This window comes from Ambystoma mexicanum, chromosome 14 (assembly GCF_040938575.1).
Source record: "Ambystoma mexicanum isolate Mex_15411 chromosome 14, UKY_AmexF1_1, whole genome shotgun sequence".
Taxonomy (NCBI): domain Eukaryota; kingdom Metazoa; phylum Chordata; class Amphibia; order Caudata; family Ambystomatidae; genus Ambystoma; species Ambystoma mexicanum.
Window position 1 is genome coordinate 629,047,839 of NC_090940.1, and position 1,153,433 is coordinate 630,201,271.

The window sequence follows — 1,153,433 nt, forward strand, 5'->3', positions numbered from 1 at the left end:
CTGCCCGGCTAACTATCACCCAATCTCCATTACCCCCTTCCTGGGCAAGCTCCTGGAGAAACCGGCAATCTCCCAGCTTAATCTCCACACCGAAGCTGTTGGCTGTCTTCATGACCATCAGTCTGGCTTCAGAGCTGCAGAAGCACGGAAACTGCTCTCCTGAACATCTGTGAAGACCTGCTCTCCTATCGTGACTCATGTCCTCATCTTGATTGATCTCTCTTCTGCCTTTGACACTGTCAACCATGCCATCCTGCTCAACTGTCTGTGATAACCTGTGAATCACTAGTCAGGCTCTGGCGTGGCTGTCTTCTTTCCTCTCCGACCGACCAGGTCCAACTTGGGTCATTCCTCTCAGATATCTTTTTCTCTACCTGTGGTGTCCCCCAGGGATCTAACCTCTTTCCCTGGCTGTTCAACCAATACCTGGCACTCCTTGCCCACCGCTCTCTGCCCAGATTTCAAGTGCTATGTGGATACCCAGCTGATTTTCAAGCTTCCCTCGGCCTCCTCTCCTTACCTCATCTCTGACTGTCTATCTGCTATACAGGAATGGTGTGCCGCCAATGACCTCTGCCTTAATGCCAGTAAGATTGAGATTGTACTCATCGGCACACCCACTCCCTCCTTCCCTGCAGTTCTCCGGTCGGCCTCTCTTGGCCCTCTTCCTGCTCCCACCTGCAAGGCTAAAAACCTTGGGGTCATCTTTGATTTCATTCTCTCCTTCTCTATTCACATCTGACGTCTCTAAGAAGTCACACTACCAGTTGCACCTCCTCAGAGGTATTCTTCCTTTCCTCTCTTTCCCCCAGAAGCTCACTGTCTCCAGAGCCCTGGTTCTCTAGGCTGGACTATTTTAACAGCCTCTATCTTAATCTGCCTGCCTCTACTCTCCGCCCTCTTCAACTTATCCAGAACAGGACTGCGAGACTTATCCTTCGCCTCAAGCCCAGGGATCGTATCTCTCCAGGACTGAAATATCTGCACTGGCTCCCAGTGGCTGTGATGATTAAGTTCAAAACCCTCTGCATTGTCCAGAAGGCCTTCTGGGGCCGCATTACCTTCAACTCTCTCTTCCCAAATATCTTCCTTCTTGAGCTCTTTGCTCATCTGCCTCCAACTCCCTCAGGGTCAGTCGCTTCTCCAAGCAACGAGTTGGTGGTAGATTTCTCTCTTTAGCAGGGGCCTCCCTCTGGAACAGTCTTCCTGCCTCTCTGAAACTTGAGAAGAACGATCTGCTCCGGAAGCACCTAGAAACCTTACTCTTTGCCTCTGCTTTCTCTCCCTCGCTCCCCTGCTGAATTCCTGGCTAAAACTGAACTGGTTACCTGGCCACCCTTTCTGATCTTGGACCCTGGCCCCGCCGGTTGCACACCTGCACTGCCTCCCTGGGACTGTTTTTCTGCATCCCTACAGTCCCCCTACCAGCACTTAACCTTGCACTTGCCACCATCTGGCTGCTTTATTATCTTATTTATTCTACTATCCATGTACTGCACTTCCCTTCCCCCACACACTTTCTCTCTCCCTCCTTTCCTGCACTTGCGCGATTTGAATGACACCTGGCCTAGTAAGATCATTGTCTGTCCCCCCCCCCCTTGCCTCGTCGTGCCTTGAAACACTTGTGTATAGGCGTTATAAATGCCATATAATAACACACATCCTGCATTTTCATAATTCCCCATGCATGTGTCAACAAGCCCTACTACAGGAATGGCTAGCGAGACAATGTTCACAGATGTTGGCTAAATGGGATGATCCAGTTGTGGTGTCCCATAAGGTGGTAAACTTGCTTCAATGGTGGACAGAGGCAAATATGTGGGATGGGGGGGGGGGGGTCTTTCATTAACCCGCCAGTGCAGGTTACTATTTTAGCAGATGCTTCACTAATTTGGGGGAGAAAAGTGGAGTGCACTGTTGAGACCTCACCATACAGGTCAAACGGACAGAGCAGCAGGTGACTTGGCACCTTAAATGTGCTAGAGCTCCTGGCTTTCAAGATGGCCCTGTGCTCTTTCCAAGCACTTCCTGGAGAGAACGGCATGTTTATTAATACAGACCATACCACAGATGTGCATAAACTGGATGCATGCATTCAAAAACAGTGTCTTTTCTTGCACAGAACATATTGCTCTGGTGCGTCAGAAGAAACCTATGCATTCAGGCTCCACGTGTGGAAGGAGAACGCATTTGTTGTGCAGAGAGCCGAAAGACCGGTCTGGTGTAAGAACACTAATAGGACATTGGAGAAAGCATACAGTCTGGGTCATCCAGTAGTAGATCTCTTTGCAAAGGCAGAGAATGTAAAATGTCCAGGTACCCCTGGTCAACGTGCTGGGGATAAACTGATGCGGACTTAGCAAAGTAGTATACAGGTTGCTTCAGTAACACCAAACACTGATTCTCATTGTGCCAATTTGGAGGTTTCGCGTGATAGAATTGCCATGGTATGACCACCCCCTAAGCATGTCTGTCCACTGATCAAACTTTGCCAGTCTGAGACTTATTGACGCAGCAGTGGCGTTGATAACACCAAAGTCTACATATATTGAAGTTCGCATCTTGGCTCCTGAAGTCAGTTTAGTCATTTACACTTGCATCCACAATGCATGGACATCTTGCGAGAGGCATGAAAACCCAAAACAAGACACTGCTACTTTAACAAGTGGAAGTAATTTGCTTTTGGGTCTTAATCTACCTGCTTTATTCACTTGACTCGGGCCGGGTCTCGCTCTCTCCCACCCCAAGGTGTCATGGTGGAGAGTGCCTTTACTCAAGTTATTTATGGAAGGCGTCAAACCAGCAGCCCTCTCCCCAATAAACTAGTTGAGCAGGTAAGGAAGTTGGACATTATTTACGTGAAAAGTATTCCAGGACATAGACAAATATGCTGGGTGCGGGTCCCATTGAAACAAATGGACAAAAAGCTGCAAAAATAAATATTTACCTAATGACCAAAAATGTTAATTACATTTTTACATCTGAATTAATCAAAATTGGGTGGAAGCATCAACGCTTATGTTACTTGTATTTATACTGCACTATGCTGCCGTTTGCATGGTCTTCAGGTGCTCTGAAAGAGAAGCAATAGCGGGGTTAGAATAGTGGGGACATGGAGGGGAAATTGAAAGGTAGCTTTGCTGTTGCATTAATGTGTACAGACCGAAGGTACCCCGAGCTCTGTATGCAGGTCTGTTAGTTGGTGTTTTGTGTCAACAGCATAGTTGCATTTGTGTTGGGATTTAGAATTTGAGCGTTGGTGGATCCAGTCCTTTTTTAAGAATATTAAAATATTCTGTTTCAGTGAACTGGGTGCTAAGATTGTATTGTGAACTACACCAAAGTTTCTCAACAAGTGGCCCATCAGGTGGTTGAACATATCTTTCATAAACTTCAGATATGGCCCATCTGTTTTTCTGAAGCCAGCACTGGCATCTCAATTGTATTTGCCAAAATGGTTTTTATCAATGTTAGCTTTTTATTTTTTTTAAACTCAATTTTTGATTTTCAGTATCTGATATTTATAGTGGATTGTGTCCTCCTAAAGATTGTCTTAGATATATTTAGTATCCTGCTTTGCATTCTCGGAATTTATTTTTTTACTGTGGCAACAATTTATTTTAATCCTCACAATTTCATTAAGACTGATGGTACATTTGGGATTTGTTACCCAGATTTGATCAAACCAAACTGCTTGCTAGTGCTGGAGAAGATTAGTGGCACTTTTCCTTTACACTATGGCCACATAATCCACAGGAGTTTGCCCACTGTATGTCAGGAATCGGGTTGGGTCTGGCCGGAATTACAAAGGACAAATGCCGTCCCCATCACATAAACAACAGAGACATGCTAGATTTGCGCCCGTTGCAACATACCCCACTGTTACGGCTTTATTTTCCCCACCACACCGCAAAGCAAAGGTCAACGTCCTGTTGCACCGAATATCGGAAGGCTTACCCTTTGGCTTGGTCACGTTGGCGGTTGCCATGGCGATTGGGGCAAGCACACTGAATCCGTACGTCAGACGCACGCTAGGTCATGTGACTTTGGCTTGATAAAACAATGCCATCTGAGTTGTTCGTTGCTTCTGAATTTGCTGAAGTACGCTACGTATCCAGGATATTGTAACCTGTTGTTATCTTGCTTTTCCTGGTGTTTCTTGCCAAGTTCCTAGCCCTTCTGTCTTTGGTGTTTTGACTCCACGTCCTCCCTTGAGCGCTCTCTCCCCGTTCCTTACCTACCTGTTCCTCTCTTGTTCTGCCTTAGTCCTTCCCCTTGCTGACCTCCCGGAACTGTCTTTTGCTTTACCTTGGTCTCACGTTATCATTGGAAGTATCCCCTGTTGCTGACCCGGACTCCATTTGGACTGCCTTTGCTCCACGTTGTGTCATCGGAAAGATCCCCTGTTGCCGACCTGGACTCCTCCTGGACTGCCTTTGCTTCACGCTCTGTCCTCGGAAAGACCCCTTGGTGCCGACTCAGACTTCTTTGGATTGCCTTCCTGGATCCACGCTCTTGCAAGTGTCCCGAAAAGACCGCTGGTGCTCTTCTCCTCCCCTCACCCTAAAACGAACTAGAGACTGCAGGAGTATTCATGTAGGGTGAAGGGGGGAGCGTCCTCGTGCCGTCGGGTGTTCCCAACTGGACTTCCTGCCCCCAGGTGTCTGCGTGCCGGTGGGAACAGTCCTAGTCACCTCTGCACCGGGTGGTCTTGCAGGGAGCACTTTCATCTTTTTGGAAGATCATTACTCCTATGGTAAGAGTGTCTGTCCTTACTCCTAAATTCATGTCTGTGCATTCCTTCTGGGTTTTCTGTAAGTACTAAGACCTCTTGTTTGTTTGTTGTGACAGAATCTCTGCAGTATTTCTTGTTGTTGATTGATTGTAAAACAAGGGGTTACCTGGAAGATCGTCTCCTTTCAAGAAGAGGTTCTTCGGCATCGCGTCTGGGTCCATTCTTCCAAGTAATTGATCCCTGGTGCTGGTTTGTTTTATCCAGACACAGGTTTACATTGCAGGGTAGAATTCATCGTCTACACCACGTGGGCAACTTGGATCGGCTACCCTGACACTGTAAGAGTAAAAAGTACATTGTCTGGTAAGGGGATGGAATGCCTGACATTTAACTGTCAAATTGCTTTATTTTTTTGTCTGTCCTTAGTAGTTCATTCCTTCGAATGGATTGTGTCCTCCCACATATTCCTCATTTTTGGCACTTGTTGTCCAGCTTCAGCTGCTTTGGAAAAAATTATTTGGTGAGGCAGCTCTGCATCGAGTCGATGTCCCTCGAAGGCCTCCATCGAGGGTGATGTCATCGAAGGCATATATAGCACGCGCAGTGTCCATTGGCCTCAGTTCAATTTTTTTCACGACAGTGACGTCTTTGCTACAATCACCTCGATAAAAAATGTCTTCATCCTACACAGCGAATTCCCAAGTCCGGTTTTAAGAAGTGCCAGGATTGCGGTTGAAAAATGTCACTCACTAGTGACACGCACCATATCTGTTTGTGGTGCCTCGGGGAGGGCCGCGACACCTGTGGCTGTTCCAAATGGCAGTACATGATGGGAAAAACCTTGCAGGAAACAGAAAGGGGAAACTTAAGGTAGGAAAAATACCTACACAATCACCCGATCGGCTAAACCTTCGACCAACGAGTCGAGACGGCGGCGACTCCGAGGAAGGCGGCCAAGCGATCCAGGTCGAGGAGTGGCTCACACCACTGTCCTTCGAAGAAATCAAAGAGCAGGCACCGTAGGTTGACTTCGTTGTCAGATGTTTCCCCCGAAAGGGTTGCTTGCCCTACTAAAAAGTCCACTCAGGCTGAGTGGGAAGCCTCCAGGGTTGATATGTTAGATTTTTGAAAAACAAAAAAGCCATGCTCCTCCCGAGCCTTCAAAGAAAGCCATAAAGGAAAGGTCTCATTTATTTCTCCAGCATGGGGTCTGGCATGGATTCACATGCTCATGAATGTTCCCCGTCGTCAGGCTGGGAATCCTTGGCAAAGAAAAAATCAGTATCAGTTTCGTTTCTGATCTGTCTTTCTTAGTATTAACCAATCACTGGTCTCTGGGTCATGCTGCCCCCAGCCATTGACTGCCCTCTTCCTAAGCCCCGCCTCTGGCAGCCATCCTCAGATTTTTACCACACGCTCAAGTGTTGGGAGTCCTCGTGTTTAGCTCTCGAGCTTTTTGCTGCGTTTTCACGCTTTTTCAAAGAGATTTTCTCATTTTTCAGTCAAATAGAGCCTCAAGCTCCACCGTGTCTACATCCGATCAACGGGGACCTGTTTCGGATTTTCTACGCCCCTCAAGGGTGAAGTTTTCGTCGAGTTACGCTTCTTGGAGGAGTCCAGAAGTTTCTGCGGCCTACCCGGACATGGCCCAGGAGAAAGGAAGCTCGACGCCCGTAAAGCTGTTCAGGGTTTGCCCTGGATGCCAGCTGCAGAATGTTCAAGGAGGACGAGCACTCAAAATGTCTCTACTGCCTTCATGAGGACAAAACGCACGTGGAGAAGGACTGTGCATTTTGCGGGAACATGTCGGAACGGACCATCAGGGACTGACACCTTCGCCTCTCCAACTGGCTGAAAGGAAAGCCCGTCAGGTGAGAGGAAGAAGAAGTCCGAGCGTTCTTCGAAGTCCTGTGAGGGCGACGGGGGCCCAACAGAAGGCAAAGCACCGTGAGTGCCGAACGGTCGGGCTCCTCGGCTGCCAGGCATGGCGCCCCCTCTCCAGCGCCATCAACCACGAGCCAACGCTCTGGCTCAGGCAAGAGGAAGGCCGAGAACCCGGCGAAGCTTCTGGAGAGGCTCCGGTCGATCTCAAAGGATCCAGTCGAGGGGGACCGAGGCAGTGAACCTCCCCCCAAGGTGAAGGCCACAGGCCCGCAGAAGGTGGTGAAGACCTTGATTCGCCTGGCCAAGGCCTCTAACGAGGAAGTTGCGGCGGTCCTGGTGCAGCCTGAGGAGGCTTCACCAGTGGAAGCGACCGCGGGGCCCAGAGTCTCCCTGCCACCGCGGAGGGAAGCCTCTTTCAGGCCCATCGAGAAGACCCCCGTGAAGACCCTGGCGGAAAAAGAGGGGGGGAGCCGGTGGCCATTGTAGACACGGACACAACCTCCGAGGAGGAACTGGTTGAAGTCTTGGAGGGCCTCGACGAAGGCATTGAAGAGGCCCGGTCCCACGGGAAGGATCCCGACGAACGGGACGACGAGAGCGACGGCGGCCCCGGCAAGGTTCCTAGTCACCCGTCGCTCCCGGAGCCGCAGGACACCTCAGCGGCCATTTTGTTGGCAATACAATTCTTTTAAGGACGAGATTGCCCCTACCACCGATGGAGGAGCCGGAACCAGGCCCGACGGAGGAGCCAGAGCCAGGCCCGTCGGGGAAGTCCCCCAAACAAGAGAAGACGGACCCATCCATCCCCGCCTTTTCAGCCCTCGCGGCCTGCTCAGCCTTTGCCCATGTCCCCCGTACCTGGGGATGACACGGGAACGGACAGGGCCACGACGGGTACGGATGATGACGGCGAAGACGACGGGACGGAGCTCCCATCGCCTCCAGCCCGGGCCTCCCTGTCTGACGAGATTGGGTCTTTCCACGCTATGATCGCCAGGGCATCTGAGCTTTTTCAGCTCTGCCCCGAAGAGAAGGAAGGTTTCCTTTACCAACGGCGCGAGGCCAAGAGGAAGACAGTCCTCGCCGTGCCTCTGCTGGATGACATCTGGGATGAGGGTCTCACCCTTCTCAAGAACCAGTCTACGACGCCTGCCAAGAAGGATCGGTACGAGAAGAAGTACCGGGTCCCCGACGCGGCACCTTTGTGCCTTAGGGCACAACCGACCCCTGACTCGGTCGTCCCAGCAGGGAGTCATCTGCCTTAACGTCAACTTCCCCGCCAAACGGCAAAGGAAAGAAGCTGAATCCAATGGAACGACGAGTTAAATCGTCGGCGGCAACAGCGATTAAGGCAGCCAACGCCCTCGCGATCGTGGCCCGCTACGACAGGGAGTTATGGTACAAGATCGCCCCCCTGTTGGACTTCCTACCGGACGACAAGAGGGCTGAGGCCCTGGAGATCTTGCAAGAAGGTGAGGTGGTGTCGGACCACACCATAACGGTGGCAATGGACATTGCCGACACTGGTTTCCGCCAGCTAGGTAACAGCGTTTGCCTCAGACGACGAGGGTGGCTCAAGGCGACGGATTTCCGCCCGGATGTACAAGCCAAGGTTTTGGACATGCCGTTCGACGGGAACAACCTGTTTGGGAAAACAGTGGACGAGTCCCTCCAAGCCATCAAGGCAGACACAGAGACAGCTAAGGCCCTAGGAGTTCTCCAGCAACGAAGGCTGTCCTTTCGGAGCTCGGGAGGCAAGCAGGGTGCCTCCAAGGGATTCGGCGGTGGCTCCTCTACGTATCGCCAAGCGGCCTGCTCCTGGTCGCAGGAAGCCTATAGAGGACAGGGCAAGTCGGGAGGATCCCGCCGTCATTGCCAGGGAGGCCAAGGCGGCAAGGCGCCCTCCAAGCAAGATTGAACAGACCGTGGCGTCGGGCCCCCACTGAAGCACTCTGGTGGGAGGCCGGCTGGCGAAGTTCATCAGCGTGTGGGAGTCCATCTCCACTGACCTTTGGGTGCTGGAAGCCCTGGCCCAGGGGCACGCCCTCGAATTTCTAATACTCCTACGTCCCGGCCCCTTTCCTCCATACTTGTGGGACATCTCTCCGTCCTGTGGGACGGGACCGGAGCACTTTGTAAAAAGCATCCAAATTTTTCCAAAAATGTGTCCTTCCTCTCTTTCCTGCCCGGCACGCGGCCGTAACCCCGCCCACCTTGGCTCCGCCCCGCGCATCGCCCCACAGTCCTTTTCTCGGCTCGATCGGGGCCGGACGCACTTGCATCCTCGGAAGATTTTCTTCCCCGTTTTCCTCTCTGGCTCTCGCTAGCATTCGTCTTCTAGTCTGTCTTTTAAATTAGACTTTCCAGACTGTTCTTCGTGTTATCGTCGTTTCACGAGGGCGGATCCCCATCCTCTTTGTTTAGAGTGTTTGGGTCCGGAACACCGTTGGGACTCCTGTTTTTACTGTGACTCCCTTTCGGTCCAGGCTCTTCAACGTTGGTTGGAACGGTGGGAGGAGGTGTTCCGACGCACTCCTCCATCTCATTTTCAGGCGTTCATCGACGAGAAGAAACGCCCGGTAAGTTCTTTAGTTTTCAGGGCACCCCGGCCGGGGGATACCTTCATGGGTTCCTCTCGAGCCGGGAGGGGCGTTGATCGCTCCGTCACCGGGGTTCGCCCTGAGGTGCCTGTCGGGCCTAATAATTCTACCGGAGTTTTCTCCGAGGGTCTCCGTAAGGGGCCTGTGTACACCAGAGTAACTTTCGAGGCCCCTCCTGTGGGGGCTGTGTGTAGACCCAGTTCTCCAGCATGGGGTCTGGCATGGATTCACATGCTCATGAATATTCCCCGTCGTCAGGCCGGGAATCCTCGGTATAGAAAAAATCAGTTTCGTTTCTGATCTGTCTTTCTCAGTAGTAACCAATCGCTGGTCTCTGGGTCATGCTGCCCCCAGCCAATAACTGCCCTCTCCCTAAGCCCTGCCCCCGGCAGCCATCCTCAGATTTTTACCGCACGTTCAATTGTTGGGAGTCCTCGTGCTGTAGCTCTCGAGCTTTTGCTGTGTTTTCGCGCTTTTTTCAGGAGATTTTCTCATTTTTTCGGTTAAATAGAGCCTCAAGCTCCACCATTTCTACTTCCGATCAACGGGGATCCCTTTCGGGGGGGTTTCTACGCCCCTCAAGGGTGAAGATTTCGTCGAGTTACGCTTTTGGAGGATTCCAGAAGTTCCGAGGCCTACCCCGGACATGGCCCAGGAGAAAGGGAGCTCGACGCCCGGGAAGCTGTTCAGGACCTGCCCTGGATGCCAGCTTCAGAACGTTTTCAAGGAGGACGAGCATTTGTTATGCCTCTACTGTCTCCATGAGGACAAGACGCACAAGGAAAAGGACTGCGCGTTTTGTGGGAACATGTCGGAGCGGACCATGAAGGATCGCCACCTCCGTCTCGCCCACTGGTTGGAAGGTAAGAGCCCGCCAGGCGAGAAGAAGAAAAAGAAGTCGGAGCAGTTTTCTAAGTCCTGTGAGGGTGCTCCGGTGACGGGGGCCCAACAAAAGGCAGGCTAAGCACCGCGAGTCCGCGGGCACCGGGAGCGCCGAACGGTCGGGCTCCTTGGTTGCCAGGCAGGGCGCATCCACCCCGGCCCCATCGACCACGAGCCAACGCTCTGGCTCGGGTAAGAGGAAGTCTGAGAACCCGGCGAAGCTTCTGGAGAGGCCCCGAACGATCTCGAAGATTGCGGCAGAGGGGGAGCGAGGCTCGGACCCTTCCCCCCAAGGTGAAGACCCCAGGCGTACAGAAGGTGACGTTGGCGTTAATTCACCCTGCTAAGACCTCGATTGAGGATGTCGCCGCAGCCCTGGCTCAGCCTGTGGAGGCTACACCAGTGGAGGCGCCCTCAGGTACCAGAGTCTCCCTGCCACCGCAGAGGGAGTGGTCTTTCAGGCCTATCGAGAAGACCCCCCAAGAAGTCCTCGTTGGAAAGGGTGGGGGAGGGGTTGGTGGCCGTCGTGGATACGGACACGACCTCTGAAGAGGAGCTCATCCAAGTCGTGGAGGAGGCCCAGCCCATCGGGAGGGATCCCGACGAGGGCGACGGTGACGCAGACGAGGCTCCTCAAGAGCCCTCGCTCCCGTCGTTTCCGGCGCCGCAGGACACCTAGGCGGCCATTTTGTCAGCCATCCAGTCCTTATGCTCGGAGATAAGGACTAGGTTGCCCCTTCCCCCGACGGAGGTACCTGAGCCAGACCCGTCGGGGGAACCGGAGCCAGGACCTTCGGAGAGCCCACCACTTAAGAGGAGGAGGACGCATCCTAGGCCTCCTCTCCCGCCTCTGCGGCCTTCTCTGCCTTCCCCCCGGTCCACTACCCATGGGCATGATACAGGCATGGACACGACTACGACGGGTACGGATGACGACGGGACGTGTCCCCCGTCGCCCCCTGACCGGGCGTCCCCGCCCAACGAGATTGGATCCTTCCATGCTATGATTTCCAGGGCATCCGAGCTCTTCCAGCTCTGCCCCGAAGAAAAGAAGGAAGGGTTCCTTTACCAACGGCGCGAGGCTAAAAGGAAGACGGTCCTCGCCGTACCGCTTCTTGATGACATCTGGGATGAGGGGCTCGCCCTCCTCAAGAACCCTGCCACGGCTCCTGCGAAGAGGGACCGGTACGAGAAGAAGTACCGGGTCCCCGACGCTGCCCCCTTGTGCCTTAGGGCGCAACCTACCCCGGATTCGGTAGTTTCGGCGGCGGCCAAGAAGAAAGCAGGGGGGGCATCGGCCTCGACTTCAACCTCCCCGCCGGACGGCGAGGGTAGGAAGCTGGATGCGATGGGACGATGGGTCATCTCATCTGCAGCGACGACATCAAGGCGGCCAATGCCCTGGCCATCTTAGCCCGCTACGACAGGGAGTTATGGTTCAAGATCGCCCCTCTGTTGGATTTCCTTCCGGACGCCAAGAGGACTGAGGCCCTGGAAATCTTACAGGAAGGTGAGATTGCCTCGGACCACGCCATTACGGTGGCTACGGACATCGCCGACACCGGTTTCCGTCAGTTGGGCAACGGTGTTTGCCTGAGACGACGAGGATGGCTCAAGGCGACGGATTTCCGTCAGGACGTACAGACCAAGGTTTTGGACATGCCCTTCGATGGGAACAACCTTTTTGGCAAGGCGGTTGATGAGTCACTTCAGGCGATCAAGACAGACACGGAGACGGCCCGTGCACTGGGTGTGCTCCAACAGCGACGGCCGTCCTTTCGGAGCTCCGGAGGCAGACAGGGTGCCTCCAAGGGAGCCGGCAGCAGCTCCTCTACGTACCGTCAAGCGGCAAGATCTTCGTCGCAGGAGGCCTACAGGGGACGTGGCAAGTCAGGTGGATCCCGCCGTCGTCGCCAAGGTGGTCAAGGAGGAAAAGCGGCCTCCAAGCAAGATTGAACCGACCGTCGGGTCGGGCCCCCGCCGAAGCACCCCGGTGGGAGGCCGGCTGACGAAGTTCGTCGGCGTGTGGGAGTCCATCTCCACCGACCGTTGGGTGCTGGACGCCCTGGCCATGGGGCACGCCCTCGAGTTCCACAAGAGGTGCCCCCGCATTCCTTCCGTGGCCAGGAAGGAAAATCGCGTCCCTCAACTGCTGTTGGAAGTAAGGGCGATGCTCAGGAAAGGTGCCATCGAGCTTGTTCCAAAGAGGCTTCGGGGCTCCGGAGTTTACTCAAGATACTTCCTCGTAAAGAAGAAGACAGGAGGATGGCGTCCCATCCTGGACCTGCGACGACTGAACAAATACATCAAGGCACAGAAGTTCTGGATGGTCACCCTCCAGCACGTGCTGGGACAGCTGGAGGAGGACGATTTCCTGTTGTCGTTGGACTTGGAGGATGCATACTTCCACATCCCTATTCTAAAGAGACACCGAAAGTTCATCAGGTTCGTGGTCAAAGGGGGCACTACCAGTTCAAGGCCCTCCCGTTCGGATTAAAATCGGCACCCAGGGTGTTCACCAAGTGCCTAGCACCGGTGGCGGCTGCGCCTGCAGGGGATCCACGTCTACCCCTACCTGGACGACTGGCTCATACGGGCAAGGACAAGGGAGCTTGCCGTGGAACACACTGCGAAGACCATCCAGCTGCTCACGGACCTGGGTTTCTCCATCAACTTTCCAAAATCCCACCTGGTCCCGTCGCAAATCGCCATGTTTCTGGGAGCACAGCTCGACACAGTGGCGCGGCGGGCTTCACCGTCGGAGGAAAGGATAAGGACCATCCTGGGAAAGGTGCAACGTCTGCTGGCCACGGACGTGGCCAGAGTGAGGTCTATCAAGTCCCTCCTCGGAATGATGTCCTCCTGCATTTATCTGGTGGCGCCACTGCAGGCTTCGGATGCGGCCCTTGCAAGAATTCCTCGACGCTCACTGGATCCAGACGACGGGCAGCTTCGAGGACAGGATCCCGCTCGACGAAGCGTTCCGTCAGGCGATACGATGGTGGGGTGTCCGCTCTCATCTGACGGCGGGAACAGGTTTCCTAGCCCCGGCCCACCAGGTGACGACGGATGCCTTCCTGGAAGGTTGGGGAGCGCACACCGGGGGTCTCCACGCGAGAGGCCTTTGGCTCCCGGAGGAGAAGACTCTCCACATCAACATCTTGGAGCTCCGTGCAGTGTTCTGGGCCCTCAGGTCCTTCCTTCCGTCCCTCAAGGGCAAGGTGGTGAGGATCTTCACCGACAACACCACCACGATGTTTTACATTCGGAAGCAGGGCGGAACCAGATCCCCTGCCCTATCCAAGGAAGCCCACGATCTGTGGCATTGGGCCGTCGCCCAAAGGATGTTTCTGGTACCCTTTCATCTGGCAGGGATAAAAAAACACCATCGCCGACTCACTCAGCAGAGAGCTGCGCTCGTGCCATGAGTGGGAACTGCGCCAGGATCAAGTGAACCGACTCTTCCGACGATGGGGCGAACCCCAGATCGATCTCTTCGCGACGGCGGCGAACTCCAAGTGCCGGAGGTTCGCCAGCAGGTTTCCCCAACCGAGGAGCATGGGCGTTGCTTTCTCGTTCCCTTGGGACGGCCTGTTCCTTTATGCGTTCCCGCCGTTGCTGTTGCTACTCCGGCTCATCAACCAGCTCAAGAGGTCCCAGTGCAGGATGATCCTTGTCGCACCGGCGTGGCCGAGGCAGATCTGGTTCCCACACCATTCAAGCTGCCGACGGACACGGATCTTCTCTCCAGAGAAGGAGGCGCCATTCTTCATCACGAACCAGAGTCGCTGAACCTGCAGGCCTGGCTCCTGCAGCACTAGAGTTTGGAGGATACGACATCCCGACCGACTGCAGAGAGGTTCTTGCGAAGGCCAGGGCATCCTCAACTCTCAAGTGCTACGGACACAAATGGAAGAGGTTCTCTGTCTGGTGCCGTGCACAGAAGATTAACCCTCTGCGGATTACGGCCCGTCAAGTATTGCCGTACCTATTGTCCTTGGCCAAGGCTGGCCTGTCTCACGCTTCCATCAAGGTACATCTGGCTGCCGTCTCAAGTTACACCAGAACTACAGGACGGGCGTCCTTGTGGTCTCATCGACTGGTGAAGGAATTTATGAAAGGACTGTTCCAATCATTCCCGCCGGTGAAGGCCCCTGCCCCGGCGTGGGATTTCAACGTGGTGCTGACTAGGCTCATGGGGGCCCCATTCGAGCCCATGCATTCAGTGCCATTGAAGTTTCTGTCGTGGAAGACAGCATTCCTCGTGGCCATCACCTCTGCACGACAAGTGGGAGAGATCCAGGCCCTGTCTTGCAAGCCTCCATACTTGACTTTTCACGACACGAGGGTGGTGCTAAGGACGCACTCCTCCTTCATGCCCAAGGTGCTGTCGGACTTCCACCTGAACGAGCCCTTGGTGTTGCCAGTTTTCTTCCCGTCGCCTTCGTCACCGGCTGAGAGGACTCTGCACTCGCTGGATGTAGCTAGAGCGCTGAAGTTCTACGTGGACCGCACAAAGAGTTTTCGGAAGACATTGCAGCTGTTTGTGAACTTTGGACCTGTGAATCCAGGGAAGGCTCTCTCGAAGACTTCCATTTCCAGATGGCTCTCCGGCTGCATCATGCACTGTCACCGGTTGGCAAACCGACCGTTGCCAGGCCGTCCGAGAGCCCATTCGACCAGAGTGATCGCTGCTACTACGGCATTCCTGTCTGGTGTGCCCCTGCTGGACATCTGCAGGGCTGCTACGTGGAGGTCGACGCACACCTTCACGAGATTCTACTGCGTTGTCCGGGATTCCAGGGAGGAGTCCAGAGTCGGCCAGGCAGTGCTGCGCAACCTGTTCGCCTAAGGTGAGCCTGATGAGGAGGTAAGAGTTGCTTAATGTTGAGTTGTTGTATTGCTTGATATTGAGCCTTTTTGCCACCTTCCGTGGTTGTGCATGTGTATACTGCTATGTATTCTTATATTCATAAGCATGTGAATCCATGCCAGACCCCATGCTGGAGAAGGAACAAGTTACTTACCTGCAACTGTTGTTCTCCAGCATGGGTCTGGCATGGATTCACATGCGAACCCTCCCGCCTACCCCTCTGCGGCTCTTCACTTGGTCATACTGCCACTTCACGTGCTACCAAATCTGAGGATGGCTGCAGGGGGCGGGGCTTAGGGAAAGGGCAGTCATTGGCTGGGGGCAGTATGACCTAGAGACCAGTGATTGGTTACTACTGAGAAAGACAGATCAGAAACGAAACTGATACTGATTTTTTCTATACCGAGGATTCCCGGCCTGACGACGGGGAATATTCTTGAGCATGTCAATCCATGCCAGACCCATGCTGGAGAACAACAGTTACAGGTAAGTAACTTGTTCCTTCTGCTGAGTCACAGGGTACCGGAGCGTGCTCTGAGGCCTCTTTCGGCTTCCCTTAAAAACAAGACCGGGGTGTGTCCCGAGGCCTTGGCTGGGCTTGCGTTTACCGAACGGATGTTCGAGGCCCGTGCCGATAAGGCTATTACCGGGCCTAGGCCCGAGGTCCCTTGTACAGAAGGCTACCAGCAGTTCTGAGGGGCTGGGCAGGGCCCTGTCGGTGAAAGCGGTTTCTCACCGTTCCCGCTCTTGTGGTGATACCAGATCTGTTGAGGGGGCAAAGAAGCAAGGTTCTTTTACCGGCAGTGCCGAGGTCCTTCCTTCGAAGGCTCAGTTGGCGGTTGGTATGTCACAGAAACATTCCAGGCCTCATAGTACCGGCTCTGCAGAGGTTCCTTATGTTAAGGCTAAAATTAAGACCCCTGATCCATCGACGGGGACCCCTGCCTCACCTCCTCACGTGCCGCAGTTTCCCTCAGATGAAGACAAAATGGCAGCCGTTCCCGCCACGACCACGGCAGCCATTTTACGTACTACCCCTACAACTACGCCGTCGGCCTCTGGTGTAGGGTTCGGTCCCTTGGGTGAACCTAAGGTCACTTGTGCGTATCCTTACCGGCCCGTTTATGATTGGAACGCCCGGATGCCTCTTCCGCACAATGTTTCATTGCCTGCAGGGGCATCCCCTTTGATTTATGTGGATACGTCGGCGGAGGGCCCGGCGTGGCACCCTTCTCCGTTACGTCCCTGGATTTGTCCACCTCATGAGAGGCCTCCTCAGGTTCCGAAGCAATCTCCTGAGGACGCTTTTTTCGGTAAATTTCAAGCGCTTATGCGCACCGACCCCATGAGGGAGTATTTCAAAGGGCTTTTTAAGGAAATTTGTCCACCAGCGCCTCCGGCTCCACCCGTTCCTCTGGTGGTTCTGCCGACGCCTCCTTTGCCCGTGGTACCTGCCCCTGCTCTTCCACCTTTGCCAACGTTGTCCCCAGTGGACAAGGCAGTGCCTGACACGGTTCAGCAGGATCCTGACCTGTCAAATGACCCTCAAGGCGAGCAGGACAACGAGGACCTTCCCCGCTCTGTTAGAGTTTTTCATGACCGGGTACTGGACATGATGAATTTCTTAGATGGCCCGGTTCCCGAGGCACCTGCTCCACAGGAGGGCGTGCTTTCTGGGGCGTTCACCCTGTCTCCTTTGGAGCGTACCGGCCTTTTCCTGCAGAAGGATGTTTTGGCTGAGGTCTGAAGAGTCTGGGAGAAGCCACACTCAGGACTTTTTGTCAATAAAAAGATTGACGCGAGGTACAGGCTGCACTCTTCGGAGGAAGTGGTCTTGTCTTGTCCGCCTCCCTCCTCCACAGTGGTGGCTGCGGCCACGTTGCAGTCCAGACCTGCAGCATCCTCTTCCGCGACGGCTACTCAGGTCTTGGTAAAGGAGGACAAGCTCCTGGACTCCCTAGGGAGGAAAATCTTTGCCAATTCGGCCTTGCAGCTCAGGCAGGCCAATGCCGAATTGATTTTGGCGGGAGCTAACATGCGGATGTGGAAAGGTCTGTCGGAGTTTGAGGAGCACATTCCAGTCGAGAAGTTGGAAGATTTCAGAGGTGGCCTTTCCGATGCCAGGGTCTTGGCCCAGGATCTCCTGGAGGCTGCGGCTCATCACGTAGACACCTCGGCTCGGGGCATGATGCTCGGGGTTGATACCTCGAGACAAGCGTGGTTGCATGCCACTAAGTTTTCGAAGGAAGTGCAAGACAAAGTATTGGACCGTCCATTCGATGGTAAGGAGCTTTTTCATTCTTCTACTGATGTAGAGCTCACCAAAACCAAGGACAGCACTCAGACGGCTAAATCATTGTCTGTTCTGGTTAAAGCTCCTTTCAAACCTCAGAGACCGTTATCGCAGAGTCCACCTTCTTCTGGTTTCAGGGGCTTCCTCGACCGCAAATCGCGCAGAGTGGGTACTCCTGCGGGGAATAACCGCCATAGACCACAGCGTACGTGGTATTTCTCCCGCTCCTCAGCCTCCTCATCAGGTTCAGGTGGCACCACCACCACTGATAAACCTGCCAAATGAGGTTTTTCCGTGCTCGCACGAGACCCCGGTGGGAGGATTCATTGCGTCTCATTGGGAGGCGTGGCAGACCATCACAGAAGACAGATGGGTCTTGTCAGTCACTCGGGCTGGCTTCCACTTACCTTTACCCCCTACCTCAACGCTCCTTTTCAGCTGTCGGGCTCACCCTCCCTCAAGGCCGAGGTTCAGAAACTTCTGCTCCTCAGAGCTGTGGAACCCATTCCCCTTGGGGAGCGAGGGGAGGGCTTCTACTCCCGGCTGTTTACGGTGCCCAAAACCAACCAGGCTGGCCTGCGCACCATCCTAGACCTTTCCCAGTTCAATCTTTCCTTACCCCAAGAGAAATTCAAGATGATCACGCCCGGCCAGATTCGCTCCTCGTTGCAGGCAGGCGATGGGCTCAGCATGGTGGATCTTCAGGACGCGTACATGCATATCCCGATTTGGGCTCCACACAGGAGGTACCTCCGTTTCTCTTTGGGAGAGGAGCACTTCCAGTTTCGGGTGCTTCCTTTTGGCCTCAGCTCGGCGCCGCGTGTCTTCACGAAGATGATGTCGGTGATTGCGGCCTATCTTCGTCTTCAGGGTATCCATGTGTATCCTTATTTGGACGATTGGCTTTTACGCAGCCCTTGTCCGCTGGCAGCAGCGGGCAACCTCCAGTCTCTCATTCAGCTCCTGTTCCATCTTGGGCTGTCGGTGAACTGGCGGAAATCCTCCATGACGGTCTCTCAGGACCTGATTTTTCTGGGTTTTCGTTGGAACACGATCGACTGCAGAGTATACCTGACCGGGGACAGAATGGCGGATCTGTTGGCCACGTGTCAGATGTTTGCGCAGTCGGAGAGTATGTCGGCCTGGTGGTTCCAGAGGCTTCTGGGCCTCGTGTGTGCTGGCTCTTCCTCGTCTCAAAATGAGACGGAGCCAGATGGCCCTTCGGAATTCATGGCGTCAGGCAGTGGACCCAGACTCCATGCGGATAATGATTCCAGATTCCATGAGAGTGGACCTGGACTGGTGGTCATCTCTCAGCTATCTGGGGGCGCGGGGTTTCAGGACCCGGTCCCTATGGTGACGATCACGACGGACTCCTCCCTCCTAGGGAGGGGTGCGACGTTAGATCTCCTTCAGGTCTCGGACCTCTGGTCGCCTCAGGACAAGCTCCTGCACATAAACCATTTGGAGCTTCTGGCGATTTTCTTGGCACTCAAGGCGTTCAGACCGGTCATTGTCAACAAAGTAGTCCGCATAAGAACGGACAATGCGGTGTCAATGTATTACATCAACAAGCAGGGGGGAACGAAGTCTCCCCCCCCGACCCCCCTCGTGGACCTGTCCATCCAGATTTGGGAGTGGGCCGTGCTTCATGGTGTCTGGCTGTGCACATCCCGGGCCAGCTGAATGTCACAGCAGATGCCCTCAGCCGGCGGACAGTGGTCAGCTACGAGTGGGAGTTGAAGGCGGAGGTCCTCTGAGGGATTTTCTCGCGCTGGGGCACACTGCAGGTGGACCTCTTCGCGGCGACAAGAAGCTTCCTCTGTATGCCTCCATAGAAGGGCTGGGAGCCTCCTCTGGGGGATGCTCTAGAGATTCCATGGCACAACATGAGAGCTTACGCCTTCCCGCCTCTGCCTCTAGTTCACCGGGCAATTTGGAAGTTGAAGAACTCGGTGAACTGTTCTCTTCTACTGATAGCCCCGTGGTGGCCGGCCAGGTTTTGGTTCTAAGAACTCCAACACCTGTTGGTTTATCCGCCGATCAGGTTACCGGTAACTCCTGATCTTCTCCACCAGGGGGAGCAGCAGCTGTGGCACCCCTCCCCACAATCGCTCAGCTTGGCGGCATGGTGCCTGAGTTCAGGTCTTTAGAGCATCTGAATTTGTCTGCAGATAAAAATGCGTATTATCCAGGCAGCCAGAAAACCCTCGACCAGATCTCAGTACAAGAGTAAATGGCTCAGGTTCTGTCATTGGTGTCTAGAGAAGAAATTAGATCCAAGGGGGGCCACGGTTGACACGGTGTTGTCCGTGTCCTCCCTAGCAGAGTCAGGGGTTCATATTCTGTCATGCAGGACTTACCTTTCAGCGGTCTCCGCTTATCTTTCTACGGATCGGTGTTCGTACTCTCTGACGAACCCAGTGGTAAAGAGGCATTTCGCTGGTTTAACACGCCTTTACCCTCCAGTTCGTAATCCGCCCCCGTCATGGGACCTGAATGTTGTCCTGATGGCGCTGTGCCATAAACCCTTTGAGCCGATGGCTACTGTGGACCTCAAGTACTTGTCTTGGAAAGTGTCCTTTTTGGTCGCCGTCACATCGGCAAGGAGAGTGAGTGAGTTCCAGGCATTGTCGGTGGAGCATCCTTTCTTGGTCTTTCACAAGGACAAGGTAGTCCTTCGAACCTATCCGGCTTTTCTGCCGAAGATGGTGACCGAATTCCATTTGAATCAATCGATCTCCCTACCGGTCTTTTTTTCCGAACCCCGCCTCTGAGGCGGAGACGGTTCTACACTGTCTTGATGTCCGAAGAGCTCTTAAGTTCTACCTGGATAGGACTTCCGAGCTTAGAAGTTCTTCTCAACTTTTTGTGACTTTCGGCAACCCTCAAGGCAAACGGGCGTCTAAGGCAACTATTTCTAGGTGGATTGCCGCCTGCATCACGGAGTCTTTCACTGTCCAAAAGCTGAAACCTCCTAAAGGTATTCATGCACACCTGGTGCGGGGCAAGGCAGCTGCGGTTGCTTTTCAGAAGTATGATCCCTGGGAGTCCATCGCTAGGGCAGCTACTTGGGCCTCTCCATCTGCTTTCTGTAAGCATTACTGCCTCGATATGAGTTCTAGAGCTGATGCTCAGTTTGGTCAGGCTGTGCTGAAGAACCTTTTTCAGTAAGGGGTATTTCCATCCACCCGTAGTTCCTGTAAGGAGTGTTTGGGAATCTCCCACAAGTATGGAGGAAAGGGGACGGGACGTAGGAGTATTACCAGGTTACTCACCGTAGTGACCACCTTACTCCAAGTCCATAGTCCCCTTTCCTCCTTACGCCCGCCGGCCGTCCCCTCTAATAAGGTTCCTCTGTATTGGTAATGGGTCTCTGACCTGGCAAAGAAAAGGACTGAGGGGCGATGCGCGGGGCAGAGCCAAGGTGGGCGGGGTTACAGCCGCGTGCCGGGCCCCGCGCAGGAAAGAGAGAAAGGACAAATGTTTGGAAAAATGTGGATGCTTTTTACAAAGTGCTCCGGTCCCGTCCCACAGGACGGAGAGATGTCCCACAAGTATGGAGGAAAGGGGACTATGGACTAGGGGTAAGGTGGTCACTACGGTGAGTAACCTGGTAAAAAAGTGCCCCTGCATTCCTCCCGTGGCCAGGAAAGAAAACCATGTCCCTCAATTGCTGTTGGAGGTAAGGGCGATGCTCAAGAAAGGTGCCCTCAAGCTCGTCCCAAAGAGGCTGTGGGGCTCTGGAGTATTCTCAAGGTACTTCCTCGTGAAAAAGAAGACAGGAGGGTGGCGACCCATCCTAGACCTGCGACGACTGAACAAGTACAAGGCACAGAAGTTCCGGATGGTCACCCTCCAGCACGTGCTGGGACAGCTGGAGGAGGGCGATTTCCAGTCGTCGTTGGATTTGGAGGATGCATACTTTCACATTTCCATTCTAAAAGGACACCGGAAGTCCTCAGGTTCGTGGTCCAAGGGTGGCACTACCAGTTCAAGGCCTTCCCATTCGGATTGAAGTCGGCACCCAGGGTTTTCACCAAGTGCCTCGCTCCGGTGGCAGCGTGGCTGGGCCTGTAGGGGATCCACATCTACCCCTACCTGAATGATTGGCTCATCCGCACAAGGACAAGGGAGCTCGCCGTAGAACACACAGCGAAGACCATCCAGCTGCTCACGGTCCTGGGGTTCTCCATCAACTTCCCCTAGTCCCACCTGGTCCCCTCTCAAGTCGCACTGTTTCTGGGAGCCAAGCTCGACACAGTGGCTCGTCTGGCCTCGCCGTCGGAGGAAAGGACAAAGGCCATCCTAGGCAAGGTGCAGCGTCTGCTGGCCACAGACGTGGCCAGAGTGAGGTCCATCAAGTCCCTCCTCGGGATGATGTCCTCTTGCATTTATCTCGTGCGCCTGTGCAGGCTTCGGATGCGCCCTCTACAGGAGTTCGACGCCCGCTGGATTCAAGCGACGGGCAGCTTCGAGGACAGAATCCCTCTCAACGAGACCTTCCGACGAGCGATCCGGGGGTGGGGCACCCGCGCTCATCTAGCGGCGGGGACAAACTGTCAGACCACGGCCCACCAGGCGACGGTGACGACGGATGCCTCCCTGGAGGGGTGGGGAGCCCACACCGGAGATCTTCACGCGAGAGGCCTTAAGCCGCTCCACATGAACATCCTGGAGCTCTGGGCAGTGTTCTTGGCCCTCAGGTCCTTTCTCCCCGTCCCTCAAGGGCAAGGTGGTGAGAATCTTCACCGACAACACCACCACGATGTTCTACATCCGGAAGCAGGGCGGAACCAGATCCCCGGCCCCATCCAAGGAAGCCCAGGACCTGTGGCATTGGGCCATTGCTCAAGGGATGTTTCTGGTGCCGTTTCATCTGGCAGGGATAAAAACACCATCGCCGAGTCACTCAGCAGAGAGCTGCGCTCGTGCCACGAGTGGAAACTACGCCAGGATCAAGTGGACCGACTTTCAGCGATGGGGCAAACCCCAGATCGACCTGTTCGCAATGGCGACGAATTCCAAGTGCCAGAGGTTTGCCAGCAGGTTTCCCCAACCAAGGAGCATGGGCAATGCTTTCTCGTTCTCGTGGGACGGCCTGTTCCTATATGCGTTTCCTCCGTTGCTGCTCTGACTCATCAACCAGCTCAAGAGGTCCCGGTGCAGAATGATCCTCGTCGCACCGGCGTGGCCGAGACAGATCTGGTTCCCAGACCTTCTGGACTTGTCAGCGTCCCCACCAGTCAAGCTGTCGACGGACGCAGATCTTCTCTCCAGAGAAGGAGGCGCAATTCTTCATTACAACCCGGAGTCTCTGAACTTGCAGGCCTGGCTCCTGCAGCACTAGAGTTTGGAGGATACGATATCCCGGCCGACTGCAGAGAGGTTCTTGCGAAGGCCAGGGCGTCCTCAACTCAAGTTCTACGAAAATAAGTGGAAGAGGTTCTCTATCTGGTGCCGTGCACAGAAGATTAACCCTCTGCGGATTACGGCCCCTCAAGTATTGCCGTACCTTCTGCCACTAGCCAAAACTGGACTATCTCATGCTTCAATCAAGATACACCTGGCAGCGACTTCCCGATACACCAGGACTACAGGGTGGTCATCCCTGTGGTCTCATCGCCTGGTTAAGGAATTTATGAAGGGACTGTTTCGATCATTACCGCCGGTGAAGGCGCCAGCGCTGGAGCTCAACATGGTGCTGACCAGGCTCATGGGTCTGCCATTCGAGCCATTGCATTCGGCCCCGTTGAAGTTTCTGTCGTGGAAAACAGCGTTCCTGGTGGCCATCACCTCCGCACGATGCGTGGGAGAGATCCAGGCACTATCCTGCAAGCCTCCATACCTGACCTTTCACAATACGAGGGTAGTGCTGAGGACGCACCCCTCCTTAATGCCCAAGGTGCCGTCGGACTTCCATCTCAACGAGCCCTTGGTGTTACCAGTCTTTTTCCCGTCGCCGGCCGAGAGGACTTTGCACTCGCAGGATGTAGCTAGAGCGCTGAAGTTCTACGTGGACCGAACGAAGAGTTTTCGGAGGACATCACAGCTGTTTGTGAACTTTGGACCTGTGAACCAAGGGAAGGCTCTCTCGAAGGCTTCCATTTCCAGATTGCTCTCCGGCTGCATCATGCACTGTCATCGGTTGGCGAACTGACCGTTGCCCGGCCTTCCGAGAGCCCATTCGAACAGAGCGGTCGCTGCTACCACGGCGTTCTTGTCTGGTGTGCCCCTGCTGGACATCTGCAGGGCTGCTACGTGGAGGTTGACGCACACCTTCACGAGATTCTACTGCGTCGGCCGGGATTGCAGGGAGGAGTGCAGGGTCAGCCAAGCAGTGCTGCGCAACCTGTTCGCTTAAGGTGAGCCTGGTGAGGAGGTAAGAAATGCTTAATGTTGAGTTTTGATGTAATGCTTAATGTTGAGCCTTTGCCACCTCCCGTCGTTGTGTATGTGTGTACTGCTATGTATTCTTATATTCATGAGCATGTGAATCCATGCCAGACCCCATAGTGGAGAAGGAACATGTTACTTCCTGTAACTGTTGTTCTCCGGCATGGGTCTGGCATGGATTCACATGCGAACCCTCCCTCCTACCCCTCTGCGGCTCTTCACTTGGTCATACTGCCACTTTACATGCTACCAAATCTGAGGATGGCTGCCAGAGGCAGGGCTTAGGGAGAGGGCAGTCATTGGCTGGGGGCAGTATGACGCAGAGACCAGTGATTGGTTACTACTAAGAAAGACAGATCAGAAGCGAAACTGATACTGATTTTTTTTCTTTACCGAGGATTCCCGGCCTGACGACGGGGAATATTCATGAGTATGTGAATCCATGCCGGAGAACAACAGTTACAGATAAGTAACTTGTTCCTCATATGGCATTGCTGAAAAGGGTGGCTGGGAGACTCCGGAATCCAATCCGGCAGTTAAGAACTTGACAAAAAGATACCGCCCCTTCAGTAGTGACCCTGACTACCTGTCAAAACACTGCATTCCGCGGAGAGTCTGGTGGTGCAGGCAGCTACGGCTACTTCCAAACAAGCAGCGCACCCTACCATCCCTCATGATAGGGATGACAAGCGCATAGATGGATGGGCAAGGAAGGTATTTTCTGCACGAAGCATGGCACTAAAATCTGCCAACTCCACTTGTGCCCTCTCAAAGTTTTCGTATACTGTATAGGATTGTATTTCCATGGTAGCAGAGCACATTTCCGAAAGGGGTGGCTTCTTAGGTATTGTTAGGGACAGCAAAGAGGCCATGTGCATTCGCATTTAATCAGGATTGGATTCTGCGGATAGCATCAGCAGATCCATGGCTACCAGCACCGGTATGCGCAGATTTGCGTGGTTGAGAAAGTCGGGTTTGATGTGCAATCTAGGCTTCTCAACATGCCTTTTGACGGGTCTCACCTTTTTGGCAACAAGGCTGACGAGAGCCTTGAGAAGTTGCAGACCTCAAAGGCGGCAGCCAAATCTTTAGGCCCTGCTATTAGGCAACCTCAGGCTTTTCGTCCTAGCGGACAACCTTGGAGGGGTAGATCTTTTCGCTACTACTCCTCAGTTGGCATGGCCAGTCAAAGAGGCCAGAAAAGATTTCCTTGTGGTGTACGTGGTAGAAGTGCAAATTCAGCTCAAGCAGCAGCCTCCTTACCATCGATCTCTGCATGAGCTGCTGCAAAACTGCTTGAGGTCTTGAGTCACAGTTCAGTGGGGAGGGGGGGCAGACTGTCTTGGCATCTGGAAGAATGGCGAGACATTACTTCTAATGCTTCGTCTTTGGAAATCAGAGCCCATGGTTACTGCCTTTCTTTTTTATAAAAAAAAAAAAAAATAAAAGACCTCAGAACAATCCACTGGGGAACCGCTCTTTGAGGATTCCAGATCCGCTACTTGTGCAGGAAGTTTTAACCCTGCTAGAGAAAGGCGCTATAGAACCAGTGCCTGTAGCGGAAACAAACCAGGGTTGGTAATCCCCATATTCCTTGATACCTAAAATGTACAGAGGACTGAGACCCATCTTGGACTTTAGATACTTGAACAAGTTCCTCAGGAAGGACAAGTTCAATATGGTCACACTTTCTAAGATCCTTCAGGCCCTCCAACTCCCGGATCGGTTGGCGCAAGTGGACATTCAGGATGCTTATCAATCGGAAGCACAGGAAATACCTAAGGTTTGCAGTTGGCGGTTCTCATTATCAATTTAGAGTTCTGCCATTTGGGCTGACCTCTGCCCTGCGGGTTTTCACCAAACTGATGGCGGTAGTGGCACCATGTCTTGGGAGAGGGGGTATTCGCATCTACCCCTACCTGGACGATTGGCTGATCAGGGTGCGTTCTCCCGATCAAGTCCTGAATCATCTCAACGTCGCCTGCTATTCTCTTCACAGACTGGGCTTCTCCCTCAATTAGAAGAGGTCCTATATGACACCTTCCCAAAAACTCCAGTTCATCAGGCTGTACTGAATACATCCTTGGGAAAGAGCTCACCGGAGGTGAGAGCTGAAGACATTCTTCAGATGGTGACCAAATTTCAGAATGGCCACAGTCTACAGGCTGCTTTTTTTGCCTCATGGCATCCTGCATTTTTCTGGTGCCAGAAGGCCGCCTCAGAATGGGCTCTAAGAACTCAATGGTTCTACTTCTCAGGAAAGATGTCGGACTGACTTCCGATTCCAACCAGGGTCTCACAGGATCTTCTGTGGCGGGCCTTCAAGGACAATGTTCTGAAGGGAGAACCCTTCTGGCAACCAGGGCCGTAGATTACAGTAGTGATGGACGCCTCACTCACAGGTTGGGGAGCCCATGCAAACTATCTCACAGTGGTTGATTGTCTCCATCGGAGTCCAAACTACATTTCAATCTTTTGGAGCTGAGGGCAATCAGACTGGCGCTGAAGGCCTTTCTACCCGGGGAAAGAATGTCCTGATAATGACTGACAACCCAGTGGTCATGTACTATCTCGACAAGAGAGGTGGTGCAGGGTCACTACCACTGTGCAGAGGGGCAATGTAGCTCTGGTATTGTGCAATTCAAAAAGGAATCTCCATATCAGAATTTCACCTAGCGGTAGAGGAGAGCACGGCAGCGGACGCTCTGAGCAGCCTGAGCACAGTCTCCCATGATTGGGAACTGGCTCAGGAAGTCCTTCAAGTGATCTTCACCCTTTGGGGAACCTCTCAAGTAGATCAGTTTGTGACTGAGGTCAACTAAAAGTGCAAAAGATATTGCTCCAGGGAATTTCCCCAAACAGAGGCGCTCTCGGAGACGCATTCGTAGTGGCCTGGGAATTTCCACTCCTTTATGCGTTTCCTCCAGTCCCCGTCATTCCTCATGTGATCAGGAGTTTGAGAAGGTTCGGGAAACACGTGATCCTAATTGCCCCGGATTGGGCCAGGAGAATGTGGTACCCGGACCTTCTGGACATGTCCATCTGTCCTCCGATGAGTCTTCCACAAAGAGAAGATCTTCACTTGCTGGAGGAGGGTCAAGTTCTCCACCAAGAGGTCAGGACTCTCAACCTTCACGCTTGGTTTCTGAAAGACTGAGCTATAAGAATTGGGACCTTCCGGATGACGTTCTGGAGGTGTTGCTTTCAAGGCCAGCAACAAAATCTTTGTACCTGTGCCGCTGGAATAAGTTCTGCAACCGGTGCAAGGAAGAGAATGCAGATCCTTTTTTGTGTGTACAACACTGGATGTGTTCCTCCTTTCTTCTATCTTAAGCTAATCTGGGGCTCCAGATTGGTACCATTAAAGGTTACCTGGCGGCGCTGCCCATTTTTAAGCGCTTGTCAGAGAAAAGTTCCTATTTCAAAGTTCCACTGGTGACTCAATTTCTAAAAGGGGCTCACTAATGTGTTCCCTCCAATTCCTTTCCAGGTTCTGGTTTGGGACCATAAATTGGTTTTAAAATTTCCAATGTGTGCACCCTTTGAACCTCTGCACATGTGTCGTTTAAGGTTATTAACCTTCAAACCATCGTATTGGTTGCTCTGACATCAGCCTGTAGAGTGAGCGAATTGCAGGCACTTTCATTCAAGCCACCATTTACCATCTTCCACAAGGATGGGGTTGGTTTGAAGATCAAACCTTCCTTTTTGCCCAAAATCATTTCAGATTTTCATTTAGGACAGAACACGGATGTATCTTCTTTCTATCCCCCACCTCATCCTGATAATGATGAGTAAAGACACATAGGTTAGACCCTTGCAGAGCTTTGAGCTTTTACATTTCAAGAATGTCTAAATTACGAATTGATGACCAACTCTTCATTGGATAGACATTACACAAGCGGGTCAGGTTGTAACCAAACAGACCTCATCTAGATGGATAATTCTGGTAATATCAGAATGTTACAGGCTGGCAGGAAAACACGCTCTTGAAGGTTTGAGAGCTCACTCCACCGGGGGCATGGCTACATCTACAGCCCTTCAAAGGGGCGTACCAATTAGAAACATTTGTGAAGCAGCAATGTGGTCTTCCATCCACACGTTTACCAAACATTATTGCATGGAGTCTTCCCTTGGTAAGGACGGTACTTTTGCCAAGGCAGTCCTTTATTCGGTCTATGAAAATGTAGGATTTTAATTCTACTTCCTCCTCCAAACACTATACTGCTTTGGGAGTCCGTAAAAGATGAGGAATACGAGGGAGGACACAATCCATTCGAAGAACAAGTTACTTACCCCTGGTAACGATCTTTTGACTGGATGTTCCTCACATGTATTCCTCTTTAACCTCCCATCCTACCCCTCAGAATTTCCTGTGCTATTACAGCTTCTGTTCCACCAAGGCAATGTACAGTCACTCTCATGTTTTACAGGTATCTCTGCTGCAAGAGCAGAAAAAATAGAACTGAGGCCAATGGGCACTGCGCGTGCTTTATATGCCTTCGATGGACATCGACTCGACACCATTGACGTACAGCGCCCTCTGCCAAAAATGTGTTGCTGAAGCTGGACAACAAGTGTCGAAGATGAGGAATATGTGGGAGGAACATCCAGTCGAAAGAACGTTAGCACGGGTAAGTAACTTGTTATCTACTTAAGTAGATGCGTGTTGAGTTGCCAGGATGTGAAGGGCCCCAAATATCTACTTACACATGCAAGATACTGGAAGAAAACACTCTGCCAAGCATTATAAAAGGAACATACGTTGTTGGCATGTTCAGACCTCAGCCAGCCATCAGCTATTAACATTCATGCACATCACTCACTAGCATAGGAAACTCACTACAACAAGGTTTACATGTTTAATAAGTTAGGACTGTACGGTGGTCTGATAGTGTGCTCTCAAATAGCAAGTATTTACAGAGGCCTATGCCCAGTTTCCAGTAGCATGCTTTCCAGGAGAAGTTTGATACTGGTGTCTATGTACGGTTGGTACAGCCAACTGGAGAGATAGACCATCATCAGGTCATGGTCCCCTGTATGTGCAATTTCTTCTACAATGGTTTGCTTGAGCTGCAGTTCTTTTCTGTACATGTCCGAAAGCTTTAGAGAAACTTCATCTGGAATGAAAATGGAGGGGTAAACTGTTAGGCTTTGTAAAGCAGTCAAGGCTCAGATTAACATTGAGGTACGGCTGTCTTACTAAAACATGCATGCTATCCGCCTACCCACTGACCAGGGAGAATGCACACAGGTTGCAAGTGTGGCACTACCTGCAAGGCTACCATACCCTTTACAGAACAGCACCAGCATTCCTGCTTAGAGTGGCTGTATTACTCATCAAGGCAGATTTACAGTACTTTCATCCATCACAAGGTTGGGATTTGATGTTTGGAAGGATTGGGAAAATGTAATGGCACAGGACTATGATTTCTAGGCAAAGATGCCATTTTGCCCACACGCCTCCACCCTCTGCACCACTATGCTTAAATTAGATCTTAGTTGCAGATCTCATCACTGGAATGGTTGGCTCTACGCATGGCTCTGGTTTAAAGTAATAAACTTAAACCACAAGCTTAAAAAAAAAAGAACAAAGTATTGTAAAAAGTGTGCATCAAAGTAATGCAATAATCCCATCTATACATGCCAAGCCACCAACGCTCAGACCACCACCTGCCCAATTATTGAAATTACGTAGTTAAACTATGGGGGATAAATCTCTATTGTGTAGCAGCCCCTTATTAAATTAGATTGTAAGCCCAATTTAAGTCCTTGGGAGTGAATCGTATTTCTGTACGCCTACTATATTAAACAAGAGTTTCATCCTGAAGGTCATGTTCTGAACACAACTCCAACATAACATTCTGGTTTTGCCTCTCATTGGGGATTCCATACAGGGCTGAAAAATGCTGCCCTGAGGTGTCTGCTGGCATACAACATTGAAGATTTAAATCCCCATTCAGGTTTTCACCCTCTATCAATTTCCAATGCAGGGTGTAATCTCCTGCATCTGGCTTCAGCAGCTTGTCTCTTTTTTGTGCAACAAAATCTTTCTTTTTCCTTGCGGTTAAGGCTTTATAGTTGGCTCTATATAATCGGAGCTGCATATTATCCACAGCCCCGGCCAATCCTAAACATTGCACTATTTTGCTTTTGGCCTCCCTGCAGGTTTTGTCATACCAATTAGGTTTATATATCTCATACCTTTTGGCTAAGGATTCTGGAGAGGTCAGATAAGGCACCAAATTCTCTAACAGTTTATCAAATTCAACCATTCGTGGGGGGTGTGGCCAGCGGCGGAGCATTGCAGACGTAGGTCCCCAGTGCTCCCGGGCCGCACTGTAAATCCTGAGGAAATCCGTATTGCAGATCCCCATGGTCTTGTGCTGAAACGGTGGGCTTGGAAGTCGAGATGTCGGCGATCCGTTTGCAGCCCCTCGGGAGGTGAGAGCGGTGAAGAAACGACATAACGGCCCGCTGGAAGAGCTGGTCCGCGGCACATCCAAGATGGCCACCGGAATACTTTGAGGTACTCACCGAGGCTGCCCGAGAGGTGTGGGGACCCGGCCTGGCAAGCAAGTAGCGGACACCCACGTCTGGGGGAAGAGAGGAGGCGGTCCGGTTGCAGAAGGTGCCGTCAGCTGTGGTGCTGGAAGCGATCAGCCAGCCGAGGGGCAGTGGAGGCGGACTGCGGAGAGGCCGCGGGGAGGAGTGCAGCTGGAGCCGGGAGGAAGCCCGACCAGTGGGTAGGTCTGGTGCTGACACCCGTGACGAAGGACCAGCGAGAAGAGTCCTGGATGTGAATGCAGAGGAGGCTTGGGACGGGAGCGCAACTTGGAAAAGCAGGGTCGTCTTCCCGGAAGAGAAGGAAACCCCATTGGTGCGGAGGCGGCACGCAGTCATCTGCCACGGGAATGGCAGGGCAGAGTTCCGAGGTTTAGGAAAGCTGCACAGGGTGGGGGTGGCGAGTGGTGAAGAGCCCTGTGTGCCCCAGCCCTGAGGCCAGGAGTAGTGCCCGGGCAGATGACGGAGGACTGTGGCAGTGAGGAGGCTCCATACGGAGGTTAGTGTGGGCCATACCCCCGAGAGTCTGGTGGTGGTGAACTGGGGGAGAGAGGGAAGACCACCATACTAGGGGGGGTCTCGCTGGACGGGGCGAGGGTTCCACGGCCCCCCCCCCATGGTAGGACTGGCTGTGGCCAAAGAGTGGGGACAGTTGAGGAGGCAAGCTGTGGCGGCCTGGATAGCATGGGCGAGATGAGAGACAGACCGCCCGGCAGGCAAGGCTAGGACGGGATAAAGGAGCAGCTACCCCACAGCGGGGATGGATCCTGAGAGAGGGCCACCTGGTAGGACTGAAGGGGCGCGGGGGCCCTCATTGCCAGGTAGGACACAAACAATAGCCTGCCTACATCGCTGCACCTCGTCAACGTTGGACACCAGAGGGGACAACAAGTGAGACCGGACTTGGAGGAGCCGATTGTGGGTACACTTGAAGACTCAGGCAGTGGTGAGTCTGAACCCAGAGGGTAGTGCCGCTGCACCCAGTTCATCATAGGAAAGAGTCAGCAACGGATGGACAAATACACACAGACAAAAGACAGGCTGCCTAAACAAGATGGACTGGAGCGGCAGATGGGGGAAAGATCTATTGGTGGGGAAGAAGGGGCAGTGACTCTGGACGGATTCATTTTGTTTTGTTTGATTATTTATTTATAAGGCACACCATGCCCTGGGGCATCAGGGCGCACAATACAAAGGATACGTTCAGCTTGGTTGCATAGGTACATAGGAATAATAGTATTAGATACAGTGTAGATTGAATGAGCAGCACAGATACAAAGTAAACCAGGTGAAAAGCCGGGGAAGAGTCCAATGTGGACTAACACAAATAATTGAATCAATATATAGAATAATATACAAAGTTGAAAAGTATGCACAGTCGAGACTAAGGATATCGGGCAACTTAGATGTCATTTTCTTTCAGCCAGTTGGACATGTTCTGTCTAAATTTGGTGAAGGGTTGGTGTTCTCTGAGGCCAGGAGGGAGGGAGTTCCACAATTGAGCTGCCTTAAATGGGAAGCTATGTCCCCCAATGGTAGAGAGTTTGAAGTGTGGCACTTGGAGGCAGTTAGAATTGGCTGATCTGGTCGGTCTAAGAGAGGTTTTTCTGCTAATCCTTTCAGTAAGGTAAGGCAGTGCTTGGTTGTTAAGGCATTTATAAATGATGGAGGCAATTTTAAGTCAAATTTTGTCAAAGGTAGAAAGCCATTTGTATTTTCTCCTGGTGGACGAGATGTGTTCATTTCTGTTAATCTTGAGTGCTGCTCTCAAGGCATTGTTCTGGAGTATCTGAATTTTATGCATAGTCTGTTTGCACCAATGTAGAGCGCATTACAATAATCCAGTTTTGAGAGTATGAGGGCTCTCGCTAGGATTAGGCAGCTGTCAGTGGAGAGGAATTGTTTGCATGCTCTTATTAGTTTACAGGTATATGCCGAAGCAGAGGCTAGGGAATTGACTTATTTAGTGAAGTTCAGAGTGGCATCTAGGTAGAAGCCTAGGGTCTTCACTTCCTTGGATACTTTTAGGTCATTCCCATCAATGGTGAAGTTGGCGTAGTCTGGGCTTAGTTTAGAAAGGTGGGGCATAGTGCCTAGAATGATGATCTCAGTTTTGTCATCGTTCAGGCATAATCCACGGGTAGCCATCCATGCCTGAACGATGCCATAAATTCTATTCACCAGAGCCTGATCCACAGCGTAATCTCCAGTGAGAGGAAGGAGTATTCGGGTATCGTCTGCATAGATCGTGTAGGCGATACTCAAATGGTCCATTTCGTCAAAGAGGGGCCTAGTGAATATATTGTATAGTGTCGGTGACACACAGGATCGCTGGGGTACGCCACAGGTTATCGGGATAGGGTCTGCTGATGCCGAAGCGGAAAAGACTCTCATAGTCCTATAACTCAAGAATGACTCAAACCATATTATAGCCTCCTTAGAGAAGTGTGCAGCAGAATCTAGGTGCCTACAAAGGATTTTGTGGTTGACCAATTCGAATGCAGCAGAGAGGTCTAGTAGGAGGAGTAGTGCTGATTGGCCCTTATCTCTGAGTTCATCTATTTGGGCCTTGAGGTCAATCAAAGCTGTCTCCGTCCCATGTTGGGGACAGAATCCGGATTGGCGGGAGCTTAGTAAGAGATTGGATTCCAAAAAGTTCTGAATTTGAATGTAGGCCACTTTATCTAAAAATGTTTAAAGAAATGGCACAGTCGTGATAGGGCTGTAGTTTGTGGGTATGGTGGGGTCAAGGGTTTGCTTTTTAAGTAATGGTAGTACCCAAGATTCTTTCAAGTTATTCGGGACAGCACCAGTTGCAAATGAGGAGTTGATCAGTTTAGTTATGAAGGGCGCAAGTTCTCTCGCCGCATCCTTGATAAGTTGTGCAGGGCATTGGTCACCCTTACAGTTAGACGGTTTGAGTCCCAATATAACCTTCTCTACCTCAAGGACAGAGACTTTGGAGAAATTAAAATGTGTTTCTTGTATGCAATGCGACAGCAGTGCAATGCTAGGAGAGATTCGAGGCGCTAGTGAGGCTTTTTTATTGGCGATTTTGGTTTGTAAATTGGAGACTTTGTTAGTTAATGCATGCTGGATACTGGAGTACCATATTTTATCTTTGGTGCAGTTTTCTTGCGGTACAATAGGCATTTCCAATTCTCTTAGGATAGAGAACAGTTCGTTGGTACTGGATTTGGAGTGTGCTATTCTGTTTTATGTCTCTTGTTTGGCTAAGAGAATGTCTTTCTTATACTGGGTTGAGATATTGGTGAGATTTTGTTTATTTTCTGCTGAAGGTGAGAGTCTCCAGGCAGTTTCAAGTTTTCTTTTGAGCACTCTAAGGTTTTTTAGGTGAGGAGTGAACCAAGTGTTGGTGTTTTTTGGGTTTACTCTTCCTTAGTTTGAGAGTCGCAATATTATCGAGGGCCGTGTTCATGGCTTTGTTGTATTGTTCGACTAGGGAGTTGAGGTTCAAGTTGTCCGGTAGGGAGTGAAGATTGGGTACTAAGTGAGACATCAATTTGTCAATTGTCATTTTTTTTCCTGGTGAGGGTAGGTGGGGCAAGTTAGGTGGTCTGAGCTATAGCTGATTTCATTGCCAATGTAAATGTTAGGAGATGATGGTCTGTCCAGATCTGTGGAGTAATGGATGCAATGGTAACATTGCAGTTGTGGTCTGCGATCCAGTCAAGCGTTCAACCTTTGTTGTGCGTGGGCCGGATCACTTTCTGAGTGAAGCCAAGTTCTTTCAAGATAGTGGCAATGTCTGTGGAATGGGTATCCTTGACATCATTATAGCCTAGGTTAAAGTCACCAAGCACTAAGGATTAGGAGGTGTTTTTAAGTTATTGGACAAGGCCATAGATATGTCTTCCGGGAAGGTTCCGATGGGACCTGGTGGTCTTATAGATGAGAAAGATGTTCAATGTTTGGGAGTTAGCAGTGGGTACTTTGACCGTGAGGCACTCACATGATTTCATGGTGGGTGTTGTGACTATTCGCATAGCTAAATTAGTTTTAGCAATAATTGCTATACCTCCACCTCGAGTGATATGTCTGTCTGCTTGCAAGATGGTATAATTGTCGGGGACTGCTAGGGAGATGGCGGGACCTGCGGCATCATGTAGCCATGATTCTGAGATGGCCAGGAAGTAAAGGTTATCTGAAAGGTCAGATATTTCAGTAGCATGTGCGACTAAAGATCTTGCATTTATTAGAGCTCCTTTGAGGTTTGGTAGGTGGCTATTTGATGCATGTGGAGATAGGGCACTAGGTGCGTCTATAGTCGTCTGCCTAGGCGGATGAGCTTTTGGTCTTTTAAGATTGATGGAACTTGTATTAAGTCCTGTAACTGCTTTGTGAAGTAGAGATTTTTTTAGGAGATTTATTTGTTCTACTTTTTTGGCAGGTAATTCATGCAGTTTAGAAAGGCGTGCGCGTAGTGTTAGGTTTCTATCAACGGTGCTACATGGAGCCTGAGTGATAGAGATTTCTTAATACCGTCTAATTTTGTCTACACTAGTGTCCGCCATTATGGGGCAGGTGAGAGCGTTCTTTGGGGTGGGGGGGTCATTGTTCCCGAGACCATAATAGTGAGAGTGTTAGTGTTACGCTCACCTGGTATGCACAGGGACACCACCCAGCCAGGTTACTCGCTGGTATGCTTCTCAGCTTTGCCCAGATGTGGTCTGTGGGGAAGGTGCTGCCTGGAAATACAGTAGGACTGTGTTCAAGACTGACCGACCGGGGTAAGTATCCTCTCTCCACCCCTGTATGATTTCAGCCCCTCTGGGCCCTCTCCTCACCTGGTGGTAGAATTAGGCGTGCTCTCCGTCCTGCCTTCTTTGCAGGGGCGAGTTGTCTTTCATGGTCCAGTTTCTTCACAGACGCTGGCCCGTTTGATATTGTTCAGGTAGGTCTTATTGCTGTTCTTTTGTTGCTATCCTGCATGCCTTTCTTTGTTTAGAATGTCTCTTTTTCCTCCCTTAGGTATGCAGAGCTTCAGCGCGGCGAACTGGCTTGGTTGAGCCCCGCTGGTAAATGATGGCGCATTAAGAGCGCTATGATGCGGTAAGTAAGCGCTATGCGCAGCGCCGCGAAGTCTTGCCTTTGCTAACCTGTGTTTTCCTTCCTTGTAGGTCGCGGTGTTCTTCAGCGCGAGAAGAATGGCCGGAATGGTGCCAGCCGTGAGGTGACCAGCCAGGTAAGTCTTTTGAGCAGTTCGTAATTTACCAATGTCTCTACTGCTTTCCTTAATGTTGCCTCTGTCTTCCTCTTTCAGGTCGTACTGTCCGGGAGGCGTGCTAATTCAAGGAAACTGTTCTCAGAAGCTGCAAGTGGTTAAAGATGAAGGCTGCAGGTAAGATGCTTCTGCTAATGATGTTCCTTTTGTCTCCTTGCAGGTTCTGCTTCTCCAAGGTTTGAGGGAATAGCTGGACACGGTGGGTGTCACGCTGCAAGCTGCAAAGTAACGCGAAGCGTGTTGTCTTGCTTGGGTGTGGTTTAAATAGCCCCAACAAAATAGTCCAGGTAAAGTAGTCCCTAGGCTACCACACCCAAAACACTAGACTGCATAGCTTGGTTCCTGGGATCCAAGCTATGTGGATGCCTCCATGTTGGCTGGCAACACAATAAGTAGTTCCCAAGCACATGTTTCTCATGGTGCATGAGCCTGGCGCCATAAGCGCCAGGAGTGGCCCCAAGAGGGCTTTGGAAAAGGATGCCTGGCTCTAGAGGCCTGAGTCCTGACTCCACCTGGCCAATGGGTTTGCCAGAGGGGGTTTTGGGCGAGGGTCGTGACAGTTAGCAGGCTGCTAGTCTGTGATGCTAAGAAGATAGCAATATGTAATGTTAGCCATGCTATTGTAAATAAGGCACCTGTTGAGCGTCTAAAAGGGGCACTGAAGGTGCATTAATGGCGGCAATACAAGCTTCACGAGCCACTCTCCAGGAGAGCAGCAAGGAGGTGGGGGTGGATGTCTCCTTGGCGAGGGCGGATCTCCATAAAGTATGTGAGAGGGTGACGGAGGTAGAACAGAGGGTCTCCACGTTGGAAGATGAGGTCCAGAAGCTCAAAAAGCAGGTGGCGGGCCTGGTGGGTGGTGACCCGGATGCTGGAAGTGAGAGCTGAAGATGCAGAGGGCCGCTCCAGGTGGTGTAACAACCGCCTGGTCGTAGTTCCGGAGAAAGAAGAAGGTCCCAGTGCAGAATTGTTTGTGGAAAATTTGATCCTCAGGGTGTTGGGGATTAAGGGGTTGTCCAAGCTCTTCACAGTTGAGAGGGCACATAGGGTGCTGGGAACACCTCCACGGCAAGGTGCTCGGACAAGGGTCATAGTGGCCAAAATTATGAACTTTTGAGATCGAGATGCCATTCTACAGGATGCGCGTAGAGAGGGCAGCTACGTAGTTGGTCAAGCAAGGCTGCGGATTTTCCTGGACTTCACATTGGAAGTGCAGCGGCAAACGACCTCACATTGGAAGTGCAGCGGCAAAGGAGGTCCTATGACGCCGTGAGGGGGCAACTCCGGGAAGTTAACTTAAAATATATGATGTTTTTTCCGGCGAAGCTGAAGGTGATATTGGGGGGGCAGTCATGGTTCTTTACTTCCCCGGGGGAGGTATGGGACTGGCTGGATAGGAGGTTGCATGGGGCGGAATCCTAGCCGGGGGGGCCTAAGGAGGGGCTGCAACAGGAGGCGGGGGATTGAGGGGGTAGGTGAGGAGTTGAGGGGTAGGGGATGGACTTCCAGGTATGAGCCACCTAGGGGCTGAGGTGGCTAAAAAGGGGTAGGGGGTTTTTGGTACTAGAGGTGTGGCGCTGGGAGGGTTAGAGATTCCCCTTGAGGGGGTGAGGATGGGGTAGGCGAGTCACGGGGTCTACAACAAGGGAGAGGGAAGGTGAAGAGGGTCGGTTCCAAAGGGGGACCTGATCACTCACGGGAGTTGAGGGGTTTAGGGGGAAGAGTTGGGGAAAGGTGCTTAGAGTTAGCACACCAAGTTGGGGATAGGTGTAAGAGGGAGGGAGCTTGGATTCGGGGGGAGGAGGGAGGGAGGTCCAGCACAGCAGCGATTGGAGACGTGGGGGAGATAGGGGAGGCACTGGGCACAGGCATTAGAGGGGTTGGGAGAGAAGAGGGGATAACTTGAGTGAGGTTCCAAGGTCTCAGATGGGTGTGCTAGGAGGTTTGAAAATTGGGACGTGTAGCAATGAAACTGATTCTCCAGGTTTGGAAAACCAGGAAAAAACCCTTGGTGGAGAATTGGTTAGTGGAGCTACGGATCCTATCTATTTATGAGAAAATGTCATTCGAGGCGAGAGAAAAGGAGGAGGAGTAGTACAATTCGTTGTGGGGGCCATTCAATACCTTATATGATTGAATGTCTAAGTGGGGGTTGATGGGTTGATATTGAGGAATGGGAAAAACTTTTTCTTTCTTTTTCTTTTCTTCTTCACTTTTTCTTCTTTCTCTTCTCATTCTGTTCCTTCGTCGCTTTCTTCATTCACAGTGGGTTGGTTTGGTGTTTGTCTATATGTTGTCTTGTGTTTGTGTGTGAACTTCGAAGGGAGTGGTGGTTATATTTTTGAAATTTTAGTGTTTGCACATACTGAAAGTGTTAAGTGTGTCTTTGGGGGTTGTGTTGTAATGTATTCTTCAAACTATATTCTCCTTCAATTGCGGTTGAACTGAGTGTTTATGTTATTGCTGGAACTACAACTCTTGTATCATATTGTGATGAAATGTATTTGTTGACATGCTAATAAAAAGATTTGGAAAAAAAAAGAAAATTGTACGTGTAATGTCCAGGGACTGGGAAGCTATCAGAAAAGGCGGAGAGTGGGGGAGTTTCTGAAAAGGCAAGGGAAACAGGTGGCCCTGATACAGGAGACACACGAAGGGGCAGAAATATTAGGGAAACTGGGGAAAATGTGTGGAGGGCAAGTACTTGGCACGACATATTCAACCCAGGCGAGGGGTGTGCTAATTTGGGTGGCGAAGCAGATACCATTGACGGTGACGGCGGTAGTAAAGGACGAGACCGGCAGGATAGTACTGGCGCAATGCTCATGGAAGGGGAGGGCGGTCACCATGGTTAATTTGTACGTGCCAAACGTGGATGATAAGGACTATTTCCCCTCAGTACTTGCATGATGGGGACGTATAAGGGGGACATGGTCATTTGGGGAGGGGATTTTAATTGTGACTTGGAGGAGAGGTTAGATGGGCTGGGCAGCAGAGGGGTGCCCAAGAAATATATGCCGGAGTCTCTCCGCAGGATAATGAAGGAATTAGACCTGGTGGAGGTGTGGAGGGAGCAACATGGGGAGGAAAGGGGCTATTCATATTATTCGGGTGTGCACGGTTGACATTCTCGTCTGGACTACATTATAACAGGAAGGGAACATAAACTACTTCCCCAAAATACTGGTTATCTGGGGCGCACTCTGTCAGATCACTCCGTCCTGGTGGCCACATTATTTGGAACTGAGGAGCGGCTTCCACGGCAGCTGTGGTGTCTCCATAGGGAGGCGCTAAGAGATTGGACGTTTGTGAGCGAACTCAGGTAAGGTATCAGAGTATACTTTGAGTTCAATGAGGGCTCGGATGCCAGGTGAGTGGCATGGGATGCCTTTAAGGTGACCATTAGGGGGAAGTGCCTGTCCATGACAGTAGGGATGCGTAAGCGGCTCTGGCAAAGGTTGCAGCGGATCGAGGCCAAGGTGGCTGAATTGGATAGGGGAGCGGCAAGGGGGGGGGTGGCGGTTGGGGAGGCGCTAGCGCAGATGCTGGAGTCCCACCAGGAAACTGTGGTAGAGTTGTCGCACTTTGCTAGCAGCAGGCGGGATGTTAGGTTACATGGAGAAGGGGACAAGGCGGGCAAGCTGCTGGCTTGGTTGACTAGTAGGGAGCAGCCAAATCGGGTGGTAACCCAGCTCAGGTTAAGTACAGGTGAGACGGTGCAGACCCAGAAGGAGATTAAGAATGCTTTTGTGGCATTCTATAGGGAGTTATACACAAGTGAGGATGAGTATGTAGAGGCTGATGTGGAGGACCTCATGGAAAGCTTGTGACTACCAAGGCTAGAAGAAGATGTGCGGGAGTAATTGGAGGCTCCAATTGAAGAGGGGGACTCCCGGTGGAGTTCGCTGATCTCCTGGTGCCACACCTTGTGAGGGTTACAAAGAGGCTTTTCAAAATGGTTGTCTCCCGGAGTCGATGAGAGAGGCAGTGATCACGGTTATCTTAAAGGAGGGGAAGGATCCAAGGGATTGTGCGGCGTACGGACCAATTTCTCTGTTGAATATTGACGGAAAAATCCTAGGGAAGATTCTCGCTGCCAGATTGGCAAGAGTGGCGCCGAACTTGGTTGATCCGGACCAATGCGGGTTTATTGGGGGAAGGAACACGTTTGGGAACATCTCTCGTTTGCATCACGTTATGGACTCTGTGAAATTGCAGAGACGGGACATGGCAATAGCGTTATTTGACGCCATGAAGGCGTTTGATTCTTTGGAGTGGAGGTGGCTGTTCCGGGTACTGCGTGAGTTTGGGTTTGGGGAGAATATTTGTAGGTGGTTAGCCCTTCTATATGAGAAGCCTTTGGCAATGGTGTGGACTAATAACTGGGTGTCAGGGATATGGGAGTTGGAAAGGGGGACGCGGCAGGGGTGTGCGGCATCCCCATTCTTGTTTGCCTTGGCCCTGGAACCGTTGGCAGCGTTTTTGCGACAGGAAATGGAGGAGGCCGGCATTGAGGTGGGAGGGCAGAAACACGTTGTATCCCTTTACACGGACGATCTGTTGTTGTATTTGGTGGATCCTAAGGTATATCTTGCAGAATTGTTGGAAATATTGCGAAATTTCCAATACATGTCGGGCTTCCGCATCAATCCTGGGAAATCGGTGCTATTCCCGTTAGGGGGGTTACGGGATTGTCCATTAGAGGGGTTGCCGGAGTTGGGGATAAAATGGGACACTGAGTCGTTCCAATATTTGGGGATACGTATATTTCATGAGATGGAGGAGACATTTGTGCATAACACAGGGAGGGCATTGTCTAAAATAGGAGACTCGATTCAATTCTGGAAGGTCTTACCCCGCTCCCTGATGGGTAGGGTGGCGTTATGTAAAATGGTTATCTTGCCGAGGCTGCTCTACTTTTTTGCTTATATACTATATGTTGCAAGCAGTCTTTTTCAAAATGTTGGACGTTAAAATTAGGGAACTTCTGTGGGACACGGGGAGAAGGAGGGTGTCTTTAGAGATACTACGAAGACCCAAGGAAGAAGGAGGTCTCGATCTCCCGAACTATGAACAATATTTTGTGGCGGCACAATTGCAGTCGGTATTGGTGTGGGACCAACCAGGGAAGGGTGGGGGGGGCGTGGAAGGGATTGGTGGGGGACCTACCACCCAATTGCAGGCCGGTTGAATTACTCTAGCGCCCATTGGATGATAAAGGGTAAAACGGTAGTGTTTGAGGCGGTGAGGGAGACGTGGAGGAAATATGTTGGTGGTAGGGGAGTGACGGGGCGATAGAAGGGTAGTCTCCCGTGGGGTGCGGACCAGAAGCTCCACCAGGCGATTGGGAGGGTGGGAATTCAGAGACTTAAGGAGAAGGGATGTGACATGGTGGGTGATCTATTTGAAGATGGGTAACTACTAACCTGTCAGGAATGGTGTCAGAAGTTTTAGCTACCACAAGGGCTTTTCTTGGCGTATGGGGCGGTGGTCGGTAGATTAGCGGAGCTATGGGCAGGAATCCCAGAGGAACCGGAGACGTGCCCGGTGCTTAGTGTATTGCTAGACCGCATGGGGGGGGCGCGTATTTCGCGTATTTACAAAGCCTTGCAGGAGAGGGTGGCATGGGGGGGAATTGAAGGTTAAGGAGAAATGTGAGGTGGACATGGGTCGCCAAATATCGGGGAAAGAATGGACGCAGGTCTGGGAATTGTTCCGGAAGACATCCAGGAACGCCTGTTTCCAGCTGCTCTAATTCAATATCTTACACAGGACGTATGTGACCCCGGTGATGCTCCGGGCAATGAATGGGGAGGGGTCGGACGAATGTCCTAGATGCGGTAAGGTGCAGGCAGGGTTTTGGCATATGACATGGGAATGTGGTCTAATAAGAGAATACTGGGATGAGGTCCTCAGAGGAGTGAATGGGTTACTGGGGACTGGATGGGAACGGAGTCCAGAAATTTGCTTATGGGGGAAGCTCCCAGGGAGAAAAAAAGACAATGTACGGAAAAGAATGGGCCAATTTCTGCTTGTGTTGGCGAAGCGCCGAATGGCGATAGCGTGGAAATGCTCACAAGGCCCAGTGATCAGTCAATGGTGGAAAGATGTGCGGCGTTGGGGGTTGGCGGAACAATCTTACAAGCAGCGAACACTGAAGCGGAGGGGGAGGAGGTAACGATCTCTTGGACCCAATTGCTAAGTGATTTGTCGAGGGATAATGATCTACGGCCGCCGTGAAGTAATACGGGTGAGGATGAAGGGGAGGGAGGGAAAGATGGAGGTAGAGGATATGACTCTGGGAATTGGTAGCGGCCTCACTCAACCCTTAAAAGGATTCATAGACTAAGAAGGAACGCTTGCTGTGGCCGCTGGAGAGAATGGATGCCTGTTGGATGGAACCGAACTTTGGAAAGTGGGGGGGGGGGGGGCGGGTAAGGGAGAAGCTGGGGTTTTTCTGATGTTGCCAATATTAATGTTTAAATGTGCTGGGGGAAGAGGTGGAGGAAGGTGGGAAGGGAGGGGGAGCTGGGGTTTTGGGGTGTTGTTAAAAATGCTAATAAAGACTTCCATCCACTCCATGTCAGAGGCACTATTTGAGCAAATGGCTACAAGATTTTCCAGAATTGCCTTGTATATGGCTGGTTTTGTGCCCTGTTTGACTACCCTGATCCATTTCTCTGATGTATGTGTGTGGCCTGTGAGGGCAATCATTTCCACTGTTTTTGACACTTGAGTAAAAAATATTCAGAGGTTTATGGTCTCTTTCGATCCTTTCATGGATTGTAAACTTGCATACCTTAGCCCAGTGCTTAGCTGAAACCATAATATAGTCAATGAGGTTACTGCCATTATGCCCAGTACAGTTACTTTAGCAGGTTGTTCTGCAAACCTCCCATTGCAGGCCCTAAGTTCCGTATTATATCATTACAGCTGTTCTTTTATAGCCGCTTAATACCAGCGAGTGGTTTCTAAGTGCGAGATCGAGAATCGAAACTATGTTGTTTTGCTTCCAAGACAAACTTGTTGCTACTGAGCTATGCTTCCTCCCCAAATAAGACTGGCTGTATCTGCGGCATGCTGATGGACTCTCTTTGGGGATACTGCTACCAGGGTGGTGATATCCCAGGCACCATCCTGGTCTTCCCACAGTCCCCTCGTGTGTTCTATTGCAAATTTAAATCACCTGCCACAACTATATGGTTACCCTCCACGAATGTATCAATTCTTGTATTTCCATTGCAACCAACCCATTAGGTTTCGATGGTCTATTATAGAGATTGAATAAAAAGGGTCCAATGATCATCCCCAGTACAGACAGACAAAACAATTTTTAAAAGGCCTAACTTTCCATATCCTAAGGGTTTCCCCACCTCATTCAAATAAACTAGGGTGCTCGTCAATAGTGAAGTCTGTTATCAAAAGTCTATCCTCCATCACAAAACTAATGTAGGCTCCCCCTACCACTATTACTAAACGGCAAAGCCTGGAGAATGACTCCCTTCTCCTGGGTTGCTTTTCAGCTCAGTTCTCATCAATATGGGACATTCAGATAGTCCTTGGCTATCACTGAAAGTCCTCCAGTCCTTTGAAGGGGCTTTTCCCAGACCCTTGTGTATTGATCCCTTGACTTTCCAGAGTTCTTTCTGGGCTTTCTCTACTTCCTAATTGAGTCGCTGCTGTACTTCACAATCATTCCCTCTTCTGTAGACCAAACCGATCTGTTCCGATTTTCACTCTTATACTTTTGCCATTGATTGGGACAAGGATGAGGAGTCGCTGAATGATTCTCACAACTTTGCTATTCACTGTGAAGCCTATGAACATTTATGCCCTGTTCCCTGGGTCTCCCGCTCGCCCCTTTACCTTGGGTGTAACTGGGCTGCATCACCGGGTCAGCGTTATTACTTCTGTTCTGTTAGTCAGGATGGCTTTTCTGCCTTCTTCCGTTCTCTCTAGTGATATGCTTCGGTGTCTGTGTGTGGTATCTGCAACGTAGGGATTATCCAGTCTCTCCCTTTTCCTGCAACCACTTCTCACGCTCTGTTCCCTCCTGGGATTCTCTGTGGTGTGGCAGACCTGTCGCATTCCGTTCTTGGCATGCTGCACTCTAGGCACATCAACGTTGGGGCGCTCAGTCAGCCCTATTCGAAAGTCCCTCCCTGGACTACCAGTGTCTGGGCAATCTCTTGTTATGCTGCTCTCTGCGTAGTGCTCTCTGGGCACTGCTTCCCTCTTTCGGTTTGCTGACTCGTAAACCAGTGTTCTCCCTGAACTGGCCTCCCTCTGCCAGCTGGTTTTAAACTCCCGGATCTCTCTTCCAGGTTCACTTGGTCCTCCAACTTTTATCACGCTGGCTTCCCCAGCTTCTCAGAATCATCCTTCATTTTTGTTGGCGTTGTGTTGTTCATAACTACATTAGGTTTATTGGTCTCAGTGGTTCACAGACAAACATTCTTCATCACTCCTATGGCCTTACTCTTCACAATACCAGGCCGATATGTTCCTTCTGTAATTACATATGTAAGAGGAGTCTCATTGTCAACTGATAGGATTGTATTAAGTGTTTGAAGATGATCAGAAGGAAGTTCCTCATTGGAAAGTGTGTCCTTATCGCCAAGAGGGGAGTCTCGCCCTGTGAGGTTCTGCTTACTACCACCCCTAGAAGGAATGAAGTGCTGCAGGCTTACTGCCATAGCCTCACAGGAAGGAGCTCCTCTCTCAGGGAAAATTACATAATCTCTCGATTTGACACCACCCATTGACTGACCATGGGCATGCTAATCACTGTGGCCGTTCCCATGCACATTCCTCTTGGTATCTTTGAGCTGGTTATATCAATTAGTCAACTCAAACTTTGGCCTGCCAGGATTCTTTCAAAGCAGTCTGCTGACAATTAGTGGCTTAATTGCAGCATCTAAATTCACTACTGGTGTAAAAATATCTTAACCAAGTGTGCCTTCTGCCTCTTTTCGTTGCACTGAAGTCCTCTTAAAACAAACATTTGCCCAGGCGATCACATTTTTCCAGCTGTTGGCATATAATAACCAGTTATAGTACCATTATAGCACTACCTAGCCCATGCCTGCACAAAAGTCAAAACGGTTGGCTTTGCCAATGCTCGTTATTTTAGGTACTTGCTTCTGAGTCATCTTTGTGTACATTCTGGTGGGCTCTAGCCCCTCACTGTTTCACACCCCTGTTTTTTTAGCCTGTCTGCACCATTGCAAAAAGTGGTCCAGCCATAAGGGTATGCCCTGCCCAGACATGGGTTCCTTGTGTGCTGTGCCATAAGGAACCAAGCTGCACCTCACTGAGGCCCAACAAGGCTGAAACATGTCTGGGGTTGCTTGCATTTCCGTGCAGAGGGACCTAGCATGGCAGTTCAGGCAGGGCTGCTCCCATTGGTGGCAGTACCTGACTGATTTGCATGCAAATGGCTGGACCCCTTTTGCAATGGCACAGACGAGCTAAAAAACGGTTACCCAGAGCAATGTCAGTGGTTCAGATTAATTCAAACCCTTCCATCACGGTTTTGGTTACTGTTTCACAATGCACATTGATAGTTAAAGTCAATAAACAAAGGTACTTACAAAAATATTTGGTAGGCCATGTGTGAAAGAGAGGTGCGGTTTGTTGGCCTGCCTGGTGATGGTACGATTCTAGATCACAAACTCCTTTAAGTGTTGAAGTTAACTTCTCCATTTTCACCTGCAGTTTTGCCTGATATAAGAGAGAGGGGATTGCAAGCATTTATTATTTGAAGTTTAGATGTTTTCCCAACAGGTTACAGGTGTCCGCTCAAGATGTTGACAGTTAATAGTGGCATATCTGCCTTGGTTTTTCATGAGTCAAATCTAAAATAAATACAAAATTTAAAAAAACACATGTTGGGAGAAAACGGCTTTAAATAAATAAATAAATAAATAAATAAATAAGCTCAGCTCAGGTTGGCGTTTCAATTTCAACAGGGGCTTGGTGGCCCTAGTTCCCTGGTCCTTTACCAAGTTCTAGAGACGCTGGTTGAGATTAGAGTCGGAGGGAGAGAAGAAGCCGGACATCCTGCGGAGGACTATATCCCAGATAAGGAGGAGACCAGACTCCTAGGGAAAGAAGCGGGAAAGCCTGCTGACTATCTCCAGAAACTGGTTAAGATCAGAATCCTAGGAAAAGGAGCAGGAAAGCCTGCCGACTGTCATTTGAAAATAAGCCTGCTGGAGGACTACATCTCCAGATACTGGTATAGACCAGAATCCGAGGGAAAGCAGCAGGAAAGCCTGCTGAGGACTATATCTCAGACTCTGGGTAAGCCCAATCCAAGGAGAGGGATGGGAACCATTAAAAGACGCTTCATGTAGCGAACAATTAGCAGGCTGTGACATGCGCCTTGATTGCCTGTACTTCATTCCCGGGAAATATACATGGGTAATTATGCATGTTTTTAACAAACTTGACTGACTGCATGCTAGGAAACAGAGGCGGTCAGAGGAACTACTTTAAATGATTGGCCTCCTGTCTCATTTACGTAAGCAATACTTACGGTATTATATAGCTGTGGATTTGTTTGTATTGCTTCTTATACTGCTTGGTATCCCATAATCAAAGTATGACCCAATACTGGACAAGAGTAAATTAACTATTTGTACGTGCATTTGTCTAGTATTGTTGCCTTCTATAGATTTATATATGCCCCGCGCGTCGCCCCCAGGTAACACACACAATCTGAATGGATGTGTAGAATAGAAATAGGCAGCAATCATTAGTTTGAGGTAGGCTAGGAGAGGAACAATTGCCTATTTAAGTTGCCTGTGTATGTGCAATTTGCCGGGGGTTCCAAACTGGATAGGTGGTAATATTCAAAGCCATCTATAAAAGACACAAATACTTCCCCACCATTTTATTAAAGTAAATGTTCTTTGTATATCCACAGGCCTTTTTACTGCATAGTATTTTTCTGAGTAAAGAAAGTGTGCCCATGATTAAAATGTCTTCCTGATGAAATGGTGCTTCCCGTAATTTGTCCTCTCTTCCACCATTACCTTCTAATCTGTTTTAGCCAATGTCTTCAAACGTTATTCCTTTCATCTCTGGGAAGAGGGGATATGGAAGTGGTAGTAGGGTTTGTTGGGTTGTGAAAAATGGGTGCATCCGAACGCCTATCAGATAAAAGTATATACTGAAAAAAACTGCCCTAAAGGCAGGCGCCTCTATAGATCAGACAATAAAATTGAAGGCCAGTCAATTATTTGTTCGACTGTGTATATTATACATTCAAATTCAATTCACTATATTGATAGTTTAAGGTGTGTTAGTAGTCAGTGATATCAAAAAACATTACATGTGTGCCCATTTTACAGGAAAGTTTACGCCAACTGCATGGCCAACAGTTTTGCCCTGTAGGGTTTTCTCAAGGCAGAGTAGGGTCAATTAATTACAGTTCAAAACGAAAAGACTATTTGTAAGTTATAATCCGCAGGTTTCAAGGCTTGTATCCAGTATGTAGCTTGAAATGGATGCACCCTTCAAATGGCATTGTTAGTGTGTATGAAAATTGTGTTCACTGTCGTACAGCACAACCTGTGTCTGAGGTCTATTGTGCATAGTTTATACACTTAACGTTTTCAAAGCAACATTTTAGTCAAGTCTTCGTAATTCCAAGTATCCTTGGTAAAGTACCAATCCTGATTCAACAGGGTTCTGTTCCCCAACCAAAGCGAAAAACAATACTGAAACAGCTTACTCAAAGTATATACTGGTTTACCATATCGCCAAAAGTATTGGTGAGGTCCGTGCAGCGCATCTCCAGCTCATGGTGGTTGGGGCGAGTTTTTCCAAGGGTAGCATCATCGCATTCAATCTCCAATTTATCATCCTTCATCCTAAGTACAATGAGGTATTGTTAATCCACACAGCAGGCTTTTATTTCTGACATCAGTAGATGTGACAGCTGCTCATTCGTGCATTCGGTTTTAAGAATGGCAGGTGCTACATAATTCTAGCTACTGCCCTGCATCTCTGGAGTTGTCATTGTTGCAGTGTCAATCAAGACATGCCAAATCATTCCAATGACTTTTTAGTGCATGTGCCAACTGATCATTTATTGCACATTGTCACCTTTTTGGGTTAATCTTTAAGGTGAATACCCTTGAAAAGACATTATTGTAGTCTTGGGACCAAAACAGAGGGACATCCTAGGTAGTGGGTAAAGGTGGTCCTCTGTGTTTTGACTGCACACCATCCCCCCCTCATGCTTGGTGTAGGATGGTGCAGTAATTAAAAGTCTCTTGAGAGGTGGGAGGTGAAGTGGCTTAGCAGTAAGGAAAAGTCATGTGATGGGGCCTAGTTGCTCACTCAATTAACTAGGCATTGGTGGAGTTTCTGTCATGGTGGCAGCCATTACATAGGGATGAACGTGTAATGCATGGGGTGGTAGGAAGCATTTGCATTACCACAGCACTCATGTTCGAGTCAGCCATGATGTCCCTCTGCCTTGCCTTTGCAAAGATGGGGGCGAGCCTAGTGGAGTATGGAAGAGGAAATCATATGATGAGGTAGGCACAAATCTAGGGTTTGACATCCAGGGATGAGGTGTAAAACCCCAGCTTAGTGTTTCTAGCCATAGAACACAATCATGATTTGATGTGAAAGATCAGATTCTCCGAAGGAATTTCTAAACAATCTAGTTCCAGTATCGCTTTAAAGACATTTAAAAAAGACCTAAACTCTTTTTACTTCTGCCCAATAACTGAATTCTTTCGATTAACAACTTCTATATTGATAAAGTATTGCCATTGTCTCTTAGTTTCAATTGTGTTTTTATTTGATTACATAGAGATAATATACTTCGAATGGATTATGTCCTCCCACGTATTCCTCATCTGATATTCGCATCTCTCCAGCTTCGCTGCATCGGGAAAAAGAATTCTCGGCAGAGGGCGCTGTGCACGAGGTTGTGGTGTCAATGTCCCCCGACTGTCTCCGTAGCGTGTTGACGTCAACAGCAGTATAAGTAGCTTGTGCTGCGCCCGTTGGCTTCAGTTCCGTTTTCCGATAGCTTCGCAATCGAGTTAATGGCGCGTTTCGCATTTTTAAGAAACCTTGTAAGAGCCAGACCCCGGTCGCTCCTTTGAACGATGCAGGAAGGTCAGAAACTACTTCGGCTAAGACAAGTATTAAGGCGGAAACTCGACAGTCTCGACCCAACGTGAAAACGTCAAAGGTTCCTTGAGTTGCGAGTGATTCTCCGACACCAGCTAAGAAGCACAAACCGTAGAAGCATTCGATGAGTTAATCGACACTGATTGCTTCGCTGCCAAAGCCAAAAGAGAGATTGACTCAGTTATCGAAGACGTCTTCGAAGATTCCTTAGATTCCCTCAAGGCAAATTCAAGAGTAAGAAAAATAGGTACACACCTTTACAGAGATTAGACTTTTTAAAGTCTATGTTCTCTATTTTTGAGGAAGAAAGCGCCTCAGAGGATATTTCTCCATTGGGAGTACAGTTTGGTACTAAAGATGTACCAGAGGAATTGATTGACCCCGAATGAGAGATCTTTGTGACACCCTTCACTCTGCCAGTGGCATTGATACGTCACCAGAGTTAGAATTTCCAAAACCTGATACTGCAGAACATGGGTTGCTGATTATATGGGTTGGGGTAGATCCTCACCAACCTTCGAACAGGATGATATGACCAACATCCTGGATCAGGGCCCCCAAAAGGACCCAGTTCTTCCTTTTCATAGGGCTTTTCAAAGAACAGTGGTAGCAAACTGGGAGGCTCCTGAATCTGGGTCAGCAGTAAATAAGAACTTTCCCAAGAAATATAGACTAGCAAGCTGTGACCCTGATTATCTTAGTAAGCACCCTACGCCTGAGAAACTAGTGGTCCAAGCTGCAACTTCCACAAGACAATCCGCCTATTCATCTATCCCCCCCCCGGATAGGGATGATAAAAAAGTGGACGCTTGGGCTCGCAAGGTGTTTACCTCGGGCAGTATGGCTCTTAAGTCCGCTAATGTTACCTGTACCCTGGCCAGGTTCACCCATACCCTGTGGGATTGTGTTACGGCGGCGGCTGAACATATTCCAGAAGGCGATGAAAGGGAAGGCTTTCTGAATATTGTTAAAGATGGCAAGGAGGCAATGGGAGAGTGTCTCAAATCAGTACTGGATACTGCTGACAGCATCAGCAGATCCATGTATACCAGCACAGTACTGTGCAGATTTGCGTGGTTGAGGAAGTCAGGGTTTGTACCGGATATGCAGGCAAGACTACTTAACATGCCCTTTGACGGCTCGAGGCTGTTCTTCAAAGCTCTCATCAGCTTTATTGCCGACCTCCAAAGCGGCGGCTAAGTCCCTGAGCGCCTCAATGCGACAGCCTCAAAAACCTTATTCAGGCTCATCTTCCTGGAGAGGTCGTTCTTTTTGTTACTATTCCTCATTTGGTAGAGGAAGAGGACAGGCTGCACAGAAAGATAAAAGAAATTTCCCTTGTGGTGAACGAGGAAGAGGTGCGAAATCAGCCTTAGCAGCAGCATCTTTGCCCTCAGCTGCTCCTGCAGCCGCCTCAAAGTCACTCTGAGACCTTGTCACACAAGACTCCGGGGGGGAAGCATAATCTCTCAGCATCTGAACGAATGGCGGGACATTACTTCAGATGCTTGGGCACTGGAAACAGTAGCTCAAGGTTACTACCTTTCCTTCCTAAAAAGGCCTAAGGACCATCTAAAAAGAATCAACTCTGTCAAAATTCCAGATCTGCTCCTTGTGCAGGAAATGTTAACCCTGCTAGAGAAAGGTGCAATAGAACATGCACCTGTAGCGGAGAGGAACAATGGTTGGTACTCCCCTTACTTGCTCATCCCAAAGAAGGACAGAGGACTGAGACTCATCTTGGACTTAAACAAGCTCCTCAGGAAGGACAAGTTCAAGATGCTAACCCTTTCTCAAATCGTTCAGGCTCTCCAACTCCTAGACTAGTTGGTATCATTGCACCTTCAGGATGCTTACTTTCATGTGCCAATCCATCTCAAGCACAGGAAGTACCTGAGGTTGGCGGTTCTCACTATCCGTTTCTAGTTCTGCCATTCGGGCTGACCTCCGCCCCAAGGGTTTTCACCAAGCTGATGGCGGTTGTGGCAGCGAGTTTCAGGAGAGGGGGGGATTCACATCTACCCCTACCTGGACGATTGGTTGATCAGGGCTTGTTCCCCGAACAAGCTCAGGAACACCTCTCAATCACCTGCCACTCACTACACAGATTGGGCTTCTCCCTCAATTACAAGAAGTCACATATGGTACCATTCCAAAGACTCCAATTTATCGGAGCAGACCTGGATACTTCCTCGGGCAAAGCATTGCCTCCCGAGGTGAGAGCTCATCTCATTCTGTAGATGGTTACAAAGTTCCTTAATGCCCAGCATCGGCCGGCTTTCGATTTTCTGAGGTTGCTTGGCCTCAATGCATCCTGCATTTTTCTGTAGCCAGAGGCCCAATTGTGGATGAGATCCCTTCAATGGGCCCAAGGACTCAGTGGTCCCAAATCTCGGGGAATATGTCGGATCTTCTGCAAGTTCCAAGCACAGTTGCTCAGGACCTTCTATGGTGGGCTTGCAATGACAATATCCTCAAGGGAGAATATTTTTGGCAACCATGGCCAGAGATAACAGTAGTGACGGACACCTCACTCACGGGGTGGGGAGACCACACCAACGATCTGACAGTCAGCAGTCGTTGGTCTCCATTGGAGTCCAAACTACGCATCAACCTTTTGGAGCTGAGGGCAATCAGACTAGCGCTGAAGGCCTTCTTGCCCTCTGTACAGGGAAAGAATGTCCTGATAATGACAGACAACACGGTGGCCGTGTACTACCTCAACAAGAGAGGAGGCGTAGGGTCACTACCACTGTGCAGAGAGGCAATGCAGCTCTGGTTCTGGGCAATACAAGAAGGAATCTGTCGGCAGTTCACCTAGCCGGAGAGCAGAACACAGCGGCGGACACTCCGAGCAGGCAGAGCACAGTGTCCCACGAGTGGGAACTAGCTCAGGCAGTCCTTTCAGAGATCTTCACCCTTTGGGGAACCCCTCAAGTGGATCTGCTCGTGACCAGTTTCAACAGGAAGTGCGAACTGTACTGCTCAAGGGAATTTCCTCCGAGAGGAGCTCTAGGAGACGCGTTCGTGGTGGGCTGGGAGTTTCCACTTCTGTATGTATTTCCTCCAGTCCCTGTGATTCCTCACCTATTCAGGAGGTTGAAAAAGTTTGGGAAAACCATGATCCTAATTGCTCCGGATTGGGCCAGGAGGATGTGGTGCCTGGACCTTCTGGACATGTCCATCTGAACCTCCAATAAGACTTCCACAAAGAGAGGCTCTTCTCTCGCAAGAGGAAGGTCTAGTTCTCCATCCAGAGGTCAAGATACTCATCCTTCATGCATGGTTTCGGAGAGGTTGAGATAGAAGGATTGGGACCTCCCGGATGACGTAATGGAGATTTTGCTTTCAGCCAGAAGTCCAGCAACTAAATTCTTGTACCAGTGTCGTTGGAATAAATTTGGTAACTGGTGCAAGGATAAGAATGTGGACCCTTTTCAATGTGGCACTCCTATGGTGCTATCTTTTCTGCTACACTTGGCCAATCTGGGCTCCGGATTGGAACAATAAAGGGATACCTGGCAGCGCTTTCCAGTTTCAAGCGCTCCTCGGAAGAGGTTTCCTATTTCAAGAGTCCATTGGTTATTCAATTTTTGAAACGACTCACCAACGTGTACCCTCCAGCACCGTTTCATGTCCCTGCTTGGGATTTGAAGCTTGTGTTGAAATTCCTAACTTGTATACCTTTTGAGCCTTTACATTCCTGCCCTTTAAGGCTTTTAACAGTTAAAACTGCACTTGTGGCTTAACATCAGCCTGCAGGGTTAGTGAGTTACAAGCTCTCTCATGCAAACCACTGTATACTACCTTTCACAAGGACAAGGTGGTACTTGGAGTTAAACCTTCTTTCTTACTGAAAGTAGTTTCTGATTTTCACAAGAAATAACACTCCCAGTCTTCTACCCGCCTCCTCATTTGGGCAAAGAAGAGGAGAGGTTACACAGATTGGACCCAAAAAGGGCTCTGGGTTTTTATATAGCAAGAATATGAAAGTTACGCCAGGATGACCAACTTTTCGTGGGTTATACTGGTCATAAATTGGGATTAGCAGCGACAAAACAAACTATATCCCGCTGGATTACTTTGGCTATTGTGGAGTGTTACAGGTTAGCTGGGAAAGACCCGCCAGAAGGGCTTCGTGTCCATTCCACGAGGGGTATGGCAACTGCCATGGCTCTTCGAAGGGGGAGTCCCTGTAGTTGATATCTGTTCAGCTGCAACATGGGCATCAATCCATACTTTTGTTAAGCATTAGTGCTTAAACGCCTCTTCTTCCCATGAGGGATTGTTTGCTAGAGCTGTACTACATTCCATCCATGATAAAGATAAATAGTACTCCCACCTCCTAAATTATCACTGCTATGGGAGTCTATCATAGATGATGAATATGTGGGAGGACACAATCCATTCGAAGCACAAGTTACTTACCAACTGTAATGTTCTTTCGACTGGATGTTCTTCCCACGTATTCCTCATCGCCCCTCCCATCTTACCCCGCTGTACAATTTACGTGGTTTACACTTTACGTTCACGAAGAGCTTACAGTCTGGGGCACGACAATGTTTAATTGATTATACAAAAAAACAGAACTAAAGCCAACGGGCGCAGCACGAGATACTTATACTGCTGGTGACAGCGACACGCTACGGAGACCGTCGAGAGACACCGACGCCACAACCTCGTGCACAACGTCCTCTGCAGAGAATTTTTTTCCCGATGCAGTGAAATACGAATATCATAGATGAGGAATAAGTGGGAGGAACATCCAGTCGAAAGAGCGTTACAGTTGGTAAGTAACTTGTTCATCTGTTTTTCTTGCGTTAGCAATCTGGATCGGCTCCTAAGAAGGTACCTTTTCAATGGATGTAGGTAGGAGCAATAGTCCAGGTGTGCTGCCTGAATTGAAGAACTGATTTTACTTACTCGAAAGATTCACGTTTTAGGAACCGGCATTGCGAGCTGCCTCTGTGCTTCTGCCGGCACCCGCTCGCTTCCTGGAGGAGGTGGAGCCACTGTGACACGTGACCAATCACGTGTTTCCCAACGCCCTCCTAACACCGGGGCTGCCTGCTGAGCGGCGTGTGCTGCCTGAATTGAAGAACTGATTTTACTTACTCGAAAGATTTACGTTTTAGGAACCGGCATTGCGAGCTGCCTCTCTGCTCCTGCCGGAACCCGCTCGCTTCCTGGAGGAGACGGAGCCACTGTGACACATGACCAATCATGTGTTTCCCAATGCCCTCATAACACAGAGGCCGCTAACCCTTGCGGCGTTAAGCCCGACAGGGGTAAAGGCCAGTGACTGTTATGCGGCTGTTTGGCGGCGTTGGCAAGACTATAAGACGCTGACATCAATACAGTCTGAGCCATATCGAACTACCCCCAATTCTAGAAGGGAAGACAGAAAATATATAGTCGAGACTGCGGGCAATTAGCCTTTGATCCACTATACGTAATAACGATCCGGGAGGCACACGCAGGGGAAAGCCCTGGAAATTGGCATTCAAGAACTCAACTCTTCGTTTTATTAAAAAAAAAAAATAACAAAAAAAACACAAAACGAACGCCTACAAGTAAAATAGAAGCTACAAAACAGTAACTAAAAACTACATACAATAGAAAAACATACCCTACAGTGCCCGAACGGGCAAAAAGTGTGCATCTCTAAAAACTCACTCTTCGAATGACACGAACAACAAAGCGCGGGAAACCCATTGAACTAACACCCCCGCACATGAATCTCAGAAGAAAGACAATGGAGACGCCAGAGCTACAACATGTAATGACCAAACACTGCGGTAGCCCTAGAGAATGTAATACCGAAGAATGACCAACAATTACCGAAAGCGATACCAATACAAGCAGAGCAATAGAAAGAATTCAAATAATAGCACCAACAAATGAATGCGACAGAAACACCAGAGAACCTTCTCCTCCAATCTCGAAAGCAGATATGAAGTTGATCTCCCCAATTAAAAAGATACAAAACACACCCGAACTAAAAGAGAAGCCTGTAACAAAAAGTGAAAACGAGAACTTAGTAACAGGAGACATGAAATTGGAGAAAAAAAAAAAAATAAAAATAAAAAAAAAAAAAAGAGTCCATGAATGTGGAACGAAGTGACAATACTACCCCTGCTCAAAAGAACCAAATCAAAATAAAGAAGGAGGATGGGATAAAGGAAATTGAGAAGATCCCAAAGCTGTCGTCCGTACAAGAAGGAAAAGAGGAAAAAGAAAGAAAAATCATAACCCAGCAGGAAAAGGCTGCCAAAGCACAAATGAAATGGCAAGCCCTATACGAAAGCCGTAGACACTCGCAACAACTGGACTCAAAGAAAAATGAGCAGACAAATCCTAAAACCGCACGATTATCCCTTGATATAACAGAAATTGAAAACCTAATGAAGAATCATGAAAGAAGAAAAGAGGTCTTCGGCAGCCCTCCATTACTTGCAAAGAAAAAAGAGACAAACTTGGATACAAAAGCAAGAAAAAGGAAAAGTACTAACACCAAAAGAACAAGAAACCCACAACAATGACAGAAGATCACAAAACAAGAATGATTGGCAAATCAAATGCGAAGAAACACCAAGAATTTGGAGACAAATGCAGATGTGATCAACATACTGAACAAGAATTAGCATCTATACCGACTTCAAAGCTAGACCTACAAAATATGCTGATCACAACTACAACACAATCATTATTGCCATACTTGAAGCTGCAAGAGGCACTAGTAGATTCAATAAAAGACCAAACACACATAGCATTGATCTATTCAAAACAAATCTACTTAGAACAATGTATGATGAAAATACTGGAGCGACTAGATATCGAAGCACAAAACAGCCACCTATGGCAAACTAGGCTAGTTGACATCGCACGCAGCGACAGAGCCGAAAAAACAGATCTGACTCACGCACTAATTACAATGATGACACAAGGAAACCAAGAAAAACCAAAGCAGATGCCTTCTTTAAATCCCCACAGTTTAAGCAACACGTCGACATGGTAAAAAGGGGTAGATAACAGCGATCCCCCAAAGACTGCAGAAAGACAAGAAGCAAAAAGCAATTTCACCTCCGTAGAAATAAATCTAATCGACCTTACTGGGGAACCCCCTAAAGTGATGAATACAAACAACCACATAGACAGAGACAAAAGGAAAAAAGGAAAGCAAACCAATCAATGACAAGAAACCTATAATCGATCGGAAAGGAAAAGAAACTTATGAAATCTTTGCGAAAGGAAAGAAGACTCAACTCAAGAGTAAACAAGATAAAAAAGGAACACCCAATAAAAAAGAAAGGCAAAAGGATCACACGCTTTCTTAAGAAACCTGACGAATCCCCCAAAAGAACTGCACCCAGAAATGAACAAATTATCACAGCAGAACAAACAAAAAAACATCGAACCCAAAGAGAACAAGATAGGTCTAAACCACAACGATGAAGCCATACAAACAGATGAACTAATCAACCTATCAACTTATACGGAAGATGAAATTGATCAATCTGAAGAAGCCCAAATAGAAATGGCAGAGACATCTTTGATTACGATAGATGAATACGAAGAAGAGCATCCAGAAGAAGACCAAAACCTGGAAGAATCCGGATATGAAATGTCACTTGATGAAATATCAAAAATTGAATGGGAAGATGACAACAAAACAACAGCGGATGCAAATAATCAATTCACACCAACAAGGGAATACAAAAATAACAATGACAAGGATGAAACAACTGAAGACCAAACAGGAAAAGTAATAAAACTACCAATCTTTGTACTCCCACAAAATCAGCAGACAGAAAAAATAGACAAGAAAATCAAAATAAAGAACAAAAAGTGACAACTTAATCATGAACTGCTCCAATGTGCTAAGACTGATACAAGCTATCCCAAATATGACAGAAATTACAACGAAAGCTATACGAACAGTAGAATTTTGTGATGAAATAACAACGGACCAAGTGAAGATTACCTTTGAATCTGAAAAAACACTGAACAGAATGCTAGATAATAAACATATCTGCAAGCAGATAGGCTTCGAAGTGACCTTGATCGAAGAATTGCAAAATATAGAGCGGAGGAAAAAACAAAAAATATCAAGTTGGAGCCAGTCTGGGATGAACGAAAGTAGTTGCGAAATGGATGACGCCAATGAGAAGACATTATCTGAACATAAGAGAAAAGGTGACAAGTATGAGAATAAAACAGACAAGAAAGACTATCGAGACCGTCACGACCTCTACAGAAAATACGGAATATGGAGGCAACAAGACGATTCACCAATAAATACAGAAGAAAGATATAACCAAAAAAGATAACAATTAAAAGAAGACAATCTGCAAACCACCACATTATGCTCATGGAACACCCGAGGACATAGCCATTTATTCAACAAAACGAACTCGAATCTCGTATCGGCTGACATAATCTGCATCCAAGAATCATGGATTACACAACAACCGATAGCTGACTGCTACACCATACTAATGAACCCCGCAATCCAGAAGCAAAAAGGCAGACCGTCCTCTGGACTTCTAACTATAATCAAAAATGGACGAAACATCGACATATTAGAATATGAAAACTTAAACCCGTGGATACAAATTACAATACTCAAGCACAAAACGGGAAACAAAGAAAAAGAACCTCCAACTGTGAATCACAAAAAGGACCGCATATGGGTGATAATGAACCTATATTGGAACCCGGCAGGAACAACGGATGAGAAATTTATAGATATGGTAACATTAGCAATAGACAACACCAAAGGAAAATATAATGAGACAGAATTTATATTATGTGGAGATCTAAATATCCACATATTTAACGAAAAAGGAGAAGAAATAGAAAAATCTCATCTGTCACCTTGAGCCAAATGCTGGACCAAAGAACTACTATGCAGGAACTTAAGAAGATTGGATAGCATCGATATAATAACTGGAAGGCCAAAGGAAACCTGGGCAAGAGGCAAGTCCATTGCCATAATTGATTACATCTATATGACTGAAAATATACATGAAGAACTGAGGGAATCCAGAAATATCAAAACAGAAGCAAGCGACCACTACATAATAAAAAGATCATGGAATACTGGAAAAATGGCAAAAAACAAACTGGACCCAATAAAAAAATCGAAATAAACAATGGACAAAACAGATTAAGAATTGGAAAAAAAAATGGAAGATTGCCAAAAATAATGCATAACTCAACACTAGATGAATTAGAAAAAATCAATTATGGATGGCTACTTTTACCATATAGATGCCAAAATACAACAAATGGAAAGCAAATAACAAAAAGAAAAAACACCCAAGCATACAACGAGAAAATAATAATAAAGAAAAGAGAATTGAGAGCAAAAATAACGAGGATAAAGAAACAAAATCCACTGGATAAAGACAAGGAAATTAAAACAGCAAAACAACAATACAGAAATTGGATAAAGAACAACAAAGCTATGATAATACAAGATGACGCAGAGAAAATGCTCCTGACTCTAAAGAACAGAAACATGAGACAACTATGGTCGTTATTACACGATCAAACACAGAACAGCATGGTCACTGATGTACCAGAAGCAAGATGGACGCAATATTTTAAAGAGATTTATGGAAACAATGATTCAACGAAAGAAGAAAATAACACCCAACAAAAAGCGTGGCAATGGGAATGGGACCATGAAGATCTAGAAAAGGCAATAAATACCCTAAACTCCTCCAGAGCCCCAGGTCCAGATGGCCTTTCCAACACGATAATCAAGCAGAATACAGAAGTCTGGATAGCGCTATGCGAGAGCATCTTCAAGATGATACAGAACACACAAAAAATTCCAAACACATGGACAGAAGCCGTTATAATACCCATATTCAAGCATGGAGACACAAAGGAACCACGAAACTATCGACCTCTGGCACTTTTAGACCCTTTGGGCAAGATTTTCGCAAAAATACTACTAGGAAAACTGGACAGATGGGCAAATAAAGAAAAGAAATATGCAACGAGACAAACCGGATTCATCAGAACACTGGGCACTAATATCAATCTATTTCTACTAAATGTATTGAAACATGAAGCCATAAGAAACAAAATACAAATTTACGACGCCTTCATTGATCTACGGCTAGCTTTTGACTCTGTGAGCAGAGACATTCTATGGAAAAAACTGATTGCATGAAAATGCCCAACTGACATCATCGAACCGATTAAACTCTTATATGGGGACACCAGCGCGAGAGTCAGCCTATCGAGAGACGGCTCACTTACGGAACAAATCAGAACATGTAATGGCCTAAAACAGGGATGCCCATTAGCAGCTACTCTATTCCACCTCTACATGGCCGATCTGGAAACAAACATTTACACACCACAAATAAATCCTCCAAAAATAAACAATACAGCCATACCCTGCATTATGTATACTGATGATATAGTGCTTCTCGCAAAAACACCAAGAGGATTGCAGATTGCACTAGAAAAACTAGAAACATGCATGACAAAGAATAACTGGAAATAAACACGGAGAAAACGAAAGTCATGTCTCTAAAGAAAGAAAATAAGATCAGTCGCCAGCTCCCGTCTTTCCATATAGGAAGGGAAAAAATGGAAACAGTAAAAACCATAAAATATCTTGGAATATGGATCTCCCAATCACCAACAGAAGAAGAATGGGCGGTACAACTCAAAGTAAAAACCTTATCCTTAGCCCGGCAAGCGAAAATAATCCACCGAAAGAATGGAAAATTCTCAATGACCCCAGTAGTTACATTCTACAAACAAAAAGTAACGGCCATGCTAACATACGGAGCAGAAACCATGATAAATATCAACCCCAACATCTGGGACAGACTAGAAGGGTGCTTCTGGAAAAAAGTACTAAACCTGCCGAATTCACTACCTATCACACGAATTAGAGCAGAACTTGCACATCAATCGCTCAAATCCATTGCCTCATGGAAACAACTTGATTTATATAGGAACATTATGATCAAAACCAATACCCCACCCCTGGAAATACTCAGAACGGGGAAAAATTGCAACAGAGAACATGCCTTAGAAAAATGGAAAACAGTGACAGAAGAGAAAAGAGAAGAGCAAGATATTTCGATGGAAATGTTATTAGAGAGACCTCAAAAAGCGAAAATAAAACGAAAAGAGAATGACTGGATGAAGACAAACCAAGAGAAAAACAAATACCGGCATAACATACAAAGCCCATTTGATAACAGAAGAATTAACCAACTACCTTCATACCTGCAAATATTTCCATCTTCAAAAATCAGAGATACATTTATGAGACTTCGGTTGAACATCCTCCCGACCCGAGAAATAATGGCAGCCAGAAAACAAATTCCTATAAGCAAAAAACACTGCCGATTTTGCAAGAATCCCAAGATGACCGAGAGTTTACATCACATAATCATGATATGCCCGGCATTGAATGAAAAAAGACAACAATCGGGAGAATGGTTCATGAACACCGAGACTGTACTAACACCTGAGGATCGCTGGGCGAGGATGATATCTGGGAATGAGAAAAAACTGGTGTTTGCCCCAATATAATTCTGGCACAATATCATGAACAATAGATGAGTACGACAACACAGATACAGGAGGAAAGAAAACAAGAAGAAAAAGAACAAAGCTCCCATAGCACTCGCTTGGTAAATTGACTAAAGATCATAAGTAAAGAAAGATGAAAGGTTTGCATGCAAACCAAACGTTTTTAACGAAAAATAATAATAAAAAAAATAGTCCAGCGCCACACATTGTTAAACACTGGGTCCGATTATTCAGAGCGACTCCCCTCCAAGGACTGCACGTCCACAAGTCTGCCTCGATCTGGCAACGGAATACATTACATTGAGGGGTGGTGAGTGTTTAAGTGGAATGGGTGGAGCTGTTTTTTTTTTTTTAACAATTTGCATTTTGGGCTGGGAATATCCATTTTGTTGTGCTTTTCAGGTTGAGGTTTCTGCTGCCTGGACAAAGAACACTGGGTATACATTTTCTGGACACTACTCTTGCCTAGTTCACGTGCATAACTAGAACAAGAACCTAGGAAAGGCTATTACATATAAATATTTAATGGGGCTAAAAAGGAAAGCTAATCTTCCATGTATGTAGTAGGACCTATGCCCTTACATGTACATACATTTAAAAAAAGGTGATAACTGCTACTTGGCTTCCTATCTTCTCAAGCACTTGGGGCCGGATTCAGGAGTTGCATGCACGTATACAATAGTGTTCTGTCTTAGTCCATTATATACTTACTGTGCACTGATTTTCAAATTCACAATTGTGTTTGCTGTGTTAAATCCACTGTCATTCAAATTTTCCCATTTCAGCATTAAATTATGCCAATCGGCAGCATTGTCTTTAACTTTCCTTGCACTCCCAGATAAAGTGGTTCTTTTTGGGGTGTTGGAACTTGGACTCTTGGCTAGAGAAAAAAACAAAACAGGCACAGTAGAGTTAAGAAACTTAAGTTGTTTTTAAAAATCCTACAAACCCCAAGTTCATGTTATGATAAAGCTACACAGAAAATAAACTTCCAGAGTCAGTCACACAATATGGAACTAAGCCGCTAAGTAGAGCTTTGCTTGGTTGACCTCATCTGCTTTCTAGTTTGGGGAGACTACAAATAGCCGTTTCATTTTCTGGAACAATACATACAATCTGTAGTACTCCCCTGGTTTTGTGAGGATTAAAAGAAACCAGAGTATGTGTGTGCAAAGAGAAGAATCTGTACTGCTATGTTCCAGTTGATGGCGAGTGTACGATTAGAGAAGACTAAAACATGCTTTTTAGTTTTGGCCTTTATGCTGTGCTCCAGACAATCACTGTCCCTTATGCGGCAGTGCTTTAAGTGGGCTGGGGCCAGGGCCAGATGGTGCCGGGGTCCGGCAGTCTCCAAAAATTGGGGCTGAGCTGGGGCCCTCCGTCCCACCGCAGCCACGGCGGGAGATGCCCCCGCCCTTAAGGCAGGCAAGCAGACAGAAGGGCCAGCCACTGGAAATTCCTCTGGTGACCCCTCGTGTGAGGGGGTCACCAAAGGAAGTTACTGTCACTTTATTTCCCCCCGGTCGCCGAGGCATCTTTAACCCTCTGCGAACCTGGGGATTCCTTGACATATTTCGGGGTATATAAAAGATGGATTGAAAAGTACTCAATTGAAGCCACCTTTTATAAAGCTTTGCTCATGGACAAAGACGCCTCAGGCTTTATAAAAGATGGCTTGAAAAGTAAGCAAACCGTAAGGTATGCACACAAATATATATACATTTTCTATATTTGTGTGTGTACCTTACATGGTTTGTGTACTTTTCAAGCCATCTTGAAGTACACAAACCATAGTAAGGCATGCAAACAAATATCTAAATGTATGCATTTATATATCTGTGTGCGTACCTTACTATGGTTTGTGTACTTTTCAAGCCATCTTTTATAAACCTAGAAATATGTTACATATTTCTATGTTGATAAAAAAAATGGCTTGCATAGTACACAAACCATAGTAAAGTATCCACATAAATATAGGACATTTGTATATATTTGTGTGCCACTCTCAACTCTCGCTCAGCTGTCAATCACTTCTCTGACATCTGCCACCTCCTGGAAGAACTTGATCTCGATGTCTTCGGTCTTACTGAGACATGGTTCACAGCCAGCTCTGTCACAAGCTTTGACACTCTCCTCCCTGATCGGTACACGATCCTCTTCCTGCCCAGATCCAACCGTTCCAGAGGGGGCGTAGCCTTGATCTTCCCGTCGTGGATTCCTGCCTCTGTCATTCCTATGCAGGCATACTCCTCTTTTGAATGCCTTGTCTGCAGGCTCTCTCCTGGCCACTCTCTTACTGTGGCTAGCATCCATCGGCCACCTGGTCTGATCACCTCGTTCCTCTCTGAGTGGGCGGACTTCTTCTCCCTCCTCGCCTCGACCACTTGACGACTCCTTCTTGGAGACTAACATCCACCTGGATGCTTTCTGTCCCTCCTCTGGACTCTTTCATGACCTGTGCGACTCTCTCTTTCTATTCTCTCCTCTGGCCTAACTTACTCTGCAGGGCACACTCTAGCTGTTCTGATCTCCTCAGACCTCCCCCTCACCACTCCTCTCTCCTGGAGTGATCACTTGCTCCTTTCCTCCCATCGCTCCCCCTCTACCCTCAGGCTAAGCCAACTCCAGCACAACCATCTACCTTCTCGGTCATTCGACCCATGAAGCGTGTCAGTTGAGGCTTTCGCCGCCACTTTCTCTCCCCCTCCTCCTCTGGCTGACTCACATCCTGTCCCAGCCCTTTCCATTTTCCACTCTTCTAGCTCTGATACTTTTGTCCCCGTCATGAGGATCGGCTTGAAGCCCAAAGCCAAGTGCACCTGGTATGACTCTGACCTCGTCACCCTTAAACGGAAGTGGAAGGTGGCTGAGAGGAAATGGCTAGCTTCCTGTGCATCCTCTGATAAACTGGCCTGCCGCCTGCTCCAAAGGAGCAATACTGGCTCTGTCTGCACTAAGAAGAGAGCCCACGTCCAAGCCTGCCTCTCTGCGGCATCTAACAACTCGGCCGAGCTCTTTAAAATCTGCAAGGAGATAGGCAATCCTGCTGCAGTCTCTACCTCTCCTGTCCACTCACAGGCCCTCTGCACATCCCTGGCTTATGATTTAATCTCTAAAACCAGGACATCTTATCCACACTCTCGCCTCCTCCCTCTACTCTCTCCTCTACCTCTGGCCCCTCTGTGGCCACCTCTCTTCCTTTCCTCTGTTCTCCCTTGACAAGGTTTCTAGACAAGTCTGATCTATGAAAGTCTCATCAAAACAGGTTCTTCCCTGTTCTTCCAAAACCCTCTCACCCAATCTCCATCACTCCTTTCCTGAGCAAACTCACCCAATCTCCATCACCTCTTTCCTGGGCAAACTCTTGGAAAAGCTGGCCATCTCCCAGCTTAATCTTCACACTGGATCTATTGGTTGTCTCCATGACCATCAGTCCGGCTCCGGAGCAGCCAGAAGCACAGAAACTGCTCTCCTGAACATCCGTGACAACCTGCTCTCTAACCTTGTATCACACTGGGCTGGCGGACTCACCACTTTATCAGGTTGATCGGTAATTTCTTCCTCATCAGTAGAACTCAACTCATTCCCCCGTTCCCTTTCCTCCTCACCTGAGCTTGAAGAGTAATTTAACTTCTTTCTTCTGGCGTGCAGAGCGGGAAGCCTTTTCTTCTGTAGAAGGTAAGGTCGGCCTCGAAAGGAAGCCACCGCGGCTCCACACAGGAGGCACGGTGACCCACCTCCGCGACTGACTAACACTGGAGTGAGGGGAAAAGCCAAACGGCGTAAAAACCCCTCCGGAGTACTGGAGCAAGCAGGAAACCAGAAACAGGAAATACTCAGTGCAGTACAATCAGGCGATCTTAGGCAAGGTGAGTATGAGAGTGTACAAGAGAGGCAAGCTCCATAGAGAATGGAGCAGAGCGAGTGACAGCAAGGAAAAGGAACGGACCGGTGAAAACAACCGGAGGAGGGAAAACTGGAAAGACTGGAAGAAGGAATTGAGCAAGGGGAAAGAGAGCAAGGGCTTGGAAGAAACAGAACAGCACGGGCGGAGCACCGCCAAGGAGAAAACTATAGAGGAGTGTGAGCAACAGAGGGAAATCCGAAGTTGCAACGCGCCGAGCTGCCTAGCGTGTGGAAGTAAATACGCGTAGCGGCGGCCATGTTGAAAAAGACTAGAACGTTAGTGCTGTCAGGGAAAAAACGTGACGGCACAATTTAATGGCGGCCTAGCTTCCACCTCTTCCACAGCCGCCAGCGCCCAGCGGTCGTGACAGTATGCCCCCCTCTAGGGCGACACCCCCCGGGCTTGCCGGGATGTAGGTTGTGGAACCGGCGTAACAAACGGGGTGCGTTAACATAAGATCGGGGTTCCCAGGAATCCTCGGACGAAGGGAAGCCTTTCCAATTAATAAGATATTCCAGGCGGCCCTTATGGTAACGGGAATCCCTGATGTGGGAGACTTTGTATTCTTCAGAGTTAGGGTCGGGTGAAAAGTGAAGTCTGGGAGCTCTCTGCCTTCTCTCATCAGCCACATAGGAGCGGAGCTGTGAGGAGTGAAAAGTCGGGTGAACACGACTAAGCGACTTAGGTAACTTGAGGCGGTAAGCCACTGGGTTGATCTTGGTCAGGATGTCGAAAGGTCCAATATACCGGGGGGACAACTTGGAAGGTCTGACCCAACAGGGTAGAAACTTGGTAGACAGCATAACCTTTGAGCCCTTCTCCCACATCGGCACCTGTCTCCGGTGTCGATCTGCTTGGTCTTTGTATTGCATGCTTGCCTTTTTAAGACTCTGTTTGGCAGATATGTGAGCTTCTCTCAGCTGCGCCAAACCGGATTCAATCGATGGGATAGAGGTATCTTTCCAGAAAGTGGGTATAATAGATCTGGGGTGGTATCCGTAAGTACAATAAAAAGGACTCATACCTAAAGAAGCATGAATCACATTGTTGTACGTGAATTCGGCAGTTGGGAGAAGAGAAACCCAATTGTCTTGTGACTGATTTACGAAACACCTCAGATATTGTTCAAGGGTTCCGTTCAGCCTCTAAGTTTGGCCATTAGTCTGAGGATGGAATCCAGAAGAAAGAGCCCTCTCAATTCCCAACAATTTGCACAAAGCTGACCAAAACTTAGAGGTGTACTGGCTGCCACGATCGGATACAATCTTTTGAGGGAGACCATGCAATCTGAATATGTCCTTAAGAAAGACTTCAGCGGTGAGCGAAGTAGAAGGTATGCCGGACAATGGGGAGAAATGCACTAATTTGGAATAGGTATCGACAGTTACCATGATGCACGTACAACCTTGGGATTTAGGTAAGTCGACGATGAAGTCCGTAGAAATGTTAATCCAAGGACCTGGAGGGATCGGGCTGGGTTGAAGTAACCCCAACGGTTTCTGGGTGGAATTCTTGTTACGTAAACAAGTCAAACATGTTTGAATATAAGCCTGAGTGTCTGCCCTCATATTGGGCCAAAAGAAGGTTCTTTGGAGCAGTTCGAGCGTACTGCGCAGGCCTCGATGACCCGGAACCTTCGAGTCGTGACACCACCTAAGAGCTTGTACCTGGAGGTCGTGTGTAGATAGGATTAGTCTTCCTTGGTTGAAATACAGTCCATCTTTTTCCTCGACAGGTAATTTTCCTAGAGTGGGAGCGGGTCCTTCTAAAAGAATATAAGCCCCCCTAACCTCTTCTAGAAAAGACGACACAACCAGGACAATCTTAGTACGAGGAAACATGAGTTCTTTCTGATATGGCTTGTTGACCTCGTTTCTTCGAGACAACGCGTCAACGACTTGGTTTTGAGAGCCCGGAATATACGTGATGGTGAAATTAAACTGAGCAAAAAAAAGTGTGCCCACCTGGCTTGTCGGGTGTTGTAGCAATCCTGTTGCCTCAAAATCTGCAGATTTTTGTGATCGGTACGTATCTGAAATGGGTGCATACTTGCTTGAAGTAAGTGTCTCCATTCCAGACAAGCCAATTTCATAGCCAGTAGCTCTTTCTCGATGACAGAATAATTTTGTTGACTGGTTGTCAAGGTCTTAGAAAAATAGGCTATTGGATGTTCCATGCCGCGGTTGATTTGGAGAAGAACAGCCCCTACTGCAGCAGCAGAAGCGTCGGTCTCCATCATGAAAGGTTTCAGTCGGTCTGGTTGCCGAAGAATAGGAGCCGTGCAGAATCTTCCTTTGAGACTGGCAAAACTGTCTTCAGCCTCTTTATTCCAAAGAAAGGGTTTAGAGGATTTCTTAAGTAGAGAAGTGATGGGCAAGGTGAGCCTCGAAAACCCCAGGATGAATTTCCGGTAAAAGTTTGCCAGACCTAAAAACCTCTGGATGTCCTTGACAGATGAAGGAGATGGCCATGAGAGAATGGCTTCAACCTTCTCGGGATCCATGGTTATCCCCTCTTCAGAGAGTATAAAACCCAAGTAAGGCATGGATGATTGAGCGAAAGCACATTTCTCTGGTTTGACCAATAGGTGATGTAATCGGAGTCAGTGTAACACCTCCAATACCTGGGAAGACTGCTCTTCCTTCTTCCGGGAAAATATCAGGATATCAAGGTATACAACTGTGTTGATCCCCAACAGATCGGAAAATATGCGATCCATAAACCTCTGGAATATAGAGGGGGCATTTTCCCACTCCAAATGGCATCACTCGGTACTCAAAAAGCCCGTAGGGAGTGCGGAAAGCAGTCTTCCATTCATCACCGGATTTCACCCGAAGCAAATGGTATGCGTTCCGAAGATCGAGCTTAGTAAACAATACCGATCCCTGAACGGCTTCAAGTATCTCCGAGATTATAGGCATCGGGTATCTGCCCTTGATCGTGACTTGATTTAGACCCCTGTAATCAATACAAGGTCTCAACTCCTTGGAGTCTCTCTTGGGTATGAAAAATAAGGAAGCACCTGCTGGGGATCATGATGGTCGGATCAATCCGTTTGCAAGATTGTCATCCAAGTAGCTCCGGAGAACTGCCTTTTCAGCCATAGAAAGGGGGTACATTCTTCCAAAAGGAACCAAGGCCTGAGGTATGAGGTCAATATTACAATCTTCCGGCCGATGAGGGGGGAGTACCGAAGGTTGTTGTTCCTTAAAAATATCAGCAAATTCCTCGAATATCCTGGGTATATTGTGGATGGAGCTACTCTCAGTAGCACATATCGTCTTGACTTTCTCAAACATCGGTCCCGGCAAACACCTTTCTTGACAAAAGGAAGAGTGAAAACTCAGCAGGTTGTCTGTCCAATTTATTGTTGGGTTGTGTTTGCGGAGCCAACCAATCCCCAATATAACAGGGAAATGGGCGGCCCTAATGATATCGAACTTCAAAGACTCAGAATGTTGTTGGATAGATACTTGTACTTCCTCGGTGGTGTGGGTAATGAGCCCGGAGCATAAAGGAGTACCATCTACCCCTTCTACCTTCTGGTCTTCCTTCTTTGGAACTCGGAGAAGACCCACCTTGTCTGCCCACAAGGTGTCTAGGAAATTTCCGGCAGCTCCACAGTCAAACAAGGCTTGTGTCTCTATCTCCTGTCCTCTGAACTGGAGTTGGACGGCAATTACCATCAATCGATGGTCTTCGGAGGTCTTGGCAGGGGTCACTGAAAGCGTAGCATAGGAACCAACTGACGCCCCTCGATAGTCTGTCCCACCGACTACCGAGGGCGCTCGTTTCCCGGCCTTCTCGGGGGTACGTCAGGACAGTCTCTCAGAAGGTGATTGGCCGAACCACAATAGAGACACAGACTGCCTTCTCGCCTTCTCTTCTTTTCTTCCGCTGTCAAAGGAGCTCGGGTGGTACCAATCTGCATCGGTTCGTCTCTGGAAGGTGGGCGAGTAACAGGTGAGGAGGTCGAAGTGTGGGTTTCAAGAAAAGATCCAGGAGGACGAGTCTTCTTCTTCTCGTTCTTTCTTTCGGTCATGCGATAATCGATCCTAATTACCGCCTTGATGAGATCGGAGAAAGAATCTGGGCGGGGAATTCTGGCTAGTTCGTCCTTTAAGTCCTCCCGCAAACCCCTCCGGAATATGGTATACTGTGCTTCTTCCTGCCAACCAGCCTCAGCTGCTATTCTTTTGAAAGAGGACAGATAGGAAAGTAGGTCTGAATTTCCTTGACGCACGTCAAGGAGGTCTTCGCTGGCTACAAAGGCTGTTTCCGTATGGAGGAAAGTCTGTTTGAGGAGGTCCTTGGAGGCTGTATAATCCTGTAACACCGGGTCAGATCGAGATACCAAAGGAGTGGCCCATGCTAAGGCATTACCCGTCATATGGGTTATCATGAACCCTACCTTGGTATGGTCTGTGGAAAAAGTGCCTCTTCGGAAAGCAAAGTGAATATTACAAGCATCAAGGAATTCCTTTACTTTCCTCTCGGTGCCATCAAATTTGCCTGATACCAAGGTTAGGGGGGGGGATCAGCTAAGAGCTGTTCTCGAGCAGCAACCCTTTGTTGAAGGGCGGCATTGTCTGTTTTCAAAGTCTGAACCTCCTGACTCAAACTCTGTACTGCTGCGACGAGTTCCTGGAGTTGTTGTGGGGTTGCCATCTCAATACTTTGGCGTTGCAAGCTATCACACTGGGCTGGCGGACTCACCACTTTATCAGGTTGATCGGTAATTTCTTCCTCATCAGTAGAACTCAACTTGTTACCCCGTTCCCTTTCCTCCTCACCTGAGCTTGAAGAGTAATTTAACTTCTTTCTTCTGGCGTGCAAAGCGGGAAGCCTTTTCTTCTGTAGAAGGTAAGGTCGGCCTCGAAAGGAAGCCACCGCGGCTCCACACAGGAGGCACGGTGACCCCCCCTCCGCGACGGACTAACAACGTAGTGAGGGGAAAAGCCAAACGGCGTAAAAACCCCTCTGGAGTACTGGAGCAAGCAGGAAACCAGAAACAGGAAATACTCGGTGCAGTACAATCAGGCGATCTTAGGCAAGGTGAGTATGAGAGTGTACAAGAGAGGCAAGCTCCATAGAGAATGGAGCAGAGCGAGTGACAGCAAGGAAAAGGAACGGACCGGTGAAAACAACCGGAGGAGGGAAAACTGGAAAGACTGGAAGGAGGAAGTGAGCAAGGGGAAAGAGAGCAAGGGCTTGGAAGAAACAGAACAGCACGGGCTGAGCACCGCCAAGGAGAAAACTATAGAGGAGCGTGAGCAACAGAGGGAAATCTGAAGTTGCAACGCGCCGAGCTGCCTAGCGTGTGGAAGTAAATACGCGTAGGCGGCGGCCATGTTGAAAAAGACTAGAACGTTAGTGCTGTCAGGGAAAAAACGTGACAGCACAATTTAATGGCGGCCCAGCTTCCACCTCTTCCACAGCCGCCAAAGCCCAGCGGTCGTGACACCTTGGGTCTAATCTCCCCTCTGTCCTCGTCTTACTCGCTTTCTCTTCCGCCTTTGACACTGTCAACCATGCCATCCTGCTCAATTGTCTCTGTGATGACTTGGGTATCACCGATCAGGCACTGGCCTGGCTGACCTCGTTCCTCTCTGAATGACCCTCCCAGGTTGAACTTGCGTCCTTCCTTTCCTCTATCTCACTCTCTAACTGCAGTGTTCCCCAGGGGTCTAACCTCTCTCCCTGGCTGTTCAACCAATACCTGGCACCTCTTGCCCACTGCATTGCCGCTCTCTGCTCCAACCTTCAGTGCTACGCACTATGACACGCAGCTCGTTTTCAGGCTCCCCTCTGCCACCTCTTCTTCTCTGATCTCTGACTGTCTGCTATCCAGGAGTGGTGTGCCACCAACAATCTATGCTTTAATGCCAGTAAGATGGAGATTCTCCTCATCAGTACACCTGCTCCCTCCTTTCCTGTCACACTCTGGCTGGCCTCCCTTGGCCCTCTTCCTGCTCCCACCTGTGAGGCTAAGAACCTCAGGGTCATCTTTGGATCCACATACTCCTTTTCTCCTCACATCTCTAAGAAGTCACAATACTAGCTGCACCTCCTCAGAGGTATTCTTTCTTTCCTCTCCTTCCCCCAAGAAGGTCACCGTCTAGAGCTCTGGTTCTCTCTAGGCTGGACTACTGCAACAGCCTCTTTCTAAATCTGTCTGCTTCAACTCTCTGAAACTCATCCAGAACAGGACTGCAAGACTTGTCCTTGGCCTCAAGTCCAGGGATCATATCGCTCCAGCACTGAAATCTCTACATTGGCTCCCAGTGGCTGCAAGGATTAAGTTCAAGACCCTCTGCATTGTCCACAAGATCTTCTGGGGCCTGGGTCCTCAATACCTCCAACTCTCTCTTTGTAAATACCTTCCTACTCGAGCTCTTTGCTCCTCCACCTCAAACTCCCTCAGAGTCATTTGCTTCTACAAGCAACGAGTTGGTGGTAGATCTCTTTCTTCGGCTAAGGGCCTCCCTCTCGAACAGCCTCTCTGAAACTCAAGAACTATCTCCGGTTCCGGAAGCACCTCAAGACCTTCCTCTTTGCTTCTGCCTTCTCTCTCCTGCTGATTTCCTGTCTGATACTGCACTGGTCACCTGGCTACCCTCTGATTTCAGGCCCAGGTCCCTACCCACCCAGTTGCACACCCGAACTGCCTCCTGGTAACCCTTGCACTTGGGTCTGTATGTGTAACCCTACTGTACCCCTACCTGCACTTTTGGACACCTGCTGTCTGCACTTAACCTTGCACCAGCCGGCCACACTTCTTGTTATTGTTTTGATCCCATATACACCATATACACCACTGCCCCTCCACTTTGCCCTGGCACTTTTACCTTGCCCCACACTTGCGCGATCTCAATGTCACTTGGCCTAGTAAGATGGTTGTCTCTGTCCTCCCTCTGTTCCCCCTTCCTTGCCTCGTCGTGTCTTGAAACACTTGTGTATAGGCGCGTTACAAATGCCATATCATACCTTACGGTTTGTGTACTTTTTAGGCCATGCCCATCCCACTAGCCACACCCCCAAATGTCATACTTACTAGTGCCAGGTCTAAAAAGGTTAGGTTGGCAATACTGATGGACCGAGGAAGGGAGTGTATAATATAAAAAACACCACAAGTATTTAACATCTTCCTCGAAACGAATATTTTTCTTTCACACCAGCAAGCACTTTCCCCACATATTCTAGCACAAGAGTTTAGTCCTAGAATATGTTGGAAAGGTTGAACAATTTACCATACATGCCAGTATTATCCATTCATGCCAGAAGTCAATGCCTGTTCTTAATGTTGCATTTTGGGGTTTGTAGACTTGGGGTTAAATGTGAAAATCTATAATTGATAAAGAGGGGGCTGCCTGTTGTGCTGCTGCAAGTCGCTACCCCAGGCACTTACCGTCCATTGTGTGTGCTTGTAAACAACGGTGGCCCTTCCAGGTTTAAGACAACTGTGCAGCCATCACAGAGGCCACGCACAGATGAACCATGCAGCCCTCCAGGGTGCCTGGAGCGGGAATGGGTACAGGTCAGAGGGCCCCAGGTGGGGAACATGTACACAGCGAAGCTTCAGAGAGAAAGTTCACAAAGTCTAGGGTAAAGAGAAAGGGCTTTCAGAGTCTATGGCAGGGTGGTAGCACAGAACAGAGTGCTCAGAATCCAGGAGACTGTACAGAGAGAGAGAGAGAGAGAGAGGGCTCAGGATTTAGAGTGGGCAAGTGCACAGAGAAAGAGAGTGCTCAGGATTTAGAGTGGGCAAGTGTACAGAGAAAGAGAGTGCTCGGGACTTGGGCAAATGTAGAGAAAGAGAGTGCTCAGGATTTAGAGTGGGCAAGTGTACAGAGAAAGAGAGTGCTCGGGATTTGGGCAAATGTAGAGAAAGAGAGTGCTCAGGCTTTAGAGTGGGCAAGTGTACAGAGAAAGAGAGTGCTCGGGATTTGGGCAAATGTAGAGAAAGAGAGTGCTCAGGCTTTAGAGTGGGCAAGTGTACAGAGAAAGAGAGTGCTCGGGATGTGGGGTCGGCAAGCAGCGAGAGGCAGACATGGTGAGATCATAGGGGGCCGAACTGCATATAAGCAGTAGAGGACTCGTCGCAAAGCCTGTGGTCACGTGACGAGGACGCCGGCAGGGACACCAGCCGAACATGGCCGCCATATTAGAATGCCAAAGTCCTCAATAGTGTCACTGCATTGGCCAGAGTCCCGAGAAAACCCCCACTGACGGTTTAAGTAACATCCTCACGTGACGTTGCATGTAATAACAATCTGAAACATGACTTTTACTATCTCACTAGAAACAGCGACCGCTACAGATTATAATAGGAGCTCCTGTTACATTAATCACGAATATAGTGACTGTGCCTTTCCGTTCCATGAAGGGAGACGGTATTTCATTTTCTGGCGGCGAAAGCCAGCTGTACTCCAATTCGGGTTAACGGGGCCGTGGTTGTCCCTATTCTGTTTCTTGGATGCGCCCCCCCCTCCCCCGGTCGGGTCCAGGGCGGAGAGGAAACGTCACTTCCTGTTTTGGAGATGTCACCGCGCAGACGGCGGGTGATTGGTCGGGGCCGGGCTGTCAGGAGTTGGCTGCAGGTCTTCCCCCATCACACAAGGAGTTGAACTGAAGGTTCCCCCAACCACCTGATGGTGATGAGCCAGAGAGACGCGAGGACCCGCCGCCCGTGATGGTGAGTGTGAGTGTGAGAAAGGGCGAGACACCTGATGATGTGTCTAACCGTCCCATGGCTTTAAGCACGAGCCCGTTTCAGCAGTGGAAAAAAGCTGTTCTGGGACAACCACCAGGGGTAACTGACGTCACCACCCCTATAGGCAACCAGCACCCCCACCATAAGGGGTCTAGCACCACCAGTGTCGCCCCCCCCCCCCAGAGGAATCCGTGCTGCCACCATTACACAATACTACAAGTCCCACAATGCAAAGGTAAAACCAGGGCTGGAATAGCATCTTCAGAACAGAATGGGACAAGTTGCACTTTTGCTACTACCACAAAGGACTCTTATCTCACCACCAAGCTGAACCACTACCAACTGAACGGGTCACTCGCCACTACCGCACATGCATGCCTACATTTGTAAATGAATAACCTGGGGAGGCCCTGCCCCCTTTTTATCCAGACTCTGTGTTGTGACTTGTGTTCCCTGCCTTGGACCCGGAACGAATGCTTGCCTGGTGGAATGTTATGCTTATGGAATGTTGTTCGGTGAGTGCCCCTGTAAGTTCCATGAATGGTCAGCGGGAGTGAAGCAGCCTGTGAGAGTGGAGGCCGTTGGATGTCTCCTGTGTACCTTCCTACTTACCTTGCACTTACCTGATATACATGGTCACTTACCTTACTTGCAAAATCAGACTTTCATTCCACCCCACCCACCAACACTGGCAACGAGGATATTGGGGTTTGGAACTCGGCACACATTTTACAGGGGTATTCTGCCACCTGTGACACTAATATTGGGGTGTTGGGCACCGCACTTGAGGGGGTTCCCTGCCTGTGCCTTGGGGAGTTGGACGCTGGTACCTTTAGGGGGTGGTCCTTTCCACCTGCAATGCACAGTAGTCGGTGCATGTGCTCTCTGCATTTTGAGCTTCGAATATTTGTTCTGGTCTAGTATACTAGAAAATGAAGGGTGTGCTGTGTTTCAGTGCACCTTAGTTGGCAGCAGGATGAATGAGGATGCTGTTTTGGAAGTGTGTGGCACAGTGGTTTCAGAGTTGGGGCTGGTTCCTTGGTTTGAATGTCTGTTGTTAGGCCAGCGACATACTTTGAATGTTTTGTATGGTTGGACTTCATTGTAGGTCTTTGAAGGGATGAGGTAGGTGGGAGCGTGTCTCCTTGTTCTTTGGAATCGAGTGAGTGGGATTTGGATTGGAGTGGAGGTGGTCAGTGTTGTTGGTTTCATACTTTGGTCTCATTACCCCGTGTATTTTCCCCTCACACTTTTTTCTGTTCCTTTATCTTGGCTTCTGTTACTGAGGGACATGTGTTGTGTCTTGTGTTCCCTGCCTTAGTCCTGCATGAATGCTTGCCTGAGAGGATGCCTGGTGCAATGTTATGCTTATGGAATGTTGTGAGGTGAGTGCCCCTGTAAATTCCATGAACGGTCAGTGGGAGTGAAGCAGCCTGTGAGAGTGGAGGCCGGTGGATGTCGCCTGTGTACCTTCTACTTACTTACCCTTGGACGACCAGATGTATATACCTTGTCACTGGAACTTAGTAAAGAAGTTCACTTCCCTTGCCTGCAAAATCAGACTTTCGTTTCACACGCAACACACTGCCCACATTTTTACAAAAAACTCCCAAACCCCACGTCAGCAGCAGTCCAAAAGTAAAAAAAAAATACTATTTGATTCGCTTAACACTAGGAGAGCGATGGTTTAAGTTTTTTGTTTATCACTGCCGAAGTTGTACCCAAAATGAGAAACAATACAGCAGTTTTGTATACCTTTGAAGTAAGACATTAGTGAGATAACCGCTTTAAGAAATTGCGCCTAATAGCCTCACTGAGAAAATTGCATTTAGAAGTGTGCCCAATAGTCTCTCTGAGAAATTGCATCTAGAAGTGTACCCAATCGCATCTAGAAGTGTACCCAAGCAAATTAGAAGGGTACCCAATCGCATTGAGAAGTATACCCAATCGCATTTAGAAGTTGGGCCCAATTGCCTTTCTGAGGAAAGCTGCAATTAGAAGTTGTACCCAATTGCGTTTAGTAGTGTACCCAATTCACCTGATTGGACCTGATTGCATAGAATTGCATGACGTACATAATATGCTCTGGAATGCAGTCAACATTTGAAAGGACATATATCATACCACACCCCACGCTTACTCTCTTCTTCACACCACCACTCAACTAGAACACAGATACTATGACACCATTCGGTATAACTGTTCTCATATCAACATCTACCGCTCACTCCCCATCACTCTAAGTAATCGCTGCTGGTTTCACACCCCCCCAGCCAGGCGTTCTCCTCAGGCCTAACGCAGCCACACTCGGTCTGGATAAATCCTGCCAGAGCGAACACATATCCCTGATCTCCCAACCGCCACACCTACCGCTAGGAAGCAGCTACCACACGAATTCCGCACCAGCTGCACACATACCGGTGCGCACTCGCACCTTTGAACTCTCTCTACTGACCCGAACTTCGGTTCCCAAGGCCGTTCAACCTACCAGCGCCTTCAGACCATACCAATGGTATATAAGGCGCTATACAAATGCAAAATAACATAACATAACATAAGTCAGGCCTTGCAAATTGTTACTGTAAAATGGTGCATGTCACCACAAACCCTCTTTAGTTTGGCACACTGCTGCCACCCAGAGGCCATCCATGCAGAGTGAAACCTTTTTGACATTTACTGCAAACAATGCAAAGTTTAAATAAGTTTCCAACATCCCCTGGAAATGGTACTGGCCCTTCTTAAAATCTACTCGACTACGCGAGTGGGCGGAAATACTTTCCGAGCCCTGGGTGAGTGTCTCTAAAAAGGTTAGCTGCATGAAGGGACACACATAAATAGACATGATAAAAAGGCTCTTAAAACAGTTTGGCCAGCTCTCTCTACTGCAGGTGCAAATATATAATGCAATCCTAATCATAGAGCAAAGTGAGCTCTGCAAGCCAACTTCAGTGTTCAGTTTTGTAGTAGGTCTGTATATGTACAGACTGGATGAAAATATTGATCGCTACTTTAAGTAAATATCATGTTAGCTTTGTGTATTCATTATGTGAAATGCTAAGCAGAATGGAAGGCATAGCGGGCAGAGAACTGGGCAAACTAGGCAGAATATTGTAGTTTGCAGCCACCTCACTTTCAGGGTAGCGAGTAAAAACCAACATGGTAAGATAGAATGTCAAGGAGTATGGGATCAGCTCATGGGTTGAGCACTAGTTGCAAGCTGTATGTAACCAGCAGGCCACAGGACTAGGTTTGCCATCAAAGCATTTGGCCGCGTGGTCATGTACATTTTCAAAGGTGTCCACTCGTCAATATGATGCATCTTCCCAACAAAATGAAATCTAGTTGACACTGAGATTTAGATACACTTCACTGTAAAGCATGGAGACAATGCAGTGTTTTACAGTAGCAATACTGTAATTATGCATTATGTAAACTATTACATTTTTAGAAAAGGAATTGACTTTTTTTTTTTTAAATGACTAACACATACTGGTCTTTGGCAGACGTGATACATTTAGCTTAACAATATTATCCCGATTCTTTCTGGTTTGCAATTATTTGAAAAATAAAAATTCAATGTGCGTAGCACTCCCACACAGGCTGTTTGGCACATGAGTGATGGGGATGATTACTGCTTTTCTCTCTCTCTCTCTCTCTCTCTCTCTCTCTCTCTCTCTCTCTCTCTCTCTCTCTCTCTCTCTCCATTAGCCCCTTTGAACTTGCAGTGAACTGAGAAAAGAGGGTGGAGAGAGCTCTGAAGGTAAGAGAGGAATGCAGGGTGAGCTGTGCTTTCATTGAACATGGTAACTTAAATAGCTAACTTTGCAACACAAGTGGCAATTTAATTAGCAAACCTACAGAAATGCATAGCAAATTGCTCTGCGACACTGCTTATTTTATGCCTTGCTGCATCATCCCCAGTTTAGTTTTATGTATCTAAATTTCATTGTGAACTATATTTCATTTTCTTGGGGAAGATGCATCATATTGATGAGTGAACATTGAAAATATACATGATCAAATGCTTTTGATGGAAAAACTATTTCTGTAACCTGCAGGTTGCATACATCTTGCAACTGGTGCTCAACCCATGAGCAAACCCATACTCTTTGACAGTCTATATTATCACCCAGTTGCTTAATACCAGGTAACCTGAAATTGAGATGACTACAAATTACAATATTCCATCTAGTTTGCCCAGTTCTTTGCCTGCTACGCAATATACTCTGCTTAGTCTCTTTTCTCTTACACAATGAATACACAAAGCAAACTAGACGCTTACGCAATGTAGTCATCAATAGTTCCATTCAATCTGTACATCTACAGATCTATTGCAATAACAAACACTGTAGTTAGCCTCCAGAGCTTGCTTTGCTCATAATTACGATTGCATAACATATAACCACCCGCAGGAGACAGCTGGACAAACTGTTTTCAGAGCCTTTTTATCATCTCTATTTATTTGTGTCCATTCATGCAGCTAATCTTTTACATTTTATAGACCCTCAGCTTTGGCTCCATTTGCATAGTCAAGCACATTTTATGACGGGCCAGTAGCATTTGCAAGAGATGCTTGCAACTCTATAACATTTATTATGTTTGTAGTAAATGTCAAACAAAAGTTTCACTGTGGATGGCCGTCCTGTGGATGGCATCAGTGTGCCAAACAAAGCGGGTTTGTAGTGACATGCACCATTGTAAACAAATTGCATTTTAAATGTGTTGTCCTCCGTTGCTATGGGTCAAGTGCATTTCTCTTAGGTTGAATAGGGAAACTAAGTTACCCGACCTGCAGGTCTAGCTGAATTTCAAAGAATTTGCAAGGCCTGACTCCTCTAACTAATCTTATTTCAGCGGTACACGAAACTGCTGTATTGTTGCTCATTTAATGTCTTGGATACAAATAACGTTTGGTGACATTTAACAATATTAGTACAAAATTGCTAATCAAATGGGTCTGTTTGCTAATCAAAAAAATGTTAATTAGCAAACTCTGCTAATGAATTTGTGAAAACTAATTTATGACTTGTAGCCACAGTTAGTAGCCAAATGCGGTAAAAGTGAATGGGTTAACTTACAAATTTAGCAAAAATTGTAAAAGTGTAACTGCTGCTACCAGCTTGTCTTTAGGCACATTTAAAAGTAACCAAACATCCCTTTGGGGTAAATCTAGGGTGACACAAAAGTATCCCCATTGCAGTGCATTGGAAGATGCTGTGTGCAATATGAAAAAGTTATCCCAACAGATAACATGACAAAAAGGGAAACCCGGTTTCCCATTACTGACAAACTGAAAGACTAGTCAGAACAAATGAGCAAAAGGCCAGGGAAGTTGAAGGCTTCACTTCTCTGCAAAAAGTCAGGACAAGTTGTAAAACAAAAGCAAACGTTTAGAGGTCCATAGAATATGTAGGGAAAGTTGCCTAAAGGAGAAATCTTCCCACACTACTCTGCAGTGGCAACAGGCACCACTACCATGGGGACCGGCACCACTACCATGGGGACCAGCACCACCACTAACGGGAAATACTGCTACACAAGTGGGGATCAAGGGGAGGAGTGTATAAAGAAAATGGCAGAAAAGTTATGATGGGTTTAAAAGGCTTCAAAAAACCCTTCCACCTGCATTGTAAAAGTATAATTGGATGTTTCATCCAAGTCACGCACAGCATATTGGCACCCAGTAGCCATCAATGGAAGTTAGCCTGCATTTCAGAACCAGATGGGTAATGCATTGTGTGCATGCAAATTGGTTAAAATGTTAAGTTTGTGCTCCAGAAAATGTCTTTAAATATAGGGCAGTGCTATTTTAGGCATTACATTTTTAAAGCTAGGATAGACGGCTCTCAAGGATTCAAACTACGTGTGTTTGTGTGTATATTGTGAGGGTATACAAGGATGAGACTGATAAGGAGGGGTCATGTTGTGTCTATGAACTTTCTTGTGTAACTCATGAAAACCTAACTTTCCCTACGTATTAAGGAGCTTTCCCTGCCACAACCTAAACAACTGTGGTGACATGTCAGAATGTCCTTCCAAAATATAAACATTTCCGTCCTCTGTCAGAAAACCAACTAATCTGACACTAACACTATAACCAAAAGTCTTTAACTAAAGTGAAGTTTGTGTTTCCTTCACCAGGAGTATGACTCCCTTCTCCTGGTTTTACACTTCAGTTTTATAGCAATATAGGAGTAATTCCTTCAATGTTCAACTACTATGGACCAGGGGAATGGCTCCCTTATCCTGGTCCTTCGGTAAAAACGCCACACTGTTCTTTAAGGACTTGAGTAGAAAACTTGAATTAGTCTCTTTAATTCCTTCCAAGAAGCATAGAAGCTCATGGCCTTATTTGGCTTACGCTTGACATTCTGGTGAAGGATACTATTCCCGGAGTTCTCTGTAGTTCTCCTATATGTCTCCTTACGCGTTTCTCCAAAAGCATGACCTTGATGAGGGTATCTCCCGAAGGACTATAGGGTTTTCTAGCTGTACTTGTACCGGAACCACGAGGCAGAGGGCTCCCATTACACCCAGTCTTCTTAGTGGTATTAGATGGACCACTGCGACGAGGGGGATGGCTCTCAATGTACTCTTTTGGAACAGTGGTATTGGGCAGACACTGCGATGAGGGAGGCGACTCCTGCTGTACTCCACTTTTTCAGTGGTATTTGTTGGGTCATTGCACCAGGAGAGATGCCTCTCGAGGCACTCTGTTCTATTGGCCGCTTCTCGGACCCAACCCGGTCTTCCCACCGTTCCAGTTATCTGTGGTATTCTTGGGACACCTTGTAACAGTACTTAATTGTATTTGCATACTGCTATTCCATATGCTTCCCTTGCTCTTCCTCCCCCCACTATATTTTATATCTGGGACAGTCATGGTCCCAGATTAGCACATGGCTTTATTATCAATCGTGTGTAAGAAAGGCATGGCATCAATAGTGAGACAGACAAGTGACCACAGTTCAAGGGTGTTTATTGAACTTTAACAAGGGTGTTATGAACGCCTATCTAATCCTAAATTTACAGATGGGAGCAAGCCACGACCATCAAATAATAATGCTGTCCTAGTGCAGTCCTGCCAAAATAAAAGGGCCTATGCTAAAAAAAAAAAAAAGATTGCCAATTGTTACCGCTAAATACAAATAGGTAGTGTTCATGAAAAAGAAAGACGTGTTCACAAAATGATATTTTGGGATGTTCGTCATTGGCCTCCCTTCCCCACGTTTTCAGCAAGGGACAAAACGGTTCACTCGGGCATTGCACACTCTGGCTTCTTCGGCACAAGGACACAGTTCCATTACCAGCATCAGGGCCTTCTGCGCCCAAGTCTCTTTAAGTTATCAAAGTCTCTAGATGCAGAGGGCCTGATGTACCAAAACAAAGTTCCTTTCCTTGTTACAGACCCTCAAGTTAGGTGATTCACTTTTCACCCGGATTCCCCTCAGCTTGGCTCAGATCCTTCCTTTTACACAACCAGCCTGGCTCCGACCAACTGCAGTTCGTATTAGCTATCGAAGACTTTCAAATATGCACAGGATTTGGCTTAACCCGTTGCAGGGCCACTTCGATTTCATATTTGCCACCTCTCAGTTGGATACCTAACAGAGACCTTTGAATGAGCACCGAAGGGGTTCCCAGACCAACCTGTATATGGTATCTATCTTGAACAAAAATGAGGAACCTTTTGGGTGGGTGTTCCCTTGATTGGACCTCGGCGCCCTTGTGTATGTTTTAATGGTTTCTTTATGTATGGTCGCATGGAATAGTAACAACGGAGTATCTGGTTCCTCGACTCCGTTTAATTGAAAAACAGTTTCATGTAGTTACTTTAGCATGTAGCCCATGTTACTCTGAGGAAAAAGACAAATGACCCTTTTCTCAGTTGTCCAATGTGGTTTTTGACAGTTTTAATTTTATTATTTTTTTTTCTTATTTTTTCAAATCGCAGTGCCCTTTGTGATTACACGTGTTTCGCATGAGAAAGAATCAGGAACGCTGGAATTTAACCCGTGACTAGATACCAAAGACAGAGAGTATAACTGTGGACAAGAATCATTGGCCCTGATTTGAGAAAGACAGTGATACCGTCGCAACACGTGTAATCACAAAGGGCACTGCGATTTGAAAAAATTAAAACTGTAAAAAACCACATTGGACAACTGCGAAAAGGGTCATTTGTCTTTTTTCTCGGAATAACGTGGGCGCATGGGCTACATGCTAAAGTAACTACATGAAACTGGTATCTATCTTGGCTTCAAAAGTTAATTCAGTCCTTGGATGTTCAATTATATTTGCATCACTCATCACATACACTTCACACACTGTTGCTTCAGATTGCTTCATAGAAAGTTGCAGATTGCAACCTTGCTTCTAACACAGACCGGTTGTCTATCAGTCTCCCTGACTCACCGGCTTTGCTGACTTTACTGGCGCTGGTTTGTTGTAGGAGCCAAGAACAGTACCACAGTGGCAATCACTCCTCCCCTGCCACACGTTGCACCTTTCTTGAGCTTTAATTCCAGGTTTATGTTTCTTATCCTCAAGTGGTCGTGAAAGTAACGGTTTCCTGCCAAAAAGGTCAAGGGTGTTTCCCTACTTGCAACCCTCTCTGGTCTTGCCGTCTTTCTCTTCGTATTAAACTGCCATCTCGGAACCGCTGTTTCCTCGTGTGCTTTGCACAGAGTGTGCGTTCATGCTCCGCCTTTTTATCCATGTGGGGAAGTGTGATGGAAGTCAGATGTGTGTAATTTTCTGACTCTGCCTGACCCTTGTTTTGGGACATGTCAGGTATACGGCTCGGATGTTAGTCTGTTTTCTCTCACAGTGAGCTGCCTGTGAGAAAGTGTTTGTGTCGGCAAAGGGGGAGGGGGCGGAGTTCATAAATATCCTACCTGGTAGGAAAAGGGAAGGGGATACCACGTCTCACCGTCCGGTGTCCCACTCCCCAAAGACCCCTCATCCAGGTGATCCTCCCGCACTGGTCCACCCCCAGGCACTAGATCCAAAAGTGATGTCCGTGTCCTGGCCACCTGGATGACAGATCCCCGTGGACTAGCGGGTGAGACACCTTCTGGTTTCTCACAGGTGGTAGAAAAGGGTGACCATGAGGGTCAGTGGTTAGGTGAGAGGGTTTTAAGGAGGCTTTTCCCTAGGTGGATGTCCTTATCCCCAGGAGGAAAGTCCCTCCTTAGGAAGTACTCCCGCATATTGCCACCCCTACAGGGATTATTGGGTAGTGGCCTATCCTTATTGGAAAGGGCTCCCCTCTGGGGAGAAGGTGTGTGTGTGTGTGTGTGTGTGTGTGTGTGTGTGTGTGTGTGTGTGTGTGTTTGTCTCGAATAAAGCTGCCAAGCAATAATTGCTTCCTTTAAAAAATGCCAGTTTATTTTGACATGCAGTCATAAAAAAGAAGAAACACAGTACAACACATGGCTCAATACACAATGATACTTTATCCAACTCCACAGTCTCTATGGTTCCCTCCTTCTATGTTCCCTTTTCCTCTATGCAAGACTAACAATACGGGCATTCGGTTGTAAAATGGGGTGGCCATTTTGTAAGAGGTTTCCGAGGTGCAAAAAACCTTAAACCAATAAAATGCACAGTGCATATGTTATATGCCACAGAAATTAGCACAATTGTCATGTTATATATTTATTTATTAGCATCAGTTTGGGAACCCTTTCCTGACAGATTATATTCTGCTTAAAAGTAATTATTTCATGCAACCCTTGAAACTAAAACGTTCTGTTTCAAAGAATATATAAAAAATGCCTGAAACGTTTTTGCGGGGAAAGTGCATAGTACATACGAACCTTTATCTGACATACCAAGATATAACTTTAATGTGGGGTGCCAACGAGGGGCTAAACAGAGTGTTCACACAATAACGGTGTCATGCAGTTCACAACCCTTATTGTATGCCCTTTTTACCAATAAAGTGCATTTGCTTAGAGCAGCGATTCCATAAAGTGTCTAGTGCTTTGAGCTAAAGTGCATAGTGCCATTGATTTAGGGCAACAATATAGTTTTTATAGTGTCTAGTGCTCTGCATTAAAGTGCATAGTACATAATGGCTCTCTCATTTAGTCAACACTCCTACACAAGGTTAATGTCACCTTAATATTAACCAGTTCCTTAACGCTTATTTACCAACCTTATTTCAATATGATGAATTCCGATATGACAACAATTTGAGCAAAGTGCGTAATGCTCAACAATAAAGTGCATGAAAACGTTTGCATATTCGGCAAGATATTAACCCTTTTCCGCAATGACCAAATTAAATAGAGAAAAAGATGGAAAAAATTGTAAGAATTGGACAAAGGAGAAGGAGACGAGAGAATTAGACATTTCGTATTCTGCATCAGAGTACTTTGCTCAGTGCATATCCTGTTTACCGATAATTATCAGTGTATACACCACCAAACATTTGTTATTTCTGTTCTCCATGTTTTCCATATAAAGACTGTTTCTAGAAAATAGTAATGGATATACTGGAGAAAAAGAACATTAACATAAGATTCAAAAGAAAATTTCAAGAGAAAAATAATAAGCCAAATAAATCAGTTAAGTGAGAAAACTAGCAAATACAAAAGAAAAAAAAGAAGACAGAAAACCTAGCACTTGAGGCAACCAAAATGAAAATGGAAAGATCATGTGTTTTTTTTGCATTGTTTAGATTTTAGGTACCCGAGCAGATATATACTATTTCTTTATCACAACTTTAGGTTCCTAAAAAGGTATGAAGCTCGTCATCTAAATTGTGTCCTTTTGGTTTTTCTTTCCAAAGTCTAGAATGAATTTGGTTTCCATCTGTTGCAGTTCAAGTTCGCGATTGCCACCTCGAGGGTTTTCCTTGATTTGATGTAGCCCTGGAATTCATGTGGATTTGATAATCTTAACACTTACCATGCTTCCCTCTTTTCAGCGGACAGGCCTTCTGTCATCTTGATACAAGAGTCAATGAAAACGGCTCCTTTTACAATTAACGGATATGAAATGTTTTGTGTAAATGCCACTAGGTCGGAGATGGGTCGCCCCTGAGGTGGCCTAGCAATTGGTGTTAGTAATGTATTGTTATGCTCCACCAAAATTATCTCCGCATCAGATCACCTTTTGATGATATCATTGAATTTACATGGAACACCCCCTGGTCACTTATTTTAAAAACCACTCTCTATTGGAATCCCTGTAAAATCTCCCAGGAATCCTTGTCTGATGAGCTTGATCTGCTGTTGGAATATGCTGTCACGTATTATCCTTCATTTGATATTATCATTGAAGGCGATTTTAACTCCGATTGCATGCACATTAAATCCTTCAATTTGGGGGATGCCAATCGTGCTACCAGCTCAGTGGTTGGCACCAGAGGGAAGCAATGGGCCTCATATCTAACTGAATGGGACATTGGTATGGTGTCCTTTAATGGTAAAGGTCCTACATTTAGATGGTCAAGAGGTGAGGCCAAATCTTTGACTTCTTTGCGATCTCACATTCAATTAGTCATTTGGTAGTCGAAACGACTATACAATTGAAACACTTTAGTGACAATGCAATTATTCTAATGACAACTCTTTATTCAACTCCCATGCATATGATTAATCCACAATTGCAACTTCTTGAGACGGATAGGCACAAGATATCCATACGTTGGAGTCCCAGAACATGTATCCTCATTTCACGATCAATAGCACATCATATGGGTCTACTTACGCAATCAGGAATGGACTTTACATCTTTGATTCGTTCCGAAGAATTCAGCTCTGGAACTGTTTTAAAAATAATCATACAGATGATGGAAACTTAAAAAAAAAAAAAAAAAAGAGGAGCACCATATAAACATCCTTTTGATCCTAGAATGAAATGGTTAAAACGCTCTAAGACTAGGGACCTATGAACAATCCTAAAAATGAATATTCCTCTGCATGCATAAATGATACAAAAGAACTTGATCATTCAGACTTACAAAAAGCAAATGAAACTTATTCGAATAGAGAACTACAACCACGAGAACCTCAATATGATGAAATGAATTTGTTCACACAATTCCAAAGAAACGTGGAAATTGTTAAAACAGAGTGCTGCAACTAAGCAATCATATAGTTCAGGTATTTCTGCTAATACTTGGGTGGAACATTTTTTTTAAAAAATGTAGCCTACCCGTCTCCTTTAAGCATGTTCCTTTGTATCAGTTTAACTGTACTTGTCAATCCAATATCGTAATGTCTACACACAATATCATTTGAGCAGTACGCCACCTGAATCCATCTAGAGCTGCAGGCCCTGACGGTGTCCCCCCTTGTCTTTAAAATCTGATCCTCCCCTATGGGCTGCAGTTCCGAAACCAAAATTCTATCTCGTCTCCTCCACAAATACGGTACTGGAATCTTGGGTTAATTCTATTATAGTCCCTATTTACAAGAAAGGTGATCCAGCTTGCCCTAAAAATTATCGGCCACTTGCGCTCAATGATGCAGCCGCTAAGGTTTTCTCTATATTAATCTTGCATTCGCTTGAAAAGCATATAGCTACTCATGATCTTTCCTCAAGGTCCCAAATTGGCTTTTGAAAGGGGATGAGTACCTCCCTAATGCGGCAATTATGGCCCACCTTTTAGCAAAAACTAAAACCATCGGAGCATGTCCCGTAAACATGGCTTTTATTGACGTGTCCTCAGCCTTTGACACTGTTATTAGAGAGTTCCTTTGGTCCAAAATGATAGTTAGGAATACCAATAGAACTAATATCATGGATTGTGAAGCTCCACACTGGTACATCCTACAACATAAGAATATCAGCAGAGGGTGCAATCACCACAAAGATACCAACACGCATTGGACTTAAACAGGGCTGCAATTTTGCTGCAACCCTTTTTAATCTCTATCTCAGTGACCTAGATCTGTGTTGGGCATCCCCGGAGATGTTTGCTGTCAGGTTGGGATCTACTCGTTTACATTGGCTCGCTTTCGCAGATGATGTCATCCTCTTTGACGCCACTCCTTTTGGTTTACAATACAAATTGGACGCTTTCTCTAAATTTGCTAAGGATCATAATTTAACACCTAATTTTTGTTTGTTTTATTACTTGTATTGCTCACCAGACCCGAGGGTATCAGGGCGCATTGCATAAGACAACGTGCTTGGTTACAGAAAGTACATTTGCATAATACAAGGTATACAATCCAGGATAGGATGATGTTGCATAGTCGGGATACAGATAAAATACTATGTACAATTATGGTAACACATTATTATGTACAAGGGTAAAGCAGGAGGTAGAATGGAGACCTATGCCAGATTGCTGGTCCGAGTCTTTGAGCCAGCTTATGAGGTTATGCCGGAATTGTGGGTAAGATTGATCTTCTTGCAAGAGAAGGGCTAAGGAGTTCCACATTTGGGCTGCCTCAACCCCCAACTCTGGAGAGTTTAAATCTTAGGACCAAGAGGCAATTGGTGTTCGATAATCTGGAAGGTCTTGCAGAGGTTTTTCTAGTGATTCTCTCAGTAAGGTAACATGGCGCCGCATTGTTTAGACATTTGTATGTGAGAGAAGCCACTTTCAACTGGATTTTATCCTGCGTGGATAGCCAGATGATTAATCTTCTTGTTTCAGAGAGATGATTTCTCCTGGAAATACTGAATGCAGCTCTAAGAGCATTGTCCTGAAGGAATTGGATTTTCTTGATAGTTTATTTGTTGGCCTCGAAGTAGAGCGAGTTACAGTAATCCAGATTCGACAAAACAAGAGCTCTTGCCAGGGTAGTGTAGCTATTGTTGGACAGGAAGGGTTTACCTTCTCTGATTAATTTACGAGTGTATGCTGTGGCGGATGCCATTGCATTAACCTGTTTCTTGAAGGAAAGGGTTGAGTCCAGGTAGAAACCCAGGGCTTTCACCTCGCTAGCGACCGTAATGGGGTTTCTATAAATATTGAATGTAGAATATTTTGGTCCCAGTTTTTTTATGGTTGAGGAGGTGCCCAAGATGATCATCTGTCTTGTCAGCATTCAGGCATAGTCCATGGGTGGCCATCCATGTCTGGATGATGAGATATACACTGTTCACCAAGGCCAAATCCTTGTCGTAATCACCAGTAAGTGGTAGGAGAATCTGAGTATCATCTGCATAGTTGGTGTAGGTGATACCAAGAAGGTCCAGATAATCGAACAGGGGCTTTGTGAAGATGTTGTACAAGGTAGGAGAGACACAAGAACCCAGAGGCACTCCGCAAGAGATGTGGATGGGGTCTGCGGCTGCAGTGGGGGAGAAGACTCTCATAGTCCTGTTGTTAAGAAAGGGTTCAATCCATAATATGGCTTCTTTAGAAAAGTGAGCTGCCGAGTCCAAGTGCCTACAAAGGACCCCATGATCCACCAGGTTGAAAACAGCCGATAAGCTTAAAAGCAGGAGGAGGGCTGACTTCCCTTCATCTCTGAGCTCTTCAATTTGGGCTTTTAGGTCTATTAAGGCTGTTTCAGTCCCATGCTGGGGCCGAAAGCCTGACTGGCGAGCACCCAACAAGTGGTTGGATTCCAGATGAGTCTGTATTTGTAAATAAGCCATTTTATCTATAATTTTTAGAAGGAAGGGCACGGTTGTAATTGGATGGTAGTTAGTAGGGATGGCAGGGTCTAATGTCTGTTTTTTAAGTAATGGGAGCACCCAAGATTCTTTTAGGTTGCTTGGTATGGTGCCAGAAGAGAATGAGGCATTGATACGTTTTGTGATAAGGGGGCCAGATCTCTGGCAGCATCCTTTATCAGTTGGGAAGGGCATTGATCTCCCTGACAATTAGAAGGTTTGAGCGATAGAATCATTTTTTCGGTCTCTATGATGGAGACTTTGGAGAATTTAAAGCGGGGGTGGCATACTGAATCAATAGATGGTGTAGTAGAGTTTGTGGGGGAGGTATTAGTTGATAGTGATGCTTTTATTTGGGCAATTTTAGCTTGTAAGGTCGAAACTTTGTCAGATAGTGCTTGCTGTATGTTAGAGCACCAGAGTTTGTCTTGAACACAATTATCAGGTACTGGGATGGAGGCTTCTAATTCCTTCAAGATAACAAAGTTCCTTTATGCTTGAAATGGCTTGTGCAATTCTGGAATTGTAAGTTTCGCGTTTTAGCTGCGATTATTTCACTTTTGTATAAGGCAGATATCGTATGGAGGTTGGCTTTATTTTCCTCGGAGGGAAGTAGTCTCCATGCTACCTCACATTGTCGTCTTTTAGCTTGTAATGTTTTCAGGTGTGGTGTGTACCAAGCATTAAGGTGGGCTTTAGGTTTACTTAGTCGCATTTTAAGAGGTGCGATTATTTCTAGGGAGGTAGACATGATTTTGTTATACTCGTTCACCAGGGCCTCGGGACCCACATTTTCCGGTAAAGAGTTGAGAGTGGGGAGAATCAAAGGGAGTAGGTTATCGGGAGTTTCTTTTTGTTCCTAGTTGGTATAGGTGGGTCAAGCTGGGTGGTGGTATGGGTTTGTCGTTTAGTTGCTAGCGAAAATGTCACAAGGTGGTGATCTGTCCAAATTTGAGGGGAGATGGATGAGATAGAAGCATTACAATTGTAGTCTGCCACCCCATCAGGAGTTCTCCCTTTAATGTGGGTGGGCTGGAGCACTCTCTGAGTAAAGCCAAGGTCAGTTAGGATATTGGCAACACTTGAAACGTGTGGGTCTTTAGGGTCATTGAAGCCCAGGTTAATGTCCCTTAGTAAGAGGACCTGGGAAGAATTTTTTTAGGTCGTTAGAAAGGATAGTAGAGATATCCTCCTTGAATGTTCCAATAGGACCTGGGGGTCTGTAAATTAAGTGGATAGTGAGGGTCTGGGTTTTGTTGATAAATAGTTTAGCTGTGAGCTTTTCACATGATTTAATATCAGAGGAGGGTGCTAACCTTATCGACAAATTAGATTTGGCAATAAGGGCTATACCTCCTCTGTGAGCTTCATTTCTATCTGCTCTTAAGATGGTATAGCCATTGGGAAAAGCCATCATGAGGGCAGGTCCTGCGGCCACATGTAGCCAAGATTCAGTGGTAGCCAGGAAGTCCCAGTTTTCGGATTGGATAAGGTTGGATATCTCAGTGGCATGAGCAACCTTACGGCATCTATAAGATTGGGGCTTGTGATAGGGATTGTGCCCGGTATTCCTGTGGGCTGGACCTTGGGTGTGGTAATGCGAGTACTGGGCCTATTGGTGGTAGGGTCAGTGCTTGTAGTTTTTCGGTTTATGTGGCAGTTGGTTTTTTGAATGACTAGGTGCATAGATCTATAAATAGGTCCATAAGGTTTCGTTAATCTAGAGCGTAGTCTAGCAACTGTGTTACACGGGTACTTTGGGATTAGGCTCGAGGTGGGAATACTTTAGTGTATCCTAGTGGAAGAGTTGCCTACCTCCAAATAAATAGGATTTGGTTGGCCTCAGGGGTAACGGGGGAACAACCAGGCGAGATCCACAATGCTGATAATGCGAATAGGGGACCAAAGGTGCAAATGTGATGACTAGTAGTTGGCATACTGGAGCAGGTCGGTGTAGTCTCTAGACCAACAAAACTATTATGGTAACACTTCTAAATTAGCAACGTAGGCTGAGCTGACAATAACATGGCTTTGGGGAGTTGTTTGACTAAAATGGTTAGGCAAAGGCAGTACCCATAGGTTGCTAATACAAGTAATGGGCGACGACAGTGCAAAAACCAATAGGATGCTAATTGCTAATACAAATAGTAGGCAGAGGCAATGCAAAATACCAATAGGATGCTAATACAAGTAATACGCAGGGCAGTGCAGAAAACCAATAGGATGCTAATACAAATAGTAGGCAGAGGCAATGCAAAATACCAATAGGATGCTAATACAAGTAATACGCAGGGCAGTGCAGAAAACCAATAGGATGCTAATACCAATAGTAGGCAGAGGCAATGCAAAAAGCCAATAGGGTGGTAATGTAAATAAGGCAGGATAATGATAATGGCAGTACATTGGACTGGGCTCGATCAAATAGATCTGGAACATATGATAATGGTGGTACATAAAGGACTAGCTCAGATAGAGCTGGCACACACAATGGGCGCTAAGACAGTTGATAAAGTGGCAGAGGCTACCATTTGCAATAGTAAATGGACTCACAATAGTGCAGATAGGAATAGTAGTGTAGTTTTGCAGGGAGTTCAATCTTGGCTGGATGTCCGAGTGGGCTGCCTTCTAGGTAAAGGTTATAGAGCTAATCAAGTGGAATGGGGGGCACATTGGGTAGAATCAGGTTGGTACAATGGTGGACCCAGGGGATAGGATGAGGGGTGGACACACAGCAAGTGTGGTGGAGATAACAAGTTGGTCACATACCATGCATACCAGCCGCAGCTCATCCGGGCGTACGCCAGGCAAACCGTGAGAGCGCTGGCAGAAATCAGGCAAGGCTACTCAAGTTCTTGATATGCAAGCAGTAAAGATGACCGATTAAAGGCATACATGTATAAAAGTAAGCATACAGTGATGAATATAAGGCAGCAATGATACGGTATACCGTTGCACATTGATGGAAAGCGACACTTGCTATACGGTAAGTGAAGATGGTAGTATGGGCATTAACAGGATAAGCAGAAGGGTATAATACGACCCAGCGAAGAGAGTCACAATCGTGGTATGAATTAGGAGGTGTAGACAGGTTTGAGTCCCAATGCGAACAGTAGCCGCAGTTGCAGCAAGTTAGTCGAAGGCAGAGACACTGGATATAGGGCGTTTTCCACAGGTAGAGATGTGGCAGCCGTAGTACTTAAACTGGAGGGCTAACTCGTTGGAGCAGAACACTGGTAGGGGGGCTCAGCAGTGTGTGCGGAAATGGTTTGTATTGCGCAGGGCTACAGCTGTAGAATTTGCAAATAGACTTCCTCTTGCCACTCACAGCGGCGAAAACAGGTGGCAAACAGGGCCTTACTCCTGGCCTTCCTCTGCAGCCGGCTTCCGCCTGCCGGAGATGCGGATTGGCCCGAGGAGCGTGCTGGTTGCTTAGCAACCAAGGGGAGCCTCACTATGGGCCAGAGCAGCGCTGGCCATTTTGATGTGGGCAGCGCGGATAGAGCAGCAAACGTGGACGTTGGTAGATTCGATTTTCACACAAATATCAAGCAATAATGCTGTAGACGCGATGCAACAGGAGCATCCAGCCGCTGGTAGGGCTGATGTGTCTTGGGGTCAATACCTCGATGAAGTGGGGAAAACTAAGATGTTAACCTAAACTTTATGGCGGGGGTGGAATTAAACATTATACCTGGACCATCGAAAAAGTGCCAATTGAGATATGCATGACCATCACATACCTTGGGTATGCGGTGACCAATTTATCATCTTTTAAACCTTGGTCAAACACAGAAAATGAGAAAATGCAACCCCTCCTATCTCAAATGAGGGTGATTTTTTTTAAAAAAAATGTCTGTACATTTTCAATTTCACCCTTGATTGAGTTTTTAACGAAGACATTTGAGGTGGTCATTTTATACTGCACTGATATCTGCCTAAATGATATCTATGATTATTTAAACTCTCTTTAAGGTAGACTCTTTACATCTGCAATGCACTTGGCTGTGTCTATTCCAAACGCTGTGATCCGTTATGAATTTGGTCTTTTATCATTAGCAAGCCGTTTGAAATGGAGGTCACTCAGTATATACGCAAACATCTTAGTCCCTCTGAGGAACTCATTATATCTAGATCTTAACTTAATTGCATCTCAAAATGGCTTGAAATCGTTAAATATGTTCACAACACGGATGAATGATATACTCACAGACTTGAGGGTATCGCAATTAGATCTAACTTTGCGCCCAGCCTACGTAAAAAAAAAAAATATACGAAATGGACTGGATTACAACAATCCAATCACTAGGCATATATACTACATACAAGGACTATGCTAAACATACCAACAAAAGAGTACCTTGTAGTACCTACATTCTCTTTTCCTTGTAGGGCAACCCGATCTTTATATACGAGTTTCAAACTAAACCAGTTCCATACTCGGGAGCGGACATCGCACTGGCTCATTACAAAGGGATACACTCCAAATACCAATTGTAGATTCCCGAATTGTAATTGTTCCATGGAATCTCTAAAACATCTTGTTATGGAATGTTCTCATTTCATGATTCCACGTACAATATAGATGTCCAAATTTGTGAACCCCGCTTCTGTTGATTCCCATGACTATCTATGGGGTAGATAAATGGTAGGAACGCATAAACCACTGATATTTGCCCTTGCTCATCTTCTACGAGTAATTGAAGTAGAAATAAAAATCTCTGAAGAGAAATCTGTAGAACTAATTGAATAATGTGTCAATATCATAATCTTTAAAATACACGTATGGCAATCTTAGAAATATATAACAGGTATAGCTATTTGATACTTTGTTTGTTTTAATTGATAGTGGACTTTGTATGCCTGTTCCTCTTTTTGTATATACAGTGTAAAGATTAACACTATGGATTGCAGATTGCATTTTTCACAAACGATTGTTAAATTGCAATTTTATCTGGCTTTGTCTGAAATTTCAAAAGGAAATGTGTAGAATTCTCTAAATCATGGTATTGGGTGAAAATGGTTTGCTAATGCTATGTATGGTAGCTTGAGCATAGTAATATAGGAGAAATCTCAATACCTCTAGCTGTACTCCAACTGAACCACTGTATGCATTGTTTTATTTATAGTTTATTTGATCTATGTGTATGATACGGATTGCACATTTGCACAATACTTTTTTGCACAAATGATCATTTGCATATTCAAGGCATAAATTACTTTTCAAAAATTGATTAGCAGAATTTGCTAATTAAAATATTTTTGATTAGCAATTTTGTACTCCTATTCTAAAAGTCACCAGAAGTTAGTTTTACCCCAAGACATACAATTAGCAAGAATGTAGCATTTCTATGTACCTCTGAAGTAATGCATTTGTGCAATGAGTGTAAAATGTAAAGGTTCACTGCATGAATGGACTACATAAATACTCTTGATAAAAACAAAAAAAAATCTCTGAAAATGTTTTTCAGTTCAAGGCTCTGTGCAGCTGGGTCATGCAGCAGTCAGTGGTACATAGTGCAGTGTCCATCTCAACAAGACATCAATAAAGACGCAATTGTCTGTGTGTCCTTTTTATTTTATTATCAAGTTTCATTTAACTAGAGTTTGGCATAAAACGGTCACAAGCAACTGCCCAAGATGAAGACAGCAGCTACAATGAGTTTATGACAAATTGGGGACATTAGTTATCTTATTCTGCAGAACCAAATGGCTAGATGCCAATCTCTTGGTCTGCCCAGGTCATTGAGCCCCTGATGCAGCACCTACCAGTTACTATGGCCATAAAGTTTAATCTGTGAGACAAACAGGCCCAGCAAGTTACCATGTAATCATCCATTTGTGGTCTGGCTTATTGCTAGACAGCAAAAACTGAGATGATTTAAAAGATCAAAATAAATGATCTTAAGAGGGAGTGCCGTCTCAGACACCAAAGCCAACAGAAAAATCATCAGGGTGCCCAAGAGGTCAGAAATCTCTTCTCTAAACCTATGTCACACAGGCACCGCATTTTGTGACTCCACAGCATTGTTTGAAGTAATGAGTGGTAGGTTAGCAGCAAATAGTGCAATGTAATGCCCATCAGGCCACCAACACTGCCCAAGGATAAATAATGCACATTTCTGTTCTTGCCAGCACACTGGTATGGCTGGGTTGGATCAAATGATTTGCCCAGGATCACACAGTTTAGTTAAGCAGTGAAGCCAGAATTTGCCAGCAATTTACCACGTACCTTCCAAGCTCTAATTAGTACACATTTGTTTTGTGTTTCAAGAACCACAAAATAGTTGTTGATTTGCAAAGAACACAAATCACTCGAAGCAACCACCTTTGGGGGAGTAGTTTCACCACCCTGAATATAAGACTACAAGTGACAGCCCCATAACACAACCTGCTTGCAAAAGGCCTTTTAAATATTGTTCCATTCTTGTAAGGCGCTGGCTATTGCACCAACACAAAAGATGTTTTAGTATGAGAAGATGGGCTACGCTTTTCTTACCTCTCTGGTGACTCTTCGTTTGTTGTCAAAGTCAGTGTGAAGGTTCACTCTTTCCTGTTATCGACCTCTACAGACACATTCCAAAGTCTACAAAACAGACATAGAGCAACTGATACCCACAGCAATGTGCTTAAGTGGCTGGAAATATTTGTCCCACCGGAACGGGTAGGAGAAATATTACTGCCAGCCACTTGCTAACAAGCCCTGCAATCAGGGACAGCATCTGGGCCTTTCAGCCTTTTCATTTGATAAGGGCCATGAGCCTCCGGGATGTCCACAGCAACTACCCCATTTTGCCAGTTTGCAGTGTTAAACAATAACAGCAATTTATATATACTTTTGTTCTGGGGCTTAATGCCTTAGCTGCATTTGCGGGAGCCCTTCTGGCCGTCACTTCCCTTGGGGTATACAGAATTGTTATCAGCTCCTTGCTTTTTCACACAGGTTCCTCCACAGCAGGCACTTGCTGACATAGGCTTTATATAGGATTTATAGCTTTTCAGTGGGTATTATTGTTTCAACTTCCTGCTGCCTGGCCGTTTAGTGATAATCGGCAGCTGTTAACCCCCCAGATTATTTCTTTTTAATTTCATTGGGTAAAATTGATGTGACATCTACTGTGATGTCATCATATGCTACTTACTATTTTTGAAACTGGTCCCAGAATGTTGGCATGTCACAGTCTTAGATTATCTAGATGGATAGCAGTGTGCTTTAAAACTGCAGTTTTCTGACATACAAAGACATTCCAAAATGGATCAGGTGTCACTGGAACCCTGGTTTTGAGTCTCGCGACTAAATGCTTGTGGCACCTTAATCACGAGACTGAAGGAATATCTAAAGGCCCTCTGCAGCACCATGCTGTTATTAGTGCGGGGCCTGGGTGTAAGCACCCAGGCCCCGCACTAATAACAGCATGGTGCTGCAGAGGGCCTTTAGATAATCCTTCAGTCTCGTGATTAAGCTGCCACAAGCACTTTAATCATGGGACTGAAAGCCAGGGTTCCAGTGCACCCTGATCCGTAATGGAACGTCTTTGTAATGCCCATCAGGCCACCATAGGGTGACCAAATTAGAAAAAGTAAAAAACTGGGACATGGCAACTAACATAAAAGTAGGACTAACTCTTGAAAGTGGCTGTCAAGGCACTACACTTCAGTAGCGTTTGGAGAAGGGGGTTAAAGTGTTGCTGTTCAAAGAAACACATTATAATAAATTTATCACAAACTAGCACTATCTTAATTTGTAAAATAAAGCATTTCTTCTGTGCGAGATTGTGCATTCCTGCCTGCAAGCTATAAAGACCTACTATAAAAAACAGAGGCCACTGCAGTTTCCAATGGGAACATAATCTTGAGAAAGGGGGACAGTCCCGGCAAAACCGGGACGTCTGGTCACCGTAGGCCAACAACATAGCCTGCTTGCAGAGGGCATTTTAAATATTCTTTCAGTCTCGTGATTAAAGCGCTCGTGGCACCTTTAAGCACTAGAGTAAAAGAAAATGCAAAGTGCCTTCTTTAGCAGGCTATGTTATTAGTGCGGGCCTGGGTGCCTAGAAAGTGGCAGTAAATAATATGTCGCCCCCCATTTGGGTGGGCGATATATTGTATACTTCCCCTTTCTAAGCAGCCAGGCCTGTGGTAATAACATAGCCTGCTTGCAGAGGGCATTTTTTTTTCTCAGTCTTGTGATTAAAGCGCTTGTCGCACCTTTAATCACAGAGACTGAAACAAAATATTAAATGCCCTCTGCAAGCAGGCTAGGTTAATACTGCAGGCATGGGTGCTTGGAAAGTAGCAGTAAATAATAAATCTTCCGCCCGTACGGGCGGGAGAAATATTATTTACCGCCACTTTCTAAGCACCCAGGCCTGCAGTAGTAACGTAGCCTGCTTGCAGAGGGCATTTCAAATATTCCTTCCTTCTCTCGAATCACGAGAAGGAAAGAATATTTGAAAGGCGATCTGGCAGCCTGCCATTTTACTGTGGGGCTAGGTACTAGCAAGTAGCTGGAATTAATATTTCTCCCACCCGAATGGGCAGGTGAAATATATCTTCCTAGCCGTGGCCACTTGCCAACACACAGCCCCGCAGACAAGGGGCTCGCCCTCCTCCACCCTCCCCTAAGCACCCCAGCATGACTCCTTACCTCAGATGGAAGCCGGGTCTGTGAGTGGAGCTGGGGTGCTCCTGCTTAAGTCTTCTCCATGTGACTTCGACGCCGCCCCCGAGCTGGGCTCATACATTGATGCAATGCATTTAGCCCAGCCCGGGAGCTTCTGCCTGCTGCCTGCACACTATCAGTGCCAAGTGCAGAGCTTAAATAAAAAGGCACTGTAATCTGTGCCTTTTAAGCTCTGCGCTCGGTGCCATAAATCATATCGCAAAAACTGCGACATGATTCCAGAATTAAAATGCAAACCAGCAGTATCGTAACGCAAATTGTGATGCGATACCGCTTATTTTATGCCTTTTGCACATTCATTTGAAATTGTCTGGAACTTCAAAATGGAAATGTGTATAACTATTTTGATGGTATCGGGTGACACAATGGTTAGCTAATTTTATCTTTGGTACCTTGAACACAGTAATGGGAGAATTCATATTATGCCAACTTGTTTCCTAACTGAAACAGGCTATCGTTTTGTTCTTACTTATTAATGTTTATGGTATGGATGGCATATCTGCACATTGCACTTTGTAAAGGACAGGATTTTGGGCAGAGAAATCCGTGGAACTTTGACAGGAAAACACTTAAATCGTTACGATGATATTGTTTTATCTTTACAAATAGCTACATAATTTCTCTTTTACCAATAATTCATCAATAAAAGATGTCAATTGTCTAAAATATAATTTTAACATTTTTAAAGATTCATATAACTAATGTCTAATATTGTGATGCTTCAAGGAAATATTGTAAAAGTTTTTAACAAACTAAACAAAATAAAAATAAAAAAAGTAGCCCGAAAAATCTTAGACTTTCCACCTTGCCCTCATGTTTGTCTCTGAAATGTGTGGCCATTGGGTTTTTAATTGCTTTCATGTGTTGCAGAATTCTTAATTTCAGTTTGCCAATAGTACTACCTATGTACCATAAATCACACATGCATATTAGAGCATCTACTACAAATTCTGTATTGCATGTTATTTTTGTCTTCAATTCTGCCATATGGCCGAATATATATTTATATCTTGTTTTGTTTAGGGCATGTGTGCAGGCCTTGCATTTGGTACATTTATAAAAGCCGGTGGAACTTGTATTTAACCAGGGAAGAACATTTGAGGTTTTGGTTGTTGGAGGCATGAAACTGCAGGCTACACATTTTTGATGGACGCTGATTTTCTAAGTTATATTCACACGTATTCCAACAAATGCAGATAAAATTTCATCTAATTGTAGCACATGCTAATGTTGATGGAAAATCTTGCATATGATGTTCGAGTTGGCTCCATATGTGAGAATTAATCTGCTTTCACTATTCTTCTCAATTTCGATTGGCGTTCTCTTGGTTGACAATAAAGAAGCCTGATTCAGTCTTGGGGCTTTCAAGTAAGCACTTTCCAGAATATCTTTGTTTAGCAAAATCTGTGCAGTTGACTTGCATTCCTTGTCAAAGCATTCTAGGTTTGTACAATTACTTTGTATCCTTATGAATTCATCATATGGTATGCTTCACTCTAATGACGTTGGATAATTGCTACTGGCATAAAGTGGCAGGTTGGAACTTGTTGGTTTACGATGAAGTTCAGTTATGATTTCTTCTTGGCTTGACTTGACCAAAACATCTAAAAAAAACTACTGATTCTCTGTTGTGTGTCTCAGTGAATTTTAAGTTAAGAGTGTTGATGTTCAGTATTTGGACAAAATCTTGCCAATCTTTTTCCTCTCCCTTCCATTGGACAAACAAATCATCGATGAATCGAAGCTATAGAACAATGTGATTAGTGTATTGATTATTTGCATCAGTCCATACCACAAACTCCTCCCACCAACCCATTGTGAGGTTGGCGTATGGTGGAGCAAAGCTTGTGCCCATGGCTGTCCCACATTATTCGTCAAACACATGTCTATCATTTCCATGATCATTTGCCCATGCAGGTGAGAGTTTAATGATCTATTGTTGAGAACATGTTTTCATGCTTTTTTTTATCCCTGTGGGGAAGGGAAAGGGCCGTCGGGTGTGTGATTTTGGTCAATTGCCTGACTTTGCCTAACCCTTGTGTTGGGGTATGTCGGTTAAATAGCTCTGGTGTTCGTCCATTGTTTTCCATGTTATGCGAAGGTGTTTGTGTCACAGAAGGGTGGTAAAGTGTCTGAGTATCCTACGTGGTAGGATGGGGAAAAGGTGTTATAAGAAGGGGGATACCGCCTCTCGCCTGCTGGTGTCCCGCTTCCCCTCCCGGGGACCCTCACCCAGCTGATCCTCCCTCACTGGTCCACCCCCAGGAACTGGTGTTGGGGAGAATTCTCAAAAATGTGCTAATTCCCTTCACCTTAGAGACCCCCAGCAACTTTGCTGGATTTTGAGGACTTGATTTCTTTACATGGAGAGAGGGTGACCTTTTTTTTCCACTCTCTCATGTATTTTTTTACTCTTGTGTTCTTTGATTATGGAGTTTTAGACAACTCCATAGGCATCCTCTTTTCATGTGTGTCACACAGCATCCTCGGTGCAGTGGCACAGGCAAGCCTTTCAGGCTTTCCCAAGGTTTACATACCTTCTCTGGGATAAACTACTGTTTCCCAGAGAAAGTAAAGTGAACTTGACTTTACTAGTCTTCAAATTCCTAGACCCAGCACACCCTATCTTACAATAGAGTGCTGGAGGGGTTACCTAGCATCCCCTGTGTCTAGATACTCATGTAGCAGTCAAATGCTACTCTTTCCTATCGAAAGGGCTGGTGGCAGTGGTTCTACAACAAACTACCATGATTTTTCCCGACCGCGAACACCGGTCGTGTTAAATCGCGGGAGCCATGTTTTTCAAGATGGCGTCAGAGCCCCTTTGTTTAAACAGATCCCGGTCTTCTTTTTTCGCAATTTCTTTTTGGAAAGGTCCTTCTAGAGTTTGTCTCTGTGCGCCAAACCAGGTTTGGTCCCTTTGTTTCATCGCCTTTGGCGGGCTTCAGGACTGAAGTCCGCCTCTGGCGCCCGAGTGTCTGCTATGGGCAGGACGTGAGGGAGGTGCCTGAAACTCTCTGTGCTCAGTCTCCTAGCAGATCCAAATGCACTCTGGCGTGATTGGCTGGCTGACTGTCTGGCAAGGAAAGCCACCCTGCTGGGTAAATTGCAGCAAGGTAGCCGGTCAAGTGGCACAGCGAGTAGAGCGCTCGCTTTGACATCAGTGCAGGGCCTGCGAACGCAGGTTCGAATCCCGGCAGCGCCAAACTCAGCGTTTCATCCTTCCGAGGTTGATAAATGAGCACCACACACCGTGGGTAATAATAAGCAGCGCTCGGATACCTGAGGGTTCGTAGCGCTATATAAATGCCAAATTATTATTATTATTATTAAGGCTGGAATGAATGGAGGAAACTGGATAAAAGCAAGTCTCTTGGCTTCGAAGGCAGAGTCGACCACTGGAACGAAAGAACCAAAGACGAGCTTGAAGAGGACAGCTCCTGCACCGTTGGTTTGCATGGTGAAGCCCTGCTGCTGGTCTGAATCACCAAGTTCACCTCGACGGAGAAGCCATGCAAGTACGACTTCTCCCTTTTGAGTTGGTGGGACCAAACAACTCGTAAGCCACCTACATACCATTCTCAGAGCTGGTTTTCCTCAGAGTGCTGCAGGAAACCAAATAACCAAGCAGAGGGACATCTGTTTGTGTGCTTGACTACAGCTACCGGAATTGAAGTGCTAGCTTTGACAGTGCAGGAGTCCCCCGACGTCCTCCCTCTTGTCCTCACGGCTGAGGCTCAGGATCAGTGAGATCTGCAGGAAATGCCAGGAACAGAAGTCTTCAGCTGCATCTTTTTCTTCATTGTAAGGTACCGTGAAAACCCGACCGAGAGAACTTACCTCTCACTGCGAACGTGCTTGGAACTTTGGCAACTTGCAGGCCTAGTCATCTTGTGACCCAACATATGATTCTTTCTTTTACGAACTACTTCTGAGAATGTTGGCAAAGACTTTTCCGTTTTACTACCAGAGCTGCTTTCTCCTATACAAGACTTTAGCCCATTGACTTTGGCCTAACCTATTGCATTGAATCAGCTCCTCTGGTGAACTAAAACTATTTGCACTGTCTAAAGAGTAACTATCTTCCTTTCGTTAACCTATGCCTTTTTGCTCCTACTTCAAAGTACTCTGAATGCCATTTTGCTCGTCTTTCAAAGTAGTTTAAATGCCTCAGACCTGTACCGTGTAAAGTACTGAAGTATATTTTTGTGTGATATAGATTGCCTCCTTCTAGTGAATGTTTTATAACTGACTGTTGAATAAATTAATAAGTGTTTAACCAAGAAACCTTGAGTGTAAGAGTTTATTTGAATACTTGTGATTGTAGACCTCTGTGTAACATCCTTACAGCTCACATTCCCTCGTGAGATAAGCCTGGCTGCTCAGCTCCGCTACCAAAAACTGTGCAGTACAGACTTCTATCAAAGGTTGGTTTTGTTCACACTTGTAGTCCTAGTTGTGTGTAGTGGTCCCAAATAGTACTGCATACAAACTCTGCCTAACAACTGGATGCAATAGCAAGGGTCGTGTCCTGGCCACCTGGATGACATATACCCGGGGTCTAGTCGGGGCGACACCTTCAGGTTTCTCACATACCCTTCCTTCATGCGATATAGCCACATTTGTTTCACAGGGGACCCGGGAAAGAAAATGTATATTTCCCTGGTATTTTCCTTTTTGGTGTTCCACAGTGAAACAATAGGGTTGTAGGTCTAGAAAACCTCACATGACCCAAGATTTGACCTGAAGGGTGAGGGTTCTGTAATGAGTGAACTTTTATCATTTTACCTGCATGGAACTGCTCAGTACTAAGGGGGCGGGGCCTACCACAGGTGACAGTGTTTCAAGCTAACTCCTGATTGGTTAAGGTAAGAAACTTCCTCAATAAAAGGTGATGATGCTCATTTATTGTCTGTTGTATTCCACTTGCTATAGGAACACACGTTGGCCTACCACTGGGCGTACTGAGGAACTGAGAACTCCGAGACGGCAACAGAGACCACTGCTGTATCATCAACGTCCCGCTGGCTGACCCAGACCGTGACAGACATATTCCTTTTTGTTGTTAAAGTTATTTTTGTGAACTAAGGATTATAACCCAATACACACTTGAATTAAAGGATTTTACTTTACTGCAAACCAGCTCACGTTCCCATTTGTCACAAGGTAATATCTAAGGTGGATGGTGGCCCACTTGATGGCCAGGGCCTCTAGTTCCAACACAGAGTATTTTTTTTTTCACGTGGGAACAATGTTGGGATGGACCTAGCGCCTTCCTTCATTCCCAAGTGCTTTTCAATTAAGCAAGACTTCTGTTGACTGTGTCTAGGCACTACAAGAGACCAACGGGGAGGAGGAGCACTATAAAAAGCCTTTTTCATGCACATATAATGACACATACAGACATGGGCGTGCACTGAGAGAATGCAATTATTATTTAAATATAAGGTGCAAATAACCATTAACTGAATACATTGGTAAAGGTTAAATCCTATTGTTTCTCAAAGCACGTTAGAAGCAGGCTCTCTGCCAGAAGGAATGTGGCTTGTGCTAAAAATAGACTACAGGCATTGCTGTGGTGTCTGCTAGCTCTGGGAGAGCACAGAAAGTAACTCAGCAGTTGTTTGCCGTCTGTCAAAGGGCCCAGGCAGGCTAAGGCTCATGCACACAATGCAGAATTATGGAAAACAAGGTTTTGAGGAGATTATAAGACCAGATAAAAAGATCAGTCTAATGAATGAGATATGAAGAGCATGACGGGAGGGTGTGCGTGGCCTGAGCCTATGAGGTGAGGACGTGAAGTAACGGAGCTCCCATTGTGATCCTCAACTTATCCTGTCGTTTGATGGTTATAGATAACTTTAACTGTGCACAAAACCATCAACGTGTAGAGGAAAACCGGTGCCCTTCTGTGGATAGTTGTTCTCGTCAAATGCAGACTGGTGAGCTGGAGTATTTGCCATCCAAACCCTAATCCTGTGTGAGGAAAAAAGGAGGCTGGCTCTGCTTTGTAGTGAGGAGCTGAATGAGGAGCAGAGATGCGACTGCACTGCGGCGACACCCCATGTGCGGCCTGCATGCTGATTGGCGCGGGGAGAGGTTTTTTTTTTTTTTTTTTTTTTTTTTGCTGGGAGCTGACTGAGATGCTGACTGGCTGTGCATCGGTGACCGAGAGCGTAGCTGAGGAACGTATGGGATCCAAGCTCATGCCGCCTGAAACGCAGAGCTAACAGATGGGTGCCCGTCGGTCCCTACATTGAGTGCCTGTGGGCGGTCCCGGGAAGTGGGATCGCAGGTGCGCTGCCCACCAACGAAGAGCAATGTGGAGCCTGATGAGGAGCTGAGGATCACTGGTGCGATTAAGAACTAAGAGGAGGACAGCGAGGCACTATCAGTTAAAGTTCTTAAGTTTGAAGTAATAAGTCAAATATCAGTGGTGCTTACAGTTCTCAAAACCTTATTTCAGGTGCAAAAGGGCGGATGTCACAAGGCCACTCGGGAAGGGATATAACTAAGCAAAACAAAACCACACGTTTCCGTATGGTAGCCCTTAGATGCACTCCTAGGGGGGGCCACTAATCCCAAGTCAAATACAGTGGTCTATAGTCCAGGGTACAATGAACAAAGATATACCCGGGATATAGAATCCAACCTCAGTTAAATCAAGAATTATTCCCTACAGTTCAAATTTTTCTAAAAGAGATAATATCTGTCAGTATTATGATTGGGTGATGCAACTGGAGTACAGCTTCATGTAAATCTCATAGTAAAATATAGTGCATACAAATCGTATTCCTACACAATTCCAGTTGACGGAAAAAATACAACTTTTTTAAATCTTTGTAATGCAAACATAAATGAACTCAAATGCATGGTGTACAGAAATGAAAAGGCATACGTGACCTGGTAACACAAGCACATGTCAATTCAATCTTAAACTGGTACAGGTTGTCACAATATACAGTGTTCAAGAAGTTCACAGAAGCTCCTAATCAAATCAGTGTACTGCCAAATCGGTTTATGATAAACAGTCTTTCAACAAAGTTCAAAATAACTCCTTAGAAGTTGGTACATTTCCAACGCGTTTCGGATTCTAATAATCCATCCTCAAGGCTGAGAAAGCTATCTGTTCGACTTGGCGCATAATGTTGAATATGCGCATACAAGAAATTATAGAGAAGATGCATATCAAAAAAGGAATTCAAATCAGCACAGCTATAGTATAGCTTAGAACAGTGATGCACCAACCTTCAACTTCATGTCCTATACTCAAGGGCTGGGTCAGAATCTGTTAGATAAAAGAAAAAAACTCATACGGGCTACAGCTCAATACTGGTAACTTCAGTTTACACCAAACACTGAATACGTGAGTAATGCATAGCGCTCTGCGCTGGTACTTACCCGGCTGGAGAGGTAAAGCCCCACTGCAGCTGAGTGAAAGAAAGGGTTGGCCGGATTTCAGTGGCTAGAAGAACAAAAGATAAGACTGGTTGTAACCCAAACCAGTATGCCAGTCAGCACCACTAAGGGTGTCAAACCTACAGGTTGCAACGGCTGTGTGCCTACTGAAGAAGGGAACCACTAAGCGTAGCCTGTCCCGTTAGTTGTCCTATCATGTACTCAACTCCAAGGATGCCAGTGCGATGCGTGGCACTTGAGGTGCGGAAGAGGAGTTTTCTATCTAGCTGGAAGACTCCAGCGCTGGGAGCGGGTTCAGTGTGGAACTGGGATTGAGCTACCGCGATCCGGACCTCGCTGATGGAGGATCGGGGTCCTTGAGTCGAATCCTAAGAACCCACTCCTGCGGTGTCTGGGGGTTGGAGGCGGCCTGCCTGGAACCTTTCTGCGACCCGCAGCACATAAACTCCCTTACTTCGAGTTTGTGGGGGTTCCGAGAGCGGGGCCCTAGGAGATAGCAGGCCCTGCGCAGCAATGGCCAATAACGCTCTGCACTGCAACAGCTGAGTGGAGGATGTCTGACGTAGGAGATGGCCCCCGATCATATGCTCCCCTCAGGTGTGTAGACGGATCCTCTGGGGGACGCAGTCACTGTGAGGGAGAAGTGCAGTAAACTCTGATTGGGCTGGTGCTGTGGCCGCAGCGGGTGCCTGCCAGCAGTTGGTGGCTGGCATTGGGAGACGGCTGCTACGTGTGCTGAGGCTGGGCGAGGTGGTGCAAAGCAGTGAACTGTACACTACGGTGGGGGCTGGACTTCCCTGGCATTGTTTCAAATAGGGGCCTGCTGGGTGAGTGCCTGACGGATGCAGCAGCAGCAGCGATGCCGAGTAGCTAGTCTTCAACGGGATCCCGGGGCATCAGGAACTGGGCACTTGAAATGAGCACCCTGGACACCGGAAGGTGCAACCTCATCTACACTCATTTGTAATGGCATATCAATTGATGAGTATTGAAGGGCTAAACACAACATTGTTTGTGCTCCTGAGGTCTACCCTGTGAAGTAGTGGTAGGCGCACTTGCGGCATGGAAGCTGGTTACCTAAGCACATCGTAAGGGGTGCATGTAGCTGAAGCAACCCATAAACTTCCGTTGACACTTGGGACGTGGTCACAGAAGGCGTTGTCAGCTGATGGTATAGAGGCATTAGCTTGAAGCTGGCAGTGCCTGCAACCTGAGGATACTGGAGCTGGGCCACTAGACGCTGACAACACCCTGGAGCCGGGAACACACGGTGGCTCACGTCTACCGGGGCGCTGGATCGAGGCACTTGTAGACTATGACTGGCTTCGGGGACACCACTTTGCAAGGCACTCATTGAAAGGTGCAAAGGAGTTCCTTTGGGTGCGCTGACCCATTTGGGCCTAACTCTCTTAGCTGCTGTGCATGCTATGGTGGCTCTGAGGGTACACCTGACGGCTCCTACAGGAACTGGGTGCTGCGCAGTGGACTGCCTTTGCCGGTCTGCTGCAGGGCTCTCTAGGGGTGCGGAGTGGATAGTTGAATAGGCGCTCCGCAGCTTAGAAATTAACGCTCGGACCCTGGCCTCTCGCTGCTTCACCCTTATACAAAGATGTCCCCCACCAAGGGCAAATCCACGATCATGGACTCGTTCAACAATGCAGGCAGGCCCCAGAAGCAGGGGCAGAGTACATCTGCATCACAGACTGATTCCTGTGCTCCTGGCCTGTGCACCCAGGAGGATTTGCTGCTCGCCGTGATAGCAGCACTGAGAGCTTCACTAGAAACGAGAATAGATGAGGTTAAGGTAGATATGCAGCTGCTCAGACAAGCCGTCCGCAACCTGGCTTTAAGGGTCACATTTGCCGAGACAGAGCTGATGGCAACACAGGAGTCCACGAAGGACCTGGAGGCCCAGGTCACAGAGTTAGAGAGGGGGAACACCGCCATGGAACTACGGTCCGAAGACGCTGAAGGTAGGGCTCGACTGAACAATGTCAGGTTGCTTGGGCTCCCCGAGGGCCTTGAGGACTCGAACCCCACCCCAGTATGTGGAGAACTTATTACTCCAGGAAATTGGTGCTGGGAACCTATCGCAAGGTTTTGCGGTTGAGCGCGCTCACCGCTCACTGCAGAAGAGGCTCCCAACGGGGTCACACCCTTGACCGATTATTGCAAAGATCTTAAACTTTCAAGACAGGGAGGTGATCTCGAAATACTCGAGGGAAGGTGGCGAGATCCAGCGTGACAACTCAAAAATTGCTATTATCCGGACTACTCCCCAGCGGTCCAGACAGCCAGGAATTCTTTTGTACCAATCAAAGCAAGGCTCAGATACCTAAATGGTAAATATATGCTTATGTATCCTGCCATGCTTAAAATTATTCACAGGGGCAGAGCACAATTCCTTGAAAACCCTGCGGCGGCCAACATGTGGTTGGAGCATAATGGTTTGGCTAGCGGAGAGGAACCTATGATATGATCGTTTATTTATTATATAGCTCCTATACTCGATGTGTTTCAAAGCGCTTCACAGCAAGGGAGGGAACAAGGGAAAACACAATAACATTCTTACTGGCCATGAACAACAAGAATGTGAAAATAACTATCGTACTCGGCCTGCCGACATTTCAGATAGTGCAAAGACACAGATAGGAAGGAATGGGAAACAGGCGACTACCATACTAGGCCTGACGACATTTCTGGTAGAGCCAGAATTTTACAAGAGGAGAGGGAGAAGGGATGAGAAGGAGGGAGAGGTACAAAACATGCAACTACTGTACTAGTCCTGACGACATTTCAGATGGTGCTGGGAGGGGGTGGGGGCGCGGGAATAAGTATGGGGGGAGACAAACGTTGTTGCTATCATACTAGGTCAAGGGACAATTCTTATAGAGTAAGTGCATAGAAAAAAGTAAGGGGGGAGGAGAGAGGGAGAAGGGAAAGGAGCAGAGAACAAAACAGTGAAAAAGAACCGAGGCAGCGGGGGAGAGCAAAAAACTGTTGCAGAGGTCGGTAAACACATAATGTTACATGGAACAGAAGATGTAGGCAAGAATTCAAAATGATGGACAAAGCGTAAATCTGGGCCACCCACGGTGTGAAATCCAGGGAGGTCCAGCATGAGAGTTGAGAAGGTGAGGCACCAAGAGTCAATATGTCCGTCCATAAGTCAAATCCAAACGTTGACAACAGGTTGGTGATGGGGAACCATAGTGAATCGAGACATCTCCTGCAGGGAATGAGTGTGGTGGGAGGGGGCACAGCAAGACATCACGGGGGACCAGAGGGTTGTGGGGGGCCCAGCAAGACATCATGGGAGACTAGAGCTGTGTGGGGGGCACAGCGAGACAGCGCAGGGACCAGAGGGGTTTTGGGGGCACAGCGAGACATCACAGGGGACCAGAGGTGGTGGGGAATCAAATGATGCGAAGGGTGCAAACATGCGGGCGGGTTGGTTTTTATTGAAGGGAGGGTGCATTTGGGCTCCTGCTGGTGGGCTTTCTTTTACATTGCTGGTGCCTCACGAGGTCTACTTCTGTCAGAGCAAATTGTTTTCGCCACGGACGGGGGCGGTGCTTGATTATCAACCTTTGGTCTTATTGGTCTGCCTTGCGCATAGGCTGGTGTTGGCCTGTTGCTGACACCTGATACTTGACACACAATGGCCTGGATTGAACTTGGTGGTATGAATACGTCTGAGCATCGTACACACTGTGCGTTTGCTGGGTGATTGTTTATTGTATGGTTTAATATTTTGTTGGTTATACGTTCTCCATACATTTGGGTTCACACGATACACAGTGATTCTTGAGATGGGCTGGAGGAGGGGAATGGGCAAATTGGGGTGAGCTACGTCTCCGGGTTGGCCAAGGAGAGATGGTGGGGGATGGCTGCCTGGGCGCACATGCTGGCATGGTGACCGCCATTAAGGTACTGACATGGAACGTGGGGTCTGGATATGTATCTGCGCAGGAATCGAGTGAAATCATTCCTGTATCAAAAAAGGGTGTCCATTGCCCTGCTGCAAGAGACCTACCTGACAACTAAAGAACTGTAGGGGGTTAGAAAACGCTGGGGGGGGGGCACTGATATGGGGTGGCATACTCTAAATTCGCCAGAGGGGTGTTTACGTGGATAAATGACTCTGTACTGTTCTGCCTGCTGGAGGTAGAAGCGGACGGGGATGGGAGATACTTATCCTGAGGTGTGTATAGTGAATTCCTATTTTCCGAATCCTGGCATCCCAGCATATGTTAACACTCTGGACTCGAGTTGCGCACCTCGGGAGTGTTTTTTCATTTGGGGTGGTGATTTCAATTGTATCAGGGACCCTTTGTGGGGCAGGTCCTCTCTTCATGGATGTGTAGCGCTTGTCAGCAGCTCTTAACACGGCGCTTGTCAATCTTGGCTTGGTCGATGTCTGGAGGGAGCTGAACCCTGAGAGTAGGGATTATTCCTTTTATTCATCGCCCCATGCCCTGTTCACTAGGATCGTCGGCTGGACTCAAATGGCAGACATAAGGGTAAGCGGAGTACCTGGGTCGATCAATATCCAATCACTCCCCATTGCTGATGAACTGGAATGTTAGAAGCCCCTGGCCACCCATCCCAATGTGGCGTATGCCAGCGGTTGCCTTAACAGACCAAATATTTTAAGAATGGGCTACAGGAGAAGCTGGAGGACTTCCTAGAGCGATACGTTGGTAGTGTATATGAGTGGGGTAACCTTGAAAGTCGTGGTTCGGGAAGATGTTATTGCTAGTGCTTGGGGCATCCATAGAACGCTGAGGGCTCACCTAGAGAAGTTGGAGGCGGAAATCTTGGATATGGAGGCCCGTGTGGCGGGTTTAACAGGCCTGTGAGAAGAGGTTGGCTGAAACCAGGCAATGCTGCCTTGAAGCTGCCTTGAGGCGTAGGGGAGATTATCCAAATTCAACCACACAGTTAGCACTACCAGAGCCCATGCAGAAGGAGACGAGCCGGTAGGCTCTCATCGTGGTTATGCAGGGGGGAGCACCCCAGACACTTGACCACTGAGTTGAGAGACAAGAATGGGTGTGTATGTAGGACACAGCTCGAAATTAACAGCCTATTTGCAAAGTGTTAGTCCCAACTGTATGGCCACGAGGAGCAGGTCCCACAGGGAGAAGTGACTTACGCACTCTCAGAAATGGGGCTTCCCAGGCTAGAGGTAGCTCGCCAGGCTGCGTTAAACCAACCCATCGCGGTCAAAGCAGTCCGCGAGGAGGTCACATCACTTGCCACTAGCAAAACTCCGGGCAGTGATGGACTTCCGCCTGAATTTTACAAAACATATGTGTCAGTTGTAGCCCCAGTGTTGCTCAAGTTTTTTGAAGAAGCCTACACAAAAGATGAACTCCCGGCAAGTATGAGGGGAGACCCTGGTAGTTCCGATCCCTAAGGCAGGGAAACGCACTGATAAATGTGAATCCTATCGGCCACTCGCCATGTTAAAGCAGAGTTCCGGGACTTTTTTTTATTGTCCCTACGGTTCGGCCATGTGTTTTTAAGCATAACTCGGTCGATCGTAGAAAACTTTCCTATGGACCTTACCCGACTTTTCGTCCATTAACGCACTCGAAATCAGCCGCCATTTTCTGACAATCCTATCACTTGCCGCATCGCCCTGGCTCACCTGCTTTTGCGGCACTAAATCAAATCCCCCGCCCCTGAAACCGACTTTATCAAAACATTCATATTCCCCGCCTCTATCCGTGACGTGACTGTGCTGCGTAGGCAAACGCGCCCAGGCGTCTTCTACGCGACTCCACACAGAACCCGGAAATCAACACAGATCAGCTCACACAACACAGCGCGCCACAATTCGCAATATGAAACTGTACTTTTAAATCAAACCGCAAGATTGTAAATTTGGTAAAGTACATTTATTTGACATCAAATGTTTAGAGAATATTCAGCGATTTTCTTTTTTATTTGCTCACGTTCCAAAAAGTTCGTTTTGAGGCACGCGATGTTCCTTTGCTGTACACAGGGTCTTCGATCATCTCACAATACAGCGCCACAATTCGGAATATGAAACTGTGGTTTAAAAGCAAACTGCAAGATTGTACATTTGGCAAAGTACATTTATTGGACATCAAATGTTTAGAGAATATTCAGCGATTTTCATTTTTATTTGCTCTCGATCCAAAATAGTTCGTCTTGAGGCAAGCGATGTTCGTGTGCAGTAAACAGGGTGTTGGTTTACGATAAAATAAGCTCTTCGGTCGCACTGATAATCGCATGGCTGTTCCAACAACGAGGCACTAGGCACCACAACGGTCTGTATGTTGCATCTAGCCGTTAGTACCGCGTAAGGGCATACTTGTACTTGGCGATCGTCCCATAAAATGGTCAGGGTGGTAACGTTGTTCACACGGAGAAGCAACTGGCGGTTAAAAAAGCCGTCCGCCGGTGTCTGGTACTCGTGACACATGCAGTAATGCATGATGTACCTGTTTGAAAAACATAAACAATGAAATTAGTCTCACCATCAGATCTTTATTAAAATTATTCATTTTATATGTTCGGTCGGGAAATTATTTCATAGCTAGGACAGTGCAACTGGGTTTTAAACGTCAAGGGGGGGCTGTAGGATACTGAGACAGTCCCTCAGTGCAGGGGTTGACGGGGAGTGCAGGTGGAGAGTGGAAGGGCCCAGGACCGAGATCGCAGACAGTGGACCAGTTGTAGCAGGGGAGAGGGAGAGAGAAAGCAGAAGCAAAGGTTTTGAGGTGCTTCCGTAAAAGTAGACGGTTCTCCCCAAGATAGTGCGCGGTACAAAACAATATGCCACATAGAACGAACAAGTACAACTTAACCCGTCTTCAAAGCTACTGTATAGTAATTAAATTGCGGTATAAACTCATCTAAAGAGTTACTTACATTATATTTGTTTTTTCCATTGTGTCTGTGCGTAGGGCAGCCCCGAAATACCACTCCTTCTATGCCGACGTTATTTCTTCTAATGAACGAACATGAAATGGCTTTCGTTTCTGAAATTATATTCATTATCGTTTCTTACGTGGTCCCGGCCTGTCAAGGTCAAAATACAATAGAACCTTATACTGAGTCGTGGGCCATTCTGGCACCCGAGAAAAAATCAAAGCAGCTGACCTTCACTTTGAACGAGCACACATTCCTAGTTAGCTACATTCAGTGTAAGGCATTCTCACAGGACTTGAAATTTACACTCCATCTTTGCATTTTGTCTGCGTGCTTTGCAGCCCCACAGAACCATAAATACGGAGACATTCTATATTTTTTGAAAAATTATTTATATTACTGTTTGGTTTAATTTAATGCGCAAATGAACAAGGTTGGATAGATACACATATTCAATGGGCCTGCGACATGAGGAGACTCGAGAGAACAGACAATCAAATTACAATCATTTAAACCGTGATGTGTATTTCTCAATGAGTTCTTCTTTAGGTGGACATGGAACAGAGGCAATGTTGGGTGGCAATGCAGTTGTCCCCTGCACAGGTTCGTTCACAACTCCATTTATGTGCCTATCTAGGACGTCAACAATAAGTTTCTCAATAAACTCATATTGCATATCCTCAAACACTGGTTTGATCACCCATTGTTTACTTCTTTTAGTGAAGGCCTTATTGTAGCGAAGCGTCCCTAAAGTTCCGGTCGTCCTACTTTGTTGACGGCCAACATTATGGTTATGTGCCAAGACCGCTAAAAGAGTCCGATTTATCATGCCCTCCATGCCAAAATGCAATCGTTTTGGCCTGTACTTGAGGCACATATTGTGGAACACCTCCAAATCTCCTGTGTGGCAGAATTCCGTGAGTCCCCTCAAAGCTTTTGTTATAGTTTTATCAAATACAATCTTTTCAATGGCTTTGTGAGTGGGTGATGAAGGAATCAACCACTTCTTCTTCCGTGCCTCCTCTGTGGACAAATGGCCATGTTCACAATTGTGGAAATGTTGGTTCGTGTTCCATCGGTGAACGTTTGTACAGTGTGGCATTACTGACCGCCATTTTTCCAGTAGAATTTCCAACGACCCTCCACATGTTTTTGAGCTCCACCAAAGATGGTTGCTGATTGACTTGGACCACTGTGAAATACCTTGCAATTCTTTTTTTTAACCTGCAGCCGACAATTTTTTATTGATTGATTTTGCAAGATGCCAAACGTCAAATTGGTGATTTATATTTTTGTACTGTTCTCTCATTGTCTTGGCAATTGAAACGTGTCTGTCCGTGGCTATCAGGTCGATCACCATTCCCCGCGATTGTAGTTCTTGCAATGATGCTACAAAGCCAACTTTCTCCATGGCCACTGAGGATGTACTTTGTGACACCTGCACGACCACCGAACTCACAATTTTCTTACTTTCCATGTCCTGAAAGTGGTAGGTGCAGTACTTGGCTGAAAATCCTGGGCTGTCGCACTGTCCATCACCGGCTAGCCTGAACCGTTTGCCCGCGAATGTACTATCAATAGACATTTTTTCCATTCTCCAAGCTTCGCTAATGGCTGGAAATAGATAATTGGTTTGGTATTTGTAGAACTGAGTTTTCGCAATGAAATGGATTCCCACAAACTGAAAGAAAGACTCTAATTTTTTAAAACTTGATCCACTAAAAAGTGCAGCCGCTGCACAAAGTAGATTGCCTGCTGGCAGTTGTCCCAGCATAGGTTGTGCAGACCATGTGAAAGGATGATATTTTGTACAGGTGGCATGTATTTTAAGGTTAGTGCCTCGAATTGCACGAGTCACATTAATCAATGGCTCCCCACATACTTCCCCACCTACCAAATGCCCACATTTAATCCGAATAATAATATCAATCAAACAACTATCGAATACAATGAATTTGGCCTCTTTCCTTATACTGTCACTCTGCATCCCAGCTGGTTCGGCCTGTAACGTTGAGGACATGTCACTCACATGAAAGGTAGAATCTCTGATATCGTCTTCCGCTATGTTCAGTGATATTGATGGTGTTTCATTGTCGTCTACTTCATTCTCTACCATTGCAACATCTGTTCCTTCTCCGGCGATGGGTGAATAAAACAATTTCTTCAACTTTCTCGCGGTCTTAGTTTTTGCGGGTGTGGATTCTGTGAATTGATCTCCGACTGCATCCGAACTACCAGGAGGACATTCACTATCAATGGCTGGTGGTGGTATAGCTCCGTTGTCAATCACTTCATATTCTTCCCATTGGCACGATGCTTCTCCAGTCTCAAGTCCCTGCCAAAAGGTTTGACAAGCAACATCTCTCGTTCGCTTCACTGTCTGTGTAGATCTAGTTCGTACACCCACTCGCAACTAGAGGACAGATTGGAAAAGGGGTGTTCAGTTTAAACACAACTTACAGTATTGAACTATTAACAGTGAAAAACAACATAATATAGTGACCAGAAGACTCACCTTCTTTTGCTTTCTTTTCTTTGAAACTTTCTTGCCTCGAACTTCAACATCAGGACGCTGTTGCTCTGACTCGTGTGTGCATGTCTCCACTTCCTCTTGCGCTGCAACGACTATGTTTTCCTGATAAGCACATCCATCACGCACTGACGCTCCATGGACTCCCTGAAACATAGAACTTTCATTAGTATGTATAATAATATCGAAAACACAAAATGTACTTGGGGACCAATACCCACGTACATCTCAATAGCAAAACACGAATGAACGCTTTGTGTAGAACATTCAAACGACAATTATTCACGCATAGTTGATCTAGTTAGATGGAACTGTCTCGATCCATACCTCGGGCTCCTCATAGACTTCCATTGATGATATTATTGAAGATGATGCTTCAGTGACTCTCTGAAACACAGTAATTGCATTAGTATGGTTTTCTATTTTGATAAAAAGAACAGAAACTTTGTGCAGGCGTGAACGGCTCATCTAAATAGACCTGCACAAATGATCAGTTGTCTAAAATAAATAATGGATATGTAAATATGATTCGATTTGCTCGATCGTTGGAAGTGTCACCACCCAGAAATCTGCATCAACTACTAGGGGTGATGTTCTTGTAGAAGAAGCTCCGTCATCTCCCTGAAACATAGTACTTGCGTTAATAAAGAAGGAAGTATAGCGGATGTAATCACGTCATATGATTTCGCTTCATCGAACTGTCAGTATCCATACCTCGAAATGCATAAGAACATCAAGGGACGATGTAACTGCGGTGCACACTTCTGCAAGCTGTTGCGCCGACCCGTAACTGCACGCTCCCCCTTCTTCTTGGACTAATGCTCCATCGACTCCCTGAAACATATGACTTTCATTAGTAATGAACACAATATTGAAAAAAGAAGACACATAGGAGGGCGACGACAGAAGGACATATCAATGGCTAAAAACGAAAGAAACATTGTGTGTAACAATCACGCTACAAGAATGCAAGATCTGATGATCTCCATCGATGGAACTGTCCTGAAACGTACCTCGAGCATCTGAGTGACATCAACGGTAGTCGTCAATACGTTGGACTCCTCAGCATCTCCCTGAAAGACAGTACTTGCATTATTTTGGATAACAATAATTATAACTGAAAACAAAGATTAGAGGACGAGTACAAGGGTGTACCATTAGGTAAAATAATTACACGATAAATTAAAACTATTGATTTACATGCCTAAAACAAGTCAGTGGCAGAATAGCCAAGTAAGATTACCCGATAGGCGCTTGAAGTGGCTGATGACTGCAATAACGACACGGATGGAGAATCTTCCGCCTTCATATTGAGTGGATACATAAATGGGGAAATTATTGTTAGCTAATGCTACACACTACCGCAAGGCCGAGAGATAAATACGTAAACTTGACTCACCAGTGGAGGGATGTGGACGAATAGAGTGGGAATAGCGGTTGAGAGCAATTTTCGCCTCGCTCGCGGTGTGTTCTTCTTTATTAGCAATGATTAGCAATGATGTGGAGTACATGTCAGAGGTAAAGTGCCTGCTGCAGATGCGGTATCGATCACCCCTCTTGTCCGCAAAGACTTCTAGGACTCTACTTTCAAGCTCAGAGGGTGGATATCCGCAATATCGGACCCATTCTCTTATCTGATCTATTGTCTTAGGGAAAACATGCATTATAGTACCTTCAGATTTATTATGGGTCTTCGAAGGACAACCGCCAATGGAACAGGCAGGCATTGTGGAAAGTTCTGAAAAGTAAAGATCAACAATTCTCTATGAATACCAATGTGTTAAAAAATTAAATGACACATAAAAGGTTCAATGCAAGGTATGTTTTGGTTCTTGGAACTATACACGTTATTCACATGCGGATAAGTATTTGAATAACTTTAAAAAAATAGAAAAATAATTTGACTAAACTCAGAACATGTGACTAGTTCCTTGCATGTACTGTCTTGAACGAAAAGAAATTGGACGCAAAATGAGTATGGTACTCTATAGACCACTTTGAAGTGTACATGGTCTTTGGCACCTCTTGGCCTTTATCGCTCCCTGACAGCTCCACTTGCCAGCGCAAGTACCCCGGTGCGAACTGCCTTTGATAGGGCGGGGGGTGGATTGGGGCGGTGGTCGTGCAGACAAGACACAGGAAGACTCGTGAATGGAGACACACTTATGTGGATTGCAGGGGGCCGTCCAGCGTGAGGGGGGATGCTTGGCAGGAAACACGGGGTCTGGCGGTAGACATGGGAACAACAACCCATGCTCTATTGACCACTTTGAAGTGTACATGGTCTTTGGCACCTCTTGGCCTTTATCGCTCCCTGACAGCTCCACTTGCCAGCGCAAGTACCCCGGTGCGAACTGCCTTTGATAGGGCGGGGGGTGGATTGGGGCGGTGGTCGTGCAGACAAGACACAGGAAGACTCGTGAATGGAGACAACGGCCTTCCTTTTATTGCCAACGCTTGAACAAAGTGGTGTGGTAAGTATTTTTGGGGGAGGAGGCAAGGCCGGGAGGCTTGATGCCAACCCGCAAAAACACATATGTATGTCTGCTGCATATGGGTTCAACGGTTATGTGGATTGAAGGTGGGCGGCCAGCGTGAGGGAGGATGCTGGCCGGAGACATGTGGTGTGACAAGACAAGGCACAGGAAGACTATTCAATGGAGACACACTAGATTCATTTAAAAAATCAAAACAACCATTGTTAAAATATATGTTGGGTTTTATTTTAGATCTTAATTTCAATTGAACATAAATAATAAACATTACACATTGTAAAGTTGCGGTTGCAGCACATCCAGGGAAAATCCGCGGTATTGTCCACTGTCGCTGGGGAAATGTTGTCTAATGGCAAGTACCGCACAGGCAGGTATTACTCTCCGAACGCGGTGTCCGAGCCTCCCGTGAAGCCACCAAGTGAAGCAACGATAGGCCACCAGCCTGTACCACCTGTGAAAATGAAAGATGCAAACTGTATTAAAATGACAACTTTCTTATCACTGTCGATTCAGGTACAAAAATGTCATTCTGCTTTGAAAAAAATTCTATCTAGAAAATGCACAACATGGAACCAATTTACATGCATTCGAATGATATGTAGATGTAGTTTTATATGTGGGAGACGACCATGAAATAGTAGTGGCATCACTGACATCACAACCAGAGTATACTTACTCGTTACTCGGATTACGCGGACGAACAGTGCCGCAAAGTTCGTGCATAAGCACCATCATCATCCTCAACACTGTCCGTGAGAGGCAGGCTTCCCTGAACTCTGGCAGCTCGGTGATGCATTGCGGACTTGGCTCGCCTTCCGAAATGTAGGCCACGCACCCGGAATTTTCACGGCAGCAGCAGTTCTCCTCCTCAGTTGGCATTAGCTCGCACCGATTGCACGTGCACCAGGTGGAGACGCCGTCCATGCGACATGGTCCAGGCTCTTCATCTGTTGACTGGTCCTCCCAACTGCCGTCCGAATCCCCATCGTTTTCGCGTGCTTGCCTTTCCAGTAGTTCTTCCTCGGTGTACTCGGGCTCGTACATATACGGCATTATTGTAGCCATTGTGTGGTAAAGAAAGTAAAATAATTTATAGCGGTGGTACTGGTATCTGTTCACACGGGCTACAATCAACGAAGGTAGCTGACCAGAGCACAGAAACGAGTCACAGAATACTCAAAGTAACACAGCGAGAGTAATGGAATCGAAAATCTGCTGCTGTGTGTTGTGAAACGGTGTGTTTATACTTATTGAGGAAAGAGGCGTCCTGCCGTTTCCATGGCGACACTTCATTAGCTGAGGCGCAGCGATTGTTGACACGAAACGTGCTTTGGCGTTGGGAAATGGGCGGTACGCGTCTGCTGATGTCAGGCTCAGGGGCGGGGGATTTGATTTAGTGCCGCAAAAGCAGGTGAGCCAGGGCGATGCGGCAAGTGATAGGATTATCAGAAAATGGCGGCTGATTAATTGACGAAAAGTTGGGTAAGGTCCATAGGAAAGTTTTCTACGATCGACCGAGTTATGCTTAAAAACACATGGCCGAACCGTAGGGACAATAAAAAAAAAAGTCCCGGAACTCTCCTTTAAATTATGACATGAACATTTTGACGACAATACTGGCGGGCCGACTCCGCAATGTAATCGCGGGACTAATACACAGTGATCAGACTGGTTTTATCCCTGGCCATAGCACCACCCAGAACCTGCGTTGACTGCAGCACATTATTGCAAAGACTAATGAGAGCCCTGAACAGTGTGCAGTGGTGTCGTAGATGAGATTAAAGCCTTTGATTTGCTTTACTGGGAGTGGCCGTTTGCAGTATTATGGGAATTTGGGTTTGGTGAGCAATTCATACGGTGGGTGAAGATCCTATATACATCTCCGATTGCAAGGGTCAAATCTTGGGGGGGCAGGTGTCGCTGCCGTGGGACATTCAGAGAGGGACGCGCCAGGGATGCTCGTTATTTCCCATGCTGTATGTACTGTCATTGGAGCCTTTGGTGGTCTACCTCTACCAAGAATTCCTAGAGGCAGGTATATGGCTTGGAGGTACTGGCCACTTAATATCATTGTACGCTGACGATGTTTTGCTCTACCTTGGGGACCCGCAACATAATCTGCCAATAGTAGAAGTATTGGACAATTTTGCTAAATTGTCCAGAATATTTTTTAGCAGGGAGAAGTCTTTCTAGTTCCCATTGGCAGGGTTCAGTTGGGTTGATACTGATGATTTACTGGACTTGGGGCTCCGGTGGCAGGTGGAATCCTTTAAATATTTAGGGATACACATCACGCACACGCCTGAAAGTATGTACACACGAAATACAGCTGAGGTGGTGAAAGGTTTGAGGAAGTCAATGACATTCTAGTCTAAGTGTCATGCATGCTGGACATTTTACCTCTGGATCTGGAACTCTGTCTGTACGCAGAACGGGTTATGCTCATAGAACTGCTAGACCATTTTATTTGAGATGGAGGTTGTTTGATGTATTACCAGGAAAACGACGTCTGCATTATTCACGTCGTTGGAATCGCGTGATTCAGGATTGTCACATGTTTTACGGCAGAACCTTTATAAGCAGCGTGGATACGTGGCTCGCTGCTTCTGATTGAACATTTTGGCGTCTTGGTAGCTGAACTTTTCATCTGCATCCTCGCATCCCGTCAGTTGCTTCTTTGGCCTTCATCGACGTGTTCCTTCACACGCGATCTCCTGTATCTGCCTTCAGCAGATTTTGTGAGCGTGTCTTTTCACACGCGGGTTCCTGTTTCATTTGTATGCTGTTTTCCTGTCCGCGTGTAAGTTTCCGCTTTCAATCCCACGCGGACGCTGGAACTCCAAGCGCGGCTGTCCTGGCTGCGTGTATTCGGTTTGCGTGTAAAATCCCATGCGGATGCTGGAACTCTTCAAGCGCGGCTGTCCTGGCTGCGTGTACTCGATTCGCGTGTAAAATCCCACGCGGATGCTGGAATTCTTCAAGCGTGGCTGTCCTGGCTGCGTTGACTTGGTTTGCGTGTAAAATCACACGCGGACGCTGGAATTCTTCAAGCGCGGCTGTCCTGGCTGTGTGTACTTGGTCTGCGTGTATCCAGCACGGGGTTGATTTTAACCTCTGAGGAAATAACAGGTGGACTCATTCCAATTTGTTTTGTTCCTGGTGGGAAAGGAAGGTGTATCTACAAACTTTTATTTAAAGGTGTCTGTGCACAGAACTATAGACGCTATCCTGTGGTGCACCAACCCGGTATCTAGCGAGAGCCTTGTGCCGTTCGGGACAATTCTCCTTTACTAACCTTCCCTCCTTTGTCGTTGGGTTTCTTTCCTGGATTTCTTCATTTGACTTTGGTGGATTCTCCAGTTCTAAGCCTACAGGTTAGTGTTGGAATTGCATTATTGCCATTTTATCAGAGAGGTTAGTTGAGATAGTTTCTCATTATGCTTTATTTTTCCTAGGCTGCCTTCCTATTACTCTGCCACGCCCTTTCCAGTGATCCTTCTCTCTGCCTGTTTTACCAGTCAGAGAGCTGTATCATTTGGAAGGTCTAAATTGACATCACTTCTATCAAATCGTCTGAATTCAAGGATCCGGAAGACCCCTATCAATTGTATCCTTTTTGGTTACCGTATCCTTTTCATAAGATACTTTGGGGATTTATGACAGAATCAGAAGCCATGGAGGGTATGGATCCTTTAACGCTTCTGACTCAATTAATCACAGATTTGAGAAATGAAATGATTACGGCATAGGACACATTGCTTCATCACATGGATGTTATGCAAGACGCTATTCGGACTGCTCCTCAGGGAACACTGGCTCCAGCTGCCCTTGCATCCGGATCCGGTACCCCGGTACCACAACAGGAAAACCTTCAAGTGATTATGCCAACACAGTTTCCTTTGGCTCCTCCAGAAAGGTTCACAGGAGATCCCCAAACCTATAGAACCTTTGTCAATCACTGCCGACTCAATTTCCTGTGCCGGCCTCACTCATTTCCTGATTTAACTACAAAGGCGGCCTTTGTGCTTTCCCATTTGGGGGGCACAGCTGCTGCTTGGGCTAATCCTTTATTGGAGACTAACAGTCCTTTGTTGTACGATTGTGACGAGCTTCTATCTGCCATGAGCAAGGTGTTTGATGTGTTATTCTACTCAAGCCACAGATCTGGAATTGCTTAACCTACAACAAGGTAATAAAACACTATTAGCTTACATAGCCAGATTTAATCAATTAACCGCCGAGACCCAATGGCCTGAAGATAAGAAATTTTTTTTTTTTTTTTTTTTTTTTTTTTACAAGGGTTTCTCAGAAGAACTAAAAGACTCCTTGTCTACGGTTCCTGTGGTCCCTACGGGGTTCACAGAATTGCTCGATCTGATTCTACAAATCGATGCTCGAAGAAATGCTCGTAAAGGAGAGAGAAAACCATTCTTGCAAGCATCAGTTCGTTCTGAGGTACCAGCAGCCTCATCTAATGATCCTGAACCAATGCAAATCGGTGCTGTGAGAGGCTGATTATCTAATGCAGAAAGGGAAAACCGTAGAAAAAACAATCTTTGCATGTACTGCGGTTCATCTGAGCATTTACTGGTGGCATGTCCCAAAAAACCAGTTAAGCGTTCGGGAAACGCCAAAACTCAACACTAGAAGGAGTCCCTGTGTCGAGTGTTAAATCGGACTCCCGTACCATTCCAGCTTACACACCTATAGCTGTAGAGGTGACGTTACATTTTGCTGATCAAGAGTTAGTTTCCAGGGACATGGTTGATTCTGGAGCCACAAATAATTACATCAACATTACATATGCAAAAAAATGCTCTATACCCTTGATAACCAAAAACAAACCTGAAACAGTGAGCACTGTGGATGGGTCAGCCTTGACTTCAGGTATGGTCACTTCGGAGACTGTACCTATTCGAATGACTTTATCAAATGGGCATTCAGAGGAAATGGTTTTTGATGCCATTGCGGCTCCTCATTACAAATTATTGCTTGGTCTTGCCTGCCTGACTCTTCATAATCCAACCATTGACTGGGTTACGGGATTGATTCAATATCCTTCTGCCTATTGCAACGAACATTGCTTTACCAGTCAAGGGGTGTCATCCAAATCACATATTCTGGCCTCTATGGAGGGAGGTTTTTCTATCAATGTCGTACACATATACCATGTGAATATACTGAATATGCAGATGTCTTTGACAAGGGCCAAGCAGAACAGCTGCCTCCTCATAGACAGTATGATTGTCCGATTGATATAATTCCTGGGGCTAAGATACCTAGTGATTGTGTGTATTCTTTAATTCCCAAAGAAGATGCTGTCTTAAAAGACTACATTGATAAGGCTCTTGATATGGGGTTCATACGGCCATCCCAATCGCCCGCTGCCTCTCCATTATTCTTTGTTCCTAAAAAAGGAGACTTAAGGCCATGCATAGATTACAGGGCTCTTAACGACATCACCATAAAGAACCAATATCCATTACCCTTGGTAAATGTTTTGTTAGATCAACTTGGCACTTCTGTGTATTTTTCTAAATTAGATTTACGGGGAGCATACAATCTGGTTCGCATCCGTGAAGGCGATGAGTGGAAGACCGCTTTCAAGACGCGGTAGAGCCTATACGAATATCTGGTGATGCCTTTTGGTCTCTGTAACGCTCCAGCCACGTTTCGGTTCTTCATGAACGACATCTTCAGAGACATGATGGACCAGTACGTGGTGATATATTTGGATGATATATTGATATATTCATCATCTTTTTCAGAACATGTAAAACATGTGTCCGCTGTTCTACAAAGGCTCAGAGAGAACAAACTCTTTGTTAAAGCAGATAAATGTGTCTTTCATACACAGGAAGTTGAATTTCTGGGTTACGATATCACCAACCACGGTGTCCGAATGAGCCGTTCCAAAGTGAAAGCTATATTGAATTGGCCTATTCCACATAATGTCAAGTCTCTACAGTCATTCCTAGGCTTTGCGAATTTGTATCGCAGATTTATCCGTTCCTTCTCCAAAATAGTGGCCCCATTGACAGCCTTGACTAGTTCCAAAGTACCATTCTGTTGGAATCCGAATGCCCAAAAATCATTTGAGATACTAAAGGAAACGTTTACCACTGCAACTGTACTCCAGCATCCCGACCCTGATTGTCAGTTTATTGTGGAAGCGGATGCTTCCAGTGTCGCTACGGGAGCAGTTCTTTCCCAAATCTGTGCAGAAACCAAAGAGGAGCATCCAGTTGCTTTCTTTTCTCGTAAACTAACACCTTATGAACAGAACTATACTGTTACTGAACGGGAATTGCTTGCGATCAAGGATGCTTTTCGAGAATGGCGACATCATCTTTTTGGTGCCAAACATCAGGTGTTGGTGTATTCAGATCATCGGAATCTTCAGGCATTCAAAACTATGAAATGTCTTACTGCTCGCCAGGCTAGATGGCATATGTTTTTTGCTCAATTTGATTTCCAAATCACATATCGCCCTGCCTGACAACATGTCAAATCGGATGCTCTATCCCGCATCAGTGAGGAGGTGAAGGAAGATCCTCAGGTTCAAAATACGTTGTTGGCAGATCATGTGCTATGTTGTTGTTCTGCACAGTCTTCCCTCAAATCGGAATTATTGGAATGGGTGAAACAAAATCCAAGATTGGTTCAGGAGTTGAATCTAGATATCCACAACGATTTACCTTTCACGCAAAGGGGTCCTTTATCTACCAACAGAGTCCACTCGGAACTGGGCTCTCACTTGGGGACACGATTCAATTGTGGCAGCCCATCCTGGACAAAAGAAAACCCTTGAGCTGCTCAAGAGATGGTGTTGGTGGCCTTCTATTACACGAGATGTAATTGATTATGTTTCTTCATGTTCAGTATGCATCCAATGCAAGAACACTCCCGGAAAACCAGTGGGTTTGCTACAATCTTTACCTTTGCCTCACAAACCTTGGTACATGATATCAATGGATTTTGTGGTGGAACTCCCAAGTAATAATGGTTACAATACCATATGGGTTGTGGTAGACTACTTTACTAAATTGGCTCTTTTTGTTCCCTGTATTAGGCTACCAACAGCTGCGGTGCTGGCTGATTTATTTATCAGGCATATCTTCCGTTTTTTTTGGTCTACCTTCAGTGATAATTACTGTCAGAGGCTCACAGTTTGCCTCCCGTTTTTGGAAAGCACTAACCTCGGCATTACTTATTGATGACAGGATGTCTAGTGCTTATCATCCCCAAACAGACGGACAGACTGAGAGGACCGTTAGCACTATGGAACAATACCTGCGGTGTTTGTGTCTTCAGTTTCAGTCAGACTGGATCACGGTCCTGCCAGCAGCAGAATTTGCCTACAATAATTCCTACCATAGTGCCATAGGCACTTCACCTTTCTATGCTCTATATGGCAACACCCCAAATCCATTCAGTTGGATTCTGGTTTGTCTTTGGACACTCCTGCAGCCGTTCGTAATTTCAGTGATCTAAAGAATATACAGGCGAAGGTAATTCAGCAGTTGGAGCGGGCAAAAAAACGAGATAAGTATAATGCTGATACTCGCAGAGAACCCACACCAGTCTACAAAGCAGGCATAAGAGTATGGCTGTCTACTAAGAACTTGAAGATACCGGGGAAAAAAGAAACTGTTCCCCAAGTACAAAGGGCCAAATGAGGTGCTTAAGGTGATTAACCCGGCTGCTGTCTGCCTGGCATTGCCACAACGATGGCGAGTGCATCCAGTATTTCATGTCTCACTCATTAAACCATGCACTGATGCCACTAGATTGCCTATACGGCCTGTTGCTGTTTCTGTGAAAGGATCAGACGAATTTTAGGTACAAGAAATACTGGATATGAGATTACGTTCGGGCAGGCCTTATTATCTGGTGGACTGGAAAGGTTATGGCCCAGAAGACAGATCGTGGGAACCTCTTTCCAATATCCATGCTCCCGCTTTATTGAGAAAATTCCACTTGAAGAGGGGAGATGCTGCTCCTTTTAGGGGGTGGCACTGTCATGCATGCTGGACATTTTACCTCTGGATCTGGAACTCCGTCTGTACGCAGAACGGGTTATGCTCATAGAACTGCTAGACCGTTTTATTCGAGATGGAGGTTGTTTGATGTATTACCAGGAAAACGACATCTGCATTATTCACGTCGTTGAATTTGCGTGATTGAGGATTGTCACGTGTTTTACGGCAGAACGTTTATAAGCAGCGTGGATACGTGGCTCGCTGCTTCTGATTGAACATTTTGGTGTCTTGGTAGCTGAACTTTTCATCTGCATCCTCGCATCCCATCAGTTGCTTCTTTGGCCTTCATTGACGTGTTCCTTCATACGCGATCTCCTGTATCTGCCTTCAGCAGATTTTGTGAGCGTGTCTTCTCACACACGGATTCCTGTTTCATTTGTATGCTGTTTTCCTGTCTGCGTGTAAGTTTCCGCTTTCAATCCCACGCGGACGCTGGAACTCTTCAAGCGCGGCTGTCCTGGCTGCGTGTATTCAGTTCACGTGTAAAATCCCCTGCGGACGCTGGAACTCTTCAAGCACGGCTGTCCTGGCTGCGTGTACTTGGTCTGCGTGTATCCAGCACACAGTTGATTTGAACCTGTGAGGAAATAACAGGTGGACTCATTCCAATTTGTTTTGTTCCTGGTGGGAAAGGAAGGTGTATCTACAACTTTATTTGAAGGTGTCTGTGCACAGAACTATGGACGCTATCCTGTGGTGCACCAACCCGTTATCTAGCGAGAGCCCCGTGCTGTTTGGGATAAGTCTCCCTTACTAACCTTCCCTCCTTTGTCGTTGGTTTTCTTTCCTGGATTTCTTCATTTGACTTTGGTGGATTCTCCAGTTGTAAGCCTACAGGTTAGTGTTGGAATTGCATTATTGCCATTCTATCATTCTATTCTTTCCAGTGATCCTTCTCTCTGCCTGTTTTACCAGTCAGAGAGCTGTATCATTTGGAAGGTCTAAATTGACATCACATCTATCAAATCGTGTGAATTCAAGTATCTGGAAGACCCCTATCAATTGTATCCTTTTTGGTTACCGTATCCTTTTCATAAGATACTTTGGGGATTTATGACACTAAGCTCCCATTGTCACTGATGGGCAGGGTTTGCCATTACTAAGAAGATTATTTTACCCAGAGTTTTGTATTTTTTGACTAACGTCCATCACAACATTCATGTCTCCTTCCTCATGTTGGACTCACTGATCATGGGATTCCTATGGGGCTTGTCTCGCTGTAGGGACACCCTTGCAACACTGTGCCTACCTTATAAGGCGGGAGTGGTGGAACATCCGAAACTGGAGTGGTACTACCTGGCGGCGCAGCTCAGCTCAATTTCTAAGTGACTGTCAGATAACGTTACTTAAACTTGCAACTATGGTAGTTTGCCAACTGTGGCTAATTGTAAGGCGAACGTGCAGCTGACTACCTGCCGCACGTGGCTGATCACTAGCAGTCAAGCGTGCAGCTAAAATGAAGTTCGCCACACGTAGCTGATTACTGGCAGTCAAATGTGCAGCTCTAAGCTCGCCGCAGGTGGCTATTGTGTGCGGTGTTAAAATGGCTGCATGTGGCTAATTTGCATGCAGAGCAGGGCGCTGGCAGGATCTAAGCAACTCCGCTGCTGACTTGGCAAGCGCATAGCATTTAGCTTTGAATTAGAGCAGGGAACGTGGTTGTTGTGGGCTGTGGCCTATGCGCGTGCCCCTCCTATGCTCCGCATATCACCCAGGTGCTCCGTTTCCCCTTCTATCCTTGCACTGCTTTTCTGGTGCTGCGCACGGGTTTCTGAGCTTTTGTTTCTCCCCTTAGCTTTTGCGTTACTTATCAGAAGTATGCGAGGGGCCGGGAAGCTGCTTCCTTTGGGCGTGGCCCCTCGCATTAATCCCCTTGTCCGGAGCTCCAGCCGATGCGTCCGCTTCGGTCGGATCCTTAAGCACAAGCCCTGTGCTACTGTTCTTGCTCGCACGTGCCATACCCCGCGTGGGTGTATTAAAGTAGTTCCTGGCCCTGAGGTTGCTGGGAACTGTAGTCTGTAGGTCTTTGTGCCTGCAGAGAGCGCAAAGAAGCCTTCTCTAAGGCTGGAACTTTTTTCTTTTGTCCTGTTTTGTTTTCTTTCCTGTTGTCTTCTGCCTGCAGCCTGCCAAGGAGCCCCACCATCCCATTCCCACGTCCTGTATGCACACTCCCATGTTCTGTGCCCTGACAGTACCCACCCGTACCCTGCACATGACTTGGGTTTGGGCTTCCCTGGGTGGTTGTTGTGGAATGCTTGGAGCGTGAACATTTTGTGCTGGTTCCCAGGATCGATCCTCCGGGCCATACCCTACCCATTCTATCAAGTAGTAAAGCCCGTCTTTACGTTGCTGAGAATTCAAAATGGCCTGTACCTCATATTCCGGATGACCTTGTTCCAATATGTACGGTGGTTTCTCAGTACGGATGGAGGGCTGGGCTGGTTTTAACAAGGGTGGGATGAATTTTCATTTGACTAGGTAATGCTAACCTCACTGCCACAGGGGTCCTCACGTCGGACACTGTAAATGGACCCAAATATCGTGGTTGTAATTTACGGGGCTCGGACAATTTGATGTTTTGGGTGGATAACCGAACTCGGTAGCCTTGTTTATATTGTGGTTTTTTTCACCTTTTTTTTATCTGCATAGAATTTATAGGATTGTTTTGCTGCATCTAGATTCTTTGAATTTCTATCCAGACCTGTTGTGCGTGAGTTTGATGTCCTAGTAGAGTGGGCAAGTTTATTGGAGGGGCACTCAACGTTGTGGGCAAAACCCGAGGATGGAATCCGTATACTCCATACAATGGGGAATATTTTGTAGAACTGTGCACTGTGGTTTTGTAAACTATTTCAGCTAACCAGAAGTATTGAACCCATGACGTCTCGGCATTGGCAGCATAGCAACATAGGTACTGCTCCAGCCCTTGATTCACCCTTTCAGTTTGTCCATCAGTTTCTGGGTGATACCCGAATGAGAGACTGACTTCCATGCTTATCAACCGGCAAAATGCTTGCCAAAAGCGGGAGGTAAACTGTGGACCTCTCAGTGATGACTCGCGTAGTTAACCCGTGTAGCCACACCACATTGTGTAGGAACAATTCCGCTACTTCACCAGTGATAGGGATACTAATGCATGGAATAAAGTCACTCATCTTAGTGAGTGAGTCAACGACGACTAGGATCGAGGTGTATTTTTAGACTGGTGGTAAGTCCACAATCGGGTCCATAGCGACTGTATGCCAAGGGGCAGGCGCGGTGGGTAGTGGTTGGAGCAATCCTGCAGGCTTTTGATGGTTAGCCTTCTGCCTGCCACAAGTGTTAGATTCCGTTACATACACTCTTACGCCACGAAGTAAGGTGGGCCACCAGAAATGGCAGGCCACATTTTGCTGTGATTTAGTAATACCTGGATGTCCAGCTAACGAAGCATCGTGGCACCATTGCGTGACTCCCTTCCGGAGTGCAACTGTGGGCAAATACACCGAAAACAGTGGCAGTATGAAGGAGCACCAAGGGGAAGAGGAGGATTTCGAGGAGCAAGAGCAGTAGGCTTTGGGGCCCTGGGAGGAGGATTCGGAACATCACAGTGCTGGTATTGTGGGAGATGGGGGCATCTCGCAAGGGAGTGCAGGAACAGGCCAGGGACGGGATTTAATTATGGGCCATCAACTCCACGGCAGGGATTCCAAGGGCCTCAAGGAATGGGACACCATCAGTTTGGTCAAGGGGGTCAATATCAGTTCCCTTATGGGGCTGACAGGCAGGGGCAACATGGGCAACAACCACAGCGGGGTGAGGGAACACAGTTCAACAGGAAGGGAGGGGGAAGAGTCGCCCCATTCCAAGGAGTTAGAATGGCGGGCGCGGCCCTTTTTCATTCCCCGGGACAAATACATTTTCTGATTAGGACAGCCCAAAGAGAGCACTCGCCTGTCCAATCCTATGGACAACCCCACACCCTGAAGAGGAGCCCTTGGTGGAGGCGGAAATAGGAAACAAACAATTTATATTTATGGCAGATTCAGGTGCAACTAAATCGTGCATTATGGAAGGGAACTTTCCATTATCAGGTGAAACCTTTGACACACAGGGACTCTCGGGGGCTATTTCTACAGTTCCATACACTGAGGAGCTGAATATAAAAGTGGGAGGGAACGTAGTACGAGCCCCGTTATATTCAGAGTTCCCCTGTGAACTTGTTGGGTAGGGATCTGCTCAGTAAACTAAATATAACTATATCATTCACAGATCAAGGGGTAGTGTTTCCACTCCAGGGATATGTGTGTAGCTCGAGCAATGATAATAATCAATGCAATGACAAGGGAGTCAGTAGTCCGTGGGGTAACTGTGGTTCTGGATATACTTTTCTATGGTATTAAGGCATTAGTAAAAGCAGTGTATCAAAGTGCGACAAAATGTTGGCGAGTGCCCACATATTTTATTTTCCGACCTATGGTGCCACTCTAGATGGTGGCAGGGACAATATTGTCATTAGACTTGCAAGGACTAGTGGCGTCAGACAAAAAAGTAGTCTTGATTGGAACAGAAACAGGATGGGTGTGAAGGGCGCACAGTATTATTTGCAGATCGGACAGTACAATTAAAGGAAATGACTGATGAGGAGTTATTTGAGGACAGTGAGCAAAATGGGGAGATTCTTTTGGAAATATGCATCCCCTGTGATATGGTTTATTTGTATAGCACGTCCAAACTCTAGGGTAACTGGGCGCAATCAACTTCTAGAGCAACATAGGTTACAAAACCATGAGATGCGCAGGAAAAAAGATAAATGCAATAGATAGCATGTGGGACCAGGTTACAGAATGGTCAGAGTTAATGGATAGCAGATGTTGTTTACAAGAAGGACCATGTTACAGTGTGGTTAGAGTCTAAGGATAGCACAGGTGAGGTGATATAGGATGAAGGAGTTGATGTAATCAGACATCCAACTTTGTATGACTAGGTGCTGCCGTGGTGCCTGTGCAGGAGATTAGTATTACTGAATTGCAAGCAAAGCTTTCACCTTGGCTCTGAACGACCAAAACGATGAGTCAGCTGTAATGTCCGTGGGGATTAAGTTCCAACATTTCGCTGCTAGCACAGGGGAAACTTGCTCCCCCTACTGTTTTCAAGTTGAATTTAGGAATGTTAAATTGGTGCAGATAAGGGGATCTGGTCGGTCTGGCAGAACTTTGTCTGGTAAATTTGTCCGATGGGTGGCGTGGTGCTATCATGGAGAGGCACTTATGTGTAATGATGAGTGAACGTAATTTAATTTTGTCAAGAATGGGGAGCCAGTGAACTTCCTTTCTAAAGGTGGAGATGTGGGCCTTGTGAGGAAGATTGAGGACACACCTGAGAGCGTTGTTCTGGAGAACCTGTAATCTGTTCAGATTAGTAGTACCGAGAAAGAGTGTGTTGCAGTAATCCAATCTGGACAGAATCAGAGCCCTGGCCAGGGTGAGGCAGCTATTGGTGGATAAAAATGGTTCACAGGCATTGATAAGTCTCTTAGTGTATGCAGCGGATGAGATAGTGGCGTTTATTTGTTTTTTAAGTAAGAGTGTAGAGTAGGAAGGTATAGTGCCCCCTAATGGCAGTGGTGATCCCGTCTTTTTAAAAAATATTTTTTTTTAGGAGGACACGCGTTGTGCCAACACAATTATGGACTGTTAATCCACATGTTGTTTGGTTACTGAGAGATGTGACCCCAGTACAGATTACCTTGAAGTCAGGTGCCTAGCACAATCATCCAGTACGTGGATGATCTGCTGGTATGTAGTGAAAAAGAATGGTGTAGGAGGGATTCTGTTGCATTATTGCAATTTCTGGCTCACAAAGAGTACAAGGCAGGTAAAAAGAAGCTACAATACTGCCAACGGGAGGTACTATTCTTGCGCCAACTTATTTTTGCAAACCGGGTGGGGGGGAAACATATTACCAGATAGGGCGACGGCATTACGCGCCACCCCTAAGCCCAGAACTGTCAAGGAAATGCAGCAGTTTTGGGGCTTATATAATTGTTGTAGTGCATGGATCCTAGACTACGCAGTCTACACAAGGCCATTGTTACAAAGTCTCAGGGAAGGACAGGGAGGAGACTTGAAAGTAAATTGGAATGGACTGACGAAATGAATAGACAATTTAAGGACTTAAAAGAAGCTATTTGCACGGCCCCTGTTTTAGCAACTCCAAATTATACACAAGAGTTTTATTCATTTTCCCACTTTGATGAACGGCTCATGCATTGACTGAAGGAAACCTACTATATGTTGATGGGTCATCAATAATTGATCAGGAGACTGGACGGAGGCACACAGGGGTGGTAGTGGCCCACAGTAAAGGGGGGAGAGAAATGTTGACCACCCCTGTAGAAAGCAGGACCGCGGATTCATACACAGCATTGCCCATATTACAGTTGGTCCATTATTGCCTGGGGAACTGATCAGCCCCAGGTTTCAAGGTCCTTATGAGGTGGTGTTCAGTACTCCTCTTGCCATCTGTGTGAAGGAATTAAGATATTGGGTGCATCTCTCGGATGTCCGAACAGAGCAACCAAGACACGGCAAAGCTCACTAAGGACATAGCCAAAGAGACATTTTTTACGATCTATGCCAGGGTGCTGTGCAGTGGCACACACCTGATTTTTTTCTTTACTTTTTTCATTCTTTCATTTTGTATTGTTCTTTTATTTTTTTAAAAACTTTTTTCAATAATTTTTGGGATTTATTTTTCAATTTTTGAAGGTCCAGAACCCGGTCGGCCCTGGTGGGAAAAGGGCTCCCTTCCGTTCCCTTCCCTTCCCTTCCCTTCCCTAGGAATAAGAAAGGATGTCTGACTGACGTGTTCAAACCTCTGTTATGTAGGGATAATGATAAATGTCATTTGTTCTGGAAGTTATAGATTATGCTTTTTTAGTATTATATTGTTTTGTATGACTGTGGTTCTTGGAGTGAATTAAGGTGTGTCTGTTATACGGCCTAGCCATATAAAGTGGGGGGAAAATAATGCTAATATGAATGTCTATAAAAAAAAAATCCAAAATGGCTCACCTTTTGCCGGCCACCCCTACAAGTTTTCTTAGATGAATAAAACGGGAAGTGTGAATGACGTATGATTTATATAATGGGTTGGGCTTTGACGCCATTTCTGACATCACGCATTTAGAAACATTGAATAGCTGCTACTCGGATATGCGCACTGCAGGAAAGGAATATAATCAATGAAAGCGGTTATGGGTGTGCACTTATCCTGCACGCATTAACGGTTCCTAAGGTTTTAGTTCTGCATCCAGGCCCAATTACAGAGGCACAGTGCATGGTTCCTTTTGCACTATGAAGGATAAAGGGCACATTCCAGGCACATAGCGTGCAGTTGAGGAGCATCCCTCTAGACCCAGCGTTATGCAAAGGCAACACGAAATACTGCCAGTGTCTACAAGTATCATATTTTTCCTTGGGAGGTTACTCAAATGGCAGGGCCCCGCAGTGATGTGCCCGACAGATGGACTGATTGAGTACAGCAGAGAAGCAATACCCCTAGGAGACACAATGGGTGTGCAAATATGGTCCCAATACATCACAGGGCTGACATGCATTGCAACAATGGAGAAGCCATTGCAGATAGAGACATAGAATATTAACTTTGCTTTAGCAATGAAGGAACAGTTCCTGTTGGCGCAAACACACAGTCCAACCACACTCTTGTGATCCCTGATATGACGAAAGGTACGGTAGCAGTGATGGATTACTACTGGGTCTGTGGCCAACAAGCCTACTTGCACTTCCCAGCCCCATGGGAGGGGCAAGCGTTCACTGGCCACCCTGCCATCAGTGCTACTAGTAATCCTGGAAGAACACCTGAAGGGAGAAGAAATGCCTGTCGAGGGGCCCAACAGTCCCTCCAGCACCTGAAGAAGAAAGAAACTTGCAGATCACACAAGAATTTGATATGCTGCCAAAAAAAAGGACGTTTTCAACAGCGGGTAAGAAAGAAGAGATCAAACTATGTCTCAAAGGACTCTTTGCACTGCTTAGAGGATTACCTGATGAGTATCGACTTTTTAGCCCAGCAGAGACTTTCTTTTCATCTTTTTTGGCTCCTGGGGTATAAGTAGCTGCTGCACTTTTGTACACCCGGAGGATTCTGAGAATGGGTCACTATCCCACGTCATCGAGGTGGTGCACAAACTAGGTGTTCAAATGAAGAAAGAAGGTGGAGTTCAGAACACGGATTGGCTATTGCTTGCCTTTGGTTGGGTCCCATCATGGCTGGTGGTAACCGTTAAAATACTGGTTCCTGTTTTCGTATTCTTCTTGGTCCTCTTCTGCAGGTGCCAATTGGGTCTCTGATGTTGTGCTAATATAGTCACTAATAGTGCAAAGATGATGGTCTCAATTGGGGGATCTAAACACCTTGCGATAAAATAAACAGCAAAACTCAAACTAATATTTCAGGGGTTGTAGATGTGTTGGGTAGGGATGAGTTTGTTACTGTAGAAGTAACGAAAGGGTGCGTATTTTGGGAAAGAACTAGCACCTTCCTCAATTCCTTAGCACTTTAGAATTGGGCAAGGCTCCTGTTGACTGTTTCTAGGCATTACAAGAGACAAGAGGGAAGGAGTAGCACTGGGAAAAGCTTTTTTCATGCAACTATAATGACACACACACAAACAGATGGGCGTGCACTGAGAGAAGGCAATTATTTATATATTAGGTGCAAATAACTATTAGCTGAATAAATTAGTAAATGTTAAATCCTATTTTTTCTCAAAGCATGGGAGAAGCAGGCTCTCTGCCAGAAGGAATGTGGCCTGCGCTAAAACTAGACTACAGGCATTGCTGCGGTGTTTGCTAGCTCTGGCAGAGCACACAAAGTAACTCGGCAGCTGTTTGCTGTCTGTCAAAGTGCCCAGGTAGGCTAATGCTCATGCCCACAATGCAGAATTATGGAAAACAAGGTTTTGAGGAGATTATAAAACAAGATAAAAATTTCAGTCGAATGAATGAAATATGGAGAGTATGAAGGGAATATGTTTTTATATATAAATGTTCATAATGTAGCAAAAACGATGAAAAACATGAGCAGAGTGTATTCTTGCATAGGCTAGCAATAGGTTAAGTATCATGACGTAAAATCGCTGACTATGAAGAAAGGAAGACTTTGCAGCACCCATTGTAGGGAAGAAGGACAGTTTGGGATGGAGCCATGCCAGTATCCAGTGACCAAGTCAGGAGTATATAAGCTCCAGTCTGCAGAGGGACACCGTTCAGGCAGCAGAGTTCTTTGCTCCTCTCCTCATTTCTATTTAGTATACATTTGTTATCATTGCAAGATAGACTCTTGGCCTTCATTCCCTAGAGGGCTGAACTTTATCTGGTGTGAGCGTGATTAGGGGTACCCCTATAATTAAGGGGTACCCCTATAATTAGGGCTTACCTTACAACAGCTTGTTACTATTGAATAATATGGGGTGTTATACTCCATCGCAAACCTAGGACAGGAAGGCTCCTAACCCTGTAAGGGAGGCATCCGTCTGTAATACAAACTCCTTAGAGAAGTCGACTACCTTCAGGATTGGGTTCTGGCACAGAGTCTGTTTCAAGGTGTTATAACGTATCTCATCCTCGTTGTGCCAATAAGTTTATCTGTCAGCTGGGCTGTTTTGTCTGAAAAGTTGGGGATAAACCTACAGTAATATCCTATTAACCGGAGAAAAGCTCTCGGGTCTCTTTTGGTCTCGGGGTTGGCATTTCTAAGACCGCTTTTACATTCTCATGTTGGGGCTGTACGTTCCCATTCCCTATGAAAAAGCCAAGGTATTTTACAGCTGGCTGGGCCAATCTACATTTATCTGGATTGCAGTTAGGCCAGGGTTTCTGAGGACTTTCATGATGGTATGAAGATGGAAGAGATGGTCCTCCCAAGTCTTACTAAAAATGATGATGTCAATATAAGTTCCACACAAATCGGATTCTGGTTGTATGATTTGATCCATGAGGCATTGTAAAGTGGCTGGTGTGCCTTGTCAGCCAAACGGAAGGACTTTGAATTGGAACCGTCCTCTAAAGACGTTGAAAATTGTCTTTTCCTTATGTGGCCCCTACACGGGAACTTGCCAGTACCCTTTGGTTAAATCTAGGGTAGATAGAAAGGTGGCTGCTCCAAGTTTATCATTTAGGTCAACGATGCCTGGCATGGGATAGGCATCGAAGTCCAAGAATTTATTTTTATTTACATTTATAAAGTGCACAAAACGGCCCTTGAGCCTCGGGGCGCTGTTACAGTAGGCTTCCTTGGTTGCAAGAGGGGTACAAAAAAGACAGTGAAGACAATAACTGAATTGGAGTTACATGTTGAAGGGTGCGCATTCATTTGGTGGAAGTCTATGCAGAATCTCCAGGAACGGTCAGGTTTAGTGACCAACACGATAGGAGAGGACAATGGACTTGCAGAAGGCTCGATAATCTTGACTTTTAACATTTTGTTGACTTCCTCAATCATTATCTGTTCACGGGCTTATGGAAGTCTATAGGGTTTTAAATGAACCACTTTACCTTAAGGTGTTCTAATATACTGTGAATGTGCCTTTTTACTCTTCCTAGTTTTTCTGAGAATACATCAGGAAATTAGTCCACTACATCTTTTAGATCTTCTTGTTGTTGGATAGATGGCTCGGGAGGAATTTATCAGTTATCTATCTCTTGGAGGACCAGACAGGCTAGTACGTTGGCATGGGTGGCTTACAGGTTCTCCTTCCACTCTTTGAAGAGATTTACGTGATAAAATTGGGCCTTCTGTTTTCTGTCCGGTTGGGGTACTTTATAATGCAGGTTCCCTTTTGTTGTATTAACTCATAAGGTCCTTGCCACTTGGAGACAAGTTTGTTTTCTGAGGTGGGTAAGAGGACCAATATTTTTTGTTTTATGTAGAATTATCTTAAGTTCACTTACTTGTCATAAGTTGATTTTTGTTGGCTCTGGGCCTTTTCAATACAAGTACAAACTAAGTCTCAAACCAATTTTGTATGTTCTTACATTCTGGTGGCGGTCTGCGAAATTGTAATGGGGCCTCCTCTTGTTCTTCCCAGGTTTCCCAGAGCATGTCCAAGACATCACTGGGCTCTCTACCAAAGAGCAGTTCAAAGGGAGAGAAACCTGTGGATGCCTGGGGGTTTTCCTCACTGCAAAGAGTGCCCACGTGATCATTCGGTCTCAGACCCATCCTTGTCTACCAATTTTTGTAAAATTAGTTTTAGGGTCTTATTGAATCTATCTACGAAGCCATCGGTTTGGGGATGGTACACAGAAGTTCTTAAGGTCGTAATTTGGAGTAGATCTTTGACTTCGGCCATAAGCTTACTCATAAAATTAGAATCTTGGTCTGTTAGCATTGCCTTGCGAAAGCCAAACCTGGAGAAATACCATAGAAGATGTTTAAGGATCTGCTGTGTGGTATTCTGCATTGGGAATGCCTCTGGAAATCTGGTTGCATAATCCACAATCGCAAGGACATATTTATGACCTAATCTGGATGTCTCTAGAGATCCAATTATGTCCATACCGTTTCTCGAAAAGGGGACTTCTATGATTGGCAACGGGTTCAGAGGGGCAGGTAATGGGATGTGCGTGTTGGTCTTTTGACATATTTCGCTCATTTGAATGAAGGTTTTTATATCAGCGTGGATACCTGGACAGTAAAAATTCGCACTAATATGTGCCTGGGTTTTAGATTGTCTTAAATGCCCCCCCGAGTAAGATGAGAATGCACATTCTCCAGTACAACCTTTCAGCGGCTCTTGGGTATTACCAACTGTGTTTTTACTAAGCCTTCCGTAGATGTCTCTCTTCTATAAAGCAATCCTTGTTTTAAGAAGAAAAAAGGACTTCCCTTTTCTAAGCCGCCTTCGTCCGTAATTGCTTGAAGAAAGCTTCAGCGAGAGCTAGATCATTTTGCTGGGCGTAGGTTGGGTCAGGATAGATTGGGGTGCGGGGGGGGGCCCTTCTCCCTTCCTTGCTTCGATGTTAAGAGATTTATCAGCTTCCGCAAAGCATAAGTTACCTCTCTGTTTTATCTGGTTCACTTTCTTTAAACTGAGTAAAGAGCTCTTTCCAAAATTCCCTGGGCAATTTTATCTCCCCGACATACATCAAAAGGGATCTCGTCATGATTAGGTAAGCAAACCTTCACGTCTCCCCGGAAGTCGGGATCAATGACGCTTGCTAAAACGTCTGTCCCGAACTTCCACGCTAGGCCAGATTTCGGGGCAAATTGTATGTAGCACCCAGCAGGGGGAACAAAACCAAGTCCGTAGTAATCATTCCTCTTTTCCAAGGAGGGATAATAGCGTACCTGCTGCTACAGATATCAAACCCTATTGATTACTTGGGGCGATGGATGGCCTAGAGGCTGTCTAAGTTTTTGAAATTGTAGTGTTCCCCGATTTATTATATTCAATTGAGTCACATTCCATTCCTGATACCATATGTAAGGAACACATGGTGGCAACAGTAAAGAAGACACAAGTGATCACAGTTCAAGGGTGCTTATTAAACTGTATATGCAGGTTGGAAAACACCTAATCTAAACCTAAATCTAGGATGGGAGCAAACTACCATTATCAAATAATAATAAGGCAGTCCTGGTGACATCTTGTCAAATAAAAAGGCCTATACTAAAAAGCCTATTGCCAATCCTTACAACTAAATAAAAAAGTAAGGGATGGGGTTCAAAAGAAAGAAGTGTTCACAAATGATAAGTCAGGATGTGGTAGCTGGGGTCGCCCTTCCCCACGTTTTGTGCACTGGACAAGGTGGGACTCCTGAGCACAGCATACTCTCGCGCTTTCCCAGCACGAGACAACTGTTCCGTTTTCAGCTATCAGGACCTTTGGCGGTTAAGTCTCTTCAACAAAAAGTCCCTTGCCTCCGAGGACCTGATGTGTTCAAAATAATAAACTAAAAGTTCCTTTCCAATGTACGCTGGGTGATGACTTCACCCCTGGCCCCCCTCTTAGGCGCTCAGACCCCTCTCGAATACCAGCCTACCTCCGCCTGGTTCACTATGGCTTTTTCTCGAAACCATTTCACCTGTGGCATTCACAAGTCTTGATGTCTAACGGTTCACTGTGGACATCCCTCTGTCGGGTTCACTCTCGTCAACACACTGTTCATCGGGACTTCAGACTTCGCCCCTTTCCATCAGTATCCCTCCGTCGGGTTCACTCATGGCAACTTTTATCAATCAAACAGGTCTTCCTCTTTTCTCACTATGCAGGATTCATCTCCCTTAGCTTTTCAATTACGGGCAGGCAAAGACTTTCGACTGCACAGGGGGTTTTGCTAGACCCCTGTATGACCACTTTGACCGTTTCCTTCTGGCTCTCCTTGGGTCTTCTGGTTTCGATAGTTTAAAAAAACGTGGGATCAACCAGAGTCTCTCGAATGAGCACCCACGTTTTGCGGACCCATCTGCAGCTGGTTTTCCCTTAATGTTAACAGTTCTTTGAACTTTCCTTAATTTGCCATTTTGCGACTTTCGGTCAACACAGTTCGGTTTCTTATCGGTTCTACCCTCGACTCACCGGCTTTGATGAATCGCTAGGCTTTTCTTGTCTCTGGAGTTACGGGCGGTACCATGGTTGCAAGCGTCTCTCCCTGTTCCACTTAACCGTTTTGGCGTGCTCTTTGTACCGTTGACATCTGCTGCAACACACGCTGGCTATTGTTTGTGGTCTTACGATTCCTTCCACTGAGGTTTTTCGGGACTGGTTCGGAAAGGGCCAAATCGTTTCTCTCTTTGTCACCCCTTTACTTCTCGCCACCTTTCTCCTCTTGAACTGCTGTGCTTGGATAGCTCTCTCGTTGTGCGATCCGCCTTGCTCTTACTCTTCTCTCGTGCTCCCCCTTTTATCCCTGTGGGGAAGGCAAAAGGCCGTCAGATGTGTGTGATTTTGGTCAATTGTCTGACTGTGCCTGACACTTGTGTTGGGGCATGTCCGGTAAACGGCTCTGTTAGTCCATTGTCATTCGTGTTGTGCGAAAGTGTTCATGTCGGAAAAGAGGGGCGGAGTGGCAGAGTGTCTATCCTACGTAGTAGGATGGGGAAAAGGTGGTTAGAAGAAGGGGGATACCGCATCTCACCCATCGGTGTCCCACTTCGACTCCCCAAGGACCCCTTAGCCAGGTGATACCCCCTCACTGGTCCATCCCCAGGAACTCGATCCAATAGCGAGGGCCGTGTCCTGGCCACCTGGATGACTGATCCCTGCAGACTCGTCAGGGAGACACCTTCAGGTTTCTCACAGTGATGGGATGGGATATGGTCTTAAAAATCCAACAAACGGTGTATTTCTTCTCCGATGTCCGCAGACAATCCGGGGCAGTCCTGTAATGTCTGCGAACATCTTAGATGTTCTTGGTCATCTATCCTTACTTGTGCATTACAGGGTTGGTGAAAAGCAGTTTTTGGATGGCGCACAACCTTGGCGCCACTCAGTGAAACTGCATGACATTTTGGAATTTCATTCTAGACCTGATGCTGAATGGTTTTGGAAAGTGTGATGCTATTTTGTAAAGAGGGAAAAAAATGAAAGGGGGGGTATCCGAAAATATTGTAAAGGCTTATAAATGTGTTGCCATTTGCCGAATGTGCACAAAAGTTTGAAAAAATATTTTAGATCTAGATATACATGTTTTGCAATGTTTGGAGTTTTGTCAAGGAGGTCTCTCTGCATTTTTAGATGGTGTATTCCATTTACTGGAAGTATTGCTACAGGAATTCTTGTGGAGGGCGGCGTGACACAAACTATCATTTACCACTATGTGCCTGCCTTATAAGGAGGGAGGGGGTGCAACTATCAGATTTGCAAAAATACTACTTGGCGGCCCAATTGAGCTTTGTGGCCACCTGGCTGTCAGACGAGGCCCCCTCTGAAACCAGGCTATTGCAGACTGGTGGCCCCGGCATGCCTGAAAGAAATATTGTTGGTGCCACTGAGTTGCATAAAGAGTGTCCCTATGGTGGTGAAATTGGGTGGGAAGGTCTGGGGCAGGGCCCTGCCACTACTGAAACTTACTCACCCTTACTCACCTGAGACTTCAATATCCGCAGATGTCTGCAAGGCCATCGCGGATTTGACAACTGTGAGATACTGGGAAAGGTGGGGTATGTACACCTGGGGCGATCTGTATAATGACAAAGCCTTCAGGGAGTTTGAATCACTGCGGGAGAAAGGAGGGGTACCTGGAGGGCAGTTCCTCTGGTACCGGCGGTCTCAGGAGGGGGGGTGGGAAGGGAGAAATGGGAAGGGTGGCCAAACGAGCCGGTGGCAAACCCCCTGATGACTCTAATGCACAACTTGAGTGATGGCTGGCGGGTGGTGTCCAGACTAGTCTATTGACAGACATTCCCAACCCTAAAAGTTCTGCATTAAAAGCGAGATGGGGGGGGGAAACACCTGGAGGTGGACATAACTGAGAAGGAATGGGAAAGGATAATGGCACACCCTAAAGAGGTGTCACAGAATGCCCGTTTCAGGCTGATAGAGCTGAACTTATTGTACCATACATATATGACGCCATGCAGGATAGTCGCATTCAACAACAGCAGACCACCGCTGTGCCCTTGGTGTGAGTCGAGTGACAAGGACCTGATCCACATGTTCTGGGGATGTGATCGAGTGCAAAGTTTCTGGGCACGGATTGAACAGGCCTGCAAAAAAGCTGGATTAGTACGATACAAATGGACCCCAAAAGAATGTCTGCTGGGGGCATACCCAAGAGCTGATAAGCATAAGCATGTGGTCAGGTTCATGGACATGGTGTGCATATTGGCTAAAAGATCAATGGCAATGGCTTAGAAATCAGCTGGCGGTCCACAGTACGTTAGCTGGCACAGAGAGTTCAGGGGTAGAGACTAGAGTCTGGATGGAAGGAGTGAGCAGAAATGGGGAGGAAGGGAGCAACATCTGTGATGCCTGGAAGCCACTGGTCTGGGACATGTTCCACCTGTCAGACTACAAACCCCCCCCCCCCCCCTCTGAAGCTACTCAAACCCCGCGCCCATCTTAAGCACTTGACCTTAAACTGGTAAAGCACGCCCTACGTGTCAGCGAAGCATTCCCCCGATCTGAAGACCGCGACCGCTCCGAGCAGGCCCGTTACTGTAATTCGCACATACCAAGATATTGAAAAGTGTTACATTACTTTACATTACAAGACAGTTGTTTGTGTGTTTATTCCGTTGTTTTGGCGATATCAGCGTAAAATTGCATAACAATTGAGACATCCTATGTAAAGTGAGGCAATTGATATATGCAAATCTGTATTTATACATAAATGCCAATACATTTTTCTTTTTTTTAAAAAGGGTTATAATTTTTTTGCTGTTTGACAAAAGTTTCCAGAAAGATTAAAGACCCAACCTTGAATGTTTGTGCAAAGTCTGAATGGATTTTGTCAAGTGGGGTCTGAAAGCATGGTTTTGCAAATGTGTACACGTTTTATTTTTTGAAAAGTGACATAATGTTGGTACAAAAGATAGTGATGTACCTTTGGTGATTGAGGTATAGCCCGTGGCCATGGGCAGTAGATAGATTGTCTGGGTCATGGCGTGAGGTCATGACCCAGACAATCTGCCTACGGGCCATGACCACGAGGGACAACCAAGGGGGATAAAGTGGGCATGAAGGAAAAAGTCTTTCCACTCAAACTCCTGGTTCACTGATGAGCTCCAAACCTTACTTAGCAACAAACGGCAGGCGCTTAAATACTGTCAGGCTAACCCCTGTGACACCGCTAAAGAAAGCTTCAAAACTATCACTAAAAAGTACAAAGACGCCATTTTCACTGCCAAACCTGAAGCGTATAATCGCCGAATATCCGACGCCAACTCCCAAATCTAAAGAACTCTTCACCATCTTTAATGAACTCAAAGATCCTCCGATCTGCACGGACAAAATTATTAAAGCTGAAGCATGGTGCACGAGCATACAAGCTGCTATGCTAAAAAAAATAGACCTGCTACAAAACAAAATTCTAAACCATTATAAAGCCCTTCTGAACCAAAACCAAAGCCAGCCAATACAGACTCTGCCCAACAGCAAACCTAACAACTTCCCGAAATTCGCATTAAAAGACTTCTCAGAAGCAGACGTCATAGACCTCCTCAAACACCTTAAACCATCGCAATTAAGGGCGATGTATGCCCTCCCAAGATCATGAAGGAGTGTGCCGAGCCACTTGCCCCACTCCTTACCGACTTCATCAACTCCTTATTTAAATCCGGCATTGTCCCTGACAGCCTTAAGGAGGCCTGGGTGCGCCCCCTTTTAAAAAACCTACACTTGACCCTTCCCAGCCTAACAATTACCGGGCCATAACAACCGTCCCGTTTCTGCTCAAAATACTAGACAAGGCCGCTCACAGCCAGATCCAACTTTACCTAGAAACCAACTCCATCCTAGGAAAAAGGCAGTCTGGATTTCGCAAAGGGCACGGAACAGAAACCGCCCTGTTAGACCTAAAATTTCAAATAACGCATATCTTGGACAACGGCAAGGCCGCCCTCCTCCTCCTTCTAGACCTCTTGGCGGCATTCGATCTCGTGGATCATAAAACCCTCAACACACACCTCATGCATGATGCACAATTCTATGATCAAGCAGCTTCCTGGATCATCTTCTTCTTAGAAGGTAGAGCAATGAAAGTTTTCCCAAACACAGCAAATGCAGCTCCCACCATTCACTGTGGCGTCCCCAGGGATCATGTACTGCCCCTACACTATACAGTCTCTTCACAAAGCCTCTTTTTGATAAACTCGATGCACTTGGGATCGCATACACAAACTATGCTGACGACAACCAAGTGCTCCTTTCTCTAACCCGCTCAGATCAACAAGATGCTACTACCCTTCGGCAAATCTACTCCACTATACAAGCCTGGATGGCCACTATGGCCTATGCCGCAACAGGGACAAGACTGAGATTATTATTCTTGGCCAAAAATCCACTCTAGCAAAGCTAGACTGTGTCTATTCCAACTTCAATATTGACAACTGCATCATCCCAGTCCTCTCATCTGTTAAGACACTAGGGGTCCATATAGATGCTACACTCTCCATGAACAAGCAAGTCAACGCTATTGTCTCTGCCTCTGCCCTTACTACCAAACCCATTAACGCCATAAAACCCTTCTTAACAAAGGACAATTGTCTCTCTATAGCTAGAGCCACAGTAGGGGCCAAGCTTGATTATTGTAATGCACTACTTGCCGGTACCTCCACAAAAAACATAAGCAGACTCCAAATCACCCAATATAACTCACTCGGAGCAGCCCTAAGCATACCAAAAAGAGATCACATATCACAAGCAGGAAAGTCTGTTCACTTGTTTCCAGTGCAAGACCGCATCACATTCAAAATTCTTACGACCACACTCAAATGCATCAACTTTACTGCAGCTTCCTACTTCTCAGATACTCTATCAAGATCCACCTCAACCAGGCCTACAAGAACATGCTACACCAACCAAATCACCATTCCGCCCATCTACAGAGCCAAAGCAGGAGGAATAGGTTTCCCATATCTAGCCTCTAAGCTCTGGGATGCGCACCCCACTGCCCTCAGAGCAGAAACTTCTCTCCCTGCCTTTTGTAAAAACCTTAAAACTGCTCTCCTTAACTAACTGCTCTTTACTTTCCCTCCATGTCTCTTCCTTCACCCTATTCATGCTGCTGTACAAACTGTTCTGCACAATTAGTACAATATGTATGCCTGTCTGTTATGTATGTAACTAAGTTTTGATCTCTCACTGTAACAAGTGTCACAATGCTTTCAAACTGCTACGTGCTCTACAAACCTAAATAAATAAATAAATGTCCACCAGGGACCGGCTATGTGGTAACATTTATTGAAATTGGGATCGATTTGAAAGGGAAAAAAGAATGTCCTCGTGGTAATATGGTCATAGGGTTCTCTTTGCCTTCAGCAGGCTGCCATGGAAAGGGAAGAGGGGCTATGTATGGAGCCCTGCCTTCCCGTTTCATGGTGGCCATATTGGAAAATGATTTTCCTTCCTACAGCAGGACGCTGCACGTGTCCTGGTGCAGGAAGAAAAATCCTTTTTGCACCCCGGGTTACCACTTTGGCAACCCAGGGTGGTAATGGCCTCCAGGCTCTGTTCTAGGGACTGGAACGGGGGATAACTGTCCGGAGCCCTCGTTATCCACCCTCACTTCGCTTGGGCTGTTAACTTGCTCCGGCGGTCCGTTATCCCCCGTTCTAGTGCCTAGAACGGGGGATGAACGCCACATTATTCCCATTAGCATAACAAAATGCTAATGGAAATGTTGGAACATCTTATTGAATCTATGTTGCCGTTCTTTTGCCTCACTTAAGCAGCCCTCCTGCCTCTTTTCCTTTGCAGATAGGGGAGCAAGTGGTTCTAGGTCACCTAGCCGAAGCCCCGCCCACCTGTTGTCTTCCCGGTTGCCACTCTTTCCCCCTAGCCACCTTCTTAGCCCTGCCTCTTCCTTTCTGCTCTTAACTCTTAGATCAAGGGCGTCGGTCGCCCGGCCGTCTGAAGCGAAGGGCAGACGAAGAAAAGGGCAATTCCTGTTCAGACCAGGAGGATTCAGGGCCCAAACCCCTTTTCATACAGCAGGTAAGCATGCGCCAACGTGTGGTTTCTCCCTATGTCCCCATAGGCCACCCCGACCATCATCAGGCAATGCCAACGTCAACTTCTCTGGTGCTGCGGTGAGGACTGGTGCTCCATGGCACAGTAAGTTGTGCATTTGAAAACGTTCTATTCTTGCACCGCAGCGCGTGTGCCCGCTCCCCCGCCCCTCCCTTTGTCCCAGTTGCTTCCTTTGTTTGTTGGCCCTCCCTCCATCCCACCATGCTCCCATTTGGTTGACAGGCCCTTTAAATAGTCCACCAAAGTCACCCCCTGCCGTGGCAGCCACCACAGCCAAGGACGGCTCCAGTGGTGTCTACCAGTGTCCACTGTGGTAGCACGTAGCCTGCAGCCGTCTACCTGCTGCGACTGATCATGTAAGTGGAATCTGGGTGTGTTGTGTTGTGCTGTGCTCAAATACTTATCCAACAACTTGGCCGTGTGCGCTCCCTCGCATCGTAGATCCCCACATCCTGTTCCACGCCCCCCTTGCGTTTCTCTTCCTTAATCTCGCATCTCAGCCCTTCCCTCTTGGATCTATTGTGTACAATTCTGACGCTGTCTCGTGCTCTACTGTTTTCTGTAATTTCTTTATCTTCTAGATTCCTGTTGTGTTCTTTGCCTTGTTGACTGTATTGTTGATTCTATTAACTTGGTGTTTGCTCTCTACGGTTCTTGATATTGTGTTGATATCCATGGTTTGTGGCATCATTGCAATTGCCTGCTTTCTTCACTTAGGTTCCCTGCTGATCTCTGTTTTGCTTTAGGTCCTGAATTGCACCTGCTTTCTTCACTTCCAGGTTCCCTGTTGAGATTTGTGTGTTGCCTAGTTCTGTACAATATCTACATGATCTACCTTTAGATTCCCAGTTGTTCTCTTTTCTTTCTGATGGTTCTGTACTGCATCTGATTTTATAGGTCAGTTGTTCTTTGTTGTGACCCCCTCCCTTTCGTGTCCCCCCATGCATTCCTCCTATCTGCCCCCCTGCATGAACTCCCCCAACCGCCCTTCTTTTCTCCCCTCACCACCTATGGTGCGCTCTGTCTCACCTGCCTTTTCTAACTTCTTTTCTATGGACTATCCTATCCCTCTCACTAAGTCTAGCAGGAAGAAGTTCAAAAGAGACATCCTGGTCTCCAACCCAGGCCTCCCTATCGCTGATGCCTCTACCAGTGCTTCCTCCAGACAGACCCTTACCGACATACGCTTTGTCGTTCCCTCTCCAGTCCTATGGACCCCCCCATATGGTCTCTGTTCCCTCTTCTTTTTCCTCCTCCATTAATAGTGGCACCCGGTGGGAGGCCCTCCTATGCTCCTTCCACTCCTCTAAGAGCATCATTAATGTCTACTTAAATGGTCCAGGGCCCTCAGGCCAATCACCTCCTCTTTGATAGACGCGTCCTGCGCCTTATCAACTTCCTTTCCTCTGATCTCCCTTCTTACCCCTCTCTGGCTCCTCTGCCGCCTCCTTCCTCTGGCACCCCTTCGGCACCCCTGATGCTTCTATGGCCACCCTATTGCCTCCCTCCTCTGCCACCCCTCTTGTTACTCTCCTCTCCCTCTGACTACCCTGCCTTCTCTTCCTTCCTCCTCTGCCCATCCTCTAGCACCTCCAACACGTTTGCAGGGTGTACCTCTGGCCTGTACCCCACCCAGGAAGCCTTTCAAATGTGGCAATCTGCTCCACATCGATATTCTCAACTCTCGTTCAGCTGTCAAACACTCCTGACATCTTCTGTAAGAGCTTGATTTGGATGTACTCGGTCTCACCGAGACTTGGTTCAAGTCCAGCTGTGTCATGAGTTTAGACACTCTCCTTCCCGATGGCTACAAGATCCTCTCCGAACTCAGAACCAACTGTCCCGGAGAGGGTATAGCCTTGATATTCAGAGTGGATCCCTGCTTCTATCTTTCCAGTGCAGCACTCCTCCTCCTTTGATTGCCTGGTCTGAAGGCTCTCCATCTCTCCTGGCCTCTATCACTGTGGGCACTATCTACAGGCCTCCCGGCCAGGTTGCCCTCTTCCTCTCTGAGTGGGTTGACCTCTCCTGCTCGCTCTTTGCTTCTCCCTCCCAACTTCTCCTCCTCAGAGACTTGAACATCCACCTGGATGCTACCAGCCCTTCTTCAGGACTCTTTCACAACCTCTGTGATTCTCTGTCTCTGTCTCTTTCTCTGTCTCTTTCTCTGTCTCGTCAATTTCTCTGTCTCTTTCTCTGTCTGCAGGGCACACCCTGGATGTTCTGATCTCCTCAGACCTCCCCTTCTCTAACCCTCTCACCCCACCTCTCTTGGAGTGATCACTTTCTCCTTACTTCCCACCTCTCTCTCTCTCTTCCCTGCAGGTCAAGCTGACTCCAGCACTGCCACCCACCTTCTCATCCAACCCATGAAGTGTGTGTCAGTTGAGGCTTTTGCTGCGGCTTTCTCTCCTCCTTCTGCACCTTTGGCTGACTCTCACCCTGACGGAGCCTAACACTCTGGTTGTCCTTGCCCCTGTCATGAGGATCCGCTTGAAGCCCAAATCCAAGTGCAACTCTTGGTACAATTCTGGCCTTGCCGCCCTTAAACGCAAGTGTAGGGCGGCAGAGAGGAAGTGGTGGGCCTTGCGCGCTCCCCCTGACACACTGGCCTGCCGCCAGCTCCAAAGGCATTACAGAGTCTGTCCTCTCTAAGAAGAGAGTGTACATCCAAGCTTGCATCTCTGCGGCATCTAACAACTCGGCCGAACTTTTCAAAATCTGCAAGGAGCTGGCCAATCCTGCTGCACTCTCTGCCGATCCCTCCCACGCCCTGTGCACGGCCTTGGCCTCTCATTCACTACTAAAACGCAGGACATCCTATCCAACCCCTCCTCTTATTCCTCCTCCTCTTTCTCCTCCTCCTCCTCCTCCTCCTCCTCCTCCTTCTCAGCCTTCCTCCTCCTCCTCCTCCTACCACCCCTGGGACGTCTGAAGCCATCTCTCCTCCTCCTTTGATCGGTTCACCCCTGACAATGTTTCTAGACAAGTCCTGTCTATAAAGTCTCATCAAAGCAGATTCTCCCTTGCTCATCTAGACCTATCAAGGACCACATCGACACCCTTGCTCCAGCCTTGACTGATTTCTGAAATCACTCCTTTGCCACTGGAGCTCCCCCCCTCACCCCTCTAAGCATTCTTGTTCACCCTCTTCTAAAAATGCCTTTGGCCGATCCTTCCTCTCTGGCTAACTAGCGGCCATTCTCCATCACTCCTTTCCTGGGTAAACTCTTGGAACAGCTGGCCATCTCCCAGCTTAATCTACATACTGAATCTGCTGGTTGCCCCCATGACCACCCGTCTGGCTTCAGAGCTGCTAGAAGCACGGAAACTGCTCTCCTGAACACACATGAAGACTTGCTCTCCAATCTTGACTCTAATCTCCCTTCTGTCCTCATTCTCCGTGATCTATCCTCTGCTTTTGACCCGGTCAACCATGCCATCCTGCTCAATCGTCTCCATGACAACCTCTGTATTACTGATTTGACCTCCTTTCTCACCGACTGACCCAGGTTCAACTAGGGTTTTTCCTCTCTTCTATCCCTCTCTTTACTTGTAGTTTTCTCCATGGGTCCGACCTCTCTCCCTGGCTCTTCAGTCACTACCTGGCACCTTTTGCCCACCACATCACTACTTTCGGCTCCAATTTTCATTGTTATGCAGATGACACTCAGCTGTCTTTCAAGCTCCCCTCATCCACCTCTGCTACTCCTCTTATACCAGAATGTCTAGCCGTAATTCAGGAATGGTGTGCCGCCAATGATCTCTGTCTTAATGCCAGTAAGAATGAGATTCTCCTCATTGGGACACTTGCTCTGTCCTTTTCTCTCTCTCACTCTCACTCTTTTTTTCTTTTTCTCTCTTTTTTCTTTTTTCTCTCTCTTCCTTCCTGTGAGGCCAAGAACCTTGGTGTCCTCTTCGACTCCACCCTCTCCTTCTCTCCTCACATCTCTGACTTCTATAAGAAGTCAAACTATCAGCTGCACCTCCTCAGAGGTATTCTTCCTTTCCTCTCCTTCCCCCAGAAGCTCACTGTCCCCAGAGCTCTGGTCCTTTCTAGGCTGGACTATTGCAACAGCCTCTTTCTAAATCTTCCTGCCTCTACTCTTCGACCTTTACGACTTATCCGGAACAGGACTGTGAGATTTGTCCTTGGCCTCAAGTCCAGGGATCGTATCTCTCCAGCTCTGTAATCTCTTCACTGGCTCCCTGTGGCTGCAAGGATGAACTTCAAGACACTCTGCATTGTCCACAAGGCTTTTTGGGGCCTGGGACTGCTCTACCTCAAACTTTCTCTTCCAAAACCGCTTCCTTCTCGAGCTCTCTGCTCATCCACTTCCAACTCTCTGAAGGTGAGACGCTTCTCCAAGCAGAGAGTTGGTGGCCTCCCTGCCTCTGTCAAACTTGAGCAGATCCACCTCTTTTTCCGGAAGCAACTAAAGACCTTCCTTTTCGCTTCCGCTTTCGCTCTTCCGCTCCGCTACTGATGCACCTGACTGCTCTGCGCACTGGTCACCTGGTCACCCTCTGAACTCGGGCCCGGGCTCCTGCATTTCCAGTTGCCCTTGCACGGTCTCCCAGCAGTCAAGGGTCTGTATCTGCAATCCTTAATGGTGGACTGTCAAAGTAAAGGTTATCTGGAATTGTATTAGCAATATATACATAGGAGAAATGGTTACAAAAAATGCGCTATTTGCAGAAAAAAAACTTCTTTTACAAAAAAACATGTTTATGGAAAATGATTTGATGATTTATAATTGTTTAGAAGTGATGTACTTGATGAAATTGTAACAGAATAAAATGATATATTTTTAATAAGAACACATTCTCTGTCCCTCAGTATGCAATTTCTCAAATTCTCTTATTGACTCTTTTTCAGCACATAGGGCATCCTTTCTGTTTTGCATGTATTGAAGTTACCCCAGATGCCCATGTAGGGGTTCCCCACCTTTGTTTTCGGCTGTATCTGCAATCCTACAGTCCCTTCTCTCTGCACTTATTAGCCACCCGCTGGCTGCACTTGTGAGTTAACTGCCCTTCGCTCTTCCCCCCCCCCCCTTGCACTTCTCCCAGTCCCTCGTCCCTGCACTTGCGTGATCTGAAGGACACAAGGGCCAGTAAGATTGTTATTTTGTCCTCCCTTGTTTCCTCCTCCTTGTCTTGTCGCGCCTAGAAACACTTGTGTACAAGCGCGTTATAAATGCTACATCATATCATGGACTTTACTGAGAGATGTAAAGTACATGGAGTCTATACTATTTGTTTTTAGTTCTATTTTTCTATTTGAAGATGGTTCCTAAATGAACCTTTTTTTAAATTTTTTTTTTTAGGGGAGTTTAAAACATAAGGTGGGGAGGGATGAGGGAAGAGGCACCAAGCACTGATATGCAGGAGCAGGTGGGCAGGGGAAGTTGTTGTGCGTGTTACATCTGAGGTAGGGGCAGTGTTTCTCATGCTACCTGATTATAGCTTTAAAAGCACTTCACAATTGCTCCCCCCCCCTGCAGAGTGTTGTGTGTGTTGCAGTATACACAGAGGACTGTTGACTTCTAAAGATATGGATCAACGGCCTCTTTTATTGCTTCCAAGGTGCTGTGGTGATTTTGTGTCCCACAGAAGTAGCTGTGTGGTTATAGTATTGGTTGAGGAAGATGAGGTGGAGGATAGCCTACTACTTGTTAAGAAAGGAATGCCTTCCTGAGAGCATTGTGGTGTTTGGAATGGGTGTGGCGGCGCATGAAGGTGGTCCGGTAGGAGTACTGTCCAGGTAGTCACAACGGAGTACAACGTTGCACTCTGTGCATTTCACTTTGATAGCTTTAGCCTTTGGTACATCCCCAACAGTGGTAAAGAACTGCCACACCCATGATTCTCTTGGTGCTAGAGGTAGGCACTTCCTTTACCTCATCTTCTTGGTCCTCTTCATTGTCTTTGGAAGTACTTCCATTTTTCGTTGTGTTGGTCCTCTAGCTGGTGGTGGTGGCTTTTGGGGAGGAGGGGTGGTAATAGCTGGTGCCATTCTTAAGATAAATAGCATTTTTGCTAATATTCTTCCCAGTATGTCCTCTGTAGTAGATTGGTGATGGATAATTAGTAAGAATAGTTGTAGGACCTGTGCAAGGGGAACATCTTGAGGTTGAATGTTCCTAGATCAGCAGAAAGTGCAGTTCTGAGCTGTCCGCGAAGCACGGACACGATCATGCAGAGCAAAGCATTTGACACGTCATCATGCCACACGCGGTCACGTGACAGTTTCTGCGATGACGGCAGACGTTCACCGACATCGACGAATGCAAATACTGTTGCAAAAGGTGTATAGATGTATTACAAATGTATGCCAGAAATGTGACCTATTAATAATTTTTTTTGTTGTAAATTTGTGAAAACTGAAAAAGATTTAAAAAAAAATAAAAAATAAATGATGCTAGAAGGTGGGAAATGGCAGAGTCTTAAGGTGAAACTGTAAATTGGACAGAAGTTTTACTATATTGGTATAATTATGATATTAGTCAGTTTTAGGAAATTAGCATGCACTGGTAAAAATCCATGAAATTCACTGAAAAAACTTTGTTAAAGGGACGTTATGGTTACAAGTAAAACCGAAAAACCATTGAAATTCACCAGTTATGGTAAGCTAAGCAACAATAACTTGCACCACCATCGTGCACTGCTAAGTCTAACACCCAGGACATCAAAGATGACATCACATCACCATCTTTGACCCACTTTTGTTCCACTTGTTACAGGACTTAATTTGCACACCCATAATTTAACTAAAAACGAGTCCTCCTGCTGAGAATGAAGAATGCCCAAAACACTGGTCTGTGGGATGGTCCACAATCCTGTTTTAGCTTGCTGTGCTTTGCGAGAGGAGACATTTCCATATGCATATCGGTTCCATCCCGCACATGAGGCCAACCCAGCAGTGAAATGCTAGTCCTTCTTAATTTGAAAAGAGTTCCACCACAACATCAGGCGCGCGTTGTGGCCTTGCTCGGCATCAGCAAGGTGCGGTTGAGGTGGGCCGTCTCTTGAGTCATCAAAACAAGGAGTTTACACCTGGCTTTCTCTTACTGACTTGGGGTGAAACCTCAAACATTTATTAATTCACTAATGTGAGGGACTCTCTCCTGAGAATGGTAACGGGTTAAATAGTCCATAATTTAGGATGAGAATGCATTGAGGCTATCAAGGGCTGTATTTTTGCGGGTGGTCTGCCCAAGCTTTTTCTGCCTATAGATATCTGGAATAACAAGAAAGAAACTGGCAAGCATTTGGGTGAAGAGGTATGGAGTGATTTCACAGTGGCACTGTTCATATACAGGGATCAAAAAATAGAATTGAGGAGCAGGCGCCCCTCTGTATTGGGCATCACCCAGCAAGCAGGGGGCTACCTCCTGAGAATTATACATAGTATGCTGCAGATCAAACTTGTTTATTGTCTATTCTACAAGACCCATACTGCTTTAAATGTCTTCTTAATGTGCAAATATGCAGTTCTTTTTTACACGCTCTCAAATATACAGAGATAATATCACAGTGGTATGTTTGAATAGTAACAGTTGGCCTGGTGGGTCGAAAGTACCTCTAGGTAGCTGTTGGTGTCAAGCTAACCAGGTTCTTCCAGACTCCAAGCAGTAACTAAAAAGCTCCCAGCTTCTGGCAATTTTGAACCATGATATACATGCCTCCTCAAGGTCCACCTTCCCCCTCTCGGCAGGACTGGCTCGGGTTTGTTAGTAGGCTCTCCCCACCCCGTGCCGAGAGGGTTTCCCATCCTCTCCTTGACAGGGTCAGATGTATTGCCTTGTTGCCTAATGTTTTCAAAATGTGCTTAGTCCAAAACGTGAATCAAATAACATATTATTTTGACATGATTGTGAAGGTGATAACATTATTTCTTGAAACCATCACCTAATGTTATATTTTCTACTGCACCACATGCCAACTAGTAGAAAATTGCCAGCCGTATTTCATAAGTGGAGCTAGTTTCGAGAAATAGATGTTCATTGTAAATGGCCTTGTGCACTTGAACTGTAAAGCTACTGTTATCCTGGCCATTGAAAAAGGAAATTCTGCTTCCACCTTTTTTTTCGGTTGATCTGACTTAGACATGCATAAAGGAAAACATGTGTTGTTTTGCAGAATGATGTTCCATCCCTCAGAATAGCTGCAAGAATGTCTCTTGTTTTTCCTTTTGCAGGAGCCATTTAGCGCAAGACATGGCATAGGTGGAATACAGTTAATTTCCTTGTACCTAATATTATGATGGACGATGAATCTGTGGCATAGCTCAGGGCTCTGGTGAGTTCCCAGCCTCTAGTCTGATGATGTACTTTTTAGTGATCTCTGTGGCGCATGGATTGCAGTCGGAAGAGTCGTGATGTAGTTCTAACCTTTGCTTCAAAGCCTGAATGCTTTTATGGTGCATGGATAACAGCAAGACAAGTCAAGATGTAGCTCAGACCTCTGCTAAGTTTGTTGTGTCTAGTCTGCAATCTCTGTGGTGTATGGATGGCAGCAGGATGAGTCGGAACGTACCCCAGACCTCTGGTAAGTTTGTTGTATCTTGTCTGCGGTCTCTGGTGCATGGATGGCAGCAGGAGCAGTCGGTACATAGCGCAGACATTTGGTAAGATTGTTGTCTAGTCTGTGATCTCTGTGGTACATGGATGGCAGCAAGACGAGTCAGGACGTAGCTCAGACCTCTGGTAAGTTTACATCCTCCCATCTAATGTGCTCTTTAGTTCTCTATGGGGCATGAAATGGATGGAAGCAGGATAGATCAGCACTCTGCTAAATTCAAGACCATTGGTCTCATGTACGTGTTGGTGATATCTTTTGGTACTTTTGCCTGAAGGATTCGAAGTGCCAGTCTGCTCGACTCGCACTCCCCACAATTAAAAAGTTTCGAGTGGTTTCTGGATTTTCATTTGTACTTTTCAGCTCTTGCTAGAAAGATATAAAAAGGGTGATGGCACACGCGTTTGACACTTGCCGATCCATGAAGCTAGCTTGTCTTAACTGTGCCATTGCAGAAGATGAACAACCAGTATTAAGTTAAAAAATATGTATCAATTGTTCGAGGGGGGGGGGGATCGATTTAGAGAGTGGTCTTTCTAAATCGAATTGTCACGCCCCTACTGAACACAGGTGCGCACAGGGGCTTACGGGCACATAGAGAACCAGAGGAGTCGTCGCATGAGTGTCTGTGTGGGGAGTGAATGTGTGTTGTACTGGGAAGGGGGTGGGTCGTGGGGGTTAAATGCCCCCGATTAACAAGAGAACCAGTGCCAGAGGGTGGGGTTGGTAAGGGTTCATCTTGGGGTGGTGGGAGGTGGGCAGTATGTGATATTTCGGCATTTTAAAGCCAACACAAAATCGGCCAAAAAACCCGGTCTTGTCTTGTATTGTATTTGGTCTTTGAAATGCGGAAATATTACATAGAGCCGACCAATCGTGGTCAAGTAAGTTCAAAATGTTCTGTTTGAGGAGTTTTTTTTGTCATTTCAAATAAAAGGCTGAAAACGTAAGCTGCAAAAATGTGTATATCTTTTCAATAAATGATCTACTATTAAATTGACTAATAATAGCTTCTTACAGCTCTGCGAAGGGCAAACATTGTGATAGTACACACCATAAAACATAAACACTATTATAATGACAACGCTCATCTTCCTCCTTTCGAGGGTCAGACCCCTTCCAGTGTACCTTCACCCAACTGATTTATCCTTGTGATTTTATTTTTTTAGTTAGTTTATTTCTTTGTCAGACTTAATGTAAATGTGTGCCCTCGAGGTTTCCCTTCTTGATGTAGAGTTTTGTCTTTCAGAGTGGTGCACAGTCCTGCAAGTGCTTGCCATGGCATCTGTCTTTGGATCTGGAGATGCTGTGTTTAAAGAGTTCTGCCCCCTCTATTCCATCCTCAATGCCATCCCTTCAAAGATACAGAAAGGATTTCGGTCTGTCGTGGTCTACCTCACGGCCATTGATGCCAATGGGGATTATATTGCTATTGGCAGTAGTATTGGGATGCTGTACCTGCACTGCCGGCAGGGCAATCAAATGAAAAAATACAACTTGGAGGTAAGAGTGAGCTGGGTTCTAGCAATTTGTATGTATGGGTGATATCTAATCTGTGTTATGTCATCCGTTTATATATAGAGTCCTAATTGGTGAAATAAACTCCACCACAATTTTTTTTTTTGTAGGTCAAATATTAACAGTTAAGTCGTTGAACGTCTTTCTAAGACTGTGATTTGTTATGGATTGTCCCGTTCTAAGTAGGGAACGATGGGCCTGTGGTTGAAGGAAAGGAGCATCACCTTATCACGTTAGATTCCATCACTTCTAATTTATCCAAAACCCTAATCAGTAAAGCCACAGACCTACTCAAACAATGCCTCCCCTGCAGCTCTGATAAAGGTCTCTATATCTAACTCATTTTATAAAGTCTGCTTCACCCTTTCTATTCCTCACTGCCGAGTGTACTTCATTATGCACCAGAATTAGTACAAATACAGACTGTATAAAAATTCTGCAAATAAAAAGGGAAGAATGTGTGGTCAGGCAAAGGAAACCACTAAGCACAATAATTGGCAGACCTTACCAAGGATGAATGTTGATGAGTATTTACAAAGGGCAATGTGGCGTGTCAGAAGAAGCAAGCAGGCGCTTGGAGGACATTTTGAGTATGTTTTATTCAAACAATAAGTATAAGGCCTATCTTTCCCTATCACTAGAGGTTTTACATGCCTTATAAATAACTCGAGGTGCTCGTCAGTCGTCGGAATTCCGAAAGGCAGATGTCCTCCATCCAAAACTAACTCGAATTGATCCTATCACTATTTGACTAACATAAATTATAATAGGAAAATGTCTCTTCCTTCTGGTTGTTCTCTTATGGCAATGTTTCCATCTGTTTTATAGTTCTCATTAATAAGATGTCTTCAGGAAGTCTCTTGTAAACTCCTGGACAAGGTCATGTAATTAATTTATAATGTACTTAGGTTTGCTCTCCCCTCTTGAGATGGTTATCCCACAAAGCTTTGTAATTCTCTTATGGTATCTCCCAGGTGTATATGCCTTTCTGGTCCCTGTAACTCTGGCCTTTTTAAGTTGGCTATGCTTTGTAGCACCATATCCTTCGCAGATTTTCCTGGCGTGGCTCAGTTTGAGGATATCACCTCTGTCCTGTTTCACTTGACTTCAGTTCCTTTTTAGATTCCCACCCTACTTCCCAGGGCGTTTGTCTCCAGTTCTTAACACCTTCTCATTCAGGTTTCATTCCCTATTCTTGGGATCACTTTAATACAGTTCAACTTTATGGGCTTTATATTTAGGAAATCGTCACTTTCACTGGGATGAGTTTCTCTTGCTATCCATTCTCTGATACCTTCTCTGCCAGGGTTATTCTTTATTATTGTGGTTCTATTCATACAGGTCCACTTTACTGGTTTTATTTTCATTATCTCGCCACTTTCACAGGGACGAGTTTCTCCTCTTGCATGGAGATGCCCCAGCGGCCTCCTGGTACTCCTGTTCTCCCCATTACCTTTGTGTTTGCAGGCAAACGTTTTTCGGGCTCACTGCTCGCTCGGGTTCTCTTCCTCTACTCTGCTGCTCTTATTCCTCTTTGGCGTTGGGATCTCTCACTCGCCTCTCTTCCTCTATGCCCCTGCGTCGGACTCAGGTCACAGGGTCTCTCATGGACTCTCGTTTGGTGGTTTTGGCGCTGTTCGACGGGTGGCGTGCCCACCACAAATTCCTTGTGGTCACGCCACCACAGGGACAAGGCGTCCCTTCTTGTTCGTTGCTCTCTCCTCAGAAACGCTGAGCTTCTCACATTTCCCTCTGCTGCTCAGTTCTCTTTCGAAAGTTATGAGCTCAGTGGCTCCCCTTGCCTCTGCTTTCTACCGGTGTCGCCTCATCAGGGGGGCATCCCCTGCTTACGCTCTTTATCAAGTCATGCTTAGCCTCTACTCTGCGCACTCTCTCTCCAGCCTCCTAGTCTCAGGTAATTGTACAGCAGTCCCTGGAGCTTACAATGTTCTTTATATCTGGCAATCCCATATATGCCATTATGGTGTATGGTCTAAGAAATTCCTCGCGGGAACGGCAGTCCTTGTCCTCTAAGGAGGAGTCTCTCCCAGTGAGGGAGTCTCCCCCTTGGGGAGAAGGGACAAATAACCTTGATTCGTCACAGCAACCAATTTGGAGTTATTACTGATGCAGGTGGTTAATTTGTTTTTACCATTGTTTGACTGTCGACGAGTGGGCAACGGAAGAAACGGCCTGTGAGATCACACGATTTAAGGCAAATTTGCTGGCCCCACGCAATGCTTTTGTTTGGGGATAACACAGTAAGGTAAGTAGCCCGAATAACCTTTTCAGCTGGGAAACTTAATATTTCGGAATTAGTGGTCCATGATATGATTGATGGACCGATTGTTTTTCTGTCCTGGGAAATTTCTTCCTGTTTGATTATGCTGAGAATGCCGAGGCTAATTGATGCAAGTAATCCACCATACAACATGGATTCAATCGTTTGTCCGATATCCTGACCCATATAAAAGGTCTTTGTCTCGAGTATTTTGTGGGAGGCTTATCCGTGTTCGAGGTGGGCAGGCTTCAGGTCTCATTGTTTGGACATTTTTATTTTTTCTGTTTTAATCTTACCCATACCAATTCATGGCAAGGCATAGAGCCCAAGCTTTGTTTCTAGACAAATAAAGGAAAACCTCTTTCTACCAGATGAAAGCAGCATTTTGCAATATTTTTTGGGAGGATGAGGCATGTTCTGTGAACCTTTTTGATCATTTAATGAACCTAATTTGTAATTGATCAGCTCTCCTTCTTCCTATCAGTACAAAGAATTGTGAGGGGTCAGAAATGAGAGGTGGACACAAAGTTGGAATATTCTCATTATCAGACATCTTTATTAACACAAAAAGGGTTGGATGAAGGCTTCTCTGTCCCCATTCTAAAGAGTTTCACTTCCTAGGAAACTAAAACAAAAGATAAGTCTAGGTCAAGTCATCAAACTTATAAACTGTCATTGTGTCCAAAACATTCTAATCCGACACTCGCACACAAAATTATCAACTAAGGCTGCAATTAACTATCTCTGACTTATGTTTGGCAAAAAGTGTTCATAACGAAAACTAGCAAATCCAACTGTGAGAGTCTCAGCCATGAAGAGGGGCTCGGCTTGGAATACGGACATCGAGAACCCTATATAAACTCAGAGTACGGGGGCAGTCGAGAAAGACAAGGAGTCCCTCTGGTGGGGCATAGACAGGGCTGGGATGGAATACCCAGTCAGGCAGGAGGAGGAACCCACTTCGGGAAACCAGGACATGAACGGTAAGGAACCCAGACCTCGGAAAGGACAGCCACAGCAACGGGGAAAGTTGGAGAAGACCGCAAGCTCGGACGGGAAAGCCAGACTGAGGTGCGAGCAATGGCGGGCTGAGGCATATAACACCGGACCGAGAGAACAAACCGCTATCGGGGACAAGGGATACCGAAAACCTCATAGTAAAGTGGGCGGGACGTCGCAACGTTAAATGGATGCGGGGAGGGGAGCGCAGCCCTTGCGTATTGTCCTTAGCATGCCAGTCAGTAAACAAGTTGAACACAAGAACATTGGAAAAGGAGGCAACTTGTAAATACAGTGGCTTACCCATAACGTCAACACACTCTACCATAGAAGGTAGGCCCCTCGAGTCACCGGTGCAGTTTCCATCATGGCGGTTAGCGCTCCGGAAAGGAGGAGCTGGGGCTTGGGGGGGGGGGGGGGCGTATCAAGCTTCCTCAGAGTAGGGAGCCCTGATTGGACTAGGGAAGCCCTGATTGGATAAGGGAACTCCAGCCCCTATTTAAAGCAGACAGAGATGATGGACTAACAGGCACTTCTTCCTTTTCAGAAGAGAGACGGAGGTGAAGAGGAAGCTGCAGCGTTCCGTTGGCCATATGAGGATTAAATCCCGATTTGTGCCTTATCCTCTAAGAAGTCCCATACTTGGTTGATTTTTGGACTACATTCAGGACAAGTGAGGTCCTGTCGGTTTTTTTATTTTACTTAAGTCAATAAAAGACTTGTTTTATTTAAGAGCAAAGCCTGTCCAGTGTGCTCCTTCACACCAACAGAAGCAGTCTTTCCCAAGGAGAAATACATGGATCCAGAGGGTGGTTCCTTTCCCTTGATATTTAGGTAGGATGGCAAGTGTCCCTTTCAAACAACAGTTCCTTAAGGATGGCAAAAATGTATTTTTCAAACAATAGTTTGAGGATGGTTAAAGTGTTTCTAAATAATTGTTCCTTTGGCTCTTTATACTCATTTCAGAAAGTTCTTTTCCAAACAATATGTTCCAGAACATTTAGCTCTTCTTAGGTTTCTTTTCACCGAGTTCACAAAAGGAACATCTTATTCAGATGAGAAATTCCATATAAGGTTTCCTTTTAACCTCTTTTGTATTTTGGCGTATTGCTCGATATGCTCCTCCTGTGAGCTCTTCAAGTCTCCTGGTATACCCCTCTGCCAAATAATCTGGTCCCAAAATGGTCTTTGTTTAACTTTAAATGCCTGGTACATTTATTCATCAAGATGTTTTCCATTTGCTGCCCTGAGTGCCTGGTATACTTCTTTACCATGTGCTTTGCAAAATAAGTATGTTTCTTTATACAACTTTAATGGATCTCCTAGTATACTCCCCTGCCAGGCATATTGTTACAGTGTCTTATACTTCAATTTTCTTGGAGTAGATTGCCTGGCATACTCTCCTGCAAGGAATTCCTTTCTGGGGTCTTGCAGATCCCCTTTTATATTTCCCTGCCAGGTATCTTTCCCTCAATTGTTCACTGCCTGATGTGTTCCTTTCACCAGGACCTCGTCTCAGTTTCATTGTGCTTTAGTATAACACAGTTGTATTACTTCACTGTGTTTCTACTTTTATTTGCTTGTGGTATTACTTGTTCCGACTTTCCCCACATCGACATTTCGTACATGGGGGCTTGAAGGTATGTTTTTGTGCTTTGTTTGTTATTCAAATATTGGTATTTGTTTTATTGACTTACATGCCTGTCGGTACGTCCCAGGGAACCCAATGGCTCTAGCCAAACCCGCTGGTATATCGCAGTGTTCCCGACCCGTGGCACGTCGTTGCGATGAAGCTTCCTCTTTAGGATGGCCTCCTTTGCACTGCAGAGCTTCCTCCAGCTCTCCCGGCAACTCCATGTTCACCCGCTGGCTTCTCTCCACGACCGGGACAGAAGACTGCTGCTTCTTAACACAACCGTGTCTCTGGTAGCTTTGCTGCCAGTGCTGCGAGGGTCCTCTAATGATGCTCGCAGCGTCTCTCATGGTCTCTTGCCACGCAGTTATGTAGCTCTTGCAATCATCTTTCAATGCCCTGCGCACTCTTGATTTACTAAAATAATAAAGTCTGCATATTCAGCTTTGTGTTCCTCTCAATCTGTATCAACTCCTCCTTCCTCGTCTCAGTACTTGAGACTTTATGGGAGTAGGAGTTCGTAGAATTTATAGATTTCTAAAATGATATTGTTTAGATCTTTTATTTAGAAAAACATTATAGATAGGAGATATTAAGAGTGTTATGTAGGTGTGAGGTATGAATGGTACCTTCACTAGAGTATATTTTAGGAAGGGGTTTCTGGGTTTTATAATTAGATGGAATTATGGGTCTTCCCCTCTACAAAGGAAGAATACTGCATCTGATCCTTCCTCGTAATACCAGCCCCAGGGTTAGGATCAGGTAGCAGCAGCCATCGCCTGGCCACATAGGAGGAGAAACGTCTCAGGGAGTCAGTGATGACTCCACAGGATTCATCACAGAATCTAACGGTCGATTGTTTTCCTTGAGCTGAAAGATGCTAGATCGGTCTTCACTGGAGCAAAAAGATCATGGAAAAAATGAAAAACTCTTCAATCTTTAGCGAAGGTTAAATTGATACGTACAAAAGTCACTCCCTTTCTCAGAGGAGGGTCAAGGATTTTTCATTCAAGGAATGGCTGACCCTGTTGTCATCCCTCCCTCTGTTTGTGTCAACCTCCTCCCAAGCCGGAAGTCCTTGACCTCAGGTTTGTGCTAGCGATTGATTCTTCCTCTATATGGGCTGCTATGAAAACCTAAAGGTGCACTGGTGCTTATCTCTATAAGCTCCCTCTGGGGATTTCTAGCCTTTCTAGCTGTCTGTATCCTAGCCATTTGTTAGTGGCTGAAAAGGGATTTGGGGGAATAATCCCTTCCAAGTACCTTGTTGTATTCAGATCCCCATTTAGCACTCTCACCTCTCCTCTTCCATTTTCTTCTCCCTTCAGTCTCCTTTCCCTCCTAGGTCTCCTCCGTTCTATTACTCCCACCTTTACTACTCCCTTCCTTCACACTACTCAAACACCCTTCTTTCACTCAGTACTGTCTGCTTCTCAAGCACAGCCCAGTCTACAGCATGCATTGTTTGTGGTTGACTGCTCATCAGTTCATAATGGCTTTTAAGTGAACATCACTAAATCCAAGATCATGCTTTTTGGTTCTAAGTGAGTTTGACATTTCAGTGGATGTCGGGTGGGTCCACCTTGGAAGTGGTGGACTGACTATAAATATTGGGCACTTGTGGGGAAAACCACAAGCAAGTGAATCATGCAAGGTCTTTTATGGCCATGTTTTGGCTTTTCATAGGTGATTGGGGTTGTATACATTGGAGGCTCCCTTTTTGAGTCTACCGCTAAAGGTTACCTCAATGATTCTGTACCGCGTTGAACTTTAGGTTGTTACAGATAAGAGGTGGCTAGGGTGTGGGAGGTCTGGTTTGGCGCCTGTCACTAGGAATGGCTCAGTGAACTCTGTCCTAACTAATGCTTAGTGAGTTGTGATTAATTTTAGGCACGCGCCGTGATTTCCCTTGTATTGCTGGAATGTGGTTGCTGAAAGCAGTAGACTACAGTATGCAATTATACAAAATAGCGGTTTGTAGCAGAGTACACTTTATAGAATCCCTAGATTAGACATGGGCTTGATCTGCTGAAAAAAGTGCAAGTAGACCTTTGCTTTCCTCTTGGAACCCTTTGCATGTTCCAGAATCTCATAAGATCTGGAATGGTGGCGTTTGAGAAAGGAACTTTTCTGGGCCATTTGTCTACTATACAACCTCTTGAGTATTTAACTTGTGTATCCTGTGTAAGAAAGGCATGGCATCAATAGTAAGAGGGACACAAGTGACCACAGTTCAAGGGTGTTTATTGAACTTTAACGAGGGTGTTATGAACGCCCATCTAATCCTAAATCTACGGATGGGAACAAGCAACGACCATCAAATAATAATAATGCAGTCCTAGTGGATTTTTGTCACAATAAAAGGGCCTATACTAAAAAAAAATGATTACCAATCCTTATCTCAAAATACAAATAGTGTAGGGTAGTGTTCATGAAAAAGAAAGAAGTGTTCACAAAATAATATTTCCGAATGCTCAGGCCGTTGGTGGCATGGGACAAGGCAGTTCACTCGAGCATAGCACACTCTCTGGCTTTTTCAGCACGAGGACACAGTTCCGTTACCAGCATCAGGACCTGCTGTGCCCAAGTCTCTTAAGCTATCAAAGTCTCTAGATGCAGAGGGCCTGATGTACCAAAACAAACTAAGTTCCTTTCCTCTTACAAGTACTCAAGGTAGGTGATTCACTCTTCACCCTGGATCCCCCTCAGCCGGCCTCAGATCCCTTTTTATATCACATTTGTTACTTTGGATCCCCCTCTTCCAGGCTCGGAATCCCCTTCTCCAATGTCCAGAGAATATCCTTTCTGGGATTACTCGCAGTTCACCTGGGATGCCCCTCCACTGGGCTCAGATCCTCCTTCTTACACAACCAGTCTCCCTTGGCTGGGCTCTGACCAATTGCAGTTCGTGTTAGCTATCGAAGAGTTTTGAATGTGCACAGGATTTAGCTTGACCCGTTGCAGGAGCACTTCGATTTCACAGTTCACATTTGCCACCTCTCATTTGGATACCTAACAGAGACCTTCGAATGAGCAGCTATGTGGTGCCAGACCACTCTGTATATGGTATCTATCTTGGCTTCAAAAAGATCAGTCATTCCTCAGATGTTCAATTATATTCGTGTCGCTCATCACATATGCTTCACACAGTTTCTTCAGATTGCTTCATACAAAGTTGCTGCTTGCAACCTTGGTTCTAACACAGACGGGTATCCGTCTCTCTGACCCTCTCTTGGGGTTGTTCAGTTCGTACCCAGCCCTGGGGTCATTTGATTCTCACCCCACGTTGGAGGTCGTTTGATTTCAATCTGCCTTGGGGTCATTAGTGTCTCACCCCTGCCCACCTCCTGACTTCCATGAGAGACTGCATACCTTTTTATTTTAACTTATTCTTTCAGGCGGTGCTCCTATGGTTGGGTGTGTTGGTGAGGTGGTGCCATCTTGTTCGGTCAGCTTCCTTCACCTCTGCGGAACAGGTATTCCCTTCCCGCTGGCTCTAAGCAGAGCTTTTGTGGCGGCTTGGCATTGCATCGCTGTTCAATGGCTCCTGCTCCCTCCACTGGGCCTCCGATGCCAGAGCTTGTGATTCTGGGCTGTGGCTAGCTTGCCAAATGTTCTGCAGCCTCCACCGTGGGTCAAAGCACCACTCTGAATATGGGATTGTCTCACCAGTCAACACTTCCCAGGAGGAGGGTCCTCCCGTGTGGCTCTGCAGGCCTCTTTCTTCCCCCTCCACCAATGCGGCTGGGCTCCCCCTCAACTAGGCAGCGAAGGGTTGGGTTTATGTCCTCTTCTCCGGGCTGAATAAAGGACGGTGCCTGATTACAGTCAAAACCATACCCGCCATGCATATATGAAGTGATAACTTCTTACAAATGTCAATTCCCAAATACCTAACAAACCTATTGTATTCTTGAGACAAGGGAGGATAACACATATCCCTATCCAGGGATTTCCTATCCTCTAAGGGGGTTGTGGGATTACCCCCATTGGGATCCCGCTTGCCTTGTCCTAGGGGGTGTTAAGCTTAGCAGGCTCATCTCCCTAGTTCCAAAGGGGGTGGCTTCCCCTTAGGGAGAGAGGACAAATCCAGGGATAGCTTAGCCAGAGATTGGCCAGGAAGACCAATGGGAACCAGGAGGAGTGTTGGAAGGTGTAACACATCCAGTGAATTTGATTTGTCCTATCTCCCTCCCTTTTACAATATATATTTGCATCGTGGCAGCCATGTGCTCAGGCTGATTGTTTTCTTTGTGGCTTTCTCCATTCCCTGGTGAATTTAATTTCCATTTGTTTGGGGAGTATTTCTGTGTCTGCCCTACTCCCCTGCAGCCCTTTGGCACTCACAGCTTCTGTTGCCCCACCATTTTGGTGTGCCGCCAACGATCTCTGCCTGAATGCCAGCAAGACAGAGATCCTCCTCATCGGCACACCTTCACCCTCCTTTCCCCTCACTCTCTGGCTGGCCTCACTTGGCCCTCCTCCTACTCCCACCTGCAAGGCTAAGAACCTCGGGTCATCTTTGATTCTACGCTTTCCTTCTCCGCCCACATCTCTGATGTCTCTAAAAAGTCAAACTCCCTTTTGCACCTCCTCCGAGGTACTCTGCCTTTCCTCTCCTTCCCCAGAAGCTCACTGTCTCCAGAGTCCTGGTTCTCTCTAGGTTGGACTATTGTAACAGCCTCTTTCTAAATCTACTTGCCTCTACTCTCCGCCCTTTATAACTCATCCAGAACAGGGCCCACAAGACTTGTCCTTGTCCCCAAGCCCTGGGATCGTATCTCTCCAGCCCTGAAATCGCTCCACTGGCTCCCAGTGGACGCAAGGATTACATTCAAAACCCTCTGCATTGTCCACAAGGCTTTCTAGGGTCTGGGTCCAAAATGCCTTCAGCTATCCCTCCGTAAATACCTCCCCTGGCGAGCTCTTCGCTCCTCTACCTCTGACTCCCTCAGGGTCAGTTGTTTTGTTTTTGCTTCTGCCCCCGCCCTCCTCTCCCCTGCTGATCTTCTCACTCTCGGCACTGTGCACTTGGCCTACTCTCTGTCCTCTGGGCCCTGGTACCTGCTCATCCTGTCACCCACCCGCACTGCCTTGGGGTAATCCCTTGTACTCTGGTCTGTATCTGCGACCATACAGTCTCCCCCCGCCCCGTCCTTTTCCTGCACTTATCAGACATACCTTGTCTGCTGCTTTAAACCCAGCACTTGCCACTTGCTGGCTGCACTACCACTGTTTGTTGCCTTTTATTATTTATTTTATTATTTATCAAGGTTTGCTTTGCGCTGCACTTCCCAATTCTCCTCCCTCCCTTGCACTTTTCCCCTCTCCCATGCACTTGCGCATTCTCAATGTCACTGGGCCTAGTAAGATTGTTTTTGTTCTCCCTTGTCCACTCACATGTCTTGTCGCGCTCTGAAACACTTGTGTACGAGCGCGATACAAATAAAATATATCATATCATTCACCTTGGGTTGGTAGGTTGGGTGTTCGTTGCCTCATCTTTGTTGGGCTGGACAAATCCTGTTGCATTCCATATCCGTTCTGGATTACATTACCCTGGTTCCAGTTCAGGTTTTCTTGATTGCACCAAAGTGCACTGTAGTCCTGAAAAAGATAAAAATAGCTCTCTGCCCTGAAGAGAGGCTGACAGGTATTGTGGAAGGGACAGTGGTAACAGGAGTTATACATAATGCACATTCAGGAGGTGTTGGGAAATTTAAGAAGGACTACTTGAAAATGCACTCTGGTCGGATGAGATTGAGGCAGTAGTAAGTAAACCATTTAAACAAATGGGAACAAAAATTTCAAAGATCACAAGATACTTAGTTCATGAGGGACGTGACAAAAAAGCAAATGCAGTAGGGATTTGATACTTTAATGGCAAAGTTCTCCTGATTCAGTGTTTGTTTTGTGATGAAACCTGTCCCATTGCAGAATCAAAATAACGATTTCTAAAATGAGGGCTGAAAAAATGTCACATCTATTAATTATTTATTCTGTTCTTCCATTTATAAATATTTACTTTGCCTTAATAGGGAAAATCGGAGTCCATCACCGTTACAAAACTATTGAGCTGCTTCGATGACCTTGTTGCCGTTGGTACAGCCTCTGGGAGGGTTGCTGTTTTTCAGCTCGTCTCTCCGTTGGCTGGGCGAAATAAACAGGTGAAGTCCTATTTCGATGATTTTCTTTCTTCATGATTTTGTAACATGCTTATAACTTGCCTGTGCTCATTCATTTTGAAAGGTTGGCCGTCAGCTGTGCGATGAATCGTACGGAGTCCTCGCCAAACCCCAGCCTAAAGTCTCCCCCCATATGGGCAGGGGAATCAGCCGCTACCTGATCCTAATCCTGGGGGGTGGTATCAGGGGGAACTATCACATGGGAGTAGATGGCCATCAAGGGGAAGTGGTGACTCCAGTAGGAGAGACGCGGTATTCATCTTCCTCTGAGTATGAAGATTAAATAATTTCCAAATACTTAATGTCATGCTATCAATGTGCTAGTCTCTCGAATATTAATGTGCAAAGAGCATGTTATTAAAAAGTAAGTTACACAGTGCCTAAAAGGTTCAGGAATTGAAGATGAAAACCTTGAATTGTCATATTTTTACCTTTTTCAGAAATTATTATTCTAATGTGACATCGCACTCCTTCCCCAATCTCCCCTTATTCTAATAACTCTCAGTTCATAGAACAACCTGACTCAATTAAAAATAACATGAATCAACTTAATGTTAAACATTCTTCGATGGGCTTTAGTTCCCATAATGCTAAAAGTACTCGGACAAAGAATATGAGCGCAGAGTCAATGGAGATTCAGAATGGTGAAAACTCAAAGTTGCGGTCTGGTTGCTTTCATTCAAAGCACCAAAGCAGGATATTTAACTCCTAAGATGAGGACCAGCTGAAGGGAGTGGTGATTGAAACTGATGGGGAAGAAGACAATGAAAGTGCAGCAGAAGGCTGCTGAGAAGCAGTTAATGGCCATGCTGGTGTAGCTGAAGCCATCCGGGGTGCAGGAGCAGCCACAGAGAGAAGCCCGCCAGCCGGAGTCACCCCCAGAAAGCAGAATAGTAACAAGTTGTCCAGCTGAAGAAGAGAAGTGTTCCCGGTGCAGCTTGAGGCAGACCGGTAAAGCCACGGAAGATCAACTTAGCAGTCTGTATTTTATTTAATTTATTTGCATTTTTAAAGCGCTCACACAGCCCGCGGGCATCGAGGCGCTGTTACAGCAATTTGTTTTTTGTCTTAGTTGCGTATTTATAGCACGCTTAAATACGTAGAGGTTTCTAAGCGCGGATCCGGGAATGGAACCTGTGTTGCTTCCTGTCGTCTTGCTTCCAAGGCGAACATGTTGCCGCTGAGCTATCCTCCCGAAGACCGATGCACAACTTGCATAAGGCTCGCAGAGTGGGAGAAAAAAAGCTGACTGGACGCTGAAGGACCGCTGCAAAGCCCAGCAGCAAACGGGAGCTGCTGCAGAGAACCGGTGAGCTGGCAGAGAGTGAATGCTAACTTCGGGGCGGTGCATGTGCGAAAGCTGTTAAAAATAAGTAATTTTGAATACCAAACAATTGATAAAGCAAAGCAAAACTCATGTATTGAATGCCGTACAATTAAAGAAAACAAAGCTAAGAGGCAACGAAGAAAGTTTCCTTGTACGGAACTACAAGAAGGGAAAGATAATAACAAATACTACCCACAGCCAAGAGGCTGTGAAAAGATTTTGGGCAAAACAACCAGTGGAGAAACCCTCTAACCAATACTACTCGCAGCCTGGAGGCTATGGTCATATTATATCAAGGCAACCCATGGGAAAAGATAACACTAGCAATAACCTTATCTAGGACGTGTGAGAAAGTGTTAAAACAACCAGAGCATACATTCCCTTTTCAGAGAGACACTTTTGGGAAAGCTTGTATCTCATATTGCCAATAGCCAAGTGACTGTGAAACTATACCAAAGCGAGACAGGCACAACTCACTTGCTTTTTGGGATTTCAACTGGAGGAAACTTCTAGCCCAAACTGCTATAAGTCAAAAGGCTGTCAAGAAGTCGTTGAAAGATCAATTGAGAATAATTCTTGTGCATTTCGCTCTCAGTTTAGGAAAAAATGGAATACAAAATGTCAAGAGTCAAAACATTGTACGAAAAGGCAGTTGTTGTCCCAACATCAGTCCAAGAGAGAGAATACTGAAATCAGTTTTGCCACCAAGTTTGAAGTTTTAGGAGTTTTCTTCCTGGCAGGCGAGTGAACCAGGAAACATCCTATAGTTGTTAGTCCTGGTAGGTGAGTGGACCAGGAAAGAAGATGGTGGTTTGATTTCTGTGTGGCAGAGAGATATTTGAAAATAACCTTTGAACTGAGAGAATTCATGTACTGTAGCATGTGTTTGACAAGCAATAGCATTTCTGAGAAAGTTGTTTTTTGCTATTCTGATAATGTTAAGTGTTTGAATCAAAAAGAAGTATTGAGAAACACTCTAGTGCTATCTTTACAAGAAGTAGTTTCTTTGAAAGTTTTACGTGGTAACAGAATCATTATATTTGGCTTTGAACCTGTGTTTGGGAAGAAGGTTGATCCGTCTTCAAAGACGGATATTGTGGAACACATTGACTTGATTTATCAACCAACTGTGATGAAAAGGACATTCGTGATACCTCTGAGAAAGACACTGTGGTTGAGATATGCTTTTCTATTTTTTGAACTGAACCTTTGTGAATCAGAACTATAATTTAAGTATTCCTGAATTGATCCAGGGGAATGGGATACAACTAGGGTAGCAGGGAGTACATCCAAGAACATTTGAGCTTGCGTTACAAAGATTGTTTTTGTTGACACAAAAGTCAGCCATATTTTCCTTGTATAAGTGTGAGAGCCAGATATATTTTGAACACTAGGTAATTTTTGTTTAGTTTTAGTTTGCCTGGCAGGGACTTCTCTAGTAGGTTAGGGAAAGATAGGTGTTTATAAGAACCCCTTTTACTTTTAATAAATGTCAAACCTTGAGGAAACATTACCTTTTGTGTCCTTTTTGCATTTCTGACCCCTCAAAGCTGCTTGAGGGAGCAGCACAAGGGCATATCTGATAGCAATTGGTTCTCGTTTTTAAAAGAGAGGCATGTTCCATGAAAGATGTAAAATTAAGTAGTGTTGGTGGTCAGGAGGGGCTGTCTGGAGAGGCACCTGTCTTGAAGAAAATGCGTCAGGAAACCTAATAAACCTTCAGCAACCAATCTGTCAGCACATTCTTTTACAAATGGAAACGTATGCATTACTTCATTAAAAACCTTATAAGTTGAACAATACATGCTTGTATGATTAACTTTGACAAAGTAGCTCCCTATAGCGTCACAAATACACCTAGAAAGTGAATTATGTATTGCCTGCATGCATTGGTGAAAGCAGAAATGCAACCAGAAACCTTTTGATAAAGCAGGGGAACAGAGAGGCTTCCCTCTGAGCAAACCGCTCCAGAGAGTCATGACAGTGAAACCCAAGATGGCCGCCTGAGCTTTTCAAGTGTCCCCAAAATATACTGTTTGTCTCAGGGAAATTGTTGAGGAGTTACCAGGTTATTGCCCACATGAAATGGGGCTGCCTCTCGTAAGTGCCGTAAGATTTGTGTAGGCATTGTAACTGTCAGGGCCAGTTCCTTCCTCACTGTAATGTTTGGCATTTCTTTTGGGAATGCATCTATTTCCCTTTCCACACCCTCATCGCAAAGTACTTCTCATATTTCTCTTCTAGCAAGAATTGGAGTCAGTTTTCTCTTTCCAGTATTAAAGGGAGAATGAGCAATAGCCCCCTGGAGGTATTCCCCCCACATGTATGTGGCCCGTTCAGGGGTTTATCTGGTCTTTCCCATGAACACTTGTGGTATTCTGGTGTGGGGGCCTCCGTCGCCATCATTCATGAGTTTCATTGCTTAATTGTGGAGCTATTTTGTAGGAGCGTATGTAATTTATCCCTGCATTCTCTTTAAGAGGGTAGTTTGCTTCTGTGTTATTACTGAGAAGGCTAAGGCTGCAGAAATCTTTGCCCTTTGTCACATCACCTTGATGTCATTGATATCTTTATTGGATCGCATCTGTGCTGTGGGGCAGGGGTATATAACTGGAGTTGGCAAGTTTTCTTACAGTATGTTACCCTTGCACCTTATCCAGCAGGCTTTACAGTTGGGAGTGAGCTCATGCAAATGATTAGAAGAACAGACCTACTCGGTTGGATTGTGGGCTTTTTCTGATGGGGGAGAAGTAGATCACAGTGTGGCTTATCTTCAGAGTCCCAATACGTTGGGAATAAGGCGAATATAAGTACCCAAATGAAAAGGGGAACTTAGGGAAGCTAAATACCCCCTTGGTCCTGAGCTGTTGACTGTGTTGAAAGTCCTGGAAGGAGAATACACCAGGCGAACGGTGAGTCTGGGGCTCGTACCTATAAAGTTGAAATTGAAAGTCCTGGCAGGAGAGTATATCAGGCAAGCTGATGAATTGAAGCAACCCGAAAAGAAGAGCAATACCACTTCTTCAAAGGAACTGCGCAAAAGACCGGGCAGGGGAGAATACGAGGTGTTGTGTGAGTCTGGGACCTGCAGCCAAGTTGTGGCATTTTGAAAAGGGAATCCAAAGGAAGAATCATACCGTTAGGATTTTGAACTACATTGCAGAAGAGAAACCTGGGGAGTTTCCCTGCAAGTTAATTGCAACACCAAGAGGAGGGAGTTATGCTCTTGGGCTACCAGAACTTTGTTATTCTTTTTTATTTTTTATGATAACTTTTTGCTTTGGTGAAGAGGAACCTGGTGAAGGGAGCCATCCACTGGAACTGTGAACACTTTGCATTGGATATTTCTGTTGGATTTACACCTTTTGTTTAAACGTGAACAATTGTGAACTTTTTCTTCAAGTCAAATACATTACCCTTAGCACCTTATAGTTATTTTCAGTGTGAGAGGGCTAAGATAAGATTTCAAACTGAGGACATTTTGCTTTGGACACCTTGACAACGGACAGACCCTTATTTTTTGGTTGAGGTAGGAAAATATCTCCTAGATTAGGGACATTGAGGCCTTTCCCAGACCCAATTATTATTTCAATAAAAGTTAAATGTCCTTTTTTTGTGCCTGTGTCTTATTTCTGGTTCCTCATACTGTCTATGAACTACCAGGTCCACAATTTCGCCAAAGATTGTGTGGGTCAAGGAATACAAAAGCAGATAAAGGAATGCTGTATAGAAGTGCCATCACAAACAGATACGATGAGAAAATGTAGCAAGACCGATTTACTCTGGAGGTAACAAAACCGAAGTGAGCAGGTAACCATCCCGACTCACCTTCCTGACCCCACAAATTGCTAACAGTACTCACAGACAACAGATACATCCCTGAATCTAGAGGTCCAAGTCAGGAGACTGCTGCAACCGTCCTACCTGGTCCAGGAAGCTTCAGAGCCGGGGAACAGGGAGGCATCATGGTGACCACTAGCCGTGCAAGCAGACACTGGGCGTGGCCTGCCCCAATATTACTCCTAGCGGCTTTCAGAGATAAAAAAGCAGTGATTGGCTAACGTATGATGCGGGAGGGATAACAACGGAACAGCATGCTACACTCTCACTCTGGAACCTTTTCTTCTAGGAGAAGGAGGTTGATCCTGAAAGCTCTGCGTATTGCTGCCCATATTGACGTGAGAAAGAACAGAGCGAGAAAATTTGGAAGACTACAGGGATATCCTTACCCTGTCTTTTCCTGAGGAAACCCTGTATTTTGTTGCAAAAACTATGATGGTAGCGAACCCAAGAGAATTCTGATTCATTCAGGGGACTTTGTTTTGGGCCATACTGCTATATTAAATCTTTGTTAAAGCATTCCTAATCATGGCTGCCTCTCGTCGCCCACCCCAAGGCAATTCACGGATAAAGTCCATAGTCTCAACCCTGAATGACCTATTGGGGACCACTAATGGTTGTCAGAGACAAGCGACTGATTGTTGAATTACCTTCTGAGCACAAGCTTTTCTTTCCCGTGCCATCATTTTGTATCATTTGCCATCTGGGGCCACCAAAATCAATGTTGCACCATCATTTAGTCTGAAATATGCAGAGAGCTTGAAATCGTGACACCACTGAACGAGTCCACAATGAGTGTATGGCAGTTTCATTAATTTATCGTCTGGGGTTGGTGGTAGCTGTGGCTGTTGGTTTGCACCTTTGATGACCTCTGTGCTTCCTTCAAAGTCCCTAGAGAGTGCCTATAATGTTAATTCCAGGTTAATTATAGGCCTGCAGATTGCATAGAAATCCTTTCATTGGTGGATATTTTAAAATCGGTGATTCTACTCTAAAGGAGGACAGGAGATCAAATGTTCCACGCTGATCACTCTACAACTTTCTAGCTAAACCAGAACAGCAAGAACCATTGCCACAGAGTTTTACAGCAGAAAAATCAAATCAGACCAGCTCAGCCCCCTCAGATGACCTCTATGCAAAACAAGGATACAACATCAACCAGCAAACTCTCACACACAGTAACATTGACCAGACAGGACACACATACCACAAACCACCAAAGTGCCTTGGGAAACCATAATTATTTGTGCTCATCTCCTGCACCCTTGAATCCAAAACTGGGACAGAAAGAAGCCTTACCATTAGAAGCTACAACCAGGCCTCCAGATAAGGTGGGTACTAGGCCTTTTATGCACATGAAAATCTTGTAATTACGACAGCTTTATTATTTTCTCCAGCATTGGATCTTTCATGGATTCACATGCTTAGAATATTTCCCGTCGACAGACTGGGAACCCTCGGTAAGCTTATAAAGCCTTTTCCCGTAGGAAAAAGTTTTACACTTTTGTGTCCTATCTACGTCGTTTTGGGCCGCGCACGCACGCCCCACTAGGACATAGTGGTATAAATGCCCCGCCCCTGCGGCTCCCTTCAGATTTCAACCGTCTCCAAAGTGGGAACACCTTGTGTATTTTCTACTTGGTTCGGTTGTGCTGTTGCGGTTTTTTCTCCTAATGTCGGGGAAAGCACTGTTCTGCCCGGGGACGGACATATGGACTGCATTTACTGTCTGCACCCTCATCACTCGGCTGACAAGTGCGACATATGTAAGGGCTTCTCCCAGAAGACTCTTAAGGATCGGAGTCGCAGACTTGTCGCATGGTTGAACGACAGAGCGGGGGCATACCCGCCTTCGGAAGTGGGCTCCACACGCAGCGCGGCCCTGGTGTCAAAATCTTCAGGGGCCCCGAGCCGCTCATCGTCATTGGAACCACCGGTAAAGAAATCAGTAGGCCATTCCAGGGACACTTCTTCGAAGAAGGCCTCTTCGTCCTCATCTTCAGCGAGGAAAGACAAAGAAAAATCTAAATCTTCCTCGGGCGATCGTCATAGATCGACCCTGAGTCGAGAGACAGAGAAACGCAGGTCGAGTTCGGAAAAGGCAGGAGCAACGCATAAGCCTGCGCGACCACCACCGTCGTCGACGGTTGGGAAGTCGTCATCTACTTCTCTGCCGCTGTCGCAGTTAACATCAACTGGTCCTGGATTGCAGGCGACAACGGCGTCGACAACTATTGCTTCGTCGATGGACACCCCTCAAGAGGCCAGGCATCCAGAGGTCTACGACCCAATTTTGCCGGACACTCTTCTACAGCAGGAGGCTTTGTCGGTATCCTCGGGAGACAAGGGTGAAAGGATAGCTGCCCCTGCAGACCTGGGGTTACAACTTACCACACCTTTCCCCGGGAGCATTCCGGGCTCTACCCCCCCTGCTCAATCCGCAGTCGTTTTTGTCATTGGAGGTTTTGTCCACACTGCAAACGCTGCTGAAGACACTGGATGACAGACTGCCCCGATCAACTCCAGCCAGGTCGGTCGTCGGCGACCTGGGCCCGTCTCAGCCCTCCACCTTCAACCCCCGCGGCAGAGCATCCGGTGGCAAATCTCTCAGCCCCACGCTGCGAGGAAGGGGAACTGTTGGATTCGGAATCAGGCAGCAGGGTGTCGTCGGTGGTCTCCCTTTCCCCCTCCAGGGATCCGACTTGGAAGTCCGATGCGGAATTGGAAACCCCGAGGAGCCCGGCTCAGCCGTCTCCCCCAGACGATATCGGGTCATTCCACAACATGATGGCCAGGGCTTGCACGGAATTTAGCCTGGCCCAAGAGGAAGAGAAGGACTGTTTTCTTTTCGACCACATGGGCAAAAGGAGGAGGTCGGTGTTTTCAGTGCCCATCCTAGATCATGTGTGGAAGGAAGGTCTTCAGACCATGCGTCACCCTTTCTCAGAGCCAGCGGTGAAGGGTCGCCTAGAGAAACAATTTAAAGCCTCGGACTCCACTCCCAAGTGCCTTTCCTCTCAACCAACACCTGACTCTGTGGTATCGGCAGCGGCGACGAGAAAGGCAAGGGCTCAGCACAAGTGTACGACCCCTCCGGAAAGTGATGCTAGACGCTAGGATGCATTCGGCAAAAAAGTCCTGTCGGTAGGTGCTACCGCAGTGAAGGCGGCCAATTCGCTCACCATAGTTGCTAGATACGACAGGGAGATGTGGCATCGGTTGGCGCCCATACTCGAACACCTTCCAGATGAACATCGAAAAGCAGCTATGTTGCTGGTCAGGGAAGGTGAGGAGGCTTCGAATCACGCCATTAACATCGCGGTGGACCTTGCAGAGTCGGGGTTTAAGCAAGTGAACAACTGCGTAGTTCGCCGACGATGGGCATGGCTGAAATGCACCAACTTCCGACCGGAGGTGCAGTACAAGGTACTGGATATGCCGTTTGAAGGAGACCTCCTCTTCGGCGAGAAGGTCGACGAAGCCCTGAAGGGCATGAAGGAGGACTCGGACACAGCGCGTTCCTTGGGGGCCCTCCAGAGTGGTCGGAGTTTCCGGTCTTTTCGTTCCTTCAGAGGAGCATCAGCGAATTCCAGATTTTCATTGAGGGACCGACCCTTCGGTAGGCCAGCATATTCCTCTCGGGGATACAGTCGAGCTTCGCAAGCGGCTAATCGTCGCCGGGACTACCAGGCCCCCAAGAAAAGAGCAAGTTAATCGTCGATAAGGGATAAACAGAGTAAAGACCAGCAATGACGGGCATTGGAATGTTCTGGCGGGCAGAGTATCATGTTACATCAACGAATGGGAACTGATAACAACAGATCAATGGGTGTTGGACACTGTAAAATACGGTCATTCCCTGCAATTCCAGAGCAACCCTCCGCATATTCCACCGGCGTATGTAGCTCAATCCCATCTGAGCGGGTTGCTGCAGGAAGTAGCACTTATGCTACAAAAAGGGGCTATAGAACTAGTCCCGTCGTCACAAAGGGGTCAAGGGGTTTATTCCCGATACTTTGTGGTGAAAAAGCCAAATGGAAAGTGGCATCCCATCCTAGACCTGCGCGAACTAAACAAGTCGCTGAAAAACACAAAGTTCAAGATGCTCACGCTCCAGGAGGTGATCAGGTCAGTTCAAGAAGGGGATTTTCTGGCGTCTCTGGACCTGCAGGATGCGTACTTCCACATACCGATGTGTCGGTGACACAAGAAGTACCTCAGGATTGTGGTAGGGCGGACTCACTACCAGTTCACAGTTCTTCCCTTTGGACTGAAGGCTTCCCCCAGAACGTTAACGAAATGTCTGGCTCTGGTGGCAGCCTGGCTGAGAAGGCAAGGCCACCATGTATACCCGTATCTCGACGACTGGTTGGTGAGGGGGTCCTCCCCGGCGTCGACGCACAAGTGTCTACAGGGCACCATGAGCCTCTTGCAACGATTGGGGTTTGCAATAAACTTAGAAAAATCCTTGTTGACGCCGTCCAAAACCTTGGTGTTTCTGGGTGCACAGTTCGAGAACCAGTTGGGGTTAGTCAGACCATCCCTTGTCAGGATCACCAGGCTCAGTCGATTAGCAAGTCAATTGAAAATCAATTCCAGGCTGTCGGTGAGAAAATATACATCAATCCTGGGAGCTATGGCGTCCTGCATTCCTCTGGTGCCCAACTGCTGCCTTTTCATGAGGCCAGTGCAACAGTTTTTGGCGGACCGTTGGACGCAGGCTCAGGGCTTCTGGTCAGACAGGCTGACCGTCCACGATGACGACGAGCTCCTATCAACTCTTCGGTGGTGGAAGAAAGTTCAGAATATTTCCAAAGGGGTACCCCTACAGGAGCCGGAGTTCCGATTCACCGTGGTGACGGACGCGTCCCCAACTGGCTGGGGAGCGCACATGGGCACTCTGCAGACACAAGGCTGTTGGTCTCAGAAGGAATCTCTCCTGCACATCAACGTTCTGGAATCGAGAGCGGTCCGCTGGGCCCTGAGGGCCTTCCTGCCTCACATCAAGGGATCCACAGTGAGAGTTCTGACGGACAACTCCACGGCAATGTTTTACTTAAGGAAACAAGGCGGCACGCGATCCAGAACCCTCTCCATGGAGGCTCAAAGTGTGGCACTGGGCTCTGAAACACGATCTATCCATCGTAGCTCATCACCTGCCAGGAGTGAGGAACGAGCAGGCGGACTCGCTCAGCAGAAATATGGACCAGATTCACGAGTGGGAAATAGACACTGATCAATTGTCGAAGGTCTTTGAAAAATGGGGGCGACCTCAACTGGATCTCTTCGCCACGAAGGCGAACAGGAAGTGCGAGATGTACGCCAGCAGGTGGACACAGGAAGATTCGGTGGGAGAAGCGTTTTCCTTCCCGTGGACAGGCAAGTTCCTCTACGCCTTCCCTCCGTTCCCTCTGAAACAGAGAACTCTGCAGTGGATACGCAGATACAGGTGCCGAGTCATCTTGATAGCGCTGTGTTGGCCGAGGCAACCATGGTTTTCTGACCTGCTTCATCTGTCAGCGGATCACCCGATAGCGTTCCCGAAGGTGCCCAACCTCTTGTCCCTGGACGAAGGAACGGTGTGGCATCACAACCCGAACAGCCTCAACCTCACAGCTTGGCTCCTGACTTTTCAGAATTTGGTGCCTTGAACATTCCCTCGGACTGTCGGCAGATATTACAGGCTGCGCGGGCCCCGTCCACCAACAAGTCTTACAGGTGTAAGTGGAGGAGGTTCTGTACGTGGTGCCAAGGGCATGCAGGAGTGGAACCTCTGAGGGTTACTCCAGATTCTCCCACATCTACTACATTTGGCGAAGAGTGGTTTGTCTTTTTCATCACTGAAGGTTCGTCTGGCGGCCATCTCCAGGTTCACAAGAGGGAGGAAATCAACGCCCTTGTTTAGTGACAGGTTAGTGTAACACTTCATGAGAGGTTTATTCCAGACGTTTCCCCCGGTTAAGCGGTTTCCACCGACGTGAAACCTTGCAGGGTTAATGAAACCACCCTTTGAGCCGATGGCCATGTCGTCGATGAAGTTTTTATCATGGAAAGTGGGTTTTCTAATTGCCGTAACATCGGCTAGACGGATCTCAGAGTTAAAGGCATTGGTCATAGTCCCTCCATATCTCAGATTTTTCAAAGACAAAGTTGTCTTGTCTATGAGTCCTCGTTTCATCCCGAAAGTTCCTACGACTTATCATAAACATTCATCCCTTGTCCTGCCCACCTTCTTCGCGACTCCCTCATCAGCTGCGGAAAAGGTCTTGCATACCCTGGATGTCAAGAGAGCTCTAAAATGTTACCTTCATCGAACTCAACAACTTCGATCTACGCAGCACCTCTTCGTTGCATATGGGCCTTCGACAAAGGGGAAGGCAATTTAAAAACAAGGACTGGCCCGATGGGTCTTGTCGATGATTGCCTTCTGTCACTCAAAAGCGGGAAAACCGCTACAAGGACGTCCGAGAGCTCATTCGACCAGGGCGACTTCGTCGTCGACGGCATTGTGGGCGGGGGTTCCACTGATCGACATTTGCAGAGCGGCAGCATGGTCAGTGCCCCATACATTCACCCGCCACTACTGCCTAAACCGACAGCATGCGGACAAAATTCAAATGGGACGAGTTGTCTTTCGACCTCTTTTTCAATAAGGTAAGCCCTTCTCTTGAGGAGTGTCTATGCTGGTTTGGATATGTATTTGTATAGGCATAAAATATATGTACGAATATACGCATGGAGGTAAACGCGTGTGTTTTATGAATGCTTTTTTGGCTTATATAAATATTACTCGGTGCAGTATTGTGGCATATTGTTAGTTTCGAATCCTATTTGATTGATTCGCCTTTTGCAGGATGGGGTGGGTGCTGGATTGCATTTACACCTCCTCCATTGTTTCAAGTTCACTGCTGTGCATTCTATTCTAAGCATGTGAATCCATGAAAGATCCAATGCTGGAGAAGGGAATAGTTTCTTACCTGTAACTCCATTTCTCCAGCATTGGTATCTTTCATGGATTCACATGCGCCCTCCGGCCTCCCCAAAATGCAATCATCTTGTAATTTTTGTTTCACCCCGTTCCACTTTGGAGGGGTCGAGATCTGAAGGGAGCCGCAGGGGCGGGGCATTTATACCACTACGTCCTAGTGGGGCGTGCGTGCACGGCCCAAAACGACGTAGATAGGACACAAAAGTGTCGACCTTTTTCCTACGGGAAAAGGCTTTATAAGCTTACCGAGGGTTCCCAGTCTGTCGACGGGGAATATTCTAAGCATGTGAATCCATGAAAGATACCAATGCTGGAGAAATGGAGTTACAGGTAAGAAACTATTCCCTTCCTGGGTACATTTACACACCGGTTTAGAGCAGAGGTCAGTGCAAAGGTCAGGTTACTTGACAAAAACCAGAAGGCTTCTTTTGATGTTCATCTACATGGATGTAATTGCAAGCCATGGATAAAAGCCTCTGAAACAAAGTATTTCTCTGAAGTCTTTCAAAAAATAAACTGCACACTGTGATAAAAGGAATGGTTTCTTTCCATTCAGCTTCAGAAGCACTGTGCATGTTTTCCTAGAATTTTAGGATTGTATAACTAATAAGATGGAAAACTAAGTTGCAATTGAGAATTCATATTTTTTTTTTAACAAGTTATGCTTTTTTCCCAGTGAAAGCAAACCAGTATTGCACAATGGTATTTTTCAAAGTTCCGGTGCTGTGTGCATAATCATGCAGAGGCAGATCATTTTTACACTTATAATTTAATGTACACTCTAATTATAAAAACAGTGTGTACAATTATGACTGTGCACAGTCTAGTTTACATCCATTCAACCTTGCAGTCAATGGGGTACATTACTATAAATGGTCAGTGACAGCAGAGTCTTTGCTCAAGGGTGAGTGATTGTCATTACACTGATCACAGGTGTTCTAGCCTCTCAAATCTTCAGGACTACATTTAAAACATCCATAACCTGACTCTCAAGGAAGTGCAAGCGCTGTTCAAAAATAAACAAATGAATTACATTGGTAATTGAAATGGAAACTCAGAAAACATGTCCCTATGATAATCCAGATGGGTATTTAACTTTATGTAGCGCTTCATGAATGGCTCGTCATACATCTAGGTACTGTGATCATTATACCTCAGTCGATATTCAGTTAACCAACCTCTGAAGGATGTTAGCCAATAATATTGTTGCTGCAATCTGTGCGTGATCTGTAGGTTGCGGGTTCGAATCCAGGCAAGTCCAACTCAGCCTTTCATCCTTTCGAGGATGATAAAGGAGTACCGACTTTGGTTTGGTGGTAATTGTGATAAATATGTCCTATGCACAGCGCTTTGTCAAAAGAGCTATATAAATAACCATTTGACCACTAGATTAGATATAGAATTTAGCATGGAGTCATTGCCTCTCTGCACTGTTGTATCATAACACCTGCATACCATTAGGTAGTAATAGCTCCAGGAAATTAGGACTTTCATTAAACATCAAAAGACAAATCTGCTATCGAATCTCAAAACAGACAATACAATTCATGCTTGCTTTACTATGTGATTGGCTCGGTTTTTGTGATTTCAACATTTTAAATATATACAGGAGAGATCAAATGGCCAGAAATAATGAAAGGTGTATTCTATTTGTATTTGCATTTTATTTATTTGTATAGCGCACCAGGCCCGAGGGCAACCGGGCGCTTATCTTCAAGCGGTACATGCAAGCATGACAGGGTTACAGTTACCAATTACAGTCAGACAATTACATGAACAGAGGCAATAAGGTACAAGAATAATGCAGGTTGGCAGGAGATAGAAGTCAGGCATACTGAGATGGCAGCGATCAGATGGACAGAGGAGACAGTTGGTCAGATGCAGTAGCTAGCCAGCGCTCAGCTTTCTGTTTGAATAAATTAAGTGAGGGTAAAGTTCTAGTGGTAAGTGGCAGTGTGTTCCAGAGTTTGGCAGCCAGGACTGGGAAACTAGCGCCTCCGGCGATCTGGAGCTTGTATCTGGGGATCATGAGGCATTGTGCTTGGGCAGATCTAAGTGACCGAGATGGAGTATGCTGCGTGAATCGCGAGGCTAGGGAGATGGGGGGGGGGGTGGGGAGCCTGGTTATTTACGCATTTGTAAGTAAGGGCCGAAGATTTCGGTGATATCTTTTGGGCGACTGAGAGCCAGTGTAGGCTTTTCCTGGTTTCAGAGATGTGTGCAGATCTAGGAATGTTGAGGGCCGCTTGTTAGGCAGAAACCTGTGCAGTTCCCTTAGGGACCACTGCAAAAGATTTAAGACTACAGGTGTTGGCAGTAAACCCACTTGGTAGCAGTCTGTACCACCCTTATTTACCTGGTAGCTGTGGCTGAGCAGTCAGACTTCCCTCAAGAAGAGTTAGGCAGTATGCAAAGTATACACAATAGGCACTCAGATGCAACAATACAAGCAAACACTGACCAGATCTTTGGTATCAAAGTATATAATTATTTATTTAAAAACACAGTTTGAGACACTCCAGCACTCTTATTGTAAAATATTCTAAACACAGTTACTATTGTAATATATACACCCCTTTTCCCTTATCAGATAAGTCACAGTAAAACACCACTTATTTTCATACAGAGGTCAGCGCCTAACTAGATTGCACTCCAATAAGTTTGTGAGAAAGGGAGGGAGAAAGACAGAATATGGAAAGGTACACCACTCTAAGGTTCAGGAACACTATAAGCAAGGCAGAAGAGCAAAAGTCTCTGGTGAGCCAAAGTCCAAGGGCTGGGCCCACTCTTAGAGAGAGCAGAGCACAAATGCGCCCAAGATCACACAGTTACACTAGGCTTAGAAAGTCTTGCAGAGGGTTTAAAAAGAGTTTAGAGAGGCGTTAGGAAAGTTTAGCCAGGGTGTCCCAGGCTAACCCAGGTTCGAAAGCCAGGGGCTAAATCTACCCCGTACAGTCGGTAGCAAGGGAAGCCAGGCGGGACACGGTACCTTAAGTGGGAACGATCCTCCAGCGGTGGCAGTTGTTCCTGGTAGTGGATGCAAGTTGCGTCGTCGTCCAGGGGAAGGGAAGATCTCGACTTGGAGGAAAGATGAAGGTCGTTGCACTACCAGGGCAGAAACCAGCCACAGAGTTTTCCGGTTAAAGGTGGTACCTTTGTTTCGCGGTCGTGGTAAAACGTGGTATCCTGGTTGCCGGGGTGCTTGGCGCGGGCAAGGCGGCCACGAGGTACGTCGGGAAAGCGAAAAGATGGTCAAACTGGTTATCCCCACCAGTCAAAGGAAGAAGTCTCTCCGGCGGGAGATCTTCTCTGTCGTTGGGAAAAGTGGTGAGGCAGTCCAGCAGGGCTCCACAGGTAGTGGTGTCGTGGCAGGTTGGCTCAGCTTCTCCCTCGTCGGATTCTTAGGTCCTGTGGCGACTTCTGAAGTTCCAGTCCCCAAAGCCCTGCTTTTATGCAGCAAACCCCCATTCACTCAGCCTAGCAGTCACTCAAACATGCTAAGTGGTGAGCCGGCAGGCTCACCACTTGGGCCAATCAGGATGGATTTCGACTTGAGTTGCCTAGGCAACTCAGTCCAGGGTGCCTACATTTCCCTCCACCCCTCCTAAGTACCCCAGACAGAGTGGCACCACTTTGGAGGGCTTCTGTGGAGAAGCCCGCCAAAAAGTGAAACAAAGGGCTCGACTTGGGTTGGAGTCACAGAAGAGAACACAAACGCCATTTTAGAATCAAGTTTTGGCAAAAAATACCAACCGGAGAATTAATATTACTTAAACCGGCGGTTGAATATAAAAAGTAGTATCCACTGCCACCAGCCAAAACTCGATCAGGGGGGACGGAGACGTGCCCCTTCGACTAACAGACCCCGGGGCAATTGAATTGCCCCAGCCAGTACGTCCACAATATGATGGTTTGTACTGGTTCTGTTCAGAATTTAAGACTAGTAAAGTCAATGGTGACTTTACATGCCCTGGGAGACAGTAGTCAGTCCCAGGGTATGGAATCTATACTGGGGGGTCACTATGATACCCCTGTGTTACTGCACGGAGGGTGCTGTGTAACACACATCACAAAAACACATGAAGCCCTATAGAGTAAAAGACCCCATAGCCCATTAAACACATCTAGATTCAAAGAAACACACTCAAATCATGCCCAAGAGTGAGGGTAAAAGAGTCTCGCTCTTGGCAGGAGAAAAAAATAAACCCCAAAAATCCAGCAAAGCTGCTGGGGGACTCACTAGGTTAGGAAATTCAACCTAAACAGAGAATTCTCCCTAACACTGCTCTGATAGCGTTATTTTGGGTGATCTGGAGTTTTTTAAGGTTACGTTGGTTAGTGCCTTGATAAAGTGCGTTGCGATAATCAAGTTTGGATATAACCAACGTCCTGGCAAGGGTGATACAGTTCTGAGTAGAGAGGAATGGGTGTCTGGCTGTGATCAGCTTGCATGTGTAAGCTGAGGCAGCGACGACTGCGTTAGTTTGCCTATTTAAGGAGAGTGGAGAGTGTAGAGTCTAAGTAGATTCCCAGGGTTTTAGTATCTTTGGATACTTTAATGGAATTGCCATCGATATTGAAAGAGCTGAACACCAGGTTCAGCTTATTAAGTCTTTGCTGTCTACCCAGGATGAGGAGCTCTGTCTTGTCGTCATTAAGACAGAGCTCATGTTGTGCCATCCAGGCTTGAATGACTTGGTAGATGTAATTCAGGGCTTTAGAGTCTGCAGTGTAGTCACCAGTGATAATGATGAGTATCTGGGTGTCATCAGCGTAATTAGTGTAGGTGACGCATGGATAATCCAGCACAGTGAATAGAGGTTTGGTAAATACATTGTAGAGTGTAGGTGAGGCACAGGACCCTTGTGGGACTCCGCAGGGGACTGGGTGGGGTCCACCGATGAGGTAGGTGGAAATACTCTCATGTGTCTATTCTCAAGGAAGGAACTAATCCAATTAGTGGCATTGTCGTAAAAGTGGGCAGCTGATTTCAGATGATAGCAGAGGATTTGGTGGTTGACCAAATCGAAAGCTGCAGATAGGTCAAGGAGAAGTAGGAGGGCCAGTTGTCTTTTAGGTCCTCAATTTGTGTTTTAAGGTCTAAGAGGGCTGTTTCTGTCCCGTGCTTAGGTCTAAAACCAGATTGTCTTGTATCGAGGAGGTTATTGGTTTCTAGATAATTCTGTATCTGTAGATAGGCTGCTCTATCTAGAATTTTTAGAAGGAACGGGACTGTGGTGATGGGTCTGTAGTTGGAAGGTATCTCTGGATCTAATTTTGTTTTTTTTAGCAGGGGGATAACCCATGCGTCCTTCAGGTTGTTTGGGACGATTCCAGATTGAAACGAGGAGTTGATGAAGGCAGTTATGAAGGGAGCAAGGTTCATGTGCCAATTCCTTGATGGGTGCAGGGCAGGAATCACCTTGGCAATTGGAAGGCTTTAGATTACTGATGATATTTTCGACCTCCGGGATGGTGAGAGGTATAAAACTAAATGGTTTGTGGGGGAGGGAGGTGGCTGTATTGGGCGCAGGGAATTTAGTTAGTGAGGATGTAAGAAGGGAGTTTTGTTTGGCATTGATTTTGGATTGTAGGGTAGTCATTTTGGTAAGGAGGGCATTTTGGATATTTATTTATTTTATTTATTTATTTATAACGCGCCGAAGCTCGCAAGCATCAGGGCGCGACAAAGAAACATGGACAGAGAGTTCACAGGACAACACAGGACAACACAGACAGTAGAAGAAGAAATGAGAAGCAGAAAGAGTGTAGCCCAATGCAGATATGGGGACTACGTAGTTATTTGAAGAGTGTGGTCTTCAGCTGCTTCCTGAAGGATTGGAGGTTTCTTTCCAATCTAATATTGCCAGGCAGTTTATTCCAGTGAGAGATTGCTAGGTTCGGTAAAGCTCGACCTAGGCCTGTAGATTTACCAGGAAAACTGGGATTGAGTAATCCTTGTTTAGCGGATCTCAAGCTACGACTTGGCTCGTACCAGCTAAATTCTTTCTTTAGGTATGTTGGGGCCGTGGCGTAAAGACAGTGGTGGACCAGGGTCAGTGATTTAAAAATAGTACGTTCCTTCACTGCCAGCCAGTGAAGGTCGTTTCTGTCCTTGGTGATCTGCTCCCATTCGGATTTTCTTGCAATGAACCTGACTGCATTATTTTGAATGATCTGGCATTGTTGCAGGCCATTGTTGCAGGCAGCTGCCACTGGCGCCAAGCATTAATGCGTTGCCGTAATCTAATCGGGACAGAATGGTGGCTCTCGCGATCGTGACACTGTTTTTAGTATTAAGAAATGGTCTGATACGGCAGAGAAGTCTCTGATAGTATTGGCAATTTCGTTTTAAGTATGCGGTTTGGGCTTCTGATCCTAGTGAAGATTGTAGATGGATACCAAGGGTTTTGACCTTGTTTGAAACTGTGATAGAGGAATCTTTTATGGTGAATGAGGAGTAATCCGAATCAAGGTTGTTTAATGCTTTTGTGGATCCAAAGGTCATAAGCTCCGTTTTAGATCATCCAATTTTCAATGGTGTTATAGATGACAGCTAGATTTTCGTTGTCTATAGAATGGTTTCCGCTTAGCTCTAAAATGAGCTGTGTGTCATCTGCGAAGTTGGTGAAGATGATCCCAAGCTGTGATAAAAGGGTGCAGAGACAACGGATATAAAGGTTAAAGAGTAGGGGGGAAAAACTAGCTCCCTGAGGGACGCCACAATACACAGGCTCAGCCAAGGTCGCGTGTCCTCCCCAAGTGATTTTTGAGTTCCTATCTTCCAAGAAAGATGATACCCAATCGATGGTGTCTTGGGAACAATTTCCGGCTGAACCTAGTGCCTCTCGGAGCTTTCTGTGATCAAGCAAATCGAAAGCAGCCGAGAGATCCAAAAGGATTAATAGTCCTGCTTTTCCTCTGTCTAAGATACTCAGCATTCTTGTCTGAAGATCTAGCAGTGCTGACTCAGTGCTATATGCACTTCTAAAGCCCGATTGTTGGGGGTGTAACAAGCTGTGTTTATCAACATAGTCTTGTAATTGTTTAGTAGCAATTTTATCGAGAATTTTCAGCAAAAAATTGTAATGGGTCTAAGATTCGTGGGATCTTGTTGGTCTAGTCCAGGTTTTTTCACCAGAGGGGTGACTGTGACTGTTTTGATTCCTGTAGGGACTTTCCGGTCCCTGAAAGATGCATTTGTCATGCGACAATGGAAGGGGGGAAAAAATGTCCACATTGTCCAGGATGAATTTCGGAGGTAGGAAGTTTTCGGCGCATGAGGTGCAAGTCATAGATGAAAGGGTGTCATGCATGTCTTTAATTGAAACTGGTGAGAATGTGAATTTAGGGATGTTTAACTCTGGGTGAATGACCTTGAGTCGAGAGGATGGTAATGGATCTAATACCTTACAATTTAAGATGGAATCTCTAGCTTTTTTGATTTTATTCGAGAAGGCGATTTGGACTGCCTCGCAATCAGTCAATGTTGGTTGAAAAGGCGAGGAAAGGGTAGGTGGTTTTTCAAATGATTTAGGAATTTGAAACAATTTCCCAGTAGAGTTGGAGGCACTGGTTATTTGGTTATTATGGAAATCTTTTTTGACTTCTGCCAAGTTAGTTCTGTACAAGAGATCGCATTTTTTCCAATTTTCTTTATTTTCCTCAGTGGGGGTTTTGAGCCATGTTCTCTCTAGTTTCCTTTTAGCTATCTTGAGGGTACTCAAATCAGGCGTGTACCAGTTTTGATGATTAGGGTTGGGACGAACCTGTTTATTTTTGAGTGGAGCGTGTTTGTCAAGTAACTCCTGAAAATTATTACTGCATTTGAGTGTAATGACATCACAAGAATCATTTTCTGTGGTGTTGTTCATAACGTGGCTGAGTCCTTCCTTCAAGATATCAGATGTGATTTTCTTGAAGTTCCTACTTAGAACAGGTTTTGGAGAATTGTCAAAATAGTCAGATTTAAATGTGAGTGGAAGAGTGGCTTTGATTTTATAATCTGTCCAGATGCATGGTGATGTGTTTGTCACTTTCAGTTGAATGTTGTTAGTGATAATCCAGTCAAGTTGGTTTCCAGAGCGACAAGTAGGGCCATTATGAGCAATGTGGTAGTTGATGTTTTCGAGACTATTTTCAAGGCTTATAGCCTCTTTGTTACTGGGGTTTCCTCGCCATCTATTGAGATCGCCCAGGAAGACCGTACCGGTGTTAGTTCCCTTAAGGTTATTCAGGATGTGACAGAGTTCATCATTGATATCTGAGATTAGTGATGGGGGCCTATATAAGATGAGGTTAATGCAATGATTATTGGATGGCGTAAGTTTAAGATGGAGGACTTCGCAGCCATTGCAAGAAATTTTGGTGGTACATAGCCTCAAGGTCTGTTTTGCTATTATAGCTACCCCTCCTCCCTTTCCCGATGTCCGATTTTCATAATATATATTGTAGTTGGGGGGTGGGGGGACAGCGCTGTCAATAGTTGGGCCTGTTGGTTCTTGCAGCCATGTCTCTGTGAGAAAGAGAATGTCCAAATTGTCTTTTTACAATGTAATCGTGAACATCCTGCAAGTGCTTATTAAGTGATCTAGTGTTTAAAAGTGCAATTTTTTAATTGTCACTTTTGGGGCTAGAATGAGCTGGAGGGATGGTATCAGGGGTGGTATCGGGGGTAATGAAACCCAAGCTGGTCTGAAAATGTGTCTCAGTTGACAAGATGTCTGTACTTTGGTCCTTTTCAGGAAAAGGAAGGCTAAGTGATTTATCTTTGTTGTTAAGGTAAAATTTGACCAATATTGTTGCACCACGTGCTGTCTTTACTGCAGATATCTGGGACGGGTGAAGGGGATTCTAATTCTTTGAGAATTTTGAATAGCTCCTTCGTATTAGATTCAGCTTGCGATATACGCTGGTTGTAGGTCTCTTTTTTTGCTTGTAAGATAGCTTCCTTGTAATTGAGGGATGTGGTGAGAAGGAAGTCTTTGTTGGCCTCGCAAGGAAGACTTTTCCAAAGTGCAAAGTTGTGGGGCAAACCACGAATTCAGGTGGGCTTGTTTGGCTTTCTGTATTTTGAGCGGTGCTATGGTGTCAATGGCTTTGAGCAGTGTTTGGTTGAAGGTGTCCACTAAGACGGTAGGATCATTGTGCTGAGAAGCACAGTTGTTCAGAATGGGTAGGATGAGTGGGAGTAGTTTGTCCCTGGTAATGTCCTTTTTGTTCCTGGTGGGAATAGCAGGGGCCTATGGTAGGTTTGGGGTGAGGATTGGTGGCTGGTAGTTGAAAGATAATGATGTGGTGGTCACACCAGGCACAGGCGGAGTTAGAATTTATCGTTGTATTACAGTTGAGATCTACAATCCAGTCAAGCATTCTGCCCTTGTTGTGGGTGGGTGCAAGAATGCGTTGCTGGAAACCTAAGTTTGAGAAGATGCTAGTGACCTCGGTGGCCATGGGATCCTTAGGGTCAGATAGGCCGAGGTTGATGTCACCCAGTAATAACACTTGTGAATTAGGCTTGGTGTTGTCGGTCAGGATGGAAGTAATGTCGTCTGTGAAGGAGGCGAGTGGTTTTGATGGTCTGTGTATAAGGTGTAGTGTTGTTGTGTTGGTTGGTGAGAGGGATAGTTTCACTGATAGTGATTCGGCAGAGCTAAATTGGGCGTTGGGGATAATTCTCATGGTGATGTTGTCCCTTTGTATGAATGCGACTCCACCCTCTTTGAATAAGTTAGATTGGCGGTCATTTCTGAGGATGGAGTAGCCATCGGGGATGGCGAGTGAGAAGTGTGCCTGAGGCGGCGTGTAACCATGTTTTGGTGATGGCGATGAAGTCGAGGTTTTGGGCGGTGATGAGGTCGGTGATATCGAGGGCGTGGGCCGTTAGGGATCTGGCATTGATGAGGGATTCCTTTAGTTCTTTGATGGGGGAGTCAAGGTGGTTGGGTGTCGTCAGCGTAGTTGGCTGTGGGCAGGAGGTGAGGTGACGCTGGGCACATGGTGCGCGAGGCAATCTGGATCCAAGTCTTGCATTCCTGAGTTAGAGTGTGCAGGGTTGATTAGGTGTGGGTTTTGTGGCGAAATGTTGAAGCCACAAGGCTTGGGCATTAAGGTAGGGATTGGTAGAGAGATCGGTAGGGTTGGTTATGGTGTTATGCGTGGGTGTGGGGAGGGGGGATAGGAGGTGGGTCAGTGGTAGTATACTGTGGTGCATGGTGTGGAAGTGTGTGATAGGGTGGTGGTGGAAAGTCTTAGTCGTGCTGACAAAGGGAGCGCAGTGAATATTGGCTAGAAGCCCTGTAGTGACAAGGTAGGTGAGGTAGATGCTGGCAGAGGACCACAGCAGCATGTCGTACCCTGGGAGGCCTGGCAGTGGGTGCGGTAAAGAGGGTCGCTAAATTTGCCAGGGTGGCCATATCAAGATTGGCGGGCTTCTAGCAGCTCACAATAGCAATGCAATTAATGCAAGGGCACATATCGAGAGCAGCGGGCAAATACAACAAAGTGCAAAGTAACAGGCAAATTGGTGCAGGGGCACAGATCAAGAATGGCAGGCAAATACAGTGCAAAATAACACAATTGGTGCGAGGGCACAAATTAAAAGTGGCTGTCACAATACAGAAAGTAATGATTTCCATACAGTTTTTGCACACGTCGGCTGGATGTTGCATACATTTTACTCCCTTGCAAATCAGAAAAGTCATTTTTACTCTCTTAAAATCACATTTACACTCAGTTTAAAAATAGAGAGTAAAATACCCCCACCTCCAAAATCTCATCTGGAGCACTGGCTACAACCAAGCACTCTGACACCAGACGTACTGCACTGAACCCAGGCGTTCTTCGCCACTTAATCACCTCCTCCCTTTCTAACCTGCACACATTCTCGCCACTTTACACTGCTCGCATCCATCCCCCGCACACGGTAGCAAGCTCCTCACTTGCACACCACACTAACTGACCAACACCAGGGCTTGCCTATTGTTAGGCAGAATTGCAGGTAGTACCCTCTGGGACCACTACACACAATTAGAACTACAGGTGTTGGCCAAACCAACTTTTGGTATAAGTCTGTGCCACACAGTTTTTGGTAGCAAGCTGAGCAGCTAGGCTTATCTCAAAAGTGAATGTGAGCAGTACAAGTAGTTGCACAGAGGACTTTCAATCACAATAGTTCAAGTAAACAATTATACTCAAGGTTTCTTGGTAAAAAAAACATTTAGTAATTTATTACACAATCATTTAGAAAACCTTTCACTAGAAGAAGGCAACTTAATATTATAAACCAATACAGTTCAATACAAAATTCTAAGGTTTTGAGACAGTTTGAGCTCCCCTGAAATAGGAGTCAAAGGGCAGTTCACTTACTTAGAAAAGAGCAAAAGGCACAAGGTAAGTAAAATAGATATTTACTTTTTAGAGAGTGCAAGTAGTTTCAGTTCACCAGAGGAGTTCAATTCAAGTCAATAGGCCAGGCCAAAGTCAATGGGCTAGTGTTCTGGATAGGAAAGAGCAGTTCTGGTATCGAGCGGTAAAGTCTTTGCGTAAGTTCTTAGAAGTAGTTTAGGCGAAAAAGAATCTCATGTCGGGCCACAAGCTGATTAGGCCTGCAAGTTGGGAAAGTTTCTCAAACTTTCACCGCGAGAGTGGAGTTCTCTCAATCGGGTTGGCACCGTACCTTTTGTATGAAGAAACAAATGCTGCTGAAGTCGTGGTTCCAGGCTGGTCCTGCAGATCTCGCTGTTCCTAAGCCTCAGTCAAGGAGACAAGAGGGAGGACGTCGGGGGACTCCTATACTGCACGGGATCGTTGAAGAAAGCAAACGAGATGGAGTCACTTCAGTTCCAGTAGCTGTAGATTCAAGAACACAAACTGGTGTCCCTCTCCCTGATTAATCCTAACCAGCCTTGAGAATGGTATCCAGGTGTCTTATGAGTTGGTTGGTCCCACCAACTCAAAGGAAGAAGCCGTCCTTGAAGGAGCTTCTATGTCGAATGGAGTTTGGCAATTCGGACTTGCATTAGGGCTTCACCAGGCAACGGTCCAGGAGTTGCAGCAGCCATCCTTTTCCAGCTCGTCTTTGGTTCTTTCGTTCCTGTGGTCGACTCTGCTTGCCAGTCCTGGAGACTCGCCTTTTAAACAGTTCTCTCCCTTTCATGCCAGCTTAGCTGTCACTCACCCAGCAGGGTGGCTGTCCTTGCTGGACAGTCAGCCAGCCAATCACGCCAGAGTGCATTTGGGTCTCCTAGGAGACTAAGCACAGGGAGTTTCGGGCACCTCCCTCACTTCCTGCCCACCCCAGACACTCAGACGCCAGAGGTGGTCTTAAGTCCTGAAGCCAGCCAAAGGCATACGAACAAAGGTTCAAACCTGGTTTGGCGCGCAGAGACAAACACTAGAAGGACCTTTCTAAAAAGAAACGGCAAAAAAAGACGACCGGGCGTGTTTAAACAAAGGGGCTTAAGGCACCATCTTGAAAAACATGGCTCCTGGGATTTTTAGGTACAGGTGGTCGCGGGTTTGGAAAAATCATGGTAGTTCGTTGTAAAACCACTGCCACCAGCCTTTTCAATATGAAAGTGTATCATTTGACTGCTACACAAGTATTTAGGCACAGGGGATACTATGTAACCCCTCCAGCACTCCATTATAAGATGGTGTGTGCTGGGTCTAGGAATTTGGAAAGACTAGTAAAGTCAATTTCACTTTACCTTCTCTGGGAAACAGTAGTTTATCCCAGAGAAGGTATTTAAACCTTTGGGAAGTCTAAACAGACATCCCTGTGTCACTGCACTGAGGGTGCTGTGTAACACACATGATAAGATGATGCCCATTGAGTCATCTTAAAACTCCATAATCAAAGAACACAAATGTAAAACACACATCAAAATACATGAACGAGTGGGAAAAAAGGCTCACACTCTTTCCAGGTAAAAAAATCAAGTCCTCAAAAATCCAGCAAAGTTGCTGGGGGTCTCTAAGTTGAAGGGAATTAGCACATTTATGAGAATTCTCCCTTACACCTATCCTGCCCCATCTCACACCCCTAGTTCAGGGGCCAATGGACTCTTTCTGCGCTGATCATCTTGGGCTCTTTTCTGGATGAAACGCTTCCACGTTCCTTATTTCTAGGCCACTTCCCACGTAGTATAAGACCAACACTCCAGATCCGTTTACTTCCTGCCTGAAGCACCAATACTATAGAATTCATACCCGCCTATTCATCCATTTCACTAACCATTCCACCCTCCCTCGTTTTACGCAGAGCCACTTGCAGCAACAAAGCCTAAATGGCAGGGGTTTGCCATAGAAGAACGATTTACATAAGAAATGGCTTCCTGTACAATGTTTTGAGCCAGCAACAATTCTCCAAAATGCCACTAGGTGGTGGGATTTGAACACCTAAAAGAGCATGCTGGTTAAGAGGCAAATACAGGTCCAGCTGGCAAAAGAATGGCTATGTAAAACGTGGAATAGAATATCTTTAATCGTACCCCATGATGCTGCATTCCCCCTCCCCTTAACTAAAGTTTCATTTTTTATTCCTCTTTGTTGGCTCTTTATCTTTTCCCTTCTACTTGGGTTTTTTGTTTTTTTTCCAACTTTTGGCCCTGTAAAAAGCTTTGCCAGTTAGATCTTTAGCAGTCTCATTTCGGGTTGTCTTACTTCTGCATGTTGAACCAGCTTCTGATTAACTCATTCATTGAATAAGGCAATAAATAGAGTGTTATCATGCGTGCAATGAAAAGCTCTTTAAACCTACTGAGATTGATTGTGAAATTATTTGAATGATGTAAACCATGTGTCCTGGCAGTAATGAATGTTCTTTGCATTTCCATTTTAGCTGCGAAGATTTGATGTGGTCGGTATCCACCGAAGCAGCATCACTGCTTTAGCTTGGAGCCCAAATGGAATGAAGTTATTCTCCGGAGATGAGAAGGGCAAAATAGTTTATTCTGCCCTTGATCTAGACCAGGTAAATCCTGTAAAATGCCTTCATTTTTTCTCTGTCAAGTCGAGGCCTCCGTAGTAAGCAGAGGAAAGATCTGTGATACGTTCAGGTCGCTTCACTATGTCAATCTGCGCAGCACATGTTCAGCAATGCTTCTTGCTTGAGAGTTAAACACACATTTTTACTGGATCTGGCCTAGAATCATTCATGCTCCGGTATGAAACGCTATCCATTTAATATCTGGGTCCCGTAGGACACGTAAGCCCATGAAAGACGCCAAGATTTGAGTGTTAAGTTCAGCTTTATTTGGGGTAAATTGCACAATGGGCTAACAAACTAAACAGGGTCTCATAATCCAAGTGAACCTGTCTGGTTGGTTGTCCTGCATTTGCACTGGGGCCCTCGATCCCTGGAAGGTCCCACAGTGTCCTCCCGGGCCCCTCTGGAGTTCTCAGCCTTTGTTAGCTTTATTTGAACCCCAAAGTGTTTCTAGGTCTCTGCCCAAGGGGAGTCTCTCCACCTTTCGATGATAAATCTGTCTGCTGTCTGTGAGGGGTCAGAAATGTGAGGCAGACAACTTGGTAATGGGTTTTCACAAGATGCCATTTTATTAACTCAAAAAGGTTGGACAAACACCTCACTATCCCTAACCTGAAGAGTATTTCCTTGCCTATCAAAATAACTAAAGGAAACACTAACAAAAGTAATCTGTCCCTCACACTTGTACATACATCAAACTCATAAAGGTCATCAATGGCAAATCAAATGTAAGATAAATAAGTTATATTCAACCATAAATCCAATAACTGTGTATCCTTGTAACCTGGGTTGGATTAGCTTCCACAGATTTAAAGCAGGATTGTCTCAGGGATGTCACTTCACCAAAATGCCAGGGGTAGCGGAAGTGACATCACATGCCCCTTGACCCCCTGATGACATCACAGGAAGTGATGTCATTTGACCCCACCCCTAAGTGATATCGCTGGAAGGGATGGAACATGACCTTTCACCCGTTGACAAAACAGGAAGTGGCCTCACATAGGTACACTACGAAAAATATGGTTACGATATCACTATAATGTTGTCAGGCTGAGAGGATACCTGTGTCCGCGGAAGCTGCTGAACCCCCGACAATCCCCCTGAAGTGTAATTCTCAGAACTAAAATACAACTCAGCTCTGTTAACTACACCCCTAAGGGAAAGGGGGAAGTGGATAACATAAAAACACCAGGTTGGTAGCGTCAAGACTAGCCGATGCTGAATCTGCAGTGAATACATGAACAGATACAAATCCTCTCATTACTTACTTAACATCAGCGTTTATAAAGACTTTAAATTCGTAACTAAAGTGTAAAGAATCATACCTGGTTCTTCTCCTAAAATTTCTTAGAGAAGATTGCAGAAGTTGCTGAAAATCTTTCAACCTCTTACTTGAGTCTCTTGAAGTCAGCAGCAACCTCTTTATATTTATCAAACCTGGGAAGCCTTAACCTTTGCCTTTTTAAAATTGAAAATAGTTCCAGTAAAGGTTGGCTTTAATGAATTCTGTTACTCATTCTTTTCTTTTAGTTCCAAACAAGTTCACAATGCGATAGGGTACGTGGATTCTTGAAGAAACGCACGCAAAAGGAACTTGCGCGCTGGAGAGCCTGGAGAGCCCACGCGCTGGAGAGCCCACGCGCTGGAGAGCCCACGGGCTGGAGAGCCCACGCGCTGGAAAACGCACGCGCTGAACAGTGTACGCACAGAAGAGTTCATGCGCTTGAAAAAACGCGCTGGAAAACGCACGCGTTTAATCACATACGTGCTTACAAAACACACGCGCTGAAAAAAAACCTGCGCTGAAGATTCCATAGCAATATCTGACGGGCGCACGCGCTGAAGAAAACTCGTAGCAGTAGAAGAGTTTTTGCACACGCAGGAGTTCAACCATACGCCCAAGGCAAACACGTCACACGTGTTATGAACGAGGCGCTCACACGTCAAACCTCGCGCTTACTTTCAAAACGAACGCCAAAGTTCACGCACTCAAACAGTTCAAAGTTACAAGTTCAAAGCTCAAATTTTACGATTTCTCACTTAAAATGACTTCGATAAAAGCTGAGCAGTGGTTTTAAAATCCAAATGAAAGTCACTTATCTTCAGAATGATTTTCAAAGAACTTCAGGATTTCCAGTCTTTAGAACTTTTTCCTGACAATCAAGGATATTCTCCTGAAACCCCTGAAGAGTAGCCGCTCGACTGCTAGAGCCTGAAAGTTTAATTCCACCAGGCCCATGACTTCAGCAGGAGCAGCTACTACACACGTCCTCTCAGCTGAAGTTTAGATGATGAAATGCAACGAGTGACAGTTTAGAATGTTCATTGTTGTCCTGCTCTGCTCTCTAGCCAATCAGAGTTGTCACTGAGAAACTCCATCTTGCCTTGGGCCAGAACCAGGATTCTGTATTAAGAAGTTAAGGCCAAACCAACCACAATAGAAAACTTCCTACCCACACAAGACTAATCTATAAATCTCCAATAAAGGGATAATAGTAAAGGAAACCTGACAAATGTGATGTACATTTCATACAAAAATGGATCGCCATATGTATCGTTAAGATACGTGTGTATATGCCCATATTACCAAATTACTGTGAATGCAAGGTGACGTCCATGACCAAATGATGATGATGTGTTATTATATAGCACTTACCCTTAAGTGCTTTATATAGACAAAATATACACCCTATATCACCCAACCTGTGTTGTACTTATTTATCGACCTCAGAAGGATGAAGGGCTGAGTTGAGGCGTTTAAGAACAGACTAATTCAGTGACTCACCACCTGAAGTGTTCCCGAAATAAACCTTTAATGAGTCTAGCAATGATTGTATAGAATTCCAGAAAGACACAATATTTGGTATTGCTATTCTTTCTTATTTAGGGTGAGTGCTGAAAGTGTTAGACTTGTGGCACTCCAGTTCTTATTTTCCTTCTTTTTTTTCAGGGGCCCGGACATGAAAGCCAGCCACTAAAGAACCAAAGAGCCACATTGTGCTGGTCACAGCCCTTGAGCTTGCATTACAAATAAATAAAGTATTTTTTTTTTATTATTATTTTTTAAGAGGTCGCAAGGGAGATCTTAGAGGTCGCAGTTGCGACCTCTGGCGACCACCGAATGACGTCCTTGGATTGTCTATCAACAGTCAAATAGCAATGCTCCAGTTTGTAACAAAGTTCTGATTATAAAGTTCTTCTTGCTCCAAAAGTCTTTAATCACCAGTTCTATTAGACATCGAAGTCTTTTTCAACTATTGCCTCGTCCTTGTGTTGGCAATAAAGGTTATAATTGGCTTGTTTCAGTATTGCCCTCTCTTGGCTTTGGCAATAATGTTGAACTTTATAATTTCAATTATAACCTTTCCTTCCTTGTCTGCTTATAAGGTTCTTATGCCACTTCTTCTTTATATCAGTTCTGTATTCAAAAGTACTAGTAGTGGGCAGCAGGTGACTAAGGAGTGCACCGGAATTACCCAACAGTGGTGACGTCACCGGTTGCTGCATACGTAGCCGCGCTCTCCGCTGCCACAGTGCCTTCTGCTTCCTCCGCCTCCTCTAGCACGGCAAATTGCTTTGGTTCGCTTCATGCGGCCCGTGCTGGCCAGTAAAGGAGCATTCTTTGTTCATAAAATACTCTGGTGCTCGCCTGCCACCAAAGTACTGCTTACGATTAGGAGAGCCTCTCTTGTGGGGGAAAGCTTTCCACAATCACGTTTCCTGCCGCGTAACCTCTGCATTCAAGGCCTTTAAAGGGGAAACCCTCTCTTGCCTGGCATCCGCTCTGTAGATGGCGGTGACTCAGCATCTCCTTTCCCCTTATTCTTCTGCTGCCACTACAACTTGGAGTCTCTGCAACAACCCCACCTCCTGCTTCTCCTGGCTTGCATCTGAGGTGGTCATTATATATTCAAAAGTCCTGGTCAGGGGTGGGTCATTAGAACCACTAGACTGCTTCTTGCAGTTTAATGCCTCCAAGTCCCTCTTCCTCTTCCCACTACTTTGGACATTAATGGACTTGTATCCCCAATGTTCAAATTGCTCTTCTTATTCTAAATATTGTCTTCATTTTTATTCACTTCATTCTTATTATTAATTACAACTTCAAAAAGAGTTTTTAAAAAGGCCTCAACGGTTGGTTAGTATTTAATGAAGAGTTAGTGTCTTCAAATTTTAGGGTATTAATGCTCTGTTTATATCCATCATTCTTCTGTAGATTGTAAGAGGTTTCACTACAATAAAGTGGGCAACTTTATTAAGAGAAGTCTTACTCTTATTCAGATTTAAGGGAGAATCCGATGGATTATAAGTCAAGAGTTTTAATATTCGGTTTTCTAGGTTGATTATGACAGTTTTCACAACCAACTAGATCAATAACTTTGGGAAGGAAAGCCTCACTCTGACAACCAGCCATTACATATTCTGGTACCATGGAACTCTCACTCTCTAAGGAAGACAAATACTGTGTCTCTCCTAACTGAGTCCTCTTGTCCCTGTGGGGTCCTTCTCATAGATGATCCACCTGGCTAATACCACCCCCAGGGTCTGGATCAGGTAGCAGCTGCCTTCCCCTGGCCACCTGGGAGGAGACTTTAGGTAGGGTTTTTGTGAGGTCTCCGCACACTTTAATGATTCCCGTGCTTTACTCTGGTGACTGATTAGGTGAGGGATTACTCAAGACCTGGACCCCAGGCCTATTTAGTCTTGCCAGTGCAGCATCAGTGAGCGGTGTCTCTTGGATGACAGCCGAGAGAGGTGCACTGTTAGTCCCTCAGGTATTTTATTTCTAGGGCAGCTCCTGTTTCTAGCACAACCACCTATCTGATCCTCTTCTGCACTTCCTGACTCCTGGCGTTCTCCTCTCACCATCTAGTCCTGTAGAGAGGCCACCTGGCCTCCCAGAACCCTACTTCTCTTGCTATCTGTATACCAATCTCCCTCCAGCTTTAGTTTACTGCTTGATGTTGTGTTCCTGATCTCCATACCAGCCTCCATGATGTTCCTTCATATTGGCTTCTTCCTCCTCCGCCTCTCTCAGCAACACCTGCATAAACTCTGTTCCTCCTCTCTCCGGCGCGCTCTTTTCAGAACCATCCTTCCCTGTCACTGCCTTACTTTTTGATGTCCCCAGATTTTTTACATCATACTTTCGAGTCCTCTAAACCCAGTCACCCCCTACAGAGCCATGCTCTCCAAATACATTGTGCCACTGAAAACATTACCACTTCGCTAAGCGTACCAAGCTACTCCAAGACATACTTGTGGGTACTTTATGTCAGCATCCTTAATTCGCGGCTTCAACCATTTTGTCCTTAGATAAGAATGCACACAAATAAAAAGTGAATGCATGTTAAATATTATCTCAAGGACACAAAAAATAGCTAATCGTTTTGAAAAACATTTCCTGACCACCACAAAATTTAGGCATCGCAGATTAAATCTTACCTAGGGAGCCCTAATTCCTGTGTTGGTATTCTGTCGAAGATTCTTGACGTACAAAATGTTTTGTCTCTAAATATAAGCAGAGTCTGGAGTTTCATACTGTTAGTTGTAGAAAGACTTATCTCACAGCTTATGTGCAAGAGCTTCACCTCTAGTAACCTGTGCTGGGAAGTCCCAACCAATCCAGGTGCTCATAGCCAGGCTGTTTTCGAAGTTCCTGCAGATGTGTTTGATAAACCAAAGGCCGGGATCCTAATCCAGAGAGCCAAAGGTTAACAGCCAGCTCCTCAGTCTAGTAAGCCCATGTCCTGATGGTGGAAATGGACAGCGAGAGTCTTATAAAAATCTGCTCTATCATCTGGAGGGTCTGGCAGTGGCCTTATCTCCACAGTTTTCCTGCATAAAGTGCTCCTGCAACTGCCTTAGCCCTGTATGCGTCTAACAGGGCAAAAACCATATGACCTCCAAACCAAGGGTTAAAGTGAAGGATGCCACCTGTAACTTGTTTTAAGATCAAGGCATTCTTTTTCCACCTGGACCTTCCAGCAATTGGCATTAGAAAATAGTAGATCTAAATCAAATGTAGCACACTTCCAAAACCCACAGGAACCATCGCAAAGAAAGCAGTTTTCACACGTTTTGTGCTGCTTTTCTTCGTTTTATTTCTACAATATGAAATAGTCTTCAGATTTACTCTTGTTGGTGTAATCCCCAATGACTTCCATGGATTCTCGGGACACCAACGTCAGTAATTGTGAGCACTGGTTGCATCAAGTAACTTACTCAATCCTTGGTCACTTGTGTCATCTTGGTACTCTTGTCAGGGTTCCCCACCATTATCTGGTAAGGAGGAGACTTGGGGTGTTTAAGGCAGGGGCCGGAAGTAAGGGGTGTGATGTTCATTAAGTCTGTGGTTACCAGTCTGGTATGTCTTTGCAGTACACAGTATTATTCCTCAACTCTGTCGGAAACTAGCATTATCCCCAAGATGAGATGGACTGTGCTACGCAGCACTGATTTGCCTTGCGCTATTATGAGGTAGTTTGGAATCTTGTGTAGGATTCTAAACTGCCTTTCATTCAACTTGATTCCAGAGCAGGTCACAGCAGTTTTTGCTCCTGGTAATTGGACCACAAAAAGCAACCCAAAGAAATTCCAAACCCATTTCCAGTGTGAACAGTTGGGGTGACTTCAGAAAGAAGACCAAGAGAAGTCTGCAAACAGTTATGTCTTGTAAAACATTTGAATGTAATTCAGGTAAGAAACCACATGTAAAAATCGTTGCAGTGTTTTGAGCAGTTGGCAAATTAGTTACACATTCCTGTGTTAAACTGTGCATATTTAAAGTATTGATTTCCTGAGTACAAGAATGTTACTTAACTAAAGCGTTATGCACGTGTAAAATGTGCGGAAGCGATCGGTAAATCTTAACAAGTGTGCGGGTCTAAGCTGTCAAGGCGTTCATTGCGTTTGAACTCTGAAAGAAAGCATTGCAGCAAAGGCCTTTTCCGGGTGAAGGACCTTGCAACAGACTTGTACCTGTCTCATGTCTTTCCCGGAAGCCGCATTCTGAGGAGAAAAAGACGTTGGTCTTTACATCTCTGCACTCTGGACCAGCATATGAGCCCCAAGGCTCACTCTCTGCTTGGAAAGTTGTTTCTCGTGCATTCCCGACTCCGAAAGATATTTGTAGTAAGGCGCGGGTCATGTGCAGCGAGAAAAAGAAGATGACAAGGTTTTAAAGTTATTTTTGGAAACAGACTTTCAAATTAACCCTTTAAAAGGTAAGGTTTTTAGTTTTTCATATTCAGAATCGGAAGGAAAAACGAAAAACAAACACCAAGTAAGCTAAAAACAAGGATTCTTGTTTTGGAAACTTGAAGAAGACGAGTGCAACTAGCAAAAGGTTGTGAGGCACCATTTCAAGATGTTTAGCAGCAACACAGTCTTTTCAATATGAGCCTTTCAGCAATAAGGCTAAGGCTACAGGTGCTGTTGGTAGTAAGTGGCCCTGGAGTCCCGGTCTGCCAAATTGAGCAAGTATGAAACTCTTGGGCTTCCTGGTCTCTGTCCTCTCCAGGTGTTCCACAGCTAGGGGCCTTCCTAGGCTTGCATATGCGTTTGTCTCTCTCTCTCTCTCTCTCTCTCTCTCTCTCTCTCTCTCTCTCTCTCTCTCTCCCCCTCTCTCTCTCTCTCCCCCTCTCTCTCTCTCTCCCCCTCTCTCTCTCTTTCCCCCTCTCTCTCTCTCTCCCCCTCTCTCTCTCTCTTCCCCTCTCTCTCTCTCTCCCCCTCTCCCCCTCTCTCTCTCTCCCCCCCTCTCCATGTCCCTCCACATACTCGTCCCAGTGGAGTGGATATACTGATTTAAAGGGACATGTCTTTTCCCGTTAGATATTGAGGAGTTTCTTCTTCCCAGTCTTGGTACTTCACAGTTTCAGGTATTTTAAAACATCCCATGTAGTCCACAGAATATGTAGCTCTAGGGAGTCCTTGTCCCTAAGGGGTGGGGGGGTCTCTCCCTGTGAGGTCCCACTTGACTCTAACCATAGGGGAGGCTATTGCGGAGTGGGCTGACCTCGTAAGCCTCACAGCAGGGGCGAAGGGGGGTAGGCTTCCCCCAATACATTACACAACCGATTGGAGTGATCAATGTAGCTAGCTGGGAGCAACGCATATAGGGAGTATTGATTTCTGTACAGCTAAAAAGGATATTCCTATCTTGGAACGATCTAAACAAAAGATGTCCAGGTGGGTTGAAGTATAAGATGTCAAGGTTGGTCAGAAGTGGAAATTGGTATTTTTCACGACTTCCTGAAAAATGAGCAAAATGTGCTAGTTTGTATTGAGATGTCTTTGATTTGAAGGTGGCAACAGCTCAGCTATTGAGCAGTCTGTTATGATCTGCATTTATTTTTATGTGAAGGTGGCAAGCCTCCCAGCCTTTGGGTTAAATGGAAACATTTGTGCTCCCGATCTATCCTATGAGCGGAGGGATCCGTTTGTTAGGAAGCAGAGTGCTGGCTTGGGAGACTGGCCATGATTGTAGAGGTAAGTGAGGGAGTGACAAGCATGCTGTGCTTAATGTAATAACATGCAAGTCCTAACTTGCATTCCTTTGTAAGCATTCAGAGGAGTGTACTATATATGTTAACATTATTTAAGCAATCCTTGATACATTAAAGCTTGATTTTAGCTGTAAATAACGCCATCTAAGAATAGACTATAATTTCCCCAAAGGTAATAAAATGAAGCCCATACACCTAGTAAACACCTTTTGATTGATGAAAAAGTGTGCAAGTTAGGGTTGCACAGTATTGCCTTAAGCATGGACCTTGTAGAAATACTTTTTTCTACTAGATCTATGCTAAACATACACACCTTTCGAGATGGTATTTGCAAATAAAGTATGGGATCCATGGTGTTTTAAAGTGGAGCATGGGATTCTCAATATTAAACCCCTCCATATGTGGAAAAGCATCTCTAATTCGAGCAACTGTAATGTGGAAACATCTATGTATTTTATACCAAACGAAGAAGTTACCCAACTCAGAGCTAGATCAGAGCTTCTAGCTAGACATAAAATGTCACTTGACATCTTAATTCTTCCCAAGCATACAGCACCAACCTTGCTTATGCACCAAGAGTCTGTTATCACTTGCCAATGTCTAGTGACAAGTGGAAATTTTGAGGCCAGGCTTCGTGCTTAGCTTATGTCTAGTGTCTCACCCTTCCAAAAGGCTGGGACTACTGCAGCAGCTCACAAAGGGTTCATGACTCATGCGGCAACCAAGGTTTTCTGGATGCTTTGTAGATCTTGACAGGCCCCGATCTTTGGGGCATACAAGGGATGCTTTCATATGCGATACTAAAAGATGGTGGTAGGCAAAAGTGTTCTTTTTTTCCTAGTCCCAAAGATTTGGTGATATGGGTATTTGGAGAAAAAAGTGATAACCTAGCCCTAAGGAGGCACACTGCATTGCACCTAAAAAGAGGCATGCATGAGAGATATGCATACATGCAAATTACAATTGAGTATACTTTCTACAAATTGCATGTACATTACTACATTACTGAATGTCTGGTGGTCTTCTTTCATGATTTCAGTTGTGATTGCACTGGATGTGAGATCTAAGATTACACATGAGAATTTTAGAGTCTTGGGCCTTGAGGTGAGAGGGTAAGTTGGGCAGGTAGAGGGAATGCTTGAGTTGTTTTCTGAAGCGAATACATGGGGATTTGTTTGTTTTAAGTCTTTGTAGGCTCCCTGGTTCGCTAGTAGTGTAGTGGCGTAGCTTGTTGAGTCAGTCAGAATGACCCAACCTTAACATGGCCTGACAGGAGCAGGACAGCAGGGCAAATGCAGTTTTCTAAGGATATGTGAGATTTGGTAGAACGTTTTGTTTTGTGATTACACAAAGGGCCTTCATTGAAGCCAGGGTGGGATCCATTAGCTGTTGGGGAATGTATTGCCCTGTTCTTTGCGAAATAGGACTTCGGCTTATGCAGCTGAGCAGAAGATGGCAGGTGTTTCGGGCCAAATGTTGGGATGCTGGGTCAAACCCATCACGGGTGTGTATTTATTAACACAATTATTTGTCTACCAGTGGCATTTCAGCGTTTTTAATTGGAGCGAGGTTCTACCTCAATGCCCTCCCTTGCCTCTAACCCTGCCTTCTTTTGCCCCCACTCTTTTCTCTTTTTTTTGGTCTCCCTGGCTCAAAATGTGCACTCGCCACTAGCCATTGGCTACTGATATTTGGCTCTTGGCGAATAAGTGACTTTAGTATGGCTGGCTAGTAGTTTGCAACTTTAATTGTTGCCCTCTCCCTTTTTCACAACCTTTATATACATTTGGAGTTTTTTTTTCCTTTAAATAGTCTTCAAGCCATCAAGGTTCTCTCTCTAACGGGGATACTTGTCTGCCTCACAATCTCTACTGAACACTCACCAGCATGTAGCAACCTGAAGCCCTCTCAAGCACATAGTGCCTAGACTCTCCCTAAGCCGCATCACAAAGTGATCTGCCGCCTGCTCGCTTGCGAGTATAGTGCACTGCTCATCAATAATCAGTTCCTATCTTTCCAAGAGTTTCCCGTCTTCCAGCCTGCAAGTCCTCTCATCTCAACTGTCTAGCCAGGTTTACCCAGGACCTTGAGTTCAATAACTCTGCCAATCTGCATAGCCGATTAGGGTTCTCCATTTTCCTGGAGTCTGGAGCTCTTGCCACAGCCTTGTGGTATGCTGGCTCCTGGATTCTTGCTTCCCATCTTGTTCTGACCTCATGTAAGCCTTTTTCTTTCAAGGGTTATTTGGGTGGGGTTGACAAGTAAGCTCACATAAGCAGCATGGCTCAGGAGGCATAAGCCCAGGGTAGCCTTTCAGGTCTTGCAATAGAATGCAAGTGCCTGGAATATAGTGCTTGCAGAAGATCATTAGGCACCACTCTTGGCTGGCTGCTGTGCTAAATGTTTTTTTTCTCTCCACATGGCTGATACTCCAGATCTCCAGATATACAGTTTACCAAATATCACAAGGCTCTGATGTATTTAATCCCGCTACCTCCCAATACTAACTGTCATAACAAACAATAGCTATGAATCTAGTTTGCTCAAGATCACAAACAAGACTGCAGTGTAATCTGTCGCTGTTATCAGTTTCTCCGTACACTTTCACTTGTATTGTGTAATGATGATTATGTCCTGACTTCCTACTGTAGTGCTTTGTAGCATGTGTTTCTTGGGGGAGCTTCAGTTTCCTCTGTACCTGTACACAAAATATATATTATTTCGCGAAATCTATATCTAACTTCTAGTGCTGTCCTCACCTTGAAAATATATGTACGGAAATGTGTCCCATTGTTGAAGTATCCCCAGTACTTGAATAGATTCATTTGTTCTTGGGATCATTAGCTCAATGTCATTGAATTAAATGTAACGGGGCATTTCAAAAACACAATATTCTGTTGTGTCCTATATTGTCATCTGCTGTTCCACAACATTCCCTGTCCGTACCTCTAAAATGGCCCCTTGTAGGGCATTTAGAGTAGTGAGGTTTTCCTTTTGTGCTGAGTTTATTCTGTCCTCACTGAACTGAACAGGGATTCCTCTAGATTTGGTGGTGAACAGAATCTGTTTGAAGGTGCTCCGTGCTTGGACCTGGAGCCAGTGCCCGCACCCTGGGACCAAAGTAATGTCAGCTCCCCACTTGCTTTGGTAGAGGACCTAATCCAGGACTTCTCATGCAGTTTGCAAATTTCCCTCCAGTTTCCTTCAAGCATTCCTAACTCATGCCCTTGGGAGTATGTTTAGACAAAACCTATTTCACCTCTTCTAAAGCTGCTGCTAATTGTGTGCACCTGCTACTTGTGTGCACATAGAAGTGGCTTGTACATGCAGGTGGCTTCTACAGGCTTCATGTTATGCAGTAAGAATGATGTTGGCTTCTTTTTCTGTTAAGGGTTCCTGCAATTCCAGCATTGTGTTGGAAGAGCCCTCTGCTGTGGTGCAGCTGGAATATAACCAAAAAGTGCTGCTCATCTCAACTTTGCAAAGGAGTCTACTCTTTTATACCGAAGAGAAATCTGTCCAACAAGTTGGAACTCAGCCAAGGAAAATGTGAGTTTAATTATTTCCAGCTTGGGCAAATCTGGTTCTCGTTAAGACAGTGGGATGCATGTGTAGACTTAAGAGGCTCATACTATACTGTGAGATAGAATGAAAAGAAACAGCATTCCACTTTTAGTTTTGACTCTTAAGTGATGCTTATGTGAGACAAAAGTACAAATGGCTGTGTAGGTATTAGTGTTAACATATCATTGGCAGATAGAGATCCTGGGTGTTTGGCTGTCTTGCCTTTCGTCTTGGTTAGCAGGCATTTTAGGGTCAGGGGTTTGATCTTTATATTGGATGAGCTTTGTTTTCGGGCCAGGCAGTTAGTCAGCATGTACTCTGGCTGACTCCATCGCCAACTATAGGTGACAATTTGCCATACCAACCATAGTCCACCATGGACTGTGTTCAACCATTGCTGACTCAACTATGGTTGAGCATTTGCCAACTATGGTCGCACATCGCCAACTATGATCGACCATTGTGAGCCATGTTAGAGTATCCCTGCATGTGGATTGCCAACCTTGATTGCCCATGAGCAACCATGGTCTTCCATTTTCGAACATTGTTGACTATTGCCAATCATTGCCGTGCAAGCCACTTTCCCGTTCTCTGTTTGGGACCTGGGAGGAGGGGCCCTGCACGGCAATGCAGTTCCGTTGATCAATGCCCGGAATGTTGACTTTACTGATGCTTGTTAAAAAAGTAATATGTCTCTTCTTTAGGGAAAGGATAGTTGTACTTAACCATAACTCTTCTGTGTACAGTTTGTGATCCTCAAACGTTTGCCATTGCAGTTGTAGTTTGAACATTGATTCATCAACTAACAGTTTTTGTTCTAACCAAAATTTCATTTTAGTAATGGGAAGTTCGGAGCCTGCTTCGTCCCCGGATTGTGCCGGCAGAGTGACTTGACCCTCTATGCATCGAGACCTGGGTTACGGGTTTGGAAGTCTGATGTCCGTGGCTGTGTACAAGCAACATTCATTTTGAAGGACTTAATAGTAGGGGAAGTGAAACCCTTTGAGTTGTACCCCCGGGCTGAGCCCCCACAAACTGGCAGGTGTAGCTTGGCAGAGCGCCACTTTGGGCTCTTGTCTCCGTTCTATCAGGAAGGATGGGTGCTGACCTGGGATGAATACAGTATTTATTTGTTTGATACCTTAAACCAGGTACGGAATATTATAAGAAATGTTTAGTTACTTGTTTAACTGTGCCAAAAGATCTTATGTTGCATGAATTTGAAACAAGAATGTTGCTTGTGGTGTGGATTCCCTTTTTCAGGATGTTAAAATATTGTGTGCAATGGGAAGCCTTTGTGTTCTAGACCCGTGCTCAATAGTTATCTCCGTATACTTGCCAATCTTGCTGTACTCTGCTTTTGTGCCAATTTAATCTACAGGTTCATGCCCCCCCCACCCCTTTCACTATTTTGGTATGTGCTGTCCTGTTCCCATCTCAGCGATCATCCCATTTCTTCTGCATGTACTCCTCACACTCAGGATTCAAATCAAACTCTTCTCTTTGATGATCAGGGACTGTCAATTTCAATTTCTTGGAAGTAACACCTTGGCTCTAGTATTTGAGTGGATTCTCTGGCATGCTGAATACTGTTGAGGACACAGTATCCCACCATCAGTGCATACCTGTTTTCAGATGAGGTTGGTGTAGTTCGGTATCGTATCGACATATAAGGACAGGAGCTTTCTTGTAGGTATCCAGGGTGCTGTGTTTTGGCAGGAGTGTGAGGCCTGAATCCAAGCCTAGACCACCCCAATGCTGTTGTATTCAGTAGGGAGCTTGGAGACTAGCTCTATAGACAATGGTATGACTTCCCTGATTATATGTGGATTAGGGACACAGTGCAAAGCATTACTAAAGCTGGTATACAACAAGGTGAATCGGGTTCGGATGGAGAAGGGTTCAACTCAACCTGCGGGCAACTCCACATAGGCTAGGAAGGCACAAAGGCAAGCGGGACTAAATGGAGAACCAGAAGACTGGTAACCGAAGTATTGGAAGTGAGCAGGCTATCGCAGCAAGGAAGAAACTGTCAGGGCAGAAATTAGGCTGAGGCAAGTAGAAGGCAGCAGACACAGGGACCAGACTGAGCAGCACAATCCATGCAGCAAGGATCGTTAAGACGCACCGCGCAGACTGGGAAGGTGGTTTAAATAGTCCGCCAACCCAAAGTGGCGTCCCATCATCTAGGAATATGCCACAATGGCAACAGAGGAAACTCTTCACACTGTGCATGCGGTGAGGTGCAGTGCTGCACCTGTAGTAAGAGTAAACACGCGGCGCCCATGTGTGAGGGCTCAGTGGCATCCCCCTGGCTCCTGTGCCGAACCCCTTGAATGCCACCCGTGCCTCCAGCCACCTCCCCTTGCCCCATCCCCTCCTTGGGTGAGCTGGGGTGGCACACGTGGACTGCCGTGTCCTGTATAGCTTGCTGTAGCGACTGTGAGGAGAAGAGCTGAGCTGGATGTAGTACATGACTCCTGTAAGGGTGCAGAAGGAGGAGACTGACACACAGGTGGCATGATGTTTGCTATAGACTTTTGTTAGTCAAGAAAATAAAGAGAAAATCTAACTTTCCCCAACTCTAAGAGGGGTTTCCCAGGGACGTTATTTCACCAAAAAGCCAGGGATAGCGGAAGTGACACCACACGACCCATGACCTCTGACATCACAGGAAGTGATGTCATTTGACCCCACCCACAAGTGAAATCCCAGGAAGTGATAGCACATGATCATCAGATGGTTCTAACACGTGTTTCCAGTCACACTCGTACACCTTCTCTCACGTCCGCTCGCACTGCATCTTCCACACATGCACGCACCAACCCAGAACAGTCAAACATACACACTATCACATTCATACTCATTCACCCACCACTCACTGACTCATAGGACATACATACATCTGACACATACTTCACACATGCAAAATACACATCACATTTTTTTTAAGGCTGCATACCTGTTTTTCCAGCTTCAGTCTGTCACTGCAGGCCACCCTCGGCTCCTCTGTGCTGCTCACAAACGGGAGCCAGGAAGCTGGGAGAGCTTCCTGGTTCCTGTATATGAGCCGCAAGGAGAAGGGGTTGGAGCTGAACGTGGCATGTGACAACGTGCCACATGTCACTGTCGCCTCTAACCTCTACCGAGCGCTTCCTTCTCGTGCTGCAAGCCCCAGCCCAACCTCCGCCCTGATGGGTGAGAACCGTGCTGGGCACCCCCTTCACCACACCGGACCTGCATTAGGGAATTTGTTTAAAAAGTGCCAATTATAACATTTTGGGGGCCCCATCATGAACGCTGTTTAAAGTGGCAATCTCATTGCTTTTTCTGTGGGCACCAAACTAATGAACGACGAAAGTGGCATTGGCACATACTGTTTCCAAAACATCATGAAAGTGATTTAAAGTGGCTTTGATGATTCATATTGGTACCAGCATAATGACCAAATTTTTGGGGTGAACACCCACCCACCACATCCCTCCCACCTATCGGTGGTGGGTTCCCAAAGTAAATGAATTCCATTTCCAGCACTGGCTCAGGGTCAGGCAAGTGAGCAACCGTTTGGGTGGGATCCGGGACGGACATGTTAGTGGCATTGAGCTGAATAAAGAATTCAGAATATATTATTACTATTATTATTATTGTTGTTTATTATAAGCACATTTATTCAGGGCTGACCTAGCGTCGGGAAGCAACATAGCACTTACAATTCGTATCGGAAAGTACACGGTGGGCAAAGTAGAGATACAAAGTGGTGGGGCTTTTGCAACGGGACGGAGACGACGGGCAATGTGGCAGCAAAGAATATACAAGCAATCATGTTAGAAATCTGGGGAGCAGGGGGAGGCAAATCAACCAGTCTCAGATTAGGTGGGGGGCAGAGGGTGTGTGGACCTAGGTGTTAGAGAGGAGCCAGACTATACACCAGGGGCTCGACCTCACATATTGCTTTGGGACATATCCTGGGGCCAATAATCATACTAACGTTTAAAACGGAGGCTTCACCTTCCATAACACCCTGCCTCCCTGCTAGCTGTATCAGGGGAATGTAAGCCACTTTGCCAATACAACCCCTTGCCTATTCCTGGTGAAAGAATGCTGAATGCCCTAAGAAGGGAAGGGAAGTCCTGAAACATGGGCAATTAGTATCATAATTGCAGTGAAAATCTAAAGACCCTCCTGCCTGTGATGCCCCAGGCAGTCGATAAGTATTGTGGGGTAGTGTTGTAGGGTTTAGAACCAGCCGTGCCTTTTGTCCGATTTAATTAATCATGCCCTTGATAATGCATTTTTTTTCATAATTTTTTTTCATAAAAGGACAACAAGTTTTATTTGACAAATTCCTGTTGCAGAACGTTTTGATCGGCAGATAAATAAAAGCAGGATATTCCATTATCTATCAATTACTACACTAAATAGCTCATTATGGTTCGTGCCTTGGTAACGTATTCTTCAACCATTGCATAAATAAAAAATAAAGATCAACCTTCTGCAACACTAAAAGCAATGTATACAGACATACATAAATATACATGCTTACAATTAATCAGAATACTTTTACCTACAATTTTTTTTCTCCAAAAACCTCTTGATTAAAACAGAACATACATTTCCTCTTTTAACATAATTTAGGCATATCGGTCGTAGTTGGGTGCTCCTCAACAGTACCCTGAAGACTTGCCATAAAAGTATTTTTCTCGGACGAGGGCATTTTGGCGATCTGGGATAGGAGGATATCCTCCCTTGCTAACGTTATAGTGCACCTGGCGATCAGCCATAGGGAACTGAGCGAGGGGAAAAAAACAGTTCCACTCGGAGTACTTGCACTGGTACAGCCTGAGGAACACCTATAGATTTCAAAATGTTCCCTTCCATCACTTCCAACGCCGCGCCACGTTACCTCATAGACAGACTTACCAGACATACCCCTAATTGACACAATAGATCCTCCAATTCCAATTCCAATACCCTTGCAGTGCCCAGATACAAACGCTCTAAAACCGGAGGCACCAGCTTCCAAGTACAAGCCGCACAATATTGGAACTCACTCCCCTCCTTCATAAGAGCTCCACAACCCTACCCACTCTTCAGGCGCAAATACATTCAATGGATCAAGGAAAATGACACAACTCTCCTTAACCTCCCTACCTCTCCCAGCTAACTTCTGTACACTTTATACATCCTGTGCATATGACCGGTACTATTGTACATATTATACATATATACTATCCACTGTTTATACCTCCTTCCTTACTTGTATGTATTTTACTCACTGTATATTAAGCTCACCTATTTCACTTACTGTATTTTATTTACTGTGTTTTCTTTATTGTATAGGAACGTACAGCAATGTAACGAAGCTGAGAATATTCTTTTTCGCCTTTTGCGCCCTGATACCCCCGGGTCCGGTGCGCACTACAAATATTAAACTAACTATACTTCACTTCTAGTCATGAGTTTTCCTTCATCCAGAAATACTGCACCGCATAAGATTCCAGGAATAGTCAATGTGTGGTACACTGTAACCATGCCTTCCACACTTCCTCCTCCTTTGGTGTTAATGACTTTTTTTAAGCAGAAGCTATTTACTCATAATCCTAGGACTGAAACAGCCACGATAATATCTCCTGCTAGAGTTGACTTTAATGTAATAGGCCAAGGTAGAGGTAATTATTAACTACCTCAGTCAGAGTTGAGTCAAGTCTTCATTTGTGTTTTCTCGAGTTAGCTATGGATCTACCCCTGTTCGGCATTGCATGATCTTAGTTTAATCAGTAATGATTATCAGATCATTTTCAGTGGCATATTCCAGAAGTGCCGTAATGGAGCGCTCTAGGCCTATGGAGGTCTGGTCTAAGAGGAGGGTGTCATCTGCATAGCTAAGCCAGGGAATGCATTCACCCCCCTATAACTGGAGGAAATGTGTTCACCCTACCCGCGGCTGCCATATCTGAGGTATACACAGTGGGGGCAAGTCCACATCCCTCTATTAGCCCGTTATTAGTAGATTTGCAATCCGTCAATAACCCGTCGCGATTTACGCAAACTCGTATCAGAATACAATAACTGAATGAAGAATAGTAATTGCAGATCAATTTTCCACTTCTTCAGTTTAGCCCAAAAAAGTGCCGATTAACAGTGTCGAAAGTCTTCGAAAAAATCAATATAACCTATATAGAGTGGCTTGACCTCGGTAACTCTAGCCGATATCAGACTTAACAGTGCACTGATGTTGTAAGAGGTCGAATGTTCTTCGGAAGCCAGTTTGGAATGTATGCAATATTTGGTTAGCTTCCACCCACTTGTAACATTTTTCAGGCAATATGGAGGCAAATATTTTGGAACTGCTGTCCAGAAGCCGATAATTAGCAGGATCATTCTTCACACCCTTTTTAAATATAGCTATCAGAATGAAATTTCTCCAGCTGAGGGGAACACAGCCCGACCTCCGATTATCCGCAAACCTAGTATAGACGGTCTTGGCCCAAAACTCTGGGTTAGCACTTATCACCACGTTAGCCAATCCGTTGGGCCCCGGTCCGCTAAAGTTATTGAGGCCTTTTAAAATAATTAGAACATCTAGTTCATCAAAATCATGCTCACTCGCAGTAAAGTCGCTCGGGGAGATAGCGTTAGACGGCACCAAAGTAGGTTTATAATCTAGATTAGTACCCAGCAGGGGGGTGGCAGCCTCTCAGCCAGTGAGGAGGTTCGGAACGTGGGCATTACCGGCGGTAATCCCCCCCCCGCTCAGAGCAGCCTCATGGCTGGAGGCCGCCATCTTCCCCAGGGAAAGAGGTAAGTGGTGTCCCACTTCCCCATCCACAGCATTCCCTCCCTGCCACCCATCCCCACTTACCTTGGTTGAGGTCCATTTCGGGAGCAGACGCGTTAGGAACACTTCTGTCCCAGCGCGTCCGCTCCCGATCTGCGACAGGCTGCCATTGAAAGAAATATTACATGTAGTCCCTTCTCTCCTCTCCATGGCGGCCATTTTTTGCTTTACTTTTTTTCTATTTTTTCCAATGGCCACCATAGAAATGGAAAGCGGGCTTTGTTTCCCCTTCCCTGGCTGCCTTTAAAAAACAAAATATATATATATGTTCCGAAACGCTCGATTGTTTCGGAACAGAAAAAAATACTTAAAGTACCCCGATCTTATGGGCCGGGGTACTATAGCAATAGGCCCCTTGCAGGGGGTGCATTACCACTTCAGGTAATGCCCCGGTGGCCTTTGTTAACTATGGGGCATATTGCTTAGTTCCTGATACATTCCACCCACTGTTGTATAGAAACCAAGATCTCCTCTACTTTTGCATTGTCCACTAAAAATTCCCTGATGAGGGACCAAACCTTCTTGCTATCATTAAATCTGAGAAGCTCAAACAAATGAGACCAAGTTGTACTTGTTCATGTTCCCTTATGCATTTTAACCCAATTTTTGTATTTCGTTGACAAATTGGAAATCAAAGCATTTTTTTCTTCATCTTCCAAATGCCATTTGTTCTTGATAACTGTTCTTGATTTATGATACTCTCCTTTTTTGTTCTCTGGATTTCAGCATCATCGATCCCTCTGTTAGGCACTGCACATAAAGTGCAAGATAGCCTGCCACCTTCTTCATTAGCATTTGAAGGCTCCACTGATTTCTGCTGAGCCACCTCCTAACTACGGCCTCATGGGTGGCAAAGAAACCAGAGAGTTTACTAATATTACTATCCGACCAGATAAGGCGGTTCAAAGAACCATTAACGTGGGGATTAATCCCAAGATAAGATAGGGTATAATGCTTTGGTAGCGTAATAACCCACTTAAGGGTCGCTTGGTCACTCAGTGGGTTAAATTCGATAGTCAATGCCCCACAGTGGTTCCCAAGCTGACGATCCAACAAGATGTAGTCAATACAAGAGGTTGATACTGGTTAGTCCAGGTAGGCTGATATCTCCAACCACTTATATATCTCACATTTTGACAGATCAAATCATTAGTTTGAATAAGGCTCCCCCATTTCATGCACTGGGAAGAGTATCCTCCCTGTATTCCATCCTCCTTCATCGGGCCCTTAATAGTGTTCTTAATGTTAACATATTCCTGGAGCTGAGCAGAGTTAAAATCTCCTGCAAACAACAACATAACTTTCTGTCATATATCCTCCCATGACATTATCATATAGTCAATGGCCTTAAATATAGCACCATATAATGGACAACCAGCACTGGCATATACACATTTAGAATCAAAATCGACCATTGTACGATACCAGGGAGGTGTACAATTGCTGGTAATATATGCTGACTGTTCACATCATAAGGGAAGGGTTTCAGATCAATATGGCACCCAGCTCCTATCGCCATACCACCTTTGGGTCTGCCTCTTACTGACTGGGTAGCTGTGCGACTAATATTATATAGAAGCCTGTCCAAGTCGGCCAAGTCTCTTGTAATAGAAAAAGGTCACTGGTTTTAATTGGAGCAGAGCCGGTGTTCTACTTTAATAAGGCACTATGCCTTCTGGTATTACAACATAGACAATTTAAAATGTTTGATTTCATGGTGATTCAATAGCTCCCCATGTTTAGTGTCTCCGTGAGCCAGTGAACCCTAGTTCCTGATACTGTGTCCCTCATGTTAGAGTGACAGGCCCTTGGTCCAAGGCTGTCTCCTGTTGTTTTCAGCAGGTTTGGCATGTCTTCCTGTTGCCCTATTAATGTCTCATGCTTGGCCACCATCTTCCTGCACACTAAGTTTTAATCCCAAAGCATGCAGCGGCTACGTGCGGAGTACCCCTAGGCTCTTGCATCTTCCCGACCCTTTACAATATATTCACAAAGCCCCTATTCGACCGATTTGACTAATTGGGTGTCACCTACACTAATTATGCAGATGACTCCCCAATCCTCATACCCATCACCGGCTCACATGACACTGACTCGGATTCCCTGAATAAAATCTATCAAACCATCCAGGCCTGGATGGCCTTACATGGGTTATGGCTCACCGATGATAAAACAGAACTCCTCCTCCTAGGCTCACAACACTGTCACAACAAGCTAAGTAACTCCTTGGAATCTTTTAACATAGATGGCAACATTATCAAGCTCTCAAAAGAAGTTTACTTGGACTCCTCCTTAACTTTACTCAACATGTTAATACCACCGCATCGGCCGCAGCCTACACATCCAAGCTCATTACTGCCTGTAGACCGTTCCTATCACCCGACAGCTGCATCATTTTAGCTAGAGCCCTAATATTGACTAGACTACACTATTGCAATGCTCTCTGTGCGGGCACCAACGTCCAGAATATCAATAAACTCCAGGTGATACAAAACAAAGCTCTGACTGCAGCTCTGAACATACCTAAAAAGTCCCACATTTCAGCTACCAGATGAACGCTCACCGGCTACCTATCCTTGAGCGCATCTGAACTAAAACATTTGTCATGACTCAACAAACTAGCACCTAAATATCTCACAAATAAATTTGCCCACAATCACTCCATTAGGCCTAGGTGCTCACCTTACGGACACTGCCTTGCCACACCACGTTTCAAGCTTCAGAACGGCGGTGGTAGCTGGTTTCCCCTGGTGGCTGCTAAACAATGGAACAACCTACCAGCATCACTAAGATCCGAAAGTTCTTACTGGGCTTTCCAGAAACACCTCAAAACACAGCTCTTCACTCTGGAACTACTGAAATAACCTCTTGGTCCACTCACTCCGACAGCACACTGCACCACAGACTTACATTGTGCCTGTACTGTAGTAATAACCACAATCTACCTGCCCCTGTAACCCGCAACATACAACTTGACTCATTATAATCACTTAGCACTGTATCTACTATTAGAGTAACCTGACTTGTCATGATCACTTATTATTGTACTGTACTGTTCCATCATAGTAACTTGTAACGTGACTCCTCATAATTATTAAGTACTGTAATGTATTAACGTTCAGAATTACCTGACTCGTTATGAGCACTAAGTATTGTACTGCATATAATATTCATGTAACTGTGTAACCCTTGCAACTCGCTATGCTTGTTTTCTGTCAAGAAAAGCGAGTAGATGCCTTTGGGCTTGGTGTGCTATATACATTTCTAAATAAATAAATAGTGCAAGAGCACAGGAGTGCTACCACAGCCGGCGATACAAACTCAATAAGTGCCCATTTGTAGTGTTCACCTACCGCTGGTAGCTCTATACATGTCTTATCAGTTGAACTGAGATTCACCAGTTTAGGGATCAATGACCACAGGATCATCAGATTGGTACGATTTAGGAAGGGGCTATCAAGTGCCGGATACAGTTCGGACAGTATCACCCACTTTCCTACAGGTAATCGTGGCTTCAGATTCACTGTTGCAATGTTTTGAGCGAGGGCAGGGGCAGTTTCTCGTGCAGTAACAGCATGTGTGCCGTCTTCCCCATAGGACATGGCTTGTCGCTTCTGGAGACCGGGATCTGTCCTCTCGGACCTTCCCCTTACTGACGCCTGCACGACCGTTGCAAGCCTTGGGTCCAGAAACTTGGCTTACATAGGGGCGCCCCTTGTCATGAATCAGCCCCGTTCCGTTCCTGCACGAAATAGGGAAGGTACGAGGCATTTAATCCAATCTCACACTTGCTCTGTGTTTTCACGCCGTTCACCGTTCCTGTTTAGGTACAGGTTGCTATGGTGACGGTTTGTGCCTCCACGTAGACGGCGATCATCCGGAAGCAGTTTCGCAGCTGACCACCGTTACGTGCGGAGATGTACACAGATTGTTTTTAAAAAACGGCTGTCTTCCAAAGTCCGCGCTTCTGATTGAAGTTTTGGCCCACTTTGTCTTTCTAGCATCTGTTTCCTGACCTAGTTCCCTGTTCCTTGTCTTAGTCACGCTTGTTTGTGTAATCCTTCTATTCCTTGTTTAGCCCCTCCTGCTCCTCGTATTCTGTCCCGTTATCCCTATTCCCTCTTGCTGCTGGAACTCCTGCTGACAGGACTCGGAACGCTACTGGATATTCTTTGCTTCCCCCTCTGCTGATTCCAAGTATTACCCGCACGTTATTGAACCTCGGATAGCAAAACGGACTTCTTTTTCTTACGTTGCATCCTGAAATGCCTGCACGTTACTGAACCTCAGACAGCGCAACGGATTTCCTTTTCCTTACGTTGCATTCTATATTGCCCGCACGTTAATAGGACCCGGATTGCTTGAAGGACTTCCTTGTTAACTCTCATATTCTGCTTTTGGCTTCAACGCAGTTTTTTCCATACTAACTCTTGTGGATACGCTTTACTGGCACCAGGACTAGAGACGCTGTGCTGCTGGGTGCTTCCCTTGGGCATCCTCGTGCTGGTGGGGTAGGTCTGTTGGGATCATCTGACATTAGGCGTACTCATGCCGTCGGGAATAGGTTGTTGGGAAGACTGCCAAACATTACTTACTGTCTGCCTACAGCTACTCACATCTACTACGGACAAGAGCATTCTTCATTCAGGTATTGTGAAAACTGTTTTTGCCATATTTCCTTGCCCCCTATAGTCCTTTGTTCTTGTTGGCAACGTTTATATCTTGGGTTGCTTTTTCTAGATTCTGATACAGAGACTAGGGATTGTTGGGAACCAATAACGGTGGCCAGTCAAAAGGCTGAAAAAAATATCGAATGACAAAAATATCGAAAAAAAAATATCGGAAAAAAAAATATCGAATTTTTTATTTATATGTATTTTTGGGGTCAGGTAAGTAAAAAAAAAAAGGGGTAAAAAAAATGAAAAAAGGGGGTTGGGGGAACCACCCGATTTCGAAAAAAAACGTATTGAAAAAAAAATTCAATTTTTATTCTTTTTATTTTTCCCCGAGATTTTTTGGTTCGACCTTTTTTTTCGATATTTTTTTTTTCGGTCTCTTCACTATAAACCACCAATAACACCTTCCAGATTGTAGCATTCTTAAGAAATTCTCCAGGTGGGTTCGATTACAAGAAGAGGGGAGGAGGTTTCAGCCTATGCATTAAAGGTTTTGACTTTGTGTTTTTTCCTGTCTCTACAGCCGCAGAATCCTGGGTGTGTCTCCTCTTCCGACGGCTGTATCTTTCTGTCCGTCTTGTTGAACAACAGAGAGGTGCAATGGTTGGAAGAATTCCTCGGATACTGCTACGGCTTCATAGATCTCGTCCCTCACTGCGGGTTGCGCTACTTAGAGAGTGGGTTGTGACACCCCATACTGAATCCAATTATCCAGAGGGCCTGTTAGGTAGACCTCCCTTTTAGTGCCGTCCCCCTGTGCCTATATGGCACGGGTACCCTTTTTGGAGGCTCCCACCCGGCAGGGCCTATCTCGGCTTCTCCCTTTATTAGCATGCTGGAGGTGATGTTCCTTGAAGCCCCCTTTAATCCTGGATTCTTCCTCAAAGTGTGTCCGCTCCTTCTTACGTTATGCTCTCCTTATCCTCTACTGCGGGGAGCTCATAACAGGAATCTGAGAGGCGACGCTCATGTATGATGTTAATCCTAACACAGGGTTTCAGATGGGGAATGGGAGTGTCTGGCCCTAATTCCAGCGCATGGCCCTGTGTTTGATTGGGCGTAGTCAGTGTGGTCTGCTGATGTACCGCCAGAAAATGGTTGGTCAGCCTTGCAAGCAGAAATGTCATGTCTCGCTGTTCCTCCGCCATCTTATTACACAATAGGTGGAGGGCGTCTACCTTGGTCATGCAGTCTTTCACCGATTGTGTACTGGGGCATCACTCTTTTCCCCCTTGGCATACCTTATTGCCTTGGATAACGGGATACTCTCATCCTCACTAGATAATTCTGAAGAGTCAGTCGAGGAGAACAGCCTTTCCAAGTTACAGACTTGCTGAAAGGTTTGTTCGAATGATATTCCCAAAGTCAGTATCATCTACCTTCTGGGGAAGGCCCCCTCCTAATGATTCTCGGTGAAGCCTTCAACATATGTTTAGGAGTGATTGATTATTATCATCCTGGGCTCAGATTTTCTTCTAACAGTTGTTCCCCTCCCCGTTAGATGAATAGAGGCTGATGTCAGGATTTAGCGGCAACAGCCAAGGGGAGAAAATCAGAGATTTTTGGTTGTAAGCCCTGTTGCACCCTCAATTTGTCCTTTTTTTGGTTTGGGGTTGTGAGCAGTGCCAACTTAGTTAAGTTGGGGCTGCGCACTTACGTGCAAGAGATCTTAATGTACATTTCCGCTGATTATTCAGTTTCATCTTTAAATTACAATCAGCGCAGGCTGTCTGCCTTACACCACAGGAAGTACATTTGTATGCCAACACTTAACGCACGGGCGGTGAAGATAGTCCAGTCACAGGCTCTTTGCAAGGCTAGATGGTCAGGGACAAGCGGCCTGCCGCCTCCCCAGCAGACCCTAAATAGCTGGAGTTGCCCAAACAATCAGCTCTGCGCCACCGCAAACACTGCATACACTCATTTTAAGTTTAGATGGCATATACTAGCGTGCAGTTGTAACACCAGGGAAGCGGTATGATCAACTACAAGCCCTCTTCACTCCTGTAAGTAACTCATGGGAAAGTTTTACTGAAATTATTTTGTTACGGTTTAGGGAAACGCAATCAAACTTTTTGTTGACAAGTCAAAGGAGCATTGGTAAAATCAATGGGGATGGCTGTATATAATTCCTCTTGCAACCTTATGTGCCCAGATACAGTCAAGTGCGTATCAGCAGCCTAACATGCCCTGGTACTACCATCATATGCCAGGTGCCACCTTATATGGCCAAATTCTGTCATGATTTGGCTGCTGACATCTGATATGTCTACGTACTATGCCAGGTGCAGTTAAAGAATCAGTGTGTGTGTCCTGATCCAGCCTTAATGCTCCTCAAGTGGGTAGCCTGGTAAATCCGGTATATCAAATCAAACAATTATAAAAAATTAAAAATGCAGCAGTCCATTTGATTTTCCACCCATCTCGCCACAATCCTACTTCTGCGCAGTGTTGCTCGCTTCATTGGCTTCCAGTGGGCAGACAGATTGATTTCAAAATCCTCTCTCACTTTTAAATGTCTCCTTAATCTGGCATCCGCATAGACCAAACTTAACAGATCTTTTTCATCACAAGTTTTGCATTTGAAAGATAAGATGATGTTGGTTATCCCAACCTCTAATTTCAGACATAGAGGAGACCATTGATTTCTGGTAATTGCCCCAATATTGTGTAACGCCCTGCCGCAGAGTATCCACAAGATGGACAGCTTTTTGCAATTTTGGAAAGTCATCAAGGTCCGACTATTCTGCTAGATCGATGCCTTTGGCTCATAGTGTCACCATGGAGTGGTACTGGCTGTGTAGTGTCCTTTATCGTACCTTGATGAAATTTAGTTTGTCTGTGGTGTGTTATGCATTCCTATCATAAATAGGATAATATGTTACTAAATGCACTCTTTCACTCATTAGATATACTGCCACAGAAATACCTGCCTCTCAAAGCACCCAATGCAGTGGCCCTATAGAACTATATATCTCATAATGCACTCTTGTAGTTAGTACAGATGCACACACACAATAAGATGACCCAGTGTCCCATGTGGGTTGAACTTCCCCAAGCCCAGCGTGTGTTCCAGGAAGGCCCTGGACATTCCCCGTCCTTTCCCAGAGGGAGAAGCTGTAACGCAGGCCAGCAAGGGGTAATGACCTTGGCCGGCTGTCTCCCATGTGGGTTGACCATCCCCAAATACAGCGGCAGTCCCAGGGAGCTCCGGCAGGGCCCCCTCCCTTCCCGGAGGTAGATTCTGTAACGCATCCCAGCTAGACCTCCAGGATGGTCGTGGGTGATGTCCCTGGCCTTAGACACCCGTCTCCCATGTGGGTCGACAATCCCCAAGCCCAGCGCCTTTCCCAGAGGGAGAAGCTGTAACGCAGCCAAGCCAGAGCTCCAGGCTGGGATTGGGGATGGTTGACCCACATGGGTGATGGGTGCCCAAGGCCTGGAACATCATCCCGACCATCCTTGAGCTCTGGCTGGGTTGCAATACACCTTCTGCCACTGGGAAAGGATGGAGAGCTGGCCTAGACTCCCTGAAACCGCTGCTGGACTTGTGGATGGTCAAACCATATGAGGGACAACCACCCAAAGCCAGGGACATCACCCCCGACCATCCTGGAGTTCTGGCTAGGCAGCATTGTAGAATTTCCCCCCGGGAATGGATGGGGACCCTCCCGGGGCTCCCTGGGGGTGCCGTTGGACTTGTGGATGATCAACACTCTTTCTTTTCCACCCAGGTAGGTGAACCCATGCATGTGAGGCACTTTTTTCATCTGGACACCTGTGGGAATGTGGGAAGGTAGGACATGTGTTGTGTTTGCATGGTTTTCATACCGTTTTCGAACATTTACTGCTGCACTTTGGCACACAACCCTTTAGTTTCCCAAATGTGACATACTTAGTCGTATTTCAGTAGTTTCCAGGTGGGAAATGTCTGAAAATTGTGTTTTTTCCCCCTAAAATTGGGACTTTGCCGGAGCTTGTGGGTAATACATTCTGTGGCAGATTCGCGCAAGTTAGACCTCTGTGGATTCCCATGGGTGACTTCTTTTCTAAAATGCATGGGGTTCCCCTGTTTTCCTACGTGGCTGCGACACCTCAGGCCCAAACCTGCAGGCTGGCTCCCCAAACCCTTTGGGGGATAGCAGTGGTTTAGCCTTTTCTTTTTGCGCCCGGGAAGATAGGACATGTGTTGTTGGTGTTTCGGTGGGTGAACAAAGAGAAATGTTTGAAAATTGGGGGGGTTTTCTCAGAATTTCGGACTTTGCCGGGGATTGTGGGGAATACATTCTGGGGCGATTTGCGCAAGTCAGACCCCTGTAGATTCACACGGGTGTCTTCTTTTCGGAAAAGCATGAAGTTCCCTGTTTTCCTTGGTGGCTTCGACTCCCTAGGCCCAAATCTGTAGGTTGTCCACAAGAGCAAAATCCCACAATCTGCTCTGGCGAAAGACTTGGGGTTACCAGTGGTTTAGCCTTTCCCCTTGGCGCCCTGGTAGGTGCACCCACACATGTGAGGTACCGTTTTCGTCGGGACCCTGTGGGAACGCTGGAAGGTAAGACCTTTGTTGTGTTTGCATGGTTTTCATACCATTTTTGAACATTTACTGCTGCACTTTGGCACACAACCCTTTCGTTTCCCAAATGTGACCTACATTTAGTCGCTGCTTTAGGCACTATACACTTTTGTTACTTGCACAAGTCACATACCCTTCAAAAGGTCTACCTGTGCTCTTTCAAAAAATGTATGCCTGCCATTCCTCACCACATTTGCTTTCCTTACTTACACATGCTAAGTGCATCTGCATCTGTTCAAGCCGTAAGCATAAAAAACCTGTGTACCATGGCTCAGATTTTGGCTTGTGGTATTGCTTGTTTTGCGAAACATTACGTAAAATGTGTGATTTCGTAACTGGAAGAGCCGCGGGGGGGGGGGGTGTTAAGGGGAATGTAGCGGGGCATTGTTTTTCTCAAAATTCACAGAAGCCATTGGTGTACCGGACCAACCATGTCTACCACATACCTTTTTTATCTGTCATTTTCCCCCAAACTATGGGAATTATTCCCTACATAGTTGTTGCCTGACCTGCGCAAATCACCCCTTCCTAAACTTGTAATTTTGTCTACTTTTCAGAAATGTATGCCTTTCTGTCTCCCCATTCAGCTTTCCTACCCTCCTCTTCTATTCCATCCATGCAGGTCCTATTGGAAAAAATGGCCAAAATCGCCTACCTCTCTCAAAACGGCTGGTAACCATATCAAAATATTTTTTTGGTTTCCACTCAACCTGTTCTTGAAAGCCTGGAAAATGGTAAATGCAGCACAGCAAACCATTTGTTCCTAGCTCTTACAAGGAAAAAACCACAGGCTTCTTTGTACATCATTTTATTGTAATTTTCTGAAAAAACTCAATTTCTTTTTTTTTTTTTTAATTCTCACCCCTGCCTACATGGGGGAATGAAAGGGGCCTTTTGTTGGTGTGTAAGGGTACCCAAGAAGCAAGGGAAATTTTATTTAATGAAATTCCTGGCTAACTCAACTACAGTCGAGGAAGAAGAATGGTGGACATGTTTGATGGGCGGGGAGAAAACAGAATGGGCAGTGGCTGTGACTCTATTCTTCAAACAAATTGGACTTGTACAGGATCACAAAATGGGCACTAGAGACACCTGAGGACAACTATGGATGCTGAGAACACCTGAGCCCCCCCAAAAAAGGGGGCCAAATTTGCCCAAGATATCTCGTGTAACAAAAAGGGATTGAATGGCGACATACCGAAATCACCAAAAAAAGCCTTGGCACTGGTGGGAAAACCCTTGGCAGTTAAATGGTTAAAAAGGCATTAAGGCTCCTGAATCTTACGAGCTATATTTGAAAGGCCGTAGTGAACTCGACGGAGGGAGGCCCACTTTGCAAGGAGGATCCAAGCCCGGCAAAGGGAGATCCTAAGGGTGAGGAGCAATCGATCAGGTGCGAGACGACAGAAGGAACATTTGTTTCTTTGTTGTTTTGAACCAGCAGGACTTTCAGAAAAGAGACTTGGCCCCTGAAGGTTCTGGTATCGTTGAATTGGAATTGTGAGCCTCGTGCTGTAGAGGCCCAGGAGTGTGCTGTGCTCAGGAGTTCTGCCTCGTACCGTGCTTGAAACATGGCGAAGGGAGACCCAGCCATACCATCCTGACTTATCATTTTGAGACTACTTCACCAGAAAAGAGAGAACGTTTTCCCTCATTCTTTTTGTAACTTAGTGATAAGGATTGGCAATATTCTTTTAGTATAAGCACTTTTTATTTGACCAGATGCAACTAGGACTACCTTATTATAATTTGATGGTCATAGCGTCCTCCCATCATAGCTTTAGGTTTAGATTAGGTGTTTTTCTCACCCCTGCATGCAGTTTAATAAACACCCTTGAACTGTGATCACTTGTGTCTGTCTTTACTGTTGCCACCACGAGTTCCTTACAGGAGTGAAGAGGGCTTGTAGTTGATCATACCGCTTCCCTGGTGTTACAACTGCACGCTTGTACGTGCCATCTAAACATTATATAGTGTATGCAGTGGATAGCACAGTACATTCACTGATCGTACAGAATACCATGGGGTCAGCCTATCGGCCAGTGCCCACCACACTCACAAGGCTACTGACTTAGGTAGCAGGCATTTCGCCGGATGTCCAACAGGCATCCCCTCCTATATCCATGCACAAGTCATTTTAAATTTCACAGTTTGGGAAAACAAACATTTTATCCCTGTGTAAGAGCAGATGCTCGAAACATGTGTTGGCTAGGCATATTAATTTGATAGGACTATTAGGAAACTCCCATTTTCCTAAATACTGTTGTTTTGGGCACTCATTTAGTGTCGCCATTTCAGTTGTTAGGGCTTACCCTACTATGCCTCTTATTTTTTACCATTACATCAATTTGTGTGCTTACACTCTCACCAACTCACTGATTATGCTGTAAAGAACCTTATTGATTTTATTCTCATGGTTCTAATAGAAAAATCATATGTAATGACTCGTCTGAAAATGCTAGTTCTTATTTCTGGTTTGTGAGGCGCCTCGTGTGACTGTGTGCCTGCACTTTACTGATCTGTCCAGTGTGTCAGGGAGACGCACCATTGACTGTCCCCGGTGCGACTAACAGTGCTTTCCAACACCGCAACACTTGCAGCGCAGTTGACTGGGACACTCCCAATCCTTCAGAATGTATACAAAGTAGGATAACTTGCAATATTACAATAGCTTTTAGAATAGTAAATCGCATAGTGAACCAACCGGAAACATATATATACAAACTTTCCAAACTCCTGAATAACTTTTTATACCTTTAGCCCAATCTTGCTTCAATAGTCAAAACCCTATCTAGTATGGGTCTTTTGAAAGTTCTGATGAGTCACCAGGCTGCCGGTGGCTGGGAGTTGACAAAAAAACAAAGAAAATTCGGAAAGAGGCAGATCCGCTAGAGTTGCAGGTAAATGAATTGGTGGTTCCAATTAGGCTCCGGGAAGTTAGGATAACCCCCTGAAGTGATGCCTCAAGGACCAGTGTCAGAGGGCAGGCAGTTTTACCGCTAAGAGTAAAAAGGGTTGTCCCTCAATGATACTCTAAGGAAGTCTGAGGGGTAGAAAGATACAAGCTATCTGCAGCCCCCAGAGTCGTAGAATGACACAAGCAGACCCGAGGTAGGTTATACCTTGAGTGAACAGTACCTTGAAGTGAAGAGGTCGTTGCTGCAGGACGGGTCCAGCGGTGAGATGCCAGCAGACCCAGTCTCCTCTTCTTCGGCCTGGTGACAGATAGAAGGGGACTTTGGTGGATCCTACAACAGCACTCGCACCGGGGGACACCCAGCGACGGATCTGCAAGGTGTTGGCTGGTTGATGCTTTCTGCAGGCTCGGTGCACTGACGTTTGTCGCGGCGGTCAACTCTACACCGTATCTTGGTCCTCCCCTGTGAGGGGACTCTCTGGAGCCATTTCGCATTGTTGTAGTCTTGGAAGGATGCACTTGAAGTTGCAGGCGAAATCGCGCTTCCTGTCACATTGCACCGTCATGCAATACAGGACCACAGATTTTGGAGGTTTGCAGGCCCTGGGGTCGCAGCTCTTCTGGGGGTGGTGCAAATTGTAGGTTGTCTCAAGACTGATTAGGCCCACCAGTCTATGGGAGGAAGTAGTCTTCTGCAGATCTTCCCTGTTGATTGGAGTGATGAGTTCCAGACAGCAGATGCTACTGAACAGGCTCTGGTGGTCGTTGGAAGTGCTGGCAACATCCTTCTTTGTCCTCCCCTTTGGAATCTTCTTGCCCCGAGTTTCTGCTCCAGGACCTCAAGTTTTATTCAGGTCAGAACATGAACACAGACGGAGTACACCAATCATATCCCATGTACCATTCAGACTTTGGGGTGGCTGTCCAATGAGGACAGCCAGCCTTCCAGTTTTAACTGGTTTCAGCCAGGCACACTGCAGGGCAAGAGGCAGGGGATTTTTTTCAGTTGACCTCCCCCCACTTCCTGTCCTGCCTGGTCACTCGGGGAACCTTCTCAGGCTTTGCATGAGCATCCTGCCAAGGACAAAAGGATAAATGTACCTTCTCCCACCCAGAATGACCGAAGAATAGGACAGAAAGGACAAGCCATCTTGTGCACGGCTTAAAAAAGTAAGGCCACCATCTTTGGTATATGTTGGGTCTTATCTGGGCTGTGATTGCAGTCTGCGATGAAAATGTTTTTAAAATGTTGTGCAAAAGGTACATTGCTGTGTGTTGCTTTGCTAAAAAGTAGATGCCTAAAAATCGGAGGAAAGCATGTCTCCAAAAAGAAATCCCAAATAGGGGCCAAAAAACGTCCTTACACCAGAGTAAAAGGAGGGGTGTTCCCACTCACCCAGGAAAATTAGTTGAAAAATCCAGGTGTCCAGCAAAAAGTATCGGAGGTCTCGCAAGGAGTGGGAATTTCACACAAGAGACCTCTACCAGAAGAGAACTAGATTGATAAAGATAGGGAGTCCTGGAGTCAGGCCGCAAGTTGGGCTTGGCGATTGGGAAGCGCGGGAAGGCTAGAATGGCGGTGGTCCCCGTGAAGCTCAAGAGGGAATCATCGAGGATTCAATAGTGTGCGGCGAGGTCTGGATACCAGAGAAGAGTGGGGAGACTTAATCAAGTGAGATGCCATAAATGTGGCTAGGCTGTGGTGGAGGGTGACCAAAGTGTTCCCATAGGAGGAGTCCAGTTGAAAAAGATAGGCGATGGTCATGTTGACAGGTTAAAGTCCTTCATGAGTGTGAACTGGACACAGTAGGCAGGGATTCCAGTATGGGTTCTAGTTCCTGGGAAACTGTGCAGAGCTCCAGGGAATGTGAATTAAAGTTATGGTAACAGGCGATGAGGCTAGCAGACTGAACACAGTACATATTTAATGGAAGAGGGGATGAGATGAAATGGTGGTGACGGTGCATGGAGTGTCTTTAAATAATAAGACCCACGCTACTGCCCTTTTTGGATATGCAGGGGCTTTGAAGAAGGCAGGCCCATTGGTACAAAGGGGAGCTAGTTTAACTCTGTCTTGGGGGCTGATGGGAGTCAAAGTGATCTATGAGGAAGGAGACTCTTACATATTGTCTTAATTAACAAAGGTAAATTGGATGCGTGTCAATTCAGGGGAATGATGTGACTGAGAGAGATAAGTGGGGTAAGCAGTGCTGTTCAAGAGCATTTGGAGGTGGTGAGAATAAAGTGATGGCATGGAATAATGGAGGAAGAGGGGGTCAGTTGGAGCTGCCTGATAAAAATAGAGGGAATTATAAGAAGGAGAATAAAGATAGACCGAAACATGATTACAGTGAATGTGGTAGGTATGAGGTAGGAGCGTAGTTGTGGCAGGGGACTACGGTGGCTAGGCTTGGTAATAACCGATGTTGACCAACCATAAACTGAAATCTGGCCATTGTGAGCAAAAATTGTTTAAATAGGATGGTAATGCCCAATACAGTTCTGTGGCGTGTGTAAGGAAGGCATGGTATCAACAGTAAGACAGACACAAGTGACCACAGTTCAAGGGTGTTTATTGAACTTAAACAAGGGTGTGATTAACACTGATCTAATGCTAAATTTACAGATGGGAGCAAGCTACAACCATCAAATAATAATAATGCAGTCCTAGTGGAGTCTCGTCAAAGGGGCCTATACTAAAAAAACATATTGCCAATCCTTACCTCTAAATACAAATTGTGTGGGGTAGTGCTTATGAAAAAGAAAGAAAGCAGTGTTCACAAAAATGATATGTAGGATGTTCAGGCTGTTGGCCTTCCTTCTCCACGTTTTCAGCACGGGACAAGACAGTTCACTCGCGCATGGCACACTCTTGTTTCAGAGGGCCTGATGTACCAAAACAAGCTAAAAGTTCCTTTCCTCTTACAAGCACTCAATTCCGGTGATTCACTCTTCACGCTGGATCCCAGTCAGCCGGGCTCAGATCGCTTTTATACAATGATCGTTGCTTTGGATCCCCATCTTCCAGGCTCAGATCCCCTATTCCAATGTTCATACAATATTCTTTCTCGGGTGACTCATGGGTCACCCCGGATCCCCTGCAGCCGGGCTCAGATACTTCCACAGTTAGTCTCCCTCACTCGTGCTCGGACAAATTTCAGTTTGTATTAACTATCTAAGACTTTTGAATGTGCACAGGGTTTAGCTTGACCTGTTGCATGACCACTTCGATCTCACAATTCCTTTTTAGATTTGCCACCTCTCAGTTGGATACCTAACAGAGACCTTCGAATGAGCACTGACGTGGTCCTGGACCAAATTGTACACTGTATCTATCTTGGCTTCAAAAGTTCAGTCACTCTTTTGATGTTCAATTATATTTGCATCGCTCATCACATATGCTTCACACACTGTTCTTTTCAGATTACTCCATGCAATGTTGCCTGCAACCTTGGTTCTAACACAGACCAGTCTGCCATCAGTCTCTCCGACTCACCGGCCGTGCATACTTTTACTGGCGTTGCTTTGTTGTAGTAGCCAAGGACAGTACCACGGCGGCAAATGTCCTTCCCGCCTTTGCATCAAACCGGGAGAGCCCTGTGTACCGCCGACACACAGTGCTGGTTTCCTCAGCTTTAATTCCAGCTCTTATGTTTCTTAATCTCAAAGGCTTGTGAAAGTAACGGTTTTCCTGTGGAAAGGTCAAGGGCATTTCCCTTCTTGCAGCCCTCTCTGGTCTTGTCTTTCTCCTCGTATTAAACTGCCATCCTGGAGCTGCTGCTTCCTCATGTGCTTTGCCTTGCTCAGAGTGTGCTTTCGTGTTCCGCCTTTTATCTGTGTGGGGAAGTGTGATGGAAGTCGGGTGTGTGTAATGATCAGTAATTGCCTGACTCTGCCTGACCATTGTTTTGGGACATGTCGGGTATACGGCTCGGGTGTTAGTCAATTTTCCTTCACAGTGAGCTGTCCGTGAGAAAGTGTTTGTGTTTGGAAAGGGGGTTGGGGGGCGGAGGATTGAGTTCCTAAGCATCCTACCTGGTAGGATGGGGAAAAGGTGTTACAGGGAAGGGGATACCGCGCCTCAACATCCAGCGTCCCACTCCCCGAAGAGCCCTCATCCAGGTGTTCCTCCTTCACTGGTCCACCCCCAGGAACTGGGCCCAAAAGCGATGGCTGTGTCCTGGCCACCTGGGTGACAGATCCCCGGGGACTAGCGGGTGAGATACCTTCAGGTTTCTCATACGTGGGGAGTCAGAAAAGGTAACCAGTAGGTTGGATTCCAAGATCCATTAGCTGGCGAGGGGAGGGGGCGGAGTCTGTGTCTAGTCTATATTCGTGTCCTGAGAGACTTCATGGTGTTCAGTAGACCTGGGCGGCAATGTGGGCTATGCCTTTTGCAGGTTTTACTTGATCGTCAAATCTTCCAGGCTCGATGCGTCTTTTGGTCTGCACATTCTCCTTACATTCTCTGGTTTCTTAAAGCCTGTCTGTATATGCTGTTGCTTCCCAGTATTTAACTACTGTGTTATCTGTCCCTACAAAGTTATGTAGGGAGATGAGTTAAATTCAAAGCGTGTGCCTGTCCTGGAACACCTTGAAACAAATCTTTCCTTTTCACCCCTTTAAATAATGTGATTATAAGAAAAGACTGCAGTGTAATGGTTGGAACTGCTGCACAAGTTAGTGTTTGCGCTTATACAAACTTTATTGAACAAGGTGAAAATGTTTGTATTTGGTAAGTTCCATAATCTGTAATAAATGCACTTTGTTTAACAACTAAGATCTTGTAAACATGTGTTTTTAATTCCATAAACTTTACACTGTCTTGATTGGTTTGCAGCAGCAGCATTTTGAATACTGTTATTTCTTTTTTTTGACAGGCTGTTATTGGTGGTTTGGAGGGCTTCGGGGACATTGTATCTGTTTCCTGCACAGATAATGAAATCTTTCTACTGAAAGGTGATCGAGACATTCTAAGAATTTCCAATAGGCCTGAAGGATTAGCATCAAAAGGTCTGTTCTCTAAAGATTGCTGAAGTTAATTCACGCTTCCCGTAGTTTTCTTTTGAAAGTTTGTTTTACTTGCATTGTGTTCTTGTATAATTAAAAAATACAGTTTGAAGCAGTGCCAATTTCCTGGGATTTAACTACAGGTATTAAAGTTGAAAGTGAGGTGCGGTTGATGCTGTAAGGTTTACGAAGGCGTGCTTGCTTTATGATGGTATGGTTTATAATGACTTAAATTAACAGCACTTGATCTCTATCCCCCTCCCTACCATGCCCACAACCCACTACGAAGAACTTCAGGGCTGGCGAGAGCACCTCCACTAGTCTAGTTTGTCCTTGCTTACTGTTCAGGATTACAATTTCCAGAATGAAAAAGCAGGCTTTGAGGAGCTTCTTCCTCCAGACATGGAAAAAGGTGTGATCACTGTGCAGGATGATTATATCTTTGTATATGTGAGGAACCCATGGTATCAAAAGTACGGAAACAACACAGTGATGCAACTTTTAAAATCTTTATTGGTTGGTTTTAAAGGGGTTGGAGACTTCCTATCATTAAACTGAGGGCAAGCTCGACCATTAAATAAAACAGTCCTAATACAGATAAAGAAGTGTCTAATAACCCTATTGCCTGACCTGAGTTTATACAATAACTAGTGAGGGGAAATATGAATGTTCCACGAAAAAACAGTGTACCAAAATAAGTCAGGATGGCTGTAGGTTCCTCAGCAATGCCCTTGCCTTCTGGATAAGCCACAGGACCAGAGAATAACTGCATGAAGGATGGCTGGCAAAGGTCTGCTACTTCGGTATCCTTCCAAGCAGCTAGAGGACAATTGGTACAATTCCCTTCCCAGGGCCCTGGATCTAGAGTCAAAATAGGCTTCTCTTGCTTCAGTATTAACTCAATACAGTTCTGTTCTCCCCTCAGGTTCCCTTCACCCAGCTCGGACTTGCTTTGCATAGCATTCATAAATGTCACTTAGGCCCAACCGGTTCCCCTCGTTCAAACTTTAGCCTGTTAGTTTCAATGGACACAGTTCAGACAAATCGAAGGTGTTGGTTTTTAAACACCCGAATAAGATACTCAAGTCTTATAGTTGATCATTGGATAATCGCCCACTCGAACTGGTAACTGAGTTAACCTATCTGGGGGCAGTAATCCGAGCCTTTCCTACAATGAGTCATCTTCTTGTGATTTTGGATCATAAGATAATTAGCTTGGGAGCCCAGATGAAAAGAATTTACTCTAAACTGTGTACATTTTCTATCCAACCATTAGTGAGGTTTTACATTGGAAAAGTGGCCCCTGTAATTCTTTTTGGCTTGGAGTCGAAGCCCTTATATATGAAAATTATTTGGGGGAAAAACAAAGACAAGATTTGGAAGAGGTCTTTTGAATCTGCCCGATTGTGTCCCCTTTGGGTGTTTAAGATATGAGTTGGGCTTGTCCTCTTCATTGGCCATGATGGAGTGGAGATGGATCTCGATGTATAGGTTAATCCTTGATTCTCCAGAGGGCTTGCTATATGAGGATGCAGCAGTATTGCTGAAAAAAGCTGACAATGCTTTTTTTAAATGTGCTTAGTTTAAAATGTGATGAAATCCTGGTGAATTCGGATTGCTCTGTTGATCTTATCCAGAACCCAGAGTAAGTCAAAATGCGTATGAAACAATGTGATTGGATTCGGACGAGAAATCTAATGAGGATGGCAAAGCTATCAGAATCTCATACGCTTTTTGACAAACCCAGATCTAGGCTCCCTCTTTATCTGAATACATTTCCGGACCCAGTAGCAAGAGCCGAGTTTCTGAGATTTAAATTGAATCTGTGTTTAACCCTGGAGGTTCACTCAATCAGAAACAGCGAGAAATACCCCTCTCCTATTTGTGATTAGTGCAATCACATTGAAAGGCAGTCTTTGAAACATCTATTTACGCACTGTCCAGCAACGTGACCATTGAGGCTGATAAGATTCCAGAGATTTGTTCACAATCCTGGTGGTTGAATTCTGATATCTTTTGGGATAGACGGTCGTTGGGTAATGAAACACTCCTGACTTTTGAAGTAGTTGCTCTTTTAACAGATCTGTTGGGGTGGTGGCGGGGGAGGAAGAGTAGAGGGGCTCCCTTGGTTGAGGTGCTGGATGTTTGAGCTAGTTTTGGGACTCGTCTATTTGCTTTATTTTAAACCTTTTTTGTGATCAGTGGCTTCTTAATATTTTGTATTGACTCTTGTGTTAAAAGTCATGAGTATGTAGTATATTGTTTTTTTCTATGGCTATGACACAATAAAAAAAAAATAGACATTTCAGAACAGGCTTCGCTCTGTCGGGATCAAGCCTGTCTCCTTCACACCCATTAATCACTACCGCCAGGATGGCCGCTGCCTGAGAGGCTTCGTTCGAGGTGTAAATATCCTTACAAATCCTTCTCTGAATGTGCCGTACCCTTTCAATGCAGACAATTTATTTTATCACCAATGCTGGGGCACCGTCTGCGTTACTCCCCTACCCAATTGGAAGCCCGAGTGAGAAGATCGACTTGGGTCCATTGCAGCGGCCTGTTGGACGTGTCAGAGTGGCGGTGGCAGTGGGGGCGGGGTCCGCTCACCCGATGTCTGGTGGCGCTTCGCCGGGAGCCCTCGTTCTGACTGTGGGCGGCTGCGGATACCTCGTCTTTGACTCACAGCGGATCGGAGGTGGCTCGTAGCTCATACGGCTGTGGGGCGCTGTGACTGCTCTGGACCCTTTCAACCAGAAGACTTCGTGCTGCATGCGGCGCTCAGGGCCCCTCTGCCTGCCGCCCTGAACTGGTGTGACTTGTGGTGAACGGCGGTGGTCATGGGTCCTGGGTGACCGATATGTAGATGCCGCGGGGTATCTTGATGACGGCGCTGTCCCCTCACCACTTTGCTGGTTTCTGGCGCGGTGCTTCACTCTGTTCGGCTGGTCCTGCTGCCGCCACGCAACCAACAGAGGACCTCGGGGGCTGTTGCCGGCACTGAATCCATCGACGTCGGGCAGCCCCTGCGTGCTGGGACTGACGGAGGAGCCTCTCCCGGGAGCACTGACCTATGGGTTGCGGACCTGGATTGGGTCTTGTGGCTCCTGTGGATTATCTCCCCTCCTGCGGCCCGAGGTATTGTGAGTCGAAGGTGCCTTCTATATGCCTTAGTAGTCCCCGCTGAGGGGCGGTGTAGCGGGCTGGGTCTCCCAACTTTGCTGCGGCTGTGATTTGTCTGTTTCCCCTGAGCTGGTAGGTGGGAGACCAAACCTGGTCCTTCTTGAGTCTGCACTTCAGTTCTCTTTATTCCCCCTGGATCAATCTACTGTGCCCGAACTACTCACCAGTGTGGGGTACACCGCCACAATATCTCCTGCCAAGCTGTTCTGATTTACAATTGCAGTATGTTTTGTCTGATCCTATACTGGACCCCACTTTGCCTCTGCGGCTGCCGGCTCCGGACCGAAGTGTAGAGACATTCTTGCCACACCTGCTAATGGGTTTGCTCAGCTAACTTCCACGCAAGTCTAGCTTGGGGGTGCAGACCTACCAACTTCTACATCGGCGAGATTCACCTGTACTGCTTCTCTGACTCTGGCTCACGTGAGTACTGCTGCTCCTTGCTCGCGCATTGTCCTCAACATGGGAATCAAAAAAAGCAAGCCAAGATGGATCAATTTGCCTGGACCGACCAGTCCTCATCACCCCCTCCTTCTGGCCAAGAGAGCATCCAAATTGACGCAGCTGCTCTAAATCAAACGCTCCTAGCCCTAAAAAGTAGTACTGACATCCTCTGGGTTAAGATAGACGCACTGACATGTAAAGTTGACACCTTAGCTATACAAATTGATAAACTATGTGGCTGCATGGCTGTGGCGGAGCAGCAAATCGGAGAAGGCGATGATAAGGTCGCCACATTGCAGCGGGAGATGGCAGACATTCCGCGAGCAGTAAAGAAAGTGGTAGCGAAAAATGAGTTGGAGGTGCGCTCCAGGAGGAACAATATTTGAATACTTGGGGTTCCGGAGTCGACAGCTATAGAGAACATGGAGAGGTTTACAGAGTCCCTCCTGATGGACATCCTGGAACGACCTCCAGTAACAGCTATGTTTATGGTGGAAAGGGCCCATCGTGCTTTGGGCCTGAGGCCCCCTCCCGAGGGGCCCCTGAGCGCCTGATTGTATCCAAGATTTTTAATTACTGGGATCGGGACACTATTCTCTGTGTCGTCAGGGAGAGGGGAGAGCTACAATGGTGATCCTCCACCATCCGCCTGTTCCCCGACTTCAGCCAGGCAGTCCAGGAGCAGCGAAAAACATTTCAATATGTCAAACAAAGCCTTAGAAAGAAAGGGGTTAAGTATGCCATGCTCTATCCGGCCAAGCTCCGAGAGCAGCACAGAAGGTCCACTGTCGTCTTTACCTCGCCGGAGGCTGCGGAGCGCTTTGTCCTGAACGTTCCGGATCCTTAGTGCTCCCAGAGGCGCTCACCATGTCACACTTAAAGTCCTCATAGCCTGATAACCCATGCGGTTATGATTATGCAAATCTGTGACGGTAATCCCAGATTTTCTCCTACTATCTGAATCTCCAGCGGAGAGAAGTTTGAGGGCTTTCCACGAGCATGAATCGGAGGAGAACAGGGGAATGTTCCGACAATGTGCGCGGGAATATAGTTGTTTCCGACGCAGCTCGGAGAGGGCGGGGTGCTCAAAACTATCCGCAGGTCGATGCGCATTCTAGAGGATAAGATCCGCGACGGTGAAAATAAGCAGGGCTCTGCAGATAGTGAAGCGCTCCGGTGCGAATTGCAATCTCTAAGAACGGAGCTCTATCAATTGGCCATGAGTGAGGAGCGATATATGGGAGACCCAATCGTGGCGGTGCAATATGGGGTGGGGGACCGCCCAAGCAGAACCCTAGCATGTGCTATAAAGAAAGAGCAGCATCCGTCGAGCATTGCTGGGATTGAATGCTCTGACGGGACCCTAGTTAGAGACTTGCAGGGGATTAATGACGAATTCCGGGCATACTATAGCAGATGTATACGTCCCGCCCCAGCCCTGGACACTACAAATTAATTCAGTACCTTGATGAGGTTGTCTTGGGCTGGTTGTACGCAGACCAGGGAGGCTCCCTGAACGTCCCCATCACTAAAGAGGAAATAAGGGAAGCTATAAAATCGCTCCCTATTGGGAAAGCACACGGGCCAGACGGGATAACAGCCGAATTCTATAAGGCGTATGAGGAAATGATAATACCCCATCTCCTGGCCATGTATGAGCATGCCTTCTCTAATGGTTCTCTCCCAGAGACTACCAGATCGACTCTTGTGTCTGTGCTCCTTAAGCCGGAGAAAGACCCCCAGCAATTATCCTCTTATAGGCCGTTATCCCTCATTAACACCGACAATAAGATATTAACCAAAATTCTCACTGCGCGTATCCTACCTCACATGTCGGCTCTGGTTGTACCAGACCAAGCCGGGTTCATCCCCGGTCGTTCTACCCAACATAATTTACGGCATCTTTTCACCCTCATGCACAATGTAAACCCTACTGTACCATTAGCGGTGGCCGCTCTTGATGCGGAGAAGGCCTTTATTTCGGTGGAATGGCCCTTTCTCTTTGAAGTCATTAGGCGATCCGGGTTTGGCTTAGCGCATTTACAGTGGGTCAAACTCCTTTATACTGCCCCTAGAGCGGCTATATACACTAACGGGGTGACGTCTGAACATATTTATCCCTCCCACGGCACACGTCAGGGCTGTCCCTTGTCCCCAGTCTTATTTGCTCTGGCCATGGGGCCCCTTGCTTGTCATATCTGCGATCTGCACGCACATAGAGGTGTTCGCCTTGGTGCCCCACTCTCCATCGTGTCCTTTAGGCAGAGGACATACTGTTGTATGTTAAGCACCCGCGGCAGAATCTCACTCCCCTGGTACATGAGGTAGTTAGGTTTGGGGAGCTGTTGGGACTCAGTATCAACTGGTCCAAGTCCGAAAGTACTTCCCATAACCCATAGTGTTCAGCAGGCCGATATTGGCGACTAGTTCCGTTGGTGCCCCCAGAAGATACGATATTTAGGTATCTTAAAATCCACCATACAAGACATCCTGTACAGGGACCACTATGTGCATGTATTGGAGACTCTAGAGCAGAGGGTGGAGGCATGGTTACTACTGCCTATATCTCAGGCAGCTCACATCGCATTAGCAAAAATGGTAACCCCCCTTAAACTTTTGTACATATATAGCAATGTGCCCATCTGGCCTCCTGCGCAATACTGGTCCCGGGTCCGGAAGATGCTGAAGAGGTTGGTCTCGGCCGGGAAACAGCCAAGGCTAGCTTACACCACTCTTACAAGGCCCTACGAACAAGGCGGTTTGGAGTATCCAGACATGTATCTTTACTATCTAGCCGCCCAGACACGATATATTGCAGGGTGGTTTGCCCCTAATCCTGAATCGCCTCATTCACGTTTGGCTAGAGCTATTTGCCCACCGGATGACTTGATTGGCCTGTTATGGGGTACTCGTGAGACCATCCCCAAGGGTGAGGTTCAACCATTGGCATTAACCTGCAGAGCTTGGGATGAGATAGGACGCCTATTAGACTCCTCTCCATACTATCTATCTACATTCCCAATTTACAACATTGTCGGGACCTCACTTACACATAAAAAATCCTTTAAGGAACACTTCCGGGCTCTGGGGGTGCATTCCCTGGGTGATGTGGTGCGGGACACCCTTTTTGTAACCTGGGAGGAACTTAGGATAAATGGTGAGCACAATGCCCTGACTCTGCTGTACTACTACAGGCGTAGGGGTATTTTGAAAAATAAATGGCCTGAGTTCCCGCGTGCTCCCACTCCCCACCCTGCTCAGTGCTACATCGTGCATCCTCATCCCCCCCGGAAACTAGTCTCCACAATTTATAAACTGCTTAGAAACGGGAAGAGTATTTGACCCACAGGTATAAAGAAATATGGGAAACGGACTTGGGGGGATTCGCTCATGATGATCAGTGGAAAACTTTGTATTCAGTCTCGCCTCGCTACATATCCATAAACTCGATGATTCACTACAAATTTCTTCAACAGATTCACTACTCTCCCACTGTCCTTAGTAAATTCTTCCCTGATAGCTCCCCGAGCTGTAAGAGATGCGGGATGCATGCCGCTACCATCTACCATATTGCCTGGCGTTGCCCCTGCAGTAGACCTTTTTGGAAAGAGGCGGAAGATGCAATTATAGGTATCCTGTCCTTGCAGGGGGAATACTCTCCGAAGCTTTGGCTCTTAGCCCTGATTGAGGGGAGCAACCGCACTGAAAAAAAGCTTCTGGGTATGGCTTCAGTAGTGGCTAGATACTTAGTAGCCAAAACATGGGGGAAATCCAACCCCCCCACATTTCCGAAGTGGCTGGAAGTCATGAGTCAGTCTGAACAGAGAGAAACTAGATTTGCCTCTACCCTCCCCCCTCGTTCCCCCACCAGCCGCCCATTCGACTATTGGCCTCCTTTCCGACAATATCTGATAGATAATGCCTCGATTTCCCAGACCCCCACATCCACTCCAGAGCGTGTAGGAGGGATCACCACTATTCTTTTTGCCCCCACGGATATCTATAAAAACAATTTCAGTGGTGGTGAGCAAGACTATCTGAACTGGTCCTATTTGGAATTCTCAACTGCTGAGAGAGGCACAGACTGGCAACTGTGGAGCACGCATGAATCTGATTGTAATAATGCAAATGTATTTACTTTAAAAGAGTTGCGTTATACTTTTTTCCTCCTGGCTAAGGGAGAGGTGAACTGGGCTCTTGTTAACCTATGTTATATGGGGTGTTACGTGTACTGTTTGTTAAAATTCAATAAAGAAAGTCTAAAAAAAAAAAGTCACTACCGACTTCCCTCTGTCGGACGCAGGCCTGCTACCATGTGTAATTCACTTCAGGTTTCCCTCTAAGACTTTCGATACTGCACAAGCTGGCTCACAGCTCTGCATGACCATTTCGAATCTGGTTTAACAAAGTTCACATAGGTTTTTCTCGCAGGCCCTTCAAATTTCTGGCTACGGAAACACTACGTCCTTGTAATGCTTTCACTTTCAGCGCACAGTTCGCAAGTTCACAGAAACCTTTGCCCCTTTGCCAAAAGGACTGTCACAACATTTTGTCACCTTTTTGCACTGCATGTCACACAATGCACCTTCTCTGGGTCCTTTTTGGTTCTCCTGGGTCACTCCCCTTCCTAGATAATCACCCAGCCTAGGTGCTCTTCTGTGGTGGGGTCCTCGCAGACCTTCGAGGATCAATCCCTGGTATGGAGGCCTCCCCAATGCAGGTTACTCTCTTGGCTCTGTGTCTCCCGCTTCGCTCTCCTGTCGCCACACTCTCTCGAGTGTCTCTTGCCTTATTTCTCTTGACTCACTGGGCAGCCTCTGGCTGAGCAGCAGTTCCCTTTGGATATGCAGAATTGGGGTCAGAGTCTTTGCCACCTGCTCACCAGAGCCCCTTTGTGTTGGCTCTGGACCTAATGGAGTGAGCCCTGCCCTGAGCTTGACCAACAGAGTGCAGGCTGCGCGGTTCCGGCTCCGTGGAGGCTCGGCTCCCCCGCCACACTATATCCCTAGTACTAGGCCAGTATTTCTGCGCACCCCTCACCTGAGTCCACCAGCTCCTGCTACCTTCTGTTCCTCTGTCTCCGGTCTTGGCAATAGCCCCAACTTGCTCCCAATGTGTGCCTGGAATTTAGGTAGGGATCCTCTGTCGGTCTCTGCCTTGCAGCCTCCCTCCTGGCTTCTCAGAAGCAACTTCATATCCTTCTCCTGCAAACTCCTTTTAAGCACCTGTGGGATGTTAATGTGCTGCAGGTGTGTGGGGTTGGGTTGGGCCTGCCTGGCTCTGACTGTCCTCATTAACAAGACAGCATGCTGTTAGAAAGGTAGAGTCTGTCTTCTGTGCCTTAGTGTGTTTCTTGTTTGCACTCTTCACCCCTCTCGGTTGCCTCTTCTTCTTGGTATTGTTAGAAAAGAGGGGTGGGGGGTGACCTGGCATGGCACTGTGCATAACTTCTAAGAACGGAGTGGGCGTGCTGGTGAATGGGAACCTGACGCGGCCTAGTCTTCCAAAAGGGATAAGACCATTGGGATGTTGGGTAGGGATGTACTAGAACAGGGGAAATGCATGTCTCGACGGTGGGCGTTCCTCCCACAGTCTTCCAGGGTCCCCAACTAGGTGTTCCTCCCTTGCCTGTCCACCCCCAGGGTTGGGATCCAAGAGCGATGGCCCTGCCCTGGCCACCTGAGTCAGAGATCCACGGGAATAGCATGGGAGAAACTCCTCCGATTTCTCACATATATGACGTGGTATGTAAGTATTAGGAGGGTTGTTCTGACATCACTGCTGTCAGGTCCAGAGACTTGCAGGGTTTCCACCAAGTTGGCTCTAACTCTCACTAGTAATGCTTCATGCTTCAGACTGGAGGATACTGGTATGAGGAGAGATCACACATAACAAAGGGTACCAAGTAAAAGATTGTCCACATGGGTACGTACTACAAATATATGCATTCTGTTTAGCAATCTTGTGCAACAAAGGCAGTTCTCTTGTAGGATAACTATATATTAGAAGTATAGGATACTTAAGTATAGTTCTAGAAGCAGTAATTGTGTCTTCAGGGGACACGAGGCAGACGTCAAATGCCAGCAACGTGGTATCACTTGACAAAGCAAAATTGTATACACTGACAGTTTAAATTGGGAGTGAAACAATGGTCAGGCACATAACGTAGCTTTAAAAATAAAAAAACAAAAACGTTGAACTATCTAAAGTCAAACCCTAGTCTCCATTCAAGTGTTCACCAAGTCACTGCCTGCTAAGTATTTATTTTAGGGTTACTTTAAGGAGTGGAAAGAGTGAAGACCTTCCATTAGGTATAATGGGACAAACCGTAGGTAGAATTATGTTCTTTTTTACTATGAAAGAAGAAAGGGCAGCCACTCAGCCGTGGAGTCCGGAGGACCCCACAGAAGATTCCTGAGCTCAGGCCCCACCACCAAACGGTTAGAAAACAGTATGACGGCAAGGAAGGGAGTCGAGCCCTATGAGGGCCTTTGTCAGGCAAGGGTGCCAGCTAAGGTGTACAGGGTGCATGCATATGAGCCCCATAAGACCAACAGCAACTGGGTGCAGATCCAAGGACCCCGAGGAGGCTTCTCTCACCTTTTGGATGCTGTGAGAGTTTCCGCCTGTGACCTCACAGTACCAGAAGATGGAGCATCCAGGACCTCTGGACTCGGCTCCCGATGATGGCCTCAAAGATGCAGCAGCAGTGTGGCAGTCAGTGAGTGATCAACCAGCCGCTCAGGGGGACAAAGGACTCCGCTCTAGAAACAAACTCTGTAGAGACACACAGAAGTTGCAAAGCAAAGGTGGGGCAATGAAAGCCAGCTCGGTATCCAGGCCCTGAAGGAGCCCCATCTCAGGATGTGGCACAAGCGGCTCCAGATTGTAGCAGTTCTTGGAGCAACAAGATTAAAGAGGGTGCAGAAACAATGTGAAGGACGGTAAATTGACCGTGCCTGTTGGTTGTTCAAGGGAGGTTATGTCCTCAAAAGGCTTCCCTTGCTTGAAGGCGGCACGGCTGCGCCATACGAGGTCTGGCTGCTGCAATAAAGCCTTCAGGCAATTTCCAGCTCCTGCTAGGTCCTGTTGGGTGCTTGTGGATTCAGCTTCGAGTGGTCCACTACCAATGGCTCTAAATCCTTCCCAGATCTACTTACGTGATGGACTGGGGTGACCCAGCCCACCCACCAGACAGTTTGCAGCATACAAAGTGAGTTGGCAGCCAATCTTTGATGGCCAACTCGAGTCCATTCAATGAAACATTGCTCAGGAAGTAGATGTGGGTAAGGATGTATGAGATCCTTACACGCAAAAAACGGCTCCCATTCATTCTGCCCCCCCCTTTTGTGGGCTGTGCATACAATATTGTTAATGGATTTCCAAAAGCAGCCCTGATGGGAGGGTTTTGGGAGGGCACCCTATACCTAACAGCAGAAACCACATTTCAGAGCATATAATTGAATATGTTCCTTGGTTGGGTACCAAGGCTGCACTAGGTGTGAACTATCACCTGATGCCTTTCAAATGCCATGCACACTCACAAAGTACAGTATGCTTACATGGGGCAAACGTTCACAGCACATGTTTTGTAAATGTCAATCCAAAGCATTCATCTAAAGTATTTGATAATACTAAAATGTCAACAGTCCATGTCTAATTCTTCAGGGATTTCTCAATATAAACACTCATTGTGTGCAAGACCACAACAAAAGGTATACCATGGCATCTGGAACTAGCATTGGTTGCCTGCTAAAATGGCACCTGCTAGGTTTTACTTTTTTAAACATGTTTCTTTAACTACATGCTCAGCGAATGTATAGGCATATAGGTTTGTGTACTAGAAGTCCATAAAGAATTCCAAGATCAGAGTAACAAAATAAGGCATAGAGAAAATTCCAGACCGGAAGGTCTCCTGCTTAGTCTGGCTCTGAATCTCCACCCTTCGAAAAATCAAACCCTGTACTGGGGTCAAAGGGCTTCCTATTTTCCAGGAAGCAAAGTCACACTGTTGCTTACTACGTCTCACCACCTCTCTTGGGTCAGGAGTCTTTCTTCTGGTCTCAAGGGACTTGGCCCCCCTCATTGGAGCAAACCCCTTCTTTCACGCAAAGGCTTTCCTCCTCTCACTGGAGCCTCTTCTGTGGTTCATGGGGCCTTCTCCCCCCAAGAAGCACAACTTTTTTCTGGGCTCACAGGGTTCCCATCTCTGGGGCTCTCCAGGTGTCCCTGCAAACTCCTTTTCTCAACTCCCAGATTAGAGACGCAGTCTGTAGAGCTTAACCTCAGTTTTAAAGCTCTCTCCTACCTTCAATTCGCTGAGGCAAACTTCCAAACTGATTTGGTTAATTGGCTCCCTATTCCAAGTCAGAGAAAAAGCCTTTAAAACTGAAAAGTGTGACAAATTGCAGGATTCTCGGGCAAAAAATCAGGGCGGGCACCACCTATTAATCTAATGGTGGTATAGTTAATGCTTCGAGGTGTCTCCCGGAAAGCTGATAAATCAACTAGGAAAAACTGAGAAAAAATTACTTTTCTGATGAACAAATCACCAGAACTGGCGTCCCCAATTCTGGTGAATTGCTCATCAGCATTGCTGGATTCTGTCACATCTCCCCAAGGGGGGGAGCCTTTCCTTGTGAAGCTAAGGAGGTGAGCCCGCTATGCAGTACCCTCACTATGGTTAGAGGCAAGCAGCACCTCACTGGGAGAGACTCCCCTTTGGGGACAAGGACTTCAGTTCTGTTAAGGAGTCCCCTTAGTCAAACATCACTACACCGTCTTCAATTAAATATCGTGAAAAAAGACTTGTTTATTGTCAACAATGTACACCATTAAAGTTTGTGATAGAAAGCTTTAAAGAAACTGGGACGAAGAGCAGCATTCGAACTATATTCAACTATATTGAATATGAGTCTGAAAGTGATGAAGCCCTTATGCAACATACCAAGGAAGTCCCATGACTAAGTCGTAAAACTAGAAGGCTGGGCAATGGAGGGCTGGAGAGAGGAATAGAGGGAGAGAGGCAGAGAAAAGAAAAAGCTTTGAATCAGCTGGTGGTGTTCTGCTGAGAGAATCCAGGACGTGTGGCATCCGAAAGAAGAAGTAGAGATGCCCAAGAGGCTGTTACGTGAAGGTGTATGGAGTGCAGAACCGAAGCATGTTAACAACGCACAGTGTTGGGAGGAGAACAAGATGGGGAACGCTGAGAGGAAAAGAGGACGCAGAGAGAAGCTCCAAATCCTGACTGTGTAAGTGTGGTGGCATGACCGCAGAGACACGTTTATGGACTCACTTGTCCACCTCATCGCCGAAACCACTGTGGAGGTAATTACTGCAGAAGAAAGCACACAAGAGGACAATGAAGCAACTGTCACTGATGCTGTTAACGGAGTGAGAAGCTACCCTGGTGAGAAGTTTACCATCCTCACAGGACCCCGGTGACATTACCCCTACAAAATGCAGGTAACGTGGAAAACGGGTGACCCTGGTGGGACCCTTGAGACCATGAGCATCATTACAGGAATGCTCATACTAATCCCAGTCACCAAGAAGTACTAAGAATAGAAGAAAGTGAACATTATAGCTGGAATGCTCCTACTCGTCCCAGTCACCAAGGACATATTGAAAATACCAAAGAACGTTTTCAAATCCCCTATTGAACTAAACTTGACAAAAACCCAAAACAGGAGAAGGAAGGCATGCTTCTAAACCGTAGTTATTATAATAGTAACAGGCTCAGAACAGATTAGCTTTTGGACAGTGGACTGTACCTAATTGAATCTTACACCGACAACTGACGAGCACCTTACTTTGTTTGTCAGGGCACACCCTTGGATTAGGGAGAGTTAGGAGTTTGCACTTTTCTGCTGAATAAACTTCAGTCAAAAATGTAAAACCAGAGCATGTGTTCTTCTTCTGACCTGCCACAGACACTGAGAGGTTAGCCATAGCCCAATCAAGATAAGGTAGGCGAGCAGTCGAGCCTTAGTCTCACTAAAAGTGGGAGAGTGGTCTAGGGCTACAATGAGTCCACAGAGATCAAAACCAATCATTCTAGTTACAGTATTTACTCCAAGACAGGCCAGTACCCTCTCTGTCTATCCTGTTCATCAGGTATGACCTAGGAAAGGATCCTTGGCCCAGATTCAAGGACCATAGGCCAGGCCAGAGGGAGTTGGGACAAGGACTTTGCGCCTAATGTATCCTACGGAGGGCGCGGTATGAGAGGTCAGAAATGTGAGGCAGACAACTTTGGAAAGGTTTTTCAAAGGATGCCATTTTTATTAACTCAAAAGGTTGGATAAACGTCTCACTATCCCTACTGTGACGAGGATTTCCCTGCCTAAAATAAACTAAAGGAAAACACCCCTGCTAAAAGGTTTCTGTCCCTCACACTTACTTATACAATAATTTAATAAAGAAATATATGGCAGTTTAACAATAACAAATATAACAGTATAAACCACATTACAATAGCTGCTTCTTGAGGGCGCTAGAGAGCCGACCAAGATGGCGGCTCCCTTGTGAGCTCGCCCGAGGCTCCCAATGAATCCTGTGTAATCGCCGCCCCCCTGATGGACAAACAACCCGTTCCGAGGACAGAAAGTGTTATTGTGTGAAGACGCATGCTTTGGGGCCAGAATCGCTGCTGCTGGTCCCTCCGATGCCCGTAATTCCACGAGAGCACAGAACCTGGGCACACCAAGGCCTGAGCGCATTTCGGCTCCCGGTGCGACCATCCAAGTGTGGCGTATGAGGACAGCGCAGACAACTGACTACAACACCCAAACAAAGAAGGGTAGCGACGCTGCTACAGAGCCACTGCCACTTTCATAATCCAACATCCAGCCGGGAGCGGGCAGCGGAGCAGACCCGTACGACAGCCCCAGCCGAGCGGCAAGACACTCGAGGACACCGCAGGTCCGGCCACCAGACAGAGGGCCCGAGTGGTGGCGGACGGCGAGCGGCTGACTGCGGCAACGCTGCTAGGGGAGGAGAGGTCCCACCCAATGCCAGAACAGCAGCCCCGGTGGCCTTAGACCCACAAGACGGGTGCCGGCGCGCGCACCACACTGAGGAGGGCAGCCGGAGGAGAACAGCCAGAACAACTGGTAAGGACTCCCGGGGGGGGGGCAGCGTTTGGCGCATGCCCCCCCACCTCGTCTACCCCCCCAAGCTGGTGGGAGATCAACAACATCCGCGGCCCAGCCCCCCCCCCTCATCCTCTGCCTACCAACACCAACATGCGGGTGGCGGCGGGCGACCCGTGGGCCGCAGAAAGAGGGCCCCCCACGCAGGCACACACAGTATACAAGAAACCTAGACAACTTAAAAGAGGAGAGGGGCGGATACGGCTGCAGGCTCTGCACGCCCCAGACCCGGTTTGCGAGTTGACTGCACCCCCAGCCTGAGCCCCGATTCCCCCGCCGACAGACGAGAAGAACCGGGCAACAGGAGGAACCCACTCGACTCCTTGTGACCCACGGCCACACTGCAAACGTGTATACCTGCCCACGAGGACACGCTATTCAACCCCTCGGAAGTGAGATGCCCCGCTCCACAAGGCCCCCGGTGGTGGTGGTAAACACCATATCAAGAGGTATGCCCCAGTCCAGTGTCACCACTCACTGCAGACGCAGTGTCTATAGCCCAGAAAATTCCACACCTGGAGGTGCCAACAACTGGACTCTGCAGTGAGAACCTTCAGGAGACCTTACAAGATATCAGCCCATACCCTCCTGGACTAACCTGAGGGGAACCCGGAACCAGAAGGAAACTTGTGGGGATCAACCCCTCAACACTTACTACACAAGGTCACGTCTCCCTCACTCCCATATATCCCCAAAACAGAAAAAGGAAAACCCGGCTCGGAGGCAATCCACCAACTCACTACCTCAACAACATAGGTTCCGATGATCGGCTGACGCACTGCGTCCCTAAAGAACTGACACGTACTACAGAATCTACGGGCCTCCCACAGTGGCATCCGGTTCACCTGTTCTGCCGAACACTCCACGGGCAATCCAGAACCTGCCAATTCTGATCTCCCGAATTGCCTGTTCCACTACTGGAGATCGAGGAACTCCGCTCAGCCTCGGACACACCACACGATGCCATACCTCCAGTACATATCGGAGTCCGGACTCTCAGATCTCATCATGGGAAAAACTGACAAATCCCAACTCAAACTAACTTTTGAGCCGGGAGCAGTGACTAAGACACCTAGGCCCGCCAGCAGACCGGGGTCGCCCACGCAAGAGGAAACACATGAGAGAGAGAGACAAGAGGGAGCATCAGTTTGATGGGGATTGCATCCAAATCTACCCAGGTTTCTTATAAGCCGTCCAGGCGCAAAGGAGATCCTTCGCGGGTGTCAAACACTGCCTTCAAGACAACCAGATAACCTACTCGATGTTGTTTCCTGCTAAACTACGGATCCAGCATGGTGGGAAGGTCCAATTCTTCGAGTCACCCGAGGAGGTGAGCTCCTTCCTCAACCGGGTTGGCTGCAAAGCCCCCCATTAACAACAACCCAAGGCCACAACAAAGAGGCCGGGCGGGGAAGAACCCACCATGAAACAGCACACAGACATGTACTCTGAAACAACAAAGCCCAACGACACCATCAGGGAATCTCACTCCTGTATTAATCACACAGCACTGTTAATGGTTTCACTGCCTGGGAGGGATACTTACCTCGGGCTAGTTGGGGGATGCCTGCGCAGGGGTGGGAGTTCAGAGGATGTTGGGGAAATGCGCCTCTGAGGACCTTGCCTCTCACCACCCCGCCCCCAATCCTTCCCAATCCTGTCACCTCGTTGCACCATGGGAAAAATACCAAGAGCTGTCATCGTTCCACCCTTGCACCATTGACGTTCTCGACACCTGACACCGTCAACCGCTGAACTTATTGCAATGCATACATGCCAAATTCGAGGTAATCGCCTGTAACGTTAGAGGAGGCAACCTCCCAGGGAAGACCCGGAAAATCCTTCAATACCTTGGGAGACACAAAGCCGATGTGGCCACCTTGGGAGACACAAAGCCGATGTGGCCATGTTACAGGAGACGCATCTTCTCCCTGAATCCGAGTCCCAGTGGGCTCGAGAGTGGAGCTGCCACAGGTACTTTTCATTGTACGCCAGGAGGGTCGCCATCCTCATCGATAAAGCCAACTTCAGCTTGATAAAATCAGAGAAAGACTAGGATGGCAGAACGCTACTGGTGAGAGAGGGATCTTGGCAGGAAAGGAAGTGAATTTCGGGAACTCCTATGCCCCCAATGTGGATGAAGCCAACATCTACAATTGGGTCCTATCCCAACTCGAGGGATCAGGCTCTGCAACAATCATCTGGGGGGGTGACATGAATACGCTGATCGACCCTCTGAAGGACAAATCACACAATACTTCTGCTTGTCCATCCAAAGCAAGCCTTCAGATCCAGGAAATTTGTCGAGCATACGACCTGGTCGACGTGTGGAGACACACTAACTGGGAGGCCAGGGAATTCACCTTCCACTCGGCTGTTCATGACACCAGCTTGAGGATAGACTACCTCCTGGTGTCATCTCGGAGTCAAATTCTTCCTAATACTTTCTCTGATCACTCCATGGTGACTCTAGAATGCGGGCTCCCCACCACTAGACCAGGAACACCCCATTGGAGGTTTAAACCAGGCTCACTGTCGGACCAGGTGTTTGCTGTTGAATTGCGGGAGGAAATCGAGGCTTTTCTAGCAGTCAATCAAGACTCTGTCCCTTCGGCAGGCATCGCTCTGGGAAACTTTAAAATGCTACGTAAGGGGTGTATATATTGCGAAGGGGAACGGGGTCCTGAAACTGATTAGACACGAACTAGCCGCGAGTGAGAACCAACTAAAGGACCTAGAACTCAAATGCTCCAGCTTCGATAACCCAAGCATCCAAGCAGAATTTAAAGAGGAACTTCTCAAGTTCGGAAATATAGCGGAACGAGAGCTGAAATTTCTAGGCCGCAGACACCAAATCGGTCAATATGGCGAAGGCCAGAAACCTGGGGCCCTGTTGGCGCGGCTGATAGTTGCTGATAGGAAACCCACCCGGGTTGAGAAAGTGCGTAATGCCCAAGGCACACTGGTTCACACAATAGAAGAAATCGTCCATGCATTCCACTCTTTCTACCAGGAGCTATACAGCTCCAGACACACCATTGTCCCTGAAACCCTACAAGGCTACCTGAATGACACTGAACTCTACTGGGTGGAGGGATAACTCTGCAAACCACTTAATCAATCCATCTCCTTAGAGGAAATTCTGCAGGCCATCAACAGTTAACCCAACACTAAAGCCCCAGGCCCAGATGGCCTGACCGGCCCATTTTATAAATCATTCGCTGCCATATTAGCCCCGCTTCTCCTGCGCGTATATGAAGAGGTGTCCGAACGCGGGATCCTACCACCAACCCTTTGTGAAGCCAATGTTATTTTGCTACACAAAACAGGTAAACCACCCGATGATTGTGCCTCATATAGGCCAATTTCATTAATCAATTTGGATAATAAGATGCTGGCAAAAATCCTAACGCCCAGACTACTCCCTCTCATGTCGGGACTGGTACTAGGGGACCAAGCCGGCTTTGTCCCTGGACGAAATATGACATTTGGACTCAGAAGATAGTTCTGCGTTATAGAAGCACTCGACCCCTCACACCAAGCAATTGTGGTCCTACTCGACGTGAAGAAAGCATTTGACTCCTTCGAATGGCCCTATCTCTTTGCGGTCCTTAAACAGATGGGCCTGGGGAAATACTTTATCAAATTGATCTCTCTCTTATACAATTGCACCCGATCATCCATAATTCTTGGTAATTCGAAATCCACGGCCATAGACCTGCAGTGGGGGACCAGACAGGGCTGTCCGCTCTCAGCTTTAATATTTGCCTTAATTATGGAACCCTTAGTGACAGGGCTTCGCTCCCGACAACTTCAGAGAGGCCTCACTCTCGGACCACATAAATTGATAATCTCTCTCTATGCGGATGATGTAGTCCTTTTCAACCGAGACCCAAGCATAAACATGAATCCCATTATGTGAGATGTTTTCAGATTCAGCAACGTGTCTGGCCTGAAGATTAATCAGACTAAATCAGTAATATTCCCCCTGACACCAGATACCTTAAAGTTCACAGATGACTATGGGTTCACATGTGAAAACTCCCACGTTCGATATCTAGGGATCTCAATGTCCCTCAACCACCATGACGTATTCAAAGACAATTATGAGACGGTACTGGGGTCCCTCACAGCACAAATACACAGATAGAAAGCGCTCCGACTAACACCGTGGGGCAGGGCCTCGCTGGTTAAAATGCTGGTACTCCCTAAATTTCTATACTTGTTTGCTAACATACCCCTATTACTACCACAGTCCTTTCTGAGGAGAGTTAGGAGCCTAATCCTCGAGCTGTTGTGGGTGGGTAAACCAGCATGGGCGGCCTACACAACACTCATACTACCGACATCCCACAGTGGCCTGGCGCGCCTGGATCTAGAGAGATACTATTGGGCAGCACAGGCACAGTTCCTAAGCTATTGGTACACTACTCATTTTATTAGACCACACGTGCAAGTAGAACGATCCCTGGCGTCTCCCAATTTGCTCAGGGCGGTTATCTTGGGCCATCTCCCAGTGCCCCAAGCCACGATGAACGTGGTTCTTACCAAATATGTGATCTGGAAAAGGTTGGCGCAGAAATATGGCATCCACACCAGATTCTTTCCCCTGTTGCCAATCAAATTCATACCCGGAATTCCTCTGACGGCGGAGAAGGTCTTCCACCAATGGGCAGGCAAATTAGAGCTGCGGACCATGGGCGACCTCTTCGTGGAGGGATCATTCATAACGCCTCAGGGAGCCAAGGAGAAGGGAAGCAGGACATCCCTCGACGTATTTGTGTATTTTAGACTCCGGTACACCCTGCAATCATTTTTCCCAACCTTCCCACAACAACCTCCCACCTGGCAACTTTTACACAATGCAATCCAAGCTCAGGGCGGAGATATACTTGTCTCAATGATATGCAGAGCCCTACTAGCGGACACAGTGCCCAAAAACACTCGCACAATGGCAAGGTGGGAAAAACCGCTACAAACTGTTATCGGATGAAGACTGGTCATATATTCTCAGACAAACTCAAAAGGTGGCGCTAAATACACGTTTCAAACAGATAAACTTCCGTTATCTCCATCAAACGTACTATACGCCAGCCAAAAAATGTAGTCCACGTCCTGATTCAGAAGCCTCCTGCGAGAGATGCGGCACCCCGGCCATGAACTTTCTTCACCTAGCCTGGGACTGCCCCGCTGTGTCCCGCTTCTGGACACAGGTTTTGCAGACGACAGCTGCAATTATTGGAGAGGACCAGACGCCTATCCCTACTGTGGCCCTCCTTGGACTAACAAGACACCTCTCCCATGCAGTGAGAAAACTCGCAGATACTCTGTTCATACTGGCACGCAGAAGAGTGCCCTTGTCATGGGGAAGGCGGCCAACCCCCACCCTGGCAAAATGGTTGAAAGACATAATGTACTGCCAAGATATAGAAACGGAGTTCATCAGAACACTACCTTTGCATGCACCCCCCCCCCCGACATTTGGGGACCATATATCCTTTATCTACTTTCCTTGCCCTACGACGATACCTCCCCAATCCAATCTCAAGAATCTCCCTAAATGGTTTTGACAGTCGCCTCGTTTGCAGATGAACCCGATTGGGAGTGACTACACGAGGACACCATATCCTCTTATTGCAACTGTTGTGGGGCAGGTGGGTTGCGACGGCGGCGGAACTCTGGGGCGCAATTGTTGTTGCATCCAACGTCAACATCAATGTTGATGCTGTAATGTTGTTACCTGTAGAAAATCTAAAAATAAAGTTAAAAAAAAATAGTTGCTTCTTCTGATTACCTGCCTGAACTCTGCTTCCCCAGATTCAAGCAGGCTTTTCTTTAAATGTTCAGAAAGGATAAGTAAATCCTGTGTCTTAAGTTCCACTTCCTTATCAACACCAAAAGTTCCATTTTGGATTCCAAGGTTCACGATTGTTTAACAAAGCTTTCCTCCTTCCACTTGTAGTCAAGGTCTTGAGATTGCTTCTTGTCATCAAGAATGAATATTTTGGAACTTCATTAACTTCAAAACAAATGTCTTTGTCAAGATATTGTGGCACCACTTTGTCATAAGCTTTACCCCACCACTGTTCTTTCCACCTGGTTTACTCTCATGCGAGGCAATGTGATTTTAAGCTATGCTCTACATCTGGTTAATATTCTTCACACACACTGTTATGCTCTGTTATCTTCTTTTGACGTAGGCAACCCTGGTTATTTATCAACTGCCTTAATGTGCATCTCTTTTGGCTTGGGCAATAGTGGTTTGTGTTCCCTTCTCGAGATACTGTCCCTTTGTGTGGTTGGTTGTTATTGTTACCCATTATATCACAGTCGCCTCCTTCAGGTGGGATCTTTAACTCTCTTTATGCCATCTGCCTTGTTTTATATCAGCTTAGTATGCGTCATAATCAGTCATTTGTTTTGCATCAGTTCGGTATTCAGAAGGGAGTCTGGAGGGAGTCTGGATTTAAGCAACGGATAATCACGTAGCGCTCCGGGGTCGCAATATAATCGTGAACTCGCCGGGTTTGACGTGGGTGTCGCTGTACCTCGCTGCTCCCAGCTCGTCTGCTACTGTTCTCCTGCGTGACACGGCAACCTCTGCACAGCTTCTTGCGCCTGCTACTTTCGGTGCCCTTCGCGGCTCCCCCAGTGATCTGGAGCTATCCTGCCACCACTGAACGGGAGCGCTTTCTGCTGCACGACCTCTGCAGCTGAAATCTTGAGCCCATACTGCCCTCTCAGGACCAGCATCAATTTCTCTCGCTACTCTGGTCCTGGCATCCTGGCTCTTCGACAAATTCTTCCTCTGCTGCTTAGTGGAGATTCCAAAACTCCTCCACACAATACTACTACTGCTCTCTTGCTGCTGCTGCTTCGGCTGCCTCGCCTTCTTCCACCTTGGTCTTATGGCCTGCACCTGCTGGATGCCATTTTACTTCTTCTCCAACTTTGAATGTGGAGTGTGTTGCATTGCATTTTGATCAGGTGTTTTTGCCCTCTTTGTGATAACATGTTACTGTCAAGGCTGACCCTGTTTACTTGAATATAGGCCCCATATTTTGTTGATCTGCACCTGAGGGGGTCATGTATGCCTCTCAGCCATCCTCAGGTGTGGGCCACTAACCTTAATGGGCTGCATTCTCCAACCTTGTGCTTCTGCAGCCCTCTTCCTCGTCCGAGTACTCTGGGAATTCTGGGTCTTGAAGGCTCTAACACAAAGTCAGTTTTCTCAATATTTTTCCTGCCAAGTTCCTTTTTCTCCTTAAGCATATTCCTCAAAGGAGTATCACAAGGATTAAAAGATATATTTGGTTTGACAGGGGACTGAGGTTTTTCCAGTTTTAGAGACTTTAGATATGGTTTTTGTTAGGACGCCATAGGATTCATAACAGGGGGGACAGAGACTCTTCATTCTTCCAGATACCACTGCAGAACTTCGGAATCCGTTGAGGACACAATCTTCTGCGCTTGGTTTGGGTGAGGATGGCCCAGGGATCACCGTTGCAAAGGTCACTACGGTTTGGGAGACGATTGTGTTTCACAGCAAACGGTTCCAGTCAGCTTCTAGAAGAAGAACCAAGATGTAGAAAGATGCAGACTTCTGTGGGACCTCTGATGGGATTGAAGGAGTGTTTCAATTTAGGTCACCATGGTCCGGCAGCACAAGCGACAAACACAGAAGCAGCTGTAATACAGCTTCCCTTGTAGTGAGACTGCTGAAAATACATAAGCAGGCAACTTGTGGCATAAGCTGAAGAATTGCAAATTTCCCAAGGCTCAACTCTGAATGGTGCTACAGTGAGGCAGTGCAGGAGAGAGCTGGCCAGTCCACGTGGTGGTCCAGGGACACCTCCAAAGGCTCCCAAGGCCTGATCTTCAAACAGGGGTTGAGAGTGGTTGTTCTCACCAGTCCTGGACAACCAGTGGTCACCACATCCGTCCTGCAACAGACTTTCGAGCGCCAAAGGATGTGGACTGGGACCAGACAGCCCAGCTCCTCCTCCTGGCTCACACACAAAGCCACATTGCCCGCAAAAGCCACAGCTTTTCCCGAGAAAGGGCTTTCCATGTAAAGCATTTCCTGACCTGAGAAGGCAGGAATTAAGGCTAAGAAAAAGCGAAACATCTCGTAGCTTGGCCCTCTTAGGTTGCTAGCCCCCTTTTGTAGCCATTCACTGTAATGGCAATAGTGAACACCAAAAGTATCCTAGACTGTAAAAATTACACAGCTGCCACAAACTTGGATTAGGCACATTGTCAAAGTAACCAAAAAGCCATTGTATAAGTTCTACGAATGCAAAGTACTCTCATTTTTCTTCACTGTCAGGTGATGTGTGCAATTTAAAAAATAGTAGTATTCACAAATAGAGACTTAGTCGCTCAGTACTAACAGTCTTGGGGACTAGTCAGTATCCCTATAAGAATGAGAAAAACAGGCAAGGGAAGTAAAGCAGAAGGCTTTACTTGCTTCCAAAAAGTCATGACGGGGTTCACAACGACCACTAAGAAAGGGTGTCCAATAGAAATCTATGGAGGGGGGGGGAAAGAAAATCTTTCCTAATGAGCCTGCATAAGAGAGTGGTCTCATAATCATTCATGCCACTAAATGGGAGGAAAAGGCCTAACGATGTACGTGGTTCCAAAGGACTAGACGTTAAACAGCAAGCCACAGTGGCACACCATATAAATGGAGTACCCTGCTGCCAGCTGGTTTTAGGCACACTGCCTGGGTAAGAAAACCCACTCATGATCAAGAAAAATGGGGGACTGGGTCCTTCTGCATTGGTAGTTATAGCTGCTAGCAGCGCTACTCGACCATCGGGATGAGAGATGGCATTCCTCTGGACTGGTAGCCAGAGGGATAGCAGTTCTATTCAACAAACCGATTTGGAGGGAGAAACGCACCTTGTACTGACATCTATAGGGACTGACATCTATAGGGACTGGTCTGCGCAGTCCATAGGGAGGAGGTACTGTGGTGAGGTTGAAAAAGAACCTTGCTTACCCCAAAAGAAGACAGGAACACTGGAAAAGCAAGCAGATGTGCTTGGTGTCTCGTAGAATGGCGCTATAAAGCGGCAAAACAAACTCAACTGTGAACTTCAAATAGTACTTCTTCACATATAAGCTGCATATTCTTTAGTTCTTGGTGTTATCTAATGTAGAACAAAACTGACCACATTTTCTACTACTTTACAACTACATTGGCCATACTGAACCGTTCTTGTTCTCCAACTATGGTTGGTCGAACATTCACAAGCATGTGATGCTTTGCTCTTAGGATATTCAAGTGGGTTTCATTTTGAGAATGTAGGGTTAGTTCCAGAATAATTTCAACTGTAAGGTGTGAGAAACCAGAAGGTGTCTCCCTGTCTAAACCTTGAGGATCCATTATCAAGGTGGCCAGGAAATGGCCATCGCTATTGGATACAGTTCCTGTGGGTGGACCAATGAGGGAGGATCACCTGGATGGGCGGGCCGTTGGGGAGTGAGAGTGGGACACCGACGGGTGAGATGAGGTATCCCCCTTTCTTTGACACCTTTTCCTCATTCACTCACGTAGGACATTCAGAAACACTGCCCCCCCTTTTGCAACACGAGCACCTTTGCGCTACACAATAGACAACAGACTAATATGCAACCTGTTTACCTGACATGTCCCAACCTGAGAGTCAGGCAGAGTCGGCGAATTAACCAAAATCACACACACTGACGGACCTTTCCTTTCCCAGCAGGTATAAAAGGTGGAGTAAGAGAGCGCAGTACGAGCAAGGTGAGCGCGGCAGACAGCACGACGAGACGGCTAGTCAAGCACGGCAGTTCAAGAGAAGGAGAAAGGCGTCAGGAATCGAAAGGGTAGTCAGGAGGAAGGGACCTTCCCCAGGTTATCAAAAAAAAACAGTTCAAAGCATGGGTTGAGGCCCGCTTGGCCTTCCACGTTAAAGTCACTTAAGTTCACAAAAATTTTCTTTCACAAATCAACAAAATTCACTTGGGTCTCCCTCTGTCGGGCTCGGACCTCTAAAGAAAAGTACCTGATTCAACGTAGATCTCCCTCAGTCAGCCTCAGACCTCGGAAGGGACTCCCTTCCCCCAAGCTTTATTCACATTGATTAGGGGGTTCCCTTCCCCTAACTTATTTCATGTTCGAGGTCTCCCTCAGTCAGGCTCGGACCTTTGACTGATGTGGAAGACTTTCGAATGTGCAGGGCTTTTTTTTTTTTTACAAATTTCTGCAGGACCACTTCGACTTACATTTCAGCTCTTCCTTATGATATTTGCCACAGTGTCTCTTGGGCTGGGTAGTTCCACAACAGAATTAGAATAGTTCAAAGAAGTCTTCCTCTTAAAGTAATCATCTTTTAACTTCCCCTTTCGTCAGGGTTAATCTTTTGTTGAGACTTTCGAGTGGGCTGTTTCCTTTTGCCGGACAACTGCGCTACTCTATATTACTGGCTTACAGTTACTGCTGACTTTAGAGTTCACTACAGGTTTGCTTTCTTTCGCGTCTCATCAGCACGTGCGCAACCTTCAATTGTGAAATCACTGTTGCAACTTCAAACTTTCCTTGACACAAACTGGCCTTTCATGTCTTTTGCTAACTCACTGGTTGAGTGATTTCTTTTCTGTTCCCTGCTGCTTTGATTCTCAAGTCAAGGTTAATACCACAGGCTTGGCTCCGTCCCCCCAACTCTGCCGTTCAACCGGGAGGGTCGCTGACGTCCTTGAAACACAATGCAGAATTCTTCTTGTCTGGGTTTTGGCTTTCTCTGCTTATCCCTCACGGTTTCCCGGAGGCAATGACCTCCTGCAGGGATGTTCAGGGTTTCCAAGACCCTCGTGCTGGCCCCTCGATCGGTCGTCCCGCTCTAGTGGGTTCGCCTTTGCCCTGGAATATCTGCTCCTTCTCGTGTTCCACCTTGCTCTGAGTGTCTCCATGTTCTGCCTTTAATCCATGTGTGGGTAGCTAATGGGTACCAGATGTATGTGATTAGGTCAAGTGCCTGACTTTGCCTGACCTTATGTACGGGACATGTCCAATGGGATATGTAAGGGTTAGCCTCTTTTCTCTCATTCCTCCTTTTCCTCGATCCAGTGTTTGTGTAGAAAGGGGGGGGGGGATTGGGACGTCAGAGAATCCATTAAAATAGGATGGGGTATGGGCACTGGAAGGGGGGGTATACTGCGTCTCGACATCACTTGTCTCACCTCCACTCCCTGCAAATCCCTAGTCCAGGTGACCCCCTGCACTGATCCACCCCCAAGGTCTGAATACAAAGGTGATGGGCCGTGCTCTGGCCATGTGAGAGAGAGATCGATCCCTGGGGGCTAGCAAGTGAGACACCCTTTGGTTTCTCTCACTCTGCAGTTGATAGCTTGTTTTTTCCAGTGCATGTCTTTTCACACTTCTCCTATGTTCCCTGTAGGGATGTCAGAGCCCTTGGTGTGTAGGTCAGAGAACCCGTAATCAAATTTGTTATGATGTACAAAGGGAAGCAAATGCGCGCGCTTGTCTGCTCGCACTGCACACTGCCCACCTCCTGCTGTCATGGACTTTCCTTTCCCAGACGTTCCACTGATCTAGTCTGAAGTGGACATTTATTATCTGCAATGTGGGGCATTCTCAGTGGAGTAACTTTGATAAAAATGTTGGGGGGGGACATTACCTTGAAATGAAAAGGGCCCCTGCCAAATGAGTGGAACAAAAGGGTGTGCCACTAAAGTTGGGGCACGGGGCAAACACCCTTGCCCCCCCACACCTAAAACTATGCCCATGGGCATCCTTTTCACAGGAGATTCTTGATTGTAACTCCCTTCTTTTGCTTCCAGATTTCTCCTCCTTCACATTCTATTGCTTTTATTTAATTTACTTTTTTACGTGCAAGGTGGAATTGAGTTCATGTCATGCAACTTGTGTACCTTCAGGGCTGTGGCCTGATTGTGCATTCTGTGGTAGGCTTTTGAAAAGGGCTCTTTGGGTTGGTTTTTAAATAGCAACACTTCTTCCACAAACAAGTAATGCTGCAGTTTTTTGATCTCATCCTCCATAAGAAGCCTTCTTGGAACCAAGTGCAGTCATTCTTATTACTGTCCAGCATGAATGTCTGCACAAGACTAGAAGCGATGGAGCATAAACAAACCATTAGCAGTTGACAAATTAGTCTACTGGGAGTGTCCCTAAATGTGCCTGTGTGTGTATTTAAGCAAGTCTGAAACTGTTTAGCTGGTTCAGGGAAGCCATTTACTCTTCGGAGTAGGGCTTCCGTGTCAGTCCTAACTAGAAGGGACATGCCTAGCACAGTGGGCGTCCCTTGACCCCTCCCTGCTTATCTGTTGGCTGATCTCACCCCCATCCTGTGTGAGACAGGATGAGAGGACGGAACAAGAGCTTTCTTTGGTATTTTGAAGGGGCCTCAATTTTAGCACCTCAAGCTCCGGTTTGCCCACCGGCTATGGGCCAAGTCTGTACTGCCCTTGTGTGCTGGGTATGGCTCAGCGGAGGGAGATGAGCCAAAAGCTTTGGTTAAAGCAAACTTTTGTCAAGAGTTACAATTAGAATTGAAATTGGTCCGAGCCCAGCAGAAGGAGACTAATCATGTTAAAAAGGATCTGAGCCCGGGTGAGTCGGATCCAAGATGACGAACGTTGTGTCAATGGGATCTGAGCCTGGACGAGCGAGAACCGGCGTGAATAGTGAACCACCTTAAAGATTGATTACTTGTGAAAATCTGAAAGAAGAAAATAACTTATTTATTTTTCGCATCGGGCCCTCTGAAAGAGGATACTTAGAAAGGGCAAAGAGACTTGTGCACAGAAGGCCCTGATGCTAATGAATGAATGAACTGCATCCTCTTGTTAGAGAAGCCAGATACTGGGCCAAGCTCGAGTGAACCGCCTTGTCCCGTGCTGAAAACTTGGGGACGGGAGGCCAACGGCCTGAACATCCTGACATATCATTTGTGAACACTTCTTTCATTTTCGTAACATTGTTTACCACACTATTTGTATTTAGAGGTAAGGACTGGCAATACGTTTATTAGTATAAGCCCCTTTCATTTTGACAAGACTAGGACTGCGTTATTATTATTAATTGATGGTCCCATCTGTAGATTTAGGATTAGATGGAGGTTTATCAAACCCTTTTTGAAGTTCAATAAACACCCTTGAACTGTGGTCACTTGTGTCTGTCTTACTGTTGTTACCATCCCTTTGTTACACCACCTCCTTACAAACCCCCACTGAGGGATCAGGCCGATCGGGCAAGTTTGCCAATCTGGAGAGAGAGTCTGCAACCACCAGAAATCTACCAGGCTTGTGTACTGTAGAAACATGAAACGGCTGCAGGGTGAGGAACCATTGCAAGACCCGATGGTTCGAGTCCTTCTGAAGCACCAGCCATTGAAGGGGTGCATGGTCAGTAAATAAAGTAAAATGCCGACCAAACAGGCAACACTTCAAAGTCTTGATCGCCCACTTGATTGCCACACGTTCTTTCTCTATAGTTGAACACAGCAACTCATGCAGTAACATTTTTCTACTGATAAAGGCCAAGGGCCTAAGGTCATCCTCCGTACCATGGGATAAGACCACCCCTAAGCCGCAACCAGAAGCATCTGTCTGCAAAAAGAAAGGCCTGGAATAGTCTGGGCAGTGCAAGACAGGGTGGCAAGAGATGGCATCGGCCAGTTCTCTGAAGGCCTCCACGGCAATTATCCCATAGTGTCCCATGGTGGCTGTTTTGGAGGGCATCTGTGGGGGGGGGGGGCAATCGTAGAGAAATGTGGAATAAATCAACAATAGCACCCCACAAAGGCAAGGCATGCTCTTACTTCCTTTTTTGTCCTGGGAACCTGTAATTCCCAGATGGCCTCAATCTTGTTGGCTTGAGGTGTGATAATGCCCCGACTGACTATGTAACCTAGATATTTAGTCCGGTCGGCTGCTAACTTCGTCTTCTGGTTTATGTGTAGCCCAGCGTCTTTTAGGGTCATGACCACTTGTAGGAGGTGATCAAGGTGGTGTTCCCAGGATGAGCAGTAGACTACGATGTCATCAAGGTAGGCTGCTGCATAGGCCCGATAGGGATTAAGGATTTTGTTGTTCAATGTTTGGAATGTAGCGGGCACCCCGTGTAATCAAAAGGGGCGGACGGTGAATTGGAAGAGCCCACAAGTGGTGGCTGATGTCGTCTTTTCTTGGTAGTCTGTTTTTAGGGGAATCTGCCAATATCCTGTTAGGTCTATCGTACTGAGGAATAGGGCAGAACCAAGATTTTCCAAGAGCTCATCAATACGTGGCATGGGGCAGTCTTTGTAGCTGGATATAGCATTCAGTTGGTGAAGTCCATACTGAACCTAGCCATGCCATCTGGTTCAGTGACCAATACGACTGGGCACACCAGGTGTGTTTAGAAGGTACTATAATGCCCATTTCAAGCAACTAATCTATCTCCTTGGACATCTCAACCCTCTTAGCATCAGGTATTCGGTATGGCCGGAGACTGATGATCTTACCAGGTTCCGTTTTAATGGCATGTTCCGCTTGATTGGTTCTGCCGGGCAAGTTGGAAAATGTGGCCTACACCGGCACTAAAACACAACACTTCATCACGTCTGAGGACAGTTGTTGCCCCCATTGTACATCCTCAATACCAGTAGTTCACTTAGAAATTAACTGCTCAGGCAGAGACGTGTCCGAATTGGTGATAATCGCCACAGGGATTGTCTCTTCCTTTCACTCCTTGAGCACGTTAACGTGATTGTTTTGTAGTCTGTTCATTCAGTCTGGTTTTTGGACCTCGTATTTCACGGGCCCTAACACCTTGGTGAGTACTGTAAGGAACTCATGGTGGCAACAGTAAAGACAGACGCAATTGATCACAGTTCAAGGGTGTTTATTGAACTTTATAATGGGTGAGATAAAACGCCTAATCTAGACCTAAATCTAAGATGGTAGCAAGCTACGACCATCAAATTAGATTAATGAGGCAGTCCAAGTGGTGTCTTGTCAAATAAAAAGGGCCTATATTTACATTTGAAGCACGGGACAAGGCAGAACTCTCGAGCACAGCACATTCCTTGGCCTCGTTAGCACGAGGTTCAAAGTTCAGTTCAACAATATCAAAATCTGAGGCGAATTCTTTCTTGCCAAAGTCTCTTGGCTTAGAAGGCATGTGGTGTTTCACAATAACAAACAAACAAAAGCTTCTCTCTGTGATCTTGCACCTTGGGCGATTGCTCTTTGCCCCCAGGATCTCCCTCAGTCTGGCTCTGATTCTCCTCGCAGTTGGGGCCTCCCTCCTTCGATTCATTGTGGCCTTTCTTTAACACAGTTCATGTATTTCTAATACACTTCATGGATTGCTCAAAGGACAAATAAACAAAAGTTGTTTTGGTAGCCTTGTACTTTGGGCGATTGCTCTTCGCCCCTAGGATCTCCCAATGCCGGGCTAGGATCATACTTGTAACTCGGACCTCCTTTTGTCGGGTTCACTACGTCCTTTGAAGTGCAGCTTAGTTTTCTAGAGTCCTAATGTCCTTTTGAACAACTTTTCACTGTGGACAACCCTCGGCCGGGTTCACTCTTGTCGACACAATGTTCACGGTTGTATTAGTCTTGACTTCGCAGTTTGGGCCTCCCCTCCATCGGGGTTCACTACGGCCTTTCTTCGACATCCCTCTATCGGGTTTACATTTGCCTTATTCCACTGTTCACAATCTTATTTTTCCTTCCCCTAGCTTTCCTCTGGTAGTAGGTCATAGACTTTCGATTGTACAAGGGATTTGACGTAACCCTTGTAGGACCACTCTGATGCCTTTAAGCCACCCTTTCCTAGGGCCTTCTGGTTCTTGGTAGTTTCAAAACAATTCCTGGTCAGAACCTTTCAAATGAGCACCCACGTGGCGCCGGACTCCTCTGCACCTGGATCTCAACTGGGCTTTCTTTAAAGTTCAAACACACACACACGCAAGTTCTTTTTCTTTCAAATTCCTTTTGTTTAAAATGTTGCTTCCTGCAACCTTGGGCTCAACACAGTTCGATTTGCTATCAGCTTCTTCCGACTCACCGGCTGTGCGGAACCCTTTGGCTTCTCTGTCTGGCGTCAAGGATAGTACCACGGTAGCCAGCTTGCCTCCCCACTTGCGTTATCAATGCAGGAGCCCCCTGTGTACCGTTGACATCTGCTGATCCACACGCCAGCTGTAACCCCCGATCTTATGATGTCCATTTCGCAGGCTTCGCGGATCTGAGTTGAAAAGGGCAAGGGCAATTCCCTCTTTGTCGTCCATCCAGGTCTTGCTGCCTTTCTCCTCCGTTTGAATTGCTGGTTTACTGTAGCTATCTCCTTGTGCGTTCGGCCTTGCTCGAAGTGTGCTTTTGTGCTCCACCTTTTATCCCTGTGGGGAAGGTAAAGGGCCATCAGATGTGCGTGATTGTTAATTGCCTGACCCGTGTGTTGGGACATGTCGGGTAAACGGCTCTGGTGTTAGTCCATTGTCTGTTACCGTGTAAAAGTGTTCGTGTGGGAAGAGGGGGGGGGTAAGAACTTCTAAATATCCTTAAGGGTAGGTTGGGGAAAAGGTTTTACAGGGAAGGGGATACCACGTCGCAACCCTCTTTGTCCCACCTCCACTCCCCAAAGACCCCTTGCCCAGGTGATCCTCTCCCACTGGTCCACCCGCAAGAACTGGATACAATAGCGGTGGCCGTGTCCTGGCCACCTGGACGACAGATCCCTGGATACCAGTAAGTGAGACACCTTCCGGTTTCTCACACTACATATGAACCTCTCCATTCAGCCAATATCTTGTTTTCACTTGTTGGAAGTAGGATTAACATCTTATCGTTACAGTGGAGGTACGAATGCGGGTGTCCTTGTTATACTGTTCCTCTTGTTGTTGTGCCCGCCCCAGATGTTCTCGGACAAAGCCCCCCAGTCGACCCAGATGGTCCCGGAAGTCACATGCATAGTCTGTCAAATTGTTTTTTTCTTGTGTTTCCCATGCTTCCATTACTATGTCTAGGATCATTCTGATGTGCCTCCCAAACAGCTCAAAAGGTGAGAACCCTGTTGAAAATTGAGGAGTATCTCTGAGAATCATCGGAACCCAGGCTAGGGCTCGAGCCCAACAGTCTTGTGGGTCCCGTCGTTCTTTTGAGCATTTGTTTTATTGTCTTATTATACCTTTCGACAAGGCCATTTGTCAAGGGGGGGTAAACGGTGGTCCTTAGATGATGTATCTTCAGGGTGCTGCACACCCATTTCATTATGACAGAACTGAAGTTACTGCCCTGGTCGGTGACAACGTCCCTCGGTATACCCACCTCGCAAAATAGTGCATCAGTACATATCAGAACTGTCTAGCCGATACCCCTCGGGAAAAGTCTCAGGGTATCTAGTGGCATAGTCAATCCCAACTAGGAGGTATAGATATCCTAGGCTGCTGAGCTTAACACGCCCCACGATATCTATACCGATTCTCTGAAAGGGCTCCTTTATCAAGGGCATCTTTTGTAGGGGTACTTTAGGGGGTAGATGTTGGCTGGTCTTTTTTTTATATTGTTTATTATTTTCAAATGCAAACAGTACATTCAACAGTATAAAACTCCCCCCCCCCTCCCCCTGGGGCATTATCGTCAGTCTGTAGGGTATCCTTATATCCGCTGAATATATCAGTTATTTTGATATTATGGGGACACCACTGTTCCATAAAGTCTGACTGTAAGTACTCTTGGATCGTTTCCCATTTCTTTGTAAATGCGTCACCTGTGCCTTGGATTGTGTGGGTCACTTTTTCCATTGCCATTTGAGCCCATACCTTCTGGAGCCATGTTGTATGTCATACGGGTCTTTCTTTTTCCAGTATTGGGCAATTGTTGTCCATGCCGCTATGAGCAGGCCTATGAAGCTTCTACATTGTGACTTTTTATAGTTCTTGCTTGTTTTGTCTTTCATTCCACATAACCATACCCTTTCCCCCAGTTGCTCCACCTCCAGAAACATTTTCCCCATCTCCACCTTTACATCCTCCCAGAATGGTATGATCCCATTGCAATCCCACCATGTGTGTCTCCATATTCCCGCACCCCTCCAGCAACAATTTGATGTTTGGGGGGAACATTGTGTGCAGCTTTTCAGGGGTATAGTGCCATTGGGTTACTATTTTGATCCACATTTCCCTTGTCTGTGCTGAACGGGTCATTTTGGGAATCTGTGACCACAAGTCCCTCCACTGTTGTGTTGTTGGTTCCTCCCCCAGGGTATTCCCCCATTTAATCATATATGTCCATTTTATTTCTTCGTCATGGGAGTTTATGAAGGAGTATAGTGTTGAGACCCATTCTCGTGGCTGCCCTTGTTATTTCTGGCGACCTTAGCCAATGTCTGAGTTGCTCATATTTATATTTATCTCCCTTATTGAGGTGTAGGAGGGACTTGCAAGCCTCAAATGATCTGATTTCTTTGTCCATGAACATTGCCCCAATTTTTGTGTATCCCGCCTCCTCCCATTTCTCGAAAGCCCCTCGTTCCATTCCTGGTGGAAATTGGGGGTTCCTGCAGATGGGTGTAAAAGGGCCTACCTCCGTGGTCATTATACCCTTACGTGTTTGGTTGTCCCATGCCTCCAATGTGGTCTTCAAAATTTTGCTTATCCCCAGATTGGGGTGTCTGTGTTTCGGTTTTCCAAAGCAGTTCCACCAGAGGAGTTCTAGCAACAGCCCTGTCTTGTTTCGCCCATATTGGTTGTGGATCTTCCCCATCCAGTCCCGTATCACCCTTAGTTGCGCCGCCTGATAGTATTTTTGAAAATGGGGGAAGGGCCACCCGCCTCGAGCCCACCCCCCCAATCCCCTCCCGCTTCCGGGTCGGTGCTGTAAGGACCGCCCTGGCTACCCTCTGGGGCCTTCTTTTCCATATGTAGGATGATACCGCCTTGGACAGGGCTTTGAAGAAGGATCTAGGTACCCCTACAGGGAGCACCTGAAAAGTAGTACAGTATCTTAGGAAGGAGGGTCATCTTGACTGATTGTGTTCTGCCCCACCAAGATATCAACAATGGGTTCCATCTTTCCAGGTCTCTACTTATGTGTGTTAGTAACTGGGGGTAGTTCTTTTCATACAGCTGCTCTACCTTTTGTGTCAACATTATTCCCAGGTACCTAATCCCATTTTCTGCTATATTCAGGTCGAGTACAGTTGCTTCCCTTTCTAATGCTTCATGATCTCCCGCCAGTATCAGAATTTCTGATTTTTCTCCTATTAATTTTAAGTCCGGAGATAGCCCCGTCCATTTCTAACTCCTCGACCATTGCCGCCAGTGTCCTCCCCGGGTCTTCAAGGGCTATTAACATGCCGTCCGCGTAGGTAATTACCTTGTGTTGCATTCCCGCCATTTCGATCCCCTTAATATGGTTGGACTCCCTTATCTTCATTAGGAGAGGTTCTAGGAAAATAGCATACAATAGCGTAGAGAGCGGGCATCCCTGTTTTGTTCCCCTTGAGATAGCTACCTTTCCTGTGACTTCGCCGTTGATGGCTATTCTGCTTGTTGGAGAGTTATAGTTGGCTCTAATCATTGCTATAAATTGTTCCCCAAATCCCATGCGTTTTAAGTTCTTAAATAGCATTGACCACTCCACCCGGTCGAATGCTTTCTCCGCATCCACCGATAGCAGGATCGCAGGAGTGTGTGAGATGCTCGTTTTTTCCACTAGCTGTGTGAGTCGCCCAATATTGTCGTGTGTTTGTCTACCCCGAATAAAGCCTGATTGATGAAGGTTTATCAGGCTGGGGAGAAGTGAAGATAGTCTTGCTGCCAGGACCTTTGTGTATATCTTTGCGCCTAAGTTTATCAGGGATATTGGCCGGTACGTCGCGGGGATGTCGGGTCTTTTCCTGCTTTGTGGAAAACTAGCACCTTCGCCTCGTTCATTGTTGGGGTCACGTTGCCGCTCTCCTTAAAGGTGTTTAAGAGCCTGGTTAAAAAGGGGGTTAGAATGTCCGCATACTTTTTATAGAAAGTGCTGTGAAGCCATCGGGGCCAGGTGCTTTATTCAGCGGGAGGTCCGCTATTGCCTTTTTCACTTCCTCTTCCCTGATCTGGCTCTGTAGGGCTATTCTGTTCTCCTTGGATATTTATGGGATGGGTAGGGTCTGTAGGTAAGTGTCTTGTGTGTCCCCATCTGGGGTGTCCGTGGAGTATAGATTTTGGTAGAATTCCCTGAATGCCTCCCCCATGTCTTGTGTGCGCGTCAGTAGCTCCCCCTGCGTGTTTTGTATGCTTTTAATCGTCATCTCCTTTTGTTTTGCTCGGAGTTGTTTGGCTAACAATCTATCCGCTTTATTGGCCTTAATGTAGTATCTTTGTTTGAGATATAGCAGTGATCTCTCTGCGCCTTTGGTGCGCAGCATTTCTAATTGACCCTGTATATGTCTTAATGATTTTTTTTAATGCCCTTCTAGGCTGGATCAAGATTTTCTCTTGGATGTTTAATTGTGACAGACCACTCAGACTAGGTAGATAAGTTTAACCAAAATCAGCCTTTATTGACTCATTTTTTAAGAAATGAAAAGGAAAACGTTAATTCAAGTATCAGTTCTCTTTCCAGCCGAGATGACTCTGATGGGGTTTCTGCAAGTGTAAGGCTGAAATCTCCGTTTAGTCTTCGTAAGCCCACTGGTATGGACTTGTGGACTCCTCGCTTCCAAAATGATTCTGAAACAAGAAAGAGAACTCCCCATCAGTCCTTCGTCTCTCTTTGCTTTATATAGGGGCCGGCCACTCTTGACCCAATCAGGAATCTCCTTCTGTCCGAGGATATAAATACCCTCCCAAGCCCCGCCCCCTTCCTTCTGTGCTCCCAGTCGCCATGATGTCTCTCCGCCATGTGCCACGAGGTGAAGATTGGGGTTTTTACAGTCAGAGGTCCCTAGCTTTGGTAAGGATAAAGACCTTCTAATATCCTTCTTCTTGGTCTCTTTTCTGTGTTTTACGAGGGTGAGGTTATACGGTTCTTTTGCTTCTCTTTGTTCCGTTCCCCGTTTGTGCCATCTTGGCCCAATAACCTCTCCCCATTGGTTGTTCGTACTGCAGAACACGCGGCCCACGCCGGCAGACCCTTGTTCCGTCTGGTCGCCTGTGTTGTGGTTTCCACGTTCCTTGCCCGTAGGTTCCTCGCCATTTCTCAACGCCGCTACCGGCCGTGCGTTAGGGTTTCCACTATCCGCATTCAGGCAACACAATTCGCGGATGGCGCCCAGGTCTGCCCCCGACCACAATTAACTGTTTCCTTCAGTGTCTTCCTCCTCCTTTCGGCTTCTATGTTCAGGTTCGAGTTTTGCTTTTCCAGTGTCCACCTCACTGCTTCCCGCGGGCCCCTCCGTTGTTTCCGGGTATTTGGTGTTCGCATGGCGTCCCATGGCCTCTGATGCAGTCTGGCTGTTACATTGCTATTGTGGTTTTTAGCTTCCTTTCCCAGCTGTACCTCTGTTTGTCCTTTGAGACCTTCAATGCTATCAGTTTCCCTCAGATTACCGCTTTAAACACCTTCCACACTGTCCCCAGAGAGTCCTCCCCTGTGTCATTTTGCTCAAAATATTCTTCTACCATCTCCCTGATTGACTCTCCTGTTACAGGATCTTAGATTAAGTCTTGGGGTAGCCTCCGCCTCCAGAGCCCATTTGTCTTCCCAGGTAGATTCACCTCCAGCCACAAGGGAGCATGGTCTGACAATGATATCGACTACTTGTCCATCCCCTGAATCTTCCCCATTATACCCACTGATGCCCAGAAGTAGTCTATTCTTGACATGGAATTATGAACGTGCGAGAAGTACGTATATCCCCTCTGATCCCCCTTGAGCTCCCTCCACACATCAAATAGGACTAACTGTTCCATCTGCTGCTTGAGGTGTTTTGATGGTGCCCCTTGACCACGTGGGTCACCCGTGCTTCTATCAAGTTGTGGGTGCCATGCCATATTAAGATCCCCCCAGGATCACTTCTCCCCTTGCAAAGTCTTCAAGTTTCCCTAGCATATCCTTTAGAAAGTCTTCTTGTCCTACATTGGAGGCGTATATTGATGCCAGGGTAATGCTAGCAATACCGGATGGCTACCAACTGCTAAGAGTTGACAGACCTAACACCAAAGGAGGTGGCTTAGCTATTATCCACAAAGCCAACCTGCCTGTCAGACTAGCTACTTCTACGCCATTTCAGTCCTGTGAACTCCTCATTGCCAAACTCCAACTTTCATGTAACCGTACTCTCACCATCTATGTGATCTACAGACCACCTGGACCACTAGGAACCTTCGAGGACGACCTAACTAGTATCCTGACTAACAATACAAAAGACCATGCACAAATCCTACTATTAGGAGACTTCAACCTTGGCTTCAATGACTGTAATGACAAACATGCCACATCTGTCTCCGCACTACTGCATGATTATGGATTAACGCAAAAAGCCACTACCCTACACACTCTAAAGGTAGGACTCTAGATTGGGTTGCTGACTTGAACTGCAACATCAGTATCACAGTATAACTCCTCAAATAAGGACAGATCACCATTTAATCTCATTCTCTGCCTCACTTAAACTTACCCACCCTAAACCTATAATTATGGCCCCGCCACTCCCCACTAGAAGTAAAAAAAGACATCACAGTAGAACAACTCCTTCCACACCACCTCCCCACCCTTAACAATGTAGACAATATTACAGACCCAACCTTACTTGTGGAAACATATAATAGCACTATGACCAAGGCACTAGATCTGATCGCCCCCACCAAAATCCGTAAAGGCAAACAACTCTCCCACCTGAATAACTGGTTCACACCAACTGAAACACCTTAGAACTCAAAAAAGAAAACTGCAATCAATATGGCGACACTCGCCTACTGAGGAGAACAAAATCAAGTTAGCCACCCATGCCAAACGATATAAAAAGGAAATTATTAGCACAAAAAACCCACTTACAACGACAGAATAGCTAAAGCCAAATCTGACACTAAGGAATTATTCTCCATCCTGCGTGAAATGGAATCACCCATACCGCAAACTGATAATACTCCCAAAAATAAGCTCTGGTGCACTAATATACAAAATGCCCTTGCAGGAAAAGTTAGCTCTCTTCAAACCAAAATTGCAATTAAAAAAGCTGCATTGCTATTGCCAGCGGAGCCTACTCCCAAGGTACAGCCCTCCCTAAACCAGTCCAATAACACTCCTCACCCCTTTAGCTTCAAACAAATAACCATACTAGAGACAGAAAAAATTATACTCTCCCTAAAGCCTTCTAATTGTAAAGGAGATAATTGCCCTCCTCAAATTATAAAAGATGCAGCGAGAGACGTAGCTCCCTTCATCTCTAAACTGATCAACGCCTCCTTTAAGACTAACGTAGTGCCCAATAACCTTAAACAGTCTTGGGTCCTACCTCTGCTAAAAAAACAAACTCTCAACCCTTCCATCCCGACAAATTACAGACCCATCTCTACCGTCCCATTCCTACTCAAAATTATCGACAGGGTAGCCTACCTGCAAATCCAGGATTACCTTGAAACTAATAACCTTCTAGGCTCACGACAATCCGGCGGCCCCCCCTTCACGGCACTGAAACAGCCCTGATTGATATTAAGACTCAAATTGACGAGTTGAAGGATAATGGAAAATCAGCTATGCTACTCCTCCTTGACCTTCCGGCAGCCTTTGACCTGGTAGATCATGCAGTTTTATGCAATCACCTCGGCTCTGCTGCCCATTTTTCAAGCGATGCAATAACCTGGGTTCAATCCTTCCTTGCTAACTGGACTATGAGAGTGTTCTCCCCTCTAGCAGCTGCTGATTCCATACAAGTCTCCTGCGGTGTCCCCCAGGGATCATGTGTGTCTCCTACTATTTACAACATCTTTACCAAACCTTTGTTTGACAAGTTGGATAGACTGGGTGTCATCTACACTAACAATGCAGGTGACACTCAGATCCTCATCCCCCTTTCAGGTAACTTCTTGGAAGACTCCGCCTTGGTAAATAAGATGTATCTCCTCATTCAGGCATGGATGGCATCCCATGGCCTCTGTCTGAATGACAACAAAACGGAGATACTGATCCTCGGCACATAGACAGCGATGAAAAAACTTGACCCTAACTATGCCTCGTTTAACATTGACAACAATGTCATCAAATTGATGGCTGCAGTCAAAACCCTTGGGGTCTATCTGGACTCAGCACTCACTTTCAAGAAACAAATTAACTCCCTAGCTTCCTGCACAGCCTATACTTGTGAACTGATCCGAGCATGTAGACCATTCCTAACGGAGGCTAGCTGCATTACCCTAGCCAATGCACTTAACATATCCAGACTGGACTACTGTAATGCCCTACATGCGGGATCTAACAAGAATATCCTTAACAAACTCCAAACACTCCAAAATAACGCTAGAGTAGCCTTAAACATTCCTAACAGAGCCCATGGCTCTACCACCAGAAGGAATATCAACTGGCTAAAAATTAAAGACAGGATCACCCTCAAAACTCTCTCGCTCACGTCCAAATGCCTCAACAATATAGCTCCTCCCCATCTAGCAAACAATCAACAAGAGAATCTCAAACCGCCCCACAAGAATGACTAACGCTTATACCTTGATGGTGCCTAGATGTAAAAAGAGTACAGCTGGCAGCGCTAGCTTTCCAGTCATAGCTGCCGAAACCTGGAACAAACTCCCCTTAGAATTTAGAAAGGACCAACCTTACCTAAGTTTCAGGCACAAGGTTCTTTCATGGATACGATCTAATGACATCTAATGTGATCACCCTCTTTTACTAGAACCACTCGTCCTGAGTGACACCTCCCGACCATGCCCATTGTTAACCTGTCCCCCCATAGGGACCTCCGACTACCACTGCTAGTATCTAGGAATTTCACTGGACCCTACCGGGACTACAAAACTGTGGTTGATTGTTACTTAGCCCTTTATGCTTCTGACACCTGGCATTAACTGTATAAGTATATTCAGACTGTAATGTTGTTGAACTGTCCTACTGCCTATTTTGTGTGCGTCACTGTAACTAAGTTCTCAAGTATCCTTGTAATGTTTGCACCCGGCTACCTGCGGGTTTGGTTTTGCGCTATATTAAATAAACAAACAAATGCTGTGTCCCTCTATTACTGCATTGGCGAATGCGAATCTCCCCTCTTTATCTGTGTTCTTGTCTACTAGTCGGGCATCGCACCCCTCCTTTATTGCTATTAGCACTCCTGCTCTTTTTTCAGTTGCATTCGCCTTTGCCCATATCTTGTAGCCCCTTTTGCGTGTCTTCTGCTTGTCCCAGGCTCTGATGTGTGTTTCTTGAAGTAACAATACGTCTGTTTTTTCTCTCTTGAGCAACTTCTCAAATTTTACCCTCTTCATAGGGTGTCTAAGTCCCCTGAGATTATATGTCCGGATGCGTATCTTCCCCATGGTATCATGTCCAGGGCCATTGCCCTAGGTTCCCACTCCTTACTGCGTTAGCCTTCTTCCATGCCCCCCCTTCCCTGAACGATCCCCATCAACCAACAACAATGAACCAAACAACTTTCCCCCGAGCAGGGCGCGGGTTCCTAAGGATGCTAGGGCGTTGGGGCTATCGTTCCCTGCCCTCATTAAACTCAGGGGGGGACTGGGGGAGGGAGTACTTGGGGAATCCTAAACCCCACATTTTGGACTGTTCTTACCGGGTTCCAAGACCAGGGTTTCTCCTCAGGCCGCCTTCTCCAATGTTTCACGCTGCTTCTGAATTCCCTCCTCCCGGACCCATGAATGATTGCCTTTGATGGGTGCCCACAGAGTCTCTATGACGCCTGCCATGACCTCACAATTCCAGTTATGGCGACATCCTGCGGCCCTCCTTCTCTGTGTTTTCTTCCTTTGTTTAACTGTTTCCCATCCTCTCAGACATTTCGATTGTTCTCCCCTTGTTTTTGGATCCACTTCTTCATCCTCTTCTGCCTGGAGCTCCATTATGCTGAGGCCTTCTTCCCACGTGGTCACTCTTCTCTGTTTACCCTCCCATGTGAACAACAGCCCAAAGGGGAAGGTCCACTTATAGCGGATTTGTTTTGCCACTAATGCTTTTACCAGGGGGGCCATCGCCCTCCTCTTTTGCAGTGTCACCAGGGCTAAATCTTGATATAATTGAATGTCTTGTCCGTACATCCTTATGTGGTCCATCTCTCTTGCCCTCCTTAGGATTTGTTCTTTTTGCAGGTATGATGAGAGGGCTACCAGGACGTCCCGCGGTCTTTTCCCCTGGCACTCCTGCTCTCTTCGGGTCCACCCTTTCCACTCTGTCCAAACCACATTTCTTCTTTATCCTGTGCTTCCAGGACATCCCTGAAGACCTCTTTCACCGCCATCTTGAGATCCTTGTCTAGAACGGTCTCCGACATGTTTTTATGCGTATATTGGACCACTCACATGGACACCCATACCAGTGCCTCCTCCAAGGAAACTTACTGACATCCTCTTTTTCGTGCCTTCCCATGACCAATGGACCCTTCATATGGTCTCTGTGCTCTCTCCCTTCCCCTTTTCTCCCATTAATGGTGGCACCCGTTGGGATGTCCTCTTGGCCCCATTCTGCTCCTCTAACACCATCATTAATGTCTACGCTAATGGGACCGTCTTGGTCCAAGGCCCTCAGGCCAACCTCCACCTCTTTGATAGACGCTTCCCACGCCTCATCAACTTCCTTTCCTCTCCTGCTGTCCCCTCTTCACTCTCCTTGGCAACCTTGCCTCCACCCTCTCACCCTGCCCTCTCTCTTGCTCCTTCCTCTTCATCGCCACAGGGCGTACCTCTGATCTGTACCCCCCCCCCGGAAGTCCTTTAAGGATGGCAACCTTCTCCTCATTGCCACTCTCAACTCTCGCTCTGCCGTCAAACATTCCTCTGATATCTGTCGCCTTATTGAGGAACTGGACTTCGACATCCTCAGTCTCACTGAGACATGGTTCACGGCCAGCTCTGTCACCAGCTTTGACACACTCCTACCTGACGGTTACAAGATCCTCTCCTTGCCCAGGCCCAACCGTGCTGGGGGGGGTGTGGCCCTTATCTTCCCTGAGTGGCTTCTTGCCATTGTCACCCCTACGCAGACCTACTCCTCCTTTTGAATGCGTTGTCTGCCGACTCTCTCTCTCTCTCTCTCTCTCCTAGCCATTCCCTTACCGTGGCTAGTATCTATCGGCCACCTGGTCAAATTTCCTCCTTCCTCTCTGAGTGGGCTGACCTCTCCTCCTCACTCCTGTCTTCAACCACTCAACTCCTCTTTCTTGGAGACTTCAATATCCACCCTGATGCCTCCTGTCCTCCCTCTGGACTCTTTCGCGACCTCTGCGACTCTCTCTCACTCTCTATTCTCCCGTCTAGGCCGACCCATTCTGCAGGGCACACTCTTGATGCTCTCTCTTCTGACCTTCCCCTCTCTGTCCCTCTCTCCACTCCTCTCTCCTGGAGTGATAACTTTCTCCTATCCTCCCACCTCACATTCTCTACCCCACAGGCAAAGCCACCCTCATCACTGCCACCCACCTTCGCGGTCGTCCGACCCATGAAGCGCATGTCAGTTGAGGCTTTCGCTTCCACCTTCTCGCCCCCCTCCGCCCCCTTCGGCTGACTCCCACCCTGACACAGCCCTCTCCCCTCTGCTATATCTGATACCCTTGATATCCTTGCCCCTGTCATGAGAATCCGCCTGAAGCCCAAAGCCAAATGTAACCCCTGGTACGACTAGGATCTCGTCACCCTTAAACGCAAGTGCAGGGTGGCAGAGAGGAAATGGCGTGCTTCATGTTCATCCTCTGACAAACTGGCCTGCCGCCTGCTTCAAAGGCAATACCGGCTCTCCGTTCTCACTAAGAAGACAGCCCTTATCCAAGCCTGCATCTCTGCGGCATCTAACAATTCGGCCGAGCTCTTTAAAATCTGCAAGGAGCTGGCCAACCCTGCTGCAGTCTCCACCTCTCCTGTCCCCTCCCAGGGCCTCTGCATGGCACTGGCCTCTCACTTCATTTCAAAAACTCAGAACATCCTGTCCTCACTCTCCTCCTATAACCTCCCCTTCTCTATTCCCTGCTCTCCCTCTGGCCCTTCTGCAGCCACCCCTCCTCCCTCCTTCTCTGCCTTTCCCCTTTTTTCTGCTGACGAGGTTTCGAGACAAGTCCGATCTATGAAAGTCTCGTCAAAACAGGTCCACCCCTGTTCCTCCAAAACTATCAAGGTTCACATCGACTCCCTGGCGCCTGCCCTGGCTGACTTCTGCAATCACTCCTTCGCCTCTGGAGTCTTCCCATCCCCCCTCAAGCACTCCCTTGTGCACCCACTTCTTAAACCCTCTTCCGACCCCTCCTGGCCAGCTAACTATCGCCCAATCTCCATCACTCCCTTCCTGGGCAAGCTCCTGGAGAAACTGGCCATCTCCCAGCTTAATCTCCATGCTGAATCTGTTGGTAGTCTTCATGACCATCAGTCTGGCTTCAGAGCTGCCAGAAGCACGAAAACTGCTCTCCTGAACATCTGTGAGGACCTGCTCTCAAACCTTGACTCTAACACCCCTTGTGTTCTCTTTTTGCTCGACCTCTCTTCTGCCTTTGACACTCTCAACCACACCATCCTGCTCAACCGTCTCCGTGATAACCTGGGTATCACTGGTCAGGCTCTGGTGTGGCTGACCTCCTTCCTCTCCAATCGACCCTCACAGGTCCAACTGGGTTCCTTCCTCTCCGACATCTTTTTCTCTACCTGTGGTGTCCCCCAGGGATCTAACCTCTCCCCCTGGCTGTTCAACCAGTATCTGGCACTTCTTGCTCACTGCATCGCCGCTCTCTGTCCCAACTTTCAGTGCTATGCGGATGATACCCAGCTCATTTTCAGGCTACCCTCGGCCTCCTCTTCCCCTTCCCTCATCTCCGACTGTCTTTCTGCTATCCAGGAATGGTGTGCCGCCAACGACCTCTGCCTTAATGCCAGTAAGACTGAGATTCTACTTAGCGGCACACCCACTCCCTCCTTCCGTGCAGCTCTCTGGCCGGCCTCCCTTGGCCCTCTTCCTGTTCCTACCTGCAAGTCAAAAAACCTCAAGGTCATCTTCTACTCCACACTCTTTCGCTTCTCACATATCTGACGTCTCTAAGAAGTCACACTACCAGCTACACCTCCTCAGAGGTATCCTTCCTTTCCTTCCCCCAGAAGCTCACTGTCTCCAGAGCCATGGTTCCCCCGAAGCTGGACTACTGTAACAGCCTCTATCTAAATCTTCCTGCCTCTACTCTCCACCCTTTGCAACTCATCCAGAACAGGACTGCGAGACTTGTCCTTGGCCTCAAGCCCAGGGACCGTATCTCTCCAGGACTGAAATCGCTACACTGGCTCCCAGTGACTGCGAGGATTAAGTTCAAAACCCTCTGCATTGTCCACAAGGCCTTCTGGGGCCTTGGGCCAAAATACCTTCAACTCTCTCTTCCTAAATATCTTCCTTCTCGAGCTCTTCGCTCATCCACCTTCAACTACCTCAGGGTCAGCCGCTTCTCCAAGCAACGAGCTGGGGGTAGATCTCTCTCCGCAGCAGTGGCCTCCCTCTGGAACAGCCTTCCTGCCTCCCTGAAACTTGAGGAGAACCATCTCCGGTTCCGGAAGCACCTCAAAACCTTCCTCTTTGCCTCCGCTTTCTCTCCCTCTCTCCCCTGCTAGAATCACTGAACCTGCACTGATTCTGCAACTGGCCACTCGATCTCGGTCCTTGGCCCAGCCACTCTTCCCTGCACTGCCTACCTGCACTACGGGACTGTCTCTGTATCCTACAGCCCCTTCTCCCGGCACTTACCACCAGCTGGCCCTATTATTTATCTTGTATTCTACTAACCATGTACTGCACTCTCCTTGCACTTGCCACCAGCTGGCCCTATTACTTATCTTGTATTCTACTAACCATGTACTGCACTTCCCCTCTCCCCTTGCACTTTTCCCAGTCCCCCCTACCCTTGCACTTGCGCGATCTGAATGACACCTGGCCTAGTAGGATCGTTGTCTGTTCTCCCCTTGTCCCCCCCCCCGCCTCGTCGCGCCTTGAAACACTTGTGTATAGGCGCGTTACAAATGCCATATATCATATCATATCCTATCATACCTTCGGGAGCGGTTCTCCAAATCTTCGCATTGGATTTCTAGATTGTGTCAGACTCATGAGGCGTTCCTGTGCTTCGCTGATCTGTTGTGCATCCTCTTCCATGCCTTGGACCAATCTTTCTAGTATGTCCGTTCTTTCCTGTAGCTTTGATACCTCGACCTTCAGGTCTTGGACCACCTGTTTCATGTCAGCCTTCATTGTTGCGAATTGTTCTTGTACTGTTGACATTAACTTTTCTTGTAGTTCCATGAACCACGTTTGCATGTCATCTCTTGATGGTAGCAGTTGATGTGGCATAGGGTCGATACATTTGCCTTGCCGGTCCTCCTGGCCCTTTCCTCTAGTTTGTATTGTGGTGTCTGTGGACCACATCTGTAGGATATCGGCGTCCTGCTTTGTATTCTGTGGGGTCTGTTGTGCTGTGCTTCATTTCCCCTTGGCCTTTGACATGATTGCTTGGTCTTCTGAGGATGTCCCTGGGCACTCCGGGGGTATCCTGTCTTATGACTGCTCTCCTTTGGCACCACCATGGCTGTCCTCTCTTTTACGAGTGCAGGGGGGGGGTTGCTGAGATCAGGTCCTTGGCCCGTTTGTTCGGGCAAATGATTGCCCTCTGCCGTGACCCACCTCCTGCTATAACTGTGTCTGCTCCAGGTCCCCTTTTCTCATTTGCTTCCCCCTTCTTTTCCCAGAGGCGGTATCCCGTCTTGGGCTCCTTCTCACCTTCCCCAATGCCTCGGTGGGAAGCTCTGCTGGGGGGAAAGCCTGACCACCTTTCTTTTGCAGCTGGTCCTGCTGGGTGCGAGGAGTATGTGCCTTGCCTGGGGGTGTCCAGTCGTTCTCTGTAGTGCGGTGGCCGATGGAGCCCTCCTTCTGTGTATCCTTCTGTCGCCTAACTTTCCTCTTCTCTCCCGGTGGGTAGTTCCAACCCAGCCACCGCTCCTCCTTCGCATTTCAATGGGAGGGGGGGCCTGTGTCCCTTTGCTCCGCTGGCTGTGGTTATGTGTAGAATAGTGGTTGGGTGACCCACCCCCTCACCTCCGTGGGGGTTGTTATGTTGTCCTTCTCCTGCCCTGCATAGGGCTCCTTGCACGAAATGCGGCCACTATTGCCGGCGCTTCTGCCTGGCTTTATTTCCCTCCCCTCCTTTAATGTGTGGGATGGGCTGGGGAGGCCCCCTGCGGACGAGTGTTGCCTCACCTCGCTGCCTGCATCCCGCAGGAGTTTCCTCTTACGGCCCTTCTCATGCCGTCTCCGGGGTGGGGGAGGGGCCACCTCGTGGTCTGCACTGCACGCAGATTCGCAGAACCGGGCCCGTCTGTCTCTTTCCCCGGGGGGGGGGTCCACCACCCCCTCTACCCACCTCTCGATCCGCCCTTGTTGCGGGCCGCCTCTCGCCAGTATCCCCTATCTCCGGCGGCCACAGATTCCAAGCCCAATGGGGGAGGGGCTGTCTCGCGCACCAGCGTCGCTCCGTAGCTGCGACCGTGGGTCCAAACTCAGTTTGGCCTCGCCCGGGGTCGCGGGATGTCACGGGGGGGCAAGGTTGCTCCGACCTCTATTTGCGCTGCATTACGTGTGCTTCAGCCGGCGGCCTGGGCGGAGAGCGACTAATTCGCATGTCCTTGCCCTGGTAGCCATCTTGGAATCTGGCTTGGCTGGTCTTTTGACACGTCGGCCAGAAGAATCCCTAGAACAATCTTTTCTGTGTCATTGCTTCAACAATATGTCCACCAGTGGCGGCATGGTCACGAGCCAGTTGTACGAGTCCCTTCCTACAGGAGCTGGTTATCAAAAGCTGCTCCCTTTCTATGCTGTTGGATCCCTTGGCTACTCTATAATTTTAATTTTTAATTTTTTTTATTTAGCATTTAGTTTATTACAAACTTTTTTGCTATTTGTCACAACTTTCAACAGATCAAAAAACAATAATAAAGTATAAGTGTCCTTAAAAGCAGGTGTGTGGGGGAAGAGTTCTCCAGATTCTCAATAGCGATTTTCAGAAAGTTCAGTGTGGCACAGTTTATTCTTGTGCCTGATATATTCTTTCCCACCAGCTATCGACATCAGTATTGCCGGATTTTCCCAATCAATGTCTGATCTTTTAACACAGGGCAGATTAAACCTAGTTCTGATGTTTGTTAATCTGCTTAGAATCACATGCTGTGCATAGTCCGACATCCAGTGGTCACTGTGGAGTATTGCATTTTGTTTTTCGTAGTCGAAAAGGGGACGTCGACAAGGCGTGTCTGTAACACTATCCCTATAGTGACGTGCAGTGTACCCACAACCCCTCACGCGTCGAGGTCCCTCAGATTGTTTTTTTCTGCCCAGTTATTGGTCGCCTTTATGCAGAGCTCCTCGAGAGACATTGCGAAATCATTTCCTCGACCCTTGGTCGTTTATTATTATTAACTATCACATAGATCCCTCCCTCGACGTAGCTGCCAAGCTGTTCTCCGCCGAGCAAGATCTTCGACGGCGGGACGAGCGGAGGAGATCCTTCGGCGCTGCCGAACACGTGGCCGGGCCTCGCCGGCCTAACACATTAGGGAGAGTGGGGTTGTTGGTCATTTCTTTAACACTCTGAGAATGCCTTTCTCTTTCCCCTCCCTCTCTTTCGAGGTCGTAATCACTTTTCATGCCCTCAGCTATGGAGAGGACGCCCTTTACGTTTTGCCCGCGTTGCAAGGGCAAGTTTACCTGGAAGGACAAGCACAAACGGTGTAACCGTTGCTTGCCCTTCGATCACAAAGAGGACGGCTGTGCGGCCTGTAAGTTACTTAACCCCAAAACTTTAAAGGACCGCAGGGTCAAAAGGTGGGCAGCCTATGTGATGTCTAGGTCTGACTCCTCGCCAGCTGCCGCCGCTGCCGAATGTAACGAGGACAGTGATTACATGGCCTCCGCAACTGAGGTTGTAGACCTCTCGAAGGAGCGTTCCCGCTCCTCGTCGTCCGGCCCCGACAAGCCCGGCTCACGCCCCGCTTATGGGGATGAACACCCCAGCGACAAGGACGAACACAGAAAAACACATAAGCACATACCCCACGGCACGCATTCGTCGAAGACCAAGGCAGCCATAGCGTCAACAGAGGCGTCGGGTCCACCGGCGTCTTCCGCCGACCGTAAGGGTCGCAAGCCCTCCCCGCCACCGCTTCCGCGACCGGCGACTGGGCTTTCTGTAAATAAGGGCGCTAACCCCAAATCCTCAGGCGACACGCCTCGCAAGAGTGCGTACGTTGCCAGTAAAGACTTGGCATTGTCTAGCACGACAGCGGGCGATCCCTCGACGGAGAAGCTGATCGCCGAACGCCTTGCGCGTATAGCTTCGAAAGATGGCCAGAGACGGACGGTGGGTGACACGTCGAAAACTGCTCACAAGGCCAAAGAAACGCTGAGGACGCCGGAGGGTAGGCTGGGACAGCTCCCACCGTCGACAGAAGACCCTAGCCAGCAAGAGGGTTTCTCAGAAGGCGAAGGGACTCTATCTTCGACGCTATGGGACTGAACTAAAAAACTACAGGGAGAGGGAACTCCCTTTTCACTCCCAGACCGCTCTGGCCTACCTTACTGGACTGTAGAGAGGTTCTAGTCATGTATGGACAAGCTAGACGGGTTCATGGCCATCCCAGAAAATAGGACACCCAAGAGGCCAATGGAGGTACTCCAGGAGGGGCCATGGGCTAAATACCCGAAGCTCTTTAACCCCCTACAGGAACACCTGAACTCTTACGACCTCACTGAAGAGGACTTTCACTTCCAGGAAGAGGATGAGTTTGTGAATAATGAAGACCAACAAAAGGGAGAAGGTTTTCATGATGGCACTAACATAGGTGAGGAGGGCTACGAGGAGGACCCAGGTGAAGGTGGCTTACAGCCCTGGCAGTCGCCATCAGGGTCTACAGACCCCGACATTATAGACATTTCTTCTCCTCAGACCACACCGGTCAGGAACCCATCTCCAGTAGACGATCGCCCACCTTCAATGCGCTACTGAGGAAGGCAGCAGCGCATTTTGAAGTTGAAACTGGGGAGGTCACGCCAGATACTGATTTCGTCGAAAGGATTATTAAAGGAAAACCTCCCACTAGTCAAACTATTCCTATCTTCGCCTCGGTTAAGAGACGACTCACCCCATCGCTGTCCACCCCCGCGCTGGTACGGGGGGTCAATCCAAGAATCGAGAAATTGCACCCTCTCAGTCAGACCCATTATATATCAGGGGTCACTCAGTCCCAGACTCCTTAGTGGTGATTAACACAAGGAGGAGGGCTGGGGTTCCACTGTCAACCAGCGAGGCACCCCCAGATAAAGAAGGGAAAAAGCTTTATGCCTCGGGCAAAAGAATTTCCGCCTCGGCAGCGTTTTCAATTAGGATTGCCAATAATAATACATTGTTGGCAAGCTATGCTGATGCTCAATGGGGAAAGCTTAAGCAGGACATCGAAGAAGCCCCTGAACCTCTAAGAACTCGCTTATTGGCTACAGTTACAGAAGGAGCTCTGGTCAACCATAGCATCATTAAGAACACTCTTGATGTGGCAGAAACTGCTGGCCGTTCTTTGGTGCAGGGAATTCTGCTGAAGCGTCACGTCTGGCTTCGCAATTCCGGTTTCAAGGCAGAAACGCAGGCGTCGCTCATTAATAAGCTAATAGAAGAGTCAAATCTCTTTGGAAGGGCAGTGGACGATGCACTGGAAAATGTGAAGAAAGAATCCGACACCATAAAGACCTTAGACCAAATCTCAAAGCCTCCAAACAGGCGGGGATTTGGGAACAAGCGTTTTTTTCGTGGCCAACTCCAGCAACAGCATTACACTGCGGGCAACTGGCCCTCTAATCAGGGTACCAGTAACCAGTATAACCAAAGAGGACAACGCCGTGGCAAGGGCAGAGGCTGGGGCTCCAGCCCCAGAGGCACCCCGGCCAGTAACACCAAATGACCCGAAGGTTCGGGTCCCCTCCCATGTGTCTCCGGTTGGGGGCCGGATAACATTGTTCCTTTCAGCATGGGAGGGAATAACATCAGACCGGTCGGTATTGTCAACCGTAGCCCACGGGTACTGTATAGAGTTCAATCGGTCCCCCACCTACAGACCTCCAAGGGGATGACGCCTGTCACCAGAACACCTCATCATCCTCCTGCAAGAAGTAGAACAGCTGCTACAGAAAGGAGCAATAGAGATAGAGGTTGTGCCCCTATCTCAGGTAATGGAAGGTATTTATTCAGTGTACTTCCTTGTACCCAAAAAGGACCTAACCATGCGCCCTGTACTAGATCTGCGCCCAGCGAACAAATTTGTAAAACCACAAAAATTTTGTATGGTAACATTACAGGAGGTAATTCCCCTGCTATCTCAGGGGGACTACATGACAACACTAGACATGAAAGATGCATACTTTCATATTTTGATGTTGCCAGCGCACAGAAAATACCTCCGGTTCATGATAGAGGGCAAACACTACCAGTTCAGAGTGCTACCCTTCAGCATAGCGTCTGCACCGAGGGTATTCACGAAGGTACTGGCAGCGGCCCACCTGCGCAGGTTGTCCATACCGGTATACCCTTACCTCGACGATTGGCTCATAACAGGGGAGTCCTACGAGACATGCTTCTCAAACACCCAGAAGACAGTAGACCTTTTGTTCCAACTGGGCTTCTCCATCAACGAGAAGAAGTCCAGCTTAGACCCCAGCCAAATCAAACAATTCCTAGGGGCTCTAATTCGAACAAAGGACGGCCTCGTCTTCCCCTCCAACGAGAGGGCCCAAAATATGCTGTTTCAGATCCCTCAATATGTGGCCGGTCGAGAGGTGACGGTACGCAAAGCAATGCGCTTGCTAGGAATGATGGCGTCATGTATTTATTTGGTACCTCACGCGCGACTGCGCCCAATGCAAGAGTGGCTCAACAGCCAGTGGTGTCAGGCCAGCGGACAATGGGACGATCTAGTGGTGGTCTCGCAGGCCTTGGTTCTCTCGCTACGGTGGTGGTCGAAGGAAAACCTGGTAATAGGGAAACCATTCGCCACCCCCGCAGTGGAAGCCACTCTAACCACAGACGCATCCCTCACAGGATGGGGGGGCTCACCTATCCCATCAGACTGCTCACGGAGTCTGGACTCCGAGCATAGCTTCCAAGCACATAAACTTATTAGAGCTACTTGCGGTGTTCAAGGCGCTAAAAGCCTTCCAGACACACCTACAAGGGAAGACAGCGATGGTCCTCATGGACAGCACCACAGCCATGTACTACCTCAACAAGCAAGGGGGCACTCACTCTCCAGGACTGTCCAAGCTGTCCCAGAACATCTGGAAGTGGGCTCTCAGACACATGTTCCTATTGTCACAACATGTACCAGGGGAACTCAATCTGCTAGCAGACAAACTCAGCAGAGATTTCCCTCTGCCCTCAGAGTATGAATGGCGATTACACAAAGAGATCGTCTTAGACGTCTTCACACAATGGGGCTTCCCAGAAATAGACCTGTTCGCAACTCTGGAGAACTCACAATGCATAGATTACGCCTCCAGATACCCACAGAACCGCTCCAAGGGGAACGGTCTCTGGATACCATGGTCAGGGAAATTTGTTTACGCTTTCCCCCTGTGAGAGAAGGGCCTCAACGACCCTTCTGGGGTGTCTGTACTTCCGCTCCCTATATGGTGGAGGAGAGGCACAGGAGACCCCAGCCAAGATTCTCTATTCGGTAGCAATGGTCGAGCAATCCAGGCCTAGCTTCTCAGGAGGTGATGCAGGCTGGTTTTTAAGTACAGTGTATTCCCCAAGCCCCCACAAAGGAATATCCACACTCTGTATTGGTTAGAACACAGTCTTTATATAATCAATATTTAAGGTTATGTACATTTATCCTAATAACTCACTTTGTACTCCGGCAAAATCTACAATGGCAAATATATACAATCCTAAAGTGGTACCACCCTAGATCTCATTACAGTGCATTAACAATACTGTACAATGTCACACCGACCAATAGAGTGAAACCAGCAATAGAAAGAGGAGAGAAAATAAGATGGTTGAGCAATAGGCAGAATACTGGCCCCTACCACTGGACACAGTTCTGTGTGGAGATCCCCCCACCTGGGCAACCTGTAAATAAAGATATAGCACAAGCCCAGTCCATATATTGCTCTGCAAGTCTTATTCTCTCCTATAATGTTTTTACCCCCCCCAATGTACCTGGTTGAGTCGAGCTCCTTGAAGAGGCGTCGACAAACGTCGAGGAACTCGCTGTTCGGCGACGGGGAATCGACGGCCCTTCTTGAATGCCTTCCCTTTCAAGCGGGAGGCACGGGGCGTCGAACGTCCGTCGACAAACGAGGTAGAACGATGTCGATGAGGCGGCAGCTTTGTCCGAGCGGTGCTCGTCGGCGTCGGAGCGTCGGCGTCCTGCAAGGCGGAGGTGTGCGGGGCACCTCGATGACAATAGTTCTGGACCGCAAAGATTGTAGAGACGGAGGCCCAGCAAGGGCGTCGAGTCGTCCGAGTCTTTGAGGTCGTCGGGTGGCGGGAAACCCACCGGCAGGTTTCTCCTCGGCGCGTTGGTCGTCCTCGACTTTCTCCGGCAGGAGAAGCGGTCGACGATGCGGTTGAGAGTCCTTCGATTGAATGCTCTTAGGCAAAGGAGCGGACGGCTCCAGTCGTCGGCGGCACGGCGTCAAGTGTTTCCCACGGCTGGGCAACACAACTTCGACGGGCCTCCAGCGGTTACACAAACTTGCGAACCCTGGTCGACGGCAATGCACTTCGACGGCGTCGATGTCCGGGTGCTTCACTTCGATCTCCTCAGCGGTCCCGTCTCGGGTCGACAGCCTTTCGAGGGTCTGTCTTCCAGGGCGCTTCGGCGAAGATGGAGCGGTGCTCGATGGTCCCTCGGAGCACGGGAAGGGGGCGCCTTACCAGGTCCTCTCTCGGGTCAGCCCTCGACGATCTCGTCAGCCTTCAGATCGGTCGAAGCAAATGCCACAGCAAGTCTTCTTCTTCCAGCTGGACGTCGAGGATCAGCAGTTCGTTACTCGTAGAGTGGAGACTCAGCTCCCTGGCTGCTTTAGGAGCACAATGGTCGCTTCTCAACCAAAGGTCCCTTCTGAACACTTTTCCAGTGGTGAGAGGTCCCCAGATATACTATCCTCTCTCTCATCCACGCTGCTGGCACACACTCAGCAGCCAATCATACTGCAGGGCATTCATGCAGTCAGTCAGCCAATCAGGCACACAGTGCATTCAGGCCACACTCCTCCCTTCCAGACACTCACAACAGGGAATGTGGATTGGGACAAGTACCCAGCCATTCAACACTACACACTGCATTCAGGCCAGTTTCGGGCAGGGCTGTCTCAGTCTTTGTCTCTCATGCCAGAAACCAGACAACCACAACAAGGAGTGTATATTGGTCACACACTCCATTCACCCAGGTCCCACCCACAGGAGGTACCCACAACATACAGACACTGGGAAGGCTCCAGTCAGTCTAGCTGGGCCTTCACAACAATACCATACATGGAACTTCCACCCAACAGCCAGTCAGGGGGAAGGAACAGAGACAGGGCTTCCCAGGACTTTGAGAAAACAAGATAACAGGCCATAGAAAGCAAGAGGCCACAGGGGTCATCTTGTTTCCTATCAGGAATCAACAGATCCCAATGGCAGGGCCGGGGTATCCCAAAATGGAGGACACCCGGAGCACCTGTCAAATTCAGCACGGAGCTGCCACCAGCCCATACCCTGCTCTGGGGTCACCCACAGGTACCCAAAAACATACACTAGGGGCACAGGGTTGTACCCCTACCCATGGGTGCCATAAGGGTATCCCATGGGTCTGTTCACCAAACCAAAAGAGAGAGCTGCACTGCCAGGAGTCCCACATGGACTCCGGGGCAGAAAACATAACAGAACACACGGTAAAAACAGTAACAGGACAAGGATTCAGAGGCCCTGCCCCTCAGATGCATTTCCAGCATCACACACCCCCCCCCCCCCCGACTCCTCTGCTGAACAAGATAGTGCACAAGATGCACCAGGAATCAGTCACCATGATACTGATAGCCCCGATGTGGGCCCGCCAACCATGGTTTGCGCACCTGATAGAGATGTCCCTGTCCCCACCAGTGAAACTGCCTTGCCCGTACAACTTGCTGTCACAGGACAAGGGCAAGACACTACACCCATGCTCACAGAACATGAACTTAGCAGCCTGGCTCCGGAGGTCATAGAATTTGGCCATTTACAACTCCCTCAGGGATGCATGGACATTCTCAAAGAAGCTAGAAAACCCAACACTCGCCACTGCTATTCTAGCAAGTGGAAGAGATTTGTCATCTGGTGTAGAGGTAAGAGCATCAACCCAGTCCTCTGCTCTCCCACACAAATTGTCCTTTAACTGACCCATTTACTGGACTCAGGTCTAGTGTTCAATTCTATTAAAGTCCATCTAGCGGCACTTTCTGCATACACCACCTCTCAATTTAAGGTGTCATGGTAGAAAGTTCCAGTTATCAAAGCCTTCATGGAGGGGGTAAAGAGAATACACCCTCAGATAGCAAACCCAGCTCCCGGCTGGGACCTTAATGTGGTACTTACCAGGCTCATGGGCTCACCCTTTGAACCCATGCACAAGGCAACTCTTAAGGACCTCACCCTTAAGACTGCTTTCCTAATAGCTATCGCCTCCATTAGGAGAGTAAGTGAACTACAGGCTCTTTCTATTCTAGACCCCTTCATAACAGTTCACAAAGATAAGGTGCTTCTACGCACACACGCAAGGTTTGCACCGAAATTCATATCGAAATTCCATGTCAACCAGTCAATAGAACTACCAATGTTCTTTCAAAACCCTTCCAATTTGGGAGAAAGGAGCCTGCATACACTCGATGTGCGCAGAGCTGTCATGTTTTATATGGAAAGAACTAGGCCACTGAGAAAGACTAATCAGTTCTTTGTCTCGGTGGCAGCAGGAAGAGAAGGAGATGCAGTCTCAAAGTCCACTATATCTAGATGGATTGTTCAATGCATCACTCTGTTTCTCTCTTGCTAAGGGAGAACTAACCTTCAAGCCAAGAGCACACTCTACTCGAGGCACTGGGGCATTCATAGCATTCATTGCAAACGTTCCCCTTGAGTCCATTTGCAAAGCGGCAACCTGGAGTTCTGTACACACCTTTGCAAAACACTACTGTCTAGATGCTCACTCTAGATATGATTCCCAGGTGGGACAAGCAGTATTAAGACATCTTTTCTCTACTGTTCCTTCTCCCAACTCACCTCCAACTCTGGGTACTGCTCGCTAGTCTATGCACAGCATGTGATTCTAAGCAGATTAACAAACGTCAGAAGACAATGCATTACTTACCGTAAAAGCATTTCTGATGGTTGTATCTGCTTAGATTCACATGCGCCCACCCTGCCTCCCCGCTCGGATGGAACGAACATGGACATCTTTCTACATCTCTCTCTCTTTTATGTACTCGCTCACGTATAGAAGGCTCCCTCAGGGCAGACAAAATACAAACGGAGGGACCTCGACGCGTGAGGGGTTGTGGGTACACTGCACGTCACTATAGGGATAGTGTTACAGACACGCCTTGTCGACGTCCCCTTTTCGACTACGAAAAACAAAATGCAATACTCCGCAGTAACCATTGGATGTCGGACTATGCACAGCATGTGAATCTAAGCAGATACAACCATCAGAAATGCTTTTGCGGTAAGTAATGCATTGATATATATATTTCTGAGGCTTGTGGAATCTGCTTAGATCACATGCTGTGCATAGGCCGACATCTAGTGGAAGCTGCGGAGTATTACAGTTTGTTTTTCGAAAGTCGAAAATGGGCGTCGACACAGGCGTGCCAGTAATACTATCCCTAGTGTGACGTCCCCTGTACCCAAGATCCCTCACGCGTGTAGGATCCTCAGATTGTTTTTTTCCGCCATACTGGTCGGAAGCATCTTGCGGAGTTCCCTGGCCTTAGCCATACTTTTGCTGTTATTATAATTATAATTCTTATTCATTCCCTTCCCCACCCCAACGTCGACCCTCAACCTCGACGACGGCTGGAGAAGTCATCGACCGTCGACTGCTGCACGACGGATCTGGGCCTCGGAAGGCCGCTGGCCTCGGCCCGGGCCTAGTAGGCCGCTGGCCTCGGCCCTTACAAGTAGGGAGAGTGGGGGGTGGTACATACTCTTCACTCTTTACATATAGTTACATTTATATATTCCTACACTTAGCAGCCCGCTGCCTTATGGTGCGTATGGAGGGTACCCCTTTTCAATTCTGCCCCAAGTGCAATCGCAAATACCCTTGGGTCGACAGGCACGCCACGTGCAATCTCTGCTTGCCGAGGGATCACCCCGAAGCGAACTGCAGAGCGTGTAGTAGGTTTAAACCTAAAACACTTAAGGACCGTTCGACAAAGCGTTGGGCCCACCACGCCAGGCAGGAGGCCATGGCAGCGGAGGGCGCCTTCAGCGATGGCAGCGACGCCGTACTTTCGGACGGCGAGGGCATTACGGCGTCGAAAGACAGCCGACGAGCGCAGGTCCCCGACCTCGGAAGGTCGTCCGGCAGGGCGGCTATGGGGAAGACCCCCGGCGACGCAAGCGCTACACACCTAACACACACTAAACACACTAAGACCAACCGGACCTCGACGACGTCGACTTCCCGGAAAGAGGCACAAAAAGAACGGTCCGACTCGGTGTCCTCTGGGCGCTCTCGATCGAGATCGCCTCACGACGCAAGGCAATCATCCACTCTTGCCAAGAGTGCCTCGCTACACACATTAACGGAAGTTCGATCGTCGGGAGACGAAGACGACTTCCACCCCCAGGCCGCGCTCCAAGATACCGAGACCGCGGTTAACACCAGTGAGGCCCCACGCCCGAAGCACACAGATACCTCTCCAGACCCTCGGCGCCAGGCGTCGAAAGTCTCTGGGGCCTCCAAGGGACAGGGAAAACATTTTTCCACGCACGGGGAGGGGGGGAAACAGCGGAAAGCACAGCCTTCCACCCCTGTAAAGCCTTCTCACCCTAGGCAGACAAGCAAACACAAGTCTACCCTGGAAAAGTCCCATAAATCACCTGCTAAAGTAATACCCTGTTCCAGGGAATGGTCCAGTGAAGACATAGACAGGGTTATGTCTAGGATGTCTTCCTTAGCTGATTTTTATGATAAGAACCCAGAACACTTTCTTTCATATAACCCTCAAGGGGCCACACCCTCAGGCTCCTCCGATCCCATCCCGCTAAGTAAAAAGCCCCGGTTCGAAAGACCCGAACCCTTCGAGGTTCAGCCTTACTCCACTCCATATTCTACTCCACTCCCCAGTTACCAGGGACAAGTTTTCCCGGAAGAGGACCAGGAGTTTGACATTATGGAAGAACAAACCGGGACAGATTACTATGCGGAGGATGAGGACCTGGAGGAGGGAGAAGATGAGCAGGAAATTTACAGAGTAGATTCCCCAGTACAAAGCAAAGCCCCAGTTACTGACTCTCCAGTTGATAACCAGCCCCTCCTTAACGAGGTTCTCGCTCGAGCAGCGGAACACTTCCACATCGACACCCACGGTGTACAGGAGGAAAGGGACTTCGCGGAGGAGTTTGTAGGAGAGAGAAGACCGGTCGCTCAGACCATCCCTATCCTCAAATCCATCCAACGAAGAATAGATCCTTCCCTGGTGAATCCGAACCTCACCAGAGCTGTCAACCCCAGAATTGAAAAGATTTTCCGGGCAGCCCAGTCTGACCCTCTGTATATAAGGGGACATCTTAAACCAGATTCCCTAGTGGTTACCAACACTAGAAAAAGGGCTGGCACGCCCTTATCTTCATCAGAAGCTCCTCCCGACAAGGAGAGCAAAAAACTTTACGGGTTTGGCAGGAAGGTAGCCTCAACGTCCGCCTACCAAGCAAGGATTGCGAATTCCACCACCCTGTTGGCTAGTTACAATTGCCATCAATGGGAAGAAGTCGCGGCGCTCATTGCCTCTGCTCCAGAACCGTTAAAGGGCCAGCTGGCTCGGATCTCGGCAGAAGGGAGAACCGTGTCTGGTTGCATTTTAAAAGCAACTTTCGACGCCGCTGACAACGCAGGGAGATTGATAGCAGAAGGTACAGTTATCAAAAGACATGCGTGGTTACGGCAGTCGGGATTCAAGACAGAAACCCAGGCTTCTTTAATAGACAAGCCAGTGGAACCCGACCTATTGTTTGGGAAAGCGGTCGAAGACGCACTTAAAAATGCAAAAGATGAATATGAGACTCTCAAATCCCTTGGCCAGCTTACCAACAAACCCCCTAACCAGAGGGGGAACAGTAATTTTCGTCGCCCACGCGGCCAAAATTCACAAAGAGGCAACTATGCCCAGGGACAGGGTACACAATGGAATAACAACCAGCAGTCTACCCAGAGTTACGGCAGGGGTAACAAGAGAGGTCGTGGAAGAGGCAGAGGCAGCCCCAACAAGGGAGGTGGCACGCCTCCACCAAAACAGTGACGCTCAGTTCAGGGTCCCTTGCCACGCAACCCCAGTAGGGGGACGCATTTCCACCTTCACCCAGGCTTGGGAAGGGATCACCTCAGACAGATGGGTGCTGTCAACAGTATCCGCAGGATATTGTATAGAACTACTGCAGCGTCCCCGGAACCATCCTCCACGACAAAGAGTGCACTCCCTAGAGCATCAAAGGATCCTTCTTGAGGAGATCGCCATTCTGCTAGAAAAGGACGCGATAGAACTCGTCCCAGGACACCAGGTAAACAAGGGTATCTATTCAACCTACTTCCTTGTGCCAAAGAAAGATTTGACAATGCGCCCAGTATTGGACTTACGGCCTGCCAACAAGTATGTCAAGCCCCAAAAATTCCGTATGACCACGCTACAAGAGGTAATCCCCCTCCTAAAAAAGGGGGATTACATGGCAACCTTGGATATGAAAGATGCTTATTTTCATATTTCCATGCTCCCAGCGCACAGAAAGTACTTGCGATTCAAGGTAGACAGTCGCCACTACCAATTCAAGGTACTGCCCTTCGGGATAGCTTCTGCACCAAGGGTATTCACCAAGGTACTGGCGGTGGCGGCTGCACACCTACGCAGGGAAGCAATCCCGGTGTACCCTTATCTGGACGACTGGCTCATAACGGGGGAAACCCCAGGAATTTGCAGGTCAAACATTCAGAGGACTATCGACCTCCTCCACGAATTAGGCTTCTCTATCAACGAGAAAAAGTCAAGTCTGGTGCCAAGCACCTCAAAACAGTTTCTAGGAGCTATCCTAGATACTCAGAAAGCATTGACCTTCCCTTCGGAAGAGAGAATTCGGAATATACTTCTGCAAATTCCGCATTATCAGTCAGGTCAACAGATAACAGTACGCAAAGCTATGCGGTTACTGGGCATGATGGCGTCATGCATTTACCTGGTCCCCCACGCGCGTCTGCGCATGCGTCCCATACAGGAATGGTTGGCGAAACAGTGGTCTCAGGCAAGTGGTCATTGGGACGATCTAGTGGTCGTTTCGCCAACACTCGTACAGAGCCTACACTGGTGGACAAGAGAGAATCTCGCAAAGGGGAAACCCTTTTACGATCCCGAAGTACAAGCCGTGGTGACTACAGATGCATGCCTGACTGGGTGGGGAGCTCACCATCTCCACCACACAGCTCAGGGTCTCTGGTCTCACTCAGTAGCCAAGAACCACATCAATCTGCTAGAGCTTCTGGCAGTATTCCGAGCGCTAAAGGCGTTCGAGCCCCATCTACTGAACTTGTCGGTGCAGATCAGGACGGACAGCACGACAGCCATGTTCTATCTGAACAAACAAGGGGGGACTCGTTCGCCAAATCTGTCCAAGCTTGCCCAGAAAATCTGGATATGGGCACTCAGACGGAACATTTTCCTGTCATCGCAACACGTTCCAGGGGAGCTCAATTCCCTAGCGGATGCCCTAAGCAGAGACTCCCTCCCAGAAGAACACGAATGGGTCCTTCACAGAGACGTGGTAGAAGATCTCTTCTCTCAGTGGGGTTTCCCCACTATAGACCTATTCGCCACAAGCGAAAACAAACAATGCCCAGGATTTGCATCCAGGTTCCCCCAGCCGGACTCCCAAGGGAATGCCCTGTGGATGAACTGGTCAGGGATGTTTGCGTACGCTTTTCCACCATCCCCTCTCATCAGGAAGGTGGTGTACAAGATGAACAAGGAATCGATGACGCTCATCCTAGTTGCTCCCATGTGGGCGAGACAACCATGGTTTCCACACCTACGCAGGATGGCGGTGTGCGAGCCCATCAGACTCCCAGCCTGGTACAACCTACTGTCCCAGCAACAGGGTCAAACAGTGCATCAGGAACCCAACTCTATGAACCTAGCAGCATGGCTCCTGAGGTCATAGAGTTTGGACATCTCAAATTACCACAAAGGTGTATGGACATTCTAAAGGAGTCCAGGAAACCAAATACAAGGCACTGTTACTTTGATAAGTGGAAAAGATTCGTTATCTGGTGCCAGAATAAACAAATCAACCCGGTTGATTGCACTCCTTCCAACGTTGTGACATACATGCTCCACCTGCTGGATGCAGGGTTGGTTTTTAACTCACTGAAAGTACACCTGGCAGCCCTCTCGGCTTACACCACATCCCATAACAAGGTCTCGTGGTGGAGAGTGCCAGTGGTTAAAGCCTTCATGGAAGGAGTAAAGAGACTTCACCCTCCTATTTCGAACCCACCGCCAGGATGGGACCTTAACGTGGTGCTAGCTAAGCTCATGGGACCCCCATTCGAACCCATGCATAAAAGTAGTCTCAAACACCTGACTTATAAAACGGCCTTCTTAGTAGCCATTACCTCCATAAGAAGGGTCAGTGAAATTCAGGCTCTGTCAGTGCAGGATCCTTTCTTTACTATCCACAAGGACAAACTGGTTTTACGCACACACCCTAGGTTCTCACCTAAATTCATATCCAAGTTCCATGTAAACCAGTCCATCGAGCTTCCGGCTTTCTTCCAAAACCCACAAAGCTCGGCTGAGGTGAAACTACACACCCTAGATGTGCGTAGGGCGGTCCTATACTATGTAAATAAAACCAGACCGCTAAGGAAAACAGATCAACTGTTTGTCTCCGTAGCTACAGGCAGAGAGGGGGATCGCGTCTCTAAAGGCGCTATCTCGAAGTGGATTATCAACTGTATACAGCTGTGTTACTCTCTTTCTGAAAAGACTCTGCCTTTTACGCCAAGGGCCCACTCTACTAGAGGCATTGGTGCCACTCTGGCTTTCATTGCAAATGTTCCCCTCGACACCATTTGCAAAGCGGCTACTTGGAGCTCTATTCACACTTTTACTCAGCATTACTGCATTGACACTCATTCCAAGACAGATACACAAGTGGGACAAGCGGTTCTAAGACACCTGTTTGCTCATGACCCTTCTCACATCCCACCTCCTTCTTCTGGTACTGCTCGCTAATCTATGCACAGCATGTGATCTAAGCAGATTCCACAAGCCTCAGAAGGGATACATTACTCACCGTAATCGTATACCTGATGCTTGTATCTGCTTAGATTCACATGCGACCCACCCTTCCTCCCCTCCGAGAGAAGGCGCATGATTGCTTGTAGTCTTACCTTTCTGTCTATCTGCTTGGATTATCTGTACTCACGCTACTCCTCATGCTTCCTCATGTCAGAAAAAATACAATCTGAGGATCCTACACGCGTGAGGGATCTTGGGTACAGGGGACGTCACACTAGGGATAGTATTACTGGCACGCCTGTGTCGACGCCCATTTTCGACTTTCGAAAAACAAACTGTAATACTCCGCAGCTTCCACTAGATGTCGGCCTATGCACAGCATGTGAATCTAAGCAGATACAAGCATCAGAAATACGATTACGGTGAGTAATGTATCCCATATATATTCTCTATCAAAAGGAGGAAATGGCGAACCGCACTCCCGTGGGCCAGGAATTAGTAACAGACTCCAAGATCCCGGACAAAACACGAAAAGATACCGTGTTGAAAATACGGATGCTTTTAATGTTTTTAAAAAGGAAAAAGTATTGTACAAAACAATATGCAGTACAAAAGCAGCAACATAAAGACAGACGGAGGCAGTGCGCCGTGGTGCACAACCTGCAGACAACGCGTTTCGCGCTACACTGAGCGCTTGATCATGTGAGGGGAGAAAGAATGGGCTGGTAAAAATACACATGGTAAAACAAGTCCTATTACTCTGTCAGTCAATACAATGGGCCAGAGCTGTGGATGCAGAGGCAGGCGGCCATGATGGGAAGGGGTAGAGTACATGGAAAGATATTACTAGAATAGTGAAAGCGCTGAAACACACCCCCATTAGGTTTAGAAATGAGGGATAAAGCCGCACACTGAGTGCATAGTACACTTAGAAATCTGCTAATGTGTTACAGTGTGACAAAAAATTAAGATAAAGCAAAATTTATATCAAGTTGGAATCGACAGCCCCAACACGCTACCATATGTAAAAATAAATATATACAGTCATGGAGAAGGGCAAATATAGAGCCAAATATAGCAGAAACTTCAAGATTGCAATATATATACGCATAGTAAAAAACAATACCCCATATTGGCAATCAATTGGTAAAAGGATAACAATCACACAATATTAAAACCATACAAAATATAATAGTAATATGCCAATTCATCCAACTTTAAAGGCCAGCCTGGGCTGCTAAAACAATCAGTGGTCACTCCTATTATAGTAGGTATGGGCATATATTATAAAGGACAGTAACTACAGTTCTTAAGGACAGGGACATAGGGATACTTTGTATCCCTGTTAAGATTGTACCATGAGAGATTGGCACACAACATTGTGTGTGGAGTGCCATGGGGATACCTAGTCTCCCCCTTTTCTCTGCTACTGTGACTTTTTAGTCACATAGACAACCTTCTAGTTATGGCTGGTGGCAGTGGATGTGTTCTGCCAACTGTTGTTATTTTTTTACTGCACACTGCATTCACAGTCTCGGTTGTGCACAATAGGGTCACCTATGCTCTAACATGCTATCTCCTTTTTTTTTCACCATTTCTGGTGGTGTTGCTCTTTGTTAGCCCTTGTACCATTCTGGAAGGGGAGAGGGGACTGTGTGTGTGTTTTGCCTTTGGCAGGAACCCCTGGGTGTTCGTGGCCTAGTCTCCAGTGTGTCAGGGCGGGCAGGAAGTGGGGGAGGAGTTTTTCACTCACCTGCCCTTTGTCTGCTTGAGTGCCTGAATGGAACCAGCTCCCACTGGGAGGGGTCAGGCTGTCCTGATTTGACAGCCACCCGCCCTTTTCTGTAAACTGCTGAAAGAGATTGCAGAGAAGTGTGTGCTGAAACTGAATAAAAGGTGAGGTTCCTGAGGTGAATGGCAAGTCAGTCACTGAAAACTGAAGTAACCGAAGAAGACGACGACCAGAGACGCCTGCAGACCGTTTGCAACACTGTGAAGCGACCACTGCTGTTCTGACCCCGTTTTCTATGCGACTGTGGAGCTTCGAAGAGGACTCCTTCCCTTTGGCTAGTGGGACCAACCAGCCCTGAGACGAGCTACAATCCGAGCCATCTCCTGAGGTGCTGTGCCTCTCCAGAGCTGCAGACCGTAAATACCAGGAGACCTCTGACCCAATTGAAGTTCATGGTCTTTGCAAGGCCAAATCCATCCAAGTCTTTGCTGAGCTCCAGGTGAACCTCCAGAGACACACTGACTCATACAAGTCCCCTCACCGGAGTGCAGGACTCCAGAAATCAAAGAAGATTGACTGTGCAAATCGTGTCCTTTGTTGGTCTTGCAGAAAAGGCGCCATAACACCAGACTGACGAGAGAAGTTGAAGAAATCTGTGCCAGAGGTCGTCGCTCGCGACTGCTGCTGAGACATCCCATTCATTGTCCTGCCTTACGTCACCAGACCAAGGAATCTGGAGGCCGAGTCCATCTCTGCTGCAGAGAAAAGAATCCAGCCATGAACATGTCTTCTAACCTAAGGTACTGTGGGGTAAAAAGGTATTGCTTACCTCAGACCGAAAAGTCGGTCCAGAGCGTTGGAGTGCACAAAGAGGTGTCCACTCTTACCTCTGACCCAAGATGCCAGCTTGTGTCCCTTTTGCGTGTCCTTCAACAGGATCTTTAAGTGGGTCTTCCCTGCTTCGTAAGACTTTAAGCCCTTTTGTTTGCTATGAAACCGTCTCTATAACGTAAAGCTCTGCTACTGTTTGAATAACCAACTGTTTTCCTTCCCAAAAGACTTTATGATGTTTTGCTAACTAAATACAATTACGTTATATATTTGTCGATGGGCGAGTGCCCAGTATTATCTATAATATGGTAGAACTGTTATCATTCGTGTCAAACGCTGTAAAACATTGTAACTGCAACCAACTACAAACTAAGCACTGGCCTTTGAAAAGTTTTCTTAAGTAATCCTATGTATTTTTAAACATCTTTTGGGTAAATGTAATAAATATATATTTTATATAAATGTATTGGTGTAAGAGTTTCTTTGAATTGCACTACTAACTGGGTTAAGTGTACTTACCTACAGCTCACATCTTCCTCTTATGATAAGCCTGACTGCTCTGCCACTCTACCAAGGTTCCATGAGTAGTACAGACTGATACTAAGAGTTGGTTATCTGTATACTATTGGCATAGTTTTGTGAAGTCTTACCTCAAGTGGACTTTAGGAAATCTCCCCTAGCATGCCGCGGAGCACGCTGCAGCGTGGAGAGTGAGTCCAGCGCTAACCGGAGGCCGGAAGGCTGGCCTTTTCTCAGTCTATGAAGTCCAAGTCGGGGAAGAGCGGAAACGGAGAAGCACCAGTTTACTCTTGTGGCGCAACCACAGGCAAGCTGGGTGGGCTCGGAGCATGGTTACTGATGCCGTGACCAGCTCGCTGGGGAGAGCCCGGATCCCTGAGCTTTATGCACAAAGGCCATTAGCTTCAGAGACGAGCAGCAACAGGGAGGCGAACGCTCCTACAGAGAGACCACCACTGAGAAGTACAAACATTTTGAATCCAGGCTGGGAGAAATAACGGGTTTACAGGAGTCTGAGAAACCCTAATGGGCACGCGCCCCATGTGCATCAGATGAGAAAAGTAAGAAAAATGTGAATCCAGGCAAAGTCGAAAAAGGTTATTGGAGCCTGAGAAAACGAGCGTGCGAGTGCCCCATGTGCATCAGAATGAGAAAGGCCCAAACACTGAATCAAGGTTGGAAAAGCCGACATGTTTGCGGGACCCTGAGAAACCCGAGTTGGCAAATACCCTGTGTGAATTGGATTGAGATTGTTACGAACACTTTGCATCCGGGCTGAGGAATCCCATCAGGTTACGGGACCCCGAGAAACCCAAAGGGGCAAGTTCCTCTGTAAATGGAGCGAAAGCAATACAAACATTTTGTATCAAGGTAGAGAAAGCCAACTAGGTTGCTGGTGCCTGAGAAATCCAGAGTGGGCAAGCACCCTGTGTGAATTACGTGAATTGAGAGAAAGTCTGTAAGTCCGCCATAGGACTGAGCCGAAGAGCCCTGGGACTGTTATAAAGAGAACTCGTAGCAGTCTTTCTAAATCGGTCTTGCATTAAAAAAAACAATTTTTTTAAAAATCCTTTTTTTCCACTTTATACCCATCGCTGCAGCATAGCTCGTCATGTGAGGGCTCGGCCGATGGAATCTCGGGTCCTTTTTGCTTCCTGGCACCTTAGACTGGCATGCAGTAAGTGGCGTAAAATGAGGGTCCACTGTCTTAGTTTCCTTCTTGGCATTTGGTTGCCTCCCATCCACCTCCAAACCTTGTGTGTCCCTGTGCCGAATGAGTGCCTGGTTACCACCTTCTCGCCTGTGACGCCGGCACTGTAAAACTGTGCTTCTCTTGCTGTGCTCGCCAGCAGCATCTACGTGTACAGACCCCTGCCACCTAGTGCAGCTGTAAAATTGAACTGCTTCATGACAAAGTCTTGGTAAGTTAGTCCTCATCAAACAATAATGGTGCACTCAAAATCCAGTGCTAGCCCTAGGCCACATTGGCACTCCATTGCCTCTCCATGGCTAAGCGGCCATTTTATCTCCGGTGGCCTGGTGGATGTTCCAGCCTCATTCCTAGTTCTGAACTGATAGCTACTGTTTCATAGTAACATTTTCATATAGGATTGTCCTCTTTGGTGAGTTCATGGTAGCTCCTCTTTTGCATTTTACCTTCAAAATTGTTCCATATTATCTATGTTTTTGCTAGATTTTCTAACGTAGTGTTGAATTTAAGACTTCCAGTTCCATCTTTAAATTGTGCCAGAATGTGCATAGAATTCAGTCATTTTACCATTTTGCAGAACACTTTAAAAAAAAAAAAAAAACATATAATATTCCTGTTCAAATTGTAAATCTATTGGGCGCCCTGCCAAGGAGTTGAATATGGCTTGATTGGGTCTTATAGGCCCGCCTGCGCAAAACACATTCCCCCGACTAAAGATATTTAGAATGTGTTGATACTTTAGCAGGAGCTTTATCTATATTGCCGATATCTGATTTTTACTGAATGCTCAATCTACAACTTAACCCTGCAGCCCGCTAGTAGGTGACTACTCGGTCTGTAAATCTGTTCAGTAAATTTGTTCATGTGTAAGTGGTTTTCTGTCAATATTGTGCACACTGGCTAGGTTGAGTTTCATTGTCTAGGGACTTGCCTCTTTGCAACGCATGCACTTGAAATGTCCCCATTTAACTACTCTCTCATCAGTATGCATTGAACTGTCACAGAATAAGGTCAGCTGTTAGCAGAAACTTGTGGTCAAGAGATGCTAAGTCAATTTTTGTTTTACCAGCTCATGATGGACCTTCAAAGTTGCACTCTCCAATGACGCTAAAGCCATCAGTCCGCCTTGCGTCGCCTTTGGAATCCGGCTCAAAACCAGGACTACGAGCCGCAGTGCTGCACGCCGTCACCACAGATGATGATGAGGGGGTTGAAAAAGATGTGCCTTCATCCACCAAAGATGACCTGGAACGTGAAATTTTCTCTGAAAAAATCCAGCTGCAAAGCCTTAGTTTTGATGAGAAGGCAGGGGACTCTGGGAGCAGTGACCTAAGGAGAAGAGGCTGCTCGGCAGCCAGTGAAACGAGCTCGCTCAATTCTGTGGACAGTGGTTCCAGTTCTACTGCGGGAGGGGATCATGAAGCACCTGAGGTTTTAATGACGGATGCGCCACCTTCTCAACGTTTCAGCATAATAAGCACAGAGGAATTTGACCAGGAACTTATTGTGAAATCCATTAAGGTGAAAAGGAGGAAAAAGAAAAGACCAGGTAACTTCTCACTTAATCTTTGTATTCTGAGGTGGATTGTGAACCTTATGTACTGTGTACCACTGTGATAACCAGTTTTGTTTAATGACGATCTGTTTTAAGCCTAATTTAGGATATGCATAACATCACTAGCATTGCAAATGAATCTGTAAATCTTGCTCTAAAGTTAATACATATATGTATTTAAACTTAAAAAGAGAAAGTTGATCTGACTTCTTTATCTTTTTCTTGTTTCTTTGTTATAACCTTTTATTTAACATGTGCCACCTTGTCTGGAGTGGCAGGGTGTTTTGTGGTGAACCAAAAGGAGTTGGACTATGTACTGACATGTTGAAAGGTTTTTATTCAAAAGAAAAGGAAATTGTTGATCTAATCGTACTGCTATGAGGGAAGTTCCCTACAAACTAAAACTAATGGTGCTCGTCAAAAGTCCAAAAGAAATAGTACTTCGTCCAAATCCTAATATCTAACTGGACCTACCACTTAGGAAAACTTAACATAAATAGGGCCGGAGCAATAGCTCTGGTCTTTGGCTTCTGCCTGGCCCAACACTTGGTTCTCTTTTCCAAGATGGTTTAAAAAGTTAATCAGGTTCTGGATCTCTTTACGCAAAGTTCTTAAATTTCTCGCTGTACAGTCCTTGGCCTCTTTGCAGGTTCTGTAGGTCAGTTATGAAGCCCATACATATACTACATACGGTTTCCTTTTCCTCAGGAAATACAAGTCTTTCTTAATACAACTCCACCATTTGCCACTTGCTGCTTGACCGTTTCCGTGTCTTATTTTTAAACACTGCAGCCATCCAGGTTCTCTCTCCTCCCACATCTGTTGACTATTTTTTGTATTTCCAGGACTCCCCAAAGTCCTCTGACCCCTTGTCAGGCAGCAGGGCCTCAGTAGGGCATCTACCCGTTTGGGTTTTCCGGCTCCCGCAACCAGTGCTCCAGATAAGATTCTGAAGTTGGAGTATTTTACTCCCTATTTTCTAAAATGGGGAGTAACATGATTTTTTAGGGAGTAAAAAAGTAAGGCCAATGCCCAATGGAGTGTTTTTCATTAGTGAGTAAAAATAGGTTTTAACTTGAAAACAAACATGTATTTGTAATCAATATTTCTTTGCACCTAGTTATTTATACACATTAAAAGATACATTTTTACAGCTTTTTTTCAGGCAGTAATAAAAGTTTGTTCCTGTGGCACTACGTGTATTACTGGTACAAGCATATCCACGGAGGTGTTTGGTTAAAAGCATAGAGTCAAGCACCTATGTATCAGTTTCCTATTTTAAGTTGGGAGTATTTGTACTCCCCATTTTTCTTTTTTGGGAGTATTTACCAATTTTTAGGGAGTAAAAGTGGCTGATAAACCTTTTATCAGTAGGGCAGCCCGCAACCCTTAAGGCTTTCCCAGCTTCTAGTATCACTGTTCGCTCCTCTCAACAGTGTTACCTCATCTCCAGCATGGGGTCTGGCATGGATTCACATGGTCATGAATATTCCCCGTCGTCAGGCTGGGAATCCTCGGTAAACAAAAATCAGTATCAGTTTCGTTTCTGATCTGTCTTTCGTAGTAGTAACCAATAACTGATCTCTGCGTCATACTGACCGCAGCCAATGACTGCCATCTCCCTAAGCCCCGCCTCTGGCAGCCATCTTCAGATTTTTACCGCACGTTCAAGTGTTGGGATCCTCGTGCTATTGCTCTCGAGCTTTAGTGCTTTTTTCGCGCTTTTTCTTAGGAAAATTTTCTCTTTTTTGGTCAAAAGAGCCTCAAGCCTTGGCTGCCGACGGAGAAGTCCCTCCATATCAATGTCCTGGAACTCCGTGCAGTGTTTTGGGCCTTCAGGTCCTTTCTTCTGTCCCTCAAGGGCAAGGTGGTGAGGATCTTCACCGACAACACCACCACCATGTTCTACATCAGGAAGCAGGGCGGTACCAGATCCCCAGCCCTGTCCAAGGAGGCTCAGGATCTGTGGCATTGGGCCGTCGCCCAAGGGATGTTTCTGGTGCCGTTTCATCTGGCAGGGATAAAAAACACCATCACCGACTCGCTCAGCAGCGAGCTGCACTCGTACCACGAGTGGGAACTACGACAGGATCTAGTGGACCGCCTCTTCCGACGGTGGGGCACACCCCAGATCGATCTGTTCGCGACGGCGACAAACTCCAAGTGCCGGAGATTCGCCAGCAGGTTTCCCCAGCCGAGGAGCATGGGCGATGCTTTCTCGTTCCCCTGGGAGGGCCTGTTCCTATATGCATTCCCTCCATTGCCGCTGCTGATCCGGCTCATCAACCAGCTCAAGAGGTCACGGTGCAGGATGATCCTCGTCGCACCTGCGTGGCCGAGGCAGATATGGTTCCCGGGACTTTCTGGACTTATCAGCATCCCCGTCAATCAAGCTGCCAGCGGACGCGGATCTTCTCTCCAGGGAAGGAGGCGCCATCCTCCATCACGACCCGAAGTCGCTGAACTTGCAGGCCTGGCTCCTGCAGCGTTAGAGTTTGGAGGTTACGATATACCGGCCGACTGCAGAGAGGTTCTTGCAAAGGCCAGGGCGTCCTCAACTCTTAAATGCTACGGACACAAATGGAAGAGGTTCTCTGTCTGGTGCCATGCACAGAAGATTAACCCTCTACGGATTACGGCTCCAAGTACTGCCGTACCTGCTGACGCTGGCCAAGGCTGGACTGGCGCACGCTTCCATCAAGATTCATCTTGCTGCGATCTCCCTATACACCAGAACCACGGGACGGACGTCTTTGTGGTCTCATCGTCTGGTGAAAGAATTCATGAAGGGACTGTTCAGATCGTTCCCGCCGGTGAAGGCACCGGCCCTGGCGTGGGAGCTCAACGTGGTGCTGACCAAGCTCATGGGACCTCCGTTCGAGCCTCTGCACTCGGCTCTGTTGAAGTTCTTGTCGTGGAAAACAGCGTTTCTTGTGGCCATCACCTCCGCACGACGGGTGGGAGAGATCCAGGCCCTTTCCTGCAAGCCCCCGTACTTGACTTTTCACGACACGAGGGTGGTGCTCAGGACGCACCCCTCCTTCATTCCCAAGGTGCCGTTGGACTTCCACCTCAACGAACCCTTCGTGTTGCCTGTTTTCTTCCCGTTGCCTTCATCGCCGGCTGAAAGGACTTTGCACTCGCTGGATGTGGCTAGAGCGCTGAAAATCTACGTGGACCGCACGAAGAGTTTTCGGAAGACATCACAACTTTTTGTGAACTTTGGACCTGTCAATCAGGGGAAGGCTCTCTCGAAGGCTTCCATTTCCAGATGGCTCTCCGGCTGTATCATGTACTGTCATCGGTTGGCAAACCGACCACTGCCTGGCCGTCCGAGAGCCCATTTCACCAGAGCGATCGCAGCTACCATGGCGTTCCTATCTGGTGTGCCCTTGCTGGACATCTGCAGGGCTGCTACGTGGAGGTCGACGCACACCTTCACGAAATTCTACTGCGTCGATCGGGATTCCAGGGAGGAGTCCAGGGTCGGCCAAGCAGTGCTGCGCAACCTGTTCGCCTAAGGTGAGCCTGGTGAGGAGGTAAGAATTGCTTAATGTTGAGTTTGATGTAATGCTTAATGTTGAGCCTTTGCCACCTCCCGTGGTTGTGCATGTGTGTACTGCTATGTATTCTTTTATTCATGAGCATGTGAATCCATACCAGACTCCATGCTGGAGAAGGAACAAGTTACTTACCTGTAACTGTTGTTCTCCAGCATGGGTCTGGCATGGATTCACATGCGAACCCTCCCGCCTACCCCTCTGCGGCTCTTCACTTGGTCATACTGCCACTTCACGTGCTACCAAATCTGAAGATGGCTGCCAGAGGCGGGGCTTAGGGAGATGGCAGTCATTGGCTGTGGTCAGTATGACGCAGAGATCAGTGATTGGTTACTACTACGAAAGACCGATCAGAAACGATACTGATTTTTCTTTGCCGAGGATTCCCAGCCTGACGACGGGGAATATTCATGAGCATGTGAATCCATGCCAGACCCATGCTGGAGAACAACAGTTACAGGTAAGTAACTTGTTCCTTCTTAAGCGTTCACTTTTCCTTCTGCTGCTCAGGAGCTAATGAACTTACGTGAAGATTGGGGATCCGACTTCTCCACTGCACTCTCGTCTCGGCATCAGTTAACAGGCCCCAGGCCCATCATGGCTTCCATTGGGGTACATCACCAGGCGAGACAGACGCTTTACCGTCTGTCTCTCTCCCGACCTTGGCTTCTTGGTCGTTGAGGACGCCACCCTGTCAGTGTCTTGCTAGTGATCAGTTTGCTTCCCACGCTAGCGTGGCTCCGCCCCTCCAGGACATCTTCCCATCAGAGACTCGTCTCTGCTCAAGATTCTCTCTCCTCCATTACAAGTTTCTTGTCCGTTTAAGGAAGTCATTTCAAACAAAACAGGTTGGCCGTTCCTCTTTGAGTGGAGTTCAGGTGGGATCCAGCATTACCTGAAGCCAAAGAGATTGAAGAAATGTCACCATTTGGTAAATCCGAAACAGGTTGAACCGTCTTTCTGCATCCCATGTAGGCAGATCCTTACCAGAATGGGAGTCCTTGTCCCTGAGAGGGGGGGTCACAGTGAGGCTCCACTTGCCAGAACCTAGGGGGAGGGTCTTGCTGAGTGGGCTCGCCTCCCCATCCTCAAAGGGGGTGGCTCCCTTCTGGGGAAAAGGGACAAATAGTCTGGATTTGTCACAATCTAAAACGGATACCTGTAACGCTATTTTGAAGCTTGTGAGTAACATTTGCCCTTCCATTGCTTGGATCTATTGTCGAGTGAAATTATGCATATAGAGGCACCAGCAGTAAGTAAGGTAGGTCCAGCACCGTTTTCGAAGTTCCACCCTGCCCAGTGCCCACGGTAGCCTGCTTTGGCTTTGGCTTGGGTATGAATGGAAATAATATGGAGCTACTTTGCATAAACTCCTATCTGCTTTATCATTCCTCCACGTTGCATCTCCAGCGCCACCCAAGCTCGCAGCATAATTAGCGTGTAATAGGGCATAACATTTAAGGCCTACATGGTAAAACGGAGCCCACGTGTCCAATGTACCTAGAATCTCACACCTCTGAGTCTCTACCCAGCAACACCTCGGTATTCGCACCTTGCCCATCACTTAGGCCTAACTCTTGGCCAAAGTGGCGGAAGTCGCACTGTACAAAATCCACTTCCATTACGCTAACGGAGCATTGGCACCAATTTATGAGCGTGTCATCTTTTTGGACCAACCGCTAGATGGCAGCCTATACATGCCATGTGAATCTAAAATGGCTTCAAGCTGCAGAATTCTATTCAGAGATCACCATTGCCGGGCAATGGGGGCTAATTAGGAAAAGTCCGTCTTCTGAAGTTTCAAGGGGACGCTTTCCTTATCACTCGCGTTTCTTAGGTGAAGGCGGATTGAGAGGTACATTTGGGGCTGCTTCAAGGGCTCAGGAGCCAAGTACTAAATTATAGTAGGACCTGAAACTGGCCAGATCCTATGCCCCTTCTACACCCTGGTGTCCTCTGGAGCCAAAAACATGCACATTGGAAACGCATTGCTTTAAAGGAGGAGACAAGTGATTTTTCTTTTAATGGGTTGGCCTCAGAGTATGTGCCCCTGCTGTTAGAGACTGCGGGTTTTCCTTTAGTGCCCTTATGGCAGCTCTCGCAGAGGCACACACTGGCATATCTCAAGTTGTCCCAGGTGAGGCGTGAAGCAAACCGCCCTGCCTTTAGGCTGGCCTCATATTGCCTTATGCTGCTTGTAGTCGAGCAGTAATGGGTATAGAATTGCAGCACAGACACCGCAAGCGCGATATAATGACAGAGCGATGGATGCAGTGGCAAACAGCGACAGGCAAAGATCAAGTCAAGGAGGCTGGCCCACGCGCCAGAAGAAGAGATGGGGAAAGAAGCGTAGGGAGCGTTGCAGGACACCGAGAAAACAACCGATGGGAATAGAGGCCAAGGCCGATGTGGCCCAGTCCCCATCATTCGGGCTTAGATGAGCAGGTATGCCTGCATGCTCTCTGTATATAGGGGAGTCCCCAGAGCCCCCCACATGTTCCAGGCTATGGGTGGTAAATGCTGCACATAGGGGAAGGCCGCTCCCCTGGCGGGCACACTGCCTACTCTTGATAAGGCACCTCACAGATCCCAGAGTAAATATGTCCTCCATCAGCAGGGAGAGGATTCCTGGCCTTGCGGCCTCTAATCCCAGGGTCTGCGCTTGCGGGCGAGAGGTGCAGGGGAAGTGCCAGACAAGCCCGCTGTTCAGTTAAAGCGCAGACCCAAAGGGCTTTATGCTGTATCTGGGGATAACCCAGAGGCCCGTGAGGATTGACGGAAAGATCAAGCAGTTACTGCCTTTGCCACCATTTTGCGATCGAGACCCACTACACAGGGATTTTTACGGCAAAGAGTTGAAAATGTGACCGTCCCTCATCCGAGATAATCCTACTTTTCATGGCAACACGGGCATTAGACAAGTTTACCCATTGTGCTAAGGAGAACTCTGAGTCCATATAATGTGACTCATTAGTTTCGCTGCAGGAGCGCAAGGGTTCTCCTCGCACCATCCATCAAGCTTCGTGGCCTACAACTTGTTGGGAGGAGAGCAGCAACACAACACACACAGCACGGACACCTGGACACCTGGGCACCTGGGCACCTGCCTTCTATAAGTCGAGGTTTTGCTGGAGGAGGCTCACTTTTTCAGGTGGTTAGGTCGTTCATAATGGCACGTATCATGAGATCTTCATCAAACATCTCACACGGGAGATGGGAGCAGCTGCGCCACCTCCATTTGCTTTATTACTTCTTCCTGTACTTCCTCCACCATAACCTGCATTGCCCTCTACCACAACATCTCCACGGAGTGAGGTGCCCAAAAGACCCTTCAGGTTCGGGCGCCCACTCTCCTTCCCCAATGAAGAGCCACAACCTGGAAGGAACACAACATTGGACAGAGAAAGGACACACGGAAACGTACCCTTTCCATATCACTTGGCTGATTGAAGCTCTAAAGTTCTAGGTACCACCCCTGGTCCCATGGAAACGGGGGCCTAACATCAGCACTCTCAAGCAATTGGGACAAAACAATTCACCTCAAATGTATCGCAGTTCGCACATAACAGAGGTCCTGGGACTCCCTTCCCCAAGACAGTCCTTCGCTTGTTTGAATCGGAGTTCTTCCCCAAGACGTCAACATAACATTCACTTTGGGTTTTATCTGCTCAAAGTTCAAAAGAAAACACCAGGTCCGATTGATCCTCCTCCAGGTTTGCTTCACCAAGTATTTCACAGTTCTTTACCGCTTGTTTATCGTACAGGGTTTCCTGGTCTAGGCGCAGTTGTCAGACTGCACAGTCCACCCATCACAGCTAATGCAACCATAAGTCTCCCTAAAGAGGTTGGGGGCCCTTGTAGGCTCTTCTACCTTTAGGCTTTCACTTTACACACTTGTATTTTTATAACGCATTTTAAACCAGTTCTTTGGTTGCAATATATTGGTGTCTCTTTCTCACGTTTGCAACAATTGGCAGTCTTTCTGATCTTTGCATACAACACTTACCACAACTCTTCAATCCTTCATATGCCTTTGATTCTGTCCATATTGCTCTGAATTGATAGTGCTGGTTGACATATCTATTAAAGTGTTTATTCACCATTCAGCTTATCGTAGATTACTCATTTGGCAGCTTTCTTTCAGTTCGGAATTCAAAATGGATAGAATTTACTTGCGTTTCTTCAATTAGCGGTTTTCTTTCAGTTCGGTATTCAATACAGGTAGCAATCACTTAAATGCATGCATTGTTACTTATTTAAAGTTCCTTCAGAGCGCTCCGGTCTCCTCAGTGTCTCCTGACACTTACCGTCTTTCGTGTGTCCTCCCAGTGGCTGGCCCCGAACAGGAAACGCTTCAGTACGTTCACCGGGCTCATCTCTAGACCTGGCCCGGCACCTCTGCTCTACACGTGGAAGGCTTTTCTCTCTGGTCTGCTACCTGCTACCTGGCAGGGCCTGCTGCCTGCCTCAACATTAGAGAGTTCCCAGTCCTGCAAAGCTCCTCTGACAGGTCTTCGGGAATCATTGCCGGTGTCTCTGCTACATGGCTCGGTCCCAACACGGCAGATTCTCTTCCCTCTGCTTCTGGGCTCCAGCTTTTATACTATTTATCTTGATTAACAGGCTGCAGGTGAAAAGGGTTTGACTCAATTGCCTAACCTTGTGTAAGCCTGTTAGTGTAACATGCCTGAGCTTCATTACTAAGTGTATACAGGCCCCTCTTCTTCATCCCAGGATACCAGAGTGGTGTTTAGGATGTATCGGGTAATAGTGTCCCCATACATAATGTCGCTGGGAAAAGCCATTGTGATATTATATATGGTGTCATTATGCCTGGGGACGGGTTGCAGGGATGACCCTTGCTCCCCTTGTAAAAAGAAATACAAAATTCAGGGGTTGCGGGGGTGTCCTCTGGATGTTCAATGTAATAATGGCTCTGCAAAAAACAGCCACTTTTTTGTTAGGAGACATTTTTGCGGAGACATTATTACATGGAACTGTTTAGGATAGGTAGTGTGCATTAGTCTTGGTTGCCTCTTCCTCGTCTCAGTACTTGATGGGATTACAGGAAAAAACTGAAAGGACTGACAATATCCCATGAAGACTGAGGGTCGGGTAGGTCAGTGTTAGTGAAGGCGTGGATAGAATGCCTCACCTTCAGGTATCCTCTCCAATTCCCAAGCACCCTCCACCCAGTTGATCCTCCCATCGCTTGTCCACCCCCCTTGGTTGTGATCCAAAAGCAATGGCCCTTACCTGGCTTGCTGAACAGAAGATCCATGGGGAGTAGATGTGAGAGTACCTTCAGGTTTCTTACAAGTCTTTTTTCTTGTATATGGACCATCCAGCATCCAACCTAATAAGTTCCCGAATAATATGCCCTAAAAAGACGAGCGTTAAATTCCAACATGGCCGCCGGCAATGACTGGCGTGCTGACGGCTGCCCCAGGACCCCGGGCCTGTGCTGCTGGAGGATCTACCACCCCCCCACACAGCGATCGGGCTTCGGGGCTGAGGCCTCGGACGGAGGTGCGGTGGAGAAGCGGTGCGGCGCAGCCCCAACCCCCCTGTGAGGGCGGCACACAGCAGCAGGAGCGGGAACGCGGCCGGACGCCAAGCGGGAAGAGCCGGGTCTTCCCCGGTGTTGGCGGTGGTTACCTGTGGAGGCCCGGACAGGCGGCCGCGAAGGAGTCCGGGGGGGGTGGGAGTGTATATCCAGCACGGACCCGGGACACGGTTGCCAGCTGCGCTCCAGGTGAGAGAGCGGCAGGCGCCTCGGGGCCGCAGTTCCTCCAGCGGTGGTGGCCCCTGAGGAGCTGGAGGGCGCGCGAACCCAGGCTCACGGGGAGCGAACCCATCGACTGGGGGTGCACACAGAGCGAGGCAGGGGTGCATCTTGCCCCATCCAGCAAGGGAGCACTGGGACTAGAGGAGGTGGAGGCGGCAACCAGCCTGACCCCGGGAGCGAAGTGGGGCCCCGGGCAAAATCTGAGAGAGTAGGACCTACGGTGGTGGGCTCCACAAGGGTGCTGTCTGGAGATTGGTGGCGATTAGGGGCGGCGGCACAGCTTGGTGAAGGAGCTCTCCCCTCCAGCGGAAACATCCTCGGGGGGGGAGGGTGCCCCGGGCAGAGGGGCCACTGTGACGGTTGCCTGGTTTTGTCCCCTGGCTGGGGCTGAAGCAAGACTGTAACTTGTGCTGTGGGAGGGTGGGCACCTGAGTGCGGTGCCCTCGGGCCGGGACTCACCCTGTGGGTCCGCCCTTAGTGGTGTTGGAGCCCTGGACTTCTTTCCGCGGTGGCGACTCATCCACTTGTGGCAGCCCGCCGGAAGATCTGACTGTACAGGAAGGCCTGGTTTCTTGAGGGACCCTGGGCTAAAAATTCCCCCTCCCGCAGAGGCAGCTCCGGGATGGGGTGGGGGCCCTCCGGCATTCCTGGCTGCGACAGGTGTTTTGGATCTTTATCCCAGACACGGGAAGGGCCGCTCCGGGGCCCCACACGGATGTCTACCAGGTCCACGCGCAAGTCTGGAAAGGCCAGTTTCTCTTCTAAGGTGCCCCAGGGAACGCTTTCGCTACTATGGCCCACAATGGAGAGCAAAGATTCCAACAAATAGGTTAGTGGCCAATCCAAGGAGAGTAGGAGAGTGGCGGCGGAGGTGGACGTGGAGCGGATGACGAGACAAGACCTCGGGGGAAATGCAAGCCTTGAGAGAGTCCCTAGCGCAAACCTTTCAGGACCAGTTTCAGTTTATGAGATCTGACCTCAATGTGGCGCTGGGTGAAATCCGGCATGAAGTGGCCCAACTCGGGGAAAGGACTGATTTGCTAGAAAGGGGTCTCCAGGACACAGTGAGCGACACCACAGCGAATAGTGAGGCCATAGATCGACTGGACAACGCGACGAGGAACATGGAGGCGATGTTTGAGCACTTGGAAAATAGGTCCCAGAGGATTAATATTCGGATCAAGGCGCTCCCTGAGTCGGTGACGGACCGACTCCTGAAGGAGGAATGCCATCACATATTTGCGGAACTCTTGGGCGAAGGGGACCCGAATTCGATATCATTGGGCAGGGCCCACAGAGTTGGCCGAGCCACGGCTGGTCCCAACGCCAGACCTCGGGAAGTGGTGGTTGCCTTTGCCAGATATGGTCAGAAGGAAGCGGTGTTGCGAGCGGCCAGACAAAGCGAGCCCGTTCTGTACAAAGGGCAGGAGATATTGTTGTTCCAAGATCTGGCCGCGAGCACCCTTGTGAAAAGAAGGGCTATGGGTCCGGTCCTGAAGGAGCTGTCAAAAAAGGGGATAAAATATAGGTGGACCTTCCCTTTCGGCTTAATTTTTGAATGGGAGGGGATTCAGAAGCAGTCAACCTCGGTCCAGGAGGCGGCCAACATTATTGGTTTGGAAGTGGAGTTAGAGGGGGGGTAAGTGGGGGTCCCGGTACCCCGCGGGGGCCCGAGGGAGGGCAGCAGACCCTGGGGGTGGGCATCTGTGGGGGAGCGGGGCAGGAGAAGGAGGGCGCTGTGGGGCACTGTGGGGGGGGCACTCGCACAGAGCACCTTGGGGGAGGGGGGATGGAATCTGGAGGGGGATGGGTGACCTCAGTTGTGCCTCTGTTCAATTTCTTCTTTTAGGGGGTGGTCGTCTAATGGGCTGTGTGTGGAGCCGGAGGGAGGAAGTTTAAAACGTGTTGGATCAAGCAAAGATGGGACAGTTTGAGGGGAAGACTGGGTGGGAGGGGGAACTTGGGGGGAGGGTTTGGTTTAGCCTGAAGTTGGGGGTTCCAGGCGGAGGGGATGGTGAGGGGGGACGGGAGGGGGTAGGGGCCCTTATGCTTAACAAGGTAGGTTGGGTTTTCTGGGGGAATAGTGGGGGGTCGGGGAGGATGATGAGAGGATGGCTCGCGGGTGCTGGGTATCTCTCTATCTCGGTTTCAAGTGGCTAACTCATAATGTGAGCAGATTAAATTCTCCTTTCAAGCGGGCGAAATTAGAACATTTTACCCGAACGCATACTCCGGATGTCCTGGCCCTGCAGGAGACTCACTTGTGGGCGGATCAGGGCCGCCTGCGCCTGAAGGGTTACTCGCAAATCCTCTTCGCGTTAGGTCCCTCAAATGTATGGACTTTAGAATCCAGGATATTCAGAGGGATAAAAATGGGAGATTCATCATGGTAAGGGCGGAACATATGGGTGTCACTTACACGATTGCCTTGGTTTAAGGCCCAAACGCGGGACAGGACAACTTCACGAGGGAGACCCCGAGCACGCTGGAAGAGTTTGCAAGAGGGCAGGTAATTTTAATGGGGGAACTTAACCTGGCCTGGGACAGGCGGCTAGATCGGACGCAGCATGTGGGCGCGGGGGAGGGGTCGGTGGCTTCCCCACAGTTGAAGGAGCGATTCAAGGGGGCAGACCTGAGGGATGTGTGGCGGGTATTGAGGGGGGAGGAAGAAGGTTTTACGTATCTTTCGAATGTGCACCAAACTCAATCTCGAATTGATTATTTTGAGGGGATTGGGTCCTCTGACGTATTCCAAATCTATGACAGTAATAACCACAGCTGTGCTGCTTCGGAAAATGGTTCGCCGTCTGCGACCTGCGTCGATGACGTCGATAAACTGTCCTTGAGGGCTTCCGTGGAGCCGACATCACCGGATGTTATAAGTAGGACGCACGACGCCCGTAGTCTCAGTTCTGTTTTTTCTCCGAACGTGTTCGCTTCGGAGATCTCGTGCCTCGGTTCTTCTGGGTTCTGTTCTTTCGGTTCTTCGAACCTGTTCGTTGTGAAGATTTCCATGATGTCTTCGTCTTCTTCCACCTCGCGGCTGGGTTTTAAGAAGTGTCGGGGCTACGGATTTGCACGACGCCTACCTCTGGTGCCTCGGTGAGGACCACGACACGGATGACTGTGTAGACTGCCAGTCGCTTACATCGAAGGCCTTGCAAGAGCGTAAGAAGAAGTTTTCTGTAAGTAAGGTGGCCAAGGCCCGGAAGTCGAGATCCACTGGGCTTTCGACTGACGATTCGAGGGGCGACTCTCCGCATCGTCAGCGTAAATCCAGGGGGTCTCGGTCCAGGAGTGTAGGCCTTGCCATTCCTCTTCCCTCTTCGAGGCACTCACGGAAGCACCAGCATCGGTCACCTTCCCCGTCCTTGTCCGAGGACTCCGCCCGCCAGCGGGTGGCTTGTTCCAACAAGCACTCACTCCTGCGGAATGGGATTCATTCCGGTAGGAGATGTTGGCGATTTTTCAGTCGTAGGGCTCTGTTCCGTCCGCGCCGTCTTCTGATGCCGGCCGTGATCGTGCTAGAGACACCACTTGCACGCCTTCGGGCTCGAGCGGTCGTCGTGATCACCGGGTACCTTCGAGGTCCCGGTCGGACAAGGATGGTCACTCTAGACATGCCCGCTCCAGGTCCCGGTCCTCGACGCCCTCGAGACCGTCTGAGCCTGTGAGGTCTTCGAAGAAGATATCGACACCTTCGGCGCCAAGGTCGTCGAGGGACTCTCTCGAGGCTCCGCCTCCGAGAAAGCCGTTGATGCCTTCGGCGCCCAGGCTGTCGAAGGACACGCTCGGGGCTTCGCCCTTGAGGACTGTGTCGACGATTCCATCAACGCCGCTTTGTCAGAGGTACCCCGTGGCATGGTGGAACCCCCTAGAAAGGCACCGCCAAGGCAAAAAATGTCTTTGTCCCTTTTTCTCTGCCCTCATTCCAGCCTCTGGATTCTATTTCTGAGGTGGATGAAGTGTCAGAGGAAGGTATGGTTCCTGACGAGATTTTGTCTGGGCATAGCCAGATTGAAGACCTGCGGCAGTCGTTGCAAGACGCAAGTGGTCTGAACACCTCTCCGGAGGTGGAGTTCTGTAGGCCTGATCCTGGCACCCATGCCAAGTCTTCGTGCTGGCGCCTTATGTCGAGGGTCATGGAATACTTGGGGTGGTCTGTGCCACCAGTGGATTTTCTGCAGGATGACCTGATATCCTCGACCAAGGTCCACCAACTGACCCAGTACTGCCATTCCATATGGCCTTGCAGAGAAGGGTGGCAGCAGCTTGGACTGCTCCGGAGAGTCTCCCGGCAGTGAGCAAGTCTTTGCCGCAAAAATACCGCCCAGCCTGTAGCGACCCCTGCTACTTCACCACGCACCCCACTCTGGAGAGTTTGGTGGTGCAGGCGGCTATGGCCCCAGCAAAGCAGGCGTCGTACCCTACCATCCCTCCTGATGGGGACGACAAGCGTTTTGATGGCTGGGCGAAGAAAGTGTTTTTTTTCAGGGGGTATGGCTTTTTAGGCAGCCAACTCCGTGTGTGCCTTGTCACGTTTCACACATACTCTGTGGAACTGTATTTCGTTAGCGGCTGATCATATTCCCGAAAGGGAGGAACGGGATGGTTTTCTTGCTATTGTGCAGGATGGCAAGGATGCCATGTGTGAGTCCGTTCAGTCGGGTCTGGACATGGCAGATTGTGTCAGCCGGTCCATGGCGACGAGCACCGTAATATGCAGGTTTGCGAGGTTGCAGAAGTCGGTGTTTGCTCCGGATGTGCAAGCCCAGCTCCTCAACATGCCCTTTGATGGTGAACATCTTTTTGGCAGCAAGGCTGACGAGAGGTTGCAGACCTCTAAAGCTGCAGCAAAATCGTTGAGCGCTGCAGTTCGCCAACCTCTGCCTTTTCGTCCTAGGGGACAGCTCCTAGGGGACAGCAATGGAGGGGAGGTTCCTTTCGATATTACTCATCCTTTGGTAAATCGAGAGGAGCTGCAAGTCAAAGGGGCCACCGTAGGAGTACCGGAGCTGGAAAACGGGGTACTCGAGGTGCCAAAGCCGCTCGGGCAGTTGCCTCTTTGCCCTCAGGCACTGCTGCAGCCGCTTCAGCTCAGTCATGAGGCCATGTCCCATGGTTTGCCGGTTGGGGGAAGGCTGGCGCAGCATCTTGTAGAGTGGCGTGCCATTACTTCAGATGTGTGGGTTCTGGAGATCATAGCCCACGGCTACTGTCTTCCTTTCCGGCTGTTAGGGAGAATTCTCTGTTAAGGCTAATTTCCCAAACCTAGTGAGTCCCCCAGCAGCTCTGCTGGATTTTTGGGGTTTATTTTTTTTCGCCTGCTAAGAATGAGACTCTTTTTCTCCCACTCTTAGACATGATTTGAGATATCCTTTGACTTCGTAATGTGTTTTATGGGCTATGGGGTCTTTTACTCCATAGAGCTTCATGTGTGTTTGGTATGTGTGGTACACAGCACCCTCAGTGCAGTAACGCAGGTGTGTCATATTGACCCTCCAACATAGACTCCATACCCTGGGACTGACTACTGTCTCCCAGGGCATGTAAATTCACCATTGACTTTACTAGTCTTAAATTGTGAACAGAACCAGTACAAACCATCATATTGTGGAAGTACTGTTAGGGGTAATTAGATTACCCCTGGGTCTGTTTTTCGAGGGGGCACTGTGCAGTCCCCCCTCGTCGAGTTTCTGGCTGGTGGCAGTGGTTACCACGCAAAATATTCCACCGGAATATTTCCTATGGGATTTTCCCATTCATTTTAAACGCACCACTTTTTTGGTGCAAGGTTAAAGATACCGCTGGGTTATTTATTTAATATTTATTCCCCGGTTGGGTCTTTTTGCCAGGACTCAGTTTTAAAATGGCGTTTGTGTTCGCCTCTGTAACTCCAACCTAAGTCGAGCCTTTTGTTCCACTTTTTGGCGGGCTTCTGCAAAGAAGCCACCAAAAGTGGTGCCACTCTGTCTGGGTCTACAGGATGTGTGGGAGGGGGGTTTAGGCACCCTGGACTGAGTTGCCCCGGCAACTCAAGTCGCACTCTTATGTGATTGGCCCAGTGGTGAGCCGCATGTTTGAGTCACAGCTAGGACTGATGAATGGGGGTTTTCTGCATAAAAGCAGGGCTTTGGGGACTGGAACTTCAGAAGTCGCCACAGGACCAAAGAATCCGAAGAGGGAGAAGCTGTGCAGACCTGCAATGACGACACCACCGGTGGAGCCCTGCTGAACCGTCTCACCACTTCCCAACGACAGAGAAGATCTTCATCCCGGAGAGTCTTCTTCTTCTGAACTGGTGGGGATAACCAGTTTGCCCTCTTTTCGCCTTCCTGGATCATCTTGTGGTCGAATCGCCGGTGCCAAGCACCACGGCGGCCGGATAGCCATGCTTCACCACTACCGCGAATAAAAGGGTAGTACATTTTAACCGGGAAACTCTGCGGCTGGTTTCTTCCCTGGCAGTGCAACGACCTCCAGCTTTCCTCCACGTCGAGATCTTCTCTTCCCCTGGACGAAGCACCGACTTGCAACCGCTGCCAGGAACAACTGACCCCGCTGGAGCTTTCTCACCATTTCAGGTACTGTGTCCCGCGTGGTCTCCATGGCAACAGACTGTTCAAGGTGTCCCGTAAATCCTTGACTTTCTATCCTGGGGTGACTTGGGACCTGCTAACTTTTTCTGAACTGATCCAACCCTTTCTGAACTATCTGCAACAACTCTTTAAAGTACTATTCAACTGTGTGATCTTGGACACATTCCGCCTTGCTCTCTCCAAGAGTGGGCCTGGCCTAGGACTTTCTTGCTCCTCGGTAGATTCTGCCTTTTCTGACTTGCTCTGGTTCTCTTAAAGTGTTGGTATTGTGTATTTTCCTAATTCTGCCTTTTTCCCCTCCCTTTTTAACTAACTTATTGGAGTGTCATCTTAGGTTAAGCGCTCACCTCTGTCTGAAAATAAGTGGTGTTTTAACTAAGACTTGTTCAATAAGTAATCAGGGATGTATATATATTGATAGTGACTACGTTTGAACTTGCTTGCATTATTAGTGTTAGTGTATCTTCACAAGTGTGTTTTAAATAAATAATTATATACTTTGATACCCAAGGTCTGGTCAGTGTTTGCTTGTGTTACTGTTTCTCTGTACCTATTTTGTATACTCTATATACTGTCTAACTCTTCTTGAAAGAAGTCTGGCTGCTCAGCCACAGCTACCAGGTAAATCTGGGTGGTACAGACTGCTACCAATTGGGTTTACTGCCAACACCTGTAGTTCTAAGCCTTTTGAAGTGGTCCCTAAGGGAACTGCACAGGTTTCTGCCTAACACCGGCAGAGGCCTCATGACAATCCACCAGGGAATCTCTCTTTTGAAGAGTCCGTAGGTTGCGCAAAAGATACAATCCCTGCTGGAGAAAGGGGCCATAGATCTGGTGCCTGTAGCGGACAGGAACAAGGGATGGTAGTCCCCTTAATTTTTTAATTCAAAGAAAGACTGGGGGATTGAGACCCATCATGGACTTGCGTGGTTTGAACAAGCTCCTCAGGAAGGACAAGTTCAAGATGGTTACTTTTTCTCAAGTCCTCCAGGCCCTTCAACTCAAGGACTGGTTGGTGTCTCTCGACCTCAAGGACGCTTACTTTCATGTGCCGATCCATCCCAAGCACAAGAAGTACCTGAGGTTCGTGGTTGCGACTCGCACTTTCAGTTTTGGGTCCTGCCGTTCGGATTGACCTCCGCCCCGAGGGTTTTCACCAAGCTCATGGTGGTGGTGGTAGCATATCTCGGGAAAGGGGGGGGATTCGCGTCTACCCCTACCTGGACGATTAGTTGATCAGGGCGCGCTCTCCCGAGCAAGTCCTGGATCATCTGTCCGTCACCTGCCACTCCCTTCACATGCTGGGCTTCTCCCTCAACTTAAAGAAGTCCCACTTGACGCCAACTCAGAGGCTCCAGTACAGTGCTCGACACGTCCCTGGGGCAGTGTTTCCCTCCCCAGGTGAGGGCTCAGCACATTCTGCAGATGGTGCACAAGTTTCAACATGCCCAGAGTCTCCCGGCGTTCGAGTTCTTGAGGTTGCTCGGCCTCATGGCATCCTGCATTCTTCTGGTGCCAGAGGCCAGGTTGCGGATGAGATCTCTGCAATGGGCCCTCAAGATGCAGTGGTCAAGGTCCTCCGGCAGGATGTCGGACCCCGTACAGGTGCCTGGTTGGGATTTGAACCTTGTTCTAAAATTCCTAATGGGTGCTCCATTTGAGCCTTTACATTCTTGTCCTTTGAGACTGTCAACCCTTAAAACTGTGTTTTTAGTTGCAGTCACCTTCCGCTCGCAGAGTGAGTGAGTTGCAGGCACTTTCTGTTAAGCCACCCTTCCCGGTGTTTCATAAGGACAAGGTTGTCCTTAGAGTTCGGCCTTCCTTTCTTCCGAAGGTTGTCTCGGAATTTCATTTAAGCCAGAAGGTCATTCTTCCGGCCTTTTATCCTCCTCTGCATCCTGGTAAGGAAGAGGAGAGGCTCCATAGGTTGGATCCTAGAAGAGCTTTAAGTTTCTACATTTCCCGCATGTCCCGGTTCAGAGTGGATGATCAGCTCTTTATAGGTTACGCTGGAAGGCGTTTGGGACAATCTGTGACTAAGCAGACTTTGTCTAGATGGATTATCTTGGCAATTTCTGAATGTTACCGCTTGATGGGTAAAGACCCTCCGGTAGGCTTACAGGCCCATTCTACTAGGGGTATGGCTGCCTCTACTGCCCTGCAGAGGGGTGTTCCTATTTGTAACATCTGTGAAGCAGCCACATAGGCTTCGTTTCTTACTTTTGTAAGACACTACTGCCTAGATTCTATCCATGGGCAGGATCTGGCCTTTGGCAAGGCGGTCCTTTACGATGCAATTTAATTGGCCATGCTAAATGTCTATATTCTAAATTCTTTTCCCTCCTCCATACGTTGGTACTGCTTTGGGAGTCTGTCAGATATGGAATACCTCGGAGGACCCAATCCCCTCGAAGAACAAGTTACTTTCATACCTGGTAACGTTCTTTCGATGGGATGGTCCAACGACGCATTCCATATCGCTCTCTCCCTGCCTGCCCTGCTACAGAATGTCTTATGCGATTGCAGCTTACGTTTCCGCAAGGCTTTCTGTGGAAATACTGGCAGAAGATTGGTGCCACACATTCTGGGGAAAAAACTATAACTGAGGCTACGGGCGTCGTGCGTGTCCTACTTATAACATCCAGTGACGTCGGCTCGACGGAGGCCCTCGACGCAGCACGCAGACGCCAAAAGATTTTCCGAAGCAGCACAGCTGTGGTGATTACTGTCATAGATATGGAATATGTCGTCGGACCATCCCATCGAAAGAAAGTTACCAGGTAAGAAAGTAACTTGTTCATCTGGGTGTCGGCTAGCTTACTGGGCGGGGTAGAGTGTGTTGAGACTGGCCCCATGGGAATCGCCGACCACAAGGTGGTGCAGATGAATATGCGGCTCGGTAGGCGTAGGCCGGGGGTTTGGAGCTGGCACTTTCCCAGGGATCTCCTGGGGGACAAGGTGATTAGGGAGGAGATAGGTAATAACATCAAAGTCTACTTCGAAAGAAATCATGATATGGACACGAGTCTCAGCACAAGGTGGGATGCGTTCAAAGCCACTCTGAGAGGGGAACTCATTGCCCTAAAGGCAGAGAGGAATAAACAATTGCGGTTGTTGGAGACCCAGCTGGAGGTGGAGGCTGCGAGGGTTAGGCTCAAGGGGGACCCCTCAAAGAAACCCTGTAGGGAGTACAGGTTGGCAGAGGGGCAGCTGAGAATCCTGAGGACCAAGAAAGCAGAAGGGGCGATGTTAAAGGTCAGACAGAAGTTCTACGCTAAGGCCAACAAGGCGGACTCGCTTTTAGCGCGCCTTCTGAGGGGTAGCAGGGAACGAAATACGATTGCAGCCTTGAAGGATGAATGGGGGGAGAGGCTCACCAGAACTGAGGAAATCCGGGATCGGCTAACCGGGTTTTATGAAGCCCTGTACACATCTCAGGGCCCAGCAACTCGGCTACAGAAGAACTTGGTGTAAAGCGCTCTATAAATAAATAAATCAATCAATCAACTTCTTGGGTACCCTGCCCCTTCCGCGTCTTTCCGGGGAAGTGGTGGGGGAGATCTGGGACGGGCCATCACAGAGGATGAGGTGCGGGCTGTCATTACGTCGCTCCCTAGCAATAAAGCTCTGGGCCCTGACTGTTTCCGGGTCTCCTTTTACAAAACCTATTCCGCCATACTGGTCCCACACCTGACTCAACTTTTCAACTCATTTGACTGCTCGGCCAGTATTACTCCTTCTACGGAGGAGGCCAAAATCACACTCTTACACAAGATGGGCAAGAACCCAGAGGAGTGTACCTTCTATAGGCCAATTGCTCTCATAAATTTGGATGCAAAAATTTGCACCAAAAGTTTGGCGAAGCGATTTGGAGGTACACCTTCCTGAGCTGGTCCACCAGGACCAGACTGTGTTCGTATGGGGATGGCAAACGGCCGATGACATTAGGCGAGTCACCCACTTGGTCGAGAAGATGCAGTAGACCCCCACTCCGGAGATTCTTTTAGCCTTGGATGCCGAGAAGGCGTTTGACTGGATGGAGTGGTTCTTTCTGTTTCTGGTCATGGAATGAATGGGTATAGGCAAAAAGTTCATTGACATGGTTCGGGCGAATTACCGAGCTCCCACCTCACGGTTACTTATAAATGGCGTGATGTCCTGGCCCTTCAGGCTCGGACGCGGTATGAAGCAGGGGTGCCCTCTTTCCCCACTCCTGTATGCCCTATATCTAGAGCCCCTACTCGTGGCGATACGGGAGGCGGAAGATATCCAGGGAATTCCGTTTGGGGGGATTCAGCATAAGGTGGCGGCTTTCGCCGACGACGTGCTTGTTACTCTGACGATCCCTGGGGAGTCCATAGAGGCGTGTATGGCACTATTGTCCAACTTTGGGTAAATTTCCGGCCTGCGGGTGAACGTGCATAAGTCCAAAATAATTAATCTGTCGCTGTAGGGCGAAGAGTAGTGGAGTCCAGGTGGGATACGGTATCTGGGGGTCAGGGTCCCCCCCTCAGCTGTCGGGTTGGTACGGTGCGAATTACATCCCTACCCTTGCGTCAATTAAAAAAGATCTCAGGAAGTGGAGCTCTCTAAAGATATCGTGGTTGGGAAAAGGTGCAGTGATCAAGATGTTGGTTCTCCCACGATTGCTCTACCTCTTCCAGGCGGTTCCGTTGCCCGTCCCCACATCCTTCTTCAAGGAATTGGTCAAGGCAGTGAAGGAATTCATCTGGGAGGTCAGGATGCCACGCTTGGCGAAACGGCTATTGATAACATCCAAGGGGATGGGGGGCCTAGCCCTTCCGGACTTTTGGCGCTACTACGAGGTGCCGCAGCTCAGGGTAATCCGAGAGTGGTTCTCAGCGGAATACAATAAACAATGGGCCAAGATGGATAGAGCGGTAGCCCAACATCATCTGGGAGAGGTACTATGGCTCCTATGTAGGTTGAGACTGGCTCATTTGTATTTGAGTAACATAACTAAGGGGCTGTTGGATATTTGGGACAGGGCGGTGGAGAAATTGGGCATCACTACCTTTCCATCGCCGTTCACCCCCATATTTAACATTGGAGACTTCGCCCCTGGGCTGGAAAAGAGGGCTTTCCGGAAATGGGAGAACGGGGGAGGGGGGGTGTAGGGTCATTAGAGACCTTTTTCGAGGACAGGAGGTGAAATCCTTTGAAGACTGTAAACGGGGTTCAGGGTAGGCGAGGGGGAACGGCTTAGATACTTCCAGATCAGGCAATGGATGTTGTCTAGGAAGGTCCAGAGGGCGGCAACGCGGGGCCTGACACAGTTTGAACGATTCCTGCTGACGCATGACTGGTCCAGGGGGCTCATTTCAGTCCTTTATAAGCTTCTGGGGAATGCTGGCCCTACCACGAAGTGGCCGTATATGTCTAGGTGGGAGGGGCCCCTGGGGTTGGGGATGGAGCAGGAGGACTGGGAGAGGCTTTGGAAACTGATCCTGAAAGTGGCTAAGGCTGCCCAGCTACAGGAGGCCTGGTACAAGTATCTATTGGGCTGGCATTATACCCCGGCGTGCCTTCGGGCAATTTTCCCAACAACATCCGGGGCATGTTGGAGAGGTTGTGGAGGGGAGGGCACAGAAGGTCATATTTGGTGGGATTACCCTAGTATTGGCCCTTTTTGGAGGAGTATTTCTCATGCGCTGGATCAGGCGTTTGGAGAAGGCACGAGTCAAGACCCTTGCAAGATCCTGGCGGGGAGGTGGAGGGAGCTGGGGAGCTGGGGAGGAGGGGAGGATCTCGCAAGGTAAAGGTAATCTTCATTTTGGCAGCAATGGCTCTCCTTGCCCAAAGGTGGAAGAGCCCCATGATCCCAGCGGAGCAGGATTGGTTGAGGAAACTGTGGGAGATCGTCTCGTTGGAGTGGGTTACGTTAGCGGTTAATGACAATTTGAGCCGCTTTGCGGCGGAATGGGGAGAATCTTTGGACTACTTAAAGGGAGAGTTCCGGGAGCAGTGGCGACCCCACAGACTGAGACACCTGGACTTGCATGCCTAATCGCCGGAAGGGAAGGGGATGGAGGGGGAGGGTCAGGGGTGCTAAGCCCTCCTTGGGGGGGGGGAATAGGGAGGGTGGCGGGGTTAATTGTTGGGGGTTGCTGTTTCTTACCATTGTTAAAACAATAAAGGGAAGTTTCAACAAACAAAAAAAAAGACGAGCGTTTGCGACTGGGAGCATGCATAAAGATGACACAGGGTGATGGGTGCCTCCGCATGTCATATGCCACATTTGATTTTTGTCAATTACAGTGTTACTTTACACCATGCCCCAGTCCGGACCTCTTCACAGGAACATCCCACAAATCTGTAAGAAAGGGGTCTATGGACTTATGGTACAGTTGTCACTACATTAACTTGCGCTATTTTTGTGCTTTCTTTTTCTACCATAGCAGCAGAGCATGGAGGCCACAAGCATGAATATAGCTCTCTGGAAACAACTCCGAGCTGTGAGCATCGGCTCCCATGCGGCAGTCCAAACTTCTCAAACTCAGACTTGTTTTCATGCACCACAAGCCTAATGAGCAGCAGTTTAGACCAATTAAGCACGGATTCCCCTGATCAAGACAGTGTTTACAGCGCAGAGTCTCACGGCTTTATGCCACAGGCGAATGGCTCTGGTGTGTTCAGTGTGCTAAAGTCTCCCGAATCTGTGACTCAGCTGGAGGATGAAAGTGGTGGGTTAAAGACAGACACAACATCCCCACCACTGCGTGTGGGTCCGACACCTAAAGACAATTTGTCATCCATGAGACTAAAATCCACCAGCACTCACGACTCTTGTCTTGACACTTTGGTAGCTTCTGGAGAGTATGAAAAAACAGAATTGAGACCAGAGATCATCTTTGAGAAAAATGGTGCAGTGTTGAACTTCCATGAGAAAAAGGATCATATTTTGCTATGCAATCAGGGTGACTTTTCAGGAGCCATGAAAGATCTTGGTACTAGCAGTCTAGTTTTGGAAAAGAACTTGATAAACAAACCAAGTGCTAAAAGCAGTGGCAAGGAGCAGCGCTCTTGTTTGATTAGCACAGTTCTAGTGAATATATCTGAACATTCCATGCCAGGCCACGTTGTAGAAGTTCAACATCTTGGTAGCAGCCCTCTTAGCCAGTCCCACATGCAATTGACTGCTAAGTCCAAAGGTTTTGACACAGCTGCAGATGGGGCAGCCAATGCTTTTAACAGGAAACTGGAGGAAGCTGGCCATGCCTCCTCAAGTGATGAAGAAGATATCTATGGCCGCAGAGTGCCCCACTCCTCTTCGGAAGCTAGCGTGGCAGAGCTCAGCGCCACTATCTCGTCTCAGGATATCAGCAGGATGAGCCAAGAGGAAATGTTTCTGAGATCTGATCAGGTAAGAGTTTAAACATTAAAGTGTTCCTTTTTGTATAGACTTCTTTGAATATTGATAGCAAAGGTGACCAGAGGAAGTGCTATGAAATGGCACATAGTTCAGCTTCATTGCGTACATTGTCCAGTTTCTGAAAATGAGATCACATACATGGCTCTTGACCCAGACATTAGTAATCATCCACTTTCACCAATTTGGGGAGTTGCATGTCAAATGCTATGTCCTTTTCAGGAGCTGGCATGGCCTGCGTAGCACTTCCACCGAAACACATTGATAGCCCATTTCAAATCTCATTGATGCTTCGACAAAGTGAATGATGGATCATAGAGGTTACTCCACAGACAATTTGTATTCATGAACAGAAACAATACATCTTGGCTTACTCTTACATTTGACTGTCTTTGAATGATTTCTTTCTGTCTCTCTTAATATAAATATAGTTAAATGGAGCTTTTGGACTGGTTAATGATTGTTATTGGGCAGTTGTTATTGAAAAGGTGTACATGGGTCAGCATTTTAAATTGTGATGTTTAGCTTTTTTCTCGTTTGCGAGAGAATTGACTGCATGATCCAAAATACATTGGTATTTAAATTGTCCTTTTGTATGCCAAACTTCCAGCCCACATGAGCATATCAATTGATGAGAAAAGGCACAGAAGGCTCCTTCTTGACCTTCTAGTGTAACATTTGCCAAGTACCAGGCATGAAGTGCTTGACCCTTTTACTTCACAAAATAACTAGGCCCTTAAAGTCGCAGAAGTGGAACGCAACCCTTCACTATCTATGCACTGTGTGCCTTGCATGCCCTCACATTCTGCTCCGTCACATACACCTGCGAGAGTACCAGAGCCTTGAACTCGTTTTTTCATGTTGCTTTCAAAAGAAGATTGACAATTATATTTGAACTGTCGTTCATTTACAATAGTCTTTTCTTTTTTCTTGAATGTTGTTGTACCAGGCTTTAAGGAGAGCATATTCTGCCTATAATGTTGAGTGTGTCGGTGTTGTGCAGGTTTTTGATACACCACCTAACGTGTATGATAAAAGGGCAGTCTGCTTCCTTTGTCTCCAGCTTTAGCCATGCTTCCCATCTACTGTTGCCTCCTTCAGTCTTGTCTGCAGCCGTTATGATTTACTTTACCCACTGCAGACGACTATGGTTTCACTAGACTCTGTTGGGGAATATATCAGTATGATGGTCCTGAGCCAGCCGCCTCATCAGGCTAACTAGACCAGGGAAGTGCACTCTTTTGGATAGAATTTCACTACTGTCTGCACTGGCTAGGATTGATGGGAGATGTAGTCTAAAACATGTGTGGGCCAGTGATCACAGACACCAGGGAGACAGACCATCACCTGGGCACTGGGTGGCTCATGTAATCCATTTGATCTATCCTTTCCAACAAGTGTTTGCACATGTTGAGACCCTAGAGTTGCCTTACGAGACATCAAGTTCCATCGCTGCACCCTCTGATAATTCATCCCTGCAGTATTTTTAACTTGTCAGCGTTTAGTCCCAAGATCTGGAAGTGGGTAGTGAGCTGAGCTTTCAAGGATGTGTGTGCACTGATGATCCGCCTTTTTTGTCTGCTCACAAAGACCTTTCGCTAGTAACTCAGTGGTCTTCACTGGTCTCAACAGCATTGCATGGGCCCAGTTAATTATGGAGGGCAGCAAATGTCGTTATATTAAGATCAAACTGCAAAGACTGTGACCTTCCCTGTGTGCACCACCATACATTCTTATTACTGCTTGATTGTTTATGGTCAATTGGGCATCTTTGGTGAGTAGGCTAACCAGTGTGCCTGTCAGCAAGGAATTCTTAAACTTCTGTAAGGAAGGCATGGTATCAAAGCAATACAGACACAAGTGATCACAATTCAAGGGTATTTTTTAAACTGTACAATGGGTGCAATAAGCGCCTAATCTAAACCTAAATCTAAGCAGGGAGCTAGCTACGACCACCAAATAATAATACTGTCCAAGTGGAGTCTATTCAAATAAAAAGTGCCTATACTAAAAGGAAACTCTTGCCAATCCTACCGCTATGCTACAAAATAGTGTGGGATGATGTTCACAAGAAAAGAAAGAAGTGTTCACAAAATGATAAGTCGGGATGTTAAGGCTCGGGTCTCTCTTCTCCATGTTTTTAGCCCAGGACAAGGCGTGACTCTTGAGCACGGCACACTGCTGGGATTCGAGATTACACTGCCTGTTCTCAATATCGGGGCCTTCTGTACCCAAGTCTCTTTCATGTAAAGTCTCTTGCTTTAGAGGGCCTGATGTGCTATAAACAACAAAACAAAAGTTATTTCTACTAATCTTCTAGTGGGGGGATTACTCTTCACCCTTGGATCCCCCTCAGCCAGGGTCTGATCCTTCTCTCAACGTTGGCCTCCCGCATTCGGGCTCAGACAAACAATTCACTATGGACATCCCTCAGTCGGGTTCACGTTTGTCGTCACAATGTTCACAGGAGTATTATTCTTCAACTTAATTTGCAGGCATCCCTCAGCCGGGTTCACATTTACCAAAATAACACTGTTCACTTAATTTTCTCACAATGCGGGATTAAGTTCCCTTAGCTTTCTCCTGGCCTCCCTCCGTCAGGTTCACATTGCCATTTTAACACAGTTCAAAAAGAAAGTCATTCTAGACCCCATAGGTTCTTCCCATACCTATGTCTGGGTCTCATCCCCAGTCAGGCTTTCCCTTAAGCCCCCAGTCAGGTTTCACAGTTCCATTATCACATAAGGTTCCCCTCTGTCTGGCTCAAACCTTTCTCAGTGGCTCTTATATCTTGGCTTCCCTCTGTCAAGACTTTTGAGTGGGCAAATACTTTTATGGGAACCCCAGCCTGACCACTCTGACCATTATTCTGCTCTTATCATTCCTTTGTATGATTCCCTTAGCCAGACTCGAGCTGTACTGGTTTTCATGTTCACCCCAATTCCTCTTGGGACTTGTAGTTGCTTTATATTTACTCGGGTTTCCCTTTCTCGCACTCGATTATGCCTTCTGCTTCATTCCCCCTGTTCCAGCCACCCTTAAGGCTTACCGGGTTGCTCTCTTCAGCCGTCATGAGACTTACTCAGTTAGAGTGGAGCTGGTGGGTACCTCCCTGGGCCAAGGGGCAGTTCTGGTAGGAGATCAGGGTCTCGACAACTGCCCCTCCTGCACCTGGACTTCTTTCACATGCCCAGGGGAAGAAAGCTTTGCAATAAACATGACCAGCAGGCTGCAATCTGCCTTCTTTAGCCCTAGGGACGTAAGGCTGCTTAGCTGTGCTGTAGCCCCACACAGGTACTTGCTCAGCACCCCGCCCTTCCTCCACCTCTGGGCCCTCTCCACAGCTTCCTCTGCTCCCTCCTGCATCTTGTTGTGCTTGGGTCTGTGGTAGGGATCCTCTACCGGACTCAGCATTGCAGCCTCCCTCCTCTGCCCCCAAGAGCAACTTCCTTCTCTCTCTTTGCAGGCCCCTTTTGAAGCACTTGTGTGGTTATTAACAGGCTGCAAGTGTGTGTTCGTTAGTGTGACAAAAAGGCGGTTCTCCATAGGAGTCAATGGCCCTGGTATTCCCATGGGTAAACCTCATTCCTCCTTGTTGCTCTTTGTCTCCTTCCGCGTTCCCCATGCCCCCTTCCCACCATTTCCACCCTTTCACCTCCCCTTCCCCCCCCCTTTTCCCCTTTCCCCTCGTAAAAAAGGGATACCGCATCTCACCCGAGGGCGTTCCTTCCAAGGGCCCCTTGCGCAGGTGCTCCACCCTTGCTTGTCCGCCCCCTAGGGTCTGGATCGAAGCGCGATGGCCCTCCCCTGGCCACCTGAACAAAGGATCCTTGGGGCCTACCAGTGAGAACACTCAGGTTTCTCACACTTCCCAATTATCTCAGCAAAACCCTTTGTTAGCCTTTTGCCTTACCCAGTCCCATTGCTGCTGTCTTCTCTTTTCCCTTGCTTAATCAACTGCTGATTTTAAGGCTGCTGATAAACTGAAGACAGCAGGCAGCAGAGGAATGTGCTGGCTGCGACTTGATTCAGGTGGCTGATCTAGTAGTAGGTTGTCATTTATATGTCATTACAACATTACACAATTGAAATTTCAAGCATTGGAAGTCATCCACGTGCACAATTCACAACAGAATACAAAAAAGAAAAGAGCCCAACGCAAACCATTTTGGATAGACACACTGAATTCTCTTTCACCAAACGGGATGAATGAGGACTGGGACCTAAATTGTTTCCTGTGAATAAGATGAAGCACCGTTGATGAACTAGGACTACTTATTGTTACAGACACCATTTACATTTAAATGAGAAAGGAGAATGCCTGGCCATTCTGCTTGAAGTTTCATCCACACTCCAAGAGCTCTTTGGCGCAAGGTCATTTTCCTCTGAAGTGTTAGTGTGTCTTCTCCATGGGCCATGGGGGAATAATACACCAGAAGACCATGTTATGGCAAGGTTTTAGGATCCGTTTTACCCTTTAGATCAGCATATTTAAGATAGTATTTCAAGCTTTTGATATGCACGTGATGATTAGTATCTTGTCAGTAGGTTCATATTATGTCGCAGTCTTACAGCGAACGTAGGCCCTTTAACATTAGAACGCCTCATAAATCGATAAAAGTATCTTACTAGATCACCAGAGATTGTTCCATATGTCACAGCCTCACAGCATAGTAATTATCAAAGAGATAGAATATAAAACAACAATGAACAGTTTGTGGGTATCTAAAATAGGAACACAAAACCTTTTCAAAACATTATACCGGTACTCTTATCTTGAAAAAATAGATAAAGTACTATCAGATTATACCAAAAAATATGATTTATTTCAAAAACAGAAAGGAACCCTAAAAACATCAACAACGCTAAAACGTATTGGATACAATTGAATTATACAAATTTCATAAAAAATACTTTCAGACAAATACATTGACACCAAAATAGCAGCTTATCACAACATCTCAGAAACAATGTATCACATAAAACATATATATTCCCAACATGTAGCATGTGTCAGTTCTTTGTGCCTATATTTGGCTGAACCTTCTTCAGGGGAAAAAACTTCTTTGCATGTAAAATTCTTCCAGCATTGTGTATTAGGGGTCCAACACATCCACCAACGGATGTAATGTATAAGCTGGAAAAAGAAAAACAAAACCCTCAGTTCCTAATAGTACCATTTACCCAAACAAATTACCAACTCCACCACTACAATCAGACCTAAGCCCAAGAAGTGATAGGAGATACAAGCCCGTCACCATGACAGATTCTACAGAGATCTACATAAGATGCCCCTATTAGACAAAATAATTACCACCAAAGTAATTACGCAGAAGAGCCAATATTCACTACTAATCACGCTGTACATCAAATGGTAAATTAGCCCAACCACTAACATAGAGGTCGTTATCATCAAATGTGGTGAATCAATCACCCAGGGTTAAAAGAGGTTGGGGGCAAGCTACACCAGCAGAAACAGCAGAAGAAAACACCAAATGTGCGTGAACATCTTGAAAGTACCTGAAAAGCCGTCGTAAAGGACACTACACAGCTCCGCGTGTACAAATACACTGTAGATATCAGCAGCATCTGCCTCGATACCAGAGGTGAACCGTAGTACACTACGGCCCACTGGAAAGTTAACCAGCAAGGGTTACCTGAAACAACAATATAACCCATTCAATACATGGCCCATGTACTCAAGAAAAATTTCAAACACACTCAAATGGCACTATATACGTGGGTATGATTCAATTTTAAGTGTAACAACTATGTAAAAAATATGTACAAAAAATGCTCGGTGCTCTCGCGAAGACATCTTGTGCCGTACGTACGCAAGTAAGGTTACATCTCTGTAAAAAACACTTGGTGCCCTCGCATAGCCATCTTGTGCCTTACCATATACAAAAGCGGACACATCCCGCGAAGCATTTGCTCAAAGCGTACTTACTCCAATTCAGCTCGAAAAAGTGACCTCGGGCACCCGTAGTCTCCTTAAGGAACGATCCGAAAACCCAGCGTTTAAGCTTGCACACTTCCTGGAGTGGCAACGATACAAACAAAGGACTCAAAAAGGAGTAACGACGCCACATTGCAAGTAAAAATGGCGGAAAGCACCAAACTGCGGTGTAATCTAGTAGAAACAGGCACCCTATGGTTACACAATGTTGCATGAATCACCTCATTAGTTGACGCCCCCTTCTGGATACCATAACGTTGTTGTAATTAAATGGAAGTTTATTCAAGAACATTACCTTTTAAGTGTTTTTGAAACAAGCAATTAGACAGTTCAACATTTTAAGTACACATATTACCCTGTATTCAACATATACAGACAGTCTCTAATTTGGAAAAAAATACAGCTATATTTGGGCCTATTTTTTAGGATAGTGTTAATGGGGGTTTTCTCTGTGAATACTTATTTGAATTCCTTGTTTGAGGGTCAGTGTGGTCTCATAGGTTTACAATCATATGGGTTATTAGAGAGATGGTATTTTAAGTTTACACTGCAGAAGCACCAATCATAGGGTACGAAAAGATGGCTACCTCATCGGAGAAATGCTTGGCCTATAGTGAGGACTATGTGAAAAAACTATTAGATTCCCTCTCTGTATTGTCAACTGTAGAGGGTAACACCACTAGCAGTGACCAATGGGATGAGTCAGTTCAATTGAGGAAACGGCTAATACGCACAGAATTACATGGTGCTATTATGCTAGAATACCTCAAAACACAATCACTCCCCCAAGGTTTAATAGTGAGGAATGAACCACGTTTGTTCCTAGATAACAAAGTTTCAAATCAAGTGGAGCTATATCTCTAATAAATGTGGACGCGATTGGCTTGTGTTAATTATTGACACAGCCAATGAGATTTCCAAAAAAATAGAGATAGATATCAATAAGGTCCAAGAAGAAATCAAAAAAGATATGGACTTGGAAGCTTTCAAAGCCAAACTGGAGCAACATTTGATTGATTTCAAGAATGACACAACATTGGAACGAGTAAAAAGGATGAAGAAGGATTCAGACAATTATAGTCATGAAAAGGCTTTTCCATATGTTGTGGAGGGCCATAAATTTGGTAACCCCACCCAGGCCCATAGTAACACCAGAAGGGTACGGTTTCGAGATACGTCCTATAGCTCGAGTGATGAAAGTATGGGCTCAGATGGTACTGACATTCATCAGAATACTAATCGGGGTAGAGTTAGAGGCCAAAGGGGCTCTAATCGCCAAAGACGACAGATGCCTTTTTTAGGGCAGGGTCTGAATCGAGGGAACTGGGACAACCAGGTTCGGACAAGGAGCATGGTAAGGAATCAATGGTGATGAACCTATCTAATCATATGTTGACTCCCGATGAAGAGAACATCCTGCACAAAGGGTTGAATTATGTTATCACTAAAAAGCATGACCCGTTTGTATTTAGAACTGAATTCCACGCGTTCATGCGAAAGGTTTGATTAAATGAATTCTTCAAGGAGGGCTATGAATATGCTAATCAAAATCTTAGTGGTTTACGTAATCCTTCAACCTTCTGTGCTCCGACTTACTCGTTCAGCCCGGAATCTATTGTTTTTGAAAGACAGGTACTGAAAGAAATATTGAAATTAGAGACTAGGGAGAAATCTCACAACTCTAATTTTAGTAGCACCTAATGCACACTGATCACCAGATTAGCCAAAGATGATAATGTTATCATAAGACAGGCAGACAAGGGTGGTGCAATTGTACTACTTAATCGTGTGGATTATGTGAATGAGTGTAAAAGACTCCTGGCGGATGGCAATAGCTATACTTCTTTACAGTGTGATCCCATGACAGAATTGATTCAAATTATCGAAGAGAAAGTTTTGAGAGCATTGGACTCAGAAATGATATCTAAACAGGAATGCGATTTTCTCTTTCGGGAAACAGGGAGAGTGTCAGTCTTCTATATATTTCCCAAAGTTCATAAACGACTCATCAATCCCCCCAGTAGACCGATCGTCTGAGGGGTTAGTTCTATTCTTGAGCCACTTTCTAAGTTTGCAGACTTCTATCTTAGACCTTTTGTGTTGAAAATGGCAAGTTACCTTAGAGACACTATGGATGCCATAAACAAAATAGAGAATGTACCTTTTGAATCTGGGAGATCCTTGCTCATTTGTTTTGATATCCAGTCTCTCTACACAATGATCCCACAACAAGCGACCCTAGATGTGATTGAGGAAATACTCCTACACAGGGAGGATGGCCACCCCGTAAGTAATGGCTTTATCTTGTGGTGCACAGAATTTGCCCTTACAAAGAACTTTTTCCAATTTCAAGGCACTTTTTAACAGCAAACAGAAGGTACTGCCATGGGGGCAGCCATGGCTCCTAATCTTGCCAATTTATATGTAGAGTTTTTTTAAACGAGTGTGATCTACTCCATAGACAACCCGTACCAACAATTTTTGAGAAAAAGGCTTAAGTACATAGATGATGTACTTATAGTTTGGGACGGATCTGCCGAACAAGCTAATGATTTTGTTGATTGGCTGAACCTACAAAATAGGTTTTTGAAGTTTACTTGTGTAATAGAGGAACAACAAATTGACTTTCTGGACATCACTATATTTCAACATTTGGGTGTCCTTAAGGTCAAACCCTATAGCAAGGAGACTGATAAAAATGCCCTGTTACATTACAACAGCCATCATGCAAACCATCTGAAATCCAACTTGCCCTTCGGGCAGTTTTTGAGGCTAAAACGTAACAGTAGCCTGAAAAAAGACTTTGTGCACAGTGCTTATAATCTGTCTCAAAAATTGCTCGCAAAGGGCTATCCAGCTAAACTGGTAAACTTCTTCTAAAAGGGCCTACAATAACAACAGGGAGGCACTACTTGAGAAAGTCAACAAAGAACGCAAAGAAGTAGGGACTGTTTTTGTTAATACATTTTCCAATTTGTCTTATCAAATAAAAACTATTATCAATAAGACATGGAAAAAAGTGAACAACAATAAAGAGATTCTACCACCTTTGGTAGCATACAGGAAAAGCCAGAATTTGCGAAATATACTCATCAGAAATGATGTGACCATCAAATCAAGCACATCTGTCAAACAAACCACATTGTGGGGTTTACCTACTGTTAGGGGTCATTTTCCTTGTGGCCAATGTGTCATGTGCGATTACACTAATACAACTAAGTCTCTACGGATTAATCCCAATGTGTTGTGGAATATGAGCAACTGTAACACCCAAAATGTGATCTATATGATCACTTGTCCTTGTGGACTTCGATACATTGGTAAAACCAACAGGAAGTGTCGAATTAGACTCTTTGAACATCGCAGTTGTATCAAAAATAAGGTGCTCATGGCCCCGATGGTCAAACACTTTGTGGATAAAGAGCATAACCATACCAGTTTCAGTTGCGTAATCCTAAAAAAAAGTTGAAGGCAATAACAAAAATGAGATCGATCAGAAACTGTTGAACTTGGAACAGAAAGTGATCTTTAAATGACAAAGTCACATTGTAGGCCTCAACGAAAGTATTGATTGGCATCAGGTCCATCTTTGATACTGTATAGATTATGTCTATTTCTGTATCAGGTCAATACTACTATGTTTTGTTGATTTGAACGTGATGTAAAGACCTGCGTGCCACCTACTGTTTACCTTGAGTGGTTTTAAAAAATATGTTATTGTTTTGAAATGAAAGGCATGAGACCCATAATTGTGAAGCAGAGTTACGTGAAGATCTTGGTGTTTAACATGCAATGAAGTTGTATGCAAAAAATAGGCCCAAATATAGCTGTATTTTTTTTCCAAATTAGAGACTGCCTGTATATGTTGAATACAGGGTAATATGTGTACTTAAAATGTTGAACTAATTGCTTGTTTCAAAAACACTTAAAGGTAATGTTCTTGAATAAACTTCCATTTAATTACAACAACGTTATGGTATCCAGAAGGGGGCGTCAACTAATGAGGTGATTCATGCAACATTGTGTAACCATAGGGTGCCTGTTTCTACTCGATTGCACAGCAGTTTGGTGCTTTCCGCCATTTTTACTTGCAATGTGGCGTTGTTACTCCTTTTTGAGTACTTTTGTTTGTATCGTTGCCACTCCAGGAAGTGTGCAAGCTTAAATGCTGGGTTTCCGGATCGTTCCTTGAGGAGATTACAGGTGCCCGAGGTCACTTTTTCGAGCTGAATTGGAGTAAGTACGCTTTGAGCAAATGCTTCGCGGGATGTGTCCGCTTTTGTATGTGGTAAGGCACAAGATGGCTATGCAAGGGAACCGAGTGTTTTTTACAGTGATGTAACCTTACTTACGTACGTACAGCACAAGATGTCTTCGCGAGTGCACAGAGCGGTTTTTGTACATATTTTTTACATAGTTGTTACACTTAAAATGTAATCATACCCACGTATGTAGTGCCATTTTAAGAATCCTTGCGTGTGTTTGAAATTTTTCTTGAGTACATGGGCCATGTATTGAATGGGTTATATTGTTGTTTCAGGTAACCCTTGCTGGTTAACTTTCCAGTGGGCCGTAGTGTACTACGGTTCACCTCTGGTATCGAGGCAGATGCTGCTGATATCTACAGTGTATTTGTACACGCGTTTAAGAGCTGAGTAGTGTCCTTTACGACGGCTTTTCAGGTACTTTCAAGATGTCCACGCACATTTGGTGTTTTCTTCTGCTGTTTCTGCTGGTGTAGCCCCCCCCCTCTTTTAACCCTGGGTGATTGATTCACCACATTTGATGATAACAACCTCTATATTAGTGGTTGGGCTAATTTACCATTTGTGGTACAGCGTGATAAGAGGAAGTGATTATTGGCTCTTCTGCGTAATTACTTTGGTGGTAATTATTGTCTACTAGGGGCATCTTATGTAGAGCCCTGTAGAATCTGTCATGGTGACGGGCTTGTATCTCCTATCACTTCTTGGGCTTAGGTCTGATTGTAGTGGTGGAGTTGGTAATTTGTTTGGGTAAATGGTACTATTAGGAACTGAGGGTTTTGCTTTTCTTTTTCCAGCTTATACATTACATCTGTTGGTGGATGTGTTGGACCCCTAATACACAATGCTGGAAGAATTTTACATGCAAAGAAGTTTTTTCCCCTGAAGAAGGTTCAGCCAAATATAGGCACAAAGAACTGACACATGCTACATGTTGGGAATATATATGTTTTATGTGACACATTGTTTCTGAGATGTTGTGATAAGCTGCTATTTTGGTGTCAATGTATTTGTCTGAAAGTATTGTTTATGAAATTTGTATAATTCAATTGTATCCAATACGTTTTAGCGTTGTTGATGTGTTTAGGGTTCCTTTCTGTTTTTGAAATCATATATTTTTTAGTATAATCTGATAGTACTTTATCTATTTTTTCAAGATAAGAGTACCAGTGTAACGTTTTGAAAAGGTTTTGTGTTCCTATTTTAGATCCCCACAAACTGTTCATTGTTGTTTTATATTTATCTCTTTGATAATTACTATATATCTATATATCCCCTGATAGTAGAGATAGTGTTAATGAGGGTTTTCTCTGTGAATACCTATTTGAATTCCTTCACAGCCTCACAGCAAACATAGAAACGTTAACACGAGGTCACTTCACAGATCGCTTAAATGATCTTACTAGATCACCAGATGTTATTCCTCCTGACCGCAATAGCCCGCGGTCACAGTATCCGAACGACATCATGCTGCATTCATTGAAGCGTATTTAGATAAACATGACTCCCGGAGTTTTAAATGCAGCTTAATTGTATTTTATACACCCGCTTTGAAAGGACAAGATAAGTATGTTTTTTAATGCACGATAAGGAAAGATGATCTGGCCCTCTTCTGATAGGAGAGATCCACCCTGCATTTTAGTATGCAGGACTATATTCACAATAATCCTTCTTGCCCTTTCAAGATGGCCTCATTCTTTACCTTCGACTAATTCTGTTCTGCTGCAACCACTTGCTTCCACATCACTTACTTTTACAGGAACATCATTAGCGTTGCCTCCCCGAGCCGCATTCAGCTATCCTTTTCTCTCTAGATGACCCTGCGCCACTGCATACAGCGGTAAGCACGACTCGAGCACTTGAACCCACATGCATCTGAACGCACGTTCTTGCTAGTTTTATGATGTATGCGTTTATCCCACAGTTAGCGCACACTGTACTCTGCCGCACACAGCATTGAGAATCACCAGCAGGTTAGTAACATTACCTTGATTTATGAGAACAGTACACGGGGCCATAACCATGCATGGGGGAACTTTAAAATGAATATGTCGGTGCCAGTCTGGATACTTAACTATGCTCTGACACACATTAGAGGTGGGTTCTGACGGTAAGCTACACTGAGTAGAGATCTGATAAGGAGTACATGATCTGCTATCATACGGCACACAGTAGTATTTGAGCCAATTGAATTTCACACACATTACGATAGAAAGGGTCATTAAGCAACATCAAATGCATGAATAGCAACACTGTAACACTCATGACTATTTGGTATGAATATAAATAATAGTATTCTTTACTTTTTATTAATGCTCTCTTGTTTGTCTCATCTTTCTTATACGTTGTTTGTGTCGTGTTCGTAATGTGGCCAATTGTCGTATTTTGATTCTTGATTACCTTACTTTATATGGGCGTTGATGATGATACCATGTGGCTTGCTATACAATTTGATATGCTGAACTAACTGTGTACGGCACGTTTGTGGATGACTTTACATGACTGATCTTTATTAGATGTGAGCTATTGACCCTGAAGGACTAGTAATGTCCGAAATGCATTGGTCAGATTAGCATCTGCGCTATCGTTTCAAAAACTGTATTGCTGCCTATTACATTTTTTATGAACCATCACGAAATCTATACAACTACCGAAAGAACCCCAATACTAAAGATTCAACCACATAGCCGGTCAAGTGGCACAGTGAGTAGAGCGCTTGCTTTGACATCCGTGCAGAGCCTGCTAACGCAGGTTCGAATCCCGGCGGGGCCAAACTCAGCCTTTCATCCTTCCGAGGTCGATAATTGAGCACCACACACCGTGGGTAATAATAAGCAGCGCTCAGATACCTGAGGGTTCGTAGCGCTATATAAATGTCAAATTATTATTATTATAGTGGATTACAGGGAGTGCAACCCACACCGAAGGCTATCCAGCCTAGGTCCTTTAATTTGTCATTTATATAGTGCCTTTATCCCATTAGTATGCCTTCAACGCGCTTGAATGGGAAAAATGGTCCGAGATTAGAATGTGTGTGTGCATTTGGCCAAGATTGTAGGTGGGATGGTCGTGCCTCAGTAAGCTACCCATGAAGGTGAGGCATGCGGATGGGTGCTGAGAGGTGGTCAGGAGAGTGCGCAAATGCAAGAGACTCGTTATCTGTCCAGCTAGACCGAATGTATTGTCATAGGTCCTAGCTGCATTCTGATGCAAAAGGTTTGTTGTGTCCAGCTAGACTGAATTTTTGTCATAGGACGTCGCATTCTGATGGTAGGGATTCTGTGCTTCAGGTTTTAGTCTGGTGTATGGAGGTCAATGTGTGCAAGTGGGTGGCAATGCCTGTGGCTGGTCCTGAATGGTCTTACCTATTCTTAGGAAGATTTCTTTCTGTATTACAGGTAGGAGTGGAGTCTGTCCACAACTAGGTAATAGGGTTTGCCACAAGTTCACCTCACTCTAGTTTGAAACCTGGTGGGGCACCCAAGACTAAACTCTCAACGGGGTTGTTAAACATTCAGTGCATACATTTAATACTCAATAATGGAATGTCCACACAATGTTACTCAAAGTATCTCTTAATCTGGTTTGCTGTGCAAAAGAATGAAATGCAATCATCTGTGTCTTTGTAGAACAGAAAGTTCAGTGTCTTAGATCACGATGCTAGGGAAGTAGGACCAGCCGCTGAGTTCAAGGTCAACCAGAGTAGGGTTTCAGAGCTCCATGTTTGCTGAGTTAGGGTTAGGATAATCCCACAACTCAGGTTTACTATGAAGGGAATAAACCTTTCCCAGTAGAATCCATGCAGCGGTGTAGAGGCAACAGGCAAGCATGCACAGTAATAAGGGAACCACAAGCTGTCAACGTTTGGAAGCGGTTTTGGAACTCAAATGTCACTGCTGTCAAAGATAGACAACAGTTATTAGACAAGGAAGCTGTTGAAGAAGGGTGAAGATTCACCTTCAGAAACTGAGTCAAGCTACTAGGGCTGTTGCTAGGTTGGAGACTAATATGATCTGATGTCTGGGTACGGTCCAGCTGTCTGGTAGCCATCAACACAGGCCCAGTAGCCAGGGAGTGCAGGTGGTGGCCCAGCAATGCAGGTCTTATTAGACTGGGGTTCATTGCCGTTTTATGGATTCTGGAGAAAGGTTTCTTTCTTTGCCACTACAAAGCTTCCAGGGGTTCAACTTGGCTATAGCTTTCTTCTCTGAGTTTCGGGACCTGTTGCAGGGAATGACCAGTTTCAGGAGCAGCTACCCGATCTTAGAATGATATTGGAGGCTGAGCTTATACTTCTTCTCTAATCATGAAAATGCCTCCTTTCAAACATTTGGAGGCCAACCATTCATGGGAAGTTGCCAAATTCTTCCAGAGCAAACAAGCAGGATGTGGATTCGGTTTTGAATCCCTACGGTCCTTTACAGATACTCGCTGATGTGGTCTTGGCTTACCCGGCAACTGCCTCGGGCTTCCTAAGCCAAGGTCACCCATACCATGTTTGGGTACAGCGGTTTCCTTTCCCTTAGCAATGTAGCTCCTTCGGTAATACTAATGAAGAGCGCTGATTGGTGGATCTGTGCCAAGGAGTCTGTAGGCTCCTTAATTGAAGTTGACTAGTCATTTCATCAATGTTTATTTTGGAAACTGTTTCATAAAACAATTCCATCTGTCGTAAACCTATTTTCTAATATTCAAACAATTGCAACACTAAGAACAAACCTCTTAACACAAACGTCATTTTAGAAGTCTAAACATATATCTGAAAAATAGATACAGATTCACATAATTCATTATGTTGATGATATTGCTAACAAAATAAACTAAATTAAATAGCTGGTGGACCCAAGGGTTTGCTGTCAAGCAGACTGTCATCGGGGAGGAGGGATCAAATGTTATGCAATTTGAAAGAGTGCAGGGGGGAGGAGACTGGCACACAGGTGGCATAGTGGTAGCTAGTGACTTTTATTCACCAAGAAAGTAAAGAGAAAACCTAACTTTCCCCATCTCCATGAGGGGTTTCCCTACCTCAACTAAAATGCAAATGGGTCTGTCAGAATGTCCTTGTAAATTAAAGAGTCCATTGTCATGTGTCAAAATCTCTAACATTGTCCCTTACACTTATAACTAATCTAGAAGGTTGTGTCAATGTTCTTGGTCCAGGAGAATGACTCCCTTCTCCTAGACTGGGTAGCACAGTTCTGGTTGCAGGTTCTTAACCAGGGGGAATAACTCCCTTCCCCTGGTCCCAATACTTCCCAGACAAAGAATGGTCAATCCTGTAACACTGAGCATCAGATGGGTTCTCTCTTCTCACGCCAGGGCGAATTACTCCTTCCCCTGGATCACAGTGGTATGTGGTTTGATCCTTTTTGCAGTTTCAACTAACAGGAGAATGGCTCTCTTCCTCCGGCCTTTTGGTTACTTGTCATTTTTCCTGTAGATTTAGCATTACCAGGAGAATGTCTCCCTTCTCCTGATATCTTGGTTTCACAGTCACATCACAGTCGGAGGTACCCAGGGGGCATGACTCCCTTCCCTCGTTGATCCTTGTTTCATGCTTTTATTTCCTCCTTAACAGTTTGTGCAGAAATATGATTCTTGACCCAGGTTTCCCCAGTATTGCACACTAGGCCCACTGGCTTGCCAAGTACTGCCACAAGGAAGATGGCCATTCTCGCTTGCCTTCTTTGTTCGTGGGTCCCAGACCAGTATTTCTCTATTCAGCTCGTTGGACAGACCTGGTTCACTATCCTGCCAAGTACTGTTACAAAGAAGATGATTTACAAAGTTCTCTTGTCTCACTCTTAGTTCATTGGATAGACTTGGTTCACTTGCCTGCAAGTACTGTTACAAAGAAGATGATTTACAAAGTTCTCTTGTCTCACTCTTAGTTCATTGGATAGACTTGGTTCACTTGCCTGCAAGTACTGTTACAAAGAAGATGATTTACAAAGTTCTCTTGACTCACTCTTAGTTCATTGGATAGACCTGGTTCACTTGCCTGCAAGTACTGTTACAAAGAAGATGATTTACAAAGTTCTCTTGACTCACTCTTAGTTCATTGGATAGACTTGGTTCACTTGCCTGCAAGTACTGTTACAAAGAAGATGATTTACAAAGTTCTCTTGTCTCACTCTTAGTTCATTGGATAGACCTGGTTCACTATCCTGCCAAGTACTGTTACAAAGAAGATGATTTACAAAGTTCTCTTGACTCACTCTTAGTTCATTGGATAGACTTGGTTCACTTGCCTGCAAGTACTGTTACAAAGAAGATGATTTACAAAGTTCTCTTGTCTCACTCTTAGTTCATTGGATAGACTTGGTTCACTTGCCTGCAAGTACTGTTACAAAGAAGATGATTTACAAAGTTCTCTTGACTCACTCTTAGTTCATTGGATAGACCTGGTTCACTATCCTGCCAAGTACTGTTACAAAGAAGATGATTTACAAAGTTCTCTTGACTCACTCTTAGTTCACTGGATAGACCTGGTTCACTATCCTGCCAAGTACTGTTACAAAGAAGATGATTTACAAAGTTCTCTTGACTCACTCTTAGTTCATTGGATAGACTTGGTTCACTTGCCTGCAAGTACTGTCATGAAGGAGATGATTTTCAAGTCCTTTTGACTCTCTCAAGTTGTGGGGTTAAGTACTGTCCTTTCTTTGAGAGTTCCTCCCCTTTTCCAATCACAATATTTCTCTTTCTCTGGGGATCTTTTACTACCTCTGTTCTCATGTTGGGTTTCTCTGACACTTCCCCTTAAGGGTCAACACTCCATTTGGTCCTCACCAGCCAGCCCGGTTTCTTCCCTACCTAGGGAATGTCTCGGCAGGCTCCGATCTCTCCTGGGACTCGTTCTTGGGCTTTGCGCTGCCTCTGTGTACTTCTCCCTTCATTCAGCGGCTCTGCAGCTGCTGGCTTCCTCCGGCGTTCTCGCCTGCTCTGGACCACGCGGTCCCTCTCCTTGTTGTTCCATCCACCGGATGGGTCTTTCCACGTTGGACCCAGTAGAGACGCCTGCTTCCAGTTGAAAGCATCCTGATCTGCAGCCTTTATTTCGTCTGACTGTAACCCCCGCTCGGCCCTCGGCTCCTCCAGGGATGCCTTGACAAACACTAGTCATCTTCTGTGTTTATCTTGGTAGTGGCCCTTAGTGGAGAACTAGAATGCTCAAACCTACTTTTGGGAGTGATCTTCATAGTTCTGCACCTCCTCCTGGTCCAAGTCTTTGTTATTAAAGTCTTACTTGAGTAGTCTGGGCTCTTCTTCGTCTCAGTGGTCCTTATGTTACTGGTCCTATGCAGGTATGTGGGGTTGTGGGTATAGTACTGGGGTGTACTATAGGTGTAGGTTGAGGAGGGGTGATGGGGAGGGAGTCGTACTGCGTTCTCCCTAGATGTCTGTCCCTATCCCCAGAAAGGGAGGTCCCTGTGCCCAGAAAGGGAGTCTATCCGCATGAAATTATCCCACTGTGACCCACCCCCATGGGTACTATCGGGTAGCGGCCTTACCTAACTGGTCTGATGGGAAGGGACTTCCCTTGGGGGGAAGTGACGACATCCACGGGTTCATCACAAATTGCAAAGACCATAAAACCACCATTGCTGTGCTAGCACAATTTGAAAGCACCCTCGCAAGTACAAACCCTTGCTAGTCTCAAGTCTGGTTACAGCCCCATTTTTCTGATGATGTGTGGGCGAAGGGCACAAGAAGAAACATCGCTGCCGTCTCTCCAACTCTACCTAATAGGAGCAAGAGGTGTGGCTAGAGGTATGGTGACAAAGCACAATTTTAATAAAAACGCTGTTGTGTAACCGGCTTCCATGATGGCTAAATGTTATTCAAACCCAACTCTTTACATCAAGATAAAAGGGGCAGTATTTGCCATTGAAACAGGAATCGAAGTTGATTGTAATATGCCACTGTTCCCATTGGCCTCTTGCTGTGTCAGTTTAATGCATCAGTAGCAGGTCAAATATAGTCTTGGTCAAGAGACCGGAGTAACAAAACATAATAATCTTTCACCGGAAATTCTTACTGGTCTTTATATAAATCCAATTTCCTGTGTGCGGGTATCTGAACCAATTATCCTGCTTGTTACTATTCTGGCATGATACTCCAAAGATATATATTTAAAACAATACTTATTGAAATGGCAACTGTCCCTTCAGAGAAAATGTATACTACATAATCAATCAAACATTAAAAAGAATTGACATCCGAAAGATGTGTTTTCCTTGTTATTGGCATGGATGGGTAAGAATAAAAAAGGTAGGTCTGCCCTATAAAGTGTTCTAGAAGTCAAAGAATGAATATATAGGGCATCCTTGGTGATGCCAAGAAAAAGTGACAGTAGACAAACTAATAACCAAATAATTGATTCATTTGGTCCATTATCGATCCGTTCTGCAAGAATTGTGGGACCGATGGGACGGTAAATAAGAGAATCAGCACTTTGTATTTGATTAACCTTTGATTTTTATTATCTTCTACCTTTCCTACCTTTGATATTCTTACCCATCCTGAATTGTTGGCTACCCAGCAATCTATGCGCATAACAAGGTTAACACTTCTTTCGGGCCTTCTGTTTGCTTAAATTCGTCTCTGCATTTATGTTGCATTTCTCCAAGGTATGGATTTTTGTATGAGAGGTGTTGTGCGAACGCTTGATTATACTTTTTCACATTGATTATGACCTGCATTAGATCTTTGTTTCACTTTTATTATTGCTTTGGAACTTGATCTAAAACCATTTTGTGAGCATTACTGCCGTTGAATTTGTGCGCACAGAATTGCATTCTTTTTTTTTTTTTTAGCAAACTACTTACTCTTGCTTGCATGGTATTTTATAGTGAGCCTTGATTGTGAATGCCACTGCTTTTCCCACAGTGTTATTTTATGCTCCTGCGATACCGCTAAATTACCAAAGGCCATTTAGATTTGAAAGTTCTTTTCATCTTAACTTCCACATTGTCTGCGAGTACTCCCACGTTGCACTGTTCGTTTTGCATGGTGATGCGCATCCTGCATTGCAATTTCTACATCAGTAGAGCAACCTTTCCTGCCTAGTAGTTCTGTACGAACTACATTACCCAGCACTAACCAGGCCATACAACGATGCCGGCGGCGCGTTGCTTCCGATGCATTTGGCAGGCTGGTTAATGCTGTGTTGTACTAGGTTGTGCTTCGCAGAGACATTATTGCCCATATTCTTGACAGAAGGGACAGCTGCTTCTTTTTGGCACCTCATGTAATGTAAGGGCTTTTCTTCACGACATGCCTTCAGGAGTTTTGCATTAGCAAATCCTCACAGTATGTCTGCCCCTTTTGAGAACCTGTTACCAAGCCAAAAAGGCAGGGATTCCTTCATACTCCTACGTCCCGTCCCCTTTCCTCCATACTTATGGGACATTCCTCCGTCCTGTGGGACGGGACCGGAGCACTTTGTAAAAAGCATCACATTTTTCAAAAATGTGTCCTTCTCTTTTCACACAGGGCACCGCACGCGGCCGTAACCCCGCCCTCCTTAGCTCCGCCCAGCGCATCGCCCATCAGTCATTTTCTCTGCATGTTCGGGACTGGACGCACTTGCATCTTCTCTCCTGCTCCGGTTTAGTGGTCGTGAAGTAGTCCGTCTATGCCGTTTCGGTTAGATTTTCTTAATTGTTCTTTCTGCGAACAACGCTTCGCTAGGGCGGATCCCCATCCACTTTGTTTAGAGTGTTTGGGTCCGGATCACCGGTGGGACTCATACTTCTACTGCGATTACCTTTCGGTCCGAGCTCTTCAACGTTGTCTGAAATGGTGGGAGGAGGTGTTCCAGCGTGTTCCTCGTCTGCATTTTCAGAGTTTCATCGACGAGAAGAAGAGATGCCCGGTAAGTTCTTTAGTTTTTAGGGCACCCTGACCGGGAGATCCTTCCCGGGGTCTTCTCGGTTGGGGAGGGGCTTTAAAAGCTCTGTCACCGGGGTTTCCCCTGAGGTGCCTTCTAGGCCTGAGAAAAGTACCAGAGTTTTCTCCGAGGGCCTCCGTAAGGGGCCTACTCACACCGGATTGCAATCCGAGGCACCTCCTGTGGGGGCTATTCAACGGCCCAGTTCTACTGAGGCGGTGGGTACCGGAGCTTGCTTCGAGGTCTCATTGTCTGGAGCTTTCCATACAGACACTGGGGCCCGCCCCGAGGCCTCTATTGAGGTTTTCTGTACCGAACCAAGGTTCGAGGCCCCTTGTGAGGGAGCTGTTACCGGACTCTGGTCCAAGGTTCCTCTATCGGAGGCTAACGTGACCCACAGAACTGAGAGGCCTGTTAAGATCTTTTCGGTTTTTCATCGGTCCTGCTCTAGTGGGGATACCGGTTCTGTTGAGAGGGCACAGAGTGAGGTCGCTGACTGTAATTCCTCTGTTACCAGCGTTGCCGAGGTTCCTCTTTCAGAGGCTAATTTGGCTATTATTATGTCTCAAAAACATCTTAGGCCACACAGTACTGGCTCTGCCGAGGTTCCTTGTGTCAAGGCTAAAGTCGAACCCCTGACATGTCTGTGGAGACCCCTGCCTCACTCACACATGTGACGCATTTCTCCTGAGGCGTTGACAAAATGGCGCCTGTTCCCACGCGAACTACAACGCCCATTTTGGACTCTTCCCTTCCACCTACGCCATTGGTGTTGGGTGCTGGGAACATCTTTTCGGGTGAACAGCGTTTTCCTGGTGCACAGTTTCGTCCAGTTTATGACTGGAACGCTTGGGTGCCATTACAGCACTCGGTCTCGCTCCCTGTGGCATCTGCGCCATTGATCTACGTCAACCCGGTTGGTGAGGGCCCCTCTTGGTAACCCTCTGCTTTGCGGCCCTGGAGCTATTCCGCTAATGAGATGCTTCCTCCTGCCACAGTGTCTAAGCCTTCGGTGGAAGATGCCTCCTTTGGAAAATTCCGTATTCCGACCCAATCAAGGAATATTTCAGAGGTCTTTTTAAGGAAATCTGCCCTCCAGGGCCCTGTTCCATTCGACAGATCCCATCACAGCACTGGTTGTTCCGGCAGCTGTCCCACCTCTACCAGTTGGCCCACCTCCATCTCTTCCGCCTCCGCCGCCCTCGTCTCCAACAGACAAATCTTCGGCGGACCCAGATGTGACGCATGTCGATCTGGACGTGTTGGATGACGCGCAAGGGGATCAGGATGGCGATGACCAGCCCCGCTCTGGTAGGGCATTCCATGACTGGGTACAGGACATGACTCTTCTGGATGTTCCAGTACTTGAGGCACCCCCTCCGCAAGTAGGGGTGCTTTCGGGGCATTCACCCTGTCTCCTCAGGAGCGCACTGGCTTGTTCTTTCAGAAGGACGTTTTGACCAAGGTCCGCAAAGTCTGGGATAAGCCACACTCTGGACTGCATGTTAACAAAAAGATTGACTTCGGAGGAGGTAGCCTTAACGTCTTGCCCGCTTCCTTCCTCCACAGTGGTGGCGCCCGCTACGCTTCAATCCAGACTGGCTTCAGCGTCATCTACAGCGGCGGCTCAGGTTCTGTCCAAGGAGGAAAAGTTACTTGACTCTTTGGGGAGGATGATCTTTGCTAATTCGACTCTGCAGTTGCGCCGGACAAACGCGGAGCTCATTTTAGCAGGGGCAAATATGAAAATGTGGAAAGGTCTGTCGGAATTTGAGGAGTTGATTCCTGCGGACAAGCTGGATGATTTTAAGTCTGGCTTGTCAGATGCCAGAGTCCTGACGCAGGATATGTTTGAGGCTGCAGCGCATCATGTTGACATTTCGGCTCGGGGTCTCGTGCTTGGCATGAACATGTCTTGTCAGGCTTGGCTTCACGCCACAAAGTTTTCCAAGGAGGTGCATGATAAAGTTCTGGACCTGCCCTTTGATGGCAAAGAACTGTTACATTTGTCAACGGACGCAGAGCTGACTAAAACAAAGGACAGCACTTAGACGGCCAAGTCTTTGTCCGTTCTGGTAAAACCACCTTTTAGGGCTCAGAGAACACCTTCGCAACCTCGGTCTTCCTCTGGTTTTCGCGGGTTTCTAAATCGGAAAACTCAGAGAGTCGATCCTCCAGCAGGAGATTCCCGCCTGCGTCAGCAGCGAGGCTGGTTTTTCTCTCTGACCTCTGCTTCCTCCTCAGGATCTGGGGGTCCTGCCTCTGAGAAACCCGTGAAATTAGGGTTTTTGGCGCTCACACGAGACCCCGGTGGGAGGGCGTATTGTGTCTCACTGAGAGGTGTAGCAGACCATCACGACGACCAGTGGGTCTTGTCAGTAGCTTGTGCGGGCTTCCGCTTGCCTCTTCCCCCCACCCTTCAATCCTCCTTTCCAGCAGTCGGGGACACCCTCCCTCAGAGCCGAAGTCCAGAAGCTTCTGGATCTCAAGGCGGCGGAACCCGTTCCCCTAGGGGAGCGAGGGGAGGGCTTCTACTCCCGTCTGTTCACGGTGCCCAAACCCAACCAGGCTGGCCTGCGCACCATCCTAGACCTTTCCCAGTTCAACATTTCTCTTCCCCAAGAGAAATTCAAGATCACCCCCAGCCAGATAAAGTCCTCTCTTCAGAAGGACGACTGGCTGAACGTGGTGGACATTTAGGATGCTTATATGCATAACCTCATTTGGAGCCCGCATCGGAAATGCCTATGGTTTTCCATGGGGGAGGAGCATTTCCAGTTTTGTGTGCTCCCTTTTGGTCTCAGCTCGGCACCGCGTGTCTTAACGAAGATGTCGGTCATCGCAGCTGATCTTCGGCTTCAGGGTATCCGTATTTGGACAACTGGCTGCTGCGCAGTCCCCGTCTACTTCAGTCTCTCTTCCAGCTCCTGTTCCACCTTGGGCTGTCGGTGAACTGGCGGAAATCCTCCATGACAGCCCCTCAGGACTTGATTTTCCTGGGTTTTCATTGGAACACGATCGATTGCAAGACATACCTGACTGGGGACAGAATGGCGGATCTGTTCGCCACATGTCAGATGTTTATGCAGTCGGAGAGCATGTCGGCATGGTGGTTTCAGAGGCTTCTGGGCCTCATGGCTTTGTGCGTACTTGCTCTTCCTCTTGCTCGTCTCAAGATGAGGCAGACGCAGATGGCTCTTCGGAGCTCATGGCTTTTGGCAGTGGATCCAGATTCCAAAATGATACCGGTTCCATCGTTCATGAGGACGGACCTCTTGTTGTGGTCATCTCTCCCCAATCTGTTGGTGGGTGCTCCCTTCCAGGACCCTTTCCCGCTATTGGCTGTCACAACAGACTCCTCCCTTCTGGGTTGGGGTGCGATGCTGGATCATCTTCAAGTTTCAGATCTCTGGTCGCCACAGGACAGACAACGTCATATAAATTATCTGGAGCTTCTGGCTATATTCCTGGCGCTGAAACCGTTCAAACCAGGTATTGTCAACAAGGTGGTCTATGTCCACACTGACAATGAGGTGTTCATGTTCTATATCAACAAGCAGGGGGGTACCAGGTCTCCTCCTCTTGTGGATCTTGCCATTAAGATCTGGGAATGGGCCATTCAGCATGGTATGTGGCTGGTAGCGGTTCACATCCCGGGCCAACTGAATGTCACTGCGGATGCCCTCAGCCGACGAGTAATTGTCAGCTACAAGTGGGAACTGAACACAGAGATCCTCTCGGACATTTTTTGCTGTTGGGGCACTCCAAAAGTGAACCTCTTTGCAACATCTATAAACAAGAAGCTTCCCCTGTATGCCTCCCGGAAAGGCTCGGAGCCTCCTCACTCGGGGATGCTCTCGAAATCCCATGGCACAATATGAAGGCCTACGCCTTGCCGCCTCTTCCTCTGATCCATCGGGTGCTTTGCAAGCTGAGGAACACAGTTAATTGCTGCCTGCTATTCATAGCCCCTTGATGGCCAGTCAGGTTTTGGTTTTCAGAGCTTCAACATCTATCAGTGTGCTCGCCACTCAAGTTTCCACTGGTTCCCGACCTGCTTCACCACAGTGATCAACAACTGTGGCACTCCTCCCCACAATCCTGCGGCTTGGTGCCTGAGTTCAGATATTTAGAGCGCTTCAACTTGTCTGCGGATAACATGTGCATTATTCAAGCGGCCAGGAAGCCCTCAACAAGATCTCAGTATAAAAGTAAAGGGCTACGCTTTTGTCACAGGTCTTTGGCTAGGCATCTAGACCGCAGGGAGGCTACTATCAACACGGTCCTGTCTTTTGCCTCACCATCTGGCAGAGTCTGGCATCCAGGTCTTGTCCTGCAGGACCCATTTATCGGCTGTTGCCGCCTATTTGTCCACTGACCAGTGTACCACGCTCTAATCCAGTAATTAAAAGACACTTTGCGGGCTTGATGCATCTTTATCCTCCTGTTCGCAACCTGTATCAAAGGTGGGATTTGAATGTGATCCTTATGGCCTTGTGTCATAAGCTTTTTGAGCCCACGGCTACTGTTGATTTTAAGTACCTTTCCTGGAAAGTGTCCTTTTTGATTGCTGTGACTTCGGCGAGGCGTGTAAGTGAGCTCCAGGCCTTGTTGGTTAAGCATCCATTCCTTACTTTTCATAAAGATAAGGTTGCCCTGCGAATGAATCCTGCCTTTCTTCCCAAGGTGGTCTCTGATTTTCATCTGAATCAGTCGATTTCATTGCCTGTATTCTTCCCAGACCCGGCCTCAGAGGCCAAAAGGTTTCTGTACTGCCTGGATGTAAGAAGAGCCCTTAAATTCTATCTGGACAAAAAATCTGAGCTCAGGAACTCCTCACAGCTTTTTGTGACTTTCGGAAATCCACAGGGAAAGCCGGCCTCGAAAGCGACCATCCCCGTGGTGGACCGCTGCTTCTATTTCTGAGGCGTATACCATTCAGGGCGTATACCATTCAGGGTCTACGGGCCCCAAAGGGAATTCATGCTCATCTTGTGCGGGTCAAGGCAGCTGCCGTTGCCTTCCAAAAATATGTTCCCTGGGAGACCATTGTGAAAGCGGCTACGTGGGCCTCCCAATCCGCTTTTTGTAAGCATTACTGTCTGGACCGGAGCATCAGCTCTGGAAAAGCTGTGCTTAAGAACCTGTTTCAGTAAGGGGTTTTTCCATCCACCCGTAATTCCTGTGAGGAGTGCTTGGGAATCTCCCATAAGTATGGAGGAAAGGCGACGGGACGTAGGAGTATAATAAAGTTACTCACCGTAGTGACTACCTTACTCCTAGCCCATAGTCCCCTTTCCTCCGCCCGCCGTCCGCGCTTAAAAGGTTCCTCTGTTATTGCTTAAAGGTCATAGACCTGGCGATAGGAAAGGACTGATGGGCGATGCGCTGGGCAGAGTTACGGCCGCGTGCGGTACCCCACATAAAAAGAGGATACATTTTTGAAAAATGTGATGCTTTTTACAAAGTGCTGCGGTCCCGTCCCACAGAACGGATGAATGTCCTATAAGTATGGAGGAAAGGGGACTATGGATTAGGGGTAAGGTAGTCACTACGGTGAGTAACTTTATTAAAATATCAAGCATTGGCACTTAGCTCTGCCATTGAAAGTGATACTCCACCTGGCAATCTCTACAGCAACACTAATAATCAGACGGATATAAAAACGGATGCTGGCAAAGAAATCATACCAGAGAAGGTCACAATAGTAGCCTGTTCTACTACTTGCTGAGAGATCCCTCCATTGAAAATGATATCCCACCCGGAAATCTTCTTTGTACTTTTTTAATAACTTGACCGACTTAACTTTGAACGTTTCTGAAGAAACTCTCTCACAAAAGGTCATCACACCTGCCCCTCTAACCTCATGGGCCACAGATCATCTTGTTGTACCACCAACTGGCACTATAGAAAGGGAAGAAATACAGTCCCTCTCCCTGCACAGGAAGCACATTGCTAGTATCGGTCACCCAAGGAACAAAATCCCCAAGTTCAACCACCTATCAGTCAGGAAACTAGAAATTCCCTTTCTAACCCTCCTCCCAATAACTTACTCAACATTGCCCTTCTTAATACTGATCCTTAGTCCAACATGGAACTGAGGTTGCTGCTACATCTCTATGTATAAACCCTACATGTTCGCAGTAACCGAGACATGTTTGCATGATTCTGCACAGGTGTCTGCAGATGATGCTACGCCAATAGGTTATAATTTCATTGGGATGGATGGTACAGAACAAAGAGGGGGCGGAGTAGCCCTCCTCATGAAAGAACATCTTGACTGTCACCTCATAAACATCTCAAATCTTGAGGGATGTGAAAATCTGCTCATGAAAATGGAAGTAAATCACAATGTCTCTTTGTCCATACTTACCTTGTATAGACCCCTACAGAATCTGCCTCTGTTTGATGAACAGCTCATTGCATTGTTGAACAGCATAATAAAACTCAACTCCCAGACAATTGTACTTGGGGACTTTAATTTATGGGCGAAGATTCATCTGACCCCAAAGCCTCTTCCCTACTTTCTGCCCTTGAAACCATTGGTTTCTCGCAAATGGTAAAAAAATCAAACCCATCAAGGTGGCCATACCTTGGATTTTGATCCACAACCTACCTTGTATTTTTACTGACACCCAGGTTTGTCCTTGGTCTGACCACCAACTAGTTAATGTCCTTATTACTACCTAATGTCTCTCCTAGACTAGACAGCAACATCAGGACAGGGTTAAAATCTAGAAACCTTAACGGTTCGGCGATGGACTTCTCCACCATACTTTCCTCCAGGCTGAATGCAGAAGAAATATTTGATGACTCCTCCGAGCTGTGTGCCACCTTTCCCAAGGTCTTAATATTACCATTGACATTCTAGCCCCTGTTCAGACAGAGATAGTGAAAACAGAAACCATTAAGAAAATCCTGGTTCAGTGATAGCATCCTGGAAGCAAGAAAAATTAAAAGAGCCCTAGAACTTGAATGGCGTAAAAATCCTTGCCCCTTCAACTATAGGAAGATGCAAAAAATCGGCACATGATTTCAAAAAGACTATTTCGGATGCTAAGGTAATAAGCTATAACATACGTGTTAACAATGCCAAATCATCCTGCAATTAATCAAAATCCTCAAGGAATTTGAAAGTCATACCTCCCTATTTCCGCCGATTGTCAAAGACTCAACATGTTGTGAAGCCATACAAAAATAATTCCTGAATAAAACCGTTGGACATCAATTGAATATTGCGAATCAGCTGTCTCTTCTGTTACCTAATAATGGCCGGATTGACTCAAATACCATCACTGTGGAGAACCCCACTCCAGTAGTCCTTAAATTCGATTTTAAAAACTGCACCGACTCGGAAGTTAATGACATTAACATGACACTAAAATCTAGGGGACTTATGCCCCACCAACATCTTCAAAGACTCCTTGGATGTTCTCAAACCATGGATCACAAGGATGATGAATCTGTCCTTCGGGGATGGGCTGGTGCTTGCCACGTTGAAGGACGCCTTTATAACTCCCTTATTAAAGAAAAACTCATTAGATCCAGAACATGCAAAAGATTATCGTCCAATAACCAATGTGCCATTCATTCCTCCTGAAAATCATTGATCGAGTGGCTTACTTGCAGTTGCAAAGGTTCTTAGAGGACAATAACATCTGAGGTACCCAAAAATCAAGCTTTAGAGCCCAGCACGGAACGTAGACGGCTTGCTTAGATCTTAAATCTAATATTGTAGGGATCGTAGAAAAAGGCAATCCAGCATTATTAATGCTTTTGGACCGCTCTGCAGCTTTTGATCTCTTTGATCACAACCTCCTTCAAGAAAGGTTGCAAAACATCGCTAACTGCTCAGAGAAAGCGTCTCAATGGATTACATCTTTCTTGGGCCCTAGAACAGGTTAGCCGTCGCAAATGCCCAGGCCTCTCCTATTTCTTCCACTTATGGAGTTCCACAAGGATCTTGTTTTCAAAAAAGCTCAATAGAGGCCTCTGGGCATGCCTTTTACTGTTACTAAGGTCTGTTACCGGGGTTTCCCCTGTGGTGCCTTCCAGGCCTAGGAAAAGTACCAGGGTTTTCTCAGAGGGCCTCCGTAAAGGGCCTGCTCAAACCAGATTGCAATCCGAGGCACCTCCTTTGGGGGCTATTCAATGGCCCAGTTCTACTGAGGCAGTGGGTACCGGAGCTTGCTTCGAGGTCTCCTTGTCTGGAGCTTCCCATACAGACAACAGGGCGTGCCCAGAGGCCTCTATTGAGGTTTTCTGTACCGAACCAAGGTTCGAGGCCCCCTCGTGAGGGAGCTGTTACCGGACTCTGGTCCGAGGTTCCTCTATCAGAGGCTAAGGTGACCGACGGAACTGAGAGGCCTGTTAAAGTCTTGTTGGTGAGGTGGGTTCCTCATCGGTCCCGCTCTAATGGTGATACCGGTTCTGTCGAAGGGGCACAGAGTGAAGTCGCTGACCGTAATTCCTCTGTTACCAGCGTGGACGACGTTCCTCTTTCAGAGGCTAATTTGGCTATTAGTATGTCTCAGAAACATCCTAGGCCAGACATTACCGGCTCTGCCGAGGTTCCTTGTGTCAAGGCTAAAGTCGAGACCCCTGCCTAACTCACACAAGTGACGCAGTTCTCCTCAGACGTTGACAAAATGGCGCCTATTCTTGCGCGAACTAAGACGGCCATTTTGGACTCTTCCCTTACACCTACACCTACGCCATCGGCGTTGTGCACTGGGAGCATTTTTTCAGGTTAACATCATTTTCCCTGTGCACCATTTCGTCCAGTTTGATTGGAACGCTTGGATGCCATTACAGCACTCGGTCTCGCTCCCTGCGGCGTCTGTGCCGTTGATTTATGTCAACCCAGCTGGTGAGGGCCCCTCTTGGCAGCCCTCTCCCTTGCGGCCCTGGAGCTCCTCCTCTCATGAGAGGCTTCCTCCTGCCACAGTGTCTAAGCCTTCGGCGGAGGATGCCTTCTGTGCCTCCAGGGCCGGATTCTGTGCCGACGGTCCCCGTCGCAGCACTGGTTGTTCCGGCAGCTGTCCCACCTCTACCAGTTAGCCCACCTCCAGCCCTTCCACCTGCGCCGCCCTTGTCTCCAACAGACAAGTCTTCGGCGGAGCCAGGTCGATCAGGACGCGTTAGATGACACGCAGGGGGATCAGAATGGCGATGACCAGCCCCGCTCTGTTAGGGCGTTCCATGACCGGGTACTGGACATGACTCTTCTGGATGTTCGGAGGAAGTAGCCTTAGCGTCTTGCCCGCTTCCTTCCTCCACAGTGGTGGCGGCCGCCACACTAAAATCCAGACCGGCTTCAGCCTCATCTACAGCAGCGGCTTGGGTTCTAGCCAAAGAGGACACGTTGCTTGACTCTTTGGGGAGGATGATCTTTGCTAATTCGGCTCTGCAGTTGCGCCAGGTGAACACCGAGCTCATATTAGCGGGGCAAATATGAAAATGTGGAAAGGTCTGTCGGAATTTGAGGAGTTCATTCCTCGGACTTGCTGGACGATTTAAAGGCTGGCTTGTCAGATCAGAGTCCCGGCGCAGGATATGCTTGAGGCAGCGGTGCATTATATCGACACCTCGGCTCGAGGCCTCATGATTGGCATGGACACCTCTCGTCAGGCTTGGCTTCATGCCATAAAGTTCTGGACCTGCCTTTTGGCGGCAAAGAATTGTTCCATTCGTCAACTGATGTAAAGCTGACTAAAACTAAGGACAGCACTCAGGCGGCCAAATCTTTGTCCGTTCTGGTAAAACCACCTTTTAGGGCTCATAGAACGCCCTTGCAGCCTCGGTCTTCCTCTGGATTTCGGGGGTTTCTAGATCGAAAGACACGGAGAGTCGATCCTCCAGCTGGAAACTCCTGTCGGCAGCGAGGCCGGTTTTTCCCTGGGTCCTCTGCCTCCTCCTCAGGATCTGGGGGTCTCGCCTCTGAGAAGCCCACTATGAGGGGTTTCAGCGCTCGCACGAGACCCCGGTGGGAGGGCGCATTGCATCTCACTGGGAGGCGTGGCAGACCATCACCGAAGACCGGTGGGTCTTGTGCGTCGCTTGTGTGGGCTTCCGCTTGCCCCTTCCCGACCCATCAATCCTCCCTTCCAGCAGTCGGGGACACCCTCCCTCAGAGCCAAAGTCCAGAAGCTTCTGCATCTCAAGGCGGTGGAACCCGTTCCCCTAGGGAAGCGAGGGGAGGGCTTCTACTCCCGTCTGTTCACTGTGCCCAAACCCAACCAGGCTGGCCTGCGCACCATCCTAGACCTTTGTTAGGCAGAAACATGTGCAGTTCCCTCTGGGACCACTGCAAAAGATTTAGAACTACAGGTGTTTGGCAGTGAACCCACTTGGTAGCAGTCTGTACCACACAGATTCACTTGGTAGCTGTGGCAGAGCAGTCAGACTTCCCTCAAGAAGAGTTGGGCAGTATACAGGGTATTCACAATAGGTCAAGAGAACACAATAGAACAAGTAAACACTGACCAGGGCTTGGTGTAAAAGAGATATAATTATTTATTTAAAACCACATCTAGAAAAACACACAGGCACTAATAGTAAGCAATTCAAAAACACGGTCACTAAAAGATATACACTCCCTTAAAAGAATATTAGACAAGTCTTAAGTAAAGCCCCACTTATTTTCAGACAGCGGTGAGCGCTTAACGTAGATGGCACTCTAATAATTCGGTTTAAAAAGGGAGAGAAAAGCAGAGAATAAATTGAAACAGATCCCAACACTTTTTCACGAACACAACAAGAGAGGAAGGCAAAGTAACACCGTGAATTCAGAGTCAGTAGGCTGGATCCGCTTTAAGAGGATCAAAACGAAATGTGTCCAAGGTCACATGGTTGCAGTGCACAAAGTCTTGTAACGGTTCAAAAAGGAGCTGGACCAAAGAAAGGGACCAGTTAGAGGGTCAAGGCGGCCAGCCCAGTCCAGAAGGTTAAGGGTTTATTATTACCTTGTAGCAATCTTTAGAAAGGGAGGCCTGGCGGACACGGTACCTTAAAGTGGTGAGAACACTCCAGCGGGGGCAGTTGTTCCTGGCAGCGGATGCAAGTCGGTGCTTCGTCCGGGGAAAGAGAGGATCTCGTCGGGGAGGAAGACAGGAGTCCGTTGCACTGCCAGGGAAGAAACCAGCCGCAGAGTTTCTCGGGTACAAGGAGCGGTCCGTTGATTCGCGGTTCAGTGGTAAGTGGCTATCTGGCTGCCAGGGTGCTTGGCACGGGCAGTTCGACCACAAACCGGTCTGGGGTGCGAAGAGAAGATGGTAAACTGGTTGTGCCCACCAGTCAGGGGAAGAAGCCTCTCCAGCCGGGAGATCTTCTCTGTCGTCGAGAAGTGGTGAGTCGGTTCCGCAGGGGTCCACCGGTGGTGTCGTCGTGGTAGGTCGCCTCAGCTTCTCCCTCGTCGGATTCTCAGGTCCTGTGGCGACTTCTGAAGTTCCAGTCCCAAAAGCCCTGCTTTTATGCAGCATACCCCCATTCACTCAGCCTAGCTGTCAATCAAACATGCTTGGGCCAATCACACAAGAGTGCAATTTGAGTTACCAAGGTAACTCAGTCCAGTGTGCCTAAACCCCCTCCCACACCCCCTGTGGTACCCAGACAGAGTGGCACCACTTTTGGAGGCTCCTGTGGAGAAGCCCGCCAAAAAGTGGAATAAAGGGCTCGACTTGGGTTGGAGTCACAGAAGAGAACACAAACGCCATTTTAGAATCGAGTCCTGGCAAAAAATACCAACAGGTGAATTAATATTAATTAAATAAACCGGCGGTATGTTCGAGGCTATGAGAATTAAATAATTAAAGTTGGTAGCCTCGAACAATGGGAAAATCCCATAGGGAAATATTTGCGGTCGAATATAAAAAGTAGTATCCACTGCCACCAGCCAAAACTCGATCAGGGGGGACGGAGACGTGCCCCCTCGACTAACAGACGGCGGGGCAATCGAATTGCCCCGATCAGTACGTCCACAACATGATGGTTTGTACCGGTTTCTGTTAATAATTTGGGACTAGTAAAGCCAATGGGGACTTTACATGCCCTGGGAGACCGTAGTCAGTCCCAGGGTATGGAGTCTATGGTGGGGTGTCACTATGACACCCCAGTGTCACTGCACGGAGGGTGCTGTGTAACACACATAGTAAAAACACATGAGACCCTATGGAGTAAAGGACCCCATAGCCCATAAAACACATTAATAGTTAAAGGAACACCATAAATCATGTCCAAGAGTGGGAGAAAAAAGATTCTCACTCTTGGCAGGAGAAAAAAACAAACTCCAGAAATCCAGCAAAGCTGCTGGGGGACTCACTAGGTTAGGAAATTCAGCCTAAAGAGAGAATTCTCCCTAACAACCTTTCCCAGTTCAACCTTTCTCTCCCACAAGAGAAATTCCAAATGATCACCCCCCAACCAGATAAAGTCCTCTCTTCAGAAGGGCGACTGGCTCAGCTTGGTTGACTTCAGGATGCTTATATGCATAGCCTCATTTGGAGCCCGCATCGGAAATACCTATGGTTTTCCATGGGGGAGGAGCATTTCCAGTTTCGTGTGCTCCCGTTTGGTCTCAGCTCGGAACTGCGTGTCTTTACGAAGATGATGTCGGTCATCGCAGCTTATCTTCGGCTGCAGGGTATCCATGTGTATCCATATTTGGACAACTGGCAGTCCCTGTCCACTGAAAGCCTTAAGCAACCTTCAGCCTCTCCTTCAGCTCCTTTTCCACCTTGGGCTGCCGGTCAACTGGCGGAAATCCTCCATGACGGTCTCTCAGGACTTGATTTTTCTGGGTTTCTGTTGGAACACGATCGATTGCAGAGTGTACCTGACTGGGGACAGAATGGAGGATCTGTTTGCCACGTGTCCGGTGTTTATGCAGTCGGAGAGCATGTCGGCCTGGTGGTTCCAGAGGCTTCTGTGCCTCACGGCTTTGTGCGTGCTGGCTCTGGCTCTTCCTCTTGCTCGTCTCAAGATGAGGTGGATGCAAATGGCTCTTCGGCGCTCATGGCTTCAAGCAGTGGATCCAGATTCCAAAATTATACTGGTTCCACCTTTCATGAGGACTGACCTCTTGTGGTGGTCGTCGCTCAGCAATCTGTTGGTGGGAGCTCCCTTCCAGGACCCTTGCCCATTATTAACTGTCACAACGGATTCCTCCCTTCTGGGTTGGGGTGCAACGCTGGATCATCTTCAAGTTTCAGATCTTTGGTCGCCACAGGACAGACAGCTTTTTATAAATTATCTGGAGCTCCTAGCGATATTCCCGGCACTGAAAGCATTCAAACCAGGTATTGTCAACAAGGTGATCCGGATCCTCATGGACAATACGGTATCCATGTTCTATATCAACAAGCAGAGGGGTACCAGGTCTCCTCCTCTTGTGGATCTTGCTATTCAGATTTGGGAATGGGCCTTTCAGCATGGTGTCTGGCTGGTAGCAGTACACATTCCGGGCCAGCTGAATGTCACTGCAGATGCCCTCAGCCGACGAGCAAATGTCAGCTACGAGTGGGAAATGAACACAGAGATCTTCTTGGATATTTCCAGAAGTGGACCCCTTTGTGACATCTACAAATAGGAAGCTTTCCCCTATATGCCTCCAGGAACGGGCTCAGAGCCTCCGCACTGGGGGATGCTCTTGAAATTCCATGGCACAACATGAAGGCCTATGCTTTTCCACCCCTTCCTCTGATCTATCGGTCGCTTTGCAAGCTAAGGAACACAGTGAATGGCTTCCTGCTGTTCATAGCCATTGGTGGTCAGCCAGGTTTTGGTTTTCGGAGCTTCAGCATCTATCGGTGTGCCCGCCGCTCATGCTTCCGTTGGTCCCCGACCTGCTTCACCAGAGCGATCAACAATTGTGGCACCCTTCCCCACAATCGTTCAGCTTGGCGGCTTGGTACCTGAATTCAGATCTTTAGAGCTCTTCAACTTGTCTGTGGATAACATGCGCATTATTCAAGCAGCCAGGAAGCCCTCAACAAGATCTAAGTATAAAAGTAAATGGCTACGCTTCTGTCTCTGGTGTTTGGCTAGGCAGCTAGACCCCAGGGAGGCTACTATCGACACAGTCCTGTCTTTTGTCTCACATCTGGCAGAGTCTGGCATCCAGGTCTTGTCCTGCAGGACATATTTATCGGCTGTTGCCGCTTATTTGTCCACTGACCAGTGCTCTTTTTCACTGTCTAATCCAGTCATTAAAAGACACTTTGCAGGCCTGGTGTATCTTTATCCTCCTGTTTCTAACTTGTATCCAAGGTGGGATTTGAATGGTGTCCTTATGGCCTTGTGTCATAAGCCTTTTGAGCCCATGGCTACTGTCGATTTTAAGGACCTTTCGTGGAAAGTGTCCTTTTTGATTGCTGTGACTTCGGCAAGGCGTGTAAGTGAGCTTCAGACCTTGTCTGTGGAGCATCCATTCCGTACTTTTCATAAGGATAAGTTTGTCCTGTGAACGAATCCCGCCTTACTTCCGAAGGTGGTCTCTGATTTTCATCTGAATCAGTCAATTTCATTGCCTGTTTTCTTCCCAGACCCGGCCTCAGAGGCCAAATGGGTTCTGCACTGCCTGGACGTTAGAAGAACCCTTAAGTTCTATCTGGACAGAACATCTGAGCTCAGGAACTCCTTGCAGCTTTTTGTGACCTTCGGAAATCTGTAAATAAAGCCGGCCTCGAAAGCGACTATCTCCCGGTGGATCGCGACCTGTATTTCGGAGGCATATACCATTCAGGGTCTTCGGGCCCCAAAGGGAATTCATGCTCATCTTGTGCGGGGCAAGGCCCCTGCCGTTGCCTTCCAAAAATATGTTCCCTGGGAGACTATTGCGAAAGCGGCTACGTGGGCCTCCCCATCAGCTTTTTCTAAGCATTACTATCTGGACCTGAGCTCCGGTGCTGATGCTCAGTTCGGTCAAGGTGTGCTAAAGAACCTGTTTCAATAAGGGGTTTTCCATCCACCCGTAATTCCTGTGAGGAGTGCTTGGGAATGTCCCATATGTATGGAGGAAAGGAGGAAAGGGGACGGGACGTAGGAGTATAATAAAGTTACTCACCGTAGTGACTACCTTTATCCTAGTCCATAGTCCCCTTTCCTCCACCCGCCGTCCCCGCTTAAAAGGTTCCTCTGTTATTGCTTAAAGGTCATAGATCCGGCGATAGAAAAGGACTGATGGGCGATGCGCTGGGCGGTGCTAATGAGGGCGGGGTTACGGCAGCGTGCGGTACCCCGCGTAAAAAGAGAGTAAGGACACATTTTTTAAAAATGTGATGCTTTTTATAAAGTGCTCCGGTCCCGTCCCATAGGACGGATGAATGTCCCATAAGTATGGAGGAAAGGGGACTATGGACTAGGAGTAAGGTAGTCACTACGGTGAGTAACCTTATTATATTTTTTTATGTCAAAGCGAGTCGGGCAATATCAGCAAGCTGCAAGCACATTTTATTTTTTTACTGGAACTTGGTGACACATGAAACATGATATATCCAAAAATCCAGATATTGATCACCGGCAAACACTACCACTGTGTATATGTTAAATGCCTGTTGCGCTTCCTGCTGAAACACGTATACCTTTCAGGTATGTCACTTACTCTTAACAGCAATGTAATTTGTTACACTGCGCTTCATGCCGGATTCCTGCCTGTTTACCATGTAATCTCAAGTGTTATTTTCCTTCTTAATGATGCTCAATTTATCGACCTTGGAAGGCTGGAAACTCGAACATGAAGTGCAAGCTGGCCACATGTGAGAGGAGCTGTCGTGAGGATTTCAGGATTTTGAGTATATACAATCTTCAGTTTCCTGCAAAGCAGAGATCTGGGGCAGGCATGTAGTGCAAAGACACAAGCACAAACATGGTGCATCCTGCCATATAGCATGCGGAAGACCTAGAAATATGTAGGCACGCTCACAGATGTGCATACACCCACACACAGACCCTTATACTGAGAATATGCACAGATAAACAGACACAAACCAAATGCACAAGCAGAAGGCCACACACAATGCAACAGAGATAAACACAATCATGCTAAAACAAACCTGCATAAACCTAGATGGGAACATATGTCAACCAAAACAGCGGTGCATTTAATGCAGGAGGCTGCTTACTGCTGTAAAAGCTGGAAGTGTTCATGCAGGAGGCTGCTTACTGCTGTAAAAGCTGGAAGTGTTGATGCAGGAGGCTGCTTACTGCTGTAAAAGCTGGAAGTGTTGATGCAGGAGGCTGCTTACTGCTGTAAAAGCTGGAAGTGTTAATGCAGGAGGCTGCTTACTGCTGTAAAAGCTGGAAGTGTTAATGCAGGAGGCTGCTTACTGCTGTAAAAGCTGGAAGTGTTAATGCTGTAAAAGCTGGAAGTGTTAATGCAGGAGGCTGCTTACTGCTGTAAAAGCTGGAAGTGTTGATGCAGGAGGCTGCTTACTGCTGTAAAAGCTGGAAGTGTTAATGCTGTAAAAGCTGGAAGTGTTAATGCAGGAGGCTGCTTACTGCTGTAAAAGCTGGAAGTGTTAATGCTGTAAAAGCTGGAAGTGTTAATGCAGGAGGCTGCTTACTGCTGTAAAAGCTGGAAGTGTTCATGCAGGAGGCTGCTTACTGCTGTAAAAGCTGGAAGTGTTAATGCTGTAAAAGCTGGAAGTGTTAATGCAGGAGGCTGCTTACTGCTGTAAAAGCTGGGAGTGTTCATGCAGGAGGCTGCTTACTGCTGTAAAAGCTGGAAGTGTTCATGCAGGAGGCTGCTTACTGCTGTAAAAGCTGGAAGTGTTAATGCTGTAAAAGCTGGAAGTGTTAATGCAGGAGGCTGCTTACTGCTGTAAAAGCTGGAAGTGTTCATGCAGGAGGCTGCTTACTGCTGTAAAAGCTGGAAGTGTTAATGCTGTAAAAGCTGGAAGTGTTCATGCAGGAGGCTGCTTACTGCTGTAAAAGCTGGAAGTGTTAATGCAGGAGGCTGCTTACTGCTGTAAAAGCTGGAAGTGTTCATGCAGGAGGCTGCTTACTGCTGTAAAAGCTGGAAATGTTCATGCAGGAGGCTGCTTACTGCTGTGAAAGCTGGAAGTGTTAATGCAGGAGGCTGCTTACTGCTGTAAAAGCTGGAAATGTTCATGCAGGAGGCTGCTTACTGCTGTAAAAACTGGAAGTGCTTTTTGTCTCATGTGCTGCCCGAATTTTTGAGGATGGAGGGCACCTGCAGCAGACACACCCTCGGTGTGCTACCTGTATCGCAAAGCAAAATCAAATGATAGGTTTGTTTTCACTTGTTGTTTTGAGGTGTGCTTTCTGTCGAGCATGCACCAAACCTCCGGCAGCCCCAGGGCCACTCCAGATCCCTAGCAGGGCCTCTGCGTTTACCCGCCGCGGCAGCAGCCCCGCTACGGGGGGGAGGGGGTGTGTTTACTTTTTGGTCCGTTTGGACTGCCTGCTGTTTTAGAACTTGCATCTCAGGTTGCCTCATACTCAACCAGTGGCGTCGCGGGGGGGTGGGGGGGGGGGTCTCGCCGCACCACCCCCCCCTGAAATTCCGACTTCCCCCCCACCCAAGGCGAGCAGTGACCGTGTTCTCTGTTCGTGGTGTTATTTGCGACACTAAGGCGAGCAGTGATCTTGGGATGCCTTCGGGCATCGGTATGAACATGAGCACGAGCCACTGCTCCGGTGTTCCTGCCCGGCTTCTGCACAGCGACCTCCATAGTGTGCAGAGCAGCTTGCAGCCCCTCCCAACATGAGCACGAGCCACTTCTCAGGTGCTCCTGCCCGGCTTCTGCTCAGCGACCTCCATAGTGTGCAGAGCAGCTTGCAGCCCCTCCCAACATGAGCACGAGCCACTTCTCAGGTGTTCCTGCCCGGCTTCTGCACAGGGCCCTCCATAGTGTGCAGAGCAGCTTGCAGCCTCTCCCAACATGAGCACGAGCCACTTCTCATGTGTTCCTGCCCGGCTTCTGCACAGCGCGCTCCATAGTGTGCAGAGCAGCTTGCAGCCCCTCCCAACATGAGCACGAGCCACTTCTCAGGTGCTCCTGCCCGGCTTCTGCTCAGCGACCTCCATAGTGTGCAGAGCAGCTTGCAGCCCCTCCCAACATGAGCACGAGCCACTTCTCAGGTGTTCCTGCCCGGCTTCTGCACAGCGACCTCCATAGTGTGCAGAGCAGCTTGCAGCCTCTCCCAACATGAGCACGAGCCACTGCTCAGGTGTTCCTGCCGGCTTCTGCACAGCGACCTCCATAGCGTGCAGAGCAGCTTGCAGCCTCTCCCAAAATGAGCAGGAGCCACTGCTCAGGTGTTCCTGTCTGGCTTCTCCACAGCACCCTCCATAGCGTGCAGAGCAGCTTGCAGCCTCTCCCAACATGAGCAGGAGCCACTTCTCGGGTGTTTCTGCCCGGCTTCTGCACAGCGACCTCCATAGTGTGCAGAGCAGCTTGCAGCCCCTCCCAACATGAGCAGGAGCCACTGCTCAGGTGTTCCTGCCTGGCTTCTGCACAGCACCCTCCATAGTGTGCAGAGCAGCTTGCAGCCCCTCCCAACATGAGCACTGGCCACTTCTCAGGGGTTCCTGCCCGGCTTCTGCACAGCGCGCTCCATAGTGTGCAGAGCAGCTTGCAGCCTCTCCCAACATGAGCACGAGCCACTTCTCGGGTGTTCCTGCCCGGCTTCTGCACAGCGCCCTCCATAGCGTGCAGAGCAGCTTGCAGCCTCTCCCAACATGAGCACGAGCCACTGCTCAGGTGTTCCTGCCCGGCTTCTGCACAGCGCCCTCCATAGCGTGCAGAGCAGCTTGCAGCCTCTCCCAACATGAGCACGAGCCACTGCTCAGGTGTTCCTGCCCGGCTTCTGCACAGCGACCTCCATAGCGTGCAGAGCAGCTTGAAGCCTCTCCCAACATGAGCAGGAGCCACTGCTCAGGTGTTCCTGTCTGGCTTCTCCACAGCACCCTTTTTTAACAAGGGGGGTCCTGGGAGTCCCTCTGCCAGACATTAGTCCTGGTTACGAGGGACTTACCCAGAGTCTTTAGCTCACTATCTTTCACAGAGAAGAAATATCCCAAACATATCAGTCTTTGTCCTGCCCTGGGGCAGTCCAGCACCGAAATGCGAGGCAATTCTCCTCTGAACAAGAGTACCAACAGAAACCCCAGACACGTGTTTCGGTCTGGTTGGACCTCATCAGTAGGGTGGATCTGTGCCTCTCTAAGAATAGTGAGCAAGGGGTCCACGTCTGGATTCCCCTAGTAACTTAGGGTGAGACCCAAAGTTACTTAAATATGCAGATTTAACAAGGGGGGTCCTGGGAGTCCCTCTGCCAGACATTAGTCCTGGTTACGAGGGACTTACCCAGAGTCTTTAGCTCACTATCTTTCACAGAGAAGAAATATCCCAAACATATCAGTCTTTGTCCTGCCCTGGGGCAGTCCAGCACCGAAATGCGAGGCAATTCTCCTCTGAACAAGAGTACCAACAGAAACCCCAGACACGTGTTTCGGTCTGGTTGGACCTCATCAGTAGGGTGGATCTGTGCCTCTCTAAGAATAGTGAGCAAGGGGTCCACGTCTGGATTCCCCTAGTAACTTAGGGTGAGACCCAAAGTTACTTAAATATGCAGATTTAACAAGGGGGGTCCCTTGCTCACTATTCTTAGAGAGGCACAGATCCACCCTACTGATGAGGTCCAACCAGACCGAAACACGTGTCTGGGGTTTCTGTTGGTACTCTAGTTCAGAGGAGAATTGCCTAGCATTTCGGTGCTGGACTGCCCCAGGGCAGGACAAAGACTGATATGTTTGGGATATTTCTTCTCTGTGAAAGATAGTGAGCTAAAGACTCTGGGTAAGTCTCTCGTAACCAGGACTAATGTCTGGCAGAGGGACTCCCAGGACCCCCCTTGTTAATTTGCATATCTAAGTAACTTTGGGTCTCACCCTAAGTTACTAGGGTAATCCAGACGTGGACCCCTTGCTCACTATTCTTAGAGAGGCACAGATCCACCCTACTGATGAGGTCCAACCAGACCGAAACACGTGTCTGGGGTTTCTGTTGGTACTCTTGTTCAGAGGAGAATTGCCTAGCATTTCGGTGCTGGACTGCCCCAGGGCCGGACAAAGACTGATATGTTTGGGATATTTCTTCTCTGTGAAAGATAGTGAGCTAAAGACTCTGGGTAAGTCTCTCGTAACCAGGACTAATGTCTGGCAGAGGGACTCCCAGGACCCCCCTTGTTAATTTGCATATCTAAGTAACTTTGGGTCTCACCCTAAGTTACTAGGGTAATCCAGACGTGGACCCCTTGCTCACTATTCTTAGAGAGGCACAGATCCACCCTACTGATGAGGTCCAACCAGACCGAAACACGTGTCTGGGGTTTCTGTTGGTACTCTTGTTCAGAGGAGAATTGCCTAGCATTTCGGTGCTGGACTGCCCCAGGGCAGGACAAAGACTGATATGTTTGGGATATTTCTTCTCTGTGAAAGATAGTGAGCTAAAGACTCTGGGTAAGTCTCTCAGTAACCAGGACTAATGTCTGGCAGAGGGACTCCCAGGACCCCCCTTGTTAATTTGCATATCTAAGTAACTTTGGGTCTCACCCTAAGTTACTAGGGTAATCCAGACGTGGACCCCTTGCTCACTATTCTTAGAGAGGCACAGATCCACCCTACTGATGAGGTCCAACCAGACCGAAACACGTGTCTGGGGTTTCTGTTGGTACTCTTGTTCAGAGGAGAATTGCCTAGCATTTCGGTGCTGGACTGCCCCAGGGCATGACAAAGACTGATATGTTTGGGATATTTCTTCTCTGTGAAAGATAGTGAGCTAAAGACTCTGGGTAAGTCTCTCGTAACCAGGACTAATGTCTGGCAGAGGGACTCCCAGGACCCCCCTTGTTAATTCTCCACAGCACCCTCCATAGTGTGCAGAGCAGCTTGCAGCCCCTCCCAACATGAGCACTGGCCACTTCTCAGGTGTTCCTGCCCGGCTTCTGCACAGCGCGCTCCATTGTGTGCGGAGCAGCTTGTAGTCTCTCCCAACATGAGCACGAGCCACTGCTCAGTTGTTCCTGCCCAGCTTCTTCTCAGCGCCCTCCATAGTGTGCAGAGCAGCTTGCAGCCTCTCCCATCAGAATGTAGTGCAGGAAACTGCTAAGGATGGGCCATTAGTCACTGAATGGTTTCATGCTTGAATTCTGATGGGATGGGAGGGGAGGTGCAGTGTGGTGTGGGTAGTTGTGCACAAAAGCCTATGCAGGAGTGCTGGTGACGTCACACATCACCTTTCTAGGCGCCCCCCCCACTTTTGTTTGTAGCCCCCCTACTTTTGTCTTTGGCCCCCTCTGTGCCACTCCTAAATTTTATTTCCGGCGATGCCACTGGGCTCAACCAGTCTTTTTATTCATTTGTATCCCAGGACTTGACAAATGCCAGAATGCAGATGTGTGCTGGTTGCTGTAAGGCCAGGTCAGGCGTGCCCGGGGCACCTGGAGGTAGATTTGCCCAGTTTCTGTAGCCGTCTCTGTGATTGTTTGACTTCCTGTAGACCTGTGAGGGGACGTGCCTTAAAAAGGAGGAGAGCTCTTGTTGTCTCGGTGCGATAAACACAAGCGTGTCTGCATTGCCCCTTTGCATGCTGGGACTTGTAATCCTGCGGTTTCCCAGTGAAACCCAAGAGTACAAGAACCAAACACATGTGAAGAGAACTAGCACCGTCTTAAAGCGGAGTCTGGGTATCGTGAAATCTTTCCAAACCCTTTTTAATTTTTAATTTTCGTTCACCGATTTCCTGTCTTATTTTTTGAGGGGTTGGGGAGAGGTCCTCGCAGGCCCTCATTCTCGGGGACTTTGCAGATTAATTGAATTAAAAAGGGCTCCTTCTGGGTGGGATTTCTACTACTGTCAAGCAACATGAACCAGCCAGTGTGCCACTCTACTGCAGAGCCCGACACAAGCCACTTCGCTTTCGACTTACCCTAAAAATGCGGGAAGCGGGGGAATTTGCCAAATATAAGGGGTGTCAAAACTCAACAAATGGTTGCACCTAAGCGTACTGCTACGCCTATTCATGCATTAAAATGCAGCGTGCAGTGCACTGCTGCCATCTAGTGGCCTGAATGGACAGTACAATACATTTACTGGGGGATAAAAAAAAGATTTCCTAAAGAAGCTCTCCTGCCGGTCGAGTTAAAAATAAGTTACACGACCTTTCAAAAAAATACCCGCCAATGCGAGCGGGCGAGGGGATGTTGCGAGGCCTGTATGTACACTGAAGACCGGGGACAATGAAGGACATGTCAGAAGAGAAGCACACATGCAGGGACGTCATTTAGGGTTCGGCAGAGGTCGCAACTGCGACCTCTGTGGTCTCCCTTGCGACCTCTAAAAAATATATATATATATTTTTTTTACATGTTTTTTTTTTTGTAATGCAAGCTTCTGGCCTATGGCTCTTTATTTCTGGGGTGGCTGGCTTTCTTGTTCAGGCCCCTTAAAAAAGAAGAAAAATAAGAACAGGGGTGCCACAAGTCTAACACTTTCAGCACTGACCCTAAATAAGAAAGAATAGGAATAACAAATAATGTGTCTGAGGAATTCTATACAATAATTGCTAGGTCCATTAAATGTTTATTTCAGGCACACTTCAGGGGGTGAGTCACTGATTTAGTCTGATCTTAATCGCCTCACTCAGCCTTTCATCCTTCTGAGGTCGATAAATGAGTACCAACAAGGGTTGGGTGATATTGGGTGTATATTTTGTCTATGTAAAGCGCTTAAGCGTAAGTGCTATATAATAACACATCATTATCAATTGGTCATGGACGTCTGCTTGCATTCACAGTAATTTGGTAATATGAGCTTATACACACTGATCTTAATGATACATATGGCGATCCATCCTTGTATGAAATGTACATCACATTTTAGTGATATCGTAACTATATGTTTCGTAGTGTACAATGCTATGTGATGCCACTTCTTGTTTTGTCAATGGGTGAAATGTTGTGTTCCATTGCTACCTGCGATATCACTTTGGGACGTGGTCAAATGACATCACTTCCTGTGATGTCATCGGGGTTCAAGGGTCGTGTGATGTCACTTCCGCTACCCCTGGCATTTTGGTGAAATGACGTCGCTGCACACATGGATAGTGGTCAAGTAGAGCAGTTTGGGATGCAGACGCTCTGGTTCCAAGGTGCATCTCCTCCCGTCCAGTTTGCTTGAATGTAGCACTTGATACAGGGGTTCATAACTATAAGTGAAGGAGGGGGTGGCAATGCCGGTATTCACGCAGGGTTGCACCGTTTGCAACCAGTTGGAAAACTGCCGTTAGAACCAGTGGTGTTGTGCCATCAGAACCGGAGCATGTGAACATGACTTCCCACAGCCCTTGACCCCTCGGTGACCTCACAAGAAAAGATTATAATCTGATGATGATGGAGCATTTCATTTTGCCACTAAACCTCGCCTCTGCTTAGCAGTTTTCTTTTTTAGTGATTTTATTCTGTATAGAAGTGTTCGGTTTGGTTTTAAGCACTCCTGAATTTCACAGCTAAGCGAAAAAATGGAGGCTACATTGATGCCTCCAGGATCAGACAGTTATGAACCAATTGAGTATCTGCTGCAAGTAGGAACTGGATCTTAGGGTACACAAGTTGCTAACTTCGGTGCTGGGCTGCACCAGGCCCTGTTGCGCTACTCTCCAGTCTTTCTAATTTCATGTGTAGCTTATTACATTATTCGCTTTATTTCAAAGCCCTTGTGTTTAGCTCGCTGTGCTCCAGTACCTTTATCTGCCAAAGTGATGGTCCCATGATGAGTAAATGTCAAGTGGCTCGGAGGTGGGGGGTGTATTCCAGGAATTAGAAGTGAGACGATCCTGTTCCGGGTCTGTAGTTTAGTGGCTAGACCACATCCTGCCTCTTGGCCAGTATTTTTGGTTTAATAAAGTGCTTCATATTGGTGTTAATATTTCTAAGTGCTCCTATCTTGGTAGATAACAGAAGCCAGGGAGATAAAGAGTTTGTCGAGTGGAGAAGCCAGGTCCTGAGCACTTCAATATCAAAGCTGTGATTCATAATAATGATTGCTCCTCCCTTGCATGTTAATCTTGTCTATTCTGCTGGGCTTCCTTATGCCTAATCATGCCTAAAAACCTCCGCCTGATCTTCTTGGTGATGCTTAATGTGCAGCAGGGCAAGCTTGCTCAGGAACCACACACTTGCTCTTAAATGGCTAAATATGCCTGAGTGATGAAAGCTTTGTGGCAAATATTTAGTTCTGCAGAATATTTTGGGGGGCTGGACTACAGCTTTGTGTTCCATTACGCTGCGAGTATAATGCAGTCCGGACAGCGATTCTGTATTTTCCAGCTCTGTTCTCCCCTTTGGTTATTGTTGTCCTGCCCCTTCATTTACATATTGCCCTTCCTCCCTGTCCTCGTGATCTTCTTCACTGCTCTTCTCCCAGCGAACTTGGTGCCATTCTAGACCATGCTTTCTGTGTTGTTAGTTCATAGGAAAAATCCCCGTTTATTTGTTCACAGCCTTCGATTTGTTTGAAGACAGCCGCGTGCGTTTCTTCTGCAGTGACAGGTCTTCCTGGACTCCTCAAAGCTTTTCAGTTCTTTTGAACTGCATTGATATCGTCTTGCAAGTCATTTCCATAGCTGTACATATCTGTGTCCACCTTAAGTGCCTCGTGCATCGCTTTCTAGTTGGTAAGTGCACCAGTGTCCTTTGCCAGAAACAAACAAAATATCACTTTCCCTAAGGCCGGGCATCCAGGATTTGTCTTTCCTGGGATGACGTGGGCCGTGTTGGGGCTGTCCCTTGAGTGGGTTGCTCAAGCCTTCTGCCCCCTTCTTGCTGATCTACATGTGATGGTTCTTACAGGCTAGGGGCATCGCCCCTTTATTCCTTTCACAATCTTTCCTCATTAGTACTGTTTGTCTAGTGGTGCGACTGTGATGGGCTTTTTCCCTATTCTGGCATTCCCATTCGTGATGTGCAGCGCATTGTGATACCATGGCTTTCTATGGTCCTGCTGTGATGAATCCCTATTGTGTAGGATGCATCTCTCTGCTGAGCTCTTCAGCTATGCATCCCCATTCATGATGTGCAGCGCATTGTGACACCATGGCTTTCTATGGTCCTGCAGTGATGAATCCCTATTGTGTAGGATGCATCTCTCTGCTGAGCTCTTCAGCTATGCATCCCCATTCATGATGTGCAGCGCATTGTGATACCATGGCTTTCTATGGTCCTGCTGTGATGAATCCCTATTGTGTAGGATGCATCTCTCTGCTGAGCTCTTCAGCTATGCATCCCCATTCGTGATGTGCAGCGCATTGTGATACCATGGCTTTCTATGGTCCTGCTGTGATGAATCCCTATTGTGTAGGATGCATCTCTCTGCTGAGCTCTTCAGCTATGCATCCCCATTCATGATGTGCAGCGCATTGTGATACCATGGCTTTCTATGGTCCTGCTGTGATGAATCCCTATTGTATAAGATGCATCTCTCTGCTGAGCTCTTCAGCTATGCATCCCCATTCATGATGTGCAGCGCATTGTGATACCATGGCTTTCTATGGTCCTGCTGTGATGAATCCCTATTGTGTAGGATGCATCTCTCTGCTGAGCTCTTCAGCTATGCATCCCCATTCATGATGTGCAGCGCATTGTGATACCATGGCTTTCTATGGTCCTGCTGTGATGAATCCCTATTGTATAAGATGCATCTCTCTGCTGAGCTCTTCAGCTATGCATCCCCATTCGTGATGTGCAGCGCATTGTGATACCATGGCTTTCTATGGTCCTGCTGTGATGAATCCCTATTGTATAAGATGCATCTCTCTGCTGAGCTCTTCAGCTATGCATCCCCAATCATGATGTGCAGCGCATTGTGATACCATGGCTTTCTATGGTCCTGCTGTGATGAATCCCTATTCTGTAGGATGCATCTCTCTGCTGAGCTCTTCAGCTATGCATCCCCATTCGTGATGTGCAGCGCATTGTGATACCATGGCTTTCTATGGTCCTGCTGTGATTAATCCCTATTGTGTAGGATGCATCTCTCTGCTGAGCTCTTCAGCTATGCATCCCCATTCGTGATGTGCAGCGCATTGTGATACCATGGCTTTCTATGGTCCTGCTGTGATGAATCCCTATTGTGTAAGATGCATCTCTCTGCTGAGCTCTTCAGCTATGCATCCCCATTCATGATGTGCAGCGCATTGTGATACCATGGCTTTCTATGGTCCTGCTGTGATGAATCCCTATTGTATAAGATGCATCTCTCTGCTGAGCTCTTCAGCTATGCATCCCCATTCGTGATGTGCAGCGCATTGTGATACCATGGCTTTCTATGGTCCTGCTGTGATGAATCCCTATTGTGTAGGATGCATCTCTCTGCTGAGCTCTTCAGCTATGCATCCCCATTCATGATGTGCAGCGCATTGTGACACCATGGCTTTCTATGGTCCTGCAGTGATGAATCCCTATTGTGTAGGATGCATCTCTCTGCTGAGCTCTTCAGCTATGCATCCCCATTCATGATGTGCAGCCCATTGTGACACCATGGCTTTCTATGGTCCTGCTGTGATGAATCCCTATTGTGTAGGATGCATCTCTCTGCTGAGCTCTTCAGCTATGCATCCCCATTCATGATGTGCAGCGCATTGTGATACCATGGCTTTCTATGGTCCTGCTGTGATGAATCCCTATTGTGTAGGATGCATCTCTCTGCTGAGCTCTTCAGCTATGCATCCCCATTCGTGATGTGCAGCGCATTGTGATACCATGGCTTTCTATGGTCCTGCTGTGATGAATCCCTATTGTGTAGGATGCATCTCTCTGCTGAGCTCTTCAGCTATGCATCCCCATTCATGATGTGCAGCGCATTGTGACACCATGGCTTTCTATGGTCCTGCAGTGATGAATCCCTATTGTGTAGGATGCATCTCTCTGCTGAGCACTTCAGCTATGCATCCCCATTCATGATGTGCAGCGCATTGTGATACCATGGCTTTCTATGGTCCTGCTGTGATGAATCCCTATTGTGTAGGATGCATCTCTCTGCTGAGCTCTTCAGCTATGCATCCCCATTCGTGATGTGCAGCGCATTGTGATACCATGGCTTTCTATGGTCCTGCTGTGATGAATCCCTATTGTGTAGGATGCATCTCTCTGCTGAGCTCTTCAGCTATGCATCCCCATTCATGATGTGCAGCGCATTGTGATACCATGGCTTTCTATGGTCCTGCTGTGATGAATCCCTATTGTGTAGGATGCATCTCTCTGCTGAGCTCTTCAGCTATGCATCCCCATTCATGATGTGCAGCGCATTGTGATACCATGGCTTTCTATGGTCCTGCTGTGATGAATCCCTATTGTTTAGGATGCATCTCTCTGCTGAGCTCTTCAGCTATGCATCCCCATTCATGATGTGCAGCGCATTGTGATACCATGGCTTTCTATGGTCCTGCTGTGATGAATCCCTATTGTGTAGGATGCATCTCTCTGCTGAGCTCTTCAGCTATGCATCCCCATTCGTGATGTTCAGCGCATTGTGACACCATGGCTTTCTATGGTGCTGCTGTGATTATACCCTATTGTGTAGGATGCATCTCTCTGCTGAGCCCCTCAGCTATGCATCCCCATTCGTGATGTGCAGCGCATTGTGATACCATGGCTTTCTATGGTCCTGCTGTGATGAATCCCTATTGTATAAGATGCATCTCTCTGCTGAGCTCTTCAGCTATGCATCCCCATTCGTGATGTGCAGCGCATTGTGATACCATGGCTTTCTATGGTCCTGCTGTGATGAATCCCTATTGTGTAGGATGCATCTCTCTGCTGAGCTCTTCAGCTATGCATCCCCATTCATGATGTGCAGCGCATTGTGATATCATGGCTTTCTATGGTCCTGCTGTGATGAATCCCTATTGTGTAGGATGCATCTCTCTGCTGAGCTCTTCAGCTATGCATCCCCATTCATGATGTGCAGCGCATTGTGATACCATGGCTTTCTATGGTCCTGCTGTGATGAATCCCTATTGTGTAGGATGCGTGTCTCTGCTGAGCTCCTCAGCTGTGCATCCCCATTCGTGATGTGCAGCGCATTGTGATACCATGGCTTTCTATGGTCCTGCTGTGATGAATCCCTATTGTGTAGGATGCATCTCTCTGCTGAGCTCTTCAGCTATGCATCCCCATTCATGATGTGCAGCGCATTGTGATACCATGGCTTTCTATGGTCCTGCTGTGATGAATCCCTATTGTGTAGGATGCGTGTCTCTGCTGAGCTCTTCAGCTATGCATCCCCATTCATGATGTGCAGCGCATTGTGATACCATGGCTTTCTATGGTCCTGCTGTGATTAATCCCTATTGTGTAGGATGCATCTCTCTGCTGAGCTCTTCAGCTATGCATCCCCATTCGTGATGTGCAGCGCATCGTGACACCATGGCTTTCTATGGTCCTGCTGTGATGAATCCCTATTGTGTAGGATGCATCTCTCTGCTGAGCTCCTCAGCTATGCATCCCCATTCGTGATGTGCAGCGCATTGTGATACCATGGCTTTCTATGGTCCTGCTGTGATGAATCCCTATTGTATAAGATGCATCTCTCTGCTGAGCTCAGCTATGCATCCCCATTCATGATGTGCAGCGCATTGTGATACCATGGCTTTCTATGGTCCTGCTGTGATGAATCCCTATTGTGTAGGATGCATCTCTCTGCTGAGCTCTTCAGCTATGCATCCCCATTCGTGATGTGCAGCGCATTGTGACACCATGGCTTTCTATGGTGCTGCTGTGATTAATCCCTATTGTGTAGGATGCATCTCTCTGCTGAGCCCCTCAGCTATGCATCCCCATTCGTGATGTGCAGCGCATTGTGATACCATGGCTTTCTATGGTCCTGCTGTGATGAATCCCTATTGTATAAGATGCATCTCTCTGCTGAGCTCTTCAGCTATGCATCCCCATTCGTGATGTGCAGCGCATTGTGATGAATCCCTATTGTGTAGGATGCATCTCTCTGCTGAGCTCTTCAGCTATGCATCCCCATTCATGATGTGCAGCGCATTGTGATACCATGGCTTTCTATGGTCCTGCTGTGATGAATCCCTATTGTGTAGGATGCGTGTCTCTGCTGAGCTCTTCAGCTATGCATCCCCATTCATGATGTGCAGCGCATCGTGATACCATGGCTTTCTATGGTCCTGCTGTGATGAATCCCTATTGTGTAGGATGCGTGTCTCTGCTGAGCTCTTCAGCTATGCATCCCCATTCATGATGTGCAGCGCATTGTGATACCATGGCTTTCTATGGTCCTGCTGTGATTAATCCCTATTGTGTAGGATGCATCTCTCTGCTGAGCTCTTCAGCTATGCATCCCCATTCGTGATGTGCAGCGCATTGTGATACCATGGCTTTCTATGGTCCTGCTGTGATGAATCCCTATTGTGTAGGATGCATCTCTCTGCTGAGCTCTTCAGCTATGCATCCCCATTCATGATGTGCAGCGCATTGTGATACCATGGCTTTCTATGGTCCTGCTGTGATGAATCCCTATTGTGTAGGATGCATCTCTCTGCTGAGCTCTTCAGCTATGCATCCCCATTCATGATGTGCAGCGCATTGTGATACCATGGCTTTCTATGGTCCTGCTGTGATGAATCCCTATTGTGTAGGATGCGTGTCTCTGCTGAGCTCCTCAGCTATGCATCCCCATTCGTGATGTGCAGCGCATTGTGGTACCATGGCTTTCTATGGTCCTGCTGTGATGAATCCCTATTGTGTAGGATGCATCTCTCTGCTGAGCTCTTCAGCTATGCATCCCCATTCATGATGTGCAGCGCATTGTGATACCATGGCTTTCTATGGTCCTGCTGTGATGAATCCCTATTGTGTAGGATGCATCTCTCTGCTGAGCTCTTCAGCTATGCATCCCCATTCGTGATGTGCAGCGCATTGTGATACCATGGCTTTCTATGGTCCTGCTGTGATGAATCCCTATTGTGTAGGATGCATCTCTCTGCTGAGCTCTTCAGCTATGCATCCCCATTCGTGATGTGCAGCGCATTGTGATACCATGGCTTTCTATGGTCCTGCTGTGATGAATCCCTATTGTGTAGGATGCATCTCTCTGCTGAGCTCTTCAGCTATGCATCCCCATTCGTGATGTGCAGCGCATTGTGATACCATGGCTTTCTATGGTCCTGCTGTGATGAATCCCTATTCTGTAGGATGCATCTCTCTGCTGAGCTCTTCAGCTATGCATCCCCATTCGTGATGTGCAGCGCATTGTGATACCATGGCTTTCTATGGTCCTGCTGTGATTAATCCCTATTGTGTAGGATGCATCTCTCTGCTGAGCTCTTCAGCTATGCATTCCCATTCGTGATGTGCAGCGCATTGTGATACCATGGCTTTCTATGGTCCTGCTGTGATGAATCCCTATTGTATAAGATGCATCTCTCTGCTGAGCTCTTCAGCTATGCATCCCCATTCATGATGTGCAGCGCATTGTGATACCATGGCTTTCTATGGTCCTGCTGTGATGAATCCCTATTGTATAAGATGCATCTCTCTGCTGAGCTCCTCAGCTATGCATCCCCATTCGTGATGTGCAGCGCATTGTGACATCGTGGCTTTCTATGGTCCTGCTGTGATGAATCCCTATTGTGTAGGATGCATCTCTCTGCTGAGCTCTTCAGCTATGCATCCCCATTCATGATGTGCAGCGCATTGTGATACCATGGCTTTCTATGGTCCTGCTGTGATGAATCCCTATTGTGTAGGATGCATCTCTCTGCTGAGCTCTTCAGCTATGCATCCCCATTCGTGATGTGCAGCGCATTGTGATACCATGGCTTTCTATGGTCCTGCTGTGATGAATGCCTATTGTGTAGGTTGCATCTCTCTGCTGAGCTCTTCAGCTATGCATCCCCATTCATGATGTGCAGCGCATTGTGACACCATGGCTTTCTATGGTCCTGCTGTGATGAATCCCTATTGTGTAGGATGCATCTCTCTGCTGAGCTCTTCAGCTATGCATCCCCATTCGTGATGTGCAGCGCATCGTGACACCATGGCTTTCTATGGTCCTGCTGTGATGAATCCCTATTGTGTAGGATGCATCTCTCTGCTGAGCTCCTCGGCTATGCATCCCCATTCGTGATGTGCAGCGCATCGTGATACCATGGCTTTTTATGGTCCTGCTGTGATGAATCCCTATTGTGTAGGATGCATCTCTCTGCTGAGCTCCTCAGCTATGCATCCCCATTCGTGATGTGCAGCGCATTGTGATACCATGGCTTTTTATGGTCCTGCTGTGATGAATCCCTATTGTGTAGGATGCATCTCTCTGCTGAGCTCCTCAGCTATGCATCCCCATTCGTGATGTGCAGCGCATTGTGATACCATGGCTTTCTATGGTCCTGCTGTGATGAATCCCTATTGTGTAGGATGCATCTCTCTGCTGAGCTCCTCAGCTATGCATCCCCATTCGTGATGTGCAGCGCCTTGTGATACCATGGCTTTCTATGGTCCTGCTGTGATGAATCCCTATTGTGTAAGATGCATCTCTCTGCTGAGCTCTTCAGCTATGCATCCCCATTCGTGAGCAGCGCATTGTGGTACCATGGCTTTCTATGGTCCTGCTGTGATGAATCCCTATTGTGTAGGATGCATCTCTCTGCTGAGCTCTTCAGCTATGCATCCCCATTCGTGATGTGCAGCGCATTGTGATACCATGGCTTTCTATGGTCCTGCTGTGATGAATCCCTATTGTGTAGGATGCATCTCTCTGCTGAGCTCTTCAGCTATGCATCCCCATTCATGATGTGCAGCGCATTGTGATACCATGGCTTTCTATGGTCCTGCTGTGATGAATCCCTATTGTGTAGGATGCATCTCTCTGTTGAGCTCTTCAGCTATGCATCCCCATTCATGATGTGCAGCGCATTGTGATACCATGGCTTTCTATGGTCCTGCTGTGATGAATCCCTATTGTGTAGGATGCATCTCTCTGCTGAGCTCTTCAGCTATGCATCCCCATTCATGATGTGCAGCGCATTGTGATACCATGGCTTTCTATGGATCGCTTACGGAATGTTATTTCAAGCTATCAGAGGAGATTCCCACCATGATGCTACCATTGTATACCACCCCCATTTCAAAGTAGCCTATTGCGGGGCACATATGACACCGTAGGGAAGGAGATGGACATTTTGGGGACTCTGGAATAAGAGCCGCTATGGGATTTTTCTCTACAGCACCAGGAGTCTCAGGGGGATTCTACCACTGAGGGCAAGAAGCAGGATGACGGAGCAGTGACTAGCGGTCACTAAGTTGGGTTGGGAGCTAAAGCTGGTACCTTGAAGTCTGCACGTTTTCCAGACTCTCGCTCTCGACTCCTAGATAGGAGAGCCACACATCCACAGCAACGATGGTGTCCATGCCAAGAGACTATGATGCTGTGACCCCTAGCGGATAGCATTACTGAGCCTGAGCACTACCTGTCCAGAGCGCATCCATGCTTCAATCATTTACCAAAGACTTCTCTCTGAATGTGTGAAAAATTGCCTTCATGGGAAAATACTTGTTTCCACGAGCAATTCCGTTTTCACCTTTCTTTCATCATGACCATGTTTCCATCGTTGCACACTACACTTACAGATGCACACAATGACGCCACCTTTCCCCCTCTCCATTTTTCTCTTACACTTGTGTGTATCTTTTCACCTCCTTATTCCGGTGTCTATTGTTTGGTTCATCCCTTCTACTCTTCCTTTTTCTAAACCATGGTCTGGGTATCTCTGGTGGGGGCCACATTGCCCCCATTTATCGCTTGTTTGGTTCATCCCTTCTACTCTTCATTTTTCTAAACCATGGTCTGGGTATCTCTGGTGGGGGCCACATTGCCCCCATTTATCGCACAAGGTCTCAGTGCTGTAAGACCACTACAATGGAGATTGGTGCAGTATAAAAGATGCTCAGCCTAGCATTTAACTTAAGTGTATCGTTTTTAGCAATAGCTGCTCTTGGGAATGAGGCAATGGGAGATTGGTCAGCTGACTGGTCCCCCTGCCGTGCCAATTAAATGTATTATCCCACTGAGACGTGTTTTCAGCGACACCTTGCTGGATTCCACTCGAGGTGCCCCTAAAGTAGATGCCCCTTCTTTGGTACTCAATAATGTGAACAGATTGCAGTTAGGAAAAGAGCGGGTAGATTGCAGGCCCCATCTATTATGCTTAATAAGGTTTGGCCCCAAGCATCTTGAAGGGCCCTGTAACACTGAAAACACAAGTGACAAGCCCCTGCCTCCTAACCTGGGTGTGATGGGGAGGACCAGGGAATCGAGCAAACACCTCTGCCTCTTCACGCCACTTCACCATCACACACTGACTCTGCAAACACCCGTCCACCTTCATTGCCACCATACCACAAACTAAGGACATTTTCTGCAGCCTTCATGGATTGTCTCGCTTCCAAGAGAAGCCCTTGCATACCTTAGCCACATCACATCCTGAACATCTGCATCTCCACAGGTTCCCTTTTGCCTTTCTCGCTCAAAGCCGGGCAAACCCTCCAACTCCCACCCATCACTCATCTTAAGACCCACATCCACCTCCTTCACGCCTTGCAATCACGCCGAAGCAGTACGGAGACTGTGTTCCACCTGCCCATTGTTAATGATCTATAAACGTTAGCAGATGTAAGGGTGTAGAAAGAGGAGACCGACACACAGCTGTCATGCTTTTGACTAAAGACTTTTTTATCTGGTGAGCAAATAAGAGAAACCCCTGTCTGACCCTAGTTCTAAGAGGGGTTTCCCTGCCTCAAGTAAACACTAAAGAATCTGTCAGGATGTCGGTGTGAAGCAAAGAGTCCACCGTCCTGTGTCCAAAAACCTATTTCCAACCCTTAGACTAGAAACTCAATTAAGAAAGAGGGGTGGTCTTCTTGGCCCAGAAGAATGGTTTCCTGGATGGTAGCCGAATGTTCAATTTTGGGTGATGCAAATGAAATGTTCTTCTCAAAGGATACAAATCAAAAAGCCTTAAAAAGATTCCTTGGTGTAGTTGCTTCCTTGGTGTTCTTGGTGTCCAGTAAGGCACATAGAACATAACGTCTCATATCCTCACAATGTTGGGGGTATGCCCCCCCCCCCCCACCCGCCGCTCCTCCCCTGACCTTGCTCAGATTACCCCAGGTGTTTTCCCAGTGCCAGGACAAGTGGCTTTCTTCTCCTGGCGTTAATCAAACTCTTCACAATGCCAAGAGAACAACATCCTCCTCTTGCCTCCTTTCACAATGTTCAAACACCAGGGGCTATGTCTCCCTTCCCCTGGCCTTTCTCACAATGCCACTGTGTTTACTGCCCACCTGGTTCACTATCCTCCCAGGTACTGTGATTAGGACTATGGTTTTGGAGGCAGCTTGCTATTGGGTGTGGATCCCAATGCCTTCTTGGCTCCTCTTGATTCTCAATAATTGGACCCGATTCACTATCCTGCCAGGTATTCATTTTTGTCAGGTCCCAGACCCCTTTGTTTCCTTTCTCTCGCTCTTGATCTAGGCAACCCTGACCTCCCAGTCTTCCAGGGACTGCCACGAAGAAGATGACGCTGGGTGCCACTCCTTATTGGGTGCCGGTTCCAGCCTGTGTCCCATTGTGGTATAGTCCCTCGGGTTCCCAGCAACCTCCTCCCCCCGCCCCCTGTTCTCCCAACCCTCCTCTGGTTGCTCACCGGTCTCCTTTAGCTGCTTCTGGTTCTCTCATCCCCATTCGGATACCTCGTCTTCTGTCCGACCTATGCAGCAGCTCTGAGCGGCCTCTTGCTTCCGGTTGTTGCGTCTCAGGTGGACCATGCTCTCCAGCTTATTCAGCCAGCTAGCGCTTCGTCCTCCAGCTTCCAGACACGTCGCGACCATGATGGAGGTCTCTGCAATGTTTCTGCCAACGGGTAAGTGTCCTGTCAATGACTGATTCGTTTGGCACCTGACTACAGGCTCCACAACTCCTGATTCCTCCAGGGTGGATCTCCCTCTGTGTTTGAATTTCCCTCTTCTATTTCAGCTGTGCCTCTATAAAGACTAGACTGCTCAGTATGGTTTATAGAGGTGCTCTTTATGCTTCTGCACTTCTTTCTCGTCCCAGTACTGATCTTGAGAACTCCCACTGAGTCAGTTGGTCTGTTTCTTGTCTCAGTACATAAGGGATATATGTCCCTTGAGTTCTCCCTCTTCCTCGTCCCACTGCTTCCTACCTTACAGGTTTTAAGGAAATAGATTAGGAACAGTAGGGATGGTGTTGTGGGGGGTTGGCGAGGAAGGTGGGAATAGGGTAAAGTGGGCCATGGGGATACTGTGTTCTCCTAAGCTTGTCACTAATCCCATAGGGCTTCCTCCCCATGAGATCTATCCGCTGAGTACCACCCCCAGGGGATCTATTGGATAGCTGCCTGGCCGCATGGGAAGGGGCTTCCTCTAGGGGAGAAGTGACGACATCCGAGGGTTCGTCACACAGAGCTGACCCCTGCATACTAGCCGTCACGCATTATTGCGGTTCTCGATGCATCTAATGTGGCAAAAGTGATGTGAAGATATTGTGTACAAAAGGATGTTGGGTGTATTACTTGTACAATGCAACAGCATAAATAGGGTCTTGGTGTTTTAAGAGACAAACTGGTTTTATTTCTCCGCAGGGGGGGCCTGTTGTCTATTTCCCTCGGGGCGTTGATGTTGGTTTCTCCTCATTCTAAGGCATAATCTCTGCTCGTCTTTCCTCCTAGCTTTCTGAGAGCTGGATGGGTTACAGCGGTCCTGGCTATGCCATTCTCAGCTTGGTCGTCTCGGAGAAGCACATCTGGTGCCTGGATTATAGGGGCAGCCTGTACTGCAGCGCCTTGCCTGGTGCAGGACTCCGGTGGCAGAAGTTTGAGGAACTGGTGCAGCAGGTGGCAGTCTCGCCCTCAGGTTGGTGCCCCTGTGTTATTGTAACAGTGCCATTAAGCTGTTGAATCCATGACTTGTATGGGTACTAAGCTGCCTCAGTGAATGATGTCAAGCCTGTATCCAGCTGCTGTTCTAATCTTCGCATAACTATGCACTCGCAGCCCATCACTTGAAGAACCCAGGGCTATTTTAATGTAGACACGGTTGTAAAAGGCAATTACTGAGGGCAATTGAGGTATAATTGACTGTATATGAATGAATGAATGAATGCAGCACTGATGTGTATTCCATGGGCAGCCACTTGCGGTGCGTGTGTGTGTGTGTGTGTGTCTCTTCTCGCACCATCATCATGTTGTATGTTGCTTTGTCTTTGAGCTGCTGCGGGTTGCCTTCTGTGACTGGATCCATGTCAAGGAATGTGTCTCGGTGAATGCCAACGGCATCGCTTGCTAGCATGGCACTGATTACACGGAGAAACAGAAGCCTGGCAGTCTTTTTAAGGCCTTGCAGCTTGCACTGCAGGGCTGCCAGCAATACGAGGCCGTGGCATTCTGCTGTGGAACATTCTGTTCTGCTTTTTGTGAATGCAATATTGCTGAGTAATTCTCATCTCATCCGATGACCCTTTAAATCCCGTGGGTGCGTCTAGAAAGTCATTGTTTTTGGGGTACAATGTGAGATGCCTAATAATAGGCCAACTGTTTCCATCACACTGGAGTTGTCCCTTCCATTATGATGCATCCCAGAATATTTCTGAATTTGGAAGCACGTTTCCTAAGCTACCTGTAAAAGTGATGTCTCATAAAATCCATCTGCTATGTACAATGTATGGTCTATGCAGATTTCCATAGACTTTGATCTTCAATTTCCTATAAATATATAAGCTGGTTGATACTGGGCATTTGACGGAGAACTGTTTTTTGCAACGGCCAGTTTGACCTTGCATCTCATGTATATGTTGCGCCCGCACTGTCTAAATAAAGCATGTGCTCTGAACAGTCTTGATTCCTGGTACTGAACGCTATATTGTCATCCGGTGCCCAGTGCCTGGTGCCGGTTTCCAGCAATGAGCTCCCCTATTTGGTTGGTCCTCAATGCACAAGCTTTTCCAATCCTATTATTTGACACAGGATCAATGTTCTCCGCCCTCCTGCTGTTTTTCTCCATGCAGTCTTCCTGTCGTCTGCAGCTGAAGGCTGGCAGTGAAAAGGAAAATACTGGGGATCCCAGTGAAAGCCAGTATTTCTGTGGACAAGAGCTGTCTAATAATGTAAATGAATTGAGCAAAGCAATCCTTTGCCAAGAGAATCTGTCTGTCCGCTCCTCTTCACACGTTACGTTGTGCTTGTAAGGTCTCTCCAGCCATCAAAGTGCCCTCCTGGCACCTGATGCGAGATGTGATGAGAGGGAGATCCTTCAACCGCAGCCATGCTCCATAGCTGTACATTGCCCAGCGCTGGCTCTTTCATGAAGTCCTGTGCTTTGACTATCCTTCATCTTGCCGAGACTCCTATCTGGCTTTTTAGACCAGCATTTCTCATAGTTGCACTGTGTGCAGCCTATCCGACTCCTTTCGGCCCAGTCAGCCAGTATGTGGCGATGCCCTAGCCAGCACCGGAGACGGGTCATGCTGAAAAGAGGCTTGGCGTTGGCCTGCACCGGAGACGGGTCATGCTGAAAAGAGGCTTGCGTTGGCCTGCCCGGGAGACGGGTCATGCTGAAAAGAGGCTTGGAGTTGATGTCCCTCGACATTTCTTCAGTAAACCACCTGCTCTTTTTTTAACATATTTATTCAGTTTTACATTTTTATATATTTTATTTTTTGTGACCACTTTCCAATGACGAGTGCGACTAGTTGTGTCTGACTCGGGGAGAGGCCATAGCTCTTTTGCGGGTGCTCTCATTGAAAGGGTCAGCCCCCATGCTCAGTATTTCCAAGCACTCCTTTCTCTTTCCTAATTTCCATCATGACAGAACCCTCAGATTTGAATACTTACAGGCCTCCCAAAATGTGTTTAAGGCCAGCATCTCCAGTGGGTTCAAACATGTCCGCGCTGATGATAAACCTACTGAAAATTTGCTGTTTACACGCCCTCATCACCTTGAGGCCTGTACCATTTACCAAGAGTTTAATTAAACTTTTTCTATTGGCTGATTAAAGGCTTCTGAGGGTGGCTCTTTTATAAGTACCTTCTCAAGTAGGACACAACCGAGCAAGACACCATCCCTTAAGACGCAAAGTCTGGGGTCTTGGATAAAAGTGCAAAAGGTTAATGCCTCACACAGGTTTCTAATTACCCTCCCCAGTAGTGCATTTGGCACCACCAACTGGACAGTAGTGCCCCAATTCTGTTTTTCTATACCATCTCCGAGCACTGTCAAATTATCATTGCATATGTTTGTGGTAAAGATCTCGGACCACCTGTCAACAGACACCACACCAACAGTACAGCACCACTCTTCGATGAAAAGATCACCTTCTCACAGTTTTTCGTCGAGACGGGACAGTCTCCTTATGTGCAGAGCATTGTCCATGGTAAGATATACACAGACCGCAGTGTTCGCAGCAGTGCCATAGACTACTATTGTCAGCAGAAGCCTGTAAAGTGCTCCTCATACAGTTGTACCATTGACAGCATCATCTTCTTTGACAGCTGTAAAGTTGATTGGCATCTTCTAGGATAAGCCAATCGATGAAGGCTCTATTGACGGTTGACAAAACAAAGGAAAAGTGCACACATGCAAGGCAATAGCATCTTACAAGGGACATTCTCCAGTCGAATACAAAGCAATTGCCTTGACGCAAGACCTTGATGTTTAAATGCCAAAGGCACCTACTTTTAAACCTATCATGCAGTTCTAGATGCTACCCGTAGACATTTTGGCTCATCAAATAGTCTTTGTACTGCTTAAGGAGGAACTCTTGGTTGTGATGAAGAATTAGTGTTTCCAGAAAAGTTAACTGTAAATCAGGGGTAAAAATGCAAGTTCCAAACTATTAGCCAGCCATAAGTCACTTGCCACCTCAATTCTATACATACACCCAGCACGCGATTCCTTATTCGCCAAGAGTCAAATATCACTAGCCAATGGCTCCTGGCAGTGCACATTTTATAGCCTGCTGTAAGTTGATAAAAACAGCCTTTTCGGCATGTTTTTCAACCCACAAAGTAACAGCTCCACTGTGACTCGAACCCAACTTACAAAATAACTAACAAAATCCAAGCTTGCTAATTGGGTTTATATCGCCTGACCTTCCCCATTCATGTCACAGGAGCCAGAAACCAGAGTATGATGTGAGATGGGGCAGATCTAAAATTCCCAACAGCTGCCGGAATCGGAAAGAAACTGATACGAGGGTCATGAGGAGTGCTATAGCGGAAGCATTGTCCTCATCTGGAGCTGATGGTGGAAGCGTTAAGGTACTGTCCTGAGAGGTTTATAGGGAAATCCTTTAATTCTGTCGCGCCTTCAAACACTTGTGTATAGGCACGTTATAAATGCCATATCATATCATATAGCATACATGGCTGAGTACACGCCTAGCACCTGAGAGGGGTGCTAAGAAGTTTGAAAGACACCTGGAACTTGATAGCAGTGATGTGATGTGACATTTTAAAATAGCCTAAAGCCTCCAAGATCTATTGAGAGACAACCTGAAGGTATGTGACCCTCAGAAGGACTGATAATTGTAAAAAGCCTTAAGACTTTGAGAGATTCACGGCAGAGTGACAATATTTAGAAAGGCAGCAATAAGGGGAAAGAGCAGACTGAAAGATTGAGTAACCGTGGCAGAGAGATGAGAAACTACCTACATGTGAGAAACTGTATTTTCTACAACAATAACGAATGATACTTGGAAACTAAGTAGTAAAAGCCCTCGTAGGATAAGGCCGCAGTGTTGAGCGATGCAGGTGCGCAGGAGTCTCTGCCCGACGACACGTAGCACGTTTGCTACATCCACGCTTCCGAGCTTATAAATCCCAAGGTTCGGACCTCTGCGGCAAAGCCCTCGCAGGACAAGGCAGCAGCGTTGAGAGACGCAGGTGTATGGCGGTGATGGGGTTGCAACATAGATGGTGAGTGTGGACAACCTCACCCCCATGTCTGCGGCCACCACGTAAGAAGTTGTTGTGAGAGTTGGCTTGCTCTGCTCTTCATAGCCCTTCTGACCTGGTGCCCTTCTCCCCTTACTTGCGTGCCCCCGAGACTTGTCCATCTGGTGCCTCTGCCTTACCTAGGTCGAATGCGCCTCTGTCTTATCCCTGATCGCTTGTGTCCCGCGTTACCCTTGCTCCTAGCCTCCATGGCTCCCTCGCATTCCTCATTTGCATCCTCTCCCACGCCCCCTTCATCCCAGGCTTTGTTCGTGCGCGCCCGTACTCTTGCTGCGTGGTTTCCCTGGCAATACTAGATCGCGTGCACGCCCACGCCCCTTCCATCCATGGCATTCGCGCCACGCATCCTCTGCCCGCTTGGTTCCCTCGCAATCTTTGATCGTGTGCGCGCCCCCAACCCTTCCATCCCTGGCTGTGTTCACTCCTGTGCATCCTCTGCCCGCATGGTTCTTTCACAATCCATGATCTTGTGCACAGCCACACCCCTTCCATCCCTGGCTGCGTTCACGCCTGTGCGTCCTTGCCCGTGTGGTTTCCTCGCAATCCTTGATCGCATATGCTCCTCCACCCTTTGCAACCCAGTCTGCTAGTGCGCCCTCACTTCCACCACCCGCGTGGCTCCCTCGCTTTCCTGATCACATGCACTCCATACGTTCCTAGGCTGTGCGCTTTCCTCTGTGACCCTTGATCGCGCAGGCCTCTCGTAATCCTTGATTACAAGGCTCCTGGGCTCCCTTGCATCACAGGTGCATTCGCTCCGTGACATGCACCTCTGCGTATCACTCGATTGCGCTCCCTTGCAACCCTAGCCCTTGCAAACCTAGTCCGGCCTTCCCTTGACCGTCTGCACGTCCTTGCACCCCCTACCTGCCCTTACCCTCCTTCCCTGCCATTTCCCCATCCCAGTCCCTTCCGTTATCCTCTGTTACTGCTCTGTTGCCTTTTTTCTTCTAGGTCCCTTGTTGCCGACTGCTCTGTGTTTTTGCGATTGCAATTTCTTGACTGCTGTATACTTGTATTGCTTACATTCCGGATGTTTTTCCCTCTCCTCCACTAGGTACCCTTGATCGTTGGTTCTGTTGCATAGCCCTTACTCTGCCTTGTTGTTTCCGCACATTGTATTGCCTCCACCCCTGTTGTGTTCCTACTTTTTTTACAGGTTCCCTTGGTCGTTTCGCTCTGTTAACTGGTTCTTGTCACTCACGGCTGCTTGCCCATTATTTTCTCCTAACGCTGTGCCACATTGTTCTGATTGCCTACTTGTCCGCCCTTCCTTTAATCTAAGCCCATCTTGAATTGTATATATGTTCCTATTTATATCCTCTGTCTTGTTTCTTGTCCTGTCTGCTTGCGCCCCTCCTCTTTGTGCCCATCCTTAGTGTCTCCTCCCCCACCTTTGTTCCCCCCTCCACTCCCCACTTCCCTCTTTCCCCCCCTCAACCTTTCCCTCTGCATCCTCTATGGTGCTCTCTGTTTCCTATCGTCTCTCACTGCTTTTCTATTGAATACCATGTCCTTCTTACTAAGTCTGGTAGGAAGATGTTTAAGAGGGATATTCTGGTCTCCAACCCAGGTCTCCCTATCGCTGATGTCTACACCAGCGCTTCCTCCAGACAGACCCTCACCAACATCCTCTTTGTCGTTCCCTCGCCAGGCCTATGGACTCGACATATGGTCTCTGTGCTCTCTCCTTTTTCCTCCTCTCCCAATAATGGTGGCACCCGGTGGGAGGACCCCCTTCCCCCTTCCACTCCTCTAAGACCATCATTCATGTTTATCTAAATGGCACCGTCTTGGTCCAAAGGCCTCAGGCCAACCTCCTCCTTTTTGATGGACGCTTCTTGCACCTCATCAACTTTTCTTCTCCTGCTGTCCCTTCTTTCCCTTCTCAGGCTCCTCTGCCTCCTCCACCCTCTGCCGCTTCTGTCTTTCCGCTTCTTCTATGGCTGCCCTGTTGTCTCCATTCTCAGCCACCTCTCTGGCATACTCATCCTCGGCTACCTTGCTCTCTTCTCCACCTTCCTTCTCTGGCTCCTTCTGCACTTCGGCAGGACGTACCTCAGTACTGTACCCCTCCACGCAAGTCATTCAAAGGTGGCAACCTTCTCCACATTGCCATGCTCAACTCTCAATCAGCTGTCAAACACTCCTCTGACATCTGCTGTCTCCTGGAAGAACTCGACCTTGATGGTCTTGGTCTGACTGAGACGTGGTTCACAGCCCGATCTGTCACGAGATTTAACACTCTCCTCCCTCATGGCTACAAGATCCTCTACCAGATCCAACCGTCCCGGTGGGGGTGTAGCCTTGATCTTCCCAGAGTGGATCCCTGCCTCTATCATTCCTATGTAAGATGACTACTTCTTTGACGGCCTGGTCTGCAGGCTCTCTCTCCTGGCCGTTCTCATTGTGGCTATCTACCGGCCATTTGGCCAGCTAACTTCCTTCCTTTCTCAGTGAGCCAACCTCTCCTCCTGGCATCTACCACTCAACTACACCTCCTCTGAGGTCTCAACATCCACCTGGATGCTGCCTGTCCTCCTTCGGGACTCTTTCGCAACCTCTCCAATTCTCTTTCTCTCTCTGTTCTTCCCTCTGGCCCGACTCACTCTGCAGGGAACACCATTGATCTGATCTCCTCAGACCTCCCCCTCTCTACCCAGCTTAACACGCCTCTCTCCCAGAGTGACCACTTTCTCCTCCCACATATCTCTCTCTCTACCCCTAAGGCCAAGCCGGCTCCAGCACTGCCACCCACCTTCTCGGTCATCCGACCATATGAATCGTGTGTCAGTTGAGGCTTTCGCCACCACTTTCTCTCCCTCTCCTGCACCTCTGGCTGACTCACATCCTGACACAGCCCTGTCTAACCTCCACTGTTCTATCTCTGACACCCTTGATGTACTTGCCCCTGTCATGAGGATCCGCTTGAAACCCAAAGCTAAGTGCAACTCTTGGTACGACTCAGACCTCGTCACCCTTAAACGCAATTGTATGGTGGCTGAGTGGAAATGGAGGGCACCAGGTGTACCTTTTGACAAACAGGCCTGCCGCCTGCTCCAAAGGCAGTACCGACTCTCTGTCCACACTAAGAAGAGAGCACACATCCAAGCCTGTGTCTCTGCGGCATCTAAAAACTCAGCCGAACTCTTTAAAATCTGAAAGGAGCTTGCCAATCCTGCTGCAGTCTCTCCCTCTCCTGTTCCTTCCCAGGCCCTGTGCACGGCCTTGACTTCTTATTTCATCACAAAAATCCAGGACATCCTGTCCACCCTCTCCTTCTCTCCATGCTCTTCCTCTACTTCTGGCCTTCGTGTGGCCGCCTCTCTTCCTCCCTTCTCTTCCATGACGATATTTTTCGACACGTCCGATCTATGAAAGTCTAGTCAAAACAGGTTTTTCCCTGTTCATCCAAAACCATCAAGGATCACATTGACACCCTCGCTCCAGCCTTGGCAGACTTCTGCAACCACTCTTTCGCCACTGGAACCTACCCCGCCCAACCTGAAGCATTCCCTTGTGCCCCCTGTCCTTAAGAAACCCTCTGCCGATCCTTCCTGTCCGGCCATCTATTGCCCGATCTCCATTACTCCTTTTCTGGGAAAACTCTTGGAAAAGCTGGCCATCTCCCAGCTTAACCTCCAGACTGAATCTGTTGGATGTCTCTGTGACCTTCAGTCTGGCTTCAGAGTGGCCAGAAGCACGGAAACTGCTCTCCTGAACATCCGTGAAGACCTGCACTCACACGTCGACTCTAACTTTCCTTATGTCCTTATCCTCCTTGATATCTCTTCTGCTTTTGATACTGTCAACCATGCCATCCTGCTCAACCACCGGCCCTGTTATAACCTCTGTGATAACCTGAGTGTCACTGATCAGGCCCTGGCCTGGCTGACCTCCTTTCTCTCTGATCAACCCTCTCAGGTCCAATTTGGGTCCTTCCTCTCTTCTATCTCTCTCTACCTATGGTATTCCCCAGGGGTCTAATCTTTCTCCATGGCTGTTCAACCAATGCCTGCCACCTCTCACCCTCTGCATAGCTGCGCTGCTCCAACTTTCAGTGCTATGTGGTTGATACTCAGCTCTCTTTCAGGCTCCCCTCAGCCGCCTCTTCTCCCTCTATCATCCCTGATTGCCTGTCTGCAATCCAGGAGTGGTGTTCCGCCAATGATCGTACTGAGATCCCCCCCCCCCCCCCTCATCGTATCACCAGCTGCCTCCTTTCCTCCCAATCTCTCACATTACTACACCACAGAAGCAGTCACCCTAAGAACCTAAAGGATAATTTACCCTTCGTACAATTCCTCAGACTTAGGAGAAACTGCTATGAGGTGCAACAATATCGACAACATGCTCAACAATTGAATTCTAGATTGCTAGCCCGTGGCTACCCTAAAAAGCTTTTGAGGAACACTCGCAAGAGAGCATTACCCCTCCTGCCGCCACTCCTCGGGAAACATTATTACAACCAAGGACCAGGAGTTCCAGACAGGACATGATTACATGTGTCACCACTTTTAGTCCAGACACTAATAAGATCAAGCGTATAATCAAACAACTTTGGCCACTGGTCCAACTGAGTTTACCCGATGAACCCAACCACAGGATGGCTCTCAAACGTTCCAAAGGTTTCAGTGAATATCTTACGCATGCCAGACTGTCGAAGAAGACGGCAAGATCCACGCATTGGAACCTCAGGGACATATCAGGTCGTCATCCCTGCTGTACCTGCAAAGTTTGCAGATTCACAAGCAAAATCAAAATGTTTAAAGTGGCAGGCAAAGATTGGACTATTAGACATTTTTCTAACTGTAAGACCACTAATGTAATTTGTTATTGAATGCCCATGCGGCCTCAGGTATGTGGGCCAGACCAAGAGACCAGTCAAACGCATTGGGGAACACCGTTCCAGGATACATTGCAGGACCCTCACTGCGCCTTTGGTATCGCACTTCGAATGCCAACACAGCAAAGATTACCTCAAATGGTGGGTCCTGGATAGAGTGCAAGACAATACCAATGTCAGCAATGCCCTCAATTTTAAGGAGGCTTGGTGAATGTTCAAACTCCATTCCATCTCTTTGGGTCTAAATGAAGCCCAGACAGCAGGCTGTTACAGCTGGAACGCTCTACACCACCTTGCTCCACTTTAACACATCCGGGAGTGCCTCCAGTGCTCCATTTAGCCACCCTACGCAGTGTGTATACATTATCATTCTTCACTTCTCCATCTGCAAGTACATTGATCTGCCAATGCTATTCCATCATTTGAGCCCCAAGATCTGAGATATTAGATGTGAAATCAACCTCCAATCCATCCCCTTGGGTCACAATGTAGCCCAGCCAGCGGGCCCTTCCAGCGGAGTAGCGCAGCGCCACCCCGCTCCATTTTTAACATGTTTGGGAGCGCCTCCTGTGTTCCATCCAGCCACCCCTCGATGTGTGTTTACATCATCATTTCGAATGGATTGTGTCCTCCAACTTATTCCACATCTTTGACATGTAATGTCCACAGCTCTGCACTTTGGAAACTTTTCCAGCAGAGGGCGTCCTGCGTCGTTGACGTCGGGTCGATGTCCCTCGAGCCTCCTTTGAGGGCGACGTCACCAGATGTTATAAATAGGACGCACGGCGCCCATACCCTCAGTTCCGTTTTTTCCGCAAACGTGTTGCTTCGTGAAACTCTGTGCGCCTTGTGTGATGGCTTTCTCTTCGAACCCTCTGACTACGCGGTCTGGCTTCAAGATCTGCCGGGACTGCAAGTTGAAAATGTCGCTCACCGACCCGCACCACACTTGTTTGTGGTGCCTGGGCGAGTCGCACGACACCAACGACGGCTCTAAATGCCAGTTGCTGACTGCCAAGGCCTTGTGGGAGCGGAAGGGGAAGCTCCAAGTAGATAGGGTCTCTAAGCCTGTTAAGTCCCGAACATCCAAATCTAAGTCCAAGGGGGTTTCCACCGACGACTCGAGGGGCGACTCTTTGCATCGGAAGGAGTCCCGGGGATCTCACTGCCGGAGTGGTTTCCACTATTTGTCTTCCTCGTCCCGGCACTCTAGGAAGCACCGTCACAGATCGCCTTCCCCGTCCTCCTCAGAGGATGGTGCCTCGAGGAAGGGAGCGTGCCCAAAGAAGTCCTCGACTCTGGAGGAATGGGCAGCGTTTAAAGAACAAATGTTAGCGATGCTTCTAGGTCTCGTTCCTCGTCTCAAGCGAGACTGCAGCAACCTACTGAGGGCTCGATGCCGCCGTCGACTTGGTCGGCGCCGTGTCCGTCCGACTCGGACGTCAACGCTTTGCCATCGTATCAGCCGACGGCGCCGTCGGCGCTCACGACGTAGAGGTTGTTGACGCTCTCGGCGTCGAAGCTTTCAGTGCCTTCGGGGATTTTTTCTTGAAATTTGCATTTGGAGTACCCGGATCTTGTGGATTCTCCAAGGAAGGCTACTGGGAAGTCTGTGCAGCCAGTTGTGGTCTCCAGGCCCTCTTCTGCCTCCAGGCCCTCTTCTGCCTCCAGGCCCTCTTCTGTCTCCAGGCCTGGGTTTCAGCCCCCTCTGGATGAAATTTATGATGTGGAAGAAAGGTCTGAGCTTGAGGACCCTGGTGAACTTGATGAGGCTCCATTTCTTTCTGGAGACAGTCATTTGGAGGAGTTGAGGCAGACCCTCCATGATGCCAGTGGGTTGGACACTTCTCCGGAAGTGGAATTTGGTAGGCCTGAGCCTCGGGCTCATGCAGAGTCTTCATACATAAGCTCATGGCGATGGTGTCAGAGTATCTGGGTTGGTTCAGTCCCCCTGAAGACTTTGTGCAAGATGATCTAACAGATATCTTAGATCAAGGTCCGTCCTCTGACCCAGTTTGCCATTTCATCTCACCTTGCAGAAAAGGGTGGCAGCTGCTTGGAAGTCCCTGGAATCTCTTCCGGCTGTTAATAAGTCTTTGACCAAGAAATACCTCCCTTCCATTAGCGACCCCATCTATTTATCTACTCAACCCACTCCAGAGAGTTTGGTGGTTCAGGCGGCTACAACCTCCTCGAGGCAGGCGGCGTACCCTACCATCCCTCCGGATAGGGGCTACAAGCGCTTTGACAGTTGAGCCCGGAAGGTATTTTCTGCTGGGAGCATGGCCTTGAAATCGGCCAACTCCACGTGTGCCTTGGCAAGGTTCTCACACACAGTGGAATTTTGTTTCTTGGGCGGCTGAACATATTCCCGAGGGGGGAGAAAGGGATGGGTTCCTTGCTCTCGTGCAGGACGGCAAGGATGCCATGTGCGAATCCCTTCAGTTGGGTTTGGATACAGCCGACAGTGTTAGCTGGTCCTTGGCTGCAAGCACCGTTCAATGCCGATTTGCATGGTTACGGAGGCTGGGGTTTGCTCCGGATGTGCAGGCCCGTCTTCTGAACATGCCCTTTGATGGTGCTCATTTGTTTGGCTGCAAGGCTGATGAGCGCCTTTAGAGGTTGCAGATCTCGAAAGCTGCGTCAAAATCTTTAAGCGCCGCGGTGCGTCAACCTCTGCCTTTTCGTCCTAGGCGACAGCAGTGGATGGGAGGTTCTTTTTGTTACTACTCCTCCTTTGTTAGAACGAGAGTGGCCGCCAGTCAAAGGGGCTAGCGGAAAAGTACCTGTGATGGTCGGGGAAATCGAGGTGCCAAAGCCGCTCAGGCAGCTGCCTCTTTGCCTTCAGGCACTGCCGCAGCCACTTCCGAACAGTCATGAGGCCATGTCCCATGTTTCGCTGGTTGGGGGCAGACTGTCTCAGCATCTCGAAGAGTGGCGAGCCGTTACTTCAGATGCGTGGGTTCTGGATACCATAGCCCACGGCTACTGCCTTCCCTTCCTTCAGCGGCCCCACGACAATCCACCGGGGAAACTCTCTGAAGCTTCCGGATCCGCTCCTTGCACACAAAATCTTGACCTGCTGGAGAAATGCGCTATAGAACTAGTGCCTGTAGCAGAGAGGAACAAGGGATGGTATTCCTCTTATTTTTTTGATACCAAAGAAAGACGGGGGATTGAGACCCATCATGGATTTGCGTTGGTTGAACAAACTTCTCAGGAAGGACAAGTTCAAGATGGTTAGTCTTTCTCAAGTCCTCCAGGCCCTTCAACTTCAGGATTGGTTGGTGTCATCCAGCGCACAGAAAGTACCTGAGGTTTGCGGCTGGCGACTCGCATTTTGTTTTCGGGTCCTGCCATTCGGATTGACCTCCGCCCGAGGTTCTTCACCAAGCTAATGGTGGTGGTGGCAGCGTACCTCAGTCGAGGGGGGGGGGGATTCATGTCTACCCCTACCTGGACTACTGGCTGATCCGGGCACGCTCTCCAGAGCAAGCGTTGTATCACCTCGGTCTCACCTGCCGCACCCTCCACAGGCTGGACTTCTCCCTGAATTTCAAGAAGTCGCATCTGACACCTTCCCAACAGCTCCAGTACATCGGGGCTGTGTTACACGTCCTTGGGGGAAGTGCTTGCCTCCCAAGGTGAGGGCTCATCACATTGTGCAGATGGTGGACAAGTTTCAACATGCCCAGAGTCTCCTGTCTTTTGAATTCTTATGGTTGCTCGGCATCATGGCATCCTGCATTTATCTGGTGCCAGAGGCAAGTTGCGCGTGAGATCCCTAGAGTGGGTCCTCAAGATGCAGTGGTCGCAATTCTCCGGCAAGATGACGGATCCCGTTCAGATTCCACTCTCGGTCTCCCAGGATCTTCTGTGGTGGGCCAACAAAGGGCACCTGATGAGGGGGGAACCGTTTTGGCAACTGTGGTCGGAGGTGACGTTAGTGACGGACGCTTCCCTCACAGGATGCGGCGCTCATGCCGACGACTTGACCGCCAGCGGTCGTTGGTCTCCGTCGGAGTCAAGACTCCACATCAATCTGTTAGAGCTGAGGGCCACCAGGCTAGCCCTGAAGGCATTTCTGCCCTATTTACGGGGGACGGGTGTCCTGGTCATGATGGACAACACAGTGGCCATGCATTACCTCAACAAAAAAGGGGGTGGGGTAGGGTCACTTCCGTTGTGCTGAGGCAATGCAGCTCTGGTTCTGGGCCATCCAGTAGGAAATTTCAATCTTGGCAGTTAATCTGGCCAGAGACGAAAATGCGGCGGCGGACGCTCTGAGCAGGCAGAGCACGATCTCTCACGAGTGGGAGTTGGCTCGGGAAGTCCTTCAGGAGATCTTCGCCCTTTGGGGAACCCCACAAGTGGATCTCTTTGCCACCAGTGTCAACCGGAAGTACGAGAGATTCTGCTCAAGGGAATTTCCTCCAAGAGGAGCCTTAGGAGATACATTTGTGGTGGATTGGTCATTCCGACTATTGTACGTGTTTCCTCCAGTCCCCGTCATTCCTCAAGTGTTGCAGAGGTTACAGAGATTTGCTTCCCACATGATCCTCATTGCTTCGGATTGGGCCAGGAGAGCGTGGTACCCGGACCTTCTAGCAATGTCCATCTGCATTCCACGCCGTCTTCCCTAGCGAGAGGATTTGCTCTTGCGCGAGGTGTGTCAGGTTCTCCATCCAGAGGTCAAGACTCTCAACCTTCAAGCTTGGTATCTGAAAGGTTGAGGTGTAAGGATTGGGACCTCCCCGATGACGTGATGGAGGTGTTGCTTTTGCCCAGGCGGCCGGCAACAAAATCCCAGTACCGTTGCCATTGGCTTAAGTTCGGCGACTGGTGAAGAGATCACAATGTTGATCCTTTTCAGTGCTCCATTCCTATGATTTTGTCTTTCTTACTTTCTTTGGCCCACAGTGGCCTTCAAGTGGTTACCATTAAAGGTTACCTGGCGGCGCTGTCCATCTTTAAGCGCTCGTCTGAAGAATGTTCTTACTCTAAGATTCCTTTGATTTCTTAGTTTCTTATAGGACTGACAAATGTGTTCCAGCCGTCCCCTTTCCAGGTGCCGGCTTGGGATTTGAATTTGGTTTTGAAATTTCTCTTGGGTGCTCCGTTTGAACCTTTGCACTCTTGTCCTTTTGAGATTACTGTCCTTCAAGACTGTGTTTTTGGTTGCGGTTACTTGCGCTCGCAGAATGAGTGAATTGTAGGCACTTTCATCTAAACCACCCTTTACTGTGTTTCACAAGGACAGGGTTGTACTGCGGGTACGCCCCTCTTTTCTACCTAAGGTAGTTTTTGAATATCATTTGAATCAAAAGGTGGTTCTTCCATATTTCTACCCTCCTCCTCCACCTCCTGGTAAGGAAGAGGAGCAAATCCATCGGTTGGATACTAGGAGAGCTCTGAGCTTTTACATTCTAGGATGTCAAGGGTCAGAGTGGACGATCAACTCTGTAGGATATGCTGGACACCGATTGCGCCAGGCTGTTACCAAACAGACCTTGTCCCGGTGGATTATCCTCACCATTATGGAGTGTTACCGATTGGCGGGTAAGGACCCCCCCTGAAGGGTTGCAAGCTCATTCCACTAGGGGCGTGGCTCTTCCACAGCCCTCCAGCCGGGGGTTCCTATTAGGAACATTTGTGATGCAGCCACATGGGCTTCAATCCATACCTTTGTTTAACATTACTCCCTGGATACAATCCATGGTCAGGATATGGCCTTTGGGAAGGCAGTTCTTTATTCCGCAATCTAATTGGGTACTCTAAATTCTTTTCCCTCCTCCATTTATTGGTACTGCTTTGGGAGTCTGTCAAAGATGTGGAATACGTTGGAGGACACAATCCATTCGAAAGAACAAGTTACTTACCAACTGGTAACATTCTTTCAACTGGATGTTCCTCCAACGTATTCCACTTTGCCCTCCCAGCCTGCCCCTCTGGAGAATTTCCTATGCGATTGCAGCTTTCGTTTCCGATGCGATTGCAGCTTTCGTTTCCGCAAGGCTATGTGCAGTCAAGCAGGCATGAGACTGGTGCCACACGTTCTGAGGGGAAAAAACGTAAACTGAGGCTACGGGCGCCATGCGTCCTATTTATAACATCCAGTGACGTCTCCTCGACTGAGGCCTTCGAGGGACATCAACCCAATGTCATCGATGCAGGACGCCCTCTGCTGAAAAAGTTTCCGAAGTGCACAGCTGTGGACATTACATGTCAAAGATGTGGAATACGTCAAAGATGTGGAATACGTTGGACGAGCATCCAGTCGAAAGAACGTTACCAGTTGGTAAGTAACTTGTTCTTCTCTTCTGGAATTACACTAATCCTTCTATGTAATTCCACCACCTAGATCTGAGTCACCAGTGGAGGTCCTCAACGCGCCACCTCACATATCTCCTGCCAATCTGATAATGCACTCAATGGGCCATAGTTTCCATAGAAACGCTCGTAAATACTGAGCGACAACACTTTTCTTTTGCGCATGTGCACGCAGACAGTATTTTTGCCACCTACCCTTCGTGCATGCGCACTGTCAGGCAGCGAGCAGCCCCATTCCAGAGGCTTGCGTTCAAACAGGAAGCGTTTCAAGCCATGACTGCTGCCTCATGCAGCAGAGGTAAGCACTCACCCGTGACTGCCAATGTGTGTGTGGAGTTCTGAACAGTCCCACACCTCAGACCACATCCTCACATATGCATTCCCTCATAGTGCTATGATCCTCATCTTGCATCAACTCCACATGGCTTCTATGCCACACTTGCTCTGAGCCTCCATGAGCCCCCATGACTCAGCAACACACGCTCTGAGGTACGCCTTACCTATTATCACTTACAGGACTTGTTCCCCATCCTCCCCTTGCTGAGAGGGCATATCTTTGCTTCTACAACCATGTGCCTACTGCTGCCCCCCAACCCCCACATTCAACGCATGTGTTTTTATCCCCACAGATTTCCCCCACCAACAGGGACCTGTATGGTGCCCCGTTAGTTCATATTTGTCTTGGCCTGAAGACTGCCCCATGACGATATCTTGTCTCCTCACTTGCCCTCCAGCACTGCTTCAACGGGCGTCCCTCCCCACTCCCAGTAGCCGCGCATAAGGTCAGTGCTACCGACATCGGAAGCACAACTTTCCCCTTTTTCATTGTTTGTTTCACCCATCCATCCAGAAACAATTGTGGTTCGAGTTGTTAGATCGTCCTTACCATGTGTGCTCTTACCCACAGAGAGGCACAGTCCACGGCCTGGAAGAAGGCAGCATGAACTCTAGCCGAAACGTCCAAGGACTTAGCCAACACCCAACTAGTCCACATTACACCTTGGGAACCTAACCCCGACGTAGACCCAGGATTGGTCACTTTTTGCCTGCAGCCAGACCTTAAGTAGGTCTGTTTTCGAGGACACATTGTGAACATTTCTTTTGATGATGATTTATTTGTTTATGCTTGTATTTATTCTTGTTCTTAACCATGACCAGTGATGTTTTGGACTGCTCTTCACTTCAACTTTTATGTACACAATTGTTGTGTCTTGACTCTGTTTGTTTCATAGGATGTTTAGAAAAACCGTATGCTAAACAGTAGGTATTGGTTCACACAGTACCATAATGTTTTATAACTGTCATCCAAAAAAGGAATAAAGCCAATGGCATAGCCAATTAAATAAAGCTACTCTTACCAATATGTGTTATAGCTCGCTTTTCACTTTATTCCGTCTATAATCATGTTTACCTGATCTTAGACTGTGGATGGGTCTTAAACAAAAGTTATGACCAATTTTTCAAATGGTGGGAACCGCCACCCCCCCTTTTCTCGCCCATCCCCCCAAGCCCCCCTGCTACGCGTAGAATGCAGCTGAACCCAAGTATGTGATTTTGGCAGCTGCCCAAAAAGGGGTTGGTTAAGCCTTTGTCCCACTGTTCGGTGCCTTCAGAAACAAGGGTCCTTCCAAGGGTTCTATGCATCAGGGTGGCTAATGCCCTAGTAATCCCCTGCAGGTAGGACAAGAGGATGTGGTATTGTTTGGCCTGCAACATGAAGCCATTCGAAAGTCTGACGGAACGGAGAGGCAGCTTCAAACAATGCTACGATTATTGCCGTACAACTGTCAAAATAGGCCAAACTAAGTTGGACTATGAAGACCAGTATGGGTCAAGTGTACATCTTTGGGACCCGAAGTGCAGGAAATGGTTCTGTGCATGCTCTTTGACGATTAGGGGCTGTCCAGGAATACGATCGAGGCCCTGAAAAGCATTCACGCATTCACGCTTATAACACATACCTGAACAGCATGCAATTTCTCAAGCAGCAGAAATCATGCTGCCCTTTTTGAGGGACCAAGGGCAGGTTCATCACTACCTGCAAAGACAATCACCCATAGCACTCTAAGGGCTACCAAGGGAGTAAGCAGGAGTACAAAACAGAAAAGGCTTTTGCTGCAGAGCCACCATTTGCATGTCATCTATGCAATCCAAGGGCCAATCCTCCAAGCAGGCGTAACTTTTCTGCCCAAATTCTCTTGCGCCTTAGCATCTCGATTGGAGGGTGTGCAGGCATCACAAAGCAGACACAGACAACAGGTTGAAGTTTGGTCTTGAAATCTTTATTAACTAAAAATGCAGGATGGTAAAAGGCCTAACTTGGCCTATGCTACGGTGGGATTCCCTACTTAAAGGAAACAAAGGATAGTCTGTGTCAGGAAGTCCAAAGCAAATGTCTGTCTGTGTACAAAACCTGTTCTTGCCCTCACAACAAAATGTATATAATGTGTAGGTATGCCAGCATCAAAGTAAGTAGTGTTCAAATAAGAGTTCAGAGCTTCTTCCAGCTCTTAGCTTGTAACCAGGTTTCCCTTCCCAAAGTTCAAGACGGTTCACAAGATGCAGGGTGTCCCTTCCCCCATAGTTTCAGTCTTTGTTTTCCAATACAACACAATCCTTGGGACACTTCCCAGCTCTTCTTATATGGTTTTGTCTTACCAGTTCATGTATCCAATTCAGTTCCTTAATTTCGGGTCACACAAGATTCTTTGTGGGTGCTTTCATTGGCTTTTTCTTAGAGGGGTGTACTCGGTCTAGGCGCAGTTGTTGGACCACACAGTCTGCCCATTACAGATCATGCAACCGGGAAACCTGGCGAGGTTACTTTTCACCAACACGTTGCCACTTCCTCAACTTGACAGTGGTGCTTGATTCATGCATACATTACATCCTCTTGATGTTATATTGTGGCTTGGATTGTCACCATGCATTTGAGTTGCACTTACTTGTATTTTCTAAGCTCCTGCCAATTCCTTTTTCATATCACAGTTTCTTGAATTCTCCTGGATCTTTCCAGTGCTTGTTCAATGCTTCCGTGGCTCTTACCAATGCTTGTTTTCTCAAATCATACAATTCCTTAACTTCTCTTGGCTCTTGCCAACACTTGTTTATCAATGTTTCTCGTTTCTCTTGCCAATACTTGTGTTCTCATATCCTACATTCCATGTATCAATAAGTTTCACAAACTTGCTTTCATCTAGCTAGGTATTCAAAAGTGCTTATTCTCATTTTCATTTGGTTCAGTAGTCAAAGAAATACCTGCTTTCATTCAAATCAGTGTTCATTGCGTGCTTGCCTGCCAACCTTGTGTCCCCTCTGCTTGGTTGACTCACCGGTCGGAGCTTGTTTTGTTTATTATTATTTTATTATTTATAATGCGCACATAACCCAAGGGTAACAAGGCGCAGGAGTAGCAAGAGGATTGTATAGCTTAGTTACACAAGGCATATTGGATATCTTCCTATATGGTTACAGAGGAGAACGGGTTATCCAAGACAGTTTACATGTGGATAGAGTCATTAAAGTAATTTGCTATACACAATGACAATTTGCAGGTATGGAATTGTGTCGGATTAGCAGGGCAGGAAGGATGACAATGTGTTAGTTGTCATGATCCTTAATCCATTGGATAAGCTTCGTCCTAAACTGCGGATAAGGGAGGTTTTCTCTTAGGGGTGGTGGTAGTGAGTTCCAGTGTAATGCTGCTTTGACCGGGAAGCTGCTCCCTCCGGTCAGCGTGCGTTTGAATCTTGGCACTAATAGAAGGTTGGCATTGGCCTTTCTGGGAGGGCGGTAGGATGACTGTCTGGTGAATCCCGATATAAGGTATTGAGGGGCCAGGTCATGAAGGCATTTGTGAATCAAAGAGACAGATTTAAGGAATATCTTATCTTTCGTGGAAGGCCAGTTGATGGATCTTCTGGTATCTGAAATGTGGGCTTTCTTTGGGAGACTTAAGGCTGCTCTTAGAGGGTTATTTTGTAGGATTTGAATCTTGTTTATGATGTATTTATTGCTACCTGCATAGAGGGCATTGCAATAATCCAACTTGGAAAGGATCAGAGCTCTAGCCAAGGTAATGCAGTTGTTGGGGGATAGGAATGGTTTGGCTGTTCTGATAAATTTACAGGTATAGGCGGTGGCGGATGCCATTGCGTTTACCTGTTTTTTGAAAGATAATGTGGAATGTGATCATGTAGAAGCCAAGGGTGTTTACCTCCTTGGACACAACAACAATAATGTTGTCAATTACAAATGATGAGTAGTTTTGGCCAAGTTTGATGATGTTAGCTGAAGTGCCAAGAATGAGGAGTTCTGTTTTGTCATTCAGGCATAGTCCACGTGAGGCCATCCACGCCTGGATGATGAGGTACACTCTGTTTACAAAGGCCAAATCCTTGTCATAATCCCCCGTCAACGGGATGAGGATCTGGGTATCATCGGCGTAGTTCGTGAAGGTGATACCCAGACCATCTAGATCATCGAAAAGGGGCTTCGTAAAGATGTTGTACAGCGTGAGTGAGACGCAGGATCCTTGAGGCACACCACAGGTAATGGGCATGGGGTCAGCAGCTGCCAGTGGTGAGAAGACTTGCATTGTTCTATTACTGAGGAAGGGCTGAATCCAATCTATTGCCTCTTTGGAGAAGTGGTCAGCCGACTCGAGGTGATTGCACAGGATCTCATGGTCGACTAAGTCAAATGCTGCTGAGAGATCAAGGAGTAGCAGTAGTGCTGTCTTACCCTTGTCTCTCAGCTCGTCTATTTGTGACTTCGGGTCTACCAGAGCAGTTTCAGTTCCGTGTTGAGGTCTGAAACCGGATTCCCAGAAGGTGATTGTGTTCTAGATACTGTTGGATTTGTAAGTAAGCCATTTTGTCAAGGATTTTGAGCATGAATGGCACTGTGTTAATGGGGCGGTAGTTTGTAGGAATGGAAGGGTCTAGGTTTTGTTTCTTGAGAAGTGGAAGGACCCAGGACTGTTTGAGATTGTTAGGTATTGTGCCTGAGGTGAAGGATGCGTTTATTAATTTAGAGATAAAAGGTGACAGTTCACGAGCTGCATCTTTTATGAGTTGTGCTGGGCATAAGTCGCCATGGCAATTCGACGGTTTGAGAGTGAGGATAACTTTCTCAACTTCTTTGATCGAGAGTTTGCGGAAATTGAAGTGTGGGGTGGATTTATGTAGCGGGGTCAGGGTGGAATGCGTCATTGTCAGGTTGCTAATGCTAGGTTTAGGAGTAGTGCGAAGAGTGTTCTTTTTGTGACTAATCTTGGTTTGCAAGGTAGTGATTTTATTGGCCAAAGCATTCTGAATACTTGTGCACCAGTTTTTATCCTTAAGGCATGAATCTGGCGTTTGGATAGGAGATTCTACCTCTTTCAAGATTGCAAAGAGCACTTTAGTATTAGACTTAGCTTGCGTGATTCGGAGGTTGTATGAGGTTTGTTTGGCGGATATTATTTCTTTTTTGTAGGGGGCCGATTGCTTGTTTAGGTTGTTCTTATTGGTCTCTGTTGGATCAAGTCTCCATATTTTCTCGCAGCAACGTTTCTCAAGTCTAATTGCTTTTAGTTGTTGAGAGAACCAAGTGTTCACATGTTTGCAGGGTTTGCTCTTTCTCATTTTTAAGGGTGCTATGTAAGTAGGTAGGATCAGGGGGATAAGGTTTTCAGGAGTTGTGTTTCTTTTATTTCTAGTGGGAGCTGCTGGGGCTACACTGTCAGTATACAGGGGAAGTGAAACCTCTAGTGAGAACGTGATCAGATGATGGTCGGTCCACGACTGGGGCGATATTGATAAGACTGATTGGGCAATTGTGCTCAGCAATCCAGTCAAGGGTTCTACCCTTCGTATGGGCGGGACATGTAATCTTTTGGGCAAATCCTAGTTCCTCTAGGGAATTGTTAATTAAAGTGGCATTGGAATCTATAGGGTCATTAAGTCCCAAGTTAAAGTCTCCTAGTACAAGTCTCTGGGAGGAGCTTTTCAGGTTGTTAGATAAGATGTTTGTTAGTTCTTCTTTGAAGAGTCCCAGTGGGCCTGGGGGTTGGTAAATAAGGTGGATAGTTACAGATTGTGAGTTGGTTATAGTTAGCTTGGTTGCAAGGGCTTCGCAAGAGTCCGTATTATGAGGTGGGGCGAGTTTCAATGTGAGGTTGGTTTTGTATATTATGGCCAGACCTCCGCCTCGAGAGGCGGTACGATCTGTTCTAAGGAGGGTATAGTCATCTGAGATGGCTAGCATAATTGCTGGACCAGCTGCGGGGTGGAGCCAAGATTCTGTGATGGCTAGGAAATCTAAGTTTTCATTTAGTATTAGGTCTGCAATCTCTGTTGCATGGGCGACAATAGAACGTGCGTTTATAAGTGCACCGTTTATCGTTGGCAGAGTTGGTTGGGGCAGTGCCTTAAGAGTACATTTCGGGGTCATAATAGTCTCTCGGAAGAGTCTACTATTGAGTTGAAGGTGGTGTTGGCTATTTTTGCAGGGGCCGGCAGTGACATTATTGGGCACTTTTTTAGTTAGGGGGTCATACAGTCTTGGGAATTCTTGCGCGTAGTTTAATGTTCCTCTGTATTAAGGATCAAGGACTAGTAGTCATGTTGGTATGCTTGGCGAGGCTGCGAGCAGTAGACAAAGGTGGTAAATGTTGTGACATGGTGGAATCTTGTAGGGTGATTATGTAAAGGAGAGCCCTTAGTAAGGTCGTATATAGCGCTGTAGGTACATGGCGTATGCGTGGGGCTATATGTGTAGGGTGGGGCGGTAGAAGTGAGGACTGTGTGCTGGTGTGCTAAGGTTCAGGATGGGACCTTGAGTGAAGGTGGACCTGAAGGTGCACAGTTCCAGAAAATTTCGAGATAGGACGGGGCGCGTAGAGTGGGTGGCACTGAGAGAGGGGAGGCAGGTACTTCCGTCTATCAAAGCGCATGGGTAGCTGGTGATTGCGGGCTAAAGTGCAACATGGGCTAGTGGCTAAGTGGTCACGCCGCTAAGCTAAGGTCATAGCAAGGTACGGTGCCGTATAGGTAGTTATCTGGCAAATCGTGTAGATGGCCTAATAGATTATTGCAAGAGACTAATGACTAAATGGTCGTAAACGGTAAAATGATAACAGGGTAGGGTACAGTTAATTGGCAAATCACATGGCTAGCATGATAAAGTGTAGCGAGAGGCTAATGACTAAGTGGTCACACAGGCAAAAAGGATAACAAGTACAGATATCTGGCAAGACACATGGATGGCATAATAAGATGATGCGAGAGGCTAATGATTAAATGGTCACATAGGCAGAAATGATAGCGACGTAGGGTACAGATATTTAGCAAAGCACATGGATAGCATGATAAAAATGTACAGCGCGAGGCTAATGATGGGGCATTACAGGTTAAAGTGATATCAGGTGTAATGCAGCGTGGGGGGCTACTGTTTGGTATATCACTTCGAGTGATAAGGTGCGGAGCAGCGAGGGCTGTTCGTTGGAGAGTCATGCGGGTGGAAGCACGTAGTGTTTATAGTGCCGGGTAAAAATGCAGGTGTGCGCGGTACGCGATGCACATGTACCAGTGTGGGGTGAATGGGCAGGCTGGAGTACACGTGCGAAGGGGAGTAGTAAGCGTACGAAGATGTAGCGTGTTATGAGCGGCTAGGTTAAATAATACAGTGAAGCTAGGCAGGTCGCTAATGCAGGCGCACGGGGCACATCTGCAATGGAATCGCGGGGGTCGCGGTCATGCAAGCCTTATATCCGAGCGTACAGTACATCATTAGCGGTAAGTACAAACAGTGGTTGTTGGCAATATGGGTGTAGTACAAGTCTGTTGACTATATTAATTCTGCTACCAATATAGTTGGGCGCTTAGTTCGGGCGAGAGCTGAACTTGAGCAGCTGTACCTTGAGTTAATTGTCAGATAATCCACGCGCAGTTCCAGCGTGGCACGCCGACATGCCGGTGACGCTCGGTCAGCTCAGTCAGGGGGTGGCCTTCTCTCTGGCCTTCCCTCGCATTGGCCGGCTCTCGCCTATCGGTAATAGGTGGCAGGCTATGTTACTAGTTCAACCAATCCCAGGGCAACAATGGGAAGTATGCAGTCAGGCATACACTTGGGACAGAGTCAGGCGCGGCAGCTTGCAGCATCTTCACAAGGCCGCCTTGTTCCGCACAAGCCTTCTCTCGTGCAGCACCTCCTTCAGCCTCCCAGAGGCTCTCCTTGGCTTTGTTCACTCAGCGATGCTTCTCCTGCAGCTCGTGCCACATGCAACCGCTTCGCCTGGTCATGCAGGTTCTTCTCTCGCGGTCTGCCACGACCTCAAGCATCGCTTCCTGCTGCATACACCCTGCATCCTTCAAAGGGTCTTGTCCGCTCCAATTGCCATGCGCTTTCCCAGAGGGGTATGCATTCGCCAAGCAGTCCTCGGCCCTTCTTCCACAGTTGACTCAATTTTTACAATACTTCCGGCTTTTAAAAATGCCGCCACCATGATATTTCCAACAAGGACTAGACCATTCCCTGTTGAAACAGGAGTCCTGCATTACTGTTGCTGGCCTCTTCCTCGTACCAATACACAACTGGCATTTCTCTGGGAATGTTTTGGGGGAAAAACAGGGAAATGATTGACAATAGCCTCCTAAAGGCTTGAGGGACAGAAGACTCATTATGAAAGGGAAACGGGGTATACCATGTCTCGCCTAAAGGTGCCTCATCCCCACTCCCCAAGTCTCCTCCACCCAGGTGATCCTTCCTTGCATATCCACCCCCAGGGACAGGATCCGAAAGCAATGGCCTTCCCCAGGCCCCCTGGGAGGAGAACATATTGGGGATGGAAGTGAGGACGCCCTCCAATTCCTCACAAGGGAACTTTGCCTTTTTCCACCACCAGTGGTGTGCTCCATTCTGCCACTCGCAGATGCCTTGGTGTTTGCCAAAAGGCCATCAATGCCACCTTCTCAGCCCACCTGGGCAGCGGCAACTGCAGCTAGAAGTACAACTTTTCCTCACAGAGAGCACTGTTGAAGTGGTGCCACGTGCCAAACAAAGCTCATACTCAAGCCGCTTACTGGAAAGAAAGAACAACACACCAAAACAATTTTCTAGGAATTGTGAGAAACCTGTGGGTATTCTCCCATGTAGGCCCAGTGAGTCCTCTGTTTAGGTGGCGAGGGGAGGGCCATCTCTTTTGGATCCCAACCGTGGGGATGGACGAGCGAGGGAGGATCAAGTAGGTAGTGGAGTCTGGGGTTGCGCCCATGGGAAGACCCCAGGTGTGACGCAGGATCCCAACGGGACAATAGGCAAGGAGGAAGAAGTCCCTGAAGCCTTCATGGGATATGCACGTCCCACTATCCCTGATCCAAGAACAAGGTGAAAATATCGTACCAGAACAGAAGAAGGCAGTGAGGAGGGTCAGATGAGACAAAAGCATGGCTTTGACCTCAACCCCTATTTATCTTCTCCCATTTCAAACCATATTGGGTGCTGTCAAGACCAGTACTTTCATGGCAGACTACCAGGGGTAGGGAGTAACCTAACAAAAGGGCCATCACCCCAGTTGTATAAACACCGGGCCAGGGGATTCCCCTCTCTCCTGTCAATCACCCTATCATTATTCAGCCTGTAAATATCAATTTCCGTCTTGTCCTGTGTCCCAATTTGCAACATGTACTGGGACGAGGATGAGGCGACAGAGTTAGAAAGATTACCCATCGGAATAGTACTGTGCAGAGGAAGATTACTGTAGAGGCCTGCACTACACCACTAGACTGTCCCTTTAATAGAGTCAGGCTTTTGACACTAACCATTCACACCTGACTCCAATTGACCCTCATTTGAGGAATAAAGGTCGAGTTCTGCCAGAGTAAATGAGTGAGCTGGGGTGGCTGGATGGATTGTGGAATCCAGGGAACAGAAGGCTGCAGCTGGAGGAGCCCGGAGGATCCGGAGGAGAACAGGACGCCAGGACACTGACCCATTGTGTCCGCGTGGTTGCAGCGTGGCGAGGGAGCCATGTCCCCATGGAGCTGGATTGGGGAAAGCTATGACCTGTTGGCTGAGTCTCGGCCAGTGCTGGTTCCCCGGGGATGTGTGGAGGTCCCAAGGGTGCTTTAGGGGCAGGTGGTGAGACCCTATCCTCGATACACACATCCCGAGAAAACTGCCCTCCAGCGCTGCCCTGCTCAGTGAGTTTTAATGAAAGGGAGAAACTCAGCATGTGGGAGGCTGGAGCGGGAGTGTTGAAAAGTGCAAGCGGCACAACAGTGACCGAGGGACAAAAAGAAGTAAAGGTCCGCGAGCCACGCTAAAGAATAGAAAAAGGAAACACTGTAAATTGTAAAGAAAAGGAAGAAACAAGAGGCTGCAAGCGACCCGGAAAGTAAGTCAAGTGAAAGCTTTAAAGGTGCAAGCGGCACAAAACAAGGGAAAAGAAAGAAAAGCGTGCAAACGGCACGAGGAGAGAAAGACAGTAGAAGTGTGCAAGTGGCACGGAAAGGCAGAAGGTGCCAAAAGAAAGCAAGAAGGCAAGATAAAGAGTCTAAGGAAAGGGGCTATGTATTAGAGTGGTCACGCATGGGGAGGAGTAAAAGCCCTGCGTTCTCGAGTCTCTGATATTGCCCCAGTGCTAAAAAGAAGACGTGTACAGCGCCACTTGAGAGAAGGTGGGAAAATGGGGGACCTACAATGAGAGTGAAGTGAGAGCGGAATCCCCAAAGTGGAAGAATGTTTATTTATTTTATTCATTTTTTACATTTGTATAGCGCACAAAGCAGCCCATAAGCATAGTGGCGCTGCTACTTGAGGGGAGCTTAGTTACAGGGGGTTACAAGTGGGGTAGTCATAAAAAGCATTTGGTATTTAGTACAATATATATGGGTATCATAGATGGAGTACATTTAAATATAAATATCTCAACATTTACTTCATATGTGCATGAATATCATAGTTAAGGTTGCAATATGAGGTAAGCATGAATTACATAAGACTAATGTGTCATCATATAAGTGAATAGTGCGGTTTTCATGGCCTTCCGGAATGCTAGGAGTGATTCTTCTGCTCGAAGGGTTGGTGGGAGGGCATTCCAGTGAATGGGTGCTAGGTAGGGGAAGCTGGCACCTGCTGCCCTAGCTCTTTTTACCAATGGCACAGTTAGCATATTTGAGTATGGTGTCCTTGTTGGCCTGGTTGAGGTAGATGGGTGAATCCTTTGTTATAAGTAGGCAGGTGCTGAGTGGTGTAGGCATTTGTGGGTAAGAGTGAGCGCTTTGTATAACACTCGTTCTTTTATTGGGGGCCAGTGCACTAGCTTTCTGGCAGTGGATATGTGCTCTCTTTTGGAGATGCCTTGTTCTGCGCGATGGGCACTGTTCTGGATGACCTGGAGTTTTTCCAGGTTTCTGGTGGATGTCAGTAGGAAGAGTATGTTGCAATAGTCCAGCCTAGAGCCTGGGATGGATCTGGCTATGTTAGTACAGATTTCTTTGGAGAGGAACGGCCTTACTAAGTTTAGGAGTTTGGCATGCTGCTGCGGAGGCTATGGCATTCACTTGTCTGGCCATAGATAGATTGGAGTCGAGGTAAACCCCCAGAGTTTTCACTGCGTCAGATCTTGATAGATCTTGATAGAGTCAATGGTGAAGTGGCTGAATTGAGTGTTAAGATTTTTGAGTGTTTCAGAAGAACCTACTAGGAGGAGCTTGGTCTTGTCAGAATTGAGGCACAGTCCGTTAGCTGCCATCCAGGCTTGGATGGTATTGTAGATGTTGTTGAGGGTCATAGCGTCTGTGTCATAGTTACCTGTGAGAGTGATGAGGATCTAGATATCGTCCGTGTAGTTGGTGTAGGAGATACCCAGAGCGTCAAGAATGAGGAAGAGGGGGTGGGTGGAGATGTTGTAGAGAGTTGGAGAGAGGCAAGAGCCTTGAGGCACTCCACAAAGCATGATGGTGGCTGACGCGGCTGTTAAAATTCCAGAAGAAGGAACTGTGTTTTGAGAGGTGCATCCTGACAAGATTATCTTTTTGTGTTTGTGAATTTTGAAGGGAATCTTTTGAGACCCAAGGGGCCTGGGCTTGGGGAAGGGAACCCCGAACGGGTCAAAGGAAACTGTGAGAGGAATCGTTGTAACGAGAAAGGCCTAGGCTTGGGGAAGGTAACCCTGAGCGGCCTAAAGGGAACTGTGACTCTTCGTTGTGGGAAACAGAGGGGTCAGAGTTTGGGGTAGGGAACCCCAAGAGACCCAGAGACATTGTAAACTGTATTGTCCTGCGGCAAGAGCCCTGCCTGGAAGACCCCAAAGCAACCTCTTTTACTTTGAACTATTTTTGAACTGGCAGAACTAAACCTGATGGTAAGGCTACTTGAAACCAGCCTTTGTTTGCATTTCTTTTTTAACCAACATTTTTTCTTTAAGAAGACCTAACATCACATTTGTTTTAAGAGTTGAGGGCAAGTTAGGTTTTGACTCGGACAGACTTTGATTTTTGATTTATGGACATTGACTGCCCTTAGAAGCATCAGTTGAGGGAACAACCCCATTAGAGCTGGGGCCAGTTATGCAATACACCAAGCCTACACCGTTTTATAATAAAGGTTTTCAAACTGTTACTTTTGAGTCTGTGTCTCTCTTGATACCGTGCGGGTCTCACAGAATGCAAACATTCAAGACGGTCACAAGTACAGGTATTATCCCACTATCTCAGGCTTAATGGCTTGCATCGAACTGGAGAATATGTACTTCTGCATTCCCATCCACAATAAATAAATGCGTTGTACAGTCTATAATCAACGTTTCCAACTCATGCTGCTACTGTTCGGTTCAAGTCTATGCATTAAGACTTCACAGAATGCCTGGACCTAGTAGCAGTGCGTCACGTAATGAAGGGTCCTCATGAGTGCCTCTACTCTGGCTCTTTGGTATGGAGGACAAGTGCATAGAACATTCTAGCATTGCTACACCCGAAATTGGATCATGTTATAATTCCTAGGATTCACAATCAACTTCAGAAAGTCCTAGCCCTCACCCATGCAGTAACTGCCATTTACAGAGGGTCCACTTCAATGTGGTGGGGAGTCTGATACCAACCACGAGATCGAGTCCTCCACATCCCAATCATGATTCAGAATTTGCAACAAAGTGAATGTTTTGTCCAGCACTACATGTCCCTACTGGGAGCTCTGTTAGCGTGGATCCCATTGGTCTTCAGGTACAGGTTGCACATATAACCAATCGGGAATCTCTCTACGTCAGGCGGAAACGGGTGTCGGAATATGAGGCGACAAGATTCTTCTCAGCCAGACCTTTGGAATGCATCTTCCCCAATGGGCAAGTGTTACCAACCCCCAGTGTGGTGCACCATTCTTCTTCCCCCTTGTTTCAAACCATGGTAGTGACCAAAGCCTCACTCGACAAAGGGGGTTGGGGGGGGTGCCTTCTCATATGGATGCATTTTAAATTACAAGGTCATTGGAACCCTTGTGGAACCAGCCTTCAAATCCACCTAGAGTGCTGGCATTGAGGTGGGAACTACAGTCTTTCCCCTGAAGCTCAAGGGAAAGGTAGTTCAGAGCATTAGTCAGTACCCTTAGGGTTTCAGGAGCCACTCTTGGCACTAACTGCTGCAAATAGTCCTCCTTTCCAGGAATCAAACAACCTCACAAATGTTGCCTGTCCTGTCCTGAGATTACTAACACAAATTGGTCCCTAAAACATGATCAAGACAAGGCTTCAGAGGAGCAACAAGAGCGTAGCTCTTTGGTAAAGTAGTGGGGTTCCCTGATCTAGGGGCTGGTAGATTGATTAGGTTTAAAGATGGTGGAAGGCCTTTTCGACGAGTCTGTTTTTTGGGAGTTCATAACACCTAGAAAAGGCCTAGACAGATCTGGTATCACTGCTGTCACATCCAAGGGCTTAGCAGAGGACTCAAGAACATATACAGGTTCACGTTGCCTTTGATTTCATAACCAACCAGGAAAATGTTATGACTTGGCTTATGGGATGGGTTAGGGTTTCACAAACCAGTCCGACTTGCCTGGTTTAAACCCAGCTTCTTGGAGACGGCGCTCACCGTCTCTGGGATTCATTGTTTCCTGCACATTTTTCTTGGCCTTCACTGAGTGTTCCCGGGTCGTTGCTGCATTCATCAGGATTGCCCTTTGGTCCACATGGACTCTCCTGTCCGGTAGCCCCGCCTGGTACCCTTTAATATTTCAAACTTGAGATTTGATGAGCAGGAGCTTAAACCAGCTCCTGGGTGTCGGGCATCACCCTGTAGGCACCGGCTACCGCAGGAGAACCAGGAGCTGCCAGAGATGCTCCTTTAACATTTTGTCCATTTTGTATGAACCATTGTGTTTAAAAGTGTATCGGATGTGTTTGAATTCTTATTTATTAACAGTCTCAAATACTGAAAGTTAATGTCACATATGCATGTTTCTAAGGCACCACTTGGCCCTAGGAGACAAATCTAGCTCCTGGTAGCTGTTGGTTTCAAGCTACCCAGGCTCTACCATGCTTTCGATCGAGGTCAGGCATCTGGAAATGCACAGATGGTAAGACCCTAGTGGTTTTCTGGCTTCCTCTCCTGGTTGCAGTGAGTAACTTTGCACTATAGGCCTCCAAGATCTTTGATTATAACCTTGAGGACTCTGCACCAATGTCTGAACATTCTTAGGATCATGGTTTTGGGGATTGTTTCTCCGTCCCATTCCTTTTCTGCTTCCAACTCTCAATTCTTTCCCACTCCTTCTTCCTTTCCTCCCTTCTTTCTTTCTCATATCCTCTGTTATCTCTCTTCCTCTTCTCCATTCATTCCTTTCCTCCCTTTCACCTCTTCTCTTTTCTCTTTGTCCTCCCCAATGCCTTGCTGCTCCGCCACAGTCTCTCTCCTACACCTCTCCATCTCGCTCCTTTCCTCCCTTTCACCTCTTCTACTCTATTCTCTTTGTCCTCTCCAACTCCTTCTTGCTCCGCCACAGTCTCGCTCCTATACCTCTCCATCTTGCTCCTTTCCTCCCTTTCATCTACTCTATTCTCTCTTTGTCCTCCCCAACTCCTTCCTGCTCCGCCACAGTCTCTCTCCTACACCTCTCCATCTCGCTCCTTTCCTTCCTTTCACCTCTTCTACTCTATTCTCTTTGTCCTCCCCAACTCCTTCCTGCTCCGCCACAGTCTCTCTCCTACACCTCTCCATCTCGCTCCTTTCCTCCCTTTCACCTCTTCTACTCTATTCTCTTTGTCCTCCCCAACTACTTCCTGCTCCGCCACAGTCTCTCTCCTATACCTCTCCATCTCGCTCCTTTCCTCCCTTTCACCTCTTCTACTCTATTCTCTTTGTCCTCCCCAACTCCTTCCCGCTCCGCCACAGTCTCTCTCCTCCACCTCTCCATCTCGCTCCTTTCCTCCCTTTCACCTCTTCTACTGTATTCTCTTTGTCCTCTCCAACTCCTTCCTGCTCTGCCAGGGTCTCTCTCCTCCACCTCTCCATCTCGCTCCTGTCCTCCCTTTCACCTCTTCTACTCTAATCTCTTTGTCCTCCCCAATGCCTTGCTGCTCCGCCACAGTCTCTCTCCTCCACCTCTCCATCTCGCTTCTTTCCTCCCTTTCACCTCTTCTACTCTATTCTCTCTTTGTCCTCTCCAACTCCTTCCTGCTCTGCCACAGTCTCTCTCCTCCACCTCTCCATCTCGCTCCGTTCCATCACCTTCCCATTCTGCCTTGCTGTACCCTGTCCTTTCTGAGGCTCATAAGCACTCCTCTTTCGTTGTGTGGCTTCTGATTTAACAGCGATGTTGCGGCAGGCCATCTAATAGGGGTTTTGAGCTCACGTGTGTGATAGCTGAGAGCGTGTCTGCAGATTGTTTTGAGCCTGTATGAACTACTAATGGGCCATGTGGTTGGTGTTGGATAGCAGACCGCCCCATGGCTCTGCTGCCCGAGGTTGCAAAGTTTACTAGCCATTTTGGAAGCAGTCTGACCGTGGAACTTGCTCCAGCAGCCCTCCTTGAAGGCTGTCTGGCACCCCCTTGATAATCGTGTAAATGGGCGTGAGAAAGGTCCAGTTCATGCTCTGTGAGCACTGCTTGTGAACTCCTCCTACTTTTTAAAAGAGGACTCGCCAGTGCCACAACCTGGATCGCCTCGCTTTCATGAAGGTGTCGACGAGAAATCCTGAAATGGAGTAGACACCCCGATAACCCGGGCGGTGTCCTACTCCTAAAGACTCCCCCTCCCTCCTCCACAGGATGGAGGGGAGGTGTCCGCCGAAGCGCGGCAAAGCGGGGGAAAAACCCGCGAAACGGCGCAGCGCACCAAAAAGGAAAAAAGCCAGCGAAGGGGGCAACAATGGAAAGGGGAGGGGCTAACCCCCTTTATAGTGAGTGGGCTTCCCACTGCAGGCAGCATCCAGCCTTGGCAGTGGGACGCCCGCCTGCCAACACAGGACTTCGTTTTCCGGCCCTGTTTGCTGCTGGTTCGTGACTGCTGTTACGGTTTCGGGATGCAGTGTTTCGAGTTGAAGGGCGTAGCAGCGTTCGTGATGTCGGCGCTCCAGTGTTCCAGCAAGAAGGATATCGAGTGCAGCCCAGAGGAGCGGTGGGTCACGGATAAGAGAAGGTATGGGCTCAAGGGGGCGCCAAAAGCAATAATGGAAATATGGACAATCAGGGTGCACACAGTACTGAATACGGGGCTGGGGGGTCCGGTCTCATGGGGAAGCGCCTGGACGGTAATGCGGTATAGCAATTACGCAGGACGCATAGGTTGATACGTTTCGGGCTAAGCATTTCAGCGCACAGGTTAGCAAATCTGCCTGAGTACATGTGTAACAAGTGGGACGCAGAGAGGTTTGTTCCTTTAACCTCCATAGCGCCCTGAGTGGAGAGGAGGTCGCTACACTGTAAATGCGGGGAATGTTGTGAACGGAGACGAGTGGGGGCCGGGGAAGAGTGGCTGTGGTGCGGAGCCTGCACTTCGCTCTGTTCCTTCTGTCGCTTCTTGGGCTGAAAGATCTAACAGCTGGTGCAGTCGGGATTATTTAATTATGATTATTAGTCGGAATGGGAAGTGTATTGGGGAAATAACAGGTAGACGGGCCGGACAGGATACAGTGAGTATGGATAATTTGCCTACACTGGGTTTAAATTTCCCGCACTTATTCCCCCTTTTTTGTTTGCCGCGTGGAGTAAGGCCATTTCTGCAAAGCACCACCGTCTATCCCACATTTTATCAGGGCGGACAGTAACTATGTAAGTTGAATCCCTAGAGCAGCTGTTGTGTAGGTGACTGAGGGACTAAAACTGAAGACCCTTTTGAACCAAATGCTAATTTATTATTAGAATATGGACCGGGAAGCATGTATGACAGAGGGACGTTTGTATTTGTACCGTCACAGTAATATATGATATATTTTGTTCATACCGTGCTCATATACAGGCGTTTCAGAGCGCGAGTGAGGGGAAGTAACACGCACGTCGAATTGGTGTGTGTAGGGGAAAAGTCGATGATGGTAGGGCAGATTTAAAGGGGGAAGGTACGGGTTAGAGGATGGCTCCCCGCACCCGCAAATCTTGGCATCGGGAGGAGGCATCTGCTTGGTGGGCTAATATTGGGGGGTAAACGCACTTGCGCTGTCCTCCAGCTGGGCTTGGCGGTGAAGCAAGCAGGCACCTTGCCATAATCTTGCAGACAGACTGGAAGCTGGCGCTGGCATCTGTTACGTTACAAAGCCGGTCCGATAGCACAGCGAGTAGAACGCCTGCTTTGGCATCCGTGCAGAGCCTGCTGGCGCAGGTTCGAATCCCGGCAGGGCCAAACTCAGCCTTTCATCCTTCTGAGGTCGATTAAATGAGCACCACATACCGTGGGTAATAATATGCAGCGCTTAGTTACCGGAGGGTTCGTAGCGCTATTTAAATGCCAAATTATTATTAGGGCACTTGCCGGTCGGTACTACTAATTATTTAAAGGGGTTTCCCAGTACGGGCACGGGAACTGCTAGAGAATGCTGCATTTTTTCTTTCCTTTGTTGCGGATGTCTGGGTACGTTAGCTGCGAGGCTTATGTGTGGTAGCTGGATGTAATGGGTACTTTAGTAGTAAGCAGTTGTATTACAAATAGTACCGTGGAAGGTTAACTTTGCGCACACACCTTTTAAGAAGAATGCTTTGGCGTGGGGGGCCGGTTGCAGGCAGGTTTTGAATAATGAAAGATTTGTGTAAGCATAACGGTTTAAGGCTGCATGGTACCACGGTTCATTAGGAGACTTCTCCATCTCGCCTAGGGTCGGTCTTGAAACACAGTTTTAAGTGGTCTATGGGTCGTGCTTTGGGGCGCCCAAGGAGACGGAAGCGCGGCTGTTATGTGCACAGGAGTATTTTATCGGGGCAGGGTAGCTTACGCACGTGCACAGCTTTAGGAATGGCCTGTGTTTTCTCTGAAGGAGTAATGTAGACACTGCTTAAGGCCCAGGGGAAGCAGTAGTTGCCTGGGAATAGGATTATAGAGGTAAGCACTGATCAAAGTATAATGCACCTCCTGCACAGGCATACGTAGGGGACAGGGTACGGTAATCATGTTGGGTGTCCCCTTGTTGTGCCAGGGCTGCATGGCAGGGCACCAATGACGACAAGCAGGGTTCCTGGGTAAGAGGATATAGTATGGCAGAAGGACAAGGCGCCCGTCTCGGAAGCGGGTATGGCGGAGAGAGATGGGTTGGCTGGATTTACTGTCGGATAGGAAAAGGAGGTTGATGAAAGGAGTATAAAGAGTTTCTCTACACACTGGGGAAGTATTGGGTTGAACGGCAGCAGCATTTCTATGTATGGGGCTGGTACTGGAGCAGAGAAGGCTGGCGGGCTGCTGAGCAGGGGTGGAACTCAGTGGTAAAGCGCAAGGATCCATCATTTTCGTTTGCCTGGTTAGTGATTGGATTGGTATAAGAATACGAGTGAAAGCGCATGTGTGTTTTATTGGTGTTAATTTCTCACATGCAGCGCAAACATTTCAGATTCACGTTGTACAGGGCTTCCATCTGCTGAGGTGTTCCTGGTAATGAGGGAAGCACAATGTATTCATGACATGGCCCTGGTTATGTTAACGCAGGGGCAGGCTCTGCAATAGGGATTCCTTAGGGGCTTCAGGTTAAAAGCACCACTACAAGGCTAGTAAAGCAGCAGGGGGGCGTGGTCCATGTCAAATATGTGGTCCGGGGAACATGCAAGCACGGCCTCTGGGGGCTCTGGATTTAGGGGAAGTATGGGGTTATGGCACAGTTGTAACACCAGAGCGGGGCGCCCATACATGGAAGGGGCTGAATCGAAACAGTGGAAGTAAAGCGGCACCACCCAAATAAGTAAGGGGGCAGGGACCGGTGTGAAGGGATGTGGCTGTACCCAGAGTGGGGGTAAACCATCCTTGGGGTGAAGTGAAGTTAAGGTGGACGGTTGCGGTGCCCAGTTGGGCATACAGCGATGTGAAGTTGCAGCTGGGGTCAAGTCCTAATAATGGAAGCGGAGGGACGCATCAAGACAAGGGGATGTGACTGTGTCAGAAAGTAGCATGCCAAGGGGGGATATGCACATTTAGTTATGGGCTTTGCATAAACAACCCAAATTAAACGGGGCGAATGGCAATTGCCGGTTGTGGAGACATAAAAGTGGGCAATTTTAACTTCCAAGAACCAATACAAATGTTTCCCCCGAAACTCACAGTAGCGAACTGGGACATTTCACCTCACTTATTTGTAAATTTTCACCATGTTATATGGGGCAGTGGCGAAGTGTCTGGCCTGCAAACCTAACCACAGTGGTTCGACACCGCAGACCCACTTTAATGTCATGGCTAGGTCTGGTGGTGGGGTGTCAGGAGATAGGTCTGTGGGACTGGTGGCAAGGGTGACCAAGCTACAGGGGCAAAGTTGGAGTGTAGTTCATCAGGTCGGCAAGCCCAACGCTGCAGTTTAGCCTGCCAAAGGAACAGAAGCAGGGAAGGGCCCAGCCGAGGTTGGGAGGAATTGGACTCACATGACAAGGAATATGGCAGGAGGGAGCCTTCCTTGGTAAGGATCAGCGACGGCGAAGGGGTTTTGGAGCATCAATCAAAAGAATACAGCTCAAACCCTCCCGCCGGAAACAGCGCTATACAAACGGGGTAACGCAGGCAGAGCAAGGATAAGGGGTTGGGGAGCATTTGCTAGATAAAGGATGATGGAGGGCCATAAGAAACCTGGAAGGGAGCAATAAAGGCAAGTTGGTTTTGGAAAAGCAAGAGAAGAATACAGCTCAACCGCACCTGCCAGGAGCGGCACTCTCCCAACAGGGTAACTCCTGCAAGGGCAGGCGGAGCAAAGATAAGGGGTTGGGGAGCTTTTGCCGAATAAAAGGGGTAAGGAACCTATGGCGGGTGCAGTATGAGGAACAAGCTGGAAAGGTGGCATGGACAGAAGGTCCCAGAGCAGGCTCGCCCTGGTTAAGGCGGAGCAAGATGGAAAGGGCCTGGGCAGAAGTGTCCCAGAGCAGGCCCGCCCTGGTTAAGGCAGAGCAGGATGGAAAGGGGCAGGGGCAGAAGTGTCCCGGAGCAGGCCCGCCCTGGTTAAGGCGGAGCAAGATGGAAAGGGGCAGGGGCAGAAGTGTCCCGGAGCAGGCCCGCCCTGGTTAAGGCGGAGCAAGATGGAAAGGGGCAGGGGCAGAAGTGTCCCAGAGCAGGCCCGCCCTGGTTAAGGCGGAGCAGGATGGAAAGGTGACTGAGGCAGGAGGGTCCCAGAGCAGGCACACCCTGAAAAAAGCTGTTTGCAGTTTTAAGATGTGCATTGTTCAGGGGAAGAGCTGGCGCCATGGGTAAGGAGATCAAAAACTGACCAAGAAGGCAAGGGGTGCACGGGGACCCTCCAACCCATCATGGGCAGTGCAGTAGGCCCGGTTAGGGCGGTGGCAGTCTTCCTCGGGCTGAGACCTCCCTCGGGATGGGAGGCTCCGCTGCTCATTCATCACAGGGGGTCAGCTCTAAGCCGCTTCCAACTTAGACCGGTTATGGAACTGGCGCTGAAGAAATCGGGGGGACAAAGGGGTATTCGGGTCTCACTCAGTTCGGATTGGTGCAGTCACGTCAGCCACAGCCACAGCCATGGGCATGGGGGAAGAAGCAATCAAGCAGAATGGTAGATGGAGGCTGGGTGTTTTAAGAGGTATATCAGGCTGGTAAAATATAAAATTGACATGCCTTCTCCCCACCAGCAGCAGCCCGGAGGAAAGGAGATAGGTATGGGTAGTAGGATACTCATTTGGGTCATACACTTGGGAGGTAACGACCTGACAAGCCTGGGAAGGGGGGCTCTAAAGCGGGAAATGAGGTGCTCTCTACAGGAGCTGGCAGGTCAGTTGGGGGGAACAGAAATCATTTGGTCAGAGAATTCCAAAGGCAGAAGGGGGTGGGCGCAGATAATCACGCAGCCGTGGAGAGGTCCAGACCAAAGCTAAACTGTGCAATGGCAAAATTTAGCAGGGGCAGGGGTCCTGGCCAGATCAGGTAGGGCCTGATTAATTTAAATCCCCAGAGTATTTTTTTTTTTTAAGGATGGGGTACATTTGTCACCACTGGGGTTAGAGATATTCTACTGGAACCTCTGCACAAAAATCCTAGAAATGGAGGGAAGGAAGCAGGGGGGAGCCACGGTGGGCGGTAACCCACCTGTGGCGTGGCGGTGTTTGGGCAACCAAACACAAGAGACAGACTCCGGATGAGCCAGGAGAAAGCTGGAGGGTCTTCGCTCTTCTCAGACCAGCGCCCCTTGGGAGCCTAACATGGCAGGGGCGTCTGGGGGGAACAACAAGGGCTCAGCTTCCCCCAAGGAAACGGCACTCTCCCCGCCCCCGAACACCTGCATGGGCAGGCGAGGCTCAGGCGCAAAGGGTTGGGAGAGTTGGGCCTATGATGGACTGTTGGAAGGAAAGGGGGAAGCAGGTTTTTGTACACGGAGCAGTCGCCGCATCTTCAGAATTATTTCCACTAATGTGTGCAGTGGTGGTTATGATATTGTGAAAATAAATCTGCGGCCTTTTTATGCCAAACAAAGCAAGACTCATGTTACACTTTTCTGGGGGGAAAAAGAGGAATGAGTTATTGCTATGTAATGGGTCCAAAATGGACGGATGCACGGGTTATGATATCTATATGTTCAATATTGAACTTAAATCAAAACACTCGGCTGGGATTTACACCCGTTTTCTCTAATCTGAAGGGACCATGCACAATTTACAATACCATTTCATTAACTTATTGGGCAATAACAAATTCCACATTAGAAAATAATAAAAATACACAATTTTATTCAGAGTGAATAAACACAATACAATTCAAATCAAATTACTCATACAATTTCTAATCGTGTCTATTGAATAGACCTTCTAAAATAAAGACACTTTAAAAGACATGTACAAGTGGTATTCCCTATTCTAACCACCCCTATTACAAAGGTTCCCAAGGGTGATGGGGAGGGGAGGAGACTTTAAATTGTCCTCCCCTTTCTCATGCTGAACATGTTTCCGTTTTTCAGCCCAGTAGTGGCGAGCTTTCGCCAAGAGCTTGATCTTAACATCACTTTTAACCAAGTGAATACTGACTTGATGGCATTCAGAGCTTTTCCTCTCAGCCTGTGGGACAGACTCTGGCAGTCCCTGTGGACACGGGCTTTCAGAACCTCTGCAAAGGTGTCCAGCCATGCCCCGATTCTAGGTGAAGCCTCTCCTTTATGATCAGTCTCTTCTAGGGACGTTATGGCGCCTCTTGTGTTCTCTCTACAACTCCCGGCTGCGGATATTGCCAAACATGTTGTGAATTTTATCTTGATTCGCTCCCGAATCAGAGTACTAATACTCTGCCGTGTTGAGGGAGTACTTGTATTGAATGTATGCTTTTCAGTCAACATTGTGGCTCTCATGGCAGCAGGGGGACTTCGTAAATGCATGAGGCTAGGGATGGAATGGGAACATGAAGGACCACCCCCAGCATACAGCTTTTGCGAGGCCTGCATGGCAAAGCAGACTCCAGTCTCAAGGCTCTGCCCAGCGCCACCCCCTTGTGTCTAGCTTGTAACTGTATTGTACAGAATGAAATCAAACCTTAAAGCATGATGTCGAGAGCTATCCTGGGCTTTAAAGCCACAGAACCCAAGCGAAAAGCCGCAGTGAAGCAGCAGCCTGTGAACTGGTCTCCCGTATAGCGCAGTGCTTTGTTTGGAATGTGTTTACAGCCGTTCCATTTCTCTTAGATTCAGCCAGGCCCATCTTTGCAAGGGATTCCTTTTTCTCAACCTCAGCCAATGGTTTTCTTACTAACACTCCCCTCTATGCAGATGGGGGGAGGGAGGGACACGGAAGTAAAGTCCACAGCTTCTGGTCTCTGCTGGACAAACCTCTTCTAGCAATATCGTGCAGCTGAAAGCTGTCTTTTCGGTCATCTGGAGGTGCAATAAGGCTGCTGGACAGGTTGCTTGTAAAAAGCAGTTGTTTTAGTTTGTATTAGGAGAGGACATACTTTTCCTATGTTTGTAAAAATGTGACCCCGATACTTGTGCACCTGGAACAGCAGTCGGTTCTGCACAGTTTAGCTCCATGGATTTCTGTCATTCCGATTGAGCCCCGCCCCCAACACCTCACCCGAAAGCCAGCAATCATCCACAGCAGCAAAAGCCTTATGTTATCAGTCTGCCTGAAATAAACCTATAATTGATACTTATTTTTGCCTCAAATAAGTATCAATTAAGTGTAGATACTGACAAAAGAAAAAAAACAAGGAGGTACTCCCACAAACCCTCATTCTGTACTGATAAATATGGATATGGGCCACGGAACCCTCAACATAACCAGTTAGCTGTGATTTGCAGTTCTGGCAAAGCACCCACGCTGCTATGCAAAGACTGGGCCTACTCTGTTGGAAAAAATGATGGCATTTTTATTCCAAGCAAGGATGGGGCTGCCACTGATTGCAAGAAAGAGAGTGAATTATAATGTTATAGAGTTAAACAAGTGAGGACCATCTCCTAAAATAGGACCGCTGATTATCTGGGGTTTGATGATACAGAGACCACAGTGGGGTGCAGGAGGTGGGTGAAGGGGAGCTCTTTCAGCAGCTCATCTCTTCCAGTGAAATAGCCATAGTGCTACCTTCATTGGAGTGATTTGCAGAAGCAATCCCATGCCTATGCCTGATTGGGGGAAAAGCCATGAGACGGTTGCTAGCATGAGCTCCCTATATACCTTTTCCAGGATGTTCTTTAGGCATAAAGAACTTCAACCTTACTAAAACTTCTTCCGTCAGTGACAACGCCACGAATATTTATGAACATGAATGTGTTGGAAATTAGAGGGGCATGGCATGACATCCCAGCTAATGAAAGGTCATGCAGAATGTGCCTAGATAAAAACGAGGTTGAGTCTGCAAGACATGTCCTCACTAAATGCCCCAACATGAGGCCAGTATATGAATGTTATCTTTCAAAACCTGGGAAAGATCTCAATTGCATAACCTGTGAATTGTTTTGGCAGAGTTGCCTGTCAGGATATAGTAGGAGCCTGACTATAGCACTGGCACAGGTTTGGACATGTGTGGATATTTGAGGATGATATAAAGCTGTTAGCAGAGCTCTGAACTGTTGATTTATACCGGATTGTGGCAGTATATTGGGTCTCCTTGTTATTTTCTGTATCACCTGTTTGATCTGTTTACCTCTTTGGTTTTCTTTTTTTTAATCCTGGATCAGAGCGTGTGCTCTGTTCTAATTGTATTACTTTTCAGATAGTATGAGAGTTAGTCTAGGTCTAACTTATTTTAAGTATGTGTTTTATACATGAATTTGTTTTCTTTCGTATCTTATATGGTTTATTATTTTGTATATGACTGTGATTTGTACATATGGAAATATGAAATGGCTATATCTGTGTTTTGTGTAAAAGTTTTAATAACTGTATACACAATATAAAAAAAATGTATGCCTTATTAAGGGATGGATGCACATGCAAAACGCTAGACGTTCTTCTATCGATTCACCTGTGTATGTAAAATATTCTGCATGTGTTATCCAGTTTTAGAAATCTGAGATTTAATATTTTTTGCAAAAAATGTTTTAATGAGTTTCTTAAGTCTATTTGTTTCTTATTCAAATTAATTTCTAGGGACTCTTCTGTGGAAGATTGAACAGAAATCTAACAAGGCCTTTGCGTGTGGAAAAGTGACAATTAAAGGGAAACGCCACTGGTACGAGGCCCTTCCCCAGACTGCGTTTGTAGCATTGAGTGATGACACTGCCTGGATTATTAGGACAAATGGAGATTTATACATACAGACAGGTGCGTACCATTCTTTCCAAATTACTGTCCCTGCTAGCTTTCATAGGCATTTGATGATCATTCAGTAGAATTTCAATATTTCACTTGCCAAGTAAATTGCTTGAAACAACAGAAGTTGGGATAGAATTCCATTTTTGGAGTTATTTGCCTAAATTTGAGGGGTCCCCACCTTTATTTTCCCTCTTCCTTGTTGTTTTGCTCCCCTTTTCATCACAGCCATGCTTAATCCAGAGCCTGAGAAAGTGGCTTTATTTCTATGTGCGGTTACCCGTTAGTGTCCCAGAGAGGTTACCCCCTTGCTGAACATTATATGGCTAAGCTGAATGTAGCTTTTTGGCTTATGTAAAATGGCTCCACTTGATGGAAAACATTTAACCGTCCTTGGCTGTTTTTGACGCCCCCCCCCCTTCCTCCTCAGGTTCACAAAATGGAGGTCCCGTTTGCCTCGAAGACCTGAACGGTCACATGACGGTGTGTTTTGAGCAGGTGGCCATCTTGGGCCACCTCATGCCTGGGATAGTGTGGCCAAAGTCAATTCATCCCAGGCCTTCAGGCAAGTGCCCTGCTTCCATCTCACCCATCTAGGAAACTTGAGGGGCCTGTGCTGCCAACTGTCCTGCAACTGCACCGCCAAATTCGCCTGTTTGATTGATATTTTATTTCTATCGTGCTCGTACACAAGGGTTTCAGACAAGGCAAAGGAGGGGAACAGGGAAGAACAAAAACAGCGATCTTACTAGGTCCATTGACATTGAGAACGCGCAAGTGCATGGCAGAGGGGGAGGGGAAAAGTGCATGGAAGGGGGGAGAGCTGGAAAGTGCGAAGCAGAGGAGAAACAGATAAATAACTATAAATAAATAATAAAGGCAACAAACAGTGGTAATGCAGCCACTGTTGGTCCTTCTTCCATGGCTGGCCCTCTCTCGTGTGAATTTGCAAGAATATCTGCAATATTTGTTCTTCACTGGGGTTTTCTCAGGCTGCCCCAAGCCCCATAAACCAAATCCTGTGGCAGTGGTTGACAGTGGAACCCTGCGTCACAGACTACCACTGACCCCACCTTCTTTGGCTTTCAACACCTCTGTATCAGATACTCGATCCAGGAACCAGTGTATTCCAAATAAATTGTCCTTTCGTAGGGGGTTGGGATCCCTCCTGCAATGGCGTGGCATTGTTGGAACCTATGATGGTCACCAAACCATGTGCCAAGTGTCCGACTCTGCAAATTGGCAAAACCACCTGCTGCAGATCTGCTTTATTGCTCTCCTGACTCTCTTTGGTGCAGCTTGTGAGTCCTTACTTCTCTGAAATCTTCTGCTTTGTGTCCCCTTTTCTTCGGCAGTGGTCTCATGTGACTTAAACACCACTGAAACTCCAAAACCTGCTTCTTGGACACTCTTGCTGAAGGTTACAGTTCCCGCAAAAGACTGCCCAAATCCGCACAACTGTCCCCCTTGATCTCTTCCAAACTTTCTGGCCCAAATTAGAAAAGTGTTTTACTTACCTAGGATTGCATTTTCCTACTAGGAATAATATATGATTAAGCGTTTAACAACTTTTTAAAACCCTTGTTATAGCGTTGCATTTATTTTGCAACGTTTACTTATTTTTTAATGTAGTGTTTCACCTCTTGCCTTTTCTTGTGCAAAGATTATATTTTCATAAAAAGATAGTGTGTGGACGTTCTAAGATTTGGTATTTTTGAAAAGTCTGTACTGTACCATTTAACCACCCCACTCCAACACCTGAGAGTTGGGCCAGTGCTGCTCTGCCACACTCTCACTTGGAGATCCTGCTGAGCTTGAGGGAATCACTTGTACTGGGAAGACATACCAAAAGACTCTGAACCACATCGCTTACACACAAGGGTCTCAAAAGAAACTTGGTTTTTGTGTTAGTATTGCAACACATTTTTGAAGTACCTGACTGGAAGCTGTTAAACCACTTTTGTTTTCAAAATGAACCAGTGTACGTTAAGTTCCACTTTTTAAGGTCTTATACCATTAATGTGCATGCCATCCATTTTGTTGCTGAATTTCAAGTGCCACCAGACACTCCACTCTCTATTTTGTGTATCTACCCATTTCACAAGCTGATTGAGAACACTAATGAGCTGACAATACTTTCCAGCCGAGAGTGGGGTCAGGCTTGTAAAGTGATATTTGTAAAATCACCTCAACAGTTGTTATATGCAGCGCGTGAATAATGTTTTTTTTTAACGGTTTTTATTATTTTTTTAAAACAAACAAACAATACAAACCAAACTGGCAGCGCCTTTTGCAACAATCACATGAACATCAATTAGTCAAGACCACTGCTCCCCCAATCCCTCCCCCCTCAAGAGCTTGTTTGTCCTTCTCATTCAGTATCTGGTGCGTGCGGCAGGGTATCACCTCCTTCTGAGACTGCAGAATCCGTTATTGTTCCAAACAGTCCTGCTATTAATACTCTCCATGCCAGCAGGGTACTCACTTCTTCTTCCCCACACATGCTACATGCCTCCTGCCATACCACCGTTTAAGCCTCTACCCATTTCTGCAATTCCCGCCACCATACCTCCACCCGTGGCTTATGGCACTGCTTCCATCCCATGGCAATCCTTCGTTTTGCGAGCACATATGCCAAGTCCTTCAATTTCTCAACATGTTTAAAGGATAGTTCCGGGACTTTTTTTTTATTGTCCCTACGGTTCGGCCATGTGTTTTTAAGCATAAATCGGTAGATCGTAGAAAACTTTCCTATGGACCTTACCCGACTTTTCGTCCATTAACGCACTCGAAATCAGCCGCCATTTTCTGATAATCCTATCATTTCCCCCCATCGCCCTGGCTCACCTGCTTTTGCAGCACTAAATCAAAACCCCCGCCCCTGAGCCTGACATCAGCAGACGCGTACCGCCCATTTCCCAACGCCAAAGCACGTTTCGTGTCAACAATCGCTGCGCCTCAGCTAATGAAGTGTCGCCATGGAAATGGCAGGACGCCTCTTTCCTCTATAAGTATAAACACACCGTTTCACAACACACAGCCGCAGATTTTCGATTCCATTACTCTCTCTGTGTTACTTTGAGTATTCTGTGACTCGTTTCTGTGCTCTGGTCAGCTACCTTCGCCGCTTCTAGGCCTTGTGAACACCTGTACCACCTCTGTAAATTATTTTACTTTCTTTACCACACAATGGCTACAATAATGCCGTATATGTACGAGCCCGAGTACACCGAGGAAGAACTACTGGAAAGGCAAGCACGCGAAAACGATGGGGATTCGGACGGCAGTTGGGAGGACCAGTCAACGGATGAAGAGCCTGGACCATGTCGCATGGACGGTGTCTCCACCTGGTGCACGTGCAATCGGTGCGAGCTAATGCCAACTGAGGAGGAGAACTGCTGCTGCCGTGAAAATTCCGGGTGCTTGGCCTACATTTCCGAAGGCGAGCCAAGTCCGCAATGCATCACCGAGCTGCCAGAGTTCAGGGAAGCCTGCCTCTCACGGACCGTGTTGAGGATGATGATGGTGCTTATGCACGAACTTCGCGGCACTGTTCGTCCGCGTAATCCGAGTAACTAGTAAGTATACTCTGGTTGTGATGTCAGTGATGCCACTACTATGTCATGGTCGTCTCCCACAAATAAAATTACATCTACATATCATTCGAATGCATGTAAATTGGTTCCATATTGTGCATTGTCTAGATAGAATTTTTTTCAAAGCAGAATGACATTTTTTACCTGAATCGACAGTGATAAGAAAGTTTTGTCATTTTAATACAGTTTGCATCTTTCGTTTTCACAGGTGGTACAGGCTGGTGGCCTATCGTTGCTTCACTTGGTGGCTTCACGGGAGGCTCGGACACCGCGTTCGGAGAGTAATACCTGCCTGTGCGGTACTTGCCATTAGACAACATTTCCCCAGCGACAGTGGACAATACCGCGGATTTTCCCTGGATGTGCTGCAACCGGAACTTTACAATGTGTAATGTTTATTATTTATGTTCAATTGAAATTAAGATCTAAAATAAAACCCAACATATATTTTAACAATGGTTGTTTTGATTTTTTAAATGAATCTAGTGTGTCTCCATTGAATAGTCTTCCTGTGCCTTGTCTTGTCACACCACATGTCTCCGGCCAGCATCCTCCCTCACGCTGGCCGCCCACCTTCAATCCACATAACCGTTGAACCCATATGCAGCAGACATACATATGTTATTTTGCGGGTTGGCATCAAGCCTCCCGGCCTTGCCTCCTCCCCCAAAATATTTACCACACCACTTTGTTCAAGCGTTGGCAATAAAAGGAAGGCCGTTGGATTTTATTGATACAAAACATAGTTATAGGTAAATAATCCATATGGTTGATCATAATAAATCATCCTTTTGGGCACCGGGTACAGAGATCACCCCCTCTGGCCCGTGCCGCCTTGCCAGGCCAGCCTGCTGCTGACTAACTGCCTAGGCATCCAGGGTCTCCAGGGTGAACTGCACCCATATATTCTCCTGGGAGGGTGAGGTATTTATAAACTCATCCCCTGCCTTCCATGTACTAGATCCTGCAGCCTGCCTCTTACATGCAGTTAGATGGCCTCTCCTTGGTGAGGCCCTGCGGCAAACAAGTCTTGTTTGCACGACCACCGCCCCAATCCACCCCCCCCCACCCTATCAAAGGCAGTTCGCACCGGGGTACTTGTGCTGGCAAGTGGAGCTGTCAGGGAGCGATGAAGGCCAAGAGGTGCCAAAGACCATATACACTTCAAAGTGGTCTATAGAGCATGGGTTGTTGTTCCCATGTCTACCTCCAGACTCCGTGTCTCCTGCCAAGCATCCCCCCTCACGCTGGACGGCCCCCTGCAAACCGCATAATGCCACGACATATACACGTCATTCATTCACAAACACACCCCTGTTTCGAATTCTTTATAACCCACTTCATATTTCTAATGAGAACTTCTTTGCGCTTTGCTAGTCAACCCGTGAAGGTGCTGGTTATCTGCTCTTCGTCTCTGTGAACTTCCGTGACCACTTCGAGGAAACTCGTCAGTTTGCAAACCTGTGAACTGCTCCCTGTTCTACGACAAGAAACTACTCTGATCCCTGCATCTAACTGTTTGTTCGTCAAGGTAAGGCCATGTACCATAATCATTTTGCGTCCAATTTCTTTTCGTTCAAGACAGTACATGCAAGGAACTAGTCACATGTTCTGAGTTTAGTCAAATTATCTTTCTATTTTTTTAAAGTTATTCAAATACTTATCCGCATGTGAATAACGTGTATAGTTCCAAGAACCAATACGAACCTTGCATTGAACCTTTTATGCGTCATTTAATTTTTTAACACATTGGTATTCATAGAGAATTGTTGATCTTTACTTTTCAGAACTTTCCACAATGCCTGCCTGTTCCATTGGCGGTTGCCCTTCGTTGACCCATAATAAATCTGAAGGTACTATAATGCATGTTTTCCCTAAGACAATAGATCAGATAAGAGAATGGGTCCGATATTGCGGATATCCACCGTCTGAGCTTGAAAGTAGAGTCCTAGAAGTCTTTGCGGACAAGAGGGGTGATCGATACCGCATCTGCAGCAGGCACTTTAGCTCAGACATGTACTCCACATCATTGCTAATAAAGAAGAGCACACCGCGAGCGAGGCGAAAATTGCTCTCAACCGCTATTCCCACTCTATTCGTCCACATCCCTCCACTGGTGAGTCAAGTTTACGTATTTATCTCTCGGCCTTGCGGTAGTGTGTAGCATTTGCTAACAATAATTTCCCCATTTATGTATCCACTCAATATGAAGGCGGAAGATTCTCCATCCGTGTCGTTATTGCAGTCATCAGCCACTTCAAGCACCTATCGGGTAATCTTACTTGGCTATTCTGCCACTGACTTGTCTTAGGCATGTAAATCAATAGTTTTAATTTATCGTGTGATTATTTTACCTAATGGTACACCCTTGTACTCGTCCTCTAGTCTTTGTTTTCAGTTATAATTATTGTTATCCAAAATAATGCAAGTACTGTCTTTCAGGGAGATGCTGAGGAGTCCCAACGCATTGAAGTCAACCGTTGATGTCACTCAGATGCTCGAGGTACGTTTCCGGACATTTCCATCGATGGAGATCATCAGATCTTGCATTCTTGTAGCGTGATTGTTACACACAATGTTTCTTTCGTTTTTAGCCATTGATATGTCCTTCTGTCGTCGCCCTCCTATGTGTCTTCTTTTTTCAATATTGTGTTCATTACTAATGAAAGTCCTATGTTTCAGGGAGTCGATGGAGCATTAATCCAAGAAGAAGGGGGAGCATGCAGTTACGGGTCGGCGCAACAGCTTGCAGAAGTGTGCACCGCAGTTACATCGTCCCTTGATGTTCTTATGCATTTCGAGGTATGGATACTGACAGTTCGATCAAGCGAAATCATATGGCGTGATTACATCCGCTATACTTCCTTCTTTATTAACGCAAGTACTATGTTTCAGGGAGATGACGGAGCTTCTTCTACAAGAACAACACCCCTAGTAGTTGATGCAGATCTCTGGGTGGTGACACTTCCAACGATCGAGCAAATCGAATCATATTTAGATATCCATTATTTATTTTAGACAACTGATCATTTGTGCAGGTCTATTTAGATGAGCCGTTGACGCCTGCACAAAGTGTCTGTTCTTTTTAACAAAATAGAAAACCATACTAATGCAATTACTGTGTTTCAGGGAGTTACTGAAGCATCATCTTCAATAATATCATCAGTGGAAGTCTATGAGGAGCCCGAGGTATGGATCTTGAGAGTTCCATCTAACTAGATCAACAATGCGTGAATAATTGTTGTTTGAATGTTCTACACAAAGCGTTCATTCGTGTTTTGCTATTGAGATGTACGTGGGTATTGGTCCCCAAGTACATTTTGTGTTTTCAATATTATTATACATACTAATGAAAGTTCTATGTTTCAGGGAGTCGATGGAGCGTCAGTGCGTGATGGATGTGCTTTTCATGAAAATATAGTCGTTGCAGCGCAAGAAGAAGTGGAGACATGCACACACGAGTCGGAGCAACAGCGTCCCGATGTTGAAGTTCGAGGCAAGAAAGTTTCAAAGAAAAGAAAGCAAAAGAAGGTTAGTGTCCTGGTCACTATATTATGTTGTTTTTCACTGTTAATAGTTCAATACTGTAAGTTGTGTTTAAACTGAACATCCCTTTTCCAATCTGTCCTCTAGTTGCGAGTGGGTGTATGAACTAGATCTACACAGACAGTGAAGCGAACGAGAGATGTTGCTTGTCAAACCTTTTGGCAGGGACTTGAGACTGGAGATGCATCGTGCCAATGGGAAGAATATGAAGTGATTGACAACGGAGCTATACCACATCCAGCCATTGATAGTGAATGTCCTCCTGGTAGTTCGGATGCAGTCGGAGATCAATTCACAGAATCCACACCCGCAAAAACTAAGACCGCGAGAAAGTTGAAGAAATTGTTTTATTCACCCATCGCCGGAGAAGGAACAGATGTTGCAATGGAAGAGAATGAAGTGGATGACAATGAAACACCATCAATATCACTGAACATAGCGGAAGACGATATCAGAGATTCTATCTTTCATGTGAGTGACATGTCCTCAACGTTACAGGCCGAACCAGCTGGGATGCAGAGTTACAGTATAAGGAAAGAGGCCAAATTCATTGTATTCGATAGTTGTTTGTTTGATATTATTATTCGGATGAAATGTGGGCATTTGGTTGGTGGGGAAGTATGTGGGGAGCCATTGATTAATGTGACTCGTGCAATTCGAGGCACTAACCTTAAAATACATGCCACCTGTACAAAATATCATCCTTTCTCATGGTCTGCACAACCTGTGCTGGGGCAACTACCAGCAGGCAATCTAATTTGTGCAGCGGCTGCACTTTTTAGTGGTTCAAGTTTTAAAAAGTTAGAGTCTTTCTTTCAGTTTGTGGGAATCCATTTCATTGCGAAAACTCAGTTCTACAAATACCAAACCGATTATCTATTTCCAGCCATTAGCGAAGCTTGGAGAATGGAAAAAATGTCTATTGATAGTACATTCGCGGGCAAACGGTTCAGGCTAGCCGGTGATGGACAGTGCGACAGCCCAGGATTTTCAGCCAAGTACTGCACCTACCACTTTCAGGACATGGAAAGTAAGAAAATTGTGAGTTCGGTGGTTGTGCAGGTGTCACAAAGTACATCCTCAGTGGCCATGGAGAAAGTTGGCTTTGTAGCATCATTGCAAGAACTACAATCGCGGGGAATGGTGATCGACCTGATAGCCACGGACAGACACGTTTCAATTGCCAAGACAATGAGAGAAGAGTACAAAAATATAAATCACCAATTTGACGTTTGGCATCTTGCAAAAACAATCAATAAAAAAATGTCGGCTGCAGGTAAAAAAAAAGATATGCAAGGTATTTCACAGTGGTCCAAGTCAATCAGCAACCATCTTTGGTGGAGCTCAAAAACATGTGGAGGGTCGTTGGAAATTCTACTGGAAAAATGGCGGTCAGTAATGCTACACTGTAGCAACGTTCACCGCTGGACCACAAACCAACATTTCCACAATTGTGAACATGGCCATTTGTCCACAGAGGAGGCACGGAAGAAGTGGTGGTTGATTCCTTCATCACCCACTCACAAAGCCATTGAAAAGATTGTATTTGATAAAACTATAACAAGAGATTTGAGGGGACTCACGGAATTCTGCCACACAGGAGATTTGGAGGTGTTCCACAATATGTGCCTAAAGTACAGGCCAAAACGATTGCATTTTGGCATGGAGGGCATGATAAATCGGACTCTTCTAGCGGGCTTGGCACATAACCATAATGTTGGCCGTCAACAAAGTAGGACGACCGGAACTTTAGGGACGCTTCGCTAAGATAAGGCCTTCACAAAAAGAAGTAAACAATGGGTTATCAAACCAGTGTTTGAGGATATGCAATATGACTTTATTGAGAGACTTATTGTTGATGTCCTAGATAGGCACATACATGGAGTTGTGAACGAACCTGTGCAGGAGACAACTGCATTGCCACCCAACATTGCCTCTGTTCCATGTCCACCTAAAGAAGAGCTCATTGAGAAATACACATCACGGTTTAAATGATTGTAATTTGATTGTCTGTTCTCTCGAGTCTCCTCATGTCGCAGGCCCATTGAATATGTGTAGCTATGTATTGTGTAAATAAAAGTGATTGCTCTGTGAGTCCTGTGAGATGGCCTTACACTGAATGTAGCTAAATAGGAATGTGTGCTCGTTCAAAGTGAAGGTCAGCTGCTTTGATTTTTTTCTCAGGTGCCGGAATGGCCCACGACTCAGTATAAGGTTCTATTGTTATTTGACCTTGACAGGACGGGACCATCCCGAAAGACTTCTTTTTGGGGGTGTGGGGCAATAACGTAAGAAACGATAATGAATATAATTTCAGAAACGAAAGCCATTTAATGTTCGTTCATTAGAAGAAATAACGTCGGCATAGAAGGAGTGGTATTTCGGGGCTGCCCTACGCACAGACACAATGGAAAATGCAAATATAATGTAAGTAACTCTTTAGATGAGTTTATACCGCAATTTAATTACTATACAATAGCTTTAAAGACGGGTTAAGTTGTACTTGTTCGTTCTATGTGGCATATTGTTTTGTACCGCGCACTATCTTGAGGAGAACCATCTCCTTTTACGGAAGCACCTCAAAACCTTCCTCTTTGCTTCTGCTTTCTCTCTCCCTCTCCCCTGCTACAACTGGTCCACTGTCTGCGACCTCGGTCCTGGGCCCTTCCACTCTCCACCTGCACTGCCTCCCTGTCAACCCCTGCACTGGGGGACTGTCTCAGTATCCTACAGCCCCCCCTTGACGTATAATACCCAGTTGCACTGTCCTAGCTATGAAATAATTTCCCGACCTAATATATAAAATGAATAATTTTAATAAAGATCTGATGGTGAGACAGACTAATTTAATTTTTTATGTTTTTAAAACCGGTACATCCTTCATTATTGTATGTGTCACGAGTACCAGACACCGGCGGATGGCTTTTTCAACCGCCAGTTGCTTCTCCACGTGAACAACGTTACCACCCTGACCATTTTATGGGACGATCGCCAAGTACAAGTATGCCCTTACGCGGTACTAACGGCTAGATGCAACATACAGACCGTTGTGGTGGCCTAGTGCCTTGTTGTTGGAACAGCCATGCGATTATCAGTGCGACCGAAGAGCTTATTTTATCGTAAACCAACACCCTGTGTACTGCACACGAACATCGCTTGCCTCAAGACGAACTATTTTGGATCGAGAGCAAAGAAAAATGCAAATCGCTGAATATTCTCTAAACATTTGATGTCAAATAAATGTACTTTACCAAATTTACAATCTTGCGGTTTGATTTAAAAGTACAGTTTCATATTCCCAATTGTGGCGCGCTGTGTTGTGAGCTGATCTGTGTTGATTTCCGGGTTCTGTGTGGAGTCGCGTAGAAGACGCCTGGGCGCGTTTGCCTACACAGCACAGTCACGTCACGGATAGAGGCGGGGAATATGAATGTTTTGATAAAGTCTGTTTCAGGGGCGGGGGATTTGATTTAGTGCCGCAAAAGCAGGTGAGCCAGGGCGACGGGGGGAAATGATAGGATTATCAGAAAATGGCGGCTGATTTCGAGTGCGTTAATGGACGAAAAGTCGGGTAAGGTCCATAGGAAAGTTTTCTACGATCTACCGATTTATGCTTAAAAACACATGGCCGAACAGTAGGGACAATAAAAAAAAAGTCCCGGAACTATCCTTTAAGTTTCCGTGGTCTGGGAAACCCTCCCAACAGGCAGGCCCAGGCCGTATCTATAATGAGTGTGACCCCTTTGTCCGCTAGCTTTTGCGCCACTTCTCCCCAGAAACTCTCAATCACTGGGCAAGACCAAAACATGTGTGTCATATCGGCATTTTCCTTATCGCATTTTGGGCACGCTTGTCGTCCCGCATTTACAAACTTCGATATTCTCATCGGGGTCATGTAAGCTCTGTGCGTTATATACAACTGTATTTGTTGTAATCTGGCATTTCTTGACACCTTCTTCTGGTATCCCATAGCCCGCTCCCACATCCCATCTGTCATCTGTGCTCCCACCTCTGTTTCCCAATCCAACCTCAAATGCGTCAATTCCTTCCCAACCTTGGTCATCACCATCTCATACAATCTAGAGATCTCATGCCCCCCTTCTGATATGTCATATATTGTCCACATAGTGGCGTCTGGTTCCTCCGCCAATACAGTCTCAGGCCAGATTTTACGAATATTATGCACCAGCCTTAGGTACGTGACATACTGGCCCCTATGCAAGCCCGCCTCTTCCCCTAGTGCTTCAAAATCCCTAATGGCCCCCTCTTGCCAGACATCCCCCAATGTAACCAGCCCGACCGACTCCCAGTAGGTCCCGATTATCATCCTTAGTTGTTTGTCTTCCCCTGCCAAAGCAACCAACGGCACCTGCGGGGAACACGGGTACGGGTCCTCCATCATTCGACATACTCTACGCCACATCTTCCACCCTAACAACATCATTCCCGGGCGCTCCTTCATTTCTGACCTAGGCAACCAAATAATTTCCTTCAGGTAGAACGGAGTGCAGTCCTGTCCAAACAGCCTAAATTCGGGAGTTACCTCATCAGAGAGCCATTTTACCACATATTGCAACTGACCAGCTACATATAATGGGCCTCAAAATTAGGCAGCTTAATACCCCCCCTTTCATAGAAATTCTGCAACTTCCATAGCGCCACTCTATTCCGGGTGCCATGCCATAGGACGTCTCTGCACATACTATTCAGCTTGGCAAAAAACGTCTTGGGTATCATGTACGGAATATTGCTGAAAAAATGTAAGGGCCTAGGCAGGACCACCATTTTGAGCATCGCCCCCGTCCCATCATCGCCAACGGCAACTTCTCCCAAAACTTCATGCTTATACGGATTTTTCCCACAGTCACCTCAGTGTTATGCAAATGTTCCTCCTCTACCGTGTGATACACATCTATTCCGAGGTAGCGGAAGGAACCAACCGCCCATGGTATCGGCAACACTGGCAACCGCTCCGGAAGGGTTCCTCTGTAGCTACCCAATGGGAATATGCTCGATTTTTGGGGGTTCACCGCTATGCCAGACAGTTCTGCATACCTTTCCATTACCTCCAGAATATATTGAAGATTTTCCTCCGGATATTTCAAATATAATAGCAAATCGTCAGCATACAGGGATATTAGGTGTTTCTCTCCCCCTACCTCAATGCCTATCATGTCATATTGTTGCCGAAGGTACACTGCCAGGGGCTCCAGGGCCAGAATATATAACATCGGGGGCAAGGGGCACCCTTGTCTGGTGCCTCTGCTAAGTTGCCACCTCTCGGATATCACCGCTCCTGTACGTACCCTAGCCAGCAGCTCGCTGTACAGCAACTTCGCCCACCTAACATAGCCCGGCCCCATCCCCTATTCCTTCAGGGCCTCCAGCAACCACGACCACCTGACTGAGTTGAAAGCTTTGACTGCATCTAAGGACACAACCGCCATTTCACCCTCCCTCCCCCATTCAATCACCCGGTGGAGTTGCCTATGGTTGTGGGTTATATTTCTGTTGGGGACATAACCTGTTTTGTCGGATGTATCAATTTACTAATAACTCTCCGCAATCTATTGGCCAGGACCGCCGTCAATATCTTGCCGTCCTGGTTCAGCATTGACAAGGGCCTATAGGAGCCGCAGCTATGCCCTGGTTTGTTGGGCTTAGGGAGCGGTATTATCGCTTCTCTAAGCGATTCCGGCAACTGGCCCACCTCAAATGATTCATTAAGCATTTCGAGCATGGGGGGGGGGGGGGAGTACCTCCTCTCTATATGCTTTTATAAAATTTGCTAGGAAGTCCGTCCGCACCCGGGGTCTTACTGGTGGGCAGCTGCCTCACCACCTCCTCCAATTCCTCCAAAGTAATCAGTGCATCCAGCTCCTCTCTTTCTTCGGCACTAATCTTGGGTAATCCCATATCTCTTAAAGTTTCCCTTATCTCCTCTCGGCTGCCCCCTCCCCCCTTTGTCCTCATATAGTGCCCTGTAATAATCTAAGATTGCCTCATTGACTGCTTCTTGGGTGTTCGCTACCTCTCCATCCTCTCTGGTTATCGTCCTAATCGGGGGCCTAGGGGTTTCACTCTTGTATAGCCACGCCAAGAGACGGCCCGTTTTATCCCCACCTGCATGCTGCCTCTCAACATACTTCTTATAGTTAAGGTTGCAGAGCCTTTCCCAAAGTTCTGCACACCGCTGCTGTAGTTTAAGTACTGGCTCCGCATCCCCCCCCTCCCCTATTGAGTTCCCGGTCCAGTTCATCCTCCGCTTCCCCTAACTCCTTAGGACCCCACCCTGCAGGCCCTTTGATTTAGCAATGGCAGCACCCCGCAATACCACCTTAAAGGCTTCCCAGAGCGTACCCGCCGAATCCACACTGCCAGCGTTCTCTTCGAAATAATGTATGATCTCATCCCTGATATCCTCTCTGAAGACCAGATCCTTGAGCGCCTTAGCCCGGAGGCACCACGTCGGTATCCGCGCTCTGGGGCGGCAGTACTGTCATCCCAGGACCAGAGGCGAGTGGTCCGACAGGACCCTCGCTTTGTATTCTATTTGGGTGGTCTCTACCACCACATCTGGCGTGGCAAAAAAATAATCAAGTCTCGTATGCAGTTGCTGCGGGGCTGAGTAATGCGAATACTGATCCTCATTAGGATGTTTCAGCCTCCAAACATCGGCCAGCCCAAAGTCGTCTAGCAGTGTCTGCAATGCCCTGGCTGCTGGGGTGGGCCTATCAATCTTATCAGATCTGTCTACCCTGGGGTTCAGCACACAGTTAAAATCCCCTCCCCAAATAACCGCCCCACCCACACACGTACCCAGGTTGGTACACAGAGTCCTAAAATATGCCACCATGTTTTGATTGGTGGCATACGTATTTACAATGCACACCTCTTTATTCTCCACCAGTGCCTTCAATATGACCATCCTCCCTTCTGTATCCACCACCTCTTGTGGAAGTTGGAGCGGAACGTGCGGTGCCACCCAGACCAACACTCCCCTAGCGTAGGCAGAATACGGAGAAGCCACTACAATACCTCTCCACTTCTTCCCCACCAGTGCCAACTTTTCCCGAGTCGGATGCGTCTCCTGCAACAGTGCAATATCAATCTTCTGTCTTTTCAAATACATCATGACCTTGTTCCTCTTTAAGTAACTATTGAGTCCCCTGACATGCCACGTTACGATCTTAAGATCCCCCATAGTTCATAAGTATCCTCCCCCCTTCCGTGCAGCAAATCTCACCTGCCCACGCGATACAGATACAGCCCTCTGGCTTTTTCTTGTAGCCTCATGTACAAACTCGAACTCCCCATAACTATGTACACCCCAAACTCCCCACTTCCCTCCCCACCCTCTACCCATCCCTTCCCCAACACCACACTCCCCAGCTCCATCCATGGAACTCAGGCACCCCCACATCTAGCCCTGCAAGCGCCAACCAATGCCTAGAGCTCAGTAGGGTGAAGTCGCCCTAATGGCCACTTAACTAAGGTTACTAAGTGGGGTAAAGAGATCCGCTCTGCAAGGCTCCCCTAAATGCAGCAATAGTCACAGTGCTCATAATATATTGTGCAAGAGTCTGACCTTCTCTGCCTAAGGCCGCTCAAATGACTATAATCAAGTCCCAGAGACCTATTCCGCGCCATCTTGTAGCGCCCTCCTCGTGCACTACTTATCGCCTCCATCTCCTCTTCCCGTCCGAACGTCAGGCTCCTGGGGACATCCCTGCGCGTCGAGCCATCCCATGGCGTACTCCGGAGTCTCAAAAAACAAAGTCTTGTGTTTGTGAAAAACCTTCAATTTCGCCGGGTACAGCAACATGTATTTATGGCCCGCCTCTCTCAATTTCTGCTTTACCGTCCCAAAGTTCATGCGGCTACGCTGCACAGTCAGGGTATAGTCCGGGTAGGCCGTTATGTTTGCCGCTCCTCGTGTAATCGTTCCTCCCTTGCTGAAGTGTTCTAGTATCCTCTCCCGGTCCCGGTAATTAAGGATTTTGGCAATTACTGGCCTAGGTGGGTTTCCTGGCGGCGGCCTCCTTGTTAGAGCTCTATGCGCACGTTCCACCGCGAATCCTTGAGATAAGGCTCCTCCGGGTATCTCCTGCAACAGCATAGATTCGATGAACTCCGTGAGATCGTGGCCCTCCGATCCTTCTGGCACGATGCAAATGTTATTCTGTCGGGCGCGTCCTTCCGCCTCCTCCGCCCTGTTCTCCAAGTTGCCCACTCTCTGCACCAGGGCATGCAATTCGGCCTTATGGGAGGCACAATCCGCAGTGTTCCGGCTCACCTCTTTCTCGAGGGTCTCGGTGCGCTCCGCCAGGGACCTGACGTCCTGTCTGAGTAAATTGACCTCCTCCTGCACCTCACCGACCTTAAGGTCCAATGCCGTGTTCAACTCAGTTACGGCCAGTTCAAGCTTAGCCTCCCAGGCCGCCTTCAAGTCCGCAATCGCAGCCAGGACCTCTTGGTTAGTACCCGTCGCAGGCATGCCGCCTGTAGGCGACTTATCCTTGCTCTTGGAACTTTCCGGACCAGGGGACATCTTGGCGAAGTCGTCCAACGTGGGCTTCGCCTTCGGTCACACTGTTCTATTAGACATGACCCAGGGGACCTGCGTTCTGCGCAAGTTACAAATGCGCACACAGTCCGCTCCTATCGCCTGACCACCGTGCGGCCTGCTCCTTCCTTTGTTCCGGTCGTTGATCGGCCATTTTGTTTCGTCTTCCGTCTCCGGCGCTCCTAATCTTTTTCGCACAAAACTCCACCACTGTTCCTCCCACGCCTTCCAAAAGTTCACCAAGCGCAGTCAGACCGTTCACACATCGACATGTGTGTTTTCAGCAGTCATAGGCACGTTGTTATGCACTATTTCGCCAGGATCATTTCAGGATCTTGGGAGCTCCTCCAGATCGTGTCCTCCTACATGGCCCTCATAGCCACGCCCCATGCAGCACGTGAATAATTGATACCTGGTTGACATTTTCAGATTTTATTTTTTCCCCTTCTCTTTTGTCTCTGCTAGGTTTGAGTGTGGATCGCCCTTGTGCCAGAGCAGTGAAGGTCGACTGTCCATGTCCGCTGTCACAGATTACATCCAGGGACCATGTTGTCTGGGCACTGACCGAGCAGCAGGGACTTGTGTACCGGGAGGGGGTCAGCAGCTTCTGTGCTGAAGGAGAACAATGGAAAAGTGACATCGTCAGGTAAAGAAAGACGGGCCACGGCTTAAAATTCAAAAACTAAAATGTCATTCATGTGTTTTTTTTTTTTAGGTTATTCTGGCCTATTAGATAGAGAGATGAAGTACAATGTATTCACTATAGGGACACGTGTACTGGTAGGCCACCCTCCCACCCGTCCTACATGCTCCTGGACTGTCTGCACCCTCAATACAGAGAACAGAGCATCTCTTGTAACACCTGAATGACAGCCTGAGTACAGTCTGTGCAGTGGCACCTTTGAACGTTTTCTAAGTGCTCAATAGGATTACCATAATAAATGATCTCGGACCCAAATAACCGAACACACTCAAAGAATTTGGCAAAATACTACTTTATTCTGAGCTCAATAAAGTAGGGAAACCTGGCAAACAACGAATTGTAGCTCACACTCGGATACATTTCGATTGCACAGCGGCTTTATATCTCGATGCGCGTGCGCTATGATGTCATCATACGTGGCAAAACCTATCGGACGGAAGGATTGGTTAGGGGAACATACATACCTATAGCTTATTTAGGTGTTAGTAACATTATTTACTGCCCCTCATTTGGTATGTATGTCTTGAACTTCCCTCTTACTACGTATGATACAGACAGTAGCAGAATAACAGCGGCGAATTGGCCCCTAAAACAATGTATGCTCACCATTACAAAGGCACTCCATGATTGGTTGGCATTCTCTCCCAACCTTGGACATTCGGCTCGTTTGCAGCAAAACAAAACCCAGATGCAAGGAACTGCGGTGGACAACTTCCCACTTGGTCCAATTAGCCTACCATCGCTCATCAGTTAGGCCCTCAGCCAAGGCTGCTTCTTTGTAATTGACCTTGCTGGATGTTCTCTTCTCCTGAACCTTAAAGGGAATTAAGGTACATCGCCATCTTCGTCTAGGGCTTATGAATAGGCCTTGTTTTCTGGTCTTGTACCATATGTGAGGAGACCAAGACATTGCCCATTTTGCCTGTCTATTTAGTGCTATCTGATTCAATTGGATTGGGTGTCATTACTCTCTTCGGCCTTTGGAGAGTTGGTTGCTCCGTCTCGCATATGCTTTATGCATCTTTAATTGTACAATACTTGGCATTCGCAAATGTTCACACCTTTGCTTAATCTGAGAGAAGTAGGTCCTGCATACATTGCTCATCTTTGTTGACTCACTTTGTACCTTGCAGTTGCTTCTTGCTGTGGCATCCTTGATCCTTGGCCAAACAACTATCCTTTGTTCGTGCACAAATTCATGTTCCAGCACCTGTCAACTCTGCAGCCTTGGTCTCTCTCCTTCGTGTTTTTCGCGTACTATTATTCAGAGCTGACGTACATCATTTCAACATAGCTGCTTTACCTGTGTTATGTTTTCTACTGCAGCAAGCTTCTATATGGCTCATCTACCTTGCGTTTCTGCATATATACACTTACTACATTTCTGGTTACTTATCATCTTTGTCTGTATGGTTTCTTCACACTCAGTTACTTCCTTATCCTTTTGAGTATTCTTTTATCGTTTCAGTGCGTTGTCTCTTCTCTTTATGAGATCACTTTGCACCTGTCAGATTTTATTTATAGGTCTTCTAGTTCCATTGATGACTGAAGACTTCCTTCTACTGCTTCAGTTCTAGGATACATTCGATACGGTTGTGTGAGTGCATAACGTCGCTCATATCTTCGATCTGGTATTGGAAAATACCAGGGCTCAGGCATATTATCTTCTTGTTCGTCCAATATGGCAGAGGTGAGGGGTTGCGGTCGAATGATGTATACAGCTACTTCTCTACATTCAACTCTCTGGTTGAGTCCTCGACCACCTCCTCATTGCTAGTCACCTTCACTCCACAGAATGGTTTCTTTGGGATCCATATTTTCGTCACCCCCTCAGGTCACCTGCATTCTTTATATGTTCATCTACACTCCAGGTCATATAGCAGCACTCCCCATTCGGTGAACACAACACCCTACGTCCCATATAGTTCTTATCGTCCATGGCATAGCAACACTTTGTTTCTGGGGGTGCCAGACGGTTGTCATTTAGGTGCTCACGGGTGTTGCTTTCAGTCTGGGTGTGCTCATCGGCCAGAGCATTCACATCGATCATTATCTTCATCCCATTAGCTTTCTCTGCTGTCTTCTTGCATTGTCCTATGAATGTTCATATAAGACAGGATCCCAGTAACACTAGTCTGGCTCCAAGTAGTTTGACGGCATTTGCCATTCAGATTGGAACCCTTGAGAGCAGAGATGAAAATCAATCTTGATCTTCGTTCTCATCTACATCTTCCTCCATCTTTGTATGCAGGGTCAACAGCATAGTTATTGCCTCCATCAGCGTTCCATTTTCTTCATCGTGGTTAGGTATGTATGTAGAGCAGGAAGGCACAATCTTTGCACACATGCCTCCTTCCATTGCTGTAATCATGTCCAGGAAATACCTGTTCTGGAGGGTCATAAGCCTGATGGCCCGCAATTATTTTTTCATTGCATTAAATCCTTTTATGGTCGTATTAATTGTTTATAGCTGTTCCCACCTAGTGATCTGTAACCACTTGGTGTTTGTTGCAGCTCGAGGTCCTGACAGGAACATGACTATAAATATCACTGCTGTTGTATCAAACAGTTTATGCTCATCTGGGATGTCGTGATAAGCTTCTATTGGTTTGCCGAAAAGTAATTCTCTCTTCTGTCGAATAAGGTTGAGCGACCTCTTCTTCCTTTGGTGTGCATCCATTGTTGGAAAACAGTCTATGTGGAGGTCACTTTGAGGGATCACCAATGCAGGATCATCACCAGAGATCATATACCTTCCCAGCTGTTAGGTACCTTCATATGTTCCTTGTATCCAAAGGCCCAATAGTGATTCTTCAATACTGCAGTTCCCCCCCGTCATTCTTGGAACCTCAACTATTTTCTGGCATCCTTTATTTTCTCCAACTTTGATCAGACCCTTGTTTTAGAAACAGTGTTGCATTGTTCATTGGTAATATGGATACAGGTCCTGCTTCATCTTCGACCCATGTTTGTAATCTTGCAAACTTGTCCCATTCTTTAAGATATCCATCATTCACTTTTTGCACTACATGCACCGGTGACGTAATCAATAAGTGTGCATTGCATGCTAGCCTTCCTGCTTCCCATCCTGTACTAGTGGCCACTTGTCCATATACCAATAGCTGAAGTCTCTCCCAGCATCCTAGCAATCCTGGTCTTTCCCATCCATCTGCACAGTTCAGCCTTTTTTGTTCAATGATTATCTGTCCTCCATCCAGACCATTGAGTGAATTCCATAGCATCCTGCTCTTCCACTCTGGATCTTTTTTCATCTTTTGTGTTTTTATATAAGCATTTTCATATGGAAATATTTTCTTAGAATGAAAATGGGCAACCCTCCGATGGATGTCAATTGTCTTCTAGTCATGCATGCTGCTAGATGGACAGGACACATCGCATCATGAGCAGGTATTTCTCTTGCTATGAATATTCTGACTGTGTTCATGGCACAAGGTATGAGCGAGCATACATAACAGCAAAACAAAGGGGGTGGGGTCTGGGAGTCTTTCTGGACTGTCCCTGGGCAGGCCAAAGACTGATATTAAGGGATATTTCTCCTATGTGAAGGGGACACCCTAAAGTCTCACCCTACGTTACCAGGGGAATCCAGAGTTGGATCCCTTGCTCACTCTTCTTCGAGAAGCACAGCTCCACCTCACTGATGATGCCCAACAAGTCTGAAACACGTGTATGGGGTTGCTGTTGGTACTCTTGTTCAGAGGAGAATTGCCTAGCATTTCAGTGCTGGACTGCCCCTGGGCCGCCGAGTATTTTCCTTTTTGCAATTAATGTTGTGCACTTCGTTAGGATGAAACCACCAAGTTACAGGCTTCTGTGCCATCTTTGTTAAACTTTGGGACATTGATTGTATTGCAACTATTTGGAGTAGGAAGCTTAACGCATTCCCTCCTGTGTGTATAATTACAATTTACAGTGTCCGTGGCTTGGGACCATCAAATATTGCAGTCAGTGTCATGAACCATGGACATAGCCCCTTCTGGTCTTCCTGGTCCTGGTCCAGACGGAGAGTGTGCTCCTTGATACTTCCAACATGGCTGTGCCCAGTGCCGTGTTCCGTACTAGCCTGTACGTCGGACACGGCACGTTCTATAAATGGGCCACACCCCCGCACGTCTCAACGCTATCTCTAGGTAATGTCTCGACGTGTGTGTGCTGCTCGGCGTTACCCTTCCAAGTTTGTGGCCAACTCCCTTATTCTTTCTTCCCTTTTCCCCTGTTTCCAGTATCTCTTACCTTTCTTCGATCCTCTTCCTGGGCGTCCTGGAACACGCGACTTCCTGGAACTTTGAACGCTCGCGCTGGAGTCAGACTCGACTCGCGCGCACTTATACAAGTCCCGGTCCGGCCGGGAGAAGGAGTCCTCTGCGGAACGCCACAAGAAGAGCACTCAGGTGAGCCGGGGGGAAACCTTCGACAGATTGAGACGCCAAACGATCAACACTGATACCGCTATGGAGAAAGCGGTCCAGGACCTCATGCGCGGCATGCAGCAACTAACAATCGAGGTACAGAACTTAAAGGCAGAGAACGCAGCCTTGAAACAATTATTGCTGTCACGTGACTCTGCCAATAAGGAAAGCGTTATACTGGGTGGAGTGGTAGACAAATACGATGGCTCGCCAAAATCCTTACGTGGATTTCTGGATTCCTGCTTGGTGCATTTTACATTCAAGCCCTATTATTTTTCAACTTCCAGGGCCAAGGTGGGCTTCATAATCTCCCATCTTACAGGGAATGCGTTATCATGGGCCACTCCCCTAGTGAACTCTGGAGACGTCCTCCTGGACGATTATGATGCATTTATCCAGGCGCTCAAGTCTATGTTTGACCGCCCCGAACAAGTGTTCAGTGCCCAGGAACGCCTACTTGATTTTCGGCAAGGATCCCAGGATATGCTAACGTTCGTTACCAGATTCAAACAGCTGGTAAAGGAGGCTGATTGGGGCCCTGAAGCGAGTTTCACCTTATTTCGCAGGGGTCTAAATGACGATATCAAGGATGAATTAGCCAGAGTGGCTCGCCCCAGTTTGTTTCAGGCTTTGGTAGATCTAGCCTTACAAATAGACTTTCTTATCCAGGAAAGAAGGGCTGAAAGGAAAAAGGCTAAGACTGCCTTTCAACGAACCCCTTCGGAGTCGACTGTGAAATCCGATCCTGCCTCAATCCCTGATAACGACTCCGAACCAATGCAAATAGGCACCTTTCGTGGGCCAATTACTCCACAAGAAAGGATGAGAAGAATTCACACCGGCCTGTGTATGTATTGTGCCTCAGACAAGCATCTCGTTAGAGAATGTCCTTTAGCCCCTCCACGGCGTTCGGGAAACGCCAGCTCCCGGCCCTAGATGGAGCGAGGGTTCGGGAGAAATATGTCTGCTTGTCACTGCCGCCGGCGACTGGCGTTTGTGGCGAAGGTGGAAACAAGGACGCCATTAAAGTGTTCCATTACGTTCCTCCTCACCTACCAGACTCGGTCTAGTTGTTTTCAAGATGGCCGCCGCCGTTTGTATATCTCACTCGGCTGCCGGCGGCTCGGCGCGTTGCAACTGAGTTTATTCCTCGCCCTGTTGCTTGCGCTAGTTTTCCTTCTGAAAGTTCTGCCTTGCTATCACGCCTTCCTTACTCTTCCTGTTTTTCTCCTCCTCCCGTTTCCCTACGGCCCCCCCACCCCCTTCTCTGGATCCTGCTCGCCCTCTCCTGTGTTTTGTTCCTGTGCTGATTCTCTGCTGAAATTTCTTCGCTCTAGGACTCTCTTACTCCCAGATTCTCCGTTCACTCTTGTCCTCCACCCTGAGGGGTACCTACCTGTATACCGCCCTATTCCATTCCCTCGATTAGCAGAGTCACGCCGATCTTACCATATCCTGGGTGTTCGGCGGAGGACCCATTCAACCTACTTCAGTGCCGACGACTTCCACAACCTTCACGACTACCTTGGATCCAGGGGTTTTTTGCCGTTCCAGTGGCTTTTTCCCCTCTGGCTGTCGCGGAGGGGGGTCACCGTGGGTTTTCTCTGTCTGGGAGTCACGGTGGCTTCCTTCCGAGGTAGACCATATCTTCTAAAAAAGAAGAAGCCTTACATAGGACTGACCCGCCGGAAGAAACTGGACTATTCAGGTGAGGAGGAAGAGAGTGGGGAAGGTTATCAATCGAGTGAAGACGAAGATATAGCTGATCACCTAGCAAGTCCCGTAGCCCATAGTGCCAGTATTGATACTGCTCCACATCAATCACATCCTTGAACTCTCCTGGACAGAATAACCTGGTGGTGCTACATGCCTTTCTATCGCCCTCCAAGCACAAGACCTATCCCATACTGGCCCTGGTGGACTGTGGAGCTATGGGAATTTTCATTGATCAAGACTGGGTTATCAGACATAAAATACCATATGAGTCACGGAACATTAAACAGCCGGTAGAAGCAATTGATGGGAGACCTCTCTCTTCAGGACCCATAACCCTACAGACAAAAGAGGTCCGTCTCTCCATAAACCACCACCAAGAGCAGATTACATTCGACATCATCAAATCAGCCCATTACCCAATGGTTCTGGGTATGCCCTGGCTTCAAAGACATAATCCGTACATTAATTGGACAGCAGGGTCATTGTTTCTGGGCTCTGAGTTTTGTATGTCCCATTGTTTATCCCTGGATCTCTCCTTAACACCAGCTATTGAACATTCAGGAGAGCAAAAAACCTCACTCATGGTTTCCAACATTGTACAAGTCCCAGAGATCTACCAAGGATATACTGATGTCTTTTCGACTGCCATAGTCCAGGCTTTACCCTCTCACAGACCCGAAGATTGTGCCATTGAGACAGATCCCTCTGCAGTAATTCCCTTTGGCAGAGTGTTTATCCTTTCAGAACCTGAGAAAAAGGCCCTCCGAGAATACCTGGACATCAATTTGGAAAATGGCACCATAAGACCCTCAAAATCTCCAGCGGGTGCCTCATTGTTCTTCGTTCCTAAAAAGGATTCCAAGGAACTCAGACCCTGCCTCGACTACCGTGGTCTAAATCAACGCACCCTCAAAGATCGGTACCCTCTGCCTCCGATTTCAGATATCCTGGAAGCTGTCAGATGCGCCGTAATATTCACGAAGTTGGACCTCCGGGGTGCCTATCACTTAATCCGTATCCGGGAAGGGGACGAATGTAAGACCGCCTTTAGAACGTCCTTTGGTCACTTTGAATATCTAGTCATGCCCTTTGGATTAGCAAATGCCCCTGCAGTTTTTCAACGTTTCATGGATAGGGTGTTTTCTGACATGCTTTTTCTCTTTGTCATTGTCTATCTAGATGACATTTTGATTTATTCCAAGGATCCCTTGAAACATGAAGAACATGTCATGGCGGTACTACAACGGCTCCGTGAAAACAAGCTCTTGGTCAAACCTGAGAAATGTCTTTTTCACGTGACTTCAGTTCATTACCTTGGATTCATCCTCAGCCCAGAAGGAGTTGGAATGGACCCTTCAAAGGTAAAGGCCATACTGGCCTGGCCTGCTCCTACATCGGTGAAACAGGTTCAGTCTTTCTTGGGACTTGCTAACTTTTATCGAAAGTTCATTCCTACCTTTTCTGAACTCGTCCAACCGATCGTTGCTCTGCTGAAGAAGGATGTTCCCTTCATCTGGTCTTCCTCGCAAGAGAAGGCTTTTCAACGCTTGAAGACAAGATTCACGCAAGCCCCCGTCCTGGCTCAGCCTGACTTGGATCGCCCTTTCATAGTGGAAACGGATGCCTCCAACCATGCCATAGGAGTAGTCTTGAAACAGGTGCTTGAGGACAAGATGGACCACCCAGTGGCTTACCTCTCTAGAACCCTAACAACCAGCAAAACCCATTGCTCCGTCCAGGAAAAGGAGCTGTTGGCAATCCGCCAAGCCTTCACAGAATGGCGACATTTACTCCTGGGTGCTAGATATCCAGTCCAGGTCCGTACGGACCATTGAAATCTATAAACTCTCCAATCTATGGAGTGCAGGAACAGTCGTCAGGCGCGTTGGGCCTACTTCTTCGCCCAGTACCAATTCCAAATCACTCATGTTCCTGGATCACAAAACGTGATTGCGGACGCCTTGTCCCGACGTCCTGACTATTTAACCACTGAAGATAGGACCTATCCTACCATGTTTCCCAACACAATCTTTATAGCTCAAGCGATCAACCTCTTGGAAGAGATTCGAGCCAAAACCCAGTCCTCTGACCTCTGGAAGGACGTCTCTAGGAAGAATCCCTAGAATTTAAGAATCAAGGAAGGATGCTTATTCAAGGACAATGCCTTGGTCATTCCCACACCGAAACTTCAACATAAAATAATAACTCTCTGCCATGATACTTTTCATTCTGGACATCGTGGTGTAACCAACACGCTCCATTTTATACAAAGACAGTTTTGGTGGCCGGAAATGAAATGCAAGGTACAAGAGTACATCAAGACCTGTACTGTCTGCAGTCAGAATAAGCACGACAATAAGAGACCGGCGGGCCTTCTATTGCAACCTAGACTGCCAACAAGACCATGGGAATGTATAGCTACAGACTTCATTGTGGAATTACCACCTTCCCAGGGTTACATGACCATCATGGTAACCATAGACTTGTTTACTCATATGGCACATTTCACGCCTCTCTATAAACTTCCTTCCTCTTCAGAGCTCGCAGGAATTTTCCTAGAACACATTTTCCGTCTTCATGGTCTCCCTTCCAAGATCATATCGGACCGAGGACCGCAATATATTTCACAATTCTGGAAACATCTGTCGTGTTCTAGGGATTCAACGCGCTCTTTCATCTAGATATCACCCACAGACCAACGGGGCCACAGAACGTGTTAATCAAACCCTGGAGCAATATCTTCGTTGTTTCGCAACCAAGGTACAGGATGATTGGTCCCTCTTTATACCCTTGGCCGAATTTGCCTATAACAATTCAGATCACTCAGCGATCAACGTTAGCCCCTTCTATTGCAGTCAAGGTTTTCATCCCTCCGTGTGACATTCAGTTCTACCACATCCAACTCCAGTACCTTCACTTGATTCCTGGATTGAAACTCTCCTCAACATCCACAAGGAAGCCAAGGAACAATTGGGAAAGGCCCAGATTCGCACTAAGCGATATGCTGATTCCAAAAGAAGACCAGCACCCTCCTATTCTATTTGTGACCAGGTCTGGTTGTCCTCGAAACTATTACCACAACATCTACGCCCTAACAAGTTAGCCCCCGATATTATGGTCCATTTTCCATTAAAGAAATCATCAATCCTGTTTCTTATCGGCTCAAGCTACCAGACTCCTGGAAGAGAATACATCCAGTTTTTCACACTTCTCTACTCAAACCCTACATTCACTCCACCCGGAAAACCGGCAGACCCAGTCCTGTGATTGTGGACAATCAGCTGGAATATGAAGTATCCAGAATATGTGACTCCAGGTACAAACGGGGTCGGCTTCAATACCTGGTCGAGTGGAAAGGCTATCCTCCTAGCGAGAGAACATGGGAACCGCTATCCAACCTAAACACCCCTCGATTGCTGAGAAGATTCCATCTCATACACCCTGGCAAGCCTGGTGGGACGGGGTTTCGGAGGAGGCATGCTGTCATGGACCATGGACATAGCCCCTTCTGGTCTTCCTGGTCCTGGTCCAGACGGAGAGTGTGCTCCTTGATACTTCCAACATGGCCGTGCCCAGTGCCGTGTTCCGTACTAGCCTGTATGTCGGTTACGGCACGTTCTATAAATGGGCCACGCCCCCGCGCCTCCGCGCGTCTCAACGCTATCTGTAGGTAGTGTCTCGACGTGTGTGTGCTGCTCAGCGTTACCCTTCCAAGTTCCTGGCCAACTCCCTTATTCTTTCTTCCCTTTTCCCCTGTTTCCAGTATCTGTTACCTTTCTTCGATCCTCTTCCTGGACGTCCTGGAACACGCGACTTCCTGGAACTTTGAACGCTCGCGCTGGATTCAGACTCGACTCGCACGCACTTCTACAAGTCCCGGTCCGGCCGGGAGAAGGAGTCCTCCGCGGAACGCCACAAGAAGAGAACTAAGGTGAGCCGGGGGGAAACCTTCGACAGTCAGCACCTTTCAACGTGCCATTTGTTTTCAAACCGCAAATAACCTCTGATAAAATTCACTGTGTGCAAATTTAGCTTATGTGACTGAAGAGTCTGGGGGGTTCGGCTAGGATTATGTGCCGTTAGAGCGGGTGGGTTGTGTATTAGGATATTGCTTTCTCTGGGGCTTTGGAAGTGGTTTGAAAAAGACACCATTAAGTCTGTGTGTTCGGGTGGGGAGAAAGAGGTGATTGTGGTAATGTGAGCTTCGAGGCTATTTGTTTTTTAAACTTCAGGTTACACTTGCTTGTGGCATTTAGAAACTGTTTTGTGGACTGAAAATGTGCATTTTTGTAAAAGAAAATGGCAAACTCACAGCTTTTTTTAAGCACGCTGTTAAAATGGGCAATTGCAAATTAATTTCTGATCAGTGACAGTCAAGGCCTTTCATATGCATGATGGAACGTTTCCACTTTCCAAACCAAAGAGCTTGCAAAGCAGTGCAACTTGCAAATCTGTGATAGTTAAAGTGAGCAACACAAAGCACCCATTTAAAGAATAGATGCAAAAAAATAAAGTTGCCGTAAGGCAAGTTTGGTGCAGCACTGTCCATATGCCAGACAAGTCCATTTTTCTACTTGGCTAAATTTTGTTTTTTGTTGTTGCAAATGCGCTTCTAGCACTTGCAGACTCCGCTCCCACCACAACACCCCCAGCTCCTTTCCAGCTCCTTTCCAGCCCCTGCTATCCGCCAGAGTCCTTCCCCAGCCCCTCTCCCTGATTGGGTCCAGTTGCCCTGTGTTAACTTCTGCAAGGGTCCAAGATCCTTCCAGGCTTTCCAACCGCCATGATGTAACATTGTGGCTGGAAGTTAAGTTTGGTGCAGCACTATGTCTCGGGCCCACAGCCCAACAGGTCAGTTTGGCTACTTTGCCAAAAGGTATACATTTTGTTTTTTGTTGTTGCGCAAATACGTTTCTAGCACGTGCATATTCGCTCCCACCCCAACTCCCATCTCTTTGCCAATACCTTCAATCAGGGGTGGACTGGCCCATAGAGAACTCTGCAGATTTCCTGGTTGGCCTCTGCACCCTGTGCCTCTTTTGTGTGAGAACTTATTTTATTTCCACATTTTCTCATGGGAAAGTGTTGGGCTTGTTGAAAATGTGTAATATGGGGCCACTTTGAAAATGATTTCCAGGGCTTTTTTTGGTTCCCAGTCCACCTCTGCCTTCAATCCGTCTGCCTCCTTGCCCAACCACGCTCCATGATTGGGCCTGTTGCCCTGTGTTAACTACTGCGAGGGTCCAATACCCTTGCAGGCCTATTAAACGCTATGATTTAACATTGTGGCTGGAAGGTAAGTTTGGTACAGCACTATGCCACTATCCAAATGAGTCTGTCCTACAAAGGTTCTTTGTGAGCGAGTTAGGTGTGGATTTGTCAAATGTTTATAATTAAAAACCTAACCTCATATAATCTTATACTTGTACCAAAAAGCCGGAGGTTTGTTGCAAACAATCTGCATATCTATTTGTTTATTGCACAACTTCTTTTATTACATGTCTTAAAATCATTGAAAGTACACTGGGCTTAAATAGATTTTTCAGGTCGACATTATTTGGCATTCTGGTGAAAGACCACGAAATGAGGCTTACTCCAAAGAAACTGAAATAGCCAGTCACAGCGTCAAAGAATAGTGTTTATTACAGTCATACAGACACTGTGGCAGGAGAGCGCCCCGAGCCACCATAAACAGGTACATATATACTAAACAGATCACATATGATACTCTTGTCCAGTCACCTCATTTGATAGGTCACATAGGGTTCATGACCTTCCCACATAGATGGTATTACCAAGACAACGTTCTTGCATTTTTCCCCCGTCCTCCTACTGACAATATACTGCCTGGGAGCAGGGCAAAACAGTGTGTAGAGGCATATTGTGTTCTCTGGTACAAGGTAACATTTGCTGTACAGCTTATCTATGTTGCTCCTGGATCCTAAGGTCAGTCTGCTCTAAAGCTTGGGAAATAGGATTTTCTCTAGAGGAGCATGTTGCAGCTGCACATTATTACAATTAATGGTTCAGTGGAGAAAACAGTCGAGACAGGCGGGCTCCTAACTTATAGATTAGCTACGCTCCTGCAAGGACTTCAAGGTTCTACGGTGTAAGACAAACAACGCGCTCAACAGAATGTGCATTCCTGTCTTGTAAGTGTCTGAGTTAATGCCGCGGTCTTCTATCGCGTTCCGAGTGAAAACGCAGAATAAGCAGGGAACTGAACATTGCATCCAAGATGGCGAATAAAAAAAAATGACAATGCAACCATCATTATTGCAGCAATAGAATTGTAGTGTGATGTGAATGTGCTTAGGCCAATATGCATACCTTATAGGACACTAAACTAAATATATTTTCACACTGAGACTTATAGTTTACGATTCTGGATGTAAAATTTAAAGCCACAATATCATTTTGGCTTAACATGTTGCTACAGGGATTTATATGTTTATGTGGCTTTATTGCCCCGAGTGGTGGGGGAGGCAGTCGTTTGTAAATTTAAAATGACGGGAGACAGGGGTGACTGGGGCAAGTGGTTCTCCATCTCATCATTTTAGTTAGCAAATGACATGTCTCTTCTCCCTGCTTGAGGCTGTCAGACGGTTTCTGTGCCTTTGCACTGCAGTTTATGCCAGATAGTGCCAGGGTCTTTAAACCATTCAGGTGGAAAGAGGCCATGAGTCACTCTCAAGGGGGTTACTCTGCAGCAGCTGCCCCCATTATTCACAGCGCCACAGTCTGTGCCAGCAGCAGGCTTAGAACAGAGCAATATATCGGTTACATTCGTTCTAGGGTTTTAAATGGGCGCTTTGAGCGCTAACCTTACAACATCAAGCTGTGTTTGCTGGATCCCTGCTGCTCTGACTTTCCTCTAGTGTTATCACCTCAGTCATTGCCTTAACAATCATCTGTTCCTGTCAGGATCCCATGGTACATTGTCAGGTTTCCATACATTGGAACACACCTAAAAAAACTCATGTAGGCTGTCATTTAATTGTACACGATTTAAACACTTTAATTGGAGATGCACGAGGGGAGACCTGTAGGATAATTCAGTTAGAGTATGGAAGTGTTTACATGCTGGGGTTGGTAAGTGGAATTAAGTGTTTCCTTAACTTGGCTTTCAGGAAGCATTTGTTTCCCCAGGGCAAGATGGTGGCTCAGCTTCACAGCAGTGATTTGAGGAGCCCGATTGTGAAGCGGTTGGGAATTCCACTGGGAGTTCTAAACCACCTTTCATTCTAATTTCCCAAGAGGCAGGTCGCAGTTTCCATAGTTCTGTAATAAGTTCTTAAACCCTTCAAGAAATCCTAGATTCAGAGGACGACTCAATGAAAAGACAATCTACAGAAAACTCCAGTGAAGCCCGAGTCTTTTCTTGAAGCAGAAGAGGGTTCAGATGAAGCAAGCTAAGTCTCTTTAAAAATTACTAAAGTTATTAAGTTAAATATAGTTCAGAACATTTAAGAGAGATGAGTTGTTTGAACTGTTCCTTCAAATGAAAAAGCCTTTGTGTTCAAGACCCAGTAACAGTGGGAAGTACGGTGTGAGCCAATACAGTGCTCGGCAAGTGTGCGCGTGTGTGAAAGGAACTGAGAACCCGTTGCATAAGGTGCGCAAGTAAATGTATTAACAGGCGCGCAGTTGCATCGGTCAAGTAAAATATAATTTTGTTTAAGTTACTAACCCAGTAGTAATTAACAAACAAATCTCTGCAAGCGTTTTCATTTTGCCTCGCGCATATTTCGTTCGGGCTAAATTAGAGAAAAGTACTCCTGTACGTAGCCAACGTGCCGCGCCTGCGTTGTCTTTCATGAGAAGATTCGAATCAGAGCTCAACAGTATTTTTGCGTCGCGGGAAGTCGGAACGGCAAAAGTCTACAGGGAGTTGCGCGGAAGCAATTTAGTTAAGTGGTCCAGTCGCAGAGAGAGTCTTGACGTGAATACATTAAGGTTAAAGTTGCAGGCTGTTCACCGGCGAGCAAGGAAGACAGTCTGTTTCAATGCATGTAGATGTTAAATTGCTGAATAAAAGACAATTAAAAGAAGCCTAGCTGGATTGTTTAAAGTAACGCAGTCAGCAGTGGTAAATACATTGCTTTCAACAGACCTGAGAGAGAGAGACACAATATTGACACAAGTCACTGTAAATTATTCATGAAAGAACGTTTGCAGTAAAATCTTGTGAAAGAAAGAACTAAAGACTTAGGCTTTACTTATTTGCTGCAGTTGAAAATCTATCGGCATAGGAGCATAGGCAGCAGATTATCACAGACACTGAGGCATCCAATCCAGTTCCAGAGGGCGTCGGTGAGTGCCAGTGAAGATCTGTGTTTTTTATTTTCTCCATTCCCCTTGGATTTGCCAGCTTGGTATTTATATCTGTTAAGAGACTGTTGGGCAGGCAGACTTGGGTGGGAGGGGCGGGGGCGGGGGGCAGTCTCATGGGGACTGGTGGGCCATCATCACTCCTGCAGGAAGTTTTCAAACTGGACCTGACAGTTCCACTTCCTAGCTATGGCATTTCGCAGGCCATGAGCAGTTGGGCTTGTAGTGTTTCATATCTGTGCTAGGTGGCCATCTCTTGTGGGTGATTGCCCAGAGCTATGCCTGCAGTTGATTCATTTTAAAACCTTCCAGCCTTCATACTTTGAGACCCCAGGGTCATACATGTCTTGGCCTCCTACTTCTGTAGTTAAACTTCTAAAAAGGTTGTATTGTTAAATTGGACCCCCTGCCCTGTTGAGTTAAAACTAAAATAAATGTTTGTAAGAAGAACTAAGACGACGTCTTGGTGATGTGTTCTTGTTTGTGTATTGTCTTGTTGAAAATGTGACTTTTCCTGGCAAAATAATATTTAAGACCATGCTTATATACATATGTGTGCTATACCGCAAACACCACGGTATACCGTAATTTCAAATTAAGGTTATTGTACCATCTAAAAATCAATATTGTTAAACCGATCCAGTATGTCTTTCACTTGTCGTTTGGTCACTTTTTGAAGAACCGTCAAAAAGAGAATTTCCCCCACTCGGAGAGCGTTTTCTCTTACATGGGGAATGTCCTCATAAAATTCAGTATACGTTGTGCAGTCATGCATATAATTGCCCTCCTTTACTAGTTCTGCTATGAATGTCTCTGGATTTACTACTCTAAATCTAACAATTTTGATTGCTGGGTACGATATAATCACTTCGTACCCTGGTACTCTTTGTGTAGTCAACGTACTTTTGGGTTTCTCCAAAATGGCAAATAAGGAATGCTTGTTGAATAACTTGATTGAACATCCTATTGTAATACTTGCAGCTTTCTCAATTACGAAAGCAGCCGCAGCTAGCGCTTGTTCGCATGGGTAATTTCCTTTCATTGCTGGGTCTAGAATCCCACTATAATAAGCTAATGGTTTGTGTCCATGCTCTAATGTCGACTTCTTTGTAAGTACTGCTGTCATCACTTCTCCATTTGAATGTGAGAATAAGTAAAATTCTTCATTATAGTCTGCTATTCCTAACACACAGGCTGTTTAAATCGCCCCTTTTTATTTCTTCAAATCCTTTAGTCATCTCATCTGTCCATGTTATCTTTTACCTAACTTTGCTTCCTTGAGCCCTTTTAAAAGTGGTAGGATACATGTACTGTAATCAAAAACCCAGGCCCTACAATAATTACATAGGCTTAAAAATTGTTGCATTTCCCTCACTGTCTTGGGTTTTGCAGTTTTCATGATAGCTTCTGCTCTTTGAGGTGTGACTTTTCTCCCCTATTGAGAAGTGTACTGTCCTATGTACAGTACCACTTCCTGACAATATTGTAATTTCTGTTTTTCTACCTTGCATCCTTTTTCTGCTAGTATTGTCATTAGTTGAACTGGATTGTCTCTGCATTTTTCTTCTGTTTCACTGCACACTAATATATCATCTACGTAACAAATTATTGTGCTCTCGAATTGTACGTTACCTAGGTCCATCTGAAGGACTCTGTTAAAGACCTATGGGGACACACAGTACTTCTGAGGTAATCTTGTATGTTTCCAGCGCTGCTTTCTATAGGGTAACAAGGTCAAATCCGGTTGGTCCTTATGAAGGGCAAAAGGCATTTTTTAAAGTCTATTACTGTAAAATATTTGGCTTTGGCTGGGATGTTGCATAATATTATAGCTGGGTTCGAAGCCAGAGGAGACTCTGCTTCGACAATATTGCTTAGGGTGCGAAAATCCTGAATAAATCTCCACAACCCCCTGTCGCTTTCTTCACCGGGTACACAGCTGTGTTACATAGGAACTCTGATGGCACTAATATTCCCTGCTGTATTAAAGCACAGATGCTCTCAAATATGCCTTTATCTGCTTCTCTGGACATGGGGTACTGTTTTTCTCGTGGTAGATGTGCTCCTGGCTTAAGCTTAATTTTAACTGCTCCGGCCCCACTCATTAGACCCTCGTCCTATGGACTGCTGGTCCATAAGATGCTTGGCACCTTTTATAAATCTTCCTGGACAAATGGTGGTTTCTTTCTTACTATTGCCATTCTCTGTGGTATTTCTCTGTTCTCAACTTTGATCCAATAAGTGAGACTTATGAAAAATACTAATTCATTGTCTGAGTAATAATTCCTGAACAGCTCATCGTCTGTCAAGTCAGTTAGTCTGTATCCTTTGTTAAAAGTTAATGTTCTCCATGCTCTTCCTTTATCATCTGTCGCTTGAACAACCACCCTTTCTTCTCTTACCACTGCTGCCTTTATTTCTAGAGGGATAATCTGTCCTCCATCATTCATAGGTATTTGTGGCCTGAACATAAATTTGTCAGGTATTCTCAACAATTTACCTCCCATTCTAGGCAGCCATGTCAATGAAATGTTTACTCAATACAAAAATACTCCAGGATCCAAAGTTCCCCTCGTAATGCCTTTTGGCCATGCTACTATATACTCTGTTACATTTATGTACTCTATCCCTGGAGTTGAACACACTATCCCCTTGCCCGTGAAAGATATCGTCATGTTTAGTTTTCTCATCAAATCACATCTTAATATGTTAACTGGTGTCAGCTGCAAATACAGTGAAGGCGAGCGTCCCCAGATAGCATGACCCTCCCCGCAATGAGAGGCAGTAATGGACTCTCCCAAAATGGGAATAAGGCTAGGACCAAGTGCGGGTGAGCTTAATGGAAGTTTATCTAAGTCAAATGGGGCATGCAAAGAACTCTGCAAACTCCGAGAGCGCTCTGTCTGACAATCGCAAAGACAGGCGTTTATATTTACAAAAAGTGTCATAGGCACCTACACACTATAGGGGGCACATGTATATGGGGATTAGGTGGCGTCGACTAACTATATGTGCAGCTGTGATGCGTCGCTTTGTGGTTGGTGGACACCGCCGGGTGCCAACGTTGGGTGGGCAGGTCAGCTGGGCTCATCCGGGAGGTGCTGTCTGGCCAGGCGTGGTCAGTGTAATTGATGGACGTCTTTCTTGGCTTTCTGCCCTAATGGCCATGCACACCCCATTCATTCAATGCTGCAATGTCAGTTGTCCTGTAAATCATACAATAGGTTATTCTACAGGTTAATACAACACAGGAGGAATGCACATTAGGTGGAGTACGTTGACGATACATCAAAACAGGGTTGCTGTTATCCTGTTGACTAGGTTTCATAGGCCACAGGGTTGGGTCTCAGGGCATGGGGTAAGCTGTCCGAGCTTTGGGTCTCGTTAGAAGTAATGACCGATGCTTTTACACAATGTTGGTGCAATATTAGGTGTTTTCTTTTACAAGCGTCATGAATCTGGGGTGAACTGGTGTGTCGTGGGGCCTATGAGGGGGCACCTCTGGCCTCTGGTTATGGCCGGATTCTGCTGCTGGGCAGTAAATAATTCAGGTAGCTGTTCATGGTCATGTGAGCTGCGGGGGAACATGAATGCTTGAAGCGGCTCCAGCCGAATTGTGGGAGGTGAGGCGGTGTAGCTCGGGCCTTTGCTTTCTCTGGCAGGCTTCAACGGGAAGGGAGGGGAGGTGACCGTGGATATGCCCACGATGATATTCTTCTCGTATGCTGCAAATTATATTCAAAACAAAGGGATTCGTATAATGTATAATGCTTATTGGTTTTCGAAAGGGTTACACATCTATATTCTTTGCACCAGTACATAGTCATTTCAAAACATGTTAACTATATCGCCATTTCTATTCATCACTACAGGGTAAGTATTTGCAAAATTAGCAGCTCTTGCATTATATGGTAAACACAATACGTGAGGTAGCATTAGGGTTGGTGGAGCATGCAGGAGCAACAGACCAATATGGTTGACAGCAGTAATACACGTTAAACTCGTACATTCACATTTGATGGCATTCCATGTATCTCCTTAAACAATTTACATGAGCTTACAATACTGTCGCGCTTGTGTTCCTTTGGACTCTAGCAGCATCAGAGTAATCATGGCATAAGGACTTGATATCACTCTCTTTACATTACCCCTAGAGGAGCACATAGTAGGAGGGCAGGGGCACTGAGTGTTTGCACATAACTGAGGGGGTTTGAGTATCGTGACCATTTTGTCACACAACACATTCTTCTATTCTTACAGTGTTTGTAGATTTTTGGCAAGGGGGTCGTGCAGAAGGAATAGCATTGTAATGCAATATATATTTATAGATATATATATATATCTCTGTATAAACAGTTTCTTGGTATAAGATCGAGGCTTTTGTTTCATCGAGGACAATTTACAGTTATTTTCCAAGCCAGCCCTGCTACCCGGGTCACGCTGAGGATAATGATGCACTGCGGAAGGTGAAAGATACAGTGTTTGCTCTAACACTAGCTCATGTCTGACTGTTCGTGGGAACAGGCTTTCAGCGGATCCGCCAGGGAGCGGAGGCAACAGGGGTAGGCGAGGACTCTCTGAAGGTGGGGGCCGTGCTGCAGTGCACGAGGAATCATGTCTTAAGATGGCGTTCTGGTTTTCAAAATGGTTTCCAGGACCTAGCCTAATACAGTACGTTTGGTCAATGTGTCGGCCAGTGGTCCACCCACCACCTGGGCCCTGGTGGCAGGGGGTGCCCTGACGAGTCATAGACATCACAAGGAGGGGACTGCAGGGAGAGGGGGGGGTCTCTTTGACCTGTCCTCCCATACAACAGTAATGGCGTAGACACATTATTTTCATCTATAGAAAGTGGTAATTAGTCAGTAAAAGGAACCAAACTTGTGGCTACAGAGAATCCCTGCGCATTCATGGCGTTCCCAGACAATGGGTACTTTCCCTATCGAACACAGGAACGAGTTGCTCCAGTGTCCACAAGGAACGAAAATGTCCTGCCTCCTACGGTTACCCTGACCCTTGGTTCCTCTAGTGGGTTTGGTGTCACAGATAGTACTGAACACATCAAGTCGCTCTGTGGGCTCTCCTGTTGTGAATATAAATTCATCCCTGTACCCGTAAAAGGATTTCCTCCCACTACTGTCAAATTCCTTTTCCTTGGTGTGGGTGCTTGCTTGTGGGGTTCCTGTATTCACCTTCCATTGTGGCATTGTTGCTTGTTGCATCGCAGCGTACTGTGGTTGTTTTGTCTGTACGTGTTGCATTTGCATAGGTGCTTGCTGTGGTTACCCTTGTGACGATTGAGTTTGCTGCAGGAATCTGCCGTGTTTGTGGCGCTCATGTCTGATACTGCATGTGATGTTAGGCGTAATATTCCTGTGGTTCTGTATTACTGTGGAGAATACCCCATCCCCCTCTTGTAACTTGCCAGTTTTGTTGCATACCTCCTTATGTCCTATCCTCCCACAGTTCCAGCATTGTTGTGGCTGTCCTGCATTAAATCCTCCTCCCCCTTGATGGTTTTGAAATCCACCTCATCCTCTAGGTCCATTACCTCTACCTTGTGGCCAAAAGTTGTACCCACCTTGATCTATAGGGTATCCTTTCTGCACTGGCTGTACTTCTTGTGTGGCCATGCCTTCACTGATCGTCAATACTGCTCCTTCTATAGCAAACGTCGTCAATTCTTTCTGAACTAACTTTGCTGCCTCCTGCTTTCTATTCTCAGATTTCTTCTTATTCTTTTCTTGTAACAATCGACAATGATGTACACTAGTGAACTGTATTTCTGGCCACCATAGCTTCACTTCCATCCCTACCTGTTTTTTAATCTGCTGTTGCACTTGCTCCCACAGTCCCTGACATAGAATATGATAAAATAATACCACTATTTTATCCCATGGTTCTCTCGTCTCAAGACTCCAATGTTCTCTGAATCTCCTGAATAAAAACAGGATTGTCATCCTCTCCCATTTTCCCGGTTATGATCACATGTCTTTGTCGTGATAAAGTACTCTAAGCGCCATCCATAGGTCTGCTCTACAATTATTAAAGGGCGCCCCATCATGTTGTGTTTTATGCTGTCACACTTGCATATCCTGCTTGCCTCCAAATGTCGTCAGCCCTCTCCCCTACAGTAAGCCTTTTACGTCAACCCTGCTAACGTCATTCCCGCTGTCATTCTTTCTAACTCATAAACCAATTTTCCAGCACCTTTAGTCAAACTAGGTAAATACGTGGTATTTCTTAATTTTAAGTGTGTTGTGTTAGTGTTTTGCACAAAAATTTAAAAGGGGAGTGTCCCTCATAATGACAAGTCATTTTTTAAGTGTCTATACTTACCTGTTCGTTTATTCTTCTTATTACTTTAATTATGCTGCAACAATCAATTCAGACAAGCGCCATCAATTGCCACCCAGATATCAAGAATATTGTCCAAACAATTTCCAAGCCTATAGAATAATAATCTTTTTGTTTCTTTGTTTATGGGTCTATCTACTACTTTTATTATTGATTCTCAATTATCCTCCTATGATTTGATTGGTGCCAATCGCTTCTTTTTAGGATCTGGTAGCTAATCAAATTGTTATTCTATAGTTTTCAGCCTACATCCTATATTATAACCACTAATACAAAAACACGTCAACTTTTTACACTGATATTTTGAAAACCCCAGACAAATGTGCACACTTTTTCTACAATAGTCTTTACTATCTCTTAGTAAAGGTATCTAATCTCTATTTTACTCTGTTTTGGACTGTGTCGCGCACCCTTGTTTGGCCTAGCCGCAGGAATCCCTTAATAAATACTCTGTTTCGGAGTCTGGTGCGGTCCCTTCTCCCCCCTTGAGGAAAGGTATTGAGGTAACCTCTTCTCCCTAAATAAATCCTGTTATAGTCCCCCAATATATACAATATAGTCCACCCCCCTTTTATTTGCCACGTTCAATGTTTCTTCTTGAATCCGTTATTCAGTTAAAGCCCTTCGGTATCGACTTTTCCCCAATCAACTACTTCGCTAGACAGGAATTTCTTCAATGAGGCACCTGCCCACCGTCTGTGGTCACATGTATTGTACTACCGCTCTTCACAAGAAACTCTGCGGTCTTCCGGCTAATGGTTGAAGATGCCAGGAATCGGAGGGTCTGGACCTGAACAATCCGAACTACTACCAAAATGTGCAGTAGCATCTTTGAGCGTTTCCTAAGCGCAGAATGCGATTGCCATAATAGATTATCTCAGATCCAAATAACTGGACATACTCGAAGAATATGGCAAACTAATACTTTAATATCAGCTCAATAAAGTAGGGAAACCTGGTGAACAAAGAATTGTAGCTCACAAACTCTCAGATAAATTTTGATTGCACAAAAACCTTATACCTCGATGCACGTCAGCTATAACGTCATCCTACGTGGCAAATAATAAAACCAGATGGAGGGTTTGGCTAGGGGGAACATATATACCTATAGCTTATTTGGGTGTTAGTAACATTATTGGCTGCCCCTCATCCGGTAGGGACACCTTGAACTTCCCTCTAACTAGGTATGATACAGAAAATAGCCGAATAACCGCACCGGATGGACCCCTGTTATTGGCTGCCCCTCAACTGGTAGGCACGCCTTGAACTTCCCTCTAGGTATGATGCAGAAAATAGCAGAATAACAGCAGCAGATGGGCCCCTGCAACAATGTATATTTACCAGTGCATAGGCCCTCATGATTGGTTGGCATTGTCTCCCGACCTTGGACATTCGGCTTGTTAGCAGCGCGTAAGCAAAACTAAACCCAGGTGCGAGGAACAACGTTGGCCAACTTCCCACTTGGTCCATTTAGGTACCAGCCTGTCACTGCAACTCTAAGAAGCTGCCTCCGCTATCAGCGCTTAAAAAAATGCGGACTACCATTGCTGCGCCCAGTTGGAGCGTTTGGTTGCGGGGGTGTCCCCCCCCCCTTTCCTTGGTCGTAGTAATGGAAGTCAGAGGTTGCAGGGGTGTCCTCGACTTACTATTACGGTAAGCGGGGGATAGGAAAGAAAAAAAAAATATTTAAAAAAAGGACCCAGCGGCGTCAGCACCGCACCAAGTAAGTGGGAGGAACTGACACCACAGGGGTACAGGACAGTCGGCGACGCACACAGAAGTGCGCCGCAGTTCAGGTAAGTGGGGTGGGGGGGATGGAGTATTGTGGGGCATGTGGGCAAAAGTGGTATATCTGATCACTATGTCGCGCCGTAATTGGCTTCGATATTTACGGTGGGCAGTGATCACATAGATTCTTTAATTAGCTACCATCTCTCATCAGTTAGGCCCTCAGCCCGTGCTTATTCTTTGTCATTGACCTTGATGGATGTTCTCTTCTCCAGAACTTTAAAGGGAATTAAGGTACATTGCTATCTAGGTCTGGGGCTTATGAATAAGCCTTGTTTTCCGGTCTTGTACCATGTGTGAGGAGACCAAGATATTGTCAATTTTGCCTTTCTATTTAGTGCAATTTGATTCAATTGGACTTGGTGTTATTACTCTCTTCAGCCTCTGGAGACTTGGTTGCTCCGTCTCGCATATTCTTTCTGCATCTTACCTGTACAATACTTGGCATTTGCAAATGTACACTACTTTGCTTAATCTGAGAAATATATGTCCTGCGTAAGTTGCTTATCCTCGTTGATTCCCTTTGTACCTTGCAGTTGCTTCTTGCTGCAGCATCCTTGATCCTTGGCCAAACCCCTATCTTTTGTTTGTGCACAAATTCATGTTACAGCGCCCGCCAGCACTGCAGCCTTAATGCTGTCAGATGCCAAGTTGAATAAATCTTGTACCTTCAGTTTACCATTAGACAAGTCAAAGGCAGTGTGCGCTTTAATGGTTGGCTATCGCTGGCCCTTTGGACTGAGTTATCTGGGTCTAATAAATTTTGCCAACTATCTAGAATTGGAGGCCACCAGGGGGCAGAGGCAACATAGCTGCCTAGGCACAGAGCTCTGTCCCCTGCCTTGTCGCCTCGCAGAGTTAATGCAGAGTAGGAGCACCCAAATCCCATGAAAGGAGGGTGCCAGAGGGGTGGGGCACCAGTGGTGCCTATGTGGAGTGTCGAGATCCCGGTGAACGGGGGTAGTGAGCAGCCCACGACTGAGATCAACACGGCTGGTGGCGACTGGGTTGGAAAAGGAGCTCGGCTGTTGGCAGTGGCCGAGGGTTATGGGGGACTGGAGTGGGCAGACATTTGCAGATGGCGGGAGAGCTCCTCTCAGCTGTAGGAGCAACCCATCGTTCCGGAAGAGCATTTCGCTGTGAGCACTGCCTAGCTGCCTGGGCATCGCTTCCAATGGAGAAGACACTGCTACAGTGCACACTGCAGGGGAGGTTGGCGAGGTTGTGCGAGGCTCTGCGAGCAGCGAACCCAGGAGGCGCAGCAGCGGGAGTAGCCAGCACCCAAAAGTGTGGGGTGGAGCCTGCCCTATGAGAAGGGTCGGAGGCGAGACGCTGAAGACCCTGGAATGCTGCACAGCCGGAGCTGAGGGGTAAGCAGAGCGCTGCTGGCTCGGGCAGAAGATCGGTCGGAGACACAGCCACAGTGGTGCCCCAGGTGGGGGAGGGGGGTCCTTGAAGGAGCTGCAAGACCCCAGGTGCAGGCGGGAGGAGGCGAGGAGTGCAGCAGTTCAGGTCACGCACAGGATTGCCTGAGTGGTCTTGCGGGTGGCTGCTGGTAGGCAAGCAGCAGGAAGGACAACGCTCTAACGGCTGGCAGGCCCTGAGGCGGTGAGAAATTGTGGACAATCCGGTTCCTGCAGTGGGACAACCGATGCTGGCCCATCGGTCGTAGGAGAGCACAGCAGCCATCAGAGCGACTAAAACCGGCCAGTGAGTAAGCCTATGCACGAACTCGCCTCCCCCCATTTAGGGCTGGTGGTAGCCATTGCACACAACAGGTGGTCTTGTCCACGTGCCATAGGCGACGGGCAGGATCGTGTCGGGCCTGCTGGGGGGACATCCCTGGGGACCTGCCAGGGGGTGGTGGCACTGGGCAGAGACCCCTTTCCCAGTCGGATCGCAGAGGTGGCTGAGTGGTCCATGGTGAGAACCGCCTGGAGAGGAAGTAAGGTGGTAGTGGCCAGCAGGGGGAGCCTTGATGGTATGGAAAGCAGCGTGTGAACCCTGGACCAGAGGCGCAATGGAGCATCCCAGTCCTGAGGGGAAGCGGAGGGCAAGTCGGATTGGAAAATGAGCCTGGGGAAAAAGACCGGTACTGAGAACCCCAGCGAAGGAGCTGCCTCATAAAGCAGGGTCAGAGCGGAGGAGAACCTAGTGGCCTGGTGCCCCTCTTGACAGTGTGGAGACATTGAGGGTTAAAGAGGGCAAAGAGGGGGAGCGCCAGGGCCTGAGTGAGACTTTTGGCCTTCAGAGGACTGTGGTGGGCGCAATTGGATGAGCTGGAGAGGCGCCACAGAGCAGTATTGCTATCAGGACGGTGCAGAGCTGGCGATGGCAAAGGTTGAGGGGGGGACCTCACTCATGCTCAGCAGAGATGGGCAGTATTAAGTGATATCCAGACCATCCTGGAAGAGATGAGAGGAATGCGGACGGACACAGGTGCAAAGGTGGTGGCCCCTCGGCGTGGGTGGTTACCCTGGAGGAGAGGGGTGGGGCTGGAGGCCAACCAAGCTTCGAGGGGGATCCTGGAAGCGCAGACAGAGGCCCGTTTCTTAGAGGTGGAAAGAAGGGAAGAGGAACTGCGTCTAAAGGTGGATGATGGCGAAAACCAGGAGAGGAGGATATCAAAAACCGGGAGAGGGGGAACAATCTCTTGTTCTTCAGGCTGCTAGAGGCAGAAGGGGAATCCCCTCTGGACCTAGAGCAGAAGGTCCAAGAAATAATTGGAATGGTCATGGGCTCCAAAGAGGGCAAGCGGGTAACCCTAGACAGAGTGTATTGTGCCGGGGCAGGGAGTCGGATACCGCGCTTGGTCCTGGTGCGGCTGCATGATTACAGCGACAAAGTGAGAATCCTTGAGAGGGTACGGCGTCTGAGCGACATGGAGTACAGAGACTCCATGGTGGCCATCTTTCAGACTTGTCATCTCACACACTATTGATAGTGGGGCCAGGGCAGTGAACGTATCCTTGGTGGTATGGCTGTTGTGGCCGGGATGTTCAGGACATACGTTGAACACCTCAGGGGGGTCAGAGGGAGGATTTTAGGGGGCAGGGGACTTTACATGGTTGAGCTGTGGGTGGCCACTTAAAAATGTAAAGACACTGAACTCCCCAAAAAAAGAGATAGCTAACTAGTAGCATGTTCTGCAAGCAGCGCTTGGCGATCCTCTTTCTCCGGGAGACCCACTATAGACAGGGGCGGAATCTGCAGTAAAAGGAAAGGACATAGGTAAGGCCTATTGGGCCTCGCACAGGGACCGCAAGAAAGAGGGTGTTAGCAATTTGGTAGGCAAGGCCTTTAAGATGACAGAGGTTAAGATCAAGAGGAAGTTTGGGGGCTGATTACTGGGGCTAAAGGGCCTCTCCGAGGGGCTGAGGGTCACACTGTCCATGCTGTATGCACTCAGTGTAGGGCAGGTGGGTTTTGTGTGCCAGATATTTAAGATGATGGAAGTATAGGCAGAGGGGGCCACGATCCTATGGGGTGAGTTTGACCGAATAGCTGACCCAGCACTGGATTGATGATCTGTAAAGGGGAGAGGACAGAAGGCGGCGAATAAGGAAAATGTTGACTTTCAGAACCTCATGCAAGACTACTACTGGGCAGACGTCTGGCAGGCTCACTTCCCACGGCCGGGTGGTGGGTGGGCGCCCTACATTCTTCTCTCGCTGCACCAAATGTATACAAGGATAACACCTTTTGTTGTTACCGCAGGAGCAGGTGGGCGACGTAAGGGCATCTAAAGTTGAGGTAATAACTTGGTCTCACCACTAGCTGGTGCTGGTAGAGGGGAGGCTGGTGAAGTTGCCTCTAAGGCAACCGTGCTGGAGGTGAAATGACATGCTGGTGAGGGATGGAGTGTTTTGGGAGTTCTTGGGTAATAAGATAGAGGCGTACTTGGAAAGCAATGAAAATGGGGTGGTGAGCCCAGGCACGGTATGGGAGGCTGCCAAGGCCACGTTCAGAGGACTAGTCATTGCTGAGGGGCCACGGGAGAAATGGGAGAGTGGGCTGATTGAGGCATGACTCTGGGAAGATCTGAAAGCTTTGAGAGCTTAGCTGGATCTAGCGGACGCCGACAGGGAGAGGCTCCTGGACAAGATGAGGGACAAGAGGCAGGAGCTCCATGCTGTGTTAATAGACAAGGTGGTGAAGAGGATAAGGTATGCGCGGCAAAGATATTACGAGTGGGGTGATGCTGTTGGTACGCTTTTGGCAAACAGGGTGTATGGATGCAGGATGGAGAAGGGAGTAGACTGGGTATGCGGGGCCAATGGTACCATGGTGTAGAGAGGGGAAGATATTCTAGCTCGGTTCGCTGCATGTTATCGGGATCGCTACGCCAGACCGATGGAGGCATCTGGAGAGGAAATGCGTTGCTATCTTGGCAGAGTGCAGCTCCCCAGACTTGTAGGGGAGGAAATTGAGGCGGTCGAAGGGGAGATAATGCAGTAAGAAGTGGTGAGGGCGATACAAAAGCTAACGGCGGGCAAAGACCTTGCAGAGGACGGGTACACCCTGGACTTTTACAAACCGCACCTGTCGCTCCTGCCAGCACCCCTGGCCAAGTTGTTTTAATTCTATTTTTGGGCAGGGTTCCATACCTGCGACATTCCTCCGGGCCTTCATAGCGGCAATCCCAAAGTCGTGGAATGAACTTACCAACCGCGCCTCATATAGGCCCATCTCCCTCTTAAATGTGGACGCCAACATCTTAGCCACGGTGCTGGCGTCAAGCATGTAGTCTTGCTTCCTCCGGCTGATACACACAGACCAGGCAGGCTTCATCCTGCTCAAGCAGGGTGCCGACAACTTGCACAAGACACTTAATGTTCTCAACACACCAGCGGTTGCGAGTGAGGGGGCCCTGCTCCTGGCCTTGGATGCTGAGAAGGTTTTCGATTGGTTGAGTTGGGCCTTAATGGGGGAGGTCCTCTCAGCCATAGGGGTGTGCTCTAGATGTAGGGGCGTGGATCGCGAGTCTATACTCCAAGCCGACAGACATGGTGGTGCCTAATGCCCCGCTGCAACGGGGTGTCAGCTCTGCCCTTTCCTTTTATGCGCTGGTTATGGAGCCATGGGCCCTGGTGGTGCGGACGGCAGAGGAAATAAGGCGGGTCCCAATAGGGGAAATCAACGTGCAAAGTCAGCCTCTTGGCAGACACGGCCCTGCTCTACGTCACTAAGCTGGTGCAGTTACTGGTAAGATTAGAGAGATATGGGGAAGTATCCAGCTTTAAAGTTAACCTGGAAAGGTCGGTGGCCTACATTGCCAAGGGGTTTGTCGAGAGCGGAGAGGGAATACATTAAGGGACTGCCATTCCAGCTGCAAGAGGACTCTTTTCCGTACTTGGGAATACAGGTGATGCGTCAATACGGGGATCTTTCCTAAGAATTTCTTACCCTCCTGGTCTGCGGTGCAGAAGGACATGGATACGTGGGCGAGGTTGAAGCTTTCGTGGATGGTGCGCCTAAACTGTATCAAAATGGCGGTGGTGCTGAAGATGTATTCCTGTTCCAAATGCTCCCGGTGGTGGTCCTCTGGTCCTTTCTTGATGTTAAGACGGCCTTGGTGAAGTTCCTTTGGGCAGGGCCAACCATAGAATCACCTACAGAACATTGACTCTGCCAATGGAGGACGGGGGAGTGGGGTTCCCTGATCTCTCGACCTATTATAGGGTGGCTCAGCTCTGCGTTTTGGTGGAGCATCTGGACCCGCTCATGGACAAGCAATGGGTGCTTATGGACAATGTGGGCCAGGCCCCTGTCTCCCTAGGGGAATGGTTATGCATACCTAGGTCTCGCATCCTGAGGAGGGTGTTGCACCACCCAGTCTTGTGGTCCCTTTGGAAAGAGAGAGGGGGAGTGTAGGTGGCTGTTTACATGGATGTCGCCCCTGAGTTGTATCTTGGCCCAGCCCGTGCAGGACGGGGATGTCGAGCTGCTGGCTTTCCAGCAATTGGTCCGAAGCAGGGTTGAGCAGGGCTGGTCAACGGTGGGAAGAGGGGAGCTTTTATCTCTGTAGGCCGATTGAAGGAGTTACTGGCAGTCGGAAAGCTGTCAGTACGCCGATAGCAGTTGAAGGGAGTGTTAGTGGACTGGTGATGGGGTGCGACCTTTCGGAGGGGATTCACATACGTTGAGCAGTTCCTACGCATGAAAACAGGCTTGAGAGGGATTATCGCTTGGTTGTACTGGGCAATACTGTTGCCAGAGCCTAGGGACCCACTCCCAGCTAGAATCAAATGGGGTGAAGATCTGGGGAGAGACATTTACGAAAGCCCTATGGTCGCTGATGTGTAGAAGAGTTTCTCGCTCGACTGCCTCCTTACAGTATAGACATCATGCCTTAAAACAGTTGCATCAATGGCACCTCCCTCGGGCAGTGATAGCCAAGATGTCCATGGCGTACGACTTGCACTGTTGAAAGTTTCACCAGGCGAAGGGGGACAATAGTCATATGTGGTGGGATTGCTCTAGAGTGCAGGCTTACTGGAGGGAGGTCTTGTCGTGTATTGAGGTGGTGGATGGGATTCATAGGAGGCTCTCGCCATGGTTTCTCCTCTTTGCGGTGTGGCTAGAGGAGGAGGATGGGGTGGAAGTCTGGCACATGGTTAGGGTGATGCTGGTGGCTGCTAGATGTTGTCTCGCCCAGTTGTGGAAGAGTCACCAGGTGCCTGTGGAGAGAGAATGGGTGTTGAATGTTTGATCCATTTATGATACGAGTTCCTAAGACATCTCTTGGATGAGTCTTGTTCCAATATTGGAGGCATATGGGTGCCCTTTTTTGAGAACTATGGCCGGTAAACCGCACAGGGGGAGTGGTGGGAGTCCGAGATGAGCAGCATAGGTGGAGTGCATAGAGGATTGCAGGCCGCAGCCAATGGCCATGGATGCCATGTGGAAAGGCTGGCTCAATATACATTAGTTGCACTGCCGGGCCATGACCTTGAAACTGTCCTATCCAGAGCGGGTTGCGACACTCGATACGACCACTTTGGAGTTTGACACAGACTGAGAGGGGAGAGAGAGCACTGTGGGTAGGGGGGTGGAGAGAGGGGCCTGACCAATAGTTGGGAGGCATGGTATGTCGGGCATGTTTTTGAAGGGTTTTTTTTGGTACTGTTTGGTATTGTATTATTTGAAAATGCCAATAAAATTAAATTTTGAAAAATAAAAATGCCTAGGATTTTGCTGCAGACAACCCCTCCCATAGGCCTAGGACTGGTCCTGAGTGGAAAAGAACATCTGCTGCTTCTTCAGAATTCTGCATCACAACCTCTTCAAGGTAGCACGGATGGCAATGAAAACACTTGTGAATTTTGAGGGCAGTTTAAGGATTTTTATTGTAGGGGCCTAGGGGGTGTCTCTCTCACTCTCTCCCTTCCCTAACCCAGGTGTCTGTAACCCCTGGCTAGCTCTACCGAATGGTAACCACTACCGACTACCATTTTTCTCTTCTATATGTGACTTCCCTATTAGCTTTCCTAACTTTCCCTCTCTGATGATATGTTAGGGGTTCTAATGGGAGTTCGGTCAGTACCGTACACTTGCTTGTGTATTCAGGCTAGAATCAGTCATGCCCCCTGACTTCTTCTCTGCTACTCTTTCTACCACTACCCTCTACTTGCTCCCCCCAGGAAGTCTTTATCCCTCTGTTTCACTCCTCCTGCTCCTCGCCTCCACCCTTTGATGTACCCACTCTTCCCAGTCCACTTACTGCTCCCCTCCTTTAGTTACTACTCTCCTCTTCCACTATTATACTCCCTTGCTCATTAATACCATCCTCCTCCCACAACTATACTTCTCCCACACCACTACTCAACCACTCTCGTTTCACTCTGTACCAGCCTTCTCACGCCATGCTCTACCTTTTCTACCCAGTTGTATCAGTCACGCACACTGCAGAGCGATCACTCCTAAACCAGTACCTCACCTTCTTCACCAATCTTTGCCACAATCCACTGCTCCTTCTCCACTGACTTCACCCGGTAAACCCACATCTTCTTCTTGCTATTCCTGACGAATATTGCCTCTCCTCTCAAGAGATTGGTCTCCTTTCCCTAGCCAGTGGTCTGCTGTCCTTTTCCCCCAGTGTAAATTATGTGCGTGGGAAAGGAATAAAATGGGTACTAAGCCCAGCCAACTTCTTCTGAGCGTTCCTGCTGCAGAGCGTCTGTGGCAGGTCTCTCTGGCCAGTGTCCAAGTTCGTAGCTGGGGCATGGTTCCCGGTGTCTTTGAAGGGAAGTCTTTGAACTCGGAGGATTCCAGCTGCCTTAATGTGTCGCAGTGGTCTACGACCCAAGGAAATCATGCAAGCAGTGCAGAGCTGCTGTGTGTGAGGAGGCTGCATAAGTCTTGCATACGTTTTGGGGCTCCACTGACTCTCTTGCTGCTTCTCTGGATTGCCAGTGTGGGATGCTGGCTATACACCTTCCTGATTGGTTGTTGTTGATGCTGTCAGATGCCTCGCTCTCCAGTTCCTGCTAGGATCTTAGTTGTCTGTCTGTTTTAGTGAGTATTGAACTTCCCTTCACTCTGTTTTCACATAGGCTCTGTCTGTGCCCCTCGATATTCTTAGTGATTGTTTCAGCTTTGTTACACAGTCTCTATATCTATTCCACTCTCATACAGTATGCCGGGTGCCTGTTGTGCTGTCTTGACTTTACACACTTTTGCCGCTATTCCACCCTTGCATCCCAGTATTCGTATCCCTTTCTCTCTGGGCTCTTAGGGGTGTGTGTAGTGTTTTGTACCTGCATCGATTTCTGTACTGTTGGAAACTTGCAGTCGTTGGCCCCGCTCTCCCCCACACATCCATGGCGTCTCTTTCCCCATCCTTCTTCTGGCAGGAAAGGCGCCCGTCGGCGGGAGCTCAGGATCTCGGGCTCCTCTCTGTTCTCTGTGTTGGTTGCTGCGCGCCACATCCACCACTGCTCTCCAGTGGCCATGCCACCCAAGAAGACTGCTGTCCTGTCATCCTCTCTGTTCCCTTGACCGGAGCCTCTTGCTCGTTCAAGGTACCCACCTTCCAGGCTCCAGCTAGCAGATTTCTCGCTCGGCACGTCACAACTGGCTCTGCTGTTTGATATGGCTCCACCTCTCCAGGACGACAATGCTCCAGGGGTTTACCTCTGCTTAGTATTTGCTCTCCTCCCACTGCTGGAATTCTCCCTCGATTCATAATTAGTTTTTCTTTTATCTACATCAACAGAGTGAATAAAAGGAGGTCTGTCTTCATTGATAATGGCACTCAAGAGAGATTGACCATTACCTGAAGCCAATAGAGTCAAAGTTGGATCTTAGAGAATTCTGAAGGTGGTGTGCAGTCTCATCTGTAATCATAATGGCCTCCTGATTCTGGTGGAGCCGAACTGGCCAACAGATTTCTTTGTTGTCGCTGAGATATTCAACTTCATAGCAGACAGTTTGACTTTTTGGGAGTCTGACCTGCCACGGCATAATCTCGAAGTAATCCGTGCAGCGTGGGAGTGTTCCATTGCAAATGGGCTAGGTTCTGTTGTTGTGCACAGAAGGCAATCGCCGTCATGGAGGAGGACGTTTAATTTTCTACCCCTGTCTTGCTGAGTGTGCTATCCTCTTGAATGTTTGCAGAACATACCTGCTGGCCCTTATGCCAACCAGATTTTGAGGTTGTATCATGGGCCAAGCATCAAAGGACAAGTCAGTGTTGTAAATATGCTTTATCCCCCGTCAGGAAACCCCACCCTACCTGGGACCTGCATGTTGTGTAGTAGTTATGTGGTTCACAAACATCTCCACTATGTGATCTGGAAGACTGCTTTCTTGGAAGTGCCCACCTCGGCACTTGAGATAAATTACTTGATTTTGAAGCCCTGTCTCTTATTTTCTACAAAGACCAGGCTGTCTTAAGCACTCACCCAAGCGTTTTCCTTAAAGTGGTCACATAGCTGTGTTGAGGGGTCAGTAATGTGAGACTCTCAACTATGTTTTGTTTGCTCAAGGTTTGATATTTTATTTTAAACAAAAATAGAAAATGAACCCTAACTAAACCTACTCTACCAGGAGATTCCCTACCTAGTCTAGGATCGAAGGGAAAACCTTCTAGCATACACAAAACGAACCCTCGCACTAAACAACAAAACATACAAAGTAACAAATGAACAGCATAAATAAAAGATTACCAAATAACCTGTGTCTTGGATGACTTCAGTTTGTATTGGGCAGATCTTGCTCCCCCAGGAATGACCCAAAGTCAGTTTCTTCCAAGGAAAAGAAAGTCTTAACGTCTTGAAAAGGTCAAAGGAAACAGAAGTTCACGCAGACAAAAATCCACTGGTAATTGCTGCTCCTTCGCTTGATGAAAAGATTCCCTTTCCAAGTTCCACAAAGAAAACTGCACCAATGGTATTCCTGGATAACCTCCTTCCAGGAAAGAATGGATGAAGTTTAAGACAAAAGCACCACTTCTGCTTGACAACAACTCCTCCTTGTTGTAACTTCTGCAGCGTCTTTGAATACAATTTGTCAGGATGCTTCTTCTTGGGGTTTGCTCTCTCTAACAACTCCCTTCAGCCAATGTCTACTGTTAGCTTATGCTTCTACTACTTCGAATAATAATGTTCTGACAGAAATATCGACTACAGTTCTACTGCAACTTAGTATTTTAGGCAACTTCAGCAAGACTCTTCGACCTCTAAATGTCGGCAAGGCACTTGTCTCTCTTGTATGGCAAGAAAGGGCAGCCTCTTTGCCTTTCCTTTCTGTCCTGCAGCTTTAGCTCTCAGACTGCTGCTTCTGGACTTCCACAATCTCAGCTTAAAGATTTAAAATGAGTTATTTTAACAAGTACCCAGCTCCCTTCCCCAGCTTCATAAATTCTTGTCTCTGGTGGTTATACCAAAGCTGTATTGCCACTCTTCTAGCCTTGAATAACCTTGTCACCCTTGTATCAGAGGACTCTGGGTGTTCAGCAGTTTCAACAACTTTAAAACAATGATGATCAGTTCTTAATTGAGCTTGCTTCACTTGAAAGGGGTTTGATCTACTGGCATGGGTAATATTTGTTCTTCAGCAAATTCTACGACTGTTATGTAATTGTTCAGTTTGTTACAAGCAATATGTTTCTCTGTAGAAACGAAACTAGGCACACGTGAATTCGTCTTGATGATTAACTACTACTTTAAAGATATTTGTTCCCTTTTTTCAGTCAGCATTATACTTCAAAGAAACATTGTTTCTTGTGCGCTACCTCTTCTTGATGTTAAGTGGGCTTGTAACATTGCGGGAAATTCAACTTCTACTTCATAAGATTTACCAGCAATGTGACTGGACAGCAACAGTTTACATCTAACAATGGGGAATAGAGAAGCTTTCTCTATATGCGGGTACTTAAGCTTTGTTGGTATACGCGTGTGATACAATTCCCCTGTTATAATGACTTCATACTTCTGCAAACAACTTTGACTTGCTCTTACTGGCATGCAAGTATAATTTAAGCTGGCTACAATTACCAGTAAGATATTCTTGATGGTTGTAGGTGAAAGGGTCGAATGAAAAGATTCGAAATACAATTGTTATTCGAATCAAAAGGACCGAAAACCAAATAATCGAATGCATTTATTTATTTATTTGGGGGGGGTCCCCTCTCAAACCGCAGTTTTTTGTGCTCGCTGCCTTCTACCGACTCCACAATCGCAGCAACCACAGGCTGCGTCTTCTTCCCGACTTAATTTCTTCTTCTGCTACTTCAACAGGCACCCTTGGGACCCACACCCCTCTGCAACATGGTGTCTCTTATTCGGCCTCGTTAATGGTGAGTCATTCCCTTCTCCAGCTTCCCTCAGCTTTCTTCTGCACACAGGCCTTGGGTGGATGTGTAACTTTAGCTCTGCATTCACAGCAATTAGGCGCACCTAGAAAGACTGCCTGTTTCTCCCACCCTCTTCCAATGCTGCCACAGCCAAACAGGGTTTGTGAGCACAGGACCAGCTCAGAGCCTGCAGGTGAAATCTGATCTTCCTCTGCTCCGGTGTCCCGTCTGTGGTCACACTTCCTAGATAACTGCCACCCTCATGCTTTGCTTATTCTGCTTCTGCTGACCGTCCAGCTACTGCTCCAGCTTCTTTCTGCTGCTCCCTCCTGCTACAGCCTTTTATGCCCCTCAGGTTGGGTAATTGGCTTCAGGTTCAGGCTCTTAGGACTAATTGCCTGACCTGGCCAAAAGCTATTAAGCCTGCCTGACCTTGGTTCCTGCATGTCTTCCCAGCCCTCTTCTTTGTTCCAGTCCATTAGGGACTCTGGGACATGTAGTCTCTTTTGAAGAAATTTGTTTTTTTTCTACTTCTTTAAAATGACAAAAGGCCATCAGAAGGGCAGGATCATGGGGAAAGTCAAAACGGAGTTCTTCCCAGTCTTCCTGGTCTGATTTCCTCTCTCCCTCCCCATGTGATCCTCCCACAGTGCACCACTCCCACGGTCGGGATCAGAGCGCGCTTGCCCCTTCCCCTGGCCACATGAGAAGGGTCCCAGACCAAGTTCCTGGGGGGGGGGGGAGGAATCCCATCTGATTCTCCACAGCTGGCTCCACTGAATCAGAAAATCGACCACAATTTTCTTTTCAAACCCAGAGTCAGTTTCAGAAAGTTTGCCTGACAAGCTTGCTGTGAGCAGAACATTGCATTACCACATGGAAAGGACTAACAATATTGGATCTTCTCCTCACTTATTCATAACTTAAGCAGCAGAAAGCTCTATTGCACACTGGGTATTTACTGCTGACTACCCCTGTGTTCAAGCTATCAGAGCAGTTAGCCCGCACCTGGGCAACCGGGTTAGCTCCTCAACAATGGTAAAAAAAAAAAAAAATAGCATTCCAGATCGACACAGACATCTCCCTTTCCTCAGAAATAAACTCCCATTAACAGGGTTCAAAATTGCAAGGAGCTTGGAGATATTTAGCTCCTGTTGATAGCCAAGGGGACTCTGGTTTGCTTGAAACCAACAATCAGGAGTTACTTTTGACTCCTGTGGCAAGTGGTGCCATACAAACCTATCAGTGTGATATTAACTGTGCATGTTTGGAAATGTATATCGAGGAGAATAAAGAGCTCACCCAAGGGACACTTTGAGCATATTGGATAATATAAAATGCACAAAAAGTTAGTTTTCATCTTGCTCAAAGTGAGATTTGCTGTGCGCTACGTACTGGCTCCTGGTTCCCCGCAGGTATCTCCTGCCTAACTGATTATGCCTCATAACCAGGAGCTGCTTTTTGTTCCTGGTGAGCAAATCTTAATTTCGAATCCTGCATTAATACGGTCTTCAGCGCCTACTCCTTTCACCTCTGTATCCTGAAAGTTCTTGTATTGCTCATGTTTCCCCACTGAGTCAGTGTTGAATACCTTAATTGCCTCCAGATTAGACTTGGGAAGTGGTGCATAGCTTGGCCTTCATTTTGCACTTATTTGCAAACTCGACATGATACAGAGCATAGCAGTTTGCCTCCTGTCCCCCCCACTGGAGAGACAACCACATCACCCCTGAGCTATTCCCGAACTAGCTTCTTGTCCTCAAGCTCATCGTCTTTAAAATCCCTTTACATGACGCACTGTGCTTTCAACAAGACTGCTGTCCTTCCTTTCAGTATTTATAGCTTTCCTTCCAGAAACCTCTCATCATCATCATCATCTAGATCCCTCTTGCTACCCGCTGTGACGATTCATTAGATGTCATTGCTTCTCCCAAGGGTTGAACCCTTTCTCATGAGGCCAGGGGAGTGCGGCCGTTAACCGATAGTCTTCTCTTCTCCAATGGGCCCAGACACTGTTGACAACATTGTATAAAGATCGACAATGGACTAAACACTTAGTCTCGGGCAGCCGCGGAAGATTGCAGGTGTGCTGCGCACCGAACGCCGTAGGGAGAGAGGGAGAGAGCTCCAAGGACAGTCTGGCAGTCCGCCGCGTCTGATGATCGGAAGGTCTATGGTAGCAGGCCTGTGTACAGCTTTGTTGAGAAGAGGAAGGAACGCAGACGGAAGTAGGGAACGCTGTTGCACAGCAGCAGGGAAAGCAACATGCACAGCGGCAGGGGCAAACTCCCTACAAACTTTTTCTCCTCATCACAGTGGCGGAACGAAGCCTGTTGACCATCAGGTAAGGGTTGACGACCCCCAAGCACCATAAAGAGAACTTGAGGGGGAGAGTACCTTGCGACAATGGCGGCGATGAGCCCACTGGCAGCCAAAGCAGGGTCTGGGACCCAAAGGAAGAAAGTGATAAGAGTAATCATCCTTGTGGCAATGCCTGTGGGAAGTGAACCAAGTGGGCCAGTTCAAAGAAGAGAAGCCAGGGTCTAGGTCCCAAAGTAAGAAAGTAATGCGAGTCATCTTCCTCATCTCAGTGCTTGGCAAAATAGTGAACCAAGAGAGTCAAATTAAGAAGAGATGTCATGGTCAAGAACCCTCCTAATACTTAGAATTGGGTGTTGTAGGAGTGAAGACAAAGGAAAAGAAGACTGCGGGAAGGGAGTACTTCACCCTGGTTGTAAGGAACTGATAGCAAGATACCAGAAGAAGGGAGGAATTCTCCTGGTAACCCGGTCTGGAAGCAAGGTCCAAAAGCCTGGGGAATTAAGTCATTCTCCCAGACCATATAATACCAGATGCCAGGAGAAGGGAGATCTTCTCCTCGCACATCTAGAAGAACAACAAATGAATTGTTTAGAACTTTACCATCAGGGGAAGGGAGTCATTCCCCTTGACAACATGTGGAGACACAAGACTGTTCCAAGATCTGGGAATTGTTTGGACAAAACAAAAACACTCAGCCAGGAGAAGGAAGTCATTCTTTTGGGACGAGAACAGTATTACATTATTCTTTAGTTTCTAGCATAAGGGGCAGAAGTAAAGTTTTTCCTGACGCAGGACGGTGGACGCTTTTAGTTGACCAACATCCTGACAGTCACCTTATCTCTTTGGTTGAGGCAGGGAAACCCCTCCTAGGGATAGTTAGGTTTTCTTTTTCTTTCCTATTCAATAAAAGTCTTTAGCCCCAAACATCCCACCTTTGCGTCAGCCTCCTTCTGCACCCTTTCACTGTGCGTTCACCAAATCCTGAGCAGGCAGGCACTGTTCCGTCACTCTGGCATCACGATTCTGTAACAGCGTGTCCGAATGGATTGTGTCCTCCCACGTATTCGTCATCTTTGATATTCGTTATCCAGCTTCAGCTGCTTTGGAAATATTTTTACGGCAGGGGCGGCTGTGCATCGATGGTGTCTACTCGATGTCCCTCGAGGGCCTCCGTCTCGAGGATGATGTTATTGAATGCATATATAGCACACGCAGCGCCCATTGGCTTCAGTTTTGTTTTTCTGTGAATGCTCTGGCTTTGAGAAATATGGTGGGCTTCTTCATTTTTGTGACAACTTCATTATTTCAGAAGAAAATTGAGAAAATGTCGTCTTAGTCGACACTGACAACCCTGAAGACCGGGTTCAAAAAGTGTCGTGATTGTGGGTCAAAAATGTCTTTGACCAATCCATATTGCATATGTTTGTTAGGGTAGACCATAACACCTCCGACTGCTCCAAGTGCCAGTCGATGATGGGAAAGGCCTTGAAGGAACAAAAGGGGAAATTGAAGGTAGGTTGAATCCCTAAGTCTCCTACCCTGGCCAAAAAAAACTTTGACTGACAAGTCGAGAGGCGAATCTCCTTGGAAGAAAAAAGTTAAGCGGTCGAGATCGACGAGTGGCTCTCACCACTCCTCATTGTCCTCAAAGAAGTCTTAAGAGAAGGCACTATAGGTCGCCTCCTTCGAATTCGTCGGACGCTTCCCCCGAGAGGGTATCTTGCCCAACTAGAAAATCCACTCTGGCTGAGTGGGAGGCCTTCAGAGCAGAGATGCTCAAAATATTTGAAAGCCTCCTCCTCCAAGCTATGCTCCTACCGCGCCTTTGAAAGAAGCTGGGAAGGAAAGGGCTTGACCTAAATTCCGCGGGCCTTCGAGACCCTGATGAAGGACCGATCCACATAGGGATCCATCAAGGCCTCAATCCGATGTCGTAACATCGAAAGGATCAGTCGAGCCGAAAGCATAAGTCGAGGTCGTCGACTCCATCGAAGCCAGCCAAACCTTTGACATCGATGCCAGTTGCGCCATCATTGCCAGCTGAGCCATCGACGCTGAGCGCGCCACTAAAGACTGTGACGCCAATGAAAAAAGTTTTGAAGACTCCTCCAGCGTTTAATCCATTGTTTGTAAAACTCCTCATACCTGAGAAAACATGTAACTCTACCAAGAAAATACAATTTTAAGTCTCTTACTTCCATATATGAGGAGGATGAACAATCCAATGACAAGGCTCCATTTGGCCTCCATTATGGTACGCCAAATGTATCAGAGAGTTTTATAGCAGAGGAGTCCAGGTTGAGAGACCTCTGTCAATCTACAGACAGCAAGTGGGGTGGACACTTCACCTGAGTTGGAGTTTGGGAAACCTGAGGCTGGGGAGCATGCTGATTTATCCTACAGACAACTCATGTCCAAGGTAGTGGACTACATGGGGTGGAGTAGGCCTCCATTGCCATTCGGACAGGATGATTTAACAGACATCCTAGATAAGAGTCCTCAGTCAGATCTTAGATTACCATTTCATATTGCCTTGCAAATAAGGGTGGCGACGAATTGGGAAACACCGGAAAACCAATCCGGCTGTAAATAATAACTTGACAAAGAAGTACTGCCCTTCCAGTAGTGACCCCCGACTACCTGTCGAAACACCCCACTCCAGAGAGTCTGGTGGTGCAGGCAGCTACTGCAACATCTAAGCAAGCGGCTTACCCTACCATCCCTCTATATAGGGACGACAAAAGAGTAGATGGATGGGCAAGGAAGGTATTTTCTGCGGGGAGTGTGGCACTGAAATTTGCCAACGCCACATGTGCCCGTGCAAAATGTACGTTCACTCTATGGGACTGCATTTCCATGGCAGCAGAGCACATTCCTGAAAGGGGATGAAAGAGACTGGTTCTTAGTCATAGTTAGAGACAGCAAAGAAGCCATGCCTGAGTCTCTTCAGTCAGGTCTGGATTCTGCTGACAGCATCAGCAGAGCCATGGCTACTAGCACTGTTATGCTCAGGTTTGCGTGGTTGCAGAAGTCTGGTTTCGCACTGGATGTGCAATCCAGACTTCTCAACATGCCCTTTGATGGGTCTCACTTTTTTGGCAACAAGGCTGACGAGAGTCTTGAGAAGTTGCAGACCTCGCAGGCGGCAGCCAAATCTTTAGGTGCCGCTCTTAGGCAACCTCTGCCTTTTCGACCTAGTGGACAACCTTGGAGTGGTAGATCTTTTTGCTACTACTCCTCAGTTGGAAGGGCGAGAGGAATGGCTGGTCAAAGAGGCCAAAGAAGATTTCTTCATGGTGGACGAGGAAGAGGTGCAAAGCCAGTTCAAGCAGAGGCATCTTTACCATCTTCCACTGCATTAGCCGCCTCAAAACCTCTGAGGTCTTGAGTCACAGTGGGAGGCAGACTGTCTCAGCATCTAGAAGAATGGCAAGACGTTACTTCAGATGCTTGGGCTTTGGAAACTGTAGCCCACGGTTACTGCCATCCTTTGATACAGAGACCTCAGAACAATCCACTGGGGAACCACTCTTTGAGGATTCTAGATCTGTTCCTTGTGCAGGAAATTTCAACCTTGCTAGAGAAAGGCGCTATAGAACCGGTGTCTGTAGCGGAGAGGAACAAGGGTTGGTATGCCCCTTATTTACTTATACCCAAAAAGGACGGAGGACTGAGGCCCATCCTGGACTTTAGATACTTGAACAAGTTCCTCAGGAAGGACAAGTTCAAGATGGTCACACTTTCTCAGATCCTTCAAGTCCTCCAACTCCAGGATTGGATGGTGTCATTTGACCTTCAGGATGTTTATTTTCATGTGGTAATCCATCTCAAGCACAGAAAATACCTGAGGTTCACAGTTGGCGGTCCTCATGATCAGTTTCGAGTTCTGCCTTTCGGGCTGGCCTCTGCCCGAGGGTTTTCACCAAACTGATGTAATGGCAGCGAGTCCCAGTAGAGGGGGGCGGGGGGGAATTCACGTCTACTATCTGGACGATTGACTGATCAGGGTACATTCTCCTGAACAAGTCCTGCATCATCTCAACGTCACCTGTCACTCACTTCAGACTGGGCTTCTCCCTCAATTACAAGAAGTCCCATATGACACCTTCTCAGAAACTCCAATTCAACTGAGCTGTTCAGGATACTTCCTTGGGGAAAGAGCTTACCACCCGAGGTGAGGGCTCAAGGCATTTTACAGAGTGTCACCAAATTTCTAAGTGCCCAGTGTTTCCCGGCCTTCGATTTTTTTTGAGGTTGCTCAGCCTCATTGCATCCTGTATGTGTCTGGTGCCAGAGACCCACCTGCAAATTAGGTCCCTTCAATGGGCTCTCAGAACTCAATGGTCCCATTTCTAAGGAAAGATGCCAGACCTACTTCAATTTCCAAACAGGGTCGTACTGGATCTTCCATGGTGGGCCTGCAAGGACAACATTCTGAATGAAGAACCCTTTTGGCAAATATCGCCGGAGGTAACCGTACTGACGGATGCCTCACTCACCGGGTGGGGAGCCCACACCAACAATCTGACGGTTGGCTGTCGTTGGTCTCCATCAGAGTCTAAACGACATATCAATCATTTGGAGCTGAGGGCATTCAGACTAGCGCTGAAGGCCTTCCTGCCCTCTGAACGGGGAAAGAAGGTCCTGATAATGTTTGTTTATTTGTTTGTTTATAATGCGCCGTAGCCCACAGGCATCAGAGCGCAACATGTAATCCAATAAAAGTAACTCACAATCTTGACAAACAATAGCTTCTTGAGGCATTTTCTAAAGGAGGTACTGTTTTCTTCCATGCGCATTTCGATAGGGAGCTTGTTCCAGATCAACCCTGCCTGGGCTGTGAAGGAGCGTCCATTGCCTCCGACTCGTTTGCATCTAGGTTGAGTCAGACGCATTGAGTTCTTAGACCGGGTAACTCTAAGATGTTTCTCCAGGGTCAGGCGCTCCTTCTGGTATTCTGACAGACAACACAGTGGCCATGTATTACCTCAACAATAGAGGAGGTGTAGGGTCACTACCACTGTGCACAGAGGCAATGCAGCTCTGGTACTGGGAAATTCAAGAATGAATCTCCCTATCGGCAGTTCACCTAGCCGGAGAGGAGAACACAGCGTCGGACGCTCTGAGCAGGCAGAGCAGAGTCTCCCACAAGTGGGAACTAGCTCAGGGAGTCCTTAAAGAGGTCTCTCCCCCCCCCCCCCCCCCCATTGGGGAACCCCACCAGGGAATCTGTTTGCAACCGGTGTCAACCAGAAGTGCGAACTGTATGGTCCAGGGAATTTCCCCCAAGAGGAGCTCTCGGAGACGCGTTTGTGGTAGACTGGGAATTTCCACTCCTGTATGCGTTTCCTCCAGTCCCCGTCCTTCACGTGATCAGGAGGTTGAGAACGTTCGGGAAACACAAATTGGCCCGTATTGGGCCAGGTCGACGTGGTACCCGGACCTTCTGGACCCATCTGTCTGTCCTCTAATAAGTCTTCCTCAAAGAGGGCCTTCTCTCGCGAGATGAGGGTCGGGTTCTCCATCCAGAGGTCAAAACACTCAACCTTCACACTTAGTTTCTGAAAAGTTGAGATACAAGGATTGGGACCTCCCGGATGACGTAATGGAGATCTTGCTTTCAGCCAGAAGGCCAGCAACTAAGTCTTTGTACCGTTGCCATTGTAATACATTCTGCAACTGGTGCAGAGAAAAGAATGTAGATCCTTTTTCTTTATCAATCACCAGATGTTTTATCCTTTTCTGCTGTTGTTAGCCAATGTGGGGCTCCAGATTGGTACTATTAAAGGATATTTGGTGGCGCTGTCCATCTTTTAGCGCTCGCCAGAGGAATGTTCACACTTCAAAATTCCACTGGTGACCCAATTTAAAGGTTCTTTTCAATGTGTTTCTCCATTCCAGGTTCCAGTTTGGGATCTTAATTTGGTTCTAAAATGTTTAATGTATGCACCTTTTGAACCTTTACACTCCTGTCCCGTAAGGTTAACTTTTAAAACCATTATTTTGGTCACTCTTAACATCAGCCCGTAGAGTGAGTGAGTTGCAGGCACTTTCGTGCAAGCCACTCTTGACGATCTTTCATAAGGATAGGGTTGTTCTAAGGGTTAAACCTTCATTTTGACCCCAAATCATTTCTGATTTCCACATAGCACAAAACGTTGTTTAACCTTCTTTTGATCCTCCTGAAGGGTTAAGGGTCCATTCCACCAGGGGCATGGCTACCTCTACAGCCCTGGAAAGGGCTGTACTGATAAAAAGTATTTGTGAAGCGGACACGTGGTCTACTATCCACATGTTCACAACGCATTACTGCCAGTAATCTTCCCTCGGTCAGTATGGGAGCTGTTGGAAATCTGTCGTGGACTTGTTTAATGAAAACTATTAAAATCAAATTCTCCCTCCACCAAATGAAACACTGCTTTGGGAGTCTATCAAAGATGAGGAATACGTGGGAGGACGCAATCCATTCGAAGAACAAGTTACTTACTCCTGGTAATGTTCTTTAGACTGGATGTTCCTTCCACATATTCTTCATCGCCCTCCCAACCGACCCCACAGTAGAATTTCCCATGCTGTTACAGCTTTCATTCCTTCAAGGCTGAGTACGGTCATTCCTGTGGTTATGCAGGTATTTCTACTGTAAGGGAAAAAACAGAACTGAAGCCAACGGGAGCTGAGTGTGCTATATATATGCCTTCGATGACATTATCCTCGAGACGCAGGATCTCGAGGGACATCGAGTCGACGCACAGCACCCTTTTTTCCTCCAAAACACCCGAAGCTGGATAACGAATATCAAAGATGAGGAATACGTGGGAGGAACATCCAGTCGAAAGAACATTACCAGGGGTAAGTAACTTGTTCTTCCTGAGGATCAAGAAAACCTGTGATCATCTTCCCTACTGCCATGCTCAGTAAACATGATTCTAGCTCCCCCCTACAATTCTGGATTTTCCAGCGCCAAGAAACCACCCCAGTGGTGAATGCAGCACTCTACAAAAAGCAAACACGCACAAATAATGCTATTATATGCACTTTAAAAGCTGCCCATGGCCATAGCGTTATTTTGATTTGTATATGATTTAATTCTGGAGGTACACACACATATATGCCAGTATCAACTACTCTATCTTCACTATTTGTCGCATGTACTTAAAACGGCCACTTCAGTCTGCAAATGCATCTGTCTGAAAGGTATTGGGTTAATTACTATTGTGTAATAAATGTCTCTTAACCAAGTGTGCCTTCAGGAAATTGATTTCAGTGCAAAACCTGCATCCCGGTGAACAGCCCTAAATAGTTAGCTTGTTCCATTTATGTTTGTGTAGATCATGTAAAGACTAGTAGTTACGTGTAGTAAAGTCACTTGGATGCAGTTAAAAGGGTGAAACTGGTGAACTCTGGCGGCCAAGAGAAGCCATCTTCTTTGTGATGTGACCTCTGGAGGTGGTTAATGTTGGTATTCCTTCTGAGTTTCCCCAGTCCTCCAGGACCAAGGTAAGGGGTCGACACATGGCCCGGTCAGGAGACAAACTTCCTATCGCCCAGATTCACCAGACTACCTTTAGCTGAGGGTAAAGCCAGGTCCCATCCCCACCATAGTGAGTCCCAGTGGTCCTAGAGTAAAATGTACTTCTTAGATGTGGTGATAGTTTGGCAAGCAAATGATAGACTTGTCAAACACTGCGGGCCAGCAAACACCATGAACCAGAGCCAAAAGCAAATCCTTTGGCAAGGGCGTGGAAATACAGGGAATGTGTGTTTACACTTTGCGCACAACACTGGCTGAGGATGGAGGCAATTACTCAGGTAACTGGTAGGCTGAATAGTCCTATATCCCATCCCCTTTCCTCCATACTGTATGGGGCGTCCCTCACTAGGGATGGGAACTGAACCTTTTTCACCAGAAAAAATGTATTTCCGCTTTAAATTTAACCGCGCATGCGCTCCCTTGACTCTGCTGCCACTCCCCAGTCCTCTTTTCCGTGTCGACGGGAGCGGACCTGCTTCACCTACGCTGTGGTTGAGGCCCTTTTTTGCCTCTGTAATTCAACACATTTAAGTCTTCCCCCAGGAACATTTATTACTAATCAAAATGTTGGAACTAAAATTCACACTGTCCTCCGGGACCTTGCCCATCCCGGGCGCATGTCAGCCCCAGTCAGCTTCAGTAGGTGGCCGGCCTGCGATGGATCCATTACTATGTCGGACCCGCACGCGCTCTGCTTCTGGTGCCTCTGCGACGACCACGGCTGGGACGGTTGTTCGGCTTTAAACGCCATTACTCCCTGGTCACTAACCAACCGGCTGGCCAGGTGGAGGGAGCTGTTCTCCAGCTCTCCACTTGAACATATCAAGGAGTACGTACGTAGAAAAACCAAACCCATGGTTAGTGTTCTATTCTCCAAAGCACCCTGCAAATATGACTCCTTTCCCGGGAGCTGACCAGGCTGGAGGGGCCTGTCCGGCTCTATTACCAGCAAGGGTACCGAGGCTCTCCGAGCTACCGGCCTCACGGTTGAGGGGGTCCACAGATCCTCCCGTTCCCAGCACTGAGGGGCCAGGCGGGTCTTATGCCGGGGAATCCCCCGAGGGGCTCTGCTCTATCACTGGGCCCATGCCTGAGGGGGTCACCTACACACAGTAAAAAAAAAACACTACCAGCACCATGTCCAAGGGTGAACAGCCGACCAGGACTACACCTGAGGTGCAGGGCAGGTCCGAGCCTACACGCACAAGCAAATGGGCAGAGGCCAGAGCCAGTACCTTTGCAGACACACAGGCCGCATGTTTCACACAGCACGCCCATCTACTGAAACACAAAGACAGGAATTCACTCCAAGGATGGAATAGTCTTCAATGAGCACGCTGCAAGTCACATGGTGCACGTCCTACCCCGTGCCCTCGGGACAGGTGTGCTACACAGAAGTGGGCTATTCTCACAGCAGGCACAACGCATGAAGAGCACAGCAGTACACGTCGGTCACCCTGTCCGTGCATGTGCGGGATCTAATAAGATCTCCTCAAATGAGAGGTATCCTGAGGGGAATCATCCACGCATGATTCCGCCTATGATCCCACATCCCTCGGCTCCAATCCATCCTCCAACTCCAGATCGACGTCCGCTCAACCCACAGAAATTCCTGCTCAGCCTAGAACTCCAGTCCAGTTCCTGCCACCTTTGGCCCCCCAGACCCTGGCACCCCTGAGCCTGCTGCCTGCATATAATACGGACCCACAGGACACAGCGTATCAGGGGGACATGGAAGCGCAGGACACCTCTTTGGTTAGGGCTTTAAAAGACAGGCTAGCCGGATTAGCGGAATAGCTGGGCATTCCTCAGCCCCAAAAGGAGCAACCAGTGGAGGGGGTCCTAGCGGAGGTGTTTTTTGTTTTTTTAATAAATACTTTTTTTGTATTTTCAAATATAACAAACAATACAACATGGCGTCCGGTTCTCTCACCACCCCCTGTATTTACTGAAAGAAACATCTCATGCAAGCATTACATTTGAATCGCAGTCTCGAGGAATTAAATAATTGTTTGGATCACTTCACTTTTTATCCTTTAGTCAAACTGTGGTTGTCATTAGATAGTGAATGTAAGGGCCCCAAACCTCAGGGGGACGTGCACGTAGGGGGAGAGTCCTAATGTACGCTATTTCCGTGTCATGGCAGTATGCAACATCTTGGAGCCACAACTCTACGCTGGGTGGGTGGCCTCTTACCCATGTTATAGCTACTCTGCTACTTGCCAGAACTAGAAGTAAGCCGACCAACCATCCTACTGCAGGTTGCAGAGGGCTTGTGCAGGCCATCAGTCTATGCATGGACTTAATTCCAGTTGTTCTCCCACAATCGACGAGATTTTGGACAACACCTCTAACCAGAACAGTTTGACTGTTGGCCATTCCCACGCAAGGTGGAGGAAGTCCGCCGGGTCATAGCTGCATCTAGTGCATGCTTTTGAGATGGTTTGACAATGTTCCTGTAGTCTGGCTGGAGTATGATACACCTGGTGTACAAAGTTAAAGTGAATTAATTTTATACCTGGATTTGAGGGATACCTTCTGGGTCTGCCTCAGTATATACATCCAGTCCTCGTCTCCGACTGGTGCCCCTAGGTATGCATCCCACCTTTTCCTCAGGATTTTCATCCTACCTGGGTCATCTACCATGAGGTCTCTGTAGATTTGTGAGGTCAAACGGCCTTCCCCTTGTGTCTGGATTACTCCATGTAGTAGTTGCCATGCTTGTGGCTGTGTTGGAAACGAGGGAAAGAAGGTCTTTATGGTGTGGTGGAGTCTGAAATGCACGAATACGTCTAGGGCAGAGTTCGCACACCATGCTTTTGCTTGTTGGATCGTAAGGAACTCTCTGTCTACGAAGAGATTGCCCAGTGTTTTTATATTCAGTTTGTCTGCCCTCTGTAGGTACACTCTCTCGCCTGTTATGGGCAGCCCTGGGATATGCCTTGCTTGTAGGAGAGGTCAGTATCGGCTGGAAATGCCAGCTTTCGCTGCCATCCTTTTCCATAATGCGTACGTGATCAGGACTACGTTTAGTGTGTGTGGAGGAATTCGGAGTTCCCCAATCATCACCGCTCGTAGCAGGTTGGGGGGGGGGGGTCATCAAGGCTCGTTCAATCTGGACATGTGAGCGAGCGAAGTGTGTGGCGTACCAGTGCCTCAGGTATTGTGATTTAGTTGCCCCGTACTAGCGTTCCAAGTCTGGTAGGGACAGGCCTCCCTTTGTCGTTGATTGTATGAGCATTGCGTAGGCTACCCTATCTGGTTTTCCGGCCCATAATAGGTCCAGGACGAGGCCCCAGAGGTGCCGAAAAAAACGTCCTGACTACAACATAGGAACGTTTGTGAAGAGATACAGGAGTTTGGGCAATATAATCATTTTAACAATTGATAACGTGTGAGCGGAAGGTTTCTCCACCTTGTTATTTTTCCTCTTAGCGTTTCAATGGTTCTCTCGTAATTGTCGCGAAACAGTTCTTCGTGATTGCTTGATAGTATCACCCCTAAGTACCTTGTGCCGCAGGACTCCCACCTAAGGTTTAATTTGTCCTAGAATTCCCTGGTTTCTGCTGTGAGGGGTAACACCACCGACTTACTATGATTGACTTTGAGCCCCAAAAAAACCCTGAACGTGAGAACCTCCCTGATCACTGGGTTCAGGTTAGTTTCTGGATCCCTTACGAAGAGGGCCACATCATCGCCGTATAAGGATATGATTAGTTTGAGCGGTTCCAGAGTCAGTCCTCTCTCAATTTGTCGCTCTTAGACCCACACCGAGTGGTTCCATTGCGAGGGCGAGTAATAGTGCAGAAAGAAGGCAGCCTTGTCTGGTCCCCTTTTCATCTCGAATGGTGCTGACTAGGCTCTCCCCATTGTAATTTTCGCAGAGGGGTTCTCGTACAGGAGAGAAACCATTTGGATGAAGTAGGCACCAAGCCCTAATTTCTGTAGCACTGCAAAAAGGTATGGCCACTCAACATAGTTGAAGGCCTTTTTCGCATCTAAAAGTACTGTGACTGCTTGGGACGAGGGGTCCAGGGCTTCCATGATCCTGAAAAAGCGGCAGATGCCAAATGACGTGTTTCGTCCAGGTATAAATCCTGTCTGGTCAGCTAGTACTAACCCGGGCATCAAACGGAGAAGCCGCCTGGATAGGATTTTGGCAAATATTTTTGTCAACATTTATTAAGGTGACCGGCCTGTAGGCACAATCTTCAGGCAGTTTCCCGGGCTTGTGAAGCAGGTTCACGTTAGCCTCTCGCATCGTCCGGTGCAGAGTGCCTATTTCTAGTGCCTCCTCATACACCCGGAGGTACACCCGGAGGAGGAGCGGTGCCAGGTTAGGCACGAGCGCCTTTTAAAATTCCCTGGTTAAGCCATCCCGCCTGCGTGACTTGGGTCCCGGGAGCTTCCTAATTGCTGCTATTATTTCTTCAAGAGTTCTCGGTTCCTTGAGAGGTCACCTCAGATCCTCTTCCACCCAGTACAGCTCTGTTTCCTCAAGGTAGTTGCAAAGGGCTTCAGAGTTCTTCAAGCATTTAGAGCTGTACAGCTCCTGGTAAAATGTACGAAACACTTCCGCAATGTTTTCATCAGAGTGTACTATGTCCTCCTGTTAGTTTTCTATACTCTCCACGAAGGATGGGCGTCTATCAGCGGCTACCAGACGTCCCAGGAGAGCTCCTGGCCTTCGCCATACTGTCGTATTTGGTGTCGCCGTGACAAGAATCGGATCTCACGATCTGCATTTGTCCTGAACTTATCTAGTTCCTCTCGCAGGCGGGCTAAGGTCTGGGGCTCTTGTTTTTCCACGTATGCTCCCTCCATGGCCTTAATCAGAGTTTCCCCCTCGGCAAGTTCAGATTCTGTTTTCTTTACACATGCAGACTGCTCTGACATAGCACTTAAGGATCCCTTGTTGAGTGTGAGGAAGGACTGGATCTCTGCCCGCAGTTCTTGGGCGAATACAGAGTCCTGGAGTGCCTCTGACTTGAACCTCCCGGTGTGCCCTCCCTTCCCGCCCGTCTCGGGTGTGTACTCCAATGTCACTGGGGAATGATCAGAAAGTGTTCTTGGAAGGATGCAACTGCCCCCCCCCCCCCCCAGTGGAATCTTCCTTCCCGGGACACTAGCAGGTAGTCCATTCTAGAGCTTGAGTCATGGACCGAAGAGTGGTACGTGAAGTCACAAACCCATGGGTGGTGGGATCTCCACACATTGACCAAGTTGTATGCTGTGCTCCCGAATTTGGAGGCCCGCTTTGGTCATCCAGCTCGGGGTTGCGCTGGCCCTATCCCACAGGGTGTCTAATGTAGTATTCAGGTCCCCGCCCCCAATGATCGTGGCTGTTCTAAAACTAGCAAGTTGTGTCATGACCCAGTCAAATGCATTTGTGTTTATGTTGGGGCAGTATGAATTCACAGAGCACCACCAGTGACCCCTCGAGGACTCTATGCATGAACAGTGCTCTCCGCTCGTTATCCCTGGCCACCGATATTAGTCAAAACTTCACCCCTTTACTTATCAAAATAGCTACTCCCCAGCATAGGAAGAGAAGAAGTACCTGTGACATCCCCATCATACGTCCCACCTGTCCTCTGAGGAGGACGTGAGATGGGTTTCTTGTATCAGTGCCACATCAATGTGGTGCCGCTTGAGATATTGGGGTATTCTCTGGATCTTGGCAGGGTTGTTAGCCCCTCTTATATTCCACGTTGCTACTTTGAACCCCATCTGACTCTTGTGTGTCAGTAAGACTCAAGACTTCCCTGCCGCTGTTTTCCTACCATGGGTGCATAATGCTCATTTAGATTGTTCTGTCAGCGGAGTGTGCGGGCAAGGACCCTGCCCCTCCGTACCTCCTCTTTGCCCTCCCCCACAGGCAAATCCCAACCCGCCTGTTGATGTTCCGCGCCCCCTATCACATATCCCTTATACAGTGCTGAGCTTGGTGCGCTGGTGCCCGGCCGAGACCACAAAGTCCCTTTCTAATTAGGGTACGGCTGTGCCTACAGTGCTTCAGGTCTGCAATTTCTGGTGCAGTTAGTGCATTTGGCATGTGCTACATTTCTTCCCCTTCTGTGACAAGAATATACAAACCAACATTGAAGTTTACAGTATTATTGCCCTGTTTGTTTCAGCCAGTACGACCGGAAGCCGGCTCCCCCTGGTCACGATCCCCCCACGGGGTCTCGGGCCGTTTCGAGGAGGGCGACAGCCAATCTCGTCCAGAAATGTGCTTGCTGTCTCTGGTGAGGTGACAAATTTTGTCCTCCAAGCATGTTGGACACAGAGCTTCACTGGAAAAAGCATGTAGTATGGTATGTTGCAGTCTCTTGGGCGTCTCTTCACACCTGCCAAGGACCTTCGGGACGTCTGAACCGCTGAAGAGAAGTATGGATATATTTGGATCTTGTTGCTGTCGTATTGGAGCTCCCCCTTTTCTCTGGCCAGTCGAAGGATTGTATCGCGGTCTCTATCGTTGAGAAGCCTTGCGATAATCAGGCGGTGGGCCGCCCCTGGGACCGGGCGAGAGGCCGTTAGGCGGTGAGCTCTTTCGACAACTAACAGTTGGGACAGGGTGGGCACTCTGAAAAACTCCCTAGACATAGCTTCTATGAATTCCATTTTGGGGATGCTCTGCCGTCTCTCACGCTGACCATACAGATATTGTTGCATCAAGCTCTCCCCTCTAAGTCTTCTTTCTTAGCGGTCACCGCTTTCACCTGTACCTCCAGTACAGACACCCTGGCTACCAACAAGATGTTCCTGTCTTCCAGCTCGATATCTTCTGCTCTACTGCATTGAGGCGGTCGCCATGCTTGTCAAGCCGGTATTGCAATAGGTCTACTTTGGAGGATAATTAATCCAGTTTCGATTTGAGGCCTCCAATGCCCGCCTTGAGGTTTAACAGGATCTCTCGAATGTCAATTTCTGGGACCTGGCCAGCATCCTCTTCGGCCCCACCCGTCGACTGGATACTGGCTGGGGTTGCTGTTTGGAGGTCTTGGTAGAGGGTCCGCTTTCAAAGTTACGTTTTCTCTGTAGTTTTCTGATTTCCCCATGGTTGGTTGTTGCCATCTCTGGATTCGGTGTGGTTTGACTCGGCAATGACCAGAGGTTGGGAGGGGGTCCAATTTCCTTCTGTCGCCACGATGCTGGTTCAACTCTTTATGGCCTCTATGCAGTCCTACCCCGCTGTGAGCACAAATGTAGTTCTTGATGGTTGCCCACTAATGGTTTTAGGCTGGGTTGCTCCCTCGTGCGGTCCTGTGCCTTCTTTTGGAAGGTTGGGGGTCAACAATAACCCATGTCGAGGCGTCTTGATCGTTGACCGGTCTTAGCTGGTGTGGGTTGTTGTGTGTCTCCTCTTTTGTTGATTAATGATGAATGTTGAGCTTTGGTTCTCTGTCGGGTTACACTGCTGATGGTGATGCAGTGTGGTTAGTTTTCTGCTTCCTTCCACCTGGGCTCTGCTTGGAGCGGACCTCCGTCTCTACTCCAGGGTGATCATGGGGTGCCACCGGCTCGTGCCGAATTCTCCACTCTTCGCACTCCCTGCACCGTTGGTCGGTACTGAGTGGTTGGCCTTTTGAAGATTGTTTTGTGTGGGGGTTGGGTTCGGCCGGCCTGCTGTTGCCCTTGTGTGTTACAGAGCCACTGTGCCCTTCTGCTGGACAGGGCAGCTAAGTTAGTCCTTAGGTTGTTGGCCTTCCCCTCTTGCCCTAATCTACGATACGGTGGGCCCCCCTGCAGGCGTGTGAGGGTTTACCCTTGGCCACTCTCTTGCCGCTCGTGTAGTACATTGAATAGTCAGTGCTAAGGCATTTAGTGATAGAGCGTATGCTGGGACTCCACCATTCTCTCACCTCCCTTCGTATGCATGTGCCATTATGGCAGCGTTTTGGGTTGTTGGGTCAGCTTTTTTCCCTTCCAGGTTGTTTTGAGGAGCGGCTGAGTGCTGACCTCACGGCGTCCTTGTAGTGGCTGATTGCTGTCACCTTTAGCCTGGAGCCAAAGCAGTGATGGGGGTGGGGTGGGGGTGGTCCCAAACTGCCTCCAACCCAAGTGCAGTGTTATGGGGTTAGTGGGCTGCTTCAGGGTGCTGATTCTACCTGCTCGCCGGTTCCCCCTGTTGGTTCCCGTTATGGCTGGTCAACCGTGGTAGGCAAGAGTGCTGGTCCTCCTGCAAGGGCAGGTCGGTGCTTGCCCGTGTGCGGGAGCAGAGCCGCCCAGCGCTCGCTGCCATCTGCTAGCATATTGTATGCCTGGATATTATGGCACGAGGTGCAGAGGAGGGAACACTAGTCTCAGTGCTTATATAACGTCCCTTCGGGACAGTCCGCTGCACCTCGAGCAGCCCGGATTCCAGATTGTCTCGGTGCACGCTGCTTGTGCCTTTTTGCTATGCGGCGCACTCGGGGTTGCCTCACCGACTACACGTTGTTGGGGAGAATTCTCATTCTATGGCTAATTTCCCTCACCTAGTGAGTCCCCCAGCAGCTTTGCTGGATTTCTGGAGTTTATCTTTTCCACTTGGTAAGAGTATGAGCCTATTCCCACTCTTACAAGTGTTTTGTCATGTGTATTTCTACTGTTTGTGTGATCTTGGTCTTTGGCGCACACCACTCCATGAGCCCCACTTTTGGTGTGCGTTGCACAGCACCTTCAGTGCAGTAACACAGGGTTGTATTTGAGACTGCCCCCTGACTCCATTTTTCTGGGGCTGACTACTGTCCCCCAGAAACCTGTAAAGTTGCCATTAACTTTATGTAGTCATGTAAAACTACAGACCCAGTACACCCCTTCTTACATGGAGTACTGGAAAGGGGTAATTACTATCCCTTTTTGTCTGTGCCTCTCTAAGCTTTGTTTTGCTCTTTTAACAGTTAGACTTGGCTGGTGGCAGTGGTATCTACCCTAACTTTTCTACCACGGTTATATTATATAAACGTGATATTGTTCCAGGCTATTATATTAGCCTCGAACATAAACCCGCTTGACCAAATGCTCTTTCTTTTGGCTCCAGTCGGGTTTATTTGCCATTTCCTTTTGTTAAAGTCCTTCTTGTGTTTTACTTTGCACGGCAAACCAAGTTTGCCTTCTTTGTTCACCGTCTTTTGACGGGCTTCTGCAAGGAAGCCCTTCTCTTGGCGCCTGGGTGTCTAGGTGGGCTGAATGTGAGGGAGGGGTGTAGTCACCCCCTGCACAGGGTATCCTAGGAAACCCAAGTCGGGTTTTAATTTAATAGAAGTGAAGTGTTTTACAAACAGATGGTCAAAAATAAATGTACTTTTACTTTCTAACCAAAAACCTTGAGTCAGACCTTCCAGGATTTTGCGGCATGAAATGGCAAATTTTGCGGCACAAACCTTTATTTATTGCAGCATTTTTGCGGGACATTTTGTATTAACTGTAAGGTGTAAGATTGCCATATTGCAGGAAATAGGCAGAGTGCAAGGCTACAAGAGAGCCAGGGTATCATTATTATGTATCTTTTGTATTAATTTAATAGGAAGAGTCCCAGATGTCTCTGGCTTGGCAGAACAATGTTTGATTCGGCTACATTTTTGGCTTAATGTGCATGCCTATTTAATAGTATTAACTAAATTGATCATTATCAGTTGTAATGCTGAAAATATTCCCCTTCTATGTTCTCCAATCCCCCAAACACCCACACACCTCTCTCACCAACACAAATCTCACCAACTCCCCATCACAACTTGCATTCCTTAACCTCTTACTCTGTCACACCTTACACTCTACAATTCCTCCCGCAATATACAGTCCTTCATTCTTTTGTGCTGCTTCTGCATCTTGCATCCTTTCTCCCATTCTATTACACTCTACCCTCATCCTTTTTCCCCAATCTGCAACTCAATGCCTCTTTCTGACTTACCGCTTCCTCTCTGCTTTCTGGCTCACTGACCACACTCTCCCTCTACTTTCTGTACCTCTGCTCGCTCTCAGATTTCTGGCCCACCGCATCACTGCTTCCTCTGCTCTCTTGTGCAGCGCTTCCTCCTCTGACCCACTGCTCTCCCTCTGCTTTCTTGCCTATCACTTCACATCTCACCCATCACTCTCCCTTTCTCTCATAGTGTAACCATTTTTTTATTTTTTTAAAATGTAGATTTTGACCCAGATCAAATGGGGCATTTAAAAAAAGAACGGAGGATATGCTATTTTTAGACAAACCATTTTTGGAAATGAGTAGGTCACCTTATTCTGAAATGTGACTGGTGCATTTCCACAGGTTTGAGCTGTAGCGCAAATTGTGCGCTGGCCAGCTGCTTTGAATGGTGTTCTGGGTTGTTTGACCAAAGTGTAATCATTTGCGGCGGAATTGACTGTAGTCAATTTTGCTGCAAATTGATTTGCACTTCAGCGAAACAACCCCAAATGTACCTTTCAACACCACCCCACCCGCTCCCCTACCTAACTGCTTGGTCGCTGCCGCTTCCCATGCAACCCTGCGGTGCGAGATCCGTCCCTCTAACGCGGGTCAGATCCGACTCTGCAGGGTCCCTTTTTTATTTTCTTTTTTTTCTGTCCTCGCTTCCTATTTTGAGAAAAAAGGGGAAAACACTTCTGCAACCACCCTAGACCAAAAATACTGAACATGGGGAGCGGGTGAAACCCCCGCAACACATGTTTGGTATTTCTAAAAATCGATCGAATAGTACTGGACGAAATAGGTCAAATTGTACCATTCCATCGATTTTTGTCATGAAAATGGGCAATACTTTGAATAGAATCGCTCTCCCGACAGTGTTCTGGAAGTTCCCAAGCGCCTTTCACAGGGGCAGGCCCTTCAGGGGCCTGCCACTGTAAAATGCAACCCAAAAAAAGCATTTTTATCCTGTTTGAGGAACAGAAATGCGAGCGGCACAGCAGCGGTTCATACCTTAAAAGAAATGCATGACAGGGTCAGGAAAGACCCTGTCATGCAGTGGCAGCCCCACATCCCGTGCGCGTAGGGTTGCCTACAATTTCTGCATATTTAAAAGTGCATCTTGCTTGGAAATGAGGGATGCGCTTTTAAATTGGCAGAAACGCGAATTTTGATCAAGGAGGTGAAAAAGGCCATCTGAATGGGCGCGCATATAAAATATGCCCATTCATGTGGCCCTTGTGGATTGGGCTGCCCTTTTTTTGGGGCGCTAGTGATGAGATGTGTTAGAGCATTTCATTTCTTGTGTAAAAATAAAAAAAAAAAAAGTTGAGAACCTGGCACCCTGAGTATTTTTATTTTTTTTAAACTAATTTGTGCAGATTACTTTAAAAAATGTTTTTTTTTTAAGATGAAGTTTTTGCACAAAACGGCCATTTTCGCAGCATTTTGAGCAAAACAGCCGTTTTTGCAGCATTTTGCGCAAAACGGCCGTTTTCGCTGCATTTTGCGGGATCGCAAACCGCAATAAGCTGGAGGGTCTTTTGAGTCACAGTAACTGTGGTCCTTTGTGTAATCTCTACTACTGCTCATTTGCTCGTGAGATGTCTGGCTGCTCTGCTACTGCTACCACTTTAACAGTGTAGTACAGGCTTGTACCAAAGGCAAACTTTTATTGCCACTTGTAGTGTTAATTGTGTGTAGTGGTCCCTAAGGGCACTGCACAGGATTCTGCCTAACACTGGTGTATAGCGGTGAGGATTTTTAAATATAGTGATTACACTTAGAGTGCTGCTATTGCATTGGGTCAACTAACCACAAGGCTAAAGACCACTAATTCTGTTAACTGAAAAATCATGGCAAATATGGAAAACTACAGTGAAGAGGGTCTCTTAAACTATACTGCTGAGGTTATGAGAACCATGTGTAGGGAAAAGAATCTCTCTGGTAAAGGAAAGAAATCTGAACTGGTTGCAAAGTTAATGGGAAAACAAAGTCTGGAGAGTGGGTCAGAAGGGCCTACCCCTCCAGCAAATGTGGATACTGATGTTTCTGATTCTGAGAGTGTTGGATTTGGAAAAGTAGATGAGTCCTTGTTAGGAAACCCTACAACTCCCTTACCTGCTCAGAAAGCACAACCTCTGTCCGCAGGGACCCCCACAGGTCCTACACTCACTCCTGAGTTTATTGCTCTGGAGAAAATGAGACTTGAATTAGAAGTGAAACGTATTGAGGCACAAACTGCCATGAAACATCAAGAAATAAGGCTCATAGAAATGGAGATGGCTCATACTCTAGAAATGAAGAAATTGTCTTTGGAAAATGCTTCTCTCCCAGAGTCTTCTAGGTCTTCCAGCCCTAAGAGACCCCGTTTGCCAAAGGAAATGATTGGTATGTATGAGCCTAAACTTGATGTTTTGGATTGGTTAACTACAAAAGTGATGGGTGGAAGGTTTCGAATAAATCTAAACCACTGGCAATTGCTCTGGGCAACCTTCCACACCACCGGTTTTTAGCCCCTCTGCGCCGTTGCAAAAGGGGACCAGCCATGTGCAAATCAGTCAGCAGCTGCTGCCACCGAAGGTAGCAGCCCAGCCTGAACTGCTAGGCCAGGTCCCCTCTGCACAGAAAACCAAACAACCCCAGACATGTTTCAGCCTTGTTGGACCTCCTCAGTGAGGTGCATCCTGGTTCCCTGTGGCGCAGCGAGCAAGGGACCGATGTCTGGGCATACCCTCTCTCACAAGGAGAAACAAACTGACCATTTGAAACCTTCCACCCATCACTTAGCCTTCTCCCATGTGGATGAAGAACCTATAGCCAGTGTAAACTTTCAGTTACTAGCTGATGAGCCCATGAGAGTCTCAGCTAGTGTTTCTTTAGTGTCCTTGGGTCTTTGGGAACAACAGAACTTAGATGTCTATAAGTCAATCCCAGATAATACTAAAGAGTATTATAAAGATAGTGTTCTTGTGAATGGTCAGGCGACCCCTGCCATCAGAGACACTGGAGCCAGCATAACCGTGGTTGATGAATGTTTTTTCAAGGTGGAGGATGTTGCTAAGGCACCCAAACACCTAACCAAGTTAGCTGGAGGCCCTGTGCAAATGGTTCCCCAGTTACCAGCTCTCATCCAGTGTAATGACATGACTGTCAGAATACCTGTAAGTGTGCAAAATAATGTACCTGGGTGGGTCCTGTTGGGTAATGATCTCAAAACATTTGGAGTTGTCTAGTACCCCCAGGCCCCACAGCAAAAGGAAGCAGGAGCTCACAAGGTCTGCTAGGGAGAGAACCTTGAGAGGCTCTCCTGGGGAATTGGTAGAAGAAGCTATCACCCCAAGTCCACAGGACTTACTTACTGCTATTGCAAGACAGAAAGAGACAAAGGGGAAACCCAAGTCTGCCAGCAAGAAACCAGCAAGCACCCCTGTGCCCAGAAGGACATCTCCAAGACTGTCCAAAGTCACCTCTGTGACTCTTCCACCAGCGAGGCTGAGTGTGAGGTTCAACCCTGTATGGTTCAACTAGATACTGAGGAATCCGATCTAGAAGAAGATCTTACTCTGGTAGGAGATCTTGACCTTGTTGAATATCCTGAGCTGCAGTCTTTACTGCAAGAAGGTGGACCCAACAGGGCAGACTTGAGCAGAGGACAAAGAGAGTGTCCTACTCTTGAAGGTCTTCGCCTACAGGCAGCTTCTCATCTCGATGGGAAAGAGCCTGGAAAGTATAGGTTGCACTGGGAAGATTGGCCTCTTCTACAGTGAACCGACTGAGTCAACCCCTGGAGACTGCAAAAGACTTGTAGTATCTCTAGTGAACCGACTGCAGTTCCTATGGTTAGCCCACGAGATACCTTTGGCTGGTCACTTAAGTTTTAAGAAGACCAAGGAAAGGCTCTCGCTCTACTTCTACTGGCCTACTATGGGTTCAGAAGTAGACAAATTCTGTAGGAGCTGTCACACTTGCCAAACCTCTGCCAAGAGTGGAGCCAAGAATACGGCACCCTTTGTGCCTCTCCAAGTGGTGGGAGTGCCTTTTGAGAGGGTTGGGATTGACATTGTCCTTGTGACCCTCCCACATCTTCAGGTAACAGGTTTATCCTGGTTGTAGTAGACCATGCTACCAGGTATCCTGAAGCAATACCTATGAGGACTGTTACGGCTCAGGCTGTGGCTAAGGCCCTACTTGGTATTTTTACCAGAGTAGGTTTTCCTAAGGAGGTGATATCTGACAGGGGATCCAATTTTATGTCCCACTACATACAAGCCATGTGGAAAACCTGTGGAGCCACCTACAAGTTTTCAACTGCCTACCATCCCCGACCCATGGGTTGGTGGAGAGGTTTAACAGAACTATGAAGAGCATGATAGGTCCTTTAGAAGAACCCCTTAAAAGAAATTGGGACCTTCTACTGCCATGCCTTCTCTTTGCATATAGAGTAGTCAGGAGGGAGTAGGTTAGTCCCTTTTGAACTTCTCTATGGCCATCCAGTCAGAGGTCCATTGGCCCTGATCAAGGAGGGGTTGGAGAGTGCTCCTTCCCCCAAGCCAGTCAGTGACCTGACTATGTGATAGGTCTCTGGAGGAGAATGTCACACATGATGGCAGTGGCAAGTTTTAACTTGAAGGCTGGTCAAGCTCTGGTCAAGCATTGGCATGACAAGAAGGCTAACATGGTTGAGTTTACTCAAGACCAGCTTGTTCTTGTTATGGTACCTACAAGACAGAGGGCCTTACAGGACAAATAGATAGGACCCTTCAAAGTTGTGGGTAAACTTGGAGAGGTGAACTATCTGGTGGACTTGGGCAATCCTAAGGAGGCTCCTAGAATCTTTCACACCAACCGTTTAAAGGCTTATGTCCCTAGACCTGACATAGGAGCTTTGCTCCTAGCTTCAGCTCAGGAGGAGAAGGAGAGTGAACCTCTACCTGACCTCCTTAGAGGCTTACCTTTAGATGAGCAAGTGGAAGGAGTTAATCTCTCTTTCAGTCTCACATCTGACCAGCAGGATGAGTGCAAATTACTGTTAAATCAGTTTGCCTCGCTGTTCTCACTCTCACCAGGCTTGACCCCTTGGGGCCAGCATGATATCCTCACTGGTGGCTGTTTGAAAAGTAGGGGGTACAGAATGTCAGAAAATGTAAAAACCCATATAAGGAATGAGGTCAAGAAGATGCTTGATCTTGGGGTTATAGAACCCTCTACTAGTCCATGGTCTAGCCCAGTTGTGTTTGTACCAAAGGCAGGTTCTAAGGAGTTGAGATTCTGCGTGGACTATAGAGCTCTAAATGCAGTCACCAAGACTGATGCCCATCCTTTGCCTAGGACAGATGAGCTGGTGGACTAACATGGTGCAGCCAAGTACCTCAGCACATATGACCTAACGTCAGGCTATTGGCAAATAGCCCTGACAGACGATGCCAAGGAGAAAACTGCATTCTCCACCCCAGCTGGCCTCTACCAATTTAAGGTAATGCCTTTTGGATTAAAGAATGCACCTGCTACATTTCAGAGGATGGTCAATCAAGTTCTGAATGGGATGGAGGACTTCTGAATGGCATACTTGGATGACATTGCATTGTTCAGCCCTACATGGAAAGAACATATTGATCACCTAGGTCATGTTTTGCAGGCTCTTGAACAGCCCCATAAAAGCAAGTAAATGCCAAATTGGTCAGAGCACAGTGGTCTACCTTGGACATGAGGTAGGAGAAGGTGAAATAAGGCCACTGTGAGAGCCTTGTTAGGTCTCACTGGGTATTACAGGAACTTCATAGAGAACTATGGGACCACAGCTTCTCCCTTGAATATCATCTCCTCCCAAATTCCCTAGAAAGATCAGGTGGAATGAGGAGTGCAATCAAGCCTTTGAAGGTCTGAAGAAAGCCTTTTTGTCGAGCACCAGTCCTAAGGGCTCCTGACTACCACCAACCCTTCATTGTACAAACTTATGCTTCTAATGTAGGTATAGGTGCAGTCCTTAGTCAACTGGATGAGAAAGGTAGGGAACACCCCATTTGTTTCATCAGCAGGAAATTAAAGGATCCTAAGACAAGGTGGGCAACAATAGAACGTGAATGTTTTGCTATTGTGTGGTCACGGAAGAGGTTTAGACCATACTTGTATGGATCTACCTTATTCAGACTGACCACCAACCCTTGAGATGGCTGATACAAATGAAAGGGGAAAACCCCAAATTACTCAGATGGTCAATCTGCCTGCAAGAATTTGATTTTACCATTGAGCACAGAGCAGGAAGTCGCCACCAAAATGCTGATGGTCTCTATAGGATGTTTATAACCGACTAGAGGTATGAGATCCATCCAGGAGTGGATTAAATCCTCCTGTCCCTTAGTCTGGGGGTCGGGGGGGCAGTGTTAAGGAGAATTCTCATTCTATGGCTAATTTCCCTCACCAGCTTTGCTGGATTTCTGGAGTTTATTTTTTCCACTTGGTAAGAGTGTGAGCCTATTCCCATTCTTACAAGTGTTTTGTCATGTGTATTTCTACTGTTTGTGTGATCTTGGTCTCTGGAGCACACCACTCCATGAGCCCCACTTTTTGTGTTACACTGCACCTTCGGTGTAGTAACACAGGGTTGTCTTTGAGACTCCCCCAACCCCCCCCTCCCGACTCCATTTTTCTGGGGCTGACTACTGGCCCCCAGAAACCTGTAAAGTTGCCATTAACTTTATGTAGTCATGTAAAACTACAGACCCAGTACACCCCATCTTACATGGAGTACTGGAAAGGTACTGGAAAGGGTTAATTACTATCCCTTTTTGTCTGTGCCTCTCTTAGCTTTGTTTTGCTCTTTTAACATTTAGACTTGGCTGGTGGCAGCGATATCTACCCTAACTTTTCTACCGCGATTATATTATATAAACGTGGTTTTATTCCAGACTATTATATTAGCCTCAAACATAAACCTGCTTGACCAAATGCTCTTTCTTTTGGCTCCGGTCGGGTTTATTCACCATTTCTTTTTGTTAAAGTCCTTCTTGTGTTTTACTTTGCGCGGCAAACCAGGTTTGCCTTCTTTGTTCACCGTCTTTTGGCGGGCTTCTGCAAGGAAGCCCTTCTCTTGGCGCCTGGGTGTCTAGGTGGGCTGAATGTGAGAGTGGGTTGTAGTCACCCCCTGCACAGGGTATCCTAGGAAACCCAAGTCGCACTTTGCCATGATTGGCTGAGGTGGTTGTCTGGGCAGCTTAACCGGAGATGCCAGCAGTTTGCTTCCTGGATGGGACAGGGCATGGGCTCGTTGGGGGATGCCTTGCATCTCCAATGGTGCGGTATGTAGGCTTACGCATTCCTTCTGACTCCTCTAATCCACACGTCATCTGCAAGATCAGAGATACTCGTCACCTGAGGCCAATTCTAAGAGCACCACAGTGGCCAGCCAGACCATGGTTCTTGGACATCATACGACTCTCGGATCCAGCCCCTTGTGCCACTCTGAGTCAATACAGCTCCACTTCTATCTCAATACAGGTAGGGGGGCGGTAGTGCGCCCGTCCCTGGTGAGACTAGCCCTAGCAGCCTGGTTCCGGAGCACATAACTCTGAAGCACCTTCATTTGTCTTAGGACAATCTTGAAATTATCCAGAAGTCAAGAAGCGTATCCACCAAAAACCAATACAGGAGCAAATGTTCAGGTTCTACTTCCGGGCAAAGGAAAGAGGTGTAGAACCATTGGTGTGCCCACTGGATCAGGTGCTGTCGTTCTCGGCACACCTGGCAAAGTCGAGCATCCAGGTCACACATGGCGTACATACCTGGCGGCCATGGGGGCCTACAAGAACTTGGGCAGCGGCTCATTCTCCTCGTCCAACCCAGTAGTCAAGAGGCATCTGGCGGGAACTAACGAGATTATACCCTCTGTGAGATAGGCGTGGTATCAAAAAGTAGACACAGAGACAAGGAAGCAAGTTTGTAAAACTTTTTATTAACTTGAAAAGTGGTTGGAAACTTCCTAACTGGCTCTATTTCTAAATGGGAGTAGTCTCAGCCATTAAACAAAGTCAAAAGGTATTCCAAGATATGTCAGTCAAAATAACAATGTCTGTGTCAACCCTATGCTTGCCCTCACTTCCTTCTAAAACACAAATGTGTCCTTCCTATCATCTCTCTTCCTCTCTACCTGTGGTGTTCCCCAGGGGTCCAACCTCTCGCCCTGGCTTTTCAACCAATACCTGGCAACTCTCTCCCACTGCATTGCCATTTTCTGCTCAAATTTCCAGTGCTATGCTGACGACACTCAACTGATTTTCAGGCTGCCCTCGGCCACCTCCTCTCCCCCTCTCATCTCTGATTGTCTAACTGACATTCAAGATTGGTGTGCCGCCAATGATCTTTGTCTGAATGCCAGCAAGACTGAGATCCTCCTCATCGGTACACCTTCAGCATCCTTTCCCTTCACTCTCTGGCCGGCTTCCCTTGGCCCTCCTCCCACCCCCACCTGCGAGGCTAAGAACCACGGGGTCATCTGTGACTCCACCCTTTCCTTCTGCGCCCACATCTCTGAGGTCTCTAAAAAGTCAAACTTCCGACTGCACCACCTCAGAGGTACTCTGCCTTTCCTCTCCTTCCCCCAGAAGCTCATGTTATCCCAAGCTCTGGTTCTCTCTAGGTTGGACTATTGTAACAGCCTCTTTCTAAATCTACCTGCCTCTACTCTCCGCCATCTGCAACTAATCCAGAACCGGACTGCAAGACTTGTCCTTGGCCTCAAGCCCTGGGATCGTATCTCTCCAGCTCTGAGATCTCTCCATTGGCTCCCAGTGGATGCAAGGATTAAATTCAAAACCCTCTGCATTGTCCAAAAGGCTTTCTGGGGGCTGGGTCCAAAATACCTTCAGCTATCCCTCCGCAAATACCTCCCACCTCGAGCTCTTCGCTCCTCTACCTCCAACTTCATCAGGGTCAGTCGTTTTTCAAAGAAACGAGCTGGGGGTAGATCTGTCTTCGGCTGGGGCCTCCCTCTGAAACAGCCTCCCTGCCACTCTAAAACATTTTGTTTTAAACAATTTTATTGGTTTATTCAAACAACAAAACAAACAAAAAAAAACAATACAATCCAAACATGCAGTGCATATATCAACAGCTCAGTTGTACAATGCTTAATTCAAGTCACTGCTCCCCTTATCCCACCCCCCAACACAAGCCTATTCCTGCCCACACTCCTTTTCTGCATCACGTGGTGGGGTCTCCCCACTCATGGGTTCTGTCAGGTGTTGTATTGACCCAAACAATTGCGCTATCAATGATTTCCAGGCCTTCAGGGTTCCCGCCTCCTCCTCCCCTCCTACAATGCTCGCTTCTAGCCATACCGCGGTCTCTGCGTCTGCCCATTTCTGCAACTCTTTCCACCAAACCTCCACCGTGTTCTGTGACATGTCTTCCATCCCATGGCAATTCTCCTTTTTGCGAGCAAATATGCTAGGTCCTTCAATTTACTCGCATGCTTGAGTTTGTGTGATCTGGGCAACCCCCCCAGCAAGCAGGCCCAGGCTGTATCTATAATAATCTTGACCCCCTTCTCCGCCAATTTCTGTGCTACATCACCGCAGAAACGCTCGATAACCGGGCATGACCAGAACATATGTACCATGCCAACCTTTTCTTCATCACATTTGGGACATGCTTGTCGTTCTGCATTTTCAAACCTAGATATCCTCTGGGCTGTCATATATGCCCTGTGCGTTATATACAGTTGTATCTGTTTTAGTCTCTCATTTCTCGAAACCTTCCTATGGTACCCCACGGCACGTTCCCACATCCCATCCTCCATCGGGGTTCCTACTTCCTCTTCCCAGTCTAGCCTCAATTGTGTTAGTTCCTTCCCAACCTTAGACATCATCATCTCGTACAATCTAGAGATCTCGTGCCCGCCCTCCGTTATATCATATATTACATCTATGATAGCATCTGATTCTTCTTCCAATACTGTTTCGGGCCATGTTCTCCTGATACTTTGCACCATTCTGTGATACGTAATATACTGGCCCATGTGCAACCCCGTCTCCTCCCCCAGCACTTCAAAGTCTACAATGGTCCCCTCCCGCCAGATGTCCCCCATCGTTACTAGCCTGACTGTTTCCCAGTGGTTCCTGATTATCATCCTTAGCTGCTTGTCTCCCCCCTATTAGTGCAACCAATGGTATCTGCGTGGAACATGGGGCTGGGTTCTCCATCATCAGGCATGCCCTACGCCACATCTTCCAGCCCAGTACCATCATATTGGGGCGCCCTTCCATTTCTGTCTTGGGCAACCACATCATCTCTTTCAAATAAAATGGGGCACAATCTTGTCCAAACAATCTGGATTCGGAGGTCTCTTCACCTGAAAGCCATTTGGCCACATGCTGCAGTTGGCTCACTACATAATAGACCTCATAGTTAGGCAGTTTTATCCCCCCTTTCTCATAAAAGTTCTGTAACTTCCCATAGTGCCACTCTATTCCGCGTGCCATGCCACAAAAAATCCCTGCACATACTGTTCAGTTTAATAAAGAACTTCTTGGGTATCAGGTATGGTATATTCCCAAAATAGTGCAGGAGCCTAGATAGAACCACCATCTTTAGCATTGCCCCATGTCCCATCATTGCTAGGGGCAGCTTCACCCAAAATCTCATACAACTCTCTATTTTCTTATTGGCCACCTCGGTATTATGTCTATGCTCCTCTTCCACTGTGTGCTACACTTCAATCCCCAGATAGCGAAAAGTACTAACCGCCCACGGTATCTGTAACACCGGTAGCCGTCCCACTGGAGTCCCCCTATAGCCGCCCAATGGGAAAATGCTGGATTTTTGAGGATTCATCGCTATACCAGAGAACCCCACGTATCTCTCCATCACTTCCAAGATGTACTGGAGATTTTCCTCTGGGTGCCGCAGGTACAGCAGCAAATCGTCCGCATATAAGGAGATCAGGTGTCGTTCCCCACCCACGGCAATGCCTATGGTATCGTATTGTTGTCTAAGGTATATTGCCAGGGGTTCCAGAGCTAATCTATAAAGCATTGGGGACCATGGACATCCTTGTCTGGTGCCTCTACGGAGTTGCCATCTTTCCGATGTCACCATTCCTGTTCTAACTCTGGCCAACGGTTCACTATATAGCATCTTCGCCCACTGTATATATCCCGGCCCCATTCCATAGCCCGCCAGGGCTGCCAGAAGCCATGGCCACTTGACCGAGTTGAAAGCCTTTACTGCATCCAAGGACACAATTGCCATTTCGCCTTCGCTCTCGCTCCCAAACTCAATCACCCGTTGGAGTCTGATTGTTAGTTATGTTCCTATTTGGGACATAGCCTGTCTGGTCGGGGTGTATTAGTTTGCCAATGACTCTCCGCAATCTGTTTGCCAAGACAGCCGTCAATATTTTGCTGTCCTGCTTTAGCATCGACAAAAGTCTGTAAGAACCACAGCGATGCCCAGGCTTGTTGGGCTTGTGTAGCGGTATTATAATCGCCTCTCTAAGTGACTCTGGCAACCTTCCCACCTCAAATGCTTCATTTAGCATCTCTAACATTGGGGGGGGGCACCTCCTCCTTATATACTTTATAGAATTCACTTGGGAATCCGTCAGCCCCCGGAGTCTTGCTAGTAGGCAGCTGCCTCACCACCTCTTCTAACTCATCCAGAGTAATCGGTGCATCCAGCTCCTCCTTCCTCAACGCTTACCTTAGGAAGTCCTATGTCCTCCAGTGTTTCTGCTATCATCTGGTAATTACTGCCCCTTCATCCTCATATAATGACCTATAATAATCTGCAAACTCCTTATTGACTTCCTCTTGGGTGTCCACTACCCTACCATCTTCTCTCGTTATTGTCCTAATCGTGGGTCTGGGGGTTTCGCTCTTGTATAACCATGCTAAGATTCTTCCTGTTTTATCCCCTCACGCATGCTGTCTCTCTATATTTTTTATAGTTGAAATTACACAGTCTTTCCCAGTGGCACGCACATTCCTGCTGCAATTTAAGTATCAGCTCCATGTCTTCCTTCGAGTTCCTTCCTCCTATCAATGCCTTTTCAAGTTTCCTTTCTGTTTCTTTTAGGTCAACCAAGATCCCCCCTTGCAGGCCTTTAGATTTTGCAATGGCTATCCCTCTCATCACGACCTTAAAGGCTTCCCATAATGTGCCCGCCGAGTCCACGCTACCAGTATTTATTTCAAAATAGTTTATAATCTCCTCCCTCATATCCTCCCTAAAAAAGGGATCCCTGAGTGCCTCTGCCCGGAGGCGCCATGTCGGAACCCTTGCTCTCGGGCGGCAGTATTGCCATCCGAGGACGAGGGGCGAGTGGTCCGAAAGGACCTTCGCTTTGTATTCCGCCTGTGTGATCTGTTATTATTTCTGATGTAGCAAAGACATAGTCTAGCCTCGTATGTAACTGCTGCGGGGCGGAGTAATGCAAGTATTGCTTCTCTTGGGGGCGTTTCGTCCTCCACACATCCTCCAAGCCAAAGTCATCTAGTAATATCTGTAACGCTCTAGCTGCTGGGGCGGGTCTATTAATCTTCCCATCTGACCTATCCATCTTGGGGTTTAATACACAGTTAAAGTCCCCTCCTCAGATCACTGCGCTCCCCACACACCTACTGAGGTTAGTACACAGCGTTCTGAAGTATGCCACTGTATTTTGATTCGGGGCATATGTATTTACAATGCTTATCTCCCTATTCTCCACCAATCCCCTCATTATGACCATCCTCCCATCTGTTTCCACTATCTCCTGCAACAATTTAAACGGGACATGCGGCGACACCCAGATGAGCACTCCCCTGGCATAAGCAGAATATGACAAACCCACCACAACTCCTTTCCATTTCTTAGCCACCTTCTCCATCCTTTCCCATGTCAGGTGAGTCTCCTGCAACAGTGCAATGTCTATCTTTTGTCTGCGCAGGTACAACATGACCTTGTTCCTTTTTAAATAGCTATTAAGCCCAAGGTCCCCCATGGCCTATTAGAGTTCCCTCCTCCCTCCCCACCGGTGCAGTCCAAAACTAACTTCCCTCTCAGTCTATATAGGCTTGTTTCCCACTTCAACCTCCCTTTAACTACAAACACCCCAAACCCCTCTTCCCCTGTACCTCCCACCTCCCTTCCCCAACTGTACCCCCCCCCCAACTGTTGCCCAGCTCCATCCCTGGATCTCATGGCACCCCCGCATCCAGCTCTTTCTGGCGATAGCCTGTACTCTAAGCTCAGCAGGGTGAGGTTGCCCTAATGACTATCCTGCTACTACCACTATTACTTGGGGGGGGGGGGTAGGAGGAGGGAAGTTGCCTGTGTCCTGCCGCTCCTATTTGCTACCAATCAACTACAGCATGCTATGCATTTTACTCATGTGCTCAATACTCTATGTTCCATTCCGCCACATAACAGCAAAATAAATGTTATCTTAGTCTGGCTTGACACTACCTGTCCATACCCGTCTATCAATGTCTTAATCAAGTCTCTACTGGGATACCCCGCAATGTGATACACCAGTATGCACACAACATCCCAATCACTTATCGTGCTCTTCCTCGGCCCGTGCAGCCTCTTGTTCCGGGCAGCCCTGCAAATCCAGCCATGCAGCCGCTTCCTCCGGTGTGTCAAAAAAGAACATTCTACTTTTGTGCAGTACTTTCAATCTTGCAGGGTACAGTAGAATGTATTTGATGCCGGCCATTCACAGCCTTCTCTTCACCGCCACATAGCTAAAACGTTGCCTCTGGACCAGCATTGTATAATCAGGATAGGCTGTAATAGTAGCCGCGGCTCTTTCAATCATTCCTCCTTTTTGAAAATACTCCAAAATCTTCTTGCGGTCTTTATAGTTCAATATCTTGGCAATTATTGCGCGGGGGGGCTGCAGGCTTCGGTTTTCTCATGAGAGCTCTGTGTGCTCGCTCACTGTGAAGCCTTGCAAATGTTTATCGCCCCTTATTTCCTGCAGGATCATATTCTCCACGTAGGCCGTAGGGTCCTGGCCTTCCTCTCCCTCCGGCAGGCCAACCACACGGATGTTGTACCGTCTCGCTCTTCCTTCGGCTTCCTCGGCACGGTTCTCCAGGTTAGCCACTTGCTGTTTTAGTATGTGGACCTCCTTTGCATTTGCAGTGCTGGTGTCCATGTTAGTTTTGACCGCACGCTCCAGGCTGCTCGTTCTGTCTGCCAGCGCACTGAAGTATTGTCGCAGCAAGTTGACTTCTATCCCCACTGCGTCTATTTTAGCCTCCAAGGAGGTTCGCAAATCTGCCATTGCTATCCCCCATAAGTCTCTTAGCTCCGTTATGGCCGTTAGAATCTGGTGGTTCTCAGTCCCCAGGGAACTTCCCGTGGGTGTGTTAGCTCCAGTGTGCGTCGACGCCGCCGGAGACTGCTGTGTCTTGGCAAACACATTCATCGTGGGTTGTTTGCTTTTGCCCTTGACCACTCTCCCTGTCATCTTACAAATTGATCAAGTGTCCTGGGCCACTTTGGCTGTGGTGTTGCAAGTCTGTTTCTCAAACACACTGTGACGCTGGTGGGTCACTCCAGGCCTGGGCTGTTATCCTAGGCATGCCCCGCATGGATCAGTGTGCACTGTGCTATATTTTCAGGTGGGTTATGTCCTCCCACGTTCTCAATTGGCTTTACTGCTTATTGTGGATTGCTGCTGGTCTCAGTTGGGCCATCAGTCTATTGGATTCTTTGTGTTCTGTGCCTACTGTACGTGATCACTGAGGCAGTACCCATGCCATCTGCCACCCCGCTCAGCCTTGTACCTCGCTCTCTCCAATATTAGCAATGTCTCCGGCAGAGCTGGAGGCCTTCCCTTTCCACCTGGCACTTGTATTTGTTGACAAAGTGATATATCTCAGGTTGTATTAGGTGCTCGATTGGCGCCCCCACTGGTTAATAGTTGCCACAATTCGAGTCTTGCCACTGGCCCCCGATTTCATGCGTACTTGTAGGCAATGTTGTTTCCAGTGGGCCACGCCAGATCCTCTCCCTTAGTGCGGCTCCTATTCTGCCTTTAGCCTGCAGAATCCTGTGTCTCCCTCTTCTGCTTGGCACGGGCATGCCGCTCGTGTTTGCCGGGGTTCTGCTCAGTCTGAGACTGTGTTATGCAGCCGCTGTCCAGCATGCTCTGCCACCCGTCGATGGATCGATGGAGCGCAGTGGCTGCAGTCCACCTGGCAGCGCCCCACGGCGGTTGCAGCCGCAGGCCCGTGGGACGCACGTTACTCCCCAATGCATTGTTCAGCCTCGGGCACAGGGCGCCTTGTTTGCCGCGCCATCGTGCACCCACTTATATGCCTTCGTGCGGGAGGAGTGCCCCGCGAGCCGCGCCTATCCCCTTTTCGGTCTCGTCTGACTCCTGATGTTTATTCAAGTCAGCAAGCCCTATTTCCGGATCGCTCAGAGCGCAGTCATTGAGCCTTCGTTCTTCGCCCAGAAGCTGTTGTCCACACGGGTCACACGCACACCCCGGCTCCCGTCGTGCAGCCCCTGTATCTCCGAAGCCCGTAAAACGTGGGCGGCAGGCAGCCGCACACTCTATCTTGTATGGCTGGGGGGGCCGCACGGGCTCCAGATGCCGGTCTCCACCAATCCGTCCATGCGACCACCGCCCTCGCGACCCGGGTCCGTCGGTCACCTCGGGCTATTCACACTAGCTCTGCGTCCCCGTCAGCGAACCCAACCCACTGCTTCAAGCACAAAAATCCGCACAACCTCAAGGGACAGCGTTCATCTATCCACTGCACGCTCAGATCCGTACAGCTGTTTTCACCGCCGCGGACGCCTCTCCTTTCTTGTCCGCCATTTTGGACACATTGTGTCGGAGCAGCCGAGTGCTTCGATGTCAGTTTCACTTCTATTGCTTAACCCAATTCCCTTGGATTCTGTGGCTGTGGCAGGGGCACTCATTCATACACCAGTGCTTCCAGTCCTGCAGCAACTTTTCTATTTTTAATGCGTGTTTCCACGGATCGACGTCGGATCTCCGGAGCAGCTCTCTTCAGGCACGTCCTACTCCATGGCTAGTTAGCCACGCCCCCTGCCACTCTAAAACTTGAGGAGAATCTTCTCCTGTTTCGGAAGCACCTTAAGAACTTCCTCTTTGCTTCTGCCTTCGCTCCTCCTCTCCCCTGCTGATCTGTTCTCTATCGGCACCGTGCATCTGTCCACCCTCTGTCCTCCAGGCCCAGGTATCTGCTCGCCCTGCCGCCCTGCCGCCCTCCCGCACTGCATTCAGGCCACCCCTTGCACTGGGATCTGTATCTGCACCCATACACCCCCTCCCTTTTCTTCCTGCACTTATCAGACCTATCCTGTCTGCTACCTTAAACCTAGCACTTGCAAATTGCTGGCTGCACTACCACCGTTTGTTGCCTTTATTTATTTATTATTATTTATCTGTTTCTCCTCTGCTTCGCACTTTCCACTTCTCCCACTTCCATGCACTTTTCCTCTCCCCCTGTCCCATGCACTTGCACGTTCCCAATGTCACTGGGCCTCGTAAAATCGCTGTTTTGTTCTCCCCTGTTCCCCACCCTTGCCTTGTTGCGCTCTGAACACTTGTGTACGAGCGCGATAGAAATAAAATATCAATATCAATACAGGATTGGATCGAAATAAAAGTGAGTAAAAATAATATCAGGATGTCACTGGGGCTGTCCCACAGCTTCCATCCCCAAGCTTGAGTTACTTGGGCTTCAACAAAGTTCCTTGTGTTCAAATAGTTCACACAAAGTTCCTTCAGGTTTCTAAGGGCTTTCCTTCTCAACAGACTTGGAAGCCCTTCTCGTCACCTTCTCTGAAGAATTTCTCAGTTCACAATATTTTGCTTTCACAAGACTCTCTTACTCTGTTTTCATCAGGGGTTTCCTTACACTACAATTCCAACAACTTGACAGTTAAATGGTTTCACTTCACATCAGATTCTCTTGTTCAACACCGGGGTTCCCTTGCTGAACAGTTCAACATTTCTTAATGTCGCCGCCCTAATAAACCGGCGCCTCGCTACAGCGACCGCATTAACACTTTACTGGCACTCAAATACATACACTTGTATGGTACGTACCTACCGCCAGACTATACATGCTACATGCCTGCAGCGCATCGCTTTGCATGATAACCATCATATCGTGTCCTCATCTCCTGGTCACTGGACTTATCCATCATGCGACTTTCATTTGTCTGACGTTCTAACACACCGTACCTTACCATCCAAGACCCCTGTACTCCTCTGTGCCTCATCACCTACAATTGTTATTCAGCCTACTGTGTCCTTATAGCTGAGAGTGGCATCTAGCCTTATGTGCCTTAACCTGCGCAATTTGCATTTAATGTACTACTGTGCCTCTAAATTTTGAGAGTTGCATTTAGCCCATTGTGTGCCAACATTTGAGTTGCATTTATCCCATTGTGTGCCAACATTTGAGAGTTGCATTTAGCCCATTGTGTGACAACATTTGAGAGTTGCATTTAGCCCATTGTGTGCCAACATTTGAGAGTTGCATTTAGCCCATTGTGTTCCAACATTTGAGAGTTGCTTCTAACCTCTGTGCCTTGACTTGTGTAACCCACATGTAGCCTACTGTGGCCTAATATTCGAGAGTTGCCTTTAGCCTTTGTGCCAGGACCTATGTAACCTGTATTTATCATACCACCGGGTCTCTAACATTTGAGAACCCTATCTAGACCATCATGCCCTAACATTTGATAGTTACATCTAGCCCTCTGTGCTTTCATTTGTGTAACCTGTATCTGGAATACTACTGTGTGCACATTTGAGAGTTGCATTTAGCCCGCTGTGCCCTGACTAGTGCAACCTACATTTGGCTATTTAAATGTGCACCGCCTTTGATAGTTGCATTTAGCCTGCCACTACACTGTGTCTTTGAAAGTGGCATTTAGCCTGTTACTGCACTGTATTTTGATATTGTATCTTGATTGTCGTATTTAGCTATTTATGCGGTATCTAGCCTCTGATTGCTGCATACTCATCCTAGTTCAGCCTCGCCACCTGACCTCCACACCCCACTTAGAATCAACAAAATGTACCTTCCAGGCATCTACTCAGTACTGTTGAGTCATTCTCTCCCTTATCAATTCACCCACTGTTCTAAGTTTTACCCTTTGTGTGGCCCCCATAGGCACTATTCCTACACCTTCCAGTATGCCTCACTTCATAACCACTCTGCCCTACTCCTCCAAACCATGTAACCTCCCCGCAAGAAATACCAGACTACGCGCCAGACTGCTGAAATTATACGAGCCTCGAGCCAGAGACACCACCCAGTCTATACTTACTAACCGCTCCCCAACTATGCATACGACCACCCTCACCAACCTTCCTTTGGAAAAACCCAAGCATAACCCAACTAACACCATGTCCAAGCATAAGGTGCATAACAGTCTCTAATCCTACTCGCACCAAAAGTACTGTCTCGCCCATAAGAGGCACCCTAATCAATGCACGCTCTATAGTAGCCCATGCCACAGATTTAGCAGATCTCCTTCTAGCAGAAGCTTTAGACTTTATAGCCATTACCGAGTCCTGGCTCCATGCAACCGCAGGCCCAGCCCTTTCGCTAGCCATTCCCAACGACTACACCATCCTCTGAGCGGATAGAACAGAATCTAGAGGTGGCGGCCTGGCCATAATTGCCAAAACACACCTCAACATTAGACTTGACTCCTCAAACCAACTCCCATCCTGTGAATCACTCACAGCTAAGTTGCCTACTGCCAATTCCCAAACTATCTCCATTCACTTATTCTACAGACCTCCTGGACCCATAGGTTCTTTCGAGGAAGACCTCACGACTATCCTTACCAATAACCTAAAACACTCCTCCCAGTGCCTACTCCTAGGGGACTTCAACTTAGGCCTAAAAGACCCTAAAGACCCCCAGGTCACCCTCATCAACAATACAATATCAGAACTAGGCTTCACCCAAAGAGTGTCCACCCCTACCCACAATAAAGGGAGAACCCTCGACTGGGTAGCAGACTATAACTGTGTAGCCTCCATTTCAGCTAATTCCCACAACCATTGTCTGACCACCATCTCCTTTCCTTTGCCCTCGAAGCCTCAAACCCCATCAACAACAATGTACTAGCCTCAGTCATTCCTACGAGAAGTAAGAAAAATAACAAATAACACAGTGAAAAAACTAATCCCACTAATTTTACCGACTCTAAATCAACTCCCAGCCACCTCCTCCCCTCATGACCTTGTAGAAGGCTACAACAGAATCATGAGCTCAGCCCTTGATTCTATTGCACCGCTAAAGCTTAGAAAATGTAAGCTGAAAAAACACCTGAATTCCTGGTTCTCCCCTCACCTTAAAGCCCTTAGATTCGAGAAACGCAAAAAGGAACAAGTCTGGAGACATCTCCCACAGACAATAACAAGTTGATTCTCAATAAAATAACATCCACCCATAAAAAAGAAATCATAGCCGCCAAACAAGAGTCCTACAACCAGAGAATAACACAAGCTAATTCTAGCACCAAATAATTATTCACTATCATTAAAGAATTGGAAACACCTGTTTTAACCCCAGACACATGCGTAAAAGACAAACAATGGTGCACCAGTGTCCAAAATGCCTGTCTAACAAAGTAGCAGGCCTTTAAAATAAAATTAACAAAAAGAAAGAATCCATAACCAAATTGACTAACTCCACTAACACTGCCTCGTTGCCCACACCTCAACACTCTATGCTCAACAACCCACTTATCCGCTTCAGCTTTTCCAAAGTCACCACCCTAGAAGTGGAAAAAATCATTCTCAGCCTTAAACCATCAAACTGCAAGGGTGACCCTTGCCCTTCACAAATCATTAAAGATGCGGCAAGAGACCTCTCTCCATTAATTACCAAACTCATCAATGCCTCCTTCTCCTCAGGTACCATACCCAGCAACCTTAAAGAGTCCTGGGTCCTCCCCCTTCTCAAAAAACCTTCTCTTGACCCCTCTATACCACCAACTACAGGCCTATTACCACCGTGCCTTTTTTGCGCATAATATTAGACAAGACAGCATGCCTACAAATTCCAAAATACCTCGATCAAAACCATCTCATGGGCATCCGGCAATCAGGCTTTAGACCCCAACATGGGACAGAAATGGCCCTTATCGATCTGAAGGCTCAAATAGACACCCTGAGAGATGATGGGAAAACTGCCTTACTGCTCCTCTTAGACCTCTCGGCAGCATTCGATCTAGTAGATCACAAAACTTTATGCAGCCACTTGGACTCAGCTGCCCACTTCTCCCACAAAGCCATCGGCTGGATCGAGTAATTCCTAAGTAACAGATCTATGCATGTCTTCTCTACCTCAGCTGCCGCCGACCCCATCCCAATCACTTGTGGAGTCCCTCAGGGATCCTGTGTCTCCCCCACACTGTACAACGTGTTCACAAAGCCCCTGTTTGATGATCTCGATGGCCTGGGTATCACCTACACTAACTATGTCTAGGGTGTCCGGTTTTCGGGGATAACCGGAAAGTGCCTGATATGTGACCCCCGTTAAAATTTAAAAATTCTCGGGGTTATCTGATAAACCCCGTATTTCATAGTGCTGGGAGCGGGATTCGAAACCATGGTGTCTTGTTTCCAAGACACACACGTTGCCAGTGAGCTATCCTAGCAGCTCTGTTAAAGCATTGTCTATTGGAACTGACATTGCTACTGACGCTGCAATGATCATTTTTTATTATCCCATATTGCCACCTTGTGGCCAAATGCCGATTTGACTGCCTGGTCATAAGGACCTCACACTGCAAACTTTGGGCTTGTTTTTGAAGCAAGTCACGTGTTTTTTTCATAGGTCGCTTGTCGAGGGTTTTGTCCTCTTATCGTGTGTTTTAGTCGCTTATTGTTGTGCTTATTTCTTCATAAGCACAACAATAAGAACACTTCAGTTCTCCCTGCACCTAAGTCCAGCCCCTCCCATTACAATGCCAGCACCAAACTGCTAATGATGGGCCATTAGTCACTGAATGGTTTCGTGCTGTTATTGTAATGGTAGGGGAGGTGTGCCGGTGCATGGGGAGTGGGCCTGCATTCTAGGCAGCTTTACCTCTCTGCAGGTGTGCAACTGTCCTCAGTTAACACTCTGTGACTCATTCATACCAGCACCAGTTTGCCCGCTTAAAAAGCGCTTAAAAACACCCCAGTGTCACTAACGGAGCAGAGAGCACTGACAGCAGCCACTTGCCACTCGTCTGCCGTCTCCAGTGAGCCTGAGCCAGCTTCTTCTTTGTTTTGCTCCTGCCCGGCATCACCGTCAGTCCCCAGAGGATCCAGCCTGCAGCCTGCCTGGGAGTCGCGACACGCCCCCCTCCCCCCTCATTCAGTATCTTCAGTAAGGTAAGTGAGTCATGTGTGTTCCGCTTTTTACCACTTTGTGCCCCGAGCTCCCCAGCCCCCTTCCATGCGTTTTTCCACCAAAAGTGCCCCCAGGCCCCCGTGTGCCCCGAGCTCCCCAGCCCCCTTCCATGCGTTTTTCCACCAAAAGTGCCCCCAGGCCCCCGTGTGCCCCGAGCTCCCCACCCCCCTTCCATGCGTTCTAATGCTAAAAGTGCCCCCAGGCCCCCGTGTGCCCGAGCTCCCCAGCCCCCTTCCATGCGTTTTTCCTCAAAGTGCCCCCAGGCCCCCATGTGCTCCAACTCCCCACCCCCCTTCCATGCGTTTTTCCTCAAAGTGCCCCCAGGCCCCCATGTGCTCCGAGCTCCCCACTCCCCTTCCATGCGTTTTTCCACCAAAAGTGCCCCCAGGCCCCCGTGTGCCCTGAGCTCCCCACCCCCCTTCCATGCGTTTTTCCACCAAAAGTGCCCCCAGGCCCCCGTGTGCCCTGAGCTCCCCACCCCCCTTCCATGCGTTTTTCCACCAAAAGTGCCCCCAGGCCCCCGTGTGCCCCGAGCTCCCCACCCCCCTTCCATGCGTTTTTCCACCAAAAGTGCCCCCAGGCCCCCGTGTGCCCCGAGCTCCCCACCCCCCCTTCCATGCGTTCTAATGCTAAAAGTGCCCCCAGGCCCCCGTGTGCCCCGAGCTCCCCAGCCTCGCTTTCAGATCGGGGGCGAGGGGGGCACACCACGACCTATGCAAGCTGCGTGTAGCGGGCGAGGGTCGTCACCTGGAAAACTGCGGCAGGTTATCTAAATACTCTTAATATAGCGCCCTTTCTCCCATTTACCTAGCCTCTTGGCACTTTGGACCCTTTGAGAACAAACAAAAAAAAGGATGGGGATGCGGATGGGTTAGTGAGAGCAGACCAAATGTTTGCGATTTGATTGGCTGGGCGGTATCATAACAAAACATCCAATCACATTACTGCAATTCCCAGAACATGTTTTTTTTTTTACTCGCATTTTTGCGAAAATATAGATTTTGAGGGGGGCGGGTGTGGATTGGGATCGTCATTTTCGATGTTTCGAGGTAAGGCAGGCAGGGAGTTGCCACTGCCGGCTCATGACTGCGCATCGTGTGTTCAAGTTTTCGCTGAGTGATGGCGAGAGCCAGGTGCCTGCATGCGAGTTAGTGCAGGTGGTCTTTTGAGCTGTTAGGAGTTGGGGTATTTATTGGGGGCAGGGGGTGCAGCTGGGGAGCGAGTGCTTGGTTTGTGTGATGCATGGAGTGTGGCTGGCAGGTGATGCTGGTTGTGCAGAGTTGCATGTGTGTCGGTTAGATGAACAAGTTGAGAAGTACAGTTCAGCCACTGAATAAAGTTGTTTAACTTTCATAATAAGGCATAGGTCACCGAAAGGTCACCAGGCAACACTTTTGGGCCAATGGTCCTTTCCAGACAAAACAGCAACACATCATCATAGCATAGCATGACATAGCAGATAACAGCGCTGCATCTCCTACTCACAGCCTCTTGGCACGGACAGCTGACAGGTGGTCATGTCAGTAGTGGGTCTTCATACAGGGCAGGACCAGTTAAGGGGGTGTATTGTGAGGGCTCAGAAAGTTTGCCCAGCCATGTTCATTTGACCAAGCACTTGCTGTTGTGTTGTGATATCCTTCGCTGTTATCTACATTACTGCATGGCAGCTCTTCTCTAGCCATAAAAGACAGCAGCCAAATAGGGAACATTAGTGGTGTCACGTGTCATCACTACGTGACATTATGTAGGTAGCTGAGGTCTTTTTAATTCATTGTATTTAATTATTTATAGAAATCACAGGGAAAGCAATACACTTTTGGTACAAAAACACCTGCAAAAATTAAGAGCGCAGGGCATGGGGTGAGAGAATGTGACTTGAAGACCACATGTTGCAGGGGAAGGTCCTGAGACTGAATCAGAAGGACACAGTTAATGTCATGCTTCTGCTATGTGTAAGTAGTCTCCTCTTTTAATTGTTGCAATAGGCTTCTCTGACATCGAGCAATGCCCCGCAAAAGCAAGACCGCTGAGGATTACGCCCGGGAACACAAAGATTTTACAGTAGAGGAAAACAACGGAAAACAATTGTTAATTTGCAAGGCTTGCAGAGTAACAATTGTATTAGTCAAAGGAAAGACTTCAAGCCGAATCGCTGAGCACGTTTCTTCAAAGACCCACTTAAGGTTGAAAGATCCGCCAAAATTTGAGAGTGGTCTGTGCCAAATGTCCCTTACAGAGACACTGACGCGTTTTAAAAGAAAACGGGATGAGGAAAAAGATGTGGCACATGAATTTGTGCGCGCGCCTTAGTGCAGGCAGGAACCAGCTTGCACCAGGCAGGAACCAGCTTGCACCAGGCAGGAACCAGCTTGCACCAGGCAGGAACCAGCTTGCACCAGGCAGATGGCCCGATTGGTAATCTTTTCCGCAGACGGGCCCCAGCAGCCACAACATTACCCCGATCCACTCAAATGTATGAGAAATATCTACAGGAGGTTTTTATGACAGACATTGGCCACATCAGAGAGTTAGTCCAAGGCGACGTAAAAATTTCAATCACTGTCGATGAAACGCCCGAGATGCATGGTGATCCAGCAGTGGCAGTCCTCTTCACATTTTGTGACCCAAAAAGTGGATGGGCGTGCCGTACTATCATGGCAGATTTAGAGGTGGTTGAAACTTGCAATGCAGTTTCAGTAGCGGCATTACTCCAGAAAGTCCTCAGCAAGTTTGGGAAGGACTGGAGAGATGTAGTGTGCGTTTGTAGTGATTCGGCAAGTCATATGAAAAAGTTATGTGATGATCTGTCCAAGGGCAATGCCGATTTCAAGGCATTCCCCATGCGAGACCCCTGCCACTTACTTGATGGAGTTTTAAAAGCAGCCTTAAAGTCCTCAGATTTGGTTAGGGGTGTAGTTGACTTTGTGGTCCATTCTGGTGCTCTATTTAGATATGCACGTGAACTCAAACGCAAATACCTATCATTTTGCACTTTGTATGGCATGAAAGGAAAGGTTATCCCAACTGTCTCCTTTAGTCGGTGGTTCTCTGTATTAGAGGCAGTGAATGCCATACTATTGATGTGGCTACCTTTACCGATTTCCCCCTTAGTGATGATGCCTCAGGCAAGAAATGTGAGCATCTGAGGGCGCACATTGATACTGAGGTGAATAAAAGTACAGTCTACTGTGTTCTCCGATTTTTGCAGGAGAACATGACCGCTGTCGTTGATATAATGAAGAGGCTGGAATCCGAAAACACATGTGGAGGTCAAACTCTTATTTGAAAGAAAGTTGGGTGACACTTTCAGTGACTTTGGTCCAGTAACATGTGCACTTTTGGAATGCCTGCCACTTGGAAAACAAAGGACTGTTGAGGAAAATTTTAATATATTCTACGCAACAATGCATGTAAAATGGCAAGCAATGCTGTGTCGAAACATTCCATCAGCCACCATGTCATTCGAAAGTGAGTGAAGCCTCTTTGTGGTATGCCGTGCAAGTACTAGATCCCTTCCGCAAAAAAGAATTTAGTCAAAACTTTGAAAAATATGCATTTATTTTTAACCATTTTAAAGCCACTGAGACTGTGTGCAGCCAGTTTAACGCCCATTTGGCAGAGCCTGTGCCTGAGAATCTGCAGCTTCGGGTGCATGAGTATTGGGTGGGAAGGCACCAACAGTGGCCAGATTTATCAGCTTGTGTGTTGGATATTTTGGCCCCGCCCGTGTCCAGTGCCAATGTGGAAAGGTTATTTTCCCAAATAAAAGTCTTTATGGGAAGAAAAGAAAGGGCACGGGGGGCAAAGAGACCTTGAAGAAATATTGTATGATTTATTACAATCATTTTGACTTGTAGGAATGCAATATTACTTGATTAACATGAAATTGTTTAGAACATCTTGCACTGAGAGATTACCCTACATATGCACGCAACAAAGCAATAAAAGAACATTTCTGTGTGTACACCTGAAAAAACGCAATATTACTTGATTAACATGAAATTGTTTAGAACATCTTGCACTGAGAGATTACTCTACATATGCACGCAACGAAGCAATAAAAGAACATTTCTGTGTGTACACCTGAAAAAACAGTTGTTCACGATTTTTTGAAAGGGGCAAACGGGAAAACACTGAAACACAGATTCCCAAAGTTTTTGAAAACACTGGAAAAACACCCCCGGAAGTAAAAAAAAAATAAACCCCTAAAACAGGAAACCCTAACTATGCCGTTGATACCCAGATTCTCATCCCGTTTAAGGGAGATTACAACCATGATTTGGCCTTGGTGAACAGGGTGTACCTCATCATCCAGGCATGGATGGCCTCTCATAGTCTTTGCCTGAATGATGACAAGACCAAACTCCTCATCCTCGGCTCCACTCCCAACGTCACCAAATTGGATCACAAATACACCAGCTTCATCATTGATGGGAACCCGATCATAGTAGCCAAAGAAATGAAAACATTAGGAATATACATCGACTCCTCCCTCTCCTTCCACAAACAGGTCAGCTCCATGGCATCCTCCACGGCATACACTTGTAAGCTAATAAGAGCAGCCAAACCCTTCCAATCCTCACAGAGCTGCATCACTCTAGCCAGAGCCCTTGTACTATCAAAATTGGACTACTGCAACGCCCTCTACGTAGGAGCCAACAAACAGGTTACCGACAAAATCCAGACGGTGCAAAACAATGCTCTCAGAGCAGCGCTTAGCATCGCCAAGAGAGAACATATTTCCATTACAGACAAAATCCTGCTAAAAGTTGCCTCCCTAACTCAGAAATGCCTCAACAATGCGGCCCCCGCTACCTAGTCGACAGAATAAATGGATATACCCCCAACAGACCCACTGGAACCTCAAATGCAAATCTGCTCACAGTTCCCAGGTTCAAACGAACCAAAATGGGCGGCAACAGCTTTCAGGTGAAAGCAGCCCAACATTGGAATTCCCTACCACCCTGCTTAAAGACTTCTCCATCCTATACCCACTTTAGACATAACTACATCCAGTGGATAAAACACAATGACTATTAATTGACTGCCTAATTTCCATGCTACTGTAAACTATGTAAATATGTATATTTTTAAATTGTATATCACTGCCTCTATTGTACCTGTTCTAACCTATGTACTCACTGTAACTACTGTACAGCACTGTAACTAAGCTGAGAATAATCTTGTTTGCTCCTGCGCCCTCTTACCCTCGGGTCAGGCACGCAATATGAGCGAATAAACTAAACTAATTAATGACTCAACAGCTCTTCATATTAGAGAATTACGAGAGCGCATAGTTTTACTCAGCACTGTGCCGGACCACTCCGATACCTTGGCTTCATGGGATTGTGCTCCCGGCACTCTATTGCTTTTATCACAATTCACAAACCGGCTTGTGCCCAAGGCCCTCTTTAGCTTCTTTCAGGGTTTCAGCTTGCTCTTCCTATCGCGCGCAGCTGCCCTCTCTTGCTTTCTATTCTGATCTTACTTCGAGCTTCGCACATCTCCCTTTCACTTTTGGAGAGTGATTCAGTTTCAACAGTCTTTCAACAACGTGTAAAAGTGCATGCAACCACTCCATTACTTTGTTTCCTTCGCTTTCACAATTATCACTTTCACATTACAGTTCACAATGGACAATTGAAGCTTTCTCTTCACCGCGTCTTTCATCCTACGCTTGTTCTTCACTTGCGACAAATTATCTCTCACTCTTCGCGCAATTCACCCACCGGGTCTCCCATCTCACTTTGAACTCACCGGTTGTGATTACTTCAGCTTAGCTGTTATGGTTATGATGTATAGAGGTTAGGGGCTCCTTGCCTGCCTCGCTGGCCCAGCGGAACGAGCACCTCTTCAAGGACTTCCCTTCAGAGATGCCACACAATCCCACTCTGGCTCCTTGAAGATATGTCTCTCTCGCCACGCTTTCTCTAGTCTTCTCAAACCATGGGCTTGCAGCGTCTCGCGCTCAGTTTTCCGGTAGATCATCGCAGGGTGCTTAGGCTTTCCCAGTTGCCTGTCGGCACGTTTTCTGACTCTGGTTCCTTCTCGGGCTGTAACTCGTTCTGGTTCCTTCTCGGGCTGTAACTCGTTCTGTCTGTTTCTTGAAGCTACTCCTTTTATACACCTGTGGCGTATTAACAGGCTTCAGGTGGACACAATCTTCGCCCTGTGTCTGACTTCGCCTGACCTTGTTAGTGGGACATTCATGAAAATAGAGTGCTCCTGAATGTGATTTTGTCTTTTTATTGGCACTGTGATGTTTTGGAAAGGAAGAGTATACTGGTGAAATGCTCCTCTTCCTCATCTCAGTCCTTTCGTCAAAGGAATAGGGAAAGTGGGTGTATGGGAACAGTAAGCCATATAGGCTGAGGGAATCTTGGGTAGGGAAGTGTTCGAAAAGGGGTGATACCACTTTTGGGTAATGCCTTCCCAATCCCATAGGACCCTCTACCCAGATGATCCTCCCTCGCTAGTCTGCCCCCAGGGTCGGGGTCCAAAAGCGATGACCCTCCCCATGCCACCTATTTAGAGGATCCTCCGGGAGCGAGAAGAGAAAAATCCTCCGGTTTTTCACACCTCATATCAGACGTCCACGCCCGTTCTGGGACCTCAATGTGGTTCTGGGTGCCATGGCGCATAAACTGTTTGAGCCCATGGCGTCAGTCGACATCAGATTGGTCACAATCAAGACCGCACTGCTGGTAAGCCTTACGTCGGAGGCCTACAAGAGACAGCACTTGAAGGCGCCAGCAAACATGCACGCTCATGAGATCAGAGCTAAGGCAACAGCGATTGCGTTCCAGAGGCATGTGCCGTGGCAAACAATCAGCAGGCCTGCCACCTGGGATACACCCTCAGCTTTCTGCAGACATTGCCTAGATGACAGTGCAAAGTTAGACGCGGCCTTTGGACAAGCGGTCCTGAGGAACCTGTTCTTCTCAAGGTGGCAGCGCCTCTCCTCCCTGGGGCTTCAATCAATAGTAATCGCCCATACAGTAGGAAAAGGAGACAGGATGTAGGAGGATTTAACTGTAGTGACCAACATACTCCTCGTCCATAGTCCCCTTACCTCCATACGTCCCACCATCTTTTTCCTCTTAATAAGCAACTTGTCAAAAGGGACTGAGGTGTGGCGCCGGAGGGCACAGTCAAGGGAGGGCATGTTCCCAGGGCCACGCCCCCACAAGCGTTTATAGATAAAGGAGGAAAATACAATTTTTATGGTGAAAAAGCTTTTGTTCCCATCCCTAGCGAGGGACTCCCCATACAGTATGGAGAAAAGGGGACTATGGACTAGGAGTAAGTTACTCACTACAGTGAGTAATTTATCATTTCTGGCTGGGGAAGACAAGACATGATCCAGCTGCCTGAACATAAAAAATAGGTCTGGGGTGGGGTTGAAGTGAACTATTGACCAACTCCCCTCACCTGGAGACAATGAGGGGGGAATCGACACACATGGTGAGGAATAGAGGCCAAGGGCCATCCCCAGCAAAGGAAACTAAGGAGGGAACAGGGCCCCAAATCTGAGCCTTTAGTGCCCTAATCGCCCAGTTACTGTCAGTTTAAATGGGTGCACAAATCTAATGACTGTGTGGGGCTGAGGGCAGTGGTATGGTATCATTCCTATGAAGCACAGACCTGTCAAAGTCTAGTAGTGTTCCAGAGGGAGAGAGGCACGATAGTGAGAAGAGGAGGAAGTGCCACAGGTGAGACAGGAACTATATTAGCAAGACCGGAAGGGTAAGCAAGAGAAAGACATGGATGAGCCAAGTAAGCACCAGAGTTAGCGTGGCATGGTTGAAGGTCCAGGCTGGAGTCAGGGGGGAGGGGGCGGCTGCTGAGATCTGGGGTCCAGAGATTGCCTGGGCCAGTCGCAGAGTGACAGAAAACAAACTGAATTGTGGGAGTCAGGCTGATAAAGCCCCTTGAGGGATGAAGGGAGTTGGGCACTATTTCCTCAAGACAAGCAGCTGAAAATAAGGACAAGTGGCCATTTGGGTGTGGTTGCGGCCGCAAGTCCACTGCACACTAAATACCTTTCTTCAAAAAACCAAGTAGGATGGAGAAAATCCTACCCGGGCGTGCCCAGATAAGGGTAAGAATGCCTACTCCTGTTGCCCAGAGAGAGGCAACCTGGCAAGAGGGGACATTATGGCTCTGTCCCAGCAGAGCAGCCAGGACTATTGCGGAGGAGAGCCAATGTATAAGTGGGCCGCCTACCATCCCAAAGGCAACAGAAGGAGAAGACTAGCCAGGAGCACACCTCCTTGTAGAACCGGAATCAGTCGAGGCATTAGAAGTTTACTGGGGGACTAGAATGCTGCGAGGTCATGAGTGACTTTCACGGCCACTAAGCTGAGTGTGACAGCTAGAGAATATTGGGGCGTCGACCAGTATTGAACTTGAGACTTGCATCACTGTACTTTAGAGTAGGATCACAGATTTGATTTCTTCTAGCCGGATGCCTTTTCCTGTGGATGGTTGCCTATGTTTGTTTATAAGCACCAATAGGCCTCAAAGGCTTTCCCCTCCCTTGCTCCTTCTGTGAAACTAGTGTAAAGAGCCTGGGTCGCAAGTTTCCTGCAGCTGAGGAAGCGTGGGCAGGAACCTCAGAGGGGCGGGGAAAATCAAGGCTGAACGATACCAGGGGTGTTCATGTGTGGGCCCTAAGGTATAATGCTGGGATTATAAATAATCTGTATTTTCTTGTTTGGTATTTTACGTTCCTTACTACCAAGAATGCATTCTGTTTTACACTGATTCCCTTACCTGCTGCGACCCTACATGCCTTTGTAATGTCAAAAATCTAACAAACCACCTCGTCGCTGATTCCCTGGAAGGAAGCCAGCCTCTCTTACGCAGCAAGGGAAAGGCAGAGGCTACCGGACTCTGACCCTAGCGTGGCTATCTGCATCAGGACCAAGTCGGAGAAGGCAAACTCCAGGGAGATAGTCCTAATCAAGACAACCCTTCATTTATAACCTTTAGTGACAACCATGTGCCTCTGCACAATTCTTACATTGCTTATTGTAATATAGATACTGATTTCCAGGTTTTTCTAAACCAGAAACTCATTCACCTTTCCCCTTATTTTTTGGTACTGAGACGAGGAAGAGGGATGGAGTAATGAGGGTAACTAGACATGGGAAGCCAACGCTGCGTTCTAAAAATTGGAAGCTGTAGAGGAAGACGGGAGCATTTTAAAAAGACACAGGTGAATCGGGTGAAGTAGAATGAGAGAGCCAAAGACTGTAGAGGCACCTGACTTGTGCTGACATTATGAAGGACGCTGGAGGTGCGAGGCCGCAGAGCGCAGTGCAGAGGCCAACGAGCATGATCTGCAGAGGAGCTAGGTTGGGATAAGTTTACTGCTTTTCTATCCCAGGCAGTCAGAGCTGCTGTACTCAGAGGAGGGCAAAGTGGGTAGTGAACAACTCAGGAAATGCAGGAACCAAGACACCAGTGAAAAACAAGGAATGCTGAATATGCCACCAAGAGCCGTTAAGCAAGGGGAAAGGGAGCGGGTTACCGGTGCCCTTCTGGGTGAATGGCGTGTACCACGTAAAACGCGTGAGAGTCCAAGTAAAGACAGTGAAATTATTACCAATATGAACATTGTTGAAAGAAAGAGCTTGCGCAAAGGCAATGCAACTGAGAATGTTATTGAAAGAGCCTGAGCAAAGGCAGTGGAACTATTGCAGCCTCGAACATTGTTGTGAGCAAGAGCCTAAATAAAGGCAGTTCAGTTAATAAGAAAGTGTTGCAGACCCAATACTGGAGAAGCGTTGTGAGCTGGATAAAAGAGAAAGTGATCAGGAGAGCGGAGAAGCCTGACAGGATAGTGCACAAGGCCATCAGTGAGTCTGGGACTCGCACCCAAGCAAGAAAGGGTGATCCCCTTGCGGGCGGGTAGACCAGTGGTAAGAAGATAAAGGATAAAAAGGGAACGTCCATGCCTCTTATTTCATGAACAAGGTACAACATCCTGGCATGAGATTATACCATGGAAAGGAAAGAGGATCAAGAAAGCTCTGAGGTCAAAACCCCTGTATGTGAAAATGTGCAACAGAAAAGGGAATGCTCATTCCCCCTTAAGGATTTTGTGATTCAAGAGAACTGTGTTTTGATTCAAGAGAGCTGTTTAACTTTGAGGAGGCTCAAGGGAAGAATTATTCCCCCTTGAACAACTTGGAACTGTGATCAAATATTATCAAAGCCACTGTAAGAAATCCAGGGGAAGGGTGCCCCTTTTCCTAGTGGAACTTTATTCTGTTTCTTTTTGGCACTTTAGAAAGTTAGGTTTTTGGACTTTGCTGAGATCCCCATTTACACATTGTATTTGGTTTGGTATGTAAGGGCCAGTTTAGGGTTTTGGACACAGGACAGAGGACGCTTTGTTTAACATTCTGACACTGGTGCTCCTTAGTTGTGTTGAGGCAGGGAAACCCATCTTAGGGTTAGGGACCGATTTGGATTCCTCCAACCTCCTTTTCTTTTGTGATTATTGAATGTTTGTATCCCCCACTCAATATGCCACTGTGTCTGAGTCGTACTCATGAACCCTTACAGTGGATAAAACATCTGAGGCATACATCTTTTGAGTCAACATGTTCTGGTCCTCCCTCCTCGTGACACATGTTATTAGTTTTATTATGGTCACTTGTAATAAATTGTAATATTAAAAGTATCTGAATGAGGGAGCATGTCAGACAAAAGAAAAGCTGAAGTGTTGGCTTTGCCAGTGCTTGTTTTTACTATTGGTTATGTTCCATCCATCCATAACCTTTACTTTTCAGCCAGGAACAAAGGGATTTCCTGTGCATGGCTGTATGTTGCCTTGTGTATTGTATGAAATGGTGTCCTGCTGTCCCCTGAGCATGATGTAGTTCAGTGTTGATCACAGTTTGGTTTGTGTTGTCTCCAGAGCGATGAGTGACCCAAGTCACTTCCTTGTGCCTCAGAATTGCACAATAGCTTGTTGTGTTTCGCAATGGATCTCCTTCGCGCTTATTATCGTTTCCAGACAGAACAGTGTTTCTCCCTATCATATTTTAGCACACATTGGCCAGTTGGTGTAGTCATGCAGTGTGCTCTGTCTGCAGTATTCTTGACTACTGGTTTAGTCTGATTGTTTGCAATCTGTTACTGCCTGAAGGTGTCGAGGCTTTTGGCACCATCGACATGGGTGGAGTTATAACCAGGAATGTCCAATAAAACCATGCAGAAATAGTGAGTGCAGCAGGCTGGATGAACTAGGAACTTGCATCAGACAGCAGGTTTAAAAATCACTTCACCACAACAAAAGGAAAAGGAAAGTGTGGTGTGGCCGAAAGGTGAGGATCTCCAGCAGATGAGAGGGATTGAGGTACAGGGCCTAATTTACATGGGAAAGTCCAATTGAAATACGCTTTGTAAATCTATAGTGTTATGGGCATTGGAGTCCTGAGTGTTTGGTATCCTAAAGCCTCACTTGTTCAGCACAAGGTTGCAGAGACATTACCTTGTAGATCACCAGTTCAAATCCGAGACCTCAAAAATTCTTTGTCTTTTGGCTTTGCTCTGTGACATGACTTGGTGGGCTAGGACAGTTGCCGTGGTCAGTTTTACAGTTTGCATTAATATATTGTCAGTCTCTGCAGGAAGGCTACCTTGCCATTCATAGTGGTGTTTGAAACCAAAAGAAAAAATAGATGTACATTGTTAAGTAGGTTGCAGATGCTTTCAAGGTTGTTTCCTGCCTTATAATAACTGTTCTCCAGCATGGGGTCTGACATGGATTCACAAGCTCATGAATATTCCCCGTCGTCAGGCCAGGAATCCTTGGTGAAAAAAAGAAAAATGTTTCACTTTAACTTACAAACTGTATTTCTCCTCTAAACCAACCACTGTACTATGGGTCATACTGCCCCCAGCCAATGACAGTCCTCTACCTAAGCCCCTCATCTGGCAGCCATCTTCAGATTTTTACTGCACGTTCAAGTTTTGGGAGTGCTCGAGTTTTGCTCTGTGAGCTACTTCTACAGTTTTTTCATTTTACGACGGAAAAAGTTTCTATTTTTGTCAAAAAAGAGCCTGGGTGCTCTTCTCTCCATCTGCCGACAGCGGGGATCTGTTTGTCGGTGAATTTCAGGGCCCCTCAAGGGCAAGGATCCTCAAAGTTTCTTTGAAGTTTACAGAAGGCCATCAGGCCTACTCCACACCATGATGGAGGAGAGGAAAGAAGGAAGGAAGATCACTCTTCAATCTCCGCACCAGATGCAGACTATGGAACATGTTTGTGGAGGACAAATACCTTCAATGCCTCTGTCTTCATCCGCACCACAAAGAAGGAGAGTGCGAAATCTGCCTCGGCTTCTCCAAGAAAAAGATGAAGGATCGACAGAGACTGGTGCGTGGCTAAATGCCAAGGCCTCTTCCCTGTGCCCCAGGCATGGTCATACCTCACCCAGGACCAGCCAGTCTGAGGAACGGGCTTCTAAGTCCTTTGAGAGCGCCCCATCTGTGGGGGGCCCAAGACACTGCCAAGCACTGCAAGTGCAGTTCCATTGGGGTCGCCGCGCAAGTGGGTCCCTCCTTGGGCAGGACGCGATCAACCTCACCATCCGCCTCTATCGCCAGCCAGTGATCGAGCTCCTCCTGAAAGAGGAAATCGTCCAATCCAGCTAAGCTGGTGGAGAAACCCAAGAAACTCGGGACGGAGGAAAAGGCGGCCAACTTGCCCAAGAAGGCCCAAGTAGCGCAGGAGAAAACTTTGACGATTGAGCTGGTGGCTGCTGGTCTCTCGTAGGCACAGGGGGCTGACCCTATGAAGGTAGCCTCTACTGCGCCCAGGGTGTCATTGCCTCTAAGACCTCAGCTGGAGCGGTGGCAAAGCCTTCTGGCATGCCGGAGAAGAGGATGCTCCGAGTCCAGCCCCGTCCCCTCAGGGTGCAAAAAAAGGGGGTGGACGATGAAGTCCCGGGCCAACCACCAGGCCATAGATGTTTCATCCTCGGACGACAAGGACCTGGAGTCCCTGCACACGATCCACAAGGATGTGAAGGACGACGGTGGCAACGCCGAAAGCGACGGCGCGGGGCCTAGTGCTCTGACCACGCCAGCTAAGCCGAGATGTATCCCTGGACATCCTTTCGACCCTACACACTTTGGTATCAGAAATCCAGAAAAGGATGCCGCAGACCCCGGTCCTGGCGACCCCTGATCAGCCCCCAGACCCGCACCAGGTGCCCTCCGCCCAGTGGACACGGGGACGGCGACAGTGATATTGTCACGGCAGGCAGATCTCTGCAACAGAGTGTCCCCACCAGATATGGTGGGGTTGTTTCATTCCATGGTCACCAAAGCCTCCGAACTATTCCAGCTTACACCAGAGGAAACCAAGAAGGAGGGCTTCCTGTACGAGAAGCACAAGGGCAAGAGGAAGACCATCATGGCGGTGCCCCTCCTCGACAACGTATGGGAGGAAAGCATGGCCCTCTTGAAGAATCCTTGCACAGTCCCGCCCAAATGGGATAGGCTGGAAAAAAAATTGTGGGTGACGGAGTCCGCTCACAGGTGTCTGCGGTCGCAACCATCGCCGGACTCAGTGATTTCGATGACCGCAAGGTAGAGATCGTCAAACCCTTCCTCCCCCTCCTGAGTCCCTCCCCCTCCTGAGTCCCTCCGGACAGTGAGCTGAAGAAATTGGATGCCATGGGAAGGAAGGTTATTTACACCACAGCGTCAACCATCAAGGCTACCAATGCACTGGCGATCCTGGCCAGGTATCACAGGAGCTGTGGTACAAGCTGGGCCCGATTCTAGAGTTCCTACCAGACAAGAGGACAGAGGCGATCGCCATCTTCCAGGAGGGAGAGGTGGCTTCGGACCATGCCATCACAGTGCGCTGGACATCGCTGACACAGGTTTCCGGCAGATGGGGAACGCCACAAATTTCCGCCAGGAAGCCCAGACGACCTCTTTGGTAAGGCGGTCGACTAGTCCCTGCAAGCCATCAAGGTGGATACAGACACCTCGTGCCCTGGGCACTCCAACAACACTGCTCTTTCTTTCGCGCCTCCAGAGGAATGTCAGACAGATCGACAAAAGGGTTCTCCTCGTCGTACCGTCGGCCCTCCCGGTCAACGGCCCAGGAGGCCTACAGGGGCAGTTCCAGGTCCTATGGTGGAGGTGGTCACCGCCATAATGGCCCTCAAGGCGCAACGCTGGTGCAGAAGCAGGACTGTACTGGCCAAGACATCAGGCCCCCACCCATGCACACTGGTGGGAGGTCGGCTGACGGGATTAGTCAGCGAGTGGGAGAAGATCTCCACCGACAGATGGGTGCTGGACGCTCTCACCCATGGGCATACCCTGGAGTTTCAGCACAAGTGTCTGCGGATCTCTCCAGTGGCCCGGCAGGAGCAGCACATCCCTCAACTCTTAAAGGAGGTACAAACCTTGCTGCGAAAGGGGGCGATAGAGCTGGTTGCACGATGACTCCAGGGATCCGGCGTCTACTCCAGATACTTTTTTGGTCAAAAAGAAAACCTGAGGCTGGCGGCCCATTCTAGACCTAGAACGTCTGAACAAGTACCTCAAGTCCCAAAAATTCAGGATGGTCACGTTGCAGCATGTGCTCGGCCAACTGGAAGGAGACTTCTTGATGTCACTGGACCCAGAGGACGCCTACATCCACATCCCTATTCACAGGAAACACCAAAGGTTCCTGCCCTTTGTAGTGCAGGGATGGTACTACCAGTTAAAGGCCCTCCCCTTTGGCCGGAAATCGGCCTCCAGGGTGTCCCTGAAGTGCCTGGCAACAGTGGCGACCCATCTGCGTCTATGGGGGATACACATGTACACGTACCTGGACGACTGGCTCATCTGGCCCAGTTTGTGAGATTTGGCCATCGTACACACAGAGGTGACTTTCACGACCCCGCAGATTCTTCCATACTTGTCCTCGGCCAAGGCGGGACTGGCGAACGCCTCTATATAGGTGCATCTGGCGGCTATCTCCCACTACACCAGGTCTCCAGGAAGATCTTCTCTTTGGTCCCACCAGCTGGTCAAGGAGTTCCTCAAAGGATTGTTTTGATCTTTCCCGCCGGTAAAGGCTCGTGCCCCGGCGTGGGAACTCAAAGTGGTGCTGACGAGGCTCATGGGGGCCCTTTCAAGCCTATGTCAGGCCCCTCTCAAGTTCCTTTCATGGAAGACGGCTTTCCTTGTGGCCATCAACTCTTCCAGGCAGGGTGGGTGAGATCCAGGCCCTATCCTGCAGACAGCCTTATCTGACTTTCCACAAGACGAGGGTGGTGCTGCAAACAGACCCCTTGTTTATGCCAAAGGTTCCATCAGAATTCCACCTCAACTAACCTTTGGTGTTACCAGTGTTTTTTCCAAACCCTTTGTCACTGGCTGAAAGGGCCTTGCACTCGCTGGACATTGCTTTTGCCCTGAAGTTCTACGTGAACCATGGGAAGGCCCTGTCCAAGGCTTCCATTTCCAGGTGGCTCTCCGGCTGTATCACCCACTGTCACCGGTTGGCAAACCGACCACTGCCTGGCCGTCCGAGAGCCCACTGTAAAGAAGACCGGTGGGGGGGTCTGTACTTCTGCTCTCTATATGGTAGAGGAGAGGCACAGAGGACCCCAGCCAAGATTCTCTAATACGGTAGCTATGGACGAGCAATCAAGGCCTAGCTTCTCAGGAGGTGATGCAGGCTGGTTCTTAAGTACAGGGTATCCCCAAGCCCCCACAAAGGAATGTCCACACACTGTATTACTGAAAACACAGTCTTTATATAATTAATATTCAAGGGTTATGTACACTTATCACAATAACGCACTTTGTGCTCAGGAAAATCAGCAATGGTAAATATCTACAATTCTAAAGTGGTACCACTAATATTAGACCTCATTAAAGTGCATTCACAATACTGTTAAAATGGCACACAGATCAATAAGAAGGAAACCAGCAATAGAGAGAGGAGAGATAACAGAGGGTTGAAACAATAGGCAGAATACTGGCCCCTACCACTGGACACAGTTCTGTGTGGAGATCCCCCCACCTGGGCAACCTGTAAAATAAAGGGATATGACACAAGCCCAGTCCATATATTGTTCAACAGTCTTATTCTCTCCTACAATGTTTTTACCCCCCCAATGTACCTGGTGGAGTCGAGTTCTTCGAAGAGGCGTCGACAGATCCTTCTTGAATGACCCCCCTTTTAAGCAGGAGTCACGGATCGTCGAGAGGCGTAGAGAAACGTCGAAGACCTCGGGGTTCGGCGACGGGGAATCGACGGCCCTTCTTGAATGCCTTCCCTTTCAAGCGGGAGGCACGGGGCGTCGAACGTCCGTCGACGAACGAGGTAGAACGATGTCGAAGAGGCGGCAGCTTCGTCCGAGCGGTGCTCGTCGGCGTCGGGGCGTCGGCGTCCTGCAGGGCGGAGGTGTGCGGGGCACCTCGATGACAATAGTTCTGGACCGCAAAGATTGTAGAGACGGAAGCCCAGCAAGGGCGTCGGGTCGTCCGAGTCTTTGAGGTCGTTGGGTGGCGGGAAACCCACCGGCAGGTTTCTCCTCGGCGCGTTGGTCGTCCTCGACTTTCTCCGGCAGGATAAGCGGTCGACGATGCGGTCGAGGGAGTCCTTCGATTGAAATGTTCTTAGGCAAGGAGCGGACGGCTCCGGTCGTCGGCGGCACGGCGTCAAGTGGTTCCCACGGCTGGGCAACACAACTTCGACGGGCCTCCAGCGGTTACACAGACCTGCGAACCCTGGTCGACGGCAATGGACTTCGACAGCGTCGAGGTCCGGGTGCTTCACTTCGATCTCCTCGGCGGTCCCGTCTCGGGTCGGCAGCCTTTCGAGGGTCTGACTTCCAGGGCGCTTCGGCGAAGGTTCAGCGGTGCTCGATGGTCCCTCGGAGCACGGGAAGAGGGCGCCTTACCAGGTCCTCTCTCGGGTCAGTCCTCGACGATTTCGACAACCTTCAGTTCCGTCGAAGCAAATGCCACAGCAAGTCTTCTTCTTCCAGCTGGACGTCGAGGATCAGCAAATCCAGTTACTCTTGAGTGGAGACTCAGCTTCTGAATGCTTCTGAACAATTTCCAGTGGTGAGAGGTCCCCAGATATACTATTCTGTCTCTCATCCACACTGCTGGCACACACACAGCAGCCAATCACACAGAAGGGCATTCATGCAGTCAGTCAGCCAATCAGGCACACAGTGCATTCAGGCCACACTCCTCCCTTTCAGACACTCACAACAAGGAATGTGGATTGGGACAAGTACCCAGCCATTCAACACTACACACTGCATTCAGGCCAGTTTCGGGCAGGGCTGTCTCAGTCTTTGTCTCTCATGCCAGAAACCAGACAACCACAACAAGGAGTGTATATTGGTCACACACTCCATTCACCCAGGTCCCACCCACAGGAGGTACCCACAACATACAGTCACTGGGAAGGCTCCAGTCAGTCTAGCTGGGCCTTTACAACAACACCATATATGGAACTTCCACCCAACAGCCAGTCAGGGGGAAGGGACAGAGTCAGGGCTTCCCAGGACTTTGGGAAAAACAAGATAACAGGCAATAGAAAGCAAGAGGCCACAGGGGCCATCTTGTTTCCTATCAGGAATCAACTGATTCCAATGGCAGGGCCTGGGTATCCCAAAATGGAGGACACCCAGAGCACCTGTCAAATTCAGCATGGAGCTGCCACCAGCCCATACCCTGCTCTGTGGGCCACCCACAGGTGCCCAAAAACATACACTAGGGGCACAGGGTTGTACCCCTACCCATGGGTGCCATAAGGGTATCCCATGGGTCTGTTCACCAAACCAAAAGAGAGCTGCACTGCCAGGAGTCCCTCATGGACTCCTGGGCAGAAAACATGACAGAACACACGGTAAAAACAGAGAAAGGACAAGGATTCAGAGGCCCTGTCCCTCAGATGCATTTCCGGCATCACAGTCGCCCCCCCCAGACTGAGGTGGAGGGTGCCTAATCTCCCACGGGATAGACACCCTCATCCAGACGGTCAACATACCTTCTGGAAAGGCCATCTGCATTATCGTGACTCTTCCCTGGTCTGTGCTCTATGGTGAAGTCTAGCCCTTGTAGGCTAATCGACCACCTGAGCAATTTCGGATTCTCACCCTTCATCTGCATAAGCCACTTCAGGGGCTTATGATCTGTTTGGACCTTGAAGGTGGACCCCGTAAGGTAGGGCCTAAAACGCCTAAGGCTCCAAACTATACTAAAACATTCCTTTTCAACAGTAGCCCACCTAAGTTCTCTACCCTTGAGTTGTCTACTGATGAATATGATAGGATGTTCTCTCCCTTTGTCATCTAACTGGGACAAGACAGCTCCAATTCCGGTGTCGCAGGCATCCGTCTGGACGATAAAGGGTCGGCTGTAGTCAGGCGCACTCAACACAGGTGCCCTACACAGACTTTCTTTCAAGCCATCAAAGGCCCTCTGACAGTCTTCAGTCCAATTAACCTTCCTAGGCTGTTTGGGTGAAGTTAGAGCTGTCAGGGGTGCAGCTATGGTTCCATAGTCTGCCATGAAATTGCGATAGTACCCAGTGAGGCCCAAAAAGGCTCTCACCTGGGTTTGAGTAGTGGGAGTCTCCCAGTTCTGTACGTCCTGTACTTTACTGGAGAGAGGTTGGATTTGACCCCCTCCTACCTCATGACCAAGATAGGTAACTTTCCCCTGAGCTATCTGGCACTTGGTGGCCTTGATAGTGAGGTTAGCCCTTTTCAAGGCCTGCAACACCTTATCCAGATGTGTCAAATGCTCTTCCCAGGTGGAACTGTAGACGGCAATGTCGTCTAAGTAAGCCACACAAAAGGCTTCCAGCCCACTGAGCGCATGGTTGACCAATCTCTGGAAGGTGGCAGGGGCATTCTTCAACCCAAAGGGCATGACCCTAAACTGGTAGAGTCCCTCAGGTGTGGAGAATGCCGTCTTTTCCTTGGCATGGTCCGTCAGAGCTATTTGCCAATAGCCTGAGGTAAGGTCAAAGGTGCTCACAAATTTGGCAGCACCTATAGTGTCCACGAGCTCATCAGCCCTGGGCAATGGGTGCGCGTCAGTTTTGGTGACGGCATTGACTCCTCGGTAGTCCACACAGAACCTCCAATCCTTGGTACCCGCCGGGGAACTTGCCTTGGGGACAAGGACCACTGGACTGGACCAGGGACTGGTGGAGGGTTCAATAACACCCAGATCCAACATCTTGGCGACCTCAGCCTGGATGTGGTTTTTGACGGTATCTGACATACGATAGCTCCTGCTTTTGACAGGCACACTGTCACCAGTGTCAATTTCGTGCTTACACCACGGTGTAAGGCCCGGTGTCAGTGAAAACAGAGGGGCATACTGCTGGAGCAAAGCCCGGCAGGCCCTCTGCTGCTCTGTTGTCAAATCGGGAGAGAGTTGTACTCCCTCCACTGAGCCATCCTGAGGGTTGCTATGCAGCAAATCAGGAAGGGGCTCACTCTCATCCTCTTCTTGCCCTGAAGCTAGCAAGAGACATGAGACCTCTGCTCGCCTGTGGAAAGGCTTGAGCCTGTTGACATGGAATACCTGGGGGGCTACCCCAGAGGCTCCCATGTCCACCAGATAATTGACTTCGCCCATCTTGGAGATGATCCTGAAGGGTCCAGTCCACTTGTCTGCCAAAGCTCTAGGCTTGGTAGGCTCCATCACAAGGATTTCCTGTCCCGGAGTCCAATCCACTTGCGAAGCTTTCAGGTCATGCCAGTACTTATTCAATTCCTGGCTGGCCTTGAGATTTGCTGTTGCCTGACCCATCATTTGTGTCATCCTCCGCCTGAGGCCTAACACATAGTCCCCCACTTGCTTGGCGGGACCTGGAGGGGTGGCTTCCAAGCCTTCTCGGATCAAGGCGAGGGGCCCCCTCACGGGATGTCCAAAGAGTAACTCAAAGGGGCTGAAACCAACACCCTCTTGAGGTACCTCTCTGTAAGCAAACAGCAGGCATGGCAGGAGGAGATCCCATTTCCTCCTTAGGGGCTCTTCCAAAGCACCTAGCATGCCCTTGAGAGTTTTGTTAAATCTCTCAACCAGACCATTGGTCTGGGGGTGGTAAGAGGTGGAGAACTTGTAGGTTACCCCGCACTCTTTCCACATGGTTTTCATGTAACTAGACATGAAGTTGGATCCTCGGTCAGAGACAACCTCCTTGGGGAATCCAACACGGGTGAAAATGCCCAGGAGAGCCCTGGCAACCACCTTGGCAGTAACAGTCCGAAGGGGTATTGCCTCAGGGTACCTGGTGGCATGATCTACCAAGACCAGGATGAACCGATGTCCACCTGAAGTGGGAGGGTCAAGGGGACCGACGATGTCGATGCCCACCCTCTCAAATGGTGTGCCAACCACTGGTAATGGCTGCAGTGGGGCAATGACCCTGCCTCCAGTCTTGCCAGACAACTGACAAGTTGGGCAGGTCCTGCAGTGGGACTCCACCTCTACTCCCATCCGTGGCCAGTAGAAATGGGCAGAGAGCCTCTGCTTAGTCTTCTTGGTCCCAAGATGACCAGCCAAGGGCACCTCATGCGCCAACTGCAGTAGGAAGGGCCTGTAAACCTGGGGTACCACCAACCTCTTGCGGGCACCAGGTTCGGGCTTAGTGGGCTCACTAACAAGGAGCTCACCCTCCCAATAAATCTTGAATGTCCTAGGCACTTCACCTTGTGCCTGGGACAGGGCCTGTTTCCTCAGGCCCTCGAGAGAGTGGCACTCTCTCTGTCCCTTACAGAAGTCTGCCCGGGAGGGTCCCCCTTCAGCTAACAAGCATTGAAGGTCGGGATGATCCTCCGGGTTGAGAACCTCTCCCACAGGAGAGTCTTCTGTCTCTTCTCCCACAGGAGTTGAGTTTGGGTTTTCCGCTGGACCCAGCCCGTCCGGAGCATGGATCCCATTGGGTGCTGTCGGAACAGCAGGAAGAGAAGGTGTTCCCTCCACAGAGGTGGCCTTCTTGGTCTTCCTTCTTCTTGCCTTAGGCCTCGCCTTTGGCTCGGATACCTGACTCACAGCCAGACCCGGTGTCACCTGTGACCTAGTGACTGCAGCAGCAGTCATGGGAAGACCATCCGAGATCAACCCCAACTCTACTAGATCATTTCCTAACAGAATGTTAGCAGGGACATTGTCCTGAACCAGGACAGGAAGCTTTGCTGTCTTGTCTCCAATCATGAGTGTGACTAGGGCTACAGGCGATAATTTGGGAGGCCCACCAGCTAACCTGGTGGTTTGCAGAGGAGCACCTTCATAGTCCTCTGGCTTGAGCAGGGTCCTGTCCACCACTGTCATGCTTGCCCCAGTGTCTCTCAAACCAGTAGAAGGCTGGCCATTCAAGAGGACACTTCTCAAAAATCTACGGGTGTTCTGTGGGATAGTCGCCAGTACTTCTGCGTACTGGTCCCAGGCCCCAAGGGACACTAAGGAAATCTCTACTGGAGCACCAAATGTGATTCCTGTAGAGGAGGGGAGGACAGTGGCCTCCACCTCAGACACGGGGTAAGGGTAGGTCAGGCTGACAGCCTGTACTCCAAGTGCCTTACCTTTACACTTGGGGTCACCCCTTTTGTGATCCAGAGCCCCACAATCCCAACAAGTGCCAGGAGTGCGGGGTACGGTACTGGAACCACTGGGAGCCTGCTTTGCAGCAGGTGGACCACTACTCTTATTCCCACCCACAGAGGACTTATCCCCACTAGATTTTTGGGTCTTAGGAGAGGAAGGTTTTGGTTTACCCGACTGTGACTGCTTTTGGGACTCCTCAGCTTTCTGAGAGGCCCCCTTTTCTTTGTCCTTGTCCTTCCCACTGGAGTCCTTAGGGGACACCCGGTGGGAGACCCACTTGTCAGCCAACCTAGCCAGCTTAAAGGGGTCCAAAATGTTCTGGTCAGCCACATACTGACGCAGCTCTGGTGAACAGGCTTCAGAAAAATGCTCAAAAAACAAGAGGTGGGACAACTCAACAAAAGTTTTCACCTTGTATCCATCAATCCACCCCATCATGTTCATGTGCGCAGTACTCACCCAGTCAACCCAAGACACATTCTCTCTTTTCTTAAATTCCCTGAACCTTTTAAGGTATTGGGCAGGTGTCTTGCCAAACTTGGCAATCAAAGCAGACTTCATACACTCATACTGACCCCTTTCTTCCACACTCAGCTTCAGAATACAGTCATATCCAGTTTGAGGCACTCTGCTTAACAAACACTTAGCCCAATCTCTTTTATCTACATCATGAATTGCACAAGCCATTTCAAACGCTTCAATCCATTGGAGGATATCTGAACCCTCCACAAACACACCAACCAAATCTTTCATAAACTTGGTGGCTGGGGACCTGCCACTCTCAATTGGTCTAGCTGAAGTCTCCACTCTAGCTCTCTCTAGCTGGATTCTCTGACATTCAGTGTCCTTGTCTTTGAGCGCAAGATCCCTATTCTTGAGTTCCACTTGCTGTGCCAGCTCCTCTTTCTTAAGCTCAGCTTCTATTTCCAACTTGCGATATTCAAAGGCCAATTTCATCCTTAATAACTCAAGTTCCATGGAATTGCTGGGGTTTGGAACAGAGGCAGCAGGAATGGTGGCATTCCCAGAAACAGATTCAGTGACAACCCCAGGGGCAGAGTCCTCACTGGTTGCATCCCCCCCTTCATCAAGGGTTTCACCATCAGTCTGGTAGTCCACCAGGGCAGCTATCAGCTCAGCCCTAGACTTATCCACAAAGTCCAACTCCCTGGCTTCACAAGCACTCTGGAGAGCCTCTAAGCTCATCCGAGTCAATTTACCATTTGCAATGGGCTCCATTGCCTGTAATGCAGTTATTTGGTACACACCCAAACCTTAATCTAATAAAGTGCGGATATTTTGTAAGTGGCACGGTTATACACTGAGTCTTAAAACCATAAGCATCCCACCGCTGCCACCAGCTTTGTAAAGAAGACCGGTGGGGGGGTCTGTACTTCTGCTCTCTATATGGTAGAGGAGAGGCACAGAGGACCCCAGCCAAGATTCTCTAATACGGTAGCTATGGACGAGCAATCAAGGCCTAGCTTCTCAGGAGGTGATGCAGGCTGGTTCTTAAGTACAGGGTATCCCCAAGCCCCCACAAAGGAATGTCCACACACTGTATTACTGAAAACACAGTCTTTATATAATTAATATTCAAGGGTTATGTACACTTATCACAATAACGCACTTTGTGCTCAGGAAAATCAGCAATGGTAAATATCTACAATTCTAAAGTGGTACCACTAATATTAGACCTCATTAAAGTGCATTCACAATACTGTTAAAATGGCACACAGATCAATAAGAAGGAAACCAGCAATAGAGAGAGGAGAGATAACAGAGGGTTGAAACAATAGGCAGAATACTGGCCCCTACCACTGGACACAGTTCTGTGTGGAGATCCCCCCACCTGGGCAACCTGTAAAATAAAGGGATATGACACAAGCCCAGTCCATATATTGTTCAACAGTCTTATTCTCTCCTACAATGTTTTTACCCCCCCAATGTACCTGGTGGAGTCGAGTTCTTCGAAGAGGCGTCGACAGATCCTTCTTGAATGACCCCCCTTTTAAGCAGGAGTCACGGATCGTCGAGAGGCGTAGAGAAACGTCGAAGACCTCGGGGTTCGGCGACGGGGAATCGACGGCCCTTCTTGAATGCCTTCCCTTTCAAGCGGGAGGCACGGGGCGTCGAACGTCCGTCGACGAACGAGGTAGAACGATGTCGAAGAGGCGGCAGCTTCGTCCGAGCGGTGCTCGTCGGCGTCGGGGCGTCGGCGTCCTGCAGGGCGGAGGTGTGCGGGGCACCTCGATGACAATAGTTCTGGACCGCAAAGATTGTAGAGACGGAAGCCCAGCAAGGGCGTCGGGTCGTCCGAGTCTTTGAGGTCGTTGGGTGGCGGGAAACCCACCGGCAGGTTTCTCCTCGGCGCGTTGGTCGTCCTCGACTTTCTCCGGCAGGATAAGCGGTCGACGATGCGGTCGAGGGAGTCCTTCGATTGAAATGTTCTTAGGCAAGGAGCGGACGGCTCCGGTCGTCGGCGGCACGGCGTCAAGTGGTTCCCACGGCTGGGCAACACAACTTCGACGGGCCTCCAGCGGTTACACAGACCTGCGAACCCTGGTCGACGGCAATGGACTTCGACAGCGTCGAGGTCCGGGTGCTTCACTTCGATCTCCTCGGCGGTCCCGTCTCGGGTCGGCAGCCTTTCGAGGGTCTGACTTCCAGGGCGCTTCGGCGAAGGTTCAGCGGTGCTCGATGGTCCCTCGGAGCACGGGAAGAGGGCGCCTTACCAGGTCCTCTCTCGGGTCAGTCCTCGACGATTTCGACAACCTTCAGTTCCGTCGAAGCAAATGCCACAGCAAGTCTTCTTCTTCCAGCTGGACGTCGAGGATCAGCAAATCCAGTTACTCTTGAGTGGAGACTCAGCTTCTGAATGCTTCTGAACAATTTCCAGTGGTGAGAGGTCCCCAGATATACTATTCTGTCTCTCATCCACACTGCTGGCACACACACAGCAGCCAATCACACAGAAGGGCATTCATGCAGTCAGTCAGCCAATCAGGCACACAGTGCATTCAGGCCACACTCCTCCCTTTCAGACACTCACAACAAGGAATGTGGATTGGGACAAGTACCCAGCCATTCAACACTACACACTGCATTCAGGCCAGTTTCGGGCAGGGCTGTCTCAGTCTTTGTCTCTCATGCCAGAAACCAGACAACCACAACAAGGAGTGTATATTGGTCACACACTCCATTCACCCAGGTCCCACCCACAGGAGGTACCCACAACATACAGTCACTGGGAAGGCTCCAGTCAGTCTAGCTGGGCCTTTACAACAACACCATATATGGAACTTCCACCCAACAGCCAGTCAGGGGGAAGGGACAGAGTCAGGGCTTCCCAGGACTTTGGGAAAAACAAGATAACAGGCAATAGAAAGCAAGAGGCCACAGGGGCCATCTTGTTTCCTATCAGGAATCAACTGATTCCAATGGCAGGGCCTGGGTATCCCAAAATGGAGGACACCCAGAGCACCTGTCAAATTCAGCATGGAGCTGCCACCAGCCCATACCCTGCTCTGTGGGCCACCCACAGGTGCCCAAAAACATACACTAGGGGCACAGGGTTGTACCCCTACCCATGGGTGCCATAAGGGTATCCCATGGGTCTGTTCACCAAACCAAAAGAGAGCTGCACTGCCAGGAGTCCCTCATGGACTCCTGGGCAGAAAACATGACAGAACACACGGTAAAAACAGAGAAAGGACAAGGATTCAGAGGCCCTGTCCCTCAGATGCATTTCCGGCATCACACCCACTCTACCAGTACTATCGCTGCTACAACTGTGTTCTTGTCTGGTGTGCCCCTGCTGGACATCTGCAGGGCTGCAACTCTGAGGTCAACGCACACTTTCACGAGAATCAACTGTGTCGACAGGGATTCCAGGGAGGAGTCCCGAGTCGGCCAAGCTGTGCTTCATGCAACCTGTGCGCTTGAAGGTGAGTCTGGAGAGGAGGTAAGTGATGCTTATGTTGAGACTTTCCACCCCCCGTTGTTGTGCATATGTGTACTGCTATGTATTCTTTATTCATGAGCATGTGAATCCATGGCAGACCCCATGCTGGAGAAGGAACAAGTTACTTACCTGTAACTGTTGTTCTCCAGCATGGGTCTGGCATGGATTCACATGCAAACACTCTGCGGCTCTTCTTTTGGTCCGACTGCCACTTTACATGCTACCAAATCTGAAGATGGCTGGCAGAGGACGGGCTTAGGTAGAGGGCATTCATTGGCTGGGGGCAGTATGACCCAGAGCTCAGTGATTGGTTGTTAGGAGAAAGACAGTTCAGAAATTAAACTGATTTTTTTCTTTACCGAGGATTCCCAGCCTGACGACAGGGAATATTCAGGAGCATGTGAATCCATGCCAAACCCGTGCTGGAGAACAACAGTTACAGGTAAGTAACTTGTTCCTTCTTTGATCAATTGCCCCGCTTTTTCTAAACCAATGCTGACGTACAACGTAAGCCTTGCCTTCCCAGGTCAATATAGGGACCCCAAACCGATGTCATGAGTGATGGCCATGAGGATAGTATGTCATTAAATGTGTCCCTCCGTCACAGTGACCACAACACAACCAGGCATGGGTGATCCCCAAGTCTTCCCGGTATGTCCTTCAGCCGCACCCATAGTAAGTCTCTCACTTTTTCTGGATGTGTATCCATGTCCTCCAGGTATGTCCTGAATGTCCCAAGATCATCCCTTATATGCTCAAGAAGGACCCTCAGTTGGGCTGCTTCATAATACAGGGAGAAGTCTGGAAACTGAAACCTTCCAGATTCCCTTGGGAGGGTAAGAGAGGACCTCTTAATGCTTGAACACTTATTTTGCCACACAAATATATTCACTGATAGGTGGAGGTCTCCACAAAAACTTTCTGGGAGCCTTTTAGGAGGAGCCATAAAAAGATAGAAGAGCTGAGGGAGTACAATTATTTAAATAGTATCATCGGTCCATACCAGGACAATGAGTGGGCTCCACCCATGTAAGTCTAGTTTAGTGGCCTCCAGGAAGGGGGGGGGGTTAAAGTTTATTGCTGTGTGCTTTGATAGATCTCTCGGTAGGAGAACGCTGAGGTATCTAATCAATGTCTTCTCCACCTTTGTTTCTACCTTCCTCCTATGGCCTAGGCAGGAACCCCAGCATGGAACATGTATGATGGAACATTTGGTTATATTAATTTATAACCCAGAGAATGTTCCAAAAGTTTCAATGAGAGAAAGTAATGTGGGGAGAGAGTTGTGCATGTCCCAGATAGCCCAAGATGTCATCAAAAAGGGAGAGCTTGTATTCCACTTCTCCGTGTTTAGTCCTGGTCATCCCATGATGTTAACCAATCGCTATCGCCAGGGGTTCCATCGTGCTACAGCAGTGGGGACAGGGGACAGCCATGCCTCGTTCCTCTGGTGAACGTAAAGGGGAGGGCAGGGCATTGGAAGGGAGGGACTACCATTTACCTGTACTCTTGCGAAAGGCGCTGTATATAGTGTGGCCACCGAATTGCAAAAAGGTTTCCCCAATCCCATCTTCTCCACAAGCGTAGTCCCATACCGCCATTCCACCCTGTCAAACGATTTTTCAGAGTCAGTAGAGATCAGGCAGGTATCGAGGTCAAATTACGGTGCAAAGCGCATTAGATCAATTGATTTACAGATATTGTCCTATCCCTGCCATCCTCTGACAAAGCCCCCCTGGTCACTGTGTACCAGGGCCGGCAATATCTTAACGTCTGTATTGAGAATGGAAATCTGGTGGTATGATGAGCACAAGGTTAGGGATTACTAATATAATAGCACCCATCGCTGTTTCAGGAAGGTCCCCACTTTCTAGTATTTCGTTAAAGAGCTTGGCTAAATGCGGGGCTAGGGTAGAGCAATACATTTTAAAAAACATAACCGTTAATCCATCATCACCAGGAAGTGTGCCGCCCTTTCATCATTTTAATTGTCTGTATCACTTCCTCCTCGGTTATATGTGTATCCATCGCGGAGGCTGATTCTCCAGATATCACCGGTATTGTTTCAACCAATGGGTCTCCTGGAGTAAAGCAAATCCAACTTGGAGTGCGTGAATCACCAACAATGTTTCTGTGGGGGAATTACTACCCCTGGTTCTCAAGGAGCCGTTTGCCTTAGCATTTATTGGGCTAGCCATTGGAGCTAAAGAACCATGGCCCAGTGCGCTTTTTTTCTTGCCTCAATACCTGCATTAAACCTCCAGTCTGTCAGCATGGAGACCCTGCCTTTGCCCCATATCGATTGCGGGAACACTTGAAAAAACATATAACCAAACAGACCACAAACATCCCCAACACCCATGCCGATCTTTGGCATACCACCCCCTCCCTCTTACCACAGTGTCCAGTCAGGAACTACTGCCAGATGTGGCGCCTGACTGAACCACCCCTGGGCAATCGATTCACAATGCTCCTCCCCCTGAACCACCTATTTCCCCCCCCCCGCCAACCCCAACTCCTTCTCACTCTTGTAATGGCGAAGTGAGACAACCTATCCCTCCCGCTTCAATTCGCTGGAGTCCCAATCTTATATAGGCCTCCACATTTTACCCCTTATCATACAAAGCGGCAGACTTCAAGGTTGACATATTCACAATAAAAACTGTCCCCCGTGCTCCCCTCTGAGGAAGTGTTTTCAAGGCCTTCCAGAGGGAGGGATGTTTGCGTTCTTTAATTTCTTTAAACCAGGGATGTGTCTCCTGTCTCATTCTTCTTTCTTCAGTTCTTCCTTGGTACTTCATGAGCCTGATCTCTAGCCGGCTCTATCATTTCAGCCATGGCTTCTCTGGATGTCATCCTCCATCACCAGCCTGTACTTGTGTTCCTCTTATTCAAGGCGAACAAGAAGGGGAATTCCTATCGGTATCTTACCACTTTTCCACTGAACCACTGCATAAGTGGAGAGCACAACCTACTTCTCTCCAAAGGGAATGTAGAGAGGTCTTGGAATATTGTGATCGAAGCATTGTTGCAAGTCAGAGTACACCTTTTTGGCCTTCTCCAATATTATGTGCCTTCTCTTTGTAGTAATGAAAGCAAACCAAAATCGATTGTGGTCCCGTAATACCACCACCGGCACTGTGCTCCCTATCAATGGTTGGTTCATTGATAGCATCATCTCTGTACAGTAGCTTGACCACATCGTGTATTGCCCGGACATGTCCCTTTCGGTTTCACTCTTTCTCGGGGGAATCCCAAAAAGCAGAGATTATTTCTCCCCTCCCTGTTCTCGAAATCATCCATCTTGAGGACATTTCCTTTTCCCTTCTTTCCATGTCAGACAGCCTCATGTCTGCCTGTGTTTCCAAAATACCACTGATGACTGATTGTCTTCTTTACCCCGTAGCCTGTCCTCCATTGTATCTACTCTCGGGTCCAATATTTCCAGCCTGTGGCCAATGTCAGTTTGCAGTTCGTATTCCCCTAATTTCCTTGAGTAATGCTGCAATGTCTCTTTTTGTGGACATTGTGTCCCCTACTGACATTACAGGGGATTCCTCACTGTCTTCCAAAGAGGTGGATCCTGTGTACCGATATCTCTGCAGAGACATCTTCCAGCTCATCCATAGATGCATAACCCCTTTAAATTGAGGCACTTATCAAGTACTCCCCGGGGATAAAACCTGGATGAATGAAGCCCCTGAGATGTTGATTCGGAAATGGCACTGTTGTGAGCCGCTGGTGTGTGGCACTCCTAACACTTATGACGGTTGGGGGAGGAAGTCGGGACACAGACAAAACCTGGGGATCCTCAGGTGTGCCCAGCAACAATAATCCCCCCTCTACTTATGACGGTTGGGGGAGGAAGTCGGGACACAGACAAAACCTGGGGATCCTCAGGTGTGCCCAGCAACAATAATCCCCCCTCTACTTCCCGATGTATGCTCTGCCTTTGGATGACCTATTGGCGAATGGCGACCATTGCTGCTGACCCTCTGTAGAAGACAGTCTTACTATTGGCACACTGACCGCCTTAAATTGAGGACTGACCTTGCATTAGTCTAGCATATACTCTGCGTCTCCCATGATGCCGTGCAGGGGAATGGGTATCACCATGGTTGCGTATTTGCCTTCAGAGGATCTCTTGAACGTGCATATACAACACATTAATTAGCCTTTTTAGCACCTTGTAGTTAGTCCTCCTCTTTTTCAGATGTCTATGCCTATCCCCTGGAGGAGGTGGCTGACTGTCAGATCTCCTGTGCGCCGGTAGGACCCACTTGGTGTTTACCTCTTCTCCGTCGGAAGTTTGCCTTCTCTCCACTTCCTGGGTTCCTTCTCACGTCACCTCGCAGGGGTTCTCTCCGGTGTGCACATTTTTTCCACTTCCCAAGGGCCAGTGAATAAAAGCTCTGGTCCCACGCTTTCTAGTCTGGGTAGTTGGTCTCATCAGCCCAATGCCTGGAAATGCTTCACCATATAGTGCGGGGAAAGGTATGTTCGAGGGGATTGGGTCCTCCGACGTATTCCATATCTATGACATGTAATCACCACAGCTGTGCTGCTTCGGAAACTTTTTCCTGCGTCGATGACGTTGATGCGCCGTCGTCGGGACCTCCTCCGACGTCATCCGATGTGATAAGTAGGATGCACGACGCCCGTAGCCTCAGTTCCGTTTTTTCCGCGAACGTGTTGCTTCGTGAATCTCGGTTAACGCCTCGACTCTTTGGAGTTCTGTTCTTCTCGGTTCTTCGAACCTGTTCGTTTTTGTGTAAATCCTTCGTGTGAAGATGTCTTCTACTTCGTCATCGACCCCGCGTCCGGGCTTCAAGAAGTGCGGGGAGTGTGGGTCCAAGATGTCGGTGACGGACTCGCACGACGCTTGCCTCTGGTGTCTCGGGGAGGCCCACGACACGGATGACTGTATCGACTGCCAGTCGCTCACGTCCAAAGCCTTACGCGAATGTAAGAAGAAGTTGTCGGTAGGTCGGGTGTCCAAGCCCCGGAAGTCGAAGTCTGCGGGGCTTTCGACGGATGATTCGAGGGGTGACTCTCCACGTCATCGTCGGAAGTCTCGTGGGTCTCCTTCTAGGAGTCGGTCTCGCCACTCCTCAGCCTCTTCGAGGCATTCTCGGAAGCGCCGACACCGGTCGTCTTCCAGGTCCTCTTCGGAGGACTCTGCCCGGCACGTCGCTTACCCCACCAGCCGTGCGACGCCGGAGGAATGGGCTTCCTTTGGGAAGAAAATGCTGGCGATTCTTGAGTCGCAGGGTACTAAGCCGTCCGCGCCCCCGAGTGGGGTCGGTCGTGAGAGGTCGAGAGACACCTCTCGCAAGAGTGGTCGGCACGAGTCATGGGAGAGGTCCCGTTCGGACAAGGAGGCTCGTTCTCGACGTACCCATTCCAGGTCCCGGTCCTCGACGCGTTCGAGACCGTGTGCACCTGTGAGGTCTTCGAGGAAGACATCGACGCCTGAGGCGTTGAGGGCGTCGACAGGCTTTCTCGAGGCTCCGGCTCCGAGGAAGTCGTCGAAGCCGTCGACGCTCAGGTCGTCGAAGGACACGCTCGGGGCTCCGGCTTCGAGGGCTGTGTCGATGCTGGCGGCGCTGCATCTGACGTCGACGCCAATTTCCTCGACGCCGATGCCTGTTCTCTCGACGCCAGCGCCGATTCGCTTGACGCCATCGACGCCTTTCGTGTCGGAGGTACCCCGTGGCACAGGGGAACCCCCTAGGAAGGCTCTGGTTAAGAGCAAGCACTCTCGGGTGCCTTCTTTTCGCCACCTGGAATATATTTCAGAGGCGGATGAGGATTCTGATGGCCTGGTTCCTAGTCAGGTTCCAGGTGAAATTGTCTCAGGCCTTAGTCTGTTTCACGATTTGAGGCAGTCACTGCATGATGCCAGTGGACTGGACACCTCTCCGGAGGTGGAGTTTTGTAGGCCTGAGCCTGGCTCTCATGCCGATTCCTCGTACCGGTGCCTTATGGCTAGGGTTTCTGAGTACTTGGGATGGTCTGCTCCCCCAGGGGAGTTTGTGCAGGATGATCTAACGGACATCCTTGATGTTGGTCCCCCAACTGACCCGGTACTGCCGTTCCATATGGATTTACAGAGAAGGGTGGCGACGGCTTGGACTGCTCCGGAGAGTCTCCCGGCAGTGGGCAGATCCTTGTCGCGAAAATACCGTCCAGCCAGTAGCGACCCCTGCTACTTGACCAGGCACCCCACTCCGGAGAGTTTGGTGGTGCAGGCGGCCACGGCCCCGGCAAAGCAGGCGTCGTACCCTACCATCCCTCCTGATAGGGACGACAAACGTTTTGATGGCTGAGCGAAGAAAGTGTTTTCTTCTGGTGGTATGGCGCTTCAGGCGGCCAACTCCATTTGTGCCTTGTCTCGTTTCACACACACTCTGTGGAACTGTGTTGCGTTAGCGGCTGAACATATTCCCGAAGGGGACGAACGGGATGGTTTCCTTGCTATGGTCCAGGATGGTAAGGATGCCATGTGTGAGTCTGTTCAGTCGGGTTTGGACTTAGCTGAATGCGTCAGTAGGTCCATGGCGGCGAGCACCGTGATACGCAGGTTTGCGTGGTTGCGGAAGTCGGGGTTTGCTCCTGATGTGCAGTCCCGGCTCCTCAACATGCCCTTTGACGGTGAACACCTTTTTGGCAGCAAGGCTGACGAGAGCCTTGAGAGGTTGCAGACCTCAAAAGCTGCAGCGAAGTCGTTGGGCGCTGCAGTTCGCCAACCTCTGCCTTTTCGTCCTAGGGGACAGCAGTGGAGGGGTGGTTCCTTTCGCTATTACTCGTCCTTCAGTAAAGCGAGAGGAGCTGGCAGTCAGAGGCCAACGCAGGGGTACCAGAGGTGGACGACATGGTACCCGTGGTGCCAAGGCTGCTCGGGCAGTTGCCTCTTTGCCCTCAGGTAACGCCGCAGCCGCTCCCACTCAGTCATGAGGCCATGTCCCATGGTTCGCCGGTTGGGGGAAGGCTGGCGCAGCATCTTGTAGAGTGGCAAGCCATTACTTCAGATGTGTGGGTTCTGGAGATCATAACCCACGGCTACTGTCTTCCCTTTCGGCACAGGCCTTGCGACAATCCACCGGGGAACCTCTCTTTGCAGAGTCCGGATCCGCTCCTTGCGCAGGAAATTCAAGCCCTGCTGGAGAAAGGCGCCATAGAACTGGTGCCTGTAGCGGAGAGGAACAAGGGATGGTATTCCCCTTAATTTTTGATTTCGAAGAAAGCCGGGGGATTGAGACCCATCATGGACTTGCGCGGTTTGAACAAATTCCTCAGGAAGGACAAGTTCAAGATGGTTACTCTCTCTCAAGTCCTCCAGGCCTTTCAGCTTCAGGACTGGTTGGTGTCACTCGACCTCAAGGATGCTTACTTCCATGTGCCGATCCATCCCAAGCACAAGAAGTACCTGAGGTTCGTGGTTGGCGACTCGCACTTTCAGTTTCGGGTCCTGCCGTTCGGATTGACCTCCGCCCCGAGGGTTTTCACCAAGCTCATGGTGGTGGTGGCAGCGCATCTCAGGCAAGGGGGGATTCACGTCTACCCCTACCTGGACGATTGGTTGATCAGGGGGAGCTCTCCCGAGCAAGTCCTGGATCATCTGTCCGTCACCTGCCACTCCCTTCACAGGCTGGGCTCCTCCCTCAATTTAAAGAAGTCCCATTTGATGCCAACACAGCGGCTCCAGTACATCGGAGCAGTGCTCGACACTTCCCTGGGGCAGTGTTTTCCTCCCCAGGTGAGGGCTCTTCACATTCAGCAGATGGGGCACAAGTTTCAGCATGCCCAGACGCTCCCAGCGTTCGAGTTCTTGAGGTTGCTCGGCCTCACGGCATCCTGCATTCTTCTGGTGCCAGAGGCTCGCCTGCGGATGAGATCTTTGCAGTGGGCACTCAAGACGCAATGGTCGCAGTCCTCCGGCAGGATGTCGGACCCGGTTCAGGTGCCGCCCTCGGTCGCCCAGGACCTTCTGTGGTGGGCCGTCGAAGGCAACTTGATGAAGGGGGCTCCATTTTGGCTTCCCTGGCCGGAGGTGACGATCGTGACGGATGCATCCCTCACGGGATGGGGAGCTCATGCCAACGGGCTGACAGTCAGCGGTCGTTGGTCTCCGTCGGAGTCCAGACTCCAGATCAATCTGTTGGAGCTGAGGGCCGTCAGGCTAGCCCTGAAGGCTTTTCTGCCGACTGTGCGAGGAAAGAGTGTCCTGATCCTGACGGACAACACAGTGGCCATGCACTACCTCAACAAAAAGGGGGGGCAGGGTCACTTCCTCTGTGCAGGGAGGCGATGCAGCTCGAGTTCTGGGCCATCCAGCAGGAAGTTTCGATCTCGGCAGTTCATCTGGCCGGAGACGAAAACGTGAGGGCGGACGCTCTGCGCAGACAGAGCGCGATCTCTCACGAGTGGGAGTTGGCTCAGGAGATTCTCCTGGAGATCTTCGCCCTTTGGGGGACCCCTCAAGTGGATCTCTTCGCCTCCAGTGTCAACCGGAAGTGCGAAAGGTTTTGCTTGCGGGAATTTCCTCCAAAAGGAGCCTTAGGAGACGCGTTCGCGGTGGAGTGGTCATTCCCGCTATTGTACGCGTTTCCTCCAGTCCCCGTCATCCCGCAGATGCTGCGGAGGTTACGGAAGTTCGGTTCCCGGATGATTCTCATTGCCCCGGCGTGTGCTCGGAGGACGTGGTACCCGGACCTTCTCGATTTGTCCATCTGCCCTCCACGTCGTCTTCCCTACCGAGACGATCTGCTCTCACGGGTGGGGGGTAGGTTCTCCATCCAGAGGTCAGATCCCTCAACCTTCACGCTTGGCTTCTGAAAGGTTGAGGTGTAAGGATTGGGACCTCCCTGAAGACGTGATAGAGGTGTTGCTTTCGGCCGAAGGCCAGCAACAAAGTCTCTGTACCGTTGCCGTTGGCGTAAGTTCTGCGACTGGTGCAGAGTTCAGAATGTGGATCCTTTTGCATGTGACATCCCCATGGTTCTGTCCTTTTTACTTTCTTTGGTCCACAGGGGCTTGCAAGTGGGTACCATTAAAGGTTACCTGGAGGCGCTGTCCATCTTTAAGCGCTCGTCTGAAGAGTGTTCTTACTTTAAAATCCCTTTAATTTCACAGTTTCTGAAAGGGCTCACTAATGTGTTCCCTCCGTCACCTTTTCTGGTGCCCGGTTGGGATTTGAACCTTGTTCTTAAGTTTCTTATGGGTGCTCCGTTTGAGCCTTTACATTCTTGCCCTTTGAGGCTGTTAACTCTGAAAACTGTGTTTTTAGTTGCGGTTACTTCTGCTCGCAGAGTGAGTGAGTTACAGGCACTTTCAGTTAAGCCACCCTTCACTGTATTTCACAAGGACAGGGTTGTCCTTAGAGTTCGTCCTTCTTTTCTTCCGAAGGTAGTGACGGAATTTCATTTGGCCCAGAAGGTTGTTCTTCCGGCATTTTATCCTCCTCCGCATCCTGGTAAGGAAGAGGAGAAGCTCCATAGGCTTGATCCTAGGAGAGCTTTAAGCTTTTATGTTTCACGCATGTCCCGGGTCAGAGTGGACGATCAACTCTTTATTGGTTACGCTGGAAAGCATTTGGGGCAAGCTGTGACGAAACACTTTGTCTCGCTGGATTATTTTGGCCATCTCAGAGTGTTACCGCTTGGCGGGTAAGGACCCACCGGCTGGCTTGCGGGCCCATTCTACCAGGGGTATGACTGCATCTATTGCCCTGCAGAGGGGTGTTCCTATTCGCAACATCTGTGATGCAGCCACCTGGGCTTCAGTACATACATTTGTACGTCACTATTCTCTCGATTCCTTTGCTCTGCTATTTGATTGGCTATTCTAAATTTTGATTCTAAATTCTTTCCCTCCTCCTTGCTCTGGTACTGCTTTGGGAGTCTGTCATAGATATGGAATACGTCGGAGGACCCAATCCCCTCGAAGAACAAGTTACTTTCTTACCTGGTAACGTTCTTTCGATGGGATGGTCCGATGACGTATTCCATATCGCTCCTGCCCTGCCTTCCCCGCTGCAGAATTTCTTTTGCGATTGCAGCTTACGTTCCGCAAGGCTTTGTGTCTGACTGGCAGTTGACTAATGTCACACGTTCTGGGGGAAAAAACTACAACTGAGGCTACGGGCCTCATGCGTCCTACTTATCACATCGGATGACGTCGGACGTCGGAGGAGGTCCTCGACGACGGCGCATCGACGTCATCGACGCAGGACGCAGACGCCGAAAAAAGTTTCCGAAGCAGCACAGCTGTGGTGATTTACATGTCATAGATATGGAATACGTCGTCGGACCATCCCATCGAAAGAACGTTACCAGGTAAGAAAGTAACTTGTTCTTCTCTGTCCCCAGCAGGCCCGGCCGGCCCACTTGCGCTGCAAAAGGGTATCCCCACTCTCACCTAACCTTTCCGCAGCGTGGAGCCGCTGCTCGGCTCTGAGCCTTCAACTGTGCCGCTAAGGAGTCAGTCAGTCATAACTGCAGTGTCTCTGAGTTGGTGGGCTTTAAAGTTCACACAGCCATGCAGGGGGCCACACTTGGAGATTTGGTGTCGAATTCACCCTATTGGGGGCATTCATGGGGGCTCAGCACCCTCAAATGCCCAGCGAAAAAAGAGCGACACGCTCTATGCTTCCTCCATCTGCACACCCCATGGTGGCCTCCAAAGGTGTTTTTAATGAGTGTTGAGTGTGGTATTTAATAGACCACATTTGCTTAGGGCTTTGCTACCACCTTGAAAGAACGCGCTGCTTGGGCCTATTATGGAGGACTCTTGTTATACGGCCCATCCTTCCGTTATTCCTCAGGAGAAGATGAGGAGGCTTAGAATTCAGATGGTTTGATGGATGTTTTTCCTTTTGGCAGATATTTGGACCTGTTAGCTGATAAGTGAAAGCATTGACGATCTATCTACTCCTGCTTAGCTTGACATCATTTATCATATTATCATAGCCTGTAGCCATGGATAAGCTCCAGTATGACCTTTTTAGCAGTGCCACCTGTGGATGACCTTTACTCCTCCTCAAAAGCCGGTTCAGCTGGACTCTACTTCAACCATTGGCCCACCTAACAAACTTTTTAGGGGCTCTATTAGTAAGGCAGGTGGAGCGTTTGGTTCGGTACTGCTCAGGAACCCATCTTGTTTGGGATTATTCGCCAAGATATAGCCAAAAGACTCTGAATGTCTTACTGTGGGCACCTCCGCCTTAGTGTGTGCTGCACAGATGTGGGATCTGCCCTCTACGAAACCGATCTGCTTTCCAACAGCTCTGCATATATAAGGACCTGACTGACATAGTCCAGGGCATTCTGGTGAGATGCCTACCGTAAAGCTTTTAATCATAAAATGGAGATCCAGAAAAAGGTCATGAATGCTCCACATGTTTGAAAGTATTTTTTTGCCCTTCGATGAATAGGATTCTATAGCTGTTCTAAAACAGGTTTGCATACATTTTGATCCTGGACCGTGCAGACTTCTGTGAGTCTCTATGGAACTGTGATTCGTTAGTCTCTGGATCTTCAGCACTCCAACTTTCATTTTTCTTTATGGAAAGAACATTAAACATTATTGAGGTTTACTAGCAACATGCTCACCTTGGAAGCAAGATGACACGGAGCAACACAGGTTCGATGCCCTGGTCCGCGCTTAGAAACCTCTGGGTATTAACCACGTTATAAATAACATATTGTATCACAGGTAGCCGTATACAACCTGTAGCTCCCTAGGTGTTTTGGACTATGCCTCCCATGATGCACACTACTGGCTGCAATGTCTAGGGCTTATGGAAGTTGTAGTCAAAGACCTGTGGAGAGCCCAGGGTTGCAGAACCCTGCTATAAGGGATCGGAACGTAGGTCTTGATCACAAGCTTGGCGGTATCCCGGCAGTAAATCTACCGGGATTCCGCCAATGCGGTTACTACCCATTTTTTTAAGAGTCCATAGAACTATATGGGGCAGCACCAGTGCTATTACCACCAGCAGTATTAGCTCTGCGGTGATAGCGCCACAAATGGGTGGAAAGTGGCAAGATTTACCTCCACCTGGAAGTAAATCTGTAACTTTCTGCCCAAACTCGGGTTTAAATAGCTTTACCACTGCATTTTTTCTGCACCGCCCAACCCTTAATGATGCCCTTAGTCTTGATGTTTTCCTTTTGGCCTGAATGGCTTTTCAATAAATTAGAAGAAAGCCAGTCTGTTTTCAGTCCAGAGAATTCTTTTTCTCAGGGCAATGTTCGATATGGCTGGAATTTCCTCCACTAAAGAGGATTGTAACTATCCAGAAAATATTGCGTGTTCTAAAACCATTATTCAAGAAATTTGCTACCAGACTTTTCTAGATGTCTGGTCTCATGGTCTTCCACATTCATTGGAGCCCTTCGCAAGACTCCAAATGAGAGGTTTAGTTTGTTTCAAGTCAATGGGATTAGCATTGTGGGCACAGCATAAGTGTCTGAGGGTTTCTCTGCAGCTGTTGCCTGCTGTTCAACGATGGACCCTCAAGGAGTTAATTATCAAAATCATCATCCTAAGGTTTAAATAACTGATGCCTAGAGGTTTGGCTGGGTTGCACTTTTGGTGCCCTTAGTATGCACTTGAAAAGAGCTTTCACGTGCATATTTAGAACTAAATCAATTTTTCTCTCCAGAATGGCCTTTCTGCCTGTTCTCAGAGACCATATCGAGGTGCGGCATACAGACATCACTAAATTAGCAAGTAGGCACTCATTCCTGTTTATTATGTGTGATGATAATTAGTATCGGGTACTAAGCCATCATAAACAAGATTTTCCCTGCAGTGGTTCACATGCCCATAGTACGATCAACGCAGGGCTGCGGACTGAACCACACAGTGGCGTGGGACATTGTTATGCAACGGGAAAATGAGGCTTGTGAGCTGCTGCGCTTCCCAAATTATTCTATATTTTGCTGTAGTTGATCTGCCCCGATTCAGAATTCGAGCCAGTGAGGCCTATTTGAAGCGCTCCAGCTCTTTCCACAAGCTAACTTAGTCCTGGACTGGCTGGAGGGAGAGAATTGGCGTGGGTAGAGGGGCGTCACTCTGGAACGGACCAGGGATTGCGCAGGCATGTGGCCTCCGCCGTCATGACTCACTGCTGCTGCCCGGTGGGTGCCAGATCACTTTGTATTTATCCAGGTAATGCTGCCACTTCAGTGATTCAGCTTTGCGTACACAAGTGTGAGGTCGTGTTCATGTTGGGTGATGGGGAGGCTTCTGGTGGTGTGCTGGCAAACTCTGCAGGGATATCCCCTTTTGTGATATTTGGTATCTGAGTGCAGGGGAGTTTGCAGCAAAGCTGCTGCCGGTCGTCCCCCAAATCCCTCCTTTTTCCTTTTGTTTCCTGAGAATTCACTCTCCACCCGAACTGCCTCACTCTGCTGATGACTCCTATCTGCCTTCATTCTGTAGCCAGTCATCACCATCCCCTCCCAGCTTGGGGTCCTGTCCACTTACCACCCTCTAGCTGCTTGGGGCCACTGTGCAGCTAATGACAAAAGAAGTCCATGATCGTTTGTCATAATGACTTCTAATCTTTGACCCCTGCTGGCCACCCTTGGATACCGGATACTCTTTATTCTTCTTGTCTGCTTCCCATGATCTTGTGGAGGTCTCCCATCATTCCATGACTTGGGCCTCAATACAGTCACACTAAAATGAAGTCCAACAAGATAAAACAGTGGATCTGTCGGCCCAGATCGGCAGCTGTCAATGAAATTGCTCAAGCTTGCAGAATGGATTTGTGAGGTGGGGGAGGATCAGCTCACAAGAGTATGCCTGAAGCAACCTGAGAGAGATACAATGGCATGCTCTGCAAATTACTATACACTCTCCAGATACACCTTACATGCTGCAAGTCTTCCTTAACAATTGGAGCCTGAGGATGCTGTTCTATTAGCATCATCTATCAGTTGATGAGGGATGCGCTGAACACTGGCACATTACCAGCTGTTGCAACCATCTATCAAGCCCCCAGGGTTCAAGATGGGTCTAGTCTTTCAAGCTAAATCTATGCAGAGCCTGGACCTAGCATGTTGCACAAAGGGATGGGGAAAGGATTCAAGGAACAGTGCGACTCAAGCAGCTTGCACAATACAACTATGCCAGGACATTTATGTAAGTCAAGTCCGAGATTCGATAAGCCATCCTGTTTCCACTAACGCTTAGTATGCAGATTAGGAGTCCCCATATTTCTCCCTGTACCAGTGGAGGTCAGGTGGTTCATCGTGGAGGCCAAAACCATGCTGAAGAATTCTTGTAGTGTGTCCTGGAGAACTGTTGCAGGCACTCCTCCAAATGGAATATGTGATGTCATGTGATTCAGGGCAGCTTCAGATGCTTGTTTTGGGCACTGTCTTCTCATTTCTTATTACTTGTACCAGAATGTTCACAAGTAGCTCACAGAGCACCCGTTTTATTGCATAGCTGTGACGGCCAATGTGGTTGGGCTCATGAATGTTCACCCGTTCTTTGAGTAGTGTGTAAGGGATGTGGGCATGGGAGGTGCAATCGGAAGGGTGGGGTGTAAGATTGTTTGTTTGTTTTCCTGTGTTTTCGCTCTAACTGGAAGCTACCTTTTTTATTTTCTCCCGCTTTATTTTTACGGACAAACTTTTTCTATCTTCTATTTGGATCGGATTGTAGTTTGCACCTGTGGTGAATACTGATTTAAATGTGAGTTTTGCTTTTTTGGGATACTATTTTGATTTGTCTTTTGGACATTTCTTGATGCTTTACTTTGTATAAAATATCTATTTTTCCATAAATGATCATCCTTATCCTCTTGTAACAGTGGAGCTAGACTGCTCCGTCACACTGATGTGACAGTCCGGACTAACTTAGTGGAAATCCTGCCTAACACCCCTCTGAAGACGCTATCTTGCCTCAGATCTGAGGCGATCCCCAATGTTCGCTACGTGGGCGATGTTTTAGTCCCTCGATGGGCATGACATTCTAACATCATTGCAACATCCTTCCATCTGGCAGGTTCTGTTGCAGGGGATATGGGTAAGGGATCTGGTTCTGTTGCACAGCAGCTCAGACGCTTTTAGTCTTAAAGGCCCCTGACAGTGGGATAGAAGAAAGGTAGAAGAAAGGATCTGCTCCAGTGACCTGTGTGGGGGAGTTTGTGTGATAGAGGGGAATGAATGTGCTGGGTCGGGCGAATGCAACAAATGGGGTTGTAATGCTCAGGCTGGTTGTTGTCACGTTCAGGCTAGCAGGGCTTTGCTGTTGTCTCACTCCCAGTGGGGGACAGTATCACAAGCGTGGATGGGGAGTTATGACGACATAAGCCTTGTTGGGTTACATTCTTTTAGGAATCTGGGTTGTCATGTTTGCTTGGTCGACAAGCTTCCTATGTTCATTGTGGTGAACACATATTATGTGTATGCAGGAGAGTGTACCGTGCAAAGCTTTGGTTTTGGAAATCGTGAAGTCTGGACTCCCATAAGATGTAGGGTGAAGCGTCACCGTTTTCCCTGTTTCTCCATTTGCCTGTGCTCTGGTTTGATGCATCTTTATGGAAACCGGAAATGCCACTGTTACTCCCATGGTTTTTGGGGCTATGTCATGCTAATTAAATGATTGGGATTTAGAATACCTGTTCTTGTGTTTTTGTTTCCAGTGAAAGACAGGGTTTGCAGCCAGTTTGTATAACTCTAGGAGATCAGAATACCGTGTGGACCCTGGATAATGACGGCAATCTCTGGTTCAGAACCGGCGTGACATCAAAGAAACCACAAGGCGACGATGACCATTGGTGGCAAGTAGGCACTTTATCTTCACCTTTTAACAATATCTTTAAGTCTGCGTGGCAACTGTGTATAATTTACTCTTTGTGTTTGAATCCACTTCCATGAATGTGCCTCCCTGTATCAAGAAAAGGTTTTTTGCATGAGTCCAAATGTACACATTAGTAATAATATAGCAAAGGAGATTAGAGTTCCTGACAGACAAGTGAAATTAAAACTCAAGTTATGCTTGTTGAGGTCAGAATTTTATTTTTTCAACTACCTGCGTTACTTACCCATCTTTTAATCCTACACCTCAGTCAGCAGCCTTCGTCTTAGTACAATGTTTCTGCCCAAATGCGTGCACTCCAGGTAGCAAAATGCATGCGTTTAGTCTGCACCGTTCCCCTGAGTTTGTGTTTGAAACGTTTTCAGCTAGATGCAATGGTTATTCTGCAAAAAAGGAAGAAATTACCTGGCTGCGGTTCATGGTCTGTATGTGCACTCCTTAATTGAGTAGGCCTCTTTGTCCTTGAGTATACTGCCCAATTCCTGAATCTAGTAAGATGCAAGTCTTTGCTTTACTGGTCTCTTGGGGTCTATGGTGTTCATTTTTTGGATATCAACTTCTTGTTGAAATTTGCAAAAGAGTACATGGGTTACAAACAAGAGAAAGGAAACTCACTGCTTGCCCCCTCCACCTTTCCTTAAATTTAAAGCACGGGGACCTTGCCAGGATATCAGAAGCAGATTACTGGCATGTGTACTTGGCATCATGTGTTACTCAGGGTCTTCCAAAATCGCTTTTGGTGTTAGTGTGGTAGCTTGGTAACCATGTCATTAAATGTTGACTTGTTTTGACCGCTCCTGCGAATCAGTACTTTCTCAATCTTTGTTAATTCCATTGTAGAAGGGCATCTTTGCTTCATGCGTTCAGGAACTCTGGAATAGTGATGTGCTTGCAAAGACCACCAAGCGTTGAAATTAAGTTATTTCATATTGCTGCAATTGTACCATGTACCGTTATGAGAACCAGCTGCTCGTTCTAAATCATGAAGATTAAACAAAAGCATATTTACGTTTGCAAGATTGGCGGGAGGCTGCACGTTCAGCTTTTCGACCCTTGATTTATTCACCAGATTCCTAGCCTTTCACTCCCCCCAGACCTCCCTGTTCATAGATGATTCCTTGAATATTGCCTTGTCAAATATTACTACTGCTTCACTTCAGCATCTGACCCAGGGTTCTGGGCCCACAGGAGGATTGACTTAAGGGGTGTAGAGTATAAAACCGGACTTTGCCGATGTCAAATTGTGATGGCTTCTCAATATATTTAGCTATGTGTCCGTCAACTGACAAGCAATTGTGAACAAAGTCTTTGCTTGCCTTACTTCCTGAAGTATACACATGCGCTGTCCTCCTTTCATGGTTCTTGCAAAGTAGTCCAACTAGTTAGTGGAACCGGAATCCACTAGCTGTTCCTCCCTAGTGTGCCGAACCTTCAGATAGTGTCACTCCCCAGGGGAGGATCCCTTGCCATGTGGCTAGTGAGGTGAGGCTGCTAACCAATAGTTATCCTAGGGGTGGTAACATGCAGGAGGATCTCCTGGGGACAGACGCCTCTCCTGGGGATAAGGATGCAGTTGGGAGGCACAACCCCTGTGAAATCACACTACGTAGGCTGACGATAACGCCCAAATCTTATCCATATAAGACCACCTCTCAAACTGTGTTATTGTGATATATCGAACCCATCTGTTGAATATATCGAACCCATCTGATGACAAACTTACTGAGTTGAAGAAGCGCTAAAAAAAGGCTACATTTGAGCAGGAAGAAACCTACATCAGCTACTGTCAATTGGAAGGGCGTTACGCTGGGATCACCCCGCTATTTTGTTCTTCGTCATCCCCTGACCGGTCCGGCAGTGGCCTGTGCGGTTCTGGCAAGCTGGAATCTGTAATATGACCAGTGGGAGGACCAGGCGACCAAGGAGGGCCACATTGAAGACTGGAGAGCTGATGAAAGGCTTCGTGAGATGCCAGCAATGCTTGTCTCCAAGGCTGAGAAGAGGAATAGCATGACGCCTTTTGTCTTGCGAGTCGGTTGGGAACCGGCGTGATAGACTTGCAGAGACTTAGAGGTGGTGGCCCGACCTGTATGGATGGACCGTTTGGTCCGACAATGGTGCAGAGACCGGCTACCGTAGCCTACAGCAAAACCGCCTAGGTGACTAGCAGGAGAGAGCGAGAGAATGCAGTGAAGGCTTATCCTGGCACGGCAGGACCGACGGATCCGACATCTACGCCAAGGCAGTCCACAACAATTCAACATGGAGGGAGACGAGACACGGAGGACTGGTGAAGGATGAAGTTGAGCTATGAAGTGTGGACCCACGACCCCTGACGAAACCAGTCAAGAGTTCCCTGGGAAGTGGTTAAGGGAACACACACAAGTCTGGGAGGGGGCCAGGAAGTTACGAGACTGAAACATGAAGTAGAGAAAGTTGTAAATCATTGGGTGTTACAGTCCCTAGGCCAGTTCCACAAAGGTCTGATACTGGAGAATCGAGAGGAATTCCAGGAACAGCTTCATCGTCCCATTGGTGGCAGATGAAGAATTTGACAAAACATAAAGGTTGTAAAGACCCTCCTAAGGGAACTACAAAGAACTTCGAAAGATAGTGAAGGACTAGTTAGGAAAAGGGGAGTAATTCCCCTAGCTCCACAGTAACCTTTGCTTTGATGGAAATCTTTGATTTGAATGGAACCTTTGCTTTGAACAGAACTTCTGCTTTGAATAACCTGAGGTGTGTTTGGATGCTTTGTATCCAGGAGAAGGGAGTCATTCTCCTGGATTATGAACAGTAGCTGGACTTTATGGTATTTTGTTGTAGTAACAGGGATAGAGTAGGAAGGAGCCTTTGTGACCGGGACGCTTCCTTTTTGTTTTGGCTCGCACAGACTTCCTGACGGGCACTCGCATTTCTTTAGTTTAAGTAGGAAAACCCCTCTAGAGTTAGCAGTAGACAGGTTTCATTTATCATTTAATAAGTCTATAGCAACCACTATTGCACCCCTTGGTCAGTCTCGTCATTCCTTGTCGCCACACTAGTCACTGACATTGTTAACCACAGCCCATCATTGCTCAACCAGCTAACAAGACATTTGAAGTGGAAAACCACCTTGAAGCATGGTGCACTACAGCATGGCTCGAGGCTTTTGAATATGTGTTCAAATGAAAATTCAGGAAAACGCTTTGAAAAAGACATGTTTTATTAATGTGCATTATATGTACATTCCCATTCGGTCATATTATAGGGTGGTCAGTCAAAAGGCCGAAAAAATAATATCGAATTACACAAATCTCGAAAAAATAATCTCAAAAAAAAAAATATCGAATTATTTATTTATATGTGTTTTTGGGGTCAGGTAAGTAAAAAAAAGGGGTAAAATAAAAAAAATAAAAAGGGGGGATGGGGGTAACCCCCCCATTTCGAATAAAAAACGTCATAAAAAAAAATTCGACATTTTTTTTTTCGGCCTTTTTTTTCGAGATTTTTTTTTTTTAGATTTCGAAATTCGGTATTATGACCATAAACCATATTGTAGCAAAGGGAAGAGCTAAACTCTTCAAGAACTTGCCTCACACATTTTGGTGCATTACCATCACCAGGGGCACATAGTTTTTCTATAGAAAACGCAAATGTAAAAAGGAATCCATGCTACCTAAAGCACAATATGCATCGTGAAGTTCAACTTACTGGAAAAGATCAAAAGCCCAATCCTACACTGGGCAACAGGAGCAAGACTAGTGTCATTAATATAAAGTAAGACCAAAATAAAGATGCAAAATAACTAAACAAATCAAATAAATAAAAAAAGATAATTCTCATATAATAAAGAAAATGGTGAAAAACAAATAAAAAATCGATTGGAAAAAAGAAGAAATTAAGCTGAATTATAAGGAAAAAAACTGTACATAACATAATGGAAAAAACATATCAATATAAACAAATTGAAAAGGGAAATGATCTCTGCTTTGTCCCAACTGGGGGTGTAGCTGCAGCCCAACGAGGGGTGGTGGACTGGACCCAACTTCCCCCGATTTTAAAAGATAGGTAGACAGATGGTCAACAGTAAGGTTAACAGCCCATTGAAAGTCTCATTAAAGAAAGCTGTTGAATCTCATTTCTTATTTCAGAACACAAGGCGGCAATGTTGGTAACCTGCCAATCCACAATGCCTATGTAGAAGCAGACAATTAAAACTGTCTCCATGCTGTGGTTTCTCAAGGGCTTCCAAAATGTAAAATCCCATTTGTGCAATGGTATAGGTGAGTTCCACAGAATGTTGAGCAGCTTTGAGACTGGAGTATTCAGACCGAATTCTTGCCTTGAGTTCATTCTATGAAATGCACGGGGCCTCAGCAAGTACAGACTCACTTTCTTAATTACTTTGTTTCTGCACTGGTACTTCTGTGAGGGACAAGACCGTTCTGGGAGTTGTTCATTCATCCCATTGGTTAAACCTAAGACCCACCCCCTGGAACAGGAAGGGGATTTAACCTACGGGTCATGTGCAGTCGGGGCGCGCGCAGTGGTGGAGTGCTTTGGGAGAGTGCTGTCATTGCTGTCCGCGCCATGGTCCAGAAAACTCTTAAGTGGCTGGTGCTCGTAACCTGCTTGACTCGTCTCTTATGGCGTAACCAGTACATCCCGGTATCATTAGGTGGGTACATTACTAATACCCCTTACTAACTGACCACTTAACCCCCACATTCTGCCTCTGAACATGCCTACGAAGAGCAAGGCTGATCGGAGAATGGGTTTGCGTAGTGATGCCGCAGAGAGGGAAACGTGCCTGGAGCCCCGTGCACTCCCGCAAAACACAGAAGGATGCCCCAAAAACAAAAAAGGGGGGAAAAGGGAACACAGGATGCATTGTGGTGGTTCGATACCCAACCAAGGATCTCTGGTTTCTTCTCTGGGTTTACAACCGCCTCTACTAAATTGACTGGGCATGCTGCCCTCCACCCCCCTTCAAGAGTTGCATGAGCAAAGACCTCCACATAGGGCTTAGGTGCTTTTGCCATACCTTAAGGAACTGTTAGCTAAATACGAAGCCCTGTTTGCCCTTTGCTCCATTATGGCCTCCATTATGGCTTCGGACCATCGTGCCTTGAAACAGACAATGAACAAATTACCGGAACTCACAGAGGCCTGCCTTCCTGCAGCAAATCCATACACCTGTTGGTCGGATATAGGCAATACCCGGGAGGTCCCGGATCCTCCCCTGCCCAGAGCCCGGGAAAGTTTGTCAAATAAGAGTGTTCTGCTCGGGTGGGCGGGACGTTGGATGACAGGGGATCAAGGATTCTGCTTTCTTATGAGATGGAGGTCTCTTGGAGGTCAGTAGACTCCGTAAATATAGCCGCGGGCGAGCGAAGAAAACGCGCTAGAGGCACTGTGTGCCAAAATCTCCATGATGGAAAGATCCCCCCCCCCAAAGTTTCCTAAGCCTAACACCAAAGGAAGGGAGCAGACCGTGCATGTCACTGTAAAGCCCTCACTGCCTAGTCCCCCTTCCTTGCCTAGTGCACGTGCTACGCTTAAGGGGACAGTGGGAAAACGTACCCCCACACTAGTTATGAAAGGTGTGCTGTGACTCTGCATGGCCCATTGGATAGGTGGACTGTTCCTAAGCAGAGATCCTCCATACCTAATCCTAATGAAGGGGCGAGCCTAGGAAGGTTAAAATAATTGGGACATTGGCCTCGGAACTCTAAGGAGGGGACTATTCCATACTAACCAGGAAGTGGTCATGCCCCTCTTACCCCGAGACAATCTTTATTGCCAAGTACTATGCGACTATTGTCTAACAAAATAACCCAAGGGGATACTCTGCCTACTTAACCCAAACTGCCCAGAGCCTGCGGGCCCTTTAGTTCTGTTGCAGGTAAAATGGTAACTGGCCCTATGAAGCCTGGTTCTTCAGCCAAAATCGAGTAGATCTATACTACTGACCGGAGCCCTTTTCTAAATAGATCCACTATCCTTCGGTTATGGGCTACGATCCCTTGGCTTTCATCTATTTCCTCCGCTGACATGCTGCAACTTGAGCTTCCTGAATGGGGCAGCTGTACCAACTGGGTACTAATACGCTTTGCCTCTCAAATTGTGGTATCACTCCTGTGCACCAGATTTGATGTCCTCCACACCTTGGGCCTCAAGTTAACTGTTGTGAACTGCAAGACAGCTGTACGACCCCCGCCCGATACAACCCTGGGACCTATACCACAGCAGTGGAGCAACCTCTTTCTGATCGCCAGAAGGGCAGTTCAAGCCCGCCTAGGTTAACTCAATCGGGCCCTTGAAGAAGTGTACTGGGCACTACCGAATCAAACCTCTGGGACTTTGAGTGATTGGCTGAGGGGGAATTGACCCTTTAGGATCGTAAGTTGGAACACCAGGGGGGAGGGTCATAGCCACTTACTGTCTGATGTCAGATCAATGTGTACCTTGGCAAGTCTTCCTACTTCAGGAAACCTGGCTCGACTGTGCCCTGTATGTTGAGGGTTACCATTTATACCAAACCATGGCGGATAAAGGCCCTTTGGGGAGACCATATGGGGGTCTTATCATGGGAGTGAGAGAGCCCATTAATTCAAGACCAGTCCAGCTGCCGCTGGTGGGGGGGAAATATCCTGGCGGTCGAATTAAGATCCAACTCTGGGGTTGACAGCTGGAAGATGCTGGTTATGAATGTATATATTTCCCCGCACACGAAATCTATGAAGGAAGTTCAGTCCCTCCTGGAAGAAACTTTGGGTGCTTGTGAGGGGACACATGAGGAGCAAATTATCCTGTTGGGAGGAGATTTCAGTGCTGGGTATCTGGATGAGCGGCAGGGTGCAGATGACTGCAATGTGGTTAACCAGTGTGTGTGATGCGGCAGGGGAAAAGCAACAGCAAGGGAAAACAATGTTTCCATTCCGAAACACTGGGACCTGTTCATGTTGAATGGTAGAACAAAGGGGGATATCCGTGGCCAATTCACATGGATCGTGAATAAAAGCCAGGCTACCCTTTATTACTTTTTCGGGAACAACGCCTGCCTTATGGTGATGCTGGCCCTTATGGTGATACCCTATGATCATATCAACCACAATATTCTGGCTCTTGCCATTAATTTGCAACCCGTGGTGTCAAACCCACGTGGGTGCGTTGGCTTTCAGCCTAACCATGGGGGCAATAGTATCCTTTTGTCGCCCAGACATATCAAAAACATGGAAGGGGTGGTGGCCGAACTCACAAGTGGCGATTTTAAGGCTTTGGGTACTCTCGACTGTAACTAGATTGAAACATGGTTTAAACATATGGCTACTAAATCAGGCTCTAGTTACCTGCTGTTTTATAATAAAACTGGTAATCAATTTGATAGATCTATCTGTGACACTAAAAGAGCTGTGCGCAGGGATATAAGAGCAGTGAGAGGTAGCATGGGGTCGGTGTGCGAGGACCCTGCGTGAGAAACGTATTAGAAATAATTACACATGATGGCTTAAGCTAAGGAAGAGCTCCATCTAAAACATGCATTGGCAAAATATGATTACGGTCCTTACAAGTGGCAACACTAGGAACATTTGGGCTACGTTAACTAGAGCCAAAGCGGACAGGAGGAAAAATATCTTCAATCCTATCCAGGAATCTGAATGGATTACCTTTATTGGTGGGAAGGGAACCCCGGAGTGGGGGCTCGCCCTCCTCATTTCCTGATTGTTGGTTGGCCACTGGAATTCTGTGAAGACAAGATTGAGGCTACAATTATAATGCACCTTAAAAACTCTCTGGCCCCTGTTTCGAATGGTCTCGCAAATATTGTCTTGCAGTAGAATCTCGTAAAGTCGGCTAAAATGCTTAAAATCTTGTTCGACAGAGTATGTTCTTAAATCCTTATTTCGTGGCAGCAGTCTTTACTTGTACCAATTTGCAAGAAAGGTGATCGGACCATAACAGAGAACTACATGCTGTCACTTCTGGATGTTACGGGAAAAATCTTTTCCCCCTTTATCCTAGGGGTGTTACAGAATTGGGTGGAGGCTGATTTCTTACAGTTTACACAGACAGGGCTTCGCCGGGGTGCTGTTACTTGCCATAATATAAGGGTCATGGATAATCTGTTTAGAGGAGCCACGGCTCCTGGGGGGGGGGTCCAACCCTATAGACTACTTCAGTGGACTTTCGGGCGGCCTTTGATGGGGTGAACGGAGATGAACTATGGTTAATAATGGAAAACTCGGGCTGCCCCAAATGGCTCCTGAATGTCCTTAAGGGGTTACATAACACACAGGCGCGAGTGCGACTGGATGATCAGGGAAGCATGACAGCCCTGGTCGACATTAATAGGGGGGCAAAGCAGGGCTGTAACTTGGCGCCCCCATTGTACAATATTTACATGTCTGACCTGCCCTCTCATTTCCTGTAGGAAGTTGGATGCAGCCCTAGAATTGGGGCTGGTCAAATCCCTTCTATGCTGATGAATTGGTTATGTTCGACCACACTTACAGTGGAGCAAGGGCAATGTTTCTCACTCTAATAAAGTTTGCTCTTGATAATTTATTTACATATTAACATGGACCAAAAAAAGGTAATGGTGGTTGGGCCCAAGAAGGCTAAGTCCCCAGATTTCACTACCAGCTTGGGGAAGATGGATATCGTGACAATATACCCGTACCTGAGGCTAGAGATGAGCGCTAATAGATCTTATACCAATATCGAGGAGGTTAAGACCACCTAGGCACAACGTATGATGCAGGTGATTGAAAGGTTTGCTAAACAAACTTCAGGTTACTCATTGGAAGGATTAATTACCCTCTATAGCCAGTGCCTATGCCCTATGGTATTATATGGTCTAGAGGCCCTAGTCATGGGTGATTTGAATTGGCTGGACAAACCTGATGGCCATTTCTGCAAGCTGATCCTAAAGCTGCGACCCTCTACATCAGTTGAATATCTGCGATTGGTACTGGGGCTGGTTTCTCTAAAGGGTCAAATGATGTTCCGGCAGGGGTTGCTGCACCTTAAAAGCAATTCCAACCCAAAATGCCAACTGCTCGCATTGCTGGCGTCTCCATGAAATCAATGCAATAAAGATCGATGTGAGGACTTCAATAGACTATCTGCTAGACTGTGCAAGAACATAGGATGGTCCCCTGACTTCTACCGAGGTACCAGTTATGTGACTATGAAATCATTATTTAAGAGGAAATTGAAGTCTTGGGGCTGGACAAATAATTAACGTGTACCTCGCAACATTGTGTACTTATACTTATGTATCAAGTATTACCCATCGATACCTCCAGCCCCACAGATATTTGAGACAGTGTCCCAGCCCTACTGTTCAGTACCTCATTCTTAGACTTAGGACAAACCAATTACCACTAATCTTTTGGGCGGCGCAACTTAAGATACCAATCCAACATGGGACCTGTCGCATATGTAAATTGCAGACGAGCTTGAAACTGCCAAACAACTATTTACTGCATGTAAATCCTTGGGTTTTGCTTACATGACAATAATGGGTAGTTTTATCCAAAACTATGATCATATAAAAGATGAGGCCTTCTGGAACTTCTGCCTAAACTCAGAGTCAGTACGAATGCATATAGCTCTATTCCAGCTATGGTGCATAATTGCCAAAGCCCTAATGTTACGTGAAATCACCCATGAACATGCTATCTACAGTGAATCTTTAACATATTCTTATCCTTTATCATGGACCTTTTTGTATTTTACACATTAGTTAAACTGTCTTATGATTGTAATGTGATTTCAGTTTTAATACTGCTTGAATTCTTTGTCGTCCTAAAGTAGGGTGTTTTAACTTTTGTTTTTTCTATTTTGTTATTCTTAGCTTGCTTACATTGCTATTCTTTTACTGTTGTGTATTATACACTACATGTTATTGTGATGTTTTATTGGTCTGATTTGTAAAGGTTCTTTAAACTCAATACAAATAAATGGTTGTATACGAATTGTTCGTATTACAACTGTTCGAATGACAATTGACCTTTTCACAATTGACCGAATTGTGAAGGTCAATTATAACATATATGCGGGGGAAACCCCCCGCAACCCCCCACCCAACCCAAAACCCTATATATATATATCAATTGTGACCCTTTAAATTCGGTCAATTGTTCATTCGAACAATTGTAAACAAACCATTTGGGTAATACCCAAATAAATACATGCCTTGTGAGGAAAGTGAGTCTGGGAATGTGAAATAAAAAACATACGAAGTGTACTGTTGCCCATACCCAAGAGTTATTTCTGATGTTCATTACCAAACCTACACATTATAGCAATTGTTTTTATACCCAGAAATTCTCAGAGCAGACAAAGCACACTACAGCCTAAGTCTACACACTACTGAAGGGCTTCCCTTCAAAACCTATGCACTAAGCCACTGTCCTAAGTGTAAAGTAATTGGAGCTTTTCTTCCCAAATGTGTCTGGTCCTTCACAGATCTCCACACCACTCCCTATTCAATGTCATCCAACTGATGGTTACTCCCTTGATTGCCCTCCGAAGGAAGAATGCCTGAGTTGGGTGCACCTAAATTGTAATGGACTCTGCCCTGTACTTTAACAGACTTAGTCATGTTAGTTCATCGTGAAATCTGTTCTTATACAGTCCACCTCAGTGGTATTTTTGTTAGAACCCTCAAAAGGATGGTGGCCTGAGTCGGAGGCATCCAAGTATGGCTTTCAAACATCTGCACAAAAGGCCCATATATGATTGCTCCCTCAAAACATATTCTCTGGAGGGACTTCCTTATGATACCATTCGTGATTCATGCTCCAGTGCTGGTACGCGCTAGCTCCAGTTGAGGAAAGACATTGGAAATCCCTCAATCCCATGGAACCCAATACTATATCGTAATCTACAAAATCACCCAACTCTCTCCTAGACCAACTTCCTCCAGAAGAAATAACGGAGGCACTCCAGAAGACTATGTGCACCAGTAACTTTTTGCCTCCTTTCAGGTGAGAGGCCACAAGATATTTTACCCCCAACTCCAAGATTTGAATAAAACAAACCAGAGCAAGAAAGGGGGAAAATATTAGCACTGCAAGGAACTCATGGTAGCAACAGTAAAGACAGACACAAGTGATCACATTTCAAGGGCGTTTATTAAACTGTACAATGGGTCAGAAAAACACCTAATCAAAACTTAAATGTAAGATGGGAGCAAGCTACGGCCATCAAATAGTAATAAGGCAGTCCTAGTGGTGTTTTGTCAAATAAAAAGGGCTATATTAAAAAAACTATTGCCAATCCTTACAACTAAGTTACAAAATTGTGTGGGGATAATGTTCTCAGGAAAAGAAAGCAGTGTTCACCACATAAGTCAGGATGGTATGGCTGGGTTTCCTTTCCCCCATGATTTTAGCACAGGACAAGGCAGGACCTTTCAGCACAGCACACTCATGGGCCTCGCCAGCACGTGTTTACAGTTCCTTTCAACGATGCCAGGACCTTCTGGGCTCAAGTCTCTTTCCTGCAAAGGCTGGCTGAATCAAAAACAATAATCAAAAGTTCCTTTGGTAATATTTCATGTTGGGCGATTGTTCTTCGCCCGTTTGGACCCCCTCAGGCGGGCTCTGATCTCTCTTGCAATGTTGGCCTCTGTCAATCGGGTTCACTACGGCCTTTCATTCAGAAACGTATCATTCAGAAGTCTCAATGTCTTTTTAAATAACTATCCATTGTGGACATCCTTCAGCCGGGTTCACATTTGTCATCACAATGTTCACGGTTACATCACTGTTTACCCTCAATTCACAGGCATCCCTCTGTCGGGTTCACATTTGCTAGTTTTACAGTTTGATCCCTTTTCTCCAATATGTCAAAGACTTTCGATTGTACGAGGGGTTTTTCCTTGACCCTCGTAGGACCACTTTGACACTTCTCTCCGGCCTCGCTTAAGGCCTCTTGGCTTTCTTAGTTCAACAAAACAAAAACACAACCCAAAAAAGGCTTCAGTTAGAGTCCTTCGAATGAGCATCCTGCGACGCCTGACCCCTCGGTTGCTGATCCTCTTACTGGGTTTCTTTCCAGTTCATTTACACAAGTTCTTTGTTCAACAAGGTCGCCGCCTGCAACCTCGCGCCCAGCACAGTTCGGTTTTACTAGCTATCTTCTTCGACTCACCAGCTGTGCTGAATTGTCTGAGTTTTCTTGTCTTGGGAGTCAAGGACGGCATCACGCCGGCAAGCGCATCCTCCCGCTCTAGCTATCAGCGCGGGGGAGCCCAGTGTGCAGTTGACTCCTGTCACACCACTCGCAGGTCTGAGTTGGAAAGGCCAAGGGCTGTTCCCCCTTCGTCATCACTCCTGGTCTTGCCGCCTTTCTCCTCCGTTTGAAGCCGCTCTGGCGTAGTTGTTTCCTTGTGCGTTTTGCCTTGCTCAAAGTGTGCTCTTGTGCTCTGCTTTTTATCCCTGTGGGGAAGGGAAAGGGCTGTCAGGTGTGCATAGTTTTATTCTCAATTGACTGACTCTGCCTGACCCTTGTGTTGGGACATGTCAGGTAAATGGCTCTGGTGTTAGTCTGTTGTCTTTCACGGAGTGGGAAAGTGTTCATATCGGACATGGGTGGCAGAGGGGGAGCGTAAAGCTTCTAAGTATCCTACTGGGTAGAATGGGGAAAAGGGGTTAGCAGGAATGGGGTAACGCGTCTCGCCCGTCATTGTCCGACTTCCACTCCACGAAGACCCCCCATCCAGGTGATGTTCCCCCACTGGTCCACCCCCAGGAACTGAATCCAATAGCGATGGCAGTGTCCTGGCCAACTGGATGACAGATATCCGGGGACTAGCGGGTGAGGCACCTTCAGGTTTTTCACAGCACCAACAGGATAGATTCACCTAACAAATGCAAATATGGTTGTATAAAGCATCAATCCTAAAAGCAATTGCACTACACTGATTGAATCCAGAAAGCAAACCACGCACAGAAAGAGATTTTATGCATCATCAAAGAGAGCTCCCTCTTGGGAACTTGGCAACGTCCTTGCAAACCACTTTAAAAACGGTTATCAACCTCCAGCAATCCATAAACGCTAAGGACAAGAGCCAACAGTGTCCCCTACATAACGCACCTACACCAACAAGAAGAAGGCTGAACCGCTTTGCAGGGATCTACCCGGGATAGGGAGTTTATGCAGTAGATTTCATCAAGGTAGAAATGTCATGATCTCTGCTTCCAAAAGGTCAGGGTTTTCCCAACTCCCTTGGAAGCAGATCCATAACCCAGGTTCCGAGTGCCAACCAGTCCCAATTGGGACCTTTTGGACCCAGTCCTGGCGCCAGTGGCACCAGGCTCATAAATATGCCCAGTCCCAGCGCTGGAAGCGCCGGGCTCATAATGCTTGAGTGGACTTACCTGCAGCAGACCATGCTGCTTACTTGCCTGCCAGTTGAGCCTCTGATCCTCTTCTGTTTGGAACTACTTTTCCTGTTGGGTGGGGCAGGAGCCACTCCCTAGGTTCAGAACACTGGAACTCTTCTGGAAAGCAGGAACTCTTTTCTTACCTAGGCGTGGCTGTGGAAGGAGACACCTAAGTACTACAGGAGGCTATTTAAACCACACCCGATGGATGAATCTTGCTTTGCGTTATTCTGCATCCTCTGCAGCAGAACGCTCATCGTGTCTTCTGCATCTGATCCTGGGCCTAAGGAAAAAGGCTTACCATCCTGAATCCAGTCTTCAGCAACACCTATAAAGACAAGAAAGAACAGGTTAGCATTACTGTCTTCAGTGACAGCGCTTCACTTACCTGGTCCATCGGCTGTCACCAACGCCTCGCGCTGCATTCCGGCATCTGAAAGACAAAGGCTTACCTACTCTTCGTGTGCTCCGGAGGTCTTCGCACTGCATTCCGGCATCTGAAAGACAAAAGATTACCAACTCTTCGCACGCTCCGGAGGCCTTCGGCGCTGCATCCCGCATCTGAAAGACAAAACAAGGTGCGTTTAAAGACATTGGGGAACTTTAATACTCACGTGCCATTACTCCTTTCCACATCTGACCCAGTGGGTATTCCGGCACCCTGCAGCCGCTCCGAACTTGTACCTGCAAAATAAAAAGACAGTTAGAGCGCATCGTGAAGCAGGCAACAAGCGCTTACTTACGTGCTTCCAGGTGCTTCTATTCATCACACGGGCTTCATCTTCAACTCACTTCAGCCATCGCCGGAACCCTGCAAAACAAGAGACATCATTACTAAAGACTTTTAAAGACATTAGAATTACTCGAAACTTACCGTTCGTGCAGTAAACGATGGACAGCAGTCCTCTTAAGTCAAGAGGCCAGCTCCCCTTATCCAGTGAAGAAACTGGTTACAGCACCCTGCCCCGAGGCAGATGGAGAGCACGGCGTTCACTTACCTAAGGTGAGAGCGTTAACCTTTAGGGTTCTACAGGAGAAGAGAAAGGGAAGAAGAGAGAGACATTCAATAACCCAGTTCATTAATCCCATATTTTCTATCTGCAGACATCTTACCCTTCGAGTCAGACATACAGTGCACAGAGGTCCAGCCCAAAGAGCCAGCCGTGTGTTACACATCACCTTTGAAGATACGGTATACGCCCAGTCAAGACCGGCGCCTCTACGGGAATCAGGTGAGCGTTACAAGAAATCATCACATTTTTTTACAATAGATTTTGGTGCAAATATATGTGGGGTGTTGGTTTAGGTGAATAATGTAGAGAGATTAAGGGGAGGACTGTGGAGGCTTGGGGCAGTGTCTCCCTCTGAATATATTTGCAGCAAAATCTTCCTGTTAAAAATGATGTCTGCTTCGATGAAAACAAATCGCAGATATCACAAAGAACCATCTCCCCAGATGTTTCATCAAACTAGTCAAGGATGGTATCTGGTCATTGCATCGAAAGCCATACCATCGAATGCATTTGCATCGAATTTTTTACATCTAACAAATGTGCATCGAATGCATGTTTTTTGGGGGTAAAGCGTAAATTTTAGTTTTGGTCGATTTTTAAGGGTAAACCAGGGTTTCGGGAGGACCCCCACCCCCAATGGAAAACAAAACATTCTATGCAAATCTTTTAGATGGAAAAAAATTGATGCAATGGCACCTCGATGCAAGGGATTTGATGCAATGACCATAAACCGTCAAGGACAGCAGCAACGCTGGCTCGCCAGCAGAGCCTTGCCCACAGACATCTACAAGAACATCCTCCGCAAAGAAGCACCTACAGTTTTTTCTGCAAACTCCTGAAGCATTCGCTGGAAACTGGGACCGTTCTTGGGAGTTTCAAATTGGTCTACATTAAACCTTTTTTCAAAGATCCCACAGGAAGCATAAACAACTCCAACTACCTGCCAATATCAAACACATCTTTCCTAGCCAAACTCCTGGAAACCTACGTATATGGACAAATCCTGACACACGTGGAATCCATTTGCTATTGGACCTGGCAAGACTTGGTTTCAGGACTATGAAAGGGACCGAATCAGCACTACTCTCCATCTGGGAGGGCATAAAAATGAATTCTGTCTCTGACACCTCTGCCCTGACCCAATTAGATCGTCTGCAGATTTTGACACAGTCAATAATGCAACCCTCATGAAAAGAAGAGAAGAAAGCGGGCTATGCAGCGTTGCGCTACAATGGATAAATTCCTTCCTGGAGGAAACTAGGTGGCGACACCCCCTTTCTAAGCCCACATAGTGCTCTATAAGGCTCAGACCTATGACTACTATTCTTCATTTACATGGCTCCTCTCATGAAACTCAGCAAGCGACATGGACTTGTAGGTTATAACTATGCAGATGTACAGATGATCAAATAATTTACAAATTTACCAGGCCAGCCAGTCGTCAATTGCCTCACACAAATCAAAGTGTGCATGAGCAACACGCTCAACCCGGATAACACTGAAATCATGATCACCCCTCCTCCCCACTATATGACCACCTATACCATAACCGATGGAAATAGGAGCCAGACCGGAACCCTCGTAAGTGGGACAAACATCTCTGAAGTCTCATGGTTGACGAGCTAACACTGGAACCTCGAGTAAACTCAGTAATATAGAAATGCTTCTTCCACCTACGTTCTATCAGATGGATCTTGCCATTATCTCTAGAATGTCAAGAATAGACTATGCCATCAGCATCTACCTTGGCATGCCAGACTAACCACCATACAAATTACAACAGATTCAGAACACAGCAGCAGAACTTGTTCGACTCACTAAGAGGGAGCACACCCTAACAGCATTAACATTTCTTAACTGGCTAAAAGCCAAGAATAGGATTTAAAAATGCTCTGAATTGTTCACCTAGCAATTCAAAGCCAAGAAGCAGAATTTCTGCAAGGTAAAGTCTACATCTACAGACCAAATTGATCCTTGCGTTCTTGGAATCACCTACTCTTTGAAATCCCATGTTCTGTGAAAAAGAATTCTAGAGCATCAGCTTTTTCCTACATCTTGATGAAATTCTTGAAATTGCTCCTCAAGGGAATACACACAATAAGGCAACACCTGACCTTTAGGAAACCAGTATAAGCAAGACGCTTTTAACACGCCGAGCTAACTCAACAAACCATGGATTGAAGAATCATTGACCACCTCATTATGGGTTTGGTTAATAAACAAACTGCCTCTGCAATTGTGATTACACCTTAACCCTTGAGGAGCATTATCCTTTTCTCCCCCACGCCCCAAAACCCCAAACTAAAACCCTGCATAGTCGCACAAATATATCACACGTAAACCATTTATGCCAGGCATACAGGGCATCAATAACAATCCCCGCCTGAGGCCGAAGAGCAGAAATCCACACCTCTTCCAATAACTTGCACAATACAAACTCTGCCAATGTATCCATGCATCACTGGCACACCAGGCCTCCCATGTGGACTCAGCCACTTGCATGCTCTCTAACCCATACCACCCACAAGCAAACCCACACACAATCCCTGGCCCCGCCTTAGGCCGAAGAGCAGAACTGTGCACCTCTTCCAGTAACTTGCACAATACCAACTCCGCCAATGTATCCATGCATCACTGGCACACCAGGCCTCCCATGTGGACTCAGCCACCTGCATGCCCTCCAACCCATACCACGTACAAGCAAACCCACACACAATCCACGTTTTTTCCAAACGGCAGTGACCAACGTTACAGCAAAAGCATCCTTACACTTGCCCTTTCCTCCCACTACCAAATCCAGCCCATTCAGTTCTGCCAGAGTGCCTGGAGACCATGCAAATGACAGCGGTGCACAATAGAAATCCCAGTAACATGACCTAACATACCAAACCCTCATGAAACCTTCATCTCTTTATACTGTCCACCGCAAGTATATTTATCACCCTCAAAAGAGTCGGACTGAGTCCATCACTCCAAACATTTGACTGATTGAAAACCTTTCAGAAGTACTGGTCTGTAGCAATATTGCTTCATGTAATATTACCCGCCTTAAAAGTTACTGTTCCTCACTCTCAAACAGTGAAAGGTTGAGGCTCCCCTCCCTTGTAACGGAATCTGCCCCTAGCTTGCCCTTTCAGCAGTATGGGACTCATCGGGGGTTGGGAGGAGCAGTTTACCTCCAGCTTTGTGCTGGAGATAAACACTTTCCCCTTTCTGCCCATTTTTGTCGCGATTTACCACCTGCGGTAATAACGCAGAAAAGCCCCATAGAGTCCTATGGACTCAGAATAAATGGGGATTTAACAGCACCACCGCAACTGGGGATCCCGCACAAATTGCCCTGGACCAAGTTGCGGTAACGCTAATACGTTGGATAGTATCACGACGCATTTACCGCCAGGATACCGCACAACTGGTGATGAAACCCTATGTCTGTTATGAAATGCTCATACAGCAAAACCTCAATTATCTGGCACCAGTGAAAACCTAATGATAATCAAAATGCTATTGCCCAAATGTTGATTTTCCAAGCCAGATAACTCCAGCTCCGAAAACGTTGTTATCCGGCATTCATTTTCTCAACCTGAAAGTGCTGCTTAATAGAACTTTCTGTTTAACTAGGTTCAAGTTTATAAAGCTTTTACTGTATAGCCGTAGATCCCCAAAAATGCCCTCCTTACCTAGGTTTAGCTTCATTCCACCCTCATCTTCACCCACCCCCAACTATCAGCCGTTTGCTGCAGCACCCTTGCTCCTCTTCCACTGCAGCTTCTCGCTTTGCTCAGTCTGCTTTTTCCTCCTTTATGCCTCCTCTGCGCTTCTGCCTGTGAGTGTGTCTGTATGTACATTTGTGTTACACAAAGCTCCTACACTGTACAAAAACCAACGATATTGGCTTTCTCAATGACTGTTTATTTTGGCTCTATGGTGCATGCATTTTTGTCGTACTAATGAAAGCAAATGCTTATTTGTTGGGAGTGTTTTGCTTCCTAAAAATGCATTGTTTCTTCCAGGTAAGCATCACAGATTATGTGGTTTTTGATCAGTACAGTCTTTTCCAGACGATCATTCAAGCCACTCACACAGTGGCAACAGTGGCTCAGGCGCCGGTAGAGAAAGTAGCTGACAAACTTAGAATGACCTTTTGGTCACAGCAACCCCAGTCTCCACCCAGTCTCCTTGGGATCAACAGCAGTGGCGTCTGGATTACCTCTGGCAAAAACGAGTTTCATGTCGCTAAGGGAAGCTTAATAGGTAAGGTTATCTTGACGTCTTGTTGTACACACTTCTTATTCAGATCCGTGTGGAGTAGCATTTGGACTCTTCCTGCTGTTCAGTTATCATTTACACCAGCTCTGTTTGATGTGACCAATTCCAGCTGTGCACTGCTTACCATCCTGCGGTTCAAATCCCACACTGCAAGCTGTGTCATAGGCGCTCAGACTGGATTACCATCTGCACTAGCTTGTGTTGGATTGGAAGACACTCGCCAGTGGGGCAGTGTCTTCTAGCGCATGGGTCTGCAGTCTGTTGCTCTTCAGATGTTTTGGACTATTACTCCTACGGTCCCACACAATTGACAATGCCCGCTGCGGCTCATGGGCGATGTAGTCAAAAACATCCAGAGGTCCCAATATTTGCAGACACCAGTAGCATGCAACGCCCGAGTACAGGATTTGCAGAATGTAAAATAAAGTAGCCGCTTGGCCTACCCCAGCGGCCATATCTTCTAGAGAGGCTGTACAAGCGTTTCATCTAAAGATGAGGCCTAGAAGATGGGTTTTGTAACATACTTCTGGGAATCAAAAATGGCTGCAGACCTTGTGTTGTGGTTAGATGGATCAGTAACTTTTACCTAAATCGGTGAGAAAAGGAGGGAGTATGTGGAGCATCAACCAGTTGGATTCTCCTAGCTGGCAAAAAAATGCATTGGCCATGCCGCAAGTTTCTGAATGGTAGTGATGGACCACCTTTTTCTGGAGTAAGCTCTCCAGTATTCATCAGAGAATTATCTGATCAATACTTGGCAGTTATTGTTATTAGAAGTGTAAAAACAAAACCTATTGACTGCCTACCTGTTCTTTCTACCACCAAATGTCTCATATAGATCTAGTATTTTTTGGCTGCAAGTGAGATTCTGGTCTTGGGACTCTGAGTATTGTCTTCTTGCTTTTGCGGGTGGGCAAGCAGATGAATGCAGCGTCTGACATTCGTTTTGTTCACTTATTATGTGTTCTTTGCTGTTTAGGTACTTACTGGAATCATGTTGTGCCGCGGGGCACTGCTTCTGCTACAAAATGGGCCTTTGTGTTTGCATCTGCAGCGCCGACGAAAGAAGGTGAGTTTGATGGCTTATTAGAGACCAATGCTTTTGTGGCTATGTATGCAGTGCCCGCTTTGCCATCACTTTTCAGAACATTTTCCACAAATCTGAGATAATAAACATAAACACATTATCAATTCTGCTGATAACTGGCTCTGTGTGACGTTCAACCTGTTTTCCTATTTGAGCTCCATATACCGCACCTTCTGCTCCAGTGGCCGTGCTAGAAACATCGGAGAGGCCCATGCTGTCTTTGTATTTCGCTTTAAGCTTAGTTCTCCTCGTTTGTCTCCTTCGTGGCATTACAGTTTCTTGTATCGTTCGGCAGCGTCATGTGTCGACGTGGGCCCCTTCATGCCACATATGGAAATCAGTCTTGTAGCCACCAAAGTCCACACTGACCCAATTTTAGTTGTGAAAATTGACTCAACCGCCACAAGCATTTCCAGTGTGAACTCTGTGCAGCTTTCCCATTACTTTTTGTGTCTACAAATAGTCTACAACTGCACGCTTGGCCAGACACTCTTCTTTTCCCTCTGTATGTATATATATATTGTGACCAAGCGGCGAGGCAAGCCGCGAAACGCGTTAACGTTCCAAACACGCACGGATACTTGCACTTTGGGAGAGCCTTACCTTTATGGCTTTTTAAATTGAATTTTGCCACTTGCAAGGCATTAATAAAGAATACATTTATTTCAACCTGGATGTCCGGATTTTGTTTATTTTTGAAACTATGACGAGTGCTACTCACCCAGCCTGACGTCTTTCAGTGCTTCGAAGATATATATATATATATATATATATATATATATATATATATATATATATATATATATATATATATATATATATATATATTCCAATCCCATGAAGCTTGCTCTGGCTGCACTGCAGATGTAATACTTTAGCTCTGGTCAATACAGTATTACTTTTTTTAAAGATAGTACCACTCAAGGGGTATCATGGAAAACTGCTTCATGCATTGTTAAGGCCATAACCACGTTTTGCTAGAACCGGTAGCGTTCTGGCACTTGTACTTTGCCACAGTATTCATTCAAACACTGTTCATGTATGCATGATTTAAAGTAGCTTTTTAATACAATCCGTTTAGAGTATTTTGAAAAATTGTGATCAAACTGAAGTCGCAGAATCAATGCATTTCGTATCAAAGCAATCTTTCATGATGGTAATCAAAAATAAGAAATATCAAAAAAGCTATATTTCAATGCTACTACTAAATAGTCTATGCACAATGTAAATGTTAGTCAAAGCTTACTTGCCAGCACTATAACATTCTTCAGTCCGCAAACCAACCCATTTGATTACTGTCTGTGACAAGTGCTAAATAGAAGTAGAAATACTATGCATGGATTTTTGCTGTTATGTTTATATTCACAAACCAGATTCATTTTGTAAATGCCTATATATTGAATGAATAGCCTTAGTCTGTGCTATCATTTTGTAAACCCAGATGTTCAAATTTCATGGCGTCCAATTAGAAAGTGACTTGGCAGACGTCTTATACACTTTCGGTCCTGCAGTCTTCATAGACAGTCACCAATTGGTTTTGTCGCTGATAGAAGCTTTGAATAAAAACATTATCTTGTAGCTATTCATTTTATTCATCGATTTTGCATTTATTTCAGTGCGCCAAACCCTCAGGCATCAGGGCGCTAGTTACAAAAAGTACAGAGTACATTAGTGAAGCACTAGAGCAACATGGGGGTTACAGTGGAATAGGTATGTGTATACAGACTGGCAGTGCCTCGCCGCATGGTGCGGGGGGGGCTACATCCGGCGTGCATATGAGACATAATAGGTGTGTGTGTCTACAGACTGGAAAAACATCACCTCTTGGGTACGGGGGGCTACATCAGGCGTGCAGACAAGCATATGAGACATAATAGGTGTGTGCCTACAGACTGGCAACGCCTCGCCTCCTGGTACAGGGCGCTATATCAGGCGTGCAGAAAAGCATATGACACATAATAGGTGTGTGCACATACAGACAAGCAAAAGCATCACTTTTGGCTACTACCGTTGTGCGGTGGGCAAAAAGAATAGAGCAAAGTGGGTACAAAAGTAGGCGAGATCTGGTCTCGTTCATTTACATAGCTTACAAGTAACGGATGTATCGATATAGACTGCCAGCGTAGTACAGCACGCTGTGAGAATAACGCTATTGGTGCAGGGTAAGGAGTACATGGGGGATAGTGAGCAGATCTAGTGTAATGGGGGGGAATAAGGGTAATGTCAGGCACATTGAGAAGGGAAAAGGTGTAGTGAGCCAGCAGGACCACAACCGAGAGCGCCGGGGCTGCCTCCACAACCAGCGTCATGGGAAATATGGGACTGGACTGTAGGTAGAGAGTTATTCAAGATAGACATATTGAGTTACCATTGAAGAAATGGACAATGTCAGGAGAGTTTTCCATACATGCAGTGTGGCTTGCTGCAGGTCCCATATAAGGTGTACTCCAGATACTGGCAAGGCTGGTTGGTAAGAGGCAAGGGGTGAAAAACTTCAGGCAAAGGCAAATTGGGGCACGTGGCCGTACTGGTGTGGAGCTGAGGTTCACACACACCAGTAGAAAGTTAATGCACGCAGTGCAGCCACAATGGTTGAGGCAGGGCTGCACTTGGTGCTTTAAGTGGCCCTTTTAGATTTTTTAAAGCATCATTACTGGCACTAGGCACAAAGCTGCCTCTGCCAATAAATGGCAGTACTCCTATATAAGAAATTACTCCCATTGGTTTGGCCATTAAAAGTGACATGTCACAATAAGAAAAAAAAAAGAATTTTAAACTCAAGCATAAGAGCTTTTATTGCTGGAGGATACAAGATTCCAAAATTAATACTGTATCCCCCATGACCTATTTAGGACTCTTGATCAATTCAAAGCCCTGTATAGGAAGTCTGAAGATCGTGTTCATGCTCTGTCCTCTCAATTACTAAAGTGTGATGAAAAGTACTGCACACTTTCTTTAACACCTGCAATAGCCTTTTATGAGGGCAAATTGGTGCCAAAACTACTCTGACATTGAGATTTATCCTGTTACTATGATAGTCTCCCGTCTCTTGAAGCCCTTTTTTGGTGAAAAACACTCTTGACTTCTAAATTCCTTACCAATTGCTGCTATATGATACAGACTTGATATTACATCCTTAGAGGCAAGATCTGATTGGAAATTGTTGTCACTTTATCGGAAGATACTGTGTCCTATCAAGGGATCTTTGTTTGAAGATTTTAATAACATTTTGCAGAAAGAGGGATGTGCCTGTGTTTGTCTTATCATGAATAGACGCAATACCATACTTGACAACATCAATTCTTCTATGTTAAACACTGCAGAGAAAACACATGTTTTTTTTAGAATCCAATGGTTCATCGTATAACATCAAGTTGCAGGTTTAGTGATTTTATGTACCCAACAACTGCAATAACACAAGAACTGTGCGCCCAGCTAAACCCAGATGCCAAAAAAAGTGTCTGTTCCAACAAATCGAAGTGTTGACAAATGTTTCTCAAAATATAGCAACCAAGCACACTCCATACAAGAACATATCTGGTGCATGACAAAAGCGACAACTGGACTGTTCAGGAGAAATGTGGTATCGAGCATGGATTTGCTTGGTAAGCAGCAAGTTCCAACGATAGCGAAGAAAGATGGCTCTTGTTGGCTTATCTGGATAGATGTGTAGAAAAGGTGCTGTGAGGTTCAGCTTTTTGTGGGTGGTGCAAAGATGACAATGATGGATAAGAGTGCATCGAATTTATTGTGTTAATTCAACCAAAGTGATGCAAAGATCATTTCTACTTTTGCTGGGAGATTCACAAGATCTTCAATAGAAGAATCGATGTTGTCAACTATGGTATAGCATCTATTCATAAGACAAACCCAGGCACATCCCTCTTATCTGCAAAATGTTATTAAAATCTTCAAACAGATCCCTTTATAGGACACAGTATCTTCTGATAAATTGAAGACAAATTCCAATCAGCTGTTGCCTGTAAGGATCTAATGCCAAGTTTGGATCACATGCTCTGCATAGTCTGACATCTAGTGGTAGACGCAGAGTATTACAAGATTTGTTTTCGAAACTCAAAAATGGATGTGGACAGGACCTATTAGTAATACTATCCCTAGTGTGATGTGTACTGTACACATGGTCCTTCATGAGTCGAGGTCCCTCAGATTGTTTTTTTCCGCCATCGAAGTCGGTCGCAAAGGCCGAGTTCTCTTCCAGGCTGATGCCTTTAATTTGTTGAAAGTTTTAGTAAATTCTTCTTTCTTTCCTTTTGTTCGCTCTTGCCTCTGGGCCAACAGACTGCTCAACGGCTTTCGACGGACAACCTTATAGTCGACTACTTGACTGATCAACGACCAGATGCAGCCTACACCGGCCTCTTCGAGCCTCTGCCCTCTGAGAAACTGGAGGGTATTCTCCCAAGTAGATCCTGGACATCCCTTATTCAGGTGGCTTGGAACGAACTGGCCCTCTCAAATCCCAACCCTAGGGGTAGACGAGTGAGGGAGGATCACCTGGGTAGGGGAACCCAGGGTTATGCTCGGGGGAATGCCCCAAGGAAGATGTGGTATTATACAGAGGAAGAAGGTGAGGAGGATGCAGTCCCTAAAGCTTTTGCAGGCTGTTCCAGATCTACCCATCGTCCTCCCAATGAATCTCCCTTGTGCAGTGCCAGCAAACCCTGCGCCTATGGCAAGCCCTTTAGGAAGCCAAACCCCGGTGCCATGGGAAACAACATCTCCCAGGATCCCTGCTTTTCTGTTACATACCCAGATACACCCAGTCCTTCTCCCTGTCCCTCTGGTTATTATTTTTCGAATTCCCAATCGGAATGAACAAAACACCACTGTTCCCGTAATTCCCCCAATTCAAGTCACAAATCCTGCAACGTTCGCTTTTCCGAGTCAACCAACCACCCCCTTCCTTATGACACTTTTTCCCCATCCTACCACGTAGAATATTTAGAAGCCCTACCCCCCCAGTTCTCCTTTCCCATACAAACACTTTCTTACACTGTAATAGACAATGGACTAACACCAGAGCCGTTTACCTGACATGTCCAAATACAGAGGGCAGGCAGAGTCAGGTAATTGACTATAATTACACACACCTGACAGCCCTTTACCTTCTCCAAAGGGATAAAAGGGCAGAGCACGAAAGCACACTTCGAGCAAGGTCGAATGCACGAGGAAACAGCTACTTCAAACCGGCAGTTCAAACAGAGAACGAAAGCAGTGAGACCTGGAAGGAAGGCGAAGGGGGAGTTGCTTTTGCCCTTTTCACCTCAGACCCACAAAGCCTCTGAAAGGGAAGTTATAAGACCGTGAGCTGCAGCTGGCGTGCAAAGCGGCAGACGTCAGTGTTAATTGGGGGGGGGCCTCCTGCTTTGATAACGTAGGTGGAGAGGCAAGCTGGCTACTGTGGTACTATCCTTGACTTGAGAGAACAAAGAAGCCAACGGGTTCAGCACAGCCAGTGAGTCGGAAGAAGCTGATAGTAAACCGAACTGTGTTGAGCCCAAGTTTGCAAGTGGCAACATTTTTGAACGCAAGGAATCTGAAAGACAAAGAACTTGTGTATGTGAATGAACGTTAAAGAAAGACCAGTTGAGGTCCAGGTGCACCATGTGGGTGCTAATTCGAAAGACTCTGACCGGGATCTATTCTTTGAAACTACAAGAACCAGAAGCCCTAGGAAAGGGTGGCATGAGGTGTCAGTGTGGTCCTAATAAGGGTTAGGTCAAATCTCTTATACAATCGAAAGTCTCCGACCCATGGCCACAGGAAAGCTAGGGGAAGGCAACACCGCTTTCCAATAAGGTTGTGAACTGTGAATTGTGGCAAGTGTGAACCCAACAGAGGGATGCTGAGGGAAATCTAGGAGAAGGGAAAAGCTCGCATTCTGATGAAAATTAGCAATGCATGGACTTTGTTAAAATACATGAACTGTGTTAAAGAAAGGCCGTAGTGAACCAGACGGAGGGAGGCCCAAATTGCTAGAAGGATTCGAGCCCGACAGAGGGAGATCCTAGGAGAAAAGGCAAAGAGGATCCGAGCACGGCAGAGAGAGATCCTAGGGGCGAGAGGTAACCGCCCGAGGTGCAAGATCACAGAGAGAACTTTGGTTTATTAGATTATTTTGCATCAAGAGTCAGACACCCGTGAACATTGTCTCGACAAGGATAAACCCGGTCGAGGGTTCTCCGCAGTGGGGAATTGTGTTTAAAAGGCCATTTGACTCTTACAGGCAACATTTGAAAGGCTGTAGTGACCCCGATGCAAGGAGGCCCAAGTTGCAGGAGGGATGCGAGCCTGGCGGAGGGAGATCCAAGGGGCGAAGAGCAATCACCCAAGGTACAAGAGTACTGAAGGAACTTTTTTTTCAAATAGTTTTAATTAACATTTTTAATAAAACATTAAACAGTTGGTTCCACTCCCCCCTCCCCTCCTCACCCTCCCCCTTTTCCAGGAGATTCCTTGGGCGTCCAGTTGCAGCTGTGGAGATTTGTATGACTTTTTCCCATGGCAGTGTTCTACAGTTACCTCCTGGTTTTCCCCCCCTTATAGGTCTGTCCCCTCTTGAGGATCTATGATTCCTAACAATGTCATAGATCTAGGGCACCATGCTCTGCAGGCCCCCTCCTTTAGGTATCTCAGGTGGCTGGCCCAGTCTGTACCGAATCGCATGTGTTCACCTTGTATTGAGTACGTGAGCCATTCCATGGCAACCAGTGACCAGATTTTAGCGATCCACTCATGATCTTGGGGAGGGTCTTTAGATTTCCACTTGCGCGCTATCACCATTGCTGCTGCGATGATCATAACATATACTTTTCGGCTTGACTTAGTGGAGATGCCAGCTAGGGCCCCGTTCAGACCTATCATTTCCAGCTCTGTTCGTTCCCCCAGTAAACCCCAGGACCTGGCCCATGGCTTGCCAAATCTCCCCCCTGTAGTGGTTTAATTTTTTAATTTCGGACATTCCCATCATATATGTCCCATGTGCCAATGCTCCCACACTCCCTCCAGCAGTACTTCGAAGATTGAGGGAACATTTCATTAATCTTGACCGGCGTTAGGTGCCACTGGAACATCAACTTTAGCCAGGTCTCTCTGATCTGGATGTGAAGGAACTTTTTATTTGTCAATTTCTTTGAATCAGCCAGCCTTTTACTTCAAGAGACTTTTGCAAGACAGAGACTTCGCTTCTGAAGATTTTTGATATCGCTGAACTGAACTGTGAACCTCATGCTTACGAGGCCAGGGAGTGTGATGTGCTCTTGAGTCCAGCCTTGCCACGTGCTTCAAACGTGGGGAAGGGAGACCCAGCCATACGATCCTGACTTTTCATTTTTGTGAGCACTTCTTTCTTTTCTGGTGAACATTATCACACATTCTTTTCTTTTTTTTGTTTTTGTGTTGTTTTTTTTTGTATAGGCCCTTTTTATTTGACAAGACACCACTAGGACTGCCTTATTATTTGATGGTCGTAGCTTGCTCCCATTTTAGATTTACGTTTAGATTAGGCATTTATCTCCCCCATTATAAAGTTCAATAATCACGCTGGAACTGTGATCACTTGTCTGTCTTTACTGTTGCCACCTTGAGTTCATTACAGCCCTTACAGTAGGAAGAGAGGGGGGAGGTTCTTCATACGTACCTCTTTAGAGAATGCATATTCCGTCATCCCCTTCCCCCTTTATCTCGCCAATCTGCCCTTGTAATAAATAATAGACAAAACTCCCTTTAAATGTTGCCATACCTGCCACTGAAAATTCCTCTGGAAGGACACGCACCGAGTGTGCAATTACTGTCTCCGGAGGGATCACACCGAAAATTTTTGCAAATCTTGCTAACTTTTCCGATCTAAAACTCGAAAGGATTGGCGTACTAAACGCAGGCCCGCTCACGCAATTCGGGCCGAGGCCTCCATCGACGTGATGGAGGACTCCAGCGCGGGCAGTAGCGGGGTCCTTGGTGATGCCAAAGGCGAGCAGGGATTGTCGGTACCCCATGTGCAGGCCCCCGACTCCAATAAGCAGACTAGTGGTTCTGTGATGGAGAAGACACCCGGCGGCCAGAGCACACATAAGCCCAAGAACACTAAACACATACCCAACAGCCGACTTTCAACAACACTGTCCAGCATGGAAGCCCACACAGTGTCCACGGAGAAGGCCTCTGTTTCTTGCCGGCACTCTGGGCCATCGCGTAAAGCTTTCACCCCTTGACAGGCCTCCGAAACCGGAACCCAAGGTCGGTTCGGACACCGCACACAAAAAGGCCCTCCTTTCGCATTCCGAAAAGCAGTTGGTGAAAGGCGCATCAGCGTCCCCCAAGCAGACGCCGAAGATGCAAGAGTTAATCAAAAAACATGTCAGTGCCACCCTGCTTGAAGCTAGTTCACTAAAGAAAAACAAAAAATGTCGATGTATTTGGTCTCCCAGAGCATCCAGGCTGTATTTTGATCCCCCCCCCCCACCCCATAGATTCTCTCTCATGGGTTATGCACCACGAAAACCAAACTCCCTCCCAGGCCACCCCTATCATGTCAGACTTCCCACCTTCATGTGATTATACTCCTGAACAGTTTAATAATATTTTAAGCAGGATGTCCAGGTTTGTGGACTTTATGGACAGACAGCCAGATCAACTATCATCCCTTAGAGATGCCTCACAGCCAAAGGCCTCAGCACACCAGCCCTCTCCCAAAAAACCTTGTCTTGAGCCACAGCTTAGCACCCCGGCTTTAGGCACCCCAGCCTCGACCTACCAAGACCCCTCCAAGACTCCAAGGACATATACTATGACGATCCCTCAGAGTGACAAGACTCGGGGTCTTGTTGGGATGGAAATGAGTATATCCAGGCCCCCTAGGTGCTTTCAGGTGAGACGAACACCGTAGGAGGTGATGTAGTGTATAACGGGGGGAGTAAACCGCACTATTAAGCACCATGTAGAAGCACTGTAGCGCCAATAGAAGATGCACAGCACTAAAAAACACATAGCACACAACTCCATTTTGTATTCGGCCCGAAAAACATAAGCTTGCTGTCTACGAACCTAGTTCACCAGGCCCAATCTCATTCAACAGAATGAATCTGCAAAGCGCAATTCCCACGGAAGTTCACTTCCCCCTCGTCCCTCCAGTGTTGCGCATATTTTGTATCTTTCAGAGGAATGTGCACTGCAAGAGCGTGATACACCAGGATCCGTGCTGCGTTCATTCATTTCTACTAAACTGACAGTAGGCCTCTAATCCGCACCCAGTCAGTCCAGAGCCAGCCCCACACCACTGACCAGACCCCCACACCTTTGCATTCCCTGATAAATAAGCGACCCCCCTGTCCCAACGCAAATGAACGGTCCACAGAAGATCTAAGCATGCACAGCTGTACTTCTTCAAGCATGAAAACATGTCTCTTGTAACACAAGGTACAGGGAAGGATAATTTAAAGATCAAAACCCCGGGTGTAGGCCTTGAGTGCAGGAATTGCGGTATCCACGAAGCCCTGAATGTTTGGGTCAGAGTGACTGTATTTTATCCTCCCTTCCCCCTGGTACCATTTCCAGTGCCGCCCAGGTGCATGCCACAATGATATAGTAACCAGGCTTAGCATGCTTAGTTTAGAAAGAAACAATGTAGTATGTGTGTTCCCGACCTTCACCGCAAGGATGAGCCCAGCTTACCCACGTGGACCCTGATTGACGGCAAAGAACCAACCAATTGAAGCCTGGCATCCCCTATGGAGCAGGCTTATTTGCAGAGTGCCACCAATCAGTGGCATCAGTTAGTACTGTATGTGATGACACTTGTTGGGCTTTTAAGCTCTTGTTTGTATCAGGACGTTTCAGGGCACACTCAAGCAGGATAGTCCTTTGCTGATATTTGTATTCTGAACAATTAAACCTTTGTTATCCTTGCAACGCTATTTCCTGGCTGATTTCCCTAGAGGGCGTCTTTACTCTGGAGTGTGCATTAAAAGGGACTTGCCTTCAGTCTCAAGTGGGAACAGCAATACAATAGATGGGTACCCCCTACATCGCTGGCAAGAGGGGAAACAACCAGAAACAAGGCACAGAAATCAAGCCAGTGGATATAAACAAGTCCACTATAAACAACACCATCCCACCAGTATTCGGGGCGGTCCCTCAATCAACCCCTCAGATCACTACACGTAATACATAGACAAGTTTTTTTGAAAAATGTGTTTATTTTTCTTTATTTAATTAGAAACATTAAAATGATTATTAAATAGATCAGAGCTCATATAAGAGTAAGTATAAATATAGGACATACAGTTATACAACATGAATAAAGTGCAAAATGTGAAGAAAATGCTAATATCACAATAGAGCTGCTGGGAACTTGCTGCCCAATTACAAGCTGGGTAATAATCACCATCGTCCAAAATAAGTCCAAGTCAATGTCAAAGGATAAAATCCACTCGAGAGAAGGGAATCTCTCGGGTGGAAAAAATCCTAGTCAACCGAATATAGTCAGGATGGTTTCGAAATGAATTTGAAGATGGATTAAATCCTGATAGTGGCAGCAAAAAAAGTCGTTAGTTCCGAATCTAGCAGTTTAAACATTGCAATAAACAAGAAACTGAAAGGTCTTCACAAAAATGATATTCATAAACCCATACTCTAAAAAGTCTAACATGGGATGCTATACGTCAACTACTAAGGTGACATGCGAAATAAACCACAAATACGTAAAACAGTATCGTGAGCATGGCGCCTTAAACCAGGTAGTTTCGATGGAAAACACATCTAGCTGGATTACAGATGATGTCAATCTTCGTCAGGACGTAGCATTCCCGTATAAACATTCATGAAGATTCATCTGTGTCTTGAAATTACCATGATCTCAGACCCTTTGGGGGTGGGCCCAGAAGCCTGACAAAAAAGTCCAGGAAATAGCGATCCGGCCACACCAAAACAAATCACAATTGAATTAGATCATTGATCAAGCCCAGATCTGTCAATCAAGAACCATCAACAGATGATTCCTTAATGTGTAGAACGACCTCAACTACATTTACAGAATCGGATGTCGAAAGATTCCCCAGAAGGGTGAAACTCCAAATGTCATTAAAGGATAGGCGAAGTATATGACAACATAGCCTTCAGCTCATCATCACTCCGAACAGTGATGCAATCGCCATCCTCATACTCAAAAGCAGTCGTCGTTGCATCTGGAAGAACCTGACCAATCACATCCGGAAGCGAATGTCTCAAGTTGACCTTTATAGTCAGGACCAATTCTATAATCCAGTCGCCAGACCACCAGGACCAGCCGGTAGCAGATTCTCCCATTGATAACCAACTACAATACAATTAACTGCTACTAAAGGCTGCACAACACTTTAACTTTGACAATCGGGAAGCACAGGTTGACAAAGACTTTGTGGAAGACATTCTCGGAGACAAAAGGTCTGCCACCCAGTTTAGTTCGCATCCTGCAGTCTGTATAAAGACTCATCCAGTCCACCCTACTTGCGCCCTATGCCTCAAGCGTGGTCAACCCCAGAAGAGAAAAACTATTCAGGCTGTTGCCCACTGACCCTCTGTATATTAGGGGTCAGCTCAAACCTAATTCATTAGTGGTCACCACTACCAGAAAGAGGACAGGCACTCCCCTTGCTTCGGCTGAGGCCCTGCCAGACAAAGAAAGCAACAACATCTATACTTTTGGGAGAAAGGTCGTCCCCTCAGCGGCATACTAAACCAGAATCGCCAACAATACTATGCTTGTAGCTAGTTATAGCTGCCACAAATGGATGACCTGGAATGCCAAGTCGAAGCTGTCCCGACCACCTGTAGTCTCATTTGTTAAATACTATTGCAGAGGGCAAGCAGATATCAACTGCATCATGAAAAATAACCTTGATGCAGCAGATAATGCAGGATGTATTTATTTATTTACTTGGGCATTGATAGAGCGCACGTAACCCTGAGCCATCGGATGCATCATAGCAGAGGGCACGCTCATGAATCGCCACGCCTGGCTCATACGATTGGGGTTTAAGTTAGAAACTCAGGCCCCATCCTAAACATGCCGGTAGAGCCTAATGTACTGTTTGGTAAGGCCGTTATAAGGAGAAATATGACACTCGGATCCCTTGGCCAGTTAACAAACAAGCCCTATGTTCATCGTGGCTCCTCAAACTCTAGAAGGTTTCGGGGTCAGGGATCTCAACGTTCCTCTGGCTATACTCCGGTCAGACAATCCTCATTTTGGGGCCCATCCCAAGGACAAACCTCCTCTTCCAGTTTTCAAAGAGGAAATAAAAGGACCAGAGGAAGAGGCAGAACCTCGCCTGGGAGAGTCTTCACACCTCCCAAAAAAAGACTCACAGCTCCAGGTCCCCTCCCATGCCAGTCCACTAGGAGGGCAAATTATACACTTCACCCACGCGTGGGAGGAGATAACTTCGTACGAGTGGGTTTTGTCCACTGTGACAGGCAGGTATTGTATCGTGCTGTTACAAAAACCACTCTACCGGCCGTCAAGACAGAAAAAATGTCAACAGATGAAAAATGAATATTGTTGGAAGAAGCAAAGGCACTGCTGGAAAAGGACGCCATAGAGATCGTCCCAGCAAATCAGTTAAACAAGGGTATTTATTCAACTTACTTCCTTGTACCAATGAAAGACCTTTCCATGCACCCAGTTCTAGATCTGCGCCCTGCGAACAAATATGTCAAACCCCAAAGGTTTCGCATTACCACGCTCCAAGAAGTAATACCACTCCTAAAACTGGAGGGATTACATGGCAACATTAGATATGAAAGATGCATACTTTCATATTTTAATGGTCCCTGTGCACAGAAAATATCTGTTTCAAGATAGCAGGAGTTAACTACCAGTTCAAAGTACTCACCTTCGGCATCGCCTCAGCACCAAGAATATTCAAAAAAGTACTCGCAATAGTGACAGCACAACTGCGCAGAAAGTCCATCCCAGTATACCCTTATCTGAACGACTGGCTAATTACCGGGGAATCTCCTCAGATTTGCAAACAAAATGCTAAAAAAAAGACAATAGACCATTTCAATCGGGGCTTCTCCATCAACGAAAAGAAATCAAGCCTAGTGCCCAGCAAAATAAAACAATTTCTAGGGGATATTCTAAAAACAAAAGAGAAGCTGGCTTTCCCCTGTTGAGAGAGTATAAAACATGCACTTGCAAGTACTCCACTACAAGTTTGGTATCCAGATAACTGTATCCAAGCAATGCGCTTGCTCGCGATGATGACCTCATGCATTCACTTGGTTCCACACACGCGCCTGCACTCAATGCAGGGATGGTTAGCAAAACAATGGTCTTGGGCAAGCCGTCTGTCGGACGATCTAGTGGTTGTTTCACTAACCCTGATACAGACTCTTCACTGGTGGTCCAGGGACCACCTGCTAAGAGGAAAACCCTTCTGTGTTCCAGCAGCACATGCAATCCTAACTACAGATGCCTCACTCGCCGGATGGGGGGCTCACTTCCTTCACCACACAGCCCATGGCCAGTGGATACATGCTTGTCTCCAAAGACATATCAACATCCTAGAACTCTTGGCAGTCCTCGAGTCTCTGCAGGCCCTTCAGCAACATCTTACAGGTGAAACAGTGCAGGTCTTCACAGATGGCTATTTTCTACCTGAACAAGCAAGGAGGCACACACTCTCAAAGTCTGTCCACGCTTTCCCAAAAAAATATGGAAGTGGGATCTCAAGCGGAACATGTTCCTAACCTCTCAACATGTTCCAGGGGAACTCCATTCTCTGGCAGACACTCTAAGCAGATACCCTCTACCAGAAGAACACAAGTGGCAACTCGACAGAGATATCCTAGACAGAATATTCTCACAATGGGGTCACCCCCAATTAGAATTGTTCGCCACAAGCCTAAACGCACAATGTCCAGACTTCGCTTCCGGGTTTCCCCAACCAGGGTCCAAGGGGAATGCCCTGTGGATGAACTGGTCAGGGAAATTTGCTTGCACTCCCGAAACCACCCCCCCCCCCGACACCACTCCTGAGCAGAATAGTGCACAAGAGGCACCAGGAGCAAGTAACTCTAATCCTGGTTGCTGCTATGTGGGCGAGACAACTTTGGTTTCCACATCTGCTCAATCTGGCGATGTGTGACTCAACCAACTCTTTGTTTTCATAGCACCTGGAAGGAAGGCGATCATGTATCTAAGAACGCCATCTCTAGATAGATAGTGAAGTGCATACAGCTCTGCTATTCCCTATCAAAGAAATTCTTACCTTTCAGCCCCAGGGCTCACTCTACCAGAGGTACAGGAGCTACCTAGGCTTTCATTGCAAAAGTCCCTCTAGACGCCATTTGCAAAGCTGCTACATAGAGTTCCATCCATACGTTCTGTAAGGAACTCATGGTGGCAACAGTAAAGACAGACACACATGATCACAGTTCAAGGGTGTTTATTGAACTTTATAACGGGTGAGATAAACGCCTAATCTAAACCTAAATCTAAGATGGGAGAAAGCTACAAGCAACAAATAATAAGGCAGTCCTAGTAGCGTCTTGTCAAATTAAAAAGGGTCTATTCTAAAAAACCTATTGCCAGTTGTTACTACTAAATTTCAAAAAGAGTGTGGGATAATGTTCACCGGAAAAGAAAGAAGTGTTCACAAAATGATAAGTCAGGATAGTAAGGCTGGGTCTGCCTTCCTCACGTTTCAAGCACGGGACAAGGCAGGACTCTTGAGCACAGCACACTCCTTGGCCTCGTCAGCACAAGGTTCACAGTTCAGTTCAACAATATCAATAACCTTCAGAGGCTAAGTCTCCTTCTTACAAAAGTCTCTCGTCTTAGAAGGCCTGTGATGTTTCACAAAAGACAAACAAACAAAAGTTCTCTCAGTGATCTTGCACCTCAGGCGATTGTCCTTCGCCCCCTGGATCTCCCTCCGCCGGGCTTGGATCCTCCTCACAGTTTGGGCCTCCCTCTGTCGGGTTCACTACAGCAATTCTTTAACACAGTTCATGTGTTTCTAATACAGTTCATGCATAGCTCGTTCTCATCAGAAAGCAGGGTTTTCTTTCTCCTAGCTTTCTTTTGCCCTCCCTCTGTCGGATTCACACTTACCTTATTTCACAGTTCAGAATCTTATCGGAAAGCGGGGTTCCCTTCCCCCAACTTTTCTCTGGCAACGGGTCTGAGACTTTGGATTGTACATGGGATTTGATGTAACCCGGTCAGAGTCTTCCGAATGAGCTCCCAAGTGGCGCCGGACCCCTCTGCACATGGACCTCAACTGGGCTTTCTTTAAAGTTCAAACGCACACTGTAGAAATCAAGACCCGGACCAGGTTTGGGTTGCTGAAATTATACTTTTTTCATGTGATTTTAAACTAATGAAAATATAGTCAATGAACTCCTTGAGAGTTACTCCACTCTTAGGCAGTCTTCCAGGTACAGGATTTAAGCCCTCCTAAGTCTCCTTGTTGTCCGGATAGGCCCACCAGTTGTTCCTTCTCTCCTCGTCCTCTTCGTATGACTAGGAAAATCAACAACAAACGCTGGATTAGTTCCCGGGCTTTTATATGATGTGAGTGACTTGCTTCCCCCCCAATGGAAAGCTTCCCTGTCAATCAGACTTCTCATTGGCTGGTATTGCCATTTCCCGCCTCCTTTAAAGGCTGCCGTGGTTTCCCAGAGTGGCTGCTTCTGCTGCCTGCCAGGAGAGACCCGCTCCCAGGCTACTCCATCCCGTGAGTCCCTCCCCCCTTTTGAAGTCTCTCCCTCTCGCCATGTGTGTTTGTTTCTGTGGCCGTTCCAGAGCGGACCGCCCCGCCGAGCAAGCCGTCTCTCCCTTCTCTCCCTTCCTGGTGGGGAGAGACGCTCGGCGGGCCGTGTGGGCCGGCTCTCCGTGACTGCCCGTGTTTCCCGCGGGTTCGCCGTCACCAACCCGTCTCCTGGGCTGCAGGCCGCGGCATTACCCTTGGCGGGTTCAGGTAAGGCTGGGCGGGAGGGGGCCGCTCCTTTCATGTCGCTGCTCGTTGCCGCGATCCTGTAGAGTCCCGGGGAGAACGGGTGGGACGGGGCTGCGTTTTCTGTCTCGCGGCCCATTGCCGCGATCCCGCGGAGTCCCGCTACCCCTCCCGGCACCCCCTCCACTCCGGGCCCCTTCTCACATCTCCCCATCACAAACCCTGGCCGATCGGGCAAGGGAGGATTCCGGGACAGATAGTCGGCCACCAGCTGGAAACCCGCACGTCTGTGTGTAAGGTAAGGAAATCGAACGGTTGAAGAGACAGGAACCATCTGAGTACCCGCTGGTTGGTATCTTTGTCTTGCGAGCCACTGTAAGGGGGCATGATCGGTATACAACGTAAAGCAGCGACCCAAGAGATAATACCTGAGGGTCTCTACTGCCCATTTGATGGCCAAACACTCCTTCTCAATAGTGGAATAGGCCTCCTCGTGAGGTACGAGCTTCCTGCTCACGAAACAGACGGGTTGAAGTTCGCCCCCTTGTTCCTGTGAAAGAACTGCTCCCAGCCCCTGATTCGACGCGTCCGTCTGAAGAAAAAATTGTCTATGTAAGTCGGGGCACCGAAGTATTGGATTTGAGGTGATCCTCTGCTTTAGGACATCGATGGCTTCCAAAGCAGCGGTGTTCTTGGTCAAATCGGGAGACCCTTTGTTCCTTAAAGCGTCAGTTAGTGGAGCTGCCACCAAGGAGAAATCTGGGATAAATCTACGGTAGTAGCCTATGAAACCCAAAAAGGCACGGATCTGTTTCTTCGTGGATGGAGTAGGAATCTCGTGGATGGCCTGGATTTTCGAGAATTGCGGTCGTATCGTGCCTCTGCCTACCAAGTGTCCCAGATATTTCGTCTCGTGTGCCCCTATCACTGTTTTCTTCGGATTAATGTGTAGGCCTGCCTTAAACAACTCAGATACCACCTGTTCCAAGTGGCGTACATGTTCTGTCCAGGTCGTGCTATACACGACGATGTCGTCTAAGTAAGCCGCAGCATAACTCTCATGGGGACGTAGTATGACATCCATCAGTCTCTGGAAGGTGGCTGGTGCACCGTGTAGCCCGAATGGCAAAACCTTGAATTGGTATAGACCTTGGGGAGTGGTAAAGGCAGTCTTTTCCCGGTCCGTGGATTTCAAGGGAATCTGCCAATAACCCTTAGTTAGGTCAAGCGTGCTTAGGAAGTTGGCGGATCCTAGCCTTTCCAACAGCTCGTCCATTCGTGGCATAGGCTATGCTTCATAATTGGAGATCGTATTTAATTGTCGGTAGTCCATACAAAATCTAATAGTACCATCGGGCTTTGGTACCAACACTATCGGGGATGACTATGGGCTGGTTGAGGGTTCAATTATGTCCATACAGAGCATCTCTTCTACTTCGTTTCGGATAACCATCCTTCGTGCTTCTGGAATACGATAGGGTCCTTAGTCTAACAATCTGTCCGGGATCGGTTTTGATCTCGTGTTCGATTAAATTGGTCCTCCCTGGTAAGGCCGAGAACGCTTCTCAAAAGGGAGACAGTCTGGTCAAAAGTTCTGACCTCATGGAAGAAGTCACGATGGTTCCCCATTGCACGTCTTCAAGCTTGCCCTGTTCATGATTCACGTTTTGTTCTGAGGTATCCTCACCGGCATCCATTGTGGCTACCAATACAGGCGCGTTCCATGCTTTTAGCAGGTTCACATGGTATACCTTGTCTGGTGTGGCACGATCGGGTTGGTGGATCCGATACGTCACAGGGCTAAGTACCTCCTTAACTTCATAAGGACCTCTCCATCTGGCCAATAGCTTGTTAGTACTGGTGGGTAGTAGGATTAGTACTTGGTCTCCCATTAGGAAAGTTCTCATCCGACTTCCTTTGTTATAGTTTTTCTCCTGGTTTGTCTGTGCGTGTCCCAGATTCGTCTCGGCCATCGAGCGGGGTGCTGTCAAATGTTCCTTCAACTCTTCGGTGTACTCTGTTAAAGAAATCTCATCCGAAGTCTCCCATTCTTATTTTACAAGGTCCAAGATGGTTCGGGGTTGTCTTCCGAAAAGGAGCTCGAATGGAGAAAAACCGGTAGACGACTGTGGGGTGTCACGTAATACCATCAAGACCAAGGGCAATATACGGTCCCAGTTCTTCCCATCGGACCCGGTCACTCTCCGTATCATTTTCTTGATCGTTTTGTTGTACCTTTCGACAAGGCCATCGGTCTGGGGATGGTATACCGAGGTGCGTAACTGATGTATCTGCAGTCTTTCGCATACCTGCCGAAGTAAGGTGGACATAAAATTGGTCCCTTGGTCTGTGATAACTTCCGAGGGTAAGCCCACTCTTGCGAAGAAGGGAATGAGCTGGTCGCATAGTTGTCGGGCTGATGTTCCCTTCAAGGGAAAAGCCTCTGGATACCGCGTAGCATAGTCAACAATGACTAGTAGATACTTGTATCCACGGGATGCGGGTTCTATTGGTCCAACGATGTCCATGCCTATCCGCTGGAAAGGAACGTTAATAAGGGGCATTTTCTGCAAAGGGGTTTTTGCTGGTAAGACGCCACTTGTTAGCTGGCAAGTGGGACACGCCTTACAGAACTGGGATACTTCACCGTATATGCCTGGCCAGAAGAACCGTCTCAGTATGTTCTGCTGCGTTTTCAGGGAGGCCATATGTCCGCCGCAGGGGTGGTTGTGTGCCAGTTGCATTATGACCATTCAATGGGGTTTTGGTAATATCAATTGTTCCTTTACAGTCCCATCGTCCGCCTTATATTTTCTGTACAATAGTCCATGACGGAACAGGAAGCCAGGTCCTTTTGTTACGTCTGGATCTTTCTCATTGGCCGCTCTCTCACGGGCTACCCGAAGGGTGGGATCAGTTAGGGTTTCCCCCCTCAGGGAGTCCTCATGATCCTCGGGTTGCCAGTTAATGGGTCGGGTCATGTAACTGGCTTGGCACCACTCTAGTCTATTCCGTCTTTTATGTCCGGGGGGGGTTTCTAGAGTCACCTATGTTCGAGGTTCTGTTGCTCTTCGCTCTTTCTTCATCCAGTGCTTTACTAAAGTGGGGTAGGTCAGTTCCCAGGACCACTGGGGTGGGTAGTGTAGGAAGGACGGCAGCCTTTAATTGAGTGGTTTCATGGTTCACCTCTATCTGTACCTCTCTCATCGGGTATGTTTTAATGTCCCCATGTATATACTTTATCGGTATAGAAAGGTTAGGTAAATTAGGGTTATTACTCACGGTGGGAGATATGGCTGTTTGTCGACTTCTGCTATCCAGCAGCGCCCGGGTCGGTCGTCCATCCACTCTTACATCCACGATGTATGGACCAGGGTTACGTACTTCCGGGTGTGGCTTCATGTAGCCAATTACCATAGGTTCTGTGGTCTTCCTTCTGGGGCAAAACCGGGCAATGTGACCCCATTCACCACAATCAAAGCACTGGGGTTGTCGAACTCCCGGGATTATGGGTGGCTGTCTCTCCTCGTATCCAGTCTTCCTTTCTTCTAGTTTCCTGAAGACCTCCTCCGGTTGCCTCCATCTGGTGTGTGCCACTTTTGGGCCTTTTTGTATCTGATGTTCAAAGTTCGGCGACGTCATCCTTCCTGGTATACTTATTGAGGGAAAGCGACTGTACCCGGCCTTTTGATAAGCCGATGCAATGTCCACGGCTTCCGCCAATGTAGGCCTGTGGTGTTGCCTAACCCATCTTTGCATTGGGCTCGGCAAGGCTTCTATGAACTGTTCCAGGATTATTTTATCTAGGAGGGGTTGGTTGGCTGGTGTAGGGGATTGCATCCACTTCTCCGTCAGATCTTTAATGCGGTAATATAACTGCCTGGGACTCTCCCCGTTTTTTAACTTCGTGTCCCTTAGCTGAAGGCGATAGGCCTCCTCATCCAGGCCTAGACGGTCCAGTACAGCTGCTTTAATTTCCCCATATGGAGTGTTACCATTGGGGTTCACAGCCTGATATGCACCCTGCATTACCCCAGATAACAGGGGAGCCACATACTGTCCCCAGCGTTCAGGCGGCCATTGCGCATTTCTTGCAATCCTCTCAAAACTTGTGAAGAAAAAGGCTGGATCCTCTCCCTCCTTATACTTCTGGAGCAGGGTGGACGGCACCATGGGTTGGTTCCTCGTGCTGGTTACTGCATCTGTGAGCCTGATAATGTTCTCATGTTGTTTGTCCTGGGCCGTGGTCTGTAGGGTGCCCTGTAACTGGATGGCTTGCTGGAACGCCTGGCGATCAGCCACTGCCTGTTGTGTTTGCAGCTGTATTAATTGCTGCAACTGCTGTTGGCCATCCGTCAGGGTTTTAATTAGGGTCTCCATCGCATTGTCGCTGATCCCACCTTCTTCGCCAATGTAGAAATCAAGACCCGGACCAGGTTTGGGTTGCTGAAATTATACTTTATTCATGTGATTTTAAACTAATGAAAATATAGTCAATGAACTCCTTGAGAGTTACTCCACTCTTAGGCAGTCTTCCAGGTACAGGATTTAAGCCCTCCTAGTCTCCTTGTTGTCCGGATAGGCCCACCAGTTGTTCCTTATCTCCTCGTCCTCTTCGTATGACTAGGAAAATCAACAACAAACGCTGGATTAGTTCCCGGGCTTTTATATGATGTGAGTGACTTACTTCCCCCCCAATGGAAAGCTTCCCTGTCAATCAGACTTCTCATTGGCTGGTATTGCCATGTCCCGCCTCCTTTAATGGCTGCCGTGGTTTTCCAGAGTGGCTGCTTCTGCTGCCTGCCAGGAGAGTCCCGCTCCCAGGCAACTCCATCCCGTGAGTCCCTCCCCCCTTTTGAAGTCTCTCCCTCTCGCCATGTGTGTTTGTTTCTGTGGCCTTTCCAGAGCGGACCGCCCCGCCGAGCAAGCCGTCTCTCCCTTCTCTCCCTTCCTGGTGGGGAGAGACGCTCGGCGGGCCGTGTGGGCCGGCTCTCCGTGACTGCCCGTATTTTCCGCGGGTTCGCTGTCACCAACCCGTCTCCCGGGCTGCAGGCCGCGGCGTTACCTTTGGCGGGTTCAGGTAAGGCTGGGCGGGAGGGGGCCGCTCCTTTCATGTCGCGACTCGTTGCCGCGATCCTGTAGAGTCTCGGGGAGAACGGGTGGGACGGGGCTGCGTTTTCTGTCTCGCGGCCCATTGCCGCGATCCCGCGGAGTCCCGCTACCCCTCCCGGCACCCCCTCCACTCCGGGCCCCTTCTCACACACACACACAAGTTCTTCCTGTTGTTAATTCCATGCGTTCAAAATGTTCCTGCTTGCAAACCTGGGCTCAAAACAGTTTGATTTATCAGCTTCCTCCAACTCACTGGTTGTACTGATCCCGTTGGCTTCTATGTTCTGTGGAGTCTAGGATAATACCATGGTAGCCTGCTTTCCTCTCAGCCTGCGCTATCAATGCTAGAGGCCCCTGTGTACCATTAACATCTACTGCTCTGCTAGTCAGCTGAAGCTCCCGGTCTTATGAGTTCTCTTTCAGAGGCTTTGCAGGTCTGAGTTTAAAAGGGCAAGGGCAATTCCCCCTTCGTCGTCCTTCCAGATCTCACCGACTTTCTTCCCCATTTGAACTGCCGGTTTGGTGTAGCTATCGCCTCATGCGTTCAGCCTTGCTCAAAGTGTGCTTTCTTGCTCCACCTTTTATCCCTGTGGGGAAGGTAAAGGGCCGTCAGGTGTGCATGATTGTCAATTGCCTAACTCTGCCTGACCCATGTGTTGGGACATGTCAGTTAAATGGCTCTGGTGTTAGTCCGTTGTCTGTGACCGTGAAAGTGTTCATGCTGGAAAGGGTGGGGGGGGGGTGTAGAGCATCTAAATATCCTACAGGGTAGGGTTGGGTAAAGGTGTTACAGGGAAGGGGGATACTGCATCTCAACCCTCAGTGTCCCACTTCCACTCCCCAAAGACCCCTCACCCAGATGATCCTGCCCTACTACTCCACCCCCAGGAACTAGATCCAATAGCGATGGCCGTGTCTTGGCCACCTGGACGACAGATCTCCTGGGACTAGTGGGTAAGAACCTTCAGGTTTTTCACAGTTCGCACAACATTATTGCATTGATACACACTCTAAAGCAGACTCACAGGTGGGACAAGTGATCCTAAAACATCTCTTTGCCACTGTACCTTCTCGCTTTCCACCTCCTGCTCGCTAATCTATGCAGAGCATTAGATCTAAGCCGATCCACAAGCTCCAGAAGGGATACATTATTCACCATAATGGTATTTTTGGTGCTTGTATCTGCTTCGATTCGCATGCGCCCACCCTTGCTCTTCTGGAGTCGGAGGCACATGGATGTTTTCTGTTTTTTTTCACTGTTTCTGCTTCATCACATCTGTACTCATGCTACACTTCATGCAACCTCATATCAGAAATAATCAGAGGGACCTCGATGCATGAAGGACCATGGGTACAGTACATGTCACACTTGGGATAGTATTACTAACACGCCCTATCGACGTCGGTTTTCGAGTTCTGAAAACAAATCTTTTAATACTCTGCGACTACCACTAGATGTTGGACTATACAGAACATGTGAATCTAAGCAGATACAAGCACCAGTGATATGATTACGGTGAATAATGTATCCCATATACATATACATATATATATTTATATTTCTGAGGCTTGTGAATCTGCTTAGAATCGCATGCTCTGCATAGGTCGACATCTAGTGGAAGCTGCAGAGCATTGCAGATGAAGTTTTCGGAATTCAAAAAGGGACGTGGATGGGGCTTGACTGTAATCTATCCCTAGTGTGACGTACCCTGTATCCATGATCCATTACGCATCAAGGTCCCGCAGATTATTTTGTTCCGCCATTGTGTTAAGTTATTTGGCAGAGTCCTTAGCTTGAGCTTCTTTAAGAGTTCAACTCATCCAAACCTCTTCTGTCATTTTGCGTTCGATTAACTAATTTGACTTCTTTTTCCTCGGAACATCTCGACGGCTGACCCTGGCTTCTAAAACAGACGTTCTGTTCTAAGGACGGGCTTCGGCCTATCCAGTAGGGAGAGTGGGGGGGACTGATGCTTCTTTGATAACAGAATGCATAGCCCCATTTTTTTGCCTCTACTATCTTTTTCCTGCTGCCTCTGTGTCCGCCTTCCACTATGGAACGCACCTCCTTTCAGTTCTTTCCCAAGTGCAACAGAAAATTTGTATGGGTTGACAAACAGTTTGCAACCATTAATTCCACATGACCACTTTGAATCCCGTTGTGCGGCGTGTAAGCTCTTTAGGCCCAAAACCCTAAAGGAGCGCCGGACCAAGCGGTAGTCGGCTTACGCCATGTCGGAATTGGAAACAGCCGCCGGGATATTCGAGTCAGACCACGAAGGCAGAGGCAGCCGAGACTCCGATTCAGAGCTCGAGGACACGAATGTGAAACAATATTTTTCCTGTACACCTGTCCCCAGCGTCAAAAGGCAGTCGTATCGTGCTGGTTTGAGGAAGGCCTCTGGCGATGTCGGAATACAGACACACACTTCATTCCCTAAACACATACCCCCTAGCTGACCCTCGACGGGTCCGTCAACGGAGGACTGCACACTGTCAGTTGGTGCCTCGTGGCCCACTGACTTGACGATGACTGTGCCCGTTGTGGTTCCGCCTATGCGCATACCACAAAGTAATCATGCAGACACTCTGGCGAAGGGCGCGCATAAACACCGCTCGACGGGTGAGGGGGAGATGCTGAGAGAGCAGCATAAGAAGCACAAATCACATTCTCGCTCAGAAAAACACCACAAGGAGCCTTCTGCTCAGGGTAGACAAGCCTCTCTGGAAACTGAGGATGAATCCTCACCTCTGTGTTCCGCCCTCAACAAAAAGCGCCCTTCTGAGTTCCCCGAACACACCCTTGGAGCGGATTGCCTAGTTGTAACACCTGTTGTGGCCCCAACGGTCTGTCTGGAGCCCCTAAGATCCATCCTGTCTGCTGCCGCCTGGACCCAATCGCAGTTTGAGGAGACCATGGGTAAAACTTAATTCTTTGTGGACTTCATGGGTAAGCTACCCAACACCCTCAAGGCCTGCTGAGCAGCCTCCTATACATCTTCCAGTGTCGGCAACACCTCCCTCCCTCCCTCCCTCCCTCCCTCCCTCCCTGCCTCAGCCTTGCCACCCGGGGAGCCTTCACATGGATCTCTTCATGGGACATGCAGTCCACACGAGCTGACCAGGACATGTGGGTGAATATTCACGGTGACCCCAGCCAAGAGGGTGAGGACACTTTCACAACCCTGACCTCATCTTTGTCGACCCTGTTGACCTGTCTGTAGTTGAGGGCTGTCACTCTTCTCCTATTGCAGACCAACCTCTCTACAATGAGCTGCTAAAAAAGGCTGCACACCATTTTGGCATCATTACAGAGGAAACCAGTCCTGCAGGGACCGACTTTATTGAAGATATTCTCAACAAGAAAAAGCCTGTTGGACTATTCCACTCCTGGAGTCCATCAAGAAAAGGGCATCTGTCCCTGTCCACCCCCTCTCTTACTAGAGCAGATAACCCACACATGGAAAAATCTTTCAGGCCATCTCCTTCAGATTCCCTCTATATTAGGGGTCACGTCAAACCAGATTCTCTGGTGGTGACCACTACCAGAAAGAGAGCTGTTATTCCACTCTCAACCTCTGAGGCACCTCCCAACAAGGAGTGCAAGAAACGTGTTATGCTAGGTAAGCGTCACAACCTCTGCTGCGTACCTCACCAGAAGAGCAAACACTCCCTTGCTTGCCAGCTACAGCAGCCCCCAGTAGGATAAGGTCTTGCAGCATCTGGACTCAATACTGGAACCGGCACGCTCCCACCTTCTTGAAGTCACAACTGAGGGTAAACCGGTCTCCCAAAACATCCTGAAAAATGTCTTTGATTCTGCAGACACCTCAGGAAGAGTCACTGCTGAGGGTACTCTCCTGAAAAAGACTTTCCTGGCTTACAGACTCCAGATTTAAGCCAGAGACACAGGCGGCCTTCATTAACATGCACATCAAGGAGTGTCTCCTCTTTGGCAAAGCTGTCGGCGACCAGCTGGAGACAGTGAAAAAGGAGCATAAAACAATCAAGAACCGTGGTTAGATTTCCAGCAAGCCCTTTGTTCTGATGGGAGCGTTCAACACACGTCAAAACCTTCGGGCGCAAGGATCAGGAAAACAAGGCCAAGTCGGAGCAAGCACATCTGGTGCCTCCTTTTACAGCTTGTATTTTCAGACGTCCTACAAGTACCAGCAGCGTTGCTTTCGCCACGGGAAAGTACGAGGCAGAGCTGCAGCCTCGAGGGGCCCAGCAGCACCTGCCTCCAAATGATGGACCGATCCACGTTGCCTCCCATGCGTCCCTAGTGGGGGGTTCACATAACACTCTTCGCCCAGCATTGGGAGGGAATAACGTCAGACCGCTGGGTCCTTGATACAGCGGTTATAGGATACTCAGTGGAGTTCCTTGAAACACCTTGTCACCATCCTCTACGTGTAGGACGAATGTCCTCCGAACACCTCCACATCCACAAGGAGGAGATCCAAATCCTACTTCAAAACGGAGCCATCACACTGGTGGCCTTCATTGAACAAACTGAAAGTATTTATTCAATGTGCTTCCTTGTTCCAAATAAAGATCTAACAATGCACCCAGTGCTGGACCTGCGCCCTGCAAATACGTATGTCAAATCCCAAAAAATATTTAAAATAGGGGATTACCTGCCAACATTAGACATGAAAGATGTATACTTTCATATTTCAATGTCTCTAGCACACAAAAAAATACCTCGGATTCAAATTGGGAAGGGAGCACAACCAATTCAAGGTGCTACCTTTCAGCATTTCATCAGCCCCCAGGGTATTCACAAAGGTTTTAGCAGTGGTGGCCGCCCACTTGTGAAGGCAGTTATTCCAGTGTACCCTTACGTCTGGGTAAATACCGGGGCTCTCCCCAGAGGTGCCTACAAAACACGCAGCAGACAATCAATCTGCTGTTTCAATTGGGCTTCTCGATTAAAAAAAAAAAAAAAGAAATCAAGTATGGCGCCCAGCCAAGTATAGCAATTTCGAATGGATTGTCCTCCAACGTATTCCTCATCTTAGATATATTTGTCCACCTTTAGCTGCTTCGGAAATTTTTTCTTGCCAGAGGGTGCCATGCGTCGATGTCGTCGAGTCGTCCATCGAAGGCCTCCATCGAGGGTGACCTCATCGGGTATACAAGTAGCACGCACATTGGCCTCAGTTCTGTTTTTCCGCAGTACGTGTTGCTTCAGAGACTCTGCGCGCCTCGATAGTTCTGGGACGCAGTTATTGTGAAGAAGATATTCGATATGTCCTCATCGTCGACCCAGACTGCCCCGCGTTCGGGGTTCAAGAAATGTAAAACCTGCGGTTCCAAAATGTCGATCACGGATCCGCACCGAGAATGTCTGTCGTGCCTCGGCGAAAACCACGACATGGAGGCCTGTACGAACTGTCAGGCAATGACGGGCAGGGCCTTGCGAGAGAGGAAGGGAAAACTACAGGTAGGTCGAAAACCTGACCGAAAAGCCTCGAGCGTCGAGTCGAGATCCCATGAGGAGAAATCTCCTCGACGCGAAAACACAGGTCTAGGTCCCGAAGTGGTTCATACCACTCTTCGTCTTAGACGAAAAAGTCCAAAAGACGCCGTCACCAGTCCCCTTCCACCTTGTCTTCGGACGAATCCCCCAAGAAAATGAAATGCCCCACAAAACATTCTTCCTCCGAAGAATGGGAAGCATTCAGAGTCAAAATGATGGTGGTTTTTGAAATGGCTAAGCCTCGGTCCGCGCCTTCCTCGGAAGCTGGCCGAAAGCGTTAATGTTCCGACACTTGCGCGCCCTCGAACCCGGGTGATTGAAGGAGGAAGGATCGGGAACCTTCCAGGACCCCAAGTGAAAAAGATCGCTCGAGTTCAGTCGACCGCTCGAGGTCATCGACGCCACCCGGAACCCGACACACCTCGAAGGACGAGCCTTCAAAGAGCGTCTCGACGCCCTCGAAGCCAGCTCCGTCGACGACTGCTATCTCATCAGCGCCATCGACGCCTTTGTTAACCTCCACTGTAGGAGCTGCTCCAGAAAAAAATCTATAAACCTCTACCAAGGAAGGAATAGTTTAAATCCTTCAATTTTTGAAGAACAAGAAAGGTCGGAGGAGGAAGATGTTCCTTTTGGCCTAGAGTATGGCACCCCTAATATCCCAGAATTTCTAATTTCTTAGGAAAGCAGAATGAGGGATTTGGTGGAAACCTTGCATAACGCAAGTGGAATTAACACATCACCTGAAACATATTTTAGCAGGCCAGAACCAGGGGAACATGCCAGTCCCTCATGCAGACAACTGATGACAAAGGTGGTGGATTATTTAGGATGGGCTAGACCACCAACTCATCCAGGATGATCTGACTGATATATTGGATCATGGGCCCACCGAAGATCCATTTTTACCCTTCCATGTAGCCTTACAAAATGGGGTGGCCAAAAATTGGGAGACCCCCATACTCGAATTCCTCCTGTGAATAAGTCCCTCACTTCAAAATACCGCCCTTCCAGTAGCGACCCCGGCTATCTGTCCAAACACCCTACTCCTGCGAGTCTGGTGGTCCAGGCAGCCACAGCTTCTAATAAGGTGACGTAACTTTCCATCCCTCCGGATAGGGACAACAAGCGTGTGGATGGTTGGGCACGCAAGGTATTTTCATCCGGGAGTATGCCATTAAAATCGGCCAACTCCACATGTGCCTTGACAAAATGTTCATACTCTGTGGGAGTGCATTGCAATGGCGGCGGAGCACATACCAGAAGGTATGCAAGAATCCCTTCAGTCTGGATTGGACACTGTGGAATAGCGTGAGCAGGCTCATGGCCACTAGCACAGTGGTCTGCAGATTTGCGTGGTTGCGAAAGTCTGGTTTCGCACGAGACGTGCAAAACCGTCATTTGAACATGCCTTTTGACGGGTCTCACCTTTTCGGCAACAAGGCAGACGAGAGCCTTAAGAGGTTGCAGACCTCAAAAGCAGCAGCCAAATCTTTAGGAGCTGCTATTAGGCAACCTCAGCCTTTTCGTACATCAGGACAATCTTGGAGGGGACGATTCTATCATTATTACTGTTTATATGGAAAGGCGAGAAGGGTGTCTAGCCATTTTTTTGAATGCAAAAGTTTCGAAAGGCAAACTTTTGAATTTTTTTTTCGAAATACAAAAGTTTCGAATGACAATTCATTCGAAACAAATTTGAAAGTTTGCTTTTCGAAACTTGGGTTAGGGTTGGGGGTGAGAGGGTGGCGTGGGGGTTGGGTTTAATATACACTAAAATCTTAAAACGTTAGATGTAGCTGTCCAGTGCTGAAATTACAGGGCTGGATAGCTTCATGTAACGTTTCAAAGTTCGAAAAAGGCATTTTAATGCTAATATACACAAATAACTTTGAAATGTTACATGGAGGTGTCCAGTCCTATAATTTCAGCACTGGACAGCTCCATGTCACGTTTCAACGTTAGAAACAAAACAGCATTGAAATGCTACTTTTAACCTGTAAAAGTGCATTTCATTTGAAACCACTCCATGACTATTGTCGACGGATTCCTTTAGAAAGAAATGCACTTTTCCATGTTAAAAATAGTATGTCGAGACTTTTGTTTTTGAAACTTTTGTTTCAAATCTTTTGTTTTTCGAATCTTTTGATTTGAATCTTTGACCATAAATCTTGTGAGCAATGGCCAATCAAAGAGGCCAGAGAAAAACCACTAGTGGTGGATGAGGTAAACGTGCTAAGCCAGCCCCAGCTGCAGCCTCTTTGCCATCAGAAGCTGCAGCAACTGCCACAAAACCACTTTCAGGACTTGCATCACAAGATACCCATAGGAGGCAGGCTGTCACAGCATCTGCAAGAATGGTGAGCCATTGCTTCAGATGTTTGGGCTCTAGAAATAATAGCCCAAGGTTAGTGCCTTCCTTTTCTAACGCATCCTCAAAGCAGTCCACCAGGGAGACTCTTTGAAGCTTCCAGTCCCGCTCCTACAGCAGGAAGTTTTAACCCTGCTGGAGAAAAGTGCTATAGAACCTGTAGCGGAAAGGAACAAGGGATGGCACTCCCCATATTTTTTTATCCCCAATGAGGACGGGGCACTGAGATCCATCTTGGACTTAAGAGGCTTGAACAAGCTCCTCTGGAAGGACAAGTTCCAGATGGTTACTCTTTCTCAGATCTTTCAGGGCCTTCAGATTCAGGATTGGTTGTTGTCATTGGACCTTCAGAATACTTATTATCATGTGCCAAACAATCTCAAGCACAGAAAATACCCGAGGTTTGTGGTTGGCGACTCGCATTGTCAGTTTCGAGTCCTACCATTCGGGTTGACCTATGCCCTGAGGGTCTTCACCAAGTTAATGGCAGTGGTGGCAGCGCACCTCAGGAGAGGGGGGATTCACGTCTATCCCTACCTAGATAATTGGTTGATTAGGGCAGGTTCTGCTGAACAAGCCCTGAATCATCTGAAAGTCACCTGCCACTTCCTCCACAGACTGGGCTTCTCCCTCAATTTCAAGAAGTCACAAATGACACCTTCCCAACAGCTCCAGTACATAGGGGCTGTGTTAGACACATCCTTGGGAAAGAGCTCGCCTCCCAAGTCGAGGGCTCAAGACATTCTTCATATGGTTTCCAAATTCCAAAATGCCCAAAATCGCCAGGCCTACGTATTCTTGAGGTTGCTTGGCCTCATGGCATCCTGCATTTTTCCTAGTGCCAGAAGCACGCCTGAGGATGAGATCCCTTCAATTGGCTTTAAAGACTCAATGGTCCCAGTTCTCAGGACAATTGACGGATCTCCTTCTGATTCAGCAGGATCTTCTGTGGTGGATTTACACAGAGAACCTCCTAAAAGGAGAACATTTTTGGCAACCATGGCTGGAGATTACAGTAGTGACGGATGCCTCACTCATGGGGTGGAGAGCACATGCCAATGATCTGACCATCAGCGGTTGTTGGTCTCCATCGGAATCCAAACTACACATCAACCTTTTAGAGCTGAGAGCAATCAGACTAGCGCTGAAGGCTTTTCTGCCATCTGTCAGAGGAATAAATGTCCTGATAATGACGGACAACACAGTGGCCATGCTTACCTAAACAAAAGAGGAGGTGTAGGGTCACTATCTCTGTGCACAGAGGCAATGCGGCTCTGGTATTGGGCAATTCAGGAAGGAATCTCCTTATCGGCAGTTCATCTAGCTGGGGAGAAGAATGACGGGGGACGCTCTGAGCAGGCAGAGTACTGTATCCCACGAGTGGGAACTGGCTCAGGAAGTCATTCAGGATATCTTCACCCTTTGGGGATCCCCTCAAGTAGACCTGTTTGCGACAGGAATCAACCGGAAGTGCGAAAGGTTTTGCTCAAGGGACTTTACCCTGAGAGGAGCCCTATGGGACGCGTTCGTGGTGGAGTGGAACTTCCCACTGCTATACGCGTTCCCTCCGATCCCCGTCATTCCTGAAGTCATCAGGAGGCTAAGACAGTTCTAAAACCACATGATCCTAATTGTCCCAGATTGGGCCAGGAGAACGTGGTACCCGGATCTTCTAGATATGTCCATCCCCCCTCCGTTACGTCTTCCTCATAGAGAGGACCTTCTCTCACAAAACGAGGGCCAGGTTCTCCATCCAGAAATCAGGACTCTCAACCTTCATGCTTGGTATCTGAAAGGCTGAGATACAAGGATTGGGACCTTCCGGATGACGTCATGGAGGTGTTGCTTTCGGCGAGAAGGCCAGCAACAAAATCTTTGTACCATTGCCACTGGAAGTTTTGCAACTGGTGCAGGGAAAAGAATGTTGATCCTTTTCTGTGTCCTATTCCAGAAGTATTATCCTTCCTCTTATCATTGGCACATAGAGCTCTCAATGTTGGGACCATTAAAGGTTATCTTGCAGCGCTTTCCATCTTCAAGCGCTCTTCGGAAGAATGTTCCTATTTTAAAATTCCTTTGATAGTACAATTCTTAAAGGGACTTGCCAATGTGTTTCCTCCCTCTTCTTTCCAAGTCCCAGTTTGGGACCTTAATCTTGTTCTAATGTTTTTGATGTGTGCCCCTTTTGAACCTTTGCACACATGCTATTTAAGATTACTAACATTGAGAACCGTTTTCTTTGTTGCTTTAACATCTGCACTAAGAGTGTCTTATTTTCATTTAAAAAGATAATTCTGCCCGCATTCTATCCTCCACCTAATCCCATCAAGGAGGAGGAAAAATTGCACAGGCTGGACCCGAGAAGAGTTCTAAGCTTTTACATTTCTAGGCTCTCCAAGCTTAGAGTGGATAATCAACTTTTCATTGGCTACACCGGATGGATGTTGGGTCAATCGGTGTCAAAACAAACCCTATCACGTTGGATTGTGCTTTGCATTTCAGAATGCTACAGATTGGCGGGCAAAGATGCACCAGAAGGTTTGAGGGCCCATTCAACCAGAGGCATAGCCTCTTCGACAGCCCTTCAAAGATGTGTACCTATAAAATGTATTTGTAAAGCAGCGACTTGATCTTCGCTGCACACTTTTTCTAAATTCTATAATCTGGATGCTTCCCACTGTAAAGAGATTGCTTTTGGTAAAGCAGTGCTGTATTCAGCTATATAATATTAAAAATATACTCCCTCCTCCAAAGAACTTTTACACTGCTTTGGGAGTCTATCTAAGATGAGGAATACATTGGAGGACACAATCTATTCGAAGAACAAGTAACTTACCAACTGGTAACGTTCTTTCGACTGGATGTTCCTCCAACGTATTCCTCATCGCCCTCCCATCCTACCCCTCTGTAGATTTTCCAGTGTTATTATGACTTCAAGTCTCGCAAGGCTGATACCTGGCTACCTACACTATCTATACAGCAGACCAAGAGGGGAAAAACTTAACGGAGGCCAACGGGTGCCGCGCGTGCTGCTTGTATACCCGATGATGTCACCCTCGATGGAGGCCTTCTAGGGACTTCGACTTGACGACATCGACGCACGGCGCCCTCTGCAGAGAATTTTTCCAAAGCAGCTAAAGCTGGACGAATATATCTATGATGAGGAATACATTGGAGGGACATCCAGTCGAAAGAACGTTACCAGTTGGTAAGTAACTTGTTCGTCTAGTCTACCCCTCCGAAGAGAGGGTCCAAAACATGCTGTTTCAAACATCTCAGTATGTAGCCGGTCGTCCAGTGACAATACCAAAGGCGATGCGCCTGTTGGGAATGATGACTTCCTGCATCTACCTAGTGCCTCACGCCAGGCTGCGCATGTGTCCATTGCAAGAGTGGCTAGCAAAACGCTGGTCGCAAGCAAGCAGGTTGTGGGACGGTCTAGTGGTGGTTTTGCAACCTCTGATCAATCTCTACAGTGGTGGAACAGAGACAATCTGCTAAACGGGAGCCTTTGCACACATCAGCGATCAAGGCCACTCTCAAGTCAGACGCATCTATGACTGGATGGGGCGCTTACTTCCTGCACCACATTGCTCACGGCCTGTGGACATAGGCGCTAACCAGGAAGCACATCAACCTTCAGGGACATCTAGAGATTCTTAAAGCACTTCAACCCTTCAAGACTTCGCTAGTGCACAAGACAGTCCTAGTGCTTATGGACAGTACCACGGCCATGTTTTATGTAAACAAACGGGGATATACATTCTCCAGGGCTGTCCAAACTAGCCCACAACATCCAGCGGTGGACACTACATCACAACATGTTCCTAGTGTCACAACATGTTCCATGGGAACTCCATTCTCTGGCAGACTTACTAAGCAGGAGTACAATTCTACCATCAGAGCACGAATGGCAACTGAACACCGATGAGCTAAACAACGTATTCTCAAACTGGGGTGTAACAGTCAAGAGGGTCAGGTATACCACGGAGGGGCCCGAGACCCAGAGACCCACATGGTTGGGGAATGGTGGGGTCAGGAGACAGCTAATCCTGGAGAAAAACGTACAGGAAAATATAATGTGGAGCTCCAAGACGGGGACACAGGAGTAGGAACGTCGCGTTTACACGAGACGGCAGAGATGCCGACGTTCGACTCTGGCAGTCGTCAGGGAGACATGGAACCTCCGGGCGGTCACACTCGAGCCGTAATGCCATGTTCATGCGAAGTAGCAGCACAGTCAACGTTTGACTCCGGCAGCAGTCAAAGGACCGCGAGCCGTGGGAAGCCGCGGTTGTTCAACGGCCCACATAAGTGCCGCGGAGCCGCGGAATATAAAAGAACAACTTTGTGACACAATAACAATACAGCCCAAAAGCACGGGTCTCAGAGACGCACATCGACCCTTGCAGGGAGAAATTAAGCACTTACCTGGGCAGAGGAGACTGGGACTGGGACTGGGACAGGGAGCGGATGGAGGTCGAGGACGAAGACAAGTTGCAATGCATCAAGGGAAAAAGGGGCGGGTCTTGTGGGAGTTTATATAGACTAGAGGAGGAAGTGAACACTAATTGGCCTGTTAAGTTCTGCCTATATAAAGACAACACTGGAAGGCAAGATTGTGTTCATTCTTGGTTTTGTTGTAGATCGAACCAAACAGAACATCCGGAGCTACTGAAGGCTAGTGGGCGTATGAGGACTAGGAGGAGAAGTCTTGCCGGAAGTCCTTACCCCATCCCGCGCAAAGAACACAGAAGAAACCCAGCATAAGCACAACGAAGGACATTGCAGAAAAGAATTCTGCGTGAAGCTATTTTACTTTTACCATTTATTTTTTATTTTTAAAGTTTGAATAAAGACTCCTTTTTATTTCTTTCAACACCGCCTGACTGTCTCATTGTTACATGGGGGTTCCCAGAAATTGACCTTTTCGCAACCTCTGCAAAATGCACAATGCCAAGAGTACGTGTCCAGGTTTCCCCGGAAAGGATCCAAGTGGAATGCGCTTCTGATGAACCCCCCCACCCTCCGACACCTCTTCTCAACAAAATATTCCTCAAGCTACACTGGGAACAAGTAACGCTGATCCTAATCACTCCAATATGAGCCCGCTAGACATGGGGCTCACACCTACAGATGATGTCCCTGTGTCCCCCCCCAGAAACTACCCTGCTACGGACAACCTGTTAACCCAGGATCAGGGACTAACACTGCACCCATTCCCTCAAAGGCTGAACTTGGCAGCTTGGCTCCTTAGGTCATAGCATTTGGTAACCTTACCTTAGAACAAAGGTTCATGGAAATACTGAAGGAGGCACGCAAGCCTAACACAAGGCACTGCTATTTTAACAAATGGAAATGCTTTGTGTTATGGTGCAGGACACGGTCTCTCAATCCAACAGACTGTTCACCGACCAATATAGTTATCTACCTGCTCTACCTACTTGACTCAGGATTGGTCTTTTAACTCACTCAAAGTAAACATAGCAGCTCTCTCCACTTACACCACGTCTCAGAATAAAGTTTTGTGGTGGAAGGTACCATTAGTTAAGGCTTTCTTGGAGGGTGCCAAAAATCTGTACCCTCCAATCTCTAATCCTACTCCCGGCTGGGACCTCAATGTCGTACTCCCAAGGCTCATGGGGGTGGAGGGAGGGGGCTTCGACCCTATGCACAAGGCCATACAAGACGGCCTTCCTCATAGCCGTTACCTCTATCGGAAGGGTTAACAAACTACAAGCTCGTCAGCACAAGACCCTTTCGTAGTTGTACACAAAGACAAGGTGGTGCTACGCACACATCCTTGCTTCTTCTACATATTCATATAGAATTCCATATCAAACTAACTATAGAGTTTCCTGCCTTTTTTCAGAAACCAACAAACACAGCAGAAAGAAGTCTACATGCACTGGAAGTACGCAGAGCTGTCATGTTCTAGCTTCAAAATAAAAAAAGAAAAAGTCGATCAGAAGGACAGATTATTTCTTTGTATCTGTAGCCGCTGGAAGAGAAGGGAACCCTATCTCTAAAGCAGTGAATTCTAAATGGATTGCCAACTGCATCCAACTCTGTTACTCTCTTGCCAAGAGAACATTCCACTTTAAGCCCGGAGCACACTCAACTCGTGGTACTGGGACAACTTTAGCCCTTCATAGTAAACGTGCCTCTAGATGCCTTTTTCGAGGCTGCCACTTGAGTTCAGTACACACCTTCACCCATCATTACTGCCTGGGCACATATTCTAGGGGTGATATACAGGTGGGAAAAGCAGTGCTGAAACATCTCTTTGCAACGCTACCTTCTAAAAACCCACCTCCTTCCACTAGTACTGCTCGCTAATCTGTGCAGAGCATGTGATTCTAAGCAGATCCACAAGCCTCAGAAGGGATACATTACTCACCGTAATCATATTTCTGATGCTTGTATCTGCTTAGATTCGTATGAGCCTGCCCTTCCTCCCCTCTTGGAGTAGAAGGTGCTTGGGAAAGAAGCATAGGTCTTTCACACCTCATAGTCTCCACCTAAACTTCATGCTTACAACTTACACTCCCACTTGTCAGAAACAAATAATCTGAGAGACCTCTACGCATGAGGGCTCATGGGTACAGGGTACGTCACACTAGGGATAGTATTACAGTCACGCCCTGTCGACGCCCCTTTTCCAGTTTCGAGAACTTCATGTGCAGTACTCTGCAGCTTCCACTAGATGTTGGCCTGTTCAGAGCATGTGAATCTAAGTGGATACAAGCATCAGAAATATGATTACGGGAGTAATGTATCATATATATATACACTTGTCATCCCGGTGGCCAGGACACAGCCATCGCTTTTGGATCCAGTCCCTGGGGGTGGACCAGTGCGGGAGGATCACCTGGGTGAGGGGTCTTCGGGGAGTGGGGATGTGACAGCCAAGGGTGAGATGCGTTATGCCCCCCTTTTTTGTACATCTACCCAATCCTATTTTGTAGGATTACCTAAAGTCACAACTACCATCCTCCGTGTTTTTACACAAACACTGGGCAGAGGAAGCGGTTGACTAAGAGTAACCAGGCTAACTTTCTCACATTGTACTGGACAAGTCCCGTTAATAGGGTCAGGCAAAGTTGGGCACTTTAAACTAAGTGCATACACCTGATAGCAGTTAACTTTCCTCACACAAATAAAAGGCAACACCTAAAGAGACACAGCAAGGCGGAACACGAGTACGAACAGAACTTACAGGTCGAAGGCACACCTACTAGAGCAGAGCAACGGACCAAGGAACAAGAGCAGTGGGCCAAAAACCCCAAGCCTTCCCTAATGGAGGTTGTTGCCTCTGACATAACGCGAAAGACATGTGGAGAAGGCCAGATCCCATAATTGAAGATTGTATTGTGTTCCAAGGACCCCATTGACCCTCTTGGGTGAACGACAGAGTTGGGGAATCAAGGTAAAGCCTGTGGTACTAATCTTGAATTGGGAATCTCAAACAATAAAGAAGCACACACAGCCGGTGAGTTGGCAAGCGATCTGAGAGACCGGTGTGTGTTAAAGCGAATGAAGTAGCAACATTTCCTGATGCTTGTTAATCTGCTTAGAATCACATGCTTTGCGTATGTTCTGACATCCAGTGGTAACTGCAGAGTATTGCATCATGTCTTTCGGGAACCGAAAGGGGACGTCGGCATAAGCGTGTCTGTAACACTATCCATATCGTGACGTGTAGTGTACCCAAAATCCCTCATGCGCTGAGGTCCCTAAGATTGTTTTTTTCCACCCAGATAACTGGTCGCCCCTATAGCGGAGCTCTTACATAAGAGACATTGTTTATCTTAGGCCGACTTTGTCGGTTATTTGCCCCCCTTAAGTCACTTCGACGGCAAGAAAGAACTTTGAAGACTGCATGGAGTTTTCTACGGCAGTGTATTTCGGCGCTTAAGATCGGGCGGCTGAGACATCCATGTGGCCGGGCCTCCTGGTCGGCCTACACAGTAGGGAGAGTGGGGTCGAGGTGGCCATATCTTTCGTTATGTCTTTCCTCTTGCCCCCTCTTTGTCCTCTAGATCTGGTCATCTTGGTCTACACCTTTCGCTATGGAAAGGATACCATTTAGGTTCTTCCCTAAGTGAAGTGTCAGATACCCGTGGAAAGACGAGCACAGAACGTGTAATTTTTTGTCTCCCCTAAGATAATGATGAGAAGCGGTGTGCGGCTTGTAAGCTCCTTCGGCCTAAGACCCTTAAGGAGTGCCGTGTAAAGCGGTGGGTCGCGTACGGTATGTCGCGGGCGGAAACCTCTTCCCCCACCGCCACACCCGCCGAAAGTGACAGGGGCACCTCCGATGACCAAACATCCGTAGCGAATGTTGTAGATCTTGAGGCGATACTTCTAGGTCCGCCACGCCCGTCCCCGACCCTTTAAGGCCTGATGCAAGCTTCAGGGACAACACCCGGCGACAGGGACGTACAAAGACCACATAACACTAAACACACAACCCCGCCACCGATTTCGACAGGTTCGTCGAAAAAGGTAAAAGCGCCAACAGGACCGTCAAAGTTTGGCAGATTCCTCTGATTGTGCAGATCAACAGCCTTCCCCGCATCCGCAGCAGCATCTTGCGACTGGGCATTCCAAAAACAAGGGCGCTACCCCTAAATCGGGTTTATACGCCAAAGCGCGGGCATTCGACGCTCCGGTGGGCCCTAAAGGGGCGCTAGGCCCAAAACCTACTACTAGTCCTCCAGGCGAAAAATCTACTGCTAGGTCCTCTTACGCTGCGATAGATGGTAGATCTACCGATAGACCTTCGGACCCGTTAACCCACGCCAAATCGGTGGAGATTGAAGACAGTATCGCAAGAATTACTTCGGTGGTTGGCCTGGTACCTACCACGTTGAAACGCATGGGGCAGGCCGCAGACAAGTCTAAAGATGTGCCACGGTGCCCCAAATCTCACAAAACAGTTAGGAGCCTCTTTCCAACACCCTTGGAGACAATTTTTGACGCCAAGGGGCGGAAGAAGAGGTTTTTCCATCGTAGGCCCTTCCGTTTCCTCTAAGTGGACAAGGGAGAAATTTGAAGGGTGTATGGATTGTCTTGAAAAGATTTCTTTTTCTGAACATCCTTCCCCTAAGAGAACCTATTTTTAAATCGGCTTCACGTATCCAAGAAAATTTGGACTCTCAGCCCTCGGTCCCTGTCCATCATGAGGACGTCGTCCAGATGGACACTTATCAGGACATCTACAGCGAAGAAGACCTTTCCTTCCTGCAGGACTACAATGAGGACCAGGCGGATGCAATGGACAACGGGGAGGAAACCCAGCAAGTGGAAACGGAACCATGGACGCTCCCCACACAAGATCAGGACACTGATGTTCTAAGCCTGGATTCTCCTCTGTCCACCCCGGCTCGCCAGGCTTCGCCTTTAGATGACCAAATGGCCTTCAATGCCATCTTAAGGAAGGCAGCAGATCATTTTCTTATCACTACTCAAGAGGCGGTGCCCGAGCAAGACTTTGTGGTGGACATTCTCAAGAAGAAACCCCCACTCAAGCCAAGCCATTTCCCTCCTCAATTCTGTTAAAAGAAGATTGGCCCCCTCCCTTGTGTCGCCAGCTCAAACCAGGGCAGTGAACCCAAGAGTGGAAAAGCTATTTCGGCCAGCCCCTTCGAACCCTCAATATATTAAAGGCCACGCCTCCCCAGCCCCCCTGGTAGTGACTACCACCCAGAAACGGGCAGGAGTACCCTTTGCTATGGGAAAAGCACCTCTGGTTAAGGAATCCGAGAGGTTGTTCGCCCTAGGTAATCGTGCTACCTCGGCAGCTGCATACACCACAAGCATAGCGAATAACACCACGTTGCTGGCGAGTTATGCAGACGCTCAATGGAACCTGGTACAGGAAGGTCTCCAGGAGGTTCCTGAACCCGTCGGGTCCAGGCTTCTTGCCATTGTGGCCGAAGGTAGGGAAATAAACCAGAAGATCATCAAGAACACTCTGGACACTGCTGAGACAGCAGACAGGTCTCTCTGGCCCAGGGCACTTTACTCAAGCGGCACGCTTGGCTTCATAATTCAGGGTTCAAGCCTGAAACACAGTCCACGCTTATCAACAAACCCATCAAAGAGACCAATCTGTTCGGGAAAGCGGTCGATGAAGCCCTGGAGACGACCAAGAAAGAGCACGAAACCCTCAAGTCATTGCAACAGAAAACACAAACCCTTCCCACCCCCCCCCCCCCCAAAGGGGAGGTGGTTCTCGTCGGTCCTTTCGAGGGCAGTCCCATGCAAATCAGAACTACTACAGCACGGGAAACTACAACTCTGGACAAACGTCAGGAAGTCCTGCCTATTATCCAGCAAGGTGTCAGTGACGCGGCAGAGGTAGAGACCCCAATCCCAGAGGAGCCACAGCCTCTGGTCAGAAATGACCATCAGATCCAGGTCCCCTCCCATGTCACCCCGATCAGGGGGCGTTTAACATCTTTCCTCACGGCATGGGAGGGGATAACCTCAGACCAGTGGGTTATAAAGACGGTCACCCACGGGTACTGCATGGAATTCGACCGACCAGCACAGTTCAGACCACCACGCTCACGGCGCCTTTCACCAGACCATCTGCAGATCCTGAATCAAGAGTTGGAAGCGCTGCTGGGAAAGGACGCCATAGAAGCCGTCCCTATTCTTCAGGTAAACAAGGGTATTTATTCAGTGTACTTCCTTGTACCCAAAAAGGAACTCACCATACACCCTGTTCTAGACCTGCGCCCAGTGAACAAATATATAAAACCTCAAAAGTTTTGTATGGTAACGCTACAGGAGGCGATCCCACTGTTGAAACAGAGGGACCACATGGCAACATTGAACATGAAAGATGCATACTTTCATATTTCAATGTTGCCAGCGCACAGGAAATATCTAAGTTTCATGGTAGAGGACAGGCATTACCAATTCAGAGTGCTCCCCTTCGGCATTGCCTCAGCACCAAGGGTGTTTACAAAGGTCCTGGCAGTAGCGGCAGCACACCTGCGCAGACTGTCCGTCCCTTACCTGAATGACTGGCTCATAACAGGGGACTCTTACGACACATGCTTTTTGAACACCCAGAAAACCGTCAACCTTCTTTTCAGTCTGGGATTCTCCATCAAGGAGAAAAAATCCAGTCTAGTCCCCAGTCAAGTAAAACTATTTCTGGGGGCTCTTATCCAGATGAAGGACGGCCTCATCTTCCCCTCCGAGAGGGTTCAGCACATGCTTTTTCAGATCCTTCAATATGTAGCCAGTCGAGAGGTGACGGTACGCAAATCAATGCATTTGCTAGGGATGATGGCGTCATGCATATACTTGGTTCCCCGCGCGCGGCTGCGCATGTGTCCCATGCAAGAGTGGCTCAACAGCCAGTGGTGTCAGGCCAGCGGACAATGGGAAGATCTGGTAGTAGTCTTGCCAGCCCTTGTTCTCTCTGCAGTGGTGGTCAAGGGAAAACCTCTTGAAGGGGAAAAACTTCACCACCCCTGCAGTGGAAGCCACTCTTACGACAGACGCTTCTCTCACGGGGTTGGGGGCTCACCTGCTTCCGCAGACAGCGCATGTAGTGTGGTCCCCACAGGTAGCATCCAACCATATAAATCTACTGGAGCTATTAGCAGTGTTGAAGGCATTGAAAGCCTTTCAAACGCAACTACAAGGGAAGACAGTGCTGCTTCTACCAGACAGCACCACAACCATGTATTACCTGAACAAACAAGGGGGCACACACTCTCCAGGGCTATCAAAGCTGTCCCAGAACGTTTGGATGTGGGCTCTCAAACACAAGATGTTCCTACTGTCACAGGACGTTCCAAGAGAACTCAATCTGCTAGCAGACATGCTCAGCACGGATTTCCCACTGCCCATAGAATACGAATGGCGTCTGCATGAAGACATCGTGTCCAACGTCTTCACAGAATGGGGCTTCCCAGAGATAGACCTGTTTGCTACTCAGGAGAACGCCCAATGCCAAGACTACACCTCCAGGTACCCCCAGAACCGCTCCAAGGGAACGGTCTCTGAATAACATGGTCAGGGAAATATGTTGATGCTTTTCCTCCCCCGACTCCCCTCCTCAACAAGATAGTGCGAAAGTGCACCAGGAACCAGTCACCATGATATTGGTAGCCCCCATGCTATGCCAGCAAATGGAAACGGTTTGTCATCTGGTGTAATACCAAGGGCGTCAATCCCATCGATTGCTCACCCACACACATTGTGCTGTACCTAACCCATTTGTTTGACACAGGGTTGGTCTTCAATTCCCTAAAAGTTCATCTGGCTGCTCTTTCAGCATACACCATGTCACAACAAAAAGTGTCTGGTGGAAAATGCCGGTGATTAAAGCTTTTATGGAAGGGGTTAAGAGGATTTATCCTCCCATTTCTCACCCAGCTCCTGGTGTTACGCCTCGGCAGGCCCGCAGGAAGGTTGTTGCCCTCCGTAAGGGTATGCGTCATTGCGCAAACCCATTCTATACCCACTGGCAACTGCCCTGGAGAATAGTGGCTTCGGCTCACTTCGCAGCAATTTTGAACTACAATTCCCAGCTTTCCGCCTCCCTCTGTCAGTTCAGAGGCGATGACGCGTGAGCTTCGGTTTCGTCCGGTTCCGCCTTCCCCTTCCTGATTTAAACCTCGGAACCGGACGAAACGCTGCTTCTGATTAAAAGTTGCATCCCGGTATTTAGAAGTTCCGTCTTCAACCCTACGCTACTTGCTCGTGTACCAAACCTGTTTCTTCATTCACGGACTGCTTTTGCCTGCCGCTTTTGGAAATCTACTTGCTCGTGTACCAGACCTGTTTCTTCATTCACGGACTGCTTTTGCCTGCCGCTTTTGGAAATCTACCTGCCCGTGTACCAGACCTGTTTCTTCATTCACGTACTGCTTCGCCTGCCGCTTTGGAACCTTGTGATCACGGCATCGGTAAGACTCTTCGTTTCACCACCTGCTAACAAGCACATCGCCTGTACTCATTTTACCTTGCCGCTAAACTATATCACCTGCAACACTCCAACTCAATTGTGTCCTTTGCTGTTACCATCATCTTGCCACAATCAGACTTCCATTGGACTTTCTTCAGTAGTGCACAGGGACGCTTTGCGGATAGTGCACCTACCCGACTTTAGTGCGGCCCTCGTTCCGCCCAGGTTCAGTTTCCCCAACTAGCCTACCTATTTGTTATTTTGCACTTCCGTTGTCATGAACTCTTTGGATATTACAGATTCAACAGCACACTAGTGGTAAGGGTTTTCTTTGTGTGGCTATTCATTTTCCTTCACTAATTGACAACTATAGTCAGGACAGGTTACATTCTCCTCTTTTACTTGTAGGTGGTTTCCAGTTGCCTTGAGTCAAGGGGAGGGCATAGTTCAGGTACTACTAGAAAGAAGTATCGAGGGAAAGGGATCTTTCTATATTCCCAATTGCTCACCACTTGTTTTTCCTTTACAGCTGTGTTAGGGGCGGCGTGTTCTCTCCACCCTTTTGAGCGATCAGTCTCTCTGCCTGGTTCTACCCAGCAGAGAGTCATATCGTTAAAAAGGTCTTGTGCCCTCACAGAGAGGAGGCTAGGTTGGAGGCCCCGACCTAGCTCTTCAATCAATAGTTCAGTCCTGCGCCTTCCGGCCACCGATTTGGTATACACTCCGTCCGGTGAGTAACACCTGGATGGGATCAAAATGTGGCTTTAACCAGACTCATGGGATCTCCCTTTGAGCCAATGCATAAAGCAAGTCTACAAGATCTTGCAAGATGGCCTTCCTAGTGGCTATCGCTTCTATCAGAAGGGTTAGTGAACTACATGCCCTTTCGGTTCTAGACCCCTTTGTGACAGTCGATAGGGATAAGGTAGTTCTGCACACTCACCCCAGGTTTGCGCCTAAATTAATCTCGAAGTTCCATGTGAACCAATCGATTGAACTACCTACTTTTTCCAGAACCCCAGTAGCATGGCCGAAAGAAGCCTACACACAATAGATGTGCGCAGGGAAGTCATGTTCTACCTGGAAAGAACTAAACCACTGAGGAAAACAAACCAATTATTTGCTTCCGTGGCAGCTGGTAGAGAAAGGGAACCTGTCTCTAAATCAGCCAACTCAAAGTGGATTGTAAAATGCATCACACTGTTACGCTCGTGCTAAGAGAGAATTGCCCTTCAAGCCTTCAAGCCTAGAGCACACTCTACTCGAGGCACTGGGGCATCCATAGCATTCATTGCAAATGTTCCCCTAGAGTCAATTTGCAAAGCGGCAACCTGGAGATCTGTACACACCTTTACAAAACACTATTGCCTAGACACTCATTCTAGGTCTGATTCGGGGCGTGGCCTGATGTCCACGGAGTGAGGACGCGAGTTCCCTGAGCTCCGTCTGGGCCGCAGCAGTCCGATCCTTTTCAAGGTGATTCAGCCCACAGACACCGCATCCGAGGAGATCCACCGGCGGCCGAAGCGGGAGACCTTGTCTTCCACCCAACCCCGACGAAAATCGGGGCCTGAGAAGCTTCTACCGCGACCCGGCGCTGGCTCCCCCTTCTTCCCGGGCGAGGCACACAAGATGGCGGCCGCCTCACGTTGATAACCCAGCGGCTCGCACTGAATCCGGGAGCCAGCGACTCGCTGACTCGAGCAGTCCCTCCCTGCAGTCGAGTGCACCCCGGCTCGGGCCACTCGAGGGCACCGTCAGGACCCGGTGCAGCAGCCAAGAAGGGCCAGGAGGAAGATCGCTACGCGGCCGATAGACACGGGGGAGAGGGTGGCGACGGCATCAAAGAGGCAAGATGGCTGCCGCGAGGAACAAAGCCAAGCACGCTACTCTGGACCCCTTTGTAACATCCAAGCCTGCTGCTCAATCCACACCGAAGACCTCACCAGCACAAGATGCCCCTGGGGATGAGACCAGACATAATCAAGTGCTTGAGGCGATCGCGGCCCTGAGGACATTCATCGATACGAAAATCGGGGAGGTTAAGACGGACATACAACTTATCAGGCAAGATGCCCGCAACTTAACGGAGCGCGTCACCATAGTCGAATCCTCCCAGAAGGACATCTCAGATGAGACGACGTCTCTACAGAAAGAGGTAGCGGACCTCAAACGGAAAGTGCACTTCTTGGAGGCGAGATCCGAAGAAGCAGAGGGTCGGGCCAGACGGAACAATATCAGGATCCTGGGCGTACCGGAGGGGTCGGAGACCATGGACCCGACGGCTTATGTGGAGTCCCTGATACAGCAGGAAGTAGGGGTGTCGAAGCTCTCGCAGGGATTCGCCATTGAAAGAGCTCATAGATCCCTCCAGAAGCGCCCCCCGCCTGGATCCTACCCCCGCCCCATCATCGCCAAGGTCCTCAATTTCCGCGACCGAGAGGTGATCCTGAAATTCTCGAGGGAAGGAGGTATAATCGAGCGGGGTGACTCAAAGATTACCATCTACCCCGACTATACCCAATCGGTGCAGAGAGCAAGGAATTCCTTTGTCCCCATCAAGGCCCAGCTGAGGACACTGAACATAAAATACATGCTGCTCTATCCATCACGACTAAAAGTAATCCACAATGGGCGGGCAATATTCTTGGAATCACCAGAAGCGGCCACTATGTGGATGGAACACAATAACCTTGCTGAGGCTCCCAAAGAAACCACGCTAGAGGAACGCACTTAGCACGCCCAAAAAGCTGACCGCATACTAACGCGGCTGGAGCACCCATTTCTTTGGTATTATACTCCAAACCGAACCGAGGCTATACCAATACTGAAGAAAAACTACCACATCAGAACGCTAAACGACTGCGGGCTCACTCGACCTCCCGCCCATGGACACAGACCACGGACCCACCGTTGACCAGTGCAGACCTCTTTCCTGCACACAACCACTCGCGCCAGAGACCTGGACTAGGTCGGACGGCGCGAGGGCCCCCGAGCACTCCACCCCGGTGGCTGAAGCTGGGTGCATTAGTTTTAGTTACTTGTTCCAAGTTGTTATTGTTATGACTGTCCCAACCCGGATGAATAAAGATTTCCTGGGCCTAGGCGGGCCTACCCACCCCACACAAATGGCTCATCACCCACCCTACAATACGGCTCATGCAACACTGGGAGAAGGGGTGGCACTCCCCTCATCGAGGAACCCACTTATGCAATGGCAGCAAGACTCAAGCTAATTACATGGAACGTTAGAGGGATGGGAACATACATAAGAAGAAACCGGATTTTTTCTTATCTAAAGAGGAAAAAAATATCATTGGCCCTCCTGCAAGAAACACATCTCACCTTGGAGGCCACAGACAAAATCCTGAAATACTGGGGAGGCCAGGGTAGCGGCGCATCCTTCTCAAAGTACGCAAGAGGAGTCTATACATGGGTGAGCCCGGACACACCATTTCAACAAATGGGAACGGAGCTGGATAAAGAGGGCAGGTATGCAATAGTGTGGGGCATGCTTGAGAACACTCCCCTGTGTATAGTAAACTCGTATTTTCCCCAGCACAATATACCCTCACACATCAAGGACCTATGCGCAAAATTGCTGCACTACCGAGAGTATACGTTCATATGGGGGGGGGACTTCAACTCTATTATGAACCCGGAACTGGACAGATCGACAGCTCCACGCATGCCCCATAGCGCCTCTCCTGGGGCCCTCCCCAGGATGGTGGCAGACCTACACCTGACGGACATTTGGAGAGACCTCCACCCCTCGGATAGATCATATTCATTCTACTCGGCTCCCCATGGCCTCCACACGAGACTGGACTACTTCTTCATCGCCAACGAACTAACCCCGCAAGTTGAATTGGCAGAATACATGGGCAGAACAATATCTGATCACTCCCCCTTGCTGTTGCAGCTCTCCCTCAAGGGCCCCCGCCCCCCCATCCCGACGTGGCGCATGCCATCAGATGCCTTGACCGACCCAGCATTCAAGGAAACCCTAAGAGAAAAGCTGGAAGAATATTTAGCGATGAATAAGGGTTCGGTCGAGAAGTGGAGCACGCTTTGGGAGGCGCTGAAAGTAGTGACAAGGGGGGAGATAATCGCCGAGGCGGGCGGGATCAGGCGACAACTGAGGAGAGAACTGGAGGTCGTGGAGGAGAGAATAAAGCGACTTGAAAGTGGCGCCCCACCAACCACCGAAAGGGAGGCTGAACTGAAACTGATCAGAGAGGATTGCAGGGAGGCATGGGAAAGACTCTCGAAGTTTGACTTCTCTGTGCGCACCTCGAAGGCCCACAGGGAAGCTGACAAACCGGGCAGAATACTCGCATGGCTATGCAGGAAAGAGCACCCGAGACAGGCCCTCAAGGAGATCAAAGATACGAACGAAAAGACCTGCAGAACACGACAAGAGATTAATGATACCTTCACGGAATTCTATAACGACCTATACACTCATGAGACGAAGGTCCCCATAGCAGATATAAAGGATACGCTGGCTGAGGTGGGACTGCCTAGGCTGAGCCAGGAACAACAGGACAAACTTGGGGAGCCTATTACGGTGGAGGACATCACAGATGCAATCAGATCTCTCTCCACAGGCAAGGCTCCTGGCACAGATGGACTCATCCCAGAATTCTACAAGGCCTACGAGGAGATCACCTCTCCTATACTACACGCAGTATATACGGAGGCATACGAGTCGGGTACTCTCCCTAACACTATGAGAGAAACCCTCATCGTCCCGATGCTCAAGCCAGGCAAACCAGCCGATAGATGTGACTCATATCGCCCACTGGCGCTCCTAAACTACGACGGCAAAATATTGACGACCATATTGGCCAAAAGGCTCTCGAGGGTGATCGGTTCCCTGGTACATGAGGACCAGAATGGCTTCGTTCCGGGGCGTAACACCTCCGCCAATCTCAGGAGGCTCCAACATATCATTTCACAGACGTCCGAAAGCGAGGAAGATCTAGCAGTACTCTCACTGGATGCCATAAAAGCCTTTGACTCTATTTACTGGGAGTGGCTGATCGAAACCCTGAGGGAGTTCGGACTTGGCGAACACTTCATCCGCTGGATAGAGGTCCTGTACAGCGACCCATTGGCAAGAGTTAAAACGGGTGTCATGATATCGAGGGCCTGGCCCATCCAGAGGGGTACCAGACAGGGATGCCCACTGTCTCCAATGCTGTACATTCTAGGCCTGGAGCCGGTGGCAATATACTTCAGGAAGCAGTTCTTTGACGCTGGCATCAGCATTGGAGGATCAGACAACATCATCTCGTTATATGCCGACGACGTCCTCCTATACCTGCGCGACCCCTTGGAGAATGCCCCGATTGTATTGGATGTTCTGGACAACTTTGCAAGATACTCGGGGATAAGATTTAGCAGGCAGAAGTCTTGCGCGTTCCCACTAGCAAGACTGAAAAATAAACCTGAGGAGGAGCTTCCTGAGATCGGGATCCGTTGGCAGGTGGACACTTTTCGATACCTAGGCCTCAACATCACACATTCACCAATATCCACCCACAAAGCCAACACGGAGGCCGCAATGGGCGGAGTGCGGAGATCCATACAGTTCTGGTCAAAGCTCCCGCTCTCCATGATGGGGAGGGCGGCGATAGCTAAAATGATAATCCTCCCCAGGTTCCTCTACTATTTCACCAACGTGGTGTATTACATTCCCCCACCCTTTTTCAGGACACTCGACTCTCTGATCAGGGACTTCCTCTGGGGACGAGCCCGGCACCGACTCACACTGAATACCCTCACACTCCCTTACGCAGAGGGCGGCATTCAGCTCCCCGACTTCCAGAGATACTTTCTGGCGGCTCAGTCGACACACCTGGCAAAATGGCTCTCAGATGAACCTTCAGCTGAGCTAGAACTTCTATCCCACTCCTCTTCACCGCTGTATCCCAAGGAGCTACTCTGGAACCCCCGACTTGGACCCCCCAACCCGCCCACTATACTAGAGGTTGGAAGGCGGGTATGGAACAAGGTGAGATCCATGGCGGGCCTGCAACGCTCTTATACACCCGACACCCCCATGATGACGGATGTCTGCAAAACCTCCACCGACCTGGCAACTATGAGGAGATGGGAGAACCATGGTCTCTACACATGGGGGGACATGTTTCATGATGGCCTCTTCAGGGACTTCGAGTCGCTTCGAGAAGGAGATGGACTACCACTGGGCCATTTCCTCTGGTACCAAAAAGTGAGACATGTGGCCAGAAAGAACTGGGTCGCATGGCCTGAGGAACCAGAAACTCACCCCCTCCTGAGAGAAATGTATGACGTTGGTGACGGATGGAGACCGACGTCCAGGTTGTACACTCAACTGAACGATCGACCCAACCCAAAGAGCGCCCGGCTGAAGGTAAAATGGGAGGCAGACCTCCGGACTGAAATCACAGAGGCCGAATGGGCGAGAGCCCTGATATATCCAAAGGAGGTATCCAGAAACGCCAGGTTTAGACTGATCCAACTGAACGTACTCTACAGAACGTATATGACCCCTCACCGGATATCCACGTTCAACAACAAAGCGGACTCAAGGTGCCCCTGGTGCTCCTCAGACCTGGCGGACATGATTCACATGTTTTGGACCTGTTCCAAATCTCAGAAACTCTGGCAGGCCGCTGAACGGACCTGCAGGAATGCTGGCCTAGAAACTTACGAGTGGACACCCAAGGAGTGCCTACTGGGCACCTATCCGAGACTTGGTAAAATCAAACACTTGACGAAGCTTATGGATATGGCTTGCCTTCTAGTTAAGAGAACAATTGCCATGGCCTGGAAGGCCCCAGCGGGCCCCAGGTATGACCCCTGGATCAGGGAAATGGAAAGATGGACTACGGCTGAGACTGTAGCCTGGGAGGAGGGAAACAAATGTGGCGGCGACGATGTGAGCAATGTGCTGGAGGCCTGGAAAGCCCTCCTTAGAGACATGGTCTTTGCAACGAGCTACAAACCTCCTTGAACCCACCCCCCTTGCATCCTAGAAAGCAACAGACACTACAGATTAGCCCACCACACCCAAGGGCTCCACCCAGCAACTGTTCTGAGGGAGCAAAGCCGATACCCGCCTCCGGACCCACTCCCCGAACCTGGCGACATTGATTAAGAAACCACACCGAGAGTTGGGACAGTCACTGTTACTGTTATTGTTATTTCTTTTCTCTTCTTTTCCCTTTCTTCCTTAGTTTGTTTGTTCTTTATTAATAGTTTTGTCGTTGGTTATAAGCTGACCACCATATCACATTTACGCCAGTTATTGCATTTTGAATGTAACTGCTTTCAGAATCTTATCCTTGTACAAGCTTACTCACAAATGCCAATAAAGACATTTAAAAATAAAACTAGGTCTGATTCTCAGGTGGGACAAGCAGTAGTAAGACATCTTTTCTCTACTGTTCCTTCTGACAACCCATCTCCAACTCCGGCTACTACTCGCTGGTCTATGCACAGCATGTGTTTCTAGGCAGATTAACAAGCATCAGAAGACATGCATTACTCACCGTAATAGCATTTCTCCAGCATTGGATCTTTCATGGATTCACATGCTTAGAATATTCCCCCGTCGTCAGGCTGGGAATCCTCGGTAAATTATATAGACCTTTTCCATAGGAAAATTTCGACACTTTTGTGTCCTATCTACGTCGTTTTGGGTCGCGTACGCCTGTGCCATTAGGACGTAGAGATATAAGTAGCCCCTCCACTGCGGCTCCCTCAGATTTCAACCGTCTACCAAAGTAGTGGGATTACCTTGAGTATCTACTATTTTATTAGGTTGTGCGTTCTTCTACTTCTGCTTCGACTGTTTCTTTTTGAAGTATGTCTGGAACGGTGTTATTTCGTCCGTGTGCTACATGCAGTCTTAAAAAGGTATATGAAGGAGATGGCCATATGGACTGTATTTACTGCATTCACCCTCATACGGCGGACACGTGTGAGATCTGTCAAGGCTTCTCACAGAAGACCCTAAAAGACCGCAACAGACGCCTGGTTACTTGGCTCAATGACGGAGCTGGTGCGTACCCGGCATCGGAGGTAGGCTCTACAGCCTCGAGATCTAAGTCTCCTGTCCCCCCTCGTTGATCAGGGTCGGCGGAGCCTCCGGCGAAGAAATCGCGCTCATCTGAAAAACGCCCCTCGGAGAAACATCCTGCGAAGTCCTCCTCTTCACATAAGGCTTCGTCTTCTTCCTCATCTAAAAAGGAGAGAAAAGACACATCGAAATCCTCCTCAGGAGACCGTCAAAAGTCTACCTCAAGTCGAGAGTCCTCGTCCCACAAGTCGAGGCCAAAAACGGCGGGAACGCCTCAAGGCCCTGCTCCACAGAGTTCATCGACGACGGTCCGATCGTCGACGCCTGCTTTGTCTTCGGGACGGCTCTTCCGACGGCTATTTCATCAGGTCAAACAGAGCCAATGGGAAAGATGTCATCGCCGACGGTGGCCCCGTCGGTGGGATGGCAACCGGAGGTTTTTGACCTGATTCTGCCTGAAGCCTGCCTTGCTGCAACCAGAAGCGGCTTTCTCCGTCTCGTCGGCGGAGGATGACCGTGATCCGGTCGCACATCCAACCGATCTGGGACTACAACCAACTGGTTCGGGGTCGCTCTTTAGTGGAAGTGCCATTCCAGTTACCTCTTCCTTACTGAATCCCCAGGCTGTTCTGTCCCTGGAGGTGTTGAACACACTTCAGAAGCTGTTGGAGCGGTTGGACACTCGATTACCTCAGCTTGTCCCGACAGCGCTGCAAGCCTCGTCAGTCGTCGACGAGCCAGGCCCGGCTCCTCGGCCTCCACCCAGAATTCCTACCGCTTACCCGGTTGAGGAAGATCGTTCTCGTCCACAGGAAGAAGGGGAGCTGTCAGAGTCAGAACGTGAAGGGTCGGTTTCAGAAATCTCGTTATCCCCCTCAAGGGACCTACATGGGACTTTGAAGCGGAGATGGAAACTCCGAAGAGTCCAGGGCATCCATCACCACCTGATGATGTGGGTGCTTTCCATGCCATGATGGGTAGGACATGTGCAGAGTTTGGCCTAGTCCCAGAAGAAGAGAAAAAAGATTTTCTGTTCGATCATATGGGCAAGAGAAGAAAGGCGATATTTGCTATCCCCATTTTAGACCATGTTCTGGCAGGAGGGACTGAAAACCATGCGTCACCCTTTTTCAGAACCGGCAGTAAAAGGTCGATTGGAAAAGAAATTCAAGGCTCCGGAATCGACCCCCAAGTGCCTGACGTCTCAACCTTCGCTGGAATCAGTGGTATCCGCCGCGGCGGCCAGAAAGGCAAGGTCGCAACACAAATGCACGACCCCGCCCGATAACGAAGCCAGGAGACGAGATGCTTTTGGAAAGAAAGTGCTATCGGTCGGAGCGACTACAGTTAAAGCAGCCAACTCCCTGGCTTTTATGGCCAGGTATGATAGGGAAATGTGGCATCGACTAGCTCCTATCTTGGACCATCTGCCAGAAGAACACAGGAAGTCTGCCATGCTGCTCGTACGTGAGGGGGAAGAGGCCTCCAATCATTCCATTAACATTGCTGTCGACCTGGCGGAATCAGGCTTTAAGCAAATTAACAATGGCGTAGTGTTACGGAGGCAAGCCTGGCTTAAATGCACGACGTTCAGACCAGAGGTACAATATAAGGTAATGGATATGCCGTGCGAAGGAGAACACCTGTTTGGGGAGAAAGTCGATGAAGCCCTGAAGGGCATGAAAAAAGATTCTGACACGGCTCGTTCCCTTGGAGCCCTCCAGAGTGGTAGGAATGTTCGTTCCTTTCGCCCCTTCAGAGGGGCATCGGGTAACTCCCGGTTTGGATCATCTAGAGACCGAGGTTTCACCAGGCCCTCCTGCTCTTCCCAAGGCTACAGACGTGCAGCCCAAGCTACTCAAAAAGGCAGAGATTACCAAACCTCCAGACGACGAGGTGCCTACTCCTCGTCGACGAAGGATAAACAGACCAAAAGCCAGCAATGACAACTTACAGGGCGTCCTGGGGGGCAGAGTGTCTTGTCACGTCGACGAGTTGGCACACATAACAGACCAATGGGTTTTGGACACGATACATCTGGGCCATTCTCTACAGTTCAAGGACAAGCCGCCACGCATTCCACCGGTGTTCTCGACGCAGCCCCACCTTCAAATACTAAGGCAGGAGGTGACGCTTATGCTGCAGAAAGGGGCTATAGAACTGGTCCCGGTGGCAGAAAGCGGACAGGGAGTGTACTCCTGTTACTTTGTCGTCAAGAAACCCAATGGAAAATGGCGTCCCATTCTAGATCTACGAACACTCAACAAACTGCTCAAGAATCTAAAGTTCAAGATGCTTACGCTCCAAGAAGTGATCCGTTCGTTACAACCGGGAGACTATTTGTCGGCGCTAGATCTTCAGGACGCATACTTCCATATCCCGATGCGTCGGCGAAACAAAAGATTTCTAAGGTTCGTCGTCGGACGGACCCACTATCAGTTCAAGGTCCTCCCATTCGGTCTAAAATCGTCTCCCAGGACGTTCACCAAGTGTCTGGCTCCAGTAGCAGCCTGGTTAAGGAAAGAAGGTCATCATGTGTACCCTTATCTAGACGATTGGCTAGTGAGGGCGTTGTCTCCATAAAGAACACAGGAAAGCCTGCATGCCACCATGTGCCTCCTACAATGTTTGGGCTTCGCAATAAACTTTGAAAAGTCCTCCTTATTGCCATCAAGGACCTTGGTCTTTCTGGGGGCAGAGTTCCAGACGCAGTCAGGACTGGTAAAGCCATCCGTCGAAAGGGTTCTGAAAATGCAGCGAAAAGCATCGGAGTGGAAAGTCAACACCAGAGTATCAGTGCGAAGGTACATGTCCCTACTGGGGACCATGTCGCCCTGCATACCCTTAATCAACAATTGTCGTCTCTTCATGAGACCGATTCAAGAATTCTTGGCGGATCGATGGGCACAGAGTCAAGGGCTTTGGTCGGACAAATTGACCATCAACAGCAAACTCGTGCAGGCACTTCAGTGGTGGAGAGTTTCCATAAATCTGACAAAAGGAATGCCCTTACTGGAACCGGTGTTCCAGATGACGGTGGTGACGGATGCTTCCCTAACTGGATGGGGAGCTCATCTGGATTCCCTACAGGTTCAGGGGCGTTGGTCATCGGAGGAATCCGGCCTTCATATCAATGTGCTAGAATTAAGGGCTGTGCGTTGGGCCCTGAAATCCTTTCTTCCACGGATAAAGGGATCGGTTGTACGGATTATGACAAAGAACACAACAACAATGTTTTATCTAAGGAAACAGGGAGGAACCCGCTCCAGAACTCTGTCATCCGCAGCCCAGGAGATCTGGCATTGGGCCATTCAGCAGAAGATATATCTATTGGCGTTCCACTTGCCAGGAGTCAAAAACGTGCAAGCAGACTCTCTCAGCAGGGAGATGAATCGACTACACGAATGGGAAATGAACGACCATCAACTACACCGTGTCTTTGCGAAATGGGGTCATCCGGCCCTCGACCTCTTTGCAACGAGAGACAACAAGAAATGCCTACAATACGCAAGCAGGTGGCCGCAGCAAGACTCGCTAGGCGAAGCGTTCTCTTTCCCGTGGATGGGCAAGTTTCTGTATGCCCCCCCCCCCCCCCCGTTTCCGCTCCTACGTCGGACGCTGCAATAGATCCACAGATATCCATGTCGGGTGATCCTGGTGGCCCCGTACTGGGCCAGACAGGTGTGGTTCTCCGATCTACTCCATCTTTCAGTGGCAGAACCAATGAGGTTCCAGAAAGTCCCGAACCTTCTGTCTCAGGAGAAAGGGGTTGTTTGGCATCACGACCCAGACAGCCTCAGTCTGACAGCCTGGCTCCTGATTTCTCGGAGTTTGGTACGTTAGAGATTCCAGCGGACTGTCGTCGCATTTTGCAAGCGGCGAGGACGCCGTCCACGAACGCTTCATATTCATACAAATGGAGGAGATTCTGCATATGGTGCACAGGTCAACCAGGTCTGGTCCCGCTGGATATCACACCGGAACAGCTTCTACCATACTTGCTACTCCTAGCTCAAAAAGGCGTGTCCGTTTCATCCATAAAAGTGCATCTAGCGGCCATTTCGAGATTTACTTGGAAGAGACATTCAACTCCGTTATTTAGTGACCGGCTGATTAAACATTTCCTTAAAGGGTTGTTCCGAACCTTTCCTCCGGCGATAAAGTTCCCTCCAAGCTGGAGTCTTAACCTGGTTCTGGCAGCGCTGATGAAAGCCCCTTTTGAGCCGATGTCGTCATTGAAATTTTTGTCATGGAAGTTCGCTTTTCTGGTAGCTATTACTTCGGCTCGACGACTGTCAGAAATACAAGCTTTAGTGATCGATCCACCGTACTTGAGATTTTTCAGTAATAAAGTTGTGTTGGCTACTAATCCTAATTTCATTCCTAAAGTACCTGTCATGTTTCATAAGCACTCTTCTATAGTGCTGCCGACAACGTTTTTTCCAACACCTTCGTCAGTTGCGGAGAAGACTCTCCATACATTGGACGTGAAAAGAGCTTTAACATTTTACCTCCATCGCACTCAAAGCTTCAGAGACACAAGACAGCTATTTGTGGCTTATGGCCCTGCAGCTAAAGGTAAGCCGATCTCGAAACAAGGACTAGCCCAATGGGTGTCGTCTACTATTTCCTTTTGTCACACAAAAGCCAGAAAACCGCTGGAGAAGCGTCCAAGGGCCCATTCGTCAAGATCCACTTCCTCGTCGACGGCGTTGTGGTCCGGAATTCCGCTGGGAGACATCTGTCAGGCGGCTTCCTGGTCGGTACCACACACGTTTACCCGGCATTATTGCCTCGAACAGCAACATGCTGAGGATACACAGATGGGTTGCGCAGTCCTACGGCACCTGTTTCAATAAGGTAAGCCCCAATTAAGTGGTTACATCCTTTGGCTAATGTAATTTGAAGTGTGATGTTGTCACTGTTAACATACTATGCGGTGATGTTTTGCCATGATGAATATGCATTATGGTTATGGAGATATTGGTTTGCATACACACCTCCAGCTATGGGGGATACTGCTGTACAATCTATTCTAAGCATGTGAATACATGAAAGATCCAATGCTGGAGAAGGGAATAGTTTCTTACCTGTAACTCCATTTCTCCAGCATTGGTATCTTTCATGGATTCACATGCGCCTGCCAGCCTCCCCTGGCATGCAAACCAGATGTCCCCCCAGACAACTTTTGGGGTCGAAATCTGAGGGAGCCGCGGGGGCGGGGCTACTATACCTCTACGTACTAATGGCGCAGGCGTACGGGGCCCAAAACAACGTAGGTAGGACACAAAAGTGTCGAAATTTTCCTATGGAAAAGGTCTATATAATTTACCGAGGATTCCCAGCCTGACGACGGGGAATATTCTAAGCATGTGAATCCATGAAAGATACCAATGCTGGAGAAATGGAGTTACAGGTAAGATACTATTCCCTTCTGATGATTGTATCTGCTTGGATTCACATGCGCCCTCTCAAACTCCCTGCTCTGGGTGGAAGGAACATGGACGTCTTACTTTCTCTCTTCATGTACTCACTCACAATAGCCTTGGGCTCCCTCATGGCAGAACAAATACAATCAGAGGGACCTCGGCACGTGAGGGATTTTGGGTAAGCTACACGTCACGGTAGGGATAGTGTTACAGACACACCTATGCCCACGTCCCCTTTCGTTCCCCGAAAGACAAGATGCAATACTCTGCGGTTACCACTGGATGTTGGACCATATGCACAGCATGTGAATCTAAGCAGATACAATCATCAGAAATGCTATTACGGTGGAAGGGGTTAAGAGGATTTATCCTCCCATTTCTCACCCAGCTCCTGGATGGGATCTAAATGTGGTTTTAACCAGACTCATGGGATCTCCCTTTGAGCCAATGCATAAAGCAAGTCTACAAGATCAAGATTACGGTGGAAGGGGTTAATAGGATTTATCCTCCCATTTCTCATCCAGCTCCTGGATGGGATCTAAATGTGGTTTTAACCAGACTCATGGGATCTCCCTTTGAGCCAATGCATAAAGCAAGTCATATCATAACTAAAGTCTGCATGCACGAGGTTGAGACGTGAAGGAAGGCAGACGCGTGAATAAACTTTGAAGTAAAAGGCAGCTGCAAGATCAGCAATACTAAGTAAAGCAGTGATCTGACTAAAGGAAGTAGCCCATTCGAAAGTCTCTGAGGAAGGTACATTGTTTGAAGTTAAAAAGTGAAAGTGAATTAACCGTGAACTTTGAGTTTAAGTGGTCCTGCGGTGGTCTGTAAAGAGAGCAACGCACATTCAAAGGCCTACGACATCCGGCAAAGCGGTCCTAGCCTGATTGAGGGCGACCCGAAGTATAACAGGCTTGGGTGAGAGAGCCCCCCCAACAGGTTTGTGTTGAACTGTGATGTGAGAGGTCTGAGCCCTGCAGAGAGGGACCTACATGATCTGTGTGCTGTAAGGTTTGAGCCTGACCGTGGGGGATCTTTGTGAACTTTACGTTGGAATACGATTTTGAGAGTCAAGAAAGACTTTAATGTGGAAGGCCTGTCGGGCCTCAATCCACGGTTTTGAACTGCGTGGAGTTTCAGAAATCGAGTATTGTGCATCATCCTGCCTACAAGAACCGTCTTACTCCGTGAGGTTTAACGTGAGGAGAGCTGGTTTAACTACCTTTTTATTCTTTTGAACACTGATTTTTACTTTGCTTACATTACTCCTTTTTACACTTTTTGTACAGGGGTGGGGCGGACATTAGGTTTCGTTACCATAGGCCATTTTGATTTGACAGGATTCCACTAGGACTGTTTTGTTTATCGTTTGATGGTCGAGACTACCCTCTTCTTAGTTATTGAGCAAAATATGAGTTTCTTCAACCCCAACATTTTCAATAAAAGTTGTACAAATTGTATCAATTGTGTCACTGTCATATATATACTTTATCTGGACTGTTAGGCAGAGGGATGTGTTTTGGTTTGTTTTAATACCATGGGCCTTCTTCCTTATAAAGATGGTGCTTATGGCTGAGCTCACTAAACTCTGGTAAATCTAGGACTGCCTTTGATTGGAATTGGCTTCAAGCTGGTTCAGTGATCTCCAGTTTTTTTGCTGGTAGTATCGACATCTTTTGTGAACAAAGTTAGCATGTAATGATACGAATTTAAGTTGCCAGAGCTTTGTGTGCAATATTAGATCATCTAGGCAGAACGCATTTGAGGAGTTGAGTAAAAACCTGCAAGACCGGTTTGATCCTTTTAAGTCTCTGCCACCTTCTTAGTCATAGAAAAATAAGCTCTGTTTACCGTGGCAGCAATGTAAATATTAGTTTGATTCAGTGGTATTAATAACAATTGCTGTCTGCATGTAACCTGTGGTTACTGTGCAGACATGGTGTATCCTGATTGGGGGCATCAAAGAGAACCCTATTCTTTAAGACTGCTGGCTTGGACAGGGCTATCTTACCCCAGAACAGAAGCTGTGCATCTTAGCTCATGAGTAGAGGTGTTTTGGGTTTGTTCAGAAATTCTTCCTGTGCCTGGTGTGTGCAGTTGGCAAGTAAGTTATGGGGCATTTTGACCTGCGCCTAGAACCCTGGGTTTGGGGTATGAACTTGAATTGCTAATGGATTCCTTCCTCCTGTAGATGGTTCATCTTTGATATTCTTTCTCCAGCGCCACCAAGTTGCTCTACTCTGTAACATGTCTGCTCCTCGCAGCACCACAGACCAGACTTCACGTTGGAACCGGAATAAGTTGAGCTGCTGCAGCCCATTACAACAGTTGCTTTTAGCCATGTAATTGGTATGCTTCTATCCCGGATCTGGTACAACTCGTAGATGACTAACTTAATGTTTCCTTTTCCCTGCATTTGTTTGTGGCATTTACCCCGGGGGCAAGGGACCCCTAACCCCATCTATGCCCCCAACCCTTTCCAAAACCCCAAATACCCTTATAACTTAAAGAAAATACCCTAACCCTGCACCACCCTAAAAATGACACAGAAAAAAGTGCCAAAACTCCTGCCATGAGTTGGCCCCTACCAGTTGGGCAGGTACCTCTAGACCTCCACTTAGCTCAGCTATTATTGTTACTGCATCATTCCTAACCTTGTGAAGGCCTCAGACTTCAAGCTCTGTACAGATTGCAGGAGACACATGTCTGTCTCGGACTCCCAGGTGATTTGCCTGTATGGCTTAGTCAAGAAAACGATATGCAGGATTGGGGGTCATGCCTATCCATGCACCCAAACACTGTTAGGGACCATGCCACAACATTGTTTATTTACTGCCACACAAGTGGCATGAAGACTCCTAAGTTTCTGGGTTCAGAGCAGATGATGTCAGTGGTGAGGAAGAACATTGCCAAGAAGAAAAAGAAACCAAGGAAAAGTTCTACTCCCTGAGTGATTCTTTGAGACATTCTTCTTTCGTCTTCAAAGAAGTGGAGTCATCACTTAGATTGCAAGACACTTCAGGAGATTCTACTCTGTAGGTACCATTGCCCAGACAATCCTCTACTCCAGAGGAATGGGAGGAGTTTTGTGCTGGACATTTTTGCCAAAGCCCTGGCAGTTTTGGCTTCACCAGCGACTGTAGAACCCAGCATGCTTGGTGAGACTGGCAGGGATTACTCTCGAGAGCACAACCATACTCCTACAAACTCTGCTCTGGCTATAGTGGGCATGGCTCTGACTGGGCACCATGCTACTCTATCTTAGGGCGCCACACTCCTGGCACGGTTCTCCTTGTCCCAGTACCATCAAAGTTGCTCGTTGTTGACAGAGCCGTTAATCCCCTGGAGTATGCCCTGCTCCAGATGGGCAAGTTTCTCACGAAAATACCTGCCACCTTTGATGAGGTTGGTGATCCTGTTGCATTCGGCCTTGAACCCATTACTCTGGTGGGACCCAAGACTTTCCAGAGTACTTTTACAGAAAAGGGGACGACATGTTGGATTAGGCAGTAAACCTGCAGTATGTCCGCGGCTTGGACACCTCTCCGGGGCAGGAAATCTTTCTGGAGCCAACTCCGGATAGGCTTCCAGCTTCTTTTCACAAGGTGATGGCTAGGGTTGCGGAGACACTGGGGTTACCTGAACCCTCCCGGCCCAAAGTTCAGTTCAAATGAACTGACATCTAGCATTACGGTCCTCCACAGGAAACCCTGTTCCCTTTCAACCAGGCTGTGGAGGTTTCAGTGTTGGCCTGGTAACAGCTGACATAGATCCCTGCAGTTGACCGAGACCTTGCGAATAATCGTTGTCTGGCGTTCTGATCTGGTGTTTTTCGACACCCAAGCTTCAAATGAGAGTTTGGCGGTGTAGGTTATGACGACGAACCGGACGACCACCTCTTTCCCAATGCTGCCTCCATAATAGAGGGAGCAAGAGACTGTGTGCGAGGGGGCGTCAAATACATTCATCAGGCAGTCTCGCTCTAATGGTCATGAATGTGTCTTGCGCTTTGGCCAAATGCTCCTGTGGACTCTGTAATTTTGTCTTGGAATGGCTGTGAAGATCACTGCCAGGAGAGATGAAGGGCTTCAAAAACGTAATAAATGATGACCATGAAGAATCACAACTGATTTTGCAGTCTTGCCTTGACACAGCAGATTGTGTGGCATGGGGTCGGTCCTGAAGAGGCACTTATGGATGAGAACCTCTGATTTTACTGTGGATGGATAGGGAAAGCTTCTGGATATGCCCTTTGGTGGGACCTCTTTGGGGTGAAGGCAGAGGAGTACCTTCAGAAATGTCAGGCATCTAAAGCCACAGCCAAGTCATTAGACCTGGGTGTTCAGCAACCCTCCTGCTCAGCTCCATCGCCCACTGTGCTAGGGGCTAGGCACCCTCCAGTAATTAATAGTTTGGCTACCTACCCCCTACCCCCATATACCACCAGGGCAGAGGGCGAGGAACACAAAGAGGTGTTATTGCCTTGTCGGGAGTTTACATAGCGACCCAGGGGCAAAACCTCTGAAGATGTCTTAAAAATTTTCACCCAGGTGGGAGGGAAACGTGCCCAGTTCTCAGAGTGGTATCATACCTCCTTCGATGCTTCGCCCTTACATGTTGTAAATTCATGTTACTGTCTCCTTTTGCTCACTGCCCTCTGGCCACCCTCCCTATGGCCACTCATTATCTCTGGCTCCTGTACAGTTATAGGAGGTCCGGGAGTTTACATAGCGACCCAGGGGCAAAACCTCTGAAGATGTCTTAAAAATTTTCACCCAGGTGGGAGGGAAACGTACCCAGTTCTCAGAGTGGTATCATACCTCCTTCGATGCTTCGCCCTTACATGTTGTAAATTCATGTTACTGTCTCCTTTTGCTCACTGCCCTCTGGCCACCCTCCCTATGGCCACTCATTATCTCTGGCTCCTGTACAGTTATAGGAGGTCCATCGGCTTCTAGAGAAGGGTGTTATAGAACTGGTTACTTATTCAGAAATAGGCAAAGGCTCTTTAACTTTCTGTTTTGGAAGAAGGGCAACAGCCTTAGTCCCATCCCAGATCTAATGATTTTGAGCAAGGACATGTTGGTCACCTTGGCCCCGCTCCTACAGGCCCTCGAAAAGCAGGACTGGTTGGTATCCCTGACTCTCCAAAATGCGTACGTCAATGTGCTGATTCATCTCAAACACAGGAGATACCAGATATTTGTAGTAGGGTCCGACCATTACCAATTCAGGGCTCATCCAATATGCATTTCATCAGCTGCTGGCCTTGGTAGCGGCTCACCTCAGTAGGGAAAAAATACACATCTTCCTCTTCATGGTTGACTGGCTTGGTCGTGGGGTGCAGCAGCTCCATATTTAGTAGCCATATATAGTAAACCTGATGTCCTGTCCGGGGTGGGACTTTGTGCCAGGTGCAGCCGACGTGATGTGCTGTACTCCCTCTCCCCTCACCAACCCCCCGGGTGGCGAAACAGTTTAAGAACAAATGGTGCTGCATATGGAATATCAAAGATGGGCAATCTGTTGGAGGATTACCTGTCAGAAAAACAATTTTTGAGGTAAGTAATTTCCAAGTTGTTTTTATAGGACAAATAGAAATTTCAACATTGAAATTGATTTAAGATCGTATTTATGAAAATGAATCCCGCCTTAGATGCCTTCCCATCATCAAGTAGCTACTTCATTGTATATGCTCCCGGATAAAAAGCAGAATTAATTGTATATTGTCATGGTACAAATACTTCAAGAGGATTAATTATTTTTCCACAGGAAGCCTTCTGTGGCTTTCCCAGAGCAATAAGGACCTGTTCTGTGTCAGTGATCAGAATCCGCAGTTCCGTCCTTCCACAGTGCAACTGCCCCAAGAAGCAGAGATGCTCCATTTTGCAGCCTGCCAGGATGCTGTCTGGGGTTTGGATGCCTTCGGGCGAGTCTTTATCAGGACGCTGTCCAAAAGTTGCCCAACTGGAATGCACTGGACACGGTTGGACCTCTCGCAGCTCGGTAAGGTTATCATTTTTCAAATATAATTTAACATGCCAGATTATCATTTATAAGTGTGCAAAAGGATGAGACTGACACACAGGTGGCATTGTTATTGCTATAGACTTTTATTAGCAATGAACATTAAGACAAAACCTAACTTAACTTAAGATAAATTGGGGCCTCGACCAAAAATAATGCAGAACACCGCAATTATTGGTCAACAGCAAACCTTCAGAGAGCATCGCAAGTTGCACTTCGACCGTCTTGCCACGAAATGGACTCCTTGGTAGATTTAATCCCAGGCGAATTTGAGGATTGGTTGAAGTGGTGGGCAGATTGTAGTTGGGCCATTAAGGGTAATTGTATGGTAAACTCCGAGAAAAGGCATTCAAAGTATTTTGATATTGTTATCTGGGACAGCAAACATAAAGTATGAAGAACAATAAGGAGTATTAGGCTCTCCAAGCTAACCGTGCAGGAGCAAATGGCCTCGGTAAAAAGGGAATAACATGGCTATCATAATTGGCTTAGACACTGGTGTTCCTCTATTACGAACGCTCAGTGGCAGCAAATGTTGGGGGCCCTTAGATCTAGGAATACTCATTCCCTATGGCAAATTTGATCACAAGCCAGGGGCGAAAGGGCTAAGATGATCGTAAACCCAATAAAAAGAGAAACCTGGGAGAACTACCTGAAATCAGTCGATGAAATTGGCCCTTGTGGCGCACTAGTTGATCCACACCCTGAGCACGGTGTCCTGTGAAAATCACATACAAGCGTATGGTTGAGGCTACAGTGAAATTAAAAAGCTTACGAGCACCACGCCCAATTGGGCTGGCCAATCTGGTTCTAAAGCATTCGCCTGAGGCATGGCCAACAATTCTCTTGGTTCTGTTTAAGAAAATCTGTGTCGAGCATCAAATACCGTCCTGATGGCAGCAGTCTGTGTTGATCCCAATTTATAAGAAAGGGAACCGAAAAGTCCCAGACAACTACAAACTGGTGTCCATGTTGGACGTAACAGGAACATTGTTCGGAACCTTTGTATTAACGGAATAGCAAAGCTGGGTCGAAACATCTGAAGTTCTTTACACATATCAGACAGGTTTTCGAACCAGGTCAGCAACAACCCACAACATATTGATGTTGGATATGTTATTGAAGCGGACCGTTTATGAAGACAGACCATCCTTATACGTAACCTTTGTTGACTTTAAAGCTGTGTTTGATCGAGTGGATCGTGAGAAACTGTGGCATATGCTACAGAAGATGGGATTCCCAGAATGGTTGGTGTATGCAATACTGCTGTTCTACAAGAACCCCCAAGTTAGAGTTCGCCTGGATAACGAAGGGAGTATGATGGTGTGATGGGCATTTGCCTGGGATTCAAGCAAGGGCGTGTGCTGGCACCTCTGCTGTTTAACCTTTACCTAACAGACCTGCCGGCCCGCCTGTCCACCTAAAATAGGGAAGGAAACTATTGGATGCAGGCTCTATGTGGACGACCTGGTGGTGGTTGACCACAAGCACAGTGGTATGAGAAACATACTAAATGGGTTATGTGAATATGCTTATGAAAATAAACTTGTTTAAACATCACCGAGACAAAATGCATGCTTCTAACAGGAAACCAGGTGTATAAGATGCCCATGATATCCAAATTGGGTAAAATTGAGGGGCTTAAAATGAGCAATAACAATCACTATTCAGAAATAATAGTGACCAAAACCAGAAAGGCATGCCAATTAATGCTGCTTCTTTGAAAAAAATGTGCCACTAAGACAGCAAGTTATACAATTATACAGTTCAGGGTATTTGAACACTTTACAAGCAGTGTTATAGTCCTATAATATTATATGGGCTTGAAGTATTATCTATGAGGGGCCTTGGCTGTCTGGATCGTTTGGAGAGTATATTTTGGCACAAGGCCCTAAACCTGGCAAATACAACCCTGATGGAGTACTTAAGACTTGAGCTAGGGATGTACCATTAAGTACTCAGTTGCTTAAGAAAAAGGGGTACTATATGTGAAGTCCAGTATGCCCATTGCTTAACGAGTTGGGGAAAAACTACAAACACGAAGTGGGTGGTCGAGGGAAAGTTTTAAAAACGTAAACTTATATTTGTTTTCAAACTACTAACTGGATACCACAGCCATAATCCTGGACCAATTTTGACTCAGTAAAGGCTTCCCTCTTTAGTAAGGCAAACATGTGGGATTGGACTAAAATGTACACCCATTTGTCCAACCTACGGAATTATAATGCGGTAGCACAGGTTACACATAGATGCATGAAAATGGAGGTATACCGGCTCCTAAGTCTGAGCCCGGCTGTACTAAATTTTGTGCTGAGACTTAGAAATAATCAACTTCTACTACTAATACTCACAGGCTTGCAATTGTGAATTCCAAGAGAAACGAGGATATGTCTGTTATGTAAATTAACTGACCACTTTAAAACAGCAAAGCATGTCATGATTGAGTGCAACATACTTGGCTTCGTTTATATGTGTCTTTTAGGAGGAGGAGTGTATAACTATGATACGATCAAATCAGAGTCTTTTGGGATATACTGCTTAAATTCGGAATCAAATGGACTGCATATGGCCCTTTATTAGGTTTGGAAGTCCTTGGGAAAGCTTTGGAAATCCCTTGAAACAGTAAAAGCAGTTAATTGAAGAGAAAGAGGACTTAGGAAGCATCACACAGAATGTGTAGGAATCGACTGTCAAACTCATGAATTAAATGTGGAGTTGAGAAATACATTTAGATTTTAGACTGGGAAATCCCTTTTAAGTGTTTTAAACATTTTAAATATATTTTTAGGTGCTTTGATTACTTAAATGATTTATATTTTTTATAAGAGTAACCATTGTTTCTGGGAGTGCTTTTCGTATTGTTCAGTTTAGTATTAATAATGTTGTGTCAGTGTGTATTTATTGTGATTTGATTAAATATTTGCATTTAATATGATATGTATCTTAATTTTGTTCAAGTTTTTTCAAACTATAAACAAATAAAGATGAATAAAATATTGAACTTGCAAACATTTTCTGTGAAAAAAGGGTTTTGTGTGAAAAAATGAAAGATTCAACTTCCAAGTACTTTGCAGAGAAAAGTCAAGAAGAATGTAAAATGGAGATGACGGCACAAGCATTCCTGTGGAAAAAGTTAAATCTATTTAGATTAGGCAAAATTCCAAGAAAGAAAGTACTGAAGAGAAAAGTGAGACACATCTTGGAGTCCTTGAAGCAGAGTTGTTCTCTATGCAGCATTCCAGCTCTTAGCAAAGGCAGTCAGGTCATCAGTCAGTGTCCAGAAGAGCAGAGGGCGACACACAGCAACCTGACCTTTCTCCCCAGGATTGCCAGCTCTGCAATTGTAAATTAAAGATTGTAGAGAGGGCGAGCCTAAGGGGTCTGGTGAGGTCAACCTGGGACCTTACACGTAGTCCTTCCTCTATTTCTGTGTGCTTCTCCAATGGGATTTAGAGAACCATTAGAAGGCTCACTAGAGGTTCTAGGAATAGTCGGTAGGGCTCTGCATCTCCTCCTCATCCAGTATTTGCCCACTGTATTCACTCTCAGTAGTCTTTGCTCTTCTTCGTTCCAGTATGAGCCAAGGATGGTCTCTTCGATAGTCCCTACTCTTCCCCTTGCTGGTGGAAGTTAAGTACTGGGTTTTGCAGAGACACATGGATGTCTGTGGTATTGAAATGAGGGATGAGAAGGTGGACCTCATGGACTGAGGGGAGGGGGAGGAAAGTTGGTGTGTGGGTGGGTGGAGGGTGAGGGATGCTGTACCATGTTCTCCCTAGATGGTCATCCTTGTCCCTAGAGGGGGAGTCGTTCCCCACGAGATCCTTCTGCTGCTTACCACCACCCCCAGGTGGACTATCTGCTAGCTGACACGCGTCCCTGGCTTCATGGGAAAGGTGCTCCCTCCCTCTGTCTGTGGTATTGAAATGAGGGATGAGAAGGTGGACCTCATGGACTGAGGGGAGGGGGAGGAAAGTTGGTGTGTTTGAGGGATGCTGTACCATGTTCTCCCTAGATGGTCATTCCTGTCCCTAGAGGGGGAGTCTTTCCCCATGAGATCCTCCTGCTGCTTACCACCACCCCCAGGTGGACTATCTGCTAGCTGACTCGCGTCCCTGGCTTCATGGGAATGGTGCTCCCTCTCGAGAAGAAGTGACGACATCTAAGGATTCGTCACACATTGTTCAAAGTGTTCAATGATTTTGGTCTTCTCTCCATTTTCAAATTGCAATCTGCATATGGACAGGCTAGCAGAAGCCTTTGGCACCTTGATATCTACAGTGACCTTGTTACTCCTACGTCCCGGGACCTTTGCAGCATACTGTATGGGCGTCTCGATACAGGGACGCGATCGGTACCATTTTGCCTTGTAAAAAATGCTTCACCTTTTTAAATTTGTAGCGTGTGAGGACCCATGCCCCTCTAGCCCCACCCATCAGCCCCTCACCCCAGTCCCTCACCTCAGTCCTCTTTTCCGCTCGTACCAGATCGGGCCTAACTGGAACAGCGCTTGCATTTTTTTGCTGCGCATGGTTTTCCCCTAGGTTTTTTTCTTCTTTTCACTGCCCTCTGGCGCCTCACTCCCTGGCGTATCTCGGCTCTGAGCAGGTTTTCCAGGTGTTCCTTCTGCGAGCAGTCCTTCCTAGCTTCAGATCCCCCATTTTCTCTGTTTACAGTGTGTGGGGGTTGATCACCGGTGGGATTCTTGCACGGCCTGCAACGCCTTGACTCCACATTCTCTGAAGAAACATTGGGCGCGTTGGAAGGAAATCTTTTTGGTGTCACTGCAGGAGCACCTCAAGGCCTTCACTCAATGGAAATCAGACGCAGGTAAGTCATATATTTCAAATTTATTTTTATAACCTAATCGATTAGGTTTTTTTATACATACTTATTCCATTTGTACAAACCATCCAGCTCTTACATGATTAGAAAGAATAAAACAGTCACCAGGGGCCGACCAATTCTAGTATGATTTGAAATTAAGTCAACCGTGAATTAGTACAGAATGATTAATTGCCACTTCCGAACAAATTCTTCACATTGCTCACACGTACAAAAGGAGGAGCATTTACAAAACGGCAACCATAAGCACGTAGTGTGCCAGTTCAACTACTCTCGTCACTTCTCCACGGGGATGGCGGGGTCCCTTTCCTTGAGACCAGGATGGTGAGGATGTTACCCGATAGTCCCCGTGGGGGTGGTACTTGGTGGCAGTATCTCATGGGAAGAGACCTCCCCTCTGGGGACAAAGGAGAACATGTGAGGAGAACACGATATATCCACCCTCCACCCATGCCCTATACACTCCTTCACTCCTTAAGTCCCACTCCCATCACAAACTCTAAGAGTAGGCCCATGTACTTCTGTAACATATGTAAGATTGACATAACCAATTGTATTGGGACGAAGAAGATCTTTGAGAACCCTGAGGGTTTGCCTGACCCAAGTGCTGGGATGAGGTGTCCCGTGGAGGAATAAGGACGGACATGACAATGACAGTTACACATGTTGATGTTGCGCCAGGGTGGAGCCTGTCATACAAGGAATACCGGAAAAGGACTTCATGTCTTCAGCCTGCAACTAACGCGGTTGTTTCAAATCGCGTCCAGAGAAGAACCAGGCAAAGTAACGGACGCAGGCGAGCAGCCGTGGAAGTCCACAGGAGGGTCCAGCTAGAAGCGACCTACCCTCTAATCATGACAAACTGTGCGGTGGTGCGACCGTGTGGTCCGGACGTTCTGGTGACCGCATCAAGACTGCGAAGCAGAAAAGCGGAGCACAGACTAAACCAAGCACCAGATGGACTGGGGGAGAAGGAACACTGGTGCTGCCATTGAGACGCCTGATCCCAGGAAGAACCAGACAGCTAACCAATCGCCGTGATGGGTACAGTGAAGTTCAGGAGGCCTGGTAGGGACATGAGACAGGCAGCGACATGGTCCTGCATCCGAGGAAAGCTTACTCTGCCCAGTGGCCTAACAAAACCACTGACCACCAGAAAAGGATCTGCAATCCGAGCGTGAAGATTGAGAGAGTCGGTTGAGAATAGAAAACAACAACTATCTGAGACAGGAATAGAAAACCACAGAGAAGTCTGGGATCCATATCAGAATCATTTTAAGAGTCATCTTCGTCATGGCAGTACTTGGCGAGTTATTAAGTGAAGTGGGCTGAACCGAAGAGTGAGGGAAACCAGGGTCTGGGGCCCAAATCAAGAAGTAAACAAAACAATTAGAACTATAGAGTCCTCTTTTTTTAGGGGGCTGTGTGGCAGAGGACCAAATGCAAGCATATATATATAAAGAAAATGCCACAACAGCTACCCGCCTACACACGTGCTGGATGTGTTTAGTTGCAACAAGTGCTATCGTTCATGTCAATCAATAAGTGAAGACAGAAAGAACAGAGATAAACATTTTAATTTATAAATGTAAAAACACTCAAAGTTTAAAAAACATTTAGAGGAAATCAGTATTTTCAACCAACCAAAGCAAACACAAACATCATGTTTTAACAATGTTGTGAGGTGAGTAAGGGTGTGAGGTGAACATATATTTTATTTCATATATCCTCGACTCATCATTAAAGGATAGTTCTGGGACTTTTTTTTTATTGTCCCTACGGTTCGGCCATGTGTTTTTAAGCATAACTCGGTAGATCGTAGAAAACTTTCCTATGGACCTTACCCGACTTTTCGTCCATTAACGCACTCGAAATCAGCCGCCATTTTCTGATAATCCTATCATTTCCCCCCATCGACCTGGCTCACCTGCTTTTGCGGCACTAAATCAAATCCCCCGCCCCTGAAACAGACTTTATCAAAACATTCATATTCCCCGCCTCTATCCGTGACGTGACTGTGCTGCGTAGGCAAACACGCCCAGGCGTCTTCTACGCGACTCCACACAGAACCCGGAAATCAACACAGATCAGCTCACAACACAGCGCGCCACAATTGGGAATATGAAACTCTACTTTTAAATCAAACCGCAAGATTGTAAATTTGGTAAAGTACATTTATTTGACATCAAATGTTTTGAGAATATTCAGCGATTTTCATTTTTATTTGCTCACGTTCCAAAAAGTTTGTTTTGAGGCACGCGATGTTCCTTTGCTGTACACAGGGTCTTAGATCATCTCACAATACAGTGCCACAATTCGGAATATGAAACTGTGGTTTAAAAGCAAACGGCAAGATTGTACATTTGGCAAAGTACATTTATTGGACATCAAATGTTTAGAGAATATTCAGCGATTTGCATTTTTCTTTGCTCTCGATCCAAAATAGTTTGTCTTGAGGCAAGCGATGTTCGTGTGCAGTACACAGGGTGTTGGTTTACAATAAAATAAGCTCTTCGGTCGCACTGATAATCGCATGGCTGTTCCAACAACGAGGCACTAGGCCACCACAACGGTCTGTATGTTGCATCTAGCCGTTAGTACCGCGTAAGGGCATACTTGTACTTGGCGATCGTCCCATAAAATGGTCAGGGTGGTAACGTTGTTCACGCGGAGAAGCAACTGGCGGTTGAAAAAGCCATCCGCCGGTGTCTGGTACTCGTGACACATACAATAATGAAGGATGTACCTGTTTTAAAAACATAAAAAATGAAATTAGTCTCACCATCAGATCTTTATTAAAATTATTCATTTTATATATTAGGTCGGGAAATTATTTCATAGCTAGGACAGTGCAACTGGGTATTATACGTCATTTCCAGTAACCCACCCCCTCTCCTCCGCCTTTTTCAGAGCCGCCTGAGCGCCAGTGGACCACTTCGTCACTGATATGATATAATATGGCATTTGCAACGCGCCTATACACAAGTGTTTCAAGGCGTGGCGAGGCAGGGAGGGGGGGGAACAAGGAGAAGACAGACAACGATCCTACTAGGCCAGGTGTCATTCAGATCGCGCAAGTGCAGGGGTAGGGGGAAGGTAAAAGTGCAAGGGGAAGGGGAGGGGGGAAGTGGAGTACAAGGTAAGTAGCATAAAATAATAAATACATAGGGCCAGCTGGTGGCGAGTGCAAGGTAAGTGCAGAACAAGTGCTGGGAAGGGGGGGCTGTAGGATACTGAGACAGTCCCCCAGTGCAGGGGTTGACAGCGAGGCAGTGCAGGTGGAGAGTGGAAGGGCCCAGGACCGAGGTCGCAGACAGTGGACCAGTTGTAGCAGGGGAGAGGGAGAGAGAAAGCAGAAGCAAAGAGGAAGGTTTTGAGGTGCTTCCGTAAAAGGAGATGGTTCTCCTCAAGATAGTGCGCGGTACAAAACAATATGCCACATAGAACGAACAAGTACAACTTAACCCGTCTTTAAAGCTACTGTATAGTAATTAAATTGCGGTATAAACTCATCTAAAGAGTTACTTACATTATATTTGCATTTTCCATTGTGTCTGTGCGTAGGGCAGCCCCGAAATACCACTCCTTCTATGCCGACGTTATTTCTTCTAATGAACGAACATTAAATGGCTATCGTTTCTGAAATTTTATTCATTATCGTTTCTTACGTTATTGCACCACACCCCCAAAAAGAAGTCTTTCGGGATGGTCCCGGCCTGTCAAGGTCAAATAACAATAGAACCTTATACTGAGTCGTGGGCCATTCCGGCACCCGAGCAAAAAATCAAAGCAGCTGACCTTCACTTTGAACGAGCACACATTCCTAGTTAGCTACATTCAGTGTAAGGCCATCTCACAGGACTTGAAATTTACACTCCATCTTTGCATTTTGTCTGCGTGCTTTGCAGCCCCAGAGAACCATAAATACGGAGACATTCTATATTTTTTGAAAAATGATTTATATTACTGTTTGGTTTAATTTAATGCGCAAATGAACAAGGTTGGATAGACACATTGCATGTACACTGAGCAATCACTTTTATTTACACAATACATAGCTACACATATTCAATGGGCCTGTGACATGAGGAGACTCGAGAGCAAAGTCACAGGTGACACCCGGGTGGTTCGGACTACTGCACGGTGAAGGGAGGGGCAACGGTGGAGAGACACATTGCATGTACACTGAGCAATCACTTTTATTTACACATTACATAGATACACATATTCAATGGGCCTGCGACATGAGGAGACTCCAGAGCAAAGTCACAGGTGACACACGGGTGGTTCGCACTACTGCACGGTGAAGGGAGGGGCAAGGGTGGAGAGACACATTGCATGTACACTGAGCAATCACTTTTATTTACACAATACATAGCTAGACATATTCAATGGGCCTGCAACATGAGGAGACTCGAGAGAACAGACAATCAAATTACAATCATTTAAACCGTGATGTGTATTTCTCAATGAGCTCTGCTTTAGGTGGACATGGAACAGAGGCAATGTTGGGTGGCAATGCAGTTGTCCCCTGCACAGGTTCGTTCACAACTCCATGTATGTGCCTATCTAGGACATCAACAATAAGTCTCTCAATAAACTCATATTGCATATCCTCAAACACTGGTTTGATCACCCATTGTTTACTTCTTTTAGTGAAGGCCTTATTGTAGCGAAGCGTCCCTAAAGTTCCGGTCGTCCTACTTTGTTGACGGCCAACATTATGGTTATGTGCCAAGACCGCTAGAAGAGTCCGATTTTTCATGCCCTCCATGCCGAAATGCAATCGTTTTGGCCTGTACTTTAGGCACATATTGTGGAACACCTCCAAATCTCCTGTGTGGCAGAATTCCGTGAGTCCCCTCAAATCTCTTGTTATAGTTTTATCAAATACAATCTTTTCAAAGGCTTTGTGAGTGGGTGATGAAGGAATCAACCACTTCTTCTTCCGTGCCTCCTCTGTGGACAAATGGCCATGTTCACAATTGTGGAAATGTTGGTTTGTGGTCCAGCGGTGAACGTTGCTACAGTGTAGCATTACTGACCGCCATTTTTCCAGTAGAATTTCCAACGACCCTCCACATGTTTTTGAGCTCCACCAAAGATGGTTGCTGATTGACTTGGACCACTGTGAAATACTTTGCATATCTTTTTTTTACCTGCAGCCGACATTTTTTTATTGATTGTTTTTGCAAGATGCCAAACGTCAAATTGGTGATTTATATTTTTGTACTCTTCTCTCATTGTCTTGGCAATTGAAACGTGTCTGTCCGTGGCTATCAGGTCGATCACCATTCCCCGCAATTGTAGTTCTTGCAATGATGCTACAAAGCCAACTTTCTCCATGGCCACTGAGGATGTGCTTTGTGACACCTGCACGACCACCGAACTCACAATTTCCTTACTTTCCATGTCCTGAAAGTGGTAGGTGCAGTACTTGGCTGAAAATCCTGGGCTGTCGGACTGTCCATCACCGGCTAGCCTGAACCGTTTGCCCGCGAATGTACTATCAATAGACATTTTTTCCATTCTCCAAGCTTCGTTAATGGCTGAAAATAGATAATCGGTTTGGTATTTGTAGAACTGAGTTTTCGCAATGAAATGGATTCCCACAAACTGAAAGAAAGACTCTAACTTTTTAAAACTTGAACCACTAAAAAGTGCAGCCGCTGCACAAAGTAGATTGCCTGCTGGCAGTTGTCCCAGCATGGGTTGTGCAGACCATGAGAAAGGATGATATTTTGTACAGGTGGCATGTATTTTAAGGTTAGTGCCTCGAATTGCACGAGTCACATTAATCAATGGCTCCCCACATACTTCCCCACCAACCGAATGCCCACATTTCATCCGAATAATAATATCAATCAAACAACTATCGAATACAATGAATTTGGCCTCTTTCCTTATACTGTCACTCTGCATCCCAGCTGGTTCGGCCTGTAACGTTGAGGACATGTCACTCACATGAAAGGTAGAATCTCTGATATCGTCTTCCGCTATGTTCAGTGATATTGATGGTGTTTCATTGTCGTCCACTTCATTCTCTTCCATCGCAACATCTGTTCCTTCTCCGGCGATGGGTGAATAAAACAATTTCTTCAACTTTCTCGCGGTCTTAGTTTTTGCGGGTGTGGATTCTGTAATTTGATCTCCGACTGCATCCGAACTACCAGGAGGACATTCACTATCAATGGCTGGTGGTGGTATAGCTCCGTTGTCAATCACTTCATATTCTTCCCATTGGCACGATGCATCTCCAGTCTCAAGTCCCTGCCAAAAGGTTTGACAAGCAACATCTCTCGTTCGCTTCACTGTCTGTGTAGATCTAGTTCGTACACCCACTCCCAACTAGAGGACAGATTGGAAAAGGGATGTTCAGTTTAAACACAACTTACAGTATTGAACTATTAACAGTGAAAAACAACATAATATAGTGACCAGGACACTAACCTTCTTTTGCTTTCTTTTCTTTGAAACTTTCTTGCCTGGAACTTCAACATCAGGACGCTGTTGCTCCGACTCTTGTGTGCATGTCTCCACTTCCTCTTGCGCTGCAACGACTATATTTTCATGATAAGCACATCCATCACGCACTGACGCTCCATCGACTCCCTGAAACATAGAACTTTCATTAGTATGTATAATAATATTGAAACCACAAAATGTACTTGGGGACCAATACCCACGTACATCTCAATAGCAAAACAGGAATGAACGCTTTGTGTAGAACATTCAAACGACAGTTATTCACGCATAGTTGATCTAGTTAGATGGAACTGTCAAGATCCATACCTCGGGCTCCTCATAGACTTCCATTGATGATATTATTGAAGATGATGCTTCAGTAACTCCCTGAAACACAGTAATTGCATTAGTATGGTTTTCTATTTTGTTAAAAAGAACATAAACTTTGTGCAGGCGTCAACGGCTCATCTAAATAGACCTGCACAAATGATCAGTTGTCTAAAATAAATAATGGATATGTAAATATGATTCGATTTGCTTGATCGTATGAAGTTTCACCACCCAGAGATCTGCATCAACTACTAGGGGTGATGTTCTTGTAGAAGAAGCTCTGTCATCTCCCTGAAACATAGTACTTGCGTTAATAAAGAAGGAAGTATAGCGGATGTAATCACGTCATATGATTTCGCTTGATCGAACTGTCAGTATCCATACCTCGAAATGCATAAGAACATCAAGGGACGATGTAACTGCGGTGCACACTTCTGCAAGCTGTTGCGCCGACCCGTAACTGCATGCTCCCCCTTCTTCTTGGACTAATGCTCCATCGACTCCCTGAAACATAGGACTTTCATTAGTAATGAACACAATATTGAAAAAAGAAGACACGTAGGAGGGCGACGACAGAAGGACATATCAATGGCTAAAAACGAAAGAAACATTGTGTGTAACAATCACGCTACAAGAATGCAAGATCTGATGATCTCCATCGATGGAACTGTCCGGAAACGTACCTCGAGCATCTGAGTGACATCAACGGTTGTCAATACGTTGGACTCTTCAGCATCTCCCTGAAAGACAGTACTTGCATTATTTTGGATAACAATAATTATAACTGAAAACAAAGACTAGAGGACGAGTACAAGGGTGTACCATTAGGTAAAATAATTACACGATAAATTAAAACTATTGATTTACATGCCTAAAACAAGTCAGTGGCAGAATAGCCAAGTAAGATTACCCGATAGGCGCTTGAAGTGGCTGATGACTGCAATAACGACACGGATGGAGAATCTTCCGCCTTCATATTGAGTGGATACATAAATGGGGAAATTATTGTTAGCTAATGCTACACACTACCGCAAGGCCGAGAGATAAATACGTAAACTTGACTCACCAGTGGAGGGATGTGGACGAATAGAGTGGGAATAGCGGTTGAGAGCAATTTTCGCCTCGCTCGCGGTGTGTTCTTCTTTATTAGCAATGATGTGGAGTACATGTCTGAGCTAAAGTGCCTGTTGCAGATGCGGTATCGATCACCCCTCTTGTCCGCAAAGACTTCTAGGACTCTACTTTCAAGCTCAGACGGTGGATATCCGCAATATCGGACCCATTCTCTTATCTGATCTATTGTTTTAGGGAAAACATGCATTATAGTACCTTCAGATTTATTATGGGTCTTCGAAGGGTAACCGCCAATGGAACAGGCAGGCATTGTGGAAAGTTCTGAAAAGTAAAGATCAACAATTCTCTATGAATACCAATGTGTTAAAAAATTAAATGACGCATAAAAGGTTCAATGCAAGGTTCGTATTTGAATAACTTTAAAAAAATAGAAAAATAATTTGACTAAACTCAGAACATGTGACTAGTTACTTGCATGTACTGTCTTGAACGAAAAGAAATTGGACGCAAAATGATTATGGTACATGGCCTTACCTTGACGAACAAACAGTTAGATGCAGGGATCAGAGTAGTTTCTTGTCGTAGAACAGGGAGCAGTTCACAGGTTGCAAACTGACGAGTTTCCTCTAAGTGGTCACGGAAGTTCACAGGGACGAAGAGCAGATAACCAGCACCTTCATGGGTTGACTAGCAAAGCGCAAAGAAGTTCTCATTAGAAATATGAAGTGGGTTATAAAGAATTCGAAACAGGGGTGTGTTTGTGAATGAATGACGTGTATATGTCGTGGCATTATGCGGTTTGCAGGGGGCCGTCCAGCGTGAGGGGGGATGCTTGGCAGGAGACACGGGGTCTGGAGGTATACATGGGAACAACAACCCATGCTCTATAGACCACTTTGAAGTGTACATGGTCTTTGGCACCTCTTGGCCTTTATCGCTCCCTGACAGCTCCACTTGGCAGCACAAGTACCCCGGTGTGAACTGCCTTTGAAGGGGCGGGGGGTGGATTGGGGCGGTGGTCGTGCAGACAAGACACAGGAAGACTCGTGAATGGAGACACACTTCTCCAGCATGGGGTCTGGCATGGATTCACATGCTCATGAATATTCCCCGTCGTCAGGCTGGGAATCCTCGGTAAAGAAAAAACCAGTATCAGTTTCGTTTCTGATCTGTCTTTCGTAGTAATAACCAATCACTGGTCTCTGCGTCATACTGACCACAGCCAATGACTGCCCTCTACCTAAGCACCGCCTCTGGCAGCCATCTTCAGATTTTTACTGCACGTTCATGTGTTGGGATCCTCGTGCTATTGCTCTCGAGCGTTAGTGCTATTTTTTCACGTTTTTTTCTCAAAACTTTGTTTTTTCCGGTCAAAAGAGCCTCAAGCTCCACCGACTCTCCATCCGATCAACGGGGACCCGTGTCGGATCCGTCTGCGCCCCTCAAGGGTGAAGATTTCGTCAAGCTACGTTTGGAGGACTCCAGAAGCTTCTCAGGCCCGGACATGGCCCAGGAGAAGGGAAGCTCGACGCCCGGAAAGCTGTTCAGGGTCTGCCCTGGATGCCAGCTGCAGAACGTCTTTAAGGAGGACGAACACTCCTTTTGTCTCTACTGCTTACATGAGGACAAGACGCACGTGGAGAAGGACTGTGCGTTTTGCGGCAATATGTCGGAGCGGACCATGAAGGACCGCCACCAACGTCTCGCCAACTGGCTGGAAGGGAAGAGCCCGTCAGGCGAGAAGAAGAGGAAGAAATCCGAGCGGTCTTCTAAGACCTTTGAGGATGCCCCGGCGACGGGGGTCCAACACAAGGCCAAGCACCGCGAGTCCGCTGGCACCGGGAGCGCCGAACGGTCGGGCTCTACCGGCGCCAGGCAGGGCGCACCCTCCCCGGCACCTTCAGCCACGAGCCAACGCTCTGGGTCGGGTAAGAGGAAGGGTGAGCACCCGGCGAAGCTCCTGGAGAGGCCCCGGTCGAGCTCGAAGGCCCCATCGGAGGGGGAGCGAGGCAGTGTCCCTCCCCTCAAGGATAAGGCGGTGAGCGCACCTAAGGTGGTGAAGGCCTTAATCCATCCGGCCAAGCCCTCTATCGATACTGTCGCGGCGGCCCTGGCTCAGCCTGTGGAGGCTACACCAGTGGTGGCGACCTCGGGGCTCAGAGTCTCCCTGCCACCTCGGAGGGAGTCCTCTTTTGTGCCCATCGATAGGACCCCCGTGAAATCCCCGGCGGGGAAGAAAAAGGGGGGGCAGGGCGTCGTAGATTCGGCTTCAGAGGAAGAGCTGATCGAGGTCTTAAGCCACGGCCTTGGCGTGGATGAAGACTGGCCCGTCGGGATGGATCCCGACGCAGGTGACGACGACAGCGTCGAGGGTGCCGACGGGGCCCCTGATCGCCCGTCGGATTCCCCTCTGCCAGCGCTGCAAGACAACTCGGCGGCCATTTTGTTGGCTATACAGTCCTTATGCTCAGAGATAAGGACAAGACTACCGTTGCCGACGGAGGAGCCTCTCCCGTCGGGGGATCCTGAACCGGGACCTTCGGGTGTTCCCCCTCCCAAGAAAAGAAGGATTCACCCTCCACCTCCTTTTCAGCCGTCGCGACCCGTCCAGCCCTCCTCCCCGTCCACCCGAGGGGATGATACGGAGACTGACAAGGCAGCGACGGGTACGGACGACGAGGTATACGACGAGGATCTCCCGTCGTCACCTCCCACCAGGGCCTCTCCGCCCGACGAGATTGGATCGTTCCACTCCATGATCGCCAGGGCATCCGAGCTTTTCCAACTCTGCCCTGAGGAGAAGAAAAAGGAAGGATTCCTTTATCAACGGCGCGAGGCCAAGAGGAAGACGGTCCTCGCGGTGCCTCTACTGGACGACATTTGGGATGGGGGCCTCGCCCTCCTCAAGAACCCTTCCACGACGCCAGCTAGAAGAGACCGGTACGAAAAGAAGTACCGGGTCCCGGACGCGGCACCCCTGTGCCTCCGGGCGCAGCCTACCCCGGACTCCGTCGTCTCCGCGGCGGCCAGGAAGAAAGCGTGGGGGGGTGCGGCCTCCACATCGACTTCCCCACCGGACGGCGAGGGAAAGAAATTGGACGCTATGGGACGCAGGGTCATCTCGTCTGCAGCGACGACGATTAAAGCGGCCAACGCCTTGGCTATCGTGGCCCGCTACGACAGGGAGCTATGGTACAAACTGGCTCCCCTGCTGGACTTCCTACCGGACGACAAGAGGGCGGATGCCCTAGAGATCCTACAGGAAGGTGAGGTGGCGTCGGACCACGCCATCACTATTGCGACGGACATCGCCGACACTGGATTTCGCCAGTTGGGCAACGGCGTGTGCCTTAGGCGGCGTGGATGGCTCAAGGCTACGGACTTCCGTCAAGACGTACAGACCAGAGTCCTGGACATGCCGTTCGATGGGAACAACCTGTTTGGGAAAGCAGTGGATGATTCCCTTCAGGCCATTAAAGCGGACACTGAGACGGCCCGGGCCCTTGGGGTTCTACAGCAACGACGGACGCCCTTTCGGAGCAGCGGAGGCAAGGGCGCCTCGAAAAGTTCCGGCGGCGGTTTCTCTACCTACCGTCAAGCGGCGCGCTCGTCGTCTCAAGAGGCCTACAGAGGACGAAGCAAGTCTGGAGGACCCCGCCGTCGTCGCCAAGGAGGTCAAGGCGGCAAAGCCTCGTCGAAACAGGATTGAACCGGCCGTTGGGTCGGGCCCCCACCGAAGCACCCCGGTGGGAGGCCGGCTGGCGAGCTTCGTTAGCGTGTGGGAGTCCATCTCCACCGACCGTTGGGTGCTGGACGCCTTGGCCCGGGGCCACGCGCTCGAGTTTCAAAGAAGGTGCCCGCGCGTCCCCCCCATGGCCAGGAGAGAGCTTCACGAACCTCAGCTTCTCCAGGAGGTACAGGCGTTGCTCAGGAAGGGCGCCATCGAACTCGTCCCAAAGAGGCTTCGGGGCTCCGGAGTTTACTCGAGATACTTCCTCGTGAAGAAGAAGACGGGAGGATGGCGCCCCATCCTAGACCTGCGACGTCTGAACAAGTTCATCAAGGCGCAGAAGTTCCGGATGGTCACCCTCCAGCACGTCCTGGGTCAGCTGGAGGAAGGAGACTTCCTGTCGTCGTTGGATTTGGAAGATGCCTACTTCCATATTCCCATCCTAAAGGGGCACCGAAAATTCCTCAGGTTTGTGGTCCAAGGGCGTCACTACCAGTTTAAAGCCCTCCCCTTCGGACTACGGTCGGCACCCAGGGTATTTACCAAGTGCCTTGCACCGGTGGCGGCGCAGCTGCGCCGCAAGGGGATCCACGTCTACCCCTACCTGGACGACTGGCTCATCCGAGCCAAGACGAGGGAGCTCGCCGTGGACCAGACGGCAAGGACCGTCCAACTTCTCACAGACCTGGGATTCTCCGTGAACTACGCCAAGTCCCACCTGGTACCCGCGCAAAACGCACTGTTTCTGGGAGCGAAGCTCGACACAGTGTCCCTTCTGGCCTCCCCGTCGGAGGAAAGGACCAGGTCCATCCTGGGCAAGGTACAGCGGATGTTGGTTTCCGACGCGGCCACGGTGAGGTCCATCAAGTCCCTCCTCGGAATGATGTCCTCTTGCATCTACCTCATTCCCATGTGCAGGCTCCGGATGCGCCCGTTGCAGGAGTTCCTGGACGCGCGCTGGATCCAAACGACGGGCGGCTTCGAGGAGAGGATCACACTCCACAAGAGTTTCCGCCGAGCGGTCCGGTGGTGGGGCACCCGCGCGCATCTGACGGCGGGCATGGACTTCCAGACCCCAGACCACCAGGAGACAGTGACCACGGATGCCTCCCTGGAAGGGTGGGGAGCGCACACCGAAAATCTGCACGCGAGAGGCCTCTGGCTCCCGACGGAGAAGTCCCTCCATATCAATGTCCTGGAGCTCCGTGCAGTGTTCTGGGCCCTCAGGTCCTTCCTTCCGTCCCTCAAGGGCAAGGTGGTGAGGATCTTCACCGACAACACCACCATCATGTTTTACATCAGGAAACAGGGCGGAACCAGGTCCCCAGCACTGTCCAAGGAGGCGCAGGACCTGTGGCATTGGGCAGTCGCCCAAAGGATGTTTCTGGTGCCGTTTCATCTGGCAGGGATAAAAAACACCATCGCCGACTCACTCAGCAGGGAGCTGCGCTCGTGCCACGAGTGGGAACTACGGCAGGATCTAGTGGATCGCCTCTTCCGACGGTGGGGCAAGCCCCAGATCGACCTGTTTGCGACGGCGACGAACTCCAAGTGCCGGAGGTTCGCCAGCAGGTTTCCCCAGGCGAGGAGCATGGGCGATGCTTTCTCGTTCCCCTGGGAGGGCCTGTTCCTCTACGCGTTCCCTCCTTTGCCACTGCTAATCCGGCTCGTCAACCAGCTCAAGAGGTCACGGTGCAGGATGATCCTCGTCGCACCTGCGTGGCCGAGGCAGATATGGTTCCCGGACCTTCTGGACTTGTCAGCGTCCCCGCCAATCAAGCTGCCGGTGGACGCGGATCTACTCTCCAGGGAAGGAGGCGCCATCCTCCACCACGACCCGAAATCGCTGAACTTGCAGGCCTGGCTCCTGCAGCGCTAGAGTTTGGAGGATACGACATACCGGCCGACTGCAGAGAGGTTCTTGCAAAGGCCAGGGCATCCTCGACTCTTAAATGCTACGGACACAAATGGAAGAGGTTATCTGTCTGGTGCCACGCACAGAAGATTAACCCTCTACGGATTACGGCTCCCCAGGTACTGCCGTACCTGCTGACGCTGGCCAAAGCTGGACTGGCACACGCGTCCATCAAGATTCATCTTGCTGCGATCTCCCGATGCACCAGAACCACTGGCCGGACGTCCCTGTGGTCTCATCGTCTGGTGAAAGAGTTCATGAAGGGACTGTTCAGATCGTTCCCGCCGGTGAAGGCGCCGGCCCCGGCGTGGGAGCTCAACGTGGTGCTGACCAAGCTCATGGGACCTCCGTTCGAGCCTCTGCACTAGGCCCCGTTGAAGTTTCTGTCGTGGAAAACAGCGTTTCTTGTGGCCATCACCTCCGCACGACGGGTGGGAGAGATCCAGGCCCTTTCCTGCAAGGCCCCGTACTTGACTTTTCACGACACGAGGGTAGTGCTCAGGACGCACCCCTCCTTCATGCCCAAGGTACCGTCGGACTTCCATCTCAACGAACCCTTGGTGTTGCCTGTGTTCTTCCCGTCGCCTTCGTCGCCGGCTGAGAGGACTTTGCACTCGCTGGATGTGGCTAGAGCGCTGAAGTTCTACGTGGACCGCACGAAGTGTTTTCGGAAGACGTCACAACTCTTTGTGAACTTTGGACCTGTCAATCAGGGGAAGGCTCTCTCGAAGGCTTCCATTTCCAGATGGCTCTCCGGCTGTATCATGTACTGTCATCGGTTGGCAAACCGACCGCTGCCTGGCCGTCCGAGAGCCCATTCCACCAGAGCGATCGCAGCTACCACGGCGTTCCTTTCTGGTGTCCCCCTGCTGGACATATGCAGGGCTGCTGCGTGGAGGTCGACGCACACCTTCACGAAATTCTACTGCGTCGATCGGGATTCCAGGGAGGAGTCCAGGGTCGGCCAAGCAGTGCTGCGCAACCTGTTCGCCTGAGGTGAGCCTGGTGAGGAGGTAAGATGCTTAATGTTGAGTTTGATGTAATGCTTAATGTTGAGCCTTTGCCACCTCCCGTGGTTGTGCATGTGTGTACTGCTATGTATTCTTTATTCATGAGCATGTTAATCCATGCCAGACCCCATGCTGGAGAAGGAACAAGTTACTTACCTGTAACTGTTGTTCTCCAGCATGGGTCTGGCATGGATTCACATGCGAACCCTCCCGCCTACCCCTCTGCGGCTCTTCACTTGGTCATACTGCCACTTCACGTGCTTCCAAATCTGAAGATGGCTGCCAGAGGCGGTGCTTAGGTAGAGGGCAGTCATTGGCTGTGGTCAGTATGACGCAGAGACCAGTGATTGGTTATTACTACGAAAGACAGATCAGAAACGAAACTGATACTGGTTTTTTCTTTACCGAGGATTCCCAGCCTGACGACGGGGAATATTCATGAGCATGTGAAGCCATGCCAGACCCATGCTGGAGAACAACAGTTACAGGTAAGTAACTTGTTCCTTATGTGGATTGCAGGGGGCCGTCCAGCGTGAGGGGGGATGCTTGGCAGGAGACACGGAGTCTGGAGGTAGACATGGGAACAACAACCCATGCTCTATAGACCACTTTGAAGTGTACATGGTCTTTGGCACCTCTTGGCCTTTATCGCTCCCTGACAGCTCCACTTGCCAGCACAAGTACCCCGGTGCGAACTGCCTTTGATAGGGCGGGGGGTGGATTGGGGCGGTGGTCGTGCAGACAAGACACAGGAAGACTCGTGAATGGAGACACACTTATGTGGATTGCAGGGGGCCGTCCAGCGTGAGGGGGGATGCTTGGCAGGAGACACGGGGTCTGGAGGTAGACATGGGAACAACAACTCATGCTCTATAGACCACTTTGAAGTGTACATGGTCTTTGGCACCTCTTGGCCTTTATCGCTCCCTGACAGCTCCACTTGCCAGCACAAGTACCCCGGTGCGAACTGCCTTTGATAGGGCGGGGGGGGGGGGGTGGATTAGGGCGGTGGTCGTGCAGACAAGACTCGTTTGCCGCAGGGCCTTACCAAGGAGAGGCCATCTAACTGCATGTAAGTGGCAGGCTGCAGGATCTAGTACATGGAAGGCAGGGGGGTGAGTTTATAAATACCTCACCCTCCCAGGAGAATATATGGGTGCAGTTCACCCTGGAGACCCTGGATGCCTAGGCAGTTAGTCAGCAGCAGGCTGGCCTGTGGTGGCAAGGCGGCACGGGCCAGAGGGGGTCATCTCTGTACCCGGTGCCCAAAAGGATGATTTATTATGATCAACCATATTGATTATTTACCTATAACCATGTTTTGTATCAATAAAATCCAACAGCCTTTTATTGCCAACGCTTGAACAAAGTGGTGTGGTAAGTATTTTTGGGGGAGGAGGCAAGGCCGGGAGGCTTGATGCCAACCCGCAAAATAACAAATGTATGTCTGCTGCATATGGGTTCAACAGTTATGTGGATTGAAGGTGGGCGGCCAGCGTGAGGGAGGATGCTGGCCGGAGACATGTGGTGTGACAAGACAAGGCACAGGAAGACTATTCAATGGAGACACACTAGATTAATTTAAAAAATCAAAACAACCATTGTTAAAATATATGTTGGGTTTTATTTTAGATCTTAATTTCAATTGAACATAAATAATAAACATTACACATTGTAAAGATCCGGTTGCAGCACATCCAGGGAAAATCCGCGGTATTGTCCACTGTCGCTGGGGAAATGTTGTCTAATGGCAAGTACCACACAGGCAGGTATTACTCTCCGAACGCGGTGTCCGAGCCTCCCTTGAAGCCACCAAGTGAAGCAACGATAGGCCACCAGCCTGTACCACCTGTGAAAATGAAAGATGCAAACTGTATTAAAATGACAAAACTTTCTTATCACTGTCGATTCAGGTAAAAAATGTCATTCTGCTTTGAAAAAAATTCTATCTAGAAAATGCACAATATGGAACCAATTTACATGCATTCGAATGATATGTAGATGTAATTTTATATGTGGGAGACGACCATGAAATAGTAGTGGCATCACTGACATCACAACCAGAGTATACTTACTCGTTACTCGGATTACGCGGACGAACAGTGCCGCGAAGTTTGTGCATAAGCACCATCATCATCCTCAACACGGTCCGTGAGAGGCAGGCTTCCCTGAACTCTGGCAGCTCGGTGATGCATTGCGGACTTGGCTCGCCTTCCGAAATGTAGGCCAAGCACCCGGAATTTTCACGGCAGCAGCAGTTCTCCTCAGTTGGCATTAGCTCGCACCGATTGCACGTGCACCAGGTGGAGACGCCGTCCATGCGACATGGTCCAGGCTCTTCATCCGTTGACTGGTCCTCCCAACTGCCGTCCGAATCCCCATCGTTTTCGCGTGCTTGCCTTTCCAGTAGTTCTTCCTCGGTGTACTCGGGCTCGTACATATACGGCATTATTGTAGCCATTGTGTGGTAAAGAAAGTAAAATAATTTACAGAGATGGTACAGGTGTTCACAAGGCCTAGAAGCGGCGAAGGTAGCTGACCAGAGCACAGAAACGAGTCACAGAATACTCAAAGTAACAGAGAGAGTAATGGAATCGAAAATCTGCTGCTGTGTGTTGTGAAACGGTGTGTTTATACTTATTGAGGAAAGAGGCGTCCTGCCATTTCCATGGCGACACTTCATTAGCTGAGGCGCAGCAATTGTTGACACGAAACGTGCTTTGGCGTTGGGAAATGGGCGGTACGCGTCTACTGATGTCAGGCTCAGGGGCGGGGGATTTGATTTAGTGCCGCAAAAGCAGTTGAGCCAGGGCGATGGGGGAAATGATAGGATTATCAGAAAATGGCGGCTGATTTCGAGTGCGTTAATGGACGAAAAGTCGGGTAAGGTCCATAGGAAGGTTTTCTACGATCTACCGAGTTATGCTTAAAAACACATGGCCGAACCGTAGGGACAATAACAAAAAAGTCCCGGAACTATCCTTTAACTTGTCCTTGACTCTGTTGACACAGACAAATGTGTTTCTGGGTACTAGCAGCAGTGAAAACACTCTGTAGCCGAATTCAAATGCTATAAGATGTGCGCTGAACCCGTCTTCAGGACGTTATATATTAACACCAAGAATTGGATGTCGAAAGGAAGTTCATTGGTTGACCCTTTGCTTCTGGCAATCTAAAAACCAAAACGAAAAAAACCTGTGTTGCTGACATAATCAAAACCCGAATGGGAGTGTCATATCTCTGAGTGTGCACATGCAACAATTCTCACTAACCTTTTGATTACTGCATTGACGTGTTTGGCCTCGAATGAGGTCAACGTGTGGACCAAATTCAATTGTCCGAACTGTGAATTCTCACAGTTATTGGAACTAAAATGAAAATATGAAATACACCTTAGATACTCATATTTGAAAATCAATTTTAACACAGCTTAATTAGTTTTGCGTAATCTTTACTCTGTAATATCCTAACAGAGGAAAACACTCTGTTTGATGTTAAAAAAGCCCAAAGTGGACCTGCCCAATTCATATTTCAATCTGGTAATGGAACTGTTTAAATGCTGCCTTGGATTCATTTTATATCAAACTAAATGACTCCTGCTGGAACCCCAAAGTGCTTCTTTTAGGAAGCACTCAATCTGCAATAATTAAGTAGAAGGTGTACTTGCGGTGGCTTCAACAGCCACAATTTCCACGTATCTAGCCCGACTGCCACTGAGTTGAAAAGTCTGCCACAAATGCAGTCTGCAAATTAAAATATAAATGCTAGGGATAAGCGACCCAAAAACGTCATTGCAACCTGTGTAAATGTTTTTCTCCTAAGCGCAAATGTTAATGCGCTTACCTCTTTTGATGTGTTCTTCGTTGTCACTCTCACTTACACGCTATCGAATCCTCACAGCGACCTCTAACAGTGGTTGCCGGATGTAGCCACATGGACGTACAGAGGGCTAGACCATCACTGCAATAACAGCATAGTTCGTTGTGTCCGCCATCTTGGAGTAAAACATGGTGGACTTGACTGATGGATCGTATATTAGAGCCGTGCAAAAGCCAACGTTGACATAGTTTTGGGCCGTCCTCGTCTTTACCGATAGTTTGTTTTTAGCGTGTTTGTGTCTAATGGACATTTTTACATTTATGATGACAAAAATACAAAATTGAAATATTTCTAATGGGTTGGAAATATATGAGAATTTGAATATTTCAGTGGAAGCAGGTGTAAGTTGGGCAACTTTAGAATATGTTCAAATTCACCTAGATTTTACATTCTAGTACTGGAGATGTGGCAAGGAATACTCTCATATTATTACACACTTGCTTCTTGCTGTTTATCTCACAAATGTTTGGTCAGCAGTTTATTTTTGTGGGCTGTTTAATGAGAAAGATCACTAAATGCCCAAACAGAAAGGATCAAAAATGTAAGATCCCAAGCAGTCTTTTGTGAATCATTTGTGCAACAACAGATCCTTTCAAGCTGTCTCAACTTGCGGTCTGTCTCCACCACAAGGGTGGGCTGGCACTGTTTGGATTATAAACCACTCTGTCTTCAGCAGTATGTTTGGCTTTTGCAAAATGGGCTACTAATGGTTTATCAGGCACTGAGTTTCTAACGCATGAGCGATGTTCACAGATCCTCTGCTTAATGGGTCTCTTTGTCTTGCCGATATATATTAACCCACATGGGCATGTGATGGCATAAATTGGCCATGGTGTATTGCAATTTGTGAAGCTCTTCAGATGCCAAATCAAACCGTTTAGATTAACGGATTTCACATTTTTTGTTAGATGACATACTGAGCAGTTTCCGCATTTGAAATGGCACTAACTGGTGGGAGGTGCCATAGTGTTGTCTGTGTCGGGATGGGAAACTTTGTACGTGTGTACCAATTTATCAAGTAAATTGGGCATACGTTTAAATGCAAAACGTGGTTTTTGCGGAGCGAAGTCTTCAGTTTGAATCAAAGGCCAATTTTTCAAAATACGTCGAAGGGTCGTTGCTAATTGGGGAATAAGAGGAAACGCATGTGATTTTGTCCTCATGGACCCTACATTGTTTCACCAAATAATGGTTTCTGTTAGTATTACTTGCCCTTTTCATTGATCGTCTAATGATATATGGTGGGTATCCCCGTTCTTTGTTTTTTGGACCCATTTTTACTATTGCTGTCGAAATCTTCCTTTGTTGAACAGTTGCGTTCAATACGCAAAAATTGGCCAAAGGGAAGATTTTCTCGCAGTGATTGAGGATGGAAACTTTTAAACGACAGCAATGTGTTCTTGTCTGTTGGCTTCTTATATAGAGTGGTATTTAAGTTGCCTAAAGATGTTTTATAGATCTCTAGATCTAGAAAGGCTATTTTTTGATGATCTAAATTCATAGTGAATTTTATGCATGGGTTTTGTGAGTTTAACCACACAAGAAATTCTGTCAAAGTTGTTTCACTGCCATGCCATAACAGAAACACATCTATATAACGATGCCAAGCTTTAATTTGCATTTGCAACAAGTCATTCCATAATTCCAGCCCTATACCGCCTCTTAAAATACATAAAGACGCCATTAATCCACCCGGGCGTCCCATTGTAGCTGTGATTGGCTCTTTATTGGAACCGCTGTCCATCTATACAGATTCTTTCCTTAGACCTTTTGTATTAAAAATGAGTTCATACGTCCAGGATACTATTAGCATGATTAAAATTGTTAACAACCTTGTCACTGATCCTAGCGACATTCTAGTCACATTAGATGTGGAATCCCTATATACTAGCATTCCCCAGCTGCAATGCATTGAGGTTGTACATCCCTACCTTGAAACAAGAGAAGAACCAACAGTTCAGTCAGATTTCATATGCGAATGCGTTAGAATAGCATTGGTCAACAATTTCTTTATGGTGGAAGATGCATTTTACCAACAGCTACACGGGACTAGCATGGGCGTGATCTTTGCCCCCGACTGTTGCGTAGTGTTTACGCATACACGAGCGGGAAGGAGGCTCGTGCATGCGCTGTTGTAATAAAGACGGTCTGCCGGCAGTTCGAGCCGGGGACCCAAGCAGAACACACGCGTCCTCTGTGGTCCCTAGCGTGTGCATGCGTGCCTGCGTGTAAGTGCTGGTGGGGGCCCTGGGCAGCCCCCACCATATAACACCGACCTAGCGAATCTATTCGTGGACAACTTGGAGCAAAAATCAGTGTACCATGAAAATAATCCCTTTAAAATGGAAATTAAAGCTTGGCATCGTTATATAGATGATGTGTTTCTGTTATGGCATGGCAGTGAAACAACTTTGACAGAATTCCTTGTGTGGTTAAACTCACAAGACCCATGGATAAAATTCACTATGAATTTAAATCATCAAAAAATAGCCTTTCTAGATCTAGACATCTATAAAAACAACTTTAGACAACTTAAATACCACTCTATATAAGAAGCCAACAGACAAGAACACATTGCTGTCGTTTAAAAGTTTCCATCCTCAATCACTGCGAGAAAATCTTCCCTTTGGCCAATTTTTGCGTATTAGACGCAACTGTTCAACAAAGGAAGATTTCTACAGCAATAGTAAAAATGTGTCCAAGAAACTGAAAGAACAGGGATACCCACCATACATCATTAGACGATCAATGAAAAGGGCACGTAATACTAACAGAAACCAGTGTTTGGAGAAACAATGTAGGGTCCATGAGGACAAAGTCACATGCGTTTCCACTTATTCCCCAATTAGCAACGACCTTTGCCGTTGTATTTTGAAAAATTGGCCTTTGATTCAAACTGAAGACTTCGCTCTGCAAAAACCACGTTTTGCATTTAAACGTATGCCCAATTTACGTGATAAATTGGTACACACGTACAAAGTTTCAAAAACACCTCCCATCCCGCCACAGACAACACTATGGCACCTCCCACCAGTTAGTGGGCATTTTAAATGCGGAAACTGCTCAGTATGTCGTCTAACAAAACATTTAAATTCCGTTAATCTAACCGGTTTGATTTGGCATCTGAAGAGCTTCACAAATTGCAATACACCATGGCCAATTTATGCCATCACATGCCCATGTGGGTTAATATATATCGGCAAGACAAAGAGACCCATTAAGCAGAGGATCTGTGAACATCGCTCATGCGTTAAAAACTCAGTGCCTGATACACCATTAGTAGCCCATTTTGCAAAAGCCAAACATACTGCTGTAGACATACAGTGGTTTATAATCCAAACAGTGCCAGCCCACCCTCATGGTGGAGACCGAGACCGCAAGTTGAGACAGCTTGAACAGAAATGGATTTACAATCTCAACACTGTCCAGGCTGGTCTCAATATCGGGATCGAATTGAGTCTGTTTTTGCACAAATGATTCACAAAAGACTGCTTGGGATCTTATATTTTTGATCCTTTCTGTTTGGGCATTTAGTGATCTTTCTCATTAAACAGCCCGAAAAAATAACAAACTGCTGACCATACAGTTGTGAGATAAACAGCAAGAAGCAAGCCTGTAATAATATGAGAGTATTCCTTGCCACATCTCCAGTACTATAATGTACAATCTAGGTGAATTTGAACATATTCTAAAGTTGTCCAACTTACACCTGCTTCCACTGAAATATTCAAATTCTCATATATTTCCAACCCATTAGAAATATTTCAATTTTGTATTTTGGTCATCATAAATGTAAAAATATCCATTAGACACAAACTCGCTAAAAACAAACTATCGGTAAAGACGAGGACGGCCAAAATTATGTCAACTTTGGCCTTTGCACGGCTCTAATATACGATCCATCAGTCAAGTCCACCATGTTTTACACCAAGATGGCGGACACAACAAACTATGCTGTTATTGCAGTCATGGTCTAGTCCTCTGTACGTCCGTGTGGCTACATCCGGCAACCACTGTTAGAGGTCACCGTCAGGATTCAATAGCGTGTAAGCAAGAGAGTGACAACGAAGATCACATCAAAAGAAGTAAGCGCATGAACGTTTGCACTTAGGAGAAAAGCTTTTACACAGGTTGCAATGACGTTTTTGGGTCGCTAATCCCTAGCATTTATATTTTAATTTGCAGACTGCATTTGTGGCAGACTTTTCAACTGTCGGGCTAGATACGCGGAAATCGTGGCTGTTGAAGCCACCGCAAGTACACCTTCCACTTAATTATCGCAGATTGAGTGCTTCCTAAAAGAAGCACTTTGGGGTTCCAGCAGGAGTCATTTAGTTTGATATAAAATTAATCCAAGGCAGCATTTAAACAGTTCCATTACGAGATTGAAATATGAATTGGGCAGGTCCTCTATGGGCTTTTTTAACATCAAAGAGTGTTTTCCTCTGTAAGAATATTACAGAGTAAAGATTACGCAAAACGAATTAAGCTGTTTTAAAAGTAATTTTCAAATATGAGTATCTAAGGTGTATTTCATATTTTCTTTTTAGTTCCAATAATTGTGAATTCACAGTTCGGACAATTGAATTTGATCCACACGTTGACCTCATTCGAGGCCACACACGTCAATGAAGTAATCAAAAGGTTAGTGAGAATTGTTACATGAGCACACTCAGAGATATGACACTCCCATTCGGGTTTTAATTATGTCACCAACACAGGTTTTTTATGTTTTGGTTTTTAGATTGCCAGAAGCAAAGGGTCAACCAATGAACTTCCTTTCGACATCCAATTCTTGGTATTAATATATAACGTCCTGAAGACTGGTTCAGCGCACACCTTATAGCATTTGATTTCGGCTACAGTGTTTTCACTGCTGCTAGTACCCAGAGACACATTTTTCTGTGTCGACAGAGTCGAGGACAAGTTAATGATAAGTCGAGTATATATGAAATAGCAATATGTTCACCTCACACCCTTACTAACCTCACAACATTGTTAAAACATGATGATTGTGTTTGCTTTGGTTGGTTGAAAATACTGATTTCCACTAAATGTTTTATAAACTTTGAGTGTTTTTACATTTATAAATTAAAATATGTTTATCTCTATTCTTTCTGTCTTCACTTATTGATTGACATGTACGATAGCACTTGTTGCAACTAAACACATCCAGCACGTGTGTAGGCGGGTAGCTGTTTTGTGGCATTTTATTTATATATATATGCCCAAATCAAGAAGCATGGTACCTTCCTCACAGTCATACTCAAGGTCATACTTGGCAGGATAGTGAACCAAGTGGGTCAAACCGAAGAGAGCGAGAGAAGCCAGGGTCTGGGACCTGAAATCCAAAAGTAACACGCGTCATCTTCCCTGTTGCAATACTTGGTACGGGGGGACACCAAGTGGGTCATTCTCCAGCATTGGATCTTTCATAGATTCACATGCTGTGAATATTCCCCATCGAATCCTTGGTAAAATGGAGCAGTATAAATTAAACTGAAACTTCAGCCACTTTAGTGCTCTATTGTCATTTTTGGGTCATACTGCCCACGGCCAATAGGGAACACTCCCTTAACTACACCCCTGTCGGCCATCTTCAGATTTTTTACAGCACGTTACTGTTGGGAGTCCTCAAAAATCTTCTTCATCAATTTTCTTAGAATAATTTTGTAATATTTTGGAATTTTTAGGAAGAAGGTTTTTCCTCGATATGGTGACGACCGGCAATACGGTTTCAATGCAACCTGAGTGTACAATTTCCACTGCCGGTGGACATCGAAGATGATTTCAACTCCGCAGTTGGGCCTACATCATGGCAGAGTCCACAAGAAAGTGCCTGCTCAGGGGGTGTGCCCGGTGTGGGCGAAAGAACGTCTAAGTGGAGGGCCACCACGAAGAATGCCTCTACTGCAGCATGTCAGCAAGAACTGAGAGATATGCCAGTTGTCATTGAAGATGCTGAAGGATCGTCATCGCCGGCTCGTCGTTTGGCTGGAGGATGCCAGACGAGGCCTCTGATGCGGCTTCGATACGAAGTCATGCCTCGTTGGGGCAGGACGGCTCAGCAAACCAGAGGTACAGATCTCATGATGACCAGCACAAAAGCAACAGGAGACAGAGGCTACCTCAGTCGCGAGTTCGAGATTGTCCCACAAGGACCGGCCCCCACGAAGGACTGGTAGCCAGGGAGAGCCAGGGCGGGAAAATGAATGAAGCCGTTCCATGAATGTAGAAGGGAGTCATTCTTCTGGACCAAGAAGATCTATTGTATCTGTAGTTTACGTTTAAGTGCAAGAGACAGAAGCAGGGTTTTTAACACAGTACAGGACGTTGGAACCCCTCTACAGAGAACAAACATGGCCAAACAACCTGTTCACTGTGTCGGTTCCCACTCGGGAGGGTCTACAACCACATTTAAGCTCATTGTACCTTTCATAGAGGGGAAATTTCCATTTGCATATCAGTTTGGTTCCACTCACTTTGGCAGTCCAGTACGGTGGACTATTGATTTGCACTGACATTCTGACAGAACCATTAGTGTTTTAGTTGAGGCTAGGAAACCCCTCTTAGGGAAAGTTCGGTTTTCTCTTTATTTTCTTGATGAAAGTGTTTAGCAATCACCATCGCACTTGTTGTGTCAGTTCCTTCCATCTGCAACCTTAGAATAGTTCAAAACAAACTTGATATACAAAAATAAAGTAAAAAAGCAGTTTGAGGATGTCAACCACATTTGCCAATAATTTAGTTATCTGATAGATTAAACATATATGGTCTCCATCAAAATAGCCCTGCCACAAATCATCAAAGCTAATGCACTCCTTGTCGCTATGTCTGCACCAATAGCATGACCTAGGTTTCGCATAAAGGAGGCTAAGGCTTCACAATCAGTCATGAAATGTTTACAATTTTCTCATGTCCTGCAAAGCCTGCAGCCGCTCAACGTTCTTGGGGTGCCCTTGCGACTATCGAACAATCCAGCTGCTCCCTTTAGGTTGAACTTTATGCGAATATAAGTTAACACAATATGATTATACGGCTATAATGATGCACAACAAGGTACTTGTTACGCCCTGTCTTGCGTAGCCAACTATTATAATAATTATTGTAATTGTTATTTTCTAATGCGCTTAATACCAGAGATTGGTTTCCAAGCACAGGATCGGGATTCAAACCTGTGCTGCGCTGCGTTGTCTTGCTTCTAAGACAAACGTGTTGCCTCTGCACTATCCACCCCTCCAATGATCTACATAGTCACTAGACAAAGTTTTGGTCGCCAAAATAACCACTAGTTCTCCAGCATGGCGTCTGACATGGATTCACATGCTCGTGAATATTCCCCGTCGTCAGGCTGGGAATCCTCGGTAAAGAAAAAATCAGTATCAGTTTCGTTTCTGATCTGTCTTTCGTAGTAGTAACCAATCACTGATCTCTGCGTCATACTGACCACAGCCAATGACTGCCCTCTACCTAAGCCCCGCCCCTGGCAGCCATCTTCAGATTTTTACCGCACGTTCAAGTGTTGGGAGTCCTCGTGCTTAGCTCTCAAGCTTTTACTGCGTGTTTCGTGTTTTTTCAGGTGAATTTTCACTTTTTCGGTTAATCGAGCCTCAAGCTCCACCGTTTCTACTCCCGTTAACGGCTACCCGTTGCGGGATTTTCCTACGCCCCTCAAGGGTGAAGATTTCGTCGAATCAACTTCTTGGAGGATTCCAGAAGATTTGCGGCCTACTTCGAGATGGCCCAGGATGCGAGTTTGTCGCCCGGACCCAAGCTATTTCGCAACTGCCCTGGATGCGGGCTGCAGAATGTGTTTAAGGAAGACGAACATTCGCAATGCCTCTACTGTCTTCATGGGGACAAGACTCATGTAGGGAAGGACTGCCAGTTCTGCAAGAACTTGTCGGAACGGACCATGAGGGACCGTCGATCCTGTCTCGCAAGTTGGTTGGAGAAGGGCTCGACAGTTGAGAAGAAGAAGAAAGGGTCCGAGCGGGCTTCTAAGTCCTGTGCGGGCGCCCCGGCGATGGGGGCCCAACACCAGGCCAAGCGCCGCGAGTCCGCTGGCTCCGGGAGCGCCGAAAGGTCGGGCTCTTCGGTCGCCAGGCAAGGTGCACCTTCCCCGGCACCGTCAACCACGAGCCAACGCTCCGGTTCGGGGAAGAGAAAGTCCGAGACCCCGGGTAAGCTTCGGAAGAAGCCCCGTCTGATCTCGGAAGAGGGGGAGCGAGGCGTCGCCCCTCCCCCGAAGGAGAAGGCCCGGGATGCACCTAAGGTGGTGAGGGCCCCTACCCAGCAGGCGAAGGCCTCTATCGAGGCTATCGCGGCGACTCTGGCCAAGCTGGCAGAGACACCGCCAGCGGAGACTGCCTCCGTGACTAGTTTCCCTGCCGCCAAGGAGGGAATCCTCTTTTCAGCCCATCGTCGTGGCCGCCATGATGGAAGAAGCGAGGGGGGCACGGTGCCCTCCTCGAGCTCGGAGTCAGCCTCGGAGGAGGAACTGACCGAGGCCGTGAGGAACCTCGAAGTCCAATTCGAGAAGGTTCGATCTCGTCAGGAAGATCCTCGGGATATAACCGAGGAAGACGACGAGGGTGTGGAAGAGCGGCCTTCCCTTCCGGCGCAGCCGGATCCTACGCCTCAGGATGGCTCGGCGGCCATTTTGTCTGCCATCCAGTCCTTATGCTCTGAGATAAGGACGAGCTTCCCATGGCCCAGGCCGGAGGACCCGCAACCTGGCCCGTCGGGAAGTCCTCAGAACAAACGACGGAGGACCCAGCCCTCTCCTCCGCTCGCCCCCGTAAGGCCTACAGTTCTCTCCTCATCCTCCCACGAGACGGGAGATGATGGTGCGCTGGGCTCGACGACGGGTTCTGAGGGTGACGACGACGGAACGGGTCTCCCGTCTCCCGTCGCACGGGCCTCGCCGCCCGACGAGATTGGCTCATTCCACGCCATGATCGCCAGGGCGTCCGAATTGTTCCAGCTCTGCTCGGAGGAGCAGAAAAAGGAAGGTTTCCTCTATCAGCGCCGGGAGGCCAAGAGGAAGATGGTCATCGCGGTGCCCCTAATCGATGACATCTGGGAGGAGGGCCTGTCGGTTCTTAAAAACCCCTCCACGGCACCAGCCAAACGGTACGAGAAGAAGTACCGGGTCCCCGAAACCGCTCCCCTGTGCCTCAGGGCCCAGCCAACGCCAGACTCGGTCGTCTCGGCGGCGGCGAAGAAGAAAGCGGCGGGGTCAGGAGCCTCGTCGTCGAATTCCCCGCCGGACGGCGAGGGGAAGAAGTTGGACGCCATGGGGCGGCGGGTCATTTCGTCAGCGGCGACGACGATCAAAGCGGCCAACGCCCTGGCGATCGTGGCCCGTTACGACAGGGAGCTCTGGTTTAAGCTGGCCCCCATATTGGACTTCCTGCCAGACGACAAGAGGTCCGAGGCCCTGGAAATACTGCAAGAGGGCGAGGTGGCGTCGGACCACGCCATAACGGTGGCAACCGACATTGCCGAGACCGGGTTCCGCCAGCTGGGCAACTGTGTTTGCCTACGACGATTGGGTTGGCTCCGGGCGACCGACTTCCGTTAGGACGTCCAGACCAGGGTGTTGGACATGCCGTTCGACGGCAGCAACTTGTTCGGGAAGGCGGTGGACGAGTCCCTCCAAGCCATAAAAATGGACATGGAGACTGCCCCCGCCCTAGGAGCCCTTCAGCAACGACGGCCCTTTCGGAGCTCCGGAGGCAGACAGAGTGCCTCCAAGGGATCCAGCGGTGGCTCGTCGTCCTACTGCCAGGCGGCACGCTCCTCGTCTCAGGAGGCCTACAGGGGTCGCGGCAAGCAGGGAGCCCCTCGCCGCCGTCGGCAAGGTGGCCAGGGCGGCAAGGCCTCCACCTCCAAGCAGGACTGAACCGGACGTGGTCTCGGGCCCCCACCGAAGCTCCCCGGTGGGAGGCCGGCTGACGAAGTTCGTCGCCGTGTGGAAGTCCATCTCCACCGACAGTTGGGTGCTGGATACCCTGGCAAGAGGACACTCTATCGAATTCCTGAAGAAGTGCCCTCCCGTTCCACCTGTGGCCAGGAAGGAAAATCACGTCCCGCAACTGCTGTTGGAAGTACGGGCGATGCTCAGGAAAGGCGCCATCGAGCTTGTCCCGAAGAGACTCCGGAGCTCCGGGGTGTACTCAAGGTACTTCCTCGTCAGGAAGAAGACGGGCGGCTGGCGCCCCATCCTGGACCTTCGTCGTCTGAACAAATACATCAGATCACAAAAGTTCAGGATGGTCACCCTCCAGCACGTACAGGGACAGCTGGAGGAAGGCGACATTCTATCGTCGTTGGACCTGGAGGATGCATACTTCCACGTTCCCATCCTCAAAAGTCACCGAAAGTTCCTCAGGTGTCATGATCTCTGCTTCCAAAAGGTCAGGGTTTTCCCAACTCCCTTGGAAGCAGATCCATAACCCAGGTTCCGAGTGCCAACCAGTCCCAATTGGGACCTTTTGGACCCAGTCCTGGCGCCAGTGGCACCAGGCTCATAAATATGCCCAGTCCCAGCGCTGGAAGCGCCGGGCTCATAATGCTTGGGTGGACTTACCTGCAGCAGACCATGCTGCTTACTTGCCTGCCAGTTGAGCCTCTGATCCTCTTCTGTTTGGAACTACTTTTCCTGTTGGGTGGGGCAGGAGCCACTCCCTAGATTCAGAACACTGGAACTCTTCTGGAAAGCAGGAACTCTTTTCTTACCTAGGCGTGGCTGTGGAAGGAGACACCTAAGCACTACAGGAGGCTATTTAAACCACACCCGATGGATGAATCTTGCTTTGCGTTATTCTGCATCCTCTGCAGCAGAACGCTCATCGTGTCTTCTGCATCTGATCCTGGGCCTAAGGGAAAAGGCTTACCATCCTGAATCCAGTCTTCAGCAACACCTATAAAGACAAGAAAGAACAGGTTAGCATTACGGTCTTCAGTGACAGCTCTTCACTTACCTGGTCCATCGGCTGTCACCAACGCCTCGCGCTGCATTCCGGCATCTGAAAGACAAAAGCTTACCAACTCTTTGCACGCTCCGGAGGCCTTCGGCGCTGCATCCCGCATCTGAAAGACAAAACAAGGTGCGTTTAAAGACATTGGGGAACTTTAATACTCACGTGCCATTACTCCTTTCCACATCTAACCCAGTGGGTATTCCGGCACCCTGCAGCCGCTCCGAACTTGTACCTGCAAAATAAAAAGACAGTTAGAGCGCATCGTGAAGCAGGCAACAAGCGCTTACTTACGTGCTTCCAGGCGCTTCTATTCATCACACGGGCTCCATTTTCAACTCACTTCCGCCCGTCATCCGCCATCGCCGGAACCCTGCAAAACAAGAGACATCATTACTAAAGACTTTAAAGACATTAGAATTACTCGAAACTTACCGTTCGTGCAGTAAACGACGGACAGCAGTCCTCTGAAGTCAAGAGGCCTGCTCCCCTTATCCAGTGAAGAAACTGGTTACAGCACCCTGCCCCAAGGCAGATGGAGAGCACGGCGTTCACTTACCTAAGGTGAGAGCGTTAACCTTTGGGGTTCTACAGGAGAAGAGAAAGAGAAGAAGAGAGAGACATTCAATAACCCAGTTCCTTAATCCCATATTTTCTATCTGCAGACATCTTACCCTTCGAGTCAGACATACAGTGCACAGAGGTCCAGCCCAAAGAGCCAGCCGTGTGTTACACATCACCTTTGAAGATACGGTATACGCCCAGTCAAGACCGGCGCCTCTACGGGAATCAGGTGAGCGTTACATCAGGTTTGTCATCCAGGGATGCCACTAGCAATTCAGAGCACTGCCGTTCGGATTGAAGACTGCCCCCAGGGTCTTTACCAAGTGCCTGGCAACAGTGGCGGCGCGGCTGCGTCTGCAGGGGATTCACGTCTACCCCTACCTGGACGACTGGCTCATCCGCTCAAGGACGAGGGAACTCGCCGTCGAACACACTGCGAGGACCGTCCAGCTACTCACAGACCTGGGATTCGCCATAAACTACCCAAAATCCCACCTGGTGCCGTCGCAGGTGGCCCTGTTTCTGGGAGCGAAGCTCGATACGGTGAGGCGCCTGGCGGCCCCGTCGGAAGAACGGACGAAGACCATTCTGGGCAAAGTGCAGCGCCTGCTAGCCACAGAACGTGGCCAGGGTGAGGTCCATCAAGTCCCTCCTGGGGATGATGTCCTCTTGCATCTACCTGGTGCGCCTTTGCAGACTCCGGATGCGCCCCCTTCAAGAATTTCTCGACGCCCGTTGGATGCAGGCGACGGGCACCTTCGAAGACAGGGTCCCCCTCAACGAGGTGTTCCGGCGGGCGATTCAGTGGTGGGCCGTTCGAAGGCACCTCACGGCGGGCAAGGACTTTCAGACGGCGGCGTACCAGGATATGGTGACGACGGACGCCTCCCTGGAAGGTTGGGGCGCCCACACCAGAGATCTCCACGCGAGAGGCCTCTGGCTCCCGGAGGAGAGGCTCCTGCACATCAACGTCCTGGAACTCCGAGCCGTGTTCTGGGCTCTCAAATTGTTCCTCCCGTCGCTCAAGGGCAAGGTGGTGCGGGTCTTCACGGACAACACCACGACAATGTTTTACATACGGATGCAGGGAGGCACCAGATCCCCAGCCCTATCCAAGGAGGCACAGGATCTGTGGCACTGGGCGGTCGCCGAGGGGATTTTCCTGGTTCCCTTCCACCAGGCAGGAGAAAGAAACACCATCGCCGACTCGCTCAGCAGGGAGCTGCGCGCGTGTCATGAGTGGGAACTGCGCCAGGATCAGGTGGATCAACTCTTCCGACGATGGGGCAAACCCCAAATTGACCTGTTCGCAACAGCGACAAACTCGAAGTGCAAGAGGTTCGCCAGCAGGTTTCCCCAACCGAGAAGCATGGGCGATGCGTTCTCGTTCTCCTGCGACGGCCTATACCTGTATGCGTTCCCTCCGTTGCCGTTGCTGCTTCGACTCATCAGCCAGCTCAAGAGGTCCCGATGCAGGATGATCCTCGTTGCACCGGCGTGGCCGAGGCAGATCTGGTTCCCGGACCTTCTGGACTTGTCAACGTCCCCTCCCATCAAGCTGTCGGCGGACGTGGACCTTCTCTCCAGAGAAGGAGGCGCCATCTTCCACCACGACCCGGCGTCGCTGAACCTGCAGGCTTGGCTCCTGCAGCGCTAGAGTTTGGAGGCTACGATATACCGGCCGATTGCAGAGAGGTTCTTGCAAAGGCCAGGGCGTCCTCGACTCTCAAATGCTACGGTCATAAGTGGAAGAGGTTCTCTATCTGGTGCCGAGCACAGAAGATCAACCCCCTACGGATTACGGCCCCTCAAGTGCTGCCGTACCTGCTATCACTGGCAAAGGCCGGGCTAGCCCATGCCTCCATTAAGATTCATCTGGCGGCGATCTCCAGATATACCAGAACCACAGGACGGACGTCCCAGTGGTCCCATAGACTGGTAAAAGAGTTTATGAAAGAACTGTTCCGGTCGTTCCCGCCGGTGAAAGCCCCGGCCCCGGCGTGGGAACTTAACGTGGTGCTGACCAGGCTCATGGGGCCCCCATTCGAGCCGATGCACTCCGCACCTATGAAGTTTGTGTCGTGGAAGACTGCGTTCCTGGTGGCCATTACCTCCGCACGACGAGTGGGAGAGATCCAGGCCCTATCCTGCAAAGCTCCATACTTGACTATCCATGCCTCGAGGGTGGTGCTTAGGACACACCCCTCCTTTATGCCCAAGGTGCCGTCGGACTTCCACCATCTTAACGAGCCCTTGGTTTTACCTGTTTTCTTCCCGTCTCCTGTGTCGCCGGCCGAGAGGACTTTGCACTCCCTGGATGTGGCTAGAGCGCTGAAGTTCTACGTGGACCGCACAAAGAGTTTCCGGTGGACATCACAGCTGTTCGTCAACTTCGGACCTGTGAATCAAGGGAAGGCGCTCTCGAAGTCTTCTATTTCCAGATGGCTCTCCGGCTGTATCATGCACTGTCACCGGTTGGCTAACCGACCGCTGCCAGGCCGTCCGAGAGCCCATTCGACCAGAGCGATCGCTGCTACTACGACGTTCTTATCTGGTGTGCCCCTGCTGGACATCTGCAGGGCTGCTACGTGGAGGTCGACGCACACCTTCACGAGATTCTACTGCGTCGATCCGGATTCCAGGGAGGAGTCCAGGGTCGGCCAAGCAGTGCTGCGCAACCTGTTCGCTTAAGGTGAGCCTGGTGAGGAGGTAAGAGATGCTTAATGTTGAGTTCTTTGTATTGCTTAATGTTGAGCCTTTTGCCACCCCCCCCCCTGTGGTTGTGCATGTGTGTACTGCTATTTATTTTTATATTCATGAGCATGTGAATCCATGCCAGACCCCATGCTGGAGAAGGAACAAGTTACTTACCTGTAACTATTGTTCTCCAGCATGGGTCTGGCATGGATTCACATGCGAACCCTCCTGCCTACCCCTCTGCGGCTCTTCACTTGGTCATACTGCCACTTCACGTGCTACCAAATCTGAAGATGGCTGCCAGGGGCGGGGCTTAGGCAGAGGGCAGTCATTGGCTGTGGTCAGTATGACACAGAGATCAGTGATTGGTTACTACTACGAAAGACAGATCAGAAATGAAACTGATACTGATTTTTCTTTACCGAGGATTCCCAGCCTGACGACGGGGAATATTCATGAGCATGTGAATCCATGCCAGACCCATGCTGGAGAACAACAGTTACAGGTAAGTAACTTGTTCCTTGTTCATTGTCTTTCAAACATAGCTCTCATCTGTACGGCTCCTAGTTTTTGTAATGGATAATTATCAAAAGAGCACTTCATTATATACATCCAACCTCTGTTTTCTTTATATTGTTTACAGAATGAGAGCTTTAAGCTGCCTAAGATTTCAGAGTTTAAAACTAGACCAATATCATGAAGAAGAGTAGCTGCTCCAGAGTGGAACTTTTTAAACATAAATTGATAAGTATTCTTAAGGCACAATCAAACGTGTGTAACCTGGTCTCAAGTAAAATGTATTCAAACGGTGTACAAGAGGGCAAATTAAGGAGATTTTTCAAACTATGCCTCTCAATCCCATTTACCCTGTCAGGCATTTTATGTGCCTGAATTTCAGCACTGTACAAAGAAATTGTCCTTACTTTAGACCTGTACAAATTCACCAGACTAATTAAAGAATGGCCTGCATGCCTCCTTGCAAATTGCTTCAACTTGGCTAAAATGGATACCAGTCTCCCATGAATATGGTCGAGGTGATGCTCCCAGGACAGATGGCAATCAAAAATGATGCTTAAATATTCGTACAATTTTACTTGTTCAACTGAAAAAGAAACCCATTTTAAGATTGACATAGTTTACATTTATGTTTAGTTCTTTGGGGCGAAATAATAAGGATTTAGTTTTACTAATGTTAATGGTCAGGCCATTTTCAGAACACTAACAAACTAGGCAATCAAAAGTACTCTGTAGCTTCAGGGGAGATGAATAACCAGAACCAGGAAATCGGCATAGCCGGGCTAAGGGATTTTAGTCCTACCTGACCTAGGTGTAAATCGCATATTCTCCACTCCACCTCAGCTTGGTAACTCTTTCCCGGGAAGTTCTGCAACTGAGAGGGGTCCTATGGACTCTCGTACTGGTGGCAAGCTTGAGGCCTAGAGGGCTACCGATACTTGTACCAAGGGGTTGTCAGGCTCTACCAGGCAAGTCACTGAGGGGCCCAAAGGTCCTTCTACCGGACCTCTGTCCGAGAGGCTGTAAACCTCTGCTACCACGTCTATACCCTAGGGGGTGCTTGTACCTGATAAGACTACCAGGTCCGCGCCTGAGGGCACTGAGCCTCCCAGACACAGGTCTGAGATTCTTACAAGTACCAGGCACATCCTGAGGGCAGTTCCACAGCCTGTTGGTTCAGGCTCTACTCTAAGGAAACAGACTATGTGCATCTCATCTCCACTTATCCCAATGATGTTGTCTAAGCAGATTGAGACCAGGGCATACTTCAGGGGATTACTCACTCTGTTCAGTTAGTTGCCCCCCCTCAGTTTGGGCCTTGCAGCCAGTGAGTCGTTCATCGGTATATGGTGATTCTAGACTAGAGAGGCCCCCCTCACCCTGGTTCACATCATATCCTTTGCCATTGGGGCATAGGTCGAAATCTTCTACCCATCACACCAGACAGGTGTCTGAAAGACCTTCCGCCACGTACACACCTTCAACTGCTGCCTCCTTTGCGGCATCAACGGCACCCACTTATACACCAACACCATCCGCCACTTATACGCCAATGACTGCGGTGGCTTCAGCCGCGTCGGAGACAAGCTACGTCTCAAACAGCATCTGAGGAGAGATTTTTTGGCTGTTTAATGCTGCTAACGAAATCCCAGCAGATGACCGGCACATTGAAGGGCATAATTGGGGGAGTTGGTGTCACAGGTTCAACCACCAGTTCCTCATCAAGATCCTCTGGTATTGGTCCCTATGCCGCCTCCTCTTCCACCTCCTCCACCAGCTGCACCTCCTCCACTGGTTCTGGTGGGGGCTACAGCAGCCCCAGCAGTTCCCGTTGCACCTGCCCAACCACTGGATACTGTTCACAGGATTGCTCCAGATCCAGCCGCACAGGGAGTAAAGTCACCCCCAAAGGGACACAGATGATAATAATGATGATGATGATGACGACGAAGATACGTCATACGCTTAGGCTTTTCACAACCATATGTCGGGTCTAGACGAATTCTTGGGAGTGCCAGCAAAGTATCAAGCAAACAATAGGGGTGCCCCTATATGCAAGTGTGAGTTGGGGCAGAATATAATGCTAAAACAGAACCAACAGAAGGGTACTCACGCTGTGGACAGTCCTAAATTCTGTCAAATATTTAAATCAAATCTCCATAATGAGTTCAAGGATAATGCTAGCAAAAACAGTCACTAAAGGTAAACCAGAGAAGAAGTCTAAGGGGTACTGGCAATAAATGTATTTATTAAGAGCACAGTTTATAGTTACTGCCCCCTTGCAGGTATTTCCCTTGCACACCTCTGGCTCTCCTCACAGTGCCTTGCGCGCGATCCATGACAATATATAGATAGCGGGTGCGCAGAGTTTCGTTTGTTAGCGCGTTCAAGGAAAGGACCTTAAGACGGGTCTCTGCGTCACTGCGTTACAGTAAGAGGCCGTGCCTGTTTTTCCTTAAACCTTGCAAGCTTTGCGCGATTTTCGGCTCAGGTGAACAAAGAGGTTTTAAGGATTTCGCGTTTAAGGTGAAATGTGCAGCGGGCACCAACAAAGTTTGAATAGCGCAGTGAAATACAGTTTTTTGTTTTCTCTCATTAATGAGAGGAATTATATCAAGCTAATCTGAGGAATCAAAAGTAAAACTAGAGTGAAGGAAGGAGAACAAGTTAAAAGGAGATCTCCACAACGTTAAAGTTAATAGTAAGTGTCTCGGCCAGCACTATTTACACACATGTTTAAAGCAAATGGAACCACGTTTTAAAATAGTTTAATTTTAAGCAACTATGATAAAGAACTGAACTGAGAGCAGGCTTAAAATAAAATTGACACTCTTCACGATTTGCCTCTAGTCTATGGGCGGAGGTAATCGGGTAATCTAGAAGGGGAGGAATTACAATTTAAGGGAAAAAATTACAGTAATTGAAGGGGTTTAACCATAGGTGTGTCTATTGCAGGTTTTCCTGAATACAGAGACATTCGGGAGTTTGAGGTTATCAGAGGAGACCTGATCCTTTATATTATCCACTTCCCCTTTCATCCCAGCCAGGTCCTCTCAGTAGTTGTAAGACTGCTGGGTGAACCGGACTGGAGAGTCTGGAGGACTATTCGTCTGCTCCTGCAGGATTCAGCGCTGGGACCTAAGACACAGACTGCAAAGTCTTTAGCCATTTTGTCTAAACCAGCAACAAAATAATTTTCAAGCTCTTAGCAAAGATCGGAGCAGAGACCACGCTACTTCAGTGGTCTTAGGGTGTTACAGAACAGAAGGGCCAGCAAACGTGACAGTTCCCCAGTACGCACAGAAGAAAACCACAGCGTACCACAACTAAGGGGTTCTGCTCGCCCCGCCACTCTTTCCAAGCCTACAACCCCAAAAACAAGGTCTGAGTCCACAACGCTTCTGTAGGGGGCAGATTACCTCGGCATGCATTAGCATGGCGTCACCTATTTCAAGACCCCTGGATAATCTGTCATTTCTGCAGGTTTTTGGCTTCTGCTTCCTGCCCTACATCCTATGTCTACTCCCCTCCTTTAAACTGGTTCACCGGCTCTCCTTATGGAAATGCGCAAGCTGGCTCTGGACCAGGCAGTGGAAATAGTCCTGCAGAAGGTGGGGGGTCTGAGCTACTACTCCAGAATGTTTACTATCACAAGAACCAGGCGGGCCTGAGAGTAGTCATGGATCTGTCGTACATAAACCTTTCCCTCCCTGTAGAAAAGTTCAAAATGGTGATTCCAGCACAAATAGCCACAACACTCTCCAAGGGAGATTGGTTGTGCACCCTGGACCTGAAGGACACCTATCTACACGTCCCTATTTGGTAGTCAGACAAATGTTATGATTTACGGTAATCGTCCACCATTTTCAGTACAAAAAGCTCCGATTTGGTTTGAATGCGGCTCCCTGCGTGTTCACAAAGATAATGAATGCTATAGCCGCTGTTCTCTGGATGAAGGGGGCACCACATATACCCCTACCTCAACGACCGGCTCATTTGAGCCACTTCTCCACACAATGCAACATTTGCATGCCACAGGCTAATGCAGATATTCTTCGAACTGTGGTTTTCTGTCAACCCGAGGAAGTGCAAATTAGCTTCTTGCAAACTTGAGTATTTATTTCTTTCTTTTTTTTTTATTTGTAACATCTAGTTTCTTACAAACTTTTATTACAACTCTTTACATCAATTCATTAGTAGCACTTCCAATGTCAATTTAAGTTCTTATCCTTTCAGTTTATGACTTTGTCTAGGAAATGTATCACTGAACAGGTTAGGTGTACCGAGCTTCCACTCAGTATCCGGAGCCACAGATCTTCCAACATATCGTTTGCAGGCTTAAATTTACTCAAATGGATGGATCTCAAATCGCTTATAGCCACACATTCGATTATCAGATGTTTTAGTGACTCCACATGAGTTTGGCAATGCCTACAAGCTTCATCGATGACGGGCTTCATTTTTCTCATCACCATCATTTGGTTTGTGTTATGTATGTTCATTCTTAGTCTGAGAAATTTGTCTCGATGATATCTCGAGGGAAATTGACATAGGTATTTTGGCATTTTATCCACTTTATTCTTTGTCGGTCCAAGATCTAAGGCTGTCGGCATCTTTCCATACTTATCCCGGTTATCAATGCATAACCACTCTTTCAACTTAGTTCTCGCGATTTGAGGACGATTCGTCAGTGTGACCATTGAGATATTTGCATTGTGCATGATGGCTTTCACTTTTTCTGCCCATTTTAAGAGCAAACCTTTGTGTTGATGTTTTCCTCCTGATCTTAATATTTTATATGCTGGTTCAGGATTGGATATTTCCATCTTTCGTAACAAGGACATGGATTTCCATAGTACTGTTCCATAAAGACTTTCCAGGGCCAGTTCATGACGTATTATAGTCATTGAGAGATATTTAGGTAACCTCAAGACTTGGCGCCAGAATAAGCCTTCTATTTTAGACCAGATCTTTTGGTCTATATTCCAGCCGGCTTCTGCCCCAAAAGTTATTGTAGGGACCACTTTTTGAAGGTAAAACGTGCAGAGCGGTGTTACTGAGAATTTTCCATATAAAGTATGCAGTCTTGCTCCTTGTAAGGCAAGCATTCGAGTCCAATAGAATAAGTCTTGAACCCAACTCCACTCACGTATCGAGGTGTTCATCAGTATTCCTAAATAACGAATTTCTGCGACTTCCTCAATCAATTTATCAATTCGCCATTTAAAGTTCTTATTTTTGGCGACCCGATCGCTGCAAAACTTCATGATTTTTGTTTTTTTCACGTTGATTGACAGATCGTTATTGATCATGTAGGTTTCAAGTTTCAACAAAAGCCGCTGTAGCCCTATCGGAGTCTTGTCAAACAGTACTATGTCATCGGCATAGATCACATAACTTATATGATGGCCGTTGATTTTTGAAGGGAAACAGTTGAAACTTGCTAAGGCTGTGGAGATGTCAGCAATGTAGAGTTTAAACAGGATAGCTGCAAGTGGACATCCCTGTTTCACCCCTCTGGTGGTAGTGATAGATTTGGACAGGTCGCCACTTGCATTTAATCTCACTCTGATTGTTGTGTTGGAGTGCAATGCCTTTATAGGTAACAATAGAGCATTCAGACAGTTTCTGTTTTCCAACTTCTCCCATAATTTATTTTGATTTATTGAATCGAATGCTTGCTGCAAATCGATGAAAGCCATGAATAAGTTGTCCTTCTTGTTTAATGCATCGAGCTTCAACAGGTTCACCAAGGCTAGGTTATTCTCTGTTCCCACTCCCTTTGTGAATCCTGTCTGTCTAACATCATGTAGATCTACTTCCTTGGCCCATGTAGATAGCTTTTTTTGCAGAAATGTCGCCAACACTTTACCAATAGTGTCCGGAAGGGCAATCGGGAGGTAGTTTGCAGGATCGTCCCGACTGCCCTTCTTGAACACTGGTACTATTATTGCCTCAGTCCATGATCTCGGGACCTGCTTTCTGTCTGCCATTGCCACAAACAGCTTTTCAATAAATGTCGACCACGCATGTTTTGAGTATTTATGGGAATAAGATGGGACACTATCACACAGAGTGTTCCTAACCCAAGACAGATTCCGGCACATCTTGCAACAACAAACCACTTTTTTATCAAGCCGTCAACATCTTCATGGTGGTACCAGCATATTCTGGGTCTGCTAGCTTTGTGTGTATTAACTGTTCCACTAACCAGACTCCAAATGAGGGCACTTCAAATTCACTTAGCCAGGTCATGGGACCAAGAAAAGTGAAAGCAATGAGATACTATCACAATCACTTCCCTTCTGCTGCTGCGATCTGAGCGTGATCTGCCGGTCGCAGTTTTGAATCCCGGCAAGGCCAACTCAGCCTTTCATCCTTCCGAGGTCGATAAATTAGTACCAATTTCGGTTGTGTGATATTGTATGTAAATATGTGCTCTGTACAGCGCTTTGGATTAAGGCGCTATATAATAACACATCATTATCATTGATATTGGGCAGTGAGCACGGATTTCACCTCCATGAAGTGCATCTTCCAGGGTAAGAGGATCCAGATGCAGACAGATTGAGCTCCACGTCTTACGAATGGGAACTGAACCCAATAGTATTCAACAGCATTTCAGTGCTGAGGTGGATATGTTCGCCACTCGGGAGAACGCCAAATGCCCTGGTTTGCATCATAGATGGGGCAGCGGAAGAGGTCCCTGATTTTGTGGGTGGGAATGTCGTGTTATGCTTTTCCCCCTATTCCATTGATCCACAAATTTTTCCGCAGGCTACAGGACTCAGAATCGCACAATGATTCTAATAGTGCCACATTGGGCAACAGGAGTGTGGTACTCTGATCTTCTTCAGTTGGTATACTGTGTTTCCACAAAGCAAATTACTTTGATGTAATTTACTTTGTGGCAATTACTTTGAAAACACTTTGAAATGTACATGTTAGGGAGATTTTTCATAAATGTGCTAATTCCCTTCACCTTAGAGACCCCCCATCAACTTTGCTGGATTTTGAAGACTTGATTTTTTTTACTTGGAGAGAGTGTGGGCCTTTTTTCCCACTAACGCAGAGTCGACCACTGGAACGAAAGAACCGAAGACGAGCTGGAAGAGGGCGGCTGCTGCAACTCCTGGACCGTTGGTTTGCCCGGTGAAGCCCTGCTGCTGGTCTGAATCGCCAAGTTCATCTCGACAGAGGAGCCCTTCAAGGACAACTTCTTCCTTTGAGTTGGTGGGACCAATCAACTCGTAAGCCACCTGGATACCATTCTCATAGATGGTTGTATTTTCCTCAGAGTGCTGCAGGAAATCGAATAGCCAGGGAGAAGGACACCAGTTTGTGTGCTTGAAGACAGCTACCGGAATTGAAGATTTCCCAGCTTTTTGACCAGTCCCCGTGTAGTGCAGGAGTCCCCTGGCATCCTCCCTCTTGTCCCCATGACTGAGGCTCAGGACAGCGAGATCTGCGGGAGCTGCCAGGAACAGAAGTCTTCAGCTGCATCTTTTTCTTCAATATAAGGTACTGTGAAAACCTGATCGAGAGAACTTACCTCTCACTGCGAAAGTGTGGGAAACTTTGGCAACTTGCAGGCCTAGTCAGCTAGTGACCCGGCATAGAACTCTTTCTTCTGAGAACTACTTCCGAGAACCGTGGAAAAGACTTTTACGTTTATTTACCAGAATCGTTTTTACCTATATAAGACACTAGCCCATTGACTTTGGCCTACCTATTGCATTGGACCAACTCCTCTGGTGAACTCAAACTATTTGCACTGTTTTTAAAAGTACCTCTACCATTTGTTTTATTAACTTATGCCTTTTTGCTCCTACTTCAATTGCTCTGAATGCCAATTTGCTCCTCCTTCAAAGTAGTGTAAATGTTTGTGAACCGGTGAGTGCAAAGTATTATAGCATATTTTAGTGTGATATTGATTGCCTCCTTTTAGTGAATGTTTTCTAACTGTGTAATAAAGAAATTAATAAGTGTTTTACCAAGAAACCTTGAGTGGAAGTGTGTATTTGAATCCTTGTTATTGTAGACCTCTTTGTAACCTCACTACAAGCTCACATTCCCTCTTGAGATAAGCCTGGCTGCTCAGCTCACTACCAAAAACTGTGTGGTACAGACTTCTACCAAAGGTTGGTTTTGCTTACGCCTAGTTGTGTGTAGTGGTCCCAGAGGGTACTGCGTATAAACTTTGCCTAACCGTACATATGCTTGTGGCGTAAGGGGCAAACTGGGGGTGATGAAGTGGTAGGTGGTGAAGTGGAGGGGGGAACCCCCCCAAAAAAGCATTTCAAAGGGATTTTACAAGGTCATTTCAACTATGTAAATTGCATGGAACTAATTTACTTTGTTGTAAAGACATGGAACCATCCGGTTAGCATGCAAGGAACATATTCCTTTACAGACAGGGCATCTTCACCTATTAACTCCGCAATCATGAGCAGTAACTCATCAACTAGAGCACAATACAAAAGCAAGTGGTCTAGTTTTTGTTGCTGGGCTAATGATAACAATATTTATCCACTACAGTGCTCTTTAGATTTTTGTTGTCATTTTCTTCTCATCTGGCTCACACTGGAGTACAGTTGGCTACATGTAGGACCTATCTGGCAGCCGTAGGAGTGTACAGAAATGAGCATTTAGTGCTCTCGTCACATCTGCAAGGGGTTTCAAGAAGGAATCCCCCGGTATCCCATCCTCATCCAGTATGGGACTTGAATGTCGTGCTTGCTACACTGGTCCCTTTGAGCCAGTGGCCTCCGTGGACATAATGTCTGTCATGTGGAAAACCACTATTCTAGTTGCCTTTTCTTCTAGATGCTGGGTCAGCGAAATACAGGCACCGTCAGCGAATGAGCCATACAGTGTTTCATTAAAGACAAGGTGGTGCTTAGGACTCATCAGAGTTTTCTTTCTAATGTGCTGTCAGCATTCCATCTAATACAAGTGAGCGCAGGCTACCCCACCCTTTGATACAATTAACATTCCATCTAAACCAGGAGATAGTTCTGCCAACTTTTTTTTCCAAATCCGACCTCGCACACAGACAAGGTGTTACATTGCTTAGACGTACGTAGAGCATTAAAGTTCTACTTGGACAGGACCAAGCGCTTCAGGAGTTCCTATGCCCTTTTCAATTCTTTTGGGGGCTCCTCTCCACGTCAATAGCCAGATGGATGGTAGTGGCTTTTTTCGGAAGCGTGCAGGCTTCAGGGTAAAGGACCGCCTACAGGAATTAATGTGCACGTGGTCATGCTAAAGCCACTGCTGTGGCGTTTCAATGACATATACCCTGTGATGTGATAAGTGGAGCTGCCACTTGGGCATCTTCTTCAGCATTATGCAAACACTACTGCCTCGACACTAGCGCATGGTCAGATGCAGCTTTCTGACAGGCAGCACTTAGAAATCTTTTCTCCAATTCTTCATAAAAGTGGTCCTCCATCCTTATAAGATGGTGGGTTGGAATCGCCCATAAAGTATGAAGGAAAGGGGACGGGACATAGGAGTAATAAAGTTACTCAACGTTGTGACGGTAGTACTCCAAGTCCATAGTCCCCTTTCCTCCATAAGACCCATCACCAGCCCCCTAAAAACAGCTATTAAGCGAATCCTTTGCAGGTCTGATGCTACATGGGGGACTGAGGTGAAGCGCCGGTGGGTGGGGCAAGTGGGGCGTGGTTACGCCTGCAGCCATGCCCTCGCGCTACAAAGAAGCATTTTTTTCAAGGTTAAATGGTACCGGTCTCGTCCCTGTACTGGGATGCCCATACAGTATGGAGGAAAGGGCACTATGGACTAGAAGTACTACCGTCATAACGGTGAGTAACATTTTATCTCCCCTTCATACTCTACAAAGTCACTTTTTATTAATACTAAATGGATTATTTCCAGATTGGGGCATTGCCCATTAGTATGAAAGATAGTTCTTTATAAACCAGGCGGGTGTATTTTGTTTTAGCTCAGAAGTGTTGCTTAGAATGTCTCCAATCAAAAATGAGTTCTTTCTTTGGCTACATTTGGCTATATCTTTGGAGCATCCAACACCACGGCTGAAATCTTTCAAGTCTGCAAGGAACTAACCAGTCCTTCTGCAGTCTCCACCTCGCCTCTTTCCTCCCAGGCTCTCTGCACTGCACTGGCCACCCACTTCACTGCAAAAACTCAGGACAGCCTGAGTACTCTCTCTTCCTCCCCCTCCCCATCTCCCATCCCCCGCCACTCTCGGCCTCCTATCCTCCCTCCCCCACCCACTCTCTCCTCCTTCTCTCCTATCACACCGGACGTGGTCATTTGAGTTTCCGCTCAATCAAGGTCTCCTCCAAACAGATCTCCCCCTGTTCTTCCACAACTAGTAAGGACACCATAGGCTCCCTTGCCCCCAGGCACTTGCTGATATCTGTAATCATTCTCTTACTACCAGGTCTTTCCTGTCCCCCCCTCAAGCACTCCATCTCCTGGAAAAGCCCTCCGCCGACCCTTCGTGTCCAGCTATACAACCATCAATATGGATTCCGAGCATCCAGAGGCATGGAAACTGTTCTCCTGTGAAGAACTGCTCCCATCTCTTGGCTCTAACTCACCTGCTGTTCACATTCTGCTTGATCTCTCCTCTGCCTTCCATCCTCGTAAAAAGCGGCTCCATGATACCCAAGGAATCTCGGAGCAGGCACTAGACTGGCTGACTTCCTTTCTCACTGACTTTCCCTCCCAGGTTATCTTGTTCTTTTTCCTCCCCCACCTCTATCTCCACTTGGGCCATTACCCAGGGCTCTACCCTTTCACCCAGGCTCTTCAACATCTACCTCGCCCCACTTGCTCGCCTTATCTCTACTTTCTCCCCGCACTTCCAGTGTTAGGCAGACAACACCCAACTCTTTTCAAACCTCGGTCTGACCCTCCTCCTACTTCTCTACCATTCCTGACTGCCTGTCTGTTATCTAGTCTTGGTGCGCCTCTAACGATCTCTGTCTCAATGCCAGCAAGACTGAGATCCTTCCTATTGGAACTCTGTTCCTTTTCTCCACCCTTCACTCCGACCACCGCCTTTGGGCTCTCCCGGCTCTCCTTCCTCGGAAGCCAGAAACCTCTGACTCATCTTCAACTCCTCTCTTTCCTTCCTCACATCCTTGACCTCACCAAGAAGACCCATTTCCAACTCCACCTCCTCAAAGGTATCCTCCCTTTTCTTACTTTTCTCCAGAAGCACAATGCCTTCAGAGCTCTGGTACTCTCTAGGCTGAATTACTGCTGCAGCCTCTTCATTAATATACCCTCTTCCTCTCTCCGCCCCCTCCAGCTAATCCAGAATAGGGCTGCAAGACTTATCCTTGGCCTCAAGCACAGGGACCGTATCTCTCCAGCCCTAAAATCTCTCCACTGGCTCCTAGTTGCCACAAGGATCAAATTCAAATCCCTCTGCATCATAAATAAGGCTGTCTGGGGCCTGGGACCACGCTATCTACAACTTGCTCTCATCAAATACTCCCCCTCCAGATCTCTCTGATCCTCCGGCTCCAACTCTCTGCTTGTCAGGCGCTACTCTAAGCAGCGACCGGGTGGCCGATTCCTCCCCTCAGCTGGCTCCCTCCTCTGGAACAACCTCCTCCTCCCTCTCCGTCTTGAGTCTGTAAGGAACTCATGGTGGCAACACAAGTGATCACAGTTCAAAACTGTAGAGGTAGGCTGGAAAAACACCTTATCTAAACCTAAATCTAAGATGGGAGCAAGCTTCGACTATCAAACAATAACAAAGCCGTCCTGGTGGTGTCTATGTCAAAGGAAAGGGCCTATACTAAAAGAACCTATTGTCAATCCTTATGCTAAATACAAAAAGAAGTGTGGGATAATGTTCATAAGAAAGAAGGAAGTGTTCACAAATAATGAGTGAGGATGTGGTAGTTGGGGTCTCCCTTGCCATGTTTTCAGCACGGGACAAGGTAGGATTTTGGAGCACAGCACACGCTTGAGCTTTCCTAGCACGAGCCAACAGTTCCGCTCTCAGCAATCAGGGCCTTCGGTGGTTAAGTCTCTTTTCTATCAAAAAGTCTCTTGCTTCCGTAGACCTGATGTATCCAAAATAATAAACAAAAAGTTCCTTTTCACATGTACATTGGGTGATGCCTTTTCCACCCCTAGGTTCCCCCCTTCCGGGCTCGGACCCGTCTCAATGTTAGCTTCCCTCAGCCAGGTTCACTATGGCTTCTCAAAACAATCTCTTCAGTGATATTCATGAATCTTAATGTCTTTTTGAACAGTTCACTGTGGAAATCCCTCGGCCGGATTCACTCTTGTCAACACACTGTATGTTGGGACTTTTGACTTTGCCCCCTCTTTATCGGCATCCCTCTTTCGAGTTCGCTCTTGCCAATCTTGTCAATCGTGCCTTTTTCATGCAACTCTTACGATGCAGGATTCACTCCCCTTAGCTTCACAATCATCTGTCGGTCAAAGACTTTCGACTGCAGAGGATTTTACAAGACCCCTGTATGACCACTTTGACCCCCCTTCTCGCCTTTCTCAAGGCCTTCTCGTAATGGTAGTTTCAACAACCCGGTAATCACCCAGAGTTTCCTGAGTGAGCAGCCACGTGGTGCCAGACTCCTCTGTTGCTGGTTTTCCCCCTTTTAGCATCAATAGTTCTTTATGCTTTCACAGTTAAATTAGCCATATGCTACTTTTCCTTCAACACAGTTTAGTGTCTTATCGACTCTCCCCTCGACTCACCGCCTGTGATGAACCGCTTGGCTTTCCTTCTCTTTGGAGTCAAGGTTGGTACCATGGAGGCAAGTGTCTCTCCCGGCTTGGTTATCATTGGAGGAGGGTCTTGTGTACCGTTGACATCTGCTGAAACTCACGCTGGCTATTGTTCACGGTCTTACGATGCCTTCTGCAGAGTTTTCACGCTTCTTGGTCGGAATGGGCAAGGCCACTTCTCTCCTTGTCACTCTCTGGGTTTGCGCCATCTTTCTCCTCCTCTTGAACTGCCGTGCTGAGTTAGCTCTCTCGTTGTGCGGTCTGCCTTGCTCATTTTGCACTCTTGTGCTCCACCTGCGTCGGGTGTGTGCGGTTCTGTTCAATTGCCTGACCCTGGTGTTGGGCCATGTCAGGTAAATGGCTCGAGTGTTAGTCCGCCGTCTTTTGTGATATGCGAAAGTGTTCACATTGGAAAAGGGTTGGGGGGGTAGAGTGTGTGAACATTCTATTCGGTGGGTTGTGGAAAAAGGTGTTATAAGAAGGGGATACCGTGTCTCACCCATCAGTGTCCCTCTTGCACTCCCAGAGGACACCCCAACCATGTGATCTCCCCTCACTGGTCCACACTCAGGAACTGGATCCAGTAGCGATGGCCGTGTCCTGGCCAACTAGATGACGGACACCCGGGGACTAGCTAGTGAGACACCTTCAGGTTTCTCGCATACCCTTTTTCCATGTGATGTAGCCACATTTGTTTCACAGGGGAACCAGGAAAGAAAATCTACATTTCCCTGGTCTTTTCCTTATCGGTGTTCCACAGTAAAACAATAGGGTTGTAGGTCTAGAAACCATCGCATGACCCGAGGGTTGGACGCTTTGCGTTGGCTAATCCAAACTAGGGGTGAGTTATCTGTGACAAGTGTAAAATCGTTGTTCTTAGAGGTAGTATCTAAGATGATTTATGGCCCATTTGATGGCTAGAGGCTCTAGCTCTTACACAGAATATATTTTTTCCCGTGGGAATAGTTAGCGGCTTGTGAATAATGAGGTGTTCTAATCCATTGCAAACCTGGGATAGGACTGCTCCGAACCCTGTAAGGGAGGCATCTGTTTGTAAGATAAACTCTTTAGAGAAGTCGTCTACCTTTAGGATCGGGTTTTGGCACCGTATTTTTCAGGGTGTTGTAGCATATCTCATCCTCTTCATTCCAATGAAGTTTCTGGGGTTCGGCATTCTTAAGTTTATCTGTGAGCCGTGCTGTTTTATCCAAAAAGTTTGGGAAAAACCTACAGTAATATCCTGTTAACACTAGAAAAGCGCCAAGATCTCTTTTGGTCTTGGCGGTTGGTGTATCTAAGACAGCTTTTACCTTCTCATGTTGGGCTTGTACATTCCCATTCCCTATGAAGAAGCCTAGGCATTTTACTGCTGATCGGGCCTATCAGCACTTAGCTGGGTCTGGGGACTTTCATGAGCGTATAAAGGTGGAAGAGATGGCCTCCCAAGTCTTACTATAAATGACGAGTTCAGGCTAAGTGCTAGTACAGGTGACTCTCAAGGGTGATATGTGGAGCCACCAGGCAGGGGCCCGCAGGGCAGTGCAGTGGGGGTGTAGGGGTGCTGGTATTGGCTGAGAGTAAGGGACTGAGGTCCTGTGAGGTTCATGAGGATCAGGACACAGGTCACAGCGACAGTGGGGTGATTAGCAAAGAAGGGAAAGGGGGAGCGAAGAGCAGAGTTTTAAGGAGTTTCCTGTACTTAAGGAGGTTCTGTTTCAAAGGGAGGCACCAGCTGAGGAGAGAGACCTGGCCCCTACTCTCAGCTTGGAGAAGCGTTTGACAGTCAGTGAGTTGGAATTGGAGGACCGTTGGGCTCTAGCAGGGGAGTATTTAGGAAGGTGAAGTTGTAGATAGCATGTTCCCAGGCCCCAGAAGGCCTTGTGGATGATACAGAGGGTCTTGGATTTGATCCTTGCAGCCACCGGGAGCAAGTGGAAAGATTTTAGGGCTGGAGAGATACAGTCCCTGGGCTCGAGGACAAGGTTAAGTCTTGCAGCTCTATTCTGGATTAGCTGGAGGGACGAAGGGGGCAGAGAGCGAGATTAGGAAAGAGGCGGTTGCAGTAGTCCAGCCTGGAGAGGACCAGAGCTCTGGAAACTGAGCTTCTGGGGGGAAGGTGAGAAAAGGAAAAATGCCTCTGAGGAGGTGGAGCTGGAAGTGAGACTTTTTGGTAAGGTCCATGGTGTGAGAGGTGAAGGAGAGCGCAGAGTCGACGATGACCCTGAGGTTTTTAACCTGACAAGATGGTGGGGGTAGATTGCCCAAAGAGAGGTGGCCAGAGGGTAGGAGGAAAAGTGGGCACAGATGTCCCAATGAGGAGGATCTCCATCTTACTGGCATTGAGACATGCCTGAATGGCGGACAGACAGTCTGGTATGAGAGAGGAGGAAGAAGGGGAGATAGAGCGAAGTTATAAGAAAAGCTATGTGTCATCGCCATAACACTGGAAATGAGGAGAGAAGGAGGAGATCAGGTGAGCAGGATGGGCGAGATAGATATTGAAGAGCCATGGCGATAGGATAGAGCCCTGTGTACACCACAGAGAGAGGAGGTTGTGGTGGAGGAGAAAGGGCCCAATTGCAGCTGGGAAGAGTGGTTAGTGAGGAAAGAGGTCAGCCAGTCCAGTGCCCGGTCAGGGATGCCCAGGGCAGAGTCGTTTTATGCAGATGGAATGGTTCACTGTGTCCAAGGCAGAGCAGAGATTGAGGAGGTTGAGAACAGTTGGAGAGTTGGAGTCGAGATTTGCAAGCATGGTTTCACGGGTGTTCAGGAGAGCAGTTTCCATGCCTCTGGATGCCGAAATCCAGATCAATTATCATGAAGGCAGCCAACAAGATCAGTGTGGAGAGTCAGTTGGGGGAGGACCAACTTTCCCAAAGGTTTACCCAGGAAGGGGGGTAGTAGACATAGGGCGATAGTTATCCAAGCAGGAGGGGGTCCGCAGATGGCTTTTTTAAGAGCGGGTGCACAATAGAGTGCTTGAGGAATAGAAAGAAAGAGCCAGTGGCAAAGGAGTGGTTTAAGAAGTCAGCAAGTGCCAGGGCGAGAGATAGGAGATGTTGTCCTTAATGGTTCTGGAGGAGCAGGGGAACACCCGTTTATAGAGCGGGTCACTTTAGAGACCACATCCGGTGCTATGGGCAGCAGGGAGGAGAGTGAAGGGGGTGCGAGGATGGGGGGCCAAGGCAGGTAGGGGAGCAGGCATGGGAGAGGAGATTTGGGGGGGGGTCGGGCGGAGGAAAGCGAGGACAAGATGTCCTGAGTTTTGGATGCAAAGTGGGAGACCAAGGCAGCGCAGAGAGCCTGGGAAGGGAGGAGAGGTGTAGACTGCAAGTGGATTGGCGAGTTCCTTGCAGATTTTGAAAGGTTTGGCTGCGTTAGTGGCTCGAGAGATGCAGACTTGGATGTGGGCACGCTTCTTGGAGCGCATAGAGGAGCGATAATGCCTTTGGAGCAGTGGCTAGAAAGAGGATGAATCCAAGGTCTGTCACTTCCGTTCAGCAACTCTACGCTTGCATTTCAGAGATGCTAGATCAGAGTCGTACCAGCTGTTCTTGGTGGCAGGTTTTAGGCAGAAGCTCATGGCAGGGGCAAGGATGTCAGAGATGGCAAGATGCAGATTAGCCAGGACAGAGTCCGGAGTGGGAGGGGGGAGGAAGGTGGAGGCAAAAGCCTCAACTGACACTCGCTTCATCGGTCGAATGACGATGAAGGAGGCTGGCAGTGCAGGGGGTGGCTTGGATAGAGGGCCAAGGGGCCCCAAGTGGGAGGGAAGGAGAGAGAGAGAGGGATCAGACCAGGAGACAGGGGTGGTCAACGGATTAGAGATGCGGATGTCACTAGAGATGATGGCATCAAGAGTGTGGCCTGCAGAGTGGGTCGGGCCAGCAGGAAGAATAGTGAGAGAGAGGGCATCACAGAGGACCCGGAACTGAAAGGTGGATGATTCAAGGGAGTCAAGTGGATGTTGAAGTCACCAAGGAGGAGGAGTTTGGAAGAGGTTGAAAGGGATGAGGCAAGGTCGGCCCATTCAAAGAGGAAGAAGGAGATAGGGCCCGGTGGTCTGTAGATAGTGGCGAGGGTGAGAGAGAGAATAGGGGATACCCGCAGCCTACAGACGCGGCATTCAAAAGAGGAGTAGGATTGAGTAGGAATGATGGAAGCAAGGACCCACTCTGGGAAGATCTGGGACACTCCACCTCCAGTCCTGTTGGGTCTGGGTTTGGAGAGGATTTTGTAGCCCTCAGGAAGGAGAGCGTCAAGAGCATTGACAGAGCTGGCATTGAACCAAGTCTTGGTAAGAGCAAGGACGTCCAAGTCGAGGTCTTCAAGAAGGAGACAGATGTCTGAGGAGTGTTTGACAGCAGCGCAAACATTCAGAGTAGCTAAGTGAAGCTGGTTACCACCTTTGAAGGTTTTCAGAGGGGGTGTACATGGGCATGGTACTCCCATCTGTGGGGGTCAAGTGAGGGGTGGGGAAGAAGGGGTGGCAGGAGAAGGGAGGCAAGTAGGCGCCGGTCGAGAAGGAGAAGAGCAGGTTGAGAACCTTGGGCCATGATGGTGCCATTGTGATGGACATTAATGATGCACCTAGAGGATGAGAATTCTGCAAGGAGTACTTCTCACCTCGTGCCACCATTAATTGGTGAGGACGAGAAAGAGTGGACACCAGAAAGGGGCAAGGGGGATTCCACAGATCAGGAGAGGGGGGCAGTGAAGAGGATGTCTGTGAAAGTCTGTCTGGAAGTGGCATTGGCATCAGCGATAGGTAGGCCTTGGTTCGAGTCTAGGAGAGCATTTTCAGCTTTTTCCTCCAGACTTTGTGAGAGAGGTAGGATAAGTGATAGAATAGCAACTGGAATACGTAGGAGAGATGGAGAGTGCCATGGGAGTAGATGGGGAGAGAGAGATAAGCTGGAGACCTGTGCAGTGCACGGGAACTCCCTAAGGTGCCAGCAGCCAGGCAGGCACAGAGGAGGAGGTGTGCAAAGGAAGAGAGTCGGTGCACAGATTGAAAAGCCCTCCTGGATTCATATTTCCCCAAAGGCACATATATAGCAGAACATGAATTTGCCAAAAAGTGCTAATACCGCACAGAAATGGAGGGTGCAAAGGTATGAGCGCCCACCTAAATTGCATTTTGCCAAAAAGCACAGATACAGTACAAAATGGAGGGTGCAAAGGTATGAAAGCACACCTACAGTTGATTTTGCCAGAAAGCATAGATACAGTACACAAGGAAGGGTGCAAAGGTATGAACGCGCACCTAAATTCGATTTTGCCAGAAAGCACAGATATAGTACAAAATGGAGTGTGCAAAGGTATGAAAACACACCTACATTCGATTTTGCCAGAAAGCACAGATACAGTACACAAGGAGGGTTGCAAAGGTATGAAAGTACACCTACATTCGATTTTGATAAGGGGTGAATCTACATAGGGGCGCGCCTCAGCCTCAAAAACAACTTTGATGTTCTTCCATATCTCAGACGCTCCTTATAGATAGCCAATATAACCTGGTTCCTGATCAATGTACTCAGTTTATTGGAGCAATTCTGGGCACAGAGTTGTAAGCAGGCATTTCCTCAAGTCAGGATTTCAGAGTCTCTGTAAACCATTCTTCATTGTGAGGAAAACACGGCTCTGTTGTCAGCTTGGTGGGTCAAAATGTTATTGCACCTCATACCTGCTTTTATACATCTCGTGCCTTGAGCAAGGCTCACAACGAGGACCTTGCATTGGCATCTGGCTTTCAACTAGAGTCAATCTGTGGGCCCTCGGTCCAAACGCATTTTGAGAATGAAGCCATCGTCTGGGCTCCCTCTTGTGGTGAATCCATCAGAGAACCTCTTGCGGGAGGCCAGTATAACCACACATTCTTTCTACTGCACTTAGTGATTGAAGTGTCGGGGTTTACATACCCATGGTCCAGCCACAGTGTGTTAATGCAGAAGGCGATTTTTCTACCAATCCGGACCTTCCTCCCCTCTATCCAGGGAAATCTGGTGCGTGTTTTTGCAGTCACTGCTTCAGCAATGTTTTACATCAACAAATGACGAGGAGCCCATCCTTTTCCTCTGCGTCGGCTGGTGGAACATATTTGGGTTAGGCTCATCTTCGCCACCTTTTCGTCGTAGCGTCCCATTGGGGAGGGAACGATAATACAGATGTTTATTTTTATTTATTACCCAGGGTAAGGGGTGGATGCTTTTGCCACCCCACCATGGTTGACTTTGATAATATAGTCTTGAAAATATAATATATGGGCATCTTAATATCTGTGGGAAAATGTTAGTCTGCAGTCAGAAAAGAATCAACTAAGAAACAGTACATTAGTAAACAGTTAAGATTCTGCTGTTGGGTCTTGGGAGGGAAAAGGCTTTAACCCTATCAAGAACTTTATCGGTTGTATGTTACTCCTGTTTTACCACCTGGTCACCATATGTGTTTCATAAGACAGGGTAGTCTTCCCATCCATTTTAATTGCTCTTCCAATTTTATTGCTCGATGGATTGTCTCCTGCATCCTCAAATTATATGTGTTAAAAGGAAAGCGTATTCACTAGTGCCAAGGCTGCACTTTTCAGTGTCTTTTCTAAAGCACATTCCTATCACAGAACGTTGCAGACTTCTCACCTGGGTCACTCCTTTAGGTTTTCTTGAACACTGTTGCTCGGATACTTCCTCTTGGAAGGATGCTTATTTTGGCCATGAAGTACTTGGAAACCTTTTTGCTTGAAGACTAGTCAGATCTATTCTGCCGCCTCCTCCACCCTTATGCTTTATTTCCTTTCTGCATAGTCTGGTCCCAACCAGTTGGGGAAGATGGAAAGTAGGAGGATGGAGACATGAAATTTGCCTTCATGATGATTTAGGTTCTCTTAGTCCTTGCTCTGCCTCCTTAACAGCACCCACCCTGCCATCCACTAGGGCACATACTGTGCCTCATGCGCCCCACCTGGCGATGGTGGAGGAACATTTGAAATTGGGATTTGGTGGCTGGTGGCGTAAGGGTAGCATTAGTGGGTGTGTGCTCAAGATGGGTAACTGGTAGTATTTCTTTTGGCACCAACTTCATCAGCCCGCCTGCAAATTGCGCCAAACAATGTTTTCCTCTTCCTTCCCTCTCTGTCTCTCGTGTTAACTCTGCCTCGGCGACTGGGGCCTGGTCCCTTCAGAGTCGTACAGCGTCCAGACGACCCCTACCAGTCCCCCCAGCATCCCTTGCCAGCACTTGCCCTTGGGCTTCCTTTCCCGGACTAGCCCAACCTGGTCCTCCTTGTCCACCCAACCAGCACTTGGCCGCCCCTACCGTTGGGGGCACCCCACCCTGCACTTACCCCTTGCCATGCACTTGCACGGTTGGATTGTCACAAGGTCAATATAAGTGTTTTGTTCTCCTTTTGTGATTCCCTTGTTTCACTTCACTCCCCAGATCCCCTGTGCCCCCATCTTGTCTTGTGGTACCTGGAAACACTTGTGTATAGACACCATACAAATGTCCAATAAATACATAAATAATTGTGATGGGGGAGAGCAATGCTACTTGCCTGAATCACCACGAAGGCAATTTTTCATATTTCATTCATACTAGGCTTCTGTTGGCAGAGGTGGGGGACGGGGTGGTTCCATGGGAATAATTAAAATGGAGCTCTGCCATTTGGCTGTGTGCTCCAATGTAGGCCGCTTTCCTGCTCCACTCAATAATAAAGGGCTTCTATCATTTAAAGATCTTGGTTGAGTGGAAATCATTGCACCAAGTACTTTCACTTACATTTAGGAACCCCCTTTCGATTTGATGCTGCATGATTTTGCTGGGATGGAATAGCCCTTTACATATTTCATGAACTTGAAGTGTTTTAAATCAGGATCACATTTTATCCAGTGCAAATTGCAATATTACACTTTTAAGGATTTATGGACTGTGCCTGAAGTAAACCTTTGAACTTTGGAAAAAGTTTATATCACTGAAACATGTGAACCCTGTTCAGAGTGAAAGCCTCAATTTTGGATGTGTGTCTAGCCCACACAGCATAAAATATAATAGCGTTGTGTGTTATGAAATACTGCATGGATAACTAGCCACCCAACAGATAGCTCTGCATGTTTCTATAGATCACCCGGGTATGTGGATTTCCTTGACTTGATAAATTCCATGCTTGGCACAATGCTGGGGGGGTTGCGCTGGTTGACCTTTGCCTCTGTCCTCTTTCCTTTGGGTCGTGGCAACCATGATGCACATCTTAGAAGATCAGCCTATCTGCCTCGATCAGATCATTTAGGCAGAAATGTGGGTTGCACCTTTGACACTGTTCTTTGATGGACAAACGCAGAAAGTAATATTAGCGGGTGCAGAATTTCTTTTTGAATGTAATTCTCCCCACTTTGAGTCCCCATGCATTTTTCTGCTGGACTATTGGATTTGGGAACCTCACTCATTTTTGTACTCTTTGGGAACCCTTGTTTCCTCTTGGGTACTTTTTAATGGAGTTATGCTTTCCTCTGTGTTTTCTGGCTTCTATATTTTATTATTGCAGAACACCACACTTTCTGTGCAGTCTGGAAGCTCCTTGAGCTTTTCTCTTTATGTTAACCCTGTGTTGACACATTAGCAGGGCAGGGGGGGCACCCTTTTGTCCGTCCTGTATTATTTTCTGAGATCAGCACTTTATGTGGAGTTCTGAGGGGAAATATTGTCTCCCTTTTCTTACTGTTCCAGTAACTTTTGGTTACTGTTACACTGCCACTAGCCTGTCCGATGAACTTTTTTGCACAACCTTTGGTGGACTTTTATAGCAGGCTGCCTTTGCAGCTGCGAAAGGGGACACTTAGGTCACCATTCCCTAAAATGGTGGCTGTACTTTTTTATGCCCTGTTCATGATGAATTGTTCTTACTTCAGCCTTCTTCTACCTACCTGGGTGGAGGAAGTCTTGATGGGTCTTTTGTGTTCGGCAGGCTTCCCTCAGAAAGACCACCAAGCACTCTAGTGCTTGAAAGGACAGAAAGTGGGGAGGGTACCAAAAACTCCCCTGGGCTTTGTGCTGCAGTGTGCCTGCCAGGAACCTATTTGAACTGGGAGGCTGACTGTCCCCATGGACAGCCACCCTCAGCAGATTTGCATGAAAGGCTTGTCTGGTTATTGGTGGGCTCAGCCAGTTTTCTTGCCTAAAAGACGAGTGTACCTGAGCTGAACCTCTGACTCAACCACTGGACTGAAGATCCAAAGAGGAATTAGTAGAATGACATATATCCCAGCAACTTCCAAGCGACCACCAGAGCCCTTGAGTGACCGCTGAAGACCCAAACTCCAAGCAACAGGGAAGATCTCTTGAAGACTACCTCCTCCCATGGACTGGTGGGCCTATCCTGTCTCAAGAACACCTGCATTTTGTGCCATCCCACGAAGAGCTACAACCTTTACCAGGCTGCAAACTCCCAATACCCTCAGACCTGTGCCATTTTGCGATACGACTTGTGAAGCACTGTTTCAGCTGGAACCTTGTGGGCATCTTCAAAGTGCCGGCAGTGGCACTTTTCCACTCTGACGTCCCCTCAGCAGAGCCATGAACTGGGAACCCGAAGATAAGTAAACTGGACGACAACAGCTGCTGACCCGAAGCCTGTGAAGTGCTCCAGCGCACCAGTGCCGCAAAGATCCACTGCTGGGCGTCTCATTGCTCGAGTGCATCTGTCTGTTCCCTCCAAAGTTCCTTCTTTAGCCTCCCAGGCCCAGAAACCTGAACGGGGGACAACTGTCACCTTACCTTGGGGACCAACCTGCTGCTCCAAGTTCTTCAATGCAAAGGTTCTGTCCCAGCCTAGGTATTTACCTTGCTCTTGCTGCATTGTTCTTGTGTACTTGGAGAGCTGCAGTTAAGCGGTTATCTACACCGGCCTCCAGGGCACTCCAAGTCCCATTGGGGTGAACCACCCATTGGGCCCCTAACTTGATAAACTGTTACTTAACTGCAAACCTGAAGAAACCTTCATAGACTCTGCTGTCTGCTGCATACCTGATTCCCTCCTCCTCAGCCCTTGGTCACTTGACCCCAGTGCCCCCCCTTGACTCTGTGAGAATCACCTAGTATAGGGATGGACTTTTAAAGTTTGGTTAAGCAGCGGTTAACAGGAGTTGCTAGAGTTGATCTAATGTTTGATTATTGGCGTTCAGTTTTTTCTCTCACTTTGTGTTGCTTTTCTTTTGATTTGAAAGCGTGCTGCCTTTTATTCGACTGTGATATGGCTGTCTCTATAGTACTTACTTAAATAACTATTGCCTTATGTGAGACAGGCATGGTACCAAAGAGAAAGAGAGAGACAGACTCAAAAGTAACAGTTTGAAAACCTTTATTATCAGACCTTGTGGGATTGGTGTAATGCCTATCTGGCCCTAACTCTAAGGGGGTTGTCCCCTCAACTGATGCATCTTAGGGCCGTCGATGTCCGTAAGTCCAAAACCAAAGTTTGTCGGTCCACACCTGTTCTTGCTCTCACTCTTAAACCACATGTGATAGGGGCCTTCCTAAGGGGGACATGGTGACTCAAAAGGAAATGTAAAGCACAGCTGCTTTCAGGGAGTCTTAACAATAGGTGTAGCTCTGCCACTTCAAAATAGTTCAACTCAAAAGGGTTGCCCTAGAACCTTTCATGAAGGGCTATTGCAGCAAGTCAATAGAGCTCACAACGTCTCTGGGTTTCTTGCGGATCCCATCCCCAGGCTTCAGTCCTTCCAGTTCCAAACAACAACAAAAAAAACACAGTTCCCATTACGCTGCTATGGGTTCCCTTTCCCAAGTCTAGGCCTCTCTTCATGAAGTTCGCGCTTTGAAACACTTGTGTACGAGCGTGATAGAAATAAAATATCAATATCCAACAACGTCTCTTGTGGGCCTCTTAGGGTTCCCTTCCCCAAGCCTAGGACCCTCTGGTCTCAAGCAAACAAAATGTTCCGCTTGTCAGGATGTACCTTTCACTGCACAGTTCTTTCATGGGGTTAGTATCAGAGACTTTCGAGAACGGTGGGTTCTTTGACCCTCCCAGGCGCGACCACTCTGACCTCTAACCCCTCTCCCCTCTCCCTATTCTCTGGCACCTTTTCCTCTTCTGTACCTCTTTCACTGTCTTTTTCCACTTTACTGTGCTTCCTGCACACCTTCTTTTCATGTTGTGCACACTTGCACCTTTCTTTCCACCTTTCCTTACTTTTCACCATGGGCTCTTGCATCTTCAGTTTCTCACTGTGCTCTCTTGCACCTTCATTTGCCCTTTAACGTGCCTCTTGCAGTCTCTGTATTTCTTTCGGGTTGCTTGCACCCTCTCTTAACTGTCTGTTTTCCATCTTATGGTCTCTTTGCTGTCTCTCGTTTTTCGGGACACTTGCTCCCTTCTCCTTACTTTCGGGTCTCTCTTGCACCCACACCTGGATGTTTCTGTGCCAACTGTGCACTTTGCTATCTTTCGTTACTTCTGTGCCTCTAACGCACCTTTTCTGTCATTCCACTTTGCATTCTTTCACCGCTTTCACTGCTTTCTAGCTTTCGCTTGCTTTCTTCCCACGTTTGCTCACCGGGCTCTTCTTTCAAGAACGCTCCTGCTCCCGCCACCCGCACACTACTGAGTTTCTCTCTGTCTCATGAAACTCAACAACAAAAAGCGCAGCGCTGGCAAGCAGGTCCAAATGGGTTTGGGTCGAGGTCAGGGTCTCACCACCTGCCCCTCGGACACTCTTGGGACCGGCACACATCCCAAGGGAACTAGCATTTCCCTGAACACCGCCGGCAGGATACCGGCTGCCACGCTCCGGCTCCCTAGAGACACGTCTCCCTAGCCACGCTGCAGCCCCTCACGAACACCGGACCAGCATCTCGGCATGCCACAGGCTTCTCTTCGTGCAGCTCCCTGCTCCTTAGCTCCTCTGGTCCAGTCAGCATCCCCAGCTCGCTCAATGATTCTGGCAAAACCACAATTTTTATACTGCAGGTGAGACAATTTGAGTCGGGTTTGCACAGTTGGGAAAAAGTGCCTGACCTTGCCTGACTATTGTTAGGAAAGATTTCTTAATTGTGGGTAATTTTCCTTCCATGTGGCAACCCCTAAACTTTTTGCTGTTGTTTTCACCCTGATCTAGACTTTGCCAGAGAAGTGCAGCCTTCTGCCGCATTCCTCTGGGCTTTCGCTCCATTCTTACGGGGAAACTGACATGCCCTTAAGACAGTCAGTACCGGGAAACGTTGTTTTCCTTAGTTTCTTTATCATGTTGCAGCTTTCGCGCAACATGGCACAAGAGGGCACTGTAAGCTAAGTTACTGCTCTCTTGGGTCTGTAGTCTTCTACAGGCACTAGATACTCTCCTTGGATTGTAAATGAACGGTGCAAGTGAGTCACAGAAGGGATTGGTGGCCGCGATCGGTTCTTGTGTTTTTGAGCTCCTTTTGGCCTTTTAAGCGCGTTTCTCGCTTAGCCCAAAATGGTGGCCTGGCTTCCAAAATGGCCATACAACGAGGCTCTTTGACCTGTCCGCTGACCGTCTTGCCCCCTTCACCTCCCCCAGGTCGAGCCGACCCGGGGCCTTCCTTATTTGGGCATGTACTTTCCCGCGAAACACAGATGCTTTCGCGGGCTTCTACAGGCCTTGTGTGTACCTCCAGGATGGGGGCTGGGATGTCTGGTCCCAATACACATCCTGGGCGCCAGAGAGTCTAGGGTGGTGTGAATGCCTGGGACCCCCGTGGTCCGTGATAGGTCCACATATGGTGTGAGTGTTTTATGAGCGGATCTCCCATTGGGTCCCCTCTGTTTTGGCACAAAGGGAACCGTGGATAAGAGGGGGCTGGAAACGCCACTACCAGGTCGATCTCCTGAGTTCTCACGAACAAAGGAATACAGGAGCCAAGTATCCTGCAACCACGAGGCGGAACCGAGGAATCGCTGGTGACCCGCTGAAGGACTGCTCCTCTGTACTGCTGTTGCTTTGTGAAACCCTTTCTACCTCAGATCGAACGAGAAGGGCTGTACTGGTACTTCGACCCTTGGAATAGTGGGAACAACTATTCTCGGCATCTTCACAGTCTCCTGCACGTAAGCCTTCAGAAGTGTCTCTGGGCCATCCAGCAGACTGACCAGCCTACCCAGGAGTCTTGCTCTGTAACCGCCGTCAGGTTGTGTTGTGTTACGAGTCCTTGTCACTCACACGATTCGTACACTTGGCATTCCCAGGTCTGAAGTGAGTAGTGTACATTTGGCTGAAATACACACGGCCGCTCTGTTGCCCTGCTGTGGTAACAAACTGTGCGGGTTCATTGCGTTTGGGACATCCTCAACTCAACTTCTGCTGCTGCGGAATCTAAACGACACCGAGACGTCCCCTGCTCGTATCTGAACCTGCCAGCACTGAAACTGACGCGGAGAAGTCTGGGTCTGCCTGCATCGGGGACCTAGGAACTAGGAACTAGGAACTGGTCGCACTCTTGCAGGAGCCCATAGCTTTTCCCCGCTGTGTCTAACAGCACGCCTTTCCGTACTCGCGCTCTGCTTCTGCCCCCAGTGGAGGCTGCGCTTGATTCGCGGTGCTCTGTTCATCTTCAATTGTTCATCGAACTAAACTGCCTGATTCACTCGAAGAGACTCCCCTTTTTGCCCGTTGGCACCAGCGTGTGCAGGTACTTTTGAGCACAAGGCTCCACTCTTCGTAGGGCTTGGACTTCCTTTTAGTTAGGTGCCTCTGAAGGCGGACTGAGTCTAATTATTATTCGCACTGCCTGTTTTCCTCCCCATCTAGGTGGTCTACACATTTCGTGCGTCTAACTCCTTAGACTCGTTTGTATTTGTATATATATTGTATTGGTTTGGTATGTGTTGGTTTACTTGAGTTTTATTGTGATTTCTCGCTACGGTCAGTGTTACAAAGGCCTTGTAATGTGTATATATTTTTAATATAACACCTGCTTGGAGTAATTTGTAAGTGTCCTTGCTTTGTGTGCTCATTGCGGGCTCTGTCACCCTCACCCCTCTTGAGACCTAGTCTTGACCGCCGCGATCGCTACCCTGATTGGTCTGGCTTGTCCAGAGGTTACCCTGTTCCAAGAAACTAGCTGGCCTTCTGAACCTCTGCCCCTCCATGACAGAGTTCAGAAATCCGTCTTAACAACTATTAGTGGGACAATTCAAAGGTGTGATATGGTAAGCCTCACTTTGTATCCCTATGTTGTTTCAATGGGTAATCCTCATTGTTCCTGATCGCCTCTTCTTCATCCCAGTACTTATTGGAAATGGGGTGGCAGAGATGGGGTGTGATTAGAAACACCCCATTATAACTGACGGAGAGTGGGTTGGTGTATAATTGGGAAAGGAGGAATACCATGTCTCGCCCTTGGGCATTCTCCTCTTAATCCCCTGTGACCCTCCACTCAGGTTATCCCCCGTTGCTTGTCCAACCAGGGTCGGGATAATATATAATTGGTTATTTATAACGCGCTTAGTACCCAGAGGTTTCTAAGCACGGACCAGGGTTCAAACCTTTTTGCTCCGCATCGTCTTGCTTCCAAGGCGAGTGTGTTGCCCCTAAGCTATCCTCAATCCAAAAGTGATGGTCTTTCCCTGGCCACCTTAATGGAAGATCCCAGGGGAGTAGGTGGGAGAATACCATCAGGTGTGTGTGTGTGTAAATATATTTCATAAATCACTATTTTATAAACTTCTAGTGTGTCAGTGTTTACTTGGACTAAGTGTATGTTCCAAGTACTGTGTGCCTCACTACCACCCTTCACCCTCCGTAGGCTAAGCCTGGCTGCACAGCCATAGCTACCAATCCTTTGGGTGGTACAGGCCTAAACTAAGAGGTGTAACCCTGTCACCTAAGGTGGGTGTTCTGATCTTGATGGTCGTGCAGATTATTGTACCTCCGTCCCCAAGTACCGCACAGACAGAAAGGATACACTGTCTGTGCAATCTTTGAGGCCACAGGTGTGTTGAGCCGTCAATCAGGTAGCAGGAAGGCCGGAAGGACCACCTGACCGCGACAAGGCAAAGATTGATGGTTAAACAGGAGCAGTGCAATGGGTACAGGTAGCAATCAGTATTAACACAGCTTACCCAGGAGTGCTGTAGGTGGGGTCTTAAACGTGGCGAGAGCCACAGGCTGCTGATGGTGGTGAAAGAGGCGTTCTACACGGCTCGTGGGTGAGGCACACCTGGGTCTGATGTAGATGGACCAGTAAGGCAAGAAGATCAAAGCTAAGTTCCAATGTTCAAGGTTGAGAGGGGATAATCCAAAGGCAATCCAAGAGAGAGTTCCAAGGTCAAGGGGCCGGGGAAACAAGGCGGGATCCAAGAGGCAGAAATCCAAGGGGCAGGCAAGACAAGTCCGAAGAACAGTCCGAGGTCGCAAAGTCTGTGATCCAAAGCAGGTAAGCCAGAGCGCTAAACAATCCTCAAGAGATCAGCTGTGAAGCGCTGTACTCACGTTGCCAAGATGCTTTTAAACTGATTAAGCAGTCACGTGATGTGTCCATGGACTTGCGAGACGTGACGTGATCACGTGGTCACGAGACGCCGGATGTTCGGAGTTGCCGTAGGAGTCTCCGTGGGCGCGACCAGCCTTGAGTGCGCCTCCATGGCAACTGCCAGCGAAACGAAGGACGGTAGACGCAGGGGCTACAGGCTGGTGTCCTCCTACGCCAGGCAAACTGCTGGTTCTTTCTGTGTGCAGAGACTGCTCTTGTGGTTAGATGTGGTGTGAGGTGTGGTGTGGGGCGTGTGAATGTGTGATTCCTAATGGGGCGAGCAATGGGGCGAGCAACGGGAAACGGGACAGTGGGCTTTTCACAATTCTGCCACAGACAGCAACTTGTGTACAACTCCCTAAGAGAAGACCTCCCCAAACACTGTTCACAAATCTCAAGAACATTGCGGTGCCTAGGAGGAAGACGATGACCTATGGTGGAAAACCGAGGTGTTGGGCAGGTAGAACCTACGTGGGGAAAAACAATCACTTTTCAATGTTGTCGCCTTCCCTGCATCCTGCTTTTACTCCACCTTGAAAATGAATTGTGTGCCTATATTTGGGTTTGCAGCGCTTGGCCCCAGAGAGGGCACATACTGTGACTTGAGCCTGTTTACCAACTAATGGAGGGGTATTCTTGGATTTGAGATGTGTATTTTCAGTGCATGGGAAAGTGGAGACGTGGGATACATACAGTATGTAGTGATAAACAGATTGTGTCACACAGCCAGATGCACAGTCCCTTTCAAAGATGCACAGTCCCTTTCAAAGATGCACTTAAATGGCCTCATTATGGCTGTGGTGTCATTCTGCCCAGAGACTGTTATGTAACGCCCCTCGCTGCCAAACACACATGCATACAGTGTCCCCTTAAAATGCACATACTGCTTTTATAATAGTGTGCATGTTTGATTGCAGGTAAGATGGCTCAGCTAGTTAAACACTTTTTGCTGCGATCTGTTTGATCTGCAAGTCGCAGCTTCAAATCCCGGCAAGGATAACACAGCCTTTAATTCTTCTGAAGTCGATAAATGAGTACCAATTTCGATTGGGTAATAATAGTCATGTATGTAAATGTCCTTTGTAAAGTGCTTTAGATTAAAGTGCTATATGAAAAACAAATTATTATTAAGACATGTACATGCATGCATTCAGCCTTGTGCACTCAAATGTGTATATATGCGTATTTCGACCCCCTCCATTCTTTGTTTGGAATTCGGCCAAGCTTTCTTGGAAATGGGCTCCCACTCCCTTCTAAACACTGATGCACCTGCTGTTGTCTGTTTGCCTATTTTGTGTTTCTTTTATCTGCCCTTTTCTCTTATGTCTCAGTTTCTGTGATTCAGAGAATCAATTTACCTTCCCAAACCTACCGAATGAGGACACTACGCACTTGTTTTCATTATGCCTTGCATTGCAGTAAATCTGCAACCTACAACGGATCTATAAAGTTTTGCCGCTGGCCGATTTCTCTGTAACATGTTTTTCTAGGCCTGGCTTTCGTGCTGAGGGAAAACATTTCTCTCTGTGACACTTTCTGTTCTTCCAATGCAGGTGACACCCCTGTAATCCCCATACTCCTACGTCCCGTCCCCTTTCCTCCATACGTATGGGACATTCCTCCGTCCTGTGGGACGGGACCGGAGCACTTTGTAAAAGCATCCAAAATATTTCAAAAATGTTTGTCCTTCCTCTCTTTCTAAGCGGGGCACGGCATGAGGCCGTAGCCCCGCCCATCACGGCTCCGCCCCGCCCATCACCCATCAGTCCTTTTCTCCGCTCGTTCGGGACTGGACGCACTTGCATCCGCGGAAGATTTTCTTCCTTTTTTCCTCCTCTCTGGCTCTCGCTAGCGATCACGTAGTAGTCTGTCTATGTCATTTAAACTAGACTTCCCAGATTGTTCCTCGTGTCATCGACACTTAGCGAGGGCGGATCCCCATCCTTTGTCTAGTGTGTTTGGGTCCGGATCACCGTTGGGACTCGTTTTTATTGTGATTCCCTTTTGGTCCGGGCACTTCACCGTCGATTGGAGCGGTGGGAGGAGTTTCGACATACTCCTCCGCATTTTCAATCTTTCATCGACAAAAAGAAGAAAAGCCTGGTAAGTTCATTACTTTTCAGAGCAGCCCGCCGGGAGACACCTTTCCGGGTTCTTTCCGGTTCTTCCCGGGCTGGAAGGAGTGTCGACCGCTCTATAACCGGGGCTTGCCCCAAGGTGCCTTCTGGGCCTAATAATTATACTGGAGTTTTCTCCTAGGGTCTCAGTAAGGGGCCTGTGGATACCGGAATACGCTCAGAGGCCCCTCCTGTGGGGGCTGCTTGTAGACCTAGTTCTACTGAGTCCTGGGGTACCGGAGCTCGCTCTGAGGCCTCTTTATCGGCTTCCCTCAAAAGTACTGGGGTGCGCCCGAGGCCTTGGTTGGGTTTGGTGTTACCGAACAGATGTTCGAGGCCCGCGCTAGTAAGACTGTGACCTGACTTGGGTCCGAGATCCCTCGTACAGAGGCTAAGGAAACCAACATTTCTGAGAGGCCCGACAAGGCCTTATCGGTGAAAGCTGTTTCTCACCGTTCTCGCTCTTGTGGCAATGCCAGAACTGTTGAGGGGGCAAGGAGTGGAAGTTCCTCCTTCACCAGCAGTGCCGAGGTCCTTCCTGTGAAGGCTAGTTTGGCTATTGGTATGTCGCAGAAACATTCCAGGCCACATAGTACCGGCTCGGCCGAGGTTCCTTGTGTAAAGGCTAAAATGAAGACCCCTGACCCACTTGCACACGTGCTGCAGTTCCCCTCAGGTGACGGAAAAATAGCGGCTGTTCCAGCCACGACCACAGTGGCCATTTTGGGCGCTTCCCCTACAACTAAGCCATCAGCCACAGGTGTAGGAGTTGGTTCTGTGGGTTAACATAAGATTCCTTGTACGCATCCGTTTCGTCCAGTTTACGACTGGAACGCTCGGATGCCCCTTCTGCACAACATCTCGTTGCTTGTGGGTTCGGCAGCCTTGATTTTTGTGGACACTTCTGGGGATGGGCCTGTTTGGCAACCCTCCCCTCTGCGTCCCTGGAATTATCCTCCTCATGAGGCCTCCTCTGGCAGCTCCAAAACCATCTCCAGAGAATGCCTTTTTCGGCAAATTTCAGACGCTCATGTTTACCGCACCCCATGAGAGAGTATTTCAAGTTTCTTTTTAGGGAGATAATCCCGCCTGCGCCTCCGGATCCACCCGCTCCTCCGGTGGTTCCGCCAGCGCCGCCCTTGCCTACGGTGCCTCCCCCGATCCTCACGCCCTTGCCTCCATTGTCCCCGTAGACAAGGTGACACGGTTCAGCAGGATCTTGACCTGTCTGATGATGCGCAGACACGACGGGGTACTGGACATGATGTGCCTCTTGGATGTTCCAGTGCCCGAGGCACCCGCTCCGCAGGAGGGGGTGCTTTCGGGGGCATTCACCCTGTCTCCTTTGGAGCGTACCGGCCTGTTCTTGCAGAAGGACATTTTGGCCGAGGTCCGTAGGGTCTGGGAAAAGCCACACTCTGGACTTTTCGTCAATAAGAAAATTGACGCGCGATACAGGCTGCATTCTTCGGAAAAGAGGTGGCCCTATCATCTTTTCTGCCCCCCTCCTCCACGGTGGTGGCTGCGGCCACTTTATAGTCCAGGCCTGCAGCATCCTCTTCTACAACGGTTACTCAGGTCCTGGGGAAAGAGGACAAGCTCCTCGACTCCCTTGGGAGGAAGATTTTCGCTAACTCGGCTCTGCAGCTCCAGCAGGCCAATGCAGAACTGGTGTTAGCGGGGGCGAATATGAAGATGTGGAAAGGTCTGCCGGAGTTTGAGGAGTTCATTCCGGTCGAGAAGCTGGAAGACTTTAAGGTGGGATTGTCGGATGCCAGGGTCTTGGCCCAGGATCTTCTGAAGGCCACGGCTCATCGCGTCGACACTTCGGCTCGGGGCCTTATGCTGGGAGTTGATACCTCTCGACAGGCGTGGTTGCATGCCACCAAGTTCTCAAAGGAGGTGCAGGACAATATGTTGGAACTGCCGTTTGACGGTAAGGAGCTTTTCCATTCCTCAACGGATGTGGAGCTGACCAAAATGAAGGACAGCACCCAGAGAGCTAAGTCCTTGGGCGTCCTGGTTAAAACTCCTTTTAGAACCCATAGACCGTTGTCGCAAAGCCAGTCTTCCTCTGTTTTCAGGGGTTTTCTAGACCGGAAATCCTGCAGAGTGGATACCCCTTCAGGTAATTCCCGCCAGAGGCAGCAACAGACTCAGTTTTTCTCCCGCTCCTCAGCCTCCTCCTCAGGTTCAGGTGGTAACACCACTGAAAAGCCTGTCAAATGAGGGTTCTCCACGCTCGCATGAGACCCCGGTGGGAGGACGCATTGCGTCTCATTGGGAGCTGTGGCAGACCATCACCGAGGACAGGTGGGTCTTGTCAGTCGCTCGGGCTTCCGCTTACCCTTACTCCCTACCCCACCCTTCAACCCTCCTTTCCAGCAGTCGGGGTCGTCCACCCTAAAAGCCGAGGTTCAGAAACTGCTGGACCTCAGAGCAGTGGAACCCGTTCCGCTTGGGGGACGAGGGGAGGGCTTCTACTCCCGGCTGTTTACGGTGCCCAAACCCAACCAGGCTGGCCTGCGCACCATCCTAGACCTTTCCCAGTTCAATCTTTTCCTACCCCAAGAGAAATTCAAAATGATCAAGCCCTGCAAGATGCGGTCCTCCTTGCAGATGGGCATTTGGCTCAGCATGGTGGACCTTCAGGATGCGTACATGCATATTCTGATCTGGAATCCACACAGGAGATATCTGTTTCTCTGTGGGAGAGGAGCACTTGCAGTTTCGAGTGCTTCCTTTTGGCCTCAGCTCGGCGCCACGTGTCTTCACGAAGATGATGTCGGTGATCTCAGCCTATCTTCGTCTGCAGGGTATCCATGTGTATCCGTATTAGGACGACTGGCTCTTACGCAGCCTTTACCCGTTGAAAGCCGCCTGCAATCTTCAGTCTCTCCTCCAGCTCCTGTTCTACCTCGGGCTGTCGGTGAACTGGCGGAAATCTTCCATGACTGTTTCTCAGGACTTTATTTTCCTGGGTCTTCGCTGGAACACGATCGACTGCAGAGTGTACCTGGCCGGGGACAGAATGGCAGATCTGTTGGCCACGTGTCAGATGTTTGCGCAGTCCGAGAGCATGTTGGCCTGGTGGTTCCAGAGGCTTCTGGGCCTCATGGCCTTGTGCGTATTGACTCTTCCTCTTGCTGGTCTCAAGATGAGGCGGACTCAGATGGCTCTTCGGAGCTCTTGGCGTCAGACTGTGGATCCGGACTCCAAGTTGATAATGATTCCGGCTTCCATGAGAGCGGACCTGGAGTGGTGGTCGTCTCTCAGCAACCTGTCGGTGGGGGTGGGTTTTCAGGACCCAGTCCCTATGGTGACGGTCACGACAGACACCTCCCTTCTAGGGTGGGTTGCGACGTTGGATCTTCTTCAGGTCTCAGATCTTTGGTCGCCTCAGGACAAGCTCCTCCACATAAATCTGGATCTTCTGGCGATCTTCCTAGCGCTCAAGGCGTTCAGACCGATCATTGCCAACAAAGTGGTCCGTATCTGCACGGACAATGTGGTGTCAATGTATTACATCAACAAGCAAGGGGGCACCAAGTTTCCCCTTCTCGTGGACCTGTCCATCCAGATTTGGGAGTGGCCGGTTCGTCATGGTGTCTGGCTAGTTGCAGTACACATTCCTGGCCAGCTGAATGTCACGGCAGACACCCTCAGTCGGCGTATGATGGTCAGCTACGAGTGGGAATTGGAGGCGGAGATCCTCGCATGGATTTTCCTGCGTTGGGGCACTCCGGAAGTGGACCTCTTCGCAACGGCGGCAAACAAGAAACTTCTTCTGTATGCCTCCAGAAACGGGCTAGGAGCCTCCTCTCTGGGGGATGCTCTCGAGATTCCATGGCACAACATGAGGGCTTATGCTTTCCCGCCTCTGCCTCTGGTTCATCAGACGGTTTGCAAGCTGAAGAACACGGTGAACTGTTCCCTTCTACTCATCGCCCCGTGGTGGCCGGCCAGGTTTTGGTTCTCAGAACTTTAACACCTGTCGGTGTATCCACTGAACAGGTTACCGGTGAGCCCCGATCTTCTTCAACAGGGGGGAATCAACAGCTGTGGCACCGCTCCCCACAATCGTTCAGCTTGGCGGCGTGGTGCCTGAGTTCAGGTCTTTAGAACATCTTAACCTGTCTGCGGATAACATGCATATTATTCAGGCAGCCAGGAAACCCTCGACTAGGTCCCAGTACAGAAGCAAATGGCTCAGGTTCTGTCATTGGTGTTTACACAAACAACTGGACCCAAGGGTGGCTACGATTGACACAGTACTGTCTTTTGTATCCCACCTAGCAGAGTCGGGAATTCATGTTCTTTCATGCAGAACTTATCTTTCGGCGATATCTACCTATCTATCTACGGACCAATGCTCTTACTCCGTCTAATACAGTGGTTAAGAGTCATTTTGCAGGCTTGACGCGCCTTTATCCCCCGATTCGTAGTCCGCACCCATCGTGGGATCTAAATGTGGTCCTTATGGCGTTGTGCCATAAACCTTTCATACCAATGGCCACGGTGGACCTCAAGCACCTGTCGTGGAAGGTGTCCTTTTTGGTTGCTGTTACCTCAGCAAGATGTGTGAGTGAGCTCCAGGCTTTGTCAGTGGAGCATCCCTTCTTGGTTTTTCACAAGGATAAGGTGGGCCTACGGACAAATCCTTCTTTCCTGCCGAAGGTGGTCTCTGATTTTCATCAAAATCAATCTCCCTGCCGGTCTTCTTCCAGAACCCTGCTTCAGCGGCGGAAAGGGTTCTCCACTGCTTGGATGTTAGAAGGGCTCTTAAGTTCTATCTGGACAGAACTTCCGAATTTACTGTTGGTGACCTTTGGTAATCCACAAGGTAAGCAGGCCTCTAAGGCGACCATCTCCAGATGGATCGCTGCTTGTATTACGCAGTCTTGCACTGTCCAAGGACTGCAGCCTTCTAAAAGTATTCATGCACACCTGGTGCGGGGCAAGGCAGCCGCAGTTGCCTTTCAGAAATATGTACCCTGGGAGACCATTGCAAAGGTGGCTACTTGGGCCTCCCCATCGGCTTTTTGTAAACATTGTCTAGACCTGAGCTCCGGGTCTTATGCTCAGTTTGGTCAGGCTGTGCTGAAGAACCTTTTTCAGTAAGGGATTTACCATCCACCCGTAGTTACTGTAAGGAGTGCTTGAGAATCTCCCATAAGTATGGAGAAAAGGGGACGGGACGTAGGAGTTAAAACCAGGTTACTTACCGTAGTGACCACCTTACTCCTAGTCCATAGTCCCCTTTCCTCCATACACCCGCCCTCCGTCCCCTCTAATAAGGTTCCTCTGTTATTGCTTAAAGGTCTCTGACCTGGCGACAGAAAAGGTCGGAGCCAAGATGGGCGGGGCTATGGCCTTGTGCCGTGCCCCGCGTAGAAAGAGAGGAAGGACTAAAAATTGTGAAAAATTTGGGATGCTTTTAAAAAGTGCTCCGGTCCCATTCCACAGGACGGAGGAATGTCCCATAAGTATGGAGGAAAAGGGGACTATGGACTAGGAGTAAGGTGGTCACTACGGTGAGTAACCTGGTTATTCTCCCCCACTCTCCTCTCCCAACCGATTGCACTGTTTTCTGTGGCGACCCCTGGTCTCCTTGCCCATTCCCTTCCCAGTCTGTCTTGTTCTCCCCTTCGCTCCCTCTCCCGTATCCCTAACAAATACCCCATACCTCACACCTAGTCCCTGACCTTACTTATGACTCTTACGGGCCACTTCCTGGTCCCTACGCCTACCTGTTGGGCTGCAGTCTTGCCAGGACGAGCACATAGAAAATGGAAACAGACACTTGGATGGCATCTCAGGAATCCCTTCCTGTTCCTGGCCGGGGCTTCCCCATTTATTCAACTAGTGACGCGGGTCATCACCTGACTGCAGGGAAGCCCAACGTGATCTCTCTGTGTAGACCTCTGGGAATATCAGGGAAACCTAGCTCTCAGTATCTCTCCTGCTCACTTGTATATGACTCTGGTCTGCAGTTCATGATCGCCTTCTTCCTCGAAGGCCTGTACTCGGTCACCAACCTGCACTGGATGGTCAAATATCTCCTCCGGACCGTGTCCCAGGCATTAGTTCTTTCTTGTAACTCTTTCATCCTCACCGGGTCATGTCCAGTTAGCTACCTGGATTTGTTCTCTAGAATCACTGACTGGTCATGGAGTTTGACGTCGTCCAGTATGCAATGAGGAAGGACGCGAGCGTGGGCTCAAGCAGTTGTTCTTTTTCTACTGCAATCTTGAATGCCTAGTTGATGGTTCTCATAAATCTCTTGACCTCTTTGTTCGCCCTCAACCAACAGGAAGTGCTGCACCGGTGAGTTAATCTGTAAAACTGGAAGAACCACGCCAATTCCGCTCCTTGAAAAGGGAGGCCATTATCAGAACGGATAGACCCCGGTATTCCGTGAGCTGCAAATAACTCTTCCAGGATCGGGATGACCTCACTTGCGGCTGTGCACGCGAATTCATTCAGGATGACGAGAAAGTGCTTGGACTGCAGCACTTTTCCAAAATCCAGGTTCAGCATCTCCCATAGTGTTGTAGCTTGCTATGGGGATATGATCTGTGGCTCCTTGATTAATGGCTTGACTGCCTGACACTACACGCAGCAGTGATTGACTCCTCTATTTTAGCTTCCAGGTCCGGTAACCAAACCTTTTCACAGAGCCATGCCTTTTGTTTTGCTCGATCCTTGATGCTTTACATGAGCCAGGCTCAGGATGTTTTTTTGCATTTCCAGCGGGATCACCAGCTGTGCCCCCTTCCCCCGCAACAGAACCTCTTCCTGTCTCACTGCGAGCTCTCCTTTCACTTTCCACAGTCCCTGCAGAACTTCCTGTGCCGCTGGTGTTGAGTGCTGTGTACCAGACAAGAACATCTTCCACTGTCCAGCGGGAAGTTGATCCACGAAGTCCTGCAGACCTGCGACTCGCTGCATGACCATTGCGATCTCCAGGGAAATCAACTTTGGGCCTGCCGTCCTCGTGTTCAGGCCACAAATTCTTGAGTCTGAACATTCTCCACCACTGCTGCTTCATCCTCCCGTAGGCCCGGGTGTTGAGACGTTGCCTGTAGGGTTATCAGTGCCGGCCTCAAACAGCAGTGTGACCCTGTATTCCTGCAATTGGAGCAGCCACCTTCACGGAACTCTGGACTGCTTCTGTCTCTACTACTCCTTCCACATCTCTCTTCAGCTGTAACTCATTCTGGAGTTTTAATGTCCCGCTCAGGTGCCTTGGTCTACAACAACTAGACTGCACATTCTGTTGAATAGGACCTCTGATCCATACTAACTCATGGTCCCTCTTTCCATTACCACGGGCATGATGGATCCTGAAGCCCATAGTGGTTTTGGTCCTTTGATATTTAGTTAGCTTTGATTGTTTTGTGAACTGGGAGTTATCAAAGTTAGGGGATGCTATGTATAAGGTTTGTAATTTAACATTGGGGTAGGACCTTCACCTAAGACAGAATAATGACAATTAGGGAATGTCACATCTAATTCCTGAACTCCCAAGTGTTAGGAACTCAGGGTGGCAACAGTAAAGACTGACACAGGTGATCACAGTTTAAGGGTGTTTATTAAACTGTATCTGCGGGTTGGAAAAATGCCTAAACTAATCCTAAATCTAAGATGGGAGCAAGCTACTTTCATCAAATAATAATAAGGCAGTCCTAGTGGCGTCTTGTCAAATAAAAGGGCCTATACTAAGAAAAACCTATTGCCAATCCTTACGCTAAATACAACCAAAGAGTGTGGGATAGGATTCACAGGAAATAAAGAAGTGTTGACAAATAATAAGTCAGGATGCGATAGACTGGGTCTCCCTTTCCCACATTTTGAGCATGGGACAAGGCGGGACTCCGGAGCATAGCAGACGCTCGAGCTTTCCCAGCATGAGACTACAATTCCGCTCTCAGCAATCAGGGCCTTTGGTGGTTAAATCTCTTTTTCTAAAAAAAAATTCTTGCCTCCGAAGACCTGATGTGTTTCAAAAATAATTTTAAAAAAAGTTCCTTTCTGCTTATTTGTTGGGTGATACCTTTTCGCCCCTTGATTCCCCCCTCTTCCGGGCTCAGATCCTCAAACAGTTCCTTTTTACAATAAAGCATAAACAAATGTTCTGGTTCTGTTCACATTTGGATGATGCTTTCTCACCCCTGGGTCCCCCCTCTTCAGGTTACACACCTCTCTTGAATATCAGCCTCCCTCCGTCAGTTCACTCTGGCTCGTATTCACAAGATTGCTCTGTTGCATTTATATGTTACTGGGGCGATGATTTCTCATCCCTGGATCCCTCTCTTCCAGGCTCAGACCCTTCTCAACTGTTTGCCTCCCTCCGTCGGGTTCACTACGGCTTTTAACACAATTTCATCTGTGATATTCACAAATCTTAATGTCTCTTTATACAGTTCACTGTGGACATCTGCCGGGTTCACTCTTGTCAACACACTTTTTATCGGGACTTTGGACTTCGCCTCCTCTTTATCGGCATCCCTCAGTCGTGTTCATTCTTGCCAATTTTGTCAATCACACAAGTCCTTGAACAGTTCTTATGATGCAGGTTTCATTTCCCTTAGCTTGATGATCATCTGCCGGTCAAAGACTTTCGACTGTACCCAGGATTTTAATAGACCCCCGTATGACCACTTTGACCCTCTTCTCACCTTTCCCAAGGCCTTCTGGAAACAGTAATTTTCACAATAGGGTAATCGCCTAGGGTACCCTGCTATGAGCACCCACGTGGTGCCCGGCTCCTCTGTAGCTGATTTTCCCCTTTTATATTAACAGTTTTTTGTAATTTCTGCAGTCAGCCGCTGGCTACTTTTGTTCAACACAGTTTGGTTTCTTATCGGCTCTCCCCTCGACTCACTGGCTGTGATGAATCGCTTGGCTTTTCTTGCCCCAGTAGTCAAGGCTGGTACCACAGTGGCAAGCGTCTCTCCATGGCTTGGTTATCAGCGGAGGAGGGTCCCGTGTACCGTTGACATCGGCTGTAACACACGCTGGCTATTGTTGGCGGTCTTACATTTCCTTCCGTGGAGGTTTTACAGGCCTTGGTCGGAAAGGGCAAGGCCGCTTCTCTCCTTGTCACCCTTTCAGTTTACGCCGTCTTTCTCCTCCTCTTCAGCTGCTGTGCTGAGTTAGCTCTCTCGTTGTGCAGTCTGCCTTGCTCGTATTGTGCTCTCGTGCTCCACCTTTTATCCCTGTGGGGAAGGGAAAGGGCAATCAGGTGTTTGTGATTCTGGTCAATTGCCTGACTTTGCCTGACCCTTGGGTTGGGACATGTCAGGTAAACGGCTTTAGTGTTAGTGCGTTGTATTCGTGGTGTGCAAAAGTGTTCGTGTCGGAAAAGGGGGCAGGAGGTGGAGTGTTTGAGTATCCTACATAATAGGATGTGGAAAAGGTGTTGGAAGATGGGGGATACTGTGTCTCACCAGTCGGTGTCCCACTTCCCGAGCCCCCCCCCCCACTCCAGGTGATCCTCCCGCACTGATCCACCCCCAGAAACTGGATCCAATAGCGATGGCCGTGTCCTGGCCACCTGGTTGAAAGATCCCCAGGGACTAGCCAGGGAGACACCTTTAGGTTTCTCACACAAGCTACAAATCTTATTCTGTTTCAATGCCTTTTCATGGCATATTCTTTGGGTAGTTCTAAAGAAGGGACTTGTGCAATGCCAGCATGCCATTAAGTGTTTGGGAATCATAGGACTTTCATCCTCATAAGAAGATGAATACTGCATCTCTCCCAAAGGAGTCACTCCTTCCCCCTGACAGCCATCTCCTTCCCTGTGATTCTCCCTCATGATACCACCCACAGGGTTAGGATCGGGTAGCGGCTGCCGTCCCCTGGCCACATGGTAGCAGATCCTATGTTGGGGTTCATCAAAAAACATACAGAGTATGAAGCAGAATGAAAGGAGGGACTTTGATGCTGCGCTGGGGAAGTCTCAATGCAGCGTAATTAGAATGGGAGGTGGAGACATTGCGAGTTTCAAGACAGCTCGTAGAAACATCAGATGCAGAAGGGAAGCCCAAGGGAGTTCTAGCCGCACAGTGAAGCAACCCGAATATGAGGCATTCTGACCCTGAGAGAAGAGTAAGTGGTGACTTTACCACAAACAAGCTGTGGTGGACCACGGCGTCCATAAACCACACTTCTGTGAAGGAAGTATATAGCACAAGAATGGCGTGGACACAGAAGGTAAGTAACGTGGGGAGGATGTATTATTAACTTGATAAGAAGGGTATGTACAATAACAATAAAGGATGGCGAGCCCCGCCGGACTCCCGTCTTCTTCCTTGCGCACTCCAACGGCCACCTTCATCTCGTGTCACTCACGCCCCCAAAGCTCCATAGCACGCATATGCCCATACAGCAAACGGAGCATGCCGCGTGGCGGAGTAAGTTCACCACTACCTAGATAAAAGCTTAAATGATTGCGAGAGGAGCCGACAACCGGAAAGGGGGAACGTTTGAAGAATTGAAAAGGCTTTTCGAAACGTGAGAACGAAGGTCACAGCTTACTACCAGCCTCAGTGACGCTATCCCTGAACATTTAAGGCAACCGGGAAGACGGGGGATCCGGGAGGGTAACCAGAATCATTACTGGAACACTCCTACTTGTCGCAGTGACCTAAAGTAACAAGAGTAGATGAAGAGAGTGAGAATTGTGAGTGGAACACTCCTACTCGTATCAGTGAAGAGAAAGTAAAAAGAGCATAGGAAATAGCGAGACCATTATTGAAACCCTCCTACTCGTCCCAGCCAAACTAAAGTAACAAGAATAGTTGGAAAGCATGAGAATCATTACTGGAACTTACATACTCGTCCCAGTTGAGATATAATATTCAGAGTGAAAGAAGAACGAAAGAACCAACATGGGAATCTGCAATCTAGTCCCAGATCATATAAAAATCTGACATTAAAGGGAGAAATGCTTAAATTTGAATACATAGAAAGGACTAGATTGATCTTTTGAGGAGGAAAGGACAAATATAAATTAATCAAAACAAGAAAAGTATATGAAAAAGATAAGTGGTCAAGGAGAAAAGAAGATTGAAACTTGGAAGAACCCAATATCAGAACCTTGTTATTTAATCAAAGAAGTTACTGATAAATATTTTAAAATATCCTATTCACCTAATCCTGGCGAGGAACTAACTCACAGGAGAAGGGAGTTATTCTCCTGTGGGTTTTTTCATTGTTGCAATAGTGGTCGGGTTAGAAGAGAATAGTTTGGAGAGTGGACTGATCTTCCTTCTGGACTCACTAAAAACTGACGAACACCTTAGTTTTGTGAGGTAGGGGAATACCCGTAGTATGGGGAAAATTAGGAGTTTCCACTTTTCTTTTAATAAACATCAATAGTGAAATGGAAGACCAGTCTGTGTCCTTCTTCTGATCTGCCACGCAAGGCATCCAGAACTATAAGCTCTCTGATATCTTATTGCACTGTACCTTGAAGTGGCTGCTCTTCTCTTCTATCTCCCTGTCATCACTCAAAGTAGAACAGCTGTTCTCTGAGACATGACCATGCTTCGGATCTGCGGTACAGCGTTGTTTCATCGGCATTCATTTTTACGACTGGTTTTGTTACAAAATTACTTTGCTGGAAAAAATCATCGAAATTTTGGGGGTGTGGTTGAGAAAGGGCAGATAAGAGGTTGGGGGGTCGAGAACAATTTAACATAGGTGGGGAAGGGGTGGCTTGGGAGGGGGACTGATTTTGCCTTGCTCCTTCAAACTTAAATCTAGCACTCTGTACCACCCCTTTAAACTCTTTTTATCCTGCCTCATCCCTGTAAGTACAGCCAGTATAGTTTTTGGAACTAACAAACACGAACATCATTGCATGCCTTGCCACGTACATGGTGCACTGGATGCTTCTAGAGCCCATGGCACCTTTTCCTGAGAAGGTATTGACACTGCTAGGTGGGGGACCCTTAATCATTGGGTGCCCAACAATTCAAATGACCACCTGTATTGCTGATCCTAGAACATTCCTGCCATAATTGGGGTGCCAATCCCACCAGGTGTTATGGGTCATTCTGCGCCATGGGGTCTTGCTGGATTCATATGCTCATGAATATTCAACGTCACCAGGCGGCAACATTAAAGCAGTTTAGCTTTAAGCTAAAACTGCTAATCTCCTCTATAGCCCATCAGTGTATCTTTGGGTCATACTGCCCCAGCCAATGACACTCGTCCTCCTCAGCTCCACTCCTGGTGGCCACATTCAGATCTTTACCACACTTTTCTCGTTGTGCGAGTCCTCATACCTCACTCCTCGAAATCTCTTCTTTTTTTACTTGTATTTATGAGAATAAACTTCATCGTTTTATCATCTACTGTCACGTTGTGACTACCGATGGCGGGGATTCGTTGCCAGAGGAGATCCTCAGTCCATCATTGAATCTCCAGCCCATGATGCCATAGGCCCAGGCTTGGGCCTGCACCTTGACCATGGTGGAAACCACACAGAAAATCATTTTCAGGTGCTGTGAAAGCTGTGGACTGAAGATCTTCAAGAATTAGCACCTCAACTGGAGGTTGGTGGCGTGGATCGAAAAGGGGAAAGTCCTCTGACGCAGCCTCCGGGCACAGTCGTGCCTCTTCTGGTGCTGACAGGGGCAGAGATCGTACTCCCTCTAGTGAAAAAAGAGGCTGAGGTTCTTTGAGGATGCTTTCTTGGCAAAGATCCAAAACAGGGGGACATCACACACTCCATCACCTTCCTCGTCAATGTTCGCCACTGCTGTGGGACCCAGCGAGGAGAGAGGCCATTCGTGGTCACCTGCTCCGTTGACTGTTAGCCTACCGGCTGTTGGGCTACCTCTGTCCGCGACAAAGTTGCTGGTGTCAACAGCCAAGCAAAAGTCTTTGTTGAGGAGCAAGTCATCGAAGTACCGTTGCCACTGTCGTCCATTACTTCATCCACCAAGACTGTCGCCCCGACAACGACCCCGTCGACTAGTACATCGTCAACAACTCTGTCTCTGTAGTCTGCTCTTCCTTCGACGGTTGCAATGCCAAGGGTTTTGTCCACAACAGTCACCTATACCACGGCTACAATTATTATGGCCAGGGTCTGCTGCCGAGACCTCAGTCAGTGATTCAGACGATGGTACCGTTTACGATGGCACCTTTTTCTGCTTCGCAAGTTCCAGTCGTCGGAACATTCACAAAGGGCTCTACTTTAGTGACTGACAGGCCTCCAGCTCTGGACTTCCTGCCTAGGTCCAAGTTTGCACCACTCTTCACTCTGGCACCTCTGGGGTCCCCAGCGATCTACACCAGCTTTGAAGCGGACCTGCCTGAAGGGTTTTACTCCGATCAGGAAGGAGGCCAATGGGAACTCAACCCCATTCTGCCCAGTCCTCATCAGGGGTCACTGGCCCGCTGGCTTTCCCAGCCCTTTATCCCTACAAGGGTCTCAGGCCCGGCTCCTGCACCTGCTGCTCCTGCTCCAAGGGATGTATCTTTGGACATCTTGAGCACCTTGCCAACACTGGTGTCTGAAATACACCAGCGACTACCCACTGCTCCCGCTCCAATTCCAGCAATGAGCCCTCCAAGACCTTCTCGGGCTCAGCTGACACTGCCTTATAATGCCCCGGTTACCCCTCGGCCAGTACTGGTGGCACTGCCCACGGTGGTGGATGAAACAGTTCAGACAGGCACTGGTGTGGACACTGATGCCACTGGTACTCGCACAGATGAGTTTAATGACTAAATTCCCATGGATGGGGAACCCCCAGATGTCGGCCTGCCTTCCACGGCCTCTCCGTTTGACGAGATTGGTTCCTTTCACTCTGATATAAAAGGCTGTCAAGCTTTTCAACCTGGTGCTGGAGGAGAAGAAAAAGGAAGGCTTCCTTTTTGAATAACAGGCATCCTCCAAGAAGACAATCATCTCAGTCCCCCTGTTGGATGACATATGGGAGAATGGCTTAGTGGTCATGAGGGCTCAGAATACCACTACTGCTAAGCGTGAGATCAGTTGGAGAAGTACCGGGTCCCAGACCTGGCTGCTAGGTGCTTCAAATCCTAACCCTCTTCGGATTCAGTGGTATCGGCCAGCGCTAGAAAGTGGTCGTCCAACCCCTCTTCTTGGTCCATGGTTCCTCCGGATGAGGACGGTAAGAAGGTAGATGCAGCTGGAAAACACATCATCACCACAGCAGCATTGACCATCAAGGCTGCTAGCACCTTTGCCATGCTGTGAAGTTACGATCAGGAGTTGTGGTATAAGTTGGGCCCATCTTCGATTTCCTCCCTGACGATAAGAAGGCTAAAGCCTTAGCCCTGTTCCAGGAGGGTGAGGTGGCTTCCAACCACACTATCACTGGTGCTCTCGACATTGCAGACTCTGGTTCTTGCCAGACGGGGAATTGTGGGGCCCTCCGTCGGCAGGGATGGCTCAGGGCCACCAACATACGCACAGATGTGAAGACCAAAGTTATTGATATGCCCTTCGATGGTGACAACCTGTTTGGCAAGGTGGTGGACAAAACTCTTCAGACTATAAAGACTTGAAACTGAGACGCTGGGTTCCCTGGGCACCCTTCAGCAGAGGAGGCTGTCCTTTCGTTCCTCCAAAGAGTGAGTCTCCAGAACCTGAGTTTCACCACCATACCCTATCATCAACCCTCCTGCTCTACCACACAGGAAGCTAATAGGGGATACTCCTTGTCCTATGGCAGTGGCACCCAGCATTGTCTTCCCCGTACAGGACAAAGACAGCAAAACAGGCTTGAACCAGCCCAGGCCTGCACCCCACTTTGCACACCAGTGGGAGGCTGACTACCGCACTTTCTATCAGTGGTGAAAGAGCTCCACAGACAAATGGGTGCTGGATGTTTTTCAGGAGGGACACGCTTTAGAGTTTCAAGGCAGGTGCCCTTGCATTCCTCCTGCCGTGTGACAAGACCTGCACATGGCGCAGCTACTACAGGAGGTTCAAGCCATGCTACGCAAAGGGGGAATTGAACCGGTCCCTCAGCACCTCCGTGGCTCCAGGGTGTACTCTGGATACTTTCTGGTAAGGAAGAAGTCGGGAGGGTGGCGACCAATTCTAGACTTGCAATGCCTCAAGTTCCTCAAATCCCAAATGTTCAAGATGGTCACTTTGTAGCACGTGCTCCGTCAGCTGGAGGAAGGGGGTTTCCTAGCGACTCTCGACTGGAGGGCACGTACTTCGACATCGCAAGCACTGGAAGTTGTGCAGTTTTGTCATTCAGGGATGTAATTACCAGTCCAAGGACATTCCCTTTGGCCAGAAATCACCCTAAGGGTGTTCACCAAATGTTTCGCTCCAGTGGCAGCACATCTGCGGCACAACAAAATCCATGTCTGCACTTGCTGGATGATTGGCTCATCCAGTCGTGCTCCCACACACCAACAATCCAGCGCACTGCGGAGATCATCAAGATTTACACTTCGCTAGGATTCTCAATCAACTATCCTAGCCATCTCAGAACAGCCTATTCCTGGGTGCCCGACTCGACACACTCTCGTGTCTAGCGACTCCCTCTGAGGAGAGGGTGAAGGCCATCCTAAGCAAGGTCCAATGGCTATCCACGGTTTCCCTTGCAACAGTCTGGTCCATAAAGTCCCTTCTGGGGATGATGTCCTGCTGCATCCATATGGCTCCTTTCTGCAGACTGCAGTTGAGACCTCTTCAAGAATTTTTGAATGCCATGTGGCAGCAAGTCATTGTCATGTGGACCGACAATATCGCCCTCAAATCGGGCATTCCGCCAAGCCCTGCAATGGTGGTCGCTTCGCCCGCATCTCTCCCAGGGTGCTCCCTTTCAAATCTTGCCATATCAGGCAACGGTCACCACAGACGCCTTCCTAGAGGGTTGGGGAGTCCACACTGGACAGTAGCAAGCCAGAGGACTCTAGCTCCCGGAGGAGAAGTAGCTCCACATCAACGTCTTGGAACTGAGTGCAGTCTTGTGGACCCTCAAGTCTTTTCAGCCTCAGCCTCTGCTTTAGGGGAAGGTGGTGTGAGTCTTCATGGACAACGCCACAACCATGCTCTACATCAAGACACAAGGCGGGACCCGCTCTCCCACACTCCCTGGAAGCACATGATCTATGGTGCTGGGCCATTGTTAAATGCATGTTCCTCGTACGTTTTCACCTGGCAGGCACCATTGCAAACTTTCTCAGCAGGGAGCTGCGATCCTGCCACAAATGTGACCTTCAGCAAGCACAATTGTCTTGTCTCTTCAAAGAGTGGAGTTTCCCTTAGATCAACCTCTTTGCGACAGCTACCAATGGCAAGTGCCAGAGGTTTGCCAGCAGGTATCCTCTGACAAGGAGTCTAGGGTACGTCTTCTTGTTCCCTGGCAAGGACCTCTTCCTGTATGCTTTCCCACTAATTCCGCTGTTGCTACAAGTGATCAACATACTCTGTTGACACTGCAAGATGTTCCCAATCCCACCGGCGTGGCCCAGGTTGAGCTGGTACTCACCTTCTCCACCTGTCAGTGGTTCCAGCCATGAGACTGCCTCCTCTTCCACATCTCCTTTTCAGAGATGAGGGTCAATCTTGCACCATGACCCAGTATCTCTGAGCCTGACGGCCTGGCTCCTGCAGCCGTAGAATTTGGGCACTACTCACTGCCATTAGAATGCAAGAAAATTCTTGCCAAGGACAGGGCACCTTCTACGCTTGCTTGCTACAAGCACAAGTGGAGGCATTTTGCAGTGTAGTGCCAGACTCGGAATATTTCTTGGCTCGCATGACAGCTCGACATCTTCTCCCATACCTGCTCTCATTGGCCAAGGCTGGCCTTGCCAACACATCTATCAATGTCTACCTGGTCGCTGCACTCGGGCTGCGGACATGCTCTCCCTGTGGTCGCACAGGCTCGTTAAGGGGTTCCACGAGTACCTCATCAGAATATTCCCTCCGGTGAAGGCTCCGGCATGGTAACTAAATGTAGTACTGTCCAGATAGATGGGTCCTCCGTTTGAACAAATGCATCAAGCCCCTTTGAAGTTTACGTCGTGGAAGACCACCTTCCTGGTGACAATCATGGGTTGGGGTAATACCGGTGCTCTCCTGTAAACCTCAATATTTGTTGTTCCACTCAGCTAATGTGGTTCTGTGGACTCATCCTTCCTTTATGCCAAAGGTACCATCTGACTTTCATCTGAATGCGCCTTTGCGTCTGTCAGTTTTCTTTGCGACTTCCTCTTCGCCTGATGAAAGGGTGTTTCATTTACTGGATGTGGCGCATGCCCTGAAGTTCTATGTTGCATACACTAAAGACTTTCGAAAGACCTAGCAACTTTTTGTCCATTTTGGACCACTGGGACATGAGAAGGCCCTGTCTAAGGTTTCCATCTCCAGGTGACTCTACGGCTGTATCATGCATTGCCATTGTCTGGCCAACAGACCGCTATCATGTCGGCCGAGAGCCCATTCCAGCAACAAGAGCATTTCTCTCTCGTTATCCCTGCTCGACATCTGCATACCTGCTAACTGGAGGTCTACCTGCACCTTCACAAGAGTCTTCTGTGTCGACAGGGATTCCAGGGAGCAATCCATGGTCGGCCAAGCAGTGCTACGCAACCTGTTAGTTTGAGGTGAGTCTGTTCCAGGGGTAAGTGTATGGCTTCTGTGAGCCTTGCCACCTTCCATGATTGTGTATATGTACTGCTATGTAATCGTGATCATGTGAATCCATGCAAGACCCCATGCTGGAGAAGGAACAGGTTACTTACCTGTAACTCTTGTTCTCAGGCATGTGTCTTGCATGGATTCACATGCGACCCCTCCCTCCCTCCTTCCCCTCTCTGGCTCTTCTTGGTCCATATTGCCACTTTACATGCGCGGACAAAGCTTTCAAGTATATTTGTCTTTCCCCACTTGTGTGTCTTATGTGCTTTTGAGTCCATTCTGTGGGGGCCAGTTGGTCCTCTAGATAAACAGCTAATTGCCTAATGCTTTGTCACTACATGAAGTAATTTCTTATTCCTTTCTTATATTTATCTCTAATAATTTCTCCCTGAAGCCTAAATTTCATGACACCAGTACTATTCTTCTTTTTTCGCAAAAGTCATCCGAGGTGTAATGCATTTTGGCGTTATCATTCTGTGGCAGATGAGGAGACAGTGTTTCGTGGAAATGAACCTGGCAAATCTGTCAATCATCTGTAGGATTTTTAGCGCTCTTCTGGGTCTCGCCTCCGATTCCAGTATTGCCCAGCCTCTTAGGCCTCTCCTCCAGCCTCTTGGGTCTTGCACTGAGTTAAAGCACACAAGGTATCTTTTCCAGCTGTAAGAAACCTGGGGGTAGTTTCCCATGTAGACCGCGAGAATCCTCTATTCAGGTGGCCAGTAAAGGGCCATCTCTTTTGGATCCCAACCGTGGGCCTGAACAAGCGAGGGAGGATCACCTGGGTAGGGAAGTCCGGGGTTGCGCCCATGAGAAGACCCCAGGTGAGACACGATATCCCAACGGGAAGATGGCGAGGACAAAAGTCCCTGAAGTCTTCATGAGAGATGCAGGTCCCTCTGTCCCTGATACAAGGAGGTGGAACTATCATACCAGAACAGAAGCAGGTGGCGAGGAGGATCAAATGAGACAAAAGCATGACTTTAACCTCAACACCTATTTATATACCTCAGTTTCAGACCATAGGGGTGCTGTCAAGACCAGTACTTTTATGGCAGGGTACCAGGTGTAGGGAGTAACTTAACAAAAGGGGAATCACCCGGTTGTATAAAGCCCAGGCCTGGGGATTCCCTTCTCTCCTCTGTCAATCACCCTATGATTATTCAGCCTATAAATATCAATTTCCTTCTTGTCCAGTCTCCCCCTCCCCATTTGCAACATGTACTGGGACGAGGAAGAGGCGACAGAGTTAGAAAGATTACCCATAGGAACAGTACTGTGCAGAGGAAGATGACTGGAAAGGCCTATGCTACACCACTAGGCTGTCCCTATAATAGTCAGGCAGGGTCAGGCATTTGACACTAACCATACACACCTGATTCCAATTGAACCTCAGTTAAGTTATGAAGGGGGAGTTCTGCCAGAGTAAATGAGTGATCTGGGGTTGCTGGACGGATTGTGGAAGCCAGTTAATAGGAGGCTGCTGCAGCAGGAAAGGCCCAAAGGATCTGGTGGAGAATGGGACGCCAGGACGCTGACCTGGCATGTCAGAGGGGTTGCAGCGTGGTGAGGGAGCTGTGTCTTCATGGAGCCGCATTGGGGAAAGCTGTGATCTGTTGGCCATTTCCATGCCAGTGCTCGTTCCTGTGGAACGTGTGCAGGTCCTGGAGGTGTCTGAGGGGTAGGCGGTGAGACCCTGACCTCGATACACACATCCCGAGGACACAGCCCGCCAGTTCTGCGCTGCTCAGTGAGTTTCAATGAAATTGAGAAATTCAGTAGTGTTTGGCCGGCTAGAGCGCTGGAAGAGAAAAGTGCAAGTGGCACGACAGTGACCAAGTGAAAAAGAGAAAAAGAAATAGATGTGCGGGCGGCACACAAGAATAGAAAAAGGAAACCGTGTGAATTGTGAAGAAAAGCAAGAAACAAGAGGGTGCGAGCGACCCGGAAAGAAAGTCAAGTGAAAGTTTTAAAGGTTCGAGTGGAACGAAAAGGGAAAAGAAAGAGAAGCGTGCAGGTGGCACGAGGAGCGAAAGACCGTAGAGGTGTGCAGGTGGCACTGAAAGGCAGAAGAGACCAAAGGAAAGTGTGCCAGGGGCACGGAAAGGCAAAAGGTGCCAAAGGAAAGTGTGCAAATAGCAAGGAAAGGCAGAAGGTTCCAGAACAAAGCAAAAATGCATAATAAATAGTCTAAGGAAAGGGGCTATGTGTTCGCAGATAGGGAGGAGTAAAAGCCCTGCGTTCTCGAAAGTCTCTGATATTGCCCCAGTGCCAAAAAGAGGTGTACAGCACCACTTGAGAGAAGGTGGGAAAAGGGAGAGCTACACTGAGCGTGAAGCGGGAGCGTAATTCTCAAAGTGAAAGAAAGGCTGTTAAAACTCCACGAGAAGGAACTGTGCTTTGAGAGGTGCATCCTGATGAGATTAACTTTTGTGTTTGTGAATCTTTTAAGACCTGAGGGGCCTAAGCTTGGGGAATGGAACCCTGAGAGGCCCAATGGAAACTATGATAGGAATTGTCGCAACGAGAAAGGCCTAGGCTTGAGGAAGGGAACCCTGAGAGGCCCAAAGGAAACTGTGAGGAATTGTTGCAACGAGAAAGGCCTAGACTTGGGGAAGGGAACCCTAAGAGGCCTAAAAGGAAATGTGACTCTTCGTTTTGGGTACCAGGGGGGTCAGAGCTTGGGGAAGGGAACCCCAAGAGACCCAAAGACATTGTAAACTGTTTTGTCCTGCTGCAAAAGCCCTACCTGTAAGACCCCAAAGGCACCCCTTCTACGTTGAACTATTTTTAAACTGGCAGATCTAAACCTGACGGTAAGGCTACCTGAAACCAGCCTTGGTTTGCATTTCTTTTTGAACCACCATGTTTTCTTTAAGACAACCTAACATCACATTTGTTTTAAAGTGAGGGCAAGCATAGGTTTCGACGCAGACAGACTTTGGGTTTGGACTTGAGGACATTGACAGCCCTTAGAAGCATCAGTTGAGGGAACAACCCCATTAGAGTTGGGGCCAGTTAGGCAATACACCAACCCTACAAAGTTTTATAATGAAGGTTTTCAAACTGTTACTTTTGAGTGTCTCTCTCTTGATACCATGCTTGTCTCACACAGCCCTCACTAAAAGGACTTCTGTCCTGCCCTCTGGATCTGCACTCCTGCCGCCAACTCTTGTACTCTCTGCCCTCAGGCTCTTCCCCAGCTCCTTAACCAAGCGGCTTCGCTGACAGACTGAGCTTGTGTGGTTTTATAGGGCTTTAACCCCACCTCCTAGCCTCTCGCTGGTGAAAGGGCACTCAAGTGTGTTAGTTGGCATGGGATTAGTTTACTCACTCGTCCCCTTGGGCGGTCCCTTTTGCCTGCTGTACCCTAGCCCTACTTTTGAGAGCTCTCTGTCAAAAGGGAACCCTAGTATGTCTCCTCAGGTGGTGTAGAGATTGGCTAGTGGCACCAACCTATGAGGATATCTTCAATTTCTAATGTGGCACTTGGGGCTGTCTACTTTCACACCTCAAGCCTGCCTATTTACTCCTCAGTGTGGAGGCCTTATTCTGTAGATGGATGGATGGTTGGCTATCGAATTTCCTTTCCTAATCCAGGAGCCTCTTTCCACTCTCGTAGGTTCAAATGTGATTCCTGCATGTATGCGAAGGGCACAGAGTGTGCAGGAGGTGCTAGCTCTCCAGCACCACTGTTCCTCAACTCCCTAAAGAGGCAGTAGCTTTAAAGTCTCCAGCTTCAGCGGAAGCACTGTGCCTTGGGGTTGGAGAGAGCCTGATTTGCCTTATCCCATATGGCCTCTATTTCATAGGGAACCTTTCGCCAGGTATTCCTTGTGTGATTGTGCGTTGGCCTGAGACGGCCATTAAGTGGGAGTGACCAGGAGATACTTACCCTACCACTATTGGGCCCATCATACTCTTCTTTGGGAAGGTACTAGCCCCCATTGATCACCCCACTAGACTTCCTTAGAGCGAGCTAGGGGACTTCATCACAGAGCCTAGAGAAAGGGTGGAGAAAGGCCACAAGTGCAAGGGTCACAACAGTTAGTAACTTGTGCTTTCCTGTCAAACAATGTTAAACTCATGCTGCTGTGCACTGGAGCGCCCCTGTGCTTGTGGGTCATTAAGAACTGGCTGCATAGGGCCTCAACAGACACATCCTGTGTGCATGTGTTTTGGTGGGTAGGCCAGTTAGCAGGTTGTTTCCTCTAGCCATGAGTGATCGGACCAAGACCTGTACTGTGGCCCTGAAGCTAGCGTCTAGTGGGAAGGGCCTGATTTTCCACAGGAGGGATGGATAGCTGGTAGCATGCTGTCTGAGATTTGTTCACTGTGTTTTGACAGAATTGACTTTTTGGAATAGTGGAGACTTGGTGTGGGGCTCCAGCAGGAAGCCCTTTGGGTTCATGGTGCACATCGAAGTAAGGATGTGAGGGTCTGGTGGGGGGGGTGAGTGAGGAGCAGGAATTCAGTCTTTCACCCGCAAGAGACAAGAACTCTATCAGGGTACACAGACAGAAAAAGAAAAAACATGCCAGAGGGGGATGTGACAGCGACAGTATCTGCACGCCCATTAGATGTATTTCAAATGGCACAAGGAGAGTCCATACCCTGGCAACTGCCTACTGCTTTTGATGTTAATGATGCAAGTAATTTGTGCCTGCAGTGTATTCGCTAGGCCATGATGAGAGGAAGAAAAACATGTTAACTCTGGCGCTAGGAGCGCCTGCACAAGACATTCTATATGAATTGGAGGATGTGGAGAAGGCCACATTTAGGGAGATACTAGAAGCATTATCCAAATACGTTGACCCGCATACCAATGTGGACTATGAGAGACACATATTCCAAACAACCATGCAAGAGAGAGGTGAAACACTGGACAATATTGTTATGCGCCTCATTGTGCGTTCCATCGCTATGCCAATGAAGAGGCGCTACGCTCCCAGGTCATAGCAGGAAGCGATTCTCACGATTGCAGGAAGAAATTGCTGCAGAAGCAAAGGTCCCTAGATGAGATTTTGGCTATGGCATGGACAGACTAGGCCATCTCGCAACAGGTAATCCGCATGGGCAGAGTAAAACTGTCCCAGCACACACAGACCATGAATCTGTCAAGATACCGACAACACAGGAGAGTGCTAAGAGCAGCAACAAAACATGTTTCTGGTGTAGATGCAAATTTCCCCATCAAGGCACATGCCCGGCACTAGGACAAAAGTATACAGCATGGGGGGGATGGGGGGCGGTCACTTTCACACTGTGTGTAGCAATGCCCCTATCGTAACACCACAGGGTGCCTCTCTGAGAAGTGGGAGAAGACATCTGAAATACTGCCCAGATGACCGGAAGCAGAGCTGCGACCACAGGAATTATCGGCCAGCTGAAGGCGATGGTGACAAGTATCAGACCCAGAGGCCACATAGGCCCCCAGACAGGAGAGGGTCATACAGGGCACTGCACAACTTGCGATATGTAGAAGTGAGATCCCAGTCGGGGAGTTACTCCTCCACCTCGCCAGACGACCAACGAAAAAGGGGATAAGTGTGGGGACTGGGCAACGAGGTCGCTAAAGATCATAGTCCCACACTCGTTTTACAGGTCAACAACACACCAACAGAGTTCCTGATATACTGTTGCAACAGTGAACCTGATGAGCGAAGAAGCCTACAGCCAGCTTCCCCATTCACCGAAAATGAAACCGTCATCGGTAGACATTTATCCATACAGGTCTAACACATCGTTGCCCAGCAAAGGCATCTTCACAACAGTGTGTGCCCACAAATCCCACACAGCATGCATGCAGTTGCACATGCCGTCTACTGAAGCCAAGCTGGGTGAATATTAAGCTTCAGAACTGCAGTTGGCATGGGACTAGTAAATATCCTGTATCACCTGTGTGAGGAACCTGAAGGCGTCTCACCCGCTGGTCCCCAGGGATCTGTCATCCAGTTGGCCAGGGCACGGCCATCTCTTTTGGATCCAGTTCCTGTGGGTGAACGGTGCGGGAGGATCACTTGGGTGAGGGGTCCTCAGGGATTGGAAGTGGGACACTGGATGGCGAGACACGGTAACCCCTTTTCTTTAACACCATTACCCCATCCTAGCAAGTAGGATACTTAGGAACTCAATCCTTCCCTTTTCCCAACAGGAACATCTTCTCACAGATAGCTCACTGTGAGAAAAAACGGACTAACACCCTAGCTGTATACCTGACATGTCCCAATACAATGGCCAGGCAGGGTCAGACAATCCCTGACCATTACACAGACCTTACTTCCATCACACCTCACCACACGGATAAAAGGCGGATCATGAAAGTACACTCTGAGCAAGGCAAAGGACACAAGGAAGCAGCGGTTCCAAGATGGCCGTTTAATACAAGGCGAAAGACAGCCAAACCGAAGAGTATTGCAGGGAGGGAAGTGCCCTTGACCTTTTCAACAAAAGACTGTTACTTTCAGGAACCTTTGAGAATAGGAAACGTAATACCGGGAATCGAGGCTGAAGAACGCTGCATTGTGTGTCGGAGGTACCCGGGGCTCTCCCGCGTCGATGGTCAAGGCGGGGAGAATCGTATGCCGCTGTGGTACTGTCCTTGGCTCCTACACCAAAGCACTGCCAGTGAAGTTAGCACAGCCGGTGAGTTGGGGAGACTGATACCAGACCGGTCTGTGTTGAAGCCAAGCTTGCAAGCGGAAACATTGTATAATGAAAACTGAAGAGAACAGTATATGAAGTGTATGTGGCAAGCACCTTGAATACAATTAATCAGAAGATGAGTGATTGAATTTTGAAGCCAAGATACGATACCGTAAACGGAGTGGTCCGGCACCACGTTGTTGCTCATTTGAAAGTCTCTGTTGGGTATCCAGCTGAGAGGTGACAAATGTGAAGAGTGATAAAGAATTGTGAAATCGAAGTGGTCCTGCAACAGGCGAAGCAAAAACTCTGTCCACATTCGAAAGTCTTCGATAGTTGTTGAAATCGTAAAGAAAGTTGGTCCATGCCCGGCGGTGGGAGATCAGCTAAAAGCTTTTGGTTAAACCAAGTTTGTGTAAAGTTATGAACATTGTGTTGAAAGGAATCTAAGCCCAACATAAAGGGATCTGAGATTGACTGAGGGGGATCCAGGGTGAACCTGAGTCACCCGAGAAAGAATATCCTACGAGGAATTGGATGCATAAATAATGTACAAACATTGTGGTGAAAGGATCTGAGCCCGGCTGAGGGGGATCCGCGGTGAATAGCGAATCGCCTAAGAACTTGAGTAATTGTGATAATCTGGAAAAGGGAAAGAATGTATCATTTGTCGCATCAAGCCCTCTAAAGGAAGAGACTTTGAAAGCAAAAGAGACTTGGACACGCAAGGCCCTGATGCTAATAATTGAACTGTGTCCTCATGCTAGAGAGGCCAGAGACTATGCTAAGTTATAGTGTACCGCCTTGTCCTGTACTGAAAACGTGAGGAAGGGGAGGCCAACTGCCCGAACATCCTGACATATCACCTTGTGAAGACTTTTGTTTTGCATACATAATTTTCCCACACTATTTGTATTTAGAGGTAGGGATTGGCAATAGGTTTATTAGTATAGGCCCTTTTATTTTGACAAGACACTACAAGTACTACGTCATTATTTGATGGTTGTAGCTTGCTCGCATCTGCAGATTTATGATTAGAGAGGCGTTTATCAAACCCTTTTTGAAGTTCAATAAACACCCTTGAACTATGGTCACTTGTGTCTGTTTTATTGTTGATACCATGCCTTCCTTGCACCTGATTGCCCACAAATACAGGGCTCCAGATGGCGACGTAGTGAAGGCATTCCCCAACCCCTTGAAAGGCCTGGGCAAGCAAATAAATTGCAAAGTAGGACTACACATCGACCCAACGGTCAAACCCGTCACCCAGCACTACCGGGGGATACCAATTAACATCCAGAAGCAGGTGGAGGAAGACATTTGTCAGCTGCTAGACTTCAACATCATTGAACCTGCAGTCTGGCCAAACCCGTGAGTCTTGCCAATAGTGCCAGTTTGGAAAATAAAAACGGTGGAGGGTTCCATTGGGTTCTGTATAGCGCTGGTCAAACGAAGCCAAACAACGAGAATGTCACCAAGCCCCAGAATTACGGATATGATCCATCCCAATGGAGCAACGGTGCAAGACCTCGACAAAGGTTACCACCAGCTGGAGCTTACCCCGGAGTCCCGCTACATCACTACTTGTGTGACTCACATGGGGTTAGGTTATACGGATCAAAGAGGCTAAACTTCAGGATATGGCCCGCAGAGTGGATATTCCAGGAGGAAATACATCAGGTCATCAAGCACATACCTAACTACTTCAATTATAGCAATGACATTCTAATATGTGGTGAATCCACGAGTGAGCATGACGACGCAATGCATTGTCTGTCTACCACTGGAGGCAGCCAGAGTGACACTAAATAAAGACAAGTGAGTTTGTAAGCAAACGCTGAAATTCTTTGGTCAGATCTTTTCAGAACATGAAATGCACCCAGACAAAGTTGCAGCACTGAATGAAGCCTCTCGCCCGACCAATGTGTCTGACCTGAGGTCATTCCTCTGTCTAGCCAGTTACTGCTCACGGTACCTGGAGAACTATGTCACAGTGAGCGCCCTACTCCGAGAGCTCACAAAAGACAAGCAAGACTTCACGTGGACTTCCGAATGTCAGGCAAGCTTTCAGACCATTTGGGCGTATATTGCGTCTGCCAGAAGACATGCCCTACTTTAGCTCGTCCAAAGAGACAGAGCTGACGGATGCCAGTCCAGTGGCCCTCGGTGCAATCTTAGTACAATTTGACAAAAGGACCCCAAACCTCAAATAGGTTGTGTCCTATGTGAGCCGAAGTCTGTTGACCACAAGGCAGAAATTCTTGCAGGCAGAGAATGAGTCCCTAGCGGTGGTCTGGACCTGCGAGTACTTCCATGTTTTCCTGTATGGGAAGGCATTCATGATTGTCACAGACCATCAGGCGCACTTCGCATCTACGGCAACCCGACTGCAAGGATGCCTCCGTGGATAGAAAGGTGGGGGCTCCGCTCCCAAGACTACATATTTACGATCTGTCACAGGCCAGGGAAAGACAGGAACCCAGCAGACTATCTATCTCGCCCGGGTTCCACCCGGCCAGAATACTTGATCGGAGATGCCTATCTGCACTATGCTATCCATTAGATGAGGCCCTTCCCAGTTGCATGGCAAAAGCTCCAACGAGTCGGCAGCAGATTTGGCATTAGCTATCATTGCACGCTTGCATCTCTACCGATGAGATGAAACACGCTAGAGACATGGCGAAACACCTTGACCACGCCTCCCAGGAAGCTGTTCGAAGCATGACCCTTGTGAGGGACGAGCTCATGGTCACAGAAGATAACGTCATTCTGAAAGGCTGTAAGATTGTTCTGCCCAAGTCACTGCACCAGCAGGTCGTATAACTAGCTCGTGAAGGCAATCGGTGAGTGGTCTCCACCAAGAAACTCCTGCGACAAAAGACATGGTTCGCGGGACTGGACAACAAGGTGGAAGAGTCACTGAAGAACTGCTGCGTGGTCACTCCAGCCCCCGGCCAAATTTCCTACAGATGTCCCTGCTGTCGGCATTTGGGAAGAGCTGGCGACTGACTTTTTCGGCCCAGTCCGAGATGGTTCCTTTGTCTTGGTGATCATGGACGAATACTCAAGATTCCCGGAAGTGCAACTCATATCATCCACGGCAGCCACATCTATCATACCAGTGCTAGATTGCATCCTCATGGCATATGGCATCCCCAAAACTATCAAGTTAGACAATGACCCACCTTTACGAGTCTAGACTTTGCCCATTTTGCACAATACATGGGGCTCAAACACCGGAGGATCACTCTCCTCTTGCCCCAGGCCAACGGAATGGTCGAACGATTTATGGGGCATATCAAAAGGGTGCTGCAGGTGGCCCATGTTTCGGGCTTGCCGTTTCATCAAGTTTTATACCAGTTGTTGAGGGACTACTGCATCACGCCTCACAGCACCTCAGGCATGTGCATGGCGGACCTCATGTTTGGCAGAAGACTCAGGAATTGCATCCTACAAGGTCCAGTACCAAGTGTGCCGATGGTCTCTGATCAGTGTTTTTTTTGTTTTTGTTTTTGTTAAAATTGTGTTTGATGCAAGCATCTTTACAATTTGTAAAAAAAACACAAATGCTTGTATAAATCATTACAACTTGAGTAGTACAAAAATTATAAAAACACACAGTACAGTTTGTAAGAACAAGAAAGTATAAATATCCATCATAGATAATACGACACAGTAATGAGCAAAATACAATTTGAAAGAGCAAGAGTACACAAGTCCATGTTTCAGATTTCAAATCTCAAGTAAGAGAAAAGTAAAAAAAGAAGAAAAAACATCTAAATATCTGTCATGATTCCTGCCCCTCATGTCCCCAGCCCTCCAAGATGTCAGGCTGGAGCCAGGCCACGATCACCTACATGGCCCTCAAGGGCCTCTCCATCCCTCCAAAGACCCACTTGGCGCTTGTGGCACCAGACTCACTCACTCCCATAGGATAACATTGGGGATTGGACTTGTAGTGCATTGATGGGGACAAGATGGATGCCCCCACATATTTCGGTTCCCAGAACTCCATGTGCGGTATAGTCTTTTGGGTGTGGTTCAGCCCAGAGACACCTGGGATACCCAGAGCATATTTAAGCCACAACCAGGCTGAGAAACATGCTTTGCGTTTTCTGCACTTGCAGCATGACAATCACCGTGTTCGGATCGGTCTCCAGTAGGCCTGCATCGTTCTTCGGCGCTCCTTTCCTGTAAGAACAAGAATACCGTTAGGAAGAGCCTTACCTTGCGGCGCTTCTGCCCATCATTCATTGCTCCTTCTGTTCTGCGGGCATCTTCGGCGGTGTCATTCCCATCCCGGCACGCCGCTTCCTAAGGAAAGGGGAAAAGAACAGAAAAAAGGCATTAGTAAGCATTCTACAAATCTTCGCTTATTTTTAAATACTGTACGAGCTTCAAACGCTTACCTGAATCCCAGCCGCTCTGGGGGAACTCTGTCTCCGGAACTTCTCATCCATCTGCAAGAGGGAAAAGACACTCCAGGTTAGCATGGAAACATCTAGAGGCGCTGCATACCACGCTTACCCACTGCATTTGTTCTTCATAACCGGCATCCACGCTGAAAACGTTGCAGCACCTAAAAGACACAGAAAAAGAACTCAGTTCAATGCAAATAAGAAAGGGGTGCATCGCGCTCTCACTCACCTTCAGCGCTACTCATCTCAGCAGCACGCCGCCATCCCCAGACGCCAGTCATCATCTAAGGAAGGAAAGGAACGAAGTTAGAGAACTGTTCAAAAGACTCATTATACTTACCTGTCCGACTCTTGCCAGTGAAGTAACTAGGCAGCAACGAGCCCGCATCAATCGGCACGCCCCTCCGCTGAAAGCAGGACAGAGAACACACTATCCAAGAAAACAAGGTCCAGTCTCCAGTCGAATAGCCTCCAGGGAAGGGTTTGAGGTCGTAAGAGGTCAGAACAGGCTGAGTGACGTCCCCCTGGATACCAGGTGAGCATTACAATATCCATCCCCAATAATACAGCAGAGTTGTAAACAAAAGTACAATCTGAGAAAATGAGAATACAAATATCCATGAATCAACTTTCGAATCACAACTATTTTTACATTTCTTTTAGGTTGATCGTTAAAAAGTGAGAGTGATGCTATATCATAAGTACCCACATTCGATATTCAGAGTGTACACACAAAAAGAAATACTTTTTATTATTTGGCAAACCTATGATCACATTATGACCCAAATTCATCTAATTTTGTTTGAATGCAGGATAAAAAAAAACGTGTTAGTGCTATGAGTAGGGTGTTATCACCCCACATACAAAAACACCAGAATAATTCTAGCGAGAATGTTGAATTGATTAGCAAATATTTACTTAATATAGACAAACACTGTGCTTCGAAACAATGACAATAGAGTATTAAGTGATTCAACGTTTCTGTCCGAGTTGGAATGAGACAAAAGCGACATCCTTGATCTGAGAGATTGATTTGACTATCATGCCAATCTCATAAACATTTGTCTAGTTCGTTCACATTGGCAGATCTTTAGACAGTGCATCCTTGGTGTTTGCTTGTGTCTACATTTGGCATATTGACAGCTGTAGATAATGTGCCAATTGATCACTAGTAGAGACCCAATCAGTTTGCAGCAATTTTTTTTTGACCTGTTCAGGTCGATAAACCAGATCAAACTCAACCATACCTAATTCTGTTAATGTGTCAAGCATTTGCTTTTTAAATCTAGCCATGGAACTCGGACTATCTTTGTGTATCATTTCCGCAAGATCCTCATATAAGGAATTAGTTGGTGGTAATAAAATTTACTAAAGTTGTTGAGTCTACGCCATTTTAACCGACTAGCTAACGACGATAAACCTAGTTCATGCCTAATACAAGCATTTGGAAGACTTTTGGGTAATGCTAGGACCTTTTTCCAAATAAGTGCCTGAACCATATTAAGCTGATTGTCCACATTTAGTAAACAAATGTCAAGCCCATATAACAAAATAGACTCTACTTTAAGTAAGTAGAAATCAATTAATGGTATTAATGAACATTTACACCATTTGTTGAGAATGATTCTCATTTGGGCAATCAGCAGAGCTGCTTTGATCTTAAGAGCGTTGTACCACGTAATTAACGAATTAGAATTGGTTAAGTTATAACCCAAGTATGTGAGACTTAATTTGGATTGAATAGAATTTCCTCCTAGTAGCCAATTATACTGATGGCCTCTTTTACCTTTTTTTGCTAGAAAATATAAGAATTTTACATTTCTGTGCATTGATGGAGAGATTATGTTGGCTACAGAATTCAGCAAAGATGTCAATTTTTGTCTGCAGACCGAAAGGCGTTCTGTCAAATAAAATCACATCATCTGCAAAGGCCATCCAACTTAGACTTAAACAACCCAGTTTAACAGGAAAAGATTTCTGACCAAGCCATAGATCGTCAACGTCTGCTAGATAGAAATTGAATAACACGGATGCCAGGTTGCACCCTTGTTTGACGCCTATTTCCGTAGAGATTTTTTCAGTTAGGGAGCAAGCTTGGTCAATTCTGATTTTGTATTTAGTTTCCTGATGTAATAAGGTGATAATTGCTATAAAATGAGATTCCAAATTTGGCCATCTTTGCCCATAAGATGTTTCTGATAACGCAATCAAAAGCTGCAGCTAAATCTAGAAAAGCCATATATATATATATATATAGGACCCTTGATGGACCGAGTAGAGACTGCCAAGAGATGGGCTAGGATATTCTCATTTAGTTGGGTACCTAGCTGCTTCCTGAATCCAGTTTGACAATGTGAGACAATGTTATGCGTATTAATATAGGAAATCAGGTCATGTAGAATTAATGAAGCAAAAACTTTAGCAGCAACATAAACGATCGCAATGGGACGATAATTAGCTGGGAGATCCATTTGTCCCTTTTTATATAGAGGAATGAGTGATGTACGCCAGGAACTAGGAATAGTCCTGGTTTGAAATACAATATCAAATTGCCTTTTAAGAACTGGAGCCCAAAAGTGTGGGTCGTCCTTTAGGACACACGGAGGGAGCCCGTCTGGACCAGGCGCCTTCGAACTTCTAAGTCTAGTTAAGGCATCATAAATATTGTTTATTTCCCATGGACAATATGGGAGGATGTCCTTGGAAAAATCTTTAGTGTTAAACTCACGAAATCTTTGTGGACAAGAGTACTTAGGTTTATAATATTGCACCCAGGTATAACCCGAGATTGAGGATTGAAACTCAATTTGCTGTTTGCCCATTGGATTTCTAATCATCTTCCATATCTGCCTTGTGTTTTTTTTTACAAATATGATTAATGATTCTCTGTTTGTCAAATAAGCTTCAAATTTATTTTTTTATCTCATTTTTGTATGAGAGAAGGATAGTTCTTTTTCTTGGGATATGTTCAATAACCCTAAGTTTCAGGTTTCTTATTAGTCGCAATGCATAGTTCTTTTTTTTGTTTTAGTGCACTAATCAGATGATTGTATTGATATTGTTTAACAGAATTTGTGTCAGCTATATTGCAAAGATGCTGGCGAATCATGTTTAGATTCCATCTGTCAATTTGTAAAGCAAATTCCTCACCACTGTGATGGAAGGAACCCACAGATCGCGATTAACTAAACTGTTAAGTTTTCTACAGGTGGCAGGATGCCATTGCACCAAAAGTAACTGCCTGTCAATTAAAGGCAGAGTAAGATTAACATCAACTTTGAGTATCAAAGCCTATGGCCAGTGAGCATTCCAACAACAGATGACAACTATTCCCCGCACTAACTAGTTTGAGAGAACCTGCTGTCCTAGCTACTCCATTAGAAAGAATAATGTAGTCTATATAAGATTTCATCTGGCCTCTCTGCCAGGTGAAAGGATTGCCTTGGATGTTATTGACAATTATCTGAAGGTCCCAATCCTCAAAAAATTGGATCCAAGACAGACCCTTAATCTGCGAGGGAGAGTTTGTGGAAAACATACTATGCGCCACATGGAGCGAAGTGTTGAAGTCGCCTCCAAGAATGATTTCAAGTTTAGGATTAAGTAATAAAGCATTGGTTAAAATTGAATTGAGTTTGAAGATTATTTTTTCAATAGGAATCGAGTTTGGATTCCAATAAAGTGAAATAGTTAGAAAAAATTGACGCAGAGTCATTAGTAACGTTAGGTGAATGACCAAGAATTGAGGGGAAGCTGCAAGAACATACGAGGAGCAATCAATGTTGTTTTTGTTCAAAACCGGTAGACCACCATAGGGTCTGCCCACGGGTCCTTTTTCAGCCTTATAAGAAAATGCTCTATACCCATCTGATATTATATCCTTCATGGACATTGTTTCTTGTAACATAATGATGGAAGGCAATTCAAAGGATTTAAAAGAATGGAACCATGTGTAATAGTTTTTAAAACCACAACAATTCCATGGGCTGATGGAAATACTAGTATTTTATGATGTATTAAGCGACATGTTGGTGTTCGTAATCGTTTTTACCTGCATTTCCAGCCATGCCAAACCTTTTACTATATTGGCGACTGAGTCAAGTTGCTCTTTTAGAGCAATACTAGCCGCCTGTGTGTGATGATCCAGGTTTGTTAGGTGTGCAGGTGAAGGCGCCAACTGTAGCTGATGTTCAATAAAAGCGATAGATTCATCAGTTGTTGTGAACATAGACAATTGGTACCCAAGAGCGAACAAATAAGAATCATGCTCCCAAATAAGCTTTGCAATAATATATGATTGCAGTTTACAGAGCATGCGATTATTCTTTACACAAGGAAGTTTGATCCATTCCAAGTCCTCTGAAATCAAGCTACGGAAGGCAGGAATACGATGGAACAGTTTCATTAGTGCTGACCTATTAAGACTAGGAGGACCATTATTATTGGAAGTTGCAAACCATCCCATCAACAATTTTATTTCTGAAGGTAAGTGATCAAGCATAGAGATTGAAGAAATGATTTAATTCGGATGTTGGGTACCCATTTGCTCATCAGCAACAATGTTTGACATGGTTGGGATAGAGGCAGCAATCACAGCATGGGAGTGTTGATGACTGTTGGAAGTGTAACAGAATCTTTTGTTAAGTGAACCGGATCTGCAATTTTTAAATCAAGATGCAACTTGCTTTCGACATCTAATTGATTCAGATCTATAATTACATCTTCTTCAGGAAGATTAGCAATTTTTTTAATTGTCGAGTTATGCCCTTTAATTTTTTTTTATTTCGACTCGACAGAAAATACAGTTTGTGGGTCCATTTTGGCCCGGGCTTGCGCAGTCCTTCTCCTTTTAATTGCTCTCAAATATGATTTTTTCACTTTACATGACATAAATTGAGTGTTTTTTTTATTCTCATTCTGATTGGCAGAATCCTCATTTGATTCAGCAGATTCCGTACATTTCAGCTGTTCAGCATCAATGATGTCAATTAAAGGTCAAGGACTATTGGGGGTAATCAAGTTGTCAACTGAATCTGTGAGGATATTAGCTGTAATGAAAACAGGGTGAGAAGGATCGTTAGGAACAAGGTTAGCCTGCATGAGAATATTTTCAATCACAAGAATTCTATCATGTTGTAGTTTTGCGACCGACATATAGTCAATGGAAGGGTCACTTTCACACATGTTTGAGTTTCTTGTGAGTTGAGCTTAATAACTGGAAGGGCCTGCGAGTTAAGTTGGCAGAGTAGATGAACAAGACTGGTGTATAGAGGGTATTTGAAAATGTTCCCGTGCTAGCATAAAACCTTCAATTCTACTCCAATTTGATAAGAATATCAGAGGTAGAAGCATTCAGTGCAAGAATGGCTGCATGAGTATGTTCATGTCTCTTGTCAAGAAGATTCAATGTACGGGTAAGCACAGGAACATTTTGCAATTCCTGTTCATTAACATCAATTAAGGATTCTTCCAAGGGAAAGAATGGAAGGTTAGCCTGACTTGGCTGAAATGACACCCCTGCTGTATGGTGAGCAGAATAAGAGGATAAATCCACCAAAGAATGTGATGGTAATGATTCCAATAACAGTGCTGCCGCATCAAGCGTTGGCGAGCTAGCAGTAATTTGTTCTGACCTAACTTCGTTGCATGACTGCTCTCCTTTGTTGAACTTTGAGCTTGCTGATACTCCTGCGAGAGTTTGGTGAAAGCGCACCTGTTCTTTCGCTCCTTTTGATTTTGAAACGGGTCGAGGGACCATTGGACAATCGTACACGCTTATGAAGCTTCGCCATAACTACAGGAGCCACCAGCAAGGTGTCAAGATTTGTCATAACATATGCATCAGTTGCGATGCCCAGTAAAGAATTGTTAATTATGGGAATATTATGCACTATGATCACTGGTGGACTGACCACCATTTGCAGCTTAGAACACTCCATGTCGTCATTGGGCAGACCTGGCTTAATGCTGAGCATGTCATGAGCCTTATCAGACTCCAAATCGCTATTAATGGCATCAGCAATATTTGCATTGTAATCGCTCAGTGGCTTTCCAGTCGCCATTGACAAGTGAAGTGGTGCTGAATCAACCAAGCCTGATCTATCAGCCATGCTCATTCGAGATTTCGTTGGTAGTGTAGATAGACATTTACCATTTCTCAAAGTGTTCGTCGCCATGATCTGAGAGAATTCCAACAGAGCGTGTATGCAGTTACTATGACAAATTAAATATGCGCAAAAGGGTAACAGAACTCGTAACCTTAGAGCGTGTTAAAAGTTTTGCACAAGTCGATAGAGAATATTAACAAAGGCAAATAACCGTTCCGAAGTATAACCTAAACAGGCTATAAACGTATTCTTACCCGCCCACCCGAACAGCCAAACAGCCAGACACTTCCGGGGCACTTCCGGGAGCGCGCGCGCTGCGAGTAAGCGGGGAAGAAATAGGCTGAACCTGCAACTGAGGGTGGAGCCAAGGGAAGCAACTGCAAAAAAGCAGAAACAAAAAGGGAATGAGAAATTCAAATGGGCGACAAGAGTCTTAACTGGCAGTGCATGAACACAAGCAGCTTCCACATAAAGAACACTGACTGACAAAAATTACTTGGGTAGTCAGCAGTCCATATGTAACAATGACACTGTTATGGCACCAAACGGCCGAATAGACCACCTTCTTGTCGACGGCCGCTTTTCAGGTCGAAAACCACAAAGCAGAGAAGCAGAGAGTATCAGCCAAACAGCCAGACACTTACGGGGCACTTCCGGGTTTTCACAAAAAAGGTTGTGATGGAGAAGAGGAAAATTAAAGTGGTGGCGGATTCCAAGAGGGGTGCGCGAGAAGACTCATTCACTGTTGGGGACCGAGTGGTGGTGAGGCAGTCACAATGCTAGAAGGAAGACCCTAGGTTCGCCCCGGACATCCTCACGGCCACGCAGATGAAGGGCACCATGATCACGGCAGAGGATAAAGGGGGCACGAGACGTATTCCACTTCAGAGACTGTGGGAAAGAGAAACCGTGTGGGACTGGCCCGTGAATGCTCCGAGGAAGTTGCACTCGGAGGAGTCATACCACGCAGACAGTGAGGCGTCAGGTGAAGACTGGGAAGTGCCCGAGCATACCTCGCCTAAAAGAAGTCCTGTCCTGCTGAGGAAGAGGCGGCCATATGAAACCTCTTGGATTCATTGAAGAAATGGGTTCGGTTATAACTGTTGGTTTAAAAAGGTGGGAAGGCGTCACATTGTATCTCGGCCTCCTTATGTTACAGGTGGGACTAGGCAGGGGGCAGGAAGTCCTCAGTTTGGGTACTAAAGAAGTTCAAGCGAGTTATCCTGCGGTGTGCCCATGTACCCTAGAGAAGGGTGAGGGCTAGTTGCTGACCTGAGCGCTGACAGGTAGGAGCTGGAAATCCCCGTCTAGATCAGGGGAAGGCCTTGAGTTGGCGGATTTCTTGATGCATATTTTCTATTTGGTTTGCATATGGGCTGGTTGTGTGTCAGGCAGGAGGCAGCACAGGCCTGCTGAGACCCGGTTAAAGCGGCCACCGCACCCTGAGGACACTCATATGTCATGATATTGCTGTGGATTAGATGTCGCCAGTGTTAAGGTCCCAATTATGCTGAGTGAATAATAGCCAGTGTCCCAACGGATGAAGTGCGCACGGTGGCTCCCCATCCTGGGAGCCCCGCCTATGTGTGGGAGATCTGCCTTTTATTCTCCAGCGCACTCATCGCTGCCAGCACGACTGTTGCTCTCAGGTCACACTCTGTGTATACATAACATTGGTTTCCACCTCACACGCCCTTTAGCTCTGTAAATAAAATGTAGTCTAATATTACTCAGGCACGAAGTAAAAAAAAAAGTCAAGACCTGATTTAATCGCCGTTTAAGTTAAAAAAAATAATGGGGGAGGGTATACTGAGTTTGTTTACCTTGGAGACAAGCGAGCGCAGGGCCTCCCTTACACTGCATGCTTGTGAGGGGGTAATTGTCAATGGGGCTGTGTGTAAATGGAAGTATAAAAGCTTTTACACCTCAATTTAATGGTCTGCCCCGTTTTCGTGTCTCTGGAAGGTGTAGACTGCAAGGCAGAGTTTGAATCTCTGCTTTGCTTTCCTACTCAGTCGTGAAGAGCATCTGGCTTCATGCCTGAAATGCATGAGATTTTCATGCAGGCGTAAAACCAGTGGATTCCTATGGCATACGCCCAGGAGCAGATTGGGAAGCACCAGCAGCCCCTGGACAATAGCCGATTGAAAAATGTGAAACTATTTACAACATTGTGAATGCTTCTGCACACATGCACTGTCACAAAAAAGACGGACTACACACCATTGCTAGCATGGTAATGTCAGCAGTACATGGATTGTCTTCATGACCATCAGTCTGGCTTCAGAAACTGCTTTCCTGAACATCTGTGAAGACCTGCTCTCTAACCTTGATTCTAATCGCCCCTCTGCCCTCATCTTACTCAATCTCTCTTCTGCCTTTGACACGGTCAACCATGCCATCCTGCTCAATCATCTCTGTGATAAGGCCCTGGCCTAGCTGACCTTGTTCCTCTGTGATAGACCCTCCCAGGTCCAACTTGGGTCCTGCCTTTCTTCTATCTCACTCTCTACCTGGTCCCCAGGTAGAACAGGTAGAGACCCAGGTTCTCTACTGTGTTCCCGAGGGGTCTAACCTCTCTCCCTGTCTGTTCAACCAATACCTGGCACCTCTCGCCCACCGCATTGCAGCTCTATGCTCAAACTTTCAGTGCTCCTCAGCTCGTTTTCTTGCTCCCCTTTGCCACCTCTTCTCCTCTCATCTCTGACTGTCTATCTAGGAGTGGTGTACCGCCAATGGTCTCTGCCTTAATGCCAGTAAGGCGGAGATTCTCCTCATCAGCACACCTGCACCCTTCTTTTCTGTCACTCTCTGGCCAGTCTCACTTAGCCCTCTTCCTGCTCCCACATGTGAGACTAAGAACCTCGGGGTCATCTTCGGCATCCTCTCTCCTTTTCTCCTCACATCTCTGACGTCTCTAAGAAGTCAAACTACCAATTGCACCTCCTCAGAGGTATTCTTCCTTTCCTCTCCTTCCCTCAGAAGCTCATTCTCTCTAGAGCTCTGGTTCTCTCTAGGCTGCACTACTCAAACAGCCTCTTTCTAAATCTGCCTGCTTCTGCTCTCCGCCATCTGAAACTCATCCAGAACAGGACTACGAGACTTGTCCTTGGCCTCTAGCCAAGGGATCGTATCTCTCCAGCACTAAAATCTCTGCATTGGCTCCCAGTGGCTGCAAGGATTAAGGTCAAGACCCTCCGCATTGTCCACAAGGCCTTCTGGGGCCTGGGGCCTAAATACCTCCAACTTTCTCTTCGTAAATACCTTCCTACTCGAACTCTTCGCTCCTCCACCTCCCCCAGGGTCATTCACTTCTCCAAGCAATGAGTTGGTGGTAGATCTTTCTTCGGCTGGGGCCTCCCCCGGAACAGCCTCCCTGCCTTTCTAAAACTTGAGAACCATCTCCAGAAGCACCTCAAGACCTTCCTCTTTGCTTCTGTCTTTTCTCTTCCTCTCCCCTGCTGATTTCCTATCTGATACTGCACTGGTCACCTGGCTACCCTCTGATTTAGGGCCCAGGTCCATACCCGGCATGTTGCACACCTGCACTGCCTCCCGGCAACCCTTGCACTTAGGTCTGTATCTGTAACCCTACAGTCCCCCTACCTGCACTTTTGGACACCTGCTGTCTGCACTTACCCTTGCATCTGCTGTTCTACTCTTACTCACACTGGCCTCCGGTGCAGCAGGAGGCCAAAACAGTATACACGGGCCGCACAGGCCTACTACAATGGGGCGCTGCACAGAGACACAACACATTGGTAGGGTGCATAAACCCGGACTGCCTCCAATCACGCAGTTCCGGTGATTTCTTTATTTCCCAGACTCCGCCATCTCACGTTACCCCAGTCTCTCATGTTACACATGACATGACACCTGCCACCTGCACTTTTTGTTATTGTTTTGATCCCATGTACAGCACTGCTCCCCCACTGCCCCCCCTAGCACTTGTGCGATCTCATTGTCACTAAGCCTAATAAGTTTGTTGTCTCTGTCCTCTCTCTGTTCCCCCTTCCTTTCCTCATCGCGCCTTGAAGCATATGTGTATAGGCAGTGGTGGAAATGGAAAAAATGTGGTGGGGGATCCCACAAGTGCGGGTGGGGGTGGAGTTGGGGGAAGAGGGGGCGTGGTCTAGAGGGGGCGGGGTTGGTAGTGGCCATCCGATCAGATAAATACTTAAAAAAAAAAAAAAAAAAAAAGTACCACAAATGCAACATTGCCTTTTACCACCGGCCAGGGCTTTAAGTGGGACGTGGCCTGCCGGGCTCTGCCCCGACAGGTTCCGAAATTTCAATCTGAGGTGGGGCCCTGTGGGGCCCACTAATCTCCCCTGCGAGCCCCCGCCACTACAATAAAAGGATTTTTTTCCGAAGCCTGAAGCTCTCTCTCGTGTGCGAAAGCTTCATGCTCCAGAAAAAAATGCCTTTCAGCCATAATGGTGGCGCCGCACCTGCGAGGCATACCTTTAAGCAGGAGATGCCCGTGGGCCGGTGCCACCATTGTGGAGAGAAACGTGAGGCCGCTGGAAGCTGAGGCCGTTTTCCTGAAGACTGAAACTCCGTGAGGCCCCCTTGATGAGCCCTGGCTCATTTTGTTGTGCCAAAAAAAAAAAAAAACGCCCGCGAGGACAGCATTGCCTTTTACGCGGCTCTGGCGTGTAAAGCACAATGCTCGCTACATGTACAACTGGTTCCTTTCAGTTGTACATGTCGTGAGCATTGTGCATTACACATCAGTGCCAAAGCCGCGGTAAACGGCAATGCTGCCGTCGCGGACGCTTTTTTTTTCTTCTTTCTTTTTTCCAGCGCGGTTCATGGGCTTGGGCGGCCGACAATGGCCGGATCCCGAGATCCGGCTACACATCTGGTGCCGGATCTCGGATCCGCCGAGAGCCGGCTCAATGACCAGCACTGTGTATAGGTGCGTTACAAATGCCCGATCATATATCATATCATATTGATGTCCTGACAGAGTGCAGGGGTCATAGTAAAAATATACAGAACTGGTGCTGCTTGCCCTGCCTCACAGTACTGGTGTTCTTTTTTTTTTTACTTTTTTAAATAGGACATACTTTCTGTACGTCAGGAAAAAATGATCTGGCTCTTCCTGGATGCATATACTTAGCTGAAGTGCAACCACAGACCTGGACAACATGCACCCAGCACATTGAGCCATATATCCTGCAAAGAAACATGGGCCATGCGGATGACTAGTGTTTACATTATGACGTAGGAGAGACGTGCTCCATAGAGTCTCACAAGACCTTTAGTTATGTTAAAGTGTGTTTTGTAATAGTTTAACTGTTTTTTGCAATTCCACCCCTGTTCACAATTTCACCATACTAAGCTTTGTAAAGTAAAATGCATGCAGTGGCTCCAACCGCATATACGTGCTAATGTTGCCAGCCCCGAGGATTTAATTTGCACTTTTTTCCAAAACGACCCCGAAGGCACACAGCGGGCTGCTCTATTACGTGACCAGAAACCTCGTTGACGTGCATAGGCATGCCTATACTTAGGACACTGATTGCTTTGGGACCTGTTGTGCATTTAAAGCCGGCCGGGAGGAATGTGAGCATGGCCAGCGTCTCTGTGACAACTGTCACGAATACAGCACGCCATGACCTTGCGGAGGCCCCCGAGCTCGCAGACGAGACGCCCGAGAGCGCCTGCGCGCAGGTGGCTGCTGCGCTAGATATAAACACGCTCGCGCGCGTCACGTGCGCAGCGGGCTGTCACTATGTTCTCGGCGTTTCCTGACGCTGCTGAGCAGGCGACACGGGAGCCCGCGCCTCGTGCTCTGACGCAGTGTCTGACGCAGTGTTTGGGCGAGCTCCTCAGCAGCTGCGCTGTGGCGTGTCACTCCACTCCGGGGGTGCGGGGCACCTCTGGCTGCGAAGCCGCGGAGGTGCCCGTACGTGAGGAAAGTACAGTGGCACCTCTGGCTGCGAAGCCGGGGAGGTGCCCGTGAGGAAAGTACAGTGGCACCTCTGGCTGCGAAGCAGCGTAGGTGCCCGTGAGGAAAGTACAGTGGCACCTCTGGCTGCGAAGCCGGGGAGGTGCCCGTGAGGAAAGTACAGTGGCACCTCTGGCTGCGAAGCAGCGGAGGTGCCCGTGAGGAAAAAGTGGCACCTCTGGCTGCGAAGCCGGGGAGGTGCCCGTGAGGAAAGTACAGTGGCACCTCTGGCTGCGAAGCCGCGTAGGTGCCCGTGAGGAAAGTACAGTGGCACCTCTGGCTGCGAAGCCGGGGAGGTGCCCGTGAGGAAAGTACAGTGGCACCTCTGGCTGCGAAGCAGCGGAGGTGCCCGTGAGGAAAAAGTAGCACCTCTGGCTGCGAAGCCGCGGAGGTGCCCGTGAGGAAAGTACAGTGGCACCTCTGGCTGCGAAGCCGCAGAGGTGCCCGTGAGGCAAGTAAAGTGGCACCTCTGGCTGCGAAGCCGCGGAGGTGCCCGTGAGGAAAGTACAGTGGCACCTCTGGCCGCGGAGGTGCCGTGAGGAAAGTACAGTGGCACCTCTGGCTGCGAAGCCGCCGTGAGGAAAGTACAGTGGCACCTCTGGCTGCGAAGCCGCGGAGGTGCCCGTGAGGCAAGTAAAGTGGCACCTCTGGCTGCGAAGCCGCGGAGGTGCCCGTGAGGAAAGTACAGTGGCACCTCTGGCCGCGGAGGTGCCCGTGAGGCATGTACAGTGGCACCTCTGGCTGCGAAGCCGCGGAGGTGCCCGTGAGGCAAGTACAGTGGCACCTCTGGCTGCGAAGCCGCGGAGGTGCCCGTGAGGAAAGTACAGTGGCACCTCTGGCTGCGAAGCCGCGGAGGTGCCCGTGAGGAAAGTACAGTGGCACCTCTGGCTGCGAAGCCGCGGAGGTGCCCGTGAGGAAAGTACAGTGGCACCTCTGGCTGCGAAGCCGCGGAGGTGCCAGTGAGGCAAGTAAAGTGGCACCTCTGGCTGCGAAGCCGCAGAGGTGCCCGTGAGGAAAGTACAGTGGCACCTCTGGCTGCGAAGCCGCAGAGGTGCCCGTGAGGAAAGTACAGTGGCACCTCTGGCTGCGAAGCAGCGGAGGTGCCCGTGAGGAAAAAGTGGCACCTCTGGCTGCGAAGCCGGGGAGGTGCCCGTGAGGAAAGTACAGTGGCACCTCTGGCTGCGAAGCCGGGGAGGTGCCCGTGAGGAAAAAGTGGCACCTCTGGCTGCGAAGCCGGGGAGGTGCCCGTGAGGAAAGTACAGTGGCACCTCTGGCTGCGAAGCCGCGTAGGTGCCCGTGAGGAAAGTACAGTGGCACCTCTGGCTGCGAAGCCGGGGAGGTGCCCGTGAGGAAAGTACAGTGGCACCTCTGGCTGCGAAGCAGCGGAGGTGCCCGTGAGGAAAAAGTAGCACCTCTGGCTGCGAAGCCGCGGAGGTGCCCGTGAGGAAAGTACAGTGGCACCTCTGGCTGCGAAGCCGCGGAGGTGCCCGTGAGGAAAGTACAGTGGCACCTCTGGCCGCGGAGGTGCCGTGAGGAAAGTACAGTGGCACCTCTGGCTGCGAAGCCGCCGTGAGGAAAGTACAGTGGCACCTCTGGCTGCGAAGCCGCGGAGGTGCCCGTGAGGCAAGTAAAGTGGCACCTCTGGCTGCGAAGCCGCGGAGGTGCCCGTGAGGAAAGTACAGTGGCACCTCTGGCCGCGGAGGTGCCCGTGAGGAAAGTACAGTGGCACCTCTGGCTGCGAAGCCGCGGAGGTGCCCGTGAGGCAAGTAAAGTGGCACCTCTGGCTGCGAAGCCGCGGAGGTGCCCGTGAGGAAAGTACAGTGGCACCTCTGGCTGCGAAGCCGCGGAGGTGCCCGTGAGGAAAGTACAGTGGCACCTCTGGCTGCGAAGCCGCGGAGGTGCCCGTGAGGCAAGTACAGTGGCACCTCTGGCTGCGAAGCCGCAGAGGTGCCCGTGAGGAAAGTACAGTGGCACCTCTGGCTGCGAAGCCGCAGAGGTGCCCGTGAGGAAAGTACAGTGGCACCTCTGGCTGCGAAGCCGCGGAGGTGCCCGTGAGGAAAAAGTGGCACCACTGGCTGCGAAGCCGCGGAGGTACCCTTGAGGAAAGTACAGTGGCACCTCTGGCTGCGAAGCTGCGGAGGTGCCCGTGAGGAAAAAGTGGCACCTCTGGCTGCGAAGCCGCGAAGGTGCCCGTGAGGAAAGTACAGTTGGGATCATGTTATGGGCAATGCAACTTTGCGTGATGCTTTACACGGATGTTGCCGTATACCATAGCTCTCAACCATTTGTGTTGCAAAGGTGGGTGAATTCACCCGATTTTATTTTTGGCGGGTGAGACTCCCATTGGAATGAATGGGCGTGCTGGAGGCTTGGCGGGTGAGGCAGCCCTTTAAAAGGCGGGTGACACCCACCAAAAGCGTGTGAGTTGAGAGCTATGCGTATACGCATAGAACAATTGTTCTGAGTCATTCATTCTCCCATTATAGGACCACCTTGGTACTTCTATTTAAGTTTCAGTCACAAGTGAGAAGACGTCACTGCAGTAGGTAGGGGCTGTAGGCCTGCTGGAAGTAGCATGCAGACAACCATAGCTTCCTCGGAGCAACGAACGGCTCGACTGACGCAAGGCCCTCGTGCTCCTGCACCGGCTTTTCCTCCCAACAAAGCACCGGACCACTGTAACAAAAGACAGTACATCTTAATTACCCAAAGCGGAGACTCATTCAAGTTAACTAGCTCGACAGCGGTTGCCTGGTCGGTCGGTTGGTCTAGGGTGAGTGCATGTATGGGGAAATATTTTGTGCGGTTATAATTCATTGCATTGGGTGTACTCCTGGTCCATTTTCTGGAAACTACTTTGTCTCATCAAATGTGAACGGCTGGCCTTGTCTGACCGTCAACCTTGAAAAAAACACTGCTAGATGAAATGAAAATACAACACTGCTACTAGTTAACTTATTCAGCTTCCACAATAATGGAAGAAAGGGCGAGTCTGCTAGCGGCCAAGACCTTTTTTTTCTAATGCACATCTATCTCATCCATAATGGTGCTGTCGCCGCCACCAGGCATCCCTTTTACTAAGATGTAAGCAGCGAACACTGGTGAACACAGCATCTCTTAGTTAAAGGGCCTGAGCCTATTATTACCTGTGGTGTTCCTCAGGGTGCCTGCACTTCTCCTTGCTTTTACAATATATTTACGGCTCCCCTGTTTGCAATGTTAGACCATGAGAATATCATATTTACCAACTAGCGGATGACACTCAGTGTGTCATCCCGCTTCTCAGGTCTCACAGACTGGATGAAATTGCCATTAATAAAGTCTTCACTATAATTGAAACCTGGATGGTTCATAACAAGCTGGCACTAAACAAATCCAAAACCGAACTATTGATAGTTGGCTCACCGCATACCATTATTAAACTTGGCTCACAGTACGACAATTTCCAGCTGGGTGAAGAATCCATCAAACCTTTGAAAAAAGTAAAAACTCTAGGAGTAACCTTTGATCAACATCTGTCTCGGAAACAGCATGTTAGTAGTATTGTTTCTTTTTGTGAATACTACATTAAACTTTTAACACATCTAAGGCCTCTTATTTCTCAGGATAATGCAGAAACTATTGCAAGAGCAATAGTAGGCTCTAAAATAGACTACTGCTCGAGCCTTCTTATGGGAATTAACAAATCTGAAAGTAGCGGGCTACAAATCTGTCAAAATGGGGCTATTAAAGCCGTTATGAAACTCACACAGAGATCATGTTACACTATCGAGACGTGAGCTGCACTGGTTGCCTGTGGCCGCTAGAGTTCTATTTAATACCCTGACTATTGTCCATAAGTGCAGATCTGGGAAAATGCCGTGTTACTTACAACAGCTATTACCCATAAGAATCAACACAAGAGCACTTAGGTCTAATGATTCGTTCTTCTTATCTGAACCTAAGTGCAACACTGTCAGAGCAACCGATTCAGCCTTCTTCTCTGTTGGTCCTAGAGCTTGGAATGCCTATTGAATCTTTAGAATTCTTTAAAAAAAGACTAAAGACATATCTGTTCCATTAAACGACCTTCTTGCCTGTGATATTCTCGCTCGGCCCTGCTTCATGACATTGTCTCTTGTTTTCTGTTTTATGTGTTTTGTAGTGCCCTTACGCCTTCGGGTTCATGGCCGCGCTATACAAATATATTAAAGTAAAAGTAAAGTAAAGTATGCCTGGCAGGGGTCAGTGCCACCATTAAGGAAGACAAGGGGTGGTGCCGACCCCCACCAGGCATCCCTTTTAGATAAAAGATTCAGAGATCAGCACCTTCCGACAGAGTGTGAGGGTCATGGGCCCTGCATTGCCTATTTAAAGGAATGCCTGATTGGGGGGGGGTTCACCCCACAATTAAGGAAGAAAAGGTGTGGCATAGACTCCATGCCAGGCAACCCTTCAACTAATAAATTCAGATTATCGCTCCCGCGCCCAGGGTGAGTAGGTGATCATTTCTTCCAAAGGCTGCTTCGAGGGGGTCGCATGTGTCCATTATGCCATACCACCCCCCCGCCTTACCTTGCAAGAACCCGGCTCGATTTCCCTTGCTACTTAAAACACTGGGTTTCATAGCAGGGGCCACCCCCCATTACCCACCCCCTTACCAGTAGTCTAAAACATCATGCAATGGTTACACATTTTTTGCCTCGAGTGTGGAACTGGTGAGTGTTTAAGCCTAATTTTGGTGCCCCCCGCCATCTTGCCCCATCCACCTTTTCTTAGCCCCACATCCACCGATTTTGTCCCCTGCAACCCCTCCAGCTCCCGGCTTCCTGGTCTCGGGTCTCCCGCCCCGCCCACCGTGCCCTGATTGGCCCCTTGACCACCCCACCCAGGCCATTAACAACCAACCTAGGGCAGCCTTCTGCCCGGGCAGCCCCACCGCTAAGGACCCCATTGCAAACGACGACTCCAACGAGACAGCTCCAGATCGTATCTGCAGGTATCCGCAGGAGGAGCAAGAAGCCAACAATAAGTAAGTGTGGCAAGGGCGGGGACTGAAGCAACTACTTCATGCCATACTACCCTACCACTCATACTCCGAAAGCTAAACCGTTGTAATCTCTCCCATCTGTAGTTTAACTGCATATAGAAGTGTGCCTAAAATAGTTTCCCTAGATAGCCTCTCTGTGCACAGTTGAATCTAGAAGTGTGCCTAATAGCACGCCCTGGTTGAATTTATTATTGTGCCTAAATATCCCCTCTCTGCATAGGGTTGGTTCGGTCTCCTAATTGCATTGTATGTTGTATAGACTGCACCGATAGGCCCCTCTCCCACTATACAGGTCTCTCAAATTTAGCAGGGGTTCTGTCTCCAAATTGCATTGTATGATGTCTAGATTGCACTGATAGGCCTCTCAACTTTAGCAGGGGTTCTGTCTCCAAATTGCATTGTTTGATGTCTAGATAGCACTGATAGGCCTCCCTCCCACTATACAGGTCTCTCAAATTTAGCAGGGGCTCTGTCTCCAAATTGGATTGTATGATGCTTATATTGCACTGATAGGCCTCTCAAAATTTAGCAGGGGTTCTGTCTCCAAATTGCATTGTATGATGCTTGTATTGCACTGATAGGCCTCTCTCCCACCATAGAGGTCTCTCAAATTTAGCAGGGGCTGTCTCCAAATTGGATTGTATGATGCTTATATTGCACTGATAGGCCTCTCAAATTTAGCAGGGGTTCTGTCTCCAAATTGCATTGTATGATCTTTAGATTGCACTGATAGGCCTTTCTCCCACTATACAGGTCTCTCAAATTTAGCAGGGGTTCTGTCTCCTAATTGCATTGTATGATGTTTAAGTTGCACTGATAGGCCTCTCTCCCACTATACAGGTCTCTCAAATCTAGCAGGGACTCCGTCCCCAAACTGCATTATATGTGGTTCAGATTACACAGATAGGCCTCTCTCCCACTATACAGGTCTCTCAAATTTAGCAGGGGTTCTGTCTCCTAATTGCACTGTATGATGTTTAGGTCGCACTTATAGGCCTCTCTCCCACTATACAGGTCTCTCAAATTTAGCAGGGGCTCTGTCCCCAAACTGCATTATATGAGGTTTAGATTGCACTGATAGGCCTCTCTCCTACTGTGCGGGTCTCCCATATTTAGCAGGGATTCTGTCTCCTAATTGCATTGTATGATGTTTAGGTTGCACTGATAGGCCTCTCTCCCACTTTACAGGTCTCTCAAATTTAGCAGGGGTTCTGTCTCCAAATTGCATTGTATGATGCTTATATTGCACTGATGGGCCTCTCTCCCACCATAGAGGTCTCTCAAATTTAGCAGGGGCTCTGTCTCCAAATTGGATTGTATGATGCTTATATTGCACTGATATGTCTCTCAAATTTAGCTGGGGTTCTGTCTCCAAATTGCATTGTTTGATGTCGAGATTGCACTGATAGGCCTCTCTCCCACTATACATGTCTCTCAAATTTAGCAGGGGTTCTGTCTCCAAATTGCATTGTATGATGCTTATATTGCACTGATAGGCCTCTCTCCCACCATAGAGGTCTCTCAATTTTAGCAGGGTCTGTCTCCAAATTGGATTGTATGATGCTTATATTGCACTGATAGGCCTCTCTCCCACCATAGAGGTCTCTCAAATTTAGCTGGGGTTCTGTCTCCAAATTGCATTGTTTGATGTCGAGATTGCACTGATAGGCCTCTCTCCCACTATACATGTCTCTCAAATTTAGCAGGGCTCTGTCCCCACACTGCATTATATGAGGTTTAGATTGCACTGATAGGCCTCTCTCCCACTGTGCGGGTCTCTCATATTTAGCAGGGGTTCTGTCTCCTAATTGCATTGTATGATGTTTAGGTTGCACTGATAGGCCTCTCTCCCACTATACAGGTCTCTCAAATTTAGCAGGGGCTCTCTCCCCAAATTGCCGTGTAGGATGTTTGGATTGCACTGATAGGCCTCTCCCACTGCGCGGGTCTCTCAAGTTTAACAGGGGCTCTGTCTCCAAACTGCACTGTGTGGTGTTTAGATTGCGCTGGTGGACGTCTCTCCCCACTGTGCAGGTCTCTCAAACTTAGCAGGAGCCTTGCTTCCGAACGGCACTGTATGTGCTTAGATTGTACTGATAGGACTCTCACCCACTATACAGATCCCTCAAATAATCTAACTGCACTTAGTTCAGTACTCTACCAATCCCGGAAACCCACCACTACCTAACCCAACTAAATCCCATACCAGCAGACCGTTAACACCCTAACACCATAACGCCCCACCCCCACCGACAGTGCACCCTTAGGAAATATACCCCGCCCACCGACAGAAAACACTGAGCCAGAGAGCACCCCAGCGTATCCAGAGAAGGAAAACCGAGGTCACTGCGACCGCACAGCATAGAGGACCAACTACCATACCACGCCTGCACCTAGACTGGAAAATGGCCCGTACCAGAAAAGGACGCAGAGAGAGAGAACAAGATCGTGGAACAAGAGACGCGAACACACAACACCGACAGAACCCACAAGAAACAGCCCCATTGGAAGAAAACACGCCTAAAACAGCCACAACCGGAACAAAATCCACAAGAGAAAAATCCTTATACCTCACACCTTACCTCGCAACAACCACGGTACACCGACACCCCAACACGGAAACCTCGAAACATGCAAACAAATTCCTGATACATGCGGAAAAAAGACGGGGGCACTCAACAGGAGAGTGGGAGGGCTCTGATCCCATTACCCATTACATTACAAGAACAGAGGGGCAACATTGATTTCCACTACATCCCACACAATACGGCGAAGTACCAGCAACGCCACCTCCCACCCAACAATCGGACCCAATGAAGAAACCACCGCTGATCTTCAGCCGAGTAGCATCACAGCAGAAACACCAAGACTAATCAACCCTGTTATCAACTTACTAGACCGCTTCAATGAAGAAGCAGCTGTCGCCGTTCTTCATCCTACCAACATCAATGCGGAAACTCCCCGAACAAACAATTACAAACTTGAGCAACAAATAACCTCAAAACAAAATCTCACCTAGAGAATCCACTGTAATCTAATAAACGCAAGGTCAATGTCCAAACACTCAACGGAAATGTACGACCTCCTGTCAGAAGGAGGTATAGACATCAGATTTGTAACCGAAACATGGCTAGACGACAACTACAAGATCATCCTTAACTGCCTGCCTGCCTGAAGACTTCAAATGCATCCAAACAAACAGAAAATCCAAAAGAGGGGGGGACTAGCGATCATCCACAAGGAACTACTGGCCATCAAAATGGAAGAACCATTAAACATTGATAAATGCGGCCGCTCCGACAAAAAAGCCACAAGAAAAGCAACCCATCCTGATGAAAAGAAATTGGAGAACCATAAAAAACTCCAACCTAACCAAGCTCCTAGAACTCAGCAAACCACAAGCATCAACCATGGAAGAAGCGGACCTAGACAAAAAAGTTTCCCTACTTCATACCTGGATCGCAACAACCCTTGACGACATCGCCAAAGAAAAGCCCTTCACCCCATCAAGCAAGAAAACTACAGCAAAATGGTTCACCCTACTACTCAAAGCCATGAAAAGAAAAAAACGAAAACTAGAATCTGAATGGAGGAACAACAACACCGCAAACAAATTAAAATTCCTACAACAGATCCGCGCATATAAAAAGGAAATACAAAAAGCGAAGAGGAAACATTACGACAACCGAATCTTCATAGCACCAAACGCTCAAAAAGAACTATTCAAAATCATAAACGAAATAAAAAACCCACCGGCTTGCAACAACACGCCAATCCCATCGACGAAACTTCCTCGGAGACCACTTCAAAAACAAAATAACCTCCATCCAACACACCATACAAAACAGACCAAGCGTTCACAGCTCAAACCCCACCAGCACAGACGAGGAACACGCAAACAAGCTACGAAACTTCCCAGAAATACCAGTTGAGGCTTTCGTCAAACTGGTAAACCAAAGCAACAAATCGGGCTCTCCTGAAGACCCTTGCCCCCCCGGACATATACAAAACAATTCCCAAACAAGGAACCCCCATGGAATACCACAGGAATCTCCTCAACCTCTCAATCTCAACAGGTAAAGTACCGCAGGCCTTAAATCGGCATACATCAAGCCGCTACTCAAAGACACAACAGGAAACATAGAGGACTTATCCATCTACAGACCCATCTCCAACATGCCCTACATTGCCAAACTGCTAGAAACGTACGTCTACCAAATAACCCAAGACTTCATAGAAGAGCACTGCCGACTAGACCAGGCACAAGTTGGCTTCAGACCTATGAGAGTAACAGAATCGGCTCTCCTCTCAATATGGGACGACCTAAAAACAAACGCAGACTCGGACAACAGCACCGCCCTGATTCTCCTTGATCTGTCTGCAGCCTTCGACACTGTCAACCACTCCATCCTCATAAAGAGATTAGAAGGACTAGGGATAACAGACACTGCCCTACTATGGATCAAATCCTTCCTAACTAACAGAAACAATATGGATGAAACCTTGTAAATCCAAACCCAGAGTCTCCACGTGCGGCGTACCACTAGGATCATCCTTCTCCCCGCTTCTATTCAACATCTACATGTACCTACTAATCAAACTCATCAAAAAACACGGTCTCACATGCTACAACTACGCCGACGATACTCAAATAATCTTTAACATACAAGACACCCGAGAAGAAAACACCACACTAGAGAATTGCCTTCGTGACATATTCAACTGGATGAACCCCAACCATCTCAAAATCAACCCAGGCAAAACAGATAATGATTGTTTCAAAAAAGGGAGGAGACATCAACTACATCCCCTGGCCAAGAGAGCTCGGCACCACACCAGAACCATCATCAACTGTAAAAGACCTAGGGGTTCTTGATGGATAACAACCTCACTCTGGAGCCACAAGTAAACTCGGTAATCAAGAAATGTTTTTTCCTCCTGCGAGCAGCAAAAAGGATCCTACCGTTCCTGTCATTCACCAACAAAACACTTACCATCATCGCTCTGATCATGTCCAGAGTAGACTATGCCAATAGCCTATACCTGGGCATACCCGAACGACTTCTAAAAAAAACTGCAGCGCATACAAAATGCAGCAGCCAGACTCCTCCTCAAGCTACCCAGAAGAGAACACATCACACCCGTGCTAGAAATACTACACTGGCTACCAATGAAACAACGAATAAAGTTCAAGGCCATGTGCATCACGCACAGAGCAATACACAAACAAGGCGCAGAATTCCTAAGCGACAAACTACGCCTACACCAACCGACAAGAACACTAAGATCAAGCACCGACATACGCCTGGAACCAAAACCCTACAACAAAAAAAAACTTGGAGGATCATCTTTCTCTCACCAGGCACCCAAAACCTGGAATGACCTACCTAAGAATATACAGAATACAACAAACCACCTAGCATTCAGGAAACTCCTCAAACCATGGCTCTTCAAAACGTAACCACAACGGAGACGCACTAGAATGCCCAGACATTAAAACAATGACGAAAATAACTCCAACCTCGACCGCTCTCAAATTGGACAAACACTCAAACCAAAGAACCAACCATTCGACAGAGCATAAGACATCATAGAAAATAGCCACAAAGGAAGGCTGCAGAGACTGACCACATACCTAGACCCAGACGAAAGCCCCAAGTGACACTCCCACTCGTACATACCAGACGAACATATCCAGACCGGCAGACGCATCTAGATAGACGTTGGCCTGCGTCGCACCTGGATAGGATCGATTGAAGGATAACATGCCCGCGCCTAGGAAAAACGTGAATGCTAACATGTGCCACACCTAGAGTTGTGGACACCAGCCTGCGTGGCGCTCAGATGGAGTTGTGAATGTTAGCATGCCCACACCTGGACGGGTCGCTAGACACTAGCCTGCGCCACATCTGGATGGGGGTGTGAGGGTTGGCATGACCACACCTGGATGGAGTCCTAAACATTGGCCTGTTTCGCGTCTAGATGGGAATGTGAGGGCCGACAGGTGCCACACTATGACAGAACTATAAATGTTAGCATGGTAAAGGTCAGGTAACCCACTAACCAATATAAGCTCAAACTCTGCATACTTATCTCACTCAAAAAACTCACACAACCATCTCTCGCACAACAAGCCGCACACACCACTTCACAACACTGCAACAACACATAAACCGGAACATCAGCACACGCGGACTGATTCTGATCCGATACCCGCACCAAAGCTCAGCACTCGGTGTATACTGAGTTGAAGCTGCCAACAGAACACCACTCTCCTCACTATCCTACTCCCTTCTTCACCTTACTAGCCCATCCCACCTTTATCGTTTACAGATCCACCTGAGTGCCTGGGGACCAATTCCGTTGGTGACGGTGCGCGGTACAAATACCTTTAACATTTAACATAACATTACCTAAGAATCACAAGGACCACTGGTGTATATTTGGAAACACAATATCACATAAGTCATATAACATTTTGGGGGGCGGGCCCAGCCCTAAGTAAAGTCGCATGTCCTTAGACTTATAAGGTAGCACATTGGTTTGTCGGCCTTGTCATTATCTAATAGTTTCCGTGGGCACTTGTCACTTCCATTTGCAGAGTAACAGACATCCGATTCTGATTATAAATTGTCAAGCGGTAATTCTTTGGGACCACTGAATCTCGTTGACGAGGAGTCTCAACTGTCCATAAAGGACTCAGTGCCCGTCTTCTGAATTTGGCTCAAGTGCGGCTATCAGGAAACCACCCACGGCTGAAACCGCAGTGTCAAACTCCTCCCAGGCTAGGACTGCCCCGGAACTCCGCCACACTTTGTGGGTGGCCCCTAATTCCCCCACACACTGAAGTCTTACCAAAGAACCTAACTGCAACCAGCCTTTAACAATGCTTCCAGTATCGCTGTGAGGAAGAAATCATTCACCTTGTCTGTTAAATGCACCTCATCAGCATTTTAATGGGAAGTGAGCAAATTCAAGCAACACAGTATAATGATTTCCAAGCTCTTAGCATTTGTACATTTTTCAGTTCCCCTGTTCAACCTCCTAGATTTCTCAATCCCTGCATGAGATGCTGTACCATGCCATTTTAATATGGGTGCTACTTCCGACCAAATTATGTCCGTGCCAGGCAGTTCTTGTGCCAAGATGCGCAGAGCCACTTGTATCTGAGCCAACAGCGGGCCCCTCCCCATGATGGCGATGTCATTTCCACCCAAGTAGATCATCATCCCTCAGGGTGTAGGTCTCCACTGCAGCTGCCTGCGCTCTGCGGGCAACAAGGAATGCCACCTCATACCGGGTCACCAAACCAAATCACCTTATTCTTTAGAAATCCTCAATCGGGACTTAAAATCCACTGAAATGGATGCCCTATAATATATACCGCGTCATCTGCCGCTCGAGAGTGTGCTGTGCTCAGGAGTCCCGCCTTGTCCCATGCTCAAAACGTGGAGAAGGGAGACCCCCGGCTACCACATCCCGACATCGTTTTTTGAACGCTTCTTTCTGTCTTGTGAACCTTATCCCACACTCTTTTGTATTTGGTTGTAAGGATTGGCAATATGTTTTTCTTAGTATTGGCCTTTTTTATTTAACTATATGCCACTAGGACTGCCTTATTACCTATACAGTTTAATAAACACACTTGAACTGTGATCACTTGTCCCTCTTTACTGTTGCCACCATGAGTTCCTTACAGTTCCCTCCCCTTGATTGAGGAGGTCCTGGGTAACATTGCTCTCAGTTGCAGTAGGGCCTGTCCAGCGAGCTGTTCATCCCACATAGACCGTGGAGATGATTAGGGACAAGAGCTTTCCTCTTCTCTGGGGATCTCTGGCAGAGGACTTTGGTATAGGCTGTAACCAGATAGAGTTCCATATGAATACTTTTTTGTCTTGAAGTTCAAAGATGAATCAGCTAGGGCAGTGGTCACATGGTCCCCCCACCCGTCTTTGCCATCATATAGGCAAATTGCTCCAGCGGTTTGGTCCCCAGCAAGCCTGTTGCCAAGGGTCCAAGCCAGGCTGCTGTAAGAAGTGTCCTTTGTTTGCGGATGTCATACCCAGAGGCCCTTGTCTGCAGGAAATGGGCAGGGGGAGAGAAAGTTTAGAAGCTTTTTCAAAAACCAAGATGATGAAACCCTTCTGTGGTCTGAACCTCTCATATGGGCTACTTTAACGCTGCCTCCTTCCTCTGTCTGACTACATCAAAAGATCTCCAGTATTCAGTACTCTGTGATATGGCCATTGTCATGACAGTTTTGTCTTTGCAGCTCCGGGACCACCCGGGCAGGGTTCCTGTGCCCTGAAGGAAGGAGTCGGCCATCCGTGATGGGATTAAAGAGAAGCTGCCTGGCAATGTTCCACATGCTTGTTGTGGGTACATTGAGGCCAGAAAACTAATACACACCCAACTCTGTCTTGAACAAGTTAGCCTACCAAGCTGAAAATAATGACTTCCATTGCTTGTGGCTCTATAATTATGTAATCTCACTTGCCACCATGTCAACATCAGGAATGGCCTATATTTAGATACTAGCAGAAGTACCTGTTCTCCGAACGTGTTCTGTAGACAGACATGATAACACTGATCCTGTAGGTTGCTGTTCCGATTCGCTGATCGATTGATATCCTGTGCACCCTGAAGTAAATTGCACTGAGAATGGGCGCGTGTGGCTGGCTTACATATTCCGGAGCCGACATTGGGGGGAGGCAAGAGTTGGTGTGCTGCTGCTGCATACTAGGACCCTTTCTGCTCTCTCCCTCTATATCGCTTCACCCTGGCGTGGTGCAGCTTGTTGGAGAGCAAATATCTTGGAAACCGTGCATCCCAGGGCCTGGACCTCGAGTTTTGTTCCTTGCGTCGACAGCATTGATGTTTCACCGATTTCAGGCAGCCGTCTAATGTGTGTAGACGCTGAAATCCAGGTAACTGGGTGGGGATGTCCAAATGTCATGTAGCCAGTAATGTCAGCAGGGCCCTAACGGGTAACTGCACAATTTGGTGCAGATTGGTGAAACAGTGTGGAATTGTAGGGCAGATGTAAAAAAAAGAAAGAAAACACCCTCACTGTTGGAACTTTGTGACTTTGAACTTGACCTAGTGCCACTGCATGTCTGGAGTTTTATAGAAGTGGGATCCGATTAGCAGATCTCAGTTTAGGAAACAAAATTAACTGCATAATTTTATTATTGAAAATCATAAAAGCTCAGGCTAACCCTTTCCTCACTGGTTAGAATTCTGCGCAAGCAGGACCCGCAAAACCCCACAACTACAGGGCCCAAAAGGACCCCGTGAAGAGTATTCCAAAGAATATTTGTGGACCTTAGTACTGTACTCATGGTGCCAGGGGACTTGATATGATATGGCATTTATAACGCGCCGATACACAAGTGTTTCAAGGTGCGACGCAACAAGGGAGGGGAACCGAGGGAGGACGGACAACGGTCCTACTAGGTCAGGTATCATTCAGATTGCGCAAGTGTGTGGGAAGAGGGCATGGACAGTGCAGTACATGGGAATAGATAATAAAGTAAGTAACGGCCAGCATGTGGCAAGTGCCATAGTAAGTGCAGACATCGGGTGTCAAGGGCTGGTAAGGGGACTGTAGGGATACAGAAACAGTCCCCAAGTGCGAGGGCTGCCAGGTGGGCAGTGCAGGTGTGTGACGCTGGTGGAGGAGGGACCTGGATCCGAGATCAGAGGGTGTCCAGGTAGCCAGTGCAGTTCTGGTTACAGCCAGACCTCAATAGAAGTCGTCTGACCACAAAAACAAAGGCAAAGATTTTAAAAAAGCAACATGAAAAAGGTTTCAGCAGTCATGTACAATGAGATTGCAGGACCCTCCAACATGGAGCTCTGCCCCAACGCCCACCGAGGCATATGAGTGTTTAGTCTGCCCAAGGCAGTGAACAGGCTTAACATTTACCATTCGGGGCTGCCTCCTCTTTCAGAAGGAATCTTTAAAAAAAAGTAGTATAGATCATGGAGCAATTGGGTCAGGTGTAGACGAAACTACTTAGTTTCCATACAACATATTGAGTGCTGCAGGATAAGGTCATTTTTGTGGCAAAGAATTGCCCTGCTCATTGTGGCGCTCACAGCTATAATAAAGGCCCTACCATCCTTCCATGCTTTAGACAAGGAAGGAAATACCTGGGAGAGAGCCAAGGTAATTAGGTTTGACAGGAGTGGCTCTTTACGGGCTGCAGAGGTTTTCTCTGGATAGGTGGGTTAAATTCCAACAGCTTTTTCTGTTCTAGGATCCAGTTGCTGTAGGTTCTTTGATGCTTTTTGTAGCCCATAGTGTTTCTTTTGCCGCTTCCCAGCTTTCTTCCAAAAGGCCTTGGGGCATAAGTGTATCTATGGAGAACCTCTTAAAGAGGCTCCTATAGCTAATAGTCGGTAAGGGAGCTCAGCGGGTCGATAAATGACTAATACATTTGGTTGGGTAATATTTAACTGCATATTAAAATGTTCTATATAGAGCCCTTTGGCAAAAGCACTATATAAATACAAAATGATTAATTAAAGCCGTGAAGATTTTCTTAAGTGAACGTGCCTGCCTTCTAGATCTCATAGCTTATTGGTGTCTAGGTGCTCACTCGGTTGTAAACTCGGTAGGCATGCTTCCACATTTCCATAAGCACCCAACCCTCAAAATCTCAGACCTGGAACAACGAATGCCCGCTGCTAGCGCACAGTCCATCCTTTCAGTCTACCTTCAGCTGTTGTGTTACACCTACTAGCAGAGCAGGGTAAAGCTGTATGTCTCCTTTATTGGGTAAGATACTTTGATCTTCACAACCCCAGGACCCAGGCAAGATCGGTGCTGTTTTCCAGCTAAATGTCCATCGTAAGCATCTTGAAAAGTCACATACCCTGAATGTTTCACCCTATAGTCCTGCTTTTCTGATGAGAGGTGTTCGGTGACAAGTGTTCTGGAACCTGCCTACTGAAAGCTTCTGTCCAACCTCCTCTTCTCTATCTTGATTGTCGTTCTTCCATGAGGTAAAAACAGAAAAAAGTCAGAAAATAAAAATAGGGGTGTCGCTATTATAGTAACTCTGGAAAGTTGGTCCTTCCATCCTCTTGCTCCATGGACGTTTTGAATTATGCCTGAGAAATGAGGTGAGTGGGCTCGTTGATGAGGGGCGGCAGCCTGATTCACCTGTGCATGTTCTCTGCTTTCGCAGGAGAGACGTCTGGATGCGTTAAAGAATCTCATGTTAATAAGTTTGTCTTTTTATGAAGGACTACAAAAATTATAAGTGGGTTAATTTTTGTCCCGTGGTGTGTGCGGTCCACTATAAGCTGCGTTAAGACAAGTTATTTTTCTTAAAGGGGTAGTTCGGTCAAAAATGTTATTGGCCCAATCGATCGGGGTATGTATTTTAGAGCATACATCAATGGTTTTTAAAAAATGTCCACTGCAGCTTACCCACGTTTTTTCTCACTTTAACACATGCGGAAACGACGCGTCGGGTACCGCCCCTAGCACTGACATCACTAGATGCTCACGAGGAGCTCCACCTCTTTTAATGATGTTAGTGGGCAGCGTAGCCAAACGTACCCTGTCATCAACAACGTCATGACTTTATCTAATGCAGAACTAGGAACATCAACACACACATCCACATCAGACGCAAAACAATAAAAACTGTTTTTTCTTTTTTTTTTTTTTAATTTAAAATATATTTGTTGTTTTTATTTCGTTTTACAACAATTTTTGCGTTTCTTGAAACATTTTCTGTTCACATTATTCTTTTTTCCACATTTAACATAAAAACTGTTTATTATGAAGAAAACAGCAATAGTCTGGAGCGTAACAAGTACTTTTAATTTTGACGTAACGCTGACAAGAGGTAATTAAGTATACAAAAACATGGGTAACTTTTTCCAATAGAGGTTATAGCCAGTGAACATCTCTTGGTTCTCATTTTTTGTTTAACTGTGAACAGTGATGCTCATTCCGTTCATCGATCGATTAATCCCAGTCTTTCCATTCTTCACAAACTTATTATCTTCTATCACCGATTTCTGATCGAGGCACATGGCGTTCCATTACATAGAAGTAATGGGCGTTTTAAATTTCAAATGCAACACTTTCACATCTGCATGTTTTCAGAACCTCTAGGCCTTCATGTTGTTCCTTATAACTGCAACCGCAAAAGGACAGATTGGTGTCTGGCGATCGTCCCAGATAATGGTTATCACAGATGGTTGATGATTATTGTCCAATGCGGTTAAAGAAGCCGGCGACCGATAAACTGTGCCCATGACAGGAGCACATTGGTATAATATAACTATGGAAAATCGAGAATGCAAAAATATATTTCAGTACCCGATTTATAATTGCATATACAGTACAAATGTATGTTAACTATCAATTTAAGTGAGTGGAAGTTAAGGAAGGAATATTAGTTAACCAGACTAATCTGCAGGACTATAACAGATCTCCGTGCTTGGCAGTTAGTAGCAAAAACTGGGTACCGACCTGGAGGCAGGAGGAAGAGAGATGGGGCCCAAAGGAGGGGGGAGCCTAGAGAGAAAGCCCTTGTGTTTCGGCTTGACGGTTTGACGCCTGCAGGGGCCTTTCCTCTAATTGATTTCCGAGTCCTGGGAGCGCTTTTTCCCCCATACACGGTCTACGGTGCAGACCTTGGCGACCTCAGCAGGGAGACGGTGCAACGCTCATAGGTGTGCTGTGGCTTCGCTTATGGGGATTTGCTTGTCGAGTTCCCCGAGAGCCAGGCTGAGCGTGTTGTACCTAGGCTGGTGCTTCGGCCTCCCTCCACTCACCCTAAACTCCCCCTCCTGTTTCTGGCATTTCCTTCTCCTCTCTTTCTCCCCTCCTGTTTTTCTTTGCCCTGTTTGGGCTACTATGATGATGGCGCTGCCAGGTCAGGCTAGGTCTGCAGAGGCTGCCCTAGTCCGGTGAGCAGTGTGGTTGCCTGTTTGCCATACATAAGCCTGCAGGGTCCACAGTGCGGGTGTAGGGGTCCCATGCCGCTGTTGCACACCATTACCTTTTGCCCAGGAGGGCCCACCATACCAGGATTTGCTGGGACTACGCCCCCAATGCTTGCTTCTGCTACAACCCCGGCCCGCCAGGGTGAAGGCCATGGGGTGAAGGGTGCTAGGCGGGTGTTAGGCACCTGCGGGGGGGGGAGAGAGCACCCTACATCAGCATGGCCATGCTTGACCACATCCGTTGAGGCATAAGTCGAGCGCTGGGAACAGATGTAAATCTGTTAATCACAGAAATCAAGGACTGACTATTTGACTTGGGGCGGTTTGCATCCTGGACAAGAGAGCAGAGAGTATCTCCCCCTGCCAACAAAGCCCAAGAATGTATTACCTTTTATTTCTAACTGTTTCTCTTCTGTTTGTGATGATCTGATTTGATTTTGTGACCCCACTGTATCTCGTAATGATTTAGGGGTAGACTCTCGGCCTAGCAGGCCTTGCAAATTCGTAAAAATCCCACTAGACCTGCAGTGCAAGTTCCTTAGTTTACATACTTCACCTAAGAGAAATACACTTGCCCCAGGGTGACTGGTGACAAACTATTTACCACCACTTTTTATAAAATGTTGCATTTCGCACACTTCATGTTTGGTGCAATGCTGTCAAGCATACACAGTGAAATTTGTATTTGCCATTTACTGCAAACAAAGTGTGTTTGCCGTAAATGAAAAATGTCTCTAACATCCCCATGCTCGCCCCAAGGTCAAGTATCATGGAAATGGTATTCGTCCTTCATAAAAATGACTCGCCAATGCTAGTGGGCTAGTAGATAATGCTAGCCCTGCCCATCATTAAGGAAGACCATTCGGCCCAGTTTGAGATGGCTAGGAGCGTAAATCAAGATGGCGGGAGGAATGTCTTCTAGGAGAATATCAAACACAGGGGCACTGGGGAGCATATCCCGGAGATAGTTTAAATGTATCCACAGTTGGGTGCTACCTGTTCCCCCACCCTCCCTCTTGAGTCCACCCCTTCTGTGGCCACCTGTGTTGCAAACACCACACCATTATCTTCGCCAAAGGAGCAAGAGGGCTATAGCACTCAAGATAAAGATCCTAGGACTACCTGTTTTCTCCCTCCTCTCAATCATTTTGAGCCTTTTGATCATTTTACCTTGGCTACTGAGCCTTCTGGCTCTTCCCCTGACAGGGCCCAAACTTGGCAATTCATGGCCCGTAAAATACATAAGAAGCCTCTGAGATCTTCTTCCTCAAAGAGGAAGAAGGGAATGTCCCTGAATGCTAGGCCGCCCCAACCTGTGAGGCGGGCACACAGTTCAGTCCTGTTGATATAGAACGCTCATTTGTTGGTAATTGTAATTCTATAGATGCAACTAGAGAACCGGCTCTGGGCCCGGCCCAGTAGGCTCAACTTGCTGGCGTTTTAGATCAGCTTTCCTACTTGGTTGCAGAATTTAAAGCCATTAAGGATCAGTTTGCTTGGAGACTGGACGACCAAGAACTTTACCCCCCTGCTAGGACCTTTAAAGGCAGTGTTCAATCTGCTTTCACTCCAACTATTGGAAGGGTGCCCAGGTCCTAGCCAACTCTGATAAGGGTGACAACAATACGCCAAAAAGAAGAAATGGATCTATCGTACCCCTGTTGCAGCCGAGCTCAGCTCCAAACGGAGGACGTTTCCCTTTCAGTGGCTCAATGATTCCTCCCCTGTCACGAGCAAATGTAATTCTGCTGGTGCGGCAGCCAGAACTACAGACACTCAGTTTTCAAACTGGTCAAAGCAGAAACGGTGGGGAGGCCAGTGGACTATCTGTAGTGATGATTAATATCCCAAAGCTCCATTGTAATGCTTTTGAGGATACGGAAAGTCTGAAAAACAAATGTATCTTCTGGATCCGCAATACAAGGGGCTGTTCTTCAATTGAGGCCCTGTTCTTAATACCAATTGTGATTATATTTGTGTATTTCTGGTGTCACAATCCCTAGTTCATGGTCTATTAACGATTGAACTTGGAGCATATCCTCCATTTCCGTCCATAATTTGTATTAGGTCATCTGACTTCTGAAAGGCTCATGACAGGGGGGAGGTTATGCATCAGTTGGCAGTTGCGTTAATGGTTCGCAAGCTCGCCCATCCATGCTTAATTTTGTTGGCCACAATTTTAATAGAGGAACCCATGAATGCAACTCAAAATATAGATTCAGTGGATTGACTCGGATGGGCCGTCCAACAGCGGACAGAACCAGAAAGGGGTTATAAAATGATCTTGGCTGTTGGAGGACCCCGGCTGGTGTTTCCATGTACAAGACCTTCAAATGAGAATTTTGCAAGAAACGTGGGCTCTACATCCGGTCTTCCTCCACGGGTACCAGACTTTTCATATAGCAGCCACACAGGGTGCCATGGTAGACTGAGCAGTGGCATCCTAATATGGGTGGTCATCACTCTAGGTTGGAGGATAGAAGTCCAGGATATCAGTTCTACTGACCTACAGTTACTTTTAGTTTGGTTGACTAATAATGATTTAGTGTCTGTTTTTAATATTTATAATAGACCCACCTTGGGACTGCCAACTCTGACCCGCCTGCAAGAACTTGTGACTGACATGTATGCCTCACCACCTCAGCCTAGTCTTACTCTTGTTGCCGGTGATTTTAACTTGCAGTTTGAGCCGCTAATTAGCTTGCAGACTTATGGGAGGTCCAGGACATGGCTTGGAATATTCTTTGTTGAAATTCCCCAGCTTCTTCTAGAACGCATCGTTTGGCGATAAATGTGGCTTGTACTCTATTTAGTATCAATCTGAGAGCCTGCAATGGGACATGGGCCAAGGACCAGCCTGCAAGGAATACCTTTCACAGCCACAATGGTACCTCACTAATTGACCATCTGCTGATTTCCGGGTAGGCCTGGGCAAGGCTGAGGGACTTTAGGATTTGCGATCGGCTGGAGAGTGACCACTACCCTTTGAAGTTTGAAAATAAAAGTAAATTAAAAGTGCATGTATTAAAGGTTGCTGTTGGTACTCTTGTTCAGAGGAGAATTGCCTCGCATTTCGGTGCTGCACTACCCATGTGCAGGACAAAGACTGATATGCAGGGATATTTCTCCTCTGGAAAAGGGACAGTGAACTAAAGACTTGGTTGAGACTCTCCCAGGGGCCATCCACTGAAGAACAGGTCAATGGGCCGTGTTTGTGCTGGTAGAGAGACTCCCAGACCCCCCTTTGTTTTGTAAATTAAAAGTGGTTGCCAATGCTATAGCGCCGTTCCATGCCCTCACTTTGGAACTACAGGGACATGCGTGTAAACACGTCAAATGGTCAAAGGTTTTAGATCGAGCTTCCAAATCTGTTATTTACGCGTCAATATTAGACAATTTATCTGTTATTTGTAATGGGTAGACTAACAGCACACTTATACAGGAAGAATATGTGAAGCTTAATCTAAACCATATCCCATTAATTTCAACTAGCCACAAGAATCAAGAATCAGCTAATACACAAGCCGAAATGGTTTGTTAAGGACTGTCTGGCATCAAAACGGAAAATTGATCAGCATATAAAACCCAAGCCAGTGGATAAAACAGCTTTACGTAGATTAAGATTAAAAAATGGTCCCTACTCGACAATGCTCTTAAATTCGGAGATTTGTGTCTTTTCTGGAAAATGGTCTCTGGGAAGGAGCTAAAAGGGGATTTGGCTTTATACTGTACAATAGGGAAAGTCACCTGGCGGCATCAATTCTCCAGCCTCCAACACAGACATTAGTATGGCCTTGAGGAATGTATCTCCTAGCTCCAACCTTGCCTTCACGGTTAGTGAGGTAGTCATTGCCATTAATTCACTTAAAGATCATAATGCTGCTCGTCCAGATCTAATTCCTGCAGACCTGTTTAAAGACGAACCAACAATATGGGCTCCGGTCCTCTGTTAAGTGTTCAACACGTTCCTGGCCAGCGGGGAGATAACCACCTCATGGAGGAAAGCTATTATAGTTCCCATACATAAAAAGGAGTGTGGGGGGTAAGGAACAGCCAACAAATTATTGAGCAATCTCCCTTTTGGATGGTGTGGGAAAACATTTTGGCAAATTGTTACTATCACGCTTACAGGAGTGGGTGGATAGTGAGAAAGTGTTTAGCGACCTTAAGGCTGGGTTTCGGCGGAATAGAGGCACTTTAGATCCTTGCTTCTTGTTACACCTGCTGATCCAAAAATACACATTTTGAAACAAAATGTACCTCTATGCCGCTTTTTTATATTTAAAGACCGCGTTCGACTCAGTCTCTAGGGATGTTCTCTAGCAAAGCATGCTAGCACACCATGCCCCTATTGTGCTGGTTTTCATCATATCTGCCCTCTATACTATCAATGGGGCTAGAGTTCGCTATGGGTTGGGCGGGGAGATGACAGGGGAGTTTGACGTCTGCATAGGAGTTGGGCTGGGTTGTGTCCTGGCACCCCTACTTTTCAACATTTATATTCAAGAAATTGACAGGTTGATTGATGGGTGCCGGGACCCTCCAAGATTGGCTTCTGATACATACCCTGCACTCTTCTATGCTGATGATGAGGTGCTACTCTTCACCTCCCCAGCTGGACTTAGAACGGCTCTGACTATTTTCCAGCACAAATGTAGGTTGTCCCTAAACTCTGAGAAATCAAAAGCAATGGTTTTCAAGCCTCCTTTCCCCAAAAAGAGACCTATCTCTTTAGCTATTAATGAAGCAGGTTACATAATATGATTACTTGGGAGCGCGCTTTCAAGATAAAGGTGGGTGGGGCAGACAACTTGCAAGGTCAGCACTTACCTTGGAGAAGTACAGTGGTGACCTTCTTTCATTCTTCTGCTGCCATTGGAGCAGTGCCATTTCACCAGCCATTGACCTGTTGAAGAAGCAAGCACTACCAGCTGCCATTTTGGGGTCATACCAATTTAAGTAATCTAAGTGCTGTGAGAATAAATTCCTCCAAAAAGTATTATTATTATTTTTTTTATTATTAATTTAAAGTGCATTTTGGTTAATTAAAACCTTATACACTAACAAAAACAATTACATCAATAACAAGAAGCATACATTAATTTCATGTTAACCATAAATAAGAAGAGATGGTACATTTTAAAATAAGAGGCATCTTTCGGTCTGTTTCCTATTATTCCAATAAAAACACACACATCAAATCATACAAACGGGGTATCTATCACATTTGAAAGAAGATATCACATTCTCAAAAAGAAAGATATAATTTGCCAATAGTTTAAAAAATAGCTTGCTTCCAAATGTAAAAGGCTGCCCCAATAAAATCCTTAATTTCACCATCATAAATTACTGACCAAAATTGATTAGATTCAATCATTTGAAGGTCACCAACTAAGTACCCTTTATAATACCATTCCTTTAGTTTAATACACATAGTTAAAATGTGTCTTGCTGTCTCCACCTCTAATTTACAGTGCCTACACAATCTTTCAGCACGGGGTATATTAGGCCAAGCCCCGGTTATTTCATTACATGAGAGAGTGTTCATACGTAACTGTAAAATAAATCTCCTCAAAGTCCTATTACCTGTGTTTAACAAATATTGTTTCGGAGTGGCTGGTTTAAAGTCTTGAAGAGCATACATTGTATATCGGGGGATATTATATAAATAGGACTGATTTTCACACAAATCCCAAATACATGCTTTTTCTTTGAGGTTTTTCAAGATACGTACAATATTATCCTTCCCCGTGAGTTCATTAAAACCTAAAATTTCAAGGAAGGCTAGTGCTGTATTTTGTAAACTAACCATATAGGAATTCTTAAACCTGCATTCGCTCTTGTTTTTTCCTATGAGACAAGAAGGCTTTCATTCCCCTCTTTCCCCAATATTATTTTAAAATAAAGTTTACAACATCCTATTTTCCACCACGTGGAGAGGGAAATAATCCCCAACTCGCATCTTATTGCTTGTATAGGCACAGCTTTGGATAACCCAAGAACTGGCCTCCAGAGCTTCCCTTCGAGTTGGTCTAGTTTACTCAGATATTTACTTTCCACTGTTTCTATAGCATACATAATTCCTGGAATAATACAGCTCTTATATATTTCTAAAAAACCTTCAATGGAGTGGCCACCCTTACTAGCTATGTATTTCCTTATCACATTCCATTTCTTTAAAATTTTCAAATTGACTGCCTCTTGGAAAAGATTAATACATGGTTTACACAGGATGGGCATCCCCAAATAGGGATAGACATCAACAACTTCCAATTCAATATTATTAATATGCCATCTGGAGATGAGCCTTTTCTTTTCCTGTTTAGTAACTCCAAATGCCATAATGTTTGTTTTATTTATATTAATATTGAGGTTGTTTGCCTCAGAATAAACAGACAAACCAACATTTTTTGCAGTCCTATCGGCATTTTATCCATGAGGATAGTGTCATCTGCATACATAAGTCCACATATTGGTTTCCCAGCCACAATAGGTGGGAAATTGTTTAAGATCTTAAAACTCTCCCACATATCTAACACATATAAATTATACAGTATAGGAGAGGTAACACAACCCTGCTTGAGTCCTGATTATTAGTTGAGTATTAGTTCTGATCTCAGATGACATCATCCTTCCTTTACCCAAGCAGATGGTCACCGTAGTATCCCTATACATTTCCTCCAAAAAAATGAAGGATTTTTGGGCAGATCTTTTTCCCTCTCAATTTCTCCCACAAAAGTCCCCTATTGACACAGTCGAAGGCTTTCGAGTAATCTATAAAACATACATATAACTTTTCCCCCTTGTCCTTTGAGTTAGCTATGATGTAATTCAGCATAGTCAGGTTATCCAGGGTATTATATCCCTTTCGAAATCCCGTTTGTTGAATGGAGAGTAGACTATTTTCCTCTATCCAATTATTCAAGCTGTTTACTAACACGGAGCAAAACATCTTACAACTACTATCCGCAGTTTTCTGTCCCCTTTTTCAAAAATGGGGATAACAATAGCTTTCTTCCAACTTTCCGGTATAATACCTGTTTCCCATATACTCGTGAATAGTTGGAGAAAGATACCTGCCCATTTCTTAGGGTTTTGTTTTATAGCGATGTTGGCCAGCCCATCCGGCCCTGGGGCACGAGAGGAATTCATTTTTGAGATCACTTTAAGAATATCTATGATATCAAAGGGGAGATTGGCCATACCACATGGATTTAGGCTAGTATTAGCCGATATGTGACTGGTCTTGAAAAAGAGATTAGTAATATATTGTTTCCAAACCTCCTGACCAACATCGTTATTTTCCCTATTGTCTTCATCCATTAAAAATTGGCGATAGAGATACCACATTTTTTTTGAGTCATGTGTTTTACATAACTTATGTATGCATCTCCAATTAGCATTGTTGGTATTGTATTTATAATCCTTTATCCAATTTTTATAATGTGTCTTTGTTATTCTTTTACTTCTCTCTTTATCATCTAAGTCACATAGATATCTACATGCTCGAACGAGATGTTTGTACGTCTTTGATTTTTATTAACGAACATGTAGTCTAGCCTGTAAGAAACCTTTCCGTTAGTCCAGGTGTTCCCATCCCCTGTACCTATATTTGTTTCCAAGTACGTAAGCCCCCAATCAGACATCAAGTTCATCCATCGACAGCCTAATAGGGTCTGCTGGTTTTGCCCCCTACCCCAAGACAATCCTGTAATTGTATTGATGCAATTATAGCTGTTTCCTCCCACAATTCTTTACACCTATTCATATCCTTTGCGGCTATATTACAATGGGCATTAAAATCTCCCATTATACAAATATCAGAATCAGGTGATTCCAAAATCCAGCTATCAAGAGTTAAGTTGAAATACTCCCCAATCTCCCGAAAGTTGACCCCATGTGGTTGAGAATAGATATTTATAAGTAGAAGTTTCCTTGTAGGGCTTCCTCTATTTATAGATGCGCACATGACATTCCGAAGACTCCCATGTTTCTCACATGGTTTATAATTAAAATGATTTTTTATCCCAATACAGAGTCCTCCATATGGACGACCCTTCTCACCTTTATCGGCAGATTTTTGCTATATATTATATCCATCCAATAAGATTTCCCCAGTGATCCAAGTTTCTTGGAGGGCAAAAATGTCACTCTCCAAGAGTAGTTGTATTCCATCCTTATGTAAAAGGGAGTTAAAACCCCTATAATTCCAAGAGAGAAGGGTATATTCATTAGTGCATATCTCATCTCAATTAGAGCATGGGGTGTTTCCTTCCAAAGAGTTCATCTCCTTTAAATTACTTCCAGATTCAATACAAGTCGGAGGATACCCCTCCAAACCCTTATTTACTGCACTGATATTTTTATATGTGGGAGAATTACATATCACAATTTCATATTCATTCCCCCATATTCCATTATAATTTTCCTGTATAAGGTCAACAAACACCGCAGATCTAAATCGGGCAATAACCCAATTTTCCCAACTACCAATTTCTGGTAGGATAATAGATTCAATGTCCCCTGTATTAATATTTTGTAACTGCGGTATAGATGACAATTTGTTCAATAACCATGCCCGGTTTAGAAAGGGGCTTTCATCTGTGGTACCCCTTTCTATAATCTTTATGGTTTTTCCCACTGGAAGCAAAGGCTCTTCATTCATTCCAACTAAGTTAGCCATGCCAATTTTATAATTACTATGCATGGCCAGACGCTCCATCTCCCTAATATATATTTCCTGCTCTGTTTTAGTAAGAGACATATCATTACTATTCCGAGGTATTGTAACATATTTAAAATTGTTTCCCATAAGTACCCTATCCTTGGATCCTAATTCCTCCATCTCCTGCTTATTACTTTAGTAAGTAGTAGTAGTAAGTGTTCAGTTCTGTAAACCCCCGTTTTTTGTTTTCGTTTTTTTGCCTGGGTCCAGTTTCTGCTGATCAATAATTTCAAAGTGGTTCCCCACTTCTACACATTCAGAGTCTGGAGAAACCGTAGCTGCTAGGGCCATCGTATTCTTTTTAATTTTTTTTGTAGTTATGACTTTAGCCATCGCCACCCTTTTCCGAGTGGGCCTTCTATTTTTCCTTTTTCGCCTAGTGCGTCTCTTCAAACCTTGAGATACTGTTACTTCAACAACACTCTCACTTACTTATTTCTTCTGGTGTATTATCCCTAGGATTGGGCAACTCCTGGGGGGGGGGTGAATTTGACTAGGCATGTTCTTTCTTTCTTTCATTTTCGACCGCTAAAACCAATTTGCTCAAATCTCCAAGATCATCACTTATTTCCATTGGATACTCCCCCCACCCCACCACCCTCCAGTATTCCTTTATCCCAATCTCAAGGGATCTAGTATTATCAATGTTCTGTTGTACCAGTACCTTAATATCCCTTTGTTCTTTAAGCAACTTAGTACAAATGGTCATTAGAACATCCATCATAATAGTGAGTGCGTCAAATTTTTCTCCAACCTCAAGGGGATTTTCATTAACCCCACCCATGTCTCTATTAAAAGAATTATTAAATGAGTTCTCTGTAAGATTCCATGACACCGCTTCCTCATTACCGACATCATCTTCTTGTGCAAATTTAGTCAAATCTGGAGTGTCAGATAGATTAGATCCATTAAATATTATTCATTTCAATATCCTCAACTGCAGAAATGTTTTGATCCTTATCTATTCCCATGGATTGACACCTCAGATTGTGCACTAGTGTCAACAAAGAATTATTATCAATCATTGAGCTGTTAGAGGGGAGTGGGTGGGGCTGTTTAGTGTCAGGTACCAATACTTTTTCTTTAATAGTTAAGAAACTAAATATTTTGGGTTGATCAGGTACATCTTTAATCTCACAAATAAGCTCTTTCTTCTCTCCCTTCCTATTATTTTTTCTTTTCCCCCCTTTCTTGGTTTCTATCGTTATATTAGTTGTTGGTGTACTTTGTTTGCCTTTTTTTGCCCTAAGGTTATGAGTACCTGGGCTTGGAGCCATGATAGTAGAGGGTACAGAATATCTATAAGGCACCACCTTCTAGCCTACCAAACAGTAGGTCAGTTAAAATTTCACTGGTCTGTAAATTCAGACGTCGGTACCAGAGGTAGAATAGTGCTCACGATACACACCTTTCACTATAAATGATAATGCATAAGATAATCTCAATAGATTAAAACCAATAAAAAATAGTAAACAAGGTGCCTCAAGCAGTACTACCATAAAAACAAAATTCAAAATATAAAAATATTCAGAAAAAGCGAGCAATTTAAGACTCGTATTATATAACGAGACCACTATTATATTTTCTGCTTTTTAAAATCAGTAGATGGAATGTAAAACAATGAGTAACTATCAACCACTAATGCAGAGCAGATATAACACCAGTCTCACGTCAAAAGGAAGATGCAAATGCAATGTTCCACAAATCCACCTTGTATGGGAGCGCCCGACAGCTTGAGGAGCAGGCCTTAAACCGACTCTCCCCCCCCCCCACCCCCCCCCCCACCAGGTGGTTATATTACAATATATTTACGAACTTGGTCACGTGCACCTAATCCAAACCACCAGGATACAAAATATCTACTCCTAGCTTTCTCAACGTTTATACTTGCGTCCACAGCGCGCCAAACAGCCGCAAAACAGTCGGCGCCCTTTACACCTATCGGGCTTAATGCGGCGAGGGTGGCTGTCTCGTCGTTATCAGGAGATCAGGGAGTCACGTGATCGTGACGTGCGTGTCCCCAGCCCTGCCTCCTCCAGGAAGCAACGGGCTCTCAAGCACCAGCAAGAGCGTTTCCCAGCTCGCAATGCTGGCAAAAGTAAACAAAAACCTCTGTTAAAATAAATGCGTTCGTTTGAGTGCAGCAGAGTAAATTATAACTTCCATTTAGTGCACCCTCTGTGAAACTCCATCTAGAACTTAACCACTCAGTAATATTTTATGCCTCGCCCAAAACCGCTTTACATTGGATAAAGGTATGGAGTTCGGAGGACTTGTCAAAACATTGTGAAGGGTAAATGCACATCTTGAGCTTAGCGGGTGGAAGAAGCCTTAAATAGCTTGCACGCGTGAAGGGGTATCTGGTCATTGCATTGAATGCAATACCATCGAATGCCTTACCATCGAAAAAATTGTGGGGAAATAAAAGCATTGAATGCATTTTTTTTAAAGGTAAAGGGTTTATATTAATTATAATGGGTTTAAAGGTTAAAAAGAGGGGGATTGGGAGCCCCCATTAAAAAAAAAATGCATTCGATGCAATTTTTTTCGATTCATTTATTTTTTTTAGATTGAATGGTATGTGATGGTAGGAAGTCGATGCAATGACTAGGAACCACGTGAAGGCAACTCTTTTGAACTTGGACAGGTCTGACTTCTGGGAAAACCCACAGGCTCTCTCTATCCACGAAACCAAGCAGATGAAAGACCACATGTCCTGGAGAGTCCTAGAAAATCCAGCTGTGAATGTAGCATTCTTAAAGCTGGGCCCAGCATACTTAGTCCAGTTCAGCGTGCTGTTGAAAGGCATATTTAGACGTAGTCTGTCCGCCTCTTGAGAGATCTTTGTATCTCCGGTTTAGATTAGACATTTTACCCGTAGCAATTTTTATTTCAGCATGGAGACCAGATACTGGCAATGTACACATTGTGTGGCCTTTATTTTGAAACGTTTATGAACTTTAACATGCGTAGAAACACTTAATCTGAGGCGACTGTGCTTGCGCCAAATTTGTATAAAGGAATCTGCCAAGCTGCTCCAGCGTTGCAGTTTTTAAACCAGAGCTTTAACCTATTACTTGTGCAACCGCACAATATATCTATTGGCATGGTGATAGAGGAATAAGGCCCTGAATCTGGCCAGGGATAGTACTGGGGCTGAGCGCTGTACTTTTATTTATTTTGCCCTATTTAATATGTTATTTGAATGCACTGTATATTTTAAATTTGCCGATGTGATTTTACTAATTTATGGAAATTGAGATTTTTTTGTGGGACTTTTAAAGTTTCTGTATATTTTAGGTTGTGTAATAATATTAGAATGGAATTGTATTATCTTTATGAACTTTAATGCCCTTTCAGCTGAAATAAAGAATTTTGACTGACTGTATAGCCTGGAAAGAAGCCAATGTGGGGAAGACACACCAGTTGCCCTGTGTGCGCTGTGGGTAGGGCTCCCAGTGCGGCGCTCCCTCTCATGACAGAAGTACTGCTCAGAGTCCCACTGCCAGCACACTTCCTTTCCTCACCCCGGCTGCATCTTCTCTCATATACGACCCTGGTCTTTGTCTCTGCCTGCATCAATGCTGGCAAGGCCACACGTGGCAGTCATGGCCCGGATTTGATTCTACCCCCCCCTGCCCCCCTCCTCCCTGCCACTGTTTCTTTGATGTCATGCACCTGGCAGACCTGCTCTCTGGCGCCCCTCAGCACATTGCTATGCGCTCGCTGGCAACCCAGTCAGTTCCCTGTATTCACCCCAGAAAGATTGCCCCCAACCCCATTTTTAAAAAAAAGTTTTATTTTTATTTTACTGGAACATAATGGGCACCAGTACTGGCTGAGTTCTAGGTCTATAATGTCCTATTAGCTATTATGTTGCGGTTGAAAGGGTATGTGTTTTAAAAAGAAAAAAATAACAAATGGAGGCCCTGGGAATCTGCTTGTGGTGGTTGTGTGGAAGTGCTGAGTTGCCAGTGAGCACCTAGCTTTTTGGACAGGAACATAATAGTTTTATATACCCCACCCCAACCAAACTGATCAATTCCTCATTTACTTCTGGCACTGTCCCTTGCAATCTAAAAGAGTCTTGGGTCCTACCCCTCCTGAAAAAACAGACTCTAGATCCTTCTATCCCAACTAATTATAGGCCTATCACCACTGTACCTTTTTTACTCCAGATCCTTGACAAAGTGGCCTATATTCAAATTCTGGAGTACTTGGAGTCAAATCACCTCCTCAGCATCTGACAATCGGGCTTCAGACCACGTCACGGTACCCAGACAGCACTAATAGACCTAAAAACACATTGACGAACTGAAGGACAAGGGGAAAAACAGCCCTGCTGCTATTTCTCGACCTCTTGGTCACCTTCGACCTGGTGGACCACCAAGTTCTCTGCAACCTTTTGGCCTCTGAAACGCACTTTTCACAACGTGCCATTACCTGGAGCAAATCTTTCCTTAATAACAGGACCATGCGAGTCTTCTCGCCACTTGCACAGGCCGACCCAATCCCTACAACCTTTGGGGTACCACAAGGCTCTTGTGTTTCCCCCACATTGCATAACATATTCACAAAGCCACTGTTCAATGACCTAGATCATCTGGGTTTCACCTACACTAACTATGCAGACGACAGACACCCAGATCCTCATACCCCTATCGGGCGAGTATGATAGGGACATGGCTTTGGTGAATAAAATGTACCTCATCATTCAGAATGCCTGAATGATAACAAGATTGAGTTGCTAATACTTGGTTCCACATCCAACCTCAACAAACTAGGCCAGAACTATACCGCCTTTAACATTGATGTCAATTCTATTAATGTGGAAAAAGTAGTAAACAAGCCCTCCCATTCAACAGACAAGTCAGCTCCCTGGCTCCCTGGCTTCCGGCACAGCCTACACATGTACATTGATTAGAGCATGCATACCATTCTTGTCGGAGGAAAGTTGCGCTACCTTATCGAGAGCTCTTATCCTATCCAAGTTGGATTATTGGAATGCTCTTTATCTAGGGGCCAACAAATACCTCCTCAAGAAAATCCAAACTTTGCAAAATAATGCCTTAGGAGCCACTCTTGGTATACCCAGTTGAGAACACATTTCACATCTGAGGAGACAGACCAAATGGCTCAACACTAAAGATAAAATCATGCTCAAAACCTTCTCTAACGCATAAATGCCTTCACCATTCAGCCCCTTCATACCTTTCTGAGAGAATTAACAAACCGTCCTCAACTCGTCCTACTAGGACCATCAATTCAGCATGCCTAGTTGTGCCCAGATTTAATCTAAAAAAGGCAGGGGGAACTAGCTTCCTGGTCATGGCAGCCCAGGCGTGGAACGCCTTACCCACTTCCCTGATAGCAGACCAACCCTTCTATATATTCTGGTGCAACATTATAAACTGGCTCATCACCAACGACATCCATGGCCCGCCCTTGTCTTGCTCATACTAGAAAATATTAGAAATAAGACTACCCACTCTGTCTGTTCTGATTCCTAGACTGACTTCGACGTTTCTTGTCTCATTTTGTATATATGTATATATACGCTTGCACATGTGTCTATTGCATTTCCTACTGTACTCTTTGCTCTATTGCTGTCAATCCATTCTATGTAAATGCTGTAACTAAGTTGATAGTATTCCTGTAATTCGCCATGTAAAGGTGCCCAGATACCCCCTGGTCGAGTGCGCCATACAAATAAATAAATAAACAAACCCTTGAGTAGTACTGGGAGATATGGTCCTGCAACTTTTACTGTGTGGTTCTAGAAAAGAAAACTTGGCGTACAAAGTTATTTAAAGAAAACAGGCTCTAGTCATCACAAGTCTTGCACATCACGAGTATGTGGACCCTAAATGGCAAGTTTGTTCATTTTGGCTCCTGCTAGAGTTGGATATAACTGGATGAATTGAGCATCGACCATTAAGGCAACATTCAGAAACCAGTGTCACCTTTTTGGTGCCATTCTGCCTTAATCTACCTTAAACTTCCAATTTAATATTTCAGGACAATAGAAACGTGTGTGGCGTTCTTGTCGATATGGGCTTGCCATTACTAAGAGTTTGTGTTTCTCACTAGGTGCTGTTAAACTGGTCAGCTTAACCTGTGGAAACCAACATATCTGGGCCTGCGATACAAGTGGTCTTATCTACTTCCGGGTGGGAACGCAGCCTCTTAACCACAGTATGATGCTGCCAGCATGGATAATAATTGATCCGCCTTTACAGGTAACTATATTTAAATTGGATGTCTTGGGTATGTAGTGATCATTACAGCCGAATATTTGCTGGAAAAGCCAGGGGGTGCGCCGAACGTAGAGAGGGTATTTAGCATACAATGCCATAGCCCTACACGCAGCAGGACATCCCTGCGGCCTATCTACCCCAACCCCCGCCAACAATTAGGAACCTGCTGGGGTCGGTGGGTGGCCCTCTTCGGACTAGTCACTAGCTGGTACCAGTCCCAGGAGGAGGAGGAGGAAGGAGGGATGGAACATGGAAGGTGAGAAAAGGGGCGTTGGGGAGGGAGGTGGGTTTATAAGCACAGCAAAGAAGCAAGGCAGTCCCCTTTTACCGCTGTGCAATGCAGGGGGGGGTACCAGCTGGAGCGTGCAGGTTGTTTCTATGATCTTTAATGACCCCAGTGGAATGCCAGAGCAGCAATGTGGGGAGGTTGGGAATAAGCGCGTGCAGTTGTGGATTAGTGGGCATGTTTGACCAAAAGGCTGACAACCACTACAAAGTGATATGTTTTAACTGCACACGTTTGCTTTGTACTACAGATGTCGGATTCTAAATCACAGGGCTGATGGCTTGCAAAGGGGCGAGAGGAGGGGGGCGGGCAGCCTCGTGGAGTATGGCGGTAGGCCGAAATGAACATTGAAACATGGGCGCTATATAAAAGTTCCCTCCCTCCATTTGCGTCGGGCGTGGGGTTTGGATCCGCACCTTCCGGTCCCTCCCCCCCCCCCCTAGAAGATTGCAAGGTGACCAATCTGCCTTATAAAAGGCAGCATTTTAAGAGGGAATAATTGTATTACGGTGAAGGTGCACAGACTTTGGGGGGGTGGGGGGAGAGCGCATTGAGGATAAGGTGTTCGGCAGAACGTGGGCAGTTGAGGACAAGGCAAAGTACTAAGGGGGTTGGCATTGCATTGCCGCAGATGCGTCTAATAACTGAAGTATCACGCTACAGTGATTTGAGGGGGAAGTGTGGGCAGGGGGCTCGGGCAGGTTCGGGTGCATGCTGGGTGTCATGCTTTAAATCAAGGGGACTGGCCATTGGTGCGGCCTGAGTGACACGGGAAGGGCCACTACAGGTCTCCAGCAATTACAAGAGAAGTTCTATTGTAAAGTACATGTCGCAGCCTTTGACAGAGACGCTAGAGAACGGGGCCGCCGCGCCTTGCAGTTTACTGCGGTGAAAGTGGTATTTGGGTGCTAGGGCGCGTGTGTGTGTGTGTGTGTGTGTGGGCCTCATTACGACCCTTGCGGTAATCCGCCGTCATTACCGCCATGGCGTAATGAACGTTAACGCCGTGGGACGATGGCGTAAAGTGCGCCACATTAGGACCCATCGCGCACGAGCATTACGCCATGGCGGTAATGTAAACAGCGCCATGGCGGTAATGCCCCCAAAACGGCACCTACCGGCATCGTATGCGGCGCAAGGTGCACCACCGCCACCGCCGTACATAGCGGTGACCGTAGTTAGCGGTCACCGCAATTAGCGGTGACCGTAGATAAGCGGAACCGGAAGTAGCGTCACCGCGGCGGAACGGGAAAGAGCACGGCGGCCATCTTTAAAAACACAATCCATTGCCATCCTCCGAAACCACTGGACATCCGAGCCTGAGACCCCGCCAATACCGTCTTCAACCTTCTACCTGCAGGAAGATGCCTAAAGTTTTGAAAAAAGCCTGTGACCGCCAGCGGCAAGACCGCTTCTCCAGAGAGGAGCTTACCATTCTAGCGGAGACCCTCCAGGAGAACGCTGCAGTGGTATTCTCCAACCAACTGACAAGACCGGCCATATCCAAGAAGAAGGCCATATGGGCACTGGTAGCTCAGCGGGTCAGTGCCGTGGGAACAACACCCCGCAATGTCAAACAGTGCCGCAAGCGGTGGGACGATCTCCGGCTCAGAGTCAGGAGCATACTATCAGCCAACATGAACCTGGCAATGGCAACTGGGGGAGGATCGGAGTCCCCTATAAAATTGCAGCCATGGGAGGAAATCTGTGCCTCCACAATCGGAATGCAGAGCATTGAAGGAGTAGGAGGAATGGAGAGAGGAGCCCCGACATCGGGCGATGCAGGTAGGTGGCTCAAATCAAGGCATGCAAATCTCACCTAAGTCCATTCATGTGAAGTACAATGTTGGCCCATAGTGTGAATGCAACACATCAGCAGGAGACTGCCCACAGATACATCCGATCTGCACCCTGTACACATGCAGCACGCACACCCTAACTGCAGGCACCCACATACCTCCATGCTACTTCCACACAAAAGGGAGACAACTTTTTTCCCCTGCATGAAATGTGCCACATGTACTAACTGATGAGATGCCAGTCGCCACAATGCCCGGCCAATGTCCGCAGACCCATCAATAACACTCTCCCTCCTCTGTCCCACCACAGGCTCAAATTCCGACCTTGAGGAAGAGGACACCACAGCCTCCACACCCACCAAGAGGGCCAGGCCAACTGTGCCAACGCCACAACCCTCCACCTCTGTCGTCCCGAGGAAAACACCACAGCAGGCAAAATCCCTGCAAGGGAAACAGGACAGGGCACAGACAGCCACCCCAGCAGGCAGTACAGCAGCAGCAGCAGCAGCAGACATCACACCAATCATGCCCACAGAAGCCACAGCCTCTGCTGCAAGCAGCACAATTGGGGAGACTGCTGCCATTGCTGCCTCCTCCGATAGCGAAGCAGGGATCTTTGAGGAGAGTGATGTCAGAAGCCCCACAGGCCACCCTCATTCCCCCTACCTGTCCCTAAGCAGCCCGCATGCGGATGCCACACAGGGTCAGCCAGAGGATGACGATTGGCCAGCCACTCCATCCCCGCTGCAGGGGCAGATCAGCCCAATGGGAATACCACTGCCATTAGCCATGGGCCAGAATTCCAACCATTCTCTGGAGGCGATTGCCACCCGGCAGCAGCAACTTTCCTCGCTGCTCGAAGAACATGTTGCAGAATGTGGGGGGTCAAGTGCAGCAATGGAGAAATGTGCTGAGACTGTGAAGGCAGCTATAGAGTCGTCCACAAAGGACATCTGCGCGGAACTAGCTGCTGTGCGGCACGCCATCACTGACCTTGTGCAGACAATACGGGCCATGCGTCCAAATGAGCAGGCAGGATCCTCCTCGGTTGCCAGCTCGACACCGAGCAGCCCCATCCGCCGATCGGGGAGGAACCTCCGCAGCACAGGCAGGGGTGCCCCGGGGGCCAGTGGAGGGGGCTGCCAATAGTGGCCGGACAGTGTAGGAATCCTACTACTGACACTGCTGCACAGACCAACTCACACCTTTGTTGGGATTCCAGGGGGGGGGGAGGGTGGAGGGGGGAGTGGGTGTGTTGGGGTGTGCAGGGGGGTGGCGGGGTGGTGTGTTGGGGAGTTAAGGGGGGAGTTTGGGGGGGTGTGTGTGCAGGGGGGAGGTGGGAGGTGGGAGGGGGTGTGTTGGGGTGTGCAGGGGGGAGGTGGGAGGTGGGAGGGGGTGTGACACGACAATTCATAGTTCAAATACACTTTTTCGTTTCAAAAAAGGAAATGTGTGGACATTTTCATTGCGTATGTGTGCTTTATTGGTGTCCAGTCCTCAGTGTGCATGCCCCAGAGTCACACAGTGCCCCAAGTGCAGTCTCCATGCGATGAACACCAGCCGTGTGTGCTAGAAGCAGTGGTTGATGATACTTTGGCGCATGGCACGCCCCTCCTGTGCATCGCCTCCTCCATGTGGTGGCGCCCCTTCTGCACCCTCCTCATCCTCATCCTCATCGTCAGGTGGTTGCAGTTCTGCGTCAGGGGGCAGGGGCACATTCCGTCTGACGCACATATTGTGCAGCATGACACATGCCATGACGATCTTTGCCACCTTCTCATGGCCATACAGGAGTGCCCCACCAGACCTGCTGAGGCTTCGGAATCGTGCCTTCAGGAGGCCGAATGTCTGCTCTATGACCACACGAGTACGTGTATGTGCACGGTTGTAGTCCTCCTCGTGCTGGTTCTGCGGGTTCCGGACTGGCGTGAGGAGCCACCTCTTCAGGGGGTAGGCTGCATCACCTGTATGTAGGCGAGAATGTATGTGTCAGTCATGTTGTCTGATCAGGAACATGATGTCCCACCATGGCTGGCATGGAACTGTTACCTTGGCTCACTTCTACATGCACTAATTGATTCACACTATGCAACCAGTATATGCTCATTGCTGCCATGGCCTGTTTTGCATGCCATCACCCTATGTATGCAGAGGGGTTTTGTGCATTGTGAGTGGCCTTCCTCTGTATCCGTTCTCTGTGTTACTCACAGCCAGGTGGAGTATGCATCATCCCCCCCCCCTTTCAGCCAGGTGGAGTATGCATCATCCCCCCCCCCCCCTTTTCAGCCAGGTGGAGTATGCATCATCCCCCCCCCCCCTTTCAGCCAGGTGGAGTATGCATCATCCCCCCCCCCCCTTTCAGCCAGGTGGAGTATGCACTGGTACGTCATTCCCATGCCCACTTCCATGACATCGCACTCACCGAGTAGCCAGGATCTTGGGCCTGCATGTCGCTCCATGTAGCGTGGTATTGTGGAGTTCCTCAGGACCATGGAATCATGGGTTGATCCGGGGAATCGGGCACAACAATGTGTGATGATCTTGTTGGAGTCACAGACCATTTGCACGTTGACAGAGTGGAACTGTTTCCGGTTGCGGTACGGTACCTCCATGGCACGTGGAACCACCAATTCCACATGGGTGCAGTCGATGGCACCAATGCAACCGGGTATGCTGGCTAGTGCATGGAAACCCACTTTGGTGTTTGCAATCTCCTGGGCAGTCCGTGGTAATGAGATGTGGTCGTCTGTGTGCTTGAGGAGGGCATCGAGCACTTGGATGAGTGTTCGTGAGAATAATGGTTGTGAAATGCCATGCAGGTGCCCCACTGTGTGCTGGTAGGTGCCTGTGGCCAGGAAGTGGAGTACAGCCACTACCTTCAGTAGGGGGGGGATGGCGGTTGGACTTTCTATCATGCTGACGATGTCGTTGTGTGTCATGTCTACGATGGCGGTGATGGTGTCCCTGTCCAAACGGTACAGGGTGTGGATCTGCTCAGCAGTGAGGTTGTTTGGATTGGCTCTGATGCGTGGGATTGGGGGCTGCCTGCGTGGTGGCACTGGCTGTGCTGGTGGGGCTTGCTGGGCCTGCCTTGCCCTCCTTCTCCTCCTGCGTCTCCTCTGTGCTGCCTGTTGTTGTTGTTGTTGCTGTTGCTGTTGTAGTAGCACATGCATTGCTATCAGGTCCTCCAGCCCCAACATTGCTAGTCGTATTGGCATCATTGTGGAGTGTGACTGGGTGTGGGTAGGGGTGGGGTGTGCTCTTTTTATACTCCCCTGAGTCTGTATTGCCTTCACCTGTGCTGTTTCTGTGCACCTGTGGCAGCTGCATTCACTTGAATTGGCCCTTTACGGTTGGTTCGCGATGGCGTTATTTGCACCATGGCGGTAAGGTACTTAGCGGCCTCATTGATGGCGTTAGGTGCATGTCCGCTTGGGTCGGCATTTGCGTGCCTTTCCGCCATGGCGCTAAGTACGGTGTGGGCGGTCGCGTGCGCGCACCCTTAGCGCTGTTTGCGGCAGCGTTAACTACGATGCCGCTATTGGCATCGTAGTTAACGGTCACGGGTCATGATCGTACCTGGCGGAAAACGATGGCGGTAAGCATTTACCGCCATCGTTTTTCGCTTAGCGCCAGGGTCGTAATGAGGCCCTGTGTGTGGGGGTACGTACACATACATGCATTATATGCATGAAGGAAATGCTACTCGCGCTCCCCGGGGAAGAGTGCAGCCGTGTACACTGCAGCGGCCCGGGTTCTTTTGGGTTGGCAGGCAGGGGTTGGCGTGTCGGCTGTTTGTCCCCGGGCATGGGAAGTAAAGATTAAGGACAGTGCCGGAATGTGGAAAATCAACGTTTGCATTTGTTCTGTGTAAGTGTCGGGAGTCGGGGGCGAGGACAGGAGGCTGCAATGTGGGGGGCTAGATGGAGAAAGGGTTTTAAGATGGGGGATAGAAGGAGGCCGGGGGAGCGCGTGGGTATCCGGGTTGGTATTGGGAAGCACATGTAATACCGTTACAAGTGTAGGAGAACGGTATGCTTAAAATGTTTATGGGGTTACAGCGAGATATGTGAGGCAAGGTAAGTAAGAGATCTAAAATAAATACATTAATAAAAAATATGGGTTTGGTCGGAGAAAACCACCTGTGGCGTCGCGCGCGCTCTTTCAATCGGATAGATTCACCCGCCAGAGGCAACAAAAAAAACGCTGCAGCAGGACCAGCGTAATGGAACCGCCATGACATGCTTTATCAAAGAGCTCTGTGCTCATTTGTATTGTCACCACCTACAGGTTCATGCTACTGGTCATACGTTTCACACGCCCTCACAATGTCCTTTGGCGGCAAAGGTTAAGGAAACTCAAAGCCACTCAGAGGAAACAGGAGAAATGCATTAAGCAAGCCCCACTGACCTTGCAGCAACACCACACGGGCTCTTCAGAATGGCCAAAGGGCATAACGTAAACACAAACACACGCACAGCTATCACTGCAGCAGAAGCGAGAGGTATTCCACATTTAGCGGCATAGTACGTTCCTGATACTATTATTATTAGTATAATTTACTATGATCATCGATGTTAGTGTGGGCTGTGATAAAGCCGAAACTATTGCATTGGAGTACAGCCAGGGAGAAATTGCATATGAGAAGGGGCATGTAGGCGTTGTTCAGTTATTTGCCCACCAGTGACTGCCCATGGCTATGCCGGTCCCTATGGCCTTTCTCCCCCAGTTCCTGACCCTCCCCACCAAGGACACCTCCTCATGAGAACTATGTGAGCTCGCTTTAATCAAGTCTTGCCATCAAACTTGCACTGGCTGTGCCTGTTAAGGGGTTTTTCCAAAGCAGCCTACTGAGAGTTAATGACTTAATTGGAGTTGTAAGTGCTACTGGTGTAATACGCATTTCTGAACCAGGTTTACCTTCATCCACGCGATTTATAAGCACTAATTATAATGTCCTTCACTGTAGTCTTGTTAAAAACGAGCTTTGGCAAAGCCAGCGGTTTTCGCTGCTGTTGGTATGGGCATTTGCCAGGCAAATGCTATTACATGTTCAAGCCAAGTTCAGCAAATCCGTAGGTTTGAGGGGGGGGGCAGGGTGGGAAGAGGGTGGCCATGATTATGGTGAAGGGAATTCATGTGTCATGACCGATACTAATACATTTTGTCTTTGTTTTCACGGTGGCCATGTTTGTGGGGGGCAACAAAAGCATAAGGGGGGCCCACAGCTTCCAAGACAGCTGTTCCCGGCACGGATTTGGAAATGTACTTGCGAATAGCGGGGAATAATATGTGTAAGCAAATGGTTGGTACACATATGGGATGGGAAACAAAAGGGAAGCAACAGACCAAAAAAACGGTAAAGGAAAGCAGGACAAATGCCTAATGTCTCCCAAACAAAGCTGTTATGTATTACAGTGGTGCAGTGTACTCAAACAGCTAGGCCAACGCCCAAAGCAATCAAGGGCTGGCCAAACAATGTTAAGGTAGGAACCCCTCTCCCGAAGGCAAGGAACTGCCGAGGAGAGGGGTGCTCTGGCGGGCGCATCCGGGGGAGAGTGGGGGGTGTGTATATGGCAAGAAGGGAGAAAGGGAAGGGGACAACAGCACAAAAGAGGTTTCTCTCTTCCTCACACCAATAAGCCCGTGCGCAGGATATGGTATGTATAGCGCGCCTGTACACTAGTGTTTTCAAGGCGTGACAAGGCTTAGGAAGTGGACAAGGAGGAAATAGGACAATGAGGTTGCGCAAGTGCAGGGAGGGGGAAGGATGGCAAGGCTGACGAGGCAGGGAGCAGGTTGCCACCTCAGCCAACGCCCAAACGTGAACTAACATGCGAGTGTAATTCCGGTTGGGTTGCACTAAAAGATTGGCGAGTGGAATATTAGCACAAGAAATATTGGTACTGGGGTTAGTCCACACCCTTAGTTCATAGCCAAGTTTAGGTAGGGGCAAGAGAGGTGGAACGCAAAGCAAAACGGTAAGGAACGTTCCACATAAAAATGCAACTAGAGAAAAAGTAATGTGTAAGCGAGTGGTAGTTAATCGTAGGGAAGTGAATGTAAGGAAAGAGCTGGACATATGATGACAAAGTGGAGAGTGCTGTGTGGGGGGGTGTTATGGGTAGGAGGTCAAGAGACCTGGGCAAGGCGTAACAGGTCAAGTGAACTGGAAAAACCACCTTAGGCATAGACAGGCATTAAACAGGGAGAAGACGGCTGAGCAGCCGGGACTATCTCAAGAAGGGAAATGAGAGTCGCAGAGCGGTGGTGCGAAACCCACCGATACAGGTTCCGTTAACACATACACTTAAGGAACCGTTGAAGGAGAGTGGAACTGCAACTGCGGCCTGTATATCCACAAACCGAGTCAGTGTCTTATTTCCGGGGGGTGCGAGTGGAGGGATGGCAAGGGGATGGGGGTGGAGGGCTGCAGAGAAAAACAAAGGGGAATTTGGAAACCAGGTAAACCAAATGTGGGGCCCAGGGAGGCCGGTGTAGGGTGTTGCGGCTATGCTTCAACCAACACTTTTTCGTCCTTTGAGCTTGCCTATGGCATTACAGGTAATTATTTTTTTTAAATTAATTAATTTTTTTATATTGTGGTATAAACCAAACCTGTTTTTTTTTCACAAGTACAAAAAGAGAAAAAGAAAAAAAACTTACTAAAAAGAAAAGAAGATAACTTTACACTTTTTTGCAACTCATTAAAAAACAATTGATAAAAGATTCAGCATTTTCCTCCAAATTTTCTTATCTTCCCTATTTCAGTCTAGATACTTTGAGAACTTTTAATTTCCAGTGAAGCCTAATTGTTGTAGGACTCTGACCACGTTTATAGTCAATGCCGTTTCGTGACCTGAAGTCATTCTCACCCAAAAGTCTTCTGATAACAACCAGTCATTAGAGCAAACAAAACCTTCCAAATGTTTCTTTCGCACCTCCCATGTTCCTTCGCAGAATCTTAAAAGATGCTCCAATGACTGGTCTTTTGGGTCTTGACATTTGGCACATAAGTGATTGCTCCTCTCCCCCCAACCCCATCTCGCAAGAACAGCTCCTGTACGTGTCAAACCCAGACGAAGTCTGAGAACATTTTGTCTTACTTCTGCATCTGGGAATTTCAACAAATAATTTGCTAAAGAACTGAGGCTCTTGTCCTTTGGTGAAAGTGAGGGAGCTGCTGTCGACGATCGTGTACTATCTATTGTCATTATCCAATCTGATGACAGTAGCTCCCTCTTGATTTTCATGGGGTTTGTGGTTAAAATATCTATCTCACTATTACATCTGGCTAGGATTTCTTGGGATCTTTTTTTTTTAATCATACAGTACCCCACACTAATGCATGGCTCAAATGGACTCTTAAGTCTTCATATAATGTGTTATGCCTTGGGTTGGTTATCAGATTGAACAGAGATAGAAGTTTCCAATCTGCTTGGACCCCTAATGATGAGAGACCTAACTCAAAGCGCAAACTAGCAATTGGCAAGCTGTTTGGAAGACGTAAGGCTTTTTTCCAGATCTTTGCTTCTAATGTCTGCCAGTCCATTGACCAAGCTAGTGGTTTTGCCTCTAAACCATATAGGAGAACAGGAACGATCTTTGCTCGATAAAAGCGGATAGCAGGGAGGAGAGAGAACCTGCAATATTGCTTGATGATTTTTTGCAGTTGAGCCGCCAATTGATTGCATTTTTGTAGCATCTCTGCCCGTATCGTGCAAATTCTGGGTGTAGCATACTATAACCCAAATAAATGACCTCCTCCGTTACAGGTATTCGTTTGCCCCCCACTGTCCAGCAGTATTTCCCTTCTTTACCACCTTTCTTTCCAAAAATCACTATTTTCGATTTTTCCGGATTTACCTTGAGGTCGTTATCTTTCATGTATTGATCCAGGGCATTTAGTAGCCTCTGGAGCCCCACTGCTGTCTTGTCCAGGAGGACAATGCCGTCAGCATAAATCAGCCACTTAATTACATTTGCGCCTAACTTGGCACTGTCTCGTGCTGCTGTCTCTACCTCCTGTCCAAAATCAGCTACATAGAAGTTGAACAAAAAGGGAGCGACCGTACACCCCTGTCTCACCCCCTCTTCACTGGGATGTGTGTTGATAAAAGTCCATCTTGGCTAAGTTTAACTTGGACCGTGTTGCCTTCATGGAGGGAGACCAATATGTCGATGAGATGGGTCGGAGCTCCTCCATCTTTTAATTTGGACCATAGTCTATCTCATTTCACGAGATAAATCTATGAAAGCACCATATAGTCGTGATTCTTGCCCCCCAGTCTTACTATTACAGGGGGTGGCAAGTGCTATACCATTAAGCGAAGTGGAGTGCCCCTTTCGGAAGCCTGTCTGTTGTTTTGGCAAGATCTTATTTTGTTCAGCCCAATTTTCCAAGTCTCTCAGTATTAAGCTGGTAAACAGCTTACTTTCCACATCAAGGAGGGTAATTGGTCTATATTTTAAGGGGTCTCTTCGATCCCCCTTTTTAAATATAGGGACGATGACTCCCGATTTACAAGATGAGGGAATCTTTTCAAACCTCAGAATTCCATGAAACAGTGTGTTTAGCATGTAGGACCACCTTTTGGGGTTTCCCTTCAGGACTTGATATGTTAAGCTACTGGGGCCTGCCGCCCTTGAAGCTGAAAATTTCATTATAAGGGCTTAAATGTTCTCTTCTGTTGTGTCCAAAATCCACTGGCTTCCAAAAGTGGGAAAAGACGGCTCCCCCTTAGTCTGAGCATATTTCTTTGATAGAAATTCTACCCACTCTGTTTCGGTAACCATGTTTGATAAGGCTCCAATTTGATCTGTAGATTGTTAGTTGATGAGAGACCAACAATTCTGTGAGTTCTTATTTAGGACGGCCTTAAGAATGGTTTCCCCATCTTTCTGGGCACGGGCCATACGTTGTTGCTTTGACCATTGTTTATATTTGTTTTTGATGGACTTTATTTTGGTCTCTCTAATAGATTTAACCAGTTCCTCTCTTTGAATAGCATTTGTGGCCCACCGCATCTCACGCTTCTCCTCCCATGTTTGCTCGTCAAATGTGTGCTTATACATTTTTTTTCATTTGGCCCACCGCTGGACTGGGGGCCTCAACCGACCATAAAAAATCATGGAAAACATAAGGATCGCACATATCTTTCAATTTTCTGTTGCTGGTTTCAAGACTGTATTTATCCAGGGCTTTATTCAGTTTCACTCCTTCTCTGTTATATTTCACTAAACGATTGTTTTGGTTGTTCACTATGAAGTGCTCTTTCAGCTTTTTACAAACCTTTTATCTTGCCCTTTGACTGATACCTCTAATCGTTTGTGGTCACTTGTACCACCCTCTTTTATTCTCATAGTTTCACATTGATCGAACATGCTAGGGGACATAAACATATAGTCCAAAGTGGATTCTGATGCTCCCCGGGACCATGTGCTTGCTGGCGGGATGCCAGGCCAATGCAGATCAGCACAACCCTGACCCAAGGGGAAAGGAGTGATCTGGCCCAAACTGCTAATACATATCCAGTCTGCAAAAAGCAAACCAAGACATGCTTCAGGCACGTTGCGCCCCATTAGTATCGGCAAGGTAGATGAGCTAGTTAAGGGCTTGCCTGCCAATCCGGGCAGGACTGACTTAGTCCTTCCTGCTTCGAAATTGATGCATTGAGTACCATTAAACTGAGTAATAAGATCAGCTATCATTACAGCGCTTAGATCGTGTGGAATATAGCATCAAGCATGATCAGTGGTTAATTTGAGGGGGTATTTTCCAATGCTTAGCTCCGGGATCTGCTTCGGAGCCATCGCTACTTATTATCTAAGACCAAGTTCAATTATGATTTGGTATTTTTGGCAGCATTATTTCTGAGCACCGTCAGTCCTTGTCAGACAACAGTGTGAGCTACAACAGCGTGCTAGTAATGCAGCAGGGTGTGTGGCCGAGTGGTGTGAGCAACAACGGGGTAGCAAGGGTACCTGGTGCAGCTAAGTAGTTCAACAGGCAGGTGTGTGCACGCATATATATGTGCCAGTGCCAATATGACGCTGGCTTTGCTGCCCTTCTGCTGGTAGGGGCACCGAACGCGCACATGTAGGGCATTCTTAAGCTGGGCACTTAGTGTGTACCAATACATAGGCATGTGCCAGGCCGCCAACTCTCTTAAATCTTAAACACACACTAGCACATGACTGCAATTGGTGCTGCGCAGTCACCAGAGCCATTAGAGGAGCAGAAGTGCACCCATCACGATAGTTCAACAATAGGATGGGCCCCATCCAACACCACCAGAGAGAGATAATGAAAGGGAGGGAAAAGGACACCACCAGGGTGGAAAGTCTGTGCTGATTGTCAGCCTAGAGCAGAAGATTTAGCTGAGGCATTTGACAGGCACATTCATTGGTGCAGTAACTGTTTTGTCTGCGTTTGTTCATCACTTTACAACAGGAAGAAAGCACTTTGCTCTATTTTCTGTGGCTAGAGGGGCAAAATGTTTCATTTTCCACCTATAGAAACGGAGGAAATTGATAATGAAGATGATGCATTCAAGATAAACCTCTGTCATGTTATGTTATTTCAATGGTATCTGTAAATCACACCTGTGCCATGGGTAGTACACAAAAGAGGGAGTTCCTGCTGCAACTCCATATATGTCACTGTGGGGATTAGCAGTGGGGAGGCAAGCTGATCCCAATGAGGCACAGGGTGCTAGAAAATATTTGGGCCCTGGCACGGCGAGGAACCTGAGGGTGTGCTCACTTCTTTTGCCTGTGCAACCTCCTCTTGGGTGTGCCAGGGAAAGGCCATTGCTTTTGGATCTTGAACCTGGGGGGTGGATATGCGATGGAGGATCCCCTGGGAGGAGATTTTGGTAGTGTGGAGAGGACTTCCTTAGGTGAGACATGTTGCGCCTTGAAACACATTCTGTTTAGGCACATTATACAAACCCAATAATTAAATAAAATGGTATCCCCCATTTCCCTTTCACAGCAAACCCTCCATCCCTCAAGCCTTTATAGGTTTTTGTCAGCCCATCCCTCCTCGAAAACCTTCCCCAAAACACACCAGTATGTTACTGGGACGAAGAAGAGGATAAGTAGAGCAACACATCCTCATTTTAATAATGGAGACACATATCGACCCCAACCAAGTACTGAGACGAGGAAGAGGCTAACACGATTAAAGCAGGAAGACCGCTTTTATGGTGACCGGTCTAGTACTTTTTGGAATACTCATGGAGGCTGGAACTTTAAACGCCGTAATCAAGAAGGAAATTAAGTCAGCTGTGGGGAGGCAAAGTCATCTGTGAAGGCCGAGGCAGTAGCCAGGAAAGCCACTCCAGGTCAGCAGTGTGGCAAGAGGATTGCTCGAGACCTGTGTGCAGATGCAGAGTTTATGCAGTAGGAAGCGAAGCCAAGGTGTGCTTGAAGCCAGTAGCAGTCCGTTCGGTCACGCTGGTCTCCCTCTCATGAAGTGCTCACAGGAATCCTGAACTGCAAGTGGAGCATCGCTGGGGGGCCGCACCATGAAGAGCCACTGGGAGAGAAAGACGAGGTAATGCACGCGAAAGCAGAGACCTTGCAGTGCCTTAAGCTCTGACCGGCGAGTGTGGGAGACACCGGGCTGGAAGGCGAAGATGCAGTTAGCATGCTTTTGAATGTCGAAAGAAATGAAAACCTTTACAAGTGCTTTCGAATATCACGCAGAACAATTACAAGTACTTTGAATATCAAACTAACTAAAAGCCATTATTGAATACTGCACATAACCATTACAAGAACCTTTTGAATAATGAACTAACTGAAATTCATTACAAACACTTTTGAATGCAGAGCAAAAGCAACCTTGGAGCACTCGTGATTGGAGTGAAAGAAAAGTTGTGAAATTAACGGATACTACAAACTGTTTTTTGAGAAACACAAATATTGACAAAGTCAAGATAACACCCACAAGGTTATGGTATGTGAAACCTAGTATTGGTTAAAGCCGTTATAAAGAAGCATTAGCAAGAGCCAGGAGAATCCAGAAAAGGCTACTCAGTTGCGTGACCTGTAATGGGTGGACTGTGTGTTCCAACAACTGCACTTAAACCGAGAGGGCCCCTGCATGAAAGCAGTGTTCATGGAAAGCAGCCAAGGAAGGGGTATCAGTTTTGGGCCTGTAATGGGTGGACGGTGTGGTCTGACAACTACTCTAAAAGTATCCATCAGGAAGTTTGTTTTGCCGCAACCTTTTATGTGCTTTTAAAACCAAGATATTGAACTGCCCATGTGAACTGGTGAAAAGAACCAATATCAGTAGAGCTGGAAAGAGTCCCAAGGAACTGTATTGTTTTGAGAAAGCTTGAAGACTTGAACTCTTGGGAAAGGGAACCCCAGTATCTTGTAAACTATTTTGAACTTTGGGAAGCTGATTAAAAGCAAAGAGCTGGAAGATCTGAACTTTATTTGGAACACTATTAATTTTGATGCTGACATCCCTACACATTGTATACAGTTAGTTGGGCATGGAAGTATAGGTTTTTGACACAGCCCGACATTTGATTTGGACTTTCTGACGCAGACTACTCCCTAAACCCCACCTAAACATAGGGCAATATGACCTTACTGCATTCTGAATTTAATAAAGCCTTTTGTGAACCAAACTTGAACTGGTTATGTGTCTACATCATGATGCTTTCACAACACTTATTTACAAATTAAGCACTTAGCAAGATATATCAAACAATATATGATGTACGAGATCAGAGATTCCACATGTAAACTATAGACCCGACTTGAGAAGACTCAGTCGGAAGCGATTGACCTCGGCTGCACACATTTATTTTACAAGCCCATCAACATCATACTGTACTCAGTCTTCAGCTATCACTTAAATGTATATTATCCATCTTTTTTCATCTTTTCCTTATTGTATAATTTTCAGTATCAGTTTAAGCTGTGGATTTGTCATCCTTTGGCACCAAATTAACTATTGCTTCATAGTAATTGTATTTGGTTTGCTGCCAAAAATTGAATTTAATGAATCTATTAGTCCTGCTATACCTTGTGGAGGAGTGGGTACATGGGGTGAAGTTTCCCTACCTAATGGCGAGTTGATGTGTGTAAGCAGCAGCAGTAATTATCTGAACTTGGTTTCACTCTGCATCCAAAAAACAAAAGCGACATTTGACCATGCAGACCTTCACAGTTAATTGATGAACAAAGTGCATGAACTCATGTGATTTTAGGTGTGATCTGAGGGTATGCCTCTGGGCTATTCAGAAGTCATTCAATTACCCAACATTCATAGAGACAGCAGTAAATGTCCCTGGCCCATAGTCTGTCAATAAGCCCACCTGTTGTACCATATAGGGTCTCTAAGTGAACCCTTTCTGTGCCAACTGTAGTAGGCCAGAAGAAAGACACTGACGCTGATTAGACATTCTATGTGTTTACTAAAGAATAGGACTAAAGACCATCTTTCCCTATTCTATAAGGTGTCCCTACCTAACAAAACTAGCTACAGTGCTCGTCAGTGAAAGTCTATAAATGAAATCCTCCAACTCTAGCCTATCTTACCCTACCACTCTATTAACAACTCATAGTCCGGAGAATGGCTCCCTTCTCCTGAGGTTCAATGACTTTTCTCAGCCACTTTTCAGTACAGGATCTCCAGATAATTTTTAGTCATCACTTCTATCCATTCATAAAGTTCTTTGATTATAGAGTTCTGGACTCCTGTTTCTTCTATTGTCTTTTACTATAAGGATTGTAGGCTCTGACCCCCGCCACCCCGGATCAGCCTTTGGTGAAAAAGAGGTGCGATCCAACTCCTCCGCATCAACCTCCACACCCGCGCCAGGTGCCCTTCTCCCGCACCCTCCCCCCGAGGGACCAGTACAAAGGGGCAGACATGGCCACGACATTGTCACGGCAGGCACAGTTCACTGCAACTGAGGACATCCCCACCGGATGAGGTGGGGTCGTTCCATGCCATGGGCGCCAGAGCTTCCAAGCTTTTACAGCTGATGACCGGGGAGACCAAGGAGGGCTTCTTATACCAGAAGTGTTAGACCAAGAGGAAGACCATTATAGCAGTGCCCCTCCTGGATGACGAGTGGGAGGATGGCCTGGCCTACCTGAAAAATCCTTGCTCAGCCCCGGCTAAGAGGGCTAGGCTGGAGCAAAAGTACACGGTGTCGGAGTCCGCACCCAAGTGTCTACGGTCGCAACCGTTGCCGGACTCGGTGTTGTCAGTGGCTGCGAGGAAGAGGTTGTCTAATCCCTCATCGTCCTCAGTCCCTGCGAACAGCGAGGGGAAGAAGTTTGACAGCGTGCGGAGGAAGGTCAGCCGCTCCAGCGTTGACTATCAAGGCAGCCAACGCATTGGCAATCCTGGCCAGGTACAACAGGGAACTGTGGTACAAGCTGGCCCCGATTGTCTACCCGACGACAAGTGGTGGGGGCGACCTCCCGCCTCCAGGAATGGGAAGTAGCTTTGGACCATGCGATCACAGTGGCCCTGGACATTGCGTACACAGGTTTCCGACAGATGGGGAACAGTGTCTGCCTCCGTCATGGAGGCTGGCTGAAGGCCACCAATTTTCACCAGGAGGTCCAAACGAGGGTACTGGATATGCTCTTCGGTGATAAACTTTTCGGGAAGGCTCATCGTTGTACCGTCAGCCCTCACGGCGGTCCACGACCCAGGAGGCCTGCAGGGGCTCTTCCAAGGCTTTCGGTGGAGGTGGTCAGTGGCGTTGTTCAGACCCCCAAGGCGGAACGCAGGTGCTGAAGCGGGACTGAACCGGCCAGGATGTCGGGCCCCCACCTATGCACCCCGGTGGGAGGCCGGCAGGCGGGATTTGTCAGCGAGTGGAAGATCTCCACCGACAGATGGTTTCTGGATGCTCTTACCGCCAGCCACACCATGGAGTTTCAGCAAAAGTGTCTGCGGATCCCTCCAGTGACCCGGCAGGAGCAGTACATCCCTCAGCTCGGGGCATGCTAAGAAAGGGGGCGATGGCGCTAGTTCCATGACAACTCCGGGGCTCCGGAATCTACTCCAGATTCTTCTTAGTCAAAAAGAAGACATGGGGCTGGAGTCCCATTCTCGACCTGTGGCGTCTCAACAAGTACCTTAAGTCCTTAAAATTCAGGATGGTTACGTTGCAGCACGTGCTCGTCCAACTGGAGGAAGGTGACTTCTTGACGTCGCTGGACCTGGAGGATGCATACTTCCACGTCCCCATTCACAGAAAACATCGGAAGTTCCTACGCTTTGTAGTGCAGGGAAGGCACTACCAATTCAAGTCCCTCCCTTTCGCCCTGAAGTCTGTGCCCAGGGTGTTTACGAAGTGCCTGGCACCTGTGGCGGCCCATCTACATCTATGAGGGATACATGTATACCCGTACCTTGGCGACTGGCTCATCCGGTCAAGAGAGGTAGCTGTCGAACACACAGGACCGTTCAGCTCCTGACGGATATGGGGGTTTCCCTGTCAATTATCCAAAATCCTTCTTGACACCATCGCAGAACGCACTGTTCCTTGGAGCCAGGCTCAACACTGTCTCCTGCCTGGCGTCGCCCTCCGTGGAGAGGGTAGCGGCTGTGCTGGGGAAGGTGCAATGGTTGATGTCGCTGAAGACTGCCACGGTGCGGACCATCAAGTAAGTCGCTGCTCAGATGCAAGTGTCCGGAATCTTCACAGACAAGATCACTCAACGAAGAGTTCCGTCGAGCGATAAGATGGTGGGGCGTACACTCCATCGCCTGGGGCACAGGGTTTTAAAACCCCCCTTATCAGGAGATGGTCACCACAGATTCTTCCTTGGAGGGCTGGCAAGCCCACACCAGATGTCTGCACGCCAGGGGCCTGTGGCTGCCGGGGAGAAGGATCTCCACAGCAATATCCTGGCGCTGCGGGCAGTGTTATCGGCCCTCTAGTCTTTCCTCCCGTCCCTGAAGGGCAAGGTGGTGAGGATTTTCACGGACAACACCACCACAATGTTCTACATCAGGAAGCAGGCGGGCACTCTATCCCTAGCACTCTCCAAAGAGGCGCAGAACGTGTGGCACTCAACCGTCGGCCAAGAGATGTTCCTCATCCCTTTTCACCTGGCGAGAGTCAAGAACATATTGCTGACTCCCTCAGCAGGCAGTTGCGCTCCTGCCTCGAGTGGAAACTTTGACAGGACCAGGTGGATAGCATCTTCATCAGGTGGGGCACACCGCAGATCGATCTGTTTGCGACGGCGGCGGTAAACTCCAAATGCCAGAAATTTGCCAGCAGGTTCCCCCGGCCACGAAGCATGGGGGATGCGTTCTCCTTCCTGTGGGATGGCATGTTCCTGTACGCATTTCCTCTGCTGCCTCTCCTGCTGCGAGTCGTCAAACAGTGCCATTGCAGGAGGATACTAGTCACTCTGGCGTGGCTGAGGCAGCTTTGGTACCCACACTTTCTCAGCCTGTCGGTGTCTCCACCGGTCAAGCTGCCGGTGGCCGCGGATCTACTCATTAGAGAAGGAGGCGCAATTGTGCATCACGGTCCAGGATCGCTGAAACTGAGGGCTTGGCTCCTGCAGCCCTAGAGTTTGGAGGATACGAGTTGCCAGGGACTGCAGAGAGGTCCTTGCCAAGGCCAGAGCGAGTGCTATGGGCACAAGTTGAAGCGTTTTGCTACGTTGTGCTGGTCACAGAAGATCCACCCTCTGAGGGTCATGGCACCCTCAGATTCTTCCTCACTTGTTGTCCTTGGCCAAGGTGCACGCCTCTGTCAAGGTGCATCTGGGGGCTATCTCCTGCTACACCAGGCCTCCAGGACCATCTTCTCTGTGATCCCACCGTCTCGTCGAGAAGTTCCTCAAAGGACTGTTTAGATCTTTTCTGCTGGTGAAGGCTCCTGCCCCGGCGTGCAAACTCAACGTGGTGCTGACAAGGCTCATGGAGTCCCCCTTCGAGCCAATGCACCAGGCCCCTCTCAAGTTCCTCTCTTGGAAAACGTCTTTCCTTGTGGCCATCACCTCTGCCAGAAGGGTAGGTGAGATCCAGGCTCTATCCTGTAGCCATACCTGACTTTCCACGAATTGAGGGTGTTGCTGCGTACACACCCCTCCTTTTTTTTTTTTTTAAATGTATTTTATTTTATAACAACCACACAGTGCAACAGAACATAAATAGAACACATCAAGCCACAACAAAGGCCAAACAACAGATATGAAAAAGAAAAGAAAGAAAAAACAGAACAGAATTAACTTAACAATCCCCTTCCCTCCCCCCTATGAGCCTGTAGGGTGTCCACCATCATTGTCCGTTCCGTGTGGTGGGGTTCCGTCGCTCTCAGATCCAGCCGAGGTCGACCCCGTACTAAACAGTTCAGCCAATAGCACCTTCCATGCCGTGAGGGAGCTCACCTCTTCCTCCCCTCCCGCCCTGCTGGCCTCCCACCATGCTGTCGTCTCGGCGGCAGCCCATTTCTGGAGGTCACGCCACCATACCTCCACCCGTGGCCTCTGACAATTCTTCCATCCCATGGCTATTCTGCGTTTGGCAAGTGTATAAGCCAAATCTTTAAGCTTCTCCACGTGCCGAAGCTTGCGCGCCCTGGGGTACCCTCCAAGCAAACAGGCCCAGGCCGAATCTATCTTAAGTACAATGCCCCTCCCTGCCAGCTTCTGCGCCACTTCACTCCAGTAGGTTGCAATCACAGGGCAGGCCCAGAACATGTGAATCATATCAGCGTTCTCTGTGTTACACTTGGGACACGCCTGGCGCCCAGCGTCTCAAAATCTGGAAATTCTCAGGGGGGTCATGTATGCCCTATGCGTGATATATAGTTGTATCTGTTTAAACCTGGCATTCCTCGATACTTTTTTGTGGTACCCCAGGGCGCGCTCCCACTGCCCATCCGCCATCGGGGCCCCCATCTCTGTTTCCCATTCCAACCTCAGGTACCCCAAATCCTTCCCAACCTTTGCCATCAGCATCTCGTACAGCCTGGAGACCTCATGCCCGCCCTCGGATGCGTCATACATAATCTCCAGCGTCGCATCCGGCTCGTCAGCCAATACGGTCTCGGGCCAAGTGCTCCGGACCTCCCTGACCACTCTGTGGAACGTCATGTATTGCCCCGCATGCAGCCCCGCCCCCGCCTCCAGATCTGCGAACTCCGCCAAGGCCCCATCCTGCCAAATGTCCCCCAAAGTGACCAGCCCCACTGACTCCCAGTATGTTCGCAGGATGGCCCTAAGCTGTCCGTCTTCCCCTGCCAAGGCCACCAGCGGCAGCTGCGGCATGCACGGCAGGGGATCCCCCATCATCCGGCAGGCTCTTCGCCACATGTTCCTGCCCAACGCTAGCATCTTAGGACGCCCCCTCATCCATGTGCTGGATACCCAAATAATCTCTCGCAGGTAGAAGGGGGAGCAGTCCTTTCCCAACAGTCTATGTTCCGGGGTTTCGTCGTCCGAAAGCCACTTGGCCACGTACTGCAGCTGCGCTGCCACGTAGTAGGCCTCAAAGTTCGGCAGCCTCACGCCGCCTTTCTCATAAGCCTTCTGCAATTTCCACAGTGCGACCCTGTTACGCGTGCCCTGCCATAAGAAATCTCTACATACCCCATGTAGTCTAGCAAAAAACCCCTTGGGTATCATGTATGGAATGTTATTGAAATAATGCAGCAGCCTAGGTAGCACGACCATCTTAAGCATAGCACCCCGGCCCATCATCGCTAAGGGTAGTTTCTCCCAAAACCTCATGCACTTCTCGATCCTCCCCACTGCCAATTCAGTATTGTGCCTGTGTTCCTCCCCGGTCGTGTGATATACGTCTATGCCAAGGTACCGAAAGGTGCTTGTCGCCCATGGGATTCGCAATACTGGCAACCTCTCAGCCGGTATCCCCACATAGCCGCCCAGCGGGAACAGGGTGGATTTCCGAGGGTTGACCGCTATACCAGAAAGCCAAGCAAACCTCTCCATCACCTCCAAGACATATTGCAAGTTCTCTTCAGGGTATTGGAGGTACAACAGCATATCGTCGGCATACAGGGATATCAGATGGCTCTCCCCCCCCACCTCTATGCCCACCGGGTCATACTGTTGCCGGAGGTAAATTGCCAAGGGCTCAAGGGCCAGGATGTACAACATTGGGGACCAAGGACATCCCTGCCTGGTGCCTCTACCTAACTGCCACCTATCCGACACTACTGCCCCCGTACGAACTCTGGCTAGAGGCGCGCTATATAATAATTCGGCCCACCTCCTGTACCCTGGCCCCATTCCGAAGTGATCCAGTGCCGCCAACAGCCACGGCCAACGAACAGAGTCGAACGCCTTGACCGCATCCAGCGCCACTATCGCCATTTCGCCGTCTTTGCTACATCCCCATTCGACCACTCTGTGTAGGCGTCTATGGTTGTGGGTAATGTTCCTGTCTGGGACATAGCCCGTCTGGTCAGGGTGAATCAGCTTGCCTATCACTCTCCTCATTCTAGCCGCCAAGACAGCTGTTAGGATCTTGCTGTCCTGGTTCAGCATTGACAAGGGTCGATAGGAGCCGCAACCGTGTCCCGGTGTATTGTGCTTGGGGAGTGGCACTATGACCGCTTCCCTGAGTGATTCTGGTAGCTGTCCCAGCTCAAACGCCTCATTAAACATGTCCAGCATGGGTGGGAGTACCTCCTCCCCATACGCCTTATAAAACTCGCTGGGGAACCCGTCCGCCCCCGGGGCCTTGCAAGTGGGCAGCTGTCGCACTATTTCTCTGAGCTCTTCCAGAGTGATCGGAGCATCCATCTCCTCTCGCTCTTCATCGCTGATTCTGGGCAGGCCTATATCCCCGAGTACTTCATCTATCTCCTCTCGGCTCCCCCCCTTCCCGATCTTCATACAATGTTTGGTAGTATTCTGCGAATGCCCCATTTACCCCTTCTTGCGTATCGATCTCCGCACCCCCTTCGGTGATGACCGATCGGATCGGAGCCCTAGGGGTTTCGCTCTTATATAGCCAAGCGAGGAGCCTGCCTGTCTTGTCCCCACCCGCATGCAACCTCTCAATGTACTTCGTATAATTCAGGTTACAAAGTCTGTCCCAATGCCCAGAGCACCGCTGCTGCAGCTCAGTAACTACTTCCATATCGGTCCCACCCTTCTCCAATTCTTTTTCCAGCTCGATCTCGGCCTCTCGCAGGTCGGTCAGGATTCCGCCCATTAATCCCTTGGACTTCGCGATAGCAACTCCCCTCATCACCACCTTAAAAGCCTCCCACAAAGTACCAGCCGATTTGACACTCCCTGTGTTCGACTCAAAGTACGCGACTATCTCCTCCCTCATGTCCTCCTTGAATACCGGATCCCGTAGCGCTTCCGCCCGAAGGCGCCATGTTGGAATCCGTGCACGTGGGGGGCGCAGCCGCCAATGCATGATTAGGGGCGAGTGGTCCGAGAGGACCCTCGCCCTGTAGCCAATCTGTTCACACTCCGTAAGAATGTCTGGAGTGGCAAAAAAGTAGTCGAGCCTCGTGTGCAGTTGGTGCGGAGCCGAATAGTGCGAATACTGCCTCCCACCCGGGTGTCTCGCTCTCCACACGTCTACCAGGCCTAGATCCGCTAGCAGCGACTGCAACACCTTGGCCGCTGGGCTGGGCCTAACCATTTTGTCATCCGACCTGTCCTCCCTGGGGTTAAGCACACAATTAAAGTCTCCACCCCAGATTACTGTGCTCCCCATCCCTTCACCGAGTCTCGCGCACAGTGTCTTGAAGTAAGTCGCTGTGTCCTGGTTGGGCGCATAAGTGTTTATGATACAGACAACTCTACCTTCCACAATCCCCCGAACCATGGCCAGCCGCCCGTCCGACTCCACAACCTCCCCCAAGAGCTTGAACGGGACATGTGGTGCAACCCAAACCAGCACACCCCTGGCATACGCAGAGAATGTGGATCCAACCACTGTCCCCCCTCCATTTTCTCCGCACCATTTCAAGTTTATCCCGTGTCAAATGCGTCTCCTGTAACAAGGCCACGTCTATCCTCTGCCTCTTCAAATACAACATGACCTTATTACGCTTCAGGTAGCTATTCAACCCTCTAACATTCCATGTCAATACCTTAAGGTCTCCCATGATTTATCCGTAGCTCCCACTTCCCCCTCTGGTCTGATCGCCTCCCCCCAGTCCCGACTACATCCCTTCTCAGTTTCTTCCCCAGGCTCACATAACAACTAACACCCCCCACCCCCCTAACCCAACCAACCGCCCAGCTCCATCCCTGGATCTCAGGCATCCCCGTGTTCGGTTCTCCACGGAAGCCCCCGTAGAGAACCCGACAGGGTGTCACACCCCACACAGTGACTAACCTAACCACACACTGGGGTACGAATAAAACGGCCCTCGGATGTCCCCTACACATTTATATCCGCGCTCGCGGACCATGTTCGAAACAGTTAAAAAGTGCATCCCCATCACAAAGTGGCAAAGACTATATTCCAGTCCAAATGTTCAAAGTCCGCCGGGCCCACTGTTTCACTTAACTCTCCCTGCTCCGTCCGCCATCTGCTCATCAGGCTCCTGAGGGCAGTTCTGCGCATCGAGCCATTCCATGGCCTCCTCAGGGGTGTCGAAAAACAGCGTCTTAGCCTTGAAGAAGACCTTAAGTTTGGCTGGGTAGAGTAACATATACTTGAAACCGGCCGTCCGCAGGCGCCTTTTGACCGCCCCAAAGTTCATCCGACTGCGCTGCACTTGTAGAGTGTAGTCGGGGTAAGCAGTGATGGTTGCCTCCCCTCACCGTATGGTGCCCCCTTTACGAAAATGTTCCAGAATCTTCTCCCGGTCTTTGTAGTTGAGGATCTTGGCGATCACGGGCCTGGGCGGATTACCCGGCGGTGGCCTTCTGATCAGGGCCCTGTGTGCCCTCTCCACTGCAAATCCCTGCGTTAGGGCACCTCCGGTGATCTCCTGCAGCAGCAAAGTCTCAATAAAATCTGTGGGATTCTGGCCCTCAGCTCCCTCCGGTAGGCCCACAATCCGGATGTTGTTTCTGCGGGCCCGACCTTCTGCCTCTTCAGCCCTGCTTTCCAGGTTGCCTACCCTCTGCACCAGGGCATGGATCTCTCGTTTGTGCGCGGTGCATTCCGCCACAGTCGGGCCCATCTCCTTCTCCAGGGTCTCTGTGCGCTCGGCCAGGGTTCGCACATCTTGCCTCAGGAGGTTCACGTCCTCCTGTACCGCCCCGACCTGAAGTTCCATCGCAGTTTTCAGTTCGGCCACCGCAAGTTGGAGTTTGGTCTCCCATGTCGCCTTCAGATCTGCGATCGCTGCCAGGACCTCCTGGTTCGTTCCTCCTGCGGCCATCTCCTTGGGCTGGGCCTTCTCTTTGCTCCTGGTCCCCTCGGTGCCAGGCGATGTCTTGGCAAATTCGTCGAGCGTGGGCTGTTTATTCTTCGCCCTCAGGAGCTTGCTCGTCATATCTTCGATCAGGAGCGTCCCTTCGATCTCGCTTAGGCCCCAGGCCTGGGGGCACTATGTCCCCCCGTCGCCACACAGTTTCGGCTACCTCCAGTCAAGCTTGCTTTCGCTGGATCGCGCTGAACGTGAACTGAGGGAATCGCCTCCAGAATCCGGTCCCCGATCCTTTGTCCCAACATCAAGCGACGGCAGCCATTTTGTCTGCCGGCGAAGCTCCGGCCCAAAAACTTCACGCGGCTCCTGAGTACACAAGCGCTGCACAATCCCGTATGAGAATGCATCCACATGTGCAGCCGAGCTTCGCATTTACAGTCATCACCGTCTATGCCACATCGTAGCGGCCGTTGCGCGGATTCAGCCGGATAATGTTCGGATCAGCGGGAGCTCCCGTTCAGGCACGTCCTTTCACATGGCGTCCAAGCCACGCCCCCCCCCACACCCCTCCTTCATGCTGAAGGTTCAGTCGGAATTCCACCTCAACGAGCCTTTGGTGTTACCTGTGTTTTTTCCGAAACCTTTTGTCGCCGGCTGAATGCACCTTGCACTCGCTGACGTTGCTCGTGCTCTGAAGTTGTACGTGGCATGCCCAAAGAGTTTTTCGGAAGACGTCTCAACTGTTTGTGAACTTTGGTCCTGTGATCCATGGGAAGGCCTTGTCCAAGGCTTCCATCTCAAGGTGGCTCTCCGGCTGCATCACACACTTGTCATCAGCTGGCGAACCGACTGCTGCCTGGCCGTCTGAGAGCCCTTTCCACCAGAACGATCGCTGCGACTAAGGTGTTCCTGTCTGGTGTGCCCCTGCTGGACATCTGCAAGGCTGCTACGTGGAGGTCCTCGCACACCTTCACGAGATTCTGTGTTGACAGGGATTCCAGGTAGGAGTCCAGAGTCTGCCAAGCAGTGCTACGCAACTTGTTTGCTTGAAGGTGAGCCTATTCCGGAGGTAAGAGTATTTGCTTCTGTTGAGCCTTGCCACCTCCCGTGGTTTTGTAATGTTGTACTGCTATGTATTCATTATTCATGAACATGTGAATCCATGCCAGACCCCATGCTGGAGAAGGAACAAGTTACTTGCCTGTAACTATTGTTCTCCAGCATGGGTCTGGCATGGATTCACATGCGAACCCTGGTTTCACATGCGAGGGGTCTCTCTGGCTCTTCTGGGTCGTACTGCCACTATACGTTCTTACCAAATCTGAAGATGGCTTCCAGAGGAAGGACTTGGGGAGAGGGCAGTCATTGGCTGGCAGCAGCATGATCCAGAGTACAGTGATTGGTTTAGAGGAGAAATACAGTTTGTAAGTGAAAGTGAAACTTTTTTCTTTTACTGAGGATTCCCAGCCTGACGGGGAATATTCATGAGCATGTGAATCCATGCCAGGCCCATGCTAGTGAACAATAGTTACTGGTAAGTAACTTGTTCTTCTCCTCTAAAGCAATCACTGTCCTCTGGGTCATACTGCCCCCATCCAATGACGGTCCTCTCCCTAAGCCCCGCCCCTGGCAGCCATCTTCAGATTTTTACAGCACGCTTCAGTGTTTGGTGTCCTCGAGTTGCTCTCAGAGCTATTTTGTACTTTTTTCCTAATTGTTTTGCGAAAAAGTTCTATTTTGGTTCCATTGGAGCCCATGTGCTCCTATCTTCATCGGCTGGCAACGAGGATCCGTTGTCGGTGAAGTTGTGCGCCCCTCAGGGGTGATTATTCATCGAAGTTTCGGGAAGGCCGTCCTGGGCCTACTTCACGCCCTCCGATCATGACGCAGGAGAAAAAGGAGGGAAGGACCCTCTTCTGGCCCTACACCCAATGCGAGCTACAGAACGTCTTCGTGGAGGACAAGCATCTATATATACTGCCTGCACCCGGATCACAACAAGAATGGGTGCAAGATATGCCTGGGCTTCTCGAAGAAGACAAAAAAAGACCAGTATAACAGGCTGGCGGCATGGCTCAAGTCAAGCAAAGCCTCTGGCCCGTGCTCCGAGGCAGGATCATCCCTCACCCAGGACTGGTCGTTACAAAGAGCGGTCTCCCTCAGAGAGTAGGTCAAAGTCCTATGAGGACACCCCACCCGTGGGGGTCCAATATTTTTTTTTTTAAATATGTTTTATTAGTTTCATTACGAACAATAACAAAGAGTAAAACAGGTATCAGTGGAGATGATTGAGCATATCAGAAGAAAAAAGTTAAATCCCCAACTATCCCCCACCCCTCCCACCCTCCCCTCCCCCCCAAGACCACAGTAAGTACTAAGTTCGTCAAGAGTCCATGCTCGGGCCTGGGTCGCTTTCCCCAGCTGTCTCGCTCTCCTGTGATTCAGGGTACAACAAGGGTACAGTTAAGGCCACCCAGCGGTGTAGCTCTTCGCTGGAGTCAAGCCTCTGCACTTGGATCGCAGTCTCCCATGCCGCGGTTTCCGCAGCGATCCACTTTGTAAGGTCCCCCCACCATAGGGGCATAGGTGGGCCTTTGGGTTCTTCCACCCCATGGCAATGCACCTTTTGGCAGTTATGTAAATAAGGTCTCTCAGCCTGTTGAGGGGTTTGTTCTCCCTGCTGCGCCTAAACCTGCCCAAGATGCATGCCGAGGGCTCGTCCACTTCGATGTCAATGTCTGCATGGGCCACTCTATCCCTCACTTGAGTCCAGAATTCTCTAATCACTGGGCATCCCCAGAACATGTGGGTCATGCCTACCTTGGGCTTGCTGCATTTGGGGCATGATTGGGTGGTCGCACCAGTGAATCTGGATATGGCTTCCGGGGTGAGATACGCTCTGTTTGTGACGTACAGTTGAATGAGCTGTAAGCGGGCGTTCCGGGAGATTTTTTTATGGTAGTGGGTTATATCGCCCCATGCTTTGTCTTCGAAAACCAGATTCAGTTCGGCTTCCCATTTGTCTCGGCATCTGAGGTCTTCTTTGGTGGAGCCCCATAGTAAGGCCTCGTAAATACGTGAGGTTTCGTGGCCCCCCTCGGCGGCATTAAGAATCGTTTCAATGCATTCATTTTCGTCATTCAGGTCGCCAGCGACGGGCCACCTGCTAGTTAGGGCCTGTATGACTGCTCTGTGCAGTAGGAATTGCCCGGCCGGGAGGCCAGTGGCGTCACTAAGGTTAGCGAAGGCTAAAACCATCTGCTCCTGGATCAGGTCCCCAAGCGTGGCCACCCCCAGGGGCTCCCATTGAGTACGGGTCTCAAGTTGCCCCCAGGAATGGTTGGACATGAGTGCAGCAATGGGGATCTGTGGGGAGTATGGGTCTTCAGACCCGACCAGTTTGCAGGCCCTTTTCCAGAGTCGGTGTCCCAGCTTGACGAGGTAAGGGCAGTGTTCGAGAGCCCCCCTCTTGGTCCACAGCAGATCCCTGAGTAATAGCTGGGGGAGGGCCGGTTGGAGGAGGCGGGTGTCTGGTGTGCTCTCGTCGGCCATCCACCGCACAATGTGTCTTAGCTGGCTGGCTAGGAAGTAAAGTTCGAAATTGGGGATCTTCAGCCCACCCCTCTCGTATGGTCTCTGGAGGGTCTCCAGCGCCACCCTATGCCTGCCTCCCTGCCAGAGGAAGCCCCTACAGAGTTTGTTGAGGTCTTTAAAGAACGCCGTGGGGATGTAGAAGGGAATGTTAGTGAAGTAGTGCAATAGGCGGGGCAGGGCGACCATCTTAAGGAGGCCCGCTCCAATATAAGGCCAAGAGCCTCAAGTCCGATTCCACTGGGTTCGCCGAGGATGTGGGTCCCAGGTTGGATAGGCCGCGATCACCATCCGCCTCCATAGCCAGCCTGCCATCGAGCTCCTCCTCAAAGAGGAAGTCCTCCACCCCGGCCAAGTTACGGGACAAATCAGAAAGGCCAAGGCCAGAGGAAGAGCAGAAGGCTGCGCAGCCCAAGCAGGCTCAGCCGGTGCAGCCAAAGACCTCATCGACCAATTTGTTGACATCTTCTGTGATGACCGCTGCGGCTGTAGGTGCTGACCTGACGTATCCCTGCCTCTGAGGCGCAACACGACCGCCGAGGCAGCAGCAATGGCTGCAGGCACCCCTGTGGGGCGGGGGTGAGGGGAGAGGCTCAACTCCATATCCCAGTTCAAAATCCTCAGGACAGGAAAGGGGGGGTTGAGGAGGCCCCAAAGCAGCCCTCCAGGGTTTACGTCCAACCAATGGACGTCTCATCCATGGACGACGATGACCAAGCATCCGTCCATACAGTCCACGAGGATGACGGCGGCGCAGGACCTAGCACTCCATCATTCCCTCCACAGCCGAGGGACACATCCATGGACCTCCTGTCAACTTTATGCACCCTAGTGTCGAAGATCCAGCAAAGGTTGCCCCCAGCACTGTCACGTGCTGTGCCGCAGTCCCCTGACCAGCCTTCACGTAAGAAGAGGAAGCGTCATCCGACGCCGCTGCATCACCCTAATCCACCACATCGGGACCCGACTCCACCAGCGGATCCGGATACTGACACTGGTACTGAGCCAACCAGGGAAACTGGCGAAGTTGGGGATTTCGTCCCGGAAGACGAATCACCGCACCTGGACGCCCCTCATAGAGGTTCTCCACTGGACGAGGTGGGATCATTCCACTCGATCTCCAGGGCCTCTGAGATGTTCAAGCTGGTGCTTGAGGAAACCAAGAAGGGGGGGCCTCCTATATCAGCAACGGGAGTCCAAGAGGAAGATGATCATGGCGGTACCTTTTTTGGACAACATTTGGGAGGACGGCCTAGCCCTCATGGGGAACCCATGCAAGGCTCCAAACAAACGAGACAAGTTGGTAAAGAAATACAGAGTGCCGGACTCTGCACCCAAATGTTTGAGATCACAACCATCGCCATACTCGGTAGTGTAGGCCCCTGAAAGGAAACATTCAACCAACCCAGGCTCTGCATCGTCAGTCCCCCTAGACAACAAGGGGAAGAAGATGGATGCCATGGCGAAGAGTCATCTACACAGCGGCATGCACGATCAAGGCAGCAAAGCAAGACGTCGGGCCCCCACTCGTGCACCCCGGTCGGAGGCCAGCTGACTAGGTTTGTCAGCAAGTGGAAGATCACCACTGACAGATGGGTGTTGGGCGCTCTCACCCAGGGACACACATTGGAGTTCCAACGCAGGTACCCGCGTATTCCACTGGTTCCCCCGTCAGGAGCAGCACATCTCTTCGCTCCTGGAAGAAGTGCGAGCCATGTTACGGAAAGGGGCGATAGAGCTAGTTCCCCAACGGCTCCAGGTCTCCAGAGTCTATTCCATTTACTTTCTGATCAAAAAGACTGGGAGATGGGGGTGGGGGGGGGGGGTTGGATGCACATCCCGGACCTGTGACCTGTGCCGTCGAATCAATACTTGAAATCCCAAAAATTCAGGATGGTCACGTTGCAACATGTGCTTGGCAAACTAGAGGAAGGGGATTTCTTTACGTCGTTGGACCTATAGGATGCGTACTTCCATCTCCCCATCCACAGGAAACATCCGAAGTTCCTACGGTTCGTGGTACAAGGCCAACACTACCAGTTCAAGGCCTTACATTTCGGACTGAAGTCGGCCCCAAGGGTGTTCACAAAATGCCTGGGCCTGGTGGCGACCCACCTGCATCTGCAGGGCGTACCAGTACCTGGACGATAATACTGGACCAGGAACTCCCAATAATCTAGTGTCACTTCTACATGGCTTCAACAATTTGACATGAAACGTAGGGTGTACTTTAATACTAGATGGCAACTTCAGTTTCAATGTAACTGGAGAAACTACCTTTTCAACTTCAAAAGGTCCAATAAAACGGGGACTAAATTTGTTTTCCTTTCAGAGCTAAATTTTAGTGGATAACCATACCTTATCTCCTACCTGATATTTAGGAGCCTCTCTGCGTTTCCTATCAGCAAATTTCTTGTAACTCAATTTGCTTACTTTTAAAGCTCGAACTGCTTTCTCCAAATTCTCTCCCATAGTTTTCAACCTGCACTCAACATCAGGAACTTCTACCTCCTCTAGAATTACTCCCTTCAGAAAACGTGGATGAAATCCCTGATTTACAAAAAATGGTGACATTGAAGTAGAGTCCTTTACAGTATTGTTATAACAAAATTCCGCCAACCACAACAACTCCACCCAACTGTGATCTGAACCCAAATAACAACGAATGTACTTTTCTAACTCCTGGTTCTGCCTTTCTGTTTGCCCATTACCCTCGGGATGAAAACTAGTAGTCAAGTGAATCTCAATTCCCAACTCTTTACAAAAAGCCTTCCAAAACCTTGAGACAAAATGTGCTCCTCGATCAAAAATCATTTGACTTGGCAAACCATGAAGTTTCACAACATTCTGCAGAAAAGCCTGTGCCAAAGACATAGCTGTAGCAGCACCCTTAATAGGAATGAAATGTCCTGCCTTGGAAAAAACATCTACCACCACTAAAATGGTCGAGCAACCCTTGTCAGATGGTAATTCCACGGTATACACGCATTTCGCCGACCTATTTTTTGTCGTGGGACTTCATCGCCGACCCTTTCATCGGCAACATTTTTATTGAAATTTATTTTTTAGGGGGGGTGTATGTGCGCGTTGGTAAGGGGGGGGGTTTGGGTGGGCGCAGCCCCCCCCAATAAATAAAATAAATTTAAAAAATGTTGGCGATGAAAGGGTCGGCGATGAAAAGTACCACGACCAAAAATAGGTCGGCGAAATCACGTAGAACCAATTCCACAATGTAATCCATAGATACTGTATGTCATGGACGAGGCGGAATCGGAAGATGTTCTAGTAAACCAGCAGCCTTTTGATGATCTGATTTTGCTCGAATACAAACTTCACAAGTTCTAACGTAGTTTTCTGTATCTTCACGCATCTTTTCCCACCAAAATTCTCTTTGAAGAAGTTCCAAAGTAGTCTTTACTCCTGGATGACCGGCCAATGGTGAATCATGGCAATTATTCAACGCCTCTTCCCTTAACTCCTCAGAAGGAAGATACAATTTTGCATCTACATAAGGCAAACCTTCCTTAATACTTTGCGCAGGATCTCCAACTTCCCATTCTTCCAATTCTTCCTTTGATAATGACTGATGAATTTGTTCTCTAAAATCTACTTTTTTATGTACTTCACCCACTACAAAATTCTTCTCCGACAAGAGTGACCCTGGAGCACAATCATCTGCCTTTAAACTTCCTGGAAAGCATCAAGATAGAGCATCAGCCTTTCCATTCAAATGTCCAGTCTTAAACGTAATTACAAAATCAAATTCTGCAAAAAACAATGACCGCCGAAGTTGTCTTGGTGTTAAAGTCTTGGCGGAACGAAGTAAAGTAAAATTTCTGTGATCAGTTAAAACTGTAACTTGATGACGTCCACCCAGAAGATAATGTCTCCATTCCTCGAATGCAGACTTGATGGTCAAAAGTTCTCTGTCTGTAATTGTATAATTCCTCTCGGCTGATGTAAACTTCTTTGAAAAGAACGCCACCGGATGAATCTGTCCTGTTCTTGGATGGCGTTGCGATAACACTGCTCCCATGGCACAATCGGAAGCATCAGCCTCCACAAAGGAAGGTTGATCCACATCAGAATGTAACAAAATTGGTCCAGAAATACATTTTTCTTTAAGAAATTTAAAAGCGTCTTCAGCCTCCTCACTCCATACAAACTTCATTCATTTTTTCAACAATTTAGTAATTGGAGAAACCACCTGAGAACATTTTTGAATAAATCGACGATAAAAATTTGCAAATCCAATAAAACATTGAATATCTTTTACAGAACCTGGTTGCGGCCAATCTCTTACTGCTTTTACTTTACTCGAATCCATCTCAAGACCTTCCGGAGATAAAAACAAAGCCTAAAAATTCCACCCAATTTGTGTGGAACTGGCTCTTTTCCAGTTTTGCAAAAAGGTGGTTCTCACACAATTTCACGAAGACCTTTTTTACATGTTCCAAATGTTGTTCTTTTGAAAAAATCAAGATGTCATCAATGTACACAACTACAAAAGCATCTAAATATTCGCGAAGGACCTGATTTATAAAAAATTGGAATGCTGCTGGTGCGTTGCAAAGGCCAAATGGCATCACCTGGTACTCAAAAAGTCTGTAGCGTGTTCTAAATGCAGTTTTCCACTCGTCTCCTTCACGAACACGAACCAGGTGATAGGCCCCTCATGGATCCAATTTTGTAAAAATGTTAGCTCCTTGAATCCTATCCAACATTACTGATATTAAGGGTAATGGATAGCGATTCTTGATGGTGATTTTATTCAGAGCTCTGTATTCAATGCAAGTAAGTTCTCAGAGTTTTATCTTTCTTTGGTCAAAAAACAAAGGCGGGGCTGCTGGTGATTGCGAGTGTCGAATAAAGCCTTTAGCAAGATTTTCCTCTAAATATATTCTTTTAAGAACTTGTTCTCCTTCTCAGTAAGAGCATACATTCTTCCACAAGGAATTGGTGCTCCTACTTCAAGATCAATTTTGCAATCGAATGGTCTATGAGGTGGTCATTCATTACCTTCCTTCTTGTCAAAAACATCCTGAAAATCCTTATAGCACTCAGGTAAGACTCCAGCTACTGTCCCCACTATATGCTCTTTCACTAACCCTGCTGCTAAACAGACTCCAATAGATTTATAAATTCTCTCCTGACCTTCCTCAGCGAACTTTGCCAAGCATTGTTCTTTACAAAAACCCGATTTAAACTCTACAGTTTTTTTCCCAATCTATCATAGGATTATGTAAAGAAAGCCATGGCATGCCTAAAATAATCAATAACTGTGGTGCATCAATTAATTCAAACTCAATTTCCTCACTATGCTCTTCCCCAATTTTCATCTCCAATTTAGCTGTCATTTGAGTTATCAATCCTGAGGTAAGTGGTGATCCATCTACAGCTCGTAGTTGCTCAGGAATTCCCTTTTTAACTACAGGAATTCCCAATCTACCTGCCAAACCAATATCAAAAACATTTCCTGTTGCCCCAGAATCAATTACACACGGTCCACCACACTTTGGCTTACCTTCCCAAGTAAAGGATACGTTTAATGTGATGTATGGAACTGCTGTCTGAACTGTATTCGCCACCGGGTGACCTTTTCCAGCAAATGATTGAAATCGCTTTGGGGTACGTGGACATTTCCCTGCAAAATGAGTACTATCACCACAATATAGACACAAATTTTCTTTTCTTCTCCTGTCCTTTTCTTCCTTAATCAATGGTGGTCTAACTGAATTTACTGTATTATTCTGCATAGAACCCTTAACCTCCTTTATAACTTGCTCTGTTTTGGGACGTTCACTCCTGAACCAAACCCTATTCTCAGAAAAATGTCTTCGCTTTTCCAATCTCCTCTCTCCCAATCTCATATCTAATTGAATCACCAAATTAATCAGATCTTCACTGGAGGTTGGTCTCTCTACAATATTTGATAAAGCATCTTTCAACTCATCTCGCAGACCTCTATAAAATATGGAAGCTCTTTTTTCTTCTGGCCAACCACTTTCTAACACTAATCCCCTGAACTGTGTGATATAAGAAATCAACTCTCGATTTCCCTGGCGTAACTCTAAAAGCTCTCCATCTACACACTGGGAATGTGTTCTTCTATCAAACATCTTTCCAAAGACCATCTTAAAATCCAACCAACTATGTAACTCTACAGCTTTTCTCTCTACATAAGGAACTGACCAAGCTGCCGCTTCTCCCGTGCGATATGAGATTAGAAATGCTACTCGAAGTTTCTGTGGGAAATGCCTCTGGTCTGCACATATAGTGCAATTCACATTGCATAATAAATTATTTGAATTTTCTGAAATCCCCTCCAAATCTTTCTGGGGGAGCTAAAGGTGTAGAAACGTGTGTTCCTCCTGAAAAAACATTTACTCCACTTCCTTTCTCTGTAATTTCTCTGGATTCTTTTACTTCACCTACTTCAGGATACAAAATGGGTGGTTCTCTTTCTAATCCCAACCTCAAACCTGAAGGTCCTGCCGAATCTCCTTTTCTTACTTGACTATTCAACTCCTCCATCTTAACTCCTAGGGACAAGGTCTTTTCCTAGTTTCCCTTAATTCTTCTTTAACTTCTAATAACATTTTTCCCAAAGCTGCTAAACTCAACCCAGACTCAGGATCCATCTTCACTCAGGCAGGATCAATTTCGTGGGCCTTTCATTCTGTCAGGAACTCAGAAAACTGATGCTGAAGGATCCTGCAGGAATGAAGCTGGTCCTCCAGACCCCCTAAGGCTGCCAGCCCAACAATCCTGATTCCTTAAAACTATTGGACAGGCAAACCCAAGGGGAAGGGGGAATGGAGAAAACAATTCAGGAACTCCTACTGCTGCACTTCTGTCGGTCTTCAATAGAATGTCTTTGGTGTATAACAGTAGAGAACCTAAAATGAAAAGGCAATCTTTTTAAATATATATTCTAACTCTCTTCACATGACTAAACTTTCTTAAAAAATCCTAATCTAGTTACCTGTAGCCTAAGCTTGATAGCTATTAGGCTGATTCTTAATGTGTCTTAGAAAATTGACTGTTGACCACTGTAAATGCTTTTCTTCTCAAATTGTAGTATTGAAATCCAAAAGAACTTCTTCTTAATAGTCTTTTCACTTTAAAACTCTTCCATAGCACACAAAATTATTGTCCTTCAATAAATAAATACCCAAAAGGATTTACTGCTATTCAAATTGTCTTTTGAAAATTAGAAAATAAACTTAGAATAAAGTTTCTCTTGTTTAAATACCTGGCGCTGCATCTGAATATTAATAGTCTGATCTGATTTCCGAAATAACAAAAATCGGAAGAAAAATACCTTAAAAATGAACTTCTTTTTACTTCAGAATCTCTCGAAATAAACGTTACGGAGAAGAAATCTATGTAATCCAAGATGGCCGCCGCGACGCATGCACGACGTATCCCAAAATGGCCGCGACACACGCACGACGCTGAACAGTTCTTTACTCTAATAGCGCGCATAAACAAAATGCAAGATGCGCGCTGCCTGAAACACGCGTCTCGCACCCGTATATATTTACTAAGTAAGAAATGTTAAATAAATGTTTAAAAAAATTAGTAACACGGCAAATTAGAACCGCTCGCCCTATTAATTATAATTAATAAAAAATACGCAGAAATTGAAGTTACGAAAAAATCCAACTTACAAAATGTACAGTTCAAAATTACAGTTCCATAAAACTTAGTTGATAAAAAAACAAATTCTTGAATCATTTACTAAATAATTACTGGAAGTCCAATTTCACTTAGCTTAGTCTTTTTCTTGAAAACAGGATGCTCAGCTGCACTGCAAATAGGATCTCTTGAGTTTTTTCTTTCTTCAGGTGCTGTCTTAAAACTATGACTGGGTATTTACTTAAAAGAGGTGAAAACTAAGTATTCAGTAGTCTACAACTTTTAACATGAAAACAAATACTTTATTTACAGGAGCTTAACTAAAACATGACCTACTCCGGTAGAAAATGTAATGAAACGCAGTTTAGAACTATAATGAGCATTCCAAATGACAACACAATGCTGACTACTGTTGTAATCTAAACCAATCACTGCGTGAAAGGTGTTCCACCATCTTGGCTTGGGAGAGTTTCATCTTTCTAAGTGAGAATTAGTTAAAGGAAGATGAACAAGCTTAAAAATAAAATTACTACACTCAAACCAGAGTTAATCTAATACTTAAACAAACCTCCCCTTCTAATTCTCCAGAAATAATGTCTGAAACGCCCAAATCTCCTAGGACCCTTGCAAATGTGAGATACATAATGTGAAAACCTAACAGACGAGCACGCAAAGGAGACCGTCCGGCTACTGGAGATAGGTTTCTCTGTGAACTATCCAAAGTCCTGCTTAACGCCGTCACAGAATGCACTGTTCCTCGGCGCCAGACTACACACACTGGCTTGCCTGGCATCCCCCTCGGAGGAGAGGCTAGCAACCATTCAAGGGAAGGTACTGCGGATGTCATCGGCAAAGACGGCCACCGTACGGGCCATCAAGTCTTTGATGGGCATGATGTCCTGCATCTACCTCGTCCGTCTCTCCAGGTTGCAGATGAGACCCCTACAGGAATTCTTGGATGCACGTTGGATACAAGTGTCTGGGAATTCTGCGGACAAGATCCCCCTCAATGAGGAGTTCCGGCAGGCGATAGAATGGTGGGGGGGTACATTCCCACATCGCCCAATGGACAGGATTTCAAACCGCACCATACCAGGAGACTGTCACCATGGACGCCTCTCTGGAAGGTTGGGGAACTCACACCGGACGTCTACACACGAGAGGTCTGTGGCTTCCGGAGGAGAAGGATCTGCACATCAACATCCTGGAGTTACAGGCAATTTTCTCGGCCCTCAAGTGTTTCCTACGGCCTCTGAGGGACAAAGTGGTAAGGATCTTCACGGACAATACCACCACCATGTTATACATCAGGGAACAAGGGGGCACTCGATCCCCAGCGCTCTCTAAGGAAGCTCAGGACTTGTGGCATTGGGCCATCGGACGCTCCTGCCACGAGTGATAAACTTTGTCGGGATGAGGTGTACTGTCTGTTCGGCAAATGGGGCAGACCTCTGATCGATCTTCTTGCCACGGCTGCAAACTCAAAATGCAGTTTGCCAGCAGGTGCTACCAACCGAGGAGCATGGGCGACTCGCTCTTTCCTGTGGGAAGGTCTGTTTCTGTACGCCCCACCCAACCCCCTTGCTCGCCCCCTGTTTCCTCTCCTACTCTGTGTGATCACCAAACTCAGACCATGTTGGTGCAAGATGATACTCATCGCCCTCGGCGTTGCAGAGGCAGATTTGGTATCCGGACCTTCTCAGCCTGTTGGTGTCACCTCCAGTCAAGTTGCCGGTACCGAACCTTAAGGCATGGCTCCTGCAGTCTTAGAGTTTGGAGGTTATGCGCTGCCAGTGGACTGCAGGGAGGTCCTTGCCAAAGCCAGGGCATCGTCAACGCCAAAGTGATACGCCCATAAGTGGAAGCGTTTTGCTACGTGGTGCTAGTCGCAGAAGATTACTCCTCTGAGGGTAAAGGCTCCACAGATTCTTCCATACTTGCTGTCCTTGGCGAAAGCTGGACTGGGCCACGCATCCATCAAACTACACAGTATTGTTCTAATGCTCTAGATGATCTAATTACGGTGACATTCAATCCTAAAGATTGGGATTGACTAGGATCACTAATGTTTGCTGTATTAAGGTTACGTGTGTTATGAAATGGGTTAATGTGTTTCTTCAGTGTTCCTTCAGTGATTAATGTAATGCTGTGGGCACTTAAAAGTATGCACTATTGATACTACAGTCACTTGGAAATGGTTGTTTTGTTGGCCATTGCATAATGGCTGCCTCGCCTGACCCAGGAGTGCCTCATTACACTTGTCTCTGCCTTTACATGCGGCTGCAGGGCACCACACTGGTTCGCCGGTCTGATGCTCTGCGGTCCGAGCTTTGTTTTCCCCCTGGAGCCAGCTATATTCCAAGACACAAACTTTACCTCTGGGGCAACCATGGGTAGTACATTCCCACTGCTTGATATGCTCACTGGTGACCCCTCGGAGGTCAAAGGCAAGGCGGTCCCCAATCAGTCCTGCTCATCTAAAGAGGATAATGGCTCATATTGATTCCGAAGCGCCAGATCCCTAACAGGACCAAACCTCCCCATTGTTTGTGGGTAACCCCTCCCCCCGACTCCCACAGTTACCCAAGAAGGCGGGCAAACTGCTTTTGGGACAGCTCGAACACCGCCATCTCCCATTCTGAGGTCCCTCATTGAATTCCTTTCCCTGTTTATACCTGGCAAAGCTGTCAATACCCCTGCTTGCGGATAAAAATAATCCAAACCCACCAACCTACTATTCTTTTTCAACCCATTGGCCCTTAGGCCTCTTATTAAATTTGAGGTCACCATATGCCTGGCAATTAAAGGGTTGGAGAATGAAACCACAATGCAATCCCCCTTGATTGATTTTCTAGTCGGACCCACCCATCCCACTCTTTTGGCCAGTATAACTAAGTTTGGGTCTATACTAGGACCCATCAGGTTGATATTGATCCAGTACCTGGCCTTGTTCATCAGGGATGTGGTGGTTTCAAACACTCCCTTTGACAAACCGTGAGCTCCCGTTATCACCCCCACCCGTGCCGTTGCCGGGAGAAGACTTGATACTGATGTCTCCACACACGCCCGCCCTGTTTCTACAGCCTTCAACCCGGCAGCCTGTAGGGGCTGGTGCCCACCTCGATCTATTCCACTGGGGTCAAGCACACTTCTGGGGAGGCTGACACCACCGCCTAGGGATAAAATATCTCCAGATGCAACTCCCTCCATACCATCCTGCCCTTTCTTATTCGTCTCCAATGTCTTGGTGAGCCCAGGCCCTATCCTTCCCGTCTCACTAGCCCGACTAAGTTCTTCTACTCGCAGTTTTAAATCTTTGATGGAGTCATCCACTATCGCTAAGGTGCTCATAACCCCTCTTTTAAAAGACTGGAGCAGGGCATGAGTGACCTCCATTTTTTCCATCCACTTAGCCTCCCCGGGTATATCCATGGAATGAGCTCCTAATTTCGGGGCCAGAAGTTGGAAGAGTGGCTTCAATTCTTTATCAAGTAGGGACTCAAGCCAAATCTTGTCATCCTCAACTGCTTTCGAGGATGACGAGAAGTCCCCTAGAACATGTACATCCCCCTGTTCATCCGCTTCTTCCACTTCTCCCTCCCCACCCCCTAATACAACCAAAGGAGCTACACTGTCATGCTTATTACCACACGAGACAAGAACATTTATCTCCCTGTAGTCCAAGTTAGAACCAACCACCCCCTGGGCCCCATCCAGCCCAACATCTTTATTTAGGCTCACAAATCGCCATAGCCCCAAGATGGTCCCCCCTAACTCTGTTATCCGCAATCCCTGTAGATGAAGCAGCCTCCCATATTGCTTGTTCTGTGATCTGGATCCTCTCCACCAGATTCCCAGCAATCGCTGTTAAATAGGAATCTAGAGAAAGTTAAGACGAAGCTCTCCCAATCCTTGCGGTCCTAATTAAAGGTTTGGTGATAGCTTTCGTGCTCTAGATTGATTTGATTTTTTAGCACTTGTTGCCAGTTTCCCATCATCTCTTAGTTTCCTTTTTACCAAACAGGTTTATTCTAAATTATGCCAGTACAAATGAGAAGGAGAATAATGGCAAAGTACAGGGTGCAATATGCAAATGTACGATGTGCAATCAGCAATATCCAATGTGCCTTGTGCAGTCCAAATAGGCACTAACATGGCTCCCCTATAAAAGGCTGCCCTGTTTACTAGTTGATATAATTTATGAAGGACTACGTCACTTTTCTTTCTACTTTTCCTATTTTTCCTACTATATAACATGCTTTGTAGTATATAAAGGCCAAAAAATGTCAAACACAATTAATAAAAAAAGAGGATGCTGCAATTATTTGGATAAGATTATTTAGATAAGAACAGTACTCTAAAAAGTATGTAAAAAACAGTCCTAGAGCAGTTACTAAGGCAGTTAATACATTAATAATTAATGTTGCACAAGCTATAGTCTCTAATCATAAAGCATAAAAAAAGAAACAAACAGGTGACACCGGCCACCATAAGATAATAGCCCACACAGCCACTAAAGAAGCCGCCAAGTCCACCGTATTTAAACTTTGACTTTAACTTTGATAACCACAATAGCAGGGAGAGACACTCAAATAGTAACTCGCAGCTCCCATAAAGTGGTTGTTACTCAACCAGCCAACACTAGCAAGACACCCAATACTCAGATCTTTGTCCGAAATCCAGGTCTCTTTTATGCAGTAGAGTCTGAACCCCAAAGATCAGAAATTGCAGGGTAGACCACTCCCAGTCCACTTCCAATCCTAATTAGGCAGCTTGTTTCCCTTTTTGCAAACCATAAAATAGATTGACAGAGGAGCAAATATCAGGCCACGGGCAGGGCATGCCCGATGGCTTAAGGAGCTGCCAGAGTCTCTCTCTTCCCCCCAATCCCCTTGTTGGTCCTCTCACCCTTTATAGCAAGGTAGGTTTTTTAGTTTACACGTGTTCGTGCACGCTTTTAAGCAAGCCTTTGCCCCCTGTACAAGTGTGGAGTGCTATTGAACAAGATGTTTTACACTAACAAAAAGGTCTGGCAATGGCCACGGGCAATGCACTCTGGAGCTCACAGAAGTAACTGATGGAAATGAGAACAGTAAAACTCTGATCAAGACGTACTTTCGTAATTAGTTAATTTTGCTATCGCTGCTTAAGAGTGTACCTGCTCACACAGCAACCAGAAAAATCCAGTCAGCTGGAGCACCGAGCCATGAGCACAAACGTTATCGGGCTTAGATAGGGAAGCCAAATCCAGCACTGCCCGCTATGCGAGCAACGCGTCCAGCAAGGACTGTCAGGGTGCCACATTTTGTACCTCACATTAGTAAGGTTCATTGGAGAATAGGGGGTTTCAGATACATTTCCAGAAAGATAAAGAGGAGTTAGTTGAAGTATTAAGTGAAATCTGTTTTGAGAGTAGTACATTTCCCTTAACTCACTTGCATTTAGACAGATGAAACAGTCCCAAGCCAAGATGGTGGAACAAAGCCTCAGCAATGATTGGTTGATTTTACTGAAGGCAGCAATGTGTTGTCATTTAGAATTTTCATGACTGTTCTAAACTGCCTTTCATTAAAGTTGTCAACTGGTTAGGTCACGTTATTGATACCTCCAGTTAATTAAATCTATAGTTACAGGTTTTCAAGTATTTAGTCTCTTGTAGGGGTTAAAATATATTCTTTTATGCAATGATTCAAGAAAGAAGTTTTAGAACTCGACATTGAAGACTTTCTTCTAGCACCAGTTTGCTGAGCAACTGTATCGTTTAAATGAAGAACAAGAAACTAAGCTAAGTGTATTTTTGTGAAAAGAAAAATAATTTACAAGACTATCTTCATAAGACTTTGTAGACTCTTCTTAAAAAAGAAAAAGAATTTATTTTAAGAAAAGACAATTGTAAATATGCAAATGAATTCAAGTGCGCATCTTTAATTTGTATTAAGAATATTTTTTGGAATAAGATTGGCGCGCGAACTAATTTACCAAAATACTAATGCTAACTGTTATTTCCTAACTTAAAACTAATATTTAATGATTAGTAGGTTGCGTTCGCGCTGTTCGTATTTTTTCGTTCGTGCAGCTTTCAAGGAAAGGACCTTGCGACGTGACGCTGCGTCGCGGCCATTTTGGATTACTTTTTGGATGCGTCGCGTATTCCTACGGACTTCATTTCTTCGAGACTTTTGTTGAATGAACGCTCGGATTACTAAACATGACAGTTTAGTAACGTTCAAGTGAGCGTCATTCTAATGTAAATATTTTCAAGTTACGAATTCTTGCTGAATCGGATTTACCTGCGGAATAAAAAGAGACATCATATCTGAAGGTATTTTATTTACATATTTAGTGATATAGTTACACAGCAGCGAGTTCTAGTAACAACAGTAAAAGACTATATTGTTGGGTATCCTTTTGTTTATATAACAGCCTGAAGCTTTAGAAAAGAAAAGAAAGAAGATAGACTATTGAAGATAAGTTATACTGAGCACCAACTGTAGCAGCAACAATCTTTCCAAGGCGGCCTAAGGGCAAACAAAGTTTAGGCAACAGGTCATTAGAAAAATAATTTCATTTAAGAAAGAAATAGTCGGAAAGAAAGAATAATAATATTGATTAAGATTGTATTTTCCTTTTAGGAACTCACTGACTAAAACCCATCCGCAGAGGAAAATCTGAAGTACCTGCAGTGGGAGTTCTTGTCTTTTGTTATTTTCTCCATTCCCCTTTCCCCTTGGGTTTGCCTGGCCAATAGTTTTATTGAAGCAGGATTGTTGAGCAGGCAGGCTTTGGGGGTTTGGTGGGCCAGCTTCACTCCTGCAGGATCCCACTACTTCAGTCTTTGACAAGGACAACAAGGACTCTGCAGGACTCCGCTCGCGGCACGTTGTTTTGAATGCAAAAGCACCTCCTTCAGCAGAAAAGGGGGAAGACTGGCAGCAGAAAGGGTCCCAGGACAACAAGAACCCGGCAGGACTCCTTCAGTAACGGTATAGAAGGCAATAAAGCCATCGTAATCTGATCTAAGAAGGATCCATGCATGAGGCACCCACACAAACTGAATATTCGACCACTCGCAAGTTGGCTTCAGACCAATGAGGGGTACAGAACCTGCACTCCCATCAATATTGGACGACCTGAAAATAAAGGCAGACTACGGCACCCGATTTGCCCTCATGCTATTGGACATATCTGCGGCATTCGACACAATTAGCCACGCAACACTAATAAAAAGACAGGTGGAATGTGGCATACAGGAATCCGCTTCATTCCTCACAAATCGAACCGAAAGAACCTACCTACCTACCACCTTTCACCTCAAAAATCTCCTGTGAAGTTCCAGAGGGATCCAGCCTCTCCCCTCTGCTCTTCAACATCTACATGTCCCGTCTGATGAAAATCATTCAAACCCATTAACTACCAGCCTACAACTATGCAGTGTGAGAGAACCTGAGGGCGCCCTCACACCTACTCCCCTTGGATGCTCTTCTCAGGTGGCCAGGGAAAGGCCATCACTCTTGGATCCTGACCCTGGGGGTGGCCATGTGAGGGAGGATCACCTGGGTGGAGGGTCCTTGGGGAGCGGATGCCCGCAGGCGAGACTCTGTATTTCCCATCTCTATTCCATAATGAACCGTCAGTCCCGGAAGCTTTCATAAGGTACTGTCATGCCTCCTCCCTTTTTCCCTTTGAAGATAACCCTCAGGTAAATCGTCCATATAGAGAGATGGGGAAGAGAACAATAATGAGAACACCTCCTTATGTGGACAGATTAGACCCACATTCCCCTCCTCTGATTGAATCAAGAAATTGTCATAATACGTCCTTCCATCCTCCTACCTCAATAGGTTATTACCAATCTTCCCCACAGTATGACCATAAAGGGTATCCCTTTAAAACTGGGACGAGGAAGAGACAACTAGGAGTAATGCACACTCCTAGTCCGTTTCACCACTATTGTACTGGGGTGAGGAAGATGCCTGCAAAGGATCAAGTATGTCGGTTTAATTGCTATGTTGAGGGACAGGCAAACTACTCATACCTGCAGCCTGTTGAGGCTACCAGTGTTTAAAAGCAGACCCACATGCAAAGCAGACAGAACCTGCCTTGAGAGAAGTTGAGAGACGTGCAGTGAGGAGCAGGCTGGAGCAGGACTGGCAGAGAGCATGCTGTGTGTTCTCAGGGGAGGAAGTAGGAGCCGCGACCAAAACCCCGACACGTACAGGTGTTGCGTGTTCCCAACTGGAGCTGGGGAACACGAAGAACTCCTGACTGCCGCAGGACGCTGTCTGAGGGTTTTTGGAAAGCTAGTGCTGCTTGGTGTTACTCCCGACGCCGTTCCGGGAGCAGAGAACTGAATGAAGAGCAATGCGAAGGCGCCCGACGAAGCAGAGCAGCTCTGGTGAGTACGAGAGAGCGAATACTTGTACCGGGGTGCTCTGGGGCCAATGTAAGACAGTTAATGTTTGCACGCAAGCGAAAGGCTTGTAAAAAAAAGGGGTTGGGACCCGGCAGCCAACATTGAATACAGAATTGCAGAAAGGATATGCAAATCATGTGAAATTGTGGCACAAGTGGAACATTGTGCAATGTTAAAAGGAGTGAAATTTGTTACGAGCAACAAGAACCAAAGTTAAAGATGTTATGAACATTTATGAACTGAACGAAAGGCACGTGAAAGAGGCTAGTTGTTGAACTTAGAGGGGCAAAGTGAATGTGAGATGTTGGAAGAAGGTATATACATCAAATAAGTTGAATGCAAGTTTTGGCAAAGCCAAAATACAGCCAATACACACATGGTGATGAAGTCTAAACTGCCAAAGAGAGAAAGAGAAACCACAACATATGTTTAGTCCAAACACTGGTGCTAGGGGGAAAACCAATGTTAATCAAAAGGGCCTAAAGAACAGCACAAAGTGCCAAGGGTTATCGGTTGTGTGACCTGTATTGGGTGGACCGTGTGGTGCGACAACTGCGCCTAGACGGAGTAGCCCCAACCTGGGAAAGAGCCAAAAAGAGCCTGAAGTCAAAGGCTTTTTGATTTAAGTGATAAAGTGAGAGAGAGCATTTGGCTTAGTATGAGTTTAAAGCAGTATCAGTGGGAGTTGACCACATTTGTGAAAACTAAGAGACTTGAACCATTTGGAACTGTTGATGTTGGGGAAGGGAACCCCCGAGATTTCCTGGAACTCTGGTGAACTTGGCGAAGAGACCCCAGAGAGATTTTTGGAATCGTGTTACACTTGGGGAAGGGAACCGTAAGTCCTGTTTCTTTGTGCAACTATTTGAACTTGGGTAAAGGGAAGCTGACCCAAGCTCGAGCTGGAAGAAGCTTTGAACTTTTATTTTGAACACGGTTTCTTTTGGTACTGCCATATCTGCACATTGTATGTATTTAGTTGTGAGGGCAGGCATAGGTTTTGGATAGACAGACAGACTTTTAAGTTGAACTTACTGACACAAACGATCATTAGTTTCTTTAGGTAGGGAAATCCCACCTTAGCATAGGGCAAGTTAGGCCTTAATCCATCCTGACATATAAAGTAAAATACTTTTTCTTCAAAAGGTGAATCTGTTGCCTGCATCTTGCTTCATGATGCCTTCACAGCGACGACACAACTGATTGTGAAGATGATCACGGCCTGGGAACCAAAGAGCCTCAACAACTGTCTCACACTTCTACAACTGGATGACAACAAACAACCACAAACTGAACCCAGCCAAAACGGAAATAATGATCTCACCCACAGAAAGCAATGTAACGAACCCCCAACTAGACTGGCCCACTGACTTGGGTACACAACCCGAGACTTCCAACGTGGTAAATTACCTAGGAATACTCATGGACAACGGACTATCCCTCGAACTGCAAGTCGGCGCAATAACAAAAAAATTGCTAAGACTACTCAGGGCTTCTCCCATACTTCTCCTTTCCACACAGCTCCCCTCACAATCATATCCCTGAGCCTATCAAAAATAGACTACGCAGACAGCCTATGAATGCCGAAAAGACACATGAAGAAACTCTGGGTGCGAAACACTGCAGCAAGGATTCTCCTAAGATCAAACAGAAGAGACCACATCGCTCAAGCTTTGAGAAGCCTCCATTGGCTACCTGCAAAACAAACGCATCAAATTCAAAGCCCTCTGCATTGCCCATACATCCCTACACTAACAAGGAGCAGATTTCCTCTAGGTCAATATCTGCTGCTACCAGCCAAGAAGGGACCTAAAATCAAGCGACGACCTACAAATCGAGACAAAACAGTACGAACAGAGGAACCGCATTCTCACACCTAATTGCTAATCTTTGGAACACCAAGCCCAAAGAAACCAGAACCACCGCAGATCACATCACCTTCAGAAAACGACTAAAAACCTGGTTATTCAGCAGACAATGACAAGCGCTAAAGGACAACGAAAGCCAAAACAAAAAATCATCGCAGACCAAAGGAAACACCCTAAGGCGCGTGGTCACAGGTAACAACAGCAAAACCAAGGAGGAGAATGCCCACCTTCCCCGCTCCCCAGTCATGCCCGACAACTAGAGAGATCAGCAAAGAGTAGCCCGCCCAATCAACAAACAGACCCATGGAAAGACACCAAACGCACAATTCATGCACTCAGGGAAAGCCCACACAGGTAAAGTATTAAATCAAAGCATCACCCAAACGATTGCTCACCCACATAACTAGGGTTACCCGGTAGATCACCACTTCTCAAATTTATTATAATACCAGCTGTGCACCAATTTAGCAGCCAACCGCACAACAGGCCAAAACGCAAGTGCCGCGATCAATCCCACTGAGGAACTCGAAGCACACTGGATACAATCAACCCCTACCCTCAAACCCATAGAGGAATTCAGCCTCCATGATTGGAGAGGAGGCAGGGCTGACAGACGGACTGCAACCAAGAATGTGGGAAGGTACCTTTGAGCAGCCACCAAAGACGCACTTCAGAGGCACTGTCAAACTAACCAATGTACTAACCAATTCTCCCTTCCTTCTCCTCCAACATCACCAATCCCACTATACACGACCACGGCCAAGCCACAATGCACATAGACACACCAAGAACTAATCTAATCCTTGCACTCAACCAACTCTCTGAGACTATGGAAGTAACTTTAGAGGGAACATACCCTTGTACATAGTCTATAAATCACACCAACACAATACAGTAAAACAGCTAACAGTCATCCGTGACTCTGGACCCCCTTATGGATACAACTAACCAGTGTGGACGACCACAACCTCATACAACCCACAAACCCAACAGAAACACTGGCACACATCTGAGGCACGGAGTCCTACCCATATGGTTGCAACAAGCAGGGCCCTGAATCGAAACCAACTCCCACACGCAAGACAACACACACAGATGCCAGTTCCTCCTGGTTCTGAAGCTATCCTATCATCCTATTCTCACAAACTTACCTCACCTTCTTCTCTTGCAGAGCCACGTGAGTGCCTGGAGACTGCCCTAGTGTTGTAGAGGTGTGCGGTATAAATAAACATAACATAACTTCCCAGTGATAATGAAGGCATATGTCCTCACTCGTTGGTTGAATAATGCCAGCACCACTGCTTCCAATAAGACACATTCAAGCCTTTTCTATCTCAAATACTAGTTCTGGACTGTTTCACCAGTACCTTGATGGCAGGGTTGGCATTTCCTGCAACCCGGTACTCCATGCTGTCTCTTATCTGTTTCTCATGCTGTCTTCTCAAGAGTGGCCCAGCCATGTTGTACTTGGGTGTCCTTGACCAAACCAGTTCCCCCAACTAGGTCTTGGGCTAGTTCAGAGGAAACCAGGTTCTGTCATTTGATGGCGGCTCCTGCCTTTAAGAACATTGTAATCGAGATTATGCGCATGGTCCCGCCACACCACTATATCTCTCCTCCTTGACCATCTGCACCTCTTCAAGGGTGCCGATGCCACACCCATTTCTGTCACTCTATTACCTGAGTTTAGTGAACTGCTCCCACCGGATTGCAACCTAGTAAGGCTGGAGGAAAAGATCCCTAGATAGATCCTGTCCTTCCGTGAAAGAGATTGAGGCATAATGGCCTATTTTAAACTTCAAACTCCCAGACCTAAACCCAGACCTTGTTAAGTGTATATCTGCACAAATAACGTAACAGACTCTACCGCACCAATTGCCCTGCAGCTGGACCCACAGTGATGCAGCGAGAATGGTCCTGGATTAGCATTCACTGTCCATTGTGATAAACCTGAAGGTGTCTCACTCAGTAGTCCCTTGGGACCGGTCATCCAGGTGGCCAGGACATGGCCATCGATATTGGATCCAGTTCCTGGGGTTGGACCAGTGCGGGAGGATCACCTGGATGAGGGGTCTTCGGGGAGTGGAAGTGGGACAATGAATGTTGAGACGCGGTATCCCCTTTCTTGTGACACCTTTTCCCCATCCTGCCTAGTAGGATACTTATAAACTCTACCCGCGCCCCCATTTCCAACATGAACACTTTCTCACAGCGTGAACGACAACAGACTAATACCCGAGCCATTTACCTGACATGTACCAACACAAGGGTTGGGCAGAGTCGGGTGATTGCCGACAACCACACACATCCGACTACCCTTTCCCTACCCCATAGGGATAAAAGGCAGAGCACAAGAGCACACTCTGAGCAAGGCCGAGCGCATGAGGAAGCAGCCATTCCAGGACGGCAATTCAAACGAAGGAGAAAGGAGGCAAGACATGAAAGGCCGTCAAGGATGGAGTTGCCCATGCCCTTTTCAACCCAGATCCGCAAATCCTCTGATGAAATAAACATAAGACCGGGAATCGCAGCTGGCCAGTGATGTGACGGATGTCAGCGGTACATGGAACCCTCCCACACTGATACCCAGGGCAGGGAGATGCGTCTACCATCATGCTACCGTCCTTGACTCCAGCAGCAAAGGAACCGCCAATGAGCTCAGCACAGCCAGTGAGTAGGAAGAACCACGATAGTCAACCGAACTGTGTTAGGCGCATGGTTGCAGTGGCAACATTAAGAAGATCAATAGACAAGAGGGCCTTTTGTGAACAAACTTAGTACCAGAGATAGAGTGGTCCAGCGCCACGTGGGCGCTTGTTCGGAGGTCTCTTGCTGGTATCCCTCTCCTGAACAAAGAGACTGTGTTGAACATTGTGAATAAAGAAACTACCAGTACCAAGAGGCCATCGGAAAGGCTGGTATAAGGTGTTAAAGTTGTCATATAAGGGTCAAGCCAAATCCCTTGTACAATCGAAAGTCCTTGACACATTGCAGAAGTTTTGATATTGTGAAACAAGCGTGTGCGCCCGGCGGAAGGGGAGGGCTGTGTGAACTGTGATTGAATGAAACCCGTGCTTGCCGTAGGCTTACAGTGACCCAGCGAGACGAGATCGCCCTTCAGAAGTCTGTTTAAAACTGGCAAACTCTTTGGAAGGTCTGAGCCCTGATGAAGGGGACCTCACTAAACCAAGGGGGTTATTTATAAAAAAAGACATTGAGACTTGTGAATATTACAAATAAGGAAATTGTGATTGAAAGGCAATAGTAAACCCAACTGAGGGACCTTAATAGTAGAAGTGTGAAGAAGCTAAATGAGTAACATTGTGATGAGAAGTATGAACCCGACTGAGGGATGTCCACGGCGAGTGGTTAGTCTGAGCCCGACTGAGGGAGGCTGACGACTAAGAGAAGGATCGGAGCCCAGCTGATGGGGATCCAAGGGGTTAAGGGTAATCGCCCGACTGAATGGTTAACAGAATGAGCTTTTGTTTTGTTGTTTTGACATATGAGTCCGGATCTACATGATCCGACCGTGGCAGATTTTGCCACGGCCGGGAAGTTTGCATGAGAAAGGTGCGAACCACCAAAGGTTTGCACCTTTCTCATGCGAACACAAGTACATACCCACACCCCCACCCACACCCTCAATATAAACAAACCCCACTTACCTTTTTCTTCACGTCGAGTCCCTGTGGCGCCAGTTCCCTTTCACTTCTGTGATCGGGAACCGGTGCCACAGGGTCCTTTTTCATTTTTATTTTACGGGGGCTGCAGGGGTTTCCCCCACAACACCCGCTCACTATACTGTTTTTTTTATTTACCTGCAATGCTACCACCAAAGGTTCGAACCTTTGCTGTTCGAAACCTTTGGTGTTCGAACCTTTGGTGGTAGCATTTTTAGAACTTTTTGTTCATGCAACCGTTTAGATAGTCTTTTTGTACAATACCTGTCAGCCCCTCTGATGCAAGACACTTTGCATGAGAAGAGACTTGGGCACAGAAGGCCCTGATATTGAGAAAAGGAACTGTAAGCTTGTGCCGGAGGAGCACAGGAGTGTGCTGTACTCGAGAGTCCAGCCTTGTCCCGTGCTAAAAACGTGGGGAAGGGAGAACCTGGCCATAACATTTTGACTTATCGGTTTGTGAACACTTCTTTCTTTTCTTATGAACATTATGCCATGCTATTTTGTAACATAGAGGTAAGGATTGGCAATAGGTTTCTTAGTATAGACCCTTTTATTTTCACTAGGCTCCACTTGGACGGTATTATTATGTGATGGTTGTAGCTTGCTCGCATCTTAGATTTAGGTTTAGATTATGCGTTTCTCACACATTTTACAGTTTAATAAACACCCTTCAACTGGGATCACTTGTGTCTGACTTACTAATACCATGCCTTTACTTACACCATGTACAGTGAGACTGCCTGTTCATAGCTCCCTGGTTTGAAGCTGCTGGTATCAGTGTTGTGTGGTGACTGAAACAAAAGTCATGGGAGTCTCTTGGTCCGCAGTCAAACACACACACATGCTGTTGCCTCGGTGGTGCACACCCTGTTCAATGCATACCAGGTGTTTCTTCACTTCCAGTTTCTTGTTTCAAGATTATTTCCATGCTGTCAGATCACTGACCCAACCCTTTTTGGGCAGTGCACTGTCTGGGCTGTGCAATATCCTGTGCGGACAATGAAGCCACCCATTTACAATTCTATAAGTTACCCTCCTCCTTTTTGAGAGATTACGGCTAGGTGCGGTACCAATGAAGAGCCCTTGCCAAACTGCTGGGTCCTGGTAGGGTGTGGCACTGGATCGTCCTCACTCCGCCGTCTGGACTAAGCTTGCTGGTGGTGGCACCCGGCCTCCAAAGCCACGACACCTTGTAGCCCAAGAGCCATGGATGGATCTTCATCACAGGGTGTCTTCTTGGAAAGATCTCACACAAGGAAAGACCTTCAGGTTGGGTGGCAGTTGAATACCCCCTAACATTTATAGTGATTTTGCTACTGAAACCCAGTTACAAGTGTAATTACTATGATGTTTACCACAGAGTGTTGTGCATCTTGGAAGTTGTAATTCAGAGTCTCTGATCGCACAGCCGTTTCCGTCAGTAACATTATAAGAATATATTTATTTTCTGTGGTGAATTTGTATTGCTCACGGTACTTTCACAGGATTTCTGTATAAAAAAAATAAAGCTTCTATATCAACAGACCTGTTGAGCTGCAACTTCACTATCTTGGCTCTAGTTAGCACTTTTCTAGAAAAGGAAGCCTTTACCTTAGTTTTTCCAATTTCATTAAAAAAAGAAATTCCAAAACTGCTTTTATTTACAACGTGAGAGTCCATTTCCGGGTCTTCCGATACTTTATTATAAGGATTTCTGTGTTGTTTTCTATGGCCTTTGTATGTTTATTCAACAGGTGTGGGGTTTTGTATTCTGTTTAATTTGGGTATATGTAGTCCTGATATTACTAAGCATAATTTATGGACTACGTGATTTGAATCTTCAATTAAAATGTCTATATGTACGTATTAGTACATATGCTAAACCTTCCTCGCCTTGTGGACACCTGTGGCTGTAAAGAGCAAATCTATTTTATTCACTGTGAAAGGTTTTGTCAAAATCATGATTTCAAAATTAATTTCCAGGTGCTTTAGAAAGTGCTGTGTGTAAACTAAAATGCAATGCATATTTTCAGCCCTTAGGTTTGAAACTAGTCAGCGTGCACTCGAGCTCCAATGACCGAATGCTGTGGGCCACTGACAACCGGTTCAATGTGCACATACGGAGAGGCATTAGCGAGGAAATGCCGGTTGGCACAGACTGGGAGCACGTTCCAGGTACTCTCTCATTTTATTTTCTCTTGTTTTGGTGGCAACGTGAGGTGGGGGATTGGCGAGAGATATGGGTTTGAGCATTCTAAGGGCATATTTCTTTCTGGTCAATAGACTGACGAACAAGGTATTTGGTGATGGAATAAAGCTAAACGGTTAAGAAACATTAGAGATGGGTAACATTGGTAAAACCTAGTTAAGGGGCAGCCCGATATGTCTTGTAAAGCTTTTATATTATGCCAGGTTGCCACTGTGGTGGGCTCAGAGCACCTAGGCTTACCCACAGGTTGGCGTCTTGTGCCACCGCTAGGGTTTTCATCTCTGATCTCTGTAAGAAAGAGGACATTTACAGATCATTATTTAAGTCCTTTTCACAGAGAGAAAATTATGGTATACAGGGGGCACAGGAAGTTACCGAAAGTTACACACATAAGTGCAGCTCTCCCAGTGATACTGTCAGTGCGTAATTCAATGGAGATGTTTACATTTACACATTTTGCAGAAGTGCAGTGGCCTTCCCCCAACATGTGGGTGTGCACATGCACATTTCTAAGGTTATTAACACCCTCGCTGGCAGGGATGAGGTGGAGTGTCATTGAAATAGACATTGTTATTTTTATTCACCTGTTTCCTGCATGACTCTTAACATGGTTAATAAAAAGCATTTAACCGCACATCTACTACCCAGTTAAAGAGTTGTGGCTAGACTCTCCCTAGGGTAGCTTGTGTATAATCTTAGCCACACTGTAAAGTCTGCAGAAGAGTCCTTTCTAGCCTGTAACCCTATGCGAGAGTGCTCTGATCCACGGAATGCAAAGGTAGGGATGACCAGTTGCAAATTAAACAACGCATTGGTTTGTTTTATAATCACTTGTGGTGCAAGCAGTTCCAGGTGACGCTTCTGTGGTATGCAGACAAATAAATAATGCTGCCCTGGAGCCTATACAACCCCCCCCCCACCCCCTCCTATTCCACTCTCAGCCACAGCAAAGTCTGCCCCGCTAACAATTGCGTAGCAATTCATTAGCATAGACTAGACCTCCCTGAGTACCTTCCTGGCAGCCGGGATCATGTCCAGAACCACTGCCCGCTTTCGGACCAGTTTCATGCATATGAGGAAGCGATATTCCCCTTTGTTTTCCCAACTGCACCTTACAGTGGGAACCGGCATGGCTTTGGTTCACATGGTGAGGAATGGAATAGGATTGCAGAGGTCCAGAGGTGATGTGAGAACCCATTTTACTTGCCATATAGACATGAATCCTCATGCAGGACAGGAACGACTTCATGCGCCCTGTTTCAAGCGGAACTTGGTTGTTAGGAAGGACATGCCTGCAACTCAACGAGGTTGGCATTTATGAGAGCAAGTATATGATTGTTATTCCATCGAAGGAACAGTTACTCGTAATGCCTGGGGCGGTTAGGCTGGTTAATTGTCCATAATGTTCCATTTATGGTCCCCTTCTGAAAATTGTACATCATAGGCCCATACATGAAGTAATGGCAACAGTTGAGTGCTTGATCAATCAGCAATTTACTGAAATCATGTAGTGTGCTTGTTTTACGGCGAGAATCTGGCCTATTGGGCAGAGTGTAGAACTGTTTTTCTTCGGGAATTAATCAAACTTTTTCATTTTTTTCTCTTAAGGGCTGCAAGCATGTCAATTGGCTATCAGTACAAGGACTGTATGGGCGCGCTGTCCAAACGGTGATGTAGCGCGACGGTATGGTATCACAGACAAAAATCCAGCGGGTGACTACTGGAAGAAAATTCCTGGAAGCATGGCCAGCCTAGCAGGCAAGTAAAGGCTGGGTAGTGTGCATAGTAATTGGAAATCCTCTGCACTGACAACTGCATTATTCCCTAAATCTGAGATCAAGCAATGCCACAAGGAAATCCCCCCCCCCCAGACAGAGGCACAGTCTTCGAGTACTGGCATCTCCTCGGTCTAGGCCACTTGAGGAAAGGGCGCGTGGGGTTTGTACCCTATGATAAGATATATACTCCCCTCTGCCTCCCCTCCTGAAGTAAGTTGCAAAGTGGGCAAATAGTATGTAAATGACGTTTAAGGAGTGTTTGTGGCAAGAGAGAGAGAGGGCGCTTGTGGGTGCTTAATGCCAGTGGTGGGAGTCGGGTAATAACGGGACTAGACCAAGGAACTAGGACTCCCTCCGCATTAGGGCTACTCTAAATCCACTCCATCCCAATGCGCTTCCCTCAAGAAGCAGCTAGCTCCCTGTAGCAGCAGGTTTAGCAGTAATGGTACTATTTCAACAGGGGAGTTGAAGGCGGCACAGGAGGTTGTGCTGATGGACATCTCACCTTAACCCAGAGTAGGCCCACCTCTTAAGAAGCAAGTACAAAGTCAAACTAACCCGAGTTTCCTCGAACCACACAAGCTTACACATTTTATACATTTTGTAACATTTAAAACACTCGTGCATATTTTATTACAAATCATGTCCCCCCCCCCCCCCCAGACTCCCACACACGATCGGTCAAACCTGTACACAGAAATCCAATCTCCTTTAATTCCCACGCTCTCATTGGACACATTTATGTAACTACCATCCCTTTTAACATATCGCTGCATCAGCTTCATATTTACAGCATGCCCCTTTTTGGGATCTTTCCGTGGTGGGTCATGACATCGTCCCATAGTTACATTCACACAGCAAACGTTATTCATTACAAGTCCCAACTGACCGGGGACCTCCAACCCTGAACCCGATGCACATGGTCTTTGCAAGGACACTTCAACGATATGAGGAGGGGAAGGAATAAACAAGTTCCCTTTGAACAGGTGATAAATATCTTATCCGCCCATACTTGCTGGCATCCATATTTCACACCAATCCATACGACTACCAATTCAGCACGCATGGCCTCTGGGCACATCCTGAGAACCTGATCAAAACCCATAAACCATTTGTTCATTCTGCCCTTAAGCATCCCTTGCACCGGTTTTATTACTCCGTCACAAACGTACTCTACTAGATGGCCATACTTCCCTGGACAATGAATAACAGGCTCCAATGTACTTAAGAAGATGGCATCTCCTCTTCGCAATAGTTCCAAGTCGTCAAAACCCGAGCCTGGATGTAGCTGACCATCCAGTATTATTGCAGCTGCTCGCTGCCCTTTCTCACCCTTCAACCTTGCTCAACCAGTTTTCCCAGTCAGAGTTCATCTTGCCAACCCAGGCTTCTGGCCCTGCACAATCCCTAGCTATGAGAGGATTTACGGCATACAGACTTGTGTTATTCACTTGTGTACCCCAACTGGCCCAAACACATTTCCCTAAAGACCCCCATTTATGTACGTCTGTGCATGTATGTTCAACGCTACCACGTCCTCTAAGTGGTTTCTCCATTGCAAATCTCCTTTCTGCCATGCGCATATAAAGCTCCTCACTTGGCAACCTTTAGGTGCTACAAGGTACACCACACTCCAACATTGTGTTTCTATTGCATCGGCAGATTTGACAGTATATTGCTGTGCGTGTGCTAAAATGTATCAACTTAAACACAAAGTAACACTTATCCCTTTCTTATTAACTGCACTAGATACATTCTAAATCGCAACATTGTGTCAACATCGCCACCCCCCACTCCACCAGTCACCAATATGGAGTGCGCAACACAAACCCTTCTTTCATAGGGACCTTTTTTCGACATGGGTTGGGGCATGACTGTTGGTCACTGGCATAGACTGTCTGCTCATGACGCTGGAGAAGGTGCTGGCAACAGCCCATGCTGCAAATGGTCACTGGCTGTTTCTTGCCCCCACATATTGGTATTACCTTAATTGTTGACCCAGTGGATGAAATTCCCAGTTGCACCTTCCCAAACCACGTTGTCCCCTGCGTCTGTGAGAAGAAGCCCCAGGTTTCCAAAGCTACAGGAAATCTCCTCTGGCACACTGACCAAGAGCATGGTTTGCCATGAACATGAACCTCCCTTGATCCTGCCCTTTGTCATATCTGTCGGGGATTTACCAGGATATATGGACATGACAACAGCAGCCTATTAGAAACCAACATTGCATTCATTTTAAAACCGCCAATCCCAAATAAAACTTAATGCATTGTGAAGAATCGAGGGATTCAGGCACGTTCCGCAAGGGGAACCCCTTTTTTGTGAGGCTAGGGAGGTGAGCCCGATTCACGCAACAATCCCCCTAGCGATGGTGGTATGCAGGACCTCAAAAGCAGAGACTCCCCTCTTGAGGATAAGGACTCCCTTTCCAGTGAACTCCCTTTTCATTATTTTCATAAACCCAATACCACTCTATCATTTGACAGACACGCAAACTCCTCTTACATATGTTATTGTGTTGTAATACCAAGATAAAAATATCAGACTGCTACTTTGAAGAGTAAGAGTATAGGAGTGATAATGAATACCTGTTTGTCAATCACTGAGACGAAAAAAACAAAAGGAGTTATGAAGAACACAACTCCAACACAAAGGAAGGACTATGTTGAGAAGCTGGGGAAGCCGCAGCATTGCGTGAAAGTGGGTGGGCCAAGTGAACCAGACAGAGACCCGTGAGTTTCAAACCGGCTGGAAGGAAGGAGCTGGGAAATCTGTGAGAATGCTGATTCGCACAGCGACAAGCCGTAACCGATACAAAGTGCCCGAGGTGCACGGTCTGAAGTGCAGAGTGGAGGAAGCCTACCCAAGAGACTGAGAGTCCCTGGAGGGACCTTTGACACAGGCTGACGCGGAGCACCAACCTTGATGTTCCTGAAGGCAAGCACGCCAGGAACCATACCGCAACAGTTCTATTTATTCAGACCGAATCTCAGGAGCTAACTAAGAGAGAGAGGTTTTGGCTCAAGAGGGAGAGACAGATGAACCCTGACATTGCCGATACGACACAGGGACACAATCGTGTCACTGAAGCGACTGGAAGAAGGCAGAGAAGCCATCCTGACGAAACCAAAATAAAAGTAAGGAAGCACACCCACCTGATGATGCAGCCCCATTACACCAAAGGCAAAGGGGAGAACAGGAGACCCGGGCAAAGCGACATGAGAGTTAAATGGAACAGTCATATCAAAGAGTGTTGGAAAAACGAATATAATGATCGGAGCGATCATACTTGTCCCAGTGAGTGGCAAAGTCCTGGGAAGTGTTAGAATCACCAAGGACTACTCATACTCGTCGCAGTGAGTGGCAAAGCGATAAGAATAAGAGTCCAACCCGTGCTCCACCTGCCTGGTTTAGTAAAAAGATGACCAAGGAAGAGAGAGTGGTTGTCAGAACAAATGTGTTTGTCCTAAAGAAGAGACAAGAGTTTTGAATTTAAGAAACTGAGAAAATCCAGAGAGGACTCTGGAAAGTCAAAGGAATCAATATACAAGGGCCTCGAAGCACCCGTTAAAGAACTGGAGGATTTGTTACAAGAGTTGGCAAAGGACTATCTGAAAATCCTGTACTGAGGGGAACTGTGCTGAAGAAAAAACATTCTACGACAAGGTAGTCATTCTCCTTGTCTTTCTGTTTAGTAATAGTGGTAGGGTTAGTCTAGGTTAGTTTTGGGGCGTTGCACAGACTTTCCCCTTCTGAACACTGTCAAATGCATGTGTCCTTCCATGAGCTATGTGGTCAATCAGCTTGCTCTTCTACACGTCCATCATTCAGCTTCACCCCCTTCCTGCTGCTATCTCTGTACTATCTATACCAAATCCATTTCACTAGTTTGTGTCAACTCAGGCTGGGTCTGGGATGCCCAGCTCTCTACTGAAGATGCTGGTAATCCAACCCACCCCCCACATCCAGTCTTACCCGATGATTCCCTAATGCCTTTGATCCAGGCCAGTTCTTTTTAATTACAACCAGTGGGTGAGGGATTGGTTAATTATCGGCACCATCTGCTGAAAAGGGCAAGACTATTCTTTATTTAGCAAGAGCCCCCCTCAAGCTCTTTCAAATTATGGAGGGTGTTCTGGAACCTTTTCTGAATATAATGCTTTTCAAGGTATTTGTTTCCAATGCAATGCACATTTTTTACTTGGAAGAGACAATTGGAATAAATGGACCATCATCTCCAGTTGCCCGGGCAACGTAACAGTAAATTGTTCACCTCAGCTTAAGAATTGATCTGTGTTGCCTCCCACCTAATTCTGCAGCCCAGCATTATCAACACTAGGAATGCTCTAGGGCCGGGCCTGCATCCCACGCTTATGTTTTGGACTATGACTCCATGATCCATCCCAATTGACTATGCTGGCCGGTGTTGAGAGGAGTGGTAGTCAAAGATATTTAGAGCGCTGAAGGATGCTAAACTCTATTCTAGGGATGGCAGTCTCAGTCACCTCACCCAGTTAAGGTGCAAGTGTAAAAAGTGTTCACATAGCTACAGGCAGACAAATGCTAGAGACATTCTTCTTTGTACTACTTAGTCTGAAGTGAGATGTCTGGACAAGCCCATGCATCTCATGAACAGAGGATAGCACAGGGGCAACTCGCTGGTCTTGGCAGCAAGACCACGCAGAGCAACAGAGGTTGGAATCCCGGATCCACGCTTAGAATACCAAACTATGGTATGGTATTAGGCGCGTTATGTTATTTGGCATTTATATAGCGCTCTATAAATCATTGGTATGCAAGGGTAGGTTGAACGCCCTTGGGGACTGTAGTCCAAGTCAGTTGAGAGAGTAAGGTGTCATAGGGTGCTTGGGTGCACCAATTATGTGAACAGCCGATGCAATTGCATGATGGTAGCTGCAGCCTAGCAATAGGTGTTGTGGTATTGATATCAGTTGAATGTGAGCAGTCTGGTGAGTTCTGGCTGCGTTAAGCCTGTCTATGACGCTTATGTGTGCAGCTAGGCCGGTTGTCATGGGATATAGCTGCGTTTTATTAGAATGATGAGGTGTTCATGGAGTAATGTTCGTATGTCAGCAGCTAGGCCGAAATTGATCGAGGGGTGTAGCTGCACTCTAATTGTGTGTTGGTGTAGAGCGGAAGCATATTGATAAGAGAGGTGAGTGTTTGGGTGGAGTTATGATCGAAGGAGCTTGCTATTTCAGATTTCAAGCATGCGCTTGCTTAATAATGTTTGGGTGGAGTTATGATCTAAGGAGCTCGCTCTTCCGGATTTCAAGTGCATGTTTGCTTAATAGTGACTAAATACGCGTATTCAGTGGGGTCATTGCTCAGGATCTCATTGAGCATGTGTCATTGGGTTGAAGTTCTTAGTCGCCTCAGATGGTCATTGTCGGTGTTACGGAAAGAGCCACGTTTTTAGAGGTTTGCAGGAAGGTCATATAGTCTTGGGTGTGTCGAATATGTGGGGTGGGGGGTAAGTTCCATAGAGTTGGGGCCAAGTTTGAGAAGGCGGATCCTCTGATCCTGACAGTGTTTGAGATTGGAATCACTAGAAAGAGGGCAGTGCTTGATTTTAGGGTGCGAGATGGGAGGTAGGATTTTATTTTCTCTTGTAGGTACGTTGGGCGGTCTTGTGCACTGCTCAGTGAGTGATGCATAGAGTTTTGAAGGTGGCCCTTCGTCCGACAGGGAGCCAGTGCAGGGTTCGGAGAGCGGGTGAGATGTCTCTTTGACCCAGGACGAGGAGCAGTTTTGCGGCAGCGTTTTGGGCTCTTTGGAGTTTGTTGAGTTGGTATGCCGGTGCTCACAGGTATAGGGAGTTGGCATAGTCTAGTCTCGACATCACCATAGACATAACTGTGGCAAGTCTGTTCGGGTAGGAGAGGTAGGGAAAATGTGCCCGAGAAGTCTGAGGCGGTAGTAACAGCATTTTGACACGTTGTTGATTTGACGGGAGAGGGTTAGGCCTGAGTCCATAGTGCAGCCAAGTTTTATGACTATATCAGAGGGTCAGGGGGTCTGAGGGAGGGGGGCCATGGGAGCGGATGAGGGAGAAGGGCAGTATTGCTGCGCACCATGATTTCAGATTTTTCAGGGTTCAAAAGGAGCAGGCTTTTTGTCATCCATCGGTCTATCTCGCAGAGACGAGATTCAAGGTCGGGACGAGCGTTGGTGCTTGTCTTGGGGGTTCTTAGGATAAATTGGGTATTGTCAGCGTAGTTGTAACAGGAGAGGTTGTGTGTGCGGATGATTCCTGGTAGAGTGTTCATATAGAGGTTGAACAGGAGAGCAATTAGGCATACGCCTTGGGGTACTCCAGTGTTCACTGAGCGAGCAGTTGACACAAAAGGGGAAAGCAAGGTTATTTGTTTCCTGTTGCCGAGGAAGGAGGCAATCCATTTTAAAGCAGTGCCGCAGATTCCTGGGGAGTCAAGGTGGTCTAGGAGGATTGAGTGGTTAACCGTGTGAAAGGCTGCAGAGAGATCAAGGAGAATCGGTGCTGCACAATCTTCAGAGTCTGCAGTGACCTTGAGATCATCCCAGACCTAGATCTGAGTAGTTTCTGTTCCATGTCGTGGTCTTGATTGTGCGGGGTCGAGGACACTGTTGGATTCTACAAAGAAGTTGAGCTGTCCGGTCAATGAGTTTCGCGAGAAATCTGGTGTTGGTGATCGGCCTGTAATTCTTGGCATCAAGGGATGCTTTTATTTAGAAGTGGCTTGACATGCGCTATTTTGAAGGTTTCAGAGAAGATGCCAGAGGTCAGGGAGTCGTTTAGTATGGCTCTCGCGTGTTCTCCTGTGCAGTTAGAGGAGAATATTTCTTCAGAACAGAGGCGGAGCAGGGGTCGAGGGGTGACCCAGTGGGGTTGCTGGCTGATAGTAGGTCAAGGAACTCATCCCTGGAGATGGGTTTAAAGGAATCGAAAGTAGGTAAAGTGGCCGTTAGGGTAATGGGATCAGGTGGAGTCGGCGAAGGGAAGGGGAGAGTAAGGATAGTTTGGTGTTAAGGGTTGCCGTCCTGTCAAGTGCAGTGTTGTAGAAGTGTAGCGAGAGGGAGTCGCAGAGTGATTGTGTGGGGTTGAATGGGTAGAGGTGCACATAGGTTTCACAAATTCTGATATGTTCATGTGGAGTTCTTTGCTGTGGTTGCCACATTTGAGAATTAGTTTATTGTAATAGGCTTTTTTGGCGTTTCGGATGTGTAGTTACGGTGGTGCAGGGCGAACACGGATCTGCTGAGATCAGTTTTAGATGCTTGCCATTTGCGTTCATGAATTATTTTGTTTTTTGGCATTCCTCAGGTGGGGCGTAAACCATTTTGGGATGGTCCTTTGCGTGAGGATGCTGGCTGAGAGGAATTATTGAGTCTTTAAGCAAGGAGTCGAAGGAATTAATGGTTAATGGTCTATCATGGAGCAGCTTTGCAGGGGGACGGAGAAGCAGGACTTCAGCTAGGTCGGGAAGGATCTTGACTTTGTTCCAGCATTTGAGGTCGGGGGATGGGGCCAGGGGAGCGGGCCGGGGGAGCTGAAGGAGAAGGGCAGGTGTGGATAGAGAAAGGGATGGCAAAGTGGTTGGTCCAGATATGCGGTTTGGGACAGGATATATAAACCATGTCATGGGAGCTGAAAATTGCATCAAGGCTGTGCCCACCTGAGTGGGTTGGACCAGTGGTATGTTGGGAGAGGTTGATCGCATCAAGGCTGTCAACCAGCAGATGAGTCATGGGGTTGTTGGGCATATCGAACCAGATATTGAAGTCTCCCAGGAGTGTAAGAGAAGGGTGATTTACCTGAATGGTAGGTATTGAGTCACAGAGGTTGTTGGCGAAATGTCTGTCGTATCCAGGGGGTCTGTAGATGAGTAGGAAGCTGTGGGTGAAAGTCAATGGTAGCGAGAGTTTTACCAGAAGGGATTCACAGGAGGTATTGCATGTCAGGGATTCGACGAGTGAGACAGAGAAATGGGGTTTGAAGAGGATTTCCACTCCGCCAGCTCTGGAGGGTCTATTGTGGGCGATAAGAGTAGCAAGGGGGGAAGGCTTTGTGTGCTACTGGGGAAAAGCCGTTGGAGAACCAAGTTTCGGTGATACAAATGAGGTTGGGATTGTTGGAGGCTAGGAGGTCAAAGATGCTTTCTGTTACTTGCTATGGAGCAGGCATTAAAAAGGATTCATGTACTTTCGTGATGCTCATTGCAGTGGGAGCTTGGCGGACATGGGTGCCCGATGCTGGGGCGGGGTGTGGTAGGATCATTCCGGGTGGTTGAGACTGGTTGAGGTGGGGTGCATGCCTGTGGACTTTGAGGGTCGGGTGAGAGGGTTACGTCGATTGGGTGGGGGGTGGGAAGAGTAGTTGGGGAGGTAGGTAGGTGAGAGACGAGGGGTGGGTCAAGGGGGGTTGGGAGGGTGGTGAATGGAGGCGTGGAGGATTGGGCATGTTGTTTTTGGATTGCGTCTGGAGGGAGCTGGGGTTTTAGGTGTACTGGGTGAGAGGTCAAGAGAAAGGGGGTGGAAACTGGGAGAGGGGAAGTGTCTGGGGGTAGAGGAGGGAGAGGCTGGGAGGTTGGACTGAAGCAGAAGTGGTGAGGTGTGGAGGGTCGAGGGAGAGGACCAGTTACTCTTTTGGCATTTTGTGGGTTTTGGTGCCCTAGGGGTGTGAGAGAAGGTGGGGGGCCACAGGGGGAGGGAGATGAGGCTACCATTTTGCAAGGGCGAGACACGCTACTTTCAGATAAGGGAAGGGATATGAAGGGGGCGGGGGGGGGCTGTTGGCGGGGGTGGAGTTGGGTTAAGGGGGAGGGAGAGGGCAGCATGGGAGGTAGGTTGAGAGGGTGGGAAGTTCCTCTGTGGGCTCAAGGATGTTGTGGTTGTGAAGGTGGATTTGCGCTGTTTGGAACGCGAGAGGGCTCCTCTGGCTTAGGAGTTCGATAATGGGCAGAGGGTATCAGGATGTTCTCGATAGATGTCCGAGGGAAAGTGGATGTTGATGTGTTTGGGTGGGATGAGGAGAAGAGGGATGAGCGTTTGAGGAGGCAGGTGTTTGGTGCGCCAGAGTACTCCTCTGATCTTGGAGATGGACGAGGGGTGATGGTAGGAGAGAGTGGGTGGGTGGCGTCTGGGTGAAATGTGTGGGGTCGTGGTTTGCGACCAGATGGGGGATAAAGGAGGGGATCGTGAAGTTGGGTGCCAGAGTGTGGGCCAAGCGCTGCGAGGAGTGAGCTATGGGGTTTGGGGGATGGCTATGGTGCAGGGAGGCCAGGGATCAGGCCGGGTCGTCAAGGAGGTCCCTGCTGAACTGGGATCTCCATCCTGGGGGGAGGACAAGGGCAGAACCTAGCGATTGATGTACCTGTAACGGTAAATGCAGTGGTCTCAGATGTTGAACCTGGGTCTAGATTCTGGACACTGGGCAGTGGGAGAGGGCGAAAGAGTGGCAACAGTAGAAAGGAAGTCTAGATGCAGTAACAAATTGTCAAGGCATGCAACACAGGTCTAAAAACACTGTTCTCCTAGAGGAGGATGCAGGTCAGTATTTCTAAGTGAGCGGCACAGGCAAGTAAATCACAGTACTATCTCTGTGGGCACTTTCCAGATGTGAATCAGTGTAGCTTTCTAGGTGTGAGTCAATCTAACAAAAACAAATTCTACGTGTGTGGGACAGGCAAATTAAATATTGTTCTATCACAATGGGCACTTTCTGGGTGTGAATCAATGTAACGGTAACAAATTCTAAGTGTGCGGCGCAGGTAATTAAATCTCAGTAACATTTCAGTGGGCACTTTCTAGATGTGAGTTAAGCTAACAAGAACAATTTCTAAGTGTACAGCGCAGGCAAATAGATTACAGCACTATCACACTGGGCACTTTCCAGGTGTGAATATGTGCAACAAGAATAGTTTATAAATGTGCAGCGCAGGCAAATAAATTACAGTACTATCTCAGTGGGCACTTTCTTGATGTGAATCGAATTAGCAAGAACAATTTCTAAGTGTGCGGCGCAAGCAAAAAAATTGTAATTGGTTATTTATAACGCGCTTAATACCCAGAGGTTTGTAAGCGCAGACCCGGGAATCGAACCTGTGTTGCACCCCGTCGTCTTGCTTTCAAGGTGAGCGTGTTGCCCCTGAGCTATCCTCCTGAGACTCTAAGCGCAGAAGTTACAGTGCTACCACAGTGGGCACCTTCTGGATGTGAATCAATGCAACAAGAACAACCTCTAAGTGTGCAGCGCAGGAAAAAAAATTACAGTACTATCTCAGTGAGCACTTTTTAGGTGTGAATCAATGCAGCAAGAACAGATGTGATTCAAGTCAGTCTGAACAGCTCCCTAAGGTGCGACACAGGCTTACATTCACAGAGCTAGGCTAGTTTGGAAAGTGGTAGGGATTCCAGGATAGAGTGATTGCTCTACTCCCCACCACGGCCACTCCTACCTTTGCTGTAGCTGCTTGTTGGCGGCTGGCCACTGGCTTCCCCTGCTGACACCTGCAGACACTAGCTGGAGCTGCCTCTGTTGGAGCCGCCCTTTGGCTTGGGGCCCTTAGCAGCAGGGGCTGCACGGGCAGAGGGCTGCCCTGGGAAGGTCAGTCACACCAATCAGTGGTGGTGGGCGGGTTGGGAGGTGGGCAACAGGGAAGTGGATGCTGTGGGGGACTGGAGGGAAGAGGGCACACAACGGGTTTGGGAGGACAGAAAATACACAAAATTTGGCAACGCAAAGGGCCAGGAGGGTCTCTTTACATGGAACCCTCACCTGCTTTGCAATGAAGGCAAGAAGCGAGCAGGGAGCTGTGCGGGCCGGTACGCCTAATCGCACAAGGTGATTCTACCAATCAAGGGTGGTGGGCGGGCAACGGGGAAGTGGATGCTGTGGGGGACCGGAGGGGAGAGGGCACCCAACAGGGCTGGGGGACAGAAAATACACAAAATTTGGCAACACAAAGGCCCAGGAGGGTCTCTTTACTTGGAACACTCGCCTGCTTTGCAATAAAGGCAAGACATAAAAAATAATTAAAAAAACAATTAAATGAATCTGAAAGGCTTCTTCAAGGGGTAAACTGAATAGGAATGTATGCTGTAAGAAAAGTTCTTATTCAAATGTATGTGATTTTGGAGTTTTGAACTCGGCCACTCCCAGGTCTTTTGTCCCTTTCCTTGATACCAGATTCATGCTGTGCAATAACTTCCAACCACTTGAGATCTAGAGCACACCTATAGATGTTCACTGATTGGACTAGTAGAGGTCTACGGCACACTTGTATTTGTACGGTCGTGTGTGGGGCAATCGTAAAACACCTTCACTTGGGTAATTGCTTTTTTGTAGTGACTGGTATTTATGAAATAGACTTTCTTATTGCATCCATAATGTTTTTACGGTGTCCTTCAACTCTATTTTCAACACATTTTCACATGTTGCCGAATTACTCCAAAGTAAATGTACATTAAGATGCGTTCAAAGTTTTGCTAACAGTGCATAAGCTATTGTTGACAGGGTTTTTAAATCGGGAAATGTGTTGGTGGTATATATCCTAATAGGGACAAGGCCTACTCTCACTAATGAGATCTGGAGCACTAACTGGAGAAAACGTAAGTGGGGCCAGCCGGGGAAGTTGTACCCTGGACATCTGGGAAATGTGGTTTTGTGTTTCGATGTGAAGTGGGAGGAGGGAGCGGGAACCTATGCTCCAAAAGGGAACCAGATTTGTGGTAAGGATTCCATGCTTGCCAAGTATTGCGTAAATGTCCTAATTTTAGCAGACACTGGCTTAAGAGAAAGCCACTTTACATGAGTTAATCAGGCAGCATAGCTAGCGCCAGTCGTTTTTAATGGCTGGGTTCACTGGGCATGTGCCCGCCTCTGATCCTACTCGGGGACAGATGAGAAAGGGACACTCTGCCCACAGAAAAGCCTTACTGTCAGAGGTGGTTACAGTTTTCCTATGAATGTGCGTGTGAGAAACTTTAATTTGACATGAAAAAAGAAACCAATATGGACAGACAAGGAAGCAGAAGCACAGCAAAGATGTTCACAAGATGAGGCCAGTCAATTATGTAAAAAGAAATTAGGGTGCAGATTTTCTTGTCAAAATCAGCAAGGTGGCACTTCACTGCATCTCCTCCCTTGCCTCTCATTGCCATTACTTGTGATTTAATGTAGCACGTCATGCTGCATGTTCTTCTTTGCGGTTATCTGCATCAGTGTTGCCACTGCTTGTAGTACTCCCTCCCTGCCCGTTAGCTGGCATAGGTGGTATGGCTAGTTTTACTGCCATTTATATTTCCAAACGAGGGCGGCTTTTCATGAAGTAATATTAAGATGATGAGATATGGCCACGTTTATGCCGAATATGCGCAAGTTAAGGGAAATTGGAGTAATGTGTTACAAGTATTTTGGTGTGTCTAATTTTTTATTTCTTTTTTTTATTGTGCATAATCAAAAATACATGATTTTTCCAAGGCTAAACATTGACCGAAGAGATCAAGCGTGCAGAGCTAAGTTAACAGAGTTCAAGTCTAGTGACAGGTAGACTGCGCTTAGCCTGTATGTGAAAAAGAGAATTTCCATGAGGGACCTCACCCCTCGCAAAAGCAGTTAGAGCGAGGAAATGGGCTGGGTTACGCTATGCCCCAAGGGCATTGATTTTAATAAACGCTCCTTCCAACAGTTTGGATGTCGCTACAGCCCAGCAGGTTTTTTCCCCTGAAATGAGACGGCACCACCAAGTGTCTTCTTCTATTAATCGACGATCGACCCAGCAGGGTGACAGGGAAGCAGTTTGTTCTTTCGTTAAAGAGGGACAGTTCAAAAGGAGGTGGCGAACTGTCTCAATAGAGTCTGCAGCCTTGCATAGTCTACAGCTTTTTGTAGCAGTTTGGTATCTTATTCCCAAGTTTTCTCTTGTGTGAAGTATATTCAAACGTGCTCTTAAAAAAGTAGATCTTAATTTCCTATCCGGAAATTTTGAACAGTAGGCTAGGGGAGTGTTTAGCCTATTGAACGTAGGAGGGAGATGGCTCAGCAGCTTGCAAGCATGTGCTTGATCGTTGGTCGTTATCCAATCCTGATTTTTCAGTTTTTTGCTGACTCTTACTGGATTGGTGATAAGGTCATACGTGGTACACGCTAGCTCATGCAGTTTGTTTTTTTGGCGTTCAGCCCAGTTCACAAGAGTCTTGCACTCCGTTGAAGCCATCTCTTGAGCAATGACGTTGCAGATCGAGAGCCCATCTTTTATGAGAGTCTTTCTGAATAGAGCTAGTGTAGAAGCATTCACCGTGGCACTCAGTGATAGAAGGCCCAGCTCTCTTCTCACGACCACAATGGGAACAGAGTTGGGGAGGCCGAGAACTGATTTCCAAATGAAACCCTCCAGTTTCTGCCAGAAGGAGGTTGGTATGGTAAGTGTAGCATCCATACCGTAAGTCAGGGCCGGAACCATTTTGCCCTTGTAGAAATTAATGGCCGGTATCGAAGAGAATTTGCCGTACTTGCGATCCACCATTCTTAATTGTGAAGATAGATTTTTTGCTTTCGCCCATAGATGGTCTTGCATTTTAGCATCCTGAATACTTCCATCAAGAATTACTCCGAGGTATTTGAATTGGGAAACCACTTAAATTTTTGTTTGGTGGACAGACCAGGGCCTGATGTTTTTCATCGATGGCTGATTTTTAGAAAAGATCATGATTTTGGTTTTCAGCTTATTTATGGCCAAGTTGTTGGTGTCCATATATTGGGCTAAGTTGTCCAGCTGGCGTTGGAGGCCAATGGGCGTTTTGTCAAGCAGGATCATATCGTCCGCATATAAGATGCGGGAAATCTTGGAGCCACCAAAATTCGGAGGAAAGGAGCGCACAGTGATTTCTGACTCTTTGAAATCACCCAGAAAGGCAACAAAAAGCGCCGGGGCCAGCGGACAGCCTTGCTTGACTCCTCTTTTGGCTGAAATTTCCTTTGACAGAGACTCTTGTTTATTGAGACGGACACTTAACGTGGTGTTGGAATGCAGTGCCATTATGGGATTCAGGATGGTATCTGGGCATTTCCAATTTTTTTACTTGTTCCACAAAAGCATTCTGTCCACTTTATCGAAAGCCTGCGAGAGGTCGATGAAGGCTGAGTATACTGTCGGGGCCCCTTGTTTGATTTTCGCCTTCAAGATGTTGATTATAAAGATGTTTACTGTCGTGGTTCCGTTCTTCTTGAAGCCGACCTGAAAGGGGTCTCTGCAGGGGACCGAGAGCGCCCAGCGGCGGAAACGGTCCAACAGAAGGGAAGCAAATAGTTTTCCCAGAATATCCAGCAAAGCTATGGGCCGATAGTTGCCTGGTTCGTCTCGACTTCCTTTTTTGAAGATGGGTATTACTATGGCTTTGGTCCAGGATAGAGGGATTGTCCTACTATCGGCACAGTGTTTGAAGAGAAGACTTACAAAGGGAACCCATTCCTTGATGTGAGTTTTTAGGTCCAAGTTGGAAAGGCCGTCAGGACCCGGGGCTCTAGAGGATTTCAATTTCTGAATGGCCATGGATATGTCTGTTTTATCTGATAGGTCGGCCCAAGATGACTGCGTCAACTCTACCCGCAGATTTATGGTAGAATTTGGGGTCATAAAAAGCACTGTAAAAAATGGAACCCAGGCTGCTTCTGACACTGCGTTGATCATGTTATGTGTTACTCTGCGAGTGGTTTATCAAATTTCAAAAGTCGGCAGTTTTTTTTTGAGGTGAGGACTCTTAGCATTATTTCTGCGTCGTTTTGATATATGACTGCTCTCCTTGATCTTATCCATGATTTATAGATTTTGTTGTGGTTTTCCCACACGTCCCACGCTACCCGTGTATTTTCAGTAGTTGCTCTACGTTTTTGTTTTCTTAACTCCTTCTTTTTCTCTGCTATGAGTTTGTCGTAATTATGAGTAAAAGATGGTACATTAGTCCTCCTAGGCCCCATCTTTTTTCTATGTTCAATCAGAAACGGAAGGTAGTTCGGCCTCTGTGTCTTTCCGGAAGTGTTAGGAGTTTTAACTATCTCAGCGTAGTGCTGGGTTAAAGAACGCACATTGGCCGCAGTAAGGCGAAGCCGGGTTTGTTGGGGATTTGTCTCGATGGAAGGAGAATACTGGTTACACATCTTGACATCGGCTGACCATTCCAAAGTGAGCATGTTGTGATCGCTTGCCTCGGTTTTCACCACCTGGTAGTTGAGAGTTTCTTCAGTTAGTGCCTGTGAGACAAAGATGTAGTCTAGAGTTGCCATCGACTGGCCTCTTTCCCAGGTTGGAATGTGAATGTCTTTGCCCAGGATCCAAGCCGCGTTGTGCAGCCCTTTTGCAGCCATGAGGTTTATCCAGGCTTTACCTCTATGTTCTGATTGCGTAGTGGGAACGTCCACAAGAGCTTGTTGGTTAGGGTGGATGCAATTAGCATTAAGATCTCCGCAAATTATTGCAAAGGGGGTGTTCCATTCCAGCAAGATTTCATATGGTTTCAGCCATGATTTGGCAGAAGTCTGCTGCTGCTGTTCTTTGCGGGTTCCAATACGTGGTTATCAAAGCTAGAGGGTGTGTCTAGTATAAAGGTTTTTCAAACTATGCATGTAGTCGCCTTAAGAAAAAAATTTGCACAGGGGAATGGACAAGGGCGTGCCACGGAATGTGCTGTCTTTGGAGTTTACTTCTGTGGTGTCAACCGTGGTTCTCTTTCATAAACTTTGTGCAGGTGTGCGAACAGTGGTGTACCCCCAGAGTGTGCATGCCTCAAAATGTGCATTCCCCACTAGCCAAACCAAGTGCCAATTGGTTGTTGGCAAGTAAGAAATGGTGTGATGTGTATTTGTGGAAAATTGAAGGGATGAGTGATTTTGAATGCCTTGCTAGTAGCTTGCAAATTAATTTTGTTACCCCTGCTATAGATCTTTGCTTCAGTGACAAGTCAACTGTAGCTCCACTTCAAATGTATTTGCAGTCGTGGGGTCACTGGTGCCCCACAGAAGCTACTGCCATACTGTAGGAGTTGGCCTCAGTGGCGAGTCAGCTGTTGCTCTACCTTAGTGTTCACAGCCGTGGGGTCACTGGTGTGCCTCAGAATGTGCTGCTATACCGTAGGAGTTAGCTTCAGCGGCAAGTTAGCCTCGGCTCTACTTCAGATAATATATGCAGGGGAGTGGAGTCATTTGTGTGTCAGAGAATGTCATTGGCTTCTTACTAACAGTCTGTCATGCAAATCTATGTACTGCAGGGACGTTTGGCAGATGCCAATAGGTGAAGCATTCCAAATCTTCATTACTGAGACCGTAAAGTCATTCTTCCTTGGATGGAAGGTGAATGTTGGGTATGTTATGGAGCTCCAAAGACCGAGGTTCTAACTGGCCTGGTTGAAGCATATGGATGTTGGGCAGACTTTCTTTCAGGCTGTCTGATCTCTGATTCGTAGACAGTGAAGCGTGACCTGGAATCCAAGGTGCGACTTCAATTATAATAATCTCGAAAGACCGCATACTCCTACGTTCTACCCCCTTTCCTCCATGTTGCATGGCTGTCCCTGTACAGGGACGGTACCGGACCATTTTGCCCCACAAAAATGCACTTTTCCCCTTTAAATTTAGAGCATGCGTAACCACGCCCAGCTGACCTCGTCCACCAGTGCCTCACCTCAGTCCTAGTTTCCCCATCTACGCGAACGTACCTGCCCTGCGCCACAGCATACATTCGTAGCACTGTTTTTTCCCTGTGTTATTCTTTTCTCCGGGGCTGGCACCTCCCTGACTGGCATATGCCGGTCGCGAGCAGGTTTGCTCGGTTCTCCTCCTATGATGAATCCTTAATGGCGTCTGACCCCCATTTGTTCTGCTACGAGAGTTTGGGGCCCGACAACTTGTGGGATTCTTGCGATGTGTGCGACATGTTGACCCCAAGATCTATGAAAACCCATTTTCTTGTGGTCCCCTGCGGAACATCTCAAGGCCTTCAGGCGTCACAAAGCGAAGAATACCAAACAGGTCATTCCTATCTTGCCAGCACCTCAGCGGGGGGACTCCTTCCTCGGGAGTTCCTCTGCTGAGACCGGTCCACGTGATCCTCATTCCGACTCATGACCTGAGACTGCTAAGGCTACCGTTCGATGCACTAAGGGTCGTTAGATCCCACCAGATCGAGAGTTAAGGGGCCGGCTAGTCCCATTACCGGATATCAGTCCGAGAATGCAAAAGCTCTAGTACCAGGCACAGACCTGAAGGGGCGCCTAACACAACCAGGCTACTGGGCGTAAGGCCTTCCGTAGGAAACTCTGAGGTCGGTCATAACACTGAGTCAAGTCTCAAGGGCCTGCAAAGACTTAAAGATCAGGGTTGTGCAGTGGCAGCCAGTAAGACAGTACCATTAGGGCTTCAATCCAATGAGGAGGCCAATCCATCAATGTCCTCATCCCTGTCTGAGTGGGCTACATATTCTACTGGACATTCAGATTGTTCTGCATAGTCTGGTTTCAGAGCATCTGGTCCCAGTTGGCATTAAGCACAAATTCTTTGGAGTACATTTCCTTACCCCACATGCTCAGTGAGTTATTCGAGGGGAGTGGACCCCAGCCTAGACATGCACCCTATTCTACCTGGGACTCTACGGTAGCAGCACAGTCATCCACCCCCGAGACAGCACAGGCATGTGAGGAAATGTTTTTCAACGGTTTCATGCAGCTCATGAGGTCACAACAAAAGACAGGCATATTGAAGAGACTCATTAAAGAAATGGTACCTCCGATCGGACACAGGCTCCAATCCAAGATCCTCAAGAGAAGGGTTATCAGCATGACAAATCTGACAGATCAGGATTCTGACAAGGAGGATACACCTTGGCCAGCCAAGGCTTTCCATGATCACACAGCAGGATTAGCAGATTTTGTGGGGTTCCCAGCACCTTGACCGGTTCAGCCTGAAGGAGTTTTGGCAGAAACTGTATCACTAAGAACTACTATGAGCAAGGAATCGGCTGGTTTGAGATTTGGGCTCAAAGAAGTTAAGGTGCTCACTTATGCAGATGATATGGTGGTGATCCTCTCTTACCCATAGGGAGGTAGTGTGATCCTGAAAAGTCTTTTGAAAAGATGGGAAAGCTCTCAAAGCACAAAATTAATTGCGATAAGACGGAAGTGTTTCCGCTTTCCATGACCTGCAGGAAAGGAGATTTTTCTGATTGGAATTGTAAATGGTCCGAAGCTCATGTAAAATATTTAGGCGTTTATCTGATTAAAGATTTAAAGAAGATGGTGCAGTTTAATGTGAAAAGATTAGTGGAAGCCCTAAACAGAGATATAAGGAAATGGGAATGGCTGGCCCTGGGGATTTTGGCAAAGATCAATGCAATTAATATGTCCCTTTTGCCGAAAGTACTTCATGCAATCCTTACCTCTAAGCTTCTAAAAAAAAAAAGATTTAAGTAATACATAGTTTTCCAGAACTACTTATGGGGTGAGAAGAAGACTGAAGATCCCATGATTCATCTTGTTACGTAAGTACCAGGGAGGGGGGTTTTGGTTATCCAGGCCTGGAAAAGTATTATAGAGGGTTCATATTGAAAAAGGCAGCCCTTTATATGTCAGAGAATGAATGTGAGCCAGCTTGGCTGTCAATAGAAAGGGATAGATTATCTCGATTCAAGTTAAATAATAACCTATTCAATAGAGAAATTGCCTGGAGGAACTGGCAAATTACCATCTGTTGCTGTGACTGTTCAAATGATTATTTGGTGGTTGATTAATTTGAATGGGAATCTTTATTTAAACTATAAGGCATCAATTTGGCTCAATCACGGTTTACAGACCTTAAATTGGCAAAGCTGGATCTCAAAGTGTATTTTTAGTATAGGAAATATGGTGCGAGATGGGTGGATGTTAACGTTTGAAGAACTGCCCGGGCTAGTTCATTTAGCTAATAGATGGAGGAATAGGTTTGTAGAACAAGAATCCGCGACTAAGTATGTTATCTATGTTGTTGGAGAAAGAACCAACAGGTTCTGCTATTTTTTTTTTTACATTACATCACCACGTATGGTATCCACTTACTTAAACTCATGCCAATGAGTTGCTCCGTTGCTGAATCCTGGAAAAGGTTATTGGAAAAATGGGGGGAGGAGGAATTGGGATGTAGAGTTACAGAAAGGGAATGGGGACAAATGTGGTGGGTGGGTTATAAGAGTAAATTGGACCTAAGTTAAGAATCATCCATCAAAAAATCTTAGGATGTCTGTATTGGACACATGTACATATGTGCAACTTGGGACTGATTGACAATGCTGTATGTTGGGGCTGTGGAAAAGGAGAAGGGGACACTTGTTCACATGTTGTGGTACTGCTCACGAACACTAAACTTCTGGAGTGAAGTGTTCGACAGATTGGATGCAATAGTCTCTATAAGCTTCCCCAGGACGCCTTTACAAGTACTGCTGTAATCAGATAAGGGGCAGTGTGAAATGGCTCAACAGTTTGAACAATGGATTGACAAGGTGCTTGTGATAGCAGCAAAGCGCAGGTGTTGAGGAAAAAGCAGCACATTGAGAACTAGGTGAATGATGTGCTGATATTGTCCGAGTTTGAGCAAGTTATGTTTCAAAGACCTGGGTAGAGAGGAAAGCTATTTTAATCTCTGGGCACCTTTTAAGGACTTATATGGCGGATGAGCGTTTGACTGGTTTATGAGCATCTTTACTCATACAAAGTTTGCAGGTAGTAAAATAGGATTCCCCCATCCCCTTTTTTATTTTATCTTTTTAATTTTTTGTCTTTGTGGTTGTCTGAATGTTTGTCTTGTGTTACTGTTTGATGTGCAAGAGTATTTTGTTATTGAGGTTGACTATGTCTATGAAGGAAGAATTTTGCCCTGATTGAAGGAATGTACAATGGATTTAATAGGGTTAAGATTGATTTGATATAGTTGCCTATGCAGTGATGTATAACAAATTGATCATATTGTTCAAAGCGCTCACTGTTGTATTCTTTTACTTGTTTAACTTGAAAGCATTAAATAAAGATGATAAAAAAATAAAAAATAACTATTAGTCTACCATTCGTCTGCTGGAGGACTTGTTACAACTGTCTAAATAATTGTGTGTTAAACCATATTCTACATCTGTCAGCAAGTGTTTAGACGCCAGCTTCCTACAATTAGACGGTGAGACTATCTTCTTGTCTCCACACCCACAGCTACATTTATCTGGTAGAAGAGGCAGCATCATTATATTAAAAACCTTAAACATCTTCCACGGTAAACTACTCTAATCTTTTGCAAAAAAAAAGTTTATCTAAATACGGACTTAACATCTTAGACAGTCTAGTGCTGTTGCATTGCTGACAGCAGTCAATCAAAAGCTGCGGATGGAATTTAGTGACTTCCTCCCAGACGTGCCTATCGAGCATCAAGCAACCTTCAAAGTGGGGTTGGCAGAAGTAAAGATTATCGCCCAAAAGACCTGTTAGCGGCTTAAGTGTCTCACATTGACAAGGGAAGCAGTGGAATGTGTGTGGGTGAAAATATAAGGCGTTAAGCTTGGAACCACCAGCTTTACGTCCAATGTGCAAGACATCGTCTTAGATCTGCCTTTTGATAGCACAGACATTTTTGCTTAGGAATGGGCCAGGCAACAGTTAAATTCACCTAGCAAGCATTGCAAGACACAGCAATGCACGGCCACAAAAGGGTTCTTCTCGCCCCTCTTCTCACAAGCCTCAGAATCATAGAAACAATGAGGCAGCAGTTGGGGTCCACAACACCCCAGTAGGGGGGAAGACTGGCTATGCATGTGCCCCAGTGGCGCCATCTTTTTTAAGACCCATGGATACTTCGTAGTTTCAATGGATGTTCGGTTCCCTCTCAGCCCCCTCCTTCCACGCCACCCCAGCGCCTCGCATCCCCACCCTCTCGTGCAGTCTGGTTCGTCAGTGCTCCTAAAGGAAATACGTTAGCTGTTCAGGACCAGGCTGTTGAGTCTGTTCCCAGGCTGTCTGCGGCCAGGGCTTTTACTTTAGGATCTTTGCGATTCACAAGAGAAATGAGGCTAGCCTGCGATTAGTACTGAATTTATTGTACCTAAATCTTTCCCTCCGCTTGAAAAAGTTAAAGATGGTGACACATTTCCAGGAGGATAGCTGGAAGCAAGACAACACAGAGCAACACAAGTTGGAATCCCAGCCCTGCGCTTAGAGACTGTATTAAGCGCGTTATAAAAAAAGTAAATGAATTCTTTAGAAGCACTCTGCAAGGGAAATTGGATGTGCTCCCTGGACCTGAAGGATGCATATTTACATGTCCCCATATGGTAACCACACAGACAGATGTTAAGGATCAGCGTGATGGGACGTCATTTTCAGTACAAGGTCCTTCCGTTTGGACTGAAATTACTTGGCTTCAGTATTTACAAAGATCATGAATGCAGTGCAAGGATATCTCTCATATATATATATATATATATATATATATCTCGAATGGATTGTGTCCTCCCACGTATTCCTCATCTTATGATAACTCGTTGCCCCCAGCTTCGCTGCTTCGGAAAAATGTTTTCTCTCGGCAGAGGGCTCTGTGCTCGAGGTCGTGGCGTTGATTGTCCCTCGACGGACTCCGTACTCTGTCGACGTCACCGATGATATAAATAGCTCGAGCCTCGCCCGTTGCTTCAGTTCCGTTTTTCCGATCGCTTTGCAATCGAGAACGGCGCGCTTCAGATTTTCTGTGAAGAAAATGTTGTCATATTCAACTCCTTCGACACCCAAGACTGGGTTCAAGAAGTGTGTAGAGTATGGATCAAAAATGTAGATCATGGATCCCCACCGGGTTTGTCTCTGGTGTCTCGGTTCCAGTCACCGAACCGACGACTGCGGTTCCTGCCAATCCATGACCGAGAAAGATCTTCGTGAGAGGAGATGGAAACTGTCGGTGGGGAGGGAAGCCTCTAAGAAGGCTACGTCTACAAAACATAAGAAAGCGACTAATTCGAAGAAATCGGATCGCCATAGGCACTCCAAGAGATCTCAACCTAGGAGTGGATCAAGACACTCTTCGTCATCATCTAAAAAAATGAAGAGGAGACATAGATCTCCCTCATCTTATTCTTCAGAGTCGACCGAAGAAATTCGATGTCCGACAAAATCGGATTCTCCCAGTAAATGGGAAGAATTCCGTAAAAAGATGATGGAGGTTTTCGAGAACGCGGCACCGACCCCCTCGAAAGAACCTCGAAAAAAGCCATACCCATGAGGTTGCTCCATTGTACGACAAAGGGAAGTCCAAGACTACCATGGTAAAGACCAGTAGTGTCGAGGGTACTAAAAAAAACTCGAGTCGACGCCAAGCCATCGAAGACTCTTCGAGAGTCGAGCACTTCTCCGGTGCCTACAAAAAACACAAGTCGTCGAATGCTTCGACGACTTCATCGACGCCGTCGACCATTTCGGCACCAAAACCAAAAACATCCTCGAAGTCATCTTCGAAGTCATGGAAGACTCCTTCGACAACTTCGAAGGATTTGTCAATCCCTTCAACGCGTATGTTAGAAGAAGAAAGGAGATTCACTCCTTTGCCCAGGTCACACTTTTTTAAGTCCATATCCTCAATTTATGAGGAATCTGGCTCATAAGAAGACAAAGTTACTCCTTTTGGAGTTTCTTATGGCACAAAGCAAGTTCCTGAGGAACTTATTGACCAGGAATCTAGAATGAGAGACCGGAGTGATACTCTACATTCTGCCAGTGGAATTGACACCTCCCCAGAATTAGAGTTTGCCAGACCTGATCCTGCAGAGCATGCAGATGCTGGGTACAGGGGTCTTATGACCAGAGTAATGGAATATATGGGTTGGGGTAACACTTCACCCGTTTTTTAACAGGATGACATGACGGATATAATTGTCAGAGGGCCTCAAAAAGATCCAGTTCTCCCCTTTCACAGGGCCCTTCAATGGAGGGTGGAGAAAAACGGGGATAAACCAGAGAGTATTGCTGCTGCAGATAGCACTTTTCCCAAAAAATATAGACCAGCTGGAACCGATCCTGAATACTTAAATAAGCATCCGACTCCAGAAAGTCTAGTCATTCAGGCAGCATCTACATCAAAACAAACTGCATATCCCACTATTCCTCCAGATAGGATAAAAAAGTTGACGCATGGGCACGTCAGGTTTTCACGTCAGGCAGTGTGGCCCTTAAATCGACAAATGTCACCTGTACCCTGGCCAGGTTTACCCATACCCTGTGGGACTGTATTTCGGCGGCGGCTGATCATATTCCGGAAGGCGAGGAAAGGGAAGGTTTCCTGAATATAGTCAAAGACGGGAAGGGGGCAATGGGGGAATGTCTCCAGTCTGGACTGGATACTGCTGATAGTATCAGCAGGTCCATGGCTGCAAGCGTTGTGCTACGCAGATTTGCGTGGTTGTGGAAGTCGGGGTTTGCACCAGATGTGCAAGCCAGACTCCTTAACATGCCCTTTGATGGCTCGAGGCTGTTTGGCAGCAAGGCTGATGAAAGCCTAGAAAAACTTCAGACCTCGAAAGCGGCAGCTAAATCGCTTAGCGCCTCTATGCGCCAGCCTCTAAAACCCTATTCCGGCTCATCTTCCTGGATGGGTCGTTCTTTTCGATACTAATCCTGTTTTGGTAGAGGAAGAGGACAGGCTTTTCAAATGGGCAAAAGAAACTTCCCTCGTGGAGCACGAGGAGGAGGTGCAAAATCAGCCTCAGGAGCGGCATCTGTACCCTCAGCCACTCCTGCAGCCCCCTCCAAATCCCTCTGAGACCTTGGTGCACAAAACACCAGTCGGAGGCAGGATCTCTCAGCATCTGAAGGAATGGCGGGGCATTACCTTAGATGCTTGGTCACTGGAAACATTAGCCCAAGGTTACTGTCTCCCCTTTCTAAAAAGGCCTCAGAATCATCCACCGGGACCCAACTCCGTCAAAATTCCAGATCCGCTCCTGTTGCAGGACATTTTAACCCTGCTAGAGAAAGGTGCCATAGAACTGGTACCTGTCGCGGAGAGAAACAGGGGTTGGTACTCCCCATATTTTCGCACTCCAAAAAAGGACAGAGGACTGGGACCCATGAGAAACTTGAACAAGTTCCTCAGGAAGGACAAGTTCAAGATGGTGACTCTTTCTCAGATCCTTCAGGCTCTCCAACTCCAAGATTGGTTGATATCATTGGACTTTCAGGATGCTTACTTTCATGTGGCAATCCATCCAAAGCACAGAAAGTACCTGAGGTTCGCGATTGGCAATTCTCATTATCAGTTTCGGGTTGAACTCCGCCACAAGGGTTTTCACCAAACTGTTGGCGGTTGTGGCAGCGAGTCTCAGGAGAGGAGGTATTCACATATATCCCTACCCAGACGACTGGTTGATCAGAGCAAGTTCTCCAGAACAAGCTCAGGAACATCACCTGCCACTTCCTCCACAAATTGGGCTTCTCCCTCAATTTCAAGAAGTCCCACATGATACCGTCCCAGAAGCTCCAGTTTATCGGAGCAGTCTTGGACACTTCCTCGGGAAAAGCCTCGCCTCCCGAAGTGAGAGCTCTCCACATCCAGCAGATGGTAACAAAATTTCAGAATGCCCAACGTCTACCGGCCTTTAATTTTCTCAGGTTGCTCGGCCTCGTGGCATCCTGCATTTCCCTAGTACCAGAGGCCAGGTTGAGAATGAGATCCCTTCAATGGGCACTCAAAACTCAGTGGTCCCAGTTCTCGGGGAATATGTCGGATCTTCTGCAAGTTCCGAGCGCAGTTGCTCAGGATCTTCTATGGTAGGCTTGCAACGACAACATTCTCAAGGGAGAGTCTTTTTGGCAACCATGGCCGGAGATAACAGTAGTGACGGACGCCTCACTCACATGGTGGAGAGCACACACCAACGATCTGACAATCAGCGGTCGTTGGTCTCCATCGGAGTCCAAACTACACATCAACCTTTTGGAGCTGAGGGCAATCAGACTAGCGCTGAAGGCCTTTCTGCCCTCTGTATGTCAAGGCAAAGTCCGTCCCAACGCAGAAGTAGCAAGAACTCCTACCTCCCCTTGACGGTCTTGGCGCCTGGATTAGTTTAAACACAGGTCACCGCGACCCCCACGGGGTAAGAGGGTTAGGGTCCACGGATTGGATGGGTTTCGGGGTTGTAGGGTAACCGGATTGAGGGTTAGGGAGAGGTTATGGATAGGAAGGGGTTTTTGAGGTTGAGATGCTCCTTGACTCTGACCTTTTGAGTCTGAGCTATTTTCCGTTTTGGTAGTTGCTTTTTAACATTTTGGCATTCATTCATTCATGCATTTATATCTCATGCATGCATTACCCCTTAGACTGGAACCCAACACTCCGTTTACCTCGTTCACAAAGTTTGCTCCAACCTTGGGCTTCTATAGACACAATATTCTAGTTTAGCTTCAATATTCAGCTTCAACTTGACATTAGTGTTTGCCCCTTTTACATACTAGATTCACCACGAGATCTACAACATAAATCCAAACACAATTCTTTGATCACGTTAATGCACTTAGCTCTAGTTTTCCAGTGCGCTTCTTCCGCCCGCCGGCTCCGCAGACTGTGTGTTGAGAAATCAGATCGCTGAAGGTGGCGGTAAACTCCTGACAAAAAAGGAGAAAGTTAGCTTTGCCCTCACGCCTTTTGGCATTTCACAAGTACTCGCAACAACGAATACGGCATTGAATGGCCCGCAACAGGCGAGCACAGCGTTACGTTTACACCCGCAACTGGCGAATGCACATCACATGCAGATTTAGTGGTTTAATAGTTAGTTCACGAACATTCGCGTATCTTCCCCGAAGTTTATAAAGACTTCCTAAATGTCACTGGTAACCGGAGCCTCTTTCCAGCTTTAATATCCCTCTGGCTAGCTTTAAATGGAAGGCAATGTACTTATCTTTGGCATCGCGGGGCCTAAAGATGTATCCGGCAGCGAGGGCGGCCCCGCGAGAAGCTTTGCTGGAGCTCCGTTAGATGCGCCCTCTCGGCAGCAGAGTCGAGCACGGACAAACTTTCCGGGATCGCGCATGCGCGGTAGCCTCCTCTCGCATGCGCGTTGCGTCGGGCGTTGTCCTGGGCGTTTCCTGGGCCGCCTGGGCTGTAGTCCAAGGCCCGGGGCTGCTTGGAAGCGTAGACTTCCTTTGGTTCTGCCTCCTGTACACCTTTTACCCCCACACCATGTTCACCTGCACTGGGGACAAAGGTGACAACGACTCAGAGATGTTACTCCCACAACCCCTGCAACCACCTTGCCTTTGTTTTGTCCTCGGGGGAGTAATGTGGGCCGTGGGTTTATGACAGTACATCCCCTCCCCGCAGAAGGGCCAGGTTTTGTGGGATGATTGTGATGGAATAAGCGTATTAACCTAGGGGCATGCATATTGGTGGCGGGTTCCCAGGACCTATCCTCAGGGCCGACCCCCACCCAATCAACCAGGTAATGCAACCTACACCCCCTCACTCGTGAGTTTAGTATGGCTTTAACTTCATACTCTGGGTACCCTTCTATGAAAACGGGTGGAGGCCTTTCCATGCGGGTATGGGGCTTTGCTGGTTTTAGGAGCGCCACGTGAAATACACGGTGAACCCTCATATGGTCTGGAAGATGAAGTCGCATTGCCACCGGGTTAATCACCTGTGTGATGCAAAATGGGCCTAAGTAACGGGGCTTCAACTTCCGGGACCTTGGGAGATGCAAGTGTCGCGTTGAGAGCCAGACTTTATCTCCCACTTGGTATTTTGGGTTAGCACGGCGCTTTCTGTCAGCGTACTTTTTGGTTGTGTTCTTGGCTGTGATTAGGTTCTGTCGGGCTTTTTTCCAGATGTGTGTTAACCGAGCCACTTTGGTTTGTACTGATGGCAGTGCATCCGGAGTTCGTTCTCCACTTGGCTGTACGGACGGGTTGTATCCGTAGGTTATGAAAAAAGGAGAGTATGCTGTGGAGGCATGCTGAGAGTTGTTATAGGCTAGTTCTGCTAACCACAAGAGTTCAACCCAACCCTCCTCAGCTCCATGTGTAAAACAGCGAAGGTACTGTTCTAGCGTCTGATTCATTCGCTCTGTCTGTCCGTCGGTCTCGGGATGGTAACTACTAGACATCTACAATTGTATTCCTATTTTCTTACAGAAGTGCTGCCAGAACTTGGACGTAAACTGCAATCCTCGGTCCGAGACTGTGTCGTGGCACTCCATGCAGGCGAACAACATGTTGTAGGAAAAGGTTTGCAAATTCTTCCGCCGTCGGCAGGCCGCAACTGGGTATGAAATGGGCAAGTTTAGTAAATGAATCTATTACCACTAATATCATGGTTTGTCCTTGATCCGGGGGTAGTTCTACAATAAAGTCTAATGATACTGTATGCCACGGCTGCGAAGGAGTGTGCAATGGTCTCAGCAGTCCTGCTGGTTTCTTATGATCCGTTTTATTTCGAGCACATATTTCGCAATTTGCCACATATTCTCGCACATCTCTATGTAGGTTGGGCCACCAATAGTGCCGTTGAAGTAGTTCTTGTGTTTTGTTCATCCCCGGGTGACCTGCCAATGGGGAGTCATGGCACCATTTGAGGGCTTGAGCCTGTAGACTCTTGGTTGGTAAATATACTGCTTTGCCTTGGAACGGTATACCTTCCTGTAAAGAACGTTTTAGCTGTGGATCCTCCCATTGGAGTAACTTTTTTGCTGTCATGGCATTCCCCACCTGTTCCAACAAGGTATTGGTTACACTCCCTACGATCTTGATTGAAGGCACAATGGGTTTTGCCGCTTCATCAGGTGTAGGAGAAACTGGTAATTCCGGATATCTGGAAAGTATGTCTGCTTTCTTGTTCTCCTATCTGGGTCGGTATGTTACCACTAAATCAAAGTCCGCATAATACATTGCCCATCGTAATTGTTGTGGGGTGAGAGCTTGTGCTGACTTTAAGAACTGGAGATTGTGGTGATCCGTCAGCACCGTTATGGTGTGTCTCGCTCCCAGCAGATAGTGCCTCCATTCTGCAAAGGCCGCCTTTATAGCTAGCAGCTCGCGGTCTGCAATGGTATAATTTTGCTCTGCAGGGTTAAGTTTTCTTGAGTAATAAGCTACTGGGTGTAAATGTCCTGATTGGTCTCGTTGTGATAATATCGCTCCCAGTGCATAACTAGAAGCGTCAGTTTCCACCAGGAATGGTAAATTTGGATCTGGATGTAACAGAACGGGGGCTGTAGTGAACGCCTCCTTTAATAACTTGAAACTGTGTTCTGCCTCGGAATCCCATACAAACTTTTTCCGCTTTTTGAGTAGACGGGTAATGGCTAGGCTTTTCTCCGCAAACCCATGGATGAATCTTCGATAGAAGTTTGCAAATCCTAGTACTGACTGTAATTCATGACATTCTGTGGGCCTGACCAATCCAGAATCGCTTGCACCTTATGCGTATCCATTTTTACGCCTTCGGGAGAGAGTATGAAGCCGAGGAATTCCACTGTGGTACAATGAAATGTACATTTTTCTAATTTGGCGAACAGATGGTGTTCTCGCAAACGTTGTAGAACGGATCTGACATGTTGCACATGTTCATCCTTGTTCCGGGAGTAAATCAGTATGTCATCGATATAAACAACGACGAAAATGTCTAGGAAACCACGTAGGACCTCATCCAAGAAGTGCTGGAAGGCGGCGGGTGCGTTAGAGGCCAAATGGCATGACCTGTTACTCATAAAGTTCAAATTTCGTTCTGAAGGCAGTCTTCCATTCGTCCCCCTCACGCACCCGCACCATGTGGTAAGCGCCTCGTAAATCCAACTTGGTGTAAATTGTGGCTCCTCGTACTTGATCCAGCAGGACCGGTATCAACGGTAGGGGGTATCGATTTTTGATTGTAATGCGGTTTACCGCGCGATAGTCGATACAAGTCCTGAGATCTCCAGTTTTCTTCGGAACAAAGAATAACGGTGAAGAAACGGGAGAAGTGGAGTGACGAATGAACCCATTCTGGAGATTAGTGTCTATATATTCTTTGAGATGTTGGTTCTCAGATTCCGTCAAGGCATAAATCCGGCTGCACGGCAGGGCGGCCCCTGGTTCCAGATCTATCCTACAATCAAATGACCTGTGTGGTGGTAATGTTTCTGCCGCCTTTTTGCTAAAAACATCCTGAAAATGTTGGTATTCTTGCGGTAACCCCACTAACGGCTCTCCTTTGCTTTCTTGTGTGGCCCCTAGGACCTGCACCATATGTCCCAATTCTTTAGTGCACTGAGTCCTGCAAAGACTAGAAGAGAAACAAACTGTCCGTGTGCCCAGTCGATTGCCGGGTTATGTAGCGCCAGCCAAGGCAGCCCAAGGATGAAGCCAAACTGGGGGGCGGCATTAATGTCGAATTGAATGCGCCCTTTATGTCCTTGGATGTTCAAAATCATCTCCCCCGTTTGCTGTGTCACTGGTCCAGATGTCAACGGAGATCCATCGACTGATCGAACCTCCTCATGTATATTCTTTGTGGCCAATGGTAAACCCAATTTAACTGCGTAATCGGAATCCACAAAGTTACCAGTTGCTCCAGAATCCACCATTAATGTGATTGCCTGATCCCTTTGGCGTGTCTGAAGAATCCCAGTAACGGTAACATGGGCTTTGTGAACCTGTGTCACATTACCCAATAAATGCTTGGGGGCGCTGTGATGATTTTGGCTCGGCAGATCCCCCCTCCTTACTGGCGAGCGTTGGCGTTTCCCGACGAGGTGGTATTCTTTGGCTTAGCCCCACATTCTTTCACGAAGTGTCCGGTCTTGCTACAGTACATACACAGCTTTTCTCTTCTGCGTTTCTCTCTTTCTTCTTTAGTAATCGGTCCTCGAATTGTCCCGATTTGCGTGGGTTCAACTTCTGAAGTCTTCTCTGTTGCTTTGCCCGAACCAGGTGCAGCTCTTGGGTAATCCGTTCTTGTTGGATTCTGTTTTACCTCCCATTTTCGTCTGTCTTGCCTCCTTTCCCCTTGCCTGTGATCTAAACGTAGGGCTAACTCTATCATTCCTGTGCAGGTGGTTGGTTGCGGGTCCACTTGCACTATAAGGTCTTTCAACTCCTCCCCAAGGCCTTGATAAAAAAGGGCCAGTCTTTTTTCATGGGGCCACTCTGCTTCAACCACTAATCTGTTGAACGTGGTCACATACCAAATGAGTTCTCTACTTCCCTGCCGCAAGGTAAGTAACTCCCGATCCCGGATCAAAGAGGCCGCCTTCCTACCAAACATTTTGCCGAACTCCTCCTGAAATTCACCCCAATCATACAGCAAAGCGTCATCCTTCTGTACTAGCGGGGTAGCCCATGCCGCAGCATCCCCGTGAGGTAAGAAATCACGAAGGCTGTGCGGGACTGGGCCGAACGAAAGATTGATGACTTGGTCAGGAAATGCAACTGGCATTGGGTCATAAATATGGAGAACTTTTGTGGGTCACCCCCATACCTTTCCCGGGTGGCTAAGGGCATGGGCGGCTCCGTGGTCACTTGAACCTGCACTGGGGTAGGAGGGGGCCCATCAGGAAGGGGTCTACCTTGTGCTGTAAGTTCTTGCACACGCTGGGCTAGCGTTGCATAATCCTGCCTAGTAGCATCTAGAGCATCTTTTAGCTCATGTAGGACGCGAGCTATATCTTCCATGGTTCCGGAGTTCGTGCTACTTGGGCGTTTAAAAATACGTGGGTCCGTGCTTCTGTCAAGGCGAAGTCCGTCCCAACGCAGAAGTAGCAAGAACTCCTACCTCCCCTTGACGGTCTTGGCGCCTGGATTAGTTTAAACACAGGTCACCGCGACCCCCACGGGCAAAGAGGGTTAGGGTCCACGGATTGGATGGGTTTCGGGGTTGTAGGGTAACCGGATTGAGGGTTAGGGAGAGGTTATGGATAGGAAGGGGTTTTTGAGGTTGAGATGCTCCTTGACTCTGACCTTTTGAGTCTGAGCTATTTTCCGTTTTGGTAGTTGCTTTTTAACATTTTGGCATTCATTCATTCATGCATTTATATCTCATGCATGCATTACCCCTTAGACTGGAACCCAACACTCCGTTTACCTCGTTCACAAAGTTTGCTCCAACCTTGGGCTTCTATAGACACAATATTCTAGTTTAGCTTCAATATTCAGCTTCAACTTGACATTAGTGTTTGCCCCTTTTACATACTAGATTCACCACGAGATCTACAACATAAATCCAAACACAATTCTTTGATCACGTTAATGCACTTAGCTCTAGTTTTCCAGTGCGCTTCTTCCGCCCGCCGGCTCCGCAGACTGTGTGTTGAGAAATCAGATCGCTGAAGGTGGCGGTAAACTCCTGACAAAAAAGGAGAAAGTTAGCTTTGCCCTCTCACGCCTTTTGGCATTTCACAAGTACTCGCAACAACGAATACGGCATTGAATGGCCTGCAACAGGCGAGCACAGCGTTACGTTTACACCCGCAACTGGCGAATGCACATCACATGCAGATTTAGTGGGTTAATAGTTAGTTCGCGAACATTCGCGTATCTTCCCCGAAGTTTATAAAGACTTCCTAAATGTCACTGGTAACCGGAGCCTCTTTCCAGCTTTACTATCCCTCTGGCTAGCTTTAAATGGAAGGCAATGTACTTATCTTTGGCATCGCGGGGCCTGAAGATGTATCCGGCAGCGAGGGCAGCCTCGCGAGAAGCTTCGCTGGAGCTCCGTTAGATGCGTCCTCTCGGCAGCAGAGTCGAGCACGGACAAACTTGCCGGGATCGCGCATGCGCGGTAGCCTCCTCGCGCATGCGCGTTGCGTCGGGCGTTGTCCTGGGCGTTTCCTGGGCCGCCTGGGCTGTAGTCCAAGGCCCGGGGCTGCTTGGAAGCGTAGACTTCCTTTGGTTCTGCCTCCTGTACACCTTTTACCCCCACACCATGTACACCTGCACTGGGGACAAAGGTGACAACGACTCAGAGATGTTCCTCCCACAACCCCTGCAACCACCTTGCCTTTGTTTTGTCCTCGGGGGCGTAATGTGGGCCGTGGGTTTATGACACTGTACAGGGAAAGAATGACCTGATAATGATGGACAACACGGTGGCCATGTACTACCTCAACAAAAGAGGAGTAGGGTCACTAGCACTGTGCAGAGAGGCGATGCAGCTATGGTTCTGGGCAATACGAGAAGGAATCTCTCTATCGGCAATTCACCTAGCCGGAGAGAAGAACACGGCGGCAGACGCTCTGAGCAGGCAGAGCACGGTCTCTCACGAGTGGGAGCTGGCTCAGGAAGTCCTTCTGGAGATCTTCGCCCTTTGGGGAACCCCTCAAGTGGATCTGTTCGCCACTGCGATCAACCGGAAGTGCGATCAATACTGCTCAAGGGAATTTCCTCAAAGAGGAGCTCTGAGAGACGCATTCGTAGTGTAGTGGAGTGGACGTTTCCACTGCTTTACGCGTTTCCCCCAGTCCCCGTGATTCCTCAAGTAATCAGGAGGTTGAGAAAGTTCAGGAAAACCATGATCCTAATTGCCCCGGATTGGGCCAGGAGGACGTGGTACCCAGACCTTCTAGACATGTCCATCTGCCCACCAATACGTATTGATCTTCTCTCGCAAGAGGAAGGTCGGGTTCTCCATCCAGAGGTCAAGACACTCAACCTTCATGCATGGTTTCTGAGAGGTTGAGACACAAGGATTGGGATCTTCCAGATGACGTAATGGAAGTCTTGCTTTCGGCCAGAAGGCCAGCAACAAAATCTTTGTATCGATGTCGCTGGAACAGGTTTAGTAACTGGTGCAAAGATAAGGATGTGGACCCTTTTCAATGTGGCACTCCAGTAGTGCTCTCTTTTCTATTACATCTAGCCGATCTGGGGCTCCAGATAGGAACAATCAAAGGATACCTTGCTGCACTGTCCATTTTCAAGCGCACCTCGGAAGAGGTTTCATATTTCAAAATACCACTAATTCAATTCTTAAAAGGACTTACTAACATATACCCTCCAATACCTTTTCATGTCCCAACTTGCGACTTAAATTTAGTATTAAAATTCTTGACTTGCTTACCTTTTGAGCCTCTGCACTCATGTCCATTGAGGCTTTTAACACTAAAAACTGTCCTTCTTGTGGCCCTATCATCAGCCCGCAGGGTTAGTGAACTTCAGGCTCTCTCATGCAAACCACCATATACTATTTTTTTTATAAGGACAAGGTAGTCCTTAAAGTTAAACCTTCATTCTTACCAAAGGTAGTTTCAGGCTTCCATTTGTCACAAAAAATAGTACTACCAACTTTTTATCCTCCTCCTCTTTTGGGCAAGGAAGAGGAGAGACTGCACAGACTAGATCCCAAGAGGGCTCTTAGTTTTTACATCTCAAGGATGTCTAAATTGAGACAAGATGACCAACTATTTGTGGGTTATACTGGTCATAAACTAGGCTTATCTGTAACAAAACAGACCATATCCCGCTGGATCATCTTAGCCATAATTGAATGCTACAGATTAGCGGGAAAAGACCCACCAGATGGGCTTCGTGCCCATTCTACAAGGGGAATGGCTACTTCTGCGGCTCTAAAGAGGGGAGTCCCGGCAGCAGATATTTGTGCAGCTGCAACCTGGAAAACAATGCATACTTTTATCAAGCATTACTGCTTGGATACTGCCTCCTCTAATGAGGGATTATTTGCCAAGGCAGTTCTGCATTCTGTCCACGAAAACTGAAACTAGTACTCCCGCCTCCAAAATTGCCACTGCTAAGGGAGTCTATCATAAGATGAGGAATACGTGGGAGGACACAATCCATTCGAAGAACAAGTTACTTACCAACTGTAACGTTCTTTCGACTGGATGTTCCTCCCACGTATTCCTCATCGACCCTCCCATCCTACCCCACAGTAGAGTTTACGTTTTCTTACACTTTCCTCTCACGAAGAATGTATCTGTCATGGGGCACGCCTGGGTGTTCCTCCTATATGTTTCATCGAAAAAACAGAACTGAAGCAACGGGCGCGGCTCGAGCTATTTATACCATCGGTGACGTCGACAGAGTACGGAGTCCGTCGAGGGACAATCGATGCCACGACCTTGAGTACAGCGCCCTCTGGCGAGAGAATTTTTTTCTCCGAAGCAGCGAAGCTGGGGACGAGTTATCATAAGATGAGGAATACGTGGGAGGAACTATCCAGTCGAAAGAACGTTACAGTTGGTAAGTAACTTGTTCTTCTGAGGCTTGTGGAATCTGCTTAGATAACATGCTGTGCATAGGCCGATATCTAGTGGAAGCTGCAGAGTCTTACAGTTGTTGTTTTCGAAACTTAAAGGGATGTCGACAGGGCGTGCCAGTAATACTATTTCTAGTGTGACGTCCACTGTACCCATGATCACTCACGCGTCGAGGTCCCGATATGCGTCCCTCAGATTGTTTTTTTCCGCCATGCTAGACGGACGCATATAGCGTAGTAAGCCATTGACTTTTACTTAATTACGATCCTATTTCTTTCTATCCTTTCTTCGACTGCCGAACACCACGCCGGTGAGGAAAGAAAACTGCCCGTCAGAGACTACCACGACGGACCCGGCCTCGGTCCAGACAGTAGGGAGAGAGTGGGGAGGCCATTTTAGAATGCATATTTTCCCCTTCCTACACTGGAACGCCAAGCTGGCATTTCCATAAGCCATAATTATGGAAAATACACCATTTAAATTCTGCCCTAAGTAACTGTAAATTCCCCTGGTTGGACAAACACTTAGTTTGTAACTTGTGTCTCCCAAGAGACCACGTCAAAACGTCTTGTCGAGCGTGCAGGCTCTTCAAGCCTAAGACGTTAAAAGACCGTGCCACGAAACGCTGGGCCCACTACGCCAGCCAACTCGAGGCGATGGAGGTAGAGGGAACCTTTAGCGATGGCAGTGACGCCGTACCTTCGGACAGCGAGGGCAATGGAGTAGCTTCCGCTACTCAAGCGCAGACTGCCGACCCCGTAGAAGAGGCCGGCGGCCATATTGTGGGGACTACACCCGGCAGCGCTACAAAAGCACACAACACCAGGCACATAAGCACCAATCGACAGACTAGTCGAATACTCGACAACGTTCGACACCCCGAGAAAGGTCCACGAGTCCCGGTCCTCTGGGCAATCTCTATCAATATCTCCACACAACCGGGTTCAACGGTCGAAAGACGGCAAGGGTGTTGCTCGAAAAACTCCTTCCGGAGGCCGATAGTCCGCGGATGAAGCCTCGGCTCCCACACCCAAAGTTCGACGTTCGTCAGAGCGGCAGGCCCTAAGAAGTCTGTGAAACACTCCTCTGGGCCCCAGGACGGGGAAAAACATCATACAATGTCCTCTAAGACCCCTCATAGGGACAAGAGCCCTCCTAGGGAGAAGACACAACAAAAAGGTATATTATCCAAACCCTTAGATAAACCTAAGGACTCTAGACCTAAAACTATACCTCCAACTGATGAGGACTTTGGTATCGCCCCTCAATCTATTGTGATCCCAAGTTCAAAGGAATGATAGGGTTATGCGAAGAATGACCTTCATGGCAAATTTTTATGAAAAAAAACCCAGATTACTTTCGAAGTTGCCACTCCACTCCTCACACCACAGCCCCTTCCGGCTCTCAAGCCTCTGCCTTACTCACTCAACCACCTTCTAAGAGGTCTCGCTCTAATGTCCCCTTACAACGTATGGTTATAGATCTATAGGACCCCGAATTAGAACAAGAAGACCAGCAGGATCTCTCTATAGTGTAAACATCTGACCCTCAACTTAATGAAGAGGAAACAGATGAACTTTATTATGGGGATGATGAGGTCCCAGAGGCAGACCAGAAGGCTAACATGTACTCCATAGATTCCCCTCTTAATCAGGACACTACAATGGTTGATTCCCCTGTCGATAATCAACCCCTCCTCAATGAAGTCCTCGCCAAAGCGGCGGAACACTTCCAATTGGACACACAGGAGGTACAGGAGGATAGAGACTTCGCTGAACAAATACTGGGGGACAAAGACATTAGGTCAGTTTATCCAGTTACTAAAATCGGTCCTACACAGGATACAGCCTTCTTAGAAGCACCCAATCTCACACAGGCCGTTAACCCGCTTGTGGAAAAAGTTTTCAGCCTGCACCATCAGACCCTTTATATATGAGGCCAGTTGAAACCAGACTCATTGGTTGTTACCACAACAAGAAAGGGAGCAGGCACACCCCTTGCTTCCTCCGAGGCCCCACCAGATAAGGAAAGCAAAAAGCTATATGCCATGGGCAGAAAGGTTGCTTCCTTGCGGCCTATCAAACTAGAACAGCCCACAACGTAACACTTTTGGCAAGTTATAATTGCCATAAGTGGGAGGGAATTTCGGCGTTCCTTAAGTCCGCCCCGGAGCCACTCAAATCACAACTAGCTCAAGTGGCAGCAGACGGAATGGCCGTATCTACCCGTCTCCTCAAATCAAATTTTGATGCAGCTGACAATGCCGGAAGAGTCATTGCAGAGTGGACTATTATAAAAAGCATGCATGGCTTCGCCAGTCAGGCTTTAGGCCTGAAACACAAGCCACTCTAATAAACATGCCAGTGGAACCTAACGTGCTCTTCGGCAAGGCTGTGGAAGACGCACTTAAGACAGCAAAGGACTATTATGACACTCTAAAATCTTTAGGTCAGCTCACAAACAAGCCTACTGGTCAAAGGCATAACAGTAACTTTCACCGTTTTCGTGGCCAAAATTCACAAAGAGGATCAGCTACAATCAAGCCTAAGGTTCCTATGGAAATAATCAAGGACTAGCCTTCCAAGGCTATCCCAGAGGACAACGCAGGGGTCGTGTTCGGGGCAGAGGCCCTGCTCGAGGTCGCACCCCACCTCAGAGCAAGTGACATTCCGCTCCAGGTACCCTCCCATGCATTTCCAACTTCACGCACACATGGGAGGGTATCACCTCGGACAGATGGGTGCTGTGCACGGTAGCAGGGGGCTACTGCATAGAACTACTTCAACGTCCTCACGACCGCCCCCCCATGACAGAAAATCCACTCAGAGGAACATCAGCGGATCCTTCTAGAAGAAATAACGCTTCTATTAAAGGACGCCATAGAAGTGGTCCCAACCAACCAGGTAAACAAGGGTTTTTATTCAACTTACTTCCTTGTGCCAAAGAAAGATTGAACAATGCGTCCTATATTAGATTCACGCCCTGCAAACAAGTATGTCAAGCCACAAAAGTTCTGCATGACTACGCTACAAGAGGTAATCCCGCTACTAAAAAAGGGGGATTACATGGCAACACTGGATATGAAAAATGCCTATTTTCATATTTCACTGTTCCCAGCGCACAGAAGATTCTTGCGTTTGAAGATGGCGAACAAGCACAACCAATTCAAAGTGCTGCCCTTTGGAATAGCCTCGGCCCCAAGGGTATTCACAAAGGTACTGGCGGTAGTGGCAGCACACCTGCGTAGGGGAGCAATCCCAGTGTACCCTTACCTGAACGACTGGCTCATAATTTACAGACAAACATCCAAACAATGATCAACCTCCTCTTTCAATTGGGCTTCTCAATAAACGAGAAAAAATCAAGCCTAGTGCCAAGCACTTCCAAACAGTTCCTAGGAGCTATCCTAAACAGAGAAAGAATTGGTCTGTCCTTCAGAGGAAAGAGTAAAGAATTTGTTACTGCAAATCCCACATTATCAGGCCGGCCGCCACATAACGGTGCGCAAGGCAACACGTTTAATGTGCATGATGGCATCTTGCATTTACCTGGTTCCTCACGCGTGCCTGCACATGCATCCCATACAGGAGTGGTTGGCGAAACAGTGGTCTCAGGCAAGCAAGCGGTCAGTGGGACGATCTAGTGATCGTTTCGCCAACACTTGTACAAAATCTTCGCTGGTGGATGAGAGAAAACCTAATGAGAGGGAAACCCTTCTACGACCCACAGATACAGGCAGTGGTCACAAGGGACGCCTCACTTGTAGGGTGGGGGGGCTCACTACCTTCACCACACAGCTCAGGGTCTGTGGTCTCACAGTGCAGCTCAGAACCACATCAATGTGCTGGAACTTCTGGCAGTATTCAAAGCCCTTCAGGCATTCAAACCCCATTTAACAAACCTGTCAGTGCAGATCCTAACAGACAGCACCACAGCAATGTTTTATATCAACAAACAGGGAGGTACACGTTCTCCAAATCTATCCAGACTTGCAGAGAAAATCTGGAAATGGGCACTCGGAAGGAAAATGTTCCTTTCATCACAACATGTTCCAGGGGAACTCAACGCTCTAGCAGACTCATTGAGCAGAGATCCCCTACCAGCGGAACACGAGTGGCATCTAAATGAAGAAGTCGTAGAACACCTCTTCTCTCAATGGGGTTTCCCCAACTATAGACTTATTTGCCACAAGCAAAAATCATTAATGGCCAGACTTCGCGTCCAGGTTCCCCCAGCCAGGCTCCAAGGGCAACTCCCTATGGATGAACTGGTCATGGAAATTTTCTTACGCTTTTCCCCCCAACTCCTCTCATGAGGAAGGTGGTGAACAAGTTACACAAGGAACCGATGACGCTTATCCTAGTTGCTCCTATGAGGGCAAGACAACCGTGGTACCCACATCTGTACAGACTGGTGATGTGCGATCCCTTCAAGCTCCCGTGCCAGTACAACCTACTCACTCAGCACGAGGGGCTAACAGTGCGCCCACAACCACACTCCATGAACTTGGAAGCATGGCTCCTGAAGTCATAGAGTTCGGCATCTTAATCTACTGCAAAGATGCATGGATATCTTGAAAGAATCAAGAACACCAAACACTAGGCACTGCTATTTTGACAAATGGAGACGATTCATAATTTGGTGCCAGACTAAGCAGATCAACCCCATAGGTTGTACTCCATCTAACAGTCTAACCTATATGCTCCACTTGCTAGATGCAGGATTAGTGTCCAACCTGGCAGCCTTGTCAGCCTACACCACTTCCCATAATAAGGTCTCATGGTGGAAGGTACCAGTCATCAAAACATTTATGGAAGGGGTAAAGAGACTCCACCCTCCAATTTCTAACCCACCGCCAGGTTGGGGCCTCAATGTGGTTCTCGCTAAGCTCATGGGACCCCCATTCGAGCCTATGCACAAGTCTAGTCTCAAACACCTGACTTATAAAACTGCCTTCTTGGTAGCTATTACTTCCATAAGAAGGGTTAGTGAAATCCAAGCATTGTCAGTGCAGGATCCTTTCTTTACTATACATAAGGATGAGCTGGTTTTACGTATATGCACCCTAGGTTCTCACCTAAATTCTTCTCCTAATTTCATGTAAACCCGTCTATTGAGCTACCAGCTTTCTTCCAAGAGCCCAAAAGCTCTGATGAGGTAAAACTACACACACTAGATGTGAGGAGAGCAGTCCTCTACTACGTAGACCAGACCAGAAACTCGACAAAAGGGACGTCGACAGGGCGTGCCAGTAATACTATGCCTAGTGTGACGTCCACTGTACCCATGGTCCTTCACGCGTCGAGGTCCCTCAGGTTGTTTTTTTCCGCTATCATTGTCGGACGCCTAACGCAGAGTTCCTTTTCGGCTAACTCCATTTATTAGCAACAAAATTAGAGCTAGTTACTCTTTCTGTCCTTTATATTACCGATCATTGACGAACATCTTCGACAACGGTTTCAAGGACAAACGCTGTTGAACGCAGAACTTGCCTGGATGACACTCCTACGGCCTCGGAAGGCCGCTCCTGGCCTCTGCTCATACAGTAGGGAGAGTGGAGGGTGGGCATATCTTATGCTACTAAGAGAATGCATATTTCCCCTTTCCCTTTCGCCAAGCTGCTTTTCCAATTAGTCATGGAAAATACACCCTTTAAATTTTGTCCCAACTGTAATAAGACATTTCCCTGGAAGGACAAGCACTGGGTGTGCATCCTCTGTCTTCCGATGGATCACGACGAGGGTCATTGCAGAGCTTGCCAGCTTTTCAAGACCAAGACCCTAAAGGACCGAAAAAACAAACGTTGGGCCCATCACGCTATGCAGGCCGAGGCCGCCATGGATGTGGAGGGTGCTTCTAGCAACGGCAGCATCAGCGTCTTCTCAGATGACGAAAGGGAACCTCTGGTTTCCCACGTGCTAGCCCCTGACCCCATCGAGACAGGCCAACGGCACTGTTGCGGGGATGACACCTGGCAGCATCAGCACAGACAAATCACCCCACACCAAGCACACAATCCAGGGCCGAAAGTCAACGACAACACCATCTGCACGGGCGCACATAGCGTCGCAAGGAAGGTCTACTTGTTCCCTGTCCTCTGGACATTCCAGATCACGTTTGCCACACAGCAGGCCACAAAAGTCGAGAGATAAATCTGACTCTGACACCGTGTTCAATACAACTGCTGAAGACCGAGCACCGAGAGACTCGGCTCTGGCTCTCCCATCTGCCGAAATTCGACATCCTTCATTAATGTCGAAATCGACACGACACCAGCAGACTTCGAAATTCTCATCCAGTACAAAAGCACGTCCCACGAAACGCTTCTTAAAGGGCGAACTTCGAAAAGGGCGAACTTTGAAAAAACACACTTTGAAGAGCCACAATTCCCATAGGGAGAAAGAAAGTACATCACATAAAGAGAGAGAGTATTTCCCAGGGGGAGGTTTCTATGTCTGCAACTATGGAACACAAGAAGCAGCATGCTCCTGAACAACCCTGCACTCCTGTAACTATTCCAAGTACCTGAGAGTGGTCTGCTGAGGATATTGATGGAGTGATGTCCTTTACCACTCCGCCACATCACAATCCGAAGCAAAAAGGGCATGTCCAGACACACTTCAAGACACCCACACCAATTGGATCTCTATGACCCCAATAATACAGATTCTGAGGACCAAGAAACCCTAGCCGAAGTAGATCATTACTATGATGATGATGATGAAGAAGACGTTTATATCTTACCTTCTCCAGATCACGTAGACCCGCCGGTGGCAGACTCACCGGTGGAAAACCAATTACAATTTAACGGCTATGCTCCTGAAGTCAGTAGATCATTTGTTTGTTTGTTTATTATTTATAATGCGCGAGCGTACCCGAGGGTATCAGGGCGCAGCCTTTACAGGGATTTGCGAAGCTTGGTTACAGAAGTCATAGGGTATACAAAGAGACAGTAAGGTACACCGATATTATATACATATCAACAATGAGGTACATGGATATTATATACATATAAACAAGTGGGCACACATGGTTACATTGTGTGCGGGTAGCATGAAAAGGGGACAGCCTGGCACTGGAGTATCTTTGACGGCCTACGTTTTCAGCCATGAAACTACCTTGGATCGGAAGTTCTGGTAGGGCAAGTCTACTCTGAGATTGGGTGGTAAGGAGTTCCACAGTTTGGCTGCTTTCACTGGGAAGCTGTTGCCCCCTATGGTGGCACGTTTAACGTTAGGGACAGAGAGGCAGTCTTTGTAGGCAGTTCTGGTGGGTCTCAGGGAGGACTGTCTATGGAATCTATTGATCAGGTAAGTAGGGGCAGCGTTATTGAGGGATTTGTGAGTGAGCGATGCAGTTTTTAAGAGAATTTTGTCGTTGATGGAGAGCCAGTTGTTCTGTTGACTAAGTCCTTTCCAGATCCAGATCTAAACTCAGGAAAGGCAGTTTGACAAAGATTTTGTCGAAGACATAGTGGGTAACAAAAAAGCTGTTACCCAATTTATACCAATATTGCAATCTGTACAGAGAAGAATACAGCCCTCTGTGGTAAAACCCTAAACTAAAGCGGGCAGTAAACCCCAGCATTGAGAACATGTTCCACCCAGCTCCCACTGACCCCCTCTACATCAGGGGTCAATTAAGGCCAGACTCACTGGTAGTTATCACAACCAGGAAAAGGGCAGGAATGCCCCTCGCTTTATCAGAAGCAACCCCCGATAAAGAGAGCAAGAAAATGTACACTTTCGGAAGGAAAGTGGCCACCTCTGCAGCATATCAAACAAGAATTGCCAACAACACCACTTTGCTGGCCAGCTACACCTGCAACAAGTGGGAGGAGATTGCCACATCAATGGCCTCAGCCCCAGAGCCTCTAAAGCCCCAACTGTCCCTCGCAGTAGCGGAAAGGAAGGCGGTGTCTGACTGCATTCTAAAAAACAATTTAGATGCGGCTGATAATGCTGGAATTATCATTGCAGAAGGTACTCTCATAAAGCACCATGCACGGCTACACCAAATCAGGCTTTAAATTAGAGACGCAAGCAACCCTCCTCAATATGCCATTTGAGCCCAATGTCCTCTTCGGTAAGGCAGTAGAGGATGCATTAAAGCGTGCAAAGAAAGAGTACGACACTCTTAAGTCTCTAGGCCAGCTCACTAATAAACCATCAGGCCAAAGAGGCGGTAATAATTTTTGTCACTTCAGGGGACACAACTATGTTAGGGATTCTGGATACGGCCAGAATCGGGGGTCATCTTGGGGTTCCAATCAGGGACAAGCCCCTCAATGTTTCCAAAGGGGCCAGCGAAGATCTCATGGCCGGAGGAGAGCCTCCTCTTCCAGAGGTGGAGCAACACCCCCAAAGCAATGACCACCCGCTTCAGGTCCCCTCCCATGCCACTCCAGTAGGAGGACGTATAACACACTTCACCCAGTCATGGGAGGGAATCACCTCGGACTTGTGGGTGCTTTCAACCATAGCGGGTGGTTATTGCATAGTTACTGCAGCGATCCTCCAACCATCCCCCGCGTTAAAAAAACACCACAAAGGAGGAACAGCGCTGTTCGGGAGAATTCTCTCTTTAGGCTGAATTTCCTAACCTAGTGAGTCCCCCAGCAGCTTTGCTGGATTTCTGGAGTTTGTTTTTTTCTCCTGCCAAGAGTGAGACTCTCTTTCTCCCACTCTTGGACATGATTTGTGGTGTTCCTTGACTGTTAATGTGTTTTATGGGCTATGGGGGCCTTTACTCCATAGGGTCTCATTTGTTTTTACTATGTGTGTTACACAGCACCCTCCGTGCAGTGACACAGGGGTGTCATAGTGACACCCCACCATAGACTCCATACCCTGGGACTGACTACTGTCTCCCAGGGCATGTAAAGTCACCATTGGCTTTACTAGTCCCAAATTATTAACAGAAACCGGTACAAACCATCATATTGTGGACGTACTGGTCGGGGCACGTCTCCGTCCCCCCTGATCGAGTTTTGGCTGGTGGCAGTGGATACTACTTTTTATATTTGACCGCGAATTTATCCCTATGGGATTTTCCCATTGTTCAAGGCTACCAACTTTAATTATTTAATTCTCATAGCCTCGAACATACCGCCGGTTTATTTAATATTAATTCGCTGGTTGGTATTTTTTGCCAGGACTCGATTCTAAAATGGCGTTTGTGTTCTCTTCTGTGACTCCAACCCAAGTCGAGCCCTTTGTTCCACTTTTTGGCGGGCTTCTCCACAGAAGCCTCCAAAAGTGGTGCCACTCTGTCTGGGTACCACTGGGGGTGTAGGAGGGGGTTTAGGCACCCTGGACTGAGTTACCTTGGTAACTCAAGTCGCACTCTTGTGTGATTGGCCCAAGTGGTGAGCCGGCCGGCTCACCACTTCGCATGTTTGATTGACAGCTAGGCTGAGTGAATGGGGGTGTGCTGCATAAAAGCAGGGCTTTGGGGACTGGAACTTCAGAAGTCGCCACAAGTCCTGAGAATCCGACGAGGGAGAAGCTGAGCCAACCTGCCACGACGACACCACCGGTGGAGCCCTGCGGAACCGACTCACCACTTCCTGACGACAGAGAAGATCTCCCGGCTGGAGAGGCTTCTTCCCCTGACTGGTGGGCACAACCAGTTTACCTTCTTTTCCTCGCATCCCAGGACGTCTTTTGGTCGAATTGCCCGTGCCAAGCACCCCGGCAACCAGATAGCCACTTACCACTGGACCGCGAATAAAAGGACCGCTCCTTTTACCTGAGAACTCCGCGGCTGGTTTCTTCCCTGGCAGTGTAACGGACTCCTGTCTTCCTCTCCGACGAGATCCTCTCTTCCCCGGACGAAGCACCGACTTGCATCCGCTGCCAGGAACAACTGACCCCGCTGGAGTAGTCTCACCACTTTAAGGTACCGTGTCCGCCAGGCCTCCCTTTCTAAAGATTGCTACAAGGTAATAATAATCCCTTAACCTTCTGGACTGGGCTGGCCGCCTTGACCATCTAACTGGTCTCTTTCTTTTGGTCCAACTCTTTCTAAACCTTTTCGAGACTTTTGTGGACTTCAACCGTGTGACCTTGGACACATTTCGCTCTGATCCTCTTAAAGTGGATCCGGCCTTCTGAACTCTAACTTCACGGTTTTACTTTGCCTTCCTCTCTTGTTGTGTTCTTGTGAAAGTGTTAGGATCTGTTTCAAATGATACTCTGCTTTTCTCTCCCTTTTAAAATGAATTATTAGAGTGCCATCTGCGTTAAGCGCTCACCGCTGTCTGAAAATAAGTGGGGCTTTACTTAAGACTTGTCTAATATTCTTCTAAGGGAGTGTATATCTTTTAGTGACCGTGTTTTTGAACTGCTTAATATTAGTGCCTGTGTGTTTTACTAGATGAGGTTTTAAATAAATAATTATCTCTTTTACACCAAGCTCTGGTCAGTGTTTACTTGTTCTACTGTGTTCTTTTGACCTATTGTGAATGCTCTGTATACTGCCTAACTCTTCTTGAGGGAAGTCTGACTGCTCAGCCACAGCTACCAAGTGAATCTGTGTGGTACAGACTGCTACCAAGTGGGTTTACTGCCAAACGCCTGTAGTTTTAAATCTTTTGCAGTGGTCCCAGAGGGAACTGCACAGGTTTCTGCCTAACACTGGTGTACAGCAGTGGGATTTGTATTGAGTATACACTTTAGAGTGCTTTTTGAACACTTTAGGACAACTAACCACAGAGCTTAGCACTAAAAAGCTGATTTTCTAACTATGTCTGCTATGGAGAGTTATACCCTAGAATCATTGTCTGCCAAAACTGCTGATTGCTTAAAAGTATTGTGTAGACATAAGAATCTCTCTGAGAAGGGCAAGAAAATGGAACTTATAGAAAGATTGTTAGAAAACCAAAGTCTGGGTGGTACAGAGGAATCTACCCCCCAGCAAATGTAGAAAACAGTGATGGTATTGATCTAAATCAAAGTCTTGATAATGAGTCAGAAGAGGAAAGTGAACCTAATGAAGTTAGCCACTCTGAACCTCTGTCTGCCTTACCTACTGTACCTATACCAGGTCCTACATGTAACCCTGCTTATTTTGAACTTGAAAAAATGAAGCTTGAATTAGAGTACAAACGTTTTATTGCTGAATCTGAGAGAAACCAAGAGCTAGAGTTCAGAAGAATGAATGCCCAGGCTGAGCAGAAGCAAGCTGAGTTAAGACTCAGAGAAATAGAGCTTAATCATGAACTAGAAATGAAGAAGTTGTCTGTGGAAAATGCTTCTCTCTCCTCTGGTTCCTCTAGGAGTTCCAGTCCCAAAAGACCCCGGATGCCTAAGGAATTAGTGGGTATGTATGAACCTAGGTTGGATGTGTTGGATTGGTTAAAAATGTTTCAGTATAATCATGGGCTCCAGGACATCACAGGGAATGAGTTACCTCCCTGGTTGTTCTCTAGGCTCCCCCCTGTTGCAACTGATGTGGTAATGGAGTTGGGGGAGGTGGATAAGAAGGATTATGAATGTGTGAAACTAGCTTTGATAGCTAGATTTGGGAAAACCCCTTCCCAGTACCTTAAGAGGTTTAGGACCCTCAAAAAGCATGATGGTACACCTTGGGCTACCTGGGTGAGTGAAAGTTTGAAAAACTTAGATGGGTTAAGGGTTACAGAGATAACACTTATGAAGGAATGAAGAATCTTGTAATGTTGGAGTCAATTTATGATGCCTGCTGCTCTCCTGAGCTCAGACAGCACTTGGCTGATTCAAAGGAATTAGATTCCAGGAAGTTAGCTAAAGCTGCTGACTTGTGGGTTGCCAACAGGGCTCACAAGGATTCTGGGGCTACTCAGAAAAAGGATGAGGGAAAACAGCCAAAAAGGACTCCAAAGAGAATTCTAATAATTCCAATTCCAAAGAGGGCCCCAAACAAAACCAAAAGGGTAAGCCACAAGGGAAACCAAATCAGGCTAGTGTACCTTCTGGTGCCAAACCAGAAGGAGGTCAGAACAAGCCACCATTCCAGAAAGCATTTGGTAAATGCTTTGTTTGTGGCTCTACTGACCATGTGAAAGGAGATCCCAGGTATAAGGGTAAACCTTCAGGGGTCCAGCTTTTCTCCTTCGCCTTCGCTCCAGAGGAGGAAGTACAAATGGCAAGTGGAAACATTCTATTGCTGGCTGATGAACCCATTGGAGTCTCAGCCAGTGTTTCTCTAGTGTCTCTGGGTTTGTGGGAACAACAGAACTTAGATGTCTATAATTCTATCCCAGATAATACTAAAGAGTATTATAAGGACAGTGTCCAGGTGAATGGTCAGGAGACTCCTGCCATTAGGGACACTGGGGCCAGCATAACTGTGGTGGACACATTGTTTTTTCAGGCTGAGGATGTTGCTAAGACACCCAAACGCCTCACCAAGTTAGCTGGAGGGCCTGTGCAGATGCTTCCCCAATTACCAGTTCTCATCCAGTGTAATGACATGACTGTGAAGATACCCGTCAGCATACAAAGTGAGGTGCCAGGAAGGGTTCTGCTAGGTAATGACTTAAAAACTCTTGGAGTAGTGTCACATACCCCGAGACCTCCTAGTAAAAGGTTACAGGAGCTCACCAGAACTGCAAGGGAGAGAACCATGAGAGGTGCTCCCAAGGAGATGATGAAGAGATGAAGAAAGAGATCACTCCTGCTCCACTGGAGATGTCAGCTGCTGTCTCTAAGAAACTAGAAGGAAAAGGGAAACCTAAAACTTCTAAAAAGAACCTCACAGCCAGCACTCCCGTGCAGCCAACAAGGACTTCCCCTAGGTTGTCCAAAGTTACACCAGTAACTCCCCCTCCAGCTGAGGCTGAGAGGGAGGTACAACCCTGTGTGGTTGAACTAGACTCTGAAGAAGAGCTAGTGGAAGGCCAGGAACTCATTGGAGATCTGGATCCTGTTGACCATCCTGAGCTGCAGTCTTTACTGGCAGAAGGTGGACCCAACAGGGCAGACTTCAGTAAGGGACAGAGAGAATGTCCAACTTTGTAAGGTCTTCGCCACCAGGCAGATACTCGGGCTGAAGGGCAAGAGCCTGGGAAATATAGGTTACACTGGGAAGATGGCCTCTTCTACAGTGAACCAACGGAGTCGGCACCTGGGAACAACAAACGACTTGCAGTACCCCAAGAGAACAGACCAAAGTTCTTGCAGTTAGCCCATGAGATTCGTTTGGCTGGTCACTTGAGTTTCAAGAAGACTAAGGAAAGGCTCTCACTCTACTTATATTGGCCAAAGATGGGGGCTGAAGTAGATAAGTACTGCAGGAGCTGCCACACCTGCCAGACTTCTGGTAAGGTTGGCTCCAAGAGTGTGGCACCTTTAGTGCCTCTCCCTGTAGTGGGAGTCCCATTTGAGAGAGTAGGGATTGACATTGTTGGTCCCCTTGATCCTCCAACCTCCTCAGGCAACAGGTTTATACTTGTTGTAGTAGACCATGCTACTAGGTACCCTGAGGCAATTCCTATGAGGACTGTTACAGCTCTGGCTGTGGCTAAGGCCCTCCTTGGTATTTTTACCAGGTTTGGGTTTCCTAAGGAAGTAATCTCTGACAGGGGGTCGAATTTTATGTCCCACTACATGAAAGCCATGTGGAAAACCTGCGGAGTTACTTACAAGTTCTCAACCGCATACCACCCTCAGACAAATGGGCTGGTTGAAAGGTTCAACAGAACCATGAAGAGCATGATAGGTGCTTTAGAGGACCCCCTTAAAAGAAAGTGGGACCTTCTACTGCCATGCATTCTCTTTGCTTATAGAGAAGTCCCTCAGGAGGGAGAGGGTTATTCTCCCTTTGAACTTCTTTATGGTCATCCGGTCAGAGATCCATTGGCCCTGATTAAGGAAGGTTGTTCCCCCAAGCCAGTCAGTGTGACTGACTATGTGATAGGTCTCCGAAGGAGAATGTCCAAATGATGGCAGAAGCAAGTGATAACTTGAAAACTGGACAAGCATTGGTCAAGCACTGGCATGACCAAAAGGCTAACATGGTTGAGATTACTCAGGACCAGCTAGTTCTCGTTATGATTCCAACAAGGCAGAGGGCCTTGCAAGACAAATGGATGGGACCCTTCAAAGTTGTGGGTAAACTTGGAGAGGTCAACTATCTGGTGGACTTGGGCAATCCCAAGGAGGCTCCAACAGTCTTCCACACCAACAGACTAAAAGCGTATGTCTCCAGACCTGATGTAGGAGCTTTGCTTCTAGCATCATCAGAGGAAGAAGAAGAGAGTGAAGCTCTTCCTGGTCTCCTCAGAGGCTTACTTTTAGATGAAAAGATTGAAGGAGTAAATCTCTCTTCAAATCTGACACCTGAGCAACAGGAAGAGTGCAAATCTATGTTAAATCAGTTTGCCTCCCTGTTCTCACTTTCACCAGGCTTGACCCCGTGGGGACAGCATGACATACTCACTGGTGACTGTCTGCCAGTCAAAAGCAGAGGATATCGAATGTCAGAGAATGTAAGAACCCACATCAAAGGTGAGGTCAGCAAGATGCTTGATCTTGGGGTAATAGAGCCCTCTACTAGTCCATGGTCTAGCCCAGTTGTGTTAGTACCAAAGGCAGCATCTAAAGAACTTAGATTCTGTGTGGATTACAGAGCTCTTAATGCAGTCACTAAGACTGATGCCCACCCTTTGCCAAGGACAGATGAGTTGGTGGATAGACTTGGTGCAGCCAAGTTCCTCAGCACATTTGACTTGACGTCAGGCTATTGGCAAATAGACCTGACAGACCATGCCAAGGAGAAAACTGCATTTTCTACCCCAGTTGTCTTATACCAGTTTAAGGTTATGCCTTTTGGATTGAAAATGCACCTGCTACATTTCAAAGGATGGTAAACCAGGTTCTGAATGGGATGGAGGACTTCTGCATGGCATACTTTGATGACATGGCAGTGTTCAGCAATTCCTGGGAAGAACATGTTGACCACATGAGATGTGTTTTGCAGGCTCTTGGAAAGGCCAATCTGACCATAAAGGCAAGTAAATGCCAGATTGGACAGAGTAAAGTGGTCTACCTTGGACATGAGGTAGGAGGTGGAGAAATAAGGCCTTTGCCCAGTAAAATTGAAGCTGTGCAAAATTGGACAACACCTACTACTCAGACTCGGGTGAGAGCCTTCTTAGGCCTCACTGGGTATTACAGGAATTTCATTGAGAACTATGGGTCCATAGCTTCTCCACTGAATGTCATCTCCTCTCCTAAATTCCCTAAAAAGGTTAGGTGGAATGAGGAATGCAATCAGGCCTTTGAAACCCTGAAAAAGGCTCTTTGCCAAGGCCCAGTACTCAGAGCTCCTGACTACCACCAAACTTTTATTGTGCAAACAGATGCTTGAAATGTAGGAATAGGTGCAGTCCTCAGTCAACTGGATGGGAAAGGTAGGGAGCACCCCATTTGCTTCCTCAGTAGAAAACTGAAGGATCCTGAAACAAGGTGGGCAACCATTGAACGAGAGTGTTTTGCTATTGTGTGGGCTCTGAAGAAGTTTAGGCCGTACTTGTATGGTTCTACTTTTGTCATTCAGACTGACCACCAACCCTTGAGATGGTTAATGCAAATGACAGGGGAAAACCCAAAAGTACTGAGATGGTCAATCTGCCTGCAAGGGTTTGATTTCACCATTGAGCACAGGTCAGGGTGTCACCACCAAAATGCTGATGGTCTCTCTAGGATGTATGTCATCGACTAGAGGTATGAGATTCATCCAGGAGTGGATTAAATCCTCCTGTCCCTTAGTCTGGGGGGAGGGCGAGTGTTAGGGAGAATTCTCTCTTTAGGCTGAATTTCCTAACCTAGTGAGTCCCCCAGCAGCTTTGCTGGATTTCTGGAGTTTGTTTTTTTTCTCCTGCCAAGAGTGAGACTCTCTTTCTCCCACTCTTGGACATGATTTGTGGTGTTCCTTTGACTATTAATGTGTTTTATGGGCTATGGGGTCCTTTACTCCATAGGGTCTTCTGTGTTTTTACTATGTGTGTTACACAGCACCCTCCGTGCAGTGACACAGGGGTGTCATAGTGACACCCCACCATAGACTCCATACCCTGGGACTGACTACTGTCTCCCAGGGCATGTAAAGTCACCATTGGCTTTACTAGTCCCAAATTATTAACAGAAACCGGTACAAACCATCATATTGTGGACTTACTGGTCAGGGCAATTCGATTGCCCTGGGGTCTGTTAGTCGAGGGGGCACGTCTCCGTCCCCCCTGATCGAGTTTTGGCTGGTGGCAGTGGATACTACTTTTTATATTCGACCGCGAATATATCCCTATGGGATTTTCCCATTGTTCGAGGCTACCAACTTTAATTATTTAATTCTCACAGCCTCGAACATACCGCCGGTTTATTTATTTAATATTAATTCGTCTAGTTGGTATTTTTGGCCAGGACTCAATTCTAAAATGGCGTTTGTGCTCTCTTCTGTGACTCCAACCCAAGTCGAGCCCTTTGTTCCACTTTTGGTGGGCTTCTCCACAGGGGGTGTAGGAGGGGTTTAGGCACCCTGGACTGAGTTACCTTGGTAACTCAAGTCACACTCGGCTCACCATTTAGCATGTTTGATTGACAGCTAGGCTGAGTGAATGGGGGTGTGCTGCATAAAAGCAGGGCTTTGGGGACTGGAACTTCAGAAGTCGCCACAGGACCTGAGAATCCGACGAGGGAGAAACTGAGCCAACCTGCCATGACGACACCACCGGTGGAGCCCTGCGGAACCGACTCACCACTTCCCGACGACAGAGAAGATCTTCCGGCTGGAGAGGCTTCTTCCCCTGACTGGTGGGCACAACCAGTTTACCTTCTTTTCCTCGCATCCCAGGACGTCTTGTGGTCGAATTGCCCGTGCCAAGCACCCCGGCAACCGGATAGCCACTTACCACTGGACCACGAATAAAAGGACCGCTCCTTTTACCTGAGAACTCCACGGCTGGTTTCTTCCCTGGCAGTGCAACACTCCTGTCTTCCTCCCCGACGAGATCCTCTCTTCCCCCGGACGAAGCACCGACTTGCATCCGCTGCCAGGAACAACTGCTCCCGCTGGAGTATTCTCACCACTTTAAGGTACCGTGTCCGCCAGGCCTCCCTTTCCAAAGATTGCTACAAGGTAATAATAATCCCTTAACCTTCTGGACTGGGCTGGCCGCCTTGACCATCTAACTGGTCCCTTTCTTTTGGTCCAACTCTTTCTGAACCTTTTCGAGACTTTTGTGCACTTCAACCTTGTGACCTTGGACACATTTCGTTCTGATCCTCTTAAAGTGGATCCGGCCTTCTGAACTCTAACTTCACGGTTTTACTTTGCCTTCCTCTCTTGTTGTGTTCTTGTGAAAGTGTGGGATCTGTTTCAAATGATAATCTGCTTTTCTCTCCCTTTTAAAACGAATTATTAGAGTGCCATCTGCGTTAAGCGCTCACCACTGTATGAAAATAAGTGGGGCTTTACTTAAGACTTGTCTAATATTCTTCTAAGGGAGTGCATATCTTTTAGTGACAGTGTTTTTGTAGTGCTTAACATTAGTGCCTGTGTGTTTTACTAGATGAGGTTTTAAATAAATAATTATATCTCTTTTACACCAAACTCTGGTCAGTGTTTACTTGTTCTACTGTGTTCTTTTGACCTATTGTGAATGCTCTGTATACTGCCTAACTCTTCTTGAGGGAGGTCTGACTGCTCAGCCACAGCTACCAAGTGAATCTGTGTGGTACAGACTGCTACCAAGTGGGTTTACTGCCAAACACCTGTAGTCTTAAATCTTTTGCAGTGGTCCCAGAGGGAACTGCACAGGTTTCTGCCTAACAAGCGCATACTTCTGGAAGAGGTTGCAGCGCTGCTGTTAAAGGATGCCATCAAAATTGTCCCGGCGAACCAGGTAAACCAGGGTATCGATTCAACGTACTTTGTTGTGCCCAAAAAAGATCTAACAATGCGCCCAGTATTACTTCTGCGCCCTGCAAACACCTATGTCAAGCCACAAAAATTCTGCATGACAACGCTACAGGAAGTAATCCCACTGCTAAAGCAGAGGGACTGCATGGCAACCTTGGATATGAAAGATACCTACTTTCATATTTCAATGTTCCCGGTGCACATAAGATTCTTGCGTTTCAAGATAGCAAATCAGCACTACCAATTCAAGGTGCTACCCTTCGGAATATCATCGGTTCCAAGGGTATTCACCAAGGTACTGATGGTGGTGGCAGCGCACCTGTGCAGGGAGGCAATCCCAGTGTACCCTTACCTGGACGACTGGCTGATCACGGGAGAGTCACCCCAAAATTGCAGGCAAAATACACAAAGAACAATAAACCTTGTTTTCAAATTGGGTTTCTCAATTAACAGAAAAAATCAAGTCTTGTACCAAACCAGACCAAACAGTTCCTATGAGCTGTCATAAAAACAGAAGAAAGACTAGTCTTTCCATCAAAGGGAAGAATCCAAAACTTACTGCTGCAAATACCTCAGTATCAAGCCAGTCACCAGATAAGCGTACGCAAATCTATGCGTTTGCTCGGCATAATGGCATCTTGCTTTTACCTGGTCCCACATGTACGATTGCGCATGCGCCCGATGCAGGAGTGGGTGGCTAAACAGTGGTCTCATACAAGCGGTCAGTGGGACGATCTAATGGTCGTTTCGCCAACGCTAGTACAAGCCTTTCGCTGGTGCTCAAAGGAGAATCTGTTAAAGGGAAAACCCTTCCACGATCCGGCGGTGCAAGCAGTAGTTATAACAGACTCCTCACTCTCCGGGTGGGGGGCACATCACCTTCATCTCACAGTACATTGTCTTGTCTGGTGGACTCGCATCACTGCACAGAACCATATCAACCTGCTGGAACTTCTAGCCGTATTCAAAGCGCTCCAAGCATTCGAAGCGCAGCTGACGAATCAGTCAGTACAGATCCTCACAGACAGCACCACTGCAATCTTCTATATCAGCAAGCAGGGGTGGGGGCACACATTCTCCAAATCTGTCCAAGCTAGCACAGAAAGTATGGAAATGGGCACTCAGCCGGGGGATGTTCCTCACTTCCCAACATGTTCCAGGGAAACTCAACACCCTAGCGGACTCAATAAGCAGAGATACCCTACCAGAAGATCACGAATGGCGACTCGACACAAGTGTCGTAGATCGCATTTTTTCACAGTGGGGTTACCCCACGCTAGACTTGTTCGCTACAAGAGAAAACATGCAATGCCCAGACTTCGCGTCCAGGTGTCCCCAACCAGACTCGAAGGGGAACGCCCTATGGATGAGTTGGTCAGGGTGGTGAACAAGATTCACAGAGAACAGATAACTCTTATTCTAGTTGCTCCCATGTGGTCACACCACCCTAGTCTCCACATCTGCGCAAACTGGCGATGTACGATTCCATCAAACTCCCATGCCAGACCAATTTGCTATCACAGCACAGGGGAACAACATTACACCCTCAACCTCACTCAATGAACTTGACCGTGTGGCTCCTCAGGGGATAGTTTGGACATCTTAATCTACCACAAAGGTGTATGGATATCCTCAAGGAGGCACGTAAACCAAACACTGTTATTTCGACAAGTGGAGGAGATTTGTAATTTGGTGGCAATCTAAACAAATGAACCCCATAGAATGTACTCCATTCCCCATTCTTCATTACATGTTCCACTTACTAGACTCGGGCGGGTTTAGTCTTTACCTCTATAAAGTTTCACCTGACGGCTTTATCAGCATACACCACCTCTCACAATAAAATATCATGGTGAAAAGTTCCCGTCATTAAGGTATTTATGGAGGGAGTAAAAAGACTCCACCGTCCTATTTCGAAGCCACCGCCAGTCTGGGATCTCAATGTAGAACTTGCAAAGTTCATGGGACCCCCCCTTTTGAGCCTATGCATAAGTCAAGTCTTAAATACCTCACGTACAAGACTGCTTTCTTGGTGGCTATAACCTCCATAAGAAGAGTCAGTGAACTTCAAGCATTCAGTGCAAGACCCATTCTTTGTCATCCACAAGGACAAATTGGTATTGAGAACACACCATAGGTTTTCACCTAAGTTTATCTCCAAATTTCATTTAAAACAATCCATTGAGCTACCAGCCTTCTTCAGAACCCAACAAGCTCAGCTGAGAAAAAGCTCCATGCACTAGCTGTAAGGAGGGCGGTCCTTTACTATGTAAACAAGACCAGACCTCTCAGAAAAACAGACCAACTGTTTGTCTCTGTAGCACCAGGCAGAGAAGGAGACCACATTTCCAAAAATGCCATCTCCAGATGGATAGTCAGATGCACACAGCTCTGTTACTCTTTATCAACCAAGACACTGACTCACACCAAGAGCTCACTCCACAAGGGGTACAGGAGCTACTTTGGCCTTTATCGCAAATGTCCTGCTGGACGCCATTTGAAAGGCAGCTACATGGAGCTCAGTACACACTTTCACTCTGCACTACTGCGTTGACACGCACTCTAAAGCAGATACCCAGGTGGGACAAGCGGTTCTAAAACCTCTTTTTGCCGCTGGACCTTCTCACAACCCACCACCTTCTCCTAACACTGCTTGCTAATCTATGCAGAGCATGTGATCTAAGCAGATTCAACAAGCCTCCGAAGGGATACATTACTCACCGTAATCGTATTTCTGATGCTTGTGTCTGCTTAAATTCACATGCTCCCACCCTTCCTCACCTTGGACAAGGTGCATAGATGTTTTTCTGAGCTTTATCTGCTACATATCTGCTTTAGAACACCTGTACTCACACTACACTTCATGCAACCTCATTTCAGAAACAAAACAATCTGAGGGACCTAGACGCGTGAAGGACCATGGGTACAGTGGACATTCCACTATGGATAGTATTACTGGCACGCCCTGTAGACGTCCCTTTTTTGAGGTTCGAAAACAACTGTAATTCTCTGCAGCTTCCACTAGATGTTGGCCTATACATTTACCTCCTTGAAAGACTGGCTAATCAGATCCAGTTCCCCAGAGGGAGTGACAATTTCCAATCACAGGCTACTGGAAATTTTAAACGACCTAGGATTTTCTGTAAATCTGAAGAAGTCTGAACTTTTGCCCACTCAGAATCTGGTGTTCTCCAGCATTCGATCTTTCATGGATTCACATGCTTTGAATATTACCCGCCGACAGACTGGGAATCCTCGGTAACCTCAGCATTACACTTTATAATAAAACGTTTAGGTTCACTTTATTTTAATTTATTTGTAATGCGCTGGGACAATGCCCTTAGGCATTGAAGAGCAGGGACAAGACAGAACAACACACAGCCAGACAAAAAAGGGACACATTTCAGTCACCCACGAAAGAATAAACAGGATGGCTAAGTTTATTCAAATAGAAGGGTCTTCAGCCTACGCCTTAAAATTGAGATTGCCCCACACAGTCTAAGATCCAGTGGAATACGAATGGCTTCTGCACGAAGACATCGTCTCCAACGTCTTCACAGAATGAGACTTCCCAGAGACCGACCTGTTCGCAACTCAGGAGAACGCCCAATGCCAAGACTACGCCTCCAGGTACCCCCAAGGGGAACGGTCTCTGGATAACATAGTCAGGGAAATTTGTTTACGCTCCCCCCCCCCAAACTCCCCTACTCAACAATATAGTGCACAAGATGCACCAGGAACCAGTTACCATGATATTGGTACCCCCCATGTGGGCCCGCCAACCCTGGATTGCTCATCTAATGGAAATGTCCCTCTCCGCACCAATAAAACTACCCTGCCCGTACAACATGTTGTCCCAGGACAGGGGGGAGAACCTACACCCATGCCCACAAACTCTGAATTTAGCAGCCTGGCTCCTGAGGTCATAGAGTTTGGATACCTTCAGCTCCCTCAGAGATGCATGGACATTATCAGGGAAGCTAGGAAACCTAACACCCGCTATTGCTATTCCAGTAAATGGAAACGCTTTGTCATCTGGTGTAATACCAAGGGCGTCAATCCCATCGATTGCTCACCCACACACATTGTGCTGTACCTAACCCATTTGTTAGACGCAGGACTGGTCTTCAATTCCCTAAAGGTTCATCTTGCTGCTCTCTCAGCCTACACCACGTCACAACAGAAAGTGTCATGGTGGAAAATACTGGTGATTAAAGCCTTTATGGAAGGGTTAAGAGAATCCCCCCCCCCATTTCTCACCCAGCTCCTGGATGGGATCTAAATGTGGTTTTAACAAGACTCATGGGATCTCCCTTTGAGCCAATGCATAAAGCAATTCTAAAATACCGTACTTACAAGACGGGCTTCTTAGTGGCTATCACTTCTATTAGAAGGGTTAGCTAACTACAGGCCCTTTCTGTTCTAGACCCTTTTAGTGTCCACAGGAATAGGGTAGTGCTGCGCACTCATCCCAGATTTGCGCCTAAATTCATCTCAAAGTATGGCCGAAAGAAGCCTGCACACACTAGATGTGTGCAGGGCAGTCATGTTCTACCTGGAAAGAACAAAACCACTGAGGAAAACAAACCAATTTTTTGTTTCAGTGGCAGCTGTTAGAGAAGGGGATCCTGTCTCTTAATCAGCTTTTTCAAGGTGGATTGTCAAATGCATCACACTGTGTTTCTCTCTTGCTAAGAGAGAACTGTCCTTCAAGCCTAGAGCGCACTCTACTCAGGGCACTGGGGCTTCCACAGAATTCATTGCAAATGTTCCCCTAGAGTCCATTTGCAAAGCGGCAACCTGGAGTTCTGTACACACCTTTACAAAACAAAACACTATTGCCTAGACACTCATTCTAGATCTGACTCTCAGGTGGGACAAACAGTATCGAGTCATCTTTTCTCTGCTGTTCCTTCTCACAACCCATCTCCAACTCCGGGTACTGCTCGGTAGTCGATGCACAGCATGTGATTCTAAGCAGATTAACAAGCATCAGAAGACATGCATTACTCACCGTAATAGCATTTCTGATGATTGTATCTGCTTAGATTCACATGCACCCTCCCTGCCTCTCCGCTTTCTACTTTCTCTCTTCATGTACTCGCTCACAATAGCCTTGGGCGCCCTCATGGCAGAAAAAATACAATCTGAGGGATTTTGAGTACACTACACGTCACACAAAGTGTTACAGACACGCCTATGCTGACATCCCTTTCGTTCCCCGAAAGACGAGATGCAATACTCTGGGGTTACCACTGGATGTCGGACCATATGCACAGCATGTGCATTTATGCAGAAACAATCCTCAGAAATGCTATTACGGTGAGTAATGCATGTCTTTTCCAATGCCCGGCAGAAGAGTGGCACAGTAGTCCACACATGAACGATGATAGCACAGGCCAGTGTTTCGATGTCTGCCCTGTCAAGAAATCGTCTTGCCTGTACGAGTAACTTGACATAGGAAGCATGTGATACCAGGCTACTGACATGGGCCGTCATGGTAAGCTCCAAATCCAATATCAAGTGCAATGTTTTAACTTTAGGGAGTGTTATTAAAAGGCAATCAGAGATTTGAAAAGTGGCATATGTAGGATCCAATTTACATAATTTGGAGGCTGTGCCCACCAACATAATCTCGGTCTTCCCATTGTTAAGAACCAAGCCATTAATAGCCATCCACTCATGGATGTGATTGTAAGTGTCATTAATGGCCTGAGAGTCAAGCTCATGATTGGCAGAAGGGGAAAGAGACACTGAGTGTCATCCGCATAGTTTGTGTACATGACACCTTCCGCATCCAGGCAGCTGAAAAGGGGAAGAATAAAGATGTTGAAAAGCGTTGGGAACAGACAGGACCCTTGGGGCACCCCAAACTCCGGGACATATTCTTCTGCCATGAAGTCTTCAAAGAAGACTCTCGCCAGCCGCTTAGAGAGAAAAGAGAAAACCCAACTTGCGGCCTCACTAGAAAAATCAGCTGTGTCTTGTAATCTAGTGGTTAGGATGGTATGATCAACAAGATCAAACGATGTGGTGAGATCTAGTAACATCAAGAGCGATGCTTTGACCTTATACGCGTGTTGAAAAATGGATGTGTTCAGGTCAAGAAGAGTGGTTTCAGTGCTGTGTTTATTTCTGAGACCGTATTGATTGGAGCCTAGAATATTATTAAGCTCCAGAAATGTTTGAATTTGCTGATATGCCACTTTGTCAAGGATTTTCAAGAGAAATGGTGAGTTAGTAATTGAGCGATAGTTGCTTGGGATGTTGGGATCCAGTAAGTTTCTTTTTTAGGAGTGGCGAGGTCCAGGCCTGTTTAAGCTAACTTGGAACAAAACCCTCCCTGGATGAGAGAATGACAAATTTGGTTATCAAAGAGGTCAGCATCTCTGTACAGGATTTAACAATGGTGGCTAGACAGATATTGCCCTTGCAGATTGTGGGTTTAATTTTCACCAATAAATCGAGCATGTCAGCTTCCGAGATTTCACAAAAACTGAAGGGAGGCGGGGAAGAGAATGATTGTTCTGAACTGATTATAGTGGATAGGTCCTGGGTGACAGAGCGTAGGGCACTGTCTTTCCTTAATCTTAGCAATTTTTTGTCTCAGAAACATCTGAATATCCGTGCACCAGATGGTGTCTTATGTTGCTGGGAAGATAACGGGGCCTGGGTCCTCAAGCTCACCGAGCACTCTAAACTCTTTGGAGCTTGATGATGCATCCTTAATTGTTCGGTTATAGAATAGTTTCTTGGCATCCTGAATTGCGATGTAAGATTTGGCTGCTTCCGAGTATCTAGCTTTGTCCACCAGTGATGATTTACATCTCCAGCTCTTCAGTGGCAGATATTTCTTGCGCTTCATAGTTTGGATTTCTGATGTATACCACCGTTGTGAGGGCTGTGATTTAACCAGTCTTTGCTTGAAAGGGGCTAGAGAGTGAACTGCCACTGTCATCACGTCTTCATAGGCTAGCACCAGTTCGGTGGATGATTCATAGCTATCAAGCATTCTTAAGAATGGGTTCAAAGAATGAGCGTAAAGAAGCAGGGCTGAGTTTGCGCAGATTGACATCTGATGTTTTTTGGGGCCACTCTGGTTTTCTGCTCGAGTACAGGAAGATCAATTTGAAAATCTATAGATAAGTGATCTGCTTTTTCTACTTGCACGCCATGTGAACTACTCAATCCAGATTCCTACCTGCGTTGTGTGGGTTTCAGGATGTTCTGAGTGAAGCCCAAACTTTGTAACAAGGTTTATAAGGTCCTGGGCATGTATCTCAGATGGATCACCAACACCTAGGTTAACTTCTCCTAGCAGAATAGTCCTAGTGCCAGGTTTCCGATCTGAAGTCAGCTGCTCACGCATCTGTGAACAAAACTCTGGCATCCTATTGGGAGGACGGTAAATGAAAAGTATGTTGCAAGTATAATTGGGGCTAATGTCCCACTACATCTGTAAACATTCACAGTCAGAAATATTCTCAGCCTTCAGCTGTTGAATATTGAGGGAGGAATGAAAGATGAGAGCAACCCCCCCTCCCTTTTCTGTTGCCCTATCAGCTCTAAGAGCGTTATAGTCTGGGGGTATTGCCAACATCAGTGCTGGATCCGCCGCTGGATGAAGCCAGGTTTCAGTTATAGCTGAGATGTCTATGCTATTAACTTGCACATCCCCCTTCACGAAAAACATAGCAAGTTCCTGCGCTTCATCGTACAGGGGAAGCACTACCAGTTCAAGGCTCTCCCCTTCGGACTGAAGTTGTCGCCCAAAGTCTTTACGAAATGCCTGGCCCCGTTGGCGGCCCATCTGCGCCTACAGGAAATTCATGGACTGGCTCATCTGGGCCAAGTCAAGGGACATCGCTGTCGATCACACGGAGAGGACCGTCTGGCTACTGACGGATCTGGGGTTCTCTGTGAACTATACAAAGTCCTGCTTGGTTCCACTGCAGGACGCGCTGCTCTTGGGGTCCAGGCTCAACACGGTATCCTGCCTGGCGGCTCCCTCTGAAGAGAGGATAGCGGCCATTTTGGGCAAGGTGCAACGGCTGTTATCACTGCAGATCGCAACAGTGAGGACCATCAAGTCGCTGCTTGGTATGATGTTGTCGTGGATCTACCTGATCAGGCTCTGCAGATTGCGGATGCAACCCCTCCAGGAATTCCTGGACGCCTGCTGGATCCAGGTGTCTGGAAGCTTCAAGGGCAGGATTGTGCTCCACGAGGAGTTCCGTCGAGCGATAAGGTGGTGGGGCGTGCACTTCAACATCCCCGGGGGCACAGACTTCCAGAGCCCCCGTACCAAGAGACATTCACGACGGACGCTTCCCTGGAGGGCTGGGGAGCCCACACCGGACGTCTCCATGCCAGAGGTCTGTGGCTGCCGGAGGAGAAGGAGCTTCACATCAACGTCCTGGAGCTGCAGCAAGTGTTTTGGGCCCTCGAGTCATTTCTTTCATCTCTCAGGGGCAAGGTTCTGAGGGTCTTCACGGACAAACCACCACAATGTTTTACATTAGGAAGCAGGGGGGCACCAGGTCCCCAGCGCTCTCCAGAGAGGCGCAGGAGCTGTGGCACTGGGCCGTCTCCCAGGTGATGTTTCTCATTTTTTTTCACCTGGCGGGACTCAAGAACACCATTGCAGACTCTCTCAGCAGGGAGCTGTGCTCTTGCCTCGAGTGGGAGCTTCGGCAGGATCAAGTGGACAACCTCTTCCTCAGGTGGGGCAGACCGTAGATCGATCTATTTGCGACGGCTAGGAACCCCAAGTGCCAGAGGTTTTCTGCCAGGTTCCCCCAGCCGGTGAGCATGAGTGGCGCATTCTCCTTCCTGTGGGAAAGCCTGTTCTTGTACGGGTTCCGTCTGTTGCCTCTACTACTACTGAGTCATTAGTCCACTCAGACGGTGTCAGTGCGGGATGATCCTTGTCGCACCAGCGTGGCCGAGGCAGATCTGGTACCAAGACCTTCTCAGCATTTCAGCGTTGCCTCCAGTCAAGCTACCAGTGGTCGCGGATCTGGTCACAGATCTGCTCGCCAGGGAAGGAGGTAAAATCGTGCACCACGACCCGGGATCGCTGAACCTGAAGGCCTGGCTCCTGAAGCATTAGAGTTTGGTGGTTACGAGCTGCCGGCGGACTGCAGAGAGGTCCTTGCCAGGGCCACGGCGTCGTCGACTCTGAAGTGCTACGGACAAAAATTTAAACATTTTCCAACTTGGTGCCGGTCGCAGATGATTAATCCTCTGAGGGTCACGGCCCCTCAAGGTCCTCCCGTACTTGTCGTTGGCTAAGGTGGGGGCTAGTGCACACCTCCATCAAAGTACATTTAGCCGCTATCTCCCGCTAAACCAGATCTCTGGGATGGTCTTCTCTTTGGTCACACCGTCTAGTCAAGGAGTTTGTTAAAGGCCTGTTCCGATAGTTCCCGCAGGTGAAGGCACCTGCCCCGGCGTGGGAACTCAACGTGGTGCTGACTCGGCTCATGGGGGCCTCCTTCGAGCCTATGCATCAAGCTCCTCTCAAGGTCCTTTCTTGGAAGACAGATTTTCTCGTGGCCATCACCTCTGCCAGGAGAGTGGGTGAGATCCAGGCCCTGTCCTGCAAGTGGCCCTATTTGACTTTCCAAGAGACTAGCGTAGTGCTGCAGACGCACACCTGCTTCATGCCCAAGGTTGTGTCGGAATTTCATCTCAACTAACCCTTTGTGTTGCCTGTGTTTTTTCCGATGCCTTTGTTGCCGGTTGAAAGGACTTTTCACTTGCTGGATGTGGCTCGAGCGCTGAATTTTATGTGGCCAGCACTAAGTTTCCAGAAGACTTCTCAGCGTTTTGTGAACTTTGGTCCTGTGAACCATGGAAATACCTTGTTCAAGGCTTCTATCTCCAGGTAGCTCTCTGACTGCATCACTCATTGTCACCGGTTTGCAAACCGACCGTTGCCTGGCTGTCCGAAAGCCCACTCTACCAGAGCGATCGCTGTGATGACGACGTTCCTGTCTGGTGTGCCTTTGCTAGACATCTACAGGGCTGCTACGTGGAGGTCTACGCACACCTTCACAAAATTCTACTGCGTCGACAGGGGTTCCAGAAAGGAGTCCCGGGTCGGCCAAGCAGTGCTACGCAACCTGTTAACTTGAAGGTGAGCCTATTCCAGAGGTAAGAGTATTTGCTTCTATTGAGCCTTGCCGCCTCCCGTGGTTGTGTAATGTTGTACTGCTATGTATTCTTTATTCATGAGCATGTGAATCCATGCCAGACAAGGAACTAGTTACTTACCTGTAACTATTGTTCTCCAGCATGGGTCTTGCATGGATTCTCATGCGAACCCTCCCTTCTGCCCCTCCGCGTCTCTTCTTTGTCATACTGCCACTTTACGTGCTACCAACTCTTTAGATGACTGCCAGAGGATGGGCTTAGGGAGAGGGCAGTCATTGGCTGGGGGCAGTATGACCCACAGCTCAGTGATTTGTTTATAGGAGAAAGACAATTTATAAACGAAGGTGAAACTGTTTTTTCTTTTACAGAGGATTCCCAGCCTGATGGGGAATGTTCATGAGCATGTGAACCCATGCCAGACCCATGCTGGAGAACATCAGTTACAGGTAAGTAACTTGTTCCTTATTTGCTTTGCCACAGACCTTCACAACCGCACAGTACTCTGACCCCATGTGTGACCACTCTGACAACAAGGTTGGTTTCTTAATATTTGTGCCTCTTGCACTTGGTTTCGCAGAACGGGACCTCGGCCACTCTGTTCCTTGGTCCACCAAAATATCCATTCACTTTCACATTAGCCTCTCAGGATCACTGCACGCTCTCTATCCTTCATGCCTTTCCCTTCAGTGGCTTTCAACACATTTCACTTTCATTGTTCTGTTATCTTTTCCAGAAGCGTTTAACAACGTGCCATCTCACACGGCACTGCTTCGTTACTTTGTTTCTCATCGGCTCCCTTGCCGGCTAAATACATTCAAGCATTCAGTTCATTGTCTTTATCCTTCAACGCTTAGACTTGCGTGTAAAACTGTAGCTTTCAACAATCGCGCGTACCAACAACCGGGCTCTCCCTTTCTTTGAACTCGCTGACTGTGATTGCTTCTGTGTGTCCTTTTGCTTTCAGTTCGTCGAGGTCAGGGTCTTGCCCACCTGCCCCTCAGACACTCCCAGCCGGCCTTGCGGCCCAGGGGAAGGAAACCAGCAGTTTGCTGGCGCATGGAGGCAAGGGACTAGCCGACCCCCACGGCTCCCTTCTCTGACCTCTCCTGGCTTCTTGGAGAAACAGCTCCCTCGCCACACTTTCTCCTGCTTCAAATCGCAGCCTGTCAGTGTCTTGGCGTCAGTTCTTGGCAGCTCTCTCTCAGCTGCTGCTCCGTCTCGCCATCCAGCTTGCCTTCCTTCTTGGCCCCTGTCTCGTTCTCCGTGTCTTTCTGTGCTCCACCTTTTATAGTTTGGAAAGCGGCTCATGAGTTTCAGGTGTGTGTAATTGTGGCTGAGTGCCTGACCTTGCCTGGCCTTATTAGTGGGACAGGGTCAGTGCATGTTACTAGTGATAATCTTCCTAATCTCAGTCTTCCACTTCCTAGGCTCAGTAGTTGGCCTGATAAGGAAAGGAGGGGAGTTATGGAAGTTGTAGTATCCCATAAAGGTAGAGGATATATAAATAACTGTCAGGAAAGGGTGGGGGTTACCATGTCTCACCTTCCATTGCCTCCTCCCCACTGCCCGAGGACCCCCTACCCAGGTGATCCTCTTTTGCTTGTCCACCCCTAGGGTCGGGATCCAATAGCGATGGCCTTTCCCTGGCCACCGGAATAAGGGATCCCTGTGGACTGAGCTATGAAACACCTTCAGGTTTTTCACATATCAAAAAACGTCTATGAACGAGCAAGGCTCTCACTGAGAATTTCAATTTCTTCCCAGAAGCCACTCTCTGGGTAACATTTTTAGCGGATCGCTGTTCAAGAGTCTCCTTCGGTGCTGAGGCTGCCAACCCCATTCCAGTGCCCCTTGGGGTCCCCCAAGGCTCGTGCCTCTCTCCCACTCTCTACAATACCTAGACAAAACTGCTGTTTGCAGCACTGGATTACATGAGTGTCATCAACACCAACTTTGCAGATGACTCCCAGATCCTCATCCCTATCTCTGGAGACTACGAACAAGACTCGGCTACCATTAATAAGATCTACTCCATTATTCAAAACAGGATGGCTACAAATAGTCATTGTCTCGACGACGAAAGAAACAGAGATCCTCATAGTAGGTGCCCCATCCCTTTTAAAAACCCTTCATGCCAACTACTCACCCATTACCATCATCGGCACTCCCATCCCAGTACTTAAACTTGTCAAAACCTTAGGTGTCCACTTAGACACCAACACGGTTTCTCAAAAAAAGATCCCTCAGATCAGGCTCTAGCACCCACCTCTTTGTCCCAGGTTTCAAGAGCACTAGAGCGGGGTGGGGTGTGGGGTTAGCTTCGATAACGACGACGGTTGGTACAACAAATCTGTGGCCCACTGTGCACGTCATATAGCCGATGAAGATACGACCCTCGACATGAACTTACTCGTTGATGACAAAAAAGTGAACGGAAAAGGGGTCACAGCGACAATCTCGGCAACGGTGAAGACCATGATCGCCGACAATGCAAAATGAAGCAACCGGGTCCCCATTGATGGACCATAAAAAAAATCACGGAAATCTTAACAGCAGCCACTGGCAACATCTCCGGACTCTGGTAGGCAGGGGAAAAGCAAGGAGGCCGCTACTAAGGAGCCCAAAGTAATGTTAATGTTAAAGGACATTTGTACCGCGCACTATCGCCACCGTAGTGGTCCCTTGGCGCTCTGGCGGCTCTGAAAGAGGAGTGGAGGATGAGTTAGTGGGAGGAAGCAGGAAAAGTGCAAGAGAGCAGTGATGTGCTGTTGGCGGCCTCAGCCCGGTGGGTCCGTTGGCTGGGCCTGGGGTGTTTGCGGCTGGTAGTCGTTGTGTACTGTTGTGCAAGGCTATGTGTGTTTTTGTTTTGTTGTTGCCATGTAGTGAAGTTTGTGCGGTTTGTTGTCTTGTAGTTTTTGGTTGTGTTTGGTTTGGAGTTTGAGAGGTGTATGCAGAAAGGGAAATTGTTAGTAGGGTTGGTTAGTTTGCGTCTATATCCTGAATTGAAGCGCTTAGCTTGCGTAGTCTCCCCTGTTGCGGCTCTGTCCTGATCTGGGTCTGACTGGCATGCAGGTAGTAAAACCCCTCTGAAATGATTACTATCTAGCAAGACTGATAAGGATCAACATCCTATCGGGGAACATCAACCTAGTAAAGAAGCCGTCACAAAAGCCTCAACCTTCACCTTCCATTTCGCCATTCTCATCAGTGCTACTGGAAGAAATCCTGGAGCACCACATAGACTCTGAGGTTGTACAGGGTTATTCATCCAAATTCTCAGAGGATGATTATTCAGACCACAGTTCTCATCTCCATGAAGAAAACCAATACACTCACCACTAGCAATGCACTCACTGGTGATTCCGGCACCATGTTTGCCGACCCTGCCACAATCAATTGCACAACCACAACCACCTGCCCGGCCTGCACTTCCACAGCCACCTGCTATTAACCCAGATGCGTTTTTGTCTCTGCAGGTTTTAGCCTCACTGAAGTTGCTAGGGGAGCAACTAGATAAAAGCCTACCTTCCATACAGCAGCAGGGAAGACAGGATACCTCATATGAGGATCTTCCGGGTCACTCAGGAATTCACCTGACACACCCATCGGAGCAAGGAAAAGACCTCACAAGGAGAGAAATTGGGACACAGGTGCAGTAATCCTCCTGGAAGAAGTAGATCTCCTCCCAGGGAGTCATCTCTAAGGCCTTTGGCCCCTCGTTACAGGGCTGCATCAAGAAGTCCATTAAGAACACCACAAGTTTCCCCTGGAGTTTCACTGCCGGGGTTCCGTCGATGCTCCCTACCGCTAACAAGAGGAAGGAGAACTGGAGACAACTGGCACAGATGAAGACAATCTGGAAAAGGACACTACGACCACCCACACCCTGCCCTGGGATGACTGGGATGAAGGCAATGCAGGAATGGACCCAATACCTGAGGAATCTAGCAACCAGTCCCCTCCCGAAGAAGTAGGCATATTGCATAACATAATGCAAAACATGTGTGAAGAATTCAGCCTGGTGGCATCAGAACAGAAAAGCAATTGTGTTTTTTTTTTTTTTTTTTATCCAATGCACAAGCGACAGAAAACGGTAATGTCAACACCTATACTAGACCATGTTTGGGAAGAAGACTTGATGCTCATGAAGAAAGTTTTCTGAGCTATCGCTGAAGGGAATACTAGAAAAATTAACTAAACCAACTGTAGTGTCCCCTAAATGCTTAACATCTCAGCCCACTCCTGAGTCCGTAGCCTCGGCCACTGCATGGCGAACTCAAACACCCAGGGGTCGAAATGTGCTGTTCCTCTGGACAGTGACAGCAGAAAACAGGACGCTTTCGGAAAGAAGATCTTAGCTACAGGGGCCACTAAAGGTCAAGGCAGCAAATTCCTTGACGATCAAAACAAGCTAAGATCGAGAAATGTGGAATGGAATGTCACCACTGTTGCAACATCTCCTGGATGGCAAACGCAGGGAAGAAATGACCATCTTGCGTGAGCGAGAAGAGGCATGAAATCCTGCTGTAAACATTGTTTTAGATCTTGCAGAAATTGGGTTTAAGCAAATCGGCAATGGAGTGGTTTTACGAAGACAGGCCTGGCTGAAGTGCCCTAACTTCAGACCAGATGTACAGGGAAAAATTATAGGCATGCAGTTTTCGACCGCCAGCTTTTTGGCTTGAAAATTGATACCGTAAAGGCAATTAAAGCAGATATGGACACAGCAAGGGAAGGCAAGGCGCTCTTTTCGGGCCTTTCGTGGGGCTTCAGGGCGCTCAACAACCTCCGGGGAATAGATCCTACCATGGGGGAATCATCTTATTCTCAATTGTATTCCCAAGGGTACAGAAAAATCATACCTACAAGCAGAAAGGTTACAAGGTGGCACCAAGGAGATGTCAAGTAACGACTGCCCAAAAAGGGAGACCGCAGAAGCAAGCCTGACTTGCACAGTGTCCAAGCCACCACAAGAACTCAACAACAAACGGGAATTCAGCAACACACACAAGTGAGAGGTAATCTACAGTTTCACCTGCAACAATGGACACAAATTGCTACAGGCAAATGGGTCATCGCTAGGATTCATAAAGGTCATGTTTTGGAGTTCAGCAGAACACCACTTCAAAAGCATTGGATCTTTCATAGATTTACATCCTGTGAATATTCCCTGTCGTCAGGCTGGGAATATGTAATCAAATAGGTACACAGGATCTTATTTATATGTACCACATCTTACTCCACCAATAGGAACATAGATTATATTATAAAAGAAGGATAAGATGGTAAACTTTCTCTACTTCCACCCCTCCTTCTCCCCCAACGATTAGACACCTCTGACAGATTCTCCGGCACTACAGGTCTTGACAACATAGACTTCGTGCAACATTCCAAATTTCAAAAAACATTTTTGTTTAATACAGAATATTTAAATTAAAACATAAGATACTACCCACACCTAACACAGTGTACAAAACTACCACTAAAACCTACAAAATCTAAAAAGCTAAATTTCAAATAAACCACTTACAAATAGACACAGACGAAATCACATATCACAGTACATAGAAAAAACCTAAATGTGTCACTAAAACAACATATAATCCCAACATGTTTCTGTTCTTTAAAGCCCCTTTCGGGCGAACATTCTTCAGGGGAACCTTTAAAACATCCACTATTCTTCTCAACACCGTGTTGAATGGGTAGTTTCAGGCAACCAGCCTGCAAAGAAGGGAAACCGAGGAAACTAATCAGATCCCCAGGGGAGGGGGTATTACCAAATGTAAAAGTGGAGTTGACTCAGTCAAGAGAACAATTCCACAAAAAGGTTTAGAAATTAAACCAATTAGATTTACCTTAATGTGGTGAATCTTCAACGCATGTCTGTAAATGACAGATAGGCTAATTTTTCTTCATTGAAAAACCAAGATACTTCAAAAGGCGTCTCAATCCGCCGAAAATATCGTCACACCTAGAAAGGACACATCACACTACCAATGAGCCACAGATCACTACAGGACAACAGTCATGAATTGTTCAGGATATATTAAATAAAAATTACCTTCACGCAAGTGAAACCACCCACAACGTGGGGCAAGGGGAGGAAATCCCTTGTAATGACAACCAAGTCTGCAGATGATTACAAAAGAGGACGCAGAACCAATCTGTAATATAAGAAGGGCGGTCACCAACCATCTCAAAGAGCATTAAAATGCAAAGATACACCACGGCTCCCAAATGTGTAAAAAAAGGGAAGAAAAGGACTGCAGTGCCGGAGAATCTGTCAGAGGTGTCTAATCGTTGGGGGAGAAGTCATGCTGGGAATACCTGGTTACTTGTGGTAGAATACATTTCCTAAAGGAAACATTGACACCTGGAGTATCCTACCCACATCGTTCTGGGTGCTTTTGGTCCCTACCAATGGGACGTCGAATGTATAGCTCCGCCCCAGCAGCTTCCCCTCAGATTTCAACCGTCTTCTTTGCTGATAGGAATCCTCGTGTTCGCCTCTCCAAAGAGAGAATTTCTTTTAGCAAAGGTTTTCTTCAAAACATCAGTTTTGTCTACAAATCTACGGTCCTTCATAGCACATCAGCGACGACAAGGATGGAAACTTCAACATCCCAAAAAATCGTTGTTTCGGGCCCGCGGAACATGCGGCCAAAAAAATGTCTACGAAGGGGACAGGCACCTAGACTGCATGTATTGCCTATACCCCAACCATTTGTTAGAGGACTGCGAAATTTGTCTGGCTTTCTCACAGAAAACCATCAAGGACAGGAAGTGTTGCCTAATCTGCTGGCTAAACAAAGGTACCTATCCTGCCTCAGAAGCAGGCTCTTCAAGGAGTGTCACAACTGCAAATCCCACTGAGAAGCGGCCCCCGTCCATCCACAGATCCAGGTCAGACGTAAGACTTGTCAGAAGGCACAAGACGCACCATTTAAAGATGGTAAAGCGTAAAGGGCACAAAAGATTGGGAGGTGGCTAAGCACTAGTTCCAAAATTAAAACTCACAATTAAAGTTCATGGACTAAATCCTTACAAGGAGGAATTTAAGATGTGTTGAGGGAGCACGGGAGAGATCTATGACGCTGTTATATAAAGTCAATGCATAAATTACAAGCCAACAAAGTATAAGACATCCATATACAGGTCAAAAGATTGAACTTCACGATTTTGCAACGTGTGACAGTAAATTTGTGATTTATGGACTAATATGTCCATGTGGCCAATACTATGTTGGTCAAACATCCAGGAAAATGAAAGAAAGACTCTCAGAACACAAGTCAAATATACGCACCAAGAACGAGAAATCATCTCGGGAGGATAGTTCAGGGGCAATGTGCTCGCCTTGGAAGCAAGATGACAAGGAGCACCACAGGTTTGATCCCTGAGTTCGCGCTTAGAAACCTCAGTATTAAGCGCGTTATAAATAACCTATCATATCATATCATCTGTGTATAGACACTTTGAGGCAAAACACCACTCTATATCCTAACTAAAGTTTGTCATTCTAGAAACGATATCCAGACCATCAAGAGGAGGTAACATGCAGGACATCCTGATACGAAGAGAAATGTTCTTGGTGCATAAATACGACTCGCTAGAACCACGTGGAATGAATGAAGAACTTTCCCTAGTGTCCTTCCTCTAAAGGAATACCATGCCCAACTGCGAGTAGTATGGAGTATTTGTCCAGTGTATATGTATCGAAGATGTTCAGAGATGGCCAATTGTAATGGACCAAATTTTCGATACTGTGAACTTACAGTATACAGTGATTCACAATTGAAATGATGAGACACTGATATGGACTTGTGAGTTGTAGACTTATGCCTTATGTCATTATACAATATCACCATTATATAATTGTCATCAATAAGAACATGGCCAAGCCGATAGTTATTCGGAAACATTGCAGACATAGATGTTATTGACCGATATTTGTAACACTTGAAACACTTGTGTATAGGCGCGTTACAAATGCCATATCATATCATATATCATTTATAATGAATGTGATGTATAGTAGAAATCACTTGCAATGATTACAAAATCTGTCTTGAAGTAATGTAGATGTGTATGTAATTAACTAATGCAGCGACATATGTTCGTTCTTTTTACACAGCAGACAATCGGATAACATTAATTGCATCAACATGACCACTAGAGTGGCATATGTTGAAGGTAGCGAGTAATCCCATGCTGATCCATATGATCAATACGTAGCCCAGAAAAACGCTTATCGAATCCTAAGTCTAAAGATAGGTGCAAGCTACGACCATCAAATAAAAATAACGCAGTCCTAGTAGAGTCTTGTCAAAATAAAAGGACATATACTAATAAACCTATTGCCAATCTTTACTTCTAAATACAAATAGTATGGGAAACGATGTCATGCAAAAGAAAAGTGTTTAAGAAATGATATGCCAGGCTATTCGAGCCGTCTGCATCCCTTCCCTGCGTTTTCAGCACGGGACAAGGCAGCACACTCAAGCTTCGCGCACTCTGGCTTCTCTAGCACAAGGATGCAGTTCTGTGCAAAAGTCTTTGACATTCAAAGTCTCTTATTTCAGAGGGCCTGATGTGACACAACAAACATTAATGTTCCTTTCTTCTCAGGATTTCACATGCACAACTTCTCGGGTGATTTACTATTCACCCCTGGTCCCCCACTGCCGGGCTCAGATTCACTTTAACACAAAACCTTCAATTGATCTCCCTTCGCCGGGCTCGGACTAAATTTATCTACTTTTCCAAACTTTCTTTACTTCATCAAAATCAAAGACTTTCTACTGTGCGCAGGATTTTTCTCAATCCTTCCCAGGAACACTTTGATTCACAATTCTTTGTTCTCTTCTTAATAGAACTCTTAACTTTCACTTCTGCCACTTCTCAGCTGGGTACCTTACAGAAACCTTCGATTGAGCACCCACGCGGTTCTGGAACACTCTATCAAAGGTATCGTATTTGGCTTTTAAAGTTTTATCACTCATCCGCAGTGCAAATTTACTTGCGTCTTTTATCACATGCGTTTTATCAATGTTCGTTCCAGCGCTCGCCATACAATGTTGCTGCTTGCAACCTTGGCTTCAACACAGACCTGTCTTGTATCGGTCCGTGCAACTCAACGGCTGTGTTGATTTCACTGATGCTGCTTTGTTCTTGGAGCCAAGGACAGTACCACAGCGGCTGCTGCTGCTTCTCCCCGCCCGTTGAATCGGGAGGGCCCTGGGTATCTCCGACACACAATGCAGGATTTTTCAGCCTGGTTTCCTGGTCTTGCGCTTTCTAATCTCGATGGCTCTTGAAAGTAATGGTTCCTTGTCGGAAAGGGCAAGGGAATTTCCCTCCTTGCGATCCCCTCCTGTTTTGCCGTCTTTCTTCTCTCATTCAGCTGTCGTCTCGAAACTGCTGTTTCCTCGTGTGCTCTTGTGGTCCACCTTTTATCTTTGTGGGGACGCTTAATGGAGGTGTGTGTGAACGTCAGTAATTGCCTGACCATTGTATTGGGACACGTCGGGTATACTGCTCGGGTGTTAGTCTGTTTTTTCTCATAGAGGGCTGTCTGTGAGAAAGTGCTTGTGTTGTAAAAAAAAGGGGTAGGGGGGTAGAGTTCCTACGTATCCTACCTGGTAGGATGGGGTAAAGGTGTTACAGGGAAGGGGTTACCGTGTCTCACCATCCAGTGTCCCCCTCTCCGAAGACCCCTCACCTAGGTGATCCTCCTGCACTGGTCCACCCCCAGAATTGGATCCAAAAGCGATGGCTGTGTCTTTGCCACCTGGATGACGATCCCCGGGGACTAGTGGGTTAGACACCTTCTGGTTTCTCACCGCACTACAGGGAAGGCAGTCTTCATCCTTTTCAGGGTGCTGCCGGCCACGCTAGATCATCTGGTAGCACCCTGAAAAGGAAGCTGCCTACTAAAGGCTCCAAAGGTTACTCGAGGTCCAGCTACTACTCCCAGGGCTACAAGCGAAACTACCTGTCGTTCCAGCGCTCCAGGGATTACCGCCCACTACAGAACTCATGGGAAGACAAATTGACGATCACTACAGCACTCAAGCGAGCTCCAATGGTGGATCTTAGACAGCAACTTAACAGCACTGGTCCCACTTCTCGAACCAGTTTATCAATACTCTAGTAACAGACGCCTCCTTGGTGGGATGGGGAGCTCACCTGGGGTGGCATCAAGTCAAAGGCCTTTGGATGCCAGCTGAGGCATCCTTGCACATCAACATCCTGGAGCTACGGGCAATCCGTTGGGCCCTAAAGTCCTTCCTTCCAACAATTTGGAACTCTGTGGAGCAAGTTCTTTCATTTTATTTTTTTTTACTTTTTATTGGCAATTATCATAACCCGCACATTGTGCCAACTTTCAACCCATAACCTCCTAACAGTGGTTCAGCGACAGTGCATTAATTTAGAGCTTGTTGTCCTGGAGACGGTGAAGTATGACTTTACTGTTGCTTGTCTGTTGATTTATCATCATTAAGTACTGACTGCACATCTAGGGGGCATCATGCATTCATCTCATTTGTCCCTTGAGCGTCATGCAAAATCAGTTTGCATGTCTGCATTGTTGCCTGAGTCATCGGCGATCTGCCATGAGCTACTTTCCGATTCTTGTGCTAGCACAATCAGGTAATGTATGTATGGTCCCCATATGTCTCTGGGGCTAGCATGATGATTCAATAGTTTACAATATTCTAGTTCCATGTCATTGCAGTACAGGATATAATCGGGCCACCTCAGAGTCTATGTGGTGCTCCAGGATTTGGTCCCTCCCCACGTCATCGCCACCCGCCTCTTGGCTAAAAGCAGTAGCAGACCCACCAGTATCTGCATACCTGCCTGGATTAGCCTAGTATGACCCAGTAATGCTGTCAAAGGGTCCAGGTTTAGCTTCTCCCCCATTATCTTACTGAGTGTCTCAGAAACCTGTCCACAGAAAGCAGAGATCTGTTAGCATTCCCATGCCAAGTGCAGAAAGTCAGCCGGTGCGTATTGGCATCTTGCACAACTATCTGAGATGTCTGGGAGAAGTCGAAGCATCCGGCATGGTGTATGATAGAACTGGTGCAGATATCTAAAGTGTATCAGTTTATATCTAGCATTGAGGGCAACTTTTCTTGTACCTTTGCAACAATACCTCCAGGTCTCCTGTGTTATTGTGCACCCCAATGTTGTTTCCCACTTTTCCCTGGGAGATTTGGCAGTCCCGCTCCTGCTAGCGAGGCACATAACATACATTGTCGAAACCATTCTTTCCTTGCAGCCACTCTTAAGTACTTTATCGAGTATTGGGGCTATTTCAGTCTGCTCTGGAAAGGAGTGGAAGCTTCTCCACACCTCAAATGAGCGCCACACTGAGTATTTGGGTAAGTTGATTTATTGTATTAAAACAAAAAATGCCCTTTACAGATGGCACGTGTTTCGACACACCAGTGTCATTTTCAAATCAGGGCTACTGGCAAAGCTGATAAATAACATAGAGAAAGTGAACATAAAGCAACATGTGACAGATATACATTACAATCATATGTCATGATAAATCAAATTGCACAAAAACTATAGCGAGAAAACACAAATCAAGTTGTTTTATAGTCACAGAGAAAAAGGGGAGGGGTGACATATGATTGTAATGCATGTCTGTCACATGTTGCTTTATGTTCACTTTCTCTGTCATTTATCAGCTTTGACACTAGCCCTGATTTGAAAATGACACTGGTGTGTCGAAACACGTGCCATCTGTAAAGGGCATTTTTTGTTTTAATACAATAAATCAACCTACCCAAATACTCAGTGTGGCGCTCATTTGAGGTGTGGAGAAGCCTGTTTAAACTTTTGCTCTAAGGGGTCGGGGTCACTATTGTCCCCTTTCATGCTCCACACAACCTGCGACACCTGCTTGAATCAAAACAATAATCAGGCGCATGGTAACCAAGTTGGCACCGAACAAAAAACCCCAGAGTTGTGGTACACCCTGGAAAGGAGTGGGACAACTGTTTTATGGAAATCCGCTGCCTGAAGTATAAGAACACTTCTAGGGCAGAGAGCTCCGCTCTATCTCGTAGTTCTGCCAGTGTTCTGAATTTTCCATTTGGAAACAAGTTGTGAAAGCACGTTAGCTCTGAGCGTTTCATAAGGGTGACCTAGCACTGCTCACTAGTGAGAGGGACCCCTGGGACGTAGATGGTTTCACCCCTGATTTGAATTCAATTTGGGTCCAGGCTCTACAGGTCAAATCTACCATATTGTTTTCTGTAGATACCCTATTGAGTGCAGTCAGGACCATAGCTCGCAAAAGGTATGGTGATTCTATTGCTCTCTCCACCTCCACACGCTCTCTATCCCTCCGTATCCCAAACCAATATAGTAGGAACCCTGCTTGGCCCACGTTATATGTTTCGAAGTCGGGTAATGCCACCAATCCCCCCTCATGCAACGGCTCCACCAGCTTGTCATATGAGACCCTGGCCTGTTGCCCATATAAACCCCAGTATTGCAGATCTTAGGTCCTTGAAGTATTCTCTAGGTACTGCTAGTGGAACGTTTAGGAACACGTACAAAAACCGAGGCAGCAACGTCATTTTAACAAGGGAAATTCTACCATAGAGATTGAGGGGCAGACTTGTCCACCTGTCCACTGCAATTTTTGATCATTGTGTTTGTATAGGGCCTCTGGGCTTCGAGCAATATTAACCCCCAGGTGTCTTGTGTAATCCATATGCCACTGGAACCACCGCCCGTCTTCATATTGTTCCATGTTTTCTGTCATTGGGAAGAGGACCGACTTCGTTGGATTGATGGTAAATCCTACAAAATCTCCAAACTTCAGCACATTCCGCATAATTTGTTCAAGATTTTGCCTGGGGTTAGACACAAAGTACCATGTCTTCCGCGTATAGAGATATCACCACCCTATGTCTACACAGCTGAACTCCCCTGTGCAGATGGCTCTCCCTGATCGCTTCTGCCAGAGGTTCAATTGCCAGTGCAAACAGCAGCAGTGCCAGGGGACCTCCCTGTCGGATGCCTCTTCCCAACATTTTATCTGGGGTAAGCTGTCCATTCACCCTAATCTTAGCCCTAGGTTATGTATACTGCAATGACACTAGTGCAATAAACTGCTCCCCAATCCTGCGTAACACCTCAAACATGAAGGGCCACTCCGAGTCAGAATCTTTTGTGGCATCCAAGAGTGCCACTATCACCAGCCCATCCTGTTGCACCGCGGACATTAGTCCAAACATTCTACGAAGGCCGTGGGATGTGGACTGACCAGGTATAAATCCGGATTGGTCTGCTTTAACCATTCTCTGCATTAGGGGTGCCAGTCTGGATGCTAGTATTTTGTTATCTTAAGTTTGAGGGATATGGGACAATAAGAGGAGCACTTGTTTGGGCCTTTATCTGGCTTGAGCAGCAGCACCACCACTGCATCTCTGTGATTCCGGCAGTTGGCCATCCCTCAGTCTTTGATGGAACATCTGCAGTAGATTGGGGGCTAATTTCCCAGCATATTGTTTATAAAACTCTGCTGTGTCCCCATCTGGCGCAGGAGACCTCCTAGATGGGAGAGATCGAATAGCCCTGAGCACCTCCTCCAAGATCAGTGGGCAACCTAACCACACCCTTTTGTCATCTGTACATTAGTATAGGGCCACCCGATCCAGATATTCCCCCACTGCACCGGGGGGGGGGGGGGACCCAGACCTGAGAGGAGTATAGTTGCCCGTAAAACCGACCGAATTCCCAGGCTATAGCCTGGTCCGCAAAACACTCCACTGCCTGTGAATCTTTTATGGACAGGATGCGATCCCTGGGGCCATCTAGCTTGCCCACTCTGACCAGTAGTTTACCTGGTCTTTGTCCCTCCCCATAAAGTCGTATGGCAGCTTTTCTCCAGAGGAACTTGACCTCTGTGTGTCAAATTGTTAAACCAGTGCAGGTGTCTCGTAATTTCAGCTTGTTCTGAGGGGGTTGGTGTGGGTGTTTCTGACTGTAGTCCTTGGATATGAGCTTCAGCGTCCAACAGCTGCCTTCTAATTTGCTTTAATACCCCTGATTCTCTTGCTACACTCTCCTCTAACTACACACTTAACACTCTCCCGTAGGGATGCTGCAGACTCTACTGATCCAGTGTTGGTTTTTAAAAAACATGTATCACCCTTGTGAGGTCCTCCCTAAATATTGCGTCAGTTACCCCTCACTTTTAAATACCCAGGGCTCTCTTTCTGTCACCTGGCCCGTCAGTTCGATAGCTAATAGCACTGGGGCATGGTCCGACAGTGTGCAAGCCAGGATAGACGCCTCTGTTACTCTCCCCAGTAATGTTTGGGAGATCAGGAAGTAATCCAGCCTAAACATTGAGTTACACACCAAGGAGTGAGATGTGTATTTCAGTGGATCCTGGTTCCTAACTCTCCAGACATCAGCAGTCTCCCACATTGAGCACATATTTTGTAATTTATCGGTCGTCTTGGGTATTGGGTTGGGCAGTGGGTACCCCCTGTGCGATCTCAACCTTGCTCCATGACTGTATTCAAATCTCCAGCCCAAACTATCTCCCCAAGTGCTAGCTTCCCCAGTTGATGGTTGATCCATTCTTGTGATTCTACTGTGTCTTGGTTAGGACCATAGTAGTTGATCAAGGTGTACAATTGACCCTGTATAATCCCCTGCACCACCAAACCCCTACCCTCTTGATCTTAGACCATTGTGGTCAGGCGGAACCCCACAGAGTTGTGGATGTGGTTGCACACCCCTCTTGAGTATGATGTGTATGAGGAGAAATACCGGTGGCAACCCCAACTCTACCCAAATTTCACATCTGTGTCTTGTGTCAAATGTGTCTCCTGTATGAACGCTATACCCACTTGGTGTCTCTGCATATATAGTAACACCCTGCAACCCTTGGATGGACAGTTCAGGCCCCCCACGTTCCATGTAAGATACCTAAGTGACCCAGTCATTACATGCCCACTTCAATATTGCCACTGTATATTGGTATATTGGTCCTTCAAAATATATATATATATATATATATATATATATATATATATATATATTAGCATGACATCACATAGTGCAATGAAACGCAATAGTCTTCCAGCCCCAAAGCTCTCTGCAACAGCTCCTTCGCCAGACTTTCTAATTCACTGATCTGGGTTTGGGCCCCACTTCATGAAACACTTAAGAACCCCAACTGTGACCTCCCTCCCTCCACGCACCAGCAACCCCAACCTCCCAGTTCCCTCCCTCCCTGATAACACACATATGCTCATGCTTCTGGGGCACGGGGGGGTGGGGGGGGGGGGTTTCTGCCAGGTCCCAGACATCCTGGCAACCCAGCCCATGGGTAGTGTCTCAGCCTTCTTATGATGTCGTATGTTGCTCCACTTCTTGTTTTAAAGGTACACCCTTTGGGTCTTTCGGGAAGGCACCCGTTCAGTTGTTGTTGCCTCTGTCCCTGGGGGTCCTTGGTTGAGACTCAAGGAAGGAGTTTGCCTCCTCTGAGGTGTGGAAGAACTGGGCCCTCTCACCAAACTCGACCCTGAGTTTAGATGGGAAAAGCATTGCGTATTTAATGTCTTTCTCCCTGAGTCGTCTTTTCACGTCAATAAAAGTCTTCTTGGATTATTGTACTTTGTCCGACAAGATACGGATCTGCGTATGGTGATATCTCAGAGTGCCCTTTTCTCTGGCTTTCCGTAGTGCTGTGTCCCTGTCAAGGTAGTTAAATAGTCGAGCTACCAGTGGGCGAGCGGGTGCTCCGGGAAAGGGTTCCCTCCCCCGCTGGGAATACAATGAATACTGCTGAGAAATCTTAATCGCCCAGGACCTCTTTCAGCAAGTTCTCCACCATTGCCGCCATGTTGCGCTGGTCTGCTGCCTCCGGCACACCTATTATCCTTAGATTGTTTTGTCGAGACTGGGATTCCAGATAGTCTTGTTTATCCGTTAATACTTTCATCGCACGCCTGAGATCTGCAAGGTCTCTTACAGCAGTGATAGTCCTATCTTCTACTGTGTATAGTCTTCCTTCGTCCTCATCCAATCGCTCCCCGTGTTTTTCCAGGCGGACCTGCATGTGGTCCACCTTGCACGTCGGGGTGTCCGTTTTGGCGTCTAGCGACTGGATGCTTGCCTGCACCTGGCCGTGCATTGCCTTGATGTCACCCAGCACCTAACCAGTGACCGATATAGAAGATGTGATGGTTCCTCTCAGTGTCCCTCAGTTCCCGAGGATCTAGGCAGCGCCCCTTGCCTCGAATTGCAGCTTGGATTGCTGTTTATTTGATTTTTGCGCTCTGGACATGATGCAGTCCGTGGTCCTTAGCAGGCCAGTGTGCACCCCAGTCAAATTGTTATGAGTTGTGTGCACCTCCGCGCCTCACGTGTCTTCTTTGGGTCGGGTATGAACCCTGGGTGGTTGCCAGGCAGTGTGTTAGCCCTCTCGCTTCCCCTACCAGACAGCGTGATCTGGGTCTCGTCCAGCCACCGCGCCAGCGTTTGTTCACGGGGCCACCTGTGGCAGCCCCTTATTCAAGGCCCACAGTGGGGGTCGCTTCACTTCCCCAGGGTTTGTTACTCAGCTGTGGCTCACCTTAGTCTCAAGGCTCTCTGGGATTATGTAGGTAGCAGATTCCCAGGTAGTGTTTATCCAGGGATACTGCATGGCTGGCCAAGCTAAAGTCCACAGATCTAAGGTTATCCGGCTGAATGTATTCTCCCTTTAGGTCTCTGTGCGCAATGCGGTTGTTGTGGTAGTGGGCTACTGCACTGATGGTCCACCAGAGGAGCCTGCGCGCACCCACCCCGCCAGTCCTGGGTATATCCGACGACCAAAGGCAACGCTGCAATATTCAAATGAATCACTCTGTTAGGCAAGTTCTGGCATGGAATGCCTGCGAAGGTTTGCAGTGCTGTACCATGTCTGTGTGCTGCGTTTCTATGTCTCTTCCGTTACCTCTCGCTGCTGCGTAGCACAGGGGCTCCTCTTCCTTCCCATACAAGAAGGTCTCCGTCTCGCAGGGCCTCGGGTTCGGGCAAGTGTGCCCTTTGCTTCCTTGCGGTGGTGCAGCTGCCCCAAAACTCTCCCGTTCACAGGAGTATAGTGAAAGTGCAGGCGGGCGCGCCCATGGATCCCTGGCGTTCCTGAGCGCGACACTCAACTATGTCATCCAGGTCACTGGGACGATTGCTATTGTCCCTCAGGGTGAGTTCTGTTGCGGCTCCTCTCCTCTCCTGTTACTTTCCCTAGGATACCCACGTTATGGGGGGGGCAGCCTCAGCGGACGTAGCCAGTGTCGCATGCCTGAGTGTACAGCAGGTATTCACACAGCTGTGGTTCGTTCTGTGTCTCTACTTAATTCGGCTGGGACAGGATATTGACCGAATAGTGCAGGGTTGGTCGGGAGCTCACAGGGTCGCAGCTATTTTTTGCTGGGCTCTCTGGCGCCTCCTCCCTACCCCCGGTGGTGCAGGGTTTTACAGACATCACCACCACAATGTATTCCTTGCGCAAGCAAGGAGGAACCAGGTCACGCTCTGCCACAAGAAGCTCACGCAGTCTGACACTGAGCCATCCACAACAACATCTCACTGCATGCTTTTCACCTACCAGGAATACACAATTAGCTAGCGGACAGCCTCAGTAGGGCAACGGCACAATCCCACGAATGGGAGCTTCACAGCAGCCAAACCGGCAGGATCTTCTCAAAATGGGGACATCAGTCCCTGGACCTCTTCGCCACAGCAGCAAACCAAAAATGCCAGACAGACGTTCGCAAGCAGAAGTTCGCAAGCAGGCGTCCACATCCTGACTCTCAAGGGGACGCGTTCTCCTTCCCATGGACCAACGTCTTTGCATACGTGTTTCCACCCATAACACTAATCGGGAGAGTGGTCAAAATTATCCGGAGACACCTTTGCTAAATTATTCATGGGACCCCCCAACTGTCCGAGACAAACCTCACTCTCAAACCTCATTCAGCTGTTGGCAGACAACCCACTCCCGCTGGGAGCCCTGGCTGACCTGTCGCAGAGTGACACTGCAATTCTGCATCACGATCCACCCTCCCTCCAACTAGCGGCGTGGCTCCTGATTTCACCGAGTTTGGGCACTTGAACATCCCACCAGAATGCCAGCACGTACTTGCAGCAGCTAGAGCCCCTTTAACAGACAAGTCATACAGCCAAAAATGGAAAAGGTTTTGTGCCTGGTGCTTGCAACAACCCAATCTGAATTTGTTGACAATACAGCCACATGTCCTCCAATACCGGCTGGCACTAGCTAAAGAGGGTCTTGCGCTCGCCTCAATAAAAGTTCACCTTGCAGCCATTTCTAGATTTACTAGACGCAGAGGAAAGTCTCCCCTGTTCAGTGACGGACTTCTTAAACATTTTATAAAAGGGCTGTACTGCTCTTAAGCCCAGAGAAAAAGAGTTTAAACTTGGTTCGCGCAGGTCTTATGAAGCCATTCTTCGAGCCGCTGGCTTCAACACACATAAAATATGTAACTTGGAAATCGGCCTTCCTAGTGGCAATAACTTCCTCCAGAAGGGTCTCTGAGTTGCAGGCGCGGGTTGTAGACCCACCATACCTAAGATTTGCCAGGGACAGGCTAATCCTCTCCAGCAATCTTCATTTTATACCTAAAGTACCAACTGAGTATCACAAGAACGCAATGATCACGTTGCCTACCTTTTTTCCAAAATGCTAATACTCCGGCTGAAACAGCATTACATTTTTTAGACATCAAAAGGGCCTTAAAATATTACTTTGACCACACAAATGCCTTCAGGGCTACAAGACAACTTTTCATTGCATTTGGGCCTTCAAATAAAGGCAAAGCGATCACAAAGTAAGGTATTGCGAAATGGATCTCCTCTACCATGCTAAAGTCAACAAGCCGCTACAGGCAACACCCAGGGCACACTCCACAAGAGCCACAGCGGCTTCAGCAGCACTATGGGCGGGCGTGCCCATGAAGGAAATCTGCCAGGCGGCTATGTGGGAGGTGCTGCACACCTTTACAAGGCACTACTGCCTACAACGGCAGCATGCGGAAGAAGCACAGATGGGAAGAGCAGTCCTGCAGCAGCTGTTCCAAAAAGGTAAACCCTGCAGCTTCAGGGGTCGTCTATTGCGTGTGTGCACATAAGGTAAATGCAAAATGTTATTCAGTTTTTAGCCCGACTATCTCCTCCAGTTAGGTTTTACTGCTACACAATTTATTCACAGTATGAGAATCAATGAAAAATCCAATGCTGCAGAAGGGAGTAGTTTCTTACCAGTAACTCCCATTTCTCCACCGTTAGTATCTTTCATAGATTCAAATGCACCCTCCAGCCTTCACCGCCAGGCAAATAACTGCTCCAACTGTTTTTATTTCCTACCAGCAGGTTTGGTTAAAATGGCAGAACTGTAAAATCAACGTCCCAATGGTAGGGACCAAGAGCACACAGCACTTGCCGCTTGCTGGCTGCACTACCACTGTTTATTGCCTCCATTTTCTATTTATTTTTATTTATTTCATTTATCTGCGCTCCTCTGTTCCGCACTTTCCACTCTTTCCCCCTTCCATGCACTTTTCCCTTTCCCATGCACTTGCACGTTCTCAATGTAACTGGGCCTAGTAAGATCGTTTTTATGTTGTGCTGTGTTCTCCCCTGTTCCCGTCCCTTGCCTAGTCGCGCTCTGAAACACTTGTGTACGAGTGCGATACAAATAAAATATCATATCAAAAAATATCACATCACCCACAATGATGTAGGTAGGACACTCAGTGTCAATATTTCCTTTAGGAAATCTATTATACCATAGGTAACCAGGGATTCCCAGCCTGACGACAGGGAATATTCACAGGATGTGAATTTATGAAAGATGCCTAAGCTAGAAAAAGGAGTTACTGGTAAGAAACTACTCCATTCAAGTTCCACCAAGCTTGCACAAAAAAAACATACTTGCGAGTCCTGCAAAACAAAGTGTAGAAGATGTTCATCAATTAGGCCATAGAAAAGGTACCACGAAACCAACGAGGCAAGGGAACGTACTCCTGCTTCTTTATCGTATGAAAACCAGACAAATCTTGGAGACCAATGTTAGACCTAAGAGGACTCAACCAGTCCATAAAGAAACATACATTAAAAATGGTCACCCTGTCCAATGTGATTAAGGCGGTACAGGAATGAGTTTTTTTTTTTTAGCATCATTAGATCTCAGAAATGCATATTTCTACATCCCAATTCACAAGGTACACAGGCGGTTTTGAAGGTTTGTCATGGGAAACGACCATGATCAATTCAAGGTGCTGAAATTAAGACTGCGCACCATTCAGACTGCGCTCGGGGCCAAGGACATTCACGAAATACCTGGCTCCAGTACCGTTATTCCTAAGGAGGGAGTGGTATCATGTATACCCCTACATCGACGATTGGCTGATAAGAGCATCCTCGGAGTCAAGGGTGCAAGTCTCCATCCAGTGTGTATACACATCCCCACACGCCTCGGATTAACGATCAACGCGGACAAATCCTGCTTCAAGCCATCCAACACTTGAGTGTTCTTGGGGGCACAATTCAACACCATCAAGGGCTGGGTCTGCCCATCTTTGGGAAAGGACGCTCTCAATTCCCTGTCTCCTAAAGAAGTTCTGGCTAGGGAACAATGTGTCGGTGAGAACATGTATGCAGCTATTAGGGACAATGTCCTCCTGTATCCCACTGATTCCGCAATCTAGGCTGCACCTGCAGCCTCTCCAAGAATTTCTGGCGTACCGATCGTCACAAACCAGCGGTTATGGAATGACAAATTGCCCATAACATCTTGGTTAGTACACCAACTACAATGGTGGGCGGAACCCAGTCACATCACAATCAGAATGCCTCTCTGAGAGATACCTTTTCAGGAAACCATAGTAAAAGATGGGTCACTCACAGGATGGGGCGCTCACGTAAATCACCTATCAATCAAAGGCATATGGAGTGTCCAAGAGCCGAAACTGCTTTTCAATCTTTCTAGCCGGTACCCAAAAACAAGGTGATCAGGGTGTTGACGTACAACACCACCACCATGTATTATATACGGTAGCAAGGGGGCACGAGGTCCAGGACATTATCCCAAGACGCCCAACAATTGTGGCATTGGGCGAACCGCAACCAAATAAAGCTCCACACCCTACACCTTCCAGGAGAGCAAAACGAAATGGTGGATCACCTCAGCAGAGCTGTCAATCAGTCGCACGAATGGCAACAAGCGAACATGCAGCTTGACAATGTATTCCAACAGTGGGGTACACTGTCCATTGACCTGTTCTCAACCTGGGAGAACACGAAGTGCCCACAGTTTGCAAGCAGATACTCACAAATGGGGTTACTAGGAGTTGCCTTCATGCTGTCGTGGGAGGGAAGGTTTGCCTAAGCGTTTCCACCGCTCCTTGTGCTAAGCAAAGTCCTACAAATGATGACGATGTACAAATGTAGGATCATCCTAATAGCAGCTGCATGGCCAAGACAGCCCTGGTTCTCAGACCACCTGCATAGGTGTCGAGACCAACCAATTCCCCTAGGGAACAATCCAAACCTGCTCTCAATGTGCAACCAACTGGTTCTGCACCACGATCACTCAACTTGAAGCCTTGGCTCCTGACTTGGTAGAATTCCGTTACATCCTGCTTTCACAAGACTGCACAGACATTCTGGCAGCGGCCAGGGCAGACTCTACAAACAAATCATACGGATAGGAATGGAACAGTATTTGCAGGTGGTATATCCAACAGGACTCACTCAGTATCTCCCTGCATGACCTACTACCATATTTGCTGAAACTGGCCAAGGATGGTCTGTCGCACTCGTCCATCAAAGGCACATAGCGGCAATCTCAAGATTTAACAGAAGGGACGAAAAAGCCCCTCTCCATGGTGCACGGGTAGTGAAACATTTGAGAGGCCTTTTTCGCACCTAGTCTCCTTAAAAGAAAATTCCTCTGCAGTGGAATCTGAATACCGTCCTCATGGCACTGATGAAGGTGCCATTCGAGCCTATGGCCACCCCTGAAAGGAAGTATGCGTCTTCAAAGGTGGCTTTACGTAAAGGCAATCATGTCATTCAGGCTGATATCAGAGACCCAGACTTTGTCCATCAAGCCTCCATTCCTCCGGTTTAAAGCAAACAGGGTCAATTTTAAAAAGCCAATCCAAGCTTTGTCCATAAGGTACTCTGAGTTGCACTTACTTTCAGAGATAATCTTTCCGTTTTATTTTCCAACTGTCTACTCCAGGAGAGCAGGCCCTGCACTCTTTGGACCTGGGAAGAGCTTCAAAATGTTATCTTGACAGATCGAAAGGTCTTTGGTAGACCTCAGTTGTTTGTGGATTTTAGGGCCCCAAACAAGGGCCAACTAATTTCCAAACAAGGCATTGCCCGATGGGTAAAGTTGGCTTATCACCATGGCTCATACACAAATAGGTCCCTGCAGGGTCCTGCGAAAGCACATTCTAAAAGAGCAATAGGATCGTCAGCAGCATTATGGGCAGGGATTCCATTGACATCTGGTGAGCAGCTACTTGGGCAGTGCACACACTTTCGTGAAGCACTACTGCATGGAAGGGAAAGGTGAATCGGAGACCAGAGTCAGGATAGCAGTGCTAAAAAGCCTATTCCAATAAGGTATGCCTTTGTCCCCTGCTACCTCCTGTTCATTTACTGAGGGCCACTGTGTACTCTATTCAAAGCATGTGAATCCATGAAAGATCCTAAGCTGGAAAAGGAGTATGTTGCGCACCTGTAACTCCTGTTCTCCAGCTTTGGTATCTTTCATGGATGCCCACCATTCTACCCTGTGGGGAGCAAGGTTGCAAAGTTGTGGCTCACATCTCATCGGGGTTAGAATCTGTAGGTGACCCCCTGGGTGGATCTAGATACTCGACGTCCAATTGGCTGGTGCACAATACACCCAAAAGGACAGTGATGGGCTACTAAAGTGAACCTAGAAGTTGTATTATATAGTTCATACTGAGGTTACTGAGGATTCCCAGCTTGTCAGCTGGTAATATTCAAAGCTTATGAATCCATGTAAGATACCAATGCTGGAGAACAGGCGTTACATGTAAGCAGCATACTCCTTCCTTGGGATAAGATGGGACACTCTCACCGAGAGAATGTTTCCTACTCAGTAGAGATTCAGAGACATTGTAGCAGCTATCAAGCACTTTCCAAGTTCTTCCCCTCAGCATGCTGGTACCAGCACCTGCTGGGTCTCCTGGCATTTTAAGTGCTCACGGTACCTCTAGCCAGACTCAAGACTAGATCTATACAGATACAGCTATCAAGTTCATGGGACCAGGAATCAGGAAACCAATCAGACAGGATATCCATTCCAGGTTTCTTGAATCAAGATTGGGTGTGGTGGATTCAGGAGTCCAATATGATAGGAGCCTCCATTTCAACCAGCCGTGCAGTAGGTAGTAATCACAACCGATTTGTCCATGGATGTGTGGGGTGCTACTTTGGAGTCCCATTCACTTCACAGGAATTAGTGCAAAATAGAGAAAGATAATCACATAAATTATCTGGAGCTGTTAGCCAATACTTTAGCTCTGAGATCCTTCCAGCCGATGATAACCGAACGAAATAGTGTTGGTCAGAACTGACAGTTCAACTGCTATGTATTATATTATACAAGCAGGGAGGGACGAGATCCCCGGCACTAAAGAAACTGGTCGTTCAGACCTGGAACTGGGTTTTGACTCTTGGATGTTGTCCTCAGGGCAGTTCATTTTCCAGAGGAGGACAATTCAGAAGTGGGCAGGTTGAGCAGACTTAAGACCACTTCTTACAAGTGTGAACTATACCAAGAAGCTCTGAACATAGTGTTCAGGAATTCTGGTCACCTGTATGTGGACCTGTTTGCCATGGCGAACACCAAATGTCTTCTCTTTGCCCTTTGCCTCCTGGACAAGTCTGGGCAGGAGATCCTTGGGGGACACATTTCAGATACTGCAGGACGGTCTGGTGTGTGAGGAACCTGAGGGCATCCTCACTTCTTTTCCCCCTGTATCATCTTCTTAGATGGCCAGGGAAAGGCCATCGCTCTTGGATCCTGACCCTGGGGGTTTGGGAGAGGACTTCTTCAGGTGAGATATGGCATCCCCCATTTCCTTTTCATAACGAGCCCTCTATCCCTCAAGCCTTTGTAGGCTATTGCTAGCCACTTCCCTGTTCTTCCTTTAAAACATTTCCCCCAAGAAACACCAGTTCGACACCCGGAATGCAGAGAACTCTGTCCACGTTCGAAATCCAGCAGCAGAAGTACCAATGTGAAGCAGGGAGCACACCGGGAACGAGCAGAGCTCGCTACGGTGGATGGTCCCGACTTCAGGAGTGAAAGGAAGACGCAGGAACCACCGTGTGAAAGCAAGAAAGGCCAGCGAGTTGGGAGATGCGTGCCAGCACCGGGGAGCTCCGGAAAGACCACAAGTGAGTGACTGGTCATACGAATGAATGAAAAAGCACATATTGAATACCAAACTAAATGAAAAGTTAACTTTGGGAAATCCAACGCATATTGAAAACCGAACAAAAGGCAAAGTTAACATTTAAAAGCCAATGCATATTAAACACTGAACTGAAGAGCGCACTTTACATTGAGATAAAACCAGCACACCTTGAAGATTGGATACAAGCGCTATTTAACATTAAAACAAACAGGCATATATTGAATGCTGAACTTAATTAAACCACCTACAACATCACTGAACTCTAAATAAAACAATGAAGGCTGAAGAAAGCCTAACAGTGAACTTTAAAGAGTGAATGCAGTGTGGCAAGACTACAGATTGGAAAGTGGTGTGTGAGGCATGGTGGCAGAGCCATGAGGCAACCCAGTAATACACCTAGGCCACAAGGCTAATGAAAGTGAACAAGCAAAAGTGACTTGGTGCTCAGGAACTAGCACCAAGTTTCTCCAGCATTGGATCTTTCATGGATTCACATGCTTAGAATATTCTCCGTCGTCAGACTGGGACCCCTCGGTACACATATATAGCCTTTTCCTATAGGAAAACTTCTGACACTTTTGTGTCCTATCTACGTCCTTCTGGGGCCCGCCTACGCATGCTCCATAGGATGTTGCGGTATAAGAGTCCCGCCCCCGCGGCTCCCTTCAGATTTCAACCGTCTCCAAAGTAGTGGGATCTCCTTGCGTCGTCTTACTATTTTGTACAAGGTTGTGTACTTGGAGTAGGAGTTAGGTGAATTTTTCCTTCATGTCGGGAAAGGCGCTGCTCCGTCCGTGCGCGACGTGCGGCTTGAAAAAAGTTTACGAGGGGGGTGGACATATGGATTGTATATACTGTCTCCACCCTCATCATTCGGCTGATAACTGTGACATATGCAAAGGGTTTTCTCAAAAGACCCTCAAAGACCGAAATAGACGGCTGGTGGCATGGTTGAATGATGGAGCAGGGGCACACCCCCCTTCAGAGGTAGGCTCCACACAATCGGCGAAAACATCACACTGCGCTGTATCGTCGGAACCACCGGGGAAGAAATCTCGACCGGCGGAGAAAGAGTCATCTCGGAGTCATTCAGCTAGAGAATCTTCGTCGAGAAAATCGTCATCTTCGTCAAAAAAGCATGACAAGGAAAGGCCGAAATCCTCCTCGGGCGATCACCATAGATCGACCACGAGTCGAGAGTCGAGTAAAAGCAGGCCAAGTGCAGAAAAGGCGGGACCGCCTAAACCACCTGCTAAGCCACCGTCGTCGACGGCGGTCCAGTCATCGGCCTCCTCCCTACCACTGACGCATGTGGTATCTACCATCCCACCGACAACGACTGCGACGGTGGCCTCGTCGACAGAGGTTCTACAGGAAGCCTGGAGGCCTGAAGTTTTCGATCTGATCCCTCCGGATACTTTACTGCAGGAACAGCCAGTGTCGCTGTCCTCGGGAGAGGACGAGAGCGGGAGAATAGCTGGCCCGGCAGACCTCGGGCTACGAGTGGTTGACAAGTCGTCGACGAGGGGATCCGGAATTCCGGTGTCTGCCCCTCTTCTCAATCCTCAATCTGTTTTGTCTTGGAGATTCTGTCCACGCTTCAGTCTTTAGTACAGTTGTTGAACCAGAGACTACCTCAGGTAAACCTGCCACAGTCACCCGTCGACGAGCCGGGCCCGTCCCGTCCACCAACTCACTTACGCACGCCGGTCTCAGCACCACAGGCACCCCAAGAGGAAGGTGAGCTGCCAGATTCGGAGTCTGACAGAGGAGCCATGTCGGATATCTCATCATCCCCCTCCAGGGATGCAGCCTGGGAGTCAGAGGTGGAGTTAGAAACCCCAAGGAGCCCGGCTCACCCGTCCCCCCTGGATGATATTGCATCATTCCATTCTGTGATGGAGAAGGCGTGTAAGAAATTCGGTTTGTCCCAGGAAGAACAGAAAAAGGACTGTTTTCTGTTCGACCACATGGGTAAGAGAAGGAGGTCAGTGTTTTCAATACCCATACTAGATCACGTGTGGAAGGAGGGTTTGCAGACAGTCACCCCTTTTCGGAACCGGCGGTAAAAGGTCGCCTTGAGAAGAAATTTAAGGCTCCAGAGTCTACCCCCAAGTGCTTATCCTCCCAACCAACGCCTGAATCGGTGGTGTCGGCGGCAGCGGCGAGGAAAGCGAAGGCCCAGCACAACTGCACGACTCCGCCTGAAAACGAGGCAAGACGTCAGGATGCCTTCGGCAAAAAAGTGCTATCCGTGGGAGCAACTACAGTAAAGGCCGCAAACTCTCTGGCTATTGTAGCCAGATACGACAGAGAAATGTGGCACAGGCTGGCTCCTTTGCTGGATCATCTTCCAGAAGAGCATAGGAAGGCAGCGATGTTACTTGTCCGAGAGAGTGAGGAAGCCTCCAATCACGCAATAAACATCACGGTTGACCTCGCTGAATCGGGCTTCAAGCAAGTCAATAATGGGGTCGTGTTACGACGACAGTCATGGCTTAAGTGTACCTACTTCAGGCCGGAGGTACAATACAAAGTATTAGATATGCCCTTTGAGGGAGACCTTCTATTCGGAGAGAAAGTAGATGAGGCCCTAAAGGGAATGAAAGAGGACTCGGACACGGCACTTTCATTGGGTGCACTCCAGAGTGGCCGAAGCTACAAGTCTTTTCGTCCCTTTTAGAGGGGCTTCAGGTAATTCCAGATTCTCCGCGTCAGGAGACAGATCCCTCGGTAGGTCGGCATACCCCTCCCAGGGGTACAGGCGTGCTTCCCAAACAGCAAACAGACGCCGGAACTTCCAGACCTCCAGGAAGAGACCATCCTATCCGTCGTCGAGAGAGAAGCAAAATAAAGATCAGCAATGACGAGCAACACACCGTTCTGGGGGGAAGAGTATCGGCCTATGTCGACGAATGGGAACGAATAACGACAGATCAATGGGTGCTGGACACAATAAGGAACAGGCATTCTCTACAATTCAAGCGCAGCCCTCCGCACATTCCACCTGCGTTCGTCGCTCATTCCCATCTGAGGGTACTGCAACAAGAGGTAACACTCATGTTAGCAAAAGGTGTGATAGAATTAGTTCCAGCATCACAGAAAGGTCAAGGGGTTTACTCAAGATACTTCGTAGTGAAAAAGCCAAACGGAAAATGGCGTCCCATTCTAGACTTACGCGATCTCAACAAGTCCTTAAAGAGCCTAAAATTCAAAATGCTCACGCTCCAGGAAGTGATCCGAGCCGTTCAAGAAGGGGATTTTCTGGCGTCCCTGGATTTGCAGGACGTGTACTTCCATATTCCAATGTGTCGGAAACACAGGAAGTTCCTGAGGTTTGTGATAGGGCGGACTCACTACCAGTTTACGGTTCTTCCCTTTGGGCTCAAAACCTCCCCAGAACGTCCACGAAATGCCTGGCCCCAGTAGCGGCCTGGCTAAGGAGGCAAGGGCACCAGGTATACCCATATCTCGACGACTGGCTGGTAAGGGGTTCCTCCCCAGCGTCGACCAACACAAGTTTGCAAGCCACCATGCAGCTTCTACAACAGCTGGTATTTGCCATAAACTTCAAAAAATCCTCGCTGATGCCATTGAGAACGTTGGTGTTCCTGGGGGCACAGTTCGAAACCCAGTCGGGGCTAGTGAAGCCTTCCCTTGACAGAATCTCAAAACTCAATCAACTGGCGAGTCGACTACGGCGAAACACCAAGCTCTCAGTGAGAAAATACGTGTCGGTCCTAGGGGCCATGGCATCCTGCATCCATCTGGTGGCAAACTGTCGCCTATTCATGAGGCCAGTCCAGGAGTTCCTCGCGGACCGGTGGACACAGGCCCAAGGATCGTGGTCAGACAATATAATCATCAACGACAACAAACTGCTTCGGACTCTTCAGTTGTGGCAGAGTTTCCACAACCTGAACAACGGTGTACCCCTACAGGTACCGGAGTTCCAGCTAACTATAGTCATGGATGCGTCTCTAACTGGCTGGGGAGCTCACATGGGCACTCTTCAAACGCAAGGTCGTTGGTCTCAAACGGAGTCACTCCTACACATCAACGTGTTATAGCTCAGAGCAGTGCGATGGGCCTTGAAGGCGTTCCTACCACACATTAAGGGATCGAGAGTACGAGTGCTGACTGTAACGCTCACCTGGTTCCCACGGAGGCGCGGTGTCGAAGGCGCAGAACTCTGAAGATGGACAGGAAGGGCCCCTCTATCCTGGCTTCCCTGGCTCGTTGGATACCCTCCTGTGCGTGAAAAGGGAGTATTACCAACTGTGGAACAATGCTCAAGCCTCCCACTCCCTTCCAACCCTCCACGATACCTCCTCCACGATTCCCCGTGAAGCCTCACCTTAGGGTTTGGAAGGATGAGCTCTCCATCCTGCTTCTGATGCAGGGGCGCGTTGAAACCCAGTTACTTCACTGGATTGAGGATTGATGGGAGTTCAGGTAAGCTTGACTGTTCAGGTAAGGTGCTGTAAAAGTTCTGTTCAAAAGTTCAAGCTTAATAATAATGTTCGTTGTCTAATTGCAGCAAGCGCTAATGCTTATGTCTTTTTCCCCTTAAGGGCCGGGGTTCGGAGTGCCGGAGATATGGCGCCGACCCGAAGTGAAACAGTTCTGGATGAGCGCTCGGGTAATGTCTTTGCATTCGCTCATTCAATGTCTTTGTCTTTTTTCCCCATAGGGGCCGGGGTCCGGAGATGCCAGGAAGCGGCAGGACCCGAAGTGCAGTGGGAATAATCCAACAGGTAAGACTTAAAAGGAAACTGAGCTTTCCTTATTCTTTTTCTCCCTCTCACCTTTGTTCTTGTCTTTCTTCCTCTAGGCGCCGGGGCGTAGCTGAATCCGGAAGATTGCTGCTGAAGATGGAAGCGCCTTGCAAAGGTGAGTAAAATGCAGCGCTGCAGCGATCGAAACGAAATGCCTTTAAAATTATGTCTTCCTTTTCAGGGCCGTTGGAGAAATGACTCTGGGATGCAGATTTAGCAGGTAAGGGCTTTTCTTCTCCTATTCTCTTCCTTTCTCCCCTTGCAGGTGTTCCAGGGTGCTGGCAGGCGTGGCTGAACTCAGGATGCAGGAGCTGACACGGTGAGCGTCCAGCTGCTAGGTGCAGAACAACGCGAAGCATGTGTGGCTGTTCGGGTGGGGTTTAAATAGCCTTGGAAGAAGTTCCTGGTATGTATCCTTCCACCAAACAGGTATGTATCCTTCCCCGACCACACCCGGGTGGTGAAGTAGCCTACAGGTTAAGTAGTCCCATTCAGGCCTCAAGAGCGCCTGGATGGAGCAGCAAGGTCTGCATCAGGTAAGTGTGCACCCAAGCACTTAAACACATATCCTCTTCTATGAGCCTGGCGCCTAAGGCGCCAGGACTGGGGTCCGCTATGAGCCTGGCGCCTAAGGCGCCAGGACTGAGTCCAAAGGGCCCCGACTTGGGCCCGCTGAGACTTCCCTGGGGAAAATGATGTCTGCCTCTGGGGTTGCTGGGCCCGGCCTGGCTCCTTAGAGGTAGGCATCATGACAGTACCCCCCCTCAAGGCCCCTCCCAAGGTCTTTTCCTCCGGGGGTTTTGGTTTGTGCGGGAATCTTCGATGGAATCTTTGAATTAATCGTGGTGCATGAACATAGTTACTGGGTTCCCAAGATCTTTCCTGAGGTCCATATCCTTTCCAATCAACAAGATAGAAGAGTTTCGACTTAACTATCTTGGAATCTAAAATGTCTTTCACTTCGAATTCTAATTCTCCATCAATTTGGACAGGGCCTGGGGGCTCAGACAGTCTGGTTCCAGGTTGTACTGGTTTTAGAAGAGATGCGTGAAAAACGGAATGAATCCGCATGTTGGATGGTAAATCGAGTTTAAAGGCCACTGGGTTGATAATAGCTTTGATGGGGTAAGGCCCAATGAATCTGGGATTAAAAGTTCGCTGACCCTTGAGGGGTAGATGTTTAGTTGCTAGCCATACCTGATCTCCTACTTGGTAAGGAGGAGTTTTACTTCGGTGCAAATCAGCGTTTTCTTTATACTTTTTCTTGGCTTGCTGTAAGTGGGTTGTAGCTTCTTTGAAGGCTTGGGTTATTGTGGAATGTAGGTGATTTACTGCAGGCATCTCCAGGGTCAGAGGTGGATCTAGGTCAGAGGTCCGAGGATGGTGACCATACAGGGTATAAAAAGGAGTCTGTCCGGTTCCAGAATGCACTGAATTGTTGTATGCATATTCTGCAATCCAAAGGATGTCCTTCCAATTCAACTTGGATTGGTGTAACATGCACCGCAGATATTGCTCGAGAGTCTGATTGGTTCTCTCGGTTTGTCCGTCGGTCTGGGGGTGGTGGCTGGTGGATAACCGCACGTCTATTTGTGCTAGTTGGCAACATTTCTTCCAAAAGTGGGAGATAAATTGACTTCCACGGTCTGAGACTAATATGGAAGGGAAACCATGTAACCGCACTATATCTTCCATAAATTCCTTGGCCAAGGTGGAAGCTGACGGCAATCCTTTTAAAGGGATAAAATGGGCTATTTTGGAGAATAGATCCACTATTACGAGAATCGTGTTGTAACCACCACAAGGAGGCAGGTCAGTTATAAAGTCCATTGACAAGGTGTGCCAAGGTGCTGGTGGAATGTCCAAAGGTTGAAGTAGGCCGGCTGGCCTTTTCTTTTGACTCTTATTTTGGGCACAGATTCCGCAAGACAACACAAATGACTGTCTTTTCTCCAAGAAGGCCACCAGAAGTGGCGTTTGATCTTTTCTTCTGTTTTCGCGATACCGGGGTGTCCTTCCATTAATGATTCATGATGACGGGTAATGACAAGTTCCTGCAATTCTTTACTTGGCAGAAATAACCGCTCTTGGAAGTAGGGTAAATCATCCTTAACGGTGTAGTGAGGACCCTTTTGACTCCATTCCAGTAAGGCAGAAGAGTCAAAAAGCTGTTTTACTTGAGCTTGGATGTCCTCAATGGTTTGCAATGAAGTCAAGCCCAGAATTCTTTGTTCCGGTATGATTGGCACAGGTTCTAAACTCGAATTGGGTTCTTCCATGCCTATCCGGGATAAGGAATCTGCCTTACCATTCTTGCAGCCAGGGCGATAGGTAATTACAAAATCAAATTCCGCAAAGAATAAAGCCCATCGGAGTTGTCGCGAAGATTGAGCTTTGCCCGTCTTTAAATACTGCAAATTTCTGTGGTCCGTAATTACGGTGATGGTGTGTCTTGCACCGAGAAGATAGTGACGCCAAGCCTTGAAAGCTGATTTAATAGTCAGTAGTTCTTTGTCGGTAATTGCGTAATTGAGTTCAGGTGGAGAGAATTTTCTGGACCAAAAGGCTACAGGGTGTAGTTGGTTAGTTTCTGGGTCTCTTTGCGACAGGACAGCTCCCATGGCCGAACTGGATGCATCGGTTTCCACGATGTAAGGGAGATCTGGGCGCGGGTGCTTCAATACAGGTGGAGAGGTGAATTTGGTTTTCAGGTCCTGAAAGGCTTGTTCAGCCTCAAGAGTCCATTCAAAGCGTTTGTTTTTCTTTAGGAGAGCTGTGATGGGTTGAACAGTTCGAGAAAATTCCGGGATGAACCTTCGATAGAAATTGGCAAAGCCAAGCATGCTTTGCACTCCCTTCACAGAGCTAGGAGATGGCCATTTGAGAATGGCGTCCACTTTCCGCGAGTCCATTCGGATTCCTTGAGGTGTCAGGATGAATCCGAGAAACTCCACTTCTGTGGTATGAAAAACGCATTTTTCGAGCTTGGCAAATAATTTGTGCTGGCGCAATTTCTCAAGAACTGCCCTAACATGGTTTCTGTGATCAGATTCTGAGGAGGAATACACCAGGATGTCGTCAATATAAACGATGACACAAACATCGATAAGTTCCCGAAGAACATCATTCATGAAGTACTGAAAGGCGGCAGGTGCGTTGCACAAACCGAAGGGCATTACTTGATATTCGAAGAGCCCAAATTTGGTGCGGAATGCAGTCTTCCACTCGTCGCCCTCTTTTATACGTACCAGGTGGTAAGCTCCTCGGAGATCTAGCTTGGTGTACACACGAGCATCTTTTACTTGGTCGATAAGCTCAGGTATCAGGGGCAAAGGGTAACGATTCTTAATCGTTATCTGATTTAGGGCGCGGTAGTCAATACAGGCCCTAAGGTCTCCTTCCTTTTTAGGTACGAAGAACAAAGCGGAAGAGACTGGTGACTTTGATGGGCGAATGAAACCATTGGCCAGGTATTGATCCAAATACTGGCGCAAATGCAGGTTCTCAGGTTCAGTAAGAGCATAAATCCTACTACAAGGTAGTTGTGCATTGGGTACCAAGTCGATTTGGCAATCGTAAGATCGATGGGGAGGTAAGGCGTTAGCCTGCTCTTTCTGAAAAACGTCTTGGAATTCTTGGTATTCAGATGGTAGCTGTACAGGGGTGGAAGTTACAGAGGCTAGACCCATAGCTGGATTCCTTGGGTAACAGGTTGGTTCACAATCAGGAAAAGTTATCTTCTTTGCTCGCCAGTCTATTCTCGGATTATGTGTTTCTAACCAAGGGATTCCAAGAAGTACTTGAAATTGTGGGGCCTTGATCACATCAAACACGATTGCTTCCCGATGTCCGTCCTGACCCACCAGAGTGATTTCAACTGTGGAATGCGTTACAGGCCCTGAGGCTATTTCGGTTCCATCAACTGTAGTAATTACATCTTGGGCTACTTTCGGGCGGAGAGGAAGCTTAATCCTGGAAGCCAATTCACGGTCTATGTAATTTCCAATAGCTCCACTGTCTATGTATGCTTTTATAGCATGCAACTACTGAGGCTGTTTTGGGTTCACAAGCACCATTGGCATGACAAAATGCGAGGTCAAAGAGTTTGTTTTCAAGCTCGGCAAGCGGACCCCTACGCTTGTCGGGCTAGGTCGTTTCCCGAACCAGGTGTCAATAACTCGTTATCAGTGGCTCCAACCACCTTCTTGGGTGGTTTAACTGGACAACTTTGAAGAAAGTGACCGGAAGTTCCGCAATACAGACAAAGTTGCATTTGTCGCCTTCTCTCTCGTTCCTTCTGCGTTAATGGTCCTTTAACACTGCCAATTTGCATAGGTTCGGAAACGTCAATACTCTTGGAGTTAACGTGGGTCTTGATAGGTACTCTGGTTTCATACTTGAGCCGATCTGCTTTTCTATTTTGAAGTCTGTGATCAAGTTGAACCACTAAGTCTATGTAGTCTGCGCAGGCCTGGGGTGGATCTACTATCTGAGCTATAACATCTTTAAGCTCTCTGCGCAGGCCTCGATGAAACAATGTGATCCTTTTATTTTCAGGCCATCCGGTTTCCACAACTAGTCTATTAAAGGTGGCGATATAGGACAAAAGATCCTGATTACCTTGTCGTAAGGATAGCAGTTCGTTGTCAAGGGCCTGTCCCTGCGAGTGTCGAGCGAACAATCTTTCCATGCTGGCCTGGAAGCCCTGGAAATCCCGGAGAATGGGATCATCCTGATTTACCAATGGAATAGACCAATCGGCAGCACAGCCACTGAGGTAAGATAGTACAAAGGCTACTTTGGTCTGGTCGTTGGGGAAGGCCCCGGGCCTGCATAAAAAGTGTAAACGGCATTGGTTCATAAAAACGGCATATTTCTTGGGATCCCCCGCAAAACGTTCCGGCGGGGCCAAAGGCATGTGTCCAGGTAGATTGATTTGTACCGGGTTATTCGAACCCATTGTTGTAGAAATATCTCCGGAAACAGGTAAAGGAGTGTGCTCTGCCTGGCCCTGCAATAACCTTTTGGCCAGATCATCAGTTCTTTCCTTGGATAGGATTAGTTCCCTTCTGAGAGCATTAGTCTCCTGGCGGGCTGAGTGCACTTCTGCCCGTAATTCCCCTAAAAGATGGGCCAGCTGATCTGTCTCGGAAGTCTCCATAGCGCCCAGGTGGGAAATTGTGGTAAGGCTTTGCGTTCTGTAACGCTCACCTGGTTCCCACGGAGGCGCGGTGTCGAAGGCGCAGAACTCTGAAGATGGACAGGAAGGGCCCCTCTATCCTGGCTTCCCTGGCTCGTTGGATACCCTCCTGTGCGTGAAAAGGGAGTATTACCAACTGTGGAACAATGGTCAAGCCTCCCACTCCCTTCCAACCCTCCACGATACCTCCTCCACGATTCCCCGTGAAGCCTCACCTTAGGGTTTGGAAGGATGAGCTCTCCATCCTGCTTCTGATGCAGGGGCGCGTTGAAACCCAGTTACTTCACTGGATTGAGGATTGATGGGAGTTCAGGTAAGCTTGACTGTTCAGGTAAGGCGCTGTAAAAGTTCTGTTAAAAAGTTCAAGCTTAATAATAATGTTCGTTGTCTAATTGCAGCAAGCGCTAATGCTTATGTCTTTTTCCCCTTAGGGGCCGGGGTTCGGAGTGCCGGAGATATGGCGCCGACCCGAAGTGAAACAGTTCTGGATGAGCGCTCAGGTAATGTCTTTGCATTCGCTCATTCAATGTCTTTGTCTTTTTTCCCCATAGGGGCCGGGGTCCGGAGATGCCAGGAAGCGGCAGGACCCGAAATGCAGTGGGAATAATCCAACAGGTAAGACTTAAAAGGAAACTGAGCTTTCCTTATTCTTTTTCTCCCTCTCACCTTTGTTCTTGTCTTTCTTCCTCTAGGCGCCGGGGCGTAGCTGAATCCGGAAGATCGCTGCTGAAGATGGAAGCGCCTTGCAAAGGTGAGTAAAATGCAGCGCTGCAGCGATCGAAACGAAATGCCTTTAAAATTATGTCTTCCTTTTCAGGGCCGTTGGAGAAATGACTCTGGGATGCAGATTTAGCATTCTCTTCCTTTCTCCCCTTGCAGGTGTTCCAGGGTGCTGGCAGGCGTGGCTGAAGTCAGGATGCAGGAGCTGACACGGTGAGCGTCCAGCTGCTAGGTGCAGAACAACGAGAAGCATGTGTGGCTGTTCGGGTGGGGTTTAAATAGCCTTGGAAGAAGTTCCTGGTATGTATCCTTCCACCAAACAGGTATGTATCCTTCCCCGACCACACCCGGGTGGTGAAGTAGCCTACAGGTTAAGTAGTCCCATTCAGGCCTCAAGAGGGCCTGGATGGAGCAGCAAGGTCTGCATCAGGTAAGTGTGCACCCAAGCACTTAAACACATATCCTCTTCTATGAGCCTGGCGCCTAAGGCGCCAGGACTGGGGTCCGCTATGAGCCTGGCACCTAAGGCGCCAGGACTGAGTCCAAAGGGCCCCGACTTGGGCCCGCTGAGACTTCCCTGGGGAAAATGATGTCTGCCTCTGGGGTTGCTGGGCCCGGCCTGGCTCCTTAGAGGTAGGCATCATGACACTGGCGGACAATACGACGGCCATGTTTTATTTGAGAAAACAAGGGGGGACGCGATCCAGGACCCTTTCAATGGAGGCCCAGAAAGTATGGCATTGGGCATTAAAGCATGAGATTTCCATCGTGGCTCACCATCTCCTGGGAGTGAGGAACTCGCAAGCGGATTCCCTCAGCAGAAGGATGGCCCAGATACACGAATGGGAAATGGACACAGTTCAGCTGACGAAGGTTTTCGAGAAATGGGGTCACCCCCCACTGGACGTCTTCGCAACGAAGGAAAACAAGAAATGCGAGCAATTCGCAAGCAGATGGCCTCAGGAGGGTTCTATGGGGGAGGCGTTCTCCTTCCCATGGACGGACAAGTTCCTTTATGCTTTTCCTCCGTTCCCCCTCATACGGAGGACGGTGCAGTGGATACGCAGGTACAGTTGCCGGGTAATTCTAGTGGCACCGTACTGGCCGAGGCAACCGTGGTTTTCCGACCTGCTTCACCTGTCGCTGGAACAACCAATAGCGTTTCCGAGAGTCCCGAACCTACTGTCCCGGGACAAAGGTACGGTGTGGCATCACGACCTGGACAGTCTCAACCTCACAGCCTGGCTCCTGACTTTTCGGAATTTGGCACCTTAGACGTTTCGGAGGATTGCCAGAAAATTCTGCAAGCGGCTCGGGCCCCTTCTACCAACAAATCTTACACCTATAAGTGGCGAAGGTTCTGTGAGTGGTGTCGAGGACAACAAGGTCTACACCCGTTAAAGGTGACTCCGGAGCAAGTTCTGTCTTATCTGCTTCACTTGGCAGAGGGGGGTTTATCTTTCACATCGATAAAGGTGCACCTGGCGGCCATCTCTAGGTTCACGAGGAAGAGACAGTCGTCTCCTCTGTTCAGCGACAGACTAGTGAAACACTTCATGAGGGGTTTATTTCGAACTTTTCCCCCAGTAAAACGTTTTCCACCAACATGGAGTCTCAACGTAGTGTTGGCAGGCTTAATGAAACCACCCTTTGAGCCTATGGCCACGTCGGACATGAAATTCATATCGTGGAAGTTGGCATTCTTAATTGCTATCACGTCAGCTAGGAGAATCTCGGAACTGCAAGCGTTGGTCGTAGACCCTCCATACCTAAGATTCTTTAAAGACAAGGTGGTTCTGACAACTAATCCTACTTTCGTTCCGAAAGTTCCTACAGTGTATCACAAACACTCATCCATTGTCCTCCATACTTTCTTCGCGACCCCATCATCGGCAGCGGAAAAAGCTCTTCATACCTTGGACGTTAAGAGGGCCCTAAAATTTTACCTACATCGTACACAAGAACTTAGGTCTACTCAACAACTGTTCATCGCGTATGGTCCGTCGACGAGAGGAAATGCAATGATTGGCTCGATGGGTCTCGTCGACGATTGCGTTTTGCCACTCCAAGGCCGGAAGGCCGCTGCCAGGGCATCCTAGAGCCCATTCTACAAGATCCATGTCCTCTTCAGCAGCATTATGGGCAGGAATTCCGCTAACGGACATATGCCAGGCTGCAGCATGGTCGGTGCCCCACACGTTTACCCGCCACTACTGCCTTGCGAGGCAGCATGCGGACGAGGTGCAGATGGGAAGAGCAGTCCTGCGCCATCTGTTTCAATAAGGTAAGCTCTACACTGTGGAGAGTTTTTTCTACCTGTTGGTGACCGTATGCTTTATGGAGGTACAGATATATGGGTAAACTTATTTCTTGTGTACCTATGCATTGTGTATTGTTGTGAGTGTATATTGCATTGCATTCTCACCGCCGTCTTCCAGTTTACTGCTATACAATCTATTCTAAGCATGTGAATCCATGAAAGATCCAATGCTGGAGAAGGGAATAGTTTCTTACCTGTAACTCCATTTCTCCAGCATTGGTATCTTTCATGGATTCACATGCGCCTGCCAGCCTCCCCGGAATGCAATGCATATGCTTGACAGGTTTGACCCTTCCTACTTTGGAGGGGCCGAAATCTGAAGGGAGCCGCGGGGGCGGGGCTCTTATGCCGCGACGTCCTGAGGGAGCATGCGTAGGCGGGCCCCAAAAGGACGTAGATAGGACACAAAAGTGTCAGAAGTTTTCCTATAGGAAAAGGCTATATATGTGTACCGAGGGGTCCCAGTCTGACGACGGGGAATATTCTAAGCATGTGAATCCATGAAAGATACCAATGCTGGAGAAATAGAGTTACAGGTAAGAAACTATTCCCATCTTGTGGGTGTGTGTCAAGGAGCCCAGGGGTTCTAGTTGCCCGACCTACGATGGGTAGAGCGTGTGGTCCGACAACTGCACCTAGACCAGAGAGCCCTGGATGGTGAAAGAACACCGTACGGCAAGCCCACTGAAATCACTGCAAAGGAGCTGGCAAGGCTAGCCAGAAAAGGGTCAAGTTGACCTGCCGTTTATTTATTTGTTAAAGACTTTTGAAGAGACTGAGACAAGTGTCCTCAAAGGGATTTAAAAGTCTTGGGGAATGGAACCCTGAGATCTACAGAACTACAAGATCGCTTTGTTTTGGATTGTGGTACTTGAAACTTGGAAGGGAACACTAAGGATTGATGTTGAACTACATCACTTTGAACTGGAGAAAGGTCTATTTTAAGCCTTTTTCAAGGACCTTTCTTGTGCTTGGGGAAGGGGAGCTGAATGGAAACTGTGAGCTGGAAGCAGCTTAGAACTTTGAGTTGAACACTGTTTATTTTGACTTTGACATCCCTACACATTGGTTCATTGTAGTTGTGAGTGCAAGGATAGGTTTTGACACAGACAGACTTGTAAGTTGAACTCTTTGACTCAGGCATTACTTAGTTTTGTTCCAGTAGGGAACTCCCACTTTAGCATAGGGTAAGTTAAGCCTTCAACCATCCTGACATTTAAGTTAGAAAATATTCTTTTCTTTGAACTTGGTCTGTTGTCTGGGTCGTACTTCATGATGCCTTCACAGTGGCAGGAACTTTAAAAACCAACATCCTTTTGTAAAGGGAGTAAGCTGTGGAAGCAGGGCTGCGGACTGCTGGGTATAGGCAGACCTCTTCGGATCAGTGGTGTGGCAAGCAGTGCACTCGAGACCTGTTTGAGGATGCTGAGATTATGCCGCAGGAAGCAAAGCTGAAAAGCACTGAAAGCTGGTGGCAGACAGCAAGAGGGAGACTGGTGCGACCCAACGAATCAGTCGTAAGAGTTCCGAGCTGCAGCAGGAGCATCGCTGGGTGAGCGGAGCCACGGAGAGCCGTCCTGAGAGAAAGCAAGGTACCGCACAGGAAGGAGAGAACTCGTGGCGGCAGAGGACCTCACAGAAAGGCTGTAAGCTCCGACCAGTGAGTGTACCTAGAAACGGGAACACACAGGCTGGCAGGCTGATATGCAAAGCAGGCAATGAGCATTTGAATATTTCAAAAAAGGTAGCAGGCGCTCCTCTCCAGAAAGAACATGGCATGATAACCTGTTCTGAGATGAAAGTTTGCAGCACACGCTTTTTGCTCACTGTACCTTTCACAGATGGGAAATATCCATTTGCATATCAGTCTTTGTCCCGCCCACATGGGCAGTCTAGCACCGAAATGCTATGGCAATTCCTCTCTGAACAAGAGTACCAAAAGCAACCCCATACACGTGTTTCAGCCTTGTTGGGCCTCATCAGTGAGGTGAAGCTTTGTCTCTCTGAGCACAGTGAGCAGGGAGTCCACGTCTGGTTGCCCCCAGGTAACTCGGGGTGACCAACCCCAAGTTCCTTTCTAATATTTCAAAAAAGGTAGCAGGCGCTCCTCTCCAGAAAGAACATGGCATGATAACCTGTTCTGAGATGAGTTTGCAGCACACGCTTTTTGCTCACTGTACCTTTCACAGATGGATTGCTGTTGGTACTCTTGTTCAGAGAGGAATTGCCTTAGCATTTCGGTGCTGGACTGCCCATGTGGGTGGGACTAAGATTGATATGCAAATGTGTATTTCCCATCTGTGAAAGGTACAGTAAGCAAAAGGCATGTGCTGCAAACTCTCACCTCAGAACAGGTTATCATGCCATGTTCTCTCTGGGGAGGAGCGCCTGCTACCTTTTGTGAAATGAACATTTGAATGCCGCACGATGTGAAAGCAAATATAAGTACTTCTGAATACATAATGAATGCAGTGAAAGCACGTTTTTTTAATGCAACTTTTATTCGTTTTTTCAGTATTACGTGGTAAGGTAAGGCCAAGAAAAACAATGCCACCGCATGGACGCACATATGACAGACCAATCAATGCATTGCCCAAAATTATCCCTCAATCCACACCCTCATGGTATAGGTTGGCACAACCACATGGCATGAGGAAATTCACAAAAGCCTTAAGAAGTTCAAAACCTGACCTGGACGTCAACCCTATCCACCCACTCATCCACGGATTCCCATCCTGCCACTTTCCATTGACCTCATATTCTTAAATCGAAAGACCTCGATCACCTCCAAACCCGTCCATTCCACCCCCTACTATCCCATCACCCTGTCTGCCAAGGCCTCAGGAGACATAAACCTGCCTCGAAATTCATCCCGTTCCATCTCAATATCTGCACTGCTTCCGTGGATGGCCGCCGTTTTCCATCACGTAAATATTCTTTGCCGTTTTAACCCATTCTTTTCCTGTGAGCAACACCCTCTTCCAGTGCACAGCTAAACATGCCCACCCCGCCAGTAGCAAACAGTGCTCCATGTGCGATAGGCCACTATACTCTCCCTCACTCAGCTCCAATCAATACCAGCAGTAGCGCCTGCACCCTGGTGACCTCATCCAGTTCCTTAATCCAGCCAAGTACTTCATCCCAAAAGAACTGCACCATCTCACAACCGCACCACATATGCCAATAATCCACCCGTGCCCCACACTCATGCCAACAAAGAGGACTCTTCCCATAGAACATTTTGGATCGTACTGCCATCAGTCAAACAACTTAAACGTATGAAACTTGTTTTGGCACGCAATCAATACCTTAAATGCTGTACAGCAAAGTTTATACCATAATGGCTCATCAAGTTCCAAACCCAGGTCCCTTTTTCGTTGACTCTGAAGCCTCACTGTGCTCCCTCTCCCTGCCTCCATCAATGCACCATACAGAGAAGAAATGAAGCACTTTATCTCCGTTCGAGAGTCTGGGACGTTCTTCATTGGTGTGAGATCTTGCTGTATCTTTTCCTTCCTGACTTGAGTCGTGATCGCTTTCTTCAATTATAGATAGGAAAATACCAACTATCTTCCCACCCCCAGCGCCTCTTCGAAATCCGCTATATGGCTAAACTGTACATGCTTCCAAAGCTGCCCAATCCTTGTTAAGCATGCCTCAAACCAATTTTGAAACCTATCTAAATTCGGAATATGGTCCCTCACACCCCGGGCCCACAAACAACTCCACAGGGAGGGCCATGGCGTGACACCCCTCATCCCCAGACCCTTCCGCCAGATGTTCCAAATAATCCGCCAGATGTTCCAAATAATCCCCAGTATAGGGTGTTCTATGATCCGTCTTGGGATCTGGTCCCTCGGCACCCGCAGACATTCCCCCACCGTCGCTTGCCAAAGGTAGTAATTATCTAACCCCACCCACTGGCGTTCCCTCAGGATCTGATGTTGGGTGGCCTTGTAGTACAGATACAGGCTTGGAAAACCCACATCCCCTCTCTCCTTCTGGAGCACCAAAATAGCATACGCCCCCCGTGCCTTTTTTCCCTGCCACAAAAACTTCAGAAGTTGCCCTTTCACCTCACGGAACATAGAATCAGGTATCATAATAGGAAGCATCTGGAATAAGTATAACATCCTGGGGAGTATAAGGAACTCATGGTGGCAACAGTAAAGACAGACAAAAGTTATGACAGTTCAAGAGTGTTTATTAAACTGTATATGCGGGTTAGGAAAACGCCTAATCTAAACCAAAAGCTAAGATGGGAGCAAGATACGATCATAAAATAATAATAAGACAGCCCTAGTGGCGTCTTGTCAGATAAAAGGGCCTATACGAAGAAAAACCTATTGCCAATCCTTACGCTAAATACAAACAATAGAGTGTGTTATAGGATTCACAGGAAAGAAAGAAGTGTTCATATATAATCATTCGGGATTCTGTAGTCTGGGTCTCCCTTCCCCATGTTTGACCACGGGACAAGTCGGGACTCCGGAGCACAGCACACGCTCAAGCTTTCCCAGGACAAGCCAACAGTTCTGCTCTCAGCTATTGGAGCCTACGGTGGTTAAGTCTCTTTTCTACAAAAAAGTCTCTCTTGCCCGCAAGGACCTGATGTGTTCCAAAATAATAAACAAAAGTTCCTTTCTGCTTGTATGTTGGGTGATGCCTTTTCACCCCGGTCATAAACAAAACTTATTTTCTTATTTGCCCTTGGGGTGATGCTTCGTCATCCCTGGATCCCCCTCTTCCGGGCTCAGACCTTTCCCGAATTATCAGCCTCCCTCCGTCGGGTTCACTATGGCTTGCATTCACACGCTTTTTATTTGTGATATTCACGTGTTAGGGTGATTGCTTCTCACCTCTGGGGCCCCCTCTTCCAGGCTCAGACCCTTCTTGAATGCTAGCCTCCCTCCGTCGGGTTCACTGCGGCTTTCCTCAGATCAATTTCACTTATGGCATTCACAAATCTTCACTATGTACATCCTTCTGTCGGGTTCACCTTTGTCAACACACTGTTCATCGGGACTTTAAGCTTCGCCCCCTTTTTATCGGCATCCCTCCGCCGGGTCCACTCTTGCCAACTTTGTTAATCACATCAATCCTTGAACAGTTCTTATGTTGCAGGATTCACTTCCCCTAGCTTCATAGCTTCACAATCATCTGTCGGTCAAATACTTTCGACTGTACAGAGGATTTTAACTAGACCCCTGTATGACCACTTCGACCCCTTTCTTGCACCTTTCCCAAGGCCGCCTGGTAACGGTAGTTTCAACAATATGGTAATCGCCCATAGTTTCCCAAGTGAGCACCCACATGGTGCCTGACTCCTATGTAGCTGTTTTCCCCTCTCTTAGGATTCTACGTGGTATGATGGGGAGATGGTGTTATAGGGAATTATAGACTTCGTACTAGGGAGGTGGGTAAACTGATAAGGATGAAATTGGTAGGGTTTGTAAAATAAACAGGAATGACCGGGATTAGTGTTGTGAAATGAACATGGGGCAGGGGGAATGGTAGTATTTTGTTAAAGTAGCCTGGGTGTTCCGGGAAAAAATAATCAGAGAGACATGGAGAAGAATGATTGGGAGAATTTGGATAGGAATCAGGAAAACAGGGATTCTGGGAGAGGTTGTTTTTGAATGCAACAAGATTGTTGGATTTGGGCAAGAGCGATGCGATGTGAGGAAGGGAGGCAGAGGTGGTACAGCCTACAAAAGCCGCAGGGACTCCGTCCTCCTCTCCGGTATAGTACCACGTCTCACCTGGGGTATTTTCCCGAGTATAACCCCGGGCTTCCCTATCTAGGGGACCTTTCCATGTTCGTCTACCCCTGGGGTTGGAATAAAAGAGGGCCCGTTCTTCCCTGGCCACTAGAATAAGTGAATCCCAAGTGATCTGCTTTGTGGTATAGCCTCAGGTTTCATGAAAAAACATGACCTTACCACAGAACTACAACTAGACCTCCTAGTAGTCACAGAATCTTAGCTTCACCAAGCCTCTGGTTTTCTTTTGACTCTCGCAATTCCACCAGACTACACCATCCTCAGAACTGATTGGTCCCAGTTGCATGGAGGCGGTGTAGCCATCATTGCCAAGGCTCCAATTGAGATCCAGACCCATTTAAAACATTGCAGGCTATGAACTTCTCTTAGCTAAATTTGCCACAAATGAAAAAAGTACAATCAACATTATTGTGATTGATCTATAGATCACCCAATTCCAACAGCCATCCTGTAATACATATCCCATTATTATTAGCTCCACTTACAAAACTGAACACCAAATGCGTCATCCTTGGAGACTTTAACCTAGGATTTAATGATAGCTTAGGCCCCAAAGCAGAAGCCTTACACTCCTCCCTCAAGGATATGAGTTTTACACAACTAGTGCATGCCCCCACTCACATTAAAGGAAGAACATTAGATTGGATCCTTTTGCTCAATACTACCATAACCATTGACTCAATCTCACCTTTAGACTGGACGGACCACCACAATATCAAATTCACTCACATCTCCAATGAACCCTCTCCCATCAAATCTAAAGTAACTGACACCTACTAAACTAGAAATCTTCGCAAGCTTACACCTGAGAATCTTATCCCCATGCTTAGTAAAGCCTTTGTTTCCAGGTCGATTTCCAGTGACAACCCCTGCCATCTAGCAGGCACTTACCACAATTAACTCAACTCTACAGTCAATGCGTAGCTCCTCTAACTTCCAAAACAAAATGCACTGACAAACGCTTGTGCTTTTGGTTTAATGATGACCTAGTGATAGTCAGGAGAACTAAACATGCCCTTGAACATGCCCACAAAAAACACCCCACCACAGAGTCTGGAAAAGCCTTCCAGGCGGCGAATAAAATCTATAAAACAGCGATCATGACTCACAAAGCTAATGCCTATAATGCTCGGATCAGTAACGCTGCATCTGATTCTAAAGAACTGTTCTCCATCCGGAGAGAACTGGAAAATCCCACCCTGGCTACCAATTCTACTATTTCTAGCAAAGAGTCGTGGGCCACCATTCAAGATGCCTTAGCCGCTAAGGTTGATCTTCTATAAAACAAAATTACAACTAATGGGCAACTACTAGCAGACAAATCCTCCACTGACAACCACATCTTGAATTCTAATGTGAACACCAAACCTGTTCTTCTTCACCCCAGTCTCCCAAGAAGGATTGCTTGACACTATAGGCCTCATTACACAGAACGCGGTAAAATACTGCCCTAACCGGCATGGCGCTATTAACGTGTCCGCCTTGGCAAGAGGCCGCTAATTGCGTGCCATTACGAGTACGCGGACACGAGCACAGCGCATGCCAGTAATGACCCTACTGCCATGCCGCTAAAGACCCCAAAAAGACCCTTGGCGGCACCGACGAAAGCACTGATACCACTTCTGACCTCCAGCAACACGCAAATAGGTGACCGCTATTGGCGGTCACCGTAAAATTGCGGAAACGGAAATAGCGTCATCGCACAGGAACGGGAAAGAGCACGGCGGTCCTCTTTAAAAACACAATCCATTGCCATCCTCTGCCCCCAGGACCTGTTTCCACATCAGTGCCATACCAAAGCATCAAGGATCCCCTCACAATGCCCAAGGCAATCAAGAAAGGCGCAGATTGCCAGCGCAAGGAGAAATTCACAAATGCGGAGCTGATCATGCTGATTGACATGCGGCGTGAGACCCTGATAAAAAAAAAGGCCATCTGGGCAGAGGTGGCCCAGAAAGTCAGTGTGGTGGGCACCACCACCCGCACCGTTAAAGACTGCAGGAAGCGGTGGGACGATCTCCGCCTCCGGGTCCGCAGCATACTGTCTGCAAATCGTAAGCTGCCCATGGCCACAGGAGGTGGCGCTGATTCTCCCATCAAACTCAGGGAGTGGGAGGAGACCTGCGCCAGCACGATTGGCGTAGAATCCATAAAGGGAGTCGGGGACATGAAGCGTGGTGCGCCCACAACATCAGATGGAGGCCCAGAATCACCTCATGGATGCGGCCACAAACATACATGCACACAACCCTGCCCATGTGAGTGTCACACCCCAACACACACACATGCACGCATCACCACAGACACGTGCCACACAGACCCATGCATGGATGACCCACCCTACAGCCCCATGACCTGAATGACCACTAATGAAGTCCCAATGCAGAGAACAGCATGATGAACAAAATCTGCATGAAGCACGTTGAACCATCACCAATGCCATCCCCCTCTTTGTCCCCCACAGGCTCACAGGCCGACAGCGATGAGCAGGACACTGCGACACAGGCTCTCCCTGCCAAAAAACAAGCCAGGGCAGAGGAGACAGGGAACACCGCCACCACATCAAGGGGCACAGGGAGGAGTGAGCACCTGCAGAGGGGCAAACACAGCAAGAGAGCCACTGCACCAAGACCTGAAGCTACGGATGCAACAATTGCTGCACCCACTGCTGTGATCCCCCCAACACAGGAAACACCCACGGAGGGCCCACTCTCTGCTGCCACCAGTTCGACTGGTGAGGCAGCAGCCACTGCGCCGCTGTCTGACGTGGAGGAGACCAGTGACTTGCCCATGCAAATGCAGAACCCCGAACCCCCAGCCCCCCAGGATCCAGAGAAGCAAGCCCACGGCCAACACCACGATCCAGTAGCCATGGCCAGTCTGGTGACGAGACCATGGCAGGGTGCTGGAGCCCACAGGTGCCCTCACCTGATGGCCGAGACATAGACCAAGGTGCAGAAGCCACCCCACGAGCTGGACACAGTGACCATGACCTGGCCACCATCAGGCAGCGCCAGGAGGATATTACAGTGCTGGTTGGCCAGCATGTAGGTGAGGCAGCCCGTCTGAGGGAGGAGTTCAGGGAGGATGCTAGGCAGTCGAGGGAGGGCATGGAAGCCTGCACCAACAGGCTTTGCGAGGAGATGGCACAACTGAGGCAGGTCCTCACCCGCATAGCGGACGCGATGGACCGACAGTACCCACCACCACCACAGGAACAACCAGGCACCACCTCCTCTGAAAGTTCAAGGCAGACACGCCCCCGCTCCTTGCGCACCATGAGGCGCACACACTCCCAACCTCCTAATGGTGGTGTTGGGCATGGGAAGTAGGGCCAGTAGAATCTAGCTGGCACATGTGCAGCAGGACACCAACGTTGTGCAAGCCACACATGGGGGTGTTGTGGGGGTAGGGGGGAAAGGGTGGTTGCATATTCGGAGCCATGCACTGTTTCTTCTCAAAATATGTTTAATACACTGGTGACAAGTTAAGACACAGGCTTGGGCTTCATCATTGTGTATGTGAACTTTATTGGGGGGACAGGGCCCATTGTGCGCTTCACCACAATCACCAGTGCACTAATACCCACATCCATCCAACAGAGTTGAACCATGTGATTCAGAATATTTGGTTGATCAGATGCTGACGCACATTGCGTCCCTCCTGGGCATCGCCTCTTGCGTGACCTGCAGCCCCGTCCCCTCCCTCCTCATCCCCATCATCATCCTCATCAGGTTGTTGCATTTCGACGTCAGGGGGCAGTGGCACATTCCGTCTGATACACATATTGTGTTGCATGACACATGCCATGGTGATCTTAGCCACCTTCTCATGGCCGTACAGGAGAGCCCCACCCGACCTGCTTAGGCACTGGAACTGTGTCTTCAAAAGCCCAAATGTCTGCTCAATCACGACGCGGGTACAGGTATGTGCACGATTGTATTCCTCTTCGTGCCTGTTCTGTGGGTTCTGTACAGGGGTAAGAAGCCACCTCTTCAGGGGATAGCCAGCATCACCTGCATGGGTGGAACAATGGGGACTTGTTACTGTTCACCTCAAGTGCAACCTGTACATATCACACTAATGCAGTTTGCATTGTGATTGGCATCCACGAATCCCAGCATGCATGGAGACGATCTGTGTAACTGCAATTTGAGAAGGTGAGCTAGTCCCTGCAAGTGGACATGCATGCCTCTGGCAGTAATTGCCATGTCCTGGGTGTGGACAGGTCTTAGGTGTTCCTGGGCCCAGGCAAATTTGGTACCACACTGCTAGTGTACTGCCATTCTGAAATCGATGTTGCCATGCTGTGAAGCGTCACTTCAGTAGTGGTGTGGGGTGTGGTTCAGTACAATGGCTAGAGGTGATCCCTTTGCATGCACTCAAGGGCGCATAGCTGTAGTGATGTTGTGCAGCGCAAATTTTCTATTCTCATATTGGTGCCATGTTGCTGATTTGTGTCATATGGGGTGTGGTATGATGTGCAATGTGCATGTGGATGGATGTGTCATGTTTGGCATCTTGGATTGTTTTCAATGTTGTGCTGCTTCAAATTGCATGCTGTTTTTGTTTCCGGTCAATTGTGGCCTGCCTTGGTGGACATTGGCCTACATCTGTATGTCCATTTGTTCTACAGACGACAGTCCACACCCAGTTGGAGTATGCATCCCCCCCCCTCAATCACACCCAGTTGGAGTATGCATCTCTCCCCCCCAATCACACCCAGTTGGAGTATGCATCTCTCCCCTCCCCGCCCCCCCTCAATCACAACTCACATCACACTGCCATGTGCTTGCCCTGCTACTCACCAAGTAGCCACGAACATTGTCCGGCTTGTCGCTCCACGTGGCGTGGTATCGTTGAGTTCCGCAGGACCATTGAATCATGGGTTGATCCGGGATATCGGGCACAACAATGTGTTATTATCTTGTTTGAGTCACATACCATTTGGACATTGATGGAGTGGAATTGCTTTCTGTTTCGGTAGACTGCATCATTGTAATGTGGGACCACCAATTCCACATGGGTGCAGTCGATGGCCCTGATGCAACTTGGGATGCCTGCCAGTGAATAGAAGCCAACTTTGGTGTGGGAGATCTCCTGGGCAGTCCGTGGCAGGGATATGTGTTCACTTGTGTGCTTGAGGAGGGCATCGAGCACCTGAGTCAGCGTGCGTGAGAATACTGGTTATGAGATGCCATGCATCTGCCCTACTGTATGCTAGTAGGTGCCTGTGGCAAGGAAGTGGAGCACAGTTACCACCTTTAAGTAGAGGGGGGATGGCAGTTTGAATGTCTATGAGGCTCACAATATCGTCATGTATCATGTCCACGATGCTGGTGATGGTATCCCGGTCCAGACGGTACAGGGTGTGTATCTGCTCAGGGGTTAGGTTGAATGGATTGGCTTGGATCCTGGGGATTGCTGGCTGCCTCTGTGGTATTACTAGGTGCACTGATGGGGGCTTCCTGCGCCTGTCTCGCCCTCCTACTCCTGCGTCTCCTCTGTGCTGCCTGTTGTTGCTGCAATGCAATCATGTCCTTCAGCCCATGTAATGCTGCTAGGATTGGGACCATCTTGGTGTGGGAAGGGGTGTGGTGTGCTCCTTTTGTGCTGCCAGTCTCCATTGCCTCCACCTGTGCTGATTGTGTCCACCTGTGGCAGGTGGGAACACTGCTCATTTCTCTTAGCGGGTGGTTCGCGATGCCGGTATTTACGGCATGCCGGTATGGGCGTTTTGGGGCTGTTCCATGCCACTATTAGCATGTCCGCATGACTTGTGATGGTGTGCTAATAGCGGCATGCCGCTATTTAGGGGATGAGGGGTCGCGCGCCCGCAGACTAGCCGCTATTAGCGGCACCGTTCTTAGCGGTGCCGCTAATTGCGGTTGGCCGGGTCGTAATTGGGGAAGGGTTTTTAACGATACCGGTATCGTTATTCTCTTACCACAAACCGTGTAATGAGGCCCAATATCCGAACTCAAAGCCTGGAATTGCAAAGGAGACTCCGTCCCAGCGCAAGTAGTTAAATCATGCGCCCATACTCTCACACCTATCATAACCAATTTTGTTAATGCTTCTTTTAATGCCAAACTGGCCCCAGCCAGCATTAAAAAAGCCTGGGTTACACCCCTACTAAAACAACCTGCTCTAGGTCCTAGTGTACCCACGAATTGCCGGCCAATTAAGACAGTCCCGTTTTTGCTTAAAATTCTCGACGTAATAGCCTACAATCGAGTCCAAGCTCACCTGGAACATAATCAGCTCCTTGGCACTAGACAATCTGGCTTCATGCCCAATCACAGTACGGAAACGGCACTTCTGGACCTGAAAATCCAGATGGATAACATCAAGGACACAGGAAAACTCTGCATTCTCCTCTTATTGGACCTATCCGGAGCGTTCGACTTTGTGGATCACAATAAACTCTAATCCACTCTAGCCAAAGATTTCAACTTCTCCACTGACGCCACCATGTGGATTAAATCTTTCCTAGTAGAACGAACCTCCAAAGTTTCCATAGGCAAAGAAGCTGCATACCCCATCCCTGTCCCCATTGGAGTACCCCAAGGCTCTTGCCTCTCACCCACCCTCTATAACGCATACACAAAACCCCTCTTCTCTGCTTTAGACAACATGGGTGTCATCTACACGAACTTCGCAGATAACACCCAGGTACTTATTCGACTCTCAGGGAACTACATCCAAGATACTCTGACTATTAACAAAATCTATGCCATAATTCAACACTGGATGGCACGTAATAGTCTGTGCTTCAGCGATGAGAAGACAGATTCTCATCGTGGACTCCCAGTCTAAAATAGGTGCTCTCCACCCAGACCACTCTTCCATTAACATTGACGGCACAATGATACCAGTACTGAAGCAAGTAAAAACCTTAGGAGACTAAACACATTAGGAATCTATCATCATCCACCTCTTACACCGCCAAACTAATTGCCCTAAGCCGCCAGTTGTTGACCCCCACAAACTGCATCACGCTGGCCGGGGCTTTGATCAGACAAGACTTGACTATTGCAATGTGTTGCTACTCGGTACATCTATTGTCAATCTAAAAAAACGACAACTAATTCAAAATAAGGCCTTACGGGCCGCCTTGGGAATAAGAAAATCTGATCATATGTCCAAAACCAGAAGAGATACTGACTGGCTTCCTATCGAAGCAAGAGTCATCTTCAGAACTCTATGCATCACCTTCAAGTGCCACCATAAAAAAAGACCCCATCTACCTGAATAATGCCATAACCAGAAAAGAATCCACAAGAAGCCGAAGATCTCATAACCACCTACTCTTAGCAACACCTCGCTTTAGAAACACTAGAGCAGGGGGAAGTAGCTTCCAATACATAGCCCCCAAACACTGGAACTCCCTCCCATTCAGGATCACAAAAGAGGATTCCTTCACAGGCTTTAAAAAAAGGTTAAAAACTTTATTTAACCAATACTAAGAAAGCCACTAGCTTGAATTTGTAAATAATTACTGCATCGCTGTTGTACTATTGTGTTGTTGTAAATACTCTGTATGCTTGTAACCACGCTGTAATTGTCTTTCAACTAATGTTTGTAACAAGCTGTCTGTAACCTCGCCGTGATACCAAGGGTCTGGGCATGTAAGAAATATAATCAACAGGTGGAAGTTAATTTTTATGGCTTTAAGATGCCCCATCCACGATATAGTTAGCCTACCCCATTTCTTCATGTCCTCGAATAACCTCTGTAAAAAAGGGGGGCGGGGGAGTTCGCTCATACAGTCCCTGTATATCTGTTGTGACCGATTTCCCCAGATAGCGCAGTTGGACCTCTCTGACCTCCATCTCCAGGGAAACCAACCCCTGCAGGTCTCTCTCCCCCTTCCAGTCAAAGGGCAACAGGATGGACTTGCCCTTAATAATTTTAAACCCGGATAACACTCCATACTGTTCTAACAACTCCACCGCCGCCGGGACCGACACCACCGTGTTCCGCAAGTGTAATAAAATGTTGTCTGCGTATAATCCCAATTTGTACTCCATCTACCTCTATACCTTCCATTCGCGGGTCATCTCATAGCCTCTGGGCTAAAGGTACCATAGAGAGAGCAAACTGAAGCGGCGAAAGGGGACATCCCTGTCTCGTGCCCCGCCCCAAATCAAACCACTGGGAAAACCACCCGTTCACCGCCACGCATGCCTCTGGGTCCGAATATAACGCCATAATCCCTTGCAAGAGCCTATTCGCTAATCCAAACTTGTGCAACACTGCCTTCAAGAAGCCCCAATCAACTCTATTGAAGGCCTTCTCTGCGTCAATCGCAGGAAGTGTAGGGTTACTTCCCTTCCCTCGGGCCCAATCCATCAAATGCAGGGATTTCCGCATCGTATCGGCTTCCTGTTGCCCCCTTATAAAGCCCACCTGATCCAAGTGGACCAATCGAGGCATATGTACATCTAGCCTTGAAGCAAGGACTTGGTTAAATATCTTCGCGTCCGCATTAAGAAGTGAGATCGGGCGATAACATCCACAAACCTGGGGGTCTTTGCCCTCCTTGGGTATTACTGAGATAAGGTGCTGCACGAATGAACCCGGCGCTCGGCCGGTTTCCAGAATATTGTTAAACAGTCTAACCAAGTACGGGACCAGAATACCCATGAAGAACTTATAAAACCCTGCAGTATATCCATCCTCACCTGAGCTTTTCCCAATTGCAGATGCATCTCCTCCCCAGTAATAGGGCCATCCAACCCCGATACCGCCTCAGGCATCAATGACGTTAGAGAAACCCTCCTCAGATAAGCCTCCATACCCTCAACGTCCGTCTGCTCTGCCCCTCATAGAACCCCTCATAAAAGGAGATAACATTCTCCAAAATCCCTGCAGACATGTCCACTACACCTCACAGTCCCCAGACCCCTGTTATCCTATGTGTGGCTCCCTGCCCGTGTAAACGGGCTGCCAACGGGGCATCCGCCTTATCCCCCCCTCTCATGTTTTTGCTTAAGGAATTGAAGCTTTCGGACTATCGTACCCTCCTCCAACAACCGCAGCACCTCCGTCTTGCTCCTCACCTCCTCTATCCATTCTCCCACTCCCCCCTCAGTGCATAGTCTATTTTCCAATAAGATCCTCTCCCTCTTTTTCCAGGCACCATCTCTAATCAATAATCCCCTCCAAGTCGCCTTTACTGCATCTCAGATAATGCCCAGGCCCATCTCCCGTGTATCATTCAAAAAGGGAAAAATTCCTTAATAGCCCCCTCAAATTCCTCCTTAAACACTAGATCCCTCCATAAGGATTCATTACATCTTCACAACGAGTCACGAGCACTGAACCCCGACCACGATAAATCAATGGAGACATGTCATGATCCGACCAACTAATTGGGAGAATCTCCGAACCCAGGGCCACATCCCAAAGATCTCTTGAGATACAAAGATGATCAATGCAAGTATAGGTCCCATGAGGCGGGGAGTTAAAGGTGAAGTCCCTCCCTGGGGGTGAAAGAAGCACCACACGTCCTGTAGGCCATGTGAATCCAGACTTGCCTGCAAACCTTCCCCTCCCACCTTAGGGGCTTCCGTTCCCATGAAGCCCAACGCCCGTCTATCCTGTGTTAAATCTGCCCACATATTGAGCCCCCCCCCGCCCCCACACTATTAGGTGGCCTGTACCTTCACTCGCCACCCTTCCCAACATTGGCTTCAGTAATTTCAACCCTGATTGGAGGCATAGATCGTCGCAAACTTGAATATTATTCCCTTAATGAGCCCTGAGACCAACAGCTCCCTCCCATCAGCACTATTCCACGACCTCAACACCTCCATCCACAAATGCTTATGTAGCAAGATACCAATCCCCCCACCCCTTCTTGGAGTCACTCAACCCGAAATACACATGTCCAAGGAGACCACATTGAACATCACCCCCATGCCTCTTCCCTGGGAGAACCTTGTCTCTTGGAGAAACAGAAAATCCATCTCCATCCTCCGGAACGACCTACCTACCATGGATCGTTTATTAGGCGAATTGAGCCCCTTCACATTCAGCATACAGATCCGCAGGCAACCCTCCACCATGTTCATATCCGCTATTGCCATAATGCCAGTATCTCCAAGACCCACCACAACACCACACTCTGCAAAACCTCTCCCTGGGTCGTGCAAAACTCTATTATCAATTCCCCTATACCGGTGTCCACCGGGTCACCTCCACACATTCCTCCAATTCAAGTGCTCCCACTTCCCTCAACACCCACCAACCTCCCACATAACGTACATGATCCCCCTCCAGCACCCCCTTTCTCACGATCCAGGCTGAACAAGGGCTCAAAACTCCAAAAAGGAAAATCCCCCAGAGAGCCGTCATGCCAGTACCCGAGCACCCAGAAGAACAACAAAAAACTCAAAAATCCTGCACACCAAAAGAAAAAGCCTTCGGCTAACACCAGTAGGTGGGTTATTCCACTTCCTTTATTTTCTTGAATCGGGAACTCGGCACCTATGTGGGCCCCTTTTATAAGCCACTGTGTGTCTTCAGTCCCCTTTTTTTCCCGTCGTCAGGAGAGAACTCTGCTTCCCCCGCCAGCTCTCCGGTGACCCTGCAAATGTGCTCTGTAACCCGTTTGTACTTGTAGCTATCTATCTCAAACGAAATGGAGAAGGGAAAACGATCTCTACCTCACGCCCTTCTCGTTCAACCATTTCGGAACGGTGCACGTAGACATTGCTTGGCTAGCGGGAGGGTGGACAAGTCTTGAAAGACTAATTTAGCAGTCTCCCCCTCACACCCCCTCTGCCCCCACGGAATCGATCACCCTTATTCCAAGGAGCTCCTATGGCTAAGGAGAATCGCACCGCTCTGTAAAGCGCGAGGAGGTTCGGCCCCCTGCAATGCAGCACATCCCTTTTTTTTTTGAAAATCTTTATTGGTTTTTCGATAACATGTAACAAACAGCGCATAGGCAAAGCATTGTAGTATGTATGATAACAGAACATTAACTTTAACATACCCTTCCCACCCACCCCACCCCCCTCCCCCCGAGACCGCAATAAAACCTAATATTCCATGGGCTCACGTGCCGGGCTGGGGCTGGCAGGACTGTTCGGTGTGCTGTCAGGTGTCGCTGGACGGAGAAGTGGTTCCGTCAGCTCTATCCAACGAAGAAGATCTGCACTGGAGTCCAGTTTTTGTACTTGGATTGCCATTTCCCAAGCCGCCGTTTCCGCAGCAATCCACCTCTTGAGATCGCACCACCAAAGGGCTTCGCTAGGACCCCGTACGCTCTTCCAGCCCATGGCTATGCGCCTTTTAGCTGTTATGTAAATCAAGTCTAGGAGTCTATTTAGGGGTTTGTTCTTGCTGCTTCGCGTGTATGTCCCCAATATGCAAGCTGTAGGAGTATGAGTTTTCACTTCGATCCCGGCCGACGCCACCCTCTCCTTCACCCGGGCCCAGAACTTCAGGACCTCTGGACAGCTCCAGAACATATGGGTCATTCCTGCCCGCGGCGCGTGGCACTTGGGACAGGTCTGTGGCGAGGCCAGCAATAGGGCTTCGTAAATTCTGGAGGTTTCGTGGCCTCCCTCGGCAGTGTCTAGTAGGGTTTCGATGGTTTCGTTCTCGGTGAATCGGTTGTCTGTATCAGGCCACCTATTTTTTAAGGCCAATGTTACTGCCCTGTGGAGTAGAAACTGCCCGGCGGGCAGGCCCGTCAATTCGCAGAGGTCGGGGAATGCCAAAAGTTCATGTTCATGCATGAGGTCGCCCAGCACTGCCACCCCGCAAGGCTCCCACACCGAGCGTGTTTCAGTGTTCCCCCAGGATGGTTTCGCCATGACTGCGGCGATGGGGATCTGTGGGGAGTATGGGTCTTTCAACCCCACAGCTTTGCAGGCCCGCTTCCAGAGCTGGATTCCTAATTTAGCCAGGTATGGGTGACCCTGCAGAGCCCCATTCCCGACCCACAACAAGTCTCGAAGTAGCAGTCGCGGCAGAGCCGGTTGGAGAAGTCTGGTGTCTGTGGTGGTTTCATCTGCCATCCAGTGCGTTACGTGCTTCAGTTGGCTGGCCAGGTAATATAGTTCGAAGTTGGGGACTTTCAGTCCGCCCTTCTCGTAGGGCCTTTGAAGGATGTCAAGCGCCACTCTGTGCCTGCCTCCCTGCCACAGAAATCCTCTGCAGAGTTTGTTTAGGTCTCTGAAAAAGGCTGGGGGGATGTTGTAGGGGACGTTGGTGAAGCAGTGCAGTAGGCGTGGGAGCGCTACCATTTTGAGGAGTCCCGCCCTTCCTGCCACAGAGAGAGGGAGTTTCCCCCAGAAAGCCATAGAGTTAGTGAGTGCGTCCTTTGCTCTGACTGTGTTGAGGATATGTTCAGTAGCCGGGCTACGGTGTATGGTGATACCCAAGTATTTGAAGGAAGTCACCTGCCACTGAAGGGCCAGTGGGGGCAGGGATCCACACACATTGCTATATAGTGCTGCGAGGGGGTAGAGACACGACTTGTCTTTGTTTATCTGGATGCCTGTATGTTTTTGGAAGCAGTCCAGTGTCTCCAAGATGTAGGGCAGGAGGTGCTCAGGGTTATGTAGGTAGAGAAGAGTGTCATCTGCGTACATGGAGATGAGGTGTGTCACTCCATCTAGTGTGATGCCTCCCCCACCGTATTCCTGCCGTATATACGCGGCCACTGGCTCTACAGCAATGATGTATAGCATGGGGGATAAGGGACATCCCTGTCGTGTGCCTCTGTGGAGGGGCCATTTGTCAGAGAACGTCTTGTTGGTGCGCACTCTAGCTACCGGGTGGGTGTAAAGCAATTGGGTCCATTTAAGAAAAGTGGGTCCAATGCCCATTCTAATCATGGTGGCGTATAACCATTCCCAATTAACCGAGTCAAAAGCCTTGGTGGCGTCGAGTGATGCCACTGCGTATTTCTGGGTGTCTCGCTCGGTGCAGTATATGACGTGGTGCAACCTGCGTAAATTTTCGGTGATAGAGCGCCCGGGTACATAACCTGTTTGGTCATGATGGATTAGCAGGGGGATCACTCTGCGTAATCTATTGGCGAGGAGTGCCGATAGTATTTTGCAGTCGACATTGAGCATGGAGAGTGGTCTATATGAACCGCAATCTGTCCCATCTTTGTTGGGCTTCAGTAAGGGGATAATTAATGCTTCCCTCATGGAGTCAGGGAGTGTGCCACGTTCAAAGGACTCGTTGTATACCTGTGCCAGCAGTGGGGCAAGGGTCTCCTCATATGTCTTATAGAATTCCCCAGGGAGACCATCCATGCCTGGCGCCTTCCCAGAGGGTAATGATCTAATGATTGCCTTGACTTCGTCTGGGGTAATCGGGTCTTCCAAGGCTAAGGCCAACTGTGGGTCCAGTTTGGGCAACTCTATGCAGTCTAGGGCGTCCTCGATCCCGGTGTTCAGCGAGGGCGGGGTTTTGGAGTATAGGTCCTGGTAGTACTCAGAGAAGGTTGTGTTAATTTCTGCCTGGGTGTGCACCGTAGTGCCATCCGATCTACGGATGTGGCAGATAGGAGTCCTAGGGGTTTCCCGCTTGTACAGCCAGGCCAAGAGTTTACCAGGCTTGTCTCCCAGGGCGTGTGTCCTTTCGGTGTGTTTGGCGTAGCTTAGTTTCCCCAGGGACTCCCAATGCGACAGACAGGCCTGTCTCTGCGTTATAATTTCCCGTACATGCTCTGGGGTCGGGTCTGCCTTTTTCTCTAGCACCCCTAACTTTCTTTCTGCTTCCGCCAGAGCATTCATAGTGACCCTTTGTGCCCCTCCCACTGCAGCCAATATGTCCCCCCTCATGACCACCTTATACGCCTCCCATGCGGTGCTGATGCACTCTACACTGCCTATGTTATTGAGCCAGTATTCATCTGTGCTGTCTTGTACGTGGTCCTTGAGGGCCGCGTCCAGAAGAGCCTCTGCCCGCAGTCTCCACGTGGGAACCGGGGGTCTGGGCGGGTACACCTCCCAGGTGACCAACAAGGGTGAGTGGTCTGATAATACTCTGGGTAAGTACTGTGCCTCGCTGAAAGTGGCTTGTTGCTCCCGGCTTACCAGCATGTAGTCTAACCTTGTGTGGACGCTATGCGGCGGGGAGAAGAAGGAGTACTCTCGTCTCTCCGGACCTAGTTCCCTCCACAGGTCGCAAAGTGACAACTGAGAAATCAGTTTGGATAATATCTTGGCTGGGGGGGACGGGCGGGAGTGTTTGGTGTCGGACCTATCTTTGAGAGGATCTAGGGTGCAGTTGTGGTCTCCACCCCATATCAAGCTGCTATTTACGTAGGGGCCTAATCTAGCGTACAGGGAGTGGAAGAAAGTCGTGGCGTCATGGTTAGGTGCGTTAGTGCTAATCAGGCATAGGTCTTTTCCCTCCAAGGTACCCCGCACCAGTGCCATCCTGCCCTCATTGTCTGTCTTGGTGTCCGTAACTATAAAGGGGACTGTCGGGTTAATCCATACCAGGACCCCTCTAGCGTATGAGGAGTAGGAGGATCCCACCAGGGTCCCCCGCCAACTTTTAGCTAGCGCCGTCAGTTTCTCCCCAGTTAGATGTGTCTCCTGGAGCATGGCGATCCCTACCTTGCAGCGTCTCATGTACGCTTGGATCCTTCGCTGTTTGACATAACTGTTCATGCCTCTGACGTTCCACGTCATCACTTTTATTCTCTCAGCCATAGTCGTGGTGGTGTTCTCTCTCCTGCCCCGAGCCTGGTCGAGGTCTCGTTAGAGGTGCCATAGTAATAGGGTAGTCATGCGGTCTCGGTACTTTAACTTTAGGGTTCCCAACTAGGGAGCGGGTTTCTGGCTCCCCCTTCCTTAAGAAAAAACTTCCCCAACAAACAACTGGTCTGACAAGGTACTCCTCGTCGTGACTGTCCCGTTTCCGCTCCTTAGGACCAGGCATGGTCCTCGGGTGCCCTACGGGCGGGTAAACGTACCCTGTAAAAACGGAAAAAAAACAGGCTCCAGGGGGGTCGAGGGAGTTGGAGCTTCGGTGTTCCGCGAGGAAGGATCATTTCAGCTGCTCTTGGGGTTAAGTTATTAAGCAAATTCGTTACAGCAGTCTCCGGTAGGTGCGTCAGCGCGGCTTGCGCCTCTTGCCTTCGATGTCAGGTAATTGCTGCTCATCCATCCAGTCCCGGACCTGTTCCGGAGTGTCGAATAGATGGGCCCTGTTCTTGTGTATTACTTTTAGCCTTGCAGGATATAGGAGCAGGTACTTCAAGCCTGCGGCCTTCAACCTGGCTTTGGAGTAAATGAACTGAGCTCTGTTCATCTGCACTCGGAAGGTGTAGTCGGGGTAAATAGCGATCTTGGCCGAATTCCTTAGTATCTGGCCCCCTGACCGAGAGTACGCCAGGACGACTTCGCGGTCTCTGTAGTTTAATACTTTAGCTATCATGGGCCTGGGCGGGCCTCCTGGCGGGGGTCTCCTGGCAAGCGATCTGTGAGCCCTTTCGATGGAGAACCCCTGCGATAGTTTCTCCGCGCCGATCTCCTGCAGCAGGAGGTTTTCCACGTAGTTGGTGGGGTCCGAGCCTTCGATGCCCTCCGGTAATCCGAGCAGTCGGATGTTGTTCCGGCGGGCCCTTCCTTCGGCCTCCTCCACTCTGTCCTCCAGGTTCTTGACCGTTTGCTGGAGGCCCTCAACGTCATGCAGGAGCTGGGTATTCGCTTCAGTGTTCTTGCGTGCTTGGGTCTCGAGGGCTTCAGTTCTACCAGCCAAGGAGCGGACGTCCTGGCGAAGGAGTCCCAGATCTATGGCCACAGCGTCGATTTTATTCACCATAGTTGTTTGGATTAACGTGATGGCCTCCAAAAGTTGGGAGTTGGTGGGTTCAGACGTTTCTGGCGAGGGGCTTATGTCTTTACTGGCAGTTGCCATGGTTGGGCACTCAGGGCTGGGGGGTTCGGCGGCTGTGTAAGCATCTAGGGTGGTCTGCCGCTGCTTTGACCTGGCCCCCCTTCCCGTAGACTTATCTAAGCTGGACATCCTCTCAGCTCAGCTCAGCGGGTATCAAGTGCTGCGATCGGGTGCTCCGGCCAGGGTACTTTAGAAAATTGCCAACTCACGGTTCTCCCGGTAACCAGTCCGCGCTCTGGGCTCTCCGGCGGGGTGTGTAACGTTCCGGCGCCGGTCCCCCAGGTTCACCAGGCCCCGCGAGGTGCAGTAGGTCAGCGTATAGCTTCGTCAGGCAGAGTACAGCAGAGAGGTACCCGATGGGTGTAGGTTGGTAGGCTCCCCGTGGTGGTTCCAGGAAGTCCCCCGCCAGGGCCGCACGATCGTGCGGTGTAACTAGGCCCCCACACGCTCTCCGGCCTGTAGTCGTGGCCAGGGAGCCGGGGTCGCGATGCAATTCGGGAGGGCGGATGGTGTGCGCGGCTCCCGTAGTAGCGCCCACCAGGGGCGGCGCGAGGCGGCCAGCGTCCGCACTCGATATAGTGCGCGATCTCAAGGCCCCGCTTCCGGTACTCTCTTCGCCTCCAGCCGGTCCTCGATTACCTTCGGTCCCCACAGCAGGGCCGGCAGGCCCCCTCGGCTGCTTCGGTCGCCCTTTTCGCCCTCGGGCCTGGAGCACACCCAGGCCTATCGTAGTGGTCGCTTCTGAGGGGCCAGCAGGGGTACCACCCGCACCAGCTCCGCCCAGCAGCGTGGGGCGGCCTCCCCCCAAAATGCTAGGCTGACGCCGGGCTCTCCGGGCTCAGCAAGTGGAGGCCGCCATTTTGGCTGCCCGTTCCGTCAGGCGCAGGATCTCCCCGACGCTGCTCCCGGGCATCTAATCTCGAATGTGGGGAGACCAGGAGGTTCCCGCCGCTGCCAGCAGCTCTTGGGGTAGTTTGCAGGCGCTGAAGACGACTTAAATGTTAGATAACAGCTTATCAGTAGCTCATTGTGCGGAGCTTGCCGAAGTCGCGTCCGCTCTACATGGCGGTTGGCCACGCCCCCCAATGCAGCACATCCCTAACCTCTCTTGTTAAAGACATGGTGCCGCAACACGGGACAGAGAGGGACCGCTCTCCCGGGTACTTTCACAGCGCCGTAACTTTCACTCCTTGGGGTGGTGCTCCCTAACTTCGTCTACCAATCTCTCCCCCCCCATTTCCCCCCCCACCCCTTGAGGCCATGAACCACCAGTGCCCATACAATCACCACCTCAGGGGGTCCAAGGAGGGGCTCAAGTCCCTTAAGTGCCTGGCGGAGACGGAGGAGCACAGGTCCACTAGTGCATCCCTGCGCCCCCTGATGGCCGATCGTGAAAGCAAGTTTTAATCACTCCTGAATATTGAGCAGAGTGAAAGACAGTTTGTGAATCTGCCTGATACAAAGAACTGCATTATATAAGGAAACACAAATTGTCAAGAGCCAGGAGGATGCGAGAGAGTGTAACATATGCATAGTGGCCAAACGAGCCATGGTACAGTGTCGGAGTGTGACAAGGTGAATAAATAGAGCATCACTGTCAAGTTGAAGCAGTTGCATAGTGGCAAAACCACCAAGACGGGCTATCGGATGCATGACCTGTAATGGGTGGACCGTGTGCTCCGACAACTGCACCTAGACAGAGCATACACTGTATGGGAAAGCCACTGAAAGCACCCAAAAAAGAAGCTTGTGTTTTACAACAATCTCTTATATGTTTTTGAATTCAAGAGACTGAACTGCTTCTGTGAACTGAACTGCTTATGTGAATTAGTGAAAAATAACCATATCATAAGAGCTGGGAAGTGTTCCAAGGATTTGTGTTTTGAAAATCTGGAAGATTTGAACTCTTGGGGGGGGAGGAAACTCCTGTGCCTTTTTGAACTATTTTGAACTTGGAGAAGGGAAGCCGATTACATGCCAAGAACTGGAAGAAGCTCTGAACATTTCTTTGAACACTATTTTATTTTGTTGCTGACATCCATACACAATGTATACATTTAGACTTGAGGACAAGTATAGGTTTTGGACGCAGACAGACATTTGCTTTGGACTTCCTGACAGTCTATCCTTAGGTTTTTTTAGGTGGGGAAATCCCACCTTAGAATAGGGCAAGTTGGGCCTTACTCCATCCTGCATTTTTAGTTAATAAAACTTTGTGGACCAAACTTGAACCTGTAGTCTGTTTTATGATGCATTCACAGGTGCGCTACACCTTTCCTCCAACTCCTCTCTTGCAAAGTGTTGTCCGCAAGATCAGGAACTTTGAGAATTGCAGGATGATTCTTATAGCTCCTCATTGGCCATAAAGAGTGTGGTTCTCTGATCACCTGTCCCAGATAAACCTCATTCAGATACAGAAAGGGCAACATCACCTGTTAGCACAGCAGAGAAGGTCAGTGATTCACCCTGCTCTGAACGAACTAGCCCCCACAGCATTTGTTCTGGGAAGCTAAGGTTAAGGCACCTTGGCCTTTCTGAGCAAAATCTGCAAATAATTCTGAATGCCCTCAAGGAATCAGTACAGGTTGATACATACCTTACATACCTGGCAGCTAATGGAGCCTATTGAAACTCGAACAAATTACTCTAATCTTCAGCAAACCCAGAGGTCAAACGTCTACAGAGTCTAGCAAGAATGTACCATCCGATCACCAGACTGCAATCAATTTGGCACCTTTATGTGGTTCTAGTGGCTCTGGCTCATAAACCCTTTGAACCAGTGTTCTCTTTGGATATTGGGTTGGTCACTTGTAAAACATCTCTTCTAGTGCCAGTAACTGCGGCTTGTGGGATTAGTGAAATTCAAGCCCGCTCAGCCTAGGAACCGGGCCCAGTATTCCACAGAGACAAGTTGGCTCTAAGAAAACACCCTGCATTCCTACCAAAGGTTGTGTCTTCTTTCCATCTTAATCCTGAAATTGTTCTTAGATGTACGTAGGACACTAAAATTCTACCTGGACAGAACTTGAGATTTTTGGACATCTGAACCTCTTTTTGTCACTGACGGGTTCTTCACCTAGCTTGCAGGCTTCCAAACCTCCATAGCGGGTGTAAGGTAACCACCATTATGGAAGATTAGAAATACCAAAACAAGACCCCAGTAGCAAGAATGCACACTCATGCGGTAAGGGCTACGGCTAAAGCAGTAGCTTACCAGAGGCAGTTTTTGTGGGATTTAATTAGCGAACTGGCACCCTGGGAATCCCCATCCACTTTCTGTAAGCCTTACTGCCTTTATACCAGTGCTGTGTCAGATGCAGCATTTGGTCAGGCAGTGCTGAAAAATCTGTTCACGAACAGCTCTTAAAACAATGGCATTTCATCCTCCTCGCAGTTTTACTGGTGCTTTGTAATCACTCGTGCAGTGCAGAGGAAAGGGGACGGGAACGTAGGAGTAATAAATAATTACAGTAGTGACTGAAGTATCCTAGTCCATAGTCTCCATTCCTGCATACAGCCCATCCCCCATATTAAAGTTTCCAATATAGACTGTCTTGCGTTCAATGATACAAAACGGACTGAGGAGTCGGAGGCCCGGGTCAGGTGAGCCATGGGTATTTGGTCAAAAGACCCTATTCAAAATAACAGAGTGGTCTTTCTAAATCGAACTGTCATGCTCCTGACTGGGAGTGTCGGGTAAGTGAATGTGGGGCTGTGTGTGCATGATGTGCGTGTGTGTAGTCAGTGTGTGTTGTGCTGGAAAGGGGCCCGCAATAGGAGATGCCCCCTCCCCCGCCCGTTTTAGAAAACAACCAGTGGGAGAGGGTGGGTAAGGGATCACGTTGCGAGGGGGTTGAAGGAGGGGGGGTATGTTGTATTTCTGTATTTTAAAGCCGACACAAAAAAACGGCCAAAAGAAATCTGTCTTTTTTGTGTTCGGTCTTTAAAATGTGGAAATATGACAGAACCCCGAAAAGGTCTTCCAGTCGCTGAAAACGTAAGGATTAAATTATAAAATCCAACCTCTTAAATCAAACCTCCTGCCCGTCTCTGAAATTAAATCCCACCTGTATGGTTAAATATCTTTTCTTTCCTTATTCTTCTTAATTAAGGTGCCGGAGGTTGTGCTGATTGTGGAGGGGGTAGACCTGATGGCAAACTGATGCGTTTGTAGAGGAAGAATGGATTTGGGTGACTAAGGAATTGCCATTTTTAGTATGTTTTGGGGCGAAAGTAATTTACAGGCAGTCTTCTGTGAAGATAGTAGTGGGGTTGATGTAGGTGATTAAAATGTTTTATTTGTTAGAGGTTGAAACTTTCATATAAAATCAGGTGAATTGACCGTGGCTAGTTGGGAAATAATATGATACAGGTGGTGTATTTTTCAACATGTTTCACTCGGGGCTGACCTACCTTGCTTCTCTTTACAGTTACGCCTATGGATGACTTATGGGCTGTCGGTTCTTCGGGGTACCTTTTGCAGCGTCTCACGAAAACCTTCAGCCATTCCCAGAGCGCCCAGAAGAACTGCAGCCTCCCGCTTTTAGCCTACGCTGATGATTTTGAGGATGAATGGGAAGTCATATGAAACACTGCGCATAGCTGAGTCTGTGCCGCCATACAGTGAAACAAAATCACTGTGGACACACTGTAGCGCTTAAACATTGAGCCACGCACGCGCAAGCAATGCTAAACTTCTTACATAGCGTTGAAGTACTGTCTAAGTAAGGTAGACTTTGAGAAAGTCAAACCAACATACTAACTGCAACACTACCCTGGTGTATAATCTCTATTACTAGTGCGCACGGATATTTCACAACAGCATGCCTTTTCGTTTGTGGCGACGTCATCGACCACAGCTGCTATCACGTAATGGTGCTTGCATCACATTACTGTACATATCACTGACTTTATATAAACTATACAGTTGCCATGTCATTAATGCGCATCAAAAGTGAGTCCATAACATTTTTCTGTCGAAAGTGTAATGCTTTTGAGGTCCATATAAGTCTACCCTCGAAGAGGCCTGTTGCGGATACCGGACGTATGCAACATTAAATGTGTACTCAACATGTTAGTGCTTTCCGAGGAACTGTGTCAGAGAATCATTCTAAATTGCTTTTGTTGGTTGTTCAGAGGTGGGTAATTTAGCCCGTTTCTTTCCGTCATGGGTGTCCAGCTTGATTTTAATGGTTGTTCCTGAAAAGAATGCTCAAATTTGTGACCACATACCTCTAGAGTTCATTTTTGGGTAGTGACCACATACAGGACATGTCTTAGTCCTATTTCCAGTTTACAATCCCTGTATAAAGAAAAATTCATGTGTGATTAAGTGCAGAGCAAAGGTTGTTGAGGGCCTGAATGCTTGCAAGTCAGACATGTGAGACAGCAGTGACAGATTTTATCAGTTTATTTCTTAATGCCCTCCTGTGCTCAGAATTTTCAATACCACAATATAAGCGAATGCTCTAAACAGTATGTGTGGAGTGTAGCTAGTGAGTGTTGGCATGGTGCACATACTCGCCGCCCATAAATAAGACCCTCTTAGGCGGTATCTGTTTCCAGGCGGACCCTCTGGGCCTCTTCCCCTTCTGGAAGGTGCTTGTGACCTGAAGTGAGTGTAAAGTGGCTGTGGGAGATCACTGGGTATTTTGGGAACGGGTGGAGAAACGGTTATAGTTTGCTGCTGTTTGGTGCAACCAGTTATTGGTCATCCCCAATAATATCCATCCGGAGGTCGGGATAAAACCCTTGTCTATTGCTACATCTATATTCTGCATGAGTGGGCAACACTGTGGATATCCCTTTGTTGCCAGGCAGGCTAGGGCCGCGAGAGGGAATTAACATTTCATATATATTTGAAGGACCTGTCCAGGTGCCCATCATGGGCATAAGTCACTTTAACTGATGGGAACGTGACTGTTCACCGTTGTTGATGTTCTTTCAGATATTCTAACACATCTTGCTTTTTTCATAAAGCATTGTGAAATGCCTTGTACATGTTTGCACATTTTTTTAGTATGAAAATACGTGTTTTTTAGTTGGTGACAACTTATTAAAACTGTTTTTAACTTCACTTGTTTGTACTATTTATTAGAGCAGCTTTTTTTCTTTGTGTATTTTCTGTTCTGGAAAACGTGCAATAAAAAAGAAATGCTAACAACTAAGAGTTTTTATTTATTTTTGGTGCCTTTAACATGTTATGTGTAAGAGTGTGCAGACCCTACAATGATTCCTTATGGGAATTCAGGACGAACATACTTGCAGTTGAGAGGTTTAAAGAACGCCAAGTTTAGACATTAACATGGTGTGCATTTTAAGATTGATCAAAAAACCTTGTTGGATAGGGCCTTTTATCGCCCACAGACCGCTGTCAGACGGATCGCAAATTCCTCGTGAAAATGCATACAAGTACGTCTTCCTCTTAAAATAGGTCTCTGTAATTCAAGGCAAATTTGCAAGCTGGAGAAGATGCATTTGGAAATTAAACTTAATTTTAGGGTTTGAAGCACACTTTTCATTTTATTTGTTTTAATTGGGGGATTCGTGGACTGGGGACTAGCTACAAAAAGCAGAAAAATGCTCCTCCTAGAGCAGGATGGGGAGGAGGGGCTGTAAATTCACAGATTTGTTTCTGTATGAACAGTATTTACAAAGCACAAATCTACCTGAGAGGCAACAGAGTGCTGTATATCGGCGACGCATCCCCCCAGGGGTTACAGGTAGGATACCAAGGACAGCAGAAACACTGGAATGGATAGGAGGGATCAATGGGAGGGTGGACTCAAGGGGAAGAAATCTGGTTGAGTGGAGCGATTGGCGAGATGTTCTTTGAAGAGTGAAATCCTCAGTTCCTTCCTGAAATTTAGGAGATGTCTTATCCAAATTGATGACATTCCAGAGAAATGGTGCTTACCAACAAAAGGCCTGTTTGCTTTTTCTTTCCCTTGCTGTTCTTTGTTTTCAGCTTGGCGATTTTGGGGCTTGTCTTCTTGAGATGGCATGTTTCCTAGTCAAATAGAGTGGTGTTTTGGTGGTGACTGCTTTATAAGTGGGGCATGCATTCTTGAACATAATTGCATGCTTGAAGGGGTAGCCAGTGTATCTCCTCTATGAAGCGGGTAAACGGTTACTTAGACGTATGATGAGGCATGCTTCAGCATGCCGAACGGCTCTCAGAGGGGCTAGGGGGTTGAGGTGAAGATTGGTGGCATCTGGGACTTCTAAGGGTAGGACGATGCTACTGTCCATTGTTTACAGCATCGTTGGGGGGAAACGCAGGGTTGGAAAAGGGGGGATTTGTGAGAGGCAGCAGCAGTTATTTAGAAAATGGCTGTGGGCTCTTAGCAATGGATTCTCACTGGTACTGGAATTCCTTGAAAATTATTCTTGTGCCTCTTCCTGAATGGGTGGATGGGAGTTCATGTCTGAATGTGATGCGAGTCCTGTTGCACAGTCTTGGGTCCGAGGCCGAGAAGGTTTTTCTCTGGATCTTTACTCTTTTGGAGGCCTCTATTAGTAGTCTGGTGACTCATTGGCTTCTGGTACATGGCAAGTGTTTCCACCAAATATTCTTTTAATCTTGTCATTAATCGGGTGTAGCAGGGGGCAAATTGGTTAGTGGGGGGGGGGGGGCACAGATAAGATAAAAACATACAAAGAATACCAGAACGGGGGTGGCCATCCCATCATACTCCAGATGTTTTGGCCTACAACTTCCATTAGTCCCAACCAGCAAAAGCAGTGGTGAGGGACCATGGGAGTTATATGCCAAAACATCAGGAGGGTGAGGATAAGGACCCCGGTTTAGATTAAAAACAGTAAAGGATTGTCATATACATTGTATAGAACTGTGTACATGGGATGGGTGAGGAAGATGAATACCAGATATCAGCTGCGGCTCCTTCAAGTAGGAGGAGGTGCAGCTTTAGGCTAGTTATCAAGCCTGGAAGGTGGGTATGGACTTAATTTCAAGGTGATGGTGTCGCATTTGTGGAGGGAACCGGAGTAGCAAGGTTAAGGAACAAAAGCAAGACGTAGCACAGGGAGTCTAATCAAACTTGTGTTTACTCTAAGCAGGCTGGCTGTTTTGTGAAAGACTTTCTTGATGGAGTCATTGAAAACTGGGCTATACCGGAGGTAAGTAGTTTCCTCAACTATGTGCGAATGAATGAGATATTTGCGACTTACTCAGAAATTGGTTTACGGCAGATGGGTTTTCATTTACTAAGCAGGTTATAACTCTGTATTCTATGTAATGTTTTATTCCAAGTGAACTCTATTGCTTGCCGTCGTGATTCTCAGCTCTAAGGCACAGGAGTGGCACAAACCTACCACCCCCGCTATGGTCATGGAACCAGCAAATAGAAATTTGCACATGCTTCCGTGACCACTGCAGGGATGGAGGGTTAGAGAATCGTTGGTTAGATAGGTTTGGGGGTTGAAGGAAAACCGGAAAGAGGTTTAGGAAGAGGTTGTGGATGGGACTGGGGGTTTAGGGAAAACAGATCCTTGCGCACGTTTTTTCAGCTCCTGTAGAACTTTGCTGTAACACACCATCAATCTCCTCTCACCTGCCTGTTTTCTTATAGACCACTAAGCCCTTCCATTATGACACATCACACGCACACAAACAATAGAAACATGAAGAGCCTTGGTAGCTTGGTAGCATGAGGATTCAGGAAATGCCACTACTTTGGCTACATAGAGTAGCATGCAAACTTAGCTTTTGGAAATGTGGCCCCTGTAGAGTTGTTCCCCTGTTGTCTCCAAGGGGCTGTCTAGTCCTGTGGTGCTGGCAGGTGTTACAGAAGCAGTTTCATACTGAAAAAGATCGACCGCATTAGTGCGTACTGAACACCATGACACACGTTACAACACACTTACGGCGGTTGCCGCAAGGATATACTCATAAGAATATTTCACCATAAAATGTTTGAGGCTTCAGTAGAACAAAACACTTATAAATATCAAGTTCTCATATGTTATCCTTGCCCGCGCTGGGGTCCAGAGTTCATGTGTCTCATTTTCACTAGTTAGTATTCTGGATGGGGATGGCTGTGACCTTTGCATAAATCTCTTAGAGTCCTTGTGGGGGAAAAACCAAGATCCAAGATTCTTCTATATCCTTAAAGATAGCATGTAAATTCACTCAGTTTCTGTTACTGCTGAACATTGACTCTTATGGTCGTTTGAACTTTCTTTCCTATCTGTCATGAGTCCATTTTCATGCTGCAGTCATTGACGTCCCAAGCCAAGGGCGAATTTGTAACTTCAAATGGATTGTGTCCTCCCACGTATTCCTCATCTGTGATATCTGCCATATCCCGCTTCAGCTGCTTGGGAATTTATTTTTGGCAGAGGGCGCTGTGCGTCAATGCAGTTGGCTCGATGTCCTTCGAGGGCCTCCGTCTCGAGGATTACATCATCAAAGTTATATATGGAACGTGCAACGCCCGTTGCTTCAGTTCAGTTTTTCTGGGTAAGCTTTCGCTTTGTGAACTACGGCGTGCTTCATATATTACTTCAAGATTGTGAATAATGTCTTTGTCTTCCGCAACTCTGAAGACCGGGTTTAAGAAATGCCAAGACTGCGATGCTAAAATTTGGGTGTGCTTTTGGTGTCTTGGTGTGGAGCACGAGACCATGACCTGTTAGAAGTGTCTATTGATGATCAGAAAAGCTCTAAAGGAGCATAAAGGGAAATGGGCGAAATCCCCTTCGACTACCCTGTCGAAAAAACATTCCTCTGACCAAGCGAGAGACGACACTCCTCGACGGAAGAAGACTAAAAGATCCAGGTCTCGGAGTTGCTCTCACCACTCGTTGTTGTCAAGGAAATTGGAGAAATGTCAACATAAATCACCTACTTCATCTTCCTCGTCCGACTCTTCTCCAGAGAGGAGTAAATCTTGCCTTACTAAGGCCTCTACTCCCACTGAATGGAAATCATTCAGCAAGGAAATGCTAAAGTTTTTCTAGAGTCAGAATCCCTCGAAGCAAGTAGGCCATGCACCTACCGCGCCTTCTGAAGCCAGTAAGGAATGGGCTTGAGCCAAGTTCTGCGCGCCTTCGAGTTCAGAACGAATGCCAGATTCTCATTGAGAGCCGTCGAGGCCTTGAAACAATGAAAAGTCATTGAGAGCCGTCAAAGTCTGTCACGGAGAAGTCAAAGTCACCATTGATGCCATTGACACCCAAGACGTCTTCATCGAAGACATTGATGCAAAAATCAAATTTATTGACGACTTTATTGGCATCTGGCTCGAAGCCATCAATGTCTTTACCAGAAATTCAAAAATCTTTTACACCATTGCTTAGAAAGGATTTTTTTTAGATCTCTCGCATCCATTTATGAAGACAATGATCCTTCAGACGACAATGATCCACCTTTTGGATTACAATATGGCACGCCTAATGTCCCTAATAGTTTTAGATCAGATGAATCTAGGTTGCACGACCTATGTGAGAATTTACAAACAGTCAGTGGGGTGGGCACCTCACCAGAGTTGTATTTTGGCAAGCTAGACGCAGATGATCGCACAGATGCATTTTGCAGGCATTTAATGACCCGGGTCACTGATTTTATGGGATGCAGCATGCCTGCCCTCCCATTAGAGCAGAATGACTTCACAGATATCCGAAACAAAATTCCTCAAAGGGATCCAGTCCTACCTTTTCATGTCGCACTACACAAGAGAATAAGTGCAAACTGGGAGGCACCTGAATCAAGTCCGGCAGTCAATACAAATTTGACAAAAAAATGTAGGCCGTCAAGTAGTGACCCCATCTACTTGTCTAAACATCTTAGCCCGAAGGCTTGGTGCTGCAAGCAGCAATCACTACCTCCTAGCAAGCTGCCTATTCAGCCATTCCACCAGATCTGGATGATAAGCGTATAGACGCCTAGTAAAGGAATGTATTTTCTGCCAGGAGCATGGCTCTCAAATCAGCCAGCTGTACATGTACCCTTGCAAAATGCACCTTAACCCTATGGGACTTTGCATCCATGGCGGCTGAACATATACCCGAAGGGGAAGAAAGAGATGCCTTCTTGGCCATTGTAAAAGATGGCAAAGAGGCCATGTGTGAGTCTCTAAAGTCTGGTTTGGATTCTGCTAACAATAACAGCAGAGCCATGGCTGCCAGCACCGTGATACACAGATTTGCGTGGTTAAGGAAGTCTGGATTTGCACCAGACGTGCAATCTAGACTCCTTAATATGCCTTTTTACAGGTCTCATCTTTTTGGCAGCAAGGCTGACGAAAGCCTTGAGAAGCTGCAGACCTCGAAGGCGATAGCCAAGTCTCTAAGTGCTGCTTATTAGGCAGCCTCAGTTTTTTCACCCCAGCTGACCTTCTTGGATGGGTAGATCCTTTCGCTAATACTCCTCAGTTGAAAGAGGAATGGCTGGTCAAAGAGGCCGAAGAAGATTCCCTCGTGGTGCACGAGGGAGAGGTGCAAAGCCCGCCCAAGCAGCGGCATCTTCACCATCAGCCGCTGCTTCAGCCACCTCAAAACCTCTGAGGTCTTGACTCACGACACCCCGGTGGGAGGCGGACTGTCTCAGCATCTGAAAGAATGGCGCGGTATTACTAAAGATGCTTCGACATTCGAAACCATAGCCCAAGGTTACTGCCTCCCCTTCATTCAGAGACCTCAGAATCATCCACCGAAAAGCCATTTGTTAAAGGTTCCAGATCCGTTCCTTTTGCAGGAAATTTTGAGCCTGCTAGAGAAAAGGTAGTATAGAGCCAGTACATGTAACGGAGAGGAAGTAAGGATGGTATTCTCCATATTTCCTAATCCCCAAGAAGAACTGAGGACTGAGACCCATCTTGGACTTGAAATACTTGAACAGGTTCCTCAGGAAGGGCAAGTTCAAGATGGTCACACTTTCTCAGATCCTTCAGGCCCTCCAACTCCAGCATTGGATGGTGGTATTTGAACTTCAGGATGCTTATTGTCATGTGCCAATCCATCTCAAGCCCAGAAAGTACCTGAGGTTCGCCATTAGCGGTTCTCATTACCAGTTTCAAGTTCTGCCGTTCTGGCTTACCTCCGCCCTGAGGTTTTCACTAAACTGATGCTGGTGGTGGCAGTGAGTCTCAGGAGACTGGGGATTCACGTCTACCCCTACCTGGATGATTGGTTGATCAGGGCACGTTCTCCAGGAAAAGTCCTGGATCATCTCAGTGTGACCTGCCACTCTCGCCACAGACTGGGCTTCTCCCTCAATTCCAAGAAGTCCCATATTATACCATGTCAAAAACTCAATTTCATCGGGGCTGTACTGGATACATCCTTGGGAAAGACCTTGCCACCCGAGGTGAGGGCTCAAGACATTGTGCAGATGGTCACCATATTTCATAGTGCCCAGCGTCTCCCGTCCTTCGGCTTCTTGAGGTTGCTCGTCCTCATGGCATCCTGCATTTTCCTGGTGACAAAGGCTCGCCTGAGAATGGGATCCCTCCAATGGGCTCTCAGGACACAGTGGTCTCAATTCGCGGGCAACATGTCGGACCTACTTCAGGACAACATTCTGAAGGGAGAATATTTTTGGCAACCATGGCCCGAGATAACCGTAGTGACGGACGCCTCACTCACGGGGTGGGGAGCTCACGCCAACGATCTGACAATAAGCGGTTATTGGTCTCCATCTCTCTGTCGGCATTACTGCCTTGATTCCACCTTAAGTCAGGATGGAAGCTTTGGGAAAGCAGACCTTCATTCGGTTCATGACAACCCTTGATTACAAAATTCGTTCTCCACCAAAAAAGTATTCGTTTTGGGAGTCTATCATAGATGAGGAAAACATGGGCGGACACAATCCATTCGAAGAACAAGTTACTTACGCATGGTAACGTTCTTTCGACTGGATGTTCCTCCCACGTATTCCTCATCGCCCCTCCCAGCCTACCCTGCAGTAGAAATTCCATGTTTTTGCAGTTTACGCTCCTTCAGAGTCTAGTATGGTCTAAACCACATTCCTGCTGGTAGTTCTACTGTAAGAAAGACACGAAAAAACAGAACTGAAGCCAATGGGTGCTGCACGTTCCATATATATCTTCAAAGACCTCCTCGAGGGACATGGAGTCGACCACATTGACGTACAGCGCCCTCTGCCAAAAAAAAAGGTTCTGAAGCAGCTGAAGCTGGATATTGGAGATATCATAGATGAGGACATGTGGGAGGAACATCCAGTCGAAAGAACGTTGCCAGAGGTAAGTAACTTGTTGTTCTGAGATTATCACCAGCTCTGGTTTATCTAGCCTACACAACTGACTTTGTAACGCTCCACACGCTCAGTACTCTGATGAATCTCGATTTCCCAGATGGGTTTGGAGGAGCCAACAGACACTGAATTTTCTCCCTTTCTTCGAGGAGAAGAAAGGCAGAGGGGGAAAGCCAGCTTCTGCAGATGTGGCAAAGCCTCATCCTGCAGCAGATAGGCTCCGCCCTGACTTTCTGGAGGCCAGTAGAGCCCTCAGCCTGCCTTGCCTTGATTTACTTACTTTTTTATGGGGAGTGTGGCTAGCCAGGAGGACGACGCGGACACTCTAAGGACATAGCTCACTGATTTTATGAAGGTATGATTAGAAGGCCTAGCTTTCCCTAGCTCTATGGCTGATCCCTGCCTATCTTACTAAGGTGCTTGTCAGTCATATGTGAAAGTCCAAAAAGAAATAAGTCTGCTGTTCAAAACATACCTAACCATTTGAACATACTACTATGAAAATCCACTTAGAAAAAAGGGAATGTTATGTTACTTTGTATTTATATAGCGCCTTATGTACCATTGGTATGGTCTCAAGGCGCTGGTAGGTTGAAAGCCCTCGGGAACCGAAGTTCAAGTCAGTAGAGAGAGTAGAGAGGGTCAAAGGTGCGCGTGAGCAACCAGATGTGTGCAGCTGGTGTGGCATTCGTGTAATAGCTGCTTCATAGCGCTATGTGTGGTGGTTGAGAGATCTAGAGTATGTGTTCGTTCTGGCAGGCCCCCCTTAATGACCCCCTTCTCCTGAGGGTACTTCAGTACCAGTCAAAAGTGTTCTTGTTTAATACACCAGTCTTAAATAGTCTCTTGTGACATCATGGCTTAGTCTTTGTAATTCTTCAAAGGGACCATTGACTGTTCTCGGCTCCTCGAAAATCACTTTTGGTGATCTTTTGTAGGATAGTTTATCCAGGTTGTGGATTTACACGTATTCTTGCTTTTAGATTATTATTCTGGCAGCCTTTCTTTCCTGGATGATTCTAATTCAGTTGATTGTGGCCTATTTGGCTTGGCACATTTTTCAATTGGTTAGTTCTTATGAACTCTGATTCATAAGGGTTTTTTTCTCTTTAGCATTATTTACTTTGTATACAGAATGTGGAATGCTTTTCCCAGGGTATCATTATTATTACGGTTCCTTTCCCTTCAAACTTGGCTTATTAGAATTCCTTTCTCTTGAGTCACAGCCTTTAAACTTCATTAAGTTTTTATTTAATTTTGTCTTGTCACTTCTGCTGAGACGAGTTACTTGCACGGTATAACGATCCTGGCTGGTCCTCCCGTGACTCTATTTCTCCCAGTTACCTTAAAGTATGCTGGAGAACGTCCTCTGGCATCTCGTACCTTGGGAGCCCTCTTTGAAGGCCCCGTCTTGCTGTCATATCTCCCTCATTGTTCTCTGCTTTGTGTTTCTTTTGCTATGTTCTCTCGGTGAGGGACTGGGTACAGCACTGTAATCATACTCTGGTGGTGTCAGCGAAATGTTCTTGCCACCATCTTTCTCCTGCCCTTTTGGTTGCTCTCCATTGGGATTTGCCATAGCGTTGGCATTTCGCTCTGCAATATCAAGCGAGTTTGAAACTTGCAGGCCTCCTGGCCTATGCGCTTCCATCTCTTCTCTGGATGTTAAGTAGCTCTGAGTACTCCTGTGCCTACTTATGCTTTTCTCTCTCTGCCGAGTCTGCTTTGTTCATTGTACTTGTTAGGGAGACTTTTCAGTTTAGTACTAAATTCCTCCTTCCTTAGAGACCCCCAGCTCTCTTGCTGAACTTTGGGACTCTGTTTGTTTATTGACTTATAATGCACACTGGATCCTTAGGTAACTGGGCGCCACAGCATACAAGGTTACTTTAAGCTTGGTTACATACATATAAAACAGTACAGGTCCAGCAAGTCAAACTAAAGGTTAATACATAATTACAATATACAGCATATACATCATCAAATCAGGCTAGGCGGTTTATACATCATTTCAATGTAGAGTGTGGACATCAGGAGTATATACATAGGTTTGGTACACAGCAGTATATGGATGTGTACTTAGTTGCGACAGGGAGTATGGGGGTTCAGAGATGATGGTCCAGAAGGTATAGGTTGGTCTTGGCAGTCATTTGATCGTAACCATTAGAGGATATTTCGTCAAACTGTAGTATGATTGATCTTTTCTCAGGTCAAGTGGTATTGTGTTACAATATTGGGCCGCTTTAACTGGGAAGCTACTACCCCCGTTTTATTTTTGTCTAAATTTAGGTATTTGGAGACAGTAGGAATAAGCTGCTCTAGTAGGGCAGGTTGACGTTTTTCTCACTATTCTTTCCGTGAGGTTATGTGGGGCTGCAATATTATGGCATTTAAATGTTAGTGAGGCTATTTTGCGCAAGATCCTATCTCTAATTTCTAGCCAGTGGTATTCTCTTCTCCCGTTCAATATGTGTTCTTTAGGAGGGATGTTCAGGGTGGTTCTTGGGGCGTTATTTTGCAATATCTGCAGTTTGTCAGTGATATATTTATTGGCTCCTGAGTACAAAGCATTGCAATAGTCTAATTTTGAGAGTATTGGGGCATTGGCGAGTATGATGCTGCTGGCTTGTGTTAAGAAAGCACGGCAGACCCTAATAAGCTTACAAGTGTAGGCCGTGGATGATAGAGTATTTACCTGTTTTTTCAGTGTTCAGGCAGAGTCAAGGTAAAATCCTAGGGCTTTCACTTCTTTTGCTGCTGTTATTATATTCCCATCAATGTTGAACGCGGAGTAGCTGGGGTCAAGTTTTTTTAGGTTAGTGACGGAACCAAGGAGCAGGATCTCTTTTTTATCATCATTCAGGCAGGGGCCATGGGTTGCCATTCATGCCCGAATGATGATGTATATCTCATTTACCGAGGCTGTAACGGAGACGAAATTGCCCGAAAGGGGAATGAGGATCTGGGTGTCGTCTACATAATTCATGTATGTGACACCCAGTCTGTCCAATTTGTCGAATGAACCAGGCATTAAGGTGTCTGTTTACTCTTGCGTAGTTCAAGAGGGGCAATACAGTCTAAGGCCTTGGTCATTGTGTTATTGTAGGACTCCACAAGGAGATCTGGATCCAGATTATTAAGGAGTGCATTAAGGGTAGGGAGGAGTAGTGGTAAAAGATTGTCGGTGTGATATCTTTTTTGGCTCTAGTCGGGAGAGGGGGTGCCATAATTCTGTTTTTAGAAATCTGTTTATAAGTGTTGAAGTCAATTAGGTGGTGGTCTGTACATTGTTGAGGGGTGATTTTAGTAATAGTTGTAGGGCAATTCAATGTGGCGATCCAGTCAAGGGTTCTTCCTTTGTCGTGGGTTGGAGTAAGGACTTTTTGCATTAGGCCATGTTCGGAGAGCATAGTCACTATAGATAGGCCTTTTGTTTATGTTCTGGATCGTTAAATCCTAGGTTGAAGTCACCTAGTATTAGTAGTTGAGAGGAATCTTTATTACTCGCTAGTAGACTAGATAGGTTCTCTTCAAAGGTGCCGATGGGGCCAGGAGGCCTATATATTAGATGAATAGCTAGGGTGCGACAATTAGAAATGGGTAATTTGGCAGAGAGTAGTTCACAGGATTTGAAATGGGGTAGAGATGTGGGTCTTAAAGCCAGGGTGTCTTTAGCTATGATGGCAATCCCGCCACCTCTACCACTCTGTCTACTGTGATTAATTGGTAATTTTCTGGTATGGCTAATGAAAGTACTGGGCCTGCGGCTTCATGCAGCCATGACTCTGTGACTGCTAGTAAGTCAAGCTCATTAGGTGATAAAATGGCGGCTATTTCAGTAGCGTGGGCTACTAGAGATCTGGCATTGATTAAGGCTCCAGATATCAGAGTTTGTAGTAGATATTTTGTGAGGTTGTAACAAATTCAGTTCAGGGACCTTATTGTTGTCGTAGACTGTAGGTCGTTTAAAGACTGACTTTAGGTGTGGGGTGGTTATTTTAGGTTGGGCATTAGAACTTTTGTGGCTAAAGGTTCTTGGTTCATAAAGGCATGGTAATCTAGCCCGGAGTCTAGTGTTCCTCTCCAAGGTAGGGCATGGTGTGTGTTTGGAGAGGGACATGGTTAAAAAGATTAATGGTAATGTTAAGCACAGCAGGGGAGTTACCGGTGTCTTGCTAAGGTACATAGTTAGGTGTAGCATGGGATAGATTAGTATAGTGGTGTTAGGGAGGGTAGGTGCAGTCCTGTAGGTGGTGCACTTGTGAATCTGATCATAGGCTGTGTGGCAGTCTGGGCACTATATAAAGCTTCTGCTGATCAGGTTAGTGTATGGGGCATGTGGGACCGAGGTAAGCTAGTCTAATATAGGCATGTCATGTAAAAAGCAGTATAGGCTAGTACGATTATATGTGGCACGTAGTAGGCTAGTCAGTCTAAGAAGGTGGTTAATGTCTGATCTAACATGGGGCATGCATACAATTGTGTTGCGGGATAAGCCGGCATGTGAGTGTTCAGGCAAGTTGACAAATGTAGATTCAAACAGACTGGTTCAGGCTAAAAAGTTAGTTTATCAGGCCATACTGATCTAATCATATATAATCGAGCAGGCTAAATCATCATTTGTATGGTAAGGCTATCATGAGGATGGCACGTATGGCATACATAGGCATGTAAGAGGTGTATATATCGGATCAGAGCTGTAAGAGAACAAGGCTTGCAGAGTGGCTAATGCAGGGTTTAGTAGGGGTGGTGAATTTAGGACAGGAATAAGTATGCAGGCGCAGTTTGGTAAGTTTGTAGGCAGTTGTTCGTAAAGCTAGCGTGGATATGTTTCTTCGTTGTTTGCACTAGGAAGTGACAGTACGCAGTTCTGATGGGTGGCTGAACTTAGGCAGCGTGAATCACTCGGTGGCTGTGCTTGTGAAAGGATAGGCGTGCACTCCGCCGACCAAGGTGGGGCGTGAGGAAGAGGGTTTTCCACAGGCATGAGGACATAAGTGGGTTAGACAACAAGCTTGACTTGGAGAGATGTCAGCGTAGTGAATGGTAGGCAGGCAGCAATGGGGGCGGGTCATACGTTAAGATGGAATCTTACCGCAAATCTGGTCAGACCGGCAGCATGGCTGGCGCTATGCGGCTCAGGCAGCGACAGGCTTGGACAGGCAGCTAGCCTTAGTAGTCGGCCTTCGTAGTGAGGCCGGCTCGTGCCATCCAGCGTCGTTGGCCTTGTGATGAAGCGGTTTTTGCCCAATCAGGGACTGGGGCTCTTAGGCACTGTTGCCTAGCAACGGTAATCAGAAGATAGCAGCGGCCATTTTGGAGATTCCTTGTGGTTGTAGGCCGAGTGCTGTGATCAGCTGATGTCGTCTAGGGGATTTCAAATGTGTTTTCTGTGTTGCAAGTGGGTGTGGGGTCTGCCGTGTGGATGGGGGGCGAACACCCTTACCCACCCATATGGATATATGGCAGGATACTAGGGGGCAGCTCCTCCGGATGCTCATACTCGATGGCGAGGGATGGGCTCCAGCCCTCCCTAGTCAGGATGCTTCGGGCACAGGAGGCAGGGACAGGTACTTTTAACTCTGTTTTCTGTGTTTCTTTTGACTTTGGAGTCTGACAAACTCCATAGACATCATCTTTACATTGTGACAAACAGCACCTTCAATGCAGTGGCACAGGGAAGTCTCTTAGCTTTCTCAAAGGTTTAAATACCTTCTCTTGGTGAAACTACTGTTTCCAAGAGCAGTGAAGTGAATTTGACTTTACTTACATTTTGTAACTTTCTAGATCCAGCACACACTACCTTACAATAGAGTGCTGGAGGGGTTACTTAGTATCCCCTTTGTCTAGTTTCTCATGTACCATTTGTGTTACTTTTTGTACAATTAATGGCTGGTGGCAGTGGTTTACTTTTTCCTACCATTGTGTGTTTGTACCGCAGGCTGCACTCGCAGCTGCAGTAAAGCACCCATGGGTGCCCATTTCATCAAAATGGCCCTGGTCTTCTTTTTTCGCCATTTCTTGTTGTAAAGGTCCTTCTTGAGATTTACTCTGCCCGCCAAACCAGGTTTGGTTTGTTTTGTCTTTGGCGGGATTCACTGGTGAAGCCCGCCTCTGGCTCCAGCGTGTCTGGGAGGGCAGGAAGTGAGGGAGGTGCCCTAAACTCCCTTTGCTTAGTCTCCTTGGTTACAGGAATGCACCCAAGGAGGATTGGCTGGAGGGCTGTCCTTGGAGGACAGCCACCGGGCTGTGTGATTGACAGCTGGGTTGTGAGGGAATGGGAGAAACCTGCATAAAGGCAAGGCTTTTTGGCTTGGAAGGCAGAGTCGACCACTGGACGAAGGAATCCGAAGAAGAACTTGGAAGAGACGCTTGCTGCAACTCCTGGAATGTTAGCTTGCCAGGTGAAGCCCTACTGCATTGCTGAAGCTCCGAATACGCCTCGACTAGAGAAGCCCTGCAACTGATGACTTCTCCCCTTGGGTTAGTGGGATCAGTCAACCCCGAAGCAAACTCGTCTGGACATCCTCTCGCAGCTGGCTGTACTTCCATTGCTGCTGCAGGAACCGATTGCCAGGGAGAGGAACACCAGAATCAAGTGCATAGTTTTAAAGTCAGACCTGAGCTCCAGGAAGATACTCTGGACGCCCCTGAAGCAGGACTGACCAAGCCAGAGCCACCTCAACAGAGTGCTGGACCCCAGATGCAAGGAAAGTCCATAGTGGTATCTGAGAACCGCTGTGGTGCTGTTTGCGATAGCCGTGAGAAGCTGAACCCGCGAAATGCCGCTGATATGAAGTTTGCCCATTGCTGCCGCTGACCTTCCATTGGTAGTGCAGGAGTCCCCAGACGTCCTCTCTTGTCACCACGACCGAGGCCCAGGAACAGCAGGATCTGCAGACCGACACAGGAACAGTTCCTAAACTTCCCACACTATCAGTATTCTAGCTGGCATTAGCGTCGCTGACTTTTGAAGTCAAGGGGGTGACAAAAAGTGCTTTTATAGTAATGCGAGTGACAGGAAACGGTACATGTCTCTTCAATAGTGTCCGCAATGACGTTGTCCGTCACATCATGACAAATCTCTCAAGATAATTACAGAAACTTCAGTTCGAATGGATTGTGTCCTCCCATGTATTCCTCATCTTGTGATATTATTTAACGCATGCTTTGCTGCTTCGGAAAAAAAAAATTCGGCAGAGGGCGCTGTGCTCGAGGTCGTGGCGTTGATTGTCCCTCGACGGGCTCTGTTCCGTGCTGACGTCACTGCTGGTAACAATAGCTTGAGCCGCGCCCTTTGGCTTCAGTTCCGTTTTTCCGATTGCTTCGCTCTCGTGAACGGCGCGCTTCGAGATTTTCTGTCAGAAAAAGTCTTCATCATCAACCGCTTCTACACCCAAAACTGGGTTTAAGAAGTGTATCGACTACGGGTCGAAGATGTCTATCACTGATCCTCACCATATCGGTCTTTGGTGTCTGGGTTCAGGTCATCGAATCGGCGACTGTGACTCCTGTCAGTCGATGACGGAAAAGGCCCTCCGTGGGGGGAAAAGTAAGTTAGCTGTGGGGCGGGAGGCGTCAAAGACCACTTCGAAGGCCTCATAAGAATCAGAACGTCATAAAAAACACTCGAAAAACACTCGAAGAGATCCCGATCTTGTAGTAGATCGAGACGATCTTCTTCGTCATCTTCTAAAAAACTAAAAAGGAGACATAGATCTCCATCGTCATCATCCGATACATTGACTGAATTGGTTCGATGTCCAACAAAATCGGATTCCCCAACAAAATGGGAACATTTTAGAAGAAAAATGATGCAGGTCTTTGAGAAGGCGGCCTCAACCCCCTCAAAGAAACCTCAGAAGAGCCAGACCCCGGTCGCTCCATTGGAAGACACAGGGAAGTCGGGAACTACTGCAGTAAAACCCAGAAGTATGGGTGAAGCCCGTAAAACTCGAGTCAACAAGTCGTCGAGAGATCCTCGAGAATCAAGTGTTTCTCCGATCCCTCATAAAAATCAGAAGTTGTCAAAATCGAGTGCAACTTCGTCAACACCATTGGCGCCGACAGCTTCGACATCGAAGCCTATAATATCTTCGATGCCCTTATCAAAGACTTCGAGTGTGTCGAAGGTTCCTTCAACACCTTTGAAGAAAACACCTATTCGATCGACAAAAAATCAGGAGGAAGAGAGAAGGTTTACACCCTTACCCAAGTCAGATTTTTTTAGGTCCATGTCTTCAATTTTTGAAGAATCTGGCTCAGAGGATGAAGATGTCACTCCTTTTGGAGTAAAATATGGCACTAGACAGGTTCCAGAGGAACTTATAAACCCTTAATCTAAAATGAGACTTTTGCAAAACTCTACATTCTGCTAGTGGCATTGGCACGTCACCTGAATTAGTTTGCTGCACCTGATCCTGCAGAGCATGCAGACTCAGGGTACAGGAGTTTGATGAACAGGGTGATATAATATATGGGTTGGGGGAAGACCCTCACCTACTTTTGAACAAGATGATATGACGGACATAATAGTCCGAGGACCCCAGAAAGATCCAGTTCTCCCTTTCCATAGGGCGCTTCAAAGGACAGTTGAAAAGAAATGGGAAAAACCTGATAACATTGCTGCAGTAGACAGCAATCTTCCAAAGAAGTAAGAACTTCTACTTCTCCAGCATGGGGTCTGGCATGGATTCACATGCTCATGAATATTCCCCGTCGTCAGGCTGGGAATATTCATGAGCATGTGAATCCATGCCAGACCCATGCTGGAGAACAACAGTTACAAGTAAGTAACTTGTTCCTTCTGATCCAGAGTAGACACCCTACTCCAGAAAGTCTGGTTATTCAGGCGGCAACTACTTCGAGGCAGACAGCATACCCCCCAACCATACCTCCGGATAGGGAGGATAAGAAAGTTAATGCTTGGGCTCGTAAAGTTTTTACTTTAGGTAGCATGGCCTTGAAATCAACCAATGTCACCTGTACCCTGGCCAGGTTCACACATACCCTGTGGGAATGCATTTTGGCAGCGGCTGAACATATTCCGGAAGGCGAGGAAAGGGAAGGCTTCCTGAATATAGTCAAAGACTGGAAGAAGGCAATCGGGGAATGTCTCCAGTCTGGACTGGATACTGCTGATAGTATTAGCAGATCCATGGCATCAAGCACAGTGCTATGCAGATTTGCATGGTTGAAGTCGGGGTTTGCCCCAGATGTGCAGACCAGACTTCTCAAAATGCCCTTTGATGGCTCGAGGCTCTTTGCTAGTAAGGCTGATGAGAGCCTAGAAAAACTACAGACCTCAAAAGCAGCAGCTAAATTCCTTAGTGCCTTCATGCGACAGCCTCAGAAACCCTATTCGAGCTCATTTTCCTGGAGGGGTCGTCCTTTTTGATACTACTCTTCTTTTGGTAGAGGAAGAGGACAGGTTTTCAAAGGGGCAAAAGCAATGTCACTCGTAGTGGACGAGGAAAGACTACAAAGCCATCTTCAGGAACGGCATCTATGCCCTCAGCCGCTCCTGCAGCCGCCTCCAAATCACTCTGAGGTCTTATCATACAAAACACCAGTGGGAGGCAGAATCTCTCAGCATCTGAAAGAATTGCGGGGCATTACTTCAGATGCTTGGGCACTGGAAACAGTAGCTCAAGGTTATTGCCTTCCCTTCCTAAAAAGGCCTTGCGATCCTCCACCGGGAGCCCGCTCTACCAGAATTCCAGACCAGCTCCTTTTGCAAGAAATTTTAACCCTGCTAGAGAAAGGTGCAATTGACATGTACCTGTAGCGGAGAGGAACAAGGGTTGGTACTCCCCTTATTTTCTCATCCCAAAGATGGACGGAGGATTGAGACCTAATCTTGGACTTAAGAAAATTGAACAAGTTCCTCAGGAAGGACAAGTTCAAGATGATTACCCTTTCTCAGATCCTTCAGGCTCTCCAACTCGAAGACTGGCTGGTATCATTGGACCTTCAGGATGCTTATTTTCATGTGCCAATCCATCCCAAGCACAGAAAATACCTGAGGTTCGCAGTTGGCGGTTCTCACGGTCAGTTTTGAGTTCTGCCATTCGGGCTGACCTCCGCTCTGAGGGTTTTCACCAAGCTGATGCCGGTAGTGGCAGCGAGTCTCAGGAGAGGAGGTATTCACGTCTACCCCTACCTGGACGACTGGTTGATCAAAGCACGTTCTCCTGCGCAAGCTCAGGAACATCTGTCGATCACCTGCCACTTCCTCCACAACATGGGCTTCTCCCTCAATTTCAAGAAGTCCCACATGATACCATCACAAGAACTCCAGTTTATCGGAGCAGTCTTGGACACTTCCTCGGGCAAAGCCTCGCCGCCAGAGTTAAGAGCTCTCCACATCCAGTAGATGGTAACAAAATTCCAGAAAGCCCAGCATCTGCCGGCCTTTGATTTTCTGAGGTTGCTCGGCCTCATGGCATCCTGCATTTTTCTGGTGCCAGAGGCCAGACTGAGAATGAGATCCCTCCAATGGGCCCTCAGAACTCAGTGGTCCCAATTCTCACGGAGTATGTCAGATCTTCTGCAAGTCCCGAGCGCAGTTGCTCAGGATCTACTATGGTGGGCTTGCAACGACAACATCCTCAAGGGAGAATCTTTTTGGCAACCATGGCCGGAGATAACAGTAGTAACGGACGCCTCACTCACAGGGTGGGGAGCTCACCAGCGATCTGACAATCAGCGGACGTTGGTCTCCATCGGAGTCCAAACTACACATCAACCTATTGGAGCTGAGGGCAATCAGACTGGTGCTGAAGGCCTTCCTGCCCTCTGTACAGGGAAAGAATGTCCTGATAATGACGGACAACACAGTGGCCATGTACTACCTCAACAAAAGAGGAGACGTAGGATCACTACCTCTGTGCAGAGAGGCAATGCAGCTCTGGTTCTGGGCAATACGAGAAGGAATCTCTCTGTCGGCAGTTCACCTAGCTGGAGAGCAGAACACGGCAGCAGACGCTTTGAGCAGGCAGAGCAGTTTCCCACGAGTGGGAGTTAGCTCAGGAAGTCCTTCTGGAGATCTTCGCCCTTTGGGGAACCCCTCAAGTGGATCTGTTCGCGACCACGGCAAACCAGAAGTGCGATCAGTATTGCTCAAGGGAATTTCCACGAGAGGAGCTCTAGGAGACGCGTTCGTGGTGGACTGGGATTTCCCCTACTGTACGTGTTTCCTCCAGTCCCCCTGATTCCTCAAGTAATCAGGAGGTTGAGAAAGTTCAGGAAAGCCATGATCCTAATTGCCCCGGACTAGGCCAGGAGGACGTGGTACCCGGACCTTCTGGACATGTCCATCTGCCCTCCAATACGTCTTCCGCAAAGAGAGGATCTTCCCTCACAAGAGGAAGGTCTGGTTCTCCATCCAGAGGTCAAGACACTCAATCTACACGCATGGTTTCTGAGAGGTTGAGATACAGGGATTGGGATCTTCCGGATGACGTAATGGAGATTTTGCTTTCGGCCAGAAGGCCAGCAACGGAATCCTTGTACCGTTGTCGTTGGAACAAATTCAGTAACTGGTGCAAAGATAGGGATGTGGACCCTTTTCAATGCGGCACCCCAATGGTGCTTTCTTTCCTGTTACATCTAGCCAATCCAGATCGGAACAATTAAAGGATATCTTGCTGCGCTGTCCATTTTTAAGCGCTCCTCGGAAGAGGTTTCTTACTTTAAAATTCCATTAATCATACAGTTCCTGAAAGGACTTACCAATGTATATCCACCAATACCGTTTCATGTCCCAACTTGGGATTTAAACTTAGTTCTTAAATTCCTAACTTGTATACCATTTGAGCCTCTGCACTCCTGTCCATTGAGGCTTTTAACACTAAAAACTGTCCTTCTTGTGGCATTAACATCAGCCCGCAGGGTTAGTGAACTACAGGCTCTCTCATGTAAAGCTCCATATACCATCTTTTACAAGGACAAGGTAGTTCTTAAGGTTAAACCATCTTTCTTACCGAAAGTAGTTTCTGACTTCCATTTGTCACAAAATATTATTTCACCAACATTCTATCCTCTTCCTCATTTGGGTAAAGAAGAGGAGAGATTGCATAGACTGGACCCCAAGAGGGCCCTCAGTTTTTACATTTCAAGAATGGCAAAATTACGTCAAGATGACCAACTCTTTGTGGGTTGCACAGGTTGTAAATTGGGGTTAGCTGTGACAAAACAAACTATATTCCACTGGATCATTCTGGCTATATTGGAATGCTACAGATTAGCAGGAAAAGACCCACCGGATGGGCTACATGCTCACTCTACTAGGGGAATGGCTACTTCTGCGGCTTTGAAGAGGGGAGTCCCTGCAAAAGACATTTGCTTGGCTGCAACATGGGCATCAATAGATACCTTTATCAAGCATTACTGTTTAGATGCCTCCTCCTCCAATGAGGGGTTATTTGCCAGGGCGGTACTTCATTCCGTCCATGAAAACAAGAACTAGCACTCCCACCTCCAAATTGATCACTGCTATGGGAGTCTATCACAAGATGAGGAATACGTGGGAGGACACAATCCATTTGAAGAACAAGTTACTTACCAACTGTAACGTTCTTTCGACTGGCTGTTCCTCCCACATATTCTTCATCGACCCTCCCAGCCTTCCCCGCAGTACAGTTTACGTTTTCTTACACTTTCCTCTCATGATGGGCCTATCAGTCACAGCATACGCCTGGATGTTCCACAAGTATTTCCTCAAACAGAACTGAAGCCAACGGGCGCGGCTCGAGCTATTTATACCAGCAGTGATGTCGACACGGAACAGAGCCCGTAGAGGGACAATCGCCGCCACGACCTTGAGCACAGCGCCTTCTGCCGAAATGTTTTTTTCCAAAGCAGCGAAGCTGGCGATAACGAATATCACAAGATGAGGAATACGTGGGAGGAACATCCAGTCGAAAGAACGTTACAGTTGGTAAGTAACTTGTTCTTCCCATTGAAGTTGATGAATGTATGTCATCTCAACAGTACTAAGCTTACATGCTTCAGTCGTACAAGTACGGGTGCAGCACTTCAAGCATTCACGCTTCAGCACTACGCTGCTGTAGATCGGCACACCAATAATTTTGCTTCGCAATCTCAATGCTCCAACTCAAAGTAGCTGGCATCGATTTACAGGATTCATGCTTTTCCTATGGTCAGCTTTGTGGCTTTCTCCAGAGTTAGAAACAAAGACAATTTGTTCACACTAGCTCCTACAGGAAATACTAGAAATATTGTCTACAAAGAAGCATTGGTTTAGTTCATTAAATAAACTTCAAACTAGGACTAAAGTAGGAATTACCCTGCGAAGCACGGTTACACCTGCTAGTGCAATATATGGCTACCTTACGCAGGCTAACAGTGGAGGGGTTTTACTGGAGTACAGTAATAGCTGTACTCCCCACCTACACCACACTTACCTTACCAGTTGCTGTAGGTTGTCTGCATCAGGTGTTCCAGGCAAACACAGAGTGAAGCTGCTCAGTGGGGAGCTACCCTTTGCCTCTGGCCCTTAGAGTTTAGCTTCCTGATGCCGAGTCACCAATCGGGGTATGGGAAGTGGGCGGGAAGAATACAGGGGAGGGGTCGGGGCAAAACTAGATACAGGTAGAGGGAAATAAAATGCAGAGAAAGGCAGGTGAAGCCCTGAGGTGGAAAGGGCTGTGGAAGCAAAGCTGTTTGCTGTGGCGAGTGGAAGAGAGACATTATATTTATCCTCCGCTTAATAACCTGAGAAAATCCTGAGAAGCCCGTGGAAGAGGGGAGAGGTGCGTGTGCCTTTAACAGCTGGGCTGTCAGCTGACCACCCAGCTGACTACTTGAGGCCGCCTCCGTGACCCTTGCGGCGTGAAGCCCTGAGGTGGAAAGGGCTGTGGAAGCAAAGCTGTTTGCTGTGGCGAGTGGAAGAGAGACATTATATTTATCCTCCGCTTAATAACCTGAGAAAATCCTGAGAAGCCCGTGGAAGAGGGGAGAGGTGCGTGTGCCTTTAACAGCTGGGCTGTCAGCTGACCACCCAGCTGACTACTTGAGGCCGCCTCCGTGACCCTTGCGGCGTGAAGCCCTGAGGTGGAAAGGGCTGTGGAAGCAAAGCTGTTTGCTGTTTGGCGAGTGGCGAATAATGGCGTCTACCCAGTCTCAGTCCCCTGTGCTAAGGACCCGGGCACAGAGGCGGCGTGATGGCGTGGTAGCCCCTGACGAGATAATGCCTACTCGTCGACCTTCTCGCGTACAGAAAGTAAGTTGCTATCACTCATGCACCTCTGAAACTGTTGAATACAACGAAGGCCTTACTCAAGCACACGAAGCACTGCCCCCCGAAAACGTAGCAAACAACATATCTAATCCACCCACTCTCTGTGACAATGTGTTCGACACTGCATGTTTCACGCATGATGTCATTACGAGTCGCGACATTACTCACGGGTGGCGCGGGGGGTCAAATGAGTGCCGCGCGCCGGAGGTCGGTGGGCCCCTGCAGGCAGTGGCGGTGTCTGGAGGTTGCGCGGTTCTTGGAGCCCCGACGACTCGAGGCGGCGTCGGCGCCTGTGACGAACCGTTTGGACTCCGCCGCGGCGGTTCTCTCATCCCGGCACTTGACGTGGGGTGTGTTTGCTTGGCCGCCGCTCCCGCGAGCGATTGCGCTGCGGGGGCGGGACTCGGAGCGCGCGAGTCGTTGAACGCGCACGGCCAGGGCAGCTTAGACTCCGTCACGGCTCGAGGTCTCGCTGAAGACGGAGCAGCGCCCTCTAGTAGTGAGCTCGCTGCAGAGCAGGATAACGATCAAACGAAGGAATTGAATTCTGCCGAAAATCAGACCGCTGGGCCACGGCCGGCCATTCATTCTCCTTCTATTTTACCCTGCGACGATGTGGGGCTCATTTTAAATGACTCTAGCACAATGATTACTGCGAGCTCTCCAGTGAGTGTAACCACGAGACTGTCTACAGTGGGCTCGCATGAAGAAATCGTATATATGAATGCGAACGACTCTGGCAATCAACATAGCATTTTTAACTCAAGTTTGCACGACTGTGATCGCAACTGCGTTCTTAACTTGGAGCACTGTACAAGGGGCGAGCCAGAGGCGCGTAATTTAATGCTCGCAAGAAGAGACTCCCTTGGGGTAGTGAACAATGTTCTTCAGAACTTATCGCTCTTGAACCAAATGTGCGCCAGTAAGGCATCCAAAGAGCTGATCCTTTCAGCCGAAACGAAAGCAAAATCAGCAGTTAAACGCAATAACAGCCAGCTGTCGGGGGCAACTTCTGACATATGGCCTGACTCGTGTTATAAACGGTTAAAAGAAACCGATCAATCCTTAAAGGTCGACTCGAGGCACGAGACATCTGATTTACATTTGACTTCCCAAAAAAGACTTGCTATCTCTAAATGGAAGTCCAATGGAGCCATCGATGAATCTGATGGCAACGAACATTCCTCACATAACGAGTCTATGGACTCTTCACTAATGGAACGCCCATTTCCGAAAATTCGTCGTGACAAGGAGCCACATATGACCAGACCTGCTGAGTCTCAACCCAATTCATTTTGTACAAACCTGCCGACGAGGTCTTCTTCAACGGAATCACAAGCCCTTTTCATGGCCTCTTTGTCGATTTCATTGGCCCCGTTTACGAAACTGTATGAAAATATACATGAAGCCACCAAGGACTTAACAACTGTGGTCGCAATGATGAGTTCCAAATTAACTCAGATTGAAAAAACTTGCGACCGCTCATATGTAGAGCAACATGAGTGCCTTAAACGACTGGAAGGAGCGTTTACCTTGTTAAACGAGTGCAAGAAAACCGACTCCTCCGACAAAAGACTGTTAGCTGAAGTTGCGCGAGAGACCCTTGCCCTATTTAAACATGACATCAAAAATGTAGGTAGGCGGCTGTATGAAGAGTGCCCATGTGGCAAGTTCACTAGCTTGAAAGATAAGCCTCAGGTTGAACAAGACCTTACTAGGACATCAAAACAACAGAACTCATCAATTGATGCTGCTCCAAACCAAGATCCTCCGCGCTCTCAACCGTCTCAATCGACACATAACTCATTAGTGGAAGTGGATCTTGCTCTGGCACCTGCAAAGGCCCTTGGAGCACCTCACGACACAGGGATTACGATTGTTTCACCTACTTCAATCCCTGGGCCTTGCTCATCGGTTATTCCGTTTGTACCAAACAGTGTCAATTTGTCGTTTAACACAGCATTTGAGCAAGCCAGATGTGCTGCTAACAAGACCTCTGTAGACCCCCAAATGGCTTCTTCTTCGGGCATTGGTTCTGCAACTGAAGCGACTGCAGACGTTGCGACTATTCCCGCAAATGTAGGTTTACCCAAGGTCTTTTCCGTTTTTACAGGATCGTCTAATGTTACAGGGAAGCTGGTGACTTCGTCTTCAAAATCAAAACTTGCTGTAACCAGTAAGAAACTGAAAAACCCAAAGTCAAAGAAAAAAGGCTCAAATGGATCTCAAAAATTTTTACGCAACATAAAGATGGTTCAGGCCGCTTCTATTGACTCGGACAAAACTTTAACGGCTCATGCTCCAGCTATGAGTAACGCCTTAATATCACAAAAAAGTGCACATTCGATTTCAGTCAATCAATCTCAATTAAAGAATACTAAGCCATCTGATGACGACTTAACTGAACTCTTGGATTTTTCAACTTATGATGACCCAGAATTCGTAGAGTTAGAACCTGTCTCACCCACAAGCTTTGATGTGCCCTTAATCACTGTACCATTTCCTCAAGTCGATCCGATTCCATGTGTGGAGAAAGCTGTACCATCATTAGTCAAAGTCGCTTCAAATACTGTAATAACAAATCAGCCTTGTACTAAGGAGGATACTGGTAACAATCCGATATTCAAACACAAGTCCCACGAAAGACACTGTGAGCTGATTGAAGTTTGTGATAATTCGAATTCTACGTGCCTGCCAACAGTCAGTCCTGTGTTTATGACCATGGCCGACAAGCGGAATTTTTGCATAGCTCAGGCTCAAATCAGCAGACCAGGGGGACCCTTGGAACTGTCATGCCCCTCAATCAAAACAGATAAAAATAAGGAGTCCGTAAGGACTCTGCTGGAATGTATCGAGGAAGATCCCCTTGAAACCAATCGAAGAAGATCAAAAGAATTGCGGTTGATAGACCTCCTCAAACTTCACACGATAAGGTTCTAAAATCAGCGCTGAATAAAGTCCCCCTATATAAACTGGCAATCGAGAGCCTGGAACCAATTAAGAATCTGGTCTTGAATCGAAGAACGGTGCTTCAGTTACTTCATCTCGTTCCAAGCCTTCGTGCAATCTCCTCAAACGACATAAAAGTCGTGGAGTTTCCAGCGGAAGGCACGAACGACAAGGTGTTGCTTCACTTTACATCGAACCTTCTGATTAATTCAATATTAAAAGAAAATGTAGCATTGTTTTCATTAGGTTTCGATGTTTACAATCTGAACGTCTCTGATGTACCACCGCAATACTCCAGCGGAATGCCTAATAATGGAAAGGATGCACCCTCGATTGCTGTTGCAGTACCAATGTTGTCGAGAGATGTGCCAATAAGGACACCGGAAGGATCGTCTCTCTTGACAAACACCCGTATCCAAAGGTTCAACCAATCACCGTGCCGGCCGAGGTCTCCTCAACTGCCATCTAGCGAGGCTACTGCTAAACGCGACGGCTCCAATGCTCAAATAAGAATTACAATTAAAAGAAAGGATTCTCTCAACAGAACTCTTAATGAGTGTCAACACCTCATAACACCTGAAGCTGAAAATCTAGAATGGAATTGGCTTGCCGGGGCGTTAAATGTTAAAAAGAGACAATAACGCCAGGACTCTAAAGCCTCTACGGTTTGTTCTGTTGCCTCATGGAACACTCGAGGGTTTCTTCACCTGTTTAATAAACCTTGGTTAGAAAAGCTTCAAATTGTGTGCCTACAGGAAACATGGCTAAGTGAATTACCACTCGTACAGGACTTTGAGTTGGTAATAAATCCGGCCATAAAAGCTAAGACGGGTCGCCCTATGGCAGGGCTTTTAACAATGGTCAGAAGGACTTCTGGCTGGTGCGTCACAAATTCCGTTAATCACTCTCCATATATTCAGGAAACCACCATTGAAAATTTAGGGAGACGAGACTTGCAGAAGGACACGATGATTATATTGAACGTATATTGGAACCACTTACGCGCCGGTAAAATGGAGTTCATTGACCAGATCACCGACGTTATTGATCATCTGATGGAACATTCAGACTCTCCAAAGATTCTTCTGTGTGGCGACTTAAACATCGATCTATGTAAGGAGCCACAGTTAGCCCAATGCTCACTGGCACTGGCCTGGATAACCGAAATGAAGCTACGTAACTTTCAGATGCTGAATGGTAACACTCGTGGTGATTTACCATCTAGGCAAACATGGCACCGTATGGCCTCATCCTCAACAATTGACTATATGTTCGCATCCGAAGCTTTACATCCGAGGATACAATCGTTGAGGATTTGTGAAAAAGATCATAGCGACCATAACATGTTGCTTATGGAGTTTGTATCAAGCTGCACCACTCAAAGACCAAAATGGTCTCACAAGCTCGAGGTTGAATCAAACAGGGTTCGCTTAAGATTAGAGGAGAGCGAAGTTAAGGGGGTGATGCTCCAGTATTGTCATCCGTGTGCTGACCTTGAATATGAACATCTTTTGACACAATTCAAAACGGTAAAAGTGGGTTCCAAAAACCCCAACATGGTCCGTGCCCACCACTTTGATATTGAGATATTGACGCAAAAACGAATGATGCGCACAGCCATAAGGAGAGCTAAGGCTCTTGACAGGGTCACTCGTAAACTAGAAATAAAGGCGGCAAAGCAAAAATACAAAAATTGGTTGAAAATGCACAAATACATACATGTGCAAAACGACGCAGAACAGATGTTAAATACTCTAAAAAAAACAAAAACACGAGTGATTTTAGGAGACTCATTAACAACTTTCAGGCTCCTCAATTGGCACTACAGTCCAGTATGGTTTCAGAAGAAACCTGGATTAATCATTTCGAAGCACTATATAAAGATAAAATCCCTGAGATTACCACCTTGGGATTATCCGCGAATCCATGGAACTTGACGTTTCCAAGAGAAGAGATTGTGTCCATTATTAACAAAGCAAAAAAATCTAGAGCTCCTGGACGGGATGGGCTTTCCAATTTCATGATTAAACAGCCTGAGTTATGGGCGTCCATATGTGTAATCCTATTCGATAGGATTTGTAAATCTCAAAAAACTCCGAAATCCTGGAAATCTGCGGTTATTGTCCCAATATTTAAGAAAGGTGACAGATCATGCCCAAAGAACTATCGTCCTGTGGCTCTACTCGACAGTTTGGGGAAAATCTATGCCACAATGTTACAACACAAACTGGTGAAATGGGCAATTGAGTCTAATCACGCAGATAAAAGACAATCAGGTTTCGTAAAGCAAGTGGGCTGCTCTTTAAACTTGTTAGTCCTAAATTTGTTGAAAATGGAAGCATTAAAATCTAAATCTAAGGTCTACTTGGCCTTTATTGACTTTTCTTGTGCCTTCGACACCATTGACAGGTCCCGCTTGTGGTCAAAATTGCAAAGTTGGGGATGTCCTGTCGACTTATTGGCAGCAATCCGCGAATTGCACTCTGAAACCTCCATAAAAATCCGGTTGGATCAAACTGGAAATGTAACAACCCCAATTAAAACCTATAAGGGGGTAAAGCAAGGCTGTCCCTTAGCAGCTGCAATATTCAGCCTATTCATCTCGGATATTGGATTGGCAATTAATGCCGTAAGATCTTTTCCGCCGAAGATCGGCAAGACCTGCTTAAGTTGGCTGTTATATGCTGACGACCTTGTTCTTATGGACCTAACTCCTGTAGGTTTGCAGAGGAAATTGAACGCAGTTGCCCAATATGTTGCACTAAACCACTTGGTAATAAACACAAAAAAGTGTGAAATTATGGTGTTAAAAAATCTTAATAGCGGAAGACAAAACAAGAAAAGTCAACCAAGATGGTATTTGGGTAGTGACACCATCCAGACAACTCTGAACGTAAAATATCTTGGAATGTTACTAAATTCATCAGTCAACGACGGCCCTTGGATAACTGAAAATAAAAGGAAATGCAAACAATTGGCCAGTCAAGCAGCCATCATACAGAACAAATATGGGAAATTTTCACTAAAACCGGTCCTTGCCTTTTACCATCAGAAGGTAATCCCAGTATTACTATATGGCGCAGAAAACGCCTTGGGCTGCAGTTATGACACATGGTCTTCGCTGGAGAATTGCTTTTGGTCGAAGGTACTGGCGTTGCCTAGGGGGATTGCAACTGCTTGTGTGAGGTACGAACTTTCGCTTATTTCGTTACACGCAAGGGTGTGCTGGGCCCTAATAAGCCTATTTCGAAAATCGCGCCAGCGAGAGCACATTCCACAATTTGACATCTTTCACGACCCTTCACCGGCATATAACAGTATGTTATCATTATGGTCGAAAAGATGCGAAGAGATCCTAAGTACTCATGGAATCACCATGGATCAGCTGCATAACGACCCGAACGCTGCCAAATTAAAAATCTGGCGTGCGGACTGGGAACAAACTTGTACTCGACGCACTACAGCTGCCATGATGAAGGACGCCCCGCTCGAGATAAGGCCTTTTAACATCTTACAACGTTACATTGAATTATTTCCAGGCCCACAGGCCCGAAGAGCGTTCATGCTGATGCGGCTGAATGCATTTAAAACTAGTGAACGGCTGGCGTCTTGGCGAGCAAATAAAGTTGCATCCTTGAAGTGTAGAATATGCACTAAAGACAGGGAAACACTAAAGCACTTGGTGCTATTTTGCACTAAACTTCGCTCTGAAAGGACATTCCATCTGGGGCCTTGGGGAGCAAATTACCCCTCCCGCTGTGCGGATGAGTGGTGGGCTTCCATGTTTCAAGGATGTGACAGGAAGCTGATCTTACCATTAACCCGATTTCTGATGTTGATTGATAATCGACTGAACGCACTGTCGGTTGATGTTCAAGGATGACAATGTTTCGTATTGTTGGCGGCGATCTTGGAGGGGCATTGCTAAGTGATTGCCAAGAGACTGTTAAGGGATTGTCAAGGACATTTCTCTCTTGATGAAGTACAGTGCTGTTTGTTCGTTTGTAAACATTTTAAAGGTTTGTAATAAACCGATAAAAAATAAAAAATAAAATAAAAAAAAAGAAAGGCAAAAGAGCAGGAAGAGAAAAAAAAGAAAGCTGGCAAGTGGGCAAGATGGAGGGGCCCTCACCTCAGATGGCCTGGATGGATGTGCAGGACCTGCTCAATGTGGGTCTTGCCAATGGAAAAAAAAGAGATCCACAAAGACTGAAATAGAAGCTACACACATCACTTTTATTCATCAGGGAGCACCAAAAGGGTTAGGGTTGCACTTCCCATACACAAAAACCCGGTGTTCACACATATTGTGATGAGGAAAGACCCAGAAGAGGAGGGTAGAAAATGGTTGTGGGGGAGATACAGGGAGGCGGATCACATTGGTCTTGTTCTACTAGCCTTATGCAGCGCAGGAAGCATTCATGTTACCCCTTCTAGGAGAACTGGGTGTGGCTGGGGGAGGACACTTCTACTAGGATATATGAATCTAGTGATGGACGGGGAAAGACATAGATCGTCACAAACTACCTATTCCGCAGTAGGGGCGTTGTCACAAAAGATGAGAAACCAATTGATCAACCTCAGTTTAGTGGACATATGGCGCCTCAAAAACCCATTTGACAAATCCTACACACATACTTCGCACATGCACACATCGGCCTCACAAGCTGATTATATCTTTCTATCAACAGGCATTGTAAAGTATGTGCTGGCATCAAACATTGAGCCTATGACCTTAACCGACCATAGCATAGTATTAATGAAACTCAAGGACTGGGCGAACCACCGTAAAGCTTATCAATGACTGCTGCCTCTGAGTATACTCTGGGGATTGGACATGTCTAGAAGATCTCAAATGCACACTCCGTGACTATCTGGATAACCACCGCCGGACGACACAGCAGAAGGCATCCATTGAGATTGGTTGAAAGCCATGGCCAGGGGCATTATCATGGCTAGTTCGGCTGTGATGAAACGCATTAGGGCTTAAATGAAATGGCAGTTAATAGGAGAAATCAAAACAGCCGATAAGATATATAGCAAAATGCCAACCAAACGGCACTTCAAGCAGCTCCCGATGATTACAAACAGACTACCTAGCACTCAAAGGGTGGAATGTCCCCTGCTTATGTTGCATCACAACTTCTTTGAGCAGGATAATATTCAGTGTAAATTGTTAGCACACCTTCTTAGACAAAAGGCAAGTTGCTTGTTCATTCACACAGTATTAGATAGTCAAGGTAGGGAATTGGTGAAGGAGACCAGAAAAGGGAATTATTTCATGACTTTTATACTGAGATTTACACCTCAGGCAATCCCAGTCGGGATGAACAAACTGCATATCTAGGTACAGTGGAGCTAAGGAAGCTATCCCCTGCGAACAGGGAATTCTTGGACCTCCCAATAGACCCACATGAAGTTCTCCAAGCCATAAAAACGTTAAAGGCAAATAAAGCACCAGGCCAGACAGGCTTATGGCCAAGTTTTATAAGACCCTGAGTCGGATATTGGCAAAACCTTTGGCCGACATCTTTAATGCAGTCAGAAGGGTAGGGAACATACCAGACGCAATGACAGAGGCCCAGGTGACTGATTCCCAAGCCAGGGAAATACCACAAATTATGCTGCTCGTATTGACCCATAACTTTACTTACTTTGGATTCAAAAGTATTTACTAAAATACCATTAGGCTAAAAAACATATGCCAAAACTTATATACCCTGATCAGTCAGGGCTCATTTGGGGAAGGGATTTTGGAGGTACTCTGAAAAAGGTTGATCGTTTTGCAGATGATGTTATCCTATCAATTACAGACACTATCGGTGTGTTGCAGGGGGTAGAAGAGGAGATTGGCCACTATGAGCTAATATCAGGCTTTAAAGTTAACAAATCAAAATCTGAGATCCTGGGACTTAATATCCCTCCTTATCTAAAGGCAGAGCTGGAGCAACATTTCCCATATGGGTGTCTAAATCAGTTTGATATCTGTGAGTCAATCTACCTATTACAATTTGAGATCTCTTTGGGGTTAATTAGCCCGCCCTAGTGAAGGACATTAGGAAAGACTTTAGATTAGTGGAACGCCCTTAAACTCTCCTAGTTTGGCAGAATAGCCGTTGTTAAAATGAACCTCCTGCCCCGGTTCCTATACTTCTTTCAATCTGTTCCCATTCCTAACCCCATTATTGCAAATTGAGAATTGATGCTAGTGCAATTTCTGTGGAAAGGGTGTGCACCAAGGGTCAACAAACGTACACTATATGTTGCTAAGACTCAAAAGGGGCTAGCATTTTCCAAACTCTGGAACTACTACAGGGGCGCACAACGACTGGTGGACTGGGTTCAGAGGGACTATATAATAAGCTTTGGGCAGCCATGGAATAGACAGTGACAGGCAGGTGCTTGTGATATGATATGGCATTTATAACGCGCCTATACACAAGAGTTTGAAAGCACGACGAGGCAAGTAAGCGGGAACAGAGGGAAGACAGACACCGATCCTACTAGGCCAGTTGTCATTCAGATTGCACAAGTGCATGGGAAGGGGAGGGGGTAGAGTGCGGGGGAACGGGGAGGGGACAGTGCAGTACATGGGATAAAAGAATAAATAACAATAAGTAAAAGTATGGACAGCAGGTGGCAAGGGTAAGTGCAGACAACATGTGTCAAGTGCTGGTAGTGGGACTGTAGGGATACAGAAACAGTCCCCAAGTGCAGGGGTTGCCAGGAAGGCAGTACAGGTGTGCGACTGGCGGGGAAGGGGACCTGGGCTCGCGATCAGAGGGTGGCCATGTAACCAGTGCGTTTCAGTTTCAGCCAGGAAGTCAGCAGGGGAGAGGAAGAGAAAAAGCAGGAGCAAAGAGAAAGGTTTTGAGGTGCTTCCGGAACCGGAGATGATTCTCCTCAAGTTTCAAGGAGGCCGTTCCAGGTGGAGGCCCCAGCCGAAGAAAGAGATCTACCACCAACTTGTTGCTTGGAGAAGTGACTGACCCTGAGGGAGTTGGAAGCGGATGAGTGAAGAGCTCGAGAAGGAAGATATTTAGGAAGAGAGAGTTGAAGGTATTGAGGCCCCAGAAGGCCTTGTGGACAATGCAGAGAGTTTTGAACTTAATCCTCGCAGCCACAGGGAGCCAGTGTAGAGATTTCAGTCCTGGAGAGATACGATCCCTGGGCTTGAGGCCAAGGACAAGTCTTGTAGTCCTGTTCTGGATGAGTTGCAGAGGGCAGAGAGTAGAGGCAGGCAAATTTAGAAAGCGGCTGTTGCAATAGTCCAGTCTAGAGAGAACCAGAGCTCTGGAGACAGTGAGCTTCTAGGGGAAGGAGAGGAAGGGAAGGATACCTCTGAGGAGGTGTAGCTGGTAGTGTGACTTCTTAGAGACGTTGGATATGTGAGGAGCGAAGGAGTGTGGAGTCGAAGAGGACCCTGAGGTTTTTAGCCTCACAGGTGGGAGAAGGGAGAGGGCCAAGAGAGGCCGGCCAGAGAGTGACAGGAAGGAGGGAGCGGGTGTGCCGATAAGGAACATCTCGGTCTTACTGGCATTAAGGCAGAGATCATTGGTGGCACACCACTCCTGGATGGCGGACAGTCAGAGATGAGAGAGGGAGAAGAGGTGGCTGAGGATAGCCTGAAAATGAGCTGAGCGTCATCCGCATAGCCCTGGAAGTTGGGGAAGAGCACTGCAATGCGGTGAGCAAGAAGTCCCAGGTATTGGTTGAACAACCAGGAAGAGAGGTTAAACCCCTGGGGAACACCAGAGGTAGAGATAGAGGAGGGGAAGGACCCAAGTTGAACCTGGGAGGGTCGATCAGAGAGGAAAGAAGTCAGCCACGCCAAGGCCTGACCAGTGATCCCCAGGTTATCACGGAGACGGTTGAGCAGGATGGCATGGTTGACTGTGTCAAAGGCAGAAGAGAGATAAAGTAAGATGAGGACACAGGTGTTGGAATCTAGGTTGGAGAGCAAGTCTTCACGGATGTTCAGGAGAGCAATTTCCATGCTTCTGGCAGCTCTGAAGCCAGACTGATGATCATGGAGACAGCCAACAGATTCAGTGTGGAGATTGAGCTGGGAAATGGCCAGCTTTTCCAAGAGTTTTCCCAGGAAAGGAGTGATGGAGATTGTGCGATAGTTAGCCGGGCAGGATGGGGTCGGCAGAGGGTTTCTTAAGAAGAGGGTGCACAAAGGAGTGCTTCAGGGCGGGAGGGAAGACTCCAGTGGTGGATGAGTGGTTGCGGAAGTCGGCCAGGGCAGGAGCCAGGGAGGCAATGTGGTCCTTGATGGTTTTGGAGATACAGGGATGAACCTGTTTTGACAAGACTTTCATAGATCAGACTTGTCTAGAAACATTGTCTGGGGAGAACAGGGGAAAGGCAGAGCAGGAGGGAGGAGAGGTGGCTGAAGAAGTGCCAGAGGAAGAGCAAGGAGTGTGGACACAAACAGAAAGAGGAGGGGTAAAGTTGCTTAACAGTGTGCCCTAGCAATATTTGATAACACAGAAGAAAAGGGGCTACGAGCCTAGATGATTAATCCTCGGAAGAGGAGTGGGAGGGGGCAGACAAAGCTGGATTTTTTTCTGTCTTGTCTCTTTGAGGAACAAATTCATTTTTGGTGAATTGAACCTGGGAACTGAAAAGATTGTTAGTATAATTCTAGGTAACTATTTAGGACAGAAGGCAAAGAGGATAGAGAAGGTTCCATCTCTAGTCAGCACTTTTGTGCTGCCATTCTAAAAGTAGATATAGTAAGAAAGGAAGAAGTATATTTTGATTTTTGTTCTCTCTTTGTTGACTTCAGTCCCAGTTTCATGGTACTTGATTATGTTCGAGACAAGAGAACCAGCGTGAAACCTTACTCGTGTTCAGTGTTAAAAATATCAAATAGGATAGTTGTCAACAGTATTATGGCAATGATTACTTTATTGGCCAGTATTGTGGGCTAAAACAAATCCCTATTAAATGAGAAGAAATGTTTACTCTAAGTGAAGAGCTAAAAGAATTGTTTTTCTCTGAAGACTTATCTCAGGGGTGTATACATATGTTTTGTAAATGTGGACGCAACACTGACCCATGTGAGCACAGGGCCTGTACTCCAACCCGATAACTCAGGCCTCCCTGGCGGCATGGAATAGCCTAGGCAAATTGAAGGGAGCTATTACTTTTCCCTCCCCATATACCCCCCTAATACATAACCACGTTTTCACACCCAGGAAAAACCGACATGGGATTTATGGGCTGAATGGTTAAGTGGGTGAGTAAAATGGGCCATTTATCGAGTGGGAACATCTGAACATTTGAGGAGTGCAAGAGGACTTTGGGTTTGGAAGAGAACAATCGGATTAGGTATATGCAAGCCAGGCATTGGGCCCTACACCCTTCCAATGTGGAGCCGGAAACCAGGTCGATAACGTGATTAGAAACAGCGTTCCAGTCAGCAACAGACTCAAGCGGTCTAATTTCTCGTCTATATAAAGTGATCAATGTGCTTGCTACACCTGACTGTCGCTCTTACTGTGACAGTTTGGAACGGGATCTGTGCAGTGTGGTTCCGCTGGAGGATTGGGAAAATATTTGCAGGGTATCCGTCACCTCTCTACCTATATTTAGCAGAAACCCAAGCAAAGATATCAATCGGGTGGTGCATGACCCCTGCTTGACTGCATTTCCGTAACTCAAATTTTGAGGGGTTTGGGTCCGCCGACGTATTCCATATCTCACAGTAATCACCACAGCTGTGCTGCTTTGGAAAATCTTTCGGCTCCTGTGTCGATGACGTCGATACGCCGTCCTCGAGGGCCTCCGTCGAGCCGACATCATCGGATGTTATAAGTAGGACGCATGACGCTCGTAGCCTCAGTTCTGTTTTTTTCCGCGAACGTGTTCGCTTCGGAGATTTCGGCGCGCCTCGATTCTACTGAATCCTGTTCTTTCGGTTCTTCGAACCTGTTTCTTCATTGCTATCGAATATGATGTCTTCTGCTTCTTCCACCCCGCGGTCCGGGTTTAAGAAGTGTTGGGTGTGCGGGTCCAAGATGTCCCTGACGGATATGCACAACGCTTGCCTCTGGTGCCTCGGGGAGGACCATGATACGGACGACTGTGTCGACTGCCAGTCGCTCACTTCGAAGGCCTTGCGGGACCGTAAGAAGAAGCTGTCGGTCGGTAAGATGGCCAAGCCCCGGAAGTCGCGTTCCACTGGTCTTTCGACAGACGATTCAAGGGGCGTCTCTCCACATTGTCGTCGTGAGTCCGGGGGTTCTCGGTCTGGGAGTCGGTCCCGCCATTCCTCTGCCTCTTCTAGGCACTCCAGGAAGCGCTTTCACAGGTCGCCTTCCCCGTCCTCTTCCGAGGACTCGCCCGTCGGCGGGTAGCTTGTCCCAACAAGCATTCCACTCCTGAGGAATGGGATTTGTTCCGAAAGGAGATGTTGGCGATTTTTCAATCGCAGGGCTCCGGTCCGGCTGCGCCGTCTGAGGACGCCAGTCGAGGCAGCGCTAGAGACACCGCCCGTCCGCCTTTGGGCTCGAGCAGTCGTCGCGACCACCGGGTGCCTTCGAGGTCCCGGTCGGACAAGGATGGTTGCTCTAGGCATGCCCGTTCCAGGTCCGGTCCTCGACACCATCGAGACCGCGAGACTCTGAAGTCTTCGAAGAAGACATCGACGCCGGCGGCGCTGAGGTAGTCGATGGACTCTCTCAAGGCCCCGCCTCCAAGGAAGTCGTCGGCACCCAGGCTGTTGAGAGACACACTCGGGGCTCCGCCTTTGAGGCCTGTGTCGACGCCATCGAAGCTGTCGGCGCCACGCTCGACGTCGACGCCCTCGACACCTTTCGAGGCAGCCTTGTCGGAGGTACCCCATGGCACTGTGGCACCCCCCAGAAAGGCGATGGCTAAGGCTAAACATGTCTTTGCGCCTTTTTCTGTACCCTCTTTCCAGCCTCTGGATTATATTTCTGAGGTGGATGAGGGGTCTGAGGAAGGTGAGGTTCCTGCATTGGTTCCTGATGACATTGTTTGTGGTCAGTCAACTTGAGGACCTGCGTCAGTCGCTGCATGATGCCAGTGGTATAGACACCTCTTCGGAGGTGGAGTTTGGTAGGCCGGAGCCTGGCATGCATGCCGAATCTTCATATCGGATCCTCATGTCGAGGGTCACTGAATACCTGGGGTGAACACACCCCCTTGGGGATTTTCAGCAGGATGACCTGACTGATAATCCTCGACCATGGTCCACCAACTGACCCGGTGCTGCCATTCCATATGGCCTTGCAGAGAAGGGTGGCTGCGGCTTGGACTTCTCCGGAGAGTCTCCCGGCAGTGAGCAAGTCCTTGCCGAAGTAATATCGCCCAGCCAGTGGCGACCCCTGCTACTTGACCACGCACCCCACTCCGGAAAGTTTGGTGGTGCAGGCGGCTACGGCCCCCGCAAAGCAGGTGTCGTACCCTACCAAACTTTTTGACGGCTGGGCGAAGAAGGTATTTTGTTCTGGGGGTATGGCGCTTCAGGCTGCCAACTCCGTTTGTGCCTTGTCTCGTTTCACGCACACTCTGTGGAACTGTATTTCCCTAGCGGCTGATCACATTCCCGAAGGGGAGGAACAGTGTGGTTTCCTTGCTATCGTGCAGGATGTCAAGGATGCCATGTGTGAATCCGTTCAGTCGGGTCTGGACATGGTTGATTGCTTCAGCCGGTCCATGGCGGCGAGCACCGTAATACGCAGGTTTGCGAGGCTGCGGAAGTCGGGTTTTGCTCCTGATGTGCAGGCCCGTCACCTCAACATGCCCTTTGATGGTGAACATCTTTTTGGCAGCAAGGCTGATGAGTCTTGAGAGGTTGCAGACCTCCAAAGCTGCAGCAAAGTCGTTGGGCGCTGCAGTCTGCCAACCTCCGCCTTTTCGTCCTAGAGGACAGCAATGGATGGGAGTTTCCTTTCGATATTACTCGTTCTTTAGTAAAGCGAGAGGAGCTGCTAGTCAAAGGGGCAACCGTAGGAGTGCCAGAGGTGGAAAACAAGGTACTCGAGGTGCCAAGGCTGCGCGAGCAGTTGCCTCTTTGCCCTCAGGCACTGCTGCAGCCGCTTCAGCTCAGTCATGAGGCCCATGCTTCTCCGGTTGGGGGAAGGCTGGCGCAGCATCTTGTAGAATGGCGTGCCATTACTTCAGATGTGTGGGTTCTGGAGATCAGAGCCCATGGCTAATGTCCTCCTTTCCGGCAGAGGCCTCATGTCATGATCTCTGCTTCCAAAAGTTCAGGGTTTTCCCAACTCCCTTGGAAGCAGATCCATAACCCAGGTTCCGAGTGCCAACCAGTCCCAATTGGGACCTTTTGGACCCAGTCCTGGCGCCAGTGGCACCAGGCTCATAAATATGCCCAGTCCCAGCGCTGGAAGCGCCGGGCTCATAATGCTTGGGTGGACTTACCTGCAGCAGACCATGCTGCTTACTTGCCTGCCAGTTGAGCCTCTGATCCTCTTCTGTTTGGAACTACTTTTCCTGTTGGGTGGGGCAGGAGCCACTCCCTAGGTTCAGAACACTGGAACTCTTCTGGAAAGCAGGAACTCTTTTCTTACCTAGGCGTGGCCGTGGAAGGAGACACCTAAGCACTACAGGAGGCTATTTAAACCACACCCGATGGATGAATCTTGCTTTGCGTTATTCTGCATCCTCTGCAGCAGAACGCTCATTGTGTCTTCTGCATCTGATCCTGGGCCTAAGGAAAAAGGCTTACCATCCTGAATCCAGTCTTCAGCAACACCTATAAAGACAAGAAAGAACAGGTTAGCATTACGGTCTTCAGTGACAGCTCTTCACTTACCTGGTCCATCGGCTGTCACCAACGCCTCGCGCTGCATTCCGACATCTGAAAGACAAAGGCTTACCTACTCTTCGTGCGCTCCGGAGGTCTTCACACTGCATTCCGGCATCTGAAAGACAAAAGCTTACCAACTCTTCGCACGCTCCGGAGGCCTTCGGCGCTGCATCCCGCATCTGAAAGACAAAACAAGGTGCGTTTAAAGACATTGGGGAACTTTAATACTCACGTGCCATTACTCCTTTCCACATCTAACCCAGTGGGTATTCCGGCACCCTGCAGCCGCTCCGAACTTGTACCTGCAAAATAAAAAGACAGTTAGAGTGCATCGTGAAGCAGGCAACAAGCACTTACTTACGTGCTTCCAGGCGCTTCTATTCATCACACGGGCTCCATCTTCAACTCACTTCAGCCCGTCATCCACCATCGCCGGAACCCTGCAAAACAAGAGACTTCATTACTAAAGACTTTAAAGACATTAGAATTACTCGAAACTTACCGTTCGTGCAGTAAACGACGGACAGCAGTCCTCTGAAGTCAAGAGGCCTGCTCCCCTTATCCAGTGAAGAAACTGGTTACAGCACCCTGCCCCGAGGCAGATGGAGAGCACGGCGTTCACTTACCTAAGGTGAGAGCGTTAACCTTCGGGGTTCTACAGGAGAAGAGAAAGGGAATAAGAGAGAGACATTTAATAACCCAGTTCATTAATCCCATATTTTCTATCTGCAGACATCTTACCCTTCGAGTCAGACATACAGTGCACAGAGGTCCAGCCCAAAGAGCCAGCCGTGTGTTACACATCACCTTTGAAGATACGGTATACGCCCAGTCAAGACCGGCGCCTCTACGGGAATCAGGTGAGCGTTACACCTCACGACAATCCACCAGGGAATCTCTCTTTGCAGAGTCCGGATCCGCATCTTGCTCAGGAAATTCAATCCCTGCTGGAGAAAGGCGCCATAGAACTGGTGCCTGTAGCGGAGAGGAACAAGGGATGGTATTCCCCTTACTTTTTGATCTCGAAGAAAGACGGGGGGATTGAGACCCATCATGGACTTGCACGGTTTGAACAAGCTCCTTCGGAAGGACAAGTTCAAGATGGTTACTCTTTCTCAAGTCCTCCAGGCCCTTCAACTTCAGGACTGGTTGGTGTCTCTAGACCTCAAGGATGGTTATTTTCATGTGCTGATCCATCCCAAGCACAAGAAGTACCTGAGGTTCGCGGTTGGCGACTCGCACTTTCAGTTTCGGGTCCTGCCGTTCGGATTGACCTCCGCCCGAGGGTCTTCACCAAGCTCATGGTGGTGGTGGCAGTGTATCTCAGGAAAGGGGGAATTCACCTCTACACCTACCTGATGATTGGTTGATCAGGGCGCGCTCTCCCGAGCAAGTCCTGGATCATCTGTTCGTCACCTGCCACTCCCTTCACAAGCTGGGCTTCTCCCTCAACTTTAAGAAGTCCCACTTCACGCCAACTCAGCGGCCCCAGTACATCGGAGCAGTGCTCGACACGTCCCTGGGGCAGTGTATTCCTCCCCAGGTGAGGGCTCATCACATTCAGCAGATGGTGGACAAGTTTCAACATGCCCAGAGTCTCCCAGCGTTGGAGTTCTTGAGGTTGCTCGGCCTCATGGCATCCTGCATTCTTCTGGTCCCAGAGGCCAGGTTGCGGATGAGATCTCTGCAATGGGCTCTCAAAATCCAGTGGTCGCAGTCCTCCGGCAGGATGTCGGACCCCGTTCAGGTGCTGCCCTCGGTCGGCCAGGACCTTCTGTGGTGGGCCATCGAAAGGCAATCTGATGAGGGGGGCTCCGTTTTGGCTACCCTGGCCGGAGGTGACGATTGTGACGGACACATCCCTCACGGGATGGGGAGCTCCTGCCAACGAGTTGACAGTCGGCGGTCGTTGGTCTCTGTCAGAGTCCAGACTCCATATCAATCTGTTGGAGCTGAGGGCCGTCAGGCTTGCCCTGAAGGCTTTTCTGCCGACTGTGTGAGGAAAGAATGTCCTGATCCTGATGGACAACACAGTGGCCATGCACTACCTCAACAAAAAGGGGGGGCAGGGTCACTTCCTCTGTGCAGGGAGACGATGCAGCTCTGGTTCTGGGCTATCCAGCAGGGAATTTCGTTCTCAGCAGTTCATCTGGCCGGAGACGAAAACGAGACGGCGGACGCTCTGAGCAGGCAGAGCACGATCTCTCACGAGTGGAAGTTGGTTCAGGAGATTCTCCTGGAGGTCTTCGCCCTTTGGGGGACCCCTCAAGTGGATCTCTTCGCCTCCAGTGTCAACCAGAAGTGAGAAAGGTTCTCCTCGTGGGAATTTCCTCCAAGAGGAGCCTTAGGAGACGCGTTCATGGTGGAGTGGTCCTTCTCACTGCTGTACGTGTTTCATCCAGTCCCTGTCATCCCGCAGGGGCTGCGGAGGTTACAGAGGTTCGGTTCCCGGATGATCCTCATTGCTCCGGCATGGGCTCGGAGGACGTGGTACCCGGACCTTCTCGACTTGTCCATCTGCCCTCCACGTCTTCTTCATTACCGAGACGATCTGCTCTCACGGGAGGTGGGTCAGGTTCTCCATCCAGAGGTCAGATCCCTCAACCTTCACGCTTGGCTTCTGAAAGGTTGAGGTATAAGGATTGGGACCTCCCTGAAGACGTGATGGAGGTGTTGCTTTCGGCCAGATGGCCGGCAACAAAGTCCCTGTACCGTTGCCGTTGGAGAAAGTTCTGAGACTGGTGCAGGGTTAAGAATGTGGATCCTTTTTCATGTGACATTCCTGTGGTTCTGTCTTTTTTGCTTTCTTTAGCCCACAGGGGTTTGCAAGTGGGTACCATTAAAGGTTACCTGGCGGCGCTGTCCATATTTAAGCGCTTGTCTGAGGAGTGTTCTTATTTTAAAATTCCTTTAATTTCTCAGTTTCTAAAAGGGCTCACTAATGTGTTCCCTCCGTCACCTTTCCAGGTGCCTGGTCGGAATTTGAACCTTGTTCTCAAGTTTCTAATGGGTGCTCCATTTGAGCCTTTACATTCTTGCCCTTTGAGACTGTTAACCCTTAAATCTGTATTTTTAGTTGCGGTCACTTCCGCTCGCAGAGTGAGTGAGTTACAGGCACTTTCAGTTAAGCCACCCTTCACTGTGTTTCATAATGACAGGGTTGTCCTTAGAGTTCGTCCTTCCTTTTTTCCGAAGGTGGTGTCGGAATTTAATTTAGGCCAGAAGGTTATTCTTCCGGCATTTTATCCTCCTCCACATCGTGGTAAGGAAGAGGAGAGGCTCCATAGGTTGGATCCTAGGAGAGCTTCTACATTTCTTGCATGTCCCGGGTCAGAGTGGACGATCAACTCTTTATTGGTTACGCTGGAAGGCGTTTGGGACAAGCTGTGACTAAGCAGACTTTGTCTAGATGGATTATCTTGGCAATTTCTGAATGTTACCACCTGGCGGGTAAGGACCCTCCTGTAGGCTTACGGGCCCATTCGAATAGGGGTATGGCTGCCTCTACTGCCCTGCAAAGGGGTGTTCCTATTCGTAACATCTGTGATGCAGCCACTTGGGCTTCGGTCCATACTTTTGTTTGTCACTACTCCCTTGATTCTATCCATGGGCAGGATCTGGCCTTTGGCAAGGCGGTCAGTTACTGTGCAATTTAATTGGGCATTCTAAATTTGTGTTTCCTAAATTATTTTCCCACCTCCTTACGTTGGTACTGCTTTGGGAGTCTGTCATAGATATGGAATATGTCGGAGGACCCAATCCCCCGCGAAGAACAAGTTACTCTCTTACCTGGTAACGTTCTTTTGATGGGATGGTCCGATGACGTATTTCATATCGCTCCCTCCCTGCCTACCCCGCTACAGAATTTCTTATGCGATTGCAGCTTACGTTTCCGCAAGGCTTTCTGTGGTCATATTGGCAGTACATTGGTGCCACACGTTCTGGGGAAAAAACTACAACTGAGGCTACAGGCGTCATGCGTTCTACTTATAACATCCGGTGACGTCGGCTCGACGGAGGCCCTCGAGGACGGCGTATCGACGTCCTCGACGCAGACACCGAAAGATTTTCCGAAGCAGCACAGCTGTGGTGATTACGGTCATAGATATGGAATACGTCGTCGGACCATCCCATCGAAAGAACGTTACCAGGTAAGAGTAACTTGTTCAACTCTAAACTGTATTGGAGGGGCTCCAACCCTTTGGGCGCACTGCTCCATGTATTATGGGGATGTCCTGTCATACAAGATTTCTGATTGGAAGTTAGGTCTTGCCTGAGAGATTTTCAGGGTTGAAGTACCAAGTGATCCCATGCTATGTGTCCTAGCTCTGAATGCCTCCATGAGACAGAGCTGTATGACTAGTTAGCGTTCACTATTGGCACATCTACTAATGGTTGCCGAGCTATCCACACTCCGCCTGTGGAAGAAAACCAAGCCTTCATCGATAAACCTGTGGCTTGACACGGTTTGGACTATATTTGCGATTGAGAAACTCACATCTAACTTTCAAAGACCCAATAAATAATTGTTTATCTGTGTACATCTTCTGTCTAACCTGAATTATTGGAGTGCTGAGTGTCTATCATTGTAGCCCTGGACCACCACCACACCCTCTTGAGTCTAAGCCTTACTGCTCAGCTATTCTTTCTTGATAGAGATTGGCTAGACATCACAGTCTTCTCTCTGTTCACTATAATAGGGTGATCTTTCAGAATCCTCTCCTAAGGTTGATTCTGCAAATCCATCTCAACGCTCTCCTGCATCAGATCTTTCCCCACATTGTACTGGGCGACTGGTTGTGCTCCACGACTTACACAATGCATGTTTACACCAACCAATGGCTAAAAATAACAAATACAACATGTTTGGAATTAACAGACATTGCCACATGTACAAGATTCTTGCTTTTCCTAATCTCTGAGGGCGTTCATGTCGTGCATTGCAGTGGTTATGGTGCATCCCAGAGGTTGAGAAAATTCCAGACTATCGTTATACAGGTGATCAACTCATCAAAGCGAATTTATGACAGAAAAGCTCTTCTATCCCACAGTCTGCGTTTTAGATTGGGTGTTACAGATGAGCTGGTCAAAATCCATACCATTTCAGAGTCTCAATCCCACATGTTGGGAGCAGTCTTACACTTCATTTGTCACCATCTGCAGAGAGGATTGGAGCCCGGCTCACCTATGACTGCAGGAGCAGTCTTCCCCATTGCATCGTGCCCTGTGCACTCAGCCTAACCAACGGTACGTCCTGCAAGCCACGCCATAACAACACCGTGTGTGTTACCCTGGATGTTAAATCATCTTATGCTTTGTGACCACTTGAATCGGCTGTTATCTGCTCTCAGCTCCACGTGCATCGCCTGACCTGAAAATGGCCGGCCGGATGAAACGAGGCTCTGATCGGTTTCTAAGCAACACTGTTGCTTTTATTTGTTCACCCGCCCCCGGTAAGCGGAAGAAGGCCCAAGGAAAAAGGCCAACTTCCTGTTTGCCGTCTGTTCCCCGTTGTGAGCCTCGACCACCTCAAGCTACCTCTGCTCCTCCGCTGATCTTACCTTATGTTCTGTCATCCTACCCGCCTGTTGTGGTGGTCTCTCATAGCCCATTCTAGCGTTGTACAACCCACCACGGCTTGTAATAAATATCTGAAATACTCACATGCATCTCTCCCAACGCCACTCGGAACATTACCCTCGAGGAGTAGAGTATGCACACTGAGAACCAGTCCTGCCTTAAGCACCATGTCTGTTCTACTATGCAAACAGCACCATCTTTGACTCTGTATAGACACTAATGTGATACTCACATACCTTTCTTAAGCAAAAAGTGGGCTAATGTGCTCATCATACAGGCGATGCCCTGTCCTTTGCCTCGCCGTGCCTCTCTATATTGTAAATAGCCCTATGACCTGTTACCAGTCAATCAATGAATTGTTGTGGCCTTGCTTCACTTTTCTAATGCGCTATGACACAGACATTGTGTACTGTATCTGTGTAACAATACCACAAGGTTTATTGTACTACTGTATTCACTGTATTGACTAAGTTCTGAATAGTCTAATAGATAATATGCATATTTGTTCTAGTGCTTGTTCTAGTTCTAATTGTCCTTGTGCACTAGACCACACTTCCTATACTGTTAGTTCTGGCAATCTCATATGCTATTGCTGAGCATTGCGCCACGCTCTAAGGATCAGCCATTTCCAACTATTAGACTACACTGCTTACTAGCCGAGCCATAGCACCCCCTGGCCATATGTACTGGCATCTTTCTTACCATCACTAGACCTCCACTGCTTACACGCTGCCGCTATTAGGTGTAGCATTTATTGCTAAGTAGGCCTGACACTGCATTACTGCTGCTTTAACATTTGCAATAGGCATTATCACTACACCTCACTACCTAGGGAGTCACCACTTGTACTTTGCCCATCACCATTTTCACTTACTGTTGCATTTTGGAGCGTGCCATATTCCCAACTGACTATACATTGATATTTGCGGACCTACCCTTGCTACTTAGCATTAACTAGCATCCTAACCTACTAGGCTCATTATCCCACTTGATTATATTGGACTTCTATCTACTTGTAGTACACTATGTACCGCGCATCTCAAACTCTAGGACCTTCCCTTTTACTCTGCCTCATCACTACACTCACTTGCTACATATCAGGCGCTATACTTAACTATCATAGTGCAATATACCCCACAATTGATCTGGCAATTATTACGTCTGTATCGAATCAATATTTGAATAACCCAACCTTATGGACCAAACCAGCACCTAACCAACCCTGCTCTACCAACTACAGAAACCTAAGACTAGGATCTAGACTCACATTGAAAACATTACACAACTCTACCCTATCCACAGCTAAACCTGGCCATCACCTAAGCAATGGCACTCCTACTGTCATGTATAAAAAACTTGCGAATCATAACACCACTATGCACAAGACTAAAGACACCCAGATCAAATGTGCCCTCATCAATGCCAGATCTATCCCAGCACATGCGCTTGACATTGCTAATTTTATTGAAAATTGAAGCCTTAGACTTCCTAGCCATTAAGGGACCATGGCTCCATGCAGCATCTGGCCCCTCACTATCTCTAGCAGTACCAGAGAACTATGCCATTATCAGATGTGGTAGAGACTCCTCCCTCTCCAAAAGCAGAAGTGTAGCCTTCATCTTTAAAAGATCTCTCAATTTGCGACAAAGGCCAAATATGCACATTGACTCTGCTGAGTTATTAACAGTTAAACTGCAGACATCTCCCACTCAAACAGCCACAATGCACCTTATCTACAGGCCTCCGGGCCCAATCAACACCTTTGCCGAAGTAATATCAGCCCTCATCACAGCTAATACCAAGACTAACTCCCAAATTATTCTATTTGGTGACTTCAATCTAGGTTATCAAGACTCTAAGGACCTGGCAGCACAAGACTTTGCCAATTCACTAGTTGACTCAGGATTTACCCAACACATCCATGAACCAACCCATAGTAAAGGAAGAACCTTGGATTGGCTCGCCGATTTGAACTGCTCTATCAATCTTGGATCTGTCACACCATGTACTTGGTCGGATCATCATAAAATAATCTTAACCATCAAATCCAATCCTCATAGTCTCAAATTCTATCCAGCACCTCCTCCCACCCACACTAGAAATAAAAAGGACATTTCCAAGGAGAAACTTCTTCCCCTAATCCTACCTCTTCTCAACAAAGCCTCTGAGACCCGTTCCGACTCTACAGTCTTAGTACACACCTACAACCAAACCATACTAAAGGCAGTAAATGATATAGCCCCTCTCAAAATAAGGAAATCTAAACCTTGCGCGCATTTGAACTCTTGTTACCACTCAATTGAGAGATTTACGTAAAGCTAAGAGAAACGCTGAGGCACACTGGAAAGGCCACCCCACAGAATCTAACAAAAACATCCTCAATACGGCTTCTACTGCCTACAAAGTCGCCATATTCCTTGCTAAAAAAGACAATTATAATAAGTGCATATCTCAGGCCGAATCTAATACCAAAGAGCTCTTCAAGATTCTTAAAGAACTTGAATCTCCAATAGCCCCGATCGACAATTGTATTACTGACACCACATGGTGTACTAATATCCAAAAAGCGCTCCTTGAGAAAATGTCTACTTTGCAAATGAAAATCAACTCCAATAAATGCAGCATTCCGACAGACCACCCTCATAACCCCTTCACCAACAACCCCACCACTCATGAACGCATGTTCAAGCCTTTTAACTTCTCCCCACTTTCCAATTGGGAAGTGGAAAACATCATTAGAAAGATCAAACCATCTAACTGCCAAGGCGATACATTCCCGGCCCCAATCATTAAAGAGGCTGCTCATGAACTAGCTCCATTCATTACTTCTTTCATTAATGCCTCCTTTAAATCTGAGACTGTCCCGACAACCTTAAAGACGTCTGGGTCATCCCTCTAATCAAAAAACCTACCCTTGATCCTAACAACCCTGCCAATTACAGACCTATTACAATGGTGCCTTCCTTCTAAAAATCTTGGACCGCGCAGCATATCTCCAAATACAGGCCTATCTAGAAGCGAATAGTCTCCTGGGTCTACGCCAATCAGGTTTCCAACCTAGACATGGTACAGAAACCGCCCTAATCGATTTAAAAACACAAATCGAGGATCTAAAAGACAAGGGCAAACTGGCAAAACTACTTCTGCTTGACTTATCAGCGGCTTTTGACTTGGTGGACCATCAAATCCTCTGCCATCACCTCAAAATCGCTGGTCATTTTTCAAATGAAGCCGCTTCATGGATCAAATCCTTCCTGGCTAACAGAACCATGAGGGTGTTCTCACCCATGGCTTCTGCAGAACCATCCCCTGTTCTGTGTGGGGTACCACAAGGATCTTGCGTTTCCCCTACCCTCTACAATGTTTTTACCAAGCCACTCTTTGATATTTTTAACTATCTGGGTGTGACACTAATTATGCGGATGACACCCAGATACTCATCCCTCTCTCAGGTGACCATGTGTCTGACTCAGTCACTCTCAACAAAGTCTATGCGACCATCCAGGTGTGGATGGCCCATCATGGGCTTTGTTTGAATGACAAAAAACGGAGCTACTCATTTTAGGCTCTCACTTTAGACTGAACAAACTAGACCCATCATTCAAAGCTTTCAGTATCGACGGGAACACCATTAAGGTGTCCAACGATAACAAAACCTTGGGTATCTATCTTGATTCCACCTTTTCCTTCAATAGACACGCTAATGCTGTGGCATCAGCAGCTGCTTATACCTGCAAATTGATAACAGCCAGTAGACACTTACTTTCCACTGCTGACTTCATTACCCTCGCTAGAACCCTTATAATGTCCAAGATTGATTATTGTAACGCTCTTTATCTTGGAACTAGCCTCAGAAACTTCAGGTAACGCTAAACACCACCATTAGGGCTGCCCTTAACATCTCTAGGAAATCACACATTTCGGTCACTAGACACAACCTGCACTGGCTACCTATCGACCAAAGAATAGCACTGAAAACACCTTCACTCACATGTGCCAAGCAAAACGAGCACCTGAATGCCTATCAAATCGCTTCTTGGTTCACACCTCCACACGACCTCTGAGATCTACCCAAATCCACTCGCTGCGGATACCTAGATTCAAACTGCAAAAAGCAGGCGTGCCAGCTTCCCAGTCTTGGCAGCCAAGTTATGGAACACTGTGCCTACCGTGGTAAGAGTTGTGCCTTCCTTTTATTCCTTCAAGTGCAAACTTAAAAATTGGCTTTCTGACCAAGATTTAGCCTCGGCTCACACATAATGGCCTGTTACGTACTCTATTAGCAGAGGTTGGCCCTTGCTTGAAATGTGCACCTGTATGTATCATTGTATATACTCTATGTTCTATGACTACTACATCTTTGTAGTTTTCTAAATTTTTCTGTAAATTTGTAACTACAGAACTGTATATAACTGCCTGTATGTAACCACTTCTGTCACTTTTACGCGCCCAGATGCCCACAGGCCTGGATGTGCTTTACAAATAAAATAAATACAAATACATTTAAAAAACAGTATCCTTTGGTGGAAACGCAATATTTTTTCTGACCGAAGTGTAATTTCAATGGATTTAATTCTCCCACAGTTTCCTCATCTTGATAGATACCTATCCAGCATCAGCTGCTCTGCACATTTTTTGACGGATGTGGTGCCGCTCGACATTATCGACGATGACTCCCTTGCATAAGGCCACGCCATCCCTCGATCTAACGTGTCCTCTGGTGTCGTATAAAATGATGCATAATGCCCCTGTGCCTCAGTTCCTTTTTCTGCACGCTACATTGGAACACCGAAGGTTTTTTTTCCAGGACACCCATTCGGAATATTTCGATTTGATGCAGTCGATCTTCAATGAGGAAGGCGAGCCAATATCGGTTGGTCTCGAGCTAGTGGGGGATGCAGGCTTGGATCCGATACCAGACTTTTTGTAGGACCAAGCTAGGTTGCTGCAACTGGCCGAAGGGCTCCACAATGCTAGTGGACTGGACACATCCCCCCCCCAATGCAGAATTCCAGTGGTTGGACACATATGTGCACCCGAACGTGCAGTACCAGAAGGCAGTCGAAAAGGTCTTCGTAGCGTAGAGGCACAGTGTTCTAGCAATGCCGATATCCCAGCACGACCTCACCAATATCCTCGCCTGGGGTCCTCAGACAGAATGTGCTTTGCTGCTCAATGTGGCTATAGCTGACCAGGTCGTTGCTTTGTGGCAGCGACCGGGTTCACTGGCAGTCGACACAGAGCTAACAAAGAAATACAAGCTGGCAAGAGTGACCTCCCATTCCTGATGTTCCTCTTGAATCTGGAGGGATTGGGGGTACAGCCCGCAGTGGTTACTTCCAGGCCTTAGGCATCAAACCCTCCAACCGACAGTCGAAAAAGATTGACGCTTTAGCGAAGAAATTCTTTGCTTCATGGAGTATGTTACTCAAGGCCACAAATGCCTCTTGTGCCTTGTCAAAGTTCTCACATATCATCTGGAGTACAGTATCAGCGGCAGCTGACCACCTTCCTGAGGGAGAGGTGAAAGCTATATTCCTGGTTATTGTGGCGGATGGTAAAGAGATGGCTTGCCAAGCTCTTTAGGCAAACTTGGATGCTGCTGACTGCATGGGTCGTGCTATGGGCACATCAGTTGTATTGCGGAGATCTGATGAAGATTACCGAACAGGTAACCACTAGGACGAGTTGGGACACAGGAGTAATGAAGAACAATACCAAGAAGGAGCCACAGCAGTATAGATTTCCGCGGAGGTGTGATTCCTTTTACATCATAAAGAGCAAAGGACTGCCAGTGGGGGAGAGACACTGCCAACCAGGAGAAGCCCAAAGGAGATACAGAGAACGCCAGGGCGGAGGAGAGAGCAGGCTTCTCCTAGATTCTAGAGGAGACAACAGGACTCCTTTACCCAAGGGCATCCAGACGGTAACTGGAGGCTGGCAGACGGTGACTCAAACCAAAGAGGCAGGGCTATACCGCTGCTCCGAGGGCTGGGCAGGAGATCCGCAAAGTGAAGGCACAGAGACGCAGAGGTGCCTGCGCAGCATGCCATGAAGGACCCCAGGAGGAACTGGCCGAGCATCCAGGGAGAAGCAAGGCAGCCACAGGGACATAAAAAGAAGGGGAATAAATAAAGGACGGGGACCCAAAGCATATTTCTTAATAGCCAGAAAGAGATGTCATCTTCCTCGTGGCAGTACCTGGCAAGGAAGTGAACCAAGTGGGCCAGTTCAAAGAGGAGGAGGAACCAGGGTCTGGGACCCAGAGCAAGAATGAGATACGAGTCATCTTCCTCGTGGCAGTACTTGGCAGGGAAGTGAACCAAGTGGGCCAGTTCAAAGAGAAGGAGGAACCAGGGTCTGTGACCCAGAGCAAGAATGAGATACGAGTCATCTTCCTCGTGGCAGTACTTGGCAAGGAAGTGAACCAAGTGGGCCATTTCAAAGGGGTGAAACCAGAATTGTATGTTATAGGTGTGAGACCTAGTGAAGAGAAGACCAAGGGAAGGGAGCCATTCCCCCTGGTTGTAAGAGACTGTTTGATGATTACCAGAAGAAGGGAGTAATTCTCCTGCTAACGTGCACCAGGAGGAAGGTCCAACACGCCTCGGCAAGGGAGTCATTCCCCCAGGCTCCTTTGAGACTGAGGCTGAATGCCAGGAGAAGGGAGGTAGTCTCTTGCCTCACCGAGCAAGGATTGTTTGGAACTTTGTGGCCTGGGGAGGGAGTCATTCCCCCAGGCTCCTTTGAGACTGAGACCGAAGGGCAGGAGAAGGGAGGCATTCTCTTGCCTCACCGAGCAAGGATTGTTTGGAACTTTGTGGCCTGGGGAAGGGAGTCATTCCCCCGGGGTGTTTGAGACTGAGACCGAAGGGCGGGAGAAGGGAGGCATTCTCCTGGTCCAGGAAGTAAATATTGTTTGTTTGGAACTTTGTGACCCGGGATGTGAGTCATTGCCGCAGGCTATTTGAATCTGAACAGCAGGAGAAGATGGACATTCTCCTGAGATCAGAACAGTGGTGCGTTATTCTTTAGCGTATAGTGCAAGGGCTAGAAGTAAGGTTTTCTTGACACAGACCGGTGGGCACTCTTACTTTAACTTACATCTTGACAGTCACCTTAGATCTTTTAGTTGAGGTAGGGAAACCCATTTTAGGACTGGGGAAAGATGGGATTTCTCTTGCTTTTTTTGGTTAGTAAGACTTTAGCCCCAACCCTGCTACCTTTGTGTCAGCCTCCTTCTTCTGCACCCTTACACTCACACCAAAGCAAATCTTGTATGATATGATATGGCATTTGTAACGCGCCTATACACAAGTGTTTCAAGGCGTGACGAGGCAGGGAGGGGGGAACAAGGGGAAGACAGACAACGATCCTACTAGGCCAGGTGTCATTCAGACCGCGCAAGTGCAGGGGTAGGGGGAAGGGAAAAGTGGAGGGGGAGGGGGCAAGTGCAGTACAAGTAAGTAGAATAAAGTAAATAAATAGGGCCAGCTAAGGGCAAGTGCAAGGTAAGTGCTAGGAAAGGGGGGCTGTAGGGATACAGAGACAGTCCTTCAGTGCAGGGGTTGCCAGGGAGGCAGTGCAAGAGGAGAGTGGCTGGGCCCAGGACCGAGGTCGGTGAGAGTGGCCCAGTTGCAGATTCGGTGCAGATTCAGTCGAGAATTTAGCAGGGGAGAAGGGAGAGAGAAAGCAGAAGCAAAGAGGAAGGTTTTGAGGTGCTTCCGGAACCGGAGATGGTTCTCCTCAAGTTTCAGGGAGGCAGGAAGGCTGTTCCAGAGGGAGGCCCCTGCCACGGCGAGAGATCTACCCCCAGCTCGTTGCTTCGAGAAGCGGCTGACCCTGAGGGAGTTGGGGATGGATGAGCGAAGAGCTTTTGAAGGAAGATATTTAGGAAGAGAGAGTTGAAGGTATTTAGGCCCCAGGCCCCAGAAGGCCTTGTGGACAATGCAGAGGGTTTTGAACTTAATCCTCGCAGCCACTGGGAGCCAGTGTAGAGATTTCAGTCCTGGAGAGATACAGTCCCTGGGCTTGAGGCCAAGGACAAGTCTCGCAGTTCTGTTCTGGATGAGTTGCAGGGGGCGGAGAGTGGAGGCAGGCAGGTTAAGATAGAGGCTGTTACAGTAGTCCAGCTTCGAGAACGGCACGGCAAAACATATCTGCTGGGACTAGTCTTAAACTTCTTTCATGGTGTGATGACCACGACTGCTGAAAGACAAGTCTTCAGAAGCCGGCGTGTGCTCTGTGATCACAGGTGCCAAGTACAAGGGGGCACCTGCCCTCCTTGTTACCCAACAATGGGGCAGGAAGCTCGCTTTGCCCCCATGTAGCTGTTTACAGTTTTCATTTTCCGGCTGTACATCCTTCACAAGGCAGTACGCAGTGTCCGTGGTGCTGGATATGAAACGCTATTGGCAGTTCAGTGACACGTCCTGAAGCAGTAGGCTGCAAAGATAGCTCAACAGGTTGAGTGGCTATTGCTGCTCTGCTATAGTTCCAGAGCCACTTATAAATCCTATTACAGCCCTCTTCCAATTCCTTCAGAAAAATATGCTTTAAAATCAGTGACCATTGGGCAGGCGGGGCATTTTGCCCCCGGGACCCTGAATGTCTGGGTATGCACTCTGGACCCGAGACCAGGGGAGGGTATCGGGCTCCCTTGCTTCGCTCGGCTGCTTGCTCATATTCTGTTGGAAGAATCACTTACTCCCCTAGTGAACATCAAATGTTGGCACCCGTGTCTCTGTTGGTTTGTTTGTTTATTTATTTGTATAGCGCTCTTGACCCAGGGGTATATGTGCGCTTTGAGCATCTGGTTACAGGCAACAGTGGGGAACAATAGTACAACAGTACTGTGGCATATAAAGGTTGACAGGAAGGCAGTTAGTGCATAGATAATAATAGGCAAACACAATAAGAAACATTTGAGCATTGGGTATGCATACATACATGGTTGGTTATTTGTTGAGTAACCAGGTAATGACCTTAGTTCTGAAGGGTTGGAAGGTAGGTGTGGATTTGATATCCAGTGGAATGGTGTTCCAAAGTTGTGAGGCCAGAGCTGGGAAGCTGGATCCACCAGCTCTTTTGAGGGAGTATTTGGGCACCGTCAGTTGTAGTGTGTTAGACGATCTAGTGGTTCTAGTGTTCTGTCTTAATGTGGATTTGTTAGTGAGATAGGGCCATAAGTCATATGGTTTTTAAGTCTATTTTTTGTTGGATGGAGAGCCATTTACAAGCAATTCTTGTGGCGGTGATATGTTCTCTTCTGGGAAGATTTAGGGCTGCACGGAGTGCGTTACTTTGTAAGACTTGCAATTTATTGATTACTGTTTTATTGGCACCTACATAGAGGCTATTACAGTAGTCCAGTTTGGATTGAATGAGTGCTCTGGCTAAAGTGAGGCAGTTGTTGGGGGAGATCAATGGTCTGCAGGCCCTAATTAATTTACCAGTGTAGGCAGTGGCTGAGGCAGTCATATTAACTTGTTTGGCTAGGTTGGTATTCATGTCTAAATGGAAACCGAGGGTTTTTACACTTTTGGCGATGGGTATGGTGTTGCCGTCAATGGTAAAGCTGGTGTAACCGGGACAGAGTTTACAGATGGTGTTAGGTGAGCCGACAAGAAGCAGTTCGGTCTTACCATCATTCAGGCAGAGCCCATGTGTGGCCATCCATGCCTGAATGATGGAGAAGACTTCATTGATCCATTTGGCGTCCACGTTGTAGTTACCGGATAGAGTGAGGAGTATCTGGGTGTCATCTGCGTAGTTCGTGTAGGTGACACCCAGATTGTCCAGCTTGTCAAATAGGGACTTTGTAAATATATTGTACCAAGTAGGTGAGACACAAGATCCTTGTGGGACACCGCAGGTAATAGGGATAGGGTCAGCCGCTGCTAGGGGTGAGAAGACCCGCATAGTCCTATTGTCCAGGAAGGATTGGATCCATGTGACCGCAGAGTGGGAGAAGTGTGCTGCCGAGGACAGATGGTTGCACAGGATTTTGTGGTCGACCAGGTCAAAGGCAGCGGAGAGGTCGAGGAGAAGAAGGATGACAGCCTTACCTTTATCTTTGAGTTCGTCTATCTGGCATTTGAGGTCAACAAGGGCCGTTTCTGTCCCGTGTTGTGGTCGAAAGCCAGATTGGTGAGTTCCTAGTAAATGATTTGTCTCGAGGTAATCCTGGATTTGTAAATAGGCCACTCTATCAAGAATTTTTAGTAAGAATGGGGCGGTGGTAATGGGTCTATAGTTCGTGGGTATGTCAGGGTCGAGAGTGTTTTTTTTTAGTAGTGGTAGGACCCAGGATTGTTTCAGATTACTAGGGACCAAGTTATTGGAGAAAGACAGGTTTATTAATTTAGTAATGAAGGGGGAGAGATCCCTAGCTGCATCTTTTATGATCTGAGCGGGGCAACTATCCCCCTTGCAGTTCGAGGGTTTCAGGGATGCTATAATTTTCTGTACCTCCGGTATGGATACCTTTTTGAAGGTAAAGCCTGAGCTAGTGGCGGTAGGTGGAAGAGGGGTGGGACTGGAGGTAGGACCGGGAGTAAGTTGTTGTCGTTTGTTATCAATTTTAGTTTGGAGCCCTGAAATTTTGTTAGCAAGGGCATTCTGGATCCCTGTGCACCAAGGTTTATCCTTAGTGCAAGAGTCAGTGGGAGGAGTGGGGTTTTCTAGTTCCTTTAGTATGTTAAAAAGCTCCTTAGTGCTGGAGCTTGCCTGGGAAATCCTGGAGTTGAGAGATTCTTTTTTAGCGTGTGTGATCTCATTTTTGTAGAGAGTGGAGATGTTTGTAAGATTAGTTCTGTTATTTACTGACGGCACTGATTTCCATAGTGCTTCGAGTTAACTTTTTTGTTGACGGAGAGTTTTAAGCTCCGGGGTGTACCATGTATTCAGGTGCGCTTTAGGTTTCCCTTTGCGCAATTTCAGTGGGGCAATGATGTCGATGGCTTTGGCCATGGAATCGTTGTAGACGTTGACCAATTGGTTCAAGTCAGTTGTGGCTGGTAATGCGTTCAGAGTAGGGATCACCAAGGGTATTAAGGCTTCCGCTGTGATGTTGCTCTTTTTCCTAGTTGCGCAGGCAGGTGCAATAATAGGTCTTTTATGCGTTAAGTTGCTGGTATTAATATCAAATGGGAGGAAGTAGTGATCGGTCCAAATGAGCTGTGTGGGATCTTTTAAGGTAATGTTGCAGTTAAGGGCGGTGATCCAGTCAAGGATTCTGCCTTTCGAGTGGGTAGGTTTGGAGCAGAGTTGTTGGAGGCCATACTCCTCTAATGCCATGGCCAGGGCAATGGCTGGGGTGTCGAGAGGGTCATTAAACCCGAGGTTGAAGTCTCCAAGTATAATCATTTGTGCTGATGGTTTGGAGCTTTCGGCAATTAGTGAGGTGATGTCTTCCTCAAACGAGCCAGGTGGGCCCGGGGGTCTGTAAATTAAATGCAGTGTGATAGTGCTTTTAGGGGATGTTTGTAGTTTGACTGTGAGATGCTCACATGATTTCAGTGGCGGAGAGGAGGCTAGTCTGATATCAAGCGAGGACTTAAAAATAATAGCTACACCACCTCCTCGAGCGTTAGGTCTATCTGCTCTGAGGATGGTGTAGTTATCAGGTATGGCTAGGGTGAGAGATGGTCCTGCAGCATCATGCAACCAAGTTTCGGTTACAGCAAGGAAGTCCAGGTTGTTGGTTAGAATAATGTCTGCGACTTCTATGGAGTGGGCGACTAATGATCTAACATTTAGAAGAGCTCCTTTAGGAATAGGGGGGGTGGAGTTGATGGGTGTTACAGTATGAGTGTTAGTCTTATTAGGTGTTTTGGCTGGGCAATTGCTGGATCTGTGGTGGGTTCTGGCACTAAGTCTAATGTTCCGATCGGTAGGGATGAGGGTAATGGTTCGAGAGACAGTTGGGTTGGCAGTTATGGAGGTGCTGTGGTCGAGGGTGGGGCATGATACTCTTGAGTCAGTGGGGTTCCACTTGGAGACAGCTGAGTGCATAATAGCTGGGGCATCAGAAGAATGTGCATGGCTAAGGGTGGGATAGGCGGATTGTGATACCGGGAGGAAGGCCGGTGTGGTAGGCAGGAATGGTGTGGGGCAGATGATAGGGTAATGTCTTGGGCAGGCAGGTCTGACGAGACCATTGTTGTAGGCTATGTAACTATTGCCAGTGCAGGATATGTAACTTTGCATGACACAGAAGGGGAACATAATCGCGGTAAGGCAGAGTAGCATGCAAAGGCTAGGGTTATGTGCAGAGCAATGGCGCGTAGGGGGCATTGGTGACATAAGGTGGGCACAATACAGTTCAAATGTGGACAGGAAGCGATCAAGGGGCACAACACAAAATCAGATGTGGTCTGGAAGCGACCATAGGGCACAACACAATGCAAATGTGGCCGGGAGTTTACCATAGGGCACAGCACAATGCAAATGTGGTCGGGAGTTTACCAAAGGGCACAACACAATGCAAATGTGGTCTGGAGGCGACCATAGGGCACAACACAATGCAAATGTGGTCTGGAGGTGACCATAGGGCACAACACAATGCAAATGTGGTCTGGAGGCGACCATAGGGCACATCACAATGCAGATGTGGTCTGGAGGCGACCATAGGGTGCAACACAATGCAGATGTGGTCTGGAGGCGACCATAAGGCACAACACAAAATCAAATGTGGTCTGGAGGCGACCATAGGGCGCAACACAATGCAGATGTGGTCTGGAGGCAACCATAGGGCACAACACAATGCAGATGTGGTCTGGAGGCAACCAAAGGGCACAACACAATGCAGATGTGGTCTGGAGGCGACCATAGGGCACAACACAATGCAGATGTGGTCTGGAGGCGACCATAGGGCGCAACACAATGCAGATGTGGTCTGGAGGCGACCATAGGGCGCAACACAATCAAATGTGGTCTGGAGGCGACCATAGGGCGCAACACAATGCAGATGTGGTCTGGAGGCGACCATAGTGCGCAACACAAAATCAAATGTGGTCTGGAGGTGACCATAGGGCACAACACAATGCAGACCGGTTTGATAAGGGCCTGACATTTGAATAGCAAACAGCAGCGATTCTCGAGGCTTGTTCTCGAACTCTCCGGCGTCATTCACTCCCCAGTTCACATTTCTACGATATTCCAAACTGCGCTGACGTTTATTTGTTTGGCTTGTTGAACATTGTGCTCATTATTGGGCATTTGAAAGTCACTGTTCATGCTTTTTCATGAGTTTGCATGCTCTTCTGTAGAAGGACTTTAGAGGCTCTACCCTTGTGTGGAGCGGTGCTTGCACCCTGGCATTGGGAGCGACTGAGATGTACTTCACAGCTTAATTGTTTCACGCTGTACCCTTACGAGCCGTGTGCAAAGGCTTCTGACCCATACCATGGGAAGCAGTGAGGTCAAATTGCTCGGACCCGTTCTCGCTACCTGGACCAACCTGCCACCACAGACGCTTTTGTCATGGCACTAAGGAATTTCAGTGATGTTCAGAATGAAACTGTACCTGGTTCGTCCTCATGTGGCCCCCTACCTTCTGGGCTACAACTCCCATGATCCCTAGCCAGCAAAGTCTGTGGTGAAGGATCATGGATCTCATGGGAAAAACACTTCTGGCAACCCACACATTGCAGACCGCTGCTCTGTTATGACTGCATCACATCTGACTGTCAAGACCTTTTTGTCTTCAACTCCCATGAGCCCGAGACAGTATAGGCAGCAGTGAAGGATCATGGGAGTTGCAGTCCAAAAATAATCATGCCTGAATGCCTAGAAGAAAATCTTAGAACTCTGTGCCCCCCAATAACCGAATAAAGAGCTGCTTTGTAAAATGTACTGGGTAGGGCGGGCACAATGTATTTCCGGTTAGGTTGGGAGCAAAATGCATATGTCCTGTTCGGCAGAACAGGTCCATGATCTCAAGAGGGCCTCTTGGCTTTCACTTGTCCCCAGAGCTGTGATGAAAGGATGCCTATGATAGACAATGCACCAGACACTGTGCCCCAGAATCCTCTGCAGGGCCTCTCACTGCATCCACATGGACAATTTTCTGAACTCATTGTAAATAGCAGAGCATTTAAATAGGAAGCCACTGTCTCCTACAAGACAAGTGTCACTGTTTGGGTCATACCCACTGATGGCTGTATTTGCTTCTGAAAGCCCAGACGAAGCTCCAGTGAGATACCCAAGTCAGTGGTGTTACTTTGTCCCAGGGCATGGAAGGGACTCTGTAATTTAGGAAAGCTGCTTCACCAGGAACTAAGGAGCAGAGCCGTGGGCTGCTCTTGAGGCACCTCAGGGTGGGAGTCACAGAAGCCCCATTCTAGTCCTTGCCTCTTTAAAATGAGGATGACCTTGTTGACCTGCAGCTTTACTCCGACAACCCAAATAACCATATATATATATATTTTTTTTTTAAACTTCAGCCCGAAGGCCCAATGTAACACTGGAACTTCAAGCTTTTGTTACATCTTGTAAATCGTCAACCCATTAGGTCACAAGAGTCCTTATACATAAAAGAAAAGAAAACAAAGGGTCTAATGTCCACATGGGCTCACAATCTTTAGACAATCAGCACTTTTTGTCGAGCTTTAATGAATCCATGAAATCTACTACTGCGCAGCTCAATTTGATGCAGAGCCCAGCACACGCGTAGGACCACCAGTCTCGCTTACTTGCTGTCGCAGGAGTAAAGCCACTCAAGTGCTTCATCCGATTTGATAAAATGTTCTTGCATTTTGTTAGAAGATGTTAAATTGTTTCTGTTTCACTGTTGCAAAAACGACACATGTTGTCATTTCCTTCATTTATGAGTCGATGCCACAGCATTTCTTTTGTTTTTAAAGCATTTAGCCTGAATCTCAGAAATTGGTCCAGATGATGGCTAGAAGGACAGTTTGTTAGATATAAACATGGCACATTTAGCTTGTGAGCTCCAATTCCTGAGTCGAGCGTGGTCGACATTCGTAGACGGTGGTCGATGTTCTGAGTCCAGCACCAAAGATCAAATTTCTTTTTTGTTACTTGTGGACGCATAATTAGGTCATTCAAATTTAGATCGGCGGTAGCTAGAGTTGAGTTCCTCCTCTGCTTCCACTGCTCTAGGAGCAACGATGATCCCAATCCTGGGCATGAACGAAAAATTTGAAATGCTGGTGCTACAGGGGTCAAGCTCATCTTGCGTAGTGCCATTAATGATTTCCACAGAACGCAAGTGTAGAGTGAGTTTAATGACAGTTCGTATCATAGCTGGATCATCGAGATGTATGGAGGGAGCCTCAAAACTCACTGCCAAAAAATCCCTTCCAGCTTCTGCCAGAAAGAGATGTCAATGTTCATCCAGATTCTGACCCAAAAGTGATTGCTGGGACAACCTTTAATGTGTAAAAGGTTAAAACGGGAGCAGGAGTAAATTTGCCGTAGTTTTTGTTTAACACCTGAGCTTGAATAGTGAGTTTTATCATTTGATTTTCAATTTCAAGTTTCCAATGATGTTCATGTAGGATCTTGTTGAATAACCATTAAAGACATGAAGTGGACCCCAAATCAAGAGAGGGAGAAATGGATCCCAGGGCCCCAAGTTTTGTAGCGGCATTATCAGATGCCTAGATCACACACGCAGGTTAGCACCAGAATAACTGCAAACTGCCACGGACCCTCAAAGAAGGACCAGGTGGAGAACCACAGATGAGGGCAAACGTCCCCACAGGAAACTAGCTTCATCCTGCGAGGTCCTGCAAATCAAATGTCCAAGAGAGCCCTGATTGGCACCCGCTGGGAGGAAAGGGAGAAGGAGCCACCAACGAATCAGGGAGCCAGATGCATGCTGCAACACCCAAAGTCCCGTCAGCCTGTGAGATTCCATATGCCTACAAGGACCCTTGCAGCCTAGTGTTCATGAGAGCGATGGGTTGAGTCAACTACACCCACCAAAGTTTCACCAATCCAAACTACAGGGTCACATATACCAGCAAGGACCCTCACAGAGCATTACCTGTGCTGAAAGAGGAGCCCCGACCAGAGTTTGAGGTGGCGCGTAGACCAAATCTCCAGTATCCTCATATGCACGATGGGACCTGTGACACTGGTCAGCTACTGGAGAGCGAGAGAAAAAAGAGGGCAGGCCTTCCTACAGTCAAGAGGGGTGCTGTGGTGCTTATACCACAGCTGCTCACAAGGACACGCAAGACAAATCTAGCAAGTAGCCTCTTTAAATGGGCCAAACAAGGTTCCAACTACTCTTAATAGTGAGGCAAGAGACTGGGATCATGTGGGAACCTGGTTATTAAAAGGCCCAAGAGGTTAGAGTTAGGAAAGGAGTTACCCAGAAGAGAGATGGGGAGCAGGCTAATTTGCAAGGAGGCACCGAATCCTCACAAGAGCTAAAATGTGGAAGGGATCTGGGGAAACTTTGCCAGATGGGATTTTTTCTGATGCTAGGTGCTTAGCAAGGACTCCATCCCCTGACATACCCAATGGTCCTGAACTGCTAACCAAGTAACCTGGGTTATATTCCCGGAAAATGTGTGAGTGGTACCATATCCCTCAAAGTGACCAGGTTACCAGCATATATCCCTAAGAAAGTGAGCTTGGTGGTTTATCCTTAAAAAGTGTGTGGGGCACGGTATTCTTTAAGAAGTTACCCGGTTACGATCTCCTTAAGAAAGTGAGCTGGGTGCTACAGCCCTAAGAATGTGATGTGGTTCCTGTGTCCCTTTAAAAAGTGTGATAGGATTTATATCGCCAAGAAGGTGACCTGGTTACCAAATTCCTTAGAAAGTGTACTGGGACCTTTATCCTTACACGTGTGTGGGAAACTATTTAATTTCAGAAGGGACCCGGTTACTAGCGCCCTAAGAAGGTGAAGTGGGTGCAAGATCCCTAGAAATGTGAGCTGGCTGCTAGATCTGTGTGAAAGTAAGCTGGGTGCTAGATCTGTGTGAATGTGTGCTGGGTGCCAGATCTGTGTGAAAGTAAGCTGGGTGCCAGATCTGTGTGAATATGTGCTGGGTGCTAGATCTGTGTGCAAGTAAGCTGGGTGCTAGATCTGTGTGAATGTGTGCTGGGTGCTAGGTCTGTGTGAAAGTAAGCTGGGTGCTAGATCTGTGTGAATGTGTGCTGGGTGCCAGATCTGTGTGAAAGTAAGCTAGGTGCTAGATCTGTGTGAATGTGTGCTGGGTGCTAGATCTGTGTGAATGTGTGCTGGGTGCTAGATCTGTGTGAATGTGTGCTGGGTGCTAGATCTGTGTGAAAGTGTGCTGGGTGCTAGAGCGGTGTGAAAGTGAGCTGGGTGCTAGATCTGTGTGAATGTGTGCAGGTGCTAGATCTGTGCGAAAGTAAGCTGGTGCTAGATCTGTGTGAATGTGTGCTGGGTGCTAGATCTGTGTGAATGTAAGCTGGGTGCTAGATCTGTGTGAATGTAAGCTGGGTGCTAGATCTGTGTGAATGTGAGCTGGGTGCTCGATCTGTGTGAATGTTTGCTGGGTGCTAGATCTGTGTGAAAGTGAGCTGGGTCCTAGATCTGTGTGAAAGTAAGCTGGGTGCTAGATCTGTGTGAAAGTAAGCTGGGTGCTAGATCTGTGTGAAAGTAAGCTGGGTGCTAGATCTGTGTGAAAGTAAGCTGGGTGCTAAATCTATGTGAAAGTGAGCAGGGTGCTAGATATGTGTGAATGTGAGCTGGGTGCTAGATCTGTGTAAAAGTGAGCTGTTTGCTAGATCTGTGTGAAAGTAAGCTGGGTGCTAGATCTGTGTGAATGTGAGCTGGGTGCTAGATCTGTGTGAATGTGAGCTGGGTGTTAGATCTGTGTGAATGTTTGCTGGGTGCTAGATCTGTGTGAATGTTTGCTGGGTGCTTGATCTGTGTGAATGTTTGCTGGGTGCTAGATCTGTGTGAATGTTTGCTGGGTGCTTGATCTGTGTGAATGTTTGCTGGGTGCTTGATCTGTGTGAATGTTTGCTGGGTGCTAGATCTGTGTGAATGTGTGCTAGGTGCTAGATCTGTGTGAATGTGTGCTGGGTGCTAGATCTGTGTGAATGTGTGCTGGGTGCTAGATCTGTGAATGTGAGCTGGGTGCTAGATCTGTGTGAAAGTAAGCTGGGTGCTAGATATGTGTGAAAGTGAGCTGGGTGCTAGATCTGTGTGAATGTGAGCTGGATGCTAGATCTGTGTGAATGTGAGCTGGGTGCTAGATCTGTGTGAAAGTAAGCTGGGTGCTAGATCTGTGTGAAAGTGAGCTGGGTGCTAGATCTGTGTGAAAGTGAGCTGGGGGCTAGATCTGTCTGAAAGTGAGCTGGGGGCTAGATATGTGTGAATGTGTGCTGGGTGCTAGATCTGTGTGAATGTAAGCTGGGTGCTAGATCTGTGTGAATGTAAGCTGGGTGCTAGATCTGTGTGAATGTGAGCTGGGTGCTAGATCTGTGTGAATGTTTGCTGGGTGCTAGATCTGTGTGAAAGTGAGCTGGGTTCTAGATCTGTGTGAAAGTAAGCTGGGTGCTAGATCTGTGTGAATGTGAGCTGGGTGCTAGATCTGTGTGAAGTAAGCTGGGTGCTAGATCTGTGTGAAGTAAGCTGGGTGCTAGATCTGTGTGAAAGTAAGCTGGGTGCTAGATCTGTGTGAATGTGTGCTGGGTGCCAGATCTGTGTGAAAGTAAGCTGGGTGCTAGATCTGTGTGAATATGTGCTGGGTGCTAGATCTGTGTGCAAGTAAGCTGGGTGCTAGATCTGTGTGAATGTGTGCTGGGTGCTAGATCTGTGTGAAAGTAAGCTGGGTGCTAGATCTGTGTGAATGTGTGCTGGGTGCCAGATCTGTGTGAAAGTAAGCTAGGTGCTAGATCTGTGTGAATGTGTGCTGGGTGCTAGATCTGTGTGAATGTGTGCTGGGTGCTAGATCTGTGTGAATGTGTGCTGGGTGCTAGATCTGTGTGAAAGTGTGCTGGGTGCTAGAGCGGTGTGAAAGTGAGCTGGGTGCTAGATCTGTGTGAATGTGTGCTGGGTGCTAGGTCTGTGTGAAAGTAAGCTGGGTGCTAGATCTGTGTGAATGTGTGCTGGGTGCCAGATCTGTGTGAAAGTAAGCTAGGTGCTAGATCTGTGTGAATGTGTGCTGGGTGCTAGATCTGTGTGAATGTGTGCTGGGTGCTAGATCTGTGTGAATGTGTGCTGGGTGCTAGATCTGTGTGAAAGTGTGCTGGGTGCTAGAGCGGTGTGAAAGTGAGCTGGGTGCTAGATCTGTGTGAATGTGTGCAGGTGCTAGATCTGTGCGAAAGTAAGCTGGTGCTAGATCTGTGTGAATGTGTGCTGGGTGCTAGATCTGTGTGAATGTAAGCTGGGTGCTAGATCTGTGTGAATGTAAGCTGGGTGCTAGATCTGTGTGAATGTGAGCTGGGTGCTCGATCTGTGTGAATGTTTGCTGGGTGCTAGATCTGTGTGAAAGTGAGCTGGGTCCTAGATCTGTGTGAAAGTAAGCTGGGTGCTAGATCTGTGTGAAAGTAAGCTGGGTGCTAGATCTGTGTGAAAGTAAGCTGGGTGCTAGATCTGTGTGAAAGTAAGCTGGGTGCTAAATCTATGTGAAAGTGAGCAGGGTGCTAGATATGTGTGAATGTGAGCTGGGTGCTAGATCTGTGTAAAAGTGAGCTGTTTGCTAGATCTGTGTGAAAGTAAGCTGGGTGCTAGATCTGTGTGAATGTGAGCTGGGTGCTAGATCTGTGTGAATGTGAGCTGGGTGTTAGATCTGTGTGAATGTTTGCTGGGTGCTAGATCTGTGTGAATGTTTGCTGGGTGCTTGATCTGTGTGAATGTTTGCTGGGTGCTAGATCTGTGTGAATGTTTGCTGGGTGCTTGATCTGTGTGAATGTTTGCTGGGTGCTTGATCTGTGTGAATGTTTGCTGGGTGCTAGATCTGTGTGAATGTGTGCTAGGTGCTAGATCTGTGTGAATGTGTGCTGGGTGCTAGATCTGTGTGAATGTGTGCTGGGTGCTAGATCTGTGAATGTGAGCTGGGTGCTAGATCTGTCTGAAAGTAAGCTGGGTGCTAGATATGTGTGAAAGTGAGCTGGGTGCTAGATCTGTGTGAATGTGAGCTGGGTGCTAGATCTGTGTGAATGTGAGCTGGGTGCTAGATCTGTGTGAAAGTAAGCTGGGTGCTAGATCTGTGTGAAAGTGAGCTGGGTGCTAGATCTGTGTGAAAGTGAGCTGGGGGCTAGATCTGTCTGAAAGTGAGCTGGGGGCTAGATATGTGTGAATGTGTGCTGGGTGCTAGATCTGTGTGAATGTAAGCTGGGTGCTAGATCTGTGTGAATGTGAGCTGGGTGCTAGATCTGTGTGAATGTTTGCTGGGTGCTAGATCTGTGTGAAAGTGAGCTGGGTTCTAGATCTGTGTGAAAGTAAGCTGGGTGCTAGATCTGTGTGAATGTGAGCTGGGTGCTAGATCTGTGTGAAGTAAGCTGGGTGCTAGATCTGTGTGAAGTAAGCTGGGTGCTAGATCTGTGTGAAAGTAAGCTGGGTGCTAGATCTGTGTGAATGTGTGCTGGGTGCCAGATCTGTGTGAAAGTAAGCTGGGTGCTAGATCTGTGTGAATATGTGCTGGGTGCTAGATCTGTGTGCAAGTAAGCTGGGTGCTAGATCTGTGTGAATGTGTGCTGGGTGCTAGATCTGTGTGAAAGTAAGCTGGGTGCTAGATCTGTGTGAATGTGTGCTGGGTGCCAGATCTGTGTGAAAGTAAGCTAGGTGCTAGATCTGTGTGAATGTGTGCTGGGTGCTAGATCTGTGTGAATGTGTGCTGGGTGCTAGATCTGTGTGAATGTGTGCTGGGTGCTAGATCTGTGTGAAAGTGTGCTGGGTGCTAGAGCGGTGTGAAAGTGAGCTGGGTGCTAGATCTGTGTGAATGTGTGCTGGGTGCTAGATCTGTGTGAATGTAAGCTGGGTGCTAGATCTGTGTGAATGTAAGCTGGGTGCTAGATCTATGTGCATGTGAGCTGGGTGCTAGATCTGTGTGAATGTTTGCTGGGTGCTAGATCTGTGTGAAAGTGAGCTGGGTCCTAGATCTGTGTGAAAGTAAGCTGGGTGCTAGATCTGTGTGAAAGTAAGCTGGGTGCTAGATCTGTGTGAATGTGAGCTGGGTGCTAGATCTGTGTGAAGTAAGCTGGGTGCTAGATCTGTGTGAAAGTAAGCTGGGTGCTAGATCTGTGTGAAAGTAAGCTGGGTGCTAGATCTGTGTGAATGTGTGCTGGGTGCTAGATCTGTGTGAATGTGAGCTGGGTGCTAGATCTGTCAATGTGAGCTGGGTGTTAGATCTGTCAATGTGAACTGGGTGCTAGATCTGTCAATGTGAGCTGGGTGCTAGATAGATCTGTGAATGTGAGCTGGGTGCTAGATCTGTGAATGTGAGCTGGGTGTTAGATCTGTCAATGTGAGCCGGGTGTGGGATCTGTGTGAAAGTAAGCTGGGTGCTAGATCTGTGTGAAAGTGAGCTGGGTGCTAGATCTGTGTGAATGTGAGCTGGGTGCTAGATCTGTGTGAATGTGAGCTGGGTGCTAGATCTGTGTGAATGTGCGCTGGGTGCTAGATCTGTGTGAATGTGCGCTGGGTGCTAGATCTGTGTGAATGTGCGCTGGGTGCTAGATCTGTGTGAAAGTGAGGTGGGTGCTAGATCTGTGTGAATGTGAGCTGGGTGCTAGATCTGTGTGAATGTGTGCTGGGTGCTAGATCTGTGTGAATGTGAGCTGGGTGCTAGATCTGTCAATGTGAGCTGGGTGCTAGATCTGTCAATGTGAGCTGGGTGTGAGATCTGTGTGAAAGTAAGCTGGGTGCTAGATCTGTGTGAAAGTGAGGTGGGTGCTAGATCTGTGTGGATGTGAGCTGGGTGCTAGATCTGTCAATGTGAGCTGGGTGCTAGATCTGTCAATGTGAGCTGGGTGCGAGATCTGTGTGAAAGTGAGGTGGGTGCTAGATCTGTGTGAATGTGAGCTGGGTGCTAGATCTGTGAATGTGAGCTGGGTGCTAGATCTGTCAATGTGAGCTGGGTACGAGATCTGTGAAAGTAAGTTGGGTGCTAGATCTGTGTGAATGTGAGCTGGGTGCTAGATCTGTGTGAATGTGAGCTGGGTGCTAGATCTGTGAATGTGTGCTGGGTGCTAGATCTGTGTGAATGTGAGCTGGGTGCGAGATCTGTGAAAGTAAGTTGGGTGCTAGATCTGTGTGAATGTGAGCTGGGTGCTAGATCTGTGTGAATGTGAGCTGGGTGCTAGATCTGTGTGAATGTGTGCTGGGTGCTAGATCTGTGAATGTGTGCTGGGTGCTAGATCTGTGTGAATGTGTGCTGGGTGCTAGATCTGTGTGAATGTGTGCTGGGTGCTAGATCTGTGTGGATGTGTGCTGGGTGCTAGATCTCTGTGAATGTAAGCTGGGTGCGAGATCTGTGTGAAAGTAAGCTGGGTGCTAGATCTGTGTGAAAGTGAGCTGGGTGCTAGATCTGTGTGAATTTGAGCTGGGTGCTAGATCTGTGTGAATGTGTGCTGGGTGCTAGATCTGTGTGAATGTGTGCTGGGTGCTAGATCTGTGTGAATGTGTGCTGGGTGCTAGATCTGTGTGAATGTGTGCTGGGTGCTAGATCTGCGTGAATGTGTGCTGGGTGCTAGATCTGTGTGAATGTGTGCTGGGTGCTAGATCTGTGTGAAAGTGTGGTGGGTGCTAGATCTGTGTGAAAGTGAGCTGGGTGCTAGATCTGTGTGAAAGTGAGCTGGGTGCTAGATCTGTGTGAATGTGTGCTGGGTGCTAGATCTGTGTGAATGTGAGCTGGGTGCTAGATCTGCGTGAATGTGTGCTGGGTGCTAGATCTGTGTGAATGTGTGCTGAGTGCTAGATCTGTGTGAATGTGTGCTGGGTGCTATATCTGTGTGAATGTGAACTGGGTACTACCCTGCTATAAATGTGTTTGGCACTATATCCTTTCAGAAGTGAGCTCGATACTATATCCTTAAGCAAGTGAGCCAGCTCTTTACCCCACATGAAGCAAGCTGGGCGCTATATTCCCAAGTGCGTGCCAGGAAGCATGCGGGCGCTATAATCCCAGTGGCTGTCCTTGAGACGCAAGAAGCATGCAGGATGTGTATCCCTGAGGCTACCCCTAGATCATGAAATCCAGAGGAAGCCCAGTATGAAAACTGCACATTGTGTTTTAGTCCCCCCTAAACCCTCTTGAACTTTTGCATAGATTGTTTTAAGATGAGAGTTTGCCCTTAGGGTGGAGAGCCAGAGAGAGAGCAGTACCCACAAGGGATCAGGGCCTGCTGGGGCTTGTGGTTTCACCAGTATCTGTCAGTCAAGCGCCAGCCGTCCCGGGATTGTGCACCCCGCAGCACCTGTTGAGGGCTGACAATAAAGTATATACTTTTTGGGGAATGTATATTATTATAATATAATAATCTATATTTTAGCAAGTGTGGCAAATCTAGTGATACCGCCACTGACTCTCTGGGGGGAAGCTTCTCCTACGTGGCCAGGCCAAGGCTATCTGTGCGAGTATCACACAGGGGAAGACCATCTCCAGAGAGGTAGAAAAACCATGGCCCAAAATAACCTGGCAGTCATGGGTGTCCCCATGACACCCATGTACCTATATAACATACCTATATGGCCTATTGCAATGTAGATGAAGAATATACAGGTATTTGCAGTCAATCACAGTATCTGCCTTCCTCTCGCCCACCCCCTTTGGTACTGGGACGAGGAAGAGCGACCAAGCAATGAAGTGACTAGAACCTGTAAACCTACACAGCAGTCTAGTGTATGGAAAATGCTCAGCAAGGCCGGAAGTTTAAATCTGTCACAGCTGACCGGTCAGAGAGAGAGGGGCAGAAACTGAGTCAACTGGTGCTGCTGCTGATGAAACGCTGAACACGAGCAAAGCGAAAGGAGAATGATTGTGGCAGACACGAGATGCGTGCAGGAAAAGCAGTGCGAAGGAAGCCCACTGCTCGATTACCAACAGTGGGAGCAGTACACTGCAGGAAGAGGCAACGGGAGGGCCGCTCGTCTGACAGGACGCACACTGAGCCAGCGAACCAGAGAACACTGGGAAAGAGACGTAAGAGACATGAAAGATGTTCGGTAAAACCAGGGAAGTCAAATGGGTTACCGGAGCGCCTGCTAGTGAATGCTGTGTTACAGAAGTAACGCGAGGAAGGCAAAGCAAGGCCTTTGAGGAAATCGCTATCTTTGCAAATAATACTGAGAAAGGGTTGGCGACCCACTGCATAGAGAGAGGAGTTCATGTGAATGCAAATAATGATGAAAATGGGCAGTAGCACAAAACTTGACAGAATGTTACAAACTTTGGTAAAAGAGGGTCAGCGACCCAATATTGGACAAATAGAATATTGTAACATAACAACACATAACAGGTGTATTTGTAGAGCGCACAATTCACCCCCAGATGGGAATCTTGGCGCTATTGACCGATAACAGATGTATATTGTTACCCAACTTAATGGTACTCATTTTATCGACCTCAGAAGGATGAAGGGCTGAGTGGACCTGCCGGGATTCAAACGTGACCATGAGGGCAAACACACGCCCCTGTAGTGCATGCAGTACACTGAGCCACAAACCAGTGGATAAAAGAAAGAATTATTGGAGAAGCGAAGAGGCCCTGGCAGGATAGTGAACCAGGTGAAACGTGAGTCTGGGACTAACGTCCACATAACAGAAGTTGTGACATCCTGGCAGTACAATATACCAGGGGTGAAAGGAGAAATGATCAGAGAAGAGGAAAAGGGATTATAAACCCCACCTTGAAAGTGTGGAACAGTAATTGAAGGGAAGACCCATGCCCCTTTGTTAGAAGAAACTACAGTACCCTGGCAGGAGAGTATACCCAGGAGAGGAGGAGTGAGAAAGCTTAGCGGTCAAAACCCCTTTATAAAAGTAGGAAACCATAACAGTTGATGCAGAAGGGGAAGTAATAAAGGAAACAAAAGTAGCAAACTTGCATTTATGAAACCGTGATATCCTGGCAGGAGAGTAAACCATGAGTGAGAAGAAAGCACATTTGTACCGTGGGAAACAATGACCTACTGGCAGGAGCGTCCACCAGGAGTGGAAAGCAAAGTAAGCTTGGAAAAGTACATTTGTTCGTGAATATTGAAGGGAGGAAGCATACCCCTTTTTGAGGATACATGAGAATACCATAAATATCCTGGTAGGAGAGTACACCGGGAGTTTTCAAGAGGAATAACCGGAGGCGAAGGTAAGAACTGTAACCCTTTGAACCCAATGGAAGTACACAAAATGTGAATGTGAACTAGGATTGAGTGACTTTGATTAACAGGAGAAATCGAGGGGAAATCAACCCCTCTTTCCTGGTGGAACTTTATTCTAGAACCCTTTGTGTTTTGAAACTTTGAAGGAAAGCTATGAGTGATATGTTATGTGAATTCCCTTGTGCACATTATATTAAGTTTAGAGTGTAAGGGTCAGTTTAGAGTTTGGACACAGGACACTTTTTTTTTTTTTAATATCCTGACACAGGCGTTCCTTGGTCTTGCTGAGTCAGGGAAGCCCCTCTTAGAAGTAGGAATAGATAGGATTTCCCCCAACCCTCTTATTAATTTTGATTTTAAAAGTCTATAACCAATACACAACGTGCCACTGTGTCTGAATCTTACTCTTGACCCCTCACACAAGCTGCGTGTGTTCCACAAGGATCGTTTGTTATGTCTTTAAGTCTTCAAAGTACATTTGCAAAACCTAGAGGGATTTTTACGGCTGTCATTACTTTGCATTCTAGTGCTTGTAGACTTCCTCATTTTGGAATGCGGAAATAAAACAAGAATCGTACTTTTTGTTGTGCTTTACATTTTCCATTGAACATAGATATATTTGCCACGTTGTTTCATTATGTGATTTGTGTGCTTTTCAAGTCATCAACATAAAACAGTGTATGCTTGACAGGCAAACATTGACACACATTTCTACCAGCTAGAGTTGGGAAGAAACGTAGCAGGTTCCTAAGTTGCAAACTGGGCTCAAATCGTCTTCGTGTATTAACTGAAGCATGCGATCCATGAACAATTAGTTGATCTCACTGTGCCTTGGATGCCAACATAAAACCATAAAACTTAATACACAATCTTTATTAGATCGATTAAAAGAATTAACATCCAGATGGTCCCCCTTATATCTTTCATGGTGTGGACGACTTGATACTATCAAGATGATGCTATCACCAATAATTTTATATTATCTACAACTCCTGTGTGTTCTGATACCTCCCTCCATTTAGAAATCTATTTACTCTATACTACTAAATTTCCTTTGGGGGGAGGGCAAAGGCAAAAGAATAGCTCTAATTAAATGGAAGGCGCACTATGATAAAGGAGGAGTTAGGTTTCCTGATTTTAAAGCATACCACACTGCCTTTCTCTTGAAACAATCTAGATGTTGGTTTGCCTGTCCCATAATATCAGATATTCCCACATGGTGTACCATAGAGAAGCAGTTAGTGTTCCCTGTAGAAATTACTGACCTTATCTATGTATTTAATCATTCCTCATCGGCCATATCAGCCCCTATTCGAGCCACAATATCTGCCCTCCAATTATTTCTATTCCCACACACAAACTTTCCAATGAAATGCCTTTCCCCTTTCTTATGGCATAATAGTAAGATCATGATTAATAATAGAACCCTAAACAGAAAATCCTGGTTGAAAAAGGGTATTAGATTTATACAGCAAATCATAAATAGGTCCTCTATCCTTTCTTTTCAACAGCTCAAAAATCAATTCTCTATTCCCAACACTGAATATAACGTCTACAATAAATACGATAATTCTTGCTTTGATGCACTTCATAGCTCCTCCAATAATATTCTAACTCCTGATGCCTCTAGACACTAAGGCTTCACAATTCTATGACATTCTTAAAACATCCCTAAAGATATGTACGATACGCCACAAATGTGAAGATGACTTTGGCTACATTTTAGATGATCATACATAGTCCATGCTTTTCTCTAGAATTAAACATATCTCTGCCTCTGCAAATATCTCCCAGCATTTCTTCCTCTTTATACACGGAGCATTCATTACACAAGCTAAACTACTTTTATCTAAGATAAATAACAATGATAATTGTTGGACATGTGGAGCCGCCTCTGCATCATATGAGCATATGTTCTTTTTGTGTCCCTATACTTTCAGGTTTTGGCAACAAGTGTGGAAATACCTTAATTCTATTTTTCTCACAGATATCCCACTTTCTTTCATAAATATTGTTTTGGGAAGCCTTGCCATAACCACCCACTTACCATCTGGAGCTTCTAAACTCTATGATCTCTTTATCTGTTTGGCCATGAAGAGCATAACTGCCAATTGGAAAGACTCTCGTTCCTTGAGCATTAAAAGCTAGTGGAATAACATTTGTCTCAAGCAAAGAATGGAACTATGTATGGCAAATAATCTTAATTCTATACTTAACTTCAATGCTAAATGGTCATTTTTCATTCGCTATCTGGATCACTTTAATGGAACCACACTGAGTGTGACTTCTTTTAATATCTCACACTCCTTGGATGCTCCTGGAATTTGTATGTATGACTACTAATCTTGATACCTTAGTGAATATTTTTATTATATGATAAAGTGCCTCACTTCTTTACTTACCTCCCCTTGATTCCCCCCTTCCCTTTTATTTCTTGTTTGTCCTATGTTTGTCGTCCCCCTACTTAATCAATTGTAATGCAGAAATCTTTATATACTAAGTTGTGCACAACATATGGCTATATACTTTTCGTTTATTTCTTAAGTTTAAAAGTAATTTGTTCTAGAAATGTTTAAGCTCAAAATGTATACAGTGCACTCGATTACTTGCTCCCCAGAATCTCTTTTGTCTAACTATTGTTTATCTTTAGTTCATCCAATGGATTACTGTATTATGTTTCAGATACAATGACTTTATTATTATATACTTCAATAAAAAAATTATTAAAAAAAAAAAATTGTTGGCAAGCCGAAGCTGGAGAGATGGACACAGCACGTCCAAGAAGCTGGGAAGGGAGAATAACTTTAAGGGGAGGCGTGACCACTAAAGACATTGTGGTGGACCGCAGATCCCTACAACTACGCAGAGACCACGATGTGGATAAAACAGCATAATGTCCCGGTATATGGGATACTAGAAAGCCATACGTATCAAAGAGATGAAGAGCGAGTAGCTGAAGGAGGAAACGAAGTCAGGCAGGCATGCAAGAGAGTCTGATCCGAACAAAGAGTAGTCCCAGTGATGTGTTCACTGAGGTTGAAAAGTAATGGGAAATGCTGGAGACCCGGGAGGGACGTGAAGGAGAATCATTACTAGACTGTTCGTACTTGTGTCCATTTTGATAAAGAAGCGATAAGAGATGTGAAGAGGAATCATTACAAGAGTGTTCATATTCGTCTCAGTCTAGATAAAGAGAAGAATCCCAGTGAAAGTAAGAGATGTGGATGAGGATCATTATGAGAATATCTATACTCGGCCCAGTCAAAATAAAGAGATAAGAGTGAGAAAAAGAAGGCAATATATTATGAGCATTCATAATCGCCCCAGTCCCATTAAAGAGAACGTCAGTAAGAAAGAGGAGGAGATTATAAGAGAAAACTTGGGTGAGAAGAATAAACTAATATATATGTTTAAAGAGATATAATGCAGAGGAAAAGGGTGTGAGCTGTATAAGAAGGAAGACAACTCCAAGAGAGAATATCTGAAAGGTTGGGTAAGCGTACCCTGGGAAAAGGAAAGAGAAAGCTTTGGAACAAAATTAGAGTGTTAAGCAAAAGAAACCCATTGTTAAGGAAGAATATATCAATACGGAGTCAGACATGTCAATGTGAGAAGAAACCAAGGCTTAAGGAAATCCCGATAGAACTGTAAGAACCGAACAAGGAAGTCACGAGAGACTTTAAAAATCAGCTATTGAACAAATGTTTGCTAAAGGCAAAACGCAGGAGAAGGGAGTCATTCTCCTGTCTTTAGCTAAAATAGTGTTGGGGTCAGATCGGGTTAGTTCGGACAGTGGACAGATTATTTTAAGACAATTCACCGATAAGCACTGTAGCTACTTTTTGTTAGGTTAGTAAAACCCCATAGAAATAGGGAAAGATGGACATTTTCCTTTGCTTTAATAAAGATGCTTTTGACATGTCTTACCTTCTTCTGATCCTCCACAGCCTTCAGTGGTCAGGCACCAGTAAGCCTCCTGTCGTTGAATCGAGAGTCGTGGACCATGTGCCATCCATGCAGCGTACAGTGGTGCACTAGGCAATTGTTCCCCGGCAGCTGCACTAGCAATTGCCCATTGTCATTTGGTTGCTTTTAACTGCAATGGTAACTAGGCCTTTAGTTGTCAGGTGACTGGAAGTTGGCTGAGGGCTGGACCATGTGCCATCAATGCAGTGAACACTAGTGCTCACGCAGTGCAATTGGTGGTGGTGCTTTTATACCAGCTGCTATGTCTGATGGGCTTTCTGTTGATGGGAGTAGGTGGGAAATACTTGGTTAACCTTAGCATGGCTGTGAATTGACCCATAAGTAACCCCGGTACTGTACCTACGTGCCACGTTTATTTTATATTTGTAGTGGCACACTAAACCCTGAGGCATCAAGGTGCTAGTTACGGTGACAAGATTAGTTCAGTTGCAAGATGTGGCAAGTTACACATTTAAGCGCAGGTTGCACGGTACATAATTACAGATGGAGACGGTAGGATATTTACGTGCAGGTTGCGAGTTACTTGGTTACAGGCGGAGCCAAGTTGCACATTTACACGCAGGTTGCGAGTTGCATAGATACTAATGGAGACAAGTTGCACGTTTACACGCATGTTGTAAATGACATAGTTACAGACAGAAACAAGTTGCACATTTATACTCAAGTTTTGAATTACGTAGGGACTAACAGAGACAAGTTGAACAATTACACAATTACAAGATGGTACGACTGAAGTCAATCGAGGCATGCCCCGCTTTCTATATCCATATTAAGCCCGGTGAGTGTGCAGGATCACAGTAGCAAATCTGGGGAACCGGTTACAGTGGGTGGGTTGCAAGCGCCCCAGCAGCAAAGCCTCCACCAAGTGGGCTGGGGGCTACATCGCCAGTATGAGGCAACAGAGTTTGTTTTTGGCGATGTGTAGTGTCACTAGAGTGGTAGCGAGTCTGGCATTCTAGGGACAATGCAGTCTCAGGTGAGTGATCCCAGTAGGCAGTAGGGTTTTCAAGCGCAGGAGGTGAAACCATTGCAGTTTGTTGGGAAGGGGGAATAGATGACGAGGGATATACAGAGTAAGCGGGTGTGGACGCCTACCTTAGTGACTAGTAGAGCAGTCGGCCATGCCAGACCAGGTGGGCACTCACAGGCATCCCTGGTCTTGAAGGAAGTCCCTAGGACCTGCAGTTGCCTGTGGGCAGGATGACATTGGGGGTGCATTGTGAGGCCATGCGAGGAGTTCTAGGGGGTGCCACACCATCAGCACACAACATTGTGCCCTTTGCCTGCGTGGGCTTCGCTGTGAAAAATATAGCGCAATATTGTGCCCTTTGCCTGCGCGGGCTTCGCTGCAGTGGGCTTCGGAGTGAAAAATATAGTGCAATATTGTGCCCTTTGCCTGCGTGGGCTTCGCTGCAGTGGGCTTGGGAGTGAAAAATATAGCGCAATATTGTGCCCTTTGCCTGCGCGGGCTTCGCTGCAGTGGGCTTCGGAGTGAAAAATATAGCGCAATATTGTGCCCTTTGCCTGCGCGGGCTTTGCTGCAGTGGGCTTCGGAGTGAAAAATATAGTGCAATATTGTGCCCTTTGCCTGCGTGGGCTTCGCTGCAGTGGGCTTCGGAGTGAAAAATATAGCGCAATATTGTGCCCTTTGCCTGCGCGGGCTTCGCTGCAGTGGGTTAAGGAGTGAAGAAATATAGCGCAATATTGTGCCCTTTGCCTGCGCGGGCTTCGCTGCAGTGGGTTAAGGAGTGAAGAAATATATATGGGTGATGTCGGATCTAGCGAGCGTTGCGTTACGTAGCATGTAGTGGTCGAACAAGGATTCCTGTGCACTTGGGGCGCAAAGCGTTACAGGGACGACTTGTGCAGTGAGTTATTGGCCACCACTGCTTGGCTGTCTGACACCAATCCTCCCAATAAAAGAATTCGTTCAGTGCTATGGCTCCAAGATTGCCCACAGTATGATGCTACAAATGCTTTCCTCTGTGACCCACACAGCAGAGAGTTTGGCTTGTGGCTACCAGACTACTGCCTGAGCATTATCTTGCCTAGTTTGTTTAACACTGATGGGTTTTAGGGAGCTACTGCAGGGCTAGAGGCAAACTCCAGCACAGACAGCATTCATTTTTAAACATTTTATTTTAAAATTTCAACAGTTCAAAGGTTCCTGGCCTGCAGACAGTGGGGAGCTGTTCAAGCACAAATAAGACCTTTCTAAATAAAAATACTTTGCATGCTATACTCAGAAAACAGCAAATGTGGTCATCCCGGAACCACAGTGGGCGAATTCCGGAGAAATTAAAGATGTGTAGGTTTTTCCACCGCCTTTGGATCCTTTGAATGACAGTCTGACCTTCACGTCTGACCTTCCTTTGACCTCGATCTGCTTTAACGGATCCATCGCAGGTCCTTTCATGCATCTAGACTAGACACAGAGGACCCCACGTGATCTCGCTCAGCCCAGTACTCCAGCCTCTGCAGTCATGGAGAGCTCTAATGCGCTTGCTGAATGTTAGCCCTCCTAGGGCACACCTAGACGTGCATGTCACTAGATCTGCTTTTATGTCTAAGGCCCATCCAAGCTTGACCATGCTGGAGTGGTGTGCTTGGAAGCACATGCATGCTCTGGGCCAAAGAACAGTTGATTGCTAAGAGATCCTATTTTGGGTCGGGTCTTTACCAGTGCAGTAAATTTAGGATAAATTGCCCTCGGATGCTGTGGAACCTATGTTTCATGGCACTGTACCGATCTCGGTCATCTGAGAAGGTCTACTTGTGTGAAGAGGAATGGCGATGGCTTGGGTGCTGTGACACCTTTTTTGGCCAACTGTAATAACCCACCAGCCTTCCTTGTTTGGTGAAGTGAAATGGGGAGATTGTGCCAAGTGTGCCTTGTCCCACATTCTGCTTCGGTCATGTGAAACGCATGCAGGTTTTCAATTATCAGTTGGGTTACTAATCAGTACGATAAGCACCCATGACGAGCTGGCTTCTGTGCTTTGCGTCATGCTACATTTGGACCACCGCCACAGCCCTTATCTGCAGGGTTTACTGAGTGTGTCAATAGAATAATTGTAATGTCCATCACCCCTGTCTAATCATGAGAGTCTTGGCACTGTATGTAGGCGCAGAGGGCGATGAAGGGACCAGGGCAATTGAGCCATGGATATAATTGTGTGGATTGTCTTGTGGGGATGCCCACAACCTCAATCTCTCATTGGAGGACACCTTTACAAAAAAAGATGTACAGATCTTGTTCCCAGGTTAGAATTCCCAAGTGCGCCCTTCCAAGTCTATAATTCCTGCGGCCACAGGTGGAGGAGGAGAATGGAGGCTGTGCTGTGAACCCAGCCCAGAGCTTGTGCAAGCCCTTGTCTTTCTGATTGCACTTTCCGGTCTTTTGCTTCCATTTATCCTTTAATCCATGGAATATTTAATTCCATGAATCCACCCTCCCTTACTCCTTTTCCATCTATCCATGCGTCTGTCCATCCATCTGTAAATGCTTCCGTTTTCATCCATTCACAGTCCCTTTAATTCCAAACCGCCTTCCACCATATCTCCTTTCCCTTCCATCTATCCCAGCATCCATCCATCCATCCATCAACCCATCTATCCATTCTCCCTTTATCATCTATCCTTTGTAGTCAGTCAGTCAATATACTTTATTTCAGCAGTTTGCCATTAAAGTCCAGATAGAAGCAATTCTCATATAACTTCACAACAAATATACATTACACTGTAAATCAATAATATATGTTTTCAAAACAATTGAACAATCTTCATTGTTAAACTTGTAAGGGATAAACATAACATGAACAAAATTATAGCGAGGTCAATATTTCATAAGCAGGACTATGGCCAGTAAACCCAAACTCAATTCATGACTTCAAAGCCAGATGGTCAATGTAATGGACAACTAAATACATATTAAAGACCCCAGAAGGTGCTGGTGCTCAACTATTTCATGGACAGTATAGTGTGTATATGACCCACTGTGGCTCCTTAATTTCAAATACACAAATAAACTTATACCATTAATCGTCAAAGTCTCCGTACAATGCTTTATTAAATTAGGTCACTAACACTCATAGTCCTCAATTATACTATAGGTGTTAAGCCCTATTTTAAGGGTTCACAGTGACAGCCCCCACAGAAAGAATTAAGTAACTAAGCAATTGCATAGAGGGAAGGACATGGTACTGTAAATTAAAGAAGGATAAGTCAAATGGATTGATCATGGTCAAGTAATTTTCTCCTGGAAACCCAAGCGCGATAGATATTATTTGAGAGGGTATACACAAAAACTGCTTTATCTGTTCTTTTGCATGGCATCACAGCTAGAGCTACATTGGGAATGTCTGCTCCATTACATCTAGGCCTTAAATACTGCCCCTGAAAGCTAATGTACCCAGGGCAAAGCAGCAAGAAGTGAGCAACCATCCATCTTGTATCCAGATACAGCTGGCAAGAATTAAGGTGGTCGAATCCCATTGCTAAGTGCGCATTGCCAAAGGTAAGATGTAATAGTCTCTCCCAAGTCTCTATCCCTCACTCCCGCCATTGTCATTTTCAACCAGTAATGATCATAACCTAGGTTACACATTAGATCATTTACATGATTTCACCAGGGCACGCATTTCCCATCCTCCTGACTCCACGCATGTGGTAATGCTTCCCTATATTTCATTCATGAGGGTGCGGTCCTTAATCAAATTCAGCGTAACATAGGTTTCATGGCGATCTTCCCACCAATATAACTTAGGCCTGTCTCTTCATGCAAAAGGTTTTCTGGTAGATTCACAGCATAAGCTCCAATGCTGTGACTTCCATGCCCCCAAATGTCTGCCCCATGAGGTGCAGCTTGTCTTGCTTGGAATTTGCAGATGTGTAGGGCCGGCTTGACTGCACCTTCCCCATGTTCTCTCATAACATTTCACTCTGGATGTACAATACCTTCTTAGTAGACTTATCCACCTGCATGGCCCATTTACCCATGTCTGGTCCCCAAGTAGTCAAATGCACGTGCTTGATCAATGGGCAGTCACCAATTTGAAGACTTACATTATTTATTCATTTGACTTTATTTTTACATTTATAGCAGCGCACACAGCCCTGGGGCATCTAGGCGCTAGTTACATTAAGTGCAATAGCATCGTCCACAAGGTGCGAGACTGTGCACAGGGTTAGAAACATGGGGGTAAAAACCTGAGCACACAATCCGATAAAGCATCGCCTCATGGGAAGGGGGGATACATCAGGTATGTAGGCAAACATGAATAACAAAAATAAGTATGAGTGCACATTGTGGTGGAACCTCGCCTCGTGCTGCGGGGGCTACTTTAGGTATGTAGGCAAACATGAATGACAAAAATAAGTGAGTGCACATTGTGGTGGAACCTCGCCTCGTGCTGCGGGGGCTACTTTAGGTATGTAGGCAAACATGAATGACAAAAATAAGTGAGTGCACATTGTGGTGGAACCTCGCCTCGTGCTGCGGGGGGCTACTTTAGGTATGTAGGCAAACATGAATGACAAAAATAAGTGAGTGCACAATCTGGCGGAACCTCGCCTCGTGCTGCGGGGGCTACTTTAGGTATGTAGGCAAACATGAATGACAAAAATAAGTGAGTGCACAATCTGGCGGAACCTCGCCTCGTGCTGCGGGGGCTACTTTAGGTATGTAGGCAAACATGAATGACAAAAATAAGTGAGTGCACAATCTGGCGGAACCTCGCCTTGTGCTGCGGGGGGCTACTTTAGGTATATAGGCAAACATGAATGACAAAAATAAGTGAGTGCACATTGTGGTGGAACCTCGCCTCGTGCTGCGGGGGCTACTTTAGGTATGTAGGCAAACATGAATGACAAAAATAAGTGAGTGCACAATCTGGCGGAACCTCGCCTCGTGCTGCGGGGGCTACTTTAGGTATGTAGGCAAACATGAATAACAAAAATAAGTGAGTGCACAATCTGGCGGAACCTCGCCTCGTGCTGCGGGGGGCTACTTTAGGTATGTAGGCAAACATGAATGACAAAAATAAGTGAGTGCACAATCTGGCGGAACCTCGCCTCGTGCTGCGGGGGGCTACTTTAGGTATGTAGGCAAACATGAATGACAAAAATAAGTATGAGTGCACATTCTGGTGGAACCTCGCCTCGTGCTGCGGGGGCTACTTTAGGTATGTAGGCAAACATGAATGACAAAAATAAGTGAGTGCACAATCTGGCGGAACCTCGCCTCGTGCTGCGGGGGCTACTTTAGGTATGTAGGCAAACATGAATGACAAAAATAAGTGAGTGCACAATCTGGCGGAACCTCGCCTTGTGCTGCGGGGGGCTACTTTAGGTATATAGGCAAACATGAATGACAAAAATAAGTGAGTGCACATTGTGGTGGAACCTCGCCTCGTGCTGCGGGGGCTACTTTAGGTATGTAGGCAAACATGAATGACAAAAATAAGTGAGTGCACAATCTGGCGGAACCTCGCCTCGTGCTGCGGGGGGCTACTTTAGGTATGTAGGCAAACATGAATGACAAAAATAAGTGAGTGCACAATCTGGCGGAACCTCGCCTCGTGCTGCGGGGGCTACTTTAGGTATGTAGGCAAACATGAATGACAAAAATAAGTGAGTGCACAATCTGGCGGAACCTCGCCTCGTGCTGCGGGGGGCTACTTTAGGTATGTAGGCAAACATGAATGACAAAAATAAGTGAGTGCACATTCTGGTGGAACCTCGCCTCGTGCTGCGGGGGCTACTTTAGGTATGTAGGCAAACATGAATGACAAAAATAAGTATAAGTGCACATTCTGGTGGAACCTCGCCTCGTGCTGCGGGGGGCTACTTTAGGTATATAGGCAAACATGAATGACAAAAATAAGTGAGTGCACAATCTGGCGGAACCTCGCCTCGTGCTGCGGGGGGCTACTTTAGGTATATAGGCAAACATGAATGACAAAAATAAGTGAGTGCACAATCTGGCGGAACCTCGCCTCGTGCTGCGGGGGGCTACTTTAGGTATGTAGGCAAACATGAATGACAAAAATAAGTATAAGTGCACATTCTGGTGGAACCTCGCCTCGTGCTGCGGGGGGCTACTTTAGGTATATAGGCAAACATGAATGACAAAAATAAGTGAGTGCACAATCTGGCGGAACCTCGCCTCGTGCTGCGGGGGGCTACTTTAGGTATATAGGCAAACATGAATGACAAAAATAAGTGAGTGCACAATCTGGCGGAACCTCGCCTCGTGCTGCGGGGGGCTACTTTAGGTATGTAGGCAAACATGAATGACAAAAATAAGTGAGTGCACATTCTGGTGGAACCTCGCCTCGTGCTGCGGGGGCTACTTTAGGTATGTAGGCAAACATGAATGACAAAAATAAGTATAAGTGCACATTCTGGTGGAACCTCGCCTCGTGCTGCGGGGGGCTACTTTAGGTATGTAGGCAAACATGAATGACAAAAATAAGTGAGTGCACAATCTGGCGGAACCTCGCCTCGTGCTGCGGGGGGCTACTTTAGGTATGTAGGCAAACATGAATGACAAAAATAAGTGAGTGCACAATCTGGCAGAACCTCGCCTCATTTGTTCTCCCCTGTTCCCCTCCCTTGCCTTGTCGCGCTCTGAAACACTTGTGTACGAGCGCGATAGAAATAAAATATCAATATCAGTGGTACAGGGGCTAATACAGGTGTGTGAGCAAACAAAAATGACAAAATAAGTGAGTGCACAATCTGGCGGAACCTCGCCTCATGGTACGGGGGCTACTACAGGTGTGCAATTAGCCGTGAATGACAGAGCAAAGAGACAAGGTAAGGTTGTTGCAGGTATTTTGCAGGTTAGCATTCGGCAATGAGACAAAGATGAGGTGCGTTACAGACATTGTAAGTATAGCCTTAGGCTTAAAGTCAGAGGCTTTTGCAACAGAGTTGCCGGTGTAATAAATGCCAAGAAGGTATTTAAATGTTAATAGTAATGGTGGTTACAAACACTGGCCATGTTGTAATGAGGACACAGCGAGTCATTTAAGAGCTGCAAAATAGGGCAAGCCCCCTCACCATCATAAAACACGCTCGGCGCATGCGTGGTTGAATTCACACTGCAAGCAAGCAAGGTGAGTATGGAGCGTTGGTAGGAATCATCCCAAGGGAAGGGACAGGACGGAGCATGCTAACAACATGCTGCCCAGTGTGAATGGGGCTGCTGCCGTTATGCATGTTATAGCATGTTATAGCGGGCCAGAGTTGCCAATGTTAACCTGTTCTATGGGAAGGTGCCCACTTGGGAGACTCTCAACCAAGTCTTTAGTTCACTGTCCCTTTCACAGAGGAGAAATATCCCTGCATATCAGTCTTTGTCCTGCACATGGGCAGTCCAGCACCGAAATGCCAGGCAATTCTCCTCTGAACAAGTGTACCAACAGCAACCCCATACACGTGTTTCAGCCTAATCGGGCCTCATCAGTGCGGTGAAGCTGTGCCTCTCTAAGCACAGTGTGCAAGGGGTCAGTGTTACCCTGGGTAAGATCCTTCGTAGACAGGGGGCCAGGGTGGTAAGTGGATGATGGGGAATGGGCATCCGACGCTGGTGACAGAGGATGCAGCCTGATAGAGAAATACAGGGGAACTTGGGATCGGGGGAGAGAGACATATTGCAGAGCAATATCAGAGCAGTGCATGAGAGACAGATATAAGGAGCACTTCCCCCTCTTGTTACGAGATTGATCAGATGAAGATAGCAGCTACGGCCAGGAAACTGGTTTGCAGTTTAAGATCGGTGCTGCAGGTAAAAGAATTGGGCAGAGAAGTCATGGGTTCCAAAGTGCCCGGACAGGTCCAGACAGGGTTGCAAGGCTTTATAGGTCGGCCTTTGATGTTGGGTAAAGCGGGCTCTGCCATTCTGCTCGATCCTGCTGAAGTGGATGTAGTTTCCCATAGCCAATGGCATGGCTCGACTTGGGCAAGCTGAGGAAGCAGATGTCCCGGCAGAAGGGATGGAAGGTAGGCGGCCATGTTGGTGTGGAGCACAGGCTCACACACACCGATGTGAATTAATGCGGGCAGTGCGGCCAAGATGGTAAAAGCAGGCCTGCACTACTCTTTCTGGCGAAGGTCATCGTTCATTTGCTTCTTCCTTGCTGTTTTTATAGAACCATTGCTTTGGTTTTAGATGTATTAGCCACCGCGCCATCATTTTCACAGAAAGCAGCAAATGCTTCTATCTGCTTTTCAGTCCAGCCGCGGGGCAAGGAAATCCGTACTGCATTCTCTGGGGGGAAAAAAAGTGCAAGCTATCTATCACTGCCTAGTGACAGGGCACCAGGCAAAATAGACTGAAGAGTCTCTGTAACACCATTGATATAGAGGCGGAACAGCGTCAGTTCCAAAACACAACCCTGTCAAATGCCTTTCTTCACCTTGAAAGGGACGGTTGTTGGCCCTCTCAGGCCCCATTTTAGAACAGCCTCATGAGAGTATAGAGATTGTATCGCGCTGAAGAGGGGACATAGAATGTAGAGACTAATCAATCTATCCCTTTGTTATTGGCCGGGAACTGTACATCTACTAATGCCATATATTGATTCATTTTTCTTAAGGTGACATATTTCTGAATCAGAAAATTTAACCTGAAGACCTGATCGATTGTATTGACACCGATCTGAAATACAGCCTGGAGATGACTAATATGAATTCAATTCTCTATCCAGGTATTTAGATGTTCTAATAGTTCCCTTTTAAAGATCTTCCCTGCAGCATCTAATAATGATATTGGGTGAAAATTGCCTCGATCATTACAGCCCCCTTTTTTTTTATAAATGAGGATAATTCGGATTTTCATGCAAGAATCTGTCGTAATGCCCACTTCGTTAATATAATGAAATAAACGAACGAGGAACATGCCCCAGATCAGGTTTTGGGATTTGAAGAGATCAACCGGTAAACGGTCTGGATCAGGAGCTTTTTTGCTTTATTGTTTTGGGGGTATTTGTCCCCTGTATGGATCCCATACGCCCTATAGTTGGTAAACTTCCCAGCTCTCTCTTTCTTCAAGTCCCAGCCTTGGTTCGCAATCTTCTGCCAAGGTTTGTGACCCTCTCTTGTGTTTGTAAAGTTTACATTCCACTTGGTTACTGGTTGGGAGATGTTTCCCCGGGGTGGGTCGCAGACCGCCTTCACTTGCTCGTTCTCACAGTTCCTTTGATTTATAGGCCACAGCCTTGGTTTACTCCCCTGCCAAGGCCTGGGCCTGCTGCTTGCATATACAAAGTTCGTATTTGTTACTGTTCTCTTTTTATACTTCCCATGTGGGTCCCACACCCCCTTCACAGGATTACTCTGCCTCTTTGGCTCTTCATTTGTCTTGCTTAGAGTCCCTTGACACCTCAGTCCCTCCCCAACCCTGGAATCGGCCACCCTGTTACCTGTAGAGTTTGGGCCGTTGTTTGCGGGTCTCCCAGGAGCTTCAGCGACTTCCCAGGCTCTCTAGTGTCCTCGCCGGCCTTGTGCTTGCTGCTTCTGGTGCTCCTTATCGATCCCTTTGCGCTCCAGTAAGCAATTTCCCTTCGCTCGAGTCTGCTTCTCGTGTTGCAAGCCTTCTGCGAGTGCTACTTCTGCACTCCAGTGGCTGCGGTCACCGGCAAGCAGTTTTCCCCTGCTCCGGTCTGCCTCCCATGCTGCAAGCCCTTTGGAGTGCTGCTTCCTCTGCAAAGCGGTCTGCTTCCTCCTCTGGCTGAACTCGTGTGCATGGAGCCTCTCATGGTCCATGATGGATCAAGAACGAAGACGCCATCCTTCCCCTCCCTCTCTGCCTTTGAATGACAGTGGATTAATCGTGTTGCTGCAAAGGCTGAAGGGTGCATCGCTGTTCATGTGAGTAATCACCATTACTCATAGCCTCTTTATCGTCCCAGTAGTTATTACCTGGGATGTATTACAACCATTTTTATTTTATTTTTTATTTTTTTTTACATTTGTGTACAACTATGCATTTAGTGACTAGTAGGGCTTTCTTGGTCATGATTTTGCTGCATCACAGATCTTTTTTTTGGCAGAGAGGGCAGTTTGAATGCTGGTACACCACACTTTATCAGGAACCCTGTGCGCTATGGGTGGAATGGGGTTTTCCAGTTCTCGCTAATGGAGAATATCTACTTGGTATTGGAGCTGGCGATTCTGTTGTCATGAGAGTGGGCGTTGCTGGAAATGTAGCGTTTGCCATGTTTGGACGCATTGGTAGGGCTCGGAGGGTTCTTGTGGAGATGTCCAATGGCTCTTTTCTTTCTGCAGAGAGCAACCAACCTGTCTGTGAACCAGATGTAAGTGGGCTTGAAGGGTTTCAGGGTTTGGTGCGTGCTGGTCCAGCGTCATGAGGAGGCTGTGTGGTAGTGTGCTGTGAGGGTGGCAGAGTGCATGAGGGGGGCTGCTAGGAATATTAATGGAGTAGGCTTGAGTGTTTTGTGAGTTTTTGGGTACTTCTGGCCAGAATCTGGTTGCGCACTGGAGTTACGATAGGAGAGAGATTCGTGAGAAATGAGGTTATCAGATAATGTCGAGGAGGATTCATTGTCATGAGGGAAGGTCTAAGGGGGAAACAGTCACTGTATTCTCCCAAGCTGATCACTTCCAACAGTGTTCTCCCTCCCCATGAGATCCTTCTGCTGAGCACCCCCCCCAGGGGGGCTATTGGGTAGCGGTTTCACCTCCTTGTTCTCATGGCGAGAGGCTCCCCCATCTAAAATAGTGACAACACCTTGGGATTCGTCAAATATTTAAAAGGAATGAAGCCTGTCCTATCCCTACATCTACAATGATTCTTTGCCGTAGCTATGGCAAGCAATAAACAAGTGCTAGTCAGGGTGTCGTACAACAGAAAAAAGCAGTCCTGCGTGAAACCCATAATCTACCTAGGGTCTGTCACTACCACTTTTACATATGGTTAATATACAATTGAGCCAGAAAGGTCTATAAGGGCTTTTGCCTACTCTTGGCAATGTCTCTCGGCATTCTCTCAGGCCAAATGCCTGATTACTTGTTCTTTGAACTAAGTTCCCAGGCCACTTTTCCTTGGCAGCACCTGGTAGGGGACAGTCACTTGACATCTATGTAACCCACCTCTGCCAAACAAGTCCCACTGTACATTGTGTCCAGGGTGAATGCCACATTTTCCCAGAGCCGCCCCTCCGGGCCAGCCCTAGAACATGCCAGGGCACCAAGACCTTCAGAGTGCAAACTGTAGTTGCCCCCCCCCCACTCCTTGCAGGACCTGATGTGCATTACAGGGAATCCTGCAGCATCCACCATGCAGCTGCTGCATGGGCCCTTAAGGAGGATCCTCCTCCAAGCCGTAATAATAGTCATTTGTACCCTGTAGCACTATTAATTAAATGCCAGCGTAGAAGAGACACCCAGCTCAACTAGGTGATCGCTGGAATCCGCAGACTGCTTATCAAAAGTTCTCAGACCACCAAAACCAATGTGTGCACATAGAAGTTGTTCCACAGTGTGCGAAACCCACATCGAGGATGCAACCTTGTTGTTCCACCTCGAAACATTGCCAGCAACAGACATACCCTGTTATTCCAAGCAGGAAACCCCCAGCCCGATAGTACCGCATTAACGCAGCTGAACATATTCTTGGTGCCACCTCGGTCACATGCTTCAGTTGGTGGTTGTTCCCAAGGCCCTGACCTAGTTCGGACATTTGCAGGGTACATGAAAGCAACTGAAAGAATTTCCAAAATGGAAGCTGGGCCTCATATAATTTGGCCCAACCACCTTAGCCAAACACTGACTCAGATATGACCAAAAGCATGAGCCAATCAATGCCCTTACTTCATCCCCTCACACAGATGCGGGCCTTTTGGAAAAAGGTTGCCCATGATGAAGAGGTTGCAGAGTATAAAAGCTAGCAAGCCCAGTACTAGGGGTGGGTTGTAAGAGCAGGATGTTGCAAGAAGAAGAGACTAGAGAAATGTAGGAGGCTGGCACATCAGAGGAAGCTGAAGAGGTGGTGGTGAGAATTGGGAGGAATAATAAGGTGGTAGAAAAGAGCAAGGAGCATCGGAGATAGTAAGCAAGGCCAGGTCCTAGTCAATCTGGGAGTAATGGTTCTGCGAGGCCATGTAGTCTCCAGATGCCTCCATACAGAGGGAGAGCAGAGATGGCAACAGAGTTTACAGCATGTGTAGCCTGCTTTGAGCTCCCTCTATAGCTCTCCCTACCTGCCACAACAAACAGCCCGGCCACCCACAATACTTAACCCTTACTTGAGAAAGTCGAGGGTCACAGGACCCTGGAAAGTCTCCATCATAGAGTAGAACAGACCAGAGAAGAGTGTTTCAGAACTTTAAGGAGATGGACTTGTTTTTGAGATGTCTGAAGGCAGGAGAGGCATTTCTTTGAGAAAAGACCACTTTTTTATTTTGTTTAGTGTAGGAGCATCCCAGTTATATTTCATTTGGCCCCCTACTTGTACATAACCCACACATAAAAATAATAACCATAGCTGATGCTTGTGAATCTGCTTAGAATCACATGCTGTGCATATAGTTCGACATCTAGTGGTAATCGCAGAGTTTTGCATCTTTTTTTCAGAGATCAAAAGGGACGTCAACATGGGCGTGACTGTAACACTATCCCTAACGTGACGTGTAGTATACCCAAAATCCCTCACGCATTAAGGCCGATTGTTTTTTCCTGCCTACCTAGTTGGTCGCACAAATGCAGAGCTCGTAAGAGTTTATGCGGCATTCTTAAATAAACTATAATTCCACTGATGTTCGGTGGTTCGCTTTGCCTTCGACGACTTTCGACATCGTTTGACACTTGGTCCTGTCTCTCGACGTTCAATCCTGGGCTGCTCGGCGACTTTTTACTGCATGGCCTGGGCCTTTACATTAGGGAGATTGGGGCCCTGTTCATACGTTCTCCCTTGAGAATGACTTTCTCTAAACCCTTCTCTTCCTTTTCGCTTGGTCTGGCTGCTGATACCCACTGCTATTGCGAGGACTCAGTTAGAATTTTGCCCGTCATGCAATGGTAAATTCTCTTGGAAAGACACCCATCGCCAATGCAATCAGTGTCTCCATTGTGATCACGACGAGCGCTTGTGCCAAGCTTGTAAGCTCTTTCGACTGAAAACCTTGAAAGACAGGCATACGAAACGGTGGGCGGCCTACACCAGGCAGACCGAGAGTGTCTCCCCGCCGGTGCCTCAGACGAGGAATCCGTCGGCAGCTCTGGTTCGGAGACCGTTGACCCTAGGGTGGAGCCATTGCGCTCCGACGTGTCCGTCCCAGACAGGCATACCACTGGCAGTACTGTGGGGAAATAACATCTCGGCGACAGGGACACTCCCGCACCACATGTTCCAAAGCACACAACCTACAAACTCTCCCCTGGTGGATCTGTCAAGGAAAGTGTTTACGGCTGCAGGCCCATCAAAGCCTTCGCGTTTCACGCACAGTGCTAAATCTACTGCAGCTTCTTCTAAATCTTCAGCGTGCAAGGGCATAGCAACGCAGAAAGACAAGGCAGCGCCAAAGGATGCAGCAACACTGAAAGGTGCGCCGAAACAGGGCCACTCGATGATTAAGGTTCCAAAGCTCCGGGAGAAGCTTTGTGAAGCTAATTCGCTCATTTTGAACCCGAGGAAGGACCCTTCTTCAGCTAAAGGTTATTCTGCTGCCTCTCTTCCCCTCTTGAAGGCCCTAGACCTAGATCAGGACCAGGCGTGCAACGTCATTGGGCTAATTGGGCTTCAGCCCCCTCACTCTCCGAATGTGAGCTGAGGGGAGGGGCCGAAGCCCGATTAGCTCAATGGTGTTGCGCAAAATAGTTTTTTGTTAGTCAGAGAGGGGAAAGAAGCTTTTTCTGAAACCGGCGGCTTTATAGTGTTACTATGTTCGTGCAGATAAATGTCTTTGCACAAACACAGCAAAACTTTAAAGGTGATAGTTTCAAGAAAGGCTTCCCTCACCTTTCTGGCTAACAAAAATCAAATGCACACATCAGGCCCTCCGCACTGATGCGAGCGAAAACATAACAACATTTTATGTTCTTTCACATCTGAGGGGGAAGGGGCTGATGTGCGCACTTGCTTTTTGTTAGGGAGAGACGTCTTTTCTGAAAGTAGCATTTTTAAAGAGTGTTGCGTTTTATCTCCTAATGTATGCATGTGTGCAAGGAGTGTATATGTAATGTATGCGTGACTGAGTTGTGTGTGTGAATGAGTGTATGATGTATCGGGGCTGGGTGCGCATGTAAATGAGTGAATGTATGGTGAGCGGGATGTTTAAGTGAATGAATGTGTATTTGTGTGTGCGCCTATGTGTAATGCTGGGCTGCTACCATTTGATACTTGGGCCCCATGCCAGAACAGAGGTGGCGGAGCCTTCATGTTTGCCACAACCAGTTTAGAAAGTGGCCCCTCCCATCACCAGCTAGCTCCCCCCCAAAATGTACGTTTTGTTGCACCTCTGATCAGAACCCAATACCTTTTCCGCCGCCAGATCCTTTAAACTCTTCTGAATGGACATGGGACAGTTTTGATGCCTGTATGAATCGAATGGGCGAATGTATCAACTTCTCAGACCCATTTGATGTCATTGCGAAAAGACATAGGAATGTGGACTCGTGCCCCATTCCTTCTAAGTCCCAGAGGATCCTCTCTCCCATTGATCAGTTCCCCTCCTTGGAGGAATCCAATCAGGACCCCCAGGTCAATGTCTTCGGGATGAGCCGGATCAGGATGTCGTCTACACCCCAGACCATAACCAGGTCGACCAGGATCCCAACTACCAGGATGCAGAGAGGAACCCTGTAGATGACCAGGGCACGTGACACAATTTGCCACATGACCCTGGCACCAACAATATTTTTCTGGATGCGCCTACCGCCTCCCAGTCTAGACACTTGTCGCCTATATACGACCAAATGACATTCAACTATCTTTTGAAGAAGGCTGCTGATCACTTAAAGATTACTACTCATGAAGCCACCCCTGATTCGGACTTCATGGAAGATATTCTTAAGGAAAAGACCCCGGTCAGCCAGGCCATTCCTCTGTTGAACTCCATCCAGAAGCGACTAGCCACCTCGTTGCTTACACCATCGCTCACAAGCGTGGTTAATCCATGTGTGGAAAAAATGTTCCGACTGTCCCCTTCTGACACGCTTTACATCAGGGGACACGCCGCGCCAGACTCCCTGGCTGTCACCACTACTCGGAAAAGGGCCGGGGTACCACGGTCTATGGCGAAGTCTCCTCCTGACAAGGACTGCAAGAAGTTGTACTCCCTTGGCAAGCGTGTTACTACCTCTGCAGCATACTCCACTAGGATTTCCAACAACACCATGCTCCTCGCAAGCTATAGTGATGTTCAGTGGGGCCTTGTCCAGAACGGACTTCAGGATGTCCCGTAACCTACTCGTAGCTGCCTCCTTACAGTGGTCACAGAGGGCAGGCAAATCACCCAAAATATCCTTAAAAACACTTTGGATTCTGCCTAGACCGCGGGATGCGTCCTTGCCCAGGGAACCCTGCTCAAATGCCAGGCCTGATTGAAGAACTCAGGTTTCAAACCAGAAACTAAGGCTTCGTTGATCAACAAGCCAGTGGAAGAAACCAACCTCTTCTGGAAATGCTCTGGAGACAGCAAAAAAGGAGCACACGTCCCTAAAATCACTTAACCAGATCTTGGCTAAACCCTACATTCAACGCAGCAATTTCCACGCCCGCTGGTTGTTTTGAGGACCAGTCCTCCTTCTCTTGCTCTCCCCATACACAGTATAGCTCTAGAGGATCTAATTGGGCCTTAGGACAAGGCTCTTCCGGTAACTTCCAGTCTCAGCAAAGAGGTTTCCATCGGAGAAAGGGCAGAGGCAGAAACTCTGCGTCTAGATGCTCCCCAGCCTCTGCCTCCATGTGACTCGATGGTATGGGTCCCCTCCCACACTTCCCCGGTCAGGGGGCGTCTAACATCCTATGCCCACGCATGGGAGGGGTTCACATCAGATCAGTGGGTTCTCAAGACCATCACCAACGGGTACTGCATCAAGTTCCTCCTACCACACTGCTACCATCCACCCCGAGCCACACGACTGTCATCAGACCATCTGCGCATCCTGTTGGAAGAAATGGTGGTCCTGCTAGAAAAGGGCTCCATCGAAGTCGTCCCTCATCTCCAGGTGAACAAGGGTATTTATTCAGTGTACTCCCTTGTACCCAAAAAGGAGCTAACCATGAGCCCTGTTTTAAAACTGCATTCTGCAAACAAGTATGTCAAGCCCCAGAAGTTCAGTATGACAACTCTTCATGAAGTAATCCGACTGTTACGGCAGGGGACCCCACAGCCACGCTGGACATGAAAGATGCATAATTTCATATTTCAATGTTGCCAGTGCCCAGAATGTACCTCATATTCATGATCGAAAACACACACTATCAATTTGAGATTCTACCCTTTGCCATTCCCTCAGCCTGAGGGTGTTTACAAAGGTACTGGGAGTAATAGCGGCTCACCTGCGCAGACAGTCCATCCCCTTGTAACCCTACCTCGACGACTAACTCATTAACAGGGGACTCGTATGGCACATGGCTATCGAATACCCAGGCAACAGTGGATCTCCTATTTAGCCTGGGATCCCGTATGAACGACAAAAAAATGAAGCCTAGTCCCCTGCCAAGTCAAACCATTTCTGGGGGCTCTGATTCGGACAGAACACAGGCCCGTCTTCCCCTCCAATGTGAGGGTTCAAAACATGCTGTTCCAGATTCCTCACTACGTAGCCAGTCACTGGGTTACTGTTCGCAAGGCCATGTGGCTGTTGGGGATGATAGCTTCCTGTGTCTTCCTAGTTCCATACGCTCGCTTGTGTATGCACCCCATGCAGGAGTGGCTCTCGAGCCAATGGTGTCAGGCCAGTGGCCTTCGGGCGATCTAGGGGTTGTCTCGGCAGCCCTTGTTCAGTCTCTGCAGTGGTGGTCAAGGCAAAACCTTCACCACCCCGCAGTAGTTGCTACTCTCACCACAGACACAATCCTTTTCTGGGTTGTGGGGCCCCACCTCTTTCAACAGATAGCACATAGTGTATAGTCCACGTCAGTGGCAGCCAATCACATCAGCCTATTGGAACTACTTTCAGTATTAAAAGCCCTGCAAGCACTTCGACAGGGGAAGGCGGTCCGGATCTTCAAAGACAGCACCACAGTCATGTAGTACCTGAGCAAACAGGGCGGCACTCACTCTCTAGGGCTATCCAGACTGTCCCCGAACATCTGGAAGTGGGCACTCAAACACGACATGTTCTTCCTCTCACAACATGTTCCAGGGTAACTCAATCTTCTGGCAGACTCACTCAGCAGAGATTTCCCCCTACCCTTATAGCAGGAGTAGCGGTTGCAAGAGCACAATCTACTTGACGTCTTTACAGAATGGGGTTTCCCAGAGACCGACTTGTTCGCAACTCTGGAGAACACCCATTGCCCAGACTACTCCTCCAGATGCCCACAGACACGCTCCAGGGGGAACTGTCTCTGGATAACATGGTCCGGGAAATGTGTCTACACTTTTCCCCCCTGATTCCCTTTCTCAACAGTCTTGTGCACAAGATACACCAAGAACAAGTTACAGTGATCCTGGTGGCACCAATGTGGGCCCGACAACCTTGGTTTTCCAGCATTGGATCTTTCATAGATTCAGATGCTTGAATATTCCAATTGTCAGACCGGGAATCCTCGGTGATAAAAATTAATGATTAAAAATGTTAATATACATCCCTTCTGCCCTAGAGAATGCATGTAGATACTCCATTGTGGCCTGTGAGCCACTCAATTGTGTAGTCCCTCCACCTCACTTTGGTCCTTTATGGACCCAACCAATGAGGTGGCAGGGCTTAAGCTCCGCCCCAGGCAGCCATCTACAGATTTTTCCCCGCAGTCTAACAGACACAGGGAATCCTCAAGCTCTCTGAGCTTTTTTCGATTTTTCTTCTATTCTACAGTAGCTTATATTTTTTAATATAATCTACTGCATTCCCCTTGTTAGGGGCTATCTCCACTGGTTTTTGGGCTTCAAAAAAACTTTAATTTGACCCGGAATTCATCGAGTGAATCTTCTCCTCAGATGGCTGAACTTCAGGCTACCAAGAAGCCTTCCCTGTTCAGGGATTGCACGAGGTGCAGAAGAAAGGTGGTTTACATGAAGGCCCCCCATGATCACTGCATATACTGCCTATATCCTCATGACATCCAGAAATGTCACATTTGCAGGTCTTTTTCGACTAAGACCCTACAAGACAGACATAGAAGACTTCTTCTGCATTTGGAAGCCAGGGGACTGTCTTCTGACGAGGAATCTGCTAAGACAGCCCCTGTTCACTCCAGCAAATAATCTGAGAGGCAAACTTCTAAAAGAAGGGCCTCTTCAGTGGAAAGGAGTATCTCTCCCACTCCGAGGAGCAAGAGGAAGCTGGCAATTATACCTTTCCTACCTCCCCTGGACTCTACAAGCCATAAAATGAAGCATTCTGTGGCTAAAACTACCTCCAAAGGTAAGGAGGAGTTTGCAAAAAACTGGGGGTGGGGGGCAGTCATCCACGTAGAAGCCGTCTACGAGCGGCAGTAAAGACAGAGGCCCGTCGTCCACCAAGCCGTCGACGAAACCCTCATCGACGACCACCACGCGACAAATCACATCGTCCACGACTATGTCCTCGTCGGCGAGTTTGTCATCCATGAAGCAATCCTCGATGAAGGAAGCTCACCACTCGTCCATGAAACAGTCGTCCACGAAGCACTCGTCAACGGATAAGGGCGTGCTACCGTCTACAAAATCTTCGTCCACAGGACCGTCGTCGACAAAGGAATCCTCGACCACGGCTCTGTCGATGGCACTGCAAGCTTCTTTACCGACAGAAGAAATAGGGCCCAAAATGCCCCCCACTGACACCACTGTTGCGCCATCCAATGAAGACAGTCTTCCTGAGTCTGCGGAAGCACCACCTCAGTTTGTAGAAGCTCCTGAACCAGTGGGAGCACAATTATCTCCATTAGGAGAAATGCAAGTGCTCCCTGACGTCATCCTACAGGAGGAGTTTTCAGACACAGAGGTTGTTGAAGAACAGCATTGCCTTACACCTAAGGAGCACATCCCTCCTTGGCAACCTACTACAGAGGTGCCCGCTGATCCTTATGACCCTGTACTCATGTTTTCAATGCAAAGGATCATTGAAGTGTTCAACAGATGTCAAAATGAAAAGAGCAGGTCAGCTGTACCGAGGGAGCCAAACTTCCCACAGAGGGATTCCTCACCTCGGCAAAGCACGCCAAGACATTCGCCTCCCAGGAGTAGGCCACAGAAAAGAGTATGTTCACCTGAGCCACTGTGCAGGTCTAGGAGCAGGACACTCAGTGCTTTACCGACAAGGGTCCCTTCTCTGTCGTCATCGCATAGACCACGATCTCCAGCTAGAGATCCAACGGTACCATCCTCTGTTTCGGTGTCAGACTGGCAAGAAGATCCATTCGGGGAATTTTCTGACCCCGAAGAAGGCGAGATCACGCAAGAGCCAGATGGTCTAGTATCTTTTCACACTATTATCAGCAAAGCCGCAGACTTGTTCAAGTTACAGGTCACATCGGAGGAAAAGAAGTCAGTGCTTTATGAGGACAGGGACAAACATAAGAGAACTGTTACTACCATTCCTCTCCTCGACACCATTTGAGAGTCCGGATCCAGGATATTGGCCACACCCTTATCCAGAGGCATTGCTAGGGGGGGCTAAGGGGGCTATAGTCTGTGGTCTTTTGGTTGTAGCCCCAGATAGAATCTCAGGAGCTACAACCAAAAGGCTAGCTAGCTATCCCCAATTCCTAATAGTTCTGACATTAGCCTAGCCCCGGGTCTTTCCCAGACATAGCAACACCCCTGCCCTTATCCACTCCGGCTCTAGTTTCCAGGCCTGAGAAAAAAAAACAAGGCTCCTGAGTCTGCCCCTCTTTGTCTACGAGGTCATACCAAACCGGACTCGGTCCTCACAGTGGCAGCTAGGAAAAAGTTGCCCAATACGGCATCACCTCTATCAGCCCCACCGGACAAGGACGGTCGTAAGCTAGAGGCTATGGGCAGGAAAGTGTCTGCATCAGCATCACTTACCATTAGAGTGGGCAATGTGCTGGCCATGATGGTGAGATTTGACCGTGAACTTTGGCTCTGCATGTCCAAGCTGGCCAAACAGCTACCTTTAGAGCTCCAGGAAGAAGCCAGGTCGATTATTGCCGATGGAGAAGCAACTTCGGATCACATGATTGATGCAGCAGTTGATGTGGCAGAGTCAGGTTTCAGGCAGATGGCCCACGGCACAGTACTGAGAAGACAGGCCTGGATGAAGGCTACCAATTTCAGGCCCGAGGTCCAAGCACAGATATTGGACATGCCCTTCAATGGTCAAGAACTCTTCGGGAAAAAGATCGATGACCACCTCAAAGGAATCAAGACGGACACAGTCCATGCCATCAGTTCTTTAAAAGCTAAAGACAAGTATTGCCGGTCTTTTCGTCCTTTTCGAGGTGCATCCTCGAAGTTACAGAGGCTTTAACCGTTCCTCCTATGGTCAGAAGTCACAGGGTAGCTCATACCAGGACACCAAGTACCAGTCTTCCAACAAGTACGCACAGAGAGGGAGGCGGGGCTCCGTTCAAGGGAAGTCGCAGAACAAACAAAACTGACAGTCCAGCTCCTCCCCCTCAACGTCACACCCCGGTGTGGGGAAGGGTGATCTAGTTCTTTCAATGCTGGCAGTCAATAACATCGGACAAATGGGTGTTTCAGGTGGTCCGTGAGGGACACACCTTAGAATTTCTAGACCAGCCCCCTTCCCTGCCCCTGACTCCGTGCAGGGTGCACATGTTAAAAGAAGTCATGTCCGAAATCCAAAAACTGCTGCAGAAGGCAGCAATACAGCCAGTACCTTACTCCCTAACGGGAAAGGGTTTCTACTCCCGTTTCTTCCGCGTCAAAAAGAAGAATGGTCAATGAAGACTCATCTTGGATCTGAGAGCGCTCAACAAATATATCAAACGCATCAAATTCAAGATGATAACTTTGCAAGGAGTGCTCCCTTGGCTAAACATGCATGATTTTTTAGCCACTCTAGACTTGGAGGATGCATACTTCCACGTGCCGATCCACCCACCACACAGACAGTTCCTCAGGTTCACTGTAGGCAATCTTCATTTTCAATTTCGAGTGCTCCCGTTCTATCTGAAATCAGCACCGAGAGTGTTTACAAAGTGCCTGGCACCAGTAGCTGCAAAACACAAGAGGACAGGAACGGACGTCTTTCCATTGTTTGGATGACTGGTTGATAAGAGCAAGTTCAGCCGCAAGCGCATGCTTGGCAGTTTAAAAAAGACAAATCTTCTAAAAGGGCTATGTTTCTCCATAAACAACGCAAAGTCCTGCCCAGTTCCCAGCAAGACAGTTCTTTTCCTCAGAGCCGAACTCGATACCAACATTCCCAGGGTGAGACCGTCGGCAGACAGAGCAGCAGCGATTCTCCGCTTGACCTCGTGGTTCTTAGTGAGAGAGACATCTGTGCGCTCTTATAAATCCCTCCTGGGCATGATGTCCTCATGTATATTCCTCATACCAAATTGCAGGCTTCGCATGAGGCCTGTCCAGGAGGCACTGGACCACCAATGGAAACAAGCTCTCGGCTCTTGGGAGGACATCGTCCAGATTCCAACGATGCCACACAAGGCTCTTCGATGGTGTAACGCTCCGCAGAACCTATCACAAGGGATGCCTTGCCTTTTCAGGCACCAACGTCGACCCTTCTCTTGAGGATGGACGCATCTCTTTCGGGCTGGGGCGCTCATCTTGTGGACCTCCAAACCAAGGGCTCTTGGTCAGCCCAGGAGTCCCACCGCCACATCAATGTGTTGGAACTCGGGGCCATATGGTGGGCACTGAAAACTTTCCTTCCTGTAGTAGCGGGGCAGGTACTCACTGTCCAAACAGACAACACAACCTCCATGCACTACACAAGCAAAGAGGCACGAGGTCAGAGATCTTATCTCAAGAAGCTCAACTACTATGGACATGGGCCTTGCATCACGGCGTCCAAATCAAGGCGGAACATCTCCCGGGAGTGGACAACGTCCTAGCGGAAAAACTGAGCAGGGACTACATGTCTTCTCATGAGTGGGAGCTGCACGAAAAGGAAGCTCAGCGGATCTTCGCCTTATGGGGCCATCCACATCTTGATCTTTTTGCCAACAGGGCCAACAAGAAATACAGAATGTTCACCTCCAGGTACCCAGAGTGTCAGTCAGTAGGAGGTGCTTTCTCAGTGGATTGGATGGGGACATTCCTATATACTTTCCCCTCATTTCCAGGATACTACGCAGACTGAAAGAGCAGGTGTGTTCAATGATCCTAATTGCACCAGACTGGTACTCGACCCTACAGCACCTATCCTGGTGGCCCCCAATTCGCCTCAAAGCGCATAAGTATTTATTGATGCAACAGAACCGCAAGGTCCTCCACCACGACCCAGCGAGACTGTCTCTCAAGGCTTGGTTCCTGAGCAGCCTAAGCTGATGAATCTTAATCTGCCTGCGGAATGCTGGGATATAATCAGGGCCTCAAGAGCCCCTTCTACACGCATCACCTACACTAGGAAATTGACTTGTTTTTCCAAGTGGTGTAAGACGTATGCTACTGATCCTCTCACCGCTTTGGTTGAGCAAGTACTTCCTTATTTGTTGCATTTAGCCAAAGCAGGACTTTCACTGTCTTCTATCAAGGTCCACCTATCAGCCTTTACGGCATACACGACGACCCCAGAGACGGCTGTCAAGGTCTTCTTTGAAGGGCTTTTGCATACTTATCCTGCTACGCCCGCACCGGTTCCAACCTGGAGCTTGAACACTGTACTAACAGCCCTCATGGAGCCTCCTTACGAGCACATCTACAGGTACGATGTAAAATTCTTATCTTGGAAAACGGCTTTCTTAATAGCCATTGCTACGGCCAGGAGGATCAGCGAGTTACAAGCCTTGTCTTCTGAACTTCCCTTCACCTTGTTCCATAAGGACCGTGTCATTTTAAGACCACACCCTAAGTTGCTTCCGAAGGTAGTATCGGAAATGACGCTCACAGAACGCATTGTCCTGCCAACTTTATTCCAGAATCATTCTTCGGAAGCAGAAAGAACATTGCATTCTCTCGACATAGCAAGAGTATTAAAGTTTTATTTACAAAGAACTAAGGAGTTCCGTTCTTCAAATAGACTGTTCATCGCTTTCTCTGGCCACACAAAGGGCCAGCATATTTCCAAACAAGGTCTGGCACGCTGGGTTTCTTCTTGCATCACCCACAGCCATCAAACAAAAGGCGACCCCCTTCCCAAACCACCCTCAGCGCACTCCACCAGAGGGAGAGCGGCGTCAACAGTGTTCCACGTAGGGGTGGCCTTGAAGTACATATGCAGAGCTGCCACATGGAGCACTCTGCACACATTCGCTAAACACTACTGCCTGGCTGAAGATACCAACAAAGAAACTGCAGTTGGACAGGCAGTGCTCCACCACCTCTTTGCATAAGATAGGATCACCCTCCACTTTCCCACCTTTCCCTCAGTATGTTACCGTTGTGTTGCTGCATGGTAAAGGTTCGATCAGAGATATGTTTTCTGTATTTATGCATACATGTATATGATGGTGGCATGTTTTTTTTTTTTAACTGCTTGGTATTCTATTCAAGCATCTGAATCTATGAAAGATCCAATGCTGGAGAAGTCTTAGTTACTTACCTGTAACTGTATTTCTCCAGCATTGGTATCTTTCATAGATTCACATGCGCCCGCCCTCCCGCCTCCCCCGAGAGACTGCTCCTATGCTCGGCACCCATCATACTGTAGTTCCTACGGTTCAAAATCTGAAGATGGCTGGCTGGGGCGGAGCTTAAGCCCTGCCACCTCATTGGTTGGGGCCATAAAGGACCAAAGTGAGGTGGAGGGACTACACAATGGAGTGGCTCATAGGCCACAATAGAGTATATACATGCATTCTCTAGGGGAGAAGGGATGTATATTAAAATGTTTAATTCATTTTTTATCACCGAGGATTCCCGGTCTGATGACGGGGAATATTCAAGCATCTGAATCTATGAAAGATACCAATGCAGGAGAAATTCAGTTACAGGTAAGTAACTAAGACTCCTCCCATCTCATGAAAATGTCTGTCTCCCCTCTCAGGAAACTGCCTTGCCCAATCCAACATGCTGTCTCTGGATCAGGGAGAGACATTACATCCATGCCTTCAAACACTCAATTTAGCTCCTGAGTCATAGAGTTTGGGCACCTTCAATTCCTGCAGAGATGCATGGAGATACTCGGGGAAGCACATAAACCCAACACTAGGCATTGCTACTCCAACAAGTGGAAGCGCTTTATCTGGTGCAATCCAAGAAACGTCCATTCCATTGACTGCTCCCCTAAAGTTATTGTCCAGACTTGTTTTCAGTTCCCTAAAGGTCCACCTAGCCGCTCTGTCTGCGTATACCACATCTCAGAGCAAGGTTTCATGGTGGAAAATCCCTGTCCTTAAAGCCTTCATGGAAGGGGTGAAAAGACTTCATCCCTTGATTTCCAACCCAACTCCCGGATGGGGCTTGAATGTTGTACTTACCAGATTAATGGGGCCTCCTTTTGTGCCCATGCACAGGGCTAGGCTTAGGCCCTCACCTATAAGACTGCCTTCCTAGTGGCCATTCCCTCGATGAGGAGGGTTAGTGAACTGCAGGCCCGTTCAGTTCAAAATTCCTTTGTGACTATTCAAAAAGACAAGATAGTATTGCGCACACACCCACGCTTTGTGCCTAAATTCATCTTGAAGTTCCATGTGAATCAATCAGTTGAACTTGCAAAACCCCACTAACTTGGCAGAAATAAGCCTCCACACAAGGAGAAGGGCAGTAATGACTACCTTGAAAGGACTAAGGGCCTCATTACCAGCACCGTTGTTACTGGACCGGCACACTACGAGTCTGCGGGCGGATGCTGTCCCTCCCACCAGGTCAGACCTGGTGGGCTGGACGGCACCCGCTCACAGACTTTCCAGGAAGCACCAGCACCGTTATTAACAGTGATTCCCTCATACCCATTCCCATTGAGTCCTATGGGACTCAAATGGGAATGGGGATTTACATTTTTCCGGGGCCTAACTTCCAGGGACACCCGGTTTGTAATCCCTTGGTGTTTCCGTGATACCAGGCGCCGGAAAAATGCATGAGTCCGGCGGCAGCCAGCTGATTTTACCGGCAAGGCTACCGCCGGACTCATAATGAGGCCCCTAAGTCACTGAGGAAGACAAACCAATTCTGTGTCTCTGTGGCAGCTGGTAGAGAATACGACCCTGTCAGCTATTTCCAAATGAATTGTAAATTGCATCACACTGTGTTACACTCTTGCCAAGAGAGATCTACCCTTTACGCCTAGAGCTCACTGTTCCTGGGGCACAGGGCATACCATAGCATTCATTGCAAAGGTTATTCCATTTGCAACGCAGCATCCTGGAGTTCTGTTCACACTTTCACCCAACAGTACTGCTTAGACACACACTCCAAGTGTCAGGAACTGGAGATTGTGGAAGCGCTGGAGGCTATGATCAGCGCACGCTCCAGTCCTCACCCAAGATGGCCGCCGTACCTTTAAGAGGCTGGCTCCTCCCACAAGCCGGTGCATTGTATCTGTTTGTCAACGCTCGGTTCGTGTGTTGGAGTTTCTTCTGTGGATCCTTCCGTGCCTACAGCGAACTTACTGACCGCCTTCAATCCTACCCTAGTCTCCCTCCTCCTTCCTGCCCGTGCCTCTTTTGTCTGTTTGTTCTGTTTTGCTCTCCGCCTTATCTTCTTTATCCTTCTACTCACGGTGTCTCGGCGCCGCCTGGTTCTATGCCTTTGCCCTTAGTTTGTCTTTCTTAGCTCCCGTTCCATTCGCTACTCTGCCTATCCTTTAATATTTCATTTTGAATTGTAGGCGCCGGTATTTCATGCTTCTATCGGCGCTGCCTTTGCCTTTCACTTGTTGGGTCCCTGTTGCTCAGACTACACCCTGGGAACCTTTAGCTCTTGCTTTATTGGACTATATCCGTATACATTTCTATTTCCTTTCAGTCAGCCTTTCACAACCTGCTCAGGATATTCTTTTCGCCCTAATCCTATTTATATCCATCTTCGGTCACTTATCACGTGGTGTTGCCTTTTCACCTTATATCCTTTACTCATCTCAGCATTCAATTTGGAGAACTTCCGGTGTTCTCTTCCATTTATACTCCCTACAGTCTGGACAATTGTGGAATCAGACATCTATTCAACCAGCATTCCTTTTTGGTGTGGAGCAAACAACGCCTTCCTTGTCGATTGAGAGGAACCGACTGTCCCCCATCTGAGCCCATTCGGAAACAGTGTTTTTTCTGCATTCGTGCTTTTTCCCTGGAAATCAGGACTGGCCCTCTGGGGATCCCCAAGGTCAGAGTTACATCTCTGCCAAGGTGGCCTCCGGAGGGGCCAGACCCTACCTACAAGATAAGAAGGTCCGAACTCCAAAAGACAAGACTCCCTCAAGGAGAAGGGATCAGAAGAAGCCAGAGGCCAACCCTAAAGAATCCTTCCCAGAAGAATCAGGTGAGGAGTTGGGGGAGGAAGCCTCGGTTCTTGACAGCATACAACGCCCAATAACCATCATGGCCTCACTAGAGCAGTATCAGGAGTTGGTAGCTGCTTTACAGAACCTTATCTTAGAGGTGCAGGCTTTACAGACAGAGAACGTAGCCCTCCGGCAGCAGGTAGTGTTACATCGGGATGATCGTGGAGACCTGCCTACTATGCCCCTTTCCTTTGGCAAATATGATGGTCACCCGGGAGGTCTGAAGGAATTTCTGGATGCCTGCAGGGTGTATTTCGCCTTCCGACCTCACGCCTATGAGACTGCCAGATCTAAGGTACTTGATGTCCAACAGGGAAACACGGACATACAGACCTATCCCTCCCGTTTCCAGAGGCTGGCAGCCAAGGCAGATTGGCCTGATTCCACTCAGCAAACAATCTACAGACGGGGTCTTTGTGAAGAAATCAAGGACGAGCTAGCCAGAGTGGCTCGTCCGGCATCCTTTCAGGAATTGGTGACTTTATCACTTCAGATCGGGTTCCGTCTCCAAGAAAGAAGATCCGAAAGAAGAAGAACCAGAGGCTTCCCACAACAGTCCAGTCAACCATCCCCTGCTCCTCCACCTCGAGCTAACCCTGGTACGGATGAACCTATGCAGATTGGGGCGGCTCGCGGTCCCTTGACGCAAGAAGAAATAAGAAGGAGAGAGGCAGGATTATGTATGTACTGCGGCTCCTCGAAGCATTTATTGAGAGACTGTCCTGAAGTTCCACCTCGACGACAGGGAAACTTCCACCCCCGATCCACAGCAAGGGAGGTTTCGGGGGAAGTCACAAGCACCCTTGCTACTACACAAGAGCAGTGAGCACCCCGGAAGATAATAGCCTTATGGTGTTTCGGGTCAACCTGTGGTTGACCGAGGATTCCCCCACAGAGGTGTTCGCTATGCTAGATTGCGGGGCTGCTGGAAATTTCATTGACTCTAAGTGGGCGGCAGAGCATCTAATCTCCACTATACCCAAGGCCACCCCGATTCCAGTAGAAGGGGTCGATGGTAGGCCCCTGTCGTCCAGACCCATAACGCTGGAGACCATTCCATTAAGGATGAGGCTAGGCCAACATGAAGAGTTTCTGGTGTTTGACCAGATCCGTGCTGCTCATTTTCCGTTGGTTATAGGGATTCCTTGGTTAAGGAGACACAACCCTCACATTGATTGGACTGCCAACAGGGTCTCTTTCAATTCGACCTTCTGTGAGTCCCACTGTATGAACCTGTCTGCTTCTCCTAACACCCTAGAACACAGCCGGCATGGGGTTCATGAACCTGTCACTATGGCCTCAGTTCCCGTACATTATCAAGACTTCTCAGAGGTGTTTATGGACACCATACCCAGACAACTACCGCCCCATAGTCCTGAGGATTGCTGCATAGACTTAATCCCGGAGGCGGTAGTACCCTTTGGAAGAATGTACCCCTTGTCGCTACCAGAGAGGAAGGCTTTAAGAGAGTAACTCGACGCTAATTTACAGAACGGCTTAATCCAAGAGTCCAAGTCCGCCTGTGGGGCTTCCTTATTCTTCATTCCCAAGAAGGACTCGACAGAGCTCCGCCCTTGTATAGACTACAGGGGTCTAAACAAGATTACCATCCGGGATAGATATCCCATGCCCCTTATCCGGGATATCTTGGAGGCAGTACAGGGGGCGGTGTACTTTACTAAGCTTGACCTAAGAGGCGCCTATCACCTCTTGAGAATCAGGCAAGGTGACGAGTGGAAGACAGCGTTCCGCACCCCCTTCGGACTCTTTGAATACTGTGTGATGCCCTTCGGTCTCGTAAACGCACCAGCCATCTTCCAGAGGTACATGGACAAGGTATTCGCCGACATGTTGTTTTTGTCGGTAGTAGTGTACCTGGACGACATCCTAATCTTTTCCAAGTCTTTATCTGAGCACCGATCATTGGTCAGATTAGTTCTACAGCGTCTGCAGTCCCATCATTTACTGGTAAAGCCAGAGAAGTGTTCATTTGAATCCACAACTGTGTCCTACTTGGGTTTCATACTGTCCAAGGATGGTATTGAGATGGATGCTAATAAAGTAAAGGCCATTAGGGATTGGAAGGAACCTACCAGTGTCAAGGAACTGCAAGGGTTTCTAGGACTGGCTAACTTTTACAGGAGGTTTATTCCCAACTTCTCCAAGAAGGTACTCCCTCTGACCTCCTTATTGAAGAAGGGCGTGAGGTTCATATTCGGAGATGAACCCCAAAGAGCTTTCAGTTTCCTAAAGGAATGTTTTTCTACAGCACCCATCCTGGTCCAACCGGATCAGGCCAAGCCTTTCATTCTGGAAACGGATGCTTCTGCAGGGGCGGTAGGGGCAGTCTTACTCCAAAGGACTGAAGATGGCTATGAACATCTGGTTGCTTACTACTCCAAGACACTGACTAGTAGTGAGTGCAACTACTCTGTAATCGAAAAGGAGCTGTTGGCCAAAAAATTGGCCTGCCAAGAATGGAGACATCTCCTACAGGGAGCCACACATCAATTCACCACTAGAACAGACCACCGTAACCTTCGGGATTTGCAACAGTTAGAATGTTCTAACGCCAGACACGCCAGATGGGCGTATTTTTTCTTACAATACGACTTTATGATTACTTACATACCTGGCACAGAAAACAGGAAGGCAGACGCCTTGTCCAGAAGCCTAGGAGAGTCATCTAGTTCCTATAAGGAACATGAGCTGGTTTTTCCGCGTCTCACAGTCCTAGCTTCTACAGTTTCGTTCCTTCAAGACCTAATCCCACAGTATCAGAGGTGTTCCGAACTTCCGTTATCTGTTAACTAGGATAAGGATGGATTGTTCTATCATGAAGGAGCTCTCTACATTCCTACTAAGGAGTTGCAAAGGCTGATACTTTCTTGGTGTCATGACACCCCCCTATCCGGTAATTCCGGTATTAGGAAGACCTTTGATCTTATCCGGAGAGGATTCTGGTGACCTACCTTAAGAAGAGATGTAGACCAGTATGTGTCTGCTTGTTCGGTATGCGCTTCCAACAAGAACCGAACGGGAAGGCCGCTGGGGTTGTTGCAACAACACTCCCTATCAGACCGTCCTTGGGAACATATATCCACAGATTTTATCGTGGATCTCCCTCCGTCATATGGTATGACCACAATCATGGTGACCATCGACTCCTTTAGCAAGCTAGCGCATTTCTCTGCCTTCAAGCAAATCCCTTCAGCCTCTGAGATGGCCGCAACTTTTCTCCAGGACATTGTTCGTCTTCATGGTTTACCTAAGACCATTGTTTCTGACAGGGGACCCCAATTCACCTCGAAGTTTTGGTCCTCCCTTTGCCAAGCTCTCGGGATTCACAAGGCTCTTTCCTCAGGATATCATCCACAGAGCAACGTCCAAACGGAAAGACTTAATGCCAATTTAGAACAATATCTTAGGTGTTTTTGCAGTCCACAACAGGAAGAGTGGTATCGCTTCCTCCCACAAGCGGAATTCGCTTATAACAATTCCCTTCATACCTCGATCCAGATGAGCCCTTTCTTTTGTACATACGGATACCATCCTCAACACCTACCCTGGCTCAGTCCTCCTTCTACCAAGATCCCGGCTCTAGATTCGATTCTACAAGACCTACAGAAGGTGCACAAGCTCGCTAAGGAAGCACACCAAGCGAGTCAACTAGCGCAGAAGAGGTGGGCTGACAAGGGTCGTCGCGCCCATCCCAGCTGGAAGGTCGGACAATTGGTCTGGTTATCCACCAGGTATCTACCTAGATGGGTTCATAGGGGGAAGTTCTCCTATCGTTTTCTTGGACCTTTTTCCATTTTGCAACAAATCAATCCGGTTGCATATAAGCTCCAGCTACCAGACTATTTTAGGAAGGTGCATCCGGTCTTTCACGTATCCCTTCTCAAAGAATATAAGGAGGATCCCTTCAAGAGACCGGTGAACCGCTCACGTGCCCGAGTGACCTCGACACCCGAAGAATATGAAGTGTCTCATTTGGTGGATTCCCGTTACCGCAAAGGGCTGTTATACTACTTGGTTCATTGGAAGAACTATCCAGTAGAAGAGAGGACATGGGAACCTGTGAGCCATATGCATGCCCCACGTCTGGTGCAGATGTTCCATCAACTTCATCCGGGCAAACCTGGGGGTGCCCCGAGAAAGAAGGGGTACACTGTCAGGAACTGGAGATTGTGGAAGCGCTGGAGGGCTATGATCAGCGCGCGCTCCAGTCCTCACCCAAGATGGCCGCCGTACCTTTAAGAGGCTGGCTCCTCCCACAAGCCGGTGCGTTGTATCTGTTTGTCAACGCTCGGTTCGTGTTGGAGTTTCTTCTGTGGATCCTTCCGTGCCTACAGCGAACTTACTGACCGCCTTCAATCCTACCCTAGTCTCCCTCCTCCTTCCTGCCCGTGCCTCTTTTGTCTGTTTGTTCTGTTTTGCTCTCCGCCTTATCTTCTTTATCCTTCTACTCACGGTGTCTCGGCGCCGCTTGGTTCTGTGCCTTTGCCCTTAGTTTGTCTTTCTTAGCTCCCGTTCCATTCGCTACTCTGCCTATCCTTTAATATTTCATTTTGAATTGTAGGCGCCGGTATTTCATACTTCTATCGGCGCTGCCTTTGCCTTTCACTTGTTGGGTCCCTGTTGCTCAGACTACACCCTGGGAACCTTTAGCTCTTGCTTTATTGGACTATATCCGTATACATTTCTATTTCCTTTCAGTCAGCCTTTCACAACCTGCTCAGGATATTCTTTTCGTCCTAATCCTATTTATATCCATCTTCGGTCACTTATCATGTGGTGTTGCCTTTTCACCTTATATCCTTTACTCATCTCAGCATTCAATTTGGAGAACTTCCGGTGTTCTCTTCCAGTTATACTCCCTACAGTCTGGACAATTGTGGAATCAGACATCTATTCAACCAGCATTCCTTTTTGGCGTGGAGCAAATAACGCCTTCCTTGTCGATTGAGAGGAACCGACTGTCCCCCATCTGAGCCCATTCGGAAACAGGGTTTTTTCTGCATTCATGCTTTTTCCCTGGAAATTAGGACTGGCCCTCTGGGCATCCCCGAGGTCAGAGTTACATCTCTGCCAAGGTGGCCTCCGGAGGGGCCAGACCCTACCTACACGATAAGAAGGTCCGAACTCCAAAAGACAAGACTCCCTCAAGGAGAAGGGATCAGAAGAAGCCAGAGGCCAACCCTAAAGAATCCTTCCCAGAAGAATCAGGTGAGGAGTTGGGGGAGGAAGCCTCGGTTCTTGACACCAAGTCCGATTCTCAGGTGGGACAAGCAGTGCTAAGACATCTCTTTGCTACTGTTCCTTCTCACATCCCACCACCATCTCTGGGTACTGCTTGCTAGTCTATGCACAGTATGTGATTCTAAGCATATTCACAAGCATCAGAAGACATACACTGCTCACCGTAATTGTATTTTTGATGATTGTATCTGTTTAGATTCACATGCGCCCACCCTTCCTGCCCCCTCAGAGTAGAAGGAACATAGACATCTTGCACCTCCTCTCTTCTGTACTCACTCACGCATTCTGTAAGGCTCCCTCATGGCAGAAGAAAAACAACCGGTGGGCCCTCGACGCATGACGGATTTTGGGTACACTACATGTCACATTACAGATAGTGTTACGGTCACACCCATGTCGGCGTCCCTTTCAATCTTTGAAGAAAAGATGCAATACTCTGCGATTACCACTAGATGTCGGACTATATGCACGGCATGTGAATCTATGCAGATACAATCAACAGAAATACGATTACATTGAGTAATGTATGTCATATTGTTTGGTCTTGGGGTCTTCTTGGTCTCTGCTGTCCTATTTGACACGTATTTTATGGTCTTGCATTTTTATGAGTCAAGCGTTGCCCTGACCACTGTCAGTAACATTATTTACACACAGTATTTGTGAGCGCGTTCGTCTATCGACGTCGATTGAACGGTCACCCGTGCGGTTCAACAACTGGGTAATATGGGTGTCTGGTTTTGATTTCACGTTTCCGTATCCCACTTACACTTGAGATTGAAACAAGCCCTTTTATGAGTGCATTACTTTGAGTCCGCCTTCACATGCAGCTCGATTCTTCCACACACCCACCCTATTGTATTATCGCTCACCCTTTGCAGCTCCACGTTATCAGGCAGAGAGCTTATTGTGCACCAGCTACGTAATTGATATTTGTTTAACCACTAATTCCACAAACCGATGCAACCCTTAGAATTGAATACTTAAGATTGGAGATTCCCAGTACCCCCATCACAGTGAATGGTCGATTAGATGCACAACTACACAGATTTATGTGAGTAAGAGTGAGCCTTCAAATTTAGAGCACTGCCCCACACATTGGCACTCCATAAAGATTTAGTCAACAGAATCACTTTGTCTCCACAGTTCCCCTAGCTTTAATTATCAGCATTTCACATAGGAGCACCCATTGTCATCGAGCTCGACCATCTCTCCGGGTATGGTCAATAACTCCAGTTCCTTTTATACACAGGATGTCATAGATTGTCATAGATGGCATACGATTTTGGTTCAAGAGAGCACTATAACACTCACCCACTTTAATAATTGTCAGTTAGAGCGTTTTTTTATCCATCACCCCCACAAAGCATGGGGATGACCATCCATTATTAGAATTACGACATTGGTACCCCACGCAGGTGCATGCTTTTTTTAAGCTGTTTTTGGGGGAGTTATGTTGAGAAGTCACCGGATATATTGTAGAAATGATCAAGATATGTAACAGAGGTTCTCTGAATAGTTTAAAAAAAAATCTTTCCTTATTTTCTTTTTATGTTAAGTATGTTTGTCCTTGTCTTTTCATCTTCGTTGACACTTATTGATTTGACGATTTGTATTCATGTGTAATTGGCATTACCATATCAAGGTGATTTTTGACGTTTGGCACCACTGACTGGGTGATGCCTGTGCTGCAATTGTGGATAATGTTATCACAATACTAACATTGCATAATATACTTCATGCTTTTACCTTGTTTTTGTGGGCCCTGAGGAAGAGAAGCTATTCTCGAAACATTTGTCAGCTCTTTAAATGTATTTCATTCCATGGCTTACCAAGCCCATTCGTTGTCTATGATTTAATTGGTTTCAATAAGACTGAACTTTTGTCATTTGTTCATACTTGGTCTTTTTTCTTCTTTTTACAAGCTATTACTTCACTATTTAGAAGGACATTGGCGCATTAGAAACTGGAATCATTTTTGACACCATAATGTACAGTTAACTGATATGTAACAACTCTCCCAACTTGGGATACCTGACTAAGCAAAATAATGGTGTACAGTAATTTTTCCAATTTAAAATTCTAAGTCTTACTGAAATCTTGCTATGGATCTACTGCCACCAAATATCTAGAAAGTTGTGGCAGGATTTCAGAGTTTTTAACAGCTTGATATACTATTGAAGGCACGCCCCTGATCGAAAACACCAGGGAAAATACAACCCACTAGTGAAGAAGGCCCAAGAAACAGTTGCAAGGACAACGCGTTTTTATTCCCATACAAAATAAGTATCAGCAAAGGACTCCGCTGCTACGGAACGTTCTGAGCTCTCGAACCACGGGCAGCACATTAAAACTTCGAACAGCGTCACTCGTGATGTAATAATAAGCGATACGCTTCGCCATCCTTATTGGATGGGCACTACACATATAAGGTCTGCTACATATGGGATGCAAAGCCATTGGTCCATCTTCATCTGTTAGTCTTCATCCACGTGGGTGCTTCTGGGCTCATAATCTCCAGGGAACTGAGGTCAAACTACCAATTCATTTCAGGCTATGAAACATTGATATTTTTACATTACACTGTGCACTTGGGAGGCTCTGGGACTAGCACAAGAGAAGTCTTAGATCATGCTAAACCACACATCCTCCATTCATCCCTTATCGCATCGTCTGCACCCAAGGTCTCCACCCTCATTTTGGACTATCATTTATTCCTCCCTATACCTCGCAGTACAACTCATGTTGTTGTGAACGTAGAATGGCCCAGCCATATTCTTTAGATCCTTGGTGGCCATTTAGTTTATGGGTGGTGGGCTGGGGTCACCTTCTATCGTGGAATACAGGGGGCTTGAATCTAAGACAGTTGTAAGGACTGTAACTCATAGTTGGCCGAGTGGGGGGTCAGAGGCTGCTTTAGACAGGCCACGATAAGCATGCATGTTGAGGCGCCGGGCGCTGTATCATGGCCTTGCAGGGCACATTCCTACTAAATAAACACATTTGCAACATCCTGTACAACAAACGAGGGTCTGTTGGACGTTGGAAGCGCAGCCCATCTCCTTGTGATTTTGGGCTTTATCAGGCTAACACCATGGTGATTTTCATAATAAAATGGCATTTGTTTGCATGCATATACTACGTCTAATAAGAATAATATGGTGATGGTGTGGGGATAGTATGATGCCCACCTCCCCCTTAGTCCATCACCACTCTGATAATGGTGCTTGTCTCACTCTGAACCGCCTGGGATGGGGGTGGGTTGGGTTTAACCCCTTCACAAAATTCTCCCCTTTCTTTACTTCTGCATTAATGAACACCTCTGTGAGCTTATGCTCATTCTGTCTGTGCACTGCTTCATCATATGGGGGTGTTCCCTTTATTGGTATCCATGCTCTATATACTGACCGCAGACTTTCCCCTGACCGGGCATATTCTTCAGGCATGCAAGTCATATATATACATCCTCCATCCCCTGCTAAGTCTACCCATACTTCTTCATAATTCTCAGGATAGAGAGGAGGAATAAGCACGGTGTGGTACAGCCTATCTACTTCATCCCCATATGAGATAGGTACCATATGGGGGACAGGGTGGCTTGCTTGTGGGTCAGTCTGTATCTCTATTTCTTTTGTATTGCGAGGTACTTGTGCAACAATTGACACACATCATTGCACTACTAGACACAGCTTTGGCACAACAGCGAAGCCCCATTTGGCAGGGAAAAAAGATGGCCAAGATGAACACTATGACAGGCACAAGTATCTTCACGATTGCTCCCAACCAGGATAGGGCCCACTCAAAGGCTAGTCAAACCCGTCTCCTCCCTGTATTCCTCCTTCTTTTTTCATACGAACTCCTAGATCATGCACGGCCGCAATGATGTTTGACAGGGACCCATTTTCTGCATCTTCCGGCGGCACAAATGTGAAGTAAGAATCACCAATCTTGTGGCAAACTCCTCCTTCCATCGCTGTTAGCATGTATGTCACTACCCTCGCCCAAAACCCCCTCTGGCAAACCCATTGGCCAGGTGGAGTCCGGACTCGGGCCTCTAGAGCCTGGCATCCTCTTCAAAAGCCCTCATGGGGCCAGTCCTGGCGCCTATGTCGCCAGGCTCATACACCATGAACAACAATGTGCTTTCCCTGGTACTACTTTACCTGGGCTATATAAACCACACCCTGACTGCAGAACATGCTTCGTGTTACTTTGCAGCTTGCAACGTGACGCTCACCGTATCCAGCTATTCCCTCGAACCTCGGAGAAGCAGAACCTGCAAGGAGACAAAAGGAACATCATTAGCAGCAGCATCTTACCTGCAGTCTTCATCTTTAAACACTTGCAGCTACTAAGAACAGCTTCCTCGAATCTGCACGCCTCCCGGACAGAACGCCCTGAAAGAGGAAGATAGAGGCAACATTAAAGAAAGCTGTAGAGACATTTACAAATTACGAACTGCTCAAAAGACTTACCTGGCTGGTCGCCTCTCGGCTGGCACCACTCCGGACATTCCACTCGCGCTGAAGAACACTGCGACCTACAAGGAAGGAAAACACAGGTTAGCAAAGGCAAGACTCTGCAGCGCTGCGCATAGCGCTTACTTACCGCATCATAGCACTCTTAATGCGCCATCATTTACCAGCGGGGCTCAACCAAGCCAGTTCGCCGCGCTGAAGCTCTGCATACCTAAGGGAGAAAAAAAGAGACATTTTAAACAAAGAAAGGCATGCAGGATAGCAACAAAACTAAAGAACAGTAATAAGACCTACCTGAACAATATCAAACGGGCCGGCGTCAGTGAAGTAACTGGACCGCACTCGCCCATGAAAGACAACACGCCCCTGCAAAGAAGGCAGGACCGAGAGCACGCCTAATTGTACCACAAGGTGAGGAGAGGGCGCCAGAGGGACTGAAAGCATACGGGGGTGGAGGGAGGATACTTACCCCAGTCTTGAACACAGTCCTCCTGGATTTTCAGGCAGAACCTTCCCCGCAGACCACATCAGGGCAAAGCTGAGAAGCATACCAGCGAGTAACCCGGCTGGGTGGCATCCCTGTTGATAACAGGTGAGCGTAACAGAACACGAAGCCTACCATAATAAATCCACCTGGGTGCCATGGAGACATCCGAAATGGACCAATTGGCCCAATTACTAGGAGAGCTTCATGCTGAGGTTCATTCTGCCCGACAAGAGACTAATGCCCTCCGGAGAGACCTAATAGTGACCAAAGAACGCACTGAAGAGATTAGCAGGCAATACTTGCAATCACAGGCAGGACAGACGCCTCTACCTGGAAGCAATCCAACGATGCAAAACCCTGTCATACCACCCACTCCGGTACAGATCACGTTACCTGGAACAGTGCCCCTGGCACCACCAGAAAGGTTCTCAGGCGACCCACGGAAGTATGCGGCATTCATAAATCAGTGCCACCTTCACTTTCTTTGTAGGCCTGGAGCATTTCCAAACGACCAAGCTCGGGTAGCTTTTATCTTATCATACCTGAGTGGTAGTGCAGCAGATTGGTCGGTGCCGTTGGTAACCCATGACGATCCTCCATTACATGACTTTGGGGGTTCCAGAGAGAAATGGAACAACTTTTTGCTCGTCATACCCAGGAACAAGCAGTAGACCATGAACTCTTTTCCCTCCAACAGGGGAATCAGGACTTGTTAACGTACATTGCTACCTTCAACAGACTGGTTGCCGAAGCTAGGTGGCCAGAAAACAAAAGAAACGCGTTATTCCATCGAGGCTTACGAGGCGAATTAAAGGACGTCTTAGCCCAGGTGGTTGATCCACCCAGAGACTGTGTAGAATTCATAAATCTGGTCGGGCAGCTAGAACACCGGTTGCAGGACCGAAAGGCAGACCGGTCTAAGACGGACCCTCGGACCGTGTATGTTTGACCAAGGGAAAACACACCCTGTGTACCTGAAAATGCTGTAGAACCCATGCAGATTGAAGGGATACAGCCTCCGTTAACAAAACAAGAGCGGGACAAAAGAAGACCACAACAGCTTTGTTTGTATTGTGGAAACCCAGGACATTTCCTGAAGGACTGTCCAGTAAAACCCCCAAGAAGAACAGTCGGGCCACAGAGAAGGATGAAGCTAAGGAATCGGGAAACTACCAAGCTCGACAAACGTAGAGGTCAGTTTGTCGAGTGAGAGGAAAGAGTTGCTGACCTCGCACTTTGCAATACCAGTGATCTTAATTAACCACCAACAGTTGTCAAGAATGCATGCCGTTGAAGCATGCATCGATAGCGGAGCAGTTGGAAATTATATTGATCAAGAACTGGCAGCAGAGATGGGGCTTCTTTTGTGTTCTAAGCCAACTATGGACAAGGTAACCACCGTGGATGGGACAGAAATCGCTTCCGGACCAGTAACCCAGTGCACAGCCAGGGTAACCTTGCTGTGCCAGGACGGACATCGGGAGTCTATTTCCTTCGATCTCATCAAGGCACCTCAGTTCAGGCTAATACTAGGGATGCCATGGTTGGTTGCTCACTACCCTTTGATAGATTGGCGGGCACGAAACTTAACCTTCCCCGGTGACTGCTCCCCTGCCTGCTATTACCAAGAGGAGAAACCCGACGTCTGTATCCCCATGACTCCCGGAGCGACAGTATCAACCCTGGGAGCAACTAATATGTTGCCAAGTGAATACCGTGATTTCCAGGATGTTTTCCGAAAGGACCAAGCCAATACATTGCCGCCGCACAGGCCCTATGACTGTCAGATCGACCTTGTTCCTGGTGCACAAATCCCTTGCGGCAGGATCTACGCTCTCACAGAACCAGAAAACCTTCATTTGAAATCCTTTTTAGACCAGTACCTTGCAAACGGATTTATCCGTCCTTCGAAGTCCCCCGCAGCCAGACCTTTGTTCTTCGTACCGAAAAAGGAAGGAGACTTGAGAACCTGTATTGACTACCGCGCATTGAACCAGATCACCATGAAGAACCGCTACCCCTTGCCACTTATCCTTGAGATGCTAGACCAAGTTTAAGATGCCCAGATTTATACCAAATTGGACCTTCGAGGAGCGTACCACCTGGTCCGAGTCAGAAAAGGAGATGAATGGAAAACCGCCTTCCGTACTAAGTACGGCTTGTTTGAATATCAAGTCATGCCCTTCGGGTTATGCAACGCTCCTGCGGCATTCCAATAGTTCATGAATGACATCTTAAGGGAGTTAAATGATGTTTGCGCCTTAGTGTACATAGACGACATCTTAGTATACTAAGCCTCGGAACAAGATCATGTCAGGCACGTTCGTTCAGTCCTCACCAAGCTCCGTCAACATCGCTTGTTTGCAAAGCTTGAAAAATGCTTTTTTCACATAACCGAAGTAGAATTTCTTGGTTTTATCCTTACTCTAGGAGGCATCAGAATGGACGTGCACAAGGTAGATGCCATTCTGAAATGGCCTTCACCGATGTCTCTGAAAGGGGTGCAAAGCATGCTGGGCTTTGCAAACTTCTACCGCCGGTTCATCCCAGACTTCTCTCAGGTTGTGCACCCAATCACAGTACTATTATGAAAAAACAATAAAAAGTTTGCTTGGACCGAAGAAGCAGAAGAAGCCTTTCAGGAACTTAAACAAAGGTTTACCTCTACTCCAATCCTGCAACATCCTCGTCCAGACCTCCCTTATGTCGTTGAAACAGATGCGTCCAGTCTCGCAATGGGGGCTGTCCTTTCACAGAGAGACCCGGAAACTGGCCAGCTACATCCTGTGGCCTCCTGTTCGAAAAAGTTCTCACCTCCAGAGATCAATTATGCCATCACGGACAAGGAACTACTGGCTATCAAATCCGCCTTTAAAGCCTGGAGGCACTACCTTCTGGGGGGCCAGACACCATTACAGTCATCACAGACCACCGAAACCTGCAATATCTCAAAACAGCCAAGGCCCAGTCCTCGCGCCAATTACGGTGGGCCCTTTTCTTCGCCGAATATGATTGTTATCACATTTCGACCAGGAGTCAGAAACGGAAAGGCGGATGCCTTATCTCGCATGGGCATAGATGAAATAGTATATACAACTCCAGACCCAGTACCTATTATACCTGAAGACAAACTCTTGGGTATCACGACAGCCTTAACACAAGCAGAACTACGAAAAGAAATCCAACGGACAATGAATCCTGATGCCTACCTCGCATGGCAAACTCAAGGAGAACAATATACCATCAAGGACCACCTACCCTTTTTTAGGGATCGCCTATATGTACCCAAGAAGGAATTACAACAGCATATTATTTCAAACTATCACGATTCACTGATCGAAGGGCATCCTGGGATCGCCAAAACCCTAGCTAAGGTGAAAGAGAACTTTTGGTGGCCTACCTGGTGTATGGACATCATTCAGTATATTCAGTCCTGCGGTGTCTGCGCACAAAATAAATCACAGAAACAAAAACCATCTGGTCCCCTACAACCATTGGACATACCTCAAATTCCATGGCACACTCTTTGCCTTGACTTCATCACTGATCTACCTCCAAGCCAAGGGTTCAACACCATCCTTGTAGTTGTGGACTTATTCTCGAAGATGGCCCATTTTATTCCTCTCAAAGGCCTCCCAGACGCAGCCACTTTAGCAAAAGTGTTCCTGTAGGGCGTGGTTAAGCTGCATGGCTTCCCTTCGGTTCTGGTCTCTGATCGAGGCAGCCAGTTTGTTTCAAACGTCTGGAAAAATGCTCTGCAATGGCGCAGATCGACGTTCGGCTATCTACCAGTCACCATCCTCAAACAGACGGCCAAACCGAAAGAACCAATCAGACACTCGAGCAATATTTACGGTGCATGCTGCACCACGAACAAAGGAATTGGAAAGACCTACTATGGATAGCCGAATATGCATATAACAATTCTTTGCATTCAAGCACGGGACAAACGCCCTTCTATACCCTTCATGGCAGACATCCACATACCTCTGAACTCGACCTTCCAGCCTAGCTTGGAAATGCCAGAGGTAAAGACTCTACACACAACCATCACTCAGGCTTTCAAAAGGGCAAAGGAACACCTTATTCATGCCAAAGAAAAACAAAAGAGATTCGCCGACCAACACCGGAAAAGGCCTCTGATTATCAAGTAGGAGACAAAGTTTGGTTAGCCGCTAAATTCGTACCGATCAAGGGAACCCGGACCTTTCATCCCAGATTCTTAGGATCCTATACCATTAAGGCAATTATCAACCCAGGAGCCGTGAAACTGGATTTACCACCTAATCTACACATCCACCCGGTATTCCATGTGTCCCTCCTGAAACCAATGCAACCCGGCACACGGATCGGGACACCACCTAAGCCCATACTTGTTGACGGAGAACCAGAATTCGAAGTCAAAGAAATCTTGGACTCTAAATACTCTAGGACCAAGCTATATTATCTCGTCAATTGGAAAGGATTTGGACCACAAGATAGATCCTGGGAGCCCAGTGAGAATATCCACGCACCATGTCTAATCAGGAAATTCCATCGGAACTTCCCAACCAAACCTGGGCCAGACAGAAGGAACACCATAGGAGGGGCCTTAGGGGGGAGTGCTGTCACGACCCTCGCCCAAAACCCCCTCTGGCAAACCCATTGGCCAGGTGGAGTCAGGACTCTGGCCTCTAGAGCCTGGCATCCTCTTCAAAAGCCCTCATGGGGCCAGTCCTGGCACCTATGTCACCAGGCTCATACACCATGAACAACAATGTTCTTGGGAACTACTTTATTGTATTGTCAGCCAACATGGAGGCATCCACATAGCTTGGTTCCCTAAAAACCAAGCTATGCGGTCTAGTGTTTTGGGTGTGGCAGGCCTGGAACTACTTTCCCTGATACTCCTTTACCTGGGCTATATAAACCACACCCTGACTGCAGAACATGCTTTGTGTTACTTTGCAGCTTGCAACGTGACGCTCACCGTGACCAGCTATTCCCTCGAACCTCGGAGAAGCTGAACCTGCAAGGAGACAAAAGCAACATCATTAGCAGCAGCATCTTACCTGCAGTCTTCATCTTTAAACACTAGCAGCTACTGAGAACAGTTTCCTCGAATCTGCACGCCTCCCGGACAGAACGACCTGAAAGAGGAAGATAGCTGTAGAGACATTTACAAATTACGAACTGCTCAAAAGGCTTTCCTGGCTGGTCGCCTCTCGGCTGGCACCACTCCGGACATTCCACTCACGCTGAAGAACACTGCGACCTACAAGGAAGGAAAAACACAGTTTAGCGAAGGCAAGACTTTGCAGCGCTGCGCATAGCGCTTACTTATGGCATCATAGCACTCTTAATGCGCCATCATTTACCAGCGGGGCTCAACCAAGCCAGTTCGCCGCGCTGAAGCTCCGCATACCTAAGGGAGAAAAAAGAGACATTTTAAACAAAGAAAGGCATGCAGGATAGCAACAAAACTAAAGAACAACAATAAGACCTACCTGAACAATATCAAACGGGCCGGCGTCTGTGAAGTAACTGGACCGCACTTGCCCATGAAAGACAACGCGCCCCTGCAAAGAAGGCAGGACGTAGAGCACGCCTAATTCTACCACAAGGTGAGGAGAGGGGGCCAGAGGGACTGACAGCATACGGGGGTGGAGGGAGGATACTTAACCCCATTCTGTCAGTCTAGAACACAGTCCTCCTGCATTTTCAGGCAGAACCTTCCCCGCAGACCACATCAGAGCAAAGCTGAGAAGCATACCAGCAAATAACTCGGCTGGGTGGCGTCCCTGTGGATACCAGGCGAGCGTAACAATGTAGAGCACATACCTGTTCTGCATGGTCATGAGTCTCAGTGCCCTCAGCTCGACTTATACGACGTTGAAGCCGTGTTCAGTATCGTTTGCCAGTTGAACCAATTCCCAGCGTACAATTTGCAACCACTTGGCATTTGTGGCTGCTTGTATGCCGGGTAGCAGCAGTGAGGCAAAGAAAGTTTCAGCTGAATTTAAAACTCTATATTAATCTGGGATCTCTGCAAGCAATGCAGAAGTGTCTTTAGATAGGTAATTGGATCTTCTTTTTCTCTTCAGGATCTCATACTGGCTTTCTACTGGCAGAATGTGAAAGTCCGGCGGTGGCAGTGAGCCTTGTCCTTCGAATGCCAGGGGGCAGTATATGGCAGCGGCCTCCCTTTCAAGTGTTCTTCCGGAATCATTAGCAGGGTTGAGTGTAGTGTGTCCAGCGAACAGTAGCCTCTCCATGATGATGGGAGATGCACGTACGCTTGTTGGCCATACACCCAGTGATAGTCTATCACGGCTGCTGTGTCCTTCTTTAAGTCTGGTATGAACAGTGTCCTATTACAACGTTTATTGGTGCCAATAAAGACAGTTCCTTCACTATGGAAACACAGTTCGTAGCTCTCTTCTCGATGCACTTTTATTTGCTTTTCCATCGCTTCAATCCAGGTCAACTTTGTTACATGCTCAATCCATATTTGTGCACATGTTCTTTCTACCAGTGCCACCACCTCCTCTTCGTACCCCAGGAGACCTTCTGCTAGACAGCTGAGCGTAGTGCATGCCATTTGTCGTTGATATACCTGAGCCCATGAATAATGAGATACAGCTTCTGCACACAATTTAGTCCTTTAGGATTCTCATTGCATTGCAGGGGGTCTGGATACAGAAGCTGTAATTGTACCCTGTGTGCCTGGAAAGTGCCCTTGATCCTACATAGCGCAAGATGTACTAGGCATTGTGCCTCTATAATTGGTACTTCTGGTGGTATTAACGCCTTAGGTACCTCCTACCGATGCAGTATTAATGAGCATATGTAACAGCTGCTACCGCTGGCGTTTTTTCTTCCTACCGCACTCCTGTCCATAGCTGTTAGATAGCTTGGGATGCCTAATATCTTCAATGGCATCCATGCCTAAGCCATGGTACGCATCATACTTGGGCCTCAGTGCTTGTCTTTTCATTCTAACAGTTTGTGATATATGCCTTCTTGTTACTCTACTAATACTAACATTGTTACTACTACTCATGTTGCAAACATTTCTTTTCAATATGGTGGGAAATAGGTTGTTTAATTTCTCCAGCATGGAGTCTGTCATGGATTCACATGCTCATGAATATTACCTGTCGACAGGCTGGGAATCCTTGGTAAAAAGATAAACAGTTTCACTTTCACTTAAAAACTGTATTTCTCCTCTAAACCAATCATTGTCCTCTGGGTCATGCTGCCCCATCCAATGACAGTCCTCTCACTAAGCCCCTCCTCTAGCAGCCATCTTCACATTTGTACCACACGCTTCAGTGTTGGGAGTCCTTGCATTTGCTTTGTGAGCTACCTCTACGTTTTTTGTGTTTTTCTTCACAGAAAAAGGTTCTCTTTCTGTTCCAAAAGAGCCAATGTGCTCTTCTCTCAATCTGCCGACAGCAGGGATCCGCTGTCCGTGAATTTCAGTGCCCCTCAAGGGCAAAGATCGTCCAAGTTTCCAAAATGCCATTGGGCCTGCTTTGCGCCCTCCGACCATGTCGGAGGAAGAGGAGGAAGGAAGATCCCTCTTCACAACCTGCACCAAGTGCGGGCTACGGAACGTCTTTGTGGAGGACAGACACCTGCAATGCCTCTACTGTCTTCATCTGGACCACATGAAGGAGAGTGCAAGATCTGCCTCGGCTTCTCCAAGGTGACGACAAAGGATAGGCACAGTAGACTGGCGGTGTGGTTGAACGCCAAGGTCTCTGTCCCGTACCACGAGCAGATTCATGCCTCACCCAGAACTGGCTGGTCCGAGCAGCGGGCTTCTTAGTCCTTTGAGCGTGCCTCATTTGTGGGGCCCAAGACAAGGCCAAGCACCGCAAGTCCAGTTCCATCAGGGTCGCCACGCAAGCGGGTGCCGTGATGGACAGGGTGCGACCGACATCACCATCACCAGCCAGCCATCAAGCTCCTCCTCGAAAAAAAAGGAAGTCGTCCAACCCGGCTAAGCTGCGGGAGAAGCCTGAGAAGCCAGGGACGGAGGAGAAGATGGCCGAAATGCCCATGAAAGCCCAATAGGCTCAGCAGAAGTCTTAGTCGACGATAGAACCAGTGGTGGTGGCGGCTTTCACGAAGGCTAAAGGGGCTGACCCCGTAAAGGTAATCCTCGCAGCGCATAAGTTTTCCCTGCCTCCGAGTTGGGAAATCGCTGCAGTGACTGTGGCGAAGTCTGCTGGCACGCCGGAGAAGAGAATGCCATCTCTGAGCCCGGCTTTGACCCCTCAGGATGGAAGGGGGGGAGACCCCGGACTAGCCCAAGGCCATGTCCCAGGCCATGGAGGTTTCGTCCACGGATAACGAGGACCTGGAGTCCTTGCACACGGTCCACGAGGATGTGAAGGATGATGATGACGGCGCAGGGCCTAGTGTTCGATCACGCCAGCTCATCTGAGGGATGTATCTCTGGACATCCTGTCCACAATCCACACTCTGGTGTCGGAGATCGAGAAGAGTATGCCACAAGGGCATGTTCCAACAGTCCCCCAAGGTCCCGGTCAACCGCCGACAAAGAAGAGGAAGCCCCATCCAATGCCCCCATTTCAACCTCCACATCCGCGTTGAGCCCCCTGTCCTCCAGCAGACATGGGGACGGATACGGCCATGACGACGGACTACATTGACATCATCGGAGCGGGCAGCAGGTCCCCACAGCCACCGGACGAGATGGGGTTGTTCCATTCCATGATCGCCAGAGCCTCCGAGCTGTTCGAAATTGTGTCTGAGGAAACCAGGAAGTAGGGTTTCCTGTACCAGAGGCACAAGGCCAAGAGGAAGACAATCATGGTGGTGCACCTCCTGGATGACACATGGCCCTCTTGAAGAACCCTTGCACGGTTCCAGCCAAGCAGTATAGACTGGAGAAGAAGTACCGGGTACCAAAATCCACACCCAAGTGCATGAGGTCGCAACCATCACTGGAATTGGTGGTTTCGGCAACCACGAGGAAACGGTCATCTAATACGTCCTTGTCATCTTCAGTCCCTCCGGACAGTGAGGGTAAGAAGATGGATGCCATGGGGAGGAAAGTGATTTACACCACAGCGTCCACCATCAAGGCGGCCAACGCACTGGCGATCCTAGTCAGGTACGACAGGGAGCTATGGTACAAGCTGAGTCCGATTTTGGAGTTCCTCCCGGATCCCATCACAGTGGCACTGTTCGTTGCTGTCATGATGCCCGCTCCTGGGGAGCCGGTTCAACCCCTGCGTCCCTGAAAGCAGACATCCAGTCCCCAAGGAAGGACCCAGCAACCCCATATAGGGGCCCTTTGGACAGTGTCCTGGCGCCTATGGCGCCAGGCTCATAAAAGACATCAGTCCTGGCGCCATAGGCGCCAGGCTCATTATGGAAGTGCTTGGGTGCACTTACCTGATGCAGACCATGCTGCAGGATCCCGGCCTCCTTGAGGCCTGAAAGGAACTACTTTATCTGTGGGACTAATTTACCATCCGGGCGTGGTCGGGGAAGGATACATACCTGATTGGAGGAAGGATACATACCTGGAACTTCTTCCAAGGCTATTTAAACCCCACCCGAACAGCCACACGTGCTTCGCGTCGTTCTGCATCTAGCAGCTGGACGCTCACCGTGTCTGCCCCTGCATCCTGACTTCTGCCACGCCTGCCAGCATCCTGGATCACCTGCAAAGGAAGAGAAGAAGAGAACAGAAGAAGGAAAAGTCCTTACCTGCTAAATCCGCATCCCGGAGACATCTCGCCGACAATCCTGAAAAGGAAGACTTTTATTTAAAAGCTCATCGCGTCGATCGCTGCAGCGCCGCATTCCACTCACCTTTACAGGGCGCTTCCATGTTCAGCAGCGATCATCCGGATTCGCAGTCACGCCCCAGCGCCTAGGGAGAAAAAGACCAGAACAAAAGGTGAGAGAGAGAAGGGAATAAGGAAAGCTAAATCTCCATGTTAAGACTTACCTGTTGATTCATTCCCTCTTCATTTCGGGTCCGCGCCGCATCCTGGCATTTCCGGACCCCGGCCCCTAAGGGGAAAAAGAGACATCAGCGTTAATGAGCGAATGAAAAGACATTACCAAAAAACGCTCATTAAAGACTTACCTGATTTCTACAAGGATTTCACCTCTCATCTCGGGTCAGTGCCTGTTCCCCGGCATTCCGTACCCCGGCCCCTATGGGGAAAAAGACACTAGCATTAGTACATTAATGCATGGACACAAGGGGGAACCTCTTATCAAAACACTTACCTGGAAGCCAAGCAAGTTTGGTTCTCACCAATCCGAAAATCCAGTGAAGTAACTGGATACCAACACGCCCCTGCATCAGAAGCAGGATGGAGAGCTCGTCCTTCCAGACCCTAAGGTGAGACGCTACGAGGAATCACAGAAGGGTTTCGAGGAGGGTGAGAGGGGAAAGTGGGAGGCTGATTGCATTACCCCGCAGACAGTTAATCCCCTATTTTCGCCTACAGAAGGATACTTTCTCGAGCCAGACAAGCCAGATTTGGGGGCCCGGTCCAGCCCGTCTTCCGAACCCTGCGCATCACCTTAGAAGAGGTCACAGCAGCGCGAACCAGGCCAGCGCCTCCGTGGGAGTCAGGTGAGCGTTACAGAACGCAAAGCCTTCCTACAAATTCCCACCCAGGTGCTATGGAAAGTTCTGAGACTGATCAGTTGGCCCAATTACTGGGGGAATTACGGGCCGAAGTACATGCCGCTCGTCAAGAGACTAATGCCCTCAGGAGGGAATTAATAATATCAAAGGAAAGAACTGATGACCTGGCCAGACAGCTTTTGCAAGGTCAAGCTGGGCAAACTCCTCTACCCGGTTCCGGAAGGAACCCCGCTCCTGTGGTTTCCAGTAACACTGTGCAGATTAATCTACCTGGAAACATGCCGCTGGCCCCACCCGAACGCTTTGCTGGGGACCCCAAATGATTTGCCGTATTCATGAATCAGTGTCGTTTGCACTTCCTATGCAGACCTGGGGCCTTCCCTAATGATCAGACCAAGGTAGCCTTTGTATTGTCATATCTCAGCGGCTGCGCTGCCGATTGGTCAGTTCCACTGGTTACTCAAGATGACCCGATTCTCCGTGATTTTCAAAGGTTTCAAGCAAGCATGGAAAGGTTATTTGCTCGACACTCTCAGGGGCAGGCTCTGGATGACGAACTTCTATCCCTGCGACAGGGCAATCAGGACCTCCTATCCTATATTGCAACCTTTAATAGACTAATTGTGGAAACGGGTTGGCCAGAGGATAAAAGAGTCACGTTGTTTTATCGAGGCCTACTCGGAGAACTTAAAGATGCCTTGGCCCAAGTTGTAAATCCGCCCCAAGAATGCACAGAGTATATAGACTTAGTGGTCCAATTGGATCACAGACTTCAAAACAGAAAAGCAGATCGGTCCAGGTTTGAGACCCGGGTGTTGGTCAAGACCCATGCTAATCCCAAGGGAGTTGATGTCTCTGAGCCTATGCAAATTGGAGGGGTTAAAGGACCCTTAACTCAAAAGGAACGTGAACGGAGGCGGCAGTTAAAATTATGTCTTTATTGTGGGAATTCTGGACACTTTCTACGAGATTGCCCGTCTTCCGAACCCTGCGCATCACCTTAGAAGAGGTCACAGCAGCGCGAACCAGGCCAGCGCCTCCGTGGGAGTCAGGTGAGCATTACAGTTGCAGACACAGGGTTTCGGCAGATGGGGAACAATGTCTGCCTTTGTCGCCAAGGCTGGTTGACAGCCACAAATTTCCACCAGGAGGTCCAAATGAAGGTACTGGATATTCCTTTCGACAGAGATAACCTTTTCGGGAAGGTCGTCGATGAGTTCCTACAGGCCATCATGGCAGATACGGAGACAGCCGGTTCCCGGGGCACCCTCCAGTAACACCACTCCTTTCGCTCCTCCAGTGGAAAGTCGGGCAGGTCTTCGAAAGGTTTCTCCTCCTTGTACTATCAGCTTTCCAGATCCATGACATTGGAAGCCCACAGCGGCGGTTCCCAGGCCCACGGTGGAGAACAGCGTCAATGACGCCATCAGGGCAGGACACCGGCACCGAAACAAGCCTGAACCGGCCAAGGTGTTGTGCCCCTACCCATGAACCCTGGTGGGAGGCCGGCTGATGAGATTCATCAGCAAGTGGGAAAAGATCACCACTGACAGATGGGTGCTGGACACTCTCGCCCAAGACGTACCCTGGAATTTTAGCACAGGTGTTCGGGGATCGCTCCGGTGGCCCATCAAGAGCAGCACATCCCACAGCTCTTGGAGGAGGTACGGGCCATGCTAAGAAAAGGGGCAATAGAGCTGGTTCCCCAGTGACTCCGGGGCTACGGAGTCTATTCTATATACTTCTTGGTGAGAAAGAAGATGAGGGCTGGAGGCCCATTCTAGACCTGCGACGTCTGAACAAGTACCTCAAGTCTCAGAAATTTCGGATGGTCACTTTGCAGCACGTGCTCGACCAACTGAAAAGTGGGGATTTCCTGATAATAATAATAATAATAATGTTGATGGACCTGGAGGAGGCCTACTTCCACGTCCCCATTCACAGAAAACATCGGAGGTTTCTGTGCTTCGTAGTGCAGGGACACACTACCAGTTCAAGACCCTACCCTTCGGCTTAAAGTCAGCCCCCAAGGCCCATCTGCATCTACGGGGGATTCACGTATATCCATACCTCGACGACTGTCTCATCCGGGCCCGCTCGCAAGATTTGGCCATCAGACACATGGAGGTGGCCGTCAAGCTGCCAACAGACCTGGGTTTCTCCATCAATTATCCAAGGTCCTGCTTGACACCATTGCAGAACGAGCTGTTCCTGGGTGCCAGACTCAATACAGTTTCATGCCTAGCATCGCCCTCAAAGGGGAGGGTAGCGCCCATTCAGGGGAAGGTGCAGCAGCTGTTGTCAATGAAGACGGCCACGGTGCGGACCATCAAGTTGTTGCTCGGCATGATGTCCTGCATTTACCTCATCCGGCTCTGCAGGTTACAGATGCGACCTCTTCAACAGTTCCTGGACGATCGCTGGGTACAAGTGTCTGGAAACTTTGCGGACAAGATCATTCTGGACGACAAGCTCCATTTGGTGAAAAGGTGGTGGGGCGTCTACTCCAACATCGCCCAGGGCACAGGATTTTGAACCCTCCATTCTAGGAACCTATCACACAGGCACTTCTCTGGAAGGGTGGGGAGCCCACACCGGATGTCTGCACGCCAGAGGCCTGTGTCTGCCAGAGGAGAAAGATCTCCACATCAATGTCCTGAAGCTACGGCAGTGTTTTGGGCCCTCAAGTCATTCCTTCCTTCTCTGAGGGGCAAGGTGGTGAGAATCTTCATGGACAATACCACCACGATGTTCTACATCAGGAAACAAGGAGGCACTCGATCTCCAGCGCTCTCCAGGGAAGTGCTATGACTTTAGGCCATCGGACAAGAAATGTTCCTTGTCCCGCTTCACCTACCGGGATTCAAGAACACCATCCTGGATTCCCTCAGCAGGGAATTGCGCTCCTGCCAAGAGGGAACTTCGGCACGACCAGTTGGACCACATCTTCGCCAAGTGGGGCAGGCCCCAGATTGATCTGTTTGCGACGGTGGTGAACACCAAAGGCCAGAAGTTTGCCAGCAGGTCCCACCAACCGAGGAGCCTGGGGGTTGCGTTCCTGTCCCGTGGGAAGGGAAGTTCCTGTACATATTTCCTCTATTGCTTCTCCTGCTACGAGTCATCAAAACACTCAGAGTGCCATTGCAGGATGATACTCAACACCCTGGCGGGGCCGAGACAGATTTGGTATCTGGACCTTCTCAGCCTGTCAGCGTCGCCTCCGATCAAGCTAACAGTGCTCCTGGATGTTCTATGCAGAGAAGGAGGTGCAATCCTGCATCACGAGCCAGGATAGCTCAACCTCGGGGCTTGGATCCTGCAGTTCTAGAGTTTGGAGGATATGAGTTGCATGCAGCCTGCAGGGGAGGTCTTCGCCAAGGCCAGGGTGTTGTCGACTTTAAAGTGCTACAGTTACAAGGGGAAGCGTTTTGCTACGTGGTGCTGGTCGCAGAAGAGTACCCCTCTGAGGGTCACGGCCCGCAGCTTCTTCCATATTTGCTTTCCTTGGTCAAGGTCGGACTGGCGCGCGCCTCGATCAAGGTACATTTGGCTGCTATCTCCCGCTACACCAGGTCTTCAGAAAGGTCTTCTCGTTGGTCTCATCGACTCGTCAAGGAATTCCTCAGAGGACGTTTTCGCTCTTTCTCACCGGTAAAGGCTCCTGCCCCAGCGTGGGAACTCAACGTGCTTATGATGAGGCTCATGGAGGGCCCCCTTCGAGCCTATGCATCTGGCCCCTCTCGTTCTGCTTGTGGAAAACTGCTTTCCTGGTGGCCATCACCTCCGCCTGGAGGGTAGGCGAGATACAGGCCCTATCCTGCAAGCAGCCATAGCTGACTTTCCACGAATCGAGGGTGGTGCTGCGGACGCACCCCTTTTTCATGCCGAAGATTCCGTCGGAATTTCATCTCAATGAGCCTTTGGTGTTACCTGTTTTTTCCCCGATGCGTTTGTCACCGGTTGGAAGGGACTTGCACTCGCTGGATATTGGTACTTGGCAGGCACAAAGAGTTATCAAAATACTTCACAGCTGTTTGTGAACTTTGGTTCCTGTGAACCATGGAAAGGCCTTGTCCAAGGCTTCCATCTCAAGATGGCTCTCCGGCTGCATCATACACTGTCATCGGTTGGCAAACTGACTGCTGCCTGTCCGTCCGAGAGCCCACTCCACCAGAGCGATCGCTGCAACGACGGCATTCCTGGCTGGTGTGACCCTGCTGGACATCTGCAGGGCTGCTACGTGGAGGTCCACGCACACCATCACAAAGTTCTACCACATTGACCAGGATTCCACGGAGGAGTCCAGAGTCAGCCAAGCAGTGCTACGCAACCTGTTCGCTTGAGGTGAGTCTGTTCCAGACGTAAACGTTGATTGCTTCTGTTGAGCCTTGCCACCTCCTGTGGTTGTGTAATGTACTGCTGTGTATTCGTTATTCATGAGCATGTGAATCCATGTATCTTACTTACCTGTAACTATTGTTCTCCAGCATGGGCCTGGCATGTATTCACATGCAAACCATCCTTCTGTCCCCTCTTCGGCTCTTCTTGTTCATACTGCCACTTTACGTGCTTACCAAATCTGAAGATGGCTGCCAGAGGAGGAGTTTAGGGAGAGGACTTTCATTGGACTGGGGCATTATGACCCAGAGGATAATGATTGGTTTAGAGGAGAAATACAGTTTGTAAGTGAAAGTAAAATTGTTTTTGTTTTTACAGAGGATTCCCAGCCTGACGATGGGCAGTATTCATGAGCATGTGAATCCATGCCAGACCCCATGCTGGAGAACAATAGTTAAAGGTAAGTAACTTGTTCCATATCAATCATACTTACACTCACACGCCTATATGCATTGAATACATTTGATTGTGGCTGAATATTGCTGCCATGTTGAAAAGAAACATTGTGGCTATTTACAAATACATTACTTGTTTTGTTGTTGATTGTCACCATCTCCCCCACCTTGATGCATCTGCCAGTTAGTATTTCATGGGGCGAAAGGTGATGGTCTTTGCTTGGTTGCCTGCGCAAGCTGGATAGAGCCAACCTTAAGCAATGGACCAGTTCTTTTTTGCAGAGTTTGGAGAGTTTACTCTTAAGGAGTCAATTGATCCTCTCCACAACGACAGTGGCCTGTGGGTGGTAAATTGAACACATGCTGTGTTTAATGCCAAGAAGTGCTGTGATTTCTTTAAAGAGCTTGTTGAAAAAGTGGGTGCCATTATCGGACCTCAAAACATCACACACACCCCATCGGGGGGAAAAACCTCACGGACCAGAAATTTAGCAGCACATTTGACATCCGGATGCGCACAAGGACCAGCTTCAACCCAACGGTAGAAGGGGCGCACACCACAACAGTGAGATATCATGCTCTAGTACATCTATCGGCCATATCCGCATAATCGATGTGGAGCTCGCAGAATGGCCCGATGGGGCGGGGCAGAGTGCCTCATAATGTGCAGAGCGTCATTCCGGTGATGAACACTTGGCATGTGGTGCACAGTATGACCATTGTTGTGAGGTTTTCTTGGAGGTTTGGTATAGACCAGTCCTCTTGGATGTCTGCTGCAATGTATTGTCTGGAGCTGTGGGAGGGGTAGTGTAACTGTTTGAATGCTTTCTGCAATAACTAAATTGGTATTACTGCTTTGCCCTGTGCATTGTTGTCTCCACAAGAGGTCAGTGGGCGATTGTTTGCATCCCTGTTTGAGCCAAATGTCTTTCTCCTCTTGTGGTGCTCTACATTGAAGCACTATTATGTGCTGTGGGCAGTGCAGTATAAGAGTCCTTCTCCGTTTATGTTGAAGGGATGGTGACAACGTACTCAGCAGGTGTGGGCACTGGGAAATATGCTGCCGCTTTGGCTGCCACATCCGCAGCTGCATTTGCCAAACAAATGTTGTCAGTGTTGTAGGTATGGGAGGCGCATTTAATGACCGCCAACACAAATCGTTCTGCTAAGGGGCAAATCAGGGCATCTAGTAGTGCTGCGTATTGCATGGGGAAACGTCTGCCCTCCGGAAACCTCACCTTTTCCAGCGCGAGAGACCAGCGTGCACCGTTGTAGTGATGTATGCTGAGTCTGAGCAGAATGTCAAATGGCAATCTTTTGATGCTCGAAGTGCTTCTATGAGCGCTAGGAGTTCTGCTGCTTGTGCGGAGTAGTGCGTGGGTAGCCTTTTCATCACCAATGTCTCATATTCACCCGCTTCTAAGCGCACCACTCCTGAACCAGTATGTCTTTGGCCTGTGTCCTGGTCAATTGTTGCTGAACCATCAACAATGAATGCCTCATTCAGTGAAAGTTGTGTTCCAACTAGTATTAAGAATACATGGATCACACCTCTCCCGAAAAAGACCGGTCTTTGCCCATTGAACCCGCGGAACTATCGGCCCATCTGTAATGCCCCATTCCTGCTCAAAATTCTTGATTGTGTAGCATACACTCAAGTTATGGCTCATCTTAAACTTAACAATGTAATGAATAAATGGCAGTCAGGTTTTAGGGAGAACCATGGTACAGAGACTGCCCTTTTAGACCTAAAGTATAGGCTTCTTTGGTTTATAGACAATGGGCAGACAGCCATGCTTATGCTGCTTGACCTCTCTGCCATCTTGGACCTGGTAGATCATGTACTACTGATCTCCAGGCTAGTGAAGGTGGCAGGGTTCTCAAGGTCAGCGGCCTGCTGGGTCGAATCATTTCTCAGCAATCGACAATGTCGAGTTAGTAGCACAATGGCGGATGCAAAACCGGTTGAGCTCATACGAGGTGTACCACAGGTGGCCTGCCTGTCTCCTGTATTTAATACCTTCAACGTCCCTTTTCTTAATTTCTTAGAAGAAAATGAGATAGACTTCACAAATTACTCAGATGACACGCAACGTGTCATCCCTCTCTGGAAAATGTTCTAAGGCTGAGATTACTATCAATTAGGGGTGTACCGAACTTTGGTTTCCAGCAAGTATTCGGCCAAATTCTGGCTGAAAAAAAGCTATTCGGCTCCGGCCGAATAGTTTCTAGCTATTCGGCTCTTGCCGAATACTTTGACATTCTCATTTGAATACAATGCAACATGAACTCAGAAAGGCAAATATAGACTTCAGTTTGCAAAACTGAATAGAATTAGACCAGACAAATTGCTATCACACAGCTGAAAAATATCTTGTATTGTAATCTGCTCTTTAGGGCATGTTTTGTTGCAGATTCTTAGACAAAAAAGGTGCTCATCTTTTATACTTAGACTGCAACAATATAGGAACATCTTTTCTTTTGGTGAATTTTTATATGCAATGTGCACTTTTTTCAGTTGGAAAAAACAAACTGAAGGAAATGTGCATAGATACTTTCAGTTCCTGTCATGTCGCTTTGCATTGCGTATGTCATAGTCCCCCCCTTTTCTTTTTTTAAGGACTTGAGACCTTAGTCTAACATGATCTGAGCGTAGTTCCTCTTGACTTTTGTCCTGCATGAGCCGACATGAACCATTTTATACATTTCTATGTGAGCTCAAAGAAGTTTCGAAACTCGACCACATCGACTTTACAACTGGATAGAGAATGCAATGCATCGGATTCACAAAGGCAGTCCTTTTGCATTTGTGAAGCCTCCTACTTTAACTGGCACTGAATATGCAACAATCTTCTGTACATGTGGTCCCTCCATTTTGGTTAAATCTACTTTATTTCTGGCTTTAATACTTTAAATAAAGATGCTACATTAATTACAATGAAGAGAAATAAAGGTACAGAATGTATTTAAATAGTGCTTTATTTGTTTTTTTAATAAGTGTGTTTTTTGAAGTTTGGAAAATGAGTTATTAAATAAAGCCACTATTCGGCTTCGGCCGAATAGTTAACAAACTATTCTGTATTCGACTGAATACTAAATATGCTATTCGGTACAGCTCTACTATCAATAGGATATATGGACTGATCCAGAGGTGGATGTCTAATAATGGCCTTGCTCTGAATACCGGCAAAACTGAGCAGCTGATGCTGGTTGGTGCAGAGGCAAAAACCTGCAAGATGGGAACTGAATATGCCCAGTTTAAAATTGATGGCTACATCATAAAAACAAAGTGAAGACTCTAGGGGTCTATTTTGATCATAATCTCAATATGAAGGCACAGGTTAGTACTGTGGTCTCCTCTGCATCATACTATATAAAACTGATGGCGCATGCACAGCCTTTTATATAAAGAGCCAACCGAGAGATACTAGCCAGAACCATGATGGTTCTAGGCTTGACTATTGTAGCAGTCTGCTAGTTGGCCTGCCCAAAACCGATATGGGCCGGCTTCTAGTTGTGCAGAATAATGCCATCACAATCATTATGGACCTCAATAGAATAGACCACGTCTCCGAGGCCAGAAGGAACTTGCACTGGTTACCTATGGAAGCTAGAATTACATTTTGCCTCCTTTTGATTATTCATACCTGTCTGAAAAGCCTGGTGCCACTGTATCTAAGGGAAGTGCTAGAATTAAAATCGAATACACATAACGTAGGATCGAATAATACTCCGCAATTAAGAATTCCAGCTTGTAGAATGTTGCAAGTACAAATAGGGGCGTTCTTTGTAGCAGCCCCCACTGCCTGGAATACAATCTCCTTAGACCTCAGAGAAGAAAGCTCAACAGCTTTGTTCAGAAAGAGACTTAAGACGTTTTTGTTTAGAGAGGGTTTTCACTCCAACCCTGCAGTCCTTTTACTGCTGTAATAGACTCTTCTGGTCTCTGTCTGGACTGATCCTTTCTGTGTCTGTCTCGTCATGTCTTTTGTTTTGCTAGTGCCCTTAAGCCTCCGGGTCAGTGGTGCGCGGTACAAATCTAATAAAGTAAAGTAACACAAAGAACACTTCACCTTCATCTGGCGGGTGATCTAGTGCCTTGGGGATGTTGTCATCCTCTCCCTCATAAATTACACAATCATGGTCAGCTGAATCCTCTTCATTGCACATTTCTGTGAGGACTGTAGCTGGGTTAACAGTTTTGCAACAGACAATATGGATGTTTGAGCTGGATAGAATGACCTCATAAGCTAAAGCCCTTTGTGTGGTCAATATTGATTTGGTCCTTTCAAGGCTGGCAAATACTGCATGTTCCATGTATAATGTGAAGGAACATCCCATTACAATTGTTGAGCCCTTTTCAATTGCAAATGCGGCCGCAGCAAGTGCTTGCTCGCACGTGAACTGTCCCTGCATCAATATGTCTAATGTGCTGGTGTAATAGGCCAGGGGCTTGTGGCCCATAGTGCTTTTTTGTCATAACTGCGGTCATGAGGTGTCCATTAGAGTTTGAAAACAAGTAGAATTCTGGTTTATAACCTGAGGTGCCCAATATTAGGGCCATCGAAATTACCTCTTTGCATTGCATTTTTTCACCATTTCTGTGGTCCATTGGAGTGTGGCATTGTTTTCTGTCCCTCCTTGAGGCCTTGAAGGAGGGGCCTTGTGTATGCAACATAATTTAAGATCCATGCCCTACAACAGTTACACAGCACTAAGAATGTTCCCAAAAAAATGTTGTTCTTGGTTTACAAGAAACCTTTACAAAAATGAGTATATACATAGTTTTACAATATAGACATCACTTAAAATTCACAAGTAAAATGTATCATAAAAACTGTCAATAAAGCAACAACCAATAATAGAAGTAAAGAAGAAGCAACTTTGCTTTGTCAACCTTATATCTCTTTCGGGCCAATAGTTCGAGAAGTGTGATGTAGTCTCTGCAGGAGTGCTGTTCAGTGTTGCTACAGACAAGGATAGGGCATCAACGTACTGAATGATTGTGCTAGGTACTTCAATGATATAGGTCAGCATGCAGTATTCTTTTAAAGATACATGGGCTCTCACAATACCCCTAGGGCAAACAAATGTGTTTGTACCTCACCGGGCAGTGAGTTAAGGCAGTGAGATGCCGTGGGTTAAGGCGGTGAGATACCGGGAATCAGGGTGCAGAGGTATTGAAAATAATGCATTCTTGAGGTCCACCACTATAAAGTGGGTTGCCTCTTTTGAGATACTGTATAGAATTGTAGCCGGGTTGGGAACAACTGGAAATTCTTTTTGCACCACATCATTTAAGGGGCACGGATCTTGGATCATTCTTCAAGTGCTCACTGTTGATTTTTTGAAGGGTAGATAGCTGTGTTACAATGGGACGTGGATGGCACTATGATGCCCTGAGCTAGTAGGGGCTAGTAGAGTGTCTCTAATACCCTCCTCTGCTTCCCTGGACAATGGGTACTGCTTAACTCAAGGTAGCACTGCTCCTGTTTTTATTGTGATGTGTTCTGGTGTCACTTCCTTGAGGAGACCTACATCATGTGGGATAGTGGTCCCCAAGTGGATGAGTACATACCCTAAGTCTTGTTCAATGAAGGGGGGGCAGGGCGACCACCGCCATCAGTGGGCAATGTCCTCTCCTGTACTGCACCATTATCTCACACGGGATGCAAATCTCGAGAATTATTTCGCCATCCTTGTCATTGTTTTCAAACAAATTGGCATTGGATACTTCCCTGGGGGGAATATGGGATCAATACAAAGTACTATTCTGCATTCACAACCATGTGTGTCTGAGCACAATACGACCACTCTCTTGGCCGAGACCACCAACCCCTGCAGGTCCAAGGATAATATGCTATCTCAGGGGATACCACAGACCAAAAAATGAAGTTAGTTGGTACTCTCCAACACTGCTTGGCAATTTGGGGTACTGCTTCAACAAGCACTTTTATGGCATATATGAACATATCTGGGTCAATTGGCACTCAGCAAACCACTACATCTCTTGTAATTGCATGTATTAGCAGCCTCACCCTCATTGTGCATATTCCTGGAGTGGAGCAGATGATGCCCCTGTCTGTAAATGAGATCGTCATGTTCCCATCTTTTTTCCCATCTTGGCAAACTGGTAAGCGTGCTGCTCTGCCCCTCCAAAAATCAACCTTGGTGGCTGCTCCCCGCAGCGTGACCCTCACGGCTCCCAGACACTTGATGCAGCTTCCCCACCCCAGTCCTGCCTCCCGTACCTTCCCCAGGCCCTGATTGGTCATAGTACCGGTGTGCAAGACGAGGGCCTGACCCTCTGCACGCACGCTTCCTGCACCATTTCCCATCTTGGCAAACAGGTAAGCGTGCTGCCCTGCCCCTCCAAAAACCCACCTTGTTGGCAGCTCCCCCCAGCATGACCCTCGAGGATCCCCAGACACTCGTTGCAGCTTCCCCACCTCCCCTGCCCTCCCCAGGCCATGATTGGTCCACCCCTCCTTATCCTAGACCTGAACTGGGCAGCCGCCTGCCAGCAGCACCTGCGGCTAAGGGCCCCAAGGCAAAGGCCGGCTCTTACAGTGGCGGCTCCAAACTGTCTGCAGGTGTCAGCAGGGAGGCCAGGGCCAGCCGTCAACCAGCATCGACTACCAAGGTAGGTGTGGCCTGGGTGGGGATTAGAGCAATCCCTGTACTCCAGGAAGCCCTACCACTCTACCTACCCTCAGAACATAGCACACCAGGTTTTTAATACTAGCTAGCTTCACAACTAGTGAGGATTGTGAGTACTACCCGAATAGCAACTAGAGAGGACTGTGATTGTTGGGCCTGTGCCACATTGAGATAGGACTGTGATTATTAGCCTGCGCCACATTGAGATAGAACTGTGATTATTAGCCTGCGCCACATTGGGATAGGAGTGTGGTTGTTGGCCTGCACCACATTGGGATAGCACTGTGGTCAGTTGGCCTGCGCCACATTGGGATAGAACTGAGATTATTAGCCAGTGCCACATTGGGATAGCACTGAGATTGTTGGCCTGTGCCACATTGAGATAGAACTGGGATTATTGGCGTGCACCACATTGAGATAGAACTGGGATTATTCACCTGCACCACATTGAGATAGAACTATGAATGTTAGCCTGTGCCACATTGAGATAGAACTGTGATTATTAGCCTGCGCCACATTGAGATACAGATGTGAATATTGGCATGCGCAGCATTGGAATAGAGATGTGGGTGTTGGCCTGCGTCACATCTAGACAGAATTGTGAAGATTGGCATTGTTGCTTGTTGTTGCGCGAGTGGGCCCTCCTGCATTTCTGTATACTGCATGGGGCACAGAGGTGGTCCCTGGGGGGGCGGGCCATAATTATATCCTCCTTCTTGCCAGCTTCTGCACTCTCTAGAAAACTTCTGCACTTCCCACAATTACAACATTGCGAAGGCCCCCATTGTCCTCCCCTGGGTTCCAGCCCTCTGAAGCCCCACCTCTCGCTCCTCAGAACCCACCTCTTCCCCGCTGCGGTCCTCCTTGCTGTGGACCTCCAGTCCACTGTTCTTGTCCGCCTTGTACCTAAACTGTAGCTATTCTGGCAAGCTCTTGGGTGGTGCCCAGTGCTTCCGTGTGTTGTGTAGTGGCTGGTGGGGTTATTGTTGCCAGTTTTGTCTGTACTAGTTACGCTTCCTCTGCCAGCCTCCTCTGTGCCATTTGTCTATCACACTCCTTTATTCGTTTGCAGTGGTGCACTATAATGTTTTATAATTCCGCCCACTCCTTTGCTTGATCCCTATAATGTTATCTAATGTTGGGATGATAGCTCAGGGGCAACTTGCTCGCCTTGGAAGCAAGACAAGGAGCACCACAGGTTCGATCCCCGGGTCCGCGCTTAGAAACCTCTGGGTCATATCGATGCCTTTTTTACTTCCTTTGGCTATCCTTTTTTAATGATAAAATAGAAAAATGGGATTGATTGGTCCCATGAGCCTTCCGTTTCCACCCTCCACATCTCTTGAACCTTAAGAATGAACTGGGCAGCGTCTTCATCATCACCTATGGTACACTGCATTATCGATTGTATATCGGGCGTGTCTGGGAAGGCCCGCCGTAGCACGTCCCAAACGTGTGATCTTATACTATTGAAAGGTGCACCATCATGTGCGTCATTAGCTAACGTCACTGTTGGGTACCCTGCCTTCACCCACACATCTGCAGCTTGGTCTCCGATAGCTGCTACTAGTAACCTTTTCATGTCACCAACTGCTAGCGGTAACCCAGCCATTTGTTGTTCAAACGCATAAATCCTTTTTCCTGCGCCCGCAGTAAGGGCGGGGAGTGCTTTTAACAAATTGTTCTTATCCATTTGGACCCATGGCACATAATGCTGTCTGCCGGCACCCTTGTGTATTAGGGGAATTTGCATTTTTGCTCTACCACCCTCACTCTCTTTTGCCCTTGCCTTTTCCTTGCCTCTGCCTTTTGGCCAACCTATCTCTCAACCTCCTGTTCCACAAGCTTTCAACCCTTGGTGTTAGTCGAGTACTTGCTCTGCCTCCTCATCCTTCTCATCTTCTGCCTCATCAAACCTACTCCACTCATCTTCCTCGCCCCTGTGGGAGCCAGCATTATAACCTAAGCTGTCTGCTTCGCTGTCTCTTTCCATATGCAGTTTTTATGGGTGCCATCTACTCTGAACAACAAAAAAATCTCCTGACCTCTATTCCTCTGTCCCCTGCTCTGCCGGTTTGCCTGTCATAACTGTGCTTTACGCAACCCACCGTCTATCTCGTTATGTGCATGCCAATGCTAGGGCACTTTCTAGTTCTCATTTACGGATGTCTGCGTGTGCTTTTACTGTTGGCGGGGATACATAAGGGGGAGGCCGGACTGTCACTGGTGTTGAGACATGGGGGATGTGTGTACCCCACTGCGGGATGCATTTCTAAGGGATAGTCCTGTTATGCTCTGCTGATGTCTTCTCATCCTCACTGAGTCCTGCATCTTTGGTGTCGCTGCATGCTCCTCCTCCCCCTTACCCTCCTCTGTATCCTTGAATATTTTCTAGAGGTTCAATACTTCCCTTCTGTTCTGTAGTTGCTTCCCCTTATATCTTGCTGTCAAATATATGCACATGTGTTCCAAGATGCTTCTGTCATAGGAGCCCTGCTATCTATCTTTTTCTTATATAGCACTGTTCGCCCGAAGGCCTCAGGGTGCTCACATGGACAAAGACAAAGAACACTAAACATGAAGCAGGCTTCTAGCCATCTTTATATGCGTACTGGTCCATGCTCTGGCCATGATCGGGGCATCCGCCCTCCCCTCATTTCCTTCACCCACTGCTTGTGGTATTTTTCAATTCTCTCACAGTGCAATGGCAATGTCTTACACATGTGCTCTATGGGCGTTTCCCCTCCCATGGTGGAAGTGGTTTTGGCACGTCCCTACTTCTTACGCCTTGTCTAGTGCGCCGTGCACGCTACCACAATTCATGAACCAAAACCAAATATTTCCCCCTTCCCTTTTCTCACATTCCCATTCACACACTCTAGACACTTCAAAACAATGCCCCTCTGTGGGCCTTCGCCTTGTCACAATAAAAACACAAATAAAGCAAGCTAAAATGACAGGCTAAAACAACAACCACTACTATTTCCAAGCCTACTAATTATACGAGGCTTCAACTTTTTTCCATATCCTCTTTTATATTCAACTTTGTGGCGCCACCTTCTCCCCTCACTCGGCGAGGTTCCCTATCCTTCCATTTTCCTTTCCTTAATATTCTCCTCCAAATATTCCACAATAATAAAAATAAAATAAGCCAAATCCACACCTTCCACGTTTCCACTCTTTCACACTTTCCCATATACTTGCTCCCCACTTGGTATCATTTGCAGGAGTATACTCATATGTGCGCGTTCACCCAAATTCCTCCGTCATGGGTTCCCAATGGCACCAGCCTGCACTCTCCTTGTGGCCGCGCCCGGCTCCAATAAGCAGACAGGACTTCTACAAAGATGGCTGCTGTAATGCCAAAGGATATTAGGCATTTTTTAGACTGGCCGCTGTAGGTGGGCGTGACCATTGCGGAGAAGCAGCTGAGGCCTCCGCAGGCTTGGAGGACGCTGGAATCAATTTGGGGTCACTAATTGAAGGCATGCCCCTGATCGATGACACCAGAGAAAATAAAACGCGCCAGGGTAAAACGCCCAAAAAACTCTTGCAAGTATAACAAGTTTTTATTCCCATACAAAATAAGTATCAGCAAAGCACGCTGCTGCTACGGAAAGTTCTGAGCTCTTGGACCGCAGACAGCACATTATAACTTTGAACAGTGCCACCCGTGACGTAATAATAAACGATACGCTTCGCCATCCTTATTGGATGGGCACTACACATATACGGTCTGCTCCATATGGGATGCCAGTCCATTGGTCCATCTTCATCTGTAAGTCTTCATCCATGTGGGTGCTGCTGGGCTCATAATCTCCAGGGAACTGAGGTCAAACTACCAATTCATTTCAGGCTATGGAACATTGATATTTTTACATTACACTGTGCACTTGGGAAGCTCGGGGAACTAGCACAAGAGAAGTCCTAGATTATGCTAAACCACACATCCTTCATTAATTCCTTATCACATCGTCTGCACCCAAGGTCTCCACCCTCGTTTTGGACTATCATTTATTACTGCCTGTACCTCGCAGTACAAATGATGTCGTTGTGAACTTAGGATAGCCCAGCCATATTCTTTAGATCCTTGGTGGCCATTTAGTTTATGGGTGGTGGGCTGGGGTCACCTTCTATCATGGAATTCAGGTGGGCTCGAATCTGAGACAGTTGTAAGGACTGTAACTCATAGTTGGCCGAGTGGGGGGTCAGAGGCTTGCTTTGGCCAGGACACGATAAGCATGCACTTTGGGGCGACTGGCGCTGTTTCATGGCCTTGCAGGGCACATTCCTTCTAAATAAGTGCATTGGCAACATCCTATACAACAAAGGAAGGCTTTTTGAGGTTGGCAGGCCAGCTGATCGCCCTGTGGTTTGGGGTTTAATCAGGCTTCTCCATGCAGTCTAACACGCTGGATATTTTGTGGCTTTGCAGGCCTTCTGTTCCAACTATGGCTAACAAAGTGGTGCGTGTTCATAATAAAATGGTGCTTGTTTACATGCATATACTACGTCTAATAAGCATAATATGGTGATTGTGTGGGGATACTACGATGCCCAACTCCTCCCTTAGTCCAGCACCATTCTCCTAATGAGGCTTGTCTCACTCTGAACCGCTTTGAGGGTTGGGTCGGGTTTAACCCCTTCCCAACATTATTCAGTTTGACTGCAGCTTTGCCCTGTTAAATTAATTCTTAATACATTTTGCTCCTATTCCACGGAGAGTGAATTGCACCGATAGACGCCTTCCAACGGCCGGCCATGTTTGACAACTAACACTGATGGTAAACAGTCTTGCATATGGAAAGGTTGCACGTACTTACGTGAGCGCTGGTGATGGCCTTAAACGCCCTGTTTGTTCTGAATGCGGCCCGGCAAGCTCTTCCCGTGGTTTATGTCCCAAGCCCTCCATTCACTCATTCATTAAGGGTAGCCGCCACACGGTTGTTCCATGGATAACCCAGAAGAGTGGCATTGGAATATCTTGGCACATGAGCCTCTCTCGCGTTGCTTTTGCAACTGATTGGCTGCGCGGTTAGGGATTATGGCGTCACTGCCACAATGTGATTCCAAACGTTGCTGGCTGATTCAATGCTTGTTTTGAAGGATGAAGGTTAGGATTCTAGGGGATGGCAAAGGGGGCACATTGTCCTGTGTGCCTCAATGATTAGTTGGAACCAGAATTGAGATTCCTGAATAATGAATGTGTAACATTTGTTCTCCAGCATTGGATCTTTCATAGATTCACATGCTGTAAATATTCCCTGTCGTTGGGCCCGGAATCCTCTGTAACATAGAGCAGTTTAAATTTAAACTGAAAACTTAAGTCACTTTAGTGCTCAATTGTAGTCATTTTTGGGTCCTACTGCCCACAGCAAATTGTAAAGGCCCACTTAACTCTGCCCCTGGAGACCATCTCCAGATTTGTACAGCACAGGTCTATGTTGGCAGTGTTGGGTAAGAATTGGTGCAGTCACACTGTGTGAGACTACACAACCCTTGTCCGCTTGGTATTAGGTAACCCACCTTTTGGTATAGGCCTGTACTACACTAGTTGGTAGAGTGACTGAGCAGCCAGGCCTATCTCAAGAGGGGTAAATGCGAGCTGTAGAGCTGTACAAATGAAATTTGTAAATAAGAGTAGCCAAGCAACACACTCAAGGTTTCTGTTATAAATAGTTATTTATTTGATTAACATCAATTTAATTAGCATCAATGTTTAAATAAGCGTTGTTTAAAAAGGCAATTTGTGTAACAATGTAAATATTCTTTAAAATTACTTTTCAGAATCTGAACAAGTTAGTGGATAATCCTTGGATATGCTTCTTAAACAATTCCTATATCCGCAGGTGATTTCAATCACAAGGACAGTAATGGCATTTATGTATACTTTGCAGATTCAGAGGTTTCAGAGAGGAAAGTTTTAAGGTAGGAAAATGTTAAACAGGTTCTCACTATATGTGAGGACAACTAAATATTTCAATGAAATCTAGACAAGCCTTTCCCAGCAGTAACAGTCTAAAAGTCTAAAAAAAGGTCACCACCTATGAGGGACAAAATATCAAAGTCAATGGGCTAGAAGAGTGTGCAGGGAGCCAGGACAGCCAAAGTCCATTTGAACACAGTCTATGGAGCGGAGGCACTTCTTAGATAAAAGTCTTGCACAAAGTTAGAGAGTTTTTAGAAAAATCCCTTGTAGGGTCACACGCTGTTAAGCCTGTATAAACCAGATTTGCAATCAACTCTAAGGTAAGTCACTGCAATTCCCAACTGGGAAGAGCACGGCTACAAGACAATGAGGTAAGTACCCCAAGTCTAGACAGTACCTCTGGTTTGATGAAGAGTGGTCCAGCTAAATTCTGTCCTGCTACAGCGGTGCAGACCCCGTGTTCCTGAGCCTCAGTCGTGGGGACATGATGGGGGATATCTGGAGGGCTACTGCAGCGGTACTTGGGAGGTCGTCTGCAGCTACGGGCTCTTTTCAGTTCAGCGGCACTTTGTGGTTTCAGTGCTTGGTAAACAACACTGTCGTGGATCTTGGATACCGGTTGGGCTTCCTTTACTCTTTGGGTCCTGCGCTCTGGTGAGGGGACTCGAGCTCTGGTCCTCCTGCTTCTGGAGGGTCCTTAGGAGACTCCTGGAGCTTCTGGCCGGATTTCAGACGTTGCACTCGACTATGGATTTCTTGACTCCTGGCACTCGGTTCTTGCAGCAGCAAAGAAGTACAGCCAGTCAGGGAAGATGGTCCAGTGGAGTTCATCTCTGGGTTAGTTGGTCCCACTAACCCAAGGGAGGAAGTCGTCCCTTCCGGAGCTTCTCTGTCGATTTGAAAAATGAGTTTCAGCAGAGCAGCAGGGCTTCACCGGGCAATTCAAAGGTCCAGGAGGATGCAGAGAGCTTTGTTCACGGTTTCTTCGTTGGGTTTTTTTCCCAATGGTCGACTCTGCCTCTAGTCCCAACACCCTCGCCTTTTAAGCAGGTTTCTCCCATTCATGCACAGCCTTGGCTGTCAATCACACAGCAGGGCAAAAAAAGAAGTCAGGGCCATTTTGACAAACTGGTCAGCCTTGGGTGCTGTACTGCAGCTGAGGGTTCAGCCTATGGTAGAAAAGCACAATGGTAGGAAAAAGTAAACCACTGCCACGAGCCATTTAAAGTAGTGAGGGTAAGATAAAAATGTTACATGAGAATGTAGAATAAGGGGCTACTAGGTAACCTCCTCCCAGCACTCCACAAAGGATGGTGTGTGCTGGTCCTATAAAGAGAAAAGGTAAGTAAAGTCAATTACACTTTACTATTCTTGGGAACGGTAGTTCACATGAGAAAAGTTATTTAAACCTTAAGATAAATCCAAAGGTTTCGCTGGGACACTGTGAGTCCCCTGTTTGATATGGAATACTGGCTGCTGTGACACCAGTGCCAACTTCTTTTGCTTCTAAAAATCACGTGTGCAGAGTACAACTTGCGCTGCATTTGCAATATGCTGTTAGTACGGTCCAGGCCAGTTGCACTGAACTGATGCAACATGTTGCTGGGGGTTGCCACAGAACAAAGCCAAGCTCAGAAGGAAGCCTGCAGCTTAAATACCCCTTTGAGATCCCACAGGGAAGGGATTCGTATTTTCACAGCCATGATGCAGGCAGCATTGACCATAGCACAGCAGCTCAAACCCAAGGTTAACCATCTCTGGCCTGCTTAGGTGCAGGCATCCTGCCACCCTATCGCCATTGCAGCAACCTCCAGATGCAGTAGGGGCCCCCTAGGAGCTGCCATACGATAAGCAGAAAGGAAGATTTTACATGCCTTGGTCACTCGTTAACCCACCCTGAGTCTACTTCCTGATTAACCCTTGATGATTCTGGGGTGATTTCCAAGCATTAGTGACGTGTATTGAATACCTTCAAGGTTCTCTTGTGACCGTCTCCATGAGGGGATCGGAGAAAGTGACCAAGTCCACTCCAGAAGAGAATTTACATTAAATGAATAAAAGCCACAAGTCTGACAGACATACCCTTCACAGGCCACCTGAGAATGCCCCAAGACCTTAGCCTAGAGACAGGCAGGTCACCATCTGGGCGTGGGCAGGATTCAGGGCTGTCCCTGCCAAGCTAATGCCATACTGGGATCGGTCATCCTTGGCATCATTGCTTCTGGCATGGCGCCATGAAAGCTTACATGGACTGTCAGATGGTTTTTTAAGATAACCCTCGACATTTTGGTGAATCTATTTTTTGGCAGAAGAGCTTCCAGTTGAAGGATTACGGGCGAGCTCCTGTGGATGGATGAATGGATGGCATTTATCTGGCAAATGCCACGTAAACGCTACATGCATCCACTTTGGGAAGTGGTGCCACTGCACTACCAAAGGTTGCTGCCCACGTAGGCCGCAGCCACAGGTAGCTGAGTAGCTCCATTCCAAGACAAACATATAGTGAACGGCGCTATGAGAAAGCTCCCGATTACTCCGGGGGCCGTTTTTATTGTTAATACAGAAATGGTTAAGTTAGCACATGTCCATTGCATGTGAGCTGCAGTGAAGTGCTCTGATAAAGCCTAACAAGTGGAAAATCTAAGAAGATATCGCATATCTGGGTCTGAAAGTGGATTTCTACTGACCGACGCAAAAATCCAAAGCTACCTCTTGCAGCCATGTCCAAGGTGTGTATGGTCCAGCGCCACATAGAGCGGAAAGGGGTGCAGGGCTTTGCTGGGTCCAAGGTGTGTATGGTCCAGCTGCACGCAGAGCAGAGCTGAGTGGGGTTCAGTGCTTTGCTCAGTCTTAGAAACACTGTTTCCAATGGATACAAGATAATCCCATCCATTACCACTTTGGCCTCGGTCAACCTTTTGGAAAGCGGTAAAATGCAGCTTAAGCCATAACCTTGATTTGCACTCTCCAAAGAGTGCTGTGCAGGGATATTTCTCCTTTGTGAAAGGGACAGTGAGCTAAAGGCTTGGCTGAGACTCTCCCGGGGGCCATCCACTGAAGAATAGGTCAATGGGCCATGTTCGTGGAGAGACTCCCAGAACCCTCCTTTTTTTGCATATTACGTAACTTTGGGTCTCATCCTAAGTTACCAGGGGAATCCAGACGTGGACCCCTTGCTCAATGTTCTTAGAGAGGCAAAGCGCCACCTCACTGCTGATGCCCGACCAGGCCGAAACACGTGTCTGGGGTTGCTGTTGGTACTCTTGTTCAGAGGAGAATTGCCTAGCATTTCGGTGCTGGACTGCCCCTGGGCAGGACAAAGACTGATATGCAGGGATAGTTCTTCTCTGTGAAAGGGACAGTGAGCCAAAGACTTGGTTGAGACCCTCCCGGGGCCATCCACCCAAGAGCAGGTCAATTGGCCGTGTTCGTGCCGGTAGAGAAACTCCCAGAACCCTCTTTGTTTTGCACTCTCCTAAGCCTACTGGACTACTGATCCAGTGTACACTTATTGGATCCCTACCAACTCCCACTGTCCTCTATTAAATTGTGCCCTTAATAATGTACTGAATTTTGTGATCTCCACTCTTTAACCTCCTTCAATCCTCTTTCTCGGCCCAATGCCTGCACGTGGGTTTACTGTCCATGCAGTCTTCATAAGTGGCCCCCGCCCCTTAAGCTTGCACACTCTGTCTACCACCCTCGCACTGTGTGATCCCAAACCCCCACCCTGCGTTAGCTCCCTTTAATGCTTCTTTTCCCACTTTGCTCTCTATCCTGTGAGATCAAAAGTAGAGCCATGTTCCTAGATTGCTCCAAAACATAAGCTCCCTCCACAGAGAGTGCCTGAAACGAACAATAACATCAGAGGAAAGCTCAGGGGCAACGTGCTCGCCTTGGAAGCAAAATGACACAGAGCAACACAGGTTCGATCCCCAGGTCCGCGCATAGTATCGCGCGCTATAAATCACCAATTACAATTACGCTCCCTCTTAATGCTCACCTGCATATAATTGTAGGTAATCGTGATGCATTATTGCTAAAATGTCTGCGCCAGACCTGTTCTCACCCTGCACATTTATCAGTGCGTCATCACCGTTAAAGGTTAAAGCACCTTGTGAGGGGAACACCCTCATACGGCTACTGACATGATGTAGTGTTTCCTTTCTTTTTTCAAACAAATTTAAAAAAAACGCAGTAAAGTCACAGCAGTTGAAGTTGCACTCAGACTAATCAATTGTTTGATTCTTGGTGTAAATGGTAGAATTTGCCCCTGTCTTGTGCCGTTCCCTGTATTTACCTCCAAAGAAAGAGCGCATCTGTTGGGTGGTGTCCAAGCTGGAAATCTTCCCCCAGGGCTCTGAATGTTTGTACTCTACTAAAGTCTGATCCATGTCTCGGACCCATGTGACTAAGAGTAATTGCAACCCGATAAACCCATAACCACTCAAGGTGAGAAGCTCTAGCCACGAGAGAGAAACTTAATTGATCCGTTGGGAAATCTCGCCTAATCTAATATCCCTCATGATTTCGCTTCTCACTACCTTTGTACAAGGAAAAATGCCATCTGTACATGAATCGGCCGCCACGCAAATCAAACGCGAGTGCAGGTACTCGCCAAGCTACGAAGCTGGATAGTCCGGCGCCGCACCTTAGGCACAGGTCGCTTTTATTTGCAGGCAATGCCCAGTGAGATTAAATTATGTGGCAAGGAGCAAACACTTTAGTAAAGCAGGGTATCTGAGATCCTTTAACACAAAGTTCCAGTTTGTTATGAATTGTGTTCAAGTTTGAATATCCATATTAGAGACTTTCTTTTTTGCATATCACACTAGCAGATATCATAGCTGTAAACTACGCTTTAGAAGGGGAGTCTTATTGCTCGCTTTCATTGCCTAGTGAGAAATTCGATAGCTAACTGGAGCTGTGTGCGAGTATTCAGCCGAAAATGTTCCATCGCAACTCCAATTACTTAAACATTTACATATTAGAATATGCCAATAACAACTTAAAAAAGTATTTCCCAGGCTTTGTAAATCAATCCCTGCTCCATCAAAGGACACCATTGGTAACAAGTGAAGCCCACTCAGGGAAACAGTGTTTCATCACCCCATGTGCTGAGGGCACAGTAGCTGCATGTTTGTCCCACTTAGGGAAACAGTGTCCGCGCCCTGTGTGCTGAGAGCACAGTAGGTGCATGTTTGTCCCACTTAGGGAAACAGGGCTTCTGCGCCCTGTGTGCTGAGAGCACAGTAGCTGCATGTTTGTCCCACTTAGGGAAACAGTGCTTCTGCGCCCCGTGTTCTGAGAGCACAGTAGATGCATGTTTGTCCCACTTAGGGAAACAGTGCTTCTGCGCCCTGTGTGCTGAGAGCACAGTAGCTGCATGTTTGTCCCACTTAGGGAAACAGTGCTTCCGCGCCCCGTGTTCTGAGAGCACAGTAGATGCATGTTTGTCCCACTTAGGGAAACAGTGCTTCCGCGCCGTGTGTGCTGAGAGCACAGTAGCTGCATGTTTGTCCCACTTAGGGAAACAGTGTTTCCGCGCCCTGTGTGCTGAGAGCACAGTAGCTGCATGTTTCTCCCACTTAGGGAAACAGTGCTTCCGCGCCCCGTGTTCTGAGAGCACATTAGATGTATGTTTGTCCCACTTAGGGAAACAGTGCTTCTGCGCCCCGTGTGCTGAGAGCACAGTAGGTGCATGTTTGTCCCACTTAGGGAAACAGTGCTTCCGTGCCCTGTGTTCTGAGAGCACAGTAGATGCATGTTTGTCCCACTTAGGGAAACAGTGCTTCTGCACCCTGTGTGCTGAGAGCAGAGTAGATGCATGTTTCTCCCACTTAGGGAAACAGTGTTTCCGCACCCTGTGTGCTGAGAGCACAGTAGCTGCATGTTTGTCCCACTTAGGGAAACAGTGTTTCCGCGCCCTGTGTGCTGAGAGCACAGTAGGTGCATGTTTGTCCCACTTAGGGAAACAGTGCTTCCGCGCCCCGTGTTCTGAGAGCACAGTCGATGCATGTTTGTCCCACTTAGGGAAACAGTGTTTCCGCGCCGTGTGTGCTGAGAGCACAGTAGGTGCATGTTTCTCCCACTTAGGGAAACACTGCTTCCGCGCCCCGTGTTCTGAGAGCACAGTAAATGCATGTTTGTCCCACTTAGGGAAACAGTGCTTCTGCGCCCTGTGTGCTGAGAGCACAGTAGATGCATGTTTGTCCCACTTAGGGAAACATTGTTTCCGCGCCCTGTGTGCTGAGAGCACAGTAGCTGCATGTTTGTCTCTCCTTTTGTTCTGCAGGGTGGGCCCCCAAGGAGACATTATGGACACTGTGGGGGTGGAGACAGAAGGAGGGAGAGGGCGCTGCTTTCCCCAGCGAAGGCTGCAGGAGTTCAGTCCTTTACGTTGCGATTAAGTAAAATGAAAGGTTTTCATTTTCACCTTGCAACATAGTTGAGTACCGGTACTCTCTTTCAGGCATTGAGAAGTGCAGGTACTCAAATGCTCAAAAATAAGAAGTGCAGGTACTGAGGGTCAGGTAGAAGGGCCAATTTAAAGAACTACCGTCCAGCCCAATGTGCAAGACGGGAATCCCCGAGTCTGCGTACCATGCGCTTCCGAGTACCATGCGCTTCCGAGTATGCTCCTCTGCGCACCTGCATATGGAAGAAAGCGGTGAGAATGGTGCTTGTTTTCACTGATATGATACACAGGCCAAAGTAGTGGCGTACTGAATATGGGGGCAGTGTGGGCAAGTGGCTTTTAAGAGCCAGTCAGGGACTTTTGTCAATGGGACTGCCCAACGGGAAAGGTGTCCCTTTGACAGGACACTGTGTGCCAAGCAATTCCTGCTCTGCACACTCATTGTCCTGGCAGCAGGACACCTTCCACTTCCCGAATGGAAGAGGTGTCCTGCTGCCAGCACGATGTCCCAAGGAGCCCCCATGTACCATACACTCATTTACACACGCATACATACATACATACACATACACATACACACTCCTTTCCCACATGCATACTGTGAAGGCATCATGAAGTAAGGCACAGACAACAGATTCAAATTTCTAATCAAAAGCTTTATTTTACTTAAAGGTCAGGATGGAGTAAGGCCTAACTTGCCTTATACTAAGGGGGGATTTCCGTACCTAAAGGAAACTAAGGATAGTCTGGGTCAGTAAGTTCAAATCAAAAGTCTGCCTGTGTCCAAAGCCTACTCTTGCCCTCACAACTACCTGAATACAACGTGTAGTGTTGTTAGCAGCCAAAGGAATAGGGTTCAAAATAAAGTTCAGAGCTTCTTACAGCTATTGGCCTATACTCAGCTTTCCCCTTCTCCAAGTCCAGAATGGTTCTGAAAAGACATCAGGGTTCCCTTCCCCAACAGTTCAACGCATTTCACAAAGTCTTGGGGTTCCCTTACACAACAGTTCAAAATCTTCTAGCTTTCAAAACAATACAATTTCAAATCTTTAGTCATCCAGGCTTTTTAATAGTGTACATACATTGCACTGTTTCTTCATTTATAATTCACTTTAAACTGTTGCAAAAACACAAACTTCTTTACATTTGCTTTCCTTTGCTCTTTCCCAGTGGGGTCACTCGGTCTAGGCGCAGTTGCCAGACCACACGGTCCACCCATCAAAGGTCACGCAACTGATACCCCTGTGCACTTTGGTATGCTTTCTGCATTCTTTTGGCTTTTGCCAACACAGGTTTTCTCTCTTAACCTGCAGTTCCTTGGGTTCCTTTATATTTGGCCAATGCATAGTTTCTCTTTTCATATCTTCTTTGCCAATCTTTTGGCTTTGCCACCACTTGTCGCTCACACTCTTATTTCGTGGTATTTTCCGTTAGTACCACCTGGCTTTTATTTCATTCATAAGTGCGCTTCACTTGCTTTGACCATACGATATTCTAATATACTCTCAATGTCTCTGTCACTTCGTTATTCAATGTTACTTGTTTCAACTTTCAAAAGTGCTGGTAAAAGCTTGCAGCCTCTTCGGTATTCCGATATACTTGCTTTGGTCTTCCAGTGTACTTATACAGTTCTCAGTTTGTTCTTCATTCATACATACTTGTTTCCAGTCCCCGGAGCGCCCTGTGATGAGTGTACTCTTCTTTTCACTCACCTTTATGCGGCAGCTCCTTCCGGGTTCTCTGCTTCGTTTCCCGGCTTCTGTTCGCTCCACCTTCGATTCGGGGGAGCCCCAGCAAGCAGCGCTCACTGTCCTGGATTTCTGCAGTGCTTAGCGAGGCTCTTCCCCCAGCGGGACCTCCTATGAGCACCACTCTTTCTCTCTGAAACCTGCTGTGATCGGGCAGCTTTGGTGTCCCCCAGCTCCTGCTGTGGGCACTGGGCACGGAGGTGAGCTGTTCAGATCTTCTCATGGCCAGCCATGGCATCTCTCTCTACCTCCTGCTCAGCACGGCTTCTCTCAAGCCTGTTCTGATTCTTCAGACCATCTCTCTCTCCTTGTGCTGGACGGTCACCTTTTTTATACACCTGGAACTTGTTAAATGACTGCAGGTGTGCATTTCTAACTTTGATTGCTTGACCATGGTGAAACCTATTAGATGGACATGCCTGGCTAATACAACTGAACTCCTCTAAAGCCCTCTTCCTCCTCTCAGTACCAAAGTGGTGTTTAGGGAGGTTTCAATGAATGGAAGTGTGCAAAACTCCTGGTTGTTTCTTCCTCGTCCCAGTATTAAGGTGGAATGTCTGTGTGACATTTCGGGTTGATAAAAGGGACAAAGACTAATAGCCTAAAAGGCATGGGGAATAGAGCATGCACTTTGACAAGGGAAAGGGGGATACCATACCTCACCTAAATATGTCCTCTCCCCACTTCCCAAGTTCCCTCCGCTCAGGGGATCCTCCCTGGCAGATCCTCCCCAAGGGTTGGAATCCAAGAGCGATGGCCTTTCCCTGACCACCTGAGAAGAGGACTAATGGGGAGAAGAAGTGAGGACGCCCTTGGGTTCCTCACAATACATACATAATGAGCGAACATGCAACACCCTTCAACACTGCTAGTTTCTGACAAAGCAGTTTTATTTGTTTCGTTATGTGTAAAAATGTCATCTGCCACTAAGGTAACCAAAAAAGTAGATTGGGACAGGGGTGCACAGTTTGGGGGCGCAAATGAGACCATAGTGAATTGTGTGCACTGCATTTGTGGGGGGCAAGTAGCAGGACGTTTTTCATGGGTCGCAGCCCAAATCTCTTGCAATGCTGGATACTGCCCGGTGCCGAACGTAGTACTTGCGGGTACACTGGCTTGATCACAAAATGGCATCCGCGGGGCAGAGGCAGCAGATGCTACATCCAACCTGCCTTCCTGGCCTTGTGATTGGTAGGCTCCCTCTCCACCCGTCCTCTCGTTTCTAATCCTAGAAAAGCCCCTTTCTATTAAAAATCCTTTCAAGTTTGAGGAGGTGTGATCTGCTGTCTCCTTTGGCCACTTTGGATCAGGGGCAATCGGAAAGGCTATTCTTCTTCACCACATCACCAAAAAGGTGTGGTCCGGGGGAAAGCAGCTTGTTTCACTGTTCTTATGGTCACAGTACCAAGTGCCATGCCAAAAAGCTGGGTCTGTTAGTTCCGCGGAGAAGCCAACCATTTAAAGCACAGCTCTGTGGTGCTGGGGTGTGGTCCGAAGTTTCTCCCTTAAGTTGTCTCTCGGTTTTCACACCTCTCAGGGTCTGGTTCTCCCTGACTTCTTTCATGATCCAAGAACGCCTGAGGAGGTGGCTCGGCTTAACATTGATGCCCGGCGGGACGTGTTGGAGTATTTGGCTTGGTTTGCTTTTTTCCACCAATCTGATAGTCTTCTGATTGCTTGTGGTCCGGCTGGGGCTGGGCATAACGCACCTGTGGTTTCCATTTTCCGGTGGTCCCGGGTTGTGATCTCCAGGGCCTATGTGGCTTCTGGCCTGCCTGTGCCTGCGCACGACCAGGGGCGGTCCGCCAGGGGTTTGGCGGCTTCCTGGGCCGATGCAAGGAGGATTTTCTCTGCAAGAGATTTGTATGGCTGCCGCCTTGGCTGGTGTAGGCAATTTCATCAACCGCTATGGGTTGAGTTTCTCCCACTCGGGGGTTGGTTCCTTCGTGGTTGGAGTTTTGTCTGTGGGGATGTGAATTAAGAGTTATTGTGGGTGTGTGTTTTGCTGCACTGTTTTTGGCTCTGTGTCTCATTGGGACCTTTCCCCGTTGCTGCTTTGGTATACCTCATGAGGTAAGTACTGGGACGAGGAAGAGTGGACGTGGAGGTAATGCTCCGATTACTGGTGGGGTAAGGGAATAGGTTAACAAAAAAACAAACAAAAATAATTCGGTCAAATCGGAAAAGGTCTGTTTTTTTCTCGATCAAATAGACCTAAAGCAGTGAAAGGGGCTACAGAGAGTTCGAGGCGGGGGCTACAGCTAAGAAGGGAAAGCTGGACCTATTCTCTAAAGATGTGTTGGTGGAGCCAGAGCTTAGGAGCTGCGTTCCTGTGTGTTTCATGAGATCTTACCCTCCAAACCTCACCACGACCCTCGGTCTGCCTCAAAGATCACATGCATCTTCATGCTTGTTTTAGACACCACGTGGGTTGCGTGTTGTGCTTGATGTCTGGATGTCTGGAGTGTTTAAGAGCTGTATTCATGGTTTGTTCACGATTTGCCTTACTGCTGTGGCAGTCAGTGGCTCTACCGGTGAAACCCGGTGTGTGGTAGCTGCACCCTTTATGACAGCAGTAGGGTGGGTACTGTGGCACACTTATATGATTTGCTTGATAGAAGGAACGAATTCCTTCTAAGAACACGTTTCTGCATTCTAACTGCCCATGGGCCCATGGGCCCAAGAGCAGAAGGTTTGTCAATGGTGCTACTGTCCGCAGACTTTTTAGAACTGGTTTTAATACATGCCTGCACTGCAAGTTTCGTCGGACAATTTAACCCTTTTACACCAGCCCACCCCTTTATTCTTCTCTGTTTGTTTTATACCGCTGCAGCACGGGTGGGGCTCACATCCTGCCCATGAGCATGTGAAGGGCTCCACCAGGCCTTCCAACATGGCCGCCGCAAGGCATCTGCTTCCAGGCCTTTTGCCACCCAGTCCTGAGCCCGCCCACCTCTGCTGCATGCAGATTGGCTGAGGCTTCATTTTTCTGGCATTGTGGGCCAGGGAACTGGTAGGCGGCGCCGGCCCCACGAAGGGCCAACTTAAAGGGCCACGTTTTTAGCCTTTCAGGGCCTGACGGTGCAGCCCTTATGCATAGGGTGACGAGATGTCTCAGTATTTGGTGCTCTGCCCCCTTTCTCAAGATCATGTTCCGTTTTGGAAACTGCAGTGCAGTGGTCCCGGTTTTTTGTAATAGGTCTTCGTAGCTGGCAGGCAGGAATGCACAGAATAAATGCTTTATTTTACAGCTTAAGATAGTATTAGTCTGTGATAAATTAATTATAATATGTGTTTCTTTGAACAGTAACACTTAAAACCCCTTCTCCTCCTGACGCTACTGAAGTGTAGTGGCTTGACAGCCACTTTCAAGAGTTAGTCCTACTTTTATGTTAGTTGCCCTGTCCCGGTTCTTTGCTTTTTAAATCTGGTCACCCTACTTATGCCTCATGTGCTCCTTTGTTCCTTCTTGCTTCAGGCTCACATTTTCGCAAAGTTTCTCTTCCTGTTGTCTACGGTACCACTCTCTCTTCATGCCATTAGGTAAGGAGGCTGTCTCCCCGCCGACCTCCCTTGCTTCCCCTGTGATCTCCCTTGCTACCCCTAAAAAAAATAAATTAAGCTCCTGGGCTGTGCTCTTTGTTTCTAGGGTGGCTGGCTTTCTTGTTCAGGCTTCTTACTAAAAAACAGGGGGTTCCACAAGTGTAACACTTTAAAGAGTGATATAAATAAGAAAGAATAGGAATAACATATGACGTGTCTTTCTGGAATTCTATTCAGTAATTGCTGGACTCATTAAAGGTTTATTTCAGGCACACTCCAGGGGGTGAGTCACTGATTTAGTCTGTTCTTAAACACCTCAAATTCACAATGCAGACAAAATCCTCCAAAAAGCATTTAGAGTAGAATAAGCATCCATTTCGGAGGATGTATTTTGCTTTTTGCAAGTTGCAGTTATAGAATGTTTTTTTCTGCCGATACATATGGTGATCCATTCTTGTATAAAATATATATAACGCTAGTTATATATATTGTAATCATATTTTTCATAGTGTACTTAGAAACAATGCTATGTGTGACCACTTCCTGATTTGTCAAGGGGTAAACAGTTGTGTTCCATCACTTCACGTGATGTCACTTTAAGGTGGGGTCAAATGATATCACTTCCGTTGGTGTCATCAGAGGTCAAGGGTCATGTGATGTCACTTCCGCTACCCCTGGCATTTTGGTGACATGACGTCCCTACCCCCAGCGCACCCTGCTCTGCTTTCTTTCCTCTTGGTTGGCCTGAGACGGCTTGCTGGTTGCATGGTGGCTGTGGCTCTGTCCTGGGACCGCGCAGCTGGGGTGGGTGGCAGCAGTAACTCCCACTGTGATTACAGGGCCCTGAGTCCGTCACACCACGCCTTACCCTCTCCTTACCTTTCACTAACAGTCCTCCATACCCTGCCAACTAGTTTTTGTCAGGAGCCTGTTGATATGCTCCCTTAACCTACATTATGCTTTAGACAAGGGAAATTGGGCAAAGAGGCCAAAAGATCCCAGCGCTTGCAACGTAATTCTAAGACGGCTGTGCGGCTGCGGTCAATTGTTAGTATGTGAATGCCTTGCCCAGCATCCACAGTGTAAGCAAATTAGACCAAGTATAACAATCAAACTGCGCCACGCACAAAGATTTCTGCCACAAAGTACAAATGTACAGTTATACAGCCTGACACGTGTTTCGAGCGTAGCTCTTCCTCTGAGGCTGTTAGAGTACATACAGTCAAGCATATGTACAGATGTACACAATAGTTAAGCACATCCATTCAGAAAGCATGGGCCAGGTATTGGTGGGCAACAAGTTGTCAGCATAGTGTGTAATCAGCAATACACAATTAACAAGCATCGATTGTCATCATTCATAATACAGATTAAAAGAAAACACTTATGCATTTAGCAAAGAGTATTCATGTGCCATTCATAAAAAAAATAAAGCGATACGCGATATTCATATTACCCAGTCAGGGATATCACCAAAGTAGTCCAAAACAAAGAAGGATAGAGACATAGAACAAAACCTGCAGTTAGCAAAGTTGGTAGGTAGGCAGTCGTGGAATAAGTCTGTTCAATAACCATTAGTTATTAATTCAATAGCATATGCCAGAAGGAGACTGCATATTTACCACCTATTCTGCTCCAAATTAAAACACTGGTTATTAGAAAGAAAAAATTAGTATGGATCAAAACCCGAAATAATTCCAGCGTGAGATGGTATGTGACACTATTTGCAAGCAAAGAATAGAAAATAAGTATCACTTACCAATTAGATAAGTGAATGAGTCAAAATCGAACTCAGAAAAGCGTAACTAGAAGAGAAATAACAATATGTACGCTAATTAGCGTCCTCTCCACCATGCAGAGACATGTATTTAAAAGTAATAAATCAAAGTAATGTTACCTTGATTAACTTGTAGTTGTAATTCTAAATATATATCTGCGGGCTGCAGCGATCCCGGAGAGCCGGCATAGTTGTAAAAATTAGGTGGTGTCAACAAGGCATCAGTCCGTAATTCCAATGTGTAACAATTGTAAAGACAAAATGAAATAAATGGCAATTGCCTAATTAGCTCAAAGATAGTATAATTAGCCATTAAAGCCACTAAATTATTTCATGGATGGTGTGCAGGTTGACACATCCTGCTTACCTGCCGGTCGGCAAAAAATGAATCGAAGGGAGAGCGCACTGCCGCGTCTCCAAGCAGCTATAACTAAAAGCTGTAGCCTATTACTGCAATACTGACGGCGAACCACTCACTCCGCCATCTTGGGAGTGTCGGTGTAGTCATACTGCACCCAATCCAATGTTAAAAGTAAATTACAACAATGGAGCCCAGATAATTAAAAAAATGAAGAAAAACATTTTTCATAATATTATTGAGCTATGGATACTAGGGTCGCAGAAAATATTGGCCAAAACCATTATAAAAAGGGGTAAAAATATACAAATAATAAGAAAAAAGAAGAAGAACAGTGTCACCGTGGCCATAGGGAATCACTGCACTTCTGATTATTATGTAAATGTAAGCAATTCTTTGAATTGACATATTTATTACAAGACCATGGTTATTTACACAGAACTCGCCACGAGTGCCTAACCACTCAACTGTAAATAGTATATGCTCCATAAAGCAAAAAGCTTAGTGTACAGCAAAAAGCCCTCACAATTCAGAAATATCACTGGCAACATTATTAAGGATAGCAAAAGCATGTCAACTATTCATTTTGTCAGAACTAAAGATATACTGTAGTAATTACATTAAACAAAACTTCATAAAAGTCAAGGAAAGAGGAAAGAAGGCAACATCATATGTATCAAATATAGGTCTATCACCAGAATACATGAAACTCATGATCTGAGTTAAGGCCTCTGGGGACCATTCTATGTTTGCAAATGAGGCGTGCTTGAAGTTGTCTAAGCTTAAGTTCCATATTGCCCCTCTCTTGGGCAAAGAGACCTGATATAATCGTGTAAATCTTATATCCTTGGCATTATCCATTTGATGACAGGTCTGCCAATGATTGGCCAGTGGATATTTAGAGTCTTGTTTAGACAAGGTAGAAAAGTGCTCACGAATACGGATCTTGAGAGGCCTAATTGTGCTGCCAATATACATTTGACCACAAACACAAATAATACAATACACTACGAATTTCGAATTGCAATTAATAAATGCATTGATTACATGTTTGCCAGTTATTCCAAAATCAAGTCTCAGTCTCCCAAGTATACATGCACATATTGCAGCTCCCACATGTGTGGAACCCTTTGATCCTGCCTTGTGAAAGCCATGTCCCCCCCACTTAATGGTTGAGACAGAAAGGATGGGCATAAGATATTCTTAAGGGTCGGTGCTCTGCTAAAAGTAATAGCAGGGTTGGGCTCAAGAAATTTAGCTAAATCTTGATCTAATTGCAGTAAATGCCAGTGACGTTTTAGAATCGCATAGATGCTGTTGCTGTCACTGTTGTAACGGGTAATAAGTCTTATTTTGTGAGGGCGCCCTTGAGCACAATTGGAATTATTTTTAGGTGTTAGCAGATCAACTCTCTTCATACTCGACACTACACGTTCGGCTTGAGTGAGTATGTGGGACTTATATCCCCATGTTTTGAATTGACCATGAATAAAGTCTTTTTCCGCCACAAAATCAGCATCCCTAGAACAATTTCTCTTGACTCGAATGTATTCCCCTTTCGGGATATTATTGATCACTGAGTTTTTATGAGAACTTGAAGAATGTAGGACCGCATTGGCAGAGGTGGGTTTCCTGTATATTTTAGTCTGGAAACCATCCTGGGATACAGAGATATTAAGGTCAAGAAAATCAATGGTGCGGGTACTGTGCTGATATGTAAATTGGAGACTCCAACAATTAGCATTAAGAAAGTTAACGAATTGAGAGAAATGATCCTCGGTACCTGTCCAAATCAAAATAACGTCATCAATATACCTTTTCCATAGGTATACTGATTGAATAGTCAGTGTTGGTAAACACATATAGCTGTTCAAAGTGGTGCATAAAAATGTTGGCCACTGATGGTGCAAAGCTAGCACCCATGGCTATGCCAATTAATTGCTTATAATGTGTATTGTTAAACAGGAAGGCATTATTCTGCAAGGCACAAAGAAGCAATTCTTTAATCATTTCGATATGTAGATCATAGGATGCAGATTGTTGGGAAAAATGAAGTTAATGCTTTCAATAGCTTTAAAATGATCAATAGATGTATAAAGAGCCTTGACATCGAGTGTGACCAATATGACATTAGATGGTGGTGAAAGGTTTTCAAGTATATGAAGAATGTGCATAGTATCACGAACATGAGTAGGTGTGGTGCATACGAGTGGTGAAATGCATACATTCACATATAGTAATATAGGCTCCAAGATCCCACCCTGTCCACTGATAATAGGTCTGCCTTCCGGTATCTTTGCAAACGGTTTATGAATTTTTGGTAAAAAATAGGCCGTTGGCATGGTGGGATGGTCAGGAGCCAAAAAGATTTTTTCTACATCGGTGATAACCCCTAACTTGTGCCATTTGTTGACGATCATTTGTACTTTCTTGCAAATACTCTGTGTTGGATTGCCATTCAAAATTTCATAGCAGCCCGGCAAATTTTATAAAAAATTAGTGCCATACAAATATAATCATCTCTGTCCATAATTACAACGTTCCCCCCCCCCTTGTCAGCTTGCTTAATCACCAGTGAATCATTGGAAACTAGCTTGTACAAAGACAGAACCTTTGCTTGTGATAAATTAAATGATTTATGGTGAGGTCGCTGGGCACTACGGTCACAGAGTAAATGGATGTCTTTGGTCACAGCCCGGTGGAAGGTATCAATAATATTGTCTTCTGCAAAAACAGGCGTACATTTTGATTTTCGAAAATTCTTTAATTTCCAAATTGTGTTGCTGTATATCCAATTCTTTCAATGTGTCCAGAACATTAGATTCTCTGTCAGTAAGAACATCATCAATAGACATCAGCAAGTGTGTTGACAACATGAGTTGTAAGGAAAACTCAGAAGGTTGAATCGTGGGTGATTTAGGGGAATATGTTTTAACTTGAGTAGCAAAATATTTTTTCAGTTTCAACTTTCTAATGAATTTAAATAAATAAATCTGAATCTGGACATAATCATTAGTGCTAGAAGGTGCAAATGAGAGTGTCATGATGCCTACCCCCAGACATCCAGACCAAGTCCATCAGTCCAGGGAGCATGCATCCAGACACCTATTGAAAACCCAGCCACCCCGGCTAGCGGCTATCGGCTCCAGGCTCATATATGGGATCAGTCCTGGCGCCATAGACGCAAGGCTCATATGAAGAAACTTACCCCATGCAGACCATGCTGCAAATAATCCAAGCCAACGTGAGGCCTGGAAGGAACTACTTTGTTTCAGGGACTATTTTTTACTCGGGTGTGGTCTTGGGGAACTTCTTACCTGGCACTACTTTGGAGGCTATTTAAACCACGCCCGATGAGCAGCACACGCTTCGCGTTATTCTGCATCCTGCAGCGTAACGCTCACCGTGCCTGTCAGTCCAGCATCCAGTCTTCTGCCATGCCCGCCTCGAATCCGGAGCTCCTAGAAAGAAGGGAAATAAGAAGAAAGGGTTAGAGCAAGAACATTACCTTAATTCTTCATCTGATTCTGGATCCTTCGCGCATCCGAACAAGGAAAAAGACTTTATTTTGTGCGCGTCGCACCACCAGCTGCAGCGCCACGCTATAGTTACCAGTCTTCACAGCACATCCTCGACCCGGCGCTGCTCCATCATTCATCGCTGAACTCCCGGCACCTAAGGGGACGAAGAAAGACAATAAGGTGAGCCGAGAAAACCAACAAAGACAATTTCTATTATCACTATAGACTTACCGAGTTACCGCCGGAGATGATATTCTTCTACACGCCACATCGTCTTACGCTGCACTTGTAAGGAGAGAGAAAGCAACAGGTTAAGCACTGCCATTTTTTACCGGACAGTGTTGGGTAGCATAGACTCTTACCTAAACGCAATCAGCTGCTACGGGACAACTTCCTCTCGAATCAAGCTGCAAGACAAAGGAAGGAATCGGACAAGAGTGAATGACAGAAATTTTGAACTCTTAAGAACCAAATACTTACGGCTCCTCGCCACTTACCTCAGAGTCAATATTCATCTGGAACTCACCCAATTCCTTCGGACCAGTGAAGTAACTGGTTATCTACGTGCCCCTGCACTCCACGCAGGATGGAGAGCTCATCATTTAAAAACCATAAGCTGAGACTGGTGAAAGGGAATATCGGAGGTGATTAGAGGGAAAACTGTGGGGGTGTGCTTGCTCAATCCACGGGTGGCTAATTCCTTTTCTCCGCTTTCAGGAGAATACTCCTACGGGTCAAGCAGACAAAATTGAGCAGGCCAGTCCAGTCAATCATCTCTGCACTACAATTCACGTTGGTGGAGGCCGCAGCTATCCAGTTCCAACCGTCGCCCCTGTGGGAGCCAGGTGAGCGTAACAGAATGCGAAGCCTCCCAACAAATTCCCACCCGGTCGTTATGGAGACCTCAGAAACTGACCAACTGGCCCAATTATTAGGGGAACTTAGGGCAGAAGTACATTCCGCCCGCCAAGAAACTAATGCTCTCAGGAGAGAACTGATTGTGTCTAAGGAACGAACTGATGATCTTGCTCGGCAACTGCTGCAAAACCAAGCTGGGCAAACACCCTTACCTGGACTCGGGGGGAACCCAACTCCTGCTCCATCAAGCAACCCTGTGCAAATAGTTTTACCTGGAAATATTCCTTTAGCACCACCCGAACGCTTTACCAGAGACCCAAAAAGGTTTGCCGTATTTATGAACCAGTGCTGCTTGCACTTTTTATGTAGACCTGGAGCCTTTCATAACGATCAAGTCAAAGTAGCCTTTGTACTATCGTATCTCAGTGGCAGCGCAGCTGATTGGTCAATTCCACTAGTCAACCAGGATTGATCCTCTTCTTCGGGATTTTCAGGGCTTTCAAATAAGCATGGAAAGACTATTCGCCCGACATTTACAAGGACAGGCCTTGGATAACGAACTTTTGTCCCTACGACAGGGTAACCAGGATCTGCTCACCTACATCGCAACCTTTAATAGGTTGGTGGTGGAAACTGGATGGCCTGAGGCAAAACGAATTACGTTATTTCATTGTGGACTTCGAGGAGAACTCAAAGATGTGTTAGCTCAAGTAGTGAATCCACCCCAGGATTGTGCTGAATGTATAGGCTTGGTAGTCCAGTTAGATCACAGACTTCAGAATAGAAAGGCTGATCGAGCTAAATTTGAGAATCGGGTATTTATTAAACCCAACGTTACCACCAAGGGAACAGATGCATCAGTACCCATGCAGATCGGGGGGGTTAAAGGACCCTTGACTGAAAAGGAAAAAGAAAAGAGACAATTGCAATTGTGTCTGTACTGTGGAACTTCGGGACATTTTCTGCGAGATTGCCCTGTTAAACCACCCAAGAAGGTGGTAGGAGTTGCGGACAAAAGCCATATAGAGCCTGACTCGGGGAAACGACCACGCCCGACAAGCGTAGAGGTCCGCTTGCTGAGCTTAAAAAAGGACACTCAGACCTCGCACCTAATTGTGCCAATGGTCCTTAATGATCCAAGGCAGCCATCACATATGCACGCAGTGAGAGCATACATTGATAGTGGGGCCATCGGAAACTACAGGGACCACGAATTGGCTACAAGGATGAACCTGCCTCTTTGCAAAAAGACCACAACTGATGTCATCACCACTGTCGATGGGACTGAAATTGCCTCTGGGCCAGTAACTCACTCCACTACAGAGGTGAAGCTGTTGGGTCAAGATGGGCATCGAGAAAGCATTGTGTTTGACTTGATCAAGGCCCCGCAGTTCCAAATAATTCTGGGAATGCCGTGGTTGGAAACACATAATCCTTGTATTGAATGGCGAGAGAAGAGAATGACCTTCCCGGATTGTGCACACACCTGTTACCCGGAAAAAACCTTGAATAAAGGCTTGGCCACAATCGTTACTCCAATTGCGCAGTTACCTCAGGAATATCAAGAACTTCAGGATGGTTTTCAGAAAGAACAGGCAAACACGTTACCGCCTCACAGATCATACAATTGTCAGATCGATCTTTTACCCGGTGCACAACCTCCATGCAGTAGGATCTATGCCCTTACGGAGCCCGAAAACCGCCATCTACGACAATACCTGGATCAATACCTTGCTAATGGATTCATTCATCCATCCAAGTCCCCTGCAGCCTCAGCTTTATTCTTCGTGCCCAAAAAGGAAGGTGACCTTAGAACGTGCATAGATTACCGCGCCTTAAACCAAATCACGGTAAAAAAACGATACCCATTGCCTCTGATGCCCGAATTACTGGACCAAGTAAAGGATGCTTGTATCTACACCAAGTTAGATCTCCGAGGGGCATATCATCTGGTACGTGTAAAGAAAGGCGACGAATGGAAGACTGCCTTTCGCACCAAGTATGAATTGTTCTAATATCAGGTGATGCCTTTCGGGTTGTGCAATGCACCGGCAGCCTTCCAGTATTTTATGAACGATGTCCTTCGAGAACTCATTGACGTCTGTGTTGTTGTATACAGAGACAATATCCTTGTGTACTCCTCCTCGGAATCAGACCATGTTAAGCACGTTCGTGCCGTTCTTGAAAGACTACGCCAGCATAAGTATATGCAAAATTGGAAAAAAGCGTTTTTCACTCTACAGAAGTCGAATTCCTTGGATTTATCCTGACTCCAAAAGGAGTTCGAATGGACTCTCGAAAGGTGGACGCAACCCTCAAGTGGCCATCACCTAGTTCAGTTAAAGGAGTACAAAGCATGCTTGGATTTGCTAATTTCTACCGCAGATTCATTCCAGAATTCTCACATATTGTACACCCCATCACAGCACTCTTGCGAAAGAATAAGCGCTTCCTATGGACTGAAGAGGCTGAAAGGGCCTTCCAAGAACTAAAATTGAAATTCATGTCTGCACCTGTTTTAAAGCACCCACGCCCTGAACTTCCATACGTAGTTGAAACTGATGCATCCAGTTTAGCCATGGGGGCTGTTCTTTCCCAGAAGGATCTTGAAACCGGCCAACTTCATCCAGTAGCATTCTGGTCAAGACAATTTTCGGCACCCGAATTAAACTATGCAGTTACCGATAAGGAGTTATTGGCCATCAAATCTGCATTCAAGGCTTGGCGGCATTATCTTCTCGGTGCCAGGCATACCATCACTGTAATCACCGATCACAGGAATTTACAATATTTGAAGACAGCCAAGGCCCAATCATCACATCAACTTAGGTGGGCCTTGTTCTTCGCAGAATTCGATTTCGTGATTACTTATTGACCAGGTTGTAAAAATGGCAAAGCAGATGCCTTATCTCGTATAGGAATGGGAGAAGCATATTCGAACCCTGAACCGGTGCCTATAATTTTGGAGAAAAGAATCCTTGGTATAACTACTTTACAAACTTTAGAAGACATTCATTTAAAGATCCAACAACTTTTCGATCCAGCTGCCTTGCAGGAATGGCTAAAGAAAGGCCAAGATTATTCAGTCATCGATAAACTACCCTACTATCAAGGTCGTCTATTCCTATCACACAAGGAACTACAAGAACTAGTTATCTCCAATTATCACGATGCTTTGATTGAGGTACACCCAGGAATTGCAAAGACAGAGGCTAAAATTAAAAGACAATTCTGGTGGCCCACCTGGCGAAGAGACGTAAAGTAATTTGTGCAATCATGTGGTATCTGCGCCCAAAACAAGAGTCTGAAGAAAAAACCAGCTGGTCTTTTACAACCTTTGGATATTCCGTCTACACCATGGCACACCTTGTCCCTAGATTTTATTACTGACCTTCCCCCATGTAGTGGATTTAACACCATTCTAGTTATAGTGGATCTTTTTTCCAAAATGGTTCACTTTATTCCTTTAAAAAGGATTACCTTCAGCTTCAACTTTGGCCAAGGAATTTCTTGAAAACATTGTCCCAATACATGGATTTCCTTCCGTTTTGGTCTCTGACCGAGGTAATCAGTTTATTTCGCAGTTTTGGAGGAAATGCTGTCAATTGGTGCAAATCGACGTGAGGTTATCAACCAGTCATCATCCCCCGACAGATGGTCAGACCGAGAGGACCAACCAGACTCTTGAGCAATACCTACGTTGCATGTTACACCAAACCCAAGACAATTGGAAGGATATTTTATAGATTTCCGAATACGCATACAACAACTCTGTACATTCAGGAACCGGACAAAGCCCCTTTTATACCATATATGGAAATGCCTGCAGTGAACCATCTACACGCTACTATTACACGAGCCTTTAAGGAGGCAACTGAACATTTGAAACGAGCAAAAGAAAAATACAAGAAAAATGCAGATCAACATAGAAGTGAAGCCCCACAATACCAGGTTGGGAATCAAGTTTGGCTAGCTACAAGAAACCTACCTCTAAAAGGAACTCGGACCTTTAACCCTAGATATTTGGGACCTTACACCATTAAAGCCATTATCAACCCGGTGGCCGTCAAATTGGAATTACCTTCTAATATGCAAATTCATCCCGTCTTTCATGTTTCATTTCTGAAGCCAGTACAACCCGGAACCAGGTTAACCAAACCACCCGACCCCATCCTAATAGACGGGGAACCCGAATTCGCAGTTAAAAATATCCTGGACTCTAAGATGGTCAAATCACGACTTTTTTATTTAATTGACTGGAAGGGTTACGGGCCACAAGAAAGGTCATGGGAGCCTAGTGACCACTTTCATGCACCTCGATTGGTGGAAAGATTCCATCGGAATTTCCCAGACAAACCAGGACCAAGGGGAAGAACGACCTTAGGAGGGGCCTTGGGCGGGAGTGCTGTCATGATGCCTACCCCCGGACATCCAGACCAAGTCCATCAGTCCAGGGAGCAGGCATCCAGACACCTATTGAAAACCCAGCCACCCCGGCTAGGGGCTATCTGGGTTCAGTCCTGGCGCCGTAGGCGCCAGGTTCATATGAAGAAACTTACCTCATGCAGACTATGCTGCAAAGTATCCAAGCCAACGTGAGGCCTGGAAGGAACTACTTTGTTTCAGGGACTATTTTTTAATTGGGTGTGGTCTTGGGGAACTTCTTACCTGGGACTACTTTGGAGGCTATTTAAACCACGCCCGATGAGCAGCACCCGCTTCGCGTTATTCTGCATCCTGCAGCGTAACGCTCACTGTGCCTGTCAGTCCAGCATCCAGTCTTCTGCCACGCCCGCCTAGAATCCGGAGCTCCTAGAAAGAAGGGAAATAAGAAGAAAGGGTTAGAGCAAGAACATTACCTTCATTCTTCATCTGATCCTGGATCCTTTGCGCATCCGAACAAGGAAAAAGCCTTTATTTTGTGCGCGTCGCACCGCCAGCTGCAGCACCGCGCTATACTGACCAGTCTTCACAGCACCTCCTCGACCCGGGGCTGCTCCATCATTCATCGCCGAACTCCCGGCACCTAAGGGGACGAAGAAAGACAATAAGGTGAGCCGAGAAAACCCACAAAGACAATTTCTATTATCACTATAGACTTACCGAGTTACCGCCGGAGATATTATTCTTCTACACGCCACATCGTCTTACGCTGCACCTGTAAGGAGAGAGAAAGCAACAGGTTAAGCACTGGCATTTTTTACCGGACAGTGTTGGGTAACACAGACTCTTACCTAAAAGCAATCCGCTGTTACGGGACAACCTCCTCTCGAATCAAGCTGAAAGACAAAGGAAGGAATCGGACAAGAGTGAATAACAGACATTTTGAACTCTTAAGAACCAAATACTTACGGCTCCTTGCCACTTTACCTCGGAGTCAATATTTGTCTGGAACTCACCCAATTCCTTCGGACCAGTGAAGTAACTGGTTATCTACGCACCCCTGCACTCCACGCAGGATGGAGAGCTCATCATTCAAAAGCATAAGGTGAGACTGGTGGAAGGGAATATCGGAGGTGATTAGAGGGAAAACGGTGGGGGTGTGCTCGCTCAATCCATGGGTGGCTAATTCCTTTTCTCCGCTTTCAGGAGAATACTCCTACGGGTCAAGCAGACGAAAATGAGCAGGCCAGTCCAGTCAGTCATCTCTGCACTACAATTCACGTTGGTGGAGGCCGCAGCTATCCAGTGCCAACCGTCACCCCTGTGGGAGCCAGGTGAGCATAACAGAGAGTCCTTATGTTATGTACTAGATCTATCTGAATTGGCTCTGCGCATTCTTGTTCAGAAGAGATTTCCGATAGGAGGCTCTTGTTAGACGTTGGCTGAGTGGAGCGGCCCTGCCTACGCCTAAGTTGGCCACCCCTGTTGCCCCTTGGTTTGGCCCTGGGATTGTATTATTGGCAACAGTAAATAACTGTACACTTGTACTTTGTGGCAGAAATCTTTTGTGCGTGGCGCAGTTCGATTGTTATACTTGGTCTAATTTACATTATGCTTTAGCCACTGGCCTGACTTGCCTGTCTTCCCACTACCTCTTGCAGCTTCTAGGTTGGCTTCTTGAGCCCTGTCCTATGTCTTTGTCTGCCCTCCTGCAACCGAGATGCCCACTCTCACCCTATGCAGTCTTTGGCTCTATCCTACCGGCATCCTCCGATTCTTCCCCTCCGCTCTCCCTCTATGCAGTGTCCTGCTCTCTCCTGCCTGCATCCTCCAATTCTTCCCCTCTGCTCCTTCCCCTCCACACTTGCCCTATGCAGTGTCCTACTCTCTCCTACCTGCATCCTCCGAGTCTTCCCCTCCACTCTCGCCCTATGCAGTGTCCTGCTCTCTCCTACCTGCATCCTCTGATTCTGTTACGCTCACCTTGACCCCACAGGGGTATCGATTGGACCCGGACAGCTGCGGTCTCCGTCAACGTGATGCATAGTGCAGAGATGACTGTCTGGACTGGCCCGCCTAGTCTTGTCTGCTGGACCCGAAGAAGTATTTTCCTGCAAGTGGAGACAGGGATTAGCCACCTGTGGGTTTTAGTGATGGCCTCCCAACTGTTCTCGCTCTCCCCCACTAATCACCTCTGATATCCCCTTAGTAACCTCACCTTATGTTTGTAAAAGATGAGCTCTCCATCCTGCGTGTCTTGCAGGGGGCGTAGATACCAGTTACTTCACTGGTTTGAAGGCGTTGGGAGAGTCCCGGTAAGCATTGACTCTGAAGTCCCAGGCGGGATTGGTAAGTATCAAGTTCAAAGAGTTCAATGTGCCCGATGTTCACTCTTGTCCCCTTCCTTCCTTAAGTTGCAACTGAGTTTGTGAGAAGAAGGTCTCCTAGCTGCTGCTGGTGTTCAGGTAAGAGTCTGTGTTACCCAACGCTGTCCGGTAACTATTACATACGTTAACGTGTTGTTTTTCTCCCTCTTTACAGATGCGGCATATGAAAATATGGAGAATAATACCGCCAGTGGTAAATCAGGTAAGTCCATGGTGGTAAGAGGTATTTCTTGATTCTCTTTGCTCACCTTGTTTGTTATTCTTATGCTCCTAGGTGCCGGAGTAGGCGAAGAAATGATGGAGACAGTGCCGGATCGAAAGATGCTGTGAGAACTGGTGAGTATGGCGCTGTGCTGGAGCTGGCGAAGCGACGCGTGCAGGACTGATGTACTTCCAGGTCAGGAGATGAAATGGATCCGGAATAAGGTGAGGAATTTGAAATAAGTTCGTTTTCTAACCTTGTCCTTTTCTTCCTCTTTATTCTAGGAGCTCCGGATTCGAGGCGGGCGTGGCAGAAGACTGGATGCTGGCTGCAGGCATGCGGGCGTGGCAGAAGACTGGATGCTGGCTGCAGGCACGCTGAGAGTCACGCTGCTGGATGCAGAATAACACGAAGCATGTGCTGCTGTTCGGGCGTGGTTTAAATAGCCTCCAAAGTAGTCCCAGGAAAGAAGTTCCCCAGGACCACACCAGAGTAAAAAACAGTCCCTGTAGTAAAATAGTCCCATCCAGGACTCACGTTGGCTTGGATTTATTTGCAGCATGGTCTGCATGAGGTAAGTAATGTCTATGAGCCTGGCGCCTATGGCACCAGGACTGATTTTTATTATGAGCCTGGTGCCTACGGCACCAGGACTGAACCCAGACAGCCCCTAGCTGGGGCTGCTGGGGTTTTTGTAAATGTCTGGATGCCTGCCTCCGGTACTGATGGGCTTGATCCGGATGCCCGGGGGTAGGCATCATGACAGATTCTTCCCCTCATCCTATCCAGTGTTCTGCTCTCTCCTACCTGCATCCTCTGATTCTTCCCCTCTGCTCTCCTATGCAGTGTCCTGCTCTCTCCTACCGGCATCCTCTGATTCATCCCCTCATCCTCACCCTATGCAGTGTCCTGCTCTCTCCTACCGGCATCCTCTGATTCATCCCCTCATCCTGCATCCACCGATTCTTCCCCTCCGCTCTCATCCTATGCAGTGTCCTGCTCTCTCCTACCTGCATCCTCTGATTCCTCCCCTCATCCTCACCCTATGCAGTGTCCTGCTCTCTCCTACCGGCATCCTCTGATTCATCCCCTCATCCTGCATCCACCGATTCTTCCCCTCCACTCTCGCCCTATGCAATGTTCTGCTCTCTCCTACCTACATCCTCTGATTCTTACCCTCATCCTCACCCTATGCAGTGTTCTTCTATCTCCTACTTGCACCCTGATTCTTGCCCTCATCCTCAACGTATTCAGTGTCCTGCTCTCTCCTACCTGCATCCTCCGATTCTTCCCCTCATCCTCAACCTATTCAGTGTCCTGCTCTCTCCTACCTGTATCCTCTGATTCTTCCCCTCATCCTCATCCTATGCAGTGTTCTGCTCTCTCCTACCTGTATCCTCTGATTCTTCCCCTCCGCTCTTGCCCTATGCAGTGTTTGGCTCTCTCCTACCTACATCCTCTGATTCTTACCCTCATCCTCACCCTATGCAGTGTTCTGCTATCTCCTACTTGCATCCTGATTCTTCCCCTCATCCTCCACCTATTCAGTGTCCTGCTCTCTCCTACCTGCATCCTCCGATTCTTCTCCTCATCCTCAACCTATTCAGTGTCCTGCTCTCTCCTACCTTCATCCTCTGATTCTTCCCCTCATCCTCATCCTATGCAGTGTCCTGCTCTCTCCTACCTGTATCCTCTGATTCTTCCCGTCCGCTCTTGCCCTATGCAGTGTTTGGGTCTCTCCTAACATAAATCCTCTCAATTCTTCCCCTCTGCTCTTGCCCTTTGCAGTGTCCTGCTCTCTCCTGCCTGCATCCTCCGATTCTTCCCCTCCAATCTCGCCCTATGCAGTGGCCTGCTCTCTCCTACCTGCATCCTCCAATTCATCCCCTCCGCTCTCACCCTATGCAGTGTTCTGCTCTCTCCTACCTGCATCCTCCGATTCTCCCCCTCCGCTCTCGCCCTATGCAGTGGCCTGCTCTCTCCTACCTGCATCCTCCGATTTTTCCCCTTCGCTCTCGCCCTATGCAGTGTCCTGCTCTCTACTACCTGCATCCTCCGATTCTTCCCCTCATCCTCACCCTATGCAGTGTCCTGCTCTCTCCTACCTGCATTCTCTGATTCCTCCCCTCATCCTATGCAGTGTCCTGCTCTCTCCTACCTGCATCCTCCGATTCCTCCGCTCATCCTCGCCCTATGCAGTGGCCTGCTCTCTCCTACCTGCATCCTCCGATTCTTCCCCTCCACTCTCACCCTACGCAGTGTCCTGCTCTCTCCTACCTGCATCCTCTGATTCTTCCCCTCATCCTCACCCTATGCATTGTCCTGCTCTCTCCTACCTGCATCCTCCGATTCTTCCCCTCATCCTCACCCTATGCAGTGTCCTGCTCTCTCCTACTTTCATCCTCCGATTCTTCCTCTCATCCTCGCCCTATGCAGTGTCCTGCTCTCCTACCTCCATCCTCCGATTCTTCCCCTCTGCTCTCGCCCTATGCAGTGTCCTGCTCTCCTACCAGCATCCTCCGATTCTTCCCCTCTGCTCTCACCCTATGCAGTGTTCTGCTCTCTCCTACCTGCATCCTCCGATTCTTCCCCTCCGCTCTTGCCCTTTGCAGTGTCCTGCTCTCTCCTGCCTGCATCCTCCGATTCTTCCCCTCCAATCTCGCCCTATGCAGTGGCCTGCTCTCTCCTACCTGCATCCTCCAATTCATCCCCTCCGCTCTCGCCCTATGCAGTGGCCTGCTCTCTCCTACCTGCATCCTCCGATTCTTCCCCTCCGCTCTCGCCCTATGCAGTGGCCTGCTCTCTCCTACCTGCATCCTCCGATTCTTCCCCTTCGCTCTCGCCCTATGCAGTGTCCTGCTCTCTACTACCTGCATCCTCCGATTCTTCCCCTCATCCCTCACCCTATGCAGTGTCCTGCTCTCTCCTACCTGCATTCTCTGATTCCTCCCCTCATCCTATGCAGTGTCCTGCTCTCTCCTACCTGCATCCTCCGATTCTTCCCCTCATCCTCACCCTATGCAGTGTCCTGCTCTCTCCTACCTGCATTCTCTGATTCCTCCCCTCATCCTATGCAGTGTCCTGCTCTCTCCTACCTGCATCCTCCGATTCCTCCGCTCATCCTCGCCCTATGCAGTGTCCTGCTCTCTCCTACCTGCATCCTCAGATTCTTTCCCTCCACTCTCGCCCTATGCAGTGTTCTGCTCTCTCCTACCGGCAACCTCCGATTCTTCCCCTCCACTCTCCCCCTATGCAGTGTCCTGCTCTTTCCTGCCTACATTCTCTGATTCTTCCCCTCTGCTCTCGCCCTATGCAGTGTTCTGCTCTCTCCTACCTGCATCCTCCCATTCTTCCCGTCCCTTTCACCCTATGCAGTGTCATGCTCTCTCCTGCCTGCATCCTCCGATTCTTCCCCTCCACTCTCGCCCTATGCAGTGTCCTGCTCTCTCCTACCTGCATCCTCCGATTCCTCCCCTCATCCTCACCCTATGCAGTGTCCTGCTCTCTCCTACCTGCATCCTCCGATTCTTCCCCTCCACTCTCACCTTATGCAGTGTTCTGCTCTCTCCTACCTGCATCCTCCGATTCTTCCCCTCCGATCTCACCTTATGCAGTGTTCTGCTCTCTACTACCTGCATCCTCCGATTCTTCCCCTCCGATCTCACCCTATGCAGTGTTCTGCTCTCTCCTACCTTCATCCTCCGATTCTTCCTCTCATCCTCGCCCTATGCAGTGTCCTGCTCTCCTACCTCCATCCTCCGATTCTTCCCCTCTGCTCTCACCCTATGCAGTGTTCTGCTCTCTCCTACCTGCATCCTCCAATTCTTCCCCTCCGCTCTCGCCCTATGCAGTGTCCTGCTCTCTCCTACCTGCATCCTCCGATTCTTTCCCTCCACTCTCGCCCTATGCAGTGTTCTGCTCTCTCCTACCGGCAACCTCCGATTCTTCCCCTCCGCTCTCCCCCTATGCAGTGTCCTGCTCTCTCCTGCCTGCATCCTCCGATTCTTCCCCTCATCCTCACCCTATGCAGTGTCCTGCTCTCTCCTACCTGCATCCTCCGATTCTTCCCCTCCACTCTCACCCTATGCAGTGTTCTGCTCTCTACTACCTGCATCCTCCGATTCTTTCCCTCCGCTCTCGCCCTATGCAGTGTCCTGCTCTCTGCTACCTGCATCCTCCGATTCTTCCCCTCCGCTCTCGCCCTATGCAGTGTCCTGCTCTCTCCTACCTGCATCCTCTGATTCTGTTACGCTCACCTTGACCCCACAGGGGTATCGATTGGACCCGGACAGCTGCGGTCTCCGTCAACGTGATGCATAGTGCAGAGATGACTGTCTGGACTGGCCCGCCTAGTCTTGTCTGCTGGACCCGAAGAAGTATTTTCCTGCAAGTGGAGACAGGGATTAGCCACCTGTGGGTTTTAGTGATGGCCTCCCAACTGTTCTCGCTCTCCCCCACTAATCACCTCTGATATCCCCTTAGTAACCTCACCTTATGTTTGTAAAAGATGAGCTCTCCATCCTGCGTGTCTTGCAGGGGGCGTAGATACCAGTTACTTCACTGGTTTGAAGGCGTTGGGAGAGTCCCGGTAAGCATTGACTCTGAAGTCTCAGGCGGGATTGGTAAGTATCAAGTTCAAAGAGTTCAATGTGCCCGATGTTCACTCTTGTCCCCTTCCTTCCTTAAGTTGCAACTGAGTTTGTGAGAAGAAGGTCTCCTAGCTGCTGCTGGTGTTCAGGTAAGAGTCTGTGTTACCCAACGCTGTCCGGTAACTATTACATACGTTAACGTGTTGTTTTTCTCCCTCTTTACAGATGCGGCATATGAAAATATGGAGAATAATACCGCCAGTGGTAAATCAGGTAAGTCCATGGTGGTAAGAGGTATTTCTTGATTCTCTTTGCTCACCTTGTTTGTTATTCTTATGCTCCTAGGTGCCGGAGTAGGCGAAGAAATGATGGAGACAGTGCCGGATCGAAAGATGCTGTGAGAACTGGTGAGTATGGCGCTGTGCTGGAGCTGGCGAAGCGACGCGTGCAGGACTGATGTACTTCCAGGTCAGGAGATGAAATGGATCCGGAATAAGGTGAGGAATTTGAAATAAGTTCGTTTTCTAACCTTGTCCTTTTCTTCCTCTTTATTCTAGGAGCTCCGGATTCGAGGCGGGCGTGGCAGAAGACTGGATGCTGGCTGCAGGCATGCGGGCGTGGCAGAAGACTGGATGCTGGCTGCAGGCACGCTGAGAGTCACGCTGCTGGATGCAGAATAACACGAAGCATGTGCTGCTGTTCGGGCGTGGTTTAAATAGCCTCCAAAGTAGTCCCAGGAAAGAAGTTCCCCAGGACCACACCAGAGTAAAAAACAGTCCCTGTAGTAAAATAGTCCCATCCAGGCCTCACGTTGGCTTGGATTTATTTGCAGCATGGTCTGCATGAGGTAAGTAATGTCTATGAGCCTGGCGCCTATGGCACCAGGACTGATTTTTATTATGAGCCTGGTGCCTACGGCACCAGGACTGAACCCAGACAGCCCCTAGCTGGGGCTGCTGGGGTTTTTGTAAATGTCTGGATGCCTGCCTCCGGTACTGATGGGCTTGATCCGGATGCCCGGGGGTAGGCATCATGACAGATTCTTCCCCTCATCCTATCCAGTGTTCTGCTCTCTCCTACCTGCATCCTCTGATTCTTCCCCTCTGCTCTCCTATGCAGTGTCCTGCTCTCTCCTACCGGCATCCTCTGATTCATCCCCTCATCCTCACCCTATGCAGTGTCCTGCTCTCTCCTACCGGCATCCTCTGATTCATCCCCTCATCCTGCATCCACCGATTCTTCCCCTCCGCTCTCATCCTATGCAGTGTCCTGCTCTCTCCTACCTGCATCCTCTGATTCCTCCCCTCATCCTCACCCTATGCAGTGTCCTGCTCTCTCCTACCGGCATCCTCTGATTCATCCCCTCATCCTGCATCCACCGATTCTTCCCCTCCACTCTCGCCCTATGCAATGTTCTGCTCTCTCCTACCTACATCCTCTGATTCTTACCCTCATCCTCACCCTATGCAGTGTTCTTCTATCTCCTACTTGCACCCTGATTCTTGCCCTCATCCTCAACGTATTCAGTGTCCTGCTCTCTCCTACCTGCATCCTCCGATTCTTCCCCTCATCCTCAACCTATTCAGTGTCCTGCTCTCTCCTACCTGTATCCTCTGATTCTTCCCCTCATCCTCATCCTATGCAGTGTTCTGCTCTCTCCTACCTGTATCCTCTGATTCTTCCCCTCCGCTCTTGCCCTATGCAGTGTTTGGCTCTCTCCTACCTACATCCTCTGATTCTTACCCTCATCCTCACCCTATGCAGTGTTCTGCTATCTCCTACTTGCATCCTGATTCTTCCCCTCATCCTCCACCTATTCAGTGTCCTGCTCTCTCCTACCTGCATCCTCCGATTCTTCTCCTCATCCTCAACCTATTCAGTGTCCTGCTCTCTCCTACCTTCATCCTCTGATTCTTCCCCTCATCCTCATCCTATGCAGTGTCCTGCTCTCTCCTACCTGTATCCTCTGATTCTTCCCGTCCGCTCTTGCCCTATGCAGTGTTTGGGTCTCTCCTAACATAAATCCTCTCAATTCTTCCCCTCTGCTCTTGCCCTTTGCAGTGTCCTGCTCTCTCCTGCCTGCATCCTCCGATTCTTCCCCTCCAATCTCGCCCTATGCAGTGGCCTGCTCTCTCCTACCTGCATCCTCCAATTCATCCCCTCCGCTCTCACCCTATGCAGTGTTCTGCTCTCTCCTACCTGCATCCTCCGATTCTCCCCCTCCGCTCTCGCCCTATGCAGTGGCCTGCTCTCTCCTACCTGCATCCTCCGATTTTTCCCCTTCGCTCTCGCCCTATGCAGTGTCCTGCTCTCTACTACCTGCATCCTCCGATTCTTCCCCTCATCCTCACCCTATGCAGTGTCCTGCTCTCTCCTACCTGCATTCTCTGATTCCTCCCCTCATCCTATGCAGTGTCCTGCTCTCTCCTACCTGCATCCTCCGATTCCTCCGCTCATCCTCGCCCTATGCAGTGGCCTGCTCTCTCCTACCTGCATCCTCCGATTCTTCCCCTCCACTCTCACCCTACGCAGTGTCCTGCTCTCTCCTACCTGCATCCTCTGATTCTTCCCCTCATCCTCACCCTATGCATTGTCCTGCTCTCTCCTACCTGCATCCTCCGATTCTTCCCCTCATCCTCACCCTATGCAGTGTCCTGCTCTCTCCTACCTTCATCCTCCGATTCTTCCTCTCATCCTCGCCCTATGCAGTGTCCTGCTCTCCTACCTCCATCCTCCGATTCTTCCCCTCTGCTCTCGCCCTATGCAGTGTCCTGCTCTCCTACCAGCATCCTCCGATTCTTCCCCTCTGCTCTCACCCTATGCAGTGTTCTGCTCTCTCCTACCTGCATCCTCCGATTCTTCCCCTCCGCTCTTGCCCTTTGCAGTGTCCTGCTCTCTCCTGCCTGCATCCTCCGATTCTTCCCCTCCAATCTCGCCCTATGCAGTGGCCTGCTCTCTCCTACCTGCATCCTCCAATTCATCCCCTCCGCTCTCGCCCTATGCAGTGGCCTGCTCTCTCCTACCTGCATCCTCCGATTCTTCCCCTCCGCTCTCGCCCTATGCAGTGGCCTGCTCTCTCCTACCTGCATCCTCCGATTCTTCCCCTTCGCTCTCGCCCTATGCAGTGTCCTGCTCTCTACTACCTGCATCCTCCGATTCTTCCCCTCATCCCTCACCCTATGCAGTGTCCTGCTCTCTCCTACCTGCATTCTCTGATTCCTCCCCTCATCCTATGCAGTGTCCTGCTCTCTCCTACCTGCATCCTCCGATTCTTCCCCTCATCCTCACCCTATGCAGTGTCCTGCTCTCTCCTACCTGCATTCTCTGATTCCTCCCCTCATCCTATGCAGTGTCCTGCTCTCTCCTACCTGCATCCTCCGATTCCTCCGCTCATCCTCGCCCTATGCAGTGTCCTGCTCTCTCCTACCTGCATCCTCAGATTCTTTCCCTCCACTCTCGCCCTATGCAGTGTTCTGCTCTCTCCTACCGGCAACCTCCGATTCTTCCCCTCCACTCTCCCCCTATGCAGTGTCCTGCTCTTTCCTGCCTACATTCTCTGATTCTTCCCCTCTGCTCTCGCCCTATGCAGTGTTCTGCTCTCTCCTACCTGCATCCTCCCATTCTTCCCGTCCCTTTCACCCTATGCAGTGTCATGCTCTCTCCTGCCTGCATCCTCCGATTCTTCCCCTCCACTCTCGCCCTATGCAGTGTCCTGCTCTCTCCTACCTGCATCCTCCGATTCCTCCCCTCATCCTCACCCTATGCAGTGTCCTGCTCTCTCCTACCTGCATCCTCCGATTCTTCCCCTCCACTCTCACCTTATGCAGTGTTCTGCTCTCTCCTACCTGCATCCTCCGATTCTTCCCCTCCGATCTCACCTTATGCAGTGTTCTGCTCTCTACTACCTGCATCCTCCGATTCTTCCCCTCCGATCTCACCCTATGCAGTGTTCTGCTCTCTCCTACCTTCATCCTCCGATTCTTCCTCTCATCCTCGCCCTATGCAGTGTCCTGCTCTCCTACCTCCATCCTCCGATTCTTCCCCTCTGCTCTCACCCTATGCAGTGTTCTGCTCTCTCCTACCTGCATCCTCCGATTCTTCCCCTCCGCTCTCGCCCTATGCAGTGTCCTGCTCTCTCCTACCTGCATCCTCCGATTCTTTCCCTCCACTCTCACCCTATGCAGTGTTCTGCTCTCTCCTACCGGCAACCTCCGATTCTTCCCCTCCGCTCTCCCCCTATGCAGTGTCCTGCTCTCTCCTGCCTGCATCCTCCGATTCTTCCCCTCATCCTCACCCTATGCAGTGTCCTGCTCTCTCCTACCTGCATCCTCCGATTCTTCCCCTCCACTCTCACCCTATGCAGTGTTCTGCTCTCTACTACCTGCATCCTCCGATTCTTTCCCTCCGCTCTCGCCCTATGCAGTGTCCTGCTCTCTGCTACCTGCATCCTCCGATTCTTCCCCTCTGCTCTCGCCCTATGCAGTGTCCTGTTCTCTCCTACCTGCATCCTCCGATATTGCATTGACCTACCTTGTACCTTCATTGTGATGTAGCCCCCTCACCATAGTGTGAGGTTTGTCCATGTTGCACTGACCTACCTTGTATCTCCATTGTGATGAAGCCCCCTCATAGGGTGAGGTTAGTCTATTTTGCATTGACCTACCTTGTACCTGCATTGTGATGTAGCCCTCTCACCATAGGGTGAGGTTAGTCCATGTTGCATTGACCTACCTTGTATCTGCATTGTGATGTAGCCCTCTCACCATAGGGTGAGGTTAGTCCATGTTGCATTGACCTACCTTGTACCTGCATTGTGACGTAGCCCCCACACCATAGGGTGAGGTTAGTCCATTAGTCCATGTTACATTGATCTACCTTGTACCTGCATTGTGATGTAGCCCCCTCACCATAGGGTGAGGTTAGTCCATGTTGCATTGACCTACCTTGTATCTGCATTGTGATGAAGCCCCCTCATAGGGTGAGGTTAGTCCATATTGCATTGACCTACCTTGTACCTGCATTGTGATGTAGCCCTCTCACCATAGGGTGAGGTTAGTCCATGTTGCATTGACCTACCTTGTACCTGCATTGTGACGTAGCCCCCACACCATAGGGTGAGGTTAGTCCATTAGTCCATGTTGCATTGACCTACCTTGTACCTGCATTGTGATGTAGCCCCCTCACCATAGGGTGAGGTTAGTCCATGTTGCATTGACCTACCTTGTACCTGCATTGTGACGTAGCCCCCACACCATAGGGTGAGGTTAGTCCATTAGTCCATGTTGTATTGACCTACCTTGTACCTGCATTGTGACGTAGCCCCCACACCATAGGGTGAGGTTAGTCCATTAGTCCATGTTGCATTGACCTACCTTATACCTGCACTTAACTTGTTTTGCATACTGGACCTCTCTCCTACTTCCCCTCCCCCCTTCCCCCATTTTCATGTTTCAGCACTTGCACAATCCAAATCCCCTCACGGCCAAGTAGGAGCGCTGTTTATTGTTTTTCATCCCTCCACTCCCCCCCTCTCCCCTGTTCTCGTGTTATAGCACTTGCACGTTCCGAATGTTTCAAGACCTTTTAAGATCGTGTTTTTGTTTTATACCTTCTCCCTCTCCCCTATCCCTCCCCCCACCCCCTGTCTTGATGCTACTTTGAGGTATATTGGGTGCTCTGTAAATAACCAATAAATAGGCAACTTTTCCTTCTTGTAGGGGTCATCTGGTGCCCTGGCAGGTGGTATCCCAGGCAGACACCTAGCCTCTCCGAGGTCTAGAACTGGCTCTGTCGGGAAGGAACTGTTACCCCTTCATTATGCTGCCTCTGAAAGAAATCCTGTACTGCCCCTCATCCCTCCCTTCTCCCCAAAGAGGAAAGGGTGGGGGCAGCTAAGAATGAACAAACTGTTGCCCAAAAGCGGTGTTTGTGGTGCAGCAATGGTTTGTTTTGTGGCCAAAGGAAAGGGAGACCTGGTCCCATCCGGCCCATTCTAGTTGTCTCTTCCCTGCGCAGAATTTGATGGCATACGTCTCCTTCCCCACAGGATTCCCATATGCCGCCAGCAGTCTACATCCACACAGGATTCCCATATGCCGCCAGCAGTCTCCTTTCCCACAGGATTCCCATATGCCACCAGGAGTCTCCTTCCCCACAGGATTCCCATATGCCACCAGGAGTCTCCTTCCCCACAGGATTCCCATATGCCGCCAGCAGTCTACATCCACACAGGATTCCCATATGCTGCCAGCAGTCTCCTTTCCCACAGGATTCCCATATGCCACCAGGAGTCTCCTTCCCCACAGGATTCCCATATGCCGCCAGCAGTCTACATCCACACAGGATTCCCATATGCCGCCAGCAGTCTCCTTTCCCACAGGATTCCCATATGCCACCAGGAGTCTCCTTCCCCACAGGATTCCCATATGCCGCCAGCAGTCTACATCCACACAGGATTCCCATATGCCACCAGCAGTCTCCTTCCCCACAGGATTGCCATATGCCGCCAGCAGTCTACATCCACACAGGATTCCCATATGCCGCCAGCAGTCTACATCCACACAGGATTCCCATATGCCGCCAGCAGTCTCCTTTCCCACAGGATTCCCATATGCCGCCAGGAGTCTCCTTCCCCACAGGATTCCCATATGCCGCCAGCAGATAACATCCACACAGGATTCCCATATGCCGCCAGCAGTCTCCTTCCCCACAGGATTCCCATATGCCGCCAGCAGTCTACATCCACACAGGATTCCCATATGCCGCCAGCAGTCTCCTTTCCCACAGGATTCCCATATGCCGCCAGGAGTCTCCTTCCCCACAGGATTCCCATATGCCGCCAGCAGTCTACATCCACACAGGATTCCCATATGCCGCCAGCAGTCTCCTTCCCCACAGGATTCCCATATGCTGCCAGCAGTCTACATCCACACAGGATTCCCATACGCCGCCAGCAGTCTCCTTTCCCACAGGATTCCCATATGCCGCCAGCAGTCTCCTTTCCCACAGGATTCCCATACGCCGCCACCAGTCTCCTTCCCCACAGGATTCCCATATGCCGCCAGCAGTCTACATCCACGCAGGATTCCCATACGCCGCCAGCAGTCTCCTTCCCCGCAGGATTCCCATATGCCGCCAGCAGTCTACATCCACACAGGATTCCCATATGCCGCCAGCAGTCTCCTTTCCCACAGGATTCCCATACGCCGCCACCAGTCTCCTTCCCCACAGGATTCCCATATGCCGCCAGCAGTCTACATCCACACAGGATTCCCATACGCCGCCAGCAGTCTCCTTTCCCACAGGATTCCCATATGCCGCCAGGAATCTCCTTCCCCACAGGGTTCCCATATGCCGCCAGCAGTCTCCTTCCCCACAGGATTCCCATATGCCGCCAGCAGTCTACATCCACACAGGATTCCCATACGCCGCCAGCAGTCTCCTTCCCCACAGGATTCCCATACGCCGCCAGCAGTCTCCTTCCCCGCAGGATTCCCATATGCCGCCAGCAGTCTACATCCCCACAGGATTCCCATACGCCGCCAGCAGTCTCCTTCCCCACAGGGTTCCCATACGCCGCCAGCAGTCTCCTTCTCCACAGGATTCCCATATGCCGCCAGGAGTCTCCTTCCCCACAGGATTCCCATATGCCGCCAGCAGTCTCCTTCTCCACAGGATTCCCATATGCCCCAAGTAGTCTCCTTCCCCACAGGGTTCCCATACGCCGCCAGGAGTCTCCTTCCCCACAGGATTCCCATATGCCGCCAGCAGTCTCCTTCCCCATATGCCGCCAGCAGACCGCTGCCAGCAGTCTCCTTCCCCACAGGATTCCCATATGCCACCAGCAGTCTCCTTCCCCCACAGGAATCCCATATGCCGCCAGCAGTCTCCTTCCACACAGGATTCCCATACGCCACCAGCAGTCTCCTTCCCCACAGGATTCCCATATGCCGCCAGCAGTCTCCTTCCCCACCGGATTCCCATATGCCACCAGCAGTCTCCTGTCCCACAGGGTTCCCATATGCCACCAGCAGTCTCCTTCCCCACAGGATTCCCATACGCCGCCAGCAGTCTCCTTCCCCACAGGATTCCCATACGCCGCCAGCAGTCTCCTTCCCCACAGGATTCCCATACGCCGCCAGCAGTCTCCTTCCCCACAGGGTTCCCATACGCCGCCAGCAGTCTCCTTCCCCACAGGGTTCCCATATGCCGCCAGCAGTCTCCTTCCCCACAGGATTCCCATACGCCGCCAGCAGTCTCCTTCCCCGCAAAATTCCCATACGCCGCCAGCAGTCTCCTTCCCCACAGGATTCCCATACGCCGCCAGCAGTCTCCTTCCCCACAGGATTCCCATATGCCGCCAGCAGTCTCCTTCCTCACAGGATTCCCATATGCCGCCAGCAGTCTCCTTCCCCGCAGGATTCCCATATGCCGCCAGCAGTCTCCTTCCCCGCAGGATTCCCATACGCCGCCAGCAGTCCTTCCCCACAGGATTCCCATACGCCGCCAGCAGTCTCCTTTCCCACAGGATTCCCATATGCCGCCAGGAGTCTCCTTCCCCACAGGGTTCCCATACGCCGCCAGCAGTCTCCTGTCCCATAGGATTTCCATATGCCGCCAGCAGTCTCCTTCCCCACAGGATTCCCATATGCCGCCAGGAGTCTCCTTCCCCACAGGGTTCCCATACGCCGCCAGCAGTCTCCTTCCCCACAGGATTCCCATATGCCGCCAGCAGTCTCCTTCCTCACAGGATTCCCATATGCCGCCAGCAGTCTCCTTCCCCGCAGGATTCCCATATGCCGCCAGCAGTCTCCTTCCCCGCAGGATTCCCATACGCCGCCAGCAGTCCTTCCCCGCAGGATTCCCATACGCCGCCAGCAGTCTCCTTTCCCACAGGATTCCCATATGCCGCCAGGAGTCTCCTTCCCCACAGGGTTCCCATACGCCGCCAGCAGTCTCCTGTCCCATAGGATTCCCATATGCCGCCAGCAGTCTCCTTCACCACAGGATTCCCATATGCCGCCAGCAGTCTCCTTCCTCATAGGATTCCCATATGCCGCCAGCAGTCTCCTTCCCCGCAGGATTCCCATATGCCGCCAGCAGTCTCCTTCCCCGCAGGATTCCCATACGCCGCCAGCAGTCCTTCCCCGCAGGATTCCCATATGCCGCCAGCAGTCTCCTTCCCCGCAGGATTCCCATACGCCGCCAGCAGTCTCCTTCCCCGCAGGATTCCCATACACCGCCAGCAGTCTCCTTCCCCACAGGATTCCCATACGCCGCCAGCAGTCTGCTTCCCCACAGGATTCCCATACGCTGCCAGCAGTCTCCTTCCCCGCAGGGTTCCCATACGCCGCCAGCAGTCTCCTTCCCCACCGGGTTCCCATATGCCGCCAGCAGTCGCCTTCCCCACAGGATTCCCATATGCCACCAGCAGTCTCCTTTCCCACAGGATTCCCATATGCTGCCAGCAGTTTCCTTTCCCACAGGATTCCCATATGCCACCAGCAGTCTCAATCCCCACAGGATTCCCATACGCCGCCAGCAGTCTCAATCCCCACAGGATTCCCATATGCCACCAGCAGTCTCCTTCGCCACAGGATTCCCATATGCCCCAAGTAGTCTCCTTCCCCACAGGGTTCCCATATGCCGCCAGCAGTCTCCTTCCCCACAGGATTCCCATATGCCGCCAGCAGTCTCCTTCCTCACATGATTCCCTTATGCCGCCAGCAGTCTCCTTCCCAACAGGATTCCCATATGCCGCCAGCAGTCTCCTTCCCCATATGCCGCCAGCAGACCGCTGCCAGCAGTCTCCTTCCCCACAGGATTCCCATATGCCACCAGCAGTCTCCTTCCCCCACAGGATACCCATATGCCGCCAGCAGCCTCCTTCCACACAGGATTCCCATACGCCACCAGCAGTCTCCTTCCCCACAGGATTCCCATACGCCACCAGCAGTCTCCTTCCCCACAGGATTTCCATGTGCCGCCAGCAGTCTCCTTTCCCACAGGATTCTCATATGCCGCCAGCAGTCTCCTTCCCCACAGGGTTCTCATATGCCGCCAGCAGTCTCCTTCCCCACAGGATTCCCATATGACGCCAGCAGTCTCCTTCCCCACAGGATTCCCATATGCCACCAGCAGTCTCCTTCTCCACAGGATTCCCATATGCCGCCAGCAGTCTCCTTCCCCACAGGATTTCCATACGCCGCCAGGAGTCTCCTTCCCCACAGGATTCCCATATGCCGCCAGGAGTCTCCTTCCCCACAGGATTCCCATATGCCGCCAGCAGTCTCCTTCACCACAGGCTTCCCATATGCCGCCAGCAGTCTCCTTCCCCACAGGGTTCCCATATGCCGCCAGCAGTCTCCTTCCCCACAGGATTCCCATATGCCGCCAGCGGTCTCCTTCCCCCACAGGGTTCCCATATGCCGCCAGCAGCAGTCTCCTTCCACACAGGATTCCCATACGCCACCAGCAGTCTCCTTCCCCGCAGGGTTCCCATATGCCGCCAGCAGTCTCCTTCCCCACAGGGTTCCCATATGCCGCCAGCAGTCTCCTTCCCCGCAGGATTCCCATATGCCGCCAGCAGTCTCCTTCCCCGCAGGATTTCCATACGCCGCCAGCAGTCTCCTTCCCCGCAGGATTCCCATACGCCGCCAGCAGTCTCCTTCCCCACAGGATTCCCATACGCCGCCAGCAGTCTGCTTCCCCACAGGATTCCCATACGCTGCCAGAAGTCTCCTTCCCCACAGGGTTCTCATACGCCGCCAGCAGTCTCCTTCCCCGCAGGATTCCCATACGCCGCCAGCAGTCTCCTTCCCCACAGGGTTCCCATATGCCGCCAGCAGTCGCCTTCCCCACAGGATTCCCATATGCCACCAGCAGTCTCCTTTCCCACAGGATTCCCATATGCTGCCAGCAGTTTCCTTTCCCACAGGATTCCCACATGCCACCAGCAGTCTCAATCCCCACAGGATTCCCATACGCCGCCAGCAGTCTCAATCCCCACAGGATTCCCATATGCCACCAGCAGTCTCCTTCGCCACAGGATTCCCATATGCCCCAAGTAGTCTCCTTCCCCACAGGGTTCCCATATGCCGCCAGCAGTCTCCTTCCCCACAGGATTTCCATATGCCGCCAGCAGTCTCGTTCCTCACATGATTCCCTTATGCCGCCAGCAGTCTCCTTCCCCACAGGATTCCCATATGCCGCCAGCAGTCTCCTTCCCCATATGCCGCCAGCAGACCGCTGCCAGCAGTCTCCTTCCCCACAGGATTCCCATATGCCACCAGCAGTCTCCTTCCTCCACAGGAATCTCATATGCCGCCAGCAGTCTCCTTCCACACAGGATTCCCATACGCCACCAGCAGTCTCCTTCCCCACAGGATTCCCATACGCCACCAGCAGTCTCCTTCCCCACAGGATTCCCATGTGCCGCCAGCAGTCTCCTTTCCCACAGGATTCCCATATGCCACCAGCCCCATATGCCACCAGCAGTCTCCTTCCCCACAGGGTTCCCATATGCCGCCAGCAGTCTCCTTCCCCACAGGATTCCCATATGACGCCAGCAGTTTCCTTCCCCACAGGATTCCCATATGCCACCAGCAGTCTCCTTCTCCACAGGATTCCCATATGCCGCCAGCAGTCTCCTTCCCCACAGGATTTCCATACGCCGCCAGGAGTCTCCTTCCCCACAGGATTCCCATACGCCGCCAGGAGTCTCCTTCCCCACAGGATTCCCATATGCCGCCAGCAGTCTCCTTCACCACAGGCTTCCCATATGCCGCCAGCAGTCTCCTTCCCCACAGGATTCCCATATGCCATCAGCAGTCTGCTTCCCCACAGGATTCCCATATTCCGCCAGCAGTCTCCTTCCCCACAGGTTTCCCATATGCCACCAGCAGCAGTCTCCTTCCCCACAGGATTCCCATATCCCGCCAGCAGTCTCCTTCCCCACAGGATTCCCATATGCCGCCAGCAGTCTCCTTCCCCACAGGATTCCCATATGCCACCAGCAGTCTCCTTCCCCACAGGATTCCCATATGCCACCAGCAGTCTCCTTCCCCACAGGATTGCCATATGCCGCCAGCAGTCTCCTTCCCCCACAGGGTTCCCATATGCCACCAGCAGTAGTCTCCTTCCCCACAGGGTTCCCATATGCCGCCAGCAGTCTCCTTCCCCACAGGATTCCCATATGCCGCCAGCAGTCTCCTTCACCACAGGCTTCCCATATGCCGCCAGCAGCAGTCTACTTCCACACAGGGTTCCCATATGCCGCCAGCAGCAGTCTCCTTCCCCACAGGATTCCCATATGCCGCCAGCAGTCTCCTTCCCCACAGGATTCCCATATGCCATCAGCAGTCTGCTTCCCCATAGGATTCCCATATTCCGCCAGCAGTCTCCTTCCCCACAGGTTTCCCATATGCCACCAGCAGCAGTCTCCTTCCCCACAGGATTCCCATATCCCGCCAGCAGTCTCCTTCCCCACAGGATTCCCATATGCCGCCAGCAGTCTCCTTCCCCACAGGATTCCCATATGCCACCAGCAGTCTCCTTCCCCACAGGATTCCCATATGCCACCAGCAGTCTCCTTCCCCACAGGATTGCCATATGCCGCCAGCAGTCTCCTTCCCCGCAGGATTCCCATATGCCGCCAGCAGTCTCCTTCCCCGCAGGATTCCCATACGCCGCCAGCAGTCCTTCCCCGCAGGATTCCCATACGCCGCCAGCAGTCTCCTTCCCCACAGGATTCCCATATGCCGCCAGCAGTCTCCTTCACCACAGGCTTCCCATATGCCGCCAGCAGTCTACTTCCACACAGGATTCCCATATGCCGCCAGCAGTCTCCTTCCCCCACAGGATTCCCATACGCCGCCAGCAGTCTCCTTCCTCACAGGATTCCCATACTCCGCCAGCAGTCTCCTTCCCCACAGGATTCCCATACGCCGCCAGCAGTCTCCTTCCCCACAGGGTTCCCATATGCCGCCAGCAGTCTCCTTCCCGCAGGATTCCCATATGCCGCCAGCAGTCTCCTTCCCCGCAGGATTCCCATACGCCGCTAGCAGTCTCCTTCCTCACAGGATTCCCATATGCCGCCAGCAGTCTCCTTCCCCACAGGATTCCCATATGCCTCCAGCAGTCTCCTTCCCCGCAGGATTCCCATACGCCGCCAGCAGTCTCCTTCCCTGCAGGATTCCCATACGCCGCCAGCAGTCTCCTTCCTCGCAGGATTCCCATATGCCGCCAGCAGTCGCCTTCCCCACAGGATTCCCAAATGCCGCCAGCAGTCTCCTTTCCCACAGGATTCCCATATGCCGCCAGCAGTCTCCTTTCCCACAGGATTCCCATATGCCGCCAGCAGTCTCAATACCCACAGGATTCCCATATGCCACCAGCAGACTCAATCCCCACAGGATTCCCATATGCCACCAGCAGTCTCCTTCGCCACAGGATTCCCATATGCCGCCAGCAGTCTCCTTCCCCACAGGGTTCCCATATGCCGCCAGCAGTCTCCTTCCCCACAGGATTCCCATATGCCGCCAGCAGTCTCCTGTCCCACAGGATTCCCATATGCCACCAGCAGCAGTCTCCTTCCCCACAGGATTCCCATATGCCGCCAGCAGTCTCCTGTCCCACAGGGTTCCCATATGCCGCCAGCAGTCTCCTTCCCCACAGGGTTCCCATATGCCACCAGCAGTCTCCTTCCCCGCAGGATTCCCATACGCCGCCAGCAGTCTCCTTCCTCACAGGATTCCCATATGCCACCAGCAGTCTCCTTCCCCAGAGGATTCCCATATGCCGCCAGCAGTCTCCTGTCCCACAGGATTCCCATATGCCGCCAGCAGCAGTCTCCTTCCCCACAGGATTCCCATATGCCACCAGCAGTCTCCTTCCCCACAGGGTTCCCATACGCCGCCAGCAGTCTCCTTCCTCGCAGGATTCTCATACGCCGCCAGCAGTCTCCTTCCCCACAGGATTCCCATATGCCGCCAGCAGTCTCCTTCCCCACAGGATTCCCATATGCCGCCAGCAGTCTCCTTCACCACAGGCTTCCCATATGCCGCCAGCAGTCTCCTTCCCGCAGGATTCCCATATGCCGCCAGCAGTCTCCTTCCCCGCAGGATTCCCATACGCCGCTAGCAGTCTCCTTCCTCACAGGATTCCCATATGCCGCCAGCAGTCTCCTTCCCCACAGGATTCCCATATGCCTCCAGCAGTCTCCTTCCCCGCAGGATTCCCATACGCCGCCAGCAGTCTCCTTCCCCGCAGGATTCCCATACGCCGCCAGCAGTCTCCTTCCCCACAGGATTCCCATATGCCGCCAGCAGTCTCCTTCACCACAGGCTTCCCATATGCCGCCAGCAGTCTACTTCCACACAGGATTCCCATATGCCGCCAGCAGTCTCCTTCCCCCACAGGATTCCCATACGCCGCCAGCAGTCTCCTTCCTCACAGGATTCCCATACTCCGCCAGCAGTCTCCTTCCCCACAGGATTCCCATACGCCGCCAGCAGTCTCCTTCCCCACAGGGTTCCCATATGCCGCCAGCAGTCTCCTTCCCGCAGGATTCCCATATGCCGCCAGCAGTCTCCTTCCCCGCAGGATTCCCATACGCCGCTAGCAGTCTCCTTCCTCACAGGATTCCCATATGCCGCCAGCAGTCTCCTTCCCCACAGGATTCCCATATGCCTCCAGCAGTCTCCTTCCCCGCAGGATTCCCATACGCCGCCAGCAGTCTCCTTCCCTGCAGGATTCCCATACGCCGCCAGCAGTCTCCTTCCTCGCAGGATTCCCATATGCCGCCAGCAGTCGCCTTCCCCACAGGATTCCCAAATGCCGGCAGCAGTCTCCTTTCGCACAGGATTCCCATATGCCGCCAGCAGTCTCCTTTCCCACAGGATTCCCATATGCCGCCAGCAGTCTCAATACCCACAGGATTCCCATATGCCACCAGCAGACTCAATCCCCACAGGATTCCCATATGCCACCAGCAGTCTCCTTCGCCACAGGATTCCCATATGCCGCCAGCAGTCTCCTTCCCCACAGGGTTCCCATATGCCGCCAGCAGTCTCCTTCCCCACAGGATTCCCATATGCCGCCAGCAGTCTCCTGTCCCACAGGATTCCCATATGCCACCAGCAGCAGTCTCCTTCCCCACAGGATTCCCATATGCCGCCAGCAGTCTCCTGTCCCACAGGGTTCCCATATGCCGCCAGCAGTCTCCTTCCCCACAGGGTTCCCATATGCCACCAGCAGTCTCCTTCCCCGCAGGATTCCCATACGCCGCCAGCAGTCTCCTTCCTCACAGGATTCCCATATGCCACCAGCAGTCTCCTTCCCCAGAGGATTCCCATATGCCGCCAGCAGTCTCCTGTCCCACAGGATTCCCATATGCCGCCAGCAGCAGTCTCCTTCCCCACAGGATTCCCATATGCCACCAGCAGTCTCCTTCCCCACAGGGTTCCCATACGCCGCCAGCAGTCTCCTTCCTCGCAGGATTCTCATACGCCGCCAGCAGTCTCCTTCCCCACAGGATTCCCATATGCCGCCAGCAGTCTCCTTCCCCACAGGATTCCCATATGCCGCCAGCAGTCTCCTTCCCCGCAGGATTCCCATACGCCGCCAGCAGTCTCCTTCCTCACAGGATTCCCATATGCCGCCAGCAGTCTCCTTCCCCAGAGGATTCCCATATGCCGCCAGCAGTCTCCTGTCCCACAGGATTCCCATATGCCGCCAGCTGCAGTCTCCTTCCCCACAGGATTCCCATATGCCGCCAGCAGTCTCCTGTCCCACAGGGTTCCCATATGCCGCCAGCAGTCTCCTTCCCCACAGGGTTCCCATATGCCGCCAGCAGTCTCCTTCCCCACAGGATTCCCTTATGCCGCCAGCAGTCTCCTTCCCCACAGGATTCCCATATGCCGCCAGCAGTCTCCTTCCCCACAGGATTCCCATATGCCACCAGCAGTCTCCTTCCACACAGGATTCCCATATGCTGCCAGTAGTCTCCTTCCCCACAGGATTCCCATACGCCGCCAGCAGTCTCCTTCCCCACAGGATTCCCATATGCCGCCGGCAGTCTCCTTCCCCACAGGGTTCCCATATGCCACCAGCAGTCTCCTTCCCAACAGGATTCCCATATGCCGCGAGCAGTCTCCTTCCCCGCAGGATTCCCATACGCCGCCAGCAGTCTCCTTTCTTGCAGGATTCCCATATGCCGCCAGCAGTCTCCTTCCCCACAGGATTCCCATATGCCGCCAGCAGTCTCCTTCCCCACAGGATTCCCATACGCCGCCAGCAGTCTCCTTGCCCACAGGATTCCCATACGCCGCCAGCAGTCTCCTTCCTCGCAGGATTCCCATACGCCGCCAGCAGTCGCCTTCCCCACAGGATTCCCATATGCCGCCAGCAGTCTCCTTTCCCACAGGATTCACAAATGCCGCCAGCAGTCTCCTTTCCCACAGGATTCCCATATGCCGCCAGCAGTCTCCTTTCCCACAGGATTCCCATATGCCGCCAGCAGTCTCAATACCCACAGGATTCCCATATGCCACCAGCGGTCTCAATCCCCACAGGATTCCCATATGCCACCAGCAGTCTCCTTGGCCACAGGATTCCCATATGCCGCCAGCAGTCTCCTTCCACACAGGGTTCCTATATGCCACCAGCAGTCTCCTTCCCCACAGGATTCCCATATGCCGCCAGCAGTCTCCTGTCCCACAGGATTCCCATATGCCGCCAGCAGCAGTCTCCTTCCCCACCGGATTCCCATATGCCACCAGCAGTCTCCTGTCCCACAGGGTTTCCATATGCCACCAGCGGTCTCCTTCCCCACAGGGTTCCCATACGCCGCCAGCAGTCTCCTTCCCCACAGGATTCCCATATGCCACCAGCAGTCTCCTTCCCCACAGGATTCCCATATGCCGCCAGCAGTCTCCTGTCCCACAGGATTCCCATTTGCCGCCAGCAGCAGTCTCCTTCCACACAGGATTCCCATATGCTGCCAGCAGTCTCCTGTCCCACAGGGTTCTCATATGCCACCAGCAGTCTCCTTCCCCACATGGTTCCCATACGCCGCCAGCAGTCTCCTTCCCCACATGGTTCCCATATGCCGCCAGCAGTCTCCTTCCCCACAGGGTTCCCATACGCCGCCAGCAGTCTCCTTCCCCACAGGATTCCCATATGCCGCCAGCAGTCTCCTTCCCCAGAGGATTCCCATATGCCGCCAGCAGTCTCCTTCCCCACAGGGTTCCCATACGCCGCCAGCAGTCTCAATACCCACAGGATTCCCATATGCCACCAGCAGTCTCAATCCCCACAGGATTCCCATATGCCACCAGCAGTCTCCTTCGCCACAGGATTCCCATATGCCGCCAGCAGTCTCCTTCCACACAGGGTTCCTATATGCCACCAGCAGTCTCCTTCCCCACAGGATTCCCATATGCCGCCAGCAGTCTCCTGTCCCACAGGATTCCCATATGCCGCCAGCAGCAGTCTCCTTCCCCACCGGATTCCCATATGCCGCCAGCAGTCTCCTGTCCCACAGGGTTCCCATATGCCACCAGCAGTCTCCTTCCCCACAGGGTTCCCATACACCGCCAGCAGTCTCCTTCCCCACAGGATTCCCATATGCCACCAGCAGTCTCCTTCCCCACAGGATTCCCATATGCCGCCAGCAGTCTCCTGTCCCACAGGATTCCCATATGCCGCCAGCAGCAGTCTCCTTCCACACAGGATTCCCATACGCCGCCAGCAGTCTCCTTCCCCACAGGGTTCCCATATGCCGCCAGCAGTCTCCTTCCCCACAGGATTCCCATACGCCGCCAGCAGTCTCCTTCCCCACAGGATTGCCATATACAGCCACCAGTTCATGAGTCTGTCTTAACTTCTCTGTTTCAGAGTTGGAGGGAGGCCGTCCAGTTCTTAGTTCTGGGGCCAAATCTAAAGTCCTGTGTCTTTTGTGTATCCACTGTGATCTTCCTGGTCCCCGCTCCACTGAGGTTTATTAGGACAGAGGGGATGTGCTCCATCTTCACAGGGATATTGGCCTGGGGCCCCGGTCAGACATCCTTATTGTGGGGCTGGTATGGGGCCGAATGTCATCTTTGGCAGGCACCCCACCTATGCGGCTGTTGTGCTGGCAGAGATCTGCATATCTGGTCGGCTTCAGTGCCCTCTTCTTGGAAGGCCATTCGAGGCCAACAGCCAACCTTGTATATGAAAGCCTTGCGCCATCTCCCCCCATCTCTCCCCGTGCCCTCTGGGTGAGGGCACCCTGCAGGCCTGTGGCTGCTCTGGGGCAACTACAGAAAGTATAGCATGAAAAAGAATGCTATACAAACAGAAAGCGAATGGAAACCCTAGAAATCTGAAATTAACAATAAATAAGAACATTGAGTTTTGAAATAAACTGCCAGAGGCTGCTCCGGTGGCAGAGTGGCGAGAGCTCCTGAAAAGTCGTCTGGGATAGGCGCTGGGTACCAGTTATGCCCACAATCCCATTTCCGAATACATTGGATTAAAGAGATCGGTGAACCATTGTATTAAACATTACATGACCATTTATTTTCGATGGCTTTATGCCACAGTATACTATTTGGGCTTCGGCGTTTTTTAGTCTGGATGTTTACAGTTGTACCTTGTCCACACAGAGCCTGTCTGGTTAGTAAGTGCTGTAGTTGTGATGTTTGCCAGATGGGTTCATTTTCTCGGATTTCCCAAGGCGAAGCAGTTCCTTGGCCAGGTCTCTGTATCCAGACATGTTTGCTTGTGCTGAGGCCTCGCAGGGGGTTGTGGCTCTGGCTGACATGCCAGTCATGGGCCTTTCTTCGGTAAGGTTTAGGCTGGGTGCTGAGGGTGGCTGTGTGGAGGAAGTGGGCTATCAGGGGATCATATAGGGGTTGAATCCTGACAGGTCCTATGCACCTGTACGTGTGGGGGAATTGGGGTAGGGGAACAAACTCGTGATAAGATGCCACCTGGGCGGGTCCCTGTTGGTGGCACACTGCCATGGACCTTGCATGTCGGGTTCAGGCCAGTCACTGGGTGAACATCTAAGTGTTTCCTGCACCTTCCCTGGATGGCCGTGCCATGTCTGTGCTGGGGAGGGCAATGCTCACCTATTTAACGATCATCACATAAACCAGCTGGACTGCCTGCGCCCTGAGTACTATGGGCTTCCGGGAGCTGTGTCCAATATGGGCTTCTGGGAGCTGTGTCCAAGTCACTTTTCTGCATGGTCTCTCCTACCCGAGTGCTATGGGCTTCTTGGAGCTGTGTCCAAGTCACTTTTCTGCATGGTCTCTCCTACCCGAGTGCTATGGGCTTCTGGGAGCTGTGTCCAAGTCACTTTTCTGCATGGTCTCTCCTACCCCGAGTGCTATGGGCTTCTGGGAGCTGTGTCCAAGTCACTTTTCTGCATGGTCTCTCCTACCCGAGTGCTATGGGCTTCTTGGAGCTGTGTCCAAGTCACTTTTCTCCATGGTCGCTCCTACCCCGGGTTCTATGGACTTCTGGGAGCTGTGTCCAAGTCACTTTTCTGCATGGTCTCTCCTACCCCGAGTGCTATGGGCTTCTGGGAGCTGTGTCCAAGTCACTTGTCTGCGTGGTCTCTCCTACCCCGAGTGCTATGGGCTTCTGTGAGCTGTGTCCAAGTCACCTTTCTGCAGGGTCTCTCCTAGATGTCCCTGGGCGTCCTGAATATTGCGTTCTATGCGTTATAAAGTGTTGCAATGCCCCCTTCAACAAAACAGAAAACCGCATGAAAGTTTGTCAACGTTTATTTTTCTTCCTAGGCACATTGGGCCCACTTTGAAAAAGACACCCTCTGCGCCACGGTAAATGAAACAGTAATAAATGCGAAAATAAATTAAAAGGCAATAAACGTATCGCTCAAGGCAGCAGTAGTCATCCATAGTCCCAAACCACTAGTGTGGTGGGACACAGCTTGGCGTGGGTCTGTGGCGTGAGGTGTGGTGCTACTTCTGTGGCCAGCGTTTGACTCTCCAATGTATAACAGAGCAAGTCCTCTTTCCATTTCTAACAAAATGGCACCAATAGTAAGAAAGAAAAAAAATCTGTATTTGTCTCAGGTGAGAAGCGTGATCCTGTGCGTGATGCATTGGAGGAGCAGAGATGATCTGTTTGGGTGATGTGCAGTGTGTGCTGTGGTAGTAAGGCACTGCTCGGTTTCATCACCCCACAGTGGCACAGCTTTGCAGGAATCTCCCAGGTTCCGCCGCAACCGTTTTGTGCTTATGCAATCACGTAATCATTAACTTGCATGAATGAAGCCATTGAGACTTCAGAGTCTAGGTCAGGTGTCTGCAACCTGCAGCACTCCAGATGATTTGGACTACGACTCCCATGATCTCTCGCCATTGACAATGATAGCTAGGACTGTTGAGAACAGTAGTCTTAAACACCAAGAGATCCAAAGGTACAGACCCCTGGTCTAGGCATAGTGGTAGCTCGCAGTAGCAACTGGACTCTCCGGTCAGTAGCTTTTGGACCTGGGGATCCAGGGCTGTTCACGAGATGCAGCTGCTCTCCTTTGTAAAGGAAGTCTTGTTGGCCTGTTTGAGGAGAGCCAACACGCTGACCTAACTAGCTATCGCTAGCTTCTGATACAACAACGATGTGTCATTGGTTGGAAACAAGACCCCCAAGCGAGGAAGAAGCATGAGGGGGGTCAGCTCTAGACATTGGCCTGAGGGGTCATTGGATTCCAAAGCGGGCAGCTCCTAAGATTGAGAGCGGTTCATGCCCGAGTGTTTAGCGCTGGGATTAAGCCAGCCCTGGTGGACAGTGCTACGGAAGGAGATGGCCTAGGCCAGTTTTTCCTGGATCCACAGAGCAATACTCTGGAGAGCGGCGCATGGACCATGGCGCAGGCTTGGAGTATGTACACGAGGTAGAGGTTCATAGCGCCACTCTCCGCCTAAAGGTTTGGAGAAGGGCACCGCTGGGCGATTCCACTGTAATCTGATGGATGTTTAGGAACCACTGGCTGGCGTAAGCTTTGTTCGGAAGAGGGCGTATTATGGAAGATTTTGAGAAAGGGTAGGGGATCAGCGTCCTTGGTAAAGAAGCCGTGTGTTGCACTCAAGGAAAGTAGGAAGGCCTCGGGGGGAGAGGAGTAGACCAAACCTGACCTTTGGACAGTGGAAGTCCTTTTGGGGAATGGAGTCTGCCTGTCACGGACTGAGTTCCTCTGGGTTCCTCTGATTCTGTTCCTTGCCGGCCAGCAGCCCATGTAGGCATACTGGATGACTTGGCAGAGAGCGGCATGTACCGGAAGTCACATATACACACGAGGTAGAGATGCAGGAAGCCACTCTCTGCTAAGAGGTTCAGTAGCCTAACTCATGGTTTCATTGGAGGGTGTCTGGGGTTGCTGGAGTCTGGAAAGATGAGGCTGTGTCTAGGAAGCGCCAGGGTATGCTTGGGCATTCACTGTGAGTGTCTGGGTTAAGAAGATCTCTCTGCCCTTCTTCGGAACCCATTCTTCTCACACTTCGTCGGGCAACTTCTGATTCCCCAGAAGATCTCCTTGGGCACCCTAGGGTGATTATTCTATACCACTGAGCCCCTACTATGTGCCAGGGAGGTCTGAAGCATGGCTGTAAAGCCATGCAGCGCTAGGTTTGCACCAGAGGGCGGCCGTGGGCCCCTGTCCGGTGTTGTGTGCCGCCTTCAGCTATTAAAGGATTGAAGAGGTAGGCATGTTACCAAGAATACAGCTCTTGCGCTGCTGACGGGGGGCTTTGGAGGTACATGGACCATGTATTTGAAGGGTGCTGAGTATATGGATGGCTGGTGAAATCTTGGAATGCGTCTTCTAGTATTTGGGACACTGGACCATTTTGTAGATGGTGGGTTGAAGGTTCCATCAAGTTGACGTGCCCGTCTGGCCGCCCTCTATGGACGGTGGAGATACTGTGGACTGGGTCCCAGTAACCGGTGATGACTGCAGTCACTGGCAGTGCCCTGGAGACCCCAGCCCAGGCTATGTCAGCGCTCTTATGGCATAATGCAACTGAGCAATCCCTTCCCTTCAGACATGGCCCTTCAGGGTGCCCTGCACCCTGCACTTCGCTTTAGCAGCACGTTCCTAGGCAGCAGAGAGGGGGTCTTTCATATTTCAAATCTGGTAACTTGATACTGCAGACAGTGTGTCTAAGGGCCTGCAAGAGACCATTTTTTCTTTATGTCAAAGTGGTACACTTTAAGGGTTCAGGGGGCTCTGCTTTGCCTAGAGAAGACGGCTGAGAGTGTAGTTAGTTTGTGTTTTATTGGACACATATGTGAATGCCATAATTCACCCAGGCAAGGCATGATAGGTGGTCCGATACGTTTAGGTCCTTTTCAGAAAGAAGGGGACAGTGGGTAGACGTTAATAAAAGGAAATAAAATGAATCGTATTTTTCTATTGCACTAAATATTTCCACAGAACGCGTGTGTGCCATGGATGCGCTGCACGGGTGCCTTTGGCGGTGGCAGACAGGAGGAGGAGGAGGATAGAAACCACATGCCCGTGCCGCCATTTTGCGCTCTTGCAATCTCCCGCCAACTCTCGCGAGAGCCGCATGCTCGCTTCCTTTGGGACACACAATAACTTGCCCAAGGAAGGGCACGTGCATGTTCTCGGGGCGCGCAATACTCTAGAGGGCTGGAGGGTTCTTTCAGCTACAATAGTTCCTAATAATCAGAGTTGAGAGGCTATTGTTTACACGCCCGGGATGTGAAAACTCCTGAGGTAACTAGACTCCAAACTCTACACATATATATGTGCTCCTATGGTGAACCCCCAAGGCTTTGGCACAGTATTTGAGTGAGGCCGCGTCGGAGGAGGCACTTGCTTTGTTATAGCTACATCTCTGTGTGTATCACTTATTTTGATATAAATTCTACTTACTTCATGTGGTGGACTCGGATCATTTGGCCTAAGCCAGGCGTCTGCAACCTTTGACTTCTCTGGACTCCAAGTACCATCAGCCCTTGTCATCATAGTAAGTTGTGAGGGATCATGGGTGTTGTAGTCCAAAACATCTGGAGAGTGTCAAGTTGCAGACCCCTTCCCTCAACAGATGGAATATTTGACGCCTGGCCTCCAAGAGGGCGCACACTGTGCGTTTTCAGTTATTGGCATGAGGGAGCGGGTAGCACCACAAAGAACCTACCCGCCCTGGGGGTGGTGTCTGAGTTTAGGACATCTTTATCCAAGTGCGCATTGTTATTCCCATCTATGCCTGGAGGTAGTGTGTGTTCCAAACTGCCAGTGTATGATTTTGTAATCTCCCTTCACATCTACGGCCCGACAGGCACTGGAGCATAGGGTCAGCAGGGCTGCAATATTAAATAAATAATGGAACAGAACATCTGTGTACACCTGTCGCTTTAGGGCTTTCTTAGAAAGCTATATACCTTTAAAAAAATGTGTCTACTATGCACAATGCTTTTTCATTTTTGTCTATAATAAAAATAAAGTTTTAAACTTACCTGCCTTCCCTTAATATGTGTGTATTTACACTCCTACAATATACACCCTAGTAGTCTATAAAATATTTTACAATCCTATGAAGAAAGCTGCCAGGCCCTGTTTTCTCTTACTGCATTCGGTGCACACATTATCTTTATACAAAACAGGGATAAAGTGCCATGTGGTCAGTATATAAATATTCAAAAAGTGCTTTTATCCCTCATTAAGAAAAGTCCCATAAAAGATGCACAGAGATGGGGGCGGGTCTGGCGCCGCCACGCGTGCCCTGGCGTCGACCCTTCAGTGTTTCCATTTTAGGCCCCACGGTTTCAGAAGGGCGGGCAGGGGCAGCTCGTCCAGGGCCTCTGGGAACTGTGCCAAGGGGATGGCGCGGATCAGCACCTGCATGGAGCGCATGAACAAGGAGGGCGGGCACAGGCCCGACAGCCACTGGTACAGGTTCCCGCCAAGCCGTTCCCGCCAGAATGTCTCGTTGGCCCGCAGCTGCGCTTGCGAATTGAACTGGACCTGCTGGGGTAAGTAAAGCGAGAGGGCCTCCAGGCAGAGCAGTTTGCATCGCAGGTCTCGCTGGCTGCACCCAAGGTGTCGCATTAAAGTGTCCAGGGGGGTGTTCCCGGTAGCATCGGCTATCAGCGGCGAGGCTCCATAACCCAACAATAGGATGAGGCATTCTGGGTGCAGCAGCTCACAAGCCAAATGCACAGGAGTCAGGCAGTTCTCCACCGGCTGGCAACCCCGGCGGTCTAGGTGTCCGAGCCGGCGGCTGTCGGGTAAGGTCTCCATGGTCTTGAGGATGCTTAGGAGAATGTTGACACGGTTGTAGCGGACAGCCATAGCCAGGTGAGGGGCAGAGGACTGGCAGCAGTGGAAGGTGACGCCGGGCATGGCTAAGGCATCGTGGGGGAAGTGGCTCAGAAGGTATTGGGCATAGGGCTGATGGTCGTGCACCAGTGCGTAGAGCAGGGCCTCTGAGGGCGAGTACGCGCTCACCTTGCCGCCCTCCTCCCAGTGCAACACCTCCATGATTCGCATGTCCTCCAGAATCCAAACTGGACGCAAGTCCCGCACCGCCTGGTAGAACGCGAAGGACGTCTTCTTGCATCGCTTCTGGCACTGGGAATCCCCGCCTTTGCCGCTGGTCAGCCATTTTACATTGCCAGACATTCTTTGATATTATATTTCAAGGTGTCTCCTTTTTTTCTGATGCTTCATCGGACATGCATCAGAAATGCTGCAGAGAAAAAGAAACATACGTCATTACTTACTGGACTCAAAGAAATGGAAACTTGATGTCATTCCCCCACCCCAAATTATTTAGTACTGCCCAACCCCTACCAACCAGAGACTCAGATAGGATATTGAAGTAGGAGTGTTTTACTCCTGCCCCATACTTGCCACTATGACTACAGTGCGTGTACCCTGATGAATGCCTCAAAGTAAGAAGCAGGCTGAAACATGTCAATCATGTTGAGCAAACTAACAGGCAAGTGCTAGTGAGTGAGATCTCCAGTAAAAAGATGGCAGTTTACTCTTAAATCCCCAAATTTGCATTGTTCCTGATATATGCATAGTTTGTGGGCCGTACATTAGTACAAGGGAGCACAAAGCCATAGGATTTCAGATGTATATGCGGTCCGGTAGAATGAGTGGGCATGCAATTGAACGGTTTTAGGGGCCATAGTTAAGAAGAGCGGAAAATGTGAGTGCCATCTGGGTGAAAGTTGCAACCGTTTGTTATTCACAGGTGGGGAAGCGTGAATGGTTTGCTGAGACCCTTGCCTTAGTAAGGGGCTGGCCAAGCCCCGGAGGCGCCACTAGAGGGACAGCCTACATAGCGGGCCGCCCCTCTGGCCACCTCATGAGGGGGCTATCTAGCACCTCTCCTCCACCCTTGGAGCAGTTATAATGCGGGACGCTGATGCACCAGTACACCAGCAGGGGCAGATAGGTGTGGGGGAATTCATTGCGCAGGGACAAAGAGAAAAAGGGGTATCTGCCCCAACATTGTCTTTAAAGATACCCACACTGCAGCAACCAGATGCACTATTGGGGTAACAGGTCCTACAGTGATGAAGGGATGTGGACCGGAGGTGTTTGGTACCCCCTTATTAACTACCTGGGAGGTCCATCTTAGCATGGCATGCTCCCAGGCATGAGGAAGAGCGGATTTGGGAAAGGGGTTACTTTGACATATTCTCATTATTAGCGGTAGAGGCGGCAAGTCCTGACATTACGGTTAGCAAAGAGGAGGACAAGAAGAGGCAGAAAAGGAACAGGGCTGAGGAGAACGTATTCAACTGGAACACAGCATTCTCTTCATTAGGAGCCGTTGTGATGGAGAAATATCCAGAGCAGGGGCCGGCCTTACAGGGGCACTATTGTCAACGAGCAAAGGAAGGACGGGTTGGATAGATTACGGCAGAGATTTTAGATCCAAGATGGCAATGGTGCCCGATACGACAAGGGATCAGAAGGACATGGAAGGATGGGTTTCATTCATGGGTGGCAAGGACAGGGCCAGTAAGCCAACTGTTGAGGTGTCAAACGGTACACAGAAGCCATGCTACTTAAGGATAGACCCAACCATGGAGCAGACTGGCGGCGGCCTTTCATCACGGCCCAACAGCACCGAGGAGGAATGAGCAAGCACACAGGGGTTTTACTTCTGGACAAGCCTGCAGATCATTTCATAAATGGTCATGCAGTTGGGGCGCAAGGTGCCGATTTCCACTCCCTTGCTGGAAATGTGGGGCTAGGCACCCAGTTGCAAAATGCTTCAAATCCGAGGGTCGGCAGAGCAGGGAGCTACAGTAGGTTGCTCAATAGATACCTGTGGGAAAAGGACCCTCCCCAAAATGGTGCTGCAAGAATTTTAGAATTATCATCAAAAGGACCAGGAGTGTGAATTACTGTGGAAGGGCCTTATTGTTCTGAAACTTGCAGTGTCAATACTGACAGACTTGTGTTTATGCACTGGCATAAGAAATGGTGAGATCGGAGGACGACGAGGGACCCCACCTCTCAGGTTTGTCGCAAGAGTTTGGCCAGGAGCACTGTGGAAGTGCCCAGAATTTTGGTAACGTGTGGGACACGGGATACAGGTTCAGCGGTAAGACGGGATCGATATCGTAGGCGCACTGACAATTTGAAATGATGGTTATAATGTGCAAGTCCGCTATACAAACTTGTAAAACATTCTCATGGTTACCAGGTGTCCAGTTGGCGAAAGAGGCTTTCAATGGACAAGATACGAGGGATGCTTGGGACAGTTGCGGGATCGTATGCCATTTTCAGCGCTAGGGCAGTTTCTCTAAAGTCCAACTATAGGCTGAATAAAACCATGTAATTGAGGCAGTACAATGATATTGAAGGGAAGGGAAGGGGGGATACAAAGAACTTAGTAATACAAAAGTGCAACAGAAACACAACCAGAAGTTAGGATGAATAAAGTGCTCTTATGAATACAGTAGGCCAAGTTAAGCCTTGGGGAAGTAATAGGACACGCAGTCGCAAAAGACAAATACTTTGATGTCAATGGGACATGTGAGATGGTGTATTGAATTAAGCAATGGGAAAATGGGGTGCAATGGGACACCTGCAAGTCAGTTACCAGAGGTAGCCCGTTCTCACAAGAACAGAGCCAGAATCGATCCATACAAAAGGTTATGGGGGTGACTAACCTGGTAGCCTGCTACCAGAGGCTCTCAGAGACTTGGTTAAACGAGACCTCGGGCCCTCCCTCTCCCTTGCTGTCCCATGTGTTTACACCATATTTAGACAAGATCGGACTGGTCAAAGGGGCGTTGGAGTAGCTGTCATCGCCAAGGACACACTCACCATTCGAAGGATCCAAGGTGAACTGGGTCAGAAGTTGAACTCTGACTACCTCCTACTCAAACATAAGCTCTCCTTGAATTGTACTATTGCCTTTCATCTTGTCCACCGCCCACCAGGCCCTTCCACTGACTTCTATGAGGCCCTTATCCACACACTGGCTACCTCCAAAAAATCTTCCAAAATCATTCTCCTGGGGGACCTTAATCTAGGACTCAACGACCCTAATGATTCAAACGCATCCGCCCTGCAAAAAGCGCTCTCGACCCTAGGGTTTACTCAAGCCATCTCTAAGCCTACTGACAAGGGCGCATGCTTGACTGGGCCTCCCACCATAATTGTTCCCTCTTCATCTCGGAAATGTCTCCCATTCCATGCCATCATCTCTCCTCCGCAGCCAATTTCTCCCCGAGGGCCTATGCATGGATAACTTTGTTCCTACAGGAAAAATTGATGAAGGTCTTTTCTGAATCCTCTTGTGCTAACCCTAGTCTCATTAAATGTGGGTTCCCACAGGGTTCTTGCATAGCTCCTACCCTCTACAACCTCTTCACAAGGCCTTTGTTCAAAATCCTGGATGCCCTGGGCATCTCATAAACCAACTATGCAGATGATACTGAGGTTCTCATCCCCCATTCAAGCGAATACCTTTTGGACCTGAACACCCTCAATTCCATTTACTCAACGATCCAGTCCTGGATGGCAGAGAACTGGTTATGTCTCAACAGTGAGAAAACCAAACTTCCGCTGATTGGTTTCCCTTCCACCATGGGTAAACTGGACAAGCAATAAGCAATATTGCCCCTTAACTATTGATAACATCCCCATCGCTGTCTCACAAGTCACCAAGACACTGGGCGTGTATCTTGAACTCAACCTGACCATGGACAGACAGGTTAATGCAATCGCATCTTCCTCTGCTTAATTGCTCAATGCTGCCAGTCCTTTCCTATCCCAACAGAATTGCCTCACCATTGCTAGGGAAGTTATTGGGTGTAGGCTGGATTATTGCAATGCCTTCTTTATAAGGGACCTCCCGCAAGAATCTGGCTAAACCCGAACAATGCCTTGAGGGCCGCAATGGGCATTTCGCAGAGGGATCATATCTCGGATCTCAGAAGACAGGTTCACTGGCTCCCCGTCAAGGAAACAATTGTCTTTAAAACCCTTGCCTTGACACACAAATGTCTCCACGGCTTGCCCCTTCCTTACCTAGCTCAAAGGATTATCAGAGACACGCCCTCCAGACCTTCTAGAGTTGCCTATTCTAATAGAATCTCTATTCCTCTTACCCGCAGAGTGGGCGCGGGTGGCACCAGCTTCCCAATCATGGCCGCCACTTTTTGGAACACTCTCCCATCCCAGATTAGGCTGATTGACTCTCATGGAACCTTCCGGAAAAGCCATTAAAACCGGACTCTTTATCTGAAAGGGCATCAATTTATCCACTGTATGTATCTCTGTCTTGCAACTCAGTAATCTTCATCAAATGTATTTTTGCAACAAAACAATTTGTACCAAGCTTTACCCTGTTGTTGGGCCACATTCTTGTAACCCTGAATCAAGCCTTCTTACGTTCCTCATAGCGCCTCGATGCCTGTGGGTTGTAGTGCGTTCTATAAATCCAAAAATAAAATAAATAAGGACTGGGTTTGTGTTGACATACGGCAAAAGGTTTTCCCCGTGGCCGTGGTTCACAGCTCGAAAACGGGCAGAATGTGGTAAGGATACATTGGGACTGTAGAGGCATGTAGTTAATGTCTGAAGTTTTGGGGGCAGTGGGGGAGCCCCCCCCAAAGCGTGGTGGGGTTACAGGGTGGTCCTAGCCGGGGAAGAGTTTGAAGCTGCGGTTTTGGTCGTGGGCGGTTCCCGATGGCCGCACTCGAGCTAGGTTCGGACACCGGGCACCGAGTCCCTTATGGACAGTTGAGACTCCTCGTCAACGAGAATCAGTGGCCCGGGAAATTACTGCTATAGCCAGAGGCAGACGTCCCGCTACTCTGCAAAGCCGGAAGTGACAAGTGTCCCCGGGAACAATAAAAGCCTGACAAAACTGGACTCTGACTTTGTTGCAGCCCCTCCCCACCCCCTGAAGCCCCAGCTCCCCACCCCCTTCTTTCAGCCCCCGACACCTGTTTCCCAATTAGGTTAGATAGGGTGTGCAAAGTGATGGAGTTCATTGAGGAGGTGGGAGTCCGTTATTTGTATGAAATGTAAGAATTTGATGATAACATTTTACTTTTCGGCGGCTTGTGGAAGTGTGTAAGATAACAAGCATGTTTCTTCAATAAGGTGTGTAATGTTTTCCTTTTCTGTCAGGCGAAGTTACGGGGGGTGGGGGTCCTAGCCCAGGGAGGTGTTTGACGCTGCAGTTTCGGCCCTGGGTGGTTTTCAGTGGCCGCACTCGAGCCAGGATTGGACAGGCACTGAGTCCCTTATGGACAGTCGAGACTCCTCGCCAACGAGAATCAGTGGCCCAGGAAATGACTGCTATAGCCAGAGGCAGACCTCCGCCACTCTGCAAAACCGGAAGTGACAAGTGTCCCCGGGAACAACAAAAGCCCCACAAACCAAAAGGGCTGCATTGGAAGTCTTGGGAGATTCCTTTACTATGTGGTGGGGACCGCCCCCAAATTGTGTACAACTAATAAATGTGATCTTGTGTTTCCAAAATATATACCAGTTGCCCTTGGGAGGATTGTGAAGGATATGTGCCTTACACCCTGGGGAAGGGAGGGGGTCATAGTGGGGGGTGGTCCCGCTAAGCAAACTAACCCGAGTAGAGAGGAGACGCAGCACATGGAGGGCCCGATATACGAGCAGCTTCCAGGACCTCACAGGACTCGAGAAGGCGGTCCGTCCCCAGAGGCCATTCTGTCTATTTTTGTTCAAACTGAATTGCACTCCCGCCCGTGATCGCAAGAAACGCCTGGAACCAAAAGTAGTATCGTCGGCACATGGAAATAGGGCTGCACTTAAACTCATGGAACTCATTCTATTTGTTTTACTTCCTGCTCGGTGCACGGCGTTGCTTATACCCCCCAGGGGGTGTTGCAGCAGCCACCCCCTTTTGTGCACGATTTGCGCGCTATTTTGTTGTCTGGTGGAATCCCTGTTTTTTGTTGAGGGGTTGGATTTGATTTTTGGGAATTAAACCGCCATGGTATCCCCTTCCTTTCTGGAAACCTTTAGCCTGGCAGTGAGTCCTCTCACCACGCGCAGCACCGGTATTTCAAGGTGTAAAACGACACGAACAGCTGTGCTTTTGCGTCAAGTGCTGCAGGGACAAAAGTAAAGGAGCAACCAGACACGTAAAAACGTGTGCAAAATCATGTAGCGTGCTGACAGGCATGCACTGGACACACGTGAATGTGTGCCCCTCGTGTTGCCCCTAAAGTATGGCGCTGCACCTTGAATTCCCCACAGCACAGCGCGGTTATGTATTTATTGAATGTATTGTTTCTTCTCTCATGAGATGCAGGCCTGGTTCTGCTGTGAGGCTTTTATCCGGGTGCGTTGTGCTTCGTATTTGATCTGTGCACACGCGCCTCCATCCATGCACGCGGACGAGGCGCTACAATCCTGCTGGAGCTTGCCTTCCTGGCCCTTCCATCTTATGGAGCAAGTTATGTAAGCATTCATTTGTAAACCTTCAAAACCTCAATAAAAACCATTTGACATAAAAATGCAAGCCTTTCGTGGAAGGGCTACACACAGTGCTTTGCTCTGTAGCTACCCGGGTGTTTTGGGCAGTGCCTCCCAAGGTGCTTCAATGTTGAGTGGGGCTGATGGGAGTTCTAGCATAACATAGGAGGGGAGCACGAGGCCGCGCGCGAGCAGACCATGGAGGGCCTGCTACGGGCCTGGGCCGGTCCCATCTGGCGGGCAACCTGCAGAGGCTGGCCCAGCCGCCCAAAACCAGGAGCCGCCGTTCTACCTGGTTGCCCGTGGCGTCCAAGGTAGGGCAAGACGCCTGGCGGAGGCCGCAAAGAGAACGCACGATTGCACCTCTAACGAGGGCATTCGCCTACAGCGCTTTGAGGCTATACCAATGGGATAAAGGCACTTTACAAAGGACATAGCCCAACATCTCATCCCTCCCTTCAGAGTTCGGCGTCCGGCTATCTCTATTTGGTATCCTTTCTAAAGCGCACCGCCACCATGTAGGCGTCTTGGCGCTAGTGTGAAGAGTTCTCCTTATAGGTCGCGAAGCCGAAGGCAGTGGCATGGGTAGATGGCTAAGGACTGGCAAAACGCGAAGGTTGCCCATCTAAATGGATAACAGACACTTGCTTATTCACACACAATTTAAGCCTTCCTTTTTTTCTTCTCAACACCGGGGTACGGATGCAGTTCTTGCAGAATTTGGAATTTTATTCCAGGTGCCAGGTGACTAAACTCCGATTCATCGACCACTGAACAGGGCTTTTTTTTTTTAATGTCGGCGGTTTTAGCTTCAAGTTCTTAGCTCAACATAGACTACCTGCTGCCGGGCTTGTGCAGACATCTGTTTCTCAAAAACATGTTGCAATGTTCACCCTGTAGGATATGTATTGTACACTATACACATACATGCCACCCCTCCCGATGTAGCCTGGTGTTAGCTGTCCACAATGTTGCATTGTCTTACTTTTCCCTTCCTAAACTATCCCGGCTAACCCCCAATGCAAATCAATGGGAACATTCAATTCTCTTTCCGTGACAAGACCTCCCTCCCTCCCTCCCTCCCTCCCTCCCTCCCTCCCTCCCTCCCAGCCCACCCAGAAAGGAATCCTTTTCTGTATCGGCAGCCGGCGTAAAGCTCGCAAAGCTGATATGTGGGGTCGCACTCCCCAAGCCAAAAGTGTCGCATTCTGGGTGAGTCCCGCCATGATTGCGTTCCAATAGTCAACGCGAGTGGAGGGCGTGTACCCGAGGCCGGCGAAAGGGAAATCAGGGAGAATGTGGCTTGCTTCTGCCACCTGGCCAGGGACCTATATGCCAGGGTCGGAGGGGGCGGTGGGCGAGAGTGGGTACCAGACAACCAGTTGCATAGACGAGGGCCCAGCACCTGGCATGGACCACTCAACGCCAAGATCTGTTCGGTGGCAGTGTATTTGCCTACGAGTCCACTTATCTGTGTCCAGTTTCTGAGTGTGTGAACTATTGAGGGTGTGTGGGCTGTGAGGGATGAGGGGCAGTGTTGCCTCTCTGACTCCCACCCCCAAACAACTATTAGCTGAGAAAACCCTACCTGTGAAATTGAAGAGAGGGGGACATTTAAAGTTAAGTGGGAATCATTGGTTTGGCCCCCAGGACATTCATTAATGCAGTGTGCCCAGAAGATGATGGCGCTATATGTGGCCAGTACTTCACTCTTTGTGTTGTTAAGTGAGGCTTTCAGTTTTAACCTGCCTTGCATCATTCGCAGGAAGGTCCCGTTACCCCCGCACCCCCCCCCCCCCCCCCCCCCAAGTGGCACCGGGTCCGCGGGGCTTCACTTTGAAGCTAGGTTGTAGAGGACATGTGTAAAGGGCCGTCCAATGGTGGCCTTGCCACTCCCTCCTGTCACATGCAGCTCTCAAGGGAAGAGATAGAGAGTGGACGGGAGGGCATCCTGCCTGCCGCCCTGGGAACTTCCACTGACCCTTGTGTTTTCCGGGGGCGGGGGGGGGGGGGGGGGACCTCTGTGCGGCTGACCTTCCCATGCACTCTCACTGTGCAGCATGCACGAATCACACGACGAGACAGACCTCTCTCCAGAGTCGGTCACAGACACTGTCCTGCCACTGAATAAGCAGTGACAATGTCTTGCACACTGCCCCGTTCTTGCATAAGCACATACAGTATGTCACTCACTGTTTTACCATTGAGAGCATGTCACCCGCTGTCCTTCCCATGTACAAGACTTCCCTTACCCTGTAAAAGCACTGACCCAATCAGTCGCACACTACCATGCCTCTGTATGAGCACAGACTGTATGTGACGGATACACAGACCCACACTAACCATATGTTGGCGCTGTCAGTATATGTTGGAATGCCATCTGCTAGAGTTAGAGGTCGAGCTTTTTTAAGTGATGAAATAATGCAGGTCACTCTGTTTCTGAAAGAGAAGTCTGCTAAACAGAGTCTTCTTTCATAATGCTCCATGCCAAAATCATAATGCATGCAAGTGCCTCTGCTGGGGCAGTCTACTGACATACCCAGTACCTGCCCAGCAGAGTCAGCAGGACAGGTTCAAAGATGAAACATGCATTCCTGACAACTGCTGCAACACAAAGTTCCAACAGGAGCAATGGGCAAAATCAAACATAATAGGATACTCCGAGCAGAGCTGAAGCCACAATTCTTCCAACTAAAACATAAATGTTTTCAATGACTGCCTGAATTCATAATAGTCCTGGGTACGTCTGAGAACATTCCAGGGTTTGACCGCAGCAATAGAAAATACACAGCCACCAACCCTGTAAAGCCGATATCTAGGGACCGTAATCAGACAAGCATTACCAGAGTGGAGAGTAGATCCTGGAAGACAGGGAACAAACTTAGATAGTCCGCCCCTTGGCGGTATTAAGCTCGATGTACCAAGCAGAGGG

The 1,153,433-nt window shown here is 47.8% G+C and overlaps 3 protein-coding genes across 5 annotated transcripts in view; 1 reads left to right on the forward strand and 2 right to left on the reverse strand.

Moving 5' to 3' along the window:
- Positions 1-28,512: 28,512 nt before the first annotated feature.
- On the reverse strand, positions 28,513-72,218 carry CINP (cyclin dependent kinase 2 interacting protein). Its single transcript, XM_069638100.1, has 5 exons — positions 71,517-72,218; positions 60,913-61,081; positions 47,234-47,351; positions 45,066-45,195; positions 28,513-28,783 (listed from the first exon to the last, which is right to left on the reverse strand). Exons 1-5 carry the CDS (start codon positions 71,521-71,523, stop codon positions 28,581-28,583), a joined length of 627 nt encoding a protein of 208 aa, XP_069494201.1. The 5' UTR covers positions 71,524-72,218; the 3' UTR covers positions 28,513-28,580.
- A 408-nt stretch (positions 72,219-72,626) lies between these two features.
- TECPR2 (tectonin beta-propeller repeat containing 2) lies at positions 72,627-951,861 on the forward strand. 3 transcript variants are annotated; one of them, XM_069638097.1, is made up of 21 exons: positions 72,627-72,803; positions 151,385-151,485; positions 153,014-153,267; positions 164,234-164,362; positions 190,379-190,510; positions 202,424-202,581; positions 203,435-203,747; positions 226,481-226,613; positions 293,438-293,917; positions 316,290-317,254; positions 373,166-373,349; positions 413,787-413,960; positions 430,122-430,302; positions 547,165-547,306; positions 565,749-565,989; positions 566,984-567,073; positions 628,231-628,464; positions 770,474-770,622; positions 822,265-822,406; positions 824,049-824,198; positions 950,129-951,861. In XM_069638097.1, exons 3-21 carry the CDS (start codon positions 153,043-153,045, stop codon positions 950,284-950,286), a joined length of 4,380 nt encoding a protein of 1,459 aa, XP_069494198.1. In that variant the 5' UTR covers positions 72,627-72,803; positions 151,385-151,485; positions 153,014-153,042; the 3' UTR covers positions 950,287-951,861. The 3 variants fall into 3 exon arrangements, with proteins under 3 accessions (XP_069494198.1, XP_069494200.1, XP_069494199.1); XM_069638099.1 differs by having other exon boundaries at positions 316,293-317,254; XM_069638098.1 differs by lacking the exon at positions 151,385-151,485.
- Positions 951,862-1,143,121: 191,260 nt separating this feature from the next.
- The window catches only part of ANKRD9 (ankyrin repeat domain 9), a 13,610-nt gene continuing 3,298 nt past the window's right edge, over positions 1,143,122-1,153,433 (reverse strand). Inside the window, exon 2 of the mRNA XM_069638101.1 lies at positions 1,143,122-1,144,253. Within this exon, the coding sequence (XP_069494202.1) occupies positions 1,143,302-1,144,186 (885 nt within the window). The 5' untranslated portion in view covers positions 1,144,187-1,144,253 and the 3' untranslated portion in view covers positions 1,143,122-1,143,301. The remainder of the gene's footprint in view (positions 1,144,254-1,153,433) is intronic.

Excerpts from the sequence above, each read along its gene's own strand:
- CINP (XM_069638100.1), bottom strand. Across the intron at positions 47,352-60,912 it reads AATTTGAAAATCAGTGCACA|GATGAAGGATGATAAATTGG; the intron begins GTAAGTATATAA and ends CATTGTACTTAG. Across the intron at positions 28,784-45,065 it reads ATGGCCTACCAAATATTTTT|ATGAAGTTTCTCTAAAGCTT; the intron begins GTAAGTACCTTT and ends TTTTCATTCCAG.
- TECPR2 (XM_069638097.1), top strand. The coding sequence starts at position 153,043 with ATGGCATCTGTCTTTGGATCTGGAGATGCTGTGTTTAAAGAGTTCTGC. Across the intron at positions 430,303-547,164 it reads TGGAAAAGTGACATCGTCAG|TGAAAGACAGGGTTTGCAGC; the intron begins GTAAAGAAAGAC and ends TTTTGTTTCCAG. Across the intron at positions 824,199-950,128 it reads AAGCATGGCCAGCCTAGCAG|TTACGCCTATGGATGACTTA; the intron begins GCAAGTAAAGGC and ends TTCTCTTTACAG.